The 1,001,433-nt window shown below is 38.0% G+C and overlaps 6 protein-coding genes and 3 pseudogenes across 14 annotated transcripts; 4 read left to right on the forward strand and 5 right to left on the reverse strand.

Moving 5' to 3' along the window:
• Positions 1–115,979: 115,979 nt before the first annotated feature.
• Positions 115,980–704,953, reverse strand: BABAM2 (BRISC and BRCA1 A complex member 2). Its single transcript, XM_020983778.2, has 12 exons — positions 704,863–704,953; positions 699,252–699,403; positions 640,647–640,723; positions 601,315–601,409; positions 533,784–533,978; positions 513,734–513,808; positions 389,417–389,526; positions 254,673–254,772; positions 252,440–252,510; positions 251,408–251,490; positions 187,818–187,971; positions 115,980–116,410 (listed from the first exon to the last, which is right to left on the reverse strand). Exons 2-12 carry the CDS (start codon positions 699,377–699,379, stop codon positions 116,347–116,349), a joined length of 1,152 nt encoding a protein of 383 aa, XP_020839437.1. The 5' UTR covers positions 699,380–699,403; positions 704,863–704,953; the 3' UTR covers positions 115,980–116,346.
• LOC144455856 (histone H3-like) lies at positions 141,284–144,422 on the reverse strand. The gene is given in 2 exon segments (XM_078149786.1): positions 141,284–141,846; positions 141,849–144,422. Coding segments are annotated over 2 exon segments (474 nt in total). The 5' UTR covers positions 142,006–144,422; the 3' UTR covers positions 141,284–141,529.
• Positions 317,442–341,307, reverse strand: LOC144455431 (large ribosomal subunit protein uL6 pseudogene; annotated as a pseudogene).
• On the forward strand, positions 545,266–546,142 carry LOC110206451 (protein boule-like pseudogene; annotated as a pseudogene).
• Positions 704,954–705,291: 338 nt separating the features above from the next.
• Positions 705,292–827,559, forward strand: RBKS (ribokinase). Of its 5 annotated transcripts, none has more exons than XM_078149785.1 (9): positions 705,292–705,469; positions 750,151–750,283; positions 768,343–768,406; positions 771,075–771,137; positions 775,992–776,156; positions 778,539–778,630; positions 783,067–783,258; positions 790,127–790,217; positions 825,540–825,628. In XM_078149785.1, exons 1-8 carry the CDS (start codon positions 705,393–705,395, stop codon positions 790,184–790,186), a joined length of 846 nt encoding a protein of 281 aa, XP_078005911.1. In that variant the 5' UTR covers positions 705,292–705,392; the 3' UTR covers positions 790,187–790,217; positions 825,540–825,628. The 5 variants fall into 5 exon arrangements, with proteins under 5 accessions (XP_078005911.1, XP_078005910.1, XP_020839438.1 ...); XM_078149784.1 differs by lacking the exon at positions 790,127–790,217 and adding an exon at positions 810,709–810,845 and having other exon boundaries at positions 825,540–825,618; XM_020983779.2 differs by lacking the exon at positions 790,127–790,217 and having other exon boundaries at positions 825,540–827,559.
• On the forward strand, positions 714,306–722,083 carry LOC144455855 (nuclear receptor-binding factor 2 pseudogene; annotated as a pseudogene).
• MRPL33 (mitochondrial ribosomal protein L33) lies at positions 827,487–832,400 on the reverse strand. Of its 2 annotated transcripts, XR_013484662.1 has the most exons (5): positions 831,795–831,931; positions 831,465–831,483; positions 828,677–828,783; positions 827,911–828,140; positions 827,487–827,799 (listed from the first exon to the last, which is right to left on the reverse strand). XR_013484662.1 is itself a non-coding variant. In XM_020983784.2 (4 exons), exons 1-4 carry the CDS (start codon positions 832,298–832,300, stop codon positions 827,750–827,752), a joined length of 198 nt encoding a protein of 65 aa, XP_020839443.1. In that variant the 5' UTR covers positions 832,301–832,400; the 3' UTR covers positions 827,487–827,749. The 2 variants fall into 2 exon arrangements, 1 of the variants encoding a protein (XP_020839443.1); XM_020983784.2 differs by lacking the exons at positions 827,911–828,140; positions 831,795–831,931 and adding an exon at positions 832,279–832,400.
• Positions 832,401–943,963: 111,563 nt separating this feature from the next.
• On the reverse strand, positions 943,964–989,116 carry SLC4A1AP (solute carrier family 4 member 1 adaptor protein). Of its 2 annotated transcripts, none has more exons than XM_020983786.2 (14): positions 988,290–989,116; positions 987,913–988,108; positions 986,037–986,159; positions 985,043–985,103; positions 982,099–982,238; positions 981,349–981,509; positions 978,904–978,973; positions 974,622–974,808; positions 971,694–971,805; positions 969,852–970,074; positions 964,803–964,898; positions 963,827–963,888; positions 960,385–960,454; positions 943,964–946,180 (listed from the first exon to the last, which is right to left on the reverse strand). In XM_020983786.2, exons 1-14 carry the CDS (start codon positions 988,959–988,961, stop codon positions 946,167–946,169), a joined length of 2,187 nt encoding a protein of 728 aa, XP_020839445.1. In that variant the 5' UTR covers positions 988,962–989,116; the 3' UTR covers positions 943,964–946,166. The 2 variants fall into 2 exon arrangements, with proteins under 2 accessions (XP_020839445.1, XP_020839444.1); XM_020983785.2 differs by lacking the exon at positions 943,964–946,180 and adding an exon at positions 959,859–960,257.
• A 120-nt stretch (positions 989,117–989,236) lies between these two features.
• On the forward strand, positions 989,237–999,063 carry SUPT7L (SPT7 like, STAGA complex subunit gamma). Of its 3 annotated transcripts, none has more exons than XM_020983791.2 (6): positions 989,237–989,387; positions 990,175–990,248; positions 991,850–992,481; positions 993,808–994,132; positions 994,884–995,121; positions 998,786–999,063. In XM_020983791.2, exons 3-6 carry the CDS (start codon positions 992,069–992,071, stop codon positions 998,848–998,850), a joined length of 1,041 nt encoding a protein of 346 aa, XP_020839450.1. In that variant the 5' UTR covers positions 989,237–989,387; positions 990,175–990,248; positions 991,850–992,068; the 3' UTR covers positions 998,851–999,063. The 3 variants fall into 3 exon arrangements, with proteins under 3 accessions (XP_020839450.1, XP_020839446.1, XP_020839447.1); XM_020983787.2 differs by lacking the exon at positions 998,786–999,063 and adding an exon at positions 996,719–997,539; XM_020983788.2 differs by lacking the exons at positions 990,175–990,248; positions 998,786–999,063 and adding an exon at positions 996,719–997,539.
• The last annotated feature ends 2,370 nt before the right edge of the window (positions 999,064–1,001,433 follow it).

Consider the following 1,001,433-nt stretch of genomic DNA (forward strand, 5'->3'; position numbering starts at 1 on the left):
TGCCCCTATTTCTGTTTTTTGGAATGGCCAATAATACAGCAGCATGCCTGTCTTTCCCAGTGACAACCTCTCCAACATTGATTCTTCCTTTGTTTAAGAAAATCTTTGCCTATTTTCTGGGTATGAGGTGAAACCTCAGGGGTTTGTTATTTTTGTTTTTATTATTATATCTTATTATTTATGATTTGAAGCATTCTATGATAAGGTTGTTAAAATTTACAATTCTTCTTTTGAGAACTGTTCCTATGGAGAAGCAGAGTGGGAAGATGCTACATTTGGAGTCAAGGAACCCTGGGTTCAAGTCTTCCTTTTTACTACCTGTGCAATCACTGAAATTCAACGAGCCTCTGTTTCCTTGTTTGTATATGAAGGAGTGGGACTACGTAGTCCCTTCCAATCCTAGGTTTACCAATTTCAGATCCTATATCCTTTGACCATCCTTTGGGGAATGACTCTTGGTCCTATCTTTGTATTTTATATATTTTAGATATTCTAGGCCTAGGAGCATGAAGAAGCCCAAGGATGCTATGCCTTAGAATTAGGAAAAGGAGAAGAAATGACTTCTTAAGCAGTAAGGACCCTGTGTCAGGGCCAAATAAGAGTCATAGCTCATGTTGGTTTTTAAATTTTTTTTGTATTTTTCGTTCCAAATTCCCTCCCTCCCTCAGACCCCTCCCCCACCTTGAGATGGCAAGCAATATGATACCCATTATACTTGTGAAGTCATGCAAAACGTATTTCCATATTAGCTATATTACCAAAAAAAAAAACCCAAGACAAAGTGAAAAAATATGTTCTGAGTGCAGATTGAAGCATATTTTTTTCACTCTTTCCATTTTTCTTGCTTTTTTCATAGCTCATGTTTACACCCAATAAAATATAAGCTCCTTGATGGCAGGAAATGGATTTTATTATTGTATTCCCAGGGTAAGTATAGTATCTTGCACATGGTAGGCACTTAATATATGTTTGTTGGATTGGATTGGATTGGATTGAATTGGAATTGAATTTTAAAAACAGATCTTCCTCTCCAAGCTGCTGATTAGATTTTAAGCCAGAGCAGAAGTGAGACATTACCCTGGGCTCCTAACCATGCCCTGGTGCCTAGAGGTGTGCTCCTAAGTAGGGACTGGAGCCAATAACTACTGGGCACAAGTATGGGCGAATACAAGGTCTTATTGTTAGGGACACTGATTACTGCCTGAACTGCTGGACTGGGCTGGGCATTCCGGTAGTATCTCCTTCACTTATTTTCATTAGCAAAAGGCAAACATTCCCACCCCAGCAATTAGGAGTCCACTCCCTCACTGTGGTGTAGCTTATCACTGGGAAAGGCTGAGGCTGGGGTGGAGTGATTCTGCCCCAGGAGCCAGCTAGCCTAGAATGTTTTTAGCCTGCGACAGGAGGAGCCTCAGGTTAGACACATGGGAAAAACTTCCTGAACAGAAAGAATTTACAGGCATTGCCACTGAGTAGTAGAATGTAAGCTTCTTGAGGGCAGGGATTATTTCATTTTTATCTTTGTATCTCCAGGCACCTATCACAGTTCTGGGCACAAAGGAGGCATTAGATAAATGCTTGTTGTTTGATTGATTGAATGGCTGAGAAAGACTTCATTGTTGTTGTTTAGTTGTGTCTAACTCTTCATGATCTCATCTCTGTCCATAGGGTTTTCTTGGCAAGGATACTGGAGTGATTTGCCATTTCCTTTTCCAATGGATTAAGGCAAACAATAGTTGAGTGACTTGCCCCAGGGTCACTCACCTAGTAGGTGTCTGAGACAGATTTGAACTCGGATCTTCCTGGTTCTAGGCCACAGAGCCATCTGGCTGCACCAAAATAATTCTCTGTCCCTCGGAAGTTCAGTCCTGCCTTAAGGCAAAGGGATGGACATGGTGGTTAGGTTAGGTCCCTCCCATCTTCAAGATGCAAATTACATTCCACATCCAAATATCCCTTTCCCTCTCTTCACACCCAGAGTTGAATCCAGCCTCACTTTCCTTTCCTATTCGTCAATGTGCTTCCTATCCCATCCCTACTCCCAGCAGCTCAGGTGCACTCCCAGAGTGGCCCAGGGGAATCAGACCTGAGTTCTGCTTTGCCACTTTTTCAGATGAAGGTGTCTAAATCCCAAGGGTCTGAGCTCTTGCCATGCCATGAGCCACCCAGCGGAAACTCTACCTTCCTTTTCTCCCTTCCTCCTACAGTCCCTGTGGGCCCCAGGCACATCGGCTGACCTAATCCCTATGCCCCTGTCCCTGCCTCCAGGAAGAGAACAGGCCTTCCTTGGAGGTAACTAAGCCAGTCAACTACCTGCAGATATGGCTGTCAGTTTGGGGCTGTTTCATTTGCCAAGACAATAGAAACACCTGCCTGTCTTTTTCCCCATAGTAAATAACTTAGGGATGGGGCTGAAAATGGGATCCTCCTTCCCCTACAAAAAAGAACAAAGCTGGTTCACTTCAATTCTACTTCAGAAGGATTTATGAAGTTCCTACTGTGTGCACCCAACCGAGAGCTGGATATGGCCTCAGAGGCCAAATTCTCCAACCTCTTCATTTTACAGATGAGGAAAGTGAGACTCAGAGAAATAAAATGACTTGACCAAAGTACACAGGTAGTAAATGTCAGAGGCAGGGATTGAACCCAGCTTTTCTGATTCTGGAGCAAGGGCTCTTTCTACTCTACCCTGCTGAATTCCGATAAGGAAAGTTCTACCACACCGAATTTGACCCAGAGGTCAAAAGGACCTTGAGATCACTTACTCCAACCCCTTTGTTTTATAAGTAAGGAAATTAAGCCCAGAGAAGAGGAAAGAGTCAGAACCCCTGGGATTTGCTATGACCTATTTGACTTTGGGCAAACCATCTCACCTCTCTGGGTCTCAGTTTCCCCATCTGTAAAAGAAGAGCTTGGGCTAGATGATCTCAGAGGTTCCTTCCAGCTTGGATCTACATTCCTATGCTTTGCCCAAGGCCACACAAAGCTGGCAGAAATTCTCTTAGGGAGATCAGCTGTATATATAGGACCTATATATACAAAAATATTTTTAGCAACTTCGTTTGCAGTGGCAAAGAACTGGAGACTAAGAGAGGCATACATCTATTGGGGAATGGCTGAACAAGTTAGAGTATCTGAATGTGATGGAATACTGTTGTGATCTAAGAAAGGAGGAGGATGGTTTCAAAGCTCAGAAGTTGTATGAAAGGATGCTGAGGGAAATGAGCAGAACCAAGAGTGTAATTTGTACAGTAACAGTTTGGTGATTGTTGTTCAGTCACGTCCGATTCTTCATGGCCCCGTTTTCTTGGCAAAGATACTGAGGCAAACAGAGTGAAGTGACTTGCCCAGGGTCACACAGCTAGTAAGTGTTTGAGGTCAGATTTGAGCTCAGGAAGATGAGTCTTCCTGACTCCAGGGCTGGCCTCTATCTATTTAGACACCTAGCTGGCCCCAACAACATGGTAAAGACAATCAATCTGAAAGTCTTAGGAACTCTGATCAACACAGTGACCAGCCAGAGGACTCATGATGAAACAGGCTACCCTGCCTCTGAGTAGAGAGGGATTGGACTCAGAGTGCAGACTGAGACATTTTGGGGGGGACATTGCTAATGCTGGGATCAGTTTTGTTTGACTATACATGTTTGTAACAAGGGATTTCACTTTTCTTGCTTTCTTTATGGGGATGGGGGAGGTGGGAATGAGAGAAGACAGATCTTTGGAAAAAATTAATAAAAAAAAAAAAGAAATTCACTCAGGCTTTCTGCCTTTGATCAATTTTTTTTTTGGGGGGGAGGTTGGGTTTGTATTTCTTTTTTTTGTATTTACTAGGAAGGGAACAAGAAAAGGTTATTTAAATCATCCCTCTGAAGTGGCACATCATTTTACCTTTTGACTCGATATCAGGTAACCCATGTAGGTCTCTCCTACTGGTTGGAAAGAATATTACTCAGTATGCAGAAAGGTCAAAGCAGTATTTAATTAGAAAGCCAAGTGGAAGTAGCTCAACTGGGGGAAAAAAATCATCTCTCAGAATCCTGCTAGAACCATTGTCTCTTGAAACCTGGGGGCACCTCCTTTTCATGCTCTGTCCTGGACACTTGCAACTGGGCTCCAGGCTGGTGCAGCCCAGGTTTCTTGTCAGCTGAAGATCCCCATCATCTACTATAGGCTACTGGGGTGGTCAAAACCCTACCTGACAACCGGATTAGAGACTTAGGGCTAGAAGAGACCTTAAAAGTTTTGGAAGTCTAACTCTCTCTTCTTAAGAGACTAGGAACCTGGGGCCCAGAGAAGGGGTTGGTTGGTGACTTGCCCAGGGTCACACAGAGAATGACAGATTTGAAACCAGTTTCTCTGGCTTTCAAGTCCAGGCTTTGCTCTCCACCAGATGGCTGATTAGAAAAGGGGTCAGGTCTGTCCTTGACAGCAGCCACCAAAGGGTCAGTTCACATTTTGATTCATCTCACTAGCGTATTGACCGTTTTGCTCAGTTCAGTTATCTGTCTTTTGGGTTTTCTCTGAGGGGTTCAGAGATTAGTCCTGAGCCAGTTTCTCTCTCTCTCTCTCTCTCTCTCTCTCTCTCTCTCTCTCTCTCTCTCTCTCTCTCTCTCTCTCACACATACACACATACACACACACATTTCCCCTTAAGCACATAAGCATATCCAACCAAAACACACGCACATATGTTGTTCTCTCTCTAACGTTCATGCGTGCACTTCTACACGAACTCCCTCTTTTGTAACCTAGAAGCTGTTGAAAGACAAGAGATAACATGCCTGCCTGTCTCGTCTACTCTTGCCTTCAGTCTCAGGCAAATTAGGACCAGCCCAAGTTGCAGGGCAAAAGAACATCAATTACCAAAAGAGAGAGAGAGAGAGAGAGAGAGAGAGAGAGAGAGAGAGAGAGAGAGAGAGAGAGAGAGAGAGAGAGAGTATACCTTTTAGAGGCCTTTCTTTTTTTTTGGAGGGGGGCTTTGAAACGAGGTTCCCTTCCTCCTTCATGAGACTTCCCAAATTCTGACCCATTCTACCCCTGTAGCCTGAATTTTAAAAAGTCTATTCACCATTCTCCCAGACCAGGACCTCCATCTTTCATGAAGAATGTGTGCCTGTAGTTGGACAAACCAGTACTCTGGCCATCTCTTGCATTTGTTAAAAAATAAAGAGATAAATAAATACATCAGATTGTCAGGGAAGCTGAAACCCAGCAGCAGATAGCAGCAGCAAGCCAACTTCTGTAATCATCTGGCTTGGGGAGATTGGCTGCCGTGACTGGCTTCAGCTGCCCAGGGACAGAAACGCCCCTTATCTTGTAGCATCCGTGAGAATTGACAGACCAGTCAGAGCTTCAGCTGCCAGAATCCTGAGGCTTCGCACCCCCTCTCAGGCCTTGATGCCTCCGCTGGGCCGTGGTGCTGTGGGCCCACCTGCTTGCCTCTGAAGGCAGTGATCACTTATGCAAGAGCCCATCAGAGACAGGAACGCAGCCAGAGCCTGAACTATTTATTGCCTCCCCACCCCCCAACTCTTGAGAAACCAAAAAGCAAAAAAAAAAAAAATTTAGGCAAGGGGAAAAAATGGCATTTCCTTGTCCAAGAGTCAGAAAATACCTTTGTGAATGAACATTTGGTGTTTTGTAAATACTTTGGTTTGAAGTCTTGTTTTTCCTAAGTCTGGTGAGGAAAACCTCCTCCCTATGATCTGGACCGTATTCTCAAGAACCTAGTGCTTGAGGGGACCTCACAGGCTATAGCCTAACCACCACACCCATCTCATTTTTTCAGCTGAGGAAAACGTGGCCAAAGAGTTAAGTGACTTGTCTAAGGTCATGTAGGTAGTAAGAAACAAAGACAGGATTTGAACCCAGGTCCCCAGTCAGAGTTCTTTCCTGCTGTACCAGGAACCTCTAAGGGAGCTTAAGGGTGAAGTCCTTTTTACTGTCAACCACTTTCAGTTCCTTCCCTCCCCTCCCCTCACTGCCTTAATTTCAGGCTCAACTGTGTGCGTTTAGGGCTTAATTAAACTCTTGTCTGGCTTCAAGAAGAGACATTTTTTGCCCGAGGGAGTTCCCTGCTATACATCGTGGGGGTGGGCAGGCCTGAGCAGGCACTCAGGTGACTGAACACCTGATGGGAGGAAAAAAAAAATTTCAGATGCCTCCTGGACACAAGGAAAACTTTCTAGAGAAGAAAAAGAAAAGGGGGGAAAGGCCCTCCAAAAGGCTTCTGGATGTGGCAAACACAAATGATGGAGAACGTCCAGCAACTCCTGTTGCTGATGAGACTGCTGAAAGATGTCCCAACAGGCCCCATCGAAGACACACACACACACACACACACACACACACGCACACACACACACACACACACACACACACACACACGCACAAGAGGTTGGTGTCTCATTTAATTATCTCCTGGGTCACCCTGTCCAGGTCACCTTGTTCTCTGAGCCTCACCCAGCCCTTATGAACTGTAGCCTAGGGCATCCCCACCCCAGGGTCTCGGGCACAGCTTCTTTGCAATCTTGGCTAACTCCATCTAAAGGGTGTACTTTGTCTAATTAGCAAGGTTAGATTTGTCCTTTGACTGCTGGGACCAAGTCCTTCCCAGAACCTCCCAGAATACTTCTCTCTCATGGAAAAGGAAAGAGGGCCAGAGGCAGTGGTTCCATTGAATCAGGGCACTGCTGAGGTTGGGGCTCAGATTTGTCTCCCCTTCCCTTTTCCCTTCTCTGATCTCACTTTTAAAGGAGCATTTATTAAGCTCCTACTGTGTTCCAGGCACTGTGCTTAGGGCTGAGGACACACAAATGAAAATAAAAACATGCCTGTTTTCAAGGAGCTTACTATATTCTACTGAAGGAAGCACCATGTTCATAGATAAGTAGATAGATACAAGATGATCTGAGGAAGGAGGGAACGTTTTATCAACTAGGGGAATCAGGAAAGGTTCTCCATGGGAGGCAGCTCCTGAACTAAGCCGTGAAGGAAGGCAGGGAGTTGAAGAGAGGGAAATGGACTGTGTTCTGTGCATAGAGGGGAGGATTTACCTGTGCAGACAAAAACACTGAGGTGGACGATGGGATCTTGAATTGGGGGAAACGAGGAGATTAGTTTGGCTAGAAAATGGAGTGATATGAAATATCTGTAAAGGCAGGCTTGAGCTAGACTGTGGAGGGTTTAAATGCCAGGCTAAGAAGTTGCTATTTTATCCTAGAGGCGTTGGGGTGGTGTCTCTTCTGGCACAGTGAAGTAGAAACTTGCTTCATCTCTGGAGGGCAGGGACCTTTCTCCACAAGCAGGGCAGGCTCTTGGCAAAAGTGCTGGCAAAGCTCTAAATGTTTTCCCCAATTTCCCTCCCTCCCACCTCAGCCTTCTGCCATGTAGGCAGCAGCAAATTCTCTGGGGCTTAGGTGAGCTAGCACCTTCCCCTGGCCTGGGCAGAAACAGGGCCTTTCTGCTGTGCCAAGCCACCTGCCTGACCTTGTTTAATAGGCTCACAGATTCAAAGCTGGAAGGAGCCTATGGGGCTATCTTGTCTACTCCCATCCCCCATTGTGCAGATGAGGAAACTGAGGCCAAGAGAAGGTAAATGACTTGTCCAGGGTCACACAGGTATTGTGGCAGAGTCAGGATTTGAGCCTGGGTCCTTCGATTTTAAATTTCAGCACACATTAATAGCTGAGTGCCATGGCCTTGTAAGGCAATCCTTTCAACAATTAATCAGCAAACATTTATCTAACCCTCCGTTACTTGCTATGCACCATGCTAGACATTGGGGAATACAAAGCTAAAAGCAAAACAGCCCTGCCCTCAGGAATCTTACTTTTTTTTGTTGTTCTTGTTTTAGGCAGTTGGGGTTAAGTGACTTGCCCAGGGTTACACAGCTGGTAAGTGTCAAGTGTTTGGTCTGAGGTCAAATTTGAACTCAGGTCCTCCTGACTTCAGGGCCAGTACTCTAACCACTGTGCCACCTAGTTGCCCAAGAAATCTTACGTTCTAACAGGAAAGAAAACGTGCTCATATACAGATACATACAAAACCAATACAAGGTAGTTTTAGGGAGAGGGGGTGTGGAGAAGAGGACCAGGAAAGGCCTCAGGCAGAATGTGGTATTCTCACTCAGGTAGTCTCACTTTGTCCACTGTAGTGGCAACTGAATTTCTGTTCCTCGAGTCTCTCTTCTCTCTAATCCAACCTTCTCTGTCTACCCACATGATCTTCCTGAAGCAGATGTCTGATCATGTCAATCCTATAAAATTCAGTGACTCATTATTATCCTTAAGACCAAATACAGGCTCCTCTGTTTGGCACTGAAGGCCCTTCACAACTTGGCTCCAGCCTGACTTTCTAGCTGTATTATACAATGTCCCCCTTCACATGACCTATGGTCCAGCCACATTGGACTTCTGTTGTTTCTCACACACAATATTTTTAGTAGTATTTTATTGGTTTTTTCCAATTACATGTAAAGGCAATTTTTAACATTTGTTTTTTAAAAATTTTGTGTTCCAATTTTTCTCCCTCCATCCCCCATCCCTGAGACAGTAAGCAATTTAATAAAGATTATATATGTACAATAATATAAAACATATTTCCATATTAGTCATGTTGTGAAAGAAGAAACAGATCAAAAGAAAAAAACATGAAAAAAGAAAAGAAGTGAAAATAGTAGGCTTCGATTGGCATTCAGACTCCATCAGTTCTTTCTGTGGAGGTGGATAATGTTTTTGGAATTGTCTTGGATCATTGTATTACTGACAAGAGCTAAGTCGCTCATAGTTGATCATTGCACAATGTTACTGCTTCACATACATTCCATATCCTGCCCCCACACCTTTCCCCGGGCTACTCCCCCATGTTTGAGACACCCTCCTTCCTCTCTCCCCCTCTCAGAATGCTCCCTTTCCTCAAGGGCCACCTTCTCCATGAGGCCTTTCCTGATACCTACCTGCCTATTTGAGTTTCCCTCACTCCCAAATCACCTGATTTTACTTTGTGTACATTACAAATATGTCCTTCCTTCTCAGAGAGGACCAAAATGACATCACCATGTTGGAGACAAGGTACAGTGTGTCCTGTCCGACTGTGGCTGATCAGAACAATACGAGCTTGGAAGGCTTTACCACAGGTCAGGCACAAATAGTCTGTGCATTTATACTTATATATAATAATGATATATATACTTTTACATATATAATAATTATACATTATATATACCTATATATGTCCACATTGTCTCCCCTATAGAATATAAGCTCTTTGAGGCCAGGAGTTGGTTCTTTTTTGTCTTTGTATACCCAGAGCTTAGTACAATGTCTTACAGAGAGCAGTTTTTTGTTGCTGGCTTGCCTGACCTGCCTTTTGGACATAGACTGGACCTCTCCTGTGCATCTTAAGCTCAACTTGTCCATAAAGGGACTCCTTATCTTTTTTCCCCAAACCCAGCCCCTTTCCAGACTTTCCTCTTTCTGTTGAGGGTGCCCTTGTCCTTCCAGTCACCCAAATTTGAAACCTGAGTGTTCTGCAAGACTGTTCCCTCTCACTCAGCTCACACGGCCCAGTAGGTGCCAGATCTTGCTGTTTCTATCTCCACACTGTCTTTCCCCTCTCAGGACTGGGCATTCATCACTTCTCAGTACAACTATCACAAAAGTCTCCTAATCACTCTCCCCTACTTTCCTCTCCCCACTACAATCTGTCCTTCACACAGCTGTCAATGAAATTTTTCCTGAAGCACAGATCTGACTGTGTTATTCCCTCTAAGGCCACCCTCTTATCCTGAAGGATCAAATATATAACCTCCTCAGTTTGGCATTTAAAACCCTTCAAACCTGGCCCTGCCCTACCTATAAGTCCTTATTATACATGACTCTTCTTCCAGGCAACCTAAATTTCCAGCTGTATTTCTCATGCTAGCCTCCATTTCTTGTCTCCAAGTCTTTGCCCTGGCTGTCCCCCACGCCTGGAACACACTCTCTCTTTACCTTTCTTCCTTAGAATCCTCAGCTTCCTTCAGGTTGCAGGGTTCAGCTAAAGTACCATCTTCTCTGACAAGTTTTCTTGGCTCTTCCCTACAAGCCCCTCCTCCCTCAATCGGCTAATGCCTTCCTCCAAATATTTTGTATGTACCTATTAATAGATGTTCATTTTATCTGCCCTTGATAAATTGTAAGCTCCTTGAAAACAGACTAACTGTTACATTTATGTCTGGCTCCTAGCCCAGTGTCTAGTATATAGTAGGCACATAATAAATGCTTGTTGATTGAAGAATCCTTGACAATCATATAGTCCAATCCTCCCACTCACTCCCCTTTATTTCATACATAAATAAATTGAGTCTCAGGAAAGGACAGTGACTTGTCCAAGTTCAAACAGGTGTCAGAGCTAGGCTTCAAACTCAGCTTTCTAACTCCAGATCTAATGCTTTGTTTCACTATACTACCCCATGATAGGGAAACTGAGTTAAGGAGAATGAAAAGTATTTGTCTAAAGTTCACCAAGTAAGCGAATGAATGAACCCCACTCAGCATCTGGGTCTCTTGATGGTCAGTCTTTGATTGTTTGCTTTAATAATATTGTATTTTCCCCCAATTACATGTAAAGACAATTTTTAGTATTTTTTTAAAAAATTTTGAGTTCTGAATTTTCTTCCTCCTTCCCTCACGTCCCCCTTCCCTAAGATGATAAGCAATTTGATATAGGTTATATATGTGCAATCATGTAAAACCTATTTCCATAGTAGTCACATTGTGAAAAAGAAAAACAGACCAAAAGTAAAAAATACACAAAAAAAGAAATATAGTGAAAAATGGCATGTTTCTATCTGCATTCAGACTCCACCAGTTCTTTCTCTGAAGGTAGATAGTGTTTTTCCTCAGGAGTCCTTTGGAATTGTTTTGGATCATTGTATTGCTAAGAATAGGAAGGTGGTTCACAGTTGATCATCATATAGTATTGCTGTTACTATGTACAATGTTCTCCTGGTTCTACTCACTCCATTTTGCATCAGTTCTTGTAACTCTTTCCATTCCCTTTTCTAGAATCAGCCTGCCCATCCTTTTCTATAGCACAATAGCATTGCACTATGTACAACTTGTTCAGCCATTTCTCAATTGGTGGGCATCCCCTCAATTTCCAAATCTTTGTCAGATGATCAGTCCTTGCCTTCATTCCCAGGGCACTCCAGAATGACTCTTCTGGTGGATGAGTACTTTCCATTCACAGGGTTGTTCATGAATTACTACCATTCAGTGAAGAATTGTCTTAAGATCATAAAGACTCGTATAGACTTTGCAAGTCAGCAGGGACCATATAATCCATCCTCTTCATTTTACAAGTAGGGAAACTGAGGTCCATCATGTGAAAGACTCTAAGTTACACATTTCATTAGTGGCAAAATAAGGACTTGAACCTATAGGTCCAAATCTCTAGTTTGGTACTCTTCACCGTACTAGCTTCTCTTTATGTGATTATTTTTCTTTTCAATTAATAGATTTTTTAATTAAAATTTTCTGTTCATATATCATCTAGATTTTCCCCTGTATCCTTGCCCAGCCCCCTCCTAGAAAGCCAATGAGTGAGGCCCAAAAAATTTTTTTTTTTTAATTCAGGAAGGAAATGAGAAAGGAAACAAGCATCATTAAGTGCCTACTATGTGCCAGGCCCTGTGCTAAATACTTTACAAATATTAGTTCATTTGATCTTGACTACAATACTGAGAGGTCAGTGCTATTGTGATCCCCATTTTATGGTTGAAGAAACTGAAGAAGACGGGTTAATTGACTTGCCCAAGGTCACACAGCTAGGAAGTGTCTGAGGTTGGATTTAAATTCAGATCTTCCTGATTCCAGGTCCAGTGCTCCATCTGTCTAGCTGCCTCTGAGCAAAATCCAATGAACACAGGGGAAGGCAGGGGAAGGCTGGGGAAGGCTAGGGAAGGCAGGGAAAGGTATCTTCTCATTTTTCATCTTTGGGACTCAGTTTTGTTTTCCCTTTTTTTCTTTTCTTTTTTTTGGCTAGGCAATGAGGTTAAGTGATTTGCCCAGGGTCACACAGCTAGTAAGTGTTATGTGTCTGAGGACAGATTTGAACTCAGGTCCTCCTGAATCCAGGGCCAGTGCTCTATCCATTGTGCCACCTAGCTGCCCCTGGGGCTCAGTTTTGAAACATGCAATTGGTATTGTTTCATGGTGGTTGTTTTTTCCATTTATGTTGTTGGAATCTTGGTATAGATTTGTTTTCTGGGCTTTGCTTGCTTCAGTTTGCATTAGTTCATGTAGATCTTTCCATGTGTCTTTGTATTCATCATGGTCATCAAGTTTGTTTAGCCATTCCCCCTGTAATGGATATCCACTATGTTCCCAGTTCTTTACTACCATGAAAAGTGTTGCTATAATATGTAATATAGTAGTGCTTTTCTTTTTTGTCAGTGATGTCCTTGGGGTGCATGGCAGGGTCACTTTTAAAAATAACTTTTAATTGATATCTTTTTATATCACCTAAATTTCCTCCTGTAGCCTTTCCCCTTCCCACTCCCACAGAATTATCCTATATAATAAAGAATTCTCTTAAAAGAAAAAGAGGGACATAAATCAGCAAAGCTGATCAATATACAGAAAAAAATCTGAAAATATATACAATGTTCTATACCTGTGAACCTCCTACCTCTGCAAGGATTGGGAAGAGGCCTCCTCTTCTTTACAGACAAGCTTTTTTTTTTTTGTAATTTTGTAACAGCGTCAGGGCAGCTAGGTGATGCAGTGGGTAGGTCACTGGGCCTGGAATTAGGAAGATCTGAGTTCAAATTTGTCCTCAGACACTTACTAGCTGTGTGACCCTGGGCATTTCACTTGTTTGCCTCAGCTGTAAAACGGGAATATACTGGAGAAGGAAATGGCAAACCACTCCAGTATCTTTGCCAAGAAAACCCCAAATGGGGTCACATAGAGTCAGACATGACTGAACAACAAAAAAAGAAACATAGGGTAACTTTTCAATGAATTAAAAATGCTTTTGTAGAACTTTTGCCCAGTTGGACTGAATTCAGTTTAACCAACATGTATTAAGTGCCATTCACTGTGGAGGCTTAGAAAAATAAAGACAAAAATATCCTAACTTTGAGGAGCTTAAATTCTTTAGGAATGAAGGAGACAACATGTACTCAAGTAAATAAATATGAACCATATACAAAATATTTCAAGTTTATTTGAAGAGGGAGAAAGTGTTCATGATTGGGAGAATCAAGACAGGGCCAGTGAGTGTAGGAGATCACAATACCCCCAGCTCAGCTTCTAAAGAAGGCAGAGGCAAGGAGAGAGTGCATTCCAGACGTGGACAACCAGTTTTGAAAAAGCCTAGAGACAGGAGAGGGAAGGTCATTCATGGGAAACAGCAGCAGGACAGTCTGACTGGAATGGCTCTACTCACCCTCTGCAGTTTTCAATTTCATCACAGACCTTTGGAGGTCAATACTGTTCCTGGGAGGGTCAAGTTGCAACCTGGAGTGGGTAAGGTATACCAAAGGCCATCCATAATGAGGTCATAATCCTGCTATATCTGTTCTTGGTCTGACCACATTTGGAGGATTTTGCTAGGTGCTAGGAACCCCAGTTTATGAAGGAAGAGAAAAAGAAAGAAGACAAGTATCTTTAAAGCACCTACTATGCATGAGACAGGCAGCTAGGTTGTACAGTGGATAGAGCACTGGGCTTGGAGGGAAGGAGATTCTTCTTCCCTAGTTCAAATCTGGCCTCAAACACTTGCTAGTTGTGTGACCCTGGGCAAGTCACTTAACCCTGTTTGCCTCAGTTTCCTCATCTGCAAAATGAACTGATAAGGAAATGACAAACTGCTCCAGTGTCTTTGCCAAGAAAACCCCAAATGGGGATACAAAGAGTTGGACATGACTGAACAGTGACATGCACCAGACTCTGTGTAGAGAGCTTTACAAACAGTATCTCTTCTGATAGGATATTATCTCATTTGAAGTACATTGATGATAGGCTGGAGATTCTAGAGGAGGCCAGCCACATGCCATGTAAGAGATGGCTGAAGGAATGGCACTGTTTAGCTCAGAGAAGACAAACCTAGGAGCAAAGGTAGAAGTTGCAAAGGGGAAAATTTAGGTTTGATATGAGTAAACCAATTAGTCAATAAGCATTTATTAAGCACCTTCTATATGTCAGGGGCTGGGGAAACAAAGGCAAAAAATGAAAGAATTCCTTCTTTCAAGGAGTTTACATTTTGTCAAAAGAGATAATATATGTTAGTACATACCAAGTAAATATGTATAGAGCAAATTCAAAAAATATATAAAGTTGTTGACTATGAAGCAGTTAGGAGCGCTTGGAAGCAAACAAGAAAGGTTTCACTGAGAAGGCAGTGCTTGTGCTGCCTCTTCAAGGAAGTGAAGGATTCTGGGGGAAATTTCCAAACAATTAGAACCGGCCCTTAGTGGAACAGGCAGCAGCCTCAGAAGGTGGTGGATTCTCTCCTCACTGTAGATCTGCAGCAAAGACTGGATGTCGGCTTAGCAAGTGTATTGGCTGTTGTTCAGCTATGGGTTAGACTAGATGGCCGCTAAATTTCCATCCAACTCCGAGATTTTGTGATTCAGGAACACGTGCCAGACCATGGTGGGGAAAGGAAAGTTGTCAGATGGGGGATAGATGGGAATGTAGAATTTTCCTCTGGAATCATCCTTAGTGCCCTGAACTTACACACCCTCCTCCAGAAAGGCTAGGGAGATGATAGTACTACTGTACTATTCCTTGGTCTGAAGCTTGGGCAAAGGGTGATCCTCCTCTGTTACCAGTCTCCATGCAAAAAGGGCCCCTGGAAAAGCAGAAGAGACCAGGGAATCTTCTAAATAGGTCTTGGAGAATTCCCAGAGGGAAGGGATCTAGGGCTGACTCCCGGCCAGTTTGGCGAATGGTCTTTGTTTGGGCTCACCTTGTTAATTTCCTGATGGGATGACACTTCAGGAGAGGGTGGGAGGACTTGGGACTACCCTTCTCCCAGGACCTCAAAGCTCTTTTAAAAAAATTAATATTTTATTTTCTCCCCCAATTATATGTAAAAACAATTTTTAACATTTGGTTTTTTTAATTTTGAGTTTCAAATTCTCACCTTCTCTCCTTCCCTTCCCCCCCCACCCCAGTTGAGAAGGCAAGCAATCTAATATAGCAGACTTCAAAGCTCTTGCAGACGGAATTTCACCCATCTCCACTGGGCCCCGTCTGATGTCCAGGGAGTCTGGATGACCATAAGAAAAGCTGTTGATCAGCTACCTGCCTAGGGGTACAGAATGTGAGTGGCAAGAACGCCAGTACTCCTAAACCTCAGGCCACTGCGCTACCCATTCACCTCAAGGAACTTGCCAGTGGCTCAAGGAAGACTGGAACTCAGAGCCCCTCCACTTTCTTTTGCCAAGGATTCAGCAGCACTAGACACTGAGCAATAAGTGAAGGCGCTCCACCAACAGGCTCCTTGCCTAGGTCCCTGATGACATTGCTGCTTGGACTTTAGGAGCCTGAAATATCTGACCATCTCTCCAGGGGCCCTGAGTCTAGTACATGCTATGCCCGTTGACTTGCTGTGTGGCCTCGAGCCAGTCTCCTAGTTTCTCCATGTCTCATTTTCCCCACCAGTAAAATGAGACTAATCATCCTCAGCCTCCTGCACTGGGGTGTTGTGAGAATTAATTAAGGTTTATAAAATGCTTTGAGATCTGTGGATGAAAGGCCCTGGAGAAGAGCAGAGTATTATTATCCGTTATTATTATTGTTATTATTCCATCCAAGGATCTCAAAGCCCCTTATAGACACTAATTAGTACCTTGCAGGGGTGTTTTGAGGATGATTAGACCCATTTCACATATGGGAAAACCTAAGCCGAGGGAGAAGCCAAGTCAGACCAGGTCATGAGTTAAGAATAGCAAAGGCAGGAACCAAATCAGGAGTCTTCACTCTCAGGACTTCTCCCTCTCTGCTAGGTCCAGACCCTGCTCCTCTCTTGGCACAAAAGGTGTTAGTAAAGGGGCCAGAGGCTTAGAGACCCGGACTGCCCTGATCCTACCATTCCATAAAGTATTCCCCCAACCCCTACCTGGCTGATGGTAATTGACTTTTTGTCTTCTAGCCTTGCTTCTTGATGTGTTGACCCTCAGTCAAAGGGTCCGAGATGGGAGGAATTATTTTCCAGGAGGATCTTAAGATTTCAAGGTTAAGGAATTCCTCTGCAGAGACCATTCTTTTTCAGAAGGCACTTTGGATTCCCTCTTCCATCCCCACCTCTATCCTTTCCCCCTTCTCCTGTTCAGATTCCTCTCCTGTGTTGTATTGAGCACTGGGCCTGGAGTCAGTCAAATCCAGCCCCACTTATTAGCTGTGTGACCTGCCTCAGTTTGCTCATCTGTAAAATGAGCTGGAGAAGGAAATGGCAAACTACTCTAATACCTTCGCCAAGAAAATCACGTGGACCATATTGGCATGCTATAGTCCACGGGGTCACCAAGAGTTGGACAAGACTGAACCACTGAACAGCACATGATAGCTGATCTTTCAAAACACACAATGTTTGCTCAGCCAAGTGATTAGAGTCCAGTGACTGGAATCAGGCCTGTGGTAGGGGAGGCCACCAAGACCAGAAGCTAGACTAGGTTGCCCATGGAGAATTCCAGAATGTGAGAGCCCTCATCTAGAACAATGCATATAGATGAGAGGGTGATATGATGTAGTAGAGAGGGTGTTGGAACTGGGTCCAGGGGACCTGGGTTCAACTTCTTCCTCAGATGCTCCTACCTAGCTATACAGTAGTTAAGTAGGCAAGTGGCTAGAGCCGTGTACCTAGAGTCAGGAAGACCCGAGTTCAAATCCAGCCTCAAGACATTTCCTGGCTGTGTGACCTGGACAAGTGACTTAACCCCTGTCAGCCTCAGTTTCCTCAACTACAAAATGGGGATAATAATAGTACTTACCTCCCAGGACTGTTTTGAGGATTAAATAAGATAATATTTATAAATTACTTAGTATAGTGCCTGGCACTTAATAAATGCTTATTCCCTTCCTTCCTGTGAGATCATGAACACATCACTTACTTTCTTAGAAACTTAGTTTCCTCATCTCTAAAATGGGAAATATTGTTAAATTTTTAAATTGTTAAAATGTACATATTGTTAATACTTACAAGGCCATTGTGAGGAAACAGTCTTACAAACCTTAAGCCAATACAGAAATATGAGTTGCTATTATCAGTGCAGAAAGGATCCTTATTGATCATCTTCTTTCCCCAGCCCCCTACCCAAGTCATTTTATAGATGAAGCAGTGAAAAGAAAACTGGATTTGGAGTTAGAGGACCTGGGTTCAAATCCTGCCTCTGATGCTTACTGTCAATGTGATCTTGGCCAAGTCACTTCTCTATGGTCCTCAGTTTTCTCATCTGTAAAATTAGGGGCTTGGACTCAATGGCTTCTGAGGTCCTTTCCAGTTCTGGAATTAATGTCCTACAAGAACTCAAACACAAATTAGACTCTCTTATAAGCAGCTCATTTTCTTCCTGGAGATAATTGGGAGACCCTTTCTTCTCTGTGAAGCTAACTCATACAAACTGTGTCATGTAGGCAAGCCTGCTACAAAAAGAAAGCGAAGGGCCCGGAAGTAATAATTTAAAGCTAGATTGCACACTTTTGCATACTGAAGACAAGAAGTCTGGATTCCAGGGGCATAACGTAAAATCAATGAATTAATTGATTCAACCAACTATGGAGTTTTATTCACAGCCAATAATCAATGCAGGAGAAGTAATATGACTTGTCCAAGATCACCTGGCTAGTGGGTAGCAGAGCTGGTCTGATTCTTAGCCCAGTACTCCTCCCAGGGTACCATGCTGTCTGCCTTTCTTCCATACACAGATTTGCAGAAGTTTGGTCATAATAGATTAGCTAATTGTTCATTGGGAAAACAGCATAGCTGGGAGAGAATAAGTCACGCAAGTCTGGATGGAGATAAGGGTAAAGAACAGAATGTAGAGCCCTGCCTAGGATAGGGAGCAGTTAAGTATGACAGAGGGCAACTAGAAGGCTCAGTGGATAGGGTGCTGGGCCTGGAATTAGGAAAACCTGAGTTCAACTTTGGCCTCAGACACTTTCTAGCTGTGTGACCCTGGGCAAGTCACTTAACCTTGTTTTTTCAGTTTCCTTGTCTGTAAAGGGAACTGGAGAAGGAAATGGCAAACTACTTCAGTATCTTTGCTGAGAAAACTCCAAAAAAGGGTTCACAAAGAATCAGACATGACTGAAAATGGCTGAACAACTAAGTATAGCATAAAGAGCCCTGAATTTGAATCCAGCAATCCTAGTTACAATCTCATCTCTTCCCCTAATTAGCAGAAATATAATTATAAGGAAAAAGCAAGCATTCTGGACATTGGGCAAATCACTGCACTAATCTGGGCCTCAGTCTCCCCTCCTGTAAAATTAGTCAATTAGTCAACAGCAGAGGATCTGTGTGTGTGTGTGTGTGTGTGTGTGTGTGTGTGTGTGTGTGTGTGAGAGAGAGAGAGAGAGAGAGACAGAGACAGAGAGAGAAAGAGAGAGATGGACCCCTTTGATAGTGTGTTGAAACCTATGGACACTTCTCAGAGTAACATTTTGGTACCTGCATTTGTAATTGCAGGAAATGCTAAATTCAGTTAGAGTCTTATGAAAAAAAAGATGTAATTTTTTCCCTTCCAAGTTTACAGACAGCTTTGAAATATATGTACAGACCCCTTGAGAGTCTACAGACTAAAAATTTGGGGCCTAGATTAGTGTATTAAACTCAAATAGAACTGGGGTCACTGGATTATACATAAGAATGCCTGTGGCTATATATCGACTTAGAAAATCACGTAGGAATATTATCTATGTTCTATTGTATTGTTTTTTATTCTGCTCAATATTTCTCAATTACATTTTCATCTGATTTGGCAGCACTCCTGAGCTGCCTACAATGGAATGTTTGACATCTGTGGTCTACATGGTCTCTAGGACTCCTAACTCTATAATGCTGCTCCTATGAAGGTAGGGAAGGGCACAAGGGTGTGTTGGGTTCCCCTGGGCAACTGAAGGGATCAGGGTAGGGCTGCTTAAATGGATAGGGACAGAGTTAAAAGAAAACTGTCCATCTCACAATTTGACTGAAGGCTGCCCCATAGCCATGGGGAACAGAAAGCACTACCTAGTTACTTCTTGGTAACACTACATGGACTTTTCCCTCCCTTCCATGAAGTAGCTCTCCCAAGTAGACCAGTAAATGACCACTGGCAATTTCTTGAAAGCCCATGAGCACAGGCTCTTCCATTTGGAAGAAAATGACCAGGTAACTCATTTCATGGCTTGAGCTGTACACCTGGTGAACTCTATCCTGAGTACCAAGGCAAGGTACAGAAGAAAGAAAAGGGTCAGTCACTCTTCTTGAAAAACTTACAATAGGACAGGGTGACCTGAGCAGACCAGAACTGGGAAATGATGGAGGAAATGAGTCAGAGATGAAATCACCAAAGGGTTTCTGGAAGCCCATGTATGAGAGCTCCAAATTTAAATCTTACCTAGATTATCCCTTGGGTTTCCCTAGGAAACTTGACTAGCTCTAGCTTCTCAGCAAGGACCTCCAAGCCTATCTCCAAAGTGATTTGATTCAATCAAGCCTATATGCTGGCTCTTTGAGCCTAGTCTTGGGAAGCAAGAAAGGAGCACTGAGTATTTCGAATCCCATTAAATGTGTTGCAAAGCTATGGTACCAGAAGGAGGAAAGGCCTTGCTCAAAGTCTGAAAGGAGAAGAAACAAGAGTCTCAAGGAGAGAGAAGGGAAGATGTTGGGAGACTACCAGATAGTCTAGAACAGTTACGAACAAGGCAAAGAAGAGAAATAGTAGGTTACTTTGCTTGACCGATAGGTATCAGACTACTTTCTGCTTTCCTCTCCCCATCCCAACTCTCCACTATGTCTTTCTACATGAAGTAGAGAAAGCATTGGATTTGGAATCAGAAGATTCTAGATCTGAATATAGGCTAATTACTTGCTACCTGTGTGACCTTGAACAAATTACTTTACGTCTCCATGCCTCAGTTTCTTTATCTGTAAATTGATGCAGTTGGGCTAATTGAATTCAAAGGTCCCTCCTAACTCTATCTAAATCCAAGTCTTAAATATGAGGGTCTTTGATGGAAAGCTCTTTCACCGGGAGAAAAGGTTGAAAGGATGAGAATCAGAATTCATAAGATCATAGGATCATAGATCAGAGTTGGAAAAGTCCCAAATGAGTCACTTAGTCCAACCTTTCCATTGCTTTACAGATGAAGAAACCAAAGCTCAGAGGCATTAAGTGACTTGCCCATGATCATACATGTAGCAGTAGAAATGAGATTCAAACCCAGATCTTCCCACTTCAGTGTGGCTACATAAACCACTAGGGTAGAACTGCATTTGCAATCAAGACCCCAACATCATTCTGAGAATTTAAAAGGACTTCTAAGAGACACATTCAGACATCATTTGAAAACATAATTGAGCAAGTCCTGGCACTAGGCTAGGTATTTTCCTCCTTTCTCTTCTCTATGTGCATGTAATAGAAAGAATGGAGCCCTCTATTCTGATTATTCAGATTCATTCTCTCTTCATTTTTCAGCTAGGCAACACATTATAGATCTTTGGGTCTGGAGACCTAAGTTCAAATTTGACTTTAGTCACTTCCTAGCTGTGTGACCCTGGGCAAATCAATTAACCTTAGTCTGTCTCAGGTTCCTCAACTGTAAAATGAGGGTAATGACAACACCTCTTGCCCAGGGTTATTTTGAGGATCAAATGAGATATTTGTAAATCACTTAGCATGGCATATAGTGGGCACTTCATAATACTTGTTTCCTTTCCCTTCCCTTCCCTTCCCTTCCCTTCCCTTCCTTCCCTTCCCTTCCCTTCCCTTCCCTTCCCTTCCCTTCCCTTTCTCTTTGTCTCCTTTCCCTTACTTATCACTCTCCTATTCCTCTTTCTAGGAAGCTAGGTTGAAGCTAGGAGCTAGGATAGAGCTCCAGGCCTGGAATCAAGAAGACTTGAGTTCAAATCTGGCCTCAGATACTTACTAGCTGTGTAACCCTGGGGAAGTTCCTTAACTTGTCTGAACCTCTTTCTATTCTCTCATTTGTAAAACAAGAGACTAAAGGGACTAGATGACCCTTGAGGTCCCTTCCAGCTCTAAATGCACAATCTAATCCAACCCTTTCATTCTACAGATGAGGTCAATGAGGCCCATAGTGGTGAAGTCAATGATCCAGGGTCATACAGGTAGGAAGGGGTAGAACTGAGATAATAACCCAAATCTTCTGACTCAAAGGGGGCATTTTTTCATCTTCACCATGATGATGTGAGAAAGTCATTTGTAAATCTTAAATCTTTCTAGAAACATGAATTATCATTATTTTCTTTACCTTCTCCCTAACAGGCCTGCATTCCAAGGCTGTTAGGATGAGGCCCCTCTCTACCTCTGCCCCCTTGGACTCTGGAAGATTCAGATTTCCCAGCTCTCCCCTCCTAGCTATATAAATAAGTCTGTGCCTCAGGTGAACTGAAGGAAAGAAGGTGTTTATCCAGGGCTAGACCAGGAGAACTGGGGAGATCTTTTAGAGATTGTAAGCTCCTTGAGGTCAGGGACTGTTTCACTTCTGTCTTTGCCTCACTTCTGTCTTGTGCCTAGCACAATTCTTGGCACACAGTAGGTCCTTAGGAAATGCTTGTTGATTGGACTATAATCAATTAGCCATTGCTGCTGCTGTATGTCCTTCAAAATTAGCCATTAGGATCTTCCAAAGATACCAGGATCCAACCTCAAGCCCAACCACAGACCAGCCTGGGAATTGAGAGTACATTAGCTCCTTTCATTACACTCTTCGTTAGCATCACTTGGAAAAGGAAAGACACCTTCACAAGTCTAATGTGGAGTAGGTAGTGCAAGTATCATTATACCTGTTTTTCAGATGAGGAAATTAAATCAAAGGAATCCCAAAGGGCTGGGCCCAAAGAGGGAGAGGGCTAGAGAATCCTAGTTTCCATTCTCACTGCTGGGTAAGAAGGCTACCTAGACAACAATTGCCCAAAGGAATAATCCTAGACAAAGAAGGAAGTTAAAAGACATTGAGGCTGGTTTCTCAGACCTTACTAAAGAGTACAATTAGCCTGGGCATCACCAGGGGGGAAATTTGGCCTCAGGCTTTTAAAAACAGAAAAACAATATTATCATCCTGGCACAGGGAAATTCAGACAGGGAAGAACTCAGAGACAGGGCAGACACTTCCTTCTTGGAGGGTTCATTCTCATGTGGCTTGGCACTGTCATATCTTCCTTTAATGATGGAAATATAGACTTGTCTTCTATTCATTTAAAGATGGAAATATAGATTTGGCTTCTTCCAACTTCTCCTCCTCTGCCTGAGCCCTGGCCTTCTGCCCTGCCCCTTCTCCCAAACCATTTCCTGTGATCAGTCTGGATCTCCAGTTCTTTCTCGGTGGACCTACACAAGCATTTGCTGGCTCTTTAAGGTCCATGTCCAGCAGCTCTAGCTTGGAGTGGTGAGCAGGGGAGGTGGGGAGGTGGAGCATCTCTTCCTGTGGATGGGAAACCCTGTTCACAGAGGGAAGTAACTTACTCAAGGTTATTCTGTCAATTATTGACAAAGCTAGGACTAGAACCCATATCTCTTGACTACCAACCCTGGCTTCAACAATTAACTAGCTGGATGTGTGACTTTATCTAGCTTGGCCTCAGCTTCCTCATTTTCAAAATGAGAATAATATTTATGCTACCTTCTTCACCATTTTGTTGTGAGGAAAATATATAAACTTTAAAGTCATATAAAATATGAGTTATTACTATCGTTGTTATTATTATTATTTCCACTTTCCACAATGCCTCAGCTTCCTCAGCTTGGAGTGCCATAAGCAGTGGCTCCCAGTTGCCTTTGACCTCAACCCTACCTAGAGTCCTACCTGGAGCTAACCTCCTTCTCCAGTCTTTTTTTCCATTACTTCCCCTTTATGAAGTCAATGAACTCTAACCAAACCAAATTGCCAGCTACCACCCAGTTTCATAATGCCATCTCTTGCCCTGTGCATCAGTACAGGTGGCCCCCATAACTAAAATGCCTTCCCTCTAGCTGTTTAAATATTTCTCTTTCTTCAAGGTCCATCTCGGGTGCCAGCTGGGCCACAAAGCCCTACCTTGTTGTTCCCCCACACACAAACCTGAAAGTGGAAGTCACATTGGCTCTAAATCAGATGACCTTAGTTCAAATCTAGCCTCTGCTGTGTGACCTGGGACAGGTCACTTAACTTCTCTGGGCCTCAGTCTTCTCATATGTAAATTGAAGGGGTTGAACAAGATAGCCTATGTGGCCTCTTCCAGCTACAGAGCTATGATCCCCTGCTCTTCCCTATACTTCTTGTATAATTTGTCTGAAGGTAATTTACAGTTTGTGTACTTGCCTAATTTGTCCTACTAGATTGTAAACTCCTTGAAGGCAGGGTTTGTTTTCTCTAATTTAATTTGCCTTACATCCAATTGGCATTTAATGAATATTTGTTGAATTGAATTGAATGAGGCAAGTGTTTATCTTCCCTGAGGAAGAGAAAGGAGGCTGATTAAAATATCACCACAGTCTGGACCACTAACTCCTTTCAGACTGAAGTGGAGATGAGCCCAGAATTTGAGAGGTAGAGGTGAGGAGGGAGAGCATTCCAGCCTGGATAACTTGAAAGGAAGGCAAATTACTTCCCCTCTCCATCTTAGTTTCCTCTAAGTACATTACCTTGTTGTTGTTTGAGAATGCTTTTTAAATAGTAAAATACAATCTAAATGCATCACTGCTACTACTACTACTACTACTACTACTACTACTACTACTACTACTACTACTTCTACTATTCCTGCTGCTGCTGCTACTACTACCACTACTACTACCACCGTTACTACTGCTACTGTTGCTACTACAACTGCTACTGTTGCTGCTGCTGCTGCTGCTGCTACTACTACTGCTACTGCTAATGTTGCTGCTGCTACTGCTACTATTACCATTACTAGCTGGCTAGCTAGCACTTTAAAAGGCTTAAGGTTTGTAAAATGCTTTACAAATACTCTCATTTTATTCTCATAACAACCCTAGGAAGCAGTTGCTATTGTTATCCCCATTTTACAGATGAGGAGACTGAGGCAAACAGAGTTTAAATGACTTGCCCTAGGGCCACACAGCCTCATTTTAATTCATGTTTTTCTCACTGCAGGTCTGGCATTTTATCCACTGTTCCATCAAACTGCTGTTCTTAGTGTGATAATAGTATTAGTGATTCTATTATTATTGCTACCACCATTGAAACGACTGGCTTCCTTCGGTTGGTTGTGTGGTAGCTATGCTAGGCCCTGTATGAAATGACTTAGGGTCCTTCCTTGTCCTCTAGGAGTTTACTTTCTCCCTGAGTTAGGAAGTAAACTGAGCTATTCAAGCCACAAATTATACAAATGCATTGGTGATAGGGGGGCAGCTAGGAAACATGGTGGATAGAGTACCAGGCCTGGAGTTAAGAAGAATCTTCTTCCTGACTTCAAATTTGACTTACTAGCTGTGTGACTCTGGGCAAATTACTTAATCCCGTTTGCCTCAGTTTCCTCATCTGTAAAAATGAGCTGGAGAAGGAATGGGCAAACCACTCCAGTGTTTCTGCCATGAAAACTCCAAATGGGGTCACAGAGAGTTGAACAGGACTGAAAAATGACTTAACTACAAAGATTGGTGATATGAAGTGAATGCTGACATCACCCACAAAGAAAGGCGTGAGGGCATTTGCTGGTGGTGGGGAGAAGCAGTCCATTTCCTGGCTCAACCACGTCTCTGTGACTGTGAACTGGTGGCTTCCTCCCTCTCAGTCTTGCTTTTTTCACCCTATAAACTTGGGTATCCAGCATCACAGAGTAGGCTGAGTCCGGAGCCTCAGGAGGGAAGAGGTCTGAGGTGCCCCTACCCCCAACACACACAGTCTTTCCCTTCATCTACTAAGCACGTAGGGAGAGATTCTGGCAGAAGCCATAGCACCTCGCATTGGGGGGGCAAGGCTGCTGGACCCTGTGGCAGCTCCCCTACAAGGAGGCTAAAACTGCTGGTGGGGTGGTGGAGAGTGGTCTGTGCAACCAAAGGTGGTGTCAGGCAGTCAGGCAGAATTTCCCAATGGCTTCTAAGTCCCCTTCCAGCTTCATAGCTCAGGTCCTGGGGAACAGGTGAAGAGGGGGTTGGGGTTAAAGCAGCGCTCTCCTTTTTCCTTCCCTTCCCCCCTTCCACTTCCCTTAGCTCCTGCCCGAACATGAGGCAGATTAGCTTCCCCAGGGTTAGAATATTCACACAAAGGAGGAAGATCAAGTACACCCCAGAGGCAGTGGTGGAGAATAGAGGAACCACTGGGCTTGAAGTGGAGAAAAAACGGAACTGGAATGATTTTCCACTGACCCATGATCATCACCACCTGACCCCTCCCTGCTGCTCCCTTCCCCCAGTGAAGCTTGACTATCCTACCTCTCATGACTCCAGTCATGTGACACCTCCCCTCCCTCCAGAATTCTAATCTCACTCCCAGCCAACCTTGACCATTCCCCCTCCCCAACTCTGATCTCACTCCTAGCCAACCCTGACTATCTCTCTTCATAACTCCAGTTTATAATCTCATTCCCCAACCTCTTCTGATCATATTTCTAGTCAACCTTAACCATCTCTCCTCATGACTCCGACCTGGAACGCATTCTGGTCCTCACCAACCCCACACTGATCACAACCTCAGTCTACCTTAAACATCTCCTCCCCACCATGGTCACAAACTGAAGTATCCTCTCACACCAATTCCAATCACGCTCTAGGTCAACCCTACCTATCCCTTCCACGATTCCAACTTATATTGTGGTTACCACCCCCCAACTAACTTTAAGTATACTCCAGCCAACATTGACCATTTCCCAACCCACCTCCCACCGTGGTGCCTATCTGTACATTTCCTATCCCTTGTATCCATGCCTGCAACACTAACTGATTTTAGCTATGAACAAAGACAATGTGATATAGTGGAAAGCGCAGAGGGTTTGGATTCAGAGGACCTAGGTCTAAATCCTGACTCTGTTACTTACTCCCTGTATCTTTGGGCAATTCACTTATACTCTTTGAGCTTCAGTTTCCTTTTCTGTAAAATGAGGGGTTCAAGGTCAATAATCTCTGACGTCCCTTCCAGCTCTAAATCTATGGACCTCTGAACCTCACGGTTACCATTATAATTATCATTATTGATATTCAATACAGTAAAGGCTCATTAAACACCTCCTGTGTACATAGCACTGTTCTGGAGTCTGGAGAAGACGCTACATTTTAGTAAGACAAGTTCTAACCCTCAAGGAGATATAGCCCAGGAGCGGATGTGGCCCCTGCACAAACAACTCTTTAGAATGAGTGGGAAGAACAGAACAGACAAATAATTTATCTTTGTGTTCTCTCTCTCTCTCTCTCTCTCTCTCTCTCTCTCTCTCTCTCTCTCTCTCTCTCTCTGTGTCTCTCTCTCCCCCCATACACACACACACACACACACACACACACACACACACACCCCTACTACATCGAAGTTGTTTGGTTTTTTTTTTTAAAGAATGCTGGACTGAGAAATTATGAAGAAATTCGAGGAGAAACTACATTAAATTCCTTATTAGTTCATATCCCTACAAAGTGCCTGTGGTCATCGGGGAAGGTCCATGTAGTAAAAGCTAGACCAGGAGCACAGCACAAGGAAGCCTTCCAGTGCAGGAACCCAGGATGAGCCAAAGAAGCCTGGGGTCTGATGGTGTGTGGGTGTAGGGAGATGGGAACCAAAACAGTTTATAGTCTAGGATACCTGAGGCAAGGCTCAGAGACCTGCAGAGCCTGGACAAGTAGGACAAGGATCAGGGTGTATTCTGGTTCACACTGCCCCTCAGATGTTGCCTCCAGTGCAATCAATGGGCTGGCCAGTTCCTCCTGAGGAGAGGAGAGGAACAGCCCAACAGACAGACAGAGACAGAGACAAAGAGAAGGATAAAGAGGCAGTAACATAGAGACAGACACAAAACTGCCAAGATATCTACAGCAAATCATTTTCTCCATCAATGACAGTGGAAACCACCTATTTGGTATCTATTATCACAGTTCTTGGTATACTAATTGAGGAAGTTGAGATGGAACTAAAAAAATTTTTTAGATGGGAAAAGCAGCTAAGACTAAGTATTTCTGAGGGCAACGAAGGATTGAATCCCAAGATATTTGTAAGAGGGAAAGATACCAAACAATTAGGGAAAAATAATAGTTATTACTATTTTAAAAAGTAATTAAGAGAATACCTATATGGAGTGACACATATGTCTACTTTTCCATTTCTATACTGTTTTCATGAGAATAATTTACATATGTATTAAAGATATCTTTGACTTTAATAATATGCAAAGAGAATAAGCAGATATTGGCAACAAATATTCTATAGCAGATCATATCCTTACAATTGTATATTTGATTAAAAAATGAAAAGAATACAAGATGCAACTCTGCTTGTTTTTGTTCTTTATTAAAAAAATTTACTTGGAAGAATAAAATGCTGCTTTGGAGGCTGTTTTCCACTGTGTCACCCATGCCCATGTAAAGAGAACAGAAAACTCCTTGAGAGATGTAATAATAAAAATACTTTGTTCAGGATAAAGAGCAGGGGGAGACAAAATGAAAATGTTAAGAATCCACCAATCACCTTCTGAAAGAAATTCTAAAATGAAAATTCTCAAGTATTATATAGCTAAAATCCAGAGCTTCCAGGTCAAAGAAAAATATTGCAAATATCCATAGAGAAAGCCTTCAAGCACCAAGGGCTAGAGCTAGGGCAAAATTTATTATGCTCCAGATGAACTAAAAAATGCAGGGTTAGCAATCAAAATTTCAGAGAAGGTAACAATAAAAATAGATTTGTTCTAAAGTGACAAACAGAAACTACATTACATTTAAATGTGTAATAGACAATAAATTAATATCAATACTCAACATATAAGAACCAAATGTTATAGAATCTAAATATGTAAGATAAAAGTTAATTAGTTTATAGGAAGAAATGTACATAAAACTATACCTCAGTGTATCCCCTCCTAGACTTAGAAAAATTTAACTGAAAGATAAACAAGAAAGAAATTAAAGACCTGAATAGAATTTAGAAAAGTTTGATAATGACAATTATTGGTAATTACTGAATACAAATAGAAAGGAGCACACATATTTCGCAGTTTGGCACAGCATATTTACAAAAATTGACCATGTATTAGGCATAAATACCTCACAAACAAAGAAAGAAAAGCAAGAATATTAAACATCTCCTTTATTAACCACAATGGAATAAAATTATATTAATACTTTCATAGATGTAGAGACCATTGAGTTCAATCCCCCTGGGATAAGTGGTAAGTGATAAGACAAGTGATAAGACTGAGGTACATAAAAACTAAGGGACTTGCCCAGCTAGTAAATGTCTAAGGCAGGTTTTGGACCCCAGTCTTCCTGACACCAAATTCAATGTCCTATCCACTATTCATAGTAATCAAATATTAAAAATTAATTGGAGACTAAGTAACTTAGTGCTAAAGATTCATGGGTCAAAGAACAAATCATAGAAACATTAGAAAATACTGTCAAAGAATGGCAACAATGAAATTACCTCCCAACAACTTTTGAGATGCAATCAAAGCAGTCACAAGGGGAACATTTTATATCTCTACACACGTTCATGAACAAAATAAGAAGGAACAGATCCACAGATTAGGCATGAAACTAAAAGAAGAAAAAGAAAACCTAGAAAAATGGCAAATTTTAAAATTCCGGCTAAACAGAAAAGTAGAAATTCTAAAAAAAAATCGAAGAAAAAATTAGCAAAGCCAAAAGCAAATAAAGCCCAAACCATTGAATTGATAAATAAAACTAGGGCTGGGTTTTTTTTTTGGGGGGGGGATGAGGAGGCAAAATGAAATTAATTAATCACTAGATATTCCCATCAAAGCTTTAAAAATGAAAAACTAAATTGACAGCATCAAAAATTAAAAAGGGGAGACAACAAATGAAGCAGAAATAAAATATTAGAAATTATTTTACCCAATGCTTTGCCAATATGATTGACAAATTAAATGAAATGGATCAATATTTATATAATACACAGAATAAGAGTAACAAATAGAGAATGTATACAACCCAATCTTAGAAAAAGAAATTGAAGAAGCTATAAATGAATTCCAAAAGAAAAAAAAAGCAAGCTCAAATGGATTTACAAGTGAATTCTATCAAATACTCAAGAAATAATTAATTCTAATATTACACAAACTATTTACCAAAATAAAAAAAACCCTACCAAATCTTTTCTATAATACAAATATGGTGTTGGTACTGAAATCAGGCAGAGGTAAAATAGAGAAAGAAAACTGCAAACCAATATCCCTAATGAGTGTTGATGCAAAAATTAAAAATAAAATGTTAGCAAAAAATCTATACCAACACATAAAAAGATTATACATTATAACCAAGTAGTATTTTTTTTTTACCAGAAACACAAAGTTGGTTCAATATTAGGAAACTGATAAATATAATAGACCTTATTAATAATCAAAATTACATGATTATATTGATAGATGCATAAAATGCTTTTGACAAAATATAATGCCTATTTCTGTTTAAAAAAAACCTACTAAAATAAGAAGAGATAGAGATTTGTTTAAATGATAAATAGAATCTTTCTAAAACCAAGAGCCAAGATTGTATATAATAGAGATAAACCTGAGACTTTTCCAATAGGGCAAAGTAAGAATGTCCATTATCACCACTATTACTTAACAATGTTAAGAATGCTGGCTGTAGTAACAAGACAAGAAAAAGAAATTAAGGAGTAACAACAACAACAACAAAATTAAACAGCACTTTAAGGTTCACAAAGCACCTTACAAATATTTCATTTTATCCTTATAGCAGCAATAAAAAGTAGGTGCTATTATTATCCCTTCAGAAAGATGAAGAAACAGACTGATAGGGGTTTAGTGACTTGCCCAGTCACACAACTAGTAAATGTCTGAGGTTGAATTTGAACTCAGATCTTCCTCACTCCAGGTTCAGCACTCTATCCACTATACCAGCTAACTGCAAAGAAGAAACAAAATTATCTCTTTTTTTGTAGATGATATGGTCTCCACAGAGAACCTGAGAGAGTCAACTAAAAATTTAGCTAAAGCAGTAACATAAGTAAAGTTGCAAGATATAAAACATGCCCACAAAATTTGTCAGCTTTTCTGTATATTACCAGCAAAACTCAGCAGGAATAAATAGAAAAAGAAATGCCATCAAAATAATTACAGAATATGTAAAATATTTAAGACACATGCAAGAATTGTGCTAATACAACCACAGAACACTTTTTACAGATATAAAGACAGACCTTAATAAGTGTTGCTCATTATTGGGTCATGCAAATGCAAAAAATTATAATATCAGCTAAATTATTTGTCCAGTGCCACATCAACCAAACTGCTTAAGGATTGCTTTAGATAAATAGAAAAAATAATAACAAAATTCATCTGAAGACAAAAGATCAAGAATATCAAGGGAAATAATGAAAAAAAGTAGAAAGGAAAGGGGGGAAGTAGCTGCATTTCAAACCATTACTGCAAAGCAGTAATTATCAAAACTATGTGGTTCTGGCTAAAAATACAGAAAAGTGTATCAGCAGAACAGATTAGATACACAACATGCAGAAACCAATGAATAATTTCTAATAGAAATAATTCATAATAAATGGATTACAAAGCTCCATGCAAATGTAGCAGCCCCTCTGGGATACCTCCTTAACTTAGCACTCACAGAGTTGGTTCCTAGGGAAGGGAAAGTGACTATTACCAAATAAAAAGTTACTCTGTAGATCCATAATTGCAAAATTATATTTCACATCTTTCCATGGGTGAATTTACCTTTAATAACCAATCAGTTGACACAATTAGCTTAAAACAAAGGTACTTATTAAGAAGAGAAGGTATAGAATATCTCCCCACTCCCCATAAACCTGGAGCTCACTGTCCCACAAACACAGGGTCAGTAGGAAGAAGGGGCCCAGACTTAGAGGACACTAGTGAGGCATACCCATAAGCAGCTCATATCTCTAGAACCACAGGGATGAATGCCCTATCTTTTCTCATGGTTCTCTCAGGCTGCTCCCCACAGGGTACAGTGTCCCTGATGAACTGGTCACTCATCTGTGTTTCTAGGGTCTGCTCTTCTCCAAAGCTGTATTCATTGTTTCTTGCTAGAGTTTTTGTTGTTTAGTCATTTCAGCCATGTCTGATTCTTCATGACCTAATTTGGGGTTTTCTTGGCAGAGGTACTAGAGTGGTTTGCCATTTTCTTCTCCAGCTCATTTTACAGATGAGGAAACCGAGGCAAACAGGGTTAAGTGACTTGCCCAGGGTCACACAGCTAGTCGGTGTCTGAGGTTGGATTTGAACTCAGGTCTTCCTGACTCTAGGCCCAGGCACTGCACCACCAACCCACCCCAAAATGGGAAGACAGCCCTTCAAGTTTCTATTCTTGGCCATAATGAAAAGAACTGCCAACATATTTTTGTGCATATAGATTTCTCTTTCTTTGATTTCTTTGGGATATAATAAGCCTAGTAGTGGTATAGCTGGGTCGAAGGGTATGCATGGTTTATAACAGCTAGCATTTATATAGCCCTTTAAGGTTTTCAAGGCTCTTTATAGTCTCATTTTATCTTCACAACAACCTTGAGAGGTGCTATTATTAGCCTCTTTTTCAGAAAAGGTAGCTGAGGCTGAGACAGGTTAAATGACTTGACCAGGGTCACACAACTAGTAGGTATATGAGACCGGATTGGAACTTGGTTCTTCTTGACTGTGAGTCCAATACTCTAGCTACTTCATCACTAGACTGCCAGCAGAAATGGGGGAGAGGACACTGTCCTCAGAGGCTATCTAAATCTGGTTCAACCCTTATCTGACCAAACCGCTTTACAGCATCATGAACAAATCTCTGCTTAAAGACCTCCAGTCAGGGGCAGCCCACCCCCTCCCAAGGTTGTCTATTCCATTCGGGGTTAGGAAGTTTTTCTGACATCAAGTCTAAATCTGCCTTTTGGAACTCCAACCCATTACTACTAGTTCTCTGCGAAGAACAGAAGGACTTCTCCTTTCAAATACTTCAATTCCATAAGCTTTATTAAGCTACCTACTATGTGCCAGGCAGTGTTCTTGGTGTTGGTGATACAAAGACAAAAACAGCACTGGCCCTTCCCCCAAGGGACTTCCATTCCATCAGGGGAAAGCAACACACATACAGATAAGTAAATAACAAAATACATATATGAAGTAAATAAAAATTAATTTTCGTAAGAGAGATAGGGAGAGCACTAGCCCCTGAGGGAATCAGGAGAGGCCTTGCATAGGACATGCCACTCATGCTGTCTTTTTTTTTTTTCAGTATCATATTTTTCCCCAGTTACATGTAAAAATAATTTTTAACACTCATTTTTAAAACTTTGAGTTCCAAATTCTCTCCCTTCCTCCCTCCCACCTTTTCCCCCATGAAGAAGGCAAGCAATTTGATACAGGTTATACATGTGTAGTCACTCAAAACATTTCCATAATAGTTATGTTGTGAAAGAAAACATAGACAAAAAAAACCCTCAAGAAAAATAAAGTAAAAAAAGTATGCCCTCAGTCTGTACTCAGACACCATCAGCTCTTTCTCTGGGAATTAATAGCATTTTTCATCATAAGTCTTCAGAGTTGTCTTGGATCATTGTATTGCTGAGGATAGCTAAGTCATTTACAGCTGATCATCCCACAATGTTGCTGTTACAGAGTACAGTGTTCTTGTGGTTCTGCTCATTTCACTTTACATCAGCTCATGTAAGTCTTTCCATGTTTTCTGAGAGCATCCTGCTCAACATTTCTTTTTTTTTAAATTAATCAATTTATTTTTAGTTTTCAACATTCACTTCCATAAGCTTTTGAATTTTAGATTTTCTCCCCTGCTCTCCCCAAGATGGCATACAATCTGATAGAGGCTCTACATATACAATCCTATTAAATATATTTTCACATTAGTCATGTTATAAAGAAGACTTAGAACCAATAGGAGGAACCACAAGAAAGAAGAAACAAAACAAAACAGAAGAAGAAAAAAAGAGTGTGCTTCGATCTGCATTCAAACTCCATAGTTCTTTCTCTGGATGTGGATAGCATTTTTCATCTTATTTCTTACAGCATAATAGTATACCACATTTCTTCAACCATTTCCCAATTAAAGGACATCCCCTCAATTTCTAATTCATTGACCCCAGAAAAGGGCTGCTGTAAATTTTTTGTACATATAGTTCCTTTTCCTGTTTTTTATTTCTTCTGGGATACAGACCTAGTAGTGATATTGCTAGGTCAAAAGGGATGCATGGTTTTATAGCCCTTTGGGCACAGTTTCAAATTGCACTAAAGAATGGTAGAATCAGTTCACAACTCCACCAACAATCCACTGATGTATCCTTTTTTCTCCATTCCCTCCACTATTTGTCATTTTCTTTTTCTGTCCTATTAGCCAGTCTAATAGGTATGAGGTAGTACCTCAGAATTGTTTTAATTTGCATTTCTCCAATCAATAGTGATTTAGAGCATTTTTTTAAAAAATATGGCTATAGGTAGCTTTGATTATTTCATCTGAAAACTGTTCATATTTTTTGATCATTTATCAATTGGTGAATGGCTATTATTTTTATAAATTTGACTCCATTCTCTACATGTTTGAGAAATGAGGCCTTTATCAAAGAAACTTGCTTCAAGCATTTTTTTTCATAGTTACCATTACTAACTGTATTTCCCTTCATCCTATTCCATCTGCCATTTATTCTATTTTCTCTCTCTTTTTACCCTGTTCCTCCCCAAAAGTGTTTTGCTTCTGAGTATCTCCTGCCCCAATCTATCACTTCTATCACTTCCTCCCTTCTATCACTTCCTCCTTTTCTTTTCCCCTTCTCCTTCTTTCTTTCCTGTAGGGTAAGATAGGTGTCTACATCTAATTAAGTGTGTATGTTATTATTTCTTTGAGCCAATTCTTTTTTCTTTTTTAATTTTAATTTTATTTTGTTTTTGTTTTTATTTTTAAAATTTTTTTGAGCCAATTCTGATGAGATTTAAGGTTCATCCACTTCCCTTCACCTCCCCCCTTTTCCCCTCCACTGTAAAAGCTTTTTCTTGCCTTTTTTATGTGAGATAATTTACCCCATTCTACCTCTCCATTTCCTTTTCTCCCAGTATATTCCTCTCTCATCCTTTATTTTATTTCTTTAGATATCATCCCTTCATATTCGACTCACACCTGTGCCTTCTGTCTATATATACTCCTGTCTGCCCTAATAATGAGAAAGTTCTTATGAATTACATGTCATCATCCCATATAGGAATGTAAATAGTTTAACCTTACTAAGTCTCTTATGATTTCCCTTTCCTGTTTACATTTTTATGCTTTTCTTGAGTCTTGTATTTGAAAGTCAGATTTTCCATTCAGCTCTGGTCTTTTCATCAGGAATGCTTGAAAGTCCTCTATTTCATTGAATATCCATTTTTTTCTCCTGAAGGATTATAGTCAATTTTGCTGAGTAGGTGATTCTTAGTTACTCCTTTGCCTTGTGGAATATCATATTTTAAGCCCTCCAATCCTTTAATATAGAAGCTGCTAAGTCGTGTGTTTTCTTGACTGTGGCTCCACATTACTTGAATTGTTTCTTTCTGGCTGCCTGCAATATTTTCTCCTTGATCTAGGATCCCTGGAATTTAGCTATAATATTTCTGGGAGTTTTCATTTTGGGATCTCTTTCAGGAGGTGATTAGTAGATTCTTTCAATTTCTATTTTACCCTCTGGTTCTAGAATATCACAGCAGTTTTCCTTGATAATTTCTTGAAAGATGATGTCTAGGCTCTTTTTTTTTTTTTTGGTCATGGCTTTCAGGTAGTCCAATAATTTTTAAATTATCTCTCCTGGATCCATCTTCCAGGTCAGTTGTTTTTTCAATGAGATATTTTACATTTTCTTCTATTTTTTCATTCTTTTGGTTTTGTTTTATTGTTTCTTGATTTTTCATAAAGGCATTAGCTTCCATTTACTCAATTTTAATTTTTAAGGAATTATTTTCTTCAGTGAGCTTTGTGCCTCCTTTTCCATTTGGCTAATTCTACTTTCAAAGAAACATTTTCTCTTCAGTGAATTTTTGTACCTCTTTTTCCATTTGACCAGTTCTGCTTTTTAAGGCATTCTTTTCCTCATTGGTTTTTTCTACCTCTTTTACCATTTGGTCTAGTCTGTTTTTTAAGGCGTTATTTTCTTCAGTATTTTTTTTGTCTCCTTTCCCAAACTGTTGACTCATTTTTCATGATTTTCTTGCATCTCTCTCATTTCTCTTCCCAATTTTTTCTCTACCCCTCTTACTTGATTTTTAAAATCCTTTTTGAGCTCTTCTGGGCCTGAGATCAATTCATATTTTTCTTGGAGGCTTGACATATAGGAACTTTGACTTTGTTATCTTCTTCTGAGGGTGTGCTTTGATGCTCCTTGCCAAGAGAGTAACTTTCTATGGTCAGAATATTTTCTGTTGTTTGCTCGTTTTCCCAGCCTATTACTTGACTTTTGACTCTTTGTTAAAGAAGGGCTCTGCTTCCAGGTGGAGGGCACACTGTCTCAAACTTCAGGGTTTTTGTGCAGCTGTTTCCAGAGCTAGTTCTGGAGGTGTGTCAGTTTTCAGTTCTTCCCAGGCGGCGTGATCTAAGGAGAGGCATTTACCCCTCTCCTGGCCTGTGCTCTGGCCTGTGAGTGACCTGGACCTGTGAGGAGGGTCCCCGCTCTACTGTGGCAGTAAACTCTGACGTGCTAGTGTTCCTCCTGGCCCTGAGACTGCTATCCAGGACTGTGACCTGGGTCCAAGCATGGGCAAAGCAACAGAGTCCTGCCTCAGGGCTAGCAAAGAGACCCTTGTAATCTCCTTCTGACCACTTGTTTGACCCCCTTGCCATCTATGGGCTGAGGGTTCCGGAAGGAGCCACTGCCTTTACTGATTCAGTGGCTCTCCAGGAGTGCTCCTGGTTTGCTTGGGCCAGGGTTGTGCTGGTGCAGCCTGTACTGGACTGTACTCCTCTATCACCTTGGTGCAACAAACCTTTCTTGCTGACCTTCCAAGTAGTCTTGGACAGGAAACTTGTTTCACTCCATCTTTTTGTGGGTTCTGCCACTCTAGAATTTGTTTAGAGTCATTATTTAAAGGTATTTGGAGGGGTTTGGTGGAGAGCTCAGGCAAGACCCTGCCTTTACTCCACCATCTTGGCTCCACCCACTTGTGCTAAGTCTTTAAGGGAGTAGGGATTCTAGGAAGTGAAGTTAAGATGGGAGCACATTCTCCAAGCATGGCAGACGGTCTATGCCAAGTCATGAAGGTGAATGAAATATCATCCCCACCAAGTATTCTCTTTTCAAGGTTCAACATCACCTGTTCCCCAGGCAATCCTGAGATAGCACATTCTCAAGGTTTTTCACCAGGTTGCCCACCGTTTTCTGGCTATGTTCCTGTTTATAAATGTCTCCTACAATATGGTTCTCAGAAATGACCACATTACCAAGGCACGGTCTGACTAGGACCAAGACTATTAAGATAATCACCTACTTTGTTCTGGACACTGAGCCTTTTATAATGAAGCTTAGGTTAGGATGTGAGGGTTTGGGGTCAAAATGTCACTCTAAGATACCCAGACCTTTCTCATACAAGCTATTGCCCATCCTTGTGTTCTCATTCTATATATATATGAACTCAAATTGACGTTTTACCTTCTTAGATTCTATCCACTGTTCCATCCTGTTAAGGCCTTTTGGGATCTTGACTCCAGTATCCTGTCCTTGGCCTTCTTCTCCCTCTGTATTGTCTCATTTAATGATCTCATCAGCTCCTCTGAGTTGAATAATCATCTCTTTGAAGCTGATTCTCAGATCTATTTATTCAGCCCTAACCTCACTCCTGACCATCCCACATCACCAACTGTGTATTGTCCCATAGGCATCTCAGACTCAAGATGACCCAAACAAAACTCAATATCATCTCCCCCAAATATTCTCCTCTTCCAAACTTCCTATTATTGTCAAAAACACCACAATCTTCCCAGTTATGCAATCTCCCAACCTCAGTGTCTTCCTCAACTCCTCACTCACATTCACCCCATATATCCAGTCTATTGCCAACATCTCTCCTATATGTCCCCTTCTCTCCTCTGACACTAGCACCATCCTGGTATAGGGATTCATCATCTCAATAGCTTTCTGGTTGGTGGTCTCTTTGCCTCAAGTCTTTGCCTTGGCATGGTGGTCATTTCTGAGCACCATATTGTAGGAGACATTGCTGCGTGGGAACACAGCCTGAAGAAGGTGGCTAAGCTGATGCAAAAGCCTTGAGAACATTCCATTCCAGTGGACGACTGCCAAAGGGATTCTCTTAAAGGGCAGTCCTGACTATTTCACCCTCTCCCCTGCTCAGTGTTAACTTGTAGGGCTCCCTACTGCCTTCAGGACAAAATATAAAATCCTTTGCTTTGCCTTCCCCTTCCTACTTTCCAGTCTTCTTGGTCCCCTCCTGTACTCTATGATCCAACAATACCAGCTTTCTTGCTGTTCCTTACACACAACACTCCATCTACCAACTCCATGCCTATTCACAATGCTCTCTCTTCCTCACTCCTGCCTCTTGGCTTCCCTGCCTTCCTTCAAGACTCAAATCCCACTTTCTGTAAGAGGACGTACATGGACCCAATTCCTTCCCCCAAACTATTCTCCTCTCTGAGGGTGCCTTCCCAATTATTCCTTTCCCATTTAGCTTACATATCTTGTGTGCACATAGTTGTTTGCATATTGTCTACCCCCATTAGAATTTAAGCTTCTTAAGGACAAGGATCATGTTTTTTCTTCCCTTTCTTTGTATCTCTCAGAGTAGTGTTTGGCACCTAGTAAGTTCCCATTGACTGACTAATCAATTACTTATCACTCCTAGCTTCTTGTCATCTGCAAATTCAAAAAGTATTCCTCCATTCGAGTCTCTGGAAAAAATGTTGAACAACAAGACAGATCCCTGAGGCTTTCCCTAATGAGACCTCTCTCCAAGATGACATTGAGTAATGACTACTCTTTGAGTTTGGTCATTCAACCAGTTTCACCTAACCATACTATTTTCTAGCCCACATCTTTCTATCTTGTCTGCCAAGATGGAATGAGAGACTATATCAAATGCTTTGCCACATTAGCCAGAGGACCTATCTCCTACCCACCCTTCATCTCAGTGGCTCTCAGGTCCAAGCTTTGATGGTTCTGCCTATGAGGTAGCTTTTCTGGTTACCCATTATCCATGAAGGATCTAGGTTCCTAGTGGCTATTCTCTCTGTACTCTTCTTCCCCTACCTAGCTCTGAGCCAATACTCTTTGTCTTGTAGGAGTAGTGAGTAATCACCCCTCCTTGCTTTCATCATGGTTAAGAGGGGGCAGTGGAGTCTTTTTTTAAGAGTTCACCCACTCAAGCCACAAAGACTGCTATGAAGAAACTTTTAAATGGGCTGCCCTGTGTTTAGAGTATAAGGATGCTGTCCTCCCCCAGCCTGGTTCTGGCAACTGAGCAGACAGAGGGGATTAACTAATTTATAAGCTATGGTCTGGAAAAGGTGTTCTCTAGGCTCTTGATGGAAATCCTTTTAGTCATGGAAGGAGAAATATCAGGAGTATGATGACTTACCTAAAACTGATGCCACGGAGCATGGGAATGTTAGTAGGGTAGCTTTGGCCAGAGAAGGAGTGGGGTGGGGTGGGGGAAGAGCTGAGAATGAGTAAGGGGGAAGTCCAGGTCTTTCTTTTTAGGCCACTCTGAACAATCCTATGAAGTCAAGCTTCCACTCAATGTTCTTGGGATTGAATTTTCCATCCAGTTCTTGAAGAGGATGTTCCAGAGCCTGGGGATTCTCAATGATTTTAAGAAGGTTTCCATGAAGATTCATTGTCTATTTTCCTTCCCTTGTCATTTGACTTTGGAGAGAAAAAGCAGGGTAAAGAGGGTGTGCAGGCTATGAAAAAAAGTGTCATTTCCCTCAGAGGCTGTCCTATAGAAGCCCAGAGCTGAAAGCCACCAGGATGTGTGGTGGGTCGGAGGCAGGAAGTAAGTAGCCTTGCATAGCCCTGGGAGAGTTGAGCAGAATAACCCAGATAGTCTCTCCTGGGCTCTTTGCTAATTCAGTTATGATCTTGCTAGACGCACATATTGGGGGTTGGACTAACTAGCTCACAAAGGCTGCATTTCCCCTGGAGATGCTTATATCTGGGGCAATTGCTCCATGCCCTACCTAGAACCAGGGGGAAATATATTGAAGGATCCAACTCAACATATCTATGATTCAAGGGTGAGAAAAGGAAGAGGAGAATGATATTCATGAGAAGGGGAGAATGGGGAATCTGCAGTATCAAGTGATATAATATTTGTAAAGTGCTTATGACAGTGCCTGACACATATTTATATAGTAGGCACTATATAAATTCTAGTTATGGAGGCAGCAGGTGGCAAAGTGGTTAGAGCACTGATCTTGGAGTTAGGAAAATCTGAGTTCAAATTTGGTCTCAGACACTTACTTGATGTTTGACCCTGGGCAAGTCATTTAACTTCTGTTGGCCTCAGCATCCTCAACTATAAAATGGAGGTAATCTCTTGTAGAGATATCAATATTATTGATTTGTGAGAATTTCTTTTTAAAAAGAAATTTAGTATCATATTTAGCATATAGTAGGTGCTACATAAAAATGCTTCTCCCCAGTTTAATGTGGAGCTGGCTAGACAACACATCCTAGTATAGGAAAGCAGCTATACCTTTGTGATAAAAACTGATCAATACATTCCATGACTCCCTCCAAAGAAATCCTTCCTTTAGCCATTTTCCAGAAGTCCCTAAGGTCTTCCTGTGTTGGGAAGAAGAGGATTCAAAAGGGGTTGACCCTTCTCTCTATTTATATTGCCAACACCTTCATTCTGGCCCTCATCCCTTTTGCCTGGATTTTTACAGTAGCATCCTAATCATTCTCCTTGCCTCAAGCCTCTCCTCCACTCCAATCCAGATTCCATATAATGGAGGATATGGTTTTCTTTAAGCATCTATCTCACCATGTCACTCTCTTATTCAAAAAACTCCCATGGCTCCCTGTTGCCTCTAAGGTAAAATATAAATGAAACAGTTTTTTAAAGCCCTTTTTAATCTGACCCAAGCTTATCTTTTAAATCTCCCTGTATATTACTTCTCATCCTACACTCTTTAATCTAGGTCATGGGTTCTTAATGTAGGATCTGTGAACTTTAGAAAAAAAATTTATAACTATATTTCAATAAAATTGTTTTCCTTAGTGATTGTATGTATTTGATTTTATGCATTTAAAAACATTCTGAGAAGGGGTCCACAGGTTTTCCCTAGGCTGCTGCCTCTGATCTAGACAAATTGGCCTTCTCTCTGTCTCTCACACAGGATGCTTTTATCTCCCACTCTGTGTTTTTACCCTGGCTGTCCCTCAGGACTGGAATATACTCACTCCTTCCTTCCCTTCACTTCATAGAATCCCTCTCTTCCTTCACAATGCAGCTCAAGCATCATCTTCTGCATGAAGCCTTTTCTAATCCCCCAGTTGCTCATACCTCCTTCCTTAAAAATCTTATATTTAACTTGGACTTAAGTAGATTTATTCTCTTTATTCTATATGTGGAGATACATACGTATATATATAAATATATATGTGTGTGTGTGTGTATGTGTATATATATGTATATATATACATATTTATGTATATACATATATACATATATATATACACATATATATATATGTATATATCCTCTGTTAGAATATAAGTTCTTTGAGAGTAGAGATTGCTCTATTCTTTATATTTGGATTCCCTGTGCTTAGCACCTAGCAGGTACTTAATAAATGCTTATTGATTGAATTCAATTCAATAGCATTTATTAAGTACCTACTAGGTACTGGCCATTATACTACATGCTAAGGACAAACAAAAAAGTGAAAATATTCTCTGTCCTCAAAGAGCTTACATTCTACTGGGAATAAACAATATGTACACAGTATAAGGAAACAAACAGAAAGTATACAAAGTAATCCAATAATATTTAAGAGGGAGAGAGTGCTAATAACTGGTGGGGGCAGGAGAGGTGTGGGGATGGTGCAGACCAGAAAAGGTATCATGTCAGAAGTGGCACTGGAGCTAAGCCTTGGAAGAGCAAGGGACTCTGAGAGGTGGACAGAAAGAATGGGAGAGGGGAAGAGGGTATGGGGGAGAGTAATTACAGGCATGGAGGTGAGGGATGGAATGTTCTGCAAAAGGAACAGCAAGGAGGCTTGTTTGGCTGGAAGAAGAGAGTGTGTAATGCTCAGTTTGGAAAGTTGGGTCAGAGGCAGATTGTTCCTAAGTCCTACGTATGGGCAAGCTGGGTCCTGGTACATAGGGAGATGAAAGACCAAAGGGACTGCCCTCCCTGCACCTCAAGTTGTTTTGCAGTGGCTTAAGGCCAAGGACATAGACCCACACACTCTCTCACAAAGCCCTTCTGACTCTGGGTGCTGGAGGCAACGGCATGACCTGGGTGGTGCCCTTGTCCTGTTCCTCTTCCTTCAATATCCTCCTCTGCATTTAGGGGTGAGGACAGGAGGAATCAATGAGGGAATGTGTAGATTCATAGATTGTTAGATCTGGAAGGACCCTGAAAACTCATGTAGTTCAATCCTTTCCTTTTATAGAAGAGGATTATGAGACTCATAGAAATGAAATGACAGGCCCAAGGTTGGGACCAGCTGGTTGGTGCCAGAGCCAGGACTCAAAAAACCCAGGTTTCCTGACACCAGTATCAATAGGCATCTCTGGGATTACTCAACTATCTTATCTTGTTCTCACCTCACAACCTCCTTTCCACTTTTTTTTTTCTTCTTTGTGAGTCAATCAGGGTTAAGTGACTTGCCCAGGGTCATACTAGTAAGTGTCAAGTATCTGAGGCCAAATTTGAACTCAGGTCCTTCTGACTCCAAGGCTGGAGCTCTATCTATTGCATCACCTAACAGTCCTCTTCCCACATTCTTTAGCCCATCCTTCAGGTGCTTAACATCTTAAAGATAATAATGACAGCCAACATCTATATAGCATCTTAAGATCTGAAAAGGGCTTTTATTCATTCATTCATTTATTTTCCATTTATTTTATTTATTTTTCATTTTCTTATGTGAACCTCACAATATTCCTACAGGAGAGGAACTCTTATTACCCCCATTTTACAGGTGAGAAAACAGACGTTTCACAAGGTTATGTGATTTTCCCAGTGTCAGAGCTAGTAAGTATCTAATTCAAAGCCAGGTCTTTCTCACTCCAAGTCAATCACTCCAACTACTGTGCTGTGCTCGCTCCTGGTTGGCCATCCTAGGTCCTGGCTGGCTCTCTCCCTCTGGGACTGTGCATCAAAGCTTTGTCTGCTTGTACTCCATGACCCTTCTGGATAATTTGACTTTTTGTTCTCAGCCTCCTGTAATGCTAGGAAGTTCTTACCAGTTCTAAGGCACACTGGACATCCTTTATCCCCTCCTGTGGGGATGCCTTTCTTTTTTGGAGCTCTGAAGTTTTCTATTTAGGGGTGGCAGCTTTGTTGTTGGGAAAGAATGAGTTTAGGTTTCCATTGCCCCGTTTCTGGTTCAAGAGAGAGACAGACACAGAGAGACTGAGGCAGAATGTATTGTGGCAAGGCTGGCAGGTGGTAGAAGAGGACAGGTTGAGGAAGTGGTTCCTGCCCCCCTCCCGGACCCTCAGGCCTAACTAATCTGGCCATGCAATGATTTTGGCTTTGAAATATGTTGACGGAATCCATAAATGCTGGGCCTGGGAGTCTGAGGCTGGAATACCTGTACCTACCCTTAGAATAAGGCATGTCTGTGATAGTCAGGCTGGGCAGGGGGAGGGGAGATTCTGGGAAATTTTGGAACAAATTAAGGGAGATTATATAAGCTTGTTTTTCCAGAGAAATAATGAAGATTTTTGTGACATTGTTCCACTATTCTCATCCTGAGCACAGTTTGGGAAACACTTTCCTAGGGTTTTCTTCAGCCAGAGGTTGCCTCAAAATGGTGGCAGGGGCCATGTTGATAAGTATGATGGAGAAAATGATTGAATTGGTGGTGACAGTAGTAGTGATGGTGATGAGAAGGCCTTCATTGACTCATTATTTCTCCAGGGTTCTTTCCTAGACTCTCTGTGAATTCTCTTGCCAAAGGATTCTAAAAGATGAATGACAATGCAGCGTAATGGTAAGAAGAGCCATCACTAGCAATTTGATACCTGAGGCAAGTGGTTGGAGCTAGGAACAGAAAGAAGTGAAGGGAATTCCAGGGCTAAGGATGAGGCTAGGGTAGGGAGGAAGCTTGCTTTAGAATGGTACTTTCAGCACCCTCTAAATTTCTTAACCAAGTCCTACCATCTCCACCGCAGTTATATGTTCAGTTCCAGAGCTTAGGTAGAAAAAGTCCAAGAATGCCCTAGGAAGGACAGAGTAGCCTGTCATTTTGCAGATAAAGAAACTGAAGCCAAAATGCCACATACAGACTCAAGGTAGGATCAGAAGGTTAGGGAGTAGACATTTCTTCAACTCAGATATACCATTAAGGGCTAAACATTGGACTGTGAAGGCAGAATTATGTCTACCAGAAACTGGGCATCTATGCAGGATACCCTCATGCCTGAAATGTGCTCCTTTCACAGCATAGTACAGTGCAAAATTCTTCTGAATTTTGGAATCAGAGGATCTGGGTTCAAATCCTGACTCTGAAGAAAATTGTGTTGGGAGGGGAAACAATTGTCATTTAATCTTTCTGGTCACCAATTCCTCATCTACAAAATGGGGTGAGGGATGTGGACTCATTGACCTCTGACAGCCTTTCCAGCTTTAGTTCTATTATCCAATTCCCCCTGCTTGGTTCAAATCATTCTATCCCTTCTGGGTGACCCATTCTAGGGTCACTTCCTAGAATTCTCAAAGTCCTCCAAGATGTTCTTCCCAAAGCATATTTCTGAGAATCAGCTAAGAGACAGTTTCCAAAGTGGTTTTGAGCTGCACTGAGGTAAATATTTCTTTCATTTTGCTTTGTTGTTGCTTGTCCTTCATTTCCAAAGAGAACCAATGACATCACAGGCTGGATTGGATTTAAGTGAGGCAGAGCTGCAGAAAGCGTCAGCCTCACTCTCTCCTCCGGAGTCATTGAAGTCCAGTGACAGGACAGAAGTCCAGATAACTGACAATGCAGTAGATGAAGTTGGCAATGATTTATCCCTTGATATATTTCTGTTTGTTCCTTGACGTATTTCTGTCATTGGTTCATAAGTTAGAAAATCATCACTGAAGGACCCGGTCAATAAACTTGGCCTTTCAGGGGTAAGCAACGGATTAATGCAGGGTGGGGAACCTGCTATGCTGAGTCTGCATGTGGCCCTTTAGGCAAAGTTTGGATTCAGTCAAAGGGCCGAACTTAAGGACCTAGCTTCCCCAGCCACACTCCCCGGATTAGTGGAAGGCCTACAGAGTAAGATGCAGGCCTGCCTCTAGGAAAACTGGTAAGCAGGTGAAATTTGTTTTTCATGTTTTCCTGTTGTGTCCTCTTTCCTCCTTTTATACAGTTCATTCACCCTCCAAGACTGGAAACCCAAAGCACTCCCTCTTGTGGCGTCCCACCCCCCTCAGCTGGCTAACCCCTGGAAGGATCTGATTAACTTGTTCACTTAAATGTAGGTGAGACTATGTGGTATAGAGAGAGGAAAGGTTCTGGGCTTGAAGCTCACTAGCTGTGTGTCCCTGGACAAGTCACTAAACCTCTCTAAGTCTCTGTTTCTTGATCTGCAAAATGGGGATTATAGTACGTACCTCAGAAGGTTGTTATGAGGATCAAATAAGTTTACATGTATAAGGGCCTTTGCAAACTTTAAAATCTGTATAAATGTCCGCTGTTATATTAAGGTGCTTGGTGTAGGGGTGTCTGGATTGATGATTTCATTAGCATAGGGAATTTCCATTGTGGAAACAACAAATACTAATGCAGGTAGTAATAATAACAGCTGACATTTATATCAGGCAGCTAGGTGGTGTGGTGGATAGAGCATTAGGCCTAGAGTCAGAAAGACCTGAGGTCGCACACTAGCTGTATGACCCTGGGCAAGTCACTTACCCCTGCTTGTCTGTTTCCTCATCTACAAAGTGAGCTGGAAAAGGAAAGATCAAACCCCTCCAGTGTCTTTTTACCAAGAAAACCTCAAATGAAGCCATAAAGAGTTAGACACACCTGAACAAGAATAATAACAGCAAAAATATTTATGTAGCACTTGCTGTGTGCCAGGCACTGTGCTAAGTGCTTTACAATTATTATCTCGTTTGATCCTCACAATAATGCTGGGAGGTAGAGCTATTATTATCTCTATTTCACATATAAGGAAACTGAGGCAAACAGAGGTTAAGTGACTTGCCCAGGGTCACGGAGATAGTAAATGTCTGAGGCTGAATTTGAACTTAGATCTTCCTGACTCCAGGCCCAGCTCTATCAACTGTGACACCTAGTTATCCCCAAGGCAACTCATTTGTAAGGTACAGCTTTAAAGAGTTGTGTGGGGGCAGCTTGCAGGTGTCACAGGTTGCTTTTCCTGGGTGGTCTGTGCCTAAGCATTAAGCTCTAGGTACTCTCCAGATGTCTATACCTCCATATTGTTGTCCTGTCCCTACAATATGGAGTTTAGGGGACAGAGAACTACCCTGGAAGCCTTGAATTTGTGGCATCCCATCTCTGAAACCTATTGAACATTATCGTTTAAACCCTCAGGGCTCTCTGAGACTCTCTGAGACTAGGGGTAGCAGACAAGATTCTGATCTGCATTGATAAGAGGAATTTCCTTCCTCAGGAGTTCCCTAGACCAAGGAAATTCCATCCCCATTAAATCCATTTTGCTATTAAAAACTTAACCCTGAATATCAATACAAACAATTAGGATTGCTCAGGGACTATAGTTAAATGAATTTGTTTCAGTGCATAAAATGTCACTGGGATATTTTGGCACCTCCCTCTAAGGGACCATCCGGATCTTTTGTCTATATGGTCACCTACTTTTCCTCATCTGGTGGGAGTTACTGGAAGGAGGTACTGCCTTCTTCTAAGTCTCCTCTCACTTTGCATCATTTCGTCATCTCTCCAGGTGATTTTATATTCCTTACACTCGCTGTTCTTAATTGCATTCTGGCATCTCTTACATCAATGGACCACAATTTATTTAACCATTCCCTCATTGTTCCAGTTTTTTTGCAATTATGTATACCAATTCCAAGAAAGTCTCTAAAGAGTCACCACCGTCAGAAAGAGCGCTGGCTTTGGAATCCAAAGACCCGGTTTTAAATCCTGCTTCTGTCATTTTCCAGCTGTGGGGCTTTAGACAAGGGTGTGTTTCCTCACCTCCGGAATGAGAGGTTTGAACTAAGTAGCCTCTAAGTTTCTTTCCAGCTCCAAATCAATGATCTAAAACCAGCTTCCTCAGATGGGCAGACATGAGAAAGGTAAAGGTCACCTTTGCTGTCAGTTGACCCAAAAAGTCCTAGATTAAAGGAAAGTAATTTCCAGTCTGACCTCTGCTGTCTTTACTCTGGGTTCTGGCTTTTTAGCAAAGGTCACCAATGAGTAAGGACCCTAAGCCATCACTGTCTCATTCCTTCACCCCTATGGCGGCCAGTTACCAGTGGAATAGAGTTTCCCAGACGTTCTGCCCCATGTCTCTGTACCATTAGATTGATTCCAGTAGATTGGGAGCTCCTTGAGGCCAGGGACTGCTTTTACCTCATTTTGTATCCCTGGCATTTAGCACACAGCGCCTGGCACATAGTAGGGGCTTAATAAAAGTTTATTGACTGACCACTAGGAACATGGTGAAGCAGACTGATTTCTGTCTTGGTATCTTCAGCATCTGGGGCAGCTAGGTGGTACAGTGGACAGAGCTCTGGGCCCGGAGTCAGGAAGGCTCATCTTCCTGAGTTCAAATTCAGCCACAGACACTATATGACCCTGAACAAGTCACTTTTCTCTGTTTGCCTCAGTTTCCTCATCTATAAAATGATCTGGAGAAGGAAATGGCAAACCACTCCAGTATCTTTGCCAAGAAAACCCCAAATGGGGTTATAAAGAACCAGACTAAACAACAACAAAACCTCAGTATCTAGCAATGTTGAACACATAGTAGGCACTTAAAAATTGCTTGCCGGTTTCTTGCTTAGAGTCACAACTCAACTAGCTATGTGACTTTGGGCTAGTCACTTAACTTCTCTGAGACTCAGTTTGCTGATCTAGAACACGAGGATAACATTCCCTGCCCAACTACATAGTTTCAGAGTTGTTGTGAGGTCCCAATCATTTTTCTGTCTCTCTGTCTGTCTGTTTGTTTTTTTAAGCACTAGGCACAGGGAAGGTATTTTTCCTACATTTGTACAATATTTCATGCTTTCTGAAAGGTTAATGCCCCCACCTGTCTCCTTGTGGTAAAAGGGATAAATGAACTTTTTTTTTTTATTAAGGCAAAGTTTACACAAGCAGGATGACCCACTTAAATCATTCCCCAGTAGAAAGCAGACTATTTAGCAAGGGAACAATTTCTATAATAATCTTTCCGGTTTTCTGGTTCCACTCAGCTCCCAGGTGCTCTTTCATTGGGCAGACAAGTTTATTTTCTGAAAGGGCCTATTCTAGACTCAGCCTCACTCCTCAATTTACAGATAAGAAAAATGAAGCTCCACAAGGTGACTCTGCTGGTCAAAGTGTAGGTCCCTTTGCTCCTAGCCCAGGACATTTTCCACTCTGTGATAAGGGGTGGAGAGTCAAACCAGCACCCAGAGAACCCCCCTGTGGGTGACCTTCTATGGAATTGCTGAACCAGAGATCCCTGGAAGGAGAGAGCCCCAACTCCAGCGTGCTGACGTCCATTCCTCTCTCTCAGAGGCACTCTCTTCTCTTGTGGTTTTATTTTATTTCTTCCCCCTTTCTTCCCATCCACCCTTTGACCGGAATGGCCCAGGCTCCTCCCCCTCTTCCCTCCTTACACATCAATGACTTTTGCTGAAAAGCAAACACCAACAGCCTGGCGGTTTCTGGGTGTGTGGTTTACCTCAAGACGTCATTTTCCTCCCGCCAGATAAATCAGAAGTTATTTCTGCTTACATCTAGTTTCAGTTGTAATGGGGTCTGGCACTCACGACTTCTATTTTGTGTTCGGAAAGGTATAGTTCAAAGAAGAGGTCTGAGTGAGGAGTTAGAGGACCTGGGTTCAAATCCTACCTCTGACATTTATTACCTCTGTGATCTCAGGCACGTCACTGAATTTTTACTTATGTCTCACTGTTCTCATCTATAAAGTGAAGAGCTTGTGTTAGCCAGTCTCTAAGGCCTTCTCTGGCTCTAAATCCATAGATGATCTTATGTTCCTTCCAATTTGACATCTAATGATCCTATGACCCAGTTACTGCCCCCCCCTCCACTATTCCAAAATAGGCTAGTCTACTTAGCCCAGACTCCAAGTCAATTTCCAAATCCCTTTGCCTCTCTCTGTTTCAGTCTTATTAGCTGTAAAAAGAGGGAGCTGGATTAAATGAGCCCTGAGGTCCAGTTCAGCTCTAGGATTACAGAACATTGGACTTAGAACAGGCCTGCACAAGCCTGCCAAAGGATTTCAGGCCTCTACATTTTTCCACAGGCCGGGGAGGAAATCCTTTGGCATGCTGCAAGCTGTAAGCAACCTCCAGGCCTGGCCGCAGGTTGTACAGGCCTGAGCTAGAAGCTCCAATCTTAGATTCTTAGATGTCGTTCTAATCCAGTTGTGGTGACTGAAGTGGCCAGGGGTCACACTGTAAATTTGTAATCATGCCACCATTTTGGGGTTTTCCTGGCAAAGATACTGGAGTGGTTTGCCTTTTCCTTCTCCAGCCTATTTTACAGATAAGGAACTGAGGCAAACTCAGCAATGCCTTGCCCAAGGTCACATAACCAGTAAATGTCTGACACTGGATTTGAACTTGTGAAGAGGAGTCTTCCTGATTCCAGGCCCGATGCTCTATCCACTGTGCCACCTAGCTGCTAGAATTTACAGAAGATCTGGAACCAAAATACAGGGTTCCATCCACTGAGTAAATCTAAAAAGCTTGGGTTCTTTAAAATGGGACAAGGATTTTCTAGATTTGAATAAACCAGAGATGTTTGAGAGAAACTAATTTTTACAATTTGGCCACAATTTTTGCTTTTGGGTATCAAATGTTGTAAGGAATAGGACTGGTCAGAGGAGAACTACCCCAGCAGGCAATTGAGCAATTACTCCATGGTCTCTGCTCTGGGCACTTTCCCTGAATTGAGCAAGGGGTCAGATAGAGAAGGGAAAGCTCCAGTGTCCAAGGACCAGTCATGCTAAGGCTCATCTATAAGTTGGTTAGATCAGTCCTCGGACAGTAGATAAATACTCTGCTACTATACTCAGACATGAAGCCTTTTTTTTTTTTGGCGAGGCAATTCAGGTTAAGTGACTTGCCCAGAATCACACAGCTAGTAAGTGTTAAGTGCCTGAGGTCAGATTTGAACTCAGTTCCTCCTGATTTCAGGGCCAATACTCCATCCACTGCGTCACCTAGCTGACCCCTTGAAGCCTTTTCATAATGGTTCAGTTAATCACTTAATTAACAAGCATTTATTTATGAAGCTCCTATTGAGTAACAGGCACTGGGCTAAGTGCTAGGGATACAAAGGCAAAAATGAAATATCCCTTTCTTTCAAGGAGCTTATCTTCTAATGGGAGAACATGGCATGATATGACAGATATATGTGTGCTGAATATATATCAAATGAGCACGAAACAATTTTTGGAAGGAGATAAATTAATGGAATCTGGAAAGGCCTCACCTAGAAGGTGGAACTTGAGCTAAATTTTAAGGAAACCATGGGAACAGAGGCTGAGGAAAGAAGGGAAAACCTATCCAATACGAGAGACAGCCAGGACAAAGGCACAAGGATGGGAGAAGTGGTGTGGTGTGTGAGGAGCAGCACAAAGGCAAATATGGCTGGGGTAGCATAATATGGAAAAAGACGCCGGGTGGTGTAGAGTTTTTAAGGTTACACGGAAGCTTGGCATTGACTGGGGCGGGGATGTGGATAGGGAGCCCACGGAGTTAGTAAGTATGGGAGAGCCAAAATCACAAGTGGCCATGAGGATAATGGAATGGGGAGAATCTTGATGTGGGGAGTCTCACTGGAGTTTGCTTTCCACCTGTATACCCTTTGAAGAGCCCAAAGTCACCCCCACACTACATTGCAGCATTCTTAGAGATTAGTAGGATGTACACGGAAATTTCAATATTAAGCAAAAGTACAGTTTCTCAGCTCTTTCTGCCAAGTAGGGTTTTGGGTCCTCCTGCTTTTGGATGATGAATTATCCAGCCATATTAACCTTCAAAGACCATCACTAAGTTGTTGAGGGACTGTAACCTGTATTACTAATATGCCCACACTAAGGAAATGACAGATTATTGAAGTAAATAGATTGAAAATGCCTTTACAGCTATGGGCTATTTATGGCATTAAATACAGCACTTGGTGGAAGAAGCTACCCCTATCTCAGACCAGCAGACTGAGGCCTGGGGAGGAAAGGGCACATCCTCAGTGTCTTTGGTGTTGATAAGGGAATCCTCAGTCCATTGACACCATCGAGTACAATTTGCTAGATGAGTAACTTTGAACAAGTCAATTCACTTCCCTGAGCTTCAGTTTCCTCATTTGTAAAGTGGGAAAAATAATATTTTCACCTCACAGGGTGGCCTGAGGATCAAATGAGATAATATTACAATGAAAAGTGTGCTGGAATGAGAGTCAGAAGACCTGGATTCTAGTCCTAACTCATCCACATATATGACATCACTTCCTTCTCTGGGCCTCGGTCTCCTCATCTCTAAGTTGAGGGCAATGGACTGAGTGATCTCTAAGGTCACTTCCAGCTCCACCATCCTGAGATAACTCATATATGTAAATAACCTTGTAGCCACAAAACCTATCAAATTTGCATCCACCACCCCCTCCATGACCACCATCATTCTTGCTATTTTTTCCTCATTTTTAAATTAATTTATTTTTGGTTTTCAACAATCACTTCCACAAGCTTTTGAGTTATAAATTTTTCTCCCCCTCCCTCCCCCCCTCCCTCCCAAGACGGCATGCAATCTGATATAGGCTCTACATATACATTCCTATTTAACATATTTTCACATTGGTCATGTTGTAAAGAAGAATTAGAATCAATAGGAAGAACCTCAAGAAAGAAGAAACAAAACAAAACAGAAGAAAAAAGAGAGCAAATAGTGTGCTTCAATCTGCATTCAAACTCCATAGTTCTATCTCTGGATGTGGAGAGCATTTTCCATCATGAGACTTTTGGAGATCCTTGCATTGCTAAGAAGGGATCCTTGCTATTTTTCACACGTGCTAAATCTGTCTGCTCTGGGAGCATCTAAACTCACTTCGAATGGGTCTATCAGATTGAGGCTATAGCATGAAAGAGCATGGACTCTCTAGTCACTTCCTACCTGGCTATATGCCTCTGGATTTTGTGGACCTCATGCCCCATGGAGTCTCATCATCCCGTAAGAGCCCTTCATCCCTGACACTGATACCTCATCAGCGCCCCCTTCTGCTGGAGCCCTTCTTTCTGATTGGAGAGGGTGGAGATGAAGAGCTCCTCCCAGAATCTCTTTTGAAGGAGGGTGCCCAGGCCACCATGTATTCATTTCCTATGAATTGTACTCCTTTGGACCCCTCAACCCACCATGCCAGGTACCTTCCTCCCTCCCACTTCTCAGTTTCTTTTGGCATGTTGTCTTCCCCATTAGATCGTAAGCTTGTTGAGGGCAGAGACTATCTTTCTTTTTTCTTTCTTTTTTTTTTAAATTCCCAGTGCTTAGCACTTTGCCTGCCACATAGCTGTTACTTAGTAAATGTTTATTGATTGACTGACAGAGGATCTAGGTTCAAATCCTGCTAATGTTTACTACCTGTGTGACTTTGGGGAAGTCACCAACCTCTCTAGGTCTCAATTCATTCATCTCTAAAAATTAAGGGGGTTCAACTAGATGGTCTCTGCAGTACTTTCCCGTGTCTTCCCAGATTTGTATCCTGGGTGTCAGAATGACAATCTTGGGCAAAGTTGTATTTAGGGAAGAGTAACTGGGACTGTTCAAGATGCTAGAATTTAGAGGGTGCCGACATCACTTGCAGTTCCTTAGTATTGTTGAAACAATTGAGTTTAGCCCCAGTTATAAAAAATAACTAGTTAAAATACGACTAATAAATTAGGAGGTTACCAGATGACTTGAACCCTTTCCCTTATAGACACACCCCAGTGAACTTCGCCTTGGCATAGGCCCAGGCCCACCTCCAACATGGGTGGGTCGCTGGCCTAAAGTGTCCCTTTCAGGCAAACTGAATTTACTTTAATAAGGTGAGTGCATCAACTATTTCCATATCATGCATACATTGCTTGCTTATGATTCTGGTCATGGACTACATCAGCTTGCCAATCTGACCTTGACAACCATTCCGTGGCCAAATCTGATTCCGTGATTCCATGGCTTTTATCTGGTCCAGAGCCAACCTTCAACTCCCTCATTTTCTGGGCACGTTGTCTCCTGGTGGAAAATTCAGTGATTCTCGGTCAGCAGCTGATCCTTTGTGGAAGGAGCCGGGTTATCCCAAGGCAGATTGGCTCCTTTCAGCTATGTTTGTTGGCTAGGCTAAAGGAGTCAGAGCTGAACAAAAGCTGATAGAGGCCACATGGGTGGTCTCTGGGATGAGGTCTTGGAAGCCAAGGTCTGACCTGCTCCCCCAGGCCCCTCTGCTGATTATGTCTTTGGCCTTCAATGCTAGAACTTGGCTGGAAAAAATCTTGAGAAAACAGAGGCTTATCCCTACAGGGACTGAATGACTAGATCAGCTATCTGGACCCCACTACATGTCATGAGAAAACTCCCCACATTGTTCCCAACCATATGCATCCCAATAATCACCAGCTTCTAGCCCTGGCCAAGGATCTCTAGAATCCTAAGCATGTTTGGCTTCAGGATCTGGACTACAATGGTGTTTCATGTCTACTAGGGTAATGGGGGGGGGTGGGCAGGGAACCCAATGTCCACACCATTGTGTTTCCTGGCTCCAAGAACTTTCCTGAATTGGGAACTAACTCTGCTCTCCTGCTAGTCTTCATTCCCTCGATATGAAAACTTGAAAAAGGATCTGACCTTCAGTGAGTCTGTTGTCTGGTGAGGCAGCTGAGTTCCTCTGTAACCTTCCTCCTTTCTAGACTCTCGATTTGACCCTGTTGGGTGCCTCACCCCATCTCAGCCTCCCTTTCCTCTCCCCTCTGGCATTTCCTCTGTTTTTCCTCCATCTGTCTCACAGCACAAAGCCTGGAACTCCCCCAGCCCTTTAACTGGGCCTCAGCTGAGCAGTGGCAAGGTTCCGTGTGTGCACACAGGACGAAAAGGCCCAGGCAGGAATGCAGCCCGGATGCCAATGGCCAGGGTTTAAGGAATGACAGAGGGGAAGGAGGGGGAGGAGTTGGAGAAGGAGGAAGATGTTGCCTAAGCTAAGACATGGAGAGAGGTTGTCTAACAAGCTTAGGTTCTACTGCTCTTCCTCATTGGTTTGTGAACTTAGGCTCCAATCAGAAATATTGGCTGGGAGCTAGGTTATCACAGGCAAGCTCCTTTATTCATAACTGATGTCCCTCTGGACTTGGGGAGCTTGACAAGAGGGGCTCTCCAAAGATTAATGCCTTTAGGCATTAATGAAAAATACCAGGCAGAAAATGTGATATGTGATCTTGAGCAAGGTCATGTCTACTTTTTAGGCCCCAGTTTCGTCATCTGCAAAATGAGGGGGTTGTATTAATGCATTTGAGAGCTGTGATTTATCACAAAATAAAATGCTGCATGCTATGAAAACCATAATTTTTTTTTATATAAAATGTGCACTTATTAAAAGTATTAAAACATAGCTTGCTTTTCATATCTCTGTGTGTTGTGTCCAATACCTCTTGTCCTAGCTATATCTCTTACCAACTGTGGTCAAGCCACTTCCCCTTTCTAGGGCTCAGTTTCCCCAGCTAATAAATGGAAGGGAAGTATCAGACTAGGCCATCTTCAAGATTTCTTTCTCCTGAGCTAACATTCTGGGTCTGTGGGTGGCAATAATGGGAATAGGGGTTAGGGATGGGGGAGGAGGGAGAAGGGGAAGGGAAGAAGAGCACTTTTAATAAGCACTCAAAAGATGTTTTCTTAATTAAGCATTAAGATTGAGATTGAATGACCTAGTACAAATGCCTTTTCAATTAACAAAATTTGAGGCACTGATCCAGTGGGAGCAGGTTTTCCTCAGCTCCCTGGCCTGCAATGCTAATGATTCAAGGCTGTGTTGGAGAATGAGACTGACATCATTGCAGCCAGCTTGGCCATCCAGCTCATCAGCTCTGCCATGCCTGCTCAGGGAGATACTTAGAGCCAAACACCCAGGGTAGATTTCCCTCTTAGGACTGTCATCAGGAAAGTAGTTGGTCAAGGTTAAGGAGACCTTAGAGCTTGTGGAAACCGGCCCCAATGTTGTTATTAGTGTTATTATCTTAGTAGGAGGTTTGAAGACAGGAGACCGAGCTCTGAAACTCAGCTCTGCCACATATTGGCTATGTGACATCATGGGTAAGTCATCTCATCTCCAAAGAAGGAAGCTGGACTACGTGATCCCATCCAGAACCAATATCCTTCATCAGTCAACATGCATTAAGAACCTATTAGACGCTGCTGTTAGCACAGCACAAAAGCAAGACCGTCCCTACCTTTTAGGAGCTACCATTCTACTGAAGGGTACAACGTGTTTACAAGAAAATAGAAAGATTTATGGAAAATAAGTACAAAGTGATTTAAGAGATGGAGGCACTAAGACCTGGGGGAAATCAGGAAAGGCTTTATGGGATATCGTAGGGCTAGGGGAACAGTGAGTAAGAATTAAGAGCTGGGTATGGAGAAACAGATGGTAAAAGAGCAGGAAGAAGTACAGAGAGTTCTCCTTCCCCATCCCCCACTACCCCAAAACCCAGCTCCTCAAACAAACCTAAAAAATGCACCAGACTAAAATCCTGATTGGGAAATCCAAGAAAAAAAATCACAGTGAGTTGTTTTTCCAGCCGAGATCAGCACAGAGTCTTGTCTGGAGTATATCACATAGGGCATTCTAGCACAGAGAAAGGCAAGAAGGGGTCCCAGATCCAGCAGAAAGGGGCCTAAATTTGTGTAGGGCATAGGAAGAGGTGCCAATTAGCAGATTGTCACTTATTACCCAGGTCTGGGTCCGAAATCCAGGACAGACTGAGCCTGGGGTGGGCTGTGGCGGGGACATTACAGGGAAAAAAGATATAAGCCCTAAGCTACACACCCTAGGCTATGTTCCAAACAAGAACAAATCCAGAAGTAAGCAATGGCTGGGTTGTTCTGACCCCAGAAATGAAATAGGGTCTCAATTCCAACTTCTGCCCCAGTCTGAAGCCTGCAGAGAAATAAGCAGGGTAGGAATCTCAGACCCAGGGGAAACTTTACCTCTCACTTTGGAGGTGGGTAGTAAATTTCATCACTAGTCCCCTAAAATTATGGTTGGTCATTGTGATGATCAAGTTCCTAAGTCTCTCAAAATCGCTTGTCTTTACAATATTATAGTCACTGTAGAAATTGTCCTCCCAGTTCTACTCACTTCACTCATACAAATCTTTGTAGGTTTCTCTGAAACCATCACCTTCATGGTTTCTTCTGGTACAATCATATTGTGTCACATTCTTATACCATAACTTGCTCAGCCATTGCCCAACTGATGGATACTCCCTTGGGAATAATAGATAGAGCTGGAGTTAGGAACCTGGAGCAAGGAAGATGTTCCAGGCTAGGTCAGGCCAACACAGTGCCTGGCCCAGAGTGAAAACTTAATGAATATTTGCTGATTGATTGTGAATAATATTAATAATAATAATTTTAAATGGCTAGTCTCCTGGTAGTTTATGTTCAATATTGCAATAAAACCAAGAGTTAACAAAAAAGACATTTACTTAGCCACAGCAGGAGAAGGATATTCAGCAAGGCTAGGCTTTGAGGACACCTTGAGTTGACTCAGCTAATTGCCTCAGTTCCCCATTGGTGACTTTACCAGTCAAGTCTCAGAGAACCCTTCAAGCTCCTTGTGGCTGCCTTGTGCTCAGGTGATAAAGAAGGGACCTCAGCAGTCTGAGCCTTTAGTCCTCTGAGCCAATCAAGTCTCCAGGAAGTTATCAATTACCTCTGAAGGGGAAACTAGCCCAATATACATGGGAGAGGGATTAGGATATTGGTCTTATCACAGAAGGTCTGGGTTTGAATCCTATCTCAGTCATTTCCTACCTAGCTGTGCAAATGTAGGCAAGTCACTTCACTGGACCTCAGTTTGTTTATGCGTAAAATTGAGATGATAGTGGCACCCAATTTATAGCATTATTTAAAAGCTGGACTGAGGCTATATGGAAAGTGCTTTGCAAAGCTTAAAGCACTATACAAATATCATTTAAAATTATTATTAATATTATTCTCAATCAACGAACAAATATTTATTGAGTGTTCACTATATGCCAGGCATTGCACAGGAGGTACTGGGGATACAAAGATAAAAATGGAGTAATCCCTACCCCCAAGGAGCTTCCATTCTGTCACAGGAAACAATATGTACATGTGTAAGGGTATGAAGACTATAAACAAAGTACCTTTGGGATGGGGAAAGGCCTTGGGCAGGAGTCTGAGCTGAGCTTTGAAGGCAACTAGGGATTCTAAGAAGTAGAAATAAGGCCTCTTCTGAGTCTCAGTTTCCTCATCTGTAAAATAAAGGATTTGGACTCATCCAAGGTCACATAAGCAGTAAAGGAAGAGCGAGGATTTTAACAGGGAATCCTCTCTTCAAACCCGATGCCTTTTCCACTGTACCTATTACTATTAAGTACCAACTCTGTATGAGGCACTAAGGTCTCAATGAGAAGATAGGAGGTATTCAACTTCTCTTTCTCTTCCTTCTCTTAGCTTTCTCTCTTATATCAGCTTCTCTTTCTCTGATCTTATCAGCTGCAGTGAGTTCAACTATGGGACACTCTCTCTATATGCAGTCCTAGTATTTTTCCTCAGCTCCAGTCCCACATCTAGCACCCAAGGGACATCTCTGATTAGATGTCCTATCAGCATCTCTAATTTAACGCATCCAAAATGAAATTCATTACCTAAACCCTTCCTTCTTACAAATTTCACTCTTACTGTTCACAACATCTCCATTTTTCCAGTAACTCAAGTTCAAAACCTTTGAAACATCCTCCACTCTTCCTTTCCTTTCATCCACTCAGAGCCAATCAGTCAATAAGTCTTGTTAATTCTCCCTCCATGATATCTCTCACATCTCTCACATATCTCTCTCTCTCTCTTCTTTTTCTACAAGGTCACCACTTTGGTTCAGGCTCTCAGTACCTCTTTCCTGGACTATCAAAATAGCCTCCTAATTAGACTCCCATCTTCTAGTCTTTCTCCTCTCCAATCAATCCTCCACAAAGCTGTCAAAATATTCTTTTTTTTCTTTTTAATTTATTTATTTTTAGTTTTCAATATTCACTTCCTCAAGATTTTGAGTTCTAAATTTTCTCCCCATCTCATCCTTCTCCCCACCCCAAGATGGCATGTATTATGTATACCCCTTCCTCTAATCTGCCTTCCCTTCTATCTCTCCCCATCTTCTCTTATCCCCTACCCTTTCTATTTCCCTGTAGGGCAGGATATGTCAATACCTCATTTCTTGTATTTCTTATTTTCCAGTTGCATGTGAAAACAATTTTTTTTAACATGTATTTTTAAAACTTTGGGTTCCAAATTTTCTCCCTTCCTCCTTCCTCACCCACCCTCATTGAAAAGGCAAGCAACTCGATACAGGTTATAGATGTGTAGTAATGCAAAACATTTCCGTAGTAATTATGTTGTGAAAAACTAATTTTTTTCCCTTCATCCCCTCCCCCAATCTTCCCTCCCCTCTATCATCCCCCTGCTCTCTTGTCCCCTTTCCCCCTTATTTTCTTGTAGAGTAAGATAGATTTCCATACCCAATTGTGTATGTTATTCCCTCCTTAAGCCAAATCCTATGAGAATAAGATTCACTCATTCTCTCTCACCTTCCCCCATTTCCCCTCCACTGTAAAAGCCTTTTCTTGTCTGTTTCATGTGAGATAATTTACCCCATTCTACCTCTCCCTTTCTCCTTCTCCCAGTATAATCCTCTCTCACCCCTTAATTTTATTCTGTAGATATCACCCCTTCATCTTCAACTCACCCTGTGCCTTCTATCTATCTATCTATCTATCTATCTATCTATCTATCTATCTATCTATCTATCTACATACATATAATTTTTTCCCTCCAACTACCCTAATACTAACAAAGGACTCATGAGTTACAAATATTATCTTTCCATGCAGGATTGTAAACAGTTCAACCTTAATAAGTCTCTTGTGATTTTTATTTCCTGTTTACCTCTTCATGTTCCACTTGAGTCTCATGTTTGAAAGTCAAATTTTCTATTCAGCTCTGGTCTTTTCAGCAAGAATGCTTGAAAGTCCTCTATTTCACTGAATGACCTGAAGGATTATACTCAGTTTTGCTGGGTAGGTGATTCTTGGTTGTAATCCTATCTCCTTTGCCCTCCTGAATATTATATTCCATGCCCTGCGGTCCTTTAGTGTAGAAGCCGCTAAATCTTGTGTTATCCTGATTGTGTTTCCACAATACTTGAATTGTTTCTTCCTGGCTGCTTACAATATTTTCTCCTTGACCTGGGAACTCTGGAATTTGGCTACAATATTCCTAGGAGTTTTCCTTTGGGGATCTCTTTCAGGAGGAGATCTGTGGATTCTTTCAATTTCTATTTTGCCCTCTGGTTCTAAAATATCAGGGCAGTTTTCCTTGATAATTTCTTGAAAGATGATGTCTAGGCTCTTTTTTTGATCATGGCTTTCAGATAGTCCAATAATTTTTAAATTCTCTCTTCTGGATCTATTTTCCAGATCAGTTGTTTTCCCAATGAAATATTTCACATTGTTTTCTATTTTTCATTCTTTTAGATTTGTTTTACAGTGTCTTGATTTCTCATAAAGTCACTAGCTTCCAATTGCTCCATTCTAATTTTTAAGGAAGTATTTTCTTCAGTAATCTTTTGGACTTCCTTTTCCATTTGGCCAATTTTTCTTTTTAGGGCATTCTTCTCCTCATTGGCTTTTTGGACCTCTTTTGCCATTTGGGTTAGGCTATTTTTTAAGGTGTTATTTTCTTCAGTATTTTTTTGGGTCTCCTTTAGCAAGCTGTTGACTTGTTTTTCATGATTTTCTTGCATCACTCTCATTTCTCTTCCCAGTTTTTCCTCTACTTCTCTTACTTGCTTCTCATGAGCTCTTCCATGGCCTGGGACCAATTCATATTTTTCTTGGAGGCTTTGGATGTAGGAGCTTTGGCTTTGTTGTCTTCTTCTGGTTGTATGTTTTGATCTTCTTTGTCACCAAAGCTAGATAATATAGTCTGACTCTTTCTGTGCTGCTTGCTCATGATCCCAGCCAATTACTTGAGTTTTAAACTCTTTGTTAAGGTAGGGGTCTGCTTCCAGAGTGGAGAATGTACTGTCCCAAGCTTTGGGGGTTTTGTGCATCTGTTTGCAGAGATACTTCTAGGGACCTGTAAATGTTCAGTTCTTCCAAGGTGCTATGATCAAGTGCGAGGTGTTTACTCCTTTCCTGGCCTGTCCTCTGGTCTATGAGTGACCACAAGCACTCTTTTCTGTCTTGGAACTGTGAGAAGGATTTTCTCTTCAACACCACTACAAGCTCCACCACCCAGCACTCCTCCTTGCCCCAGGACCGCCACCCAGAACTGTGACCCAGATCCAAGTATGGGCAAAGCAAGAGAATCCTGCACCAGCAGAGAGATCTCTGCAATCCCTCTCTGATCAGCCACTGGATTCCCCCTCAGTCTGTGGGCCAGAAGCTCAGGAGGCAGCCTTGGGGCCAAGCGTGGGGACTACAACTGAGACCACCATACTTTTCTCTCACCACAGACACAGACTTTTCCCACTGACCTTCTAAGTTGTCTTTGGCGTTCGTGTGTTGAGAAGTTTGGAAACTGCCACAGCTGCCCACGATTCAGTCCTCTGAGGCCTGCTCCAGGTTTATTGAGACCTGTGTGCCCATGCTGAACTGTGCTCTTCTACCATTCTGGCGTGATGTACCTTTCTGGTCAACTATTCAGGTTGTCTTGGGCTGGAAATTTGTTTCACTCTGTCTTTTTGTGGGTGCTGCTGCTTTAGAATTTGTTTAAAGACATTTCTTATAGGTATTTGGAGGGGTTAGGGGGAGAGCTCAAGCAAGTCACTGCTTTTATTCTCCCATCTTGGCTCTGCCCCCTTCAAAAATATTCTTCCAAAAGCAGAGGCCTAACTATGTCCCATGCTCAAGAGCCTTCTATTTTTTGCATCCTCTCTTCCCATTCCCATCTAGAATGCAAACAGCTTGAGGGTAAGGACAGTTTTTTGTTTTGTCTTTGTCTCCTTAGCACCTAGCAAAAAGCCTTGAATGTGTTGTTTTTTGGTCGTGTCCAGCTCTTCATGATCCGGTGGACCATAGCAAACCAGTCCCTTCTATCCTTCACTGTCTCCCAAAGTCTGTCTAAGTTCATATTTGTGGCTTCCATGACACTATCTATACAACTCATCCTCTGCTGTCCCCTTTTTCTTTTGACTTCAATCTCTCCCAATATCAGGGTCTTTTCCAATGAGTCCCATCTTCTCATTATGTGGCCAAAGTTTTTAAGCTTCAGTTTCTGTATTTGGCCTCAAATACAGCAGGGGTTAATAAATGCTTGTTGAATTCAGTTGGACTGGATTGAAATAAAACAGGATGTCAACCATCAAGAAGCTGAAAATATATTTGAGCCCTGATTATCTCCTGCCTAGACTACAGTAATAGCTTCCCAACTGGTCTCCCTGCCCTCCAGTTTCTTCCTTCTCTAATCTGTTCTTCCACACAGCTGCCAAAATAAATTTCCTAATTCCCAAGTGTAATCAGGTTGCTTCTCTGCACAACAGCACCTACCCCCAAAACCCACCAATTTCATTGGCTCTCTATAGTCTATTGAACAAAATACAAACTTCTCAGCTTGGCCTTCAAAGCACTCCACTATTTGGCTTCAACACACATTCTCTTCTTCCGCTAGGCCCCTCTGGACTAATTCCATTCCTCAATTTCATCCTATCATTTTTTGCCTCAATATCTTTGTATCCATACACTGGTCTCCCCCCACCCCACGCTTAGAAGAATCCCCTCTCATATTTCTGTCTCCTGAAATCCTTCCACTCCTTCAAGGCCCAGTTCAGGTCCAATCTTCTCTAAGAAGCTTCCCCTGACTGTCTCAGATACAAGAAATCAATCAACATTTTTTATAAGTCCTGCACTTATAATATGACATGTAATATAATCCCCTAGGTGCTAAGGCTACAGATACAAAATGAAATTGCCCCTATCTCTAGGAATTTACATTCTACTGGCGGGGGGGAGCCAACATGTACACAGACAAGTAAATAAAAATAAAATATATACAGAATCAATACAAGGCCATTTCTAGGAGTGTTGGGCATTGCGGATGGGAGAGGGACATTCACAACTACAGGGATCACTTGAAGCCTCATGTCAAAGGTGGCATCCAAGCTCAGCCTGGAAGGGCTCCAGGAATTGCAAGAGATGAAAGTGAGGATGGAGACCTTCTTAGGTGTGAGAATAGCCCATGCAAAGGTGTAGTGGATGCAGGAGATAGCATTTGTATAGGGAAACTAGCAAGTAAACTAGTTGACTAGAAAGTAATGTTTGAGAGTGAAGTGAAATCAATCTAGAAAGATTGACTAAGCTTGACAGAGCCAAGGCCACTTTCATGGCCTTAGTGTAGGGCCTTGTCCATGCAACATGCTCAATCAATTTTTGTTGACATGGATACACCCAGTTAACTATCTCTATCTGGAGGCAGAGTGTAATAAGGGCCATAAGATTTGTTTGTTTGTTTGTTCATTCATACAAAGTGCTAAGACAAAGCTGAGGAAAGAGAGAACAGTTGTGTCCTAGTGGAATGAATGCTGATTTGAGGTCCAAGGACCTGGGTTTGAATCCTGCTTCTGCCACTTACTACCTGTGTGACCTCAGGTAAGTCACTTAACCTCTTGGGACCTCAATTTCTTCATCTATAAAATGAGGGGGTTGGCCCAGAAGGCCTCATTCTAATTCCATCTTAGTGGGGATCAGTGGAAGCTTTGTGGAGGAAGACTGGACTTTGAATGATGAGAGAGACATCAGCAGGCAGAGACAGGGAAGGGCGGGAAAAGGAATCCCCGGCATAGAGGACATTGTGGACAAAGGCATGGAAGTAGGGGAATAGTAAGAACAAATTTAGGGAATGATAGAGAGTCCTATTTGACTGCAGCGATACTAAGCCTCCCACATCAAATCAGTTCTAGGAGTTCTGGATGAATCTCTTGTCTTTCTCTTAGAGGCTAATAATGAGGTTGCTGAGGGGTCTGCCTACCCCCAGGTTAGTAGACATTAGCCAAATATTGGGTGTGCTTTTTTTTTTTGTAGGAGACAGGGAGCAGCTTTGATCTAATATCACAGTGATGGCCTCCTGTTGGAATGTCATACAGGGGATTTGTGCTTTGGGTAGGAACTGCCCAGCCCCCTGCGCAGCCCCCCATCCCAGGCAATGTCTATTCCAACTATAAGACTATGATTCTGTGGATGTTTTCCTACCCTGAGTGGCCGTGAATGACAATCCCAATGTATCTGGGGAGACAGAGTGTTTTAGAAGAACTACATCTGAAGTCAGAAGACCTGGGTTCAAATCCTGGCCCTGTTACTTTAACAACTCTGAACCTCAGTTTCCTCACTGTAAAATGAGAATTAAAAAACGACACACACAAACTACTTACCTCAAAGGTTGGTTTAGGGAAAATGCTTTGTGAACCTTATAGAGATGTGAGCTATGATTATCCTTTCCCTGGTCCCAGGAGCAAGAGGGGAGGAAAAGAGAGATGGTCCATCTGCTGAGGCTGCCCAATCAGATACTTGCAGCCAGGGGTCCCTGTTCAAATGGTTGCAATCACCAGACCACGACCTCCAGCACATCTCCACCAGACTGGCTGGTCCAGGCCACAGGAGTCAAGCCTTCTGGGCTCCATCCTTACTTCTACTGATTGCCTCTGTCATCTTGGGGAAGTATTTTTGCCTCCGGGGACCTGTTCCTTCAACTCCAAAACTGAGACAATCTCTGCTTCTGTCTGCTCCTGAGCATGGAAATAAGTGAGATAATGTCTGGAAAGTGCTTAGAGTTCCCAGGAGGGCCGTGCTCTAGAAATTCATAAGACCCATATAAACAATAACAGTGAAGTGATTTCAACGTCATAGGAGGACCTCAGACACTCTGGCAGATTTCTTCAGAGTTGAGAAAACATCTCCAGCGGGAGCAAGGAACAAGCCTCATGGAGCCCTGCCCTCCAAATGGAAAGAAACATAGGAGCGTAGAATATCAGATCTGGAAGGGACCTCAGAGGTCATATATCGCATTTCACCCCTTCATGCACCCTCCATTTCAGTCAGACTGGCCTGTGAGCTCTTACCTTGAACACAACATTACATTTCCTACCTCTGAGCATTTGCCCAGGTACAGCCCCCCTGCCTAGAATGCAATCACTCCTCACCTCTGTAACCTTATAGAGATGTGAGCTGTGATTATATAAATTATTTATAATTTATTAAGTTCCTTAGCTTCCTCCAACTGCACAGCTTGGCCCTGATTTCTACTCAAGGGGTTAACAGTCTCTTTCTTTTAAATTTATTTTATATGACTTCAAACAGACTTTGTATTTACTTCTTGTGTACAGGTGGTGTTCCTCTCTTCTTCACCTTCTCCCTTCTGCACCCCAGGAGAATGTAAACAATTCCTTCAGGGCAGGGACAATTTTGATTTTTTTCTTGTGTATTCTCAGAGCTTGGCCCAGTGCCTGGCATATAGTGGGTGCTTAATAGATGTTTATTTAGTTGGCCAGAACTGAATTGGATTAATCCTAGTCTAACTTCTTCTGCCTGAGAAGGAACTCTCTCTAAAACAGTGAGACACCCCCTCCCCCCCTCCCCCCCTGCCCTCGAGATTCAGTCCCTCGCCCTCCCAGTAAATCCCAGGCCTGTGTGGTATGTTCTAGGATCATGCCTCTGTCCAGTCAGCTCTTGGAGCAGTTATCTCTGACCCTCTCAAAGGGCTGTTGTCATCCCCAGGCTCCCTTCAAACATTCTGGGAAGAGGCGTGGACGGGGAGGATTACAACGAAAGGGCCCCAAACCCTGGGTGACACGTTTGATTTTTTTGTTTGTTTGTTTTTGGAGAGGGCTCATCTGGTTTTAATCCTGTGAAATTTAAAAAATGTCCCTGGGAAGGAACATCTTCTATTTTTAAGCTCCTCCCAGATGGGTTGGGTAAGATGAGCTCTGACTGCCTCTATGTTCTTTGGGGACCCAAGCTGTGGGAAGCTCTATCTCCAGAGCTTTCTCCCTGAGACCAGGCATCACAGGCCCCGAGGAAAGCCCAGTGAAGAAAGTCTTTTCGCATCCCTGGAACCAGGAGCCTTCCTGCATGAAGAGAGACAATCTAAATTCTTGTCCTGGCTTGGTTACTAGTTCTTGGGCAAATCAGATTACCTCCCTGGGCCTCAGTTTTCTTATCAATAAAATGGGGTTCAGATGATCTTTAAGGTCCCCCTGACCAGGTCTAACATTCTGGGTATTTGATTATGACTCACCAGCATCCTTCCCCCAGCTTGTTAATGACTGTGATCCATTTTATTTCATGAGACCCTGATGCAGGCTGTGGGGCAGGTGCAGAAAAGACAGGCGCAGACAGCGTTCATTCCCAAATTCTCACACCTCAGTCTAAATTGTCCCCAGGGCCAGGTAGCCACAAATTATTAGCCTACCTATTACTGGGCCATCTGGATTTTCCATCTTTCAAGAAGCAAGATCAGTTTTCGTTGGCCCCTCCACTGCCAGAGCCAGAGTGAGCATGGAACAAAAGAGGCTTTCGTCCATTACACCAACATCCAAGAGGACTTCCTCTGTGGATGGGCGTATTTCTCAGCTATGACTACTGGCCTATACCTGGCCTTCCCATCTTCAGGCCTGTGCATCCACAGCACAACTGCCCCATGCTCCCAACCTAAGACTTTCATTGTCCTAACACTCTGTCCAGCCCACTTCCTCTCTTCAGTCCTGGGGCAGTAAGGAGGCAGGGCTGGACTCCCTTCTCCTGGCAGGACTGTACCCACAGAAAAATTACGTACATGTACATAGATAGATGTGGATAGATAGATAGACAGATAGATAGATAGATAGATAGATAGATAGATAGATAGATTAGATAGATAGATAGATAGATTAGATAGATAGATAGATTAGATAGATAGATAGATAGAGGGCACAGGGTCAGTTGAAGATGAAGGGGTGATATCTGGAGAATAAAATTAAAGGGTGAAAGAGGATTACACTGGGAGAAGGAGAAAGGGAGAGGTAGAAAAGAAAAGACTCTTACAGTGGAGGGGAAACGGGAAGGCGAGAGGGAGTGAGTGAATCTTATTTCTTATAAGATTTGGCTTAAGGAGGGAATAATATACACACTCAATTGGGAATGGAAATATGTCTTATACTACTGGAAAATATGGGGAGAAGGGGACAAGAGAGCAGGGGGGTGATAGAGAGGAGGGCAGATTGGGAAAGGGGGTAAATCAGAAGCAAACACTTCTGAGGAAGGACAGGGTCAAAAGAAAGAATAGAATAAATGGCGGGGCAGGATAGGATTAAGGGAAATAGAGTTAGTTTTTCACAACATGATTACTATGGAAGTGTTTTGCATAACTGCACACGTATAACCTATATTGAGTTGCTTGCCTTTTCAATGAGGGTGGGTGGGGAGAGAGGAAGGGAGAAAATTTGGAATCCAAAGTTTTAAAAACACATTTAAAAAAAATGTTTCCACATGCAACTGGGAAATAAGAAATACAGGAAATGGGGTACAGAAATCTATCCTGCCCTACAGGAAAATAGAAGGAGAAGGGGATAAGAGAACAGGGGGAGAGATAGAAGGGAGGGCAGACTAGGGGAAGAGATATTCAGAATGCATGCCATCTTGGGGTGGGGGAGGGGTGAGATGGGGTGAAAATTTGGCACTCAAAATCTGGTGGAAGTAAACGTTGAAAGCTAAAAATAAATAAATTTTAAATTTAAAAAAAAAGACTGCACCCACAGTCAGACTCTCTTTTGTTTGTCCCCCTCCAGTATCCTTTGCCCTTCTGTGGCCCAGTTGTTTTTGCTCCAGGTCAAAGAATTCCTAGTTATGGCTCTGGGTTACTAGGCTTACAGAGGGAATCTTCTCTTCTTTAACTTATCTGGTATTTGGGATTAATTGTGCCTGAGAACAGCGGACTTTGCGTGACAGACAGGGAAGGTGTACATAGAAGAATAAGGAGGAGAAGCAAAAATCAAGGCCATGGCATGGAGGAGAAGGAAGTTTCATCCCCAGCCAGCCAGAGACAACACCTTCATCATTATCAATCGGCAACGACATGAAGGAGACCTGGTTTGCTCAGAACAGGCCTAGTTGTCAATCATCACTTCGGTCTAGTTGACAGAGAAGCAGTGAAGGAGAATATATCAGCAAGGCCCAACTGGATGAGACGGGAAAATTATCCAGATTGGAGCTGAGAAGGCCCGGTGCCTGCTGTATACAAACTGTGAAGTGCCTTTTGTGTCTTTATGAATTGCCGTAGCTGAGTTTGAGACAGAGAATATGGTAGTTCACAAAAGCTAGTGCTCTTTCCAGATTACTCTGCTGCCTCCCAGATGTACCAGATACAATCTCTCCTTGCTTGCTTCCCTTCCTCCCTTCCCCTCTTTTTTCTTACCTCCTTCTTGTGAGTGCCATGTTATGAGAGTTACAAGTGGATCCTGGGGAGAAGCCATCTAGGAACGAAGCAGGTTCCAGACTGAGATGTAGGAGGTCTGGGAAATGTGGCTGTTTATAAGACCTCCCAAATAGTTTGCACAGCTAGTAAGTGGAAAGTTGAGATGGAAATATAGATCTCCTTTCCTCCAGAATATTCTGCTCATCATGAGGCTTAGAGTAGGCCAACCCTGCAACATCCTGCTGAGGGGGACAATCCTCCTGATCTTGCCCTGGTGTTCAGCCAGGGGACTGGGAAAAAAGGAGAATCACTAGCTGCTTTCTTAAGTTTCCAGGTCAGAAATGTGATCACTTTAAGCAGAACAACAGCAGGAGACCCCTAGGGCTGTGGCTGCTGATAGGTCCTCTCCAGACCCTCACTCACTTGGCTCCAAAACAGCCCCTTGCATTGGGCCCCAATAAAAGTGAGGATGAGTTAGAAAGTTAGAGTCAGATAACCGGGAGCCAAATCCCACCACTGCCACTAGGGTCATAGCATCAAGGATTTAAAGCTGGAAGACACCTCAGAGACCATTCTATCAATGAGTTGTAAGTATTTATTAAGCACCTACTACTATGTGCCAGGCACTGTGCTAAGTGCTGGAGATACAAAAAGAGGCAAAGACAGTCCCTGCCCCCATGGAGCATACAGCATAATGGGGGGAGATACCATATGAACAACTGTGTACAAACGAGCTGTATAGAGGAGAAAGAGGAAGTGATCAACGGAAGGGAAGGCGTGACAATTAAGAATGATTGGGAAAGCCTTCCTGTGGAAGGTGAGCGTTTAGTTTAGATTTGAAGGAAGCCAGGGAAGCCAGTAAGTGAAGAGAGAGAATTCTAGGAGGGGAAGAAAACCAGGGGAAAATGCCGGCAGTCTGGAGAGGGAGTGTCTTGTTCAAGGAACAGCTGAAGCCAATGTCGATGGATTGAAGATGACATGACAGGGAGTAAGGTGCAAGAAGATTGGAAGGGTGTGTGTGTGTGTGTGTGTGTGTGTGTGTAGGGGGGTAGGTTAAAAATTTATACTTCATCCTGGAGGCAATGAGGAGCCACTGGAGTTTATTGAGTAGGGGGTGATGTGGTCAGACTTGTGCTTTAGGAAAATCATGTTAGTGGCTGGATGGAGGATGGACTGGAGTGGGGAGAGACTTGAGGCAGGCAGACCCACCAGAGGCTACTGCAATAATCCATAGCCATATCAGATGAGAGAAGGGGAAGTATTGGAGAAACATTGCAAAGATGAAAATCGACAGGCCTTGGTAACTCATTGGCTATGGGGGATGAGAAATAGTGAGGAATCCAGAATGACCTCCTAGCCTGAGGGCCTGGGAGGATGGTGTTGCCCTCTACAGTAACAGGGAAGTTTGGAAGGGGTAGTATCGGGGGTGGGGAACCTGTAGCCCGGAGGCCACATGTGGCCCTCTAGGTCCTCAAGTGTGGCCCTTTGACCAAATCCAAACTTCACTGTGAAGGGTCTGAGGTTCCCCACCCCTGGTGTAGATTTTAGAGGGAAAGACAATGAGTTCCATTTTAGACATGTTGAGTTTAAGATGGTCTCTGAACAACCCCATCATTTCACATTTGAGGAAACTGAAAGCCAGTGAGGTTGAGTTGCCCAGGAACATGTAGGTAATAAATAGCAGAGCCGACTGAAATCTTCTAACTCCAAACCTAGTGTACTTGCCACTGATCTACGCTTCTTCATAATTCTACTAACTCAAAGTGGGACTTTGAATAAACCAGCTCCCCTCTTGGGGCCTCAATTTCCTTCCCAGAAAAGGGAAGGGAATAAGCATTTACATAGTGCCTACTATGTGCCAGGCACACTACTAAGTACTAAATAGTATCTCATTTGGAAAATGAGTGGGCTGGATTTCTAATGCCTTTTAACTCAAAATCCTTCAATCCTACAGTTCACAGAGCTCTCCCACCAGACTTGGAGATTTTCTGGCTCAAAGAGGGGATGGGAAAGGAGAGAGTGGGTTGGCACCCAGTGCCTGGGACACTTGGGACCTCTCCCTTGGTTTGCTAGTTGACCATCTCTTCTTCCTTCACCTTGCAAAGAGTGGAAATTCCCCAGCCCTATCCTTTCCTCCCTTCCTCCCTCCCTGGCATGCCTGGAGGCTTAAGTGCAACTCACCAGTCCATAATAAAATTTAAAACAAGACAGCAATCCTGGGAGGATGAATGAAATTAATGCTAATAAAAGTGCTTTGAGCTCCGTGGAAGAGAGTTGCCTTCCAAGCACCAGGTATCATTATTGGGGAGGACAGAGACAGCTCTTTTTTTTTTTTTCAAACTGTGTTCCCCCATTATTAGCTCATTTCTCAGGCTGGTGGGTTGGGAGAAGAAAGATTGGGTCCTTAAGGGAGAAAGCCAAGACCCAGGAGGAGGAGAAATTCTAACCAATCACTAGCACCAGACTACTGTTTCCAGAATTCCACTGTTCTCCAAGATTTCACAAAGAATGCAAGAGGGAAGCCCCAGAACCCTCCTTGTCCTCCATTCTTGGGTTCCCCACTCTTCTTTTTCCTTCAGTTGGGAAGGTACTGAATTAACAATACTGTTGTCTCTTAATGTGGGAGAGATATGGTTCTGAGCCTACAGGCTGGCCTGGAAGAAGGCACTTTTATTAGTAGTTTGAAAACCCTGGCCTCTGAAAGTTCAATGTGGAACCTACTCAGCTCCTGAATGGCTTCTCACTGGTCCCTTTGTGAAACTGGTAACTCTTGGCCCCTGGCACTCATAACAGAAGAAAGAGAGGAAGTGAGGGAGAGAGGGGATGTGCCTGGAGTGGCTGGGAGATGGTAGGGTAGGGTGGAGAAGAATATTAGACTAAAAGGCAGGAGACAGGGTCTACTCTCCTCTCTGCCTCTCATTCTGTGTGACCTGAGGCAAAACCCTTCCCTTCTCTGATCCTCAGTTCCTCAGCTATAAAATGGGGTGGGGCATGATGGAAGAAGGTTCTATTAGGTGATTTCCAAGGTCTTTTAAGGCTTTAACAATGGAGGATTCTGGGAAGTCTTGAAGTCCATCTCAAGGTCGAAGAGGATTTTCTTCATTGACTGCCAACCCAAACACACCTTCAATTCAACAAGCATTTATTACCTACTATTTGCTAGAAACTGCTGTGCTTGGAGTTTACTAGTCATTGCCCTCAAAATGCTTATATTCTTCTGAGGGTAAACACTGAGTACACCAATAAGAAAATGTAAAATAGAAACATCTGAAATAGAAAGCAAGTGGGTGGGTAGGTACTAACAACTGGGAGGGGATCGGAAAGACTTCAAGTAGGAGGTGGCATATGAGCTGTGCTTTGGAAGAGAGCTAAGGATTCTACCACTCACATGTGAAGAGGGAACCAATCTTGGACCTGGAGGAATCCCAGGCAAGCCTCCTTAATCAGGGACCTACAGCAATCTGTCACTGTCAAGGTCACTGGCATGTGTGTAACTCATTCTCTGTGACACAGTTTATACAAATCCTTTGCAAAGTGCCAGTTGTAACAAGCAGCTCTCCAGGGCCTGGGCAGCTGCCAAGAGGACCCTGGGTAGTCAACCAGGGACCTATCCTTGTCCATCCTTGTCTGGTCCTTCAGGCAGCTTGGGGGGTGGGGCGGGGAGGGGAGGAGACCACTGCTGCCTGCATGCTGTGCTGTCCTGGTAAGGCTCAGTATAGTGTGTCTCCTCTGATCTCTGAAGCCTGGGATAGAAGGGAAAGGAAGCACTTTCCCCAGGGTCTCCTTTCTCCCTGGTGAGGAACTCTGCACTGGAGGTCTATAGTCCAACACATTAGCTAGCTTTGTGTAAATGGCAGATTTTATAAGCATGCCATCTCCACCTCTATCCAAGTCACTGATAAAAGTTGAAATGGCCCAAGGCCAGCCACAGATCCCTGGAGGACTCCTCCAGACATATCTTTTCTAGTTGGCATTGAACCATCCATGATTATTCTTTGGATCTGGCCAGCTGTTCCCCAACCATGTAACTGATGTTCTCTAGCCCACATTTCTCCATCTCATTTACAAATATACATCAGCTACTTTATAAAATATTTTGCTAAAATATAGGTTAAATGGTATCTACACCATTTCCCTGATCAGCCTTATAAAGTTGATAGAAAAGAAAAAGAGGTGACTGGCATGGCCGGTCCTTGCTTCCTTTTTGAGATATTTACAAACCATCCCTTTAATAACACATTCTAGAATTTTGCCCAAGTACACTGGCCTGTATTTTTTTAGGCTATATTCTCTTCCTTTTTTGGAAAACTAGGACGTTGAGTCTTCCTTGGTCCTGTGGTAATTTTCCCATTCTCCATTCTGTCAAGAAAAACTTCCTAAAAATGAGAGCTATCCAAATGTAGAATAAGTGCCTCAGGAAGTGAGCTCTCTTGTTTAAAGTCATCCCGCAAAGGCTGGATGGCCCTTTGTTGAGTGTGTGACAGTGAGGATTCCTTTTGGGGATGGGTACATTAGCTAACAACCGAGGTGTCTTCTGAATCTCAAATTCTATGATTCTGGGGTAGGAGGGTAAAGGGGGTGGGCACTTCAGTCTGGCTTTATGTTTGCCAAAAAGCTAAGGGAAGAAGCTGGAGCCAAGTTCAGGTGCAGGCAGCTGGATACAGGAATCAGCACAATGTAAGGAAATGAGCTGAAAGGGCCAGACACAGCCTTTGGGAAATAAAAACAGAACAACAGCAGAAGAAAAAAAAATAACCTCAGCCTGAGAAAATTGGGGAAACAGTAAAGGGGATGTGCCAGTGGGGCCAATGAGGGGGGGGAGAGGGGGAAGTGGGGGAGACGAGGCAGAGTGCAGGAAGTACAGGCTAAGGGGACAGGCTCCTTAAATAGAATGTTTAGATGGATTGGTGATGTCCCTGAAGTGGGCACTACCCTGCACCAAGGTACAGATTGCAACCCATCCATGCTTTTCCGTCTTGTGTAAGTCTTGTCCTCATCTTTTCTTAAATCCTCCCATGGGCCCAGCCCTCTCACCTCTTCCCCACCCCCACTGAAATCCCCATTTGTATTCTTTTAGGATTTTATGATGGATACCACAGCAACGATGGATCATCTCTCCATTTCCACATGTGACCAGTCCATCACATTTTCCAATCATACACGTTCCAGCCAATGTCTTTTACACCATCTCTCAGTCACAAGACCTCCCTGTCTACATGCCACAGCCTGTTTACACCCACTATTGCCCTTTGGGTCACCAGCAATTTTGATTCTTCTGAGGTCGTGGTATCCCATGATTCATGCCTGTAAAGCATCACAGGTAGTATTCAGACACTAATTCTCTATTCTTCATTACAAGGCAGAACTAGGTACAATGCATGGAAAATACAGGGAGATAGACATTGGCTTGGCATAAGCCAGAACTTTCTGTTTTTAATTTTTTTATTAATTTATTTGGCTTTATCAACAATCACTTCCATATGCTTTTGAGTTTAAAATTTTCTCCCCCTTCCTCCTCCCTACCCTCCCCAAGACAGCGCACAATGTGATATAGGCTATACATTTACATTCCTATTAAACACATTATCACGTTAGTGATGTTGTAAGTAAACATTAGAACCAATAGGAGGAACCAGCAGAAAGAGGAAACGAAACTCAACAGAAGAGAAAAAAATAGCAATTCAACTTCCATAGTTCTTTCTTTGGATGTGGAGAGCATTTTCCATCACAAAAGCCAGAACTTTCTAACAGTTCAAGGTGTCCAGTGGAAGCCCAGGGCTACCTGTTCCTGAATGTGTTGAAGCAGAGGATGGAGCACCTCTTCAGGGTGCTGCCTGCAGGGAAGGGGAAGGCTGAACTGGATTCCCTCTGAAGTCCCTCCTAGCATGAGGATTCTTTGATGCTTCCTGAGCCCAGACAGTTTCCTTACACAGTGTCTCCAGGATCACAATCTATTTACAGCCCTTCACACCCTAGGCCCTTCCTTTACACCTTCCCATCTTCTTACACTTTACTCCCCTTCATATACTCCACAGTCCATCTGCACTGATCTCCTCACTGTTCCTCCCACATAACATACCATCCCCTGCCTCCGTGCAGTTGCACTGGCTGTCCCTCATACCTGGAATGCTCTCTCTCCTCACCTTGAACTCCTGGCTTCCTTCAAGACTCATATTAAAACCAACCTCCTGCCAGAGGTTTTTCTAGGTCCTTGTTCCCCAACCTTGCAGTTCCTTCCCTCTGAGATTAACTGCCATTGACAACGGCATGTATCTTGTTTGTCCATAGCTATTTGTGTATGTTGTCTCTCCCATAAGAATGGGAGCTCCTTGAGGTCAGGGATAAGCTTTTGCCTTTCTTGGTATCCCCAGTGCTTCCCTTGGGGTCTGGAACATAGTAAGCATTTACCGAATGCTTTAGACTGACTCACCTGTGCCTAATGCTGATAATATTCATAATAAAGTACTTTAAAGTTAACAAAGCACTTTACAGACAAGCTCTCTCTTAAGCCTCCCAACAGCTCTGGGAGGTGGCTACTACAGGTATAATTATACCCACTTTGCCTGTGAGGAAACTGAGACTTAGAGAGGTTAAATAATTTGCCTATGGCCATGTAGCTATTTTAATAACTATTTGAGATAGATCAATCCATCAAATAGCATATAGTAAGCACCCATTATGTACCCCAACTGTGTGAGGCACTCAGGTTACAAAGACAGAAAAGTAACAGTTATTGTCCTCAAGGAACTTACATTCTATTGGGATTTGAACTTGCATCATCCTGAACTCTTCCTGAGTTCAAATCTGGCCTCAGATACTAACTGTGTGACCCTGGGCAAGTCACTTAACCTTGTTTGCCTCAGTTTCCTCATCTACAAAATGAACTGGAGGAGGAAATTGTAAACCACTCCAATATCTTTGCCAAGAAAATCCCAAAACAAAGAGTTGGATAGGACTGAAAATGACTGAACAACAACATCCCGAATGTATGTTAGCACTCTACCCAGTATGGGACACTGCCCTGACAACCCTGAATAATGGGGAGATGGAGCCCTGGGCTGAAGAGCCAGGAGACAAAAGGTGGGGTTCTAGTCTAGCTCAACTAACTGTGTAACCTTGAAGAAGTCACTCATCTTTCTAGGCTTCAGTTTCCTTATCTGTCAAATGAAGGTGTTCGATGTTATAACGCCCCTCTCACAGACAACCAACTAGAACTTTCTGTGTCCTTTCCACAAGGACACAGCACACACTGAGAGTGGATGTAGTGGGAGACATCGGGTGGGCTGATGGACCAGGCACCAGCACCACGAAGGAGATAAAGAGTCCTAGGACACTGACTTGGTGGGAAATCCCCTGTCCTTGGTGCTGCCTAGTCTCGTCGTTTCTCAGGCCACAGATCTCTTTGGGAGACAAAACACCCGCTCACCATAGGCCACAGCATTTCCGACCCCATCCCTAATCAGGACATAGCTTAATGAGAGCATCTGTTAAGCCTTTTGTGCCAGGCACTGTGCTAAGTGCTGGATATACAAAAGCAAGTAAGTCAGATAGTCCCTGCCTTCAAAGAGCTTACAATCTAAGAAAAGAAGGCAATACAAAGGACAGCTACAATTGGAAGTGGAGTGAATCCTGGTTCAGACCAGTGTGGTTCTAGGAAATGGTGTGGGGCCTGACTGGGAGCAAGACTTTGTTGTTGGTGGTGCGTATTTGCCATTTGCCATTAACTCACCCCCAAAGAAACCCCTTCTTGAAATAAACAAATAAGCATAGTCAAAGCAAAACAAAGTAACAAACTGGCTATGTCTCAGAAGGTATATACTAAATATGTAAGTCTAGCCTGTCCTCAGCATGCTTTTTCATCAGTCTTCTGAAATCATGACTGGTCATGGCATTGATCAGCATTCTAAAGTCTCCCAAACTTCAGCACTTTCTAAAACCTTTTTCATTCATTTGTCAACAAAACATTTTTTTAAAAAAAAATCTACCAAAGGAAAGTGCAAGATATTCAAGAGAATTCAAAAACAAGCAATTTTGTTACTGCCTTAAATATACACTTCTTAAAAAAGGTAAACCATATAACAATTAGTCAGCCATACACACAAACTACTTAGCTCACAGGTTGGTTTGAGGAAAATGCTTTGTAAACCTTATAGAGATTTGTCATTAAAATACTTCCTATGTGCTGGGGTGTATGGGATGCGCAGAGAGAACCAGCACCTCTGGTGTGAGGACTTGCCGAGCCCTTTTCAGGGCTGCTCATCCACCCTTGGTGTCTACCTGGCACTCAACTCTCACCTGTGCCTCCAAGAAACTGTAGCATGCACAGCAGCCACACCCCAGTAAAACCATCTTGGCAGATGGACTAAACCAGGTTAAAGGTAACTGAAATGCCTCAAACCCATTGGTGAGTTAGAGGGATGTCCATCCCAAGCGTGTGAAGACTTCCCAGGAAGGATAATGCAGGTTTCAGGCCTGGGTGCCTATGAGATAATGGTACCCTTGATGGTGATTGGAAAGTTAAGAAAAGAGAAATGCAGTGGGGGAAATAGAACTACTTTTCTTTTGGATATCTTGAATTTGAGATGCCAACAGGTTATCCAGTTTGGTATGTCCAAGAGGCAGTTGGTGATGCTGGTGACTGTAGCTCAGCAGATGGACTAGGGCTGGATAGATAGAGTCACAGCCTCATATACAATCCTCTTTTTTTTTTTGTTCTTCTTTGTATATTACTAAGTTTTGTGTGTATGTGTGTGTATTTCAAGTGCTCCTACCACAGAGAATTCTTCCCATATTTATAATGGAAACTATCCTAAGTATTGAGGTAATATTAATACAAATATTACGGCAGCCTGAGTGGGGCAGGAGTGAGGAGAACACTTACAGAACTCCTTTCTATAGGGAAAAGCTACACACAATATTTACTCGCATGGCCCTGGGCAAGCTGGGCTTTGCTGTTCACGTTCCACTTTGGTCTTCCTGAGCCTGTCCTCCTGCTGTGGAGAGTTTTGTCAGGTTTTTTTCAGTGGCAGGAGAAGTAATTAAAGCCCCATGGTTCCCTTCCAACCAGCAGTGGGTTGGATGGGAGGACCTGGCACCTAAAACCTGGCAACTGACTCCTTCTGCCCTTCTTCAGGTGGGTCAGTAATCCACAAGGTAGACCAAACAATCCCCATGAGTCCAGGGTTCTAGGACCACAAGGCCTTTGCTTTTTTCTCCTTGGGTTGGAAGCATATGAAAAGGATAACTTATTCAGAAGCCATTGGGAAAATGCCCAATGGCCTCTGGGGTAAGACAGCCCTGGTCCTTTTCCCACAATGAATCACTCCATGAAGCATTTCAGGAGAGTCACATGAGAAGCTAAAGAGTCAGGGGAGAACGTGGGGAGGGCATGGGAGGTGCCAAGGGAGTGGAGGGTATCAAGGGTTCTCTGCCCAGCTCCCACCTAGCTTGCAAGACAATGAAGGGCAGGATTTACCAAGCCCTTCCCCATGCCCTGAGCCAACCTGGGCCATGTTCCATGGGATGAAACAAGGCCAAGGGAAAATCCCAAGCTCAGAAGGGAGTTTGAACTATGAAGGTCAGCATGGGTGGAGAAACCCTTGTAACCTTTCCAGGGTTACATTTAGAACTTAGAGGGGTCTTTGCAAAGGGGAAGGATAATGGGTGGAACATTGCACATATGAGGCAGCTTGGTGGTACCATGGAATAAATGTTAGCCCTGGAATCTGGAAGACCAAAGTTCAAATCTGGCCTCAGATACTTCCTAGCTGTGTGACCTTGGGCAAGTCACTTAACCTCTGTTTGCCTGAGTTTCCTCAGCTATAAAAATGGGGATAATAATAATACCTACCTTCCAGGGTTGTTGTGAGGTTCAAATAAGATGGTATAAAGTATATAATATTATATAGGTAGATAGATAGATAGATAGATAGATAGATATCCTGGAACATTTGTTGTTCAATCTTGTCTGACTTTCTTCCATGGGGTTTTCTTGGCAAAGACACTGCAGTAGTTTGCCACTTCCTTCTTCAGTGTGTCCTCATTTTTACAGATGAGGAACTGAGGCAAATAAGGATTAAGTGACTTACCCAGGGTCTCACAGATAGTAAGTGTCTGAGGCAGGAATTGAATTCAGATCTTCCTGACTCCAGGCCTGTTGCTCTATCCGCTGTACCACCTAGCTGCCTTGTGCTTAGCATATGGTAAGTACAATATAAATGTTTGTTGTAACAATAGTTACTATTACTCAGTTTATGTGTTACTTAGTTAACTGCTTTTCCCCCTTTTCTTTGGAAAACTTTGTTACAAAGGATGGTCCAATGGGTAGGAGAAGGAGGAAAGTTATATTTGGAAATGATAAGGTAAAAACAAAATATATGAATAAAAAAGTGTTGGGGTTTGTTTTGTTTTTTTTTAATCTAGAGCTGGAGTTTGGATAAGTTAGGGTAGTGGTCCCTTGCCTCACAGGGGGTCCCCTAACCTAGGCAACACCAGGACAAGCACCAAAGCTTTTCTAAGTTTTTGACCTCTGATGTCCATGGACTCTCACCAGGCTTCTCATGCTCATCTAGGGCCTTGGATTCATTGCAAGGGCATCAGCATGATACAGTCAGTCAGTTACCAAGCATTTATCAAGTGCTTACTATGTGTCAGGGACTGTGCTAAGAGCTAGAAATAGAAAGAAAGGCAAAAAAGACGCTCTTTGCCCTCAGAGGGCTTACATTCTAATGGAGGCACATGCAAACAGCTATGTACATGTAAGATACAGGCAGAGTGCTGTTTATCTGGCAGCTTGCCATAAGCACAGACCTGACCAAAGGCAAAAAAGGACATTGGACATAGAGAGTGGAGTGGAGCGAGTTCTGGGAGTGGGAGCACGGTCTGGGGCTGATACTAACTGGCTGTGACACCTTGGGTGAGTGACTTCACCTTTCTGGGTCTGAGCCTCCTGGAAGTAGCATTATTTCTCTGCCGCTCTTCACAGTATTGTGAGCAAGCCTAACTTTAAAATAATGTAGAAATGTGAGCTATTATGCATATGAGACAATTGTGAGGTCCATTCCACCCCCCTGAAGTCTCTCTGAGTCCAGACTAGGGGTGTTTTGGGGGTCAGGAAGGAATCCCTCTGATTCTCTCTGAGTCATCCCTCCTTTGCCTTGGGCAGAATGTGGGCTGGAAAAAGGTGTCAGTCGCATTCCTCTTAAAGCCCATGTCTTAGGCCTTAACAAAGGGAGGAAGGATCAGGGCTGCCCACAGCATAATGGTGAAGACTGAAAGGTTTGTTTTTGGTGTGTCAACCCCTGCCTCATCACACACATCCACCCCACCCCTCAGCTCAGCCTGACACTCCCTGCTTGGCAGACACTTACTCTGGGGGCTTCATTGTCTGGGGTCTCTGTCCTCTCCGCCTGGCACCTCCACACTGGTCCTCCTGACCCTTGGGTAATTGGGTGTGCCCTCCACAGTCAGGGCTTGTAACCAGGGATGTGTTGGCAAACGCTTAATGACCAGCTGCACAAAACACTTTTAAATTTAATCTGCATTAACATTTTCTTTACCAATTTCTGAAGTCTCTAGGCAGTTAACAAACCAATAAATCAAGTCAAAAGTAACATTTGTCAGTTTCCAAGGTGTATAAATGCGCCTTCTGAATTTAACAATCTCTATCCACAGCAGGCTAGAGCCATTTCCAGCAAAGCCCTGCTTGTGACTCTCCTCTCCCTATCCTGCTGAAAACGCCTGGCCTTTTCTGCTCTCTAAGCTTTCTAAGGTGACAGTTGACTAATTAGACACCAAATCTACTGGAATGTGCTAATGGAAAAGAACTTGAAAGTACCTCTCCATCCCCAACACCCTCCCTCCTTCCTCTTTGAAGATCAGATTTATATGGGAAGGGACCTAGGAGATTATGTGGCTCAGATGGGGATCGTTGTATCACCAAGGTGAAAACTGAAGCCCAGTTAGGTTAAAGGACTTAGGAGTAGAGTAGCAGAATTTGAACCTAAAACCTCTGACTCCAAAATTTTTTTTTCTATTGTCCTTTGCTGTAAAACAGGTTCGTGTAAACATGAGTTATTTATTGTTGTTATTGTTTTCATAGTGGTTTTCTGGAGGCAGAAAACCACGGTTAACCTAGAGAAATGACTAATGTGTCCGAAAACCTGGGTCCTTGTGGTGCTGTGCATCTTGAGTAGACAGCCCTGAGCCTTGGGTGCAACTGCAGCAGGAGCAGAATCCTGGGTCACCACCCAAGGCTGATGGGTTCACTAACAGGTGCTGTCTCTGCTCTGGCTTGGAGAGCACACTACGGGTGCCTTGTGCTCACTGGATGTGCCAGTGAGGTGGGAGAGGTAACCACAGCAAGAATGACAAAACTACCTTCCTTCCAGACAAGACTTTGCTTTTTCTCTACTGTCTGTGTGATCCTCATTCACAATGGCTGGCAGTGAGGTGGAAGTTGTCATCCTTTTGTTGTAAATGAAGAAGTTGACTTTTAAATGTGGTTAGGCAGAACCAGAGCCAGAGCCCAAAGAATCAGAAGTCTGTGGTCTTGTCCTTAAAGAACTTATGGCCTAGTTGGTGAGAAGAAGAAGACAGGCAAGAAATAGAGGACAAACTCACAGGAGAGGCGAGTGTGGTAAGTGCAGAGGTAGTGCTCCATCAAAAGAGACACCTGGAATGACCTGGGCTTAAGAGCTGGTATGAACCCTAGGCATTATTGAGTCCAACCCCCTTGCTCTAGAGATAAAGAAGCTGATGCCCAGGGAAATGAAATAACTTGTCTAAAGTCATACAGTGGGGCAGTTAGACGTTGAAGTGGATAGAGTGATGGGCTGGAGTCAGGAAGACATCTTCATGAGTACAAATCTGACCTCAGACACTTAATAGCTGTGTGACCCTGGGCAAGTCACTTAGCCCTGTTTGCTTCAGTGTCCTTATCTGTAAAATGACCTAGAGAAGGAAATGGCAAACCATTCCTACATCATTGCCAAGAAAACCCCAAATGGTCATGAAGAGTCAGACACAACTGAACAACAAAAATAACAATAGTCATCCATTGGCAGAATCACACAAAATACCAGAACATGACAGTTGGAAGGGAGCTCACACTGGCCCCTAGATTCAAAAGCCAGATCCTCTGGACTCTGAACCCTGTTAGTTTTCCAGAGCACCCCTGAGGATCCAGGGAGGCTTTATAATGCTTGGGGGCTCCAGGGTCTTTTTGTTCTACCTACTGGAGCTACCAGGTCCCTGGCCTTTCTAAGCTGTCAGTGCCTCAGTGGGAGGGAGATGGGGTGGAGTGGTCAGTCAATCAAGCTGCTGGGCTGTTCAGTGTGACTCACCCATCCCTGGCCTGGTGCCAGGGTGAGTCATCCACAAAAAGAGTCCGAAGTGCCATTAGATTCAGACACGCCACTGCCCACTGTATAATTACAGAGTCCCCTCCTGGGTGGAAAGATCCTTGTGCAGCCCAGATGACTCCATTAGCATGAAACTGTCCTTTCAAAACTGCATGGAGCCCCACCTGTCCAGGTGAGCCTGGGCTAGCATAGTAGAACCATAGACATCATGTTGTCTCTGGACAGATGACCTGGGCTCAAATTCAGCTTCTGCTACTTCCAACCTAGAGACCAGTCATTTTGCCACCTCAGTTTCCTCATTTGTAAAAAAAAGGAGGGAGTAGGAGGACTTGATGGGTTCTAAGGTCCCTTGTGGCTCTACCTCTAAGGATCCACAATCCTCTCTGCCCTCTCTGTCTTGCTTTCCCTCCCCTCCAACCAGTATTGACAGTCTGTCTCAGAAGGATGCCTCCAGTTTGGATTTAACCCTTTCAAACTAAGAGCTGAGGGCCCCGGGTTCAAGCAAGCTCTATGTATTCATTCAGGCTTAGCTGCTGATTTTCTAAGGAGGGATAAGGGGGAGAAATTCTTGGCAAGTTGCCCTGAGCCTTTCTCTGGTTCCCTTAGATGGAAGAAAATTCCCCTTTGTCACTGAGCTAGGGGTGGGGGAAGGTGTAGAATTAATAAGGGAGACCATCATCTTAGGCTCTGGAAATTTCAATTTAAAAGGATCTAAAAAGCCCTCGGGTGGGGAAGTCTCCTACACTATCACAATCACATCTGCTCCCTTATTATATCTATATTCAAATCAGAAGACTTTGAATATGCAGTGATCACCAGGTGCCTACAAGTGGGAGGCTGGAGGCATAGAGAAGTGAGGCCACTCACCCTGGGAGTGAAGAGTCCTCTAGTCTCATGTATTTGTACTCCCAGAGATGAGAGGAAGTGTCAATAATTCCAAAACCCCACCACTCCATGATCCAGCCAGACTAGACTATTCAGTTCCCTAGACACACCCCATGCCTTCCTGACTCCAGCCACAAGAGATAAGTATGCTAGGAATGTCCTCCCTGCTTGTTGAATTCCTATCTCCCGTTAAGGCCCAACTCAGAGGCCATCTTTTTCCCAAAATCTTTCCTGATACCCCCGTTATTAATGACCCTCCTCATAGACCCCTCATATTTCTTCTTCTCAGATGCACCCGAAATCTGTCTTTGTGGAGAGAGAGAGACAGACAGACAGACACAGACAGAGGGAGAGAGACAGGCAGAGACAGGAGAGAGAGAGAGAGAGAGAGAGAGAGAGAGAGAGAGAGAGAGAGAGAGAGAGAGAGAGCGCGCTCTTCAATATAGACTTACAGTTAGATCTAAGGTCAAGGGGTTTCCTTTTGTACTTCCCTGTGGTGTGATCCATTTATTTATATGCAAAAGTGTACAGAACGCAATAAAAATCAGCTTATCTTTATCTGTAGACTAAATCTATTATGAAAGTACAGACAGGGAAAAAGCAAGATTTGAAGAGTAGGAAACTCCTGTTGCTAGTTGCTAGCCATTTGTGAGGTAGAAAAGGAAGAAGTAGAGAACGGAAAAAATTATTAGATCTCAATGTGGCAACAAAGTCTGTTGGAGTAGATCACTCCTTAAGTGGATCAGTGAGCAACTATTCACTACTATATCAGGTTTGAAATAACAGGATCCTTTCTTTACAATTGCTATCCCCTGGCCTGGCACTTTTCCCCATCCCAAAGTTCCTAGGCTTCAACCTCCCATGATCTATCAATACTTCATTCCATGTGGAAAAAAAAAACACAAAAAACTACAGTTCTCATTAGCTCCCTTGATTGTAAGGGGCTACATTTTTATCATGTAATACTGTACTTTTCCAGCTACCTTTGTGTCTAATCTCCCTAAAGAGTTTAAACACATCTTTTAAAAAATATTTATTTATTTTTGTTTTTTATTTCTTTTTTATTTTATTAATTTATTTTGATTTATCAATAATCTCTTCCATATGCTTTTGAGTTTAAAATTTTTCTCCCCCTTCCCCCCCGCTACCCTCCCCAAGACGGCACACAATCTGATATAGACTATACATTTACATTCCTATTAAACATATTTTCACATTAGTAGTGTTGTAAGTAAAAATTAAAACCAATAGGAGGAACCATCAGAAAGAGGAAACAAAACTCAACAGAAGAGAAAAAAAATAGCAATTCAACTTTCATAGTTCTTTCTTTGGATGTGGATAGCATTTTCCATCACGAGGCCTCTGGAGATGTCTTAGATCCTTGTATTTCTGGGAAGGGTTAAGTTTATCAGTATTAGTCGTAGTTTGAACACAGCTTGAGGAGCCCTTTTCCCTTCTTTCTTTTTCATCAGCCACACAAACCCAATCTGGGCACTAAGTGGGAGAAGCCACTAGTGGGAGACTTTCTCTTCCCACCCTTTTTGCCAATCCCTCTTCCTCTGTTCTGGCTGGACACAGACTCCGCTATTCCCATCCTTGTGAGGGGGATCCTAGGACCCCCTCCATTCAGGCACTCAGGCCCTCTCCCTACTTCCCAATGGTGGTAGACTGGCTCTTGAGTGTGCCATCCCCAGCACCAATGTCCTGCAGAATCTACGTGGTTGCTCACACACTTTGGATAAGCTGAGATTCCTAACTATAATCCTTCCAGTAAGATGTAGAGCCGGGGGCAGTTAGGTGGCACTGTGGATAGAGCACTGGCGCTGAAGTCAGGAGGACCTGAGTTCAAATCCGGCCTCAGACCAAATGCTTGACACTTACTAGCTGTGTGGCCCTGGGCAAGTCACTTAACCCAAACTGCCTCACAAAAAAAGAACATAGGGCAAATATTACAATGCTATTTTAAAAAAGATGAATATGAGGAACAAGTGAGAAGATAAATGAACAGATGCAAAATGAGATAAATTGAACCAGGAAGAATGTGTACATTGACTAGAACAGTGTTAATGGAACAAACAAGATTATAACAATAAAACAGTAGACATTAAATGCTGTGAAACTATAATAAGTAAGATTGGTTTCAAAGAAAAGCTCTGAAAGGGCACTGCCCTCTCTTCTTTTCAAAGGTAGGGGACTATGGGTTGGGAACATTGCACATGATGTCAGATTTTTTTTTTATATGTTGGTTAGTTTTGCTGAACTCCCCCTCCCCTTTTTTCATTCTTTGCTAAAGGGCTCTCTGGAGGAGGAAGAAACACATTGGGAAATGTAAGCAACATTAAAAAAAAGATACTAATAAAAAAAATCAGGGCAGCTAGATAGTGTAGTGGATAGAGCATTGGGGCTTGGAATCAGGAAGATCCATCTTCATGAGTTCAAATCCAGTCTCAGACACTTACTAGCTGGCTGACCCTGGGCAATTCACTTAACCCTGTTTGCCTCAGTTTCCTCATCTGTAAAATGGGCTGGAGAAGGAAATGGCAAGCCACTCCAGTTTCTTTGCCAAGAAAACCCCAAGTGGGTTTTGTGACTCACTAGGAGTCAGACATCACTCAAATAACTGAACAACAAGCCCATTGAAAGTAGGGATTATTTCATTCTTTACATTTGTACCAAGTGCCTAGCAGTTAATAAATGCTTGTTGATGGACTGATTAAACACAAGGAGAATTTGGTTGCATTTTGGAGCTTAGCAGCTTGGTTCTCCCCTTGGGAATAGTGGGGTGCAGGTCAGCTTCATGAAGTCAGGGACCAGATCTTATTGAAGTATCTTCACCAGTTGCTGTCACAGAAGTTTCTGTATACAGTAGGAACTTAATTAATGTTGGTTGAATTGAATGTAATTCCCAACAATTTAGACTCTGCCTCTGGCTCATACCCTGATAGGGAATCATGTTTTCTTCTACTTCTTTTCAGGAACCTTTTTTCTGTTGTCTTCATCAGAAAGTAAATTCCTTAATGGGTGGGATTGCCTCATGCGCTTCCATTTGCATTTCCAGAGTTTAGCATAGTACCTGGCACCTAGTAAACACTTAATAAATGCTCTGTCTCTCTACTTCCTACTGTTCCCTGTGACCTCTACTTCCAGTAAGTAACCCAGTGGCCATCTCTGCTAACTTCATTAGCTTAAATTCTCCATTTAATCCCAAGAGCTAAGGAAGTGGTTATCATTCTGAGGGATTGCAGGATCTCACATTTATGATCCATGGACAGGACTTCCAAAGTCATACAGTCTAATCTCTTCATTTTGAAGTTGAGGAAACTGAGACCCAGAAAGGTTAAAGGACTTGCTTGCCCCCAGGCACAAAGGTAGCTGGTGGCAGGTCCAGGATTTGAACACGGACAGATTTTACTTCAAATCCGAGGCCATTTCTACTACATCATCCTTTTCCCTCAGGCTCAGTTACCACCAGGGATCAATATGAGCTTCTGGATAAGGTTAGTAACCGAGTTTCCCTGGTCTTCAAACATACATCTCCCAGGAGGCACATCAATACCACCTCTTGACTGATTTCTGGGTGGGGTGGGAAAAGGTTGGGGGAGCAGGCGTCTCTGTCAACCAGAGGAGAGAGGAGCAGTGATTTCAAATTCTTTTTTCCCCTTAAGATCCAATATTCTTGGTGAGTGTGGAATCCAGCATGTTCACATGACTTTTGAAGGCCCAGATTTAACTCTGAAAAAGCAAGGCTTGCCACTATACCCCCTGGAAAAATTCTGGGACTAGAGGAAAAGAAGCAAACTCATCATCTTCCCACCCCCACCCTCACTTCCCAAACCAGCTTCCCACCCCCAACTTCCCTGACCTTGTCAATGGATGGCGTCACCATTCTCCCAGTCGTGAAGGACTGGTCTTTGATTCATCCCTGACTCACTCCCTCTATCATCTTTCCCTCTTCTAGAAGTTTAGCACTTCATCCCACACATCCAATCAGTTGCTAAATCCTTGGGCTTCTATGCCTGCGATATCTCTCCCCTCCACCCCCTCCTTTCCACCTTTCTATTCCCCCTGCAGGCAGCCTAGTTCAGGCCTGAGCCTCCTAACTCATCATAGAATCATAGATTTAGAGCTGAAAGGGATCTTAGAAATCATAAAGTCCAACATTTTACAGTTGAGGAAACTATTGCCCAGAAAGAGGAGGTCATTTGCCTAAAATCACATAGGTAGTAAATAGCAGAGTTGAGATTTGAACCCACAACTTCTGACTTCCAATCCAATGCTCTTTCCTTTCCTATGATCCCTTCCCGAATCTCAGCCTTCTCCAGTTGATCCTTCAGGAAGTCATCAAAATAATTTTTTTTTTTAATGCTCCTCTCTGATCAGGTCACTGCTTTGCTCAAAAGCGAAGAGCTTCCGGTAGACCTTCCACGGTTTAGCTCAAGAAGTCATCCTAGCCTTATCTCATGCCACACCCTATGTTCCAGCCAAACTGACTACTTATTGTTCTCTGATCTTAGCCTGCCTTCTCCTTGCTGTTCAGTCATGTCCAACTCTTGATGATCCCATTAGAGGTTTTCTTGGCCAAGATACTGGAGTGGTTTGCCATTTCTTCTCTGGCTCACTTTACAAATGAAGAAACTGAGGCTGTTGGGTTAAGTGATTTGTCCAGGGTCCTACAGCTAGTAAGTGTCTGAGGCTGGATTTGAACTCAGGAAGATGTCTCCCTGACTTCAGACCCAAGGCTCTATCCACTTCCCCACCTCGTTGTCCATCTTTCTCCTTCCCTCTGTGCCTTCTGCCTTTGCGCATCTTGTCTTTCATTACTGCTGTGTTCTCCCCTCATCATCTCCTTCTGATGGCCTTCTGCCATTTTAAGGCGTGACCTAGTGGCCACCTCTTTTGTAAGGTCTTCCCTAACTTTCCTAGCTAGACCACTCTAACCAAGCTCTCCTGTGCACTAAATCATTTTCTAACATACCTATTTGAGTATTTGCCTTGAAGGAGATAATATATGTAGAGTGCTTTGCAAACTTTGAAAGTCTTAAATAAATGTGGACTATTATTATTATCATCCCTCTGTTCAATCACAAGATTCCTTGAGAGCTTAGCTTGTGTTCTTAGTCTTTGTCTTCTCTGGAACCCCTTAGGGCGTAGAGTAATACCTAATACATAACAGGAGCTTAATAAATGTTTGCTGATTTGAATTGAATTATTTCCAACCCATTCCTAGATTCTGCTGATCCTCCACTGGGACTCTTCCAACCCTTCTGCTCCATTCTCAGAGACACCACTCTGGTCTGGGGCCTCGCCACTTCCTTCTCTCACCACTGGCAAGGCCTGTCTTTTTTCTTTCTAATAGGATTTTATTGGTATCTTCCTTTTGTACATTGTCTAGATTTCCTCATTCCCCTTCCCAGAGAGATATCTTCTATGACAAAGAATTTTAAGAGGAAGAAATTTAAGAGAAAATTCAATAAAACTGATCATGTCCAAAAAAAATTGAGTGTTATGTGGTGCTATATTCACACCCCTGATTGACTCCTCACCTCATACCCCACAAAGGAATGAGGGAAAGTATATTCCCATCTTTTCTTTGGGACTATGCTGATTCCTTATAATTTTGCAACTTTCATTTTCAATTGTTCTGTGTTTGTGATTATTTTTTCATTTACATTGTTGTAGTCATTGTCTAAATTGTTTTCCTGACTCTGATTACTTTGTCTTCTTTTCATTGAATTCTTCTATCATTCTCCTCCTCAAAAAACTTCAGAGGCTCCATGTTGGCTACAAAATAAAATCCAGAAGTTTTAGCCTGCTTCATAAGATCTGATGATGAGGGGCCTCACAGATCTAGTCCAACCCTGTCATTTTACAGATAAAGAAACTGGGGCCTGGGGTGGCCCTGTGACTCGCCTAAGGTCACACAAGCAGTTCATGGCAAAGGTAGGATTTTAATTTTTAATTAAATTTTATTTTATTTTCAGATCTGAGTTCTCTCCCTCTCTCAAAGCCCAATATAAAAAACAAGAAAAACAAATCTCTTTTACAAACATGTATAATCAAGCAAACAAATTCCTGCATTGGCCATATACAAAAAAAAAGTTTCGACATGTACTCTTTTTTTCTTTTTTGCTTTTGATGAGGCAATCAGGGTTAAATGACTTGCCCAGGGTTATACAGCTAGTAAGTGTCAAGTGTCTGAGACTGGATTTGAATTCAAGTCCTCCTGACTCCAAGGCCAGAACACTATCTACTGAGCCACCTCATTGCCCGCCCCTTCAGTATATATTCTTAATCCAAGTCCTGACTCCAGAGTTAACTATTCTTGTCACACAGATTTTGTATTAATCAATCAATAAACATTAATTAGGTGCCTATTATGTGCCAGGCACTCTGCTAAGCAATAATGATACAAAAAAGAGGCAAAAGACTGTCACTGCCCTCAAGGAATTTACAATCTCAAAATGGGGGAAACAACTTGCAGATATATAAAAAGTAAGTTTTATATATATATATATATATATATATATATATGTATATATATATATATACATATATATATATATGTGATAAATAGGAATAATTAAAAGAGGGAAGGTACTAGAATTAAGAAAGGTTAGGGAAGGCATCCTATAGAAAGTGGGATTTTAGTTGAGACATAAAGGTAAGAGTGGATTGTAAATTCTTTGTGGGCTAGGACCTTCCCACACAGTGCCTAGAGTAATGCTCAATAAACACCTGATTGACTGAAAAGAAGAGGACACATTTAATTGGTCAGCTGAGATGTTCACTGAGGACTCTGCTAGACCTATGGCTCTGTTGTATTGCTTGCCTTCTTCATCAACAGTTTGAGAGCAGGTCCCTTGTCCTTTAGATCTTCCGGACAGTGTCTAGAACACTGCAGGCACATAATGAATGAATGTGTGCAAAGCTGGCCTAAGTGACTTGTATTTTAACCTTGCTTGACCTTTGAGTATATGTGCCACCATCACAGAATGGCAGTCTAGAGATATCCTTCTGTATGCGTACTTAGTCATGGGAGAAAACTAAGGTAGTATAAACACCTATCTCCTTGTCATCCATGGGTAATCAGCATTTCCTTACCTTTATATGGAAATTGTTTATTCCTGTCTATAAAAGCTGTGTGTGGTTTGAAACTGGCACCAGTCATACTTCAACTGCTTTCTGCCTTGGTGTGCTAATAAAACACTTCTGCCTTTTTCCTGAGTTTGCCTTATTGACCAGGGCAGGGCCTACACCAAGATTTCCTTCTAACTATGTTTGGAGACCACAAAGTGACCTTTCACTCACATGACTGTTGCTAGGTGAGCCTACAGTCTGATTCTGCAGCCAGCACTCAGACCTTTATCTGATCATGGTTCAGGAATAGCCTTTCCCAGTGATCAATCAGCTGTAAGAGGGTCAGAAAATTAAATTCTCCAAACTTCAGAAGTATAAGGAGAAACTGGTTCTAAATCCAAAATTTTATTCTCTCATTGTGTTCAAAGATACAGGAGTAGCACCATGAGAAGGAAAAGGCACTGGTGAGTAACTTTTATTGACCCAATGTTAGGTCACCAAGGGACAGAACTATCAAGAGATACTGGTATCATTGTGGGATGGAGACAGAGTAAACCTCCTACCAATTTCCCATTGGGCAAGTCGTTAAAAGCTTGAGACAAGGATAAACTGCCAGTTCAACAGGAAATGCCCAAGACTCAAGTGGTAAAGCTCAGTTAGGACTGGACTCAGTATTTAGAGAATTGCGGGAAACAAATTTGGCCAGCCAAATGCAGGACCTTTGATTATGGTCAGCTGTGCATGCTAAAAATCAGACTTGAAGATCTATCTAGAGACTCAGCAATGGATTATTGGTGCTGTTGGGAAGAACTTTCAAACCAAGACTGCCCCATCATTACCATGTCCATTAGAGGCACTCGTCTAAACCATTGGACTACCACCATGCAATCTGAATTTCTCAGAATCAAAGACCATGACACCCTTAAGAACCACTTTTGTAAGGAATGATCAGAGGAGAGTACATGTCTCCTTTCCATCAGGAGATATTGTACTATGGTAGCAATCCACTCCACCCTTTTAGACACACCCAGTCATCATCATTAAGAAAATTAAGACCATAATAGGGAGCCATAGCCCCACGTGGGAGAATATTGAGGAATTATTAGATGCCCTTCTCACAAAGGATGAGAAAGCAAAGGTCCTGTCCTGTGTTGTACCACATGGCCCCAAATGGCTCCTGATTGGAATTATAATAATGATGGGGAGCGGGGAATGTTCAATGATACAAAAACGACCCTCTATGATGCTCTAGAGCAGACAGCACAAGTGATAAATTGGGAAATATTCCATGCCACTATTCAAAATTTAGATGAACATCCTGATACTTTCTGTATTTGTTTGTGTACAGCTGCCTAGAAATTTGCTCAGTTGGAACCAGAAAATTAGCATGATCTAAAAGCAATTGCTTCAGCTTATGTTAATCAATCAGCAGCAGACATCCACAATTGCTTGTATAAATTCTACACTGGCTAGTGGGAAAACTATTAGTGAACTCAGGGGAATTGCAATGAACTTGTTTGAAGGATGGAAGGAGAAGGAACCTGAGAGAGAAGGAAGACGAGGTTAAGGAAGTGAAGAATTTGGTGGCTGTCATGAAGGGGATGACACAGGAAGTTAGAGTAGAAGGGACTAAGGACCAGAAAGGGAGATTTAGAAGGCAAGGGGAAGGGTCACTATGTTTTTATGATAAAAGAGTTTTTAATGTAAAAATCCCTTTAAGAGGAAATGTAGGAAACACAAGGCATCTGACAGAGGGCAGCATCCTCCAGGGTATCCAAAGGGGGTTCCCCAAGAAGAATTGGCTGCCACGTGGATTGTAACTCTTACCATCACCTTGATGCCCACAACTGCCATGGATGCCAAACAGTCTGGACCATGCTTTGGATACTGGGGACGAATATTGAATGATGGAGAAGGGAGGTGGATGAAAACTTGGGGTGTTTCTTGGGAATATGCAAGCACCCTTGCAGCCACTACTGCCTTGAGGGGCTACTTAGAGACCACAGTCTGACCTCACTGATGTCCCCTTGGAAGACCCCGATCTCACATTGTTCGCAGATGGCTTCTCCTTTTATGAGAATGGGGTGCATGTGACTGGGGGAATGGTTGTGTCCCTTGCAGGTGTGGAATGGGCAACTGCCTGTTGGGGTCCTTGAGAGCCACCAAACACACTGCTTATGCTGTTTGCTAGCCTACCTACTGACTATTCTTCTTTAGTCACAGGTACCTAATTTGATGTCCAGATGACCAGACATGAAACCATTCTTTGGGACGGTTCATGGGCTATGCCAGATGGCCATCCCATTGTGCCCAGATGATTAGTTTGTCTCCTATGCCAGCAACTCCATGCTCAGGGACAAATAGGACCTGAGGCCTTTGTACAAATTCACCAGTTATGGTTTACCCCTAGTGTTTATGCAGAGGCCCATCTTATGGGTCATTAGCTGACTTTCTTGACGACGATTTAATTCCTCATGGAAGAAAACTGACAAAAGTGGGGAGAAAGTGGGCAGTGCTACCATTTGAATACCTGCAGATTGACTTTATTCAATTGCCAAAGTCTGTGGGCTACAGATATGTTTTGGTACATCGAGACCAACTGAGCTATTGGGTATAGATTTTCCCGGTAACACACCACAGCAAACATAGTAGCAAGGTGTCTGATCAAGGACATAATACCAAGATTTGGCCTTCCATATACGATTGACTGTAACCAAGGCCCATATTTTACTGCAGAAATTACCAAGCAGCTCTCCAAGTGTTTTGGGGATAACCCTGGACCTGTACACCCCTTATCACTCACGATTGGTAGGGAGAGTTGAATGGCTAAATAAGGAGATTAAGACTCTTTCGGGAAAACTATGCCAGGACACAGTTAAAATGGCCGTAGGCTGTTCTTGTTTGGTTCCAGCTTAGAAATGGTATGTGATCTCTTTCTCTAGTTCTCTTTCACAGGTCTAGAAGAAGGCAGCATTGACCCACACTCTGCATTGGAAAGAGTTGGTGCATGCATTTGAGCCAGGTGACTAATATGTGGATCTGCAAATTCAAGAAGAGATCTAATCTCCAGCTCTCCTGGAGTGGACCTTTCCAGATGCTGCTGACCAGTCATCCTGCCATCAAGGTTGCTGAAGTATGAGCTGGCTGTATCACTGCCCTGTGAAGCCTGCAGCAATTGATCTCAGCCCAACCAAGGAAGAAGACTCCCGGGGCTTCCAGTAGACCCAGTTAAGCTGAAAAGAGACCCTGACACCAACCAGTGGTTCTTGGCCAGCTGTTTGTTTGATTCTGATAACTAAAACCTTATAACATCACCTGTAACCTATTATACATTTGTCCTCTACCCTCAACTGAATCATCTTAATATTGGCTGCTTGTAATTTTGTTTTTGTTTTTTTGGTAAGGCAATCAGGATTAAGTGACTTGCCCAGGGTCACACAGCTAGTAAGTGTCAAGTGTCTGGTCTGAGGCTGGATTTGAACTCAGGTCCTCCTAACTCCAAGGCCAGAGCTCTATCCACTGTGCCACCTGTTTGCTCCCATTTTGTTTTTGTTTTTTGGCTGCTTGTAATTTTGGGGTAGGCCTTGAGAGTGGTTCCTTACACCAGGGGAGATAGTGTAAATACACAGCAAACGATTCCTATAAGGAAGACTCCCAGAAAATCTACAAATACTCCAGCCATGAAAAATTGGGTAGCCGTGATGTTAATCACTCCCATGGAGACTAAGGCTCCTTCCTATCTGCCTGGAGCCGTGAGTATGTCTATAAAAGGGTGATTATTATTAACTTTGCTTGACCTTGGGGTCCATGTGCAACCATCCTGTGGAGACTGGAGATCTGGAGGGACCCATTCACATGCATACTTAGACAGGGGGAAAAGTTGAGGTGGCATAAAAACCTATGGCTTCATCACACACGGACCCAGCAGCATTGCCTTGCTGGAAGTTATTTCCTCCTGTCTATAAAGGCTATGTCTGGTTTGGAATTGCCCAACTACACTCCTACTGCTTTCTGCCTTGGTGTGCTAGTAAAATTCTTTTGGCTTTATTCTGAGTTTGCCTCGTTGACCAGGGTGAGTCCTGAACCAAAATTTCTTTTTAATACGTGCCTTTGGAAAAGAAAAATTAGACAGTAGTTACTGACTCCTAGGGGCTGGTGTAAGGGTGTGGAAAGCTAAGAACAAAAATACATTGTCTGCAGGGCAGGGAGATGGAGAGAGGTCCCAGTTAATTACTTGTTTAATGTCTTGTATTCAGTATTGCCTTAATTCTTTTTAAAATTCAATTTTATTTTATTTTCAGTTCCAAACTCTCTTCCCTCTTCCTTTCACATGGAGAAGGCAGGAAAAATAGAACCCGTTACAAAATATATACAGTTATCCCTTTCACATTGCAACGTTTCCCTGTCCCAGTTTTGATATATCGCAGGGTGGCATAAGAAATTACATGGGAATTTTCTGGGGAGTTTTGTGGAAGCTGCAGATGACACATGAAAGCCAGCAGATAATGCAGAAAAAGATTAGAAACTCAGAAATGCATAAAATATACGTATAGTATTATATAATATCAACCCAAATTTTACGATAAGGTACTGTGAACACCCCATAAAAGAAAAAGAAAAAATTCAGGCTTCTTCTCCCATATGAAGGGAGGGTCAAACATTTTACACAGATCTTTCAGATGGCAGGAGCTCTGCTCCCCTAACCCTGGAGATGTGGAAGGGATAGCTGTTTAGCTGTGCAAACAAATTTCTGCATTAGCCAGGTTTCCCAAGCACCCCGTAGAAAAAGCAAGAAAAAGAAATAGGTGAAAATACACTTCCATCTACACTCTGAGGCCATCAGTTCTCTCTCTGGAGATGGACTGTATATTTTTCATTGTGAGTCCTTGGAACTGTGGCTGAAAATTGCTGCTGGTCAGAGTTACTAACTCTTTAAAGTTGCTTATCTTTACAATATGGCTGTTACGTGCAAATTATTCTCCTGGTTCTTGTCTTAATTCTTTACCTCAGAGATAAAAGCCTTCATGCTTGTTTACCCCAGGGTTGTGGCACTGGGGCTATCTTGTGGTCTCTTGAGGTGACAGGATCGACTTCAGATCTGATTTCCTTTGTACTTCTTGGTATTTTCACAGCCACTTGCAGGGTCCCATCTCTCTTTGCTAGTTGGCCAGGCAGACTCTTTCACCTTTCGAGGAAAGGGCCTAATGTGCACTCTCTACATCAGGCCAGATTCCAGCCAGTGAGCACAATTCCCAGCAAGAGTCAGTGTACATATATACAATCACGGGAGATCTCAGAATTCTTCTTTGTCTCTATTGGGGAAGGCAAGGCAAGGCAACAAACATTTATTAGGGACACATGCTTTTATTATTTATTATTTGCCAAGCACTGTGCTAATTACTGGGGCTACAGACACAAGTTGAAAGGAGGACAGTCCTGCCTTCAAGAAACTTACATTCTAATGGGGAAAAAGGCACACAAAAAGCAGCTGAAAGGGGAATGAGGTCGAAGTGGGGGAGGAAGGAAGAGAGAACAGCTTCCTGCCCCGTCCTGGGGGGCAGGAGGTGGGGAGTGACAAAGCAGACACTTTCCTCTCCTGGGCTGTAGGCATCCCTGTCCTTTGGCCTAAATGACCTTTAACTTTCCTTCCAGTTCCAAGAATGCCAGTCTCAGTTCAGCCGTTTGTGGATCCGTAGGGCCAGGAAGCCTCATTTTCGCATTTTCTCAGAAAATCTCATTTTCTCAAAGAAGTCTTCCTAGATCAACCCGAGCCCTTCCCCCTGCTATATGCCCCAGGCATGGGGATGGGGGGAAGATTACTGCCTTCTCCCCTCCTGCGTCCATGGAGAAGAAATGCACCCTGTGTGTTCAGGCAGTGACAAAGAAGGAAAGATGCCCCCTCCCCTTCACTGCTAAGCTTCCCTAGCATCTGATCCTTCCATGGCTATTCAGCCCCACCCATTATGCATTTGACCTCGTCCTCTGTCCTCGAAATGTAAGGAGCCCTGGAAGGGAGATAACTGTTTCACCTTTGACTCAAGATTTATTGTTTACTAGATGTTCTTTACCCACTTGTTTTCATTTGCAGTGTAGTAGAAAGAGCATGGAGTCTAGAATCAGAAGTTCTGGATTCAAGTGCCACCTCTACCACTTGCTAATAATGTGACCTTGGGCGGTTCACTTTTCCTATCTATAAAATGGGGATAATAAAATTTATAGCTCCAAACTCACCAGAGATATGAAGGCCAAGTGAGATCAATGGTTGCAAAATCATTTTGTATGTAAAACATCATATAAATGTTATCTATTACTGTTGTTAGACACCAGGGGTCACATGTGTCCCTATGCCATTTTCACACCTGGATTCCCTTGGTACCATTATAAATCTAGCTCAATTTGCTAGGGGGTTTGGAGGGAAGGGTTTAATTTAAGAACCCTAGAATTTGTGTTTTATTAGTATAGCCACTAAAAAAATAAAATAAAACATAATATAAAAATATATAATATATTTGTATATATAAAATATAAAAAGAGAAAAAGACTCTCAGTTCCTATGTAAACACTCAAGCTAACAAAATAATGAATATAGAATAGGTTTTATTTCACTCAACACAAAAATCAGGCAAAGATTTGTACCCAAGTCCACAGTGAGTCAAATCAACTCCCCTACTTCTGGTAGGTCTCTGTATAACTCAGTAACTTATATGGTCCTCCCAACTTCTAGTACTACCCTAGTTAGGTGCCCCAAAAGAGGAAAGCATTTATAAATTGTTGAATAGCCAAGAGATCCTCTCCTTGGGCGAACTCTACCATTCCCAGGTACCTATACAATCCTAAAGGCTTATGATATTACCCTTGATGTCCCTTCCCTCCCACCCCAGGGGAAAGAACTTAGGGTTGCCAGGGAATTAAACAACTCTACCATCTACTCACTATACTCATTGTATCAACAAAGGAATAAATCCATGCTGTTCTTCCATGTCCTTATTCCTTTCTCTGATGAGACTTCTTTCTCTTCTTGTCTCCATCCAGAGATGGCTTCCTCTTTTCTACCGTTCCTTACACCCTGTCAATTCCCCATATGGTGCCAGTTCCTCAGCACACATCTTTCTCTGGAGGAGAGGCATGGACATGCAGGCTTCTCTCCAGGGAACTCATCTGAATCTGTGTGTAGAGCTTCTCCTCTTGTTTTTTTTTTTTGCTTTAGCTCTTTTTGAGTGTATATATAGTTCTCTTTGAGAGGCTAAACTGAAGAGAAGCTTGGGAGAGCTCACTAGCCATGAAGTAGTTAATACTTAAAAAAAAAAAGACTATCAGTCAGATGATGAGAACTCAGGGCAAGAAGAATTCATACTTTTTATGAAGGAAAGAAAAATCAATCTGCAAGCATTTTAAAAGCACCTATTATATGCCAGGCACTGTTCACGAGGCAGGGGAGGCTCTTCTTAGGATGCTCCTGGGCACACTTACTATATAACTGCTCCAGATTACCATAGAAATACATACGCAGTTGCTTCTTGCTTGGAAATAGCATCTCCTTGCCTTGAAAATGCCTAGCAGTGACAAGATCTCGCTCCTAGAGTACCCAGCTGGCTTGTTGAGAGTACAGGAGGGATCTCACACATGAGTGTGAGCATTGTGTGCCATACAGACTGCTTGCTTTTCTCTCTAGAAGACAAAAAGGGATGCCTGTAGAGTTAAACTAAAGTGTAACTGTAAGAGAAACAATACATACATATCTAAGTAAATACAGCCATAAGGGCGACCAGTCAATGAGGCCGGTCCTAACAAGCATGTACGGAATGCCTCTATGTAATCCACACGTGGACTTAGGAGCAGGCACAGAAATTTTGTAATTTTAAGTGGTTCAACATGATACAGAGAAGTCTGTTTGAGTGGCTGTGGCTGAGTAGTTGGAACTGGGGTGTATTCAAAAGGCACTAGTCAAAAACAACTTGGTCTTTCTTTTCAATTCTGTTGTCTGACTGCTTTCTGTCAGGCAGAGTTCCAATGAGAAAAAAGTCAATGATATTAAGGGGGGATACCTTGGATTCTTCCCATCAAAGATTGATACATGGCCTGGGAATATGGACCTCAGCTCTTTCTCGGTGTTTATTCTTTCATATTAGGTGAAGGAGGTTGGTGGCTTACAACCTTTTGAGTTTCAAAAGGTAGGAGAGGGGCAGCTAGGTGGCACAGTGGATAGAGCTTGGAGTCAGGAGGACCTGAGTTCAAATCCGGCCTCAGCTACTTGACACTTACTAGCTGTGTGAGCCTGGGCAAGTCATTTAACCCCGATTGCCTCACTGAAAAGCAAAAAAAAAAAGTTAGGAGAGTGAGCCATCAAGATGTCTGGAAGTGGTTTGTGTGCTGGGGTTTGCAGCCAGTTGGTTCAGCAACCTTTGGGATTCAGCCCAGCAACCCCTGAGATAAGGGTTCATCTAGCAGCAATGATGCATTTAGACGTGGGCCTGGAGACAATTAATACTATGTAGAAATTTTATTATGTTGGAACCTGTTCTAGCCAGAGACTGAGGTGGTATAAGGGAAGAGTGTGTTCCAGAGATGTTGGGGTGAAATGTTTGTATAGTCAGTTCTGCTATTATACTTTTTTGAAAATTTGTTCCAATTCAACTGATACGTTAGAGAGTGATTTGAGCAAAAGTGGAATTTTTTGTTTGCTTAACGTGATTTGTCAGTAGGAAACATGAGGAGAACACAAGAAAACTGCACCACTTTACAATAATTCACAAGTTACAACTGTTCCCATGACCAAGTCCACAAGTAAACTTCAGGTTTTTCTGAAGATTAAGTGCCTTATTTATCATGTATCTTCTGGTACAGTTGGAGCCATGGGCTGAAGAGGGCTGGTCTGCTCCTACCCCCTCTCTCACTTTCCACCGCGGAAGAGGTGCTCTGAGCCTGGAGTCTGGACTCACCAAGTCTGCCCTTTCCCCTGCAGTAACTGAACTTCGCCAGCTCCAGTCCTGTGGGAACCACGGGGAAGCCTGAGGCTGCAGACACCACCACCATTTATGATAGCGTATTGCATTTTTTAACTGTTTAATAAGGATAAAACTGTGCTGCCATTTAAATAGGTTCCTATCTTTATTTTATTTTTCACAGATAAAATTTTTGAGTATTTCACCCTTAACCTCGTTTTCCTCATAAACCCTGTGGTTTTCATTGTATGATTTTGCATAGCTCAATGATTTTTAGAGATGCATATTTTGTTACAGCAAAACTGCCTGTACTTCTGTTCTTGTTCTATCTTTGAAGTAAATAAGTCTTTGGAAAAATGCATTGGTATTAGTTGGTTAAATGGAAGTGGGACCCTATTCACTCATTGCTAACAGGGGAGAGAATTTGCACGAGAATGGGAGTTTGAGCAGATGCTACTAGAGAAAGACAGCCCTAATATGAAAGGGATAGCCCTAGAACCTTGAGGGAGAGATATAACCTGCCTTGCTCTGGGAGAATGAGGCCAGAGTACTTGCCATACAACATGTATACAAAACAAATAACAAGGTAATTTTAAGGTGGAGGAGACGCTAACAGTTGGGAGGATCAGGAAAAGTGTTGGAGGTAGCACTTAAGCTGAGCTTTGAAGAAATCTAGGGATTCTCAGATCCAGAGACGAGGAAGGAGTCCACACCAAGCATGGGGCAAAAGATGGCATGTTGTATGAGAACAAAAGAACAGGCCAAGTTGGTCTCTATTCATTCAGATCTATTGCCATTCCTTTACACGATGAGAGTCTAGATTTATCCATTAAGATTCAATTTAGAACTCTCCATTTCAGTTTGTCTGCCTCAGGCCACTTAATTCTCAGCTTCTAGGCCTCACGGGATCCGGGCTCTAAGTGGGATGGTCCATCCAGTTTCCTTTTTTTTTTTTAATCTGTTAAGACATGGATAGCATGCGTATCACTCCATCAGTAAGCATTTATTAAGGGCCTGTTATGTGCCAGACACCATGCTAAGTTCTAGGGATACAAAGAAGGGGCAAAAATCGAAACCCAACCCAGGCACCGCTCTCAAGGAGTTCATGGTCTAAATGGGGAGATGACATGCAAACAGCTGTACACAAATAAGATATGTATGTATGTATGTATATGTACATGCATACATACATGTATCTATACACACATATCAATGAATAGATATGTATTTGTGTATAATTTGTATGTATGTATGCATGCATATGTATATATTTATATATATATCCACATATTTGTATAGGTATGTATCTATGAATAGATATATACATATATTATATAATGGGCATGTATACATATATGTGTGTGTATATAGATAGATACATATGTGTGTGTATTTAGTGTGTAGGAGACAGCCTCAGAAGGAAGGCACTAAGATTACGGAAGACCAAGAGGCTTTTTAAAGAAGGTGGGACTTCCGTGAGGAGGTGGAGACAAGGAAGGGTAGAGTTCCAGATATGGGGGACAGCCTGAAAAAATGCCTCGAGTCAGAGATGTATTGTTGTTTGAGAGAAACAGCAAGGAGTCCTGTGCCACTGGATTCCAGACTATGTGGTAGTTAGGGGTGAGGGATGGAAAGTAGAGAGGGATCAGGTGATAGGGGATTTTAAAATCCAAACAGGATTTTATGTTTGATCCTGGAATATACAGATAACAAAAGATCATTTGGCTGCTGAAGACCCTTCCAACTCTGATGTCCTTTGATTTTTGTCTTATTGTTATTTAACATCTTAAAGTAATTAATTCAGTTAATTCAACAGACACATCGAATATTCATTATGTCTTTGGCCCTTTGCTAGGTGTTCCTAGGGGATACAGATGAATGAGATACAGTCCTTGTCCTTGCAATGGAATTAGATTGGAAATGGTATTGAACTTGAAGTCAAAAGACCTAGCTCCTGGGCACAGTGGAGGTGGCAGGCTATTAACAGGCATCTTTCATGTAAAAGCAATCAAATGAACAAAGATTGAAAAGAACACTGGCTTAGGGGCCAATTTATCTGGGTTCTAGTCCTGGCTCTGACACTCATTCCTAGCAGAATAATCTCTGGGGTCCTCATTTGTTAAATTAGGGGCTTTAGACCAGCTAAGGTCTAAAGTTCCTTGTGACTCTGATGAGACAGCATAGTATATTAGAAATAGTTCAGAAGGCCTGGGGTTCCAATTCTAGCTCTGACACTTAACTAGCCATATGATCTGGGTCAGTCAGTCAATCTGCCAGTCAACATACCTACTATGTGCCCAGTTAAATACCTCCTATGTGCCAAGCATTGAGGATGCAAAGAAAGACAAAAAACAGTTGCTGCTTTCAAGGAGCTCATAATCTAATTGTAGGGACAATAAACAATCAGGTGGAAACAGTATATATAATATGTATGTAGACATACACACCTACACATAGGTATATATGTATAAAATACATAAACATACACACACGTATGCATATGTATACATGTGTGTGTATAAACATACATATATGTATATATATATATGTATATGGAGGGAGAGAGAGAGACAAATGGAGATAATCTCTGAGGGAAGACACTATAATTAAGGAGGACTGGAAAAAGCTTTTTGCAGAAGGTGGGATTTTAGCTGAGACTTGAGGGAAATAAAGGAAGCCAGGAGGCATAGATGGAGAAGGAGAGAGTTCCAGGCTTGGGAGACAACCAGTAAAAATTTCTGGAGTCAGGAGATAAAAGTGTCATGGGGGAGGGACAGCAAGGAAGCCAGTGCTACTGGATCAGAGAGTAAATAGAGGAGAGTAAGGCATAAGAAGATAGAAAGGTAAGAAGTGGTTAGATTACAAAGGGCTTTCAAAGCCAAACAGAGGTTTTTATATTTGATACTGGAGGCAATGGAACCACTGGTTTTTACTGAATGGGAGAGAGGGGCGGTGGTGGTGGTGGTGATATGGTCATAGCTGTGCTTTAAGAACATCAGCTTGACAGCTGAGTGAAAGATGGATTAGAGTGGGGAGAGATCTGAAGTAGGGAGACAAACCAGCAGACTATTAAAATAGCCCAGGTGTGAGGTATGAGGATGTGAACCAGGTGGGTTGCAGTGTTGGGAATGGGAGGTGGGGAACGGTTGTAGAGGTTGGTATAGGAGAAATGTTACTAAGGTAGAAATGAAAGGACTTGGCAATAATTGGATATGGGGGCTGACTGGGAGGATGGTAGCAACCTGGGTAGTAATAAGAAAGTTAGGAAGAGAGGAGGGTTAGGGAGAATAGGAGAGAGGTGGAAGGAGGTAACAAGCTCATTTTGGGAGGTGTTGAGTTTAAGATGTCTATGGGACATCCGTGTTTTGATATCTAAGAGGTAACTGGAGACATGAGATTGAAGGTCATGGGTCTGAACCTGAGTTTCTTCCTCTGCAAAATGAGGATAATGATACTCAATGTATTTCTCTCACAGAGTCATGAGGAAAGTCCTAAAAATGTATTAAATTGATTTTTTTAATATCACGGTTATAAGGGGATTATAGTCTCTGTGAAGATCAAAATAGATCATATACATTAAGTCCAATTAACATCCCATCTTTTACGGGAAACCTTTCCCAATCCCTCTTAACTCAAGTGCCTTCCCTCAATTAATTATTCCCCTATTTATCCTGTATATAGCTTGCTTTGTATATATTTGTTTGCATGTTGTCTCTTCATTAGATTATAAGCTCCTTGAGGGAAGGTACTGTCTTTTGGCTCTTTTTGTGTCCTTAGAACTTAGCACAATACCTGGAACATAGTGGTGCTTAATAAATGCTTGTTGATTGATTGATTTCTCTGTAAATTTCAGCTATTATTATGAAAAGGGATAAATAAATGTCATGTATCATATTATTGTTATTACTATCATTATTATGTCTTTAGTTAATCAATCTGTTAATAATATTTATTGAATCTACTATGTGCCAGGCAAGCCCTGTGCTAGGTGCTGGGGGTACGACGAATGAAATGATCCTTCCTCACAAGGAACTTACATTCTAATGATGGAGACAAGAAGTACATATATCAATGTTTACAGCATAAATATAAAGTGAATAAATACTACACGCAAAATATGTTCAATACAAGGTGATTTGGGAGAGAGGACAACAGTGTTTGGGGAGCTCAGGAAAGGCTTCATGCTAAGGATGGTGCTGAAGCTGTGTCTTGAAGGAAGAGATTATTTTTAACGGTTATCTTGAATTTCTTCAAGCAGATTGTTACCCCTTGAGCATGGGTTTGACTTCTGGAAAGGGAAAACACTTGAGAGTGACCCCTGAGGAATAAGGTGAGTGATCAAGTTAAGGGATCTGCTTCTGGTTTGATTCTGAAGTGAGGGGAGTGGTTAGCTTGTGTCATTTAGAAATGGCCTCTGAAGGCATCTTCCAAAGAACAGTTTCAAACCAGTTCTAAACCACGGCAGAATTAGTAGAATAAATTGATGGCTTGCACAGGTGATTATTTTGAAGATGCATGAGCCCCGGTGTGTTTTGTTCAAAATATTTATCATTATTTTGTAGTCTAAGTATAAACTATTTGTTTCATCCAAGATATTTCCAAGGCTACCAATCAGTTTCATTCATTCCCCATTTGTGTTGGGGAAGCCACCATCTCTCCAGTCAGTCACCCAAGTCTGTCACCTTGGAGTCATCCTTGAGTCTTCCCTTACCAGTTGCCAAGTTTTGCCTATTCAACCTTCACGAGGCATCTCTTACCTCCATCCCCTTCCCTCCAGTCACTTGGGCACCACCCTAGCTGAGGCCCCCATCATTCCTCATCTTACTTGTTACAATTACTTCCTGTTTGGTCTCCCTGCCTCAAGTTTCTCCCCTTGCCAATCTGTCCTCTGCACAGCTGCTAAACTGCTCTTCCTAAAGCACATGATCATGTAGTCTCAGCGACTTCTTATTGCTCTTAGGATCACATATAAACTCATTTGTTTGCCATTTAAAGGTTCCGACCTATCTTTCTAGATGTAGTACACATCTTTCAGAAACTTTAACCATTCTTAATCCTTCATGCACTCTATGTTCAGGTCACACCAACTGTTCTGTTGCTCCCCACACATAACATTCCATCTCCCATCTTTAAACCTTTGCACAGGCTATCTCCCCTCCCTCACCCCACCCCATGCCTGGAATATACTCTCTCCTACCCTCTGCCTCTTAGATGCCTTCAAGGTTCTTCTCAAGCCCAAGTCCTATAGGTGGTCTTTTCTGATCCTTCCAGCTATTAATGTCCTGTAGCATATTACTTTGCATGTATTTTATGTATATTTACTTATATGAGTCCTTGTTTCCCCTGAGAGAATTCTTTTTAATAGGATTTTATTTTTCCAGTTACATGTTAAGACAATTTGTAACATTCATTTTTAAAAAGATTTTGAGTTCCAAATTTTTTCCCTCCCTCTTTCCCCTCCCTCCTCCCTAAGATGGTAAGCATTTTGATATAGGTTATGTGGGTGCGATCATGTAAAACATATTTCCATATTAGTCATGTTTTGAAAGAAGAAACAGGACAAAAGGAAAAAATTTGAAAGAATACAGAAAGTGAAAGTATGCTTCAATCTGTATTTGGACTTCATAAATTCTTTCTCTGGAGGTAGGTAGCATTTTTCACCATGAGTTCTTTGGATCTGTCTTGTATCATTGCATTGCTGAGAAGAGCTAAGTCAATCACAGTTGATCAGCCCCGGGTAGAATTCTTGTTCGTTGGGGCTCTTTCTATTTTGGTCTTTGTATTCCCAATACCTAGTACAATGCTTGGCCCATAGTGGATACTTGCTGAACACTTATCTATTAAATATTGCTCATTCCAGCAGCAAATATATTAAAATTGATTAAATCCATACCTCTTGACCAAGAGATTCCCCTGCTAGGCATATACTCCCAAGGATATCATTGATAAAAAGAAAGGCTCAATATCCAATACGGTATTTGTAGCATCACTTTTTGTAGTAGCAAAGACTTAGTAACAAAGTAGATGCTTATCAGCTGGGGGAGTATCTAAATAAGCAATGACATATGAATGTAATGGAATGTTATTGGACTTGATGAAATGATGAATATAGAGAACCATGAAAAGACCTACATGAACTGATGCTGAGGGAAGTAAGCAGAACTAACAAAATAATATATTTATACAATAACAGCAACAATTCAAATGGAAAGAAGGATCACTACAAAACAACTGAAAGTGAATATCATAAAATTACAAAGAATAAATTTGTCCCAAAAGAATAGATATGAGATGTTTCCCTTGACTTCTTTGCAGAGGTCAAGGTCCGTGGATATGGAACACTAAACATATTGTCAGATTTGAGGGGGGTGGATTGATCAGTTTTGCTGATTTTCCTCTTCTTCTTCATTGTTTTTTTCTTTTTTAAAAAAATCTTGTGTTATATGGAATGACTCTTTAGATGAGTGAGGGGTAGTGATATGAAATTTAGGCTATATGAAAACAAAATATATCAATAAAATTAATTTTAAGAAACTGAACAAACGAATGTGAAATGCCTAGACATTGATTGTTCTGCTTACTGGTGTTCTTTTTACTGCCATCATTCCTAAGGACCTCATCCTTGCCCCCGCTGCTGTCTCTCAGAACTGCCAAGTGCCTTTTCCCAGAGAGACCAAGAAATGGAAAGGAGCCAGTCAAGAGACCAGTGAAAAGAAAACATTTCCTTGGGCCTTTGGGACCATTCTACTATATTTAAAAGTTAATGGGTCTCAGATGCAAAACACATGGAATTTTTTTTTTCCCTTGCAAGGCTGTGGAGCTCAAAGCAAGGGTTTGTAGCTATCAGGAACTGAGAGGGAGTTGAGGCAAAATCACACCCACCCCATCCTATCTCCCCATCCTGGTGAAAAAAATGACAGAGTAAGCAAAGAGACCAGGAGGCTTGATTTTTTTTTTTGTGGTTCTGGTCAGTGTCCCAGGATGAATTCAAGAGTAAGAAATGGGTTTTTTTTTTGGGGGGGGAACCCCAAGTGTGTGTGCTCTTTTTTCTCCAAAAGTTCAGAAGTTTTTCTCCAAAAGGTGAATGGTGGTATGTATTCCTGTCTTTTTCAGTGGGATATTTCACAGAAGAAGACTGAACTTTTGGATGAGAACCCAACTAAAATCCATATCAGAAAATTGGCTTCTGTATCCACTGTTTACCTTCCTCTCTACTCCTCTTGCCTGTTCTGCAGTAAGTGGCAGAACCTTGGTGTTCAGCAGTGGTGTGCTTCATTCACCCTCCAACAAGAGGCTGGACCTTGTAACTAATTCCCCAGCATTTCAGATGTGTTCCTCAGGTCTCTGGGATATCCTTCCAGTTCTTACAGATACAATGCAGATGAAAATGCGAAGGTTTGGCTATGTCTTACCACACTATACAAAGAGGTATATGTCTATGTTCCTAGAAGCACCTGTTTTCTGGGGAGTTACAGTGTTCTGATCTCATCAATGTAGTATGAGTAACTACATCTGAACCTTTTTGGCCTGTTTATGCTGCACTTAAGATATAGTTTAAATTATGAGAGGTGGGGGGCCGGAACCAGGATTTACAAGGTTATAATAATGTGTCTTTATATCCTGAACCTTTCATCTTTGAAACTTTTTATAAACATTAACTAATTGGTCCTCGATGTAATCCACATGTGGGTACAAAGATACAGGACAGAAATACACAGGAGACCTTTGTCCGTCTGGCACCCAGAGACAATTGCATCTCAAGGCGTCTTTCTGCTCAGATATGCAGATAAGCCCCATGAACCACCCAGTATTTGAACCGCTGGCTTTTCTAAAGTGAGATTGCTGATTATTCCCAACCCTGTATTGGTTTGATTCCTATCAAGAAAACCATCTATCACTTCAGTAGTGCAACCATCCATGATTCCATCTGTATGGATGGTCCCCGTGCTGAGGTAGGTCACAACCTGTCTAAGGTTTAATCACTGATCTTTCAGAGTAGCTGTGGTGGAAGTATCTATCACTTGAAAGTGTATCAGGAGATGAACCTGCCTAAACTTAGCTCAGCTAGACAGCAGATGTGTATTTCACTACAGGCCCACAGCCAGAGGCCTATCCAGAGTTGTGGAGCTTGTACCCTGCTAATACAGCCTACAAGAATCCAGGGTCATCTCCACATCAAGATGAGACCTTGGCATAGGATGCCAGCACCCAGTCCTACTCTGTCATCATACATAGCATTATTTTTTAAAACTTAAAAATATTTTTATTGATACTTCTGTTTTTATGTCACCTTCATTTCCAAATGTATGCTCCCCTCTTTCTCTCCCAAACCACTCCTTACAGCAAAGAATAGAAAAGAGCAGGGGACAAAACCAGTCCAGCAAAATTAGCCAACATATCGTGGCTGACAATGCGTGTAATGTTCCACCTCTGCAAGGATGAGAGGAGGAGGTATACTTTCTACTTTTAAGAAGGATAATTATTATATTTACACAATCATACATATCGTCCAAAGGAATGACTGTGATGTGGGGACCTCAAGCTTTTTCTCATTCTGTAGCCAGCTGATGTGAACACCAGAGAGTGAGGAGAGAGTCAGGGAGACCTGAATGTACTCCTCACACATACTAGCTGTGTGACTACATTCGAGGCGCTTCAGCTCTCAGTACCCCAAACAACTCTCTTAGCAGCCAAAGAGTTGCCAGTCTGAATCAATGGAGGAGGGGGAGAGGATGGAAGGTCTTCCCTGGGAGTTTTCTCTTTTGATGAAATCACAGATCTCAACCAAAAACCCCAACAAACCTCAATTTGTCTAAGATACAATCTATCCTCTCCCACCCACTCCTCCTTGGTGACTAGTGGAGTCATAGATACTAACAAGGATGTGTCTGATTGGAAAAGGAGGTGGGCTGATCATTTAAGGAGGATGAAAGATGCCACACGCATGGACAGCCCAGGGGTTGTATTCCTACCCATAGAATGTTAGAAGACCAAATAGCAATCTCCAAAGTAGGGGCTATCTACTTTGTGGGGTAAAGATGATCAGTGGGGTAAGGGGAGAGAAGGCAGTTAGGTGGATGCAGTGGACAGAATGCTGGGCTTACAGTCAGGAACAATCAAGTTCAAATCCTTCTTCAGACCCTTATCAGCAATGTTATCCTACGTTACACACAGCTTCTCTTGCCTCATTTTTCCTCATCTATAAAAGGAAAGGGTTGAACTTGGCGGCCTCTAAAGTGCTTTCCAATTCTCAATCTATGATTCCAAAAGAGCAAAACCTCTGAAAAAGATTTGTGATCCAAATGTGTAACACAGTTGCTTAGCTGTGGATATAATGAAGAATGTAAGGGTATTTAAAGGCTAGTGGGTGTGTATGTATACACACACAGATACACACATATATACATATATATCTAATTGAATTATTCCATTCAACTTATAGATGCACTTCCATTTATTTCTTTTTGGTAAAACGTTCCTAGTGTAAGATAAAGTATTTTAAATTGTGAAGTTTTATTTCTCATTTAAGAAATTAAAAGTATCATCATTATTCTCTTGGTGTTTACCTTATTTCTCTACAAGCTTTAAAATTCTTTGAGGGAAAGGACTGAATCTAATCCAATTATGGATGTCATATTGACTAGTGTGGTGCTGTGTACTCTATTCAGATTCAACAAACATTTGGCAATATTAATAGAGATTGTGTAATGATGGTGACAGCAGTGGTTACAGTGGTGATAGTAATATTGACAATGATTTCTAGCAGTGATAGTAATGATGCCTTCGGTGAGGATGGAAATGATGGGAACAATAATAGTGATAGTGATAATGGGTGATGGTGGCAGTGGACGGCAATGGTAATGGTGGTTATGATCACAGCATTTTATCTTATTTAGAATATAAGGTGAGGGAGGCAATATAGCATAGTGGATCAGTAGATCTGGATTCTCATTCAGGCTTTTCCACTAATTACATTTGTTACTTGGGAAAGTCACTCTACTTCTCTGTTCCTGAGTTCCTTTATTTGTAAAATGAGAAGGTTAGATGAGAATATCTCTAAAGTCACTGCCAGCTCTGAGATTTTAACTCCAAGTCTTCTGTACTGGACCAAGGTCTTGTCCTGGTCCCAGTAGTATTCATTATATTGTTAGTACTTAGTAAAGCCAAAGACCATATTTTCAACTGAACATCTTTACCTCAAAGGTCTAACGCCCCTGCTCTGATTTATGAGGTTTTATCTGAAAGGACATCAGTAACTACTGTCTTGTATCCCTACTTTTTCATCTCTATAAAAACATTTAAAATTTTTTTTTTCATATCCACCTTCTTTCCCTCCTTACCCCAACTGAGAACAAAATAAACTCACTGTTACAGACATGTGTAGTTAGCAAAACAAATTTCTGTGTTGGTCATGTTGTGTATGTGTGTATACATACATACATACATAGATATGCATGCACACCATATATGTGTGCGTATACATACACATACACAAACTCACAAACATACACACATATACACATGTTCTATTTTGCACTTTCTCTGTCAGGAGGTGGGTAGTATGTTTCATCATGAATTCTCTGGAATAGTGGTTGATGACTATAGTGATGAGAGTTCTTAAGTCTTTCAAAGTTGTTTGTCTTTAGTATATTGTCCTTGTATAAACTGTCTCCTGGTTCTGCTCACTTCACTTTCCACTAGTTCATACAAGTTTTTGCAGGTTTCTCTGAAACCATATACTTCATCGTTTCTCTCTTTCTTTTTTTCTTTTTTCTTTTTCTTTTGTTTTTTTTTTTGTTTGGTGAGGCAATTGGAGTTAAGTGACTTGACCAGAGTCACACAAGCTAGTAAGTGTCAAGTGTCTGAGGACAGATTTGAACTCAGGTCCTCCTGATTCCAGGGCCAGTGCTCTTGCTCTATCCACTAGGCCACCTAGCTGCCCTCACTTCATCATTTCTTACAGGACAATAGTATTCTATTACATTTATATACCATAACTTGTTCAGCCATTTCCCAATTGAAGGCTACCCAACTCAGATTCCCCCATTCTTTGCCACCTCAAAAAGAACTATAAATATATATATTTTTAACAGTACATCCTAAGAGTTTATCTTTCTAAGGATGAATCCCTCCCTTAGTTTATCCTCCCTCTAATTTCCGCCTCCCCCTTTTTCTCTTTCCCTCCTATTTCTCTGATGAGTGAAATGTATTTCTGTACCCAGCTCCATGTGTATATACTCCTTCCTCCTTTGATCAGTTCATGACAGTGAGGTTGAAATGTCGGCTGCTCCCTCCATTCTCTCCTCTTTGTATACATGTCTACTTGTGTACCTCAATTATATAATCTTCTTTTCCCTTCCTTCCCTGCTAGTGTATTCTTCTTCCTTTCTTTTAAGATTATCAAGACATAACAGAACTACTTTTAGGTCTTGTCTAATTAGACTCTATGACCTATGATGATGATAGAGTTCAGAAGGGACATATGCATCAACTTCCCATATTAGAACATTAGTATTTTGTTTTTGTTTAGACCCTTTTGATTGCTTACTCTTGTTTACCTTTGCATGTTTTTTGTTAACTCCTATGTTTGAACTCCAAAGTTCGGACATGGTTCTGGTCTTTTCATCAGAAATGCGTGGAATATTTCATTAAAGATCCATTTTTTTCTCTTATAGAACTATACTAAGTTTTGCTGGGTAAGTTATGCTTGACTGTAAACCTATATCTTTTTCATTCTGGAATACAATTTTTCGGGCTCTCTACTTCTTTGTAGTGGTAGCTGCTAAATCTTGTGTGATCTTCTTAGTACTTGAATTCTTTCTTTCTGGCTGCTTGTAGTATTTTTACTTTGATCTAGAAGCTCTGGATTTTGGCTGTCATATTACTAGGAGTTTTCACTTTGAGGTTTGTTTCAGGAGGTGGCTAAAGGATTCTATCAATTTCTACTTTGGTCTCTGGTTCTAAGAGATCTGAGCAGAGAGATCTTTTGTTATTTCTTGAAATAATGATGTTTAGTTCTCTCTCTTCCCTCCCCTCCCCCATGGTTTCCAGTAGTCCAGTGATTCTTAAATGATCTCTCTTTGACCTGTTTTCTAGGTTAGTTGTTTTGCTGTGAGATAGCTTATATTTTCTTCTATTTTTTCAGTCTTTTGACTTTTTAAACATTTATTGTTATCTCATGGTGTCATTAACTTCTATCTAGTTCATTCTAATTTTCAGGGAGTTATTTGGGAAAGGTTTTGTACTTTTTGTGCCAATCTACAAATTTACTTTCTTTTCTTTTCTTTTCTTTTCTTTTCTTTTCTTTTCTTTTCTTTTCTTTTCTTTTCTTTTCTTTTCTTTTCTTTTCTTTCTTCCTTCCTTCCTTCCTTCCTTTCTTTCTTTTTCTTTTTTTCTTTCTTTCTTTCTTTCTTTCTTTCTTTCTTTCTTTCTTTCTTTCTTTCTTTCTTTCTTTCTTTCTTCTCACTTTTTCCCTCAAGTATTCTCATTTAATTTATAAAATATTTTTTTTAACTCTTAAAAAAATCAACAACACTTGTTTCATCTCTTCCAGGAATTCTAGTTGAATTTGTGCCCACACTGTGTTTTTCGTTGAGACTCTGCTTGTAGATGCTTTGGAATCATTGTCTTCTGGGTTTGGGTCTTGAGTTTCCCTGTCATTACTATAGCTATTTATGGCAGGATTCTTTTCTTTGCTCATTCTCCCAGCCTACTTTCTGCCTTCAGATTTTCTGTTACAGCCATGCTCTTTCCACTTCTGGAGGGAAAGTTTAGTTTGGTCCTGCTGTTGCTTTCTTGGGGATATTGAGTTTGGTGTTATTTCTGTATTTCAGGAAAGTTCAGGTTGGGTACCCATAAGCTTTCAGTACTCTCAAAGTATTCTGATCCAAGGCTTAGACTGATTAACAACCACCATCACCCACTACCACCCCTGGCCTTTAAGGCCTGCAAGTTACTGACTCAAGTTTGGGCCCAAGCAAAAGCAGATTATTATTGGACTCAGCCACTATCAACTCTGCTGATTCATAGAGGCTGAACTTTGGGCTTGGGATTCCCACCTTACATATTCCTCTGCAGACTTAAGACTGCACTGGAAGCTGTATCTGGAATGCTGTACCACTCCTGAGGTCTAAACCACCCTGTTGCTGTTTGCTTCTGAACTCGTTACTCTTGATAGGTACAGAGTCCAGGGCCTACAAATGCTCCTTACCTAGGAATACCACCCATGAGCACAGGTCCCCTTCTCAATCCACTTTAGATGTGTGATCCAGAACTAGGTAGTGGGAACTCAGGGGTGGAACCAAGATGGTAGAGTGAAGTGAGCATTTGTGCTAACTCTACCAACATATCCCTCTAAACAACTTTAAAGGGCATCAAAAATTAATTCTGAGCGGAAAAAAACCCCCCAAAAGTCTGAATGAGCCATTTTTCCCCATCCCAGGTCAGCTTTGGAGGACAGAAAACTGGGGTAGGGGCTGGGCAGTGTGGCAGAAGTGGTGCTGGTTGTGGGTGGCAAGGGTGGCAACAGTGGCAGGGGTGATAGAAGCATCCCGAATGCAGTAAGGGGCTGAATACCTGGTCAGAAAGAAATTCCAAAGGACCCTACATTAGCATTGGGTGCCAAATCAGGCATCATTTGGCAACTCCATCACCCATCACCGAGTTCCAGGTAACAGTTCCAGGATGGGGAGGAGTGTTCGTATGGCTGTGAGGGAGCATGGGCCCCTACCTAGTTAAGGAGCAGAGTGAAGACCAGGAGGGTGGTGACCAGAACTCTCCCTAGATCATCTTGGATGTATTGAAAACTTACTGGATCCCAGACCCACGTGTAAAAGAAGCAGGACACAAAAACCAGGGCCAAACATTCCCCACCCCCCATTAGCATTTGGTCTGGTCCACGTTCTAGATGTTTAGAGGTTTTTTGTTTTGTTTTGTTTTTTGGTGCGGTGAGGCTGCTATTCATTTTCCTGCTGCTCCACCATCTTGGCTTCACCCTTGTATAAAATCTTTATGAAAATGAGCTGCAGATTTTATTAAAGGTATCCTTAATAGAAGTATGACAAAGGAACAGGTAGGCTTTCAGAGATGATTTTCTATAGCCTGTATATTCAGTCACACAAATGATGAACATAACAGCCTATTAGTCTTGTGTTTACTGCATGTTAACTTTTAAAAAAGGATTTGTTATGGTGCTTTAACAGTCCTCTTCCAACTAAGAATCCCTTGAATGCTAAAATCACAAAAGATTCTTTGATAGATGCAACAGAGATGACTTTGTTCAATGGTCCTGATTTTTAATATCAATTGAGGCATAAAACAGGTATTTATGGAGAATATCTAATGCAGAGTCCAAGTCAAACAGGGATTTCTAATAGTGAAGTCCTTTAGGCATTCCTGTTTGCATATGACAAACTGATTATATCAATGATTACATCTTGATTTATATCCAGAACTGGAAAACGATGCAGCTTCCTTAATTTGATGCACAACTACTTAAAAGAGTTTGGTCTAACAATCCACACAAGAAAAATCAAATCGATGAAGAGAGCTCATTGTTTAGACCACGATACACAGTTGGATGGACATCCTATTGATTTGGTCCATCAGTTCCTTGGACAGACAATACAGATGGATAATAAGCTGGGCCCAGAATTGAAGAGGAGAGAGAGGTCTGGATAGTGTTGGGGGAACTATAAAGTGCTTTGAGTGATCCCAAGCCCTCTGCTCAAAAGCTCATTATTAATACTATGTACCTTTCACTTCTGGAGCACTGAAATCTTCAATGAATCAAAATTGTGAGTAACCCAAATGTATGTTAGCTAGGAGATTTAATGGGTAGGATGCAGAATGCTTGACTTGGAGTCAGAAGTGTAAGTCCTGCTTGAGATCCTTACTAGCCATGTCATCTTAGTTAATGCAAGTTAAGTGACTTATCCCTTCACCTCTCTGGGTTTGGGTTTTGTCATCTGTAAAATGAGGGCATTAGACTCAATAATGTTTAAGGTCTGTTCCAGCTCTAAATCTATGATCCTGTGTGGTGGGCTATATGTTGTTGATTAGTCATTTTAGTTGTGTCTAACTCTTCATGACCCCATTTAGGGAAAGAAGTAGTTTGCCATTTCCTTCTTCAGCTGAGCTCACAGATGAGGAAACTGAGGCAAACAGGGTTAAGTGACTTGTCCAGGGTCACACAGCTAGTGTCTGAGGCTGGATTTGAGCTCAGGTCTTCCTCACTCCAGGCCCAGTGCTCTATCCACTGAGCCTTCTAGGCTATATGTAGCATACTATTAAAGCTAAATTGCATGCCAGAAGATGCGTCAAAGATGTAATCTAGTAGGAATATGGCTGGAATAAGTCATGTAGCAAGATGGTCATTGCTGCAGTTAGTGTGAAACACATTCTGTGTGTCCTTTCATGCTGCCCTCCTTCACACATCTATGTTCTAGCCAAACTGATCTTGTTATTCCCTGAATTGGGCATTCCATCTCGTGCCTCCTGCCTGGACTTGGAGTCAGGAGAATTTGGGTTGTACAGGCTCTTCTCCATGCCTGGAATGCAACCCCTCCTCTTAGAATCCTTTGCTTCCTTCAAGGATTGGCTTAGGTTCCACTTTCTGATTCCCTCATTTGACAGCACTCTCTCCCTCTTCAAATCATTTTGTATTTGCTTACTCATCTGTTTACATGTTGTATCTTCCAGTCAAATGCAAGGTCCGCGAGGGCAGAGACCTTTCATTTTTGTCCTCAATGCCATGGGCATAATGTGATTTAGGAGTTAGGGAGCTGGATTCAGAGTCAAGGCCCTGGATTCAAGTCCTGCCTTTGACAGGCTCTGTGCCTCTGGACAAGTCATTTACCCTCTCAATTATCCAGATAGAGTCTAACTTGCACAACAGTTGTTGATCTAGATTAGTAGAGGGGTTGATTGCCTCACTGTTAGCTCTATATACCAATGAAATCACAAATCCAGATTAAAAACCTCCCAACAATAATCTCTAGAACCTACCACACAATAAGAACTTATTAAATATTGGTTGGATTGAATTGCACTTGTGCTCACATAATAACAAAAGACCCAGAATAACTTCATGTCAGATCAATTATCAAGGAATATTTTTGGGGAGACATGGATAAGAATAATCCAGAAGGAGATGGCTTGCTATTTGCTGTGGTCCTCATGGTATGATCATTCTCTCCTTTGTCCCTGAAGAAGCAGTGACATATGAAGAGTTGCAATGGTATATTGGGACTTAAATGTATGGCCATCCTTAACAGAATACAACCAGCATTCAAAGAATGGCGTGATGAATCTAATCACTTCAAATCTCTGAGGACAGGAAATGCCAGGCTGTTGGTATAGCATGATCTGAGGGTTGTGGGTTTATGCTCCACGGTGGGGACTGTTATTGTCTTTCGTTTTTGTTTGTTTGTGTTTTTTGGCTAGGCAATGGGGTTAAATGACTTGCCCAGGGTCACACAGCTAATGACTATCATGTGCCTGAGGCCGGATTTGAACTCAGGTCCTCTGGACTCCAGGGCTGGTGCTCTATCCACTGCGCCACCTAACTGCCCCTTGTCCTTCGTTTTTGAAGAGCACCAGTGACATCACCCCGTGATGTTCTGACTCATGTGCGCATTGGATTTAAGTGAAGCAGAGTTGCACAGTCATCATCTTTACTCTCTCTTCCACAGTCATTGGAGTCCAGAGGCAAGACAAAAGTCAAGACAACTGGCGATGACCTGGGATGCAGTGGGTAACTTTGGCATCTCCAATGTCTGACCAAGCTTAAGCACTCCATGGCACCTGCTTTAGCTGCCTTCATGGCTGTTGGAACAAATTGTTCTCATCTGCCCATTCCACTGGGGAAAGTCTTCACATGCTTGGGGGTGGACACCCCTCTAACTCACTGAAGGGTTTGAGGCTCATCAGTCACCCTCAACCTGGTTTAGCCCATCTACTGAGATGGTTTTACCAGGGCGTGGCCGCTGCGTATGCTATATTGGAGCCACAGGTGAGAGGTGCCAGGTGGGCATCAAAGGTGGATGAGCAGCCCTGAGAAGGGCTCAGCAAGCCCTCACACCAGAGGCGTCACTCTTCCTTGAACATTCCATACCCATTATGGTGATGGCTACTGCCCTTAGGAAGGCAGTGTAGTATGGTGGTTAGGGCGTTGGACTTGGAGTCAGGAAGACTTGGGTTAGAATCCCATTTTGGACCCTTACTAGCTGTGTGATCATGGGCCAGTCACGTTTAACTTCTCTCTTCCTATTTTCCTCATCTGTAAAATGAGGGGGTGGACTTGCTTCTAAGTTTCTCTCGAGCTCTAAATCTGTGGCCCTATAAATAACTTAGATAAAGTTGGATCTCTACAATGGAAGAAAAGAAACACCACGGTGAGGAGTCAGGAGATCTGGGTTTTAGCTCTTCTCTGTCACCTTGGCCAAGGAGAAGAGAATGAGCCTTTATGAAACATCTACTTTGTGCCAGGCACCACACTGTAAGTGCCTGAGGCTCAGTTTTCCCGTTTGTAAAATGAAGGGGTTGGACTAGATTATCAATCAACCAATAAGCACTCGTTGGTCACCTGGTATGTGGCAAGCACTGTGCTCAGTGCTCGTTCTAGGGTCTCAATCAGCCTATGGCTCTAGGAAAAATGGATCTTGCTTGAAGTCTCCCTGTCTACCATTATTAGACAAAAAACCATAAAGCCACCTGGCCTGAGCCCGGAGCCTAAAGTAATCTTAATAAGATACGTCATCTGACCTTTAACTTGTACCCACAGGTCTCTAGGCACTTTACAAACATTGCTTAATTCTCTTAATAGCCCAAAGAGGGAGGGATTGTAATTATAACTCAAGATCTCCAGCTTTATTCATGCTTGACAAGATACATTTTTTGGTTTCCTCAGTTGTCCCCCAGGTAGTCAGTTTAGGACAAGTAGCTTATTTTCCTTTTTCTCCTCTACTTTCCCTTTCCCTTCTTTTTCTTTTCCTTTCTTCTCTCTTACTTAGGCTAGGAGGGCAGTGGCCACCCATAGACCAATCTCACTGCTGATGGGCACAGGAACTTTGACCTGCTGTGTTTCTCACCTGGGCAGGTTTGCCCCTCCTCAGGCAGCCTGATGCTGCCATCCCCCTGCCACAGGCTCACCTCATTGGTGCCAGACTTAGCCCTACTGGAGCTCAGAACTCCTAAGCTCAAGTGATTGACCAGACTCAATCTCCCCCTATAATAGCAGGGATGACAGGTGTGTGCCACCACGCCCATCCCGTTTCTAATACAAATTTAACTCTAGACTAGCAAGGTTTTTTTTTTGCTTGACTTTAAAAGAAATACATTCAAAACATTGGTATGAGAGAAAATTCTTAATTTTATTGAGATCTCAGGGACGAAGGATACGGAAGAATAATATTTGAACTTGTGACACATTACCTGCCCTGGAAAAAGACTGCATTTTAATATTGTGGTTTAACTTGTTATGATTGACAAAAAATATAGAGAAAGAAACTGGGCGCCAACAAAGGAGCTGAAACATTCAGGTTAGAACTCAGTCTTGATTCTTCCACAGAGTCATTGTTGTCTGTGGTGATCTGAGCTGCTGACAAAGCAAAATGCTCCCATGAAGATGTTCCAAGTGGCTTCCAGGAAGCTGTCTTATGTGCTGACATGCATGTGGACAGAGAAGTCTGGCTGGCGTCCTCTTAAGGCTGGTGTTTCCTAGAGCTTCCCATTGGCAAAGGCAGCCTCCTGGAACTGAGGGACAAAAGTTTTGAAATAAGCCCTGGTGGGAAAAGAGACAAAGAAAAGAAATCGTGGTTAGCACAAACCAGCATGAAGACCCAGCAATTCTGAGCTTTCAGACCTAACTCAGAACAGTTGCTATTCGTCAAGTGTGCATTTAAAAATTGTTTTCTTTCTTTGTTGGCATAAATTTCTCTTTATTTGTTCAACTGAGGCATAATTAAATATTCTCTGGGCCACTTAGAGGAATCATGCATATCCACAGCCCCCTCTTAGGATGTCTTGGCTGCAGTCTGTACATTCTATATTCAGCAGGGCTTTTGCAGGGTGTCTCTGAGCCAGAGGAAACCCAAAGGGGTTTCTTTGAGTAGAAGGCTGCAGTCTGCCTTCTGCGGTTTGCCAGACAGCCAAGCACATAGGTAAAATGTGAAGAATTCAGGCAATCATACAGATGTTTTATTTACATGAAACATCTAAATAAAGGAATTTTTCATTTTCCAATTGGGTGTTTCACTTTAAAGAGAACAAAGGGCTGAAAATGATTTATGAATGGCTTAACATCTCAAATTGTTATCTGAATACATAAGCAGTCTAATTTACTGGAAAGAAAATGGGCTGGGCATACAAACTTTTCTAGTCAAAGACTAGTGGCAAGATTTGGACAGGTCATATTTTCTCTACAGTTTCCTAAACTTAAGAATAGGATAATAATATAATAAAATCTCACTTATCTAGATATCACTTATCAAGGGAGTACAGTAGAAAGAACATTAGATTTAAAATCAAAAGACCCAGGCTCAAATCTCAGCCTGGCTGATTATTGTGGGAGCTTACACAAACGACTTAATTTCTCTGAGTCTCAATTTCCCACTGTAAAATGAGGGTGTTGGAGATGTTCCCTAACATCCTTTCCAGTCATATCCTATGATTTGATGAACTTCACCTATAGGAAACACAACTGAGAAATAGGAAATGAGAAAAAAGTCCAAACATGTCCCCAGATCTGTACATTCAAGTATATGAACTTTTTAGAGTAGATTCCTACAGATCTTCACTCAGGGCTTCTTTAATCTTAATTTAGACATCACTGGAACAAATGTGGTAATATAATTTATGAGCCCACAGAAGATTAGAAGTAGCAAATCATATGAAATATATGTATCAAAACCCCTCTAAGACAAGGCTAAATTAAAACATGGTATATCCATTGAGGCAACCTGGCTTTCCGCTCCATCCAGGGTCAACAATGAACTCTGAAACTGAAATCAAATGGCCTTTTCTCAGTCTTCTTTGATACTGTTGGACAATTTTTCTTCTTGAAACTCACTCCTGCCTTGGCTTCCTGTTTAACATTGAAGTGTCCTCTTTTCCCTGAGATTCTGATTGCTCTTCTGTTACACTTCCTAAATGTGAGTGCTCTCATGGTTATGCCTTTAGGCATAGGAGAGAAAGGGGCCGCAGTCCTGGACCAAGAGTTAGGAGAATGAGGTTCTAGGTCTAGCTTCACAGTTCATTGTTCACATAATCCTGGACAGACAAGTCACAACTTCTTTTTTGCCCTGAATCTACACTTTCTCTCTTGGTGGTTACACCTGCTTCTAGAGCTTCATTTCTTACCTCTATGCAGATGATGCCCAATCTGGATATCTCCCCTGAGCACCAGGCTCATCTTTTCAACTGCCTTGTGGACATATCAAGGTGACCTCAGCAACTACATGTCAATGAGGGGCCTAGCTTCCTTCCCTGCAGCCTTTCAAGCTCCACACCTGGACCACTCATACTTCCTCTGCAGGCTTAGCCCATCCTGGGCTTTAGGATGTATACAGTCTTTGGGCAGGGGAAACATAAGGACTTCTAAATCCATAGTTTAGAGGCTCAGCATCAAGACAATTTTCTTGCTGGGTTCACACTTTGTACCTCATTTCTAGTAAGTGGGATTTGCTTTGCTACTTGTGGTTAAGTCTCTACCTCATATATTCCAGTTCCATTAAAAAGGTTTCTGCCTTCTGAATCTGCACCTCCCTCTCTGTCTTTAGTTTCCTGTCCAGAGTCTTTGTTTCTATGAAACTTAGATCCTTTGCCTTGCTCCTTTCTTCCCTACTCTGTCCTCTTGGGATGTAGAGTTCTGTTCTTTAGTTTATATTTATTTAATAAAGGTCTTTGTAGGATGAACTCTGACAAAAACTAGGTCACCTAGAGGACTAGGTTTTATGAGACAGCGATGGCTGGGCAAGAAAAGAATGAAAGGCTAAGGAATACATAGTCCCAAGAAGCATGCTGATGTTAAGTGACTTGGCCAGGGTTACACAGCTGGTAAGTGTTTGACTCTAGGCCTGGTGCTCCAACCTCTGTGTCATATGACTAAGCACATGGAGGTAGAATTCGACACTGGGTCCCCAGACTTCATACTGTACCACACCCCTGTGTAGAAAGGCAGTGGCATGGCAGGCATGGCATAATGGAAAGAGAGCTAGAATTGGGGTCAGATTATGTAGAGTCTGGTAAGCCCCAGATGACCCCTAAGACTTCTACCAGCACTGAGTCTCTGACTTCATCACCCTCTTATTCTAAGCCCAGCCTTTCATCCACGAGGCCTCTTCATGGAACGGATGTAGGAGGGAAAAGGGGTATGGGTCCTGGACTGAGAGTTAGGAGAATGAGGTTCCAGGTGTAGTTTCACAGCTAATCATTCACATGATGCTGGACAAACAAGGTGCAACTTCTTCCACTGTCAACATTCTCATCTGGAAAAGGGGAATAACAATGAGATCTGCCTGTATGGATCACACAGAATGATACAGTAAAGTGCTTTGGTAATTGATTAAGTACTATATAAAGAAATGTAAGGGATGGTGATGTCTTCATATGCTGAAATCATCAGCTTGTATTTGCACAGTGATATGTTTTGTTGGGGGTCACTCTTAATATCACAGGAGCATGAGACTTTAGAAATGGAAGGGACTTTTGAGGTCATTCTAATTTAAACCTTCTAATTTATAGGATAGATAGATGATTTATTAATCACTTTGCTAAGTGGTTGGGGATATAAACACAAACCAGTCAGATGCTCCTTGACATTAAGAAGTTTATATATTAATGAAGGATGGTAACATATCAAGAGGTGCTAGAGGGGGGAGAAAGGGGAGGAGAGGTATATATGGCAGCATGGTGGCTGGTCACATGCATAGGCCTAGGGAAAAGGGTCTGGCTGATGGCTCTTTAGAGAGGTCATGAAGGAAAGTCAAATGAGAAGACTGGTCTTAGCCGAGGTGCCATTGAGCGAGGACACTGCTAAGCCACGCTACCTGCAGATGGAGGTCATTGTGCAAATGTAGCGATGTTTCAAAACATCTGGGTCTCAATTTTTTTGGTTTTGTTTTCTTCAGTTTCTGGCACATGTTTTTAATCAGCCATCTGAAAACCGACTGTGGTTTGAAAATCAAAGCAGTTTTGTAAACAGTGCAAGAGGAACCTGGCTAATCACTTCTCGTGGTCAGCTCTTCTCCTCATTGTCCTGTAGCTCCAGTATAAACACTGAATTATCCTGGATTACTCTCTTATTTTTTTTATTTTTTAAGGCAATTGGGGTTAAGTGACTTGCCCAGGGTCACACAGCTAGTAAGTGTCAAATGTTTGGTCTGAGGTGGGATTTGAACTCAGGTCCTCCTGGCTTCAGGGCCAATGCTCTATCCATTGCACCACCTAGCTGTCCCATGAATTAGTCTCCTTATGGCCCAGAGATCATCCTTTCAATAAAGGTAAACATGACAATGAAACTGGTTAGCTAGTGTGATGTAGTGGAAAAAGTACTGAACACATAATGAAGAGACCTGGGTTTGAGTTCTGAGGTATATACAAATCATTTAACCTCTTTGGGTTTTAGTTTCTCCATCTGTAAAATGGGATAATAATGTGTACATAGAGTTGCTATGAATATCAAATGAAATTGTGAGTGTTGGCAGTGTTTTATGACCATAAAAGTTGCTATTACTGCTTCTAAACTGATCTTTTTCTCAAGTTTTCACAGGGCTTCTGTGAATTTTACTACCTGAGGCTGAAGTGCCTAGGAAAGCAAAAAATCTGGCACTGTCATTAGAAAGTAACCATATTTGGTAGGTACAGTAATGCCTCTGCCAGAATCATGCTATCTCTAGACACTGGTAAGGTCTTGGGGCAAATGAGTTCGTGTGTTGGTCTGGGTGCAGTAGATAGAGTGCTAGGCCTGGAGTCAGGAAGGCTCATCTTTGTGAGTTCAAATCTGGCCTCAGACACTTACTAGCTATGTGACCCTGGGCAAGTCACTTAACCCTGTTTGCCTCAGTTTCTTCATCTGTAAAATAAGCTGGAGAAGGAAATGGCAAACCACTCCAGCACCTTTGCCAAGAAAACCCCAAAAGGGGGTCACAAAGAGTTGGATACAACTAAAAAAACCCCCGACTGAACAACAATAATATTTGCCATTCCATTAAATGCCTTAAGCCCAATTTCACTTTTTAAAGATTCTGGGGATCAAAGAATGTATAAGCAAACAAAAGTAACACATTTGAAGTGCCAGTGATTATTAATATTAAATAATTTCTGAATGTTTTATTTTGAAGCTTCTCTGTCATGTGGAGGTGATTGGGGGCTCTCAGAAGTAATGCTTACAGGTAGCTTTTGCCATTGGGACATATCAAGGTCACCTCAGCAACTACATGTCAATGAGGGGCCTAGCTTCCTTCCCTGCAGCCTTTCACATTCCATACCTGGACCCATCATACTTCCTCTGAAGACTTAGCCCATCCTAGGCTTTAGGAATCATATGGTCTTCAGGCAGGGGAAACATAAGGACTCCTAGACCTAGTTTAGAGGCTCAGCACCCAGATAATTTTCTTGCTGGGTTCACTCTTTGTACCTCATTTCTAGTAAATGCGATTTGCCTTGCTACTTGTGGTTAAGCCCCTACCTCATATATTCCAGTTCCATTAAAAAGGTTCCTTCTGCCTTCTGACTGCACCTCACTCTCTGTCTTTAATTTCCTGTCTAGAGTCCTTATTTTTGTGAAACTTAGATCCTCTGCCTTGCTCCTTTCTTCCCTACTCTGTCCTCTTGGGATGTGGAGTTCTGTTCCTTAGTATACATTTATTTAATATAGTTTTTTGTAGGATGTAAGAAGTGTGAACTCTGACAAAAACTAGGTCACCTACAAGACTAGGTTTTAAGTGACAGCCAGGGCTGGGCAAGAAAAGAATGAAATGCTAAAGAATACATAGTCTCAAGAATAAATAGTAAGGACCCTGGTTTAGTGTCAACTTGAAAATCTCTCTTGATAATATTAGTGTCTCTGTTACATTGTAAATTCTTATTCCCCCCCTTTCCAGGCCTTCATTCCTATAACTCCACTTCCTTTGGAGATAACTTTGTATGTATATAGTTGCTTGCATGTTATCTCCTCCACCGGCATGTGAGTGCCTGGAGGGTAGGGACCTTGTTTTTGCCTCTACCTTTTTTTGTGTGCCAGCATTTAGCTCAGTGCCAGACATATAGTAAGCAATAATAAATGCCTGTTGAGTGGTTGGGCAGGGAATTTTTTTTTTTTTTGTTTAATTTGCTTTGTACAACACCGCAAAGTCTGGTACTTTGCGAATAGGGTCAAGGTAATGCAGCTGTGAGTCTGAAGTCATTGTGGACTCCGCACCCATCACTGAGTAAAGGCAAGTTAAAAAACAAAAATAAAACAAAACAAAAAATCAAACCAAAAACCAAAACTCAGCTGTTGAGGCTGGGCAAAGTTATAGAGACCTTTCTGTGAACAGACTGCTGATTTACTCACTGATACCACAGATTACCTACCACTTTTTATATTATTAGGAGGGGAAAACCTGAAACTACATTTTTCAAAGAGGAAGTGCTTACAGTCTCAGCCCAAATCTGACTTCACCAACACCAAGAGTGTTAGAGGTTCTGCTGGGTATCGGAACAATTGTCCCTTATATGTGTTAACACGGATCACAAGCACACTGAATGCTTCTGTTGTTTAGAATGGCTTTAGATTGTCTGGAGACATCTCAAAATTTCAGTTCACTAGCGGCAGAAAGCAAAGCTGTCACAGTTGAAATAGACACACAAAGGGCTGGAGTGAAAAAATATAAGGTAGCCCAATCTGGTTGTAATTCTCCAAGGGATGTCTGTTATTCATTGTTGTTGTGGAGTCCCTTATTCCTCCTTGGGTATATATTTGGTCTCTTCAACTACGTAGTGCGCTCTCCAAAGGCAGGGTGCTCCCCATCTGGTGCACCTGCTCTTGGCAGTCTTTTAAACAATCAAGCCTTGCTCTATGGTCTGTGTCTTCAGCTCTCCAACTGGAAGTACTGATGAGGGAACCAATCCCTGCCTTCCAACACCAATGACAAACCCCAATCAGGAATGATCTCTCCTTCCTTAAACCGATCACATCTTCTGCTGCCCATTGCATTTGCATACTCTCATTGCAGGCACTATCTTTTTCTCTTCCTTGGATCTCTCGTGAACTGCTGTGCTTTATGCATGCTGTCTGGCACATGGTGAACAAATATTTGAATAGATGCTGCCTTTTGATTTCTGTCTCATTCTCCTTTCTCCATTCTTCCACTGCTCTCTTTTATCTCTCTCCCTCAACTGAAACTTATTATTCTTTAGAGACAGGTTCTCCATGTCCTAAAAGATAACAATTACGTTTCATCATTTTAACAGATAGCAGATCGTATATTTATGTAGTGTTGGATCTGTCCTGTTATCCTCCTTTGTCCCTCCTCCAATGCCTAGGACAGTGCTTTATACAAGCTAAGTACCTAATAAATGGCTCTTCACTGAATGGATAAGAGGGAATGATCTTCACTGGGGCTTCCTGCTAATGAATAGTAAAACAGACATAGTTCTTACTTGAGGAACCTCAGGAGTACAGGTTCAGACTTGGATGGACCTTAGAAATCATCTGGTCCAATTCCCTCATTGTACACATGAACAAACCAAGACCCAGAGAAAGGAACCTGTTTGCCCAATGTTATCTAGGATGGTAACGAGTATGAGAACCTGGATTGAGCTGAGGTCCCTTCTCTCCACATCCAGAGTCAAAGGCTCAGTGGCTTCTTAGCTAGATAAGTCAAGAGAGCTAGCTAGCATCTACAGAGAACTTTAAAGTCTGTAAATGTTTTTCATGCTACCTCATTTGAAATGTTTATGATCCACAGGATAAAATATGTTCACATTGAAAACTCCTTGTCACGTGAGCATAGGATCTGCGAATTAGTTGGGAAACTTAGGTTCTAGTACTGGGTTGGCTGTCTCAATGAAGAAGCTGAACTAGGTCTTTTAAGACCCTTCTAGCTCTTATGTTCCACATCTCTATGTATATGGGGAATAGAAAACAGGTTTCTGGCTTTTCCCTCCTACCAATCTGCTGCCTTTTACCAGACTTAGAATTTGTTTCTCAGTAGACACAGTGATACAAGAAATAAGACTGGGGATACTAGACTTTTAAGAACTCAGCTCTCTTCTGTGTTCCCAAACTCCTCTTAGCAATTGTATACTCTAGGAACAATGGTTGAGATGGTCATGAAATAAGTTGTTAAGGTTCCCATAGTTTACAGGGCCTCTCTCCACTCTCAAGCAATTTAGGTCCCATTCTGGCTGTGCCCCCACAGTTTTCTGCTCAGGGATTACAACATGTGTCTGAAGTTGGCACTTATTTCTACTCAGGGCATAACCTAAGGCATTACTGCATGGGCAGACACCTCATTCTTTTAATAAAAAATAACAATAATAAGAATAATAATCTGCCTTTATGGCTGGCCTTTCATCCATGGATCTCAAAATGCTTCACAAATAGTAATTAGTTCTTCTTTGCAGCACTGTGAGGCAGGTAGGTGTTAACATCTATACTTAACAGGTAAATCAGCTAGCCTCAGGCCATGCATGCAACAGCAGCCTCTGAAATAGAACTCTTATCTACCCTTCAAAGCCTGTGGGCACTCAAGTCTCACCTCCTCTGGGAAATCTTCCTTACTATACCAGACCAAAGTGATTTATTGCTTCAACTGAACTATCATAAGATCACAGAATCCAGGAGTTAGGAAGGACTTCTGAAATATTTATTTTAGAGACATGAATCTTCTCTACAACATCTCCAGCATTAGGAGGAAACCATTAGTTTTTAAGAAAGTCCATTCCACTTTTGGACAACTACTGATTAGGAAGTATATTCCTTACTTTGAGCTGTGTTCTAGGGTCAAGCAGAACAAGTCTATTTTCTTGTTTACATGACGGTCCTTCAAATGCCCAAATCACTCAAATCCCTAAATCACAGGTAATTAGGTGGTGTGGTGGATAGAATGCCAGCTCTGGAGTTAGGAAGTCCTGAGTTCAAATACAGCCTTCCTTAATCTAGCGAGCTATTAACCTCTTTTTGCCACATTTTCTTCCTCTATAACATGAGGATAATGATAGTATTGACTTCTCGGCGTTGTTGTGAGGATCAAATGAGACATTTGTAAGATGCTTAGTACAGTGCTTGGCACATGGCTGGTGCTACATCAATATTAGCTGAAATCATCATCATCATCATCATCATCATCATCATCATCATCATCATCTCATGTCCTCCCCACACCAGAAGTCATCTCTTAGCTAAAAATATCTAGCTCTTTCAACATATCCTTTTATGCACATATATGGTGTTCTCACTATCCAGGTTACCCTGATCTGTATATGTACCAATTTGTCTACAACCATCCAAAAATGTGGAACTGGGCCACTATATCCCAGATGTGTTCTGACCAGGGCAGAGGATTATAGTCCAATTACTTCCCTTTTCCTGAACACTATGCCTTTTAGTGTACCCTAGGACAGTATTATCTTTTCTGGTTGTCATATAATACTGTTGGTTTCTTTCTGGCTTGCAGCCCACCAAAACCTCCAAGTCTTTTCCAAAGGAAAATAATCTATCCCATTTTTCACTTTATATTTGTGAAGTAGACTTTTAAAAATCTAAGTATAAAGCTTTATAGTTTTCCCTATTAAATTTCATCTTATTAGATTTAGCTCATTAGTCTACTCCAGAGGTTTAAAGAAAGCTTTATTTGTTTAAAAACATAAAATTATTCTTAGTTTACAGGTAAAACAAAAAACGGGGAAAGGCTGGATTTAGCCCACTAGCTGTAGTTTTGCCAACCCCTATTCTAGCCTATCAAGATAATTTTGGATCTTGATTCTTGTTCAACATGCTAGCTATCCTTACCACTTTTGCATAATTGGCTAATATGAAATGTGCCTCTTGTGCCTCTATCCAAGACACTGATAAAAAAAACAAGTTGAATAGGACAGGGTCAAGTTAGATTACATGACCGATAACCTCCCTCCAAGTTAACACTGAACTATTAAGGATTATCTTTTGGGTCTGGTCATTCAAATAGTCCTGATACCTGATTACATACAGTCTTCTATCCCATATCTCTCTATCTTGTCCACAGAGATTTTGTTAAATGCTTTACTGAAAACTAATATTCACAGCTTCCCCTATTCTACCGGTCTATTTATTCTGTCAAAATAGGAAATGAGATTAGTCAGTTGTGTCTTGTTCTCAACAAAGCCATGATGGTTTTTAAAGATTACTCCTTTTCTTTCTAATATCCAAACTATCCCTTAAATAGTAATGGGTTCTAGAATTATTTTAGGAACCAAACTCAAGCTCATTAGTTTACAGTTTGTAGATTCTACTTTTTTTTTTTAAAGAAAACCAGGACATTTATTCCTCTCTGGTCTTAGAATTCCTCTCCCCTTCTCCAAGATCTTTCAAAGGTCATCAACAGAGGGAATTGTGAGAAGATGGACAAATAAGGCAGGAAATTACCTGGCTCTCTCAAATTCTCCCCCAAATAACTTAAAATAATGCCTCAAAGTAAATTTTAGAGTAGTAGAAATAATTAAAAATTGGGGTAAAGTTGTCATCCAGTCTAAGACAACTTGGAAGGATGCTAGGAAAAGATCTGACCTTTCAAGGCAGTGGCCTGGCCAGACTGAAGTACAGATATTACTGGGCAGTATGTCCTGATTCAACAAACAGCAAGCCCTGGGGACAGCTGTATGCAGCTAGTAGCATCAAGGGGTGGAGGGTAGGTTGTGTGGGAACTTTATTCTCATCAGAACCAGATTGAAGATATACATCTACTAGGGTATAAAATTCTTCCTAACCCACAGAGAAATAAGAGGGCAAAGGAATAGGATAAGGGAGGGACTCATAGAAGGGTGTGCAGATTCAGAAAGAGGAGGACAAAGTGATAGGATAAGGTAAAGGCTCTTAGAAGAGTGTGCACTAGGGAAACAGTAGTCAGAAGTAAATCAGACTTGTGAGGAACAGAAAGAAGGATAAACAGTGAGGAAAAATACAATGGGGGAAATACACAACTAGTAATTATAACTGTGAATGGGATGAACTCACCCATAAAATAGAAATGATAACAGAATGAATTAAAAAAAAAAAGAACCTGACAATATGTTGTTTACAAGAAACACATTTAAAAATGAGAGACACACATAGAGTAAAAATAAAGGGTTGGAGTAGAATTTATTATGCTTCAGCTGATGTAAAAAAAGCTGGGGAAGGAATCATGATCTCAAACAAAGTTAAAGCTAAAATAGATCTAATTGAAAGAGATAAGCAATGAAACGACATTATGTTAAAAGGCAACAAAGATAATAAAGTAATATCAATACTAAACATCTGCATCAAATGCTATAGCATTCACATTTTTAAAGGAAAAGGCAAACAAATTAAGATGAAAATAGACAGCAAAACTAGAGTACTGGAGGATTTCAACCTTTCCCTCTCAGAACAAGATAAATCTCACCAAAAAAAAAAAAGAATCAAAGAAGTGAATAGAATCTTAGATAAGCTAGATATGATAGATATCTGGAGGGAATAGAATGGGAATATAAAGTAAAATATCTTTTTCTCAGTGGTATGCAGCATCTTTACAAAAACTGACCATATAGTAGGCCATAAAAACTTTATAGTTAAATGTGGAAAAGCAAAAATATTAAATGTATCCCTTTCAGATCATAATGCAATAAAATTACATTTAATAAAGGACTATAGAAACAAAGATAAAAAATTAATTGGCGAGTAAACAACCTAATCTTAAAGAATGAGTGGTTTAAAGAGAAAGTCATAGAAATAATAATTTTATTAAAGAGAATGATAATAATGAGACAACATATCAAAACTTGTAAGATGCAGCAAAATCTGTAATCAGAGGAAAATTTACATCTCTAAATGCTTACATCAATAAAATAGAGAAAGAACAGATCAATGAATTGGGCATGCAACTTAAAAAGCTAGAAAAAGAACAAATTAAAAATTCCCAATTAAACACCAAATTGGAAATCTTGAAAATTAACAGTGAGATGAATAAAACTGAATGTAAGAAAAACATCGAATTAATAAATAAAATGAGGTGTAAGTTTTATGAAAAAAAACTAAGATAAACCATTGATTAATATGATTTTTAAAAAAAGAGAGAAGAAAACCAAATCACCCATATCAAAAATGAAAAGGGTGAATATACCACTAATGAAGATGAAATTTTAGGAGTTATTTTGTCCAATTATGTCCCAATAAATTTAACAATTTAAGTGAAATAAAAGAATATTTAGAAAAAATATAAACTGCCCAGATTAACAGAGGATAAAATAGAATATTTAAATAAACCTATTTTAGAAAAAGAAGTTGAACAGGCCAAAACTGAATTTCCTAAGGAAAAAAACCCATCAAGACCAGATGGCTTTACAAGTGAATTCTATCAAACATTTAAAGACCAACTAATACCAATATTAAATAAATTATTCTGAATAATAGGCAAAGAAAGAATCCTACCACACTGATACCAAACCAGAAAGGGCAAAAATTGAGAAAGAAAATTACAGACCAATTTCCCTAATGAATATTGATGCAAAAACACTAAGTAAAATACTAGCTAGGAGACTACAACAATATCTCACAAAGATTATTCATGGTAACCAAATGGGATTTATACCAGGAATATAGGACTGGTTCAACTAATAACATGATTGATTATATCAATAACAAAAATTATAAAAATCATATGATTATATCAATAGATGCAGAAAAAGCTTTTGACAAGACACAGCATTCATTCCTATTAAAAACACATGAAAGTATAAGTATAAATGGACTTTTCCTTAAAAAGCTTCTACCTAAAACCATCAGCAAGCATTATTTGTAATGGGGTTTAAATTAGAAGTCTTTCCAATAGAATCAGGAATGAAACAGGGATGCTCATTATCACCAATACTATTCAATATTGTAGTAGAAATGCTAGCAATGGCAATAAGAGAAGAAAAAGAAATTGAAGGAATCAGAATGAGCAATGAGGTAATAAAACTATCTCTTTTTGCAGACTATATGATGGTATACTTGAAAAAGCCTGGAGATTCAACTAAAAAGCTAGTTGAAATAATAATTTTAGCAAAGTAGCAGGATATAAAATAAACCTACATAAATTATCAGAATTTCTGTATATCATCAACAAAGCCCTGCAAGAAGAGATAGTAAGAGATATTTCAATTAAAATAGCTACAGACAATATAAAATACCTGGGAGTAAGCCTTCCAAGACAAACCCAAGAACCATATGAACATATTTATAAAGCACTTTCTATACAAATAAAGTCAGATTTAACTAAAAAAGAAATATTAACTGTTCATGGGTCAGCTAAATAAATATGATAAAAATGATAATTAATTTACTAAATCAATCTACTTATTCAATGCCATCTCAATTAAATTACCAAAAATTGTTTTATTTGAGCTAGAAAAAAATAATAACAAGATTCATTTGGAAGAATGAAAGCTCAAGAACATCAAAGGAATGAATGCGAAAAATATATAAGGAATTCTAGCAGTGACAAATCTTAAACTGTATTATAAAGTGGTAATTATCAAAACTATCTGGTACTGGCTTAAGAAATAGAATGGTGAATGAGTAGACTTTAGTAGATATACATTACACAGTAATAAATGATTTATAGCAACTTTGTGCTTGATAAATGTAAAGATTTAAGCTTTTGGGATAAGAATTAACTATTTGGTAAAAATTGCTCAAAAAATGGGAAAACAGGCAGAAAATAAGTTTAGACCAATATCTTACACCATTTACAAGATAAGGTCAAAATGGATATATGACCTAGACATAAAAAGAGATACAAGTAAATTAGAAGAACACAGAACATATTACTTATCAGATTTATGGATAGAAGAATTTATGAATATACAAGAGGCAGAGAACATTGTGAGATGTAAAATGGATAATTTTGATTATGTTAAATTAAAAAGTTTTTGTACAAATAAAATCAATGTAGCCAAGATTCAAAAGAAAGCAGAAAATTGGGGAAAATATTTTATAAACATTTTTTCAGATAAAGGCTTCATAGCTGAAATATATAGAAAACTTTGCCAAATTTCTTTCTTTCTTTCTTTCTTTCTTTCTTTCTTTCTTTCTTTCTTTCTCTTTTTCAGTGAGGCAACTGGGGTTAAGTGACTTGCCTAGGGTCACACAGCTAGTAAGTGTCAAAGTGTCTGAGGCCAGATTTGAACTCAGGTCATCCTGACTCCAATGTCGGAGCTGTATCCACTGCGTCACCTAGCTGCCCCAACTTTGTCAAATTTATAAGAATATGAGTCATTCCCCAACTGATGAATAGTCAAAATGATATAAACAGGCAGTTTTTGGAAGAATAAATGTTATATATAATCCTATGAATCAAAGTTACATATAGCCACATGAAAAAATTATCCAAATAATTAGGGAAATGCAAATTAAAACAACCCTGAGATACCATTTCATGCCTATAAGATTGGTTAAGGTGATAAAAGGAGAAAATTATGAATGTTGGAGGGGGTATAAAAAAATTGGGACAGTAACACATTGTTGATGGAACTGTGAACTGATTTAACCATTTTGTAAAGTAATCTGGAATTATGCCCAAAGAGTTATAAAATTTGTGTATACCCTTTGACCTAGCAATACCACTACTAGATCTGTTTCCTAAAGTGATCAGAGAAAAAGGGGAAAGAATCTATATGTTCTAAAATATTTATAGCAGCACTTCTTGTGGTAGCAGAGAACTGGAAATTGAGGGGATGCCCATCAACTGGGGAATGGCTGAATAAGTTGTGATGTATGATAGTGATGGAATACTACTGTGCTATAAGAAATTACGAGCAGGTTGATGTTAGAAAAACATAGAAAGACTTAACATGAAATAATGGAGAGTGAAAATGAGCAAGACCAAGAGAATGTTGTATACAATAACAGCAATACTGTTTGAAGAATAACTGTGAATGACTAAGCTATCCTGAGTATTATAAATATTCAAATCAACTACAAAGGACCTATGAAGGAAGGTGCTATCCATCCCCAAAGAAAGAACTGATGCATAGAACTATGTATTGCATGGTTTCACATGCACATTTGTGTGAAATGTTGGCCTTCACTAGTGTAGAGTTGGGAAAGAAACAGCTTAGAACTCAAAATGTAACAAAAATACACATACATTTTTAAAACGGTCATCAACAACATTTCAGTAATTATATCTTCCAGTTTTTCAGTTAGTTTATTCAGACCCTGTGATTTGAACTCATTAAGAACTACTAGGTGCTATCTTACCATCTCATCACTTAACTTGGGTTTCTACTCTAATAATTTTTGTTTAATTCGTCCCATTCCAAGGATTATTCTCCTTTGAAAATAACACAGAAGAGAAATAGAAGTTGAGTAGTTCAGCCTTGTCACTGGCATTCATTATTATCCCATTCAAACAGCATTGATATCTCTACCACTCATTTACCAATCATATCATAGAATTCTGGAATCTTCAATCTTTAGGGGCAGTGAGGTGGCACAGTAGAATGGGGTCCTAGAATCAGGAACATATGAGTTCAAATCTGACCTCAGTTACTTCCTCCCTACGTGACCCTGGGCAACTCACTTAACCTCTCTTTGTCTCAGTTTCCTGAGATTTGTAAAATAAGAATAATAACAGGACCTTCCTTGTGGGATTGTTGTCAGGATCAAATGAGGCAAGTATTTGCAAAATGCTAAGCACAGTGCTTAGACCATAGCAGGTGCTATATAAATGCCTTTTCCCCCAAAGCATTAGGAGGACTTTAGAGATCATCTAGTTTGACCTCCCACACTTTTCTTAAAATCATCCTTGACAAGGTGGTCAAATAGTCTCTTCAAAATACTCCTAACAGGGAACTCACTACTTAGCATCACATTTCATTCTATTTTTAAAGAGCTCTGATTGTTAGCAAGTTTGTCCATATTTTCTATATTTAACTAAAATCTACCTCCCTATAATTTCCAACCCTTTGTTTTAGTTTTGTTCAGTGAAACAAGAGAGTGAGTCTAAATACATTGCTTGGTATTGTTAATGTTCCATGTGTGTATATATATGTCTCATCTCCCCTTATAAAATTCTGATGCTTTTGCCTAATTTCCTCTCACAAAACTGTAAGTTCTTTGAGACGTGGTAATATAGTCTGTCCTTATCTCTGAATCCCTGGCAGTACCTACCATAGGCCTTTCCCACAGTAGGTATTCATTTGTTGGTTGTTTGCCTAGAAGCTAGAATTCCAAGGTCTCTCGGTTTTCCAAAGTGCAAGGCCAGGCTGACTCTCTGATGTCACTATTCAGGTATTCTTTGATCGTGGTTTTTATTTCCTTCTCAATCCTGGCCCTCCCATCCCTACCTGAAGTTGTTTAAATTTAATTTCTCCAGGTAACTTACCATCCTAAAGAAGCAAATCCCTAGGTTACTATGGTAATATTTTGGACTGCATCTCAGAGGAGCAAACATAGCCTCCCTTCCCATACTTCTTTCACACAACTGCAAAAGCTTATGGGATTACCCAGAGCTCCTGCCAGATGCAAGAATGTATTTCCATTGGTTTTTACTGATAAGAGTTTCTTGGTGTTTAACTTGAAAAGAAGAATTATCAGCCCTAAAGGTCTGTTTTTTTCCCCTCATTTTTTTTTAAAGGCATTTGGGGTTAAGTCACAGCTAGTAAGTCAAGACCCACAGCCAGGGTCACATAGCTAGTAAGTGTCAAGTGTTTGGTCTGAGGCTGGATTTGAATTTAGATCCTCCCGACTTCAGGGCTGGTGCTCTATCCACGGCGCCACCTAGCTGCCCCAAGGTCTGTTGTTTTGCTGTGGTAGTAGCAACACCAATCAAATGAAAGGAGTGAGACTAGATGACAATTCTCATCTGAAGAGTTTGGGTGAGATTAGTACCCTCAACTGGCAGAGTTTAAATGAGAGAATTTGTTATGTTTATTTACTTTTAAGATCTGAATTCTCTGGTGAAGTAAAATGCTTCTTGGAGTAAACAATTTATTTAAGAAATCTTTTGGGGCTCTCAGGGTACAAAATAATGCCAGAAATAACTTCTGAGTGAGTGGTTGATTTCCAGGAAGAATTTTTCTTTCTGGGACTCAATGAAAGAAGACTCCATTCATGTTTATTAAAATCTGCTTTTCTTGGGGGGGGGACGGTGTAAAAGACCAATGGTTTTTATGACTGTGGGCTGATGGGCATTGGTCATTTTATGCTGGTTTCACAAAGTGGCTCCCAGTATTTGGCCTATAGTCATTGATGCAATGTTGAATTTTGGCTTGGGTCATCCCTAGAAATTCAGGAGAACCTTGAGGGAGGAAGGGTAGTTCTAGTGAAGGTTCAAAGGTTCAGAAATGAACTAGATATTCCAATGAATTGCAGAACCTCAAAGCTGGAAGGAACCCCAAGCTCCTATTTGAAGAAGAATCACTTCTACAACATCTTTGAAGAGTGGTCACCCCATCTCTGTCTCAAGACCTTCAGTGAGAGGAAACTCACTATTTTCTAGCTCTTGGCCAGAATGGAATCCTTTGTAGAGACCACAGGGTCCACCTCAGAACTGCACACCTTCCCTCTTTCCCCAAATATAGCAAAGGTCTTTTGGCCCAGATTTATGGTTTGGAAGCTTTCGAGGGCCACTGAGGAGTGTAGGCTCAAGGCAGAATAGTATTATTGCACGATATTGCTCCTGGTATCTGTGCTTCACCACAGAGGAAGCTGACAAGCTGAAAATCCTGTGAGATGCCTAGTGATAGGAATAATAAAGCTGATGGCAGGAGATGATAGTGGCTGAAAGTACAATCCTAATGGTGTATGACAGATTTTTTAATTAAAAAAAAATTTTTTTTAGGCAGTTGGGGTTAAGTGACTTGCCCAGGGTCACACAGCTGGTAAGTGTCAAGTGTTTGGTCTGAGGTTGAATTTGAACTCAGGCCCTCCTGACTTCAGGGTCAGTCCTCTATCCACTGTGCCACCTAGCTACCCCTTAAATTTAAAAATTATCACTCATGGATGAATGAATTTCTTTTAGGCCCAGACTAATCTTTTTCAGGTACTTGGCCCATAGTTCCAAGTTAATTTGCAATGCTATTATCCCAATGCCATTTAGGTAACCAAACAAAATTTAAGGAGTTGTCAGGCTACTATACTTTCAAAGAGAAGCATAGAAAGTTAGGTCAGGAAAAGAACTTATGAGATCATACCATTCAACTCTTTCATATTACTGATAAGGAAACAAGGACCTTTAGTATCATTTAGTTTCTTTCCAGCAGCCTTTGTGACTCAGTTCAGCGTTCTTTCAACTAAACCATGTTGTCTTTCTCTATACCATAACAGCACAGTAGTATCCAAAGAACAGTATTATCATTTTTGTTCATCTGCTATTACCTTGCCTCCACCAAAACTCTATCTCCTCTAATGCTATATCCTGAGTCCCTGAAGACTATGCTGGCAGACAGTAAGCTATTGCAAGGTCTTACCAATCAAAAAGGCTTTAAAGTTGGGTGCGTCAAAGGATTTTGTATCTATTATGTGAGAATAAGCGAAGTTCAGGGAGGACTGTTGTTAGAAGGCTGGTCATCAGGTAATGCACTTTTTCTACTAGAATAATTCATGAAGACTTTCTATTTACTTAGTATTCACTAAGCTGCAGACAGGCTGTGATCTATGAATGGATAGTGATCAAATTCATGGTCTCCTGACATAAACCTCTTCATTGTATAAAAGTCTGTGGTAACACAGACGGTTTTGCCTTATACTCAAAAGGGTTAAAAGAACCAAATTACCAGTAGCAAAAATGAAAAGGGTGAATTCACCACCAATGAAGATGAAATTAAAACAATTATTAAGAACTATTTTGCCCAATTATATGCCAACAAATATGACAAACTAAGTGAAATGGAAGACTATTTACAAAAATTAAGAGAAGAGAAAATAGAATACTTAAATAACCCTCTTTTAGAAAAAGAAATTGAACAAGCTATCAATGATCTTCCTAAGAAAAAATCCCCAGGACCAAGTAGATTCACAAATGAATTCTAACAAGCATTTAAAAGAACAATTAATTCCACCACTATGTACACTACATAAACTACAGACTATTTGGGAAAATAGGCAAAGGAGTCCTATCAAATTCCTTTTACAACACAAATATGGTGCTGATATCTAAAGCAGGAAGAGCAAAGACAGAGAAAGAAAACTACAGACCAATTTCCCTAAAGAATATTGATGCAAAAATTTTAAATAAAATTTTAGTAGGGAGATTACAGCAATAATATCACAAAGATCATACAATATGACCAGGTGGGATTTATACCAAGAATGCAGGGATGGTTCAATATTAGGAAAACTATAGCCATAACTGGCCATATCAATAACAAAAATTACCAAAAAATCATACGATTATCTCAATAGATACAGAAAAAGCTTTTCAAAATACCACAAAATTCCTATTAAATTCCTATTAAAAACACTAGAATGCACAAGAATAAATGGAGCTTTGTTAAAATAGTAAGTAGTATTTATATAAAACTATCAGCAAGCATTATCTGTCATGGGGATAAGTTACAAGCCCTACCAATAAGATCAGGGGTAAATTAAGGATGCCCATTATCACCACTATCATTCGATATTGTACTAGAAATGCTAGCTATAGCAATAAGAGAAGAAAAAGAAATCGAAGGAATTAGAACAGGCAACGAGAAAACAAGATTATCACTCTTTGCATATATTATGATGGTATACTTACAGAATCCTAGAAAATCAACTAAAAAACTACTTGAAATAATTAACAATTTCAGGAAAGTTGTAGGATATAAAATAAACTTGCATAAATCATTAGCATTTCTACATATTACCAATAAAACCCAGCAGCAAGAGATAGAAAGAGAACTTCCATTTAAAACAACTGCAGACAATATAAAGTGCTACTACCTATCAAGACAAACCTAGAAACTATATGCACACAATTACAAAACACTTCTCACACAAATAAAGCCAGATTTAAACAATGGAAAAATATTAATTGTTCATGGGAATGCTGAGCCAGTATAATAAAAAGGACAATTCGACCTAAATTAATTTATTTATGCCATGCCAGTCAAACTACCAAAACTTTATTTTACAAATCTAGAAAAACCCCCCACCAACTTATCTGGAAGAACAAAAGGTCAAGAATATCAAGGGAATACATGAAAAAATGTGAAGGAAGGTGGCCTAGCAGTGACAGATCTCAAACTGTACTACTAAGTGGTAATCATTAAAACAATCTGATACTGGCTAAGAAATACAGTGGTGGATCAGCAGAATAGATAATATATTGTAGTACATGTGCATAGTAATCTAATAGTTGATGAACCCAAAGATCCAAGCTTTTGGGATAAGAACTCAATACTGACAAAAATTGCTAGGGAAATTGGAAAGCACTTTGGCAGAAACTAGGTATAGATCAACATCTCTCACCTTATACTAAGATAAGGCAAAAATGGGTACATGGTTTAGACATAAAGGGTGATAACATAAGGAAATCAGGGAAGCATGGAAAATTTTACCTGTCAGACTTATGGAGAAGATAAGAATCTGTGACCAAACAAGAGATAGAGAGTATTACAGGATGTAAAATGGATAATTTTGCTTACGTTAAATTTAAAAGGTTTTGCAGAAACAAAACCAATGCAGCCAAAATTAGAAGGAAAGCAAAAAACTGGGGGAAAATTTTACAAAAGTTTCTCTGATAAAAATCTCATTTCTCAAATATAAAGAGAATGAAGGCATATTTATAAAAACACAAATTATTCCCCAATAGACATAATAAGTAAGTAAAGGGCATTCAGTGTGTTCCTTTTAACTCTCTGTGATGTCCCCTGTATAGATATGGTCATATATGATCAACGGAGTACTGAGGAGTAGACTATATAAGTGACAACCACATTCAGAAGAACAAGATATGTCTTATGAGACTGAGGGGTCATTAATAAAACAAAGTTCATGGCTCTTTTCTTCAGATATCCTTTCTACTTTCTTTTCTAACCTGGGTGTCCGAATTCCCTGTTTATGCTTTATTTAATTCCTCCCCCTTTTCTGCACCTATGGCAGCTAATTATTTCCTATCTCTAATCATTTCATTAAGGTTCTTCTTAGATTCAGAAGTCTACACAGATACACAGACATGGTGCTCCACCTGCACCCTTTGCTCCCTTCCTTCCTATATGCTTCACCCTGGCAAGTTGCTGTTAATATGCCAACAGGTGACCTGTCTTTCTTTGAGACTGATCTCTCCGAGGCCATTTCTACATGGGGAGGGGGGGAAAGCTGTTATGTTATAGCAGAAAATGTCACTGAATATTTGTAGGATTTTGGAGTTGGAAGGTACTATGTATATTACCTGTCTTGATCAATTCTGTTTCACTGTGGTAGTTTTTCAAAAGTGATAACAACAGGGACTGGATAGGAAGCAAATGTTTTCTTTTGATTTCAATTGTTTGGAATATGTCATCATCACATTTTCTGTTGTTAATTATGGCACCAATAAAAGAGTCAGAGTGAATCATTAGCTATTTAAGTAGTTCTTTATGTTCAGGGGATGAACATAACAAAGTAGTCTGGCAAACCCAATATGGTGATGATGACAACAAAAACATAAACCCTTGTATAGTACTCTGCAGTTTACATTTTCATATCCATTATCTCACTTGAGTCTTAGGATAACCCTTGGACAAGGGAGGGGAGATTTTTTCCAATTTTCAAACATTCTTATTTAAAATTTTGAGTTCCAAATTCTCTCTCTCCTTCCTTCCCTCCTTTTCCCCTTCCCTGAGACAGTAAGCAGTCAGATATAGGTTATACATTTGCAATTATATAAAACATTTTCATATTAGTCATTTTGTGCAAGAAGATTCAAATAATAGAAAAAAAATGAAAGAAAGTGAAAAATAGCATGCTTCACTCTGTATTCAATTAATATCAGTTCTTTCTCTGGAGGTAGATAGTATGCTTCATCATGAGACCTTTTGAATTGTCTTGGATCATTGTATTGCTGAGAATAGCTAAGTCATTCACAATTCTTCACCAAACAATATTTCTGTTACTGTGTACAATATTCTTCTTCTTCTGTTCACTTCACTATGCATCAGTTCATGTAAGTGTTTCCAGGTTTTTCTGAAATCATTCTGCTTGGAGGGCGGAGCCAAGATGGCAGAGAGAAAGCAGTGACTTGCTTGAGCTCTCCCCCAAACCCCTCCAAATACCTATAAAAAATGGCTCTAAACAAACTCTAAAGCAGCAGAACCTACAAAAAGACAAAGTGAACCAAATTTCCAGCCCAAGACAATTTGGATGATTGATCGGAAAGGTATATCGCGCAGGGCTGGTAGAGGAGCGCAGTGTGGTGTGGGTATGCAGGCCACAGTGAACCTGGAGCAGGCCTCAGAGGACTGAATCTTGGGCAGCTGTGGAGGCTTCCAGACCTCTCAACCCACAAACACCAAAGACAACTTAGATCAGTGGGAAAAGTCTGTTTCTGCGGTGAGAGAGGAGCTAGGTCAGAACCAGCTCCAGAGCGCAGAGTGCAGAGCATGGGGGTCGGAGAGGTGGCTGCATCCTGAGCTTCCGGCCCAGAGACTGAGGGGAATCGAGTGGCTGATCAGAGGGGGATTGCAGGGATCTCTTTGCCAGTGCTGAGGCAGGAATCTCTTGCTTTGTCCGTGCTTGGATCTGGGTCACAGTTCTGGGGGGTGGTCCTGGGGCTAGGAGGAGTGCTAGCATGGTGGAGCTTGTAGTGGCTTTGAAGAAGAAACCTTCCTCACAGTTCCAGGACAGAAAGCAGTGCTTGTGGTCACTAAGAGACCAGAGTACAGGCCAGGAAAGGAGTAAACACCTCACCTCTTATCATACCACCTTGGAAGAACTGAAAATTTACAGGTCCCTAGAAGTATCTCTGAAAACAGCTGTATAAACCCCCAAAGCTTGGGACAGTACATTCTCCACATTGGAAGCAGACTCTTACCTTAACAAAGAGTTTAAAACTCAAGTAATTGGCCGGGATCATAAGCAAGCAGTGCAAAAAGAGTCAGACTATATTATCTTACTTTGGTGACAAAGAAGATCAAAACACACAAACAGAAGACAACACAGTCAAAGCTCCTACATCCAAAGCCTCTAAGAAAAATATGAATCAGTCCCAGGCCTTGGAAGAGCTCAAAAGGGATTCTGAGAAGCAAGTAAGAGAAGTAGAGGAAAAACTGGGAAGAGAAATGAGAGTGATGCAAGAAAATCATGAAAAACAAGTCAACAGCTTGCTAAAGGAGACCCAAAAAAATACTGAAGAAAATAACACCTTAAAAAATAGCCTAACCCAAATGGCAAAAGAGGTCCAAAAACCCAAATAGGAGAAGAATGACCTAAAAAGAAAAATTGGCCAAATGGAAAAGGAAGTCTAAAAGCTTACTGAAGAAAATACTTCCTTAAAAATTAGAATAGAGCAATTGGAAGCTAGTGACTTTATGAGAAATCAAGACACTGTAAAACAAATCCAAAAGAATGAAAAAATAGAAAACAATGTGAAATATCTCATTGGAAAAACAACTGACCTGGAAAATAGATCCAGGAGACAGAATTTAAAAATTATTGGACTATCTGAAAGCCATGATCAAAAAAAGAGCCTAGATCATCTTTCAAGAAATTATCAAGGAAAACTGCCCTATTTTAGAACCAGAGGGCAAAATAGAAATTGAAAGAATCCACAGATCTCCTCCTGAAAGAGATCCCCAAAGGAAAACTCCTAGGAATATTGTAGCCAAATTCCAGAGTTCCCAGGTCAAGGAGAAAATATTGTAAGCAGCCAGGAAGAAACAATTCAAGTATTGTGGAAACACAATCAGGATAACACAAGATTTAGCAGCTTCTACATTAAAGGACCGCAGGGCATGGAATATAATATTCTGGAGGGCAAAGGAGATAGGATTACAACCAAGAATCACCTACCCAGCAAAACTGAGTATAATCCTTCAGGGGAAAAATGGTCATTCAGTGAAATAGAGGACTTTCAAGCATTCCTGATGAAAAGACCAGAGCTGAACAGAAAATGTGGCTTTCAAACACAAGACTGAAGTGGAACATGAAGAGGTAAACAGGAAAGAGAAATCATAAGAGACTTATTAACGCTGAACTGTTTACATTCTTCTATGGAAAGATGATATTTATAACTCATGAGACCTTTGTCAGTATTCTGGTAGTTGGAGGGGGGGAAATTAAATCTATGTAGATAAATAGATAGATAGATAGATAGATAGATAGATAGATAGATAGACAGATAGATAGATAGATAGGTAGAGGGCACAGGGTGAGTTGAAGATTAAGGGGTCATAATTGGAGAATAAAATTAAGGGATGAGAGAGGATTATACTAGGAGAAGAAGAAAGGGAGAGGTAGAACAGGGTAAATTATCTCACAAAAAAACAGAAAAGAAAAGGCTCTTACAGTGGAGGGGAAATGGGGGAAGGTGAGAGGGAATGAGTGAATGTTATTCTCATAGGATTCAGCTTAAGGAGGGAATAATACTCTACAGGAAAATAAGAGGGGAATGGGACAAGAGAGCAGGGGGATGATAGAGGGGAGGGCAGATTTGGGGAGGGGATAATCAGAAGCAAACACTTCTGAGGAGGGACGGGGTCAAAAGGGAGAATAGAATAAATGGGGGGGTAGGATAGGATGAAGGGAAATATACTTAGTTTTTCACAACATAACTACTATGGAAGAGTTTTGCATGACTACACATCTATGACCTGTATCGAGTTGCTTGCCTTTTCAATGAGGGTGGGTGGGGAGGGAGGAAGGGAGAAAATTTGGAACCCAAAATTTTAAAACCACATGTTTAAAAAAATGTTTTCACATGCAACTGGGAAATAAGAAATACAGGAAATGGGGTACAGAAGTCTATCCTGCCCTACAGGAAAATAGAAGGGGAAAGGGATAAGAGAAGGTGGTGGGGGAGAGACAGAAGAGAGGGCAGCTGGGGTGAAAATTTGGAACTCAAAATCTTGTGGAAGTAAATGTTGAAAACTAAAAATAAATAAATTTGTATCAAAAAAAAGAACTAAAAAAAATCATTCTGCTTGTCATTTCTTACAGCACAATAATATTCCATTACAATCATATGCCACAGCTTGTTTAGTCTTTCCCCAATTGATGGACAACCCTTTGATTTTCAATTTTTAGCCACCATAAAAAGAGCTGCTATAAATATTTTTGCACGAAAAGGTCCTTCCCTTCACACTCCTTTTTTGTAGTTTAATGTATTTTAATAGCAAACTTATAGGAACAGCACAGAAGACAGATAACATTAAAAACATGTACTTACATGTAGGACGACTCAGTTAGAAAAGTACAGGGAATAGATGGAATCTACCATATGATAAAAATGCTACAAACACCATTTGGTTGTTGTCAATAAGAAATTTACTTTTTAAAAAAATCCAAATGCTGGCATTGTCCAGAAAAATTTAACAGGTTTATTTATAATTGTTATAAAGTTGAATCACTGAAATTTATTCACATAAACATTTTTTGGCTGCATTAATGCTTTATTGTCCTCACATTTATATTCAAAATTGATACACAAATGAAAATGGAAAAAACTTGCCAATACCTGATTCTGTCCCCTGTTTTTCCATTTATAATCATATACTTAGGTACCTTTTGACCCCATAGGAAAAAAATATCAAATGTTCAGAACTACCAATAACAGGAAGAAGAGATTTTTTTTTTCTGTTTTGAGAATGAAGAATGTTTCCCATCATGAGAAGCACATTCTCCATACATGTGGCATGCTAGCTGGATATCTTTTGGCATGACTGTGACGCGTTTGGCATGGATGGCACATAGGTTGCTGTCCTCAAACAGGCCAACCTGGTAGGCTTCACTTGCCTCCTGCAAAACAATCAATTCTGTACTCTGGAAGCACAGATCTGTTTTGAAGTCCTGAGCAATTTCACTGACCAGATGCTGGAGGGGAAATTTATGAATCAGAAGTTCAATGGACTTCTGATAAGTCTGATTTCATGGAGAGCCACAATACCCGGCCTGTAGCAGTGAGGTTTCTTGACCCTTCCAGTGGACAGTGTATGTTTATGAGTGGCTTTTGTAGTGAGCTGCTTCCTGGGGGCTTTACCACCAGTGGATTTATGGGTGGTTTGCTTGATATGAGCCATGTTCCTGAAGACTTCTCCTTATATACCCCCCTTCTGTTTTGGCGCGGGCTGGGACAGCAAGAGGTAGCCCTCGTGCTGGAGAGTCATGGCAGTGGTGGTAGCTGTTGTGAAACTCCCTCCCCCCACTTTTTTATGTCTTTGGGATATAGACCTAGAGAGGTATTGCTGGATCAAAGCCCTTTAGGCATAGTTCCAAATTGTTCTCCAGAATGGCTGGATCAGTTTACAACTCCACCAACAGTGTATTAGTGTCCTAGTTTTCCCACATCCTCTCCAACATCCAATATTTTCCTTTTTTTTTTGTCATATTAGCCACTCTGATAGATGTGAAGTGACAACTCAGAGCTGTTTTAATTTGTACTTCTCTGATTAACAGTTATTTAGAGCATTTTTTCATACAACTATAGATAGCTTTGATTTCTTTGTCTGAAAACTGTCTGTTCATAACCTTTGACTATTTATCAATTGGGGAATGATTTGTATTTTTATAAATTTGACTCAGTTCTCTCTATATTTGAGAAATGAGGCCTTTATCAGAGATTCTTGTTGCAAAAATTTCCCCCTCGTTTGCTGCTTTCCTTGTAACTTTGTTTGCATTGGTTTTGTTTGTGCAAAACCTTTTAAATTTCATGTAATCAAAATTATCTATTTTACATTTTGTAATGCTCTCTATATCTTCTTTGGTCCTAAATTCTTCCCTTATCCATAAATCTTACAGATAAACTATTCCATGCTCTCTTAATTTGCTTATGGTATCACCCTTTATGTGTAAATCATGTACCCATTTTGACCTTGTCTTGGTATACCATGTGAGATAGTGGTCTAACCTAGTTTCTGCCATACTTTTTTCCAGTTTTCCCAGCTGTTTTTGTCAAATAATGAGTTTTTGTTTCAAAAGCTTGGATCTTTGGATTTATCACATACCAGATTACTTTGGTCATTTACTATAATGTAAATTGTACCTAATCTATTCCACTAATTCACCACTCTATTTCTTAGCCAATACCAGATTGTTTTGATAATTACTGCTTGATGATACAGTTCGAGAACTGGTAGGGCTAGACCACCTTATTTCCCATTTTTTTTTATTGATTCCCTTGATATCCTTAAGCTTTTGTTGTTCCAGATGGATTTTAATTTTTTTAGCTCTATAAAATAATTTTTTGATAGTTTGATTGGTACAGCACTGAATAAATAAATTAATTTAGGGAGAATTGTCATTTTCATCATATTGGCTTGGCCTACCCATGAGCAATTAATATTTTTTCTAATTGTTTAGATCTGACTGTATTTGTGGAAAAGTGTTTTTATAGTTGTGTTCATATAGTTCCTGGGTTTGTCTTGGCAGGTAGACTCTCAAGTATTGTATTTTGTCTACAGTTTAAATGGATTTTCTCTTTCTATCTCTTGCTGCTGGGCTTTGTTGGTAACATATAGAAATGCTGATGATTTATGTGGGTTTATTTTGTCTTGTAACTTTGCTAAAGTTGTTAATTATTTCAAGTACTTTTTTAGTTGATTTTCTAGGATTCTCTAAGTATACAACATATCATCTGCAAAGAATGCTAAGCTTTGTTTCTTCTTTGCCTATTCTAATTCCTTCAATTTCTTTTTCTTCTCTTATTGCTAAAGCCAACATTTCTAGAACAATATTGAATACTAGAGGTGATAATGGACATTCTTGCTTTATCCTTAATCTTACTGTGATAGCTTCTAGCTTATCCCTATTATAGATAATGCTTGCTGATGGTTTTAGATAGATACTACTTATCATTTTAAGGAAAGCTCCATTTATTCCTATACTCAGTGTTTTCAATAGGAATAGGTGCTTTATTTTGTCAAAAGCTTTTTCTGCATCTATTGAGATAATCATATGATTTTTGTTGCTTTTTTATTATTGATATGGTCAATTAAGTTGATAGTTTTCCTAATACTGAACCAGTCCTGCATTCCTGGTATAAATGTCACTGGTCATAGTGTATGATCCTTGTGATATACAGCTATAATCTCTTTACTAATATTTTATTTAAAAATTTTTGCATCAATATTCATTAGGGAAATTGGTCTATAATTTTCTTCGTTTTGGCTCTTCATGGTTTAGGTATCAGCACCATATTTGTGTCATAAAAGGAATTTGGTAGGACTCCTTTGCCTATTTTCCCAAATAGTCTGTGATTTATGTAGTTTAAATAGTAGTGGAATTAATTGTTCTTTTAAATGTTTGGTAGAATTCACTTATACATCCATCTGGCCCTGAAGATTCTTTTCTTAGGGAGCTCATTGATGTCTTGTTCAATTTCTTTTTCTAAAATTGTGTTATTTAAGCATTTTATTTCCTCTTCTGTTAATCTGGGCAATTTCTATTTTTGAAAATATTTATCCATTTCACTTAGATTGTTAGATTTATTGGTATATGATTTGTTCTTTGACCTATTTGTTTTTTAAGATTAGATTATTTAATTTCAAATTAATTTTTAATTTCTCTTTCCATCATCCATTATTGAATGTAATTTTTATCACATTATGATCTGAATAGATGCATTAACTATTTCTCCTTTTCTATTTGGTTGTGAGGTTTTTATGTCTTAATACATGGCCAATTTTTGTATTGCTGCCATGTACTACTGAGAAAAAGGTGTATTCCTTTCTATTCCCATTCAGCTTTCTCCAAAGATCTATCATATCTAACTTTTACAGAATTTTATTCACCTCCTTAATTTCTTTCTTGTTTATTTTTTGGTTTGATTTATCTAGGTCTCAGAAGGGGAAAAGTTGAGGTCCCCCAATAGTATAATTTTATTATCTATTTCTTCCTGTAACTCATTCAACTTCTTAAAAAATTTGTATGCTATACCATTTGGTGCATATATGTTTAGTATTGATATGACTTCATTGTCTATGGTATCTTTCAGCAAGATATAGTTTCCTTCTTTATCTCTTTTAATTAGATCTATTTTTGCTTTTGCTTTGTCTGAGATCCTGATTGCTACCCCTGCTTTCTTTGCTTCAGCTGAAGCATAATGGATTTTGCTCCAGACCTTTACCTGTGTGTTTCTCTCTGCTTCAAATGTGTTTCTTATAAACAACATATTGTAGGATCCTGTTTTCTAATCCCTTCTACTAACCACTTTGGTTTTATGGGTGAGTTCATTCCGTTCACATTTATATCTATGATAACTTAACTGTGTATTTCCCTCCATGCTATTTTTCGCTTGGTTATTCCCCTTCCCCCTCACCTGCACCCTTTCCCTCCTCACAAGTGTTTTACTTCTGATTACTGCCTTCCCAATATACCCTCCCTTGTATTAGTTCCCTCTCCCCCTTCTATTACTCCCATCCCTTTTCACTTCCTTATAGGGTAAGACAGATTTTTATATCTAACTGAATGCAAATGTTATTCCTTCTTGAACCAATTTTGATGAGAGTAAGGTTTAAGCTTTTCCTGCCACCACCCCACCTATCTTCCCCTCTATTATAATAGCTCTTTTATGCAGGATAATTTGCCCCATTCAATCTCCCTCCTCCTCCTTCTTCCAGTGCAATATTCCTTCTCATTCTTTTATTTATTTTGGGGGGGGTATCATCCCATCAAAGTCACCTTATATACATGCCCTCTGTCTACATATATCCCTTCTAATTGCTCTTATAGTAATAAAGTTGTTAAGAGTTACAAGTATTATCTTGCCATATAGAAATATAAACAGTTTAACCTTATTGAATTTCTTATGTTTTCTCTTTCTTGTTTCTTTTTTACTTTTTTATGTTTCCCTTGAGTCTTGTACTGAATTTTTTAATTTTTTAATTAGGATCTTTTAATTAGAAATGCTTGAAATTCCTCTATTTCATTAAATATCCATTTTTTCCCCCTGAAAGATTACATTCAGTTTTCCTGGGTAGGTGATTCTTGATTGTAATCCTAACTCCTCTGCCTTCCAATTGATCATATTCCAAGCCCTCTGGTGGGAAGATATTACTGATATCTCTAATTCTTACTGATCATCATTTATAGATTAGGAAATTGAGGCACAGAGAGTTTAAGTGACTTGCTCAAGATCATACAGATAAGATCATGGGATAGAGGATTTAGAGCCAAAAGGGGCTTTAGAAGACATATTGTCTAATCTTATATTTTACAGATGAAGAATTTAAGGTTCAGAGAGGCCTTTGAACCTTGCCCAAAGTCACAGAGGTAGCAGGAAGCACAGTCAAAATTAGAATCCAGTCCTTTTGCTCTTTCCAGGTGGAGCTGGGGTTTAAACTCAGGAATTCAGTTTCCTAGTTCCATGTTATTTTCTGTAATTATTTGCTGCTTTAACCATTTGGGCTGTTGGTAATTTTGAATTTATTACATGTGAAGGGAACAAATGCTCCACTTCACTCATGCTGATGTACTGTTGGAGTAGCAAGAAAAGCAGGCAGAAAATCACAGGTTACAAATCTCTCAAATGGGATTAGGAAACATGACCTAAATATAAAGCTGGGCTTGCAGAAATGTAATTATTAACTGTATGTTAAGTACATGTTACCAGTCCCTGATCACGTAGTGCTGTAAGGGAGAGAAATGAGGAATAGGAAAATCATTGACACTTGCTCTGAATTATATAATAGCAACTCCCTTCATTTCTATGGTGATATACGGTTTATAAAGCACTTTCCTCACAACAATCATGAAGGTTGTGCAATTATTATCATTCCCATTTTATACTGGAGGAAATTAATACTCAGAGAGGGTGAAATGACTTAGCAGGGTCACATAGCTAATAAATATGTAGAGTAAGATACAAACCCAGGTTTTTTGTGACACTAAGTTCAATTGTCTCTATACTACCTGACTTCTTCAGGGCATAGGAAGAAAATTGTTCTCTTCCAGTCAAACCCATATGTCTAACATTACATAAATAGCTGTGGAAGACAAACCCATTCACTAAGGGTTCAAGAACAGGTTGTTTGGGCTGTCAAGCATTTTCAAAACAAGTTTGCATGGTTTCATGACAAGTTGTGGCAAGAACAAGAAATGAGAGAGGCAGGAAGATCCCATGACCTCCGCTCCCCTTTCAAACGGGCAAATCTGTCTGTACAGTCAGGCTGTCTTTCAGAGAGTTCAGATAAAGCTAGTCTTAGGGCTAATACCAGCTAGCTATTGACATCATTTAAATAAAATTATTCCACTAAGAACTGTTTGACAGCAGGACAATGATTCCAGTCTAGGAGGAATAGGTCAAAGTCACTCTTAAGCCTAAGGGTGCTGTTCTGTTCAGACCCACACCCTGCTTAGTTTTCATTTTTACCTCATGTTATGTGGACAAAGGTAAAAGCCATTACTTTAAGGTGGTTTCTTCATGTCAGTTATAGAATGCTTTGTGAGGGAGGGGCAGAAGATCAGGAAGCTCATATTAATAGGGAGAAGGAACACATGACTCCAAGAGAAGGTCATTAACTCGTTTCATAGATCACAGAATGGTTGAAGAGACAGATAAAAGGACATTGAAAAAGGGTCTACGAATACACAGTCAAGGGGCATTTCAATAATTAACAAGTGGTTTAGCACTGGGCACATTTGTTTCAGAAAATGTAGGAAAAATGATTAGGAATTATCTAAGTAGGATAGCTGGAAACATCTAAATTTCTTAGATAACTGCTCAAGAGCACACAGAATCATAAGGCTTGAGTTCTGGTGCCAGTTCTGCTCTTAATTCACTTTCTATGTGATCTTGGGTGAGTGACATCTTTTCTGGGCCTCATTTTCCCCATCAATAAAATGATGATATTGGTCTAGATCAAGAGTTCTTAATTTGGGACTCCCAAGGGACCTGTGGATAGAATTCAGAGAGGTTTGTAAATTTAGATGGGGAAAAAATTTGCATCTTTATTTAAACTAATCTCTAAAGTTTAGCATTTCCCTTTAATTATGAATGTAGGCAACAAATATTATTCTGGGGAGTCTGCAGGCTTTACCATCAAGTCCATGTCATAAAAAAAGTTTAAGAACCTCAGGTCTACAAGACTGCTATGCTCCCTTTGGAGGTAGCATATGGAGCTAGAGGAATTATATGAGGCTTGTCTATGGGCATATGGGTACATGTGGGCATGCTTGCCTTCCACTAAGCCAGCCTGTTTTGTTCTTGGGAGCAAATAAACAAAACACTGAAATGCATAAAATACTTATTTTATCCTTCTCAAAAATAGAAAGTTCTTGAGAGGCCAAGGGCCCTGGGTTCCAGTGCTGAACTTGCTGGGCAACCTTAGGCATGTTGCCTCACCTCCCCAGGCTTAAGTGGTCCTTTTTAGACCTCGAATTCTAAGTTCTAAGACTGGCCTTCATTACACCCCTTATGCTTCTGGAATGCACACTATACCTTGGCTACCGGACTTGAGTAGGTATAAAGGATCATAATTATTAATTTCATTATAGAGTATACTCTAACTCTATTTGCTTTTTCAGGCCACCTCGGAAGTCAGAAGGGCCTTATTTGGTTTGTCTTCCTGTAGCCCAGACTAGTGTCATTAAGACATATCCAGTATCTCTTTATCCAGACTTTCACTATGCTACTCTTATCTTTCTCTCTCTTGCCAACAGGTACTGCAGCTTGGCCCCATCATGTTCACTGCTGCTGGCTAGAGCACCTAAAAGGATGGGACAGAGAAGTATTTTGGCTGAGTGGTTAGGGAGGGGACATGAATGATCTACAGACAGAGCAAATCAGTAACACTGCTAAATCTGGGTCTTCTTTGTCAGAAGTTTAGTTCATTCAGCATGGAGGTAGGAAATATAGCTTCAGTGTGTCGAGAAAGGATCTCGAGTTTTAAGGTTTAGACCCAGAAAGGACCTTAGAGCTCAGCTAGCTCAACCCCACTATCTTACAGTTGTGGAAACTAGGACTCAGAGAGGTGAAACACTGTACTCAAATAGCACATTTGTTGTTCAGTCATTTCAGCTGTGTCCAACTCTTCACAACCTCATTTGGGGTTTTCTTAGCAAAGATACTAGAATAGTTTCCCATTTCTTTATCTAGCTCATTTTACAGATGAGGAAACTAAGGCAAACAGGGTTAAGTGACTTGCCTAGGGTCACCCAGCTGATAAATGTCTGAGACAGATTTAAAGGCACTAAGATTAGTCTTCATGACTCTCGCAGCCAGCATTCTATCTACTGCACCATCTAGCTGCCTCCAAGATCACACAGCAGGTAGCAAAGCCACAATTTAACCTAAGTTCTTTGACCCTAAATCTAGGGCTCTTTCCATTCACTGCAACTGATAGTGAGTACACCAGGGCTGTTTGATACATTGGATCACATGTATAGTTGGACTAGACCTTTGTAGAGTGGCTAATCCCTCCAGTGATGCTGACTGTCACCAATTCACATGTTCTCATGTAGGGATCTTGTTCATAATACTCCACAGAATTAGCTCCTAATATGCTGGAGGTCTTCCTCTGGATGAGGACTAGTGTAGCATATGAATAGTTCATCTGTCATCCCCTCCTCTTGCTTCATGACTGGGCACCTCTGTTTCCAGTCATGTATTTGTTTGATTCTGTCTTTTATGCTGACTTGAGTACAATTCATTATATGTAATAATGCCTCAGCCTTTTTACACCCACCATAAGTCTCTCTGTTGTCCATTGGGTACCATGCAATTTTAATATATTGGAGATGTGGCATTCTACAATTTAAGGCCATAAAACACTGTGGGAAGAATATTGATGTTAAAATTTTTTTATGTTATTTCAGAGAGAAGCTTGAGGTCATTAAAAGCATTGTGCAGTTTCCTAAAAGAAATCTAGCCCACTCTTATCCTCCTATTTAATTATAGGCCCAGTTCACTATTTCTCTGAAAAGTTTAAAGACACATGTAGTGACAGAGAAATTTACTGGAATATCCATAATAGCATATAAAGTCTAGGAAATAAGTCATCCAGAGAGGATTCTGGGAAGATGGCAGAATAGATTAGAAAACTTTTGGCTCTTCAAATTTCCTCCACAGAAAAAGACAGAATATTGTCTCAGAGGGAATGTAGAGCAGCGGAAATAAACAAAAGTCAGAGTGAAGCAGCTGTCCATCTAAGACAACCTAAGAAGGCCCCAGGAAATATCTGACTTCCAGGGGCAGAGGGTCACCTGAGTGAAGTACAAACACCTCTAGGCTAACTCTGCGGAATCAATAAACAACAAGCCCTGGGGTGAGAGGCAGCCTCACCCTTAGAAACTTTCATCTCACAGACAGTGTGGGGATCTGATGGCTGAATAGGAGAAGACTGAAGGACCTTCCAGTGAGGAGGGATGCTAAGCACAGCTGTGCTGATCAGACATGTCATGGGCTGTGGCTGCAGGGAGAAGGAGCTGGCACGCAACTGGTGAGTGCAGTAGTAGAGGAGCAGGGACCCTGCTGGCTGTGGGCACTTGTGAGAGCAGAGTCCCTGGTTTCAGTTTCAGGGAAGAGAGAATAGCTGTGGACCAGAAGGACCACAGGTAGTAAGATGATTTGCAGGACAGGAATGGGGTGGGGGGAGGGACCTGGCAGTGCTTGGCTTTAGCCATGGCTTAGGAGTGGAGGGGAGACCCCAAGGTTGAGCCCTGGGGTAGACCTCAGAAAATAACAGTAAGAAGGACCTGAGGCTTGGGGCATCATTCCCCCTACCTCAGGACTAGAACTTCATTACACTAACAGCTGCTAAAAACAAACAAAAATAAATAAAAATGAGCAATCAAAGGAAAAAGAAGCCAACCACCGATAACCACTATGGGGGTAGAGAAGATCTGGGTTCATATTCCAAGGAAGATAATGGAGCTAAAAAAGACACTTCTTTTTCAACAAGAAATGTCAAATGATACCAAGCACAAAAAGATTTCTTAGAAGGACTTTAAAAATTAAATAAGAGAGGTTGAGGAAAAATTAGAAAAAAACAATAAGGGCAATCCAAGAAAATCAAGAAAATTATGAAAAGAAAGTCAACCAATCTGAAACAGAGAATCAAAAACTCTAGGAAGAAAATAATTCCTTGAAAACTAGAATTGGGCAAAGGGAAGCTAATGATATTTTAAGTCACAAAGAAATAATAAACCAAAATCAAAACAGTGAAAAAATAGAAGAAAATGGGAAACATCTCATGAGAAAAACAACTCATCTGGAGAACAAATCAAGGAGAAATAGCATAAGAATAGTTAGACTGCCTGAAAATTATGATAAAAAAATCTTGATACAATATTACAAGGAACTATCAAGGAAAACTGTCCTGACATTCGAGAACAAGAAGGCAAAGCAAAAATAGAAAAAATCCACTGATCACTACCTGAAAGAGGTCTCAGGAAGAAAAGTTACAGGAATATCTCAGCTAAGTTTCATAGCTCCCAGGTTAAGGAGAAAATATTGGAAGCAATAAGAAAAAAACAATTTATCATGGAGCTACAATAAGGATTACACAAGACCTAGCAGCTACTAAGTTGAAGGACTATAGGTCTTGGAATACTATATTTTGCAGAGCAGAAGAGCTGGGGCTATGGCCCACCTTAACCTTACCCTGAAAAGGTAAGTGTAATCCTGAATGGGGGGAAAAAAGGGCATTTAATGAACTGAAAGACTTTCAGGTATTTGTGACAAAAACAGCAGAATTCAGGGGGGAAATGGACATATAACATCTATGAGAAATATAAAGTAAACATTAAGGACCAATTACAAGTGACTCAATAAGGTCAAATTATATACTTCTTATATATGAAAATATCAGTTCTTTTATTACTGTCACTTTTATTTGGGTAGTTTGAAAGACAAGATTGGGCTGGGCTAAGTATGATGGGCTGATTCTAAAAAAAAACTGTAGGGAGAGATAAAAAGGAGCAATTATCTCATACAAACGAGGCAAAAAAGGAAAAAGTTGATACAGAAGAAGCTAATAGGGAACAGGGCAGGTAGTGCTGAAACCTTACTCTCATTGGGAATGGGTTAAAGAGGGAACAATAAATACATCTAGTCATCTAAATTTAGAAAGAAATAAGAGGGCAAGTAGATAGGGTGGGGGAAGATGATAAGGGAGGGACTCTTAGAGGGATGGGCAGGTTAAGGAATAAATCACATATATATTTGGAAGGCTATAAAAGTCTTCTGAATTCAGATAGAAACAAGGGGAAAGGGTGAAGGGTGGGGGAGAGAGGGATAAGGGAGGGATCTTTGGTGGGGGGGTTGGTTAAGTAATAGGAGGGCAAGGTAGCAGGTAGAAGTAAAGTAGAGGAGTCAGGAGGGATAGGAAATGAGAAACACACAAACATAAAACAAAGATCAGGAGTAATTTATTAGGAAAAAAAGGAGAGGTAGCATTCATGATCTCAAGGCTAAAGTAAAATAGATTTACTCAAAAAAGAACAATAAGGAAACTACACTATATGTCAACCAATATTGTTTTAGACTATTTAAAATAACTAGACAGTATAAGTTGGATAATTGCTGTGATATGGAAAATGATGAATTGGTGGACTTAGAAAAATATGGAAAGATTTGGACTTATGAAGAAAGAAGTTATCTACCTTCAGAAAAACAGAGGACAAACAAGTATAGTATGGTCTTACACAGATACATACGAATGTATATGTCTATATATGAATATGATCATAGATATCTAAATATACACATGTGTATGTAAGTGTATGCATGTATATATGTATACATATACACACACATAAATATACATACATACATACATACATATATACATATATTCACTCTTAATCGTAGCCTTCTGGGGGGAGGTGGGGAAGAAGAAAGAAAAAAGAACAAAGTAAGAAGTGCATAGCAGAGAACAAAAGAAAACTTACAAGGAAGCAAAGAAAAGATGGACAGCTCTGAATGCAATGTGTAGTATTTATTATATAGGCTTTCTTGAAATGTAAATTTATTGCTGTATATTTTGAATCCTCTCTTACATTCTGCTGTGCACATGGCAATGCTTTTTTTTTTCTTATTCTGTATTTCAGTTTTAGTATTTAAGTTCATATGTTTCTTTTTCTTTTCTTATTGTACATTTAAGTTTTAGTATTTAAACTTAAAATAAATCAATACAAATTTTTTAAAAAGAAAATAAGTCATTCTGCTTTTTCACGTGTGAATTGTTAGGCTAGACCAGGGCTGGGAACTTGCGGCCTCAGGGCCACAGGTTCCCCACCCCTGGGCTAAACATTTTAAATTGGTTATGACTCTCACTGAGGAAGTCCTACAGTGTTCTAGGATTTGATGCTATCGACACAATGTCATCTGTAAAAAGGGAGCACTTTGAAGATGTTAAGATCTATTTAAAAAATCCTTCTATTTGGATTCTGTATTGAACTCTTCTTCGACAATGAAAAAATTAATTTTGGGGAACATTACCTTGTTTTATGCTTTGCTTGTTGTTAATGATCAGAGAACTGAACACAGTTTTCCCATGGTTATATCTACTTAAGGAATTATATATGATCATAACATATGTATGGGAGGCACTTTCTTGGAAGAAAGCCTTTAAGGCAGTGGTCTGCCATACCAAATCAAATATTTTATAGTCAAAATACAATAAACAGTGAGAGATCTTATTCTCTATACCTCTTAGTAAACTGCATGACTATAAAGACATATACTTCATTATATTATTTGGTAAAAAACTACTTATTCCCTTATATTTTCATCAAGAATGCCAAGGATATATATATGTAACCATTCTCAAAAGCATATTGTGGAGTTTAAGAAAGTAGGCACTTAGGTTGATAGTTACTGACTTCTTGACTGAGTTTTCCTTTCTAAATAGCAATACTTTTTCACGATTATTTCCAGTTATTTGATATCTTCTCCGATTTCAGATATCTCAAAAATCACTTTCTCATTGCCTTTGAAATCACATTATCCCTACCAGAGACCTCTTCCATTTATATGTACTTGGCCTTGCTTAGCTGTTATTTGCATCTTTTTTTAAAAGTGCTTTTTCCATCTTCTCATGCAGCATATTGGGAACTATACAATGTAGAGTCCAAATGGAGTGATTCACTGTCATGGATGAAGAAAAAAGTATGTTATAGAAATATGTGTAGATCTTTTCCATTTTTTTGGTTTAGGTCTATTTGATATCGTCCTTCCAGTTTCATTTTTAATTACTCAGCATAATTGGGTTTAACTTAATCTTGTGTCAAACTTTCTTCAAACTAGTTTTTCCCTCTACTGCTTCTCCATGTTTAACGAACTGTTTCTTTTTCAATCTTTCCCCATCCCCTACTGTAAGTTTTTGTAAATATGTTTGTATTCTACACCAATGTCACTTTTAGATGCCATCTCTTTCCACTTGGCAAGAAGATCAAATATTTTCTGGCTGAAGATGTTTTTTAGGCCCTTTTTACTTCTTTGTTGGGGGTGATGCTATATACTAGCTATACTTACACAGGAAATGGTGATAATTCCAACCTGACCTATTTATACAAGTTATCTATGCCAAAAGTGAAAAATGGATGTAGGAACAGACATTTATACATGTTGTTTTAATTGTGTAGGGTAGCTTCTTTTCAACTTTATCCTGTCTTCTAATTTAATGTTGATTTTTATCTTTGTTCTAACAAGCCAATGGTCTGACTATACACAGATAGAAATGATTGATTCAGAAATGACTCTCACATTTGTAACCTAAAATCTGTAGAATTTTACTTCCTCTGCCTCTGCAACAGATTCTGACATACAAGCCACAATCTTCTTCATGGTTTGTTTGTTTTTTTTTTTTGGCTTAAGATTATCATGAATATTGCAAGAATAACCACATCATATTCCACGAGATGTTTTCAATGCCTTTGTATTTATAATCAAACTGACTCCACTAATTTCTTTATTTGCTTTTCTAAGGACAAGCTATAAGCTTCTATTAAATTTCAACTTCCTTATATTTTCTGATTTCATTCATAATGTCTCAAGATTGAATAGGATTCAGTTCCTCAGCAGTATGGTAAATCATCATACAAAAGTTTCCTATTTGGAGAAATAATGGGTAAAGTAATATTTATAGATGTTCTGAATTGGATCTGATATGGATGACTCTGAGCACATCTGCCCCCTTTCTGCCAATGTCATTGCAGAAGCTGAAGAAGATCACAGAGGACTGGCAGCCATCTTGTATTTTTGTTTGTTTGATACCAGGCCAAAGAATTCACCACCCAGTGGCCAACCAGGTGAAGACCCTCCCCTATACTTAAGATGCCCCATTCTTGAAAAACAAAGGTAGACAGAGTTCATTGCTGGGACCTTACTCAAAGTCTTTCCAGAATAATAGAAGCTAGTTACTCCATGCTTCCTCAGAGGTCTCTGTATGGGTCCCAAATATAAATTTGTAAAATAAAACTGGTATGTCTAAAGTCCTCTCAGGGGGCAGCTAAGTGGCACAGTGGATAGAGCACTGGCCCTGGAGTCAGGAGGACCTGAGTTCAAATCTGGCCTCAGACTCATGATACTCACTGGCTGTGTGACCCTGGGCAAGTCACTTCATCCCACTGCCTCAAAAAAAACAGTCCTCTCACGGTTTTAGCCAAGGACACTTCTCTCATCTAATTTTATTCTTCCACATACATGCTCTAAAAAGCTCAAAGTGATATGGTCCATAAACTTTGTGATCTGATACTTGATGGTGCAGATGCTATTTTCTGCAAATCTTTTCTTCAGAATTAATTATTTGCACACTACGGACTGTCTGTATCTTTATTAGTTGCTTCTTTTAAGTTTCCATGCCCTAATGACAGATGACTAGAAACCAGGAAGTCAGTCTTTCCTAACTTGGTTGAAATCGACATTACACATGGTGGCAGTTTAAGCCACTGACATGGGTCCGTCAGAAACAAACATCACAGATGAGAGTAACAGCTGGCATTTATAGAATGCTTTGAATTTTACAAAGAACTTTATATATGTTATCTCGGTTAATCCTCACAACAACAACTTTGCTATTATTGTCCTCAATTTATAAATGAAGAAACTGAGGGTGGGAGAGGTTAAACGACTAGACTAAGGTCACACAGCTATGGAGGATCTGAGAGGAAGGATTCGAATTCAGCTCTTTCTGACTCCAAGCCTGGCACTCTATCCACTGCGCAGTCTACCTGAACAAATATCACTACACTGGAAGATACTGTGTATGTGTGTGTATACACACACACAGACACACAGACATATATACACAATTTGTGTGTATACGTATATACGTGTATATATAATGTATTATCTCTAAAATGATTTTATTAACAAGAGTGAGTACATATGAATTAAAGAGGCAGTCCAGATATTAGAAAAACCACTGGAATTGTAGTTAGAAGATCTGTGTTTAAGTACTGGCTTCCTACATTTACTAATGTAATGAAAATTAGTTTTTCAGCATGTAGAATAAATGAATATAAAATAAGAAGAAATATAAAGTGGAAAAGTGGAAAGAATATTGAATAGGAAACCCAGTCTTGGCTCTGCCACTAGATAGCTGCATGGCTTAGAAAAGTCACTTGACCCAAGTTTAATTTTCCTCGCATGTAAAAGGGGAATACCTGTACTGCCTAGCTCATAGTGTTGTTGTAAAGGAAATATTTGGTAAACTGTAAAGCAATGCATAAATGTAAGTGATGATCATGACTACAACTCAGTGAATATATGAATACTGCTTGCATAGATGCATTAAATGGCACTAATAATAATTTCCTTAATTATATTTAGTTGTTTTCAATATTAATGTTTGCGTTAACCTCTGGCAACAATTCTCTTAAGCATGAAAAAAATAAGAATATGCAACAGTATTTTAAGCAAAATCTTCATTTAGAATCAGAGAATTTTTGGAACTGGAAGGGCCCTTAGTCTAGCTTGCCTAGTTTTTTAGAAAGAAAGGTCCAGAGAAGTTCATAGGATTATAGATCTAGAAAAGGTACATCTCCTCTATTTTGCAGATGAGGAAACTGAGGTCCAGTGAGGTTAAAACTGTTTAAATTCACACAGGAAACTGGCAGCAGAATCAAGATTAGGTCTCCTGACTACTAGTCTACTGTTCTTTCCCTTTATTCCACTTATTATCTACTTCTGCTAACAATTCATAGCTGATGCTGAAGAACTAATATTGATCCAATTAGTAAAAGCACATTTCTTCTTTGGTATACTATAAACTCCACAGCTTCTTTACAAGATATCTGCATATCTTTTTCAATGTGTGTGTGTATGTGTGTGTGTGTGTGTGTGTGTGTGAGAGAGAGAGAGAGAGAGAGAGAGAGAGAGAGAGAGAGAGAGAGAGAATAAAGTATGACAACTTAACAAATTAAGAAATGGCATTTTTTGATTATCATTCATATTTTCCTAATGACTAGAAGAGTGCTCATTAGACCCATGATGAGTCCTCTCTGGAATATTTCAGTCACGTTGATTATAGGAACAAACAAATGAATGAATCCCTCTCCTCCTCCCAACAAAAACATGTAGAATCACCCTTTCTGTACATCTTTTTTTTTGGACAGGCCGTGAGTCAAGGCCATATCTGTCTCAGGCACTTTGGATGTGAAGAACAAATGCCAAATCAATTTGCCACAGAGAAACTAGAAGTGCTGGGAATTCACTACTTCAAATATTCTTTGAAGGGGAGAGGGAATAGAAGCAAATGCAGTAGGTGGAAGAGAGAGCCACAGCACTTTGGCAAGAGAACAGCAGCCCAGAATGGTAGAGGGGATGCTGGGGAAGGCGATACACCTACACTGGTACATTTTTCCTCAGGGAAGGGAAAGGGCTGAGCTGTAAATACTTTCTGTGCTTGGTACAGCATGGACTGTGAAGGCAGAGAGGGTTATAATCAGTGCATTGGTAGATTGGTGGGGGGGGGGAGAGGAAGCACAGGCATAGTAATGATAATTAATGGCCAGCTTTAGAAATGGATCTTATCATTTCACAGTAACAGATGTCAAGTTCTAATAAATAAAATGTTCTCTCTGACCTACGCATTTTGGAGAGGATGCCTGTATGTCAGACAGATTTGGATTCATCTCAATTGTTGTTGCACTTCTCCACTAAAAAAGAAAAAAACCCCTTTAAGATGCTTTTTCAAAATGTCTCTCTTCTGAAGCCCAAGGATATAATTACTCCCGATATTCAGGGTTTTTTTTCCTATTTGGAATTTTCATTTTCCTAAACCTCAAAATAGCTTGTGATGGAAAAACTAGGTGAGAAAATATTACCAATCTCAGTGGTTCCTAAATGTGTACCTCCTGGTCAAAATGAATTATTATTAACATTTGAATTATAATATCATGATTGCAATTATTGATAATTACAACTCACATTTTTTTTAAAGTGACTTGCCTGAGGTCACATACTAATAAGCGTCTGAATCTGGATTTGAACTCAGGTCCTCCTGACTCCAGGGTCAGTGCTCTCTATTTTCTGTGCTAACTAGCTGCCTCCACAACTCACATTTTTATAATACTTTGAAGTTTTTGAGCTTTCCTCGCAACAACTTTGTGAGGTAGATAGTACTAATTTTAGAGCTCCTTCACCCCCATCTTATAGGTGTGGAAAATGGGGCTCAGAGAAGTTTAAGTGATTTAGAGAAAACTATTTCTAGTTCTTCCCCAGAGTCTATGCTGGGACAGCCTCTGCTACCACAACTTCTGGTGTCTTGGGGGTACTCTGTGCCTCTGGGCTTTTCAGCTAAACTAGGCTCAGTATCAAAAATCTCTTTTTTGCTTAGTTGAGATAAAGCCATTTTTTTTTCCAGAAAGGCTTTTTCACTAGGAAACGTAAGGAATTAAAAAAAGAAAAGAATATTGGCATGCAGATTGATTAATCTAGTCACAGGTTGGTTTGTTTGCTTAATCAAATCCCCATTTGTATGCCTTGCCTCAATTCTACCTACTTTGAGATCTCTGGTAAAAGGTTAGAAGTCAGTCTGGCATATAGCCTGGCGCTGGTTACCAGTCAGGCTGGCAAAGCCCAGAGCAAAAGGAATCAGAAAGCAAGGCTGTCTCTTTTATTCTTTTTGTTCCTCCCATACCCCACTCCTTTTAACCTGCTTCAGGTCAAAATATCGTGAAGATCCAGTAGAGCTAGGGCCTAGACAGGTTAGCGGGTAGGAATGGGTGGAGGGAAAAGATGAAGACAGAGAGGGGTCAGGTACAGCTGTGCCTGCTGAATCCCTCCCGTTAAAGGTTTTCATTGGCATGGATTTTTCTGGCTCTACTGGAAGAACTGCAGCACCTCAGAATGACAGAACCTCCAGGTGAGATTCCCAACAAGTGGTCATCTAGTCTTTGCTTGAAGCAGCCCTAGATACTGTGAAACAGAAGCAGCACATTTCAGTTTGAAATAGGTCTGTTACTGGGTTGTTTTCTTACACTGATTATAAATCTGCATTCCTACAAACACCATTCTTTGTTCCTAGCTCTGCCTTCTGGGCCAAAACAAGTCCAATCTCTCTTACATGTGACAGCCCTTCAAACAACCCCCAACTTCCCTTGGCTACACATCTACTCTTCTTCAGGCTAAACATGCTTGGTTCCATCAACACATTCTCCTATGGAATGGTCTCCAGTCCCTCACCATCCTGATTGTCTTCTTCTGTGCCGCTTATTAAAGTGGCTCCTAAAATGTGCATTAGAACTGAATACAAGACTCCAGATGTGGTTTGACCACGGCTGAAAAAAGAAGGACGATCACCTCTTTATTCTGGAAATTATTATGTTCCTCTTAATGCAGCCCAAGATCACATCAGTTTTTTTTTAGTCATATTGCACTGATGACTCATATTGAACTTGCAGTCCATCTAGACCTCCAGATGTTTTTCCGACCTGTTGCTGCTAACCATACCTCCCTCATCTTGTACTTCTAAATTCTTTAACCTTATTACAAGATTTTACATATACGACTATCACATTTCATCTCACCAGATGCAGCCCATAGCTCTAGCTTGTCAAGATCTTTTTGGATCCTGACTCACTCATCCAACATGTCAGCAATCTTCCCTAGCTTTGTGTCACGTGCAGATTTGATAAGGATGCCTGCTTGCTTTTATTCAAGATGCTAATAAAAATACTAAACACTATAGGGTCAACCACAGATCCCTGGAGCACTCCGCTGGAAATCTGCTGCCAAGGCAACATTAATCAACTTTCTGAAGTCTGGGCATTCAACCAGTTCTAAATACCCCCACCTGTACTGTTTTCTAGGCCACTCTTCTCCATCATCCTATTAAAACCCCTAGATAATTTTCACATGCCTTTCATGCAACTAATTTAAATATACAAAAAATTAATAAAATCTTATATAAAACAATTTACATTTAATAAAGTTGAACTAAATTAAAAAAGCAACAAAAAATTGTACTTTCTTTTTTCATTTGCTAAGTTTACCTGGAACTTGGTTTTATTTTCTTTCTTTTAAAAAAATACCATTTCTTTAAAAAACCCACCATTTTGGTCAATACTATGTTTGAGTTAATAATCTCAAATGTATAACTGATTTTTAAAACCCATTTATCTCCACTAAATTTCATCTAGTTAAATTTGGCTCATTGTTTTTGCCTGTTGAAATCCTTTTGGATCCTGATTCAGTTTTCTAATGTGTTGGTCATCCCTCTCAGCTTTCTGTTCTCTGAAAATTTGATTAGCATATTGTCTACACCTTCACCTAAAGTCACATATAAAAATTTTTGAACAGCCTGGGGCCAAGGATAGATTTCTAGGGTAATGTACTGGGGACCACACTTAAAACTGGCATCAACATAATAAGGGTACATGGGGTTTGGTCATAGGTTCTAAATTCATCTAACGGGAGTACTGTTTTTCTCACATCTATCCTCCATCTTGTACAGGAAGGTAGCACTAGAAACTCCATTAAATCCTCAGGGGAAATCTAGGTAAATCATGACTATGTCATTCCCTTGAACTACAAGGGTCATAAAAAGGAAATTAGATTAGATAGGCATGACCTGTCCTTGATGAAGTGATGCTGGCTCTTAGTGATTATTGCTTCCCTTTCTAAATGATAACAAAACATCATTTTAGTAATACTCTGTAGAAATTGGGAAGAAGTAAAAGACACCATCCTCTTTCCTTTTTCAAGCAAAATGGCCCAAATAATTTCTGATGTATAGGAGGAAACAATAACTATAAGGGAGTGGTAGCCAAGAAAGAGTGTTTTTGGTTTAGAAAATTAAAGGGGTAGTGAGTGGGGCAATAGGTGAATACAATGACAAATCTATTCCAGAAGCAATGGAGTAGAGGTCAAATGAGATGTGTGTGGACCCTTACAAGAGTTTTACTGGAAAAAACAAACAAACAAACAAAAACAAAAAAAAGGGGGGTACAGCTAGGTGGCTAGAGCTTTGGCCTTGGATTCAGGAGGACCTGAGTTCAAATTCGGCCTCAGACAACACTCAGTAGCTGTGTGACCCTGGGCAAGTCACTTAACCCCACTGCCTAACCAAAAAACCAAACCAAAACAAAACAAAACAAAGAGTTTTACTGGTGCCTTTTGTCTTTATATTGCAGTTATTTTTGGATATGTTTCCTGTCTTCCTACTCTGACCCAGAAAGCACTGTACAAATAAAAACAGTTAACCAAAACAAATTAACATAGCAACTACGTCTGACAGGGTATGTAATATTCTATAGTCACGGTCTCCTATTTCTGCCCTGAAAAGAGGGAGGTACATTTCTTCACCTCTTCTCTGGGGGCCCAGATTAATCATTAAAATTACAATGTCCAACTTCTTTTGAGTATTCTTTTTATTAAAATAGTTTCATACAACTTCTTGGTTCTTACTTTAATTTGCATCAGCATATAGAATACCTTCATATTTCTCCAAATGTTTCTTATTTATCATTTCTTACAGCACAATGATATTCCATTACATTCATATTTCACATTTTGTTCAGCTTTTTCCCAACTGACTTGCACCCATTTTATTAATAGTTTTTTGCTATTAGAGAGTTCCTATCAACATTTTGGGGAGTGTGTTTGTGTGTGTGTGTAAAACCTTTCTTTCTTTTTCTCTTTGACCTTTTTAGGGAATATAATCAGCAGACGAATTTCTAGGTCAGAGTATGAACAGTTTAATGATTCCCCTCATGTACATATAACTCCAAAACCTTTTCCAGAATGATTAGACCAGTTAATAGCTACACCAACAGAGTATTAGCCTGTCTTTCTATAGCCCTTCTGATAGTAGTGAGTCCTTTCTTTTATCATCTTTCTCAATTTTCTGGATGTGAGGCAAATCTCAAAGCTGTTTTAAGTTGTATTTCTCTTGTTAAAAGTGATTTGAAGCAATCTTTTTTATGACTGTTGATAATTTGCAGTTCTTCCTTTGAAAACTGTTTGGATCTTTTGATTAGAGTATAGACATACTCTTTTTCTTGTGGGAGGAATAATAAATAATGAATTGCCTAGCATTTTTGCCACTACCAAATAGCTCTCCAGAATTAAGGAAAGAATGGAGATGTTTTAATAAGACACTAATAAAGTTGTCATTCCTTTGGATGCTGTTTTTGGCTATCTTTCTCTTTCTACATTTATTTCCTTGTAAATCTTATACACATCCATGGCTTCAACCAGCCTCCTTAGCAAATGCCTCCCATATCTCCATCTCTACTTCCAATTTCTCTCTTAAGCTTCAGTCTCACATTTCCAACTCTGTACTCAACATGTCTATCTGGTTGCCCCCAACACTTAAAAACCAACATATACAATATTGAACTCATCATCGAGAATTAGAAATATGCACATGAATTGTCTTAGCTGGGCAGTGCAATGGATAGAGTGCTAGGCTTGGAGTCAGGAAAACCCAAGTTCAAATCAGGCCTCACATACTTATTAGATCTGTGACCCTGGGCAAGTCACTTAATCTCCCTGTCTCAATTTCCTCAACCATAAATGGGGTTTAATAACAGCACATACCTCGTAAGGGTTGTTGTAAGGATCAAAAAGGGATAATATTTGTAGAGTGCTAGTACTGTGCCTGACACACAGCAACTCCTATATAAATGCTTATTACCTTGCCTTCTCTCTCTTTCCCCACAACATCTGCTCTTATTCTTGACTTTTTTTCCCAAAGCTAAAAACTTCAGTCATCTTTAATTCCTCCCTCTTATTTACCTCCAACATCCAATCAATAGTCAAGTTCTACTGATCCAAGTTCTGCATTTTGTCTTATTTGTCCTTTTCCAATCTCACTGCCATCACCCTATTTTAGGCCCTCATTGTGTCTCACCTGGAATGTCACAACGGACTTGTAACTAGTTAACTGTCTCCACAAATTGATACCAAGTACCTACCATGAGCAAAGCATGTACCTTTAGAAAATCCCACTTCCAATCCATTTAACTTAGGTAAAAAAATCTTTTATGGTTTCCTATAGTATATTGAGTAAAGTTCATATTTCTCAGTCTGAAATTATAAGCTTTCCATAATTTAGCTCTAACTTCCATTTCCAGTATATCTCACACTATTCTCCTTCATTCTCTTGCTCATTATACTGCGATGAAGAAAAAAAATACTTTGTAAGCTATAAGGTGACAAATAAATGTGAGTTGTTTTGATGATAATGGTATACCTTACGATCTAGCCAAGCCGAACTATTCTTTGTTACCTACACATATGTCTTGTTCCTCACCTCTGTTCCTACGTCTGGAATGACTTTTCTTTCTTGATACCTCTGCCTTTTGAAAGTCTACTCATTTTTCAAGAGCCACCTCAAATACTAACTCCTCCATGATGTCTCCTTTACTCCTGCCTTCAAACTCTACTACCAACACAATGCAAACCAGAAGCAGTTTCTTCCTTCTCTGAGCTCAAAACAGTTTGTTTCTACCTCTTTAATATACTTATTGTATTCTTCTTTATATTATATTAATTTCTATTCATGTCTCATCTCCCCTACTTGATTTTTGTTTTGAATGAACAAATGGATAAATAAATGAAAATTCTTGTCAAAACACCAAAAAAAGGGCTAGATGATTAAGATGACAATAATAGTATGAAATATTTGTTTATAGCCCTTTAAAAAGTGTTTTTTAGCCACACTGTCTCATTAGTGTCCCAGTTTTCCGACACCTTTCCAACATTTATCATTTTCCTTTTCTATCATATTAGCAAATATGATAGGTGTGATGTGGTATCTCAGAGTTGTTTTGATTTGCATTTCTCTAATCAATAGTAACTTAGAGCATTTTTTTTCATATGACTATAGATAGCTTTAACTTCTTCATCTGAAAACTGCCTATTCATATCTTTGACCATTTATCAACTGGGGAATGACCATATTCTGACAAATTTGACTCAGTTCTCTATATATTTGAGAAATGAGACCTTTCTCAGAAAAACTGGCTGCAAAAATTGTTTCCCAGCTTTCTGCTTTCCTTCTAATCTTGCTTCCATTGGTTTTGTTCATGAAAAAACTTTTTAATTTAATGTAATCAAAATTATCCCTTTTGCATTTCATAATGTTTTCTACCTCTTGTTTAGTCATAAATTCTTCCCTTCTCCATAGATCTGATAGGTAAACATTTTCTTGCTCTCCTAATTTCCTTATGGTATCACCCTTTAAATCTAAATCATGTACCATTTTGACCTTTTGTTGGTATATGGTGTGAGATGCTGGTCTCTGCCTAGTTTCTGCCATACAATTTTCTAGCTTTCCCAGCAGTTTTTGTCAAACAGTGAGTTCTTATTGCAGAAGCTGGCATTTTTGGGTTCATCTAACAGTAAATTACTGTAGTTATTTACTACTGTCTCACTTACTTGTGTACTTAATCTCTTCCACTGATTTACCACTCTATTTCTTAGCCAGTACCAAACTGTTTTGATGACTGCAGCTTTATGTGTAGTTTTAGATCTGGTACAGCTAGGCCATCTTCCTTTGCATTTTTTTTTCATTAATTCCCTTGATATTCTTGACCTTTTGTTCTTTCAGATAAATTTCATTATTATTTTTTCTAGCTCTATAAAATAATTTTTTGGTAGTTTGATTTGTATGGCACTGAATAAGTAAATTAACCTAGGTAGAAATGTCATTTTTATTATATTAACTCAGACTATCCATAAGCAATTGACATTTTTCCAGTTGTTTAGATATGATTTTATTTGTGTGAAAAGTGTTTTGTAATTGTGTTCATATAGTTCCTAAGTTTGTCTTGGCAGGTAGACTCCCAGGTATTTTATTTTATCTACAGTTATTTTAAATGAATTTTCTCTTTCTGTCTCTCTCTGCTGGACTTTTTTGGTAATATACAGAAATTATTTCAAGTAGTTTTTTAGTTGATTCTCTAGGATACTCTAAGTATATCATCATATCATCTTCAAAGAGTGATAGTTTTGTTTCCTCAATGTATATTCTAATTCCTTCAATTTCTTCTTCTTCTCTTATTGCTAAAGCTCACATTTCTAGTACAATACTGAATAACAGAAATGATAATGGGCATCCTTGCTTTACCTCTGATCTTACTGGGAAAGCTTCTAGCTTATCCCTATTACAGATAATGCTTGCTGATGGCTTTAGATAATATTACTTATCATTTTAAGGAAAACCCCATATATTCCCATGTTCTGTAGTGTTTTTAATAGGAATGGATGCTGCATTTTGTCAAAAGCTTTTTCTGCATCTGTTGATATAATTATATGATTTGTTGGTTTTGTTATTGATATGGTCAGTTATGCTGATAGTTTTCCTAATATTGAACCAGCCCTGCATTTTTGGTATAAATTGCATCTGGTCATAGTGTATGATCCTTGAGATATACGGCTATAATCTCTTAGTTAATATTTTATTTAAAATTTTTGCAAGAATATTCATTGGGGAAATTGGTCTATAATTTTCATTCTCTGTTTTGACTCTTCATGGTTTAGGTATCAGCATCACATTTGTGTCATAAAAGGAATTTTGTAGGACTTCTTCTTCATCTGTTTTTCCAAATAGTTTATATGGTATTAGAATTAAATGTTCTTTAAATATTTGGTAGGATTCACTTCTAAATCCATTTGGACCTGAAGATTCTTTTCTTAGGGAGTTCATTGATGGCTTATTCAACTTCTTTTTCTAAAATGGTGTTAAGCATTTTATTTTGTCTGCTAATCTGGACAATTCATATTTTTGTAAAAATTCATCCATCTCACTTAGATTGTTAGAGTTACTGGCATACAGTTGGGCAAAATAGGTCCTAATTATTACTTTAATTTCCTCTTCATTGGTGGTGAATACACCCTTTTCATTTTTGATGCTAGTATTCGTTTTTTTCTTCTTTTTTTAATCAAATTAACCAAAGGTTTATCTATTTTATCATTTTTGTCATAAAACCAGATTAGTTTTATTTATTAGTTCAATAATTTTCTTACTTTCAATTTTATGAATCTCTCCCATGATTTTCAGAATTTCTAATTTGGTATTTAATTGGGGATTTTTAATTTGTTCTTTTTCTAGGTTTTTTAGTTACATGCCCAATTCATGAATGTGCTCTTTCTAAATTTCCTTTATATATGGCTTTGGTTGTATCCATAAATTTTGGTATGTTGTCTCATTATTGTCATTCTCTTTGATGAAATTAGTGATTGTTTCAATGATTTGTTTTTTGATCCACTCATTCTTTAGGATTAGATTACTTAGTTTCTAATGAATTTTTAACCTATCTTCCCATAGCTCTTTATTACATGTAATTTTTATTGCATCATGATCTGAAAAGGATGCATTTAATATTCTTCCTTTTTGCATTTGATAGTGAAGTTTTTAATGTCCTAATACATGGTCAATTTTTGTGTAGGTATCATGTATCACTGAGAGAAGGTATATTCCTTTCTATCTCCATTCAATTTTCTCCAGAGGTCTATCATATCTCTATTCACCTCCTCTACGTCTTTCTGTTTATTTTGTGGTTAGATTTATCTAGTTTTGACAGGGGGAGATTGAGGTCCCCCCACTAGTATAGTTTTCCTGTCTATTTCTTCCTATAATTCACTTAACTTCTCCTCTAAGAATTTGGATGCTATACCACTTGGTGCATATATGTTTAGTATTGATGTTACTTCATTGCCTATGTTACCTTTTAGCAAGATGTAGTTTCCTTCCTTATCTCTTTCAATTAAATCTATTTTTGCTTTTGCTTTGTCTGAGATCAGGATTCCTACCCCTGCCTTTTCTTTTTTTACTTCAGCATACTATATTTTGCTCCAGCCTTTTACTTTTACTCTGTGTGTCTCTTTGCTTCAAATGTTTCTTTTTTTAATTGTTGTTATTACTCTCTCTCTCTCTCTCTCTCTCTCTCTCTCTCTCTCTCTCTCTCTCTCGCTGAGGCAGTCAGGGTTAAGTGACTTGTCCAAGGTCACATAGCTAGTAAGTGTTGTGTCAAGTGTCTGAGGCTGGATTTGAACTTTACTCTGCTATCCATTTCTGTTTTATGGGAGAGTTCATCTCATTCACATTTACAGTTATGATTACGATGTATTCCCCTCCTGTTTATGCTTTTCTCTCTCTCTCTCTCTCTCTCCTTTTACCCTACTCCTTCTCACCAGCAATTTGCTTCTGACTACTGCCTCTCTCTATCAGCCCTCCCTTCTATTAGCACCCCCTCCTTTTCTTTTCCCTTTCCCCTTCTACTTCCCTATAGGATAAGATAAATTTCTATACCCAACTGAGTATGTACACTTTTTGAGCAAAATCCAATGAGATTAAGGTTCAAACAATGCTCATTCCCTCCATTTTTTCCCTCTACTCTAATAGGTCTTTTGTGCCTCTTCATGTGATGTAATTTATCCCATTCTGCCTTCCCCTTTCCTCTTCTCCCAGTATAATTCTTTTTTTCACCCCCTATTTTTTTATATCATCACATCCAAGTCAACTTATACCCACACATCCTTTTTCTATGTACACTCCTTCTAAGTGTTCTATTAGAGACACACTTCTCAAGAGTTACAAGTATTATCTTCCTGTGTGGGGATGTAAACAGTTTAATTTTATTGAATGAGGTGGTGTTTTTTTTTTCTTTCCTGTTTACTTATGCTTCTCTTGAGTCTTATATTTGAAGATCAAATTTTCTTTCAGCTATGGTCTTTTTCTCAGGAAAGTTTGAAAGTCTCCTATTTCATTGAATGTCTATCTTTCCCCCTGAAAGACTATGCTCAATTTTGCTAGGTAGTTGATTCTTGCTTGTAATCCAAGCTTCTTTGCCTTCCAGAATATCATATTCCAAGCCCTTCAATCCTTTATGTAGAAGCTGCTAAGTCCTGTGTAATACTGACTATGGCTCCTTGATATTTTAATAGTTTCTTTCTTGCTGCTTGAGCTGACATTTCTGGAATTTGGCTACAATATTCCTGGGAGTTTTCATTTTGGGATCTCTTTCAGGAGGTGATTAGTGGATTCTTTCAATTACTATTTTACCTTCTGGTTCTAGGATATCAGGGTAATTTTCCTTGATAATTTCTTGAAAGACATTGTCCAGGCTCCTTTTTTGATCATGACTTTCAGGTAGTCTAATAATTCTTAAATTACCTCTCTTGGATCTAATTTCCAGGTCATTTGTTTTTCCAATGAGGCATTTTACATTTTCTTTTATTTTTTCATACTTTTGATTTTGTTTGACTGATTCTTGATGTCTTATAGAGTCATTAGCTTCCATGTGTTCAATTCTATTTTTTTTCTTTTTTTGGCTAGGCAATGGGGTTAAGTGACTTGCCCACTGTCACACAGCTAGTAAGTGTTATGTGTCTGAGTCCAGATTTGAACTCAGGTCCTCCTTAATCCAGGGCCAGTGCTCTATCCACTTCAATTCTAATTTTTAAGGAATTATTTTCTTCAGTTAACTTTTCTACCACCTTTTCCATTTGGCCACTTCTACTTTTTAAGGAGTTGGCTTTTTTCAATGGATCCTCCCTCCCCCCAATTTGGCCAATTTTATTTTTTAAGGAATCGTTTTCTTCAGTCAATTTTTGTTTTCTCTTTTCCAGGCTGTTGACTCTCTCTTGCATAACTCTTATTTCTACCTCTCTTATTTGATTTGTCAAAAAATCCTTTTTGAGCTCTTCCAAGAGGGCTTTTTTCACTTGATACTAATTCATATTCCCCTTTGAGGCTCCTCATGTAGATATTTTGACATTGTTGTCCTCTTCTGAGTTTGTGTTTTGATCTTCCCTGTCACCATAGTAACCTTCTATGGTCAAGACTCTTTTCTGTTTTTTGCTCATTTCTAGTCTATTTTGGGACTTTTAAAGTTGAGCTCTGCTCCTGGGGCACTGGAGGCAGAGTTCCAAGCTTCTTGTGCTGGAGGCTAAGGGCCTGGTCATTGAGTTTCTGCACCAGAGTCTCAGGTGCTGGCATCTTGCCCACTGTGCTGGAGTGGCCTGGCCTAGTCATGTCTGTTTACTCTGGGTTCCAGGGCTAGCAGTTTGCCTTCTGCTCTGGGGCTTGCCTTCTGCACTGGGGCTGGAGGCCTCACAGCTGGCCTGCTGAACCAGGACTATGGAGCCTTGGATGCTGACCTGTGCTGTGGCTAAGGGACTCCTGCTGGCTTCCCTGGACGCCACCTGCATTGGGTGCAATGTGCTCCCCTTTATCCAAGTGAAACAGACTTTGTAAGTTATCATAAGCTGGAAAATTGTTTTCACTCCATCTTTTTGTGGGTTCTGTTCCTCCAAAATCCTTTTAGAGGCTGATTTAACATTGTTTTCAAGGAAAGCTGGGAAGAACTCAGGCAACTTTCTGGCTTTTTACTTATACTTCTTACCTCACAGGGTTATTATGAAGGAGTGTTCTGTAAAACTTAAAGCACTATAGAAACATGAATTATTTCTACTCTTCCACATTTCCTATTTGAAAGTACTAATAGTAGCCTCTTAGTGTATAGAAAAATGTTAAGAAAAAATTCCTTTTAGGAAAACGAACTATGTAAGGATAGCTGAGTGGAAGTTAATATAAAAATATTATTAATGAAGCTTAACTGGGAAAAGAAAGAGGAATTATGGATTGCTTTGAAAGAACATTATATGTAGATATTTGGACAGACTTCTACATTCATATGTGTCTCTCTGTGTGTGTATGTGGACAGCCAGTAATTTTATTTTACTCAATTTTCTTTAGGTGTGATAGGCCATTAGAGCTGGTGACATTGTGGGCTAAATTTTATTTCAAGAACCCACTAATAACTCTAGGATCATCTGAAGGCTTAACAATTAGCTCCTATGAAATTGACTGCTTATTCACAGAAATATTAGAGCAGAAAAGCTCTTCCATTCCTCCTCTTCTCCCCCAACACTTATTTGCCTTGATTTCTGATTTCTCTTTCAAGGCTACTAACCATAGTAATCTTTAATTCCTTTTTCTTCCTTGTTCCCAATATCCAAACAATAGTCAAGTCTTGTTGATTCTACTTTTGCACTCTCTCTCCTATTTGTCCTTTCTTTTCCTATTTTACTGCCAGTTATGTAGTCTAATCTTTTAAGCAAAACTAAAGATATATGAAAGATAAGAAAGCATCTAGTCAATTCACTGAAAGGGGGGACAGTTCTGCAAGGGGGGAAATTTGTCAAATTGTTGTTTGACTTTGAATACAGCAAATAACCAAGTGATTGGACACTTTACTTTTTAACTGTTTACTTTGGGACTGTGAGGAAAAAGTCACATAATGTGGCTGTTTAAGGTTAAGGGTAGTGTCTGGTCATTGAACAGATAGCTGTCCATCTTAATTCCACAGCAAACTCCATAATTACTTTTGTAACCTGGCTGTAGAGTCTCACAATTTTTACTATCTCACAACTTTTCCTACTGTTTAACCAGAATTTCTCCCCCTTTATTTAAGCTAATTTCCTCTTCTTCCTTCATGAGCACAGTGAATTATAAAAACTTCTTTGAGCGGAAACAGCTTGTTGCTAACTTAGAGGGAAAACTAATCCAACACATGGTTGGTGACAATGAAGCAGAAAAGGAATGGTAACTTTTAGAGATGAGGCATACAATACTGCATTTACTCATCTGGACCAGAACACTCACAAACATCAGAGTGGTTTGACAAAAATGATGAGGAGATTCAGAAGCTGACTAAATGAAAAATGAGAATTCCACAGGGTTTGCCGGGAAGATAGTTTAACTCCATCAAAAGTGAAGTACAAGCAAAGCTTAGTGAGATGCAGGATTCTGAGGCAGGTAAAATTCAGTTTTATGTTGACAATAACAATCCAAAGTGCTTTTTTGATACTCGAAGGCTATTTATGGACCAGAGACTGATGGTACATCTGAATTACTCAGTGTTGATGGAGTCACGTTGATTAGTGATAAGGACAAGATCTTGGAGAGATGGGCTGAACACTTCCATGATGTTCTCAACAGATGGTCATCAGTCAATGCTAAAGCCACTGACCATATATCTCAGGTTGAAGTCAAACTTTCTCTAGCCAAACTTCCAATGGAAGAAGAGGTTTTGAATGCCATTAGGTTCCTCTTGTGTGACAAAGTGCCTAGTGCTGATTCTATTTCAGCTAAGATGCACAAGGCAAGGGGTTCAGCGCTCATACAAAAGCTGACTGAAATCTTCCTGCTTATATGGCAAAAGGGCTTTATCCCCTAGGAATTCAAGGATACTTCCATTGTCTATTTCTAAAAAGGTAAAGGAAATAGGTTGTCCTGTGACAATCACAATAGGGTCTTTCTCCTAGTCGTTGCTAGCAAGATTCTTGCCAGAGTTCTCTTTAAGAGGCTGATCTTTCAACTGGAAGATGGTCATCTACTTGAGAGTCAGTGTGGCTTCAGAAAGGGATAAAGAATGGTTGATATGGTGTTTGCTGCCAGACAACTCCAGGAGAAATGCCAGGAGCAGAACAGAGGTCTGTATATAATGTTTGTTGATATGACCAAGGCCTTTGATACTGTCAGTTGTGAGGGCTTGTGGAAAATTAAGGCAAAATTTGGTTGCCCAGAGTTCCTCAGTACTGTATGTCAGTTTCATGACAGCATGCTTGTACGGTTTCTGGATAATGGAAGATACTCTTTTGCTTCCCAATGGAGTGAAGCAGAGCTGTGTGCTTGCTCCCATGGTTTTCAGCATGATGTTTTCAGTGATGTTGTCATGTCTTCAATGAGGACTAAAATGGCATCAAGGTCAGCTACCATACTGACAGTAAATTCTTTAATTTGAAAAGGCTACAAGACAAGACTAAAGTGGAGGAAGAGTTGGTATGTGATCTTTTTTTTCATTCACAGATGACTGTGCAGTCAATGCAGACTCTGAGGGTGAGATGCAACAAAGTATGCACAGATTCTCTGCCACTTATGTTTATTTTGGTCTGACAATTAACACCAATAAAACAGAGTTTCTCCATTAGCCAGCACCACACCATCCATACATGGAACCATTGGTTACAGCAAATGGAGATATTTTGTATGCTGTAGATGAGTCCACCCATCTCGGTAGTATACTCTCCAGGTATATACACACTGATAATGATGTCAACACATGCATTATCAGAGCTAGCTCAGCATTTCGGAGGTTCTGAAGGAAAGTGTGGGAGACAAGAGGTACTGCGTACCAAACAAGGTCTACAGAGCCTGTGCTGACCTCGTGGTTGTATGCCTATGAAACCTGGACAGTATACTAGTAGCATATAAGGAAACTGAATTGCTTCCATCTGAATTATCTTAGAAGATTCTGAAGATCACCTGACAGAATAAGGTACTGAACACTGAGGGCTTCTCTTGAGCTAAACTGTCAAGCAGTCAAACTCTACTGCAAAGAGCACAACTCTGATGGGCTGGCCGTGTTGTTTCAATGAGAAATGTATGTCTGCCTAAAAGACTATTTTACAGAGAGCTCACATAAAGCAAGGCTGTCTGAAGAACTCTGGAATTGATTGTGTGACTTGGGAGACACTAGCAAAGGACTGCCCAGCATGATGTGCCTGCATCAAAGAAGGTGCTGCGCTTTATGAGTGAAGCAGAATTGTACTAGTTCAAAAGAAGTATGAGATGTACAAATTTAGAAACATCTCCACTCCAAATGTGCATGTGGACTATTTGTGCTTGACCTATGGTAGAGTACTCAGAGCTCATATTGGTCTGATCAACCACAGTTGGTCACTCTGTACCTTAACTCCAACACAGAGATGCCATTTTGGTCCTCCTAGACAAGAAGGATGACAACCAACAAAGAAATTATAAAAGTTAATTGTATTCTGCTTGTAAGATGGGATATGTTCTTTTTGAAAGCTTATTTTAAGGAACACAGAAAGGGAACAGCTATTATCTTTTTTAATAAATTGTGGAAAAAGACAATCTATAGAGGTTGATAATGTCAGAGTATGAAAATCATGTTGACTTACATGTTAGGAAGGACCTCAGAAGTCACCTAAGTCAAGCCTTAAATCCCCTCTGTAGCATTTCTTACAGTCATTCAGCCTTTCCTTAAATACTACCTATGACTAGGAATCCCCTAATTTTTGAGGCAGTTCTTTCAGCTTCTGAACAGCTCTATTTGTCAGAACTGCTCAGATCTGTCAGTATCATGTCCTTCCATGATGCTAAGATCTGCTTTCCTGTAACTGCTACCAGTTGGTTCTAATTTGGCCTTCTGGGGCAAAGCACAACAAATCTAACTCTTTTCCTATGTGATAGTTTTTTAAATGTTTGAAGATGACAATCACATCCTCCTAAATTTTCTCCTGGACAGGATAAAGGTCTCCAAATCTGTCTGCTAATTGTTATATCAAATCATTTGAGGTCTCATCATTTTTGTTGCCTTCTTCTGAATGTTTGTCAATGTCTCTCCTAAGCAGAACACAATATTCCAGATGTGGTTTGTCTTGGGCTAAGTAGCAGCAAGTAAGATAACTAACAACTACACAGTGTTTTAAGGTTTACAAAGGACTTTCCTTCAATGATCCTGTGAAACAGCCACTGCAAGTATTATCCCTGCATTAAAGATAAGGAAACTGAGAGTTCAGAGAGACTTGCCCACAGTCATATAGCTAGTGACTAAATGGGATTATCACTTCCCCTGACTTGGAAAACATGTAGCACATTAGAGAATGTGAATGGCTTGGTATGCCATCATGTCAACACCATTAGATAACTAACTGAGGGTCAGTTGGCACATTTTGCAGGGTTTTTCACTGATTTACATACAGCTTTAAACCGTTTAGTAGGGCATATATCCATCCCTAGATTCAATTTTCAATTATGTTTTTGTGAGGAAACATGGGCAAAGAGTAAAATAAAACAACCTCCAACCACATATCCTATAAATTTGATGAAGGAAAAATTTCACATGAGATTGATGTTTAGATTTATCCAGGCAGTCTCACATTTAGGGGTTAATCTTTGAAATTCAAAGGAAAATTCTGGATAAACCTCCCTTTTGCCCATAGTAAACACTGGAATAAAGTTCTTGTTGCCTTGTCCAGCCAGTCAATCAGTCAGTATATGAACAAGCATTTATTATGTGTCAGGGACAACTCTAAGTTAACTTGGGGAAATCAAGAAAGAGAAAACAAATAAGCAAACAAAAAAAACCAGTCTCTGCCCTCAACAAATCTACATTCTAATGGGGAAACAATATGTAAAATATTAGGTACATATAAGATACATACAGGTTAGAAGAAGGTAATCTGAAAGGAGAAGGCATTAGTACTTGGGAGGACCAGGAAAGGCTTCCTATAGAAGATGGAAAGGAAGCCAGGGAAACCCAGAGGTGAAGATGAAGGTGCAGAGCATTCCAGGCATAGGGGACAATCATTGTAAGGTCATGGATGTGGGAAATAAAGTGCTATATACTCCACAAGAATATACTTTTCAACTATGGAAGAGATATATTTTAAATTCATTTGAAGTTAATGACAGAAAAATATTAGAAAAAAATAATTTCAATCAGAATACCAGCTTTAATAGTAGAAAGCCTGATCAAAACAGGTAGGCAGATGTAGTGAATATTAAAAAAAAAGACTGAGTTATCCACATTTCTGTGGCTTATAAAATTCTACGCATCATTAAAAAGCAGTTCTAGGTAGCACAGGAAAAAGCAAGAACCCAGAATGAGGAGATCTGAGTTTTGATCTTGGTTTAGACAATACCCACGTGATGGGCAATTTGCAGCTTTAAATGAAGATGATAATACTGGTATTACCTACCACCAATTGATATAGTGAGGTTAGCCTCTGAAATCTAACTTACATGTTGCTGATGATGAGGCTTCATTAACGTAAATACTTTCTTTTCCCTCTAAATGTCACCTCACTTGCACTGCTCATATTCTTCTTAGCTCCCCACCCAACCCTTCTTCCCCTTATCAAAAACTGCTTAATAGGAAAACAGCTGATAAACTCACTCACACTAAGGAATGAATGTATAACAAGATTTAAAGATTATCCCTTAAAGAATATCCATTCTGGCACTATCTGACAAAACCTTAAGGCAAAGGAGCATCCATATTTATCAGCTATTCACGGAACCTTTACAAAAACTGACTGTGTTAGAGCATAAATACCTCACAGACAAATGCAGAAAAATACTTAATGTTGAATACATCCTTTACTGACCATGATGAATTGAAAATAATATTCCATAAATGGCCAATGAAGAAAGGATTAAAAATGATTAGAGAATAAGTAACTTAACTCTAAGGAATTGGTAGGTTAAGGAACAAATTACAGAATATATCATTGCATCAAAGAAAATGGCAACCACGAGCAAACATAGCAACATGAGCAACCTTAGGCAGCCAAAGTAATCCACAGTAGAACATTTATAGCTCTAAACAATTTCACGAACAAAAGAAAGCACAGATCAGTAAATTGGGTATATGACTAAAAAAGCCTAGAAAATCAACAAGTCAAAACCCTCCAACTGAACACCAAAATAGAAATAACAAAACTGAAAAATTAATAATTTTTAAAAAGAAGTAATAAAACAAGCCATTAGCTAATTAGATTAAAAAGAGGAAAAGCAATAGATCAGTACCAAAACATAAAAAAAGGAAAATTCACAATAAAAGAAAAATAATGGAAATCATTAGAAATTATTACAATACACAAATATAACTGAGAAATTAAATGAAATATATGAATATTTACAAAAGAATTAAAATAGATTAATCTCAGAAAAATAAATTTAAAAGCCATAATTGACCTTCCAGAGAAAAACTCCAAGACCAGATGGATTTAAAAGAGCAGTGTATCAAATATTCAAAAAACAATTCCTAATATTCTATAACCTGGAATAATCAAAAAAGAAGGGATTCTATTAAATTCCTTCTATGATAAAAAAAGTCTTAAATCAAGACTTAAGTCTTGATACTTAAGTCAAGAAGAGCCAAAACAGAGTAAAAAAAAAGACCCCTGGAGTCTTTTCTAGCTCTAGTTATAAGATCCTATATTGGACAAATATAGACAAATAGAGATCATACTTCAGTTTTATATAAATCATACTGGGGAGAAGAGCACAGGATATGTTCAAACTGATATGGTACTTTTCTCCAGGTGCTAAGATTCCTTTACTTTAAGTCTAAAATATGAATGATTGAGGGGAGTTATATTCAGAGATTGTTAATGAAAACTGTAAGGGAAGACAGAGTGATACAGTGGAGTGATCACTGGACTTAGAGATCACAGAATATAAAGACTTGGAAGGGACAACTGAGGGAAAGAGAGCATTTAGTCCATTCCATAGCCAATCAAGGATTCCATCAGCTACATCTCCAGTAAGTAGACATTCAGCCATTGCTTGAAGACCTACAGAGATGGAGAGGCCCCTCCCTCCCAACAGAGCTTGATCTATTTTTGTATAGCTCTTATTATTTAGAACATTTGACTTCTATCCAGCCAAAGTAGTCTAGTTGTTGCTCTTACTTCTGAAGCCTTTTGGGGCCAAATAAAACAAAGCAACTTCCTCCTCTGTACGCTAGATCTTTGAAAGCTTGCAGATGGTGATGGTGTCTCCTGCAAAGTCTTTTGGAGGCTAAACATCTTCAATTACTTCAGTGTAGCCTCCTTTGGCATACTTTTAAAAAAATGTCAATGAACAAAAATTTATTTTCTCTTCCACCCCTCTTCCTTACTTAGGGAAAAAAAGAAAAAACCCTTGTAACAGATGCATGGTCAGGCAAGATAAATTCCTACATTAGTCATGTCCAAAAAAGTCTTTCTCATTCTACATCCTAAATCCATCACTTTTCTGTTTGGAGGTAGGTGGCATGCTTCATCATTATTCAATAGGGAATTGTGATTGGTTTTTGCATTGATGGGTTAAATCTTTCAAAGTTGTTTGACTATACAATGTTGTTGTATAAACTGTTATCAGTTCATACAAGGCTTCCTAGGTTTTTCTGAAACTGTGTCTTTCATAATTTCTTTATTCATTTTCATTTCCATAATCATCTAATTACTAATTTGATAAAGACCCTAGGAAAGTGAACCAAAAAATTAATTGAAACAATAACTTTAATAAAATTTCAGATCATAAGATAAATCCACATAAATCATCAGCATTTATATATATCATCAATAAAACTGAGCAGGAAATGATAAGATAAATTCCCCCCAAATAACTGCAGAATGTAAAAAATATTTAGGAGTCTGCCTATCATACAGAAACTATATGAATTTAACTACAAAAGATTTACATAAAGACAGACCTAAATATTAATTGTTCAAAGGTAGACTGAACTAATAAAAATGATAATGCCTAAATTTATTTACTAAGTGCTATACTCATCAAACTACTATGGAGCTAAAAAAATTTAAATTCATTTGGAAGAACAAAAGGTCAAGAATAAAAAGAAAAATAATGAAAAAAGGTGGGAAAGAAGGGGGCCTAGCAATAACAGATCTCAAACTGGACTACAAAGCAGTAATCATAAAAATGACTTGGTACTGGTTAATAATAAATCAATTTATAGAATAATTAGGTACATAACATAAATGAAGCAAATGAAAATTAGTAGCTTTGCATTTGATAAATTCTAAGACCTTAGCTGTGATTCAACAAAAACTGTGAGGAAAACTGGAAAGCAATCTGGCTAAAATTAGGCTTAGATCAACACCTTCCAAACAGATACATGATTTAGATATACAAGGTCATTTTTTTGTTGTTCAGTTATTTCAGTCATGTCCAAAAAGGAAGAAATTCCCTTTTGGATCGATGGATAAGGTAAGAGCTCATAAACAAAGGATAGAGAAGATCACAGAAGATAAATGGCTAATTTCAATTACATAAAACTGAAAATTTTTTGCACAAAGAAAACCTACTATTAGAAGAAAAACAGGTCAAGCCAAGTCAATAAACTTTATTAAGAACTTACTGGGTGTTAGGCACTATACCAAGTAGCTAGGCAGCAAAGTGCATCGAGCACTTGGCCTTAGTCAGGAAGACTTGAATTCAAATCTGCCTGAGACATTTAGTAGTTGTGTGACTCTAGGCAAGTGACTTAACCTTTCTATGCCTCAGTTTCCTCAAACATAACAGTACCTACCTCTAATGGGTTGTTATAAGGATCAAATGAGATAATATATATGTAAAGTGATAGAGATAGCGCCTGGCACATAATAAGCTTTATATAAATATACAAATATTCATTTTCTCCTCACTCTCACAAACATATAGAATAAAAAAAAAAGGCAAAAAGAAAGGCAGTTCCTGCTCTCAAGGAGTTTCTAATTGGGTAAGACAACACATAAAAAGAAGGGAAAAGGGTGGGGAAGGAAGGTACTTGCATGGGTGATGGGAGCATGGTGGGGAAAGACATCAGGAGCAGATGAAACCCAGAGAAAAACGAAGGCATGAACATGACTGGCTGTAGCACTATTCTAAAAATGTAGTTTCCAGAGGGAACTGACCAATTAGAAGAAAGGAACACCTGGGATGAGTAATCTTCCAGGGTAAGAAGGCTGCCCAGACATGTTGGAGAAAGAAAGAAAGAAGTCCAGAGAATCAGGACAAAAGTCTAGAAAGGAATGAAGGAGAGAAGAAATAACTAGGAAAAAACCACCTTTGTAGCAAGTTTCTCTGATAAAGATCTCATTTCACAGATATATAATGAATTGATTCAAATTTGTTAAAGTAATAGCCATTCCTCAATTGATAAATGGCCCAAACAGGCAATTTTCAAAGGAAGAAATCCAAGCTATCAAAAATCATATGAAAAAATACCCTAAATCATTAATAATTAGAAAGGTTGATCAATAGAACAGATTAGGTACACAGACTACAGAAAAAATAAAAACAAACATAACAGTCTAATATTTATTAAGTGCTATACTTAATAAAGACCCCAGCTACTGTGGTAATAACTCATTAAACTGCCTAAAATTGCTGGGAAAACTGGAAAGCAATCTGGCAAAAACTAAGTATAGATCAACATCTCATGCCATATACCTAGGAAAGTGCCAAATGGACACATGACTTAGATATAAATGTTGACATAATAAATAAACTGGAGGACCAAGGATGAAATTATCTTTTAGTTGTATGGCTAGTGGAAAATTTCATGACCAAGCAAGGGATAGAACAGATCACAGAAGATAAAATGACTAATTTTTACTACATAAAGTTTAAAAGGATTTCCCACCACAAAAAAAGACATACATAAAAATGTTTGTACATATAGGACCTTTTCTTCTGTCTTTAATCTCTCTAGGTTATAGGATTCATAATAGAATCAATGTAGCTGAAATTACAAGGGAAACAAATAACTAGGTAAAAATGTTTGCAGCAAGTTTATCTGATAAAGGTGTGCGTTGTGTGTGTGTGTGTGTGTGTGTATTTAAATTTATAAGAATAAGAGTCATTTTTCCAAATCACAAAAGGTCAAAGGATATGAACAGATAGTTTTCAAAGAAATCCAAGCCAACAAGAGCCACGTGAAAAAAATTCTCCAAATCACTAATGATTAGAGAAATGAAAAGTGAAGCAACTTTGAGATTTCACCTCAGGCTTGCAAAATGGACAAAAAAGAAAAATGATAATTGTTGGAGGGGCATTAGGAAAACAGGCATGTTAATGCCCTGTTGCTGGGGGATATGAATTGGTATAATCATTCTGGAAAACAATTTGGAACAATGTTCCAAAATGTTAGTAAATTGTGCATACCAGCAATTCTATTATGAATCCTATAACCTAGAAAGATTAAAAACAGAAGAAAAGGTCCTATATGTACAAACATTTTTATGTATGTCTTTTTTTGTGGTGGCAAAGAACCTGATAAAACTAAGGGGGTGTCTGATAATTGGGGGATATTATATGTATATGTAATAGTATAGAATGTACTAGAATATTACCATCCTACAATAAATGATTAATATAGTTTTAGAGAAACCTGGGAGAACCTGCATGAACTAATAAGAATTAATTGAGCAGAACAAGGAGAAATATTTATCTACAACGATATCGTAAAAATGAACAATTTTAAAAATCTGGGGAATTCTTATCAATACAGTGATCAACCACGACTCCAGAGGACTGGTGATGAATGCTACCTGTCCTCTGACAGTGAGGTGATAGATTCAGATATAAAGTGAGACACATTTTCTGACATAGCCAATAAAGGAATTTGTTTTGCTTAACTATGCATATTTGTTACAGGAGCTTTTATTTTTTGTTTCTTTCTTTTGTTTTGTTTACCAAGCCAGGAATCGGGAAGGAGGAAAGAAGGAAGAGGGAGAAAAAATAAATGCTTGTTTAAAAAATTAATTTAAAAAAAACAAACAGGCACATTAATTTATTGTTGGTGGAATTATAAATTGGTCTGGCCATTCTAGAAAGCAATTTGGAACTATGACTCAAACTTCACTAAAATGAATGTGAATATTATGAAGGGGTATATTTCTTATCATGGCTTGGTAGTGTATTTTACTTTAAGAGACAGGGTTTCCTTGATTGCCACAAGAGAATTTTATTCAAATTCAATGAACATAGGAACATGTTTGGTCAGTGACAGGCAATAAGAGTCATGGGCAGTGCAGGGTTGTGTCCCTTTCTAAGTTTCTATGCTTATAATTTTGTTCCAAAAAGAGAATAAACAGCTGACTCTACTCAGGGAGCTTTACTGCTCTACAAAAACCGTGAGAGTGTTTATATCCTCTACAGAGTTCCCTGGATGAATTACAGTCTTTTACCCACTCTTGACATACAAATATTTTCATAAGACAAACAAGACAATTTAGCAATGTTGCATTTGACCTTTTCAACCTTCCTCACTAACTGTAAGTATCTCTATGGAGGTGATTTTCCTAGTTAATTATGTCAGTTGTAGCCTTCAGGTAGAAGAAAAGTACAATTCCAGTTGCCAAATGCTTCAAGTTTCAAGCCTGCCTTTTTATTATTTCTTCTTGCCAGTATGTGATATCGTCTTTGTCTTTCTCTTATTGCATTTAAATAGATTCCTCTCCACTGCAGGAGAAAAGCTGCTACCTTTTTAAGGTCACTTCAGATGTTTCCTTTAAAGTGGCGTTAACATAAAGCAAATGTCTTTGGACACTCCGAGTTAATCTGTTAAGATAAACAAGCTTCGCTTATGATATTCTTATTCTGAAATCATAGCTTATGTCCTACAGCTTCTTAAACGCTCAATTCATGCATGCCTAACTGTCTGCTTAAGAAAAAACAAGATTCCTTTGCCATGGAAACTCCACAGAAATGTCTGGCTCAGTCTACATAACACACACCACAAATAAAATGCCTATCTACTCAAAATGTATTGTGTATATACACAGAAAAAACCCAGAAAATTATCAGACTATTATAATGTGCTGAACATTACAAATATTGAACTCACTGTACAATTCCTTCTCTTGGGCACACTTCAACCTACACAAGTCACTGCCATTTCAAAAACGAAAACACCAGACTTGGGCATTACAGAGGCAGTTTCCTTATTTATAAAATGGGGGAAATAATAATTGTGTGACCTATCACACAAGGTTGTTGTGAGCTAAGTACTTGGGAAATTATATAGCCTCTCTAGCTTTCTCCTCATCAGCTGCCTTCCTGACCTATAGTTTTCTCTCACGACAGTGAAGTGACTGCCTCTCTCAATCATCATTCCAGGAAAAGCCCTAGCCATGATTTACTATACTCCAGACTCAAATCAACTCTGCCCCTGTTCCTGGATGGGGTGTGTCAGTATACTCTCCAACTGTCCACTCACCATTCTTGTAACTTTAGGAATCAAAGTGCCCCTCCCTGGTCACCATCCCCTTTTGTGTGTTATCTCTTCCATTAATACTCAAACTTTTTGAGGGACCATGCTTTTTTTAATTTATATCTCCAGCATTTAGCAAACTGATCAACACATGCATGGTAAGCATTTAATAAACATTTTTTATTTATTCCACCAAGTATGAATTTAAATTAATTTTATCAAGTTTATCATTTCCATATCTACCTGGTTATTAAGATATTCTTGCTTGCAAATGATCCTGCAAACCCCCAGAAGACTTCCTCAAGAGAAGGCCTTTATGGTCACTTAAAAGGGATAGACCTTGAAATCTAAAATCTAAAATGGATTGTAATCTAATCTGGGAGAGGGAGTTTATATATTGATGAGATAATGGCTCCATTGAAGCACTGATGTACCTTTATGGAACGTAACCCACTTCATTCATTGTTGATCATAAGCCTGCCAGACTGGCAAAGACAGGTGCACAGGTTCATGGGCACCATTGGCATATACATCTGAACTCTCATTCACAAGGGTAGGCATCTATCCCTGCCAAACTGTAACTCACCTGCCAAGACAACTTTGAAGATCCTAAATTAGGCAGCAAATTAATAAATTTTCTGACAGTTTTGGGACCTCTGAATTTTTATGCATAAGCATAAAAATGGATAAAACACTGTACTTGAAATCAGGACTACTAGGGTTAAAATCTAACCTCACACACATCTTAGCCATGTAACTTAGACAAGTCACTTAACGCTTTTGAGCTTCATTTCCTCCTCCATAAAATGAAGAGGCTGGACTAGATGACCTTTTCATTCTTCCTCAAACTTCCTACAACTCTCCCTCCCTTAACCGTCTCAGATGAGAACTGTATCCTACTGAAAAAACAAACAAACAAACAAACAACTTTGCCTATGGAAAAAAAAAGGCCATTCATCAAGATCTCTCCCTTCTATTCTCTTCTTCATCTCATACACCATCAAGATGCTTTTTGATACTGTGGCTTCCTTCATCCCAGTCTCACAAAATGAGGTGACCCTTCTTAATAGGGCAATTCTCTCTACTTGCACAAGGGATCCTGTGACATGCTGTCTTCTCTAGCAGGTTACTGCTTCTTGTCATCCTCACTCTTATCCTTAACCTCTCCCTGTCAACTGGCTGTTCCCCTACTGCCTACAAACAGTAGATTCCTCCACTGCCTTTCTTCTCACTCTTTTAATTGTCCACAATCCGACTTCCAACCTCATTGTTCAACTGAAATGGCTTTCCCCAAAGTTATTAATGATCTCTTAATTGCCAGATTTGATGTCCTTTTCTCAGTCAACATCCTTCTTGATCTCTCTGCAGCTTTTGACAACTGCTGACCATCCTCTTCAACTTGATTCTCTCTTCTCTCTAGGTTTTGACTCTACTTTCTCCTTCTCTACTCCTACCTTTCTGACTGCTTCTTCTCAGTATTCTTGACTGATTCTCCATCCTACTTTCATGCCTTTCCACAGAGCTCTCTCATGGGCTGTCTTCTCTTCTCCCTCCATGCTAGATGTGCCAAATACACAGGCCCTTAATGTCCTTAAACCAGAATAAAGTCTAATTGGAAAGATTTAACAAAATAAATAAAAATACAATAACACATAGATAACATTACATTTTAAAACTAAGTCCATAAGTGGCTTGTAGGAATCCTTATGTATAGATTAGTGGTCCCCATTTCCATTCCAGTTTGACATCACTACCCTCTGTTATTTGTTTCTGCAAAAACTTTTCAACTTTATATAATCAAAATTATCCATTTTATATTTTGTAATGCTCTCTATATCTTGTTTGGTCATAAATTCATCCCTTATCTGTAGATTTGACAGGTAAACTATTCCATGCTCTCCTAATTTTCTTATGGTATCACTTTTCATATCTAAATCATGTACCCATTTTGACTTTATCTTGGTATATGGTGTGAGATGTTGGTCTATACCTAGTTTCTGCCATACTGTTTTCTAGTGTTCCCAGCAGTTTTTGTCCCTAAGGTTTAGATCTTTGGTTTTATCAAACACTAAATTATTATGGTCATTTACTATGATGTACTGTGTACCTAACCTATTCCACTGATCCACCACTCTATTTCTTAGGCAGTACCACATTTGTTTTGATGATTATTGCTTTTTAATAAAGTCTGAGATCTGGTATGGGGAGGTCACCTTCCTTCACATTTTTTTTCATTGATTCCCTTGATATTCTTAACTTTTTGTTCTTCCAGATGAGTTTTGTTATAATTTTTTCGAGCTCTACAAAATATTTTTTGGTAGTTTGATTGGTATGGCACTGAATAAGTAGATTAATTTAGGTAGAACTGTCATTTTTATTATATCAGCTCAGCCTACACATGAGCAATTAATATTTTTCCAATTGTTTAGATCTGACTTTATTTGTCTGAGAAGTGTTTTGTAATTGTATTCATATACGTCCCAGGTTTATATTGGCAAGTAGACTCCCAAGTATTTTATACAGTCTACAGTTGTTTTAAATGGAATTTTTCTTTCTATCTCTTCTTGTTGGACTTTGTTGGTAATGTATAGACTGCTGATGATTTATGTGTATTTATTTTATAGCCTGTAACTTTGACAGTTGTTAATTATTTCAATTAGTTTTTTAGTTTATTCTCTAGGATTTTCTAAGTATACCATAACATCTGCAAAGAGTGATACTTTTATTTTCTCATTGCCTACTCTAATTTCTTTTCTTCTCTTATTGCTATAGCTAGCATTTTAAATACAATATTGAATAACAGAGGTGATAATGGACATTCTTGCTTCACTCCTGATCTTACTGGGAAGGCTTCTAGCTTATTCCCATTATAGACAATTGTTGATGGTTTTAGATAGGTATTACTTATTTTAAGGAAAGCTCCATTTATTCCTATGTTCTCTAGTATTCTTAATAGGAATGGGTATTGCATTTTGTCAAATTTTTTCTCCTTTCTTAAAATTTTCCCTATCTACTGGATTTTTCTCTTCTGTCTGCAAACTCCTGTCTCTCCCTCATTTTTAAAAAATTTTCACTTCACCTATTCATCCCTGTTAGCTACCATTCTATATTTCTCTTCTCCTTTGTGGCTAAACTAGAAAAAGTTGCTTACAACTGGAGCCTCAATTTCCTCTCCTCTTCCTCTCTTCTAAATCCTCAGCAAACTGGTTTCCAACCTGAGTGTTCAACTGAAACTACTCTCTCCAAAGTTTCCACTGATCTTTTAATTGGCAAATCTGATGGCCAATTTTTCTCAATCTTGATTCTCCTTAACCTTTCTGAAACATTTGATACTGAGGTTTCATTTTACAACTGATCATCTTCTCCTGGATATTCTCTCCTCTCTAGGTTTTTGTGATATTAATCTTTACTGGTTCTTTTATCTGTCTGACCATTCCTTTTCAGTTGCCTTTGCTGTCATAACCACCTTCTTTGGTATCCACTACTTTTTTTCCCCTCTATCTCTTTTTGCTCTATTTTGCTTGATTGGTGATCTCAATGGCTTCCATGGGTTCAATTATCACCTTTATACAGATGATTTTCACCTCTAAATAACCAGCCCTAGTCTCTCTCCTGAGGTATACTTACACATCTCCAGCTGCCTCTTGGACACACATCTCAAATTCAACATGTATGAAACAGAATTCATTATTTTTCTCCCTAACCAATTCCTACTTCTGAATTTGCCTGTCACTCTCGAGGGTACCACAATCCTCCTATTCACTCAAGACCATAACCACAGTGTCATAAATTCCTCACTCTTACTCATACCACATATCCATTCCACTGTCAAATCTAGCTGTTTCTCCCTTTATAACATCTCTTCTACACATCCCTTCTCTACACTTATATAGCTACTCCTACAGGCTCTCATTATTTTTTTGCCTCAACTAGCACAAGGGCCTTCTAATTGCTCTCCTTACTTCATGCGTCTCCCTTCTTCAACCCATCCTCCACTCAACTGCCAAAATGATTTTTCTTAAGCATGCTTTGTTATGTTATATTAAGTAGTTTCTCAGTCATGTCTGACTCTCTATGACCTAATTTTCTTGGCAAAGATACTGAAGTGGTTTGCCATTTCCTTCTCCGGTTCATTTTTACAAATAAGGAACTGAGGCAAACAGTTTAAGTGACTTGCCCAACCAGTAAATGTCTGAGGACAGATTTAAACTCAGGAAGATGAGTCTTCCTGACGCTAGGCCTACCATTCTATTCACCTCCCCACCTAGCTGCTCCTTTCCAAAGCACAGATCTAATGATATCACTCCTGGGGGTTGGAGTACCACCTCCAACCTCAACAAGGCCCAGTGGTTCTCTGTTACCTCCAGGATCAATATAAAGTCCTGTGTTTGTTTGTTTGTTTTTTTTAATTAGGCAATGGGATTAAGTGACTTGCCCAGGGTCACACAGCTAGTAAGTGTTATGTGTCTGAGGCTGTATTTGAACTCAGGTCCTCCTGAATCCAGGGCTGGTGCTCTATCCACTGTGCCACCTAGCTGCCCCTTATAAAGCCCTCTGTTTGGTGTTTAAAACCTTCTACAACCTGGCCTCTTCCTACCTTTACAATCTTTTTATATCATTCTCCCTTCCATATGCTCTCCACAATATAGCTAAATGCAACTATGATGTGTTCCTTGTACACGACATTCCATTTCCTCTCTGTGCCTTTGTACAAACTGTCCCCCAGACCTAATTCCTTATCCCCACCTCTTACTTTCCCTGACTTCCTTCAAGACCCAACTTAGAATCTACCTTCTACAGGAGGCCTTTCTGATTTTCCCTAGTTGCAAATCCCTGCTCCTTTCGGAGTACATAGAAAATATTCTGTATGGATAGAGCACTGAGCCTGGAGGCAGGAAGATCTGAGTTCAAATTTGGCCTTGGAAACTTTGTAGCAGTGTGATCCCGGGCAATTCACTTAACCTCTGTTTGCCTCACTTTCCTCATCTGTAAAATGGGGATAATAATAACACCCACTTCTTAGAGTTCTTGTAAGGATCAAATGAGATAATAATTGTAAAGCACCTAGCACAGTGCCTGGCACAGAGTAAGCAGTATAGAAATATTAGCTATTATTATTTTTATTAAATGAGATAAAAGTTATAAAGCATTTAGCATATAATAAGTACTATAGAAATGTTAGCTATTATGTACTTAGAAATTTACATGTTGTTCACCCCATCTGTCCCTGCCAATTGAAATACAGACTCCATTAAGGCAGGCACGATTTTTTGCCTTTTTTTGTATTCCCAGAGTTTAGCTCAGTGCCTGGCACAAAGCAAGAGCTTAATAAATGCCTGATGACTGACTGACTGATTAGTATAGCACATCTCTGGCAGGTCCCTTGAAGAGGATCAATCACAGCGTTATCCATTGCTTAAGGACCAGCCATCATAAGCTGGGAGTTGCTTGGTACCACCTTAGTCACTAAGAGACGACATTTTTAGCCACAGGGATTCATGAAAACTCTGCTCAATGACAGCTGGGTTGTGATCTTTATCAGTGGAGGGAGCAACCACAGTAAATTATAGCTTCTCCGAATTTTGAATATATATAAACATATTTATATATAAATACTTATGTGTGTATGTTCATGTTCCAGATCCTTCAGGATGTGGATAGATAAGATAAAAAGCTACACTCAAGTGCAACAGGAAATTTTACTTACTTTGCTCTCTTGGCCATCTCATTGCCATCCCATCGTGGGCTGTATGGGTAATTTTTCTGGGCCTGAGAGTACAACTGTCCACTATTGGTAAAGTGGTAGACTGATTGGAAGGTGAGAGTAGGCTGGTCTCGAGGAAAATACAGGGGAAGGTCAACTGCAAAGACAAAAGAAAAAAAGAAAAAGAAAAACAGTAAATGCATTGATGGAAGTGAAGACATTTTCTCAGCTTCATTTGACTTCAGGCTACAGCCATAATTAATTACCAGACCTGAACTGAGTTAACATTATATGGCTAGGATGGGATTCTAGTTCCAGATCTACTAGTGATTAGTCGTATGGCTTAGGGCAAGCCTCTTTATTGCCCTGGTTGTCATTTCTTCATCCTGGCACCTATGCTTGATTCTGGGCTATAGACAGAGACATCTGAGACATAGTTAAAGGTCTTAAGGCATTTATAATCTAGTGAAATGAAGTGAGATCTACATGAAAAGTTTACTAACAGTATAAGGTACCTTGAGTACATGTTATGTGATTAATGACTAATAAGTACTACAGAAACTCAGAGAAAGGAGAGAGTGCTCAGAGAAGATAAGACTTGAGCTGTGTCTTAAAGGATGGTTTAGATAGGTAGAAGGGTAGTGTTGGGTTAAGTTTAAAAAAATTCATTTATTCAACAAATACTTCTTGAGCATCCACGATGTAGAATCTCTCCTCCTTCTTCTTCCTCTTACTCCTCCTCTTCTTTTTTGGTAACCTTATCAACTCGCATGGGTATAAGTACATCTTGATGATGCTCAGATCTATACATCCAGCCTAGTCTCTCCCTGAGCTTCAGTCCCACATCAACAATTGCCTATTGAATAATTAAAAGTGGATATCCCAGAGATACCTTAAATTCAACATGTCCAAAACTGAAATCATCTTTCCTCTCGAGCTCTTCCCTCTTCCAAACCTCCTTATTTTTATTAAAGGCTCAAGGTCAAAGCCTAGGTATCATCCTGGACTTATCACTGTCCCTCACCTTACAAATCCAAATAGTTGCCAAATCTTGTCATTTCTTCTACACCTGTAACATCTTTGTATCTAATGCCTTCTTTCCACTTTCTTGTTCTAGCTCTCACTGCCTCTCTCTCTAGATTACTGCAGCAGTCTTATATTTGGTCCTCCTGCTTCAAGTCTCTCCCAACTCCAAGTCAACGTACACACTTTTGCCAAAGTGATTTTCCTTAGAACAGATTTGCCCATCTGGCTCCCCTACTTAGTCAACAATACAGGCTTCCTATCACCTCTAGGATAAAATATAAGCTCCTTTGTTTAGCTTTTATAGTCTTAAATACCCTGGCTCCAACCTATCTTTTGAGCCTCACTGGCTATTACTCTCCCTCCTGCTCTCTGTGTTCATCAAACTGGACTTTATTCTCTTCTGTATACACAATATTCCATCTCTTGTCTGTGCTTTTAAACTGCCTCATTGCCACAGTAAGAATGCATAGCATACTTCTGCCTAATGGATTCTCTCTCTATCTTCCTTTAAGAAGCAGCTCAGGTACTATTTTCTACAGGAAGCTTCTCCTGATCTGCTCAACTGCTAAAGCCCTCTCCTCCCAAAATACCTTATAAACTATATTGTATATATTTGTATTTATTGCCTTACAGTTATGCTATACATATTTACATATGTACATGCCTACCTTATATTCCATAAGCTCTTTCTGTTTGGAGATTATTTCATTTTTTGTACTCATATCCCTAGTGCATAGCATTGTGCCAGGGACATCGTAGGTTCTTAATATATACTTGTTGATTCACTGATGCTCCAGAGCGACAGTGAGTAGACTACCATGGTCAGAACAGAGGGTTCATATTGGGGAGTAATAAAATATAAGGCTGGAGAAGTAGGTTGCTGTCAGATTGGGGATGATGCCTGAATGTCAATTCCACAAAGATGTGTCTACTATAGAAAACCACCTATTACAAGTGGTTGTTCTGTCCCCATGTTTTCATCCAAGGGAACTTCAATATAGGGACAGCTAAGTGGTGCAGTGGATAAAGTGCCAAGACTGGAGTAAAGAAGACTCATCTTTGTGAGTTCAAATCTGGCCTCAGACAATTAACTGGCTCTGTGACCCTGAATAAATCCCTTAAACTGTTTGGCTCAGTTCCTCATCTGTAAAACTGAACTGAAGAAGGAAATGGCAAACCACTTCAGAATCTTTGCTAAGAAGAACCCAAATAGGGTCACAAAGAGTTGGACACAGGGCAGCTAGGTGGCACAGTGGATACAGCACTGGCCCTGGAGTCAGGAGAAACTGAGTTCAAATCCAGCCTCAGACACATAATATTCACTAGCTGTGTGACTATGGGCAACTCACTTAACCCCAATTGCCTCACAAAAAAAACAAAAACAAAAACAAAGAGTTGGACACAATTGAAAAACAACAAAGGGAGCTTATATGTTCAGACCATGACCATAAAGATTTAATTAAAATAGGCATATATATTGATAGCTACAGATATTTTCCTGGTTGCCTTTTTTTTGTGTGTGTTTTTGATTTTTTTTCCATTCTTAAGAGGATTTGTCTTATATTCTGGAAATCCACCTCTAAATGACTTTAAAATTATGTAATTTTTAAATAGCCAATCAGCATGGCTTTTTAGACTCATGTACATTGAATTCAATGTCAATGGGGATTTCTTTAACAGTTCTATTGGTGAATTTCAACTGATTTCAATTAAAGAGTTTTTAGGATTTTTAATGTCCACCTTTTAGCCTCATTTTCTCAAAGTTCAACAAAGTCATTTCAGTTCTTAGTAACTTACATCAAAACAAATTTATCTAAGAAAATATTAAGGAAACATTGTCATCATTGTTCCTGGTTCAGGGGTTGGCTCTTCAGTTTAACTTAGCTATGGTATAGTCCTAGGAAGCTGAAATTAACAAAAGACTAACTTTAGAATAAATGACTTATTGCCACTATTTACTTTAAAAACACTTTACAAAGTTAACTCATCATCACAGCACCCTGTGATCCTTCCTATGAAGGAGATTAGGGAGAGAAAGAGTCTCAGGGGAAGGTTACTTAAGGAACAAAGGTAATTAAGTGAGCTGGATTCGAGGAATCACTCCAGATTAATGAAAACAATAGCAAGGTTATGGAGAAATGGAGAACAAACTGCTGAACGGTAATCAGTAAAAATAGCATAAAGGATAGAAACTAGGCCAGAATCGTAAGGAAGGGCACAAAGAAAGAACTATCTTATGGGAAAACAATCAGGCTGTGTTTGCACAATGCAAAAACAACTGGTCAGTTGAGTTCATTCAATGAAAAAAAATTATTCAAACCATTTGTTTCTTATTGTTTTGGAAAAAACATTGCTTGGTTCAAGTTTTTCCACTTTTCAATGGGCTCTTTTGGTATCATATTCAATGTGGCTGTAGTAAACAGAATGTTGGACTTTAAGTCTGGAAGACCAACACTATTAGCTGTGTGACCATGAACAAGTCATTTAACCTGCATAAATCTCTGATTCCTCTTTTGCAAAAATAGGATAATCTCTGTAGTACTTACCTCACAGGGTTGTTTGAAGCTCCTATCAGTTGTTATCATCATAGAGATCTCATGATAGTTGACACTTACATAGAGCTTTGGCACAACCTATGTGGTAGGTACAAGCCCATCTTACAGATGAGGAAGCAGGTTCAGAGAGGTTAAATGTTGCACAAACACAGTTAGTAAATGCAACAGGAATTTCAAATCAAGTCTCTCCTGACTCGACATACAGCATTCTTTCCACTACCCACATCGCTTACTTATCCCAAACTCAAGAAAATTATGATGTGGTCCCTGCTTAGCTACACAATCCTATTTGTCATTTTTTCCTAACATGTAACTTCAGCTCAAGGAGTAAAGCAGGTCTGTTTACTATCTCCCATGTTCATGTCTATCTCCTTGCCTTTGCATATTCTGTTTCTCCTGCCTAGAGTGTGCTTTTTCTTTCTATTCATTTAAGGCTTAGTTTGTCAAGCCGTTGCACTTTCCATGTACCCGTTCCTATTCTTGCACTTCCTTGCCAGCTGGTTTTGCATCACCTCACTGCAGACCTTTAGGCCAGGTTCTCTTGCCCAGAAGTGGCTCTACCTGGGGGAAGAGTAAAATAACTATACTTGAGGTCTGCATAGTAGCTGCCTCAGGATAATTTCCTTGATGCTAGCACTAACTATCCAATCCCCCACTTTTTTAGTTGTCAGGAACTCCATACTGCTGATGACTGTCTAACCACCCACTTCATGCTGCACCTTCAGTTCCTGTAGATTTGGCAATCACTAACTGGCTTCCTGGCTCACTAGGTCCTCTAGTATCTGTGCTCTCTTGTTTTATTTGCTAACCTGGTTTTTGATCTCCTTGATTTGGAGATTTATATATTTTGTGAGCACTCAGTGTCCCAGCTACCCATTCATTCCCTTATGCCTGAGGCAATACTTGAAACAATCAACTCAAGTTCCATTCTTCCATGAAGCCTTGTCTGACGCTCCAAACCACATGATTTCTACTATATTTGTATTCAGTACCACATAGTTAGGTTAGTACTTAGGTTAAACAATTAGAAAATAATGATGTGAATTTTCTCTAGGGGTTAAACTGCTAGCTCCTTGAAGTAAGATTTTAAACTTGTGTTTCTCAGGTAGAACATACAGTTTACACAGATTCTCAATACACACCTGCTGATTGACTGAAAAAGATGGATCACATAAGGGTCATTCAGTTCATTTTTGTTTTCCTTATTTTTTAAGGTATGTGAAAGTATTTTATATTTCTGTCTCTTAAAATTAAGTTGCTTTTTTATTTATTTTTGTTCTTTGATTTTGTTCCCTACTATTAGTGTCCTTTGATAGGAAAAAATGAGGTCTGGTCTATGAAGACAGGCAAAAAGAATTAAGATTATGTAGCCTATAGAAGAGAAGGCTGACAGATTAAAGAACTTTCTGTGAAAAAGGCACAGTGAGGATCTGTTTCCATGTTCAAAAGGAAAATTTCTATGTTCTATCTTGCACATGCAACATTACATTGGATGATGAGGGATATAATTTAGAGAAAAATAGTTCTGATTATGAGGCTGTAAAACCGTTACAGGAAAAATCTTCTTGGAAATCTTTGAGAAGAAGATATCTAATTCTCTGCTTGGGATGATTTAAACTACAATCCTGCCTGGAGGCAGGAACATAGATTAGTTTATCTCTGGAGACTAAGCCAACTTTTTCTCAGGGAAGCAAGTTTTTTGGTAAATTTGAGTATACTATCATCACTCATCCTGCCTGACTACCAGAGGAGAAAAAGATTATTCTGGAGATCAAAGGTAGCCACACATTCAATTAAATTACGAACTCACTTTTGCCAACTTTTTTTGGGGGGGTAGGTGGGGGGGAGGCAAGACAATCAGGGTTAAGTGACTTGCCCAGTGTCACATAGCCAGTAAATGTCAAGTGTCTGAGTCTGGATTTGAACTCAGTCCTCCTGACTCCAGGGCCGGTGCTCTATCCAATGTGCCACTAACTATCCCACTTTTGCCAAATTTTAAACTGATGTGTAAGTTCATGATCTCAAAAAAAAGTCTTATCTATAAATATACAATTCTCCTTCCCTCATATAAGAAGCTATATATTTGAAGACCAAGAAGTTAGAGTAGTCCTAAGGTAACAGCTGACCAGAGACCAGGAAAAAAAAAAAGCTTCAATGGAAACCTGACTATATGAGGAATGGAGTGGGGTCAACTAGTGCTGTCTTTTGTGCTTTCAGTAATACAATATTCTGAGATTTCCTCTTTGCACTCATTGAAGCTGGCTTGCCATTGGTTGTATTCAAAGAGGCAACTAACCAACAACAGAGTTGGTTAAAGGCAGCTTAGTTTAGTAGAAAGAGCCCTGGAGTTGGAGTAGGGAAGCTCTGTGTGAGCAGAGGTAAGTCATTTAAGTTCTTGGAGCCTCAGTTTCTTTAAATTTATGTAAAACGGTGGAAATAATACTTGTGTTACCTAACTCATGGAATGACTGCGGTGGAAAAAAAAAGACTTTGAAAAACCTTAAAGTTGTTACTGCTACCAGAATTAAAGCTTCATAAGGCAACTAGGTGATGTGGTGAGTAGAGCTGGACCTGGAGTCAAGAAGATTTGAGTTCAAGTCCTGCCTCAGACACCAGCTGTGTGACCTTAGGAAAGTCATTTAATATGTCTGCCTTAGATTTCTCATCTTTAAATAGGGATAATAACAACACCCACATGCCAGGGTTGTTGTGAGGGCAAAATGATTTAATATTTGTAAAATGCTTTGTAAACCTTAATCACATTTATAGCTCTATAAATGTTAACCATTAGTATTATTACGATGATGACAGAAACAATGTTTTATATAAACTTTGTATCTCTTCCAAACTCTGGTGTGATGCTTTGTATATAGTAGGCACTCAATAAATGTTTGATGGATGAAAAAGGTAAGGAGAAAGCAACTTCTGCTAAAAAAAATATGAAGATGCTACTCTGAAAAAATAAATACTGCCATCTGAGGCTACTTTATAGAACTGTTAAGGCCACTGCAAAGGACTGGATTATTTCAGATTATAGGTCCAGAGATATGGAAGGGAACTTGCAGTCATCTAAACTTACCTGCTCAATTCAAAAGATGAGGAATCTGTGGTGCAGATAAGTGAAGTATCTTGCCCAGAGTTACACAAAATGTAATAGAACCAAGATTTGAACCCAGATTATCTTATTCCAAAATCTTGCTCTCTTTCTACTTTGGTGAGTACTTCATTTCAGAGTAGGTATATCCTTCAACCAGGGCACTAAGGGCTCTCTGACTGAGAAAGTATAAAAATACTAGAAATGACAATCAGAATATGTAAGTTTTAGTCCCTGGTCCACTATGTTGGGTCACAGGATTTTGGTCTAGAAAGGATATAGTCCAACTCCCTCATTTTAAATTTGAGAAAGCTCAGACCGAGAGAGGTAGAATGACCTGTTAAGCCTTCTTCAAATCACATTCCTACTTTTAATCTGTTTCTTCACGTGTAAAATGAAGACAATGAGGCATACATGGTCTACCTTATAGTGTAATTATGAAGACTACATGTGGTGATGCAGTGTGGTAAAGCACAGCATAAAAATAAGTGATAAAGGAAAAGCAACTCAGATAAGGACACTTTCAGGGCTCATAATCTAGGTTTTGGATTACATTATTCCCATCTTTCTGCCATGTCATTAATCAAAATTCTCTACATAAGAGGTATCAAACTTGTCAGACTAATATTTAATTAGGAAATGTCTAACAAAATAAATAAAAATACAATACAACCCAGATGATGTCAATTTGTGGTTTTCTAAGTCAGTATGTGGTCCACAGGGATCTATTTGAGTTTGACATCACTGCTCTACATAATTAGGCAGGGGAACCAAAAGGAAGTCTAAGAAAACGAGAAAGTGAGAAGTCATGAAGGAGCTCAGTACCACAACCCCCTTAAATAGACAAAAAAATCCCCCTCCCAAATAAAATAAATAAAACATGTAAGGAGAAAAAAATAAGGAGAGCAACCAAAGAGTCTTAAAAGAAGATTTCTGATGAAGGTAAGGACAAACAAATGAGCAAATGAACAAGGGGCAGAAAAAAAATCCAACGTTATAAACAATATCATAGATACAAAAATTCAGAAGAGAAGTCATCAGAAAAAATAACAAAACAACTTTAACAGTGGACTAATAAGTGAAGCCAGATTTATCATAAGTTATATCAAACTGACACTATAAGCAAAGGAAATTTAAAGGATCTGGTATTAATGAAGATAACATTTGTGAAGCTTTTTGCAAACCTTAAAGCTCTAAATGAATGTTAGCTATTATCGTTATTAGGGCAGCTAAGTAGCACAGTAGATAGGGTCCCAGGACTACAGTCAGGAAGACCTGAGTTTAAATCAGAAGATTTTATCTATGATCCTGGGAGCAAAAGGAAGTCACTGGAGTTTACTAAATATGTGTGTGTGTGTGTGTGTGTGTGTGTGTGTGTGTGTGTGTGTGTATGTATGTATGTATGTATGTGTGTGTTGGGAGTATAGGGGAAGTAGGGTGACATGATTAGATCTGCATTTTAGGAAAATCACTTTGGTGGCTGAATGGAGAATGGCCTTGAGGGGGGGGAAAGATTCGAGCAGGGAGACCCATCAGCATGCTATTGCAATAATTAAGGCATGAGGTGATGAGGGCCTCAACCAGACTGGTAGCAGTGTCAGAAGAGAGAAGGGGCTGTATTCAAGAGATATTTCAAAGGTGAAACTGACAGGTCTTGGCAACAGCTTGGAAATGAGAAAGGAGAGATGGTGAGGAATCCAGGATGACTCCTAGACTGTAAGCCTGAGAGACTGGTGTTACTCTCTAAAAGAACAGGAAAGGAAGGAGGTAGGAGGGTTTTAAGGGAAAGATAACGAGTTCTGTTTCAGACATACTGAGTTTGAGATGTCTGTAGGACCTCCAGTTTGAGATGGCCCACAGGCAGAATTCAAAGACAAATGAAGCAACCCCTTATTTCAAGGGGCTTATTGTTCTTCTGGGGAGAGAAATGACAAGTATGCAGATAGGTAATATAAGATAATGGGGAGATGGAAAGAGAATTAATCATCAATTGGGAGACTGAGGGAAGATTTCTAGGTGAGGGGATATACCTAAGCTGAACCTGAAAGAAGATAATAGCCAACATCTGTGTAGCACTTTAAGATGTGCCAAGTGTAGGCAGTTAGGTGGCACAGGGGATAGAGCACTGGACTTGGAATCAGGAAGACTCATCTTTGTGAGTTCAAATCTGGCCTCGGACACTTAGTATTTGTGTGACCCTAGGCAAATCACTAAACTCTGTTTGTCTTAGTTTCCTCATCTGCAAAATGAGCTAGAGAAGGAAATGCCAAATCACTCCAGTATCTTTGCCAAGAAAACTCCAAGTGGGGTCATGAAGAGTTGAACACAACTGAAAATGACTAAATGACAACAAAAAGTGTCCTACATGAATGCATACATCATCTGACCCGTACAACCCTCTAGTAAGGCAGACACTATTATTATCCTCATGTTACCGATGAAGAAGTTGAAACAGAAAGAGGTTAAATTACTTAATTGCCCAGGGTCATACAACTAGTAAAAGTGCCCTCATTTAGAGCCCAGAAAGTTGTCTAGCCTGCTATCTCAATAAAGTGAGATTTCTTTCTTCTTCCAAATGAACTTCATTATTTTTTCTAACTCAGTAAGATAAATTTTTTTTTTACTATTTTAATTGGGATGGCATTAAATAGATTATTTAGGTAAAACTGTCATTTTTTATATTGACTTTTCCTATCCATGAACAATAAATATTATTTCAATTATTTGGATCTGACTTTAATAACTTGTGTATTTTCCTCCTTCCTATTTTTCCTCACTATCCTTCTCTCCCTCTCACTGCTCTGCATTACTTCTACCTGCTACCTTGCCTTCCCACCTCTTAACCTACCCACCCCTCCACGAGTCCCTCCTTTATCCTCTCTCTCACTGTCCTATCCTTATGCCCTCTTTTTAGAAGACTTTTATAACTTTCTAGATGTATATGTTTGTTCCCCTTTCAACCCATTCCCAATGCAAGTACGGTTCCAGCATTACCTGTTGTCCCCCCTACTTGCTTCTTCTGTAAAAATTTTTTCCTTTTATGCCTCATTTGTATGAGATAATTACTCCTTTTTTATCCCTCCCTACAGTTTTTTTTAAAAGAATCACCTCAGCTCAGACCAAACTTTTTTTCAAACTACCCAAATAATGATGACAGTAATAAAAGTATTGATAATACTTTCACATATAAGTAAAGAATTTGACCTTATTGAGCCCCTTATAATTGATCTTTAATGTTTACCTTATATTTTTCCTGGATGTTACATGTCAAATTTTCCCTTAAGTTTACAAATACCTGAAATTCTTTCAATTTGTTAAATGTTTAATTTTTTTTCCCCCCCATTCAGGTTATACTTAACTTTGCTGGGAAAGTTACCCTTGGTTGTAGCACCAGCTTTTTTGCTCTACAAAATATATAGTATTCCAAGACCTATAGTCCTTCAATGTAGTAGCTGCTAGGGTCTTGTGTAATCCTTATTATAGCTCCATAATATTTAAAGTATTCTTTTCTTATTGCTTCCAATAGTTTCTCTTTAACCTGAGAGCTTTGCAACTTGGCTATGATATGCCTATAAGTTTTCCTCCTGGGAATTCTTTCAAGTGGTGATCAGTGGATTTTTTCTATTTCTGCTTTGCCTTCTTGTTCTAGAACTTCATGGCAATTTTCTTTGATGATTTCTTGTACTATTGCATCAAGATTTTTTTTTAAATCATAATTTTCATGTAGTCCAACTATTCTTATATTATTTCTCCTTGATCTGTTCTCCAGATCAGTTGTTTTTCTGATGAGATGTTTCACATTCTCTTCTATTTTTCATTCTTTTGATTTTGTTTTATTATTTTCTGATGTCTTAGAATGTCATTAGCTTCCCTTCGTCCAATTCTAATTTTCAAGGAATTATTTTCTTCCTTGAGTTTTTGATTTTCTATTTCAAACTGGCTGACTTTCTTTTCACAATTTTCTTGGATTGCTTTTATTTTTTTTTCTCTAATTTTCCCTTGGTCTTTCTTATTTGATTTTTAAAGTCTTTTTTTTAAAGCTCTTTCAAGAACACTTTTTGTGCTGGGGACCATTTGATGTTTCTCATTGAAAAATAAGTGGCTTTTTTAGCTCCATTATCTTCCTCTGAATATGAATCCAGATCTTCTCTATCCCATAGTAGCTATCCATGGTTGGGTTCTGTCTCCTTTGCTTACTCATTATATTTTTTGTTTTATTTTATTTTTAGCAGCTATTAGTGTAATCAAGTTCTAGTTCTGAAGTAGGGGGAATGTTATCCCAAGCCTCAGGTCCTTCTCGTTGTTATTTTCTGAGGTCTGTCCTGGGGCTCAACCTTGGGCTCTCCCCTCCACTAAGCCATGGCTAGAGCCTCCAGCCAAGCTGCCCTACAAATGCTCTTGCTCCCTGGTTGCTCCTGTGGCTGAAAACTACAGCTGTTCTGAAACAGAGACTCTGCTCTTCTGCAAGTGGCCATAGCCAGCAGGGTCCCCACCCCACTGTTACTGCACTCATCAGATGTGTGCTAGCTCCCTCCCTCTCCCTCCCACCCCCTGCAGCAGCCCAGCCCAGGATGAGTCTGATCAGCACAGCTGTGCTTGGCTTCCCTTGACACTGGAAGGTCCTTCAGTCTTCTACTCAGCCATCAGATCCCCACGATGTCTGTGAGATGGAAGTTTCTAAGGGTGAAGCTGCCTCCCAACCCGAGCTGTCCCCAGGGCTTGTTGTTTGTTGATTCCACAGAGTTGGCTTGGAGGTGTTTTCACTTCACTCACTCCCCTACCCCAGGAGGCTGAGTCTTTCCTGGGGGCTTCCCACGCAGTCTTGGGAGAACAACTGCTTTACTCAGACTTTTGTTTAGTCACTGTTCACATTTCCTCTAAGGTGATGTTTCGTCCTTTTTTGTGGAGGAAATTTGGAGAGCCAAAAGTTTTCCAAACTGCTCTGCCATCTTCCCAGAATCCTCTCCCAAATGGGGAATTACTAAGCAAATTATGGCATACAGATGTACTAAAATATTACCGTACCATAAGATGAATATGAAGGATGTAAGGAAGGTAGGGAAGGAAGGAAGGTATGGGACTGTATGTACTGACGCAGAATGAAGTAAGCAGAACCAAGAAAACAATGGGCTTGAACATGTTGTACCTCTCCCTCCCTATCAAGTCCAGTACCTCCATATTGCCTTTAGGATCAAATACAAAATCTTGTTTGGCTTTTAAAGCCTTCAATAACCGGGTCCCTTCCTACCTTTCCAGTCTTCTTATTCCTTATGTGTCATCTCCACTCCTAATACTCTGCAATCTAGTGACACTGGCCTCTTTGCTGGTCTTTGCATGAGGCATTCTATCTCTTGATCGAAAACAGCCATCTTTGATGGCTATTCTTCATGCCTGGAAAGCTCCATTATCTCCACTTCCTAACTTCCCTGGCTTCATTCAAGTCTTAGTTAAAATCCTAACTTCTAAAGAAGTCTTTTCTGACTCTTCTTAATACTAGTGCCTTTGCTCTGTTGGATTAGCTCCAATTTATCATATTCATATATATATATATATATATATGTATATATATATATATATATATATATGTGTATATATACACACACAGTGTTTGCATTTCGTTGTTTGCATATGTCTCTCTCATTTGACTGAGAACTCCTTGAGGGCAGAAACTGCCTTTTACTTCTTTTTTGTATCCTTAGCACTCAGTACCTTCTAGCACATAGTAAGTACTTAATAAATGCTTGTTAACTTGAGTGAGTGACTGACACAACAATGTAAATGGAAAGAACATAAAAAACTGAAACTGAATTCTATGTAACTATAATGATCAAGGTTGTTCTTTAAAAAAAAATATGTGAGAATATGCTTCTTCTCATTCTTTCCAGGGGATGTTTGCAGAGGAGGGAACAATGAATGTATAATACTGCACAAGATGTAGGACCCACTTGATGAATCTTTAGTTTTAATAAACTGCTTTTTTTTTTTCCTTCTCTGTTATAAAGGATGGCTCTTGGAAGGGGAGCTGTTATTGGGAAATGAAGGTGATGTGGAAATTTGTTGGAAAATATGGCTTCAGATCAAGAAATGAATTAGTCCAAAGGCACTTACTTTAAGAAGGGAATTGGAAGGGACTAGATATGGTAAGCACATCCAACAACATCAAGAAACTGTCTATATTTTAGCTGATAAGAAAAAAGAAGTTACAGTTGTGGAGGTCACTCCACAATCAGGTGTCTATTTGCAGTCAAATCATTGACTAATTAGAGTAAAGAGGAAAGTGAATATAAGATTAAAAGAAAAGATGAAGATTAAAAAAACACTGTGATAACAGACACTGGCTCTACTTACTTAAATAAGCTATTACATCTCCCAAAATTGGAAAAAGAATTAAGAGACTGACTTTGACCTCTACATCTTTAGAGACGTTTAAATGATATAAAAGTAACACCAAAACATAGACAAAGGAGTCCATAAACTTTCTCCATCAAAAAAAAAAAATCTTGCCAAGCATATAACCATAATAGCCAAAGGCAATACCAATACACAATACAAGCTTTCCATTTGTAAAGCATTATTAAGCAGAGTGACAGAAAACTACAGTTTCATCTAACAAAGCAATTGAGGAGAAAACAATATAGGAGAGAGCTTAGTGTGAGATCCAATTAAACCAGATCCTCTGAGAACATTTGTAAGTGAAAGCACAAGGAGGAGAACAAACAGACGCAAAATCAGTCAGAGATTTTATTTTGATCTAGTTTCATTAGCAAGGATGGTGAAATCTTCATTTTTGGACTCACTTTAGTGGAAGGCTTGTGTGAGGAAGTGATAACCAAATGTCACAGAATCATAGACTATGAGAGCTGGAAGGGATCTCAATGACCTCATATTCCAATCCATACGAGAAAGGATTTTCTACAAGAACATACCTGACAACTAATGATCTGACCTCTTCCTGAAGACCTCCAAGGAGAAGGAATGCACCGCTTCTTGAAGCAGGCCATTCTACTTTTAGACAGCTCTAATTGTCACAAAGTTTTTTTTGACATTAAGTCTAATTGTGCTTTTTGCACTTTTCACCTATTGTTGCTCCTGGTTCTGTCTTGTGAGGCCAAATAGAAAAAGGCAAATCCCTCCTCCACTGGACAGTCCTTCAAATACCTGAAGATGGATATGAGTCTTCTTTAAACTAAACATACCAAGTTTCTTTAAGTAATACATACATTTAAGAAGAGGAAATTTAAAAAGAACAAACGGCTTGACTTGACCAAAAACACAGAGAAAATCTATGCAATATTTTGAAGCAGTCAGGTATTTTTTTTTTTGTAATCAGGTATTTTAAACTTCTATATTCCTAAAAAGAATAGAAAATATCATAGAGAGTACTTCTTAATTTATAGTATAAGGAACTCTCAGTGAGGAAAGTCCTTCTATCAGTGTAGACCGGCATCTGTTCTGCAACATGGAGTCTTAGAAAATCACTAGGGAGCATGGAGAAGTTAATTGCTTAGCCCAGAGCCATAAATTCACTAGGTGTCAGAGGTGGGTCTCGAACCTGCGTCTTTATCATTCCAAGGCCAGCTTTCTATACCCTATGTCAAGAATTGGCAAACTATGGCCAATTATTCGTTTGGCATTTGTTATGGTGCTGTGATATTCCAACGCATCCATATGCAAAATTTATTCAGTCATTTTCCAAATAATGGTCATTTACTTTGATTCTATTTTTTTTTTTTTTGCTACCACAAAAAGTGCTGCCAACATACTTTGGTGTTTATGGGACTTTTATTTCTGTCTTTGGCTTCCTTGGGGTAGGTATACGATTAGTAATGGGATTTCTGGGTCAAAGAGTATGGATATTTGAGTCATTTTAAAGTATAATTACAAATTGTTTTCCAGAATGGCTAGATCAACTCACAGTTCCACCAACAATGTATTAGTATGCCTGTCATTCCACAGCCCTTTCAAAGGTCAATGTTGATTGACCGTTTATATCTTTTTTCATCTCTGCCAATTTGCTGTATGATGCAGAGAAATCCTATAGATGTTTTGATTTGCATTTCTATTAGTGAGGGTAATTTGATATGATTAAAAGCTTGCAATTCTTTTAAGACCTGTTGGTCCATAAGGTAAGTAGGCTTTTGCAGACAATTTTCTATAGCAGATCATCTCTTTATAATCACAGAACTGAAAGAAACAGAGAAGATGATGCCTAATTATATCTATTGTTTGATTTTCAAAAAGCATTTGATTTAGAATACAGCTCTGAAATCTAAAAAAAACCTATGCAAGGGAAAACAATGAATGCTAAATTAATTTTTCTTCTTGGTAGCAACTCTGATAAAAATGATTTTGATTGGGGATAAAGTTAAGACTTTGCTAAATTGTGGTTTTTGATTTAGCACGTTCTTGTCACTAACTGCCAGGGATAAGTAAACGCTAGCTGTACAAATTCATGGAGCAAGTACTTACTTTTGGCATTGGGCTTATTAACTTGTTCTTCTAAAGCCTCAGTTATTCAGAACTCTTGAAGAACAAGTTATTCTAGGCAGCCCAACTTTCCAGACAGTTGAAGGTTGCCTCCTTTTAGCACCTCAATTTAAAAAAAATGTTTTTGAGAGAAATGTAACATGGATAATGACATATTTCTCCACATAATAGAGAATGGTGAACACTCTGGGAATCCAACCATGGCTTATGATGTCGGGCAGGGACCCAAAACTTTTAGAAGAAAAAAAAATGAACCACATATAAAACTGATAGCCAACAAGGTCAATCTAGAATTTTTGGCTATGTGGATGAAACTGAAGCAGTAAGTGATTGAGGGTACAATGTCTCACATAAAATTGCTGAAATCAAAGCAGAAAACTACCATCAATGATAGAAACCTTAAATCAGATTACAAATTGCCTGACAGCGAATACAGCTCATAGTTCTTAAGAATAGCTTTTCTCAGCAGTCTGGCAGAAACTAGGTATAGGCGAACATCTCACACCGAATACAAAGATAAGGTCAAAGATAAGGTAAAAAAAAATAAAGTACATGATTTAGACATAAAGGGTGACATCATAAGTAAATTAGGGGAGCATGGAATATTTTACCTGTCAGATCTATGGATAAGGGAAGAATTTATGACCAGACAAGAGATACAGAGCAGGATACAGAATGGATTACTTTGCTTACATTAAATTAAAAAGTTTTGGCACAAATAAAACCAATGCAACTAAGATTAGAAAGAAAGCAGGAAATTTGGGGGGGGGGAATTTTTTTTACAGCAAGATTCTCTGATAAAGGCCTTACTTCTAAAATATATAGAAAACTGAGTCAAATTTATAAGAATACAAGTCATCCCCCAACTGATAATGGTCAAAGGATATGAACAGGCAGTTTTCAGAAGAAGAAATCAAAGCTATCTGTAGTCATATGAAAAATGCTCTAAATCACTACTGATTAGAGAAATGCAAATTAAAACAACTCTGAGGTATCACTGCACACCTATCAGATTGGCTAATACAACAGAAAGGAAAAATACTTTACTTTTCTTGGGTTTTTTTGTTTGCTTTTGCAACATGACTAAAATGGAAATATGTTTTGAATGACTCCATATGTATAATCCATGGCAAATTGCTTGCCTTCTCAAGAAGGGGGAGGGGTAGGAGAGAGGAAGAGAATTTGGAACTCAAAAAAAAAATTTTTTTTTAGTTGGGTAGGCAATGGAGTTAACTCCATTGACTTGTGACATTGACTGTGTGACTTGCCCAGGATCACACAGCTAGTAAGTGTCAAGTGTCCGAGGCCGGATTTGAACTCAGTTCCTCTTGACTCTAGGGCCAGTGTTCTATACGCTGCACCACCTAGCTGCCCCTCAAAAAATTTTTAAATGGATATTTTTACATATAATTGAAGAAAAAAGAAAATATTTATCTTAAATACTAGTACTCTCACTTTATCAAAATTGATCTATGAGTATCACTAGTTCTATTAACTGTATTTTTGTAATAATAATGTTATATTAACTGTTTTTGGACTGCTTTTGAATTTTTGCTAAAAATATATGCTTTTTTTTTTTGGTTTTTGGTGAGACAATCAGGGTTGAGTGACTTGCCCAGGGTCACACACCTAGTAAGTGTCAAGTATATGAGGCCACATTTCAACTCAGGTCTTCCTGACTCCAGGGCCAGTGCTCTATCCACTGTGCCACCGAGGTGCCCCTAAAAATATATGCTTGTAAAGAACTATGATGTTTCCCACTTGTTAAGAATTTTAAAAATCAGGCACCTACACTTATGGACTTCTCATAATGCCCGTTACTGAAAATGGTGGTCCCTACTCAATATAATATTTTTTTGATGACTTGGTGTCATTCACTATATTCATCAATTATTCTCTTTGGCTTTTAATATAATGATGCCTTTAGGAATCAGTGTGGCATACATGTCTACTTGTCCCTACATTGAAGAGTTCCCAGTTGCTATACTTGATGAGTTCCTGTGTCAGCTTTTTAAGGAGCTTCCTGACCTCATTCTCAATTGTCAGCAAGGCTGACTTCAGTAGATCCATGAACCTCTTCATTTGCTACTTCTTATCTGCAGTGGTAGTTTAGAGTTTAGAGCATGCTTATTAGAATTATGTATACAATAAAAAGAGTAGGGAAATATTCCATACTCTCAAACACTTCAAGTAGCTATCATGTCCTACCTCCCTAGTGTGTCAGTCTTCCTTTCTCCAGGTCCCTGAACTAATTCTCAGATGACATAATCTTGAAGCCATTTCCCATATGGTTACCCTTTTCTGGATGTTCTACAGTTTATCAATGTTCTTCATCGAATATGGTAAGCACAACTTCACCCAGTATTCCAGATGTGGTTTGACAAGGAAGAGCAGAGTAGGATTATTAATCACCTCCTTATTCCTGGAAGTCATCTTTCTCTTAATGCAGTAGTCTCTTTTAAGAGTATTAATTCTTCAATTTGGAACTATGCCCAACGGGCTGTAAAACTGTATATACCCTTTGATGTAGCAATATCACTGCTAGTTCTATATCCCAAAGACATCCAAAAAAAAGGGGGGGGGGAAGGAGCTATTTGTACAAAAATATTTACAGCAGCTCTTTTTTGTAGTGGCTAAGAATTGGAAATCAAAGGGATGCCCATCAATTGGGGAATGGCTAAACAAGCTGTGGTATATGATTGTAATGGAATATTATTGTGCTATAAGAAATGACAAGCAGGATGATTTCAGGAAAAACCTGGAAGCACTTACCTGAACTGATGCATGAACCAGGAGAATATTATACATAGTAACAACAATTTTGTTTGATATAAGAACTATGAATGACTTAACTATTCTTAGCAATACAATGATCCAAGACAATCCTAAAGGATTAACGATGAAACATATTATCTGCTTTCAGAGAAAGACATATGAACACAGACTAAAGCATGTTATTTTTCACATTCTTTCATTTTTGCTTTTGAGTCTTTTTGAACAAAATTACTAATATGGAAATGTTTTACATGGTTGCACATGTATAACCTATATCTGATTGCTTACTGTCTCAGGGAGGGGCAGAATTTAGAACTCAAAATTTTAAATAAAAATGTTAAAACAATTGAGGAAAAAAGAATATTAGCTCTTTTTGTCCTGCTATATCACACTGTTGACTCTTACTGAGCTTACTATCAACTAAAACCTCCATATATTTTTTCACACAAATGGCTAGCTAATCACTCCTTCCCTATCTTGTGCTTGGAAAGTTGATCATCTCTAAGCTGATAATTCTTAAATTTACATTTTTAGCACTTACCTCTCATCCACGCATCTCTCTGGTATACTTCTAACTACCTATAGGCCATCATACATTTAGAGCTGGGAACAAGTTTAAAATACATCTAGTCTTACCCTCTTGTTTTATAAATAAGGAAATTGAGGCTCTAGAGAAGTTAGTTAAGTGAAGCTGAATTTTAACCCAGGTCTTCTTACTATAGATACAGTCCTCTTTCCACTACACCTTACTATTTGCATCATCATTAGGATATCATGCTATCAATGAAACTCAATATGTCAGTAATTGACATCATTTCTTGCTTCCTGAAATTTCCAAACAAGCTCTCCCTCACTTTCCCATTTCTGTTAATGGCAGTATCATTTCTTGTGCCTACCTCTGGAAATGTCACTATCCTGAACTACATGTGATTTTTTCCTTCATGAAGTTTCTATCAATAAAAAGGTTTCGGGATTTCAGGGCAAGCCCCAAAGTTCAGATTCACAAGCTTTGCCTCAAGTAGCTGTTACCAGATGATTGGTAGTTCAATATTAAGGGAATGTAGTTATAACAATTAGACTTCTATTAGGTGTGGCTGAGAGAAGCAGGGACATATCACTCTGTCTACCTGAAGGGAATCTGAATATCTAGACCTCCTCCTCGAATTACTACTCTTGCCCTCTGAGGTCAAGCTGCTGGAAGCTTTGGCTTCTGGAAATGAAGGCTGGTGAACCAGATGATTAGCACGAATACTGGGAGAGGCCTGCTGAACTATGGATTACTGAATTCTGCAGATGACTGGGGGAAAAGAACCAGGCAGCAGAGCATAACTCAATTGGGCACTCTGATTGATTTACTTTTGAGACTTCTTTGTGACTCAGCCACATGCTGAGATTTATCTGATAGAAAAATTAAGCCCGGGTGCTGGAGACCTCATGGCTGTAATCACCCAATCTGAGATCCAGAGGGACAAGGACAAGCTTTCTGCTAGGGGTAACCATGCTTGTGGGTCAGTGAGCCAGAAATGAGGTAGGTGTCACTGGAACGGCAATAAGTAAGAGAGTGGCTTTCCTAGTACCAATCACAAAGAGGTCCTCTAAAAGAGCACAGATGAGAAATCATTGCATTAAAAGCATCCCATTGGTGAACATTACAAAGGCCTATTTAGCTTTGGTATGTAATTTCCTTGCTACTTAAGGAAAAGAGCGTATCTAAATTGAATACTAGTGCTATTTTCAAACAGGAGCTGAGTCACAGGTACCTCAGTGCTGTGTCTGCAGACAAAAGTAGATGATTCATGTCTGTAAAATTCTGAGAGAAAGTACCAACCGACCCCATGCTTAGTCATCTTTTACATGGATGCTGGGTTCATGAGCTCTGTAAACTATAATAAGGGATCTAGCCTTTTACCATCTCTTTATTCCTTTTTAAACACTACAAATTACATCTCTAAAAATAACTTCATCTACGTAAGTGAGTCACTTCATCTAACAAGCTTCCACAAGTTATCTGGTTAAATTGTAATATTTACTTGTGAAGGTACAAATCTTGCTGTCATATTAGCCTTGGTTTTTTTAACCAACATGTACAAAAGGTGGGGGAGGGAAGAGTATTCTTTAAGGTATTTGGGGGGAAAATGTGGCTTTACTCCATATTCTCCCTAAAGGAAAATAATTCCTTTGAAAGCTTTCCATTGGCTCAGAAAAAACCAGATCTCTAAAAGATTAGTCAACCATTCTGCATTTTTCTTCCTGGGGTGTGGTGGGGTGCTTGTTTGGTGTTGCAAGAAATGTCAGCAATTTAATGTAGTGAGGGCCCAGTCTTTGAATCTGACATGTTTTTGATAAAGGAAGACTAAAAAATCAGTCACATACAAATGCATATGCATTTAGTATAACTACATATCACTACTGCCATTTTCATATCTGGTAATACTTTGTGAATTGAGGCAGAACAGGTTGTGGCCTCATAGACCAAACACCTTCAGAGGTTACGCAATATTGTTTAAACATCAAAAGTATTATAGTAGCATTAATGAAGTAAAATATTATAAGAGGAAGTTTCAAAATAGATGTCTATACTTAGGCATCTGCCTGAAAGTACTGGAAGGATTTCTCGCCTATTTGGTCAGGAATGGAAGTACTGACACATCTTATGTCTAAAAATAATTTTTCCACAACTGTTTTTTTTCCTTTCTTTAGCAGATCATACTGCTGAGTCTCATTAGAATAATTATCTGAACAATATTTCTCAGTGCACAGTGGTGTTTTAGAATGAAATGATACCAATTGCTCATTCCAAGCCCAAAAATTTGTTAAAAACACCACCTTAGCTACCAGAGGTTGAGGCAGCTTCAACTACTAAAATATTATGCACAATTGGATCAATTATCTTATCAATTGATGTGTTCCCTCCAAAGATGAAGATCAAACTCATCTATGCTTACCCATCTTATAGGAGGCTTTTCCACATTTCCTCAACAGTTTGCTGCAGTGGGTCCACCCAACAAGTTGAAGATTTTCCCCATTTTGTGATGACATTACTCAGGTATCAGTGGAAAGTCATGGCTAGCTATCTGTCCTTCCTCTCTTTTGCCATTGGATCAGCCCATTTTCTCTTTCTGACATACAATTCCTTAACAATGTTCTTTACCCTTATTCTTCTTAAGAGTTCCTTGTTTATTTTATGTTCTTGTCTGCTCACACTATCATGTGCCTTCTCATTGCCCTTTGTGTGATACTCATTCAATGGAGATAATGGCATTCTGGAAGCCATACAGCAGCCATATCTTGCAGTCACATAGTAATACCAATAAAATGCTAGTGCTGAAAAGATGGACTTTTGCTTCTTTGGTAAGTGTGAGGGTCAGTAAAAGTGTTTTGCAGCTTCCCAAAAGCAATTCAATCATTCTCCTCCTCCTTTTAAACTCTGGGTCCAGCTCATTATGTAAAGTCTACAGACTATGTGTGTGTATTCTCTCTCTCTCTCTCTCTCTCTCTCTCTCTCTCTCTCTCTCTTCTCTCTCTCTCTCTCTCTCTCTCTCTCTGACAAGCTCTAGAAGGGTTTTATCCAAATATATGTTGAAATACGAGCAAAAGACACTTTTTTCACTTGGTCTTTCCTGTGTGAATGGATAGGCCAAACTCCTCTGAGTATTATAGAACTATGTGCAGATTTTCCAAGATCCATATCTTGAGTTATGATTTTTTATCTGACCTCTAGACCTGCATCTCCAGCTGCTTTCAAAGAGATCCCTGCCTGTATATTTCACCAGCAATGAACATGTAACATATCCAAAAACTGTGTTTATTACTTAAACCCTCTAAACCTATATCTCATCTTGATTTCACTATTTCTCTCTCACCAATATTCAACCAATTTTCCAATGTGGAACCTTGGGGTTTTCACTCAGAATCACAGCTTTTTCAGATTTGGAAGAGACCTCACGGCCAGCTAGTCCAACCCAGAAGTTGAAAAGAATCAATATTACAACATATCCAACAATGGGACATTCAGTTTCTTGCTGACAACTGCTGATGAAGATAAACCCACTACCTCCTGAAATAGCTCATTCCATTTAAGGACAAACTCTGTCAGGAAGTTTTCCTTGACATCAAAACTAAATTTGCTTCTTTGCAATTTATCCACTGTTCCAGGGGGACCAAGAATTACAAATCTAATGCCTCTAGATTTGGTAGTCTTTTGAATAACTGAAGATAGCTATTATGTCTCCCAGAGTCTTCTCTTTTTCAGGCTAAACATCCCCTAATTTTCATAAGGCTTGAACTCAAAGTTGCTCACCATTCTAGCTGCCCTCTACTGGACAATTTCCCTTGTATTGGCATTTTTCCTAAACTGTGGTATCCGGATTGAAAACAATACTCCAGTTATGGTTTAACAAAGGCAGTGTTGACAAGGACTATTACCTCTTTATTCTTGGAAGCCATGTCCTGCTTAATGCAGCTGAAGAGTGTATTAGCTTTTTTTTTTTTTTGGAGGGGGAAGGGGGAACTACCATAGAGCCCACAGTCCATTAAAACCCCAAGATCTTTCTCTTTCAGACAAACTGTTAACTAGCCATGGCTCCCTAACTTTGTACTTAGGACACTAATTTTTGTCCCCAAGTTTTAGATGTTATATTTACCTATCTTAATTTTCATGGTATTATATTCAATCTAATTTTCTAGCCACTAAGAAACTTTTTGGTTGAGAAACTTGATTATCAGTCCAAATCTACAAATTTGCCTGCTGCCTATGCTTATATTCTTCACCTTCTCCTTCTAGATATTCTATTCACCTCTCTCAAAGTTTTCAGGACACTACTTTCTTCTCCTGGTTTTCCTCCAAACTATCTGACCGCTCTTTCTTTAGTGTCCTTTGCTGGCTCCTCACCCAAATCACCTTCTCTACCTGGAGTTGTCCCACAGGGTTCTGTCCCAGGCCCTCTTCTGTTCTCATTCTATACTATCTCACTTGGTGATCTCACTAACTCTCACAGATTTGATTTCTATCTCTTTGCTGATGATTCTCAAATCTACCCTTTCTGCCCCAATTTCTCTGCTTATATCCAGTCTTGCATCTCTAATTGCCCTTAGGATATTTCAAACTGGATGACCAGTAGACATCTTGAACTAAACATGTCCAAAACTAAATTCAATATCTTTCCCTCTATAATACTCTCCTGCCACACTTCCCCACTGCTGTCAAGGGAATCACCATACTGCTAGTCCCCCAGGCTTACAACTGAACTTTCACCTCTCATGTGCCAAAGCCTGTTGTTTCACTTTTAAAACATCTTTCTGCTACATCCTCTTCTCTCCTCTGGTACTACCACCACTCTAGGGTAGGTCCTCATCACCTCACACCTGGATTACTGCAAGAGCTTACTGGTGGGTCTGCCTGCTTCAAATCTCTCCCCACTTCAATCCATCCTCCATCTAGCTACCAAAGTGGTTTTCCTAAAGCACAGGTCTGGCCATGTCACTCCCCAACTCAACAAACTATAGTGACACCCTAACTGTCTCTAGGATCTGATTAAAAAAAAACCCTCTGTTCAGCATTCAAAGCCTTCATTACCTAGCCCCTTCCAACCTTTCCAGTCTTTTTACATCTTACTCTTGCTATATACTCTTAGATCCAGTATCATTAGCCATTTTGCTATCCCATAGACAAAATACTCCATTTCTTGGTTCCAGGCATTTTCTCTGGCTGTCCAGCATGATTGGAACACTCTTTTCATCTCTGCTTACTGACTTCCCCGGTTCCCTTTAGGTCATAACTAAAATCTCACCTTCTACAGGAAGCCTTTCCCAACCCCTCTTAATTTTAGTGCCTTCCCTTTCTCATTTACTTCTGATTTATCCTGTATATAGCTTATTTATTTGTTTGTTGTCTCCCCCACCAGAGGGTAAGCTTCTTGAGGGCAAGGACTGTGTATCTTTTCCTCTCTTTGTATCCTGAGTTCTCAGCACAATGCCTTAATAGGCACTTAATAAATGTTTGTCTATTAACTGACTAAGCACTTTTAAAATATTATCTTATTTGGTCCTCTCAAGAACTCTGAGAGAGGTAGGTGCTATTATTATCCTCATTTTACAGATGAGGAAACAGAGGCTTGGAGAGGTTAAGTGTCACATAGCAAGTAAGTGTCTAAGGCTAGATTTTAACTCAGGACTTCCTGACTGTGGCCCCAGCTTACTATTCACTGTATTGCTTTTCTGTATAGTAGCTTAGCTTTTTTTTTTTTAATATACACAAAGATCTCAGCTTCTGGGGCAAAAACTCACTTTTCAACAAAAAGTCTTTGGAAAAGTGGAAAACAGCTGGCAGAAACTAGGTATAGCTTAACATCTCACACTATATATCACGATAAGCTCCAAATGAGCACATGATTTAGACATAAAGAGGCGCATCATAAACAAATTAGAAAAGCATGGAAGACATTACCTTTCAGATCTGTGGATAGAGGAAAAGTTCATGACCAAATATGAGATAGGTTCACGAGAAGTAAAATGGACAATTTTGATTGCATAAATTAATGCAGCTAAAATTGGAAGAGAGGAAAAACCCTATGCAGCAAGTTTCTCTGATAAAGGTTTCATTTCAATCAATCAGTCAATAAACATTTATTAAGTGCCTACCATGTGCTAGACACTGTGCTAAGCACTGGGGATACAAAAATCTAATCACAATCTAATGGGGAGACCATATGCAAACATATATATATATATTATATATATATATATATATATATATGTATGTATGTATGTATGTATAGCAAGCTATGTTCAGGATAAATAGGAAATAACTAACAGAGGGAAGTTACTAGAATTAAGAGGGACTAGGAAAGGCTTTTAGTAAAAGATGAGATTTTAGTTGGGCCTTAAAAAAGCCAGGGAGCTCAACAATCAGAGCATAAGAGGGAGAGCATTTTAGGCATGGGAGATAACCTGAGAAAATGTCTAGTGCCTAGAGATGGAGTTTCTTGTTCATGGAACAACCAGGAGTAAAGTGTAAGAAGACTGGAAAGGTAGGAGGGGGCTAGGTTATGAAGGGCTTTGAATGTCAAAGCATTTCATTTCTAAGATATATAGGAATTGGTTTAATTGATAAAAATAAGAGCCATTCTAAAGTTGATAAAAGTCAAAGGCAGTTTTCAGAAGAAATCAAAGCTATCAAAAGTCATATAAAAAGACTCTAAATTATTTAATAATTAGACAAATGCAAATTAAAACAACCCTCACTTATTACCTCATACCCATCAGGTTGGGAAACTTGACAAAAAAAAAAAAAGAAAATGACAAATGCTGGAGGGGCTGTGGGAAAATAAGCATATTAATTCAATGTTGAAAGAACTGGTTCAGCCATTCTGGAAAGCAATTTGGAACTATGCCCAAAAAGCTATTAAACTCTGAATATTCTTTGATGTAAAATAATGCTAGTAGGTCTATATCCCAAAGAGATAAAAGAAAGAAGAAAAGTACTCATATTGTCAAAAATATTTATAGCAGCTCTTCTTATTGTTACAACTAGAAATTGAGGGGATGCCCATCAATTGGGGAATGGTTTAACAAGTTATAGTATATGAATGTAATGGAATACTATTGAGCTATAAGAAATGATGGAAGGGTTAGTTTCAGAGAATCCTGGGAAGATTGGTATGTACTGATGCAAAGTGAAGTGAGAAGAAAGAATAATTTGTATAATAGCAATGCTGTAAAGACAAACAACTTTGAAAAACTTAGGTTGTATGATCAACAAAATGACCAATAACAATTTCAGAAGACTTATAATGAAAACATGCTACTCACCTCCAGATTAGAGAGATAACGGACTCAGAGTGAAGACTGAGACACACACACACACAGAAACATGTGAGAACACACACACTCATATTTTGGACAAGCTCAATGCAAGAATTTGTTTTGCTTGATTATACATGTTTGTAAAAGGTTTTCTTTTTCATGCTTCACTGGGGGGTGGGGGGTAGAGATGCATGAGATGGAGTTGAAAAGGAAAGTATACAGACCTCAAAATAAAATGGAATTTTTTTTTTATAAAAGAAGCATTTGTTAAATAGCCTAAAACTATATGTCAAGTACTATACCAGGTACTGGGGATAGAAAAAAAGAAACAATTCCCCCTTGTAGGGAGCTTACATTTTAATGGCGAGACAACAAATACATACATAATTGTATGGCATAAATATGAAAGAGAGACACTCTATGAGGCAGAAGTAAAGAGGGAGAATATGCTAGTCATATGGAAGAGACAAAACAAGGCAAGGAGATGTGAGATGTTGTGTCATATGTGAGGAAGAGAGAAGACGAGCTGGGTAGATCACAAGAGTATAGAAGGAAGTATGTCTAGTAAGTCTGGAAAGAAAGGTCAGAGGGAACGGCTGGAAGGTAAAAGGCAGACATGCTGTATCTCAAAAAGATAAAAAAAGGAAAAGGATCTATACGTACAAAAAAATTTGTAGCAGCTCTTATAATGCTGGCAAAGAACTGTAAATTAGGGGAATGTCCATCACCTGAAGAATAGCTAAATAAAGTATATATGTTTGTAATGGAATATTATTCTGCTTTAAGAAATGATAAGCTTGATGCTTGCAGAAAAATCTGGAAAGATTTACATGAACTGATGCAAAGTGAAATGTGTAGTACCCAAACACTGTACATAATAAGAAGCAATCAATAATAAACTGTGAATGACTTAGCCATTCTCAGCAATACAGTGATCCAAGAGAATTCTGACTTATGATGAAAGATGCTGTACATATCCAGAGAACAAACTGGTGAAGTCTGAATGCAGCATACTTTCTTCTTTAGTGTCTTTATTTTTCTTTTTTTGTCTACGTTTTCTTTCACAACATAACCTACGTGGAAATGTGTTTTGCATGACTACACATGTATAACCTATGTCAAATTCCTTTCCATCTCTATAAGCAGGAAGGGATGGAGGGAGGGAGAGAATTTGGAATTCAAAATATGAAGAAAAAGAATATTAAAATTGGAATTTGGAAAAAAATTAAAATATCAAATTAAAACTAGAGAACTGCAAAGCTCAAAAAAAAAAAGAGGCAGACATGATACATGTGGCAGCAGAGCATTACGATGACTAGGAAGTGGCAAGGTAGGGTTGAAACTGGGCAGGATAAAAGTGGGTGATAACGAATCAGAGTCTAAGGTCACAAGGATGGGAACCTGAGTTTCAGTAGGAGGTGAAGGCTAGACCTACATATGGAGATGGCTGGGAAAGTGACAGAAGACATCAACAATCCACATCAATAATATAATCAACTAAACCATGCGCTTCATTTCTTATCCATGTATCTTTCTGTGTATTATCTACAGAGGTATATGACAGGCATGATTTCACAAACTGTATTCCAGAGCAATCCACATTTTATAGTTATACCGTGAGAGAGTAGCTAACACAACATCTTTAGAGTCTAAGTGATTTATCTGGGATAACAAAAGCTACTCAGTGGCCAAGTGGGGTCAGAATTGGTTCCAGTCTAGTGCTCTTTACACTATACCATGATGTTAAATACTATTGATTAATCTTAAATATTCTCTTTCTTTTTAAAAAGAGTTCCAGAGAGGATTTGGGAAGATGGCAGAGTAGGTCAGAAAATTTCCAGCTCTTGAGATTTCCCCCACAAGCAAGCAAAATAGTGTCTTAGGGCAAATGTAGAGTGGTAAAAATAAACAAGAGTTGGGGCAGAACAGCGGTCCACCCAGGACAACTGGAGGAGAATGAAGGAAAATCCCAGGACTGAGATTTGGTGACAGTGAAGTATAAACACCTCCAGGCTAGTTCCTCTGAAACAGCAAGCAACTGAGCCCCGGGGGCTAGCTGAGTTCTCAGGTAGCCTCAACCCCAGCCACAGGAATTTTTCACCTCCTGGACAGTGTGGGGAGTCAGGTGTTTGAGCAAGGGAAGACCGAGGGAACCTCTGCTGAGAAGGGACATAAGGCCCAGTGTGCTGTCAAGATGTGGTCCTGGGCAAGAAGGAACCCACTGGCTGTGGGCACTTATAGGAAGGTAGAGTTCTTGGTTTTAGTTCCAGGCCAAAGGGGAGAACTGAAGGAAGATCTGAGGCCAGAAGCACCACCCCCATACCCCAGGCCTAGGGGTGATTACAACAAATTGTTATAAATGTTTTTTAAAAATGAGCAGGCAAAGGAGAAAGAACTCAACCACAGAGAGTTACTAAGGGAATAGAGAAGACTGGGATTCATCTTCAGATGAGGATGCTGAAACAAAAAAAAAAAGCCTCTCCCACCCCAAAGAGTAAGGCCAAAAGGTCACCTGCCCAAAAAGAAATACTTTAAAAAGACTTTAAAAATCAAATGACAGAGATTGAGGAAAAACTAAAAAAAAAAAAGAACAATCCAAGAAAAACATGAAGATTATATGAAAAGAAAGTTAATCAACTAGAAAAGGAGATCCAGCATTTTAAGGAAGAAAATTCCTTGAAAATTAGAATTGGGCAAGGGGAAGTCAGCAAAGTTATGAGACCAAGAAATAACAAAACAAAATATAAAGAATGAAAAAATATAAGAGAATGTGAAACATCTCATAAGAAAAACAACTGATCTGGAGAACAGATCAAGAAGAGAAAATGTAAGAATAATCAGACTACCTGAAAGCTATGATTAAAAAAAGAATCTTGATACAATAATACAAGAAATAATTAAAGAAAATTGTCCTGAAGTATTAGAACAAGAGGGGAAAGTAGAAATAGAAAAAAATCCACTGATCACCACCTGAAAGAGATCCTACGAGGAAAACTAACAGGAATATCCTAGCTAAATACTGAACCTTCCAGCTCAAGGATAAAATATTATGAGAAACAAGAAAAAAACAATTCAAACACAGTGGATCGACATGTAAAATCACACAAGACCTAGCAGTGGCCACACCAAAAGACCACAGGTCTTGGAACACTATATATTGAAGAGCAAAAACACTTTATCATACCCAGCAAAGTTAAGCATAATCCTGAACGAGAAAAAATGGACATACAATGAATTGTCAGACTTTCAGGATTTTATTGTAAAAAGACTTGAACTTAACAGAAAATTTGACATATTAGATCCAAGAGAAATAAAAGGTAAACATCAAAGACTAATTATAAGGGACTCAATAAGAACAGACTGTTTACTTTTTATATGAGGAAATGTCAACCGTATCTCTAAAGACTGTAATTAGTAATCGTGTAGTTCGAAAGAAAGATTGAGATAGATCTAAATATATGATATGATTCTAAAAAGTGATATTATCTAGGAAAAGGTAAAAAGAGTAATTATCTTATACAAATGAGGTGGGAGAGGAAGAACTGACCCAGAGGAATTAGAAAGGGGAGGAAGGCTGGTAGTTCTGAAACCCTACTCTCATTGGGAATGGGTTAAAGAAGGAATAATACATATATATCTAGAAGGGTATAAAAGTCTTCTAAACTAAAAGAAATAAATGGCTAAGGGGATAGGGAGGGATTTTTAGAGGGAACTCTACTCACATCAGATCTGGGTTAAGGAGATAACAATATATACATTAGAAGAGAATAAAAAGTCTTCTGAATTTATAAAGAAATAAGAGGGTAAGGGAATAGGATAAGGGGGGTATTGAAGGGTATCTATATTAATGGGAATGAGATAAAGAAAGAACAACATATATATCTGGAAGGCTATAAAAGTCTTCTAAATTCAGATAGAAACAAGAAGGCAAGGGGAAAGGTTTGGGGGGAGAGGACAAGGGACAGATCCTGGGGGAGGGGCAGGTTAAGTAATAGGAGGGCAAGGTAGCAGGTAGAAATAAAGTAGAGGAGTCAGGAGGGATAGGAAATAAGATACACATAAAACAAAGATCAGTAGTAGAATTTATTAGGGAAAAAAAGTAGGAGTAGTAATCATGATCTCAAACAGAGTATTTAAAATAACTAGACAGTATAAGGTTGGAAAATTGCTGTGGTATAGGAAATGATGAGTTGGCAGATTTAGAAAAATATGGAAAGACTTGGACTTACAAAGGAAGATGTTATCTACCTTCACAGAAATAGGGCACAAACAGGTGTAAGTATAGCATGGTCTTGCATAGATGCATATGAATGTATATGTGTATGTATGTATACCTGTTTGTGTGTGTGTGTATATATGTGAATGTGTATATATATGTACTGTGTATAAGTGTATATACATACATATATATGTACATATATGTATGTACACTTAATTGTAGTCTTCTGGGGGTGGGGAAGGAGGAAAAAAAGAACAAAGTAAAAAGTATACAGCAGAGAACAAAATAAAACCTACAAGGGAGTAAAGATGGACAGCTCTGGGCACAATGTATAGTATTTATTATATAGGCTTTCTTGACATAGAAATTTATTGCTTTATATTTTTAATTCTCTTTTATGTTCTGCTGTGCACATGGCAGTGTTTAAAAAAAAAAGAGTTTCTTACAACACTAAAAGATAATAGGACGCAGATAAAGGACAATGCAATACTGGTTCCAGATGACTGATATTGGCACATACTCCTTAAAAAGATGTAGCTGTCTATGGGTGTGTAATCTGAGATGCAACAAAGTATGGACTGATTCTCTGCTGCTTGTGCTAATTTTGGCCTAACAATTAACACCAAGAAAACAAAGGTGCTCCATAGGCCATCACCACACCATCCATGCATGGAACCATCGGTTATAGCAAATGGAGAAGTTTTGAATGCTGTGGATAAGTTCATTTACCTAGTGTACTTTCTAGGGATATAAACATTGATAATGAGGTTGACAAACACATTGCCAGAGCTAGTTCAGTGTTTGGTAGGCTCCGAAGGAAAGTATGGGAGAGAAGAGGTATTAGACTGACTACCAAACTGAAGGTCTACAGAGCTGTTGTGCTGACCTCATTGTTGTATACCTGTGAAATCTGGACAGTATACCAGCACTATGCCAGGAAACTGAATCGCTTCCATTCAAATTGTCTTAGGAAGATCACCTGACAGGATAAGATACCAGACACTGAGGTCCTTTCTCGAACTACACTGCCAAGCATTCAAACTCTGCTTCAGAATGTGCAACTCTGAGGGGCTGGCCACGTTGTTCAAATGCAAAATGTACCCTTGCCAAAAATACTATTTTATGGAGAGTTCACACAGGGCAAGCGTTCACATGGTGGTCAGAAGAGGCAATACAAGGGCACTCTCAAGATCTCCCCTGAGAACTTTGGAATTGGTTGTGTGACATGGGAGACATTGGCATGGGACCTCTCAGCATGACATGCCCACATCGGAAAAGGTGCTGTGCTCTATGAACAAAGCAAAATTGAAATAGCTTATGAGAAATGCAAGATACACAAACTTGGAGAATCTACCCCAAAGGTTCACAGGGACTATTTGTGCCTGACCGGTGGTAGAACGTTCCAAGCTCATATTGGTCTGATCAGGCACAGTCAGGCATACTAAAACTTGACTCTAGCATAGTGATGTCATTTTGGTCGTCTTCAAAAACAAAGGACAACAACAAATAATAAAGACATCACAGCTGATGCATTAGATGGTTTTGCATAATAGATGTTTTGTTATATGAATGGGTATTACTGGTGGTATAGGTAGGAGAAGAGGATTACTGGAAAATGAAACATTAAAAAAGGGAAAAAAAACATATCCTGGACTACTTAAATGGACCCAAGTTTGTTTTTAATTGTTCCTAAGCTCCTGTTGATATCTATAGCCTATCTTTTATGGTCTTTGGTGCCAATAAATCTAAAAGAGGGAAGATAAGGTAAGGACCTTGTTAAATAAAATCCCCACCAGGAAGATAAACACTTAAATGGGAGTAGCCACATTTTATCTCCTGCTGCCACCCAAGTTTTGATAGAAGTTTAATAGTCAATTTACAAAGGTTTCAATATCTGAAGTGAGCTCAGCAGAGTACAAATCACTCCTCAGTCATTTATTTCCCAAATAAATTGTATGGTGGGTTACAGACTAGGCTTCTGGGATAAGCCTTTTATATAGCTATAATGCATCTAGATTGTCATCTCTGGACAGAGGATTGCATTCTGATAGGTCAGCCCATTTCCTAAGAAGGTGGTGCACGTCTCTACATCATGACTCACCAGGTAGGCACAAAGCACACAATTGCCACTGGAGGGTGGGGCTTCAAAAGGCAGCACGTTTTTATGTCAAGAAAGAAAGAACAGCAGAACAGGGGTATATTTCTAGATTGATTAGTTACAGCTAGGAGATAAGGGATAGACCAGACATCCCAACAGCTTAGACTGACTCCTATCTGAGGCAAAATGGACTTGAAATGTTTAATAGGAAATGAAGCTGCTTTGGATCCTGGGCATATACCTATGGTGTTATTGCACTGCAATTACTCCATCTTTTTTATAAGCCTAGGCTTTTGTTCAGTAAGACACTACATTTGGTCCCATTTTTCTACAGATGAGTTACTTAAAAGGGCAGTAATTAATAATTTATTAACAGAATCTGAGTGGCAGAATAAAGAGAGCAATGGACTTCTGGCTCCGCCACCAGCTATATAACCAGGGACATCATTAAACCTTTCTGAGAATTAGTTACCTTAGTTACAGCATGCTTTAGAAATTGCTGTTGGTATCAAATAAAATCATGTGCATGAAAGCACCTTGAAACCTATAGAGCAGAGGTTCTTAATCCTCTTTTGTATCATGGACCCCTTTTGACAGATTGGTAAGGCTGATGGTCTCCTAAGAATGATGTGTGTGTTGTTAAAAAAATTTTTTTTAAGTATAGGAAATACTAAATTTCAGTTAGAGATCAGTGAAAATGTAAATATTTTCATATCCAAGTTTAGAAACTCTTTCAAATTTATATATGGATTCCTGTGGGCTCTATGGACCTAAGGTTAACAATACCTGCTATAAAGGGTTATGTGCAGATGTGCGCTTTCTAATATTTGCTGGCTGACTGATTTTGTATTTACTTACATGCATGCTGCATCCCTCAGAAGAATGTCAGCTCTTTGAGGGTAGGGAATGTTTCATTTTCTTCACATCACTAATAACTGGCAAAGTACTTTGCACACAGTAGGTATGTAATAGGTATTTGTTGAATTGGATAATCATTGTGAAATTAGGCATATATTTTTGTTATTGTTCAGTTATTCAGTTGTGTCTGAATCTTTGTGATCCCATGGACTATAACAAGCCACCTCTTCTCTCTTCTACTATCTTTCAAGGTCTGTCCAAGCTCATGCTCGTAGCTTCCATGACATTGTCTATCTATCTCATCCTCTACCATCCCCTTTTCCTTTAGCCTACAATCTTTCCCAACATCAGGGTCTTTTCCAATGAGTCTTATTTTCTATTTATTTAGCCAAAATATTAAGCTTCAGCTTCAGTATTTGTTGTGAGGTTGTTTTTGCTTTCTTTTAAAAAAATTAGCATTTTATTTTTTCCAATTACATGCAAAGCAATTTTTAGCATTCATTTTTTAAAACATTTGGGTCCCAAATTTTCTCCCTCCCTCTCCTCTCCTTCACTAAAAATGTAAGAATTTTAAATAGGTTTTATATTTATATGTATACACACACACACACACACACACACACACACACACACACACATATATATACACACACATACATGTGTATATACACAATCATGTAAAACATATTTTCATATCAGTCATGTTGTGAAAGCAGAAAAAGACCAAAAGGAAAAAAAAACACAAAAATGATAAAGTGAAAATAGTAAGCTTCAATCTGCATTCAGACTCCATCAGTTCTTTCTCTGGATATGGATAGCATTTTCTATCATGAATCCTTTGGAATTGTCTTGGATCATTGTGTTGCTGAGAAGAGGTTAAGTTATTCATAGTTGATCACTGCACAATGTTGTTGTTACTGTGCATACTCCTGGTTCTGCTCATTACACTTTGGATCAGTTCATGCCAGTCTTTCCAGGTTTTTCTGAAATCCACTTGCTTATCATTTTAAATAGCACAATAGTATTCCATTACAATCATATACCACAACTTATTCAGCCATTCCCCAATTGATGGGTATTTCCTCCATTTCCAATTCTTTGCCACCACAAAAGTGACTACTATAAATATTTTTGAACATGTAGGTCCTTTTCCCTTTTTAATGATCTTTTTGGGATACAGACCTAGTAGTGGTATTGCTGGATCAAAGGGTATGCACAGTTTTATAGTCCTTTGGGCAGAGTTCCAAATTGCTCTCCGGAATGCCTGGATCAGTTCACAACTCCACCAACAATGCATTAGTGTCCCAATTTTCTCATATCCTCTCCAATACTTATTATTTTCCTTTTCTGTTATATTAGCCAATCTGATAGGTGTGAGGTGGCACCTTAGATTTGTTTTAATTTGTATTTCTCTAATCAATAGTGATTTAAAGCATTTTTTTTCACATGACTATAGATATCAGCTTCAGTATTGGTCCTTTCAGTGAATAGTCTGAATTAATTTCTTTAAGTACTGATTGATTTGATCTCCTTCCTGTCCAAAGGTCTCTCAAAAGTCTTTCAGCATCACAATTCAAAAATGCTGATTCTGCAGTGTTCAGATTTCATTATAGTTCAATTCTCACAGCCATACATTAGTACTGAAAAAAACATAGCTTTGACTATATGAACCTTTGTTGGACGTTTAGTATGATGTCCAGATTTGCCACAGTTTTCCTTCCAAGGAGCAACTGTCTTTTAATTTCATGGCTGCAGAGGCCACCTACAGTGATCTTTGAGCCCAAGAGTATAAAATCTGACACTGCTTCCATTTCTTCTCCTTCTATTTGCCAGGAAGTGAAGGGACCAGCTGCCAAGATCTTAATTTTTTTTTAAATGTTCAGCACCACGCCAGCTTTCACACTCTCCTCTTTCACCCTCATTGAGAAACTTCTTAATTCTTCAATTTCTTCCATCAGAGTGATACCATCTGCATACCTGAAATTATTGATATTTCTCCCAGCAATCTTAATTCTAGCTTTTGATTCATCTAGCCTGGCATTTCACATGATTTCACAATCTGCTTATAAGTTAAATAAATAAGGTGATAATATACAGCCTTACTATGCTCTACTTCTGGTCTTAAACCAATCAGTTGTTCCATGTTCAATTTACTACCTGCATACTACCTGCAATTTGCCACCAAAGAATTCTGGCCATACCACTGTGGCTAAAAAGTTTGCAAAATGCAGGCATAGGTGGTCATATTTTGACCAATACTAAAGAGTACACTTTTTCCTCAGGCTACTTTTAACAATACCAGGTGGGAAAACTGAATTAATCTTGACATTGAAGGAGAAAATGGAAACAGCTGAGTCATCTGCCCAACTATTACTCTTTGTTGACTTCTTAGAAATAATAAGGATTTACTTCTTAACTGTACCAAACACAGAGTTTGAATTTTTTTCATCTTAATCCTTCCTCTAAATGGCCACTTTATTTATAAAAGGAAAAACAAGATCTAGCCAAGGATCCAGATAAGATGGTTGAATAATGGAAAGAGAATTGCTGATGGAATTGATGGACTTTAGTAAACCACAAGAGATACATAATAAAAGATGAACCACCATTACTAGAAAGGAGAGTATAACAATGAGTTTAATGGCCAGGAATGAAGAGAAACCACAGGGCAATCTTTTTTATGATACACACAGCATTGAGCTTATAGGCAATCTGTGGTGACCAGGATGAACTTAGACAGGAGAGAGTTGGAACACAGGCAAAGTAACAGAGGAAAAAGAAGGAAGGAGACCAGGCAAGCAATGCTGCTGTAAGGAGTTGGGCAGAAAGAATATGTTGGCTTTTCTTTTCTTGCCTATTTGTAATCTCTTTCCTACCTCTCATGTTCATGATCTTTCTCCTCCTAGCTAGTCAAAATATTAAATGAAAGTATATTTTATTTGTATTTATTAAATACAGTTTTATATTCCCATGTCATTCAAATAGCAGGTGAGTTTAAGGTTTTATATTAAGAGGCTGTGTGTGGGGCAGCTAGGTGGTGCAGTGGATAGAGTACCAGCCCTGGATTCAGGAGGACCTGAGTTCAAATCCGGCCTCAGACACATAACACTTACTAGCTGTGCGACCCTGGGCAAGTCACTTGACCCCATTTCCTAGCAAAAAAAAAAAAAAAAGAGGTTGTGTGGCATTGGTATCTCTAGAGTATGGACCTGGAGTCAGGAGACTCTGACACTAGTTTTGTGATAATGGGCAAGTTACATAACTTCTCAGCCTCAGTTTCCCCCTTGGTAAAAATAAGGATAATAAAATTGTATTACCTACCTCATAGGGTTGTTGTGGGAATCAAATGATAAAACATATGTAAGACATTTTCTAACTTTACAAAGTCCCATATAAATGAGAGTTATTGTTCTCTCTAAAGTTAAGAGCAAGTTGTGTTTTGCCTGTATGTTACCCTGCTGGTCAATGCCCCTTGATTGCAAGGTGTGGAGAAGGGGATAAGGAAGGGTCTCCTATTTTGGGTTAGCTGACCCTTGCTTGGAGACATCTGGAAAAGAGGGGTTGTAATACATGAACTCTATGGTCTTTTCTAGCTCTACAAGGGATGAGTATGAGTAAGATGAAATAGAACTAGGATTTCACAATTTTAAAAAAATCTTGCATTACAGAAACTATATAATAAAGGATTAGAGTAGTGAGGTTAAGGACGGAAGTCACAATAAATGTTTCTATTTTTAAAGTTCCTTATCAGGGTCAAAGGAAAACAAAAAATAAGTTTTCAATATAAAAACGACAAAAGTGGAACCACTCATTTTTTGGCCCAGTCTGTAATGAAAACAATCACAACAATAATTTAGATATGCAAAGTGCTTTATGGTTAACATAGCCTTTTCTTCATAATCATCATGTAATGGGTTGGGTGGCAATATCCCCATTTGAAAAACTGAAGTGTACAGATACTAATGCCTTGTATGGTCATGGAAGCTAGCACACAGCAGAACTAAAACTCTAACCCTGGTCCCATCTCCAGGTCTCGTGCTCTTCCCACCTTGCTATGCTGCCCTTCAAAACAGATGCTATAGGGAGATGGATAAAAGAAAAAGGGATCTGGTTTAGGAATAAATCTTTACAAAGACTTAAAATAGGAAATTAGTAACTTGTTTACACACACCTAAAAGCTTAACTTCATTTACAAAATTGAGCAAGAAACATTGGCAAGGCTCCATGAAACTTGAGAGTTCTGCAGAACAGCTGGAAGGCCCTAGACTGGAGGTCTCACAGTTCCTTGCAGCACCTGGGTGCCAAGATGCTTCAGTGCACAGAGTGCTGGGCCTGGACAGCTACTCACTGGCTGTGTGTTGGTGGTGGGCAAGTCACTTAACCATTGTCTGTTTCAGCATCCTCATCTGCAAAATGGGGATATTAATAGTACCTACCTCCCTGGGGTTGTGAGAATAAAATGAGAAAATATTTTTAAAGTGCTTTGCAAACCTTAAAGCACATATAAACGATAGATAAAATTATTACAGTAATGTGATTTTAAATCCTTACATCCCTAAACCAAAACATAATAGCTATTTGTTATTTAAAATATTCACCTTGATTATCTCCTCCATGGGACAGAACAAGGATCCTATACTTAGTATCCACATGTGCAAATCTAGCTAGATGGTCATGCTTCCCTCAGCTTATAGCAGTCCACCTGCCCTGACTCCATTGATTTCTTGTACAACTCTACAAGAAAGAACAGGAAATAAAATAGTTGGAAAACGCAGAAGATGAAAATTTTAGGCATACAAATTTTGGCTCCAACTAAAAATAAGGCCCAAGTTTGAGTGAGTTTGTAGGAGATGAAAAGTGAGTTTTCTCCTTTCTGGGGCTTTAAAGGGAATGCTACTGCATATACAGGGCAAAAAGGAAAGCATCGTGTAGGTAGTATCTTTCAAACCATGAATTTGACAGTTCTGTCACTGATCTGTCCGTAAATTTGGAGACTAAATTTTGGAAGGAGCAAAAAACCCCAATCAACCAAACAAACAAAAAACCAAAAACAAACCGAAGGAATTACAACACAGAGAATGTAGAGATGCATTAACAAGTTAAATATTTTTCTAAAAAATTCTTTTCTGATGTGCAGTTGGAATGGGCCTTTCTAATTATAATTGGGATTGGCAGAAATGAAAACAAAGCTCCACAATCTGAATTACTTAGCCAAGAAGAACTACCAAGTTTCAAGACGAGATTCTTTTGTTGTATCCCAACCAACTCTCCAAAGCCTAACATCTGATCTTTTGAGGAGAGGCAATGAATTGTATTCCCAAACCAACCTTTTTTTTAAACTGTCCTTAAGCAGGGATCCCCAGTCTTTTCTAGGCGAGAGTTGTTATTTTCCCCAAAGTCCTGAGATTACAAAGGGAAAAAGATCTAGAATACTGAATGGTAGTGGTGGTAAGAGGTGTTTGTTAAAGGTAAAGTCCCTGAATTCAGTGCTAATAACAAAGTCTCAGTATAAGTTGAGGTGAAGAGGAGGTTGCTATTCTCTAGTTACAAGAAGGAAGGTGTGCTATTGAACTTAGTTATTCCTTCTCTCCCTACCCCCTCAATTAAAACTCACTGGCAATACCCATGGGTGGGTGTTAGGTTCAAGACTCTGACCAAAGTAGACTTCATAACCACATTCTCTGGTTAGAGCCTTTTGCAAAAAGTTCTCATCACTGAAAGATTCTAATATTCTTAAGTATATTATTACCCTTTCATATAATTGAAATTATTTAATCATTGGTTTGCCTCCAGCCCTCTTTGGTTAAGAATTCTCCCTGTGGCATAACTGAAAAAGGTATGTGATTTAGTTTAGTTTAGTTTTTTTAGGGTGTGATCTTTCAGATTCAGTTTGTGTGGTCATTTTGAGTTTATCACGGGATATACTGTAAGATTTTGATCTAAAGCTGGTTTCTGGAGAACTACTTTCCAGTTTTCTCAGTAGTTCATGACAAATAGGGAAACCTCCAGAAGTAATTTTAAGTTTTCAGGTTAATCAAACACTGACTTGCTGAGTTCAATTGTTTCTGATTAATTCTTGTTTAGTTCTAGTCAACTCCTTTTTTTTTAAACCAAAACTAAACAGTTTTCATGATTACTCCTTCATTTCTTATTAAAAAAAAAAAGATTTCCCTTGAGATTTTAGGCTGTTTGTTCCCCCTACTAGATTCTGCAATTATTTTGTCTTCCTTTATGGAGTACCATCCTGTTAGTAGTTTGACTGGCATAGAACTAAATCTTTAAATTACTTCATGAGTATTGAGATCAATGCAAGAAAGTAAGAAGGAAAGTGGTCAATTAGGGGGAAAAAAATCTTCATATCTGATATGGGTTTGATAACCAGGATGTGTATGGAACTAACACTAAAAGCCATACAACCACTCTACAAATGGTCCAAAAGCTATGAACAAATGTTCTCAAAAGAAGGACCAACCATAAATAACCAAATTAAAGATTGCTCCAAATCACTGATAACAAGAGCTTTGAGGTTTCACCTTATATCCAGCAAACTGGCAAAGATGACAAAAAGATAGGAATAGTCCAACAATTTGGAAGTATGCTAAGAAAGTAAGTAAAATGTCCATATGTTTTCACCAGATTCCTCTGCTACACATATGACCTCTGGGGCAGCGAGGTGGCACAGTGCATAGAGCTCCAGCCTTGGAGTCAGGAGGACCTGAGTTCAAATCTGACACTTAACTAGCTGTGTGACCCTGGGCAAGTCACTTAACCCTGACTGCCTCACCAAAAAGCAAAAATAAAATAAAACAAACATATGACTTCCAAGAAGGTCAAAGACAAAAATCAAAAGAGTTCAATATACACCAAAATACTGTTGTCAATATTTCAGAATGTAAAAACTTGGAAACAAAGTACCCATCTACGGAGAATGGGTAAACAAAATAGAAGCTAGTACTACTCTTACTACTCTTAGCTTATAGATAGTGCTACATTTGGTCATATGAAATGCCTCAGAAAACTAAGACTATTCCTTTCAATGCTCTGATGTTAATCTGGCCTGGTTCAAAGGAGTTAACTGTTGTTTAGAAGAAACAAACTTGAAAAGCTGAAAATGAGAAGCAATTCCTTTTGATTGTGGTGGTTTTCTGTAGTCCCCATGATCTCTGGAATAATGGAAACAATGAGTGATGATGGAATAAACTGCCTTTGAACATTACAGAGGGCATAGACTCAAGTTGTTTACTTTGTGTGGAATCCACTGAGCCTGCAATCTTGGGCTATTCACCTCCCAACAGAACTGGCCTTTTGAAGTTTTCCATCCTCTCTGGTTAGAAACAAACTGAACATTATTTCATCTTCTGGTAAATATGGAGCTCGAGTACCTCCTTGTTGACTGTGTTTCACCTTCTCATTCACGGGTTGTAGGAGAACAGCTTGAACTGAGAGCTGCTGCCAACTCCATGCTTCCAACATAAAACAACTGCAAAGCCATTTGGGGACACTTTAGTGAGACCACATTTCATTTCTGAGGTCTAAATCAAAAAACAGGATTTTAGGAATAAACTCTGAAAATTCTTTTAATTTGTCTAGCAAAGGATACAGTTCACAATACATATGAGGTTTCCAATAGTCTAGCCAAGTGAAAAACGGGAAATTTCAACTGAAGCCAAAGAAATTTTTTAAAAACGTATTTAATTTTTGTTTGGAAGCATTTCAGGGAGCCTCCAGCTCTTCAGCAAGCATCTCAGAATAAAACAAAGGCACAGTTCGCTTTTTAAAAAGACTTTCAAGATTCTTAAATCTCAGCAATTTATATTGTTTGTCATATGGAAAATAAACACAAATAGGCAGCGTGGAAAGATCATTGGTCTTGGAATCTAGAGACTTGAATTCCAAGCCAAAGTCTGTCACTTACTAGTTGTATGACCTTGAAAAAAATCAAATAATAATAATAAACGCATACACATGGTACTTTAAGGTCTACAAAGGTGCTGTTGCACTTGATCCTCACAAGAGCTCTAGGAGGTAGGTACTATTGTTATCCATATTTTACAGATGAGAAGACTAAGGCATAGAGAGGTCAAGTGATTTTGCTACTTTTCTCAGTCTCAGTTTTCTCATTTGCAAAACTGCAGGTTGGACTAGATGATTAAATCTTGTGGTTTAATTCAATTCAGCAAACATGTAGTAAGCACCTACATTGTACAGAGGACTGTGGTAAGTTCTGGGGCATATGCCTTTTCCTTGCTGTCCAAAAATAGGAGAATGATTGATTAAACTTTGGTTATGTTAATGCAGAAGAATACTATTATGTCATTAGGAATACAAGGAATGCTGATGGGGCTGCAGGGAAATATTATAGTGCTACTAGAATAAAGAAATTTTTTTGGAATGAAATATGGAAATAAGTAATAAGAGTCACAAAAGTGATTATAAGATTTTAACACTGTGATTCCACTTTTTGGTCATTTTTCTGAAAAAGTAACAGATAATGTATCTGAACGCAAATTTTACAGCTATTATATTTATAGTATCAAAAAAAACCCCCTGCAAAACACCTGGACATGCTTAGTTTTAAGTGGCTAGGTTAAGAACTTTAAATCCATGCCTGGTAGCTCTGCTCTATTCCCCAGCAAGAGACAATCAGTCAACCAATCAACAAGTATTTATTGAGCACCTAGTACATGCCAGGAACTGTGACAGACACTGAGGATACAAACACAATGAATAAAATAATCCACTTAACAGGGACCTTACATTGTATTTGGTGAGACAAGAAGTATATTTTTAAAAAACATATTTGTGTATACACATATACAGCAAAATATAAAGTAAATTAATACATACACAAATTAAATAAAAGATAGTTTGGAAAAGAGAATACTAGGAGTTGGGTGGGAGGAGGTCAAAGGAGAAGATGATGACTGAGTTGCATTCTGAATGACAAGAAGAACTCTGAGATAGAGGGAAGGAAGGAATGCATTTCTGGCATGGATGGATGGCTAGTACAAAGGCTTGGAAACTGGAGGTGGATTGTCATGAGTGAGAAACACAGTAAAGACCAGTTTGTTTGTATCTCAGTATGTGGGAGGGGAATGAGGCTGGAAGGGTAGGTTAGGGTTAGGTCGTATATGGCCTTAAAAGCCATACAAGGGAGTTTATATTTTATCCTAGAGATAATAGGAAGCCACTAGAGTTAACTAAGTAGGGTAGTCACATGGTCAGATCTGTGCTTAAGGAAAATTACTTTGGTAGGCCACTGTAGGGCAGCCTGGAATGGGAGAAACTCACTTCAGGCCAGAAGATTGCTGGAATAATCTGGGTGAGAGGCAGTAAAGGGCCTGAACTAAGACAGTAGCTGTGAATAGAAAGATAGGGTCAAACGAGAGAGATAATATGAAAGTAGAAACATCAAGATTTTCTAACTGACTGAGGGTGAGGGAGAGGAGTCCACAAAATTCGAGGATTCTGAAGGATGGAGGTGTCTTCAAGAGAAATAGGGAAAAATGGAAGAGGGATGTGTTTAGAAGGGAAAGGTGGGTTAAGCTATAGTTGCACTGAATTTAAGATGTCTCTGAGATATCCTTTGAAATGTCCAAGAGACAATTGGTCATCTAGGATTGAAACTCAGGGGAGAGGTTGTGTCTGACATATACAAAGATTGATAAGATTGATAAGACAGATCGATAGATAGACAGATCTGAGAGCCCTCTGCATTGAGATAATGCTTAAAACTCATAGACGCTGAGGGGGTTACTGAGAGAGACCATAAAGAGAATAAGGAGAGCACTTTGAGGACAGAACCTTGGGAAACACTCTGAAAATTGTGTCTCCTGGTGCTGGAAAAGTGCGTGCCTGATTTATTACTAGCTATAGAAAGCCATTTGTTTTCACAGTAACACACGTAAGTTGACTTCTCTCAAAATAAATACAGTAATGCAGGACAGACTTTTTGGGCAATAATGACTCACATTTATAATAAGACAGTACAGTCTTGGGGAAAAAGTACTGGATTTAGGCAGAGGGCCTGGTTAAGAATCATGGCTGCTAATTATTATCTACATGACTATGGGCAACTCACTTCACTGTATGAACTTCAGTTTCCTCATTTGTAAAATGAGGGCAGTGGATTAGAATTACCTTGCAGTTCTCAATTTTGTTCAAATTATCATACACCCCTGCACAGTGAAGCTGAGGCATCTGTCTAACTTGTCTGTATCTAGATCCAATCTTGGAATCAGAACCCAAACTCAGGTTTTCTGACTTTCAGCCCAATGTATTTATTTATTTATTTATTATTCATTCATTCATTCATTCATTCATTCATTCATTTATTTATATAGTTAAAGGCAATTGGGATGAAGTGACTTGTCTAGGGTCACACAGCTAATAAGTGTCTAAGGCTGGATTTAAACTCAGGTCCTCCCGATTCTAGAGCCAGCACTCTATCTATCGTGTTATCTAGCTACCCCTCGAATGCTTTTTCAGCATCAGTCTATCTCTACAATACAACAGCCACAGAACATCTATACCAAGAATCCATTAGCAGCAAAACCAAGGCAAAGTTACTCATAAATGATACACTAATACTACCAATGCCCATTGAGGTGAATGATTTCGTATTATGGAAAGTACATGATCTTCCTGAGGTGTACATTTCTTCTGCTGTAAGTTCTGCACATGAAAGTGCCTGATTAAGTTTTGGAACTGAAAACCACTAAATTAGTCACAGTGGCCTTTCTCTGATCTTACATAATTACTTTAATTCAAAAATTCTATCTGGAGAAAAAAAACCAAACAATGCATGCATTCATTCATTCATTCCTCCACTATCTGCAACCTGGCTCTTGGATTCGTTTTTTTTTAAATTTAGATTGTTCTCTCACAGGTTACCTCTTGATTTCTAAATTATTTTGCTTTGTCTAAGTTCTTATTCTCCTTGACCTTTCTCCTATTTTTAATACTGCTGATTTCCATTGGCTATCATTTTTTTTTTTTATGACATGATTTCTGGCCTCTTTCTATTTTCTGGCCTTCTATCTTTCTGGCCTCTCTTCAGTCTTCTTTGTTGGACCACTGTCTTCCTCCTAATTGGTGTTCACATCTCTCCCCCTTTCAATTAATTCACTACACAGATAGCAAACAAGTTTCCTAATTCACAGATTGGACCTTATCACTCTGCAAGGTTCTGTCCTTAGGCCTCCTCTTTTCTCTCTCTCTTTATCTTTTCCTAGCTGTTACCATGGGTTTGATCAAAACTTCTATGCACATGATTCCCAAATCTGTCTGTGTTTGTCTATCTGCATGCCTGTATTGCATGTATATATCCTCAATCTCTTCCTATATCACTAATATATAGGTGAAATAACTCCTCCCAACTATTCCTATTTCTGTACCACTTGTTCCTATAGCATAAATTTATCAGATTTATCTTTTACTCTTCTTTCTCCCTTATTCCTTATATTTACCAAATCTCCCAAAGGTTTTGCTTCCACATTTACATATATCTCCACTCAACCCTGCCACCACTCTAATTCAGGCCTTCACCACTACCTTTTGCCTGGACTACTGTAGACTCCTAATTGGTGTTCACATCTCTCCCCCTTCCAATTAATTCACTACACAGATGGCAAATAAGTTTCTAATTCACAGATTGGACCTTGCCACTCCACCCTTCATAACTCATCAGTGATTTCCTATTGCCTATAGGAAAAACTATGCACTTATTTTTCTAGCAATTAAAGTTTCCACATCAGGCTCCAATTTACCTTGCCAGTCTTATTTCACACTACTTGCAATTTATGTACTCCACATACCAGCCAAATTAGACTTAAGCTGTTCCCTAATCTCATCCTGCACTGTCCTATACATTCAGTAGGCCATTCTCCATGCCTGATTTGACAACATCCCTCCTCATGTCAGCTGAAACCTTTTACTTCCTTAAAGCCATGAGTGTCACTTCTTTCCTGATCCCCAAAGCTAAAAGTGATCTCTCCTACCTCAACAATTCCTAGAACATGTGGTCTAGAAATTTCACCGTTCTCTGTTAAATATAAATGTAATATTTATTTGTGTACCTGTTCTATACTCTCCTAGACAGCATACTCCCTGCTTCTTGTAGGCTGGGAATCTGTAATTTTTATCTTTTGTATCCCTAATACCTACCACAATTTCTGGCTATTGAAATGAATATACATTTTAAAAGCACTATATCTGGTACATAATAAACACTTGCATCAGACTTGGAGTCAGTTAGACCTGAGTTCAAATCCCATCTTGAAGCTAATTAGCTCTATGGCCCTGTGCAAGTCACTTAATTTCTCTGGAAATAGTTTCCTCATCTATAAGATAAGGAGATTTGTCTTGATGATCTCTAAGATCTCTTTCAACTCTAAATCTCTATTTCTACATGCACAGAACTGAAAGAGACCTAAAGTGTAGGTTAAAAAAAAAGTCCTTCTCCCTCATAAATTAAGTCAGGACATCTTCTAACGTGATATCTGTTCATTTAACATATAACTTGTTTGCAAGTATCCTTTAAACTTAAAATTAAGTGATGTAAATCCAAAGTGTTATAAAGAGGATATTTGCAATATTCAGAAAACAATGTTGTATTCATATTCTTAATCACATTTAAGAATGAACGAACATCTGTCTTGAGATGTCAAGTTAAAAAGGTTTTGTGAAAGACAGATGGAAAAGGAAGAAAATGATTCCTTACTGGAGAGTAAGTAAATGTATTACAGTGCCATGTCACAGAGTTATAGATGCTTGAAATGAGAAGGGTAGGAAGAACATCAAAGTAAGAAAAAGAAGCTAAGTTTACTATAAATTTTCTTTTTTTGCTCTTTGTATAACAAAACATGCATGTTTGTTTATGTTTAAATTCATGTTCAAAAAAAAAAAACTTGAAGCAACATTATTGGCCCGGACCTAACTCTATTTAGGGCTGTGAAAACCTAGGCTTGACCACTGTCTCCGTAAGAGCCAAGTGTGGTAAAATGACAAATATTCAAAACAGTTCTCTTGTCTAGCCCCTCTGCTTATTTTTTTTAAATGAAGTGAATTTTCCCAAGCCTTGTTTTCTTTCTGTACTTTTATTACTTCAAATAATAAAGAGGGCTTGCTGGTTTCATTTTTTCGTCATAATTAATTTAACTTCTGTTGTTATCATCACTATTGGAGACAATAAAGTTCAACATTAATCTTCATTTACAAATTAAAACCTAAATATGGCTCCTAATTGAGGGTAACACATGCTAATTCTTTAACAGCATCATCATTTCCATTTGTTAACTTGGCATAAGTTCCTTTGCATCCGATCATGTTTCCTAATTTTAATCACCTTAAGATTTTGATTTATTTTATACACACACACACACACACACACACACACACACACACACACACACATATATCTTATACATAAGTATAGATAAAGATCTTAGCTTTGGTTTTACTGAATTATCTGTTAACCATTACATTTGCAGAGTGCTAAAAATTCTACCATAAAATACACATGTTTTTTCTGTGGCTCATGGATGAAAGTCTGTTTAGCTTTAAACTCAGGAAATGAATAGTTAGTTGTTCCTATAACATCATTTTCTAAATTAGTTTACGCTTATCCTATGTTGGACACTACAGCTTTGGGGGACTACTGACTACTGATTACTTGCTGACTTCCCTGGCTTTCTTTAAGTTCCAATTAAAATCCCATCTTCCATAGGAAGGCTTTCCCTACTCCTCTTAATTCTAGTGTGTTTCTTCTGTGAATTATTTCCTATTTATCCTGTATATAGCTTGCTTTGCATGTATTTGTTTACATGTTTTATCCCCCATTAGACTGTATGCTCCTTAAGGATAGGAACTGTCTTTTGACTCTTTTTGTGTCCCCAGGTGGATAGTAGCCTGTTAATAAATAGTGATAGAAGTAATTTCTTAGTAAACTGTGAACAAGGCCTTTAAGTGAATACACAACAATGCCACCTGTCTAGATAAGTAGCCATTTAAAGTATCTTTTGTTCACTAGACTGAAACTGAGTGTGAGTTAAATTTTTTAAGACTTTTACTCTTTGACTTATGGATATTAAGTTATTCATTGAACCATGCAGTCATCATTAAAATGAGTATCAGATTTAAGATAGTGATATCATTTCCCTTTCATCTCTAAGCAAAATCAATTCAATAAGGAAATTATTCATTTAGTTTGAAGTACAATTACAACAAAATAAATAAAAATAGGGACAGAAAAGTAAAATGTCCACTGCTTATTCTTGTGAGATTCCAAATTAATCCCTGAATGACTGCAGTTACAAAATTTTGGAAAGGACCTCAGTGATCTAGTCATATTTTTAAAGGAATCACCACTACATCATACCTGACAAGTGGCATCTAGCCTCTGCTTGAACCTACTAGTTCCCAAGGCAGCCCACTCCATTTTGAGATTGCTCCCATGGTTAGCAAATTTTCCTTGTATCAAGTCAAAATTTCCTTCTTTGCCATTTCCACCCATTGCTCATGGTTAAGTAGAACATGCTTCATTTCTTGTCCACATGGCACACCTTTAGATGCAGCACTTAAACACAACTAACATGTCTCACTAGAGTCTTCTCTTCTCCAGGCTAAATATGTACAGTTTCTTTGACTGATCCTCATATGTCATGGACTCAAGGCCTTTTACCTTTTCTGGTGGCCCTCTTAATACTCCATTTCTCTTCTCAATGCTTTTCCTCAACTGTGGTGGCCAGAACTGAACACAGTACTCCTGAGGTCGTCTGACCAAGGTAGAATACAAAACAGCTATTCATTCCTAGTTCCTGGACGCTATGTTAGAGAAGCAATGGAAAGAGGGAATGGGAGATATGGACATCCAAAAGAAAGTTGTTAAGTAAAAGACAGACAAGATTAGGCAGATACCATACTTACAGAATTGCAGAGGAAATGGGCAGAATTGATAGGACAAAGAACAGTAGATAAAGATCATTATGAAACAAGGAAGGCCAAACTGGGAGGTATGGAAAACAAACAAACAAACACAACCATTATTCCCATTTGTCCCTATCCAGATCCTCCTTATCATCTCTAGACTACTGTTGTAGCCTAACAACTAGTGTATCTGATTTTGATCTCTCTCACCCATTCTTTCTACAGACTGCAACAGAATAACAATAATAGAATTATATATTATAAAGCACTTCATAATTCATAACTAACTTTTATTATCTTAAAAACATTTAAAAATTTTTTATTATCTTAACTGATCATCACACCAACCTTGTGAATTAGTTAGGGGGTACATTATTGCTACCATTTTAGAGATAAGAAAATTGAGTATCAGAGAAGTAAGTTGCTAAAGCTAATATGGTTAGTCAGTGTCAGAACCAGTACTGCCCAAATTCACATGATTAGTAAGTAGTAGAGGCCAGGAAGAGAAATTAAGTCTTTTTACCCACTTTAGTGGGTAGAAAAAGGGGCATGTGAACTTAGTACCCTGATAGCAAGAATAATTAGCTAAAATAGGAAAACAGAAAACAACACTTCCATCACCCCCGATCTCCCATTGGCCCCAACCCAATTCAGTTGAAGTCCTCCTTAACTTTGTCCCATCTCACTCCTCCCATTCATTAGGCCCTATTATCTATGGCTTCCTTCCCCAATGTCTACCACCGTCCTTCACTCAAATAAATTTGTTTTTAAAAGTTTATTTGAGCATACCTCACTTTTTGTTTGCTTAAGATGTGGTGTTTGCTCGAGTGCCAGAACTGATAGCTATGGCTCTGCTACAGGCACCAAGATTTTGGGGATTTTCTCTCATGTGTAATGTTTTGTAGTAAGTCATCATGGTATTTTGGTTTGAAACTAAAAAGTTAAAAAAACCCACCTAGCACTTAAAATGGGAAACAAGCTTATTCTATTATTCTATTCAGGTCATTAAAATTTTAATTTATATTTTAAGAACAAAATATGCCAAAAGTGCTTCTCTTGTTTTCTTTTTGGAATGAAGAATTTTAAAATTATAAAAGGAAAAGTGGATTCAAATAACACAAAATATATGTTAACTATAAACTGAATGAAATTATAATTATATAAATCATAGAAAAGTAATTTAAGAAATCCCAAAATGAAATAAAAGAATGTTGACACAAAAATCATGTTTGTTTCTCAAATAGCATACATAATAAGTCTCACCTATAACTATTAAATTGGTTGCTCTATGGGAGAGTACAGTTTTTAGAAGGGGACAGATGGGAATAGATAGAATCATACAGCAGATGGTGATAGCCTTGGCCTGGGGCTCATCAAAGAAATGTTGAGTGCCAGCTTGACAATAGCTGGGGAGACCAAAGTTTTGACTATGCAGGACACTTAATAAATGGAATATACAACATTAGGTGCTACGCTAGGTCAAGACCCAGAGGCCAAGGCTACAAAGCTTCAACAGGAGGGTAGTGAGTAAAAAGGACAGGGAGCATACTTGGCATGTGAACAGTCTGAAATCTATAAAGTACAAATTAGATACTGCCAACCTGGAAGGCCCATGTTAGGCAATAAGGCCCACTATACTTCAAATGTACCTGTGGTATAGTCTAGCCTTGACTTACCTCTCATGCTGTTCAGGGTAAACTTCAGGCAGGCTGACCTACTTAGTGGTCCTCAAAATAGCCATGCTTGTACTTATTTCTATGTCTTTGTTCATGCTCTTTCTCATGGCCATCCTTTCTCTCTTCACTTCCTCCTTTTAATCCTGCATTATCTGAATCCTACTTGTCCTTCAGGTCCCAACCGAAGTCCTATCTCTTCTATGATCCCTTCTGACAATTCCATCTTACATGGATCTGGTCTTTAATGTAATGTATGGTTACCAAAATGTTTTAACAACTTTTTTTTCACAAACTAGATAGGAATTTCTCTGAGGTTAAAGTGTGGGTCATATATTTGACATTCTCTACAGCATCTAAGTATTATGCTGAACACACATCAGATGGTCAACACATATTTGCAAAACAGAACTTGGAGATAAAAGAAATTTCATAGAGAAATGAAAGGATAAAATAGGAGCAGTAATAAAAGTAAATTATTTGCTCATGGTCACAACCTAATATATGTCAGAGGCAGGCCTTGGATCCAATTCCTTAGGACTCTCAGATAAGCCCTTTATACATTAAGCAACAATGTCTTCTCATAATATAATTAAGATCAACAAATATGAGGAATGTACAAAAGTCCGTAAAGAGCTGGTAAAAACATGTTAAGTGAAGAAAGCAAAACTTGAAGGACAAAATATACAGCACATATAAGTCATAGCAATGTACAGCCCCTGTAAAAAAGGTAATTATGGACATTGTTTGTTGAAATTAATTTATTCAAATGTAAATTGGTATAAAGTTAATTTAATTGGTTTTGTTGATGTCTAAAGTTGTTCAAAACAAACAATATACAACCATAGAAACATATCTCATACATCTGCTCCCATCATTTGTACCCCTCTCATTTTCTCAAACATGTTGATGTGCACAATGTTTTTGTCCTTTTGTTTGCACTTCTGGTACCCCATTCCAATCACAGATTCTTAGAGCACAGGAATACATTGAGAAGCTGATGAACAATCCCTACTTCCAAAGAGATCAAAACAATCAAATGAATACTTATTTATCTACACACCTACTGTGTATGAGTCCTCATTGTAAGTAAGTTTTTCTAAGGAAATACTATACAAAATGACACTATATTCTGTTCATGCTTAGATTTCTGGGGCAGCCTGGATGCTCCTCATGATCTGATAGCAAGTATATCTAGGTTTTATTTTTAACATTTGCTTTTAAAACTTTGGGTTCCAAATTTTCTCCCTTCTTCCCTCCCCACCCACCCTCACTGAGAAGGCAAGCAACTCGATACAGGTTATACATGTGTAGTCATGCAAAACACTTCCATAGTAGTCATGTTGTGAAAAACTAGGTATATTTCCCTTAATCCTATTCCACACCCCATTTATTCTATTTTTCTTTTGACCCTGTCCCTCCTTATAAGTTTTTGCTTCTGATTACCCCCTACAGCTAGATTTTAAGCCATGACCATGGTCCATCATTCATCATACCTGTTGCCCCAAAAGGCAGTCAGCCGGGATGTTCCAGAACTTCCTGAGACACCTTCAAATGTGATAACAACCCCCCCCACCCCAGTTTCCATAGTCCTTTGGAAGTGTAAAGTTGTACATATTTGCCTCAAAGAAACAATGGCACCTTCCTTCTACCAGCATCATGATTGCCCATCTCAACCAGCTCCTAAGACATCCATCTGCAATCTTTTCCTAACCCTTAGGTTTTCAGTGAAAGAAGGGAGACAGAAAGGTTGCCTAGGTTCTCTGACTAGGCCGAAGTTCTTTATCAAGGGAAGTGTTCAAATGAAGGTTGAATTAACATTTGTTAGCAGAGTTAGTCAGGTATGATTTGAACCATCTTGTCCCTAAGGTTCATTTCAACTGTGAGCTTCTGTGAAGTAGGGGAGATGTAGGAACATGGTCCCAATCCTAGAATACATCCTTTTCCCCTTCTCATATAATTGGGATTTTTGTGGGGGGGGGGGAGAGGGGAAATGACTATAATATTGTGTGATGCCTCTGCTACTCCACTTCTCCTTTCACTTTCAGATAGGGGAGGAATGAAGCAGATACTCCTACAGGTGCTTTAGGCTTGCACAGTGACAATCCTGAGGGAGACAAAGTGACAGGCTTTTAAGTAAGTGAATATGGACAATGCATTATTTAATGGTTTTAACTCGACTTTGAAGGATGTGGGAGACAGATATTCCTTCTTTTCAGATAATAAAACAGAAACAATTTAGGGAAAACAATTCACCCACAATCAAGAGATGTTTGATGATGAAGTCCCTTGATTTTTAGTCTAGCGCCCCATCCACCAGAAAAATCAACACAATGCAGGCAGTGATGCTAAGAGATGAAGAGCAAACAGACTGGGGAAGAGGAAAGCTGTGACACACTATGGAAACACTTTTGATAAAAAGAAAAATTAAGCTATTCCCAGGGTCTCTGGCAGCTGTTCTAATGATCACCTGGGGGTCTTATTGCTTCTGAACAAGATAATTCAAAGCCAAGTGAAAATATGACATTATGTTTCAGTTCTGTATGTCATACTTGGAAAAGCTAACAAAGAAAGCAGGGAAAAGAGCTGTCAGAAATACAGGACACATGGCACCAGGCAGAAAGTATTATGTGTGGAATAGGCTTTCAAAAGGAACAAGAATAGCTATAACGCTGAATACATTTAAAAGGGAGTTGGCAGGAGCTATCTAATGGGTGGATGCACCCCATGGTGTTCTTCTTTCCCTGAACATCCATCCCTGTGAATGACAATTTCCTCCTGCCAACCACCACCAGAAAACTCACCCTTGAATTCCATGTGGAACGCCCCGCTGTTAATGGGTCAGCCTTCCATGGTGCTTATAACCACAATGTTTTGAAATTTGATATGGGTTTACATAAAGTGAATGTACAATGATCCAAGACTGAGACCAAAAGTAACCTTGGATGAAAAGAGATCAGATTCCTGAACAGTTGGAGAGGAAGTAGCTAGTTGAAAACATCCAACTAAGCTAGTTATTTTGCAAAACTGCTAATAATCCTTTTTTTTTATGATATTCTTTATAGCTACAGTGTAAGGCAGGGGGCCATTACTATTGTCACCATCAAGTGAAGAGCACAGGCCTTGCCTACTGAGCTTCTGTGGCTGGGTTAATGACAAGTCTTTGGTCAAGAACACAAAAAACACGCCATGAAGGGAGGGCACACTCAAGAGTCAAGGTCAGTAACATGGAACATAAGGTCTGGCATAAATCTGATGTGGCAAAAAGGAAATGAGATCACAAAAAGAAAAGGCCAGATGGGTGAAGGGAAACACCATAGTTCAAGCTCAAATGCCCTTTTCTGTCTTGGCATCTTTGATCATACTGTCCTCTAGTGCATGGCATGTAGTCTTCCTATGTTTCAACCTGCTAAAATTCCATTCTTTCAAGGCCCAGATTAAATGTCACTTCTACCATAAGGTTTTCCCTGTTCTTCTCAGCCAGAAGTAGTCTTTCCCTCACATCTCTTTTTCCACATTCTTTGTATTCTTCTCCTACATACTTATACAATATACATATTTAATATGTATACTGTATTATAGTTATTTGTTTTTGTGTCTTATCTTTCCTATATAATTAACACCTAGAAATGATGGATAACAATAATAGCTATCATTTATATATCATTTTTTTTCATTTGCTTCTTACAATAACCCTGTTAGGTAGGTGCTACTGTCATCCCCATTTTACAGATGAATAAACAGGAGCTGAGAGAGATTAAGTCACTTGCTCAGGTCACACAATTAAGAATCAGAGGCCAGATTTGAACTCGGGTCTTTCTTACTGATTCTGAGTCCAGCATTCTATACTACCTTGCTGCCTCAGTACAAAGTAGATATATAATAAATGTTGACTTGAATTATTTGAAATAAAGTAAGGCCTAAAAACATTGTCATCAGAGAGATTTACGGAGTGCTTAAATTTCTAGATATGTTTAATGACGTCTCCTTCTTATACTGTGACTTGATTCTAGCTAGCAATCTAACCTCAATTGGTTCTGCCCACATATTTTCCCCCGTAATCCTGACAAAGCCTCTACATAGTAGATATTCAATAAGTATTATCAGTTCAATTGAACTGAATTAATATCCTTACTTTTCATATGAGGACATTAAATAAGATAAGTAGCAAACATTAAAGTCCAACAATTAGTCAGGTACTCTTGGGATTAAATCTCTGGATGGGGAGGATGGCAGAGCCAAGATGGCAGAATAAAATAGGAACTCACCTGAACTCTCCCAAATTCACCTCCAAACAACTATAAAATAATAAATGAATTTTGGAGTGGCAGAACCAACAAAAGGATGGGGTAAAATAATTTTCTAGCCCAAGACAACTTAAAAGGTCTGAAGAAAAGTTCTGTCTCACTCATGTAAAATGGGAGTGCAGTCAAGCACAGGTGGCATCTGGGCAAGCCAGCAACAGGTTGCATCCCAACAAACCAGCAGCAAGGCCCTGACTCTCAGGACTGGCCAGCAGTGAGGCCCCACAAATCTGGAGCAGGACATCAGTGAGGCCCAATGCCTCTGGCACAAGACGCTTGGGACAGTGCTCCCTCCACCCCAAGAGCAGAGCCCAAATTTAACATACAGTTAAGTCATGAAATTTATAAAAATGAGCAAAAAAAGACATGGAAGATCAAAACACAAAGTCAGAAGAGGACAGCAATTTCAAAACACTTAGACGCAAAGTCTCAAACAAAAATGTAAATTGGTCTGAAGCCCAAAAGAACTCTAAGAAGAGGTCAAAAAGGATTTTTAAAAAATCAAGAGATGTAGAAGAAATATTGGAAAAAGAAATGAGAATGATGTACGAGAATCATGAAAAAAGTCAATAACTTATTAAACGAAGCATTAAAACATTGGAAAAAGATGTACAAAAATTCACTGAAGAAAACAAGTTTGTAAAAAGTAGAATTGGCTGAATGAAAAAGGAGATATAAAAACTCACTGAAGAAAAATAATTCCTTAAAAATTAGAATCAGACAATGGAATCCATTGACTCCACAAGACATCAAGAAATTATAAAACACAGTCAAAAGGATGAAAATATAGAAGAGAATGTGTAATATTTCATTTAAAAAACAACTGACTTGGAAAATGGATTTAGGAGAGAGGTAATTTGAAAATTATTGGGCTACCTGAAAGCCATAATCAAAGAGAAGTCTGGACATCATACTTCAAGAAATTACCAAGGAAAACTGCCCTGGTATCCAAGAACCAGAGGGTAAAATAGAAATTAAAAGAATCCAACAATCATTTCCTGAAAGAAAGTCCAAAAGGAAAACTCCCAGGAATATTATAGCCAAATTCCAGAGCTCCCAGGTCAAAGAGAAAATATTGCAAGCAGCCAGAAAGAAACAATTCCAATATCATGGAGCCACAGTTAGAATTACACAGGAGTTAGCAACTTCTACATTACAGGATCAGAGGGCTTGGAATATGACAATTCAGAAGGCAAAGGATCCAGGATTATAACCAAGAATCACCTACCCAATGAAACTGAGCATAATTCTTCAGGGGGAAAAATGGGTTTTCAATGAAATAGAGGACTTTCAAGAATTCCTGATGAAGAGATCAGAGTTGATGAATCTTCAAATACATGATTAAAGGTAAATAGGAAAGAGAAAACATAAGGGATTCAATAAGGTTAAACTGTTTACATTCCTACATGGGAAGATAATACCTATAACTCTAAAGAACTTTATCACTATTAGTGCAGTTAGAAGGAGTATACATAGACTGAGGGTGTGGGTGTACGTTGAATTTGATGAGATGATATCCAAAAAACAAAATTAAGGAGTGAGAAAGAGATAGAATGGGGAAAATTATCTCACATGTAGAGGAGGAAAAGTGGAGGCAGTGCTTGAATCTTACCCTCATCGGAATTGGCTCAAAGAGGGAAAAACATCCACACTCAGTTGGGTATGGAACTCTATCTTGCCCTATAAGGAAGCAGGAGAGAGGTAGAATAAGGGAAGTGGGGGGAACTCATAGAAGGGAGGCAGACTGAAGAAGGTGGTGGTCAGAAGCAAAACACTTCTAAGGAGGGACAGGGTGAAAGGAGAGAGAGAGAAATATAAACAAGGTAAAATAGGATGCAGGAAAACACAGTAATCATAATTCTGAATGTGAATGGGATGAACTCACCCACAAAACAGAAGAGTTGAATAGCAAAGTAGATTAAAAACCAGAATCTTACAATATGTTGTTTACAAGAGACATGTCAGAAGCAGAGAGGTACAGCAAGCAAAGATAAAAAGCTTGAGCAGATCTATTATGCTTCAGTTGAAGTTAAAAATTTACACACCAAAGGTAGCAATCATGATGCTCAGATAAAGTAAAAGCAAAAATACATCTAATTTGAAAAGATAAGGAAGGAAATTACATCTTGCTAAAAAGTACCACAGACAATGAAGTAATATTAATACTAAATATATATGCACCAAATGGTATAGTATCCAAATTTTTAAAGAAGTGAAATGATTTACAGGAGGAAATAGACAGTGAAACTATATTAGTGGAGACTTCAGCTTTCCCCTCTCAGAACTAGATAAATTTAATCAAAAAATAAGAAAGAAGTTAAGGAGGTAAATAGAATTTTGAAAAAATTAGACATGATAGACCTCTGGAGAAAACTGAATGGGAATAGAAAGAAATATATCTTTTTCTCAGTGGTACATGGCACCTACACAAAAACTGGCTATGTATTAGGGCATAAAAATCTTATAACCAAATGCAAAAAAGCAGAAATATTAAATACATCCTTTTCAGATCATAATGGAATAAAAATTACAATCAATAAAGGGCTATGGAAACGTAGAATAAAAGTTAATTGGAAACTAAATAATCCAATCCTGAAGATTTAGAGGGTCAAAGAACAGATCATAGAAACAATCAATAATTTCACTAAAGAGAATGAGAACAATGATACAACATATCAAAATTGACGGGATGCAGCCAAAGCAATACTTAGGAAAGCATTATATCTCTAAATGCTTACATTAATAAAATAAAGAATACATCAAAGAATTGGGCATGCAACTAAAATAAGCAGAAAAAGAAGAAATTAAAAATTTCCAATTAAACACCAAATTGAAAATCCTGAAAAACAAAGGAGAGATCAATAAAATCAAAAGAAAGTCACTGAATTAATAAATGAAATGAATTGGCTGATTTGCATTTTTTAAAAAAAGAAAGAAGAAAACCAAATTACCAGCATCAAAAATGAAAAGAATGAATTCACCACCAATAAAGAGGAAATTAAAGCAATTTTCAGGAGCTATTTTGTCCAATTATATGTCAATAAATCTGACAATCTAGGAGAAATGGATGAATATTCACAAAAATATGAACTGCCCAAATAAACAAAAGAAGAAATAGAAAACTTAAAATAACCCAATTTTAGAAAAAGAAATTGAACAAGCCATAAACAAACTGTAAGAAAAAATCTCCAGGGCCAGATGGATTCACAAGTGAATTCTACCAAACATTTAAAAGACAATTAACTCCAATACTATATAAACTTTTGGAAAAATAGGCAAAGAAGTTCTACCAAATTTCTTTTATGACACAAATATGGTGCTGAAGCCTAAACCACGAAGAGCCAAAACAGAGAAAGAAAACTATGGACCAATTCTTTTTAATGAATATCAATACAAAAAAAATTTAAATAAAATACTACCAAGGAGAGTATAGCAATATATCACAAGGATCATGCACTATGACCAAGTGGGATCTATAGCAGGAATGCAGGGCTGGTTCAATATTAGGAAAATGATCAGCACAATTCACCTTATCAATAACAAAACCAACAGAAATCATATGATTATCTCAATAGATGCAGAAAAGGCTTTGACAAAATACAATACCCATTCCTATTAAAAACACTAGAGAGCATAGGAATAAAGGGAGCCTTCCTTAAAATGATAAGTAATATCTATCTAAAACCATCAGTAAGCACTATCTGTAATGGGGATAAGCTAGAAGCTTCCTGATAAGACCAGGGGTAAAATAAGGATGTCCACTATCACCACTATTATTCAATATCATACTAAAAATACTAGTTATAGGAATAAGAGGGAAAAAAGAAATGGAAGGAATTAGAATACACAATGAGGAAACAAAACTAGCACTCTTTGCAGATGACATGACGGTACACTTACAGAATCCTAGAGAATCAACTAAAAAACTACTTGAAATAATTAACAACTTTAGCAAAGTTGCAGGATAGAAAATAAATCCATATAAACGCATCATCATTTATATAAATCACCAACAAAGTCCAGGAGGAAGAAACAGAAAGAGAAATTCCATTTAAAATGACTGTGGACAATACAAAACACTAGGGATATAAATATAAAACTACATGCCAAGACAATTATACAAACACAATTACAAAACACTTCTCACACAAATAAAATCAAATCTAAACAAGTGGAAAAATATCACTGGTAGGCCAATCCAATATAATGAAAAATGACAATTCTACCTAAATTAAACTACTTACTTAGTGCCATACCAAACTACCAAAAATTATTTTATATTGCTAGAAAAAATAATAAAATTCATCTGGAAGAACCAAAACTCATTAAGAATATCAAGAGAATCAATGAAAAAAAGGTGCAAGTAGGTGTCCTAGCCATACCAGATCTCAAGCTATATTATCAAGTGGTAATCATCAAAATAATCTGGTACTAGCTAAGAAATAGAGTGCAATAGATTAGGTACACAATGCACAGTGGTAATTGACCATGGTAGTCTAGTGTTTGATAAACCCAAAGACCTAGGCTTTTGGGACAAGAACTCACTATTTTACAAAAAACCATTGCAAAAATTGGAAAACATTATGGCAGAAACTAGGTATAGCCTAGCATCTTACACTTATACGAAGATAAAGTCATAATGGGAACATGATTTAACATAAGGGGTGTTAGTATAAGCAAATTAGGGGAGCATGGAAAATTTTACCTGTCAGATTTATGGATAAGGGAAGAATTTATGACCAAACAAGAGGCAGAGAGCATTATGGGATACAAAATGGATAATTTTGATTATATTAAATTAAAAAGATTTTGTACAAAGAAAACCAATGTAACCAAGATTAGAAGGAAAGCAGAAAAGTGGGAAATAATCTTTACAGCATCTCTCACAAATGCTTCATTTCTCAAGAATATGGAGAATAAAGTCAAATTTATAAGAATATAAGTGATTCCCCAATTGATAATTGGTCAAAGGATATGAATGGGTAGTTTTCAGATGAAGAAATCAAAGCTATCTATAGAGTTATGAAAACAATGTTCTAAATTACTATTGATTAGAGAAATGCAAATTAAAAAAAACTCTGAGGTACTACCTTAGGTCACTTAATATGACAGAGAAGGAAAATGCTAAATGTGGAGAGGATGTGGGAAAATTGGGACACTAATGCACTGCTGGTGGAATTGCGAACTGATCCAACCATTCTGGAGAGCAATTTGGAACTATGCCCAAAGGACTTATAAAAACTGTGCATACCTTTTGATGCAGCAATATCACTACTAGGTCTGTATCCCAAAGAGATTAAAAAAGAGAGAGAGAGAAGGACAGAGAAAAAAGAGCCTATTTCTATAAATATATTCATAACCAGCTCTTTTTGTTGTGGCAAAAAATTAATTGAGGGGATGGCCACTAATTAGGGAATGGCTGAATAAGTTGTGGTATATGATTGTGATGAAATACTATTGTACTATATGAAATGATGAGCAGGATGATTTCAGAAAAACCTGGAAAGAATTATATGAACTGATGTAAAGTGAAGTGAGAAGAACCAGGAGAATATTGTACACAATAACAGAATAACAGTAATATTTTACAATGATCAACCATGAATGACTTAGCTATTCTCAGCAATACAATGATCCAAGACAGTTCCAAAAGACTCATGATGAAAAATGTTATCCACCTCCAGAGAAAGAACTGGTGAAGTCTGGATGCAGATCCAAGCATACCATTTTTCACCTTTTTTTTTTTTGCAGCTTCTTTTTTTGGGGGAGGGGGGGCTTGTGCTTTCTCTCACAACACAACTAATATGGAAATATTTTTTCATGATTACACATGTATAGCCTATATCAAATTGCTTACTGTCTCAGAGAGACAGGAGGCTAGGGAGGGATGGAGAGAATTGGGAACTCAAAACAAAATTTTGTTTACTAATTTATTTTGAATTGTCAACAATCACTTCCATAAGTTTTTGAGTTTTAAATTTTTCTCCCCCTCCCTCCACACCTTCCTCCTCAAGACAGCACACAATCTGATATAGGGTATACATGTACATTCCTATTAAACATATTTTCACATTAATGATGTTGTAAGTAAGAATAGGAGGAACCACCAGAAAGAGGAAACAAAATACAACAGAAGATAAAAAACAGCAAACAGTATGCTTCCATCTGCATTCAAACTCCATAGTTCTTTCTTCTGTGTGGACAGCATTTTCCATCATGAGGCCTTTGGAGATGTCTTAGATTCTTGTATTGCTGAGAAGGGTTAAGTTTCTCAATATTAGTCATCACACAATGTGGCTGTTATTGTGTACAATGTTCTCCTGGTTCTGCTCACTTCACTCAGCATCAGACCATACAAGTCTTTCCAGGTTTTTTTGAAGTCAGCCTGTTCATCATTTCCTATAGCTCAATAGTATTCCATTACATTCATATACCACAACTTGTTCAGCCATTCCCCAACTGATGAGCATCCTCTCAATTTCCAATTCTTTGCCACCAAAAAGCTGCTATAAATATTTTTTGTACATGTGAGTCCTTTTCCCATTTGTATGATCTCTCTGGGATATAGCCCTAGAAGTGCTATTGCTGGGTCAAAGGGTATGCACATTTTTATAGCCCTTTGGGCGCAGTTCCAAATTACTCTCTAAAATGTTTGGATCATTTCACAACTTCACCAACAATGCATTAGTGTTCCAATTTTCCCACATCTTCTACAACATTTATCATTTTCCTGTTTTGTCATCTTGGCCAATCTGATAGGTGTGATGTGGTATCTCAGAGTTGTTTTGATTTGCATTTCTCTAATTAATAGTGATTTAGAGCATTTTTTCATATGACTATAGATAGCTTTAATTTCTTCATCTGAGAACTGCCTGTTCATATCCTTTGACCATTTATCAACTGGGGAATCAAAACTTTTAAAAAGAACATTAAAATGGTTTTTATATGTAATTAGGAAAAATAAAATATTAAATATATGTAAATATATTAAAATATAAAATATTAAAAAAAATCTCTGGGATTTTACTTTCTAGCCCATTGCTTATTATTCAATAAATTTCAAATTATCTATGTGCTCACTGATGTGGGTACTCTCTACAGTAACATGATCATAATTAATCCATTTTTGTCTATGCTACATGACGTACATCTATGTCCTCTCATAAATCCATCACAGGAGTCCACTCAACATTCTGAGAGCCTTCCTTGAATTCTCTTGACATTAAACAGAAACCAAAGGAGCATAAAGTCTGTTTAACAATTATTTTTCCCTATCACTATGTGATTGATCCATCTTTTTTCCTGGCCATCCGTTTCTCTGATGTCATCTTTTATGCTGCTCCTTCTAAGTAATTCCTCATTTGTATTGTGTTGTAGCCTATTCACACCTATTTCCTCCATTGCCCTCAGCTTCAGTTCTTTAGAGACTACTGACTTCATCACCCGCAACCAAACAACATAAAAGGAAGAACAATAAAAAAAAGCTAGATCTTTGCTTCTGAGTAAACTGTAGGGTAATAAAAAGAGCTATACAATTTTATTTTTTTTGGTAATCATCTTTTTTTGTTATACTATGTTAATGAAATGCTTGTTTTATTCCATAAATTAAAAATAAAGTAAATAAAACATTTTTTGAAAAAAAAAAAAAGACTTGGGAACTGTGTGATCAGTTCAATGACCAACCATGATTACAGAAGACTCATGATGAAACATATTACTCACTTTTATGACAAAGAAGTGACAGATACAGAGTGCTGATTGAAACAGATTTTTTTGGGGAGCCAGGCATGACTAATACTAGAATTTGTTTTGCTTGACTCTTCATGTTTCCAACAGAGGCTGTTTTTCCTTCTTTATTAATGAGGATGAAGAATTGGGGGAGGTAGGAAGGAAAAAATAATTTTCTAAAGGCAATCCAGTTCACTGCCCTCCTGCAAAAAGTCATCAGTTTACATAATGAGAATAAAATGTTATGTTTACTTTTTTTTAGATATAACTGAAAAGATAATTCTAATTCATGGAGTGTCTGCAAAGTATTTACTTATTAACAGAAGACTATTATAAAGCAGTTCAGTAATGATGTTTGAAATAACAATGGAAAGGAAAGGAGTTCTAATTTTTCAAAAGTAACACTGACTTTCAATTATCTTCATAAAGATTATTCTGGTGAAATTTAAAATTACAAGCTAGTTTCCTTTAGCTACCTAGCACACATCTGGGATTCCTTCCCTACTATCCACTTTGGGGAACAAATTAATTTCATAACTAATTCAGACTAAGCAAAATATAACTTAAGGTAGAAGGGGGAAATTGTAAAAATCATTTTCCAAAGCATATATATAGGATAAATGGTGTCTGTACTGCCTTCGGAAAAATGAATGTTAAAAATATCTCATTTATTTAACATTTTAGAGTTTATAAAGCACTTTCCTACAACTGTATGAATTTAGAATAAGAAGATTTAATTGCAGAAGGGACTTTCTAGAGATTATCTAGACTAAACCCTCTTGGTTTACAGATGAAGAGCTAATGCTGACAGAAGTTGATTTGCCCAAGATGACAGCGGCAGAGGCAGAATTTCAAACTAAGTTCAGATGCAGAAAGGTTAAGTCATACAGATACCTTAGGAGTCACAGCCAGGGAGATAGCATGGTCAAGTAGAAAGATCTAGTAGCAAAGGGATGAGTTTAAGCTCCAGCTTTCCCATCAAGAATTACAATGACTAATTGTGGGACGCAGGGAAGTTATTCAACCTTTCTGGGCCTTTATTTCTTTATCTGTGAAATGAAAGGGTTGGGCTAAAAGACTTCTAGGAGCTCGAAAAGTCTATGTTTCTTTGACTTACCTAATGTCATACAGCTAATCATGACATTTCTATAACTGTCGGGTCTGCAAAGAGCTTTATAGACATCATCTATCTCATAAGCCCTTGAGGAAGGATTCAAGATCTCATTTCTGGGCTTTAAAGTCCTGTGGCTCTTTTCACTGTTCTAGGCTGTCTAGTTCAAAGGTGTAAAATTCATCCCTTCCAGCCCTCACAGCCTTCATGGTCCTTAAATTCCCTAGTGCCAGCAAATCAGATTAAAATGTAATTGGGAAATGTTTAACAGAATACATGAAAATACAATACAACCTATAAGATGTTAATTTGTGGTTTTCTAAGTCAATAAGCAGCTTGCAGGGATCTGTTTCTATTTGAATTTGATACCATTGGTCTAGCTCAGTATCACAATTTCACAGCTTACCCTAAAAAATACAACAAGCTCCCTTTGCCTATGATTGGGAGAGACAGAGCACGTATTTGGCCTGAAGAATGGCCCAACTCTAGTGTATAACTTCAAAATAAAAACTTTAGTTACTTTTCCTTTCTCTTATAGATCTAGACAAGAAGGATCAACCTGATTATTTACCATTTCTTATACCCTAAGGAATTACATAAAGAGGGAATAACTCATCTAAGGAAAAAAATCTGGATCAGCATATATGATAAGGACAAAGACAAATATATCTGATCACAACACACACACACACATACCATCTGATCCCCAAACTGTGAATCACAGAAGTAGCACTTAAGCTATACAGCCTGACAATGGAAGGTTAACAGTCTAACCTTGAGACAGCAATCTGTCTGTAAGTGTATTTGTCTTTTGCGGGGTACCATCAAAAATTCATAGCCACTAGAATGAACAGAAACAGCTAAGTATTTTCAAACCTGTTAGTATACATGCTATTAGTCCTTTTTTTTTTTTTGCTAGTGGCAAAATGATACTTACTGTGTACAAGGAAACAAAAATCTTTCCACATCAGCAGCAAGGTGAGCTTTGTAAAGCCTTCGGCATCATACTCCACCACTCCTCTAAGAAATGAAAATATATATAACAATCAGAACAAAGTGTAAAGGACTTGGGACCACATGAAAGATTAAATTAATGCTTTTAAATTATTAAACCAACTATACTCTTACTTTTCCAAAATTCACTTTAATATACTAAATTTCACACTGATACTTTCATTACAAAGGGAGTTCCTGAACTTGTGTTCTAGTAAGCGACTGGATAATAGCAAATTAAACACATCATACTAAATGCTAGTACATTTGTACAGAAACAATTAAATTTAGCTTATTTAGTCAAGGTGGTGAGTACATATATTTGTACATCTTTTCTTTTATGGAGGAGCCAGCCAGGACTATCGAAGTCTCTATTATAATGACTTTCCTTGAGATCTATGCAGCCACCTGACACTGTGGCCTACACACCTGCACGCACATACTCAAGCACATACACAAATAATTAAAAAGTTATTTTTACAAAAGAATACATGATAAATTTGCATAAGTAGTTTTGCTTAAAAAGAGATTAAAAGCAGGCCACATATCCTCTAAAGTCTACTTAAAATTTCACTACTGGCATGAAGGTTTTCCTAGCACTTGTAGCATGAAATGACTACTCCCTCCTTTGGACTTCTCTTAACAATCTTCTATTAAGCACTTATGTGCTAGGCATTATGCTAAGCACTGAGGATATAATAACAAAAATGAAAGGAGTGCACTTTCTATCATACTTCATTTTAAGTTGTTCATTCGCAGATGTATATACATATATATATATATATATATTATATATAATATATATATATATTTTTTTGACAGCAGGAATCATGTCTTGTTCTTCTTGGTATCTTATCCTTCTTCAGTGTCTAGGAAAGTATCTTGTACACAGCAGGTGCTCAGCAAATGCTAGCTGAATGAATGAATGAATGGATAAATGAAAGGAAAGCAAAATTTTAAGTAAAGGAAAACTTACGTTCCAAAGTGACTCAAGAAAGCTGCAATGTATTCTCTTCTTTTATGATATCCCTGAATGACGTACTGTACCTGAAAAAGAAAAAAGAAGCAAAAGTGAAATAAAATAAGTAACACTTTCCCATTATAAGTCTCCCTGCTATCAGTGAACAACAGTCCACTGAAAAAAATACTTAGTTCTGAACTTTTCCTGCTGTGCAGTCAAAGATGATCTCTAATTACCCTTTCCAGCTCTAAATTTCTCTAATTCTGGGGTCAGTTATTAGTAGACATTGCTTTTTAAGAATGAAACACATTCTTTATCGTGCCTTTACTGTGGAGGCAACAGAGAGATAAAGAGCAAAAAATTTTTCTTCTATTGGCCAATATATAAGATTTCCATGGCTAAAGCTTATGCTAAATTATTTGAAGTAACATTGATAAAATCAGAACTGATAGTTATGTTGTACCCTCAAAAAGTAAAACAATTCTATTTATAAAATAGGGTTTGTGGCAATTTATAAAAAACACTGCTTACTTTGCAGGCTTAATGTAGGATCAAAAATGTTATTTTGGGAAAAGAAAACAGATGATAAGTTTGCTTAAGTGGTTTTGTTTAAAAAAGGGAAGAAAACAGCTCTGTGTACTTGATTTTAAAAACAGAAAATCATTTTAATAGAAACCCACAACAAAACTGGCTATAAAGAGATTCCAGTATAATTATGGAAATTCATTTGAAGACATTGTTTCTAAAAGCTGCCATGTACTGTCCTCGTTTGTGAAAAGCTAAGGAAAAATAATTTAAAAAGACAAGTAAAATTAATGAAATGGAACCAGATAAGAAAAACTGACTGATTCTTGTGTTTCTGGGAAAATAGTCTTATAATTTTTTGAGTAAAAAGTGTGACTAGAAATTAATCTTAATTGGAAAGCTTTAAAAAGGCCTTTATTCTCAGTTCTTGGAGGCCAAATCTGCATTTTTCTATATAACACAGTGACACAAATTTGAGGCAAGGCATCTGAGTGCAAATTTGAATTTTGTCCCCACATCAATTTTCTAGTAGGAATGAAGGCAATGGGTACTGGGCTTAATTAGAACTAATCATGCCATGAGAATTAAACCCCAAGAGTAGATGCCAGTCCCACAGATGCCAAATCTGAGTTATGCTGACATTCAAAAAAAACCACTCAAATCTTTGAGATATTATTGTCCTTAAGAAGTGTTTTCTATTTAGAGATGGTCTATCTTTTGAATGACAAAAGAAATCCAAAGGTCTACTTTCAAAGCCAATGAGAAAAATTCATCAACAGCAATTCAATAAGAGCAAAGAAGAAATTAACACTTTGGACAATCTGATAAATTGAATCACAATTAATGTAGAATAAAAAGTGAATCTGACATTTGTATGCAGATTAATTATTCTGATCTTACAGAAAAATGTAATGAAGAGACATTAATATTTATGTTCTTAAAATGATAGTACACAGTTAGATACCATGTTTAATCATTACAACAAAGTATTGATTATCTGCCTACGTAATAAAGGCCTACTGATGTAGATAGAGAGAATGAGTTAAGCTCTTTGGGGAACACTATTGCCCCTACCCCTGGATAGAAAAGAACTGCTTTCAGACTTCTTGTAGATAATTGGATAAAAACAGTGGATTTTTATTGGAAAAAAATGGATACATGTAAAACATGAGGACAAAACAGTAAAAATTCAGGTAGATATATTTGGGAATCAAAGAGCAGACATTAGAGAAGTAAAAGAAAAGCATAAAGAAGAGGTTTTGTGCAAAAAATGTCAGTTGGAAATTAGCAGTGAACATTGGATAGTGGTGAAAAGCCCCAAAAATGAAGACCTAGGGATATAAATAACCCTGATGAAATGAGGAAGATCTCTGAATTATGAAATTTAAAAAAGGTCAAGATCTGGTGAGAATTACACAATGTGGTCATGATTTGCAGCTCAGTGGTAAATGAAAACAGGAGATGGCAACAACAAAATGAAAGAGAACTGGATAACCAAGTCTGCAGAGGAGAAGAAAGTAGTATCAAAGGGTAAATGCCTGCTCACGAGAAGAGGATAGATGCTCATGAAGTATAGTTACAATTAACAAAAGACAGTGAAGAAAAACCTGAACTGGAAAGATGGGAGAAGGCTGAGGCGTCTTGAGGGCTAGCAAGGTGGGGGAGAAACAGAGTCCCCTAGAGAGTAGTTCACAAGACAGAAGAGGAAGTGGTATTCACTTACCTTGTTGGTTAGTAGCTGGCATACTTGGGGAACATAATCAATTAGACATCCTCCTCCTGGAAAAGCTGGGATGTGAAGAGCTGAGGAACCTCCAAGAGCACTGAAAAGATAAGTACATCAGATACTTCATTTGTCTTGGAACTCAAGCTATTTTAAAAATGATATCCTAAAGACGACTCCTTTGATTATCCCTCAAAGCACCAACTGCTTCAAGATATGAGTCCCACTGTACTGTGGAATTTCTCATCTCTCTTTTTTTTTTTACCCAAATAGGAATTACAGCAATATTTGTAAATCATAACTATGAACTTGTCTTTGTCACACAATAATACAAAGTTTCAATTTTAAAGGGCATTAATAAATATCTTAACAATATTTAAACTGTACGTTTTATTGAAACATTCTGCTTTTCTTTAGAAGGGCCTGACAGCAATGAGTTCACAGAAGGCATTCAAAGAACACTTGTTACATTGAATTGAGTTGAACTGAGACAATGTAGCATCATGGAGCAATGGACTAAGAACTAGAAGACTGTTTATCACTTAATAACCCTATGACTTTGGACAAATTACTAAATTTCCTGTCATTAGTTTACTCATATAAATATAAGCAACTGAAAAAATCAGCATTTTCCAAACTAACCTGGGCACAGAACACTAAGGGGTTTAAACTCATTTGGACACAGAACAGTAAGGGGTTTGAAGTACATTGGTCTAATTCATAAATATCAGCCTACGGTCCTGAGCATGTGGAATACCTTCTGAGATAAAGGGAACCTGGAGAAACTTTGGGGCAAAATAGAAAAAGTTCAGTCTATTTTATTTTCATACATAAACTGAATGTGTAATATGCCTTTTTAGAAACAATTGCTTTGTTTAGTAGTTAGAGCTGAGTTCTTAACCTAAGGTTTGTGAATGTTTTTAAAGTGTTTTGATAACTGTTACTTCAATATAAATGATTCCTTGGTAATTCTATATATTTTATTTTATGCATTATTTTTTTTTCCTGAAAATGAGTCCATATGCATTACCAAACTGCCAAAGGGGTCCATAACACAAAAGGCTAAGAACTCCTTATTTGGAGAGTGAAACATCACCAACATTGACATTTCACAAAAGACCACTATTTAAAGTGAATACAATACATTTGATGGAAGTCTGGGGCAGTGGACTAGATGATATATAAGATTCTCATTCTATATGCTTAGGATTCATAAAGTTAGGTGGCCAGAACATTTATATATAAAATAATTACAGAAATATTTATTTAGAACAGTGAATAATTCATTTATGCTATATTTCACTACCCTTTAACCACTACATGGTTTTTAATTCAATTAAATTCAATAATTTATATTTTTATAATTTATAATTTATATATTTATATCAAGTGTCTATCTACTATGTTCTAGGCTGCACTATGCTAGGGGATATGAATATAAAGACATGAAGTCCTTGACCTCAAGGAGCTTCTATTTTATTGGAAATGAGATAATTGTATTTACACACCTAACTGGAAGAAATGACAAAACGACTAATGCAGAATTATACCAGCAATGAAATTAACAGAAACATTTGCCGCTGAAAACTTTCTTTGAGAGAAAAAGAAATTCAGAATTTCTTCTAATAGGAGAATTTCAATATGTCATTCACGAACATGAGCTTTAAACATTTTTGAATGGTTTTTGACTCTCAAACCAGGTTTCATGATTGGGAGTTAATACAATGTGCTACTAAAATAATGATAGTCTTATCACATTCCTCAACACATTTCTGACTTTTAAAAATGAATCTTCACATTTTAGCTAATAATGACTTGTTCATAGTACATAGAAGAGGTTTAGGAGAGGATGACGAATTGAACAAGGAAACATTTTTTAATAACTTATTCTTGTGACAAGCTCTTTTATAACAAGGTGTCTCCCATTCATACATCAAGATAACTTAGGATTCTTTGGAAGATGTAGCAGCAAAACTAATCTTTTTTGTCTCCCTCTGACAATAAGTATCACTAAGAGGCATAAAACATCTCTGTGCATGGTGAGGTCCTCCAGAAGGTCTTATTTGCAGATGGCATTGTGCTAATTGCATTAAGCCCCAAGATGCTGCAGAGATCTGCTGAAAGAGATCTTTAATAACTTGAAAGAATATGGCTTGTTCATACACACAGGAAAGACCAAATAGATGAAGATTTCAATATGCATAGTTGGGATAGTGAATACAGTTGGACAAGAGTTGGGCACAATTGAAAAGGTGAAAGATAACAGGCTGGCTTGCTTTTGGGAAACTGAAAAATTCTTTTACTGAATTCAAGTTATCCATGAAAGCAAAGGCCCATCTTTTCAATTAAACATTTTATTAGTCTTGCTATATATATGTGACACCTGAAATACTACTGTCTCCAATGAACTAAAGATGAGCATCATATAGAGGATGACGCAGAGGTATATGGTAGGTGTGAGCAAGCTACAATATATTATAAATAAAGAACTCTGAAGGAGTAAAAGGCAGTATCACGAATTGCATGACAGAAAGAGAAAGTGAGCTGGTCTCCTGACAAGAGGGAAGAATGATAGAGGAATAACCAGAGTGCTCCAATGATACCCTGGTGATGTTAGGAGAAAGAATGGAGAACCTCCAGTATTTTAGGTGGGCTACCTATGGTGAATTTTTGGGAGAATGTGGACAATAATTGCACAAGGAAAAGCAGGCATGAATGGATTACCATCTACGTTGTTGGAGGGAACTCCTGAATTTGTGAGATCACAGATTCATTTGAATATTTGAGTATTTTTTGTTCACATATCAGAAAACATACCATTTTGTTATATGTGATAATTATAAGACAGTTTTTGAATCGTTCCAAATTCATGAATCATTAAGCTTCATATAGAAGCATAAATGTCAATACTTTAAAGATCTGCAACTGTTTTGGATGGGTAATTCTTCCACTGATGCATATCAAGACCCTTTGGGGACTTAATGGATATGGCCTCTGTGAGCTGCTGTAGCCAAATAAATTCATGACCCTGAAGCTAATCTGTTGATTAAGTCTCTCCAAATTTAGGAAGGATGATCTTCTGAAGATACACATAAATGGCTATTTCTAGGCTCATACTCAAAGCTTTTCCATCTTGGTAAGAACTGTCAATATTTGCACTCGATTGGCATAGCCTTTGGGAACCCAGGAACATCTACATACTACCATGGAGCATTGCAATAGGCTTTGGCATAGGATATTACATAGAGCTATGAATAAATTATTTTGAAAAGTACAGCTACTACTCAAAACTTGAACACTAAATACTTGAACATAATGAATACTAGTATACTCTAGTCTCTATATGACTAAAATAATGTCAGGACGCAGGTAAGGCCAACTTAACAGAGCAACATTTGTTATAACAAAATTCTAGTACAATAAAATAATTTGGATATCTCCTTGGAATTATCTGTAATGGGATATGAACTATTTTGAATATTTTGGGTTGTCTATAATCACTGGGTGAACTACATATAAACCACTAAAATATCTTCTGATCTTAAGTAATTCTCTAAATCTAAGAATCTTTGCCATTGCTTAGATGATATTATATTACTCTGAAATAATAAGCCTTCTCTCATCAGTACCAATGGAAAGAAGCAATGATACAGAAAAGACAAAAGAACTGATGTTAGACATTGTGGGGTATTTGAAAGAGCCATGAATTTGAAATCCAAGGACTTGTGTTTGAATCCTATTTCTAATACTTACAACTGCATAAACCAATGCAAGTTACTTTACCTCCTCGGGTCTCATCTGTAAAATAATCTTTCCAGTTCCTTTCAGCTCTAAAACATATAATAACAGCTACCTTTCACAGTCAGGAGAGAACAAACAAGGGATAGAATAGACCACAAATGATAAAATATACAACTGCAATTATATAAAATTAATAGCTTCTGCATGAAGAAATCAATATAGCTAGGAAAAGAAGCGAAACTCAGTTGGGGGAAAAACCACTCTGCATCAAATATCTTTGATAAAGTTCTGATAACTAAGACACATAGATATTAACAAGAGTCCTTCCCCAAATAGATAAGAACTTGATCAAATAATATGAACAAAGTTTTCAAAAGAATTATAAATTATTAATATCCTTATAAAAGATTGCTCCAAATCACTAATAAGAGAAATGAAAATTAAAAGAATTCTGAAGCTTCATCTCACATTCAGAAATTGGCAAAGATGACAAACCATGGAAATCGTCAATGTTGGAGGAGTTATGGGAAGAAAGGCACACTAATATGCTAGTGGCAGAGCTGTGAAATGGCCCAAACATTCTGGAAAATCATTTACAATTATGTAAAAAAGAGTTAATGATTATTCCTGGCCTTTGAATCAGACATCTCTCACTCTTAGGCAAATATCCCAAGGAGGGAGGAGAAGAAAGAGGGGAAAAAGAGATAGAGAGGGAGAGAGAGATAGCATGCCATATATTCCAGCAGAAATTTTTGACATAGCAAAAAACTTGAAACAAAGCAAATGTCCATAGACTACAAAATGACTAAATAAAATTTGGCATGTGAATATAATAGAATATTTTGTGCCATAAGTAATGATAAATATGAAGAATTCGGAGAAATGTGGAAATCCATATGAAATGATACAGAAAGGACAGCCAAGAAAATATAAACAATGATTCTAACAATGTAAATTAAAAGAACCAGATATAATTTAACTCTACATCCTTACAGTGACCAATCTTGGCCCCAGAAAAGAAATGAAGATATATACCACCCTTCTGTTGTTGAGGGAAGGGAACTGAGTGTGGAATGTCACATATTTTGTCAAATGTGACAAAAGTATCAGTTTTCCTTTATTAAAAGAGAAAACTTAGTGAGTGAGAAGGGGGAGAAGATACATCTAAAAATGATTGTGATATAAAAATAAAAGGTATCAATAAAACTTTGATTTAAAAAATTCTATGTTCACCAGACCCCTCCATTTATTTGCACTGTAGTGCAGAAAGGATGTTTCCAGATGTCCTAAGACAGAAGGGGGCCATGGTCAATATCCAACTGGATGGTTGCTGGCATTCTCACTGCTGGACTTGACAGACCATCCAACAAAGAATCCAGGGCCTAGCTAGGACTGCTTTGTGGCACAGCATTCCACAAGATGAACCAAAAAAGCCAGCTTGTAGGCTCTTTGGATGGTCAAGAAATTTCACTAGTATACTAAGCTTCTGTGCTGATGAGGAACAGCAAGGTGGGAGGAGACATGGGATTGATTACACAACTGGTCCAAAACCAAGATGGGATTAGGTATACAGCAGAAGGAAGCAACAGTGATATTCTCTGTCACTTAGCTTTCTCAGGTTCTAAGCATTGCCAAAGTGTTCCCCCCTTTCCAGTTGTAGTGTAGTATAGATAATCCAATATATACTTTCTTTTTCTGATACTCAGTCCCAACAACAGATCAAGAATTCTCAAGTGACTTACTCTTGTTCATACTTTTCATTATCATCTTCTCCACAAAGATGTACACTCAAATTTGCCAGACCATGGACTATGGTAAGTCAATGAGTTTTCTATCATGTCTAATTATGAATGATTTAGACCATTTGTTTAAAGGATCTTAATGTGTAAGGCATTTCAGTTACTATGAAGAACTGTTTAACTGAGTGTTTATTTTTGAAAGGCTCTTACTTCATTCATTATTTAATTCAATAGTTTCCTAGCCTGTCAGCCTACTGAACCTAATATCCAGACCATCACACACTGATAAGTGCTGCTGACTCATATAAATATCTGCCTCACTAGTACATATTTAACACACTTACTATAGTTTGAATGTGGCTCTGATCTTTCTGAATAAACCAAGTAAAGCAGTATGAAACAAAATCACTAATGTGAGAGGTTTCAAAGGCTATGACATAAAAAAAGAGAGACTGTGACTTTAGATGCTTAATATTAATGAATTGAAAAAAACATAACAGAACAAAAAGGCACACACATGGAGATTCCATGACCAGCTAAGTATTTGGCTCTGCTCTCAGACACAGAATTAAGTGGGACAAAGGTAGAGACCGGAATACCACTTATGCTACAAGTGGTGAGCTTGAGATGAAAGAAATAACTTGATTCTTCTGATCTTCAGAGCAGTCAGGGGAAAAATGAGGAAGCTTCATGGGTGAAAAGGTGGGGGGAAGTCTCAGAAATGGAAAGGATGTATTCTACTTTGTCTGATGATGGAAAGTGCTTCATGTTATTCAGAGGGTATAAGTGATTTTATGAAACATGACAATGATTCTTAAAGTAATCATTTGATGTGTAGAAGAGAATATAAAGATTTGAGTTATTGGGAGAGGTCTCAGAGAAACTTCCCCGAAGGTGTATGAGAATTCCTGATGCTGTAAAACAAAACAAAACACCGCGGACAAATACCCCCAAAATGGTCATTATAGCTCAAATAGTGAGCAGAGTACAATCCTATAAAATGATGATGATTTACTATAAAATGCACTGATCTCATTAAGACAGATCTTCTGCAATGTCTCTTCTGGAGTATACAGTGTTCCAAGTGTCTCCATCCAACACTGTCAAGGAGACCCCAGGGAATACTTTATGCTTTAGTCATGCCCTCGCATTAGAATTCTGGAAGTAGAAGGGATAATATGGCTGCTATCTCCAGCAGAAAGGAAATGACAGAAAACTACTCAAAGTGACAAACCAATAAAACATGGAGCTGTGCAAGCATCAGGCTTCACCTACATACAAGCCGTTAATACCTTCCCTGACCTCTAGGCTAAGAGAAGCATCAGGTAAGGGCGCAAATAAATTCCCTGTTCTGAATACGTACTTAGCAAACTAACTATCATTGGTTATATAGAATGTATACTTTTATAAATGGCAATATTATTTGAAACTTCAAATATGTGGTGTATTTTATATGATTTGAGACATCTGTATACTACCAAAGTAGATTTACCCACTCCAAAAGGTATAGAAACCCTACAATGGCAACTAATTAGCTATGGAAATGGAAGAGAAAGGAATTTTCAGATTTTCTGTTTGAGTGACTGGGAGTGGGTTGGTGGGACAGGAAGATATAGCTGCTACTGTAATTCCCTGAATGGACATTGGGGAATAATAAAACATTACATGACTGTTTCATCTCATTAACTGAGATAAACAATTGGGTTATGCGTATGTGGGTGGGTGTGGTTATTTTCTTTTGTGGGAGTTTGGGAAGGAAATACAAATTTGGTTTTTAAAGATAATAACAAATCATTTAACTCAGAGCATTTTTTCAGTCTTTGAAGCCATACTTAATTTTATAATTCAACTTTTCAAGAAAATTCATTCCTTTGTTCATTCAACAGCCATTTATCCAGCCTTATACACTAAGCACTATAGGTAAAGCATTCATCAGTGGATCAAGAAGATCCAATGATAATATGCAGCCCATCTCTTCACTGAGTTTACAATTTAGCTAAGATACGATCCATATACAAAATATGCAATAACTATACAATAATATAATGCTGACTAAAATGTAAAAATTGATAAGAGGCAAAACAATTCTATGCAAGATGAAGAAAAGATCATTTCATATAGGGAAGAAAAGGTGGAATAGGGAAAACTTCATAGAAGCTGTAGTGTTTGAGGCTGACCTAGGATGCACAGCCTTTCAATAAGTGGATATGGGAAGAATAAGTCTGATATATTTATTTACCTTCAAGAAGCTACTTGAATAAGTATATAAGTAGTTCTCTCATGCAATTAAATAAAACCAGGATGCAATTCAATATGAAAAAGTATTCAGAAGAGTACAACTTCTTTAATTTCAATCTTAGTCAACTATCACTTATTAAATCCTTACTATTTGCTACACATTGTGCTAAACACAGGGGATACAGAGAAAGGCAAAAATATTCGCTATCATCAGGGAAGATACTAATGGAGGAGATGATACGTAAATAACTACTTATCCCTAAGTTATATACAGAGTATGTAAAAAGTAATCGATCTTAGAAGAAAAGTTCTGGTAGGAGTGGGGAGTAGAAAAGGGAAGGAAGTGAAAAGGAGAGAATGACCCAGAAGGGCTTCAGGCAGAAGATGGGATTTGAGCTGAGGCACGAACTTTAAAAACGAGGAAGCATTTTTAGCTTTAAAGGATCTGTGACTCTCTGTGGTATAGTTACTCCTTCCAGCAGTATAAACAGCAACCCCTCCACGCCTCACATAGCAGATGGTCTTATAAATTGTTGGGACCAAAAATTTTTATCACCTGGTAACCAACCTTCTGGGGATGGCAGCCGGGCTGGTCCTGGATGATAGTCATTCTGCAGGCCCAAGTGTAAAACTTTCACAGTTTTGCAGGAGCTACCAGAGCTTCTGGGAGACCATGTGAGAACCCAGGATCCCTTTCATGCCGTGACAGGTCATAAGAGAGGGACTTTGGTGAAGGGTTATTAGAAGTAAAAGAAATGATACCAGATGAAGACTGACTAGATGAGCACAGATATGATATAGTGCATCCCTTGCATGGTTCTGACAGTCTCATGAGACAGAAATAATCTCCCAACCACAGGTCAGGTCTTTATTATTCAGGTTCATGTTTTATACTTTTAGAGGCATATGTAAAAACTGAAGGGTTCTGAGAACACAGCAAATGTGACTGAAAATGAGCTCTTGCAGGAAAACTTACCCTGTCCCTTCACCCACAACCATTTCTAGATTCCTATCAATGATATCAACATTCTATGAGTAGTCTAAACTCAAGGACTAGGAGGTATTTTCAACTTTTCTCTTTTCATCTCTTATATCTCTGTCTCCCAGTCCTCATTTTTCTTAGATTTAAACTTTTTTCTCTATTACCACTGCCACCATTTCCTGCTTATTTTATTGTAATGGCTTTTTTTGCCTCAAGTTTCTTACTTACTTTCTTACTTCTTACATATTGCTGCCCAATTAATCATTTTGCTCATTCTTTCATTACCATCTCTCTGTTGAAGAGTCTACTGGCTCCCACTGACCACATGATCAACTCTAAATTCCACGTCCTGGAATTCAAGGCCTCTCTCTCCTTCTGGCCTTCATATAATCTAATATGTTTCACTCTAGTCAAGCTGATCTTGCTTTCTCTAATGTAATTCTTACTCTTGGCCACGTTTATTATATGCCTGTGTTCAACTTGTTTCCTTACTTAGAAGTCTATGCTCCTTCCTTGTCATCTATTCAAAGTGTACCAAATTCAGAGTTCAGTTTAGATTCCGTTCTCCTCTTCCTGACCACTTACTGTATACTGCATGGAACATAGCACTTTCCATCATAACATTATTACACGTTTGTGGGCATGGCTGTGAATGTGTTCTTTTCAATAAGGCTTTATCGATCAGTCATGTACTACTACCTCAAGTAGCCATCGTAGTACAAAGTACAGAGCTAGGCACATAGTTAAGACTGAACAGGTAACTCTTGAACTTAATTGAATTTTTCACCAGAGAAAGAACAGACAACCATCTGGCTCAGATGTTTCAATCATGACCTTACTCAAAAGCAGGAGTCTGTGCTAGATGACCTTTGAGGTTCCTTCCAATGCCTATTCATTTTAATATACAATTGTTAAAATTGTTCATTAAGTTCTGATAAAGGATTAGTGGCCTTTTCATTTTGGACAAATAAAATTAACACTTGTAAGCCTGGCCAAAGTTTGAGGTGCAAATGATTTGCTTCATTGAACCCCAAGAGAACTTTCCCAGACAAGGGTGGAATGTGAATTGGCATGATTTAAGTTTAAACACATTATAAAAAAAAAAGATTGGGGTATAGTAATTGCAAACAGAATATGCCTAATTACATTAAAACTAACCAAGTTTTTGTTCAGAATTATTTTTTCTAAAAGGAATTTGCTAACATCGCAAAGAGGTCTTTAAAAGGCAGTAATCTTAACAGATGTCCCACCATCAGGATTTCGTTAGTATGTGGAAAAGCATTAAAAAATTTTTTTAAAAGGTCTTTGCAGATGTTGCAACATTACAATTTGGTATGAACAACCCTATATGTTATGCCCAGTCACCCATGGCACGATCATGCTGAAACAAACAAAAAAAATCTTTCTTTCACAGCAAATGGGTAATTGGATGGCTAGCTGAAATAGTGCCACAGGGACAGTCAACTGTCACTAGTCAAGGCAAATTACATTTATTGAGAGTTAGTATCATTTTACAATTGAATGATTTAGTGCTCACCTGTCAATAAACCATAAAAGCCCATCTCTTTACTTAATTGCTTACTGGTTGCTTGGCCTTCCTCTCTCAAGTTTCTCTGTTCTCCAGTATATCATCTACTCATCTGTCAAAATGATCTCCCTAAAGTGCAGGTCTGATCATATTACTCCTTGCCTGCCCTCAATAAACTACAGTGGCTCCCTATCAGCTCCAAGCCTTTTATAATCTGCTGTCTCCTGCCACCACCCCTTTCCAGCCTTCTTACATGTTACTCTTTTTCATGTACTCTGTGATCTAGTGATACTGGCCTTTGCTCACACAAGACAGTCCATCTCCTGAACCCAGTTTTTTTCACTGACTATCCCCATATCTGGGATATTCTCCTTATTTTCGCTTCCTGGCTTCCTTCAAGTCCCAGCTAAAATCCTACCTTCTACATAAAGCTTTTTTTGATTCCCCCATAATTCTAGTGCCTTCCCTCTGTTAATTATCCCTAATTTTTTCTGTATATACCTTGTTTGTACATAGTTGTTAACATACTGTTTCCTCCATTAGACTGTGAGCTCCTTGAGAGCAAGGACTGTTTTTTGCTTTTCTTTGTAACCTCAGTGCTTAACATAGTGTCTGTTACATACTTGGTGCTTTAATAGATGCTTGTTGACTTATTTACTTTTTTCTACCTTCCTTCCTTTCTTCCTTCCTTCCTTCGTCCCTTTTTTTCCTTATCTCATCTAGGTTGAAAGTGCAGTTGTCACTCATGGTCCTGATCCTACTACTGATGGGTACAGTACCACTGACTTGTTTGTTTCTAAGTAGGCCAGGTTTGTCCCTCCTTAGGCTACCTGGTAGTCTCTTACTCCTGTGAGCTCACCATACTGATGCTGGATTTGCAGCAGCCACCTGATTAGTTTAGCTCACTTGTACCTTAGAATGTCTGAGCTCAGGTAATCTACCAGCCTCAGCCTATCTGGCAACAGGTATTACAGGTATGTACCATAATACACAGCTCTTTACTTGACCTTTTCTCATGAAACAACTTAATATTTTTTTTACTGAGGATATTTTATTGCACAGAAAATCCATCTTATATTTGCAAAGGCTTTAAAAGAAAACTTTTCAGAAAAAACCTCCACAAAGCTTATCCTCAGTGAGACATACTTTGTGCCTGTGCTTAAAGGCAATTATCGATTATAATGACTCTATCACTAGTAAGGAGGAGGGTAATATCTGTTCCTTACTTAGTCAGTCAGCAAATACTCAACAAGAGCCCTGGTGAGTAATGATGTACCAGACACCTAAAGTACATACTACTAGGCTTTGTGTGTTAGGGAGAGATGGGGCTCAGAAGCAGTGAAGGGAATGAGAAAAATTTACAATCACCAAAATTACATATTGTTAATATGAAGAGAGAATAACAGTGGAATATTTTTATAGATTTATTTTCCAAGGCAGCACTCATTTTTATCTGCCATCATTATTACATATAGAATATGTAGTCTTCCTAAGTTTTAGCAATTTGAAATTAGCACCATTTTTTGTCCATGTTGCTAAAATAAAGCATTTTTATAATATGCTTAAATTTACTTCAGTTACTAAAATACACATATCTCCCGCAAAGTTGGGAGGAACAATTAAGGGCTAGGTAACCAAGTACACTGGCAAATATAACCTATTGGGGGAACTGCAAACTGGCTTAATTAAGATGAAATGATGCCTTACTAATCTATTAGAGTACAATGAGTGACAAACAAGGAAATAGTAGATAAATTTTTCAATGCATTGATTGTGTTGATTTTTTTTCTCTCTTTTTATTTTATCTTTAAAAATATTGTTTGTTATATGGGGTGGCTCTCTGGAAAGAGGAGAGATACCAGCAAAAACTACCATAATGTAAAAAAGAAGACACCAATAAAAACTTATTTTAAAATATAATATAATCAGAGTTAAGGGCTTTTGATATGATTTCACAAAAAATTCTGTTAAAATTAGTTATTTGACTGGGTGTTTGAGATGGAAGCTCTGTTCTAGATAGGTACTTCAGACATGATAAACAAAGTACTTTTCTAACTAAAAAATATAAATAATAATGTTCTCCTAGGGAATCAGTGCTGGAGACAGTCTTATTTAATAATTATATAAACTAGCTGAAACATGAATTGAGCAGTGAAATCTACAACTTTACAAAGATGCTGGGTTTCTCTGGGCATGGAAATGTCAATCTGCTGGAAAAAAAAGACTGCAGAAATATCTTTTGAGCATGTATGAATAAATAATAAGGTGGCAGATGAATCTTTATGATAAACAAATATAATACAACACATTTGGAGGAAGACAACTGTACTGACAAGTTAACAGGATTGAGCAATCAGTTAACGAGAGGATAAGGATGTTAGCAGCACTGTAAACTACTTCTTGAACACATTATAACAATGCTTTAAAAAAAAAGGCCAACAAAAATATCGGTCATTATTCTGTTCTTATTTAGAACCACTGTGTCCCTACACATGAAATATAACGTAGAATAAGTTCTGGTCACTATATCTCAAGAAAAACACAATAGAGATGCAAAAGATCCATAGAAGGGAAATTATAAAATGATTAGGGAAATGGATGATGTATGATGAAAAGACCAAAGAAATTACAACTTTTTAACTTGGAAAGACTAAAAGGGATATTTTTTAGCCTGCTGAAAAATCAGGGAGCATACTGATATTAATATCAGGGACTTGTTCAGCATATTCTGAATACTGGAACTAAGGCAGGATCCTCCCAAATTCAATACAACAAGCTTTTACTCAACACTTTCTATGTGGAAGGTACTGTGTTAGGCACTGGGGATATAGAACTAGAAACAAAATAGACCCTACCTTACAGAAGTTTATATCCTACTGGGGGATACAGCATCACTACAGAGTATATACAAAGCAATAAAAATAATTTCAAGAGAGTGCTAGTAACTGAGAATATCAGCAAAGACTGAATGAGATAGCACCTGAGTTGTACTTTGAAGGAAGTCATGGATTTTATGGGGCAAAGGTGAGGAGTGTATTTCAGGGGTGGAGTGGGGAGTGAATTCTTGTCCAAAGGTACGGAGACAGGAGATGGTATGTCATGTATAAGAAACAAGGAACAGGTCAGTGTGGCTTGATCAGAGAGCATGTGGTGGGCTGTAACGTATAATAAAACTGGAGGGGTAAATGGGAATCAGCTTGTGAAGGACTTTAAACGACAGAGGATTTTGTATTTTAATCTAGAAGTTTAAAAAAGCCATTGAAAAGACCTGATTAGGAGGGTGGATTGGTTAGATATGTGTTTTAGGAATATCAATTTAACAGAACATGGGGACAGACTGGAGAGGGAAGAGTTGGAGGCAGGGAGAATTATAAGGAGGCCAGTATAACAGCCCAGGGTAGAAGTGTTGAGGGCTTAAATTAGTATAAAGGTTGTGTGACTGGAGAGAAGGAAACAGATACAAGAAATGGTATTATCACTGAGGTAGAGGTAATATCACTGAGATCTAGCAACTCATTAGAAATAGAGGCAAGAGGCAGATAGGCGGCACAGTGGTTAGAGCTCTGGCCTTGGCATCAGGAAGACCTGAATTCAAATCCTGCCTCAGACACTTGACACTTACTAGCTGTGTGACCCTGGGCAAGTCATTTAACCCTGACTGCCTCACCAAAAAGCAAAAAAACAAAGAAACAAACAAATAAACAAAAAAAAAGAAATAGAGGCAAAGGCAGGGGAGGAATTAGATGTGAACTTGGGTCCTGAGTGATTATAAAATGGTGAACTGGAGTGGTGATAAGTCTTGAAAGAGATAGATTGAGGGAAAAAGAAAAGGAAATATTACTTTATGTAACTAAGTATCCCTTAAAGGTAGTATAGCCCAAAAATATAACTTTGGGAAAACCTTAGGTAAATTCACAGAAGATTAATCAACAAGTATAATATTTATTGAATACTTGCTAATGTGTCTATTGTGCTAAGTACTACAGGATGTAAAAGCAATAGTGGAGGTGGAGGGGGAAGGAACAACCTGACAGAAGATATAAGTGGGAATGAAATGGGTGTTAGAGTCGGAGAGGAGGAATATACAGAGATCAGTCGAAATGAAACAGAGGATTTCTGTTGGGAAATAGTGAAAGAAGAGTAACATCAAAAATGTGCAAAACTATAATATTAAAATACAGTAAGAGGAGCTCTGCATGCTACATTGGGAAATTTAGACTTAATCTGAAATGGAAACTACAGATTTATGAGGGAGGCAGATTATGAAAGCAGTATTTGAGAAGTAAAACAGGATAGATTGTAGTGGTCAGGAAGAGAAGAAGGAACATCATTTAAGGGGCAACTGCAACAGTATATGCCTTAGAACAATATAAAGAACCACAAAATAATCAAAAGTAAATTCTGCAAAATTACAAAGAAAAAGCATGTCCCTTCATGAGAAGACACCCCCTACTACTTTGCAGAAGTGGGAGGTCCATGAGTATGGGACATATAATATATTTTTAGGCTTTCTTAATGTATATTTTGATTTTGTTGATTTTTTCCTCTTTCTCTTTTCTTTTTTTTCTTTTTTTGGTTAGGCAATGGGGTTAAGTGACTTGCCCAGGGTCACACAGCTAGTAAGTGTTATGTGTCTGAGGCCGGATTTGAACTCAGGTCCTCCTGAATCCTGGGCTGGTGCTTTATCCACTGCGCCACCTAGCTGCCCCAACTCCTTCTCTTTTTCTTCTTAGTTTTAAAAAATATCATTCATTATATGGCATGGCTGTCTGGGAGAAGGTGTGGAAAGAATAATGGGAGAGATTCTGGTGATATAAAAAACAAACAAAAAAAATTAAAACTTTCTTTTTTTGAAAGAGGCAATTGTAGCAATCCAGGTTGAGGTAATGAGGGGATGGATAAATTAAGAGTAGTGGGGTTGAAGAAGGGGGAAGCACTCCAAAAGACATTTCTAAGGAAATTTCAACAGCACTTGGTAAATGATTTCATGTGATGAAGGAGAGGGAACAGAAATTTACTGAGAAATTTTGAGCCTGAGATTTTAGAGAGATGCTGATGCCATTAACTAAAAGAAAAGTTGGAAAAAGACCTTGCTTGAGAGGTAAGGAGGATTCAGGCTTTCCATATATTAAATTTGAGTTGAAGGTGGGACACCTAGTTGAAATTCTATACATTGCAGGTGATATTTGACAAACAGAAAAATGTGAAATAATTAGAAGTCTAAATAATTGAGATTTGAGGGCATGAAAGTTATATTTAAAAATAAAAACTGTACTGAATTAAAATAAAAATAAATTCTATTGATAACTGGCAAAAATGACCTTGGAGTTCAGTTGAGATGTTAAGAATAGAGAAATGGGAGTCACAAGCAAAGAAGTGACAACTGAAGCCAAGAGACAATGATACTGCTAAGAGAATTCATAGTTCCTTTAATTATCTCTACTCCTTCAATCTACTCACAGTTATTACCTTAGTTCAGGCCTATCCACATCACATCTCCTCCAAAGTTCTGTCTTAGGCCCTCTTGTCTCTTCTATATTTTCTCTCAGCGATCTCTCAACAGCTTGCATGCGTTTAATTATTACAATATAAATGACTCAGATCTATATAAGTAGCCCCAATCTTTCACCAATAGATTAGATATTTCAAAATGAATATCTTTGAGATATTTTAAACTCAACAAGTTCAAAATGGAGCTCATTTTCTTCCCCCAAACTGATCCCTCTGCCAAACATATCTATTTCTGTTAAAGGCATTGCCATTCATTCAGTCTCCCAAGCAAGGAGAAAGGAGGTGGTATATACCATGTGTAAGTAACAGGGAGTAGGCTAATTTGACTGAACTGTTGAGAGTAGGAAGGAGAGTAATGTTTATAAGGCTGGTAACATAGTTGGGGGCCACCTGTGATAGGCTTTAAAAGCTAAAGAGAAGAATTTATACTTTATCCTAAAGGCAGTAAGTATGTAGTCACTGAAATTTATTGAGAAGGGGAGTGAATGATATGGTCACACCTGCAATTTAGGAAGATCACTTTGGCAGCTGAATAGAAGACATATTGGAGTAGAGAAAGCCTCAAGGCAGAGAGACCAATCAGAAGGTTATTAAAGTACTACAGACATGAGGTGATGAGAACCTGTCCCAGGGTAGTAGCTGTATGAGTAAAGAGAAGGGGACACATAAGAGAGATGTGGTGAAGGTAGAAATGACAAGATTTAGAAATAGATTGTATCTGTGGTGTGAATGGGAATGAGGAGTCAAGGATGACACTGAGGTTATGAGCCTGGATAACTGGGAGAATGATGGTTAAGGGACAAGTAAAAGGAAAGCTGGGAAGAGGGAAGGATTTGGAGAGAAAAATAATGAGTTCTGTTTTGCACATATGGAGTTTGAGATGCTTATAGAACATCCAGTTTGAGATGTACAAATGGGAGTTGGTGATGTGAAAGCCTGGAGAAAGGAAAGAGATTAGGTTTGGATATAAAGATCTGGGAATCACCTGGACAGAAGCACTAATTAAACCCCTGAGAGCTGGTGAGATCATTAATTGAGATAGTATAGAGGGAAAATGGAAAATGGCATAGGACAGACTCTTGAAGGGCATCCACAATTAGTGCTTATTGAAGGGTCTGTCTTGTTGCTTGAAACAGCCTTCCCCAAACCAAGGCAATTGAAAGAAAAAGAAAGATAGAAAAAGAAAGAAAGGAAGGAAAGAAGAAAAGAACAAAGAAAGGAAGGAAAAGAAAGACAGACAGACAGATAGATAGATAGATAGATAGATAGATAGATAGATAGATAGATAGATAGATAGATGGATAGATGCAAAGAAAGTTAAACTTTTTCTCTCAGAAGGAAATCTGGGCTCTACAGAACTTCTTAGACTTTGTGAAGGTTTCTCCAAAGGGATTTAGGACCTAGAGCTGACTGCAAAATTCCCTCACCATTAGTTGAAAAACCAAACTGATTTGATTTAGTGCACATGTAGTACTTAGCAACCAAGGGCTACAGCCTTACTGGCACTGGCTCCAAGAGGGACAGGGCACTATCCTTCCCTCCTTTCTCTCTCTCTCTCTCTCTCTCTCTCTCTCTCTCTCTCTCTCTCTCTCTCTCTCTCTCTCTCTCTCTCTCTCTCTCTCTCTCTCTTTCTGTCAAAGACAAGGTTTATTAAAACACTGATAGGGGGTGAGTGTGATTCTAACAATCCACCATATTGGCCAGACTCTTAAGGAATCTGAGCCCCCTTTCTCTTTTTTCTAACCCCACTCTTACTCTCTGCTTTGGACCTACATTCAAAGTACAAGTTTAATGTTATGAAACTGGTTCCCTGAAACACCACAGAACATACTTTCTCCAAGGATCCTTGATAAACACTGGGATACACTTGAAACTCAACATGTCCAAAATAGAACCCAACATTTTCCCCTCCAAATCTACTCCTTTTCTGAACTTTCCTATTTCTGTTAAGGGTATTATTATCCTTCTAGTTTTCTGGGTTCACAACCTTGAGGTTATCCTTGACTCTTCAATCTTTTTTGCTCCACACCTTCCCTCTCCCTCCCTTCTTTCTTTCATTTCTTCCCTCCTCTCTTAAAAGTAGGGAGTGTTTCATTTTTGTCTTTCTATCCTCAGCACCTGGCACATCGTAAGCATCTAACAAATGACTGACTGAAATATTTCCATAAACAATACTGTAAAGATAAAAAAAATTTTTTGAGAGACTTAAGAACTCTTATCAAGAAAATGATCAACCACAATTCCAGAGCACAGTACCCACCTCCTGACAGAGGGTGATAGACTCAGGTGAGATATATGTATATTTTTTTGGAAAAGGCTATTGTAGTAATTTTTCTTTTTTTCTTTTCACTTAATAGTATTTTTTATTTTCCAATTACAGGTAAAGATAGTTTTCAACATTCATTTTTGTAAAATTTTGAGTTCCAAATTCTTCCCTCCCTGAAACAGCAAGCAATCTGATATAGGCTATACATGTACAATCATGTAAAACATATTTTCACATTAGTCACACTGTGAAAGAAGAATCAGAACAAAAGGGAAAAACCACAAGAAAGAAGAAAACAAAAACAAAAAGTGAAAATAGTATGCTTCGATCTGCATTTAGACTCCATAGTTCTTTCTCTGGATGTGAATAGCAATTTCCATGTCAAGTCTTTTGGAATAGTCCTGAATCACTGTGCTGCTGAGAACAGTCCATCATAGCTGATCATTGTACAGTGTTGCTGAAATATTGTATACAATGTTTTCCTGGTTCTGCTCACTTCATTCAGCATCAGTTCATGTAAGTCTTTCCAGGTTTTTCTGAAATCTGCCTGCTCACCATTTCTTATAGCACAATAGTATTCCATTACATTCATATACTACAACTTGTTCAGCCATTCCCAATTAATGGGCATCCCCACAATTTCCAATTCTTTGCCCCCACAAAAAGAGCTGCTACAAATATTTTTGTACATGTGGGTCCTTTTCCTTTTTTTATGATATCTTTGGAATATAGACCTAGTAGTGGTATTGCTGGATCAAAGGTTATGCACAGTTTTATACACCTTTGGACATGTTTACAAATTGCTCTCCAGAATGGTTGGGTAAGTTCAGAACTCCACCAACAATGCACTAGTATTCCAATTTTCCCACATCTTCTCCAACATTTATCATTTTCCTTTTCTACTATATTAGCCAATCTGATAGGTGTGAAGTGGTACCTCAGAGTTATTTTGATTTACATTTCTCTGATCAGTAGTGATTTTAGAGTACTTTTTAATATGATTATAGAAAGTCTAATTTCATCTGAAATCTGCCTGTTCATATCCTTTGACCATTTATCAATTGGGGAGAAGAGAAATAGGAAGGAGAAAAAACAGAATTCTGTTCATTGAAAAAATTAAATTTAATAATAAAAAATAAAAAATACCTATCAGTTAATTGGTTTTCTAAAGTTAGCTGCATTGGTTCTTGGACAAACAGTATATACGGTGAGTCCATCATCAGCTCTATATTTCCAGTTTGGTAGGAAGATTCACCAGAGACTATGCTCTCTGGAAGAGTCTTTGAAGAATCTAAAGTCTACCCCAAACCACGATAAGGCATCAAAGCAGAGCTTTAGTGGAACTGCAGCAATGCAAGGATTATTGTGAGGAAAGTGCTTTATAAACCTAAAAGTACTATGTAAAATAACTTGGTACATGTTAAGGGCTTAATAAATGTTTTTCATTAGCTCATTATGATTAATATACCACCAAAGATGGGGAAACTGATACTTAGGTTAAGTGATTTACTCATATAACTAGAAAATGTCAAAACTGGGATCTAAATTTAGGTCTTCTGAATTCAGACTGTTTCCTAGCTCTTCCTCCTACAAAACAACCAGTCACTTTTCAATTTATTTCTTTTGCAAGAAAAAAGTGACTGGATATGGGAAATGATTATATGGAAGAAGACAAAGAGGCACTGAAGATTATGATTCGGGTTGTCAGTTCCTGGAATATATGTTGCTACAGATTATAAAGACTGGGTAAGGAACTGGGATTGTGAGAGCTAATGTTAGGATTAAACAATAGTGGGCAAGCTAGAGTGAGAGAAGTGCCAGGTAATGGATGGATAAGGGAAAATCAGGGTTAAGAATCCAGTTGAAAAATTCAGAACACACAGACCCCAAGGATTAAAGCTAGTGTAAACAGGGAGGCAGTCAGGGCCCCTAGAATATGAGTTTAGGATGAGATAACATTCACCAATTTCTATCTACTATGTGCAATCATTGTGCTGAATCAGATAGATATATACCCAGACCAGTAACAAAATTCTTGCCTTCAGGAGCTCATGATATTGTTGTTTGTCCTTTGTTTTTGGGGAGGACCAATGGCATTATGGGTGGTGTCTTGACTTACATGTAAATTGGATTTAAGTAAAGCAGAGTTGCACAAAATCCTCAGCCTCACTCTTCCAGAATCATTGTAGTCCAGTGGCAGTACAAAAGTCAAGATGACTAACAATGGCCCAGAAAGCAATCCTGCTTCAGCTGCTTTCATGATCACTGGAACATATTAGTCTTATCCACTCCTTCTGCCAGGAGAAGTCTTCATATGCTTGGGGTAGACATCCCCTAACTTAGCAACGAATCTGGGTCCTGTTGGTTACTCTCAATCTGTGTGCCAAGATGGTTTTACTAGGGTGGGGCTGCTATGCACGTTTTGGCTTCTTGGAGCCACAAATGAGAGCTGGGTGACAGGTGGACACCAAAGGTGGGTGAACAGCCCTGAAAAGGGCTCAGCAAGACCTCACATCAGAAGGGCTAGTTCTCCCTGAATACCTCATACACCTCAGCTCATGAAATATTTGATCAGGTAAAGAATACATAATTATCATAAAAGGCAATAAATAGTAAATATAAGCATTTATGTCCAACAGGTCTGGGACAGTGGATGAGGGCAGAAGGATAAATTAGCAAAGATGCCACTGAACTACCAAGAGTTGACAGTACTACAAAACCCCAAAGTATGAAGGGTATCCAGAAGAAGACAGTAGACAGAATGCTAAATGAGAAAAAATAACCAGCTAATCAAATGACCAATTCTACCTCAAGAAATGTTATCATCAGCAGGGAAAACATAGCTATCAGCCACGTTCAGCAAAGCATGACATGAAGATGAGGTGCTTTGTAGGACATAGAAGATCTCTATATAGTAGTACTGTATTATAACTCTAACATGAGTCTCTAATAACTCTAGTGATATGACTCTGAATGAGGTTGGGACAAAACCTGTTGCTTTTTACTTATATACTAAGTGAAAAACTATCTACAAAATCCTTCTTCCTACCTCAGTTACCGGCTTTGAGACAGTGATTGATACTTAGAAATATTAAGATCAATCACAAAAGCTCTTTTCATACCATAAAAACAAAACAAGATAATTTTAAATATAAGAAAATGCCATTTGGGTACATAAACCACACAGCAGAAAATCTGTCCAGCCTTGAAAATGTAAATAAAAACCTACAGTTGCATGGATTTTTTTTTCTCTTCTAGATTTCAGTTCTCCAGCCTTGACCAATATTAAAACGTATTTAGTCCTATTATTTGATGATGGAAGGTATACTCTGCTTTGCTGGTGCTCTTACTTGGCGTGCTGAAGGGGTACTCTGCCTTGTGTCTTTCTACCTACAGGCTAGTACTGGATTCCATGTTACTATTTCCTCTGGCTTCAGTTATATGAGAGGCAACTGTCAAGTTCTTGGCCAAGCCTGGGAAAAGAAAGTCTTTTTTTCTCCCAACTGGAAAGATAGGTATTTTTGCCTTTGATCTCCAACTCTTTCATTTTTCTCTTATAACTAAACAGTCTACTTTTCTCTTTCTTCTTTTCTCTGCAGCTTCATCACTTTTCCACATTATACTGTTTGGCACAGGAGAAAGAAGGAACCACATCAAATAAAAGAATTCAACCACAAAAGCCATCTTGAGAACCAAGATCCCAGATTTTTTTTTTGGTTAATTTCCCGTTTTTGGACTTGTTCTCCCATAATCAAATCTTCCCTATCGTGTTAACAATGTGGTGGTGTGTCAAAACATCGGAATTCTGCCTCAATCAGCAATCCAGAGCTGAACAGTAAAACAGAACAACAAAGAAACCCCGGTTTCTCTTACTTTTAAATTCAGGCTAGTTCTGGGCTTAGAATTAGGCTTTCTCTTGTTTCGTGCAACCAAAAACCTGTAGGAATCTGATTAGCACCTAGGGATTTCTAACACTGAACTGAATCTTCTCTAATTATATTTGTTCAATTCAAAGAGATGACAATCACCCCAGTTAGAACCCACTAGATAAAGTTTCACAAGGTTTTAAGGGGCCAGGGACTAATTAGATCTAAATTCTTTTCTAAAAATTTGGAAGACTTCTCTCCCTATAATCATGCTTCCCAGACCTACATCTATGGTAACTCTGGGGTATCTTTTCAGCATGAAATATTGACAACAAATAATTCTAATTTAATTTAATTATATATAAAACAAATTAATTCCAATATAAAATCTTTAGGACTTATGCGGCAGAGAGACCACATTAAAACGTCACAACTCCCAAAATATTTAAAAATTATTTCTACAGGTTTCAGTTATATATATGTTACAGCTAATTTTTAACAAAGCAGAGTAATGTACAGTGTAAACTAGAACACCAGAAAATACCCAATGGTATAAATATATCTTTAATTAAATGACTTCATTTTTTGTGAATGACTTGACAAATTAAACTTTTCATACCTAAAGGACTGAAGATTATTTACTTTATAATCAACATTTGTCAATCCCTTGGGTAATTTAGACATTTATCCTGAAGTCCGACATGATCTATAATGTGTATGAAAAAGGACTTGCCCTCACAGTTGTAAAGGGTAAAAGATTAGTACAAGCTAAAGGTTCAGTCTGCAAGCCTATATGGATAATCTTTCCATTCTGACATTTTCCCAATCTCACTTTGTCTACCAAAGCCCCAATGCCCACTTCTCTGTCAACTGCTCCACCACAGGCTGGTCAAAGTAGTTCTGTGACATCCTGAGAAGGATCCAAATAGAAAAAACAAGACCACAGGTATTGTAAGAGCTAAGGATGTGAAAAAAGAATGTAGCCATATTTGAATAGTCACAGAGAGACTGACCAGGTCTTGATTAAAAGAATCCAATAGAGCACAAGTGGCAGAAAGCATTGAAGTCCAAAAACGCCACTCTGATAATACCTGTGTGACCTTGGGGAAGTCATTTAAAACCCCTGTTTAAGTAGATGAACAGTTATAAAAATCAGTATCTTTATTTGTAAAATGAAGGGTCCCTTCCAGCTGTAGATCTATGATTTTATGTTTGACAGCTACTAAGAGCCCAAATTGCAACCATCTGGATCCTAGTATCTATTACTGCTCTAGTAAAAGTGTTGAGCTTGTTATTATTGCAGGCTCTGTCCCCAACACCACCAAGACACTCTACCATGTCAGATCTCTTGCCTGGTCTCCAGCCTTCCAGGGGAAGAGGAGTAACATCATTTTATCAATTACCAGTCTCCTATTGTTATTTCCTCAAGCCAGGTCTCCTGTGTCCTAGGAGAGAGGAGAAACACCTTTCCATCATCTTCCCTACCACAGAGAGGAGAAAGGCCATTCCATCAAGTTTCCAGTCTGGTCTACTGCCTTGGGAGAAGGGGACTAACACCATTCCTTTAACCCCAAGCACCTGTCCTTTTCCTTGAATTACTTAAGGTCCTGAGAGTATTCTACCCTGAGGGCAAACCTTTACCTAAACTCATTCCTCAAAGATTAACAAACTCTCCTCTGGTTATCCATACCCTCTCTATCTCAGTTATCATGATGACACCTAGTGAATTTAGGGTTAGGTTTGATTATAATTCAAACTCTATTCCCCATTCTCTACTGCTCTAACACTTATCCCATTCTCCTCAAACCAACTCTCTTCCCTTATTTCCCTCTCTATAGCTACCCACCCCTTTCACTGTGGTCTCTGGAATGACTACGCCAAAGGCAACAAACATTTTTCCATCGTAAATCTTTACCTTTCCCACTCTTTCAATTTCAGGTTGTCATTGAGACCTAGCTTCTTCCTGATGTTACAACATCCCTGGCCTCTTTTTCTAACACTGGCTGCACTTTTACCCATTCCTCCCAGCTCCCTAGGTCAAGACGGGGAAATGGAATACTCTGTGCTCCCCCATATCACTGCCAGATTTTCCCTCTACCACTATCTCTTAGTAAGTACCCTTTCCTTTTTTTTTTTTGAGATTCATTCAATCAATATATACCACCCAATCAAAATTCTAGTGGTTGTCGTCTGCTGAACACCAGGACACCCCTTTTTTCCTCAATGAGTTCAAGTGCCTGGCTGATAGTCTCTCTTCTCTTCCACTTCTGTCTATACATTAGGGAACTTTCAACATACATAATGATATTTCCTCAAGTACTCTAATCTCGCAGTTACTCAGCTTACTCATTTCACGTGACCTACTCCTTTATTCCACCTCAGGCACACACAAAGATGTCATATACTTGACTTTCCCATCACTCACAAATGTCCCACTTCCATGTTCATGAATTCTGCAATTCTGATCACAATTTATTGCTATTCTACTTCTTGCTCTACCTTGTAACCTCAATTTCTGTTTTCCATTGATACTGTGACCTCTAATTCCTTGACTCCTAAGTTCTTTCCCAGGCTATCACCCCTGCACTGGCTGCACTCTCCTTTCTCCATCTTGACTCTGCTAGTGAACCAGTTCAATTCTTTATTGTCCTCCTCTCATGACCCTTTGTCCCCTTTTTCTATAACTGATCTATCCCTTCCATGATTCAGTCTTAGATCATTCTCACTGGGAAAAGAAAGTCTTTTTTCTCCCAACTGGAGAGATAGGTATTTTTGCCTTTGATCTCCAACTCTTTCATTTTTCTCTTGTAACTAAACTTCATATGTACTGCTGAATGAAGCTGCAAAAAAAAAAAAGGAAAAAAAAAAGAAACACAAAAACCATGCTGATTGGGTCCACTCCAAATTTATATTACATAACTTAAAGTGGGCCATTACTGCTGCAAAACAATTATTTCATAAGTTACTAATTAACTCACTATCTCACTTACCATAGCTCTTCCAAACCTTCTCATCCTCCACAATGTGCCCCCTCCCCCCATGGCTCTACCTCTCCCATTTTCTCAGCTAAAAACTTTGCCTCAAATTTTAGTGTAAAATTGCTGAATTCCCTCTTCTCACCTCCTCAACTCACATCACCCAGATGCCCCTACCTCTACCGCCTGCCTTATTTGTGTCACATGATGAGGCAGCACTTCTTGCCAAGGTTAATCCCCAAGACATACAAGTGATTCCATTTCATTCTGTCTTTGCAGAGCTTCTTAAACTTTTCCCACTCAAGGTCCCTTTCACATTTCCGCAGCATTCCTTAGTGTTGCGTGGCCTAAGGGTATGCATAGTGCAAAGCTTTGAGTTCAGAAGCAGGACTTCAGCGAACTTGCAAAGCAGCAAAGGCAAGCCTGCCAGAAACACCTCGGATTCATTATGCATTTGATTTTTAATTAATTTTTGGTCGTTGAGCTTTCAGAAACCTTTTACTGTTGTTGTGACCCACAGTTTAAGAAGTGCTGTGGTTATATTCAATTTCTCTTTGTCTCCTGCCTGCTTCCTTATTGCCTAGAAACATGACCATTATTTCCCCATCCTCAAAAATTCCCTACTTCATCCATCCATCCCTGATAGCTATCATCTCATAACTTTCTTTTGTGACTAAATTCCTTGAGAAGGCCCTCTACAATTCCTTTCCCTTAACAATCTTTTCAACTCTCTACATTCTGGCTTCCAACTTAATCATTCAAGAAAAACTCCTCTCTCCAAAGTTATTCATGATTTCTTAATTGCCAAATCTAATACTCTTTTTTCTAGTTCTCATTCTTCTTGACCTCTCTACAGCCTTTGACTATCAATCAACCTTTTTCTTCTCCCTGATATTGTCTTCTCTCTAGGTTTTCATGACAGTATTCTCTTCTACTTCTCCTACTTGTCTGATTCCTCATTAGTCTCCTCTCTTGAACCTTCAACTAAGTTACACCCACTAACTGTGGGTATCCCACAGGACTCTTACGGGACCTCTTCTCTTCTCCCTCTTACTACTTCACTTTGTGATTTCATCAGCTTCCATGGATTCAATCATTATTTCTATGTTGATTATTCTCAGATCAACTTAATCTTTCTGCTGACCACTAGTCTTGTATCTCCAATGGCCTTTTAAATATCTTGAATTGGAAGTCGAGTAGACATCTTAAATTCATGTCCAAAACTGAACTTGTTATCTTCCCCTTCCCCCCAAACCTTCCCCTCTTCCTAACTTCTCTATTACTGCTGAGGGTACCACCATCATCTCAGTCACCTAGGGCTTACTATCTAGGTGTCATTCCCAACCTCTCACTCTCTTACTCTCCATATCCAATCTGTTGCCAAGGTCTGTCAATTTTACCTTTCTAACATATCTCAAATATGCCTTTCTTTTATTTCTCTCACTACCACCACTGTGGTTCAGGCCCTTGTTACTTCATGCATAGACTACTGCAACAGCTTGCTGTTTGGTCTGCTGACCTCAAGTCTCTGCTCACTCCAATCTATTATTCACTCAGCTGTCAAATTGATCTTCCTAAAGTGAAGGACTGTTCATGTCACCTCCCTATTCAATAAACTTTAGTTGCTCCCAAACACCTCCAAGATCAAATACAAAATCCTCCGTTTGGTATTAAAAGGCTAAAGCCTGTCAACCCAACCTCCATCTTTCCAGTCTTCTTACACCTTAATCCACCCTCCCCTCCCTCACACTTGTGATCCAGTGATACTGACCATGTTTTTGTTCCTTGCATGACAGCCAATTGCTTGACTCCGGGCATTTTCACTGACTCTTTCTCATGCCTGTAATGTTTTCTCTTCTCATCTCTGCCTCGGGTTTCCTTGGCTTCCTTCCAAATCAGCTAAAATCCCACCTTCTACAGGAAGCCTTTTCTGATCTATCTTAATTCTAGTGCCCTCTGTCTGTTAATCACTTTCAATTTATCTCTTATATAGATTGTTTATATCTAGTTGTTTGCATACTGTCTCCCCCATTAGACTGTGACTTACTTTTTTTGGGGGGGGTTAAGTGACTTGCCCAGGGTCATACAGCTAGTAAGTGTCAAGTGTTTGGTCTGAGGCCAGATTTGAACTCAGGTCCTCCTGACTTCAGGGCCAGTGCTCTATCCACTGTGCCACCCAGCTGCCCCTACTTACTTTCTTTGTATGCCCAGCACTTAGTACTATATCTGACACATAGTAGGTGCTTAGTGGATGTTTACTAATTAATTAGCCAATCAGCCATAAAGGCAAGCATAGAATACTCATTATACATAAGGCAAGACCCAACAGCTTGAAAACGACATAGAGGCTTTTTACTTTTACAGTCTACTCTAAAATGTGCTTATGAAACATGAGGATTAATTTTCTACTACAGTCTAGAAACAAAAGAAAATGTATAGTGTACAGTGCACATATACAGTATTAAGAGCACTGCTTTAGATTGAAAAGACTTGAGTTCAAGTTAGTTTGCTCTACTATCTACTGGCGAATCCTTGGGAAAGGTTTTTACCTCTTTCCTCCTCAGTTTCCTGACCTGTGAAATAAAGAGGTTGGACTAGATGAATCTGAAAGTTTATTCTAGCTTTAATGTTCCTGAGTTAATAAAATGACAAAATAATGAAGAAAGTCAATGTAGAGAGATAATGATTAAAGTAGCTACAAAAGTTGCCACCATTTTAATAGAAATAACATTTTCAATGGTACCTTATCATTTAAAAAACAAAACGAAACCCAGATTATAGTATTTATTTTCCATTACAGAAAGTGGGACTTGAGTTCTGCTAACATCCATCTGTGTAAAGACAGGATCCTGTTTCTGGGCGTCATAGTTTAATTACCTATATTTTTTACAATTAAAAAATGTTATTTTTACTACAAAAATAAACACTGGCTCACATGCTAGATCTGTCAAGGAAAGCAAGGCAGTTTTAATGAATGTCAGCAGAAGGCCTTTAGGAAATTTCATATACTGTTGCTTTAGTCGATTTAGTTTGTTTAGCTCTCAAGGGAATCTTCAGTCTACTGCAGCGGAAAAAGACCAGGGTTCAAATCCAGATTCTGCTACTTATCTGTTGTATGACCTTGGGCAAATGACTTTATCCCTAGGGTTCTTAAAATTCCCCATTAGAAAAATGACAATGTTGCATTAGGTATTTAAGATCCCTTCCAGCTTTAATAGTCAGTAAATCTGTGTCACTGGAGTAACATGTATGATTCTAGAGCCTTACAGGAGCATAGTAAAGTATGAATGGACACTATCCATGCCCACTCCTATATTTTGGTTCTCATGGTGATGGGGGAGGGGTGAGAATTACTTGAAGTAAGAAGTTGTGGGCACCTCAGGATCAAAATTAATTCCTGTGATTTGACTTGGTTTACATCATCATGTACTAAAAGGAACTCTGTGTGTGTGTGTGTGTGTGTGTGTGTGTGTGTGTATGACAGTTAAATCACAAATACATACACACTCATATGCATATATCTATATATGCATATACATTTTAATTATAAATTAACACTCAATAAAAATAAATCTCTCAATGTCCAAGGAAGAACCAACAGGAGTATAGTATATAATAAACCTGTGAATTTTAATTACTTAATTTTTTTTAAAAAAGCATCTATTAAATTTAACAAAGCAGTAACAAAAATGCTGCTTGTGTCCCATTTTGAATGTCTTTGTTTTTTTTCCTATGTATTTTTAAATGTTTTATTGATGCTTTCTTTTTAAAATCATTATCACCAACTACTTACTCATCCTCCATTTGAAAATTTCCTAAGTCAAGCAAAAACAATCAACACATGCTAATATTTGAAATATTGGCGAAAACAGGAAAGATAATGCAGGAGGGCAAAAGTGTGTCTGTTTTCAAAGAAGAAAGGAAGGGAAGCTATATACTATAGGCCAGAGATTCTGACTTTAGTATCTGGCAAATTTTTAGGACACATTTATTTTTTTAATACTAATTATTTATTGTTGGTTTTCACTTCCATATGATTTTGAGTTCTAAATTTTCCCCCTCTCACCTTCCCCCCACTCCAAGGTGGCATGCAATCTGGTATAGGCTCTGCATATGCATTCATAATAGACATATTTTCACCTTAGTCATGTTGTAAAGAAGAATTAGAACCAATGGGAGGAACCACAAGAAAGAAGAAACAAACAAAAAAAAAGAGAGAGAGAGAAAGAGCAAATAGTATGCTTTGATCTGCATTCAGACTCCATAGTTCTTTCTCTGGATGTGGATAGCATTTTCCATCTTGAGTCTTTTGGAGTTGTCTTAGATCCTTGCATTGTTGAGAAAAGCTAAGTCTACCAAAGTAAGTCATCGAACAATGCTGCTGTTACTGTATACAATGTTCTTCTGGTTCTGCTCATTTCACTCAGCATTGGTTCATATAAGTCTTTCCAGGTTTTTCTGAAGTCTGCCTGCTCATCATTTCTTACAAAACAATAGTATTCTATTACATTCATATACCACAACTTGTTCAGCCATTTCCCAAATGATGGGCATCCCCTGGATTTCCAATTCTTGGCCACCACAAAAAGAGCTGCTACAAATGTTTTTGTACTTGTGGGTCCTTTTCCCATTTTTATGATCTCTTTGGGCTACAGCCCTAGAAGTGCTATTGCTGGGTCAAAGGGCATGCACATTTTTATAGCCCTTTGGGCACAGTTCCAAATTGCTCTCCAGAATGGCTGGATTAGTTCACAACTCCACCAACAATGCAGTGTTGGATTTATTCTTTAAAGATAGCTACTGAACATCTCAGAAAAAAGTGATTATAATGAACAATTATAGATTCATTAAGAACAGGTCATATCAAACTAATCTGATTTCCTTTTCTGACAGGGTTATTAACCTGGCAGATTAAGGAAAAGCTAACAAGTTTGCCTAGATTTTAACAGAGTTTGATAAACAATGTCATGCTATTTTCAGTCAAGAAAAGTAGACACATAAGGGATAGATGATAGTGCAACTAGATGGATTTGGATCTGATTGTATGACCAGAATGAAAGAGCAGTCATTTAGAGTTCAATATCAACCTGGAAGATCTCCACTAGAGTGTTTTCTGGATCTGTACTTGATCCTATGTTGTTTAATATAAGATCACAGATTTAGAACTGTGAAGGAACCTGAAAGGACATTTAGCCCAATTACCTCATGTGATGAAGAAAGTTGGGTTTGATAAAGAAAAGAGAGGTTAAGTAACTTGACAAAGATCATGTAGGTAGAAAGCAGAAGATTTTGGATTTAAACTCAAGTTTTTAAAGGGAGTTGAACTTGATGATCTCTCTGCTCCCTTCCAACTTTAATTCTATGAACCTATGACTATAACTTTCTCAAGTCTTTTCATTGTACCACATTGCGTTCCATTTTTATCAATGACTTGAATAAAGACATGTGACATTCTGGTCAAATTTAAAGATAATCTAAATAATGGTAGGAGGGCAAGATAATACATTGGAAAATAGAATTAAGATTACCAAAGATCTTAACAGGCTAGAAAATTGGGCAGGATCTAATAAATTGAAACATATAGATACAAATGTAAAATCTCATGCTTGGGTTCAAGTACAGCTTCATAAGTACAATTAGAAGTAGACAAGTTAAGCTAGCCATTTGTCTGAAAAAAAGATCAAGAGGTTTTATAGTTGAAAAGCTCAATATGAGTCAGAAGTGCAATACAGCAGCCAACAAAGCTAATTTGATCTCTGGCTACAGTAAGAGTGGTCTAGCTTTTAGGAATATGGAATTGTTCATTGTTCTGTGCCTTGTTAAGGCCATGCCTGGGGTACAGCTCTGGGCACCACATTTTAGAAAGGACATTGGTAAGTTAGAGAAAGTTTAGAAGAGGTTAATTAGAAGAACAAAGGGCCTTTAGTCCACACCACATGATTGGAGTAAGGATTCACTATTCAGCAAAAACTGCTGGGAAAATTAGAAAGAAGTCTGGAAGAAATTAAGCTTAGAACAACATCTCACACCACATATTCAAAAATGCTCCAAATCAATACATGTCATATATATAAAAGATCATATCATAAAACAATTAGAGGATACACACACATTTGGGTTTTTTCAAAATTCACTTTTACACAACATTGAGTTCCAAATTTTTTTCTTCCTCCCTCCCTCTCCTCCACCCTCCCCTAGATGGCAAGCAATCTGACATAGGCTATACATGGATAATCACATTAAACATAAATAAAACAATTAGAAAAAGGAATGAAATACCTGTAGCAACTTTGGACAAAAGAAAATGGCATGTCAAAGAAGAGGTAGAGTGAACCACAAAAAATGGACAAGTTTGAACACATAAAATTAAAATGCTATTAAGAACCATATTTTCTAAAATGCCCCAAATCACTAATAATGAGAAATTCAAATAAAAACAAGGGCAAATAAGTGACACAGTGGATAGAGTGCTATGTCTGGGGTCAGGAAGACTCATCTTTTAAAGTTCAAATTTGGCCTCAGACACTTACTAGTCTTGTGACCCTGGCCAAGATACTTAAGCCTGTCCGCCTCAGTAAAGGCATCTGTAAAATGAGCTGGAGAAGGAAATGGCAAACCACTCCAGTATCTTTGCCAAGAAAACCCCAAAAGGGATCATGAAGAGAGCATGACTGAAACATGACCGAAAACAACTGAATGACAACAATAACAATAACTTAGAAGGGTGGATCCAAGATGGTGAAATAGCAGAAAGAATAGAGAATTTCATCTATCTCCTACACACACACACACACACACACACACACACACACACACACACACACACACACACTCTCTCTCTCTCTCTCTCTCTCTCTCTCTCTCTCTCTCTCTCTCTCTCAAGAAAATGTCCTAGACTAAATCCTCTTACGGGAAATCCAAAACAAGTTACAAGGAGTCACTTTTCTAGCCCCATTCAACATAGGGAGACAGAGGTCTGTGTACACCAAGGCTAGGGAATGACCAGAAGTGTGCAGTATACAGCACTCCATGCAAGGAAAGGCTTTGTACCAGGGCAAGAGGAGGCTCTAGAACCATACTGGGGCATTATGTAAAGAGTGCAGAAGTAGGTGCCAGCTGGAAGATATATTGTCCAGTACCCAGAGACAGGTGGTTCATAACGGAATGAGGAAGAGACTTGCATCCAGGTATGGCCTTCCAGGGTAAAAAGCAGTTGTGGGTCCTGGGCTGTACACCAAATAACAAGGAACTTCAGAAAGGAAGCAGCATCTATGTGGCTTAGATCCTAAGTGTAGAATGAAGTCTCCATTTCAGCTTCTAGCCTAGTTTGAAGCCTGCAAGCCAGGCCAGGAACCTCAGACCAAAAGAAAGCTTGTAGTTCAGTTACACTGAAATAGCAGAAATTTTCAGCTGGCTGACTGTGGCTAAGCCCAGCAGCAGTTACTCTTGCTCAGAACTAAACCTAGACCAGGAACTTGTGGAACTCAGACCATAGAGACAGAAATTAGACTTTGCCCTAGATCAGACCAAAAAAAGAATCCCACCATAAAAAGCTATGATGGTGACAGGGGCACCCAAGACCCAAAAGAAGAAAATTATTCCAAAACATCTACAAGCAAAGTTTCAAAGAAAAACACAGCATGAGTATAAATTCAACTAGAATTGCTGGAAGAGAAGAAGTAAGAGTTTAAAAATAAGTTCTTATAAATCAAATGATAGTTTTTGAGGGAAAAAAAAGAAAAAGAAATGAGAACTATGGAAGAAAGAATTGGAAAGGAATTGGCAGCAGAGGTGCAAAACCTTGCCCAAGCAACTAGCTTCCTTAAAATGAGAAAATACCATATAGAAACCAAAGATTCCATGAGACAGTATGAAATATTAAAACAAAGTCAAAAGATCAAAAAAAGTTGAAGAAAATGTAATGATACTTATAGCAAAAACATCTGACCTAGAAAACAGACCAAGGAGAAGAAAACTAAGGTCAGATTAACTGAAAGCCATAATCTGAAAGAGGGAAAGAAAAAAAAAAGGAGGGAAAGAAGGGAAAGAAAGAAAGAAAGAAAGAAAGAAAGAAAGAAAGAAAGAAAGAAAGAAAGAAAGAAAGAAAGAAAGAAAGAAAGAAAGAAAGAAAGAAAGAAAGAAAGAGAAAAGAGAGAGAGAGGGAGGGAGGGAGGGAGGAAGGAAGGGAGGGAGGGAGGAAGGAGGAGGAGGAAGGAAGGAAGGAAGGAAGGAAGGAAGGAAGGAAGGAAGGAAGGAAGGAAGGAAGGAAGGAAGGAAGAAACAATGAAAGAAAACCTGGCTATCATTTCAAGAAATCTTAAAAGAAAGTTGCCCAGACTTATTAGAATCAGAGTGCAAGGTGAAAATAGAAAGAATCCACTGACTATCTTTGAAACCAGCCTCAAAATAAAATCTCCCAGGAACATTTTAGACAAAATCCAGAGTTTACCAGACCAAAGAAAAAATAATGCAAGCAGTCAGAAAAAAAAAAATTCAAGTACTGAGGAATCCAAGACAGGATCACCTATGATTTAGCAAACACCACCAAGAGCAGAGAGCTTGGAAGACGATATTTTCGAAGGCAAAAGATATCATTTATAGCCAAAGAATAATTTTCCGAGCAAAGCTGAGTATAATCCTAGAGAGGAAAAATGGATTTTTAATGAAATAGAGGACTTTCAAACAATCCTGATGAAAAGACCAAAGCTGCACAGAAACTTTGAAGTTGATATGTGGAAGTTAAGAGAAACATAAAAGGTAAGCACTAAAGTGCTTACGTTAAAAAATATGAGGATATTTAGAGGGAATACATATATCTCTTCTGAGCCATATGATGGCCTTCCCTCTTCTCACATCCCACATTAGAGGTCAATCATAAAGGCAGTCAAATCAGACAGACCTGGGAGGGTTTTCTGCAAGGTAATGATGATCTTAAAAGAAAAACAGAAAAGGAGCAAAAGAAAAAAATATACTGCAGTGTAAAGAGGAAGGAAGGGTAGGGAAAATTATCTCACATAACCAGTGTACACAAATAGATGTCTATATGAAAAAGGGGAACCAGTTAACATCTGAATCTTACTTTCATTTGAACTAGTCAAAGGAGGGAAGAGTATATACATACAGAGTTGGGTACAGAAACTCTTCATTCAACATTGAAAATAGGAATTAAAGAGGAGGAAAGAGTAGTGGGACTTAGAGGGAGGATAGATTAAGGGAGAGATTAGTCATAAGCAAAACAAACTAAGGATATAAAAAAATATTTACAGCTTTTTTTTTAGGTCGCAAAGAATGGAAAACTGAGGGGGTGCCCATCAGCTACAGAATGGTTGAATGAGTTATTGTATATGAATGTAATGTAGTGTTGTGCTGCATAAAATGACAAAAGGAATGGTTTTGGAGAAACCTGCAAAGACTTGTATGAATTGTTTATTGCAGATTACAATGAATAGAGACAGAAGAATAATTTGTACAGTGACAACAATATTAGGGGCAAAAAGCTTTGAAAACTTAGGAGCTCTGATCAGCAAAATTACTAATTATGATTTCAGAAGACTGATGATGAAACACGCTATCCACCTCCCCATAGAGAGGTGGGACATGGAATGCAAAATGAGATACACACATATATACACACTGATACAAATGTTAAAAAAATCTTCAAAATAGCTATCTGCCACCCTCAAAAATGCATATCTCTAAGTACATTTCCACTACACAAAAGGGAGTGTTTAAAAATCAAGCTAGGGGACTTGGCTCTTTGGTACTTTTTCTGAAAAGAAAAAAATGGGTTAAAACTCTTAGAATCATACAGAAGCCATAAGGTGAAGACTGACGTGTGTAATTTTTTTCTGCTGTATATACATACATATGGATATATATTCATTTATATATTTTTTCTTTTAGACATGGTCAACAAGGCAATTTGTTTTCCTTAATTCTACATGTTTGTTAACATGGGTTTTGTTTTTCTTTCATTCTTAATTGGGGATGGGAATGGATGGGAAGGAGAAGAATCATCTTTTTTGCTGACTGAAAAAATAAAATGTAATTTAAAAAAGAAAACAACTTTGAAGTTCCACCTCATATCTATTAGATTGGCAAAGTTGACAAACGACAACTGTTGGAAAATCTGTGGGAAAGCAGGCACACTAAAGCACTGCTGGTTGAACTGTGGTCTGGCCATTCTGGAAAGCCAATTGGAAATATACTATATTCTTGATAATGCTATGATGTCTCTTAATAATTACCACTTCCCTTTTCTAGATTTTTGTCAACTATCTCTTTAATGATCTTTCCCCCAATTTTTTTCAGGAATTGAAGTCAAGGTCACTGGTCTACAGTTTGCAGACTACTCAATTCCCTTTTATTGAAACTAGGGAAAATAACTGCCCCTCTCCAATTTTGTGGTACTGCTCCTATTTTCCACGATTTTTCAAATATCACTGATAAGAGTTCAAAAATCATATTGGCCAATTCCCTCAGGATCTGTATATGTAGCTTATCTGGGCCAGGTTACTTAAATTTATCCAGGGCAGCTCGGTAGTCTTTTACTATGTCTGCACTTGAGCATGAACTCCCTGTTATTAATTTTTGTTCTGTCATTTCTATGTAAAGGCCATTTTCCTTTGCAGATAAAATACACAAAATTAGATCTCAGCATCTCTGCCTTCTCTTTGTTGTCAGTTATCATCCTATCCACCCTAGGCACAGGTCTTATCCCATCTTTGATCCTCCTTTGATTAGATTTGTAAGATACATGGCAACTGTATTCTTATTAACCTTTGTTAGTTGTATTCTGTCTCTAGTCAGGATTCTAAAATCTATATCATAAGCCAACATCCAAAACCTATTCTCAGACATCACCTATCGTAACATATTGTTCACATATTAAGTTAATTTTTCTCTTCTGCATCCCTTGCCTTCAAAGGGCAACAGTGAGAAAAACAAAACCTGTAGCCCTAAGGTCTTCAGTTTCTTGTCCAAGATGTCATAATCAGTTTAGATTCCTTCTAGTGGTGTCATTTTTGCTCCGCTGAATCACCAAAGGTGGGTACTTGTCATCAAGTTTGATAAGTCTTGAGAAGTTTTCTATTATATTTTGAATACATGCCTTAGGAAGAAAATCTGCTCCTCTAATGTTGTTATCAGCTGTCAAACAGCTGTTTCCATGATCAGAGAATCACCACTACTACTATTCTTCCTTTGTCCCTTACTGGATACTCTCTCCTCTAATAGCTTCTATGGCATTAATGTATCATTCTATGAGTTCTACCAGGAGCTTCCTTGTAGCAAGGAAAGAGGCTACCAGAGTATCACAGGGCCAGGTTCTCTAACTTGTCTCCTAGGCATTCCTTTCTGTGTAAATGTGAATGTCTTCATGAATAAATAGGAAAATAGTAGACAGACATTTTGAAGACTTCCTACATTTGTATTAGCAAACTTTAAATGTTCCCTCCTTCCCTCCAAACCAACCAAAATATAATGGTTTTGTACAATCTTTAAAATTTTCCTGGCATACACAAAAATTAATTATCAAGCATTTATTTTTTTCATTCTTCCAACACTCATCCCATTGTGGGGAGGGGAGGGGGAAACAAACAACCCCTATAACAAATAAGCATGGTCAGGCAAAGTATTCTCATATCGGTCTTGTTCAATAAATGCATGTCTCATTCTATTTATTAGTCTGTTACCTTTCTGTCATGAGGTTAATAGCATTCTTCATTACTGGTTTTATGGAATCATGGTTGATCATTGCATTTAACAGAGCTCTTAAGTTTTTCAGAATTATTTGTTTTTACAATATTGATGCTATAGGATAAATTGTTCTTCTGGTCCTGCTCACTTAACTCTATATCAGTTCATACAAATCTTCCAAGGAATCTCTGAAACTATCTCTTCCTTAATTTCTTAAGCACAATAGTATTCCATTATATTCATACACTACATTTTATTAAGCCATTCTCCAACTAATGGATTCCCTGTTAGTGTCCAATTCTTTTCACCATAAAAAAAGGCTTTTATATTTTTGTATACATAGGACCTTTTAATCTTTTTTTTTAACCTCTATGGGTTTTAGACCTACTAACAGTAAGAGTAGCTTAGAGGGTATGCACAATTTAATAACTTTTGGGATATAGTTCTAGATTGTTTTCCTGAGTGGTTGTGCCAATTCACAGCTTCACCAACACTGCATCAATTGCCTGTTCTTATACAGTTTTCTCCACCATTTGTCATTTTTCCTTTTTTTTTTTGTCAACTGTGCTATCACAGAGGTATGAGATGAAATTGCAGAGCTGATTTAATTTGAACTCCTCTAAGTATGAGAGATTTGGAATATTTTTCTTCATATGGCTATAGATAGCTTGGATTTCTTCCCCTGGGAACTGTTCCTGGCACAAAACTGAAGAACAGTGATTACCACAGGCATATAACTAAAAGAACATCTAAGAATCATGATTTAGGTAGGGAGGTTTTATTCAGCCAACACAGAAAATTAGCCACAACTATTTTTAATATGGTAATCTTATTTGTTCTACCAGACTAGAAGTACTAAAATTTATGTAGCCATGTTCCATTCTCCAAAAATACCAGTAACATATTAAGTCCTGCTGGGCCCAACATGTTTCCTCGATCTTCTACTGTATTCTAAAAGCCTGCTCCAGCCATCACAAAATTATGTGTGAGGTTTATCAATTCTCCATATTCTTCTCAACCTACACCCCTAACACTACAAGCCTATCCCTGTCACCTACATATGAAACAACTTCCCACGAAGTAGTTTCTATGTGATTTCCTTCACTTGTAGTCCTCTGAGATTGTTATTTCTAATTAAACAAAAATGAGATGCGGCTACCTTCCTTAAACTAACAGAATCAGTGAAACATTCTCCTACACTATAAAAGAAAAAAAAACCTGTAAAAGCCACAAAAAGATATTAGTGTTCATTAGTGTATCCAAGAGATACAACCAAGTACTTTTTGAAGCTAGGGGAGCAGCACGGTATGGTGAAAAGAAAAACGAATTTAGAAGGAAAGGGTCCATGTCCAAATTCCAGCTTTGTCACTCATTACCTAGGTAACTCCCTGGGCCTCAGTTTCCTCTTCATAAAATACGGGGGTTTGGGCTAGATGACTGCTAAAATCTCTTCTAGCTTTAAATCTATAATCTTATGAACTGCCTTTTTCTATGCTCTATAAAATGCCTGACATGACAAGAACAAGGGAACATTAATATTAATAATAATAACCGTACATCAAGTCTTTGATAAAATCATGGGTTCTGGGGTAAATTTTGAATACGAATGACAGATAAACTTACAATTCTCCACTGACATGAAAAGAGGCTTTTAAGGAAGGTAAAGCCTAAGTTTTACTAGTTTAATTTTTTTCTTTAAGAAATGTAATGTGAATAATGAAATCAGTTACTGGCTACCTAATCTTGTAATTACTGTTGATTGTATATTTCAATGCTTTTCATATAGCAGGCACTCAATAAATATTTCCTGATTGATTTTTGATAGATTTAATTTCTTTACTTTGTTATGGCAGGGAAACAAAAGCCAAATAAATAAGTTTGCAAAATGTGAACTTGTGCGAGACCAATGGAAAGCCTGAACTGGTTGGCAGGCCTCTAATAATTCTGTATTGTTTCATTTTCTTCAAATTTATAATTCAACTGGAGAGCTAACTTTAAACAAAAGAAAACAAGAATTGTCTGCGTGGCTATAATCATGTTTGTGTTTTTTATCTTGCAAGAAGGATGAAAGAAAGGGAATGGACTAAAGGTACAAAAGAAGCCTTAACAGAACAAGGCTTAAATGGATTTCTGTTTCATATCAGAAGCTGTCAGTCTGTCTTGTTCAAATGAGGAATTGTTGCACTAAATCAGACAATGCATGAACTGATTCATTCACTTCAATCTGCAATGTCTCAATACTGCCCATCATATCAGTCAATTTTCTTTTTTAAACAGAGGAAGAAACTAAGACCCAGGGAAGTGAGGTGATTTGCTTAAAGTCTCACAGGTAATTAGTAGCACAGAAAGGATTTGAACCCAGGTCTCAACTCCAAATCCAATGACCTATCTACTATTTCAAGTTGTTGCCTATACACAAGCATACTGTGCACAAAGTAGCTGCTAAACAAATGTTTGCTGAATAAATCAGAAAATACTCCAGGATGAAATTTGGACAAATGTCTCTAATAACCAGAGTAAGGATTTTTGTAACAAATATGTGTTTATGTTCAAATAACTTTCATTTCCTCTGAATAGAATTGCTGGAGTTGCATGAAAATACAGTGCTAGTTAAGTTACACTTAAATATTTATAACTATTAAAATCCTAGCAATTATTACTACTTGTAGTTATTAAAATCAAATATTAAAATACTAGGCAAAATTTAGTATAAGATGTCAGGACAAAGAAAACTTAGTTTAATTATTTTCTGATCAACATAACCAAGAAAGGCATAAAGGGAGTCCAGTGCAGAGTCCAAATGGAAGAGGAATTTCCTATAAATGACGAGGCCCCTTACATTGTGCTAACTGCATCAAGCAGTAGAACACAGGATTTCTTTTTTTAAAAAATTAATTTATTTTTAGTTTTAAACATTCATTTCCACAAGATTCTGAGTTCCAAATTTTCTCCCCATCTCTCTTCTACCTCCACCCAAGACAGCGTGCATTCTGAATACCCCTTCCTCCAATCTGCCCTCCTTTCTATTATAGCTGCCCTCCTCTTATCCCCTTCCAGTTCTATTTTCCTGTAGGGCAGGACAGATTTCTATACCCCACTGCCTGTATATCTTATTTCCCAGTTGTATGTAAAACAATTTTTAATATTTGTTTTTAAAACTTTGAGTTCCAAAAATTCTCTCCCTTCCTCCCTCACCACCCACCCTCATTGACAGGGCAAGCAACTTGATGATACAGGTTATGCATGTGTAGTCATGTAAAACATTTCTACAGCAGTCATTTTATAAAAGATTAACTACATTTTCCTTCATCCTATCCCATCCCCCATTTATTCTATACTCTCCTTTGACCCTGTCCCTCCTCAAAAGTGTTTGCTTCTGATTACCCCTTCCCTCAATCTGCCCTCCCTTCTATTATATCCCTCTACTCCTTATCCCTTTGCCCCCCTATTTTCCTGTAGGGTAAGATAGATTTCCACACCCAACTGAGTGTGTTCCCTCCTTAAGCCAAATCTGATGACAGTAAGATTCACTCATTCCCTCTCATTTTTCCCCTCTTCCCCTGCACTGTAGAAGCTTTTTCTTGCTTCTTTTATGTGAGATAATTTACCCCATTTTACCTCTCCCATTCTCCTTTCAGTACAATCCTCTCTCCTTAATTTTATTTTTTAGATATCACTTCATATTCAACTCACTCTGTGCCCCCCTCCATACACACACACACACACACACACACACACACACAGAGTGAGTGCGTGTGTGTGTGTATTTATATTCCCTCCAACTACCCTAATACCGAGAAAGGTCTCATGAGTTACAAATATCATCTTTCCATGTAGGAATGTAAACAGTTCAACTTTACTAAGTCCCTTATGATTTCTCTTTCCTGTTCACCTTTTCATGCTTCTCTTGAATCTTGTATTTGAAAGTTAAATTTTTTTATTCAGCTCTGGTCTTTTCATCAAGAACGCTTTAAAATCCTCTATTTTACTGAATATCCATTTTTTCCCCTGAAGGATTATACTCAGTTTTGCTGGGTAGGTGATTCTTGGTTTTAATCCTAGCTCATTTGACCTCCAGAATATCATATTCCAAGGCCTCTGATCCATTAATGTAGAAGCTGCTAAAACTTGTGTTAGCTTCTGTTTCCACAATACTTGAATTGTTTCTTTCTAGCTGCTTGCAATGTTTTCTTTTTGACCTGGAAACTCTGGAATTTGGTTATAATATTCCTAGGAGTTTTCCTTTGGGATCTGTTTCAAAAGGTGATCAGTGGATTCTTTCCATTTTACTCTCTGATTCTAGAATATCAGGGCAGTTTTCCTTGATAATTTCATGAAAGAAGGTGTAAAGGCTCTTTTTTTGATCATGGCTATCACGTAGTTCAATAATTTTTAAATTCTCTCTCCTGGATCTATTTTCCAGGTCAGTTGTTTTTCCAATGAGATATTTCACACTGTATTCTATTTTTTATTCTTTTGGTTTTGTTTTGTAATTTCTTCCATTTGTCCCATTCTAATTTTTAAGGAATTATTTTCTTCAGTGAGATTTTGGACCTCCTTTTCCATTTGGCCAATTCTGCTTTTTAAGGTGTTCTTCTCCTCATTGGGTTTTTGGACCTCTTTTGGCATCTGGGTTAGTCCAATTTTTAAGGTATTATTTTCTTCCATATTTTTTGGGTCTCCTTTAGCAAGCTGTTGACTCGCTTTTCATGATTTTCTTGGATCACTCTCATTTCTCTTTCCAGTTTTTTCTCTACTTCTCTTACTTCCTTCTCAAAACCCTTTGTGAGCTCTTCTATGGCCTGCAACCAATTCATATTTTTCTTGCAGACTTTGGATGTAGGAGCTTTGACTTTGTTGTTTTCTTTTGGATGCATGTTTTGATCTTCTTTGTCACGAAAATAAGATTCTATAGTCTGAGTTTTTCCACTGTTTGCTCATGTTCCCAGACAATTATTTAACTTTTTAACTCTTTGTTAAGGTAAGGTTCTGTTTCCAGTGTGGAGGGTGTACTATCTCAAGCTTCAGAAGTTTTGTGCAGCTGTTTTCAGAGATACTTCTAGGGACCTGTAAATTTTCAGTTCTTCCAAGGTGGTATGATCAAAGGTGAAGTGTTTACTCCTTCCTGGCCTGGGCTTTGGTCTATGAGTGACCATGAGCACTCTTTTCTGCCTTGGAAGATTCCCTCTCAACTGCCACCAAAAGCTCCACCATGCTAGCACACCACCTTGCCCTAGGATTGCCACCCAGGACAGTGACCCAGATCCAGGTATGGGCAAAGCAAGAGAATCCTGCAGTCTCCCTCTGATAAGCCACTTGATTCCCCACCCCCACCCCCCATCTGTGGGCTGAGAACTCCTGAAGCAGCCACCAGCCTGGGGCTGTGCCAGGGTTGGGACCAGAACACACTCTTCTCTCAAGTCTGACAGACTTTCCCACTGACCTTCTGAGTTGTCTTTGACATTTGCAGATTGAGAAGTCTGGAAACTGCCACAGCTGCTAGTGATTCAGTCCCCTGAGGCCTGCTCCAGGTTTGCTGGGACCCTGTCTTTGCCTGAGTGGCCCACACTGAATTGTGCTCCTCTCTCAGTCTGGCGCAACAGACCTTTCTCATTAACCATCCATGTTACCTTGGGTTGGAAATTTGTTTCACTCAGTCTTTTTGTGGGTTCTGCTGCTCTATAATTTGTTTAGAGTCTTTTTTTTTTCAGGTATTTGGAGGGATGATGGGGAGAGTTTAAGCAAGTTACTACTTTTATTCCACCATCTTGGCTCTACCCCTAATGTAGGATTTCTTAAACTAGACACGAAATCATTAAAAAGGGATTTGGACTAACTGCCCACACTGGAAAAATCTAATGGATAAAAAACATCTATAGTATAGATTATGATATGGAACCGGATGGACAACTCATAGAATTGTTCCATCAATACTCATTTGCTGGGAAGACTGCAAAAGGACAATGATCTGGGCCCAGATTTGAATAGAAGTTTACAAGGTTAGAGGTGCTTTTGGAAAATTACACAGCAGTTTTAATGATCCAAAGCTTTCTGTCTTTAAAGAAAAAAAAAGAGCTATCCTTTAAACACCAATATTCTTGTGGTAATGCTATACTACTGTAAATTATGGAATACCAAAGTCTCTGAAGAAGAACAGTTAAGGGTAACCTGAAATGCAATAATCAGGTACATGACAGGCATGAGCAGGCCACAATACAGTACTAGCCAAGAACTGTCAAAGAAGGTCATCATAAACATATATGAATATAAAAGAAAATGAGCTGTCATATGGTAAACGCAAGGAAAAACTGGCAAAAGCTTGCTTTCTCCACTGGTATCCATAACATGTCAAAAAAAAAAAACTCTAAAGGAAGTTGTTCTGCATGTTGGGTTGGCCAAGAATTGCCAAAGGATGTCATCATAAAAATAGATGAATGTGAAAGAAAATGGGCTTATCATATGGTAAAAGCAAGGAAAAACTGGTAAGCAGTTTAGTTTCTCCATTAGCATCTATACAAAGTAAAATTAATCCAAAGGAAGATGCTCTCTTTGTTGCGTTGACCCCTTCTGGAGGATTTATGGGAGGACAAGGACAAGAACTGCATAAAAAGGAGAGGAGGATGTGTTGTGATCTGTATTACTAGAATAACCACATTAATTAGATCACAGATCTCCTTAAGTGTAGAAATACTGTACTTATATATTGAAGAATAGGTACTGGCTTTCCCCAATTTCCAAATGAATTGTGTTGCAAAGGCTAATTCCAAGAATCAGATAATCTCAGGGCTGAACAAAAAGTCAGTCTGTACAATTTGTACTTGAACAGGAATGTCCTTAACATTCCTGATAAGTATTTTTTCTAGCCTACTGAAGACTTCCAGTGATTATGAATTCACTACACTTTGAGGCAGTCCATTCTACTCTAGGATAACTCTAACTACTGGGAGGTTTTTTTAATATTAAGCTCAAATATGCCTCTCAGTAGTTTATACCCACTGCTCCTAGTTCTACTCTCTGGGACCAAGCAGAACTAGTTTATTCCTTCTTCCACATGACATCCTTCAAATGCTTTAAGACTTCTCTCATATGTCCATTTAACTTTTCTGTCAAAGATAAATATCTCCAGTTCCTTTAATTTTTTACGGCAAGGTTTTAAGTACCTTCACTATCTTGGTCACTCTCACCATCTGTACTGCAGTTTGTCAATGTCCTTCATATTAAGAGGTACCCTAAGCTGAAAACACTAGATATTCTCTAAACAAGAAAGAATACAAAAGGACAATTACCTTCCTCATTTCTTGATCCTGCCTTTCAATCTAATCTAAGAACACATGACCTTTTTTGGCTTCCATGCCATATTTGTACATTAGTTATTTTGAGCTCAGAACACTTTCCCCCACAGAAACAACATTATAAATGATAGGTTCCAAAAGCTAGCAAAAATAAAGACTTTTAAAAGTATTTGATATAGCAAATATTAATAAAGGAAAAGCTCAAGAAAAAAACCTTGGACATTATAAGTAAGACAAATTATTAAAAGTTTCTAAGATGTAGTTGGAAAATGAAGAAGAAATAGATGGATACTTCTGTAGACAATCTAATGGGAACTTAGGCATTTTAAAGAGCCTTAGGGACTGATGGCATTGGGTCTTTACTATATCTATTTTCGTTAACTTTTTTTTTATACCAGTGCATCATTAATATGAATTAATAGTTTCTCAGCCTTATTTGAGGTTGTTTTTGGCTCATAGGCAGGAAAAAGAGAAGAAAGAAGGGAGAAAAGCTTCTTTGTCACGAAAATAAGATTCTTTTTATATAATAGAGCTGGGTACGAGTTGAAAGAGGAAAAGCTTTTGAAAGAAGATATTATGAATATGATAGATTGAGGAAGAATTAACTGACCTGTAAGAGAAGATAAGTGAAGTGATACACCAAAAGAAGAAAGAAAATAGCAGATAAGACATATTTGATCAGGAAGCAGTGTAGAATACATAAAAAAATTATTTTTCTTCCTATACCATTCATCAATTAGTGATAGTAGGTCAGTATATATTCCACCAACCATTTATAAGTGAAGGATGTTTACAAACCAGGCGACCTATAGTACTTTTTTTGTACCACTGATATGACACAGTGTATTGTCTTACACTGTAGTTATGTGTATACCTATATAACTCCTTGTGTAATGGAAATATTTCTTATACATATTTGTATCCTTCAAAGTGCTAAGCACAATGTTTTATATACACACACACACGCACACACACACACATATATATGTATGTGTGTGTATATATATATATATGTATGTATATATATATATAATATATATATATATATATATATATATATATATATATAAATAAGAGGTTAGATTCCTGGCAAAATTTTGGAACATATTTTTAAATGAATGTTAGCATTTAGAAAGAGAGCCAGAACTGACTTCCTTAAGAACAGGTCATATCAGACCATGTTTGCTTTTTTGACAAGGCTATTAAATCAAGAAAATGCCAAGATTTCAGGAAACATTTGACAAGGTTTCTTATTTTATACTCATGGAAAAAATACAGAAATATAAGATAAGTGATAATGTAGTAAGACCTGGAAAAGTAATTATATCCAAAGAATTATCACTAATGGATTGATATCAACTTGAAATTATCTAGTAGAGTGCCCTTTTCATGGGTCCTGTTTCTGAATATTTAGTCGAAGACTTGGATGACAACACAGATGTCATATTTATCATATCTGAATGACATTAAGCTATGAGTTAGCCGATTTATGTGACAGAGTCTGAATCTAAAAAGATCTCAGTAGGTTTGAATTATTGGTCAAATCTAATAAGAGGAAATTTAATATGGGTAAATGTAAAACCCTTCATTTAACTACAAAAATCGAATTCTCAAGTTTCAAAATATGTGAGGGAGGGTAAGAAATTGCTCAATATAAAGAAATTAAGTATGATAAGGTAGTCAAAAAGCTAACGCATTCTTAGGCAAAATTAAGTGAGACAATATGGAGAGGAAGGTAATTGCCCTACTGTACTGACCCTTGTTCGGTTATGGAGTTGTTGTTCAGCTTTTCAACTGCATCAGACTCTACATGACTTTCGTCCATGGGATTTTCTTGGCAAAGGTACTGGAGTAGTTTGCCATTTCCTTGTCCAGTATGTCCAAACCCAGGGCTCTAATCACTGCACTACCTAGCTGCCTGGTGGTTATGTTCAATTATGGTCATATCATTTTAGAAATGATAACTCTGGAATCAAATTGTGATCTAGGCCCAATAATACTATATGAAGTTATTTTTTAAAATTTCCAGACTAGAATCCAGCAGAACACAGTCCAAACAGTGTCCCCACAAAGTATCTTTCTTTCTATTCCACAGCTAAACTCTTCTGTTCTGTTTAATGATTATTTTGTAAAGTTAGCTAACTTCCTTATGTAGAAATGAAAGACATATTTGCAAGGCCAAGTTGGGACAAAAAGAGATCCACTATAACAAAGAATACCTCTAATATAATTCTACCACAGGAAAGTAAGTGTATCAATTAAATCCATATACTTTGCCCCTCTGAGGATGATTCCAGCCTAAAAGCCCACTCTATGATTGGTGAGTCTTTGCCTGTAGTGTTTCCAAAACTCCCAACAGATATTAATCTTTGGGATTAAGAAATAAGAAATCAGAATTTCTAGAAATTCTAGGGAATTTCAGAAATCATGAGTTATTCTTTATTTTTCAAAACATTTTATTTATATGTTTTTAAATAATGAGTGGTCATAAAAATAAACACAATCTTTTTTTTCTTTAGCGGGGTTATACTAAAAGTTTCAGTTTTTTGGTAAATAAAAAGATATAACAATAAATGCACAGTTTATTATTATGGATATTGAAACAATAGCTTATTTATTTCCTTTATCTTTCTTAAAATATATTTAATATTTTCCTACTTTTCATTATGCTTTAAAATTATTTATTAAATAAGAAATATTATATTTAGTAGCATTTACTAAGAACTGTAGCCTATAGCAAATATTCAAACACTAGAAACACCAGAGAATATCACTGGGTTTAGACTATTTATATCTCCAGCCCTTGGAATAGTGCTTTGTACCTTAACAAATGCTCCATTTATTCATTCATCCACTCATTCATTCATTCACTCACTCACTCATTCATTATCTGAATAATGTAATATTCAGATATCTCAGCAAGGTTAACAGCACTGCATGGAATCACGTGCTAAAACTGCCAACTTAAAAACTTATTTTGCTTTAAAAACTTGTTATAGAATTTGCATAAAATATTAAACCTATAAACCTATTAATTTATTTTATTTACAAGAAGGATTCAGTCAGTGACAGGGCAATGAACACATACTTATAGCATGGTAAATTACAAGCAAGACTGACTGATTAAATAGCGACCACCTCTCTTCTAGGTGCTCCTGGCCTCATTCTGGTGGATCTTAACCTTTGACTTTCTGCTCTTATTTTCACTTGGATGTCAGTGTATTCCTTCGAATCTCTATGATGATTGTTAATTTTTATTTCTTCCAGGAAATCATCATATGTCTTTCTTATTTCTCTACTGTTTTCCTTAGGATTCTGGTGGGGAAAAAAGCATACTTTTCCTGAGAAATGTTGGAAATGAATTTCAATATGGAAACACTAATGACCTGGAATCTTCGTATCATTATAAGTCCCAGCAATGATGCTGTCTTCCCTCCTGGCTCACTCTGTATATCACTTGAAGTTAAGTCCAATGATTGGTGAGCCTTCACCAGCAGCCAGATTATCACAAGTCCCAGTCACACTCTATTTACTTCTATAAAGGCTCAGTCTCCTCACTAGCTGCTTCCCCTCCTTCCCAGAACCACCTCCCACCTTTAACTTTCTATCTTCCATTCATGAGCTGTTTTCTACCATTTGAATGTAAGCTCCTTGAATGTGAAACCTTTCCTTTTGTATCCTTGGCACAAGTTTTTAAAGAATGATATATCTCTCTGTCCATTTCTTTTTGCAGATTGGGAAAAATTGAAAAATATAGCACAGGCAGTTTTGTTTTTTGGTTTGAAGTGGACCTCCCTCTCTCTCCCTGGTGACACTCCAAGAACTTGTTATTACTAACTCTGAAGAGGGTAGATTAGCTTGGATGGGTGGAAATTCTCAGAGTTTGTAATAGAGGACACGGTTTCTGTTTTTCTTTTTCTCTTGCTCATTTCTGAGGGCTGAAAGAGTAACAGAATGCTATGTCCAAATTTGATTTTTAAAAGCTGCCTCTGTGGTTCTGGGGCTGCATTTCGGATGTTTGTCAGTTGAGGATTTTTATTCTTCTTGTGACAAATGGCTCCTTAGGCATAAAGTAAGAGAACTCATGGTTCAAACCTGGGGTAGCTAGGTGGTGCAGTGGATAGAGTGCCAGGCTTGGAATCAGGAAGACCTGAGTTTCATGAGTTCAAATCTGGCCTCAGAACTAGCTGTGTGACCCTGGGCAAGTCACTTAACCCTGTTTGCCTCAGTTTCCTCATCTGTAAAATAGGCTGGAGAAGGAAATGGCAAACTACTGCAATATCTTTGCCAAGAAAACCCCAGATGGGGTCAAGAAGAGTCAGACACAACTGAAACAACTGAACAGCAACAAAGAGAACTCAACAAGAATGCAGGCAAAAAAGCAGAATGGTTTATTATTTTTACATTTGGGCCCCTTATTTGTTACGAACAAGTTCCATAGTGCCATTGTCCACTATCTTCAACCTAAATGTGTCAGATGATGCATGATTAAACTAATTTCCCATCACCAATGTTAACAAGGAATATCATCACATTAGTTGACATGGTCACATCTGGCAAACTTCAAGGTAGTATTATGGTGTATTTCATGTCCTTTGGGGAATTTTTTCAAATTAACAGGACATAAACATTACCAAAAATCCTTTAAAAAGTCCTTTGGATAAGGTATATGTTACTGAATTTGTAACCTTTCTATTTTAAAAGTACAGTCAAGAAGACATGCCACATGCTGAAATGTAGTGGAATACTGCAGTATTAGAAATAACAAATATGAAGAATTCAATGGGATGTGGCAGGCTTACATAAATTGATGCAGATTTAAGTTATTAGCAGGACAAGCAAAAAATATACACAATGACCACAATAATGCAAACAGAAAGAATAGAACAAAACTGAACACTGTGTAATTATACTGACTGAGGGAAGACACACACACACACACACATCTACATGTACACATACATGCATACATACATATAGCTATATGCATATACACATACATATATAGTTATACTGGCCCTCCCTAGAGAAGAATTAAGAAAATGAACCTTCTTCCCTTGGTGTGAAATACAATATATATGTTCAGTCATGGTCAATATATTGTTTGGTGTTACAGAACTGTTTTTTTTTCCCCTTTCCTAAGGCTCACTGGGTAGGGTTGAGAGAAAGAACACACACACACACACACAAATGTATGTGTGTATACATCTATATAAATGTGATATAAAAACAAAAGGCACACAAAAATATTAAAAAAAATTTTTAAAAGGCATAAATAACTTTTTGAAAAGAAAATAAAACAATAAAAAGACACCCCAATGATTATGGATAAGGTATAGTTGTATACCAACTAATAAGCAAATCTGGCAATGTACCACCAGACATTAACCAATTTTTTAAAAAATGAAAGGTACTATAAATAGCATTCATTTCAGAGATACAGCTACAGCTAATTTTGTAAATAACTGAGAGGTTTGCAGGTGTAGGACATACCCTACAGAAGTTTCTCCTGAGCATTATGACTATATGTTAGGTATTTATCTGCCTTCAGGTTCATGAGTGTGTAGATACACCAATTAGGTTTTCCTAAAGTGTAGATGACTAAGTTAAAAAAAAAAGGTATATAGCTCAAGATCTATTAAAATAATTTCTTTTTTTTAAAAACCATCTTTATTAACATAATTTATTTTGGTTAGTCCTTAATTTAAAATGCTTCACAAAGTATATCAAGGTTCAAAATAATATGACACTTAGATACCAGTAACAATACTATTATGAATTTGTGCTTCTCTAAACCTCTTTCACCTACAGAGTTTCCCCACAATTTATTCTTAGCCTCTGGTTTCTATCTTCCTTCACCTATTCCAGGACACTTTTTAACGTATAAGTACGAATTGTTTTCTTACTTCCATTCTCCAAACTATGCATTATTCCTGATCTAACTGCTTTTGATTTCTTCCAGATAAGAATTACCTGGTCTATAGTTTTAAGATCTTTGTGACTGCTCTACTTGCACTATAACTAACTCAAAGACATTCCCCATGGGGAAGGGCATCACTTATTTGCTTCTATAATGTGACTTCTCCACAGCCTTTCGCCAGCAGAGGTTATATTGATACTTTGCAAGTTGGTCCTTGACAATTCTCTGAACCTGCTTGCCAGATTTATGACTCTTTAAAATTTAAAGTAAGCAGAACATTTTTAAAGCAACATTTATATTGTATTTGATGGTTACAAAATGCTTTCCTTATATAATTTCACTTGATTCTCACAACAATCTTGTGAGAGAGGTACAGTAGGCAATATTTTTATGTTACAAAAAAGGAAACTGAGACACAGAGAAGTTAAGTGACTCAAGGTCAAACAAATGATGGAACTGGGGCTTGATCTCATCCACAGCTGGTGCTCTTTTTATTATATTATGCTGTTTTTAAATTAACTAAAAATTATTTCTTCTAAGCAAGTAAAATCACAAACCCAAGACCAGTCTTAATATGTATAATTTTGGACCAGGCTAAATGCTTAACTCTCTTAGATCTGGCTCTTTCTAAAACATCTCTATTGGGTCATCTCCATGCCATGATAAGGCACTGGAAGATGAGACTGTTTAAAACTATTTTTTACCATTTACAAAATATCATAGCCAATATTTATATAGATCTTGGAATGACTATTATATTCTTTACTGAAGGGCCCATGTGATGTAAATCCCTTTTTTAAGCTTAGTTTTTCCCCAAGGAATATGGAATTCCCTTATTTTTGATGAATTTGTAATTAGTATGTAGATTTATATAATAAGAGATAAATAACTTTAGTTTACATCTATTTTTAGAAAGGTTAATGATACTATTCTGTATTTGACTGGCTTTTTGAGGCAAGCAAGCAATAAGAGGAAGTTATTTAAGCCATTATTTATAGATGAATAGCTAAAGCAACTGCTTTAGCAAATTCACATACTTGCAACAGTGTGTCCTTTAACCCTCTGGCAAAGTGTGAGGAAAATGGGAAGTATTTTTGTGTCATGGCTTTACAAAGGTAGTGTTTTATGATCTCTTCTCCCTCCTAAAATTATACACATTTAAAATAACTTATAAATGAAGGACAGAATTAATACTTATATTTAATGTACATTTTTATCAATCTCTTAACAAGTTATCCTCTCCATTTTCCATGAGAAGTCAAGAAGTATAAATGCATACATGTGTGTATATATGTACATATATACAAAACATATACATATCGATATCTCAATGGAAAGAACCTGACCAAATTTAATGATAATCCATAAAATGAATTTTGAATAATATACAATAAATTACTAAAAATGGAAATTCTTATATTTCTCACATCTACTCACTCACCATAGTCACCATGCCACTCCAGGTGGCAGACTTCTAATCAATTTCCTCACCTTCATTCTTTTCCCAATTCATCCTACATGCCAGCATGAGATTCATTTTAATACACAGCTTTGATATCAACTCCCATTCTTCCCCTCTACCACCAAAAAACAAGAACAAACTTTCAATGACTCCATCATGCCTACCAAGAAGCTTTAACTCCTTAATCTTGCATTCAAGGACCTTCACAATTAGGTTCCTACTACTGTCTAGTTTTATTTCACACTATTCCTTCCAATATACTCCATACAATACTCTAATTATACTCACTGTCCCCCAAACATATTTCATGCTTTACTGCCTCACCTTTGCTAATACTGTCCTCTATAATTGGGATGCCTTCTCATATTACATTTCACCAGTGGTTTCCAATCTGTGGACCAGATGTGGTGGTATCTGTACAACTACAAATAAAACAAATCTAACTTTGGTAGATGAATAATATATGTTATAATTTTTTCAAGTATGTAAAACCTAGTATGAACAATAAGTTACAGATTCATTTAAAAGTATTACTGAATTCATAGTTGCTTTATGTCATTATTTTCTCGATCTAAACATTCTAATACTATAAATGGCTAGATATTATTATATAACATGCCATTCTCCACATCTCAACTTTTTGAGGCTCGGCTCAAATGTTCTATGAAGCTTTCTTTGATCTCCAATCTCAAATGATCTCTCTCTCTTTTTTGTATTTTCAGATTTGTACTTTCATTAGCTAACAGCTGCTCTGCTTGGTTTCAAATCCATCATCATCTTCATCATGCCCCACCCAGGATAAGCTCATCACTAGGAAACTCAACATCACAGACACTGCTTCAGCTTTGTTACTGACACTTCACCAGTACCCTCAACAGCCTCTATCTCTTTGGTGGGGGCTGCAAGGTGGAGCAAAAAATTCTTCCCATAGTCCCCTTTAAAAAAGCTCAAAATGCCAGCTATATACTTTATTTGCCATCAGGTGCTCTGCTTGGTTGCCACTCCACCATCATCTTCATCATGCTCCAGACCCTTTGGTATTCTATATGTCTCAATGCTTTTCAGCTTCCATTTGTATACTGTTTTCCCTCATTAGATTATATAAGCTTTATGAGGGCAGGGGCCATCTTTTTCTCATGTGTACCTCTAGCACTTAGCACAGTGCCTGGCACATAGCAGACAGTTAATAAGCATGTATCTTATTATATTTATGCATATGTTACATTCTATTTTGTAATATAGTTTTTTTGTGCAATTCTATTATGATCTTATTTTCTTTACTCGGCAGTAAAACCTATAAAGACAGAGACAGTGTCTTATCTAAGCTCTGTATCTTCTGTATGGCTTACAAAAAAATGCTCTCTACACACAGTAGGCAATGAATAAATTTATCTGTTGAATAAATCTGTGTGCCATGCTTTTCTATCGCTTTCTTTTAGAGTTTCTTCTTGGGCATATACATAAGACTGGCAAAATTAAGAAAAAAGGAAAATGACAATTATTGTATGTTCTGGGGAGTCTTTGGAGAAAAAAAGTACATTAATACACACTGAATGAAACTATGGAATTGGTTCAGCCATTCGGGAAAGAAATTCAGAACTATGCCTCCAAAGTGACTAAACTGAGCATACCTTTAACCACATGATACTGTAATTAGGTCTATACTACAAAGGGATAAAAAAAGAAGAAAAGAACTCATATGATCAAAAATATTTATAGCAGCTCTTTTTATTACATCAAAGAATTAAAAACTAAGGGAAGTCTTGGTCATCAATTAGGGAAAGCCTGAACAAATTATAGTATATTAGTGTAATGGAATATAACCATGCCATTAAAATGATGAAAGGGATAGTTTTAGACAAACCTGGGAAGAATTTTATGAACTGATATAGAATGAAATGATCAGGCTAGGAAAACAATTTACACAATAAAAGTAATAAAACAACTTTGAAGAATTATTATCTCTGACCACCCATGACTCCACAGGACTAGTGAACAAGCATGCTACCCATACCCTGACAGAAAGATAATGAACACAGGTACAGGATAAGATTTATATTTTTGTACCTAGATAATGTAGGGACTTATTTTGTGCCCTTATGTATATGTTGTAAGTGTTCTCCCCCCCCCTTTTTTTGTCTCTTTTGGAGGGGAGAATTAGGAGAAGGAGACTAAGTGACAAGGTTGCCAGAAGGGGAAAAAAAAGAAGAAAAAAAGAAATGACAATCACTGAAGCATTTTTAAAGAATGCATAGGAAAGAATGGAAGGAAGGCCAGGAAGAGACAAAGACAAGCACAGTTGCTTGGAAAGCTTTATGCCCAATTTATGATATACTTTAAGAAGGTCTATTTGACAGTTGAGGGCAAGATGGAATGGAGATGAGAAAAACCTGAGGCAGGGAGAACAACCAATAAGGCTATTGCAATTGTTCAGGAGTGAGGCAATGATGCCTTATATCTGAGTATTGGCAATGTCAGAGGAGACAAGTGGGGTACCTGAGAGGTGTTACGAAGGTAGAATTGACAGGACTTAGAAAAGGATAACTTAAAAGCATATGGCATGGGGCAGCTAGGTAGTACAGTGGATAGAGCACAGGCCCTGAAGTCAGGAGGACCTGAGTTCAAATTCGGACTCAGACCAAACACTTGATACTTACTAGCTGTGTGACCTTGGGCAAGTCACTTAAGCCCAACTGCCTAAAAAAAAAAGCATATGGCAAAGAGAAAAGATATCAATCCACCACTCACCTCTTGAAAGAAACCACAATATGAGAACTTTCTGTAACATCACATATAAGATAACAGAGGATTAAAGGAAAACAATTAAATTTAAATACAATAACCAAAATACATTTTTTAAAAAGTTAACAGACACCAAGTTAAGAACTTTTGGCACAGTATAAATCCTTATGCAACTGATATGCTCCTAGAAAATCAGAATGGACCAGGGAAGTGAATGATTTCATATGACTACAAGAAATATTAAAACAAAGAAAAAAAGTATTTCATATCACAAGCAATTGATATGGAAAACAGTTAAAGGGAGATAATTCAAAGGCACTGTATTGTCTGAAAGCCGTGACCATAAAAAGAACTTAGATATCGTTTTTCCAGAAATCATGAAAGAAATTTGCCCAGATGTCTTAGAACCAGACAGCAAAGTGAATTAGAAAGAATACAACAATCATCTTCTAGGAAAAAGAAAAGAAAAAAACAAACATAAGCAAACAAACAAAAAAACCTCCCAGGATTATAACAGCCATGATCCAAAGTTTCCAAACTAAAATAAAATACTGAAAGCAGTCAGGAATAAAGAATTCAAGTATAGAAGTGCCACAGTTTGGATCATAGAAGACTTAGAGGCTATGACTACTAAGAAGCAGAAACTTGGAATATGATATTCTAGAAGGCAAAAGATAATTAGCTGACAACCAAGAATAAACTGCCCAGCAAAACTGAGGGAAAAAATTGGCTTTTTTTCTCAAATAAAACACTTTTAAACATTCCTGATGAACAGACCAAAGGAGCAGAAATTTTGAAACAGAAATACAGGACTCTAAAGAAATATGAAAAGGCAAATAAGAGTGAGCAATCAGAAGGAACTATAGAAAAATAAAGTGTTTATATTCTAATAGAGGAGACGATATAATTTTCCCATCAGAATCTTGATGTTATCAGGGATCACAGAATAACTTAAATATGAGGGCCAAGGAGTGGTTTTGTTACACTTGGATGATCTTAAAAGAAAAAAAGAAAAGGAAGGAAAAAAAGAACTTATTAGGAAAGAAGGAGTTGGTTGAAGGAACTTGCTACCTCAGATAATCAGGATGCATAAGTAGAAGACTGTACAAATAAGAAGGAAAGGGTTGAGAGAGCAGGCAACACTTGAACATCACTTTGATCTTTACTAGTCAAAGAAAGGTAAAACGGATATATACACATACACGAACATATATTTGTTTGTGTACAATATACATCCACATACATCCACAAATATACATTAATAAAATTTGATGGAGAAATATGTTGACTCAAGAGAAATGAGAGCTTTAGAGGAAAGACTTAAAAGTAGAATTAATATCTTAAAACAAGAGACATAAAGCCCTATCCAAGTGACAAACTACTTGAAAACTCAAATGGACCAAATGGAAATCAATGAGTCAATGAGGCAACAAGAAATAGTAAAACAAAGTCAAAATACTGAAGAAGAAAAAAAAAAGAAAAAAATAAGAGAAAGGAGAGAAAGGAATAAGAAGAAAGGGAGATTCAAGGAGGGATTACTCATAAGCAAAGTAAACTCTAACTCCAAGAATGGAATGTAAAGTGGACTGTTAGTAAAATTAAAAAGGAAAGAAAGAGTAAAAATCTATAATTCAGCCTGTGCAAGGGGAAGAGAAGAAAGGCAGGGAGACAGAAGTAGACTGCAAATCTAGAGTGTTGGTGCTCAGTGCATGACTTCCTCCTCGCCATCCTTTTCTTTTTATATCAGGGGTGGGGAGTAAAGAGAAGAAAAATTATATGAAAATATAATGGTTGCTGTTGTTCAGTTGTGACTGTCTCTTCATGACCCTATTTGGGGTTTTCGTGGCAAAGACACTAGAATGGTTTTTCTACTTCCTTCTCCAGCTCATTTTGCAGATGAGGAACTGAGGCAAATAGGGTTAAGTGATTTGCCCAGAGTCACAAACAGCTAGTAAGTGTCTAAGGCAGGGAAGTTGAATCCTCCTGACCCTAGACCACCTAGCCACCCTTAAACAGGACAGAGAGAAACACAATCAACCAACCTAACCATGAGGGTGAATGGGATGAACTAATCCATAAAATGGAAGAGGATAACAGAATTAATTAAAAGCAGATTATAACATTATGGTGCTTAGAACAAACACATGTGAAATATAAAGATTCACAGAGGATTAAAATAAGGGGCTGGAAGTAAAATCTATTCTGATCAGCTGAACTCAAAAAAGCAGGAGTAGTAATCATGATACACATGGCAACAGCAAAAATTGAATTGATTAAAGGAGTTAAACATGGAAACTACCCTATTTTTGAAAGGTACCACAGATCAGGAATTAATACTTAACATGTATGTACTGAATGGCATAATACCTAAATATTTAAAGGAAAATCTAAATTAGTAACAAGGAGAAATAGATAGAAAAACTGTGTTAGTGAGGGACTTTAATACACTGTTTTTTGACCTATAGCAAACTACTAAAACAAATAAACAAGAAAGAAACTAAGGATCTAAGTAGAATTTTACAATAGTAATATATGATAGTTCTCAGATCATCATGAATTGGGAATAGAAAGGAGTTATTAATAAATTTCAGCTGTGAATTGCTGAACCTTTACAAAAAAATGACCATGTGTTTTAGGGCATAAAAAACTCACAAAAATGGAGAAAATCAGAAATAGTAAACATCTGTTACTGATTACAATGCAATAGAAATTATATTCAATACAGGGCTGTTGAAGATAAGATTAAAAATTAATTGAAGGGAGACAGAGTCAAGATGGCAGAATAAAAGTAGTAACTTGCTTGAACTCTCCCCAGACCCTTCCAAATACCTGTAAAAATGACTCTAAACAAATTATAGAGCCAGAACTGACAAAAAGACAGAGTAAAACAAATTTCCAGCCCAAGACAGCATGGATGGTTGATGAGAAAAGTCTATTGCACCAGGGTGGGAGAGGAGCACAGTTCAGTGCGGGCCAGTCAGGCAAAGACAGGGCCCCAGTGAACCTGGAGCAGGCCTCAGGGGACTGAATCACTAGCATGAAAAATTGAACCACAAGTACCAAAAATTAAAAAAAAAACCAAGAATGTACAAGTGAAGAATGATAAAAAAAAAATTATTAGTAACTCTTTTGTCCCACAATACCAATAAAACTTATAATTTGAATGAAATGAATGAATATTTATAAAAAGTATAAAACACCCAATTAACTGAAAAATAAATGGAGAATTTAAATAATTCAATCTCAGAAAAAGAAATTGAAAAAGCCATAATGAATTCCCCTCCCCACAATGTGACCAGATGGCTTTACAAATTCTACCAAACATTTAAAGCACACCTAATTAAAATATTATATAAACATAGGAAAAGAAGTGATCCTACCAAATTCTGTCTTTGATACAAATGTGGTTTTGATATATCCAAACCAGGGAGAGTGAAAACAGAGAAACAAAAATAACAGACCAATAACCCTAATGAACAGACATAAAATTTTCAACTAAAATATTAGCAGAGAGGCTAAAGCAAAATACAAAAAAGATTATGAATGAAAAATAAAGCATTTAAAAGTGCTTATTATGTGCAAAGCACTGAGGATAAAAACAGAAAAATAAGACAGCCTTTGCTGTGCAGGGTACAGCAACAAAGCAGATGTTAATATCTCTTCTTTAATGTCATTTCCATTGATAAAATGATATCAGTTTCTGATGTCAGATTATTTGACAATGCCCAGGATTTTAGTGGCAAGAATTTTTCTTTTGGGTTCATAGTAGCTGGGGCTACAGCAATTGTGGGAGCAATTGCCAGACTGAATCTCCACAGGAGTTATCTCCCAGGATAATGGGTGAGGCTAGGCTGAAAGCATCATTACTCCCAAAGTTCTGGGGTCTTAGGTTGTTTTCAACCTAACTTTTTTTATGTTAGTTGGTCAAGATATTGGTCATGGTTTGAATTGACTGGCACATACAGTGTCCTATCTCTCCCTCCAGGGTGCCTTGCAGCTTGATAGTAAGGATGGCTTGCTCCTTCCCTGTAGAAATTGCTCTAGAGGGTTGGGCTAGAATCAGAAATGGTGGTGTAGGGAGCACTGCCTCTCCCAGTGCTCCTATACCTATCTGCCTACTGGATTATATACTTTAATTAGACTGGATTTACAACAAGAACACACAATTGGTTCAAAAGTAGGAAAAATATAAACACAATAAATAATAAGAATATTGTAATTATATCAATAAATGTAAAATTTTTTGACAACATATAATACAGGAATAAATGGAACTTTCCTTAATGTGGCAAGTAGTATCTATTTAAAACTAAAAGCCAGCATTATATTTAATGGGGATAAATGAAAGGCCTTTCCAAGAAGATGCAAAGCAAAGATGTCCATGATCACTACTTGTTGATACAATGCTAGAAATCTATCTATAGCAGTAAGACAACTAAAAGAAATTGAAGGAATTAGTACCACAAAAAGAAAAAAATCAAGATTTTTTTTTCTAGATGACATAATGGTTTACTTAAAGAATCCAGAGAACTGACTACAAATTAATCAAAATAATTAATAACTTCAGCTAACTGTTAGGCTCAAAAATAAATCTACAAAGATCATCCATATTTTTGTATAATACCAACAAAATCCAACATGAAGTGATAGAAAAAGAAATTCCTTTTAAAATAATTATAATGTGTGTAAAATTGTTTTGGAGTTTACCTACCAAGACATATATAGGAATTATATGAATTCAAGTACGAAACAATGTTTACAGAAATGAAGACAGAAATAACTGGGGAAATATGAGTTGCTCTTGGTTAGGCTGAGTCAACATAGTAAAAAGGACAATACTACCTAAATTAAATTACTCAGTGGAATAACAATTAAACTACTAAAGTAAAAACTGTTAGGAAAATTAGAAAGAAGTATAGCAGAAATTTGGTTTAGATGAATACCTCACAATGTATACCAAGATAAACTCCAAATGGATATATGACTTAGATATCACAAAATACATTACCTTTTGGATCTATGTATAGGGGGAAAAGTTCATGACTAAAAAAGGGTTAGCAATGATAACAGAAGATAAAATTGACAGCTGACTACATAAAATTAAAAAGATTTTATACAAATAAATCCAATGAAGATAAAATTAGAAAGGAAAAAATTAACGAGAAAAAAATTTGCAGCAATTTTCTCTCATAATAAAAGTGTTATTTCCAAGATATAAAGGAACTGATTCAAATTTATAAGAATAAAAGCCATTCCCAATTTGATAAAGTGGTCAAAGGATAAGAACAAGTAGTTTCCAAAGACGAAATCAAGTTATTAATACTCATATGATAAAATGCTCCATGTCATTAAATTATTAGAGAAATGGAAAGCAGGAGAGCTCTGAGACTCTACCTAGCACCCATTATACTGTCAAAATTGACAAAAAGCAAAAAATTATCAAAAGGGCTATGGAAAAACAGGCAAAGCTCCATGGCTTGTGGAGCTATGAATTGGTCCAACCATTCTGGAAAGCAGTTTGGAACTATGCCCCTCAAATTATTAAATTATGATCTTCTGACCAACCATACAACTACTAGGCCTATACTACAAAAAGATTTTTAAAAGAAAAAGTCCTATATATACAGAAATATTTCTAGTCTTTTTTTTTTGTAGGAGAAAAGAACTAGAAACTAAAGGGGTGCCCATAAACTACTTGAACAAATTATGGTATATGTTCAGGAGGGGATACCAAAAGAAATGATGAAAAGGATAATTCCAGAGAAATCCATATAAACTTGCAAAAACTGAAGCAGAAGGAAGTGAGTAGAATCAAAACAATTTATACAATAACATTATGCAGGGGGGAAAAAAAAACTTTCAAAGACTTAAGAACTCTAAAAAATGCAATGACCAACTATGATTCTAGAGAATCAGATATAAAGTATAATACCTACAAATAGAGAGAGATGATACATTCAAGATTAATGAGACATAAATTTTCAGATATGGCCAATCTATTTTGCTTGAGTATGCATATTTGCTAGAAGTGTTTTATTTTTCTTTTTTCCTTTTTTTCCAGTTTAGGGGAAGAGGGAAGGTAGAATGCAGTGAAAATAAATGCTTGCTAATTGAAAAAATTAGAAAAACATAAGCTGTGTGTGGATAGGGTGGATAGGGCAAAAGTTAAAACCAATACCAAATTGGCTATGATCTTTGAAAAATGGGAAATGTACAAAAGAAAAGACATTGATTTTAACTATAATCATTTCCTAAATGTTTAACCACATGTAAAAGTTACCATAACATAAAGTCATTAAGAGCCCAGAAATCCCTTCAATCAGCAAACTTGATCATGTTGTCAAAAGAAGAAATATGATGGTCAAGGGCAATACCAATTTAGAGTATAAGCTCAACTAGACAAACAATGTTTGGCTGGTGAAGCAGAGAATTACTAGGGACTTACCCATAAAACAGTCACAAACTCCAAAGATAGTCAGAGACCAAGGGGCTGTGAGAGGAGTTTTTGAACCAGGCAGGAAGCAAGGATAGAAAAACCAGGAAGAACTAGGAAGGTAGGAATGAGTCAGGCAGAAGGCTTAGGGACTGGAAATAAAGATAGCTAAGAGGTAATCTGAATAGTTCAATAATGGTAGCATGTCTCTTAAGGAAATGAGAAGCTGGTTATGCCTCTTCATTCCATCTAAAGTAGCTGTGGCTGGACTTATATTTATGAGACAAAGAAAAGGTTTAGGGGGCACATAATAGTTATTATCAAATATCTAAAGGTTTATTTTGCAGGAAAGTGATTAGATGGAAGTAAGATAATGAACAAAAGTAACAGGGAGGCTATTTTGGGCTCAACATAAAGACTAATTTTGTAACAATCAATGCAAAGTAGAAATATAATGGGATACCTTATGATGTAGTGAGTTCCCTATCATTATTCACAGGGTAACTGGATAACCATATGCTGGTAATGCCAGAAAAGTGGGAAATATATAAAGTGGGAGACTGGCATAGATAGCCTTTGGAGTTTCTTTAAGTCAATGCTATGATTTTATCATATTAAAAAATTGTATTTGAAAATACACAAAACATTAAAGTATCAGCTACTTGTTATATATGTACATTTGAAGTGGTGTGCCAACTCTAAAAAGACAGTGAAATTTTCAGACATACAAATGAAATCTGGGATGGATGAACTGAAAGCTAGCAAAATTAGTGAGTAAGTGATAGAAGGGTTCTCTGTTAGTAAGGATGCAACTACGGAAATTTTAATTCAAATGGAAACCTATAAATATGTGGGCCTCTTGTAGTTGGCAGGAATTAATGACATCGTAATCAGAGAAAAACTGATGAGAATATTTAGTTCATATGTAGGGGAAAATGTATCATAACAAGATTAAGGCTATAAATGACTTTGTAGTTCTAGTTCTAACATATCCATTTAAAGCTATAAAATTGTTCAGTAGGAACCTACAGAATGTTAATGACCAAAAATTATGTACATCACCCAAAGGCTACAATTCAGAGGATCATCCTGCCACATGAAGAAGGTAAAAGAGGTGTAATTAACATCAGTAGCCTGTATTGTTCTAGGATAGTAAAACTGAGGGAATGCTTTTACAGCAAGTCAGACTGTAGTCCAAGTAAATTGGTCAGTAACACTAATGAGGGCTTAACAGTTTTTAAATGTAAGGGTATAAAACATTATCTACCAGAAAATCTTAAGATGACTGACTACCAAATATAGACTTTGAAAAAAGAGAAGATGAATGGTACTTATCTAAGACAGTTCACCTAAGGGCACACAACACAGCAGCACAGTGTGGTAGAAATGACATTGGATTTAGAACATGATGCACACTTATTACAAATCTGCGACTCAGTTGACTCACTTGTAAAGCGAAGTGTCTAGACTGGATAATATCTAAAGTATTTTCTAATTCTGACATCCTATAATTTCTAGGCAGACAAAGCAGTAATAAAGTTATTAACAGTAAATAATAAAGGTGCAAATGATAATTTGGTCAAATGAACATAGCATGTAATTTGAAACAGTGTTTCAGCAGGCATGGATTAAAGCAAATGACACAAAAGATAACTTATTTATGACCTAGTATGTAGAAAAACATCACATAATAAGGACCAATAAAAGATTCATCACAAAATAACCATAATAAGCAGTGGTATACTGGCAAAATGTACATACAAACCTTTTGAGTTTAATATACATTACTGATATTTTCTCCATCACTTTCTTAAGCCTAGACAATCAATAATAAATCAAGCCTTGATTTGTAGCATTTGCCAAATTCCAAGGTGTAAATGCTCGTACTCAAATTTTAATAACTGGCTTTATTGAGCCAGTATAAGCTAGCTCCAGAGTATCCTTGAGGTACATTGGTAAAAAGCCATAGCTGTCAAATCAATAAGTGCTGACAAATAAAGCAGATATTCTGCCACCTGAGAAACTCATAAAAATGGCAGGAGTTTGGATTTTGTCACTGCATTAAATGGAAGAATTCATATGATACCCACAACAAATGAAATAAAATAAAAACTAACAAATATTTCCTTAGGCCTTTACTATCTCTAAAACAGAAAAGCTACATCATTATGAGAGTCTAGGAGAAGTCTGGTAATAGTGATTAGAAAACAAATGCTTCTGGACTTCACCCTATATCAGAGATATGTTCCTGAAAAGTATGCAAACTTAATTTTTATAAACCAAATCTCATTTTTTTTAAATGACAAAAACTATTTTTATTTTGACATCTGAATAAGTGTTGACTCCTCAGGACACAGCCTTTGGCATCTTTTCCAACTTATTCATTAGCTTGTTGCATTGTGCCTCTCTCAGAAACATAGAAGCCATCCAAAAATTTTCTGATATCCTTGTTTTTTACTGCGGTGACCTGTTGAATCACAGCAGCTGAGTTTGATACAAGTTCAATATCATTTCTTTCAAGAATTAACTCATCTTTTTGGGCTTGAGAAACAGCACAAGCAACACTTGGTCTCATATGCACTCTATGGATATATTTTCCACCCCAAAAATTTCTGATTTCGACAAGTGAGCCATTCTCTTGAATAACAACATTGATGGGGAAGTGAGCATACACAGACCTCATTTTATAAAGAAAACGCCTTTGATCATGTTTTCTACATGACTACAGATGGTACATATGGTTGCAAGTTCTTTTCGATTTCCTCACTGCTTGTCTACCCGGAGCCTTTTTTTTTTTTCCAAGAAGGCTGAACTCAACATTGTTACGGTTGAAATCCCTATGGAGGATTCTTCTAGGCCCTTTCACAATAACTGTCCAACCGTTAAGAGAGATGTCAACATTTTCTGGGATGTCGATGGTCTGGTTGATTAGAATGGTCTTGATTCTGGTAGTGAATGGGCCAAAAAGCGAAATTTCATTTTAAAAGTACTAGTAGAGCTGGCTATTTAAGAATTCTTTTCTATAAAGAATCCCTCTGTAATACAAATCATTAATCATAAATTTCTGAATTATAAAGTAAGACTTCTAAAAAATGGGACATATTTATATAAAGAGTGAGGTGTAATGAAATTAAACATAAGTAAAATGTTGACACTTTGGTGCCAACACTTGGTTCGTACATAGATGAAATAAGTCTCTTAAGGGACCAGCAATTTACTGTTTAGTGGTACTAATTCTACATGACTGTTATATAAATCCAAATCCTAAAAATTAAAATTTGGTCAATGTCTATATTTATATAATGTGCTAATACCAGAGTCAGAAATTAAATACAGTACTACCTTAAGTCTAAATATCATACTTATTCATATATTTTCCACTTTCATTCATTTCTCCCTCCCCCTTGTTAGTAGCAAAAGGAGCTGTTCTAGAGGCGTGGTAAAATAGGCAAATCAATATAATAGTCAAAACATTAAAATAAAGAAGGTAAAAGTCTTAACAATTTTAAGAATTATGTTCTACAAGCTGCAGTGGTCCTAAAATTCTCTTGGTTGACAATAATATTAGCAATAACAGGAGTACCTTATTAACCATTTCTGCTCAATATACATAGTGTAGAAAGTAAAAAAGAATAAAATATATCTCTTCCCCTTAAGAAACTTATCCTATCATTTGGGAAAATACAAGATGATTAACTTCTAGTCAAGAAGGCTGCCTAAAGAAGGGTCAGGCTGCCCAGCTCTCAAATATCTTCTCAAGCAAAATTCTGAAGTTTGCTTGAGACTAAATAATGATCAAGAAATCCAATGAGAAACTATTATAAGTAACATGAACATCTTCCACCCCAAAACTGTATAAAAAGGATGTCAGTAACCTATGGATCAAATAAAAGGGACTCCTTCTTGTGCTAGTGATACCAGAGATAGGGCATTTGTAACTTTCAAAGCTCTGTGTCCTGAGGCAGCAAAAGGAGAGTGCTCCCTGAAGAAGCCCCCTGGTGTCATAAAAATCCCAGAGCAAACTGTTGGAGACTCTGGGGGGCAAAGAAAAGCAAACCTCTGACCAGGACAGTCCAGGCCCAGGGGCTCTGAGGACCTTGAGGACACTTTCCTGAGGTAGCAGATAGGGAACCTGAATATTCAGAATTCAGAACCTCAAAGGTCCTAGGGTGGGGATGGGGGGGGCCTAACTCTGAGAAGTCAGCCCAAGAACCTAGGGGCCCTAGCATGAGACTAAGTAAAGTCAACCTCCAACTCAAATATGGAAGCCTAGCCCCACTTTAGGAATTAAAGCTCAAAAGATGAGTAAGTCAAAGACAACACCAACCAGCATAAAAGTTCAAAACTGCAAGCAGAGACTAAAAGGAAAAAATAGATTTTCCAGCTCTCTACAAGAAATGAAGAAAGAGATAAATGAAATAAAAACTCTTGAGGAAAGAATTGGAAAGAAACTAATTAACTTCGAAGATAAATCTTACCCAAGAAAAGGAAACCCAGAAAAAACTAGAATGGAACAAACAGAAATAAATTATTCCATGTGACAGCAAAAATTATGAAACAAAAACAAAAGAATAAAAAAAGAAGAAAATTTAAAATATTTGATATAAAAAAACCACAACTATCCTGGAAAAGAGGCTGACAGATAATTTAAGAATCTCTGGACTCTCTAAAAACCATGATTTAAAAAAAAAAACCTTGTGCTATTATATTTCAAGAAACCAAAAATGAAAACTGCCCATATCTGGTAGAATCAAAAGAAAAAATGAAGATAGAAAACATACACCAATTGCTTTATGAAAGGAACCCCAAAAGGAAAAGTCCCAAGAAGCTCACAATCATAATCTGGGGACCCCTTATCAAAGAAAAAACATTGAAAAAACACTGAAAAGAGTTCAAGTATGAAAAAACCATAGTCGGGATCACATAAGACCTTTTAGCTTTTTCTAAAAACAAAAAGAAATATTAGAATATGATATTCCAAAGAATAAAAGACATGGACTTAGAATGAAGACAATTTACCTTGAAAATCTGAGTATAATCTTATCAGGAAAAAAATTGGTCTTCAATGAAATACAGGACTGAAAATCAAGTATTTCAGGGGGTGGGGCTGGGGCTGGGGCCTAGACAATGGGGTTAAATGACTGAGGTACTCCCAACTCCAGGGCCAGTGCTCTATCCACTGCACCACCCAGCTGCCCCCTCAAGAATTTTTTTTAAATTTTATAAATTTATTTTGATTTATCAACAAGCACTTCCACATGCTTTCGAGTTTAAAATTTTTCTTCCCCTTCCTAAGATGGCGCACAATCTCATATAGGCTATACATTTACATTCCTATTAAACATATTTTCACATTAGTGAAGTTGTAAGTAAAAATTAAAACCAATAGGAGGAACCATTAGAAAGAGGAACCAAAACTCAACAGAAGAGAAAAAAAATGATAGCAATTCAACTTCCATAGTTCTTTCTTTGGATGTGAATAGCATTTTCCATCACGAGGCCTCTGGAGATGTCTTAGATCCTTGTATTGCTGAGAAGGGTTAAGTTTATCAATATTAGTCATCGTACAACGTGGCTGTTATTGTGTACAAAGTTCTCTTGGTTCTTCTCATTTCACTCAGAATTTGGTAAGCTTCCTTCTTCATCTATTTTCTAATAGTCTATATAGTATTGGTATTAATTGTTCTTTAAATGTTGGATAGAATTTGCATGTAAATCCATCTGGCCCTGGAGATTTTTTCCTAGGGAGTTCATCAATGGCTTGTTCAATTTATTTTTCTGAGATGGGGTTATTTAAGTATTTTACTTCCTCTTCTGTTAATCTGGGCAATTTATATTTTTGTAAATATATATCCATTTCACTAAGATTTTCAAATTTGTTGGCATATAGTTGGGCAAAATAATTCCTAATTATTGTTTTAATTTCCTCTTCCTTGGTGGTAGCTTCACCCTTTTCATTCTTGATACTAGTAATTTGGTTTTCTTCTTTCTTTTTTTTTAATTAAATTAACCAAAGGTTTATCTATTTTATTGGTTTTTTCATAAAACCAGCTCTTAGTTTTATTTATTAGTTCAATAGTTTTCTTAATTTCAATTTTATTAATTTTTCCTTTGGTTTTCAATATTTCTAATTTGGTGTTTAATTGAGGATTTTTAATTTGTTCTTTTTCTAGTTTTTTTAGTTGTATGCCCAATTCATTAATCTCCTCTTTTTCTATTTTATTTATGTAAGCATTTAGAGATATAAAACTTCCCCTAAGAACTGCTTTTGCTGCATCCCATAAGTTTTGGTATGTTGTCTCATTATTGTCATTCTCTTGAATGAAATTGATTGTTTCTATGATTTGTTGTTTGACCCAATCATTTTTTAGGATTAGATTATTTAGTTTCCAATTATTTTTAGTCTATCTTTCCATGGCCCTTTATTACATATAATTTTTATTGCATCATGATCTGAAAAGGATGCATTTAATATTTCTGCCTTTCTGCATTGGATTGTGAGGTTTTTATGCCCTAGTACATGGTCAATTTTTGTGTATGTGCCATGTACTGCCGAGAAAAAAGTATATTCCTTTCTATCCCCATTCAGTTTTCTCCAGAGGTCTATCATACCTAACTTTTCTAATGTTCTATTCACCTCCTTAACTTCTTTCTTGTTTATTTTGTGGTTAGATTTATCTAGTACAGAGAGAGGGAGGTTGAGGTCCCCCACTAGTATAGTTTTGCTGTCTATTTCTTCCTGTAACTCCCTGAACTTCTCCTCTAAGAATTGGATGCTATACCATTTGGTGCATATATGTTTAGTAATGATATTACTTCATTGTCTATGGTGCCTTTTAGCAGGATGTAGTTTCCTTCCTTATCTCTTTTGATTAGATCTATTTTTGCTCTTGCTTTGTCTGAGATCAGGATTGCTACCCCTGCTTTTTTTACTTCAGCTGAACATAATATATTCTGCTCCAGCCTTTTACCTTTACCCTGTATGTGTCACTCTTTTTCAAATGTGTTTCCTGTAAACAACATATTGTAGGATTATGGTTTTTAATCCATTCTGCTATCTGCTTCTGTTTTAGGAGAGTTCATCCCATTCACATTCACAGTTATGATTACTATCTGTGTCTTTTTCTCCATCCTTTCCCCCCATTTATGCTTTTCTTTTCTTTCTCCTTTCCCCCTCACTAGTGTTTTGCTTTTGACCACCACCTCCTTCAGTCCCTCCTCCCTTCTATTATCCCTTTCCCTTTTCTTCCCCTTTATCCTTACTGCTTGTTCCCTCCCTTCCATCCCCTCCCTTTTCTTTCCCCTTTAGATTTCTATACCTAACTGATTATGTTATGCCCTTCTTGAGCCAAATCTGATGAGAGTAAGGTTCAAACAATGCTCACCCCCCTCCCTTCTTTCCCTCTGCTGTAATAGGATTTTGTGTCTTTTCCTGTAATGTAATTTACCCTTGTCTGCCTCCTCCTTTCTCAGTACATTTTCTAAGATCAGATTAATCCACTTATTTGGATCCATTTAACCCACTTGATTAGATTTTTTTTTATCATTACATCAAAGTCAACTAATACCAACCTTTATGTATACTCCTTTAACATGTGTAATAACAATACAGTTCTCAAGAGTTGCAAGTGTCATATTCCCTTGTAGGGATGTAAACAGCCCACCCTTATTAACAACATATTGTATCTTTCTGTCCCATTTACCTTTTTATGTCTTTCTTGAGTCTTGTACTTGAAGATCAAATTTTTTGTTGAGCTCTGGTCTTTTTATCAGGAAGGTTTGGAAGTCCCCTATTTCGTTGAATATCCATCTCCTCCTTGAAAAATGATGCTCATTTTTGCTGGGTAGTTGATCCTTGGCTGCAATCCAAGGTCCTTTGCCTTATGGAATATCATGTTCCATGCCCTGCGGTCTTTTAATGTAGAAGCTGCAAGGTCCTGTGTAATCCTTATTGTGGTTCCATGATATTTAAATTGTTTCTTTCTGGCTGCTTCCAGCACCTTCTCTTTCATCTGGTAATTTTGGAAATTTGCTATTATATTCTTTGGCGTTGTCAATTTGGGATCTCTTTCAGGTGGTGACCAGTGTATTCTTTCTATGGTTATTTTACCTTCTGGTTCTAGGACTTCCAGGCAGTTTTCCTTTATGATTTCTTGAAAGATACTGTCCAGGCTCTTTTTCTCATCATGATTTTCAGGTAGTCCAATAATTTTTAAATTGTCTCTCCTGAATCGATTTTCCAGGTCGGTTGTTTTACCAATGAAGTATTTTATGTTTTCATCGATTTTTTCATTTTTTTGCTTCTGTTTGACTGATTCTTGCTCTCTCATAGAGACATTAGTTTCCATTTGTCCAATTCTAATTTTTAACAGATTGTTTTCTTCTGTTAGTTTTTGTTGACAATGTTGTCCTCTTCAGAATTTCTGTCTTGATCTTCACTCTTCTCATAGATGTTTCTTTTTACTCATAGTGTTTCTTTATTCCCTGGCCTTTAAAGAGATTGAGTTCTCCTGCTGGGGAACAGAGGGCATTGATCCAAGCTTCTTGTGTTGAGAGCCTAGGTCTTGGTCACTGGCTTTGTGTGCTGGGGCCTCTTACGTTGGCAATTGGAGGCTGTAGGGTTTGGGCAGCTTACCTCGTGTTGGGCTGGAATCAGCAACACTGGAACTTTCAGGCAATTCTAGGTTGCCTGTTTTTCCTTTCCTTTAGCTTTCTTCAGCACCGTTTAGATAGGTGCTGCAGGGTGTTTATCTGCCTGGGGCCCCCTGCAGTGCTGCCTCTCCCATTTCTGCTAATGCACTGGGTGATTCTTTTGTGGTAGAGTGCTGAGGCAGCTGGTGGTTTTCTGAGCTGGTTTCCACCTGTTCTTCCACCCTCACTGAGGCACTCGGAGGTCCAGGTGTTGGTGTTTGCCTGCTCTACCACCTGGGCTTCATGATTTCTTTCTGGTTAACAGCTAGAGACTGCAGGGCTATGACAGCTCACCTGGTGTTGGGCTGGAACCAGCAAGGCCAGGGCTTTAGGAAGCCTTTAGGTTGCTTTCTTCAGCTCCTCTGAGATGAATGCCACAGGGTACTTATCTGCCTGGGGCCCCTTGTAGTTCTGCCTCCCTTATTTTTGCTGAGGCACTGGGAGACCCATTTGCTGGGCTGCCGCACTGCTGCTCACTGTCTTTCTTCTAGTTCAGCTGTTCCAGGGTTTCTTTCTGTGGTGATATTTTCTGGGTTTTCAGAGGTTGATATGGGAGAGTGAGAGCGACTAGCTTTTCACTCCGCCATGTTGGCTCCCAGAAGCGGAACCCCCTCAAGTATTTCTGAAGAAAAGACCAGAACCTAATAGGAACTATAAAATACAAACAGAAGTCAAGAGAAATCAAGAAAGACTGGGGGGGGGGCAACTGAAAGGCGCTATATGATGATGTAGTGTTAACGTTCTATTGGAGGCTAAGGGAGAAACAAGTGTCCTTCTAAAAGCCTACCACCCCCTTTAAAAAAAATTACTCAGTGTCCCCTGGAATCTACTTTCTTTAACCTTTTAACTTTTGTTGTTGTTGTTGTTGAAATTTACATCATTTTAAAAAATATAAAATACAGATTTTTTTAAATGACGCATCTTAAATTCAATAATTTATTATAAATTTATGGTTTTTTTCCTGCCCTGAAATTTTGATGATGCAATATTGTGCCATAGAACCATGTAGTTATTATACTGTAAACAAGTCATTACATGTACATATTCCTGTCGATGCATGCTGGACTTCCCGACAATGTGTGACATGCTCACCTGCCAACATTTACTTACTAAGATCTGTTGGAGGACTTGACCACTGATTGGTTATAATTTGTATTTTGTATGTTTATTTGGAAATTAATGAGATCACTACAACTTTAACTCTGTTACACAACAGATGAAATATGTACAAATGGTTTTTCAAAATTTTTTTCTCTTCTTTCCTCATGCTTCCACTCCCCCCTTATTTTCATTCAATGCTCCCCAATTGTACCTGAGGCTACTACCCCTTCCCCCTGATCGGTCCAGTGCCCCCCAAGGGGCAATATCACTCACTTTGGCAATCTCTGAACCTCAATGTCTTCGAAAGGTATTGAAAAAGTTAAAAAAGAGGTCTTGTGAGATGGAGGTGGACTGGTTCTGTTCTGAGAGTTTTAAGAGAGAAAAAAGGAAAGGTAAAAAAGAGGAATACAGTAAGAGAAAGGAGGAAGAAGGAAGTTGATTTTCTTTTTCTCATAATTAGATGCATGAGATTATACAAACATGAAGGGTTGTACTTGAGGACCTAGAGGGCCACATGTGACTTTGAGGCTGCAGGTTCTCCACCCTGGTTAAATCATTAAGATGTTAGAGAAGATGTGGGAAAATTGGAACACAAATGCACTGTTGGTGGAGTTGTGAACTGATCTAACCATCCTGGAGAGCAATTTGGAACTATGCCCAAAAGGCTATAAAACTTTGCTTACGCTTTGACCGAGCAATAACACTTCCAGGTATCCCAAAGAGATCATAAAAAAGGGAAAAGGACCCACATGTACAAAAATACTTACAGCAGCTCTCTTTGTGGTGGCCAAGAATTGGAAATTTAGGGGATGCCCATCAACTGGGGAATGGCTGAAAAAGTTGTGGTATATGAATGTAATGGAATACTATCATTCCATGAGAAATGATGAGCAGGCAGACTTCAGAAAAACCTGGAAAGACTTATATGAACTGATGCTGAATGAAGTGAGCAGAACCAGGAGAACATTGTACATAGTACCAACAACTTTGTGCAATGGCCAACTTTGATAGACTTGATTCTTTTCAGCAATACAAGAATCTAAAACAATTCCAAAAGACTCATGCTGGAAAATGTTAACCACATGCAGAGAAAGAACTATGGAGTCAGACTGCAGATCAAAGCATACTATTTGCTCTTTTTCTCTCTTTTTTCTTTTTCTTTCTTCTTTCTCGTGGTTCCTCCCATTGGCTCTAATTCTTCTTTACAACATGACTAATGTGGAAATATGTTTAATATGATTGTACATGCATAGCCAATATCAGATTGCATGCCCTCTTGGAGAGGGGGGAGGGGAAGAAAATTTAGACCTCAAAATCTTATAGAAGTAAATGTTAGAAACTAAAAACAAATAAATTTTTTTAAATAAAAAAAAAAGATCACTAAGAACATTTCAAAAATTTCCAAATACGATCTAACTATCCCATTGGGTCCATCCCATTGTCCATTTTTAGTGCTTGGTCAAGATGGCTTAAGTCGACAGGCTTATTATCCAATTTCACATATAATTAGAGTAATGTGCAATCTTTATAATTTTTTTTTTAATGTGGATAGTTAGGTTGATCTTCTTGATTTTCTACCAGGCTATATTCCTTGGGACTTCATCATGACCCTAGAAACCTTACTGTCCTGTGAGAACAATTTGGTATTTATACCTCATCAGTATCCTCTTCTTCTTGGATAACTCTAAACGGAGAGTGGAGAGGAAAGTTATTCTCCAAAACCTCCATTTAAGGAGGGTGTCAGGGCCAGTCATCACTTGGTTTCCTCCCCAGCTGCACTCTTTTGGATTTCTTCATCATGCCCTTGTGCTGGGTATCTTCCCTTTATTCTTTCCCTCTCCCCCTCTTTTGTGTGTGTTGTCTCCTCCTCTTAGATTATAAGCTCCTTGAAGGCAAAGACTATCTTTCTTTTTAGTATTTGTACTTTCAGAATTTAGCACCATACCTAGCACACTGTATATGTTTAACAAATGTTTACTGACTGACTGGACAGGTCAATAAGCATTTATTGTTTACTATGTGCTAGACATTATGCTATGCACCAGGGATATAAGGACAAAGTATAGTCCCTGTTTTCAAGGAAATCATAGTCTAATGGAGGAGATGGAATGCAAACAACTATGTACAAACAAGATATAGAAAAAATAAATTGGAGATAATCAACAGAGGGAGGACACTAGCATTAAATACCAGGACACTGCAGGATCCATGAAACAACTAAGTAGCCACAGCTATTGTCACTAAATGAATTGAGTGGTATACCTCATTCACCTAAAGACAGATGCTAAAAAAACCAGCAGGTGGAGCTTATGTTAGCAAATACACTACCAGTAGGTTGCTAAGCTATACTGATGAATTTTGGCTTATTCATTCTTGTTTGACAAAGAACAATCTGAGATATCCTAATCCTACCCCCCAAAATACCTTTACCTAAGAATCAGTAGAAGTTCAATGAAGGAACCATCTAATAGTGACAGATTTGTCTGCCCAGGGTAAAGCCTGGGATAGGTAGCAGAATAACGCATTCTAGGTCAATGAGTATTAAGTCATTAAGTATAGCTAGGGGAGAACTATTAGCAACTTAGGCATATTATAGATGTCAGCAGACAGAAAAAGAAAAATGGTCATTTGTTCCTTTGTTCAAAAATTAATACCTGTTGCAATTCTTTTTACTTTAAAAGCAATTTGATCTTAAACAATAAACAGTGAAAAACATCAAGGAAGTCAATTAACAAGCATTTATTAAGCACCTATTTGTGCAATACACTGTGTTGGAGCTAACGATCTGACAAAAGATCAAGTTCCTTACAATTTGACACTTTTAAAACTTTTTTAAAAATTTGTGATAATGTACATGAGACCAACTTTATCAGCAGTTATCACAATTCAATTACTAATGATAATTAAGACCCTTTAAAGAGTCTTCTTGTCTAAAAATGTTAAATCATAAGATAGGAAACATAAAAGTTAGTAATAATACGCTAAATATTTGTTTAATGAACAAACACATGGAGAGTACAATTTATTCCACTCTTCTTTATATAAACCTGGTCCCATCATTGGAAATAGCCTAGGCGGGCAGCTAGGTGTCACAGTAGATAGAATACCCGCCCGAGAGTCAGGAGGACTTGAGTTCAAATCCAGCCTTAGGCACATAATACTTAGTAGCTGTGTTTGCATGGGCAAGTCACTTAACCCAATTGCCTAGCCAAAAAAAAAAAAAAGAAAAGAAAAGAAATCATGACACACAGAAGGCAGCCAAAGAGATATAAGGAAAAAAGGGCAAAACCAAAGAAATCTGCTTTTATACAATAGGAATTTAATGGAATGGAGATCTAATTTGGCTGCCAAACTATATTACAATGGCATTCTGATGGAACCAGACAATGTGCATTTTAGATCACCCATGAATCTGTCTAAATTTGGCTGATATATACCTACAACAGGCAGATTTTAAAGATCAAAACACAGGTGTGTATCAGTATTGTGCAATTCTGTGGTAAAGGCAGAACATGAGATAATTCCACCTAGAAACAAACCCAAATACAAACATCCACTTGGAGTTCAGGTACAAGACAAGGCAAATTAGATGAATTTATCTCTGGAGTTTTTCCTAATTTAAAACTGAACTGATAAGGAATGTGTTTTTAATGCATTAATGTAACTTTAGCCTGGGTAGAATCTTTTTTAGATTATACAGCCTTGTTCATGTTCCTTGCATTCATTTAAAAACATTTTCCCAACAAAAAGATCTGTGCTATCCTCAACTTAAGTGCCCAACTTCACTAATCCATTTCATCACAGGACACTTTATTCCCTTACATATTTTTTTAGTGGATTTCTAAGAATCCAAGTGTCTTATTAAAACCATTGTTCTATGAAGAATTTTGTATTATTTCTTCACTCAATAAGCAATAAATACCATGCTAAGTATCAAAGGAAATTTAAGCAGTTATAAGATATAGCCCCTGTCCTTAAGATGCATACACTCTCACTGGGAAGATAAAAATCTACTGACAAGAAAGGTTATTTTTTTTTAAGAAAGGTTATTATTCAAGGCAGTAGGGGAAATCCTCCCTAGTCATGAGTCTGAGATACCACCAAAAACCAAGATGCTTTTTAAATAGAGCTTTACAGTAAGTTTGAGATTTCTTTCATTTGCAAAAAGGGGGTAGCGATAGTCAGGGATTTATTGATCCAACTAAACAAGTGGAAGCTGATCAATTCTACCCAAATCCAAACTCTGGTTACCCAACAAAACAGAAATTACGGGGAAAATTTTTGAAGGGAATAATCATTACACTGGGTGACTATGTAGGTAAACAATGATTCTTTGACATAAGATCTTCCCATGAGAAATTTAGTCTATTATCTGTTATTGTTATTTTTTGTTACCTATGAAGCGAAGTGAAACACAAATATCAACAGATGAACTCAGGATAATACTACCATTTGCTTAATAGATGTCAGTGTCTGTTTTCAAGTCTTGCAAACAAGACAACGTACTTAATTTCTGTAAAATGTCTTTCATCCAAGAAAAATCCTAAGACATTGTGCAGCAGTTTGGATGGCATATATGCAAACTCTAACTTATATAAAGAGAGTAAGTGAATCATCTGTCAAAACCATCTAGAGTTGGTCTGAGCTAGTGAATAGATCCAGTCCAGAATAAATATGCTCAGAAGAATGGAAAAATCTTCAGCCTTTAAGTGAAACTGGATTCTATCATTAATCAGTAACTTCCATGGATTCAATCATTATTTCAGTGATTTCTGGCCATTTCCAGATGATGAAACCTCCACTTCAGCCATCCTCCTCAACCATCTCCCATTGGAATCACCTGGTCTCTGACCATAAGTCCCTAGGCTCTGATAGTTGAGTATTTATCTTTATTCATCCAGACCTTTAAGTAATTTCTCAGCCATTTCCAAATCATTTGCCCTGTATCCCTTGTAGTCCCCCTTTATTTGTTGTTTTTCCTCATTAGACTCTAAGCTTCTTGAAGGAAGGGATTGTTTTGCTTGCTTATATGTGTATTCTCAGCACATAGCATAGTGTTTGGAATACAGTAAGAACTTAATAAGTGCTCTGTAATAAGTTACCATCATTAATTCTATGTAAATTACTCATAGACCTATAGGTACATCTCTAGCCCTAGTTCCAATCCATAATCACCACCTGCTTATAGGACATCTCCAATAAGATGTCCCATATGTATCTCTCAACATGTCCAAACCACAACTATCTTTTCCTTAAAATCCTAATTTCTCTAATTCTTTTAAGGATACCACCATCCTTCTGGACACCTAGGTTCACAACCTTAGTTCTTGACTTTTGAGTCTCCTTCAATTCCCATCATCCAAACAGGTGCTACATATTGTCAATTCTAACTTCAAAACACTTCTCAAAATTCATTCACTTCTTTTTACCAGGAGCCACTACACTAGTTCAGAACTTTCATTACTTTTCACTGTTACTATTGGAATAGTCTCCTAATTTGTCAGAATTCCCTGCCTTAATTCTCTTTCTTTTCCAATCCATCCTATACACAACTGGCAAATTGATATTTCAAAAGCACATGCATAAACATGTCAACTCTCCTGCTCAAAAAGTTCCAGTGGCTTTCTATTCTCCCTAGAATAAAGCACAAACATCTCTGTTTGACATTTAAAGCCATTCCCAATCTTAATAAGACTATCTTTCCAGGTTAACTGCAAATTACTGCCTTCCAACCCCACTTAATGCTTCCTCCAGGACAGTAAAAGTGTCCCAACCTGCTGTTCTTCACACACAAGATTTCAGGACCCATCTTTATCCCTTGGCATAGGCTATCTCCTCAAACAGTCTGCAATGCACTACTTCTTCATATCTGCCTTTTAGAATCCCTGGTTTCCTTCAAAGATCACCTTAAGTGCTGCTACTTACTTTCCTGATCTCCCCAGAAGCTACTGCCAAAAAAGTTCTATATATACTTTGTAATTTATTTATACATATATGTGTCAGGCAGGCAGGCAGTCAATAACAGTCCCTGACCTCAAGGAGATCACAATCAAATGGTGAAAGAGAACAAGCAAACAAATATGTACAAACAAGCTTTATACAGGATAAATAGGAAATAATTAACAGAGAGAAGGCACTAGAATTAAGATGGATTAGGAAAGGGTTCCCATAGAAGGTGGGATTTTGAAGATATGGAGTTGAAGGAAGCCAAGGAAACCAGGAGGTGGAGATGAGGGGGAGGAGCTTTTCAGCCATGAGGGACAGTCAGAGGAAATGTCTGGAGAGATAGAGTGTCACTGTTTGTGGAACAGCATCTTCTTCATCTTGCCTGATGTTAGGCTCATCACGCTCTGCCCTCTCTACTGCCACACACTCTCCAATTCTGGCATTAAAAATAGTAATCAAGTCAATATTACCATTCCTGGAAAGGACATAACAATTGTTTGCCCTATAACTCCAATTACTATTCCCATTCCTTATCCCAGAATTGAGGAAGGAGGGCATTTCAGGCATGGGGGTCAGCCAAAGGAAAAACTCACTTGAGAGATGGAGTGTCTTGCTTGTCTTACGTTCCTTGACAGAATGTAAGCTCTTTGAGATTAAGGACTTCCATTTTTGTCTTTGTATCCCTAATGACTAATAGTGTTTGGCACATAGTAGGCACTTAATAAATTCTTGTTGATGGATATATTTCATCAATAAATGTAGCACTTCTTTATGGAATGCCCCCTTGCTTCTATTCTCACTGCCAATAGAGTAAAGGTATATTTTATGTTTTCCCAACTTATCAATCTGGTAAGAATTAATGGGAAGCAAAATGGTTGAGTGGACAGTATGAACCACTAGAGTGACCTGGGGCCCAACATGTTATTGTTCTGGACCTTAAATGTCCTCACCTGTAGAAGAGTAAGGCTTGATACAATAATGTCCAAAGTCCTTTCCAGCTCTAATATTCTATGCCTCTGATTTGATATGTGACATATGTTGTAAAAGGCACCCTAAGTTTCTCATTAGAAAGGAATGCTAAACAATCAGGAGAATTCTCTTTTGTGTGGTGCAGAATTTATGTTTCCCAAGTGCTGAGGGAAAAAAGCTCTTTTGTGATCACTCTGATATGCTTTCCTTGGACGAACCATATGCCGAGTTTCTTGAGAAAAGGCATTGTGCTTTCCTTGAGCCAGCATGAATATTTCTGAGAAGCATTCACAGAGATGATACCAAATTTCTTCAGAGATGCACTTTGTTCTTGGAAAAGTACCTGAAAACACACACATGGCATTTTACGTAGATTTTCTGTACCCACTAGCATGGAGGAAGTCTCATCTCCCCCTCAGAATGTAAATTCTTCAAGACTTGTCTTACAATTAAAGAAATTGATAATAGACTCCTTTATAACATAATAAAGTGTTATAGTATGGTACTATCAGACACTAAATAAATAGATAAATGGAGACAATACACACACACACACACACACACACACACACACACGCATCTTGTTTGTAAATAGTTGTTTGAATGTTGGCTCCACATAAGACCGTGAGCTTCTTAAGGACAGGAACTGTTTTCCATTTTTCTTTGTATCCCCATTGCCTAGGCCAGTGCCTGATGCACAGAAGGTGCTTAATAAATGATTGTTAATGTGACAATATGAGAGAAATAATTTTACCTTTCTTGTCATGGACTTAAAGAATATTAATAATCCATTAAAGAATATAATACTATCAGAAGATTCAGATACATACTGTCAATATATCTGGCTGCCCCCTGCCCATCCCTCTCCAAAAAAAAGCTATGACAGGGATAAAGCTAGCTATATTAGAACCACTCAGTCATCACAAGTGGAGCAAAAGCAAGGTAGAATAACTTCAGTATGCTCATGTTTAAGGACACAATAGCAAAAGCTGATTTCTTGCCTTCTAGCAAACTTTTACCAGTTAAGCACATTAGTGAGTATTGTTGAAAGCTCTAACACAGTCATTTGAGATATGCTAAAACATAACAAAATGAAACAATATGACAAGTCCAAAATTTTTTAAAACTACTAGGCAAAAAGAGCCCAAATAAAGTTATTTGGCCTATTCCTTGCCCCTAAACAGAGATGACTATAAACCAGCTTAAATAGTTTATCTGACCTCCTTTTAAAAAATCCTCCAGGGTAGTGATTCAATAAATTTTATTGAGAAATTAACAATATTCCTAGGAAGTTGTTCCTTAGATATGACTTAAATTACTCATCCTATAAATGTTTGCCCCTTTTGTTTTGTTCTGTTCTCAGTAATCAGCTAGTCAAGTCCACATATTGTAGCATGTGGTACATACTTCTCATAAAATATGACAGGTAAATTTATTTTAAAAAATCTTCAAAGTTTGATAAGGCGGGAATGTAAATTCTTCAAGACGTCTTACAATTAAAGAAATTGATAGTAGACTCCTTTATAACATAATAAAGTGTTATAGTATGGTACTATCAGACACTAAATAAATAGATAAATGGAGACAATACACACACACACACACACACACACACACACGCACGCACGCATCTTGTTTGTAAATAGTTGTTTGAATGTTGGCTCCGCATGAGACAGTGAGCTTCTTAAGGACAGGAATTGTTTTCCCTTTTTCTTTGTATCCCCATTGCTTAGACCAGTGCCTGATACACAGAAGGTGCTTAATAAACGACTGTTGACTTGAGAGGATCTAAGTTCCAAGATCTGTGAATATGGAATCAAGCAGTCTCCAAACACAGGATAAAATTCAACTGTCTGAGAAAGAAAATGAAGTGAGTTATGATGGAAGAACCATCCTAGAGTCAGAAAACAGCTTTTTAAAAAATCCCACTGTGCCGCAAAATATTTAGGATTTACAATATCCATTTTGCAAAGCTGAACACTATTTAACACTTCCCTTGTTAAAATTCTAACTCCTAATTCCTAACCATATATCTGATTTTATTATGGAATTCAATGGGAAAAAAAAACCCCAGAATTTGCTCACAGAAATATCGGCTGGAAAGTATCTATCCTGAAAAGTGAAGGACACCACTATGATTAGAGAGAATTTAAGATTACTCTTTAACCTTTTCTTCTTAGGACAAAAAGCCCTAATTCCTCTTAGCCTTTCTTCATAAATTCTATTTCTCAACTGTCCTTTAATTTTTTGTTTGTTTGTTTGTTTTTGTTCTTCTCTGGCACTTGCCAGGGTTTCCAAATCCAAATCCTGGGACCTCATGTACTAACTTGAACCAGAGAAATGCCATCTGAGGTCAGAAAAATTCATCGGCAATACAATTGTCACTAAAATTTTGGCAATACATTTTAAAATGGTGAACTGATAAATAAAACAGAAAGTATTTAACATTTCAATCTAATATCCATTCTAAAAGTCTCAAAATGGCAATAAGAGACCATACTGTACTCCCATTACGCTGTCATGTAACTTGCTGAAAACTGTTCTGTACTGAACAAGTTGGTTCAATGGCAGTGACCTGGGGCGCAGTTCTTGTTAAGGAAAAAAAACCCGTAAGTTACTTGGAGGTAGATCTTGCTTTTGTATCTTTAAAATATACCATGATGACTTGACACATAGTAGGCATTTAAAATCTTGCTGAATGAAATCACTGAATATACTCATCTATATCTTTAGCAGTCCCAAAGATAATCATCATTTTCCTAAGTTCTTTTTAGACTTTGGGGAATTGTTTCTGCACTTTCTGGGATAGTTTCCCAAGTTCCTGACTTGCCCTTCTGGGAGATGCTAGGAGCTGGGGGGAAACAAAATAAAACAAACTGGACCCATGTAGAAAATAAGTGACAGCAAGATAGCTTGCCCAAAAGTGACTATCTAGTTAACACAGTAGGACTATGTATCATAAAACTTTGCTTTTAATTTTGAAGACTAAGAAAGCAAGGCAATATTATTGACATGTTCTATTTAAGGTAGTTGGTCAACTTAACTAACTTTGAATCAAGAAGACATAACAATTTCTTTCTGCCTCTGTTCTTTTCTTTCTTTCTTTCTTTTTTTTAAATAAAACTCAGAGTAAGAGGACATAGTACATACCTCTCACACTTACGGAGCACCGAATTGGTCTACAGATTTTGACCCCTGAAGAACTCCTCAGTCACAAGTATAGCCATATTCTTGCCCAAGAAAAATTTTGGTTTTTAGTATTGAACTAGAGACATATATAAGGGTTGGTTTCAGGGTATCAAGGTGATTCAGGGAGTCTTAGTGCCAATTACTTTTAGGTAACCTGGGACCTCAGGCCCCATCCTCCATTCCTAGGGCACTGCCCTTACAAATGGAAAGGTAGCTGAGCTTCAGGGTCCATGAAACAGAAAGGCAAAAAGATGGGACCCAAGATGACCAGGCAAGCACATGTTCTCATTCCCATTTTTGTAGCTGCCCACTGCTTAGAATGTTCTCCCTCTTCAACTCTGTCTGATTTCCCTGGCTTCTTTTAAGTCCCAACTAAAATCCCATCTTTCACAGGAAGCCTTAACCAACCCTTCATGATCCTAGTACCTTCTCTCTGTTAATTGTTTTCTATTTATCCTATACAGAATTTTGTATATCTTTGTTTGCATATTCTTTCCCTAATTAGACTGTGAGCTTCTCAAGGGTAGGGACTGTCTTTTACCTCTTTTTGTATCCCTAGAGCTTAGCAGAGTGCCTGGCACATAGGAGGCACGTAATGAATGTTTAGTGATTGATAAATAAGAAGCCTTGTCCAATCATCCTTAGATATTAGTACCATCCTTCTATTGATTGTCTCCAATTTAATCTGTATTTATGGTATATATACATAGTTTGCATGTTGTTTTCCCCATTAGATTGTAAGCTTCTTGAGAGAATATATTATTTTTTGTCTTTCTTTTCATCCCTAGCACTTAACATATTGCCTAGAAACATAGTAGACACTTAATAAATGTTTGTCATTTGACAGTAAACTGAAATTTTTTTCTTTCTGCTTCTAGCTGAGAATTGTAAACAAATATTTAATTATCTAAGTACAAGTACAAATACCTAGCATCCAGTGATATTATAATATTCTGTTGTTAAGATATAGATCTACTTGAAAGGGCGTTTACTCTTAAGAAAAAGTTAATAACTTCATCAGTTTTCCCAACTATAAAATAAGAATAAAGATATTTCTTTTTCTCTACTACATACCAGAGATAATGGGAAGTGATTACAAAGTGTTATGTTTAAAATATTCTTAATTTTTATGATAAAGGAAAGATATAAATTGATAGTACTTCCATAGGTAATTATTATTAAATTAATCTTTTCTGGACATGTGAGAAATCATACTATATTTTATCTAAAATTTTTGTCTTTGGACACACACAAAAAAGGAGCCATTCAACTTTAAGTATAATAAATTATCCATCAATAACATTCTCAATATAATGTGTGGTATAGCAGAAAGAATACTAGCTCTGGAGTCAGGGTCTGGGTTGAAATCCTGCCTGATACTTTCTATTTGTAACCTAGAGCTTGAAAGGATCTTAGCATTCATCTAATCATGAAGAAACTGAGGCACAGAGTGGCTAAGTGATTTATCAAAAGCAGGCAGCAGAAAAAAGTAGGGAACTTGGAGTCAGAAAGACCTGGGTTCAAATCTTGCCTAGGAGATTTACTGGCTATGTGACCCTGGGCAAGTCACTTAACCTTTCTGGGTCTCATTTTCTTCATTTTTAAAATGAGGGAAGTTGGACCTGATAACCTCTAAGGGGCCTCCTAGCTTTAATCTATAAACCAACCTATCATATGAGAAAGTAAGTGATAGTCTCTTTTGACTATTTTAGAAGAAGTAATACTAAAAGCATGTTGTGGTATGACTATGTTTGAACTCAGAAAATTATAATTAAAATTCTAGCATACTCCTTATCTGTGTAAAGGTGGATCATTCACTTGACCTCTCTAGGTCTTGATTTGCTCATCTGTAAATTGAGGGAAGCAAACTAGTTGACCCTCCAAGTTCCCTTCTGGCTGTAAATCTGTGATTCTGTGACCAAATGTATTTTTCTGAATATTTACCACAGAATCACAGATTTAGAGATTATCAGTAATAGAAATGTTCATTCAATCAATCTGAAAGTATTTGCTAAGTGCTTACTATGTAAATTGTGCCAAGTCCTGGAAATAGAAAAAGGCAAAAATATAGATTCTGCCCTCAAGAAGTTCACATTCTTATAGGAGGGGAAAAGATCTAAATAACTAGGTACATATAAGATACAGACAGAGTAGATGGAAGGTTTGGTCAAAGAGGAAGCCACTGGAGACTGGGGGGACTTGGAGAGGCCTCCTATAGAATATGGGACTTTGGCTGAGAGGTCTTCTCATCCACCCTATGTCTGAACAGTAAATTCCTCTATAACATCCTCGACAAGGGTTATCTAACCACTGCTTGAAGACCTCCAATGAAGGTGAAACATCTCCTAAAAGCACTCCAATATGGGAGAGATCTAATTGTTAGGAAGCTTTCCCCCCTTATAATAGGCTAATTTTGGCTTTTTTGCAATTTCTCCATATTGTTTCTATTTTGTTTTCCAGCACTACAAAGAATAAATCTTATGTCTTTCATAGGACAGCCTTTCAAATACTTGACTTGAAAACATTTTTCATCTCACCCTCAATGTCTTCTCTTCTCCAGGCTAGACATACCCAATTCTTTTGACAGAGCTGTCAATCTCTACAAGAATCTTAGAGATCATCTAGAGCCAGAGGGGTTAAACTCACTGTCATTGCTGCTGGGGTTGAGCTGGGGGCAAGCTGTGGGGCCAGGACCAGGTCAAAATATAACTGGGAAATGTTTAACAAAATATTAATAATATAATATAATATAATATAATATAATATAATATAATATAATATAATGTAATGTAATGTAATGTAATGTAATGTAATGTAATGTAATGTAATGTAATATAATATAATATAATATAATATAATATATATAATATAATATAATATAATATAATATATATAATATAGTATAATATAATATAATATAATATAATATAATATATATAGTATAGTATAGTATAGTATAGTATATAAAATGTAACAAAACATAGATTATATTCATTTGTGGTTTTCTATGTCAATATGTTGGCGGGGATCCTTTTCTATGAGGTTGCCACTGGTGACTTAGACCACTTCCCATTTTAAAGATAAGAAAACCAAGATCCAACAAATGAAATGACTTGCCCAAGATTACATAGTGAGCTAGTGGCAAAATTAGAAACATCTCTTCTGAAGTTTGAATTAAAAGCTATACATCAATATAGACAGAATTATCTATAAGGCAATGTCTTCTTCATCTTTTTGTAACACTGCATACTGAACCAGATATCTTTAGGTGTTTGTGTAAGATGGCAGCCAATATATACTTGCTTAAAGAAACATTTTTAAAAGCCAAATCACAGTTGAAGTACTGTCATACTTTTTATAATTAAAGTCATTCACTATGGTTTTATTTCCTCATTAACAGCTGATCAATTTTTTTTTAGTAATGACAATTATAAAAGAAAAAGTAAAATTCAAGATTTTTTCCACTTATACACTAGAATTAATCGGTGTTTGGTGTTGCAAGGTATGAGTCAAATTAATGGCAGTATGTTTAAGGAAAAATTGCATTAAAAGTATTTTTATAACATGCCTAAGTATTTTCTCCCTAAATATAGATCCTTATCATGAAAGTTAAAATAAATGATTTCAAGTTTACTCAGGATCACCATTTGAAATAAAACCTGAATTTATAGTTCAGGATGGCTTATTTAAACTAACACACATAAATGTGGGAAGTTGTTTTGTTGATTATGTACATTTATTACAAGGTTCTTGTTGTTTTGTTTTTCTTTTAAATTGAGAGGATGGATGGGAGAGAGAGAAAATAAATGCTTATTAATTGAAAATGAAACTTTTTTTAAATGACCCATACTACTTTGGGTATTTTAAAGGAGACAACTTTTTAAAACTGAGATTCTACCAAAAATAGCCACCAAATCTTTACTAGGATTAGCAAGAAAATGACAAAGCCACAAGAAGACACCATTAACATGAAGAAACGTCTTACATCACAGAGAACAGTCTTACAAGTTGTTCTAAATCACAATCAATAAAGAAAGAGGCTAATTCTTTAGCCAAATCACTGAATAAAGTACCATATGACTCACTCTGGCCATGAATTCTTCTGAACCCTCACTGTTATATGTCATAGCCTTATTGACATTTGATTGGATTCATTTTTGGAGTGGAAAAAAACCTAGCTATTCTTGAGCTTGGGTCAAGTTACAAGAATTGTGTCCCTATTGGATACAATATTGGAAGTAGCCATCAGGGAGAGAAACAGAGTTGTTTACTAAGTGTGAGAACATGAATAGGCTTCTGTGGATGTAGTCTAGGGGTAACTGGTTGGGAATCAAGGACCTAGACAAAGCAAATCTTACAATCAATAAAGATTTCTCACTGACCCAGCCAAGCTGATCAAATACTTATATGTGGAGCCTAGGGAACCAAAGGTACACAGGGAGTGACAATGTAGGGCTCACAGAACCAAGCATGGGTATGGTATCTCCATGACCCCTACTTCTCACTCACACTAACACTAATCCAGAAGTCTAATCTGTACCTCTACATACATATACATACATACCTCTGACCTATAATTTCAATTGGAGACCGACACTTTTGGGTTGGAAGCACTCTCATTTCATTTCATTTCAGCATTTCTAACACATAATTCCTCAACATCTAATCCCTTCTATGTTATCATTTTACTTGCTTACGCTATTTCTTTCTTTTCTTTTTCAAGTCAATAACAACCATTTATTATGTATTTATTTCTTGTCAGACACTGGAGATACAACACAAAAGTAAATCTTACACTATTTCTGAGGGCCTCACTTTTTTTTTGCATATTGATAAAGGAATTTTTCTCCTCCAGTGGATATTAAGTTTCCCTCTATGTGTGTGTGTGTGTGTGTGTGTGTCTGTCTGTCTGTCTGTCTGTCTGTCCGTCTTGGAAGTGTTACAATAACTTCCTCCAGACCTTAGTCACAAATTGGAAGCCCAGACTATAACAATCCATCATGAAACTAAGAAATCACATGCTATGAAGAACTAATTAAAATAATAATTCAAATAGAATATGTTTTGATCTAACAAGTCACTGGGGTCAATATACAAACAAAACCAAACATTTTCCCCTAAAAGTTAAGATGCAAAAGTGTAAATACCTAATCCCTTCCTCCACATACCTAACTAGTCAAGTCTTGTCCATCTCTGCAACTTTTCTGGCAGCCTTCTCTTTTTCTCTATTTAGTCCCAAACCACCCTAGTTCAGATCCTTATTCTTGCTTGGATTACTCCAAATCTCCTAATTGGTCTTCCTGCCACAAGTTTCTCCCCTTTTCAAACCACCCTCCACATAGCTGCCAAAGTGATAAGTCGTAAAGCATGAGTCTGATCATACTATCCCTCTGCTGAAAAAGCTCCAGTGGCTCCTTAATGCCAGTAGGATAAAATACAAACTCTTCCGTTGGGTATTTAATGCCACTGTAATCTGGCTCCAGCCTGTCCTTCCAGGTTCATTACACTTCAATTTCTCTTACATACCCCACACTTAACCAAATTGTTCTCCTTACTGTTTCTAACATATGACACTCCATCTTCATCCTGACTTTTGTCATGCCACAGAACTTCAATGACTCCAAAGAAGACAGTGAGGCTCACTTACATCCAATTAATGTACAAGTCAAGACATCACTCCAGAACGTGATTGGTCCTCCTGGAGAATGAAGGATCAACACCACCACCATCACTCCATCTTCTATTTGCATAGCTTTAGCATAAGCTTCTCTCAACTTTCCATACCTGGAATATGCTCCCTCTTCATCCGCATTTCTTAGAAGCCCAAGATTCTTTCAAAGTTTACCTCAAAGTGCTACCTCTTACACCAAACACAGCCAATTCTACCAGCTGCCAGTGCCCCAACTCATCAGCATTACTTTGTATTTCTTTTGTATGTACTTACATATGTATATGTTGTTTTCCCTGATTTAATATAAGCTCTTTGAGGTCATGAATTTCATTTGTTCCATTTGTCTTCATATCCATATTGCCTAGCACACAGTATATATTTAATGTCTATTAGTAGGCACTTAATAAAAGATCGGATCATGTCACTGTTCTTTTCAATCAATTCCACTGACTCCTTATTACCTCAAGGATCAAATATAAAACCTTCTGTTTAGCATTTAAAGTCCTTCACAATTTGCCTCAAAAAATCCTCACTTGATCTTTAGATTCTAGCTATCATTTTACCTCTTCTGCCCCTTGTGGCCAAACTCTTTGGAAAGTTCATGTACAATAAGTGCCTCCACTTTCTCTCCTCTCATTCTCTTCTTAAATGGTTGGAATTCAGTTTCTAACCTCATGATTCCACCAAAACCTCTCTCTCAAAAATTACTAAGACCTCTTAAATTGCCAATTCCAATGGCCTTTTCTCAATTCTCATTCTCCTCAATCTCTTAGACACTAGTTGATCATCCTTTTCTCCCTGACTCTCTTCTCTCTAGGTTTTTAGGAACATCTGCTTTTCTTCCTACCTATCAAACTGCTCCTTCTCAGTGTACTTTGTTGGATCCTTATCCAGGTCATACCCTTTAACCTTGGGTGCCCTACAGGGGCCTGTCCTGGGCCCTCTTCTCTTCTCCCCCTATACTACTTCATTTGGCAATCTTGTAAGCTCCCATGGATTTGCCATCTCTATACTGATGGTTCTCAAATCTGCCTTTCCTACCTCTGTGCTGACCTCCAATCTTGTATCTCCAATTGCCTTTCAGACATCTTTCTGGATATCCAGTAGACACCTTAAATTCAGCATATCCAAAATAGAACTCATTATGTTTCCCCCTAAGTCCTCCTCCAACTTCTCTATTTCTGTCAACAACACCACTATCCTCCCAGTCCTCTAGGCTTGCAATTTAGGTGCCATGCTTGACTTTTCACTCCCTCACCACCCATACCCAATCTGTGGCCAAAGCCCATCAATTTCACCTTTGCAACATCTCCCTTTTTGCAACATTTCCTTTTCACTAGCTGTTCCTCAGGCCTGGACTGCTTCCCTGCCCCTCCCATCTCATCTTCCTGGCTTCCTTCTAGGCTCAGCTAAAATCCTACCTTCTCTAAAAGTCCCTTCCTGGTCACCCTCAATGTTAGTGCCTTCCCTCTGAGATTATGTACAATTATCTCTATATATCTTGTATTTGTGTATATATATAAATATATATACATATATATATATATATATATATATATATATATATATATATGTATATAGTTGTTTGCATGTTATAAACTTCATTAGACTGTGAGTTCCTGGAGGGCAAGGGCTATTTTTGCCTTTCTTTGTATCCCAAGGACTTAGCACAGTGCCTGTCACTATAGTAAGTACATAATAAATTCCTGTTGACTTGACTTGCTTGTTGATCGACTAGGTAAATATCTAATTATAAAATGTATTGCTCCGAATTTCAACAATAATAGAAATAGCTGACATACTGATTTATAATCATATACTGATATAGAATTAACAATAATTTAAATATATTATTTTGTTTGAGTCTCAAAATAATCCTGGAAGGGAAGCAGAATAAGTATTAATAATCCTATTGAACGAGGAAGAGGTTGCCCACTGTCATATAGCTAGTAAATAGCAGAGCTGAGACTAGAAACAGACTATCTGACTCTAGGTAATGATACTAGGACTTATACAGGTAGGTTGAAACAAGTTTAGAAAGGTAATAACAACATTACCAAAAAATATGTCTCAAACCATCTTCTGGAAGCACAATTTTAGAATATTCTTCTTGGCCAGCAAGTCAGGATATATGAAGAGCAGGTATGAGCATCTCAATGCTATTGCTAACTCTCTGATAAGAGCTAATACGGCCCCCTAAACAGAAGTCAAGGTAGGGGAATGGAGAGATCATGCTAGGGAACCGCTCAGATCCCAGAGGAGTGAACCCCTGCCAGATTACTTTGTGACAAGTGAAACAGAAGGCAAATAACTCTTCCCTTGGCATGTACCAAGCTTTAGTTTATGATGAATACTGGAATGAGCATTAAAAACAGCCCATATTTACCATGCAAAACATGTGTTAAAGAATAATATATTCATCTTTATATAATGAAAGACACTGACCAGGAGAAAAATGTGATGAGAAGTAAGAGACTTAAAATTTAATGTCTTGGATGGGATGAAAGTTGCCCTACCTATATGAGATGAGCCTGGTAAGTTCTCATGATTCCAAGACACTAGATAGTTTCTAGAAATGGAAGACCAAGCTATTATCTCTCCCTACTTAGAAAAATATCAAATATGTAACTTACTGTCCACCAGTCCCTGTGCAAACTGGACCTTGCAAAGAATTGTTAATATATGCTGAATTAAATATATATTATATATACAATATTATATAATCATATATTATTACATATAACATATTATAAATATATAATATATTGAATTAAATCGATTGTGGGGAGAGTTTTTAATTTGAAATAAAAAAGCTATATGTTAAAAAAAGAATGAATATGTTTTATCTAAAGAGTATACTACTGGGGGCAGCTAGATGGCACAGTGGATAGAGCACTGGCCCTGGATTCAGGAAGACCTGAGTTCAAATCTGGCCTCAGACATTTGGCATTTACTAGCTGTGTGACCCTGAGCAAGTTCCTTCACCCCACTGGCTCGCCAAAAAAAAAAAAAAAGAAGAACCATTGTACCTTTGGGGGCAGCTCGGTGGTGCAGTGGATAGAGAACTTGGCCCTAGTCAGGAGGACCTAAGTTCAATTCTGGCCTCAGACACATAACACTTACTAGCTGTGTGACTTTAGGCAAGTCACTTAACCTCAATGCTTAGTCCCCCCCCCCCAAAAAAAAGAGTATACTATTAATTCTAGCTCTTTCTGATAAAATAAATAACAGCACTATAATTCAGTCTTTAGAGTCTTTTGGTGTAGGAATACCTTGAAAATTCATTTGATATATAATTTTAGTTCATTTAATCCACATTTATGGCTAAGCTGAGGGGAGATACAAAAAAAATAAATAAGACCGGTTTCACCATCATGTAGCTGATGAATTATAAGAGGGTGGGGTGGGGGAGAGGTGCAAATGTTATATTGCACTCCTAGATATAACAAATTGGAATACAATAATTGCATAAAGTAAAAAGTGCTGAGATCAAATGGCACAAATTACTTTTGACTCAGGGGGATCAGGGAAGGCTTATTATACTGGGCTCTGACTGGGTAGGTGGTGATGGTGATGGTGATGATGATGATGATGGTGATGATGATGATGATGATGATGATGATGATAGCATTTATACAGCACTTCAATTTCATCTGATTCTCACAACAACCCTGAGATAGGTGCTATTATTATTCCCATTTTACAGATCAGGAAACTGAGACAGACAGATTAAGCGACTTGCACAGGATAACACAGTAAACATCAGAGGCCACATTTGAACTCAGGTCTTCCTGAAACCAGATTTAGTCCTCTATCTACTACGCCACCTAAAAAGGCAGAGATGGGAGGCAGAAAACATTCTAGTTACAGAATCTCTAGTTACAGGGATAAACAACTATACAGAAGTGGGAAAATAAAAAGCATATTTAGAGCAGTTAACTTTCACTGAAGCATAGAGCTGTAGGCTAGCAAAGTATTGTGTATTACCTATTATCATGGGAATGTAGATGATTCAACTGAAACATACAGGTAGAGGAAAGCACTTAGGGACATTGTATGGTCATAATGTTCTGTTAATATATTTAAGAAGGGAAAGCATGCCTCCATTTATGGGTATATTTTGTGATTTGTCACAAGACTCTTTTATTCTTAACCCTTTCCATCTTAGGAGCAAAAGAGAATAAACTCCATCAAAGAATAAAAAAAGCAAGGCCGAAGTAGCCTTTGTGACTAGGATATCCCCCATCCTCCCTCCCCCCACAAGTGTCTTACGTGTATTATGCCTGTGTCCTGATTCTCTGGGAAAGCAGCCAAAGATGTGTTTGTTCTCTGTTTTCTAGTCCCTTTGGTATTTCATGCATTGTAGCTGTGCTTGGAGTAGTATATTCAGTCAGCCACACTTTAGAAGTAAACTTGTGATGAATCTATAATTTAGATTCAGTGACCAGTAATGCTACCAAAAGGCATGGCAGCTGAACTGGGAGAGCAGGAAGGCAGCTGCTCCTGTCAAAAGCCCTAGTGAGAGTGTCAACATCTCTTCCATTTTCAGGATGTCTATAGATAGCATTTTTTTTTAACATAGAGCCCAGAGATCTTAGCTGGTATTTCTTAAAATGGCTATTAAATACTGGTTGTAGTGCCGAGTTTCTTGACAGTGAGGAAAGCATGAGAACGTGGTAAAATCTATATAGCTTTGGGAAGTCTGGGTAGCTGGGTGGCTTTCTGTGTGAGTGAGCGCACGTGTGTGTGTATGTGTGTGTGTGGGAGGGGGCTGTATTTGTGTTTCCTCTGTACTGTCAGCGTCTTTGGAAAGAAAAGTTTAATGGGCTATGTAGAAAAGGGTTGAGATCTTAAGTGAAGAGTTATACCAATGTTTCAGTGTTGATGACAACTCTGTGTCACAGGGTCAGTGACGGCTATATCCCTAACATACAGTAGTTGGTGGACCCTGACAAGTTGCAGTAAGTATTTTGAGACCCTTCCATTTTCTAAAGGGAGTGTCTGAGAGGGATTCATAAAGTTATATAAAAAAGGGTTTAGAGAAATTGCTTTAACAAGTTACAAATGATTTGTAATCAGTACATCAATTATTTGCAATTAAACATGTTTTGAATTGCTTGAGGTGGTTTAAAATCATTGTTTCTTAAGGAGCTTAAACATTCTACTTAAAATTTTATCTTTTTACATATTTACCTTCAAAAACTTTTTTTCATATATGGTGGAAAGAAAAATATCAGCCTCTTCATTAATAGACCAAAGATAAAATTCAATGTGAACGATCATAAATTGATTTAATAGAGACTAAAATTCATGAAATTTATTATGCTAAATCTTGAAAATTACTGAACTGAACCTAGACAAACAAGGGGATGCAACATTATTTCTTTTACTTAAAGTTAGAGTCATCAATTATTTTGGGGGGGAAATGTAAAAAAGATTTAAAAATGTATTGCTTTTACATTTCACAGCTTGGATAAATGAAATAAAGCAATCTGTACTTTCCTCAAATACAAGAACAAAGGGACCCTAGTTAGAGCTATGGAAAGGCCTATTCCAGAAAGCAGCTGGGCAGAATTTCTTTGCAGGAATAGCTCTTAATGTATGGGGGAGGGCAGTAGTGTGAGATTTAAATAAAAACAGAAAAATGGAATAATTAGAATAAATGATTTTAAAATGTATTGGAGAACCACCAAGAAAAAAATATTGTAGGATAAATATCTGTTAGTGCTGAACATGACAGGGACCTTGATGGGCTTTGTGGCCTTATGTCCTTAGACGCCCTGGATTTCTATCTTCACTTCTATTACTTAGACTATCCAGAAAGTGGCCTATTTAAGGCTAGGAAAAACTCCAGTAGCAGGGTTACCTCTAGCTAAATAATGTTTGACAGTACTAAACCAAATAGAGGGGAATACCAAATACTGAATCTACGTGCAGAATTGCCTTGCTCTATTTGTACAGATTTTTCCACAACACTGGATATTCATGACTTGATTATCAAATGACCAGATGTCACCCTTGAGAGGATGACTCTTCATCTCTATGTTCCTTGGTCTCTAGGAGTAAAGTACAGAAAGCTAAAACATTCCATTTTCTTATGATCAGGAATAGAAATAGAAAAAGTTTCCCACTCAGTGACTGTTCCCTAAGAGTTTACACACTAGTGGGGGAAATAAGATACATAAATAACTACAATACAATAGATCTTTTGAAACTGAAATTAGTATACTCCAATAAACCGAGAAGAAGACTAAGACATAGGAATGCCAAAGTTTTAAAACCTAGGTCTGATAATAGTTACTCAGTACCTTTAAATCAAATTACTTAAGAAAAAAAAATTAGGAGAGGGAGAAGGGCAAAGTTCACAGGCATCAGTTTCCTCAACTGAATAATGAGAATAAAACAAGGTCACAATGGCATACTTGTAGCCCTTGACCCCACCCAGCTTGATGTTCTGATTTTTTCACCATTCTCCATAGCTCTTTCTAGGTCTGCCTTACTACAAATTTTCTGCTTAACACCTACTTCACAGGACAGACAGAAAGAGTATTTGCTATGACATCAGTGTGTTATAAAGTAACTGCTTTGTCACTACAGAAAAAGTCCCCATGAGAAGTACGGAGTACCACCAGAATCCAAAGGAGTGGTTATGTATGTCTGCCTCACAGTTCTTTTGTGTCCTTTCATCTTTCGGTATAGTACTTTGCATATTATAGATACTCAGTAAATCTTTGCTAAATTGAACAGAAAATCAGGATACCTTTCCTTTTCCCTCTATAATTACTAGACAAATTATGTATAAATATATATACTTCTTCAAAGAGACACAAATTAGATCTATATTTGAAGACAAAACTGACAAATGTAGAAGTGATGTTTGTACTTCAACTTCCTAATTGTGTCAAGTCATGAAATTTTTCAAAACTATGCATTTTTGTGTGGAGCTGTCTCTACAGAATACATGCCTTTGTCTCTACCACTGGCCCATAGATGTGTGCATGATATTTTGATTCCCTCAATTCTCCCAGTAAAGTCAATTGATGACTTAACAGATCATACAGAGTAAGTGGCCATTTGGGAAATGCTCTTTTGAAAGCAGCTTACTAAGGATGAAGATAAGAGTAAACATGACCAAAATGACCAAACCCATTCTAGCCTACTTAGCTAATGAGTAAGCCTAGACAGATAGACTGATGACTATGCTTCTTTGGGCTATAACTGCACATACAGGGATGTGACCCTCAATGCAATTATCATAAGAAATGACAAAGTCATGGGTTGACCTGGAGAAGAGCATTATGTTCTCTTTTCATATACTGAATATCTGGTTGTTCTATAATCTGTGCACTGAAACAAAATGAGGTCTTACATAAAGAATTTGGGACAAGTTTTTATTTTCTCCAACATTACGGTTAAAAAAGAAATTTTATAATGTGTTTGGGTTTGTAGGCCATGGTTACGCTTTCCCCAATTCAATTTTATCTGAAAAAATAAATAAAAGCAAAATCTCCCTGACATCTTAACAGTTAAATACACAATTGTCGTAAAAGGCTTCTGACATTAGTCTTGAAGTTAGATAATGTTTCCATGAGTAGCATTTCTTCATTCTATGGGTATAGTTGTTGTTGGAGGAGCCCCAACATATAAAGGTTGAAGCTTGTGAATGTGTTGAAAAATGCTGGAACTATACCATGCAGTGACAGCTATCAAAATGTCAGCACGTCAGTGTCATATTCAGTCAAGATGCTTTAAAATGCAAATGTTTAAATAAGGACTATGTTAAAAAGAGAACCGTGAGACTTCATTTACCTTTGTATAAAATGGAGCACTTTTCCTTTAACCATACCCTTTCTGCAGAGGCAAGAATTAGAAAACAAAGCCCAGAAGATAATGCTACATTTTAATACAAAACATATATACATATATATATATATATATATATATATGTATATATATATATATATATATGTATATATATATATATATGAAGAACTATTATGCAAGTCAGAACACTTGGTTGTGAGTTCCACTTCAATATTTTAACCTTACTTTCTATATAATTATATTTGTATATCATTTAGAAGGTTACAAAGAACTTTCCCTGAATAAGCATGTAAAAGTGGTAATAAAGATAGTATTATTCCTATTTTAGTGAATTTGAAAGTCAGAGGGACCTGATCTGATGATTCCAGAGACTTTTTCAAGAGTACAAAAATATTAAGTATCAGAATTAGAATATGAACAATCCAGGACTTTTGACTACAAACCCAGTTTTTCTTCTACCATGCCATGCTACATCCCCCATCTGACCCTGGGGTAAGTCATTTAACCTTTCTGCAATTAACTTTTTTCCAACTCCTTATTCATAAAATGGAGGTGATTAACATTTGTACCATCTACCTCATAGTGTTGTAAGGAAATCTCAAAGCTAAAGTAATATGACTTGTAATTGTTGCTATTGCCATATACTAACATTCAGCCTTCAGATAAATTTAAATTCTTTTGTAATTATTGTTACTATTTTAACACTCATAGTTGGTCTTGAAGAAACATTTTCTGGGTTTAGAGGACTCCCAAAGAAGGTCAGCCCATAGGCTTTAGCAGGCTTTAAGCCACTTACTGTGAGTGTGGGGATTTTATTTTGGTATGCATGCAATTTTCCAAAATAACTAAGAATCCTACAGATCTCTGAAAGTGACCTATTCAACAGGATGGAATAATAATCCAAATCTAACAAGCTAAAACTTAGTGGACAGTTAAATGTAAAGGCCCATATTACAGTCCAAAAAATCTATTTCCAAAGTACAAGATGCAAGAAGTATGGCTAGATAATATCTTGTGTGAAAAAAATTTGGTTTTTGTTTTGGGAATTTTCTTTTTGAACTGCAAGCTCATTAAAGCTGCATTAACACATACATAGTATACAGAACAGGGAAGTGATAATCTTATTGTATGTACTCTATCCTGGTCAGAGCATCTCTGGAGCAACATGTTTTTCTGGACAATACTTTTTAAGGATGGCACTGACAAGTTAGAGAATATACAGAGAAGGCCAATCAAGTTGGTGAGGAGCCTTCAGACAATGACATGTAAAGGTTCATTGAAAGAACTAGGGATTTTTAACCCGGAAAAGAGATTTGTGGTATGATAGTAATCTTCAAGTATTTGCAATCTAAGTGTCAGGCTCTAGCCCAGAGGTTCCCAAACTTATTTGGTCTACCACCCACTTTTCAAAAAAAAAAATTACTCAGCACCCACCTGGAAATGCACTTTCTTTTCCTTTCCTTTCCTTTTCTTTTTTTGAAGACTCAGCATTTTTTTAAAAAAAAATTATTAAAACTTTAATACATAATAAAAGAAACATTATTAATTTATATATTAAAACTTAGATATAAAACAAGAAAAGAAACAAATGTCATGCGCTCAGCAGAACGTAAGAGAGGATTCAAAATATATTGAAACAAATTTCCATTAAAATAAAGCCCATATATTAAATACTACATGCTGTGTTGAGAGCGGCCCAACTTTTTTTTTTTTGCTTTCTTTAGGTTTTTTTTTTGTTATCTGCTGTACACTTTTTACTTTGTTCTTTTTTCTCCCTTCCTCTCACACCCCACCAGGGTACAATCAAGCATGATTATAATTATATAGATATCGATATATACATACAGGTATACATATATGCACATATGTATACATAAATATATGCTTTCCCTAACAGATTCTACTCCTAATCTTTATTTTTATGTTTGTGCATATCTCTTATTTCCTATGCTTCCTGACTCCTCTACTTTATTTCTACTCACTACCTTGCCCTCTTATTACTTAACCTACTCCCCCTCCATGGATCCCTCTCACCTTATCCTCCCATTCCCATTAATCTAAACACTTTTCCATATCCCCCCTTTAACCTATTCCCTCATTCTCTCCTCTAAAGATCTCTCCCTTATCCTCTCCCTCCTCCCTATCCCTTTAATATTTTATTTCTTTCTAAATTTAGAAGACTTTTATACTCTTCTAGATGTATATGTATTGTTCCCCTCTTATACTCATTTCCGATGAAAGTAGGTTTCCAGAACTAATAGCCCTCCTTTCCCATCTAATTCCTCTGTATCAGTCCTTCCTCTTGCACCTCATTTGTATAAGATATTTACTCTTTTTAGCTGTTCCTGAATGGTTTTACTTTTTGAAGTCCTATCATGTTCAGGTCTACCCCACTCTTTCTTATGAACTACCCATTACTAATAACAATCTTATATATACATTTTACATTTTTCATAGACAAAAGCTAAGGCATCTGCCCTTATTGAGTCCCTTGTAATTGGTCTTTGGTATGTACCTTATGTTTCTCTTGGCTCTTGTATCTCTAATCTTCTATTAAGTTCAGGTCCTTTGTTGTTTTTTTTAAACAAAGTCCTTAAAGGCTGACAATTCATTAAATGTCCTTTTTAAAAAAATATTTTTTTAATTCAGAATTATGCTTAGCTTTGCTGGGTATGATATTTTCAACTGGAAGCCCAGTTCTTTTGCTCTTTGATATATAGTGTTTCAAGACCTGCAGTCTTTTGGTGTTGCCACTGCTAGGTCTTGTGTGATTCTAATTGTGGCACCACCATACGCAAATTGTTTTTTTTCTTGTTGCTTGTAATATTTTATCTTTGAGCTGGGGGTTTCAGAATTCGACTATAATATTCCCATGGGTTTTCCTTGTAGGATCTCTTTCAGGCGGTGATTGGTGGATTTTTTCTATTTCTACTTTACTCTCTTGTTCTAATGCTTCAGGACAATTTTCTTTAATTATTTCTTGCATTATTGTATCAAGATTTTTTTTTGATCATAGCTTTCAAGTAGTCCAATTATTCTTATGTTTTCTCTTCTTGATCTGTTCTCCAGATCAGTCATTTTCTTATGAGGTGTTTCACATTCTCTTCTATTTTTTCATTCTTTATATTTTAATTATTTATTGATCTCCTATACTTTCACTGGCTTCCCCTTGCCCAATTCTGATTTTCAAGGAGTCATTTTCTTCCTTAGGATCCCTTTTCTGCCCTTTCTCTTATTGATTTTTACTATTCTATGTTTGCCTTGAGGCACTGTTTTATCTTTTTTTGTGGAGAAAAATCTTGAGAGCTTGGAATTTTTTGACCTCCTTCGCCATCTTCCCAGAATCCTCTCCTCAAAAATCTACTTTTTTTTAAACCTTTTAATGTTTTTTAAAAAATTTGTGTCATTTGAAAACATACATATATGTATATGTCCACACACACATATATATCTCAAAATGATACATCTTAAATTTAATAATTTATTGTATATTTGTAGGTTTTTTCCTGCATTGAAATTTTGATGACACAATATTGCATTGCGTAACCATATAGTATAATATTGTAAACAAGTCATTACACCCACACATTCCTGCCGATGCATGCTGGACTTCCCAACAATGCATGACACACTGATCTGCCAACATTTGCTTGTTAAGACCTGTTGGTGGACTTGACCAGTGATCAGTTGTAACTTGCATTTTGTGTGTTTATTTGGAAAATAAGGTAATCACTACAACTTTAACTCTGTTACATAACAGATGAAATATGTACAAATGCTTTTTCAAAATTTTCTTTTTCTCTTTTTTCCTTATGCTTCCACTGCCCCCTTATTTTTATTCAATGCCCCCTAATTACACCTAAGGCTTTTACCCCTTCCCCCTCCATTGGTCTAGTGCCCCAAAGGAGTGGTATCACCCACTTTGGGAGCCTCTGTTAGCCTCTGACTCAATTCCTGTCACTGAAGTTTTCAACAATTACCCTTCCTCTTACAAGAAAAAAAAATTGATATCTTTTGTTTTTATATAACTTTAAATACCTAATAAATGCCTTTACCTGCCACCTACCCAAGAGCAATCTGCTTATAACATAGAATAAAAAAGAGGAAAATAAATTTCTGCCTGCCCACAATGTCCCCTCTATCCCTCTACCTCCACATACACACAAAGAAGGGAGGGTGATATAATTTTATATCTCTTCTTTAGGGCCATCCTTGGCCATTATAATTTCAGTGAATTGAGTTTTGATTTTTTTTGATGTTACCTTTTCTACTTACATTATTGTAAGCATTGTACATATGGGGCAGCTAGGTGGGCAGTGGACAGAGTGCTAGGACTGGAGTCAGGAAGTTACTGTTGTTGTTTAACTGCTTTTGAGTTGTGTCCAATTCTTCATGACCCCTTTCGGGTCTTTTTTTTTGTTTGTTAAAAATACTGGAGTGGCTTGCCATTTCCTTTTCCAGCTCATCTGACAGATGAGGAAAGTGAGACAAACAGGGTTAAGTGACTTCCTCAAGGTCACATAGCCAGCAAGTGTCTGACACTGGATTTGAACTCAGATCTTCCTGACTCTAGGCAGCTAGGTGGCCCAATGGATATTGTTCTGTGCCTGCAGTCAGGAAGATCTGAGTTCAAATCCTGCCTCAGACATTTACTGACTGTGTGACTCTAAGCAAGTCACTTAACTCTGTTTGCCTCACTTTCCTCATCTGTCAGATGATCTGGAGAAGGAAATGGCAAACCACTTCAGTATCTTTTCCAAGAAAACTCCAAAAGGAGTCATGAAGAGTGGGACAAAACTGAAATGACTGAACAATAACAAAGTCATTGTATATTTTCCCAGTTCTGCTTACTTTACTTGGCACATATGTGTGTGCATATGTCTTCCCCTACTTCTCTGTATTCATCATCATATTCACATTTTCTTACAAAACGGTAATATTCCATTTCATTTATGTACCACAATAACCTATAGCTGGTGATCAGGACAGGTATATAATTTGTTTCACACTTTTTGCTACTACAAAAAGTACTGCTATCAATATTTTGACATATATGAGGTCTTTTTTAAAAAAAATTACTGACCTATTTGAAGGCAGGAAAAGTCTTATTTGCTTGTATTTGTGGTTCTAGTATTTAGTGTAGTGGGCATTTAATAAATGCTGTATTCACCCATTGATTTAGCTCCTTCTCCCTTTCTCTTTCCCTCCCTCCCCCATCCTCAGAGCTTAAAATATGTTCTAGTACATACTGTTCAATAAATTGCTCTATTTCTTTCTGTCTGTCTGTCTCTCTCTCTCTCCCCCCAGAGGTTAGAATTGTGTCTGACACATAGTAAATGTTTAATAAATGCTTTTTCTATCTATCCATCTCCAGAGTTTAATACAAGGGCTGTCATACAATATATGCTTAATAAGATATTTCTTGATTGACTTCCTCAGGGTAAGCACAATGACCTCCCAAAAAGAAATCAATAAACAAATGTTTCCTTTGAAACTTCTGAACATCTAGTCAGCCAACACAAAAACCAGAGTATTAATACAAGATGAATGGTCAAGATACTGTAATCACAGCAAAATTGGTCTTAGGAATCCTTAAATTTTGCATGCTTTAGTTTTTCAATCATTAAAATAGGAAATTTAACATTGACCTCTTTTGCAAGGGTAGTGAGTATTTAATATGTCCCTTTAGGGCTTTCAGTTGAAAGACACTACAAGTAAAAAGTATCATTATGTTAATTACTATTATTATAAAATCCCCAGCCTAGACTAGCTATATTCCAAATTCTAATGTACAGTGATTCATGATTTAGGAAGATGCTTTCTAATTATTACGTGTAGAATTATTACCCTTGGAAAGGTGGACAACTCTTATGGGATGACTATTCCCCCAAAGAACAACCAATAATAAAATTTTTAAAAGGTAACAATGATTTAGGTTCCAACAATTATTTAGGCATTCTGAAGGAGCTAATTTCCTCAGCAATGAAAATGGATTATCAGCGAAAGGTATTAGTCTAACTCTAACATCTAACAGACAGAGATACTGAAAAATCACCTCAGAGATACAAAATTAGATAGAGGGAGTATGAACATGAATGACCAGATGTGTTTTCCAAAAACTCAATTCTCCAAGAATGTAAATGTACTGAGTAACTATAGCAGGACTAAAGACTCATCATTGTGGTCAAGAGGGTTATAACAGATGTATAAGTAATTGTTTCAGATCTTAGAAGATCTTTTTTCTTTTTTAATAGGTTCAGAGAACAGGAGCTGGAAGGGACCCAGGGGCTATCTAATCCAATCCCATCATTTTACAGGTGAGAAAACTGAGGCCCAGAGAAATTGAGGGCTTATCCAAGGTCAAACAGGTTATTAAGCATCAAAAGAGGTATTTGAACTCAGGTCCTCTGACTCTAGGGCCAGGGTCTTCCCACAGCCCGGGCATTCAAGTATTTGACTTTGGAGTCATGGCTAGTCAGGCTAGAATCTTATTGCTATTAGGACATAGCTTGATTCAGTGAACTAAAATATATATACAATGTGTGTGTGTATATATATGTATATATATATGTATATATATATATATACATATGTGTGTGTGTATATATACACACACACACACATATACATATATACCTACAAATACATACATACACACACACACACACATGAATTTGTTTGCTGCTTATTTTATAAAAATACCTAGGCACCCCAAAAAGGATCTGTACATTTCCTATTTGGTGAATGTTCCCAAAAGAACCCCAGAATGTGGGAATTCTGAGACTGTGTACATGATGGTCCTGTAAGTATCCTTCACTAAATGAATGGTTTAACGTGATATGGTAGTATTCAAGGTAATGTTCTCTTTCTTGGCTCATCTCTAATCCCTCAGATATTTATTAGTCCAAATGATACACTAGCTCCAACATATGAAATTACTGGGTCATTGCTTCTGAGTAGTAGAAGCCAGACAACCCCACTGCACTATCAACACACTGCTATAGAAGAAACTAAAGACTTGTCCCCAAAGAAAGCAAATGTCATAGAGAACTTACCAAGGAAAGTTTCTATTCTAGTGGCACTGAGTCACTGAATCAAATGTGCATGTTTACAATGACTATTTCCAAAACACTGGTTGACTTAGAGGTACATGTAATGTAATGGTAAAAGCAATGTCCCATGCTTATTATAACAAATTACCTATATGCACGTGAATGGCATGAGGGAGAAGAGAAAATTTTTGGATTGGAGTAAAAGCTTCTTTATAAGGCACAGTAGAATGATCAATGGCTGTAGGAGTCAGAGGTCCTGGGTTCAAATCTCAACTCTGCCATTTACTATTTATGTGCCCTTGGTAAGTCACTTAACCTCTTTGAGCCTCAGTTTCCTCATCTATAAAATCAGGGGCTTGGACCAGATGACCTTTAAGGACCCTTAAGGTTCTGTAGCTACGATCCTATAAATAGTCATAAAAACAGTATATTATTTAGCCACTAATTCACTAAGAAGGAGAGGGGGGATTTCTTATCAAGTCCCCTTGAGCTTCTGCCTCTTTGGAATGGAACGGTATTTACTCATGTCATTAACAAGTTGAAGAGAGGAGAATAAAGTGACTGTTAATGGAAACATAGAGAAGTGAGGCTATTCCTCCTGGGAATGAGGAATATTGTGTATTTGTACTTTAGAAAGAGGAGAGGAGGTATAAATGATTCCAAAACCCCAACATTCTGATCCAGTCAAACTAGATTACTTTGTTCCCCTAGATTACACACTATACGCCTTCTTTCCTTCAAGGCATAAAAAACAGCTATGCCAGAAATGTCTTTTCTGATTATTGAACATCAACTTCCCCTTTAAAATCCAGCTCTGATGCTACTTTCTTTCCAAAGCCTTTCCTAACACCCCTGTATTACTAATGATATCTTCCTTGAACTCCTCATAGCACTTGGCTTGATCCTCTCAGATACACTTATTATGTAATGCTGCACACTACAGCTGTGTTTGTCTTATCACTCTAGCAGACTATAAGCTCTTTAAGAATATCTTAACCCTTCCTACCTATACAAGACCCCACACAGGGAACTAGTGAGAATACTCACCAGTGAGGACCATTCTCTCTCAATCTTACTTCCACAATCCCCATCTCCTGGATGGACACTGACTCCACCATTCCCATCTCTGTGAGAGGGAACCCAAAACCCTTGTTCCACTGTGAGCCTCAGGACATTCCTCACTTCCCAATGATGGTGGACTGGGGCCCCATGCCAAACAGGGGACATAACAGCTCACACACTTTGATGAGCAGAGAATCACCAACTACAATTTTTCAGTTAATAAGAAAAACCATTAGCTCCACCAGTGTGCCCTAAGGTCCTCATGGCCTTCCCATTTACTTCACGTTTCCCAGTAATTGCCATCTGATCTTTCAATGCACCTTAAGGTCCACAGGGCTTTTCCATCTGCTGTGCAGCTAAATTCACCTTTATGTATTATCTCCCCCAATTAGAATGTGAGCTCCTGGAAAGCAGGGGTTTCACTTTTCTATCTATATTCCCAATGCTTACACAAAGTAAGCACTTAACAAATGTTTTTAATCCACTCATTCATACTCTCCTTCTATAAACTAGCATGAGAAAGAATTTCCATTGGGAAGACAATATAGTCTCCACATCTGCCTTCTCTCTAACTTTTTATTTTTCTTCTTTTCCTCAAGGGAGCACATATAAATACTTCTGTATTTGAGAAGTTGAAAACAATTTTCTCTCTTTAATCTCTAAATGTATGTATGTTAGACTACTAACTAGACTACTAACCCTTAAGGAAATCTGTAGTTGAAAACGACTACTGAGTCCAGCCAACTCATTTTACAGATGAAGAAACTGAGACCCAGAGAGTGACGTGATTTTCCCAAAATCATACAGTTATTTAGAGACAGAGCCAGGATTAGGACCCAGGTCTCTTGATACCTAATCCTGAGCTAGTCTACCTTGATAAGAGAAACATTTCTTTTTCCAAGCAGTATTCCAGATATTAGCTAAATGATACAAAGCTTACTTAAAATGGTTCTTTTAATAATTACCATAGCTCCTTAAGCAACTTATAGATTATCTTCTAATAAAGAGTCCTTTCCTGTCTAAAGACTGCAGTTTTAAATATATACTCATACCAGAACATTAAGAAAATATTTTTAAACAGACAACTTATTGAATTTTTAAACAAGAATTTAATCACACATACTAATGCTTGGGCTTCAGAAATCAGGAGAATATGATGTAAGCTACTGCCATGAAAGGTTAGTAGTTAGATAACTGAGGCTTCTTCATACAATATATGTTGTGTGTTTCATGCTGTCTGTCTCTTCTTCATTGTTCTAGGCCCTGAGGCTGGCCCCATCTTGTTAATGATTTGCTATTGTGACCCTAGACAAAGTGATTTAACCCCTTTACCCAAGAAGTCTTCTCCATAAAATGTGGTAATAACCTAGGTCTTTGATGAAAGACACTATATAAAACCTAGTAAGATCATTAATCATTAAGATGTGTAACCTAAGGCATTAATGTACTTTGTAAAACATGCAAAGGTGCCAATAATTCTCTAATAAATATGCCATGGCAAGAGCTGGTCCAAAGGTGCCAATTTACTGAGGTAAGAGGTCGACAAAGGCCAAATTTCTAAGAGAATTTCAGTAAGGCAGACAGGGAGGGAATGTCAATTCTCTATTCTGTTAAGCTAAGTCAAAGAGGAACTAAGACATATTGTGGCACACAAAGAGCTCCAAAAAGAAGCACTGTGATGTAGCAGAAAGAACAAACAGACTAAAAATTACAAGTAATGAGTAGAGGTTGTAAAAACACAAATATAGACTTGATGGAAAGAAAAAATTAAAACTATCCAAATATAGAATAGATTACTTTGGGAAATGGTGCTTTCTTGCTTAGCAGGGAGAGCTCTTTGAACATAGCCCAGATTGTCATATATGCCATCATGGAGATTCTCTTTTTTTTTGGTATGTGTGGGCCACTGAGGTCCTTTCAAACTCAGAAATTCTCTAGTCTTGGATGAGCTGTGTTACTTAGTTGTTTGACCATAGGTAAAATGGAGGCATTAGTCCTACTTATTTTACAGGATTGTTGTGAGATGCCAGTGAGATAATGGATGTGCATACACATTGAAAATCTTAAAGGGCTATACAAATGTAAATTATATAATAGTAATAATAATAATAATGATCATAGAAAATCAATATAAGTAAGAAAGCACCAGGAGATGACTAAATGGGAGTGACTGAAACCAGCATATCTGAAGATTAGAAGAAAAGATTGTATTCAGCACTACCTAACATAACCCAATTTATAAATGTTTCCCTGCCCTAGTGGCTAGAACCTTCCCTGAGGAGTGGCTATAGTCCCTCCTGTAATCCTAGCCCACTATCCTGTGGAACTACTTTTTTCCACTGATACAGATCTTAATGCTGCTAACTAGGGAAACGGTACTGCTTAGGAGAGGGCCTTAACCAACCTTGCATCTTAAACCTGTCCTGTATAATTTCCCTCTAGTCATTCTTCTATCAGTAATATCTGTAGAGGTTTCTACCTCCACCGATGCTAAATCCCTTCCCCTGTAGCCATATAAGCATACCACTCTCCCTTCTCCTGCCTTTATACTGGCAAGATATGTGTATTAGACATGTGCTCACAGAACAGCAAACACATACTCTTAGTATTAAAGAGCTTTAATCATGGGTTAGGTAAGCTTTACAACCCAACCACCATTTATACCATTGTTCCTATAAGAAGACAGGTTTTAAATTACAAAAAAAGGACATAGAAGCACATAGTAGAATCCAACTTTTTCAAAAGATGGGGAGCTACTTAGGTATATGCTAAAAGTGAGCCTTAAAAATGGATGAGTTACTTTCGGCATGGTATTAAAGCAGATGCTTCTGAAGTGTATCAGAAATTTGAAGGATCAAAGGAATAGAAATTTTGCAGAGGAGTAAACTAATGCCCAAAAAGGTTAAATGAACTGCCCAATATCACACAGCTTATAAGTAGAAGAGACAAGATTTTAATCTTGTCAAGTGGCAGACCAGGGATGTAACCCCAAATTATCTGACTTCAAGGCCAGATCCAAATTTCTTTTCATTGCACTATAGCACTTCTCAATTATTGGCAGCTACAAAATCCAACATATCAGAAGTGGTACTGAATTACCAAGACACCAGAGCCATTGTTACCTACAAACCTAAAGGACTTTAGAATGACAAATACAAAATCAGTCTCTTGTTACATATCATATTCTTAAATATGAAATAACCAGTATCTTAAATGCTTGAGATATATGAATATAGAAATCAAATATTCCTATTATTTCTGGAACTCTCTTCCTAGCATGAAGTTGAGAATCTGAAACCCTTACACCTGAGATGACCAAAGTCAAAAGTTGGGTCTTAGAGGAAGAGTGGCTAGTGCAAACTAAAGAAAGGCCTAATGTTTGATCAGGTGAGAACGGTGGCTTGGAAGCTTGCTAAATGAATCCCCTATGAGGATATTACAAAAATAATAATAACAGGGAGACCAACCAAGATAGTGAAGTACAAAGAAGTAGTATAGCCAAGCTCTCCTCACAACTATTCCACAAAGATTCAGAAAACATACCAGAGCAGGTACTGATTGGGAAATCTAAGAAAAAATATTATAGTGACTCATTTTTCCAGACAAGGTTGATATCATAAGATGGAAAAAGAAGTCTGTGGACCTGGGGAGAGGATCTAGCTAGGAATGCAGCACTCACAGCTTTTAAGCACTGGGGATTGAATGAGGGCCTGCTGGCTGCTGTTCAATCAGGACAATAAATGGTCCCAGATCCAACACAGAAGTCTCAGAGTTTATGCAGGGAACAGGAACAGGCGTCACCTGGTGTCACTTGTCTATAGCTTAGTCACAGGTACAGTGGACAGTGAGAAGGGGCCTTCTACCTAGAGCTGATTCCAGGACAAGGAGCTGTAACAGCTGTGTACTGAGGTAGAAGTAGGTACAAAAGTATACAGCAGCTGTGTGGCTCTGATCTTAAGAGTAAGACAGAAGGTCAGATTTAGTCCTTAGCCCAATCTGAAACCTGCAAGAGAATAACTAGTACAAGGAGCCCTGTACAAAGGATCACTATAGTCCTGTTACTCTGAACTTGGAGAGCCTTCAGCTGGCTAACAGTGGTAAAGTCTAGTAGCATTTCACTAGAGTTTCAAGCAGGAGCAACCCACAGTTATATTGCTCAAACCCAGGTCAGGAACTCAAAGAGTTCAGATCAGGAGGCAGATTCCCAGACTTTGCTTTGGATCAAACTGCTTTGTGCACAATGAAAGCTAGCAGTTCTGCATCTGGAACTGTTGATGAAATCCTCAAATAACACAATTCTCAAGAACTCAAGAAAGCAGCAGCAGGAATAAAAAGGATCATCATCATCTATATGGCACTTTAACGTTTGCAAAACCAATAACAATAATCATATGATCATATCAATAGATGTGGAAAAGCTATGACAAGGTACAATACCCATTCCTAATAAAACACTAGAAATGAAAGGAATAAACAGATCTTTCCTTAATAAAACCAAGAACCAGCATCATCTGTAACAGGGATAAACTAAATGCCTTTCCAACAAGATTAGGGGTAAAGCAAGGGTGTACATTATCACTAGTTACAACATGAGATAAGAAAAAGAAATTGAGGTAATAAGTACAGGTAAAGAGGAAACAAAAATACATCTTTTCGGGGGGGGGCGGTGAGGCAATTGGGGTTAACTGACTAGACCAGGGTCACACAGCTAGTAAGTGTCAACTGTCTGGTCTGAGACTAGATTTGAACTCAGGTCCTGAGCTGGTGAACTCCAGGGCCAGTGTTCTATCTACTGCACCCACCTGGCTGCTCCCACAAGTATAACTTTTGAAGACGATAATTTACTTAGAGACCCCTAAAGAGCCAACAAAATTAACTGTCACAATTAACAACATTAGTAAAACTACAGAATATAAAACAAATATACACAAATTGTCAGTAATTATGTATATTACCAACAAAACACAGCATAAAGGGATGGAGAAATTCCATTTAAAGTAACTACAGAAAGTAAAAAAGACACAGGAAATTAGCTGCTAAGACACACACAGGAATTGTATGAACACAACTACAAAATGCTCTTAACACAAAGACAGAGTTAAATACCTTGGAGAAATATTAATTGCTATGGGGAGGCCAAGTTAATAAAAAAAAAATGAAAATACTGCCTAAATTAATTTACTTATTCAGTGTCATACCAATCAAATGCACATATTCATCAGTGTCAAACCAATTAAATTGACAAAGGGTTACTTTTTAAGAGCTAGGAAAAAAAATGATTAAATTGATCTGGAGGAATAAAAGGTCAAATATACGAAGGGAATTAAAAAAAAAAAGTGAGTACATTTAGTATTTGGTAACTAAGAAAACTCTCCCTATTTCATAAAAACTCTTAGGAAAATGGAAAAGTAGTCCAGAAATTAGGCTTAGACTATCTCATATCACATTATACAATACAATATAAATAAATATATGACCTTAATATTAAAAATCAAGTAGAAGAGAAACACAGAGCATACACTTCTCACAGGTATGGATAGGACATGCATTCTTAACCAAACAAGAGACAGAAGCAATTTTAAAAGAGAAAACAGATAAGTTTGATTATTGAAACTGAAAGCTTCTCTACAAACAACATTAATAGTCTAAGATAAGAAGGGAAGTGATTAAATGGGGGGAAATCTTTGTTTCAAATCTTTCTAGTATGAGTTTAGTATCCAAGTTATATAAACAATTAATAAATATATGTAAGCCAGTTTCTAGTACATAAAGGTCAAAGAATACAAACAAATAGTTCTCAAACAGACAACTGCAAAGTATTTAAAACTACATGAAAAAATGCTCAATCACTCATAATGAGAGAAATGAAAATCAAAACAATTCCATGGTTATACCCTACACCTAGCAAATTGGCAAAAATGACAAAAAATGGCAATTAGTCAATTTTGGGGTGATTACAGAAAGACAGATACACTAATACATTGTTGGAGGAGCTGTGAAATGATGCAACCATTTTGGAAAGCAATTGGAATTATGCAAAAAAAATATGACTAAACTATCTACGCCCTTTGAGCCATAGACTATACTACTGGGCTTATAAACCAATGAAGTGACTAATAAGAAAAAAGTTCCCATATGATACAAAATATTTACAGCAGCACTTTTTGTGATAGCTCACAATTAGAAACAAAGTACATACCCATCAACTGGGGAATGACTAAACAAATTTGTGGCATGAAACATGGAACAGAATATTAGTACCCTATAAGATGTGTATGATAACTGTAAGAAACACAGGAAGATCTATATGAACTGATGTAGAGTGAAGCTGAGTCAAGAAAACATCATAGATAGTTACTTAAAACAATACAAGTGGACAAAAAGCAACCACACATAAATCAAAAGTAAATTTAAAAAAATATAAAGATCAAGCTGGATTTGAATGAAGAAATATGAGAGAAAATCCCAACCTACCCAGCCATGTAGGTGAAAGGTGCACAAGTGTTGATCATTCTATATGTTTTCAGCCTTTTTCAATGAATTGATCAGTTTTGCTTGACTTTTTTCCCCTCTCTAAAAAAGTAGTTATTTGCTGTATGGGATGGTTCTCTGGGAAAGAGATGGGGAGAAATACTTGGGATAACTATGGTGATTTAAGAAACAGAAAATATCAATAAAAACTTACTTAAGAAAGAAAAAAGCTAAAAAAAAAGTGAGAAGGAAGGGGGCCTACTAGTACCCAACATTACCTCAAACTCTACTACACAAGTAAAAGAAGAAAAGAAAAATTTACTAAAAGACTAGGTGTGTAGGATGAGCTAAAGATTTCTCCAAGGTTTCTATGATTTTAGAGAAATAGTTCCATTGTCATTATAATGTAGAAAATCATAAATGAGGGTCATGGAGGGAAGATGAATGAACAGCATCATCTTTACTGCTTTCCTTGAGGTAACAGTATTCAGGATGACTCATCTTTAGGACAGTGCAATATAACTGACCTGAAGGATAAGGGGCCTAAAGAACATGCTTTGATGTGAATCTTTCACAACAGTGGTCTATGAGGAAAAAGCACTAATACAAACTTCACTCTCCTTACTAGAAATCTGTACAAGTTTTGAAATGAGAAGTATGACCACCACACCTGGCAGTAAAATGTACAAGATCCTCAAGATTTTCTGATTCACTATAATCAATTGTTATGGAGACTGTTCCAAGGGCACTGGGAGAAAAAATGAAAAAAGAAGAACCATGCAAAGAATGTTTTATATACCATAGCTAAAAAAGGAAATGAGAAGTGAATATTTATCTATGGTAAAAATGTCAAGAGTTCAAGGACAAGAGGAGAGAAATTATATTTGTCATCATGTGATCAATGACCTTAATAAACTTGACAGGGTTCAAGAGACAAAAACCTAATTGGAGAGAATCCAAGAAATGGCTGTCAGAAATTCATTCAACATTTGTAAATACTGCATCCAAGGAACTTAAAGGTAAAGAAGAAAAGATGGAACAATCATTAGATAATATTGAAAGGTTCAGGATTATTTTTTTTAAAAATTTGTGTGAATGGCATGTTACTTTTACTTAAACTAGTCAAGTTTTCCCTTATAAAATTTTTTCAATGCTTGTATATAATTATCTATATAAAGTGTAGATAGATTTTTGAATGTAGTTTGTACTTTTCCTTACACAAGTGTCAACATTAGCGTTGTCTTCTAAGTTTCTCAAAAGCAAAGACCATTTCTAATTTGCTTCATATAATATCTAGCATGCTGTCATATGCAATTAAGCACTTAATAAATGTTCCTTGAGGATGAATTTGGAATGTGAGGATTAGTGACACTACAGTGTAGATAATTATACAATTTCTAGTATTATCAAAAAGTACATTCTTCTTAGCTGCAGCACAGTTCTCAGGAAAATGCTTAATTTATTTGCATGTTGTAAATATCCCATGAACTCCTAATTTAATACCTATTACCAAATTCCCCATTTGCCAGGGTAAGGCAACATGGTACAATGGAAAAAATACAAACCGAGGAGTAAAGAGGCCTGGGTATAAGTTCTATTAACTAGTTTATGTACTGTTTAGCAAGGTCACTTGGCCTCTTTAGGCTTTAATGTCATCTATAAAATGAGGGGGTACTAGATGACTTCTAAAATCTCTTCCAATTCTAACAATCCATAAATTTATAGAATCTATTTATTTATTTGGCTAGGCAATGGGGTTAAGTGACTTGCCCAGGGTCACAGATCTAGTAAGTGTTATGTGCCTGAGGCCAGATTTGAACTCAGGTCCTCCTGAATCCAGGGCTGGTGCTCTATCCACTGCGCCACCTAGCTGCCCCTATAGAATCTATTTAGAAAAAAGTTCATGAAGCTACAATGTGAGTTCTTGGCTAAATGTTGCCAAGAAGCCCAAAATAATAAAGACTGAAGGTTTTTCACTTCAATTTTTCTCTAATAATTTCATGAATATTTTATGTCAATATAGAGATCAACTAATGATTTGCTTTGTTTCCTTCAATAAAGCATTTGACATGTAAAATCATAGATGCTTAACACTTCAAACTCAAGAGGAACATTATAAGACACTTATATTTAGCAGATCCTTATGATTTTATGATTTTTTTTCTTTAAACATTCAAATATATTAAATGGCTCAATTTTAATTTAGATGAAGTTAAGGGAAAGGAAATGTATTATGTCAGAGGAAAACATTAAAACATAAGTTCTGTCATCCTTTGGTCATTAAACTCCTTTTCTCAGAAACACATGGCTGTAAAATTCTGTTCTACGATGAAAACCTGGCACAAGAGAGTTTTGCATTGCATCAATAGTCTTCTAAGGAGAAAAAAAAGGATGGGGCATAAGGGAGTTATTTGTTAATCAGTGAAAAGAAACTCGTTAGAGTTCTACAGATACTTTATTTTTCCCAGATGAAACTTGGCAGGAGTCTCTTGGTTATTGAAACTATTCACTGAGGACAATGTCCATAGAATGGAAGAGCATTCATTAATAAGTTCTCATTGATACTTCCACTGTCAACCCTAATCACTTGTGGGCTTTAGTTGAACTCATTTATACTTCTATGGGCAGTGCTAATAATTCGTTGGTTTGAATTAAAGTCTTTTGCCTCCATTAGTATCTGTCAATGAATTATGAAGTGTTTGAATTTTAATAAGCTCAGAATAATTCTTCACAGGATCATTACTAAAGGATTCTGATTCAAAATACTATGTTCAAATCATAACCTTCCAAGCATAATTTTATAAATAAGACACAGAGAAATGAAGTAAAAAAAATCCTTTTTCCATTAGCCCCAACCATGAGATTTTCCAAGGAAATAAAACAATATGTCATTTTGTTATCACACTAAGCAACGACTTCAATGATTCCACAAATAAAAGGAGTAATTTACATTCTAAAATGGTATTTTGGTATGTTGGGAGGCAGGTTAGAGCAGTGATGAGCTAGGACTCTTAGAGACACAGGACATTAAAAAATGGAAATATTATGACCTGTGAGTAAAACGTCAATTAAAATCAATGACACTAGAAGTGAGTTCCAAAGTGCTTCTCATTTTCATTACCAAGACCCCTATTCCTATTGATATTCCCCTGCTTCCCACCCTGAGGCAAATTTAAAAATTGTGGAATCAATGTGAGGAATCAATGGTTGGTTGGTAATAGGAAACAGTATCATTATCAAACATAAATATAATGGATTCTTTTGAGAATGAGTGACAAATTAAAAGATATTCTAAGTCATAAACAAGGTCATATATATTTGTATATATGTAAAAACAGAGAATTTCTTGTGCAGTCATTCTCTTGACAATTTCTGGAATTTGGTAAATATTTACTGGTAGATTCATGATTTCATGAACTTAATTTTGGCTACCTTTTCTTTTCTTATCTTTGTATTAGTTTCTTCAGTGATAAGGAAGATCAAGTGGCAAGTAAAGCAAAATAACCAAATGGTAAGAGGTGCTAGAATTTAGTGATACACTAGACAAAGAAAATGAAGAAGAGATAAAGCTAACAATAAGCTTGGCCAACCAAGGAGGTATGATCATGTCAGTGGCCTTATGGGCCAAGCTGGAAAGAGATGCCTATTTGGGACAATAAAAACTCTAGAACTGGAAAACACTTTAAAAGTTATCTACCTAAATCTCTCATTTTACAGAAAAGGAAACTAAGACTCAGAGAGGTTAAGTGATTTGTCCAAGGCCACATATGTAGTGGCAGAACTAAGGTCCTCTGACTCTACTATTCTTTCCATTGCACAACAGTATTTCCTATAATAAACTTGGGTTTTAATATGTTAAGTTTCAGGTCACAGTCTCAGAATCATAAATTTGGAGCTGAAAGGATTCAGAGGACCATAGATTTAGGGTTGGAAATGGCCTGAGAAACTGTCTTGTTCAAACTCCTCATTTTACAGGTGAGCAAAGTGAGGCTCAGAGATCTTAAATAGCAGAGCTAGGATTAAATCAAGTCTTGTTACTTCAGATCCAGGGGTCTTTTCATTACACAATGCTGCCTCTTTGTGTTGGCTGGCACAAAAACACAGAAGAAAGAGAAGACTGAATGTGGAATTCAGGGCTAGCGGGAATAAGTCATTTAAAAGTCGAAAAAAACTCTTAAACGGTATGATTACCCATTATGAACTCGCACTTCAAGTCTTAGGAGCAGCTCAGTGCTAGTGTTGCCTACCATACATCTTGTGGTACAATGTAAAGAGCCCTAAATGTGAGTAGTGGTAGACCTGAATCCACAGAAGCAGAAAGCTAAGTAACCTTACAGGCTATTCAGTTCAACAGATAAGTAACTTTGGCTCAAAGAGGGGAATCAGTTTGTCAAAGGTGGCATCATTAAAACAAGTCAGAGCCAAGATTTGGACCTAGGCCTTTTGATTCTAAATTTAGTGATCTTTCTATACCATGAACAAACCTAGCTTTACTACTCACTAGTGATGTGACACTAAATAAGTCACTTAAGCTCTCCATAAAATATGATCCTCTGCTTGGCTAGGTTCAACTGTTGTAGTGGCTAAGGCCAAGTATAGTGCAGTGATAGAATATCAGTTATACCCAGAGTAAGAAAAGAAAATATTATCCCAGGACCCACAGCCCAAGTGTCTCCTAAACTACAAGATTTGCTTCCGGCCTAGACTCTACACCCATCGTTGAGGGGAGAAATCATTGTGGAGAAGGGCTCCACTTTCCTCATCAGAACCAGCAACAAGGGCTATAAAAATGTGCATACCCTTTGATCCAGCAACACCACTTCTAGGGCTATATCCCAAAGAGATCATACAAATGAGAAAAGGACTCACATGTACAAAAATATTCATAGCAGCTCGTTTTGTGGTGGCAAAGAATTGGAAATCGAAAGGATAACCATCAATTGTGGAATGGCTGAACAAGTTGTGGTATATGAATGTAATGGAACACTATTGTGCTATAAGAAATGATGAACAGGCTAACTTCAGAAACACCTGGAAAGACTTGTGTGGTCTGCTGCTGAGTGAAGTGAGCAGAACCAGGAGAACGTTGTACACAATAACAGCCACATTATGTGATGACTAATATTGATGGACTTAACCCTTCCCAGCAATACAAAGATCTAAGACATCTCCAAAGGCCTCATGATGGAAAATGCTATCCACATCCAAAGAAAGAACTATGGAATCTGAATTGCTATTTTTTTTTCTCTTCTGTTGAGTTTTGTTTCCTCTTTCTAGTAGTTCCTCCTATTGGTTCTAATTTTTACTTACAACATCACTAATGTGAAAATATCTTTAATAGGAATGTATATGTATAGCTTATATCAGATTGTGCGCCATCTTGGGGAGGGTGGTAGGGAGGAAGGGGGAGAAAAATTTTAAACTCAAAAACATATGAAAGTGATTGTTGATAAATCAAAATAAATTAATAAAAATTTTTAAAAAAGAAAAAGGTCAACACTAAAAAATACTGAACAAAATAACACCTTAAAAAAACAGAATAGGTTAAATGGTAAAAAGAAACACAAAAATCCACTGAAGAGAAGAACTACCAAAAAAACCCAAAATTGGCCAAATGGAAAAAGAATTCAAAAAAATTCATTGAAGAAAAGAACTTTAAAAGTAAAACTGGCCAAATAGAAAAGGAAGTACAAAAACTCACTGAGGAAAATATTTCCTTAAAAATTAGAACCGGATAAATGGATGCAAATGACTCCATGAGACATCAAGAAACAATAAAAATCAAAAGAATGAAAAAATAGAAGACAATGTGAAATATCTCACTGGAAAAACAACTAATTGGAAAATAGATCAAGGAGAGATAATTTAAGAATTACTGTACTATCTGAAAGCCATAATTTTTAAAAATGCCTAAAAATCATCTTTCAAAAAATTATAAAGGAAAAGTCCCTGATATTCTAGAGCCAGAAGATAAAACAGAAATAGAAAGAATCCACCAAGCACCTCCTAAAAGAGATCCCAAAAAGAAAACTCCCCGGTCAAGGAGAAAATATTTCAAACACCCAAAAAGAAACAATTCAAGTATTGTGGAACCACAGTCAGGATAATACAAGATTTAGGAGCTTCTATATTAAAGGATCAGAGGACTTGAAATATTCTGGAGGGCAAAGGAGCTAGGATTACAACCAAGAATCACCTACCCATCAAAACTGAGTATAATCCTTCAGAGAGAAAAATGTAGAGAACTTTCAAGCATTCCTGATGAAAAGATCAGAGTTGAACAGAAAATTCTATTTTCAAATACAAGACTCAAGAGAAACCTAAAAAGGTAAATAGGAAAGAGAAATTATAAGAGTTATGGCAATAAAGTTAAACTGTTTATATTCCTAGATGGGAAGAAGATACTTATAACTCCTAAGAACTTTCTCATTATTAGGGCAGTTAGAAGGAGTATACATAGAGAACACAAGTGTGAGTTGAATATGATGGGATGATATCTAAAAAAATAACATTAAGGGTGAAAAGGAGAAATACACTTGGAGAAGGGGAAAAGGACATGACAGAGTCAAAAAGAGCTTTTACAGTAGAGGGGAAGATGGAAGACTGGGTGGGGGGAGGCTTGAATGTTACTCTCATATGAATTGGCACAAAGAGGGAATAACATACACACTCAGCTGGAGATAAAAATCTATTTTACTCTACAGGAAAGTAGGAGGGGAAGAGCATAAGAGAAAGGGGTGGTGCTGATATAAGGGAGGGAGGATTGGGGGAGATGGTAGTCAGAAGCAAAGTACTTTTGAGGATGGAGAGGGTGAAAGGAGAGAGATTAGGAAAAGTAGGGGGAAATAGGATGGAGGGAAATATACAGCTAATAATCATGACTGTGAAAAAATTCACAGCAATTTCTCTGATAAAGGTCTCATTACTCAAGCATACAGAGAAAAGAGTCAAATTTATAAAAATTAAAGCCATTCCCTAACTGATAAATGGTCAAGGGATACGAACAGGGGCAGTTTTCAGGCAAAGTAATCAATGCTACCTATGGTCATAGGCAAAAATGCTCTAAATAACTATTGACAGAGAAATGCCAATTAAAACAACTCTGAGGTACCACTTCGTTCCTCTTGGCTAATATGGCAGAAAAGAAAAATGACAAATGTTAGAGGGGGTGTGGGAAAATTAAGACACTAAAGCATTGTTGGTGGAGTTGTGAAATGATCCAATAGTTCTGGAGAAGAATGAGGAACTATGCCCAACGGACTATAAGACCATGCGTACCTTTTGACTCAGCAATACCACTACTAGATCTGTATCCCAAAGAAATAAAAAACAAAAAGGAAAAAGACCTATATGTACAAAAATGTTATAGCAGCTCTTTTAGTGGTGGCAAATAATTGGAAATCGAGAGAATGCCCATCAGTTGAGGAATGGCTGAACGAGTTGTGATGTATGATTGTAATGGAATACTACTATACTATAAGAAATGATGAGCAAGATGCTCTCAGAAAAACCTGGAAATACTTATAGGAACGGCAAAGTGAGATGAGCACAACTAGAAGAACATTGTACACAGTTAACAACAATATCTTATGAAGATCAACTATGAATGACTTAGGTATTCTCAGCAATACAATGATCCAAGACAATTCCAAAGGACTAGTGATGAAAAATATTATCTACCTCCAGAGAAAGAGCTGATGGAGTCTGAATGCAGACTGAAGTCTACTTTTTTTAACTTTATTTTTCTTTGTGTTTTTTTTTGTTCGTGTTTTCTTTCACAAAATGACTAATATAGAAATATGATTTGCATGACTGCACATGCATAACCTATATCAAACTGCTTGTCTTCTCAATGAGGGGGGAGAAGGAAGGAGGGAAAATTTTTGAAATTCAAAACTTCAAAAAATAAATGTTTAAAAATTGTTTTTCATTTGTAATTGGGGGGAAATAAAATATTAAATAATTTTTTTTTAAATCCATGCCTCCTAATGGGCAAAGGAGCTCACATCTGGATTTACTCAACTACAGAACTATATTCTCTATAGGTCCCAGTGACAAGGATTCCTGTGTTCTACATATTGTGAACTGAACTATTTCTTCCGAGGCCAGCATCCCAGGCACTAGTCCAGGGGAAACAGGTCTTATCTTCAATGTTTTCAGCAGAAGACAAAGTGTCTTAGCATGTCTCTATGTATCTTTGTGGGTGGCTGGAGACAGGCTCTGAGTTGGTTCAAGGAAATAGTGACCACTGATTTCAAGCTATTTATAGAAACAAATTTAAGAGAATATCAAGAATGTAAAAAAAAAATACATGATTACAGATAAGGTTTTTAAAAACTAAATGCTGATTTTGCTATCTCTCAAAAATATATTATTTTGAAAATTATTGATTTTTAGTATAGTTTGAGATCTGTTACTGATAGGGTCCCTTCCCACTTTTTTCTTCCATTTTTTCCCTCAAAAGTCTTGGGTTTTTTTGTCTCTATATGAATTTCATTATTTTTTCCCTAGTTTTATATAGTAATCTTTTGGTAGTTTCAGTTGTATGACACTGACCAAATAATTTATGTAGTGCAGTAATTTTTATTATATTGGTTCCTCTTAGCCATGAGCAATTAATATTTTTCTTACTAGTTATGCCCGTATTTCTATAAACAGTGGTATAGAGTTGTATTTATATATTTATATAGTTGTATCTTTGTGTGTTATCTTGATAGATAGACTCACAAGTATTTAATACATCCTTTAGTTATTTTAAATGGAATCTATCTCATCTTGTCAGGTATTATTGATATTACAAAGAAATACTTAAGAGTTTTTGTGGATTTATTACACATACTTTCCAAGTATACTAAATTTATTATTTTAATTAAAATAAATACACCTTTATATCACTGACAATAATTGTAATTGTTTTATTTCTTCACCTATGCTTATTCCTTCAATTTCTTTTTTTCTCACTGCCAATATTTCTAATACCATGTCAAATAAAAGTGTTTATAAGGATATCCTTGTTTCAACCCTGATTTTGTTGGAAAGGATTTTAGTTTATCCCCATTATACAAATTAGTTCTTGATTTAAGATATATACTACATATTATATTAAGTAAAGGTATACTAATTCCCATGTTTTCTAGTATTTTGCCAAAATATTTTTCTGTATATACTGATATAATCTTTTAAAAAAATTTTTTGTTAAAAATTTTGTTAAATATATAGTTTTCCTATTATTAGACCAAACACTGTGTTCCTAGTATAAATCCAACCTGGTCATAGTATATAATTTTGGGGATTAGCCAATTTGCTAATATTTTATTTGTATTTTTTGCAAAAAAAATGTTTGTTAAGGATATTGTTCTATAGTTTTCTGTTTAATTCCTTGGTTAAGGTATCAAAGTTAGATTTCTATCAAAGAAGGAATTTGGTAATTTTTTTCTTTTACTATTTTGCAAACAGTATGTGATATTGGAATTGTTCTTTAAATGTTCGTAAGAATTCACTTGGGAATCCATTTGGTCTTAGGATTTTTCCTACAGAAGTTCATGTAGAGCTTGTTCAATTTCTCCTTCTGAAATCAAGTTGTTTAGATTCTCTATTTCTTATTTTGTTAATGGGGATATTTTATACTGTAAATATTCATTGATTTCTTTTAAGCTTTTGGTTTTATTGGCATATAACTGGGCAAAACAGTTTCTAATAATATTTTTCATGCCTTCTTCATTTGTTATAAATTCTCCTTTTTCATTTTTGATACTGGTCATTTGATTTTTCTCTTTCTTTTTAAACAAATTGGCTAATGGTTTATCTATTTTATTGTTTGATTTAGTAAAAAAAAAAATAGCTCCATGTCTTGTTTATTAATTCAATAGAGTTTTGTTTGTTTGTTTTGAAGTTTGTTAATCCCTTCCATGCTTTTCAGGATTTTTATTTTAGTGTTTAATAAGGATCTTTTTAAAAATTTGTTGGTTTTGTAGAGATTTTTTGTTCTTGTTGTTGCAGTCTCAATTTGTTGACTATTCTTTCTTTTTTTTTTCATTAATGAAAGTGTTTAGAGATATAAACTTTCCCCTGAGAACTGCTTTGACTGAAAGTTTTGATGTGTAGTCTCATTGTTTTCATTATTTTTCATATAATTATTTAATTAAATTAACTAAAACAATTTGGTACTGGTTAAAAATAGATCAATCAGGAGAACAAATTAGGTACACAAATAGAAGCAATACTCTAGTATTCAATAAACACTGGGTTCTTTACCCTAGATACTTGAATAAGTATTCATTATTTGGCAAATGCTGCTGGGAAAATTGGACACTGGTATCAAGGAAATTAGATTTAGGCCAACAGTTCACACCTTATAAAAAGATAAGCTGCAAATGGTTATGTGACCTAGATATATTAGAGAAACATGGAAATACCCATCAGACCTTTAGATAGAAAAAAAAGTTCATGATCAAACAAGGAATAGAGAAGATCACAGAAGGCAAAATGGATAATTTTAATCATGCACAATTAGAAAGTTTTTGCAAAACAAACCTAACAAACAAACCTAAGCTAAGGTTAAAAAGTACTCTCTACCCAATATTTGCAGCAAATTTCTCTGACAAATATCTAATTTCCAAGATAGAAAAATAACTCATTCGAATTTATAAGAAAAGGAAACATTCTCTCAACTGATAAAGAGCCTAAGGGATATAAACAGCAAGTTCTAAAGAGAAGAAATTCAGGACATCCAAAGCCATGTGAAAATACTCCAAATTACTACTAATTTGAGAAATGCAAATTAAAACAATTATGAGGTTTTATTTCACAATCATCAGATTGGCAAAAATAACAAAAAGGAAAATGATAAACGTTGCAGAAAACAGGCATACTGATGTACTACTTGTAGACCTGTGAATTAGTATAACTATTCAGAAAAGTAATTTGGAATTATACACAAAATGTTACTGAATAGAATGTGCCCTTTGATTCAGGTATACCACTACTATACCTATAATCAAAAGAGATCAAAGAAAGAGGAAGACATCTTTCATGTACAAAAATATCTATAGTAACTCTACTTTGGAGGTTTGATTGGCACGGCATTGAATAAATAAATTAATTTGGGTATTTGTCATTTTTATTCTATTGGCTCATCTAACACATAAGCAACAATTAATATTTTTCCATGATATCAGAAGAAAGGAAATGGAAGGGGTGGGGGGGGGAGGTGGACACACGAAGGGAAAATGGGAGAAAACAGGAGAATTTGTAAAGACATATAATTGGGTTGTATAAGTAGAGTGACTTGCAAACATGGATGGAGTATGGGGCAAGCATGCAGGGGAATAAGGCACCCTAACACATTACAAAGTTTTGTTGAAAAGGGTAGTAATCAATGGATAGATATTGTGTGTTATCACTGATACTGTTTTGCTATTTATTTTTTTAAATATATTTTTATTTATTTAATTAAATAATTCCCAATTACATGTAAAATTTTTTTAAATCATTTTTAAAAATTTTAAGTTCCAAATTCTCTCTTTTCCCACCTTTCCCCTACCCTACCCCCTGAGAAGGGAAGCAATTTGATTCTGATTATACATGTTAGGTTATGCAAAACATATTTCCATATTAATCATGTTGCAAAAGAAAACAGACCAAAAAAAAAAACCAAGAAAAATTAAAAAGGTTTAAAAAAATTCAGAGTTCATCAGTTTTATCTTCTAAAGTAGTAGCAATTTCTAACATGCGTCCTTTGTATTTCTCTTGGATAACTGTCTCGGTCAGAGTACCTAACTCTTTCACAGTTGATCTCCCCATTACAGTATTGCTGTTTCTGTGTAAAATGTTCTCCTGGTTCTGTTCATTTCACTTTGCATGTGTTCAAATAAGACTACTTTTTTTTTCTGAATTTATCCTGTTCCTCATTTCTTATAGCACAATAGTATTCCATCATAATTATAAACGACAACTTGTTCAGTCATTCCCTAACTGATGGGCATCCCCTGAAATTCTAATTCTTAGCCATCACAAAAAGAGCTGCTACAAATATTTTTGTACAAATAGGTCTTTTCCCCTTTTATCTCTTTGGGATACAGACCTAATAGTGGTACTGCTGGGTCAAAGGGTATGTACGGTTTTCTAGCTCTGAGCATAGCTCAAAATTGCTCTCCAGAATGATTTGAACAGTTTACAACTCTATCAACAATGCATTAGTGTCCCAATTTTTCCACAACCCCTCCAGCATTTATCATTTCCCTATTCTGTCATGTTAGCCAATCTGATCAGTGTGAGGTGGTATCTCAGGGTTGTTTTAATTTTCATTTCTCTCACCAGTAGTGGTTTAGAGCATTTTTCTCATGTGACTAGTGATAGCTTTGATATTTTTCTTCTAAAAACTGCTTGTTCATGTCTTTTGACCATTCCCAACTGGGTAATGGCTCTTATGTTTTCATAAATTTGGCTTTGTTCTCTATATATTTCAAAAATGAAGACTTCTTCAGAGAAACTTGTAAGAAAAAAAAAACTCCATCCAGTTTCCTGCTTTCCTTTTAATCTTGCCTACATTGGTTTTTTTCTGTAAAATATTTTAAATTTAACATGCTCAAAATTATCCATTTTACTTCCCATGATCGTCTCAATCTCTTGTTTGGCCCTATAATTCTTCCCTTCTCCACAGAACTGACAGGTAAAATTTTCTATTCTCTACTAATTTGCTTATTTTTTTGAATAATATTATATGTTCCCCAATTACATGAAAAAACATTTTTAATATTTTTTTTAAGATTCTGAGTTCCAAATTCTGTCCTTCCATCCCTCCCTTCCTATATCCCTGAGACAATAAGCAATTTGATATAGGTTATACACGTGCAATCATGCAAAACACAGTTCCACATTAGCCATGTTGTAAAAGAAAACACAAAACAAACACATACACAAATAAAGTAAAAAATCAATATGTTTTGTTTTATATTCAGGCTCTATTAGTTCTTGCTCTGGAAGTAGATAACATTTTTCACCATGAGACCTTGGGAACTGTCATGGAGCATTGTATTGCTGAGAATAGCTAAATCATTCACAATTGATCATCATACAATATTGCTGTTACTATGTACAATCTTCTCCTGGTTCTGTTCATCTCAATTTGTATCAGTCCATGTAAGTCTTTCCAGGATTTTCTGAAACCAGCCTGCTCTTCATTTCTTATAGCACAATACTATTCCATTACACTCATACACTACAACTTGTTCAGCCATTCCCCAATTGATGGACATCCCCTCAATTTTCAATTCTTAGCCACCACAAAAAGAGCTGCTACAAATATTTTTGTACAAGTAGTTCTTTCTCCCCACTTTTTTCAAAATGTCATCTCTTTGGGATACAGACATAGTAGTGGTATTGCTGGATCAAAGAATATGTATGGTTTTTATAAACTTTTGGGCATAGTTTCAAACTGTTCTTCAGAATGGTTAGATCAGTTCACAACCAACAGTGCATTAATGTCCCAGTTCTCACACATCTCCTCTAACAATTACCATTTATCCTTTTCCTTTTAGCCGATCTGATAACTGTGAGGTGGTACCTTAAAGTTGTTTTAATTTGCATTTCTCTAATCAATAGTGATTTGAGCATTTTTTCATACGTTTATAGACAGTTCTGATTTCTTTGTCTGAAAACTGCCTATTCACATCCTTTGACCATTTATCAACTGGGGAATGAATTGTATTCTTATATATTTGACTCAGCTCTCTATATATTTAAAAAAGGAGGCCTTTATCAGAGACACTTGCTGTAAATTTTTTTTCTGCCTTTTTTCCTTCTAATCTTAGTTGCATTGGTTTTGTTTGTGCAGAAACTTTTTAATTCAATGTAATCAAAATCATCCATTTTACATCTTGTAATGCTGTCTGTCTCTTAATTTGGTCCTAAATTCTTCCCTTATTCATAGATCTGGCAGGTAAACTATTCCACGCCACCCTAAGTTGTTTATTGTTTCACTCTTTACGTCTAAAGCATGAACCCACCATTTTAATCTTATCTTGATCTATGGTATGAGATGTTGGTCTATACATAGTTTCTACTAAACTGCTCTCCATTATTCCCAGAAATTTTTGTCAAATAGTGAATTCTTGTCTTAAAATCTTGGATCTTAAGGTTTATCAAATACTAGATTACTATGGTTACTAATTCCTATTGTGTATTGTGTACCTAATCTATTCCAATGAACCACAGATTGTATATCTGACATTGAAGGTCCTTACTAAAAGGTTGCACATTCAGTAATGATTTTGGTAAGGGAGACTACATCTCAAGAATATCATCTGTCAATGGAATAAGAACCTAAACAAATTAAATCAGTCTACTAGGTAGACATAGTTTCTTGTAGTCAAAGAAACATTACTAAGAGGGGAAAGCAATGGATTTGAATAAAAGAATTTAGGTTCAAATCCTAGATTTTTATATTTACTAGTTGTGTGATTTAGGTCTCAGTTTCCTCTTCTATAAAAGGAGAATATTATAGTAGATAGAGAGATACAATAAGCAACTTGCTATAAGGAAGCAGAAAAGATTAGTGGAAGAGATGAAGGGTCTGAGAGCTTTCAAGTTTTTACTTATACTTGCATGCACACACCTTCTAGTGGAGAATTCTCTTCTAAAAGGATGGTTGGATAAAAACACTGAGATATCTCCCATTTGGTGGGCGGGGGAGGTAGGAGTTACATATCAGAATGTTTCCATAAATATTTTATTTTAGGTTTGACTGGTTTCTTTCTCCAAATAAATTACTTTCTTTCTTTCTTTCTTTTTTTTTTTAAATACGCTTTCTAAGTTTCAAAAATGAGGCTGAGCTCTTGATCTTTTGTGAGGAATAGACAAGACAAAAGGCCAAACTTACTAATGAAAACTTGCTGAACTTACTTTTCAGAATTCCTTTCTAAGTCACGAAGAGCCCCTTTGGCCCTGCTCCCAGACTTGTCAAATGAACAGCATAGTCCCCAAAGGTAACACACAGTGCCTTCTCCACTGAAGCCAAACACACATCTTCTCCTGACAGCTGGTTGTCTTAGCGTACTCAAGACTGTATATTTATCATAAAAGAAAACCCTCCAGGAGAACAATATTTATTATAAGATTATCTCAGTGACTCAATAAGCCCAAGGAAAGCTAAATTAAACCATGTTTACTATGATGTTCTATTACTGAAATCCTGACACAAAATAGCCCCAATAGATCCTGGCTACCTTTTTTCTGGGACAATTCACTAATGGAATAAAATAGCCTGAGGCTGCTTTGTTGTTTGTTTGGTTTTTTTTAATATATATTTCTGGATTTTGGCCACTACAATCTTTTGAGAACCTGTGCCATTGATTTTACTGTGACTTTCCTGATTTTAATATCATCAAGCATTGGCAATAATCCTAAAGGGAAGATGTTTTTTACTTAGGGATCTTTGCCTCACTGGATTTTTATATGTGTTACCTTTTTAATTATCTTTAAGGTTACAGGTCATATTGGAAGTGGTCAACAGTCATTCTCAGCATAATGACACTGAGATAAAAGTAGTAAAAAGGCTCTAGGGTAGGCACAATATGAATAAAGGCAAGGTGTGGGAGTAAATACTTATGCACCATGTCCAGGATTTGGCTGATAAACCATTCTAAAGATATATAGTTCCATTACTAACACACTTTGCAAGATGTGGCAAAGGAAACAAGTTGACACTTAGTCCCTTATTTTAAAAGAAAAAAAAAGAAAAAGATATTTTGGGTGCCAGCATGGTGCAGTAGAAGGGCTGTTGAAGTTGAAGGACATAGTTCTTACTCCCAGTTCTGGTATTTACTACATTTATGAGCTTGAATATAACTTACTTAACTTCTCCGAGCCTTGGTTTCCCCATCTGTAAGACAAGGGGTTGGGACAAGATGATCTCTAAGTTCTCATTCCAACTCTAAATTCTATGAGTCAACGATATTTTCATTCAGCTCTAATTGGGCAATGAGATCATAGAAACAAAGATCCAGAGCAGCAAGGGACCTCAGAAGCTCTCTAGTCCAGAGGTGGGGAACCTGTGGTCTCGAGGTCATATGTGATCCTGTAGGTCCTCAAGTGTGTGACCCTTTGACTGAATCCAAACTTCACAGAACAAATCCCTTAATAAAAGGATTTGTTCTGTAAAGTTGGATTCAGTCAAAAGGCCTCATACGAGGATCTTGAGGCCACAGGTTCTCTACCCATAATTCCAGTCCAATCCTTTCATCTTACAGATATATGAATAAATTGATGCTGACTTGCCTAATATATAAGCATCACAATCAAGATGAAACTCTAGAATTAAATGTTAGAATTTCAAGGAACCTTAAAAACATCTAGTCCATCCTCCTTGTCTTACATCTGTAAGCAGATGTAAGCAAGCAGAAATTGAGAGAAATTCAGTGGTTTGACCAAGGGCATATGTGAATTAGTATAGCACCAGTACTCAAAGCCAGGTCTTTTGACTCCCAAAATAATGCTCTTTTCATTATACAATACTGACAACTTTTTGGGCAATGACAGGGTAAGCAGATCCAGATGCTTTAAACATTTTAAGTTTGACAATTCAAAACTAGTTCTTCTCTACTAGGGATACAGGACTTTGAATGAAAGGAAACCTTTGATCCGCAAGCTCCACAGATAAGCTTCCAAAGAGGACATATCTCAGAAATTTATGTATCCTCTGGTTTCATCCCTTTTTCATAAAATTTTTGCTTAAAAATTAGCTTAACCCAAAGGAAAAAGCCTACCTTGTGGCTAAAGAGTAAACTTAGAATATGGCCAGTAATTGCAAAAATGCGAGCAGTTGGGATCTGGAGAAAAGTGTATATGGCTCATGTAAACCCATTTTTACTGGTTGAGAAGTAATTTAAAACACAGTGAGTCATAGTACCATCATCTTTTAATGTATGGAGTAGACCACTATTTACTAAGAGAGTAAAATGGTTTTCCATAAAGTTTTCATGTTTCTACTGCTGCAGAAGTAAGTATAGAACTGGCATCTAGATATTCTACTGTTTCTTCTATCATTATAACCTTTTTTTCTCTATCATTTGTTATTTCCTTGGATCCTTGCCTTTTCTCTTGTTTCTTTCCAATAGGTTTCATAAATCAGCAAAATATAAAACAAATTTCTTCTGAATCTCAGCTGATTTCCAATCTCCATTTTTTTCTTTTCTTCTTATTTTATCTCCTTTACAACTAGCCTTTTGTTTTTGTTTTTTTGTCGGGCAATCGGTGTTAAGTGACTTGCCCAGGGTCACACAGCTAGTAAGTGTCAAGTGTTTGTTCTGAGGCTGGATTTGAAGTCAGGTCCTCCTGAATCCAGGGCTGGTGCTCTATCCACTGCACCACCTACCTGCCCCTTACAACTAGCCTTTTAAATTATGTGGGAAAATACATCTTTTTAACCTTAACTGGCTATCATACTGGTTACTTTCCATGGTTAAAATCATCTGTATGTATATGGGGGCACACAAGATATTAAGGAAGACAGGCAAAAGCAAATAGGATTAATAGGCTGGCTATATCAGAAATGTGTATTACTGGCATAAACAGTGCTGGTTAATGATCACTTTCATGGGCTGGTAAATATTTAATACTTATTTCCAAAGCTGGTTTTATAACTTAACAACAAAAAAGTTCTAAAAACAAATACTGGCCTGGTGAAAGATGCCACCTGGACTGCCTCAGGGCTGAAGTCTTTTTATCCCTGGGATGAGAACAGTATAGGATGGAATCACAGAGCTGGTTTTCTTCAGGCCACTCCCTGTCAAGGCAGCTCAATCAAGAACTGGAAGCCTACACTTCTGTAGGGAGAGGTCTGGATAGTCTCTGGTGCCCATTTAACCTTTGGATTCACTGTTGGAATTGCCCACAGTCTGAGAAGAAGGGAAGGGCAGAGAATGCTTAGTGCCAGTTCCAGTGATGTAACTATAATTTAAAGCTTTTCTGCCAAGTGGAAAATTCAACTAGGGTAGAATCAAATTGCTTTCCTCCCTCCCAATATTCAAGCTAAGTCTCTAAAGAAAAAAAAAAGTTCTGTTTTGCAGAACTCACCAATGATAATATTTTTCTTTTAAAATCAAATAATTCCCTCATTCTTTAATAGAACTAATTGATTTTGGTTCTTGGGGAAACATATATAATGCCTGAAATATGCATTTCATAAATGTTTCTTGTGCATTTAGAACATGAGATCCTTCTTAAATAGGGCTTTCTTTGTTAAACTATAAACCCTCATTTGCATCTAAAACATGTAATGGGCTGTAGTCATGTGTTAGCTGCCACAGACACAGAAAGAACCATTCCACTGTCCTGGGCAAAAAGAGTAGGCCTCAGAAATGTGATCATATTTCAAAGTCTCATAGAATCACAATACACATGAGAGCTTCCTGCCCACATTTTTTACCAGATGTTCCATTTAAAGGGATTGACCCTTTTGAGGGGAATTTAGTCTCCATGTCAGTAGAAATCTTTTAGGGACAGTAGATTTTTCTCCTTTTATATATGGGAAAGCAGGGAACTAGAAGGACTTTCTCTCCCCTTCCGGGCTGGCATACATGATATCGATATGAGACTACTGAAGTGGAGAAGTAAGATTAAGGCAGAGAGGTAAAGACATCAGAAGTGGAATTAGTCTCAAAGAAGAGAGTATAAGGTTATGGAGGATGGCAGGTGAGGGGCAGGGACATTTAAAGGGTATAAAAGCTTTCATTATAACTGGTGTTTTGTTTTGTTTTTTCAAAGATCCACAAAGACAACCTTATCTGATCATCATGGGTATGACTGCTTAGATAGAGACAACAATTTAAGTTTAAAAAAAAAAGTCTAGATGGAATAAAATTACCATGAGGAGGAGGAATAGTAGTAGTAGTAGTAGTAATAGTTGTGGTAGTGGTGGTGGTGGTGGTAGTAGTAGTAGTAGTAGTAGTAGTAGTAGTAGTAGTAGTAGTAAGTAGTAGTAGTAGTAGCAGCAGCAGTAGCAGTAGTAGCAGTAGTAACATGGAAATAGAACAGGTTCCATAGTGCTTGAATGCTTACAAAGCATTTTAATCACAACCACCAAATGACACAAGTCAGACAAGTACTAATTCCATCTAGGGCAATTTAAAACTGCTACTTTCAATTGGAAGGACTGTATTCTGTTTTGCTGAGAAAAAAAAATTCTTATTAAAGGCCTTGTACTTAATTTAAACTAAGCCAATTCTCAATGCTCTCTTGTCTATAAAGCCATGAAAAACCTGTGGGATTTAAATATTTAAATTTTAAATATTTTCTTTAAATAAGATTTTAAATATTAAATATTTCAAAAAATAAGGAAGGTGATAGTTCTGCTATGTTTTATGTCCAATTTTTATTTTATGGTCTGATTATATCTGGATAATATGTTAGGTTTGGAGTATAACATTTCAACAAGACAGAGTTTGTCCAAAGGAGCACAACCAGAATAATGAAGAGGCTCAAAACTCTAACATACCAAGACTGTTTGAAAAAAATAAGACTATATGAAGCAACAAGGTGTAAGGAGAAAAGGACCTGGAGTCTGAATATCTGGGTTCAAATCCTGACTCTGCCGCTATCTCTGTGACCATGGGCAAGCCACTTCATTTCTCTACACCTCAGTGTTTATCTATATAGCAAAAATAATTATATAAACAGTGGGATGATGGTAAATGCTTAAAAACCAACTTCACTTTAAATTTAATCAGCATTATTAACTGCATTATTAACATTTCCACTATCACTGTCTTAAATCTAGACAATCAACAAAACAATGAATCAAGTCTTGATTTCAGTATCTGCCAATTTCCAAGGTTTAAATGCTCACACTGGAAATTTAACAAGCTGGCCCAATCTAGTTCTAACACACCCCTGAATACCTACCACATATTGCTACTGTAAAGCACAGTGGCTGGCATATAGCAGGCTCTTTGTAAATGTCTGTTGACTTGACTCTAACAAAATCAGACAGAATTTAAGAGCTGGAAGAGACCTCAGTGACCATCTATATCAGTGGTATTAAATTCAAACAGAAACAGATGCCTGTGGGCCATATATTGACTTGAAAAACACAAATTAACATTCTCTATGTTGTATTGTATTTTTATTTATTTTGTTAAACATTTCCCAATTACATTTTAATCTGGTTCCCCATACTTAGCCAGCAACTGGGAATTTGACACCTCTGATCTAGGCCAATTCCTACTGAAGAAATAACCTCTTTCTATAACATGAAGTGTTCACAAAGTCTTGACCAACTGCCACAGGTGGGCAGCTATGTGGAAGAACTCCAGAAATTGCAGAGCCCCACAGAAACTGGTCTTAGTTTTAGCACAGCCCCTGAAATCATCATCCAGGTGAGTGACCCTTATAAAGAGGGGACCCACTAACCATTCCTACTGCCAAACACTAAGTGCCAATGAATTTCTACCAACTGAACAGGCACTCTGGCCTAGCTGAAGCAGCAAGGTTTCCTGAAGGACAGACACGAGGAAGTATGCTCTAGATTTAAACAATCACTACCTTAACCCTACCCTATCACTCCCACCCCTCACCACTTTCAAATGGTGATAGAGGCAAATAAGAACTCTGAACCCAAAAGGCCCAGAAATATCAAATAGGCCACTAACCTTCAAGCCCAATCCTCTAGCCATGGGCTAGGGAGCAACTCTTGCATAGATGCCAGCGAGCAATTGCCTCCGCAGGTGCTACAGCCCCTAACTCCTCAGCAGCCATAGCTTTGACCACTCAGCAAATAAAGTCCTCACACTGTCAAATGATCCAACACAAGAAAATCATTAGTTTTAATCAATGGAAATGACAAAAAAGAAGATGCCAATGCTTGTCGCTCTATCCAACAGATAAGTCTTTCCATTTCAATTGCAACTAAAATCTCCCATATAAGTTGTCTCCACAAATTAGAATATAACTTTCTTGAGAATAAATACTATCTTGATTTTCTATTTGGATCCCCAAAACTTGTAAAAGTGCTTTGTACCTAGTAGGCCCTTTTCATATAGTTATTCATTCATTCAGCCTTTATTTAAAGATTTCTAGTGAGAGTTAATCAAGTGCCTACTGGGCAGCTGCTTCTATTTTCTGATAAGTCTAATTACTAGGAAAATTTCCTTACTTAAGTTTAAACTCTTATCATTGCAACTTTGAACCGTGGCTATTAGTTCTACTCTCTGAAGCTAAGCAGGACAATTGTCATCTCTCTTTCTCCATGTGGCAATCCTTCAAATACTTAAAGAAAGCCATCAAGCCACCATACAAGGTGATCTTAACCTGGGTTACGAAAGACATGTACAATCTATGGATAGATTTTGTGAGGGTCTATGAACTTGGAAAGGAAAAATTACATCTTTATTTTCATTAACATTTACTGAAAATTAGAATCTTCTTCAATTATTTAAGATAATTATCGTGAGATGTAAATAAGCTTCACCAGACTGTTAAATAAAAGTTAAGAACATTTGCTCTAGTAAATCTTCTCTTTTTCAGGCTAAATATCCGCAGTCTCATGGATGGATTTTTATACAAAATGAACTCTGGCCTTCAACAATTTGGTTGTCCTTCTATGGATGTTCTAAAGCTAACTACTGGAAGCATGGCTACACTAGTAGACCCAAGAACTCAACACAGACTGATATCAAAACCCACCTTGATATTCCAGTTACCCCTCCATCTTTCCAGAAAGATAACCAAAAGGTAAAATATGTAACTGGGCAAATTTCTGAAGAAAATGAAGTTAAAAAACTCATGGCATTTTCTAAATGGGACAGCAAAAGAACGTGTGTGTACGTGTGTGTGTGTGTGTGTGTGTGTGTGTGTGTGTGTGTGTGCACGCGCACCTCTTTGCAACATATGGAACTTTTACAAAAATTGACCATATACTAAGGTATAGACATATTACATACAAATGTAAGAGGGACACATAATCAATATATTCTTTACAGACCACAATGCAATAAAGAGAAATTGGTTCAGAGACCACAAACAAAAAATACAGACCCAAATGAAGACTTAACAATGAAATCCTAAATAATGAGTGGATCAAAGAACATCATAGAAACAATGAAAACTACGTAAAATAAAATGAGGAAAGAACATACCAAATTTCTAATATGCAGCTAAAGCAGTTCTCAAGTGTAAAATCATAGCCTTATTTTAAAAATCATATTATATAATTACACAATTACATAAAAAACTGAAAAATAGATTAATGAATTGAATATACATTTTAAAAAATTAGAAAATCAACAAATAAATCTAAAATTAGCACAAAAGAGGAAATATTAAAAATCAGAGGAGAAATAGATCAATTGGAAATGAAAAAGCCATAAGAATGATCAAAAAAGTTATAATCTGGGGCAGCTAGGTGGCACAGTGTATAGAGCTCTGGCCCTGGAGTCAGGAGGACCTGAGTTCAAATCTGGCCTCAGACACTTGACACTTACTAGTGGGGTGACCCTGGGCAAGTCACTTAACCCCAATTGCCTCACCAAAAATCAAATCAATTAATTAATTAAAATCTAAGTTTTTGAAAAGACCAATTAACAAATCATTAGCTATTCTGACTAAAAAAGAGCAGAAAAATTAATGAAAAAGCAAATAAGCAAGGCGAAATCACAGCAAAAGCAGAATAAAAATAACCAGGCCATATTACATACAGTTATATGTGAACAAAACTGCAAACACAAAACAGAGGAATTTATACAAATATAAATATCTTAGATATCAAACTCTTACCAGAGAAATTTGATACAAAGATCTTTTCCCATTTGACCACTTCTATTTTTATCCTAGATGCATCAATGTTGTCTGTACAATTTTTCAGTTTCAAATAATTAATCTGTTTTCTCTTTTATAATTACCTCTACATCTTGTTTAAGAATTATCTCTTACCCATAGCTGTGAGAACTATATGATGTTTCTAATTTTCTTAAAGTGTGATTTTTAATATTAAAGTTATACATCTATTTAGAATATATTGTGGAATGTGGCTTAAGATGATCTAATCCTAATTTGATCTAAGTCTAATTTCTCTGTCAGATGGCTTTCCAATTTTCCCAGCAGTTCTCCACCCCCCCCCCCAATTTGAGAGTTTTCCTCTGGGTAACTTATGTTTTTCCATTTTATCAAATGTTGGTTTTTTGAGTCTAGATTTCTGAATCTGCCTTTTCTAGTTAGTTTAATTGATCTATCTCTCTATTCTTTAACCCAAAATAGATAGTTTAGATGACTGCTGCTGAGGCTGACAAGCAATGAAAAGAATTATAAATAAAAGATTTCTCCAGCTGTGCTAGGGAAAAGAAAAGGATCAGGTATGGAATCGTATCAGGGTAGATATGACGACAGAGAGCTGGTAGAACTACTAAATTCTGTTCCTACTTCTTTCTCCTGTTAAGGTGAACAATCTTTTGAAAACAATCAATAAACAAACATTTACTAAGGATCTATTATGTATCACGCATTATGCCAAGCAGTATTGATACAAATATAATAAATGACATAATTCCTACTTGCAAGTAGCTTACATTTGAAAAGAGGAAGAGAACAAAGTTCAAATTGCCAGACCTAGAAGAGTGACATGCTGAAGTCAAAAATTACTGCTAAATGTGATTATCTGCAATATAAAACACCAATGAAGGATTACAAAAAAATGGGAGAGGAGACATTGTGCTCAAAAGTATGTTAATGTCCAATTTCCAAAAAAAGGGAATACTCAATCTGTAAACTACAGGTTAGGCAGCTTGACTTCAATTCCAGGTAAGATTCAAGAAAGTATTATTAAAGGGTTACCTTATGAAAGTTAAAAAAGGGAAGCAGTGATAACCAAAACTGATCATAGCTTCATCAAAAACAAGCCATTCCAGACAAATCTCATTTCTTTTTTGAACAGTGTTAATAACCTGATAGAACAATGAAATATGGTAGCACTTGTTTGTCTAGATTTCAGCAAAATATCTGATAAAGTTTCTCATGTTATTCTTATGATTAAGATGCTGAGACACAGGTAAGGCAGTAGTATATTTAGGTATATCTATAAATTTTTGAATTGCTAAACCAAAGAATAACCATTAATGTGTGAAAGTAAAAGAAAGTATCAAGTGGAATGTTTCAAGAATCTGTCCTTGGTCTTGTACTATTAACATTTTTATCAATGACTTAAAGGCACAGATAGTTATCAAATATGCAGATGGCATAAGGAAGGGGAAAAAGACTGTGTTGGATGATGTAATCATGGTCCAAAAAGATCTTGAAATGCTAGAACACTGAGTTTAATCTAATAAGATGAAATTAAACAAAGATAAATATAAAATCTCACAACGGGCTTCAAAAAATTTACTTCACAAATACAAGCTGGAGGAAGCATTGTGAGATTATAGTTTGGCTGAAAAGATCAGGGCATTTTTGTGAACTATAATCTCAACATGAATTAACAGAGGAATACAGAAACAAAAACACTTATGCAATCTTAGGCTGCATTACCCCTAGTCATAGTTTTGCTGTATTTACTCTGCTCTCATCAGAAAAAAAATGGAGAGAATTGCAAATTAAAATAACTCTGAGGTACCACCTCATTCCTACCAGACTGGCTAATATGACAAAAGAAGAAAATTATAAATATTAGAGGGGATATGGGAAAACTGGGACACTAATACACTGTTGTTGGAGTTGTGAAGAGATCGAACCATTCCAGAGAGGAATTTGGAACTATGCCCAAAGGGCTAGAATACCCACTGATCCAGCAATACCACTGCTAGGTCTATATCCCAAAGAGATAAAAAAAAGGGGGGGACCTATTAGTACAAAAATATTTAGAGCAGCTCTTTTTGTGGTGGCTAAGAATTGGAAATTGAGGGGATACACATCAACTAAGAAATGGCTGAATAAACTGTGGTATATGATTGTGATGGAATATATAAGCTATAGGAAGTGGCAAGCAGGAAAGACTTACATGAACTGATTCAAAATGAAGTAAGCAGAACCAGAAGAATGTTGTACCTAGTAACAGCAATACTGCACAACGAAGAATGGTGAATGACTTAGCGATTCTCAGCAATACTATGATCCAAGATAATCCTAAACGATTCATCATGAAGCACGTCATCCATCTTCAGAGAAAGAATTGATATTGTCTGAATATAAACTGAAATATGCTATTTTTCACTTTCTTTCATTTTTTTTTGTCTTCTTGGACAAAATGAGTAATATGGAAATGTTTTACATAATTGCACATGTATAACCTATATCTGACTGCTTACTGTATCAGGGAGGCAAGAAAAGGTGGTAGGAAGAGAGGGACAGAATCTGGAAATCAAAACTCAAAAAAAAAGTTAAAAAAGTGTTTTTACATGTAATAAAATACATTAAAAAAAAGAACAAAGTTGCCTTATACAAAAGAAAGGAAAAGAAAAGAAAAGAAAAGAAAAGAAAAGAAAAGAAAAGAAAAGAAAAGAAAAGAAAAGAAAAATAGAAAAGAAATGGAGTACTGTGTTTAATTCTGAGTGCTATATATATTGGGAAAATCACTGATAAGAAGGAGAGTATCAAGCAACCAAATCATAAGGAGTATGAGGGCAAGTAAAGGGCAGCTAGGTGGTGCAATGGATAGAGTGTCAGGTGTGGAGTCAGGAAGACTCATCTTCCTGAGTTCAAATCTGACCTCAGACACTTACTGGCTATGTGACCCTGGGCAAGTCACTTAACCCTGTTTGCCTCAGTTTCCTCATCTGGAAAATGAACTCAAGGAAGAAATGGCAAACCACTCTAGTATCTTTGCCAAGAAAATCCCAAATGGAGTGACAAAGAGTCAAATATGACTGAAGAATGATTGGAACAACACCACCACACAAGTCATGGATGCTATTGGGAAAAAAGAGGGCCTACAGTGGAGGCAAATGGTTATAGAGGCAAACAGGGTTAAGTGACCTGCCCAGGGTCCAGAGCTACTGTTGGATGCCGGATTTGAACTCAGGAAGAAGAATCTTCTTGACTCCACGCCCAGTACTCAATCCACTGTGCCACCGAGCTGCCCAGCATAATGTTGAGACTATTATAATTTTTGCATTCTACCAATCCTTTTCCATAAAGGCACTATGCCTGTCTCCAATTATTCAACTAAAGGCACTAATCTTGATCTACAAAATTTACCAAACTATCACTGCAACTTTGAACTTGATTTCTCTCTACTCCAAACTCCCAACACACTTCCTTTTCAAGCAAAAACACATCAATTATAGAGAAAGCATAATTTAATGGTTCATTTAAAGCAATACAAGTAAGAAATACTTCAATAATGCTATCTTCAGAATAACAATAAGAAGGCATTAAGTCAAATGCACTGGTACTTACTGTTCGATGCGTGGTGACAGGTATAATTTTGGAAACACTTGAGTAGCTTCTGTGTCCTCAAAACTGACCGAAAGGAGAGCCACATCTTCTCCAGGATCTTCATTTGCATCCTTAAATAAATAGAAATGGGGTAGCCTTTGGTAGTTGCTCCTATAAAATTCAACTACTGATACTTTACTCCATCATACTTTCTGAAATAAGGCCACTTGATATGATCATCTTCCTTTCCATCTTCTAAATAATGCAACTATCCTTTCATCCTTCTCCACAGTGACACAGGAGATGCCTCCTTCCTTTTCTAAAATTAAACCTTTCATCATCAATTCAATAAGCATTTATTCATGCTCTATATCCTTCCCTTTCCTGTATCACGAGAAACTTTGGGTTTGCATACTCAATTCTTTCCTTTCTAACATATTTTATGCAACAAACATTTATGAAGCTGCTACTCTGTGCCACACACTGGAGATACAAACATGAAAAATGAGGCAATCCCTGCTTGTGCTCAAAGATATTTGGATCTACTGGAGAGAACAAGTTAAGAGTTAAGCAGAATTCCAGGCATTTTCACTAGCTGTTCTTCATGCCTGAAATACTCTCAGTCCTTATCTCTGCCTCCTGGCTTCCCTGACTTCCTTCAAATCCCTGCTAAAATTCTATCATTTATAGGAAGCTGTGCCTGACCATCTTAATTCTATGGTCTTCCCTCTGTTGGTTATTTCCAATTTATCAGGGACTTAACTTGTTTTTACAAAGTTGTTTGCTTGTTGCTTCCTCCATTAGACAGGGAGCTCCTTGCAGGTAGAGATTGCTTTTTGCCTTTCTTGGTATCCCCAAGAGCTTAGCACAATGCCTGGCACAGAACAGGTACTAAATAAATATTTACTGACTAACTACAATACAAAGTAGCTTTGGACTGGAATGTAAAGGATATTACGGAGAATAATGTGAATGAAGGCAGTAAAAAAAACTAAGGTTGTGAAATGAACCTTGATTATAGAAATCCTCAAGGGGCAGGTTAAGGAGTGTGTATTTTATTCTACAAGAAATAGGGGATTCTCCCCCTCCCCTGCTTTGGCTTCTCTACTGTCTCCTTTGCCTCTCCAACAATTTCTGCATTTAAAAAAATCTACTTTAACACTTTGCTACTTCTAACAAAATTAAATTTCTCAAGTAAGTGGTCACTGGTAACCAATTCTAATCGCTCATCACCAATTTCTCCGATAACCTTGTAATCTTAGCTTTTCTCCCTGTCCAGTATTCAAAGTAGTCCTTCTAAGGTCTCCAAAGGTAGTGGCCAAATCCAGTGATTTTTATCAGCATTTAACTGTGTTGCATTTAACTCTACAGTGGCTACAGAATGATTTGGTGGGTCAGGAGTCAAGTGATTGTGTTCAAGTGCTTGCTCCGCTACTTATTTGTTGTTTAACTGTGGAGAAGTCAATTAACTTTCATGGACCTCAGTTTCCTCACCTATTAAATTGGGAAGGAGGTAGAAGATTGACTAGATTATCTCTAAAATTCTTTTTAATTAAAACCGCCCTCTCCTTTCTAAAACTCAACTTTACTGAGTTCTATGATACTATATTTTCTTAAATTTACCTTGTTTTTCCTTTTACTAACTTATCCATTAATTTGTCAATATGCATTTCTTTTATCTTTGATTGACAGTGACATTCCTTCACAATACTTCTCAGATTGAATCTTTCCTCTTAATCTACATGGATACAAATGTTCTTTTCAATATTTTAAATTATCTAAATAATTGGAAAAACATCAGTTGCTCATGGGTAGGCCAAGATAATATAATAAAAATGACAACTCTACCTAAGCTAATTTACTTACTCGGTGCCATACCAATCAAACTGCCAAAAACTGATTTTATAGAGCTAGAAAAAATAATAACAAGATTCATTTGGAATAACAAAAGGTCCAGAATATCAAGAGAACTAATGAAAAGAAATGCAGGGGAAGGTTCCAGTGTTCCAGCTCTTAAGTTGCATTATAAAGCAGCAATCATCAAAACTACTTGGTACTGGCTAAGACATAGAGTGGTGGATCAGTGAAATAGGTTAGGTATGGAAGACACAATAGTCAATGACTATAGTAACCTACTATTTGATAAGCCCAAAGACCTCAGCTTCTTGGGTAAGAACTCACTATTTGACAAAAACTGCTGGGAAAACTGGAAAAGAATATGCCAGAAACAAGGCAGAGACCAAAATCTCACACCATATAACAAAATAAAGTCAAAATCGGTTCATGACTTATATATAAAGGCTGATACTATAACCAAACTGGAAGAGCAAGGAATAGTTTACCTATCAGATTTATAAAGAACAGAAGAATTCATGACCAAACAGGAGATAGAGAATATTATGAAATGGATAATTTTGATTACATTAAATTGAAAAGTTTTTGCACAAAGCCAATGAAACTAAGATTAGAAGGAAAGTAGAAAATTGGGAAAGAATTTTTAAACCAGTGTCTCTGATAAGGGCCTCATTTCTAAAATATATAGAGAATTAAGTCAAGTTTATAAGAATACAAGTCATTCCCCAATTAATATATGGTCAAAGGACATGAACAGGCAGTTCTCAGATGAAGAAATTAAAACCATCTACAGTCATATGGAAAAATGCTCTAAATCACTATTGATTAGAGAAATGCAAATCAAAACAATTCTGAGGTACCACATCACACCTATCAGATTGGCCAACATGACAAAACAGGAAAATGATAAATGTTGGAAAAGATGTGGGAAAATTGGAACACTAATGCACTGTTGGTAGAGTTATGAAATGATCCAACCATTTTGGAGAACAATTTGGAACTATGTCCAAAGGGTTACAAAAATGTGCATACCCTTTGACCCAGCAATAGCACTTCCAGGGCTGTATCCCACAGAGATCATACAAGTGGGAAAAGGCCCCACATGTACAAAACTATTTATAGCAGCTCTTTTTGTGGTAGCCAAGAATTAGAAATTGAGGGAATGCCCATCAATCTCCAAAAATTGGGGAATGGCTGAACAAGTTGTGGTATATGAATGTAATGAAATACTATTGTTTCATGAGAAATGATGAGCAGGCAGACTTAAGAAAAACCTGGAAACACTTGTATGGACTGATGCTGAGTAAAGTGAGCAGAACCAGGAGAAAGTTATACATAGCAACAGCCATGATGTGCAGTGACTAACATTGATAGACTTAGCCCTTCCCAGCAATGCAAGGATCTAAGACATCTCCAAAGGGCTCGTGATGGAAAATGCCATCCACATCCAAAGAAAGAACTATGGAGTTTGAATGCAGATCGAAGCATGCTATTTGCTCTTTTTTTCTTCTGTTTTGTTTTGTTTCCTCTTTCTGATGATTCCTCCTATTGGTTCTAATTCTTCCTTAAAACATCACTAATGTGAAATTATGTTTAATAGGAATATATATGTATAGCCTATATCAGATTGTGAGTTGTTATGGGGAGGGAGGGAGAAAGGGGGAAAAAAATTTAAAACTCGAAAGCTTATGTGATTGTTGATAAATCAAAATAAATTAATAAAAATATGTTTTTAATTTATAAGCAGAAAACCACACAAAACGAGACTGAGTATAGAGACTTTTCTGTTGTAATTAAATAAAATAAACCTACCACTATGATATTGCTAAAATAAAGGACTGATAAAATTCCGTCTCAAGAACCATCGGGGCTCCCTACTGTCTATAGAATAAAATACAAACTCCTCAGTTTGGTATTTAAAGTCCTTTTCCTTTTCTGACATGTATACTACTATGGAAGGAAAGGGAAGAGAATAAACATTTATATAGGGCCACCACGTGCCAGTCATTGTGCTGTCTTTCTTTTTTTTCTAACCAAATATTCTTTCATTTGATCCTTACATTTTGCAGTGTTAGCCTAATAGCCACCTACAGTGATAGCATAATAACTAGCAGATGAAGGAAGTGGAATGGGCATAATTTACCTAGACTTTAGCAAAGCTTTTAAAGAAGTACCCCATACTAATTTTTGGAGAAGATAGCAATATGTGAACTATAGAATTGTCTGATTATATGGATTCAGAACCAGCTGAATAGATACACTCAACAAGCAGTTATTAACAGCTCAATGTTATACTGGAAGGAGGTCTCTGGTGGAATATCAAAGAAACCTGTTTGGTTATCTCCTGTTAAACTTTTTTTTTCCCAAACGACTGAGATAAAGGTCTAGATATTATGCTCATCAGATTGGCAGATGACACAAACCTGTGAGGGATAACTAACACACTAAATGATAGAAAGAAAAAAAGATCTTGACAGGCTATAGCACTGGGCTGAATTTAACAGGATTAAATTCAACAGAGATAAATGTAAAGTCTTTCATTTGGATACAAAAAGTAAAATTTATCAGTACAAGACTGGGGGAACAGTTGAGACAGTAGATGCTTTGAAAGAGATTTAAGTGTATTAGTGACCCATAAATTCAATATTGGTCGGAAGTGTGATTTGGTAGCCAAAAAATATCTAACATGATTTTAGGTTGCATTAAGGGGCACAGCTTCCAAGAACAGAGACATGATGGTCTCCTTTACTCTTCCCTGGTCAGACTTAAACAGGAGGACTTCTTTTCATTACAATTTAAAAGGAACACTGATAAGGATGAAGTATATGCACACGAAGATAGGATGAAGGGTCTTGAATCCATATCATATAAGGATCAGTTGATAAAACTGGGAATATTTATTTGGCCTGGAGAAGAAAATACTCAAAGAAGATATAATAACTGTGTTTAAGTATTTAAAGTTAAGTCATATTAAGGAGAGGTTAAAATTCTTCTATTTGGCTCCAGAGGCCAAACCAGGAGTAATGATCAAAACTGAAAGAGGTCAATTTAAACTAGATATGAGAAAAAACTTCCTAACATATCATCTAAAAGTAGAATGGATGATCTTGAGAGGTTCCTTCTCATTAGAGGTCTTTAAGCAGTTGCTAGATAATTTCTCATTAATTATGTTATAGTAGTATTCTTTCCATATATGGACTGGATTAGATGGCTACTTTGGTCATTTTCAACAATGTAATTCTATGGTCCAGCCATACCGCCCATCTTGATGTTTCTGACATATGATACATTCTATCTCCCACCTCCATGTCTTTTCATTGGCTACTCCCCCATCATTGCAATGCACTCATTTCTCACCTTTACCACTTAGAATGACTACTCAAAGTCCTTCAAAGCTCAACTCAAGGGCCATCTACTATATGAGACTGTTCTTATTTCAATACCACCACCACCACCAATTACATGATGTCGTCCCCCATACAATGTTAAGTTCCTTGAGGTCACAGATGTTTTCTTTTTTGTCTTTGTATCCTTAATGCCTAGCACATTGCCTGGCACATAAAAGGGCTTAATAAATATCTTTCTTTTAGTTACTCCTCATTCAAGCTAAACTGGACTGCTTGCTCTTTTTCTTTCAGAACATTCAATCACCTGACTGTGCCCTTGAACAGGCTTGTCTCCCATGACTGGAATATTTTCCCTCACCTCCAGCTCACAGAACACCTAGTTTCCTTTAGGATACTAGACACTCCACACCAAACCCCTCAATGGCAAAAGTCCTAAAGTTATTCTAGAGTTACGATCTATATCTCTCCAATAGGTCCAAGGAAAGATTTTTTTTGGGGGGGAAGGGGGAGGCTATGAATTTGGATGGGGAAGAAAACATAGTTATATTTTCACTTAAAGTTCAGCTGAAATTTGGCATTTTCTTCTACTATTTAAAAGCATTACTCTGAGATGGAATCCATAGGCTTTACTAAACTGCCAAAGGGGTCAACGATACAGAAAAGGTCATCTTCTACTTTAAGGCTTCCAATGTTCATATGCTACATTATATTACATTAAGCTTCCCTAATCCCTCCCATTGTTAGTGTTCTCTTTCCTAATGCCAAGATACTTTGTATTTTATATATATTTTTGTGGGTGTGTGTGTGTGTGTGTGTGTGTGTGTATTTGTATTTACTTATTAGTATACATGTTCTCTCCCTACACCCCTAACCCTCTTGAGGGCAAAGACTATTTTAGTTTTGTTTTATTATTTCCAGCATTTGGCACAATGGCTAGCCTAAAGGAGGCATTTAACAAATACATTTTGTTGAATATATCTGACAGCTCTTTTACACATAGTAATTAGTCCAAATAGTAAGCAATTCGCATAAATGACTGCAATGTGTTACTTTTCCATGGCTATACCAAGTTTGTACTGTTTTTTTCCCCTTTAGTTACCATTCCTGTACCTAAAACACCATCAGTAGCGAAAGTTTTCACCAGAGTATTTACAACGTTTTATCCTTCCATATCCCAACCTTCCCTTTCTATCACTTTAAAAGAAAAAGTCTTAGATCTGGCTCTCCATCTAAGTGTACTTCTTGTGCCTCTGAGGAGTTAAGATTCTCTGTGTTCTTTCTTTCTCATGGCCCATTCTCACCTGAAATTTCATTAAGCATCACATTTAGCTAATCACTGGAAACCAAACCTGGAAAAGGAAAGGATTCTTTTCAGAATATTAAAAGCCTCTAGGCAGTAAAAATGATGGGTATAAGGCTGTTGATAAACAAGCCAGTAATATATATATATATATTTTTAAAAAGATGTGGTAGGGCGGAGCCAAGATGGCAGAGTGAAAGCAGTGACTTGCTTGAGCTCTCCTCCAAACCCCTGCAAATACTCATTAAAAATGGCTCTAAACAAATTCTGAAGCAGAAGAACCCACAAAAAGACAGAGTGAAACAAATTTCCAGCCCAAGACAACCTGGATGATTGATCAGAAAGGTGTATCACACCAGGCTGGGAGTGCAGCACAGAGCAGCATAGGCACGCAAGCCGCCGCAAACCTGCAGCAGGCCTCAGAGGACTGAATCTCAGGCAGCTGTGGAGATTTCCAGACTCCTCGATCCACCAATGCCAAAGACAACTTAGAAGGTCAATGGGTGCTAAGAAAGGAAGGCGGGGTTTTCATCTCCATTCCCCAAGAGCGTGGTGCTGGGTGGGGCAGCTGCTTCCTGAGCTTCCAGCCCACAGACTGAGGGGGAATCCAGTGGCTGATGAGAGAGGGATTGCAGAGATCTCTTTGCCAGTGCTGAGGCGGTAATCTCTCGCTTTGTCCGTGTTTGGATCTGGGCCACAGTTCTGGGCGGAGGTGCTGGTGTGAGGAGGAGCACTGGCATGGAGGAGCTTGTAGTGATTGTGGAGAGCAGCCCCTCCTCACAGTTACAGGACAGAAAGGAGTACTTGTACACTCGCAGGCCAGGAAAGGAGTAAACACCTCGCCCCTTATCTTACCACCTTGGAAGAACTGAAAATTTACAGGGCCCTACAAGTATCTCTGAAAACAGCTATACAAACCCCTGAAGCTTGGGACAGTACATTCTCCACATTGGAAGCAGACTCTTACCTTAACAAAGAGTTTAAAACTCAAGTAATTGGCTGGGATCATGAGCAAGCAGCGCAAAAAGAGTCAGACTATATTATCTTACTTTGGTGAAAAAGAAGATCAAAATATACAACCAGAAGAAGACAACACAGTCAAAGCTCCTACATCCAAAGCCTCCAAGAAAAATATGAATCAGTCTCAGGCCTTGGAAGAGCTCAAAAGGGATTTTGAGAAGCAAGTAAGGGAAGTAGAGGAAAAACTGGGAAGAGAAATGAGAGTGATGCAAGAAAATCATGAAAAACAAGTCAACAGCTTGCTAAATAAAGGAGACCCAAAAAAATACTGAAGAAAATAACACCTTAAAAATAGCCTAACCCAAATGGCAAAAGAGGTCCAAAAAGCCAATGAGGAGAAAAATGCCCTAAAAAGAACAATTGGCCAAATGGAAAAGGAAGTCCAAAAGATTAATGAAGAAAATACTTCCTTAAAAATTAGAATAGAGCAATTGGAAGTAGTGACTTTATGAGAAATCAAGACACAAAAACAAATCCAAAAGAATGAAAAATTAGAAAACAATGTGAAATATCTCATTGGAAAAACAACTGACCTGGAAAATAGATCCAGGAGAGAGAATTTAAAAATTATTGGACTATCTGAAAGCCATGATCAAAAAAGAGCCTAGACATCATCTTTCAAGAAATTATCAAGGAAAACTGCCCTGATATATAGAACCAGAGGGCAAAATAGAAATTGAAAGAATCCACAGATCTCCTCCTGAAAGAGATCCCCAAAGGAAAACTCCTAGGATATTATAGCCAAATTCCAGAGTTCCCAGGTCAAGGAGAAAATATTACAAGCTGCCAGAAGGAAACAGTTCAAGTACTGTGGGAACACAATCAGGATAACACAAGATTTAGCAGCTTCTACATTAAAGGACCACAGGGCATGGAATACAATATTCTGGAGGGCAAAGGACAGAGAGAAGGGCAGATTGGGAAAGGGGGTAATCAGAAGGAAATACTTCTGAGGAGGGACAGGGTCAAAAGAAAGAATAGAATAAATGGGAGGGCAAGATAGGATTAAGGGAAATAAGAGTTAGTTTTTCACAACATGTCTACTATGGACGTGTTTTGCATAACTGCACATGTACAACCTATATTGAGTTGCTTGCCTTTTCAATGAGGGTGGGTAGGGAGGGAGGAAGACAGAAAATTTGAAACCTAAAGTTTTAAAAACATATGTTTTTAAAAAAAAGTTTTCACATGCTACTGGGAAATAAGAAATATAGGAAATGGGGTACAGAAGTCTGTCCTGCCCTACAGGAAAATAGAATGGGAAGGGGATAACAGAAGGGGAGAGAGATAGAAGAGAGGACAGGCTAGGGGAAGGGATATTCAGAATTCATGACATCTTGGGGTGGGGGGAGGGGGCAGATGGGGCGAAAATTTGGAACTCAAAACTTGTGGAAGTGAATGTTGAAAACTAAAAATAAATAAATTTATATTAAAAAAAATTAAAAATAAAAAAGATATGGCGTCCTCTGACAGAAAGGCCATTGGATTTGGTGTCAAGATACCTAGGTTTAAATCCTGATTCTGACATTTACTGGAACATCTAGACGGGTGAATAACAAGGGCAGTGTCTGTAGATCAAAGATTAAGTTGGGAGGGTCACAGGGCAGAGGGAGTATAGGGAGGAAGAGTGGTAAGATGTAAGAAGATTGGAGCAGTAGGAAGGGGCCAAGTTATGGAGGGATTTAAAAGCCAGACAGAGGATTTTATATTTGATCCTGGAGGTGATAAAGAGCCACTGGAATTTACTGAGTGGGAGAGGGGGAAAGATGACAAGGTCAGAATTTTACTTTAGGAAGATCACTTTGACAGCAAAGTGGAAGTGGGAAAGAGTGGGGAGAGGCTTGAGGCGGGAGACTAACTAGAAGGCTACTGCAATAGTGCAGGCCTGAGATAATAAGGGCCTACACCAGAGTAGTAATAGTGTCAGAGGTAAGAAGGAGGAGCATGGGACAGATGTTACAAAGGTAGAATCAAGAGAATTTAACAACTGATTGGATATAGGCAGCAGAGAGGAGTCAATGTTAACAACTGTAAGGCTGGGTGACTGGGATGATGGTGGTACCCTTAACAAAATTAAGGAAGTTAGGAAGACACCAGGGTTTAAGCAGAAAGATAAGAAATTCAGTATTAGACATAATAAGTTTAAATGTCTTGAGACATCCAGTTTGAAATGTCGAAGAGGCAGTTGGAGATAGGAGACTGGAGGTCAGGAGAGATTATTAGGGACGGATAAGTAGATCTGACAATCATTAGCACAGAGATGGATGATAGTTGCATCAATGGGAGCCAATGAGATCACCAAGGGAAACAGAATAGAGGAAGAAGAAAAGAGGGCCCAGGAGAGAGCCTTGGAGGATACCCATGGTTAGCAGATGTGACTTAAATGAAAATTCAGAAAAGGAGACTGAGAGGGAGTGGTAAGATAGGTAGGAAGAGAGCCAGGAGAGAGCAATGTCATGAAAACCTAAAGAGAAGAACATCAAGGAAAAGAGGGTGATCAACAATGTCAAAGGCTACAGAGAAGTCAAAAAGGATGAGAATTGAGAAAAGACCACTAGATTTGATGATTAAAAGATCATTGGTAACTTTAGAGAAAGGAGTTATTCAAAAGCATTATTTCTGAATTTATAAAGTAATTTAAAACTAAAGTACAAGTTTAACTTGGAAAATATTCACTTAAACTTATAAATCAATGGAACTTGAGTTTCAAAACCAAGTTAGGCAAAAATAACCTTATTTACATTTGGACTAGACAGTTTTGTCCACATTGTCATTCACCCACCTGATGAGCAAAGAGTCATTAATTAACAATCTTTGTGGTAAAATGGAGAGCCACTGGGCTTACTATCTGCCACTGTGACCTCAGACCCCCAGCCACTGCTTTAGACCTGCCAAAGTACCCTAAAGAATATGAGTTCCTGCCATCCAATCTGTGGCAGAAACCCTCTTATATGTAGTTATCTCACACAATTATAAAGTAAGCTACTTTAGAGGAGGAACTCTTTTGATTTCTATTTATATTCCGGGATAAAACAGTATTTGACACACAGTAAGCACTTAACATTTTATCATTCATTTGTTTATAATTGGCTGACAGTGATTTTCATACATTTTTTCATGAAGACTGCATTATTAGCTAACAGTTAAGGTTGTAGGCCATGAATGTAATTCAGAAAACTTGCAAATGTTCATTGCACTTTTACAGAATGAAAAATACATTTAATTTAAAACATTCTAACAAGATCTGAAGACAGTCTATATTTACTATAATATTACCACAATATACTTGTTGTTATCATATTTACTTTTTTCCCATTTATAACAAATCCTGTCTTCTCAAAATAAAGAATAGAAAAGGCATTACACAGCATTCCTAAGCAACTTAAATGACCCCAGGTTCCATATTAAGTACTCTTCATCCCAAATTCTGAAAAGAATAAACATTATTAATTCAAATGTGAAAACAGTGATTTCCAGGATATTGCTAGCTACTTTAATATGTTTTATTCTGCTTGGTTTGGTAGATAAGTTCTCATTGAGTTGGTATTGATTCTTAATGGAAGCATGAGTTTGACTTTAGTACTTTTAAATGAGTTAAGAGAACTGCAAAAAGATACATCTATAAAATATTATTTTCCAGTTTCTGGGATTCTAACTGTATGCACATTTTCTTCTTCCCATGAGGAAAATGATAAAACCTCTCGTACCATAGTTCTTAGAAGCTAACATTACATGTGATTATTGTAACCACTAACAGTAGAATTTGAGGAAGAAAAGAGGACTTTAAAAAATGTACAAGCCTGGATTTACAGAGCTATACAATCTAAATCATTTAAAATGGCAACGATAAAATTGGGCCAAAGTGAAGAAATCTGTGGAGCTGGATTTTAAAGGATTTTTTTCTTTTTGCAAAATAGTGCTAAGCAGGAACACATTTGCAGTGTTATTTATGATGAACCAATGATTAATCATCCTAATGCTTTGCTCTAACTCCAGAAAAGAGAAGTGTATATAAAACTGCCAATTTTTGTTACATACAGCCTTTTAAAATGCATATTAAATTTAACAATAATAACAAAACTGCCTAGCTTTTCTGTGTCCCTTTCTGAACTTCTTTGTATTTTCTTTCATGTATTTTAAAAATGTTTCATTGATGCGCTTTTCTTTTTGTACATCACTATAATTATCCACCAATGCCCTATGAATCCCCCATAGAAGCTTTCCTTTGTAATGTCTAGTTAAGCAAAACAAATCATCGTACCGGCTATATCTGAAATATCAAGTCTCACTCTGAGCATCGATTCAATCACATTTCTGCCAAACTGATCAGTATGTAGATCAGAGATCTAAGGTATTTTGGAGTTGTTCCTTTCTATTATTGTCATCATCCAGAACTGAACTGATAAGCCTCTCTGACTTGGCTTGGCTGGTCTTCAGCAGATCCAAAGACAAGACTTTAACCAGGTTTAAAACCCAATACCTCTACAACTTGGTAGTACCCAATTGACCTTTTGTTCTACTGTCATAGCTTTCAAAATCCCAAGTTCAAATATCAGAGTAGGAACTGATTGGAGATTCTGACCTAATGTTTTGTTTACCCAACTAGGTAAAACTTTCACCACTTCAAATGAGAAGTTGAAAAACTAACCTTAATCTTAGGAACCTGATGACCAATAAAAGCATAATTTATTACTACTCTCATAGTTAAAAAAAAAATTCCATGTGACATGCTATGTAAGCATGTAAGGAGATAGCAGATATTAGCAAAAGAGATCATTAGACTAAGAAAACAAATGTACATATAGGTATAATTTACTAGTTGTCAGAAAGCCTAGAACACTGTAAAGAATCTAGATCTAGCTTCAAATCCTGGTTCTTTTACTTACCACCTATGTGATCCTGAACAAATGATTTAAAACATATGCACCTCAGATTCCTCTTTGACACTTCTATCATATGGTTTTCCCACACTGGCCAGCTACCAAAAGTATTCTAGGTCTCTAGGGCAGTTATGTTTCTCAATGTAAACTAGCCCACTGATTGGAATTTCGGTTTATAAATAAGTCTCACAAGTTTGGTTAGCATAAATAAAGTCTACCAAGGGCCTGATAACCTCTGAGTCCAATTGCTCCTGAGTGAACTTATTAGTTAATGATTTTCTAAATTGAGTGATTGAAACTACAAAGTAAAAAACTAAGTTATTAGCAACTAAATGGTACAGTAGACAGAGCACTGGGCTTGGAATCAGGAAAACTCATCTTTATAAGTTCAAATCAGGCCTTAGACACTTACTAGTTAGCCAAGTCACTTAACCCTGTTTGACTCAGTTCCTCATCTGTAAAATGAGCTGGAGAAGGAAACGGCAAACCACTCTTTTTCTTTGCCAAGAAAACCCCAAATGGGGTCATGAAGAGTGGGACACAATTGAAATGACTTAACAACTTTCTGAAGTGCTCATTGGTCATATTCAAAAACAATAATATCCCCTGAGGAGAATGTGGACATCTAGTAATGATGGGAACACTGGAGACTCAGACTGATGTGATGACTTTTCTAAGTACTAGAGTTTTCTTCTTGGAAAGCAGCAACCATTATGTAGCTGACTGACTATTCTTAGTAATTTGGCAAGTGATTAAATCCTCAGGTGAATAGCTAAGAATACAAAGTCCTAGAGAACATTTAAGTATTTTTGTACAAACATTTTGGAAAGCTATTAGAAAATATGTAAATAAAACGCCCTTTGAACCTGAGACTTCATTAATGGGCTCATACCCCAAGGAAGTTACTGATAAAAAGAAAGTCTCCATATACATCAAAATATTTCTAGCAGAACTTTTTGTGATAGCTAAGAACTGGAAACAAAGTAAATAAATGTTCACCAACTGAGGAACAGCTAAATAAATTGTGGTATATGAATATAATGTGCTATAAGAAATATCTATGATAAATATAGAGAAACATGGAAAAATCTATGTGAACCAATGCAGAGTGAAGTTAGTAGAGCCAAGAAAATATCCGTAATGATTTACAACAATATAAATATAAAGAACCACACATAAAAACAATTAAAAATGAATGTTGCAAAATCATAAAGATCAAGCATGATACTATTGAAGAAATGTGAGAGGATGCCCCTAACCCAACCCTTTGTGGAGGTAGGAGATACACAGGTGTTACATACTGCAAATGTTTTCAGATTTTTTCAATGCATTGATCAGTTGTGCTAACTTTTTCCTCTTCATTTCTTTCCTTTCTTTAAAAAATAAAATTTGTTATATGTGATGGCTCCCTAGGAGGGGGAAGGAAGTTGGGGAAAACTATGATGGAGTAGGGAAGAAAACAAGATCAGACCTTTACTTTAAGAAGATCAGTTTGGCAGCTAAGTGGAAAGTGGACATGAGGCAGAGAAATCAATCAGAAAGACTATTGCAAAGGTATAGTTGTGAGGTGATAAGGGTCTGTACCACAGTACTTGAGACATGAGTGGAAATAAGGGATCAATACAAGAATAAACACAATCTGGCAACAAACTGAGTGTATGAGGTGAGAGTGAATGAAGATACTAGTGCTCACCACGGTTATGCGCTTGGGCAACTGGAGGAACACAGAAGCTGAGAAAAAGGGAAAGCTTGGGAGGAAAGAACATAAGTTCATTTTTGGACATGCTGGATTTGAAATATTGATTAAACATCCAATTTGAGATGTCTAATAGACAGCTGAAAATGTGAAATCAGAGGTCAGGAAGAACAGACCCTAGAAAATGCATTTGGATTGATTTGTCCTATATTCTCAGAAGTATTTTTCTAAAATTTGCAGATTCCACTTCCTTCATGTATACCTTCTCCTTTTTAGAACCTCAATCATCCCCATCATAATCATCACTAATCACAGAACTTCTACAGTCTGTGTTTCTTCTCTGCTTGATGAAGTCATCTTTCCTACTTTTTGACAGAGATAACAGACTCAAGATGCAGAAAAAGACATACATTTTCAGACTTGGCCAATGTGAGAATTTGTTCTGAGTGTGCATATTTGTTACAAGACTTTTTATATTCTTCAAATTTCATTAGGGGGAGTATGAAAGGGAAAGGAAAAGTAGGAGAGTAAAGAAAGGGAAAATTTTAAACTAAAAGAAAGCTTTATGTTTTCATGAGCAGTAATCATTTGATTGAGCTAACAGTATTTGTGGATGAATAATGATTTGCATATTGTTTTTGTGTGAAAATTCCTACAATATATTTCATGTATATTCTGCACATTTAATAAATTTACATTCCTTCTTTTCAAAGGACATATGAAATATGCCTTTTTAGGTATAACCTGCCAAGATGTATTATTGTCAAAGTTAAAAACTCAAACTCAAATGACTCTAAGGTTTATAAAGTTTATATCCCTTGTGCCTTTGCATAGGCTGTCTCCATGTCTCTTCTTCATATCTTAGAATCCTAGATTTCCTTCAAAACTCTACTCAAGGGTCACCTCTTACATTAGTTATGTTTTGACCACTCCTATCTCCAATCACTGTCTTTGTATATATTATGTATGCACTTTATATAATAAGTTCCTGGAAGACAAGGACTGTTCCTTTTTTGTCTTTTTATCTCCAGCTTCATGACTGACTGATCAGAAGAAGGCTCAGGAAAACACCCTAGGAGGGCCACTCCACCAAGGATAAGTCATTACCTAAAAATGCATAACCAGGTCTAAAACAGCTTTGGAGCTCTACCTCATATATTATTACAATAGAGTGAGTCTTTTAAGATGTGAAAAACTGTATTAAACCAGTCTGGATTAGAGGATTACAAAATCACAGATCTACAGTTGACAGGAACCTGAGAAGCCACCTAGTCCAACTGCCAGCTGTATAGGTGAGGAAAAAGAAGGCTAGAGAGGCTAAATGACTTGCTCAAGGTCATGGCAAGGTGACCTGGGGTGGTTCCATTGCTTGCCAACAAAAGCTAATGCTTCTCAGCCTCCTACCTGACTCAGGATAATCCCAAAGCACAATTACAATGTAGCAGAGGGAAGAGGACATCTTTTCAATCCCTTCTCTTTCATCCTCACACCCCCAAAAGCCAAGGAGTGATCAGACCATTTGGCTAATGAGAAAGCAGACCAAGTAAATCACAGTTAACTTTAAATTACACTAACATGTGTACCTCTGCTAATGGATTAAAAGAACCAATAAACTATGGGAAAAAATTCTGGCCCTTCTAGATAAATCATGCTACCATGATGTTTTAATCAAATGTTATCTCTTGAGCTCTCCCCAAAAGCTATACTTTAAGAAAAAAGCCAAAGTTTTGTTGATAGGATATAGCACTGTTTCAAAAAGGAAAAAGTGGAGTGGTTAACTAAGATAACTAAAACATTTCAGGGGAGGTGGGCTAGGAATGGAAAGAAATACTGATGAAGATGTCAAAGAAGGCAGTTGAGAGATAACTTCTTTCAAGATAAAATTTTCAAGGCTTCCTAAGCTTTTTTTTTAATGGCCACTATTATAGCACTAAAACTACAGTGTCTTCTATATTCTCATCAAAACCAGGAAAGGAAAAAAGACATGTAGGTGAGAACTATATGTTCTTTCTTTCATACGTTCTTTCTCCCCCCTTCCACTCCCTATGTCAGAGTAAACATTAACACTTACAAAAGAGGAGAAAAATGGGGGAAAAAGTCATTATATTAAAAAGCCCAAAACTGAATATTAATAATCCCCTTTGTGAATTTCATGTCTGGAACTGAGCTGGCAGAAAACACAGGATGGTCAGCACCAGAAAGCCAACCAAGTGGTCACGTGGAAAGCCAATGTATCCCACCAAGCTGCTAGAGGGGTCTTTGTCTTTTGCCCAGGCCTCTCACCAGACTCTCCTTGGACTCTATTTTTAAAATTGGAACTATGGACTCCATCCATTTGCACTGTTCAAACGTATACATGTATGTATGTATGTAAAAAAAATTATACATACATACACAAATTAGCTGCACGTATACACATATACGTTTCTTTTTAAATTTCATATTGACGGCAGTACCTTTTTTACCTTGCATTTTTACACCCCTTTCACCAAGTTTCATTACTCTTATCTCTCTCTCTTTTTCTTTTTTTTTCCTTTGAAACAAACTTTTAAAAAAAATATTCTGAAAAACTAAAATAATATACATCACTGAGCTTTGTTGACAAAAATGTCTTTTGGGGCTTTTCTTAAGGTGGTAGAATTATAAAGTACCGTTGTTGTGTTTTTTTTTTTTAATGTTCCACATTAGGCTGTTTGAGCCCTAGTTTTCTGTATGTACACTGACAGGAAGTCTCTCTCTCTCTCTCTCTCTCTCTCTCTCTCTCTCTCTCTCTCTCTCATTCTCAAACACAACACACACACACACACACAATAATATATATACACATGCATAAATACATACATATATACACATATATATTTATATAAACACACATAAAGTGACTATTTATAGCATCACTTTTTGCGATAGCAAAGAACTAGAAGCAAAGTCGATTTCTATAAACTGGGGAGTGGCTAAAAACATTGAAAATTGTGGTCCACAAATATAATAGAGTATTACTATGCTGTAATAAAAAATGAATATGATGACTACAGAGAAGTATGGAAAGACTTGGATGAACTGATGCAAAGTGAAGTAAACATCCAGGAAAACAACATACACAATGACTTTAACAATGAAAGAACAAAAAGAACTAAGAAAGAACAAAAGCATCAAAACAATAAAAAAATGAATACCGCCAAATAAGCTCATTCTCAAAGAAGCAATATGAGAGAGCACCCCTTCACACTTAAGTGAACAGGTACAGAGATGGAGGGAGGAGGCATGGCATGCTATGGGTGTGGAACTCTACATATAAAGACCTTTTCCAATATGTTTGTTCAGTCTTGCTGACCTGTTTTCCCCTATTTTTTATGCTTCATTATGCTCATTATATATTTTACGCTTCATTGCTCTCTAATAGGGAAAGGGATAGATATATTGTGAAATGTAGATGTAACAAAAATGGAAGTTATCAATAAAATTTTATTTTATTTTATTTTTTTGGAGGGGGGGTGAGGCAATGACTTGCCCAGGGTCACACAGCTAGTAAGTGTCAAGTGTCTGGTCTGAGGTTGGATTTGAACTCAGGTCCTCCTGACTCCAGGCAAGGTGCTCTATCTACTGCACCAGCTAGCTGCCCCTAAAATTGTCCTGGAAAAAGCAATAAGAGAAGTCAGCTGGTTTGTGTTCTCATAGTCTGAGCAGCATGCAGGTGCATCAAACACAATGCAAATACAGCACACAGAGAATGAGCTCTCTTTTCTTTTACAGCAAGTTTTGGTTTGTTTGTTTGTTTGTTTGTTTTTAAAGAATTTTTGGGGGCAGCTAGGTAGCTCAGTGGATAGAGCACCAGCCCTGAAGTCAGGAGGACCTGAGTTCAAATCTGGCCTCAGACCAAACACTTGACACTTATTAGTTGTGTGACTCTGGACAAATCACTTAACCCCAAATGCCTAAAAATAAAAATAAAAAAAAGATTTTCTCCTAGCTTTTATCTTTCTGTTTTTGTTCTTTTTTTTTTTTTAACAGAATCTGCCCATTATAAGGGAAGAAAAATTTTAAATCAATGGGAAAATGATCCCAATCTACTTAACCTCGGCATATAGTCAATACTTAATTGTTGCTGTTCAGTCATGTCCAAGTTTTCATGACTCCATGGACCATAGCACACCAGGCTCTTCTATCCACCACTATCTCTTGAAGTCTATCCAAGTTTATGTTTGTTGTTTCCATTACACTATCTATCCATCTCATCCTCTGCAATTCCCTTCTCTTTTTGCCTTCAATCTCTCCCAACATCAAGGTCTTTTCCAATGAGTTCCATCTTCTCATGCAACCAAAATATTTAAGCTTTAGCTTCAGTATTTGACCTTCCAGTGAATAACCTGAATTAATTTATTTAAATATTGACTAATTTGACCTCCTTGCTGTCCAAGGGACTCTAAAAGTCTTCTCCAGAACCTCAATTATTATTTTTAAAAATTATTTATTTATTTTTAGTTTTCAACATTTACTGCCATAAACTTTTGAGTTTTCAAGGTTTTCCCCCTCTTCAAGATGGCATGCAATCTGGTATACATTTTACATATACATTCATATTAAACATATTGTCACATTAGTAATGTTGTAAAGAAGTATTAGAACCAATGAGAGGAACCACGAGAAAGAAGAAACAAAAACAACCACAAAAGAAAAAAAGAGATCAAATAGTATGCTTCTATCTGCATTCAGACTCCACAGTTCTTTCTCAGGATGTGGATAGCATTTTCCATCATGAGTCTTTCAGAGTTGTCTTAGATGCTTGCATTACTGAGAAGAAACAAGTCTAGGAAAGTTAGTCATCACACAATGATGCTTGTTACTATATATAGTGTTCTGATTCTGCTCACTTCATTCAATATCAGTTCATATAAGTCTTTCCAGGTTTTTCTGAAGACTGCCTGCTCATCATTTCTTATAGCACAATAGTATCCCATTACATTCATATACCACAACTTGTTTAGCCATTCCCCAATTGACAGGCATCCTCTCAATTTCCAATTCTTGGCCACCACAAAGACAGCTGCTATAAATATTTTTGTACACGTGGGTCCTTTTCCCATTTTTATGATTTCTTTGGTATACACACACAGACTGGTATTGCTGGACCTTTGGGCATAGCAGAATCACAATTCTTAAACATCGCTCTGTGGCACTTAGCTTTCCTTATAATCCAACTCTCACAGCCCTACAATGCTACTGGAAAAACCATAGCTTTGACTCTACAGACTTTTGTTGGCAAGGTGGTGTTTCTGCTTTTTAGTAAACCATCCAGATTTTCCTTAGCTTTCTTCTGAAGGAGCAAGAATCTTTTAATTTCATGGCTGCAGTCACCATCTGCAGTGATCTTTGAGCCCAGGAATATAAAATCAGATACTGCTTCCATTTCTTCTTCTTCTATTTGCCAGGAAGAGAGGGGATCTGTTGCCAAGATCTTAGTTGTTTTTTTTTTCATGTTAAGCTTCAAGCCAGCTTTTTTTTTTACACTCTCCTCTTTCACTCTCATCAAGAGGCTTCTTAATTTCTCTTTGCTTTCTGCCCTCAGAGTGGCATCATCTACTTATCTGAAATTGTTGACATTTCTCCCAGCAACCTTAATTCCAGGTTTTGATTCATGTTAGATGAGTCTAAAACAAGTACAAGCATATATCTTGGTGGGCAAAATGTTAGTACTTTAATCATATGACATTTAATCTTGTGACATTTTTTCTACTACATGAATGAATTATTTTTAGTTACATTTTTGTTGCATCTTGATATATTTCCTCATTTGTAAGGACAGTGATACAAAAATATGAAGTGTTGATTTGTTTTAATTTCTACAAATGAAATCAGAAGCTCCTTGGAAGGATAGAGGTTATATCTTTATCTTCTCTGTAGCCCTTTATCTTAGTCTGTCATCTATCATATTAGTTATCCCTCCCAGATCAACAGATTTGATAAGCAGACCACTTATGACTTCATCCAAGTCATTCATTAAAAAAAATTTAAACAGAGCATAGTTGCATTAATGTGGTTCTGGATATTGTGTAATAGAAATACAGACATATCCACATCTCATCTAAGGACAAGGACTGTTAATAATGTAAAACCATCAATGGAATATTCACACACAAAAATTAGGAGACATATGCTACTATCCATTGCCACTCAGATTAGTCTTGTTCTAATTCTGGGAAATGAAACCACATACATAGAAAACTGATTTGGAGCCTCCCAAATGTTTCAGGTCCATGCTGTTGACAAAGAAATAGACAAAGGGAATTGGGAGTCTTTTACAAAGACAGTTATCTAAAAAAGGTATAACCTAGGCACTTCTAAATACACCAATCATGAAAAGTTAAGTAAGGATGAACATAGGGGCTGTACTTGTGGTATTAGACACATGAGCCATTCCAACTATTTCTATAACAACTGTAATAATAATGACAGCTAATATTTATATAACACTTTAAAGTTTGCAAAATGCTTTACATATATTATCTCATTTGATTCTCCTAACAACTGTATAAAGCAGATGTTATTATTACCTTCATTTTAGTAATGAGGAAATTGAGGCTGATTAAAGTGACTCGCTCAGGATCACAAAACTACTAAGTATCCGAAGAAAGGTTTGGATGCTGGCCTTCCTAACTTCCCAAATCCTCTGCTCTATGTACTGTGGCATGAAGATGCCTTAAATCTACCTTCCCATCCCCACCTCCTGAAGGAATAAGGCCAATCCAACCAGACTACATCAAGAGCCAAGAAAAAATTGCCTGAAGCATTTCAAGCTATATAGTGCAGTGAAAAGAACACAAGCTCTGGAACTGGAGGATATGGGAGTGAATTCTGCTTCTAATAGATACCTATATCACCTCGGACAAGTATTTCACCTCTAGGGGCCTCTAAAGTCCCTTTCAGTTCTACATCACTGATAAATGGACCTATCAGAAATCTTCCTCCAAGTTGACATGGATCCATTGAAAAATTCTTTTGTGAATGACTGCGTCCAGTCATTCAAGCAAATCTAAACAGAACTATAGAATAACTGGTTTGTATTTCTGCATCTCCATCTTATCCACAGGGATACTATAAAAGACTTGTCAAATGTCATGTTAAAATCCAAACAGTAGGGCATATCTATGGGATTCCTCTCATCCACTTATCTCTAAGCCCTGTGAAAAAAAGGGAATGACACTGAGTCTGAAATTACCTATCTGGCTCTTACAGAGCCTGTTTCCCTACTTCTAAATAATTACACATAACTCTTTTATTAATACATTCTAGGATTTTGCCAGGAATCCCAAACAAATTCTTTGGTTATAGTTTAAAGAATCTACCATCTCCTTTTTATGAAAATTTTAGGAGATTTGCCTGCCTCCCTATTTCACCATGATTTTTTCAAAGATCACCAAAAGGAGCTCAGAAATTATATTGGTCAATGCACTCAGTATGCTGAAATATCACCTGTCTTACCCTAGTGACTAACTCATTTAGAAAAGCTAGGTACTCTCAGTAAAGTGGAACTAAAAAGACTTAAGATTTTTAACATAAAATCGTAGAAATGTAAAAAATAAAATTATAGGAAGGTATCTTGAGAGTTTGGTTCTATTTCAGGATAGGATAGCCATGTATTTTATGATCTCCCCCATTCTTAAACATTCCAGAAAGCATGGATGGACACAGAGACTTTCCTCAAAACCAGTTTAGTGATAATGAAAAATATTCCCAGCAATTTCCTTCTATCACTCACTCCCCCTGACAACTCCTACCTCCACACATAATACAGAAAGAAAAAGAGAGAGAGAAAACAGAAATCAAAAAGAAAATCATCATGTTTTATGCTCACTAGAGGAGAAAGGTTGTTTCAGAAACTTAAAGTTGCTTAGAAACTCTACCTCAGCTTGTACAAACTGATGCAAAGTGAAATAGGAAAAGTGAACCAGGAAAACATTGTACACAGTATCAGCAATATTGTTTGATGATCAACTATGAAGGACTCAGCTCTTCTCAGCAATACAGTGATATAAGACAAGTACAAAGGACTCACAAAGGAAAATGCTATCCACACCCAGATAAAGAACTGATGGACTCTGAATGCATATCAAAGTATATTTTTTTCACTTAGTTTATTCTTCTTCATGTCTTTTTTTCTTTTGATCTGCTTCTTTAACAACTGTATCTACTATGGAAATATATTTTATGTGATAGCACATATATAACCTGTATCAAATTGCCCACTGTTTTTGGAAGGGGGAGGGAGAAAAATTTGGAATTCAAAATCTTATAAAAATGAATGCAAAAAATTGTCATGACATGTAATTGGGGGAAAAAAATAAAATACTATTTTAAAAAAATGCTCGGGGAAAAAAAAAAGCACCTCTACCTTAGTTACCTAATTAGTAAAAGATTCTTCAATCCCAAAAAAAAGACCTAAAGGAAAGTCTGCATGTGGTATAGTATATAGAGCGATGGACTTGGAGTTAAAGACACCGGGGTCTAAATTCTTCCTCAGATACTTACTAGCTAGCTAAATAACTTTCGGCAAGTCACTTAAAACCATTCTTTGCTTCAGTTATCTTATTTGGAAAATAGGGATAACAACACTAGTACATGCCTTGTAATACTGATGTGAGGTTCAATCAATCAACCAACAAGGGTTTGTGAAGGGCTTATTATGTTTCAGGCACTATGATAAAGACTGAAAAACAAAGGAAAGGGGAAATGGTCTTTACGGAGCTGGCCCCCATCTTCTCTGAAAAGGGATCAGAGCAGGAAGAAAGGTGGATGAGGTGGAGGTCTGTAGGGTGAGGGCAGGGGAAGAAGGTGGAGACAGCAGAAACAAAAGGAAACTACCAAATCACAAGCCCGGGGATGCACTGTACTTTTCTACCAAAGCATGGAGGCTGGTGGGGTGGCTCAGAGTAGGCCTGTTAAAGAGATTAGGGATTAGTCTTCTCTACTGCTAATTCATCAGGCTGTTCCCTTAGATTTCTTAATGTCTTCTCTTGAAGAGACAGCTGCAGTTATTTTATATCTTGTGCATAATTTCTAGATTGAAGAGTTTTGAGAGTTCATGAGGAATAGAGAAAGTGTATATATATAGTCTTCTATCTAACAGAATAATATAAAATCAATCAAGAAGTATTTATTATGTGATTACTAAATGTCAAGCAGATACTGGATTCAGACTTATGTTCTTTAAATCTAGGTCCAATGTTCTTTATGACACGTACTATACTCACACGACTCTGTGAATAGTGCTTAGGACAGTGCCTGACATATAGTAGGAGGTCAAGAGATGCTTATTCCCTTCCCTTAAAATTAGATAAAAGGACATTGACAAGCTGAAGAATGTCCAGAGAAAGAGAGCCAGGGTGAAAGGACTGGAATTTGTGCCACGTGATAGCTAACATCTATACTGTACTTTAAGGTTTGCAAAGTTCTTTACAAATATTATCTCATTTGATCCTCACAACAATCATAGGCGGTAGGTACAATTATTTTCCCCATTTTACAGATAAGAAAACAGAGACAAACCAAGGTTAGGTGAGTTGCCCAGGGTCAGACAACTAGCAAGTGTCTGAGGTCAGTTTTGAACTCAGATCTTCCTGATTTCAGGTCCAGCACTCTATTTACTGGGTCACCTAGCTGTATCTCTGAAGATTTGTTGAAGGATGTTTGGCTTGAAGAGGAAAGTCTGGGGGAGGGGAGGTAGGCAGGGAAATACAAGAGTTATCTTCAAGTACCTGAAAAGATGTGATATAGAAAAGGAAGGGAACAGACTTGGGGTTTTTTTGTTGTTTTGTTTTGTTTTGGACCTTGAGGAAAGAAGCAGGAACAATAAGTAGAATGTGACAAGGAAGGCAAATTATAGTTTGATAAACTAACGTGAGCGCACACGTGCATACACACACACACACACAGAAAAACAATGAGAAGGGGCTTTCTTGGGACGTGAGGGGCTCCCTCTCCTTGAAGATCTTCATGTTGTGGCTGTACTACTGCTAATCTCATACATTACAGTGAATATTCTTTTTCAGGTAGGGGTTGAAATAGATAATCATTGAGGTTCTTTCCAACTCTCAAAATCTGTGATAACCTTATAGTGGCAAGACCAACAGAGGTTCAACCAATTAATTCTTCTAACTACATAATAGCTGAATCATCTATAGGACTAACATTAAAAACATTTTAAATCACTGACATTCTGTGGTAAGAAGTAAGGATTATATTTTCTCCAGCTCAAATTATTATATCAAGTAGGTGACCACTTAGTTTTAAGAATTATTCTAGTCTAGATACTGTACTTTCGGAGTCTGAGAGATGAAGGCTATTCTACTCTGATCCGAAGCTGGGAAAGTTCTGAAACGTCTTAGATGATTACATATAATCACTTTGGAGGTGGTTCAGAGTGAGAGGAGAAAGGACTATAGAAACCAAAAAGAGCACCCTTGTACCCACCCACCCAGTAGGTCACCTGGCACCTACTCTTTGGTACCCATGGCAACAGGACAAACCTGTTATTTAAATGCCTGAGTCCCTATAAAAAAATAGAGTCCCACTGTCCTTCACTGGATACAATCAGAAACTACAAGGTGTTGAAAGAGAGATAGTGCCTGTGAGAGGCACTCTCCAGGAAGCAACCTTGGACCTTTCCCAGTAACTTTGGATGCTGCTGGAGAGATAATAATAGCTGACATGCATATAGGCTTTTCAGTTTGCATATACCATCTTATTTGATCCTTTCAACAACCCTATAACCCAGGGACTACAGGAAACATTTCTCTATTTTACAATGAGTACAATGAATTTCAGAGAGGATAAGTGACAGAAATAAGTTTTTAAAATGTCATTAGAGAAACTTAGGGCAAGTGTCTCAAGCACTGGGTACATCAAAACTTACTGCCATAGATAAGTTTGCCAGACAACCTTCTTATGAAAACCTTATTTCAAAAAAAGTCTTCCTTACCAAGAAGGGTTGGTTAGATCAGCTTTCTTGTACAAATCAATCCTACATGAATTTGGATGAAGTATACTAGCTTCTTTTTGCCTAGAGACTGATTACTCATGAATGAGCTAAAACTTGAGTTTACACATCCCCAGAGCTGAGATCAAATATTTAAATGTTAGAGCAATTAAAACTGTCCTAACGACCAACTTAACTCTAAGACTATAAATGCTAAAGAGTTACCACAGGGTGTATGTGAGGTCTCTTAATCGACAAATATTTACTGAATGACTTCTATGCACAATGCCTTATCTCCCAGAGAGGACACAAGGTATAAGAGGCTCTATGCTCAATAAAGGAGATACAAGCATGAAAATTTATATAATACAAAACAATGGCTCAAGACAATAATGAATCCACACAGTGCAACGTAAATTCCCAAATAAATGGTACACATCAGGGAAAACAAACCCATGGTTTTGCACAGGTCAGCCTATTCCCCCCTCCTTCCCCCTCCCCTTATTAAGTGACTCTGGCTCTTCAGATTAATACGTAATTTGATTACATATGCAGCTAGGTGGCATATTGCATAGGGTGGCAAGAATGGTCTCAGGAAGACCTGAGTTTAATTTAGTCTCAAATTCATATTTGCTGGGTTACTCTAGGCAAGTCATTTAACATCTGTTTGCCTTAGGTTCCTCATCTGTAAAATGGGGATAATAATAGCATTGATCTTATATATTATACCATCTTTCTTTTTTTTTACTTTCCATTATATACTTTAACTTCCAAATCCCTGAAACTTGTCACATTCTGCTTAATTGTAACTATTAAATCTTCTACAGGCCTGCTTATCCCTCTTTGGTTGCTATGAAGATCAAAGGAGATAACTGTAAATTGCTTAGTATTGGCCCTGGCACAAATTAAGTGCTACATAAATGCTAGCTATCATCGTTGTTGTTTTTCTTGTTATTGTTATTATTTGTTGTGAAAAGAAATAGATTTAGATAGCAATAATGAAAACTGAGCAGTACTACAAAGTTGAAACAAACCTGAGATTTGAGTTTGAAACCACTGGTATAGACAGTAAGTACTAACGGATTTTAAAGGAGTTATACTCTTATGAGCTATTTACACTATAGTTGAAATGGATAAATCAGATAATTTCCAGAGAAAAGATCTGAATAGGAGACTAAGTGGAGAGTACATCAAAGTACAGAGTGCCAGGTGGATAAAAAAAAAAATCAAAGGGAACACCACAGAGATAGTAAAAGGGGAGACTGGCATTACTAAAAATGGTTGGCTTCATAATTTTCCCTAAGACAGGTACAGATATTAAGTGACCCTAAGCTATCTATCTTCATCCTTAATGAGGATTATGGAGATGATCAAACTTATAATTTCATAGTTTGAGAGCTGAAAAGGATATTAGTGAGTATCTAGTTCAATCTCATCATTCTTACAGGTGAAAAAATTGAAACCTAGAAAGGTTAAGTAACATTCCCAAGGTCAAACAGATAGGAGAGAGAAAAGAGGAATTTAAAGAGAGTTGGTTAAAAACAAAAACAAAAAACAAAAACAAAGGAGAGTTGGTGATAGGATGCTTAATTCAAGAAGTAGGAAAAGGACTAAGGACTAAAGTACAAGGACAGACAAGAAGATAAGCTTCCCCTCTATGTGGTTGAGCTATATAAAGAACAGATGACCTAATAGAGTGTGGGCACCTAGGGAAAATAGAAGAGGACTGGAGAGAGACTGTGAAAAACCAGAAAGACTCTTCTGGTAATGTGACAACGGTCACTGATGTCTTACGTAGTTTCATTTGACACCAAAGAGGGATAAGCAGGCCTATAGAAGGTTTAACAGTTACAATTAAGCAGAATGTGACAGGTTTCAGGGATCTGGAAGTTAAAGAAATATATAATGGAAAGTCAAAAAAAGAAAGATGGTATAATATATAAGATCAATGAGATATTCAAACATCAAAAATTCTAACTACATAACTATGCTTTTTGTAACTGCTGGGTAGGATCCTTCTGCATTAAAACATTACTAAATATAAAGTATCAAACATATACAGGGCTTATATTTAGATTTTAATGCTATCCTATACAATTTTCCCAGGGTCAGACAGCTAGTGTGTGAGAGAAGCAGTATTTGAGATCAGGTGGTTGAGTCACTTTCTACACTATGCAGTGCTACCTTTCTAAAAACAACAGCTGAATAAATGAATGAATGCATGTAAGGCACCATAGAAACATTGCTTTAAGATTCTGTGGTAACAGAAAGGGGTAAAAATCATAAAGCTTGTTAGATTATACAGGTGCAACTTTAGAATATATTTTAGTGAAGGAAATGAAAAAAAACAATGTATTTATATTCTTTGTCATCAGTGCTATTTAAGTGAGTGCAGCGGCTTTGGTTCACCTTTAATGGTCCTTCTAAAAAACACCACCTGCCTGCATATTTTACTGGAAAAACTGTCTGCTTCCTCCCCCAGAATTCTGTCTTCTCTCAAATTGCAATGCACAGTGAACAATGATAACATGTGGGATAAATTCAAAGAACCCAAAGTTGAAGACAATGTTTTTCCTGCATTCTACCTACAGTAACTGAAAACTGGGAATTTACTGGAACTGAGGATTTATTATGAGTCAGATGGTTGATAGCCCTTCCAACCAAAACATCTGTTCTACACAGTTGCAACTGCTACAATCCATTTCCTTTTAAATCTGGAGAATGACCAAGTGGTAGATTAGGGTTGTTTATCTTAAAGATACAGAGGATAAAAATAAGACCATGAACAAAAAAAGGCAAATCATGTCCACTTCCATGTCCATTTCTTTCCTTGACAGTGTGTAGAAAAGCAAAATGAGGAATGCAATTCAATTTAACAAGTATTTGTGTTATTACTATGTGCCAGACACTGCATTATGAACTGGGAATACAAAGACACAAGTGAAACAGTCTTTGCTCTCAAGTAGTTTACATTCTACTTAGGGGAAACAATGCATTTACGCGTGTGCGGGCATACACACACATGCACATAAATACAATGGAATGAGAGGAATAAGAGAGGGGTGGAAAGAGAGCACTAAAAACTGAGAAGGTCAGGAAATGTCTTGTATAGGACATGGTATGTGAGCAGAGTCTTAAAGAAAGGCAGAGCCTTCAAGACGTAGAAGTGAAGTAGAGCATGCCAGAAGGAGAGCATACCTGTGCAAAGGCATGGAGGTAGAAGATGAGTTTGGCAGAAATATAAAGAAGATGAGGGGGAACAGCATGTGAAACCAATCTGGAAAAAGGTTATAGCCAGATTATAAAAGCCTTAAATGACAAACAGAGATGTCTGTATTTTATCCTAGAGGCAAGAGGATACTTATGAAGCTTCTCACACAGGGAGTGACAAGGTCAAACCTATGAGAAAGGCAATGAATCTAATTTTTGCATATTTTTTTAAAAAACTGTGTAGAGTTAGCTGTTCCAGATAATTAAGAATTTTTAACAGATCATATAAAGCAACTTCAGTAGTTTTTAATCCTACTCTATACACTTTCAGGTACAAGTAAATTTAATTTTCTTTTCCCTTAAAAACATCTTGTCCAACTACAAATGGTGTTAGAGATACCTGTTTCCCAAGCAGGGAGGAGAGTGGATTATATTAAGTCACAAGAATCACTATCCTGTAGCCAATAGCCCAATTGTAAGTACTAGCTTAAACTTTTTTTGTCTCTCTGTAAGACAGGTTTGGAAAGTCATATGGCAGATCCTTAAGAATACCTGAAAGGGATAATTACAATTATAGTCAATGCTGACTTTTTGCAAGGGTAAGATTCCTAGAAAATAGCACCAAAGTCAAAACTGAATGTTGATACACCAAACTCATAGGAAATAGGGCATTAGGTTCCTGCAAACACCAAAAACTGTAACCTTTTGCTAGAGATTGCTAAAAATACACTTTTCTGCATATAATTCTTTATAAAAAACATTAATTCGGATAATATCCATTTTCCTAACCCAGTACCCATGAAACAATCCATAAAATACAGTACACAAAATAAAACTGGTAATATACAAAACATTTTTCTCACTAGCAATTTCCTAGAATTCTGTTACCTTTTGTCCTAACATCTCAATAAGAAAAACAAAAAAAACACTGATTTCAGACAGTATTCACTTTCCTTAACATGTGAAATTTACAGTACCATAAATATTGTATGGCAAATAAAGTTCTTAAAACTAAAACATTGTTTAACCCAAATCTTAGCTTCCACTGTGTCAGACAGCAATGTGAGGGCATTGTATTGTAAACTATAGTGCTATAAACCTCTCTATCTTGGCAGCCTTCTGAAAACCAAGGGAGAGGTTGTTAGAACTTTAGTTGCTGCTATTAGAAAATGCCAAGACTGGTGAGGTTTTGACATAACCTTAGAGCCCAAAGACTTGCACTATATTTTGGGGACTAACTGCAACCAAAAAACAAGACAAACAAAAACAAAACTTGAGTTTTAAAGGCAAACAATGAAAATATGCAACGGATGCACATGGAGCTCTTTACAATGGTAGGACGAACTAAGACCAAACTAAATGCCTAGTAGGATACCAGCCACTCCACAAATCTGTGCACATTGTGCCTCATTTTTTCTCTATTATGCACAGTCGCAAAAGAAAGTGAAAGTTTTGCCAATGTGAAAGTGAAAATGAGGTTACTAATAAAATCACATGAATGTTTGAAGTCATGAAAGTTAAACATGCAAATGTTGAGGATTGACTGTATATGACTCACAGTTAAGGAATACCTATACAAATAAACATCCTAATCTCACACAGGGAAAATGATGCTCTCTCCATAGTTCAGCCCTCACCACATAAATGTACAAAGAGCTTCCCAAAGAGCTAATAAAACCCACAAAGAATGTGTCAGGATCATATTAGAAACACTTTAAGGACTCAAATCTCTAATTGCACTACAAGCCATCTATGATAATAATTCACGTCTATATGGTGCTTTAAGATTTGCAAAGTACTTTCTTCACAACCTCATGACCAAGCTAGGTACAAGTATTATTATCCTAATGTTATAGATAAAGAAAATAAAGCTCTGAGAAGTTATAACTTGCTTATGGAGAGAATCTGAACTATTCAATTCCAGGTCTACCACTGTATCTACTATGAGGGTGAGGCCACATGTGACCCTCTAGGTCCTCAAGTGCATCCCTCTGACTGAATCCAAACTTCACAGAACAAATTCTCTTAATAAAAGGATTTATTCTGTAAAACTTGGGACTCAATCAAAAGGCCGCACCCAAGTACCTAGAAGGCCACAGGTTCCCCATCCCTACATACCATGCTGTCTCTACAGGAATCCATGGAGCCCTGCCTCACATTAGATATGAGTTCATAATCAGCAACATTCCTATGATCACATTAGAGAGAATATATAAAGGCAAGGGGGTGAGCAGATCATCACCTTTGTTCGAGATTCAGTGACCACACCCCTTTCTTCCACCTGTGTGTTTCCAATTCATTTGTTTTGGATTTCTGGATACCATTTGCAGACTGATTACCTTGACATCCAAGATGCATTTATATCCTAACAGATGCTTAAGTCCTGGAGTCTGAAACCTAGTCTATTTTCTTAGAATTTACTATTTCCCTGTCTGTCTGTACTGAACTCCTAGATGTTGAACTTAACTTGACTCTTTTAGAACCACTCCCTTACTGTCCTCTTCTAGGTATATAGATTCCCTAGCTGCAGGAAAATGCCCTGCCCTTTAGACTCCTGATATTCATAACCCTTAAACTATTAATTACCTCTTGCCCATATAAGTCTCAATATCTGAGTTACTCCTAATTTGCTGGACTTCCAGTCCTTGAAAGTCTTGTTCTGCTGTGGATCAAGAATTAAAATGACTCAAAATGTTTTTTTCAAAGTAGTCTCATAAAATGAAATAGTCCATTCAGCTAATAAGTAGAAGTCAATACTCTCACAATCTATTCTCAATTGTACCCATGAAGATTCACACACATAGAGTAAAGAGGCTAAATGAAATTGGGCAATCAGTTTAACAAAAATAAAACTTAGATTGAACATATTATATTGGTTTCAATTTCTACTTTGTAGCTTTAACAGGAAACTGAATATTTTGGGGATTGCGGTTGGCATTAAGCCTTTTTTCTGTACTTTGAAATACCATTTTCAAATATGGCTGAAACAAAAACATATACCCTATGAAAAAACAACCATAAGAATGTGAACCAGGTAACACAAAAAGGGAAATTTTAAATCAGTTCATTTTTGAACATGTATTTAATTACAATCAAATCAACTTAAATGTGAAGATTCTGTGCAAGCTTTTCCCTCAGTACTGTACAATTATCATTTGATACGATTTTGAGAAAACTAAGGTTCAGATTAAATAAGCATTCAGTTTTGTTTTCTCTTTTATAATGGTTTAGTCATGATATGTATTGTTTTCTTCCAAAAGGGAGAGAAAAATGGATTTTCCTTTATTAATAAACATTAAAAAAGAAAACAACTAAACTGGAAAGTTGAATGATTTATTATTAAACAAAGTTAATTGAAAAAGTTATTTGTGAGATCCTTTCGGCGATAGAAACAAAAAAGCCTACAGAGTACCTACTTTCAAAGGAACTGACATTCTAATGGGGAGAGAGAACCTATAGAAGAGGTTTTAGGGGTAAGTCAGATAGAAAAGCCCAGTAGTCCTTAGGCTGCAATGGCAAACCAGACATAACTTCTTTAATATAATTTCCATTATTTAATATAATCTCCATTAATAAAATCATGTATCTATTTATTCCACAACAAGTATACTTAGCATACCAATTTTTCAGTCCCCAAAATAGGTAGGGTGGAAGGGCAGGAGGGAGAGATTTATTAAGAGCCTCATAAGTGCCAGACACTATTCTAAGTGCTTTTTACAAATATTATCTCATTTGATCCTCACAACAACCCTACAAGGTTTGTGCTATTATGGTCCTGATTTTACATTTCAGGAAATGGAGGGAGACAGAAGTTAAGTGATTTGCCCAGGATCACACACCTAGTAAGCGTCTGAGGCTGGATTTAAACTAGAGTCTTCTAGACCCAGTACTCTATGTACTCCATCACCTAGTGTGCCTAGTGTCACACAACTTTTAATATATTTCTCAACTAGGATTCAAATCTGGATCTACTAACACAAAAGCCAACGATTTTACCTTGTATTACAGTTAAGTGTTTGGGGCTTTAATAGCAAAGTTTTTCATAATCAGTTACAAGTTTAGTCCCAAACATTTCACAAGCTTGTCACTAATATGTATGAAATGGAACTAAGTACTGGAGTAAAAAATACTCCTCTATTATATTTTAAAATGTTGGAAGCATGGGGAAATGTTGTATAAAACTGCATACTACCTTACAGCATTGGATAAAGCCCCAAGACCCTAAGGTTTGTTAACTGACATGACTGGAAGAGTCCTTTAAGAGTCTTAGCTACAAAGATGAATTAACTGGCTATCTCATTAGTTTAACTAGAGTCTAATGTCTGGCTTTACAATCTGATAAAAGTTTAAAGAGAAATGAAAATGGCCTCCTTTTCTTTTTATTTTTAACTTTGCTACAAAGTATGGCTTGTTAGGTAGGGAAGAGGAGAAGGATATAGTTTGAAATAAATGTGATATAAAAACAAGAGTTAACAATAAAAATTAAATGCAATTTTTAAAGTGATGGTTGCTATGTTTTCTAATAATTAAAAAAATTCACCAGATGCTCTAATCTCTAAATTCAAATGCACCTGTGCTCAGAAGATAGATACATTTTAGGGATGGAGATACAGATTTTATGTAGAGAATTTTCAGGTGTGGAAACTCCCTTTACTAATACAGGTCACAACCTTCCCTATAACACAATACTACAGAGCTAAGTGTGCACTGAGGCAGGCACTGAAGCTGGATCTTCCTGGCTTCAAAGCCTGCTCACTCTCTAATATATCACATTGCCTCTTTATGTATGCATTCATTATGTGTACATAATACATATATTATATAATACATATGTATACATAATACATATACATGAATTTTAAAAACTTAATTACACAATACATATACATTTACGTATACACCTATGTGTATTTCATATCACAATGTATTTTTAAAACATTGATAGGAATAGATTCAAGAATTTAATTAGACAGTTATCAGAGGGCAAACATGAAAGTAAATATACCCTATTTAACAGAGAAAATTTGAATATTTAAGTCTCTTAGTGTTAAGAGAAAGCTAGGTGGTTCAGCTTATAGAGTGCTGGGCCTGGAGTCAGAAAGCTCTGAGTTAAAATCCAACTAGCTGTATGATCCGGGGCAAGTCACTTAACTTCTCTATGCCTTAATCCAGGGGAGTAGGAAATGGCAAACCATTCCAATATCTTTGTCAAGAAAACTCTACAGATCATAGGGTCACAAAGAATCAGACATGACGGAACAACTGAACCACGATCTATCGTTACTAAAACTAACAGCATCATATCAGTCCTGTTCTCTCATTTAGGTCCACATAGAACACTCTATGAAACCACAACTGGAAGAAAATACTCCAAAGGGTGCTTCTACCAAATTCACTTTACTTCTACATAGTTCTGCAAAGGATTTCTTTCCCTCCTAAGTTTTACAGAAGCACAGAATCTGGGAGGTTATCTAATCCACATTAAGTATTAAATGTATAAAGATCCTAAATATAAAAGGGCATAGAATTAAGAGACAAAATGGAAAGCATTATCTTTCACAATTATGGCTGAGGGGGGAATTCTTAGAGCAAGTCCAAAGAAGTGATAAAGATTACAAAAGATAAAGACAATTGACTACATAAAATTAAGTTTTTGCATGAACAGAATACAGCCACAATAACAGGAACTGTAGAGTAAGGAGAATATTTGCATTAAATATCTCTGATAGAAGACTGATATCAAAGACAGATAGACAGATAGATATGGAAATAATACAAATGAAACAAAGACTATTCCCTTATGGATAAATGGTCCAAGAATATGAATACTTTTCAACATAAGAACGCAAACTCAAAAACCATATGAAAAAGTTCTAAATTAGTAATAAAGAGAAATGTAAATCAAAACAATTCTCACATGCATCAAATTAGAATTATGAAAGAAAAATAATTAAATTGCTCACACCAAAAGATCTAGGGATCCAAAAGAAGTTAAAAGACAGAAAGAAAATAATGATATATGCAAAAATATTCATGGCAGCAGTTTTTGGTGGAAGAAAAAAGAGAAAATCAATGTTGGTACAATCAATTCTCAACTTTTATGGGAGTAATGTTCCTGGAAGATGGTGCAAAAGTCAAAAAATGTGAATACTGCAACACTGAACCCATGGGAAATAAGGGTTTGGGTTCCCCCAACCAACACAAACTGTAATTTTTCGCTAGAGATTTCTGAAAATACACTTTTCTGCATAGAATTCTTTATGACAACATTAATTCTGATAACATGCACTTTTCCTAACATAAGAACCATGATATAACCCATAAAATGCAGGGGAGAGAAGAGGCAACATAATATAGGATGGGGAGGGCCAGGGGTGACGATGTCAGTGGAACCCCAAGTTAAAAGAAGGAAGAAGGCAACCAGCAATCTGTAATATCCCTTTTGGCTCTGTGGTTGAACTGTTCTCAGATGAAAAGCACATACCTCAAGGTGAGTCCCTGGCACTGGTCTGAGCTCAGAACTCCCACCAGGGGCCAACTGGGCTGGGGCAGGCCCTGTCCAGCATAGCTTTTTGTAGGTCTGACATGTCAGACTGGCCTGCACTGTTAGCTGCTATGGTGGCCAGTATGCTTGGGAGCCTGGCAAAACTGGCAGTGTGGGAAGCAGGATGCCCAGAAAGCACTGGCAAGAGAGCAGGGGTGACCACCATCCCATCTACCCACCAACTTTCTTTCAATTCCTTCATTGCACACTTGAGAGTTTACTTTAGTACTTTCTGGAACAGACTCATAAACACTTTCATGAATACTTTCCTCTTTTTTTTGCAGATATAAACTATTCATATTGCAACTCTCATTTTTTTTTCTCTATGCACTGCCACAAATATACATAGTGGCCAACATGAGAGTGAAAATGAGATTACTGATAAAATTGCAAGAAGCCTGAAGTTTCAAAAGTTAAACATGTAAATGTTTGCCTATATATGAATATAATATTATAGCACTGTTACCAGCACCAAATCCTCTTCTAAATTCCAACATTCCTCTAAAAGAAATCTATGACCTGAATAATTATAACAGCTGACATTTTGTATATTACTTAAGGCTTGCATAGCACTTTTTCATATAGGATCTCATTTGATCCTTCACAATAACTATTGTTATTCCTATTCTACATGGGAAGAAACCAAGGCCAAGAAAGGTTAAGTGATTTGCCTAGGATAAGTTGGCTAGTTAAGTGTCTGGAGTTGGAACATGAACTGTGATTTGCTTGAATCCAAATTCGACAGTCTATTCATGTCACCATGCTACCTTATAAAACAGAAATCCAATCTCAGAGTTTGGTTCTACTGTTTGCTCTTAGTATATTAAGAGATAACGATATACTCCAGGGGTAAGAAGTGGAAGTTAGCACAGGGGCCCTGTAGCATTTAATGCTACAACAATTTTTGTGATTGGAAACTGTTGGTCCAAAATAACCTGACCAATTTAGGAATGCCAGAGAATAGGAAAGGAGTGTGGCACATAAGCATTTTGCTCCATGCAAAACACAGCCATTACCTGGTTGTTAGACCATGTCACCCACATATTCAATCAAATCCATGGTCTCCCTGTTTCTAAGATAAAATATGAATGCCTGGAAAAACAGCTCTAAACTACTTTTCCAGCATTACTATATATTACTTGTTTTGACAAATTCTATGGTTCGACCAAACTAGTGGGTTTTTTTTTACAAACCACATGAAAGTCAATCTTCCATCTTGCATCATCATGCCTTCAAAGGCTGTCCTGAATACCCAGAGCACAATGATTCATCACCTCTACCTCTAAGAATCCCTGGTTTCTTTCAAAGTTCAGTCCAAGTGCAATCTTTCATGTGAAATCTTTCCAGATCACCCAGATGCCAGGGCCTCTCTTGCCAAATTACTTTGTATTTATCTTGCATACATTCATACATGTATATGTTGGCCTCATCTATTTGCATAAAATGTGTGCTTCCTGAGGGGATGAACTCTTTCAATTTTGTCTTCACATTACTAGTGCCTACCACAGAGGCTGGCACATAATAATTAATTAATACATGCTTGTTGATTGATGCTTTGGTTGGTGGTATAGAGTGATCAAGCAGAGAATTCATTATTTGTTGTGGAGAGAATATAGGAGTCCCAACTGGAGAGACAATGGTGGAAAGGCTAGGAAACATGAGGCCTAACACTTGCTGCTTTGTCCTTGGGTGTCTTTCCTTTGTGTCATCAGTGTGGTGTCTGTTTATTCATGTCTATGATATCAGTTTAGAAAAAACAAGTGATGGGGGGGCGGAGCCAAGATGGCAGAGTGAAAGCAGTGACTTGCTTGAGCTCTCCCCCAAACCCCTCCAAATACTCATTAAAAATGGCTTTAGGCTCTAAACAAATTCTGAAGCAGCAGAACCCACAAAAAGACAGAGTGAAACAAATTTCCAGCCCAAGACAACCTGGATGATTGATCAGAAAGGTGTAGCACACCAGGCTGGGAGCGCAGCGCAGCAGCATGGGCGCGCAGGCCGCAGCAAACCTGGAGCAGGCCTCAGAGGACTGAAATCACGGGCAGCTGTGGCGGTTTCCAGACTCCTCAATCCAAGAATGCCAAAGACAACTTAGAAGGTCAGTGGGAGAAGTCTGTTTCTGTCGGTGCTGAGAAAGGAAGGCGGGGTTTCAGTTTCATTCCCCAAGAGTGTGGCCCGGGGGGGGGGGGGGGAGCAGCTTCCCGAGCTTCCAGCCCACAGACTGAGGGGGAATCCAGTGGCTGATCAGAGCTGGATTGCAGGGATCTCTTTGCCAGTACTGAGGGAGGAATCTCTTGCTTTGACCGTGTTTGGATCTCGGCCACAGTTCTGGGCGGCAGTGCTGGGGTGAGGAGGAGCGCTGGCATGAGGAAGAGCGCTGGCATGGAGGAGCTCGTAGTGGCTGTGGAGAGCAGCCCCTCCTCACAGCTATAGGACAGAAAGGAGTACTTGTACTCGCAGGCCAGGAAAGGAGTAAACACCTCGCCCCTTATCTTACCACCTTGGAAGAACTGAAAATTTACAAGGCCCTACAAGTATCTCTGAAAAGAGCTCACAAACCCCTGAAGCTTGGGACAGTACATTCTCCACATTGGAAGCAGACTCTTACCTTAACAAAGAGTTTAAAACTCAAGTAATTGGCTGGGATCATGAGCAAGCAGCGCAAAAAGAGTCAGACTATATTATCTTACTTTGGTGAAAAAGAAGATCAAAATATACAACCAGAAGAAGACAACACAGTCAAAGCTCCTACATCCAAAGCCTCCAAGAAAAATATGAATCAGTCTCAGGCCTTGGAAGAGCTCAAAAGGGATTTTGAGAAGCAAGTAAGGGAAGTAGAGGAAAAACTGGGAAGAGAAATGAGAGTGATGCAAGAAAATCATGAAAAACAAGTCAACAGCTTGCTAAATAAAGGAGACCCAAAAAAATACTGAAGAAAATAACACCTTAAAAATTGGCCTAACCCAAATGGCAAAAGAGGTCCAAAAAGCCAATGAGGAGAAAAATGCCCTAGAAAGAAAAACTGGCCAAATGGAAAAGGAAGTCCAAAAGATTACTGAAGAAAATACTTCCTTAAAAATTAGAATAGAGCAACTGGAAGATAGTGACTTTATGAGAAATCAAGACACAGCAGAACAAATCCAAAAGAATGAAAAATTAGAAAACAATGTGAAATATCTCATTGGAAAAACAACTGACCTGGAAAACAGATCCAGGAGACAGAATTTAAAAATTATTGGACTATCTGAAAGCCATGATTAACAAAAGAGCCTAGACATCATCTCTCTCAAGAAATTATCAAGGAAAACTGCCCCGATATAGTAGAACCAGAGGGCAAAATAGAAATTGAAAGAATCCACAGATCTCCTCCTGAAAGAGATCCCCAAAGGAAAACTCCTAGGAATATTATAGCCAAATTCCAGAGTTCCCACGTCAAGGAGAAAATATTACAAGCTGCCAGAAGGAAACAGTTCAAGTACTGTGGGAACACAATCAGGATAACACAAGATTTAGCAGCTTCTACATTAAAGGACCACAGGGCATGGAATACAATATTCTGGAGGGCAAAGGACAGAGAGAAGGGCAGATTGGGAAAGGGGGTAATCAGAAGGAAATACTTCTGAGGAGGGACAGGGTCAAAAGAAAGAACAGAATAAATGGGAGGGCAAGATAGGATTAAGGGAAATAAGAGTTAGTTTTTCACAACATGTCTACTATGGACGTGTTTTGCATAACTGCACATGTACAACCTATATTGAGTTGCTTGCCTTTTCAATGAGGGTGGGTAGGGAGGAAGGAAGACAGAAAATTTGAAACCTAAAGTTTTAAAAACATATGTTTTTAAAAAAAAGTTTTCACATGCTACTGGGAAATAAGAAATATAGGAAATGGGGTACAGAAGTCTGTCCTGCCCTACAGGAAAATAGAATGGGAAGGGGATAACAGAAGGGGAGAGAGATAGAAGAGAGGACAGGCTAGGGGAAGGGATATTCAGAATTCATGACATCTTGGGGTGGGGGGAGGGGGCAGATGGGGCGAAAATTTGGAACTCAAAACTTGTGGAAGTGAATGTTGAAAACTAAAAATAAATGAATTTATATTTAAAAAAAAACAAGTGATGATGAAGTGATGAAGTCATACTCAGCTTAGCATTGCCTCTCTGAAGTGTATTAGCTGAATTTGGTTCCAGTTTCCTTCTCAAATGAAGAGTACAGGTGGCATTAGGTTTATACAACAGATTGCACTGTTGGACTTCATTAACAAGCAGAAACGCATAAAAAAACAGAACCAACTTGTAGAATTTAAATTTCAAGCTTTAACAAAGTCCAAAGTGCTTAAAAGATGCTAAATACGGTTTGTGGGAAAAATTGAGAAACAATAACACTGATAACATGTAACATGATTTTTCGTGCAAAATACCTAATAAGTCTTATTAGCTCAGATTTGCAAAAAGGAAAAACTAACATACTTAACATTCAAGATTTTTAAATTCAGCCTTACATGTCCTTTTAGAATAGCTTTTTTTCAGAGAATATAAAGCAATTATAAAAAAAAAAAGTACTGAGTTATAAAGGTTTTGTGTCCGCTTACCCAGAATTATCATAAGATCTTGGAGACGGAATAGGTTTTTCAAATCCAAGTCCTTACCTCATGCATCTGTACATAATCATCTATACAACAATCCTAAGTTATAGGTATCTATCTCTTTGAATAAATACTTCCAATCACAGAAAAATATAATGCCTCAAGAGGCAAATAAATTGATTTAATAGCTTTGCTAACAAGTTCTTCCTGATATTAAGAGAAAATAGAGCCACTTATAAATTGTAGTTTCACTGCTGAAGGTCACAGAGAAAAAGGCAAATCCCTTCCCTAATTCTTTTCTTTTTCACACTAAACATTATCACTTCCTTCAACGATTCCTCCTATGTCATGACTTCAAGGTTTTTCACCATCGTGTTGCCTTCCTCTAGATTTGGTGTAGTTTGCCAACGTCCCTCTAAAAGTGTGGTAGCTAACACTAAACACAATACTCCAGATGTGATACGATCAGTATTTTTTAAAATGTGGTCTAATAACACTTCAGCTTGGGGGGCAAGCTTAATCCCACTTCTGACTCATATTAAGACTGCAGCCAACTGAAACTACTAAACTTTTCTACACAAACGGCTGTTAAGCCAAGTCTTCCACACTGTGTAGGTATTTTATGAATCTAAGTATAATTTATCATTACTGCAGTCAGTTGAGATGTAGTTTTGTAATAAAACATATGATATATCCCTCTTAGTTTTGTGTTATACACACATTTTATAAGCATAGGAGCTACGTCTTCACCTAACAAAAACACTCTTATGCCTCTACAATTCCTTATCTCCTAAAAATAATTTACCACAAGTATGAAAGCCATTCACATTTATTTAACTCAGCATGTTTTTTTCACAATAATCTCTCTGCCTACCCTAAATGTCAGGAGATAGCAGAGGGGTGCCTTCTCCTGGCTCCTTAGATTTCTTAGTCTCCTCTTACCTACTGTTATCTCCAAAGCAGTTCCAGAGATTCTAAGTGTGGCCAAAGCGAAAACGTATCTTTAAATATGGTTTAGGAAAAAGACAAGTACTGTTCATAGGAAACTGAACTGTTATTCTCTTATAGTTATCTGTTTGTGTTACTTGTACTGGAGTAAACACACACCTTGCAGAATGTGAAATCTCTTTATGGAAACAGAAGTGAACTATCATCTAGTCCTTTCTTGGTTAGCACTTTCCCTTCCTTATGATCACTGACTGGGGGTTTATAAATTATAAATGAAATTCCTAGCAATAAAGACAGGTCCAAAATCCATGAACATAACCAAAATTAGAGATAAAATTGCTTCTCCTATGGCATCATATCAATGACTGTGCCAGCTTATCCAGGGGCATAAACAAACCATCAGTAGTGTGCCACTTCAGAACAAAAATGAGCTCTGTAACGTACTGCTAACTTGTTAAAATGGTAAAGCACAATGTATGAGCAAGAACTCTTGCAAAATCTGGCAAAATATTATAATTATAAATATTATAATTGCAACAAAACCAATTAGTTGTGCCCTAGTGTTTTTAAAATGTATCCAAATTTACTGCTATATATGAAAAACCCCCTTCACATCACACAATAAGCACATAAGCACAAAACTTCCTTAAGTATTTCAATATATCTATTAGTATGCTCTGAAAAGTTCAGTGTATTCTTCACTTTTTATCCCTTCATGTCCAGTAATAATGCATATATGTACATATATACACATATGCACACATATACATATACACATATATATGTACACACATGCAATTTTACATAATACACAGAAGACAGGGTCCTAAAATCAGTTTCAAAATTTTACTTCAAATGATACTTGTTGAAAAGTAAACAAAAAATTCCCATTGTGTTACTTTGGTTCAATTCTTACACACAGTTCTATTTAACTACTAAAAAAGAATTGAACCAATAAAATGATATGCTGAAATTCTAATAAACATGAAAATAAACTTATATTACTACTTCCATAAGAAACTAAAAATAGGGCAGACCTAAAAATAATGGGATCTCTTATTTCAATTGTGATTCAATACAAAGCAAAGAAAAATAAATTCTAAATCTGAACTCTAGGAAACTGACCTCAAGTTAAATCATATCAACAAGCAGTTTATAAAGTCCCTACCATATGCTAAGCAGTATGAATAAGGTCTGAGTATACAAAGAAAAAAATTTTTTAAATGGTCCTTTTTTTTTTTTTTTTGGTAATAGTCCTTTTTCTGCAGGAGCTAACAGTCTACTGGGGGAGACAACATGCAAAAAACTATGTATAAACAAGCTATATACAGGATAAATTGGAGATGATGAACATAGAGAGGAACTACCATAAAAGGGGTTCAGGAAAGGCTTTCTGTAGAAAGTGGCATTTTAGCTGAGACTTAAAGGAAGCCAGGGAGTCTAGGACGTGTAGATGAAGTGGGAGGATATTCCAGGCATATGGGATAGCCAGGCCTGGAGTCAGGAGATGTAAGGTTTTATGCAAAGAAAAAAAGGTCAATGTCACTGGATAGCAGAGTACATAGACAGGTGTGAGGTAAAAAGGGGTAAGGTTATAAAGAGCTTTAGAATTCAAACAGGGCAGAAAGAAGTATAGCATTCTACTACCTCATAACTCCTCTACATAGATGTAGAAAATGAAACAGACTGAGTCCTGATTAGGAAATCCATGAAAAAAAAAATTACAGTGAATCATTTTTCAAGCCCAGGTCAGCAAAGAAAGACAGAGAGAGAAGTCTGAAGACAATGAGGACAGGGTCTAGCTGGAAAAGCCATGGGGCATTCTGGGAAAGAGAAAAATCATGAAACAAAGCAAAGAAGAGGTCCCAGAGGAGGCACAAAGGACCCTGGCTTTGTGCAGGATCTAATAAGTCCCACATGGCAACTTTGTCATTCACCACCCAGCTCTGGATCACAGATCCAGGTGGAAGGGATCTAAGTCTAGGGATAAGAAAAAGTGATCACATGCCAAAGGCTGTGTACCGAAAAAGGATTAAGTTCAGAAGCAAGCGGTACCTATGTGGCTCAGACCTAAGGAGTAGAGTGGGGTCTCAGTCTTAGCCTCCAGCTGAATCTAAAGCCTACAGAAGAATAAACAGGGCAGGAATACCAGATCAAAGGGGAAATAGCAGTTCTGTCACTAAACCAGGAAAGCTTTCCAGCTGGCCAACAGTGACTGGAACTCCAAGGAGAATTAAGTCCACAGGTTTATTGCTCAAACCTAAGACAAGAACTTGTAAAACTCAGATCAGGAGGGCAGTCATCAGACTTTGCCATGGATTGAAACATTTCTAGAGTACTAAAAGATTGCAAATTCCTAGTCTGTGCTCTCCCTGAGGTCCTAGAATAAGACAAAATTCAATATACCACGAAAGCAGCAGTACAACCTAAAAGGATGCAAGCCCAGCTAAAACAGTTCCTCTAGAAATGTACAGAGTCAAGTCCTAATATAAAATCCAAAGTATAGACACAGGCTGGAAGAATGAGCAAATAAAAAAAAAAAAGAATCTCACAATAAAAGGCAATAGTGATGCTTAAGACATAAACCCAGAAAAGAAGAATAATTATAAAATATCTATAAGTAAAGCTTCGGAGAAAAAACACAGCTTAGGAATAAGTTTGTTTAGAATTCCTGAAAGTGATGAAGCAAGAATTTAAAAATGTCTTTTATAAATTAAATGAATGTACCAGAGGAAAAAAATTAGAAAAGAAATGAGAGATCAGAAAGAAAAAATTGGAAAGGAGATTAGCAGCTGGCACGAGAGGTTTAAAACCTTACCCAAACTACAAACACCCTAAAAAGTAGAATGGACCAAATAAGACAATGACACCACAAGAAAAAAAGTATTAGTCAAAGGACTAAAAAAAGATTAGAAAACTGAAGGTATCTCTCAGCAAAAATAAGTAACATGGAAAATATATCAAGGAGAAATAATTTAATAATCACTTAACTACCTAAAAACTATTCAATAAAAAGGCCTGGGCAAAATTTAAAAAAAAAAACAAAACCAATCATAAAAAAACTGCCCAGATCTCTTAGAATTCAACAGTAAAGTAGAAACAGAAAGAACCTACCAGTTAACCTACTAAAATGAACCCACAAATAAAAGCTCCCAGGAACATTATAAACAAAATCCTGAGTTTTTAGGTCAAAGAAAAAGTACTGCTACAATCCAGAAAGAAAGAATTTCAAGTCCCAAGGAGCCAGAGTCATGATCCCGCAAGGTTTAGGAGCCACCACTATAAAGGAGTAGAGAGCTTAAAATGTGATATTCCAGAAAACAAAAGATGCAGGAATAAAATCATGGAAGACTTATTCAATAAAAACCAATAGAGTGCTAAGGGATTGGAGGAGGTAGGTAAAGGGGAAAATACCTTTAATGAAATAAAGAACTTGCAAGCATTCCTGATTTAAAACAACAACAACAAATCAGAGATGGATAAAAACTCTAAAGAGCAAATACAGCAGTAAAGAGAAGGATAACAAGATAAACATGAAGGCATAAGGAACTAAACAAGGATAAACTGTTTATGTTTTAATATGTGGAGCTGATACACGTGGTCCCCTCAGAATCCTATCATTATCAGGGGTGATAGAGGGAGTCTAATTATTTAGAAGGTCTGTCAGTTAGGCAACTGGCAATTGTTAAGCATTATTTGTGTGCCAGGTGCCGTGCTAAGCACTAGAGTTACAAAGAAATCCAAAAAAACAATCCTTGCTCTCAAAAAGTCCACCGTCTGATGGGAGAGACAACATGCAAACAACTATGTAAAAAGAAGATATATACAGGAAATATAGGGTATAGTCTCAGAAGGTAAGCACTAAGAATAATGGAGGTCTAGGAAAACCTTGAAGAAAGTAGCATTTTAGCTGAAACTTGAAGGAAGTCAGGAAATCTGAAAGGCAGAAATGAGGAAGGAGAGTTCCAAACACGGAGGACAGCAAATGAAAATACTACAGTAAGGAAGGGATTGTTCTGTGTGAGGAATAAGGAATGGTGCAGTAGGAGTGAGAAGAATGAAAGGGTTGGTTGGTTTTTTTTTAAGGCCATGTTAGAAAGGGCTATGAAATAATTTGATTCAGGCTTATCAAATCCTGGGCTGACCCACTGGCAAAATTGATAATTCATATATTCTTCAACATCAATGTATGTGGAGAAGGCAAGACTTACTGAGCAGAATTTCCACAGAGTATAACCTTAAACTTGAGTGGGTATGAGATACATTTCCTTATACCATGAGGAAGAGCAGAGGAGTATGGAGACAGTTCAATACCTATTCAATGAACCAATGGGACCAAGAAAATGTAAACTGATTGAAAATAATATAGGGGTTGAACATTAATTTACAGTAATACCCTAGAATAAAGGTGTGTTCTGGCCTGGAAATGAAACCCTGCAGTAATTGTATGTGGTCCTGGGCTCTCTTGATGAATACATGACACCTTAGGGGACTTCAATCTTGAAGTTTGGGAAATTCATTCATTTGAGAAGCAGCAGCTTGGTGGCACAGTGGAAAGAGGGCTGGATCTGAAATCAGGAAGACCTGATTTCAGATCCAGCCTCAGACTTACTAGCTGTATGACCCTGGGAAAGTCACTTAACCCTGTTTGCCTCAGTTTCCTCATCTGCAAAATGAGCTAGAGAAGAAAATGGCAAACCATTCCAGTATCTTTGCCAAGAAAAACCACAAAGAGTTGACTGAAAGGACTGAACAATAAAAATCTCTCAAGGTTGTTGTGAGGATAAAATGATATATATTTATCAAGAACTTTTCAAACCATGAAGTACCATATAAATGCTAGATATTACTATTATTAACTAAGTGTCTTCTATGTGCCAGGGTCTGGGGATACAAAAAAAAAAAACTCAGGTAAAGATGATCTTGCAGTGTATAATAATACCAAAAGCATTGGTATCTCACTACAGGGATCAGTTGCTACTTCAAATTAAAATGCTGTGAGAAAATGTTACAATTAGCCAAAAGACATTTAATTGTCAGTATGGTGCTTGTGAGCAATCAACTGAAAGAAACTAAAACGTATTAAAGGATAGTAACAGGAAGATTTTTCCAAGAATTCTCTTGACCATTTTTATCAACAATTAAACAATAATGAGTTCAATTATCTCCTAAACAGAATATTTTTTTTGCCTTTATTTTTCTTTGATCCCTAGAGAAAAAGTAGGTCATACATGACCACCTACATAAGCCTGAGAACAAACAATCGATGCATGTGAACAGTTCTACTTTAGTCTTACGCAGAAAGATATGTATTATTTCCAGCACATAAGTTGTGAGAGCTTCCCACTTCAGATTTAAGTCAGTGCTGTGTCTCCCATCCAAGGGCTGGAGATATAGGCAAGTCCATTTTATTTAAATATTTATCAAGGGTCTGCTTTTCTCTCTAGGAATACCTTTGATCTTGAAATAGACATTCCTTGCTAGAATATATTCAGTCAACTCCTGTGCTTCTACCTATAGCTTTTGGAATAATATTTAATGAAATAACACAAATTATTCTGACTGCTTAGCATTTATTTTTTGCAGTGGACCAGTGTCCCACATACTCTAATTACATTTAGAAGTACAACATTCATTATAATAACAGGGTTTCATTCTTTGTGTTAATATTTTCATGTTAAATTATTGCTTTTAATTATTCCTTTTCACTAGCTTACTGATATCCTTTCTGTGACTCTTACCCATTTACTATGGAGTTTAGGGTGGGATGGGGAAGGGAGTCTGCACCTGTTATTTAATCAGTACAAGGAACTCCCTCTACTTAGCATTGAAAATTCTTTGTAAGTTGTAATCTTTGAAAATTACTTTGGGCATTGAAAAGTGAAGTCAGTTAACAAAAATTTATTAAGCATTTACTATGTTGCAGACACCACAATAATCACTGTGGATATGGAAAAAAGGGCACATACAAGACATACACAGAGTAGATAGATCATCTTAGAGGTAAAGAACTAGCAGCAAGGGGGAGTGGAAAACCCTGTTATAGAAAACGGGATTTGAGATGAGTCCTGAAGGAAGCCAGGGAAGCTAAAAGGCAGAGACAGGTGAAAAGGGAGAGTATTCTGATAGCTGGTGAAATGGGTGGTTATATGTGAGGAAAAGTAAAAGTAGGCCAGTGAAGCTGAATCATAGAGTATAAGAATAAAGCAAGGCACCAGAAGACTAGAATGGTAGGAATGGAGGAGATTGAAAAGGGTTTTAAATACTAAATGGAAAGCTTTCTATTTGATCGTGGGGGTATAACAGGGATAACCTGGCATTTAATCAGTAACAGCAGCAGACCTGAGCTTTAGGAAAATCATTTTGACAGCTGAGCAGAGAACCAGTACATGTCAGAGGCAAGACTCGATCCCAAATCTTTCGGTATCCTAGGCTGGCCGAAATCTTCTAAACCAACCCACCTATCTTCTAAACCAATTTTCTAAGTCAAACTGAAGTTTCTTGCAGAAAGAGAGTTTAAATGAAGTGCAGCATAGGCAGTACATAGCAGATTCCTCATACTTGAAACTCAGCTACCCTCACCCATGTTATTTTGTAGCAACATATTGTTGATGCATTATGGCCAAACTCTATTATAATGTTGTTGTAAAGTTGTTTAGCCAATTCTCCATTTAGTGCATTGTTCTCATGCCTGTCCCATATAACATCATTTCCCCTAATAATGTGCTTTTTCTGAACCAATTAAGAGCTAGACGGAATATACCTATAAATTGGTCACTATTCTCAAACTTGCCAATTCCTCCTTTATTTTCAACCAATTTATCATTATTCAATTTCTTGTTGTGAGGAACACTAGACAAGGAGTCAAGAGACCCAAATTCAAATTCAAATTCTGGAACTAACTAGATATATGACCATGGACAAGTTACTTCCTCTCTCTAGACTTCAGTTTCATCATCTATCAATTGAGAGGGTTGGAATGGAGAATTTCAAAGGTCCATTTCTCTGTTAAAAACGTATAAATCCATTACAATACATATTTATACATTATGTACAGATACAAAAGAGAAGGATAATTCTATAATCCATATATTTCTAAAGTAGTATCATAGACTGAATGCACCTGCTATAGGAAGCCTTCCCTCGGTTAATGATTTCCTATTTTATCCTGCATATAGCTTGCTTTTGTATATATTTATTTGAATGTTGTTTGCCTCATTGGACTATATGTTCATTGAGGGCAGGGACAGTCTTTTGCCTCTTTTTATATCCCCATCCCTTAGCCCTGGGCCTGGCACATAGTAGGTGCTTAATAAATGTTTAATGAGTTGATCTGAACCATTCATTCATTCACTAATTCATTCATTCATTCATTCATATGCCAATTCATTTAGTAAACAACTCCTATGAGCAAAATACTTTGCTGGGCAGCAAAGGACAATGTAAAGAGAAATAAGGTATGGCCTTTGCCCTCAGGGAACATAAAATTTAGAAAGGAAGCAATGAGATAAGACATACAGAGATACAATAGTAATAGAATATGACAGATAGATAGATAGATAGATGGATGGATGAGTAAATAAATAAAACATTGATTAAGAGTTTCCTAAGTGACAGACCCCATTTTGAAGAAGTTTATACTCTAATGGGAAAAGACAAAACAAAAAACGGAGCTACAAAGCTGAAAAGTGAGAAAAGAGAAAGGATACTTGAGAGGAATGGAACCAGGAGTAAGGTAAGCACTGTCTGGATATTCCATGAGACAATATTCTAGGCCAGGAACTCACCAATCAAAAAGAGTGCCATAAAAAGGACACATCTCCAAGTTGATGCTGGAGGTGCTGGAGAGGACATGGAAAAGTCTGGAAAGTGAGGAACAGAGCTGAGAGTAAAGTAAACATGGCCTGAGCACCTCATGAAATAATGGTCTGGGATGGGAATAGGTGCAGAATGAGGCTGTAAAGTGTTATAAAATTAATTTTAGCATTTTCATTTAGACTGCCTCTACAAAACATCACAACTGGCTAAAAAGTTAAAAAATCCAAATTAATTAATTGATTTTTATCTCTAAATAGTGGAAAATAAACATTGCTTTGACCGATTTTTCCATGAGTTAAGTAATTTTGTTGTTGTCATGTAACAAACAAAATGAGAAGCAGCATGATGTGGAAAGAGTACAAGGTTTGGAGTCAGAAGACCTGTGTTCAGATCCAATATCTAATACTGTTTGTGTGACAATGGGTAAGACACTTCTTTAGGTCTATTTCCTTTTATGTAAAATATGGGAGTTGGACTAGATAATCTCTAGGGTCCCTTGCAAATCTAGATCTCTGATCCTAATGTTATGGTTTTGTTCTACAACATGATCAAAAATAGGAGGCAGCATGGTACACAGAAAAGAAAACAGACTAGAAGTTAGTAGTCTTGACTTCTAATCTTGGCTCAACCAACAATTAGTAATATGACCTTAGACATGTCACTTAAAACCTCTGGAACTAAAATACAGTGGTTTGATTAGAGCATCTCTCTGATTCTTTCTAAACTTAACAGTCTTTGCCTTAAAAATGACCTGATGCTACGTCAGACAAGTGTAAAGAGTGACACTTAAAGCCTTCTATTTCAGTTCTCCTTTAGCATTCATGAGGAATCATTTTTCTATTACTTCAAATCCCTTTATTTTGCTGGTAAACTTTAAAATGTTATATGAAAGTGAGTTTTTATAACTTAGAATTTCTTCATTTAGAAAAGTCAACACAAGTACTTTTATTTTATTTCTGGTAGCCCCTTTTTGAAAGATGTCACTATTGTCAATCCTCCATAAACATCCAATTCTGATGTTTCATGGAGTGGAAGTGACTCTGGATTCTAAAAAGGCAAGGTTGGTTTGAGTATAAGGACTAATGGTTTAAGGAAAACAGCATGGTATAACAGAAAGAGTAATGGAGTTGAAGTTGGAAGAAACATGAATTCAAAGCCTGCTTTTGATGCTTATCATTTGTATGAACTTTCACAATTCACTGACCTCTCATACTCAGTTTCTTCACTGTAAAATGAAAACAATAAAACCTATAGTATTTAGTTCATGAAGTTGTTGTGAGAATCAAATGAGATGAGACACATAAATGGCTTTGTAAACCATTAAGTGCTATATCTAAATGACAACTATGATTACTACTGTTGCTGATATTATTATTTTATGTTAGAAAGGCTCTGGCTATGGTCCTGGCAACAGACTGTGTATGTATTTAGTCTAGTTAATGTATGGAGCAGCTCCACCACCAATAAGCAGTCAGGGAAGCAGTACCCTTCTACTGCTACTGTAAAAATGAGTATTAAGAATCATAATTTTAGATAAACTATAAATATTAACTAAGTGCTCAGTAATCTAAATATGAGATCCTTGTCCAATGACTAAGTGGTTATATTTTTAGAGGAACTGAACAATATCAATAGCGATAGGCACACTGAAAGTTAAACTAGAATATAAAAAAAAAAGTCACAGATGAATAGAGAGGCAAATAAAGGAGTTGGTAGAATTGGTTTTTATTGTATAGCAAAGGTAATAACAAACTTCATAATATGGGACAAAGTCATTTATAATGCAATGTTTAGGATATGCAAAACTACCACCATGAAAGTAAATAAGCAAAAGTCGGTTGCAGAGAATGAGCTCTATGAAAAACTTTGAAATTAAATTACCATGTACTCTGATACTTGCTGACTTCAAAGCAAAGCTGGCATCCCAGTCCACTGTAGCTGCTTAAGCACTTAGAATATTTTCCCAAAAGAAGTAGAATAACTAGTAATGCTAAAAAGCAATAGTCTTTTATCAAAGGCTTGTTTAAATTCACACAAGGGAAATCATAAGGCCTATAAAGAGCAATAGCAAATGAAAACGGGTTCATGTATTAGGTTTCAGTCATCAGAAAGGAGAAATTGATGGGCCTTGAATATAATAATCTTCAGGCTACAGGAAAAGAAGAAAAGTGATGATCACATAAGAGAATGACTTTTAGAATAGGCATGCCCAGATTCTACTACATTCTAATTCCTCCTCTTAGTTCAATATGGGGCTATCTAGGTTCTATCTTTCATATATCAGGGCAACTCAATGATACAGTAAGAACCATAGGATTTAAAGTAAGAGGGAAGGGGTCTCTGGCAGCCATGTGTTGCTGATTTTCTATTATACACACACACACACACACACACACACACACACACACACACACACACACACACACTCTCTCTCTCTCTCTCTCTCTCTCTCTCTCTCTCTCTCTCTCTCTCTCTCTCTCTCTCTCTCTGGTAGAGACATTTGGCTAGCAATATCTGGTCAAGAAGTTTTCAGCATGAAAGATTCTAGCACACAAAATTCAAGATATGGAGGATTCTAGGAAAAGGGATAAGTGGGAAAGCAAGACAAGGAAAGGGGTTATATCTAAAGCAGAAAAAACTGGCTCACATAAGACTTATGAATCTCAAAGAGTCTCCCCTCCCCCAAAAAAAGTATTTTTTTTCCTTTTTTGAACGAGAGGTAAACAATGGAGAGAATGAAAAAAAATAAGTTGAAAAATATTGTTCAGAAGTATAGTTAAGTCAACTAGTATTTATTACGCACCTACTATGTACCAGGCACTGTGCCAAGCACTAAGGATACAAAAAAAAAAGGCATAAATGAATGAAGAAAAAAAAACAAACAAAAAAGTCCCTGCTCTCAAGGAGCTAAAATTCTAATGAGGGAGAAAACATGCAAAACAACTATATACAAACAAGATATGCATAGAATAAATAAAGGGAAGTCACAGAAGGAAAGCTCTAGTATTAAGGAGGATTGGGGAAGACTTCTTGGAGAAGGGAGTACTTTAGGTAAGTCTTGAAGGAAGCCAGGGAAACCAGAGGAGGAGATTAAGGAGCCAGAGCCCTCCAGGCACATGGGAGCCAGGGATAATGCTCAGTCAGGATGGAGTAAAAAAGCCCAATGGAATAAACACCACACCAAATCCTCAGGACTACATACCACAAATACTTTCTTCAAGAAGAGAATTAGAAGACAAGGTGCATAGTAAGCATTTCAATAAAATCATAAAAAGTGAACCTGATAACAGAGGGAATAGTCATTTTAAAATCAGCACTCTAGTTATGTGTTAGAGCAAAGATAAATTCATTTAAAATAGCTTCAATTGGGCAAAGCAGCTATTGTTTCCAAAAATGAGAAATTCATGAAAGAGCATACATAGACTTAAATTTTTTAAGAACAAGGATAGGAGACTGGTCCTGTGATTTCATTAACATAGGGAACTCACAGGTAAGGCAGCTTCCTCTACTACTGCAGGTTGGAACTTTCTCTGCAACTTATAGTCTTTTTTTTTTTGGTGGGGGGGCAGTGGCTAGGCTATGGGGTTAAGTGACTTGTCCAGGGTCACACAGTAAGTTTCAAGTGTCTGGTCTGAGACCAGATTTGAACCAACTTACAGTCTTTAGAAAGTGTCTACAGCACTGAAGTGGTTAAGGGTTAACCAAAGTAGAACAGTTAGCAGTTTGTGTCAATGGCAAGACTTTAATTCTGGTCTTCCTGACTCTAAGGACAGCTCTTTAATCCACTTAAGCTAAACTGCTATAGAAAACAAAATCCACTGTGAACTAACTAATTAACTAACTAACTAACTAAATAAATAAATAAATAAATGAATAGCACAACAGCAACAGTTACCAGATCATATGCCTAATTTTCCCCCTCTATAAAATCTTTATGAAAGTAATCTGAATTTGTACCAAGTATATCCTTAATGAATATATGAAAAAGGAACAGGCAGACTTTCATAAATAATATTCTACAGCAGACCATATTTTCACACATAATTGACTAAAATGTACAGAGAATATTCACTGTGCTTATTGTTTTAAATACAAAAAGTAGTTAATTTGGTAGAGCAAAGTGGTACTTTTAGAGCTCTCTTCCAGTAAGATGGCTCCTATGAATGTCAAATTTCTTGAAAGGAGTAAAAACATATGTAATTATATCTGGAAAATACTGAAGAAAAAAAGTAAAGTACCATATGTTCAAAAATATTTATAGCAGCACTTTTTGTAGTAGAGAAGAACTGGACAGTAAGGGGGTGCCCATCCGTTGGTGAACCGACAAACAAATCATGCTATATAAATGTAATGGAATACTATTTTGTTGTAAGAAATAATGAAAGGACAGTTTCAAAGAAACCTGGAAAGACTTGGATGAACTGCTGTAGAGTGAAGTAAATAGAAGCAGGACAACAATTTATATAATAACAAAAACAGTGCAGAGACAAATAACTTTGAATGAAATGAGAACTTTGGTCCACACAATGACCAGATGAAAGTCCAGAGGACCAATGATGAGGCTGTTTTCCCACTCCTTCCCCACAGTGAGGTAATGAACTAAGGGTGAAGAATGAGACATTTTCTAGACATGGCCAATACAGGAATTTGTTTTGCTTTACTATGCATGTTTGTTACAAGGCCATTTTTACACCAAAGAAGAAAATAGATTTTGTTTCATTAAAATAATTTAAATTTTAAAGTGAAAACATTAGTGATTGTGATTAGTTACTCTCTCATTATAAATACTGGTGAAGGCAAATGTCAAAGGAAGTGTCCAAATGAACAAGGAATTCCCAACTGATGAACTGCTTCAGGTTATCTTATTAGAGGACTACATTGTACTATACATCCAGACTGGAAACATTCAGTCAGGCAGTCAACAAGCATTTATTAAGCAATTATGATGTGCCAGGAACAGTACAAAGCCTCAGTCCAGGAAAAAAACAAGTGAATGAGAATAGCTACTATCCAAACTATGATGTACAGCTGAAAAACCAATGCATATAAACTGGTCACTAAGAGTATGTGTATGTACATACATACATACAAATGTATATATGTATTATATTTTGCATAGATTCTATAAATGGGTAATAAAGTAGGTCCAAAGCAGAATAATGAAATACCATGGTCTTAGAAGAATTAAAATCTCTCATTACCCAAAAACCAGTGATAAATCCCATGATACAAAACAGTATATTACCAATTTAAAATTATTGTAAGACTAAAGAAGTGAGGAGGTCATCTATCAAGAGTGAGATAACAGACAGACAGCTATTGTCCTCATTAATTCCTGTGTAATAGCATGTGATCTATAGAAAGGCCTGCAGCACAGATAATGGACCTACTACGGAAAAGCGGTAGAAAAACAAGAATCAGTCAAGGATAGGTTGCCAGGCTCACAAATGGAGGTAATAACCACACCACTGACATTATAGGGCCATTCAAATATCCACTGTCAAAGTTCTTTCTCTGATCACCTAAATATCAATGTACATCAAATTTCAGGCTAGTTGGAAGAAACTCATTTCAGAATTAGAAAAAAATCATGAATTAAATTTGAAGATGTTGCCTAGAGTTAAAGATGGATATATTTTAATAAGTTGTGGAGCTTCAATTTGATCATTAAATCAGTAAGCATTTATTAAGTGCACTAGGTCTGGGGAAAGAAATATAACAAGTGAAACAAGTCCAACTTACAAGGAGCATTCATTTTAATAAGAAGACTGCAAGGATTCACATAAATATATACAGAACAAATATAAAATAGTTAAATACAAGATAATTTGAGAGGGAAAACACTAACAGTTGAGGAAATTGAGAAAGTCTTTACATAGAAGGTGTTGCTTGAGTTATATTTTGAAGGAAGAGAGGAATTCTGTAAAGCAGATGTCAAGAGGAAGTACATTCCAGGCATGGAGGACAGCCAGTGCAAAGAGACAGAAGATGGAGTTTCATTTGTGAGGAACAGGAAGACAGTGTGGCTAAATCAAAACATATGGTAGTGGAAAAAATCTGCAATGAGAGGGGAAAGATAGGTTGGAGCAAAGTTTTAAGGAGTTTAAAAGTGAAACAAAGGAATACACACACACACACATATATTTATTTATTTATTTTTATTTTCCCCCCTAGAGGCAATAGGGAACCACTGAAGTTGATTGAGCAGGGCAGTGATATAGTCAGGGATAAGCATAAGGGAAATCATGCTGGTTACATGTGTAAGACAAACTAAGAGATAACTAATGGAGAGACAAATTAGAAGGCTATTGCAATAATCTAGGCAAAAAGTGATGAAGGCCTGAATGAAGAAGTACCTCTGTGAATAGAGGAGTCAGATATAAGAAATATTATGGGAGCTGTCGTTCAGTTGTTTCAATTGTGTCTAACTCTTCATGACCTCATTTGGAGTTTTCTTGGCAAAGATGGGGTGGTTTGGCACTGCCTTCTCCAGCTCACTTTACAGATGAGGAAACCTAGGCAAACAAGGTTAAATGACTTGCCCAGGGTCACACAGCTAGAAAGTATGGCCAGACATGAACTCAGAAGATGAGTCTTCCTGGCTCCAAGTGCCGCACTCTGTCAACTGAGCCATCTAGCTGCCCTATTGTAGCAGCAGAAAATACATAATTTTGCAACTGACTGGATATGTGAAAGAAATGAAGATAAAGCCAATGCTATTCATATGAAAAATTAGAAGAATTGTGGTGCTTTTGAAAGAAATAGGGAAGTTTGGAGAGAGGTGGGTAATAAGGGTGGGGGAAGGATAATGAATACTGTTTGGGATGTAATGAATTTGAGATTTTTCCAAGACCTCCAATTTAAACTGTTGCAATAAGCAACTGTTGATATAGGACTGAAGCTCAGAGGAGAGATTAAGGATAGGAACAGAGATCTGGGATTTAGCACAGAGATGATAATTAAAGCCACAGGAACTGATGAAGTCACCAAGAGAAAGTGTAAAGAGAAAAAAAGTAGGGAGCCGCGGACAGAGCCTGTGGGGAACATCCAGTTAAGGACTATGATCTGAATGATGAACTAGCAAGGGAGACTGAACAGGACTGATTAGATAGGTAGGAGGAATCAGGAGATAATAGTGTGAAAATTCATAGGAGAGAATATCCAGGAAAATGGGGTGGTCAACAGAGTCAAGTACAACAGAGAGGTTGAAAAATATAATGATTATAAAAAGACTATCCCATTTGGTAAGTAAGTGATCTCTGGTGCCTGAAAAAGAGCAGTTTTCATCAAGTAATGATGTCCAAAGTCAGACTGCAAAGGATTGAAGAGTATGTAAAAGGAAAGGAACCGTTGGCAGTGAGTACAGACAGCTTCTTTTTTTTTTTTTAAAGGAGTCTGGCTGAGAAAGGGATATGGAAGATGAGGAGATAGTAGATTCTAGTTAGTCTTCTAAGAATTGGGAATACTTGGGCATATTTAAAGACCTTAGGGAAAGAATGAATGGTGAGGATGGGGGACATGAATGGGGTTTAAGTCTGGTAGAAAAGACTGCAGAACACAGGACATAGAAGACATATAGAGGGTTTGCCTTGGCAAGAAGAGCCATTTCATTGTTCAAGACTGGGTGAAAGGAAGAGAAAGTGGGGCATAATGTTAAGATGTTTTGAGATAAAGGGAGGAAAAGGGACTTCACAGAGAATTACTTCAATTTTCTTAGTAACGTAGAGGGTAAGGTCCTCAGCTGAAACAGGGAGAAGATAGAGGCAAAAGGGGCAAGAGATTCAAAAGTAGAGGACTATGTAGAGCTGAATTGATTAACTATTGGTTAATATTAGAGAAGGAAGAAAATGAGATGACAGCACAGTTAGTGGTGAAAAATATTGAAGAATGGAAGGACTGAAAGACCCAGTGAGGGAAGTTGATGTATTTAGGAGGGATCAGGCATAGGGAGAGATAGAATAAGAGATTATGGTCAGACAGAATTTCAGAGTTTTTAACTAAGAATATTTCTGGATAATTGTGAGTTATTATGTGAATATCTTAATGTGATTGATATGCAGTAAAGGAGTAGGTTCTGACATTCAAAGAGACTGAGAAATTGTAAAGCTAAGGAGACTGAAGGTACATCAGCATGGATTTTCTAGTTTGGGGGTAAGAGTTAGGGAAGAAAGGAAGTCACTGAGCTAGATGCAGAATTCCTTTAGAAAAGAAAGAAATTGATCTGGAGTCCAATGTAAAACAACCAACATAATCTGGATTGAGTGGAAAATTTTGAAACTATGAACATCAGACATGAAGAGATCGCCAACTAATGGTACTAAAGGGAGAATCTGGAAGTGGTGATGAGGAGCAAGTAGTATTGCGAGCCCCCATCCTAGACATGTGTGTCAAAGAGTGTGACTAAGGTATAGCTGGTAGTGGAGAAGAGAATCAGGGATAAAGTGTCACAGTGGATCTCAGTCCCAATTAAGTCTACTAAATAAAAGGAGTGTGAGAGAAAGAGATGATGGGATTCTCATCATGATTTCCCAGGATGATGGGAAATTTGTTCATTATGGAATGTGAATCCAGAGGGCATAGTGGAGGCAGTAAACAAGGCTGGATTGGGATATAGGTGACATAGGGTTAAGGAAAATAGGGATGGATAAGAGAACAGGAATTGGGGATTAGGGAGAGTTTTCCCTTATGGGGCCTGTGATTTATTAATATGGATAGGAAAAAAAATAGGTAATAGGAAATTGTTAACATATCAGGTATTAGTTGAACTAGAGGAGGGATACTTAATCTTTTTTTGTTGATGGACCTTTTTGGCAGTCTAGTGAAACTTATGGATACATTCTCAGGATAATGTTTTTAAATACATAAAATAAAATACATAGGATTACAAAGGAAATCAATTATAATGAAATATGGTTATAAAAATATTTTAAAATATATTCACAGGCCCCAGGTCAAGAATCTCCTATTAGGCTATAAGTTCCTTGGATCAGGGACTGTCTTTTACCTATTTTTGTATTCCTAGCACTTAGTAAAGTGCCTGATACCTAGTAGCTTAATACATGCTTCTTGACTGAGTGACTGAATCACTGGACTAGATGGTCTCTGTGGACACCTATAAATGAAATTTTGGAGCTTTAGTCTGTATTTTCATGCATTCAAGGTATATACATACATAGATATGTATGCTTCTCTATATGTATCTTACATATTTGCTTTTTTTTCTGTATAGATGATATTAAGTTGGGAGGTATCACTAACGTTAGATAACAGTAGCATTTCCCAAGTGACTTTAATGGATCAGAACTCAATAGACAAATCTAAAAACGTGGAACTTTAAAGGACAAATGTAAAGTCTTGAGCCCTTGAGTTTCACAAAAGCAATCATTTATGTACAGGATGGGGAAATCATGGCTGGAAAGGAGTTTAGTGAAACAAACAATCCTGGAAATTTTGGCACATTGCAACCTCAAAGTAAGCATAATCAAACAGTATAATGTAGCAGCTAAAATGACTAATGGGATTTAGGTAGTATAAATCCAAATCCACATTAAAAGATAATTTCAATGTAATCTGGCCTTATTAGATGACATCTAGAGTACTGTGTTCAATTCTGGGTGTCAGAATTAAGAACCAATCTAGAAGGAGATAGAGGCAACATGAGGGTCATAAAAATCATGGCTTAGGAGGAAAGGAACTTCAAATATCTAAAGAAAGCAAGCAAGTATTTTGAATCTTTTGAAAAGGAATTAGATTTACTCTATTTGGCCTTGGAAGCCAAAACTAAGATCAATTGATGGAAGTTTGAAAGAGGAAGATTTCTACTCAAAATAAAGACTCTCCTAAAAATTGGAAATAACTGTCCTAGAAAGTAATGAATTTTCCAACATGGTAGATATTCAAATAGAACCTCCTCCATAGGAGGGATTTATTCTGTATAGTTGTATTCTAGGCCCTACGTATATTTCCTGATGCACAGTGGATGCTTAATTAATATTTGATGATTGACTGTTGATTGATTCATGCTTCAGGTAGAGAGTCAGACCAGAAGGAACGAGTGATCCTTTCCAACACGAGGAGTCTATGATTCTATTTTTCTATTTGGCACAAGTTTCAGTCACATGTCAGGAGATGATCAGAAGAGACAGGTTAGAAAATAGGTTCTGCATAAAAAGTAGATGTTCACTCATTCCACTTGTAGATAACCATCAGTAAGCCCTTTACTAAACTATACTCTTGGCTACACTAACAAAAGGGAAAAGCAGTATAGATAATCTTCAAGTAATTTCATTTGAGGGTAGTATTTGACATTTAATTACTGAAATTATACAGCACAAACACACATTATCAGAGCGGTAATATGAAGTCTGCAATATGACAGCAGCTAGGTGGTGCAGTGGATAGAGTGCTGAGCATGGTGAGGAAGACTCATCTTCCTGAGTTCAAATGCAGCCTAAGACCCTTACTAGCTGTGCGACCCTGGGCAAGTCACTTAACCCTGTTTGCCTCAGGTTACTCATCTGTAAAATGAGTCAGAGAAGGAAATGCAAAACACACCAGCATCTTTGCCAAGAAAATCCCAAATGGCCTCATGAAGAGCCAGACACGACTGAAAAACAATTAACTGACCACAACATGAAAGTCACTCTGAAGCATGCATAACAGAGCATCAAGAGGAAAACTTACTTTAGAGGAAACATTCTCATGAACAATGTATAATATAGGAAATTGAGAAATAAGTTTAAATGAGATTTAGAAATAATATTATGGAACTATTAAATCTCAGCACAAGTCACAGAGAAGCCTCACTTTCCCCACCTTTGTGGGGACAACAAGGCTGTAATAGAGACAGAGGTGATAAACTCAGAAGGAGAAAGAGAGAGCACAATCCAAGACACATCAATGCTCCAAAAAGTAGGAGGGCCATAGCAAGCACTAAAGTCAGAACAATACAATAACAAAGCAAGACTCTCTCTCCACAGTGATTGGCACTGCAGTTATACTTTCAAGATGGAAAAGTACTTAGAACAAAGGTTCTCAACTATTTTGTGTGTCATGGACTCCTTTGGCAATTTGGTGAAACCTATGAACCCCTTCTCAAAAAACTGTTTTTCAATAACAGAAGGAAATGCTAAATTTCAGTTAGAGGTTGGTGAAAACAAACATTTTTCCCCCATCCAAGTTTACAGACTCCCTGGAATCTATCCTTAGACCCCATGGAGGGAAGCCTATGGAAATCAGGTCACAATGGGATCCACACTCTGCAGAATTCTACTTTATAGCACTTGGGCATAGTACATAAGTATGACAGATTTGAAGTAAAGAAAATGAAGTTTAAATCCCACCTTTCATACTTACTAGCTATTTGCCCATGAGCAAATCATTTAACCTCTCAGAGACTAACTTGATTCTTCCACAAAAAAAGAGTTTTATGTCCTGTTTGGCTCACAATACCTGTAGAACCTTCCTCAGAGGGTTGCTGTGAGGCTAAAATGAGATAATGTGTATAAATTACTTTGAAAATTCTAAAAATAAAAATATAAATGTCATATAATAATGATTACACAGATTAATATACAAATAAAATGTGTTGATACAGATAAAAAGCTTTTTGTTTATTCATGCCTCAGCATCTTGAGCTCTGGTCCTTCGGAAGTGATGTTGGGTCTCCAAGGAGAAAAAGGCTATTTTACATGTATCTGCTTTTCTGAATACCTTTGACAGACCTAGATGTGGGTCAACAGCTGGTGAATTAACCAAGGCTAGTGTTCCCTGGTGATTGTTTGACCTCATGTGACCCTAAAGACTCATGTCGAAAGTCTAAAAGTTATTTTCTAAAGGCCCATGAAAAGCAATAGGAGTAACTGGGGAAAATATGGTTCTTTCACATCATTAACCATATTTTTTCAAGAATGAATTTTTAGGGGCAGCTAGGTGGCGCAGTGGATAGAGCACCAGCCCTGGATTCAGGAGGACCTGAGTTCAAAGCTGGCCTCAGACACGTAACACGAGCTATGTGACCCTGGGCAAGTCACTTAACCTCATTGACTAGCCAAAAAAAGGGAATAAATTTTTACAGAAACCAAATTACAAAATTATAAAATCAAAAGAAAAGGGGGTAAAGGACCTTTAAAGGAAATTACTAAATTCCTTGGCCTTCAAAAACACCTACAGTATTCCAAAAAATTATACTTTTAAATAACAAAAAGCCTTAGAAAATATATTAATTTGATGAAAATATTTTAAACAGTTATACATATATAAAGCTCCAAAATGGCTTGCTAATCTGTAAATTAAAGACAGAGAGTATTTAAATATATGTAGGACCTTAATATACCACTATAATAAAGAAATTAAATTATTTTTAAAAACATTTATGAGGTAAAAGAAAAGTGAGACTGCTTTGTAAACTCAAAAGACTGGTAGTATTGCTTTCATGTTTTCTTGTTTAAAAAGCCTGACAAGCTTTCAGTTACACTCAGGCAGAATTCAGGTATTAATCTGCAGATGAAGTAGGCCATGTACAAATGCTAGCTCATATATATATATGGAAAGATGTGCTCTGAACCCTTACTTCTATTAAGTTTGCTTCCCTAAACATTAGAGTTAAAAATTTGTGCATATATGCCTATATATATTCCTACATAACATAAGTATATAATTGAATGAAACCTTTATAAATGTCAGATTAATTACATTTTGAAGTGCAGATGGGTTTAAGGAAACTACACAGCTGAAAATAGTTTGTTATTTGCAATACTATAAGAGCATAATAATCTTCTAGGATAAGTCAATTTACAGTTTATGCCAAAATATTAAACTGCTACATAACAAAGACATTTGGCATACAATTTTACAAGGTAAAAAGAAGTAATTTATGCTACAAAAAAGCCTATAGCATTGTTACAGGAACACCAAGTTTTTTTCCCCTGATTTTCATATGCCACCACAAAATTACTGATATATGCAAGTAGAATATTTTGTGTTACGAGTGACTGAAAATAGTTTTTTTGACACATCCAATAATTATAATCTTTTTCTTCACTGAGACAATTAATACTGAAGAAAAGTAAAATATTAGGCAGCTAGGTAGCACAGTGGATAGAGTGCCAGGCCTAGAGTTAGAAAGATTCATCTTCATGAGTTCAAATCTGGCCTCAGATACTTACTAGCTGTGTGACCATGGGCAAGTCACTTAACCCTGCTTAGCTCAGTTATCCTCATCTGTAAAATGATCTGGAGAAGGAAATGGCAAATCACCGTCTTTGCCAAGAAAACTCCAAATGGGGTCACAAAGAATCAGACAAAACTGAAAAACAACTGAAGAATGACAAAGTAAAATATTAAATAAACATTGGCATATAAATCTTTCATGCCAAAAGTCAACTAACATTTTCCCCAAAATTTATATTAGCTTCAATACAATCACAAATGCACATTTTCGCTTCCTTGAAAGCAAGTCAACATCACTTTTCCCAAAAATTCTTTCTGATGAGATTATGAAGTTCACTACCAATATGATAGTGAAAATAACTTAAATCATTACTCTGTATATTATTTTTTCCATTATTTCTGTGATATAAATAGTATATTTTAAATGAAAAAAGAAACCAACTTACTCTAAAATTCTTTACCTTCTCTCCAGTAGCCTTACCACCCAGGAAGTATTCCCCCAGAGGCTTCCTCTCTGGATCACTTGAGTCTCTAATCTTGACAACCACTTCATGAGAGACCCTAGCTCAATTCACTCTTTGGATCTTCCTACATTCTCATAAGCATTTCTCCCTTTCTTTCATCTATTTCCCCTTCCAGTTCTTCTTTATGTGTTGTCTTCCCTCATTAGAACATAATTAGAACACCCTGAGGTAGGGACACCTACATCAAGGTATTTGTTTGTACTTGTAGCCCCACAGTGGCTTACCACAGTGGCTAGCACAAATATGTGCTTAATAAATGCTCTATGTATTTATCACAAATTCCAGAAAATTTGCATTTCTTTATATTGCATTCAGAAGTAACTGGAGTACTCTGTCTAGTGTCACCACAATAATCAATCAATAAATCGCAAAACATTCCCTAAGCAATTATGTACCAGGCACTCTGCTAAGCAATGGGAAATTTTTTCAGAAAAAGGAAAAAATAGTCTTTGCTCTGAAAGAACTTATTTTCTAACAGGTAAGACAGCATGTATATAAATATGCACATAAAAGCTACATATTGAGGAGATACAAGGTAACATTGGACGGAAAGGCACTAGTAGCTGTGGGTAACTGGCTTGTGCAGAATATGGTGCTTCAACTAAGCCTTGAAGGAACCTGGGGATTGTAAGAAGCCAAACAGGAGTAAAGTGAATATTCCAGGCATGAGGGACATGTCTCTAGTACAAAGCTACTAATTCAGGGTTGGAATGTCAAATGTCAAGTGTGAGAACAAGAGGCTGCAGGCAGGGAAGAAATTGTGAAGAACTTGAAATGCCTCAAAGAGGAGTGTGTATCTGATCCAAGAGGCAGCCCCTGAATTTACTCTATGTGTGATCTGACTTGCACTTTAGGGAAATAATTTTGGCAGTGGTGAAGAGGGTAGATTGGAGTAGGAATAGACTTTAGGGAGGAAGGCTAATTAGGAGGTTATTTCAAACAACCAGGCAACAGGTGATTCGGGCCTGAGCCAGGGTGGAGGTTGTAGGAAAAGGCAAGATCTGGCCACTGCCTGGATATGTGGGTAGAGAGAGTGAGAAGTCAAGAATAAGGAGGTTACAAACATGCCTAGTTAGACATCAGAAAAGTATATTCAACAATCTGGAAGAGAAAACTTTGGTGTATTATTTGGTGAATGCTCTCTTCCCTTCTATGTTACTGAGACCAGTGAAGTGCACAATTCCTCTTTCTCTGGCACGTGTGCCACAATCTAGTCACATGGTTTCAGACTTCCATCATGACTTAAAGCCTTTATAGACACTTCCTCACTTCCACTGGAAAAAAATGTCATTATGTCACCTCCGCACAGATTAACTTTTATTCTAATCACTGCTAAAAGGAACAAAAAATATTGTTCACTTCTCTGAACATCTTGCTACTCAATAAGCACCTTAGGTGACAAACATTTCTGAAATGACATTTTTGATGAAATACATCCTATGTCTTTCAAACAGCAAAACCAATTAGCTTATGCCATATGCAGAAACAAATTAGGTTTGATTTATTAAAAGTTAATGAGCCAAAAATAAATTGGATAAACTATAGGACTCCTTTCTTGTTTGGTCTGGCAAGGTCCTTGTGGCCATTTGTGTTTGTGAGGGAAGTGGAATTTGTTTTGAGCAGGTTTGCATACTTCAGACTAGTTCTCAGGGTAACAATTGTAAGGAAATGAGAGTAGCACTAATAAATTTGAGCATAACAAGAACTGCATAAAGTGGTGTACATTTAAGTCCTCTGAGACTTTGCTAATTATAGGCTTTTCTCATTTGGAAGTATTTAATATGGACACATCCACCTTTGTGCCTGTGGGCTATAAGCAGAAATAGAAGAACCCCAGGCTGTTATCTCCTCACCTCCAACATACACTAAAAGCATAACTGTTTATAATGGGTAATTTTCCAACAAAGATTAAGTGTTTCCACATGTTGTCACAAAGATCACTCACTTTATGCACATGTTGTTAAAAGAAAACAAAACACAGGATGCTCATGAATCAGGATGCTTGAAGAACCTTGGGTGTGTCTTACCATATAGCTCCATTTCTCTTTTCTTCTATCCCTATACCTCCACCCCCACTTAGATGAAGGTTGTTTTTTAAGGGACATTATTGCTTCACAAACTGCTAGGAAGGAAATATTTCTATGCAATAAAAATTCTTTTGGTATTTTTTACTCCCCTCTAGTTCATGCAAAACAGGAAAGCATGATACATTGCCTTTTATGGTTACAAAAGATCCAGACTGAGGTTCTTAATGTTCTTAGACAATTGAGCAACATTATTACCACAATACTGTTTTGATTTAATGTAGTTTTAATAGGAAAATAAGCCTAAAATCATCTAAACTTAATATATCTCCAGGGATGATATATTTTAATGGAAATGTTTACTAGAATAAATGTAACAAGGTATTCAATGATAAAAACTCAGTTATTTAAAATTATATTAGCAAGGTATGTTATGTTCTTTTCCAGTCTTCTAAAGATTGATAGCTCATGGTAATCCCATCTTATCAAACCTTACAATGTAAAAACATCCATATTTTTGTTTTTGCATGACTTAATGATTCAACAAATTCAACCAAAAATCATCACTGGATTCTCATGACCAAATCTTGTGACCAAACTTTGGACCTGTATTCACTTCTATAAACTCCTACTATGTTCAAGGTATACAAGTTAATAATTAACACGTTGTTGTTGTTGTTGTTCATCTTTCATTCCTTAACAAAGAACAATTATTACTTTATTAGTTATAAAAAACAGCACTATTTTCCCCATTATTTCTGATTTTTTTTTTTTAGAATGAACAGTGAAAGTAGATGTAGTTAATGATCTATGGAACACTATTCTTCCCATTTCATTAATGAAGACAATCAGACTTAAAAAGAAAAACTGGAACCATTTGGCATAAAAGTTGATAACATGAATAGAGAACCCTTTCCTCCTGTTTAATAATTTAATTACATAAGTGATTACTTTATACAACCTCCAGGAATTTCCACTTATGGGGTATTTTGCCTCATTCAACTGGATAAAAAAAATTTTCATTTCATTTTGGGACATTCTACACTCTACCAATTTCCTAACAGTACTTTATAATATATGTAGTATTTATTTTTTTAATTAGAATAATAAAATAGACATGCTAGAGCTAAATAAGACATTAGAAATAGCTTTTATTTTATTTTTACAGATAAGAGAATTGAGGTACAAAGAGGAGAAATTAGCAAGATCACTTAGCTAGTTTGTGACAATGGAACTGGAATGTTGGCTTCCTGACTCCAAATCTAATGCTCTGTATACCACTACCATACCATACTACTTACCATACTGCCTAAATCAACTAAAATGAATAAGTAAAAATACCTGGGAGTATCATAACAGTATAGTTGGGTATCACTTATGCAGAGGTAACTGTTATTAAGCTTATACATATTCATGTTAACCTGCACTGGCCAGTTTTTTTCCCCCCTCAATCCTCAATTTCTTAATAAAATAATAAAACAGCACATATCCCTGATACAGGGTTGAATCTGTAAGACAAAGCCACTAACCACTGGTTATTTCTTCTTATGTAACAGGCTTCGGTCTGACTACCATGAGGCAAGAGAATGCTGTTGTTCAAGGCAACACCAGCCTCCGTAATTTTGCTACCCTTAATGACCATGATTAAGAAAAGACAAAAAGTATAATCTACAGCTTGATTTCATTTCTTTAAAAGACTCATCTCTATATTTTAAAGACTGTAAATTAGTTAATGATTTTTCTAAGTAATTAACAAACAATTCTTTGATTCAAAGTTCAAGTGACAGAAACACAATAAATACAAGTTAAGGAAACATGGATGGACAGGCAAAGGGTTTTGTTGCTGTTGTTGTTCTTATCAGCTCTGACCTAACAGTTCACTTCAATCTACGTATGTGTTCTGCCTTCTCCATGTGTGGTACACTGGGCCCATTCTTGATTTTGATCTTCATTTTTAATATTATTCTAGCATTTAATTCCTGTATCTACTACTATTATCTTACTCCAGTGATTCCACTATCTTCATCTGTCAGTTTATCTTACCAAAGAGATAATTCCTTTCCTATTACATGTTGTGTAAAGTACATCCAGACACAATCTACTAACACTACCCCCTCCACACTGGAAGCAGAGCCCTACCTTAACAAAGAGTTTAAAAATCAAATAATTGGCTAAGAACATAAGCAAACAGCAGAAAGAAGAAAAAAAACTCAGACTATAGAATCTTTCTTTGATAACAAAGAAGATCAAAACATACAATAACAAAGTCAAACCTCCTACATCCAAAGCCTCCAAGAAAAATATGTACCAGTCCCAGGCCATGGAAGAGCTCAAAAAGGAGTCTGAGAAACAAGAGGAGTAGAGGAAAAACTGGGAAGAGAAATGAGAGTCATGAAAGAAAATCATGAAAAACAAGTCAACAGCTTGCTAAAGGAGACCCCAAAAAATACTGAAGAAAATAGCACCTTAAAAAAATAGACTAACCCAAATAGCAAAAGAGGTCCAAAAAGCTAATAAGGAGAGGAATGCCTTAAAATGCAGAATTGGACAAATGGAAAAGGAAGTCAAAAAGCTCACTGAAAAAAAGAATTCCTTAAAAATTAGAATGGAGCAAATGGAAGCTAATGACTATAAAAAATAAAGAAATTATAAAATAAAACCAAAAGAATGAAAAAATAGAAAACAATGTGAAAATCTCATTGGAAAAAAAATTGACTTGGAAAACAGATCCAGGAGGGATCACTTTAAAAACTATTGGACTATCTGAAAGCCATGATCAAAAGAAAAGACCCCAGACATCATCTTTCATGAAATTATCAACAAAGACTGTCCTGACATTCTAGAACCAGAGGGTAAAATAGAAATGGAAAGAATCCACTGATTACCTCCTGAAAGAGATCCCCAAAGGAAAACTCCTAGGAATATTATAGCAAAATTCCAGAGTTCCTAGGTCAAGGAGAAAATATTGCAAGCAGCCAGAAAGAAACAACTCAAGCATTGTGGAAACACAAGATTTAGCAACTTCTACATTAAGGGACTGGAGTACTTAGAACATAATATTCTGGAGGTTAAAGGAGACAGGATTACAACCAAGAATCACCTACCCAGCAAAACCGAGTATAATCCTTCAGGGGAAAAAATGGGCATTCACTGAAATAGAGGACTTTCAAGCATTCTTGATGAAAAGCCCAGAGCTGAATAGAAAATGTGACTTTCAAATACAAGACTCAAGTGAAACATGAAGAGGTAAACAGGAAAGAGAAATCATAAGAGACTTATTAAAGTTGAACTGTTTATATTACTACATGGAAAGATGATATTTGTAACTCATGAGACCTTTCTCAGTATTAGGGTAGTTGGAGAGAATAGATAGATAGATAGATAGATAGATAGATAGATAGATAGATAGATAGATAGACAGATAGATAGATAGACAGACAGACAGATAGAGACAGATAAATAGATATAGATAGATTTTGTATATATATATATATATATAAATACAGAGAGAGACAGACAGACAGACAGACAGACACAGTGGGCAATGGGTGAGTTGAAGATGAAGGGGTGATAGCTGGAGAATAAAATTAAGGGATGAGAGAGGATTACATTGGGAGAAGGAGAATGGGAGAGGTAGAATGGGGTAAATTATCTCACATAAAACAGACATGGAAAGGTTTTACAGTAGAGAAGGAAGAGGGGGGAGGAGAGAGGGAATAAGTGAATATTACTCTCACTGGATTTGGCTTATGAGGGAATAACATACACACTCAATTGGGTATGGAAATCTATCTTACTCTTCAGGAAAATAGGGGAGAAGGGGATAAGAGAGGCAGGGAGATGATAGAAGAGAAGGAAGATTTGGGGATAGATAGAAAAATGTATAAGGTGATACATGTGAATTATATGCTCATCCATGTGAGGCAGGATTAAATATTCTTTTAAAAAAATTGCAGGAATTATGAATGACAGTACACTGAATACACTCCTTTGTCGCTAGTTATCCCATACACTTACCAGGTTCTTCCATGCATTCAATGGTTAATAGAAAATTAACCTATGATCAATCAACAAGCATTTATTAAGCACCTACTATGTGTCAAGCATCAGAAAAAATCAATCAGCTAAAAAGGTTTTTTTATCTCCAACACTTCACAAGAAACAAAAGCATCTCACAATACACACACACACACACACACACACACACACACATACCCCACACACACCCCATGCAGGGGCTCCAAAGGTCTTGGTGCAAAACCCACACTAAGAGTTTTGGAACATTCTGTATATAAATCTCCAAAGATACACCTAGTCTAGAATGCTATAAATAGTTTCATGCGTAGTATTTATAATAGCTAAGACTAGAAATGACTTTCAACGCTGACTTCCCTTTCAGCTTTGTGAAGGACTGAACCTCTATTTACTATCAGGGCAGGGTAGCAGCTGTGTGAGGCCACTTTCCTAACTTGTTAGCAGCTACTTAATTTGTATTTTTAAAAAGCCAACTCTACCCCTCTTACCTTTTAAACAGAGATGTGGCATGCCTCCCAAAATTCAATGCTTCTTCTTGATCCAATTAGCTTCCATTGTGATTAAAGAAAAGGCTTGCTTGTTAGAACCTGAATAAGCTACAAAGGAGTCATTGCACACTCACTACTAAAAATGGGAGTAGGCACAAGCCCCAAGTGGCTTCCCATTAATTTCAAGTACAGTAGATCCTCAATTAACATTCACTGTAGGTCAAGTTTGAATGATATTTGATATAAATTATCTATGTGTATACACACACACACACACACACACAATACATGCACATTTATATATCCTGCTTGAAATGTTTATTAGCTGTATGAGCCTAGGCAAGTCATTTCAATCTCTCCTGCTTCAGCTTCAACACCTGTAAAATGAGGATAATAGCACCTGCCTTATAATGTTGAAGATCAAATGAAATAACATATTGTACTTTGCAAACTTTACAATCCAATATAAATATTAGCTAGTATTCTATCCATCTACACACACACACACACACACACACACACACACACACACACACGTCTATCAAAAAGGAAAATGCCAGAATATATTTTACTAGGCCCTATTAATAAATAAGGCTTTGTCCTGGATGGTCTCTTCTTTTTTACTTTCTGGCCTTTTCCAAACTATGCTGCTATCTTCCTCACCCCTCTCAATCAATCAACAAGCATTTATCAAGTTCTTGCTATGAGGGAGCACTATGCTAAATGCAAGGGATACAAAGAAAGTCTAAATACAGTCCTTGCTCTCAAGGAGCTCACTGTCCAGTGAGGAAGATAATATACAAACTACTATGTACAATCAAGCTACATACAGGATAAATCAACAGATGGGGCAGCTAGGTGGCACAGTGGATAGAGCACTGGCCTGGGAGTCAGGAGGACCTGAGTTCAAATTTGGCCTCAGAGAGGCAACACTTACTAGCTGTGTGACCCTCGGCAAGTCACTTAATCCCACTGCCTAGCCAAAAAAGAAAAAAAGAAAAGGAAAAGAAAGAATCAACAGAGGATGGAGAAAGGTTTCCTGTATTTAGATGGGACCAGAGTAGGGTAGACTAGGAGAGGCTGTATCATTGTAGCTCTCCAGAATACAGACCCAGAGTTCGCAATTCTATATTTCCCTTTTTCCTTTGGAGTTCTTCATAGAAGCCTGGAGCCTTTTACTGCTGGCCAGGATAAAATATATTTAATCACTTTTTAAAATTTACTTTCTCTTCATAAACAATTTTACACATACGCATTTACTAGTCGAGAAGGAAATGGCAAACCACTCCAATATCTTTGACAAGAAAACCCATGGACAGTACTGCTGTGCTATGGTCCACGGGGTAATGAAGAGCTGGACACAACACAATGTCTGAACAACAACAACAACAACATGTGCCAGGGACTGTGCTAAGCACTGAAGATGCAAAGAATGGCAAAAGACAGTCCCTGCACTCAAGGAGCACCATTAACCCTGAGTATTTCAGATGGAAATGATATAAATATTCTCACTCTGAAATCACATAACACTTTACACATTAATGGCAATTATAATTTGTTACACTGACTTATAAGCATGTTCATCTAATCCAAAAATATGCACTGAAAAAATAAGGCAGCAGGTGATAACAGCTAGGTGGCTCAGTAGACACTAGCTGTGTGACCCTGGGCAAGTCACTTAACCCCAATGCCTAAAAAGAAAAAAAAAAGTGATATGTTTAAATGGTCCTCAACTACAAATGAAGGAACAATTAGTTGCAGATTAGTGGTGGATGGGAAGATGATCATGTAACAATTCGTGGAGAAGGCATCATATAAATTGGGTTTTGAATGTTGGTAAGTCTTCTGATAGGCAAAGATGGGGCCATTTCAAGTAGAGTGAACAACATGAGTAATGATACACAATCAAAAAGGTATGATCTACGTTCAGGGAAAAATAGTGTATATTGGATGGAAGATAATTCTTTTGAGAGAGTAGGTGAAAGAAACAATGATGAAAAGTCAGTCATCCAATTAGCATTTAAGAGCCTGCTGTGTTCCAGGGCCTGTGCTAAGCATCTGGGATACAAAGAAAAGCAAAAGACAGTACCTGCTCTCAAGGAGCTCACAACCTAACAGAGGTGACAATAAGCAAACAAATATGTACAAACCATATTCAGGATAAACTGAAAATAATTAATACAGAGATAGCACTAGAATTAAGAGAGATTGGGAAAGGCTTCCTGTGGAAGATGGGATTTTAGAAGGAACTTCAAGGAAGCCAAGGAAGCCAGGAGGTAGAGACTATGAGAGAAGAATATTCCAGGCATAAGGAATTTCTCTAGCCAGAGAAAACATTCTAAACCCAGAAGGTGGATTAGAATACAAAATCTAATAATAAAAAGGCTATCTTATCTCATCTTATTGAATGGAAACAAGGGTAGATTAGATTCAGATACTGGAGAACCCTTAATGCCAAGCTAAATAGACTGATCTTTACTCAGAAGACAATAACAATAGATTTAGGTAGAAGATTTTTAGATAAAAAATTATGAGCAGGGAAGTAACATGATCAAATTGGTTCTTTAAAAAACTTTCTGGCCAAAGAATGTAGAACTAATTGTAAGACACTGGAATCTGGAAGAGAGGATACAAGTTGGAATGCATAAGGTGAAGAGAAAGACCATGTTTAAGTCATCTTTGCATTCATTCATTCAATGACCACTTAAAAAGCAACTTCTTTCTCTCTCTTTATACATATATACATACCTATATACCTACACATACACACATCCACATATTTGTAAGGCAATGTACACCTAGTACTAAGAACTAGGTGAGATCCAATTTAACAAATATTTATTTATAAGCAATTAGATATATGAATATATGATTTAATATATAAATATATAATATATAATAATTTACACATAACTATTTAAAAAGCATTTGTTGTATGCAGAGTATATCCAAAGGGAGTTACAAATTTATATTAAATTTACTTCCTGCCAGCCATGAAGCAGATACAGAAATATTAAGATAAAGAAGTCAAGGTCTCTTATCTGAGGGGACTCTAAATAGTTATTGTAAAAACAAATCAATAAATCTCTAGAAGATTAAAATATTTTCTGATTTAGTGATAGGTCTTATACTACATATATGATGGAGTAATATAATTCATAAATGAGCTCTACATTCCTGATGGTGATTTAAAGAGCCACTATTAGTTACAAAGGAATTAGAAATTGTCTCTTCATCCCACCTTTTTATCCTTATTAGAATCTTAAAGAAAACATAAAAGACAAAAGTGTTTCCTGAACTCATTCTATTTTTAGGTCTGTATATATCTTATTTCTTGTCATAAAAATGGACTAATAAGCAACAGACATGATTATGTAATAACCTGCAATTATTTTTATTGCAATTGCATGCCAATCTTCTTATGAAATATTTACCGTGTACATACATAGCAATAGCACAAATTACAGGTCCTAACAGTTTTAAGAAAAAACCTGAATCAAGTCACGCAATGCAAAATACTTGTGAACTTTCAGCTGATTCATAAAAACTCCCTTTAAAATATGTGTGTGTGTATATGTATAAGTATGTATATTAAGTTCTAGAATATTAGACTTTTAAACAAATTCATATTAAAAAAAATTCTACCAAGCCAAAAAGATTTTGTTTTAATTTTAAAGATGGTAGGGAAGAATCTTTAATGTTTTTGTTTTTTTAAAAATGTTTTAAATATTATATGAATCGATGAAGTTTTAAGCAGAATATAACTACAAAAGATTATGATTCAGACAGAAAACATAACCTACAGAAATCATGAACTGTGCAAAATGAGCTCTTCCAGATGACAGATCTCACCAAGAAAAGCTGCCAATAAAATGTAAGCAACTCTAATAGAAAAAGAATTCTTTTGACTTTCAACATATGGTTCTGACACTGGCATATCTATATGTTGTTAGTTACTAGCAACCAAATTTAAATGAGTTGATAAAAAGCTGAAATTAATATGAGTTGTCAAGATCAAATATAAACTTTAACATTTTTATTAAGATGAAAGTTCTACATATAAATTAAGTTACTCTCTATCTTGATCATAGTTCTTTCTTTCCCCTGGTAAAGTCTAACTCTAATGCTATTTATTCTAACAGTGAGTTAACCCTATGTTCTTAAAAGACTATGCCAATAAAGCAAAGCCTGTGGAACAGCAAGTTAGAACAGTTTTGGCTAATTAATGGCTTTTCACTGTGTTTCTTATCTCAGGACCAGGGTGTAAGATGATAGAATAAGTTTGTTTTTAGAATCATTCTCTAGCTCCACCAACTTGATTAACAAGTAATATGTCAGAGATACCATACTTAAAACTGCAGTAGAGAAGATGGGAAACCCCTCTAAACAATGAGAAACCTTAGGGAAACAATTAACAAAAATTCATTAAACACCTACTATGTACTAGGCACTACACTAGAAAGTGAAGAAAAAAAGACAAAAGTAAAACAGTATCTGTTCTGAAGATACACATTCCAGCAGAAATGATAAATGAAAAAATATCTGTTGGGCATTTACTATGTGCCAAGCACTGTATTAAGTTCTAAATATACAAACTAAAGTAAACACAGTCCCTAACCACAAGAAGCATACATTCAAGAAGGAGAGATAATGCTTACTTTCAAGAACTTACATGGAAGAAGGGAGAGTAGTGGTCAAGTAGTAGCCAAGTCATGTTTTGGCTTGGAAAGATACAAGGATACAGAGTAAAGCCATGGGTGAATAACAATGGCAGCACTGATCTGGTAACTATTCCAGAGATGGAGAAATGAAAGAAAGGTTGAGTTCAGGGATGCATGGGAGAGGACCTCGTCAAAAGAAAATAGATGTAATGGACCATGTGTGCACTCATCAATCAGGAAAAGCAGGGCCCAAGATGAAGAGTTCTGGAGCAGAAAGTTAATTCTTCCAGAATAGAATAAAATGTAAATATTAGCAAAGGACCGCATAAAGAAACCACTCTCTCTCCAGATGGCTCTACATCTGTTCTGCTGACCCCAAAAACTTTCTTCCATTTCTGAGTCTGCATGTGTTGGCTTTTATCATTCTTTCCTCAAAGCAAGGCAATTTGGCCTTTCTTAACATATAGCACCTAAGGGATGGGAGAGAGCTTTGCATTTACTCTCTGAGTTCCAGGGCCAAAGAGGGTAAACTCTATAAGGGGAGGAGACCAAGAACTATAGAACTAATGTCTGATATGCATGCTAAGGGAAGAGAATAATAGAAATCCATTTATACTTGTTCCTACTAGGAAAGTTGGATTCTGAGAACCAGATAGACACACCAACCCCTCAAGTTAACAATGGCTTGAAATCATCCACCATTGTTGGTACAAACTAGATAAATTCCCACAGAAATGGAAGAGTGGCTTGATGCAACAAAAAGTGATCATAAGGAAAGAAGTATGTGGTAAGAAGGTCAACAGAGGAAAGAATGGGAATAAAGCCAGGTGCCAAGTGGAAAAACGAGCAGACATCAAAAAGGAAGAAAATTAATTAGGAAACTAGAGATAAAACAATGAAGAAATACATTGTGATAAAAATTAACATAAAAGACCCAAATAAGCAAAACAGCCAGATAAATTCTATGAAAATCCAAAATGACAAAAAAGAAATTAGAAGAATTGATAACACAATTGTAATAAAAGTCAAAACACCTAAAGAAATCAATAAGACAAATGCAAGGCAATTTAGAAAACATGGCAGGAAATCCATCCAAGGTAGTAGAGGTTCTAAAAAAGGAATGGTAGAATTTGAACTAAAAAATACAGATGTTGGAGGAAATTTTCACCAAAAAAAAAAAAGAATAAAAGCAAAATATAGCAGAAAGGAAGAACACTCCAGTTTTCTAACAACTCCAGCAAGGATAAAAAAGGAGTACCAGAGATAAGAAATGATCAAGAAATCCTAAAAGAAGCTACTGTAGATTCATTATACCATCTCTGCTACACACAAAGAGAAAGTCAGAAGCCTTTGAGCTCTAGGGAAAGGAATCTATACAAAGATATATTTAAGAAAATTTTAGAACCTGACTAGAATTTCAGAAAAGTAAAATAAGACAGATCTTTGACAATTACTGAATGGAACAGAAAGGAGAATACATATTTCTTAACTGATTATGGCATCTTTTACAAAAACTGAACATGTACTGGGGGGGAAGTCCTCACAAATGGAGAAAAGCAGAAATATCCATTTACTTAGTAAATTATCCATTACTTAGTAAATATTATTTACTAAGCAATAAGAATTATACTGAATAAAAAGCTTTTAAAGAAGGGTTAAAATTGTAACCTAAATAACTTAATTCTAAGGACTTGGTAAATAAAAGAAGCAGCATAGAAACAATAGAGAATTTCATCAAAAAAAATGACAACAATGAGACCATACATCAAAGCTTTTGAGATGCAGTCAAGACAGTCAGAAGGGGAAATATTATATCTCTAAACACTTTCATAATGAAAAAAAGGAAAGGGGAGGAAAGAGAAAACAGAAAATGAAATGGGCATAGAAATTGTGAAAATTTAAAAACTAAAACTTAAAAATACAAACCAAAAAATCAAAGAATAAGCTAATACTAATAATATCTAGCAATCACTCAGCCCTTTAAGGTCTGCAAAACACTACAAATATTACTTCATTTGATCCTCACAACAACTCTGGGAGAAAAACGTTATTATTATCCCCATTGTACAGTTAGGAAATTGAGGAAGACAGAGGTTAAGTGACTTGCACAGTGTCAGATATCTAAAAAGCATCTAAGATTAGATATGAGGTCTTCTTGATGCTAGGAACATTCTTATCTTTCCCAATAAAATTAAAAATACGGGGCAGCTAGGTGGCACAGTGGATAGTGCACCGGCCCTGAAGTCAGGAGGACCTGAGTTCAAATTCAGCCTCAGACCAAACACTTGACACTTACTAGCTGTGTGACCTTGGGCAAGTCAGTTAAACCCAACTGTCTTAAACATATATATAGATATATAGATATATAACTAAAAAATAAAGCAACAATGCCCATTATCACCACTACTATTTTATAAAGTGCTAGAAAGGTTAGCTACAGTAATAAAGAAATAAAAAGAAGTTGAGGGAATAAGCAGAGGCAAAGAAGAAATAACATTATTATTTTTTCAGATGATATGATGGTTTACTTAGAAAACCATAGAAAAACAATTGAAAATTAACTGAAACAACTGTAACTTCAGCAAAGTTGCAAAATAAATCTACACAAGCCATCAACCTTTCTATACATTATCAACAAAAGTCAGCAGGAAGAAGTAAATACAGAAATTTAACTCAAAGTATCAACAGACTTTATTAAATAATCAAGAAACCAACTAGAAGATATAAACTAGAATTAAAGGAATATAAATACAAAATATTTTTACAGAAATAAAATACATAAAATAAAAAGAAATAATAAATATAAATAAACATAATCATAAATATAATATATAATAAAAATAAAATATAGAAATAAAAATATAAATACATAGAAGCATATTAATTGCACATGGCTAGAAGAAGCCAATGTAACAAAAATGACAATACTATTGAAATTCATTTGCTTATTTTATACTATACGTATCAAACTATCTCAAAAGATAACTTTAAAGAGCCAAAACATTAATAATAAACCTCATCTGGAGAAAAAAAGGTAAAGAACTTCAAAAGTAATAAGGGAAAAAATAGCAGAAAGGAAGAATGACTTGAAAGACTAGATTTCAAGCTATACTATGAAGCAAAAACTATTTGCTACTAGTTGAAATTTAGAAAAGTAGATCAGTGGAGTGAATTAGCTATACAACATACAGAAGCAAGAAAATATGGTAGACTAGCATTCAATAAACCAAAATATGTCAACTAGTAAGAAATCACTATTGAGCAATAACTATAGGCAGGCAGTCACCAAGCATTTATTAAGCACAAAGCCAGGTACTGTATAAAGTGCTAGGGATATAAATACAAGCAAAAAGAGAGTCTCTCCTCAATAGTAGGTATGGGATGGTCTCCTCATATTTCTTCTTTCAAGGAATGCTGGTTCTTAAAAATTTTGCAATATTCACTTTTTCGTGCTTGTTCTTTTTATTTACCTTGTTGCTGTCTTTGTTTACTTTTTCCTTGGCTCTACTTACTTCTCTCTACCTCACTTCATATAGATCTTTCCATGCTACTGTTCTCCATCACAATCATCATTTCTTATAGCACAATAATATTCCACTGCATTCCTGGACCACAGTTTGTTTAGTCATTCTCTAATCAACAGGCACTTACTTTGTTTCTAATATTTTGCCATCACAAAAATACTGCTATAAATGTTGGGTGTCCCAAAAATTTTAGTGCAGTTTTAAGCTTTAATAACCATATTTTGATGAATATGGGGAATTTCTTCTTAGCAATGTTTTCCTTCGGTAAAGTCAAGTAACAGAATCTCAAGGTCAAATGAAAAGGACATTTTATTCACTTTATTTGCATATTCCACATTGTTTTTCAAAACAGTTGTACTGATTGATTTATGGTTCTACCAACAATGCATTAAAAAACCTATCTTCCCACAACCCTTCCAACACCGATGATTCCACTCTTTTGTTATCTTTCCAGTATGAAGGGTGTAAAGTGAAACCTCAAGATTGTTTTGATTTGAATGTTCCTTATTATTAGTTATTTGGAGTATTCTTTCATATAGTTGTTAGTAGTTTACAATTGTTCTGTTGAGAACATTTTATTAATAGTCTCTGACTACTCATCTACTGGGGAATGGCTTTTGTTGTATACATGCGTGTGTGTGTGTGTGTGTGTGTGTGTGTGTGTGTGTGTGTACATACATACATTTGTACTACTGTATTTGCTTAGCTGTCACAGTGAAAGATCCTTATTATACATAATACATCCATACTATAAAACATATGTTGATATAATACATATAATATTACATATATGTTGTTAATGAATCTTGGATACCATAGATCAGAAAAATCCAACAGAAAGATTTTTCCCCCCATTCAACAATTCCTGTTCTTATCCTTAGTGAATTAACTTTTGTTTGTACAGAAGTTCTTCATTTTCATGTATTCAAAGTTATCTATTTTATCTTTTGTAACTGCTTCTTTCAATTGTTTAGTTAAAAATATATCTCTTACTCCTCCAAGAGATATATGATCAGTTGTAATGTTTTTTTAATATAATCTTTAATATTAAGGCCATGTATTGATTTAGAATGCATTGTAGAATATGGTATAAGATATTGACCTAACTTTAACTTCCATCAGATTGCTTTTCAGTTTCCCCAGAAGCTTTTTTATCACTTATGAGGGAATGTGAACTTTAATCCTCAGAATGTTAATTCCATTGCTTCTCTCTACCTTCTCCTAATTCTTTTAATATACTTAAATCGTTAGGTCCATCTGCCTATATTCTCTCTTTGTTCTATCTCTGAATCTCACTGAACATAATAACTCTTAACAAACCAAAATCTCTTATTACCTTACAGGCCTAAGAGAGTTGATTTTATTGTTTAGTCTTTTCTTGTTCATGATACTTTTTTTTTTTGGTGTTTTTGTCTTACTTAAATGCCTGTATATTGAATACCATGCATACTTCAGATTTCTTGTGTGAAGGAATGACTCAAATGTCTCCCATTTGTTTAAGCATATTTTTTATCTTTTGAAAGACAGAAAAGAAGAAATCCAAGTTGCCAATAGCCACATAAAAATGCTCTAAATCACTAATAATTAGAAAAGTTCTAATTAAAACAACTCGTGTCCCACCACACACCCCTCAAATTGGCTAAATTAACAAAAAAGGAAAATGACAAATGCAAAGGAGTTGACAGAAACAAGTTGGTAGAGCTCTGAACTGGTCAACTATTCTGGAAAGCATTTTAGAACTATGTCCCCAAAGGTATTAAATCACGCATTCCTATTAACGCAGTAATACTGCTACTAAGTCTATACCAGATCTCTCACTTATTCCCAGGACTGTCTTGAGGATCAAATGAGATAATTTTAAAGCATTTAGTACAGTGTCTGGTACATAGTTAAGTGCTATATAAATTTTTGCTAGCATCATCATTATCATTATCATTATTATTATTATGATATTATTCCCCAGAAAAATCAAAGAAAGAGCTCTTTTTGCAATGGTAAAGAATTGAAAACTGAGGAGATACCCATAAATTGGGAAGTGGCATAAAAGTTATGGTATATGAATGTTATAGAATGCTATTGTGCTCTAAGAAATGATGAAGGGGATGGTCTTAGAAAAACCTGAGAAGACGTGTATGACCTGATACACTATAAAATGAGCAGAACTTGAACAATTTATACAATAACAACAATATTGCAAATATATTCAACTAAGAAACAGTAACTCTGATCAAATCAATGACCAATGATAATGTTAAAGGAACCATGCTGAAACAGGCTATCCACTTACAGATGGCTGTTGTTCTTTGCTCTCAAAGAGAACCAGAATGAAATCACTCTGTTAGAGTCAAGTTACAATGTGTTTGATCTGACCAATATAAGCTTACAATGGTCTACCACAGGTTGGGGCACAAATAGTACGTGTGAACATTTGGGGTGGATTCTCTAAATTTCAGCATCTTACATTTCTTTGGAGCTACTGCAATTCTGCTTTGCTCATTGAGCACAGCACCTTCTCTGATGAGGGCATGCCATGCTGGGTGACAGTCCTGTGCTGGTATCTCCCATATCACACAATTAATTTCAAAGTTCTTAAGAGAGACCTTGAGAGTGTCCTCCTATCACTTCTGACCACCATGTGAGCACTTGTCCTCTGCGAATTCCCCATAAAATAGTCTTTTAAGCAAGCAAAAGTTTGACATTCAAACAATATGGCCAGCTCATTGGAGTTGCGCTCTCTGCAGTAGAGTTTGAACGCTTGGCAGTTTAGTTTGAGAAAGGACTCCTGCCAGGTGTTCTTCAGAATCTTCCTAAGACAATTCAAATGGAAGCGATTCAATTTCCTGGCATGGCGCTGGTATACTATCCAGGTTCCACAGGCATACAACAATGAGGTCAAAACAATGGCTCTGTAGACCTTCAGTTTGGTAGTCAGTCTAATACCTCTTCTCTCCCACACCTTCCTTCAGAGTCTCCCAAACACTGAACTAGCTCTGGCAATGCTTGCATCTACCTCACTTACAGATAAAAAGCTGATGGATTCAAAGTGCAAACTGAAATGTATTTTATTTTTCTTCTTTTTGAGGGGGTGGGGGAGTTATTGCTAATTTGAGAATTTATTTTGCATGATTATAAATATTTGTAAGGTAATTTGTTTTTCTTGCCTTCTAATTGGTTGGAGGTGAGAAGAAAGGGAGAGAATTTGGAACTGAAAATAAAGTAAAACTGAATTTGAAAAGAAAAAAATAGGCTCATTTTTGCAAAATAAATTAACTTCTGATACAATCCAATTACTTTTGCTTTTAGATACTATTACTCTATCTCCTCTGTGATTTCTCATAGACAAGAGTAATCCCAGGTGGGTGAGATAACATGTTTCTCTGTATGGTCCTTCGAGATTTATTACATTGAGAGACTTTCTGATGTTTCCTAAAATTTATCTCACTATTTGGGGTGTACCGTGTGTTCAGGGAAGACTAGTAGCTCTGGTGTGAGGGCTGCTGTGTTTTTTTCAGGACAGTTTTCCACCTCTGGTGTCCATCTGATTCACCCAACTCTAACCTGTGGCTCAAAGAAGCTATAGCATGCACAGTAGCCACACCCCAGTAAACCATTTCAGTAGACAGGCTAAACCAGGTTAAGGGTAACCAAGTTGGAGAGTGTCTACCCCAAGCATGTGAAGACTTCTTTCAGCAGACTGGGCAGATAAGAACAACTTGTTTCAACAGCCACAAAGTCATGTCAAATAATTCAGTGCTGATAGAGCCAAAATGATTAGTAATAAGGACACAATCCTGGAGAGATGGGCTGAACACTTCCATAGTGCTCTCAACAGACCATCATCAATCAATGCTGAAGCCATGGACCTCAGGGGGGTAGAATCAATCCCTCTCTAGCTGAATTTCCAACTGAAGAACAAGTACTATTATATGCCATTAGGCTCCTCTTGTGTAGTAAAGCACTTGAGGTTCATTCCATTGCAGCTAAGATTTACAAGGCAGGGGATCCAATGCTCATACAAAAGCTGACTAAAATTTTCCAGGTGTATAGCAAGAGGTTATCCCCCAGGAGTTCAAGGATGCTTCCATTGTCCATCTCTATAAAAGTAAAGGAAATAGATTGTCCTGTGACAATCACAGAGGAATCTTTCTCTTAGTCACTGCTGGCAAGATTCTTGCTAGAGTCCTCCTCAATAATAACCCTCCTTCATCTGGAAGATGGTCATCGAATTGAGAGCCAACGTAGTTTCAGAAAGAGCTAAGGAATGATTGATATGGGGTTTGCTGCCCAACAACTCCAGGAAAAAATGCCAGGAGCAGAACAGAACAGAGATTTGTACACAACATTTGTTGATCTGACCAAGGCCTTTGATACTGTCAGTTGTGAGAGCTTGTGGAAAATTATGTCAAAATTTAGTTGCCCAGAGAAGTTTATCAGTATTGTACATCAAAGTCGTAATGGCATGCTTCCATGGATTCTGGATACTGGATGATGCACTTGCACTTTCCCAGTCACCAATGGAGTGAAGCAAGGCTGTGAGTTTGCTCCCATGCTTTTTAGCATGGTATTTTCAGTAATGTTGTCAGACACCTTCAATGAGAACAAAAACAGCATCAAGGTCAGCTACCACACTGTTAACCTCTGACTTAGTTAGGGCATACTACAAATTATTCACTATCTTCTTCCTCTCCTCTCTTCTTTTACATGCCCTCCTATTCTGCAATTTAGTTTTATAAAAAGCATTTGCTTCACCCATATTCAAATGAGATAATATTTGTAATTAGCACAGTGGCTGGCACATAGTAGGTGCTTAAAAAATATTTATTCCCCCTTTCCTTGTAGATGGAGTATTGTAAGGTTTAGTCCATGATATTTCAGGCTTGATTCTAATCCATCTTCTCTTCTGTTTGATTTCTGTTTTCTCTTTCTCCTTCTGTGCTTTTAGAAAGAAGTCTCTTAATTTCTGGTGTTTTTTGTTATTCAAGATTGCATTATTTGTTTACCTTTCTTGTATTTCTGTTGTTTGAGAGGTATCTAAAAAGTAAAGAGTTTTTCAGGCCTACTTTTCACTGTGTAAATGCTTCAAACACATCTTCCTTATTATTAAATAGCCATCTTTCTTCATTAATAATTACACTGAGATTTGCAGGGTATGACTGGGTTGCATTTTGAGTTCCTTTGTTCTTCAACACATATTGTTCCATTTCTTTCCAGGTTTGTAGTGGGTACAGAGAAGGTCTTCTTTATGGTAAGTTGAAGAATTTTTTGCTTTTCATTGGAGTTCAATTTAACCATTATGTTTCTTGGAATTTGCAACAGGTTTCTTCTTCCCTCTCTCCCCCAGGAGGTAATCTGTGGAATATTTCAGTTAGAATATCATTTCTGAGTTCAGAAGATCTGGGCAGTTTTCTTATATGATTGCTTCTATTAGGGTGTTCAGATTTTTTTATCTGTCTTTTTCTTCTAGGAGACCTATAATTCTTAAGATATCTCTATGTATCCTGTCTTTGAGATCAATATATTTTGCCTATATGTATAGTATGTTTTCTTTTTAATAATATTACCTTTTTGCTTCTCTTCTTACAGACTGTCCCTCACTTCCATGTATTTGCAGCCCCAATAAATTATTCCCTATTTTGTTTCTTTAGTGAATTTTTGCCACTGTGGATTTAAATTTTTCCATTCTGTCAATAATTTCTGCTTATCAGGCCATCAATTATGCTTCCACAATTCTCATTTCTCTTTTAAACTATTCAGGAACATCCTACTATGTGATTCCAGGCTGTCTTGGAAATCCACAGAGTCCTCTGCCTCATCATGTGTTGATTCATTTTGGTTTGTCTTGTAATATTTATTCATAAATGCCTGAATTCTCTTAGCTGATCTAAAGAGTGATATTCCCTTTTGTTCTTAATATCTACCCTGTTTATCTGCTTATGCTAAAGGTCATTAACTGAGTTTTCTTCTACCTAAAGTCATTGTATCTTTCAGTCTTTTTTCCCCCTTATATTTCCTTACTACTTACTTTTTGGTTCTTTCCCCTTCAACTGTGGTTTCATTTGGGGCTGTACCTCAAAGCCATCTAAACCTCCTCCCTCTTTCAGTGCTGCTCCAAGTAACTTCTGGGAAGACAGAACTGGCTCCAGCTGGATGCCAATTTACTTTTCCTCAGGTTTAGCGGAATATCAGATATGTCTCATATACTGCCATCCCATCCCAGTTCCCCCTATTCCTCACTTCCCTAGTAAGTGCTGCTATCATGCAGAATTCTACCACAATGCAGTCCTGGCCAGAAAGTTTTCTAGGGGCAAAGGTGAGTTCTATTGCAAGCCCATTCACTGGCTTGTGCAACCTTACCAGAGTATGGTGGCCAGTGGGACAGGGGGGCTAAATGAGCCCTTTTGGATTAGAGACTAACTTTCTCTGCTTCTAATTCTTTAGGTTTTTTATTTCATTAGGTTCTTGGTGTCTTAGAACATGAAGATAGCTAAAATTGCTTTTTCTTGGATATCCTATTCTGGCTTAAGAGGAGAGAAATGGTAAAAGTATCTAGTCTTTCATGGTTTTGGTCATATGGCCCAGAATTCTAGAATACCTTATTGAATTTTATTAACAAGATGTTATGAAATGAATTTTATTTCCTTTTTTTGACACAGTTACTAAACTGGTAAGATATCAGTAATTAATCTATCAATCAACAAACATTTCTTAATCAAACAAAAATTTCTTAATTTATTCTGTAACCAGTGGGTACACTAGGCATTGCACTAGGCACTCAGGACACAAAGACAAAAATCAAACAGTTCCAGCCTCAAGGAGCTTACATTTTAACAGAGGAGACAGTGTGTCTTTGGTATCTGAGAAAAAAACAGTTTCACATGTACAAGACAGGAAGGCATGGCTAGACAACAGTTGTTTTGATGTGGCTGCCAAAATAGCTAATATAATCTTAGGCCATATTAAGAGGGGCATAGCTTCCAGGAATAGGAAGCTGATAGTCTCGCTTACTCTGTGCTAATTATATCTCATTTGTTAAGTCTTGAGAGTCAGAGTTCAAGGACAGGGGATGCTAAAGAGTCTTGAGTGCATGTCATGTGAGAATCAACTGAAGGTTAGCTACTCTGGAAAAGAGAAAATTCATGGAGAACGTGGCAGCTGTCTTCAAATATCTTAACAGCTATCATGTGGAAGAGGGGTTGATTGTATTTGTTCTGTTTGGTCCCAGACAGCAGAACCACGTGAAATGGGTGGGAATTACAAAAAGGTAAATTTAGGTATGATGTCAGTAAACACTTCCGTAAAATGAAAGCTGTTCTGGTGAGGTGAGCCCTCTTTAGACGGCTTCATGCAGACAGATTGGATAACCATTTTGGGGTTTGTTATACCAGGTATTCATTCTTGTATGCGTTGGACTAAATTGTCACATATTCTTTGAATCTGTGCCCTCTGTACATATGTAATTTATGCAAAATATAAACAAAAACAAGGTAATTTGTGGGGAAGTGTACTTGCTTCACGTAGAAGATGGCAACGGACCTTGAATACTAAAATAAATACTGAATTCTAAGTGGAAATGAAAGAGAAGTACATTCTAGGTATGGAAGAATATGTATATAAGACATATGATGAATGATATTTTTGAGGGAAACATCGAAAATATGATGATAAGACTAGATGTAGTTGCAAAAGGTTGAATGCCTGAATTCAAAAAGTAGTCTTCAACAGACTAAAGGCAAAATGGCGGGAGGTCTCTAGTGCAGTGACCAGAGATTTATGCTCGGCCTTGAACTTTTAAATATTTTTATCAATAATGTGAATAAAGGCATGTAATATATACTTATCAAATCTGAAGATGACAAAAAGTTGAGAGAGATCTCTAACTCACTGGATGACAGTAAGAACTCAAAGAGAACCTGAAAAATATAGCTAGGCTAAATTAATGAGATGACATCTAATAAAAGTAAAATTAAATCCACAGATATAGGTTTTGAGTGGCATGGTAAAAGCAATTTCTCTTGAAAAAAAAAGATTCAGAGGTTTCAGTGGACAGAAGGTTCAATATGAGTTCAGCAGTATGTTGTGCCAGTCAAAAGTACTAATGTCAGCTAGGTCTACATTAAGAGAGGCAAAGCTTCTAGGTATAAGGATGTGATTGTGGCTTCTTTATTCTGCCCAACTTACACTACATCTGGAATATTGTGCTTGACTGAAGTCGAAAGGGAAAAATCATGAGCAACAGCTGTGGCAAATGCAAAGAGGTAAAATTAAACTTGAACTAGGGAAAACAGTTCCAAGTGGAATTGGGAAGTAATTGGTTCCCTTTCACTCAAAGCCTTCAATCAGAGGCTAAATGATCGCTTTTCTGGTACATTATACTGAGAATTCATTTCGGACATAGTTTGACAAAGATAGTGGCTGAGGTTCCCTCCAAATCAGAAATTCTATGAAAATTCTATGAAATATTTATAACTTATATATTCCAGGATAATCTATTACTCTTATGAAAAAAGTCCTAAGTTACCATTTGAGTCATAATCACCACTTAACAGTTTAGGAATCCGAAGCCAATATCTCTAAGGTTGGTATACAAGACATATAGACAACTAGCAAAAATATGTAATACCAAAAGCCATTCCTCAATAGACAAGTGGTGAAAGGATATAAAAAAACAATTTTCAAATGAGGAATTACAAACTATTAAGAAAACATAAGAAACAATACAGCAAATCACTAATATAATAATGGTCAATAAATATTATTAAATGTCTACTATGCGCCACGTACTGTGCTAAACACTGGGGATACAATACCAAGAAAAAAAAAAGAGTCCCTGCCCTGAAGGAGCTTACAAGTGTAATAATAGTTTAAAAAGAAAAGGAAAAAAAAAAGAAATACTCATTTCCTAGAAGAAGAAAAAAATTACAGGAAAGACAATCCTTAACAATGAAAGGCAAGTAAAAAGAAGCTATTATCTTATACTCCACTCTCGGAGGAACCTCTTGGAGGAACCTTTGATTCCTGTGTTGATGAAAAGTATTTCACATGTAAAGGAACAAGAAGCAATGATGAACACGTATCATATGTAAAGAAGTAAGATGCTATGATAAATGACAGTTATCCTCTCCTATTTCAATTGATGAAAGGTTAACCCTACTATGCTGGACACAGAGCTAATTGGGCAGGTCAGTATTTGGAGTTAGACCATTATGATCACCTTCTACTAGACTGCCTCAAATTAAGATTCAGGCTCTATATTATCAACAATAAATCACATGTATCCACCCTGATGCATATGACATTTTACTTTTATGATTCATGGAGCATACGTTCTGACATTTATAAAAGCAAGCCTACATCTATTTGATCAGGCAGAAATTCTTTCCTTTAAGATAAGATGAGAACAGGAGGACTCTCATGAATTGTTCAGGGTCTTTCATTTAAGTGCCAGATAACTGTGCTTTGCTGTAAAGCCAGATTCACAAGGGTTTGTAAAAGCTGCCTTTTAAGGATGTCATTTTTATCCAAGAGAAAAAAGTTAGCTAAATGAGTAAGATATATTCTAAAGCATTATTCCATCTGAGGTTTAGGGAGAATTCTTTTTGGGGTCAACTTTTGAATACATATTCATTTATCAAAAATGTAGGCATGCTAATAATACCTATCTTAAACTTGCTGAGAAACAACTATAATCAATCCATATCAGCTTAACTAGCTTGCCATATAACACAGCAGGCCTGGAATTTAAATGAAAAGTAAATGTGGAAAAATTGCCAGTTTTCATTCCAGAAAATGTGTAAAAAAAAATTGACTCTCAGATTCCAATTCACAACACATAGTTCACATTCCTAAAAACTTAAATAAAACCAAGAAAATTTCAAGCACATTTAATCAATTCAATTGTTTTCTTCTGGTTCAATAACAGCTCTCAAGAGGAGATATGAAGAACTTAAAAATACTAAAGATTTACAATATCTGAACGTGTAAAGGAGTAACTAATCAGAAAGATGAGACAACATCCCAAATTCTCCATAAAGCTGTTTCAAAATCATGCTACTTGAACATGCATAGTTTAAAACAATAATATGCATATTTTTATGCTTATGTTTTCTAAATGATGGAAAACAATTACTATGCCATTTAAATGTGGTTTCTTTAGATATCCTAAAAGGAATTAAAAGAGCTAATATAAACTATAAAAATACTTAAAACCATAAAGAAAAATAAAATCATTCTTCCACATACTTCTTTATAACTTTGCTTCCATAGCACTGATTCAAATCTTTTTTAAAAATCTTCACTTAATCTTGCCACAACTTTGAGTTGAGATTCCATTCATTTCTAAAACTGAGTTCTTCAAACTCCCATTGACTAAATTTTCTCCCCATCTACCTACTCCATCACACCTTATAATTTGATATCTATCCTTAGCACTTCACTGAAATTGCTCTCTAGTTTCATGAACACTCTGCTCCTGGTCAAATCAAATGACTCTTTCTTGGTTTTATTCCATTCTAGCAACATCATTGGACATTACTGAACAACATATTTTCCTTTTAGAATCATTTTTCATCCTTGGCATATGTGACATCTTTCCTAGTCTCCTACAAGGATAGCTAATCTCTCATCTTCACTGGCTCCTCTTCTTCCCCTGGCCTTTTACCTATACTGATCCCACAAGCGGGGTCCTAGAAAAATTTGCCTTTTGCTCTTTTTAAATTTAAGGCTTTCAAAAATCTCATCCATTTTCATGATATGAAATGTCACGTATAGGCAGATGTTTGATATATTTTCACCTCCAACCCCCCCCCTTTACCTTCTCTCCAATTTTGGATGTCCTTACACTTATGAAACATATCATCCTAGAAGCCCTTGCACAACCTGAAACTTAACCTGTGAATGTTGAACAAACCACTTAGCTCCTCTGAGCCTTACTAAGGAGGAAAACAAGGAACAGGAACCTCCTTGGGAGAAAAAATATCATAAGTAAAGGAAGAGGGTCAGGAATTTGTGGATTATGTGCAGAAAAATGTGGAGCTTCTCTTGACTAAAGGGAGACCGTATATTCGGAAGCAAGGCTGGATAGTTAAAGTAGGCAGAAGAAACTGGATTTCATTATATACATAATTAAGCCACTGAAGATTCTTGAGCAGAGAAAAAACCTGAATAAAATGGGATTTACTTTTTTTTAAATTTCATTAATTTATTTTGATTTATCAACAATCACTTCCATATGCTTTTGAGTTTAAAATTTTTCTCCCTCTTCCTCCCCACCAACCTCCCCAAGACAGTGCACAATCTGATATATGCTATACATTTACATTCCTGTTAAACATATTTTCACATTAGTGAAATTGTAAGTAAAAATTAAAACCAATACGAGGAACCATCAGAAAGAGGAAACAAAACTCAACAGAAAAGAAAAAAATGACAGCAATTCAACTTCCATAGTTCTTTCTTTGGATGTGGATAGCATTTTCCATCACGAGGCCTCTGGAGAACTCTTAGATCCTTGAATTGCAGAGAAGGGGTAAGTTTATCAATATTAGTCATGGTACAACGTGGCTGTTAATTTGTACAAAGTTCGCTTCGTTCTGCTCACTTCACTCAGCATCAGACCATACAAATCTTTCCAGGTTTTTCTGAAGTCAACCTGTTCATCATTTCTTATAGAGCAATAGTATTCCATTGCATTCATATACCACAACTTGTTCAGCCATTCCCCACTTGATGGGCGTCCCCTCAATTTCCAATTCTTTGCCACCACAAAAAGAGCTGCCATAAATAGTTTTGTACATGTGGGTCCTTTTCCCATCTGTATGATCTCTTTCGGATATAGCCCTAAAAGAGCTATTGCTGGATCAAAGGGTATGCACATTTTTATAGCCCTTTGGGCATAGTTCCAAATTGTTCTCCAAAATGGTTGGATTATTTCACAACTCCACCAACAATGCATTAGTGTTCCAATTTTCCCACATCTTCTCCAACATTTATCATTTTCCTGTTTTGTCATGTTGGCCAATCTGATAGGTGTGATGTGGTACCTCAGAGTTGTTTTGATTTGCATTTCTCTAATCAATAATGATTTAGAGCATTTTTTCATATGACTATAGATGGCTTTAATTTCTTCATCTGAGAACTGTCTGTTCATATCCTTTGATCATTCATCAATTGGGGAATGGCTTGTATTCTTATAAATTTGTCTTAATTCTCTATATATTTTAGAAATGAGGCCTTTATCAGAGAGACTGGTTGTAAAAATTCTTTCCCAATTTTCTACCTTCCTTCTAATCTTAGTTGCATTGGCTTTGTTTGTGCAAAAACTTTTCAATTTAATGTAATCAAAATTATCTATTTTGCTTTTCATAATGTTCTCTATCTCCTGTTTGGTCATGAATTCTTCTGTTCCCCAGAAATCTGATAGGTAAACTATTCCTTGTTCTCCCAGTTTGCTTATAGTATCAGCCTTTATATATAAGTCATGAACCCATTTTGACTTTATTTTGGTATATGGTGTGAGATTTGGGTCTATGCCTAGTTTCTGCCATACTCTTTTCCAGTTTTCCCAGCAGTTTTTTTCAAAGAGTGGGTTCTTATCCCAGAAGCTGGGGTCCTTGAGTTTATCAAATAATAAATTACTATAGTCATTGACTACTGTGTCTTGCATATTTAACCTATTCCATTTATCCATCACTCTATTTTTCATCCAGGACCAAGCAGTTTTGATGATTTCTGCTTTATAATACAATTCAAGATCTGAAATTGCTAGGCCACCTTCCCCTGCATTTCTTTTCATCAGTTCCTTTGATATTCTGGACTTTTGTTCTTCCAAATGGATCTTGTTATTAATTTTTCTAACTCTATAAAAATTTTTTTTGGTAGTTTGATTGCTATGGCACTGAAAAAGTAAATTAGCTTACGTAGGATTGTCACTTTTATTATATTAACTCGGCCTACCCTTGAGCAACTGATGTATTTCCAATTATTTAGATCTGATTTTATTTGTGTGAAAAGTGTTTTGTACTTATGTTCACAGAATTCCTGGGTTTGTTTCGGTAGGTACATTCCTAAATATTTTATAAAATCTACAATAAGTTTAAATGGAATTTCTCTTTCTGTCTCTTGCTGTTGGGCTTTGATGGTAATATATAGAAATGCTGATGATTTATATGGGTTTATTTTATAGCCTGGAACTTTGCTAAAGTTGTTTATCATTTCAAGTAGCTTTTTACTTGATTCTCTAGGATTCTCTAAGTATATCATCATGTCATCTGCAAAGAGTGATAGCTTTGTTTCTTCTTTGCCTATTCTAATACCTTCAATTTTTTTTCTTCTCTTATTGCTAAAGCTAACGTTTCCAGTACAATATTAAATAACAGTGGTGATAATGGACATCCTTGTTTCACCCCTGATCTTACTGGAAATGCTTCTAGGCTGTCCCCATTACATAAAATGCTTGCTGAAGGATTTACTTAGATGCTTTTTATTATTTTAAGGAAGACTCCATTTATACCCATGCTTCCTAGTGTTTTTAATAGGAATGGGTTTTATATTTTTTCAAAAGCTTTTTCTGGATCTATTGAGATGATCATGTGGTTTCTGTTGGTTTTGGTTTTGATATGCTCAATTATGCTGAAAGTTTTCCTTAATATTGAACCAACCTGCATTACTGGTATAAATCCTACCTGGTCACAGTGTATTATTCTTGTGATAAGTTGCTGTAATCTATTTGCTAGTATTTTGTTTAAAATTTTTGCATCTATATTCATTAGAGAAATTGGTCTATAATTTTCTTTCTCTGTTTTGACTCTTCCTGGTTTAGGTATCAGCACCATATTTGTATCATAAAAAGAATTTGGTAAGCATCCTTCTTTACCTATTTTCCCAAATAGTCTATATAGTATTGGAATTAATTGTTCTTTAAATGTTTGACAGAATTCACATGTAAATCCATCTGGCCCTGGAGATTTTTTCCTAGGGAGTTCATCAATGGCTTGTTCAATTTTTTCTGAGATGGGGTTATTTAAGTATTTTATTCCTTCTGTTAATCTGGGCAATTTATATTTTTGTAAATATGTATCCATTTCACCAAGATTTTCAAATTTGTTGGCATAATTTGGGCAAAATAATTCCTAGTTATTGTTTTAATTTCCTCTTCCTTGGTGGTAGGTTCACCCTTTTCATTCTTGATACTAGTAATTTGGTTTTCTTCTTTCATTTTTTAAAATTAACTAAAGGTTTATCTATTTTATTGCTTTTTTCATAAAACCAGCTCTTAGTCTTACTTATTAGTTCAATAGTTTTCTTAATTTCAATTTTATTAATTTTTCCTTTGGTTTTCAATATTTCTAATTTAGTGTTTAGTTGAGGATTTTTAATTTGTTCTTTTTCTAGTTTTTTTAGTTGTATGCCCAATTCATTGATCTCCTCTTTTTCTATTTTATTTATGTAAGCATTTAGAGATATAAAACTTCCCCTAAGAATTGCTTTCGCTGCATCCCCTAAGTTTTGGTATGTTGTCTCATTATTGTCACTCTCTTGAATGAAATCATTGGTTGTTTCTATGATTTGTTGTTTGACCCAATCATTTTTTAGGATTAGATTATTTAGTTTCCAATTATTTCTTAGTCTATCTTTCCATGGCCCCTTATTACATATAATTTTTATTGCATCATGATCTGAAAGGGATGCATTTAATGTTTCTGCCTTTCTGCACTGGATTATGAGGTTTTTATGCCCTAGTACACGGTCAATTTTTGTGTATCTTGCATGTACTGCTGAGAAAAAAGTATATTCCTTTTTATCCCCATTCAGTTTTCTCCAGAGGTCTATTTTTCTCCAACCTTTTCCCCCCTATTTATGCTTTCCTTTCTCTTTCTCCTTTCTCCACCCCTCACTAGAGTTTTGCTTTTGACCACTGCCTCCAATCCCTCCTCCCTTCTATTATCCCTTTCCCTTTTCTTCCCCTTTACCTTTACTGCTTCTTCCCTCCCTTCTATCCCCACTCCCTTTTATTTCCCCTTTTCCCTTCTACTGCCCATAGGACAAGTTAGATTTGTATACCTAACTGATTATGTTATTCCCTTCTTGAACCAAATCTGATGAGAGTAAGGTTCAAACAATGCTCACCTCTCTCTCTTCTTTCTCTCTGCTGTAATAGGATTTTGTTTCTTTTCCTGTAATGTAATTTACCCTTGTCTGCCTCCTCCTTTCTCAGTACATTTTCTACGATCAGATTAATCCACTTATTTGGATCCATTTAACCCACTTGATTAGATTTTTTTTTATCATTACATCAAAGTCAACTAATACCAACCTTTTTATGTATACTCCTTTAACATGGTGTAATAACAATATAGGTCTCAAGAGTTGCAAGTGTCATCTTCCCTTGTAGGGATGTAAACAGCCCGCCCTAATTAACAACATATTGTATCTTTCTGTCCCATTTACCTTTTTATGTCTTTCTTGAATCTTGTACTTGAAGATCAGATTTTTCGCTGAGCTCTGGTCTTTATATCAGGAAGGTTTTGAAGTCCCCTATTTTGTTGAATATCCATCTCCTCCCTTGAAAAATCATGCTCTTTTTTGCAGGGTAGTTGATCCTTGGCTGCAATCCAAGGTCCTTTGCCTTATGGAATATCATGTTCCACGCCCTGCGGTCTTTTAAAGCAGAAGCTTCAAGGTCCTCTGTAATCCTTACTGTGGGGTTCCATGGTATTTAAATTTGTTACTTTCTGGCTGCTTCCAGCTTCTCTTTCATCTGGTAATTTTGGAATTTTGCTATTATATTCCTTGGCATTTTCAATTTGCGATCTCTTTCAGGTGGTGACCAGTGTATTCTTTCTATGGTTATTTCACCTTCTGGTTTTAGGACTTCAGGGCAGTTTTCCTTTATGATTTCTTGAAAGATACTATCCAGGCTCTTTTTCTCATCATGATTTTCAGGTAGTCCAATAATTTTTAAATCATATCTCCTGAATCGATTTTCCAGGTCGGTTGTTTTACCAATGAGGTATTTTACGTTTTCATCGATTTTTTCATTTTTTTGTTTCTGTTTGACTGATTCTTGCTCTCTCATAGAGACATTAGTTTCCATTTGTCCAATTCTAATTTTTAACAGATTGTTTTCTTCTGTTAGTTTTTGTACTTCCTTCTTCAATTGGCCAATTGTGTTTTTTAGGGACTTGTTTTCTTCAGTATATTTTTTTTTCCAATTGTATTTTTGAAGGACTCTTCTACCTCTCTCATTTGACTTTTTAAATCCTTCTTGAGGTCTTCTAAGAAGGCTTCTTGGGCTTCAGACCAGTTCATATTCCCTTTTGATGTTGCAGATGTGGGTTTGTTGACAATGTTGTCCTCTTCAGAATTTCTGTCTTGATCTTCACTCTTCTCATAATATGAATCTATGGTATGTTTCTTTTTACTCATGGTGTTTCTTTATTCCCTGGCCTTTAAAGAGATTGAGCTCTCCTGCTGGGGAACAGAGGGCACTGACCCAAGCTTCCTGTGTTGGGAGCCTAGGTCTTGGTTACTGGCTTTGTGTGCTGGGGCCTCTTACGTTGGCAATTGGAGGCTGTAGGGTTTGGGCAGCTTACCTCGTGTTGGGCTGGAATCAGCAAGGCTGGAACTTTCAGGCAATTCTAGGTTGCCTGCTTTTCCTTTCCTTTAGCTTTCTTCAGCTCCTTTTAGATGGGTGCTGCAGGGTGTTTATCTGCCTGGGGCCCCTTGCAGTGCTGCCTCCCTCATTTCTGCTAATGCACTGGGAGATTCCTTTGCAGTAGAGTGCTGAGGCAGCTGGTGGTTTTCTGAGCTGGTTTCCACCGATTCCTGCCCTTACGGAGGCACTTGGAGGTCCAGGTGTTGGTGTTTGCCTGCTCTACCACCTGGGCTTTAGGATCTCTTCTTGATTGACAGTTGGAGGCTGTAGGGTTCTGACAGCTTACCTTGTGTTGGGTTGGAATCAGCAAGGCTGGGACTTTAGGAAGACTCTAGGTTGCTTTCTTCAGCTCCTTTCAGATGAATGCAACAGGGTGCTTATCTGCCTGGGGTCCTTTGTAGTCGTGCTTCCCTCATTTTTGCTGAGGCACTGGGGAGACCCATTTGCTGGGCTGCTGCACTGCTGCTCCCCATCTTTCTTCTAGTTCAGTTGTTCCAGGGTTTTTTCCTGTGGTGATATTTTCTGGGTTTAAGAGGTTGATAGGTGAGAGTTAGAGTGACTACCTTTTTACTCTGCCATCTTGGCTACTGGAAGTGGAAGTCCTCCAAAATGGGATTTTAGAAAGATCAGTCTGATAGAATCATACTCGATAGATTAGAAGTAGAAAAGTCTGGAGGCAGGGAGACCAAATGAGATCTGGTTGAAGTAACTGGTATGTGAATTGATTAAATCTTCCCATGAATTAATGGATAAAGTCCAATTTTTCTAGACTTCTAGCCTCTTTGGGTGAAAATCTTTCACACTCACCCATGATAATTTTCCACTTTGGCCATACCTCTACTTTCAGTCTCTAAAATATAGCCTGTATCTCCTCACATTTGCTATACTCACCAGGACTGTAATATCCTGGGGCCCAAGGGATCCTTCATTAAAAAGTTCACTATAGAGAACTCTGATTTTCTCTTTATTGATATGAAGAAACCATTCCACTGGGCCCAGTCTTGGGGCAGCTAGGTGGTTGGTTCAGTGGATAGAGCACTGGCCCTGGAGTCAGGAGACACTCAGTCCGAGTCCAGCCTCAGACACATAAAACTTATTGGCTGTGTGACCCTGGGCAAGTCACTTAACCCCACTGCCTAACCCAAAAAAATAACCAAAAACAAAGCACAGCCCAGTCTTCTACTCCTATCTGTGTCTTCTGTAGTGTGATCAGTATTTTCCACCTTGGCTACAATAGTTCATCTCACACAGACAGTTTTGATGTAGAACAAACTTGATTCAGGTCAAAGGGGATAATTTCAATGTATATACTTTATGAGGTAGAACAATATCATCAGTTAACATAACTAAATGGTTTGAGTCATCTCAACTCAGATTCCCTTAAGGTTCCACCATCATCCTAGAGACCCTTTCCAGCCTATTACAGACTATCCTCAACATCAGCACACGATTCCCAGGAAATAGGAGCACTCATCATCCTGAAGACTGCATCAGTTTTGGTATTCACACTTCATCACTATTGTCAGTTACCATAAGTATATTATCAGTATCAGGTACCATCTTATTGGAGGGCTGGAGGGTGAAACAAAAAATTCCTCCCAAACCAACATTTAAAGAAAGCTCAGAAGGCAGGCCAACTTTTCATTTCCCACCAGCTGTATTACTTGGATTCAACTCCACCATCAACATGCCCCTGAGCTAGATACCTTCTGTTTCTCCCTGCCCTCCTCCACTTTGCTGTTTCCTTTCAAATGATGTCTTACCCCATTAGAAATTGTAAGTTCCCTGAGGCAGAGACTTTCCTTTTCTTATTTGTATCCCCAGGATTTAGCAATTTTGCCTGGCATGTGGTAGGTACTTAAAAATGTTTACTGCATTATATTGTGTTGTAAATGGATCTTCTAACCTCTATCCTCTCCTACCAGTGATTTGGTTCTGCATTTTGTTCATGAAATACAATTCAATTCAACAAGAATTTATTAAGTGCCTATGTGCCAAGGCTAATACTAGGTGATGGAGTTTCAAAGACAAAAATGAAATAGTACCTGTCCTCAAGTTTCTTACTTTCTTTCTGGGGGAATGATTTGAAGTAAGACCTACAGGAAGACAGAGAAGCTAAGAAGCAGAGGTGAAGAAGGAGAGCATTCTAGACACGGAGGACAGATAGTGCAAAGGTACAGATCTGGGAGACAGGAGATCACATGTGACAAATAGCAAAAGTAGGTTAATACACAGATCGTACAGGATGGAGAGGAAAGTATACATAGTATGTGGAAGGCAAGTCTAGGTGAGGGAAAAGGAGAGAGGAGGTGACCAAGATAGGAAAGCCCTCTTGCAGGAGGTGGGATATAAACTGAAACTTCAAGGAGGCCAAGGAAGCCAAAAGCAAGAGGTAAGGAAGGAGGGCATTAAAGACATGGGGAATAGCAATTCCAGGCAAGGGAAACAGGAAAGCAAGCTGAAGCTTCAATATTGATTTTGTCTTGCCTTGTGATATTCAACAATACTAATAAAACTGGTATAAAAAGTAGAAATTATGTCTGTGGCCAGTGTGAATGCTTCAATCATAATAAAAGGGGCCCTTATCCACTACCTCTATAGTGGTCAGAGGATTGGTACTACATAGTTCTTGTTGTTGTTCATATTCAATTGTTTTCAGTAATGTCCAATTCTTCATTACCCCATCTGGGGTTTTGTAGGCAAAGACACTGGAGTAGTTGGCCATTTCCTTCTCCAGCTCATTTTTACAGAGGAAGGTCCCACAGCTAGTAAGTGGTGGAGGCCAGATTTGAACTCAGAAAAATGAGTCTTCCTGACTGCAGGCAGAAGCTCAACAGGCCAACCCTGAATGAATTAATAAATAAGCACCTGGCTGCTTATTATGTGACAGACACTGTGCATTGAGGATATCCCCCTCTCCCCCCCCAAAAAAAACCCAGAGACAATCACTGCTTTTAAGGAACTGGCACCTTAATAGAGAAGACAATAAGGATAGGGGAGTTGTGGCCAGTGTGATGTGGAAGTAAATGGTATGGTAATTGGAATCATAGGTCAACTGACTGATACATTCCTTCCAGGAATACAGGTATTAATTACTACTGTTCAAGCATAAATATGAAATAGGAAAAATATTAGCAAGAGGTAGAGGGTTTGCATGTAAGGATGTTTTATGAAAATGGAGAGTATCATAATATGTATGGGGACATCTAAATATGAAATCTCAGTCATCTGAAGCAGAGAGCCCTAGGCTAAAACTAGAATATTGGGTGGAGGCCAAAGATGGTGAGAGGGGATGGTGTGCAGTGGCATAACATGAAGATGGTTAGGGTGCACTGTGCTAGTTTTTGGAACACCGGGATAGAGTAAGCTCAGATCAGTCCAGATGACATGGTACCATAAAAACTATCCTCTAAACAACTGCTGAGAATGGGGCAATCATATCTATATCTATATACACACATATACAAATAAGCATATTTTGTTCTTATTTTTCAATCATGTCTTTATTATTTATTTTTAGTTTTCAACATTCACTTTCACAGGATTCTGATTTCCGAATTTTCTCCCCATCTTGTCCCTCCCTCTACCCTAAGACAGTGTGCATTCTGAATACACTTTCCACTGATCTGCCCTCCCTTCTGCCTATATATTTTATTTCCCAGTTGCATGTGAAAACAATTTTTAGCGTTTGTTTTTAAAACTTTGGTTTCCAAATTTTCTGTTTTCCTCCCTCCCCACCCACCCTCACTGAGACGGCAAGCAACTCAATACAGGTTATACATGTGTAGTCATGCAGAACACTTCCATAGTAGTCATGTTCTAAAAAAAAAAAAATCGCTATATTTTCCTTCATCCTATCCTGCCCCCATTTATTCTATTCTCTCTTTTGACCCTGTCCCTCCTCAGAAGTGTTTGCTTCTGATTACCCCATCCCCCAATCTGCCATCCCTTCTATCATCACCCTGCTCTCTTATCACTTTCCCCCCTATTTTCCTGTAGGGTAAGATAGATTTCCATATCCAAATGAGTATATACATTAATCCCTCCTTAAGCCAAATCCAATGAGAATAAGATTCACTCATTCCTTCTCAACTTCACCTACTTTCCCTACACAGTAAAAGCCTTTTCTTATCTGTGAGACAATTTACCCCATTCTACCTCTCCCTTTCTCCTTCTCCCAGTATAATCCTCTCTCACCCCTTCATTTTATTCTCCAGCTATCACCCCTTCATCTTCAACTCACCCTGTGACATCTATCTATCTATCTATCTATCTATCTATCTATCTATCTATCTATCTAATTTTTCCCAACTACCCTAATACTGACAAAGTTCTCATGAGTTACAAATATCATCTTTCCATGCAGTAATGTAAACAGTTCAACCTTAATAAGTCCCTTACGATTTCTCTTTCCTGTTTACCTCTTCATGCTTCTCTTGAGTCTTGTATTTGAAAATCAGATTTTCTATTCAGCTCTGGTCTTTTCATCAAGAATGCTTGAAAATGCTCTATTTCACTGAATGTCTATTTTTTTCCCCTGAAGGATTACACTCCATTTTGCTGAGTAGGTGATTCTTGGCTGTAATCTTGTCTCCTTTGACCTACAGAATATTATATTCCAAGCGCTCCAATCCTTTAATGTAGAAGCTGGTAAATCTTGTGTTATCCTGATTGTGTTTCCACAATACTTGAATTGTTTTCCTTCTGGCTGCTTGCAATATTTTCTCCTTGACCTCCTTGAAACTTTCACATTTTTCTTTTTTTTCTTTTTTTCTTTTTTTTGGCTAGGAAATGTGATTAAGTAACTTGCCCAGAGTCACACAAATAGTAAGGGATAGGTGTCTGATGCCAGATTTGAGCTAAGGTCCTCCTGACACCAGGGCTGGTACTCTATCCACTGTGCTACCGAGCTGCCACAATAATTTCTTGAAAGATAATGTCTAGGCTCTTTTTTTTGATCATGGCTTTCAGACAGTCCAATAATTTTAAAATTCTCTCTCCAGGATCTATTTTCCAGGTCAGCTGTATTTCCAATGTTATATTTCACATTGTTTTATATATTTTCATTCTTTTAGTTTTGTTTTAGAATTTCTTGATTTCTCACGAAGTCATTCACTTCCATTTGCTCCAATCTCATTTTTAAGGAATTATTTTCTTCAGTGAGCTTTTGGACTTCCTTTTCCATTTGGTCAATTCTGCTTTTTAAGGGATTCTTCTCCTCATTGGCTTTTTGGACCTCTTTTGCCATTTGGGTTAGGCTATTTTTTAAAGTGTTATTTTCTTCACTATTATGGGGGTCTCCTTTAGCAAGCTGTTGACTTGTTTTTTATGATTTTCTTGCATCATTCTCATTTGTCTTCTTAGTTTTTCCTCTACTTCTCTTACTTGCTTCTCAAAATCCTTTCTGAGCTCTTCCATGGTCTGGGACTGATTCATATTTTTCTTGGAGGTTTTGGATGTAGGAGCTCTGACTTTGTTGTCTTCTTCTGGTTGTATGTTTTGATCTTCTTTGTCACCAAAGAAAGATTCTATTGTCTTTTTTGTGAAGTTTGCTTATTTTCCCAGCCAATTACTTGACTTTTAAACTCTTTGTTAAGGTAGGGGTCTGCTTCCAGTGCAGAAAATGTACTGTCCCAAGCTTCAGGGGTTTTGCACAGCTGTTTTCAGAGATACTTCTAGGGACCTGTAAATTTTCAGTTCTTCCAAGGTGCCATGATCAAGCGCAAGGTGTTTACTCCTTTCCTGGCCTGTGCTCTGGTCTATGAGTGTCCACAAGCACTCTTTTCTGTCTTGGAACTGTGAGGAGGATTCTCTCTGCACTGCCACCACAACCTCCATCATGCCAGGGCTCCTCCTGGCCCCAGGACCACCACCCAGAACTGTGATCCAAATCCAAGCATGGGCAAAGCAAGAGAATCCTCAGCATCAGCTAAGAGAGCCCTGTAATGCCTCTCTGATCAGTAGATTGATTCCCCCCACCATCTGTGCACTGAAAGCTTGGGAAGCAGCCACTGCCACTGTGGCTGCCTCCCCAGGTTAGCACTAGGGCTGAACTGCGCTCCTCTCTCACCTAGGTCTGATAGACCTTTCCCACTAACCTCCTAAGCTGTGTTTCGCATTTTAGATTGAGATGTCTGGAACTGCCACAGCTATCTGTGATTCAGTCCCCTGAGGCCTGCTTCAGTTTCACAGAAGCCCTATCTTTGCTGGTGTGGCCCATGCTGAACTGCACTCCTCTCCCAGCCCAGTGTAATAGCCCTTTCCAATCAACCATTCAGGTTGTCTTGGGCTGGAAATGTGTTCCCCTCTGTCCTTTTGGGGGTTCTGCTGCTCTAGAATTTGTTTAGAGCCATTTTTACAGGTATTTGGAGGGGCTTGGGAAAGAGCTCAAGCAAGTCACTGCTTTTACTTGGCAGTAACATGACACATACACAAAAATTGATTGTATAAAAGAGCATAAAAACCTCACAATCCAATGCAGAAAGGCAGAAATATTAAATGCATCTTTTTCAGATCATGATGCAATAAAAATTATATGTAATAAAGGGCCCTGGAAAGACAGACTAAAAAATAATTGGAAACTAAAACTAAGTAATCAAATCCTAAAAAATTAATGGGTCAAACAACAAATCATAGAAACAATAACTTCATTCAAGAGAATAACAATAATGAGACAACAAACCAAAACTTAGGGGATGCAGCGAAAGCAGTTCTTAGGGGAAGTTTTATATCTCTAAATGCTTACATGAATAAAACAGAGAAAGAGGAGATCAATGAATTGGGCATACATCTAAAAAAACTAGAAAAAGAACAAATTAAAAATCCTCAATTAAACAACAAATTAGAAATACTGAAAACCAAAGGAGAAATTAATAAAATTGAAATTAAGAAAACTATTGAACTAATAAATAAACCTAAGAACTGGTTTTATGAAAAAAAAATCAATAAAATAGATAAACCTTTGGTTAATTTAGTTTTTAAAAAAAGAAGAAAACTAAATTACCAGTGTCAAAAAATGAAAAGAGTGAATCCATCACCAAGGAAGAGGAAATTAAAACAATAATTAGGAACTATTTTTGCAACTGTATGCCAATAAATTGGACAATGTTAGTAAAATGGATGAATATTTATAAAAAATATAAATTGCCCAGATTAACAGAAGAGGAAGTAAAATACTTAAACAATCCCATCTCAGAAAAAGAAACTGAATGAGCCATTGATGAACTCCCTAGGAAAAAATCTCCAGGGCCAGATGGATTTACAACAGAATTCTATCAAACATTTAAAGAACAATTAATTTCAATACTATATAGACTATCTGGGAAAATAGCCTAAGGAGGAGTCGTACCAAATTCTTTTTGTGATACAAATATGATGTTGATACCTAAACTGGGAAGAGTCAAAACAGAGAAAGAATATTGTAAGCCAATTTCCCTAATGAATTTAGATACAAAAATTTTAAATAAAATATTAACAAATAGATTAAGCAAATATCACAAGAATAATACACTATGACCAGGTAGGATTTATACCAGGAATGCAGGGCTGGTTCAACGTTAGAAAAACTATCAGCATAATTGATCATATCAACAATAAAACTAACAGAAACCACATGGTCATCTCAATAGATTCAGAAAAAGCTTCTGATAAAATATAACATCCACCACTCCTATTAAAAACACTACAGAGCATAGGAATAAATGGAATCTTCCTTAATAAAATAAGTAGCATATATCTAAAACTGTCAGCAAGCATCATATGTAATGGAGACAAGCTAAGCATTTCCAATAAGATTGATGGTAAAACAAGGATGTCCATTATTCACCACTGTTATTTAATATTGTACTGGAAACGTTAGCTTCAGCAATAAGAGAAGAAAAAGAAATTGAAGGTATTAGAATAGGCAAAGAAGAAACAAGGCTATCACTCCTTGCAGATGATATACTTAGAGAATCCTAGAGAATCAAGTAAAAAGCTACTTGAAATAATAAACAACTTTAGCAAAGTTGCAGGCTACAAAATAAATGCACATAAATCATCAGCATTTCTATATATTACCAACAAAGCCCAACAGTAAGAGATAGAAAGAGAAATTCCATTTAAACTTTTTGCACACTTTATAAAATATTTAGAAGTGTACCTACCAAAACAAACCCAGGAACTCTATGAACACAATTATAAAACACTTTTCACACAAATAAAGTCATATCTAAATAACTGGAAAAGCATCAGTTGCTCATGGGTAGGCCAAGCTAATATAATCAAAATAATAATTCTACCTAAACTAATTTACTTATTCAGTGTCATACCAATCAAACTAACAAAAAATATTTTTTATTAATTTATTAATAAAAATTAATTACTATTTTATTAAGAGAAAAAATAATAACAAGATTCTTTTGGAATAACAAAAGGTCCAGAATATCAAGGGAACTAATGAAAAGAAACGCAAGGAAGATGACCTAGCTGTTCCAGATCTTAATTTGTATTATAAAGCAGCAATCATCAAAACTACTTGGTACTGGCTAAGACATAGAGTGGTAGATCAGTGGAATAAGTTAAATATGCAAGACACAGTAGTCAATGACTATAGCAATCTATGATTTGATAAACCCAAAGACCCCAGCTTCTGGGATAAGAACCCACTCTTTGAAAAAAAACTGCTGGGAAAACTGGAAAAAAGTATGGCAGAAACTAGGCACAGACCCAAATCTCACACCATATACCAAAATAGTATCAATTATCAAAATGGCTTGATGATTTAGACATAAAACTGATACTATAAGCAAACTGGGAGAACAAGGAATACTTTACCTACCAGATTTCTGGGGAACAGTAGAATTCATGACCAAACAGGAGATAGAGAGCGTTACAAAAGGTAAAATGGATAATTTTGACTTCATTAAACTGAAAAGTTTTTGCACAAACAAAGCCAATGCAACTAAGATTAGAAGGAAGGTAGAAAATTGGGAAAGAATTTTTGAGGCCCTTAAGTCAAATTTATAAGAACGTCATTCCCCAATTGATAAATGGTCAAAGGATATGAACAAGCAGTTCTCAGATAAAGAAATTAAAGCCATCTATAGTTATATGAAAAAATGCTCTAAATCACTATTGATTAGCGAAATGCACATCAAAACAATTCTGAGGTACCACATCACACCTATCATATTGGCCAACATGACAAAACAGGAAAATGATAAATGTTGGAGAAGATATGGGAAAATTAGAACACTAATGTATTGTTGGTAGAGCTGTGAAATGATCAACGATTTTGGAGAGCAATTTGGAACTATGCCCAAAGGGCTATAAAAATGTGCATCCCCTTTGACTCAGCAATAGCACTTCTAGGACTGTATCCCAAACAGATTATACAAATGGGAAAAGGATCCACATGTACAAAAATATTTATAGCAGCTCTTTTTGTGGTTGCAAAGACTTGGAAATTGAGAGGATGCCCATCAGTTGGGGAATGACTGAACAAGTTGTGGTATACGAATGTAATGTAATTACTACTGTGCTGTAAGAAAGGATGAGCAGGCAGGCTTCAGAAAAACCTGGAAAGACTTGTACGGACTGATGCTGAGTGAAGTGAGCAGAACCAGGGGAACGTTGTACCCAGTAACAGCCACACTGTGTGATCACTAACTTTGATAGACTTAGCCCTTCTCAGTAATGCAAGGATCTAAGCTATCTCTAAAAGGCTCATGATGGAAAATATTATCCACATCCAGAGAAAGAACTGTGGAGTTTGTATGCTATTTGCTATTTTTTTCTTCTGTTTTGTTTTGTTTATTTTTTCTTGTGGTTTCTCCTATTGGTTCTAATTCTTCCGTATAACATGACTAATGTGAAAATATGTTTAATAGGAATGTATATGTATAGCCTATATCAGATTGCATACTGTCTTAGGGAGGCATGTGGGGGAGAAAAATTTAAAACTCAAAAGCTTATTTATGGAAGTGATTGTTGATAAGTTAAAATAAATTAATAAACAAAAAGAATATCAAGTAGGGAGAACCAACTATAGTCATGACAATTTGAAGGTAGAGGTACTAGAGGTAACAGAATTTGGTAACTGACTGCATATGTTAGGTGTGAGACAAAGAAGAGCTGAGGATGGTTCTGAGGTTGTGAATCCAGGTGAGAAGAAGTACTCTATTTGACAAGAAATAGAGAAGTTAGGAAAAAGAGTGGGTTTAAGAGGAAAAATAATGACATCCATTTTGAACATGCTGAGTTTGCGGTATCTATGAGTAGGTTATGTCCTGCAGACAGTAGGATATATATGACATGAGATTATGGAAAAGTTAAGGGCTTTACTTGGGAAGCATATGCATAGAAACAACTGCTGTATCCCTGGAACCTAATGAGTGCACCAAGGGAAAGAAAAGAAAGAGAAAATAGAAGAGAGGCCTAGATGGAGCCCTGGGTATAGCCAGGAAAACAGGTCAGGTCAGAGGTAAGGATAAATTATGAGTCAATGAGGAGTGCTCATATGCATGAGAACCAAGAAGGAGCAATGTAACAAAAACCAAAGAAAAGATAATGTTCTATCCAGAAGAAGGGAGAAGTCCAAAGTGTCAAAGGGGTATAGAAATAGAAAAAAGGCTATGAGATTTGCCAGTATCACTAAAAAGACTGAATAATTGAATGCTAATTATGACTTTAAAAGGACCATCTTAATATAATAATAACATAATTTTTATAGTTAGTTTTTGAGTTTAGCACAATTCCATACCATTATTCATAAAAATGTTCCATTATATATTTATGTGTACGTATATGTGAACAAGGAGATCTGTGTGTGTGTGTGTGTGTGTGTGTATATACACACACACACACATACATATACACACACATGTATATGTACATACATATATATACACCCACACACATACACACACACACACACACACATATAATGTATGTACCTATGCGTAGAAATCACTTGGGGTAACAAAATATTATGGAAGTTGCCATCTTTACATTATTTTATAGATATTGATTGATCTGATACATGTATACAAAATATGCATATATACATATTCAAAAAATAAGTAAAAGGGTGTAAAAGGTTACAGGTTTAAAGAAATGTACTATAAGTCAGGGGCATAAAATAATTAATAATTATCTATTTAATACAAAATGAAAGGTAGCCAAAGCATGGCACTAGAACACTTAGAAAGGATCTTGCCAAACCACTTTATTTTATTGTTTCAGTTTGATTCAGTGAAAATTAATTAAGTAGATATTGAGTATTAAGTTAAAAAGCAGTTCTACCTATGGGAAACCTTCTTCAGAGAAAACAAAAAAAGAAGGCCCAAAGTTCCTGAGTTGTTGGTTTAATAATGAAAAGAACAGTTTCTCAAAATTCAGTACATCAAGAAACAATGATGACTTTTGGACTGTTGGAAAATGATAAACCTTTACTAAGCACCTACTATGTGCTAGGCTCTTTGCTAAATGCTAGAAATGTAAAGAAAGGCAAAAAACATATTCTCTGCTCTCAAGGAGCTCACAGTCTAATCAGCAGGGTGGGGGAGGACAATAAGCTAACAAATATGTATAAACAAACTATAATCAGGATAAATAGAAAATAATTAAGAGAGGGAAGGTGCTAGAATTAAGAAGGATTGAGAAAGGTTTCGTGTAAGAAAGGTTTTAGTTAGGACCTGAAGAAAGCCAGGGAAGCCAAGAGGCAGAAATTAAGATGGAAAAACATTTCAGGCATGGGAAATGGTCATAAAAAATATCAAACCTTGAAGGTGGAGAATCTTGTTTGTGCAAAAGCAAAGAGGCCAGTGTCACTAGACCAAAGAGTATATGAGAGAATAAAAAGTGTAAGAAGACTGGAAATGAGGGAGGGGAAGTACGTGCCAAGTTATAAAGGCCTTTGAAAGTCAAACAGAGGATTGTATCTGATCCTGCAGGTAACAGGGTGCCAATGGAGTTTACTAAGTATAGGGATTGATATGATTGTATCTGCAACCCAAAGAGGGACAATATTTATTTTGTACTTCTCAGCATGAGTGAAAAAAAACTGCTAAATTGTATACAAAATTTGAAAACATAAATTATTTTTATACTGCTTTTATGCAGATATTTTATTTTTAAGACTGAAATCTTCCATCTTAGAGCAAAACATTAGCGTGGAACACACACCATCTTTCTGTTTCACTACCTTGACTTTCTCAAAACTAGCATTCCTAATGTTAACACAAAGAAAAATAAAATTTTCCAATGGGAATTAGGATAGTCGAGGGTATATTATATTTCAAAATGATTTGTTTTTCCTTGACCTTAAAGAATATGAAAAGAAGAAAGACCTGTTTTAGAAAGAAAAGACCCAAATACATATAAGTAAATATAAAATACTCCCTGGCTGATGCACACAAACTTATCAGACTTAAACAGCTATGTTATTTATAAATAAAAACAAACAAATCATCATGGCAATTCCTGGATTATAGTGATTATATAAATAAAGTGCTTTTGAATATTACTGAATTTGTCTTTGAGTAAGCCTAAACAGAGACTTAACTGAGGCATATGGATGATGTCAGTAAATCTGTGTCAAAAGGGTTGCCACGGTAACTACTTACTATCCTAACAGAGCAAAGTAATTACTGAAACCAAATTAATTATGCTTAATAATCACAGACCTAATATGTATATTTTCCACAACAGAGGAGGTAGAGAAATTGATAGAAATTGCTGAGCTCCACCCTCTTTTGGATTTTATAACCCATGGGTGCAAATTGGAGAATTAGTCAAATGGAAATTGAAAATGAAGGCTTAATGAGGCAGGAAACCAGTATTTCACTTAGGAATCTTTTTTAAAGTCTGTTCTTTTCCTTTGAGTTAGCTGCTGAAAAAATTCCACTAATTTGGAAAACATTTACAATCCTACATGGTTATATATTCAATTATCATCATTAACAATTATTTTTATTTGTTCAAAACCATATATGATTTTGTTCTGCCTCTAGGCAATCACAGAGGCCATCAAGTTCTTCAAAAGCCTCCTAGTGAAGAACATATATACTTATCTTATACCAAAATGTAATGGGCTCAGAATTAAGTAGAAATCCTTTAAAAGCAAAAATATATGCCTAGGAAAAAAAGGAAACCAGGAAAAAAATAAGGTCACTACTCCTACATTCAAGACTAAAATGACAAAGAAATGATCCTACAAAAAGCCATTAAAGAAGGTCAGAAGATCATAGAACAGTGGATAGAACTGCCAGATTTTAGAGGTCACTGAGATGTCCCCCCACCCCATATAGATAAGAAAAGCGAAGCTCAGGGCAGTGAGGTGACTCACCCAGAGTCCCTGTCCAGGCAACTAAAGATCTAAACTCCCCACCTGTGGCCTCTGGTTCTAAATCTTATACTCTTTTCCCCTTCACATGCTGCTACTTCCTGTCCGCAAGAACTCTCCAAGACATGGGTTCACATAAACCTTGTTTTAAATCTCAGGAATGACTAGAGTCACTGTCTGTCTGGCTCATAACTCCCAAAGTTGTATAGAAGCCAGAGACTCCAAACATAAGTTATGTTTGACTCACGTTTAGATTCTCCCACAGGAAGGGAAAGGGTATAAGCTAAAATACAAGCACTCAAGGCATGCATAGGAAAGATTTATTTCACAGAAAATACAGAAGACACTAAGAGTTCATTTGGAGCCCATCAACAGATACTAAGGTCATGAAATACCACACTAGCTTTCTTCAGAAAGGAACTGAATTCTGAGTTGACAGCTTTGCAGTAGGATCTAACACTATTACTCTCAAGTTTGTAGTCACTCTGTAGTTTGAATTTCCCCAAAAGATGAATATAGCTTGGGCAGCTAAAACAATCTCTTTCCAGCCAGAAATAGACATCTAAAGAAGAACACTATCCTTTTGTTCTTCAAATAGCACAGTGGCTAAGAAACTATAGGGTCAATCTTCACATTTGCGCAAGAAGCATACTGCATCTGGAAATCTCTCAAAGCTCTGATTCTGAGACTATCTAACTTGTTTTTTTGGGTTTTTTTTGTTTGTTTGTTTGTTTTGGGTTTAGGCAATGGGGTAAAGTGACTTGCCCAGGGTCACACAGCTAGTGTTATGTGTCTGAGGCCAAATTTGAACTCAGGTCCTCCTGAATCCAGGGCCAGTGCTCTCTCCACTGTGCCACCTAGCTGCCCCGAGACTATCTGACTTGGAATAATTTCCAGGGTAAACTGTAAGGCTGGTGATATCCAGAGAATCTTTCTTCTATGGCTAGAATGCTAGATTCCAGGACGACACTGCGTAGGGAAATCAAAATCACACTTCCTCCATGGAATGCATGAATAACCCTCTCACTCCAAGTAGGCAAGCACATGTATGCCTCAGCCATGTGCTTCTAAAGGAAATATATCCGTGCAACAGTCACTACTATATCTCAGGCTAGGAAAGTTCATTCTTTGTTTCATACAAAAGAATACCAATTAAAATTTCAGAGGATTTTTTAATTTAAAAATATATTTTAAAAATAGAAGCTAGAATATAAGGGTAAACAAGTGACAAGATAAGGAGTAGTGGTGTTTGATTCCCTACTGAGATGGATTTTTGAAAAGTACAGAGATAGCAATCTATTTAATAACAGAAATAAAGAGGATCTTTTGTCTTCCTGAGGCACATATTAAAGGCATGAGAATGAACATCCTAAGACTTATCAAACCAGATAACTAAAACCTACTTGGACACAAAATGACACCAAACCTTGCAAGTAGCTGAAATGTATAAACAACTGACCCAGAGATCACCCATGTATCCCAAGGATGTCAACAAGAAAAAGAAAAGCCCCTTATACACCAAAATATTTATAGCAGCGTTGTTTACAACAGCAATGCACTGGACATAAAGTTTATGTCCATTGGGGAGCATCTAAATAAGCTGTCATATATGACTGGAATAGAAATAATGAATATTGTGAAAACAGAAAAGCACAAAAAAATGTATAACAACTGATACAAAATAAAGTAAGCAAAAATAGCAAAACAATATTTACAATGTCTACAACAATTTAAATGGAAAGAAAAAACAAAAACAAAACAAAATGAAATGTGGTAAAATTATAATCTATAAACTTGGCCGCAAAGAAGAGATGAAAAGATACCTAATCCTTCCTTTGATGGGGTGAGGGGACTAAGTGTGGAAAACTGCAAAAAATGCCAGACTTTTTCAATATGTTGGTTAAGGCAGCTAAACAGTTTCTCCCATTCTTTCTTATTTTAAGAGATGATCTCTAGGAACGGAACAGAGTGGAATACATTGAGAAATTAAAGTGATGCAAAATAAATAAATGAAAATATGTTTTGTAAAAACTGTGGAGGCAGGACATCTAGGGACAAAGCCAAGATGGCAAAGTAGAGGTAACATTCAGCCAAGCACTCCCAACATTGCCCTCTAAACAATTTTAAAATAATGACTCAAATAAAATTCTGGACTGGAAGCACAAACAAAAGGTCAGGGTAAGACTTTATTCAAGCTTAATGTAACCTAGGAGGTCAGAAGGAAAGATCTGTGATATGAGAGTAGAGGCTGTCCCAGAGACCATGTAGATGAAATAACCAGTGGTAGGATGAGGTAGTGGGGACAGAAGCAGCTCTCAAGCCAGAACAGGTAAGGTGAACTGGCAATTGGTCAGAAAGAAACTACAGAAGATCTCTGTGCTAGCACTAAACACTGTACTAGACACTGTTTGGCAACTTCATTAGCTATACCCACTTCTGGGTCACAGTTCAAGGACAGAGAGGAATGCTTATGATCAAAAGGGAACACTAACACTTTCAGTACTATGGGAGCTGGGATCCTGAGAGGCAATACTGTTTCCAGTCCCAAGGAAGCTGGGGCACTGAGGACCAATATCACTTTCAGTCCCAAGAAAGGAGGAACCCTAAGAAGCAGTAATGATTGCAATCCCAAGGGATCAGGGGCCCTTGCTAGGTAAAGACCAAATTGCATAACAGGAGAGCAGTGAGCACCCATTTCCCCAGATGACATCACTTTGGAAGCACCAAAAATGTTGGAACCTCCAGAATTATCTCTGAAAACAGAAGTCCAAAAAAAGTCTAAAGCTTGAAACACTGTCCCTCCCCCCACACACACACAAGGAACAGAGTCCAATTTAATGTTAAAGTTCAAAATCAAGAAATAGAGTAGAAAAATTAGGAAACAAAAAATGAACCTGACCATAAAAAGTTACTTTGGTTACAGGGAAGATCAAGATACAAACTCAGGAGAAGGTAATGAAGTCAAAACAGCTACCAAAAAAATGTGAATTGGAAACAAGTCCAACAATAATTATGGGAAGAGCAAAAAATTGATTTTCAAAATCAAGTAATGGTAGAGAAAAAAATTAAATTAAAAAAATGTGAACAAAGGAAGCTGGGAAAGGTCATTTAACAACTTTATAAGAGAAACAAAAAAAATACTAAAGAAATTAAAACCTAAAAAAAATGGTCAAATGAGAAAAGAGAGAAAATTTCACCAAAAAAAAAAACTACTTAAGAAGCAGAATTGTTACTTTTGTTCTGTCATTCAGTCCTGTCCAACTCTTCATGACCCCATGAACCATAGCAAACCAGGCCATTCTATCTCCTGAAGTCTATTCAAGTTCATGTTCATTGTTTCCATGATAGTATCTATTCATGTCATCCTCTGCTTTCCCCTTTTCCTTTTGCAATCAATCTTTCCCAACATCAGGGTCTTTTCCAATAAGTCCCATCTTCTCATCATGTAACCAAAGTATTTAAGCTTCAGCTTCAGTATTTGACCTTCCAGTGAACAGCCTGAATTAATTACTTTAAACACTGACTGATTTGAGCTCCTTGCTGTCCGCAGGACTCTTAAAAATCTTCTCCAACATGACAATTTGGAAGCATTGAATCTACAGCACTCAGTTTTCCTTATAAAGTACAACTCTTATAGCAATACATTGCTAGTACAAAAACCATAGCTTTCACTATACAGACCTTTGTCAGCAAAATAACACCTCTGCTTTTTAGTATTCTGTCCAGATTTGCCATAGCTTTTCTTCCAAGGAGCAAGTATCTTTTAATTTCATGACAGCAGTTGCTATTTGTAGTGATCTTTGAGCCCAAAAATATAAAATATATAAAATCTTCTCACACTAATTGCCAGGAAGTGATGGGACCAGTTGCCAAGATGTTAGGGTTTTTTTTTTTTGATGTTAGGCTTTGAGACAGCTTTTATACTCTCCTCTTTCATCCTCATCAAGAGAATTCTTAATTCTTCATTTTCTGCCATCAGAGTGCCACTGTCTGCATAACTGAGCAACCTTAATTACACCTTTTGATTCATCCAGCCTGGCATTTCACATGACATACTACGCATATAAGTTAAATAAATAAGGTGACAACATAAAGCCTTGTCATATTCCTTTCCAATCTTAAACCAATCAATTGTTCCATACTGTGTTCTAACTGTTGCATCTCAGCCCACATACAGGTTCCTCAGGAGATAAGTAAGATAATCTAGTATCCCATTTCTTTGCCACATGTTCTTGTGATGCACACAGTAAAAGGTTTTAGTGAAATCAATATAGCAGAAGTAAATATTTTTCTAGAACTCCCTTGTTTTCTCCATTATCCAATGAATGTTGGCAATTTGGTCTCTAGTTTCTCTGCCTCTTCAAAAACCAGTCTGCTCTTCTGGTAATTCTCAATTCACACATTACTAAAACCTCCTTTGCAGCATTTTAAGTATAACCTTTCTGGCGTATGAAATTACCAATTGTTTGGTAATTTGAACATTCCTTTGCATTGCCCTTCCTTAGGACTGGGACATGAATTGATCTTTTCCAATCCACTGACCACTATTGTATTTTCCAAATTTGTTGGCATATTAATTGCCTCGCTTTAACAGCATCATCTTTTAAGATTTTAAATAGCTTGGCTGGAATTCTATCACCATCACTAGCCTTATTGTTAATGATGCTTTCTAAGGCCCACTTGATTTCATTTTCCAGGATGTCTGGCTGTAGATTAGTAACCACACCATTGTGGTTATTGGCAACACTAAGGTAGGTAGAAGGAATCTACATAGACAAAGGGTGTGGGAGAGACTTGGATTATGTTGGGATTTTTTTTTTTAAATGGATGTCAATAAAGGAGATGCCCTGGGAGAAGGGGGAAGAAAGAGGAAGAATGGGGGAAACTATGTAACAAAAAAGAGTTGTGCAAGGATAAGCATTTACAGTAGTGGGGGAAATGGTGGGGGAAAGGAGGTAGGCCTTGAAACACACTCTCATCTACATTGATTCAAAGAATGAGGGAGGGGGGGTTACAGATATCTATCTTACCCAATCTAGGAGTAGTAGAAGTAAAAGTAGTAAGTAGCAAGGAAAGGAGATAAGAAGAAGGGGTGGGGATAAGGTGATAAAAGAGAAAGCAGATTAAGGAAGTTTCTGGTCAGAAGCCAAACAGACTTCAGAGTAGGGACAGGATAAAAAGAAAGACAAAAAAAATAAACAAAATAAAACTGGAGGGAAATGTATAGTTAGTAATCATAACTGTCAGTCTGAATAGGATGAATTCACCTATAAAACAGAAGTGAATATAGCAGAATGGATTAGAAATCAGAATCCAAACTTTTGTTGTTTACTAGAAACACATGTGAAACAAAGAAACATACAGAGACAAAATAAATGGCTGCAGCAAAATCTATTATGCTTTAGATAAGGCAAAAAGAAAGTAGGGATTGCAATCATGATCTCAGACAAAGCAAAGGCAAAAATAGATGTGATTAAAAGATACAGGAAGGGAAACTACATCTTGCCAAAAAGCACTAAAAAAATAAAGTAACAGTAATACTAAACATATATGCATATATAGCATCCAAATTTTTAAAGGAAAAGTTACATGAATTACAAGAGGAAATTGCAAAACTATACTAGTAGCATATCTCAACTTTCCATATATACTAGTAGTAATCTCAACTTTCCTCTCTCAGAGCTAGATAAATTTAACTATAAAAGAAATATGAAAAAAGTTAAAGAAATTAATAGAATCTTAGAAAAGTTAGGTATGAGATACCTCTGGAGAAAACTGAATGGGAACAGAAATAAGTATATATTTTTCTAAGATGCATATGGCAACTTCATAAAAACTGACCATGTACTGGAGCATAAAAAGTTCACAATCAAATGCTGAAAAGCAGAAATTTTAAACGCAACATTTTCAGTTTTAAATGCAACAAAAATTACATACAATAAAGGGCCATGGAAGCATAGACTTAATTGGACATTAAATAACCTAATCCTAAACAACTAGTGGGTCAAAGAACAAATCACAGAAATGATAAATAATTTATTTAAAGAGAATGACAAAAATAAGAAAAGATACCAAAATTTGTAGGATGCAGTCAAAACTGTTCTTAGGGGGAAATTCATAATTCTAAATGCATTTATAAATAAAAGAGAGAAAGAACAAATCATGAATTGTGCATGCAACTAAAAAAAGCTAAAAAAAAGAACAAATTAAAAGTCCCCAACTAAATATCAAAATGGAAATCCTGAAAATCAAAGGAGATATTAATAAAACTGAAAGCAAAAGACATATTGAACTAATAAATAAAATAAGGAGCTGGGTTTTTTTTATATATATAAACCATTGGTTAACTTGATTTTTTAAAAAAGAAGAAAATCAAATTACCAGTACCAAAAATGAAAAGGGTGAATACAGCACCAGCAGAAAGAAAATTAAAGCAATTCTTAAGAATTATTTTGCCCAACTGCATGTCAGTAAAACTAACAATCTAAGTGAAATGTATGAATATTTACAAAAATACAAACTGCCCAGATTAACAGAAGAAATAGAATACTTAATAAACCTATCTTAGAAAAAAAGAAATTGAACAAGCTGTCAATGAACTCTCTAAGAAAAAATCTCTAGGACCAGATGGCTTGATAAGTAAATTCTTCCAAACATTTAAAGAACAATTAATCCCAATGCTATATAAACTATTTGATAAAACAGGTAAAGTAGGAGTCCTACCAAATTCCTCTTATGACACAAATATGGTTTTGATACCTAAACCAAGGAGCACAAAAAGAAAGAAAATTATAGGAAAATTTCTCATTAAACATCAATGCAAAAATTTTAAATAAAAATAGGGAGATAACAGCAATATATCACAAAGGTCACACACCATGACCAGGAGAAATTTATACAAGGAAGCAGGGATGGTTTAATACTGGGGAAAAATACAAGCAAAATTGACCATAACAATAAGAAAAACAACAAAAATCATGTGATTATATCAATAGACACAGAAATAGCTTTTGACAAAATGCAACACTAGCTTTTCACAAAATGCGACACTCATTTCCATTAAAAACACTAGAAAGTAAAGGAATAAATGAAGTCGTTCCTAAAATAAGTAACAGGGATAAACTTAAAACATTTCCAATAAGATTACAGGTAAAGCAAGGGTGTTTATCATCACCACTTTTATTCAATATCATACTAGAAATGCTAACTATAGCAATAAGGCAATAAAGAAAAATTGAAGGCATAAAAATAGGCAATGAGGAAGCAAAGTTATCATTCTTTACAGATGATATGATGGTATACTTGGGGAACCCTAGAGAATCAATCAAAAAATAAATGAAACAATTAAAAACTTTGTCAAAACTGCAAAATATAAAATAAATACAGATAGGTCATCAGCATATCTATATACTACTAACAAAACCCAGCAGCAAGACATAGAAAGAAAAATTCTATTTAAAATAACTACAGAAAACATAAATACTTTTGAGACTACCTACCAAGACAAACCCAGGGACTATATGAATATAATTACAAAATACTTTTCACACAAAGACATATCTAAACAATTAGAGAAATATCAATTGATCATGGGTAGGGTGAGCCAATATAACAAAAACAGCAATTCTAAGTTAATTTACTTATTCAATGCCATACCAATCAAACTTTCAAAGAATTACTTTATAGAGCCAGAAAAAATAACTAAAAATTCATCTGGAAGAACAAAAGGTCTAGAATATTAAGGGAATCAGTGAAAAAAAAATGTGAAGGAAGGTGGCCTACCCATACCAGATTTCAAACTCTATTACAAAGCAGTAATCATGAAAATAATCTCTTACTGGCTAAAAGACAGAGATAAAGTGTTGGATTACTGAAATAGATTAAGTACATAATGCAAGTAGTAAATGACTATAATAATTTAGTGTTTAATAAACCCAAAGATGCAACCCTTTGGGGTAAAAACTCATCATTTGACAAAAATCACTGGGAAAACTAGAAAACAGTTTGGAAAAAACTAAGAATAGAGCAACATCTCACACTATTAACAAAGATTAAAATGGATAAGTGATTTAGACATAAAGAGTGATATAAGTAAATTAGAAGAGCGTGGAAAATTTTACCCATCATATCTATGTATAAAGGAAGAATTTATGACCAAACAAGAGATAGAGAGGATCATGAGAAGTAAAAAGGATAATTTTGATTACATGAAATTAATAAGATTTTGTACAAACAAAACGAACCCAGCCAAAATTAGAAGGAAAGCCGGAAACTTGAAAAAAAAATTTACAGCAAATTTCTCTGATAAAGGCTTTATTTCTGAAACATCTAGGGAACTGAGCCAAATTTATAAAAATAAGAACCGTGCTCAGGGGATAAACAAGTAAAGGATATGTACAGGTAATTTTCAGAAGAAGAAATCAAAGCTATCAATAGTCACCTGAACAAAATGCTCTAAATCAGTACTGATTAGAGAAATGCACATGAAAACAACTCTGAGGGGTATACCACCTTATACCTATTACACTGGCTAACAAAACAGAAAAGGAAAAATGACAAATGTTAAAGAGGATGTGGAAAAATTGAGACACCAACACACTGTTGGTGGAATTGTGAACTAGTTCAACTCTTCTGGACAACAATTTGGGACAATGCCCAAAACTGTACATACCCTTTGACCCAGCAATACCACTACTAGGTCTGTAACCCAAAGAGCTCAAGGAAAAGGAAAAAGATCTGTTTGTACAGAAATATTTATAGCAGATCTTTTTGTAGTGGCAAAAAATTAAAAATTGAGGGGATGCCCATCACTTGGGAAATGGCTTAACACAGGTGGTGTATGATTGTGATAGAATATTATTATGCTGTAAAAAATGATGAGCAGAATGCCCTCAGAAAATCCTAGAAAGACTTAACACTAACTGATGCAAAGTGAAATGAGCAGAACTAAGAGAATACTGTACACAATAATACCAATATTATAAGGGCAATCAACTGTGAAAGACTTAGCTACTCTGATTAAGACAATTCCAAAGGACTCATGATATAAAATGCTGAGCACAGATTGGTTTTGTGTCTTTTTTTTTTTTTGCAACATAGCTAATATGGAAATAAGTTTCACATGACTTCACATATATAACTGATATATTGCTTCCCTTCTCAAGGCATGAGGGAAGGGCAGTATGAGAGAGAATTTGTAACTTAAAATTTTTAAAAATTAATGTTAAAAAATGTTACATGCAATTGAGAAATATTTAATGAAATAAAAAATATTTTTTAAAAATGTGGTGGCTACTATGGCTAGTGAGTCAAACAAATCTTGGAACAAACTGTAGTTTGAAACCACTAGTCTCCAATCCACCCTTCTTCAGCCACCAAAGTAACTGGTGCTAAAGGTCAGGTCTGATCTTATCCCATATAATACCTTCCCTTTCTTAATTATTTCCTATTTATCCTATATACAGCTTGTTCGTACATACTTGCTTTCTCCCCCGTTAGACTGTAAGATCCTTGAGGGTACAGTTTTGTCTTTTTCCTCTTTTTGTATCCTGAGGACTTACTACAGTATCCGGCACATAGTAGATGCTTAATAAATGTTTACTGATTGATTGGCCAATCTTACCAGAGTACATCACAGTCAAAAAATACCATCCTTCTAAGCCCCATTACTCTACACATTCTAAAATGGAAGCATCAGACTCAGTGCAGCTAAATAAAATTAAAATGTAATTGGGAAATGATTAACAAAATAAAAATACAACATAGATAATATTAATTTGTGATTTTCTAAGTCATTATGTGAGCCACAGAGATCCATTTCTATTTGAATTTGATAACACTGGTGTAGGAGATAAAGCATAAACATGGGGTCTTTAGAAAAAGAATTACAGGAAACAACACGAAAATTCTCTACTATAATGAAAATTTGAAACAAAGTCAAAAGACAGAAAAATTAGAAGCACATGTACTATATTTACTATCAAAAATAATTTGGAAAACATAGCATAGAGGGATAACACAAGAATGTATTATGTCTCAGCCAAAGCTAACATAATAGGTGTTATAATATTAAACAAAGCAACAGTTTAAAAAAAAACAGAATACAGAAGTAAGGAAAACTATATTATATATAAAGGCATATGAATAACAATTTATTTTTAGATGAGACCAATAATTTTATTCTTACAGGAACTCTCCATGGGGAAAGTCCTTGCACCAATGCAAATTAGCACCTTCACTGAGAGATTAAATGATGTGACCAGGATCACACAGCTAATGTGTATAAAGAGGAAAGACTTGAACACTGATGTCATAGTAGTGATATCTGCTACAGTCATAGCCACAGCTCCTGGGTTACCATTTTCTATTAATTTATTTTTAGTTTTCAACATTCACTTAAATAAGCTTTTGAGTTTTAAATTTTTGTCCCCTTTCCTCCCCCTCTCCCTCCCCAAAATGGCATGCAATCTGATATAGGCTCTACATATACATTCCTATTAAACATATTTTCACATTAGTCATGTGGTAAAGAAGAATTAGAGCCAATAGGAGGAATCCCAATAAAGAAGAAACAAAACAAAACAGAAAAGAAAAAAAAAGAACAAATAGTATGCTCCGATCTACATACAAACTCCAAAATTCTTTCACTGGATGTGGATATTTTCCATTATGAGAGTTTTAGAAATGTGTTAGATCCTTGCATTGCTGAGAAGAACTAAGTATCAAAGTTAGTCATCACACAGTGTGGCTGTTACTGTGTACAACGTTCTCCTGGTTCTGCTCACTTCACCCAGCATCAGTCCATACAAGTCTTTCCAGGTTTTTCTTAAGTCTGCTTGCTCATCATTTCTTACAGCACAACAGTATTTATTCCATTACATTCATATACCACAACTTGTTCAGCCATTCCCCAATTGATGGGCATCCCCTCAGTTTCCAATTCTTTGCCACCACATATAGAGCTGTTATAAATATTTCTGTACATGTGGGTCCTTTTCCCATCTTCATGATCTCTTTGGGATACAGCCCTGGAAGTGCTGTTGCTGTGGGAAAGGGTATGCACATTCTAATATGAGCTAGCATTTTCTAAGGCCCTACTCTGAGCAGGGTAGTGTAGTTTTTACTTAAAAAAAAAAAGTACTGAAATCACGATAGTCTTAAATGGCCTAAGGGATGACGAAGTCTCAAACTTCTGATTGTTTAAATACAAATGCTAGTGCACAAGAAGTCAGGCAGAGGTAAGGAAACTTGGCCTGCTGCACAGCACTCAATAATCTGTGATTAATAATAAAAAGTGAAGGGCAGCTAGGTGGTGCAGTGGATAGAACAATGACCCTGGAGTTAAGAAGACCCCTGTTCAAATCTGGCCTCCGACACTTGACACTCACTAACTATGTGAATCTGGGCAACTCACTTAACCTCAACTGCCTCATCAATCAATCAATCAATCAATAAAAAGTACCTGATACATAGTGATTAATAATCTCTCTCTCCTCCCCAAACCTACCCTCATCCCCATCCTACCTCCAGTACTCTCTCAATCGCTCAATTCCTTCCTCATTGTTAAATACCTTTTCCATTCTGTGGGTGAGTAAATTTTTAAAAAATATTAGATGGTCTAAGAACATCTTTTTTCATTCTAATACCAATCCTAAACCACCAAACTAGCCTGAGTCACACCTGGTCTTCCTGAATCAGTCAGGAAGTGACCCACTGTATATCTAGTATAACAGGGCTGCCTCTCAATGACATGATACAATATTCATATTAAATACATTTTCATTGACTAGCACAGAAGCTATATAAGTTAAAGGATAAGCTAATTAAGTCAAAGAAAGACAAACAGTAAATCAATAATGGTTGGGCATCTATGCCTCATTAAGATACAGAAAAGTCTAAAAATGATAAACAAGAAAAATGTCAAGGATTTGAATACAGTATTAGAAAAATAGGTACTAACCATCTCTGGCAATTACGGAACAGAAATTATTAGTGGTATAATTCATTACTGTTCCCCAAAACCCTCTCTTCTCCCAAACTTCCCTATTTCTATCCAAGGTTCCACCATCCTTCCAGTATTTCAAATTCACAATCCCAGCATTATCCTGAATTTCCTTACTCTCTCTTTCACCCTACATAACCAATAAATGTACAAATCTTGACAGTTCTACATCTCTCCCATCTGACCCCCTTGCTCCACACACATAGCTATGACCTTCCTTAAGGCCCTCATCATCTCTTCTCTAGACTGTTTCTACAGCTTCCTAATTGGTCTTTCTGCCTCAAGGCTATCATTACACAGGTTCAACTTACATTCTGCCCAAGTATTTTTCTGTAGACATCTTACGATGTGACTCCACTACTCAACCAACTCCACTGACTTCCTATTATTTCCGATCAGATATAAACACCTCTGCTTAGCTTTTAAAGCCCTACAGAACCTAGCCCCAACCTACCTTTTCAGGTTCGTTAAATATTATCCTCTCGCTCAGTTCCTGGGCACTCTGCAATCTAGCCAAACTGGCCTTTCCTTTATTCTTCACACATAGCACTCTATTTCCTATGCATTTATTTACACTGGCTGTTCCTCATGTCAGGAATGCACTTCATTTCCTTTGAGATGCAGCTTATGTGCCATCTTCTGCATGAAGAACTTCCTGATCTTGTCAACTACAAGTGCACCAAATCTCATTTATTTTGTATTTAACTACTTACATGTATTTGTATTTACTAATTTTGTGCTTATACTGTATGCACACACACATATGTACTTATCTTCAACATTAGAATATAAGCTCATTGCAAGCAAAGACTGTTTTGTTCTTTATTTTTGTATCCCTAGTGCCTAGAACATGGGTGGGGAACCTGTGGCCTTGGGGCCACATGTGGCCTTCTAGGTCCTTGGGTACAGCCTTTTGACTGAGTCCAAGTTTTACAGAACAAATCCTTTTATTAAGGGGATTTGTTCTGTGAAGTTTGGAGTCGGTCAAAGGACTGAACTCAAGGACTTAGACTTGGCCAAGAACATTGCCTGGCACGTTAAGCAGGTGCTTAATAGTAGTTACTGAATGAGCGATAACATGCTTTATTATAATTCTTAATAGTTTCATATTAGCGGTTTTTATAGCCTGTTTTAGATACCTGTGCTTCTCTATAATCATGAGTGATCATTCATTTTTAAAGCTCTAAAAACTGTTTTAATCACAGGACATTTCCTTAACATGAAGAACTAGCATTACATGTACATGTAACAGATAAATAGATTCAATCCTACTAAAAATAGAATTATTATTTGGCATTATTTTTAAAATGTCAGCTATAGCAATAAGACAAGAAAAAGCAGTTTAAAAAAATAAATAATGGCAAAGAAAAGAAGAAAAATATCTACACTCTTGGATGGTACAATGGTATATTTAGAAAATTCAAGAGCTTCAACTAAAAACAATTAATCAGTCTAATAAATAGCTTTACTAAGATATATCACACCAAGAAAAAAATCTAAAATGAACAAAATGCATGTAATTAAGACAAGGCAATATAGTAAAAATGGTAATATTACCCAAATTAATTTGTAGATTTGGTGCAATATCAAACAAAATGCCAAGGGCCTGCTACAACAAATTATACTGATAATAAAAATTACATTGAAGAACAAGTAGACAAGAAAATCAAAGGGAATAATTAAAGCAAAAAGTGAAGGAGGCATATGGTACTAGAAAACACATTATATTATAAAGGAGTAATTATCAAAACCACCTGAAAGCAGAAAAATATGAAAAAGAACAATGGATTAGAACAGATAATATAGCATTAAAAACAAAGACATATAATACAACAAAGTCTGATGGGAAGGGGAATCATTATTTCATAAAAATAGCTGGGAAATAAAAAATGAGATAATCAAAACTTAAGATATCATGCCATATGGAGCAGCTAGGTGGTTGAGTGGATAAAGCACCAGCCCTGGAGTCAAGAGGACCTGAGTTCAAATCTAGTCTCAGACACTTGACACTTACTAGCTGTGTGACTCAGGGCAAGTCACATAACCTCACTGCCTAGCCAAAAAAAAAAAAAAAGATATCATGCCATACTATAAAAATTTCAAATGCTCAATTATGTCAGTATTTTAAAATTAAAAAATCTAGAAAATGTAATGAAATCTATCACAATGGTCAAGAAGAAAATGCTTACCTATTTTTTAAAAATGGAATTATTGAAGAAAAACAAATGTATTTTATTACATGAAAATAATTTTGTGGCAACAACAACAGCTAGAACTTACATAGGGCTTTAAGGTTTATAATATACTTTATAAGTACATTCTTTTCTCACAACATTCTAGGAAATTGGTGCTATTAATGGGGAAGGGAACAAGCATTTTAAAAGTATCTACAATATGTGAGGGACTATGGTAAGCACTTTACGAATATCATCTCCTAACATCCTCATAACAACTCAAGGGCTAGGAAGGTGCTTGTGTTTAGTCATTTCCAGTCATGTCCAACTCTTCATGACCCCTTTTAGGGTTTTCTTGGCAAAGATACTAAAGTGCTTTGCCATTTCCTTCTCCAGCTCATTTTACAGATGAGGAACTGAGGCAAATAGGGTTAACTGACTTGTCTTGGGTCACACAGCTAGTAAGTGTCTGAGGCTGAATTTGAACTCAGGTCTTCCTATCCACTGAGTCACCTACCTGCCTCACTGAACAATATTAAAAAATAATTTCTTTCACTACAATTCAATAAACATTTATTAATCTTCTGTTATAACACTGGGCATTGTACAAGGCAATGGTGCTGACAAAACAAAGAAAAAAACCAAACAGGCCCTGGTTTTGTTGCCCAATTTACTGAGGAAATAAATATGATTTACACAAACAGAAATGATGATGACATCATATAATAGTAATAACTTATAAAACTATACCAATAAAAATATTGAATACAAATTTGTAAAAGAAAAATGAATTCAATCTACAAATTGTAAAATAATATAAAATAGGTAGTTCTCAAAAGACATGATAAACATCTAAAAACTATCCAAATTTTACAAAAAACAGAAAAATTAAACTTCAAACACTATTGAGAAATTATTATTACTTGTTAAATTGGCAAAAATATTTTAAAAGAATACAAGATACCAGAAGTAACAGGTAGGATCCTCTAGCACTAAGTCCATTGCCATTTTCAAAATCATTTGCTCAGGAAGGATAGAAGAGCAAAAACAACATTTTTTTTATTACTCTGTTAAAATTAGAAGATTTTTTTAAAAAATAAATTATAAAGAATTTAGAATTTGCTCAACCAAATGAGTGTGGTTCTAGATCCTTCTTATTTTCTCCTGATCTCCCTCTTTCTTTGAGTAATCAACATGTACGCCACCCAATTCCAAGAAATAATACTTTTGTTCTTCCCTCACTTCTTTCCCTCCATTCTTTAAACTACTTTTGTTTGACTCCTTTTTATGGGATTCACTCATACACATTTTTTTGTTCTTTATATGTTGCTGAGGCATCAGTACATTAAGAATCCAAAATAATCACAAAAGAAGATATTTTGAAAAAGAAAAGAGAAATAAATTGAAAACAAAGAGATGATTTTCTGAAAATAAAAACAAAAGAAACACCTAACAAAATTAGTAAGCTATTAATTTTATTCAAAAATAGAGGTGAGAAAGCAAACTGCCAAAATGCAAAATGAATGGGCTAAATTTATGACAATTAGAAATGAATCAGAGAATATTACCAGAAATTACCATACAGTTATATGCCAGCAAAGTTGAGAATTAAAAGAAAACAGATGAATATTTATAAAAATATAAAATACACAAGTTGTAAAAATCAATACCAAAAGACCCTAAAAACCCAACCTAAGAAACAGAAATTCAGCTAGCCAAAACACATAAAAGAACATTTTTTAATAGAAAAAGTAGTATAGCATAAGTTTTAATTGTTCTTTAAAGGTTTGATAGAATAATATTCAATCTATCAGGACAGCACCAAATAGTTTTGATGATTATTGTTTTGTCGTATACTTTGAGAGGTACTAGGTGGCTCATTTTTCTTCATTATTTCTTATAAGATTCTTGATTTTTGTTCTTCCAGATGAATTTTGCTACTGTTATTTTCCAGCTCTATAAATTAATCCTTTGGCAGTTTAGCTTTATACAGCACTAAATAACTAAATTAATTTGGCAATACTGACATATTTTCATACTGACATGATGTAAACATCACCAATTACTATTTCTCTATTTAGGTCTGTATTTCTAGGCCAGATAGATTTTAATTAATATTTAAGGAACAATTATATATTGTTACATAAATTGTTTTTATATCTTGAGAAAGAAGTACTCTACCAATATCCTCTGATACAACCATGGTATCGTTGCCCGCCGCTTGTCAAAGCTTAAAGCTTCTGCAGATTCTGACAGTATTTTGGTGCGGTCCTCAATAAGACAGAGGTGTTTGTAGGTACTCTGATTTTCATTATCATTGTTCTTTTTAATGCGATTTTAGGGTTTTATTAGATGCTCTGTGTGGGGATATTTGGAAATTCTTGGCTCCTAACATCTTCCCATAAACCTCCAGCTGCTTTTTTTTTTTTTGGAACGGGGAAATAACATACTGAGAGAGGAGAAGAAAAGGAATTTCTTATCTAGAAGTGATTGTTACATCAAAACAAAACAAAGTTCCACCTGAAAAGGAACCCAGAGTGCTCTCCAACACTAGGATGGGGCAACAGAGCAAGATTTTAGTGAAATCAGAGACTGGGGAGAGAGTTATTAAAGTTTTGTTTTTTGTTTTTTTTATTAACAGAGAAGACTTCTTTGCAAAAGTGAAGAGCAATGGGGGTAGAATATTGTACTTATAGTCAGAAATAAAGGATGTGCTTCTTTTATTTTTTTGGCCAAATTGTGCACTCTTTCCATTTCTTTTAGAATTTCTTTAACAAGAGTTTTATGAAGAAGTTAATAGGTAGAGATATTTAGTAGCGAAGGTAATGTAAGGTAATAGGCAATAAAGGTAATAAGAAGAAATAAAATAAGATTTTTAAAAAAAGGAAAGAAAAATGAGGAGAAAATTTTAGGTACTCCTAGTGGCTCAGTATTCGTGTACCTATGCTTGTATCAAATGAATTCTAGGTCACGATTCATGCTTGAATCTTATCTCTTAGACCAACCATCCCACTGGGACAACCTTAATTCCTATTTCCAGTCCCTTGCAACTTATCTCAATACATAATCTCTCAAAACTAAGAACTAATGAAAATAAAGTAAGAATTTATTAGCTTATATTATTTTGTATGAAGTTCTACTTGGAGTAATAGAACCCTTTCAAGACTCCACAAATAAGAATTTCAAATGATTTAATTTATTTCTAAGCTTAATTTTCCTATGTTAAATTTTTTTAAAAAATTAATTTCTAAGTAACTTGAAGTAATCATAATCTTTAAATTATAAAGAAATGACATAAACAACAGACACTGTTCATCATCCTGAGAAATTACTGCCTAATGAATATTTCTGGCTAACCAATGACACTTCATTTATTTTTTGGTTTTGGTTTTGTTTTGTTTTTTGGGTAGGCAATGGGGTTAAGTGACTTGCCCAGGGTCACACAGCTAGTAAGTGTTATGTGTCTGAGGCCGGATTTGAATTCAGGTACTCCTGAATTCAGGGCCAGTGCTCTATCCACTGCGCCACCTAGATGCCCCCGACACTTCATTTATAATATAAACATGGATGAAGTCTTTTTTTTTTTTACCTTGAGAAGGTATGTGGGAATGTTGCTGAAATCCACTGGTAACTTCAAAAGGAAACGAGCTGAGAACTCCCCAGTCTGCAGAAAGAGAACCATAACAGTGAGAACAAAAGATTCCCAAAAGGGTGAAAGAACTGTTATTATAACACATATCTTTAAGGCTTAAAGTTTATCAGTTAACATTGAAAAAGGAATTCTAACATATAGGGAGGAATGATAAGAGTAATAATTAAGAAGATTAAATTGTATATTAATAAAAAGTACAAAATACATTGTAATCATCATGCTATAGCAGTATCCTATTTGGTGAATTTCTAATGAAACACTCAAACCATTGGTCTTAATATTTATAGTACACTTGCTTGATGCCACATACTACTGTCATTAAAATATAAAAAACTGTATGTCTCGGAAACATCAAGTGTATTCTACATAAAACAATAAATTAAGAAGTACTTGGAGTACCTGATAATTACTTAACCATAATTACCAATTTAGTGAAATATACACTGATGAGACAGTTTAAGAAAGAGCACAATTAGGGTTAGGGTTAGGACTGTGGTTACTGGGAGAAACTGCTGACCATCAATTTATTGATTTGCCAGCTAGCCTAATTAATACATTGATTATTTATTACACTTAAGAAAAAAAAAAGAAGTAACAGTTTCTTCAATATAAGGCATCTTATTAGCACTGAAGAACTTCTAAGACAAAAGTGATTGAGAGATGGGGGTGGGGGAGGAAGAACCAGATAGGTGAAAACTCCACTAGTGGCGTTGTGAACTAATCCAACCATTCTGAAGAGCAATTTCAAATTATGCCCAAAAGGCTATAAAACTGTGTATACCCTTTGATATAGCAATACCACTACTACGTCTCTATCCCAAAGAGATCAAAGAGATCCTTTTTACGGTGAAGAATTAAAATTTGAGGAGATGCTCATTAATTAGGGAATGGCTGAACAAGCTGTGCTATATGGTTGTGTTGGAATACTATTGTGCTATAAGAAATGACAAGCAGGATGGTTTCAGAAAAACCTTAGAAACTTATATGAACTCATGCAAAGTTAAGTGAACAGAAACAGGAGGACACTGTAACAGTAAAAACAATACTGTATGATGATCAATTGTGAATGACTTATCTATTCTGAAAACACAATAATCGAAGACAATTCCAAAGGATTTATGAAAATGCTATCCACCTCCAGAAAAAGAAGTGATGGAGTCTGAATGCAAATTGAAGCATACTTTTTTTTTTTACTTTCTTAGGGTTGTTTCCTTGTTTTGTTTTTTGGTCTCTGTTTTGTTTTGCAGCATGGGTAATATATATGGGAAAATGTTTTATATGATTTTAGATGTATGTTGTTATTTGGTTGGTTTTCATCGTGTCTGATTCTTCATGATCCAATTTAGGGTCTTCTTGGCAAAGACACTGGAGTAGTTTGCCGTTTCCTTCTCCAGTAAGGAAATTGAGACAAACAGGGTTAAGTGGCTTGCTCAGGGTCATATAGCTAGTAAGTGTTTGAGGCCACATTTGAACTCAGATCCTCCTGAATCCAGGCTCAGCACTTTATCCACTGTGCCACAGTATAATCTCTATCATGCTTGCCTTCTCAAGGCAGTGTAGGGGAGGAAGTGAGGGAGAGAATTTGTAACTCAACTAAAAAAACGAATGTTAAATGTTTTACATGTAATTGAGAAAAATATTTTTTTAAAAAAAATATGTAATTATAATGAGCAAACTTGGCCCTGGAGGAGAAAAGTGGAAAGGAATTCCCTCCCTTTCCTTGCAGAGATAACAGGTTATAGTTGTGGCATGTTATCAAACAAGAGAATTTCAAGAGAATACTCTCCAGTAGGAAGGAGCTTATGCTGAAATAACTATGATGTAAAAATATCAATGAAATGTTTTTAAAAGAAGATAAAGTAAATGATATTTGTTGAAGTGACTGGCCAGCCTGGACTGTTACGTCTACCTTCAGAGAAACACATTATGCATTTTTCTTTTTTTTTCTTTTTTTTTTTTCCACATTATGCATTTTTCAAGTAAGGTTCGAAGAACTACACAGTTACATGCTACTTCAGTAACTGGTAAAAAAAAAATGTGAGAAGTAACCACACGGCAACAAATATTAACGTTATGATCTTTTTTATATCTTTATTTTACACAAGCAATTAACTCTTACCAGCTACTTACTACCTACCAGCTACCTACTATTCTTAAAGGTGAATCCACTAGTTAAAATTAACTTTTTAAGCCTTTAGTTTCCTTGAACAAAGTGGTTCTTCTTCAAAGTTCTAAGGAACAAAAGGAGGAAAATGTGGAATTTCAAAGCGAAACAACTGTTGTAACGTAATAAGGTAAAAAAAAACTAATTATATTTTCATCCCACAGACTTACACGAATTGTCAGTTATTCTAGTCCACAACCAACTGTATTTTGGTTCATAGTTTAGTTTACATAGTACATTTTGATTCTACTATCAATTCTGAACCAAAAATTTTTTTAGCCATCTAGAGTTTATGTATTCCCCAAAACTTTAGTTTTTAAACTAAATAGATGCTTTTAACTTATTTGCAACGAGATGATGTGTAAAATTCAAGTCATGATGAAAAAAATGTAAGGTCACGAAAGGAAATAAAGTTTAATAGAAACTATGAAAAATGATCCATGATACTGTGCTAAAATAGTCTTTGTATTTCTTCCCTTGCAACTACAAAGACAAGGAAAACAGGTAATGACAATAAAGCCAAAACTTTTCAGCTCTATTTCTTGTTTCTTTTATGATCTTTGATCTTTCGCTCCCTCTATAAAATTAAGTGGTCATTATAAACACATCTTACAAAGATACCTTGAGGAATAACTACAAGGTGAAAACAACATGCAAAAAGAAAAACACAACTCAAAAATACCACCAGAATTTTAAATTACAAGACTTTCTTCTTGCTTTTATATTGGACATTCCAAGTCACATCAAGTCAAATCAACAAGGATTTATTAACTGCCTCTTATGTTTCTGACACTTCACTAATCACTAGGGATAAAAAAAAAAGGTTTAAAAAAACAGCCTTTGCTCTCAAAAGATGTCACAGTCTAATGGGACAGACAAATTGAAAACAGCTATTTACAAATAAGATACAGACAGGATAAATGGGAGATAATCTCAAACAAAAGGCACTGACATGAAAGGGAATCAGGAAAAGTTTCTTTCAGAGGTTGGTATTGTAGCTGAGCCTTGAAGGAATCTAGAAGATGAAGCTGAGGAGGGAGAGCCAATAAAACTGCCTTGAGTTGATAAGTCGTACCATGTTCAAGGAATAGCAGAGAGGTCAATGTCACTGTATTGCTGAGATTGTGAAGAGAAGTAAGGTATAAGAAGACTGGGAAAGGAGGAGGAGGATAATATATGAAGAACTTTGAATACCAAACAGAGAAATTTATATTTGATCCTGGAGGTATTAATAGCCACAGGAGTTTATGAGAAAGGTGACATGGTCAGACCTGGTAGGTAGGAAAATCACTCTAAGGGCTGAATAGAAGATGAACTGGAATCAGGAAAGACTTTAGGCAGGGAGACCAGTCAAAAGGCTATTGCAATACTCCACATATAAAGTGATACGGGCCTGTACCAGGGTGATTGCAATGTTAGAGGAAAGATAAGGATATATACAAGAGAGAATACAAAGGTAGAATTGACAGGACTTGACAATTGATTGGACAGTGTTAGGAGAGAATTGATTAGTAAAGGAAGACACCTAAGCAGTGAGTCTTGGTGTTCTGGAAAAGAACAAAGAAGTTAAGAAGAGATAAGGTCTTGAAGGAAAGATAACGAGTTCAATTTTGGACAAACACTAGAGCCAAGTTATAAAATCATTTAAAACCTAGGCAGTTTTTATTTGCTCCTAGAGACAACTAGGAACTACAGGAGTTTCTTAAGTGGAGTAGTGACATGGCCATATTGGTGCTTAAGAAAAATAATTTTGGTAGACAGAGGATAGGTTAGGGCAATGAGAAAGAGCATGGAGAGAGGTGGAGCCAAGATGGGAGAATAAAGGCAGGGACTCACCTGAGCTCTCCCCCAAATCCCTCCAAATACCTTTAAATAGTGACTCTACACAAATTCTGGAGTGGCAGAACCCACAAAAAGATGGAGCCCAAGACAACTTAGAAGGTCAGGAGGAAAGGTCTGCTGCACTAGGGTGAAAGAAGAGCATAGTCCAGCACAGGCTGCAGATCTGGCCCCAGCAAACCAGAAGCAGACTTCAGGGAGACTGAATCAGTGGCAGCAGTGGCAGTTTCCAGATCTCTCAGCCCACAAGACAGTCAGGGGATCATACAACAGGTCTGAATGAGATTTACAGGGGTCCCTCTCCTGGCACCAGGGGCAGGATTCTGTTGCATTGACTATACTTGGATCTGGGTCAAGTACTGGGTCTTAATCCCAGTGCAAGGAAGATTACTAGCACAGCAGAACTTGCAGCCACAGGGGAGCAAGGAATCTGGTCACAGTTCTGGGACTGAAAAGAGTGGTTGTGGTCACTCACAAACCAATGCTCAGGACAAGAGAGAAGAAAATACATCTTTCCCTATATCATAACACCTGGGAAAAGCCAAAACCTTACAGGCTCCCAGAATTACCTCTGAAAATAGTTGCACAAAAAACATGAAGCTTGAACCATGTCCCCTGACATAGGAAGCAGAACCCCATTTTAGCACAGAGTTGAAAGTGAAGAAATAGGTTGGAAAATGAGCAAACAACAGAAAAAAAAATCCTGACCATAGAAAGTTACTACAGTGACAAGGAAGATCAGCACAGACCCAGCCCTAGCAAACCAAGAGCATGCCTTGGGAGTCAATGAATCAGCAGCAGCAGTAGTTCCTTCTGGAGCTCTCAGCCCACAAGTGGTAAGGGAGTAAAACAACTGGTCAGAAGGAGATTACAGGGATCTTTCCTAGTACGGAGGGAGGATTCTGGTGCTTTGCCCATACTCAGGTCCCAGTGGCAGACCCAGGGCAAAGAGAAGCAGTAGCACACCAGAGCTTGAGATCACAGTAGAGCAGGGGCCCTCATTATAAGTTCAGGGCAGAAAAGACTGCTTGTCAATAGGAGGGAAGGTAAAGAGTAGAAGTAAAGTAGAGGAGTTAGGAGAGAGAGAAAAAAAAGGCATGCACAAACATAAAAACAAAGATTAGGAGTAGAATCTCTTAGGAAAAGTATATGTTCATACATAAATACATAGATATAGATATACACACACATATATATGTATACGTGTATATTTATCAGTATCTATATATAAATATATCCATGCTTAATAGCAGCCTGGGAAGGGAGAGGAAGAGGGAAGAATGGAGGGGGGGGAAGAACATAGTAAAAAACGTATAGCACAGAAAAAAAGAAAACCCACAAGGAAGAAAAGATGAACAGCTTTCAACATAATGCACAGCATTTAATATATAGGTTTTCTTGAAATGGAAAGTTATTACTATATATTCTGAATCCTCTCCAATGTTCTGCTGTGCACATGATATTTTTTTCTTTTCTTATTTTACATTTAAGTTTAAAATGTTTCTTTTACTTTTCTTATTATGTATAAGTTTTAGTATTTGTCTAAAATAATAAAAAACATTAAATCACTAAAAAAAAAAAAGAAAAGACAGAAAAGACTGTTTGTGCTTGCTCACAGGCCAGAGCATAGGCCAGAAGAGTGGTAAACACACTTCTCCTTAGATCATACCACCTTGGAAGAACTGAAAACATACAGGTCCCTAGAAGTATCTCTGAAAACAGCTGCAAAAAGCCCCTGAAGCTTGGGATGGTGCGCCCTCCACACTGGAAGCAGAGCCCTACTTTAACAAACAGTTAAAAGTCAAGCAATAAACAGGAAAAATGAGCAAACAGCAAAAAAATTCTGATCATAGGAAGTTACTATGGTGACAAGGAAAATCAAAACGCACACTCAGAAGAAGATAACAAAGTCAAAGCTCCTACATCCAAAGCCCCCCAAAAATATGAATTGGTCTCAGGCCACGGAAGAGCTCAAAAAGGATTTTGAAAAGCAAGTAAGAGAAGTAGAGGAAAAACTGAGAAGAAAAATGAGAGTTATCATGGAAAATTATCAATAGCTTGGTAAAGTAGGCACAACACCACCACCTTAAAAAACAGAATAGGCCACATGGCAAAAGAGGCACAAAAATCCAAGGAAGAACAGAATGCCTTGAAAAGCACAACTGGCCAAATGGAAAAATATATACAAAAATTCACTGAAAAGAACTCCTTAAAAAACGGAATTGGCCAAATGGAAAAGGAGATACAAGAGCTCACTGAAGAAAATTCCTTAAAAGTTAGAATTGGGCAAGTGGAAACTAATGACTTCATGAGACATCAAGAAGCAATCAAACAAAATCAAAAGAAGGAAAATACAGAAAAAAATATATGAAATATCTCAGTGGAAAAACAGATTACCTGAAAGATAGATCCAGGAGATAATTTAAGAATTACTGGACTACCTGAAAGTCATGATCAAAAAAAAGAGGCTAGATATCATCTTTCAAGAAATTATTAAGGAAAACTGCCCTGATATTCTAGAACCAGAGGGTAAAATAGAAATTGAAAGAATCCACTGATCACCTCCTAAAAAGGATCCCAAAATGAAAACTCCCAGGACTACTACAGCCAAATTCCAGACCTCCCAGACCAAGGAGAAAATACTGCAAGGAGCCAGAAAGAAACAATTCAAATATCATGGTGCCACAGTCAGGATACCACAAGATTTAGCAGCCTCTACATTATAAGATCGGAGGACTTCAAATAGGATATTCCAGACAGCAAAAGAGCTTTACAGCCAAGAATCACCTACTCAGCAAAACTGAGTATGATCTATTGGAGGGAAAAATGGTCATTCAATGAAATAGGGAACTTTCAAGCATCCCTGATGAAAAGACCAGAGGTGACTAGAAAATTTGATTTTCAAATACTGCAAAAGCAGCATAAAAAGGTAAACAGGAAAGAGAAATCATAAGGGATTCAATAAGGTTAACTTTTTCATAGTTATACATGGGAAAATGATATTTATAACTTCTAAAAACTTTATCATTATTAGGGCAGTTAGAAGGAGTATACATAGACAGAAAGCAGAGGTGTAAGTTGAATGATGGCAAAGTTGTCCAAAAAAAAATTAAAGGATGAGAAAGAAGAAGAACACATTGGGAGAAGGGGAAAGGGAGAGGTAGAATGCGATAAATAGTCTGACATAAAAGAGGCCTGAAAGAGATTTTACAGTGGAAGGGAAAATAGGGGAAGCAGGGAAGGGAGCAGTTGCACCTATTCTCATTGGAATTGACTCAAAGAGGGAATAATATACATGCTCAGTTGTAGAAATCTGTCTTACCATACAAGAAAGTAGGAAGGGAAGGAGACAAGAAGGTGGAGGCAAAGGGGAGGGCAATCTGGAGGAGGTAAAAAGTAGGAAGCAAAATACTTTTAAGAATGTACAAGGTAAAAGGAGAGTGAGAGAGTAAGATAAACAGGAAAAACAGGATGAAGGGAAATACATAGTTGACAATCATTACTGTGAAAAAAAATTTTGAGTGAGTTTCTCTGATGAAGACTTCATTTCTCAAACATACAGAAAACTGAATTGAATTTATAGAAATAAGAGCCATTCCTAAATTGATAAATGGTCAAAGGATGTAAACAAGCAGTTTGCAGACAAAGTAATCAAAGCTTTATCAAATCAACAGTCATGAAAAAAATACACTAAATCACTAATGATGAGAGAAATGCAAATTAAAACAACTCTAAGCTACTACCTCAAATCTCTCCAATTGACTAATATGACAGAAAAGGAAAATGACAAATGTTGGAGGGGAGGTGGGAAAATTAAAACACTAATGTACCATTGGCAAAATTGTATACTGATTCAACAATTCTGGAGAGCAATTTGGATCTATACCCAAAGGGCGATAAAACCATGCATACCTTTTGACCAAGAAAATACCAATACTAGGTCTATATCTCAAACAGATAAAAAACAAAAAGGAAAAGGACCTATCTATTCAAAAATATTTATAGTAGCTCTTGCAGTAATGGCAAACAACTGGAAATTGAGGGGATGTCCATCAATTGGGGAATGGCTGAACAAGTCGTGTTATGTAATTGTGATGGAATACTATTGTGCTATGGTAAACGATGAGCAGGATGGTCTCAGAAAAACATGTAAAGATTCACATAAGCTGATGTAAAGTGAAATGAGCAGAATAAGAACATTGTACACAGTAACAGCAATACTGTAAGATGATCTACCATGAATAACTTAGCTATTCTCAACAATACAATGATCCAAGATAATTCTGTAGGACTTATTATGAAAGGTGCTATCCATCTGCAAAGAAAGAACTGGTAGAACCTGAACATAGATCAAAGATACTTTTTCTTTATTTTTCTTGGGTTTTTTTTCAGTCTGTGTTTTCTTTCACAGAATGACTTACATGGAAATGTGTTATGCATGACCACATATGTATAACCTATATCAAACTGCTTGCCTTCTCAATGAGGGAGGGAAGAGAGGGAGAGAATTTGAAATTCGAAGTTTTTTTTTTAAAGAATGTTAAAATTGTTTTTACACGTAATTGGGAAAAAATAAAATATTAAATGAGAAAAAAAACATTAGGGCAATGAGGTATCATAGTGGATACAGTGACAGATTTGAAATAAAGAAAAACTAAATTCAAATTGGCCTAAGGTACTTACTAGCTTTAGTTGTGTGACACTGAGAAAGTCACATTCTGGGATAATTTTTTCATCTGTAGAGTGGGATTAGTAGTAATATCTTTCCCCACAGAGGTGTTGTGAGGATCATATGAGATAATATATGTAAATCACTTTGACATTCTTAGAGTTCTACATAATTGTTAGCTGGTATCATCATCATCTCATCATTATTACTAGAGTGGAGACATATTTGAGTCAGGAGACTATTAGGAAGTCATTGTAATTGTTTGGGCAAGATGAGAGAAATGAGGAACTGAACTAAGGTAATAATTGTGTGAGTAAAGAAAAATGAGTTGGGATTTAAGAAGCAGAAATGGAAAGATACGGCAACTGTAGGGTAAAGGAGAATGAAGAACTGAGGCTTATGCTAAGTTTACAAACCTGGGGAGACTTGAAGAATGTCAATGTCCATAAAAGAAATAGGAGAGTTTATTAGAAAAGAGGATTTGGAGCACAAGGTAACGGGTTATATTTGGACACATTCCACTGGAGATGCTTCTGGGACATCCAGTTCTAAACGTCCAACAGTGAGATGGTGATGCAAGACTGGAGCTCAGGAGAGATTAGAGTGACAGATAAAGATGTAAGAGTCATCCGCACAGAGATAACAATGTAAATCAGAAGAGATGATTAGGTTGTCCAGAAAAAAAATGTAGAGAAGAGAAGAAATTCCAAGATAGTGACTAGGGGTGCACCCACAGTTAGATGTATGATACAGATGATGATGTAGCATAAGAGATGAGAATTTGTCAGATAGGAGAAGCAAGAGAGAGTAGTGTCAGGAACCCAGAGAGCAAAACATAGTAGGAGAGGATGGTAAACAGAATCAAAGACAGAGGAGAATTCAAGAAAGATGGAGGATGAGAAAAGACTATTAGATTTGGCAATTAAGAAATTCATCATAATCATGGAGAGGAGTTTCAATTGAGTGATAAGGTAGGAAGCTAGACTGCAAAAGGCTGTGGGTTGAGAAAAATAAAGTGGACACTGCTTTTTTGAAGAGTTTGGTAGAAAAAAAGGAGATAAAGGATCATAGCTTCAAGAATAGTAAAGACTAACCAAAAATTGTTAAGGACTGAAGAGATTTGAGCATGTTTGACAGTAGTAAAATAAGCAATAGAAAGGGAGAGACTGATGATTAAGCAGAGAAAAGTGAATGATTAAATGGGCAGTTTTAATGCTTTTTTCCTCTGATCTTTAACGCCAAGTAAAATGGGCATTTCAACATACAAAATAGATCAAAAAGGATTATACATGAAACTAGAGATACCTACTATGTACAGCTTGCTTTTCTTTTAAGTATAAAGTAAATTCAACCTATAATTTTCTCATACTTCTCTGCGCTTCTTTCTGGTTTTCTTTTGGTTCTCCTCTGCAGTTAAAAAAAAATATGTTGATGAGGCAATCTGCTGGAGAAGATGGAAAGGAAAGGAAACAAGGACATATAAATGGTTTGCTGTTGGAAAAAAGAAAAGCAACTTTATTATCAGAAACTGAAGAAAAGGAGTAGGAGGTGATAAGAGATTCTGAGATGAAGAAAAAGGCAGAAGTAGAAGTATATGATGAATGGCCTCAATTTTCTCAATAAAAGAAGAGGTAAGATCCTTGTCTTGAAGGGGTGTTGTAGAGGAAGAAATGGGAAGCTTGAGAAGAGAAGGTTTAGAACAGTTTCTGTGGGGAATAAGACAGGGAACCAAATAGAGGACAGTAAAAGGATTCAATAAATGCTTCTTAAATTGAAGTAGACTGAATTAAACTGAAATGAAATTGAATTATGGATGGAATAAGACAGCTTTCAGCATTAGATGTGATAGCATTTTCGCTATGTAATCGCAGTTGAATATCCTTTCACCTAATAGTGATATAATGTAAGCATCAGGAAAACACTTATTTTTCAGATCAAATACTGTTGACCTGATCATCTAATATCTTGCTTTAATGCAATGAAGGTTTTGAGGTCATGTTCTACAGAAGCTTTGGATGTCTATGAATCTCCTTTATTCCTTCATTTCTGTTCTTCATTCATTAACTTTGAGAACAGTTCATCCTGCAAGTCTGCAGCTCCAAAGTTTTCTTTATTTATATGTCTGAAATTGGTCCTAAAGACCTTCCAGATCTCTCTCATACAAAACAATGTCACTCTTTTCCAAAGCTCTAGCACCAACTCCAACCCTCATGCATATATACAGTTTACAGTATTCTCTCTACCACTTCAGAGTCTCCCTTCAGCATATGCAGTGGCATGCAAAATGCATCAAGTTTGGAAGCCAGGTTACACAGAAATTCGCAGATTCTTGTACAATCCTTTCTTTTTGTCCTACCACAGATAAAGAAATGCTTGTTTTATTTAGTATTTGTTACATTTAAATTTAAATTTTTAAAAATGAAATAAAAAGATAATAAATACCTAGGCTTTTCAGCTTAAGATTCTGAAAGCTAGGCTTCAGCAACATGTGAACCAAGAATTACCAAAGTGCTGCTGGTTTCTGAAGAAGCAGAGGAACTAGGGACCATCAATTGCCAACATTCACTGGACTATGGAGAAAGCAAGGGAGTTCCAGAAAAACATTTACTTCTGCTTCACTGACTCCACTAAAGCCTTTGTGTGGATCACAACAAAATATGGCAAGCTCTCAAAGAGATGGAAGTACCAGATTATCTTACTTGTTCCTGAGCATCCTGTATGCAGGCCAAGAAGCAACAGTTAGAACTGAACATGGAACAATTGACTGGTTTACAATTAGAAAAGGAATACGACAAGGCTATATATCGTCATTTTATTTATTTAACTTATGCACAAAGCACATCATGTAAAATGCCAGGCTGAATGAATCAAAAGCTAGAATTAAGGTTGCTGGGAGAAATACCAACAATTTCAGATATGCAGACAATACTCTGATGGCAGAAAGTGAAGAGGAATTAAGAACCTTCTTGATGAGGGTAAAAGAGGAGAGTGTAAAAGCTGGCTTGAAGCTTAACATAAAAAAACTGGGAACTGGTCGCATCAATTGCTGGCAACTAGAGGGAGAAGAAACAGAAGCAGTGTCAGATTTTACATTCTTGGGCTCAAAGATCACTAAAGATGGCAACTGTAGCCATGAAATTAAGATGCTTGCTCTTTGGAAGAAAAGCTATGGCAAATCTGGACAGAATACTGAAAGGCAGAGACATCACTTTGCTGACAAAGGTCAGCATTGTCAAAGTCATGGTTTTTCTACTAGCAATGTGTGGCTGTAAGACTGGACTATATGAGGAAAACTGAGTGCCGCAGAATCAATGCTTTCAAACTGTCATGCTGGAGAAGACTTTTGAGAGTCTTTAGGATAGCAAGGAGATGAAAATCAGTCAATACTTAAGGAAAATAATTCAGGCTATTCACTGGAAGGTCAAATATTGAAGCTCAAGCTTTCATACTTTGGTGACATACTGAGAAGATGGGACTCACTGAAAAAGATCCTGATGTTGGCAAAGATTGATGGCAAAAGGAAAGGGAGATGGCAGAAGATGAGATGGATAGAGTGTCATGGAAACAATGAACACGAACTTGGACAGACTTCAAGAGATAGCAGAGGACAGAAGGGCCTGGTGTGCCATGGTCTATCAGGTCACAAAGAGCTGGACACAACTGAACAACAACAAAAATCACTAACTCCCTGGCATGAAATCTGAGGAGAAGAATGGAACCTGAGACCTCATTTCTCATTTCAAAGGATATTCCCTCTTACTAAGCTCCCTATTTCTATCAAGGGTTCCACTATCCCTCTAGTCACCCAAGTTGAAAGCACCAAAGTCATATTTGGCTTCTTCCCTTGCCCTCACTCTTATTCAAATCAGTGGCCAAGGCTCGTCATTTTTACCTCTATAGTATCTCTCAAACCCAGCTCCTCTCCATTTATACTTACAACCCTAGTTTACGTATATCTCCTCTTGCTTGGACTACTATATAATAACTTCCTACTTGGTCTCCCTGACTCATCTCTCCCCATTCTAATCTATCTTTCACATAGTTTTCAAGGTGATATTACTAACATACAGGTCTGACTATGCCACTCCTCCACTTGAGAATCTCTAGCAGCTCCCTACTGCCTCTAGGATAAAAGATAAGTTCTGTTTCATATTTAAAACTCCTTCTAATCTAGTCCACCTTACCAGGCATATTACATATCACTCCCCTTCACACACTCTACAGTCACAAATTGACCCACTTGCTGTTCTTCACAACTGACATTCCACTTCCCATCTCCATATCTATGCACATGTTTATCCCTTGCCTGGAATAGATGCACTCCCTCTTCATTTCCACCTTGCTTCCTTAAAAGCACAACTCCTGTCCTCCTACACTTTCCCTATCACAGCTGACATGCTCTGTGTGTGTGTGTGTGTATGTGCATATATATAGATATAGATATAGATATAGATATAGATATAGATATAGATATGGATATATAGATATAGATATAGATAATATAGATATAGATATGGATATGGATATGGATATAGATATAGATATAGATATAGATATAGATATAGATATAGATATAGATATAGATATAGATATAGATATAGATATAGATATAGATATAGATATAGATATAGATATAGATATAGGTATAGATATAGATATAGATATATAGTTTCTCAACAAAAGAATATGAACTCCTTGAGAACAAGTAATATCTACAGTACAGTGCCTGGCACATAGTGGGAGCACTTATAATTGTTGATTGAAACAAAAATATTGTACCTACTCTCTGACAGATGAGAATTCATTTGTCAAATAGTGGGAATAAACAATTCAAACCATGGGGGGAATGGTGCTTAGATCCAAGAGAGAAGTAAGCATCTTACTTTAGGGGACCTCCCAAGTTTAGCCTTGGCCGACCCTAAGCATTATTCCTTGAATGCAGGGAAATTCCACTCCCAGTCCCCAATACATGGCAGGATGAAAAATTTCTAATTGTTTATGATCTGAGGAATTCTGAAAATATCTTTTATTTAACTGAATATCACAATGCCTTCCACAAACACATCTCAGAAATCATATTAGTAAAAAAAAGGGATTTACTTTATGAACACAGATTTCAAATTAAAAACATTAAAGTCCTTGCCCTCAAGGAATTTGTATTCTACTGAATAAAAACAATGCATACCTATATACATATACATACACACATGCACAATGCATATACAAGGTATATACAAAATAATTTGTGGGGAGGAGTAGGACTACTATTAAAGAGATCAAGAGAAGTCTCATGTAGCAGACAATGCTTAAACTGAGTTTTGAAAGGAACTAGAGATTCTAAGAAGAAGGATCATAAAACCAAAGAATTTAGAGTTACAAAAGGGACAATTTCACATGATGTCCCTTCCAATACTCTGAGACAGCTATCATGTCAACCCGGGTATTCCATTACTGTAGGGGAACTATCTCCAGTTCCTTCAAATGATCCCCACATTTCATGGACTCAAGGCCCTTTACCATCCTGATTGCCTTTCCCTAACCATAAGCTGTGGCACTCAGAAATGAACACAGTATTGGGTATAGGATACTTGTCACAGAAATTGTTGAGAAAATGAAGATCCTACCCCTGGGGCTGCTGGTAGAATGTCTTAGAGTAGCTACTTTCTTCTAGTGTCCTTGGTGAAATCTGCCAGAAAAAATCGAGCATATAATATGGATGCTGCTATAATAATAAGGGGTAAACTCCATCCTTTCCCTAGGGGCATTTGGGAGTAGGATAAGTGTGCTAGAGACTAAAGGAAGAACAAAGGAGAATATCCATCCTTAAGACTGAAAAAAGGCAAGAAAAGGATTTTTGTCCTATGTTTGTAATTGCTAATCAGGTAGGGGGTCCTTGGGTTTACTGTAACTGGGAAAACATGAGAGGATCTAATTTTTTCTAGGGTCTATGATGATAAATTTTCTGTTCTTTTTAAGTAGAGTTTAATATTATTTCCTAATTGAAGAAGAAGAGAAGAATGAAAAAGAAAGATGAGTTGAAGAAAATAAGCAGGTTTGTTACTATCATCTGCTAATAAATGAAGATTTTCCAAAATATTAAGCTAAATAAAGCTGGGTAGATGGGGTTACAGAGTGAGTGGGCTAAAAGACAATATAGTTACATAGATTAAGAACTTGTTGAATGTAAAGAAGTCTATGGCTTTGGAGATTTTCTTCTTTAACCTTGATAAAGAAATAACTAGCATTCTTTTGCATGTAACAAACTTACTAGTGACAAATAAAAATGGATGACAGTCAATACTTGACTAATCTTGACAGGCTAGAACACTGGGTCAAATCTAAAATGATGAAATTTACTGAGGTTAATGTAAAGTCTTATAATTGAGTTCAAAAAATCAACTTCACATATATAAGACAAAGGAGGCATGTTTAGACAGAAGCCTGTTAGGAAAAACATTGCAGTGTTTTAGTGAATCATGAGGCAGAGTTTTGAGAAAAAACAAGATAAGAACTACACTGTACTCTACCCTAAGCATATCGCTACTACAGTAATGCATTAAATTCTGGGTGACACAATTTAGGAAAGACATTAAAAAGTTGGAGGGCAGGCAGAGGTAAATAATCAAAATAGTGAAGGGCCTCAAATTAATACTACAGAAAGGAAATAGAGATTTTAGCCTGGAAAAAAGACTCAGAGAGGCTATGATAGATTTCTTCAAGTATTCGAAGGACTCTCATATGCAAGAGAGATTAGACTTTTTCTCTTTGGTTTCAGAGAGAACAACCAGGAACAACTGACACAGGCAGAGGCAGAAGGAATAATTTTCAAAGCGGCTAATTTAGACTCAATGTAAAAAAACCCAACAACTATTTCCTAACAATTAGAGCTACTCAAAACTAGAACTGATTGCCTTATGAGGCACGGGGTTTCTCTCTTTTGGAGGTCTTCAAAGATAGGCGAGATCACAAATCACCAGGTATACTGTTTTTCCAGTATGAGTTGGATTAGATGGCCCCTGAAAAGGAATGTGAGTGATCTAGGGCAGCAGCTAAAAGATCTTTCAGATCTAAATGTCAGAAGCAACTTGGGGCAGCAGAAAGAGCTCTTCATTTAGAATCAAAAGGACTGGATTCAAAACTGAGCTCTCTTATTTAATATTTATATAGCACTGGATATGTTCAGAAGCGCTAGTTTAAATCTTAGCCCTGCTGTTCACCAAATATGAAAACTTGGTAAAATTATTTAACTTCTATAAGCTTCATGTTTCTCATCTACAAAATTAGACTAATACATCTTACCTCCCTCCCTCCCTCCCTCATAAACTTATTGTATGGGTCAATGAGATGAAGTATTATTATTTTAACCTGACGTTCACAAAACCTAGCATAGGAGGTAGGCACTTAAGGCACTCTATTAAATGCTTGCTGAATATAAACATAAATTTATCTCCAACTTGACCAGGACATTTCATGGCATTTTGTTTTATTCAAAAGTAATTTCAGGGGCAGCTAGATGGCGCAGTGGATAGAGCACTAGCCTTGAGTCAGGAGGACCTGAGTTCAAATCTGGCCTCAGACACTTAACACTCACTAGCTGTGTGACCCTGGGCAAGTCACTTAACCCCAAATGCCTGTAAAAAAGAAAAAAGTCATTTCAAGGAAATTACACAGTAAGTCAGTTGGCAAATGGCCTTATGTTAAATACCTACTGTGTTCATAGTGCTCCACATTAAAGAAGGTAGAAAATAAGCATATATTTCATTTGCATAGTGCTTTTCCTCTGTCTTGTTTCATATTATTTGATCTTCATAAAATTAAGGCAGACAAATTATTATAATTCTCTTTTCATAGATAAGAAACTGATTACAGCATTTGCCTAAGTGACTTGCCTCCAATACAGTAAGAATATGATCTCAGGTCTCCAGATTTCTAGCTCATGTTCTTTTGATTACTGGCCCCACTACCTAAGGAGTTGAAAATCTAGTCAATTTTTCCTTAAAAAAAAAACAACTTTCCAGTCAGAAAGGCCCCAGATTATGCTTATCTAGGTAACTCCTGGTAATAAGTACTATCTGTGGAACGCATCTAGAATAAATAGAAGTCTAGACTACAGAGAATATTAGGGGCAGCTAGGTGGCACAGTGGATAGAGCTCCATCCAGCCTTGGAGTCAGGAGGACCTAAGTTCAAATCTGGCCTCAGACACTTGTCACTTACTAGCTGCGTGACCCTGGGCAAGTCACTTAACCCTGACTGCCTCACCAAAAAAAAAAAAAAGAAAAAAGCATGTTAACTGATCAAATGAGATCAAGTACGAAAAATGCCTTTTAAATTTTAAGGCATTACTTAAATGTTCGCACTACTATTATTATGTTTTAGGTTACAAAGTGCTTTATCTCATTTATTCCCATTTCATTTGAAAAGAAGATTTAAGAAATTTGCCCTAAGTCATTAACACAGGAACTAACCAAAGGAGAAAATGTAGTAAAGCACTTATTAAAATCTAAATCCTAAATTTTGTCATTTGACATTTGTCAAGCAGTGACAATGGCAGCGGCAGAAGTATTAGTAGTAATTTGCAGGGACAAAACTAAAACCCATTATTTTCTAACAAAAATTTGGCATTGTACTGTACCACATTTTTATATGGTCAGTTCTTGCTATGAAAAGAAATTAGTTTTAAATTTTTTACTGTATTTTGTGGCTAAATGAATTCGAAAGTAAAGAGAAAAAAAGGAGGGGTCTTCACATAACAGAACTCCTCAGGTGAACTTTTGGAAGGACATAGACAAGAGTTTCATAGGACAGGCAGGTATAAATGGACCGTGATTTGCATTGTTGGAGAGAGCTCTTAAATTAATGAGATTACAAATCCACTTGAATATTTAAGAACTGAATAGTTGAAGCAGAATAATAAATTCTGCCATCATTTCCCCCTAAAACACTTTCACAGGCTCCCCAATATTTACTGAATATAATTCAAATTCCTAATTATGGTATTCAACACTCAGTCAATAAACATTTATTAAGCTCTTGTGTGTGAGGTACTATGCTAAACACTGGGTACACAAAGGAAAACCAAATATAGTTCCTGTCCTCAAGAAACTCAAAATCTAATGAGGGAGAACAACATAAAAAAAGCTGAAAATGAAGGGGGAGGCAGAAGGGAAGGGAAGGAAGGATACTGACACAGCAGTATGATGAAATCATACAGCTAAGGGGGAATAATGTTTTCTTTACCTTGAGCACCTTCCCTTACAAAGAGGATCTGGGAGGAGCTCTCAATGTCTACCCACAACTCACTACAGTTAGGGGGAGAGAGAAGTGCAAGGAGGTGGGGAGTGGTACAAAAGAAACATTGAGTTTCAGAGTTAATTTGATCTTGCAGGAAGCTGAATTTCTGGAGACAATGTTCTCTCATCTTTTCAGTTTTATCTCTCACTAGTCCCCTTCACAATTCTTTATTCCAATAAAACTGAACTACTTTCTGTTTACCAAATAAATTCTGTCCTTTCCCATTTCAATACTTTTGGTTATTCCATCCCTTATACCTGGAGCCCACCCTACTCCTAGCTAATTGTTTCTAACTCCATGCCTATTAAAATCCATCTGTCAACGAACAGCTCAAGAATAGCTTTCTCAATTTAGTCTTCCTTTATTCACCTCATTATAAGTAATTTCTCCTCCCCAAAGTGTTACTGAATGATCTTACATATTTAACAGATTCTAATATTTACTATAAGGACCAGTGTCCTTCTATTACCTTTTCTAAAACATTAACTTCTCAGAACAGGCAGGTAGGTGGCAAAGTGGATAAAGCACAGGGCTTGGAGTCAGAAAGACCTGAATTCAAATTTAGCCTCACTTACTAGCTGTGTGACTCTGAGAAAGTCACTCAACTTCTGTTTGACTCCTTTCCTCAACTGTAAAATAAGGAAATAACAGTACATACCTCACAGGGCAGAGTATCAAAGCAGAAAATATTTATAAAGTGCTTAGCATAGTACCTGGCACACAGCAGGTACTATATAAATGCTCATTCCTCTGCAAGGCAGGGACTTCTTAGTCATTTTTGTATCATGTTTGCCATGAGATCCTCAACCCCAGAATAATGAATTAAACAACATAGATGAATAAATAACTGTCAAACTGAAGCAAATATAATTAGCTTTTGACCTTTTATTGCACAACTATTGATCTATATGTCACTATTAGGCTAATGTGCATAGCAAAGAAAAATTATCAGTCATTAATTATATTGTTTATATTTCAAACAAATGTGTTTACCTAACACATCAATTATAATAATTTAATGCCCTCTAATAAATGACGTGATTTTGCTTTTCAAATATGTTTAGTTTTCCTAAGTCTTATATTTAACTGGAATGAATCAAAACACAAAGCATGACAAACCAACACTGAGGTTTCAGAACAATAAAAACAATAATTTCTATATTTGCACACAGTTTTCTAAGCCAGAAAGTGTTATTTCTTAAAGACTCAGTAACTACAGAGTACAAGTCTTTTAGGTTTTGCTCCTGTTTCTGCACACAACCTATAATGGCATGTATGAGTTCACTATTTGTGTGCAAAGGACTCTTTAATCCTGGTAGTGTTATCATCAGGAATATAAGGATGTTAAAAATCGCTCTTATACACGCAGTCATTTAATAAATTTAAATGATCTTGAACAAACATGTCATATAAACTTGCAGCGCTTTCAATGACACCAAGATATCTGCTAGTACAACACGCCTTCTAAATAGAAATAATCTCGTCACTGATTTTGTACTATTATGGATCTTGAAACATCAGCCTCTTTAAAACACGGCTTCTGGATCTTGATGGGTATGTGTGTGTCAGGAACCATTCTTGTAATCTGGTGAAACCTATGGACCCCTTCTCAGAATAATGTGCTTAAAATGAATAAAATAAAATAAAGAACATTACAAAGCAAAACAATTTTTTAACTACTTCTAAAAAAAAGTTCACAGAACCCAAGTTAAGAACCTCCCCACTCTAAAGAAACATAGTTGTAAATACATGTTATCTCATTTGACTCTCACACCATCCCTGAGAAATAAATGCTATTATTTTCCCCTTTTTACAGATGAGGAAAATGAAGCTAGGAAATGTTAACTTACTTGCCCAGGGTCACATGGTTATTAAGTGTCTTGAGGCTGAATTTGAACTCAAGTCTTTCTGATACCACGTCCAGTACTATATCCAATATGATAACTAATATTTACTAAGAAAGGATTTCTGAAAATACTTTTTTAAGTTTTTGCTAACAGTATATTTCTCCTGAAGACTCACCCAGTTATTTTTTTTTCCAGCATAAATTTCCATGTGTTCTCCATATTGTGGTTCTTCAAGTAATGTCTGGTACTCAAACATGAGACGAGAACTCTCACGGAGGCGGCTACACTGAAACTGGTGATACTGCTGCACAAGCTCCTTTACCACAAGCAGAAAGCAGTCAGGATTAGAGGGATCCCAGGATGCAAGGTTCTGCAGATGACATGAACAAAGAACCAGATCAAAAAAGTGCTTACATAAATTCACTATCATAGTCTTTCTTAAATACAGAGCCTAAACTGCTTCAGAAAGTCCCAGAGGTTACTGGAGCTATTAATAAGCCATAAGCACACAACTAAAGTTAAAAGCTGCTTTTGACTTCTGCTCTCTCTGTTCTATACCTTTTCCCATTTTAATGAAAATTTTGTTGGATAGTAGATAAGATTGCTGGACTTACAGTTGAGAACAGCTGGGTTCAAATACAATTTCTGAGACTTACTAGCTGTATAATCTTGAGTAAGTCATTTAACTTCTTAAGCAACTAAGATTATTGTTAACCAATAAGTCACAGTTTGCAATCTGTGTTGGTAAAGGCAATTCCATACTTTCCAGAGAATACTTCTGTGCTGACAAAACTACAGATCTTTTGTATTTTCATGTATCCCTGACAAAGAAAAAATGTCATTATTAAGAAGATGTTAAGAGCTGAGCAGCAGAACAGAGGGTGAGCTATGGGAAAATATGGAATAACAGGTTTTTGGGAGACCTTAAGTGCAGCTCTATATGAATGTTTTTCTTTATCACAATACAGCTTGAAAATTTCCTAGCTATATTTAAATTTTATGTACTTATTGAGGTCAGAACAGCAATTACCTCAGACCTATAGCCTATTTATCACAAGTAGCACTAGGTTGACAGCAATGGAGACAGAACATCAGCCTCACCACAATAAGCTAGGGCTGAGCTTGGCAGGGATAATAATAGGGAAGAAACAATAATATCAAAGAGTACTAAAGTGAGAATTCAGGAAAAGTATGAGAAGATTCCTTTGAAATCTTATGAAATTGAGAAGAAAATCAATACAATCCATATCTCTGTCAACTGCTTTTCAATCTCAAGGAAATTATGATTTAAACAAATTCTAAGATACACTTTACATTCATATATTAAACCAAATTTGTTATCAAATCTAACTGCCCTACTTGATCAAATAAATGCAACATGTAACTGAGCTCTTTCTTTAAAATTTGAGCCTCAGATAACATTTCCAGAAAACTTAACACAATCTATTAGAATGTAATAGTCACAGGCATAAGAATCTTTTACAAATCTCTCCACCAAACTCTAATGAGTTTACAGTGCCTGAAAATGAAGTCTTAGGAAATAATCAATGGCATTTTATATCCTTAACCTAATTGTAGATGGAGAGGAATGAAATTTTTAAAAAGTCACCTCATTCGGAGAACACAAAAGATAACAAAAGGAAAAACGTGGCCTGTACTTTATGAAACTATTTTAAGACCACTGTGTGTCAACAATGACTGTCTACAAACAGTAGGTTTTCATCATTTCCCCTGACATTATCATCACTCAACTGAAATATCATTTTTGTTTAAAAATTCTTGTTGTTGTTTACTTTGTGTAAAACTGTAACATTTTCACTTTTTATTAAGTAATATCACAAATACTGAGGAGGGAGACGAAATGACTTCATTTAAAGCAACATCTTACTAACCAGACATCCATTTGTAAAGAGATTTCTAAATGTGATTGAACTAAGCTATCATGTCCTGTAGATTCTATACCTATAATATCTCTCTCCAGAATTCCTTCTCTCCGTTCACAACATAACCATCCTAGTTCAGGCCCTTATTACTTATTGCATAGATTAGTACAAGATCCTTCTAATTGTTTCCAGGAATCCAGCCTCTTTCTTATCTAATCCATTTTCCATACACAAACCAAATTGCCATTCCTAAAGTAAAAGTGTGACCATGTCACTCTTAGTGGATCCCTATTGTCTCTATGAAAATATAAAGTCCTCTGTTTCAGATTTTAAACTCTTTGCACTCAGACTCTAATTCCTCCACACACACCCCCACCCTTTCTCTCCAGGCTGATTCCACAATACTCTCCATCATGCATTCTTTATGCCAGTCAAAGCAGCTCATGCACTGTGCTACATAATTGATATTCTATACCTGCCTTTCTGCATTTGCATGAGCCATCTCCCCCATTCAGAGAATACTCTCATTTCTCACTTTCAAGACTTCTGGAGCTCCCACTCTGCCCACATTTTATGGTTCTGTTCAACTGCCCCCTGTAAAAAGGGCCTTTACTGATTCCCTCGGTTGTCAGTCTCTGCTACACTTCCAAATTACTTTGTATTTGTGTAAGTGTATATATATGTACATATCTACATGTATATACATATCTACACACACACACACAGAGTATAATAGATAGACTTGGCCTCAATCAGGCCAAACATGGGTTCAAATCATGCCTCTGACACATAACAGCCACAAATAATCCTGGATAAGTCACTTGCTCTTTTATTACCCCTGTCAAGTCTCTTAAGTGGCTAAGCTGCAGAGCTGAGGCTGATTTTGTATCATCAGAAAGAGTTTCCATCATGAGTTCTTTAAACTAATGAAATCACAGGTCTAGTCTAGAGTCAGAGAGAGAGAGAGAGAGAGAGAGAGATAGAGAGAGAAGAAAATCTTGTATTTACTTCATGTTATGTCCCTCCAGTAAAATGTAAACTTCTTGAGGGCATGGACTACATCATTTTTGTCTTTTTATTCCTAGCACATTGCCTAACTTACAACATGACAATAGATATTGGAGTTGAGTCAGAAATCTGGGTTTGAATTCTGGCTATGATACTTAATATCAGAGCAAGGAGGTAAAGTAATAAAACAAATGTATACAACAGGAAACCAAATGCTGGAAATCTATCAGTCAATAAATATTTAGTAAGTACCTACTATGTGCCAGGCACTGTGCTAAATGATGGAGAAACAAAGAAACTCAAAAGACTATCCTAGCTCTCAAGGAGCTGACCATTTAATGAGAGAAACAACAAGCAAACAAATATTTACAAACAAGCTACATCCAAGGTACGCTGGAGATAATCAACAGAGCAAAGGCACTAGAATTAAGGGAAATCGGGCAAGGCTTGCTGTAAAAGGTGGGATTTTAGCTAAGACTTGAAGGAAGCCAGGGAAGCCAGGACACAGAGATGAGGAGGAAGAGATTTCCATACACAGGGAAGAGTGAGTGAAAATGTCCAGAGCTGGGAGACAGAATGTCTTATACAAGGAATAACAAGAAGGCCAGTGTTCCTGCATCACAAAGTTTATAGGGGATTATGGTAGGGGTCAAGAAAAGGTATAACATGTAAGCAGACTGTAAAGATGGGGTGGAGAGGGTGGCAGGTTACATATGAATGGCTTTGAATATCAAACAGAGGATTTTATATATGATCCTAGAGGTGTTAGGGAACCACTCAAACTCAATGAGTAGGGAAGTAGCATGGTTAGATCTGTGCTTTTAGGAAGATCACTTTGACAGCAGAGTGAAGAATGGACTAGATGGGAGGGGTTGAGGCATGGTGTGGGACAGGGACTCGTTGCAGCCTTTTGCAACAGTCCAGCCCTGAGGTGATGAGGACCTGTGCCAGGGTAGTGGCAGTGTCAGAGAAGAGAAGGGTGCACATATGAGAGATATTACAAAAATCAATAAGATATGGTAACAGAAAAAAAAAAAGATATTAAAAAAAAGACTGAATATAAAGGGGGAGGGAGGAGAAATGGAGAGAATGAGGAGTCAAGGATGATGTCTAGGCTGCAAGTCTGAGTGACTGAGAGGATGGCCATATGCTCAATAACAATAGGGAAGCTGGAAAGAGGACAGAGTTTTGAGGGAAAGACAAGAAATTCATATTTTATGTGTCGAATTTAAGATGCCTACAGAACAAGCAATTCAAGATGTCCAACAGTTGGAGATGAGACTAGAGATCAGCAGAAAAATTAGCATTGGTTTGCATCAAGAGGATAATTGAATCCAAAGGAACTGATAAGATTACCAAATGTAATAGTACAAAGGTGAGAAAATTGTTATTTTCTTATTATGTTAATAACCAATTTTATATACAGAACCCAAAGATCCTCTTTTTGATTACTAATAATCAATTATTAGTAGGTCAGTTATTAGTAGTCTTTTTACTTCCTTGTGAAAAACAGGGCTGAAAATGAAACCTTCTCCTCAATCTGGGCTAGACCCCACCTAACTGCAAGAACTTATTTCTGATTAAAGGGTAAAGAGAATCTAATGTAGGGGAATTTCAGCCCATTCTTCTACTCAAGTAAGACTAAGTGGAGATGGCTCCCTAGTCTAGATTGCCTGAGGCTGGAGTGGTCTGGTTTGACATGAGTCTCTTAGTACAAGAATGATGACATGATCAGTCACATTCCCCAGCACCTCATTAGAATAAGCCCGCCTCTCATTATAATATTCATTCCCTCATTAATTGTTAACCAATCAGCATTGATTTCTACCCTCAGGTGGAATCTATTACAAAGATATGTAAACACTCAAGTGAACTCCATGTGGGGTCTTTGGTTTCTAAGCAAACTACTAACCTCAATTTATTATTTGCTAAACTAGTTATTAACTACCCAGAAACTATGTCTCTTGGACTTTTCATTCATCTCAAAGGGAAGTGAAGAGGGACCAGAAGAGAGCCCTGAGGGATGTCCGGATTCAAAAACCTTTGGGAGAGAAATACTAACAACGTTTTACACACATAACATGGTCAGAACAAGGTCAGAAGACTGAAGAGTATTACAAGGAGGCAAGAAAGGTCATTCTGACACCATTATCCTAGTCACTCACACTTAAATGCTTATGTGGTCTTTGATTCAGCCCTTTCATACCCAATATCTAAATTACCATATCCTGTTGATTTTGAGTAGAAATTTCTCTTGAAATCTGTCCCTTCTTCCTAATTTCCTCCAGCACACTTTCCTAGGCCGCCTCATCACTAGAGAGCTATATTACTATGACAACTCCTCTGGTGACCTCCTGAACTCCAAACTCTGTACCCATTACCCTAATATATCATGAACAAGAAAAATGTGTAGTTGATCAAAACAAATTTCCTTATTGGCCATGCACAAAATAATTTGTCTTGAATTCTAAGACTTTCATCTCTCTATCAGAAGTGGGTAACACATTTCATCATTAGTCCTCCTGAATCATGGTTGGTCATTATACTGAAAAGAATTCCTAATTCTCTCGAAGTTTTCTGCCTTACTATTTTGTTGTCATTGTAGAAATTATTTTCTTGGTTCTGTTCATTTCACTATGCATCAGTTCATACAAGTCTTTCCAGGTTTTTCTGCAACCCTCTTCATCATCATTTTTTACAGCACAATAGTATTCAATCACATTTGTATATCATAACTTGTTCATCCATTCTCCAATTTATGAACACATCCTCAGATTCCCATTCTTTTCAACCTCAAAAAGAACTACAAATATTTTTGTACATCTTTAGGCATTTGTTTTGCAAAAGACTAATCTCTCTCTTAATTTATCATCCTTCTAATTCCCTATTTCCCTATTGAATTAAATGTACTTCTGAACCCAACTCTGTGTGGGTGTGTTCTCCTTCCTTTAACAATTCAGAGGAGAGTCAGTTGGTCCCCCCATTCCTCCTTCATGTTCATATATATGTTTACTTGTGTGTTCTAATTATGTGAAATGATTTTACCTAATCTAGGTCAACGATAAAAGCTGGAAAAGCAAACTCCTCAACATGAAAGGAGATTGAGGCAGCTTTAGAATCTGGCTCTGAGGTATACTCACTAAAGAGGGGGAGAAGTCAGAAAGGAAAGGGCAATGGAATTTATTTTCAAAAGGTTAACCCAAAAGAATTCAAGAGGAAGAAAATGCTATTAAAAACCTGGAGGATAAGTGAATAAATCAATGGAACAATTAAAATTAGAAGGCTAAATATGAAAACAACAAAAAGATTACAAACTTTTATAAATAAATATTGCAAGACAAAGGAAATCAAAGCAACGCCTGATGAAACGCAGAACCTGTGGAAGCATAAGAGGACACAGAAGAATGACAACATGTTATAGAATAATTCAAAAGAGAAATTATAAACATAAGAGGACAAATGTCAAAACTTTTGGTCATATAGCAGATATAATTAAGAGAGTATAAAAACTGAAATCCACTCTGGTTAGTCTTTCCAAAGAAGCAAAAGACAGAACAACATATTTGGAATATAAATATACAGAAATGCAGGTTAATTTTGGAGACGAAGAGCAATGACCCTAAAAGAACATGATTGCTGAACACACAAAAGCCATTTACCTGAAATACAGAATACCCAGAGACAATTTAAAAATTATAAATGTCTCAGAAAAATATGACAAATTGAAAAACCTGAACACTATAATAGAAGAAATAATACAAGATATCTGCCAACAACTTCTGAACACATAAAACACAGTACTAATGGAAAGGATTCACAGATAACATCAGGAGTGGGAAGGGAGGTGAGGGAAGAACTAACCCTTCCAAGTCCTTCTGGTTAAATTTAACTATCCCAACAATAAGCAACAAACAACCAGAAGAATGACCTGTAAATATAAATGAAAATTCAGTTAACATGAGACTATTCAGCACCTACTGGAAACTGTAGGAAGGAATGTAATACTATAATCTGAAAAGTAAAAGAGTTCAAGCTGCAAATCAAAATGACATATTCTGGTATTTTTTTGTTTTTTGCTTTTTGTTTTGGCTAGGCAATGGGGTTAAGTGACTTGCCCAGGGTCACACAGCTACTAAATGTTATGTGTCTGAGGCTGGATTTGAACTCAGGTCCTCCTGAATCCAGGGACAGTGCTCTATCCACTGCGCCACCTACCTGCCCCAAAATTACACATTCTGTAAATCAAAGTTTAATTATCCATGAAAAAAGATGAACATTTAGTAAAGAAAGGCCTTTGAAGTGTTCCTAGAAAAAAAATTCAATCTGTAATTAAATTATTTGATGTGCAAGCACCTTAACGATAGAAATAAACAAGGTAAATAAATGTACCTATTAATAAAAAAGTAATGAAATAAATCTCCAGAGGTTTGGTTTTTTAAAGAAACAGAAAGAAGTAGTAGATATTGGGGGGAAGGGGGTTAAATGACAGAAGGAACATTAAGAGATTTTTTTTAAGTATGCAGAGAAATGAAAATAAAAGCACAACTTAAAGAAACAGAAGTGATGGTGAAAAATAAGACCCAAAACACCATAAACTAGACCCCACAAGAACTAGACTTCTACAGGTAAATCAATGTAGTCTTTAGAATGGGAACATGTACAGATGGAAAGAAGGAAGGTGGAGGACAGTAGGAAATTCATGATACATTCGAAATCCATAGATGAACAATGAAGGGCAGATAACTCTGGCAGTCTTTCAGCAAGTTGAGAGGCTACAGGGAAATGGGAGAGATGGGGGGGGTGGAGTGAAGATGAAAGAGTAAAAGCAGTAACTTGCTTGAGTTCTCCCTCAAACCTCTCCAAATACCCATAAAAAATGGCTCTAAACAAATTCTAGAGCAGCAGAAACCACAAAAAGACAGAGTGAAACAAATTTTCAGCGAAAGACAACCTGGATGATTGATTGGAAAGGTCCATTTTGCCAGGCTGGGAGAGTAATGCAGTTCAGCATAGGCCACGTAGGCAAAGACCAGGCCTCAGTGAACCTGGAGTAGTTCTTAGGGGATTAAATCAAGGGGAGCCATGGTGGTTTCCAGACTTCTCAACCCACAAACACCAAAGATAATGCAGAAGTTCAGTTAGAAAGATCTGTCAGGCCTCAGTGAGAGGGGAGTTCAGTTCGGTGGCCCCAGTCCCGATACAGTCCCGGGGCAGTGGCTGCTTCTGGAGCTTTCAACCCATAGACTGAGGGGTAATCCAGGGGCTGAACAGAGGTGGATTGCAGGGATCTCTTTGCTGGTGCTGAGGCAGGATTCTCTTGCTTTGCCCATGCCTGCATCTGGGTCACAGTTCTAGGGGCAGTCCTGAGGTGAGGAGGAGTGCTGGCAAGATGAAGCTTGTAGTTGCAGTAGAGAGAAAATCCTCCTCACAGTTCCAAGGCAGAAAAGAGTGCTTGTGGTCACTCACAGACAAGAGCCCAAGCCAGGAAAGGAGTAAACATCCCCCTTCCCCTGCTCCGGATCATGTGTATCTCTGAAAATAGCTACACAAAACCTCCGAAGTTTGGGACAGCACATTCTCCATGCTGGAAGTAAACCCCTGCCTTAACAAAGAGTTTAAAAGTCAAGTAATTGGCTGGGAAAATGAGCAAACAGCACAAAAAAACTCAGACTATAGAATCTTTCTTTGGTGACAAAGAAGATCAAAACATACAATCAGAAGAAGACAAAGTCAAACCTCCTATATCCAAACCCTTAGAAAACTATGAATCAGTCTCAGGCCAAGGAAGAGCTCAAAAAGGATTTTGAGAAGCAAGTAAGAGAAGCAGAGGAAAAACTAAGAAGATAAATGAGAATGATGCAAGAAAAACAAGTCAACAGCTTGCTAAAGGAGACCCCCAAAATAATGAAGAAAATAACATCTTAAAAAATAGCCTAACCTAAATGGCAAAAGAGGTCCAAAAAGCCAATGAGGAGAAGAATGCCTTAAAAAGCAGAATTGGCCAAATAGAAAAGGAAGTCCAAAAGCTCACTGAAGAAAATAATTCCTTAAAAATTAGACTGGAACAAATGGAAGTGAATGACTTCATGAGAAATCAAGAAATTCTAAAACAAAACTAAAAGAATGAAAATATAGAAAACAATGTGAAATATCCAGGAGAGAGAATTTAAAAATTATTGGACTATCTGAAAGCCATGATCAAAAAAAAGAGCCTAGATATCATCTTTCAAGAAATTATCAAGGAAAACTGCCCTGATATTTTAGAACCAGAGGGAAAAAAAGAAAAGGAAAGAATCCACCAATCACCTCCTGAAAGAGATCCCCAAAGGAAAACTCCTAGGAATATTGTAGCCAAATTACAGAATTCCCAGGTCAAGGAGAAAATATTGCAAGGAGCCAAAAAGAAACAATTCAAGTATTGTGGAGACACAATCAGGATAACACAAAATTTAGCAGCTTCTACACTAAGGGACCAGAGGGCATGGAATATAATATTCTGGAGGGCAAAGGAGATAAGATTACAACCAAGAATCACCTACCCAGCAATCATTCAGAGGAAAAAAATGGTCATTCAGTGAAATAGGAGATTTTCAAGCATTCTTGATGAAAAGATCAGAGCTGAATAGAAAATTTCACTTTCAAATACAAGACTCAAGTGAAACACGAAGAGGTAAACAGGAAAAAGAAATCATAAGAGACTTATTAAGGTTGAACTGTTTACATTTCTGCATGAAAAGATGATATTTATAACTCATGAGACCTTAGTCAGTACTAGGGTAGTTGGAGGGAAAAAATTATATGTATGTATATAGATAGCTGGATAGAGGGCACAGGGTGAGTTGAAGATGAAGGGGTGATAGCTGGAGAATAAAATTACAGGGTGAGAGAGAATTATACTGGGAGAAGGAGAAAGGGAGAGGTAGAATGGGGTAAATTATCTCACATAAAAACAGACAAGAAAAAGCTTTTACAGTGGAGGGGAAGTGGGGGAAGGGGAGAGGGAATGAGTGAATCTTATTCTCACCGTATTTAGCTTAGGGAGGGAGTAACATACATGCTTAATTTGGTATGGAAATCTGTCTTACCCTACAAGAAAATAGGGGGGAAGGGTATAAGAGAGTGGGGTGATGATAGAAGGGATGGCAGATTGGGGGAGGGGGTAATCAGAAGCAAACACTTCTGAAGAGGGACAGGGTCAAAAGAGAAAATAGAATAAATGGGGGGTGGGATAGGATTAAGGGAAATATAGTTAGTTTTTCACAACATGACTACTATGGAAGTGTTCTGCATGACTACACATGTCTAACCTGTATCGAATTGCTTGCCTTCTCAATGAGGGTGTGTGGGGAGGGAGGAAGGGAGAGAATTTGGAACTCAAAATTTTTAAAACAAATGTTGAAAATTGTTTTCACATGCAACTGGGAAATAAGCTATACAGGCAATGGGGTATAGAAATTTATCCTGTCTCAGGAAAATAGAAGGGGAAAGGGATAAGAGAAGGGGGGGAAGTGATAGAAAGGATGGCAGATTACAGGAAAAGAATTCACATTGTCTTGGGGTCGGGGAGAGAGAGAAAATTTGGAACCCAAAATCTTGTGGAAATGAATGTTGAACACTAAAAATAAATTAATAAAAGATGGTCTCAAAAACAAAAAGGGAGAGATGTAAAACTGAGAGAAGGAAAAGGGGGCACCTCAACCCACTTGTAGGAGAGAGTCACAAAAAAAGAATATTTCCATGGGAAAATAAGATTCCATCTGTAATGGAAGACGGGGATCTTAAAATAGGTCTAATCTTGAGGGGAGCTGGTATACAAGAAACCATTTTCTCTGAAAAGGCTGTATATTCATAAACAACACTATTCCTCAGGAGAAGGGAAACTGGAGCTCATAGGGGTTATTGGAAGGAACATCAACATATATAATGAAGTCCCCCAGGGTAAAGATTGAGTTGATAAAAAATTCTGAGCAGGTACCAAACTCCTTAAGGGAGAAAAGTGACCTGAGGCTGGTTGATCACACTGATGAAAATTTTGACAGCACCAGAAGATACAGACTAAAAAACTCAACTTCCATGGATGAGAAGTTGCTAAATGGCAGAGAACAAGGAGAATTATCAACTCCTTCTGGATGGCTCACTGGTATTAGGGAATATGAGAGAAGGCATATTCAGCACTAACAGCTGAGTAGAGTTTTTGAAAAGAGTAATGGAAAGGGTTGAAAAGGAAAGAAGTCATGAATTTGTTGGCCAAAGGACTAAGGTTTGTGTTGGTTAGAAAGAACTGAATTGGATAGGGATAAGAATACAGGAAAAGGTAATGAAAAGGGCACTAGCAATTCTGAATCACTGGGGTTAGGAGAATATTAAGTGCAAATTTGGTAGCCACAGGTCTAAAATGTTTAAAACTTCTAAGTTCTAGGGTCCTGTGCCAATGGAAGATAGCACAATGGAAGAATGAAACCTGTACTAATTCTTTTATAGACCTATAGTGGATAAATTACTTTTAAACCTTGAACTGCTATGAAAATTGTGCTGTTACTAGATTTCCTTCTGATAGGACCCAGCATGTCTATGCCTAACAGTATCTATCCCAACTCCCTCTTTTTCATTGTTATTTTGTTTTTAGCTCCAAATTTGCTTTCTGTTTCTATTCACCTCAGCTTATAGCTTCTTAGCTGAGCTGAGTTGAAAGTGAAAAGGTATTTTTTAGTTGTTTTGTTTTTACACTTTAAAACATTTTTCCTCCCCGAAAGGAGCCCAGGGAAGATGGAGACAGATTCAGGAGTGCAAACCACAAATCAGAGGTAAACAGATTCTTTATCTCCATCCCTTAATCCTGTGTCACCTGTGCCTCTGAATAACCCAACAAGTGCCCCAAGATTTAGAACAGTGATTCCTAATCTTATCTTCATGGGAGGAATAGACTTTAAGACTAATGAAAATAACTTAAGGAAATTTTTTGCCAAGTATGGGTCTGTGAAAGAAATGAAGATTGTAAATTACAGAACTAGAGTGTCAAAGGGATATGGTTTCATCATTTTTGAAACACAAGAAGATGTGCAAAAAATTTTGCAAGAGGCAGAGACACTTAATTATAAGGATAAGAAACTGAATATCGGTCCAGCAATAAGAAAACAACAAGTATGGATCCCTTGTTTCAGCATAATGCCAGCAGCTGGAACAATGCGTCTGACTACTTCAACTGGCTATCCTTACACCTACCATAACGGTGTTGCATATTTCCATACTCCTGAGGCAGCTGCTCTCCCACCACCTTGGCCTTCACATTCTATATGTAGTTCCCCTGTGATGGTAGCTAAACCTGTTTATCAGCAACCTGCATATATTATCAGGCACTTGCCCAGTGTCTTCCAGGACAATGGCAGTGGGGTGTCCTCCAGTCTCCAGCTTCTTCAACCCCATTCTTATACCTACAGCCATCTGAGGTTATTTATCAACCAGTAGAAATTGCACAAGATGCTGGGTGTGTTCCTCTCTCTCTCTAATGGAAGTTTCAGTTCCAGAGCCTTATTCTGACCATGGAGTTCAAACAACATATTATCGGGTTTATGCACAAAGTACAATTACCATGCCTGCACCAGTAATGCAGCCTGAACCAATTAAAGTAAACTGTTTATTTTAGATTATTTTTCTCCTCATATCAGACATTAAATCTTTCAGTATTTTATTCTGAAAATAAAGATCTCCAGGTTAAAAAAAAAGGGGGAAAGTTAAAGGTGTTCATCAATAGATAACTTTCCCATGACCGAGATGCTTGTATCCATACATTGAACAGATCTAGTAGAATCGAAAGTTACTAGAAACCCCACAAAGTAGATACTATAGGTATTATTATATTCATTTTTATAGATGAGGAAAACAGCCTCTGAGAAATTAAGTAACTTGCTTATCCATTCAGACATCAATCAATAAATATTTATTAAGTACCTAGACACTAGAGATACAAATACAATCATACACATAGTCACAGAGATATTAAGTATCAAAGGTAACATTCAACTCTAGGTTTTACCAGGCTTTAACTACACATAATGCCTAGGGACTAATACACCCAGCAATCTTAGAATATGGCCCAGAACAAATAACACAGTAATTTCAGTTAGTTTGAGTCTGGAGGTTAGCTGTTAGTATTTAGCCCCTTTCCTTCCTAGGACCCTTTTCTTTTCAGCTCTTGGCTTGGCTTCTCTTAGACCTCAGCTCCATGGACTGTCAGCTTCTTCAGATCTTAACTCTCTGATTCAACCTTATTTTGCCCAAATTCTGATCTTCTGATTGATTTGCTAGTTCTAAAGAAGTAATCTAGACTCTAATCATAATCGCTTCCAATTCTCTCTCTACTGGTCAACCAAATAGAACCTGTATAGGACCTGGGAAAGGTACCAAAATTAATTTCTGTGATTACTTCGTGTCTCTAAACAGTTCAAAATGTTAATAAATTTCTCATACACCAATCAGTATTCTTCATGAAACTTCCCCCATTTCCAGCACTGGGTTCTAAGACTTACCATTAGCACAATCCCAGCATTGCTAGTATTTACCAACACACCCATGCCCACCCCCCCAACTTCTCCAACTTTTTACCTGAATTCACATCAAGGAAAAACTTCATTAGTCCCCTTTATACAATTTCAACTGTGAACTTCTTACTACACTCACTCATTGGTTAAAACAAGCTCTGACTTGGTCCAGAGAGGCACTCCTTCTATTCCTTCTATTCATTCAAAATGAATTTGAAGCCCCACTTCTTCAGTACGGCTTCCCTTAATTATTAAGAAAAAGTGAAAAGTAGATTTTACCCTAAATATATTCCATGTCCTCAAAATGGACAAAAGACAGAATCAAAGAACAAACAGTTCTCCAAAGAAAATAAAATTATTCTGTCTGGTAAAATTTAAAAGATAAATACTTAGAAAGTAGTAGCAGTGTCTTCTTTATAGGCTATTAAAAAAAGTACCAAATCTATAAACCACAGAATTATTGAAAACTAAAAAAGTTAGTTTATTCTTCAAGAGTAACGGATTGTCTGCTTCCTGTGGCCACTGCAGCACTTTGTTAAAGCTGCTTTGTTTTAAATGCAGAATTATCCTTTTGTACAGTACATATGAAACCATTCCCAACCAAAACCCATTTAACTAACAAAATGTTAAAGAACCACACAGAGATTGCCTTTCACAAAGGTTTGTCTATATAATCTTATATTCCTTTAGCTGTTCTTGTTGTTACAAATTCCAGAATAGACTGCAGAGAACATAGTTTAATCACCCCTCATACAGGTATATTTGGTCTTTGCTTTAGGAATCAGTATTGACATCTCTCAGTTTGAGTCACTGGTTCCACTCAGAATCTCCAACATTGCCATATAGTCCTAGAGAGTAAAAGGTAAGTACAAAAATGAAAAGAAAATTAGCAAATGTGAGTTCTAACTGAATCCAAACTGTTTTGTTTTTTTTTTCCTGGAGATATATTTAAATTTTCCAGGTTGCTAGAATATCACCCAGGGATATGATTTTTTTAAAAGACAGCTTGTTACTGTTTTTCCTGGCTGTACTACAAGAAACAACAGTATGATCATATTTTAAGTTGCTTCTGTGTTTCTTTACAAGAAATTAACTGCAATCATTTAGTTACAGCAAACACTTTATAGGCTTCCATTTTTCATTAGAAAATGTCAGTCATCTCTAGGATTGTCTTAAACACCAAAATTTTACAATCCTACATTTCTACCCAACTGCATTTCAAATTATGAGCAAATGTTACAAATTACATATACAGATCACATAGCCAAATAAAGTACGGCTACCAAAGTTTTCTCATAATACAAAACTCACAAAAATTATAGAAAAGGAGCTTGCAATAAAATCTATTCTCTTGCATCAAAGTAGCGATTTATTTAAACTATACTGAAGGCCTACTCAAATCATAAAGATGTATAAGAAAGCCTATTTTACAATCATCCTCAATAAGAAGCAATGCTAAAATGCTATGTGTTTCAACCAGGGGCAGAAATAATCTGTATACATGATTTTCTTTTGGCAATGATAAAATTCCTCCAATATTAAAATGCATCTGTAATCTAAGCTCTTTAGATTTTCCCATTAAAGATGAAGATAACCCATCTATGCTTCTCCATCTTATGTGACTCTTAACCATGTTCTCCTATAAGTACATCACAGGAGGTCCATCCACTAAATATAATGAACAGTTTTTCTTTTATTTCCCTTCACATAAAGAAAATACCAAGAGAACATTCAGGCTATTCCCTGTATTATCCCTCACATGACCAACTCATTTTTTTTCTCCCTATATTTCCCTTTTATTCCTGTCCTTTCAAATTCCTCATTGTAGCTAGTGCTACAACTTGCTCACAACCACAATGCCCCCATATACTGCCCTCTGTGTGATAGTCATTTTCAATTCTTCAGTCTTTTGTGACCATGTCTCAGAGTCATACAAAAGTGTCAGAATGCTGGCAATAAAAGACAATCCTTTGTTTCTGAGAGAAGTTTGGGATCATTAAAGAAGCTTTGTAATTTTCTGAAGGCAATACAGTAAATCCCTTTTCAGCTTAAGTCTGGGCCTAACTCATTGTCCATGTGTATCTTGGATAATAAAGGTATTCAGAAGTTCTTTATATTATGCAGTCAACTGTATGTCATAACATGGGTAACAGACAATCTTCATCCACTTGGTCTTTCCTACGAGGCTTGTTGGACCAACTTAGAGGTAAGGGGGTGAGGAAGAATAAGAAACAGATAGCAACTGGACGTGGGATTTCACTGATATAGAGAATTCTTGAGTGAGGATATTCCCTTTACCAATGCAGTCTGGCACCTTCTCAGCAAATTAAGGTCTTGGAGAATTGCAAGCATAGATCTTATTGACAGTCAAACAATCCATACATGTCAGCAGTAGGACATGAACCTAGGTTTTCCTGATTTCAAAACCTTCTTTCTACAGACTATGCCATACTGCTTCTTGGGCCAAATTCAACTGATAAAAATTCAATTAAATTCTCCAAATACTTATTAAGTAATAATGTGTACAAAACACTATGCTACATACGAATTTAGCCTAGATAAGACACTGAGCTCAGGGAGCTTATACCTAAAGAAATGCACAGCTCACACAAATAATTTTTTTATTTTTAATAAGTATAAGATAATAAGGAGTAACTTTAGAAATAATAATTAATTAAGTTTTGATGTGATATGTTAACTATGAGATACTTGTGAAATATATGTTATGTCTGCAAAAATATAGATCTGAAGCTCAAACCAAAGGTCAAGGCTACAGATAGAGATTTAGAGATCCTCTGCTTAAGGGTATAGTTAAAACTATGACTAATATTGCCAAATTAGAGACTAAAAATATAAAGGCCCATGCTTAAATATTTATACAAATGTAATTTAGGAAACACTTTTGTGAAGTTCACATAAAACAAACAAACAAAAAAGAGGCTTTAGTTAACTATAAAAGCTCACATTTGTATAACTCTTATAAACAGTTCCAAAGCACCTTACACATAGATCTTCACGATAATTCTATCAGTAGACAATGTATTATTATCAATACCTTTAAGATAATAAGAAAAATGAGACTCAGAGAGGTTTATTTGAGATGTCAACCCAGATCTTCTGAAAACAGAAACTTTTTCCGGTAAATTATCTTAATGTGTTAATAGTATGGCTACTGAAAAAAAAAATCTGAAAGCAATCCTAACAAATGTAATGTGAAAAACAAGGAAGGTCCCCCTGCACCCTACACTAATCAAATTACTTGTGGAATACGGACACATTTTATATAACTTTAGCCCAACCAATTTACTTTCAAATTAACATTATTGGTAGTACAAAGGGTTACCAAAATGAACGTCATATCACATCTAACTAATCAGGAAAATAGATCTCATTCATAGCACTGTTCCCATGGATTTAATTGTCCAATGTAACTTTGTTTTTTCTCATGTTATATCTTGATGGAAACAGTTAAAAATAATAGAAAATAAGTATGCTCAATTCAATTGATCAATGAACAAGAATTTATTAAGCACTTAAAATGATTCCAAGTCAGAGGCAGGAAAATATAACTCTAGATGCCTGGGGTAAAAGTAAGGGTGGTATAAAGACCAACCAACAAGTTAAGCACTAGAGGAAGAGAAGAGAAAGCTGCAGCAATAAATCCTACTGATAAGTAGCAGGTTAAACATTAATTTCATCTGAACTTTTTTCTTTAGCCTCAGGATTTATAAGTCTTAATTTTAAAACCAGCTCTAAATGAAAAAAAACATTACCAATACTCTTAAGATTACAATGTACTAAATTAAGGGCATAGAGAATAAGGCAAAGGATTTGGAACCAGGAAGACCTGGAATCAAATCCCTCCTCAGATACATGTAAGCCATAAGGATTCTACCCCTAGGCCAAATCCCTATGGTAATGAAAAGAGAAAAAATCTATCAATTAAAACAATGAAAAAATCTATCTAAATTCTTTCCTTAACAACTCTCCCCATCTCAGTTATTCTGAACCCCACAGGTAATCATTCCCCATTCTCTATCCCCCCAATTGACCCATCACTATGGCTGCCAACCCCCCACCCTCTACCCAAAAGACCCACTTAAAAGGTACCCACCCCCTTCCACTGTGTTTCATGGAACGCCTACTCGATAGGCAACAAACTTGCTTTCCTCATGACATAGTCTCCCTGGCCATCCTTTCCAGCACTGACTGCACTTTTATTCATACCTCAGACTCAGTGATCAGGGTGGGAGAGTTGGAATATTCCTTGCTACCCACTGTCATGTCTAGGTTCTTCCTCTAACACTCAACTAAGTAAACTCTCTAATCTTGAGGTTCATTCAAATCTATATATACCATCCAGTCAAAATTATGTTGCTGACCTCCACAACACTCCACTTCTTTTAGCAATGAGTTCAGTGACTGGCACACATTCTTTAGATCTTCCCTAACCCTTGCCCTCATTCTAGGGGACTTCAATATGCATATTCTTATCTTATCAAATATTCTAACCTCACTATTTTTCTCAACACGTTCCTTTCACAAGAACTACTTCTCCACTCCACTTCAGTCACCCACAAAGAAAATCATACCTTTGATCTTGCCATCACCCACAGATGCTCTACTTCCATGTTGATGAACTCTGAAATTCCCACCACAATGTACTGTCATTCTATTTCTTTCTCTGTCTTAAAACCCCAAATCAGGTTCTTTCTCCACACTGTAAACTCAAAGCTCTCAGGTTCTTCACAGGGCCATCAAGCCTACACTAGCTACACTCTCCTTTCCCCATCTTGACCCCTTAGTGAACAAAAATTAACTCAACAGACCTTTTCTCTTGAGTCCCTTGACCCCTTATAGTATTATTGGCTTTTCTGTGCAAAGTCTCAACCTAGAATCACTCTCACTATGTGCTGCTTTCATATGTAAAACTAAATGAAGTTGGAAAAAATCATGATACTGTGAGAAATGAGCCCACTTTAAATTTGTGACATATTCTCTCCAATTAACTTACTAGCTTGCTCACCACAAAAGTTCTACCAAAACTTTCATCCATCCTCAAACCTCCCATGGCTCCCCCTCTTCTACAATCTCAGCCAATACTCTTGCCTCATATTTTTCTGAAAAAATGAAGCCATTCAAAGGGAGCTCCCTCTTCTCCCTTCCTCCTCATCTCACATCACCCAGATATTTTCTGCCACTCTTTTTCCTTCTTTATCCCTGATTCACATAATGAAATGGCCCTTCTGCTTGCCAAGAATAACTTCTACATTCACAAATCATTTTACTCTGTCCCATTCTCTCCAGCAAACTGCCCACCTCTCATCCCCACTCTCTCACTTATCTTCAATCTTCCTGTCAACTGTCTATTTCATTATTGCCTACAAACATGCTCATGTTTCCCTTATGCTCAAAAAACCCTCACCTTAGCCATCACAACTAGCTCTCATCCCATATCTCTCATCCTTTTTGGGCTAAACTAATTGAGAAGGACATTTATATTAAGTGCCTTCATTAGCATTCATCTTCTTAACTCTCTAAAAAACTGGCTTCTGACATCATTCAACTGAAACTACTCTCTCCAAAATTACTATCCATCCCATAATTTCCAGATCAAATGACCTTTTCTCAACCCCCTTCACTCCTGACCTCTCTACAGCCTTTCACGCCATCAATTACCCCCTTCTTGATATTCTCTCTTTTTTTGTTTTTAGGATATCACTCTCCCCTAGTTCTGCCTACCTAACTGCACATCTTCTGTCTCCACTGCAGATCTTTATCAACATCATGCCTGCTATTTCACTTGGTGACCTCATCACCTTCCATAAATTTAATTAACACCTCTAAGCTGATAATTCTTAAATCTACTTATCCAGTCCTAGCCTTTCTCCTGACTCTCCAATTTTTCATCTCCAACTGCCTATTGGACATCTTGAACTAGATAACTCAGAGACATCTTAAACTCCACCTGTTCAAAACTGAATGCCTTATTTTCCCCCAAACCTTCTCCCTCTTCCTAACTTCTCTATTACTATTGAAGGGACCACCATCCTTTTAGGCACTTAGGCTTGCAACCTCAGTATCATCCTTGACTCCTCATCCCTCACCGCCCCCCATAAAATCATTTATAAAGTTCTGTCATTTCTACCCTCATAACATCTCTAATCTAAGACCCCTTTCTCACCTCTGACTCTATCATTACCCTGGCTCAGGCCCTCACTACCTCAGGCCTGGACTACTGCAATAACCTGCTACAACAGCCTAACTACTACAAGTTTCTCACCACTCCAGTCTATTCTCCATTCAGCTATCAAAGTAATCTTCCTAAAGCATAGGTCCAACCATGCTAAATAAATAAACTTACTCAGTAAACTCCTATGGTTCCCTATTACCTTCAGTAACAAAAACATAAAACCCTCTATTTGGTTTTCAAAGTCCTGTATAACCTGCCCCACCCCTGCAAACCTTTCTAGTCTTATACCATATTTTCCCCTTCCTTCCCTGCCCCCACATACCATAAGATTCAATACTATTGGCGTCCTTGTTGTTCCTTGCACAAGATACTATTTTTCACTCTCTAGGGATTTTTCAATGATTGTACTCCATACCTGGAATGTTATCTATTCTCATCTCTGACTCCTGGCTTCAAGTTCCAGCTAAAATCTCACAATTTACTAGTCTTTCCCGAACCTCCTCAATGATACTGCCATCCCTGCTAATTATTTCCAATTTATGCTGTATATAGCTTGATTGTCCATAGTTGTTTATATTAGACTATGAACTCCTACATAAGATGGAATGTCTTTAATGATTTTTGTATCCCTGCTACTTAGCATAGTGCATAATACATAATAAGTGCATAATACATGTTTAATGACTGACCCCAAGCAAGTTATTTAAGTCACCAGTGGCCTAATCTCCTAATCTGCAAAACTGGGGAAACAGACATTATGAACTCTAAGGTTCCTTCCAAATTTAAATCTATAATCCTTTGAGTGAAAAAAACAATGCCCAAGTCCTCTATGGTAACAACTTTTGAAATTACTAAAAAAATGGACAGCAAAACAATTTCTGAGGGAGAGATATAGATCTCACTGATATCCAAAAGAAAACTGTGATGAAATTTTCCATTTAAAATGAGAGTTAAAACACTCAGAATATAACACTAGATAAGATAATAGAAATTACATCTGGAATGGTACATTAGAAAGAGAGCTGAATTTGGAATAAGAGGACCTAGGACTAAATAATGGGTTCATTAATTAGTACTACATGATTCTTGTAGATTAAGCTTTCTCATTTGGAAAACACAGAATTTTATTACATGAGTCCTATAATATGAAAAGGCTGAAATATAATAAAGTGATGTCAAGTCAAGAAGCATTTAATAAACACCTGCTATGTGCCAGGAAGTGTGCTAAGTACTGAGAATACAAAGAATGCTCCCCTCAAAAAAGGTCTCTATTGTCAAGTAGTTCACAGTCTTAAAGAGAAGACGACATGCAAAAACAAGAAACAGACAGGATAATCTGGAGATAAACTTAATGGGGAGGGACTAGCAATGAAGGGGCCTGGGAAAGACTTCTTGTAGAAGGTGAGATTTCAACTGGGACTTGAAAAAAGTCAGAAAAGGTAAGAGAGATGAGGCATGACAGTCATCCAAACAACTTCCATATCCCATGACTGACATAATGGTAGAAGAGACATTTTCTCTGATTTTCATGACCTCTCAATCCTTTTTAAAGTAGGAATTATGCATAAGAGATAAAATAATTTCAGCTATCTCTACTGCCTATGTCAACAAGAATCTAAATGGTGGGGTGGAGCCAAGATGGCAGAGTGAAAGTAGTGACTTGCTTGAGCTCTCCCCCAAATTCCTCCAAATACCTATTAAAAATGGCTCTAAACAAATTCTAAAGCAGCAGAATCCACAAAAATACAGAGTGAAACAAATTTCCAGCCCAAGACAACCTGCATGGTTGATCAGAAAGGTATATTGCACTGGGCTGGGAGAGGGGTGCAGTTTGGCAGGGGCATGAAGGCCACAGTGAAGCTGGAACAGGCCTCAGAGGACTGAATCACAGGCAGCTGTGGTGGTTTCCAGACTTCTCAACCCATGAATGCCAAAGACAACTTAGAAGGTCAGTGGGAAAAGTCTGTTTCTGCAGTGAGAGAAAAGCTAGGTCTCAGCCCCAGTTCCCAAGCATGGCTCTGGGGCAGAGGCTGTCTCCTGAGCTTCCGGCCCACAGAATGAGGGGGAATCATGTGGCTGATCAGAGAGGGATTGTAGGGATCTCTTTGCCAGTGCTGAGGCAGGAATCTCTTGCTTTGCCAGTGCCTGGATCTGGGTCACAGTTCTGAGGAGCTGTAACTGTACAAATTCCCGAAGCTTGGGACAGTACATTCTCCACATTGGAAGTAGACTTCTACCTTAATAAAGAGTTTATAACTCAGGTAATTGGCTGGGATCATGAGCAAACCTCTCAAGAAGTGTCAGACCATAGAATGTCTTTTTGGTATCAAAGAAGATCAAAACACACAACCAGAAGAAGACAACAAAGTCAAAACTCCTACATCCAAAGCCTCCAAGAAAAATATGAATCAGTCTCAGGCCTTAGAAGAGCTCAAAAAGGATTTTGAGAAGCAAGTAAGAGAAGCAGAGGAAAAACTGGGAAGAGAAATGAGAGTGATGAACGACAATCATGAAAAACAAGCCAACAGCTTGTTAAAGCAGACCCAAAAAAATACTGAAAAAAATAGCACCTTAAAAAATAGCCTAACCCAAATGGCAAAAGAGGTCCAAAAAGCCAATGAGGAGAAGAATGCCCTAAAAAAGCAAAACTGGACAATGGAAAAGGAAGTCCAAAAGCTTACTGAAGAAAAAACTTCCTTAAAAATTAGAATAGAGCAATTGGAAGCTAGCAACTTTATGAGACATCAAGACACTGTAGAACAAATCCAAAAGAATGAAAAGATAGAAAACAATGTAAAATATCTCACTGGAAAAACAACTGACCTGGAAAACAGAACCAGGAGAAGGAATTTTAAAATTATCGGACTATCTGAAAGCCATGATCAAAAAAAGAGCCTAAACATCATCTTTCAAGGAATTATCAAGGAAAACTGCCCTGATATAGTAGAACCAGACGGCAAAATAGAAATTGAAAGAATCTACCGATCTCCTCCTGAAAGAGATACCCAAAGGAAAATGCCTAGGAATATTGTAGCCAAATTCCAGAGTTCCCAGGTCAAGGAGAAAATACTGTAAGCAGCCAGGAAGAAACAATTCAAGTATTGTGGAAACACAATCAGGATAACACAAGATTTAGCGGCTTCTACATTAAAGGACCGCAGGGCATGGAATACAATATTCTGGAGGGCAAAGGATATAGGACTACAACCAAGAATCACCTACCCAGCAAAACTGAGTATAATTCTTAAGGGGAAAAAATGGTCATTGAGTGAAATAGAGGACTTTCAAGCATTCCTGCTGAAAAGACCAGAGCTGAACAGAAAATTTGGCTTTCAAACACAAGACTCAAGTGGAAAATGAAGAGGTAAACAGGAAAGAGAAATCATAAGAGACTTATTAAGGTTGAACTGTTTACATTCCTGCATGGAAAGATGATATTTATAACTCATGAGACCTTTGTCAGTATTACGGTAGTTGGAAGAAAAAATTATATGTATGTATAGATATAGATATAGATACAGATATAAATACAGATACAGATACAGATATAGACAGACAGAGAGATAGAATGACAGATAGATAGATAGATAGATAGATAGATAGATAGATAGATAGATAGATAGATGGCACACGGTGAGTTGAAGATGAAGGGGTCATATCTGGAGAATAAAATTAAGGGGTGAGAGAGGATTACACTGGGAGAAGGAGAAAGGGAGAGGTCGAATGCGGTAAATTATCTCACAAAAAAACAGAAAAGAAAAGGCTCTTACAGTGGAGGGGAAACGGGGGAAGGTGAGAGGGAATGAGTGAATCTTATTCTCATAGGATTTGGCTTAAGGAGGGAATAACATACACACTCAATTGGGTATGGAAATCTGTCTTACCCTGCAGGAAAACAGGGGGAGAAGAGAACAAGAGGACAGAGAGGAGGGCAGATTGGGAAAGGGGGTAATCAGAAGCAAATACTTCTGAGGAGGGACAGGGTCAAAAGAAAGAATAGAATAAATGGGGGTGGAGCAGGATAGGATTAAGGGAAATAGAGCATGTTTTTTACAACATGACTACTAAGGAAGTGCTTTGCCTAACTGCACAGGTATAACCTATATTTAGTTGCTTTCCTTTTCAATGAGGGTGAGTGGGGAGGGAGGAAGGGAGAAAATTTGGAACAAAAAGTTTTAAAAACACGTTTTAAAAAAAATGTTTTCACATACAACTGGGAAATAAGAAATACAGGAAATGGCGTACAGAAATCTATCCTGCCCTTCAGGAAAGTAGAAGGGGAAGGAGATAAGAGAAGGGCGGGGAGAGACAGAGGGGAGTGCAGACTAGGGGAAGAGATATTCAGAAAGCATTCCATCTTGGGTGTGGTGGGAGGGGCGAGATAGGAAAATATGAAACTCAAAATCTTGTGGAAGTAAATGTTGAAAACTAAAAATAAATAAAATTTTTAAAAAAGAGAAAAAAAAGAATCTAAATGAGGTAAAAATGACAGTAAAAAGAATTAACAATAAGAAGGCTAATAATCCCTAATTTCTAACACATTCACTCAAGACCCTATCCTTCACTATCCACTTCTCCAATAGTAGACTTGCATAAGTCTCCTCATAAGCATGCAAGAGAACTCAACTCTACACCACCCCCACTCTTCCCAGGGCCTGAAAAATACAAAAGGCAACAGTATGAAAGCACTCAGTGGCCCAACAGAGCTCAGCCAGAAAACAAAGAAACAGAAGAACTGAGGCAGGGCACATGTGCCATGCTTGCGGCACTCTACTAAGCCTAAATGAAACAGCCCAGCATCCATCTGGGGCCTGTTCTGATCTCCCAGACTTCGCATGGGGCAGAAATTCAGAATGGTGAATCATCCAGCATAGATAGAAATTAGACTATTTAGAGACCCAGAGCTCAGTGAAATCATTTCAAATTAAAGGAGGATACAAAAGATGAGCAATAAAGGAATATATGACTATATATCTCATGAGCAAGAAAATGCCTAAGACTTCAAAGCATAAGTAGATGAACCAAATGAAAAAAAAATATTAATAACAGAATAGAATATGACCTCCAGATAAGCTAAGAGTCTAGAAATCTATGAATAAATATTATGACAGGAAATTGTTCAACATCTGATGAAGCAGAAGAACCTGTGGATTTCAGAGAGACTGTAACCACAGCAGAATGTTCCTGAATGGTTTAAAAGGGAAATAAGAATTGTGAAAGAATCTTTGGCCTGCACAGGAGAAATAACTGGCAGAAGAGAAAAACTAGAATCTGCAGTGGCAACTCTCACCAAAGAAACTAAAGAGAATATTTGATTAAGAACACAAATACATGAAAGTTAAAGGACAAGAAGAGAAGAAAAAAAGAAATATCATTAAAAGAAAATATGATCTCCAAACAAGCAAAACATATTGTTCTTGAAGACAGGTCACATGGAGCCAAGTTAACAATTGTAAATATTCCAGAAGAACACAAGACAGCATTCCAAACTTGGAGGACATTCAGGGAAAATTCATAGAGACACAAGATGTAGGGCAGCGTGTAGGAACAAATAGCAAGGAGGCCAGTGTCAATGGATATCAGAGCACATGAAAACGAAAAAACGTGTTAGAAGACCAGGAAGGTTAAGATAGTACCAGATTAAGAATGGATGTGAAAACCAAACAGAGGAGTTTATATTTAAACCTGGAGAAAATGAGGGGTCAATGGAGTTTACCATGCAGAGTTGTACAAAACCAGGAATACTGCCACAAAGTTAACCTGCCATTTTATTTAATACTTTTGTTTTCGCAAATATTCACTGGAATAGAGTTAAATGAGAAAGTTACTCTATTTGTTCTAACAGACAGGAAAATAATCATGACTGAGTAATTTGAGTCTAAGAAGTACATAAAATCAAATTTAAATGCACTCACAGTTCAAGGGATCTGCAAAAGATCTTCCTGGTTTTTTTTTTCCCAACAAACTTTGTGAATGTGCTTCCAGAAAACTAGCAAGCTGTTGCTGTAAGCCAGCTATTTCTTATAATCTTGGAATTCTCACAAGGAAACAGATAGTATAATGTGCCAGTATCACTACAGTCTGAGGCCAAAATCACTTTGCTTTGTAGCCAATTTCCTCTCAATACATTTTAGTCAAATTTCTTCAAATCATGCTTGTACCATATTGGTTTTTATGGCAAAATTAAACTAGATTAAAGTTGGATATGGAATACACACACACACACACACACACACACACAGAGATATATATGTATGTGTGTGACTATATATACACACAAATATCTATGTGTGTGTATATATATGGAGAGAGAGAAATATAGACATAATTGTTAATGAATATTAATAAGCACTGAACTACATATCTATATAAAGGGGTTGGATAAAAAAGTTCCCATAAAATGATGTATAAAGATTTCACCAAATTTAGGAGGAAGATGTGTGTGTGTGTGTGTGTGTGTGTATGCTGTATGTATTTACACACATATGTATATATACATATATGCATAAATAGAAAAAAGGTTTTTTTCCTAGAATATTGATAATCATATGTCTTTAATATACAGTTTGTGATTTCTTGTTCTTCAGCATATAGCATTGTGCAAGAAATCTATTCACCATAATTTCTGTATATTTATAATACAATGAAAATAGATTCAATTCCATCCCAATCAACATTTATTTAGCACCCAATGAGCCCTAGGCTACGCATCGTCCTAGAATGCATCCAAATTGCAAAGCAGGATTCCATTATGCCTGTGTCGGTGTTTGTATATGAGTGTATGGGTAATCAAAAACAATATTTAATCAAATTATAATGCTTTTGTCAAAACATGCAATTTCTATGTATCTATAAAATAATATTAAAACTGACATTTATAAAGAGCTTTTAAGCTATATATGTCAGGATGTTATGAATGAACGAATAAGCATTAAGTATTCACTATGTGCAAAGCACTGCACTAAGCATTAATGATACAAATAGAAAAACAGGTGAGAATTAGCTCTCAAGCAGCTAATATTCTAACTATCAGGGGAAGGCAAAACATGTAGGAAGGAAGTGAAATCAGATGGTAAAACCCCATAGTCCTCAGGTACAAGAGCAGAACAAATTACATCTTCTTTAACATTATTTCCATTAATAAAATAGCATCCATTGAATTATTTGAAGGTGCCAAGGACTCTGGTGGTGAAAACTCTATTATTTATTCATGAATTTTTCAGAGAAGCTGAGGAGGCCAGTGGTGGCTGAAGCACCCGAGGCTGCTGATCAGTCATATCTCCTCAAGTGTTACTCCCTTAGAAGGTGAATGAGCTGGCTATATGGCCTGAGGTCTATACGGTGCTATTGTTCCTAGGGTTCTTGGGCTCACATATTTGGTAACTGGCCTGCAGCTAGTGCTAGTGGTACCTCGGCTGGCAGGCCCTGCTTCAAAAAGGCATTAATTTACGGCATGATAGCTGCAAGGGTTAGAATGGAAGGAGGGCAGGAAAAGAGAAGGTACCGCTTCAGCTAGTTAGTTCACCTGCCACATTAGTGGCAGTTAGTCAGAAGTTACTGAAGATGATAGAAAATGTTTGTGGGGGCAGGCTGTAAGCACAGCTGGGTGGTCTGAGGACACTGGTGTTCCCAGGGTTCTTGGGTCCACTCGCCCATAGGTGGCAGTTGATCTGCAGCTGGTGTTGGTGGTAGCTAGGATAACTGGCCCTTTCTCTACAAAGGTTGTGACATCATCTTCTTTATCTCTGACTCATACAATAAAAGGCCGAAGAACTTAAGTGAACAAGTCAACAAGCAATTAATAAGGGTTTACTATATGCCATGCACTGTACTAGGGAAGACAGTACATAAAAATGAGTTAAAAAGCAAGGGGGAAGCAAGAGAAGGTGCCCATGTGGAGGCATGAAGGAGAGCAAAGAATTAGGAATTGCTCCAGAAAAGGAGTAAAAGAATGAACACGAGTCTAGCATGAGCACAAAATGGAGGTTCCAACTAATCACAGGATGAGGTAAAAGAGGTGAAGAGATCTTTCAAGGTGAGGAGTCCACAAAGTAGAAGGCAACTTCCAAGGTGAGAAGGCTTCTGGAGTATGGAGAAGTCCAAAAGGGGGGAGAGGAAGAAGACGTAGAGAAAGAGGAAGGGGTGGAAAAGAAGAAGCAGAAAGAGGGGAAGGAAGGGAAATGAAGATCTTAAGTAATGTTTCCATGACTACTGACCATCAAGGCAATGGGATTCAAAAGATAAAGAGATATTTGGGAAGTGAACAGTTAAAAAGATAGTAAGCAACCTAAATATCAAAGTTTACATCATAAAAAATCAGAGAAGTATGGAGAGAAGAACTTTATAACAAGTACTAGAAGGAAAATTCTTAACCAAGGGATGTAGATTATAATAAGCAATTTTGACAACATAAATTATAAAGTTCTTACAGGAATAAAATCAATACATCTAGGGTAAAAAGGAAAACTGTGGAACAAATCTTTGCATGAAACATCTGATAAAATTCTGACATCCTAGATACACATGAAACACAAACATTTAAGATAAAGAGGAATTCTACCAAGAAGTATTTTGTCAATTTTCAAAAGAACTGTAAATTCAAATTAGGGGTGTTGGACTAGACTGGATGAACTGTTAAATGTGGTCCATTCTAGCACTAAATCTATTATCCTATGAATAACGGTAACAAAGACCGAACCAAAATACTAATAAAAAAGAAACTCAAGAGAGATGTTGAGAGAAATTCTGTTGGTTAAAATAAAAGAATATGAATAAAAATCTATTTTAAAAAAACAAAGTGTTTTGTAAACCTTAGGTTTCCATATAAATACTAGACATTAATCAACAGTCTATTTCAAACTATTTCTATGAATTGATTAAAATAGGTGCCCTAAAGGATCTAAATGAAGACACAAGATTAGTAATTTTTATTATATAATTTGCAATAACTGGACCACTGTAGAGAGGATTCCTGCTTAGTATTAGGTAACGGACCTCTGAAGCCCAATCAAATGCCAAGAGTACATGACTTCTATATTTCCTACTTTTTTACTTTTTAAGACTGGCGTTGCCCTCAACTGGTACAATTAAGGGAAATTAGGGTGGGTTTTTTTTTTCTTTTTAACTTGGATGCCTACACGTTTGCTACACATAGAATAACACAAACATATAATGGAAAAACAACATTGAGGTCACCTAGTACAAATTTCTACTATCTTTTAAGGAATGTTTCCTACAATTACCCATAAAAGTAGCCATCTGGCATATGCATGTATTGTTCATGGAGAAAACTCATTCATAGGATGACAGGTCACAGATTTAGAATGTTAACGGATAATGAAAGGTCATCTAGTCTAAGCACTTCATTTTATAGATGAAGAAACTGAGGCTTAGAAAGGTAAGTGACTTTCCCATGGTCATAGAACTATAAAGAGGTGGGCTTTGAACCCAGTCCTTCATAACTCTATGAATAGCACTCTAACTACTACAATGTTGCCTCTTAATGCTTTCTCATTTAGGAAACAGTTTTAAATTTCTGAAAGAAGTTTAATGTTTTGCATAGGTGTAATTTCATCTATTTCACCATCTTAACAACCTAAATCTATTTTGTAAGAGAAAGAGATGTTTGATTTTGGAAAGTAATGTCTACCTAAGTCAGAATCAATTCAAGACTGCAACTATGAATTACAAAGGATTTCATTGGATGTTCTTAAAGTTGAACTGGCAATTTCCTCATAGGCTTATTTGTAGGTTTAAAAATCTTGGCTCTTCAAGGCTTCTGTGGGGGCTGTAGTTGGCATGCAATAGCAGCCGGATGCAGAGAATTTCACTGAAACTGTTTTTTAAGAGCTAAGGTTTTTCTGCTTTTCAAAATGTTGGAAAAAACATACATCGGAATTGGGTTCAAAATTTGTAATAGTATTTTGCTTTTTAATGCTCAAACGTGTAGGCATCCAAGTTCTATAACAAAATAAGTTGAAAGATTAAAAAAAAAACCTTCAACCAGTAATATAACATCACTACATAAGCCTAAACAAAATCCTAACAATCAACACAAACCTTTTAAACTAAAAAAGGAAGTCAAAGGACTTCAGTAGAAAAACAATGAAAAGACAGGCTGTTTACTAATCTTGCTTAAGGTGTGTTATCCCTGTACAATTCATTCCAGAAAGGTCAATGCAAGAATAGAATTTATAGTAGTTGCTACCTGGATATATCTTTTCCTTTAGCTGCTTTCCCCAATAGCTCTCAGAATCATGACCTAGCTACCATCATCAACCAAAAGGTGACCAAGACTAGAATGGAAGGATATAGGCAAGGAAAATATCCCTAGATAGGTGAAAGCAGGAACCGTCCACCCTAATGATGTTCAGATGTTTTCTTAATTTCAATTTTATTAATCTCTCCTTAGGTTTTCAGCATTTCTAATTTGGTGTTTAATTGAGGATTTTTAATTTGTTCCTCTAGTTTTTTTAGTTGTATGACCAATTCATTGATCTCCTCTTTCTCTATTTTATTCATGTAAGATTTAGAGATATAAAACTTCCCCTAAGAACTGCCTTCACCGCATCTCACAAGTTTTGGTATGTTGTCTCATTATTGTCATTCTCTTGAATGATGTTATTGATTGTTTTTATGATTTGTTGTTTGATCCATTCATTTTATAGGATTAGATTATTTAGTTTCCAATTATTCTTTAGTCTCTATCCCTGGCCCTTTATTACATATAATTTTTATTGCATCATGATCTGAAAGGGATGCATTTAATATTTCTGCCTTTCTGCACTGGATTGTGAGGTTTTTATGTCCTAGTATAAGGTCAATTTTTGTGTATGTGCCATATACCACCAAGAAAAAAGTACATTCCTTTCTATCCTCATTCAATTTTCTCCAGACATCTACCATATCTAAATTTTCTAATATTTTATTCACCTTCTTAACTTCTTTCCTGTTTATTCTGTGGTTAGATTTATCTAGTTCAGAGAGAGGGAGGTTGAGGTCCCCCACTAGTATAGTTCTGCTCTCTATTTCTTCCCGTAACTCCCTGAACTTCTCCTCTAAGAATCTAAATGCTATACCACTTAATGCATATATGTTTAGTAATATTACTTCATTGTCTATGGTGCCTTTTAACAGGATGCAGTTTCCTTCCTTATCTCTTTTGATAAGATCTATTTTTACTTTTCTTTGTCTCAGATCAGGATTGCTACCCCTGCTTTTCTTTTTTTTTATTGCAGTTGAAGTATAATATATTCTACTCCAGCCTTTTACCTTTACCCTGTGTGTGTCCCTCTGTTTCAAATGTGTTTCCTGTAAACAACATATTGTAGGCTTATGGTTTTTAATCCATTCTGCTATCACTTCCATTTTATGGGAAAGTTCATCCCATTCACATTCACAGTTATGATTACTATCTGTGTCTTCCTCTCCATCCTATTTCCCCCATTTATGTTTTTCTTTCTCATTTCTCCCTTTCCCTCCTCTCTAATGTTTTGCTTTTGACCACCACCTCCCCTAGTCCCGCCTCTCTTTTATTAGCCCCCTCCCTTTTCTTTCTCCTTTTCCCTCCTACTGCCTATATGCAAGTTACATTTCTATACCTAACTGATTATGTTATTCCCTCCTTGAGCCAAATTTGATGAGAGTAAGGTTCAAATAATGCTCATCTTCCACCCTTCTTTCCCTCTACTGTAATAGGTTTTTGTGCCTTTTCCTGTAACATGATTTATCCCTGTCTGCCTCCTCCTTTCCTTTTCCCTTAGTTAGATCACATTAATTCAGTTACTTAGATCCATTTAACCCATTTAATTAGATTTTTTTTATCATTATACCAAAATCAACTTATACCCATTCCCTCTATGTATACCCCTTTAAAATGGCGTAATAACAATACAGTTCTCAAAAATTACAAATGTCATCTTCCCTTGCAGGGATGTAAACAGTTTGCCCTTATTAATAACATAGGGGTTTTTTTGACCCATTTGCCTTTTTATGTCTCTCTTGGTCTTGTATTTGAAGATCAAATTTTATGTTGAGCTCTGGTCTTTTTATCAGGAAGATTAGGAAGTCCCCTATTTGGTTGAATGTCCATCTCCACCCCTGAAAGATTATGCTCATTTTCCCCAGGTAGTTGATCCTTGGTTGTAATCCAAGCTCCCCTGCCTTATGGAATATCGTATTCCACGCCCTACAATCTTTCAATGTAGAAGCTGCAAGGTCCTGCATAATCTTGACTGTGGTTCCATGATATTTAAATTGTTTCTTTCTGGCTGCTTGCAGTATTTTCTCTTTGACCTGTAATTTTGGAATTTGGCTACTATATTCTTGGCATTTTCAATTTGGGATCTCTTTCAGGAGGTGATCGGTGAATTCTTTCCATGGCTATTTTACCCTCTGGTTCTAGGACCTCAGGGCAGTTTTCCTTGATGATTTCCTGAAAGATGCTGCCCAGATTCTTTTTTCCATTGTGATTTTCAGGTAGACCAATAATTTTTAAATTGTCTCTCCTAGATCTATTTTCTAGGTAAGCTGTTTTACCAATGAGGTACTTTAAGTTTTCATCTATTTTTTCATTCTTTTCTTTTTTGTTTGACTGATTCTCACTCTCTCATAGAGTCATTAGCTTCCATTTGCCCAATTCTAATTTTTAACAAATTGTTTTCTTCTATTAGAATTTGTACCTTCTTTTCCATTTGGCCGATTTTATTTTTTAAGGAATTCTCCTCAGTAAGTTTTTGTGTCTCTTTTTCTGTTTGGCCAATTCTGCTTTTTAAGGAGTTGTGTTCTTCAGTTAATTTTTATCCTTCCTTTTCCAAGCTATTGACTCTCTCTTGCATACCTCTCGTTTCTTTTCCCAATTTTTCTTCTACGTATCTTATTTGACTTTTAAAATCCTTCTTGAGCTCCTCCAAGAAGGCTTTTTGGGCTTCAGACCAGTTCATATTCCCTTTTGAGGTTCCAGATGTGGGTTGGTTGACAATGTTGTCCTCTTCAGAATTTCTGCCTTGATCTTCACTGTTCTCGTAATAAGAATGTATGGTATGTTTCTTTTCGTTCATGGTATTCGCTTATTTTCTGGCCTTTAAAAAGATTGAGCTCTCCTGTTGGGGAGCAGGGGGCACTGACCTAAACTTCTTCTGCTGGGAGCCCAGGGCCTGGTCACTGGCTTTGTATGCTGGGGCCTCCAATCCCGGCAACTGAAGGTTGTAGGGTTCTGGCAGCTTACCTGGTCTTGGGCTGGAATCAGCAACACTAGAACTCTAGAGGTAGGATTGGGTAGTCTGGCCCAGTCTTCTTCAAAGACAAGTGAATAGCTAGGTGACACAATAGATAGAGCACTGGGCTTGGAATCAAGAAGACTCATTTTCATGAGTTCAAATGCAGCCTAGGACATTTACTAGCTCTGTGACCCTGGACAAGACACTCACCCTTGCTTGCCTCATTTCCTCATCTGTAAAATAAGCTGGAGAAGGAAATGGAAAACTACTCCAATATCTTTGACAAGAAAACCTCAACTGGGGCTACAAAAAGTCAGTTATAACTGAAATGACTAAACAACAACAACAGCAGCCCCATGAGATGTCAGGACTATCATATTCATCGACAATCCATTGAATCCATATGTTGCTGACCTCTGAACAAACCCATAACCTGTAAAAAGTACCTGCAGGATAAGAACTCACTATCTGACAAAAACTACTGGGAAAACTGGAAAGGAATATGGCAGAAACTAGGCATAGACCACCATCTCATAACATATACCAAAGTAAGGTCAAAATGAGTTCCTGATTTAGAAATAAGGGCTGGTACTATAAGCAAACTGGGAGAGCAAGGAATAGTTTACCTATCAGATTTGTGGAAAACAGAGGAATTCATGACCAAACAGGAGATAACGAACATTACAAAATGCAAAATGGATAACTTTGATTACATTAAATTGAAAAGATATTGCACAGGCAAAATCAATGCAACCAAGATTAGAAAGCAAGTAGAAAACTGGGAAAGAATTTTTACAATCAGTGTCTTTCATAAGGGCCTAATTTCTAAAATATATAGAGAATTAAGTCAAATCTATAGGAATACAAGTCATTTCCCAATTGATGAATGGTCAAACAATATGAACAGGCAGTTCTCAGATGAAGAAATTAAAGCCACCTAGAGTCATGTGAAAAAATGCTCTGAATCACTATTGATTGGAGAAATGCAAATCAGAGCAACTCTGAGGTACCACATCACACCTATCAGATTGGCCAACATAACAAAACAGGAAGGTGATAAATGTTGGAGAAGATGTGGGAAGGTTGGAACACTAATGCATTGTTGGTGGAGTTGCGAAATCATCTAACCATTTCAAAGAGCGATTTGGAACTATGCCCAAGGGACTGTAAAGATGTGCATACCCTTTGACCCAGCAATAGCACCTCTAGAGCTGTATCCCAAGGAGATCATACAAATGCGAAAGAGACTCACATGCACAAAAATATTTATAGTAGCTCTTTTTGTGGTGGCAAAGAATCGGAAACTGAGAGGATGCACATCAATTGGGGAATGGCTGAACAAGTTGTGGTATATTCATGTAATGGAATACTATTGTTCTATAAGAAATGATGAGCAGAAAGACTTCCGAAAAATCCGAAAAGACTTGTATGGTCTGATGCTGAGTGAAGTGAGCAAAAACAGGAGAATGTGGTACACAGTAACAGTCATGTTGTGTGATGACTAATATTGATAGACTTAACTCTTCTCAGCAATGTAAGGATCTAAGACATCTCCAAAGATGTCATGATGGAAAATGCTATCCATATCTAAAAGAAAGAACTATGGAGTTTCAATGCAGATCGAAGCATACTATTTGCTATTTTTTTCTTCTGTTGTATTTTGTTTCCTCTTTCTGGTGGTTCCTCCTATTGGTTCTAATTCTTACAACATCACTAATGTGAAAATGTTTAATAGGAATGTATATGTATAGCTTATATCAGATTGTGCACCATCTTGGGGAGGGACAGGGAGAAAAATTTAAAATTCAAAAGCTTACGGAAGTGATTGTTAACAAATCAAAATAAACTAATAAAGTTTTAAAAAAAAAAGTGCCTGGGGACAGCTAGGTGGCAAAGTGGATAGAGCACTGGCCCTGAAGTCAGGAGGACCTTAGTTCAAATCCAGCCTCAGACCAAACACTTGACACTTACTAGCTGTGTGACCTTGGGCAAGTAACTTAACCCCAATTGCCTAAAAAAAAAAAAAAAGTACCTGCAGGAAACCTATATGAAGCAGATGACTAGCAAAGATCCTGGATCTTGGCTGCCCAGCTTCTTTCCCTCAAAAGCATCTACCATCATCCCTATCTACCTCTTAAATAACCACCCAAGTTCTTTTGAGGCGTGTGTGTGTGTGTATCTTCTCCCCTCTTATGACTTGTCTTTTCCCTCTTCTTTACAAGACTCTATATACATTGATTTCTTTTTCTTTTTTTTTAATGAAGTCCCTTTTCCAGCTTTCATCACAAATGTATAAATAAATTATTTTGGCTTTTTAAGAAGAATAGAATTTAAAGAAAAGACAAGTGGGGATTCTTGTGCTCTATGTCTCTCCTTCACAAAATCCTACAAGCCAAGAGTACACAGAGGGAAAGATTTATCATGTATAAACGTGTTTCTTCGATGGCCTGGGTTCTTCCAGTCCCCTCCAGCTGGAGGGTATTCACACTACTCTGCTGAGCTGGGAATTCCCAATTCATTTATCTGGCAAAATTGAGAACCACTGAGCCTTATTATCTACCCTGCCACTGTGCCTTTCAGTCCTTACCATCTGCTTATCACTCCTCCCTGAAGACCTCTGGTCACTGCAATCTCTCCTGTCAATGCATCCTCAGGATATCTACCCTTCCCGTCCACCCTATACCTTCACCACAGACTTTTCCACCCAACCTAGAATTGAACATTCCTTCCAAATTAGAATGTGAGCGCCGTGAGAGGAGAGACTGTCTAGTTTTTCTATTTTTATTACCAGTGTATTAGCAAAGTGTACAGGATAAAGTAAGCACTTAATTTTTTTCATTCATTCACTCACTCATTCATTCATACATGAAACAAAGGACTTCTGAGAAGATTCATTCAGTCATCTGCTCTTAGGCCATAACACAAAGTACTGGGACATGTAATACATATGATACAAGTTATATTTCTCTTATATCTTTCTGCACACACCTAGCTCAACACTATTTCCACAAGTGACCTTGAAAAAGGGAAGCTATAAAAGGCATATATAAACATTTATTGAATCCTCAACATCCCAAAAGGAAACTTTTTTTCTTCAGATAACTAACATAATAAAAAGTTTCAATTCCTTAATAATACATGAGAGAAGGTAATAAAGTAATATATGGAGAGAAATGTATATCAACTTTAAAAATCACTGGAATGAGTAAATGTTAGCTGAGACTCCATAGCCAGGCATTCCACAGACTTCACAATCTACTTCTCAAATGATCATAAAAGTTCACAGGTGGGAAGACTTAAAAGTTAGTTCCAATCTCTCATCTGCTTAAAGTAATTCAAATAGAGCTTTTAATGACTTACCTAAAGGCAAAAACTTTTCCCCTCAAATTCTATGTTTCATGAACATGTGTTCCTATCTATTGCTATCATTCTAGAGGAAACAGGAGTGAGTGGATGTTATCAAGATGGGGGTGGAGGAGGTGGGGGAAGAGAGATATGTCGAAGCAGTGAGAGTATGGAATGGAGGATGATACTGCAATCGCAAAATTGAATTACTGGGAGGATGGTAGTACCCTTAACATCGATAGGAAAATTGGGTCAAGGTGAGTGTTTAGGGGATAAAGAAGGGAAAAGGGGATGAATTCTTATTTAGATAAGCTGTATGTGAGATTCCTATAAGACATCTAGTTGAAAATGTCAAAAGGGCAGTTGGTAGAAAGTCAGGAAAGATAAATTGAACCCATGGAAGCTGATGAGACTACCAAGAGAAGGAAAAAAGTGCCCAGGAACAGCCCTGGAAGATACTACAGTTAGTAAGGCATAAATTATAAACTAGCAAAGCAAAGTGAGAAGAAATGGGTGAACACACAGGAGGAGAACCAGGAAAGAGTCATATTTTGGAAATCTAACAGAAAGTATACAGGAAGAGAAAGTTATCAACAGCGTCAAATGCTGCAGAGAAGTCAAGGAGGATCAAGACTGGGGAAAGGCCTTTTGATTTAACATTTACAAGATTACTGGTACGTTAGAGAGGGCAATTTCAACTGAATGCTCAGGTTGGGAAGTCAGATTACAAAGAGTTTAGAAAGGCAAAAGCAGAAGTACCAGTTGTTAGACTGTGAGCTCCTAGAGGGCAGTGATTTTTTTTTACCTTTCTTTGTATCTCTATCACTTAGCACAGTACATGACACATAGGAGGCACTTAATAAATGCATATTGACTGACCAAATGCAGACAAATTTCTTAAGGATTCAGGCACAAAACAGAAGATGGAGATATAAATATGTACATATGTCCATATCTATAAAATATATATCTATAGAGAGATGGATACAGAGAAATGGATATATGTATATATACACACAAATAGATACACACATTTCTATTTCCATCCTCCCTTTTATAGCGAAACCCCTTAAGAAAGATGTCTCTCATGTGTGTTTACACATAAATGTGTATATGCATATAATATATGCATACACACATGCAATATGCATTTTCATATACTGTTTCCGTGTATATGTATATGTATATGTATATGTATATGTATATGTATATGTATATGTATATGTATATGTATATGTATATGTATATGTATATGTATATGTGTGTATACATATACGTATCTATAGTTCCACCCTCACTTTTATGGCTAAATTCCTTTAAAAAGCATAAGCGATGTGTATGTATGTGTACACAACACACACACACACACACACACACACACACACACACACACTCTCTCTCTCTCTCTCTCTCTCTCTCTCTCTCTCTCTCTCTCTCTCTCTTAAGAAAGAAGATACAGACAGACCTCAGAGATATTGAAGGTTTGGTTCCAGACCACTGCAAGAAAGAGAATATAGCAATAAAGCAAGTCACACGATTTTTTTGTTTTCCCAGTGCATATAAAAGTTATGTTGACACTACATTATGGTCTATTAAGTGTGCAATAGTATTATGTCTAAAAAAATTCACATACATTAATTAAAAAATATTTTATTGCTAAAACTGCTAACCATCATCTGAGCTTTCAGTGAGTTGTAATCCTTTTACTATTGGAGGGTCTTCACTTGAGGTTGATGGCTTCCGACTACTCAGGGTGGTGACTGCTTAAGGTTGGGGTTGCTGTGGCAATTTCTTAAAATAAGACAACAATGACAACAAAATAAGACAACAATGATTTTACATTGATTGACTCTTCCTTTCACATAAGATTTCTCTATAGCATGTGATGCTGTTTGATAGCATTTTACCCACAGTAGAACTTTCAAAATTGGAGTCAATCCTCTCAAACCCTGCCACTGCTTTATCAACTATGTTTATGTAATATTCTTCAATATTATCATGTCTCAGGGAACAGGGAGGTCTAAGGAGAGGGAGGGAGACAGGAGAATGGCTAGTCAGTGAAACGGAACACACGCAACATTTATTGATTAAATTCACCTTCTTTCTACATAGGTATGGTTCATAGCACCCAAAAAAAATTACAATAGTAACATGAAAGATCACTGATCAAAAACCATCATAACATATAATAATGAAAAAGTTTGAAAAATTGTGAGAATTAGCAAAAAGACACAACGTGACCATGTGTTGTTGGAAAAATGGCACCGATAAGACTTGTTCGACACAGAGTTGCCAGAAACCTTCCTTTTGTTGCAAAATAAATAAACAAACAAACAAACAAACAAACAAATAAGTAGATAAATAAATAGATAGATAGATGGGTAGATGAATGAATAAATAAATAAATAAATAAGCAAGCAAGCAAATAAGCTCTGTAAAGCACAAAAAAGCAAGGTGCAATAAAACAAGGTATGCTTGTACATTATATGTGTATAGATTTTGTGTATACACATATGTATTATAATATAATATAATAATATACATAAAATATACATATATTTTGTATACACATATATGTATGTGTGTATATGTATATCTCCTCCTTTTGTGGCTATACTCCTTAAGAAAGTTATATAGGGTACTTTTAATGACTTACCAAAGAGCAAAAACTTTCTCTCCAGCTTCTTTGTTTCATGAATCTTGACTCCTTTCTATCACTGTCCAATCAGGAGGCAGCAAATATACATCTGCATATATGTATGTATGTCCTGTATCTTTCTGCATATCTCTCTCTCTGAGTATACACATACACACACACACACACATATATATATATACAACACATGTGTGTATGTATTTATTACACACAAATATGTGTGTACACGTGTGTATTTGTACATATAAATATATATACACATACACATGCGCACACATATATACACGCACGCGCACACACACACACACACACACACACACACACACACAATATGATGCCCAGCTCCTGAGGATTTAAGATCAAGTGAAGGGGTTTTTTAAACTATGGAAAAGACATGGGTATGTTTAGAGGCTGCAAAGAAGTCAGTAGATAGGGAAAGACTGAAAATTATAGAGAAAGAATGAGCATGATAGTGGGGGCATTCTATTAGAAAAGACAAAAGGGGGAGTGCTCGAGGAAATAAAGAGATAGTGGGGATATCAGTGATGCGACAAAAGAAGTTATCAATAAATGGCCTTAATTTGGGAGGTGAGATATGAGATGAGATTCTCCTCTGAGACTTTGGAGAACTATAATGGGAGATTTGAGGAGGGATGAGAAGGCTTAGAAAGCTGCTATGGTGAATGAAAAACTAATTATGGAGGAAGAAGGAAGGATTACCTTGATTGATAAGGACTTAGTTGAAATATAATATGAATTTGTAGCAGATTCAATCAGTATAGTTTTGTGACTTCTAGTTTTCTTCAACAGAAAATGAATAGAAGAAAAGGACACTAATGGTTTGAGTAATCTAGAGTTGGAGTTTGGCAAGGTATAACTGGCAATAGAACAAGGAGGAAGGGATCCGAGTAAAAAGGAAAATGCAGAATTAAATAGATTCTCCTTGAGACTGGAAAAGGAGGATGTTATATCTTGTATGATGTCAGAAAGTACTGAGGGATAAAGGGATTAAATGTTACATTGTGGACAGAACAGGAATAGGAAGTATAGAATGGCTTATGGTTATGATTTGATAAAAGAATTTAAAAGTTCATGGACATGGAAGTGGAACATTTATAGAGATGGCTACATCAGAGGTATGACTATCTCTAAATAGCAAAGGTGGAGTACAAAACGTGATAGGAATTCAAATGAATAAGTAACTTCTCTGCTTTTTGCAATGAATTCCCTCCTCAGCTCTACTTCAGAGAATTCCCAAGTTTACTTCAAAGCACAGCTCGGAAGCATCCTCTTACCAGGTCTTTCCCAGTCCTGGGCTCCTGTCCCCAATTGTTAAATTAGCATTCTCGCCCTCTTAAAATTATTTTGTGTTACTTTTTACATACTTTGTATTTACTGATCTCTGTACACATATTTCCACAGGAGAACACAGATTCCTTGAGGAAAGTGACTTTTTGAATTTTGTGACTGTATTCACATTTCTTAGTGTAGAGCTTCTTACAAGTAAACACTTAATGAATGTTTGTTGAACTGAACTGAGCTATACAAGTTGGGTCGATTTGGAATTGGTTGAATAGCCAGACTCAAAGAATAGCTATAAATGGTGGAAGGAATTATCCACAAGAGTGCCCCAGGTATTTGAGCTGGGTCTTTTGTTATTAAACATTTTTTAAAATAATAGACACAGATGGCATACTTGCCAATTTGTAAATAACTTAAAGGTGGGAAAAATAGCTGAACAATGGATGATAGAATCTAAAAAGATCTTCACAGTATAACTAGGTGGAATACTACTATACTCAGTTCAAATCCCACCTCACACACTTTCTAACTATGTGATCCTGGGTAAGTCACTTCACCTCTCTGCATCTCTCTCATTTACCTCATCTACTAAATCAGAATGGGATAATAGCACCATAGTTGTTATAAGCCTTAAATGAAATAACATGTAAATTTTTTTGCAAACCTAAAAGTAAACACTAACAACACAAATGCTAGCTGGAACATTAAATTGGATCTAATAAGATTAAATACAATATGGATAAAAGTAAAATCTTGAAAGAAAAGAAAGAAAGAAAGAAAGAAAGAAAGAAAGAAAGAAAGAAAGAAAGAAAAGAAAAGAGAAAAGATTCTAGTACCTTACCAAAAAAATCATCCCTACAGCAACTCCTAAACAGGACACTAAGACCAGTAGATCCTAATTTCTTTTGAGCTACAACACTATATTACTGCTTGGTTTTTATCATGAAAATCATGAAAAATAAGTCAACAGCTTGGTAAAGGAGAAACAAAAAAATACTGAAGAAAATAACACCTTAAAAAAAAAAACAGACTAGGCCAAATGGTAAACGAGGTACAAAAAGCCAAAGAGGAGAAGAATGCCTTGAAAAGCAAAACTGGCCAAATGGAAAAAGAGGCACAAAAATTCACTGAAGAAAATAACTCCCTAAAAATTAGAATGGAATAAATGGAAGTTAATGACTTTATGAGAAATCAAGAAGCAATAAAACAAAACCAAAAGAAGAAAAAATAGAAAACAATGTGAAATATCTCATTGGGAAAAAAACAACTAACCTGGAAAAGAGAGTCAGGAGAGAACATTTTAAAATTATTAGACTACCTGAAAACCACGATCAAAAAAATAACCTAGACATCATCTTTCAAAAAATCATCAAGAAAAACTGTCCTAATAATCTAGAACCAAAGGGTAAAATAAAAATTAAAAGAATCCACCAATCACCTCTGGAAAGAGATCCCAAAAGGAAAACTGTCAGGAATATTATAGCCAAATTTCAGAGCTCCCAGGTCAAGGAGAAAATATTGCAAGCAGCCAGAAAGAAACAACTCAAGTATCATGGACTACCAGTCAAGATAATACAATATTTAGCAGCTTCTACATTAAAGGATTGGGGGGCTTGAAATATAATATTCCAGAGGGCAAAGGAGCTAGGATTAAAACTAAGAATCACTATCTTTTTTTTTCTCTTCTGTTGAGTTTTGTTTCCTCTTTCTGATGGTTCCTCCTACTGGTTTTAATTTTTACTTACAACTTCACTAATGTGAAAATATGTTTAATAGGAATGTAAATGTATAGCCTATATCAGATTGTGCACCATCTTAGGGAGGGTGGTAGGGAGGAAGGAGGAGAAAAATTTTAAACTCAAAAACATATGGAAGTGCTTGTTGATAAATCAAAATAGATTAATAAAATTTAAAAAAAAAAAAGAAGTCTATCTTATACCCTACAGGAAAGTCGGAGGGGAAGGGGATGGGGAGGATGGGGGACACAGGGATATAAGGGAGGGCAGATTAGATAAGAGGGTAGTCAGAAGGCAAAACACATCTGAGGAGGGACAGGGTGAAAGGAGAGAGGGAACAGAATAAATGGAGGGTGGGGAATAGGATTGTGTGAAACACAGTTATCAATAGTAACTGCGAAAAAATTTTTGAAGCAAGTTTCTCTGATAAAGGCCTCATTTCTTAAACATATAGAGAGTGGAGTAAAATTTATAAAAATAAGAGCCATTCCCCAACTGATAAATGATCAAAAGATATGAACAGTTTTCAGATGAAGTGATCAAAGCTATCTATAGCCGTATGAAAAAATTCTCTAAATCACTATTCATGAGAAAAATGCAAATTAAAACAATTCTGAGATACTACCTCATTCATACCTATTAGATTGGCTAATAAGAAAGAAAAGGTAAATGACAAATGGCAGAGGGGATATGGGAAAAATGAGAGCCTAATGCACCATTGGTAGAGTTGTGAAGTGATTCAATCATTCTGGAAAGCAATTTCAAACTATGACCAAAGTACTATAAAACCATACATAGCCTTTGATCTACTTGGACTGTATCCCAAAAGAGAATTAAAAAACAAAAAGGAAAAAGACCTATATGTACAAAAATATTTGGTGGCAAAGAATTAGAAATTGAGGGGATGCCCATAAATTGGGTAACGGCTGAACAAACTGCGCTATGTGATTATGATGGAATATTAGAAGCTCTCCAAAAAACCTGGACAGACTTACATGAGCTGATGCAAAGCAAAATGTACTGTGTACAAAGTAACAGCTTTATTGTAAGATCATTATCTGCAAATGACTTAGCTATTCTCAGCAATACAATGATAGAAGACAACTCTGAAGGACTTACAATGAAAAATGCTATCCATCCCCAGACAAAGAACTGATGGTATCTGAATACAGATTAAAGCACACTTCTACTTTATTTTCTTGAGGGTTTTTTTTCTTTTTGGTCTATGTTTTCTTCAACAACATAACTAATATGGAAATGTTTTGCATGACTAAACATGTATAACCTATATCAAATTGCTTACCTTTTCAATGGGGTAGGGGGTTGTGAAGGAGGAAGGAAGATAATTTGGAACTCAGTTTTAAAAACAAATGTTAAAACTTGTTTATAAATGTAATGGGGGGAAAAATAAAATACTAAATAATTAATTAAAGAATTCCAGCTTCCATTAATCAACAAGAGCAAAAAAACAAAGTCAAAGCAGCACACACACACACACACACACACACACACACACACCCCAAAACAAAATAAAAAATCCAATCTGAGTTCAAAACGTCACTACAGAAGATTAAGAAGTAAAGAAACCAGGGGCAAGACAGAAGCATAGAGAAGGAGGATGTGGAAAATTTTTTGATCATCCACAATGGTGTGCACATTAACTGGGAACAAGTAAAACATGTTTTGACTTATACAACATGCCATAATATTTCTTGCATCTTAAAAAAAAAACTTTTCATTTGCAATATGAACTCATTTCATTATAATAATTTATTTTCCATGATTTGGCACTGAGTATACAAGATTTTGACACATTTTAAAATTTTCACTGTGAAACCACACTTATTACATTGGCTACGGAGCATATATACCTTTAATTAATAGCACATTTTTACAAGTACAGCCTTAATTATAGTTCATAGGTTTTCGATGAGGTTTCTAAATCAGTTAAGTTTCCAAGGACACTTGAGTATATTTGTCTCCATCCTTTGATAAATTTCTTAACCATTCATTACATATGACATAGTACAAGACTGTGTTGCAATAGTCTACCCTCATTTTGGAATTACTGCCAATTCCAGATCAATTCTGTTTCTGTTTGACAATATGTTTGTCAGAGAAGTCATCATTCTCTTAATGAGCACATAACTTCTAAGCTCACTGGAAGTAAATTACACAGAGGCAGCTGCAGTTGGGTGGTGCAGTAGATAAGAGTGCTGGGCCTGGAAGCAAGAATACCTAAGTTCAAATCCAACCTCAGATACTTACTAGCTATGGGACCCTGAGCAAGTCATTTAATCTCTTTGCCTCAGTTTCCTCAATTGTAAAATTAAGATAATAACAGCACCTATATCACAGGGCTGTTATCAGGTGAAATAATATTTGTAAAGCACTCAGCACAGTACCTGGCATGTAGCAGGTACTATGTAAATGCTTCTACCTTTCTCCCTTCTCCCATCCTTAAAAGATTTTTTGAAGGTGGATGTTTTACAATCTAATGAAGACATGTAGAAGTTACATGCTCAACTTGGTTTTTTTTCTATATGCCATTTTACTATAACCTTCAATAAAAAAGTGACTGTTATTAATAAAATTTATCTTTTTTCCAATTTCAGTACTCCAATTTTTTTATATTGCCTCACCCATAACAAGTGTTTTGTCTTCACATCAATGGTAAATAGTTATCTGCTTAATGTTCTTTTCATTATCCTTTCAACTTCAGGAATCCTGCGTTACATAAAAAAGCATTCGCTAACAACCCCTCCAGCTGCCAAATACCTATCAAGATATTTGCCTGATTTCTAACGATTAATAAGGCTGCTTCTAAGCAACTGTTTGTTGGTTCTTAGCATTCTGTTCTGTTTTTAACATATTTTCTTTTGTACTTTGATGAAATTGTTTCACTATTGTTTCACTATCGATTTTAATGATACTGAAACACTTGATAGTTCAAACCAAAATCACTTCAATCTCTCTTAGAGTCATCAAATTGGGCTCTTTAGGAGCTACAAATTTGTGCATTTCCTTGGAATAATATACACTTCTTAAAACTACAAAATTAAAAATAAAATAAAATAGTACAAAAAAGTTTGTATGGCCCAAAATTCCATTCTCAATGGACAGAAAACTAACTAGAGATGAACCAGCTCAATCTAGTTTCATCTGCTCAAGTTCACATATTCTGAATCAACTTAATGTCAAAAGAAACACACATGAAACCATATAGAAGTATAATTTGTCTGAGGAAATTCATATACCACCCTGTAAGGTCATGGAAAGTAGAACGCAACAAAAACACACACCGGATCAAGCAAGAAACAGAAAGCTTGTTTACCCTTAATATAAGGAAAAACAGAATAATTACATCAAGGGAGGTGATGAAAACTAATCTCTCTGCAAAACTGGAAATTAATGGTTCAAATGCTTCAAAGTGAGTGATTTATAAGTTTGACACAAAGCATTTTATCTACTTCCTTTAAGGTATAAGCATGAAATCACCTTTCTTAACAAAAGGCATCACACATCTATTAACAAAGAATGAGGATCCTAATCATTTCTTCAATTATAAGCCAATTACATGTTTATATACTTTTCACAAAAAATTCACAATTTCTGTCTCTCTCTCTCTCTCTCTCTCTCTCTCTCTCTCTCACACACACACACACACACACACACACACACACACACACACACACAAATACAAGGAAATATATTTGCTATACAGCAAGGAGTTTAAGGAGCACATTATGTTCAATCTGATGATTACTGAAAAAACTACCCAAAGCACTGTAACACATATACTTAGTTTGTTGATTACTATAAAGTCTTAAACACAGTTCCAAATCTATGGCTTATTCATATACTACAAATACATTTAAAAAAAAACCCAAAGCTACCCCAGAATAAACTCTTGACCACATAAACTCATGACCAGGAAACTCAACATCATGGAGATTGCTTGAGCTGTGCTATTCATATCTCATTAGCATTGTAAGTTGTTTCTTTCTGCCTTTCAAATTGGAGGGCTAGAGAACAGAAAAACTAAACAACATCTCTTGTTATCCTCCCTGTGTAGAGGGTTCAAAATACAGTCATTTCCTCATTTACCACCAGTTGCTCTACTTAATTTCAGCTCCACCAATTCAATTCTATAAACATTTATTAAGCACCTACTATGTGCCAGGCACTATGCTAAGTGCTGGGGATATAAATAAGAAAAAGAAAGATAGTCCTTGCCCTCAAGAAGCTTACAATCTAATGGGGGAAGATGACACACAAAAGGAAGCTAAAAAGGAGAGAGGAAACCACCAGACAGTACCCCATGAAAGGGCATGATGTTCTATGTAGTTCAAACCAAGCAGAGCAGCTGATGGAAAATGGAAAGATATCTGGAAAGTTCTGAGCTCTCTATAAATGAAAGCTTTGGAAGGAGTATATTGCTCTGCAGATCTTTCTTGCTGGGTTCTTTTGTGTATTCTTGCCACTTCTTCTTAATCTCTTATAACTGTTAAATCCCTACCATTTTTGTCTTTTGTCATGCTCATTTTTGTATGAAATATTCCTTTGATATCTCTAATTTTCTTGAAGATTTCTTGCTTTTTCCCTTTTATTCTTTCTTTCTTTTTTTTTTTTTGCATTGCTCATTTAAGAAAACCTTGTCTTTCCTTGCTATTCTCTGGAATCCTACATTCAGTTGGGTATATCTTTCCCTTTCTCCTTTCCTTTTCTTTTTCCTTCTTTCCTCAGCTATTTGTAACCTCATCAGACAGTCATTTTGCCTTCTTGATCTTCTTTTTCTTTGGAATGTTTTTTCTTGCTGGTTTTTATATAACATTGTGATCTGCCGTCCATAGTTCTTCAGGCACTTTATCTACTAGATCTAACCCTTTAAATCTATTCATCACTTCTATTTCATGTTCATAAAGAGATATCAGAGAGGTCATACCTACACAGTCTAATGGTTTTCCCTATTCTCTCCTATTTAAGTTTGAATTTTGCAATGAGAAGCTTATGATCTGAGCCACAGTCAGGTCCAGGTCTTGTTTTAAATGACTATATAGAACTTCTCCACTTTTGGCTGTGAAGTATATAATCAATCTGATTTCAATACTGAACATCTGATGATGTACATGATTAGTCACCTTTTGTATTGTTGAAAAAGAGTGTTTGTTATGACCAGCAAGTTATCTTAACAAAACTCTATTAGTCTCTGCCCTGCTTTATTCTGTACTCCAAGGCCAAACTTGGCTGTTATTCCAATTATCTTTTGACTTTCTACTTCAACATTCCAATCCCCCGGTGGGGTCCTGATTGGGGAAAAGCCATAAATACAGTAGTAAGTGAAAAGCCATTAAAAACTTAAAACTCTGTGAAGGGTGGAAGTCTGGACATGGTGACCTTTTAGAAATCATAACTTAGATACTGAATATAATTTAGACACTGAATCATAACTTAAGATACTATGACTTCTAAAAGCCATAACAAGAATTTCATGACCCATATGTGACCAGACCATGATCAATGCACAACCTTATGTTTAGGCATAACATTGACTTAATACCCAAGCTCATTACTAAGCAGAAAACCAACAATATCCACCAATCAGAAGTGACGCACTCTCTAGCACCTCCTCCCTTTGTCTGTTTTCTATAATTACCACAGGGATTTGGGGGATTCTTCGGTGGGGATCCACTGAACTGTCTGGCTGCCACTCCAGATGAAGATTGCCCCTGTTTTCTAAGTATTCATAATGATTGATTAAACTACTACCTATAATCAATCTGGAGATACCTGGCCTCTTCCTTTAGTATCAAAGAATACCCCATAGTTATAGGGGAGGTACAGGGTTCCCCAGCCATGGGAATTCTGGACCTTACACCCCTATAATGAATGTGACAAATTAAGTCCTGTAATAGTACTGTGAGCCCTTGGTAGCAGAAGGCTACTAGGCTGCCTAAAAGAGGTATGAACAAGTTCAGTTGCAGGAGGGGAGAGGAAAGAAACCAAGCAAGTAAAAACTTCCATGTTAACTGGCACTGGGATCAGCCCATGAAGGACCACTGAACTTCTAGCTTAGTTGAGACAGAGAAACCCATTCTCAAGAACAAAAACAAAAAAGTCACCCACTGAGTATAAATTAATTATAGCAGGATAGCAGTTTATTTCTGGACAATTTCTTTTACCTGAACCCCCACCAAAAACAATTAAAAAAATAACGACAAACATTTGTTGATTATTGGTTCAAAAAAGGGATACTGCTTAGTAGACTGTCCACTATTTCTAGAGTCAAAAGAATAAAATCAATTTATAAATTAAAAAGTTCAGTACTGTTAAATGGCATGTAATCTGGCTTCTCTTTGACTTCAAGACTCAGTTCAAAAATCTCCTTGTGCATGAGGCCTTTCTTGATCTACACAGCTGCTCATGACCTTCCCTCTAAGTTTACCTTATACTACTTTACATATGTTTTGTGTATATATAATTTTTTTTTGTTTTGCATATGTCTATATATGTATCTGGAGCAGCTAGTGGTACAGTGGATAGAGCACTGGGCTTGGAGTCACAAAGATCTAAGTTCAAATCTGGCCTCAGAAACTTACCAGCTGTACGATCCCGAGCAAGTCATTTAACCCCTATTTGCCTCAGTAACAAATGGCAAACCACTCCAGTATCTTTGCCAAGAAAACTCCATGAACAAAAGTCCATGTAGAGTCAGATACAACTGAACAATTAATCGAGAACAACATGTATGTATATACAGTCTCCCCTGTTAGAACATAAGCTCCTTGTGGCCAGGGATCATTTTCCTTTTGTCTTTATATACCAAACACCATGTACAGGCAGCATAGTAGAGTAAAACAGTTCTCAAAGATCGATCTGTTAGGATAAGGAGGAGGGAGGAGGAGGAGAAAAGAGAGGAGGAAGAAAAAGAGGAGAAGACAACATCATTTGTATTTTCCACTCTCATTCGTTCATGAGTGCGTGGTGATATTTTCCAGAGGTGCCATAACCTGTGAATTGAAGAGTTAGCTACAAATATGAAGACTGGGTTACTACATTATCTACAGAATTGTATTTTTGCCTTACAAAAGGATGAATTTCTGTTTTTCTTGTATTTATCTGATATCAGCACCAAATAATCATCAAAGAAGATAAGATCTTTTATGTTAATGCTTGACAAGAAAAACAAGTAGAGCTGACAGATTCAAAGTGTTGAATAACTTTCTTAACCTCATAGTTTTATCTTGAAATGACTGTGTTGACATTTGTACTAATGGTACAAAAGCAGTGGTGGGTAAAACTGCTGGTAACTTAGCCCAAATCAATGCAGTGGAACCAAACTTTACTAGTTATCATTATATTCTTAGGATCACCCACTCACACTTAAATAAAGACATTTCATTTAAGAATGTCTTTAAGGGGGCACCTAGGGGCGCAGTGGATAGAGCTCTGGCCTTGGAGTCAGGAGGACGTGAATTCAAATCCAGTCTCAGACACATGACACTTACTAGCTGTGTGACCCTGGGCAAAGTCACTTCACCACAACTGCCTCAAAAAAAAAAGAAAAAAAAAGAATGTCTTTAATGAATCAATAAAAGCATCTCAACCTTTGAATATATGTATCTTTTTAATAATCTGTGATGAAATGGGAAGCATACATGAAGCACTTCTGATGCATGCCAAAGTATGATGACTGTCTCCAGGACAACCACTTGTGCAATTATTTGAGTTGTTAAATGAATGAGCCACTTTTTTTCCACAGAACATCATTTTTACTGGATAGAACAACTGAGAGGCAAACTGGATATTCAGACTTGAGTAACTAGCAGACATTTTCTCAAAAATTAAACAAGTGAGCCTATCACTTCAAGGGAAACAACTGACAGCATTTATTGTCAGTGATAAAATTTGAGCTTTCAAGTAAAAATTAGAATTTTGGAAAACTTGCTTATACCATCATGAGCTTGACAGCTTCCCAATACTTAACTTTTCTTATGAAAGAACTCATAACATTAATGAATGTTATTTTTGGATATTGTATACAATGAAATGTGTCAACATTTGAAAAGATCTGCAACTGAGTAAAACAATATTTTCCAAATGACCAATATATGATATTACAAAATCATACATAGGTAAAAGATTCATTCAAAGTGCAAGATAGACCAATGAATTTTAATGTTAATAGAACATGAAAAATTCACTGACATGGTTTTAAATCCCATATTGCAACTAACACAATTATCTGAAAAAGCTATTAAAATATTCTTTCCTCCCTTTTCCAACTACATATCTGTTCACAGCTGTATTTTCTTTATACATACATAACAGCATATCAACCATAACAGCACATCACAACAGAATGAATACAAAAACATTAGAATCCAGTTGTCTCTCTTCTATTAAGCCAGACATTAAAGAGATTTGTAAAATGTACAACAAGGCAATTCTTGTCACTCATTTTCATTTGTTTTAGAAAATACTGTTATTCTATGAATATATATAATTTAAATTAACTTGTAATGGGTCTATTATTATTTTTTTAATTAATGTACATTTTTAATTATCAGTTTAAATTTCTAACATAGCAAGTGTCAATAGATATTTGATATCTGGTGTCCCTCTTTCATTTTTAAGAGTATGAAAACATGGTTTAGACCAAAAAAATTTGAGAAACGCTGTTAAAGGAGATAGGGAGCACAGGACCTCTTAAGTCAGAAAGGTACAAATTCAAGTTCCACCTGTGATACACACTGGCTATGTGGCCCACAGCAAGTCAGTTAAACTCTCACTGTCCTGGAAAACTCTCTAAAAGACTGTTTTAGAAACTGTAAGAATCTGCAAGAGTTGAGGGAATTTCCTTACCCAGGAAATCACTGATATGTCAATGAAATCACAAGTCCTATCCCATCCCCTATCCCGAACACCTAGCACTATGCCTGATACATAGTAGGCACTTATTAAATGATTGCTTGGCTGAGTTTTATGGTTGAAATTTCTATTTCAGCTTATTTAATGGTCTATAAATAAGATCTACCAGGAATTAGAAACAAAAATTATATTGTTCAAGCTAGTATCAGGAGAACAATATCAAAATATGGCTCATCTGTGCACGAGAATCAGTAAGGTAAATTCAGACACATTGAATCTTTATAATAACAGAATAAAACACAGATGCTGGGTTTGTTTACATTTTTAATAAGTGATATCCAAAATGCATCGATGCTGGAGAGGGAGACAATAATCTTTTCACATAACTAAGAATTAATCTATTTTTTCTACCCTACACACAAATACAATGTTTATACCTAGAGTTTTTAAGCAAACAGTTTTTAGAAATGGAAATAAAAATGCTTAATTATTTCTATATTAAAATAAAGCTTATAACAGCCCTTCGAATACTGAAGACAGCTACCATGTCACTGCTGAGCGTTCCCTTCTCCAGAGAAAAAACGCCTAATTCCTTCAGCCAATCCTCAGATAGTACTGACTCAAGGCCTTTTTACCATCTTGGTTGTGCCCTCTGGGCATTTTCTGGCTAATTAATGTACTTCTTCAACTGTCGTGCCTAGAAGTGAACACAATATTTCAGATAAGGTCTGACAAGAGCAGAGTACACTATCCTTGGAAGCTACGTTCTTCTTAATGTAGCCCAAGAATGCATTAGCTTTTCTGTCAACCATATCACAATGTTGATTCACTGAACTCATAATCAACTAAAACCCCCAGATCTTTTTCATAAAAATGGTTCTCTAACCAGGGCTCCACGATCTTGTACTTGTGAAGCTGCAAAGCTTTACACTTTACTCCTACTGAATTTCACCTTAACAGATTCAGACCAATGCTTTACAGCCTAGCAGCATTCTTTTGCAATCTGACTCTAACATGCACTGTGTTAGATACCTCTTCTTGGTTTATGTCATCATCTGCAAATCTGATAAATATGTCATCACTGACATTATCTAAGTCATCCATAAAAATGTTAAAGCATACAGAGCCAAGTACAAATCACTGCAGTACTCCACCAGAGATGTGACAAGGCGACATTAAACTGTTAACAACTACTCTTTGAGCCTGGTCATCCAAGCAGTTCTAAATTGATCTGATTTTATTATTATCTAAACCTATATCTCTCTATCTTTTCCATAAAAACAGTATGAGGTATTTATCAAACCTAGCTAAGTTATATGTCCACAAGATAATATACTAGGTTAGTAAGCCTGTCAAAAAAAGGAAATTAGTTTACTCTGGCATGACCTGACCTTGATGAAGCCACGCTGGCTTTGTAATCACCATTTCCCCATCTAGATGCTTCTTCAAAGAAGCAAAAATCAGTATTCCCAGAGGACAGTGAAGAGGTACACTGCAGGTATAAGTTTTCTACAACATTGCAAATATTGAATTATTTAAAAAATTGAAACAAAAGATGTCATCAAAGAACTGTATGAGTGAGAATATACAGGCCTGTCAGGTTGGCAAAAGCAATGGATAACTACTGAATAGCCCATGTGATCTACTGACATCCCTCTTAATATTAAGAAAAGGTGAGGAAGAACACCAATCATGCTACATGACCCTCCTGTGGAGAACTTGCAGGAGGTCATGCATAAGATTTATACAGGAGGGGAAAATATGGATTAATTGTGATCTGCATCATTGGAAGGAATGCCCATACAGATCAGAACACAGATGTATTTGAGTATGAGTATTCATTAATGCAAAAATGTACTGTAGATCTGTTAGTGTACGTTCTCTTTCTACTGGCACAGGTCACAACTCTTCTAAACTTGGTCTTTCGAGCATTTCCATGGCCAAAATATAAATCACCTTACAGCCAATCTACTGATAAGCTCTAGCAAATTAAAGTAGGACTATATGTAAGCCATCCAATCTTTGATTATATAGGTTAATGATAAGGAACTGATTTCCTGAAAGGGGACCCCATTCCATTGTACAAAGAATTTTACTTCGGGGGCAGCTAGATGGTGAAGTGGATAAAGTTCTGGCCTTAAAGTCAGGAGGACCTGAGTTCAAATCCAGCCTCAGACACGTGACACTTACTAGCTATGTGACCCTAGGCAAGTAACAACCTCAATTGCTTCACCAAAAACAAAAAAACAACAACAAAAAAAGAGATTGAACTTTTGGAGCAGCTAGGTGGTACAGTGGTTAGAGCACTGGCCCTGAAATCAGGAGGACCTGAGTTCAACTTTGGCCTCAGACCAAACACTTGGCACTTTGCCTAAAAATTAAAAAATAAAAAATAAAAAAAGAGAATTCTACTTCAAAGAAAAGTTTTTGCATAATAAATAAAAATGCATGTCCACCCATTAGTCCTGATTCTGTCTTCTGAAACAATGAATGCAGAATAAATCTACTCCTTCCCTCTCTAATAGTTTTATAAATATTTCAGGGTAGCTGTCACCTTCCCTATAAGATTTATCTGTATTACACATTCATCTCAATAAGAATTTATTAAACATCTACCACATGCAAGGGACCAGAACACAAAGACAAAATGAAACAGTTTCTGACTTTAAGGAGTTTATTTTTTTGTTTATTTGTTTTCTGTTTTGTTTTGGTTTTTGAGCTAGGTAATGGGGGTTAAGTGACTTGCCCGGGGCCACACTGCTAGTAACTGTTATGTGCCTGAGACCAAATTTGAACTCAGGTCCTCCTGACTTCAGGGCAGGTGCTCTATCTGCTACACCACCTAGCTGCCCCCTTTAAGGAGTTTATAAGGAGCAACATACCACAAAATATGTACACAGATAAGTACAGTGTCCCGAAAGCCCTATTGCGGTTTTAAGCTTTAATAGCTTAATAGTTTAAGCTTTAACAACTAGCTCAAAACCTAAAACACTAAAACTTTAGGGACATCCTGCAAATACAAGATGATCAAAGGAAGGAAAGCATACTTTGACCAAACAAAACAAAACAACCCCCCCCCAAAAAAAAAAAAAACTCTTCCCCAAGCTTAGAAGGAAGCTTAAAGATTTAATAAGTGGAGATGAAGATGCAGGATACTCCAAGGATGGCAGCAGCCTACCCAAAGGCACAGAAGCAGGACAATGCAATGTTGAATTGAGGAGCAACCACATATTCACAATTCTTTCAAACATTGTTGAAAGTGAATTGCTTAACAATATTGATGGTCATCTATTTCTTTTCTTCCTTAAAAAGCCACACTTCAGAGTACACACAAGAAATGAACTGAATCCCCCTTGGGATTTTTTGTAGGTTTTTCCTGAATAAACAGGTTGACAATACCAGGAATGCAGGGCTGGTTCAATATTAGGAAAACTCTCAGCAAAACTGACCATATCATTACATGTAATGAGAACAAGCTAGAAGTACTTCCAATAAGATCACCGGGTGGGTAGGCTGAGCTAATAAAATAAAAATGACAATTCTACTAAAATTAATTTACTATTCAGTGCCAATCAAACTACCAAAAAATATTTTATAGAGTTAGAAAAAATAATAACAAAATTCATCTGGAAGAAACAAAGGTCCTGGATATCAAGGGAATTAATGAAAAGAAATACAAGGGAAGGTGGCCTAGCCAAATCAGATCTTAAATTGTATCATAAAGCAGCAATCATCAAAACTGCTTGGTACTGGCTGAGAAATAGAGTGATGGATCAATGGAATAGGTTAGGTACATGATTATAGTTATCTACCATTTGATAAATCCAAAGACTCCAGCTTCTAGATATACAGCAAACTGAGAGAGCAAGGAATAGTTTACCTGTCAGATTTATGGAGAACAGAAGAATTTATGACTAAACAAGAGATAGAGAATATTATGAAATGCAAAATGGATAATTTTGATTACATTAAGTTGAAAAGTTTTTGCACAAACAAAGCCAATGCAACCAAGATTAAGAAGGGAAGCAGAAAGCTGGGAAAGAACTTTTACAACCAGTGTCTCTGAAAAAGGTCTCATTTCTGAAATAGACAATTGAGTCAAATTTATAAGAATACAAGTCATTCCCCAACTGATAAATAGTCAAAGGATATGAACAGGCAGTTTTCAGAGGAAGAAATTAAAGCTCTATACTCATATGAAAAAATGCTCTAAATCATGATTGATTAGAGAAATGCAAATCAAAACAACTCTGAGGTACCACATCATACCTATCAGATTGGCCAACATGACAAAACAGGAAAATGATATATGCTAGAGAAGATGTGGGAAAATTGGAACACTAATGTATTGTTGGTGGAGTTATAAATTGATCCAATCATTCTGGACAGCAATTTGGAACTATGCCCAAAGGGCTATAAAAATGTGCATACCCTTTGACCCAGCAATAGCACTTCTAGAGTTGTATGCCAAAGAGATCATACAAATGGGAAAAGAACCCACGTGTATAAAAATATTTATAGCAGCTCTTTTTGTGGTGGCAAAGAATTGAAAATTGAGGGGATGTCCATCAGTTGGGAAACGGCTGAACAAGTTGTGGCATATGAATGTAATGGAATACTATTGTGCTATAAGAAATGATAAGCAGGAAGACTTCCAAAAAATCCGGAAAGATGCTGAGTGAAGTGAGCAGAACCAGAAGAATGTTGTACACAGTAACAGTCATGTTGTGTGATGACTAATATTGATAGACTTAACTCTTCTCAGCAATGCAAAGATCTAAGACAACTCCAAAAGATGCATGATGAAAACTGATATCTACATCCAGAAAAAGAACTATGGAATTTGAATGCAGATCGAAGCATATTACTTGCTCCCTCTTTTTTTTTGTTTGTTTATTTCTTCTTTCTCATGGTTCTTCCCATTGGTTCAACTTCTTCTTTACAACATGAATGTGAAAATAGGTTTAATATGAATGTATATGTAGAGCCTATATAAAATTTCATGCTGTCTTGGGGTGGGGAAAAAATTAGGAACTTAAAATCTTATAGAAGTAAATGTCAAAAATGAAAATTAAATAAATAAATTTTTAAAAAATAAACAGATTGACAAAATGTTTAGAACCCACCACTGAATGTCCCCTAGTACAGAAAATGTTGTTCTTAAAATGTGGCTCCTAAAATTGAGCCCTGTATTCCAGATGCCATTTGCCAGATGTCAACAACAGAGTGCAAGGATGCTCCCGGGACTGGGCTCTTCACAGCCTTTGTGTATGCTACATTCTTTTTTGAAAGAGTCACAACATACTTGTGTATCTAAGCAGGATCCATGTAATTAAATGCATCAGGTCTATAGAACACGAACTCTTTCATAGGTTCCACCTACCCTGACCAAGGGCAATTTTTTTCTTACTATAACTACAGGATTTTATACTTGTGTCTAGTAAATGTCTAACTTATTGGCTGTAGCCCCATGTTTATTCTAGCCTTTCAAGGTCCTCTTAAATTCTGATTCTTTCATAAATAATTTTAACTATGCCTCTTAGCTTTGTGTCATTTCAATATTAAATATGCAATATAAATATTTAATATTTTAAATTTAATATTAATATTTGTGTCAGTCTAATATTAACCACACTTTCTGTCTTCATTTGAGTTATTAATAAATCTGCTGAAAAGAAGAAAGCCTCTTTTCAGTTTGATGCTGTTATTAAACAAATATTCATTGGATAAGAGTGTTCAACTGCTAGTAATCAACTATATAAAAATTACAAGCATATGCCTTTCAGCTTTTCCATTCCACACTGTGATATTTCTACCACTGTTTCAAGGTCAACTAAGGCAGTTCGTGTAAGGAGCTTGATAATTCTTTGATTAGTTCATTCTCATAACTTTTGCTACCAACTAAACTAGCACTGCTTTAGAGCAGGACAGAGAGCTCCAAGGTTTAGGCTTTGGCCTTGGGATTGAGCATCCAAAACTCCCCCAGGAAATACCACACAAATGTTAATGATACACTTCACTTCAAGAAGCCAATATTTAATCAATGTGGAGACTCCCTTCTCTAATGGTTTTTACTCTAAGACATCTTAGTAGATATTCTTAGCAATATGATATGACTAAAAAATTCACGACTCACTGAGTCAGTCAATTAGCATTTATTAAATGACTACTATGTGCCAGATACTGTGATAAATGCTAGTGATACAAAGAAAGGCAAAAAAAAAAATTCTTACTTTCAAGGAGCTCACATGAATGAGACAACATTCAAATAACTACATGTAAACAAGACACACACACAGGATAAATTGGAGATACTCAAAAATGGGAAAGCACTAAGATTAACAATGGCCTGGAAAAGCTTCTTGCAGAAAGCGAAACTTTGCTGGGACTTGGCAAAAAGCCAGGGAAGCAAAGAAGCAGAGATAAAGAGAGTGTTACTAACATGGGGAACAGTCACTGAAAGTAGAATGCAGTGCCATGCATGAGCAACATCAAGGAGGCCAACGAAACTGGATAACAGAGTTTGTGGAAAGGAATAAGGTAGAGAATACTGGAAAGGTAGGAAGGGGCCAGATTGTAAAGGATTTAAAAGCCAAACAGAGCACTGCATTTTATATTTGATCCTGGAGGAGACAGAAGCCAATGAAGTTCATTGAATAGGGGGTGACATAGCCACACCTACACTGTAGGAATACCAATTCGACATCTGAATGGAAGATGGAATGGAGTGGGGAGAGACTTGAGGCAAAGAGACTACCCAGCAGACTACTGCAATAATCCAGAAACAAGGTGATGAAGGCCTTCACCAGGATGATGTCAGTGTCAAAGGAGAGAGGGGGTGTATAAGACAGATGTGAAGGTGAAGGCATAAATGAAAATATGTAACAACTGACTGTTGGGGGGGGTGGACTGAGAATGAGTGAGAAGCTGAGGAAGGAATCTAGGTTAAGTGTCTCAATGACTAGGAGAATAGTGGTTACCCTTGACAATAGTTTTGAAGTAATCACTTCATTACCAAAAGGTGATATATATAAACATATTTTGGGATTTTTTAAAAGTATTTATATTTACCAAACAATAAAAGTAGTTAATTTAACTACTTGAAGGAAAAAACATTTTCTTATCATGTTCAGTGCTTGATGCAGTAATTTGCACACATTAATAAATGCATACAACAAAGAATCAACAACATCAAAATATAGAAAAAGAAAATTAAAACAAAGTGGGGACAGAAAGATAGAGAAAGAGAGAGAGGAAGGAAGAGGAGGAGGAAAACAAAGCGGAAATGAAAAGTATACTGCCTTTTCTTATTTGGCTTCCAGCAAGATGTGGTAGAAAAAAAAAAAACACTGGATTTGGATTGAGGAGACCTAGGCTTTAGTCCTAGCTTTGCAACTGATAAGCCTTCTGGCCCTCAGAAAGTCACCTTTCCTCTGGGGCCTTAGTTTTTTCATTTCATTTGTTAAATGACAATTTTAGCTTTATACCCTGGCAAAAGAAGAAATAAGGTTAATGCAGAATAAGCTGTTCTTGATAAAGCCATGTTGGCTCTCTGTGAGATCATAACTTCTTTTTCTTACTATTCACTAACCATCTCCTTAATAATACATTCTAGAACTCTGCCAGGAATAACAACCAATATCACTGGCCTATACTCTATAGACCATTCTCTTTCCTCTTTTGAAAATTGAGACATTTGCCCTTTTATGATACTTTATTCCATGATCTCTCAGAGATCACTGGCAGTAGGTAAGGAATAATATTTGCCATTTCTTTATGTATACTAAGATGTAGCTCATCTAAGGACATCTAAGAACTCATCAAAGGTGGATAGGAGATCACTTACTATATCCTGGCTTATCTTGGAGATCCAGATCCCACTTGTCTTTTTGTTAGTTTTTTCCAGTCTAAAGGGTTTCCCTGGTAGGGAAAATAGAAGGAAGATAAGGATTTAGCAGCTCAGGAGGCAGCCCCATGGAACAAAGGACAGAGGATTATATGTGGAGTAAGAGAGACAAGCTCCAGTTGCGCTTCAGCTAATTATTAATTATGTGATACTAGACAAAGCAGTGAACTATCATCAGTCTCCATTTCCTTATCTGTTAAACAAGGATAATAAAAGCACCTCCCTCACAAGTTTGTTTAGTCAAGTGAGATGACAGATAGAAAGGATGGAAGGAAGGACAGAATGACGGAAGGAAGGAGGGAGGACAGGAAAGGAAAGGAAAGGAAAGGAAAGGAAAGGAAAGGAAAGGAAAGGAAAGGAAAGGAAAGGAAAGGAAAGGAAAGGAAAGGAAAGGAAAGGAAAGGAAAGGAAAGGAAAGGAAAGGAAAGGAAAGGAAAGGAAAGGAAAGGATAGTGCTTTGCAAACCTCAAAGCACTATACAAATATAAGTTGTTATTATTAGCTATCATTCTACATCTTCATATATCATCATCCCATCTCCCTTAGGCATTATTCCTATTCCAGACAACACTGAGTTATTCCTCATAATATCTCAGAAAAGTTAAGTTATCATTTTCCTCAGTTAAAAATGGTCTTGACTCATAGAGAAGCTCTAAAGAACATCATAGGGAATTTCATATATTCTTTGAGTAACATAAATTATTATAACTCTTTGAAATTACAAAAAAAAATTGCAAAAAAGGTATTGCTTATTTTTTAAGATGCATGCTACGTATTTATTATTAGTCAGCTGCAAATGGTCTCTTTATTCAGCAATACATACGTGGTATTTCAGTAATTAAAATTTTACTCCTGGAAAAGACAAGTTTTAGTCATGGAATACATAGCTAAAATCTGCCTCTCCTCATTCACATGATTCTTATGATGATACAAGGAGATGACATATGACAAAGCACTTTTTAAACTGGAAAGAGCTAAATCAACATAAGGGCATAGTCAATTCTGAACTATTTAAAATTCGAGGTTCCATTGAAAAATTTAAGGGGCAGCTAGGTAGCACAGTGGATAGAGCACCAGCCCTGAAGTCAGGATGACCTGAGGTCAAAAATGACCTCAGACCAAACACTTGACACTTACTAGCTAAGTGACCCTGGGCAAGTCACTTAACCCCAATTGCCTTAAAAAAAGAAATCCTCACCACTGAAAAAATTTATGTTACTACAGCTTTATTACCCATTTCTCCGCAAAAAAAAAAAGGCACAAGTCTATAAAAACTTTCTAAGGAATAAATAAAACCCTCTCCATTAGGCACACAGATATGTGTTCATAGTTCACACATAGTTCACAGGTATGTGAACTATATAGACACATAGTTCAAATGACACTAACAACCTGGCAGAGCTATTCCGAGCAAACAAAGATAAAACAACGCTTTTTATGTAAGAGGCAGAAATATTAAATCAAGAAGTCACATCTTCTCTACAGTAGCCATGCAAAATACATCCTGTCCAAGTAAAATCAGATTTTAATTCCAGTATCTTCTCGTTCCAACTAATAAATTGTTTATGGCAGCATAACCTACCACCCACAGGGCATAGTCTTCATTCCTCAGACAATGCTGAAATCCAGTCCAATTTTACCACTTACTCTACCACACAAAAAGACTACTGGAACAATAAAGAAAAATATTCTGCTGACTAAAACATTAATTCACAGTGTGCAGCAGAAAACTATTGTAAACACTAAGTATTATGCTCAAACAAACTAAATGTTTCAGATGTGGCTCATTAAACTGACATGCAGAATACTTTAGCCAGTATCCTATAGTATTGTGTTGATTAAATTTTTTAAATTTTTTTTTATTCTAAACTTGATCACTGAAAAGAACATTTCCATACACATAGCAGAACACAAAAATGGGATTCTACATGAAACCATGAATTTGTACTTCATAGCACCTGCTTTTTAAAAACCATATAATAAATTCTACATGTTACTTTCAAAATAGTCATCTTTGTTTACGCTTCCTTCGGAACTTCCTTCTGTTCTTTACTATTTTTTTAAATGTTTCTTCTTCTTTTTAATCACTATTGCTAATCTAATTTACACTCCCTCTGTAGAGGTGTAGGGTATGTTCAGGGAAGACTGGTGTGTGAAAGCTGCCAAACATTTTTTAGGGCTTCTTTCCACCTTTGGTGTCCACCTGTTCCACCTAACTCTCATCTGTGGCTCCAAGAAGCTGTAGCATGCACAGTGGCCACACCTCAGTAAACCATTTCAACAGACAGGCTAAACCAGGTTGAGGGTGACCAAGGGGTCTCAAACATATTGATGAGTTAGGGGAGTATCTACCCCAAGCATAAGAAGACGTCCCCTGGTGGAATGGGCAGAAGAGAACAATTTGTTCTAATGGCAATGAAGACAGCCGAAGCAGGTGCTGTGGATCGCTTAGAGCTTGGTTAGATATCAAAGACACCAAGGTTATCCACTGCATCTTGAGCCATCACCAGTCATCTTCATTCTGTCTTGCCATTGACTGCAATGACGCTGGAGGAGAGAATGAGGCTGATGACTTAGTGCAACTCTGCCTCACTTAAGTCCAATTTATACATGAATCAAAGGACATCACCCATACCATTTTACCTATCTCAAAATCCTGTGGTGACAAGCAAGTGATGAAGCAGCAGCTGAAGATACACTGGGAGCTGTAGTCATAATCTTGCACACAGGGTCATTTCTTATTGGAAACAGCGGTGGGATTTGGCAGCCCTTTGGGTGTGTGAGCAGCCTTTTAAGGATCTCACTGCTCACCCCCCTGGTGCGCAGAAGAGGCTAGAAAAGGTGCCCTGAAAATTGCCTGCTTACCCAACCCTGGCCTCATTACCGCAGCAAGTGGGAAATCCCACGAAAAAATGTACAAAAATGTCTGCAAAGACGATTCCAATCACCACTGGAACATGAAATGTGTGCACACTTCTAGACATCACAAAATCCAGTAGGCTTGAAAGACAAACTGCTCTTGTCACAAGAGAACTCTGAAGGTATCACATCCAAATAGCAGCCCTGAGTGAAACAAGGCTGGCAAATGAAGGCGAGCTTACTGAAGTTGGAGCTGGATACACATTTTTCTGAAGTGGCCACAGTGAAGAGGAGCACCGTAAAGCTGGTGTAGGTTTTGCAATCAAAACTAATCTAGTAAACAAGCTTGTATGCCTACCAAAAGGAATGAACGACAGGCTCATGATAATGCTATTATTGCCACTTGCAGGAAAACGTCACACCACCATCCCCAGCGTCTATGCTCCCACCATGACGAACTCTGATAAGGTTAAAGAAAAATTTTATAAAGACCTGGAGACCCTTACCATCAATGTGCCAAAAGAGGAGAAGCTTATAATTCTGGGTGACTTTAATGCTAGAGAAGGCTCAGGCTACCACTTGGCAGGAAGTTCTAGGTAGGAATGGAGCTGGAAACAGCAACAGTAATGATCACTTACTACTGAAGACTTGTGCATCTCATTACCTCATTACCAATTACTGTCATTACCGCATTACTGTCTTCCATTTACCTAAATGCAATAAAACTTCATGGATGCACCCCACAGTAAACATCGGCATTTAACAGACTATATGATTGTAAGGAGAAGGACGGACAGGATGTGAAAGTGACAAAGGCAACGTGTGGCACATAGTGCTGGACTGATCACAGACTTATCCTTTAAGTTAAATATTTGCATTCAACAAAAGCTGTGTCCCCAAGGCAAAATAACGATCAGAAGAATTAATGTACAAATTAGAACTTTTCTCTGAGCAGAAACAGTTTGCTGCTAACTTGGAAGGAAAGTTGAGCCAACACACAGTTGGCAACAGTGGAGCAGAAAAGAAGTGGGTGGCTTTCAGAGATTTGATGTATAGCACTGCATCTGCTTATCTGGGCCAGAACACTTGAAAACATCAAGACTGGTTTGATGAAAATGATGGGGAAATTCAGAAGCTGATAAATGAAAAACAAGAACTCCACAGGGTTTACCAGCAGAATAGTTCATCCATCTCTAAGAAGGCAGCATTTAATTCCATGAAAAATAAAGTACAATTAAAGCTCAGAGAGATGCAGGATTCTTGGCTCAGTAAGAAGGCAGATGAAATTCAGTTTTATGCTGATAGTAACAATTCAAAGCACTTTTATGATGTCATGAAGTCTATTTATAGGCCAAAGACCTATGGTGCATCACAACTATTCAGTGCAGATAGAGCCACACTGATTAGTGATAAGGACATGATCCTAGAGAGATGGACTGAACAATTCCACAATGTTCTTAACAGACATCATCAATCAATGCTGAAGCCATTGACTGTTTACCTCGAGTTGAAGTCAATCCCTCCCTAGCTGAAGTTCCAACTGAAGAAGGGGTTTTGAATGCCATTAGGCTCCTTTCATGTGGCAAAGCACCTGGTGCTGATTCTACTCCAGCTGAGAATCACAAGGTAGTGGGTCCATTGCTCATACAAAAGCTGACTGAAATTTTCCAGGTTATATGGCATTATCCCCAAGAAGTTCAAGGATGCCTCCACTGTCCATCTCTATAAAGTTAAATGAAATAGATTGTCCTGTGACAATCACAAGGGATTCTCTCTCTTAGTCATTACTGGCAGGATTCTTACCAGGGTCCTACTTAATAGGCTGATCCTTCACCTGGAAGATTATCATCTACCTGAGAGCCAGTGTGGCTTCAGAAAGGGCCAAAGAATAGTTGATATGGTGTTTGCTGCCCAACAACTCCAGGAGAAATGCCAGGAGCAGAACAGAGGTCTGTATACAATGTTTGTAGATTTGACCAAGGTCTTTGATACTGTCAGTTATTATGTCAAAATCTGGCTGCCTGGAAAAGTTCATCAGCATTGTACATCAATTTCATGATGGCATGCTTGCCTGGGTTTTGGATAATGGACAACACTCTCGTGCTTTCCCAGTCAACAATGGAATGAAACAAGGCTGTGTGCTTGCTCTCATACTTTTTATCATGATGTTTTTAGCTATGTTGTCAAATGCTTTCAATGAGGATGAACATTGCATCAAGGTCAGATAGCACACTGATGGTAAATTCTTCAACTTCAAAAGACTACAAGCCAAAGTGGAAGTAGTATTGGGGCATAATTTTCTGTTTGCAGATGATTGCGCACTCAATTCAGCCTCTGAAGCTGAGATGCAACAAAGTATGGATCGATTCTCTGCTGCTTCTGCTAATTTTGGTGTAACAATTAACACCAAGAAAATCAGATGCTCCATCAGCCACCACTACACCATCCACACATGGAACCACTGGTTACAGCAAATGAAGAAGTTCTGAATGTTGTGGAAAAGTTCACTACCTTGGTAGTATACTTTCCAGGGATGTACACATTAATAATGAGGTTGACGCATGCATTGCCAGAACTAGTTCAGTGTTTGGGAGGCTCCAAAGAAAAGTATGGAGACTTATGACTGACTACCAAACTGAAGGTCTACAGAGCCGTAGTGCTGACCTCATTGTTTTATCCCTGTGAAACCTGGACCATGTATACCAAAGCCATGCCAGGAAACTGAATCTCTTCCATTTGAATTGTCTTAGGAAGATTCTGAAGAGCACCTGACAGGATAATATACCAGATACTGAGATCCTTTCTTGAACTAAACTGCCAAGCAATCAAACTCTGCTTCAGAGAGCACAACTCAGATGGGCTAACTACACTGTTTGAATATAAAACGTACACTTGCCAAAAAAACTATTATATGAAGAATTCACATAGGGCAAGCATTGACATGGTGGTCATAAGAAGCAACAAGAGGGCACTCTCAAGGTCTCTCTTAAGAATTCTGGAATTGGGGGCAGCTAGGTGGTGCAGTGGATAGAGCACCGGCCCTGAAGTCAGGAGGACCTGAGTTCAAATCGGGCCTCAGACCAAAGACTTGACACTTACTAGCTGTGTGATCCTGGGCAAGTCACTTAACCCCAACTGCCTAACCAAAAAAAAAAAAACAATTTTGGAATTGATTGTGTGACATGGCAGACACTGGCACAGGACTGCTCAGCATGGTGTACCCACATCAGAAGAGGTGCTACACTCTAGGAGCAAAGCAGAATTGAAATAGCTCAAGAGAAACACAAGATACACAAACTTAGAGAATCTACTCCAAAGGTTCACATGGACTATTTGTGCCCAATCTGTGGTAGAATACTTCGAGCTCATATTGGTCTGATCAGCCACAGTCAGATACACTAATATTGGACTCTAGCATAGAGATATCATTTTGGTCCTCTTCGAAAATGAAGGACAACAACAACAACAACACTCCCTCTGATACTACCTCAAAATAGAGGTAAAGAAGGAAGGGGAGGGAACCTCATAACAAGCAAACATAATCAAACAAATTCAAATTGTTGCTGTATACAAAAATGTATGTCTCTGTGCCTTATATCCAGCACCTGTCTGTCAAGAGGTGGGTTTCATCAGAGGTCCTCTGAAGACACAGTCATTGCACTGGTCAGACTTAAGTCTTTCAAAGTTATTTTCCTTAAAATGTTGTTGAACTTTGTGCATAAATTATTCTCCTGGATCTGACCACTTCATTTTACATTCATAGTACCCAAGATTTTCTGAAGTCATCTTTTTTGTCTTTGTTTCATATGGCACAACGATATTCTACCACATTTACACAGCACAATTTGTTCAGCCATTCCCCAATTATCTAAAAAGGAATCTAAAGTACTCCCTTTATAATCTAGTTCTTATATTGTCTTTCCTCTTGCCTTTTAATTCCCTCATAAAGATTAGAAAATTTGACTTACTTGTGATAACTATTCTTCTCCCGGTATTTTCCTCCCTCTTAACAATCCTACACCAAACCTCAATGTTTCTCAGTTGAGTTTAATGTACTTCCATACCAAACTCTGTGTATATGTGTGTGTATATGTGTCTATGTGTTCAAACTTTGGTTTGTCCATTTCAAATAGAAGTTAGGTTCGTCTGATGCCCACTTCATCCATATTTGCATATTTTCACATACAACAATTATGAGAAGTATCAAATTCCACCACCTTCCCCCTCCTTTCCCCAATAATATATTCCTCATTTTATCCTCCCTTCTCTTTCCTCTCCTAAAACCTTCAAAAAAAAAAAGCAACACAATTTACCCCCAAAACATCTATTTTTCCTGTCTTATTCCCTCAATATCTTTTGAGGGTATTAATTTTCTGAAGGGATGCTTATTTCTTTGCACCTTTTAGAATGTTAGCACTCTATCATCACACAGCCTCTTCCAAATTCTTAAATACATTTACTTTTCTAAGTTCTCTTGACTCTGTGATTATATTTCATAATTCCTACTGGAACATCAATCTTTTCATCAGAAATGCTGGAAAGTCCTCTATTCTATTAAAGATACATTTTTCCCCTGTGAAATTATGCTCAACTTTGTAGGTAAGGTTATTAAGTTATTCTTGGTTGTAAGACTATATATTTTGCTTTCTGGAATCTTGAAAATCAAGAACTCTTCTCAGTTTGGGCTAAAGCTGTCAGGCCTTCTGTGATCCTGACTGTAGTTCCTTGATACCTGAATTGTTTCTTTTTAGATTCTTGAAGTATTTTTTTTTCTTTGATGCAGAAATTCTGGATTTTGGATATAATGCTCCTGGGACTTTTCTTTTTGAGGTTCTTTTTAGAAGATCGATGGGTTCTTTCTAACTTAACTTTGTCCTTTATATAATAGATCTGGGGAGTTTTCCATTTATGACTGCTTGGAATATAATATCCAAGCTCTTTTTTTTTTAATCATGGTTTTCAGGAAGTCCAATGGTTCTCAAATTTATCTCTATGAACTATTTTCTAGGTTAGTTGTTTCTTACATCAAAAATTTTATGTTTTCTTCTACTATTTCAATCTTTTGATTTTCTAACATTTCTTACACTCTCACGGCATCAAATGATTTCCTTCGGTCTTCTGTAGTTTCAAGGATGCCATATCTTGTTTAAGGTTTAGCACCTTCTCTTCTAAGCTTCTTAAGATTTTTTTTCCAGAAAAGCTTTTATTGGTGTCTTTAAAATTTACTTCCTTTGTTTTTTCCTAGTATTTATATAGTCCTACAAAATCAACTTTTTTCCTTTAAGTCTCTACTTGCAATTGTTATGAAGACAGTTTTTCAAAACAAATTTTATACTAGTTGATATTTTCTTTGATTTATTCATCTCTCTAATATGCATTCCTGAAGTGGGGCTTGATGTCAGGCCAGACTCTACTTCCTGCTTCACTTTTAAGTGGGGTGGTTGGCTCTGCTTGTTTTCAACCTGAATCTCTGAGGTTCTCACCTCCTGGGACTAGATCCTCCTAGATCTTTGAAATTAAAAGCATTAGGTATTCAGAGTACTCTCTGATATTTCAGGACATTGTCAGGCATTTCAAATCTGCTGGGCCTGGACTCTCCAAGAATGAGCACTAAGGTACCACACTAGTCACAAGGGCTCCTCTGGGTTCCCAGATCCCCACCCTGGAGTGAGGAAGGAGGAAAAGGGGGAGAAGACTCTGTTCTTGCTACCTTTGGTATAGGCTTGCAGGCTACATATGTTCTGTCTCTGATTAAGCTAGCCCTCCTTCTACTTCAGGAGTTTGCTTTCTGCTACCTGTAGTCCTCTGGAGGACATTTTCTAGGATGAAAGAGGTCACTTAGTACAGCTTCACGTGGAATTTCTTGATTATTACTTGGTGATGTATGAACTTCACCATTTTTGTGCAATAGGTATAGGGGAACAAGAAAGACCCCTCTTTCAGACAGCCATCTTCTCTGAAATTGATTTAAAACATTCTGAAAATAAAACTATACTATATGATCTAATTATTAACATTATAGCAGCAAAAGGTTATGTTTATTCACATGTCACAGAAAAAAATGGATGTGGGTATGGATAGCAAAGGGTATGGTGGATAGCAAATTGCATAACAAGCAAATTTCTCTATTTAAAGCCAATTCTTTTTCTCAACATCAAATAATCATTATATAAGTATGCCAAAGATACTCACATGCAGAGCAGAGGGATCTGGCAAAAACTCAGCATCTTCTCCAAAGATAAAATCAGGAGGCAATTCTGGGTAGTGAGCATTGAAAATAATATCCCCTAAGATAGAAGAAAATTAAATGCATTTATAATTCTATGTTAAAATCAAAATATCCATAGTGCTATACAAAAAACAATATTTTTTTTTTGGTTTCAATGCAATTCAAGGGAAAACAACTGAAGTAATAATTATTAATTCTTTTCCTAAAAGGACCATGTAATTCATTATGTAGGCATCCTAAAATATGTGAACACTAAAAACTATACGTAAACAAAAGGTTTTACTAATATGTAAAAAAATTATAAATTGATTTATAATGTAATACATTGTAAACAGAAATATCATGGCATACTGGATAGAGAGTCAGCCTAGAATTTGGAAGACCTAACCTCTGCCTTGCCTCTGATACATGCTGGCTATGCAACTCTGAGCAAGTCACTTCTCAGTATTCTTTCTAAAACTCTAAACTTCAGGCAAGTTAAAATGTGAATGGTAAAGGGAGTTTCTTCACTGAGAGCTCCCTTGGTCAATGAAATCACAAATCCAGTCCAAAACAAAACATTATGAGTACAATCAAATGTAGGTATATACATGCAATCACACTGGAGTATTTGCTGATTATTCTACATAGAAGAGCCTCCTGTGCAATTATGGTTAACAACTACATGACCAAAAATTTTAAGTTCTTAGTATGTCAAAGACAGAAAATGATAACACAAATTTAAGACCAGAACATGTTCCTTGCTTTTGGATAACATGTAATCTGATGGGAGAAATGTACAAAAAAAACTAATATGCAAGATTAAATTTAAGCACAACAAAAAATGATAGAGTTTGGCAGGTCCTGGGAAATCAAACCATCTCTTGGGACCACAGAGGCCCCAAGTTTTCCCATAAAAGAAACTCAATCAGAAGGCAACGAAAGTGAGTATACTGTGAATGTGCATTCAAAAGACATGAAGTTATCTGAGAAGAAATGGAAGATGGCAAGATTTTCTTGTGAGGGCATGCAGCCCAGCCTTTCCCCATGGTTTTTATCTTCTTAATAGGCTTCCTGCAAATATTTGACACTGGAAATGGAAAGAAAGGGTGCCAGCTACAAGGGCATTTTTGGCTTTCAGACTGAAAATCTCTGGGTATCAGAGCTAACTTATTTTTGGGGGGTAAGACTGTGAGGACAGGAGACTAATGAACCTCCTAGCATTTTCTTGACTTTATCCACTGTTCCAGTCTAAGAATCAGAACTGGGTCCTGAACACAAGGACATTGATCCCTTTACATCTATAGTTCCGAAATTGTACCCTATTGTGCCCACAGACACTATATAAAACCCATGGCGGCACACTAGAATATTTTGAATTTTTAACCTAACTACTTAATAAATAGAACTGTTAAATATTTCTTTTGGTATAGAGATGCCATGAAAAATTTACTAAGACACAAAAGGCTGACCAATAACCAAGAAAATTTGGAACTTCTCCTTTAGTTCCTTTCCAACACCTATGATAGCAAGAAGAAGCATTGGGATATAGCTGAGCAACACTGCATGCGCACATAAAAGCATTAACACCATTTCCTATACTCCCTCTCTTCCACAATCCCACCCACAAGAGTAGTCCTGCTTTGAGCCCAAGCCTCACAGTAATCATCGGGGCAAGCAGCTCCTATGGAGAAGGGGCCAATCATCCCATGAATCTGTAACACAAAGGGCAGACAAGGTTGCCTAGCCAAAAAGTCATGGACCCTGAGGGAGAAACAGGAGGCAGTATATGGGCAAGTCAAACCCCCACCCTGACCACTGTCTCCCCTTAGATCTTGATGGAGACAGCACAGGACCCTAACCCTAAAAGCACTGGAATAGCAATGCTTCCCACCCAGTGCCCTCAAGCATCATCTCAGAAAGCAATCCATAGACAGGGGATTCTGGGAAGATGACAGGGTAGGTCACAAAATTTCAAGCTCTCCAGATTTCCCCCATAAATGAGATAAAATAGTGCTTCACGGCAAACATACAGCTGGTAAAAATAAATAAGAGTAGGGGCAGAACAGTGATCCTGTTGGGACAATCAGAGAAGATCTGAAGAAAAATCCCTGGGGGGCAGAGCCAAGATGGCAGAGTAAAAGCAGTGACTTGCTGAGCTCTCCCCTAGACCTCACCAAATACCTGTAAAAAATGGCTCTAAACAAATTCTAGAGCAGCTGAACCCACAAAAAGACAGACTGAAACAAATTTCCAACAAAGACAACCTAGAAGGTTGATGGGAAAGGTCTGCTGAACAGGGTTGAGAGAGGAGCACAGTTCAGTGACCAGCACAGGCAAACACTGGGCCTTAGCAAACCTTGAGGCCAGCCTTAGGGGGCTGAACCACTAGCAGCTGTAGCGGTTTCCGGACTTCTGAACCCACAACGCCAAAGACAACTTAGAAAATCAGTAGGAAAAGTTTGTCAGACCTCAGTGAGAGAGGAGCTCTGTTTGGCCCCAGTCCTTGCACAGCCCTGGGGCAGCGGCTGCTTCCAGAGCTCTCGGCCCACAAATGGTGAGGGGATCGAGCCTCTGATAAGATGGGAATTGTAAGGCTCTCTTTGCTGGTGCTGAGGCAGGATTCTCTTGCTTTGCCCATGCTTGGATCTGTGTCGCAGTTCTGGGTACTGGTCCTGAGGCTAGGAGGAGCACTGGCTTTATGGAGCTTGTGGCAGAAGTGGAGAGAGAGAATCCTCCTCACAGTTACAAGGCAGAAAAGAGTGCTTGTGGTCACTCATAGACCACAGCACAGACCAGGAAAAGAGTAAACACCTCACCTTCGATCATACCACCTTAGAAGAACTGAAAATTTACAGGTCCCTAGAAAACAGCTACACAAAATCCCCAAAGCTTGGAACAGGACATCCTCCACACTGGAAGCAGAACCCTACCTTAACAAAGAGTTTAAAAGTCAAGTAATTGGCTGGGAAAATAAACAACCAGCAGAAAAAAACGCAGACCACAGAATATTTCTTTAGTGACAAAGAAGATCAAAACACACAACCAGAAGAAGACAACAAAGACAAAGCTCCTACATCCAAAGCCTCTAAGAAAAATATGAATTGGTCCCAGGCCATGGAAAAGCTCAAAAAGGATTTTGAGAAGCAAGTAAGAGAAGTAGAGGAAAAACTGGGACGAGAAATGAGAACAATCATGAAAAATGAGTCAACAGCTTACAAAAAGAGACCCCCCAAAAAAATACTGAAGAAAATAACATCTTAAAAAATAGCATAACCCAAATGGCAAAAGAGTTCCAAAAAGCCAATGAAAAGAAGAATGCCTTAAAATGCTGAATTGGCCAAATGGAAAAGAAGTCCAAAAGCTCACTGAAGAAAATAATTCCTTAAAAATCAGAATGGAGCAAATGGAAGGTAATGATTGTATAAGAAATCAAGAAATTATAAAACAAAACTAAAAGAGTGAAAAAATAGAAAACAATGTGAAATATCTCACCGGAAAAACAACAGACCTGGAAAACAGATCCAGGAGAGAGAATTTTAAAATTATTGGACTACCTGAAAGCCATGATCAAAAAAAAAGAGCCTAGACATCATCTTTCAAGAAATTATCAAGGAAAACTGCCCTGATATTCTAAAACCAGAGGGTAAAATAGAAATGGAAAGAATCCACCAATCACCTCCTGAAAGAGATCCCCAAAGGAAAACTCATAGGAATATTAAAACCAAATTCCAGAATTCCCAGGTCAAGGAGAAAATATTAAAAGCAGGCAGAAAGAAACAATTCAATATTGTGGAAATGCAATCAGAATAACACAAGATTTAGCAGCTTCTACACTGAGGAACAGGAGGGCTTGGAATATAATATTCCAGAGGGCAAAGGAGATAGGATTACAACCAAGAATCACCTACCCAGCAAAACTGTGTATAATCCTTCAAGGGGAAAAATGGTCACTCAGTGAAATAGAGGACTTTTGAGCATCCTTGATGAAAAGACCAGAGCTGAATAGAAAATCTGACTTTCAAATACAAGACTCAAGCAAAGCATAAAAAGGTAAACAGGAAAGAGAACTAAATCATAAGGAACTTATTAAACTGAACTGTTTATATTCCTACATGGAAAGATGATATTTGTAAACTCATGAGACCTTTCTTAGTATTAGGGTAATTGCAGGGGCGTGTGTGTGTGTGTGTGTGTGTGTGTGTGTGTGTGTGTGTGTAAATGTGTGTATGAATATATATATATGTGTGTATGTGTATGAATAAATATACATATATACATATAGAGAGAGGGCACAGGGTGAGTTGAAGATGAAGGGAAAATATCTTAAAAAATTAAATTAAGGGGTGAGAGAGGATTATACTGGGAGAAGGACAAAGGGAAAGGTAGAATGGGGTAAATTATCTCAAATAAAACAGACAAGAAAAAACTTTTACAGTTGTAGGTAAAGTGGGGGAGGGTGAGAGGGAATAAGTAAATCTTACTCCCATTGGATTTGGCTTAAAGAATAACATACACACTCATTTGGGTATGGAAATAAATCTTACCCTTCAGGAAAAAAGTGAGGGAAAGGGATAAGAGACAGTGGATGATAGAAGGGAGAGCAGAGATTGGGGGAGGGGGTAATCAGAAGCAAGCACTTCTGACTAGGAAAAGGGTCAAAAGAGAAAACAGAATAAACAGTGGGTGGAATAGGATGAACGGAAATATATAGTTAGTTTTTCACAACATGACTATAATGGAAGTGTTTTTATATGACTACACATGTCTAACCTGTATAGAGTTGCTTGCCTTCTCAATGAGGGTGGGTGGGGAGAGAGGAAGGAAGAGAATTTGGAACCCAAAGTTTAAAAAGAAATGTTAAAAATTGTTTTTACATGCAACTGGGAAAAAAGCTATACAGGCAATGGAGTATAGAAATCTATCCTGCCCTATAGGAAAACAGAAGGGAAAGTGGATAGGAGAAGGGGAGGAGGCTGATACAAGGAAGGGCAGATTGGGGGAAGGAGTATTCAGAATAAACGTCATCTTGGGGCAGAGGGAGGGGAGAGATGGGGAGAAAATCTGGAACTCAAAATCTTGTGGGAGTGAATGTTGAAAACTAAAAATAAATAAATTAATAAAAAAAATAAAATCACAAAAAGAAAAAAGGAAACAAACATAAAAAAAATCCCTGGTGGAAGCTTGGTCCCTGTAAAAAGTAAACACCTCCAAACTAAGTCTGCTTAAACAATAATCAGCAAGCCCTGGGATTAGCTGGGTTGGGAGACTGTCTTGGCCCCAACCATAGGAATTTTTACCCCTGGAGTTGGGCCTCTCAGCCAAGGAAAACCAAGGGAACCTCTGCTGAAAACGAACACCAGACCCAGCTGTGCTACAGAGACATGACCAGGGGTTAGAAGGAACCAACATATGCCAGGTGAGTGAAGAAACAGTAGGGCAGGGACACTGCTGGCTGTGGGCACTTAAAGGAGGCTGAAAATCTTGGTTTCAGTTCTAGGCCAGCTGGGAGAACTAAAGAAGGATCTGAGGTCAGAGGTACCATCCCCCACACTTCAGGACTAGAGGTGATTGCAAAACCTAAGCTGCTACCAAATAAAATATACACACAGACAAAAAAAAAACAGGTCCCCAATTGATTAAAAGAACAAAGGATATGAACAAGCAGTTTTCAGAGGAAGAAATTAAAGCTATCTATAGTCATATTAAAAAACTGCTCTAAATCACTGTTCATTAAAGAAATGCAAATCAAAACAACTCTGAGGTATCACATCACACCTATCAGATTCACTAACATGACAAAACAGGACAATGATGAATGTTGGAGATGTGGGAAAACTGGAACACTAAGGCATTGTCGGTGGAGTTGCGATTTGATCCAACCATTCTGGAGAGCAATTTGGAACTATACCCAAAGGGTTATAAAATTGTGCATACCCTTTGACCCAGCAATTCTACTTCTAGGTCTGTATACCAAAGAGATCACAAAAACGGGAAATGGACTAACACGTACAAAAATATTTATAGCAGCTCTTATTATGGTGACAAAGGATTGGAAATAGAGGGGATGCCCATCAATTGCAAATGGCTGAACAAGTTGTGGTATATGAACGTAATGGAATATTATGGCTCTGTAAGAAATGATAAGTAGGTGGACTTCAGAAAAACCTGGAAAAACGTGTATGGACTGATGCTGAATGAAATGAGCAGAACCAGGAGAACACTGTACATAATAATAGCCATATTGTGCAATGACTGTCTTTGATAGACTTGGCTCTGCTCAGCAATGCAGTGATCTAAGACAACTCCAAAAGACTCATGATGGAAAATGTTATCCACATGCAGAGAGAGAACTATGGAATCTGAATGCAGATGGAAGCACACTATTTGTTCTCCTTTTCCTTTGTTATTTTGTTTTATTGCTTCATTCTCATGGTCCCCCCCACTAGTTCTAATTGTTCTTTAAAGCATAACTAATGGGAAAATATGCTTAACATGAATGTATAAGTAGAGCCTATATCAGATTGCATGCTGTCTTGGGCAGAGGGAGAAAAATTAAAACTCAAAATCTTATGGAAGTGAATGTTGAAATGGAAATTAAATAAATTAATTATTTTTTTAAAAAAAGAACAAGCAAAGAGGAAAAGAATCCAATCATAGAGAGTTACTATGGGAATAGAGAAGATTGAGGTTCATCTTCACAGTAGGATACTGAAGCAAAGAAACCCTCTTCTACCCCAAAAAGTAACATCAAATGGTCACTTGCCAAAAAAGAATTCATGGAAGAACTTAAAAAAGACTTTAAAAATCAAATGAGATTGAGGAAAAACTAAAAAACCAAAAAAAAAGAACAATCCAAGAAAAACAAGATTATGAAAAGAAAGTCAACCAATTAGAAAAGAAGATCCATAATCTTAAGGAAGAAAACAACTCCTTCAAAATCAGAACTAGGCAAGGGGAAGCCAGGGAAGTTACAAGAGATCAAAAAATTAACAAAACAAAATATAAAGAATGAAAAAAATAGAAGAGAATGTGAAACATCTCATAACAAATACTGATCTGGAGAACAGATCAAGAAGAGAAAATGTAAGAATAATAGGACTACCTGAAACCTATGAACAACAAAAAAAAGAATCTTGATACAATAATACAAGAAATAATTAAAGAAACTGTCCTGAAGCATTAGAACAAGAACAGAAAGTAGAAATAGAAAAAATCCACCAATTGCCAGCTGAAAGAGATGCTACAAGGGAAACCCACAGGAATATCATAGTCAAATTCCAAAACCCCAAGATCAAGGATAAAATATTACGAGCAACAAGAAAAAAAAATTTAAACATGGCAGTGCCACAATTAGAATCACACAAGACATAGCAGTGGCAATACTAAAAGACCACAGGTCTTGGAAAACTATATCTTAAAGAGCAAAAGAACTGAGGTTCCAGCCAAAAATAGCATACCCAGCAAAGCTAAGCATAATCCTGAATGGAAAAAAAAAATTGACATTTAATGAACTGTCAGCCTTTCAGGATTTTGTTTAAAAAAAAAAAGCTGAACTTAATAGAAGATTTGACATATAACAGCAAAGAGAAATATAAGGGACATACCAAAGACTAATTACAAGGGACTAACAGCAGACTATTTACCTTTTATCTACATAAAATATGAAATGTATGTTTAAGATTGTTATTAGTAATTGGGTAGTTCGTAAGAAAGACTGTGGTAGATCTGAATATGATATGATTTTAAAAATCAAAACCATTTAGGAACAAACAGCGAAAAAGAGTAATTATTTTATACTAATGAGGTGTAAGAAGAACTAAAATAGAGGAATTAGATGGAGGAGGAAGGCTGGTAGTTCTGGAAACTCATTTTCATTGGAATGGGTTCAAGAGTGAACAATACATATATATCTAGATGAGTATAAGTCTTCCAAATTCAGAAAGAAATAAAACCCTAAGGGGAGAGGGAAGAGAGAGAGGATAAGGGAGAGATTAATAGAGTCAGTACTCACTGACTTAAAAAATTTACCTTTTATGGTTCTCACCATTTTGCCTCCAATCTCCAGTGCCTAATACAGTACCATGCACAAAATCGGTGTTCAACAAATGTTCACTGCATAAATTTCTAAAATTTCTTGCCTTGACACTTCTAAATTCATGCCTTAAATAAAATTTGGCACTATTTTTATGCCAAAAAGAAAAGTGAAGAAGTAAAATATTTATTGGAAAGAACTTGCACAAAACACTGTACTAATTCTTAAATAAGAAATAATATCATTATTTTGATAATTATTATAAAAGAATATAAGCATAGAATAGAAAGAATATAAAAGTTAGTTAAAATCATTGTTGCAGGGGTTGTAGAAAGACATGCATACTAATATACTACTGATGAATCTGTGAATTAGTGAATTGGTCCAACCATTCTGAAAAGCAGTTTGGAAGTATGCTTAGGAAGTGATCTCAAGTTAGTCAATGATAAAAAGAAAAATCCCAAGAATATTTAAATGAACACTTTTTGTAATACCAAAAAACTGAAAATAAAGTAGATGTTTATCAACTGGGAAATAGCTAAGAAAAAAAAATACATGTGAACAGAATATTATTGTGCTCAAGAAATAATGAATAAATGATGATTCAGCTTGGCCATAAAGAAGAAAGAGGAGAATGCACCTCCCTCCCTTCTTTTCAGAGGTTGTGTGGAAGTGGAGAGCAAACAGTCAATGGATATAGAATAGCGAACATACTTTTGGACTTGGTCAACATATTGGTTACTTTTGCTGAACTTTAAAGAAGTTATTCATTATAAAGGATGGTTCTCTGAGAGCAGGATATTGAGGGGAAGTAAAGGCGACAGAGAAACAAAAGAAATTAACTTTCTCTAAATGAACAGAAAATAAAGTAGAAAAACTGAGGGGTGGGAAGAAGAGGAGGTACAAGTGAAGATGTAGTATAAATCAAACAAAGGCAATAACATATTTTCTTGTTTTCACCTGGAGAAGATAATATGGAATATAGGTTTTCTGCTCTCCAGATGTTATTCTAATATTTTATCAAAAGAAAGGGTAGACAACAAAACAGAGAAAAAGGAATGGCACCATTGATAACACAAATAAAGAAAAAAAGAACTAGTTAGTGTACAGTGTTGTTGGGACCACAGCTATCTTTACTACCTCTACTATGAAAATGTGCCTGAAAAAGCTTCATATGTAGTATCACAAAAAAAAAATCACAGAATTACAGAATTACAGAATATTATAACTACAGGAGAGGCAGCAAGGTGGCTCAGTAGATAGGAGTGGCAGACCTAGAGTAGGAAGACTTGTCTTCTTGAGTTCAAATCTAGCTTCAGACACTTACTGTCTGTGGGACCCTGGGCAATTCACTTCACCTTGTTTGCCTCAGTTTCCTCACCTGTAAAACGAGCTAGAGTACCTTTGCCAAGAAAACCTCAAATGGGGTAATAAAGAATCAGACATAACTGAAAAAAAAAACTGATCACTAAGAGCTAGAAGAGTCAATAAAGATCATCTAGTGCAACACGTAATCTTCAGACGAAGCAATTGAGACCCAGAGAGGTTTTTAGTAGCTTTTCCACAGTCATAGTTAGTTCCTGGTAAAGCAAATGAAGAACCCAGGTCTCTTCTGATCAAATGAGATATCTGTTAAACAGTAATAATAATAATACTTAATTCAGTGCGTGGCATATAGTTAATGGTACAAAAATGGTTATTTTCTTCCTGTTTATACTTCCCCTCTAATGACTCCCCACATAGTATCTTTTCTACTACATCATGACAAATCAATCAGCTGATCAGTCAATCAGCAGTTAGTAAATACCTAGTATGTGCCAGGAACCACTATTTTCTATGGATCCTTACAGAGTACAAAGCTTTCTATTTAGGGACAAATCATCATTCTATACACTAAGAAGAAAACTTTTTTTGAGAAATCTAGACTCTTAAAAGTTATGAGTATCTTAGAGGTCATTTAGTCAGGATTTTAATCTTTTCTGCATCATGGTTCCCTCTGGCAGTTCAGTGAAATCAACAGACCTCTTCTCAGAATAATGTTTTTAAAATATAAAAGAAAATATATATGATTACAAAGGAAACTAATTATACTGGAATACAATTATTAAAAAAAATGTTTTTTAGGCTCATGGAGTCCAGGTTAAGATCCCTTCTCTAGTCCAACTCCCCTAACACTAATGTATCAAAGAACACAGTCAGTATTTTCTACTGAATGTCTTCAGTGACTGGGAACTCACCATCTCATAAGGTCCATCCCACTGTTGGGTTGCTCTAGTTGTCAGAAAATTATTTCTTTCTGCCTCCCTATAATTTCTACCCATTTGCCCACATTCTTTCCTCTGAAGCAACAAAGACCTCACAGCTCTTTAAATATATGAAGACACTGATCACATCTCCTCTTAAGTCTTTTCTTCTCTGGCTTAACCATCTTCATTTGCTTCAACCACTCAACATAAAATATAATTTCCAGAATACTGAGCCACATGATTCTTATTTACAAATATCAAGGGAACCAATTATATTGCTAAAATTTAATATGTTGTGCTCTGATTAATTAAGGAGTGGTGTATAATGAATCTTCAAATACTATAACAGATTTAAACTAAACCTTTAACCTGGTATTTTCTATGTATTGCTTTGAGTACTTAAATTGAGCACATTTTAAAGTTAAGTACTGAATTAGCATCATTTTATTGATCAATAAATATTCTCAAGCAGAAATTTCCTATCTTGATAATTTTCACAGGCATATGCACAAACTGTTTCATTAGTTCAATTTATTAAAATTCATTTTTAATGACTACAATGTATCTGACACCACAAAAAGTGACTGAACTTTTCCAACCTTTTCATGTTTTTGCTTGTGGTTCTTAGAAGCAGATATGAAATTAGTATAATTTTGACAAGGAATTTTACAGCATAATATTGAAAAAATTGAAGAAAATTCTGTAGAAGCCTAGAAACAATGGTTACATTTCTATAGCATATTATGATCATCAAGTACTTTACTACATTATCTCATTTGACCCTTGTAATAGATCTTTAAGGCAGAAACTTCAATACTCTAACAGATCTATTATCTCACAGATGTGGGTACACTCTCTGATAGTATAGATTACAACCTAGCCTTGTTTTCTCATCCTGTGCTCCTATAAATCCTCCACAATGGTCCCCCTAATATGATAGCAGACTTCTGCTAGGTTACTTAACATTTGAAGGATACCAATGCATGATGCATCCCTCTCTATTATCTCTCAAATAAGCTACACAATGAACCCACTTTCTTTACCAGACACACATATCCTGGATGATGTCTTCTTTTTTTAATACAAATTATGGTGGCTATATGCTACTGACTATGTATATGTACCATCTGTCTATCTCTCCATTGCCTTCTGGAAGACCCAGAGTCTTGACTCCTCAAAGAATTCCATGATTTGGAGCCCTATACCATCACTCAAAAAATGGAGATGTTACAAAAAGTTATTTCAATTTAAATAAGAGCTCGAGGTACTTAAAAGCACTGCATAATATTCCAAATGTAACTCAGGCCACTACTGTATCTATTCAATTATATACTCAGTTAACTGTCCATTTTCAGCGTCTTCTAAGATATGTACTAATGAATGATTTCTACGAGCTCCCAATTCACCTGCACATCCTAGTCTAGACTAGTTGTTCTTCATGTGGCAGAGAGTTAAGCCTAACTCTTCTGAAAGAAGTCTTCATTTAAGAGGTTCTAGAATATTCTAGGGCTTGATGAAACTAGTACAATATTTATGAAAAACAAAGCATCTGGAGCACCTCACTATACAGAATACATCTATAAAGAATACCCTTTTATCCATTTGGCCTGTGGTTTTGACATACTCCATGATACTAGCAAGCACCTTTGGCATGTACTTGACTCCTTTTTAATGCTTCACTCAACACTAAAAATCAGTTCAAACAGAATTATTTACATCTAATATGGTGGGGAAAACACCGCAAGTATCCTACAAATGAACAAACTGAGTTTTATTTCTTTTATAGTTTGAAATTTGAGAGTCCAACTACAATTTTGCCAGATGATCCATGTTACGATTCATTGGTGCAAGCCATTGGGGGAGGCACCTGAAATGACAATGCTAAATCTCCCTAGAAACTCAGAGACATTTCTAGAATTAGGTATATAGACAAATGCACCAAATGCACTTAGTGTAATTAGCTGAGAAAAAGCCAGGATGCTGCTATCAATTTAAAAAGTTTCCTCTCTCACCTCCAAACTGTGAACTGTAAACTGTACTATTCTAACTCTAAACCTTCTTCCAATAAAAGTCCCCTGACAAGCACAGAACTTGGGTTCCAGTAAAATGGTTCTACAACCCCAGTGAAAATGGCTACGATGTGGAAAATAGAGCCTAGAAGAGTCTCTGGCCTTGCTGCCTTTTGTGTTGCTCTGTCTTTGCCCCCAGCATATCAGGCAGAATCCCAGCAGCAGCAATGCAAACCCAACACAGTGAGCAAGTCAAGGCCCACTAGGGCCAACAACATTGTCCCAGGACAAACCTACTGGAAGCAAGGTGCCCTGCCCTGGCTCCAGGGGTACCTGTTGACTCTGGCAGCACAGAGGTAGGGGACAGACCCCAGTGGCACTGAATGGAGGCATTATATGGGACAGACCTTGTCCCTGGTACAATGCCTTAGTTCAGGAACTAAAGCTAGAAATATGAATAAATCAAAGAAGAAACTGAAAACTATAAAAAATTTACTGTAGTTCTAGTGATGCCCAAAGTTTGACCTAAAATAGACATGTTATAAATACTTTCTGAATACTTAGAAGAAATGAAGCAAGAAATGAATGAATAAAGGCTCTGGAGGAAATAACTGAAAGGGAAAGAAATAGCTTAGAACTAGTAAATCTTATTTTACTAATAAAACTAGAATAGAACAAACAAAAAGCAATGACTCCATAAGATAGAAAAAATATTAGAACACAACCAAAGGTTTGAAAAAAATAGAAGGAAATTTAAGATATATGACATCAAAAATGACTCATCTGGAAAAAAGGTGAAGGAGAAATAATTTTAAAACAATTAGACTTCCTGAAGACCATGATTTTTAAAAACCTGTAAACATTACACATAAAGTTTATAGACAGTATACTTCAAAGATTCAAATGAAAACTCACCAGATGTACTAAAACTAGAGGGTAAAGTAAAGAGAGAAAAAGATCCACCCATCACGTTCTTTAAAAAATTCCCAAAAGGAAAAGTCCTAGGAATGTCATAGCCAAAATCCAGAGCTTAGACATAAAAGAGAAAAATACTACAAGCAGAGATAGAAATTCAAGTACCAAGGAGGCACAGTCATGATCACATAAAACCTAGCAGTTTCTTGTCAAAATGAGAAGAGATCTTGGAATACAATATTCTAAAGGGCTATAAAAGTATACAACTAAAAATTACATATTCTGAAAAGCTGAGTATAATCTTATGAGGGAAAAATGGAACTTTATTAGAAAAAAGGCCTTTCAAATATTTCTGATAAAAAAGAAAAGACCTAAACTAAACAGGAACTCAAAAATATAAACACAAGGGGTCCAGAGAAACCTAGAAAGGTAAATTGATTTGACAAATGGAAGGGCTACATGATGGTGTACTACAACATTCTAATAGAGGGAAGAGAAACAAGTACTCCTTTCAGAATCCTAATGTTCAAAGGGTTTTGAGGGCATTAAATAACAAAAAAGGACCTAGGGTGCACTGGATGTAGAGGATACAAACTTAGATGAAGGACTGACAGAGAGTGAATTTGATTAACTTCACTCTTGAGAAAACGCACAAAGAAGGGTTCAACACACATACACACACACACACACACACACACACACACACACACACACTCTGCTGTAAATCTGTACATCAAACTCAACAGGAAAATGAATGGGAACAGGGGCAGCAGAGAAGAGGTGGGAGGGAGGTTGTTGGTAGTTGAGGAGAGACTACTGAGAAGTAAAGCAAACTCCCTGATCCTAAAAGAGAGAATTGAAAGAGGAGAGAAGAAGGTGAATCTAAGGAAAGTGCTCATCAATTGAGAACAGCTGAACAAAACTTATGGTACAGGAATGTAATGGAATACCACTGCACCACAAGAAATGGCAAAAGGAACTATTCTAGAGAATGTTAAGTGGTATGAACTGATTTAAAGTAAACAGAATCAGAACACTGTAAAGAAAGCAACTTTGAAAGACTTACAACCACTGATTAATGCAGTAACCAACCATGTCTCCAAAGGATCTACTATGCAACATATTAACCATTTCCTGACAGAAAGGTAATAGACTCAAGGTGCAGAAAGAGACATAAATACATTTTCAGATAAGGCTATTGTGTAGATTAACTTTTACTTGACTACTTGTGACACAGTAGACAGAACAGTAGGTATGGAATTAGGACAACCTGAGTCCAAATCTGAACTCAGACATTGTGTGACCCTGGGTGAGTCACTTAACCTCAGTCTGCTTCAATTTCTTCAACTATAAATGGGGATCATAATGGCACCTATTTAACTAGGTTGTCATGAGGATAAAATGAGATGAAATTTGTAAAGTGTTTAGCACAGTTCCTGGCACATAGATACTTAATAAATCTTTTGTCTCTATCCTCCCATGTCTTCCTTACAAGGGTTTATTTGTTATTGATTTTAACTGTGAAAAGGGGGATTACTAACTGTAATGAGAGAGAGAGAGAGAGAGAGAGAGAGAGAGAGAGAGAGAGAGAGTCAGAGATAGAAAGGGAGGAAGGAAGAGAGAACGAAGGAGAGAACAGCTAGTAAAACATTTTAAGGGGGCAACTAGGTGGCACAGTGGATAGAGCACCTGCCCTGGAGTAAGGAGGACCTGAGTTCAAATCCAGCCTCAGACATTTGACAATTGCTAGCTGTGTGACCCTGGGCAAGTCACTTCATCCCATTGCCTAGACAAAAAAAAAAAACATTTTAAGAAGGAAGCTCAGAAAGAAACATAAACAAAGGGTACAGAAGTGAAAACAGCATGTGAAATTTATTATATATATATGTATTTTTTAATGAAAGAGTATGAAATAGAGAGCTATGATTTTTATATGGTTTTCATATAAGGTTTCATAATTTTTTGTGTTAAGTTGTATATTATATAAATGCTTATTTTGGGAGACTCATTAAGTTCAGAATAAAAAAAACAATTTTTAAAAAGCTGAGGTAGTGAGCATTAATTCGAACAAGGCAAGAGTAAAACACACATGGTTAAAAGACAAAAGAAGAGAAACTATATCATGCTTAAATGTACCGTAGAGAATGAAAAATATCAGTACTAAATATATATGCACTGAACAATATGGCATCTATGAACTTAAAGGAAAGCTACTCAAACTACAAGGGAAAAGATATAGTAAAACAACAACTGCAAAGGATTTCAATATGACCATTTCAAATCTAGAAAAAATACAAAAGAAAGTTAAACAAGAAAGAATTTAAGAACCTAACAGAATTTTTTTTAAAAAATAGATACAATAGATCTCTGGCAATTGGTGAATGGGAACTCTAAAGACATACTTTTTTTTAGATTTGTATAAAACCCATTAAAAAACGAAATGTTGGGTGGAGCCAAGATGGTGGAATAAAAGCAGTGACTTGCTTGAGCTCTCCCCCAAACCCCTCCAAATACCTGTAAAAAATGGCTCTAAACAAAATCTAAGGCAGCAGAACCCACAAAATGACAGATTAAAACAAATTTATAGCCCAAGACAACCTGGATAATTGATTAGAAAGGTATATTACTCCAGGTGGGTAGAAGAGCACAGTACGACATGGGCGCGCAGGCAGAACAGGCCTCAGCGAACCTGAAGCAGGCCTCAGAGGACTGAATTGCAGGCAGCTGTGTCAGTCTCCGGATTTCTCAACCCACAAACACCAAAGACAACTTAGAAGGTCAGTGGGAAAAGTCTGTGACTGTAATGAGAGGAAAGCTCAGTCCCAGACCCAGTTGCTGAGCCCGGTCCCAAAGCAGCGACTACCTCCAGAGCTTCCAGCCCACAGACTAAGGGAGAATCGTGCAGCTGATCAGAGTGGGACTGCAGGGATCTCTCCAATTCTCTTGCTTTGCCCATGCCTGGATCTGAGTCAGTTCTGGATGGCAGTTTTAGGGAGAGGAGTGCTGGCATGGTGGTGGGAAGAAAATACTCCTCACAGTTCCAAGGCAGAAAAGAGTGTTTGCAGTCACTCATAGACCAGAGCACAAGCCAGGAAAGGAGTAAACACTTTGCCCCTTATCATACCACCTTAGAAGAACTGAAAATCTACAAGTCCCTAGAAGTATCTCTGAAAACAGCTGCACAAAACCCCTGAAGCTTGGAACAGTACATTCTCCACACTGGAAGCAGACCCTTACCTTAACAAAAAAAGTAAAGTAAAGTCAGACTATATAATCTTTCTTTGGTAACAAAGAAGAGCAAAACATACAACAACAAAGTCAAACCTCCTACATCCAAAGCCTCCAAGAAAAATATGTATAAGTCCCAGGCCATGGAAGAGCTCAAAAAAATCCACTGATCACCTCCTGAAAGAAATCCCCAAAGGAAAACTCCTGGGAATATTATAACCAAATTCCAAATTCCCAGGTCAAGGAGAAAATATTGCAAGCAGCCAGAAAGAACCAATTCAAGTATGGTGGAAACACAATCAGAATAACACAAGATTTAGCAGCTCTTACATTAAAGGACCGCAGGGCATAGAATATAATATTCTGGAGGCAAAGTAAATAGGATTACAACCAAGAATCACCTACCTAGCAAAACTGAGTATAATCCTTCAGGAGAAAAAAAATGGTCATTCAGTGAAATAGAGGACTTTCAAGCATTCTTGATGAAAAGACCAGAGCTGAACAGAAATTATCACTTTCAAATAAAAGACTCAAGTGAAACATGAAGAGATAAACAGGAAAGAGAAATCATAAGAGACTTATTCCTGTACCATAAGAGAACTGTTCACATTCCTGCATGGAAAGATATTTGTAATTCATGAAACCTTTGTCAATACTAAGGTAATTGGAAGGAAAAAATTATATGCATGTATGTATGTAGATAGATAGATAGATAGATAGATAGATAGACAGACAGACAGACAGACAGACAGATAAGAGAGATAGATAGAGGGCACAGGGTGAGTTGAAAATGAAGGGGTGATATCTGGAGAATAAAATTAAGGTGTGAGAGAGGATTATACTGGGAGAAGGAGAAAGAGAAAGGTAGAATGGGGTAAATTATCTTACATAAAACAGACAAGGAAAGGTTTTACAGTGGAGCGGAAGTGGGGGAAGGTGAGAGGGAATGAATGAATCTTATTCTCTTAAGATTTGGCTTAAGGAGGGAATAACATACACACTCAATTGGGTATGGAAATCTATCTTACCCTACAGGAGAATGGGGGGTAAGGGGACAAGAGAGCAGGGAGATGATATAGGGGAGGGCAGGTTGGGGGAGGGGGTAATCAGAAACAAACACTTCTGAGAAGGGACAGGGTCAAAAGAGAGAAAACAATAAATGGGGGGATGGGAGAGGATGAAGGGAAATATAGTTAGTTTTCTCCAACATGCCTACTATACATGTGTTTTGCATGACTACACATGTATAACCTGTATTGAATTGCTTGCCTTCTCAATGAGAGTTGTGGAGAGAGAGGAAGGGAGAAAATTTGGAACCCAAAGTTTTAAAAACACATGCTAAAAAAAAATCGCTCTCACATGCCACTGGGAAATAAGAAATACAGGAAATGGGGTATAGAAATCTATTCTGTTCTACAGGAAAATGGAAGAGGAAGTGGATAAGAGAAGGGGAAGGAGATAGAAGGGAGGACAGATTAGGGGAAAGGGTATTCAGAATGCACACTGTCTTGAGGTTGGGGGAGGGATGAGATGGGGAGAAAATCTGGAACTCAAAATCTTGTGGAAGTGAATGTTGAAAACTAAAAATAAATAATTTTTTTAAGTTTTTAAAAGGGGAAAAAATATAATTGGCAAAATGGGAAAAATAAAAGTACACTGAAGTAAACAAGTCCCTAAAAAAATACAATTGGTCAAATATTGGGGAAAAAAGTACACTGAAGAAATCAATTCCTTAAAAAGTCAAATTGGCCAAATGGAAATGAGGCACAAAAACTTACAGAAGAGAACTCCTTAAAAGGAAAATGGGCCCAAAAAAAGACGAAGTACAAAATCTAATAGAAGAAAACATCATGACTAATGTGAAAATATACTTAATATGAATGTATAAGTACAGCCTATATCAGACTGCACACTGTCTTGGGGAGGGGGGAGGAAAAAGAGGGGAAGAAAATTTAAAACTCAAAATTTTATGGAAGTGAATGGTGAAAATTAAAAATAAATAATTATTTTAGAAAAAAAGAAATGTTTTATTATAAGCCATAAAAGCCTCAAAAACAAATGCAAAATAACAAAAATATTAAATATAATACAATAAAAATTATCTTCAATGAGGGGAATCTAAAGAAAATATTTAAACTCAAATGAAGATGGTAAGTCAACAAGTATTTATGAAGAGCCCTATGTCCCAGGGCCTATACTAAGCACTGGGAATATAAAGGCAGCAAAAAAGTTTCACAGTCCCTCCTCTCAAGAAGTGTACATTCTAATGGGGGAGACAACAGGTAAATATCTATATATAAGATATATAAAAAGGTAATCTGAAAGTGGAAGGTATCAGTAATTGGGAAGACCAGGAATGGCCTACTGCAGAAGGCAGGATTTGAGCTGAGTTTTAAACAAAAACTAAGAGACAGAATTAAGGGTGCAGAACATCCCAGGCACAATGGACAGTCAGTGCACAGAGACAGGAAGTAAAGAGTTCATGTGTGTTGTTGTTCAGTCATTTTCTGTCATACCCAATTCTTCGTGACCACATTTGGGGTTTTCTTGGCAGAGCTACTGAAGTGGTTTGCATTTTCTTCTCCAACTCATTTTACAGAAGAAGAAATTGAGGCAAACAGGGTTAAGTGACTTGCCCAAAGTCATACCGCTAGTAAGTATCTGAGGCCAAATCTGAATTCTGGAAGATGAGTCTTCCTGACTCTAGGCCCAGCACTCTGCCCACTGTGACACTAGCTCCCTGATGCATGTGTAGCTGCATCTTAAGAGTATATAAAGAAAGGGTGAAACTATAAGCAAATTAGGAGAGCAAGGAATAGTTCAACTATTCAGATCTATGGAGAAGAGAAGAATTTATGACCAAACAAGAGATAGAGAACATTATGAAATGTAAAATGGATAATTTTGATTACACTAAGTTAAAAAGGTTTTGTACAAATAAAGCCAATGCAACCAAGATTGGAAGGGAAGCAAAAAGCTGGGAAACAATTTTCATAGCCAGCATCTCTGAAAAAGGCCTCATTTCTAAAATAGAGAGAACTAAGTCAAATCTATAAGAATACAAGTCATCCCCCATTTGATAAATGGTCAAAGGATATGAATAGGCAGTTTTCAGATGAAGAAATTAAAGCTATCTATAGTTATATTAAAAATGTTTTAAATCACTACTGATTAGAGAAATGCAATTTAAAACAACTCTGAGGTACCACATCATACCTCTCAGGTTGACTAATATGATACAACAGGAAGATGATAAATGTTGGAGAAGATATGGGAAAATTGGAACACTAATGCATTGTTGATGAAGTAGTGAACTGATCCAAACATTCTACAGAACAATTTGGAACTATGCCCAAAGTATAGAAAACTGTGCATACCCTTTGATACAGCAATACCACTATTAGGTCTAGATCCCAAAGTGATCATTAAAAAAGGGGAAAGGGCCCACAAGCACAAAAATATTTATAACAGCTCTTTTTCTGGTGGCAAAGAATTGGAAATTGAAGGTATGCCCATCAATTGGAGAATGGCTAAACAAGTTTTGGTATATGAATGTAATGAGATACTATTATTCCATAAGAAATGGTAAGCAGGCAGACTTCAGAAAAATCTGGAAAGACTTGCATGAACTGATGCTGAGTGAAGTCAGCAGAACCAGGAGAGCATTGTACACAGTAACAGCAACATTATATGATGACTGACTTTGTTAGACTGAGCTCTTTTGAGCAATGCAATGATCTAAGACAATTCCAAAAGACTCATAATGAAAAATGTTATCCACATCCAGAAAAAGAACTATAGAGTCTGAATGCAGATCAAGGCATATATTTTATCTTTTTTGTTGCTTTTTATTTTTTCTTTCTCATGTTTTTTTTCTTCTGTTCTGATTCTTCTTTCACAACATGACTAATGTGGAAATTAACATGATCATACGTGTATAGCCTATATCAGACTGCTCTTGGGGAAAGGGGAGTGGAGGGAGGGGGAAAAAGTTTAGGACTCAAAATCTTATAAAAGCTAATGTTGAAAATTAAAAATAAACAAATAATTTTTTATTTTTTTGGAAGAGTATATAAAGGGTAGTAAGGTCTAAGAAAGTTCAAAAGGTAGGAAGCAGCCAAGAGATTAAAGAATATAACCTTAAGGAATTAGTGGGTCAAAACAACAATAAAGAAGTCAAGTCAACAGGCATTTGTTAAGCCCTTACTATTTGTCAGGCACTAAGCTAACTTCTAAGGATACAAAACCAGTTATCCCTTCCACATCAACCAGTTTAGGAGTGAGACACCCCCATGATCTGGAAAATCCAAGTAAAATTTTTTGGCCCTCCCTTCATACTAGAGAAGACATCTGAATTTTTTTCTTTTTCTTTTATGGAGTGTTTATAATACTTTGTTGTAAAATTTGGGTTGATATCATACAATATGATACATATATTTTATGCATTTCTGCATTCCTAAACTTTTTCTGTATCATCTGCTGGCCTTTGGATGTCATCTGCAGCTTCAGCAAAACTCTCTAAAAATTCACATTTAATTTTTTATGCCAATCCAAGACATATCGAACCATGATGGGGAAAGTGGTGGTGTGGCAGGGATAAATTGTACAAGCAAAAAGAAAGAAAGTCCCTAACCGCAAAGAGCTTACATTCTGAAAGAAAAAGACAGTACACACACAAAAGGGACTGAAAAGAGACTGGAAAGCCTGGAGAAGAGGGAGAAGGCAATAGCACCCACTAAGGGTCAGAGTGGCAAAGTCCAAAATATGAAAGGGGCTAGTCTGGGTCCTTCTTCAAAATAAAAAGTTCCAAGAAGAAATTAACAATGAAAGAAGGAAACAGTAGGGAAGCAGGGAGAAAGCAACTGAAGAATGATGACAAAGTCTGGAAAATGAATTCTTAATTCGTTAATCCATAAATAATTTCATTAAAAAAATTTTAACAATGGAGTAACACAACAAAATAATGAAGACAAAAGAGTCCTGAGGGAAAATTTTATATCTCTAAATATGATCATTAACAAAAGAGGGGAAGAAAAATGAATGAATTAAGAATACAACTTCTAAAAAAAACTTGGAAAAGCAACCCATTTTTAAAAAATCAAACAAAAACAGAAATTTGGACTATCATAAATGAAATAAAATTGAAAAGGAAGAATGAAGAGAAATTAAGTACTCCTACTGAGAGAGAAAGAGAGCACCCTCTCTGATCTTCAGTTTTTCCACTTTAAAATGAGAGGGTTGTATTATTGTGCTATAAGAAGTGATGAGCAGGTAGACTTCAGAAAAACCTGGGAAGACATATAAACTGATGCTGAGTGAAATGAGCAGAACCAGGAGAACATTGTACACAGTAACAGCCATACTGTGCAATGACTGACTTTGATACACTTGGCTCTTCTCAGCAATGCAAGGATCTAAGACAACTCCAAAAGACTCATGATTGAAAATGCTATCCACATCCAGAGAAGGAACTATGGAGTCTGAATGCAGATTGAAGCATACTATTTACTCTCCTTTTCCTTTGTTGTTTTGTTTTATTGCTTCATTCTCATGGTTTCTCCCATTAGTTCTAATTGTTCTTTACATCATGACCAATGGGAAAATATGCTTAACATGAATGTATAAGTAGAGCCTATATCAGACTGCACACCGTCTTGGGGTGGAAATGGAGGAGGAGAAATTTTAAAACTCAAAATCTTATAGAAGTGAATGTTGAAAACTTAAATTAATTAATTACTAAAAAAATTAAAATGAGACGGTTGGACCAGATGATATTCCTAAGGTTTAATATTTATGATTCTCAAAAGAGTTGAAAGTGTTAGTCTCTTTAATTGGAAACAACATTCACTGAAAACTCAAGAAGTACAAAATAGAAACAGACCAAGAAGCCACAAAAAATAACAGTAACATCAGAGCAGCAATAAACTATTTGCTTACTTAAATTTCAGCTGACAAAAGCCAAAGGCAAACAAAAAGACATCACCATCTGGAAAACTACACTCAAAAGAAGAGAAACAATTCAAGCATGATCTCTGTAAGAGCAAAGTATTCACTCATACCAAAGTCTTCATGAACTTTAAGAAAGCATTCAAAAGTATAGGGGTCAGTAAGAACAGCAGAATAAAATGAAATAAACATTTGGGGGAAGTGGTGGGGGGGAATCAGGTACTACATATAACAAAACTGGGTATATTTGAATCTCATTATGACACAATTCATTTCTGTACAATTTTAGGTGTACCACAAGTCAAATGTATACCCTGAAACAAAACAACTACATAAAGTAAAAGATTATAATAAATATGGTTAATCTGTATCAGAAGTTTTTCCTTCTCTCTACCACAAGAGTATTTTTAGACGGTTTCTATTGTACACAAAAAATTAAAAGTGTCCATAAAACATTAAACAAAATGGTTTTTTTTAAACAACAAAGGAGCTACCTTTAAAACAAGAATGATTCACAGACATTAAAGACTACACTTAGACAAGGAATTCTTAATCCCTCCCTCTGAGAGACAGTAAACTGACTTGCGTGTGGCTGGGAGCCAGACTGCTGGATGCAACAGAAACAAATGTGATATTTATAGAATGAACTGTCATTCAGTCAACAACACTTAACTGAATTCTCACTGTGAGCAAAAACACTTTAGAGAGTGCAAAACTGAAATACTGCTACATTGTCCCACCACTCAACAAACTGGGAGCCAAATCTACTCAAGTGTACCTGATATCTTTAATCACTACCAGAAACAACTTTCTGATGATTTAAAATCCTGAAGAAAAATCTCTGCTTTGCGTGTTCACTGCAATCCAGTAACACGGGCCTCTGTGCTGCTCTCAAACAACATATTCCATCACTCCAGGCATTTTTTACGGGCTATCCCTCAGGCATAGAATGCTCTCCCTCCTCCACTCCACCGCCAGACTTCCTTAAAGTCCCAGCTAAAATCCTATCTCCTAGAAAGCCTTTCCCAATCCCTTTTAATTCTAATGACTTCCCTCAGTTATTTCCTATTGATCCTGCATATAGTTTGTTTGTATGTATTTGTATACTTATACAGTCTCCCCAATTAAATTGTAAGGAATTGGAGTACAAGTTCTATTTTTTGCCTTTCTTTGTAGCCCCAGCACTTAGAACAGTGCCTGGTACTTAATAAGCACTTAATAGATGTTTATTAACTGATTGACACCTGGAAAATCCTTATTCAGAAAGCTACAAAGGACTTGGCATGCTTCCTGTAGGTGGAAATCGTTTCATTATTATTTCTTTACAAGTATGTATATAACATCCTTCCTTTAAGGAGCTTAAGGAACTTTCTAAGCAAAGACAATCCAATAATGTAATGATAAAATAACTAGTTCCTTCCTCCTTTGGCTCACAAAAGAATTAGCACTTTTTTTTGGGTAAGGAGCCAGAACTCAGAAACTAATGCTGTAATCAAGATGAGCATTGGTTTTCTACACTGGCAACCTCTGGGGAGAAACTGATAGTGTATGTGTATTTGATTGTACATATGCACTTGCTTGGTAAAAGGGAAAATCCAACAGATATAAAAAGCAGAATCAAAAGCAAACACTCAGACACTCATTGAATATTAATTAGTTACATGCAGGGTCCTATTCTGAGGATCTAGAAAGGCATAAGGACAGATTATCTGACCTTCACAGACTCATAATTTAATTGGGGAAACAGAAAATGAATATAAAATGATAAATAAAATTAGCATATTATCCTAAGAGACAAAGGAGCTCCATAACTAATTAGTGCTGCAAATTGGAGGAGGAAAAGATCAGGACAGTAAAGAAAGTCTCCACGGAAGTGGTGAGACTTAACTTGGACTCTGAAGAAAAGAAAAGGCTTAAACAAGCAAAAAAGAGGGAAGAAGATACTTCAAACAGAGGAAACTGCTAAACAAATGCAAGGTATTGGAATGTATGCCACATCTGAGGAACAATGAATAAGTAGAGCAATTTGGCTATAACATAACAACAATGATGATGACAAATAACAACTGACATTTATGCACACTTTGCAAAATGCTTTCTCATTTGAGTCTCACAAAAACATGATAAAATTAAGTACAATAGATATTACTATGCCCATTTTATAGATGAGGAAAATGAGCCTCAGAGAAGACAGGCGACTCTCCCACAGTAAACCAGGTAATCAGGGAAAGGATTTGAACCCAGCTCTTCTTAAATCCAAGACTAGCATTCTATCCATTACGCCACACTACCTCTCTAAATATTATAGCAAGAAAGCTGCTGGAAATAAAATGGGACAAACAAGGGCAGAAAAAAGAAAGGACACAAGCTTCTGATCAGTTTAAAAGGAGAAAAAGGAAAATGTTGGATTTCTTCAGAAGATGTACTTCCAGAAGACATATGAGCAGAGCCACTATTTGTATTAAGGTGTTCAGATAAAAGGACCTAGACAGTGCTAGATGAGGCAGAAAAACTGAGGTTGGCCTGGATGAATTCTAGGGTCTCTTCTAAATCTCCATCTATAACCTGGGATCCCAAAATATAGGTGGTCTCCATATTGAAGGAGAAAATGTAAGGCATGGTACCTCTACATTCCAGGCTAATCAGGGAGAAAGAAGTTGCACAATCTCTGAGGAAAGAAGAGACTTCATAGGCTGCCTAATCAAACCCAAACATGAAAAAGAAAATCTTCTCTTCAACAGCCAGACAAGTGGTCATCTAAACTCTGCCTAATGACCTCTAAAGAAAGGAAATCCACCTCCTAAGGCAACCAATCCACTTTTGAATAGCTCTTGATTACAGGGATTTTTTTCCTAATACTGCCTTTCTGAAACTTTCACCTAATTGTCATGAGTTCTGACCTCCAAGGCCAAGCAGAATAAATTCTAATCCCTCTTCCATATAACATCCCCATATTTATCCTAAAATGTGGTACCCAGAAGGACAACAATTCTCTAGTCCAACCAAAACAAACTACAATGGAATTATCACTTCCTAGCCCTGGACACTACACTTCTCTTAATACAATCTAAATTGTATTAGTGTTCTCAGTTGTCAGATCACTAAAACCTCCACAATTTTTTCCAACAATCTTATGAGAAAATCCAAAATATCTGTCTTGATTTTGGGACTTAAACCTCTCCTATGGTTGGCTACCTCAGCTTTAGCCACGCTCTTTACTTAATTTTTCTGGGAAGGTATATAAGTCTCCATGCCTCATGCCAGTACAATCATCTCTCTGCCAATCAATACCTGGTCTCTCTGTATGTGTCTCATTAGCAAAGGAAAACCAAACATCCCTGGGTAAGAACCTATGCTCTCTCTATAAAAGCTATGGCCTCACGTCATTGCATCATGGCAGAGATGGACCCCAGGTATTTCCTACATTAACTAGAAAGGGTGGAGAGCTGGTAAAACAAGGTATGACAAGTCAGAAAGGCTGCTTCTCCACTTGACCATCACTACCATCTTCCTTATGATTTATGCATGAAGACCATTACATGAAAGGTCCAGTAATATATATGGTCATATTCTTCCCTCATTGGCATTGCTCCCATGCTTCTACCACCAAGTGTCTCATTATCAGCTTTGGATCTTCCTTTACATAAGGCACAATGTGCCAAAATAAAGGCCTAATGCTCTACACATTTTTGTTAAATCTATTCTATGTTGCAAAATTGCTGCAATAAACTATAACAGCAGTCTGCGGGGAAGATGCTCTCCAAGGTTACTACATTCCCACTTTAACAGCTAGGTTTTCCTCCCTGGGAAGAATCATATCTAGACTAGAGTAACATCAGAGACGTGAGGATCTAGAGATGGAAGTGGCCTTTATTTAATCCAGTCACCTCATTTTACATATTAGGAAATTAAAGTCCAGATGGGTTCAGTGACAAGCTCACAAAAGTTAAGTGGCAGATCCCTGATTCAAATCTACATCCTCTGTGTTCAAATCTGGCATATTTTTCCACAAAGTAGATGCTCACTATTTAAAAGAAAGCAAGGTGGCACACTGGAAATTAAAGCACTATATAAGTAATAGCTATTATTATTGTCACCATACCAGTTCTCTCCATTACTTCCTCCACTTTTTGAAGGATGAAGCTACCATTAAAGCAAAACAAAAAAATGAATTGGTTACTCTGCTTTTGAGAAAGAAAGCTTCAGGAAATATCCAAATAATTGAAGTCCTCATTATTACTGTTTCATGTCCCTATGCCCAATTTGTAATCTCTTTTTTGCGCTCTTCATCATCTCTTCTGACAATATTCCTTCTGACTATTTCTTATCCCACATCATCTCTACAATGCTTCCTTGCTCTGATCCTTGGATTTCTTAATTTGAACTGAACTTCTTAATGTATGTACATATGTGTGTGTATCTCTGTGTGTTAACATAGGTGTGTAGTGTGTGAGTTTATATATGTATGTACACACATAAAAGCATGTAGTAAATACATAAAAATAGGTATGTGTGTGAGATAAACATATACATATATGTGTATACGGTGTGTGAGACTAATACAATATGATAACAATGACTACAAACTGTTGTCTACCTCCTCCGGCATTACCTAAAAAGTAGTGTTTGTGTTTTCTTACCTACAACTGCACAGGGGTTGGTGGTAGGTTCTTTTGGACCTGACCTGAAGTCATTGGTACAAGAAGCTCCAGGTGAAGAAACTTCCTCAACTAGTACAAATCAGAACCTCCACTGAAAATATTTAGTCTTAGAGTTATATGAGGACACTGAGAGGTTAACTGACTGTTTAATTAATGAATGGCCAGAAAAATCTTTCATGAGGCTCTTGGTCCTGCTACATACTTAATAACAGTCCTCAGCTGGTGCCAGTGGGACTATCCAGTGACTGATTGTCCAAGACTTGGACTCCAAGTGAAGAAGCTGTAAAATACTATATAATTCCAAAATTATCTTACTGGCACAAGACTTCATTCTCTTAGCCATGATCCTACTGAATGTCACAAATGATTCATAGGCATTCTGAACTTATGGTGAGGAGAAAGATTAATATTTGACTTCACCAGATAATGAATCATACTCCTAGAAGAAAAAAAATCCCTAATTGGCAGCCCTTATGGCATGAAATCGGCATTAACAGTAAAAAACAATTTTAACACCATAAAAGTTGGCAAAAAGAAAATGAATGAGTAACATGCGATTTTTATTTCTTTATGTCTGATAAAGACCAGTACATACTCTAAAAAGAATAAGAGCATTTGTCACCTATCCCTGGGCTTACCTTACCTATTCATTGGTACTATTTCAAATAATCTGTCCTCCCACACAATCTTTTTCATACTGATTTTTCCACTTTGCAGTTGGAGGTAAGTTTTACACATCTGAATGGAAGAATGGATCCCTGTTATACTTCACTTCCATATAATGGGTTTGTTTGAAAACAGGGTTTTTTATATGTTATATCAAGGAGCTGTTATGTCCCCCAAGAGCCAACAAAAACACTGTCGATGCTTTTCAGTGCTGGTGTACTCCTACGATGCAATCTGGCAATGGCCAGAGACCAAATCTTTAAAGCTGTCTTATGGTATTTAACATATGGTCACAAATTGCTCAGTATTCCAAAGAGGGTTAAATTCACCACTCATATTGATGAAGAATGTTCTTATTTATTTAAATTAATTGGCAAACTGGCCTTTTTTGCAATAGAGAGTTTTACATACAAGTATAAAGTATGACCTTCTAGTAGTAAAAAGTTTAACTTTGACATATATTAACTAACCTTATTGTCTTGGGCTCCAATTATCATCAATAAATATGCCACATGTATGCCTACATAGGGTAGACACAAATTATTTACCCCCAATTTTTAAAGAACCCTCCAAAAAAAGTGAGAGAAAGAGAACATTTTCCAAAAAAATTCAAATATAAAAATCCATCCCTTTTCCTTTTTCCAGTCATACTCGTTACTCTTCTCAAAAAAACCAGGTGTGCTAAGTTAAAAAATTCTGTATCCTAGAAGGAGGGCTGCAACATGGATTTCAGATCTAGTTCTACAACTAATGAGCCCCATAAACCTCAGCAAGTCACTGCCTCTTTGTGGAACTCAGTTTCCTCATCTATAAAACAAGGCAACTGGACTACATCACAAGATCAGAGAATTGTGGGCTTTAGAACAGCGAAGGAGGTTAAAACCAGGTGGTCTTTTAACATTTAGCTCTGCAGCAAGGGTTTGTGGTCAATAGCTATTAGCAGGAAGGGAGGAATTAGTGCTGTTTTGTTCTTGTGGATTTTTTAAAAAGTAAATAGCAAGGGAGAGTGATGTGAAAGACAAAGCCCCCTGCTTGTGGTAGGCTGTTTCTTTCATGTTTACATGAATTCTTCCTCAATGATGTCTCAAAGAATCCTTCTCTTCTTTTAAGATGAATCCAAAGCACCACCTTTCCCTCCCTGATTCTGCTCCTGAATATACATCACGCATCAGCTGCAACCTCATCCTAGCACTCCCAGCAGCATTTTGGGCCTCTTGATCCTGGAACATCCATCCTCCTTAGAGGTTCCCTTAATCCTTCCAGTCTGTTTCTTCCATTGTTGAGTTACCTCCTCTCTCTGCACCCTCTCTGGGGCCTCCATATTGGGGAGGAGCCCAGATCAGCCAAGTTTCATTTCCCTACAGGCTCTGCTTATGACTTTCCAGACTTTGAAACCATATCCTCCCTCTCCCCATCCTTTTCAGCTCCCTTTTGCATAATGTCTTCTCCCACTAAAATGTAAGCTCCTTGAGGGCAGGAATTGTTTTGCTTTATGCCAGTATTTGTATTAACAACACTTAGACTAGTGTCCATCTCCTAGGAAAGGCCTAATTAATGCTTCCTGTCTTACCTTCTACATTAAGCCTTTCCTGTTGTTACCAAGTGTTAGTACCCTCTTTGTCAAACTACCTAGCATTTAACTACTTATATGTATTAATTTCCCAGACACTTATTTATTTCCTTGTTGCTTTCCCCATTAGTAAATAAATTCCTTATGAGTAGGTATTATTTCATTCATCGTATTTCTGTCACAGCACCTCGCACAATTCTTGGAACACAGGCACTTAATAAATACTCACTGATTAACTGATTTCTGTTTTCAGTTTAATTAAACTTTCCATTTTGAAAGAAATATTGTACTTCTTCCAACCATAAGAATAACCAGAAATTTTTTTTATCCTCCTTCAGGAATGTTTGATCTCTTATAATATGTTGGCCAAATCAAGTCTCCATAACTCAGTTTTTAGTTGACACTTAATTGCTAATTTTTTAACTATCTGGATGCCCTGTATTGTGTTAACCTTTTAGCTTTCACATTCAATTGCTGATTAAGGGTATCCATAATTTTTTATCAATTTTTGTTTTCTGGATTTCATTTCACATGTTTCTTTCTCATTGCCATTAACTGAGGAACATGATGTTCAAGTTTGTTACTGTGCATACCAACTAGATACTGCCAGAATCTTCCAGTGGCTTTCTGAAGGTCTTTAATAGCATTCCCAAGCCACTCTGTCATGGTGGCTTATATAGCTGCAGCACAGACTATTGTGTTCAGGTTCTTTAGACTGTATTAAGGATTGTGGTCAGATGTATTCATTAATGATGGTTATAGCAGATACCAGCTTTTAAAATATCTCTATTTTGCTATATTTGGTCTATTAGTTGGATTCCTGCCATAAAACTCAAAAAAGATTTTTTAAAATTTCATTCTAAGTATGTCCATTTCCTATTTAAAATCATTCAAGACAGACTATATTTTTGCTATCCATTTTTTTTAAATTATGTAGCCCATCTAGAAGTTGTTAGGCACAGACTTGCAACTACCTCAGATTCTTCAGCTTTTCCTTGACCCAAAAAGTTTCTATTCACTTCATTTGTTCTAATGATAAGACTAAAGTTGTTTCTTATAATTTCTTTGCACTCATCTCTAATACTTTATTACTTAAGCTGAGGATATCAACAACAAAAAAGAAGTTTATGGTATATAGTATGTACTTAATTAACACCTATTGATTGATTTCAAATAGAAGCAAAAACAAGAGATGGAGTAGGAAAAGGAGACGTGCTCCACTGGACTGCCAGGAGATTTTCTAAAGGAAGGTTACCAGCATACTGAGTGAACTCTCAGTGGAAGCTTTATAAGAGAATCAATAGGTTGTGATCTGCATTGTTGGAAGGAGTACTCAAGTCAATGAAATCATAGATTCATCAAAGTATTAAGGGATCAGCTGTACCAATATCTCAGGCATAGAAACACCCTGAAAAACAAAAGCACTGCTAGTACAGTAAGGTTTAAAATTATAGGCAGTTCTGAACTGACAAAAAGTATATGAAGGCTGTGATACCAAGGTAGTTACTGCCTATTTCTACATGAAATAATCCACAGGACCTACTGTAACTAGAGAATTTTAATACATTTATTTGGAAAAGCATTGTGGCACAGTGTATAGAAAAGTATCTATGTGCCACAGTTCAATACTCAATGTAACTGAATTTGAGTATTCTCTCCAGTGGCAGAAGTCATAACCCATTCAGGACTTTTTGCCTTGAACTCTTGTCAGTGTCCTGTTATAAATTCTCTACTAAGAGAAGCTTAATACACTGGGAGCCTTCCCGTATCCTTGCAATCAGGAGAGTACCAGTGCCATATATGGGCTGTCCCTCTGTTGCATCTTGCTCTTGACCTATCCCCTTCTCATTTCCGACCAATGTTCTTTTCCATCTGTACTTCTCTTTGATGACTGTATTTATACCCCTTTGCACACACCCTTCTGGGACAGGCAGTTCAATTAGAAGACTGTTGTAATAGTCCAAGAAACAAACGATGAAGGCCTAAACTAAAGTGGTGGCCATGTGAGTGGAAAGAAGGGGAAAGATACTAGAGCTATTGTATAGAAAGAAATTATAACTTAGCAATTAATTGGCATATAAGATGAATGAGAAGTCAAGGTGACACTGAGGTTTCAGATCTGGGTAAATGGACACATTGGTGATACCCTCAACAGTAATGGGGAAGTTAGGAAGACAGGAAGATTTGGAGGGTAAAGACAATAAGTCAGTTTGGGATATATTGAGTTTAAGATGATTACAGAACATCCAATTTGAAATATCCAAAAGGTAGTTGGTGTGATGCATGGCTGGAGATCAGAAGAGAAACTAGGATTGTAATTATATTTATGTGAATCATTTGTAGAGTGACTATGATTTAACCCATGAGAGCTGTTGAAATTACAGAATGATAGACTACAGAAAGAAACAAGACAAAGACTAAAGACAGAGTCTTGTGAAATACCCACAGTTAGTGGGTAGGACATGGATGAAGATCTAGCAAAAAAAGCTTAGAAGGAGCAGGAAAACAGAGAGGAGGAGATCAAATAGAGAAAAGACTATCAAAAACCCAAAAAAGAGAGAGTATCTAGGAGGCAACATGGTCAATCAATAATTTCAAATGCTGCAAAGAGGTCAAGTAGGATAAGGACTGAGAAAAGATAATTAGGTTTAGCAATTTAAGACATTATTGGTAACTGTGGAGAAATCTATTTCAGTTACATGATGAGAATGGAAGTCAAAATTGCAAGTTTAAAAGAAAGCGAAAAGAGAGGAAGTAGAGGCACCTAATATAGAAAGCTTGTTGAAGGAGTACAGCTAAAATGAAAAATATAGTAAGATATTTGGTGGGTTTGTTTTTTTAAGTATGTAAGAACCATAGACAAAGTTGTATGCAATAGTGAAGGAATCAATAGATAAAGATTAAAGACACAGTGCAAATGATAGCGGAGACAATCTTCTAGAAAAGTCAGAGAAGGATGGGGTCAAGGGTTCATGTATAGCAATTGGCCTTGGTAAATAGTAGTGCCATCACATCATAATAGCCTGACCTGAAGATGTTATCAAGAAACTGTGAAATCAGCAAGACAGGTAAATTGCCCAAAAAAGTCCAATAAAGAAAGAAACATGTGATGTACATAGAGGTCCCAGTGAATATGAAGAATAGATTTAGGAGTAGTAAAGCATATGGACAGATGAAAAAATACATTATGATCTGATGAAGCATACTTGAAGTTCTTGAACATGGACATTTAACACTTAGTAAGAGATAGCAAGATCAAGCATATGAACATCCCAATGTGTAACTAAGGTGAAGTGAAGGAGTAAGTCTATAGATGCTAAAGTTGAAAAACTAGAAAGTTATGGACTCTGAGGAAAGATAAATATCTATGTTGAAGTCCTCTAGAATTAAAGCAGGAGTTGAGGTAGAGAGTTGAAATCACAGAGAATGGAGGGAATTCCTAGGGATAAGTAGATAACAACTGCCAGAACTTGGATTGGGCGAAAAACTTTGATTGACTGAACCTCAAAAGAGGATAGTGATTCCAAATAATGGTTGCAAAAAGTTTTAAAACAGTCATCCGGAATAAGGAATATTTTGACACTCTCACCATAACCAGTGAGTCAAATGATATGAAAAAAAGTACATCCAGTACTGGAAAGCATACACAAAAATGAAATGTTATCTAGAAGAAATCAGGTCTTAGTGAGTACCAGAAGGTGGAAGAAAGTAGCAAAAGAGGAAGTATTGTGAGGTTAGAAGGAAGTTTGTTACTTGTGGAGCATGAATTCCAGAGGGCACAGTAGAAAAGGTGGGCAGATCTGGAATGGGACATGGTGAGGGTTGAGACAGGGTAGGGGGAGAGGTGGGATTTTCATAGTGGGTAGAAATGAGGTGTGGATGAGAATAAGGGAGTAGAAAGCTAAAAGGGTCAAAGCTAACCTGATAGATTTCAGGACCACGCTCATCTATCCTACCTGCAATGTTGCTTTCCCCTAGGAGGCATCCTGAAGCCTACCCTTCCATGAGGCAAAAGCAGAAGGTAATGTGTTGTTCCCACGAGACTCAAGGCATGACCGGCAATACTGTGGCCCTAGAGGTATTTGGAAGCCTAGGAAGGCAGCAGGACATGGTGTTTCACTGTACTTTTCTATAGTTCAAATCATTCTTGGATTGTCTGAAAAAGTTTGTCTTTGAGGTTAGTTGCTTTGGTCTATATAGACCTAAGTGATCTTCCAATTTTGCTGTCTTAATGTGGTTTTGATATTGTTCTTCCGTCCTTAAATTTTTGTCTTCTATTTCTTCCATTCACTTTTTCACAGCATTCACATAATTTATTAATATTTTCCACTCTGTTCTAAGCTGCTAATTCTTTTTAATTAATGTTACTTAATGTTAATAATGTTATTTAATGTTACTTAAAGCCTACCAATACAAGATCTCCAACATTACTAATTTTCTAAAATTATAAGTCATGAAGTTCTTGAGCCTTTTACACTAATTTTTTTTATTATTTTGTCTACTACTATAAAGTATCTCCTCTTTCTCTTTCCCTCCCCTAGTAACTAGACAGAGAATAAAATCAATGTATTAATTTGAGTAGCTTCTTTATATTTTATTATGTTTGCAAAGTCTATTTAAATACAATGAATATGACCCCAATTATTTGTTTTCCTATACTTTCGTAAAGAGAATTTTTAGTTATATTTATAGAAAGCTTATTGGTGAATTGAGAGTATAACTTCTAGCTATTTTATGTATAACAGAGTGATCTGATGTGGAATTTCTCCTTCTATTGCTTCCTCCAGGATTCGCTACTACTATACAGAAATCCCAATGATATTTGTAGATTTGGCTTGTAACCTGCTATTTAAGTGAATAACCATCTGGATGACTTTCTTGACTGATTTTCTGAGATTGTCTAAGTAAAGCTCCAATCCATAAATGAGGATAATGTTTCCTTGTCTTTGCTGACATGTACTTTCTTTTGTTTTACTGTTAGAGATAATATTTCTATTATTATGCCAAATACATGGGGAAAGAAATCATTCTTACTTTACTACCGAACTTACTGGGAAAGATTCTACTATAATACTTTTTTGTAAACAAAATTAGCTCTTAGTATTAGATAAATACTTCTGACCTTTCCATGACTGTGCTTTTTAGGGTTTTTTAACAATATAAATATATAACATATTTTCTTAAACACCTTTTCTGCTCTTATTAACATAATAGTTTAGTTTATGTTGTTTAATTGTTGAAAACAACTAATTGTTTTCCTAATTTTGACTAATGACTACAATTAATTTAACTTGTTCTTAATTAATTTTTGGATATACCATGTTACTACAGTTTGCCAAAATTTTAATTAAAATATTTTCATTTATAATCAATGTTCACATTATTGTAAACTTATCTTTCTCAGCTTTATCCCCTTGTATGGGCATCACAATAATATTTTATTCATAAAAGGAATCTAGTTAATGTTCTTTATTATTGGGATTAATTTTTGTAGCACATATATCAAATCTTTCTTTAAACATCTGATGAAAAAACTTATAAAAAAAAATTTAGACCAAGAGATTTTTCTTCCTTAGCAATGCATTTATGATTTACTCAATTTCTAATACCAGATTCTTGAGCAGAAAATCAAGTGGATGCTGTCCCTTTTTGCATCATATTTGATAAGAATCATTTCATAAAGCATATTATTGTTTATGAGTTTAATATTTTTTCCTTTTACCTGTTTCTTCTCTAATTTTAAAAGATATATCTTTTGGCTTTCTTTAGGCTTTTTAATGTGCTGGTTTTGTAGGGGGTTTTTTTCCACAATGAATTCTCAAAATCGCTAATTTTCCTTTTATATTTTTTCAATAATATATTTTCTTTCAAGGAATTTTTCTTTCAAGGAATTTTTCTTTTAAAGACTTCTTGGAAGATTCTGATAAAAATTGCTACACTGTCACATTAAAACTCTTGAAAATAATTGCTAACTGCTTCTATGATTTTTCCTTTAGCCAACTCATTGTAAGGATACTCTTACCTCCAATTAGACTCATATCCTTTCATTCATGTTTCCATTACTGTCTACTATTTTTGTTGAATTACTTTTCATAAAGGATATGCTTATTATTTCTGCAACTTTTATGTTTATTTCTATTACATCTTTATTCCATAAAATGTGATAAATTATTTTTACAAGTGCCAAATAATGAAGTAAAATATGTATATTCATTAATGTTCTGAATGATAAAAAACCATAAGTCTTTCAAAATCAATGTAAATAGCATTCAGTTTGCTATTCTTTTAAGAACCTATACACCAAGAGAGACAAAAATGGTAGAGTAGGAGGAAAGCAGTTCCAAGATCTCTCCCACAAGTACTCCCCAAAAAATGAGACAAAATAATGATCAGGGAATCTAAAAAGAAGTAATAATAGGTCATAGTTCCAGCTAAAAGATCAGGAATTCAGTCCATAGGGAAGTGGATGCTCTCATGCTTGGCTGATATGTCATGACAAAGTAACTGGCAAGGAAGCTTCACTCAGCTAATTTAAATCAAAGGGTCCTCAATGATGATCCTTATCGACTATCTATAACTATCCTGCTATAGGTGAGATCAATCTCTTTTTGATAAATATTGAATAAACTATGAATGTCTCATTTTGTTCACATATCAAACCTAACTTATTAGAGAACTAGCTTGAGTCAAGCCCAGACCAGAACAATTGCAGCGGTCTCCCAGGATTGGAACAGAATGAATTCAACTGAAATGGGGGCCAGAAGTACAAAAGAAGATGAGCCTAGATTGGTTTTCATGCTTCTGATTTGTGCTTTTGGTGATTCCTCTATAGATGGAAGTAGCTTCCTGAGAGGCATCCTCCACTTACAGTAGATTAGACAGTAAACTGTGACCTGTGGCTATTCAGCAAGGAGAGACATTATTCTCTGCATCCTTAATGACTATAACTTCAAGACAACTGCAATAAACTGGATGCATGAAATATTCGTTGCTTGAGAATGAAATTATGAGTTTGACTGTGACATTTCTTGCTGAAGTAAATTTGAGGATTCTATTTGAATAGCGTTCTATAGATTCTATTAATCGCTACTTTGCCTTTTTTTCCCTAACTCTTATGCATAATTTTCTGGAACAATAATGTTTTTAAATAGCATTTAAAAATCTTTAAAGCACTTTATATAACAATAACTCTTTGAGGTTGGTTGGTTGTTGTCCTTCATGCTCAAAGAGTACCAAAATGACATCACCATGCTGAAGTCAAGGTACAATGTGTCCAACTGTACCTGATCAGTCCAGTAAGAACTCAGAAGGCTCTACCACAAGTCAGACACAAATAGTCTTTATGAACATTTGGAGTACAGATGTCTGTCAATTTGCACATCTCCCATTTCTTCTGAGCTACTGCAATTCTGCTTTGCTCATTGATGTGGGCACAGTACGCTAGGCAGTCCTCTGCCAGCATCTCCCATGTCTCACAATCAACTCCAAAGTTCTTCAAAGAGACCTTGAAAGTGGTCTTATATCACTTCTTCTGACCTTCATCTGAGCACCTGCCTTGTGTGAGTTATCTGTAAAAATAGTCTTTTAGGTAAATGTACATTTGGCATTCAAACAATGTGGCCAACCTATCAGAGTAGCACTCTCTGCAGTAGAGTTTAAATGCTTGAAAATTCAGCTTGAGAAAGGACCTCAGTGTCTGGTACCTTATCTTGCCAGTTAATCTTCAGAATCTACCTAACACAATTCATTTGGAAGCAATTCAGTTTCTTGGCACAGTGCTGGGATACTGTCCAGGTTTCACAGGCATAAAACAATGATGTCACCACAACAGCTCTGTAGACCTTCAGTTTAGTAGAACTAGCTCTAGCAATGTGTACATAACCTCATCATCTACATAGACATCCCTGGAAAGTTTACTGAATTTATATATTGGAATTTAATAGACTATGTCATTGTAAGGAGAAGAGACAGACAGGATGTGAGCGTGATGAAGGTGACGTGTGGCATAGAGTACTGGACTGGTCACAGACTTATCCTCTCCAAGCTAAATATTTGCATTCAACAAAAGTACTGGCCCCAGGGCAAGACTACAAGTCAACAGATTAGAGCACTTCTTGTGTGAAGAGTTTTTTGCTAACTTGGAGGGAAAGCTGAGCCAATACACAATTGGCAACAGTGGAATTCTATGAGGTAGGTACTACCTTCAAGGTACTACTGTTGGTAGTTAGGTTTACCTTAAAATTAACTTCACCATGGTCACAAGGCTAATAAGTATGGTAAATAGAGTTTAAATATAGATTTTGCTCACTAAAACTAGAATTCTATCCCATATGCTATACTTCCTCTGGGTTATATGAAGACCTTTAATTCTTAGCTTACCTCTTTTCATCTTATGTTCAAGGTCAATTTCCTCATTCAAAAAAGGAATGAGTTGGACTAAGTGACTTCTAAAAAATCTTTTACATTAGCTCTGATATCCTATGATGCCTCATCAGAGGGTAAAAAGAGGTTTAAACCCAAATAAAAAAAATTCCTGGTAAAATATATTACAACGACAAGAAATGGATTATATTTTATGTTACTATTTCCAACAAAAATTATGATTTTCTTAAGAAAGGTTTGTTGCTAGTTACAAAATAATATATCTGATGCATTACAGATTCTAAGAAACTATTATAGTATCTCAAAATGCCAATACAAAGAAATCCTCAAAAATTACTTCATGCCAAAAAGCATAAAAACTGGCATTACCACTAAAAGGAAGAGAATGTCTAATGTACAACAAAAAAAAAATCTTGCTAATTTCCTTTCAAAAAGCCTTTTTTTAGAACACCTGCTAAATCTGAGGTGACCTACCTCTCTAATTAGATGCTAAAAATACCACGTACGCTCAAGAATAATAATCTTCAAGTAAGTGTATCTTATAAAAATATAGAAAGTAAAATGGATGACAACCAAGACAAATCAAGATGCTGACTAACATAATGCCTAGGAGCACAGTAGAAATATTAAACTTCTAAGATAGCACCTAACTTCTTACTGTACTTAATTCCTTATAACATTCATTCAAAAGCATTTAAGTGTCCACTATGTGCAATATACTATGCTAAGAACTGGTGATAAGACAATGTTTAGACAATAAGTGTTTAAGACTAAGAGGGCCTTAAGGCTAAGTGAGAGACGACTTCTGAATGAGTGGTCTAAGAAAGCTTTCAAGGAATAGGCAAATCTTGCTTTGTAGTTTATTAATATTATTTTATTAATAAAAATAATTAACACTGATAATAGTGTTTTAAGGTTTATAAAGCACTTAACAAATATTATCTCATTTGAGTCTCAAATAACTTTGTATGATGTTATTATTACCATTTTACAGAGGCTGAAGAGTTAATTGACTTGCCTAGATTCACAGTTAGTAAGCATCTGTTGGAGGATTCAAATTCAGGTCTTTCTGATCCCAAGTTGAGAATTAATGAATGTTACTTTACTATCAATATTTATACTAACCTCATGCAGATAATTTTATGTGGAATATGTTTATAATTATGCTTTAGAATCACACCATTCAGATCATTATTTTATGGGGAAACAATGCCAAGAACACCTATCCGCTCATGATAATCCCAAAGGTGAGAACGTCCCTAGGCTCCTCTCCAAGAAATGGTCTTAAGTAGTCATTCCTAAGTAGGTGACTGCCTGCATTTTGATGTCTCTCTTAAATTGGCAGTATATGAATGAAAGTAACAGTTTCCTGTTGCTATGGAGACAAAAAAAATTTACATTCCTACTTTTTTAATTGCACTTTACTACCTGTCAGTTCTCTTACTGTGTGTAAAACCAGACATGGCAGAGAGATGAGATGTTTTAATCAAGCCATGACCTTAAATAATAGAAGCATAATTCCTAGGAATCATGGAAAGCATGTCACAGAGATATAAATGCAGAGCAGTAGCACATCTTAATGTACAAGGAAATATCATTTGAGATAAAGAAAGTATAGTAACTGATGTTTCTCTGAAAAATAAGCAGAATTTACTTACACTTTAATGTTTCTCCAGCATATGGGATATGCAATTTAAATCGATCACAACTAGGTCCAGGAGTCAAGGAAGTACAGCTTGAAAAAGAAAAAAAATTAGAAAACAATTAACCAAAATATATTTTATATACAGATGAAAGGGTTATAGAAATAGTTATTCCATTTTCCTCCTTCCAGAGAGATGACTACTGAGAATGAAAGAGAGAGACAGAGAGACAGAGACAGAGAGAGAAAGAGAAAGAGAGAAGAGAGAGAGAGAGAGAGAGACATGGGGGAAGAGAGGAATACATATTCTCGTGGGAATTTGTCTTGCTGGAATATATATAAACACACACACATATAGTTATGATGAGGGTTTTCTTTTCCTTTTTTTTAACAAAAGGAAATGTGGCTGTGGGAGGCAGAGATTATAAATGCACGTAAATATAAATATTTTTAAAGGCATGTTAACAAGAGAGACAGAGAGTATCTTGAAGAAAAAACCTTAATGGCCCTGAAACAGAAAGGTTTACTACTATAGCAAAATAACCAAAAATTTTCCAACTAGTAATATCAAAAGCCAAATCTCAACTTTCAGAACTAAGCTTATAATTCAAAACAATTTCCATCCTTTCAGATCCAAAAATATACCACAAAAATAAAAGAGCGCATTTAAGGATATATGTGTATACAGTCTCTTTACAGTCAGTCATTAAGTACAAAATGAGCTAATTTTGGACTGTTCTATCATACAGCTTCCTTTCTTCTAATGTAAATGCAAAACCTCTCGAATTGGCATATCATAATTTAAACTTGAAAAGGACAATAAACTAAGCTTCATTTAGTATAAAATGAAAATATCTAATCTAGTATCTTAATCATCCAGGACTCAATTAGGAGGTTTTTGAACTCAATTACCTTACAAAAAGATAACCACAAGTATAGATGTGTTACTGAAAAGAACCATCTTTGACGATCATAAGTCATGACTGTCAACAGGCTAACAACATAACAAATAAAAATGTCACTATAAAGTGAATCGGGGAAGCTGTATATTTTGGTTTATTGGGAAAATAGCATTTTTAATTTTTACTAAATAATTGTTATAGTATCTATCACAAACACATAATGGAACTGAAATAGGAGAAGGTAACTTAATAGGGGGCAGAGGTGGAAAAGAATTACAAAGTTAGACTAGAGAATGGGAGTTACCAGGAAATAAAGGAGAGAAGAGGTACTCTCTAAGGCAGTAGAAAGAAGGGAAAAGGGTCACAGAGAAAAAACAAAGCATCTAGAGATTCATCTAGGAAACAGTTTCTTATTGCTGTGAAGAATACATCCACATACAGGACAATACTCTTTTGTAATGTTTTATATCTTGCTGAAAAAAAGCCATTTTAGTACCCTGCCACCTTGGTCTGTCCCCTTCCTCCTTTAGCTATCTGCTCCAGCAACTTCCAGGTGTCTAAAATCTCTCATAGGTAGGCTTTCTTCTTGCTGATATTTTTAACAGAGGGTTGGATGGATGTCACCTTTGGCTCCTGATGAGTATCCCCCTGTCAGCTACCTTGCATCACAGGTAACTATATAGCAGCACAGTCTAGTTCAAAAACATGAGATAGAATATGTTCAACTCTTCAGAACTCAAAAAGCTCCTGTCACTCACCTTTGAAGCTCCTAAGAAAGTTATTTTCTATAATGTGATCTATTTAAAAGGCTAGAGACTCTGAGTTTCCTCTAAGATTTTATTAAAAGATTTTCCCCTTCTCCTTCAGAATTTTTGGTTATTGGTATGGTATAGACAAATCAAGAAGGATTTATTAAGCACCTACTCTGTCAAGTACTCGGTTAAACACTGAGGGTACAAAGGCTAAAAATCAGTCCCTGCTCTCAAGGAACTCACAATCTACTTGAGGAGACACCATGCAAGCAACCTTGTACAAACAGACAGGATAACTAGGAGATAATCAACAAAGGGAAGGTGCAAGTATTAAGGAGGATCAGGAAAGACCTCCTTAAAGGATAGTAGTTTAGCTTGGACTTAAAAGAAGAGAGGGAATAGGGGTGGGGTGGAAGAAAAGACAGACAGGGAGAGAAGAGATGAGAAAGAAGAACATTCCAGGCATGAGAGACAGCCATGGAGATGTCCAAAGTAAGTGGATGGAGTAGCTTCTGTGAGGAACAGTAAGAAGGCTAGTGACATTGAACTGCAGAGTATGTGGGCAGGAGTAAGGTACGATAAAATAGAAAAGGTAGAAAGGGGCCAGGTTATGAAAAACTTTGAATGTCAAATAATATTTTATATTTAATTCTGGAGGTGACAAAGAGTCTCCGGAGTTTATTGAATAGGAAGATGACCTGATAAGAATTGTGCTTTAGGAAAATAAATATGACAGTTGAGTGGAGACAAGTCTGGACTGGGTAGAGACTTGAGACAAGGATATCAACCAGAAGGCTAAAGGATATCAACCACTGTCCTGTTCTGTCACGTTGGCCAATCTCATAGGTATCATGTAGTACCTCAGCATTGTTTTGATTTGCATTTTGCTAATCAATAGTGATTCAGAGCATTTTTTCATATGACTATAGATGGCTTTAATTTCTTCATCTGAAAACTGCCTGTTCATACCCTTTGACCATTTATCAATTGGGGAATGACTTGTATTCTTATAAATTTGACTTAATTCTCTACATATTTTAGAAATGAGGCCCTTATCAGTGAGACTGGTTGTAAAAATTCTTTCCCAGTTTTCTATTTCCCTCCAAATCTTGGTTGCATTGGCTTTGTTTGTACAAAAACTCTTCAATTCAATGTAATCAAAATTATCCATTTTGCATTTCATAATGTTCTCTATCTCCTGTTTGGTCATGAATTCTTCTGTTCTCCATAAATCGGACGAATAAACTATTCCTCGCTCTCCCAGTTTGCTTATAGTATCAGCCTTTATATCTAAAGCATGAACCCATTTTGACTTTATTTTGGCATATGGTGTGAGATTCTGGTCTATGCCTAGTTTCTGCCATACTCTTTTCCAGTTTTCCCAGCAGTTTTTGTCAAACAGTGAGTTCTCAGAAGCTGGGGTCTTTACGTTTATCAAATAATAGATTACTACAGTCATTGACTACTGTGTCTTGCATACCTAACCTATTCCACTGATCCACCACTCTATTTCTTAGCTAGTACCAAGTAGCTGATGATTGCTGATTCATAATACAATTTAAGATCTGGTATGGCTAGGCCACCTTTCCCTGCACTTCTTTTCATTAGTTCCCTTGATATTCTGGACCCTTTGTTATTCCAAATGAATCTTGCTATTTTTTCTAGCTCTATAAACTTGACAAATCAGGATGATGATAAATGTTGAAGAAGATGTGGGAAAATTGGAACACTAATGCATTGTTGGTGGAGTTGTAAAATGATTCAACCACTATGGAGAACAATTTGGAACTACGCCCAAAGGGCTATAAAAATGTGCATGCCCTTTGCCATAGCAACAGCAACATCAGGATATCAATGAAGAGCACACTCTATCAAGGGGTTAGATATCCCTCATTCTTACCACATAATTAGCTCATCTATATTTAAATAATTATATATTTCTCTGATATCCTTTACTTTGGTTCTTCAAAGTTTCTGGTTTGTTATGTGTTGCATCCTGTTCACATCCACTATGCACTATCTGCCTTGCCCTTTATGTGATATTCATTTTTAGTTCTTCAGAGATGGCAGTGGTCCATGAATTATAAACACGCACTACCACCAGAATAATACTGGCATTAAAAAGACAGGCCTTTGTTTTTGAGAGTTAGTAGGGAACAGACAGGCTTTTGTAAGCAATATTCAACAGCAAACCAGATCTTTACCATGAGGCAACTGACTGAGAGATGAAGACTACAATACAAGATTTCACTATGCTGACTGCTGACTAAAAAAAACTTGAATACTGAAGTATAGCAAAATGCCACTTATAAATGCTCTAAGATGTCTTCCATCCATATAGCAAATTTAAGATTCCTTGGAAGAATTAAAAACAGACATAACTCTGTTCAACAACACTTTTATAGTAGAAGATATCTTCCCCTGTTCCCCTAGTCGTGATGTGGGGTCAACTAACTCTTTTCCTAAAAGGTACTGAAATTATCAGAAGTGTTGTAGAAAAGGCCTAACACAGACCAGTTCTCTGGTAGTTTAGGGTCAAGAATGGAACAAGAGTTGGGCTATTGATATGGCTTTCTAGTTACCTAATCTCTAACTTGGCCCAGAGGCTTGGGATGGCAGACACAGCAAAACTGACACTAGACTCAATCCATACAGTGTCTTGGCTGAATGGTCCTTTCTGAATATCCTTCTCCTGCCATGGCAAAGTAAATCTCCTTATCTTAACTGCTAAATGTTCCACAAGTATCATTTTGTTCCACTCTTGAGCCTAAACTGCCAGAGAATTGGTCTAAGTCAGGCCTTTCCTACAACAATGCTGATCATAAATATCAATGAAAGTCACAGAGAGGGAAGTTTATGTTTACCAGGGGCCAGTGACACTAATCAAATAAGATACTCCATCTCTCAGCTCTAGGCATTTTCACTGGCTGTCCCCATACCTGGAATACTCTCCCTCCTCATCTCTCCCTCCTCATTGTTCTTCTTCCAAGTCTCAGATAAAATTTCACATTCTACAGGAAGCCTTTCCTAATTCCCCTTGGTTCTGGTGCCTTCCTTTTGTTGATTATTTCCTATTTATCATATATATATGTGTGTATCTTATATATTACATATTACATATGTAGGTATGTATGTGTATGTGTGTGTGTGTGTATACATATATATATATTTATATATATATATATATATATATGTATACACACACACATACACATATACACATATATATCTTCTTTGCATATTGTACATAGTTGTTTACATGTTGTCTCCACCATTAGATTATGAGCTCCTCAAGGGCAATTCCTGTTCCTTGCCTTTCTTTGTATTCCCAATGCTTAGTACAATCCTTGGCAGTTAGTAGGCACTTAATAAATTTCTACCAACTGATTGACAGGTATTTACCATTGATATGGAGCAGGTGTAGTGCAAGCTCCCAAGATGGATTGTCTATAGGGGGTAAGGTTCTTTATATGCCACTATGCTAGTTGCACTGAGTAGAGTCAGTTCTGCTAGATTAGAACTTGTTTCAAAACAACTGTTTCAAACAACACATATTTGTTCTAACATCACTAATGTATTAGGGAACATTCTGAGCATAATTCATTTTGAATTTGCTTCTGCTCAATTTCTTCCTCAAGAAATGTTATGAATGCAGAAAATTGCACCACTTCACAATAACTCACAAGCTGTAACCCTTCTGGTGTCCACTTCTAAACTTCTGTCCTCTGTCAAGATAAGGTGTCATATATATTGTATATGTTCTTGTGCAGTAGGAAATGCAGGCAGAGCAGGACTGGTCTGCTCCACCGCCACCACCACCACCACCATCCCTCTTCCACCATGGCTCAGTTTTGGTCTGCCCAACTTGCTTCACACTTTAGAAGGATACAGGAAGGGGGATGTCGGAGGGAATCACTGAGTAGCAACCCAAAGCTACAGATGCTGCCACTATTTACTATAGTATACACGCATATCTCATATATAAAACTATACTACCATTTTTATTAGATTCCTATCTTTTTTTTTTAACGAGTCACAGATGAAGTTTTTAAGTATTGTGCCCTAAGCCTGTTTTCCCCATAATCCCTGTGGTTTTTATTGCTCAATTTTGTATAGGATGTTGCTTTTTTGGGAACAAATGTCAAGTTATAGCAGCACTGACTATATTAGAACACTACAGAACCTCCTGGAAAAGATCTATTATCACTCAACTGAGTTCATCATCATCATCCACATGGGAAAACAAAGGAGATGAAGAATGTCTATTGTCCAGATTATGACATGTAGAAGTATGAACAATACATAATGCTGACCCATCTGTGTATATATAAATATCCTGGACAGACAATACAAATAGACAAACAATTGGGTCCAGAATTAGACAGGAAGAAAAAAGTGGTGTGGATTGCCTTTGGGAAATTACAAATCTTCTTTAATGATTGTACTTTTTTATATTTAATGCTTCCCTTTAAAAAAGATATTAGTAAATTTGCTAGGGACTCTCTAGTATCCAGCAGGGACATGATCAATGAAACATAAAAGTATTTTTTTTTACTATATATGTTTTTGTTGATCTTCACTAACATACTCACACACACACTCTCCTATAGATAGATATATATCTTAGTATTTTCCAAGCTGCTTCTTTATATACTGTATCTGGTATAGGGGGATTTAATTTTTTTAAATTCCTCAATTAGTTTTCCAATGATTCAACAAACATTTATATTCTTAATGTTACTGAGGTAATTATTCCATATACTATTCAGCAGAGAAGAGAGTTAGAGCAGTAAACAGGGTAAGCACACTAAAGAAAAAGGGAATTAGGAATGGGTTTATTTGGCAGGATAGGCTTCCTTAGTGGGACAAAGTATATATTTTCATCTCTATTTCTCACTTCCATTTCTTGGAACATATCTCTCCAAATACCTTTAGTAAAAGGATCTTACAGTAAAGTAAACCTAAGACTATACTGTTTCTGGTGCTGCAGCATATGGATAAAAGTCCAGCTCCCCAAAATCACTGGGAACAGGCAGAAATGTCTAGGAATAGGGACTGAGCTTCCTCTTTAAAAGTTTGGAGAGAAATTATAGAGAGATCTAGCTAGTGACTACCAAAGGACTCTCTACCAACCACAATCCCTTAACCTGACCCTTTCCTACTATGACACCATTCCCAAATACATATACTCCCTACTCACCTCCAGGTACTCACTTCCATCCATTCTTCAGCCACATTCCTCCAACCTCATCCTTAACGTGGTCTCAAAATGCTGACTCAGCACAATCTAGCCATTTGCTGCTGCAGCTGCTACATTTCATCTATATAGTGCTTTATTTAAGTCAGGGATTCTTAAACTTTTTCCACTCTGACCCCTTCAGCGCTTCTTTAAGGGATGAAAGTGCTTTACATATATTACCTCATTAGACCCTTACAATAACTCTGAAATAGGTACTATTAGAGTCCCTATTTTTGAGATGAGAAAAGTGAAGTTGAGAGAGCCTAAGTGATGTGCCCAAAATCACAAAGGTAGTGTCTGGGGCAGGATTTGAATTCAAGTATTCCTGGCTCCAAGTTATGCCTCCTATCTCCCTCTCTCATTTGGGAGGAAGTGGGAAGGAATTAAAAAGTATATGTAAGGTATTATTTAGAGAAAGGAATGAGCAAAAGCAGGGAGAAATAATCAATATTTTTTTAAAATGTATTGATGCAATTTGTCTTTTAATCACAGTCATTTCTGAAAGGCCTCCTTTCTGACTACCTACAAAAATGAACTCTCTGTCATGAGGCTTCTACAAAGACAGAAAATTAAGCAAAAACCTCCAACACTATAATTACAGATGATAACGTAACAATTCTCTACCGGGAGTCCCCCATCTCTGCTATGAGGAGGGGAGTATGTTTCATCATCTGTTCTTCAAGGTCTCCATTTCTTTTTTCCATTACTGACAGTTCAACTTCCTATTAACTGATCTTTTCATTTATGTTATTGTAGCCACTGTGTATATTTTGTCTCTTGGTTCTCCACTTTGCTGAAGTATTTCTCCCTCCTTTATGCTATATTAGATTGTGACAATCAAAAAAGAGGAGACTCAGAATTCTATTTCATGTTAATTATCCAAGGACAAGAGATAAGAAAAAACAATCTGGTGCCTCCTACTCTGGATGACCCTAGTATACAATACACTCTTGGCATTATGCCAGCACTGATTACAACACTACAGAAAGAACACTTCACAGAATGAATTGCAAGCTACATATTCCAGTAAGCATAGAGAGATTGTTTATGGTACTGATCTCCACTTCTGGTAGTAGAAAGCATTAGATGTTTTTCTAACACTCCCATAAAAGCTAACAAAGATGATCATATGCATGGGATTATGAAGACTCAGGCTAATTAACACTGAAGAAAGAAACATGATTTCCTTAAAATTGCATTTCATAATAAAACTAATTCATATTCCCAAAGGCTATCTTTACAAATCCTTACACCAAAAATTTAGAAAACCAACATCCCAACTAAAATTTTGTTGATAAGTAAAACAACATTTCTTATTTATACATATCACAGTTTCCTGATCATTTAGTCAAAGAAAAAAAGGATTTTTTAATTATAATTAATACTACAGTACCTCAAAAGTAATTTATATTCTGAACAAACCACAGACTATAAAATTTAAAGTTACTACTTACATATTGTTCTACCAAGACAAGAAATCTTCATACATCATGAAACTGTAATCTACCTACCATCTCTGCTTTACTACATTTTTATGGTAATATAGAGTAGAACTGAATTAAATGGCAAAGCTCTCAAAGGTTTTCTTGAGAAATATTATTTACATTAACAAAAACCATTTTTTATCATATTAATCACTGAATTAAAATATTTTTTTAAAAACTGAAAAGTCTGTCAGTAAATTAACATTTATTAATGTCCTACTAAATGCCAGGCACTGTGTAAAACAATGAAGATACAAAGAAAGGGGGAAAAAAAACCCAGTCCCTGTTCTCAAGGAGCTCACAGAACGATGGAGGGGTGAGAAAGGGGGAGCCTTGTGGGGGCAAGAAAACATGTAAATAACTATGCGCAAACTATATACATATATACACACACACACATATATATATATATATGTTATATTTATATATGTGTGTATATATGTCTACACACACAAAGAATAAATTGGGGGTGATCTCAGAGGTAAAGAAAATTAAAGAGGGCGGGAAAAGGCTTGTTGCAGAAGGTAGGACTTTAGCTGAAGTCAGAGAAGTTAAGAGGCAGAGATGAGGAGGAAGACTACTCCAAGCATAGGGAACCACCACTGAAAATGTTCAGTAGGGAGATGGAGTGTCAGGTACAAGGAACAAGTCCAAAGCCACAGTCAGTGTCAGAGTACACAATGTAGAATGTCAGAGGAGAGAAAGAGGCTTAAATGAGAGCTGTTACAAAGGTAGAAATGACAGTACTGTTGGAATTGGCAGGGAGAGGGGAAAAAGATTAAAGAGAACATGGTTGGACTGTGAGCCTGAGTGACTAAGAGGATGATAGTATGATGACACCCCTGAAAGTAATAGAGAAACTAAGAAAAGGGAGAGAGGAACAAAAAACAGTTTTAAAAAGAAAATTTGCAAGCTATAAATGACCACATGAAAACATACTTCAAATCAATAATAGTAAGGAAAATGCAATAAAATATCACTCTATGCAAATAACTGTCAAAGATGACAAAATTGGCAACAATCAACCTTTGAAGGGTTGTAGGAAGATAGCCATATGGATGCACTTCTTGTGAAACCAGAAAGTGGTCCAACTGTTCTGGATTTAAATTTGAAAATTTGCAAGTGACTCAAGCGCCCTACCTTTGACTCATCAAACAAAAGTAATGATACTGGGCATATGCCCCAAGGAAATCAAAGACAAAAACAAAGATGTAACATATACCAAAATATTAATAGTAATATTTTTGGTGGTACCAAAGAACTAAACCAAAGTGGGTGCTCAACTGAAGGATGGTGGGATTATGGTATGTGAATATAATAGGATAATACTATGAAGTAAGAAATGAATAAACTTGCAAGAATTCAGAAAAATGTGAATTTGGATCAACTGTTGCAGAATGAAATAAGCATAATCAAGAAAACAATATGATACAATGACTACAGCAATGTAAATGAAAAGACTGCCAAAAGAAAGTCTTTAACTCAGTACTAGTAAAACCAATTAAGCACTTGGGGAAAGAAATAATAAAAATGCCTCATGCAAGAGAGGTAGGAAATTACTAGGACAGAAGAGGATAAATATTCTCAGATGTTTCTTATAGGGTATTTTTACTTATGGCTTGGGCACTAGTGGGAAACAACTTTGACATAAAAACAAAAGTTATCAATAAAATTTATTTTTTAAAGCAAAAGGTTTTGGGGTTGTCTCTAACTATAATGCTTTTCTTTCTTTTATACTTCACTACTATTACTTATTTCAACAAAGGCATAACCGTTAAACAAGAGAACATCCTACCCAATGTTCACTCAGAATGAGTTTTCACAGCAATGAAAACTGACAAATTCCATTGAGAGCAATCTGTCTATTTCAAGTCCAAGGTCAAAGAAGATTTAATTCATCCTCAATGACAGAAGTTTGTCAGTGACAACAGTTTATGAGTTTCAAGGCCCTGTCACTAACACAGAACAAGTTTCGTCATTATTAGGGGCTTACCTGTATCAAGACAACAATCCAGAAAAGCAAAAGAGTGTTTCTTGGGCAATTTCTTCTTTCATCGCAGATACTGACATTGATTATTATTTTTTTTTAGGCAGTTAGGGTTAAGTGACTTGCCCAGGGTCACACAGCTAGTAAGTGTCAAAGTGTTTGGTCTGAGGCCGAATTTGAACTCAGGTCCTCCTGACTTCAGGGCTGGTGCTCTATCCACTGCACCACCTAGCTGCCCCTCTGACATTGATTATTAACATACATGGTAGTTTTTCACTTGTTGATGACACAAAAAATTCCAGGAAGGAAGAGATTTCTGGAGTAAAATAATGACAAAGGATATGCAATTTTCTGACTAAAGCAGATTTCCTGTAATAAAACTACAAAATTAATAGAAGCATGGAATGTTAGATGGAAAATCCATAGAGTTTATCTAATCATGGAGTTCTTAACCTGGGGTCTGACAATTTTCTTTTAGAATATTTTGATAATTTTATTTGACATATTTTCCTTTGTAATTCTATATTTTCCCTTATTGTGTTCATTTGAAGACATTATTCTGAGAAAGGATTCACACTAACAAAAGGATCCACTGCATAAAAAAAGATTAATTAATTACCCCTGATCTAGTCCAACATTCAAATTTTATAAATAAGGAAACTGATGCCTAGAGAGGGCAAAGTAAATTGTTGAACTTCAAAGAGCAAGTTAACAGGCAAAACCATAAAAGAACTCATGTCTCCAGCTTCCTCATTCAGTGCCCTTTGCACCATGCTAGAGCCCCAGGCCTGTAGTCCAGAAGACCTGAGTTCCAATATGACCTCAAACACTCACTAGCTGTGTGGCCCTGGCCAAGTCACTTAAGCCTGCTTGCCTCAGTTTCCTCTTCTGTAAAGTGAGCTAGAAAAGGACATGACAAACCACTGTAGTATTTCTGCCCAGAAAATCCCAAACAGGGTCATGAGAAGTCAGACACAACTGAAAAAAGACTCAACAACAACAACAAATCTGTTTCACAAACAGGGATGAGTTGGCCAGATGAAGGCAAAACGGGAGAGGAGAAAGGCACAAGGACGTACAAAAGGAGAACTGACGAAGTGGTGAAACTAAGGTAATGTATAAATAAAAATTATCAACAAAAAGTTAGATTATACTTTTATATTTTTTATTATACTCTTTCATATTTTTCATATTTTATACTTTTATATTTTTTATTATATTCTGTTTTCCAAGAATATCCATTGTAAGAGGAAAACTATTGCCATTACCAATATGTGTCACTTTTTTTCAAAAGTCTGAGAATCTCTAAACCACTTTCATTATAAAAATGTAACAATTTTTTGTTTAATACAATAGTCATGACTAAGTCCCTGGGTTCAACAGAATGTCTCTTTTAATACAAAATAGAAGTACATGCGCAATGACCTAGCTCACTGTTAAAAGGAAGCTATACGACTACAAGATTCTCATCATGGAGAAAAGATATCATTTTTGTGATAATCACCTGAATTTCAAGCAGTTTAGACCAGGAGTTCTCAATCTTTTTTGGTGCCTATACAATCTGGCTTTCAGTATATTTCTGTAAGCTTTATTCAATATGAAAGAAAATAAATCCTAGAGTTCACCATGCATATGCACATAAAAATAAAATAGATTAATTTTTCATAATGAAAAATTTATTTAGTACATAACATTTTTAACTTCATAAAGTTGTTATATGTTTATTAAAACACAGTCAAATATATTAGCGAAACTCTTGATTCTATTTCTTATCAATGAACAGTTTTAATCTAGATATGCTGTTTGAAAGAGACACCTACACATCATATAAAGCTTCCAATTTCTTTCTTCCTTTAGATATAACTGAGAACAGGAAAGAAAATCTTAATTCACAGAGATAAGTTGCATTAATAGAAATGAAGTCTTATGAGCATATTTAATAAAAATGAGACAGGTTTCTCCAAGGATAAACCAAAAATTCTGTAACTTCATTAATTAGAAATCAGTCTTAAGTTCCTAGTTATCACAGAGACAAATTAGTTTGTCTTTCATTGTCACTAATTTTTTCTAGCTCACCATTAAAAGGTTTTCATATCCAAGTCTCCTTCATCTGATTTTGGTCAATAGGAATCATTCCTCCAAGTGTCTCTTTCAAATTTTCCACATGCACCATAACATTATGCTTCCTCCCTTTCTCACTATACCCCCACCTCTTCACTGTTCTCTCTCTATTCCACAAATTTTTCAATAACATTTGTACTTTTGCGAATATTTTATCTGTTAATTATTTGTTTATTATAATATAATTAGAATAATTTAGTTATTAGGAAAGGATAATGTAGTGATTCAGCAAATATTGCCCATGTCCCCTTGACAAGTTTCACATACCCAAGGATGAGAATCTTTGATCCTACTGTAAACTAATTTCTTCTCTACCAGCTTCCATGAGGCATCTATTCAGAGGTGTCACACTGTATTAGGTAGGGCATTATAGACTTGGGGGTTGATATAACCTAGGTTCAAATCCTGCCTCAGACACTTACTAGATATGTGACCTTCAGCAAATCACTTAACCTCTTTGCAGCTCAGTTTGTTCATCCATAAAACAAGGGGGTTAGATTTGAAGATGCCCAAAAGCCCATTCCAGCTCCAAATATATGATGCCACGATACTATGATCTTCCTCACTTCCCACCCCATTGGGATTCTGATCACCCTGAAGCAAGGGAAGTTGGTCTTTAACTCCTATATGATCCTGGGCAAATCACTTAACTACTGTCTGCCTCAGTTTCCTCAACTGTAAAATGAGAGTGACAATAGCACTTACCACACAGGGTCATTGTAAGGATCAAAAGAAATATCTGTAAAGCACTTAGCCTTGTGCCTGGCACATAGTAAGTGCTTAATAAATACTTGTTCCCTTCTCCCTCCCCCACACCCTTTCTTTAAGAAGGGCAATAAAACTTGAAACTTCACCAGTCAAACTTAGCTCCATGTGGTCTCCTCAACCAACTTCCACTCTGACACTGTGGTTCTCTGTCACATGACACATCTTCATGTGTGGCTTCAAGTGCCAATAAAACAGCTTTAATCCATGCCATTTTCAGTAGGTTCTTGAGAAAATGCTATCAATGTGTTGAAGGCAAGCAACATTAACCTAGAAAAAGTTTCTACTTCTCATTCCCCAATGGCTGAAAACGAAACCAGACAGATGAAAAACAGCAACTATATCTGTATTTTTGTTATAATATTACAAAATAAGATCAAAATATATAAATTCTAAATTTTTGCACATAAAAATGATCAAAGTCCTATGAAATCTTAAAGCAACAGAACAGATAATCTACATGACTATTAACTTATTCATTTAAAAAGAAAAGGGCCTTGGATTGAATCAGAAGAGAAAAATAACAGAAACAATTCAAGTAGTTTCTTTACATGGAGGAAGATTGAAATTAAACACCAAGGACAGTGAAAAAAATAGTACAAGAGTGTTGAAGAGAGATAATACATTTAGTGTATTCCTTTTCTACATAATAAATGATGGACAGATGGTAAGGAAGGGAGGGGAAAAGATAGATTCCCTAAATAATTCTGAAAGTTTGGAAATGAGATATGTATAGGTTATCATTCTAGAGACTAATGAAGATAGCTCTTGGTACACTGAGCCATGAAAACTCAACCACTGGTCCTAAGAGGACCAAATTAAAGTGCACAAAAGTCCTAGCCCCTCAATGGTTTTGTTCCATCTAGTTCAACCTCCTCATTTTGCAGGTGAGAATGTAATAGGTCTAAAAATGTTAGCTAAACTGCTCAAGATCAATCAACAGTGAGTGGCAGAGTTAGAATTTTCTTTTTTAAAAAAACAAAATTTTATTGATATGTTTTACTTTTATGTCACCTCAATGTCCCCCTCCATGCATTTGTTTACACTCTCCCATAAAGCCATCTCTTAGAGAATATTTTTAAAAGAAAAAGAAGATGGCAAATTAGAAGCAATCCAGTTGAACTCTCATAACATTTCCCTCCAAACAACTTTAAAATAATGCCTCAAATCAAACTTTGCAGCAGCAGAGCCAACAAAAAGTCAAGATGAGACATTTTTCCAGCCCAAGAAAATTTAAGTAGTCAGAAGGCAGACCCTGGAGGGGAGGCCTGTCCTAAGCCCACACATATGGCAGCTGCAACAGCAGCCACAGCTATAAGAGCTTTGGGAGCTCTCAGCCCAGACACGGTAAGGGTCAGACAATTAGTCAGAAAGAGATTATAGGAGGATCCTCTATGGGTACTGCTGGCACTGATTGTCAACTCTATTGCTTATATGCAGTTCTGGGTCCCAGTTCCAGGGTGGAGAAGAGCACTAGGGGTCAGTCACAAGGGAGCAAGGGCTCTGGTCACAGGTCCAAGGCAAAGAGGAACACTAGCTCTTGTGGCTACAAGGAACCAGGGACCCTTGCCTGGGTAAAGACCAGAGTGCAGATAAGGAGAGCAGTGACCACACCTCTCTCCAAATCACACCACCTTGGAAGCACCAAAAACCTGCAGACCTCCAACTAGCTCCAGAAAAGTGACACAAAAAAGCCTGAAGCTTGAGATAATGCCTTAACATAAAGTTCAAAGTCAGGAAATAGGCTGGGAAAATGAGTAAACAACAAAAGATGAATTTGACCATAAAAGGCTACTACAGTGGTAGGGAAGACCAAGACATAAAACTCAGAAGAAGATAACAATGTGAAAACAGCTACAAACAAAGCCTCAAAGAAAAAAATGCTAATTGGACCCACAAGCCCATCAAGAATTCCTTGAAGAGCTAAAGAAATAAGAGTGGCAGAGGGAAAAAAAATGGGAAAAGAAATGAGAGTGATATAAGAACATTATGAAAAGAGAATTAACAGCTTGGTAAAAGCACCAATAAAAGTAGTAAAGAAAATAACACCTTAAAAAACTGAATTGGCCTATCAGATTGGCCAACATGACAAAACAGGAAAATGATAAATGTTGGAGAAGATGTGGGAAAATTGGAACACTAATGCATTGTTGGTGGAGTTGTGAAATGATCCAACGATTTTGGAGAACAATTTGGAACTATGCCCAAAGGGCTATAAAAATGTGCATACCCTTTGACCCAGCAACAGCACTTCTAGGGCTGTATCCCAAAGAGATCATACAAATGGGAAAAGGACTCACATGTACAAAAATATTCATAGCAGCTCTTTTTGTGGGTGGCAAAGAACTGGAAATTGAGAGGATGCCCATCAATTGGGGAATAGCTGAGCAGGTTGTGGTATATGAAATGATGAACAGGCAGACTTCAGAAAAACCTGGAAAGACTTGTATGGTCTGATGCTGAGTGAAGTGAGCAGAACCAAGAGAACATTGTACACAATAACAGCCACGTTGTGCAGTGACTAACACTGACAGACTTAACCCTTCTCAGCAATACAAGGATCTAAGACATCTCGAGAGGCCTCATGATGGAAAATGCTATCCACATCCAAAGAAAGAACTATGGAAGTTGAATTGCTATCATTTTTTTTCTCTTCTGTTGAGTTTTGTTTCCTCTTTCTGAGGTTCCTCTTATTGGTTTTAATTTTTACTTACAACTTCACTAATGTGAAAATATGTTTAATAGGAATGTAAATGTATAGCCTATATCAGATTGTATGCCGTCTTGGAGAGGATGGTGGGGAGGAAGGGGGAGAAAAATTTTAAACTCAAAAGAATATGGAAGTGATTGCTGATAAATCAAAATAAATTAATAAAATTTTTTAAAAACCCACAGAATTGGCCTAATAGAAAAAAGAGGTACAAAAGCTCACACTGAAGAAAATAATTCCTTAAAAATTAAAATTGGGCAACTGGAAGCTAATGACTCTGTGAGACATCAAGAAAATATGAAACATCTCATTTAAAAAACTAACCTGGAAAACAGATCAAAGAGAAATAATTTAAGAATTACTGGACTACCTGAAAGTCATGATCAAAAAAAGAGCCTAGACATTATATTTCAAAAAATTATCAAGGAAAACTATCCCAATATCTTAGATCCAGAGGATGAATAGAAATTGAAAGAATCTACCCATCACCAAAGAAAAAGATCCCAAAATAAAAGCTCCCAGGTATGTCAAGCAACTAGAAAAAAAAAAATTCAAATACTGTGGAGCCACTGGTATAGATTGTGACTATGGTCAGGATCACAAAAGATTTAGCAGCATCCAAGTTAAAGGAGCAGAGAGCTTAAATTATGATATTCTGAAAGACAAAGGAGATAGGATTACAGCCAAGAATCACCTACCCAGCAAAACTGAGTATAATCCTTCAGGGGGGAAAATGGACATTCAGTGAAATAAAAGACTTTCAAGCATTCTTGATGAAAAGACTAGAGTTGAATAGAAAATATGACTTTCACATACAAGGCTCAAGAGAAGCATGAAAAGGTAAACAGGAAAGAGAAATCATAAGAGATTTATTAAAGTTGAACTGTTTACATTCCACATATGAGAAGATAATACACATAACTCCTAAGAACTTTATCATTATTAGGGCAGCTAAAAGGAGTTTACATAGACAGAGGACAGGGCACCACTGTGAATCGAATGTCTTGGAATGATCTCCAAAAAAAATGAAGGGGTGAGAAAGAGGGATACACTTGGAGAAGGGAGAGGCCAGAGGTAAATGGGGAAATTTTTCTCATATAAAAGAGGCACACATAATTTTTAAAAAAAAAAAAAGAGGCACACAAAGAAGAACTTTTACAGTGGAGAGGGAAATTGGGGTGGGGATAGGGGTGGTGGGCAATGCCTGAACCTCATTCTCATCAGAACTGATACAAAGAGGGGAAAATAAACTAACACATACACACTCATACTCACACACACACACACACACACACACACACACACACACACACTCAGTTATGTATAGGAATGTAACATACCCAATAGGGTAACAGGAAGGGAAGAGGATTGGTGGGGAGGGAGAGATGATAAAAAGGAGGACAGATTAAGGGAGACAGTGGTTAAAAACAAAACAGACTTTTGAGGAGGGACAGGATAAAGAGAAGGAAAGAAGAAAATAGGATAGAGGGAAAAACACAACTAGTAGTAATAATTGCAAATGTGAATGGGATGAACTTACCCACAAAACAGAAATAAATAGCAAAATGGAATAGAAACCAGAATCCAAAAATATGTTGCTTATAATAGACAGACTTGAAATAGAAAGACACACATAGAGTTAAAATAAAAGACTGGAGCAGAATCTAAAATGCTTAGGCTATACTAAAAAGACAGGGGTAGCAATCATGATCTCAGACAAAACAAAAACAAAAATAGACCTAATTTAAAGGGATAATCAGGGAAAGTACATTTTGCTAAAAGGTACCACAGACAATTAAGTAAGATTAAAAAATTTTACAGCAAGTTTCTCTGATAAAAGCCTCATTTCTTAAATATATACTGAGTATAGAACTAAGTCAAATTTATAAAACTAAGAGTCATACCCCAAAGGATGGGTCAAAGGATATAAACAGCTAATTTTTAGAAGAAGAAATCAAAGTTACCTATAGTGATATGAAACAATTTTGTAAATCACTAGTGATTAGAGAAAGGTAAATTAAAACAGCTCTGAGGTACCACCTCACAACTATAAAAACGACAAATTCTGGAGGGTATGAGGAAAAATAGAACACTAATGACGTGTTGGTGGTATAGTAATGATCCAACCATTCTGGAGAAAAATTTGGAACTATATCCAAAGGGCTAAAAAACGGTGCATACTCTTTGACCCAGCAGTATTATTACTAATTCTATATCACAAAGAGATCAAAGAAAAAGGAAAAGGACTTACATGTACAAAAATGTTTTTAGCAGTTCTTTTTGTGGTGTCAAAGAATTGAAAATTGAGGGAATGCTCTTCAATTGGGGAGTGGCTGAACAAGTCGTGGCATATCATTATGATGAAATACTACTGTGCTATGGAAAATGACAGGTTAAGGTGTTCAGGAAAACATGGCAAGATCTATATGAACTGATGAAAGTGCAGTGAGATGAACCAGGAGACTACAGTTCCCAGTAACAGCAATGTTGTAACGATCAACTGTAAAAGACTAGGCTACTTTGATCAATACAATGATTGAAGACAATTCCAAAGAACTCATAAGGAAAAAATGCTATCCACCTTCAGAGAGAAAACTAATGACCTCTGAGTACAAATCGAAGTATAATTTTCTCACCTTATTTTTCTTGCTTTTTGAAATATGGGAATATGAAAATGTGTTTTGCATCATATTGCTTGGCTTCTCAGTGCATGGGGGAGGGCATGAGAGGGAGAGAATTTAGAACTCAAAATTTACAAAGAAAAATAAATAATAAATTTGAAAATGCAAAAAAAAAGATGAGAAATAAATTAACAAAACCAAACAACATATTTTTTTAAATCTGACATTTTATGCAAATTTAAATACCTGATCCCTACCTGTGCTTAAGAAAAGATTGTAGAATGGTGGTATCTTCTCATATGACTTCTAAGCTTGTTCTTTAAAATTTTACAACATTCAATTTTGATTATTTTGTGGCTATTCTTTCCAATTATATTGTTGCAATCATTATGTATACTGTTTTCAGAGCCAGAATTTTCAAATCCAGGTCTTTTGATTCCTGAGTCAGAAAGTCTCTAGCTATCTAAAATGAAATTTTTATCTTCCTTCTTTTCTGGGTAAAACATACAATATAAATTCCCTTTGCAGTAAACAAACCATTAAATACCAAGTATTAACTGAGATTTCAGTTGTCTTTTTACCTTTATACAGGGGATGCTGTCTTTTTCTTGCAATCATACAATCTTTTCCTCTAAAAATAGCTTCCCTTATAACAGAATGTTTGATACCTATCTGAATCCATCCTCAATTATTAATAAAACTCCTATCCCCTCACTCTCTCCCCATCCCAGTGATTCTAAAGTCCTGGCTGTCATTCAAAGCCCATACTCCATTCCCTATGGTCCCCTACCTCATTCCCATGGTCCTCAACCAAACTTCCTAAATGTGCCACCCTAGAGATATTTACCCATTCCACTGTGCTCTCTGGAATGCCTGCTCCACAGCTAACAAATCAGCTTTCATTTTAAACCTTTTCCTTTCTCACTGCTTCATTTTTTTTTCACTCACTTAGCAACCCTTTCCAGCACTAGGTGGGTACACTTTCAATCATTACTCCTCTATTCCATCAGTGCTCAACATAGGAGAGCTAGAACACTGCTTGCTCCCCTCCTTTCCCTCTACCTCAATCACTCAGTAACCTCTCCTCCTTTGAGGTTCATTGAATCCATACATATCACCCAATAAGATTCTGGTAGTTTTTCTCTACTGACCTCCAAGACACACCCCTTCTTACCTCAAGGAGTTCAATGGTTGGCTCAAAGTTTTTCTCTCCTCCTCAACTCCAAAACTCATATTAGGAGACTTCAAGATACACACTGATACTAGTTCAAACATCCTAATATCCCAGTTCCCCAACTTACTCACTTACCATGACTTACTCCTCTACCTCACCTCAGCTACACAAAGATAAAATCATAAGTTTGAAACTGTTATCATTCCTAAAATGTTCCACCTCCAGGATCAACAGCTCAGAAATCCCCTTATCTGATCATAATCCATTGTCTTTCCACTTCTCTTTCTGCCTTGAAACTCCTAACTTCATTTTTCATCATCCAATTCCACTACTCCTCAAGCCTTTCCCAGGACATCACCCCCTGCACTGTCTATACTCTCCTCCCTTTTCCATCTTGACTCATTGGTAAACCAGTTCAACTCAAAAATATCCTCTTCCCTTGAGTACATTACCCCCTTATCCTATCATTGATCTTGCCTGCTAAGCCTCAGCTTCCAATTGCTCCCATCATCTACTGCCTTTGATCCTGCCTACATGATGTTGAAAGAAACTGGAGAAAAGTATGAAATGATGCAGACTGGGCTCACTACAAATTTATGTCATGTAACCTCAAATGGACATTGAGTCTTTGCTATTCCACTCACCACAGTGGCTTTTCCAAACCTTTTTATCTCTCCTCAAAAGTCCTATAGCTCCTTCTTCCCCCACCTTCTCAGCTGAAAACTTTGCCCTATATTTCACTGAAAAAACTGAGGCCCTTCACTTGAAAGCACCTTCTAATGCCTCATCATACACAGCTCAGATGCCTTCTACCACTACCTCCTCTTTCAACCCTGTCTCATAGTAAGGGGTAGTCATTCTCATTGCCAAAGGAAGCCCCTACATAGACAAGTGATCCCATTTCATCCTTTCTTCTCCAACAGACTGCCCCCTCTATCATTCCTACTTTTTCACTAATCTTCAATCTCAGTTGCTTACTCAAAAAATTTTCACATAATCCATCCATCTCCATTCTCTATTGTCCTATATCTCTCCTCTCTTTCTGGCTACACATCTTGAGAAGAAAACTAACTACAACTGGTATATTCACTTCCTGTCCTTTCACTCTCTTAACTCTCTACAATCCAAACTCTGACCTCATCATTCAAATAAAACCCCTCTCTCCAAGGCTACCAAAGATCTCTTAATTGCCAAATCCAATTGCCTTTGCTCAATCATTTCTCTTGACCTCTCTAGAACTACCCTCTTGTGTCAATCACCCTTTTGATACTCTCTTCTCTCTATGTTGTTATTAAATTGCTCTGTCCTGGCTCTCCTACCTGTCTGACCTCTGCTATTTCTCCTTTGTTGGAAGTACATCTACGTTATGCTGACTAACCAGTGGTATCCCCTAAGGCTCTGTCCTGGGCCCACCACTTCTCTCTATATGTACTCTTTCACTTAGTCACCTTCTCAGCTCTCATGGATTCAATGATAATCTCTATGCTGATGATTCTCAGATCTATTTACTCAACCCTAACATCTCTCTTGCAACGTAGCCTGTGCCTATTGAACATCTCAAACTGGATGTCTCATCAACATCTTAAACTCAACATGTCCAAAACTGAACTCATTCTCTTCCCCATAAAAAACCAATCTTTCCCATTCCAAATTGTCCTATTATTTCTGAGGGCTCCACCATGCTCCCAGTCACCAAGGATCACAACCTAGGTATCATTTTCAATTTCTCACTATTTCTCACCTCCCATATCAACTCAACTGTCAAGCATTGTCTTTTCTCCCTCATAAGATCTCTCAAATATGTCTCCTTTTCTCCTCTAACACTGCCACCTCCCTAGTGCAGGCCCTCATCAACTCATGCCTAGATCATGCCAACAGCCTTCTGGCTAGTCTACTTGCCTCTCTAGTCTATCCTCCACTCAAGTATGAAATTGATCCTCCTAAAGCACAGGTCTGATCCTATCACCCTCCTATTCAACAAACTCCAGTAGCTCCCTATCATCTCCCTAATAAAATATAAAATCAACTGTTTAGAATCCAAAGGCTTTATAACTTGACCATTTCATGCCTTACCTGTCATTATTATTGCTTAATCCTCTCCCCATGCTCTGCAATACAGTGAAACTAGTCATCTTGCTATTCCTCACACAAATAGATCCCATCTCCTGACTCTAGGCATTTTCACTGGCAGCACCTCATGCCTGAAATTCTCTCCCTCTTTACCTCCAGCTCCTGGTTTCCCTGGTATTCTTCAAGTCCTAAATAAAATCCTGTCTTCTCTTTAAAATGTTTCTGATCCTCCTCTCTACTGACTAGCTCCAATTTATCCTATATACAGCTTGCTTACACATAACTGTTTGCATGTTGTCTCTCCTTTTTGACTATGCTCCTAGACAGCAGGGACTCTCTTTTGCCTCTTTGTAACCCTAGTGCTCAGCACAGTGCCTAGAATACAACAGCTGCTGAAAAGTATCTACTGACCATCTTAATGATACAAGTATTTCTTCAGAATCCTAAGGGAGTCAAATAAGACAGTTGTCCTTGGAGTGGTTTCAAGTTTTGCTGATTCTAAATGACTAGGAAAGGAGATGAGGGGACGTAATGGGGGTGGGGGGAGAAGGAAAGATTGGGTGGAGAAACATCTCACATAGTAAGACCATAAAACTTTTGACATACAGTCAAAGTACTCCACAGGGAAACTTTCTCTCTCCAAACATTTACATCAACAAAAGAGAAAAAGAATGGATCAATGAACTGGGCTTGCAACTAAAAACACAAAAACTAAAATAATGCAATTAAATAACAAAACAATAATTCTGAAAATCAAAATAAAGAAATTAACCAAATGAAAACCCTCAAAAAGTCACTGAATTAATAAATAAAACTAGGAACTGGTTTAAAAACAATAATATAAACCATTACCTAGTTTGATTTTTAAAAGAAAAGCAAATTACCAGTCTCAATAATGAAAGAGTTCACAACAAATGAAAAAATAAGAGTTATTATTAGAATGCATTTTGCCAAACTATATGCCAAAAAACTGACAACTTAAATGAAATCAATTAATATTTACCAAAAAAAACCCCACCAAATACATAAATTAACAAAATAAAAAATAGATAATTATGAAATTGAAGAATCCATAAATGAACTCCTCAAGGAAAAACTTCAGGGCCAGATGAATTTAAAAGCAAAGCCTATCAAACATCCAAAGAATAATTAATTCCAATATCATACAAACTGAGAAGGTAAGCAAAGAACAAATCTTTATTCCTTTTGGTACAAATCCTTTTTTGATCCAATCCTTTTGATACAAATACAGTTTTGATAACCGGGGAGAACAAAATAGGGAAAGCAAACTATAGACCTAATTACTCCTAATGAGCAGGTATTGATAAAGTGATGCCAAAAAAAATGGAAGGAAAGAGAAAAAAAGAAAAAAAAAGAGCTTCAATAAAACATCTCAAAATATACAGAAGAGAAGAAATTTCAGTACAGGACACAGAGAAGTAGGCCACTTCTCTTACAGTTCTATACACAAGCCTCTTTTCTGTTTTTATTTGTAGACTGAAGTATTCCTGTTGTTGATGATTGTTAAGTTCATACTTAAAAAAGAAAAAAAAGATCTGAAATGTTTTAGTGGGCTTCAAGCTCCATAACAGTCAACAATGTAAGTACTCTAGCTGCCAAAAAGCTAATATAACTTTAGACGACATTAAGCATAGCTTCCAGGTATAAGGAGGTGATAGCTCAGCTCTACTCTGCTCTAGGAAGACATCTTATGTAGGTGTGCCAAATTTTAGGAAAAACACTGAATAGCTAGAAATACTCAGAAAAGAACCACCAGGATGGTGAAGGGCCTTGAATATATCATACTCAAGAGATCAGATGAAACAACTAGTGACATTTGGCCTACAGAACAGAAGATTTAAGGGGCACATGTTAGGTATCTTCAGGTATGTGAATGAAAATGTCACTTGGAAGGATCAGACTTACTCTGTTTACCTTCAAAGAGTGGAACTCAGATAAGGGTACCTATAGCCAAGCCTATACATATTACAAGGGAGGAAGCAATGTCTAGGAGAAGATAGGATTTCAAGAGAAGTCCCTAGCCTAGACAGTAGATCAGATAGGATTACAAACCACCGTAAATTAAGTGATGCTGATGGACAGTTGCTTACAGCAAAAAGTGACCTAAAATATAAAAGTTTCTTTGTTTCACATATGGCTGAAAGCATCACACTGTTGATGTGGTATCTGGCAGCCCCATAGTCATAAAAAATACACAGTACCAGGAATATGGGAAGGAGCCTCCTCAGACTTGGCAGTTTTCCCAAACTACACAAGCTTTTAGCAGCCACCACTGTAAGTGGTATCTCCCTGAGAGAAAAGGAGACATAGAGAGGTCCACAAGAACCAGAACTAGAATCAGAACCAAAACTTTCAACATGTATCATTGTTCTGCTCAATTACTGTATCCTGTTAAAATAAACCTACTCTTTTATATCCTTTGGTTCAATCATTTATGTCTGGGTTTAGGCTTCCTGAGCTTCCCGGCATATCAGAACAACAAGCAGAATATGCAAAGAGAGAAATTTAGACATAACAGGGGGTGGGGAGGAGGGACTATCTACACTCATAATGGGCTAGCTTTAAAGGTCGTGGATTCCCCTACATTGTAGGTCTTCAAGCAAAAACTGGATGATTACTTGTGGACATTACGGGAAGAATTCTTTTTCAAGTATGGCTGGAATGAATGACTGCTGCTGAGGCCCATCTAATTCTAAGGTTCTATGACTGAGATTCTCTTCTTCCAGGAATGTTATAGCTAAAAATCATAGAATACCATAATTATCTTAAAGCAAAAGTTCTTAATCTGGGGTATGTAAAATAGGAGGAGGGGTGTTCTGGGGAAATTTTCTGGATAACTATTTCTTTTCCTTCTGATCCTATGTATTTTATTTTACACATTTTAAAGCATTCTAGGATAGTGTCCATGGCACACATACACACACCAAAAAAACAAGGTTTAGAACTTCTGACTTACATTAATATGCCTGGAAAAGGGAAGACTTAGGTGGACATGACAGCTATCTTCAAGAGTTATCATGTGGAAGAGGGATTCAATCTGTTCTGTTTGGCCTCAGAAGACAGAACCAAGATCCACAGTAGAAGTTTCAAAGAAATAAATTTAGGCTTGTAGCAAGTACAAACTTCCTAACTATTATAGCTTTCCCAAAGTAGAATAGAGTGTCTCAAGAGATGGCAAGTTTTCCCCATCACTGCCAGTCTCCATTCAGAGGTTGGATGACCACTTGGTAGATAAGCTATAGTGGGGCTTAGGTTTTAGGCATGGTTTGGTCTATGAGGCCACTGAGTTCCCATATAACTCTAAAATTCTGTGATTCTGTAAATCAAGATTGTGGATCACCAAAAAAGCAATGCAACCTTAAAGAGGACATAAATAAACAATACCATATTTCCCAAAATTACTTATAATCAAAAAACAACATAAAAAATATCTTCAAAGAGATGGACAACCACACAGAAAGATAGGTCAATCATGTATCAAGAGCAAAGAATTACAGACGGAGAGCTAGTGTGCCATATTGGTATCCACATAATCTAAAGACCCCTAGAGGAGAGTGCCCTCATTTTGATCATCCCCATTATGAGAAAAGGATGATATGAAAGAAAATGTGGATAACAGCTAAACAGAATGAAAAAGGCAATGCATGTGGTATAACTTGTATTCTTCTAGGGAATACTCACACCCATCAGAATGCAGATTCATTAAAACAGAGGGAGGAATCCCTGTTGCAATCTAGTAAAGCCTATGGACCCTTTCCCAGAATGTTTTTTAAAGATATAAAATGAGGGGCAGCTAGGTGGCGCGGAGGACAGAGCACCAGCCCTGAAGTCAGGAGGACCTGAGTTCAAATCCGGCCTCAGACCAAACACTTGACACTTACTAGCTGTGTGACCCTGGGCAAGTCACTTAACCCCAATTGCCTTAAAAAAACAAAAGATATAAAATGAGATACACAGAATTACAAAGGTAATCAATTATATGGAAATATAGTTGTCAATATGTGTTTTTTAAAACAAGTTCAATGACCTCAGGTTAAAGCACGTTCTTTTTAATTTCACATCTACTATGTTTCTCATTTGGAACTGGTGCTTCCCGTACACTATCTTTTATTAAATTTACATTCTATCACTTTCAACTGCTAGACTGTAGTTTCCTATCCCCTAAAAATAGTGAGCTATAGTAAACCTCATCCATTCTTGTATCCCCCACAGCATTCAATAAACATATTAATTTTATTTCCTTTTGCTGCTCCACTTGTCCAAAAGCTTCAGCAAATCCCCATCTCACTGTTAACCCCACACCTAGGTTACCAAACTCAATTCTCAGAGGAAAAATAGCTCTGTTCTCTCAAAAAACTAAAAGTAAGCAAAATAGAAAGTTAGAAGTAATATAATGGCATGAAGGAAAAATAAGAAATAATCAAAATTCAGATAACTAAACATTACAGTGCTTGAGAATTTTTAATTTGTACTCTAATAGCAAGCACACTTAACATGTGTGACTTCTCCATTTGTATTAAAACTCCTACTGAGCAGACTGAATTAAGAGCATATGGCACTTTTATAAGACTTCTAGATTTGACATCAGTTCATTACTAAAGTTTTCAAAATGCCTACGAACCACAACAGAGACCAAACTTGAAAAGGCAAATGGTAAATATTTCTTTTAAAAAAAAAAATTCTAACATGACTTGACTTAATCTGACTAGCAAACTTTAAAAATGTTCATCAGTTAAAATTTGAAAGAAAATTTGAAATACCACCCAAGTCACTGACATACTGCTAAAATGCTCATCAACTTGGAAGATATAAATCCATATATAGCTTTGACAAATGCAAAGTAGGAAACTGTGATTTTTAAACGTGAAGAAAAAAGGAGATAATATTTACAAATTATATAAATATTCCCAACTTTCCAATTTTTAAGTGTTGTTCTTTACTAAACATGAAAAGGTAAAGAAAGTAATTATCCAATTGGACTTTTTATTCTACTTTTTAACCTCTATTCTCCAGAAAATACCTGTAATTTTGAAAATGATGATTCACTAAAATGATATTTTCCCTCAGATTATTCTCTTTTTAACTTACATTATTACTATATTATTATATAATTATGTATTTATATAATTACTACAGAAGGTATTAACATTTATGTAAGAATTATCAATCAGTAATATACTATTATAAGTGTTACGTAAAGTATTGGGAAGTACCATATTCTGATGTGATTTCAGAATACAGAAACTCTACAGGTGTTAGGAGATTATTATCATTATTATTATTATTATTATATAATCCTTGGACATGCTGAAGGACCAATAAAAAGATAATTATATTTACTCTGATGTTCATCAGTCTCTATATTTCTGATAATTCCCCTTCCACAACAACTTAGAACACTAATTCATTTTTACATATGTTCTCAGAATATTTATACTTACTTGAATGGCAATATCAATAAGAATAAGGATTTTTATTATGTTTATCAAATAGCAGACACTTGTTCTATTGCTCAGAAGATGTTCTCTCATACCATCATCTCAGTGTATCTATCTAAAGAATTTCCAAAGCCTTCTTAGGTTCAATTTTGTAACGTTAACCAATTTAGCAGTTCATTTTGGGTACACACATTTTACAATATGGATTTAAGCCTATTAGTATAAACTAAAGCAAAAAAAGATATGATCCAATTATCTGAGTCACCAAAAGTTCATTATGTGAACCAATCATGATGAGTTCTAGTCAGAGAGGACACTGGCACAGCAGCAAGTATGCATCAAATCAACAGGTTAGGAGAACTAAGAAAATCACACTAAAGTGGACCATCGGGTTCACTATTTAGTCAGCAGTGAAATGGCAGCCAAAGAAAACAAATGCATTCTTCAACTGCCTTTGTTTTGTGGTTGTTGTTTTTGTATTTTGTTTTGGGTTTTTTTAGGCAATTGGGGTTAAGTGACTTGCCCAGGGTCACACAGCTAGTAAGCGTCAAGCGCTTGGTTGGAGGCCGGATTTGAACTCAGGTCTTCCTGACTTCAGGGCCAGTGCTCTATCCACTGCACCATCTAGCTGCCCCTTCAATTGCCTTTGGATAGGCTTCAGAATGAATAGGGGATTGTTCCTCTCTACTCTGCCCTCATCAGACTTTATCTAGAGTACTCTTTTAAGTGCCACATTTTAAGGAGGACATTGATATGGCAATCAAATTACCAAAGAGATACTTTACAGAACTTGATAAAATAACAGCAAAATTCATTTGGAAAAACAAAAAAGCTAGGATATCAAGGAAAATGATGAAAAGTAGAGACAAAGAAGGAATAGCACTTCCAGACCTCAAATTGTATTATGAAACAGTAGTAGTTATCAAAACCATCAGGTATTAAAGAGTAGAGAGATAGATCAACAGAGCACACTATATAAGAGAGATTCAGAAACAATAGAACTCAATAATTCAATGTTAGATAAAATAGAAAATATAAATTATCTAAGGAAAAGCTCCTATCTGATTAAAAAACTGCTAGGAAAACTGGAAGGCAGTTTGGCAGAAATTAGGCTTAGACCTCACACCACACTCTACAACACATTCTAAATGGACATACAAGCTTAATATTAAAGATCATACTATAGAAAAATTAGAAGAAAAACAGCTTGTATAGCTCTCACAGCTACGAGTAGGAGAAATATTCTTTTTTTTTTTTTTGGTGAGGCAATGGGGTTAAGTGACTTGCCTAAGGTCACACAGCTAGTAAGTGTCAAGTGTATGAGGTTGGATTTGAACTCACGTCCTCCTGACTCCAGGGCCGGTGCTCTATCCATTGAGCCACGTTGCTGCCCCTGGGAGAAATATTCTTAACCAAACAAGAGACAGAAACAATTGCAAAACAGAAAATAAATAACTTTGATTACCTGAAATTGAAAAGCATCTGCACAGATAACATTAACACATCTAGGATAGGAAGGGAAGTGGTCAAATGGGGAGGGGGGAAACTTTCTATCAAATATCTCTGATAAGGGTTTGGTATGCAAAATATATAAACAATTAATAAACATACATGGTCAAGGAATATGAACAAAGAAATTCTGAAAAGAACAAAAAAGTATTCCTAGTCACATGAAAGAATGCTCCAAATCAATAATAATAAAGAGAAAAGCAAATGAAAAGAATCCTGAGATTTCCCCTCACATACTGCAAGTTGGCAAAAATGATAAAAAATTACAACAGTGAATGTTCAAGGGATTATAGGAAGATAGGCACACCATTTTGGGAAGCAATTTGGAATTATGCAAATAAAGTGACTAAAATGTCATATCCTTTGAATCTGAGACTCTGGGCTAATACCCTAAGGAAGCTGTGGAGAAAAAAATGTTATTTAGTACTTATTAATATTGTTTGAGCCTAGCATTATATGACTAGAAAATTGTCTAACTCAAAGTTTAAGGTAGAGGTAAGGCTGATTTCAAAGATGTTCTGTGGAAACTGGATAGCTGAAGGGAATCCTCAGATTCTACCCAGGTCTTATTTTGGGTCTACCCAAAGTTTGTGTTTTCGGTTCCCCAAATCTGAATGTTTACACTTACCTACTGATAGGCATCTCAAACTGCCCTACAAATATCCTTACTCCCTTATTTGCACTCTATGTAATGTGACCTTAAAAAAAAAATACTGGAGGGAGAGCCATACCTTCTTGTACCCTACTCTCTCCTTTGCCAAATGACCAAATAAAATTCTTTCTAGAGCTATTTCAGGTTTTAGGGCTTGTTTTTGACTAACAAAGCCATCAACAAGAAAAAAGTCCCAATATACTCCAAAAAATTTACAGCAGCACTTTTTATGATAACTCAGAGTTAGAAACAAAGTGGATATCTATCATCTGAGGAACGGCTAAACAAATTGTGGTACATGAATGTAATAGAAATAGTGCTATAAGAAATGATGCAATGATTATAGAGAAGCATGGAAAGATCTATATGAATTGATGCAGAGTGAAGTAAGCAAGACCAAGAAAACATATAGATATATAGATTTTTTTTTTGCAATTTTATTGATATCACATATATTGGCGGGAGGGATACAAAGACAGCAATTCAAACTCTTAGCCTTGGGATCCAACCAAACCTGAATTCAAATTCTTCTCAGCCCCTTTCCTGTAGGCCCTTACCATCTTGGGCAGCATGCTCCAAATCCTTATTAGTACCTCCCTGCTCTTTTGATTCTAATCTCAATCTCCCTCTGAAAGCCTAAGGATAGGAGCTCTTTCCCATATTAGAAATTACTTTAAAATTACTTAAAAATTTTTCTGGCAGACATCAAACATTTACATATAGACAGACAGACAATATGAGCACGATTCTAGTTCTAATCTTGACTGCTCAAAAAAAACTCATTTGGTCCCAGGATCCCCTTTTTGGTCCCAAGGTTCTTCCTTAGCCTGAGTAGACTAATTTAACATCCTCCCCACTGGATTGTTTTGGGAAATCTCTGGGGGAGATCTTTTGCCTCCCTTAGGCACCTTCATCCTAGAGCCCTTTCTCCCAATCTTAGGACTTCTACTGCAACAGTCCTTTGGACTGGCCTCACCTAAGATCTAGGACTTATACTCCGACAGTCCTTTTGGACTGGTCTCGCCTAGAACCCCTGAAACCTCACTCCAAGAACCCAAACTAGGATTGGCCTGGTTAGAGGGGTGGGTTACCTGGACTAACAAGGGCAGGCAGTCTTTCACCCACTCCTTCCCAATTGGAGGCTCCGGAGTCCTTGGTCAATCTGGACAGAGGCTCAGAGGGAAGACAGAGACTGCTCAAATGGAATGGGAGAGCTCTCCTCTGGGTTCCTTCTTTTCCTGGTCCAGTATTGTCATGGATTCCTGGCCCATGCACCAAACTGTTAGAAAAATCTGAAACAAAAATCTACTATAGAAGTGAGTGAAGGAAAGCCTTTACTATGCTTCTCGCGAGAGAAGCGGGCACAATGAGCTTTAGTAGCACATGGGCACTGTTTCAGTGGTACAATCAACCTTTAAGCAGTTAGTAAAATCCATACTCCACCCATCAGGGCTACAGTTGTTCTAGTTCATCTCATGTTCGTACATGTTCTTCCTTGTGGCGTTAGGGCATGCATCCCATGATCAAAAATGGCAGCTATCTCTGCCCTCGGGGTGTGTCAGTTAATATTCAATAAGCTTCTTAAGCAAGGACAGTGGAGAAAAGCCTTTGCCCTGTCAAGGCCCCATGCTTGACCCAACGGGTTGCAACTGGTTTAGCCTCCAGGGCTTTTTCTTAAGGAACTAGTCACTTACTGAATGTTTGGTACACTTTCTGATTGGTTGAGGGACTATTCACAAGATCTTGGAAGTCCTCAGAATCTCCTTGTTCTGTTGTGGAAGCCTAACTTCTAATCCTTTCTTACACAGGTCTCATGCACTATTCAGAGTCTTCACAGAGCTCAGTGTAGCTACAACAACTGCTTACAGAGTTCCTTCTACAAAAAGCACAAAAAGCAAGCATCAATGCTGGAGAATATCATTTGATTGAGTTTGGATGGTAGAGAGGTAAAGAGGAGGAGTTCCCAAAGAGTGTGCAAAGCCCTTAGCTCTTTAGCTCACTGAAATTTTTAAAAAATTAACTGTTAATAACAAATTTATGTTTGTATTCTTATGGTAGTAAATGATATAAGAGATTAATATACAGTATTTATGCATTTACTACTTACTAAATTGTTTTTGTTTTCTTTACACACCCACGTGGTCTGCAACTTTCCACAGTACACCGCAAATCTCCAAAAATTCCCATTTAATTATCAATGGCCAATCCACAAATAATCAAAACCACAAATGTGAAACCCACAAATGTCAAAGGGTGACTGTAGTTGGATGCTAATGTGGATTTCTATTTGAGTACTACATACATACAACTTCAAAATCCACTGGAACTTTGTACTTCATATCCTAAATCATGTAAGATCAGAACTGGAATGTACCTGGGGGTCACCTCTTCCAGCTAGTCTCTTTATTTTACAGATGAAGAAATTGAGGAAAAAAAAGTTAAGTGAATCACTCAAGGTCATACAACTAATAAGTAACAGAACTGAGATTGAAATCTCACTTTCCTGAGTCTTTCCACACCAAATCTACTGCATTTTCACATCACACTGTCTTCCAAGAATGTGCTAATTACAGGATCAAAGCAAGTGAGCAGCTGTCATAAGATACAGTAGAAATTTTATTATACATAAAAAAACATTACTCTCAAAAATCTCCAACAACCAAGTCCCCACTTCACCAACAGACAGAATGGAACATCAATTTGATGAGGGTGGGATCTAGACCCCAAAAAGGAAAAGCCCTGGACTTTCCCACAGGGCCAAATCAACTGGCCTTTTGTTACTGCCATGTAGGGAATCTCCCAATTCTCTGTTTCCCTTAACCTAGCCTAGCCCTCCATTGTCTTACCTCCCTATGGCCCCAGGCCACTTCCCACCCTTAATCCTAGCTAGGCTCCATTCTCCCTTGGCCACCTTGGCCACTCCTAGATCCTTCCCATAGTCTTTCAGTATATAAGGCTCATCTTGTCTCCATTAAGATGCTCAGATTCTTAAAATCTAGCCACTGGTCAGATTTTTACAATCTAGCCCATACCTCACAGGTGCTCAGAAGATTCCTTAAGAGTCTGGCCAATATGGCAGACCTTTAATAAACTTTGTCTTTGTCTGAAAGAAGGCTTGGGTCGAATTCTTTCGGGCAGGATGTGCCATGATCTTGGGGTCCCATCACCCCTAAACCTCTAGATGTCATCAAGTTCACCAAGAGTTATATATAAGAACTACAAATAAGGAAAACAAGAGAATAAGGAAGCTTTCTAGCACCTAAAAAAAATAAAAGAGAATGCAGAAGTAGGCCACATTAAGTGTGCTTTGTTTCTGCCACAGCCAAGCCACAACTATGTATATATAAATTACAGGTTGGGACCAATACTAGAAAAAGGAAAAGGGCTGAAGGAAAATATCTCCATTTTGATCAGGGAAAATGAATTGTCCCTTGAAAGAAGTTAAGGAATGCTTCAAAGAAAAAATAAAAAGGAATAAAATTGTAAGAGACAGAGAAGCCTGACAGACCAAAAACAAAAAAAGAATGACAGAAAAACAAGTTATACAATATAAATGAAGCGACTCCAAAAGATGAAATTTTCCAAATAGTATTTATTTCTTTAAATTATTTTAAGTAACTTATCAACAGAAACCTTTCTAAAAGATTTCAGTGATCCTTGCAAAAAAGTATTTAGTGAATTGTGCATAAAGAATAAATTTTAAACTTTTCTTTATGACTCAGGGTCAACATGGACATTGGTTATTTCACTGTGATATAGTTACAGCTCCAGATGTAGACAATATGGAATGTACTACAAAATGATGTTGACTCCAGGATTTTCCTAGAAACTCGCTTCTTTAGAAGGTCTCTGATGTTAAGAGTGCTTTGGGACTCTCTCTCATAAAGGTAGGCTGAGGGATATGTAACTGCATAACCTCACAGACACTCTAAAATAACTACCTTTCTACAAAACAAAATAGCTAAAACAACCTGTGGTCATCCTGCCCTCCAGAGTATTTTTTAAACCTTTAACTATTATTTGAATTTTTGGTATCACTGCTTTTTTAAAAAATTCAACAAAAATTTATTAAGCACCTACAATGTACAAGGTACTATATGAGCTATTGAGGTGATAAAGATAAAAAATGATATTGCCTTCAGGTTTTCAACAAAAGGGGGACATGACATATATACAAGCATGTATAATACAAGGCAGAATACGAAGGTGTCAAAAAAGAGACTAAGAAAAAGGACACTCCCAAGGAAAGTTTACCTAGATTTATGCCCCCTTTCCATAAGAGGGTTCACCTTACTTACAAGCCTTGCTCATTGCCCCTCTGATCAATGACACTGGTCCAACTGACCAATCTTTTACCTAACTGCACTGAATTTGTTGATAATATCAACATCACCAATATCAATAAACATTTATTAAGGGCCTACTAAGTGCCGGACACTGTGTAGAGTTTTAGAGGATAGGAATGTGAAAAACATAGTTCCTGCTCTAAAAGAATTTTACAGTTGAACGGGGGAAGACAAGGCACAAAAAGAGGCTGAAGAGGGTGGGGAAGAGGAGGCGGGAGGGACAAGAAAAGGTACCTGTTTGGAGGGTGTGGTGAAGTCAGAGAATTGGCAAGGTGGTATAGCCAAGTGAGAAATTTTGAAAGAATTTATGCGAAGAGGTCTTTCTCTCAAACTTACAGTTTCTTCATCATTATCAAATATCAAATGAGAAAATATTTGTATAAGCACTTAGCACAACACCTGGCACATATTAGGCCCTATGTAAATGCTTTTCCCCTTCCCTTCCTCTTTTTCCAAACATGAAACCTAGACATAATCTTCTTAAAACATTCTCAATGTTCAATTTTTAATATAATCTCAGGCAAAAGCAACACTAAACATTGCCTCCTTTTTAAATAGTTTTGTTGTTCTTTTAATTTGAAATGCTATGGTCACTGCATTTGTCTATTGTTTGCCTAGTACTGCTTATTCACTTTGCATGAGTTCATGCTTTCCTCTATTCATCATGTTCATTGTTGCTTACAGCATAGTGATATTCTATTATATTCACATATCACAACTTATTTTGGTCATTCCCCAGTTGATAGAAATCAACTTTGACAAACAATGAAAATGGAAATAACAACTTTGCTGTTATCACTGAAACTAAATAATGTGGAATTAGAATGGCCATGTTTGGCCCCAAAGGAGACATGTAAGAAGATACTTTCAACACACACACTCCTTTGGAAAGGAGAAGGTCTGCAGGCATAAAACAGACTTTTTTGATATATCAGTTGGCTTTGCTGAATTTTTTCTCATTTCTTCTGCTTTTTAAAAAGTCTTTGTTATAAAGCTTTCTGGGAAGAAAGGAGAGGGGTGATGGAAACAAGTAATATAAAACCAAAAGATAGTGGGTATTTTTCCAGGTATCGATTATTAAACCTTTGAAATGCCATGTCCACTGGTGATATGTCCTAATCCCTCCCTCTTCTGATTATGTATAACATATAGCAGCATTCCTTACTATCTAATTAATTTAATACTACTGCATCCTGGGCCATCACCAGTTGTCCTGATCTATATCTGGCCACTGGACTCAGATGGCTCTGGAGGAGATAGCCCTGCCTCACTTAAATCCAACTGACTTGCAAGTCATGGCATCATCTTCCTGATGTCATGGTTCTCTTTGAAAATAAAGGACAAACCACACACACATTTCCAACCTAGAGGGACTAGGCTCCCATCTTGCTGAAACTCTCCATGTCTACGTTCCTAATACGTCCTAAGGACCTTCCCTAATACCAACTCACCTCCCTATTTGAACCTCTACAGTGTACTTAACTCAATAGGGACTTTGCCATATGACTGCCAACATGAAATTTCACTCTCTTTAACCATTTAAAAGTATTATATGATTTTATAATGTTGAATCTTACTTGGTTTATGATGTTTGATATAGTTTATGTAAAATGAATAGTTTTCCAAATTACATATTATAATTTCAGTGTTATGTTACCATGACAAAAATTTGACCACAAAAGACAAAATAACAATACAGAAACACAACTTTTAAAACTCATATATTTAACAGAAAAGGTACCAATTTTCAAAAATTAAAAACTAAATAGGCCATATAATATACTAAAAATGCAGTTCTGCAATCCTAAAAACAAGTCAGGGCCAATAAGATGTGGGAACGGAGAGTTTCTGATATCACTGAAGGCAAGCTGTACTAATGCCCATAATCTTTTTTCCCCTTATTCTCCCTCACCACCAGACAACAAATGAAGCCCAAAAAACTATTCAAAGTTAGCTATTAAGTAGTCTCTTTTCCTTGTATCTTTGGATCTCTTTATGATATGGGATGCAAGTAAAGTGGAAATTTAACTTTATGCCTGTACAATTGAGAATAAGGGTGAGCTGCCTCCTTCAAAAGTGTAACAAGGAACTTTTGTTCCTTCTACAATCAAGGGTCTCTCCTTACCCTCACTCACTTGTTCCTGCTATCATTGTAGGGCATACTCCAGTTTGAAAAGAAGTTTCATGGTGCAAGAGTTTGTTTGTTTTACTTCAGTGCACTAAATTTTTGTTTATTCTCTAAATCATCTGTTCCCAAAGTGGGTGATACCACCCCCTTGGGGGGGCACTGGAACAATCCAGGGGGGCTCAGGTACAAGTGGGGGGGATGTTTATTAAAAATAATGAGGCAGTGGAAGCCTAAGGAAAGAAGAGAAGAAATTTTGAAAAATCATTCATACGTGTTTCATTTGTTGTATAACAGAGTTAAAGTTGTAGTGATTATATCATTTTCCAAATAAACACACAAAATTCAAGTTATAACCCATCAGTGGTCAAGTCCTCCAACAGGTCTTAACAAGCAAACGTTGGCAAACCAATGTGTAGCGCATAGTCGGGAAGTTCAGCATGCATTGGCAGGAATATGTGCTTGTAACGATTTATTTACAATATGATACTATTTGGTTACATGATGCAATATTGCATCATCAAAATTTCAATGCAGGAAAAAAACCCATAAATTTATAATAAATTATTAAATTTAAGATATCTTTTCTTTTAATCCCATAGTTTTTTTAAATGATGCAAATTTCAAAAAAAAAAGTTAAAGTGTTAAAAAAAATAGATTTCCAGGGGGATGCTGAGTAATGTTTTTTTAAGGGAGTGGTAGGTCAAATAAGTTTGGGAACCTCTGCTGTAAACCAAAGCCTAGAAAGAAAATGTAAAGATAAAACCAGAACATGCTATACTACTCTGCTTAACCCCAAATCATATCTGGATACTAATATTTTACTGAAACACAAAGTTCAAACGCACAAGCCTTAATGAGCTTGTTTGAACTAAAACCAATATATCCCTGAATGTATCATATGAGAACAAAAATTAAAAAATTCTCAAAAATAACATTCCACTTATTACCAGTCCCTGTTCTAAATAGGACAGATGCAAGAAGATAAAAATCACTGTTTCCCAAAAAATTAAATATTTTTAAAAATCAAGTAAGATCATAGGATCATGGGTCTGCGAGAAATAATTCATATGGACCCCTACTCTATTCCAATCAGTACTAATCAGTTTGATATTGTACTTAAATCACATAGAGATAGATAGGTTCTTGTAGTGGGTCGCAAGCTTAAATGTAATGTTCACTACTTGTTTACCAAGTTATGAGGCTCACTTGTGCAACCACAAGAATGTTGACAAAGATATCTCCATCCTATTTTGCTCAAATTCCACATCCAAACCCAGTATGAGTGGGATGCCTTGATGCTTTGCAAAGTTCCCCCACTTATTTTTGTACCTCTGGACCATTCTCTCTTATCCAACATGAGCAGGTGATCATCTTATAACCACTTAGCCAGTGAAGATGCCCCATGCTTCACCCAATCTGGGACACTCCCCCCCACTAATATGTCATTTTTGGCCCTCAAGAGCAAGGTCTATCAACCAATGAAATTCTATATTTTACCATGCCTCTTTTGCATATCTGGGTATCAAACCCTATAAAAACAAGGTTCCGGAAGAAGGGGGCATCTCAGATCATGAGGAAGACCTAAAGTTCCCTTCATTAAAGGGAACCATGGACCCTTTAATAAAGTACCATTGGCTCGGAGTTATGCCTCAGCCTCTTTTATTGTAGGTTGGACAATTTTAATCCCCACAGATCTAGAGTTGGAAGGGACCGAAGAGCCTATCTATATAAATTCCCTCATTTTACAGATGAGGAAACCAAGTCCCAAGATCAAACAGGTAGTGCTAGAGCAATGACTGGATTCAGTTTCTTTTGACTCCAGAGCCAATGCTCGGGGGTAGCGAGATGGCGCAGTGCATAGAGCACCAGCCCTGGAGTCAGGACGACCTGAGTTCAAATGTGGCCTCAGACACATGATACTCACTAGCTGTGTGACCCTGGGCAAGTTACTTAACCCCAACTGCCTCGCCCAAAAAAAAAAAAAAGGAATACAGAGCCAATGCTCTTTCCACTGTAATATATTGCAAAAAAAATTTCAGAAAGTCATATCAAAAGGGTCCTTGAAAAAAATTTGCTTTAATATGCCAAAAGGAAGAAATATTCTGAATTGCTCAAGCAAAGTGACCATAAAAAAGAGGATTACTGAACTACACAAGCAACAGAGAGTATAGTATAGTAAGACTATCCAAGCAAAATGGGAGATGTTAAGGTAATACATTACTGAGTCATCTAATGTATAAGTTAAGTCACAAATGTAATTTTAAGTGCTAATATAAATTTATGAATATTAATGTGTTAAATGAAGTTCTCCTAACTTTATTATGTGGACTTAACAACTCTGTATACATAAAAACCCAATGAGAAGGGGCACCTAGGTGGCGCAGTGGATAGAGAACCGGCCCTGGAGTCAGGAGAACCTGAGTTCAAATTCGGCCTCTGACATATAACTCTCACTCACTATGTGACCGTGGGCAAGTCACTTAACCCCACTGCCTAGTCAAAAATAAATCCCAATAAGACAGGTAGGATGACAGGAAATAGTATCTTAATTTTATAAGATGGGTATAGCTGGAAAAGGAATTTTCCCAGAGTCACAAAGTCAGGAAGAGAATAAATATGTCCACTGACAAATTTCCTTCATTTATCCATTAGACTAAGATACAGTACTCCAAATATCTATTAAAGGTTAGGAACAAAAAGCCTCTATAAATGGCACACCTCTCACCAGATAAGAAGCTGACTTATTCTAGAAAGTACTAACGCTAATAATAGTTAAGGTGTTTATAGTGGTCCCAAGTAAAACTGGTCCCATTCTAATGAGGCCAGAAAAGCGACCTCTGTTTTTCTCCTCCCAAATTCTAAAACCAGGGCAGTAAGCACATCCTAGACACTTAGGTACAAGCCCATTTTCACAGTTCACTAAACCAAGGTGGGGTGTACACAAATATAACAGAACGTACTAAGCGCTGCAGAGATAATATTGCTGATAAGGCTGCTGGGCCAACCCAAAAAGCCCAAAGATCACCACCACCTGCCTATAAAGCCCAGCAAATGCATTTCCTTCCATTCCAACAGTTTCAGACACCCTCCACATACTAAAGTTCTTCACAGTACTATGACTCTCAGCTATGGGAAAAAGAGTGGGCTTGGCATGACCCATTAACAAGAAGTATTATGTAGGAACATATTCTCCTTTTTGGCTTAACTAGATATATTAGAAAATAAACATGTTCTCCCATCTAAAATCTTTTCCAGATTTTTTCCCTTATGGAAGGTGTCAGGAAAGTAAAGAACAAAGACTAAAGGATCAAGGGCAGGGATGGAGAACCTGCAGCCTCTAGGCCACATGTGGCCCTCTAGGTCCTTCAGTGCTGCCCTTTGACTGAATCCAAACTTCACAAAACAAATCCCCTTGATAAAAGGATTTGTTCTGTAAAACAAATCTTCTGGGTCCCTGGGTGTGGCCTTTTGATTGAGTCTAAGCTTTACAGAACAAATCCTTTTATCAAGGGGATTTGTTTTGTGAAGTTTGGATTCAGTCAAAGGGTAGCACACAAGGACCTAGAGGTCCACATGTGGCCTAAAGTTTGCAGGTTCTCCACCTCTGATCTAGGGTAATAAGCAAATTTATCTATACAAATGTTTAAACCTATGCCTTTCTTTATCTTCCCCAGTAGTGTGGCCATGGACAAGTATCAGTTTCCTCATCTATAAATGCGGATAATAATAAGAATAGCACCTATCTCACAAGGTTGTTCTGAGGGTTAAATGAGTTAATATATGTAAAGCCCTTGGCAAACTTTTAAAGTGCTATGTAAATGCCATTATCATCATCATTATAATCATTGTTTTTTCAATCCTTGGGGGGAGGGTGATTAAGGAATTGATTGGTGATTATTTTTTGGAATGTTAAACCAAAACTATATTTTAAACATATTATAACATTTTCTTAGTTCCAGAGTCCTATAAATGCTATCTCAAATTCTTTTGGGGTAGAAAAAAAATGTCCTAGGATACGGGTGGACTATGTCAGTTTGGACATTTCTTAGGGTAAAAATGCCTGGATATTAGATTAATGTTAAATTAAGAAAAAAAATTCTAGCAGACTTTTCCCCAAAAATGCAGAATATAGTGCTTTATAAATGGTAGTTATTTTATAGTGTTTTAAAGTTTATAATGAGCATTACATATGTTAACTCATTTGATCCTCACAACAATCCTGGGAGATAGGTGGTATTTCCCACCTTACAGAGGAGGAAACTGAGACACAGAGAGGTTAAGTAGCTTGCCCAGAATCACACAACTAGCAAGTTACTAAGACAGCATATGAACTCAGGTCTTCCTGACTCCAAGTCCCAAGCTCCATCCATTGGACCACCTAACTATCTCTGAATCTGTTGTCTACAACCTCAGCCATTAAATACCAAAACTTCATGTAATCCATCTGCCCACTTAGCATATCAACTTCTTAAGAGACTGATGTTACATCATTTTTCACAACCAATAAACATTGGGAGAGCTATGCTCACGTAAGAGGTTTTAAATCTTTGAGAAATGCCGAAAACTGTCAATGGCTGCCCATCAGACACCTACATATTCTTCCCTTCAGCCAAGCACTGCCAATTATTCTGTTACCAGAAAGGCCCAAGATAGCCATTCTGGACTCATTCTTGACTATACATAAACTTTATAAAAACTCTATATAGGCCTGAGGCAGAAAACTGCCTCAGAAGTAAAATCTTTCCTAGTTATTAATGCCTGACAACTGTTCACACACTGGCTTTGCCCTGTTTATTCATTTCCTGAAGATCTATTAGCAATGAGCTGCTCAGACTTTGGATTTCCTTTCTCAATGTCCTAAGAATATTCTTAATCTTTTCCAAAATTTTTATCTTTTCCAAAATTTTTAGTTTGCTCTGTCACCTTGTTTTTTGTGTGACTAGCTGATTTCCGGGTTGCTGCTTGTCCTGACATTCACTTCTCATGGATACCTTTAAACGCAGAGTACCAATCAGGTTCTATTTCATATCCCAGTTCTGACCCTGAGTTCCTCTACAGGGCTCCTTATGCCAAAGTTGTTTGGCTGGTTCCTGAACCCTGAACTGAGTCTAGCCTATTTCTAAGTCTGCCCCCTGTCCTGCACCTCCAAACTTGCCTCAAAGTTCCTGGTCTGGATGCCTAGAACTTCACTTTAAAGGAAAATGTCTACTCTAATAATGTCTTCCTTTCTCTTTGGATTCTACTCTACAGACTTTCTCTACCATGTCCCCAAGTGTGCATCTTTATCCCCACTGCCCCTTCTGGCTTCCTTCCCCTTAAAATGTAAGTTCTTTGAGGGCAAGGAACTGTCTTGTTTGCCTGTTACATTCCCAGCACTTAGCAGAGTGCCTAGCACACAGTATGCATTCAACAAATGCTTAATGACCTTCACTTGACTTATCTTATCTCCCAGCTCCTTAACAGTGCTGGGACAGATGGCTTTAAAGCCCTAGATTCTACTCCAGTCTCCAATTTCTATATCACGATTAAGTTTACTTATAATTTTACACCGAAGATATTCAAATTAAGTAAGATGTATGTACTTTTGCAGAACAATGAATAACCTTAAAAATAATTATAAACATTTGTTTTGGGGGAGGGGTTTTGGCTGAGGTTCTGGTTTCCATTATTTCAAATACCATTGTATTTGAAAACCACTACTAGAATGCAAAGATTCACACAAACCATCCAAAGTAGGTACTACCAATTAAGAACAGATCACAGACTTAGAACAGGAAAGGGCATCAGAGGCCATCTAGTCCAAACCTCTTACTTCAAAGATAAGGAAGGTAAGGCCCAGAGAGTTTATGCGATTTGCCCAAAGTCACAAGTAGCAAGTGGCAGAGCCAGGATTCCAACTCAGTGTCTGACTCCAAATTCAGCACTCTTTGAACTGTACCATACTGCCTCTTCATATCATTTCTTATTATCACCATCCATACCATTACAATTTCTTATTTTTATTTTTTCTCATTTTATTTTTCTATTAATTTATTTTTAGTTTTCAACAATCACTTCCATAAGCTTTCGAGTTTTACATTTTTCTCTCTGTCCTTTCCCACCCCCTTCCCCAAGATGGCGCACAATCTGATATAGGCTATACATATACATTCCTATTAAACATTTTCACATTAGTCATGTTGTAAGGAAGAATTAGAACCAAGAAGGAACCACAAGAAAGAGGAAACAAAACAGAAGAAAAAAAAGAACAAATAGTATGCTTGGATCTGCATTCAAATTCCATAGTTCTTTTTTTGGATGTGGATAGCATTTTCCATCTTGAGATTTTTGGAGATGTCTTAGATCCTTGCACTGCTGAGATGAGCTAAGTCTGTCAAAGTTAGTCATCATACAATGTTGCTGTTACTGTGTACAATGTTCTGGTTCTGTTCACTTCATTCAGTATCAGTCCATACAAGTCTTTCCAGGTTTTTCTGAAGTCTGCTTGCTCATCACTTCTTACAGCACAATAATATTCCATTATATTCATATACTGCAACTTGTTCAGCCATTCCCCAGTTGATGGGCATCCCCTCAATTTCCAATTCTTTGCCACCACAGAAAGAACTGCTATAAATATTTTTGTACATGTGGGTCCTTTTCCCATTTTCATGATTTCTTTAGGATACAGCCCTAGATGTGCTAATGCTGGGTCTACATTTTTATAGCCCTTTAGGCATAGCTCCAAATTGCTCTCCAAAATGATTAGATCATTTCACACCTTCACCAACAATGCATTAGTGTTCCAATTTTCCCACACCTTCTCCAACATTTATCTTTTCCTGTTCTGTCAATTTAGCCAATTGGATAGGTGTCATATGATACCTCAGCATTGTTTTGATTTGCATTTCTCTAATTAATAGTGATTTACCGTATTTTTTCACATGACTATAGATGGCTTTAATTTCTTCATCTGAAAACTACCTGTTCATATCCTTTGACCATTTATCAATTGGGGAATGACTTGTATTCTTATAAATTTGACTTAATTCTCTACATATTTTAGAAATGAGGCCCTTATCAGTGAGACTGGTTGTAAAAATTCTTTCCCAGTTTTCTACTTCCCTTCTAATCTTGGTTGCATTGGCTTTGTTTGTACAAAAACTTTTCAATTTAACGTAATCAAAATTATCCATTTTGCATTTCATAATGTTCTCTATCTCCTGTTTGGTCATGAATTCTTCTGTTCTCCATAAATCGGACGAATAAACTATTCCTCGCTCTCCCAGTTTGCTTATAGTATCAGCCTTTATATCTAAAGCATGAACCCATTTTGACTTTATTTTGGCATATGGTGTGAGATTCTGGTCTATGCCTAGTTTCTGCCATACTCTTTTCCAGTTTTCCCAGCAGTTTTTGTCAAACAGTGAGTTCTCAGAAGCTGGGGTCTTTATGTTTAACAAATAGTAGATTACTACTGTGTCTTGCATACCTAACCTATTCCACTGATCCACCACTCTATTTCTTAGCCAGTACCAAGTAGTTTTGATGATTGCTGATCCATAATACAATTTAAGATCTGGTATGGCTAGGCCACCTTCCCCTGCATTTCTTTTCATTAGTTCCCTTGATATTCTGGACCTTTTGTTCTTCCAAATGAATCCTGTTATTATTTTTTCTAGCTCTATAAAATAATTTTTTGGTAGTTTGATTGGTATACCATCACAATTTCATTCACTCATTTATTCAACAAATTCAATTCAACAAGCATTAATTAAATTCCTATTGTGTTCAAGGCACTATGCTAGGCTGCAGGGATACAAACTTTTTAAAATGTCATAGTCTGTCCTCTCAAAAAGTTTATACTCCAATAGGAGGCCAAGACATTTATACAAATAAATATGAAACGGTAAAATGTGGCAAAGAAGCAATCAAGAAAAAAGTGCTTCAGCAAAATATGAAAAAGGAGACGCAATTTTCAGCTGGGTGAATGATGAAAGACTTCATGGAAAAGATTTTATATGAGTTGGTCCCTGAAGTAATAAGAGAAAAATAGAGGCTTTAAGAAATCTGGCTCTACACTTACTAGCTGTGTGACCCTGGGCAAGTCACTTAACCTCAACTGCCTAAAAAAAAAAATCTGGCTGTGAAAGAAGGGAGAGATGGAGTACTTACAAGGGACAGTCAGGCCAAATCACTATTTCTTCAAGTAAGTGAAATTTATACATTTGAAGGCAGAGAAAGAATCAGGAAGCAGGGAATAATTTAAAATATAATGGGCAACATGGAAAAGAACTATGAAAATAAATGACCATTAGACTTAGAACTAGGAAAGACCTAGATCCAAATATGACAATAACTAGCTGTATGAATATGGACTAATCACATAAATCTTCCAATGTATGTAGTACTTTTCTCAGAGAATTAGGATCAAATGAGATATGGTACACACTGCTATACTTTGCAAACCTTAAGTGTTTTATATATGTCAGCTATTATCATTAACATATTGCATAAGTGAATGACTTTTATTTTTATTACCACTTTTGATGGAAGTACAAATAAGCAGTAAAATTATTATGCTATAAGAAATGATGAAGGAGACAGTTTAAAAAAAGTCTGTGAAGACTTATAGGAACTGATGTTAAATGACATAAACAGAACCAAGAGCACAACAGGAGTAGACAGTAACAGCAATATTGTAAAGATAATCAATTGTAAAATATTTAGCTACTCTAATCAATACAATAATCCATCACAATTCCAAAAGACTCATGATGAAAAATCCTATTCACTTCCAGCTAGAGAACTGATGGACTCAGACTGCAGACTGAAGCATGTTTTTTCCCTTTACTTTTCTTGCTTTTTTCCCTCACAACATGACTAGTGCAGAAATACATTTGCATGACTTCCTATGCATAACGGGTATCATATACCTTGCCTTCTTAATGAGTGAGGGAAGGAGTGAAGGGAAGGAAAAAATTTGAAACTGAAAATGAAATTAATTTTTTTAAAAAGCTGAAAAAAATAAGCAGTAAAATTTTAAAACCCTAAATCCTTAAGAGTTGCCTTCAATCTATAAAGTAACCTGCTACCTCTCCCCTCATAACATGAGATGGAAAAAATTGAGCCTGCCAGTTAAACGCAACTGTTTGTCCAAAATGATATTAGCCACAAAAGCCTTCAAGACTCTCTGTATATTCATGTTTTTAAGTGGCTATATCTAACCAGCAATCAATAGGAACAATGGAACAAAGTATCTGAATTAAGAATCTATTTTTAACTCAGTAATGAAATGCAGAACATGAGTAGAAAATTCAACAGGTAGGTGTGGGCGGGTGAGATGCCACAACAGATGCCCTAGACAGAGAAGTCTGCCATTTGCCAGTAGGGCTGAGTCACCAGGACATGTTAAAAAGAGCTTATTAAGGTTTAGATACAACAGGTTGCAGAGAGACCTCTGCTCTTCTCCCACTATTAAAAAGTTATATATTTCCAGGCATAATTCCAAAATGCTGAAGAGACATTTTAGACATCTTCCAGATTATAAGTATCACTTATAATGGCAAAGTACAGCATCTTGCAGATGGCACTATACTTGTAATCAGAATAACCCAGAGCAAAGATGTTACTACACATTCTGTAGGCTCTTGGCACAGCTCCCTGAAATGCAGAAATTATCACTATTAAATCCCAGCACACACTCCACCTAGAAGCGTAAACCAAGTAAATTTGTCATGACTGAACTGCCAAAATTATAACACATTGTGAAACCAAGTGAAATCCAATACAGTGAACTTAAGAGGGTACTTCTTTAACTCACTGTGATGAAATTTCACAGGTGCTATATTACATCAAAAAACTTTGTGAGGGCTATAAAAATGTGCATACTCTTTGACCCAGCAATAGCACTTCCAGGGATGTATCCCAAAAAGATCATAAAAATGGCAAAAGGACCCACATGTACAAAAATATTTATAGCAGCTCTTTTTGTGATGGCAAAGAACTGGAAATTGAGGGGACGCCCATCAAGTGGGGAATGGCTGAACAAGTTGTGGTAAATGAATGTAATGGAATACTATTGTGCTATAAGAAAAGATGAGCAGGTAGACTTCAGAAAAACCTGGAAAGACTTGCATGGATTGATGCTGAGTGAAGTAAGCAGAACCAAGAGAACATTGTACACAGTAACAGCAACGTTGTGTGATGACTAACTTTGATAGACTTAGCCCTTCTCAGCAATGCAAGAATCTAAGACAGCTCCAAAAGTCTCGAGATGGAAAATGCCATCCACATCCAAAGAAAGAACTATGGAGTTTGAATGCAGATCGAAGCATATTATTTGTTCTTTTTTTTCTTCTGTTTTGTTTTGTTTCCTCTTTCTTATGGTTCCTTCTATTGGTTCTAATTCTTCCTTACAACATGACTAATGTGCAAATATGTTTAATAAGACTGTATATGTATAGCCTGTATCAGATTGTGTGCCATCTTGGGGAGGGTGGTGGGGAGGAAGGGGGAGAAAAATTTTAAACTCAAAAGCATATGGAAGTGATTGTTGATAAATCAAAATAAATTAATTTTTTTTAAAAAAAGAATGTATATGCATTAAGGTGCTCAGATTCTTAAAATCTAGACAATAGCTCACTAAGAGTCTGGCCAATATGACAGACAGATATTCTAATAAACCTTGTCTTTGGCTGAAAAAAAAAAAGAATGTATACGTATAGCCTGTATAAGATTGGGTGCCGTCTTTGGGGAGTAGGTGGGAAAGGAGATGGAGAAAAATTTAAAACTCAAAAGCTTATGGAAGTGATTGCTGATAAATCAAAATAAATTAATAAAAAAAGAAAAAACAATTAAAAATTATTAAAAAAAAACTTTGTGAAAGTAGATTTATGTAAAGTTGAATTTAAGTATATTAACACTATCTTAAGCAAAAATAACCCCAGCCAAAAGTCGAAATTATGCAGAATCTAAAACCAAGAAAGCACCCTTCACATAAGCTTCCAATTTTTGACCTCATATCATGAGAAGAAAGACATATGAATGGACCTCATGTCTATTTCTATTTGATATGAATAAAGAGCAGAGATATTCAGACCTTGACTAACTCTTGACTAGCATGTGGCTCTTTTATCTGAGGTTCTTCAAAACCTTTAATTTCTGTACTAAAATATATTACAAAGTGTGACTACAGTGTCATAATATATGATTAATTTAGCAGGACCAATTGCCGATTAGACATTTTAAACTGGATGTCCTAGAGGCATCTCAAATTTAACAGGTCCAAAATAGAACTCATTATCTTTCTCTGCAAATCCACCCCTCTTCCAAACATCTATAATTCTATTGAAGACACCATCCTTTCAGTCTCCCAGATTTGTAACCAAGGCATTTTCCTCAACTCCTCACTCTACCTCACCCAACGTATCCAATCAGTCACTAAATCTTGCTTGAAACTTGCACTAAACCTTCACAACATCTCTTCCGTTTGATCCCTTCTCTCTTCTCCTACAGCAAGTACCTTAGTTCAGATCCCCATCACCTCCAACCTAGATTATTGTAACAGCCTTATAATTAGTCTCCTCATCTCCAGTTTCTCTCTGCTTCCAGTTTCTCTCTGCTTCGGTCCATTCTCCTTACAGCTACCAAATTGACTTCCCTAAAGCATATATCTGACCATGTCACTCCTCTATTCAATTAACTCCAGCATTATCTTATTGCTTCTAGAATCAAATAGAAATTCCTGTTTAGTTTTTAAAACCCTTTCTTCACAACCTTTCTCCAATATCTTTTTACCATCATTGTACGTTATTCTTCCTCTCACATTCTGGTCCTGCCAAAGTGGCCTGTTCTTGGTTCCTCACACGTGACACTCCACATTCCATCTCCTGCCTTTGTAACAGCTATAACCCTCCACCACCACCACCACGCCCAGAACACACCCTTCATTCTCATCGATTTACAGAATCCCTTTCTTCAAGAAACTGCTCAAATACCTCCTGCAAGAAGACTTTCCTGATGCCCTCAACTGCTGATGCCCTCTCTCTCAAATCAGCTGGTATTTAACTACTTTGTGTTTATTTGTACTTATTCTCTGTATTAATACTGCACACATACACACACACACACACACTCTTGCTGTCTCCTCCATTAGAACTCAAGCTCCTTATGAGAGGAATTATTTCATTCACTGTATTTGTATAACAAATGCCTAAAACAGTGATGCATAGTAGGTATTTAATAATCAGTCAATAAAATTTATTAAGTACCTGCTGTGTGCCAGGCACTGTATTAAGCATTAACTAAGGGACACTAAGATACTAAGGATACAGGGGTACTAAGAAAGTCAAAAGACAGTCCCTATCCTCAAGGAACTCACAATCTAATAGGAAAGACAGCATGAAAACTAGGTACAAATAAGTGATATACAGGATAAACAGGAAATAATCAACAAAGGAAAGCATTAAAATTTGGGGAAAGGCTTCTTGTAGAAAATTTAATTTAAGGTAGGACTTAAAGAAAGCCAGGGAAACTAGTAGACAGAGATGAGAAGAGAGAGAATTCTAAGAGTGAGGTGCACCGAGTGAAAATTCCTGGAGGTAGGAGATGGAGTACCTCCTTCAAGGAACAGCAAGGAAGCCAGTATCACTGGACAGAAGAGTATGTGGGGGAAAGAGGGTAAGGTGTAAGGAGCCTAAAAAGACTGGGTGGTGAAGCTAGGTTATAAAGGGATTTGAACAGAGGATTTTATATTTGATCCTGGAAGTGACAATGAGACACAGGCATTTACTCAGCACAGGGGTAACAGGGTCAAACCTGAACTTTAGGAAAATCATTTCGATGGCTTAGAGAAGGATGAGCTAGAGAAACCTGTGATAGGCAGTCTAATCAGCAGGCTATTGAAATAGTTAAGGAGTAAATAGAAGAGGGTCCACACTGGTGTGGTAACAATATCAACAGAGAAGGAGGCATATTCAAGATAAAAGTAAAATCAACAGGCTTTGGCAACAAATTGGATAAAATAGGTGAGAGGGAAAGAGTGAGGCATGAAGGATGGCACCTAAGTTTCAACACTGAGGGACTGACTGAAAGATGGCCGTGATCTTTACAGAAATAAGGAAGTTTAGAAGAGGGGAGAATTTAGGGGTAAAGATAAGGAGACATTGTGAGTTTAAGATGTCTATTGGACATCCAGTTCTAGATGTCTAAAAGGTAGTTGGAGATGCAAGACTGGAGGTTGGTAAAGAAATTGGGAGGAGTAAGGTGGAGCCAATATGGCAGAGTAAAGGCAGGGACTTGCCTAAGCTTTCCCTAAACCCTTCCAAATACCTTTAAAATGTGACCCTAAAGAAATTTGAGAGGAACAGAATCCATAAAATTCTAGAGGAGCAGAATCCATTAAAAAAAAAAAGACAGAGTGAAACAAATTTCCAGCCCAAGACAACTTGGAAGGTTGGCAGGAGATGTTGCGGCAAGATAAGCAGATTTGAGAATCATCAGCATAGAGATGATAGTTGAATCCATGGAAATTGATGAGATGATAAAGTGAAATATATAGTATAAATAACTGTTTAATGATTGACGTGTGTCTAAGAAATAAATTTTACTATTTTACAGTCACAAATTATATAGTAGATTCAGCAGGACATATAACATTATGAATAATGATTTTAAATATTAGCACTGAAAGAAAGAGAAATGTTCAAAAGGAGAACTGAGCATTAATCAGACAGTCTGAGTTCTATTCCTAACTCTGGCAATGGTCCACTGGGGAAATTTGAGCAATTTAAACCATAGTTACTGAGAAGTCAAAATGAATTATTTCTAAAAGAATTTTAATGAATTTTTCTAAAAAACAGTACACAGCAGCTAGATGGCGCAGTGAATAGAGCTCTGGCCTTGGAGTCAGGAGGACCTGAGTTCAAATTCAGACACTTAACACTTACTAGCTGTGTAACTCTGGGCAAGTCACTTAACCCCAATCGCCTCACCAAAAACAAAAAAACAGTATACAGAAACAAATATGATATCTAGGATTATCCTAGTAGAAGTTATTTCTATTTCCATTTTAGAGATGAAAAAACTAAGGCAAATATTAAATGACTGACACAAAAATATTGTAGTTAAATAGCAGCAAGACAGAAACTAATGGTTCTCTGTTCTTATTTACCACTAAAACTTCTTATTTACATCTTGATCCAAATCTGGAAATTCTCTCAGTTCAGGTAATAATAACAACAACAATTAACAACAACTTGTTTCTCTGATAGAGGCCTCATTTCTCAGACACATAGAGAATGAAGTTAAATTTATAAAAATAAGAGTTATTCCCCAGTTGATAAATGATCAAAAGATATGAACAGTTTTCAGAAGAAATAATCAGTTATCTATAGTCATATAAAAAAATGCTGTAAACCACTATTGATTGGAGAAATGCAAATTAGTATGATTCTGAGGTACTATTTCACATCTATTAGACTAGCTAATAAGACAGAAAAGGAAATGACCAGTGTTGGAGGGGATGTGGGGAAAATGAGACATTAATACACTGTAGGTGGAGTTGTGAACTGATTCAACCATTCTGAAGAGCAATTTGGAACTATACCCAAAGGGCTATAAAACCATGCATACCCTCTGAAGTAGCAATACTACTACTAGGTCTGCATCACAAAAAATAAAAAACAAAAAGGAAAAGGGCGTATATGTACAAAAATGTTTACAGCAGCTCTTTTCTGGTGGCAAAGAAACGAAAACTGAGGGGATGCCCATCACCTGGGGAATGACTGAACAAATTGTGATATGTGATTATGATGAAATACTATTGTGCTATAAGAAATGATGAGCAGGATACCCTCAGAAAAACTTGGAAAAACTTACATGAGCTGATGCAAAGTGAAATGTACTATGTACAAAATAACAGCAATATTGTGTGATGACCAGCTATGAATGACTTAGCTATTCTCAGCAATACAATGATCCAAGGCAACTCTGAAGGACTTATGACGAAAAATGCAATCCATCCCCAGATAAAGAACTGATGGTGTCTGAATACAGACTGAAACATACTTTTCTTTCGGTCTATGTTTTCTTTCACAACATGACTACTATGGAAATGTTTTGCATGAGTACACATGTATAACCTATATCAAATTACTGGCCTTCTGAATGGGGGGAAGGGAGTATGGAGAGAGGAAGGAAGAGAATTTAGAACTCCAGGTTTTAAAAATGAATATTTAAAATTCTTTTTTACATGTAACTGGGGGAAAATACTAAATAAAAAAAGACTAGAACAATAACTTGCATTAAGATTTGCCAAGTACTTTACAAGTATTATTTCATTTGATTCTAATAATAACCTTCAGAGGTAGATGCTATTATTATCCCCATCTTACAGATGAGGAAACTAAAGCAAAAAAAATGGCTGATTGGCCCAGAGTCACACAGCTAGTAAATTCATGAGGCAGGACTGGAACTCAGGTCTTTCTAACTCTAAGTTCAGTACTTTATCTACTGAGCCACCAACTGCCCAAAAGCACTCTTCAGGAAAGAAGCTACACTACTTGGTTATACCACTGAACCCAAGTCTTCTGATTTCAATGCTCTATCCTTAAATTACTTTACCCTCACTTCCATTCAAAATTGAGTACACAGGAAGTCTATGTCCTTCAATGGCTAACCAAAAGTGAGAACAAAGTTCTAAGTTCATAATAAGCAAATCTACAGCAGTTTAACACCTGCAAAATAAGCTGTAACCCTCAAACATATTTGGATAGTAAATTAGAAACAAAGGCACAACTTCTAGGCCCTATTCCTACTTAATATTGATTCTTATTTCAAAGAACAGAGGGGTATACAAAGAAAAGTCATAATAGGTATTACTTTGGTGAAGCAAGTACATTGAATAATGAGTATAACATTACATAAAACCTTAATACACACTCAGAAGAAAATACTACAAGAGAAATAGAAGTGGTAATAAGGAAAGGCATAAAGACAAGCAGGAAGATAAAAAACACAAAATAAAGCCACAAGTGAAGGAATCACATAGATAACGCCTATGGACTACTTATAATACTCTCTATTCTTTGAACTTACAAAAAAAAAAGGCAATTATAATACAGATCCCTGAATGACAAAAATCAAAACTGAAACACTACACTAAGAAGACACACTTGTGATAAGCATATCACTATATCACATCTATTCACAAGAATTGCTAGCAAGAATAACTGCAAAATACCCTTTCTGCATAAGTTCCTGATGACAACTACAGAACAAGTATGACAAAGGTAAAGTATTTGGGTGCTTTCCAAAGTCACATAGTAAGGGAAGATGAAAACCCCAAACTCAAGCATCCTAGGCTCTTCCTATTATACAACCAACTGCCTACAGCAACTGCTGTGAGTATGTTTTTATATCTGTGAAACTAATGAATAAAAGAACTCTCTTACAATTGGGAAACTGGCAACATTGGCTTTAAAGCTTCTTTCCTATCACCTCTACTAATGGTCTTTTTTTTCCCCTTGTTATCAAAAGCAGGTGCTTCTAGATCTTCAGCAATTATCTTATTCTACTACTATGTCCAAATGACTTAATAGTTAATATGGCTTAGTACCAAAGAAATACTATACCCAAGTGTTCAGCTGATTCAGGGAACTGGGAAGCATATTGGACAGAGTACAGGAAATGGAGTCAGAAAGGCCTGATTTGGAATGAGATACCCTACCTCATAAAATCAGTTTTCTTGAGTATAAAATAGGGATAACAATAGCATCTACTTCATAGGGTTGTTGTGACAATAAATTGAGATAATATATGTAAAGCATTTTGCAAACCATAAAATAGCAGGCAAATGTTAACTACTATTATTAAAACAGAGAATATACGTAAGAGAAGAAGAGGAAGTCAGTATGGCAAGAGTACAGAGAAGAGAAAAAAAAAGGATACACCTCTATTATCTAAACCCCATTCCCCTCCAATCGTTTCCTCATTTCCATTTCCCTCAACCCTCCACCTCAAAGTCCCAACCAAATGCTATCCAACCCACCAATGTGCCCTCTAAAATGCCTGCTCCATAGGTAACAAACTTACCTTCATCTTAAACTTTTAACTCTCCCACTCCTTTTATCTTCTTGCAATCACTAAGACCTGGCTCCCCTTTGATGACACAACTTCTCTAGCCACTCCTTCCAGTACAGGCCACGGTGTTAGGGGCAAGTATGCCCTTTTAATATAATCTGGATGACTAAATATCTCACATCAGGACTAATCACCAAAATAAGGCACTACAAGCCTAAAAATTCAACAGCTATAGTGCGTCTACTTGACTGAACCAGAATGAAGAGGAGGCAACATGTCTAATGCAGAGGGCAGCAAACTTTTTTTGTGAGGAGCCAGACAGTAAATACTTTATGCTTTGCATGCTAAGAGGCAAAATCAGGGATATTATGTAGGTACTTATAAAATAAGAGAGAAAGCAAATTTCCACAAATCTTTTATTGATGAAATTCAAAATGCAATAATAATATAACTGAGTACATTTTTTTTTGTAATACAGGTCTACTAAACTGAAAAAAATTCTTTTTTGGGAGGATAACATTTTACTTAGTTGAAGTGCAAAGTTAGTGCTCTCTTATCAAAATTGATTGCAAATGTTCATCTCTTAATGCTGATCTATAATAAGATTTTATGTATTTCAGTTCTGAAAATATCTTTTCAAACAGTGAGGCATATTGGTAAATATTGATATCAACCTACAAGCACATGATTTTAATTGAGAATATTCATTGTTTAGAATACTTTTGATGAGCATAAGTAAAGCCAGAAGTGAAGGAGTCACATAGATAGAAGACATTTGTAGAATTCTATTATATTCTTCTCTTGATATTTCCCTTTTAGCATGCCATAACACTGAAAGTAATGATTTCCGATTGAGATTAGGTCAAAGTTCCTCAAATGCATAATTAAACGAATTTTGAATTCTGGAAATTTCTTTTGCACTTGCATCAAGATCCAAAAAACACTGGTGAAACTATAGCTGGAGCTCAGAAAATATATCTTCTATAACTTGTGTGGCAATGGAGGTCTCACTTCTTTTTTAAACTTCTGACAGCACAGGAAGTTTATAAAGCATCATGACATTACTGGTGATTCAAATAATGTTAGTGGTCCTGGAATCGACTTTGCCACAGTACAAATTTCACATAAAAGTGCAGTTGTGCCTTGTAATTTAAGGTTGAAATAATTAAGAAACATTATAAAGTCTGAAGCAAAAGCTAATTCTCACAGCCATTCAGTGTTCAAAATGCTGCCAAGTTATAAAAAAGACAATCTGCACCAACCCCACTTCACCTCCCTGGATATGACTTCACTTCCTGCTGGGTCTCCTTCATCTCCACCTTCCAGACAAAGAAGAGAGGGGAAGTAAGACATGACCTTTCATCTAACTTCACACCTTCCTTCTTCTGAGTTGAAGAAGAGGTAAGGCAGTCCAGGTCTGGGCAAGACTTCCATCTGCACCAGTAAGACTTCCATCTCCCACCCTTGCTCCATGTGACTTCAACCTCCTGCTTCCTCATTTTTCCACCCAATATCAGTGATTTTCCATCTGACTGAACAAGGGGGAGCAAGATTTCCACCTCCTGCTACATAGGTTCAAATTCCATCTCATGCTGTGGGTGTCTCCTGCCTGATCAAGTTCCTCTGGGAAAAGGAGAGGTGCTTTCCCCTTAATGATTAACATACTCATACTTGTTTATACTCTACACATTCCATTGATTCTGAACCCCTACAGATCATTATCTAAACTCCATTCCCCTCCAATCAATTCCTTATTCCCATTCCCCTCAACCCTCCACCTCAAAGTCCCAACCAAATGCTATCCAGCACCAACGTGCCCTCTAAAATACCTGCTCTATAGGTAATAAACCTACCTTCATCTTAACCTTTTAACTCTCCCACTCCTTTTATCTTCTTGCAATCAGTAAGACCTGGCTCCCCTCTCATGACACAATCTCCCTAGCCACTCCTTCCAGTACTGGCTGAATTTCCACTCATTCCCCTAGGTCACTGGTCAAGGGTAGAGCACTGAAATACCAGGTTCTTCCCCTAGCTCTATTCCATCACTCAGTAACCTGTCCTCCTTTGAGTCCCATAAAATCCACGTCTTCCAGTCAATCAAAATCCTGGCAGATGTTGTGTAAAGACTTAAAAGACATTCCCCTTCCTTCCTCAACAAATTCAGTACCTGGCTCACAATCTTTCTCTCCTCCCCAACTCCTGTCCTCACACTAGGAGACTTCAATACACATATCAACACTTGAGTTACTGAGTTCCTCAATCTACTTAACTTCCCAAGAAACATTTCTCCACATTACCCCAGCCACACACAAAGATGTCATAATGGTCATACCCTTGTTCTTGCCATAATCCACAAATATACCACCTCCAAGTTCAAGAAGTCTGAAATCCCCTTACCTGACCATAATCTATCAGTTTTCTCCTTCTTTTTCTATTACCTCCCTCTTTTTATAGTGATCTTCCTTTTCCCATCTTGATGTCCCGGTAAACCAATTCAACTCTTCTTGAGTCCCTGGACCCTTTATCCTATAGCAAATTGTGCCCTGCCAAACTCAGCCTTGATCATTCCTACCATCCACTGCCTTCTCTCCCACACACACAGTACCAAACAAAATCAGAGAAAAATCACACAACCATTCTGACGGGACCACTACAAATTTATTTTACACAACCTCAACTAGGCCTCACTGCTGCCAGGCAATCCTACTATACCTCCCTTATTACTCACTATTGCACTCTCCACAGCAAGTTTTCCAAACTTTTTCAGTCCTCCTCAAGCCTCCCAAGGCTCTATTTCCTATTCTCTCAGCTGAGAAATTTATATTTAACAGAAAAAAAAAACCTGAAGCCATTTGCCATGGTCATTCTCCCTATTTTTCCTATCTTTTTCTTCTCGTTTCAGTCATATGCTTTCTGCCACTATCTCCTTCTTCACCTCTGTCTTACAAGAGGTTGACTTACTCCTTGCTAAGAAAAACTCTTCCACCTAGACAAGCAATCCCATTCCATCTCATTTCCTACAAGAGAATGCCTGCTCTGTTATCCCCATTCTCTCAATTAGCTACAATCTCTCCCTGTCTACTGGCTCCTTCCCTGCTTCCTATAAACACGCCCACATTTCCCCTGTCTTCAAAAAACCCTCACTATATTTCTTCTGCCCTTTGTGGCTAAACTCTTGAGAAAGCCATCTACAATAGGTGCCACCACTTTTTCTCCTCTCACTCTCTTCTTAACCCCCTACAATCTAGCTTCTGATCTCATCATTCCAACAAAACCATCCTCTCCAAAGTTATCCATGTTCCTAATTTCCAAATCCAGTGGCCTCTTCTCAATACCCATTCTTTTTAACCTCTATGCAGCCTCTGACACTATCGATCACTCTCTTCTCCTTAATACTGTCCTCTCACTAGGTTTTCAAGACATCTCTCTCCTCATTCTCTTTCTACCTATCAGACCACTCTTTCTCAGTCTCCTCTGCAGCATCTTCATCCAGGTCATGCCCGCTAATCTGGGTGTCCCAGAGGGCTCCAACTTGGGCCCTCTTCTCTTTTCTCTCTATATTACTTTGCTTGATGATGCTGTCAGCTCCCATGGATTCAACTGTCATCTCTATGCTGATGATTTTCAAATCTACTTATGCAGCTCCAACCTTTCCGCTGACCTCCAGTTTTATATCTCCAACTGCATTTGAGGTATCTCAAATAGGATGTCCATTAAACACCTTAAGCTCAACATGTCCAAAACTAAGCTTATTGTCTTCTCCCCTAAACTATTCCCCCTTCCAAACTTCCCTATTACTATCAAGGCCACCACTATCTTTGTAGTTTTTTAAAACTGAAACTTCAATATCATCCCTTAATAAAAACAATAATAATATCTAACATTTCTATAGTGCTTACTATGTGCCAGTCACTATGCTAAATGCTTTACAATTATTACCTCATTTGATCCTCATTTGACTCCCACTAACCCTGGAAAGTAGGTGCTGTTATTATCCTCATTTTACAGATGAGGAAACTGAGGCTAAAAAATTAAGTAACTTGACCAGAGTAATACAGCCAGTAAGTGTCGGAGGTCAGATTTGAACAAAGGTCTTCTCGACTCCAGGCCAGGGGCTATATCCACTGCTCCACCTAGATGCTCTACAGCCAATCTGTTGCCAAGGCTGTCAATTTCCCCTTTGTAACATCTCTCAAATATACCCCCTTCTCTCCTTTTGACACTGCCACCACCCAGTTATAGATCCTCATTTCCTCATGCCTGGATCTTTGCAATAGCCTGCTGATTGATCTGCTTGCCATAATCCCCACCCTTTATTCCAAACCACGCTCTATTCTGCTGCCAAAGTAATTTCCTAAAGCATAGGTCCAACCATGTTACTCCCTACTCAAAAACTCCAGTGGGTCTCTATCACCTCCAGGATCAGATATAAAATCCTTTATTTGGCATTCAAAGTCCTTCATAAGTTACCCCATACAAACCAATTCTGGTCTTTTTATACCTTATACCACCCCATGACACCCCCACCCTATCCCACATATTCTGTGATCCAATGACACTGGCCTCCTGGCTGTTCTTTGAACAAGCCACTCCATCTTTCTGCTCTGGGCATTTTCTCTGGATGTCCCCCATGCCTGAAATGCTCTCCCTGCTCATCTCCACTTCCTAGCTTTATTGTTTTCCTTCAAGACCCAACTGAAATCCTACTTACTATAGGAAGCTTGTCCCAACCCCTCTTAATTATTTCCTATTTATCCTGAATATAGCTTGTCTGCATATGTTTATTTGCTTATTATCTCCCACATTAGAGTATGACCTCCTTGAAGGCAAGGTCTGTTTTTGCCTCTCTTTGTATTCCCAGCATTCCCAGTACCTGGCACATAACAGGCAAATAATAAATGCTTGATAACTGAGTGAACTGTGTCACTGATATTTGTAGTACTCAAAGCAACAGTACAAAGTGGTGACAATGTCACATGTAATCTATGTTACAATTATTCAACTCTGCCTTTGCAGCATGTAAGCACAGGCAATACGTAAACAAACAAACATGCCTGTGTGCTGATAAAACTTTATTTGACAATGTAAAAATCACTCTTAGTTCGTGGGCCATACAAAAACAAGCAGCAAGATATAGGTCACAGGTCACAGTTTGCAAACTTCTGGCCTAGGGGAAAGTGCATCAGATTTAACATCAGGAGCCTCTAGGTTCAAATTCCTGCTCTCTACTTACTTAACCTAAGTGACCTTCCCTGAAATCATTCAAGTAGTAAGCTCTTAACCTCTTTAAGTCAGTTTCCTCTTCTATAGGTAAAACCAGATGACTTCCATCTGGGCTCTCTTTCATCACTAAATCTATGACCTGAGGAGAAAATCCACACGTTAATGAAAGCCATGCTTAATAATCTCCCACCCTATTGCATATGATACAAAAATAAGCAAAATAAATTAAAATCTGACAACACTGTGGTCTAAAACACAAATGGAAGAATCTCAAAAATCAAATATCAAAAACTGAATCAAAGCTAAGTGCATCAATAAATGTTTATAATAGAATGACTTTCTGCCACACATATGTATCCTTCAGAAAAGTTATGAGAGGGGCTTCTTGATCCTAGGTTTAACTATTTCTGATACATACCCAGACTTCAGGTCAGTTATCCTCAAACAGTTTGTAGCATCCAGTCCTACTTTTCCATTTCTGACCACACTGGATATAAATGGAGAAAGCAAAGGAGAAATTCTGTTCAAGGCTACTTCAGGGGACATTTTAGCTTAACCTGCAACACCACTCTGCAAGGAAAAGTAAAGAAATTTTTGTCAAGCACAGCAAAACCTCACATTCTATACAGTTTTTGAGATCCTTGCAAAATACATTCAGTACATTTTCTGATGTTTAAATATCATCTCACACAAAAAAGATAATTTCAACGTATTTGTTCATTGCCCATTTTTCTACTACCATGGAAAATTTTACATACAAGAGTATGTAATTAATAATTCTTTTGTAAGATAAATAAGTATAGTAAGTGTAATTGCCACTTTACTGAAAAAGAAAACCAGGTTCAAAGAGATTAAAGGATTTGTACAACATTACACAGCTAGTGAGTAACAAGACTGTTACCTAAACCTAGGTCTTCTGACCCTAGGCATCATGCTCCTGCTATGCCATAGGGCCCCCTAATCAGCCTGTATATCAATGTGAAGATGGCCCACAGTTTTTATTTCACTAGCTACCAATTTTAGATCTTTTTGGCTATGAAATAGTTTCTTTTATTAATGAGTAAACACTTCATAGCTCTACTATATGAAAATATCAATTAGCTCCATCCACTAAAGGCACTAGAAACAAGGCATTGTGCTAGCAGTTTGCATTCCAGTGAAGGGAATAAGTCACATGAAAGCGGAGTGCAAAAGGACAAGGAAATAACAGTCAAGTATTGCTTTCTACATGAAACTTTTCCTAATGTCCCCCAGCCTCAAATAGTCTCCCTCCCAAACTTACATATACATCATACACACACGCACACACACATACATATACACACATGTATACATATATATACACTACATATACTTATTTATGTGAATGTTGTTTCCCTTGAACAGAATCTAAGACTCTTGAGGGTGGAAACTATCTCACTGTTGTCTTTGTAGCACAGTTCCTGGTGTTAAAAAATGTTTACTGATTGAAAAATTACCTAATATACATGAAAACACCAGAGTCCAATAAATGCTTACTCCCTTACCCTTACCTATGAAAAGTCCAGAAAACAAGAATCTACTCAGTGTTTCTAAGCTCATAGTACTTTTTGCCTTCCTAGTCTCTCACAAGAACCTTCCAAAAGAAAAAAACACTCCATTGGCTGCTCAGAACAGATACTCCACTGCTTCCCAAAGACAAGAAGGAATGACAGAAATACAATTCTACTCTTCTTCTACTTAACAACTGGCTTTTACTTACTACTTACTTGCTACTTACGATTTACTACTAAAAGATGTTCTACTTTACCTACCAACTTGTAAGCAGAGTTAAAGCTAAATGAGTTGTCAAAATTCAACCAGATTTTTTTTTAAAGTAGAAGTGCAAAAGCATCCGTTTCATAAATCCAGCAGAGATCATTTCATGGAATAGATTATGAATGCCTTTTAACAGGTTCCTACACGGACAACCATATTTTGTAAACAAAGAACATTTAAAATGAACATATTTTTCTTAATACTTCAAATTAAGTAACTGCCCTAAGTTACAATCCAATCATTTCTAGTAAGGTACAAGATAGAAAGAATGAGTCAAGCAATGTTTCATTCTAACTTTTTATATTGGGCTTCAATTTAATCTGTGAAATGAGGAATGAGACTAAGTAATCCTAAAATCCTTTCCAACTTTAAATCCTAAAACCTAGACAAAGAGAGAATTCATTGAGGAAGTTTCATGGGCATTTCCCATGGTAACGCTTATATAGCAGTACTGTGCCTTCATCTACCACAACAATCATAGTATTCAGAGGAGATGCTAAAGTGAATTTTCCAAAAGAGAGGTGATCATGGCACTTGTAACAGAAAGTTACTCAATAAATTTATTATGCAATTAAGTGCCAGGCACTACACTAGGCGCTATCAGAGATACCAAGAAAGGCTATGATACAGTCCATGTCCTCAAGGAAGACGAGTCAGAAGAGCTGGGTTTGAGAAGCTACAGCCCTCCCACTTATTAGTTAAGTAACCTTAGGTAAGATCCTTAACCTCACTGAGCCTTGGTTTCTTCATTTGCAAAACTGAGCCAATAATGCTTGTACTTCTTATGTCACAGAGTTATTGGGAGAATCAAATGTGATAACATAGGATGTGTAAAGGACTTTTTAACATGTTAAATAATTGTAAGCTAGGTGGTACAGTGGACAGAATCAGGAGGACCCTGAGTTCAAATCCTGCCTCAGACACGTGACACTTACTAGCTGGGTGACCCTGGGCAACTCACTTAACCCTGATTGCCTCACCAAAAAAGGCAAAAAATACAATAAAATAAATGTAAGCTACATTAAGTATTACTATTACTGAAGGCATCTGCTTATCCAACAGCCTACCTTGTCCCTTATTCTACAGATGCTATTCATTACCACTACATAAATGAAAAACAGGGGGACTCGTTTAATTCCACCCAGACAACTAGATGTTGTTTCCCACCAACATATTAGATAAGCTCCCCCTTTTTAAGTAAGTAGACCAGACACGTTTTTGAAAGATTTATTTGTAAGAATGTAACTTGGGAAACTGCTTCTCTTTCAATGCTGTTGAATGAAACTAAGCAGTACAATTTCCCTAGCCAAACTATAAACATGTAAAGAGTATCAATAACAAGAAGTAGTGAAACATGTATTAGAAACAAAAAAGGTAATAAACTTCACTATGCAAGGCAGATAAACATTTCACAAGTACTTTGTTACCTGGTTTCCTTTCAATATTCTAAACATTCCTACTACTCCATAAAGAATGTAAAGTAAAATTAGCATAAGAAGATCTTAGACAATGAACAAGATACTGAAATATAATAACAAACAAATGCAAAGGACTTTCCCAATTTGTTCAACTATCCTATGTTTATAACAAACACCTACACTTACACATTTCTAACTAAGCAACTGTTTTCACTCCAAATTCTTAACAAAGGTCAAGTAGTCAATTTAGATTTTACCAAATAAAAAAGATCTTAAAATTAATAATGTTTCTTGGTTTATTTTAAGGAGTAAACATAGTTGATTTTCTTTATTTAAACAGCCATGGCCTGTGAAGTTGATTTTTCAGCACCCAACTGCAAGACTTTACATCTATTTCTACTAGATTCTATCTTATGAGATTCCAATCCAATACTCTGGCCTGTCAAGATCCTTTTGGATTTTATTACTGCCATTCAATGTGACAGCTATCCCTACTAGCTTAGCGTCATCTGCAAATCTGATGAGAATACCAACTATACCTTAATTCAAGTCATTGGTGAAAATAAGAAACAGCACAGGGCCAAGCACAGATCCCTGGAATAGTCCACTGAAAATCTCCTTTCAGGCACTGAACCATCAACAATTACTCCTTTCAGTCAAGAGATCCAACAAATTCTGAATCCATCTGATCGTGTAATCCAATCCATATGATACCTTTCCTTTCTCCACAAGAATAGTATGATACTGTACCAAAAACTTTAGATGAAATCTAGGTAAACTATACCCACAGAATTCTAATCTACTAGATTAGTTAATTGAGTCAAAATGGGAAATTAGTTTAGTCTTCCACATCTTATTCTTGATGAAGCCATGATGGCTCTTTGTAATCACTAATTGGTTCCCTTTCTAGATATTTACCAACTAATTTCTTTAATGATGTATTCTAAAATCTTCACAAGAATTGAAGTCAAGTTTATTGGCCTATAGTTTGCAAACTCCTTTATAGTAAAATATTCATTTATGCAATACACTCCAGTTAAACTTGCACAGAGCTAGAGCACAGAGATGAAGGCAAAAAGAAGTTACACAGACAGTTCTCACTTCAGGTAAATTTGACTTTGTAAAGAATTCTGAAGAAGTCCACATTCCAAAAAAAAACCCTATGTTAACTTTACTCTACATGACTACACTCCCTGCCCTTTCACTTAGTACTCTGTAGCCTCCAATGCCCACCACCAAAAAAAACCACCTTCCAAGTGAAAGAAGGAGAGACCCCACTGCCCTGTCAATTAGTGGACTGGCTTGAGACCTGTGTTAGTACACCCCATATTGTATCCCTGAGTGCCCGTCTTCCATCCTTCCTTGTGTGTTGGACCCTGCCCTGTGCTATCTCCCATCTTCTCTTGTCTGTGTTCATGTCACCACTCAGCTGATCCACGAATTCTTCCTCCTCCTCTCAACTTCTCTGTTACTAGCCTCAAGGCCCAAGTGGCCCCCAAGTGCCTCCCTCCCCTCCCCAATGAGGTAGCAAAACCACATTAGGTAAAAATTGCTTTATGTAAAGGTCTGTGGAAAGGTCCACTTAAGTAAAGCATGAACTGTCTACACTATTTCCATGGTCAAAGGTCATTTCAGGGCTAACTATAAAGCTGATGTGGACCTTGCAAATGAAAAGGGAAGGGAGTACTAACTACTGCTCATAGAAATCAGACAAAAGCTACCCAGTGGAAAAACCAAATCATCATAAGCTGTTCCAAACTGATTGAATCATGAAGCCCATGTTGGCCACAAAAGTAAGCCCACTTACACTATGCCACATGAAGGCCATGAAAAGTAGAAGGATGAGGGGAAAGAAATACATGTGCTGAATCACTGAAACATGATGCAGAGCCCAGGAGAGTGTACTTATGTCACAACCCAGCAAAGGGCATGGAAGGAAATCCTCTAAAAAGAGGAAAAGAATAACTAGTTCCTCTCCAGGGTACCACAAAGGTGTCTTTGAAATGAAAATTTCATTCAGCTCAACCAATAATAATAATAATTAACAACTGGTGTTTATATAGCACTTTAAGGTTTCCAAAGTGCTTTAGAATCCTAGGATCACAGGTTTAAAACTAGAAGGGATCTAAAAGGTCTAGTCCAACCCTATTCTTTAACAGATGGACAAACTGAAATTATAGACTTGTCTAAAGTCACAAGGTGGTAAAAGTACAGGATTACACTATCTCATTAGAGCTTCACAACAACCCCGGAGACTGTTCGAAAAACACAGACCCTTGGCCTCGCTCAGCCTAATTTCTACATCCATAAAATGGGAATAACAGCTTCCATTTGTTGAGCACTTTAAGATTTGTAACTCGTTTTACATCTAATTTCTCATTTGCTTCTCACAAGAACCCTGTGATGGATGTGATAGTATTATTATATGTATTTTATATACGTATATACACATATATATGTATATGTAGTATTATTGCCTGGGGTAAACCCAGCTAGTAAGTGTCAGAGGCGGGATTCGAACCCTGACTCCAGGTCCAGCGTTCAATGCCCTCTGAGCCACGCTCCTTCCCCATACAGGTTTCCCCAGTCACACCTAGTGAGGGCCCGAGACTGGACAGGCCTAAAAGGAAGGAAGACGAGGCATGGGCCTGGTGGGTTCAGTCTGAAGGGAAATAACGCGCAGGGGTGGGGAGGGGGGAAAGGAGGCGTCTGGGCGGGCTGGGAGCTCTCTCAGGAGAAGAGGCGGCGCCCTCCGGCCACCTTCCTGCAATCACCTGGTCCCCACCTCCCGCAACCAACTCCCACACCGAGTACCTGCGACTACAGCCCGACACACGCAGACACCGGCTACAACGCGCGCGCAGAGCACACTCCCTGAGCGCGCCCCCGCCCTCAACGCGCAGCACCGTCCGCTGACGTGCGCGCTCCCGCGACACCCCGCCCTCCAGCCTGGCGACGTGCGCGCTCCCGAATAGCGAAAACTCATGGAGGTCAGGGGGTGGGTCGTCAAGTGGTCGCCTGAAAGTTCCCCTCCCCCACCCCAGTTTCTACCCTCTGATAACCAAATAACCAGATAAGTTCGAACAGGGCCCGAAATGTGAGGAAGGAACGGACTTAGGGGAGGAAACCCTCACGGAAGAGAAATGGAACAGCTGGAGGACTAATTTACATCAGGCACTTGGAAAGATGCCCGCCAGTGGCTGGGGGCTGGAGGGCGGGGGGAGGAGAAGAGAAAGGCCCTCGTCTCGTCGAACGGGAAGGGAGGGACGCGGTGTACCTAACACCGAGGTGGAGGGCAAAGGGCAAAGTTCAGGGCGAATCCGCAGGTCTGACTTGTGCTCACTATGGCGGCCTGCGCGACGGGGCTACAACCAGACTCGGCGGTGGTGGTGGTGGGCTCCTGCATGACCGACTTGGTCAGGTTAGTGCCGGGGATTCCACTGAAAGGGAGCCGAGTCCGCTGGCGGCCCGGGGCGGGCAGGTTGTCCTTGGCTCCCGAGCGTGGAGCTGGGAGACAAGCTAGGGAGGGAGGGCCGAGAGGAATCTAAAATGAAGCACGGTGACCAGCTCCAGTTGTCCGGATCTGTATCTTGCCACTGAACCCTGATGGCTCCGGAGGAGAGAGTGAGGCTGGTGACTTTGCACAGCCCTCCCTCACTTAAATGCAGTTCACTTGCAAATCACGACATCACCTTCTGGATGTCGAGGTCCTCTTCGAGAAGGAAGGACAAACAATAACAAAATGAGGCCCAGAGAGGTGAAGTGACCCACCTAGAGTCCTACATCGAGTTAGGGGCAGAGTCAAGATTGGAAACCGAACCCAGGCCCTCGGACTCCCAATCCAGCACTCTTTCCCTTGCAGCACCCTGCCTTCAATGGGCACATAATAGGCCCTTAATAAATTGTTGATTGATTAATTCTTCCATGAAGATGAAGAAATGCAAAGATGCTTTTACACCATTAATACAAATAACAACTGCCAGCATTTCTGGAGCTGTGGCTTCAGCTAACTATGGTGGGGGCCCTCTGTGATTTCTTGTATGCAAACCTTTATCTTGTGCTAACTCTTCAGGAAAATGGAAATACCAAAAGAAAAATAGGCTTTGCCTTTCAGGAGCTGACATTCTAGGAGGGAAAGGTGGACAGGATAAGGAGAGAGAAAACATGTACATAGCATCATAGACCTAGAGCTGGAAGGGGCCTTCAAAGGCCTCTGTTATCTCCTTATCAGGATAAGCCTCCTTATCCTGATGAGGAAATGGAAGCCCAGAGAGGTTAATTGTCCCAAAGTCACACATGTAATTAATACCTGAAAGTGCCTAGATCCTTTGACTATGTGCCCCACTGCCTCTCAAGAGAAAATAACCTAAAAATGAGTGTGATGGGGGAAGGGAGTTTAATGTCTTTGGAGCATACATTTAGAACTGGAAAAGAGGCTTTTGAGATCATCCAGTCCAGTCCACATAAAGAAGCTTCTTATCTCCACAAGAAACTTCTTTAACTGCTTGGATTGGATGATTTTTAAGGTCCTAAGAGCTTAGCTGGAAAATATTTTTACTGGTAAACACTAAGGTGGTCATTGGAGAAGCTGGAAACGTGAACAAGTCTTTGCCAGAACTTCAGCTTAATTTAATACAATTCAACAAACGTTTCTTAATGCATGGCCTTATACTAGAATTTGGAAGTACAACGAAAAAAAACTAGCCTCAAAGAGCTTACAGTCTACTAAATGTATATGGGATATGTACAGAGATTTCAACCTAGAAAATGCATTACCAATTTAGGCTTAAGTTTTCTTTTTCTTTTCTTTTTTTTTTTAGGCTTAAATTTTCTTATCTGTAAAATAAGGAGGTTAAACTATATGACCCATAATGTTCCTTCTAACGATAAATCTATATTCTCAGTTTAGTGCAAAGTAATGAGTGATTAAGGCAAAGGGGTGATTTGGGTGAAGTACTCTGGGAAAACTTGGAGAGAGAAAAACCACTTTCATTTGGGGGGATGAAGGTACCCTTCACAAGAGTTGTGACAGCTGGCTGATCCTTGAAGGAATAAGTTTCAGTTCCAGATATGAGGAAGTAGAATACTGGCGTGAACACCCTGGATGGAAACACTGTGTGAGGAGATAGCTAATAGCTCAGTTTAGCTAGAACTTAAAAATGTGAAAGAAAAAAGGCTGGAAAGAGAAGTTGAAGCCTTGGAGGGATCCGTAGTAAGTTCTTCCTTTATAGTTTGTGAATTAAAAATGAGAGAGGCCCAAGCAAAGATTCATGGGATCCTTGAATTGGAAGAAACCAGAACCTCAGAGTTAAAGGGACCTCAAAATATAATTCAGACTCTACCCAAATCATGAATCCCATCTATTGAATCTTCCAGCCACTGTTTAAATACAAGTGATGATGAGTTCATTCCTCCACTTAATGGTTAGAAGATTTTTAATTATATCCATAAGAGTTGCTCTTAGAATTGGCAGTCTTTCAAATGTATAAAGACTTTTCATATCTCACCTTGCCCCCTTCACCCCAAGACTTCTCCAGGATAAACATCACTAGTTCCTTCCAACAGCATGGTTTCAAAATCTCCTTCACTATCCTTCTGTCTCTCTGTTTTGTCAGTATCATCATATTACTTTTAGGTCATATGGATTCTGTAGCATTTTGTATTTGCAGTGAATATTTCAGTCTTGTTAGTGCAGTAACTATGGAAATTACAGCTAAGACCTCACCTATCAGTTCCACTGACTTGAAATATCTATCTGGAATACAGCAGAGAACTTGAACTAAGATTGCTTGGAAGCCCAATGATTCTTAAATGATCTCTATTTGACCTATCATCCAAGTCAGTTGTTTCTGGTACCAGATGGCTTATGTTGTTCTTTTTTAAAAATCTTTTGATTTTATTCTATTAGAATAAATGCCATTTCATGAAATTATTGATTTCTCTTTCATATCTTCTAATTTTCTAATTTTACTTGGATGAGGTGAACCACTTTATTTTCCAAACCATTTATTCTCTTTCCAATTCTTTCCTCAAGAATTTCAATTTCTTATCTGTGACTGCAGTGGTTACAGAATTACTTGTTCCTAGAGCTGCACTGGTTCTTTATACCAGTCACTGTCTTCTTTGATTTACTCATCTCTCTAGCTTTAATTCCTGAAATGGGTAAGGCCAAGCTCCTCCTTCTGCTATGATTTCGAGTGGGGTTGTGGCTCCTGTTTGGTCTTACCCTGAGTCACCTATATTCTTGCAGTTATCTTTACCTGTTGGCCCTAAATCTTTGAGGTTCAAAGTGATGGGACTGAGGAACCTTTATGGCAACTCAGTACAGAGTACTATGGACCTTGGAGCCCCTATACTTGAGCACTTTTGTACCATAATGCTCTTTGGAGCTCTTCAGGGTCCTGGAGTTTTCTGACCACCCTGTAGATTTCTAGTTTCCCTGGTGCTTTCTGAAGAAAGCCTTCTACTGCTCCCTCATGACACAGAACCTTGTAGGTTACCAGATTTTCAAGCCCATCATAGGCTCACTGACAGCCTACAGGCTTATTTGCCTGTACTGGCATTTTTTTGTCGATGGGCATCTAGCTGATTGGGAGAGGAAGGGGAGGAGGAGTGAAATTCTGGATGGAAGTCACTCACTGTAATTTCTTATTGACTTTCTTAATCATTTTTTAATCTAGTGCAAAGTTGAAGTCTTTGCTGGAGTAGCTATGCTAGAACTGGGCTAAATGCCTCCTGTTGAAGCACCTATGTTGGCTGAAGTTTCCTAACTTTACAATTTAAAAGGAAAGAAACTTACTCAAAAATCAAGTACAGAAAAAAAAATATAAATCAGATAATATGCAACAGTATACTTTATTAACACTTCCACTGAGGTTATAAAATATGTGAGATTACAGCATTTCAGATTTTTCCTTTGTCATCATAGTTGTATCATTCTTATTTGTGTATGGGTCTTATGAGGCAGCAAGGTGACCCAGAGGATAGAGTGCCAGACCTGGAGTCAGGAAGACTCATCTTCCTGAGTTCAAATCCTGCATCAGACCCTTACTAGCTGTGTAACCTTGGGCAAGTCACTTAATCCTGTTTGCCTCAGTTCGTCATCTGTAAAATGAGCCGGAGAAGAAAATGGTGAACCACTCCAGTATCTTTGCTAAGAATACCCCAAATGGGGTCACAAAGAGTCAGACTGAACTGAAAAATGACTGAACAACAGTTGTCTTATTCCCATTTTAAACTGTAAATTCCGTGAAGAGAGTGGCTAAATTTTTGCTTCCATTCCCAGAAATTTAAACATGGTAAATACTTAGTGAATGTTTGTCAAATAAATAGAAGGTTAACTCTCTATTTGATAGGGTGGATGGTGCAGTGGATAGAGCTTTGGGTCTGGAGTCGGAAAGACCTGAGTTCAAATCCTCAGACACTAGCTGTTTGACCCTGGGCCAGTCATTTAACCTCTGTCCACCTCATTTTCCCCAAATGTAAAAAATGGGGATAATAATACTAGCTCTGTAGTGTATCTGATAACTAAGTAAGTCTAAGGTAGGGCTCAGGTAATTATTATGGGAAATTTGGCCTTAGGTACAGCGTTCCCATTACTGTTCTCTTTATTATACCTCATGCTACTTATTTTGCCACTGTTTTCAAAGACTGTGCCCACTCTTTGGAGTTTCTTTATGTGTAAAACCTTACATGTAGAACCCCCAGGACAGGCTACTTTAAGTACTTCAATAACAAAACCACTTTGACTAGAGTTCAAGATCAATTCTACTTTGAATGGAATTTTAATAATTGAATTGATGATTGATGTTCCTTTATAGAATGTGTACTCAGTGTTCCACATCTCCTTTTTCATTTCTAATTAATGTGGCCAATAAGTAGTAGTCCCAGTGGCAGTCTTGCAGATTCTAGCATAGTAGTCATGGTCATTTGTGGTACTGACTATGCCTCACCTTTGCAGATAGTTTTCAAAAATCATGAGACCTGTTAACATTATAGTCTTCATTGATCCTGCCAATTTTTGCCAGTGTCAGCCTCCTCACATCTCCTAAATTCCACTCCCCAGGGTTATGCTTGCATGCATACATACCTACATGACATACATACACACACAAGCATGTATGTGTATTTAACCCTGGTCTCACTCCTGTACTTCAGTCTAGCATTATCAACTATCTTTTGCACATCTCCAGCTGTATTTCATATAGGTGTGTCAAACTCAACATGTCTAAAATGAAGTTTTACACCAAAAATCACTCCTTTTCATGATTGACCTATTCCTTTTGAGAGCACTTTGATCTTTCCCAGCATTGGCTTAAAAATCACAGAATCATCCTTGACTATATACATTTTCCTTCACTTCCCATATTCCAGTTGGTTACCAAATCTGGATAATTCTACTTCCACAACATTTCTTATATATGAACACTTCTTTCCAGTCATACCACAAGCACCCTAGTTCTGACCCTCATAATCTTCCACCTGGACAATTGCAGTAGTCTGTTAATTTATCTCCCCGTTTTCAAAACCCTCCCCCTCCATTCTATCCTCCACATGGCTGGCAAATTGGTATCAATAATGGTCAGGTCTGAGCATGTTGCTGTCCTGCTCAAAAAATTTCAATGGCTCCTTCTAGAATAACATATGAATTCTTTTTTAGCATTTAAAGCACTTCACAACCTGACTCCAATCTATCTTTCCAGACTGGTTTTATGCATCCATCTTGCACTCAACATTCCAGTCAAATTGAACTGCTCGCTTTTCCATGTCTTTCCATAAGCTACCCACATACACACACCTGGAGTGCCTTTTTTCTTCACTCTGGTCTCTTAGAATCTTAACCTTCCTTCAAGGTTCATCTCAGGTACCAACTCCTACAGAAGGCTTTTTCTGATTCCCCTAGTTTTTAGTGGCCTCTCTTCCTCCTCCAAATTACCTTTGCGTATATTTTTCCTTATCTGTGCATGGTAAATACTCTGGCCTCACTGTCCCACCCTAAAGCTACATTGTCCCTCAGGATTTTAGAGTTAACTCTTTCTATAATGCTATTGGTTCAAGCCCCCATTCCTATATTTTCACTCACACAAATTCTTACTGGCCAATGATTAACACATTAATTTCATTTAACCAATTAATATCTATTCACTTTTATAGTGAGATATTTACTTCTGAAATATAGTAAGAGCAGAAGTACTAGTGTTTCCCCTTCCTCCCAGTACCAGCCAGATATACTCTCTCATCTGCTACCTCAAGCAAGGGAGAATGGGCTCAGACTTAACCCAATTTCTACTTAGAATTGATCCCATCAAGTTCAGGCCCCAAATAGAGCCTCACTGCTGAATGAGTCGCTGTCTCAGCTACCCACAGACTGGGTGCTGAAAGTCATTCTTCACCTGTTGGGGTATTCATGCTTAACTGTCTACAAAACCCAGACTGGGCTTCAATGCTTAACCTCCGTCTCCATCCCTCATACCTAAGATAAAAGATCAGCTGCCAAGGCAGAGGACTGTTCTCTTGGTTCTGCTGGTTTCATTTTGTTGCAGCATACTTCTTTGATTCTTCATGTTATTTCCTACTGTACTATCCTGTTATATTCACATATCAAACGTTTTCAGCCATTCTTAAATCAGTGGATACCCAACTTTGCTTCTAATTCTTTGCAATCACAAAGCACTGCTACAGATATTTTGGAAATTGGTTGGACTTTTGTCTCTGTCTTTGACTTCCTCAGGTTATAGTATTTGCACAGTACTAGCATATAGACAGTGTAGTCACTTTTTGTACATAATTGGTTGGACCATTTCACAGCATTGCCCACAGTGTATTTGTCCTTCCAAAGCCTCTTCTATGTAGACTGTTGCCATTTTTTCATCTCTGCCAGTTTGCATAGTTTCAGATTAAAACTCAGCAATTTTAATTTGTATCTTATTAGTGATTTGGAGCATGTTTTCACCTGGTTATTTGTGGTTTGCAGTTCTTTTGAAAACTGTAAATCCTTTGGCCCCATATTTAATTAGGAAATGGCTTCTAGTATGATATGTTTGTTTCAATTCCCTGTATGTTTTGGATATCACAGCTTTATTGGTGATATATTTAGTGAATATTTCCCACTCTTCCATTTTTTTTTCTGATTTTATTTTATTCATGTAAAGGCTTTTTAATTTTATAGTAAAAATATACTGTTTCATCTTTTGTGATTCCCTCTATCCTGTATTTAGTTCAGAAAAGTACCTGAACTTGTTATCTTCTCAATTTGTTATAGTGTGGCATTTTATACTCAGGCTGCACATCTATTTTGAGCTTATGTGGCATGTGATATAAGGTCCATGCTTATTTACAGAGTTAATATAAGATATGTCACCTTTAATTGATTATTTTATTTCTTATGAAATGAGTCACACATTCTTTTACATAAGAGTTCATATCCTGCTTCAATACTCCTAAGGTTGCTCTATAGGGATCTCGCTGCAAACCTATGCTTATGACACTACAGTCATTTCCATGGCAATAAGCTGTGATATCAGAAAGAAAATTGTTATCCTTTTGCACATCGGTAATTTAAAATGACAGCTTGTGAAAAACTCATGTTAACCCATGCTTTTAAATTTAATCCATATAGAGTCAGGAAATGATTGCCTAATTCTCAGGTGATTTTAGTTGGACAATAGAATAAATTAATTAATTAAGAAGACTTTAAATTCAAAGCGGGTGATAAGTTGCCCATAGTTGTTTTATTTTGCTTTCTTTTCCCTTTTAAATCAACTATAATTTTGTTGTCTGCTTGGAAACTGCTGACATTTTAACATAGTGCAATACCAAAAACCACTTCCATCGTGCTTTAGCCTAATATCACCCTTCTTTCCAGTCATATTTCCAGCAGATCCAAAGCCAAATTAAATTCAGTCATTAAAAAAATCAAGTTTTTCCTATATGTAAAACTAAATCACATTTAATCCACATTTACACATTTAATCCACATTTAATTAATCTCAAAAGTTAATTACTAGTAAGTTTTTTTTAATATTCTAACAAGACTTTTTCTGTTAGTTGTACAATTTAGTATCAAAAGAATTAGTTCATTGAAAATCAGCTAAATTTAACCCTATTGATAAATTGTATTAATAAAGCAAATTTCACAATTAAGGACAGACACATGTGGTCCTGAGACTATTTAGTTTCCTGAAGGAACCTCAAATGTCTAGAAAGACCCTGATATGGACCCCAAGAAGAGAAAATTTAAGGGGGAATATTTAGAAAATGGGTTTCAGTGGAATTAATAAAATTCAAGGCCGGATTTTAGTTTTTGGTAGAAAGCAAGATATAGGTGTAAAGTAAAAAAGACAGTGGTAAGCCTATCATATATAAAGGTCAGCAATTGAAACAAACAGCAGTTGTGAATAGAGGCCAAATAATCATGGTGTATTGGGTATCAGTAAAACAATCCAGGGATAAACTAATCCACTTCCATCGAGGGCTGTAAGTAAGCTGGATCTGTTGTGCTGATTGAATCTTCGCCGATTTGGGTATGGGTATAGAGGTGCAGCTAAAAAATTCCTGCATAGGGGTCATAGTCATGAGATGAACAAGCCAAGCTCTAGATTTGGATATAGAAGTCAGAGCTGAAAGGGTTAAAGGGAGAGGCAATGCCTGAAGTGGAAATTGCATCAAAACCAGGAATTGAGTCAAGGTCAGAGAAGATAGCTATAAAAGGTAAAGTCCAGGGTTCAAGTTATAATAGTTCAATCCTTGAAAAATAACTAAGTGCCCGCAGATTTCACAGGTTAATCGAAATGCTGTCTTTCTTTGCAGGTTTGTTGGTCTGTGAGTGTATGTGTGTATGTGCATGTGCGTACCCTTGCCCCTAAGAATACTTTCATGCATTGTGGTGGACATAATCCAAAAAGGCAGAATGGCTGCAAAAGAGCTGTCCTAGGGTTGTGGCAGTGGAAACAGAGAAAAGAAGTTGAATGCAAAGGTGGAATTAAAAAGATTGGATAACATTGCTATGAGAAGTGAGGGAGATGGAAGAGTGAATGTTAACCCCAACATTGCTTCCTTAAGAGATGAGCAAATCAGGGGCAGCTAGGTGGTGCAGTGGATAGAGCACCAGCCCCAGATTCAGGAGGACCTGAGTTGAAATCCAGCCTCACACACATAACACTTACTAGCTGTGTGGCCCTAGGCAAGTCACTTAACCCCATTGCCTAGCGGGGGGGGGGGGGGGGGCGGAGATGAGCAAATGACACTATAGTCAGAAATAGTGAAATTAGGAGGAGAAGGTTTAGGGGAAATAAGATTAGTTTGGGCTCACTGATCTTAAAGTCCTATTAAGACATGAATCTAAGTAACTGAAGATGCAGGCCTAGAACTGAAAGGTTAGGTGGACATGTAGATTTAGAAGTAATCTGCACTGAGTAATTGGGTATAAATAAGCTTGACAAGAAAGAAAATGTAGAGATAAGAGGGCCAAGGCCTGACAGTTGGAGAACTCTCACAATAAGAGTTGGGAAAGAAGCAGAATGTGTGTTTTAGAAGGGTAAGATTGTCCGAACCTTAGAAGTTGTTTGTGTAACTAGAGGAGGAGAGAGTAACTAGTATGAAGAAATAGCAGATCAAGCAAGATCAACAAGAGAGATCAAGAAGGATGTGGGCAAGTGAACCTGGGAAATGTTTTCTTACATGATCAGTATGTCTGGCAGTGCCACACAGGTACATCCATAATAAGTGCAGGAATTCACCTTGGACAGCTCCAGAATGCCTCTTAGAGTAAAAGTAAATGAAGAGTCACTGCAGCCAGAGTAGCATCAATAATACGTTACTGTTTGTCCCGCGAATTTTGTCTTTGTTTCAAAGGAGGCAGTCAAGGCAGGCCTTGATGTCTTTTGATAACTAATTTTTGGACCTGAAATAAATTGGTAAGCAGTGATAAACCTAACAAGCTTTGTTAGCGACTTTCCTCCACCTTATAAGCATCCTCAGCGGTAATGATAATAATCACATTATTTAGCACTTTAAACTCTACAAAATGCTTTCTGCACAACAACTTTGTGAGGTACGAAGTACACCTATAACTCTCTTCACTATACCAAAACCCTCTTAGTAATTTACAGCAGTAGTGTCGAATTGAAATAAAAATGAGGGTACCAAAGCAAACGTAAGGATCTCTGTGAGCTACATAGTGACTAAGAAAACCACATAGTAACATCTATTTTCTCTTGTATTTTTACTTACTTTGTTAAATATTTCCCAATTATATTTTCATCTGGTTCACGCTGCACTCAGGAATGTTGCAGGCCACATACAGGCCATGTGTTTGACACTTTTGGTCTACGCTAGACCTGCACGACTTGGTAGTAGGTAGGAGCCAAAATTAAAATATGCTAAACTTCTTCAGGCCACAGATAGGTTTTTAGTGGCTCACTTTCCAAGTAAAGGTATAATTAGTGATTAAACTGTTTTGCAAATAAACCATATTTTAAAAAGGGAAATTTCAATATCAATTACACTTATTACTTAAAATGTTTGTTAGGATATCACATTTAATGTTAAAAAAAATTACTTTGCTAAGCAGTACAAGTTTTAATACAATTTTCGGGTTTGCTTTCTGTTTACATTTAGTAGCATCCAAAAACAGCAAAAAGATATGACTCTCGCTCCTCTCAGGCTAGAGACAGACTGACAATGGTTGGTTGCAGGTCCTGTGACAAACAGGAGAGCAAGCACAGGAGCAACCCACTCTCCAAGTTACATGACAGGCACAGTAGTGACTAGTGAAAGGTGGGTTAAGTGGGGCATGAACAAAGCAGTCATCCTTACTTTCTTTGATACCCTCTGCATTTTTTGTGGGCTGCCCAAAATCCTTTGGCAGGCTGAAAGCGGCCCTCAGACCATGTATTGTGCAGCCTGGTCTATACTAGTCTTCTACCCTTATGTTTGAGGTTGTGACAACTTGGTTAAAAGTTCTCTTTTATTTGCCTATGCTGAACCAAAGTAAATAAAAATTTATTGTTAAAAAGAAGACCATGTAATCAATCAAGTATTTATTAATCACTAATTATGTGCCAGGTACTGTGCTAGGGCTTAGGGATATAAATACAAAGAATAAGCACTCCCTGCTAGTGAGGAGTTTACATTCTAATAGGAGAGACAACAAATACCAAAAAAAAATGTGTATAGCATAAATGTTAAAATGAATTTATATAAATATACAAAGAGTTAAATGCAAGGTAGTTTGAAAGAAGAGGCATCAGCAATTAGGAAGACCAGGAAAGATTTCATGTAGAAGATGGTGCTTGAACTGCTTTTTAAAGGAAGAGAAGAATTCAGGGAGTTGGAGGTAACAGGCATGGGAGATGACCAATGCAAAGGTATGAACATGGCACATGGAGTGTGAAGAATAGAGAGAAAACTGGTTTGGCTGAATTGCAGAATGCAAAGTAGTGATGATAATCCTAACAACAATAACAGAAATAGCTCTGGTTCCAGCAGTGGCTGAAATGGGGAAGGAGGAAGCAACAGGCCCTCTAGAGCACTGCCTTCCTCCAGCATCCATAGAATTAATGGACAGGCTCCTCAGCCTGGCCCATCAGCAGAACAGTAAAGCAGATTGGTCATTAGCAGCAGGGAAATACAAAGAGGCCATTTCGTATCAGCTGCATGTCTTTCTGAAGCCATGAAGCTGACGCAGTTTGAGCAGGCTCGATTATCACTAGAATTAAAAAGGGATAGCTACATGAAACAACTCCTATTTATTCAGGAAAGGTGGAAAGCCCAGCAGATGTCTGATGGAACCCCTCATCTTCTGACGTTGTACAAGCCATCTGCCAAGCATGGGTCTGAGAGCCAAAGTGTACCTAGGTCTCAGCAGTTTAGTCCTGCCCCTGAGAAGCCCTTGCCAGCAGTATCAGGGGTCTTCAGCAGGAACCCAGACACCACTTTTTCTCCTTAAAAGGGGAAAAAACCAACAAACGATGTACAGGCAGCAAAGCCCCAAAAGATGATAAAAGAACAATAGAAGAGGAGTCAATGAAGACTGCTGATCTGAAGTGACACATAGAGTTTCTTGTGACTGACACTTGAAAGGTTGAGAAGAGAAAACAAGCAGCTCTGAGTTAGAAAGGCCAGACTCCAAAACGCATCACTTGAAAAGGAATTGGATATAGATACTGACTGTAGAAAAATATGAATTATGGAGCCACAATTTAGAGAATGGTCACTGTGAAACATCCAGCACAGCCAAGTAATTGACCAGGGCTGAGGACTCTATAGGTGGCAAGTGCTAACCTCGAGGGTCTGTTTTCTCCTGATTTAAACCAAATGGTGACCCAGAATAACATTTGAAGCAGCATTTATTTTCCTTCTCAATTTCAGGGTTATGTTATATATAATAATTAATCTATGGTGCCATAAAAGATAATGTAAAATTGAATTAATACAGAAACCTCAGGGTAGCCTTGAATTGGAAAGATGCTTTCTATCATGCATTGAGTACATGCATTTTTATGCACAATTTATTAATTCTAATAAGACATGTCAGTTACGTGTCTTCCTAAATGATCCTACATGTACCACACCTTGCACTTCTAACATAATGATAACCTCAAGACTAACAGGAGAAATGTTCAGATTTCCACTTTATGAAGAAAGGAACCAAGTTATTAGTTCTGTGTTTTTTTTATTATCAGTTTATATAATCAGTGTGTATCATAAGAATTAACTTTCTGTTTGCTGTATAAAAATGTCATGCATCATTTTAAAAATACCTGAAGAATTTTCCCTTTGTTTTGAATGGTGCATAAATGGAAGTAATGCTAATTGGCAGTATTTAGTTGCAAGAAATTAATTTTAAAATTGCGTTTTGTTTTAAAAAACCCATATCCAAAAATGATAATAGGTAGCATTTATATAGATTTTTAAAGCATTTTACAAATATCTCATGTTATCTTCCCAACAACCTTGGGAGGCGAGTGTTGTTATCCCTACTTTTCAGATTAGGAAACTGAGGCAGATAGAGTTTAAGTGACTTGCCCAGAGTCACACCTCTTTTTCACTCCTTACTTTCTCCTAAATATATCCCTGACTATCCTTACTAAGCCAACAGTCCCTTCCTATTCTATGAATTCATCACCCTGCTCTGACCTCACCTTCCTAATATCTGAAGATAAATTGATTTGAACTAGTGTCTACCTGACTGCAGGTTCAGCACTGCCTCTGAGCCACCTATCAGGGCAGTGATTTTGTCTAGTCAAGAGTTCTTTGTTCATAGTTTATAATACTAATCCTATTATACCGTTTATAGATAATTCCTCACTCTTCTCTATTCCTCCCCCAATAAAATGGAAGGTCTTTGAAGAGAAGGAATATGTTATTTTTTAATCTTTGTGTTCTTAGCACCTAGCATGGTGTTTTATAAGCATTAAATGTTATCTTAGTGTTCTCCTAATAGCAGGGTATTGAGAGTATTACTTTTGGAGGCTTACAGATAAATCTTAAGCACTAAGGAAAAGGCTCTAGCACAGTGTACTTGGTGACATAATTAAGCATGTAGTTCAAGAGTTCCACAAGAGGCTTCTTATCAGTAGCATTTGTAAATGCATAGCTATAGAAGTGGTTCAACCTTGTTACTCCTTCAGTAGTAATGAGAGCTATCTGAGAAATTTTTTAAATTGAACCTGAGTGGTATTTTGTGTGACAACATATAGCTATCACACTATGCAGTAAAATGATACAGTGAAATGTCCATGGCAAGAAATAGTCATTTATGTTCATTGTAGTATGCTAATTTTCATGCTAGTTGTTATTCAGGCACTTGCAGTCACTTCCAACTCTTTGTGACCTCATTTGGGGTTTTCTTGGCAAAGATATTAGTGATTTGCCATTTCCTTCTTCAGCTTATTTTACAGATGAGGAAACTGAGGCAAACAGGGTTAAATGACTTGCCCAGGGTCACACAGCTAGTAAGTGTCTGAGGCTGAATTTGAACTCAGAAGGATGTTGGGCACTCTATCCACTGCACCATGTACCTGTCCCCAATGCTACAGGTTACTAGAAAAAAAAACAAGAAGCAATTGAGTAGTCCCCAGGAAGGCTTAAAGCTCTAGTTCTTGCTCTTGGTTTTTTAGAGTAAGTGTGTCATGGATTGTACCTTTCTTATCTTAGGGTTAGGTGAATACCAAACAATACTGATATAGTAACACTGAAAATTTTATATTTCTCCTTTTTTATTCAGCCATCTTACATACCAAAATTATGGGGGCAGCTAGGTGGTGCAGTGGCTAGAGCACCGGCCCTGAAGTCAGGAGTACCTGAGTTCAAATCTGGCCTCAGACCAAAACACTTGACACTTACTAGCTGTGTGACCCTAGGCAAGTCACTTAACCCCAATTACCTAGAAAAAAAAATTATGTAGGATATTCAAAAATATTTCTACAGTTTATCTTTTGTTATTTTGATGATTAGGGCATCACTGAGTTATGATAAGTTTATAATCCTAGAAAGTAGAGATTCTGTGAAAGGAGAAAATGATTAAGGAAATACTAAATTAAAAGGAGTTAACACAGAATGCCCCTCAATAAGTGATCATTGTAGTATCAACAATCAACTAGTACAAGGTTGCAAATTGTCTGCAGTCTCTGGATGTTTGCTTTCTGTCTGTGTGTGCTGTGTTGAACATCTGAATTTTGGGGAAGGGAGAGTGAAACTATGTTCCTCCGAGGGTCTTATGTGTCGGATGCCATACAATGAGACCAAGACTTGACCAACTCTCATTCTGTTTCAAATATGGGGAAACTAAAAACTTAAAACTAACTTTCATTGTTCCAGTATTTGCCATATAACTAGTTTGCTTTATTCTATAATTTTATATCTTTTTAAAATTTGATATAGCCTTCAATTGATTTATGATTCCATCACTTTGGATACTCTATCCATTTGGTTTTTCTTGTGTCAGTAGTAAGGCCAAATTCTTTTGAGTGATTGATTATAAATCTCATTCTGGAGGTTCAGCAATATTACAGTATTTGATTCAATGACCATGATGTCATCCAAAAAACAAAACATCTAGAGAACTTTATCATCTGTCAGAAATTGCTCTTCAATTCAAATACTGAATTGGATTTCCAGTGTATTTATAGTGAATTCCTTTGGCAAGCATACATCTTGTTTCATTTGCTGTTAATGATCAGAAAGTTATCAAAACAAGATTATCTCAATTGTTTTAGCTTTCCAAAAATCTTGACTAATGTTGCTATATACTTGGAAGACACTTTGTTATAAAAGGGTCACGTTTTACTCTACCAAATCAAATGCTTTTTTAAAAAATAGTCAACAAACAATAAGAACAGTGTGATAGTGTATTCTGCCTGTAAACGCTTATCTGTTTCCTACAAGTATCCTTATGAAGGACAGCTTTGGAGTGTGTAAATTCTCATAATAATGAGGAACTAGGTATATAGATTGATAGTTGTCAGTATTCCCTCAGTGGTCTTTTCCCAGAGTTTAAAGAAGGTCCATAATTTTTTTTCCACATCATTGGTATCATCCTCTCCATTGTATACCTTCTTAATCAGTTCTTCAGTACTCTCACAATTGCATCCCCTCCATCTTTCATCTCTTCCATGTATACTTACTATAATTCAGCTGCCTTTCCCTTCTTTGCTCAGTGTGTTTTCTTTAAACACATATTATGATGCTAGAGTCCAAGTTTGGTGGCTCTGTTGTCCTTGGTTCTGAAAAGAAAAGTTTATTATAAGGATCACTGGATGTCTCTTCCATTTTTCTCATGCTTGTTGTCTTCGTTTCAATTTCAGTCTTATATGCTGTTGTAATGATTTTGATTAGGCTGCTTTCCAAACTCTCTTAAAAATAATTTTACCCTCTCCTGCTAATCTCAGTTTTATAAAGTAATGTTATACATAATCTATCATTCTTCTCTGTAAGATTTTACGAATGAGTTTACATTCTAAACTGGTATTATTCTTGACTGCTACCTCTCTCCACTTCGCAAGTAAGTCAAGTATCAGCTGACTAAGGCACTTGTTAGACACTTTTGGCCTCCATGTTATGGAAACTGACTTATACCAGTTACAATTTTAGATAACATTAATGTAATCTAGGCCTATGTTCTTTTTTATTTCCATTTCACATTTTTCATCATGAATAATGCATTTATGTAGGTCAGGATGGAACTATTTTCATTGCATGCTATACTTTTTCTCATTTTTATTCTACTTTTGATATTTTAATTTTGATTTTTATTCTTACAGATCATTGATCTGACTGTACACAGACCATTGATACAGGAATGATTTTCACATTAGTAATAAGTCTACTTATGCATTCTTCAACTAATATTACAAAGTTCTTAAAAATGAACAAATGAATGAAAAAACTTATTAAGTTAATTAACATATACAAAGCACTGTGCTAAGCATTGGTGATACAAACAGAAAAGCAGGATAATTTCTGCTCACAAGGAGCACACATCCTGCTAATTCTAATAATCTTCCTCAGGATAGGTTGTGCAAAGTAACTTGTAATGGATTTCAGGCCTCACAGGCACTCTTAATTTAACCCTTATACAGAAAAATATGAGTGCTCAAGTCTGTGGAAGCCCAGTTAAATGTAGCTAAACTTGAGTAGCCAGTCTACATAAATGAATTTCATTTCATTTTTATATCAACAGCATAACATTTCTTGCACATTTATTATGTCAAATCGGGATATGACTCAGTGGGTAAAATTTTAAATTATTTTTAACAATATATCATGTGGTAATATTAGTGGTTAAATCTTAGGTTTCATGATCATCAAAAGCAAGCTTTATTTAGAATATGTAGTGCTCTATCTCCTATATGTGGCAACATCATTGGAATCCATTTTTTGTAATTTTAAAAATCTCCATGGATATTCCAAAGTGATTTTAAATTAGCCATTTGACTTGGAGCATTTCTTCTGTGTGTACTAAAGAACACTATAAATTATTTTTGTTGTTTATGTGATTGATTTGTTTTCTAAATAAAACTATTTTTCTCTTGAATCTCAAATATATAACATTCATATTGGCTATTTTTCTGGTCAAAAATAATTCCAACTGCCATTTCTTCCACAATATTACAGAAGTATCACATGCTTCTTTTTTAAATGTCACTTACAAATAGAAATTCACACCTTTATTTTAAAACCTTGTGCAATTCCCAGACTGTGATGTTAATAAAGTTGAATTCTTCTGAATTTTAAGTCTTATCAGTAGAGAATGGGAGATACAAATGCAGGCCTTAAATTAGCAAAACTCATTACATGATATTCTACCAAAAGTCTTTTTAAAAATCCAGTGAAAAAACACCTTCATATTTTCTGTGGTCTGAGAAATAATCAGTAATAGTCTCATAGAGTTCAACCCTGCAGAGACAGTAATGATTGGTCAGCTGTTTACATCTGTTAGAGCAATAGATATGAAGCATGCTAGAACTTGATAGGACTCCATAAAAAATCCAGAGACAGTGTGGTCCAGGCAAAATGAAGGGACATTGATGACTGTCTTGCAGCCAGAGGGATCAGAGAAGACTTCTCCAGAGAATTAGCATCTGAGCAGGGGTCTAAAAGAACCAGAGGAGAGCAGTAGGGGAAGGTGAGAAAGACCTACCTTACCGAATGACAGCCTGCATGAATACCCAGATGCTGGAGAGTACAGGATAAGACCAATGAATGTATAGGCAGCCAGTTTGACAAGAAAGCAGAAAATATGTTGGGAATTGGTGTGAACACTACCTCTCTTTTGGAAGTCCTATCAAATCCTACCTTATATCAATTTGTTTATGTGTCATATCCCTGCAATCAAGACTACATTCCTTGAGATCAAGGACTGGATCATTTTTTTTTCATCTTTATTTTCCCAATACTAAGCACTGTACCTTGTCCATAGCAAATGCTGAACAAGTTTCTTAACAGTGAAGAGGTAGATTAGACCTAGATTGTGGTGGGCTTTTAATGCTAAGATAAGGAGTTTATATTTACAAGCAGTAAGAAACCACTGAAAACTTTTGAACAGAGGAATGACAGAGTAGAAACTTTGTAATTGGGGAGCAATGTAAAGGATAGATTGGAGAAAAGAAGCTATTAGGAAGCTATTATAATAGTTCAGATATGGTTGATGGTGGTAGTGTGTGAGGTGATGAATACAACAGAAATAAATGTGATGCAATGCGTACAAATGAACACAACAGACATGGAAATAGAATCAGTAGGACCTGGCAACCGATTATCCTGCATAATATGACTAGAACCCTAATTCATTAGCTACTTTTCTAGCCTATTTAGGTCATTCGTGGAAAAGTAGCTTATATACAGAACAAAAGCTTTTAAAATACACATTTAGTAATGAGAAATGTGAGCCTATTGAACAGCAGCTGCAGTTTGGTATCTAGACCAATGATATCTGTATATTGTCATATGTCCTTATACAATGGCAGCTTCTTGAGGGCAGGAACTGTTGCATTGTCTTTGTTTCCCAGTGCCTAGGACTAGGTACATAGCAGGTACTTAAATACTTTTTGAAATCCAACTTACCTCATCAACAGGTATCAAAACTTTACTTTCTTAGCTAAATTTATTTTGTGTGATTGATTCTTCGGACAAGTTTTGCCTCATGATAGTCCCAAAGATTAGTTATTAATAAATGAAAAGTTGAACAATAGCATATTGCCCCATCAGTGTGTGTATAATCTATTCCCAGATTTAAGTGTTAAGAAGAATTCATTATTGGTGGGCTACTCACAGTCGCAGAATTTTATAGTTGGGAATGACCTTAGCAGCCATCTAATTGATCAGCTGAATTTGCAAACAGTTATTATAGTGTGATCTTTTTTTTTTTCCTGCAGGATTGCCTGTAATGTATCCTTAAGCAAAACAAACTTAAGATGCAAATTGTTTGCACTATTAACGTGGGTATATGTACATATACCTATATATCTCCATACATGCTTGTAAATATCTAACAAATTTCTACATATCAGAAATTTTAATACTGAGTCAATTTCTAGGAAGAAAAAGGCATAGTACCCAGTACTCAGAAGAATTATTACTGATAGTACCTTAGCTCTCTCCATGATCAAGGGTGAATAATACCAAGGTCAAGTGTTTACTCCAGGCCGTATAAATCCGTCGTCTCTGAGCATCATTTTCTTCATCAGAAAAATAAGGATAATACTACCTGCTTTAACTACTTCACAAGAGTCTTGGTGAGAATGAAATGAGAGCATACATAAGAGTGCTTTGAGAAATCATAAATGCCTATACAAATGTAAGATACTGCTATCAGGGAGTAGAGTAGATAGCATTCCAGACTTGGAGTCAGGAAAACCTGAATTTGAATCCTTCCTTAGACACTTACTAACTACGTGACGCTGGACAAGTCACTTTACTCTGCCTCAGTTTCCTCAACTCTAAAATGAGGAAAGTAGCACCTACTTCACAGGCTTATTATGTTAAATGAAATAACACCTGTAAAGCACTTTGCAAACCTTAAAGCACTACATAAATGTGAACTGTTATTTTGATTTAAAAGACTAAAACGTTCTGTATTTCTACATGAAATATGTAGATCCTAGTTTATCAGTTGCAGCCAACACCATTATCATCTTATCCATGGAAACAAAATCATAAGTCGCTATATCTCATTAATAGAGGGTGTCAGAATCCTGAAAAGACTCCCAGGTTTGGAATGTTTTCATGTTGAAAGAAGTAGAGCCAGCCATAGGAAAATTCGTGAAGTAAAAAATTTTCTTTCATCTTAGGATTGTAGACCTGGCAGGAGAACATTGGCAATCACCAATTCAACCTCTCTCATTTTTCAGATAAAGAAAATACTACCCAAAGAAATTTAGTAACTTGTTCAAGGTCACACAGGCACTAAATAGAAGAGCAAGGACCTGAACTCAACTTGCCTGACAACAGTTTTTCTTTTCTCTCTCTACAATATACAGCCTTTATTCCCATGAGAAAGATCTATTTATGATCCTCTGCTGAGGCTGACCTCATCTCCTCCTCTGGGCCTAAATCTATATGATCCTAGGAATAACTTGGTATTTGTCCCATAAAACAGATTGAATTAAACCAAAGACTGGAGCTTCCCTAACCCTATTATTAGTGTTCTCTTTGTATTACTAAAATCTAAGATTAATTTGTTAGTGATTGAGGTGTGAAAAACCCAAAACCTATGAATAAGCCCTTAAACTATCCACACCTGTATTGATCAGTGATTCTAAAATGGGGTGTTACATTACTCTTGGGCTGCTGCCTCCAGAATTCTCTTTGTTTTCAGTCCTGGTAGGTTTTCCCTTCTGAAATACAAAGTTCTTCTACCTCCTTTTCTCCTGCACCTCTAGACTTTTATGCCCTACTGCACTGATAAGGCAAGCATTACTTTTGCCTTCACCTTGGCCCTTTTAGGTCCAGGAAAGAGATTTTACTGTGGGCCTTCAAAGAGAGGATGTCTATAAGCAGGTGCTGAATGACAGCAGCAACACTATTCCAGATATCACACCTGGTTTGCCCTGGCCATGTCTTTTCAGTTCAGTGAAACCAAGCCTATTTATTTTGCAGGAGGCAAGGTGCCAAGAAAGAAACATTAAGTAAGAGAGTTTCAGTACACAATGTTTAGAACCACAGCTCCAGATTTTTACTATTTTGTAAAATACTTAAAATGTGTTTTATTTCTAACATATTACTCAGGATTTCCTGGTCTGCTCTTTGGCCCAAATATTATACATTATGAGGCTATAGACAAAAATGTGTAATAGACAGCCAGTGTTAAGTGTTCAGGGCAAATAAGAGTAAGAATGATCTCTCCTCTTTTCTTTGCACTTGTATTAGCAGTCCAGTACCACCTTGAGAAGCATCATTCAAACTTCTCAACTCCCTGAGTACTCAACACTTAGCCATTGAAAATGCCTGATTTTTGTAGTATTTTAAGGTTTGCAAAGCATTCCCCTCACAGCAGTTCTGTGAAGTCAGCATTACAAATATCATTGTCATTTTGCGAATGAGTAAGTGGAGGCCCTGAGATGGAACAGATTGGCCTGTGGTGCTCCAGCTCCAACATATTTGAGTCAGGGGGCAAGCCCAGGTCTTCTGGTTCCAAGTCTAGCACTTTTCCCACTATACCACACTGCTTTTCATATGTCTACTTTATGGTATAAATAATATCTTGTATCTGTATAGTATTTTGATACTTTAAAGGATCTGAGGTTTATCATTGTGGCTAGTCATATCACTAATATAGATCACAACCCCAAAGAGTCAGTGTAGCTAAAAAAAATTCATGACCTCATTGCCAGTTTTCTGGTGATGAGCCTTTCAGTGAATCTTTCTTACCATTCTTAGCCAAACTCATTGGGAAAGCAGTCCGCATTAGGTGGACTCTTCCAGTCATCTCACTCTTCTTAACCCTATGTAGTCTGGCTTCCAACCTTATTATTCAAATGAACTGTCTTCTCAAACATTACCAGTTATGTATTTATCCATCTTGACCTCTCTGCAGCATTTAATACCATTGATTACCTTCCGGGTACTCTCTGTTTTCTAAGTCTTAGTGACACTGTAATCTCCTTGGTTCTCCTACTGTCTATCTGACCACTCCTCAGTGTCCTTTCCTATATCTTCATCCATGTTATACCAGCTGACCATTGGTAACCCTGAAGGTTCTAGGGTCTCTTCTCTTTTTTCTCTGTCCTGTCTCACTTATTTATTATTATTATTATTATTATTATTACATCAGTTCCCATAGGTTCAATTATCACCTCTAGCAGGTGATTCCCATAAATTTTTTCCTAGTTCCAGTCTCCTAAGCTCTATTTCCACATTACAGCTGCCTTTTGGACATCTGAAACTGGATGCACCTGAGGCATCTCCAACTCTTCTTTCTTACTAACTTATTCTCTTTCCTTCAAAACCCTCCCCCTCTTCCCAGTAGCCTTAAAACTGTTGAGGGAGCCATCATCCTTTATATTATATTATCCTCAACTCCTCACTTTCAGTCCATATATCTAATCTGTCACCAAGTCTTGTCATTTCTATCTTCACAAATTTTATATTTCCTCTTCACTGTACTCACACAGCAACACCCTAGTACATGCCCTCAACACCATTCACCTGGACTATTGCAATAGCCTTCTAACTCATCTTCCTGCCTCAAGTCTCTCCCCCTCTAATCCATCTTTCATTCAGTTGCTTGAGTGATTTTCCTAAAGCATAGGTATGACCATGTCACTCACACACACACACACACACACACACACACACACACACACACACAGTAAAGTATAGTGGCTCCCTGTTACATCCAGGATCAAACATAAAGGCCTGTGTTTGGCATTTAAAGCTATTCTCAACGTAGTCCCTTTCTACTTGTCCATTTTTCTTACACTTTACTGTCTTCCACATACCCTGTGATCTAGCTACATGAGTCTACATGTGTTACTCCAGCATGACCCTCCATCTCCCATCTCTCTATGCCTCTGCACTGGGTGTCCCCCCCATGTCGGAAATGCTCTTCCCTACTCATTTCTATTTAGTTTCCCTGGCTTCCTTCAAGACTCAAGTCAAGTCCTACCTTCTGCGTAAGTTCTTTTCCTAGTCCCCTCAGTTGCTAAAGTTAACTTCCTTCTGACATTGCTTTCTGTTTACCCTGTATATATCTTGTATATACCTAGTTATTTTCTTGCTTGTCTTTCCCATTAAAATATGAGTTCTTGAAGACAGAGATTGTTTTTGGCCTTACTTTGTATCCACAGTGCTTATCACAATACCAGCATCACATAGGTGCCTCCTGATTGGCCAGCTGGCCAAGTAGGTGGGTCCTTGGATGACAGGCACAGTCTACTACTGGGCTGGGCTCCAAACTTCTCAGCTTGAGGAAGGCTTACACAGGAAAGCCCTTTGAGAATGGAGGATCACCTTCATGCCATGGTGGTACAATTTTAACAGAGAAGAATAAAGAATGTAGCTCTTCTGTGTTCCAAATATTTTACATCCACATCCTCTCATTTCATCTTCATGAGATGTCTGTGGATTAGGTATAAGAAAATTGGAGCAACAAAGAGATTAAATGACTTGGTCGATATCACACAACCCAATGGCAGAAGAACCAGGACTATAATCCAGGTCTCCTGACTCCTAAATCTTTCTGGTCTGCTACTACTGGCTTCACATTTATAGTTGTCCATAACACATATCAATGTACTAGCACCAAGAGTCCAAAAAAAGATTTCTTAACTCTCAGTATTTGATATGGGAAAACATTTCTTTTTTGTAGATTTACCTTCCTGTTTTCCCTTTTTAAGATAAGTGGGACCTATGATTTCATCCATTGATATTTAGCAATGGCTTATTTAACTTAGAGGATTCCCCTAGAGCCCTGAAAGTTGGATAGGACTTAAACCCAGATAGGACTTAAACCGGGTCTTCCTGACTCCAAAACTACTCTTACCAACAGGTCATACTACCTCTCATTTTTTTTCCCCTTAGACTAAATTTGAAGTCACTTTGCATTTCCTGAGTGCACGCCAGCAAAATGGAAGGAAGAGTTAGCTTAGAAATAGGTAGAGTAATAACTGGAAAGCACTTTGGAGTTAAAATTTTGTTTCAAACAATCAACAATGTAAATAATAGGAATTGATTACATTTTTAATTGTTTTCGTATCCATGTCCTTTCAACAAATATTAATTAAACTACTGCTCTGTGCATGGCACTGTACTAAACATTTGTATTACCATATATCAATCAATGAACAAGCATTTATTAAGCTCCTGCTATGTGCCAGGTACTATGCTAGGCACTAGAGATAAAAACACAAAAATGAAACAGCCCCTGACCGTAAGGGACTTACATTATGTCATGAGATATGTCCATGTCCTTTATTCTTTGAATATATTTAGGCATAGAGATTATGTCTTTTTCTTCTATTGTATCTACTTCAGGTATAATACTTTGCATGTAGTGGAACTTCCATTCGGTTTAGGAAGGACGTTGACAATCTGGAATGTGTCCAAATAGCCAGTAAATGTTCTAGACTGGTTTCCCACCAGTTAAAACACCCACAACTAAACCAATAGGTTCACTCCTGTAATCTTGTTTCATCTTGTTCCATCATTGAAATTCATGGGTAGAGTTTCTGGCCATGCATAGGATTACTATACATAGTGACATAACCTAGGCAGTGACATATGTCATCTTTGCTATGGAAGAAGGTTTTTTAAAATATAATGTTCACTTTATATTTACCTAAGGATCTTATCCTTCCCCTATGAGTCTCAAGGCATTCTGTAAAGTGTCATTCTTGGTATAAAGGAAGTAAAAGTAGGAGTTAAATACTAGACTAGGAAAAAAAGAAAATTCCAATGCAGTGCCCTCAAGTGGACAAAATTTGGCCATTTTTCTGTTCTGCAACACTCATCTACAAGAGGGCATTTTAGTCAATGTTCCATCTTATTTGAAATAGCCTCTTAGGAGCCTCTGTCTTCTCTGATTCTTTCAGAGTATACTGAATGCATTATTATTTGCCAGCCGTGTTCCAAAATAGATCTAGGAGTGTGGGTATAAAATGTTAAGTTCCACTTTAACCCAGGAAGCTGGGCCGTTTCAGGGTCCTCCCAGGGAATTGGCTTCTTTGTGGGCCATTTCAGATCCACTCTAGTGGAAGTTCAGTCTACAAATCTACGTAGACATGAATTTGTACCCCAGTAGACTCAAAACTGAACTGGCCACTAGGGCTAAAAGAAGGAGAACTTTTAGCTTCATGTTTACCAAGTATCCAAGCCTAAAGCCTCATTGAAACAGCTGAGTAAAGAAGGAGATGCAGTGTCCCTGACCAGTAACTACAACACACTAGAGCAAAGTAAGAAGAAAGTTTACAGCTCTTCCAAAGAAAGTCAGTTGAGGAGTCAATATTCATAATAATAATAAGTTAGTAATTCATACTGCTGAGATTATGGCATACAACTAGGTGAATAACCCACTGAGGACATATATCTTGGATAGGCACAGCAGAGTCTCATAATGAATTGAGTCCAAAATTGAAAGGCAGAAGTGATTGGGTTGGATCCCAAATTGTGTGCTGCTACAAAACCTGTTTTCTTAGCATGAGTGTTCTTCTAGTAATGTTATTACTAGAATACTCAATACTAGAGGGCAGCCAGGTGGCATAGTGGATAGAGTGCTGGGCGTGGAGTCAGGACAACTCTTCTTCAGAAGAGTTCAGATCTGACTTACTAGCTGTGTAATGCTGGGCAAGTTACTTAATCTTGTTCACCTTAGTTCCTCATTTGTCAAATGAGCTGGAGAAGGAAATGGCAAACCACTCTAATATCTTGGCCAAGAAAACCCCAAGTGGAGTCACAAAGAGTTAGACACAACTGAAATGACTGAACAACAACAGAATACTAGAAATTACTATTATAAGAAGAGGCAGCATAGTGTTTCAGATAGAGCCTGACCTTGGAATAAAGAATACCTGCGTTCATGTCCAAAATCGGACACATACACTCTGCAAATGATTTAACCTCTCAGTGCCACAGGCAACTCCCTAAGACTATACATTTCAGAACAAGTAATGATTAGCATTGATGAAAGAGTGTCCGATTCAGAACTTCCCTATAACAATGAAATCACAGATACAAAAAAAAAAAAAGTTATGACTGTATCACAAGGTAGGTAAAAGTTGCCGGTAGTACATAATCAGCAATGATTTGTATATAAAAAGTGACATAAAAGACTTTAATAAGGGCATGTCTGACCCTAACAGGAGGTAGGCCAGGCATGTACAAATATCCACTAAACATGAAAAGAACTTGGAAGAGGGCCTTCAGCTTGTTATGTGAATCCTCTATAGATGATTTACTGAAAAACTTAAAACAAGATTCTCTCAGGTTAAGAGGGTGGGGGTAATTTGAGATGTGCACCAGTAGAAAGAGGACACTGACCAAGGGATTCATTGAATTATTGAAGAATAAGTATAGGAGATATTTTGGAGCAAAGGTGCCCTCCTTGGGCCCTTGCCCTACCTCCTCAGGCCCTTCACACATACAAAAGGATAGGATTCCTGAGCTTCATTCCTCTTCTGAAAGGGGGCATACACTGAATTCAGCTTAGTCTCATCACTAGAAGCAACTGCCTCCTCCTGGTTCTGCAGTAATGTGTAAAAACAACAGCAATAATAATGACTCACATTTGTATAGCACTTTAAAGTAAACCAAGTAGTTTTCTCATGATGCAATTATGATCCCCATCTTATAGATGAGGAAGCTAAGCTTTGAGAGATTAAGTGACTTGCTTGTGACCAAAGCTAGTAAATATCTGAGGTGAAATTTAAACCAAGTCTCTTCACTGAGATCCATGTCAGAGCCCAGCTAGAGATTGTTTTTCAGAAATGGGTATTACATTGTAAGAAGGATATTGACAGGCTAATGTGTGTCCAAAGAAAGTGATCATGATGGTGAGAGGACTGGAAACTGTATGAGGAATTCTTGAAGGACCTATGGTGTTTAAAGTTAAGAAGGGAAAAAAAGGACATGTTAGTTGTGTAGCTGACAGTTATCAAGTGGAAAAGGAACCAGGCCATCTTTGGCATTAGGGGCCACAAACAGAAACTGCAGAACTGTATTTCACCTCCATCTTAGGAAAAACTCCCTAATACTTGTAACTGTCCAAAGGTGGAACAAGCATCCTTAGAAGGCACTGTGTTCCCTCTCACTGGCTCCTTGTTAGATGTGTTGTAGAAGGGATTGTTGTTGGTCACAATCTAACATTGTGCTTGATAACTTCTAAGGTCCCTTCTAGCCCTAAATTTCTATTCTAGGACTTCAGGTCTAGGACTCTTTCGTTATACAATACTAGCTAAGAAGAACTTGCTAACCCTGAATAATTGTCTTTTAGTAAAGGAAGTCATGTTTCCTCTGTATTCAAATTATTGTGAAGGTCTAAAGCAATGATTTCTAGTTAGCTTACTACCTTCTAATATTCTAGGTATAAAATTATCCTTATTTTTGTTTTGAGAATGACTGTTATTCATGTGAATGTGTCTGGGACACAGATAATGAGAAGCATCAGAGATGCTGGTCAAATAAAGAAATGTTTCCAAGGATATCAAAGACATTTAGCTTTTTAATAATAGCATTAATTGTAAAATCAGACATCACACTACACATGCTAGTAGTGAATTGTTAGCTTAATGAATTTTCATTAGGTAGCAATTATTAATAGAGTACATATACATAGAATCTTGTAATGAGCAAGAAACCTAGAGCCAAAGAGAGCAGGAAAATGTTTTCATTAAAAAAGCTTTCCTGCCTTTTGGCAGCATAATCAAAGAATTTTAGATAGAACTTGGTATCCAAGATGTATTAGCCCTTTGTGTTAGCACATGACTCTTTAGGTTAGAGATTTCTCATTTGCATCTCACAGTTCATTCCTCTGCCATAAGTAACATTTATATGGCACTACCAACCACAATGTTATTCAAAAGTTAGATAACCCTCTTTCAGTGGAGTAATTCCAAGTATGATACCTGGAAACTTAAGGGATTGACAAGTGTTATTAATCTGTTTTGCAAAGGAAAAGACTGGTTAAAAGAGGGACAATTTTACAGAGATAATTCAGCAAATCAGTAGCTCAGGTCTCTTGACTCTTATATCAGTGCTCCAAGCCACATGACATAACACATGATATAACACAGAATCATAGATCTAGAACTGGAAGGAGCCTCAGATCATGTAGACCAACCCCTTATTTATAGAAAGGGTCACTGAAGGCCAGAACTTGAAATCTGCCCAACAGTTAGAACTGGGCAGAGCAAATGTTAGATGTTTTACTAAAATTTGTAAATGCTTCACTCTTTCCAGATTAACATTTTTAAAGTTGTGAATTCATTTTAGATTTAACTGAATAATCTTTCTGTCTCTTTCTCTTAGTTCTCCACCCTTTTGAGCTGCATCTTTTGAGATTCTGTCTCCTCTGGAGACATGATTGGTCATTACTTTGATCAGAGTTCTTAAGTCTTTCAGAAATTTTTTTCTTTCCAGTATTATTGTCCTTATATAAATTATTCATCTTAATTAAAAATTAATTAATCTACTTAATTCTTCATCAGTTTATATTCCCCAGTATTTTCAGAAATTATCTCTCTCATCATTCTCCAGGTATCTAAGAGGCAATTTGTGGTACCCCGTTAGATTCTAATTCTTTGCTTTTCTTCTTCCCCCCCACCTTTTTAATTCCCTTCTGGACAAGGAAGTTTATTTTGTTTGTGAATATTCCCTCCCCGCAAATCCCTGCTTATTTTCCTATTACATTTCGATGTATTTATTTACTCAACTGTGTGTGTGTGTGTGTGTGTGTGTGTGTGTGTGTGTGTTCAACCTCCTTTGTCCATTTCAGATAAGTTCATCTGATCCTTACCCCTTCCACAACATCCTCCATGTTTATATATTCTTCTCATACACCCCAGTTAGAAGTAATAGTAAGTTCTACCCCCTTATTCTTGTTTTGTTTTGGTTTTGGTTTTTTTTAGGCAATTGGGCTAAGTGACTTGCCCAGGGTCACACAGCTAGTAAGTTTCAAGTGTTGGTCTGAGGCCGGATTTGAACTCAGGTCCTCCTGACTTCAGAGCCGGTGCTCTATCCACTGTGCCACCTAGCTGCCCCTCCACCCCCTTATTCTTCCTTGTACTCTCCCTTCTCTCCCCTCTTAAAACACTCAGAACAGAATCCATCCCAAGTCCTCTTTATTGCTTATTTTATTCCCTCAATTATCTTTGAAAATAAGAAGGTTTTTAAAAGGATATTTGTTTCTTCGCCTCTGCTAGAATGTTAGCATCCCATCTTGAGTTCATGAATTGGGGCTTTATTCCAGGACCGGGTCTCACCTCCTGCTTCAGTTTTGGGTGACTTGGTTAGCCTTGGGTCCCCTAAGTTCTTGTAGTGACCTCTCTGCCTTCTGGGATTCAACCACTCTGGATCTTTGAGGTTCAGATCACTGGATCTTTAGGGCCCTTTCTAGCATCTCAGGAAAGGTTGTAAGGACATCCCCTGGACCTGGGGTAACCTGATCTGAGTGTAGCAGTAATGAGGTGCTCAATGCCATCTCATAGTCCTTGCTGCTCCCAGTGCCTCCAGTAGGATATTCTAGACACCCTGCGGCTTTCTCAATCCAAACATAAAGCCTTGAAGGCTAGATATGTCCCATCTCTAGTGATGTTATCATTTGCCTCTCTAAAAGAGTCTCCTTTCCTGTTAGCTTTGGACTTCTGGAGTGGAAAATGTCAGTTACAATAGCTTCTCACTGGATTTCTGTTCATTGTTCATTCTGGTTAAAATTTAGGGTTTTGCTGGGGAAGGAGTAGAGAAGTAGCTGACCTGTCACCAATTTAGCCTGCTGTCTTATTGGAAGCCCCAAATCTTGCCTCTAAACAACCATGTCAGACCAGTGAATATAGGGACCTAGAAATATGTTTGGATTGAGATACAGTTGAAAATTTATCTATAAAGTAGTATCAGTTGTCTATAAGACACATGATAGTTTGTTAAGTTGTTTTGCATACTTTTAGCCGCACCAGATATATTACCATTTTTATGTTGTCATGATTGTTAATAATAGGAGCTAAATGGTGCAGTGGAGATAGTGCCAGGCCTGGAGTCAGGAAGACTCATTTTCCTGAGTTCAAATCTGACCTCAGACACTTACTAGCTGTATGACCCTGGGCAAGTCACTTCACCCTGTTTGCCTCAGTTTCCTCATCTGTAAAATTAGCTGGAGAAAGAAATGGCAAACCACTCTAGTATCTTTGCCAAGAAAATCCCAAATGGGGTCATAAAGAGTCAGACACAACTAAAGGGAATGAATAACAATGAATGAATGTTAATAATGCTGTCAATAATTTATGTTTAAAAAAGGCTCCTTGTAGGCACCTGTGAACAGTTAGGACTGTATACCACGCTGCTTACCACTTAACAGAGGTTCCTGATGTGGGTGGTACCACCCTCTGGGGGGCACTAGAAAGATCCAGGGAGTGGTAGTAGCCTCAGGTGCAGTTGGGGGGCATTGAATAAAAATAAGGGAGTGGTGGAAGTATAAGGAAAGAAGAGAAGAAAATTTTGAAAAACCGTTTGTACATATTTCATCTGTTGTGTAACAGAGTTAAAGTTGTAATGATTACATCATTTTCCAAATAAACATACAAAATGCAAGTTTTAACAAATCAGTGGTCAAGTCTGCCAACAGGTCTTAACAAGCAAGTGTTAGCAGGCAAGCCTGTTGTGCATTGTCTGGAAGTCTAGCATGCATTGGCAGTAATATGTGCTTGTAATGACTTGTTTACAATACTATATACTGTACAATTACACGATGCAATATTGCATCATCAAAACTTCAGTGCAGGAAAAAAGCCACAAATTTACAACAAATTATAAAATTTAATATGCATCATTTTTTTTAAATTTCATATTTGTTTAAATGATGCAAATTTTTAAAAACATTAAAAGGTTAAAGAAAGTAGGTTGCAGGGGAGGGAATAGGAGGTGATGCTGGGTAGTTTTTTTTTAAAGGGGGTGGTAGGCCAAAGAAGTTTGGGAGCCTCTGACTTAGGGTAACCAAAGTTGCAGCTTAGGTTGGCTCTATCAACAAGTAAAAAGTCTTCCTAGATACTGGTTATATGACATAATAATCAGCCTCCCAGCTTGTTATTCAGGAAATGGGGCCACTTTCTCGAGTACTGTATGTAATACTTTATGCTTTAGCAATAGCATACAGCAGCTGAATGCCTAGCCCCTCTTCCTACTTTATGAGTCTCTACACTGCTGGTAACTACCATCAGACAGAATTGTGTCTTAGTTGTTCCCTGGGGAGTAGGGAGGTCTCCTGCCCTCTGAGAGACTCATATGTCTAAATTGAGAGAATAGGTGACTCAGTCTTTTGTGAGAAATTGTGAGGAATAGTACCATGTGAGGCTGAAACTGTAGGAAGGTGCCAAGGATGGCATCTTCTGATTGGCCACCCAGTTCCTGGAATTGAGCCTAAGGAACAGGTTCCATTAACACCTTAATACTCCCAGTAACAAGCCAAGAATTTTTCTGTTTTTTCAATCTCATAGATTACTCATCATTGCCATTTCATAACAGAATGTTCTGTTATGTTACAAGGATTTCTGATGCAAATCAAAGTCTCATAATCACTTGTCATTGCTAAATTAAATAACTGGATAATAACATTACATTAAAAATAGTTTTTCCCTTGAGTACCAGTTTTAGAAGAAGTGAACCTTCCAGATATGTGTCTATATATGTGTTTGTGTATGTACTACTAACATATATATGTACATGTGTATGCATCAATACTAAAAATGTGTTTAGAATCCAAGGTAAAATTAGAATTGGAAAGGGCAAGAAGTAGAATGTTTCAAAATTATTGGTAAGCCTTCTTTGAATCTAAAATAGCAATATTTAACAGTTCATTGCCTCAAAAAAGGATAGTGTGGCCTAATTTATCAATATTTTCAGCATGATTTAAATGCAGTTCAGATCAGAGGCTGAATTTGACCTTTATTCATATTATTCATTTATTATTTTAATAAAGAAGTGTCATCTCAGTACGAACAAAGTATTTATGCCCCACAGATATTTTCATTGTCATGTTATACGAAAACAAATTATTAATACCTAATATCTCATTTAGCATGGAAAGTTAATTTATCATGGTGTCAATTTACTTTACAAGCCACTGAATTCAAGTCCTCATCATTGCCCTTTCTCCTTTCTAAAGCTATCTTTTCATCTGGTCTAATTATCCTCTCTAAGCTCTCCCTGTTCTTTACCTGCTCCCTCAACTCTATTCTGGTAGTACTCTTAACCCATGGTGCCAATTATTTTTTCTGATTTATAAGTCTCAGACACTCATCCCTGTACCAAGGATATTGTCAAATCAAACCCGTCAAGTCACCAGTCATCTCCATTTTATTCTCATAACAACCCTGGGAGACAGGTCCTATTAATTATCCCCATTTCACAGATGAGGAAACTGAAGCTGAGAGTGGTTAAATAACTTGCCCAGGATCAAACAGCTAAAAAGTGTCTGAGAAAAGATTCGTACTTGGGCTTCCTGGCCTTAAGTCCTGTGTTCTATCCTCTGAGCGACCTCACTGCCTTTGTAAAATGAAGGGGTTGTGATTGACTTCTAAGGTCCCTTCCAGCTCTAAATCTATAATCTTAATATCCTGTCATCATTGCATGAGATAATTGTCATGGTTATCTTATTTTACAAGGCTGTTCAGAAACCTCACACCTTTGTGTTCTCAGTACCTTCATCAAGAAAAGAGGATGTTTTGGAGGTGGCAAGCACTAAACCTCACAAAGCATGAAATTGACTCTATTTTAACAAACAAATGCTCTATTGATATGGGAGAAATTGTTACAGTTAAATTATAAAACCAAATATGATCCAGACAAGCAGTTTATTTAGCAGTGCATGTAGTTGCAAAACAAAATGGGTTCAGGGCCTTTGGTTTTTACTCAATTAATATATAATTTGGAGGGAATGAAAAACAGGATGAAAGGGTTAAAACACCTGGTTTCTTATTGGAGTAGCAGATCTAGAGACAAGTCAGGGTGAGGGTTGACTGGTGGGGATTGGGAGACAATAAAGAGACACTGAGAAGAGATGGAATAGAGGTGGTTTTGTGACCTTTAATTGGGATGATTCAGGGTGGGGTGGGAGGGTGGGAGAGTAATCTTGTGACTTCTCCAAATTAGGTGATTCTGAGACTTAACTTCATATGATGGTGGATTAAAAACAAAATGGAACCACTAATGCTATTTCAGTGTTACATTCCCCTCTTAATCATGGGGTTCTCAACCCACAGGATCACTTATTTAAATGCTTTATCTACTAGGGATTATTGGACAGAATGGTAGACTACTTTAAGGGACATCATAGGATTAGAGTAAGAAGAGCATCTGGTCACTAGGGATATGCAGAAAGTTATACATATGTGAAGAATCACAAAGATTGTAAGCAGAAAGAGTAGAAATCATAAAATGTTTTGCCCAAAACCTCATAGCTGTAACCAAGATAGCCAGAAAGTGGGATCCCACCATGAGGAACCTTGGGAATTAACATGGGATTCCTCAGTTACTGCATGTGTGTAGGCAGTTTGTATGGCCCCAGATCTGTTGATACATGAGCAACAAGACTAATTTATCATTTCACAGGCTTCTCCCTTGGAGGCTGTGATAGGGTCTAGTACTATATGGTTTTGCATAGAAAGACGGGGAGATGCCTAAATTTTTATATATTTGGGAGGGGATCTGTTTAGTGAAATGTGAACCCCTGTCAGAGTCTATGTGAGCAGGAGGGCTATGGCAAGGAATCACCTAGTGTAAAAGAGCTTTCTTAAGTACTAAGGCAGTTTTCTTAGCCGAGGGGAATGCCTCCACCTGATCAACAGTAAGAAGGCAATAGCAAGGGGGCCCAAAAGGCCAGAGCAGGACTGCATAACATCTATCTGAAGGGATTTGAAAGGTGTGTAAGCAAGTGGCAATCTGGCAAAAGCTAACTGCCTCAAGGCCTTTTGATTGAATACCTGACAAGTAGAGTGCAGGGATGTGATCTAAAGAACTACTCAGTGCCCTCTGATAGCACCCCCTAAGTTCCATAATGAATCTAGGATGTACTAAAAGGCAAAACTGGCTGTAAAAACTCTGAGGTAGGAGTGACTTACTTTCTGGTGAGAGCCAGACTTCTACATGTTTAGCCCCATACTTAAGTTCCTTGCACTTGCTCTCATTTTCGTCGAACTGAAGCATTGCAGGGTCCTGATGCGAAAGCTCCTATGAGGGAACTAGAGAGGTGAGGAAGGATCTGGGGCTTCTGGCAGCTTCCCAAGCCCCAGAAGCCTACTTTAAGTCAATATAGATATTGACAGATTTCCCTTCTGCAAGCTTGCAGCCTTTGCTAAAGCCATAAGTTCAGCCACCTGAGTGCTGAAGGAAATGTCAAGTGGTATAGGCCAGATGGTCTCTTTTTCAGAGACAGCCACAGCTCTGGTGTGGGACTGCCTGATCTCCACAGAAGAGGAGGCATCATTGTAAAATGTCAGGTCAGTGGGGTATCCTTGAAATCACTGCAAGGACACTCGGTCAAATCTACTACACCATTTTAGTCATAAGGGGGCAACTTGGCTGCATCCCCCACAGGCAGATCGGGAAGAAGGGACACTGGGTTCAGGAGGTGGAATCTTTTTAAAGACACATTGTCAGTTTGGATCTGGTGCTACAGGACTAAGGCTGCAACCTTAGTTGCATGGAGTCAGTAAACAGTGAAAGGGTTGTAAGGACTAGATCACAGATCTTGTCCACCAAGGTGACTATAGCTGCCATATCCCAGAGGCAAGACAGAGCCCCTCTAACCACTGGGTCCTTTAAGATGGAAAAGTACCTAGTGGGCCCATAGTTAGGGCCAAGGGTCTGAGTGATGACCCTAGAGGCCACCCTACCCTGCTTTGTTCCTGTACAAACAGGGAGAATGACTTCTCATAGTCAGGGATGCCAAGCAGAAGAGCATGGAAAAGAGCTGCCTTCAAAGTAGCCAGCATATCCTTATGCTCATTGGTGAGGATCAAGAGTTCAGAAATATCCTTCCTTGTCAGCTCAGCCACGGGTTTAGTGATCTCGCTATAAGAGGGCACCCACTATGCAATAGCCAGAATGGCATGCAGTTGGTGTTTGGTTGCTGGAGGGCTGAGATCATTTTTAGAGAGATCCACAGAGAGTTGTGACTTAATAGAAAGTCTATGTACTCAACCTTGTGCTTGCACCATTGTGGTTTGTCTTTAGAGATTTTATGGCTTGGTTTCCAAGTGTCTGGGAATATCAGGGGCCACTACAGTGGGGTTTGATTCATTAGATTTCCCTGGCCTTCATAAACATAGGTGGCAGTTCCGTGCAATTCACAGATACCCTTTCCATGCCACCCAGGGCTTTGCTTTAAGAAGTAGCCCCTAATGTCTAGGAAAGACCAGTTTACAAAGGCATTATGGATTATGCAAGCATCTCTCAAATTTAAATCATCTAGCATTCTCACATAGCCTTTCAAAAAACTGATTTGGAGATTCATCCTTATTTTGAGTGGTGTCTTGGAACTTATTCCAGTTTTCAGGCCTTTTATCATACTCTTTCATTCCCTTAATTAAGTATTCCCTAGCCTGCTTCAACCTAGTGTGGTCAGCAGGGTCATTTGGGTTCCATTGAGGATCCTAGGGGGACCTGTTTGGTTGGTTGCCTTATTGTTTACCTCCAGGAAGAGGTAAATATCAGCCTCAATGAGAGCTTTTATTTCCCCTGAGGAAAAGAATATGTCCAATAAGTCAGTCCTGTCCCCCCAAGTGGGATTATGACCTTCTATTGTTGCCTGAAACTGCCTAATAATTGTCCCTGTATCCTCATTGAACCATTATCTTAACTTGCCAGATGGCTAGGTCAAAGGGCCTGAAGGGCTGGTGGATTCTGAATCAGACATTCCCATTCCCTGAGGGTTTGGAATAATTTGTTCTTGCAGGAAAATAAGGCACAGGAATAAAGTCAGGATCAGGAGGTGTGTTAATAATAGGTAGGGTGTAAGTGGAAGGAATTGTACAGGATGGAGAGAGAGGATAGGTACCAGAATAGAGGCTTCAGGCAAGAGAGAATCGAGGAGACAGAGCATGTCAGAAGGAGAATGCCCAATAATTTAATCGCCTACGTTCTTAGATCTCAAGAAGTTTTAATTCATTTAATTAACAATGATCAAAGTTTCCTTCTTTGGACCAAATCACAGACCACAGATATGAATTTTTTATATTTTAGACCAATCTTCACATAATTTTAGAGTTCTATTTTTAGTCATCCCCTTGTGAATGGGAAGTTTTCCCTCTTCTTAGGCTAATAAGAGCTCCTTCAAGGGGGTATCCATCAGCTTATTAGAGGTGGCCTCCATGGTACCTTCGTCAGGGTCTACTCCCCTTGTCTGAGTGTAGTTTGGAGAGTGTAGAAGTCTGAAGTGGAAAACATTCCAGTAGAGAATAACCTCAGGTTTGGTTTTGTTTTTTGTGACCCTGAAAGACTAGCAAATTGATTTTTTAAAAATTGAACATATTTGTTAGCATTTCTGTAGTGATCTATTCTCTTCAGTGGTGATAGTAGAACCACTACATTTTGACTCTCACCACCTCATTCCTTAAATGAGGACTTGGTAATGGTGCTTAAAAATGTGAAATCAGGAAAAATGTCTGGACTTAACACAATATATACAGAAGAAATTTCTGCTGGTAGTGACACCACTTTGAAAACACGAGAATCAGTATTTCAGGATATCTCAAGGAGTGGAAAAGATGATGGGCACAGGTACTCCATCCACCAAAAGGAGTTGCTTGAGGCATATATGTGTTAAGGAACTCGTGCAGGATCCAGCTACCACTATGTCAGTAGTGGGACTCAGCTTTAAGCCCAGCACCTTATACACCATGCTATGTTGCATTATCTCAGATGATAATTTTTACCAAATACAGGCGACTAAGACATAAGCAAGTATCAGCTTGCATGTCTGCTTTCTCATCTATATGAAACTTTAATGAGAATAGTTTGTGAACTCATTAATGATAGATATCCTTGATGAAAACAGAAGGGAATAGGCCAACTTTTGCACATAGTGTTCTATAGGTGTTATATATTCATTTGCCTGGGAATTATAGAAAATATCGTGTTTATTGTTTACTGACTACAGAAAAGTATTTGACTCATTAGATCAAAATTCAGGTTTAAGCCCTCAAATAAGGTGTCTCCCATTTATATGTTATGATCATACAAGATTCCATTATATATATGAGAATCTTAAGAAAATAACTTCGTTCAGTGAACTGAGAAGTATCAGCATGAAGCAAGGCATAAGATTTATATTCCCAACAATGGAGAATGTTTGATGCAGAGTCCAAATAAAGCAAGGATTCTCTGTTAATTAAGAAGCTCTGCAGATGCTTATAATTACAGATAACATTGTGCTTATTGCATCAAAGCCTATAACTTTCCAGGCCTTCTAAAAGAGATTAACGCATACTCAAAAGAAGTTGACCTAGCTGTCCAGACAGGAGAAGCAGAATGAGTAGAAAACTAATAAATGCCCAGATTTAGACATGCATTTAGATGAGCAACTCACTGAGGTAGTCCATCAGTACATACAATTTGGAAAAACACTTCAAATGGACAGTGAACTGGGCCCAGAATTTATTGGGAGGAGGGGACTGGTTTCAATTGAATTCAGAAATTAGTGCAGTGCTTTATGAATCTAAGTTGTTTGCTGCTGCAAAAGCCCATCTTCCTAACACCAGTATTCTCCCAGTAATATATGGCTACAAATCATATGATGCAACAGTCTCAGAAAAGACCAATTGTATGTGACGCAAATGGTAATGAAAAGACACGTGGAAGGTTTAAATAGTCTGCAGAATAGACATCAAGCATTTGTATCAACAGGAAAGGAAATGGGCCTAGCATGTATTGAAAGTGAGAGATAACAAAAGGACATCTCAGGTGCTTTACTGGTATGCATGAAATGTTCAGAGAACCAGGCAAAGTCTTCTATCATGCTGAGTCAGTCTTCCATGGAGGATTTATGAAAAAATATGGACAAAAATCACACAACATGAAATGGCATAGATTATTTGCAATGTGAAGGGAGTACCTACCCCAATGAGGTAATGAATCTGTTGAAATAAAGAAATAATTTTATTTGTCAAGATTTTAGAAGGGCATTTGACAAATGGCTTGGGCAGCCCAAATCTCTTTATAAAGGATATGAGTAATCAGTTTTCATTTAAAATGCAAATTATTAACAAATATAAACAAAAACATTTTATTTTACATCATACATATTAAGTGGGTGAAAGACATGAAAATGAAAGCAGTCAGTGTCAGAAGGGGCTACAGGAAGGAAGCACACTAAGAAACTATTGGTAGAGCTATAAATTGTTCCAACCATTCTGAAAAATAATTTGGAATTATTGATAAAAGTCACTAGACAATTCATATCATGTGACCCAGCAATTAAACTACTATATGAAATCCCAAGCTCAGTGAAAGAAAGAAAAGTCCCCCCCAAAAAAAAGAAAGAAAAGTCCCACTTACAACAAAATATTCACAGTAGCATTGTTTAATAACCACCCAAAAAAAGGCCAGAGGAAAAAAAGGAGTGCTTATTAATTGAGGAATGACTGAATAAATTGTGGTAAGTGAATATGATGGAAAATTATTGTGCATAACAAACAATGAATGTAAGAAATTAAGTGAAACATTAGAAGATGGATACGTGCTGAGGCCAAGCAATCAATAAAGTTATTTATACAGTACAGTGACTATAGTTATAAAAATGAAAATAGCACAGAGGCAAATGAACTTGAATTAATTGCAATTGAACAGTCTTAGTTTTGGAGAACAGAAGATGAAACACACCCCCCATCTTTCAGGAGAGAGGTACAAATGCACAATCATATTAATAGCTAGTATTTTTTGTATTTTAAGGTTAACAGTGCACAGTATGTGTTTTTTATTTAATCCTCATAATAACCTAGGTGCTATTTTATCCCTTTTTACAATTGAGAAAACTGAGGCAGAGAGAAGTTAAGTAATTTGCTCAGGGTCACACAGCTAACAAGTTTCTAAGGTTTGAACTCATCTTCCCAACTTCAAATCTGACACTATTAACTGTGCCACTTAGTGTCCCACACAAAGCTTGGAATGCTACCTAATCTGCTAGAGTCAGTATCTAAAAACAAATTTGAATTATTGGCCGTGGGAAGATAAAAATTAACATTACTTTTGATTCCTACTATACTGATTCTACAATGTAATTGATTTTTATAATTGTTAGCATCTGCCTGAACTCTGTAGTTTACTTCAGCAAACATCACCTACTATAAGTAAGGCACCATGCTAGGGACTGGGGATACAAAAACAAAATCTTCCCTACTCTCAAAGATGTTACATTTTACTGGGGGGATTCTACATGCACACAGATAAACACAATCCAAGGTAGGGAGTGATTAGGGTCAAGAAGAGGTCAAGATAAAGCACCCAAAGGATATGTTGGAAGAGAGAGAGAACACTAACATCCAGCGGAAATCCAGAAAGGCTACACTAAAGAAGTGGCATCTGGACCCAGCCCTGAAGGAAAAAGAAAGGATTTTGAAAGGGAGAAATTGTTTAGGTAGATATGCCAGGCATGGGAGCCATGTCTCTCTGCAGACATAGAAGGCAACGTGGCAAGCTTGGCAGAAATGTAGAATACATGAATGAAATAGGGTATTTAGGAGCTAGATTGTAGAAGGCTTTCAGCATCAAACTAGGGAATTTATATTTTATTCTAAGTACAATAGAGAGCCATTGAAGGTTTCTTTTTAAGTTTTTTATTTTTTTAAAAAGACAATTTGTCATTTCCCAATGATTCAGCACCGCCACCAATGAAACCCTCCCTTGTAACGCAGAAGTATAGTAAAAAAAAAAATGGCATGTGTAGACTTTACCTGTTTTTGAAAATGTCTGCATGTATTCACCACCTCTCTGCTGAGATGATATACTTGCCCAAGAGGTGGAAGTCATGCTTCACCATTAGTCCTATTGAGTCCCAATTGGTGACTACATTGATCCAAATTCTAAAGTCTTTAATTGTTGTTTCCCTTTATATTTATTGTGGTCATCATGAAAACTGTACTCTGCATCAGTTACACAAGTCTTCCTGAGCTTCCCTAAATTCTTTATAGGCATCTTTTCTTTTTTTTTTTAATAATTTATTTATTTTTAGTTTTCAACATTCACTTCCACAAGATTTTGAGTCCCAAATTTTCTCCCCATCTTGCCCCCTCCCCCACCACAAGATGACATGTATTCTGAATACCTCTTTTCCCTAATCTGCCCTCCCTTCTATCTCCCTCCCCTTCTCTTGTCCCCTTCCCCTTCTGTTTTCCTGTAGGGAAAGATAAATTTCTATACCCCATTGTCTGTATATCTTATTTCCCAGTTGCATATGAAAAAAATTTTTAACATTTGTTTTTAAAACTTTAGGTTCCAAATTTTCTCCCTCCCTCCCCACCCACCCTCATTGAGAAGGCAGACAACTTGATACAGGTTATACATGTGTAGTCATGCAAAACACATCTATAGTAGTCAGTTTGGGGAAAACTAACTATATTTCCCTTCATCCTATCCTGCCCCCCATTTATTCCATTCTCTTTTTTGACCCTGTCCCTCCTCAGAAGTGTTTGCTTCTGATTACTTCCTATTCCAGTCTACCCTCCCCTTTATCATCCTCCCCTTATACCCTTCCGCCCTATTTTCCTGTAGGGTAAGATAGATTTCCATACCCGATTGAGTGTATGTGGTATTCCCTCCTTAAGCCAAATCCGATGAGAATAAGATTCCATAGTCATCATTTCTTATGGCACAATAATATTCCATTATGTTCATGCAATCATACACCACAATTTGTTCAGTCATTCCCCAATCAAAGGAAAGTCCACTTTCCTCCTAGGTCTCTGACACTACAAAAAGTACAAAAATGGAAATAATAACAGTATCTACCTCCCAGGGTTGTGAGGATCAAAGGAGATAATATTTATAAAGCATTTAGCCCAGTAACTGGAATATAATAGGCACTCAGTCAGTGCTAGTTTAGAGCTACCCCATGTGGGGTAATGTGCTTGTCTTTCCCCAGCTCTTCAAACAATTATCCTCTTTATCTTTTATCTTTGTCAATTTGATGGGTATGAGATAAAACTTCGTTTGCTTTAATTTGCATTTCTCTTTTAATTAGTGATTTAGAGCATTCTTCATATGGTTGTTGATAGCTTGCATTTCTTCTTTCAAAGCATATTCTGTCTATTTACCATTTAGCTTTTGGGAAAACACTGATGGTTTATGATCAAAGAAGTGACCCACTCAGATTTATGCCTTACTAATATTATCTTGTCAGCTCTGTGAAAGATGAATAGGAAATGGGACTAAAAGTGGGAAGATTAGGAGACTACTGTAGTAGTTCAGCTAAGAAGTTCAGATTAAGATCTGAACTAAGGTAGTGGCAAAATGAATAAAGTGGAGACTTATATGGGAGGTATGGTGGTATTAGAATCAATAAAACTTGACAGCTGATTAAAGGTTATACCTAAAGAAGCAAGAATCAAAGAACCTGGATAACTAGTAGGACAGTAGCACCATCAAAAGACATTGGGAAGTTTGGTGGGAGAGAGAATGATTTATGGAAGATAAGAAGTTCTGATTTGTAAATGCCGAATTTGAGCTGCTGGTAGAACTTCCAGATAAGGATGTGGGATCAAGAAATTGATTGGTACTCTAAAGTATAGATAGAAACCTGTTTTTAGGGAGTGAGAGACTGATGCTGAACTAGCAGCAGAGACTAAGGTTAGTCAGGTATGAGGAGAATCAGAAGAAAGCAGTGTCGCAGAAGCAAAGAGAGGAGGGATTATCCTGCAGGGTGGATCCTCCACAGTTTCAAAAACCACTAAGATTTCAAGGATGAAGACTCTGTGTATGTGTGTGTCTGTACATGCATGCATGCATATATACATATATACACAGAGAGAATTTATTAAACACTCATTATATCCTAGGTACTGTGATAAGCACTGGTGATAAAATTATAGGCAAGCAAGACAATCTTTACCCTCAAGGAGCTTACTTTCTGATGGGGAAGGACAACACATAAAGGGGAGTTGGAGGGAAAAGGTGAGGAAGAGAGTGGGGACAAGGCAGCTGTGAAGTGGTAGAGATGTCTGTAGAGCAAGTCCAACCAGGAGTAAAATGAGCATATCTAGAGCCCCTTCTAAAGTGGTAGTACAAGTCAAGGAGTCATCAGTGAGGGAAAAAAGCAGGGCCTCAGGGTGAAATTTCTCAGTGAAGAGGTAGAAATGAAGTATAGTGAATGAATAGAGTCAGGATATGTTTAGAAATTAAGACATTGCTAGTAGATCCGACCACTAGGCACATATCTCAAGGAAGTAGAAAGAACATCCCATACACACCAGAATATTTGTAGAGCACTTTTTGTAGTAACAGAAAATTGTAAGCAAAATAGATGCCCATCAATTGGAAAATAACTAAAGAAATTGTGGTATATGAATGGAATGAAAGTTATTTTGCTGCAAGAAATAATGAATATGGAGGATCCACAGGAAGACTTCTCTGAACTGAAGTCAGGAGTACCAGGAAAACAATATGCACAATACTATAACAGTATAAATGGAAAGAACAAAAAAAAATTCAAAACTGAACTCTATGACCAAGCGTGGCTTCAGTGAAGTGATATGAGAATGCACCTCCCTCCATTCTTCACAAAGATGGGAGGCTGTGAGTATGGAAAATTGCATATACCATTGGACTAGGGTGATTTTTTGGTTTTGCTGAATTGCTTTTCTTCCTTTTTTATTCTTTGATGTAAGAAAATTATTCTGTTGATGGGAGAAGGGATATATTGGAAAGCGAAGGTGATGCAGCAACCAAAGATAGTAATAACAATTTTTAAAAGACATTGGTGGTAACCTGTGAAAGGGCAGTTTTAACAGAGTGCAAGAATCAGAAACCTTAATAAAAGGGATACATCTGAGGTGAAAAATGAGGAAACTGAGGCAGAGATTATAAAGTGTTCTTTCTTCCTAAGAAGTAATCCCAAAGCGATGAAATGGAGACATTATGTAGAATGATAGTTTGAGACAATGGCAAGCTCAAGAGAAAGGGGTATGGGTGTGGGTATGCACACGCTTTAAGAGTGAGGAGTCCTGTGCAAATATTTAGGCCACTAGAAGAATCTAAAAGATAGGAAAAGATTGACAATAAGCCAAAGAATGATCAAGAGGGCACACTGCCAAATGTGATGGAAAGGAATAGAATTAAGGGTACAAATAGAACTATTAGCTTGAGAAAAGGGAGATTAATTTAATAGGGATAAATATAAAGTTACAAGGCTTGGGTTTAATCAAATTAATTGCACAAGTACAGAAAGCAGAAGGCTTGGCTAGACAACAGCTCACACGAAAGAGATACAGGATTTTTATAAATTGCAAGTTCAATTAGTCAACAATATGACATGACAAAGAAAGATGCTAACATGATCTTGGGCTGAATTAATGGAATACTGTCCAGAATGAGGAAAGTCATTAAATCAAAGATTTGCAGTTGGAAGGAGCCTTAGAGATCATCTGGTCCAGGGGGTCTTACCTCTTTTGTATCATGGAGCCTTTTGGCATTCTGGTAAAACCTATGAACCCCTCCTCTGAAGAATGTTTTTAAATACATAGGATTACAAAGGAAACTAATTATACTGAAATATATTTATTGAAATATTAGAAAACAGAAAACAAATTCATGGACCCCATGTTAAAAACTCCTGCTAGTCCAGCTCCCTTATTTTGAAAGACTGAGACCCTCCCCCACAGAAATGAAATGATTTGTCCAAGGTTACACAGGTACTTGATTACTGACCCAAGATTTGAACTCACACCCCTCAACTCAAAATCTAATATTGTGTCCACTGTACCATGGTGATATATAGGTGATATTCCTACTGGACCCTGCTTTGAACATATTATATGACCTGGAGTACTATATTCACTTCTTGACACTGTCTTTTAGGAGGGACAATGGCAACCTGGAGACCATGTTATATGATTATCTCTTGCAGGAGCTAGAGGTGTATATAGTCAAGAGAAGAAGGGACTTAGGAGAACATGAGAGCCACTATCAAGCATTTGACTTTTTTTGGTGGGTAGATACTGCAGAAAGACAGGTAGAATTAGAGCTATTTAAACATTTGACAGCTACTTAGTTTGCCCTGTCATTTGAGATCATCAAGAGGGGACTAGGTAACCACTTTTCATTGATGTTGTAAGGAAGAGTCCCTCTCCAAGTGCAGCTTGAACTAGATGATCAGTGTATGGTGCCCTTTGGATTCTGTTGTTGGGTAGTCTCTTTTAGATTCATTATTTATTACCCTAGAAAGCACCGAGGCCTGAGGAAATTAGATGAAAAGAGGATGATTTTGGTGAAACAGCAGAACATGGTGAAAGCCCTGGATTGGCAGGAAAGAGAACAATATGTTTGCCTACTAGTGAGAGCAGACTTGGGTAAGGCAGCATAAAGGGAGGCCAGTCTTTCCAACAAATATTTATAAAGTGTTCACTGTCCATTGAGCATTGTCCTAGTCTTTGGGGTTTTCCCAAAGCAGCTGAAGATGTTCAACAACGATACATTTATTGAGTACTCTCTGCCTTCAAAGAGTATAATATCCTATTTGAGGGATAAAAGAAATGCAGTTATAGAATGTATACAGTAGTATATGATTAAATACAAAAGCATTTTTGAAAAAAAAAAAAGACCCTGCCTGAGACAAAAATTAAAATATAGATGATTTTTGAGCTTCTTTTCCCTGTCTTCCAGGATACTTGGTATCCTTTTGCTGTTCTCTACTAGCTAAAAATCTCTACTCTCACCCTTGTTCTTATTCCCTTCCCTCATCCCTCCCTGCTCCAGATTCTCCCATGCTTCAAAATTAGTTATCTTTCCTGCTCCTAACACTACTTCCAGTTTCTTGTAATTGTGTCTAATGTGAACCAGGAGGAAATCATATTGTCCTAATTCACACTGAAGAATGAATGAGGAGAGCCCCTTAATTCTCCAAAGAGTATCATTATGATTAATAACTTGAGAAAATCTCTGATAAGTAGAGTTTCTTACAGTAAAGGAAAATGAAGGATTGAAGGCAAGCTTGGGGTTGGAGGTAGAGATTTGAGAGCCCATGTAGCACGTCACATAGATCTGATGGGTATAAATGCTGTTTAAAGTTCATAGAAAAAACAAACAAACCACTGATCTGGGTTAGTCTGAAAAGGCTTAATAAAGAATAGTAATAGCTGAATATAGCACTTTAAGGTTTGTTTTTCTCTTCTGAACAACTTAATTGCTGTTTCTGTTACCCATGTCAAATCTGTTGGGGTTTGGGGGGGTTTTTTTCCCCTTTCTTGATTATAATAGCCTTACATCACATCTGCCCAGAATTGGAGAAACCGTCCATGGACATAAGTTTTTTATTGGCTTTGGAGGAAAAGGTGCTAACCAGTGTGTGCAAGCAGCCCGGCTTGGAGCCAAGACTTCCATAGTATGCAAGGTAAGTATAAGAGAGAATAGAGCGATTTATATGGGCCAAGCATTCTGGTTCTCTTAACAGTCAACAACTTGCTAAAAATTCAGATAGGAGAAATAATTATCCTTCAGAGTCCTTAGTTGGTTTTATCATCATTGTTTCTATGGCAAATTATACAAGATATACTGCCTTACTAATTTCAGGACCAGGATTTCAAGTAAGTATGAGAAACGTTGATAGAGTTCCTGTGGATTTCCAATCCAGCCTCTAAATCACAATCAATCAGCAATTATTTATTAAGCACCTAGGATCACAGATTTAGAGCCAGAAGGCACCTGATAGTTATCTAATCCTTCACCTTCCCTTCATCTTAAGAATGAGGAAAATGAGCCTTAGAGAAATGAAGTGACTTACCTAATGTCACAGAGGTAGTAAGGGAGAGAAGGATGCCTGGTACCATCTAACACCCAATCCAGCTTTTTTTCCACTGTTCCACATGATTTCCTGATGTATGATAATCACTGTGTTAGGTGCTAAGACACCAAGATGAAAATCAAATAGTCCCTGCCCTTCAGAAGCTTGTGTGTTATGGGAGAAATAACATCTCCCTATATAAGTAGATAGAACATAGATACAAAGCAAATATTTGGTAATTATTTTTGGAGAGGAAGCACTAGAAACTTGGGGTATTTAAAAAGGCCTCTTGTAAGAAGGAGTCATTCCAGGCATGGGGGAAAGCCTGGGCAAGAGCATGGGACACAGGTAATATGTAATAAATCTGGAAAGGTAGGTTGGAGCTAGATTGTGATGAGCTTTTAAATGCCAAATAGAGGAGTTTCAGTTTGATCCAAGAGAGATTAGGTTGCCACTGGAGCCTCCTGAGCAGGGGAACGATATTGTCAGACCCAGAATATCCCTTCAGTAGCAGTATGAAGTATGGATTGGGGAAGAAAGAAATTGGCAAGAGAGGAACAACTTGGGAGGCTGTTATGTAGTCCACGTTGGAAGTGATGAGGTTCTGAAGTGGAATGGTGACCCTATGAATAAAGAGAAAAGGACGTATTCAAAAGTTATTGTGGAGGTATAATAATGATAATAGCCCTCATTTATATAGCACCTACAATGTGAGAGTTACTGTGCTAAACACTTTACAGATATCTCATTTGATCCTCACAACACCCCTGGGAGGCAGGTACTATTATTATCCCCACTTTACTGTGGAGGAAACTAAGGTAAACAGAGCTTAAGTAACTTGCCAAAGGTCACACAGCTAGTAAGTGTCTGAGACTGAATTTGAACTCATGTCTTCCAAACTCAAAGCCCAGCATTCTATCCACTGGGCCACCTAGCTTCCAGTAAACATGGCTATTGTTAAATTCCACCTTCTGTAGAAAGCCTTTCCCAATCTCTATTAATTCTGGTGCCCTCCCTCTGTGGATTATTTCCTATTTATCTTGTATGTATCTTTTTTGTATATAATTGTTGGTATATTGTCTCTCTTCATTAAATTGTGAACTTCTCAAGGGCAGAGATTATCTCTCTTTGTATTTCAAGTGTTTAGCAAAGTGCCTAGCACATAGTAAATAATAAATGTTCATTGACTGACTACTGCTCAGACTTGGGAGAGAATGAGGGAGAACAAAGAGTTAAGGATGATTGATATTGGGTTACAAGAAGACTGATATTGGGTCACAAGAAGACTGATCACGTCTTGCCAACTTCCAAACCTGGATCACTCCCACCATTCCTCTTTGTCACTCTTCTTCACATTCTACTTAATTGAAGTGAAGGAAGTCACAAAACCTTGCTGATTGAGTCCACTACAAATTTATGTTATTTGATTTTAACTAGGCCTTCAGGGAGCAAAGCAATCCTTCAACAACCTAATCAGTTCTCAGTCTCAATCTCCATCACAGCTGTCCAAACCTTCTCTGTTCTCAAGACTCATACAGTACCTGCCCTCTACATCCTGTAAACAGAAGACCTCACCTTCACACTTTACTGAAAAAAATTGAAACTGTTTGCCAAGAATTCCCTCTTCTCTACTCTCTTCATCTCACATTATTCTGAAAATATTCCCCACTATCTCCTTCTGCATTTTTGTGTGTGATGAAGAGGTGACCCTTCTCCTTGCCAAGTTCTTTGATTCCTTGATTCCCCCACCTCTTATCTTCTTTGGCAGATTGCCATCCTGTCATCCCCCCTCTCTTTAATCTTCAGTCTCTCTCTCTACTTGCTCCTTCCCCAGCAGCCTACAAATACACCCATGTCTTACCCATCCTTAAAAAACAATCACTTAATCCTTTTATCCCTGCTAAGTATTATGCTATATCTATTACTCCCCTTCTTAGCTAAACTCCTTATTGTTAAGTCCTTTCTCCCTTGTTCCTGACTCTTCATGACTGCGTTTGGGGTTTTCTTGGCAAAGATACTAGAATGATTTGCCACTTCCTTCTTCAGCTCATTTTACAGATGAGGAGACTGAGGCAAACAGGGTTAAGTGATTTGTCCAGGGTGACATACCTAGTAAGTGTCTGAGGCCAGACTTGAACTCATGATGATCTTCCTAACTTCAGGTTGGGCACTCTATGCACTGCACCACCTACCTGCCCTCTTATGAAAACCATCTAAAGTAGGTGTCTTTGCTTTCTCTCCTCTCCTAACTTTCTGTTCTGATCTCATCATCCACATGAAATTGCCCTGTTCAAAATTACCAGTGATTTCATAATTGCCAAATCTAATGGCCTTTTCTCAGTCTTTATTCTTCTGACCTTGCTCTATTGCATTTAACACTTCACTACCTTCTTTTCCTGTATTCTCTCTCCTTTCTAGGTTTTTGTGACACTGTTCTTTCTTGGTTCTCTGCCTATTTATCTGTTTGACTGTTCCTTAGTCTCCTTTGCTGGATTTTCATCCATGTCACACCCACTAACTCTAGATTCCTCAAGGTATGTTCTGGACCCTCTTCCATTTCTTTTCTCCGCTATATCACTTCATAGTTTCAACAGCTCTCATTGATTCAATTATGATCTATATGTGGATGACTCTCAGGTCTATATATCTAGTTCTACTCTTTCTTCTGAGTTATAGTTCCATATCAGGGGGTGATCGCCAGTCATCCTGATTTATATCTTACTGCTGGACCCAGATGGCTCCGGAGAGGAAAGTGAGGCTGGTAACTTTACACAGTCCTCTCTCACTTAAATCCAATTCACTTGCAAGTCATGGCATCACCTTCCTGATGCCATGTTCTTCTTCCAGAAGGAAGGACAAACAACAAGGACCACACCTTAAACCCTATTCACTCTGGCTGTCGTTGATTGGCCAACAATAGGTCCCAGCCCAAGCCCCACTTAGTGGTCATTGGTTGGGCCCTGATGGCTCAGAGTGAATGTAAATAGCAATTGTTTCTGTTTTGCCTAGAAACCCTGAGGGTCTTCCACTCTCAGACTGATTTCTTTTTTTTGGACTAGGTAAAGAGGCCATTCTTTGTCTCATTTCTTACCTAGCCTTAATTACTCACTGGGGTTGCCTTAGTCAAACTGAGACCTGGGAAAGACCTTACCTCAAAAAGGTCAAGGGCTCCCACTGCATCCAGGGCTGTCATCCTGATTTACATCTTGCCACTGAACCCAGATGGCCCGAGAGGAGAAAGTGAGGCTGGTGATTTTTGCATAGCTCTCCCCCACTTAAATCCAGTTTACTTGCGAGTCATGGCATCGCCTTCCAGATGTCACGGCCCTCTTCAAGAATGAAGGGCAAACAGCAACAGTTCTATGTCACCAGTTGCCTATTGGACATTTCATCATTATCTCAAACTCACTATGTCCAAGTCCGAACTCATTATATTTTCCCCACAAACCTTCTCTTCTTCCAGACTTCTCTATTTCTGTCAAGAACATCACCATCCATCCAATCACCTGAGGCTGCAATCTCAGTGTTACCCTTAACTTCTCACTTTCACACATCTCCCATATCCAGCTAATTGCCAAATCCTGTTCCACCTTCACAGTACCTCTGCTATATGTCCTCTTCTCTCCCCTCATGTTACTCTCTACTCTACCACCCTGGCTCAGGCCCAAGAGCTTTCTAATTGGTCTCCCTGCCCCAGATCTCTCCCTACTCCAATCCATCCTCCACTAAGTTGACAGAATGACTTTCAGTGGTTCTTTATTACTTCCAAGATCAAATTTAAAGTGCTTTGTTCAGCATTTAAAGCTCTTCATAACTTGGCCCCTTCTGGCATTTCACTCTTTCATACATTCTACAATCCAGCCATACTTAGACTAATGTCCAACCAACTTAATGGTCTTCATGCACAACACTCCATTTCTTGTCACTATGCTTCTCTACTGGTCTTTCCCTGTGCTAGCAGTACGCTACCCCTCAACTCTGCCTCTGAGTACACCCGCTTCTTCAAGGCTTGGTTCAAGTATCGCCTTCTACAAATGGCCTTTCCTGATCTCAGCTTCTAGAACTTTCTCCTGTACTGTTATCTTCTGTCTGCTCTGTATGCATATTGAATATGTTTGTATCCATGTAAGCTCCTTAGAGAAGAGAGACTATTTATGCTTTTCTTTGTATCTTCTGTGCTTAGCATAATGCCTAGCACAAGTTTAATCAATACATGTTCACTGATTCATTTGATTGGTATCTTATATAGACAAAGGGAAATTCCCAATCTTTTAGGGAAAAGATAATGAATTTTGGACATGTTGGGCTTAAGATGTCTGGAGTATCCAGTTAGAATTGTCAACAGTTACTTGATAGAAGAGTGGGGTTCAGTCAGGAGAGAGATTAAGGCTAGATATATAGATCTGGCATTCATCTTCATAGAGATAATAATTGAACAAAATGAATTGATTGTATTTGGATAAATTTAACTTGAGCGACAGAGCGTTCAGATATTTAGCCAAATAGCTGGTGTTTCACTCATCTTTAAATTATTTCCATCTGGTGTGATGAGTGGCAAACCTTTTTTTTTTTTTGCTGTGATAAACATTTTTTTACTATCCTGCAAACAAAAGATACACAGAAGTTTTTACTTACATTTCTCTCCATTTTTCTGAAATGATTTGAAAATGAACCATAAGAACTTATGTTCTTTTTTTATAAGCTTTATTAACTAGTAAAACTTAAATATACAATAAGAAAAGAAAAGAAACACATTACAAACATAAATATTGAAGCTTGAATACAAAATAAGAAAAGAAGAAAAAAAGCATTGCCCTGTGTACAGCAGAATGTAAGAGAGGATTCAAAATATGCTGTAATAAATTTCCCTTTCAAGAAAGCCTATTATAAATACTGCACATTGTACTGAGAGCCATCAATCTTTTCTTTGCTTCTTTATAAGTTTTTTTTTTGTTCTCTGCTATGCACGTTTTACTTTGTTCTTTTTTGCCCTTTCCTCTCCCCCTACCCAGGCTACAACTAAGCATGCATGTGTGTGTGTGTGTGTGTCTCTTTATACATACACACATACATATAAACATGCATACATAATACATATATACACATACATAAACATATACAAACAAATATATGTGTGTGTTTACATACACATACCCATACATATATACATATACATATACTTAAGTATCTATAATCATACTTCACATATAGACAGATACATTCATATGCATCTATGTAAGACCGTATAATACTTATTTGTCCTCTGTTTCTCTGAGAGTGGCTAACCTCTTCCTTCATAACTCCCAGTCTTTCCATATTTTTCCAAGTCCACCAACTTATTTCCTTCACCACAGCCATATTCTAACCTTATACTGTCTAGCTATTTTAAATAGTCCAAAAAAACATTAATGAATATGGCTGACACAGTGTAGTTTTTTTCCTCTTTTGATTAAATCTATTTTAGCCTTCACTTTGTCCAAGCTCATGATTACCACCCTTCCTTCTTTTTCCCTGACAAATTCTATTCCTGGTCTTTATTTTATATTTGTGTATATCTCTTATTTCCTATCCCTCTTGAGTCCTCTACTTTACTTCTACCCATTACCTTGCCCTCCTGGTACTTAACCTACCCCTGCTCCAAGTATCCCTTCCTTATTCTCCCATTCCCTTTAATCAAAACACTCTTCTATACCCCCCTTTTTCCTTTCTCCTCACCTTCCCTTCTAAAGATCCCTCTGTATCCCCTTAGTGTTTTGTTTCTTTCTGAATTTAGAAGACGTTTATATCCTTCTAGATATATCTGTATTGTTCCCTCTTGAACCCATTCCCAATGAAAGTAGGTTTCCAGAACTACCAGTCGTCCTCCCCCATCTAATTCCCTCTGTAGATTCTTCCTCTCACACCTCATTTGTATAAGATAATTACTCTTTTTGGCTGTGCCTAAATGGTTTTACTTTTTAAAATCGTATACTCAAATCTACCCCAATCTTTCTTATGAACTACCTAGTTACTAATAACAATCTTTATATCTAAGATTTACCATTTCCTCATGTAAAAGGTAAACACTCTGTCCTTATTGAGTCCCTTATAATTAGTCTTTGATATGTACTTGTATTTCTCTTGGATCTCAGATGTCAAATCTTATGTTGAGTTCAGGGCTGTTTGGTTGTTTTGGTTTTTTTTAACAAAATCCTGAAAGTCTGACAATTCATTAAATATCTTTTTTTTTCATTCAAGATTATGCTTAGCTTTGCCGAGTAAGATATTTTCAGCAAGAACCTACATTCTTGCCAAAGGTGAAAAGGTTGTTGCCTTCAACTTTTGCATTTAGTGAAATTTGAAGGTTCATTTATACCTTGGGATATTTTTTAAAAGGGATTTATTCCCTTTTAAAAAAGGGATTTATTTCCTAATGGAAATAAGGCTTGGTTGATTTTTTTTTTCTTAGGGAAAAGATGGAAAGAACAAGTTCAGTACATTGCAGATTTTACTGAAACATCTCTGAACTGTCAGCCTTCGATTCCCTATTGTACATAGCCCTTTTCTCTCCACAGGATTCCTTCAATGATTTACAGGCTATGCAATTATCATTTTACCTATTACTGAAGTACAGCTTTATTAATCTGTGATTAAGATAATAGAATTCACCTCTCCCTTCTTGATCAAACACATGTAATATGAAGAATTCAAATGAAGAAAACCTCATTTTACAAGAATGTCTTAGGATATATTCTTAAGCTGAATTGTTCATCATCAAATCAATCAACAAATGTTTGTTGGCCAGGATATAGACAGTAACATGTTAGGAATTATGAGATATGGTCTGCCTTCAGGGAGTTTACAGCCTGGCTAAGGAGATAACACTGACAATACAAATTTGTGTATGATGCGTCAATAAGTGGTGTAAGAGGAGGAAGAGATGAATGGGGGCTAGAATGATCTGAGAAAGCTCCAGATTAAAGGTGAGGCTTAAGATGGGCATTTAAGCCCTAACAGTGTTTGGATAGGACTGAAGGAAAAAAGGGAATGTCATGAGAAAATGCAAGAATTTTAAACGTGTTTTCAGGAGATAAAGGAAAGCCAGCATGTCTAGATTGGAAAGAGGCAAGGTTTAAAGGTAATTTGGGGCGGGACTGGGGAGTATTTTAAATGCCAAATTAAGATATGTTCACTCTAGGCCATAAGAAAACCACTGGAGATTTTTGAGATTTCAAAGGAACTGAACAGTCACTAAATCCAATAGCTTATTTTTATTAACCATCTACAATGGAGCAAATACTATGTTAGCACTTTCCCTGCAGAAAGCCAAGTACTATACTAGATATCAATAATAGCCAATAGTCAATATTTATATACTGCCTGATTTTATCTCATTTGATCCTCACAACAACCCTGAAAGGTAGGTACTAGTTTTATCCCCATTTTACAGATAACGAAACTAAAGCAAATATAAGTTAAGTGACTAGCCCAGGGTCACACATCTGGTGAGTGTCTAAGGCTGGATTTGAACTCAAGTCTCCCTGACTCCAGGCCCAGGGCTCTATCTATTGTACTACCTAGCTGCCTGAAGATCTAGAGGATACCAGTACAAAAAGCAAAATAACATTTCAGCTCACATTTATTAAGTGCCCATTATGTTCCAGGCAATATTCTAGGCATTGGGGATACAAGTATGAAGAAAGATAAAATTCCTAACCTCAAGAAACTTACTGTATGCAGAACATATAGCATATACACAAACACATATAATACAAAGTGGGGAGTTATTAGGGAAAAGAGGAAAACTGACCAACTACTCTAGAAATATTTAAGGAGGGAGAAAGCACTAACATCCGGGCAGATCAGGGAAGACTTCACTGATCACGGGCAAGTACTGAGTCTTATTTATCTTTGTTACTTTCTGACCACCTAGCAAAGTATATTATTAGCAATTAATAGGTTTTTGTTGATGAATGCATGAATGTCATGGCTATTGAGTAAAGATTAAAGTTTATATTTATAGACTACAGCCATGGAACTTATAAAATCACATCCCCTGCTCTTTTTTTGGTTTATGCATCTATTCTATGCCCTTGTAATAGAACTCAAGCACTGCTGATCACAATGAAGGATAAGATGATATAGTTTCTCCTAAAACTAGACAGGTTGGCCTGGACTTGATAACCTAGATCACTGATTTATTTAATCACAATAATATAGCAAAATGTTAAGGTTTCTCAAAAGGACAAAATAAAATATATTTCTTTATAGGCTTGGAAAGTAGCCTTCATAGTCTTTCAGCATTTTCTTACCCACATTGATTTGTTGCTGTTGTTCAGTTATTTCAAGTCTTGTCTGATTCTTCATGACTCCATTTGGGGTTTTCTCAGCAAAGAAATGGCAGTTTGCCATTTCCTTCTCCAATTTATTTTACAGATGAGGAAACTAAGGCAAACAGGGTTAAGTGGCAAGTCACTTAAGAAACTGAACAAATCCAATACAGCTAGTAAGTGTCTGAGGCCAGATTTGAACTCACAAAGATAAGTCTTCCTGACTTCAGACCCAGCATCCTATCTACAGTGTCACCTAGCTTCTCCACTAATGTTGATGCAGGCTATTATTGTTACATGAAACAACAATATTTTCTCTAGTGTGAAAGCCACTTATTTTTTTCCCCAGTTTCTTAACATTTTTATTTAAAGTTTTGAGTTTCAAGTTCTATCCCTCCCTCTCTTCCTTCCCCCCTCCCTGAGATGGTAAGCAGTAAGATATAGATTATACATGTGCAATTATATAAAACATTTCCATATTAGTCATTTTGTACAAGATGACTCAAATAAAAGGGGGAAAAAAGTGAAAAATAGCATGCTTCAGTCTGTATTCAGTCAATATCAGTTCTTTCTCTGGAGGAGGAGAACGTGCTTCATCATTAGTTCTTTGGGATTGTCTTGGGTCGTTGTACTACTGAGAATAGCTAAGTCATTCACGGTTCTTCACTGAACAATGTTGCTGTTACTGTATCCAGTGTTCTCCTGGTTCTGTTCACTTCACTATGCATCAGTTCGGATAAATCTTTCCAGGTTTTTCTGAAATCGTCCTGTTTGTCATTTCTTAGAGCACAATAATATTCCATTACAATCATATACCATAGCTTGTTCAGCCATTCCCCAATTGATGGGCATCCCTTTAACTTCCAGTTCTTAGCTACTGCAGAAAGAGCTGCTATAAATATTTTTATACAGATAGGTCCTTTTCCCTTTTTTTGGATGTCTTTGGGATATAGACTTAGCAGTGGTAAAAGCCACATATTTTTAATAACCAAAATGGTTAAACTTACTTTACAGCAGCATAAAAAATTTCCAAAGGAAAGAAGAAATCATAGAATTATCATTATAGAAATGAACAGATGGGGTACAAGATAAACTGATATGAAATTTCTCTTTCCTTGGCACCATTAATTTATTTCTATAAACCACACTCCCCTTTAGTAAGCCAGAATTCCAGCTGTGATGATGTAAGTCCATTTGGTGGCACATGGAAAAACCACTGAAGTTGAGCTAAGGGAAAATATATGTTAAGAAATTGTGAATGAGAATAAAAAGCATGAATTACATCAATATTTTTATAATGACGCATCCACTAGAGAGACATATAATGAAATACTTGTAGGAGTTTGGTCCTTTATAGTCCACATATAACAAAGTCATGGGTCAGGGTGGTCCAGTGATAGTTGCTGATGATATTTTAAGATGAAAATCTCTACAGATGTTAAGAAAAATGAAATGAATATCCCCAGGATGAAGAGATTACACAGGCATCCTGCACAAGACCTAACCAGATTTGTTTGAGCACTCCCCTCCTCCTCATATGTTCCTTGGCCATAAATCAAATTAGCACTGCTAACATGGAAGCAGAAAGAGGAAATCATTTCAAAACATACTGAAGTATATTCCAATATCTAACATGTCTCCATTTGCCAAAAAATTCTTTGACAATTGGTAATTCTTATTTGTTATTTCCCAGGATCTTGGATTTAGAACTGAAAGGGATCTTAGAGGCCATTAAGTCAAACCCCCTCATTTTACAGATAAGGAAACTGACATAGTTTGTGGTTTTGAGTTTGTGACTTGCCTAGAATCACACACCTACTAAGTGTCTAAGGGAGGATTTGAATCTCAGTCTTCTAGGAAACAGCACACACAGGAGGCAGCTAAGCTCTCCAAAACAGAGAGGTTGCCCTCTGTACCAGCTTGGTAAAGTAGAACATAGAAGTCGATCTGGTGTCAGAGGGCCTGGATTCAAATCCCAGCTCTGCTATTGTGTGACCTTGGGGAAGTCACTTAAATTTCTCTGGGCCTTAGTTTCCTCATCTATAAAATGAAAGGATATGACTTCTAAGGGCCCTTTTTTCATATATTTTCTTTTTTGTTTTCAATTTCAATTTATTTTTTTCTACTTATCAAAAAAACTTTTCATTCTCTCCTACCTCTCCCAAAGGCAGAGACTGGGGGGAAAGAATCTTGTAACAGATATGCTTAGGAACAGAGCAAATACCCACACTGGCCATGTCCAAAAAATATCTGCCCCCCCCCGAATCCATCATCTCTCTGTCAGGAGGTGGGTAACATGTTTCATCATCAATTCTCTAGAATTGTGGCTAGTTATTGCATTGAGTCTTTCAGTTTTGTCTTTCAAAGTTGTCTTTACAATGATGATATTACTGTAAGAATTGTTCTCCTGGTTCTGATCACTTCACTCTGTATCAGTTCATACAGTCTTCTCAAGTTTCTCTGAAACTATCTCTTTCACTATTAGTTTCAAGTTATTTGACTCCATAAAAAAGAACTACTACAAATAATTTTGTACATATGAGTCCCTGAAGGACAGGAGGCAGCATGCACCAGGCAATTCAGACCACTACCACTACCTTAACCAACATGTGCCCTTAGACCTTGATGGAGACAACCCAGGACTCTGAGTCCAAGAACCTTGGGAATAGCAGTTATCTCCTAAACCACCAACCTAATTCCAACCTATAACCTTCAGCGTCTTTGAAGGGAGTAATGATTGTTAAAAAGGGGCCCAACTGTTCCATCAACACCAGCAGTAATTGCTAACCAGCTGCCACCAATAGGTAGATAGAGCTTTTGAATGGGAATATACCTCCTCCTCCACCAGACCACTAGTTCTGCTTCCAGCCCCAGCCTCATAGCCCTCATCTGGGGAAACAGCTATCCCAGTCGATTGCCACAGGGCAGGCAAACCAACCTAGCTGATGCAGCAAGATACCTTTGGAGGAGAGACAGGAGGCAGCATGTACCGGGCAGGGCACCACCATCTCCCCTCAGACCTGGTTGGAGACAACCAAGGATGCTGAGCCCAAAACATTGGGAATGGCAATGCCTCCAACATAGCATCCATAGCCATCATCCTGGGAAGCAACCTGGGTTGAGATGGAACCTGGCGATGACTACAGCCACATCTACTGAAGAAAACACAGTTCTTGTCACCCAAGTCCTTAGCGATGTCAGTGGTTTGGCCTCAGAAACTGATATTTTATCAGTAGTAATAAGAAGAGGCATTACCATCTGCCCTTATTGCTTTATCCTAAGCACCATGAGAACCTTCTATCTGACTTTTAGCTGAAATGTTCCTTGTGTGTTGGTTGTCTCCCCCATTCGTATGAGAGCCCCTTGAGAGCAAGGACTGTCTTTTGTTTGATGCTTAGAACAGTGCTTTGCATAGAATAAGTGTTTTCTGAATACTTCATTTATTCATTAAGAGGTTTTCCCTTCACTCAGTTATCTCTTTAACCTAAACCCAAAAATTATAATGTGTATTGGAGAGAGTTATGATTGGAAAGACATGAAGAAAAATACAAAATTTTAATTTAGTATTTATAGCACTTAAATTCTCTCTGAAAAAGGAGACATATTCAATCAGGACCCACACTGTAGTTGATTCAGACCTGCTCTCTGAAAGGAGATGATTTGATCCCAGAGAAAAGGATATCAGATGGCAAGCCTGCTACTGCTACTACCAGTGAAATACTAAAAGAACTAGAGAAGGTCCTTAAGCACATGGGGTAAATTCTTTATATACAATTTATAGGAAGAAAAAGACAAGAATCACGAAGTAGAAGAGGGCATATATGGGTTCAGTTCATTCAATAATAATAACTGACTGAACTACAGTTATGTTTAACATTTAAAATACAGTTTCCCTCAGCATGCATATCTCTACTGCCCCCTTGTAACTATGAGATTATGTGTTTCTTGAGGACATGACCCATATGTTAGTAATCTTTGTATTCTCCATAACACTTAGCACAAGTATTTGAACACAGTAGTTACTCAGTAATTATTTGAATGGCTTAATGACCTTCAGGCCATTTTTTGCCCTTTTGGAATACCTCCCTGTAAGACCTACCACCAACTACCATTACTAATTTTTCCATTTTAGATTTAGATTTACCTTTGATCTTCATTTCAATCATATTTCATCAATATCAAAATATTAGATATAGGAAAGAGAGCCTTACCATGTGACTTTAACTTGGGCTCTACACACCTATTTAGAAATAAACAACATTATTCTAGTTATTTATAATATCCTATGCTGGGACTCACCCAACTGTGCGACACCTGATTTTTCCCAGAGGAAAGACTTAGAAAGGAATTTAAAAGAAAGAAGACTTTTTTTGGTATGACTCACAGAAGCAAGAAATAGGATAATTCAGTGCTTACCTGGCATTGGAGTTGGGCCAATTTGCTACAGATAACTCCTACTATATGAGGTATTCCTACTATATGAGAATTTCCCTGCAGCAAAAACTCTTTGCATTAAGCTTTCAATATTATAGGGCTTGGGAGGCAGTAGGGCATAGTGGATAGAATGCTGAACTAAGAGCCAGAAAGACTTAGCTTTAGATCCTGCCTGACTTATACTTATTAGTTGTATGATCCTGGGCAAGTCACTTAGCTTCTCAAAGCCTCAGTTTCTTCATCTGTAAAATGAAGATAATAGCACCTATTTTGCAAGTTTGTTGTATCAAATGAAATGCAGTATCTAAAGTGCTTTGCAAATCTTGAAGCACTAGTGAGTGTTAGCTGTTATTATTGGGGTCAGTTATTATTATTGGGATCTTGACAATATGAAATGAATGGAATTAAGAATCTTTGAAATTCCTATGAGGGCAGAGAAGGGATGCAGGATTATGTTCTCTGAAGAAGCAGATATCAAAGGAGACTTCCAGAACATCCAAAAGCCCATTGGACCATTGATCTCTGGCATCACTTTTGCCATAACCAATGGAGGATTTTGGCTTTTTCCTATCTTTCCATCTTTATTTCACATTACTCTCCTTTACCCAGGCTACATACCCGCCATACCAGACTACTTAGCTATTCCCCTAACTGGATATACTGTCTACTGCGCCATGCATTTGGATTTTTGTTTGTAAAAATAAGTTTTATTTATGCCTTTCATTTTTACATCAAATTGCACTTTCTGCAGAGGGCATTTTCCGAGCCCACACCCCCCCCACCCCAGATGCTACTAAGATTTCCCTCTGAGATTACCTTCCATGTATTCTGTATATATGCCTATTTATTTATGTTTGCATTTATATGTTTGTTATTTACATGTGCATGTATCTCTCCTCTATTAGAATGTAATGTCCTTGAGGGCAAGGAATGTTTTTTTCCCTTTTTTGTCTCTCCAGCACTTAGCAGAAAGAAGGAAGGATGGATGGATTTGTTAAGCATTAACTATGTACTGGAGATACAAATACAAGATCAATGTGGGCATGATTTTGAAGTCTATATTGGTCTGAGCCCCTCCACAAAATAGGGGCTCCAAGAGGAAATCACCTGTAGTAGTTAGGGGGGATGGGGTATAGGTCTTGCAGAGAGAAATTACAGGGTGAACAGACTGCAGGGATAATAAGATATTCCAGGACCAGAAGGCTCCAGGTGTAGAGGAAGTTCCAGGAGTGCTTGGCACATAATAAGGGCTTATTAAATGCATGTTGACTGACTTACTGACATCACACTTATTTCCAGATGTGCCACTCCTCACCCCCTCCCCCAGTTAATAAATGGAATGTATGAATGAAGCCTGTCTTTTAGAAACATGTTCTAATCTCTAGCTAAAGGACGTATTCAGCCAGACTCTCAGCAGCACACACCCCTTCCCCTATCCCCATGAGGACCAAAGGACTAACAAGGAGCCTCTAGTGATTCATGCCCCTTAGCAACAGGCCAGAGTATGTGTCCATTCCCATCTAACTGAAGTTAATCAAAACCAACTGACTTGCTTCTGACAGTATATGCTACAATCCACACCCACAATCCCAAACTTCTCTATCAAGAACCTCTATGCATTTGTGCAGGTTTTTTCCCATTTCTGAAGTTCACTTAACCACTAATATTCTCACTGGTCAGCATACTCCTGTTCCCTTAAACTTAGCCTATTCCAGTGACTTTGAACCCCCTGCTGCCAGTGTACAAATCCTATTCCCCATTCCTTAACTCCCTCACTCCTACCCCTGTTCACCCTATCCCCTCAGTGTGCTACATCAGATCCCCCTGCCCCTTCTACTGTGCCCTCTGTGGTGCCTACTCTATAATTAACAAATTTCTTTCATCTTAAACTTTTTTTCTTACATCTTCTGGCCCTCTCTGAGACATGGCTTTCTCTCAGTAACACACTTCTCTCACTACCCTTTATAGTACTGGCTACATTTTCTCTTGTAACCTCTACTCACTGGTTATGATGAGGAAGCTGGAATATACACTGCTTCCATTGACAATAATAAGCTTTCCTTCAATCACCTTTTTTAAGCAACCTCTCTTTCTTTGATGTTCCCTCTCCAATCATCCAATCTAAGTCTTAGCAGCTAATATCTATACATCACCAGGACATTCTCCTTTCCTCAATGAGTTCAATGCCTGGCTCACAGTCTTTCTCTCCTTCCCCTCTCTTGCTCTCATACTATGAGACTTCAGCATACATACTCATACCCTCTCAAATACCCTAACATTCTAGTTCCTCAATCTGTTCAATTCCCATGGGCTACTCCTCCATTCTACCTCACCTACATAGAGAGCTGGCAACACACCCTGACATCACCCACAAGTCTTCTACTTCCATATTTATGAATTTGAAATTCATTCCTCTGATCATAATCTTCTAGCACTCCATCTTTCCATATGCCTTATGACCTCTAACACAGTTCTTCATCCAAAACATGATCTCTATTCCCTCCACCCCTCATTTTTTTCCCCAGCCATTATCCCTGCACTGGTTACATTATCTTCTCTTCCCTATCTCAACTCTGGTGAATCAGATCATCTCTATACTATCCTACACCCTATATTTCCTTTCCCCTTCATCCTACTGCCAGCCATATCTTGCCAAACCTCAACCCTGAACTACAACCACTATTCACTTCCTTTTCTTTTATTCACACGTAGCTGAACAGAGCCAAAGGAAATTACAAAGCTGTGCTAACTGGGCCCACCACAGATTTATGTGATCTGATCTCTACTGGGTACTAACCTGCAACAAGGCAAACATTCACTTACTCCCCAACTTATTTTTTATCCCTCTCTCCATAGTGTCTATTCCAGCCTTTCTCTCTGAACCTCCAAGTCTCCTTTCGCTTCTTGGCTCGTGGAGCCTCTCTCCATAGTTGTTTATTCCAGACTTTTTCTGTTTGAGCACTCCCTCTACTCCTCTCAGCCTCACATTTCACTGAAAAAAACCAGGCCATTTGGCAAGACCTCTCTTTTCTTCTCTTGTCCTCATTTCACATCCCTGAGACAATCTCCCTCTACTGTCTCTTCCTTCACTTTGATCTCTGATGAAGAAGTAATCCTTCTCACATCATAAACAAATTAGAGAAACAGAAGAAATTTCCTTTCAGAACTATGGTTAGAGAAAGAATTGATGACCAAACCCTTGTTTGAAAGGGTCACAGAACAATTTATATCTCAGTCTACTTCACTGGTTCTTCATCCATGTTATGCCTACTAATCTTGGGTATCCCTTTAGGTTTTGTCCTGGGGTCCTCTTTTCTTTTTTTCTCCATACTATCTTACTTGATGATCTTATCACCTTCTATGGGTTCAATTTTCATCTCTTTTCAAATGATTTTGAGATCTGTATATCCATGCCCTAGTCCCTCTGCTGACCTATAGTCACACATCTCCAGCTGCCTTTTTTTCATCCAAAACTGAGTGTCCTATAGATAACCCAAACTCAGTATTTCCAAAAGAGAATAATATTTCCCCCAAAATTCTTCCCAGTTTCCCTATTACTGGTGAGAATGCCACCATCTCTCCAATCACTCAAGCTTGCATCCTTGGTGTCTTCTTAGATTCCTCTCTGTTGCTCATCTCATATATCCAATCCATTGCCAAGGCTTACCAGTTTGGCACCTTCACGGCATCTTCATATGCATCGCCTTCTCTACTTATACATTCACAGCCCTAGTTCATTACCTCTCCCCTGGACTCTTTCAGTAGCCTTCTAACCACTCTTCCTGTCCTAAGTTTCTCCCCACTCTGTCATTCGCTCATTTGCCAAGGTGATTTTTCTAAAGCATAATTCTAATCATATCACCTCGCCTGCTCCATGAGCACCAGTGAGTCATTGTTACCTCCAGAATCAAATATAATGGTGTCTGGCATTCAAAAAGCTCTCCATAAGCTAGCCCCTTCCTGCCTTTCTAGCTTTCTTACTCCGTTTTCTTCCCCATGTACCCTGCAATCCAGCTGCACCTGCCTATTTGCAGGTCCTCAAAAAAGGATGCCATCTTTGTGTGTTTGCTGTATCACACACCTAGAATGCTCTACCCCCTTTGCCTTTTAGTTTCCCTGCCTTCCTCAAATCCTATTTTGTATAGGAGGCCTTTCCTGATTCCTCCAGATGCTAAATTCTTTCCCCTTTCAAATTACCATCATGTATTCTGTATACATCTTATAAATACTTCATTATTTACCTCTTGTCTCCCCCATTCAGATGTATGTTTTCTAAGGACAGACTATTTTTTTCCTTTCTTTTTATCCCCAGGGTTCAGGGATGCCTAACAAATAGTAAGCATTTAATAGATGCTTATTGATTGACTGAATCCTCTCTTCCCCTGTATCTCCTTGTTTCAAAGTCATTCTCTTCTTTCAGAGGCTTTAGCTCAGGTGTCCAGTCCTTCAAGGACTTTCATTTAGTCAGTCATCTTCACAATATTCTGGGTAAGGGATCCATTGTGCCTCTTAGCACCATGGATACTAAAAAGTAACGAAGCTTACTACAACCTTTTCCATTACTGGACGATTCTTATTGGAAGTTTTCCATTATGTTAGACCAAAATTTGCTTCCCTGTAACTTCCATCCAGCTTTATCCTTTTGGACCAAGCTGATTAAGTCTAATCCATCTTTCACGTGTCAGCATTTCAAATAGTCATGAAGTGTTTTTCATTTTAGATAGGAAGTAACTAGAGCATTAATTCATAGTGTAATTCTCTGGGCTAAAATATCAAGTCTAACATCTTACATTAAGAGGATTAATTAGTTCATGTTTATAAAGTATAGTGCAGATATGCCCTTTTTAAATGTTAATTTTCTAAAAACTACATCATAGCATTTTGCTAAATGTAAAAGCTCTAATATTCATCATTTCTTTGATACAGGTTGGCAAAGATTCTTTTGGCAGTGATTATATAGAAAACTTAAAACAGAATGATATTTCTACAGGTAAAATTTCATCTTTTAAAGTTTAAAAAAGCTTTTTCTTTGTTCTTGTTATGGGAGGAAAAAAAAGTTGGCTATAAAAAGATTTATTATTGTATTATCCTCTATTGGCTAAAGATTTTTTTTTCTCTCTAAGTATTTTGTCTAGCCTAGTTTGTGTAATTTAATTCTTTAATTATCGTTTTTTTTCAGCAGAGGTAAAGCGAAAGCAAGTTATTACCATTTATCAGGTAGCCTGGCTTCAAACTGAGGTGGCAGAGAAAACAGGACTGTGCAGACCTAAAAAGCATTTAGGATATAAGTGGAAAATTTAGAAAAGGTAGAACTGAAAAAGTCCTTAGTGCAGAGAAGTTCCATTCAATAAACATTTATCAGGTGCCTGCTCTGTATTCATTAAGAGACAAGATCAAAAATCACCCTGGGAATCTGGGAAGTCCTGGGTTTAAGCCCAACCTCTGACACATACTTCAGCCCTTGGCAAATTAACTTCTTAAGGCTGCAGGCATCTCTCTAAGAGTATAAATTGCAGGACAATTTTCTAAAAAATTGTATACTCCTAGTTTGATGCCTACCTATATTGTTGGTGTCAGTTTCCTCATTCAGAGTTCTCTGGACCAAAGAACACACAGGCCTAGACAGAAAACATGTTGTATACATACACACACACACACACACACACACACATATGTATATACAAGTATGTACACACTCGTGTGTGTATATATTATACAAGACACATCTAGTACATTTCCCTCATTTTACGGAAAAGAAAACAGGCATATAGAGGTGGGGCAACTCATCCAAAGTCATACATTTGGTTAGTAGTAGGACTGTTCTTACTGTGACGTTATGCTGCCACTCATGCTTCACCTTATCACAGCTTTACATACCACGATTTTTTGTGGAAGGCCTATAAAAATGGAAACAAGTGTGCTTTTTGGTTTGGATATCTTACCTGTCTCTTATTTCAAGTCTTTTCAGTAAATGGAAGAAAAAAAATAGAAGTGATTTAGAAGAGAAAAGCTAGTGGGCGTGGGGGAGTGTCTGATGTGCCCAGATTTTAATATATATTACAAAGCAAGTATCCTCAAAACAAAGAAAATTAGTATTAGTTTACAAATTAGTGTGCAAAAAATTAGTACCTGACAATTTTTTTCAAACAAGAATTCATTTTTTAATAAATTCATTTGAGAAAATTGGCTGTCAATATAGTGGAAAAGTATTTAGACTCAGATCTTTTTTCATATATTCCATTAAATTCTAAAGGGATAAGAAATTTAAACATAAAAAAATGAAAGAAAATTGAATAAACTATCTGAATTGTGATGATTAATTTTTAAAAATTCAACAGATGGAAAGAATTATTGAGGATAGATAAATGTGCTTTAATGCATTAAAATTAAAATTTTTCTGTGCCACAGAAGGGAATATAATTAACTAGAAAGAACTAAAAGGAATATAAGAAACATGAAGATTGGGGAATTTTTATAGAAAATATGACTTTGAAAATAACATCTGAAACATATGAGGGACTGTTAATTCAGTCACAATGGTAACTCCCAGACCATATCAGATAAATGGCCAAAATATATAAACTTGGAATTTTCAAAAGAAAAAACACAAATTACTAATAATTGCTTGAAAAAATGCTTAATTTCACTAGTAACAAATGAGGTACAAATTAAAACAACTTTAAGATACCAACTCACATCCATCAAATTGGCAAAAATAATAAAAAGTAACAAAATTTGGAGCTGGCATTGCTGTGGGAAAAAAATTCATTCGTTGCTGGTAGAATTGCAAACTTGTAGAATCTCTTTAAAGAGTAATGTGGAAGTTAAATAAAATCTGCAAAAAAAAAATCATAACCTTTAACCTAATAATATAGTTTTGGAGAATAAACCCTGAAAGTGCTATAAAAGACAAAAAGCTGTTTGTGCAAAGATTTCCATAGCAGCATAATTCATACACAGTTACAAAAAAAGTTGGAAACAAATGACCAACAATAGGACAATGGTTAAATAAATTATGGTATTTTAATGTAATACAAAGAATACAATGAATGCAAAGAAATCTAGAAAAACCTGTATGAAATAATTCAAATCAAAAAAAGCAGAACTGAAAGAAAGGAGTATATCTGTAGACTTATTAACTACAATCATATGAATACAAAAAAATGAGAATGAATAGACAAAGATTTTTGAAAAGGACTCAAAGGAAATGTCTTATGATATTTTATTCATTGAAATTAATTTAGATGTAAATTGTCACCATGTACATATATTTGTTTGTATTGATTTGCCATGTTTAATTTTTAAACAAACTTTTTTGAAAAGGAAAATGCCATTGTATTATCTATAAAGGCTATGGAATTTGTGGCCACTGCTATGAAAGAATTCATCAAAATGTAGACTCCTTTGCTTCGTCTTTTATACTTTGTAGGTACAAATTAGTACTTTTCAATTGAATGTAAACTCCTTGAGGAAGGAACTGTTTTGGTTTTGTATTTATAGCCCAAGTACCTAGCACAATCATTACCTGATACAGAATAGGTAATTAATAAATGTTTGTTGAATTGAATTATTTGTTCATTTCTTTGTAGTTACTTTGTCAAAGTATATTGTGCATTTTGTGTTCTATCTACTATTTTCTAATATTTCTTCTCTTTCAGAATTTATGTATCAGACCAAAGATGCTTCTACAGGAGCTGCTTCAATAATTGTCAATAATGAAGGTAGTTATTTCTTGTGTTAAAGCACCATTTTATAAAAGAATATTTTACTTTCAAAACTATAAAAGAAGGCATCACCTTTGCCCTAACCTGCTGTATATTCTCATCCTGCCGCTGATATTCTTTGAAAAGTCCAAAAATACAATTTTATCCACTGATTGTCTTCTAAGTTATTCATTCAGGTATAATGGCTGTCACTATTTACAGAGTTTTGGAATTATCATTTTGTTATTGTTCAGTCATTTCAGTCACTCTTTGTGACCCTATTTGTGGTCTTGACAAAGATACTGGAGTGATTTGCCGTTTCCTTCTCCAGCTCATTTTACAAATAAGGAAACTGAGGCAAACTGGGTTAAGTGACTTGCCCAAGGTAAACACAGCTAGTAAGTGTCTGAGGCTGGATTTGAATTCAAGTCTTCCTGGCTCCAGGCCCAGCACTATATCCACCACACTACCTAACTGCACTTAGTCATCATAGATCAACTCTTTATTCTTTAGTATCTAGTTGTACTTTTCATATAAGCCTGGATTCATATTTATCTATAAAAGCAATTAAGTGTTAGCTATTTTATTGAATGTGATGAATAATAGTACATGCAAGGAAAACAATTTGACACATAATAGTTTTTGAACATCCCCTGGGTGCCAAGCAGGAACTATTTGCTTTTAACTTCCCTTTTTTGTTCATTTGGGTCTTATGTTTGAATAGTGACCAAATTATAAATTTCTCCGTTTACATCTATAAAAAATTATTGTGAAAAATTAAGCTCATCATATTTCCTTCAATTGAATTCTTGCTTCTGATTTCAGTTTTTACTTGAATTTGATAAGCCAAGAATTACAGTTCTCCATATTGTGACAGTAGGCAGAGTGGTTTCCATTATATTCAGACATTTAAAAGTCTGAATATATCATTATGCACCTTAAACTTCATTGTGTTTTGGGGGGTTTTTTTGGTTTTTGTTTTTTGATAGGCAGTGGGGTTAAGGGGCACACAGCTAGTAAGTGTCAAGTGTCTGAGGCCGGATTTGAACTCAGGTCCTGATTCCAGAGCCAGTGCTCTATCCATTGTGCCACCTAGCTGCCCCTTAAACTTCATTTTGAATAATTGTGGTTACCAATTACAGCTAATTCTTTGTCTAACAGCTCTTCTTGTATGTTAGTGATAGCTTCAAATTCAGAGAACCATAGATTTAAAGAACTAGGGACCTTTAGAAGAATCTGGTCCAACCCTCTTATATTACATATTAAATTTTACAGAAGAAACTGAAGCCCAAAGAGATTAAGTGATCTGCCCAAGGTAACAAATAACAGAGCTAGAATTTGAACCTTTGTCTTCTGAGTCTAGATGTGGTATTCTCATATGTATACATAAGAACTATGTATATGTATGCATACATACACATATCTACATACATACATACATATATACATACATACACATATCTACATACACACATACATATATATATATGTATATATATATAAATATGTAAAAGAAATAAGGAAGATGTATGTGTGCACAGGGTATTCCAAAAGTTTTAGTGCTGTGTGTATGTGTTTGTGTATGTACTTTCTTTATTTTTCTTCCTAGAGTCATAGAATGGGAAAAGTAGAAGGGACCTCAGAGATTATCCTTACTCTAAGATAATAATGCTGTCTTTTGCATTTGAAGGTGATGCCATGGCCCCAGAGGACATATACTTTGAGTTATTTTTCTGATAGCAAGAAAGGATTTATGCTGATCCATCCTTCATCCTCTTTTCCAACAAGCATCATGCCTTTGTCAGGTGACTGGTTAGAATTTGTTCAAAGTTATTTTTAGGCCACATCTTTTATAGACAAATCAGCCTGCCATAAGAACAGCCTCTATGATTTACTGCATTTATCTCTACAGAAAAGCCCCAGGGCCAGGCACCAGGAACATCTCTGCTACAGACTCTTGTGTCATGGGACAGTGGGTCCAAGCTTGCTAAATGGACCAGGTATCAATGTCCCATTTCTCCCTTCTCTAAGATGATATAGACAGGGATAATTCTGAGGTTGTAATATTATTAAGTATTATCATTGGCACTGGATTCTTTCAGTATCAGATGCAGCTTAACATTTGTTAAATATTTTTAAACATATTTCAAATTATAGACTTTTTGTAATACAAAACTCTGCACAATTGATGCCTAATTTGTTTGTATACACAGACTGACTGCACATAGGTCATTGATGATGTGTATCATGCAAATTTGCTCCTATTTTTACCAACAAAAATGAAGTCTGTGTTTGGGTTTCCAAGGCTGTTACCACAAATTCCACCTCTTTCCCCCCGATCATCACTCCCTTTGCCTCCCCAACAAAAAAAAAAAAAGAAAGAAAGAAAAAAGTATTTTATATATCATTTCAAAACGACATTTCCCATGGGCATACTTACTTTCAGCTTCTCTCCCCTACTTACTGAATTAAGAATAATCCCCACCACAATTAGACTGTAACCTACTTTTCTAGTGTTATCTCGTACCTTCCTCCTTCCTAATAGGCCATTCACTATGCCCTGTGCTTGTTCTCCCCTCTCTCCTTAGTGCTTTTGCTTACCCTGTCCCACATTTTCCCATCCCCACCTCTGCTTGTTGAAACGCCTCCATTTTTTGAAGGCCAGACTCAGGTATCATCTCTTGCATCTTCCCTGATCGCCCCAGCTAGTAATAAATTCCCTTCTCGGGATTTTTTATGGCCCTTTGTTTAGACTTTTTCTTTATACTTCTTATCTTTTGTCTTGTGTTACGGTTATTGATGTAGATGCCATATTCCTCTTGTTAAATTACAAGTTCCTTAAAGGTAGGAATTGTGTCATTTTTCATTATTATATTCTTACCACTTGGCATGGAGACTTGCACAGTGCACAAAATAGACAAAGTTCTCCATAACATACATACTTCAAGCATTGTTGTTTCCATTTTATAGATGAGGAAACTGAGGCCCAGACAGGTTGTCCATGGTCACACAGCTAGCAAGTGTCAAAGTTCTAACTGAGCCCAGGTCACTTGACTCCAGACTCAGTTTTTCAACGAAATCACATTGCTTCTCAGTTATCTCATGTGTAAAAGGGGGCTAACACCACTTGCCTTGCTTGTCTCACAACGTTGTTCTGAAGCTTGGGTATTATTTCAGTACGTCATTGATGTGGGTCCTCCTACCATTTCAGATTGAAATCTGTCCATCCCTTCTTATCCATCCTGTGTAATTCTTGTTCATGTCCTTCCATAAATCCTCTACAATTTGCTGAATAATGATATAGTGCTATGTGAATGTAAGTTATTATTTTAATTATTCTGTAATTTCAATATAAGTAGTGGATAGAGTGCTATACTTAACAAGTCAGAAAGACCTGGGTTCAAATCCTGCCTCTGACACTCAACAAATTCTGTGACCGTGGGCAAGTCACTTAATCTCTCTAAGCCTTAGGCATCCCTCTAAGATTTATCTGCTAACTTATATTCAGATTCTGATCTACTCTGGCGGATAGAGTTCTCATAACAACAAAATCATAGTGCATTCATTGACATATGGACCTAATGTTATTGAGTATTGCTAAATAACATTGATAAGTAGCTTACTATTTTATCAAGATTGAAAGAGATCAAAATGTGATATGCAAATAGAAAAAAAACTTTCGTTACCAAAGTTACCCTTCATGGAAAAAGAAGTGATAAATTGAATAGGATCATAGATTTAGAGCTGAAAAGAACCAGAGAGCTTATTTAATTGAACTGCTTCACTTTCTACATCATTTAGCATCCAAAAATTATTTGCTCACAGGTGTTATAGGATTACAAGATAAGGTCACTTAGAAGGTGGAGTCTTATAGAGTGTTCTAGTGATCTATGCTTAGTCCTGTGCTAGATATTTTTTTATCAGTGACCTTTCAAATATGTGAATAACAACAAGCTCAAAGGGATAGCTAACACCAGAAGATAGTCAAGATTCAAAAAAACAAACAAACAAACAAACAATTATAACAGGCTAAAACATTGGGCAAAATCTAAAAAGTCCTGATTCTATAAAGATAAAATTTAATAGAGCTAAATGTAAAGTCTTACACTTAAGAAAAAACAACTTTACAAATCTAAGATGAGGAAGTCTGACTAGATTGTAGTTCATCTGGAAAAGGTCTAGGGGCTTTAGTAGGTTTAACTTAAGGCCGCAATGAGAGCTGGCATCCAAGAAAAATAATGCAGTTTTAGGCTACATTAAGAAAGGCAGAGGTTCCAGAAATATGGAGGTAGTAGTCCCACTAACCTCTGCCGTGGTCAGACCACAAGTGAAGTAATGGTAACACATTTGAAAAACAACATTAATAAGCTAGAATGTGTCCAGAGGAGGACAGACAAGATCATGACAGGCCTTAAGTTCATGTCAAACACAGCTTGGTGGAAAGAACAGAGTATGTTTAGCCTAGAAAAGAGAAGACTTAAGGGGGACATAACAAATGACCTCACATATTCAGAGGACTGCCTGCCATGTGAGAGGCAGATTAGATTTGTTCTGGTTGGTCTTGATTGGCCTGCTTGGCAGTCAGAATTAGGATCAATGGGTAGAAGTTGGGAAAAAATCAAATTTAGGTTCAATATGAAGAAAACCTGCACAATCATTGGAGCTATCCGAAAGTGGAATGGACTGCCTTAGGAAGTGGTATGTTTTCCTCCCATTTAGAGGTCTTGAAACAAAAACTTGTCAGTGCACTGTAGAATGGATTCTTATTCAGGGATAGATTATACTAGATGTCCTCTGAAGTCCCTTCCAACTTCAAGATTCTCTGATGCTTGTTTTTGTAACTTAAATAAGTACCCAGAAATATCTTTCTAGGACAGAATATTATCGTCATCGTGGCCGGAGCAAACTTGCTGTTGAATTCTGATGACCTGAGGAAGGCAGCTGATATCATTAGCAGAGCCAAAGTAATTATCTGCCAGCTAGAAATATCTCCAGCTACTTCTCTGGAAGCCCTGACAATGGCCCGCAAGAGCGGAGGTAATTTTACGCATTTGTCATTCTTCCTATGAAAACATCTCTTTCTCTCTCTCATGCTAGCTCAAAATTAGCTTTTTTAAGAGGCAACTTTATTTTGATTTTGATCTCTTTAACAATTTTTCACAGCAAACTACTGTGCCTTCTTATATCCACTTGGCTTTACATTTGTCTTTTAGTTTTAGCAAATGTTAGGGAACTTTACAAATATGGTGAAAACCAAGCCATCTGGCTCAGTACCAGTAACAGAGCTTTAAAAACTAGCATGTCAGATGTCCCCCAATACAAACCCTCAACCCAGTTCCCAGGCCTAATGCCAGGACTGACTTGAATCACCACTGAAGCAGCCCAACATAAACAGTTTCTGGTGATGTTATTTTAGCTTAGAGAATCTGGAAGTGAATCTTGTCACATAAACGTGTATGGTAACGGCACAGTCACCATTTGATAAACACCTTCAGAAGCTAGAGCATCGTTCTCATTCGGCTCTGTAAAAGTTCCAAACCATTTTTGCAACAGAAGGTTTATTTTCAAAATTTTAGAATTTTTTTGAAATAGTTTTTATTTTTCATGCAGTTTATCTTCATGTATTTGAGAATATTTTTAGGTTTGGGAACTTCACGTAGGGCATTTTTGTTTCCTCAAGTGGGCTCTTGATTAGCAATTTACCTCTTCTCCTTCAGCTTCAATAGATAGATATCATTGAGTGCTTCCTTTGTGCCAGATCTAGTGCTAAGTGCTGAGAATATAAATATAAACACGCAAGACAGTCCCTGCCCTCAAGAAGCTTTCATTCTAAAGAGGGAAGACAGCACATAAAAGGGAATTAATACCTTTCTCATTCTGGATGTTATGCCTCTTTTGATACAGTCTAAGATCATATTAACATTTTTTGGCTGCTACATCACAGTCAGTTTATCAAGTTGGCAATTGGTTCAGACCCCCAGATCTTTTCCAGATGAACTGGTGTCTACAAACATTTCCTCCATCTTGTATTTGTGAAGTTGACATTTTGAACGTAAGTTTAGAACCATATATTTATCACATTTTATTTGATTTGACCCACCATTCCAGTCTATTGAGATTTATTTTGGATTCTGATTCTGCCACTCATTGTGTTAGCTAGTTCTCTTAGCTTTGTTTTACCACCAAGTTAATAAGCATCTCGTCTATGCCTTCATCTAAGTCATTGGAAAAAAAAAAGGTTAAAAAGCACAAGGCCTTAGAGCACTGGCCCTGGAGGCAGGAGGACCTGAGTTCAAATCCAGCTTCAGACACTTGACATTTACTAGCTGTGTGACCCTGGGCAAGTCACTTAACCCCCAATTGCCTCACCAAAAAGAAAAAAAAAAGCACAAGGCCATGGAGAGTTCAATCCCAGGAGCACTCTACAAGAGACGTCCATCCAGACTGACACCAAGCAACTGTTCTTTGAACACACTCATTCAGCCAGTTCTAAGGCCACCTAATAGATCATCATCCTCCATAGCCAGCTTCATCCAACCTTATTTCACATTACTTTCCTTCACATACTTTGTTTTCACCAGACTAGATTATGAGCTGGCCAGTAAGCTTTCTACCCAGTCTTCCACTTTCTTAGATGTACATAAGCCATTCTCCAGGCCTGGATTGCACTCCCTCCTGTCATGTTCCTTAGCTGTACTCAAGGATCAGTTTAGGTGATATCTCTTCCATGAAACTTTCTTTTGCTTTCCTCCTCACCTTGCCTTAGATTATATTTTTTTTGGAACATGTTGTGTCCCCTCATTTAGAATGCCTTCCTGTCAGCTCCTAGAGGCCTGGAAATGTTTTATTTTAGGCTTTGTATCCCCAGAACCTAGCACAGTGTCTAGTACCTCAAAGAAGTTTAATGAATATTGGTTGAATTGAATTTCCAAATACTTTGCTGCAAGTTAGGTAAGCTATGAGTCTAAGGGTTGATCACCTTTACATATTTCTACAGTATCTCCCTATTCTCACCAGTCTAGTAACCCTGTTTGAAAAAGGAAATGAGGTGAGTCTGGCATAACCAAGTCTTTTTTTTTTTTTGTGAGGCAACTGGGGTAAAGTGACTTGCCCAGAGTCACATAGCCAGTAAGTGTTATGTGTCTGAGGCCAGATTTGAGCTCAGGTCCTCCTGACTCTAGGGCCAGTGCTCTATCCACTATGCCACCTAGCTGCGCCTGGCATGACCAATTCTTGATGAAACCATGCTGACTCTCTCTGCTCACTGCTTGCTTCTCCAGGTGTTGCCTGACGTTTCTTAAATGGTGAAAAAATTAAAAAGATCAAAAAGATGCCATTTCAAGGTCTTCCCTGATGCATGTTTACAAATGCATAGTATCCAAATGCCAGCCACTACACAACCTTTTTATTCTGTTGCAGTGAAGACTCTGTTTAATCCTGCTCCTGCCACAGCTGACCTTGACGCACAGTTCTATACCGTCTCTGATATATTTTGCTGCAATGAAAGTGAGGTAATATAGTAAAAGAGCCTAATCACTCTTTAACAAGCAGAAAAACTATTTTCTTCAGTGATGAAGTACAGGGATAGAGCTAAGTCATGTGGTCACTCAGTCATTTAATCGCTTTGTTCATTTCTGGGGCAAAGTGGAAAGTGAATGTCTTAGCGTAAATGGGGATGAGAATAACACCTACCTCCCAGAGTTGTTGTGAGGATTTAATGAGATAAGAGTAGACACTGTATCAATCCTTATTCAAAATAGCCAGAAATCTATTTAGATCTGCCACTTACTGGGAATTTTAAAAACAAAACCTAAATTCTGCTACCTTTCAAACAAAGTTTGAACTCTATCATACTGTCCAGATCCTAGTAGCTGTTCTTCACTGGCCCCCCAGGTTATTCTCCCTCCTTTCCTCAAGGAGTTTAGTACTGGAATCACAGCCTTCCTGTGTGCACTCTAACCTGTTTTAGAGGCACATTCTCTTTTCCTCAATTCTATACCTCAGCATCATCCCCCATTCTCTTCTCTTTAGCTCCAGCTTTGAAGGAGAACATACTCCTTCTCTTTGCCAATGCCAATCCCTCTCTTGTTCCTTTGATCCTATCTCCTCCCTTACTCTCTAGGATATTGCTCCTCTGATCACCCCACCCCTCTCCCTAATTTTTGATCTTTCCTTATCCAATGACTCCTCCCTTAACGTTTAAAAACAGACCTAGATCACAATCATTCTATCTCTCTGCTCCTTTCACAACCAAACTCCTAGAAAAAGCTGCCTATACTCACTGCCAACCATTTCAACACCTCCCTCACTTCCCAACCCCCATACAGCCCGTCTTCCTACCAATGATTTATTCATTGGTAAATCCAATGACCATTTGGTCACCAGTCATTAACCATTTCTCAGTCTTCATCCTACTTAACCTCTCTGCAGTACTTTACGCTTTTGACTTTCACTTCCTCTTACACCCTCCCCTCTCCAGACTTTCATGACATCCACATCCCACCCCTATCTGTATAGGTGTATGCCAGGGCTACATCCTAGAAACTCTTCTCTCTTTATGCTTTTTCCCAGTGATCTCATTAACTCCCATGAATTTAACCATTATCTCTATTAATAATTCTTAGATCTGCCCTCTTTCCTGGACCCAGTCCTTCACCAGCTACTTATTTGAGTATTTTCAGCTGGATGGTCCCCTAGACATCTCAAACTTAACATGTCCACAACAGAACTTGCTGTCTTCCTAACTTCCCTGTTTCTTTGAAGTACAGTGCTGTCATTTGTGTCACTTTAATTACAACCCCAGAGTTATCCTTGACTCTTCTCTCTACCTTACCCTTTATATCCAGTCACTAGACCCTGTCAATTCTACTTTCAAAAAATTCCTTAAATCCATTTACTTCTCCCCCTAACCCATATCACAGCCAACCTTGTCCCCCATCATCTGTTGTCTGAACTATTCCATTCCCTCATCGTTGGTCTTTGCCTGCAGTGTATCTCGTCTCTAATCCATGCTCTACACATCTGCCAAACTGACATTTCTAAAGCACAAACTCTGCCTTGTGTTACTTCCTTGCTCGAAAGGTTCCATTGGCTTCCTTTTGCCTCTAGAATAGACTGAAAACTCCTGTGTTTGCATTTTAAAGCCCTTCACTGTCTGGCTCCTGGCTGCTTCCCTTTCTAGGCTCATGGCACATCACATTCCTTCACGCCTGCTTTCTCTCAGCCAGCCTAGTGTACTTGATGCTTGCCATACGTAACATTCTATCTGCTATCTTCATGACTTTGCCTAGGTCTACAAAGCACTCTCTTCTCTCATCTGCCAAAGCTCATCTGCTCAGATGTCAGCTCTAGGAGGCCTGTCATGTTCTCCCCAGAAGCTAGTTCCCTACCTCCAGAATTCCTTTGTAGCTGTCTTGCATTTATTTATTATGTTGTAGTTACTTTTCTCTTCTCATGTTTGTCTCCCAACAGGATGTCAGACCCTTGAGCAGGGAATACTTCACTTTTATCTTCGTAGCCACAGTGCCTGCTCGTTGAGCTTAGTGGTGATGTTATTAAGCTTTTGCTTATGTCTTTGTATCCCCAGCACCTAGAAGAGAAACTTGTACAGGTTTAATAAATACTTAATATGCTTGAGGTGCTTAATAAGTACTTGTTGATTTATAATTCTTTACTTCCCTTATTTACAATTTCATCTCCCAGGAAACAGAGGAGTCAAAGAAGTATATAGGAATGGGCTTCATTCTGAGCAACAAGAACTGCTTAGTGATGTGGAAGTGATAAGAACTTTGTAAGGAAACAGCCAAATCATTTTGTACCTAATTCAGTGTCTCTTTGAACTTGCTTGAAGCAGATTTACTAGCTCTACGATACAGCCAGTTCTACCCACAGAGAAGATAATTTTCTTTTTGGGGGAGGGGAGAGGGGGGCTAGGCAATGGGGTTAAGTGACTTGCCCAGGGTCACACATCTAGTAAGTGTCAAGTGTCTTCAGGCTGGATTTGAACTTAGGTCTTCCTGGCTTCAGGGTCGGTACTCTACCCACTGCGCCATCTAGCTGCCCCAAAGATCATTTTCTTCATCCATGATTCTAAGTTGGGACCAGTCTTACTAGTGGCTATGAGCCTCAGTGATAGATACTTCATTCCCTAGACCCGCTCAGAATCACATGTCTTTCTACTTATCAGAAGCAGATTCCTCATCTCTGCTTGGTTTGATGCTTTTACCACTTTGTCCTGCTCCCTCTCCATCCTCTCCCAGCAGCACCAACCTTCCTGCTTTTGCTTTTTGGATCCTGCATTCCATCTAGACATTTATAGTTCATATGACACATCATACCTTTGAGGTCCAAGTTGCTCCTCAACATAGGTGAAATTCCCTGACACGCCAATTCATCTAAGCCAACCCCTTTCTAGGCCACATTAGAACTGAGTATCTTCATCTTCTTTTCTGCCTACCAAAATCCCTTTCCTCTTTGTCTTGTTGAAGTTCCATCTTTTCATCTGTCATCAGCCTCTAGGTGCATATGTTTCACTGTAAAGATTTCATATATATTCAGGTTTCTCTCCAGGTCTACCTATACCTTGTGTCTGTGCCTATCTCTGAGTCTTCACATGTACTTGTTGGCCATAGATGGGCCTCTCATCTGTGTCTGCTTCTTGATATGTCCCTATTGGTTTTAAAAGCCAAATGCAAGGGCCAGCCTGAGTGTATGAATTCACATTATTGTAATATGAACTCAGCGACTGCTGCTGTTGCTGCCTTAGCAAAGACCACACCAGTGAGTGATAAGGTAGTTTCACACCTTGATCTGGAGATAAGAGAAAGGGATAAACCTGATGCCTCTAGATGTAGGCCATGGTAGGTGTTTAATAAATACTTGTTGATTGATTAGTTGGTTGATTTTAAAGGAAATATCACAGGAGGGTCCTTTACCTTCTATGCTATTATAGCTTTATAAATAGTTAAATAGCATTTTTTCCCAAGTCATTAGGTACCCAGCCAATACCAGGACACTGTATCCCTGAGTCCTCCTGGTACCTAACTTGGGATTGAGTTTCTTTCCTGTTTGCTGGGAATATTTTAAAGCCTTAATTCAACAGTTGTAGGCTTAGAACAAATGTTTGATGGCATACCCAAGCCTATGTGAGACTGTATGCTATACCTATAGCATAGCCCTGACCTAATATAGAACCAAGAAGCCATGTGGCTTCTTCATACTTGTAAATGGGAATTTCTTCCCTCTCGTCCTCAGTTCTCTTCTCATAGTTTTCCATAAGAACTGAAAATATCTTAAAGAAATCTCCCCATCCCAATTAGTATGATTACTGAAATCTGAATAAATTCATTTGGTTAACTACGGGCATCTAGTTCTCATGGAATCTTGTGATTTTAGAGTTAGAAAGTACTAGAAATCATCTAGTACCAAATTCCCACTCCATGTAAGGAATCCCCCATATAACTACAGGAATATCTGGGTACACATTCTATCTGACACTTACTGGCTATGTGACCTGGGGCAGATCACTTAACTACTGATACCTATAGTATCTCCTAACATCACAGAGTTGTGAGATTCAAATAAGAGAATATAAAGGGTATCCCTTAAGCTATTAAAACTTAAAACTGCACTAAGATTTTTGGGATACCCTATATATTTGTATATGTATGCTTTAAAAACTTTAAAGTGCTACATAATCATTAGTTACTACTATTATGATTATGCATATAAAGTATTTTGCAAAACTTTTAAAGCACTCTATAAATGTCATTTGTTCTCACCTATAATCTATGAGGTAATCCAACCTCAGTGGCATCACCACTTCACTTTTGTCAGGAGTCTCAAAACCAAATCAATTAAAAGAAATAGAAACAGCTTTCTAATAAAACAACTTCAGATAAATTGGCACAAATTACTTATTAACGACTTTACTTTCTTTGATTTCTAGGCTGAGATTTTAACTGGGCTTACAATTAGTAGCCCTGCAGCAGCTGGAAAAGCTGGATTGGTGCTGACAGAAAGGGGTTGCAAGATGGTAATCATTACCTTAGGTGCTGAAGGATGTGTGTTTGTATCAGCCAAAGAACCTGGCCCAAAGCATGTTCCCACACAGAAGGTCATCAAACCTGTGGATACTACGGTATGTTTTGAGATTCGAGAAAACTTTTTTTTCAAGCACTTTGGGAAAAAAATAATTTAGTAACTAACTAGTACATTTTAATCTGAGAGTGAGGATATGAAGGCACAGGGAGCCAGTGGGTTAGAATGACAGGATTACTGAACAAATTAGAAGACTTGGATACCAATCCAGTGATCTAACCAAATCCTCCCTCACAATTCTCTGAACCTCTTGTTTTCTAATAATTGGTAAATCTGTAAGAAAAAAAATCTTTAAAATGCCTTTTTTAAGGTATCTCACAGAGTTCTTGCAGGGAAAAAAAGATTGCTTGGTCACCAGAAATAATGGGAATGAAAGGGCTTGGAAACTTTGATTATAAGGACTGAGGGTTATTTTGTATTTTTCTTTGTTTCATGTGTTGCCTTGGCCAAACCTTTAGCCAACTAGTAGATACTCTAAAAATGATAAGCTACATCAGGCCTCAGGCAACAGAGTATCAGTCACTAGTTCTGTGCTGAAAACCTGCCCTAACTCACACCCCCTTAGGATAGCCTTCCGGCTACTTCCAGAACACAAATGAGGCATTTGATTACTTTCATTGCTCAGATGTCTGCTTCTGGTTGTAGGAATATAAAACAGTGCATCTTCTTCAGCCTGTAATAGAAGAGGAAAGTGTTCAGGGGAGTTCCCCCTATGACAAAGTCTATAAAATCCCATTTCCTCAGCTGAGGAATAATGGTGGCTTAGAAAAAGCCAGCAGTTTAAGGGAATCCCTCTAGGAAACGTCATGGTTTTTGTATAAAGTTACTTCAGTGAGTATTCATCAAGTTTTTTCCTCCTGTAATCTTTTTATTCTTAATGGAGATTCCCTCTGTAACTTACCTATGATTCACCGCCTTCAAAAATGCCTTCCATTCCCTCTATGGCAAAAGAAGCCATGTTCCTTCCCTCTGACTTAGGGTCTTGTAAGCAGCAAGTGTGATTGTTTTATCATCAACTGGCCCCGAGTGATGGGAAGTCAGAGAACGCTTAGGGTGCCAGCCTGCCTTTGGAGCCTGGCCTGGACAGCTGCATGAGCTTCTCCTTCCTTACCTCGACTGGTGTTTCAGCAAGCACTTGTTATGCCTATAGTGTAACACCAGATCACAGCTTGTCCACTGCAGTAATGGTTCTAGCTTGTGTAAAATGGTTCGAGAACTCAAAGATGAATACTAAACTGTAATAGCTCTGCTCAAAAGTTATTCTCTGTCCTTCCCATTCTTTTTCTCTTCTTCATTTATTTTCAAACAAGACCCCATCTCCTGACTCTTTGTCCCTTTTAAATGCATGTCCCTTCACTGGTGCCCTCCATCCTCACCTCCACCTCCAAGCTTCCTTAAAGATGCATCTCAGACCGCACCTCCTTCAAGAAGTCTTTCCCAGCCTCTGCTTTGACCTCATCCAGCTAGAGCCTCCCAACAGAAATCATCTCCCACTTACACCTGTGTTTATCTTGCATGTAAACAATTGTGTGTGTGTTTTCTCTCCCATTAAAATGTGAGCTCTTTGAGGGCAGGGACTATGTTTTCTTCTTTCTTCCTATTCTCAGCATTTAGCAGTAGTGTCTAATACATAGTAAATGTTTGCTAACTGATTAAAGATATAGACACTACCGGTATGGGTTGTCTGTGCTTAGTACAAACAGTTGGCAGTCTTCCTTCCTCTCCTTCCCAATTTTACCATGTGCTTTATGGTCATGGTCAATAAATATGATTATTTATAATATGTAGAGGGCATTTTTTTGTTGTTGTTGTTTTGTTTGTTTTTGCTAGGCAGTGGGGTTAAGTGACTTGCCCAGGGTCACACAGCTAGTAAATGTCAAGTGTCTGAGGCCAGATTTGAACTCAGGTCCTCCTGACTCCAGGGCTGGTGTTCTATGCACTGCACACCTAGCTGCCCCGGAATTTTTCTTTGTAGAATCTTAGTATTAGATTATCCAGTCCAACCACTGCCTGAAGTATAAATGTTCCCTACCATGTCCCCAACAAGCCATCATCCAGTACCCTGTGAATGAAGCCTTTGCCACGTCCTTGGCAATGTATCTACCACCCAGTTCAGTGGCTATTTTTTGAGTGCCCACTATTTTCAAGGTACAGTCCCTTTTAATCGACTGCCTGAAAGAATTCTAGTCATTGGACAAATAGATGTTCTCTTGATCAGGAGAAGGAATTCTTTGCCAAGGTTATTCCTCTTCCTATTCTGGGGGAAACCCCTGCAAGTGTCCCTGAGTTCTGTGCAATGGCTGTGATCTTTGTAGAGTCCTCTCCTCATCAGTAAGATCTTCAGATGGGTCCTTTCTGCCATAGGAGCGATATGGCTGATGTGGAAGGAGGTATGCATTCAACCATGTAACTTTGTCCCCTAGTTACTATAGATCTCTATAGGACCTCAGCAGCCAGGATGATAACAAGAACATGGTCAGTTATTATACTCTCACATCCTGATCTGGGTGAGAGAAATACCAAACACCGTAAGAAGGGATCTCAGCTACCCTGGAGCTTAGAAGAACACAGTAAGCTCTCTTGGCCCTTACAACCCCCAGATGCTTTGGAGAACTCCAGTTTTAATCCTTTAGCATGTAGTTCTATATGGCTTCTCTTAGAGCCAGGAGATGTAAAGGCTTTCAAAGTTCCCAGGACAGGGCTAGAGTGGTTGCTCACAGCATACGTATAATCAAGTCTGCTACCAAATAACTGCTTAAGAAATTCCCATTTCACTGAAACCAGACTCCTGAGAGTCATTAAAGAGAGGCTAGCCTTCCCCTCAAGTCACTGAATTAGTTAAGGAGCATCACTTTAAGACTTGTGCTAAGGAATTAGTCTTCCTACCTCTAATCATTTCCCTTTTCCAGTTCATTCTGTGTACTGCAGCCAGATTAATCTTCCGAAAACACTGCTGTAGCCAAGTCACTCTTCAATTCAAAAACAGTAACATCTCACATTTATATAAGTTCTTATTTATTTATAAATTTCTATGTATGTTTCTATGTTTTATTTGTTTATAAGTTTTATAAAACACATCTTTGTTCATGTATTCTTTTCTGCCTAGAATTGTGTTCTCCCCATCTTTATCTTTTGAAATCCTACCCGTCTCTCAAGGGCTGGTCAAATGCCACTTTTATCAGCCAGAACTACTCTCTCCCTCTTCTCAATTGCTACAGCAATTATTATTTGCACCAATCATGCCACACTAATTATAGAATGTAGTGTATTATAGTTATCTGTGTCATCTCTGCTATTAGAATATAAACTCCTAGAGGGCAGCAACTATTTCTGACACATCATAGCACCCCACCCCCAAAAAATAGCCAAAAAATATTTATTAAATTAATAAATGAACTATTAATCTGTATGGAATTAACACATAAACCCTTTCCTTGTCCTGTGCCCAACCTCATCCAATTAGTTTTCACACCAGATGCCAAGTGAAGTTATGCACTATCACACTATTTATGTTAAATTATTATTCTTAAGATACAACACCAGCAATAATATTTTCAAATAAGAACCTAATGTATCACCATTTTCAAGTTGTGATTTCTCCAGAAGTCATTTCAGTACTGCTAATGCTTAAGCTAGGACAGTCTAGCAAATATTTTATTTGACAGATATTGTTATAACAAATCATCTGCATAACTGAATGAATTCTCAGCTTGGGCATAGGGGTGCAGCAGAGTATGTGTGGAGTAGAGGGGACACTGACAGAAAACAAAGTTGATTTCTTGGCTTGAAATCTCATGCTTTTCTTTACTGCCAGCATTATGATTTATTCACTGCTCACATTAGTCACTGTCATTGTTAAAATTCTTGCCTATTCTATACTTAACCAGTCTTTTGTGTTGTTCAGTCATTTTTCAATTGTGTCTGACTCTGTTACCCCATTTGAGGTTTTCTTGGCAGAGATACTGGAGTACTTTGCTATTTCCTTCTCCAGCTCATTTTATAGATGAGGAAACTGAGGCAAACAGTATTAAGTGACTCACGTAGGGTCACACAGCTAGTTAAGTGTCTGAGGCCAGATCTTCCTGACTCCAGTCCTGACTGTATTCCACTGTGCCACCTAGCTGGCTCCATTCAATCAGTTTACTTTTTTATAAGTATCAGTTTACCTCTTTATAAGTCTAATGTAAGTATAATATACCTCTATGTAAGTCTAATATTTATAAGTCTATAAATAGACTTTATAAGTCTAATTTAAGTGAGAAATTCCAGTGAAGGCATCTTTTATCTCTCTGCCAGGACTATAGTTGGTCTCAATTGGTTTTTTTAGTCATCTATCTTATATATGCTTTCTGCTTTCCTAATGAAAGAATTATTGATGATCTGGATGATGGAAACATCTTTAGTTAGCTGGCACAATGTCCATTTGAGATATCTGCCCTATGAAAACCATTTCCTCTTCTACGTCAGTAATTTTGCAGGTTGCTGTATTTAATTTTGCCTCAAATGCTAATAGTTGAGTGTACCATTTCTATTTTTGCATCCTTTTTTTTCTTCCAAGTTGTGCTAGAAGGAAATGGTGGCAGTAACTACAGATGTCCCCAGCTCAGTTTGGAAGACTTGACAGATGTGTCTGTTTTCTAATTCTTTTCTACGTTCTCTGATGCTTAACCTCATTGTGACAGGGATTTCATGTCCTCATTCTGTCCCTTCACAAATCTGCAGCGTGAGAACTTTGTCCTCTCTGTGTGTTTTAGACGTCACTGAAGAAGCAGCCAGTTTTCATTAATAGTCCATACACATGTGAATAGTATTATGTTAAAATGTTTTTGTGCTAGTACAATGTCATTATGAATATGTGACTGTGTTAATTAACACTGCTCTGGGAGCCCTGTAAAAATTCCTGAGCAGTAAATTAATTTACCCTTTAATAATAATAGCTAGCATTCTCAGCAATACAATGATCCAAGACAATTCTAAAGGGCTTATGATGAAAAATGCTATCCATCCCCAGAGACAGAACTGATGGAGTCTGAATACAGACTGAAGCATACTTTTTTTACCTTGCTTATTTTTCTTGGGTTTTCATTTTAATCTGTGTTTTATTTTACAACATAACTACTATGGAAATGTGTTTTGTATGACTATACATTTATAACCTGTATCAAATTTCTTGCCTTCTCAATGGGGGGGTGTGGGAAGGGGAGAATTTGGAACTCAGTTTTTTAAAAAAGAATGTTGAAAATTATTTTTATAGGTAATTAGGGGAAAATAAAATACTAAAAAAATTAATAATAATAGCTAGCATTTACATAGTGCCTTAAGGTTTGTTATCACATTAGATCCTCACAACAACCCTGTTAGGTAGATGTTACTATTATCCCTATTTTAGAGATTAAAAAACTGAAGCAGAGAGAGGTTAAGTGACTTGCCCAGGGTGACACAGCTAGTCAGTGTCAGGTAGGATTTGAACCCAAGTCTTTTTGACTCCAGGTCGAGCCTACTATCTACCATGCCACCTAGCTACCCCTGTACCTCTTCATACAAAAGGACCACTGATAAAATATGCAATAATTACCGCTATCATAAAAATTTAGTCCACAATGTAAGTCCGCATCTGAAGAATCATCTGCATTATAATAAATAATCATAATTTATAAGCAATTTATCAGTGAACAAAAGCCAGGAGCTTTGGGGAAGAGGAAAAAAGCTTTTTCCTCATGCCTACATAGTTCTTGTCATGTTACTTTTTAGGTCATGTTACATCTATTTCAGTGACTAGAGAGGTGGCCAACTTGGCATGGCACAGAGCAGCTGCCACCCAGGCAGCTGGTAGCACTGATGCTCCTAATGCTGGCTCAGTAGCTGACCTCAGGGCTCCCAAAACAGAGGGAGCATAACTTACAACTACAGGTTGTTAATGAAGAATCACAAGGGCAAAGAGTCATTGGATCACAGTTGAATGAGTGTTTAGTGGTCACTGTGGGAAGATGCAGCTCATTCCACCCTTGCTCAGAAAAGTGTAGGATCTCTATGAGGAGTGTCTTCAGAATATGGAAGTTGAAGGACCACAAAGGAATGGAACCCACGTATGTATCCAGGTGATGCAATAGATCATAAGTCCTTTGACAGCAGAAACTGTCTCACCTTCATATATGTATACCCCACTGCTAGCATAGTGTCTAGTATATAGCAGGTGCTTTATAAATGCTTCTTGCCTAATTTATGTCAGTATCAACAAGTGATTACTTTTCTAGCCACGATAACACTACTTCCAGCATCTATAGAAAAATGTTACATGGGAGAAGGAATAGAAGGAAGAGACAGTATAGAATTGTGAAGATGATCATATTTGGGGAGGAAGAATTGAAGAGAGATTGAAGAAGGAGAAGAGAAGGACTCAGGCTGAAGAAAGAAAAAGGCTGGAACTGAAGGAAGAAGATTCAAGGAAAGACCTGAGAATAAGGAGAAAGATGCCTGGGGAGAGAAGTGAAGGAGAAGAAAAGGGCTCTAAGAAGCTATGGACAAGAAGGTAGTTTATAAGACAAAAGCGTAGGACAAAAATGGGAAGGGAAATTAAAGGTAACTGGGCAGGGAGGGGCTAAAGAAACACTCACAAGGTAGATGACCGGGACAGGGGGGATGTTTCCACAATTGAACACCCTCCCCACACACAGAAGCAATTCATCACAGTAGTTCTGCAAAGGACTTACTAGCAAGAATAACAGACTAGGGCTCTCATTTCCAGCAAGTGAGGAGAGCAATGCAAATTTTGCACTGACCTGAATAAGAGTTTTTTTAATAAGTTTTATTGATTTCTGTTTCTTATATCTTCATAGTTATCCCAAGAATCCCTCCTCCTCCCCCTCCCAGAGTCATCCCATATGACAAATAGTATATTTTTTTTTCAGAAAGGAGAAAAATTCAGCACAACCAATCAATACATTGAAAAAGTCCAAAAACATGTGTAGCTCCTGAGGGACCTCCCACCTCCATGAAGGGGTAGGTTGAGGGTGTCTTGTACTCTCTTGATTTCAGTACTGCTTGATCTTTATAATTTTGTTACTTTCACTTTTAATTTTTTAGTGTGTTGTTGTTCTTTCCATTTACGTTGTTGTAGTTATTGTGTATATTGTTTTCTTGGCTCTATTTACTTCACTCTGCATCTGTTCATATAGATTTTTCTATGTTTCTCTGTGTTCATCACGTATATCATTTCTTACAGCACAGCAGTACTCTATTACATTCATGCACCACAATTTGTTTAGCCATTCCTCAGTTAATGGTTATCTACTTTCTTTCTAATTCTTAACTATCACAAAAAGTGCTGCTATAAATATTTTGGTATATCTGCGGACTTTCTTCTTATGGATGGCTTTCCTGGAGATAAGCCCAGTAATAGAGTCTGTGGTTCAAAGAGTATATATTTTAGTCATTTCATTTGCAGAATTCCAAAGGCTTTCCAAAGTGGTTGCACCATTTCACAGCTATACCGATGATGTATTAGTGTGCCTATCACTCCACAGTCCCTCTAACATTGATTGTTGCCATTTTTTGTCATTTTTGCTCATTTACACAGCTTAAGGGGAAACTGCAGGGTACTCTCCTATCTTGTAATATAGTCCCACAGAAGAAGTATTGATTCGCCTGGAGGAAAGGTGTCAGCAGGTTCTGTCTGTAATTTCTTCTGTCTATCTTTTCACTGTTACCTCTACCAGATAGATTTCTGTAATCATCCCTGTCTCCTTTTGTACATTTAGAGAAAAGTTTCTTACTGGTCTTTCCATTGTCAATCTGTTGCTATTGCTGTCCTCACATGTTGCATTTTTTCACTGTTCATTCCTGTTGTTTGGAGTGTTTGAGAACCAAATAATCTCTTCAATTCTTGTTTTCTTTCAAAAAATGTTTCAAATTCTTCTTTATTATTGAACATCCATCTTTTGTCCTGTATGGTTAACTTAGATTTGTAGGATATGTCACCCTGGGCTGCATCCTGAGGTCTTTAGAACACATTATTACATTCCCTCCTCCTTTTTCTAGTGAGTACAGAATAATCTTGCATTATTCTATTGTATTTGAAGGTCTTTCTCCTGATGACTTGCAGAACTTGTTTCTGAATTGAATTGTTAAATTTAACTACTATGTGTCTTAAGAGTTTGCAGCCTTTGTTGTTGTTTTTTTTTCCTGGAGGCCATCTGTGAATTCTTTCCATTGAAATTTCATTTTCTGTGTTCAGAAGTTCTGGACAGTTCTCTTCTACTATTTCCTTCATTGTGATGTTAAGGATTTTTGTCCTGTCATGTTCTTCCAGGAAACCAATAATCCTTAGGTTGTTCCTATGTATCCTATCTCCAAGATCAGTATGTTTTGGTTGCATAGTGAACATATTTTCTTTTGATATTATTGGTTTTTTGTTTCTTTTCTTCTAGGGTATTCTTCCCTTTTGTGTATTTGCATCGCCAATTTATTGTTCTTTCTTTTGTTTCTTTGGTGAGCCTTGCCATTGCAGGTTCAAGTTTTCCTGTTCTGTTCGTTATTTTTGCTGGACAGGACATAAATTCAGCTCTCATGATTCTCATTTCTCTTTTAAACCGCTCAGGAACAGCAGGTTGTAGTTCCATGTTCTCTTCAACTTGCACAGGGTCCTCTGTCTCATCAAGTATTGGATCATTTTAATTTATTCTGCAGTGTTTATTCATAGATGCCGGGGTTCATTTAGCTCTAGAGGACATATTTCTTTCTGTTGTTACTGTTTTTCCTGTTGATTTATGTTCAAGGACTTTGAGTTTTCTTCTTCCTGAAATCTTTAGTACTTCCAGTCTTTTTTTCTCCCTTATTCTGCTCATACTTGCTTCCTAACTTCCTCCCCCCTGTGGTTTCATTGCAGGCTAGATCTCAAACATTTCAGCCTTCTCCAACACTGGGCAATTCACAGCTCACCAGCCTAGGTCTCTACTACAACTTTTGGGTGGTCAAAAATGGCCACAGCTGGGTGGTGTGCTCTTTTCCTGAAGCTTGGTAGAATGCTGTATAGCCTCCCACATCCCTGGTGTCCTGTCCTGGTGACCTCTCCCACTCGCTCTGTTCTTCAGTTCTCTGACTTTGCACTAGCCATTCAGAGCCTGTTCTCAGAGCTTTGTAGCACTGGTGCTTCCAGGTTGCAGACCCAGCAGGTTTTTGCTTCTGAAGGGCTATGGCCAAGCTGGCTTCTGAGGCCTGAATAACTGCCATTGCCTGGAGCCAGGGTCTCCCTAGTACTGAAAAGAGGGAGGTCGGACTAGGGTATAGGGTCATGTCCTTGGGTCTGCTAGTGCAGCCTTGCTTCCATTAGAATGAAAGATGGAAGAAAGGTACTAAGTGAGCTCAGAGTCAGTAAGCATCAGTTCTTGGGTTTGGGGTTTGGGGAAGGGGTTGTTGTTTTTTTGTTTTGTTTTACTTTTTTGTTTAGTTTTGGTTTTGGTTTTGGTTTTTACCTTCTTTTGGATATTGATTGTCCTAGAGCACCGAGAGAGCTGAAGTTACTGTATCTTTGGCACAGTCTCTATTTTGGACAGGTTTGAAAGGTCATGGGGATCAGAGAAAATGTCTAGTCTATCATCTTGTTGCTCATGTGAGAGTGTAATGGTTTTTTTTAATAATTATTTATTTTTAATTTTCAACATTCACTTACATAAAATTTTGAGTTTTAAATTTCCCCCCTCTTTCTTCTCCCCCTTCCCCAAGATGGCATGTAATATGATATAGCCTCTATTTATACATTCATATTAAGCATATTTTCACATTAGTCATGATGTATAGAAGAATTAGAGCTAATGTAAGGAACCACGAGAAAGAAGAAATAAAACAAAACAACAAAAGAAAAGGAGAGCAAATAGTATACTTCCATATTCATTCAGACTTCATGGTTCTTTTTCTGGATGTGGATGACATTTTCCATCAAGTCTTTTAAAGTTGTCTTAGATCCTTGCATTGTTGAGAAGAGCTAAGTCTATCAAAGTCAGTCATCACACAATGTGGCTGTTATTGTGTACAACGTTCTCCTGGCTCTGCTCACTTCACTCAGCATCAGTCCATACAAGTCTTTCCAGGTTTTTCTGAAGTCTGCTTGCTCATCATTTCTTATAGCACAATAGTATTCCATTACATTAATATACCACAACTTGTTCAGCCATTCCCCAATTGATGGGCGTCCCCTCAATTTCCAATTCTTTGCCACCACAAAAAGAGCTGCTATAAATATTTTTGTACATGTGGGTCCTTTTCCTGTTTTTATGATCTCTTTGGGATACAGACCTAGAAGTGGTATTGCTGGGTCAAAGGATATGCACAATTTTATAGCCCTTTGGGCATAGTTCCAAATTGCTGTCCAGAATGGCTGGATCAGTTCACAACTCCATCAACAACGCTTTAGTGTTCCAATTTTCCCATATCTTCTCCAAAATTTATCATTTTCCTGTTTTGTCATGTTAGCCAATCTGATAGATGTGATATGGTACCTCAGAGTCTTTTTGAGTTGCATTTCTCTAATCATTAGTGATTTAGAGCATTTTTTCATATGACTTTAGATAGCAGAGTGTAGTGTTTTTATTGAGTCATCAAGAATATTAAGCCTATGATCTACAAAAACCCTCAAATATTGTTCAGATGAACTGCTGTATAGCCTTACCTACCCCACCTTTTACCTGTGAAGTTGTCTCAACCCTGGGAGGTAGGGGCAATTATTATCTCCTTTTTATAGATAAGGAAACTGAGACAAATAGGTTAAGTGACTTTTAACGTTTACACAGCTAGTAAGTGTTAGAGGCTAGATTTGCTGTTAGCTCTTCCTGACTCCAAGTACAGCACTTTACTCACTGTACCACCCAGCTGCCACATGTATATGTGATAGGGCTGGGAACCTCCCAAGGTTTGTCAATGCAGATGACTACCACTCACTTCTGGTGATTCATGTGGGCACATAAGATGCTGTCAGAAGAAACCTAGAAGGCACTGCAAAAAATTACAAAGGTTTGACCAAGAAACTGAAGACCTGGGGCAGAGGTGGTCTTTTCCTCACCAATGTTCATCACAGACAAGGGCTTCAAAAGAGAAAAGCAGATTTGGGGAATAAACAGCTAGTTAAGTAGATGTGTCCGAGAAAGTGAATTTACAAATTAAAATATTTATTGGGATGACACACTCCTAGCCAGAATGGGGTATACCTTTGCAGAGACTGGTAAAAATGTCTTACTAAGCAAAAGCCCTTTAAATGGAAAAGACAGGGAAGGGAGAAAACTGCCCATGTGTATCCGCCAAACAAAATACTAGAGATCATGGAAGAAAACTGTTCAAACAAAATTTATACAAGCATTTCTGCCTTGAGATGAGTTCACACTAGGCGAGTTTATGCTGCTAATCATAATGCTTTCTGACCCAAGCAATTTCCAGTCTCACTTTATAGTAATTGTGAAACAAACAACAAAATTTCACAGCTAAGTAAAATAAAGATATGTAGTTTAAGTTTGGGATTTTGTGTTTATTACCCAGAATACAAGTAATGCTTCCTCTTGAAGAAAACCTCTTTCTGATGCCCATTACTCGCTCTGTAGCTACTTTTTCTAAAAAAGAGGTTCTTAACCTTTTTTGTGTCACGTACCCTTTGGGCACATTCTGGAGGAGCCTGTGGACTCCTCTCAGAAGAATTTTTTTTAAATAATTGAAAGAAATTCTAAATGTCAGTTAGAGGTTAGTGAAATAAAGATGTAGTTTTTTTCCCATCCAGGTTCACAGACCAATCCCCTGAAATCTATCCATAGATCTCATGGTTAAGAAAGCCTGCTCTAAAGATTCCTCTTTCAACCTGATCAAAGATGAACAAAGAGATACCTTCCTTAATTGGATTAAGTAAAAAAGATATTCATACTCTTTTTTGTTCACAAACTATCAATAATATGTTTCTGAGAATTAAGCTTCTTCCCTGATAGAGTGATTAGGTCTTTTCTTCAAGAAAGATTGATTGAGTCTTTGATTTAAATGAGACTTAGGACTCCAGCTTACTATGCTAATTATTTCTTAATATTTTAGAGCACAGCTGAAACCTTAGTTCTTTATGCTAATATAAGTTTAACTACAACCTGTGACATAGGCAGCAAGATGATGCAGTGAATAGAGCCCAGAACTTAAATTCATGAAGCCCTGAATTCAAATCCAGCCTCAGACACTTAATGGGTGGTGCTCGATAAGTCACTTAACTTCCATTTGCTTCAGTTTCCATAACTATAAAATGGTGAGAATAAAAGCAATTACCTTCTAGAGTTGTTGTGAGGATTGAGACAAATGAAAAACCATTTTCTGGGTAATTAATAATCAGTTGGTTAATTAGGCTAGCATATAATCAATAAATTGAGGTCATTAGTCTAAATATCCTGGAGAGGCTGGGCTTTGAATGAGTAAGAGAAAAAGAGAGGCTCTTTGGGTCCCATATATAAAATTCGTCATTAATATAATAAGAAAATAATCGTTTTTCTCAGAATCAAATGAGACAATATTTGTAAAGTGCCTAGCATACAGTAGACACATGTAGTAGGTGTTGTATAATACTTATTCACTCACTAATAGGAGTAGAGAATACCCAAAAGTTCACCAGAGAAAAAGTTCATGAAAAGAGCCAATAAAACCCATGACCCTCAGATGCCTCTGCACAAATGCACAAAATAGGGATACCCAGCAAGATGTACTAGAGGTCCCAATACAGAGAGGCAAATTGAACTTCATAGGTATCACTGAGATCTGGGAGAATGAGACCTGTAATTGAAATATGCTTCTGGAGGGATCTAATAGTTAAGAAGAAAAAGGGCATAAAAAGGGAGGGGCTGACAGAGTAGGATTGTGTATTAATAAGATTTACTTATGTAAGCAAGTCTAGAATTGGAGGAGAGAAGCTTGGTAGAGAGGATTTTGGCAAAGATCAATGGAGATATCAGTTGTCATTGAAGATTACCTAGGCAAAGGAAGAAAAGAAGCTCAGGAAATAGGTTCCAAGCCTGGCAGAATCATCACACAGAAGTAATGAAGACCTCCCATTATCAGCATAGTTGATAGAGCTCTCTCTGTATCAAAAGCAGAGTAGATAATAATCTCCTGACTTGCCTCAATGATAATTTCATTTTTCAAAAGGTAAAGGAATCAACAAGGGGCAAGATCTGCACTGATATGATTCTTACCAAGGAAAGGAACTGGTTGCTAGGGTAAAAATGATGAAAACCTAGTGGGAAGTGATCATTCCATCTTAAGAGAGTTTGTAATTGAGAAAGAAAACAAAAGCTAGGCATAGTCTGACTTGCATCCTAAATTTTTGGAGAGCAACTTTAAAGTGTTTCAGGAGAAGATAAGGCAGATTCTATAGCTTAAAGTTCTCAATTGTGACCGTCAGCCTAGGAGGGATAGGAAGGGATCAAGAATGAAAACATGAAGACAGGGGCAGCTAGGTGGTACAGTGGATAGAGCACTGGCCTTGGAGTCAGGAGGACCTGAGTTCAAATCTGGCCTCAGACACATTACACTCAGTAGCTGTGTGACCTTGGGCATGTCACTTAACCATGATTGCCTCACCAAAAAAACCCAAGAAATTAAAAAAAAAAAAAAGAAAGAAAAGAAAATATGAAGACAAAGAGAAACAATTCCACCCATGAGTAAAAATGGGAGTTATCTGAAGTAAAAATGACATTATGTCTAATCAGCACAATTAGATTGTAAAAGACATTTTCAGAAGTGAGGTGTCAGAAGATGAATATAAAAGCATGGCACTGGTCTTCTAAGAATAACTGTCAAGAATGCTAGAACTCAGGGGCAGCTAGGTGGCGCAGTGGATAGAGCACGGCCCTGGAGTCAGGAAGACCTGAGTTCAAATGCGGCCTCAGACACATAACACTTACTAGTTGTGTGACCCTGGGCAAGTCACTTAACCCTATTACCTAGCAAACAAACAAACAAATAAAAGAATGCTAGAACTCCAAATGAACTAGGGCTGGCAAGGAAAGCCAAGGTCAACCAGGACAGGTCTTATGGCTGTTGTCAATTGAGATCTCTTGTGAAAAAGAGGAAGAGCAAAGAAAGCAAAGGCTCTCTGCACACATGGTGATGGGCCAAGGGTATCTGAGAGTGGAGGAGAGAAGACACATCTACCCCACTCTTAAATTTTGCATCTGTTTTCTCTGATGAGAACAATCTTTGGACTGGAAAGAAATGGTTAGTGAAAAAGAAGTGATGATAACAACAACAACAAAAAGAGTGAAAAGTTGAGAAAAGCAAGAGTTACCAGCCTGTGTGACTAGAAGATGGTAGCAGCCTCAGTAGTGATAGAGAAGTTGGGAAGGGGGGAAAATTTTGGGAGAAGATAATGAGTTCTGTTTTAGACATGTTGAATTTGAGATGTCTAAAGGATTTCCAGCTCAAGATGTCCAAAAGACAAGTGGTGATTCATGACTAGGTCAGGAGAGAGACTAGCACTGGATATTTATGCCTAGGAATCATAATAATTAAACCAATTGGAGTTATTGAGATCACTGAGTGAGACAATAGAAGGAAAAGAGAAGAGGGTCCACAATAGGTCACTGGGTAACACCACTAGACTTGACATGGTTAAGGAACCTGTGGAGAATGAGAAAGAGCAGCCATATAGGTAGGAAGAAAACCAGGAGACAGCAGTGTCACAAAAACCTAGAAAGGAGAGGCTCTCCAGGAGGAGTGAATGAGCAACAGAACAAATGCTGCAGAGAGGTCAAGAAGGATGAAGAATGAGAAGAGGCTGCTAGATCATTGGTAAGTTTGGAGAAAGCAGTTTCAATTGAATGATGAAATCTGAATCCAGCTCACAAAGAGTTCAGAAGAGAGTGAGAGCAAAAGAAGTGGAGGCATTTAGTGTAGACCAGTTTCTCAAGGAAGTTAGCTAAGAAGCAATGGGGGAAGGGGGAATAAACACTTATCTGGTACCTACTATGTGCCAGGCCCTGTGCTAAGCACTTTTTAAAAATATTTTCTCGTTTAATCCTCACAACAACTGTGCAAGGTAGGTGATATTATCCCCATTTTACTGTTGAGAAAACCGAGCCAAACAGAGGTGAAGTGACTTGCCCAGGGTCACACTGCTACTGAGTGTCTGAGGCTGGATATCACAGGAAAGACAGGGAATAATTGCTAGCAGGGAGGGTGGGTAGGACGGCATGGGTGTGTTCATAGGCAGCATGACTAGAGCCAGAAGATAGGGAGAAACAAGGTAAAAGGTAGAGTGGGGGTGAGATCAAGGGTACGGATAGAAGGCCTTGCCTTTCCAGTGAGAAGGGCCGCCTCTACATCGGCTTGGGAGTAAATGAGGAAACAGTGAAGCAGACCATGTGAGTGATAGGAGATGTTAAGGAGAGAAAGGAAGCTTTTGGCAAATGGTTTTAGTTACTCCTGTGAAATATGAGGTTCTCAGAAGACAGCATGTGGATAGGGGCTGCCATGATATGCTTTAAGAAGAAACAAGAAGGCCTGGAACAGCCACTGTGGAGAATAAAGTAGTCAATCATTTGGGAAAGTAGAATGGTGACCTTGCTGCACAAAGAGCCCAGTTGAATTTGTACATGGTCTTGCTGTGTGAGGACCTGTTGAATAAGCTCGGCACAGAGAAAAGAAGTCATAAGAGGAACAAAAAACTAACATGGAAGGAAGACACAACTTGTACCACTTCACCCAGAACGCAGAACTATCACAGCTGCAAAAAGCTAAATTTGGGCTTGTTTGGAGGGGGAAAGTCCTCACAATTAATTAGAGCTATCCTAAAGTGGAATGGGACCCCTCAGGAGGCACTGGGTCTTACCCCAGCCATTTCCACTGGAGATCCCCAAACAAAGGCTGCATAACCATTTTTCAGTGATGATATAGAGCAGGGGTCCTTAACCCTTTTGGTGTGTCTTGGATCTCTTCGTCAGTTTGATGAAGCCAAGAGACCCCTTCTGGTAATAATGTTTTTACATGTATAAAATACATAAAATTACCAAGAAAATTACTTATAGTAAAATATACTTACCTACGTATTAAAACACACAGACACAGACACACAACACACACACACACACACACACACACATGTTCATAGCCATCAGATTAAGAACCCTTGATTATAGAGGGAATTGTAGTTAAGGTATGAATTAGACTAAATAGTCTCAAAATATACTTACCTACATATTAAAACACACATACACACGCACACAAGTTCATAGCCATCAGATTAAGAACCCCTGATTATAGAGGGAATTCTAGTTAAGGTATGAATTAGATAGTCCCTAAGCACTTTTACAGTACTTCTGATTCTATGAATCCTTGGAAGTCAACTAGCATTAGGATTAAGATAAGAATCAATGTATTAACTGACTAAGGAGAATGCAAAGACATATAAGATACAGTCCCTGCCTTTAAGAATTTTACAATTTGATTGGAGAAATAAGCATTTTAAAAAGTATGCTCTATAGCTTAAGAGAGGTAATAACAATGTCATGGTGTCCATATCAGGGGGCTTCACAGTGTGCTATATGAGCCCATTAAGCAAGTCACTTTACTTTTCTCTGTAAGTATAAAATGAGAGTATTGTTGACAGAGTTGATATGAGAAAACTGCAAAACTTAAATGTACATAGGTAGAAGATGTTATATATGCTGTCAAATGTCACTGTTTTTCATTTTTCAAAGGAGCATTCTATGACAACACATATATTTTGAAATGATGAATATAAAAAGCAGAGGGCATCCATAAAAACTCATGTGTAAAGTATCTTCAGTTTGTATTATTATCATTGTTATTATTATATTAATAGAGGAGTGAAAGATCAGAACTGGTTATGGGGGTCTGGAAAGGTCTCATGGAGGAGGCGGCATTTGAGCTAGGACTTAAAAGAAGATTAGGATTTCAACAGGTGATGGAGGTGGTCGTGTTTTCCACTTTTAAAGAATGGTGTGAACAGAGGCATAGAGACGCAGAAAGGAAGGATGAATTTGGAAAACTGTGTATCGGCCAGTTTGGCCACAGCACAGAGCACATAACAGGAGTAGTATGCTTGAAAAGTAAGGGGAGATAAAGGTTTGAGCTGAGGAGTCCTGAGCTGTAGTATAACTAACACCAGTCAGGTGTTCACACTAAGTCCAGCACCAATATGATGAGCCCCTTGGAGTCAGAGCCCACCAGGCTACCTGAGGAAGAGAGAACCAGCCCAGATTGGAAAAGGAGCAGGTCAAAGCTTCTGTGCTGACTGCTATACTTCCAGCTTGAGTGAGATAGGAAAACCGAATCCTCCCACCCCCAGAAAAAAGGAAAAAAAGAAAAGCACTTGGAGTTATATATCAAACTTGTGTATGTCTGTATTAACCCAGTTCAGATTAAAGCAGATGTGTAAGGAGCAACATAGCATAATGTATGTAGTGCCAGACTTGGATCAGAAGAATCTTGCCTCAGACATTTGTTAGGTGTGCACTCAAGGGCAAGTCACCTAATCACTCAGAACCTCAGTTTCCCTTATTTCTAAAACCTACCTCACTGGGGTGTTTTGAGGAAAGCACTTTGCAAGCCTTAGAGTACAATGTAAATGTGAATTATTATGAAAAGAATCAAAAGGATACATAGAATATAAAAATTCAAAGGGACCTTAAAGAATATACAACTTATTTTCATATCAAGCAGTTTATAATGATGATGTCTGCTCTGGTAACCTTACAGGATGGTGAAAATAGCATCACAAAATCAGTTTTAGAGCTGAAAGGAGGCTTAGAAATTATCTTGTAGGGGGCAGCTAGGTGGTGCAGTGGATAGAGCACCGGCCCTGAAGTCAGGAGGACCTGAGTTCAAATCTGACCTCAGACCAAACGCTTGACACTTACTAGCTGTGTGACCCTGGGCAAGTCGCTTAACCCCAATTGCCTAAAAACCAAAACAAAACAGAAATTATCTTGTTCATGCTGCTAATTTAACACGTGAAAATTGAGGCCCAGAGAAGTGAAATGATTTGTCCAAGACCATGTGACTAGTTAAGAGAAGGACCAGAATAAAACTCAGATCTCCCAACTCCTGGGACAGTGTCTTTTCTGCTACACAAAACTGTCTCCCTTGCTTGCTAACATTCCTGAACTAGCCTTCTGGGCCTGTAGTATGCTGAGGATATACACAGGAAAAGAACAACTGTCAGATTGTTCACATTTTCTTTTTCTAAGATTTGAGAATACAAAGCTGACCTAGTTTTCTATTTTAAAGATTTCAGTATTCTTAAATTTTCCTTATTTCACAAGGATGTATTTATTTTAACTATAAGTAGAATCAGGTAAAGAACCCAAGTTAAAAATAAGGGATGACAGAGTTCTGGTTAATAATAGCATTGTGAAAAGGCACAGAGGAACCTAGCTCTCCCACATTTACTCCAGCAATCAAGGAGCTCAAGGCAATAAGCAGTTATTAAGCACTCGTATGCCAAGCACTGTGCTAAGTACTAGGAATACTAATACTAGCCAAAAGAAAAACAGGCCATGCCCTCAAGGAACTTACATTCTAGTAGGTGAAGACAGCACATAAAGGGAGCTAGAAGAGACTAGGTAGGAGGGGAGGTTAGAAAGAAAGGTACCTACCCATGCAGTGAGGAGATGGTGTCAAAGTCTAGAAAGTTAGAAGCAGAGCCAAGAAGGGATTGAAGTTTGGCTAGCCTGGGCCTGGCCCCAAAGTGGAGGCCCTGAAAGGAACTCACCATTAGGAGAAATGGGCCAGCAAGGCAGACAGTTGTTCCAGAGTAAGGAAGCACTAAGTGCTAAGGAAAGTTGCAGGAAGAGGTGGCAACTGAGGCAGTGTGGCAGAGTACAGAAAGTCATAAGCAGAGGCAGGAGGAGAATGAAAATTGTCCGAAGTGTCACATCAAAAAATCTTCAACAATTTTGAGATAACAAGAAACATTAGAACAAAATCGAGATTGAAAAGTAGAAACAATATAAAATATCTATAACCAAAACTAATCCACCTAGGAAACTTATTGTTCAATCATTTAAGTAGTGTCCAACTCTTCAGCACCTCATTTGGGGTTTTCTTGGCCAGGGTACTGGAGTGGTTTGCCATTTCTTTCTCCAGCTCATTTTACAGATGAAGAAACGAAGGCAAGCTGGGTTAAGTGACTTGCCCAGGGTCACACAACTAACATGTATCTGAGGCCAAATTTGAAGTCAGGAAAATGAGTCTTCCTGACTCCAGGCCCAGCACTCTATCCGTTGTACCACCTAGCTACCCTTATCTAAGAAATAGGTAAGAGAATTTAAGAATCATTGGAATCCCTAAAAATCATAACCAAGAATAACGTTTGGGTAGCACAGCACATTTGAAAAAATCATGAATAAAAACTGCCCAGACTTAGCAGAACCAGAGGGCAAAGTAAAAATAGGAAAACACTACCAGTCACCTGAAAGAAACCCCAAAATCCAGAGCTTCTAGGTCAAATGGGAAAATGCTTCAAGCAGCTAGGAAGAAACCATACTCAGGATCACACAAGATTTGGCAGTAATATAAGGAGAGAAAATCTTAGAATAAAATATTCCAAAGGGCAAAAGATAAAGACTTATTACCAAGAATAACTTAGCCTGCAAAACTGAGTATAATCCTCCAGCAGGGTTGAGAGGAAATAAAATTTCCTTTAATAGAGTAGAAAACTTTCAAGTACTCCTAGTGAAAGGACTGAGCTAAGAGAAACTTTGAAATGCAAACATAGGAGTCAAGAGAAACCTAATAAAGAAGAATACAGTTGAGCATTTGGAAGGGGCTAAAAAATCATAAAGTACTTGCATTCTAATGCAAGAGAAGATAAAAGGGACTCTTCAGAATGCTAATGATTTCAAGGTTCCCTGGGAGAATTAAATAGGACAAACAAAAGACAGAAATTAAATACTGTCCTGTGTTGATGGTCTTAAGAGAAGAAAGAAAAGAGAGAAAAAAAGTAGTACACACTAAGGAAGAAATGAAGGAGAAGGGGATGGAGGATAGATCATAAACAGAGAATAAAAGGAAAAGGGAAAAGAAAATAAAATGGGTAAGAACCAGTGATCAAGATCATTGTGAAAGAAATAGAGGAGGGATAGTCTAGTAGAAGAAGATTACTTCATTTACAGATAATTAGTATTAATCACATCCCTTCTATTTCACCAGTTCCTTCCATGTAAAGAACAGGGCAGAAGAGCAAAGAGAGACTATAAAATGTATATGCATTTATGTAGAAATATTATATACATTTATAATTATGTATTACAGACATATACATATATGTGTGACGTATATCATGAGTGTATATAAAATACACAATTATCATTACTGTGAATATGAATATGATAATCCTACATATAAAACAGAAAAGAATAGCAGAATGGATTAAAAAGCAAGATATAGAAATATGTTGTTTACTAGAAACCAATTCACACAGTTAAAATGAGGAGCTGGAGCAAATTATGTTTTAAATAAACTCAAAAAAGCAGGGGTAACAATCATGACCCCAGATAAAACAATAGTAAAAAATAAGCATGATTGAAAGAGATAAACAGGGAAATTACATTATGCTTAAAGGCATCATAGGCAATGAAGTATTATCAGTTCTTTTAAAATATTCACCAAATGGCATAGCATCTATATACATAAAGTAAAAGTTAATTGATATAGGGAGAAATCGATGGCAAAATTATAGTAGTTGGTGGCCTCAATATACCCCTCTCAGACCTAGACAAATCTAACAAAAAGACAAACAAGTTAAAGACCTGGATACAAATTTGTAAAAGTTAGATATGATAGTTCTGTGTAATTGCTGAAGGAAAACAGAAAGAACTATACATGTTCTCAGCTGGACATGGCACCTTTACAAAAATTGGCCATGTCCTAGAACCTGAAGCATAAAAACCTCAAAAACAAATGGAGAAAAGCAGAAATACTATCAAATGTATCATTTACTGACCACAATACTATATAAAAATTATAATCAATAAGAACCTTGAAAGAAATAATTCAAATTTAGGCAGCTAGGTGGCACAGTGGATAGGGCACTAGACCCGGAGTCAGGAGAACCTGAGTTCCAATCCAGCCTCAGACACTTGATACTTAGAAGGTGTGTGACCCTGGGCAAGTCACTTAACCTCAATTGCCTCACCAAAAAGCGAAAGAAAGAAAGAAAGCAAGAAAGGAAGGAAGGAAGGAAGGAAGGAAGAAAGAAAGAAAGAAAGAAAGAAAGAAAGAAAGAAAGAAAGAAAGAAAGAAAGAAAGAAAGAAAGAAAGAAAGAAAGAAATTATCAAATTTAAATAAACTAATTTAATCTTGATTGGTGGACCAAAGACCAAATCATAGAAACAATAGATCATTTTATCAAAGAAAATAACAAAATAATACAGCATACCAAAATTTTGCAATGCAGCCAAATCAAAGGAGGAAAATTTGTCTCATTTAGTACTTTCATCAATAAAAGGGAGAAAGAATAGATCAGTGAATTAAGCATGCAATTTTTAAAAAACTGAAAAACAGCAATTGAGAAAACTCCAGTTAAGCACAAAAATAGAAACTCTGAAAATCAAAGAAGAGTTTAACCAAATTTAAAATGAAAAACACTGAATTCATAGATTAAACTAGAAAGTTGGGGGTTTTTTTAACTATTAAGATAGAAAAAGTATTAGCTAATCTGAATTTTTTTAAAAAGGAAAACCAAAGTGCCAATATCAGAAATAAGAAAGGAGAATTCACAAGTAAAGAAAAAATTATTGAAAACTGTTTTACTGGATTATATGCCAAAGTACTGAAATGGATTAATGTTTACAAAAAATAAAATACCTAGATTAATAGAGTAAAAAATACATAATTTAAATGGCCCATTCTCAGAAAAGGAAAGTGAATAAGCCATAAAAAATTTTAAGAAGAAAAACCTCTGGAGCAGATGGATTTAAAAGTAAATTCTAGGAAATACTCAAAGAACAATTAATTTCAGTATTATGTAAACTGTTTTCAAAAATAGACAAAAAAGGAATCCTACCAGTTTTCTTCTAGGACACAAATATGGTCTTGATACCTAAACCAGGGTGAGACAAAATAGAAAAAGAAAATTGTAGACTAAACAATAGAAAACAAAAGATCAAATATCTAATGAATATTGAATAATATATTAACAAAGAGGTTACAGACATATATTAAAAAGATGATCTGATTGTTTGATTTATATCAAGAATGCAGAGTTGTTTCAGTACTTAAACATTTAAATACTTAAACATTTAAACTTGTTTCAGTACTTAAACATTTAAACATACTTAAACATTTAAATGCATCTGTGATCTCATCAATCTGGGAACTCCCTCCGGTGATACAGATCACCACTCACCCATGCCTCCCCATCCTGTTTTCTCATCCATGTTCTCACAAAAGTTTGCCATAGGGCATCCACTTAATGTACTAGAGACCTAACTCAGCTTCTTTACATATCACAAGGTAACAGTAGAGTGCTCTAGCTGTCTACCTATCATCCCTCATTCTTGTACATTCTCTCTCTCTCTTCCTGTTACACAATTTTTTGATGACGTCTTTCATACCTGCTCCTCTTCTCCATTACCTATTGAATATATGTTGTGCTTTTTCACTACCCATTGTGTGATAATCATCTTTAGTTCTTCAGAGGCTGTAATTTTCCAAGTCTCAATAACATATAGTTAACACTGGTAAAAATGTTATTATTAAACAAGTGGGCCTTTGCTTTCATAGGAATCTTGGGATTAGTAAAAGCATTTTACAATTTCCCAAAAGTAATCTAGTGTGATCTTCTCTTCCTTACTAACTCTGGGGCCACATCATTGTCTCTCTGAACTATCTGATCCAGATAGATATATATTGTTGGGCGAGCTCTATAAGGTTTCCACTGAAATGAATGTTGAACTCTAGACAAGAGATATTCTTCATCCACTCAGTCTTTCCAATGTAAATGGACAGACTATACTCTTAGTGATTACAGATCTCTTCCAGGAGTCTCTGCGGTGTCTTCCTCTTCTATTACACTAGCAAACACCTTTGACAAGTGTGTGTGTTTGTGTATGTGTGTGTGTGTATGCGTGTGTGTATTCTGTGTTTTGCTTGACATTTATTATAAAAAGGTTATTGAACAGAGTTTTTTCTGTTTTAATTTCCAAGGAATCTTTTCTTTTGATAAACAAACTTATAAAGTCATATTTTGTTCTATTCAGTCAAATGTCCTTTTTTATAATCAGTAAACAGTATGCCCAATGAGATCTGACATTCTCTATATCATTCATCTCAGGTAATTGTGAGATGATAAAGATGTGGTCCATTGTTGAATATCCTTTGGAAAAGCCTGCTTGCTCCCTATTAATATCCTCATTGAAAATTACTAAATCTGGCCTCACACACATGATACTAGCTGTGTCACTCAGGACAAGTCACTTAACCCTGATTGCCTCACAAAAAAAAAAATTTCAGGGGCAGCTAGGTGGCGCAGTGGATAGAGCACTGACCCTGGAGTCAGGAGTACCTGAGTTCAAATCCAGCCTCAGACACTTGACACTTCCTAGCTGTGTAACCCTGGGCATGTCACTTAACCCAGATTGCCTCACCCAAAAAAAGAAAAGAAAAGAAAATTACTTCAATTCATGGGTAGATGATCCTCATCATAAAAATGATGGGAATTTGATATTTGATCCTGGAGGCAATAGGAAGCCACTGGAGTTTATTGAGTGAGGATGACTTGGTAAGACCTGCACTTTAGAAAAATCACATCATTGGCTGAATGGAGAATGGATTGGAATGGGGAGAGACTCAAGGCAGGCAGGCACATCAGCAGGCTATTGCAATAATCCAGGCATGAGGTGATAAAGGCCTGTACCAGTGGTGTCAGTGTCAGAGGAGAGAAAAGGGTATATTCAAGAGATGTTGCAAAGGCAAAATTGGCAGGCCTTGGCAACAGATTGGATATGGGGGGAGGGGGGCAGTGTTGAGAGATAGTGACGATGGTAGAGATGACTCTAGGTTGTCTGAGGGGCTGGGAAGATGATATTGCCCTCTACAATAACAGGGAAAGTATCAGCATAGAGATGGTGATTAAATCTATATGAGCTAATGAGATCACCAAGTGAAATAGTATAGATGAAGAAGAGAAGAGAGGGCCCAGGACAGAATCTTGCAAGATACCTACCATTAGAGGGTGTGTTCTGGACAACAGTCATCAGGATGAAAGGATCAAGGGAGAGTTTTCTCAGGATAGGGGAGACAAGGGCATCTTTGTAGATGATAGGGAATGGGCCAGGAGACAGGGAGAGATTAAAAATAGGCGATAGAATAGAGATTACACAGGAGTCAATTTGTTGAAAGACAGGATGAAATGGGATCACTTGCATATGTAGAGGGGTTAGTCCTGGCAAAGAGTAAAGCAACCTCATCATGTGGGAGAGGAGTGAAAGAAGACCATTCCAAGAGCTCTGTCCTCTCCTCTCCTCATCATACCACAACACTTAGATATCTGCTGCCACTGTCTCCTCTACAGACTCTGTCTCACATGCCCTTCTCTTTGCCAAGGCAAACTCTTCTATGTGCATAAATGGTCCCATCTCCAGCAAATTGACCCCTCTATCATCCCCACTCACTTATTAAGTCCTTCCTTATCAGATGCTTCCCTACTGCCTACAAACATCCCTATCCTTAAAAAATTGTCACTTAATTCATTAATCCCTGCTGGCTATTGTCCCCATCTTCTCTTACTTTTGTGGCAAATTCCTTGAGAAGTCTGACAACAGTAACTTCCTCTGCTTTAAACTCTCTGCAGTCTGACTTCTAACCTTATCATTCAACTGAAACTGCTTTCTCCAGAGTTACCAATGATGATCTTCATTGCCAAATTGAATGGCCATCTCCCAATCCTCATCCTTCTTGACCTTGTCATTTAGCCTCTTCTCCTTGATGTTCTCTTCTCTTCATGACACTTACTCTCTCCAGGCTTTCCACCTATCTATCGACTACTCCTGAGTATCACTTCATGAATCCTGTTGATTATCTCCACTTTATCTTGTACATAGGTCTTTATGTGTTGTCTCCTCCATTATACCGTGAGCTGCTTGGGAGTAGGGACTGTCTTTTGCTTTTCTTTGTATCTCCAGAGCTTAGCACAGTTCCTGGTACAATAGCAGATACACAGTAAATACTTGTTGACTCACTGACTGGCTAATGTACTGAATTTAGTAAATACCTTTTAAAATGGTGAAACCCCCCAAAAAATATGATATATATAATAAGATTTGGAGTTCTTTGTATACAGAAGTGTTTGGTTTTGTCGGTCTTTGTCAGATTCATAATAACAAAAATAATATTTAATAAGGAAAAACATGTCTGATTTTAGAGAATTAATAGAAGATTACTGTTGTTCACACATCCCCACGCATAATTATTTTTTTCATTTTCCCCTTTTCTACTTAAAAATTAACACTGGCTTGCACACAGTAGGAACTTAAGCTATGTTGAAGGGAACTGAATTTACTGAATCATCTATGAAAATTCTCCTTTACAATACTGTCCAGGGAAAGCTGTAAAGAAGACAAAAAAATTGTTAGGTGAATGCAAAGAAAGGACATTTCATAAGTTAATTGTCTTTTGAAAAAACTGACAGGCATAATACCTGTCATCCACAGGGTACAGTTTTAGCATTATTATATTACTTTCACCTCAGCAAATTACCTCCTGCATTAGCTAATCAGGCAGAATTAAACATTTTAAATTATCTATCTTCATTCTGTGTGATCAGCTGTAAAACTCAGGACTCTAAAAAATCTCATCCTTGCTGTTTATCAGAAATTTCATCATCACAGAGGAGGGGGGCTCAATGCTTTTTTTCTAACTGATGTCCTTTGTTGTTTTTAAACATCAGAGTATTTCTCAATGTATTTCCCCACCCTGCTCCTACCACTGAACTTTCCATATATGAAAAAAAAGAGAGAAAAACAGTTAAGCAAGAACAAAGAACAAAGCATCTACATCTAATAGTTTCTGCAATTTCTGTATCCATAGTTCCCTACCTCTCTACCAAGAGGAGGGATGTATTCTTCATGTTCTGTTTTCTAGAACCATGATTTTTCACAGCAGTTAGTTTCCTTTAGAGTTGTTTTTATTTAAATTATTGAAGCCATTATGTATCTTGTACTCTTGTTTCTGCTTTCTTCATACTGCATCAGGTCATAAAAGTCTTCTTATACTTCTCTGAATTCTCTATATTAATTGTTTCTTATTTTAATTTTATTTCATCAAAGTGTAACCATTGTTTGTTCAGCCTTTCCCCAATTAATTAGAACATTTTCCCCAAATTTTAGACAATGTAAAGAGCATGCTATAAATATTTTGTTGTATATAGAACCTTTCTTTATGTCATTGACCTCTTTGGGATTTATTCCCAGCAGTGGGATTCCTGGGTCAAGGGGTGTCAACAGTTTAGTGACTTTTCTCACATAATTCAAAACTATTTTCCAAAACAGTTGAACTGTTTCACAGCTCTACTGAAAAAGTTGTGCCTGACTTCCTGCATCCCTTCCAATCTTAACTGTCTCCAACTCTGAGATTTCATTTCATATGTTCTCAGATTTATCACATAATGAGTTATCACACTTAATTGTGCTGATTCTTCTCTGTCTTGTCCCACTGATTCAGTTTTCTTTTTTTAACCAGCACCAAATAGTTTTGATATTTGCTGCTTTATAATATAATTTGAGGTCTGGAAGTATTATTTACACTCCATTCCTCTTTTTCCTTTCTTTTCCTTAAGAAAATTGGAAAGCAGTTTGGCAGGAATTCGGTTTAGATTGCAACGTGTACCATAATAAGCTCCAGACTGATACCTGATTATTCATGGTCACACTATAAAATAATTACAAGAGCAAAAGCATGAGCGCTGAATATCATTCCAATTATTTTTATTTCCTCCGAATCCACAACTTTTTCCACCACACCACACAACCCCTTGGCATTATCCCATGGTCAAACCTAAGCTCTCCCAATCATGTGCCCAGTCTTAAGCTTCATAGATATACCACAAGAGACCAAAGACTAAAGTAACAGAAGGGAGTATTAGGAGGGGAGTGAAAGGGGGAGGATTAAAACTAGGGTAGAGAGAGGAAACACAATTGCCAGTGCCAAACTCATATGGTCCTAGGGAGTAATATTGCACTTAACTTATAGCCTTGGTAAAAGTCATTTAACAAACAATTATTAAGCATCCACCATAAGTATGGTACTGTATTTGATGCCATGTGGGAGTCAAAGGAAGAAATAAAAATAGAAATAATCCTATTTGTTCCTAAAATCTAATAGTTTGACCAAATAAGTCCTGGAGCAGAGAGGCAGCTAGGTGGTGTGCTAAGCTTAGAGCCAGAAGATCTGAGTTCAAGTCTGGATGCAGTACTTGCTACCTGTGTGTTCCTGGGCCAATCACTTAACCTCTCTTTGCCTCAGTTCCTCATCTGCAAAATGGGAACACACTGGAGAAGGAAATGGCCAACCAGTCCAATATCTTTGCCAAGAAAACCTCATGGACAAAAGCGCACGGGATCATGTAGAGTTGGATGTGACTGAATCACTGAACAACAAAAGTCGGTATATGGAATCCAAATTATTGTAGTTTCTCTACCTGAGTCCCTTTAACTTTTGATTGAAATGACCAGAAATAACCACCCTGTCTAAATAGTCCCCCTAGGAGCCTATAATATAGAGCAGGGCTTCTTAAACGTTTTCCCCTGGCAACCCCTTAAGCACTTCTTAAACTGTGGGTTGTAACCCCATGTGGGGATGACAGCCATAGTGAGAATTCATGTAACAATTCCTTTACAGATCCAGGTTTATGAGGTAAGACTAGAACCACCCCTCTCAACCTCCGACACCCCAGTACTCCCTTGCTGGTAGGTCTCAGAGGGTGAGTCTGATCACTTAGTTATCAATGATTCTGTGTTATCTTCTCCTTTCTCATTTCTGTTCAAGAGTCTGAACTTTACTTGATGAGCAGTAGGCAGATCCTAAGATTACGAGCACAAGAATGACATTTCTTAGAGAACATTAGGATAAAGTATTACCCAGACCTCTTCAAAGAGACTAAATACATTCCATCTAAATATTGAGTCACTGAGCTGGATGGAAGCTCTAAGGGAAGGGGAAGGGGAATGAACATTTACATAGCACCTATTATGTACTGGGCACTATGCAAAACACTTTTGTAAATATTATTTCCCATTTGACCCTCATACAACCCTATGAAGTAGGTGCTATTATTATCCTTGTTTTACAGTTAAGGAACCTGATGCAAACAGAGGTTGATTGATTTGCCCAGGATCACACAGCTAGTGAGTGTCTGAGGCTGGATTTGAACTGAGATATTCCTGACTCCAGGCCCAGCACTCTGTCCACTGTACTCTCTGCTCTATCCATAGCTGCCTCAGGTCTAGGACTCATTTAGCCAAATTACTAGATTTTATGAAGGAATACGGATTGTTTCTGTCTTTATTTCTTCTTTCCATTCCCCCATAGCATCAAACACAGTCCCCTACTTATAATGGATGCTCAGTAATTGTTTGTTCAATGAATGTGTAGATTAACTTAATTTACCCAAGCCTTCTTTCATTTTTTCATGAATAGCCATTCTTGGGTTGGTTTTTTTTTTTTATTGTTCATTTGTTTTAGTTGTGTCCAACTCTTTCTGACCCCTTTTGGGGTTTTCTTGGCAAAGAGACTAGAGTGGTTTGCCATTTCCTTCTACAGCTCATTTGACGAATGAAAAATACTGAGGCACACAGGATCAAGTAACTTGCCTGGGATCAGACATCTAGGAAGTGTTTGAGGCACTCCACTGGTAGTGTCCACTGCACCACCTAGACATTCTTAGTGATCTGCTAAACAGGTAATATTTGTGCTTAAGGGAGTTTTATAGATAGATTCTGGAAGCATAGTTCTTTGGCCGTGGAGATCATAGAGCAGAGCAGGATGGCAATTTTGACATCATATAGCCTGGCCCCCTTATTTACAAATGAAGAACTGAAGTTCATTGAGATAAACTGATGTGCCCAGGATCATATGCACAGTAAATAGGATTCTAACTCATCTTCTAATTCCAAGCCCACTGCTGTTTCCATTATATCAACCTGAGATCTGTGGAGTAGATTCCTTAGGCAAATACTCCACATTTTTCATACTCCCAAATCCATATTTTGCAAGGAATTATCTACCCTAGCCATTAATACAGCCTAAATTCACTGCATAATTGCTCAACTCTCCACTTTATTTTCATAGTTTAGACCTGGACTAAGAACGAAGCAGCAACTGTACTGAAGCTAAAACATTATAAATAACCCAGAGAGTCCTTTTATAATAGCAACTGCCTGCTGATTTTGTGGCCTAACGGCTCTGGCAGAAAGGATATAAATACAATATTGCACAATGACTAATTACTCAGAATTTTGTGCATCAGCAGAAGTGGAACCTGTGGTTGCTGCTAATATTATCAGATGCCTTTGCTATTTAATAATCTGGTAACTGTACATTATTTAGCATGCAGTTTTCACAAAGAACAATGATTTTATTTCAAGTACCTCTCACTGAAATAAAAAAGCAGCTGTTAAAAGATGAACATTTGGCAGAAATATTTCAGCAGATTCTTTTGAAAATTGCTGGATTTTATTGGATTAACTGTTTTCTAACCAGAATTGTGGAATCCCATAGAAAAAAAATTACCAGTCTAGAGAGTAAGACCATTTTTTTAAAAGAGGGTATCTCTATCTCACTGACATCTTGGTTTTAAGTCATTTACTCACCAGTATTTGGGTTATTTACATACAAAGTTTCCATTAATAATGATGGAAGAATGGACTTTTTGTGTTCCATTTTTAGTCCACACAGCTACAATCCACACTTCTCTTTCATGAAATAGAATTCCTTGAATTTTAGAATAAATTAGTTCACCACAAATATTTTGGCTAAAGCAGGGGTTAACAAGACTTAAGTGACAGAGAGCCAGTCTCTTCTTTGGATTCACAAGTAAACTAAGAGCTGGGCATACACTGGCTCAGAGATTGTTCCAACTAAGTAAGAGTCATCTGTTGACCCTGGTTCAGGGCTCAGCTAGCTCCATAGCCCTTCTCCAAACTACTTGAAAAGATTAATAATGGGACAGTTGATTCAGTGCAAAGACACAGCCCTTTTTGCTTCTCTGTTACTGAGATACTCATTCCCAGATTGAAGCTGACCTATGTTCTGGCACATACTTCCCTGTAGTCACCAGATAGCCTCACAATTAAGTTTCTGGTTAAACTGGTGCATTCTGACATAGCTAAACCCACATACCAGCCGAGAATACAATCCTGATCCAGCCTTCAAGCCAAAAGCTCAGGAGCATAGGCAGAAACATCAAGACAGGCCCCAAGATAGAGCCCATCAAATTGGACTATGGCCTGAAACCTACCACAAGCTATTTGGTACTATTAAATGGCCCATAGATTGCTGACTTCTTGAATTTTGAATTTAATGAATTCAGCCTGCTCCAGATATATGGTAGATCTGAATATGTTTGTGAAACTTTGTGCAGTGGGAACTTTTCACCATAAAATATAACTTTATCTTGCCTTGGATTTAGTTTGAAGGCAAAGCAGTATCAAATTGCAATTTCTATCATAGATGCAATCATTATGATATCTTCTAAACTCTAATCACTGAACTTAATATGTGTGCCTGGGATGAAGGCCAGTGGTTTTACCCCTAATAACTCGAGTTTAATTAATGTACAAAAAATGAAATAGCTATCATTACTTAAGAGCATATGTAACCTTATTTGGCAGTGAAATGACACTGTACACAGACCACCGAGACCTTATTCTTTATCAACTATCTATTGATCTAGTACTCCATTTGCCTCTTGTCTTACTGAAAGAAGCCTGTAGCCATATACAGTCTCAATCTAAGTGGAAATGCATAATTCAAGAAAAATACAAGTGTCCAAAAAAAAAAAAAGATAGCACAGCATTTGCCACAAGTTAAACAGAAGAAAAATATTAGCATAATGGAGGGTAAAAAAAAAACCAAAACAATTTTTAGCCATGCTTCTCCTTTTCTTTCCTTGTGTAACACTGTCTCCTCCGTGGCTTAAGGAAGAATATCTGGTTTTTTTTCTAGGCCTTTTCTACGTGGAATGTTGCATATTTTTCTTATGTATCTGAGCCTGGGTTCCATTTATTCCTGGTCTTTCCTACCTTTATATGACTTATCCTAGTAGAAAGGTCCAGACTACAAAGAGTCAGAGCTTTCCCATAATATTTCACATTGCTAATTCTTACTTCCACCATCCCTGCTGCTGCTGCTGCTGCTGCTGCTACTGCTACTTTGAGGGACCCTGAATTCTATAGGGATACTGGTGTCAGCTCCACCACTTGTGGGTTTTAATCTAAAGCTAGAAAATTAAGATGTCCATGATGAAGGCATTGGGCAATGTGGTATAGAAAGAAGATTGGACTAGAAGTTAGGAAATGTGGGTGTTGGTCCTGGCCTAGCATTGCTTCCAGCTAGCTGTAGGGACTTGGACAAGAGACTCCATCTCTTTGGGCTTCACCAATCTTTATCATACAACAAGGGAATTGGACTATATAGCTTTTAAAGTCCTTTCTATTTCTAAGTTTCTATGATTATTATTTCTGTGATGTTATAACAGGCATGACTATAAAATACTGGTTATTTTTTAAAAGTATAACATAGCTTACATATCCAAATGAGTATCCTGTTTATTCCATTGATACTTCCCAGACTGATCCCCATCCATCTGGTTTGACTAAGAGTCTTCTGTTTGCAGGTTGAGATTCCTGTTAGATAGAGTAGTACCAGGTGGGGTGGAAAGGTCTGTGCTAATACAGTACTGAGGCAGAGAACAGAACATAATAGTGAAGGAAACCAAATATCCGATGAAAGATGAATCCTGGGACTAGGGCCAGAGGCAGGAAGTATATCCACAAACTAGGTGAGTGTGGTCACTACTTAGGATCAGCAGGATGCAAGGAACCAGGCAGTATCAAGAGTCTGAGACCAAAGTGAGGGTCAACAAAACAGGTACGAGAAAGGTTAGAGGAAGAGGGTGCAAGCTGGAGCAAAGAATGTGTATGATTTATCACACCCATTGAAATAATTTAAATTAATTAAATTAATTAAAATTTAATTAAAAAGTTAATTTAATTTTAAACTAAGGACTTATCCCACTCATTTCTTCCAAATGAGCCACAGTGGAAGACTTGCATTGTTCAAAACGTTTTTGGGACTTAGTTTTCTCAAAAAACTATTAGCTTTTGAGCTGCAGAATTGAGTCTTTTAGCATACCCTTTTTATACATTTTTTTTCATGTCAAGTCTTAAGGCTATCAGGATCTCTGAATGTATTCTCCACTCTGGTGGGTACAAGACAGGATTGATTTATAAGTGATACCCAAGTATTGCAAGCCCAAAAAAAAAAAAAACCCTAGCCTCCTGTCAGTCAGAAGGCGGTATACACAGCAATAACCAGATTTAAATGAATAGTGCAGAACTCAGAATCCAGAATCCAAGCCTAGATCAAAAATCAAAGCTCAGGACAGTCATAGAGAGCATAGCTAGTATTAAACCCACTCTATAGGTTCTCATGCTCTCAGCCTCTGAAAGAGGACAGGGCTACCTGAGTTCAAATCCTGCCTCAAACACTTGATACTTATTAGCTGTTTGACCCTGAGCAAGTCATTTAACCCCAATTGCCTCATCAAAAAACAACAACAAAAAAAAAAAGGAGGACAGGACTGATAACCCTTCACAAGAGTGAACCAAGCAAAGACCTATGCCCATTAAGAGCACAGAGTTAGGAAATAAAGGCAAAGAACAAAGTCAGAGGGTCAGTGTGCTCCTTCCAAAGTACCATACTTGCTCAGTAGGCCAAACAGATCTGACCTTGAACATGCCTTCCCATAATTTTCTGTTTAGGGGATTTGTGATATTATACAAATTTGTTTCTCCTTTTTCAAATGGCCTATTTTGTATGTTTGTGGTAAACACCTAAAACACCAGATACAGCGATACGTAGCTTTTTTCCCTCACATTAGAGTCAACCTGGACAAGACACGGAAATTATAGCATAGGGAGTTGAATAGAACTTCAGCACACCATATATCCAAGATGACCCAGTTTCAATTCTGGCAGAGATATAATAACCTAGAGGTCAGTTGCTATTGGGTACAGCCACAGGGGATACTGAACCAATCTCAGATTATTCCTCTGCCTCCAAACCAACAGGATGTTGTCTTAGTTCTAACTTATCCCCAGAGGAGTCAGATTGAACCAAACCAGAGAGTAATTTCAGTTCCCTGAGGGATTGAGAACTGACTCGTTCCAGTTCTTCTCCCTGGTGCAGATATGCCTAAATCTTCCTAAATATATCTGCACGATTTGCTAGCTTTCTTGATATCTTTCAAAGACTTGTCTTGTAGAGGATCAATCTTTGGCCACTTAGCTTCTTTCAACATCTCTTTGGATGGTTTGCAGGGGAAGGGAGGAAAATGTATATTAAATTTTGGTTCTGTCATGATCTAACTTATCTTCCTTTTCCCTGCCTCCCACAACACCACTATAAGTCAGCTAAGTTGCCCAAGGAATTTAGGTCCATATTGTAGGCTTTGACAGCCTGAAGTGATAAATGGCTTGGTGTAGGAAGAGGTTTTGAGGAGAAAGACAAATTGACTGTACATGTTAGATGGAATTTGTTGAGACATCTTCTAGGAATGCAAAAGCTTTAACCATTAAGCCAGTTGGCAGTTTGGTTAATGAATCATCCAGTGTCAGAAAGTGGGTACAAATTCCTGATGTGTGAAGTACTGGATGATCCCATTGTTTTTGGCATGATTATGGAAATATCATCACTATCTTATAAATGAAAAGCTACCTTTGGGATTAGCATCATCCTTTTTAAATTTTTCTCTTAACCACATCAGATACCCATGATTCCTTCTGATTTATCCAGTTTTCTGTAAACTAGAACTATCTTACTAGTTGACTTTACTGACCACGTGAAACACTCTACTCTTTTTTTTTTAGTTATTTATTTTTCTCCCAATTTTAGTTATTCTCTCAGTTCAACCCAGCACGTATTTATTGTGTGCCTGTTTTGTTCAAAGTCCTGTGCTAGGTGCTGACGATACAACCCCTGCCCTTCCTCTCCCCCACTACCCCCCATCCCCCAAAAAATCAGTCCTATCTTCACAGAGCTTACATTCTATTCAAGGATTCACATAATCCCAAAGGTAGCTTTTCCCTTATAAAATAAGAAACTGTTAGATAATCCAAGTAGGAAAAAGAGTATAACAACCAGGAGGTATCAAGAATTGAGTCTTGAAGGAAGGTAAGGATTCCATATGGGGAAAGTGAGGAGGAAGTACATTCTAGGTAGAAAGAAATGTGGAATAAATCTAGAACCTTCTATCTACATGTTATTTTGAATCTAACAGAAAGGCATATTCCACATAAGGTTGCCCCAATTAATGTAGTTTCACAATAATATTACTAAAATGTTCTAACCAAACTTTACAGGTAAAGTTGCAAAACCCCACTGTAACATAGTTTAGTTTACCACCATACTTAACATTTGTAGTATTTATAACTGCCCCCTGTAGTATCATTCTGTCTAACATCCTGTTTTTGAGGTACCAGTTCACAGTGGTAGATTGTACCTGTTCTTCGTAACTAATCATCGTATTTTCTCATCTTCCTAATAACATAGAATTCTCTTTGAAATGGGTAGGTAATGGGATCATGAGAGTGAATCCTTTCTTTTCTCAATCAGTGTTTCTCTTCTCCAGTAGTGCACAAGGAAGGTGAACACTGGAACATAGAATCCTTCAAATGGGGCCTAGAAAATGTCCCCATTAAAAAAGCCTTAAACTTAAAAGATCGTGTAGCATGTATCTGCCAAGGATGATGATTTTGAATTTAGCTAAGGAAGAAGATTAATTGCACAGAAACCTCCCTGTAATCCCCAATGTCTGAGCTCCCAGAAGTATGTATTCCTAAACATGGTGCACTTGGGGTGAGGGCCACACAAGGGTGGAGTGAACACATAACTGTCTATGCTATGTGATGTGATGAGTGGCTAAAAATGATCATCTGCCCCAAAATACTTCCCTCCTGACCCAGCCAGAGTGTCTAAAATCCCACATTTACTCAACAAGTTAAGGCATTAAAGGCCTATTGAAAGGTAAATAGTACCTGAAGAGAAGACACACACAAATCTATTTTTATTCATTAACAATTTAGCTTGAGTTGTTTCATCAAACTAACTCTGCCACCTAGCAGACAGAAAAGTAAAATGGAAAGGCCTAGGTTGGGGGCACAGGAACCTAGGGCAGTACCTGGGTAGCCAAAGGCAACATGAGGACAAAGGGAGATAAAAATGGAGGAGAGGCAGAAGAAGAGAGAGTGTGTTGATGGTAGGAGTGCCAAAAGAAACAGAAAAGTGCCCAAAACACACAATTTAAGTCATAGTATTTGCCCAAGATTCTACAAAATACCCAAACCTCACTGCTCTTTTGATACTAACACCCCTCTCCAAGATACTCTGCCATCCCTTGGCTTCATGGCTGAGGCTCGTCTTTCCTGGCCTCCTCTTTGTCTAGCCATGCTAGACAGTCTCCTTTGATGAATCACCATCCATCTCCGTACTGGGACCATGGAGGTTTCCCAAGGCTCTGTGCCGTCTCCCCTTTATATCTCTTCTTTGATGATTCCTCCATAAGGTGAAATATTTTCTTGATGCAGATGATTCCCAAATCTGTCTGCAGCTTTAATCTTATTCCCTCATTTTAGAACCACAACTCTAACTCCAGTTTTGCTGAACATCTGTACTTGGATGCTGGCATCTCAACCTCAGTATGTCCCAAATAGAACTGATTGTCTTTCCACATGAATCTCCCTGCCTCCAAGTCTCCCATTTTTTGTTGAGGGCACCCGTATCCTCTTATCACTGAGGCTCATAATTCTGGAGTCCTTCTTACCTCTTCTCTCTCCCTCACCCTCTGTATCAAACCATTGCCCACGTCTCATCAGCTACCTAACATCTATCAGCTGGACTACTATAGTAGCTTCCCAGATTAGGTCTCCCTGTTTGCATTCTATCCCCTCTCCAGTCCTGTCATTGAGTTGCCTTCTAGAGCCTGGATCTGACCATGGGCTTAAGAGAAGCTTTTTGTTGGTCGGTTGGTTTGTTTGAGTTTTCCCTACTCAAAAACATTTGGTGGCACCTCAGTTTCTCCAGGATAAAAGACTTCACTCTGGCATTCAATGTCATACATGTTCTGGGTCCAAACTGCCACTTCAGCCTTATTTCACACCACCCCCTTTCGTTCTTTATTCCAACCAAACTGAATGACAGAACTTGGCATTCTGTCTCCTGCCTCCAAACGTTCTATAAGCTATTCCCCTTGCCTGGACTCCACTATGTCCTCATATTCACCTGTCCTCATCTCCTTTATGTTAAAATACTCCTTCCTTCTTGTAGCCTGCCCTGATATATCCAGCTGCTCTTTTCCTCCTCAAAATGCCTTATATTATACCTTGTCATAATCCCTCCCTCTCTCCCCAGTGTCATGAAAATTCTTTAAAGGCAGGAACAGTTTCATTTTTAATTTTATGGCCCTAGTACCTGGGATATTGCCTTATTGCACTTAATAAATGGGTAAAATTAGGGATTTGAGCTAGTTTCCATATCTTAGTAAAATGAGGAGGCTGGGCTCAATCATGCATAAGATCCCTTGGCTCTAAATCTGTGATACTATGATATTGAATGCCCCGTTCATATCCAAAGTTCTTGGCTTCTAAAATGCTGCAGTGTCACCTCAGGGAGTTCCCGCATTGGCTCCAGTGGACTCTCTATAAGCAGGAAATCCATCTGCATGGAGCATTGTCACTTTGTGTGCCATTAGCTTTCTCCTCCCCCAAACTAGTGAGGACTCCCATAAGTGACATCAAAAGTTTTTCACATAGTTCTTCTTTCATAGTCTCTCATTCCCTTACACGGTAATCTTCTGCGTATTTCTTTCTTTTAGTGAATCATAGAGTCTTGAAACTAGAGGAGTCCTAGTCTAACAGATCAGAACACCACCAACACTACATAGTGCTAGTGTCATCAAGTGGGCCCTTGTATTAGCACTTGGAAGTCCATCAGTGGTTTCAGTCAGCCTCATGTGGGCCTTTCACCCTGTAACAGTGGCTCCTCCTTAAGGAAAATGACAGTAAGTGAGAAAGAAGCCATCCAATTATTTTTACTTATGGAAAATTATTCATATGATCACCCTTTTGACACAAAAATTATTTTTAGTAAAAGGTTAAAAATTATTGTATTGTATCTATGAAAGCTTTTCTATTATTCTGAGTGTAGTTGATTAGAAAGCATGTATTTACAGGAAAATCAGAGTGACCCAGTAGTTTCCACTTAAAAAACACTTTCCATAAGAAACATCTTACTACTATATAAAAATAGTTATACTGGAGATGTGAATCAACAACCAAGTAATCTGTTGGCACTTAAAAACCATTAGGTATAAATAGAAATAACAGGTTATTTTTTTCCAGAGTCTGAATATTTAATTTCAGTCCATAGCAACCAAACCCACACTTTCACTGACCTAAAAAAAAATAACACTTAGTCCACCAAGGAGCATCAGTTTACCATAGAAGAGATTACAGAAACAGGAAAGCATAGAGAACTGAAAACCAGCACAATATAAAACTACTGACCTATATCAGTAAGTCAGCAAATGTAAAGCACCCACAAGGTTTTATATGCTCTATAAATTTACAAAGAAAGCTTCCTGCCTTCCAGTGGGGCCACAACAACCAACAGGGGAAAGGGAGGCAAAACCAAAGGGGCTCAAAAAATATTCACGTTCCAAGGGGCAGCTAGGTGGCCCAGTGGATAGAGCACTGGCCCTGGATTCAGGAGGACCTGAGTTCAAATGGGGCCTCAGACACATAACACTTACTAGCTGTGTGACCCTAGGCAAGTCACTTAACCCCAATTGCCTAACCAAAAAAAAAAAAAACTTGGGTGGAACAAAACTCATCATCATCTTTTCCTGTAATGCCAACCTCACTCCTGTTTCCTACACTCTACAGTTACCCCATTTCTGTCAGGTTTCCCAGGCTTAACACCTCATTTGTCTTGGGCAACAGGGAGAGATAGGAGATAAGGGTTCTGTACCTGGAGGCAGTTTCAACACTGCCTGAGACACTAGCTGCGTGACCCTGTGCAATTCACCTACCTTCTCTTTTTAAACTTTTGTTTAATAGGGACGATAATAGCACCTACTTCACAGGGTTGTTGTGAGGGTCAAAGGAGATAATATATGCAAAGTGCTTTGCAAACCTTAAAGTTCTAGATAAATGTTAGCTATTATTATGATTATCTTCATTTTCTCCTTCTGACTTTATGTCCTTTACCTAATATGTCATCAAGTATTGTTTCTTCTTTGAAGTGTCTGTCACTTACTCCTTCCTTTCTACCTCCATTAATGACATCCTGACCTAGGCCTTTATCATTTCATCTATCTGGGATGATTAACTAGCTTCCTAACTGGTGCCCTTAAATAATCAGATGGACCTGTGGTCTAACTGAAGTGATATAAAATGGGGTATAAGGTACTGAAAAAAAAATACTGAGTTCTAAAGCCATCTACAAATATTATTTTAACTGTTAGCATTCACCGTCCAATTTTTGTCCTGTGACCAACAAATTGATACAGTAATGGATGAACCAGACAGCATCCAATTGATGTTCATAATCCCCTCACCAGTACAGATCACAACCCCTCCACAACTTATCAGCCCATATGATTTTGGTTCATGGCTTTCCATAAATCACTCCAGTGTACTGTAAACCCTCCTCCTGATTCTTTTGCTATCTTGAGTACCATTGTAAAATTTGGAATATCTATCTGTTGTCTCACATCCTCAATAATTACTTACTTATCTTCTTTTCCAGTGTACATATTTTAATGATTTTTAGAACTACTTGTACATAAGTCACCATTGATAATATAGTATAGATATCCTTTCACTTATCTGCAACAGCATTGTGTCATTTGGTTTCATTTATGGTAGAAATGTCAATGTAGATACTATTCACCTCCTTCAATAATATGTTGATTTGTTAGTCAGTGGACAAAAAATACATGTTGAGCTGTTCAGTCGTTTTCAGTTGTGTCCAACTCTTCATGACCCCATTTGGGGTTTTCTTAGCAAAGACACTGGATTAGTTTGATGTTTCCTTCTCCAACTCATTTTACAGATAAGGAGACTGAGGCAAACAGGGTTAAGTGACTTGCTTAGGGTCACACAGTTAGTAAGTATCTGAGGCCAGATTTTAACTCAGGAAGATGAATCCCCCTGACTTTAGACCTGGCACTCTATCCACTGCACCATCTAGCTGCCTACACATTGAGTAACCAACAGCAAATTAATATTTATTAGCAGCCTAAGAACTTTGTGTTTCTGGTAACCTTTTGCCCCATTTTCAATCATCCCACCACCATCAATGCATAAGTTAAAGGGATTATATAAGCCTGGGACCTGTTTTGTATTTGGTATCCTTATTACTATTGAAGGCACCACCATCCTTCTAGTCACTCAGGTTCACAATTTTGTTGTCCTCACATATCCAGTCAGATGCCCAATTGTGTCATTTCTGTCTCCACAATATCTCTCACATATGTCCCATTATCTCTGCTTACCAAGCCACCACCCTAGTTTAGGCCTTCATCATCTCACCTGAACTATTATAGTAACCTTCTCTTTGGTCTCCCTACCTCAGGCTGCTGCCTACTCCAATTCATCCTCCACACAGTTGCCAAGGTGATTTTCCTGAAACACAAATCTGAATACATCACCATCTTCTCTTCTTCCCTGCCCCCGTAAGTTCCAATAGCTCTCTATTACCACTAGGTTCACACATAAACTTCTCTGTTTGGCTTTAAATCTCTTCATAATCTGACTCCTTCCTTCCTTTCCAGTCTTCTTACATGTGATTCCCCTCCCTTCACACTGCAATCCATTCATACTGGCATCCTTGCCCTTTTGCACACATGCTGCTTCATCTCCCATCTCCATGTCTTTGCCCTGGTTGGTACCCCAGATTCGAATTCACTCCATTCTCACTGTACTTCTCAGAATCTCTGCTTTCCTTCAAGATGCAGCTCCAGTGCCACCTTCTGCATGAAGCCTTTCCTGATCCAACCAGCTGTTAGGTATGTCCCACGTCACCTCCCAAAAAAGCCACCTTGTATTCATTTTGTATATATTATTTATATGCTTAAAACTGTGTATCTCCTCCATTAGAATATAAACTCCTTGAGGACAGGAACTGTTTTACTTCTGTCTTTTTGTATCCCCGGCCCTTAGCACAGTTCCTGACACAGTTCCTGGGCTTAATGAACACTTGATTGATTGATTTTGATCCTTTTTGAGGATCTTATGAAGATGAGGTCTCTTGAAATTTGAGCCTGCAGCCAGTAGTCAGAATCTATCATGGGCCTCATATTAGAAGCCTTCCAAGCTTTGTGGAATTGTGTTGTTCTCCACCCCAGGGCACCTCCATGTCACACTGAGGCCCCAGAATGGGACTTTTGTAGAAGCTACCTTGCACTTGATGACTAAATTCATCTTCCTTAAATATTGTTTCCTTCCCCTAGTTTCCCCCCAGATGCCTTTTTGTGGTAGGCAAATGACCTGTTTTAATGCTTCTAATACTTTGTAATCCTTCAAAGCTGGAATGGCTTCAAGGATAGGCCTGGTGACAGACTCAACATCTGCCATCTGAAGAACCTGAAAGGCCTATTGCCAGATTATTGGCCACCAGTTGATGAATAGTTTTGACCACAGAACCAATACAGTTTATGAACATTCATCTACTAAGGTTTGGAAGGGGTTGTTGTGTGCATCTGTGGAGATAGCATGCACTCCAGTGAAGTATTCAAGTAAAATGCTGCTTTCATGTAGGCAATCGCTGAAAAATTTTAAATGATTTCTTATTGTTACATTAAGTCCAGACTCCTCTGCTTGGCTTTCAGTATTCTCCACTATGATTCCAGCTTAATTTTTCAGTTTTATTTTCCTGTACTTTGAAACATGAACCCTACATCCTAACCAGACCAGTCTTATTAGGATTAGTCCTGCCTCATGCTTTTTCATGAAAGAACCACCCTTTTCTTTGGAATCTGTTTTTCTCTACTTATCCAGGTCTTACTCATCCATCATGGCCAAGCTCAAGTCCAGCCTTCCTCTCACTTTTCAGAACTCCTATAGCTCTAGAGTCTGCACTGTGCAGCCGAGCATGACAGTACCATTTGATATTTAATTACACATCATCTTTTATTGTTCTTTTATTATTTCATGTGCTGCCCAGTTAGGCTATAACCTTTATAAGGACAGTGCTATAGAAGTACTGCATTTTAGTGGCTTTCTAATCCAAATAGCTCATTAAATTACTCAAGTCCCATCCCCATAAGATCTTCACCAACCCAATCTTTAGTGCTACACAGAAAAGGAATAGAAACTTAATCCTTAATACTTTTTTAAAAAGTATTCTGAATTTAAACAGTAAAAAAAAGAGCATTTCGATATGCATAGCAGAACACATTATATGAAACCATGTCTTTATTTCATACCGTTTCCTTCTTTAAAAAATATGTAATAAATTCTACTCGTTACTTTCAGAACTACCCTGCTTACCCATTTTGCTTACCCATTCTTTCTTCTGAACTTCCATTTCTTCTCATCTGTACGTTTTAAAAGTGTTTCAGTAACCTGCACCCTTTTTTTATCATTAGTATTGCTAATCTCCCTGTCCTCCTGAACATAAATTTAAGAGGGAAAAAAGCCTTTTAACAAATACGCATAGTCAAGCAAAACAAAGCTACATGGAAGCCCTTCTGAAAAATGTTCCTTTCTTTCAGCATTTCCAGAGTTTGCCCCTCTGTCAGGACGTGCGTAACCCTCATTATCAGAGGTCCTCTAGAGACATGGTTGGTCATTGCCTGACCAGAGTTTTTAAGTTTTTTCTTTTCTGTTATGTTGTATAAATTGTTCTCCTTGTTCTACTTACTTGCATCAATTCATATTTTTCAGGATTCTCTGAAATCATCTCCATTATTTATAGAAGCATTTTTAAACAAAAACAGTGAGCATGTATCTTCTAAGTTTCCTTGGAAATATCTTGGGCTATGTGCTAGTTCACACAAATATGCTTTTCCTTTTCAGGGGGCTGGAGATAGTTTTGTGGGAGCACTGGCCTTCTACCTGGCTTATTATCCTAACCTGCCTATGGAAGAAATGATCAAGAGAGCCAGCTTCATTGCATCAGTCAGCGTCCAATCCTCAGGAACCCAGATGTCTTTCCCTTACAGAAAGGACCTGCCACTTCATCTGTTTTGATTAAGCTTCCAAGGCTCATGTGATTGCAATTAGTGTGTACAAGGCAGAGAATTCAACTACTTTGTACACTATAACAACATGCTGTCCTTTACATACAAAGGATGTTCACCCACCATCCACAGGGCACCTGCTTTCTGTTGTTTATACAGTAATGATAACTGACTCCTCTTATACACATTTGCAAAGCAGCTGGCCAGGATTAGGGGTGCACCCTAAGGCTAGGCTGTGATTTTGCAGGGATCTGCAATTTCATCACTATTTGAAAAACAATTCAAAGACACATCCTAATGATAGTGGGTCAGTAGCATCAAACAAATCCTATACTGCCTTGCACATAGCCAGCACTCAGTAAATGTTCAGTGAATGAATGGAATGAATGAACAAATAAGTGAACAATTGTGTGAGTTTCCTAAGTCTAAAAACAGTGGGTCCCCATGCATATACATTCCATAGTGGCTTAGCAGGAGACAGTGAATGAACAAGCTATTTGTTTGGCCCACAGCTTACCTTGAAATAGCCACCTCCTCTTCCGAAGCTTCAGCACTATTTGAACCAGTGGGGGAGATAAGAATCTAGGATGGGACTCCAGGAAATGACCACTCCACAGGAAATGACTCTATTCTGAAGCTGAAGTGCAGATTTTAATTATCCCACAGACTAGCCTGTAGCCATGGAAGGACTAGTATTTCTGTAACGGCATTAACCTCCTAGGGGTTTACAACCACGGTGTCATTTCTTCTCTCACCATTACTAGTAGTGAGATTCTGAGTCTGAGTTGGAAATCAAAATAGTTCTGAGAGAGGGAGCTGTTCCCTTTTGGTTCCCCACTGGAGATTTCCTTATAGCCAGCCATTCAGGAAAAGTGAAATTTGTAAGAAATGAGTGGGAGAATGGCAGGTGCTTCTTTGAAAAGGGCAGGATTCCTCAACCAGGAGATAAGAAGCTACAGATAGATAGGACCCCAAGCCTCATCTGACACATACTCAACAGGAAACAGGGTTCCAGAGTATTAAGAGTTGACTTACTAATTTGGTGATTTACTAATCTGCTTCATTTTACATAGGCAAAGAGAATTGTCCAGAGTCACAGAGACGTAGGTGACAGTCAATCTTGAAGCCACAGCTTCTGTCTTTTAAGCCCAGTGCTTTCATTATACTGTGATGGCATCTAGTTCTAGTGCCGCCAGCTATCCAGCTGTGTGACCACAGGCAACTTTCCTATTGTCTTCATCTAGATGAAGAATTTGGACTAAATATGCAAGGTTTCTTTCAGTTGTAAAATTCTACAATGCTAAGTTACTTGCTGCAACCATGTGAAGACTTCCTCCTCCGACGATGTAATTACAAAGCTTCTGCAAAATAAAAAATAGCTCTTCCTTACAAGGTTGAGATTCTCGAAGGTACAAGTATGAGTAACGCTACCTATCTACACTAAAAAATAATAGACTTTAGGTGATCTGGGCTTAAGAAGATGGACTATGCAATTTTTTTCTAATTGCATAAGCACAAAGTAGGTTCTGTGAGGTTTCTTGATATTCTAAATTCTCCATGTAGGGGTTCCCTCCTTTGCCTTTCCATTTCTGCCTCTACCTAGGCACTTGTTGCATGATCTTTCTGGAAGGTTTATTCTTGCTTTTGTCTGGGGTAAGAAGGAGGGCTAGAAACCCTTGCACCAGAAGTTCTGAGGAAAATTTTCATTTCTTGTTATTATATGAAACAATGGTCATTTTAAAAAAACCAACCATACTATTAAAAAAAATCACTGAGACAATAGTACTAGCTATTTTAATTTTTTTATTGAAGGCTGTAAAAATAACCAGAAAGATAAATAAATGTTGATGCAATGATCTATGTCCTAAAGCAAAGAATTTTCTTTCGATGCATTGTTTTCCTTCACAATGGCATTCAAATCACAGGAGGTGGTGATTCCAAGCCATTTCCTTTTCTTTGGGTGCACACTGCAGGATTTCTGAATCAGTGTTTCCCCCCCCAAGAGTCTTCCTCATTTATAAATCAAATTCATTTTCAATCCATTGTTTAAATGGAGCGCACTTTTTTCTTCTCCACAAAAAGGACCCGTTTGTTCACTGCAAAGAAGCAGATTTTAATGGAAAACTTAAAATCTGAAGAACTTACAGATTTGATTACACTTGTCATCCAAAAACACTTATTTGAAATGAGCTTTCTCCATGTTCTACCTTTATTCTCCAATATATTCTTTCTCTTCTTACTTTTTTAGAAAGATCCTTTTTTTAGAAAGATGCTTTTTACTTTTTTAGAAAGATCCATTCAACATTAACATGCAGTTTAGTTAGTTGAGCTGGCAGCCAATGAAAGGTCAAGGAACACTGGCCAAAAGACCAGAGGGCAAATTCACAGCCACCAGCTGATCACTGAAGTCCTGGAGAGCTGGCCAGCATGAGCCACCCTGGTGCACCAAATGAAAGAAAATTAGAGAGAAAACTGAAAATAAGCCTTAGGTTTTGGCTAATCACTGAATCACTCTTATGGGAGGTGAGCAAGGTTGGGCCTACTTAGGAGTTAGTGTGTGATGGTTCACCAGAAAAGACACCTGGAGCCATCAGCAGACAAGACAAACACAAGCCTCCTTGAGGAAAAGGGTTTTTGTTTTCCTCTAGGCATTCTTATGAGCATATGACTTAAAGTAACACTGGACTAAATGACATTTAAATGAATGACAGGCATGAAAAGTTTGATTTCCTACATCTCATACCAAAATTAAATCACCACCTCCATCCCCTCAAATCTTCACCCCTACTCCCTTATCAGAATCTTCTACATTCAGAAAAGCAGACAGGCAGAAGGGCATGGGTATGAAAGGATTTAGATGACCAATCTATACCCTACAGACAAACTTCAAAGATGTTTTGTGTACTTCCAGAAATTATAATAAGTCCTGGAAAAGCCTACACCTTCCATGAAGCAACTTCTCTCCATTTTTACCAATTGGGTCGTAATGCAGAAGGACCAGTTTCTCTCGTAACCGGTTTCTCTTGGTGTTGAAGGTGTAACCTGTCCCTGCTTGGCTCACCATTTTCACAAGGAGGGTCCTAAAATTACAGAGAAATTTATCATCAAATGAGGAAAAGAACTACAAAGTCATCTGAGCAATGGCATATATTGACAGCAAACAGTACAATATTAAAGGAATTGGACTATTAGGCATTATTTTATTTGTACCCTTTAGGTGGAAGGTTTTTAGTTCTAAGAAGTCCTGCATTTCAGGAGATGTACAGGGGAGCCAAGTTTCTTATTTCCTGAGCTCTATAATATGTATGATAATATGTATGGTAACCTAATAATTCCATCTCGGGGATTAACAAAGTAATCTCAGCAGAACCTGTAAGCTAATTCAGGAAACTATAAGGGTATCAGTCTTAAGAAAAGATATCCTTGCCACCACTTAAGGCCAGGCTAGATATCAGGATACAAAGGCTATGAAATAGGAATTCCTCAAAATAATTTGGTCTTAACCTTTGAATCACTACAGTCAATGGCCAACACATAAGCCGTAGTTAGTTATGAACCATTACAAGTACATGCACCCATCTGCTCTTTGGTGTTTACGTCAGGCAAGATTTTAATAGCTACTTCATATTTGCTCTAAGGTGTGTTTATATAATCCTTAACAAAAGACTGCCAAGATTTGTGAAGTATACCACTAATTTGGCCCTTAACTGGTCATATTGTTATTTTTTCACATGTGACTTGACCCCTGGATTTTATGACTCTCAAAGGCAAGGACTCTTATGTAACTTTGTATTCCTAACAGTACCTTGAGAGTAATGGTTTGAAAAACAAGTGGCTGAAGTATGCAATAATAACTAACTTTTTTTTGCCTTTCTTTGTATCCCCAGTGCTAACATAGTAGGTGCTTAATAAATCCTTGTTGACCTGGCCATCAATTATTATCACATCATGCTAGGTGGATACATATTTATATAAGTCATGGCCCCTCAAAAAGCTTATGACAGAGGCAATGACAAATATCCCACTAACTAATACAAAATAAAACTGATCAATTCCATTAAGAGAGACAATAGATGAGATCAGCAGTACCCAGAAAAGCATAGAGGACGCCATTCTGCTGTAAAATCACAAAAAAAAACCCACTAAATTCTTAAATTTGAAATTTTATATAAGCAAATAGCTTATTTCCATAATACCTCTTTTTTTCCACTTTTATAGATCACCCTGTATCATAGCTTGTTGTCTTCTTTCCTCTATCAAACTCAGCTGTGAGGTGAGGGGATGTCTTCTTTGTTAATTGTCCCCACAGCACATATACTAAAGTGTTACAAAATAGCAAAACTTATTCATTTACTTTGACAAAGGAAACCTAGTTTTTACTTGTTTTACTTTTTTAACAAACTACAAGCAAATGTCCTTCTAAAGGTCAGACTTTTTTCAATAGAGGAGACCTTAACTCTAGTCATCTGCTATGAGGCCTTTTTTGAAATGATGTAACAGCCCAATAGTGGGCTAATATTATTTGCAATTTACAAACTACAATTTGCAGACTTTGATATTTTTGAAATGATAATCCAGTCCAGAAAATGAAACTGATATGACTTGAAACAGGCCCTGTGGCCTCATCAGTGTTTTATCTGTAACCACTAGCATCCCTGAACAAACCTCAGCATACCCCCTATTTTGAGGAATGACGGTAGGGCCCTTAATGTGAGGCAAAAGGAGAAAAAAGGTAATGATTTAAGGTAGAAGATGTTGAGTTCAAGTTAGGTAGAACACACACACACACACACACTCTCCCATCCCCTCCATGAGATGTCCACTGAAGAACTGGACAGACAGGACAAGGGTTTGGTTTGTTTTTTTAAATTATCAAATCTCTAACACAAGAAAAAGTTTTAATTAATAGATGGATTTACAATGGCTCACCTACTTATTCTAAACTACGTAGGAAGCTAATAAACTTTAAAAGAAGGGAAAGCTAATACTCTTAGGCATCTACCTCAAGGTGGTAAGAAAAAGGGAAAGGTCCCATATACAAGAAAATATCCATATCCACACTTTCTATGGTAGCAAAGAAATGGAAACACACTAGATGCTTATCAATTAAGGAATGACTAAACAAATTGTGGTATATAAATATAATGAAATATTGGATTTGGAATCTGAAAAACCTGACAAATTCTACCTCAGATACTTGCTAGCTGTGTGACCCCAGAGCAAGTGACTTTGCCTCTCTTTGCCTCAGTATCCTCATCTGTTAAATAAGGTTTCTGAACCCAATGATTTCTAATGCCCTTTGCAGTTCTTGATCTATGCTCCCATAAAAACTACATGAAGAATTCAGAGAAGCGTGTAAAAACATAAACTGATGCAGAGTGAATGAAGTAAGAAAATCCAGGAAAACAGTTTACATAATGGCTATAACAATGTAAATAGAAAGAACCAAAAAAAAAAGAAACAATACTATGTAATTATTATAATGACCAAATTAGGCCCCAAAGAGTTATGAAAATGCACCTTCCCTCCCTGTTTGCAAAGGTGGGGGGCCATGGGTATAGAAATATTACTTATAATGTCAGACAAAATTAATGTATATTTTTCTCAAAACTTTTTTTACCTCTTTTTTTAATCTTGTTACTAAGTTTGACTTACTGGATACCAGAAGGGAAAGAGACATATTGGGAAATGAAGATGATACAAAATGATCAATAAAATAAGGTTTCTTTAACATTATAAAACAAAGGAAACTTTTACTTACTTTGACTTGCTCTTGGCAACTTTTGGTAGCAAAGCAAGGGTGGAAAGAAGAGGAAAAAAAACACTAATTACCTTTGTTGTTAAGCCAATTACCCACAACTTTCCATTACAATTTTACAAGACCCAACTACTATTACCCACGAAATTAACACATACGGGAAGTAAGCCGTTATCAATATTTATCTTGTTATCAGGGAAAACAGTGAAGACACCAAGTTCCCCTCAATACAGTTAAGACTTTTGTAGAAGGACTGCAAATTTCAAATCCATTAATAATAATTAACAGCCCATCCAGGCAAGACACGAAACTTGGGTTTGGAATGTTTCCTACGATTTTGTTTTCGTCGATCCGTCCGGCCTTTCAAAACTGAAAAGACTTTGGACTTGATTTTCTCCAACAGTGACTACCGCGTTCACTCCAAGACCAGGTGATACGCCAGGTCCAGGCCACATCCCTAAGCTCAGACCACTTACATACATTATCAAGTTTTACAAATTTGTCTTGACTTTTCCCATTTTGGGGTGGGAGGGGATAATTAACAACTTCGACCCCCCGAAGCACCAAAGTTGAAAACTTCTACACTTTAAAGGACAATCACAGTAGTTTAGGGGAGAACCCTGGGTAGATGGGTAGAGAGCGCAGACGTGCCGCGCGGAGCCTCCTGGGCATTGTAGTGCCGAGAGCTTGCTAATCAAAGGCCTGCCGAGCGACCACTAGTTCCGGCATTCCGCCAAACTGCTGCCATCCCTGCGCTATCACTAGTGGCCAGCCGCTCCCTCAGCAGTCGCAGCCGCTGCCCTTCGGCCCCACTTACGGCAAACAGCGGAGAGTAGCATGGCGACAGAGACTAGTGCAGCCTCCGCAACCCGCTAAAAGGCGAGCCGCACGGAACCCTTCCGGCCACCTTGCAACCAACAGCTTCCGGGGCACTGCTCTGCTACCGCAAACCACTTCCGGGGCGCTGCTGGAGCCACGCCCCCTCCTGGTTTATTTCCATTGCAGGTCACTTTCTAACCCCTCTGCCTGAAAGGTTGTCTAACATTCTTGACCTGTGGTCTTGCCATTCCCCACTGAGCATAATTTCCCATCCAGACTGAGTGATGTACTTCAACTTTTTGGAAAGTTTTATAGACATTTTTCTATGTATAGAGTTTCCAGTGAACAGGGCAAACTTTGGCAGAATTGACAGGCCCCATCAATTCAACCCAACTACATTTTATTGAGCCTTTGCTATGTGCAAGACAGTGTCTTTTATCTGAGACCAAGTTTTTTTTAATTCCCTAATGGCTGTTTTGTTCATTTAGATTTTTTTTACAAATAGTCATTACATTTAAGTTCATTCAGTTTTGTTGGCATGTAATTACTTATCATAAATAACAGTTCTGACAATGTCCTTTAATCCTAATAGTCATTTTTAATTTTCCCTTCTCATTTGTGATTTTGATAATTTGTGCACTGTTCCTGTCTCTGTCTCTCTCTCCCTCTCTCCTTTTCCCTCCCCTCCACCCCTCAATTATCAATTTTATTGACCTTTGCCTGAAACCTGATCTTGGTTTATGATCTTGTGTTTATCTCTAATTTGATTTTCAGAATGCCTGCTTTTGTACTTCACTTGAGTATTATTAATTTGTCCCTTTTCCAGGTTGTTAAAATTGCATGCTCAAGTGATTAGGCTTCCCTTTCTTTGTTAATATAAGTGATTAAAGATAAATTTTCCTCTAAGGATTGATTTAGCTGCCTGCCATGAAATTCAATTATGTTGCCTCATTGTTATTTTCTTGAATGTAATGACTTATTGTTTCTATGACCCACTCATTATTTAGTCTCAATTTAAGGCTATCTTTTGTTCATTCTTCCCTCCGTGATCACAGTTTTTATGAAGTTGTGGTCAATAAAGGTTATGTTCAATGTTTCTGCCTTTCTGCATTGATTTGCACTCTTTATGTCCTAATGTGATCAGTTTTTGCAGAGGTTTCATGCAATGCTGAAAAACTTTACATTCATCCACATTAAATTTCAGTTTCTTAGCTCTGGTCCCATGTTCTAGCCCACTGATACCTTTCTGAATCCTGACTGTCCTACAACATTTTAGCTATCCTTCTTACCTTGATATCATCTGCAAATTTGACAAGAATGCCACCGATGACTTTATTCATGCCATGAAAAAATGTTCAACAGCACAAGGCCAGAGATAACTGGAGTACTCCATGAAAGACCTTCCAATTTAATGTCTAAGCATTTTTGGGCCCAACCATTAGCCATTTCTGAATCAATCTGATGGGGTGCTTGGGTGCTTGTGTTTGGGTGCTTATGCTTGGACCCCAACTTCTTCCTAGCCTCAGAAACACTATCCCTGACAGTTTCTCCCCAGCCCACGGACACTGTGCCTAGCAATTACTCACGAGTGGGCCCCAGCAAGACCCTTATCTGTCTCCCTGCTGCAGTTACAAACAGCACCTGAAGGAATTATTAGCTTGAACTGGCTTTGCACTGGGTCATAAAGACATTCTTACCCATTGGACTATCTATACTACTGCCCTACCTCATTATCTACATCCTGGGCTCCTCATTAACTGTATTCTAGACTTAAGACATATGTATATTCCCTACATCTATCTTGTCAAACAAGACATTGATTGGTGGCAGACTGGACAACTCTCAGGTGTCCCTGACCACTAGTTAATTTAGTGACGCAGCGGGCCTAAAACCACACCTCCATGTGGCCCCCCTTGTGGGCTTTTCCCAGTGAACTCTGGATAAAATGCCTGCACAGTAGGTACAAGAAGAGCATGTTCTTCTAACAACTGACCACACTCCTTAACCATTCCTTAATCCCACCCTGAATCACCTTGTTAGCATATTTGGCACATGTTTTATTGTATTTTATCCTACATAAACTTTAACTGTACCATTCTAAGATTGTAGGATCCTTAAGAATCCTTGCCTGCTGAAAAGCGTAACAATAAACTTTTTGCTACCTTGACTTAAAGAGTGCTTGAGTCTGTGAATTCATTCCAGACATCCCCATCATGTACTTCAGTCTTTGAGGGGTCACAACCTCTCAACCTCTCATACCGCAACAAATCCATCCATCTACTGTGGTCAAGTTCACATCACTCTATCTTGTATATAAAAATAGCATGATGGAATTTGTCAGCTGCTTTGCTAAACTATAGGCACACTATTTCTACCACATTTGTCTGATCTATCAGTATAATAAGCCTGTCAGAAAAGGAAATATCTGGCATGACCCTGCTAGATCTTTCCGATCACCACTTCCTTCTCTATTTTTTCCTTTTGCATATGTATATTTAACACTACTTATATCTATTGTAAATAGATTTTTTAAAAAATTTAACATGATTAAATATACCTGTCTTTGCCCACTTGCAAACTTTGTTCTGCTCTCTTCTGTGTATTTTAAGTGTTTCAGTAATGCTTTCTTTTCTTCCTTTGGTATCGTGATCCTTCCTTTAACTCTTTACACACATACACACACCCCAAAACAAATAAAAGCCCTCCCTTGTAATAAACAACTATAGTGAACCAAATCAAATCCACACATTGACCATGTCTGAAAATGCATGTCTTTCTGCTCCTCTCATCCATCAACTCTCTACCAAAGGATGAGAAGCATAATTCTTTCGCAGTCATGATTGGTCAGTGGATTAATCAGAGTTTTTAGGTCTTTCACAGTTGTTTTCCTTTACAATGTCATAGTCATTATATAAATTCTTTTCCTGGTTGTGCTCACTTCACCCAATATTAGTTCACACAAGTCTTTGCTGATTTCTCCAAATCCACGCCCTTTGTCATACAGCACTGTAATATCCATTATATTTGTAGAGCATAATTTGTTTGATTTCCCGATTGATAGATACTTACCACTGCTTCCTTTTCTAAATATTCACTAACAATACATTTAATAATACACATTCTAGAATTTGGCGGGGAATTGAAGTCAAGGCCAATGACCTACAATTTGCAAACTTTCTTTCCTTCATGAAAACTGGGACATTTGCTCTTCTTCAGTCTTGCAGGACCTCTCCTACCCTCCACTACCTTTCAAAACTCATTAAGGTTAGGTCAGTAGTCATATATTCTGATTCAATAATACTTGGATTGATTCCACAGTTTTGTTGTAAGGAAAGCACTTTGTATAGCACTGTAGAAATGAGAATTATTATTGACCATTCCTCAGTTCTCTGGCCAAGGTCATCAGGAAACCTTCATTTTTCCTTAATTGAAACAATGCAGGGTTGGAGTAAAAAAGATTTACTAAGGAATTGAGGAAATGAGTAACATAAAACAAAGTAGCCATGATGAATAATAAATATGAAAGATGCTAAGAAATCCAGGAAGAAAAAGTGATAATGATGGAAAAAAAGCACTCAAAAGAACAAAAGAATGTAAGTTCCTTGACATCAGGGACATTTTCTTTTTTTTTTTTACTACCTAACCCAGTTCCTTGCACTTAATACGTGATAAGTGATTGAATGAGTAAAAACATGGTTACAACTACATGAAGGAAGATAACATAGAACAGCCCCCAAACTAATAGTAAATACAATGGACAACATTGGTACTAACTTTTTAAAAATAGATTTTATTGATATATTTGTTTTTATAGTAACTACATTTCCCCCAACCAAGAGAGCCATTCTTTCCAACAAAGATTTTAAAAGAGGAAGAGGAAAAGAATCAGTACAACCAATCAACACAACAAAAACATCTGATATTATATGCAATGTTCCATGCTCTTGAGCATCCCCCTCTGCAAAGCAGGATAAGAAATATCTTTTCTTGTCTCTTTTCTCTGGGGCCAACCTTGGCCACTATAATTTTGCTACATTCAATTTTTTTGTTTTGTTATTGTTCTTTCTCATTTATGTTGTGTGTGTGTGTGTGTGTGTGTGTATTTATTTCCCCTGACTTTGCTAACTTTACTTGGTATCAATTCATATAAGTTTTACTATGGTTCTCTAAATTTATCATGTTCATCTTTCTTACAATATAGTAATGTTCTATTACATTCACATACCACAATTTCTTTAGACATTCCTCAATCAATAAGTAGTGTTACCTTCTTAAAGTTAATTGGAATGGTCTTTGATTCTTTTAACCACAGGGTAGGGGTATATACAATCATTTAAAACCATTCTTTATGTTGTGCTTTGCTGAAGTGTTTTCCAGATTTGAGGTTTCTGAGGTTTGTGATTGGTTTAATTTAGGAAAAATAAATATATTTTTCAAATAAACCAAAATAACATATAAAGGGTTAAAATAAAAGTAAGAGAAACTGTCCTTGTCATAACCATATCAAACCTTGTCTTTGAGTCTTACTCTTACCCCTGATCCACCACTATGTCAAGGCCATAGCCTTGCTCCATAGGTATCAATAAGGCTGGATATGGATAGTTTTCTAGTTTGGGGTAAAGTTAATTCCTTTTACCTCCAGCTAGTTTGTCAGACTAGCCTTAATAATTTAAAGCCCTACTACCATGCCTTAACATAGTTTCCTTGTCAGCACATAGAACAAGTTGCATCTGACATCATTACTGGTGCCTTCTGTGTCCAGTAAATTCCAGAGGCGAGGACCTTCCTTTGATCCCATTTCAAGTCCAGGTAAGATTCACCAATCACCCAGATTGAATTAAGATGTCATGTTGGTTCAGGTCCAGATTCAGCTATTGGCTCCACCTTTTCACTGGGCTCATAATGCTGAATCATTTCCAGGTTTGTTCCCACCCTTCCCCGCTGGGGAGTGGCTCCTTCCTGGAATCCCATGATAAGAGTTTTACACAGTTCAACATTTTACATCTACTGGGATAGCATAGACAATCCCCATCCACAACAAGAAAAAGTGATTTTTCTCCATAGACCACCCTCATAGACTACAAAGTTAGTGATAGACATTCCCAGAGTTCAGATTGCTAGTAAGTAGCTCTAGGAGAGAATTTCCACACACAGACATGAAAGGACACATACACTCAAACCTGCCACAATCAATCAATCAGTAAACATTTACTAAGTTACTAACATGGTGCTATGCACTGTACTATGTTCTGGATTGCAAGTTAAAAAAAAAACAAACCACAAACCTAAAATGAAAAAAAATATTTTTTTCCTTCTGCCTTTCACACCTATATCCCATAATGTTCTCCCCTCACCTTTTAGTAAATTAATATGAATCAGTCAACAAGCATTACGTGCCTAAAGGCAAAGATTTTACTACTAATAGCAATAACACAGTTCTTTAAAGTTTTCACAACTCTTTCTTCACAGCCTCCCTATAAACAGGTAGTGTAAACATTCTTATCCCCATTTCACAGGTGAAGAAGCTAAGCCTCATGGGGGTTAACAGCTTGCTGGAGAGTATGGTAATCCCTGGCACATTCAGTGTTCCCTCACCCTGACCTTTGTGACCTTTCACAATCTCCACGTGCTCTATACATCCATCCCTATCTCCTGTAATTTCTTAACATGAGCCTTCTGCCCGACAGGCTTTCTCTCTGTCTCTTCATTGAGTGTAGTGTAGTAGAAGGAAAACTGAATTTGGGTTTGAAGACCAGGGTGCAAATCTTGACACTGATTCTTAATCCCTCAAAAGCCTTATGTAAATCGCTTGACCATTTTGAGCCTCATTTTCCTCATCTGTAAAATGACTCCTTAGGTTCCTCTCAGTTCTGAAATTCCTATGAACCCCCCCCCACACACACACACCTGCAACACACACATCTCCCAAATTTAACAACATTCATTCATCAAGTAGTAATTGGATACCTACTATGAGCTAGCCATATACCCCATGCCTTTGACTGGGCTATTCTCCTTATCTAAAATACTTAATGAGTTGAGTTGAATTCAATTGTATTTTTTTAGTCCCAACTATCCTCTCAGGTCCATGTACCTTTCCTCCATGAAGCTTTCCCCAACTGCTGAAGTAGCTTCAGGGCTAAATCTTCGTTACCCTGACCTTGGACCTCCTAAAACAACTGTCAGTTATTCGTAATCTTTTTATACTGCTATTGAACTCATTCTTATATGGATGTTCTGCCTCCTAACTACATTATCAGTTCTTGAGGGGAAGGTCCAGAGCCTATTTAGGACAAGCCCACATACAAACAAAAATCCTCTCTACATCATACCCAGCAAGAAAGAGGTCATACAACCTTTCCCTGAAAACATCTAGTAAGGAGGAGCCTGCTGCTTCCCATTCCATGTTGGGACAGTTCTAGTGGAAAGGGAGCTTTTCCCTAACATCAAGTCTCAATTTTCCTCATTAAAACTTCCATATAATTATACTCTATATACCACTATTCCTAGTTCTGTGCCCTCTATGGTCAAGCAGAGTAAGTCAATCCCTCTTCAATGCGTAATGAGGAAGGATGGGGGCTGGGGCGGGGTTGGGGGTGTGTGTGTGTGAAGGGGGTTAAAGAAGGAATAGATCAGTCATTTTGATGAGAATTCAGTGCTGGCTCAGTACCTTCTGAGCCACTCATTCCTCTAGCTCCCTAGTCAACCAGAAGGCTCCTAATCACCACACTAATCACTCATGGCCTCTGAATGCGGACAGACTGAAAGCAGGCCAGGAAACATACACTCTCTGTATAACCCAACAGGAAAGACACCACTAAGCACACTCTAAGGACTGGGCCCTCATTGGCCAGTCCCCGCATCATACAAGCATCAGCCCTTCAAGTGCTTGCAGACAGCTATCATACCCCCCTAAAGATTCTCCTAAAGATAAACATCTCCTTTTCCTTCAACCCATCCTCCTGTGGCACCATTTTTGTTATCTTCCCTGGTCACTCTTTACCTTTTCAGTCCTTCCTAAAATGTGTTACCCTGACCTGAACACAACACCTACTCTAGATGTGGTCTGAAGACAGAATGTGCTAATAGTCCTAGGCACTGTGCGTCCCTCTGTAGCCAAACAGTAGTTTTGGGGGCTCCCATATCATAGCTGATGCAATTCTATGCAAGAAGAAAAAAAAGACTCCTAAAGATGTCAGAGTTAGAAAGGACCTTAGAGATCATCTAATCCAACATCTAATCCTTTTTTCAGATGGAAAACTTGGGCCCAGAAAAGGGAAGTCATCTGGGTCCCCTAGGTGTTTCAGGCAACTCTGGCACAAGGATCACACATATATTGTGCTTCAGTGCAGCTCAATCAATTCAACAAAATGTTGAATTGTCATTGTCATTCGATAATCCTATACTTTAGGATATAGAGAATTTTTCCTTTATCGAACTTCAATCATTTTCTACACCTGGAGCCAGCTTCTCATCTGTTCGTCCAAAAGCTCTCCTGAAATAGTTTCTGCCAAATCACACCCTATATCTGGAACATATTTCTCTTCCGAACATTCCTGTCGTTGAGCACTGTCTGAAATCTCAATTCTTTCACAAAACTTTCTCTCATTAATCAGAAAAGACTTGGTAAACTTTCCTGGTTCCATCCTGTCTAAACATGCATCCTGTGGGGCAGGGTCTGACTGTGTAGTGCCCAGCATGACCTCCCTAACTGTCTGGGAAGGAGGGTGGGGAAAGCAAAATGGAAGAACGAAAATGTCTTGAGGCATTGTGAAAAAGCAGAAGCATCATAGTCCATCTAGGTCTTAGAAGGCTGTACAATTCCCAGAGGGCAAAATAAAGTAGCAAGGATTTATTTAAAATACTTCTTAATAAAAACATAAGGAAAATAAGAGGTTAAATATTCTTCCTGAAGGATTATGAGAAGTTCAGCGATAACACCCTTCCCACCCACATACTTCACTTACCCTGAGAGCTGTAAAATTGAAAAGATGACAGAAACAACTGGATGGGAAAAATCCAACCAATTAAATATGTGTGGTTTGGCTGAGAGATTACTTGGGTTGAGGAGTGGAAGGTGATCTACAGAAACTAAAGAAAGAGATTGAAAAAGGGTGGAGATATCTGGGAAGAAACAGGAGATTGGAATAGGAGATTTGGACCATTGTCAGGGAAAGAGATTGATTGCTGATTGGGTGGGAGATTAGATTGTATGACCTCAAAGTTCTCTTCTAACTCTTTGATTAATGAAAGTTTCCTCCCCAAAAGCAATTTCCAGATGAGGAACCTGATTTTCTTCTCCTAGTAACAAAAATGACAAAAGACCCTTGCTAGAGACACTAGGACAAGGCAAAATTCCCAAGAGTAGCTGACAATCACTCCACCTCACAAATCAAAATCTGTAAGAGGAAACATAAATTGCCTGACCAAATCCTCATGTTAAGGCTTTAATACATGGGTTCTATGAATTGCAGTTAGGTTTAATTAATGCAAGTGTAGTAGAAGAGAAATTAATCGATGGAAATGAGGGGGGGAAGATATTTATAAGTATAGCTAAGTAAATTACGGAGAATAGGACCATTCTGAGAGTGTGGAGACAAAGGTGGTCACAGCAAGCAGAGTCAGAATGCACAATCTGATGGATTCCTATTCCACCCCCACCTCTGTGAGATGTCACCTTTTACCTCATTCTCACCCTTCCATCCACAACCACTGTCTCTAGGCTGTGGCCACAGATTCTTTTGCTGGCCAGTTTCATGAAGAGGGCCCAATAAGCACCTAAAAAATAAATAAATAAATTTCACACACACACACACACACACACACACACACACACACACACACACACACATATATATATATATATATATATATATATATATCTCAACTGGTGGTGGGGCAGGGAAACATATCAGGAAAGGCCTCATGGAAAAAAAATTGTACTTGAGTTGAGCTTTGAAGGAAACTAGGGCTTTTAAGAGGGAGAGGTGAGGAAGGAGTACATTCCAGACACAGAGGACGGCCTTGGCAAAGGAATGGAGGTGGAGAATGGAATACCTTATGTGAGGAACATTAAGTACGCTGGTTCAATTGTACTCCAGAGTTCATGAAAGGATGTAGTAGATAATAAGGCTATTGGCAAATCACTCAACATCTCCAGGCCTCAGTTTCTTTATTTACAAAGTGAAAGTATTGGACTAGATGTCTTCGGAGGACTCTTCCAACAATAAATCTTTGATCGTATGGACTCAGAAACCAGATAGACCCACAAGGGCAAGGCAAGCAATCAAGAAAGGTCTGAGCAAAAAAAAAAATAAAGGAAATTCAAGCAGACTGAAGGTCAACAATAAAGAGATTTAGCAATAGTTATAGATGGAGGCCCTGAAAGATGGTCAGTGCACAGTATGAGGATGATTAGACATTAGGGGTTGGGCAGAAGTCCAAGAATGCACTAAGTTGGCACCTGAAAAAGGAATAATCCAGCCATAAACGCTAGAATTCAGAGACAGGATTGCAGTCACTAGAAGGGCAGAAGGTGTCAAAGCAGGACTTGGGTCTTGGAAGAACTGAACTCTAGGCAGAGAAACCAAATAGGGACCCAGTTACTGGACTGGGATATAAGGTCACGTTGTTGTTGTTCCGTTATTTCAGTCATGTCCAATATTTCATGACCCTATTTAGGATTTTCTTGGCAAAGATATTGAAGCGGTTTGCTGTTTCCTTCTCCAGATCATTTTACAGATGAGGACAGGGTTAAACTTATGAAGATGAGTCTTCCTGACTCCAAGTCCAGTGCTCTATCCACTGTGTTACCTAGCTGCACCATTTAAGATCCCATACTTAGGATCCTAAAATCATAGATTTAGAGGCAAGGGGATATTATTGCACTGTAAGAGAAACTTGGTAAGACTTGTATGAACTGATGCAGAATAAAGTGAGCAAAACAGAACAATTTATACAACGGCTACAACATTGTCAGGAAAAACATCTTAGAAACACTTGCTGAGCAATACAATAACCAGCTACAATTCTAGAGGACCAATAATGAAACAAATTACAGGCCTCCTGATAGAAGTGATGGATTCAAAGTGCGAAATGAGACATGCATTTTCAGACGCAGTCAATAATGAGGGAATTTGTTTTTCTTAACAATGCATTCTTGTTGCAAGAGTTTTGCTTTCCTTTTTTCTTTAATGGGGTTGGGGGTTAGGGAAGAAAAGTTAGTAATAATTACAAAAAAAAAAAGGAAACAAAAAAGGGTAGTTGAAGCGTTTTTTAAATGTGCAAAAAAGAACAAAAAAGTTAGGGGGGAATACAGACAAGCAGAACAGCCTTGAAAGTTACATGTTGAATTTTTTGTATGCATGAAAAACAAGCCCTCTATAATATGGATTCATGACTTCATGTATGATCCTTTTTTTTTCCTGACTACTACGCATATGGAAATACTGGATTTATTTGTTGTTTGTTAAGTTCAGAATTTTTTAAAATAACATTAACCAATTCTATCTGGCTAATGCTGACATTATACATGCATACATACATGCATACATATATATATGTATATATATTAACTCTTAACACATTCACTGCCATGTCACACTATCCACACGTTCTGCTAAAGATGCCTAGCAATGTCTTAAGGGTCTTTTTTCCCCTAATAAATAGTTTAAGCACAATTCAGTATAACAAAACTAAGCAATGTTTTCCTCAAAAGGTATTCTTGAATTGCTTGAATGGCGACATCAAATTGAATAAACAATGGGTGAAACTCATATAACAGTTTGGTTAGTAGTTACTGAAGTCATTATTGAGGTGAAATAAAATGGTTATACTTCCTAGCAAAGCAGATACGGTCATTTTGTCCCCTACAAAAAAATTTCCAAAAAGCAAAAGCACTTTTTTTAACTATGTCTGGACTGGCTATTTATTTAGACTAAAGTTTTTAGGCTTTAAACTTAAATAAAAAATATGTACCCAATCAATACAACATAATATTAGAGAGGGAAGGGCACGAATAACTGGAAAAGTCTAGAAAGTCTTTCTGTCAAAAAAGTAGCTTGAGCTTAGGCTTGAAAGAAGCCGAGGGTTCCAAGAGGTGGAGGCTATGGAGACCATTCCAGGCATGGGAGGAAGCCAGGGCAAAAAGTGTAAAAGAGGGAGAGAGAATCCTGTGCACTGGGAATTGCAGATTCCAGTTCATCTGGAAAGGAGAATAAGGGAAGGGGAGCAACATACAAAAGCTGGAAAAGTCAGGCTGGAGACAGATCGTAATGGTAATGGTAATGGTTATTGTCCTTCCTTCTCCAAGAGAACCAGAATGACACAACTATGGTGGAGTCAATGTACAATGTGTCTAACTGTGGCTGATCAGACCAATATGAGGTTGGAATGCTCCACCACAGGTAGGCTGAGTGGCATAGTGGTTACAGAGCCAGGCCTGGAGTCAGAAAGACTTTTCCTGAGTTCAAATCCAGCCTCAGACACTTACTAGCTATGTGACCTTAGGCAAATCGCTTAACTCTGCCTCAGTTTTCTTAATCTATAAAATGAGCTGGAGAAGGAAATGGTAAACCACTTCAGTATCTTTTATTTTTTCTTTTTGTGAGGCAATTGGGATTAAGTGACTTGCCCAGAGTCAGACAGCTAGGAAGTGTTATATGTCTGAGGCCACATTTGAACTCAGGTCCTCCGGACTCCAGGGCCGGTGCTCTATCCACTGCACCATCTAGCTGCCCTGCCACTCCAGTTTCTTTGCCAAGAAAACCCCAAAATGGGGTCATAGTCAGACGTGACTGAAAAATGACTCAACAGCCAGATTGTGAAGGGTATCAGATGCGGAAAGGAAAGGAATTTGTACTTAATCTAGCAGCAATGGGGAGCCGCAAAAGCTTCTAGCCTCAGTGGTCTGCCCAGATGGGTCTGTGTTTCTGTGTTTCTTTTTGCTAAGTTGTCATGTTGACAAGGATGACCTCATATAAGCTCTGAGGTTTGGGCCTATTTTCCATCCTGGGCTGGAGTCTGGGGGCCAGCAGCCAAGAGATTGTGGTTAATTTCCTGGCTGCCAGTGAGAGGTGGAGACGCACCTGCACAGCTGGGAAGAATCCTCTTCTTCAAGGGGCTAGGAGAGCTGAGCATGAGTCACTCATACAGGAGACATGTCAGGAGGCATTGGAGCTTCAGCTTAACACCTTAAAAAGCATTTTAAAAATTCTTGAGAATGCTAACTTATACTTTTTAAATACTTCAAGGGAGCGTGAGTGCATCAGTGTGGGGAATCTCTTCACTGACTCAGATCACGACTTCAGGAGGCAGTTTCAAGAGTTGTTGTAGATGAAAAGCCATCATGCAGCAGCCTGACCTGGAGATGAGCCTTCCGGAGCTTATGGAGACTGGCTAGACATACAGTCTGTTGCCCAGCCCATACTCAAAGCCTTGTCAGCTGGATAAGAGCTGCCAAAGCTTTTACTCCCTTGGCATAGCCTGTAGGATAAAGCACGGCCATTTCCATGCCTTGATGTAGCATCAGAGGAGAGCTCTCATAGAGGGTTATGATCATTAAAGGTAAATTAAAATTCTAAACTAAACAGGTCAAGGAAATTGAAGTTGAAAGTCCCTATCCTTCTGCCCCCAAAAAATCAATAGCTGTGCTTCTCCTACACACACACACACACACACACACACACACACACACACACACACACACACACAGCAGCTAAGGAGAAACACAGATGCATCAGGTGGCTGGCCACACCTGATGTGGGGTATCACCCTTCCTGTTCTGTATGTTTCAACCAGAATGTTGTTCTGAGGCCAGTGAAAACATATCCCTCAGTAACTTATTATGTCCAAACCACTTTCCCACCATGGGAAATGATCACACAAATCCATGGGAACCCATAACACAGAAGTGAGAAGGGGAAATCAATCAATCAGCAGTCCTCTATTAAGCACCTACTATGTGTCAGGCACTGTGCTAGGCACTAGGGATACTGAGGTAAAAAACAAAACAAGAATTACATTCTATTGGAGAAGAGAAGATGAACACATATAAGCATATGCTATGTATAGTTTATGTATAAACATATAAAGCATATACTTGTATATAACTATATGTGTATATATAAATAATGTATACATAAATATATGTGTGTATATAATTTTTTGGAATGGATCTTTCATTAGTGTAGGGTACTTTTGATGAGGAAACTCAGTCTACCATTACACATCAGCACCTTTTAAGCAATTTATGGTCTTGGAGAGTTGGCTGGGGCCCTGAGAGGTTAAATATCTTACTGGACAAGCCAGTATATATCAGAAGCCGGACTAAAAACCAAGTCTTGCTGACTTGGCAGCCAGGTGGCACAGTGGATAGGGTGGTGGGCCTGTAATCAAGAAGACTCATCTTCCAGACTTCAAATCCAACCTCAGACACTTACTAGCTGTGTGACCCTCAGCAAGTCACTTAACTCTGTTTGCCTCAGTTTCCTCATCTGTAAAGTGATCTGGAGAAGGAAATGGCAAACCACTTTGGTATCTTTCTGAGATGAAAAACAACTGAACAACAAAATTTCCTGATTACTCGGCCAGGTCTCTATCCACTGTGCCACGATGTCTTTCATCCAAAACATAGAGAAATAAATAATTTCAACTTCGATTTCCTTGACCTGTTTAATTTAAAATTTTAATTTACCTTTAATGATCATAACCCTCTAAGAGAGCTCTCCTCTGATGCCACATCAAGGCATGGAAATGGCCGTGCTTTATCCTACAGGCTATGCAAGGGAGTAAAAGCTTTGGCAGCTCTTATCCAGCCGACAAGGCTTTGAGTATGGGCTGGGCAACAGACTGCATGTCTAGCCAGTCTCCATAAGCTCCGGAAGGCTCACCTCCAGGTCAGGCATAGATAGAGCACTTTAAGGTTTGCAAAGTATTTTACATATATTATCTTAGTTGATGTTCACAATAGCCCTCTAAGATGTGCGTTATTATTATTCGCCTTTTAGAAATGAAGAAAGTTAGTCTGAGAGAAGTTAAGTGACACGTATGGGGTGACAGAGACAGTGTCTGAAGAGGCAGGATTCAAATTCAACACTTGCTGAGTCCCAAGTCCAGTATACTCACTACTCCACCCTTGTGCAGTAGTGCAATCAAGCTAAGTTTTTTAGGAAAGGCACTAGTAGGGGTAGCTAGGTGGCACAGTAGATAGAACACTGGCCTGGAGTCAGGAGGACCCAAGTTCAAATCCGGCCTCAGACACTTGACACTCACTAGCTATGTGATGTTGGTCAAGTCACTTAACCCCAACTGCCTCAAAAGAAACGCACTAATAATTGGGAAAGAGACAAAACAGGATGTTAATGCATTGGAAATGTTGAAAGAAAAGCCTAACTTGTCTTCAGCTGGCAAGTTCCAGCATGCCAATGGGAATGTCTGCCATGATCACATGGCTGCCCATAAATATCAGGCAATTCAACAATCATTTTTCTTTTTTCAATTTGATTTCATTTTTTTAAAATTGTCAAGCATTTATTTTTTTCTTCCCTCCCATGTCCCTCCCACCCCAAATTTAAAAAACAAAACAAACCCCTTCAACAAGTACTTCTTAAACTCTAAATTGCAAACACTGTGCTCAGCACTGGAAATCCAAAAGACAAAAACAAAACAATCCCAGCCCTTGATGAGCTCACAATCTAACGGAGGGGGAGAGGAACAATGCACCAACACTGTGAGCAAACCAGATTTATGCTGGATAAATCAGGAGTGATCACAGAAAGAAGTCGTTAGTATTGACGAGGACCAGGAAAGGGTCCTTGTGGAAGGTGAGATTTTAGCTGACACTTGCAGGAAGCTGGGAAAACAGGAGGCAGAGGAGGGCAGGGAGAGAATTCCAGGCATTGAGGACAGCCAATGAGAAGACAGAGTAGGGTGACAGAGTGATTGTACAAAGAACAGCAAGGAGGTAAGTGTTGCTAGAACACAGAAGGGAGTAAAGTATCAGACGATCAGAAAAGTAGGAGGAGGCTAGGTTATGATTCACTTTAAAAGCTAAACAAAGGATTTTATATTTGATCCTAGAGGTAATAGGGAGCCACTGGAATTTATTGAGCAGGGAAATGACATGATCAGACCTGAACTTTAGGGAAGATCAATTTTATCCTAAATGGAAGTTGGAATGGAGTTGGGGGTAGGGTGGGTGGTGTTGTTGGTAGAGACTAACAAGAAGCTATAGCCATAATCCAGGGGTGAGGGGATGAGGATCTGCACCAGGGCAGCAGCTGTGTCAGAGGAGAGAAAGAATTGTATTCAAGAAATGTTGCAAAGATAGAATTTGACAGAACTAGGCAATAAATTGGATGGGGGTGGGGATGAGGAGAGAAGGAGATGTCAAAGATGACTCCTAGGTCATGAGCTGGGGTGACTGGGAAGATGGGGGTACACCAAACAGAAACATGAAAGTTCAGAAGAGGGGAGGGCTTTGGGAGAAACATAACGAGTCTGGTTTTGGATTTGTTGAGTATGAGGTATCTATAGAACATCTAGTTTGAGATATCCAAGAGGCAAGTGGAGATATAAGATTGGAGGCCAGGAGAGAGGTTAGGGCTGGATAAATACATCTGAGAGTCACGTGCATAAAGATGCTAATTGAATCCATGGGAGATGATGAGCTCACCAAGAGAAATGATATAAAGGGAGAAGAGAAGAAGTCCTAAGACAAAGCCTTGGGAAGGTCACCTCTGCTTAGTGGAAGCCACCTGAGTGAAGAGACAATAAAACAGACTGAGAAGAACTAGTCAGGCCATTAGGAGAATGTCTAGGATAAACAGCATCGAAAAACCGAAGGAGAAGAGTGTCAAGAAAAGGAGTGCTGTCAGCATCAAGAGCTGCAGAAAAGTCAAGAAGAAAGAAAATCGAGAAAAGGCCATTAGATTGGATAAATAAGGGATCATTGGTAACTTTGAAAAGAACAGTTTTGGGTGAATGATAAGGTCAGAAGCTAAACTACAGAGTTAAGAAGAAAGTAAGAGGAAAGGAAAGGAAGAGGCATCAATTTTAGATACTTTTCTCAGAGTTCATGAGACACAGTAGCTGCCCTCAAAGTCATAGTAGATACTATTACAAGTGATACAAATTTTGATATTTCAAAGTTCCAGATTGTCATTGATGTGGCTCTTCCTTCCATTGATGAAGACAAGACTGCAGTGTCTCTAAGTTTCATTAACTGCCATAAAAAAAAAAGTCACTACCAAGGGCTAATACTCTGATGATAAGATAGCCTAGTTCTTGGAAAACAGACTTAAGTACTTCCCTGCAACCATGCTTTTCAACTTGGTAGGATGTGCCAAAGCTTGTGCCCTTTTGAGACAATCACCCCTCACCCTCACCAATGTGGGCATCACTGTAAAGAACTAGAAAACTTAGCCAGAAGCATTAAGTGCCACAGGACAGGTGCAAACAAAGTGTCCATTTGCCCATCTGCTCTATCACAGCTTTTCAAAGGTGTTGACTGGTACAGTAGTATACTACCAGAGAATAACTAGGCACACCTACAGATGGATTCTACACAAAAGGGCAGCCAATACACATTTTCCAACTTGATTTGTGTAAGTTTAGCTTTCATAAAAATTTTGTGTAAAGTGAAGTATCCCAGCACAGTTTAGAGGAAACAGGTAGGAGTTCCACATAGGCCTCTGCTCTTGCAAGGACAGTCATTTCTATACCTTTGACCAAATTCCGTTCACCAATAAGCCTATGAAGATGTTAATGATTAAGCGAGGATAGACCAGTGCTCTTATTGAAACTGACTAAACTGAATGAGGAGAGCAGGGCAGGATAGTTTGTAAATCTGAGCAAATTATCCACAGTCCTTTCCAGTGAATGGCCTGGGAAAGCAAAATTGTTATAGGTCAAATTGGGTTCCTGGGGCTCTCTTCTTGCCCCATTTGTTATCTTATACCTAGTTAATTATTCCATGAATTGTAGACCTCACTTCACAACCTCTACCTACATATGAAATACCATTCAAATCCATTCCAAAAATATTATCAATCTAATTATTACTAATTGTCTCTATAAATAGGTGTTGTATATTTATATTATATATTGCATGGCATAATGTTATTTTAATTAATTTAATCAATTAATGATATAATTATATAATTTTCTCTATAATATCCCATAATATATTAATTATATATAATTTGTTATTACTAAATTATATAACTTTGACAATTTTCTGGGACTCATCTTTAAAATAAAGAGATTGGACTAAATGATCCTTCCAGCTCTGGCAGTCTACGTTTTGTGGTGTAACTATAGATCAGTCCCCTAAAAGAAAAGTTCTGTGAAAGCAAAAAAACAAACAAACAAACAAACACATAGGTCATTTTTTAAAAAAGTGATTATAGGCTGCACTAAAGTTTAATATAAGCCAGAATTGGGGAAAAACATACAGCCTGTATTTGGGCCAATACATTTAATAGGAGGCACCCGTAGTCAATCCTTTTAAATGAATAGAATCCCTCCCCACTACCTGCCAATATGTTTATCTATTCAGATTTTCATAGATTGGATTTTCTTAAAGTGGGGCCCACTTGTATTTAGCATTTTTATCTCCCTAAGTCTACCAAAAAATTATGTTGTGTTATGGTTTGTCCTTCATTCTCAGAAAGGACCATGACATCAGGAAGATGATGCCATGATTTGCAAGTCAATTGGATTTAAGTGAGGGAGAGCTATGCAGTCACCAGCCTTACTTTCTCCTCCAGGGCCATGTGGGTCCACTGGTCAGATATAGATCAGGACAAGGGAAGATGGCCCAGGATGCAGTGGGACACCTTGGCCTTTTTAAGCTAAGGCCTTTCAGAGTTCTCGTTTTGACTGAGGCAATACCCATTCAATGATTAAGGCTGTTTAAGAAGGGAGACAAGGGATGGCCCCTTTAATCCAAAACAAAAAAAAATACTTACCAGGGAATTGTTGAAACCAAATACTTTTCCCCCAAAGAAAGCCACAGGGCCCTGAAGAGTCCAATTATTCATTACAGAGGAAGCTGCAGACAAAACATAGTACTTTGCAATTTTCTTTCCTCCAATTACTTTATACACATTCCTCCCTTCACATTTAATTTTCACTGAAGCCCAGCTTTCTTGTGTTCTCTCTCCCCACCAATCTGTGAAGTAGGAAAGGAGGCAGCATTCTCACCCTTATTCTACTAGAGCAGAGAAAAGGCTGTTCTCAGGTCACACAAAGAGTCTGTGGTGTTGTTGACAAGAGATTCCCAATCATGAGATAATAGAGCTGGATGGGACTTTAAACGTCATCTCATCCAATACTCTCTTTTTACAGATTAGGAAACCGAGGCCCTGATTTGCCCATGCCTTCAATGCTCTCTCTTCCCACTTCTGCCTCACGGATTCCCTGTTTTCCTTTAAGGCTCACTTCAGGTTCCACCCAGCAGCATCAGGATTTGAACCCACATTCTCTAGCTCCAAATCCAGATACTCCGACTCTCGCTGCTCATCATAAAGGCTTACCACCCCCTTCCCCAAAGCATACTTTGAATGGGAACTTATTCTCTGAAGGAGTCATCTTCTGGCTGATTGAAGATTTCTCAGTTTCTTCTATTCTTTAGACTATGATTATTGCATTATAACTTGGTTTGTTAACTCCTTGAGGCCAGAAGTCATATATTCAGGTTACAGGTTAAGGAGACTAAAGTGTTAATCATTATTGATTGTGAAAGTCTGAAAAGTCACCCCACAGCAGAGAGAAAGAGGAAGAGGGAAGAGGAAGAGGAAACCAAGGAACCTAAAGGAATGGTGCTTTGCAATCCTAGATTGCAATCCTAGATTGGCCTGGCCCAGTCTGACCTTCCCCTGGCCTCTGATGAGCAAGGACTTTCATCTCTCTGTTGCATCAGACATCTGTCCTTCCATTATACCCCCTGGAAAGTGGTAAGTCAAGTTAAGTAATAGCCTACGAGGCAACTACCCAGGAACACAGAGGCTGAGCTTAACCCCCTCAGTGACCCAATGGCTCTCCTCCCGAGGCAACCCTTGAACCCCAAAGAGCAGCAATCAGACTGTGCCCCACAGTCCTCCACGCAGCAAGTGTACCAGAAGTCCATCCATTATTCCCTCTCGCCTCTATCTGGATTGGGAAGGGCATGCTTTGAGTTTTTTTGGTTACCTCACGCCAGGTGGATGGCAGAATCACAGAATGTTAGACATTGGAAGGGACTTTGACATCATTGACCCCTTTTCTTTTATTGATGAGGGCACCAGGGCTTAGAGAGGTTGTCAATCTGTCAGTGAGCATTTATTAAGTACCTACTATATGCCAAGCACTGTGCCAAGCTCTGAGAATGCAAAGAGAGCCAAAAGATAGTCCCTCACCCTCAACGAGTCCATGACATAATGGAGGAAACAATAGGCAAACACATATGTACAAATGAGCTCTATACAGGATAAATAGGAAATAATCGACAGAGGGAAAGTATTAAAAGTAAGAGGAATTGGGAAAGGCTTCCTGTAGAAGGCGGGATTTTAGCTGGGACTAGAAGGAAGCCAGGGAAGCCTGGAGGTGGAGATGAATAGGGAGAGTATTTCAGGGATGGGGGACAGCCAGAGGAAATGCCAGGAGCCAAGAGATGGAATGTCTTAAGTCACACACAGCTAGCTAGTAGCAGAGCAGGAACAGGGTGGAGATTACCTGACATCCAGTCACTGCTCTCTCCTCCAACTGCATTTGTAAGAGCTGAAAGGACTAAGTGCCAGACTTAGCTGGTCCATGGATAGGAGGCTCCAGTAGGAAGTTAGACCAACGAGTGTTCTTTCCTTCTGAATTACTGGAAGATGAACTGGATGACTGTGTGGGCTCAAGCAACTTTGCAATGTTTTGGTGTCAAATTGGTGGTGAATTCAAAAACCTTTATAGATTGGCTATTTGTCAAAGGCTTCGACAAATAATGGGTATAGATTGACAGAAGCAATCAGTCCCAAAGAAATTCATTAGGCTCCCACAGGGCAGGTTGGTGGGGAGGTAAAATCCATTTTGATTTTTTTTTTTGAGACCAGGTCCCCTTTTTCACCCAGACTAGAAGAACAGCAGCCCCTCACAGGCCCAATTCTACTCTTGGTTGACTCTGAGGCTGACTGTTTCCAACCTGAGCCAGTTCACTCTCACTTGGGCAGCTTGATTGTCCCCTCTTTCCCATTCCCCGGTATGCACCATGTTGGCATCAGATTTAGTGTGGATACTTGGTAGGCTCAGCTCACTGCAGCTCAGATCTCCAGAGCAGAAGGGATCCGCCAGGCTCAGCATCCCCTACAGCAGAGATTACAGGTATTTGCTACCATCCCCTGCAATGAAATCAATTCTGGAAGAGCTTCAGAAAACCTGAACTAAATCTGGACTACTTAGCCTCCTCATTAGTGCAAGATAAGATACAAAATACTAAATTGTCTACTTTGCAGGAGACCCAAAGTTCTGTAGTGGTTGGGAAACCTCTGAGCCAAGCAAAATAGCCCGAGTCTGCCCCCAATAAGAATGGATCCCACAGGTTTTACAGGTCCCACAGGGTTTAATAGGAACAGGGCTGGCCTGTCTAGCAAGGTGCAGGAAGTTATTCTTCCTGCCATTCAGCTCACAGGGCAGTGGTGTGCTGCAGAAGGAGCCCTAGATATAAAAATAGGACCTGGGTTCAAATATCGGCTCTGGCATTCACTTCTTGTGTGACTTGGGGACAGTTATTTCACCTCTCTGGGCCTCAGTTTCCTCATTTGTAAAATTAGAGGATTGAACAAGGTGATCTTGAAGGCCCTTCTAGCTCTAAATCTATGGTCCTAGGACTCATGAACTTTACACTGTCAGGTGAACACCACCCATCTGACCCCATCAAGGTCTCCTGGCCCTGTTTCTAAGTACTCATTTGTGGTAGTTCAATTCTTTCCAGGTGCCTGAGATAAGGTTGTTCAGTTTTTTCAATTGTGTTCATCACTTTGTGGCCCCATTTGAAGTTTTCTCAGCAAAGATACTGGAGTGGTTTGCCATTTCCTTCTCCAGCTCATTTTACAGATGAAGAAACTGAGGCAAAGAGGATTAAGTGATTTGCCAAGGGTCAGTAAGTGTCTGAAGCCAGATTTGAACTCAGGAAGAAGAGTCTTCCTGACTCCAGGCCCGACAATCTATCCACTGTGCCACCTAGCTGCCTAGATAAATCAAGTCTCAATGTAACACAATTGGACCCTTCTACTGGGTTCATGAACCCCTTGGGCTTCAATCTGGGTATAGTGATACCTCAGTTAGTGACCTGGACTTGAGTTGGTGAACTCCATAGAGAAGGAGCTAATGTAAGATGCATGAGAGGAAGGATCTGGAAAGCAACAGTAGCAGAAGAAGTTATAATGAGGCAGGAAAGAAGGAACTCCAGAAAAAGGTTGGTGTGGGAGGATCATAAAGAATCAATGCTGGTGTGTATCAAGTTGAGAATGCACAATTTTAAAAAAAGAATCAATCAATAAGTATTAGATGATAAGCTCCTTGAGGGCAGGGATTGTCTTTTGTCTCTTTTTGTATCCCTAGAGTTCAGCACTGTATCTGGCACACAGTAGGAGCTTAATAAATGTTTATCAAATTGAACTGAATATTAAGTACCTAAAAAAGAAAGCAAATTCACCCCTGCCCTTTAGGAGCTTACATTCTATTGGGAGTAGGGTAGAAACCACATGTACGTAAATAGACATATACAAGATATATAAGGAGTAGAAGAAAAGTAACCCTAGACAAGAAGGCACCAACAGCTGAAAAGACAAGAAAAGGCCTCCTGCAGAAAGTGGCATTGAAGCTGAGTCATAAAGGAAACCAGGGATTCTCAGAGGTAGAGGTTCACTCTAGGCTCAGGGCTGGCTTCGTTTTGTATATATAGTGGGGAGGAAGTAGAGTCATTAGGAAGAAAAAATCATATTCTATATACATTTATAATACTATACAATAAAACATTATATATTAAAATACACATGTATGTTTTATATGTAGTTTATATATATTTTAAATATATCATATATTACTTACAATACATAGTTGGCTTTTGTTTTGTTTTGTTTTGTTTTTTTGGCTAGGCAATGGGGTTAAGTGACTTGCCCAGGGTCACACAGCTAGTAAGTGTTATGTGTCTGAGGCCGGATTTGAACTTGGGTCTTCCTGAATCCAGGGCCAGTGCTCTGTCCATTACACCACCTAGCTGCCCCCACATACTAAATAAATATATGTTATATATTTATTATGTATTTCAATATATTATGTTTTATTATAATATTGTATATGTAAACAGTATATAACTTTCTCTTCCCAATAACTCTACCTCTTCTCCAATACAACCCCTGTAACCAAGAGAAACAGACACATTAACCTTGCCTACCAACACACAAAGCATTCCACATCCAAAGTTCACCACATCTCTATCAATAATAGGAAAATATAAGCCATCACTTGTCTGGATGGGTCACTAGTTTAATCTGAATTTTGCTACCTCTTAGTATCTTTTTCTTTTATGTTATTATGATTATTGTGCAGGTTATTCTCCTTATACTATCATTTTAGCATTCGAATCACAGAATCTTGGAGTCGGAAGGTACCTAGAGAATTATGTAATCCAGCCCCTAAGCCTCTCATTTAATTGACAGAAATGAGGCCCCAAGAGTGACTTGCCTAAAGTCATGTAACAGGAGAGCAGAAGCTAGGACCCAGATTTCCTGACTCTTAGTCCAAAGTTCTCTCCACATTTTGGGGGGGGGGAAGAAAAAGTGGGGCAGAGAGTATATAACTCTGATTTCCTGTGTAGTTCCACATGACTACAGAACAGTAGAGGGTGCACTAATGTAAGTGGTGAGCCTCATGCCACAGAAACAAGGGGAGAGTTCAGCTGAAAGGATATGGGACATCATCAGGTGTGGTTAAGGTTTTTTCTTGTTTGACAAAATTCCAAGAGTTTAACTCATGCTTGCTCTGACCTCTCCTATTCACAGGATGAGAACAAGGGCGATGGTGTAGGTGGAATGTCCACCAAACGTTGCAGAGTCCAGGTGCAAACCTGGCTTCATTCTAGTGGATACTTCCACCCTGGCACAGCAATACTGATCTTGTCAAAGACCCTTGGGCAATTTGGGAGTAGCCATGAGACTAGTATCTACCTTCTGCCCTTAGCAGTCATGTATGATGGTAGTACTGTCATAGCCCAGAGGACACGGATTTGAATCTCCCTTCTGACACTTACCTGTGTGACCTTCGGCAAGTGGCAACCCTTTCAGCCTCAGTTGCCTCATCTGTAAAATGAGGGGATTGGATTGTTGGCCTATCCCCTCACTTGGTAGGAGCAATGGGTAAAAGCTACAAAGAGAATTTAGGCTTAGTGTCAACAGACATTTCCTAACAATTTGAGCTGTCCCAAGGTAGAATGAGTTCCATCTCCTTGAAGAGCTTCAAGCAGAGACTGAACAGCCACTTTCTGGGTATGTTATGCTTGGGATTTCTGTTGGATGGCAGCTGAGGTCCCTTCTAGCTCTCAGATTCTGTGAATCTGTGAGAAGGGGGCCTCTAATGTCCCTCTAGGACCCTCTGTTAGTAACCTAGGCTCTAAGCCAAGCTCTACTATCTATCACGTATTGGCTTTGTAACAGGCAAATCATAGAACTCCTCAGAACCTCACTGTCCTCATCTATAAAATGGAGATAACAATCCTTACCTCCCAGGTTAACTCCCAGGGTTGTTGATGAAGGTGCTTCCATTATTTTTATTAAAAATCATACAAATCCATATTGAATGCAATTGTGCAAATATTTGTTAAGCACTTAATATTTCTAGGCACATGCAAGGTGCTGGGGATACAAAGACCAAAACAAAAACAAAAACTGGTCCTGCCTTCAAGGAGATTACATTCTATTATGGGGACATAGCAGATGAAATGACATTGCTTCTTGAGATTTCTGGGGAGGGAACTTTACAGAGTCCACATTATAATCAAGCAATCATTAAACATTTGGCTTGGCTACATAGTATAGGATAGGGAACTAATTTCAGACCTAGGTTCAAATCCTGCCTCTGACACATGCTTGCTGTGGGACCCGAACCAAGCCTCTTAACTTCACAATGCACACTCTAAGGCACTATGATGCAAAGAAGGTTCATAGGTGGAAGGAGTTTCTTCATCAAGAGCTAAACCAAAGAAATCCCTGGTCCTGGACAGAAAGAAAAGAAGTGTCTGGCATTGTGCTAGGAACCATGTGAGACTGTCCCTGCCCTCAAGAAACTTATATTCTACCAGGAAGATACAGCACGTTGACAAACTGGTACCTATGGGATGAGATACACAACATAAATACACAGTGATGAGGGGAGGGGTGCAGAGCATTAACCACTGGGGGACTCAGGAAAGGCCTCTGGTAGGAGGGGACACTTGAGGGGATTTAGGGGTTTCAGGCAGAGGGGCAGCTTTGTGCAAAGGCACCAAGGCTGAAGATGTCTTTATTTACAGTCAGGTCCACAGACAACTAGGGGCCATAGACAAGTATCTATTGCGAACATCCTCTCCCTGCTTAGATTTCTAGTAGTTTCACATGCTAGAGCTCCTGGGGGCCTGGAAGCCTTGTGACTGGACTTAGGGAAGGCAGTAACATTGCAGCATTCCTTGAGGGCAGAGAGACTGAGGGCAAGGAAGCTCAGGCTTCAGCCAGAGACACTTACCTTTTCCCTTCATCAGATACCAACCTCACTTTCCCAATGAGTTTCCTCATTCTCTCCTCCCCAGGGTGTGTAAGGGTCAAAGAGTACAAGAACAAAGAGATTATTTCCTGGATTAATAAATTATTAGGGGAAAGGAGTACAGGTGTGGGTGGCCCAGTGGAGCCTTTTCAGTTGTTGATGCCTATCTAGGAAGAGATAGGATGAAGTTTTAAGTAGGGAGAGAAGATCTTCCTCACTGACAAAATACTTTGGGGAAGAGATGAAATGGCTTCCCTAAAGCTGATTCCATAACATAAAATGCCAGCCTTGGGGAAAGTAGTATGAGAATTCAATCCAACAAGCATTTATTAAATGCTGATGGTCTGCCAGGCATTGCTCTAGGATCTGGGATACAAAGATAGAGATGAAATCATCCCTGCTCTCAAGCAGCTTACCTTCTACCACAGGGAACCCAATATGCCCACAGAGAAGTAAGTATGTACAAAGCAATTTCAAATGTACTGGGAAGACCAGGGAAGGCCTCATATAAGAGGAGGTGCCTGAGCCATTCTTTGAAGGATGTTAGGGATTCTTTTGAAGCCAAGAGGAACATCACAGGACCACAGATTTAGAGCCAGAAAGGACCTTACAGATCCTCTGGTCCAACCTCCACAGATGAGGGAGTTGATGGCTGGAAAGATGAAGTGATTTGCCCAAAATCACACTCTCCATTGCAAGGTGCTTCTTGCAAAAGGTGCCCACACACACATCAATATAACCCCTAACTCACTCTCAAGCTCAGGTGACTGTTTCCAAATAGTTGATTATGGAACATGAAGTGCCCCCAAGACACTGTCAAGCAAGTATGACCATGGCAACAACCCCATAGCCTCTATTTTCCATGATGGTCTAAATTTCAAGAAAATAAAGTATGATCCTATTGAAGCTCTGCAAAAGGAATATATTTTGAAAGACTATGTGTCATGATTTAGTGCCTAGCACAGTGCTTGATATGTAGTAGGTGCTTAATAAATAATTATCAACTTGAATTGAACTTGGGGTTCACAGAATATGATTACCACAGACAGAAAACCAATTTAGATGAAAGAATCAGAAGTGGCCAAGAACCCACTGTAAATCTCCAGAGAGATTCTATAAATTCAGGTTAAACAAATAATAGCCATACCTTGGTTTTCAACATGTATTCAGAGGCAATTGATGGCATGCCAGGTCTGGGAAGATCTCCTTGAGGACAAGGGTCATGTTTACCTGCTGGTGCTCAGATCACTGAGAGGATAAATAGGCATGTGGAAAAGACTATGATTTATTTAAACTTACAAAAAAAATTATGGCAATGTTCCTAGGGTTTTTTCATTTTTTTAAAGGAAAAGAATGGCTTTTTGTGGAATTAAACTTTCATCACTGAGCACAGTGCCTGATACATAGTAAGTACTTAATAAATATTTATTGACAGACTAACCCATTACTCCAGAGAAAGAAGGTTCTTGCTTTCAGTTTCCAGGTTAAAACTATTGTGCTAAACAAATAATAGATTTAGCCAGGAAACCCAAAGCATGAAAAAATGGGTACTTTCCTATGTACACAAGAACCTTCCATCCCTGGAATCAAGGAGGTCAGGCACTGGGCTTAGTGGCAGGGATACAAAAAGAAGCAAAAGACTTCAAGGAGCTCACAACCTAATCGGGGAAGACGTCAAGTTAAATACAGGATCAATGGGAAATAATATGCAGAAGGAAGGCATTAGAAGTGAGAGGAGTTGGGGAAGGCTTTCTGTAGAAGATGGGATTTTAATTGGGACTCAATGCCAGAGATGAATAAAGAGAGCATTTCAGACCTTGGAGGATAGCCAGAGAAAATTCCCAGAGCTGAGAGATGGAGTGTTTTGCTAATGTCTCTATATTGAAGAGTACATAGTGGAGGCAGCTAGGTAGTGCAGTGGATGGAGTACCAGCCCTGGAGTCAAGTAAACCTGAGTTCAGATCTAGCCTCAGACACGTACTGGATGTGTGACCCTGGGCAGCTCACTTAACCTTGATTACCTAAAAAAAAAAATACATAGCAGAGAGTAAGTTATAAGAAGACTGGAAAGGTAGGAAGAGGCAAGGTTATGAAGAGCTTTGAATGCTAAACAAGGGATTTTGTATTTGATCCTGGTTGCCATCAGAGTTTATTGAGTAGGGGTGCGGTGACATGCTCAGACCTGAACTTTAGGAAACTCACCTCAGTGGCTGAATAGAGGATGGATTAGAGTGGGGAGGAGCTTGAGGCAGGCAGACACAAGGACAAGTCTGAGTTACAACTTTTTATAAATGATCTGAAAGAAGGAATACATAACTTCTATATATGGACACAAATATCTTGTAGATAGTAACACACCAAGCCTTTGAGGATAAACTTGAGAAGTGTAGTACTCCCTCTGGGGCTAATTCTCCAACTCTCATTGTGGGGTTCAGACACAGTAGCTATGTGACCCTGGGCAAATAATCTTTGTCTACCTCAGTTTCCTTAATTGTAAAGTGGGGATAATAATAGCACCTCCTACAGAGAGTTGTTGTGAGGATTAAATGACATAATATTTGTAAAGCATTTAGCATAGTCCCTGGCACATAGTAGACACTTAATAAATGCTTGTTTCCTTCTCTCCTCCCTCCCTCCCTTCCTTCTTCCCTTCCTTCTTTCCTTCCTTCCTTCATTCTCAGAGGGCAGTTAGTTATTACAATGCAACCCTTAGGGGCTGGGTTTTTCTAGTAATGTGACTAACAAGGACCACAAAGATTATGGGCATGATTTAATTAGTTTTTAGAAAAGGTGTTTACTACATCAGGTATATCAAAAAAGTTACTGAAAAACAATCCCCCACCACGGTAGGGGCACTCTCTCCTTGCATGCACAAGGTCCATGGGGAGAATGAGTTCAACCTTAAAGTGCAAAAGTATTGGAGACACTTATAGAGAACACACAGTGACGAATGGATAAATCACAGCTCCAGGTTACTGGGAATCCTTTTCTTCCTTCACTGAGTTTTCATTAAGTTCCCCTTAAGTGAAGCTCTTTGTTGGACTCCAGGGGTCATTGCCTTTGGCCCATAGCCAGCATTCTTCTACACTGGTTGGGTTATGATCTCTAAAGCACTTGGGGTTGATTATTCAGGGTTCCTAGGCTAGCAAGCAAATCTTATTCTATAGACACAGGGTCAACAGCCTGCCCCTGCTATAAACTTGCAATCCATAAAGATTTAGACAAGCTGCCTAGACTGACGTTGCAATAAAGCAAACAGTCTAGATCTACTTAAAAAAGAAAAAAGTGAATATTTCTGAGCTCCCATAGTGTGCTTTGGGTGAACTTCTAGGTACCAGTATTTTAGGGCTGCAAAATCCATATTGCTCACAGCTTCCACACTCATAATTATTATCACTTAAATATTCAAACAAGCAATGGGTATTTCAAAGGAACTGACATAATTTGTAAAGAAAACACACTGGAAAGCACTATTCAGTTACAATTTAAAACAAAAGAGAAATGTTAATTTTTCTCTAGAGCACCCCTCAAGGCAAAACTAGACCATGCAAGAACAAGAGTCCCAGATGGAGAATCTCTCCAGTGGGTCCTTGCAAAGGGAAGGGTCCAAATTGTCCCATAGTTATAGTACTACCATGTGCTACTATTCCAAATGGCAGTTTGCAGCCCCAGAAGTCAGCTTCTAACCTACTATTTCTAGGGGTTCTAAGCAGTAATACTGAGAGGGCCTGTGTGCTTCCCCTTATCAATCAACCAGCTGACCTCCATTAGCTTTGTCAAAAGAGTATTTGCTAGAAAGCATAGCAAGAACATTTGGTATAAAACATCCTCCCCCCAAAACTGGAGGCACACATAAGGTGGTTCAAAAGTGAGTCTGATACTTCCAGCCAATCATAAGATATTTCCTGTGTGATGGTTGTTCTTCTTTATCCAATGATCAAAACTATTTTTCTTAAGTTGTTTTAACACCTCTGCACCTATGCACCCTGCACTTTTGATTGATTGATTTACTCAAGCTGTCTAGGCTTCCTGTGATTAATTGGGGTGGGAATAGAACCACACCCTTATCAGAATGTCATCAGATTGTAGAGGAATAAAATGGCCATCCTGGTACAAGGTAGTGAATGCATTGTCCGCTTCTGTTGAGAAGATTAGGGGGACATCTACTGGGATATGGCCATTAATATTTCATCAGGAAAAGAGATCTCCTTAAATCTCATGATTGGGGATGAACTGATTGGCTCCAGCTGGTGGCTGAAGTAGATAGAGGGCTGAACCTGGAGTCAGAAACACTCATCTTCCTGAGTTCAAATACAGCCTTAGACATTTACTAGGTGAGTGACCCTGGGCAAGTCACTTAACTCTGTTTGCCTCAGTTTCCTCATCTGTAAAATGAGCTGGAGAAGGAAAGGGCAAATTACTCTATTACCCTTGCTAAGAAAACCCCAAATGAGGTCATGAAGAGTCAGACACAACTGAAATGACTGAATAACAATAACAATGATCTGCTTCAGATGAGAGCCATCCATTTGCAATATCTAAGAGCAATTCTTAGAAATACACCTGCCTATTAGCATGACTCCCCAGGTGCTCATCCTCTTCCTCAACCCCAGAAATGGCATCTTCTTTTCCTAAGAGATTCAATAGAATGTAACCTCCTGAAAGACAGAGACTGTTTTGATTTTATCTTTGTGTTTATTCTTGCCTGGTTTTAGGTGAAAGAGTATCCTGAAATGGAAGGAACCAGGTGACCTTGTGAGTTTCAGAAGGTCTGAAGGCCTGTGGTTCTGGTAGTGGCATCATCCACTGGCATGACATTGTCAGCAGCATACCTAATTAGTGTCTTCTCAAACTTTTACGTACTGATGAGGCTCAACTACCAACCTCCCAGCAGATTGTAATAGCAACTGTAAATTGTTAATAAATTCTGTTTGAGGTTTAGCATTTCTCCCTGTGTCAGAATAAACTACTTGTCCCATATAGGATTTGTCTGTACAGTGAGTATCTTTTACTTCACCACCTGTGGGGAACCCCTTAGACTTTTAAATCATTACTATTAGTATAATTAGCAACTTTCTCCATGATGCTAGAGTGAGGCATTTGTTAGGGGGTCAGTGAGTATAAGAATACTATAAGAATATAAGGTGCAAAGCATAATGTCTGGGTCCACAACATCCATTGGTGTAGGTTACCATCCACTGATTCCCAGCTAAGCACTGTCTCTATGTTAGACCCACATATAAAATCAGGGTCTATCCCAACCTGAAGTAAAAGCTCTCCCCAAAATACAAACATGTCATGTTCCCACCCCACTGCTTCCTGCCAGACAAAATGCTGAATTTCCCGGTGCCAGTCTCCCTGCCTCCTCAGGAATAAGAAGGGAGAGGAAGATGGCACACAAGAGCCGGGGCAAAACAGTTCAGGCTAAATTAATTTTGGAAGCCATTAAATCTTTGAAAAGAGACCATGTTCTGAACAGGGACGGTGAATCATGGTGATTTGCAGAAAGCAATTAGCCATCTGGCAGCTACAAGGCTTCCAGCTACCCAGCGGAAACTATAGGCAAGCAAAAGAGTGGCCCAATCACAGGCTTCAGGCTCCATCCACCACAGAACACCCACTACTACCATTCTTTATTCTTCCTATGGGCCTCATTAGCAATATTAGGACTCACCACAGCTGAGAGGAAAGCTGTTTATTATATCTCATTTTATCTTCATAGCAACCATGGGAAGAGATGCTATTATTACCCCTACTTTACAGATGAGGAAACTAAGGCAGACAGTGGTTAAGTGACTTGTCTGGGCAGCTAATATGTCCAAGACATGACATGGTGTGCCATTGTGTGACATGCCATGACTTTGCTCTCCATTTTGCTGATTAAGTATGTGCAAAGGCCAGTTACACTAGTTCAAGGCACCTTCTGTGAAGCTGGCACATGTTCTGCCCCCTTTCTATAGGACATGTGTGCTAGTCCCTGGCTGGAGGAAATGAATCGTAACATGGCATTGTATGCCACATATGTGAAAAGCTATAACATGGCATGATGTAAGTGTGGCATGGCATGGCACATCTGTGACGTGGTATGGTATATGTAATCATGTTGAGTAATGTTATGTTATGCATGAAAATATCAACATGACAATTTACTAACTTACAACACAGGGAATTGAAGTCTCTTCCCTCTGTGGGGCTTGAACCCAAGGTGAAGAAAGAAATAAATGGACTCCAATCTAAAGAAGTTAAATGACAGTGGAGTCAATGCCAATTTTAAAGAAACTCTTAACTTTAACTTTCATAAATACAATGGTAAATATAAAAATTTTTTAACTAGAAGAGCTCATTATACAAGTCAGTTCTTCACAGATTCTTTTAGATTCTCCCTTTAGCCTGTTGTTGGCAGTGTCTATCAGGGGTGGGGAACCTGCCATAAGTGGCCTTCTAGGTCCTTGGGTGTGGCCTTTTGATTAAGTCCAAGTTTTACAGAACAAATCCTTTTATTAAGGGGATTTGTTCTGTGAAGTTTGGTTTCAGTTAAAGGGCCACACTTGAAGACCTAGAGGGCCACACGTGGCCTTGAGGCCACAGGTTCCCCACCCCTGGAATCAAATACCTGCTTTAGATGAAGATATATATAAGCAGCAAAGAGTATGGAAAAAAAAAAAGAAAGAAAAGTCTCTGGTCCAAAAGTTCCTAATCTGATGTTCTTAGGCCATCAGGTTTGAACTAGTTTTTACCACATGACCTCATTATTGGCAAAGCAAAATTAAAATGACTGTAGTAAATAGTATTGAGATTCATTTTGCAGAACTTAACAGGGGCAACTAGGTGGCACAGTGAACAGAGCTCTGGTCTTGGAGTCAGAAGGACCTGAATTCAAATCCTCAGACACTTAACACTTACTAGCTGTGTAATCCTGGGCAAATCATTTAACTCCAATCGCCTCACCAAAATAAAAAAAAATTAACACAAACATCCCAGGATCTCTACAAGTGACCTGAACTGGAGAAGCAGATCTGCTAAAAGAAGTTGCTCTGACAACAAGCCCATTCCAGAATAAGTAAGAGGAGAGATTTCCAGAAGACTAGACAACTGCATTAGGAGTTATTCTGAGAAACCAGACAGCTGCATGAGATGAGAGGAGTCCTAAGATATGATGAATTGATTAAATAGACAGATGGGTTACTGAGAAAGACACTGAATGTTTACATTTCCCTCTCACTCTTTTCTCATGTGGCTTACCAAAAGAGACTGCCCCCAATGGTTCCTGTCAATGCATCAGTCAATCGCTCTCCCTCTCCCCCTCACACTATTTCTATCAGCTTAAAACATTTTAGCCTCATCGTTAAAAATCCTTGATGACATTTCTAGTACCTTCAGGCCTTTTCGTATTTTGGTGAGTCAATCCTGAAATGTGTAATTCTCATATCAGTTAGTGATTCAGTGGGGAGACTGTGTCTCTCAGAATCATAGGGGGAAATGGAGAAAATTAATATTGAATTGTCTTATTTAATAGCCAATAGTTTTATGTGATTCAACCTTTTCCTCATTTTAACAGACCTATATCTGAAGGACAGGCAGTTTCTGAAGAGAGTGATTAAGGTAATTACTCCCGGACTCCAAGGTATCTGCTTACTAGCCTGGATGGGGAACCTTGCTTCTGTTTATCCTGTAAACAGAAGCCAGTTTGAGCTAAGGCCACACTACCCAGCGGATGATTCTTGTGACCTTGCTTTCTAATCAAGATTTGGGGCAACTTGGGTTCCAATAGGGAAGTCAAAACCAGGGGGGAACCCAATTGAGCCAAGATTGCTGGAGGCAGCTGGAATTCCTTGGGAGTCAGAGAGGGGCATAATCAGACACATCTGAAGGCCAAACCATCTACCAATTAGGGTTGCCTTACATTTGCCAGAAGAGGTTCCAATGATGTACTGTCAAGTCAATCAGAAGGAAGACACAATTGGATTTAAAGACCCTGTGATCCTCAGATGGGGTCTTTGGTAACCAAGAAAGACAAATGATCTCAATTTATTGGTTATTGCTAGCCTAACTAAAAAATCAATTAAATCATACTTGGAAATTTCTCTCTCGAAATTTCAATCAGTATACAATGCAGTATCTTGTACTTACTTTTATAACATCCGCTCTGGATTCACTCCCCCAACTTGTACTAGCATTGACACAGAGGTACACAGATACTACGACTTTCAGGGTTATAAGTAATTCTGTGGGTGGCTATCTTCCAATACTGGTTCATGAGTACCCACCAGTGTGCTTGTCTTTAACAATCAGATAGTAGATGACTTAGTTCTTTAGCAAAAGTCATTTACTCAAATGGCACAGTAGGAAGGAATTACAAAGCATTTCCCCCCAAACCAGAGGTAGACTCTCCCACAAATACACACAGCATCTATGGGGAGAAGAGTAGGCACAAACTTAAAGTTCAATGGCACACACATAGGGAATACACAAGACAAAGCAACTCACAACTCTGGGACTATCCTTCTCCAGAGAGTCCTCAAAAGTTCTTTATGGAGTGTGGATTTAGAAATGGATGAGTTGCTCCATTGCTAGGTTTGTCTGGCTTCTTGTAGAGTACAAAGTCTCTGTTAACTGGATTGATCCACTGCTGGGCTTGGTCACGGAGGTGACTTGGCTGCTGCCAGCCTGGATCAGGCAGATTACTAAGCTGCTAAGTAGCTGCTGCCATACTGGCCTGGACACGCCATCAGCTGCTGGGCTCTTCTCAGGGTTTAGCATCTCTGAGACTACACCTGGTTTGCTAGATGTGGGTGGATATGCTAGACTTCCAGAGTTACTCTTTGATGGTCAGCTTAAGTTTTTTACCATCTTCAACAAATGGCTTAGCTGAGTGATGCTGTGCTTTTGTCAGCTGGTATGTTACAGCTCTCTTTTCAGGTAGAGTGGTATTGTGCTCATTCATCCTAGGGCAAAGGCTCCTTGCCTAGGATTGGCAGAGGCCTCTCTTTTTTTAATCCCTCCTACCCTTTGCTTTGAGGTTTGTTACCTCCAGGCAGGCAGTAAGTAAAGTTTAGTTTTCTATTTAACAATCCTTCCTTTTCAGTGACAATTCCCCCCAATAAGGCCTTCTGCTTTACCTTATGGTGATCTGTCTCAGCAGAGTCAGGCATACTTCCCAGACTCTTTTGGAGGTCTTTGTGGTTGAGTGGCTTGGGACAAGGTAGGATTACAACCTGTGCCCTAGAGGCAAGTTCATTGTCTTTGAAGCCTTCTTACTAAAGCAACTGAGCTATCCAAACCTCTGATCTTTCCCAGGGTGTGGAATGTTTATTTTCTCTCTGAAGGCCTTTCCCTTTATAGTTTCAATGTCTTTCTCTTTACCCTTTGTCACCTTCTGGCACTGTGCTAAGCACTTGACAAATATTATCTCATTTGAGGGGCAGCTAGGTAGGGCGGTCCTGGAGTCAGGAAATTCAGTTGTTCTTCTGTCATTTCTTTCAGTCTTGTCAGACTCTATGACCCCATTTGGGGTTTTCTTGGCAAAGATACTAGAGTAGTTTGCCCTTTCCTTCTCTAGCTCATTTTTTACAGATGAAGAAACTGAGGCAAACAGGATTAAAGGACTTGCCCAAGGTCTTATAGCTAGTAATAGTCTTGGGCCAGATTTGAATTCAGGAAGATGAGTCTTCCTGACTGACTACAGTCCCAGAGATCTATCCACTGCACCACCTAGATGCCACAACAACAACACAACCCTGGGAGGTAGATGTTGTTACCACACCTATTTTATAGCCAAAGAAACTGAGGCAAACAGAGGTCAAGTGACTTGCCCAGGTATACATAGCAAGTAGTTTTTGTTTGAAGTAGGATCTAAACTCAGGTCTTCCTGATACCTGGCCCAATGCTTTAACCATTGTACTGAAGAGGTCTAGAGATTTGGGGGTGCTGGAACCTCAAGATCACGATGCAGGCCCTGTCTCAATGAATTCAACCCAAATCTTCTTCCCGCCAGAGAAAAGGTTTATTACACATAAATCATATAGACCAGGTTTGAATGGGATGTCCCAGTGAAGACTTCTCAGTGTAATTAAGGTAATGAGTTCAGAAGGTAGTGTGAGAAATGAACTCCCAGAAGTGAAATCTCCTCAAAGGGTCAAATAATTCTTGATTACGACTTTCAAAATCCTCCCCCACTCAGACCCTGTTTTTAAGCACTTAACAGAAAGAATAAGCCCTGCCTCACCCCCAACCTGAGCCATTTGCCCTAGGCCTCCGGCCTCTTTCCTTGTCTTTGAATTTCTAGCCTAGAATGTAAGCCCCACCTCCCAGTTAGAATGTAAGCCTACCCCCAGTTAAGGGGGTAAAGGAGTGGAGACTTTGTGTGGTGGGCAGAGAATTGCTTTTATAAGGCAGCCCCTGTTACGTGGGTCTCTCTCTCTCTCTCCACGTGTATTGGAGGAGCAGACAGCCATCTCCCAAGATTGTAATAAAGGTAACCTATGCTTTCCACCTTGGGAAGTCTCTGAGTTTAATTTGGGTTGGGGTCGCTGTCCCACACAGGTTGAAGAGGTCTAGAGGTCTGGGGTGCTGGAATCCCAAGATCGCGATGCCGACCCTGCCTGAATGAATTCAACTCAAATTTTCCAGCCAGAGAAAAAATTTATTAGAAATAAATCTTATAGGCCAGGTGACACCAGTAAGGATGAGCACGCATGAGAAAAGCTCAGCCTTTTGGGCATGAGAGATTCTCAGCATTTGAATGGGGGCCAGGGTAGATCTTATATACACTAAAGTAACTTTGGGTGGCCAGACGAGGGGGCTGGGAAAAGGGTGTAGGTAAGAATTTCAATTGATAGTTCTGAGAGATTGAATAGACAATGGGAAGAGATAATGAAGGGAGATAAGGGGAGTTGATAAGGAACCCTTTGAGACCAGAGTAAGGGCTTTCTGGGGCCCATAGACAAAAGGAAGCCAGATTCTTTTTAGGGCAAGGGGCGAAGGCTCATCAGAATAAGATCAAAAGGTAGGGCTAGGGCTTTCAAAGAGATATGAGGAGCTGGGGCCATACAGCCAGACTCCCTTTGGGGCAAGGGAGGGAGATCTCAGCTTGGGCCCATACCCCATCAGTACTATTAGGATACTTATCATACTTTTTATTGTCGACAATACCTAAGCTGAGTGTCAGGCACATGGTAGATACAGAACCAGCATTTATCAGCTGACCACTTCACAAGACAAGATAGCCATGGAAGACAGTTGGAAAGCAGTGTTGACTTGGAAGTTGTGTTCTACCTCTGCTCCACTAGCAACCCAGAGTCCTGGGAATGTGGGCCCTGACAGAAGTAGTGCCCCCCCCAGGGTGGGGGAGGGGTGGAAAGCATGAGTCCAATGAAGAGAAGAATGCTATGCAATGTGGACTCTGACCATATTTCTATGGTTTCAAGAGTTGTACTGGTGGAGGTATTGGGGCAGCCTAGAAAGTAAGTAAACTTATAAAAGCTAGCATTCACCTAACTCTTTGTGGTTGTAGAGTACCCTATATACATCATCTTATTTTATCCTCACAACAAACTTGTGAAAAGTATTATGTAAATATTATGGTTGCTACCATTTTACTAATGACGAAACAAAGATTCAAAAAGGTTCAGAAAAAAAAAACCCTATTCCATAATAACATGGCCAGTAAGAGGCAGAAACCCAATCCTTCTGATGCTAAATCCAGGGCTCATTCAATTGCACCACACTGTCTAATAATTGTAATAGTTGTTATCATTATCATCATCATTATTTTTATTATGATATTCATGTAATTATATATATACATACACATGTATATATATAGAATTTCATTTGATCCTCTATTATTATCTCTATTTACAAACTGAGGCTCAGGGACATCATATTACTTGCTCGGGGTCACTCAACTAGTCTGAGACAGGATTCAAGCCCAGGTTTGAAAGACTTCAAATACAGCACTAGATACAGCATTCAAATTCTGCCTCTCAAAAAAAAAGAAAAAAGAAAAAGTGATAGATGACATTTACATAGCGCTTTAAAGTTTGCAAATCACTTGACAATACATGATCTCATTTTTTAGCTTAGCAACAACACTGTGAGGTAGCTATGTTCCTGTCTGCTTCCCTCCTAGGAGGAAGACTAGACAAGTAACAACAAGAATGCTGGCTAAACAGTGGATTCCACCAAACAATGGAACCTAGAAAGGGTGTGGGCAGATGCAGGCCCTGGGAAAATCACCACCCATGCTGCTGGGGCTTCCATTCTGCCCATTTATGGGCCCCTGCTTCCTCCTGATGGGGGGCCACTAAAATTGTCTAAAACATGACTTGGCATGTTGGTTCAACTTTCAGGCTTCCATTTCTGTGGAACCTTTGCACCTGATTTCTACAGAATAACAACAGCATGCATATTACAAGTGTCAGACTGTCCCCTCTTTGGTTTTAAAAGCAGTCGATAATTCTGGTGTAAAGAGATTTCATTATGGTCATATAGAGAATAGTCGAAGATGTTGAGCCAGTACGAGGAGACTCATTGAATTAACTTATGCTTTAGTGTTTGAAAAGTAACCACAATAAACTTTTCAGCAATTAATAACAACAACAAAAACAAAACCAGTCCTATAGGACTGCTCAGTGCATGGAGCAAAAGTACTTCACTCTATAAAAGAAAACTACATAAGCAAACATGGGGTCATCACACTTGGCTGCCTAGCTTATTTCCTGAGAACCTTGCATGAGGGCACAGTAGAAAGAGCATTAGATTTGGACTCAGAAGACCTGGGTTTGAATCTCATCTCTGTGTGGCTTTATGTAAATTATTTCACCTCTCTAGTTGTTCTCCTAAACTCCAATCCCTCATCACTAACTAACTGGCTGCAGGATTTTTCCAACTAGAAGTCCCATAAGTAGCACAAACTTGGCATGTCCAAAACAAAATCCCTGATCTCTCTCCCCAGCCTCAACTCTCTTCTGAACTTTCCCATTTCACAATCCTTCCAGCCACCCAGGCTCATAATCTTGGAGCCATCTTTGTCTTTTCATCTTCCCCCATCCCCCATGTCCAATGAGTTGCCATGTGTTGTCAATTGTACCTCACAACATTTTCACATCCTTCACTTTCCCTTTATTCACATAGGCATTCCCCAAAGTTCAGTCCTTCATCACCTCTTGCCTAAGCTTTTATAGCCTCCCAATTGGACTCCTTGCCTCTAGCCTCTCCATCCTTAAATCTACAATTCTATAGGATGGAATCTATTCTCTACAACAGAGCTTCTTAAACTGTGGGTCATGACCCCAGGTCACAAAAAATCTGGCAACAATAAAAAGTTTCTGAATGCTCAACGACCAAAAATTAATTAAAAATCAAATGCATAATGAATCTGAGGCATTTCTGGCAGCACTTGCCTGTGTTACACCGAGCAGCTTCACTATGGCCTTGGTTCTGAACACAAAGCATGCGCACTTTGCACTGCACGTGTGTTTAGGCCATGCAATGCCAACAAACACTGCCCAAACATGAAAAGGGGTCAGGAGTGGAAGAAGTTTAAGAAGCTCTGCTCTACAAGATGGTCAAATTGGTGTGCTAGGAATGCTTTCCCTCTTTGCTTCCACTTCTTAGAATACCTAGCTTCCTTTGAGGCTCAGCTCAGGAAGCACCTTCTATAGGAGGCCTTTCCTGCTTTTACCAATTGCCTTCGCCCTCTTGAAATTACTGTGTATTTATTTGGTATACATATTTGCATTTACTTATATGTATACATGTTGTTTCCCCTTCCCACCACCCAAACCCACATTAAAATGTAAGCTTCACACTTTTTGCAGTAACAAAGAATTGGAAACAAAGTAGATGCCCATCAATTGAGGGAGTATCTAAACAACTAGTAATACATGAGTCTAATAGAATTTTACCATCCTGTAAGAAACAGTAGAGGAATAGGGATGCAGAGAAGCTTGGATTTACAAGAAGTGTTGTCAAATGAGTAAACAAAGCCAAGACAACAATACACAATTGTATGAAATTGTATACACAACCATTGCAACATAAATGGAAGGAACAAAAACCACTAAACCATCAAAAGTGAATGTTGCAAAATTACAAAGAACAAGCATGGCCACAGGGAAGAGATATAAGAAGATATTCTTGGCCCCAAGTCCTTTGCAGATGTTCAAGGTACACGGGTCTGGAATAGAACACACATTTTTAGACTTTTTAAATGTATTAATTGAGTTTGCTGACTTTTCTTTTAAAAATATTATTTGTTATGCTATGCATGATTGCACATGCATAACCTATATTAAGTTGCTTACCTTGTCAGAGAAGGGGAGCCAAGGAAGGGATGGAAAAAATTTGGAACTCAAATTTAAAAAAAAAACAAATGTTAGGGGCAGGTAGGTGGCACAGTGGATAGAGCACCAGCCCTGAAGTCAGAAGGACCTGAATTCAAATCTGAGCTCAGACCAAAACTGGACACTTACTAGCTGTGTGACCTTGGGTAAGTCACTTAACCCCAATTGCCTAAAAAAACAAACAAAAAAAGAATGTTAAAAATTATCTTTACACCTAATTGGAGGGGAAATAAAATATTATCTTAAAATTTAAAAAATATTTGTTACATGGGAGGTTCTTTGGAAGGAGGGAAGATATTGAGAAAAATGTTGGTAATATAAAAACAAAAGATATCAATAAAAAAAATTTTTTTAAAGAATGTAAGCTATTTGGGTGCAAAGGCTGTCTTTATAACCCCAGTGCTTAGTGTAATGTCTGGCCCATTGTAGGTGCTTAATCAATGGTTATTGAGGAGGAAATTGAAACGATCTCTGAGGTGTCTTCTAACTTTAAATCACTAGAACCTGGATTTGATATTCAAAGGCTGTCAGCTCTTTCCTTATTGTGGGATCCCCTCAGATTCATTAGCCTTGGATTCTTGGTTCTCTGAATGACTTCCCACAATGCTGGCCAGAGGTCTTCCAGTTCACCCTCCCACTCTGACTAGGGAATATATGAAAAAAAATGGTTAGTTAGATGCACATTTCTTTCTGAAATGTCAAATATGAAATTATATCTCAAAATGACTTTTTGTATGCAGCCATTTTCAGTGTGGAAAATAGGCTTAAGATTCTGTTTTGCTCCAAAATTTCGCCTAGATCTTAAAGTCAGAAGATCTAGCTTTAGACTCCATCCTTGAGTTACCAGTTAGGGTAGCAGATCCCACCTTAAATGTGTGACCTCACAGAATCACTTTCCCTCTCTGATCTTCAGTTTCCTCATTTGCAGAAAAAGGAGATTGGACTAGATCATTTCTGAGGTTCCTTCCTATTCTCAAATTCTGTTCTTCTAAATCATGGTGCACTGGAAGGGACATCATAGGAGCCTATGTAATGATCTGCAGGGTATAAACCAATGGTGAGCCTGAACCCATAGTCCCAAAGATCAGGGGGCTCATCTATTTGCCCCCATTACAATAGGATACTAGATTTAGTGTTAGAAAAGCCCTCAGATCCAACCCCCTCATTTTACACATGAAGAAAAAACACAGAAAGGTTAAATGACTTTGCCTAGTTATTATTTATTAAGGTATTTGAACCAGGTCTGATGTCAGGTCCAGATCATTCTCCACTACACTATGCTGATCTGAGGTCAGAAGACTGACTTCAACTCTTCCCTCTCCCTCTTAATGACCTTTGACTAGTCACTTCTATCTGAGCCTGTTTCTTTATCTATAAAATGAGCATATTGGATAAGATGTTAAAGGTCCCTTCCAAGTCCAGGTGTATGATCCTAGGATCCTTGTGACAGCTAGATGGGAGGAGAGGGTCTGAGTCCTATTTCTAGTTCTTTTCTTGGGACACCTTTTCTGTCATTTCCCAATGTCCTGTGACACAGTAGCCCTGAGAAGGAAGGTTAGCCTGTGTCACAGGAGCAGCAGCAAGCACCCCTCCTGGCTTTAAGCCACAGGCTTAGGGCCAAGTGATGCAAGCCTTCTTCCTGCTCCTCGTGGGCCCTTCTGATTACCACCAGGCAGGCCGGCACCTTCCTCCCACCCCCAACCCCCACCCCCTTCTAGTGAATCTTTCCAGAGCCTAGATAGAAGGTAGGTAGGGGGCTGGGCTGGTGAGTCACTGCCCTTTCCCAGAAGGGGGCTGCCCATTTCCCAGCATTCTCCCTGCCAGGTCCCCCCTCCCTCCACCCAGTCCCCAGCTACCCCCCACCCTCCTCTTTCCCGGATATCCTGGTGTCTCTTACAGCAACTTTGTCGCTGGCTGAGCACCCAGGGAGTGGGAGAATGCCTGACGCCAACGGGCTTATGTGATACATGTGATGGTGGAGCCCCTGGGAATCGGCAGCTAAAGAGACAGGAAATCATCAGTCTTGTCTGTCCCGGTCTCCCAGAAGTGATCGGGGCTCTGATACTCCCTGGCCCTGCACCATCTCCCTCCCTCTGCGCAATCCCCAACCATGGGCAAGTGACTAAAAAATGCCACCACACCTCCTGATCTTGTCACTTCTCAGTAAAGCCCCCCCCTCCCCAAAGCAGCTGGCCACCTTCCCAGGCTGCAGGTCCTGGCTCCCCCAACCTCCTAGGCACTCCTGGCTGGGTGGGGACTGGAGTCAAGGGGTCAGATTTCTGCTTTGTGGTGACTCATCACCAGGGAAGCTAGACGTCAGAAAATTCCCCTCCCTCCTTATAAGACTGGAGTGAGAACAGAGAGGTTAATGCCCTGGGCCTGAGGCATCTCTCCCCTGTTCAGTCCAATCCAAGCCAATCAGCATTTATTAAGCATCTATTATATGTCAGCCACAGTGCTAGGTGTTATAAAAGTGAGGCAATCCCTGTCCACAGAGAGAGAATTATGTAATAAGCACTTCTAGGTATGCAAAGCACCATTTGATCCTTACCATACCCTTAGAGGTAGGTAGTAACCATTATGCTCATTTTACGGGTGAGCAGAGGTTAAGTGATTTGCCCAAGATCACATTACTAGTAAATGTCTGATGCAAGGCCTGAGTCCAGGTCCAATGCTGCATCTACTGTACCACCTAGCTTCCTCCAGGCTGCATACAAAGACAAAAACTAAATAGTTCCTGACCTCAAAGAATTGAGGATAAAATTCTCAGCCTGGGTTTTAAAGCCCTCCACAATCTGGCTCCTGCATACCTTTCCAGTCATATTTCATATGACTTATCTAGACATGTTCTTTGTTCAGTCAAACTGGCCTGCTAGCTATTCTGTTATACGACATCCCATCTCCCATCTCCATGACACAAGTGCCTGGGGGACACTTCTTTCTCTCCTCCACCACTTAGAACATTGAGCCTCCTTCAGGCACAGCTCAGGGACCACTCACTTCCTACACAGCCCTTTCCTGGTCCCCTGAGAGCACACAGCTCTTTCCCTCTAGAAATGCCTGTTTCTTATGACTTGATGTTTCCCTGTCTTATTACTTGCTCTATTTCCCAGAAGAATGTAACGTCTTTGAAGCCTGTTTGGATTTTGTTTTTTTGTTTTTTGTTTTTGTTTGTTTTTTTGCTTTACCCTCAGAACAGCACCTACAATACAGTACATACTTAACAATAAATGTTAATGCAATTATATCATCTTTGAGGCTTGGCCTCACCTCCAACAAATGGCACTGCAAACTGAAGACGTGTCTGGCCCTCTAGCATCATCTAGTCATTCCAAGGACTGGCAGCCCCAAGAAGGGGATGAGACCCTGGATCTGCAGTCAGATTGCCTGGGTTTGAATCTCTATGGCCTGGGGCAAGCCACTTGGCCCCTCTAAACCTCAGTTTCCTTATCTGTGAAAAGAGGGGATTTATGAACCCTCCCCAAATGGATGTCATTCTCCACAGGTTACTTCCAAGAAAATACAATAAAGACCTAGGGGTGTAAAGCGGAGATTATGTCAAGGATCACAGGAAATTGGTGAAAAGGAGCTGCTTATTTGATAGACTGGAAGCCTCTAAGTCTCTTCCAGACAAGTGTTGTAGGTGAGCAAAAAGGGATAAAGCATAAAAACCTACCTACTGAGCCCCCTTCAGGCCCCACTGCATCCAGCCTTTATGAAAACAGATTTCTCTGTAACAAAATTATATCCCCTGGAATTTCTGTTCTGCCCAAAGGCTTCCTCCCTAAAAAAGAAATCTGGGACGTCATTAGTCTCCTCCAGGGAGGAAACCTGGTAGGGGAAAGGCAGTCCAGTGTCCCCACCAGTATGCAAATGACATTGTTATACAAATGAGTTTGCTGGAAAACATGTAATTTCCCTCCATCGAATTTCCCTTGACATCTCTAAAGTGGTGATTTGTGGGAAATTACATGTACAGTGTTGGGTGGAGTGAGGCGGGGGTAGTCCCAGCCAGTGCAACTGCTCAGCAGCCAGAGGTTTATAGGGCCGAAAGGAATTCAATTCATGTATTTATGAAACAAGATGTCATAGGCTTTATAATCCTGGTCCCTAACCCAAGGGCTGGAACATAACAGGCACTGAAAAAAATGTTTGTGGAATTGAGTTTATATGGTACAGTTAAAAACAAAACAAAACACTGGGTTTAGAGTCAGAGGACCTGGGTTCAAATCTCCCTCCCAGGGGTAGGAGAGCACCTTTGCTGCTTATTATAACTATGACATTGGGCATTATTTAGTAACTATTATGTACCAGGCACTGTGCTGAGTGGTTTACAAATATCTGATTTGATCCTCACAACAACCCTGGTGCTATTATTATGCCTATTTTACAGCTGAGGAAACTGAAACAAACAGAGGTTAAATGACTTGCCCAGGGTCACACAGCCAGTAAGAGGCCAGATTTTAATTTGGGTCTTCCTGATGCCAGGCTGAGTGTTCTACCTACTGTGCCACCTAGTCCCTTCTAGCTCAAAGTCTATGAAGCTTCATTCAATCTACCAGACTTTACTAAATACCTACTACGTGTCAGAGACTGTCCCAATGAAGCAAGTCTCTACCCTCGAGCTTATATTTTGTCACCTATGAACCTTCAATATATACCTTTAAGAAGACACAAAGTAATACAGGGTTCACCAGAGGGGGAAATCAGCCTGGCAGCATAGAAAGAGCGACAGCTTTGTAGACAGAGGCTCAAATCTTATTCTGCCTCTGTCTACCTGTATGACCTGGCTCTTTAATCTTCAGTTTATTTACTTATAAAATGAATGAGTGGGACCAGATGACCTCTGAGGTCTTTTGTAGGCTCTGTAGCTAAGATCCTTTGATCGATTGCACGTCATTGTAAATGCCATGGTAAGGTCTCAGAGAGAAGGCAGCACCAAAGCCAGCTGTTGAAAGATAGGCAGGACTTAAATGAGTAGATATGGAGTGATGACAGCATGGGAGATTGTTTAGAAGAGACATTTGGGCATTGTACATCCTAGTTGCAACACACTAATCCTTTCCCAACATTAACTGTAATTGTTGGATGCTTCCTAGATGTGTCACCCTGGACAAGTCACTTAACCCCTGCTCATCTCAGGTTCTTTATCTATAAAATGGGGATAAGAACAGCACCTACCTCTGTGTTGTTGTGAGGATCATATGAAACAATAATTGTAAAGCACTAGGTCAGTGCCTGGCACATGGTTAAGTGCTATTATTAATATTATTTTTATTACAAGGATCAAATGAGATCATTGTAAAGCACTTACCACAGTGCCTGGCACATAGTAGGTGCTATATAAATGCTGATTCCTTTCCTTGGTCTCAAGTTAGGTCCCAGTTCTGATCAGATTGTCACTGCCAGGAGGCAAAAGGAAAGAAGGAGACATGGGGTGGGGATGGCCTAGGACTCCGAGCACGCAATCAAGGAACCCTAACTGAGGGCAGTGGCAGGGGAGTTGGGCAGGTATCAGTGTAAGATCCCAGGTGTGCCAAGGCGATTGCCTGGGGCTGCAAACATCCTTGAACCTGCCATGCACAGGGAAGGGCTCTTGGATTCTCATTTCCATTTCAGACACCTGCAGCTAAAACATGGGCTCTTCCTGGCATAGCAGTCTCAGCCAAGCCAAGACAAGCCCCATAAGCCTAAGTCAGCTCAGTGCCAGTGGATGACATCATTAAGCAAGATCACCAAGGCAATTCCCTGACTGTTGGTGCCCACATTGTGGAACTAGTATGAGAGTTAGAGAAGAAACCAAAAGGGATTGTCCCTCTTTTCTCGGGTTACCCATACTGCTGCCTGAGTTCTCTGGCTCCTGAATGGAAAACTAACCTCATCACCTGTGCTTTCCATTCCAATCCTTTCTAGATCCAGAGAGATAGTGACCCCACACTTTCCCTCTTTCTCTCAGCCATCTTCTGTCCACTATATCATACACTAGCTCCAGCCTATCTTTCCAGGATGATTACACATTACCTTTCACACCTTACATTATAGCCAAACCTTCCTACCAAGTCCAGCTGACTTTTCCTTCACACTGTGTTTGCCATTAACCTCTTCAATTTGAGAAACATTTGTTAAATGTCTACTGTATGTGAGGCACTGTTTCAGGCAGTCATAAGCATTTATTAAATGCCTACTATGTGTCAGGCACCGTACTCTGCACTGGTGATACAAAGAAAGGCAAAACCCAAACAGTCCCTTCCCTCACAAAGCTCACCATCTAATGGGACTGGGGATACAATGACAAGGACAAAACAGGCCCTGGCCTTAAAGAGGTTACAGGTTATTGGGAGGTTATAGCATGTACCCATAGAAGTAAATAGGGCTAGGAGAAGATATTAACCATTCAGGAAATTAGGAAGGCCCTTGGTTGGCAGGTGGCATTTGACCTGAGCTTCCCTGTATCTCTTCACTGCCATCACCTTAATCTAGGCCCCCATCACCTTATGCTGGTGTCATTGCAAATGGCACCTGCAGGTTTTTTCTACCTTTAGTCTTTCTACAGGCTATTTACGAGGCCTCATCTGAGTTAAAAATTGGGCCCTTTGGTTCGTGGAGACCCACTAGAGAGATTTATAGAGAGGAGATTATAGAAAGGACACCCTAATCCTGGGGTTCCTCTAGAGTATAATTGGCAACTTTCTTCCTCTGTGTTGTTTTTGGCTATAATTGTGTAGTCATTTTTTCATTTGCTTCCTTTACAAGTCAGACCACCACCTTTGGAGATAACTTTTGCATAGTTTAAAAGTTTAAGCACTCATACCTGCTGGATTGCTGAATCCTTTACAAGTATTAATATAGAGGCTAATATAAGAAGTATGAAGTTTGCATACCTAAGATGCTGATGTGCCTAGCTGTTAAAAGTTTATATTCTTCTTCTGATTTTAATTTGTTATTGAGTCATTTCAGTCACGTCTGACTCTTTGGGACCCCATATGGGGTTTTCTTGGCAAAGATACTGGAGTGGTTTGCCATTTCTTTCTCCAGGTCACTTTACAGATGAGGACACTGAGGCAAACAGGGTTAAGTGACTTGTCCAGGGTCACACACTAGTAAGTGTCTGAGGCCAGATTTGAACTCAGGAAGAAGGGTCTTCCTGACTTCGGGTCTGGCACGGTACCTACTGCATCACCTAACTGCCTCTGCTTTTACACACATCTATAATAATGGCTAGTACCTTAAGTCTTATGAATCACTTTACATGTGTTATCTCTTTTAAACATCACAAAAATCCTGTGAGGTAGATGCTATTTTCCTCCCATTTTGCTGGTGAGGAAACTGAGGCTGAGGTTAAGTTACATGGCCAGAGCCAGGCAGCTAGTAAGTATCTGAGGAAGGATTTGAACTCAGGTCATCCTGACTCTAAGTCCAGCTCTCTCTCCACCCAGATGCTTGCTTTACTGTGAGATCCTTCTGTACAGCTGGTCATTAGGATAAGCTTTGTCCCAAGTAATCCCAAGTAATCATCACCAACTGTTTGATCCCTTTTTTTGGGACCCTCATATTTGCTTGGGGCTTTGCCCAAAATAAAACGTAAAAACATATGAGTGTTACAAAGTACAGGGAGAGATCAAGGGAAGGGAAATCAGAGAAGCTTTCATGAAGGAGATGGCCTTAGACCTCAGCTTTGGAGAAAAGCTGGATTTGAGTTAGAGGAAGTATAAGGGGAGGGAGTTCTAGGTATAGAGAATGGCACGAACGAAGGCGCCTGAGCAATAAAGCCCAGTATGGCAATGCCTACGTATTTTACAGTTTTCAAAGGGCTCAAATGTGCATCACTTTAACTGATTGTCACAATAGCTCCTCCTAGTAGGTAAAGCAGGTGTTCTTGCTTCCACTTTACAAGTGAAGTAGATACACTAGCTATCACCTGTTGTCCTGGTACCCATGAAATATTAGAAGACCTGGAAAAAGTTTTCATGCTGTCTCCCTCATTAGACTGTGAGCTCCTTGAGAGCAGGGACTGTCTTTCGCCTTTGTTTTGCCAGCCCTTGACACAATGCCTGGCACATAGTAGGTGCTTAATAAATGTTTATCGACTGACAGACCAACACTTTATAGGAGAACCCAAACAAGAGTGGCACAAGACTAGATCCTATGCCATGCAAGATGGGTAGGAATGCCCACACTGATAAGATAACAGATACAAGGCAGTGGTATTAAAGTCTGAATGTAACTGCTCAAGGAGTGTGAACTAAAACATGAACCTTACCCATTCCCTAAAGCCCATTTTTAGTCTCATCTACCTTATGTAATTGGTTCCTAATAATTCCAGTCCACAGGCTTCATCTCTCTCCCTGCCCCTTCTCTCCACCCCTTCCTCCCTCCCTCTCTCTCTCTCTCTCTCTCTCTCTCTCTCTCTCAATCGGAGTTAAATTACTTGCCCAGGATCACACAGCTAATGAATGTGTGAGGTCAGTTTTGAACTCAGGTCCTCCTGACTCCAGGGCTAATGCTCTATTCACTATGCCACCTAGCTGCCCCGGGTTCATTTTTCTCTCAAATTCCTTTTGTATTTCCTGTCTCTACTAAATTATTGACATTTTATGTTCTATTCTTTCTTACTCTCTGATTTTAGAATGTGTTTCTGTGTATTAATTGTTTCCTTTGTGTAGCTTATCCAATCAGACCATGAACTAGGAGGCAGCATTACACAGTGGAAAGAATGCTAGACTTGGAACTCAGAAGACCTGAGTTCTAATTTTTTTTTTGGATATTTACTATATGGTGGCAAGTCACTTAACCCCCTCCAAACCTCAGTTTCTTCATCTGTAAAACGAAGGGGTTGAACCAGACAACCTTTCAGTTCTAAATCTATGATCCTTGTTAGTAAGGGCTATGTCATTTATCTATTAGATTCAACCAATCAACAAGCATTTATTAAGCACCTACTACTTAGTATGTGCAAAGTATATTGCTAGTATCCTCAGCAATACAATGATCCAAGACAGGAAGGACTTATGATGAAAAATGTTATCCACCCCCAGAGAAAGAACTGATGATATCTGCTTTTTTTTTTTTTTTGGTGAGTGATATCTGAATACAGATTGAAGCAGACTTTTTTTTTTACTTTCTTTTTCTTGAGTTGGTTTTTATTTTTTGTCTATATTTTCTTTCACAACATGACTATTATGGATATGTGTTGCATGACTACACATGTATAACCTATATGAAACTGCTTGCCTTCTCAATGGCAGTGAGGTGAGGAGGGAGGAAGGGAGAGAATTTGGAACTCAAAGTTTCAAAAATGAATGTTTCTACATTGTTTTTACAAGTAACTGGGAAAATTTTTTTAAATAAATAATTTTTTTTTTAAAAAGTATATTGCTAGGCAATGGTGAATACAAGGCAAAAATGGAATGTCCCTGCTCACAAGGAGCTTACATTCTATAGAGGAGATGATATGTACCCAGACATAAGTGAATGTAAAACTTTTTGGATAAATAATCATAGGATCATAAATCTAGAGCTGGAAAAGACCTTAGAAGCCATCTTGTTCAATTGCCTAATTTTACAGAGAAGATAATAAAGGCCAAGGGAAGTTAAGTGACTTCCCTAAGGTCATATAAGAAAGAAGTATCAGAAAGAGGACTTGAACCTTCTGCCACCAGAACAAATGCTCTTTTCACTGTACTACATACTCTCTGTAACTAACCAACAAGCATTTATTAATTGTCTATTCGGTGTCAGGCACTGCGCTACATGCTGGTAATTCAAAAACCAAAAGGAAACAGTTCTTGCCTCCAAGGGACTACATTCTATTGATAGAGATGTACATATACAAGTAGATATAAAATAAAGACAAAATCCAACACAATTTGGTAGGGCATTAGTTGCTGGGGAATAAGACCAAAAGTTAGTGGGGCAGGGCTGGTAAAGGAATAGGTTTTTGTTGTGAATTTCAGAGTAACTGTTGCCTGCTACGGGCTACAGCATGCTTGGTCTGACGCTTCTGTAATGGCTCTCTAGTGGGAGAGGTACACCAAGATCACCATGAATACATCAATGAGTCAGAGCAGGGTCAAGTTAGGGGGTCTTCCCATCCAGGAGCCAGTTGTTAAGCATGACCCTGACAGTGACCTAGGTCAGGCGAACTGGAGGGTAGGTTCTTTGCTGAGCACTGTGAGAGGAAAAGGAAGTCTAGTGGAAGACTTGTAGGGAATAGGTCACATAGTGTGGCTGTACCCACACCACCATCTAGATGGCTTTCCAACTTATGGTGTACAGTTCCTGAGTCCGAGAGGGGTTCCACCAGATATTAGCTTAGATGAGGAAGTTTAGCGTGACCCAGAAATGTGTCACTGGAAAATGGTACTGATCAGTTGAACATTATGATAACTTAATACCTTTTTGGTATGTGTTTGTAGATGCAAATACATTCTATTCCTTGCCAACAAATAAGCCAGACAACTCCCTCTCTTGCATCATAGGATTGATTTCCAATCCTGAGAGATCTTAAAGGTCTTTTAGCTGAATGCAATCATTTTACATGCAACAAAAGTCTCTTCTCCAGAGAGGTTGTGACTTGCCTAAGATCACACAGGTAGTATGAGGCAGAGCTAGCAATCAAACCCAGGCTCTCTGTCTCCAAACCCAGCCACCCTTTCTATTGCGTCATGCTTTCTGTCCTGATTGGCTTGAAACTGCAGGAGAGCAGAGGGGCAAACTCAGAATTTGGAACGTTCTGATCATAGTGACAGTTTGGGGTACAGAGAGAAATAAAGGTAGTAATTGGCTAATGTAGTTGTCCTTTTCTTAACTAAAATGGTTAGCCATTCCAATAATTACAGTGTAAGAGTTTGGGGAGGGAGGAACAGGGAGGGGAATGACACAATCTCCAACATGGAAGTATGGATAGCCTGCTTCCAGAAAGGCATAATGATGTATAATTGGAGTGCCTTGGTCCCTGATGTGGAGCATGGGCAGACATTCTGTAACTGGTTTCTGTCTGCTACCTATGTAAGGAAGAGACAATTGATTGGCACATAGCCAGAACTGATGTATGTTCAAAAGGCAGGGCCAGTCCTTTGGTCAGACTCCTTCCCTGGCTACATTCCAGTGAAAGGATAGAGACTATGGTGTAGGAGGAGAGGCCACAGGTCTTCCCTATCTGAGGCCAATATGTGGTCCACAGAGATAGTCCTCAGTTCTTTGCCTCTACATGTGTTCTTTCCTACTTTAGGTGGAGGACATGAGATAGCTATAACCTTGAGAGCTTGGAAAGGTTAGGAGAGCAAGCCACCAGAAGATCTGGGAATTGAGTCCATGCTAAGTTTAGTGGTCAGCTAGTCCAGCATCAAGGCCTCTAGGAATGATCTTCAGGACACAGCCCAGTGTTAGCTGAGTTTATCTAGCAGCCCTGCCATATTTGGAAGTAAATTTGGTAGCACAAATGCCATGTAGAAATTGAGTTAAGTCAGTCCATTTCCCAGGGATTAAAAAAGTGGTATAGAGGAGAGTATACTAATGAAGTGCTGGGGTGGGGGGAGATGTTTGTACTTCTGTTTTTGCTATATCTTTGGAGTAAATACCCCTTTACAAAAAGCTGATTGATGCTAATTGGTTAAATGAGACTAAGGAATAAATCATTGGCAATTAAGAGTTGGGGGAGGGGCAGCTAGGTGGTGCAGTGGATAGAGCTCTGGCCTTGGAGTCAGGAGTACATGAGTTCAAATCCAGTCTCAGACACATGTCACTTACTAGCTGTGTGACCCTGGGCAAGTCACTTAACCCAGATTGCCTCACCGAAAAAAAAAAGCAAAAAAGCAAGAGTTGGGGGAACACACCAGAATGGGGGCTCAGGCTCATGGCATTAGAGAAAGCCACCCCATTGCCCTTCACAGGAATATCTCCAAAACCCAGAGAGAGAGAGAAATTTAGCTTTCTTCATTCTGGAAAAGAGAGATTAGAATCATTGCTACAAACAGCATTCGGGGAGAGGTTCTTTGAGCCAAAATAGATCTGAGGACAAAGGACCCCAGGAAAGCTTTTTACAGAAGGTCAGAAGTAGATTACAGGGGTCTTTTTGCTAGCATTGAGGCAGGACTCTGTTGCTTTGACCATACCTGGATCTGGGTCACAGTCCTGGGTGGCAGTCCTGGGAGGAAGAAGAACACTAGCATAGCAGAGCTTGCAGCCACAGTGGAAGAGGGACCCTCCTCACAGTTCCAGGGCAGAAAAGAGTGCTTGTGATTGCTCACAGGCCAGAGCACAGGCCAGGAAAGGAGTAAACACCTCTCCTTAGATCATAACACCTTGGAAGAATTGAAAACTTACAGGTCCCTAGAAGTATCTCTGAAAACAGTTGCACAAAACCCCTGAAGCTTGGAACTATGTGCCCTCCACCCTGGAAGCAGAGCCCTACTTTAACAAACAGTTATAAGTCAAGTAATAGGCTGGGAAAATGAGCAAACAATGGAAAAAACTCTGACTACAGACAGTTACTATAGTGACAAGGCAGATCAAAGCACACACTCAGAAGAAGACAACAAAATCAAAGCTTCTATAGCCAAAGCCTTCAAGAAAAATGTAAATTGGTCTCAGGCCATGGAAGAGCTCAAAAAGAAATTTGAAAATCAAGTAAGAGATGTAGAGGAAAAATAGGAACAGATATGATAGTTAGGCAAGAAAATCATGAAAAAGACAAGTCAACAGTTTGGTAAAAGAGACAAAAAAAATATTGAAGAAAACACTTTAAAAAACAGACTAGGCCAAGTGGTAAAAGAGGTCCAAAAAGCCAATGAGTAGAAAAATGCCTTAAAAAGAAGAACTGACCAAATGGAAAAGGAAGTCCAAATGCTCACTGAAGAAAATAATTCCCTAAAAATTAGAATGGAACAAGTGGAAGCTAATGACTTTATGAGAAAACAAGAAACAATAAACTAAAACCAAAAGAATGAAAAAATGGAAGACAATGTGAAATATCTCATTGGAAAAACAATTGAGCTGGAAAATAGATCCAGGAGAGATAATTTAAAAGTTATTAGACTACCTGAAAGCCATGATCAAAAAAAGAGCCTAGGGGCAACTAGATGGCACAGTGGATAGAGCACCAGCCCTGAAGTCAGGAGGACCAGAGTTCAAATTCAGACTCAGACCAAACACTTAACACTTACTAGCTATGTGACCCTGGGCAAGTCACTTTGCTCCAATTGCCTTTAAAAAAAAAAAGAGCCTAGACATCATCTTTCAAGAAATTATTAAGGAAAACTGCCCTGATATTCTAGAACCAGAAGGTAAAATAGAAAGTGAAAGAATCCACTGATCACCTCCTGAAAGAGATCCCCAAAGGAAAACTCCTAGGAATATTATAGCCAAATTCCAGAGCTCCCAAGTCAAGGAGAAAATACTGCAAGCAGCCAGAAAGAAACAATTCAAGTATGGCAGAGCCATAATCAGGATAACACAAGATTTAGCAGCTTTTAAATTAAAGGATTGGAGGGCTTGGAATATGATATTTCAAAGGGCAAAGGAGCTAGGACTACAACCAAGAATCACCTACTCAGCAAAACTGAATATAATCATTCATGGGAAAAAATGGACATTCAGTGAGACAGGGGATTTTCAAGCATTCTTGATGAAAAGACTAGAGCTGAATAGAAAATTTGACTTTCAAATACAAAACTCAAGAGAAGCATAAAAAGGTAAACAGGAAATCATAAGGGACTTAATAAGGTTAAACTGTTTACATTCCTGCATGAGAAGATGATATTTGTAACTCATAAGACCTTTCTCATCATTAGGGTAGTTAGAAGGAATATATAAAGACAGAGGATATAGGTGTGAGTTGAATATGAAGGGGTGAAATCTAAAAAAATAAAATTAAGGGGTGAGAGAGGACTATACTGGGAGAAATAGAAAGGGAGAGGTAGAATAGGGTAAATTATCTTACATAAAAGAGGCAAGAAAAAACTTTTACAGTGGAGGGGAAGAGGGGGGAGGTGAGGGGGGAATGAGTGAACCTTATTCTCAAAGAGGAAATAACATACACACTCTATTGAGTGTAGAAATCTATCTTACCCTACAAGAAAGTAGAAGGGGAAGGGATAAGAGAAGGATGGGTGGTTGTGATAGAAGGGAGAGCAGATTGGGAGGGAGTAGTCAGAAGCAAAACACTTTTCAGGAGGGGGGAATAGGATGGAGGGAAATACAGTTAGCAATAGTAACTGTGAAAAAAGATTTTGAAACAAGTTTCTCTGATAAAGACCTCATTTCTCAAACATACAGAGAACTGAGTCAAATTTATAAAAATAATAGCCATTCTACAACTAATAAATGATCAAAAGATATAATCAGTTTTCAGGTAAGTAATCAAAGCTATCTATAGCCATATGAAAAAATACTCTAACTCACTATTGATTGGAGAAACGCAAATTAAAACAATTCTGAGGTACTACTTCATACCTATTAGATTGGCTAATAGTTCAGAAAAGGTAAATGACAAATGTTGGAGGGGATGCGGAAAAAAATGAGAGATTAATGCACTGTTGGGGGAATTGTGAACTGATTCAACCATTCTATAAAGCAATTTGGAACTATGCTCAAAGGGCTATAAAACTGTGCATACCCTCTGACTTAGCAATACCACTACTGGATCTGTATCCCCAAAGAGATTTTTTAAAAAAGGAAAAGGACGTATATATATGTATATATATATTTATAGCAGCTCATTTTGGGGGGCAAAGAATTACAATTTGAGGGGATGCCATCAATTCAGAAATGGCTGAACAAGTTATGGTATATGATTATGGCTGAATACAATTGTACTATAAGAAATGATGAACAGGATGCTCTCAAAAAAACCTGGAAAGACTTGCATGAGCTGACACAAAGTGAAATGTACTGTGTACAACGTAATAGCAACATTATAAGATGATCAGCTGTGAATGACTTAGCTATTCTCAGCAATACAACAATCCAAGACATCTCTGAAAGACTTATGAAAAATGCTATCCATCCCCAGAGAAAGAATTGATGGTATCTGAATACAGACTGAAGCATATTTTTTTTTACTTTATTTTTCTTGAGGTTTTTTTTTGTCTATGTTTTCTTTCACACCATGACTATCTTGGATATGTTTTGCATTACTACACATGTATAACCTATATCAAATTGCATGCCTTCTCAATGGAGGGCAGGGAGGAAGGGTGAGAATTTGGAACTCAAAGTTTTAAAAATGAATGTTAAAAATTGTTTTTACATTTACTGGGGGAATTTTTTTTTAAATAAATAAATGTGTTTTTTTTTAAACTTAGTCACTGATTACATATGGGGTATATGAGAGAATGAATAGCATTGGGTTATTGACTTCATTGAATGACTAGGAGGATAGTGGTACCCTCAATAGAAATAAGAAAGTTCTGTGTGACCCTGGGCAAGTCACTTAACCTCAATTGGCTAAAAAAAAAAATTTTTTTTAAAGAAATAAGAAAGGAGAAGAAAAGATAATGAATTCTATTTTAGACACGTTAAATTTGTGATACCTATGGTACAACCACTTTCAGATATCCAGCAGGAAGTTGGTATAGTAAAGGAATGGCTAAGGAGATGAGGACTGCCTTCAGGAGTATGCTGGTAAATGTTTAATAACCATCTCTTAAAAAAAAGTATACATATGACACTTTTAAATGTAATATGCTTTATTAACATTTTCATCCTCACTTTTTTTTTTAGACAATTGGGGTTAAGTGACTTGTCCAGGGTCACACAGCTAGTAAGTGTCAAGTGTTTGGTCTGAGACCAGATTTGAACTCAGGTCCTCCTGACTTCAGGGCTGGTGCTCTATCCACTGTGCCACCTAGCTGCCCCCTCATCCTCACTTTCTTAAGTCTAGACAGTCAACAAAACAAGTCAAGCCCTGATATATAGTGCTGGCTGATTTCTGAGGTGTAAATGGTCACACTGAAAATTTAACAACCAGCTCCTAAGCTAGTAGGAACAGCTCTGGCACACCCTCGGATACCTGACACATAATAGATGCTTAATAACTGTTTGTTGAATTGAATTGAGTTGCAAAAACAGATCTTGGAGTCATCCTCATGGAGATGATGATTGAACCCATGGAAGCTGATGAAAACACCAAGAGAGAAACTTGGAGAAGCTATTTTCTCATACTACTCTGATGAGAATCAGGCATGAGATCAAACTATTCAGAAATGAGCGCTGAGATATTTTTCCTATTATTTTGAAATTCAGTCTCAATTAAATATTTTACTTACTGTTTCCTTAATGGTGTAATGGACAGGGTGCTAGGCTTGAAATCAAGAAGAAAGAGGGTCATATCCCACTTCTCTTCACTATATGGTTATATGTAAATATAGCCAACTAGGTGGCACAGTGGATAGAATGCCAGGCCTGGAGTCAGGAAGATTCTTCTTACTAAGTTGAAATCTGGCCTCAGACATTTACTAGCTGTGAGACACTGGGCAAGTCACTTAACCCTGTTTGCCTCAGTTTCCTCATGTAAAATGAGCTGGATAAGGAAATGGCAAACCACTCCAGTATCTTTGCCAAGAAAACTCCAAATGGGATTACAAAGAGTTGGACATGATTGAAAATAGCTTAAGGACAACAAAAATCACTTAACCAGTATGGACCTCAGACAGAAACACCCTAAGGCTTATCTAATAAATGGGTTGCAATTTGCTTTGGTGGACAAAGTTCCAAGCTCTAGGATTTCCCCTACTCTGATGAAATCACAGAACTTTTGCGTATTTGTGTACTTTTTCAATCAGTGGTTTCTGCTTAGTCTGTTATTAAGATGCAAGATGAATTTTGATGACATTTAGAAGTTCCCAAGAAACTATTTGAGGACTTAATGCAGATAAAGTCAATTATAATCACCCAAAAGACCCCTATATTAAACCCCAGTCTTTGGGATATGTACCACGGAAGACTCATTCAATGGGCGGCAGCCCATTTATTAAGCAGCCAATCCAATTGAAAATCCTAGCCTGGATAATAAAGTAGAGTTGAATTGTATGTGCATTGAGCTTATGAGAATTCGATAATGTGCTGGGAAAACAACAAAAAGGGCCAGCTAGGTGTTGCAGTGGATAGAGTACTGGCACTGGAATCAGGAGGACCTGAGTTCAAATCCAGCCTCAGACACATAACACTCACTAGCTGTGTGACTCCGGGCAAGTCACTTAACCCTAATTGCCTCACTAAAAAAAAAACCCCAAAACAAAAAAAAAACCCTAAGAGATAAACAATTTAAATTCAAACTCATTAAGCAGAGCTGGGGAATTACTCTGCTATAGGCTATATGTCCTACCTATGCCTCATCACAGGCCCTTCTGGTGTCCAGAGTTGCTTTCCCTATCAACACTGTTGTTCCTGCTATTGTTTAGTTGTTTTCAGTCATTTCCAACTCTTCATGACCCCTTTTGGGGTTCTCTTGGCAAAGATACTGCAGTGGTTTGCCATTTCCTTCTTTAGCTTATTTCACAGATGAAGAAACTGAGACAAAAAGGTTAAAAGGACTTGCCCAGGGTCACACAGCTAGTAAGTGTCTTGAGGCCAGATTTGACTCCAGGCCAACACTCTATCCAAAGCACCACCTACCTACCCATAGCAACTTGGTGTCTCCCCTAAAAAAAAAAAATGAAGGATCCTATGTATCATGTCTCTACCTCCTATACCACCCCAGCTTTTCCACAGCAGATCTTCAAGGTGAACAGCCTTTGACATGTTGAAATAATGTAGGGAAGGAAAATTGTCTCATAGAGTTTATAGGTTTAGAGTTAGAAAGAATCAATAAACATTTATTTTTTAGTAGTATTGTATTTTTTTCCAATTACCTGTAAAGACCGATAAACATTTTTTTTTGGGCTAGGCAATGGGGTTAAGTGACTTGCCCAGGGTCACACAGCTAGTGAGTGTTATGTGTCTGAGGCCGGATTTGAACTCAGGTCCTCCTGAATCCAAGGCCAATGCTCTATCCATTGTGCCACCTAGCTGCCCCCAATAAACATTTATTAAGCACCTACTATGTGCTAGTCACTGTGCTGAGCACTCAGGACACAAAAAGAGGCAAAAGACAGTCTCTGCCCTCAAGGAGCTTACAACCTAATGGGAGAGACAACATGCAAACAAATATAGACATTCAAGATATATAGGAAATTAACAGAAGGAAGGTACTGGAATTAAGAGTGATGGGGGCCAGCTAGATGGTGCAGTGGATAGAGCACCAGCCCTAGATTCAGGAAGACCTGAGTTCAAATCTGGCCTCAGACACTTGACACTTACTAGCTGCATAGCCCTGGGCAAGTCACTTCACCCCACTGCCTAGCAAAAAACACACAAAAAAATTTTTTTTAAAGTGATTGAGAAGACTTCCTGTAGATATGAGATTTTAGCTGGAGCTTAAAGAAAACAAGGGAGGCCAATAGTTGGAGCAGAGGAAAGAGGATGTTCCAGGCATGGAGGACAGCCAGAGAAAGTTCCCAGAGCCAAGACATGGAGTGTCTTGTTTGTGGAATAACCAGGAGGCTTGTGTCACTGGACCAAAGAGCATGTGTTGGGCAGTAAGGTAGAAGAAGACTGGAAAGGTGGGAGGGGGACAGATTAGGAAAGGCTGCTTTGAAGGAATATTAAAGGTCATCAGATCCAACCCCTCATTTTACACACAAGGAATCTGAGGCCTAGAGAGTCTAAGTAATTTACCCAAAGTCACATAGCAAGTGTCTGAGTCAGGATTCAAATCCAGTTCTTCCAGATTCCAAGTTTAATACTCTATGCACTAAGGCAGCTAGGTGGTTCACTGGGTATAGCACTGGGCCTGGAATTAGGAAGATTTATATCTCTGAGTTCAAATCCAGTCTAAGACACTTACTAGCTGTGTGACCTGAGAGAAGTTCCTTTGCTATTATATTAATAAGCAATTATTAATTTGGGTCCAGGCTTTTCTCCTTTATTTCTCATTTAAGATCCAGCCCCTGTAAAAAGTCTGTCTCTGGAGGACATGACTGATTGATGAGATTGACCTAGTCCTCAAGGAACAGGCTCTTCAATCTTGGGCGGGATACCATTCAACTAGGAGACCTTACTTCTGTTTAGAGAGTCAACAGAATCCAGTCTGGATTAGTTCTTCTGAACTAGGAGAAGAACCCCTGTCCTTGTACCCTTCCGTTAAAGTTCAGCTTATGAAGGAGAAAACCAACTGGAGTGCTTTGGATGGAGATGGATTCCAGTACAGATTGCTAGAGGTGACTGAGTCTCATAATCAAGCCTGTTCTCTGCAGGAGGAGTCTGCTAGGCTACCTCTTCATTAAATGTCCACCAATCAGGGTTGATTTTCAGTTGTTAAGAGTATTCTCTTTCAAGGGTTATTTAAAGCTTTCATGTTCCCCATTTCTTTTGTCTTTGGTTACCAAGAGAAACCACTGACCATCAATTTATTATTAGCTAGCTTAATTAATAAATGATTATTAATTACTCAGAAACTTTGTCTCTTGGGTTTTTCATTCATCACAGACCCTGGGCAAATCACTTAATCCTGTTTTCCTCAGTTTCCTTATCTGTAAAATAAGCTGGAAGAAATGACAAACCATTCCCGTATCTTTACCAAGAAAAGCCCAAATAGCATCACAAAGAACCAGACACAACTGAAAATGACTGAAAAGCTCTATCCACTAACTTCAGGATAAGTATTACCTCTTAGGGCTGAGGCAGACTGGTGCACACAAAAAACAGGGCTAGGCCAAAGCAACAGCTGGAGAAGGATCTCTAATTCCCCACAGCCAGGTGCCCTATGACTACTCCCTTCCCCTCCTCTACTCCCCATCATCTCTCCCACAAAGTAGGGAAGAACTGGACAAAGTGATGGGGTCTGCAATTGTCACAGCTAGGGGCCTGCGGTATTATGCTAATATACTGAACCTTATAGGGAATTTTAAGGGGTTTGAAAGAGAGGATAGCTTTGACTTGAACAAGTGACTTTATATCTTTGGGCTCAGTACCCACATCTATGAAGTGGGGGAGTTGGACTAAAAGATGCTTAAAATTCCCTCTAATTCTAAGTCTATGATTATAGCATCATACAAATTATATGCCATTTTCATCTAACATGCTGATTCTAGAACCTAGCCCCCAAATAAGATGGGGCTCCACTGTATGCATTTTTTAATTTATTTGGCTTTCCCTTTGCAGATTGGCAGCTTGTCATCCTTCAAGATGCCATGGGTCATTCGAGGCAATCGACACGATGTCACCCCCAAATAGGTGTCTCACCATTTCAGAGGCAGTGCAGTGTGGTAGACAGCATGATGGAATTGGAGTTAGGAAGACCTGGGTTCAATCTTTGCCCCTGACACTCACTGGCTGTGAGACTATGGGCAGTTAGTCCCATAGACTATGGAACTTATCCTCTCTGAGTCTCAAGTTATGGAGTCAATAAAACCTATAGTACATTCCTCATGGGTAGGGCAGCTAGGTGGCACAGCGAATAGAGTGTGGGCCTGGAGTCAGGAATTCATTTTACTGAGTTCAAATCTGGCCTCAGACACTTACTAGCTGTGTAACTCTGGGCAAGTGACTTAGCCCTGTTGGCCTCAGTTTCCTCATCTGTAAAATTAACTAGAGAAAGAAATGGCAAACCACTCCAGTATCTTTTGCCAAGAAAATCCCAAACAGGGTCACAGAGAGTTGGACACAATTGAACAACAACAACACCTTCCTCATAGGGTTGTGGTGGTGCTGAATGGAGATAATGGTGCAATGTACTTTGCAAATTTTAAAGTGCCACACGAATATTAATTATTAGAATCTATGAGAAATCTCTCTTTCATTTGGACTTTACTCAAGACATCCTGCATGGCAATGTAAAACACCTAAGCATACATTTACCTGTTTTATAATTCACTTGGTATTGCAAATCAGAGGACTGTTAAACAAACCTCTATCTATGGTTATATCTTATATGATCTTAATACATGCATAAGACACACACCTTGTGGGAGTCTTTGAGACTGTATTTTGCTCTCCCAAGTCAAATGCATACTTGGCTTAGAATCAACAAACAATGAACCCAACAGGCACTCATATTCTATACACTTCTGAGTCAACCACAGGACTGTGCAGATGTGGCCTGGGATCGAAAATGGTCTATGAATGTAAATAAAGACTCCATTGAGAAACAAACAAAACCAGTCAAATACAAAGGTCAGTGTGAGTACTATGCCAAATTTAAAGGACATATTCTTTCTTCTGTTAACAATCAATCAACAAACTTTTTTGAGGATTGTCATTTGCAATGGGATTTCTTAAACAAAACACTCCTCTCCGCTTTCTCTGCTCTGCCCACAGTCTTATTTGGCTTCCTTTAAGTTCCAACTGAAATTCCATCTTTTACTGGAATCCTTCCCCACCTCTTCTGAATTCCGGTGCCTTCCTGTTGATTATTTCCTACCTATCCTGTTTATAGCTTGTTTTGTATATGTTTGTTTGCATGTTGTCTTCAACTAGATTGTAAACTCCTTGATGTCAAGGACTGTCTTAAGTTTCCCCCACTATTAGGTGCCAGATACTAGCCCCCTAGTTCCATTTAACCAATTAACATCAATTAGATTTTACAAAGGCATAATTACTCCAAAGATATAACAATAATAAAAGTACTAGACAAACATTGCCCCCTAATATTTTAGGGACTCGGTCTCTCCTATTCCATCTTGGTCTCTGGGGAGAAAGAGTTCAGACTTAGCACAGTTTCTATATAGAACTGGTCCTACAAGTTCATGTCCAAATGTGGAATCTCTGCTAGATTGAGTCCTCACCTCAGCTACCATTGGACTGAATTCTAAAGGCTTCTCACTACATGGTCCTTAGGACATCGATGATAGATTGGCTACAAAACCCACCATCAATTCTATTCTTGGATTCCTTGGATTCCCTAACCCCCCGAGGCTTACTATCCTGACTTTTCATGACTCGCTAGATTGGAACCTCCAGATTACTCCTCTTCACGAAGGAATTGGGGGGGGGGTGTTGGGGGGCAGAGCCAAGATGGCAGAGTAAAAGCAGTGACTTACTTGAGCTCTTCCCCAAACCCCTCCAAATACTGGTGAAAAGAGCTATAAACAAATTTTAGAGCAGCAGAACCCACAAAAGACAGAGTAAAATGAATTTCCAGTCCACAACAACCTGGATGGTTGATGAGAAAGGTCTATTGAGCCAGGCTGGGAGAGGAGCTCAGTTCAATGTGGGCCACACAGGCAAAGACTGGGCCTCAGCAAACCTGGAGCAGATGTCAGGGGACTGAATCACGGGCAGATGTTGTAGTTTCCAGACTTCTTAACCCACAAATGCTAAAGACAACTTAGAAGGTCAGTAGGAAAGGTCTGTTGGACTTCAGTGAGAGAAGAGTTCAGTCTGGCCCCAGTCTCATCACAGCCCTGGGGCAGCGGCTGCTTCTGGAGCTCTCAGCCCACAGACTGAGGGGGGATCAAGCAGCTGATCAGAGGAGGATTGCAGGGATCTCTTTGCTGGTGCTGAGGCAGGATTCTCTTGCTTTGCCTGTGCTTGGATCTGGGTCATAGTCCTGGGTGGCAGTCTTGGGGCAAGGAGGAGCGCTGGTGTGGTGCAGAGAAAATCCTCCTCACGGTTGCAAGATAGAAAAGAGTGCTTATGATCACTCATAGACTAGAGCAGAGGCCAGGAAAGGAGTAAACACCTCGCCCCTTATCATACCACCTTGGAAGAATTGAAAATTTATAGTTCCCTAGAAGTATCTCTAAAAACAGCTACACAAAACTCCTGAAGCTTGGGACAGTACATTCTCCACACTGGAAGCAGAGCCCTACCTTAACAAAGAGTTTAAAAGTCAAATAATTGGCTGGGAACATGAGCAAACAGCGCAAAAAAAAAGTCAGACCATAGAATCTTACTTTGGTGACAAAGATCAAAACATACATAGAAGACAACAAAGTCAAAGCTCCCACATCCAATGCCTCCAAGAAAAATATGAATTGGTCCCAGGCCATGGAAGAGCTCAAAAAGGATTTTTGAGAAGCAAGTAACAAAAGTAGAGGAAAAACTGGGAAGAGAAATGAGAGTGATGCAAGAAAATCACGCAAAACAAGTCAAGAGCTAACCAAAGGAGACCCAAAAAAATACTGAAGAAAATAACACCTTAAAAAATAGCCTAATCCAAATGGCAAAAGAGGTCCAAGATGCCAGTGAGGAGAAGAATGTCTTAAATAGCAGAATTTGGCAGAATGAAAAAGGAGGTCCAGAAGAAAATACTTCTTTAAAAATTAGAATGGAGCACATGGAAGCTAATGACTTTATGACAAATCAAGAAATTATCAAAGAAATCCAAAAGAATGAAAAAATAGAAGACAATGTGAAACATCTCATTGGAAAATAGATTCAGAAGAGATAATTTAAAAATTATTGGACTACCTGAAAGCCATGATCAAAAAAAAGAGCCTAGACATCATCTTTTAAGAAATTATCAAGGAAAACTGCTCTGGTATTCTAGAACCAGAAGGTAAAATAGAAATTGAAAGAATCCACTGATCACCTCCTGAAAGAGATCCCCAAAGGAAAACTCCTAGGAATATTATAGCCAAATTCAAGAGTTCCCAGGTCAAGGAGAAAATATTGCAAGCAGCCAGAAAGAAACAATTCAAGTATTGTGAGAACACAATCAGGCTAACACAAGATTTAGCAACTTCTACATTAAGGTATCAGAGGGGCTTGGAATATGAGATTCCAGAGGTCAAAGGAGCTAGGATTACCCAGCAAAACTGAGTATAATCCTTCAGGAGGAAAAATGGGCATTCAGTGAAATAAAAGACTTTCAAGCATTTTGATGAAAAGACTAGAGTTGAATAGAAAATCTGACTTTCAAATACAAGGCTCAAGAGAAGCAAAGGCTCACGTAGACTATCCTGTTTATATGATTATCCCTTCCACATGTGAGGTTTAGGGGTATTGGCAACCTCGTAATCTGGAAAATCCACATAAAAATTTTGGCCCTCCCTTCATACCAGAGAAGAAGTCTGAATTATTATGGCATTAAAAGATAAAATATTTTGATATTAGACAATACTATACATATATTTTATGCATTTCTGAGTTTCCAAACTTTTTCTATGTCATCTGTTTGCCTTTGCATGTAGCTTCTGCAAAGCTTCCAAAAAATTCCCATTTAATTTCTTATGCCAACCATTGAGATAACTGTACTCTAAACAGTAATTAGATCTTCCAGTTGGGTGGTGTCCTGCCCACCTAATTAATGAACACGTGCCTTGGAGAGGAGGAACAAACCTCATCATTTGGCCATGCCCTTCAGAGATTGACTGACCTTTTCAGGAGTCGGTTTTTAATAAAAACAAAAGGAAAAGACTAAATCACAAATTAATAATTAGTTATTAATATAATAGTATAATATTAATTTCTCTTATTAGGGATTATTTCATTCATCAGCATGGCTGTACCTTAACAAATGCTTATGGAATTGAACTGAATTATTCTTGTCCAAAGATAAGCACTGATTCTCCAGTTCTCTCTCACTGTCTTTTTTAGACTCACACTTCTCTTTATATGTACTAAGGAGGGTCAGAGTAGCCTGCAGATAGTCTGAACTTTCCTTCCTTTAAAAAAAAAATGCACATGACTCACGTGAAAATATGTTTAATAGTAATGTATATCTAGAGCCTATATCAGATTGCATGCCATCTTGGGGAGGGAGGTGGGGAAGGAGAGGGAAAAAATTTGAAGCTCATAAGCTCATGGAAGCAAATGTTGAAAACTAAAAATAAATTAATAAAAAAATGTATTTGTAGTAGCTGGCAACAAAAAAGAGCATTGACATACACAAGAATGGGGGTCAGGGGAAGCAATTGAATATGAAAATGTAAACTAGTTGCCTGAATCACCTACTTATCACTAGAGGACAAAGAAACAGCAGTGGCTCACTCTAAGAGGCAAGAGTGACCCAGCCAATCCCAGTGATCTTCCCTGCCCTTTGACTCAGAATGAATAAACTCATTTTTAGACGAGACGTTTTTGGACATGGCCAATGTGTGTGGGGTGGTGTTTTGCTTGACTATCTTTATTTGTTACAAGGGATTTGTTTTTCTTTTTTTTTTCCAATGGAGGAGAAAAGGAGGGGTCCATCAGTACTGTTGCCAAAAAAAGAGGGGCACTGGAACATTTAAAAGAAAATGTACAAAAGGGAACAGAAGGAAAATTCAGAAGGAGGCAGTGACAAGCAGGAGAACTTTGAAAATGGCATACTGAAATTTTTAATTAAAAAGCAAATGATACATAGTAGAGAGCCATAGTTTCATAGGCAGTCATCTTTTTTTAATTTTATTTTGTATGTGGAAATGCTCATGGTTTTTTAAACTTAAGTACAAACATTTTAAAATATTCCCTTTCAAAGCAAGCTATCTCTACCCTGACTTGTGTTGAGACCTCACAGAAACTATTGGCCTTCTACAGAAGAAGGAATGAAAAATTTTCCTTACCTCTCCTCTGAGAATTAATTGTACTTTTTTTTTTAAAGTGCATTAGCAATTGCAGCTTCTCTGAGATAGACACAACATAAACAAACACAGGCTGTCAGCATTCTTTCGATGGGAGTTTGTGCTGGTTATCGCATTATTATATTAACGAAAGAGTGAGAACAAGTTTCTAAATTAGAATTAATTCAACATTTTAGGAGAAAGGGGGGAGGGGTAGAACAGATCCATTGTTGGCTCTGTAACATTCTGTGATCCCAAACTTTCTCTTTAAGCCTCCCTCTCCACCCCCTAAAATACACAGGCAGGGTGTGGCCTTGGTTAATATAGTAATAAAAAGAACAATATTAATAGTATAAAAAATTCATGCCAGAGAACTTTGAGTACTTTGTAAATATGAGCTCATTCCTCCCCAGAATATTTGTGTAAAGTAATAACAAAGTAGAGGGAGAGGCAGGGAAGGACAGAGAGTCAGGAAGACCTAGGTTCCAATCTAGCCTCTTACATATGTGGGTTATAAGACCCTGGGAAAGTTACTAAACCTCTCAGTGCCCTAGGCATCTCTCAAAGACTTTAAATTATAAAGGAATTGCAAAGCTTCATGGGGAAAGGGGGGAATTTCCACATTGGAAGTTTCCTTCAAGGATAAAAACACGCATCTGGGCTTCCCACAATTCATTCTTCCCCCCAAAAAACTGCACCCCAACCAGAATAAGGAAATCAGTAAAGCCACAGAAACCTCCCATCCCATCCTGCCTCCTTTTTATTGCACTTCCCTGGAAAGCAAGTGATACATAGTAGAAATTCTTGTTTTCACAGGCAATTGTCTTTTTTCGGTTCAGTTTTGTACATGGAAATGCTAACGGTTTTTGGAACATGTTAAGTGCAAAAAAATTTAAATATTCACTTTTAAAGCTCTAAATCTAGAAACGGATACTCCTAGCAAATGTTTGTATCATTTCTTTCTTATACAGAAGCCACACCTTCAATAGGCTTCAATGAAGATTAATTTTTGATTCGAGTAGGGGCTGGACTGACTTCTAAGGTCTTTTCCACCTCTACGATTCTAGGATTCCATATATTTATCAAATATATAATATGTATCTATGAAGTTTGATTGTATGAGGAAAACACTTTGAGTATAGGCCTAAAATTTTGGGAGGAAACAAGCTGCTGAGGGTTTACAAATCCAATTTATTTCAAGGCATAGACTCATTATCATATTGATAGGGATGAGATCTGGACCCCAAAAAGGAAAAGCCCTGGATTTTCCCACTGGTCAAATCTCCGGTGTTTGCCTGAGGCTATAATCCACTCAACTGGCCTTTCATTGTGGCTACATCCAATCCCCCAGTTCTGTTCTGTTACATCCCCATTTTGCCCCTGGTCACTTCCCACCCTTAATCCCATCTAGATTCCATTCTCCCTTGGCTACTGAGTCCAGGTCCCTGGCTTTCTGTTTCCTCACAGTCACCCCGGTTTATTGGCCACTCCCATCGATATCCTCCTTAGACCCCTCCTCCAGTCACCCCAGACTACTTGGCCACTCCTAGATCCCTCCCACAGTCTTTCTGTATATAAGGTCCATCTGGTCTCCATTAAGGGGCTAAGATTCTTAAGATCTGGCCTGCTTGCATTTATGACACAAATGCTTAGATTTGTTAAGAGTCTGGCCAATATGGTGGATTCTTTAAATCTCACCCACCCCTGATCAATGTTCTAATAAACTCTGCCTTTGGCTGAAAGAAGGCTTGGGTCTAATTCCTTCAGGCAGGATGTTGATTTTGAGGTCCCAGCACCCCTAAACCTCTAAATCTCAACAATGTTACTACTAGAAGGCACCTTAGTCTATCCAGTCTAAGGGACTCAGACTCAAATTTTGTGCTTGTTTTAAGTTTATAGTAATCAACTCTTTGAACGACTTCTGCCTAAATATCTGTTTTTCTTCAGAAAGACTCATTAGTCCAACTATATATTCATTTCGACAGATAGACCAAGGAGCTCTGTAATATGGTGGTGGTGGTGGGGGTGCAGCTGCAAATAGCCCAAGGACTCTGGATGTAGTCCAACCCCATTATTTTATAAACGAGAAAATTAAGACACAGAGATAAAAATGACTTGTCCAAGGCCACATGTGTCAGAGCCAAAATTGGTATCCAAATCCCCAGACTCTGTCCAGTGCTCTTTCCCCAGCACCTTGTTTCCTCTCCAGAGAATGTTCCAGTCTGTTTATTTCCTCCTAAAAATAATTCTTAAAATTGGGTAGCTGCCACCAGATAGACAGCGGTGCCTGGCCTATCATGAGCCAATCGGCTAGCCTTCCCATTCCTGTAAAGAATTGAATCAAAGAGTATTTAGCACATAATCAAGTCAACTAAGTTTTTCAATATATAAAAATACCTTTATCAAAATAAGTCATAATAATTAGTGAACCTAACCATTAACATTTACATTACATGTACATGTAGATTGAAAGTATGATATAATTCAAGCAAGATAAAGATAAATACATAGGCATGATTTCCTCACTAGATTTCAACTATGAACAGACCCTGCTTGATCTAAACCCTGATTTGAATTATTCTGATACATGTTTCACTATTCTTTTCATTGAAAGAGCTCTGAATGTAGAGTAAGAAAATCTGGATTCAATATCCAAGTATGATATCACTAGCACTTTGTACTGTCTTCCCAGATGTCTGAAGATAGAAGCTTGCAGTTTTGTTCTGCTAACAACTCTTGCCCTACTAAGATACATAACCTTTAATTTTCCTGTTTCTACATCCTTTCCTTTTCACAATCAGTACAGAAAGAAAAATGATTGTTACATATGTATTGCGTTTCCCCATGGCTGGTTTTTTCCCTTCCAATCATACAGGATTAATTTTCCTCAACTTGTCTCCTTCCCTGACTAAATTTCTTGCTTTAAAGCCTTATGATGTATAAAAGCTAACGTGCATCAAACGGTAAGCTTGAAGGACAGTGTGATTTGGCTGCTGAGGGGAAGGACAAAGACCTACTTTGATCTTTGGCCTCCTTTCATTCTTCCCACAAAAGAATTGATTTATATGAACCACTATAAGTATTATGGCAGTAGAAAGGAGATTAAAGGAATTTCTTCACTGTCAGCTAAGAGTTTAGTTTATTTGCAAGCAGTAGGAAGAGAAAAGCAGTTCAAAAGATAACCCTAAGGATTTTTCTAGCTGGCTTACTGAGTCATGTTGACTGGGGTCTCCATCACAAAAGAGGCTATAAGCTAAAGAGTTCTTCCTTCCTTGGAAAGAAGAAGCCACATCAGAACTGAAGACCAGGAGAAGGCAACAGAGATGCCAGATGCAGCAGAGAGCAATGTTATGCCACAGGTATTCCCTCTATGTGTGCCCTTTCATACGTGTTTTTTGGTTACTTGTGTTACTGGTGTGTACCCTTTCCTCCAATGATGGTGTGATAATCTTTGGGAGAATATACTTCTGTGTGTATGTGAGGGAGCTTTCTTATCACTTATTATGCTTTATTTTTAGGTTAAATACTTTCTTTCTTTCTTTCTTTTTGATGAGGCAATTGGGGTTAAGCCCAGGGTCACACAGCTAGTGTCAAGTGTCTGGTCTGAGACTGTATTTGAACTCAGGTCCTCCTGACTCCAGGGCTGGTGCTTTATCCACTGCACCACCTAGCTACCCCCAGTTAAATACCTTCTGCTTTAAACTAATGGGTCCACTTGTTTGCCTAGTAAAATCAAACACACTGGTAGGGCTTCATAAATTATGGTTTTGAGTGTATGCTGTCCCAAAAAGTACATGAAACCAGGGGAAATGTCCTCATGTTTTCGGGGGACCTTGGGTGTTACTTGAATACTCCAAGTTCATTTTGAAGCCCATGTCTTTGTTTCAGAATTAACATTTCAAAGTACATATGAAATGTGAAGTGTAGTGGTTTCTCATAGTTACTGCCACTAACATCTCTATGCTTTGTCCTTTTTCTTCCAAACATGGATCACAATTCACCTCCTCCAGGTTTCTCCCACGTAATTGCTCACTTTTCCACTCAGTGCTGCCAGAGCAGCTAAGTACTTCTCTACCCATTTTGATTTGCATAGGTGACAGTCTACAATATTATTTATTCAGGTGTTTCAAGTACAGAAATGTCCTGCTTCCCCAAGTAGATTGTGAAGTCCTTCTTCTTGGGGTGTCCTCTACATGAATGGTTTAGGTCCACTTTGTGGGATTTCTTACTTCTTTGTTTTGTACCCTACACTCAGAAGAAAATCTAGGGAAATCATTACCTGACATAATTTCTCCTCAAAAACATGCAGTTCATAAAATCAAAGTCTTATTTAAAGATCAAAGAAAAAAATAGAACCCAAGATAGAACCCAGAGAAAATATACTCTCCAATGAGCAATCCTCTTCCTGAGATCTGTATAGATTCTCAGACCAAATAGAGAGATTTTTCTCCTTGCTGTTTTGAGCACAAGATTTCACAATGGAAGGGATGTTAGAGGTCATTCAGTTCAAGTCCCTCATTTTACAGAGGGAGAAACTAATGCCCATAGAGGATAAATGATATAGGCAGGTCACACAGCTACTAAGTGACAAAGGCAGGATTCAAATCCAAGGCCTCTGACTCCAAATCCAGTTTTCTCTCCAGTCTCCATCTTGCCCGTTATAGTCCCTCCTATAGTCCGGTCTGGTAGCCAGTGTGTGGCACCAGGCAATGATCTCAGTCATAGTCAAAATCCTCTACTGAGTCAACTCTTTCTCTGTCATTTGAAAATAGTCTTGGCCAACACAGAAGGTAAAGCTCTCATCGTTGTCCCTGTCTGTCAGGAAACACAGGCTTCCTATATTACAACTGCACTGATGCAGCCCCAGGCTAGCGTCTCTCCCTGAAGCTATGACCCTTTGCAGCCACCATTGCCAGCCTCTAACTTCGGCAGAGCTTGCTCAACAAGCAAGACATGGTTACCTTTCACAGCTTAAGGAAAATCCCTGTCACCAACTCCAGGTTCAGATATGGTGACAAGAAATCTTGTGGTCCTTTTTCTCTTTGGAGATGGACGTTCTCCAAGCAAAGGAATGTACCCCACCTTCAGATGCCAGTAAAGAAACCCAATTCCTCCCTAATTCTTTCTCTGCTTAAGAATCTCTTTTAGGCAAGTGGGTGGGATTATTCAATACCCATCTACTAGGAGGTGGGTAGGCCAACCTGTGCGTTTCTCATATGCTTCAACATGGCTTTCCTAATCTAAGACAACATCATTCATTTTGAGAGAAAGGAAAAAAAGTGTTAGCACAAGGTAAATAGCGATAAACGCATTAGAGAGATACAAAATAAAGCAATGCCGTATTCTTTCTGCCTGATCCCTCATTCCCAGCCTCACCTCAGTCAAGGACCTCTGGCTGCAAGAGACCAGCTCTTGGTCATGGGAGGAATAGATAGATGGTGGGTACATCTGGGGCCATAAAGATTAGTCATATGTGTTTTGTCTTCCAGCCACTAGATACAATAAAGGAGCCCTTAAATGGACAGTCCTTTTTTCATTTTTGTATTTTTGTGTGTAACATCTATGGCACCTCCTCATGTGGGTCCATCAGAAAAACTACCCCAGGTTAGATGGGGTCATCACCTTAGAGTTCCTTGCATATGCAGCAGCGTATGATTAAAACACTCAGACTGTGGTTCTTCCTATCAGAGCCAGCACCTCCTTTAGTAGTTTGCTCTCAGAGTATCTACCTTTTGTAGATAAGGGAACCAGTTCATAGGACCATAGGTTTTAGAACTGGAAGAGATCTTAGAGACCATTGAGTACAACATTTTACAGATGAAGAAACTGAGGCACAAAGTAGTTAAGCAATTTGCCTAGGGTCACAAACTTAGTAAGTGTCTCAGGTGGGATTCTGAACCCTTTTTGTTTGTTTGTTTGTTTAGTGAGGCAATTGGGGTTAAGTGACTTGCCCAGAGTCACACAGCTAGTGAGTGTTATGTGTCTGAGGTCATGTTTGAACTCAGGTCCTCCTGACTCCAGAACCGGTGTTCTATCCACTGTGCCACATAGCAGCCCCAGAAACTTTGTTTCTTACTACATCAAATATCCTTTCTTGTCCCCAGTATCCAAAGTCATCAAATAGTACTTTTATGAAAATAAATTAAAATACTATATCTGTTTCCTAGTACTACTGAAGGATCAGAACAATGATACATTAAAGAGTTCCAATTTCTGCCATTCTCTAGACAGCAGGTTGTCTCCAATCTGATAGGTGTGAAGGGGTACCTCAGAGTTGTTTTAATTTGCATTTCTCTAATCAATAGTGATTTAGAGCATTTTTTTCATATGACTATAGATAGCTTTGATTTCTTTGTCTGAAAACTGCCTGTTCATATGCTTTGACCATTTATCAATTGGGGAATGATTTGTATTTTTTATAAATTTGACTCAGCTCTTGTTTGAGAAAGGAAGCCTTTATCGGAGATACTTGTTGCAAATTTTTCCTTAGCTTTCTGCTTCCCTTATAATTGTGTTAACATTGGTTTTGTTTGTGCAAAAACTTTTCAATTTTATATAATCAAAATTATCTGCTTTACATTTTGTAATGCTCTCTATATCTTCTTTGGCCCTGAATTCTCCTCTTATCCATAAATCTGACAGATAAATCATTCCATACTCTCTTAATTTGCTTATGGTGTCACCCTTTGCGTGTAAATCATGTACCCATTTTGACCTTATCTTGGTATATGGCGTGAGATGTTAAGAGGCTTATTCTGATGCCCCAAGTTGCTGGTTCTCCACTCTGGAAATTACTTTTTATTAACTTTGAATATATTTTACATTTACCCATCTGCGTACATGTTGTCCCTAATCTCCCAATAAAATGGAAGCTCCTTGAAGACAGAATCTGTTTCATTCTTTGTCTTTGTATCACCATGGTATGGTGCCTTGGCCCACAGCAGAACTTGAGAAATAGTGCTTGTTGAATGAATGAACGAACGAACAAATGAATGAATGCAATTGCTGACGACTGCAGCAAGGACAGCTGAGGCAAGGAGAATTGGTTGTGTACAACAAAGCTCACACCCCCTGGTAAAACACTGCAGTCTTAGTCCAGAACTATTGGCTGCCATCTTGGAGGATTATAGCTCTAGGGCTAGAAGGGATCTCAGAAGTCCCTTCCTCTCATTTTGCAGTTTAGACAAATGAGGCCCAGAGAGGTTAAGGGACTTCTCTGATAGCACAAAGGTAGCAAGGAGACAGAGTCAGGATTTGAATCCAGGTCTTCTGACTTCAAATCCAGCATTCCTTCTATTGCTCCAGCCTGTGAGGTTTGTTTCCTTGTGTGTCACAGAAACCTTCCACCCTTTCTGTCTCACTACAACTCTGGACTCATGTGATCCTGGCTCCTCTAGTCTCTCAGACTGGAGGCCTGAGTGCACAGATAATTAAGGCAATGGTGGCTTCATGATATTTCCTGATTTCAGTCCATTTCTAATTTTTCCACTGGATCCTACAAAACAGTTAATGTCACCTGGAATCTACCTCTCCTTATCAGCTTCTGATGAAAGGAAGGAAGGAAGGAAAGAAAGAGGGAAGGAAGAAAAGAGAGAGGGAAGAAAGGGAGGGAGGAAGGAAGGGAAGAAGAAAAGAGAGAGGAAGGAAGGAAGAAATAAAGAAAGAAAAACAAAGGAAGATTGGAAGGAAGACAGAAAAAAAGAGAGAGAAGGAAGGAAGAAAGAAAGAGAGAGAAAAGGAAGGAAGGAAGGAAGGAAAGAAACTACTTGGTGTTAGTATATGATGGAGAGAACCTGGACCAGACGCCCAAAGACCTAGGTTTTCATCTAGGCTCTGCTACTTGTGTGACCTTGAGCAAGTCACTTCCTTTCTGAGTATCAGTTTACATCTGCAAAATAAGGGATTGGAAGATGACCACCAAGATCCCTTCTTTCCAGGTATAAGATTCTTTGGCTTTTGGGTTAACCCCAAATTCCAGGATTTTCTTCCCATGGGGCATAGGGTGCTTTTCCTGCCCCTATGTGTATGTTGTCCTCCCCTACAGACTTGAAAGTTCTTTAGGGCAGAGCCAACATCCAGGCAGCTAGGTGGATAAAGCCCCTGGGCCTGGAGTCAGGAAGATCTAAGTTCAAGTATGATCTGACACTTACTAGCTGTGTGACCCTGGGCAAGTCACTTAACTCTGTTTGCCTCAGTTCCTCATCTGTTAAATGAACTAGAAAAGGAAATAGCAAATCACTCCAGTACCTCTGCCAAGAAAACTCTAAATGGGGTCACGAAGAGTTGGACACAACTGAACAACCACCTCAGGTTTCATTCAGGTTGCCTAACACCTGGGCCTCAATAAATGTTGTTGAGTTAATTGTAAGTGACTTTTCCTTCAGTCCATCTCAACAGGGCATGGGACTAAGGATATGGACCATCCCTCTAGAGTTTCCCTATCAGAGTTTCCTGCTGGGAATCTGAGCTGAGGCTTCCTGGATATGTCAGGCACATTGTTCCTTGACGAGAGTTTCTGGGCAGAGGAGGTGGCTTGAAACCCCAGCATTCAGTTGGCAGGAGAGACACACACACACACACACACACACACACACACACACACTCCCTCCCTGGGCAAGCCAGGCAGGATGGAGGTTGGGGAATGCTTGTCTTTCAGTGATCAAAAACAGGGAAGCCCACAGCCAGAGCAAAGTTCCCAGGGCCATGGCATGTCCTAGACACGAGGCTCCACCCTTTCTACTCCCAAGGGCCCAGTCCCTCCTCCAACATCCTTCCCAGTTCCCCTCAAAGGGTTAAGATGCCTTCTTCCCAAGGGCATGCCCACCCCCTCTCTCCTTGCCTGAGGGAACTGTTCCCTTTGAGCTCATTTCCTGGCTAACAGGTTATGCCAGGCACTGAACACTTCTGGCTGGGCCTGGCCCATGTAGCTGTCTGTCTGTTGTGTGGTGACCTCTGTGGCCCAGATATTCCTGGCCAGCCATCAAGGAACAATGGGACCAGATAGGTGAAATTCTGACTTCTGGGATGTAGAGGGCGAGGATACCTTGAGTTCCCAAGTATCTCATCTGTAAAATGAAGGGCTCAGACTAGGGGATTGGGCAGGCAGTGGGCTGGATGTGGAATCAAAGAAGCAGAGTTCCTCTCTGGCTCTCTGTGTGGCCTTGTGCCAGTTGCTTACTTTCTCTGGTCTTCAGTTTACTCGTGTATAAAATGAGGGGGCTAGACTAAATGATTTGGGAAACAGCACAGAAAAGGGAAAAGTTTATTAGATTTGGAATTTGAGAACCTGGGCTCAAATTTTGGCTTAGGCATTTTCTACCAAGAGACTTTCAGCAGGTTTCCTAGACCTTCCTTTCTTCATCTATAAGATGAAGGGGTTGGACTAGATGATCTCTAGGTCCCTCCCAGCTGTAAATCAATGATCTTATGATCTCTAAAGTCCCTCCTAGCACTAACATAGAGGTCCATAATCTCACAAACCTTCTTGTCAGTCAGCCTGCATTTGCTGCTCTCTAGTGAAAACCAGGAAATTCTCATTCCTAACACCTGTATGCCAATCCAGAGCCAAATTGCTGTTCTTGTAGGGAGGAGATGAGGATCAGCAAAGCAAGTTTGGGAAGGCACTTAGGACATCATAGGCCATCTAGCCCAACCCCCTCATTTTACAGATGAGGAAACTGAGGTTCAGGGGAGTCACAAAGGGAATGAACATCGGAGGCAGAATGTGTTCTCAGGATCTTTGGCTCCAGAGCCAGCCCTCTGCATTGTGTCACAATGGGCCCCCCACTTATAGATTCTGAGAATTTTATTTCTGAAAGCACAGCAGCTCCTTCAACCCCCTCATTTGACAAAAGAGGAAATGGGTTCCCCAACAGGTGCCTAGACTTGTTCAAGGTCACCCAGAGAAGGGCAGAGCTTCCTGTGCTCATAGGTTTCCTTCCCCACTAAGGTCAACGAAGAGCAGCAGAGTCCTTGCCTCCCACTCAGGCTGATGACTCACCTATGGGTTGCAGAGCTAGGGATCCCCCCTCCCCCACCTGAGACTGCAGAGGCCTCTGGATCTGCTATTACAGAGGATGTGCTGTAGAGAAAGCAGAGCCTAGAGAGACAGTACATGAGTCACAGGAATGAGTCAGAGCCCCAGTTCAGCTGACTTTCAAGGGTTCTGAGAGTTGTCTGTGTGATAAGAAGTAACTACGGCCCTCCTCCAGCTGGATAGCCTTGTATCATGTCTCTCCACGTGACCCAAACTGGTTTGTTCCACAACTTCTAAGGTTGGTTGTTTGTTTTTTTCCTTTAAGGGGTAAAGCTTCATGTCTGAGAACAAATTCATTCATTCATTCATTCACTCATTTGTTCATTCATTCATTCATAGAATTATAGGATCATAGCTCTAGAACTAACCAGAGCCATAGAGGCCATTCATCCAGTCTCTCTCTTTACAAATGAGAAAACCGAGGAGCAGAGAGAGAGGTTAATTGATTTGTCCATATACTAATAATGCCATAACCATATACTGATTAGCAGGGCTAGGATTTGAATTGAGGTCTTCTGACTCCAAATTCAGCAAGCCATGGTGCCACTTCACCATTTTCCCTCATTCATTCATTCAACAAGTACTACTATGTACTGTAATTAACAGTGGTAGATGTCAAGTGAGATAGGCGATACCAAAATAAATAAGCTTGGCCCCTGTCCTGCGAGATGAAATAAGGAAGGTAAGACATAGACAAACACAATTGTACTATAAACTATAATAGAGCATGTATTATAATAAGGATCATCATTTATCCCCCTGAAATGGCTTAGGAAGGCTGGCTGTGTCCACTTTGGAGGAGAGAAAGGGGAGACTGGCTAAAGTCACACAATCCACTAAAGGCAAACATAGACATGGAAGGCAAAATTCTGAGTTTTCTGGCCTTAGGAACTCACTCTTCTTTACTTACTTACTAGCATCCATCACATCACCCAACTGTTCTTTTATGGGTCAGGTCGGTGGATTAAGCCTTAACTTATTACATTGTTGATGGGGCTATAGATGGGGTGTAAACTTTTTTGGAGAGCTGCCTGGCAAATATAGTAAAGCTTATGAAAATGATCATACCCTTTGACCTGGTAACCATACTATCTCTTATTATATCCTGAGGAAGTTATTAAAAAAGAAGTACCTTTACAGTACAAAAATATTCATAGCTATTTTGTTCATAATACTGAAAAGTTGAAAATGACCCACATGTCTGGCATCTGGGGAACAAATGACTAAACTCAAAATATCCCAAAGAAATGGAATACTATTGAGCTTCCAAAATAAAAAAGGCAAATATGAATGTTGTGTGAGAGCCTCTCCCATGACATAATAGGCCTAGGCATACTTTGAGGAATTTCTCACTTCTCTGGCTCATTGCCCAACCAGAAAATCTGGGAACTTCATTGCATGATAACACCAAGTGTATTGTCACTGGCTCCTCTTGCAAGCACACAATTCACAAAGCTCAAAGAAGAAAGAGATTACATACAGGTATAACAGTGGCAGCCATCCCATGGCACGTGCAAAGGGATAAGCCTGGGCCTTGACCACTTCTAGTGACACATGTTATGACTGGAGCACTTCCCATGGAATGTTGAATATACACTCTGGTCTCTTCCAGGGACACATTTGCTCAGTGCTGAAATATGTGGCACCATGGGGATAATGTACCAAGTCTATCCTACTCATGTTCTATGGAATGGCGTTAACACAGATCAAAGGAAATAATTCTCTCTTGTTTGAAAAAGCATAAACTTAAAAGCAGGAAGCAAAATTGTACCCCAAACCCTTAACCTTTAGTAAAACAGAACCAAATGAATTGGCAAATAATAAATAAGCAGAGGATGGAAAAAATCATTTATTAAGTGTCTACTATGTGCCAGGCTCTGTAATAACCATTTTAAAACTATCTCATTTGATCATCACAAAAACCCTGGGAGACAGGTGCTATTACCATCCCAGTGTTCTTATAGTTGAGGAAACTGAGGCAGACAGAGATTAAGTGACTTGCCCAAGGTCAGACTGCTAGGAAGTGTCTTGGGACAGATTTGAACTCAGATCTTCCCGACTATATGCGTGGTGCCACTTAACTGCCAAAGAAAATACTCTCTATGGGGCTGCCTAAATTTATGCTACTTTTGGCCCTGTTTTACTTCTTTCTATTCTTTCTTCCCTACTATTTTAAAAAATATGCTTGCATTTTGCCTGTAGACAGTTAGATTTTTATTGATTTTACTCTGCATCACCTCCCAGAGATCCTTCCCTATTTCCTTATGTGCTTCATAGTAATTGTTTTTTTAGAGCACCATAATATTCCATTACATTATTATTTGGGGTGGGGTCTGGACCTATGATTTTATTGGTAGAAAGAACTCCCAACAGGAAAACTCTTTTCTACTAATGCAGATCAAACTCAGCTGTGCAACTTTGAGAGTTGCCTAGGGGCACTGAGAGGTAAGTGACATGTAAGGTCACACAGCCAGAAGGTATCAGAGGCAGGAGTCTTAAAGCAGGGTCTTCCTACCACCAAGGCTGGATCTCTATCCACACTACTGTCAACATGGTGCCTTAATGTACCATTATTTATTCAGTTCTTCTCATATATGTATGTTGGACATACATATTGCTTTTTGTTTGCTTGAGACTGGCTCTCTCTTACTTGACTAGGTTAGAAGTGCAGCAGCTTCTCATGGGCTGATCATACAATTTGTTTTTACAAATGGGGCTAGTTCTCCCCTCCTTAGACAACCTGGTGGTAAGTGTTGAGTATACAAATACAAACAAAAAGGATAGACCCTGTCCTCAAGGAGCTTACATTCTAACGGGAGAAGACAACACATAAAAGAGAATGGGGAGAAAGGTTCCCATGTGGGAACATGGTGGCAAAGTTTGGAAAGTCAGAAGCATAGCCAGGAGGGAAAGAGATCTTGGAGACAGTGAACATATATTTGAATCTCCACTCTGCTACTCTGTCACCTGCGTGACACTGAGCAAGTCACTGGACCTCTCTGGGTTTCTTCATCTGAAAAATGAGGAGGGTTGGATTAGATTACCTCCAAGATCTCTTATAGTTCCAAATCTATAATCTGTGATTCTTCAATCTCAACTACTGACAGCAATTCTATTTTTGGCTCTAATTTAAAGGTTCTTGCCAATAAGCTGGTGATTGGTTGGGGTGAGGGCGGGGGGGGAGGGGAGAGGAGAAAACACGAGCCAGTTATGGAACAGGTAGTTTCATTCCCACACAGAAAAGGGAACGATAAAGCAACAAAAATCATAGAATGATTAGAAGAGAATCAAGTAACTTATCACTACTACTACAATCAATTGAGAAGCTAATATTCAAGACTTGTTGGGGACATTTGCAAAGACTTTCTTTCCAGGGGATGCTACTTAGCCATTTTATATTTCACCTTCACTGAAAGCAGTCTAGTTAATCTCAAGTGGGTTCTTTCTTGCCACTGGTCTCTCATTTACATAGGCAACTCTTTCCCCTTTGGCCTGCCTGCTTCTACTGCTGTTACCACAACTGTTCCAATAGCTGCTATCCTTCTATTCAGGCGTCCAGGTAGGGGAAGATGCCAGTTGCCTTTCAAGATCTCTCGCAAGACCATGTATTAAAAGAAATGGCACAAATAGAAGGTGGCTCCATTTCAGACACAGACTTGCCTAGGAGGCCATGTTGTTCAGTTGTGTCCAATTCTTCCCAACCCTATTTGGGATTTTCTTGGCAAAGACACTGGAGTAGTTTGCCATAACTGTACCCAGTTCATTTTACATATGAGGAAACTGAAGCAAATAGGGTTAAGTGATTTGCCTAGGGTCACACAGCTAGGCGAGATTTGAACTCACGAAGATAAGTCTGCCTGATTCCAGGCCCATCACTTTCTCCACTTCACCACTTAGCTGTCCCAGGAAGCCATGAGCTCATGCTTATGGTTCAGTGGGGACAAAGTGGTTTTCCCACACGACCCACTGGACATCTCAGGGATTTGTCCTTGAGCTTCAAAGCCAAAAGGAATAGTAGCCTGTGGAGTGTGGATTATCCCCTAATATATCCATAAAGTTCTGGTTTAGCAGACAATTAAAAGACTTTTCCAGCACCTTAGAAATGGCTGTAGATTTGATCTTGCCATAACTTATAAGTGTTCCCCCTCCATTTTGCTGAATTGTGAAATTCCTTTATCTGATCACGTACTTTTATCTTTCCAGCTTAATCTTTGCCTTACCTGTTCTTCATCCTCACTGTGACCTCTTCCACTCCTTAGTTTTGACCAAGTCATTACTACTTCACTGGCTGCCATCTCCTTCCTTCCTCTACCCCTTGGGGACTGAGTTCAAGTTGATACTAACCTCCACATTCAACTCCCTTGCCCCTTTATCCTATGGCCAATCATGTCTTACCAAACCCCAGCCTTGGAGTACACTCACCATTCACCATCTGCTCACGTGCTGTTGAATGGAGCAATAAAAAATCACGAGACCATGTTGACAGGATCCACACTAAATTTGTTACATAATCTGAACTGGGTCCTCTCTGTAGTAAGGCAATCTATTGACAATTCCTTAATTGATTCACTATCCTACTTACCACAACAGCTATTCCAAACCTTTTCATCCCTCCCCAATCCTTCCATGGCAATCCCATCTTCACCCACTCCCTCAGCTGAGGACTTTACTTCAAACCTCACTGAAAAAAAACTTGAGGCCATTTGCTAAGAGTATTCTTTTCTCCCTCCTCTTCATCTCACATCAATCAAATGTCTTTCCCCACTGTCTCCTTTCAAGAGGTGGCCCTTTTCCTTGACCAGGCAAACTCTTCATAAGCCTTTGAATCCATTCTCTGTTTCAGCAGATTGCCCCCTCTATTATATTACCCTCTTATTAATCTTAAATCTCTCCCTGTCTACTGGCTGCTTCCCTGATGTCTATAAATATAGCTATGTCCTCAAAAAACTCATACTGGATTTGACCATCCCTGGGAGCTATCAACCTATATTTCTCCTTCCTTTTGTGACTAAACTCCTTGAGAAGGCTGCCTAAAATAAGAGTCTCCACTTCCTTTCCCCACACTTTCTTCTAAACCCTCTGCAGTCTGGCTTCTGATGGCATCATTCAACTGAAACTGCTCTTTCCAAAGTTACCCATGATCTCTTAGTTGCCAATTTAATGATCTTTTATTAATCCTCATTCCTTTTGACCTCTCTCCAGCCTTTGACACAGTCAATGACCCTCTTCTCCTTGATACTCTCTGATGTCTAGGTTTTCATGATACTGTTCTGTCTTGATTCTCCTTCTCCCTGCCCAACTCCTCCTCAGTCTCCTTTGCATCTTCTTTCAGGTCACTCCCACTAACCATAGATATCCCCCCCCAAGGGTCTGTCCTTGGCCCTCTCCTCTTTTCCCTCTGTACTATTTTGCACTATTTTGTACTACAGGTGTTCAGGGAGGATTAGAGCCTTTGGACTTGCTGAGCCCTTTTCAGGGCTTTTCATCCACCTTTGGTGTCCACATTTTACCCAACTCTCACCTGTGACTCCAAAAAGCTGTAGCATACACAGCAGCCACACCCTGGTAAATCCATCTCAGTAGACAGGCTAAACCAGGGTTGAGGATAACTGACAGGCCTAAAACCCTTCACTGAGTTAGGGGGATATCTATTCCAAGCATGTGAAGACTTCCCCTGATAGAATGGGTGGATGAGAACAATTTGCTCCAAAGACAGCTGAAGCAGGTGCTGTGGAGCCCTTAGAGTTTGGTCAGACATGGAAGACACCAAGGTCATCCACTGCATCTGAGGCCATGGCCAGTCATCCTGCCTTTGTCTTGCCACTGGACTTCAATGACTGTGGAAGAGAGAGTGAGGCTGATGACTTTGAGCAACTCTGCTTACTTAAATCCAATTCACCTATGAGTCAAGACATTACCTGTGATGCCATTGGTACTCTTCAAAAACAAAGGATGAACAACAATTTTGTATGATGATTTCATCAGCTCCTGTAGATTTGATTATTATCTCTATGCTTATGATTTTCAAATCTACTTATCCAGCCCTAAACTCTGCTGACCTCCAGTCTTACATCTCCAACACCTTATTGGACTTCTCAAACTGGATGTCTTATAGAAACCTCGAACTCAATATGTCCAAAAAAGAACTCTTTAACACCAAATTCTTCCTCTTCCAGACCTTCTCTGTTATTGTAGAGGACAACACCATCCTCCCCCAGTCATCCTCGACTCCTCATTTGTACTCACCTCACATATCCAATCTGTTACCAAATCTTGTTTCTATCTTCACAACCTCTATAATACACATCTCTTTCTCTCTACATATATTGACACCTAGTGCAAGATCTTATCAACTCCCACCTAGACTATTGCAATAGCCTCCTAATTGATCTCCCTGCCTCCCACATCTCCCTGCTCTAATCCATCTTCTCCTCAGCTGTCAAAGTGCAGGGTTGTTCATGTAACCCTCGACTACTCAATAAACTCCAGTGGCTCCCTATTACCTTCAAGATCAAATATAAAATCCTCTGATTAGCTTTTGAAGTCCTTCACAGCCTGGCCCATTCCTGCCTTTCTTGTCTTCTTATACTTTACTCCCTTTCACATATTCTACAATTCTAATAGCACCGGTCTTTTTGCTGTTCTTCACATATAACACCCCATCTCCCAACACTATGTCTTTTTACTGGCGCTCCCCCAACTTGACTTGCAAGTGAGTTGGATTTAAATGAGGCAGAGCAGGGCAAAGTCATCAGCCTCACTCTCTCCTCTACAGTCATTGGGGTCCAATGGCAAGACAAAAGTCAAGACCACTGGCTATGGTCCAGGATATCGTGGGTGACTTTGGCCTTTTTTAGACTAAGGTCTTCTCCAGGTCTCAGTTTGTCTAAGGCAACACCTATTCAGTGATTAAGGGCTAGGTAAGAATTGAGACAAAAGATGGCCTAATTTGTCATCACTAATTTGAATCAATTTGGGAGGGGAAGACCTTCTGAGTTTCTGGCCAGAACAGAAAACATTTGCTGTTTACACTCACTCAGAGCCATCAAAACTCAATGAGCAAGAGAGGCTTGGGCTGGGACCCCCATACCAAGAATAGTCTCCCTCCTCATCTCTGCCTTCTGGCTTCCCTAAACTATAGTAGGTGGGGTAGGTTTTATCCTTAATGGAAGGAAGAAAGGAAATATGCATTTATTATTAAGCTCCTATTTTGTGCCAGGTACTCTACTAAGTGCTTTGCAGATATATATCTCCTTTGATCCTCACAACAACCCTGTGAAGTAGCTCCTATTATTTTCATTCTTATTTTGCAGTTGAAGAAACAGAGGCAGACTTTCCCAGAGTTACATAGCTAGCTAGTAAATGTTTGAGGTAAAATTTGAACTCAGGTCTTCCTGATTTCCTGACAGGCTCAGCATTCTATCTATTGGGCCACTAGCTGTATAGAGAAAGGGGAAATTTGAGGCTCAGGCAGAATGAATGACTTGCCCAATTTTTGTGTGGATGGAAACACCAGGATTTGGGCACAAGGCCAGTATTTCTTCCACACTGATTCATGTAAAGTGATACGTTATTTATAACTTTGCACTAATATTACATTTTGGAAAGCAACATTTATAAAATTATAGAAATCATTTCTATATATAGGTATAGGCTAAAATATTTAGAGACCAGCTAGATTTTTCACTAATAGAAATGCTGAACAAAACCTAGTGATTTTATTGCTGACAGATGTGAATAATAAACCCAGAATTTGGAACAAAAGATGTAAGCCAAAAATTGATAGCTTTAACTATTCCTTTTGTTCGTTGCTCCACATTAATTTGCATGTATTACAGGTACTTAAAGGGAGTCTCAAGGCTCTAACCTCACAGACCTATCTTGCAGTATTGTTGGAAGGGGTCCCCAGTATTTCCTGAGGGGACATGGCCTGACAATCAGGAATTTTATATGAGTTCAAAGGAATTTTATGACTTCAGGTCACATATTTGGTGGGGATCTGGGACTGTGAATGAGAACAGATTTAACTTAACTCTCCATTGAAAAAGAGGGACTTATCTGCAGCTAGACTCTAGCAAATGGTAACAAAGAGCAACAGATAGCCCAAAGAGACTGCATAGCCAAAGACTGGCCGAGAGCAATAGAAAGCAGCTCAGGGAACAAGACAGTCAGAGACCAGTGGAAATTCCCAGCAGGGAATAGAAACACAATGCTCAGTAGAGGAGCAGCATCAGTGGCATGATGATATTAAAGGAGGACAGCACTGGCGGGGTCATTTGCCCTAGATATACATATGCCCTGACAATACTTATTCCTACATATGCACTTTCCATTTATGTGCCCAGATCACACATTTCCTTTATGTAAGCAGCTTCTTTTGCCATGTGTCGTCTTTGCACTTGTGGGCTTCCCTATTGGTGGTGTAGTAATGTGGGACAGTATTCCACTATGGGTATCGAGGAATCTTTTCATGTCATTTTCTTTGCTATGATGTTTGATTACATGCCCTTTGCTCTGAACTGATTCTGGTTGTCTCAGTAAAAGTAAATATATGGAGAGAGGATGCTGACCCTCATCTATAATATGTCTCAAATTTAGTAATGCCCGGCTTTTTCTCAAGCTGTGATATCGATGCCACTGGTTTTCTTCCCAAAATAAGGTTTTCTTCCGCAGAAAGCCACTGTTGCCGAGCAACTCTGCTGTCTACTGCAAAGACATTATCCCTCACGTGAAAGCTGCCAACATGAGGACATTTTCGAGAATGTCAAGCAGTCATTGACTCCTGCATCTGTGCTAGAAAGTAAGCCACTGTTTCTTAGCAGTGACACTTATGGTGTTGCAGTTGTGCTTAGCGACAAAATGTCAGATGGAGCTGATGTGTCAGCTATTCAAGAACAATGTGATCTGTGGAGCAGAGCTGCACACCAACTGATAAACTGACAAAGAAAACACGGCTGAGAGTGTAGGAGCAGAGAAATTTCATGGCTATCTTTATGACTGCACCTTTAAATCTGTACTAGTCACAAGTCTTTAAGTGGCTCTTTTTTAAAGGATAAGAATGTACCCATAATGATTACCATTTATGGTGTGTTGGGGTCTTTCATTCAATAGTCTGAAAGACATATTTGAAATAGCGACATAAAATGTTGGCTTGTTGCCACCTGCCAAGATAGATTCCAAATTATGTTGCATCATGTCCACTGGAAGTTTTTATGTTAGAAGACCTCACCGATCCACGCCTTCCTAAATAAATTCTATTATTAATTGTGCAACATAGAGTACCAGGTCTGGAGCCAGACTCTTCCTGAGTTCAAATCCAGCCTCAGTCACTACTAGCTGTGTGAACCTGGGCAAGTCACTTCACCCTGTTTGCTTCAGTTTTCTTATCTGTAAAATGAGCTGAAGGAAATGGCAAACCATTCCAGTATCTTTGCCAGGAAAACACCAAATGGGGTCACAAAGAATCAGACATGACTGAAAAAAAAACGAGTAAAAAAAGACGGGGGGGGGGAGCCAGCAGAGAAATTGCCTGAGAAAATAAAACCATTCATTAATTGTCCACGTTAGTTATCTGCTGGTAAATGTATGGGGAAATCACATTGTTATTCCAGAAGAAACAATACAGGCAGCACATCCGGGAATTCTTTTCATAGAGACATTGGTTAGAAGCTACATCTAGTAGTCTGAAGTGGATTCTGCTTTTAAGAGTCTAAGGGAGTACTAGATGGTTTATTCAGCACAACCTGCCAAAGGCATATAGTTTTCTGTGACCTTTTTAGTCATGGATAGGTATCAATTTTGCAACACTGTCCCAAAGAAAGAATCTCTTGATTAGGGTAATCTCCTCCTTAAAAAGAACCAAAGCGTTTCTCATTCCATGTCAAACCCCTGTGGCTTAGTTATCTGCAGTACGTGGATTTCTGGACAATGTAATTTATGATAAAAGGTCTGTATTTGTATCAGTTAAGTTTAAGGAGTTCGTGGAAAAGAATATTTTGACTAGTTGCTGTTGTGCCTTATCTCAAACAAATGGCCAGAGTGGGTTGAAAAAAATGGTACAGATTACTTTTTCTTAAATTTAATTTTTTTTACAAGTATCTGTCATCTCTCCCTTCCGTTCCCCCATCACCATTGAACAATTTAAAGAGAAAAAGATAAACCATGTAGAAAATTTGCAAGGTCCAGCAAAAAAAATTCCCACATTGGCCACATCCAAAAATGTCTCATTCTGCATTTTAAGTCCATCATGTCTCTGGCAAGAGATGGGTAGCATTGTTCACCTTTTATCTTCTAGGGTAAAAATATATCATTGCATTGATCATTGTTCTAAAGTCTTTCAGAGTTGTTTTTCTTTATATTATTGACATTCTATAAATTGTTCTCCTAGTTCCAATCACTTCACTATGCATCAGTTCATTGAAATCTTACCAGTTTCCTCTGAAATTGTCCATTTCATCATTTCTTTTCCTTTTTTTTTTTTTGGTTAGGCAATGGGGTTAAGTGACTTGTCCAAGGTCACACAGCTAGTATTATGTGTCTGAGACTGGATTTGAACTCAGGTCCTCCTGAACCTAGGGCCGGTGCTCTATCCACTGTGCCACCTAGCTGCCCCCATTTCATCATTTCTTATGGCACAATACTATTCCATTACACTCATATGCCATAATTTGTTCATCCATTCCCAGTTGCTCAGAAATTTCTTAGTTTTCAGGTTTTTTCTACTCCGAAAAGAGCTGCTATAAATATTTTTCTACATATATGTCCTTTTTCTCTTTCTTTAATCTCTTTGGGGTATAGGCCTAGTAGTGTACTGCTGGGTCAAAGAATATGGACAGTTTGATGACTTTGGGGGCAGAATGGCTGAAACAATTCACAGTTCTATCAGTAATGCATTAGCATTTAGCCCCTCTGATATTCCTCATTTTCCTCTTCTGTCAATTGTCTTTGATGGGTGTACAGAGGAGCCTCAGAGTTGTTTTAATTTTAATTTCTCTAGTTATTAGTGATTTGAAGCATTTTTTTTCATATGTCGTTCACAGCATGAGTTTCTTAATGTACAGACTTGCTAAAAATGCCCTGAAGTGAACTGTTGAAGATTGGCCAGGACTTGCCACCATTCAGCACGTTAGCTGGTGTTCAACAACAGAAGCCAGTCTTCCTGAATTATCAATGGGGTGACATGCCGAGGCTTGCTTTGGCCGTCTCTCCTCGACTTAAGGGAACACTTAGAGAACTAATGAGAAGACATTCTGGACACTCCTCTCTTTGTATCTACTGTTCACTCATTTTTAGCATGTCAGTCTTGGTTGGGAATTTTAGATCTTAACTAAGTTAGGTTTCTACCATGATAAATGAGATCATAGATGCCTTTGCCTTAGAAATTCTAGAGTGCAGATAGGCCCATGTGGAATTGTTAGTTAATTGTAAAAATATTGCATTCCTCTAGGTGACTTGTGTGGAATCAGGATGCTAGGCCTATCTTATTCTATTATATTTCTACAGAATATAGGCAAAGGCCTATAGGCAGACTAAACATTGCTACTATGAAAGACAAGAGAAAATTTCTTTTCTATGGCAAAGTTTCTAGGCAGAACATTGGAAAGAATCTGCTGAACTTTCAGTTCTCAAACTATTCAAACCACAAGTTGATCATTTTGTGCCTTGCTCTTTCAAAATTGTACTATCTCCCCTTGGTCTTTAATTCTATACCACCCTCTGTTTTTCCTTTGTCTTCTTAATTCTGCTGTAAGACTGTAAGTTGGTTGACTATACTTTGCTTGGATAAAGAACATGGATATGACACCTCCTTGCATGTCCACAGTTCTTACCTTGTGGCCACAAATAATAACAAATGGCCTTAGCTAAGCCAGGAGAAAAAAAAAGGACAATACTGAGTCAGTCCTTCAACACTTGGCAACAATGGGACCTTTAGAGAGCATGCTCTTCTCAAGCTATTCATAGGTGATTTTTTTGTTATGCCTCCTATTTCTCAGCAGATCATAAAGAGAAAAAAGCAATAATTCTGTGGTCACTGCAGATCTTAAAGTGAAAGAAACTGGAAGTTCTAGCCCTTCTAGTATACCATAGAGAAGGCTTCCAAAACAGGATACACATTCACTGATTAAAAGGAAGGCCTTAGGTGGACTTTATAGATTTATGGAGAGACATGAAGTTCCACAAAATAGGCAAGCATGAATGGGCTGTAACCATGTTGTTAGAGGAAATACCCACCACAATAAGAACACATATCCACTGCGGCATTTCAATAAGGAGGGCTGCAATGCGGGTGAAGGGATACGAATGCAAGGAAAAGGTAGCCAGCTCTACCCTATGGCTTGAGTGTTGCTAGCTGTCAAGGAAAGAAAGAAAGAAAGAGAGAGAGAGAGAGAGAGAGAGAGAGAGAGAGAGAGAGAGAGAGAGAGAGAGAGAGAGAGAGAAGGAAGGAAGGAAAAGAAAGAGGGGGGAGGGAGGAAGGAAGGAAGGAAATCTAAAAGAACCCTAGCTTGGGCAACCCCTAAAAAAAAAAAGAACACTTCCTTTGAAGGAAAAGAAGCTCCCCAGCAGATGGCAATAGCAGCTCAATGGAAAAGCAGCCCAGCAGCTGACTCTGCAGGGGAACCAAGAAATGGCAGCTTCAGAGGTATAGTGAAATTGAAGCAAGGCTAATGTCCTGGCCCATGGTGTCTCTTTGAGGAAAGCTTGGGCTGCCTGCTTCCAGCAGAATCCTGATGATGTGGAAGGGGAAGTACCTTGGAGAGACTGCGGAGCACATGTAGACATTCTATATCATGTTCCATTCGGCTTGAGCATAGATGCTGAGTTGGCTTGGGAAACCCAGTCATTATCCTGATTCTGAGATTCCTATGGTTTACACTCCCGAGGTGGCCATAGTCTCACACCAGATGCCAGTGAGCTAAGGAATCCCCAAATGAAGCCAAAAATCAATAAGACAAAAGACGAAGCAGCTGAAACTGATAAGCCTTTTGGAATGCCTCCACAGAGAACCAAGAAGCCTCCCCTTCAACCCATGGTTAGCTGGCCTGAGCCAGTTACAGAATGTCTATGCATACTGTGATGTCTCTTCTAGACACCTCCCTTCCCCATCAACACAAGGCTTCCTGAAGCAGGCTTCCCAGGTTCTCCATATGGCACTTTCTCTGCCCATGGGCCAGACCCCCTTTATGTAGGAAATTAAACCTGAGAGCTATGAGAGGTGTTGCCCTTGGGATGCTATTCTAGTAGCATGACTTTTCCAAGGAGTGTCCCTACTCCAATTGGCAGTGTAGGAATCTGTGGGAGATTATGCCCCATTTTGCCTCTGGGGAATTTTTCCTTCTAATTTACCTTACTATTATTTGTAATTAAATATATTTTGCTTTGAATTTATGTGTCATCTCACTTTGTCTGGTGAGATCCAATGGAGATAAGGGGCTTTGAATAAATAATGGGCTCTCAGTCATTAACCTGGGAGTAGCTTTCAGGGGTCCACAGAAAAGGCAAGCATGAATGGGTTGTAATCAGACCATTAGAGGGAATACCCATAACAATGAGAATACATATCCACTGGAGGGCAGCAACATGAGTGAAGGGGCAGGGTAGTTGGGCTATAGTTAACTAAATAGGGAGGAGAGTTCTATGTGTGCAGAGGAGTCACCGTATTATAATTTTGCTTTTTAATTTACTGTGAGTTTCTGTTAGCATGTTGGTCTCTTTAAGTCTCCATAGTTAGCCATACTGGTCTCTAGGAATTGACTTTGATCTGGGTGCTTTTGTGATAATAAAAGGATTGTGTCAGGTGAAGAATTTCTTCTAGCTTGCTTGCTAACATCTGACGTAACATACCTCTAGGTCCAAACACCACTTAGGCCCACTTATGCCATTAACCCTCCACTAAGCTCCCCCTCCAATGTGTTTTTTGTGGCATGGAAGTGCCCCTGGACTTTCAAAAAGGCTATAGGAGCAGAATGCAGCTAGAAACTAAAGAACTGATGATGTGTGTCTGTTAGCCAAGAACTGCTCTAAGTTTGGAGAAGCTCCTCAACAGTAGATAATTAATTGGGGGGGGGGGCGTGGAAGGGGCATAGCACTTCATGAAGAGATAGATTACACTGCAGGGATTCTTAACTTCTTCCATTCCAGCATTCATTGGCCTTGCATGACCTGAGAGCATGAGCAGTACAAAGCGTGCATGCTTTGTGTTCAGAACCACAGCTGCAGTGGAGCTGCGAGAGGCAACGTGGGCAAGCACTTCTAAAAACATCTTGGATTCATTACACATTTGATTTTTAATTAATTTTTGGTCATCGCGCATTCAGAAACCTTTTACTGTTGCCAAATTTTTTGTGACCCAAAGTTTAAGAAGTGCTGGAAAGAATACTCTGTTACAAGGAAGCCTTCCATAAATGTGAGTTCTTATGAAGACTGTATTAAGATCTAAAAGGATTGGAATCTGCATTGGTGAAGGGAGTATCCACAGCCACTAAAATCGAAATGAGTCAATCTGTCAGTCACATAAGGTTTATTAAGTAGCTATGTGCCAGACATTAGGCTAGGCCTTGGAAAAACGAAGGATGGCAAGAAATAGTCCCTGATCTCAACGAGCAAGCTCACAGTCAAATTGGAGAGGTGGGGGCACTGCAAACAACTACTTACAAACAGGATACATACAGGGTAAACGGCTGAGCCTCAGGTGGAAGGCACTAAGATTAAGGAGGACTGGGAAACACTTCTTGCAGAAGGTGGGAATTTAGCTCAAACTTGAAGGGGGCCAGGAAAGCCAGGGGGTGAAGAAGAGGGAGCAGAGCATTCCAGGCATGGGGAGCAGTGAGTGAAAATGCTTGGAGTCAGGCGACGGAAGGGGGAGAGGAACAAGCATTTATTAAGCGCCTCTTATGTGCTAGGCACTGTAATGAGTGCTTTACAAACATCTCATTTCATCCTCACAACAATGGAGTGCCCTGTATGAGGAGCAGCAAGGAGGGCAGTGTCACTGGATCACAGAGCGTGTGAAGGTGTCAGGCGTAAGGATCCAGCTTATGAAGGGCTCTGATCTCAGACCAAACGCTTGACACTTACTAGCTGTGTGACCTGGGCAAGTCACTTAACCCCAACTGCAAGGAAAGAAAGAAAGAAGGAAGGAAGGAAGGAAGGAAGGAAGGAAGGAAGGAAGGAAGGAAGGAAGGAAGGAAGGAAGGAAGGAAGGAAGGAAGGAAGGAAGGAAGGAAGGGAAGGAAGAAGGAAGGAAGGAAGAAGAAGAAAGAAAGAAAGAAAGAAAGAAAGAAAGAAAGAAAGAAAGAAAGAAAGAAAGAAAGAAAGAAAGAAAGAAAGAAAGAAAGAAAGAAAAAGAAAGAAAGAAAAGAAAGGAAAGAAAGAAAGGAAAGAAAGGCTTTGAAATCCAAATAGGGTTTTATGTTTGATCCTAAAGGTAATATGGAGCCACTAGGGTGTATTGGATTGGGATTTGTGGGAGCAGCATGTGACATGGTAAGGCCTGTGCTGTAGGAAGATCCTTAGACAACTGAGTGGCAGATGGATTGGAGAAGAGAGACTTGAGGCAGAGACAGGCCAGCAGGCTCCTGCAATAGTGAAGCGAAGCGATAACAGCTGACACCAGGGTGTTAGCAGTGTCGGAGAAGAGAAAAGCTCCTATTTGAAAGGTGCTGCAAAAGTAGAATTGACAGGACTTTGCAACTAATTGGATATGGGGGGGGAGAGAAAGTGAGAAGTTGAGAATTACACCTACATCCTTGATCTGTATTGAATACTACATTGAACAGTAATATACTAGTAACACTCAGCTTCCCTGGGACTAGATCTCTGCAAAGTCTGTACTTGTCATACCTTTTGCCCAATCTGGATTGAAAAACCGGGAACTTGAAGCTCTCTTTTTTTTTCTTAATTGCTGTCACTTCCTAAAGACATTCTTCATTTCCTCTCCAATAGAATCTTGCCTCATAACAAAGAAATAGAATAAATCAGTACATTCAGTCATGTCTGAAAACGTATGCCTCATTCCATTCTTATTATCCACCACCTCTCTAACAAGAGATAGGCAGGACACATCATTGTCAACATGCTTCCAAAGTCATGATTGGGCATTGCATCAAGTTCTGAAATCATCCAGTATTTTACTTTATGTTATTGTGATCATCATGTAAATGTTATCTTGGATTTGCTTATTTACTCTGCCTCATTTTATACATGTCTTTGAATTCTTTATATTCGCCATTCCTTATGTTGCAATAATATTCTATTGCATCCATATACTGCAATTTGTTCCATGGCCTCGAGGCCACAGGTTCCAGGCCTTTGACATTCCCAAATCAATGGGCAGCCTCAGATCACATAGCTAGTGAATATCTGAGGCTGGGCTGAACTCGGGTCTTTTTGACTCCAGAGCCAGCACTCTATCCACTGCGACATATATGTATGTATGCATGCATGCATGCACACATGTATGTGTATGTATACACATGCATGTCTGTGTCTATGTCTGTATGTATGTGTGTATGTATATGATGTATGTGTGCATCTCTGTGTATCTGTGTGTGCGCGTGTGTGACAAGCACTTAAAATGGAAAATGAGTTCTCATCTGATGTAAGAAGGGATGCAGGCTGGAACACCTTTAGTAAATAAAAAGTTCTTTTAATAATCCAAAGCTTCTCTCTGAAACAAAGATCCATATTTTGCAATACCAATATCCTTGCAGTGTTATTATATGGTTGAGAATCATGGAATCCTATAATCTATAGAGAATTAAATGAAACCCTGAAAAATGTCCCACCGAAAATAAAATTATATCAGTGACTAAGCACAAAGATATGAAATAAAATTACTGACTGAGGCATAAAAAAACCCCACAACTTCTGGACAGTATCAACAGAAATCTGCTCCAGGGAACAGCTCAAAGGCAACCATCATTAAAAATCCCAAGCATAATACAAATTAAAATGACCTTCAAAAAATACCTTCAGTTCCAAAAGTAGGAGAGAGCTTCAAGAGAAAAAAAAACATAAAATGTAATTGTCAAGGACAGAGCCTCCACTTGTAAGGGACTAAGGGAAACAGATGCTCTGGTACGTGAGGGAATAAATAAGAGGAGGACTGAGGGAGGCTCTACACATGAATTTCATTTCATTGAATCAACTTCCTTGCTTCAATTATCTGTGGATGACTAGCAAAGAGGGCAGATGGATGATGAAGGACTAAGAGAGGGGATAAAAGTAGAAAAGCAAGGAAGTGATGCTGAAGGACTCAAGTTCCAATTGCCAGAAGGCATCTTACTTCTGGGAAAATATCAGAAGTTGGAACTATGCAATGGAGTGCTATATTGGACTATGACTGATCCCACACATAGAACCAGGAAGCAGTTGTTGCTACCCAGAGCATATCACCCTATGGCCACAAAAGCCCTACATGATGACTTTGTCCATATGGGTTGAGTGGACCCTGAAGCTAGTAGGAAACAGATTTTACTGACCAGAGATGATGGCAGATGTCACTAAGAAGTGTGAAACTTGTGCCCACTGTGCCAACTCATGCTGAATATTTGGAGAATGTAAGTGCCAACAAATCTTTGGGACTTGTATGCATTGAGTTTTTCTCTCTACAAGGAATACTTAAGATATAAGTAACATCCTAATGGTGACTGACTGATCATTTCACTAGTTATGCATAAGCATATCCAATGAGAAACTAGGAAACTTCCACAGCTGCTAAAGTGTTAAAAGGGGAAGTATTTCTTAGTGTACAGATTCCCTGCCTATATCTACTCTAATCAAGACAAATTCTAAGAACAAGCTGCTTGAGAAGATATTGGTATTGGAAGGTCTCAAATAGCCTAGACCTATATCTTACAATCTCTCTGTAAGACCCACACCCTGACCACTTTAACTATATCCCATTGAACACATTAGAGACTGAGACAAAGTGCCCCATCAGGAAAGTACAGGCCCTAGGGAAAAAGTTGCAGAGCTGAGATGGTTGAGTTTCAGAGGCATAGCCTCTGGTTTGGAGGACAAAGTGATGAATTCATGGATCCATTCAGTACTTGTCCACCCACAATGACAAGGGGTTCATAGATTTAGAAGTAGAAGGAACTTAAGAAATCATCTAGTATAATGCCCTCAACTTACAGCTGAGAAAACTGAGATCCAGGGAGAATAAACAGTTTGTCCAAGGTTACGCAGATGAGGATTTGGATCCACACCCTCTGACTCCAAATGCAGTGTTCTTTCTACTCTGCTTCACTGTCTCTCCACGCTGTTAGGATGAAGGGTGAGGGAAGGATTACAGTAGCTAGGCTGGGATACAACTGTGGTTTGGTGGCTACTACTCCAAAAGTGTATTGGGGTTGGTCTGAAAAAGAATAACTGATAGTCTTTCGTCCATAGGTGTTACACATTGCACATGTTTCCAGACTTTCTCAATGTATCAGTCAGTTGTGCTGATTTTTTTTTCTTCTCTAAAAATAATACTATTCGTCATATGGGATGGCTCTTGGGAAGGCAGAGGGGGAGGGATACATGGGATACCATGATGATATAAGAAGCAGAAAACATCAATAAAAAGTAAAATAAATAACCGTTAGTCTTTTTATGATGGCAAAAAATGTGGAAACAGTTGGATACTTGTCAGTAAGGGAATGGCTGAACAAATTGTGGTGTATGAATGAGATGGAATATTACTGCACGATAAGCATGATGAATGATGATGATGAATATGAGGAATTCAGACAAACAGGGAATACTTGTATGAGATGATACAAAATGAAGTAAGCAGAATTAGGAGAATAATTTACACCATGACTCAAATAATGTGAATGAAAACAACAATAAAAAGCTGTTTAACTCTGCTTCATTATAATAACTAAACTCAGTCCCAGGGAACTGATGACGAAACACTCCTTCCTCCTCTCAAAAGAGAGTCTCTGACTAAGAAAGTGGCCTTCTCTTTGTCAAGGCCAACACTTGTACATGTGTGCTGGATCTCATCTTCTCCAGCAGACTGCATTTTCCATCCTCTCTTTCTATTCTTCGTCTTCTCCCTATCTACCAGTTCCTTCCCTGTTACCTTCAAACCTGCTCACATCCTTAAAAAAAATTTTACTCACTGCTACCATCCTCTCAAGCTATGATCCTATCTTTTTCCTCCTTTTCTCAGACAAACTCCTTGAAAAAGCTGTCCTTACTTGCTGCCTCCATTTCCTTTCCTCACATTCATTCCTCTACCCTTTGCAATCTGATTTCTGACCTCAACACTCAACTGAAAACTGTTTTCTTCAAGCTTATGTCTGGAAACATCCCAAGTATCCCTCTTCCCACTACATCTATAGTTCTTTCCACCTTCCACCTCCAAAGCTCTTCATTTTTAGAAAATTGCAAACTTCCACCTCCAGCTGGAAGGGAACTTAAAGATCATTTGATCCCCCATATCTTCATAAGGAAAATAAGGCTCAGAGAAATGAAGTCCATGAAGCTCATTAATCACTATAATTATCATCATCATAGATCTGGAGCTAGCTGGAAAGACAGGTCACTTTGAACAACACCCTAATTTTCAGATGTGAAAACTGGGGCCTGTAGAGGTTAAGTGATTTGCCCAAGGTCATACAGGTCTTGACTCCAAATCCAGCAATCTTTCTATAGCACTAGTGGTAGAGCAAGGATGAGAACACAGATTTCCTGACTCTCTCCCTAGTGCTCTTTCCACTATACTAAACTGCTTCTCCTTTGCTATACTTATCAACCAATCAGTTGGCAAGCATTTTATATGTCAGGGACTGTGCTAATGTAAGGGGCCCTTTCCCACCCCCAACACATGCAGCCCCATTTTTAGTCAACTAGGAGAGAACTGTAGGGGTCAGCTTCTGGTCATGTATGACTCATCCACTGACAGTCCCCCTATTCATTACTGAGCCTAAAGACCTCCATGGGCAGGGAAGAACCCCATTCTACTAGGCACTGGGGCTATAAAAACAAAATCAAAGCAGTCCTTGCTTTCAAGAACCTTATGTTCTATCTGGGGAAACCGGACTTGATAAGAAGTGCCAATAGCTATATTCTGGGGGTCTCAGTCACATAATCCTTTCTTTCACTGTCTTCAGATCTTGCATAATTGAGTTCCTCCAGTCCTTCAAATAGGGGTGGCTGGGAAGTTCTGGGAAGAGGGGTAAGATATATCTCTGCTTATCAGCCTCCAGATTCTCTAGACAGTCCTTGCCTTCTCCATTCACATTGAACACTCAGTAAGTATTGTTGTCTGACTGACCTACAGACCACATTCAAAGGAGGCAAGCACAGTCGACCAGTAAGCTCCCTGATTCTGAAGATTGAGCAACATTCCTACCAAGGTAATAAGGAACAGCAACTAACTATATATACATATACATATACATACATATATATATATATATATACATATATATATATATACACATATATATATTTTTTATTTTATTTTAATTATTTTTTTTTGCTCTATGCTGGGACCTGGACACCCACTTCTGTCTCTTTTCTGGCATGAAAGGTATATGTAAGAAGCCTTCCAACATGGCAGAGAAGGCCTCTGTTTCAGGAGGAAATTAGATTATTGAACAACCTAACCATGTTACCTCTCCATCTCTTTACTCTGGGTTGAAATGTGACTATTTCATGGCATCCTCATACCAGGAGTTCTCCTGCCTCTTGTTTTTCCTGGCTTCCTTCCAATTCAGTTCAAGTCTTACTTTCTAAAGGATGTCTTTCCTAGTTCCTTTATCTTGATAATACCTTCCCGTCTCAGATTAACTTCATCTACTCTATTTATTTTATATGCATCCCCCATTACAATCTAAGCTCCCTAAGGACAGGAATTATTGTTTACCTTGTTTTTCACCTCCAAGGCTTAGCACAGTGCCCAAATCATCGTAAATACTTAATAAATGATTGCTGATTGATTGACACTAAGACCCCAAGATCTTTTTCAGAATCCTGCTCTCTAACCATGCCTCCCTATCTTGTACTTGTAAAGTTGATTTTTTTGTACCCAAGTGCAAGGCTTTCCATCTACCCCTACTAAATTTCATTTCATCAGATTCAGCCCAATGCTGTAGCCTGTCAAGATCCTTTCGGATCCTAACTCTGTCATTCATGATATTAGCTATCCTCTTAACTTTGCATCATCTGCAAATATGATGAGCATACCGTCTATGCCTTTATTGAAGTCATTGATAAAAAGATTAAACATCACAGGGCCAAAGATAGATCCCTGGGGCACTCCACTGGAGACTTCCTGGAAGGTTGACATTGTAGCTCACATAGGAATATCTGCTACATAGAATAAAGAGATAGCGACAAAGGTGAGGTATGACAAACTTGACAAGAACATCTACTTTGACAGGGATGGGAAAGACAAAGATAAAAAATATGCTGGAAAATATTGTTCAGGTTTAAGAAACGAAAGAGGCCAGAGGTCTGTAGACTCGTCAGAAGTATCATGCCTTGGTATCATGATACTTTCCATAAGAAGAGAGTTAGAAGGCACTGGATGACTTCACTGAATTTGGCAGTCACTGAATAATAACAGGGGGGGTAATGAAATTGACTACATCTTAACAGATGGAAAATGATTAGTTACTGAAGTAGGAGTCATATCAGAATTAAATGCCTGTGTGCAATCAGATCATCTACTCATTAGAGCAATGGTCAATATCACATCAAATTAGAAGTATGGTTTTTAAAAAGTGCATACAATTGGAGCAATTTCAACTTGACCTCTTCAAATAAGTTGTTGACAGTCAAATGAGAAGTGGAAAAAGGCAAAGATACTGAACTTGGTTATCATTACTTCCTGAAAAAGTTTAACCAATATAAAACAGTTGCCACAAAGAAGAGGCTTAAAGAATCCAGAAACTGCCTTAGTCAGCAAAAACTCTTGGTCTCCTTGTAAAGCAGAGGGAGACAGCAACTAAGGGCAGAAAAGATTTAGAACACAAACACACTTGTTTATAATATAAATAGACTCTAAAGATTATAAGTAGTTTTGCTAATAAAACGACAAAAAGCAGTGGAGATGAAAACAAGTTTGTGGGAAGCTTGGCATGATACCCAACTAGGCAACATTATTACAAGCAAAAAATAGAAAATAGAGCAGGGTGGTAATCATTTCTATACTCTTCTATTTAAAATGGCAGTAGAATCACTGCATTTAGACTATAACATCCCCATTCCAGATATGTATATAAGGAAGTAGGCATGGCACCTTTTAAGAAGAGAAAGTCAGGAAAAGTATCTGGACCAGGCCAAATATACACCAAGGAAATTTCTGCTTAAGTGAAACAATCTGGAAGGCACTGAGGGATCATTTTGTAAGTCATCTCAGGGAGAAAGTATTAAAAGAATGGGGAAAAAATCACAGATACTGTAAATATTCTTAAAAAAGCAATTGATAGGACATCAGTAATTATTGATCCTTGTGCCTACTGTCTCATCATTATAAAATCTTTATGAGAATGACCTCTACCTACATTTAGTGTATCCTTGATGAAAGCCGGAGAAGACAGTAGGCAGGTTTTCATAAAAATTTCTACCACAGACTCCACCTTTGCTTTTGTCACACAATTTACTGAAATAGTTAGCATTTATATGGTGCTTTAAGGTTTGCAAATCTCCCATTTAGTCCAACCGCCTCATTCTAAAGATGGGAAAACAGAAGCCTAGAGAGAGGACGTTCCCTGTCCAAGGTTACGTGGATATAATGATAATTTTTTAAAAATCACAAGTCTATACATTTTACTGTTTACAAAGCATTTTTCTCACAACAAGCCTGTGAGGTAGAAAATACAAATATTATCATTCCCATTTTATATATATCCCCTACTCCTCCCTTACACCTTAGTTGCTCTCAGGTTCAACTTGGCTGTTGTGGGGGAGGGGGAAATAATAAATATTTAGCTCATGGCTAAATCCCACATCCAAGATGTAACTGTATTTCTAAATCATATCAGAGATTCATTAATAATATCATTTGATTAAGATATGAAACAATGAAAATTAAGTAGTAAAACACTCCTTGTACCCATATACAAAGGGGAACAATCTCCGAGTTCCAGGAGAGTTACCATCTAATTCTCCTTCAATGTCTGTTATATTCCAGCATGTCAGGAAGGCACAGTCACTTCAGTCAGGTAGGCAGGCAATAAGCATTTATTATGTGCCAGGCACTCGACTAAGACCGGGATACAAAGAGAGACTAAAGACAGTCCCTGCCCTCAAGGAGCTCACAGTCTAATTGGGAAGACAATAAGCACACAATTATGTACAAACAAGCTATATTCTGGACAAACAGGATTTAGAATTAAGAGGGATTGGGGAAGGTGGGATTTTAGTTGGGACTTGAAGGATACCAAGGACGCTGGAGGCAGAGGTGAGGAGGAAGAGCATTCCATGCATGAGAGACAGCCAGAGAAAATGTTCAGAATTGGAAGATGGAGTCTTATTTGAGGAACAGTAAGGTGTCCGGTGTCACTGAATCACAGAGCATCTGATGAGATGGAAGGTAAGGGGCAGAGTGGAGCCAGATTATGAAGGGCTTTGAATGATCCTGCAGGTGGTAGGGAATCACTGGAGTTTATTCAGTAGAGCGATGAGATGGTCAGACCTGTACTTTAGGAAGATCACTTTGACAGCTGAATAAAGGATAGACTGGAGTGTGGAGAGAGTTCAGGCAAGGAGACCAACCCGAAGGGTGTTGCAATAGTCCAGGCACGAAATGATGAGGGCTACACCAGGTCAGAGGAGAAAAATGGATGTATTCAAGGGATGAATGCAGAGTGCCACGGGTGGATGCGTAAGGGGTGTGGTGCCATTTTTCTCTTTGAGTATCATTCCTAGGACTCCTTGGGGAGCAGGTTGGAGGATAGCTAAAAGCTATCACCTCAGCTTTGGGGTCACCATTGTCCACATACTATACTGGGGATCCAGAGACACATAGTACTCCCAAATGGCCTCTTTTGCCACCCTGAACTCTACATCTTGCCCCCTTGGTCCATGCTGCGGACTTTTCGCTTCTATCCCCTGCTCCCAAGATGCCAGCATCTGGCTTTCCAAATTTGTATTCCCTACCGGTTAGAACCCTTATTTAGTGACATACCACGCTGTGGGCTCACATGCAACTTACACCTTATGGGAGATGTATCCCAGATGAAATATGCCAATGAGCCCCAAGCTTTATGTGAAACAAAGCCCTTACATACAAAGGAAACTGAAGGTCAGAGAAATTAAATGGCTTGCCTCTGGTCAAACAATTAAAGAGTCAGGATTCATTACTGTCTCCTAAGTCCAAAACTCTACCACACAGTGCTTCCTCTGCATTTTGTCCAAGGTTTTCTATATCATGGACTTCAGATGAGTAAAACCTGTTCAATGCCCCAGCCCTTCAAATCTCTGTTCAGGTCCTTCTGTGGACAATCCTTGTTTCAGTGACTGAGACCTCCTCCCCCTTTCAACCCTCATATATTTCCTGAGAGGCAGTACTGCATAGTGGGTGGCCCATTGGACTTGAAGTCAGGAAGGCCTGAGTTCAAATTATGACTCCTACAATTACTATATGTGTGACCTTGAGCAAATCATTTATTCCTGGGAATAATAAAAATACCTACCTCACAGCATTGTTGTGAATTTCAAATGAGATAATGTGTATAACGCATTTTGGAAAACTTTAACTGTTACATGACTATGAGGTGTTATTATATCTCTCTCTTGGGCAAGAGACAAAAGTCCCCCTCACTCCCATCCTAATATCTTTAGAATTCACTCCTTGTCTTCTGTTCAAACTTCAGGCTTCTATCTAATTTGAAAGTTGAGACTATAAGGTTTTTTTTCTCTCTTAGTCATCATATTGTCCCTATTTGATAGTCAACCCCTCATGGACAAATCCAGCAGCCAATCAACAAGCATTTCAATGCTTGCTATGAGCTAGGGATGTGTTAAATTCTGTGGATACAAAGAAAAGCAAAAACTCTTACTATTTTCAAGGAGTTTATATTCTAATCCTAGACAGCAAGGTGGCACAGTGGATAGAGCACAGGCCCTGGAGTCAGAAGGACCTGAGTTCAAATGTGACCTCAGACACTTACCAGCTATGTGACCCTGGGCAAGTCACTTAATCCCGACTGCCTCCAAAAAAATACATGAATACAAAATGTGTATAAAGTACATGCACACACAAGACACATACAACACAAATCAGCATGGATGGAAAGTAGTTTTAGAGGAAAAGGCACTAGCAGCTGGGGGTAAAGGGTAGGGTTGAGGACTGAGAAAGGCACCAGGGGCAAAGCTAGGCATGATGTTAAGACCTCCTGGCCTCCTAATCAAATGTATCAGGAGTAGTAAGTGCCAAGACTCTGAGAGAGAAGGTCCTGGGCTTAAGAACTGAAGTTAAGACCTTGCGGCAAGGAGAATGCCATGGCTGTGTTCAAAGACCCATCAGTCCAGATGGCCAGCTAAAGGGGAAGGAAAGGGGGAGAGAAGCAGGGAGGAGGAGGACCCAGGATGGGAAAAGACAACTCTTCCTTCCCATCTCAGCCAGAAAATGTCAAGAGGCTAACAGTTCCCCCCTCCCTCCCACCCATGGCCACCCCAAGTGGTAGCAACAACGCTATCTCGGTCCTTCCTGCTCTTTGTTACATAAATACAGTGGCTCCCAGCCACTCATCAAGCTGCTGCTGGGGAGGAATGAGGCAGCAACCTCCTCCATCCCTACTCCAGGCCTCGCTCCCATGTGATGCTGCTATTTTAGGTAACACATTATTTCCTGCTGTGATTTTTTTTCTGGCTTCTAATTCAGGCTCTGAGGTAAGCTGTGACATCCGCTCTCTCCCTCGCTCACTCCTTGCTCCCTCACGCTCTCTCCCCTCCCCTCGCCTGTTCTTCCACACCCACCTGCCTTTCTTCTCTCTCTCTCTCTCCCTCTCTCTCTCTCTCTCTCTCTCTCTCTCTCTCTCTCTCTCTCTCTCTCTCTCTCTCTCTCTCTCTCTCTCTCTCTCAGAAGCCCTCCTAAGGGGTGAAGGGGGGGGAGGGTAGAAAGAGGAGGACTGATTCTTGTCCTTTTCTCTTCCTTCAAGAAGAAAGCAAATAAGAGAAGAAGCTTCCAGGTTGACAAAGTGCCTTCCTCCCGATTCCCTGAAGCTGTGCCCCCCTACACACACACACACACACACACACACACACACACACACACACACAGCCCTCCGACCCCATGAAAGGAAGAGTGGGCCTGTTTTGCAGATGACAGAACTGAGACTCTGAGGAATTAAGGGATTTGACCAAGATTGTCCTCCTGATGGAGCCAGGACTCAAACCCAGATCAAAGGATTTAGAATTGAGAGGGGAGGTCCTTAGAGGTCATCGGGTCAAACCCCATCATATTATGGGATCACACTCAAATAGAAACAGATCCCTGCTGGCCACATGTTGACTTAGAAAACTACAAATTAACATTATCTATGCTGTATCTTATTTTTATTATTTTTGTTAAACATTTTCCAATTACATTTTCATCTAGTTTGGGCTGCATTGGGGAGTTTGGGGTTGCACATGGCCCCTGCACTATGAGTTTGACAGCTCTTTGAAGTGGAGAGAGAGTTGGACTTGAACCTGGGTTCAAATCCTGCTTCACTGCATTTACTAGCTGGGCAAGTCATTTAATTTCTCTGAGCCTCAGTTTCCTGATCTGTGAAATGAGGGGGTTGGGCTTAATGACTTTAAAAGTCTCTTTCTGACTCTAGCCATATAATCCTATTAAAGGCCCAAAGAAATAAAATTACATAGCTGGGGAGGGGCAGCTAGGTGGCATGTTGTATAGAGCATTGGCCCTGGAGTCAGAAAGGACCTGAGTTCAAATCTGGCCTCAGATACTTACTAGCTAGGTGTGAACCTGAGCAAGTCTCATGGCCTCAAAAAAAAAAAAAAGAGAGAAAATTATTTGCCCAAGGCCACAGAGCCAGAAAGCAGCAGAGATTTTGAACCCAGGTTTTCTGATTCCAGACCCAGAGTGCTTTGCCATACTGCTTTGACACAATGTAGTTCAATTTTTAAAAAATCCATTAAGCAGCCGCTGTTTAGCAAGGGAGACTGCATGGCCCAGGGGAGAAAGAGAACTGGCCCGGAAGTCAGGGAGACTTGGAATGCCAAGTCCCTGTCAACGTGCCTTTGACACCTCCTGGCAGCGTGACCATGGGCAGGTCACTGAATGCCTCAGTACTCTCAGGGAGCTCTTTAATATAAAAAGGTGAAGGATAGTCAGTGACCTGCATTGGTTAAGGGGGTTTTCTCACTGGAAGTTCTCTATGCAAATGAAGTCACAGGACTAGACCTAAATGGGAGAGAGGGGAGGAAAGGTCAGGCAAGAGCTAAGTGAGAAAGAATAAGAGATAGAGAAAAGAATAAGGAGAGAAAAGGACAGAGAGACAGAGAGACAGAGGGGGAGAGAGAGAGAGAGAGAGAGAGAGAGAGAGAGAGAGAGAGAGAGAGAGAGAGAGAGACAGAGAGAGAGGGGAAAAGAGAGGGAAAGGGAGAGAGACAGAGAGAGATCTTGTCTTCTTGGAGCTTAAATTCTACCGGAAATGTAACTCTACTATCTGATACTAAGTCCCTCAGACTGAACTCAAGAAGAATTGTTCTGACATTTAAGGGTGAAAAGGTCAGGGTCGGGCTCATTCTGAGGATCCTGGGAGAATAAAAGGACTTGGGTATAAGCTTCCGTGCCCACGTACTGCCAAGGGAGAACGTGGGCACTGTTTCACAGCACCCCAGTTAGGCATGTACAGAGATAGGCGCCGATCTATAAAGATGTACATGTACATCTGTGACTTGTGATTTGTAACTCGTAGGCAGCAGCATGGAAAACCAAGTCCCCTTGTTTTAAAGGAATGCTTCTCTGGCAACTCTGCCCTGCTTGTGGTATATGGGAAGAGCATTAGACTTAAAGTTGAAAAAGCCAGGGTCTAGTTACAAGCAGACCTAGTACCCTTGTGGCCTTTGGCTGAAGCACATGACTCTGGTACTCCAGGATGACAAGGGACCTGTGATGCCCATTGGTGTGGCCATTTTCTGGAATAATGATCATAGTCCATCTATGCCTGCCCATGCAGAAGTCTATCCAATGTGTGGGAAGGCGTTCCTCACTTCTCCTGACTTCACAAAGATACTAATAGAGTACTCTGGCTGTCTGCCTGTCACGTGACCAGCCCATCTTTTCTTTCCCAGTGATATCTCTTACTCCTGTTCTTTAGAGTTCTCATTGATTACACATGGAAGCCTGTGGCCACCTATTTACTGCCTTTCTGTTGCCCTCTGTGTGATACTCATTTTTAATTCTTTGGAGACTGTGTTCCATGACTCGCAGGCATATGACACTCCAATACAGGTATTATATAAATACACATGTATCTGAATTCACACTATTTGAAATTACAATTATGTGAAATACGTTTAATGGTTCTATCCAATTGGAAATAAGCAGTGTGGATCCAAATAATGCTACTGTCTAAGGAGATTCTTGATTTGTACTAGCTCTCTGCATTAGAACAACATATTATGAATGAGGAATTATTAAAGAAAAGCTCCATAAAGTAGAGATGTCGAATTTGCCCACAACACTCTTTGAACCAAATTAAAATGTAAGTGGGAAATATTTAACAAAATACATTAAAAAATACAATAGAACATAGATAATGTTAATATATGGGTTTTTTTAAAAGTCAATGTGTAGGCAGCAGGAATCCTTATGAATGGTTTTGTGTCCCCTCCCTTTCTCTTTGAGTTTAACACCACTAATACAAATTATGTGATTAAAGAATTGTATGATTGAAAGGGTCCTCAGGAATATGGGATACACAAGTTTAATAAGGTGTGCAGTGTAATGAAAAAGAATGCTTGGTTGAGACAGACGTTAAAATTCTAACTCTGACTCTTAATATGCGTGTGACCTTGGGCAAGTCATTTAACCTCCAGAGGCCTCAGTTTTCCCATATGTAAAATGAAGGGATTAGACTAGATGGTCCTAAGGTCCCTTCTGACTCTATAGCTATGATCCTATAAAAAAGAAGATGGACTGGTCACATGGTGAAAACATTCCTAAGCTTCTCCTGGTACTCTCCAAATGTCAAAAGACTTTGAGGAAGGTCACCATCAGGTTGGATGGACTTTGTGGTGAATTTATGGGAAGATCATATGGACAAACCAAACAGATTGACATGGATGGGATGTGATTGCCATCATGGGAACAAATCTAGGGTGTAGCTCTAGTAAGCTTGCTTATAATAGGCACTTACTAAATGATGTGGACTCACATTGATGAGCTTGAGAACCACTGGATTTCTGAATAATAAGAATAATTCACGGTGATACAATGTGTTAAATTTTGCAAAACATTTTATATACATTATCTCATTTGACCTTCATAAACAACCTTGTGAAGCAGGTAGTGTTATTATTTTTTTCTAATTTGTGATTTTATTAGTATAGGGAGGAACTTATTCTATTGCTGTAAATCACCAACCACTCTGCAATTTATCTATAGTCTTAGAAAGTTGCTTGGGACATTAAGAGGTTAAGTGACTTGTTTAGGAGCATACAGAGAATATGTATCAGAAATAGGATTCAGACTAAGGTCTTTCTGGCTCCTAGACCATTATGCCACACACACACATGCGAACACACACCTCATTAAACTAGTGTATCCTGCTGCTCAGGGGGCCCCAACAAGGGGCTCTGGGTTCACACAGACCTGGTTCAGTTCAGGGGGTTGTCTAGTTCCAGAGAGATTAAGTTTCTCTCTCTGCCTCTGCCCCTACCCTAGAGTAACTCCAGGAAAATCTTGAAAACAAAAGATTATGTTTAGCTCACCTCTAGGATCTTCCCAAAATATGAATAACAATGTCCCTTCTAGAAATGGAAAAGGGATATCAATTATGACTATTTTCTCCATCACAAAACCTGCATAAGATACAAAAGACTCACAAATATACAAGTATAAATTATTTCAAATAGTCCATCATTTATACTCAGCTCCCACTCTACAAGGTAAAAGGCCTTTTGTAGAAATGTTGAACAGGTATTTCTAACTCACCCAGTACCTCTACCATCTGAGCAACTTTCAGGGTCTAGGTCTCCTGGTCAACTAGCCCTTGTCCACCTCCCTGGGAATTGCCCTAGCCCAGCAAAATGAGGCCTCCCCTGACCAGCAGAGCTGCAGGAATTTCCTGTGATTTTAAGTGTTATGGATTAGTCCCCAACAGTGAACTGATAAAATAGATCTGCAAATCTGAGGACCAGGACTTGAACCCAGGCATAGTGCCTGGCACATGAGAAGAACTTAGTAAGTGTTCAATCTATCTACTGAGGTAACGAGGTGCCATGCTGAGAGGCAGACTGCTACTATGGAAAGAAGTCTGGATTTGATGTGGGACACCTGGCTTTCAATCCTAGCTGAAGTACTTAACTTGCCACAGGAACCTGGGCAGGTTCTATCACCTACGTGAGCCTGTTTCCTCATCTAGAAATAGAACCCCAGAGTCATGGTGATGAAGTACTTTGTAAAGTGCTACACAAATGTGAGTTAACAGTAATAATAATTATAATAATAATAATAATAATAATAATAATAATAATAATGTTTCTTGACTTATAAGGAAACAAATTTCTTAGTCCAGGAATATGAGCAAAAGATGTGTTTCCTGCAAGGAAGTACATTGGGGTGATTAGAGACATTTCCACGTTGCTGTATTTTTTCCTGACTTTGCCTGCCCCAGAGGAGGACCCCGGAATTCTATCCTGTCAGACTTAGGGCTGTACAGAGGAAATCCCCATCCACACACAAAACTGCTGACTTGGGCCAGTGAGTCAACAACTCCTCTCCTTTTTTTCGGGGGGGGGAAGGGCAAGGGGGGAGAGTAGAGGAGAGGATTGTGAGACAGAAGGAAAGGACAGAGACACAAAGACTGGAGATTCTGAGCGCCCCTCCCAAAGTGTCTCTGTTCCTTTCCCTTGCTCTGGGCTCTAGACTACTCATTCACACAACCTCTCTCTCCTGGTATCTCTGGGCAGGCAGGTGCCTCCATCCTTAACCCAATGAGTGGTATTCCTCATGGCCTTTCATTTTTCAGTTCTTCTTTTTTCCCTAACAAGAGGCTGCCTTCATCAAGAAGCTTTCCTATTTATTAGTCATTCTCCATGTTGTGTTTTATGTTAGATAGGCAAAAGGGTCAGAGCACCTGGGTCTTCATCGTAGCTCTATCACTTACCAGCTGTGGGATCTTGAGTCACATGCACCCCTTTTCTGGGCTTCCCAAGGGCATACAAGTGGTAAGAGTCAGGTCGAAGATTCTTCAAGCCTGACTCCTCTGACACTAAGTCTACCATCTTTCCACTGGACCACAATGCCTCCAATCCAGTCCAGTCTCCTCCTAATCAAATCAATACTGCCTGTGCTACTGAACAGGGTGGCTCAATCTATTCCCCTAAGGTTCCATTCGACATCCCAGTAATTTTTCCAAACCAAAGTGCCTCTCCCCAGCCTCCACTCCCCTATTGTAGGTTGTCTCTTCCGATCAGAATGAAAGTTCCCTGAGGACAGGCACTGTCTTCATTTTTTTTTTTAATTTACAGCCCTTGGCACCTATTAAGTGCCTTGTAAACACTTTTTCATTCAGAGGCAAACCAATCTTTCTGATACTTGAACCTAAGTCTTCTGGAATCTGAGACCACTGACTCTTCAGATCATGTAATTAAAATTAGTCATAACAGCAGGCAATGGCATCTTGCTTTCCACATACAATTCCACTACCTGCTAGCAGAGGAGAGATTCCAGATGGACAGACAAGGTCAGGAGCTTTAGCTGCCTCTCATCTAGCTACTTTTTTAAAAACCAATTTTGCCTTGAGGTTTTTTTTTTTCTCCTATCCTGCAGTCTCTCCATCTCCCTATCCCTGTCCTCATTCCTACATTCCCTCCAGGGAAGGGAAGACCTCCATCTAGTGAGAGAACAGTAAAATTCAAAGTCAAACATCTGACCACCTGCCCCTGTGCCTCCTCCCCCATGCCCCTGCCCTCACTTCCCTTTGGACTGAAGTGTCTCTTCTCGTTAATCTGACTTACCATTCTAGGTCCTCATTTGCCTCTGACAGTGAGAAGGGACAAGGACAGACTCTTTGGGATCTGGCAATTCAGGAATTGCCATAGACTTTTCTTCTTTAAACACAAAAACACATTTCAGCCTATGTATAAGTTATTAGCTGTGTGACCCTGGGAAATTCACTTAATTCTATTTGCTTCAGTTTCCCCATCTGTAAAATGAACTGGAGAAGGAAATGGCAAATCACTTCATTATCTTCACCAAGAAAACCCCAAATGGGGTCATGAAGACTCAGACATGATTGAAACAACTGAACAACAACAAAAATAAGTTATTAGAATCATGTAGCGTAAAGCGTGAAGGGACCTTAAAGACAATCCAGTCTGACACGTTTTACTCATGAGGAAACTGAGGCCTAGAGAATGAGTGAATTTTAGAACTGGAAGGGCCTTCCAGATTATCTAGCACAGAGATTCTTAACTTGGGGCCTGTGAATTTGTTGGGGTTTTTTAAAATTTTTTTTTAATATTTTGATAACTATTTCAGTCTAATTGTTCTCCTTTGTAATACTATATGTTTTATTTTATGAATTTAAAAGCATGATTCTGAGAAGGGCCACATAGACTTCACCAGACTGCCAGAGGGGTCCATGACAGAAATAAAAAGGTTAAGAACCCCTGCTCTGGTCCAACCACTGCATTTCATAGAAACAGAAAGTGAAACCTGGAGTAGAGAAGAGATTTGCCCAAGGTCACAGAGCAAGCTAGTGAGGGGGGAGAGGTGAGCCTAGAACCCTCATCTCTGGACTCCTAAACCCTTAGTGCCTTGCCCAAAGCGAGGTGGATGCCCATATCCCTTCCCTTCTTACCTCCTCCCAACATGTATTTACTCTAGCCTCTGGGCCCACTGGCTTCTTCCGGAGAGCCCTCTTTTCTTGTGGGGAGTGGAGTGTGGGGGCTCATAACTTTTCTGAGGTTTCATCATCACAGTACCCAAAATGATCTTGATCCACAGAGATCAGCACTAGGACCAGAGGCCTAAAATCTTTCTGGCCAGCTCTAAAAGGCAAGGGTTATTTAACATTAACCTGGTCCCCACCATACCCAAAGTAGAATTTGTTTCTGGGGACCCACGCTCCAAACTCCAACATAGAATTGGTTCCCAGAGCCTGTGCTGGGATGAAGGCTCTTCATTCCCTATACTTATTGAGGCAGCTATGTGGCATAGTGGAATAGAGCTGCGGACTAGGATTCAGGAAGACCTGAGTTCAAATATTCCCTCAGAATAGTTACTTGCTGTGTCTACCTCAGTATCTTCAATTGTAAAATAGGAATGATGATAATAATAGCACCTACCTCATAAAATCTAGAGTAGGAGGGGATCTCAGAGGCCATTTAGTCCTACCCTCTCATTTTAGATAAGGAAAACAAGGACCAAAGAGATTGGAGGACTTGCCCAAATTCACACAAAGAGTAAGACTCAGAGGTGGGATTTGAACCCAAGACCTCTTACTCCAGATGCATGACTCTCGCCTCGAAGACCACACACTCCAGAACTGCACCTTGCCCCATCACAAACACACTGGGCTAAAGTGGGGCTCCATCTTAGCACCATCACAACCAGCTGATCACCAACCTCACAAGAAAACATCCTGAAGTTTTCCTATGTTGTGGGGGGAGGGGCAGCCTGGATGCATTAATTAACAATCGCAAGCAGCTGTGCAAATGTCACTTCCCCATGCAGCTGTCTTCCCCCTAGAATCTCAACATTGAGACACGACCACATATGGTTAGTGGCAGAGCCAAATATAGAACCCAGGCCTCCTGACTTCCAGCCCAGAGTCAGTTGGAGCCTGGCCTTGAATTCCTCCCCTCCCCCTTACCTTATGCCCCGTCCCACCACACTAGATTCTCCCCTTGCCCCTAACTTTCCACCTGTGGCATCTGCAGACCTCTGTTGATACCATTCCCTACACCTGGAATGCCCTTCTCTCCATCTCAGCCTCCTGAAACCCTACCTGTCCTTCAAAACCCTCTCCAGGGCCCCCTCCTCCAGATGCTCCGTTTTGCACTACAGGATTTGTGTACATGAGAGGGTCTTGACCATTTTTGTGCATGGACCCCTTTGTCAATCTAGTGGAGCCTGTGGACCTCTTCTCAGAACTGTGTTTTTAGACGCATAAAATTTTAAAATATGCTGGATTACAAAGGAAGCCAATTATATTGAAATAGGGGTTATAAATACTGAAAAATCAAGTTTGTGGATCTTAGACTAAGAAACCCAGGAATAGTCTTCCATGAGGGCAGGATTTACCTTTTGTACCTTTCCCACTGCCTATCACCGTTCTTCATGTGCACACAGTAAGTGCTTAATAAATGTTTAGGGAATTCAGTTTGGTCTTGAGTTTCCAACATGCCACCTTAGTTTCTCTTGTTTATTGGTTTCTGAAGATTTGCTGCCAGCTGGGTGGGGACAGCCTGTTCCCAACCCTGGAAATTTTATGATGAGCACATCTGAAAATTATAGCAAGTAAGGAGTGAGATGGCTCTGGGAGCTGGGAAGAAGGAGCAAGAAGAGGATGATTGGGGCAGAGGCCAGGGGTGGAATTGGGGTTCATGCTTCAATGCCCTCTGGCCCAGACATGCCCTTGGGAAACTGATTGATGGGAAGTCAAGGTGACGCCTCACTGCCCTCACTCCTTATCCCCCTTCCTCAAAACTCTCCCAGGGAAATTCAGATTGGGAAATTCAGCTTTAAAAATTCCCTGTTCTCCATCTCCATTCTCCTTAGCTCCCCCTAAATGTCCAGGTTTCTGTCTAGTTCCCCAAGTAAGTGAGTTGGCCTGCACATCCTCACCATGCTGGTGGTAGTTGGGGGCTGGGGAAGGTAGTGGTGGGCCATGGAAGCACTGATGGAAAAACAGAAGGAAGACAATTCTTGCAAGAAGCAAGGTAATTCAGGAACTCCAGGCCCAACTCACTGACTCTTATGGTGACCTAAGATAGCAACATGGTAGAGGGGAAACAGCATGGGACTGTTAAAATTCTGCCTGTTTCTAACTCACCATGTGACCTTGGGCAAATCACTTTATTTTCCTGTGTTTCTATTTTATGTGATCAGAGATCTATAATTTGAAAGGCCATGTAGTCCCACCCCCACCCTCACACCCTATTGGACAACCGAAGCAACCGAGTCCTTGCCATGGTAAGTGACTTATTTGCTCAACTGTCAGGCAGGCATTAATCACCAAAGGTGGGATTTTAACCCAGGTTTATTTACTTATCTGTAAAATTAGCATAGTTGGATTAGATGAGAGTTAGGGTCCACTTCTGTGTCTGTGATTCTACAGTTCCAAATTGCTTCTTGACCTCTCTGTAGCATTTGACACTGATGGTCACTTTCTCCTAACTAGATTATCTTTCCACTCTGGGTTTTTGCTCTACAGCTTTCCCCTGGTTCTCCTCTTTCTCAGTCTTCTTTACTGGATCTTTATCCTTGACATCTCCCTGAACTGTAAGTGACCCCTAAGGCTTTGTCATGGGCCCTGTTCTCTTTTCTTTCCGCACTATCTCACTTGGTGATCACAGTCATTTCCATGGGTTCAATTACCATCTCTATGTAGATGATTTCCAGATCTCTACATCCAGCCCTAGTGTCTTGTCTGAGCTCCAATCCTGAATCTCCAATTGCTTGGGCGACATTTTGAACTGGATATTCTGTAGGTATCTCAAACTCAGCACTAAAAACTCCAAAATAGAACTCATTATCTTTCCCCTTAACATACCCCTCCTCTGAACTTCCCTATTACTACTGAGAAAGCCACCATCCTCCTAGTCTCCCAGATTTGCAACTTCATTGTCCTTGACTCCCCAGCTCAAATACTTCCTTTTGAAGGAGGCTTTCTTCATCCCATAGCCCAGGTTAGCTTCCTTCTACTCTATATGTACCTTGCATGTGCCTATTTATTTATGTTGTCTTTCCCCCTAAAATAAAGTATTAATTAAGATAAGGTCACTGAGGGCAGAGAATATTTCTTTGGTTTTGCCTTTCTTTATATCCCCAGTGCTTAGCACAGTGTCTGGCATATAGAAAACAATAAACATTTGTTGAGTGTATGATTTTCTCACTTGGACTCCTCCAGGTGCCATAGATTGATAGGATCATAGATCACAGAGCTGGAAGAGAACCTAGAGACCATCTAGTCCAACTCCATTTTACAGATGAGGAAACTGAGGCCCAGAGGATTGATTGAGCCAAGCAAGGTCATATAGGTAGGAACAAGAGCAGGATCTGAACCTGAGACCTCTGACTCTAGAGCCAGTGCTTTATCCACTGTGCTGCCTCATATCTCCAAAATCATATTACAGAATGTTTAGTAAACATATATTGTCAACAGCATTTATGATAATGATACCAAAAGCATCCTAGGATCATTCATGACTGTAAATGGATGTCACATAGGACAAGGCTGAATACTAATCCCTCTCCAAACCAAATCTCTCTTCTATTTTATTGGCGGATATTCCCCAGGACCAGCCCCAATCCTGGGGATGTTTGGGACCTAGGGAGGAGAGATCAAAAACCCTCTTCCCTACAGAGTAAGGCGTCACTTTCTCCATTCCTAAGATGAGCTCAGCCTTTGAAAAACTCAGCCCAGTGTTTGCTTCTCATATGCCAAGGAAAATAGACAATGTCAGAAACCTCCTTGGGTATCTGGAGGGAGACAGCCTGCCTGTTCTCTCCCACCCAAATATGAAGTCATCTGGCCATAATGACACACTAAACAATGCCTTGGTATGGGCGCTGGCTCTGGGCTGATGTCAGAGTGTTTCCCTCCTCCTCCCCTCCTCCCCACCCCCATTCTCACCACCCACCATGGTTTTACTCTGAGATTTAATTCAATTCAATCTAATTCGATAAATGTTTATTAAGTACTTACTAATATTAGGCACTCTGTGAGTTCCTTGACAGCAGAGATTGGGTGGTTTGTTTGGGTTTTTTTTTGGGGGGGGGTGTTTTTCTTGCCTTTTTGTGTATCTCCGATAGAGAGTAAGCATGGTGCTTGACATACCATAGGCACTTAAGAAATGCTTCTTGACTTGAACAAAGTCAAAACCAAAACAGGCCTTGGCCTCAGGGAACTTAACTTGCTACTGGTGAGAACTAATGTGTACACAGATAAGTAAATGCTAAATACATAAAAAATAAACGTAAAGTAATTTCAGGGAGGGAGATAGCATTAAGAAATCAGGAAATCAAGAGAAGATCTCTTGTAGGAAGTGGCGTTGGAGCTGAACCTTGAGGAGAGCTGATGCTTCCAAGAGGCAGCGGCAAGGAGGGAGAACATTCCAGTCACAAGGGAAACAGCCAGTGTGAAGGCATGTAGACGTGAGAAGGGACTGGACAAACTACCAACTTAAGTCTCTTTGGAAAGGTGTAAACAAAGATCTCAAGCCTCTAGCACAAGCAAGACTTGTCTGGATTCCATTTAGGGATGTGCTGGTAAATGTTTTACAACCAGCTCTCTGAAAAGAGGCAGGAGATGGAATGATATGAATGGAGAAAAACAAGTAGGATGGTTCAGCCGGCCTGCAGATTATATGGAGGGGAATAATGGGTAATTAGCCTGGAAATGTAGCCTTTAAATGCCAAAAAGAGGAATCTAGATTTTTGTCCTGGAAGCAATGGGGAACCACTGAAGCTTTTTGAGAAGGGCAGTGCCATGGTCAGACTGGATATTTAGGAATATCTACTTGGCAGCTGTTTACAGAATAGCCTGGAGATGGGAGAAGTTGCATGAAGATAAAACAATTAAGAGACTTTTACAATAAACTAGGCAAGAAGCGACAAACACCTGAACTAGGATATTGCTTTTATAGTTGGGGAGAAGAAGACAAATGAAAGAGATGTTGTAAAAATATAGCCTCTGGGAGCAGTGTCCTAAGTATGCAACGTTCTTGGGAGATGGAGGAACTTTCTGTCTGGAGCTTTACAAAGAGATGGAGCTGGCATGGAGGAAGCTAAGGAGCCTGCTGATCTCTGTTCCCATCTGGGAGTGGGGGCGGGGGGGGGGCTGGAGGGCAAATGGAGCTGTGCAGACAACTACAGGGGCTAGTCGCAATCACACTAAATGAGCTGATGTGTTATCACAGAGTAATTCAGGGCTATTACTGGTCCTATTACAGCCAAGCTTTTAAGTCACAGGATATTGAAACTAGAAGAGACCTTGGAAATTATCTAGTCCATCCATCTGATGTCTCCTTGAGTTTATGACAAGGATGGTAAGAAACAGCCTAGACAGTACTAGATAGCAGAAAGAAGCCAGACTAGTATTTCAAAAATTGCCATGAATAATCCCTGCACATCGGTAAATTCAGATTTTTATGACATGATTATTTTAAGGTTTTAGGCCTGGAGAAGGGAAATGACTTGCCCAAGATCACATAGATATTAAGTGGCAGAGTCAACATCTGAACCACGTTTTCTCACTTCACATTTGGAGTTCTTGGCTCACTGTACCACGCTACCTCTAGCCCTAGCCCAAGTCCACCCCCTGCCTCCTGCTGCTTCTGACATTTTGTAGAGACTAAGGCATACATTTAGAAGCTTTAACGAGCTCTGGAAATGTGTGTATAGGGTATGTGTTAGGTTTTTCCTTTCCCCAACAGCACCTGTTCCACATTGAAACTAGACACAGAAAGCCAGGCAGGCTAAGGGGCGCATGGATCCTAGTCCCTCCAGTGGCCCCGCAGGTTCTCAACTGCCAACTTAAGTCCCTTTGGAGAGCCTGGATCCCATACATGGGCATGACTCGCCTGGGCCCTATTCAGGGGTGTGATGGTTTTACAACCAGCTCTCTGAAGAGAAATGTAAATTGGACACACTTTTAAGTTTAAACTGCATCATGAAAATTTTCTGCATAGCTTTTTGAAGTCCACACAATCGACAAAACAATACACCCAGCCCTGAGGTGTACTTTGCTGATTTTCTGAAGTATGAACGCTCTTACTGAAAATGAACAGTCAGTTGAGTTTGAGCTGGCTCCATATCACCTCTGGCTCCATGACTCTTCTCATTCCTTCTAGTGTCTTAGAAAGACCAGGTTCACTTTCATCTTGTATAGCCTAGGGGATAAAATATGTTCCAACAATTTATAATTTATCAGAATTGCTCATGCCCTCATTCCCTTCAAAATTCTAATCTCCTTCCCAATTTTGAACACCCAAAAGGACTGAACACTCATAATATAAAACAGTCAGCAAGCATTTATTAAGTGCCAGGCTCTGTCCTAGGTTCTAGGGATGCAAAAATAAAAGCAAAACAGTCCCAACTCTCAAGGAGTTTGTATTCCAATAGGAGAAACCACATGTACATATGTAGATACATAGTGGATACAAGATTTACAGATACAAGGTATCCTTGGTAGGGAAGACAATAGCCCCTGAGGGGGTTAAAAAGGTCTCATGCAGAAGGTGGCATTTGGGTTGTCTGGAAGGAAAGCAAGGATTTCGGAATGTAGTAGTGAGAAAAGACTGCATTCCAGGCACGGGGGACTTGCCAGTGCAAAGGCATGGAGACTGGAGAGTGAGTGTCATATGTGAGGAACAGTAAGAAAGTCAATTTGGCTGGACTGTGGATCGTGTGGCAGGAAAAATGGATTACAGGTTGTAAAGAGCTTTAAATACAAGAGAATTTGTACTTGATCCTAGAGATAATAGGGAGCCAGTAGAATTTATTGAAGAAGGGATGACATGGTCAGAATTGTACTTTAGAAAGGTCATTTTGGCAGCAGTCTGAAGGACGGACCAGAGTGCAGAAAGACTTGAGGCAGGGAGACCAATTAGGAGGCTATTGCAATAGTCCAGACTGAATGAGCCTGGGAGGCTAAGTCAGCCACTCCTATGATGACCGGAAATTCCAACATCCCCCCTCCCAGTCATAAGCAGGGTATTATCCAGACACTTCAAAACCATATTGGCACAGCCAGAGAAATAACTATGGAGTCTGGATGCAGATAGAAACATACCTTTTTTTTTTTGTTTTTTATTTCTCGTGTTTTTTCCCTTTTGCTGTGATTCTTCTTTCACAACACGAGTAATGTAGAAATATGTTTAATAAGATTGTACATATGTAGCCTATATCAGATTTCATGCCATCTTAGGGAGTGGGGAGGAGAGGGAAGGGGGGAAATTTTTAGGACTCAAAATCTTATTAAAGTGAATGTTGAAAAACTAAAAACAAATTAATTAATTAAAAACCATAGTGGAAGATCGCCCCTCAAGCACTCAAAGGCCAAAAGGGAGGGGGCAACCCTCAGCTCACCACAATCCTAGTCACTTCTGCCTCCTATATGGCAGGTAATGATCATCCACCCTGACTCCTGTAGGGATGGCATTTGCTTCCTGGATTATCTCCAAGCATGGGGACCCGTGGAGGACACCAATCTTGGGGTCCAGTGAATCAACCGTCAAATCACTGGAGGTTCCAAGGTCAGTGGTAGCCTTCCAGAGGCCACTGAGTGCCCCTTGCCTTTACATTACAAATTCATTGTTCACTCTACTTTTCAATCAGTTCTGATGTTATTTTGCTGAAGAAACCTACAACTCTTCTTGTTTCTCTAAGTGGGCTTCTAACAAAGCCTGGGGCATCTTTCATACTGCTGTGATTGCAGACAGAGATGTGACTTCTAAGTGGTAGATCAGCAGATCTATATAAGGGGTGTGTGACGCTAGGGTTTTTTGGGGAGAGGGACACTTGTGATGTGAGATGCTCTTTGGGAGAGCCACCTGAAAAGACTTTAGAAGCTTCAGAGATGCAGGGGAAACTGGCCATTCAACATGTCCCAACTTCTAGCTTGCCTTGCTAAACTTCAGAAAGATAATTTCCTTGCCTTCTCAATAGGTGGAAGGCAAGAGAGAATTCAGAATTGAAAATGAAACAAAATCGAATAATAATAATAATAATAGGTCAATGAGATTAGGTCTTCTCTCTAGATTTGAGCTGAGATTTCATTTTGCTCCCTTCTAAATAGTTCACTCATGTATTTTCTGGCATAGTCTAATCTGTATAACTTCTCCAATGTCTACCTGCTGTTTCCTTGGATAAAAATGGGTTTACTTGCTATTTGCTATTCTGTCGGCCTTTTGGTTTAGCGCACACATAATAAGTGCTTGACATACATACTAAATAATAACTGTTTTTCCTTCCCCCCACCCTACTCCTATTCATCTGGGAGCAGTTGCATGGTTGGCAGACTTGGGCTGTGGCTAGAGGCAGCAGCATGGTGGCTTGATACAGCAGCAAGAATACTGGATTTAGAGGAAAAGGACCTAAGTGCAAACCTGAACTCTCCAACTTATTGTCTGTGTGATCCCAGGCTTTCTAGTTCTTTTCATTTTTATGGCTGCCATGTAGCATGTGGGCTGCCCATCTGTGGTCTCTCACTCTTGTTACATGCCCTGCTCTCTTCCTTTTTCAGTCAAACTGTACATGTTTTTCACTGGGTCTTTAATGCAGCTTCTTTAAGAGATGAAGTAGAAAAAAGTACTAGGCTGGGAGTCAAGACACCTAAATTCTAGTCCCTGGACTGACGCTAATTTATAGTGAGCCATTGGCAACTTGACTTGTCAGCCTCAGTTTCTCATCTTTAAAATGAGGAAGTTGGATTATCTTGATCTCTAAGGTCCCTTCTGCTTCCAAATCCTATGATCCCAAATTATTGCTAAGTGTCCTAATTCGTATATGTCTCATCTTTAGCATCTTCTGTATTTTTCCCATCCAAACAAAAGTGTCAAAGGGACTAGAAGTATGTATAGGAGGATTCATATAAATGGAGCTACCTAGGACCAACAGAGACAAATGTCAAAAAATATTGAAAGGTGCACATTTGTTCACAAAAAAAGAAAGTTAAAAACAATAATAAAAACACAACAATAAATATCACAGAGCCAATCGACTGTTTGATGGCAATATTACCAGTTAATGAAAAGGGGCATACCATAGAAGTGTGGACAGTGAGCTTGCTGCATGGTGCAGCATGGGGGTCACTTGGCCTGTTAATTAGGGGATCTACACACACACACACACACACACACACACACACACACACACACACACACACACACACACACATAACCTATGAGCCAATGCTGGCTGCTTTCAAACAGCCTGGGAGACTGAGGCTGATCAAACAGCAAGTATACCAGGGCAGGCCCAAGTGAGGACCCACAGGGAGCCATCTTGAGATGCAACATGGGCAGAAAGATTACTTATCAAGTTTGACAGGACTCTGGGATCCCAGAGGCAGCTTGTGATGATATTAGAGACATCAGAGAGACCCCTCAGTGGAATATTGGGAACAGAGGGGATTAACCTGAAAATCAGCTATGAAGTGTCTTCTTTTTTCACATTCACCAAGTCAATCAGCATTTATTACTGGGTACTGTGCTAAGTGCAAGAAATTCAGAGACGCCAAAAAGCAGATTCTGCTATCAATATTCTAATGAGGAAGACAGCTCACAAATAATTACATACATAGGAGATATATACATTATAGGTGGAAGGGACTAGCATGGGGAAAGGTACTAGCAGGAGGAAAGACCTCTTACAGAAAGTAGAATTTGAGCTGAGCCTTGAAGGAAGCCAGGGAAGCCAAGAGGTACAGATGAGAACAAAGAATTCTAGGCTTTGGGAGCGAAATGATGCGAAGGCTTGGAGTTGGAAGATGGAATGTCTTGTGGGAGGAATAGGCCAGTGTAGCTGGATCATAGAATACATGGAGGGGAGGAAAAGGTAAGAGTCAGGGGTCAGGAGTCAGAGTGGTGTTGCTACTCATTAGGGGGTAAAGCTATCCCATATCCTAATTTATGACTATAATATTGGGATGATACTTAATAGGCCTACACTACAAATGACCTCTGGGTATAACTGTTCCCTTGGTAAAAATGAATCTGAGAGGTCATGGAAAGATAAGTACTTTAATGCACTGTTGGTGGGAACTATGAATTGCTTCAAAAATTCTGGGAAGCAATTTGGAATTAAGCTAAGATAATGATCAAAAGGTCTAAAACTTTTGACCCAAAGATCTGACTGTTCAGCCATATATCCCAAAGAGGCCAGTGATAGGAAGGAAGGTTCCACGTACATAAAAATATTCGTGTAACAGCACATTTTGTAGTAATAAAGAATTAGAAACAAACTAGATGTCCAATGATTAGGGAATGGCTAAATAAATTTTGGTACAGGAATGCAATGGAATATTATAGCACGGAAAAAATTATAAATATGTAGAATTCAGAGAAGAATGGAAAGAGTTATGTGGTCTGATGCAGAATGAAATAGGCAGAACCATGAAAACAACACATATAAGGACAACAGCAATATAAATGGAAAGTACACCACCAAAAAAAACCCCTTAAAATAAACACCTAATTTTAATGACCAAACTTAGCCTCAAAAAAGGGATGAAAAAACATACTTTTCTTTGCAAAGGTGGTGAATTGTGAGTGTGTAATATTGTCAGTCAGTTGATAAGCTGGTTAGTTTTGCTGAACTACTTTGCTGAACTCCTCCTTCTAAATTCATTGTTGCAAGTTGTTCGTGAACTTGTTACAAGAAACAGTTTGCTAGATAGGGCAAGAGGAAGAATCCATTCAGTAATGAAGGTGATATAAAAACAAAAGTTATCAATTAGTTATTAACTTCTAACAAAAGTTTAAAAACTTTTTTAAAGCTTTAAAAAACAAAAGTGAAGCTGAGATTTTAGAACTTTAAACCACAACAATGCAGTCATCTGGGAATTTAAATGTATCTTTTAAAAGTTTCATTTTAGTCAGAAATAATAGTATTTATATAGTGCCTACTAGATACCAGGCACTGTACTAAGCGCCTTACAAATATTATGTAATTTGATCAGTCAGTAAATGTGATCTAATCTGTAATGTGAGTGGTAATTCCCTGGGGTCACATGAAGTTGAGATTAAAATCTTAACAGGAATGGGGGTACATGACAATTTTGATAAACTTATGAATTATTACACAATAATGATCTCTCCATCTTAAACCCAGATTAAACAAGACAGAATCCAGGCTGGGAAGCTGGGAACACTTTCAGTGTTTCAGTTCCAGGCAGGCCTTACATGTCTGCCTATGCCATAAGAGGTAGAGGCAAATGGACATAGTTTCCCTACCCTCTTTTCTTAACATCTTTAGCAAAAGTATATTCCAATGAGAGTAGGAGTATTTATAAAGAGAAAAACAATTCCCCTAGGTCTCCCTGGCATCGGTAACATGATGCAGCTGACTTATAGCAACTATAAGTCTTTCCATTGTGTTTTGAATCACCTGAAATTTAATCACCTTAAATTCGTTAGAGATGCTTCATGGTTTGTAGCCATCTAGCACCACCAGGGATAGAGATAAGACCTGTATCGACATTGGTATGGGGCAGGAGTGGGGAACCTTCAGCCTCAAGGTCACATGTAGCCCTCTAGGTCCTCAAGTGCGGCCCTTTGACTGAATCCAAACTTCACAGAACAAATCCCCTTAATAAAAGGATTTGTTCTGTAAAACATGGACTCAGTCAAATGGCCGCACCCAAGAACCTAAAAGGCCACATGTGGCCTTGAGGCCGCAGGTTCCCCACCCCTGGTAGGGGATGTCACGATTTCTGCAACCTAAAGTCTTAGAGAGCTGTCCAGGGCACTGAGAGGTTAAGTTATCACACTGACCATAGGTGTCCGAGGCAGGACTTCGAACTCAAGTCTTTCTGACTTCAAGGCCAACTTTCTATTCATTATGTCATGCTATATATAGAAAGACAGGTTTTAGCAGTAGGGGGTGACTCTGGTCCATTTAAAAGCATCATGCAATTTGCTACATGTAATCCAACACATAAATAAAAATATTCATTTTATTGTGAGACCAGAGCTATTATTTTATCAGTATGGCTGACTCCCTGTGTGGAAACTCCCTCCACTGATGCAGACAGCAATTTGTCTGCAACTTATAATCTTAGAGTTGCAGGGGGAGGGGGGGGAAGCATTAAAAAATTAAATGACTCACCCAGAGTTGCACAGCCAGTATGTATCTGGGACAGGTCTCCCTCACTTCCAAGTCAGCCTTCTGTTTACTATGCCATGCCTATATCTATTCAAACAGGGGTTTTTAAATAAAAAAAGATGCAAAGTGATATGTAGAGACATTCCAATAGGCCATACATGTCCAGGCAGGATTTTGCATGTGGGGAAACAGAGGCACAAGGATGAAAGCGGTTACTGTATAGTTAGGGACATAATCAAGAAGGAAATTCAAGTGTCCTGAACAATAGTATTCATGTCTTCTCTCTTTCCTAAATGAATAATCCTCCCTAGGAAAAATTATGAATTTGCCTTTGAATTTTCAGTCACTCTCCTCCCCACCCCCACCTACCCTTGGCTGATACTTGATGGCTAATAATAACTTCTTATTTTTTTTGACAAAGTCCCGACTCAAATTAATTTCTAATGGTGACATATAAGTAGATAGGGAGGGGGAATATCTTGAAGGAGAGCAGGCTTCTTTCTTATTCCATTGTCTCCACTTGCCAGCGTTGCCTAAGACTAGCTACGCATCTCCACAACTTGTGACCCCATTTGCTGCCTTTAACAAACCTAAGATTCTGGTTGTCTTAAGCTTATTTTTTCCCCTCCTCTCTCAGGAAGGATGCTTTTATTCCCAACTTCCACACCAAATGTGGGGCACTAGTGGGGACTTTACTGCCACCTAGTGGTCCCTGGCATGGAGACTTCATATTTGGCCCACCAGTAGTGATAACTCCAACTTATTAAGATGAGTTTTACAAAGCACTTTTTGTCCGTAAAGTAGGAAGTGTAGTTGGGCCATCACCAGGCATCTTGACTTAACGTCTTGCCATTGGACTCCGGAGACTCTGGAGGAGAGAGTAAGGCTGAAGACATTGCACCATGAAAGGCCGGAGACTCACTTAAAACCAATTCACTTGCAAGTCACAGCACTGTCCATGCCATCATTGGACCTCTTCGGGAACGAAGGATGAACAACAGGGGGTGCAAGTTTATCCTAATTTTTCGGTTGAGCATAAATGGAAACCGAGAGGTTTAGCAATTTGTCCAAGGTCACACAGGTAGGAGACACCAGTGCTCCAAATCCAACATTCTTCCCTCCTACACCGTGATGCTGCCTCTCAACCTTCTCCATTAGCAAAGGATAGGAGAATGAAGGCAAGCATAGACCTGAGGCTCCACCTCCAGGCTTCTTTCTCCCAGGCCTCTGGTCTGCAAAGGCTGATTCTTCTCACACATCTTGATCCTACTCTCACAACTACGTGTCTATTCACTCCTCTTCATGTTGTACTCTTAACACTCTGGATTTTCTCCACCTCTTTACTTAGGAATTCACTTCACCCTTGGGCTTCTCACACTGAAAGCATTCGCTTCCCCTACAGTTTATTCCTCTGATTGGCTGGATTCTCTCAGATTTTCCATTTGAAGGAGGGCCACCACGTCAGCCATATCTTCATTCTTCTCTAGACTTTCTCTGCCATGTGCTTATTCAGGTACGCCCTCCCCTCTTCTTGTCCACCCATCCTTTTTCGGCTTCGACTTATGTACAGTCTTCTCTCATTAGAATGTAAGCAGGAACTTTCTCTTTATTATTTATATTCCCAGCTAAGCACAGTGCCTGGCACACGGTAAATATGATAAAACATGATAAATGCCTGTTGACTTGACTTTATATATCAGGATTCTTAACCTTTATTATTATTATTATCATCATCATTATTATTATTTTTGGTTATAGACTCCCCACTGTGGTAGTCTGGTGTAGCCTATGGACCTCTTCTCAGAATAATGTTTTTAAATGCATGAAATACCTAGGATTACAAAGGAAATTACACTGAAACACAGCTATAAAAATATTTTAAAAGCCAAATTCACAGCTCCCTGAAATATATTCACTGACCCCTTTGAGGTCTATGGATCTCAAGTTAAAAATTCCCGGTAGTACCATCTCCAGTAGGATATGAAAATCTCTAAATAAGTCTAAGCCCTCATTTGCATGTTGCCTCCTTTCATCTTTTATTTTCTTAATCAGAGCCACTAAAAAAGAAGTAAAATGGTTGGAGTTTCCCCTCTTCTCCCTGCACTCCCTCACTCTGTGGGGGAGACCTATGGCAGCTTAAGTAAGAAGACCTGCACTGAAGTGGCTACCAAAAACACTCAGTTTATGAATTAGTGAAGGAGAAAGCCCAGGGGCTAAGGCCAGAATCCCTAGAAGCAGCCAAGACAGGAAGCACATGTGTGATTTAGCAGTCTACTGACCAGGGCGGATCCTTTACAAGTCACTGAGCCTGTCGCACCCCTGGTGGCGGGGACTGGGTCCAGGGCTTTGCTGGAAAGTTCTGGATCTATTCAAAGGCAGTATTGGGGAGTTATTCTGGATGTGTTCTTATCTGAGTGGAACCTCTTGAACCCTTAGAAAAGATAAAAATTGATTCTTATCTTCTAGACCAGTGGTTTCCAAAGTAGTGACCCATACTCACCCATGTCAGAGGTATGATTCCCATGGATTGATTAGCTAATTAATTAGAAGGCAGGAACATGAGCCACATCCCATCCTGGGGTTGTATCCAACACAACCAAACCCTCCCCCTCTGTACCCCAAATCTTCCAATATTCCACCTTCTCCATCTCATCCTTCAGCTGTGCAAACTCCTAACTTTTCTGCACTGGATGTTGGCCCCTCTGGGAAGGTACAAGTGCTACACAGGTGTTGAAAATTCTCCACTCCCACCTCACTCAAGCCCTGCCTCCAGATTATCTTGTGGCTGTGATAGGCAGACCCAACACTGGTTCTGCACTCCAAGGCAGTAGCTAGTAAAAGCCTCGTTCTTGTTTTCATTTTCAATGGGACAGAGTAACGCAGGATGAATGGCATGGATAGGTTCAGAACTGTATCACGAATCTACATTACAGATCTCATGACATTACCTTTTTATTTTTCTGTTTGGTGAGGTAATTGGGGTGAACAAGTTCACACAGCAAGTTCAGGATCACACAGCTAGTACTGTCAAGTGGCTGAGGACAGATTGAACTCCTCCTGACTCCAAGGACGGACAGAATTCTATCCACTGTGCCACCTAGCTGCCCCTCATGACATTATCTCTTCCTCAAAACTCGCCTCTGTTCTTTTTACAATTAAAGGCACCGCACCAACCATCCTTCCTCTCACTCACTCCACGTATGCAGTTTCCAATTCTTGTCATCTCTACCTCCATGCTATGTCTCCTACGTCTCCACTCCCACAGCCACCATCCTAGCTCAGGTTCTCACCATCTCTCCCATGAACTATGGCTTCCACTTCCTTTCAACTCTCAGTAGTCTGGCTTCCAATTTCATCATTCAATCTAAACTGCCTTCCCTAAAGTTACCAGTGATCTCATAATTACCAAATCTAATGGCCTTTCCTCAGTGCTCAATCTTCTTGACTTCTCTACAGCCTCTGACACTGGTGATCACCCTCTTTTTCTTGATATTTTCTTCTCTCTAGGTCTTCATAACACAGCTCTCTTCTGATTCTTTTTCTACCTGTCTGGCCACTCCTCAGTCTCATTTGCCGGATCTTTATCCAAGTCATTCCCATTAACCGTAAATGTCTCCCAAGGATGTGTCCTGGGCCCTCTATACTATTTCACTTGATCTCATGAGCTCCCATGTATTCAATGATCATCTCTCTGCAGACAATTCCCAGATCTATTTCTCCAGTCTTAACCTCTCTCCTGACCTCCAGGCTTGCATCTCCAATCACCTATAGATATCTTGAGCTAGATGACCCATGGATATCTCAAACTCAACATGTCCAAAGTTGAACTAATTATCTTTTCCCCCAAGTCCTGCCTTATTCCTAACTTCTGTATTATTGAGGGCACCACAATCTATCTAGTCACCCAGGTTCTCAACCTAGGTGTCAGCCTCAACCCCTCCCTTACACCCCATATATCCAATCAGTTGCCAAGTCCTGTCAATTCTACCTTCATGGCATCTTTCATACATGCCACTTTTCTCCTCTGACACTACCACCACCCTAATGCAGGACTTCATTTCTCCCCTGGAGTTATTAAAACAGCATTCTGATTGGATTCTTGACCTCAAATCTCTCCCCACTCCAATCCATCCTCCAATCAGCTGTTAAATCAATCCTTCTAAATTATAGGTCTGACCATATCATCCCTCTATGGCTCTCTATTACCTCTGGGATCAAATATAAAATCCTGTGTGGTTTTTAAAGCCCCTTCCTACCTTCCTCTTACACAGCACTTCATCTCCTAACTCTGCATTTTTATTGGCTGTCCCTCATACTTGGAATTCTCTCCCTCTTCAGCTTTGCTTCCTGGTTTCCTTCAAGCCTCAGAAATCCCAACTTCTGCAAGAAGCTTTTTTCCAGCCCCCCCCACCCCTGCCAATGCTAGTTCCTTTCCTCTGAGACTAAGCATATACAACTATATCTCCAATTTATCTTGTATCTATTCTGTTTATACATACTCATTTGTAAGACTATGAGCTCTTTGAGAACAGGGGCTATTTTCCCCTTTCTTTGTATACCGAGGGCATAGTATACTGCCTAGATAGAATGTGGTTGTTGTACAGTCACGTCTGTTTATTTGTGACCATGCGGATCTTACTGTCCATAAGAGTTTTCTCGGCAAAAATACTGGAGTGGTTTGCTATTTTCTTCTCCAATGGGTTAAGGCAAACAGAAGTTAAGTGACTTGCCTAAGGTCACACAGCTATTAAGGGTCTGAGGCCGAAGTTGAAGTCAGGTCTTCCTGACTCGAGGCCTAGCGCTCTATCCACTGAGCCATCTAGCTATTCCAACCATCTAGCCCAGAATATAGTAGGCAATTAATAAATGTTTCTTGACTTGAAAATTGGGCATGAGGTAGTGAGACCAAGGACTAATGCAGTACCAATGGGAATAAAAGAGGAACAACTGGAAACAACACACAGAAAGAACTGATGGGACATGCTGACTGCTTGACTTTGGGGAAATAAAGGAGAGCAAAGGAGTCCAAGATACCTCCAAAACAGAGCTGTACCTAGGTTAAGCTAGTTCCTCATGCTAACAGGTTTTTACAATCAAAATGGCCCCTTCTGTGCCAGGTCTTCTTTGGGGGAAGGAGATTTCTAGGTTTTCATTATACAGACAGCTCGGTGCCCATCTTAGACTATGTTTATGTCAGACACTCAACTACAGATGGGCTAGATCTGCTCAGAAAATGAACGAAAACATTTTTAAACATCCTGAACAGAGAATCTGGTAAGCAATAAATCTTATTATTTAGGAGTGGCAACATCATAATCAAGAAGCTTCCAGGTCCTGGAGAGGTCATTATTTGATATTATGTTATCCATAGAGGTTTTATGTAATTTCCCCAGCAGTCAGAGTAGGTAGCTGGGCCAAATGTCAAATATGTTCCTTTGCATGTTTGGGTTCCAGCCTTTAACTGCAATGGATCTGGCAGAAGGGCTCACAGATTTGGCCATGGTAGTTTACCAGTTATTACATCCTATCCCAGAGATAGCATCTTTTCATGTTGTAGGGATGGTCTTGCTCTGCTATTACAGGAAAGACCACAAGGGAGCAGCAAAGGGTCATCACTGCAATGTCTAGCTGTTTGGAAGCCATGGAAAAAAGAGAAATTTCTCCCTCCAAAAAGGGGAAATAGAAGAGAAGCAGATTCCCAAGTGGGTTCAAGGCAGCAAGCTGGCTCTCTTCACACTTAACAGGAGAAAGAGATGGCTCACTTTAATCAGCTAGCTCCTCCAGTACCCAATACCTTTCCTCCATCTCTGCTCCTAGATTTGTTAGAAATGGCAAAGGTGGGTTAAGGTGTCAGAATCTTTTACCCTGTTGTGTGGGTTCTCTACAGTTCTATAGGACTATGACTGGGCAGAAGACTGGACAAGGCAGAAATAGGTTCACTTCATCTCAAGATGTTAAGTCCCATTATGGCCAATGAGGGAAGCAAACTACCAATAATGTTCCACGGCTGTGTTGAGAGGGTTTGGATTTACTGGGAGGGATAACTGCTGGACCATTCCTCTCAGGATAGTAGTAACAACAACCTTAGAGAGAAATATGAATTCATTCCTCTCCTCCCCACTGGCCATCTGGACCCAGACCAAACTCTTATGTGCCCAACGAAACAAATGGTAACGGCCCATATTTACTAGCACTTTAGGATCCTTCAAAGTACTTTCCTCACACCAACCTTGTAAACTAGGTAGTGCAAATATCTCCATTTTATAGATGAGGAAACAGAGGTGGATAGATGATGTACCATGGCCAAGGTCACAAAATAATGACATTTATACAGAACTTGAAAGTTTGCAAAGTGTTTTGCATAATTCTCATTTAAGCCTCACAACAAGTCAAAGGAAAAAAAGTATTATCCTCATCTTACAGAGAAGGAAACTAAGGTTTAGAGTCACAGACAGAATATCAGGATTTAAAGATAAGTCTTTGGACCTAGTACAAGGGGAAATTTTTTTTAACAAAATAGGGAAATTAAGCCTCTTTCCATACTGAAAATTACCACAGACATATGTTCTTACACATAATTTCATATTTAATATGAAATTTGAAAGGAAATATCTCTAATACTGCCATTTTTCATGGACTCCCTAGTCACACTGTATGGGACACACTTGGGTTTCCAGATACAGTTCGGAAAACATTGCTTTTTAGCAATGTCTTCCAAACAGCCCACTAAAATGGCACAAATACAATCATATACAAGGAAAACATTTTGTCTCTGGATAAAATGGGGCACTTAGTCCAAAATCTAGGTGCAGCTGCCCTTAGCAATACCAATGGCTCCTTTCACTTCTTTCTGTTGCTATCAGGCACCAAGAAAACCAGACATCTCTTCTCCTTAGGGACAATTAATAGGCAGCCTACAGAGGAGGTAACACTGGTCCAACATCTAGAGAATGTTGGGAAGAAACCCTAGGAACATGGCAGCTGCCAGCCAAAGACTCCCTGAAGTAATGAAAAAGGTAGGGAGAGAACAAACAAGATAGAAGCACAAAGTTGGTTAGTTCCATTATTATGTACCCTGAAGTGAGACTTCTGACAACCTTAATAATTCTCAGGAACTTGGTTCCTAACTCCTAAATAGAAATTAAAAAAGGAAAGGCTTGAAACACTGGTCACAAAGCGCCTATGCTCAAGTTGGGCACTTCATTCCTGTCTTGTTTCAGCTTGGTTGATTCTTGTTTGCACTTTTACTTCAATGGATCTATGACCTTGATGACGGGAACACTATGCAATGATGAGGGTCACAACCCATCCAATCTTCATCCTATGTTATCCATCCTTGTCCATGTTCTCTCATAAATCCTACAGAGAGGATGACCTCTCCCTTATGTGCCAGAGATCTTCCAGCCAAAGCAGCACTGAAGGCAATACATCCCTCAATCTCCCCCTGTGACTTAAGCCCTAAAAATGAAACTACCTTCTGACTAAGGGAAATTCTCAAACACGACAACAGTGAAAACTGAATTCATGTAGAGCTTCAAAATATGTAAAGCCTTTTAACAAACAGTATCTCATTCATTCTTCATAACAACCCTGTGAGGTAGGTATTGTTATCTTCACTTTATAGAGGTGGGAACAAAGGTTCAGAGCTCTTAAATGACCTGCCCTTGATCATATACCTATTAAGTGTCAAAAAGTGGCCCTGACTTCAAGTCCAGAAATCTAACTACACAGTAACCAGAGAAATATTTTTTATCTCGTTTTTAATGAAAACATATTTTTTCCTGTTTTACTTGGCCTGGAAATATACAGTTCTTATCTTACATAGGTACACAAACTTCCACTTTGATGCATGAATACCAAGCACATAAATCATTTCCAAAAGGAGACAAAGATCAAAGGCCATCAGTCCAAAAAGTCAAGAATCTGGGTGAAGAGATCAAGCCATCCAATTTTTTACAAAAGGTCAACCAAATGCCTCATTCTTAGCCATTCAACTTGAAATGATGACAAGCTGCACTGGGTAATGCACGTGCCACAATGTCCCCTCTTGGGTAGTAACAAATAAGAGGAAGGATTTGGGAGCTTGAAGAAATCAATAGCCATATTTTTCATTAAGATGGGTCCTGCCATCACCGCTCTGGCCTGTTTCAAAACAAAGAAAACATTTACTTTCCAAAGTCAGAAAGCAAGAGAAAGTGTTCAGCAGTCTGCCAAAAAAGGAGAAGACAGTGGAAAGAGAGTAAAGATAGGAAAGGAAACTGGTACCCACCTTCAGGTGGTACCCATACACAGTAGTCTGGATCATCTTCTGGATACTTTGAGGAAAGCATTTGTGGTATCTGCAAGAAAAAAATGGGCTAATCAATCCCAGACTCAGAGTGCTTGATAACACTGACAAAGATAAAGAACCTCTAGGGGCTATATCTTTGCTTGTTCTTTTATGTCCCATAAATTGAGTCACTGATTTTTAGTAATTTAGAAAAAATAGTGATTCAAGATAGATCCCTTGCTGTCAGTAAAAGGGGGATTGACTGTCCCTACTCTCCCCACCTCAAGTGAGTGACTATCCTATTCTGATTATCATACAGATCACCGGCTTCTCAAACTGAAAATATAATTAGGAATAAGTTAGGTAGTTAATACCTTAATTTACTATGATTGTGAAGAGCACATTTATGACTTCATTGGTACAGGAAATTCCTAGTGAAGAAACTCCCTCTGCCAACACGGAGATAAGTGCTTCGCAACTTACAATCTCAGATAACTGTCTGAAAAAGGACTCACAATCTCAGATACATAAGAAACTAACTGAAACTTACAAGACTAAGAGCCAGAAACATAAAAGTCCCAAGAGCTAAATGGTCAAAAGACATGAACAAGTAATTTTCAAAGGAAAAAAAAACCCAAGTTACTAAGGGCCATATGAAAAAATTCTCTACATTATTAATGACAGGATAAATGCAAATCAAAGCAACTTTGAGATTCTATCTCACATTCATCAGACTTGCAAAGGTGGCAAAACAGAAAAATAACAAATGTTGCGTAACTATAGGAAAACAAATACTTGGAGGAGGAGCTGTGAGTTGGTCCAGACATTCTGGAAAGAAATTTGAAATTGCCCAATAAGTTACCAAATTGTGTATGCCCTTTGCCCCAGCTATACCACTACTAGGCCTATGCTCCAAAGAACTGAAAGAAAGAGAAAAAGAACATATACATGCAAACATATTCATGACAGTTTTTTTTCGTGGTAGCCAAAAATTAGAAACTTAAGAGAGTGTCTTCCTATTGAGGAATGTCTAAACAAATTGTGGCATATGAACATAATGGAATATTAAATGTTATAAGAAATGAGAGAGATGGACAGTTTAAATGGATACTAGGAAGAGCTCTCATGATTTGAGGCAAACTGCAGTGATCAGAACTAGGAGAACAATCCATAAAATGATAATAACATTGTAGAGAAAAACAACTTTGAAAAACTTAAAACTCTGATCAATGGAATGATAAACCAAAAGAGTAAAGAGTCCAAAAGAATGAAGATAACTTCCTGTAAGAGAAGAGAACTTAAAATGAAGAAAGAGAGATACATTTCTGGACATGCCCAAGGTAGAAATTTGTTTTGCCAAACTAAGCATATAGGTATTGAGGAATTTATTTTTTCCTTAAAAAAAAAAATTGTTCAGGGGGAGGTAGTGAGAGTGGCAGAATTAAAGGGGAAAAAAAAGATTAGTTGAAAAAGAATTATAAATAGCAATGTCAAAGACACCATGCTTTGAGAAACTAGACCAAAAAATAAGCCCACCTGACACATTAATATTTATTTACAGTGATTATTTATTTTACTTTCATATTAAAATTATCATATCAATTATATTGTTTTATCATAATTCAGTATAATGTTGATATTGATATTACGATTATTTATGTCATAAATACCTAAGTATGTTAAATTATTTTATGTTTAATATTGGTTTGTACGTTAATAAAATTGAAACAATTGTTTTTTTAAAGAGAGAGAAAGTTGCCTGGGGCACTGAAAGGTTAAATTATTTGTCCAAGGTCACAAAGCCAGTCACAAGCCAGATCTGAACCTAGGTCTTCTTGATTTCAAGGTTTAGCTTTCTATCCATTAAGCCACATAGTTACCATACAACCGTTTATACTACTAATAATAATGGCAGTATCAAGAATTTTTAAAAGTAATTTTACTTTTTTTTAACATTCAGTTTTTAAAACTTTGAGTTCAAAATCTTCTCCCTCCAGCCCTTTCCCCAGCTTTTGAGAAGGCAGAGGCAATATGACATCAATTATACATGTAAAGTCATGCAAAACATATTTTCATATTAGCTATGCCCCACAAATTAAATAAATAAAGAAAGTGAAAAAATTTTGCTTTAACCTTCATTCAGAGTTCATCAGTTTACTTTCTGGACATGGACAGCATTTTTCATTATGACTCCTTCAGAACTGTCATGGACCATTGTATTGATCAGAGTAACTAAGTCTTTCACAGTTGATCATTATAACATTGCTGTTACTATGTACAATGTTTTCCTGGTTCTGTTTAGTTCACTCTGCATCAGTTCATAAAAGTCTTTACAGATTTTTCTGACATCATCCCCCCATATCATTTCTTCTAGCATAATAGTATCCCATCACAATCATATACCACAACTTGTTTAGCCATTCCTCAATTAAAAGGCACTCCTCAATTTCCAATTCTTTGCCACCACAAAAAGTGCTGCTACAAATTTTTGTACATACAGGTCCTTTTCCTTTTTCTTTTATTTCTTTGGATACAAAGTAGTGGTACTGCTGGGTCAACAGCACCAAGAATTTAGAAATGCTTGATCCTCATAATAACCTTTTGAAGCAGGAATAGCAATTATATATTTCTTTCCTCATTTTACAAAGGAGAAAACAGCCTTAAGGAGGCTGACTGATTTCCTTAACGTAACAGAGTTGATGGAGGTAAGAACCAGACCTAGGTTTTCTGACTCCTAAGTTCACTTCTTTACACATTAAATCATTAACAGTGACAATAACAAGGTGCATAGCATTTTCAAAAACACCAATTAAATGCCTTCAATATGTACAGCAGGGGAGACACAAGTGCAAAAAAGACATGTATATGAATTCCAAAAATACAAAACAGAATATACAAACACAGTGATGAAAGTTTCTGGGAGGGAGGGATATTTGAACTGGACTTGAAGAACAGGTAGGTTTCAGTAGCCAGAGAGAGGAGGGGAGGCATTCCAGATATGGTGTAGACAAAAGCATGGAAAGAGAAAAATGTGGCATGGATTTTCAGTAGTTCGTAGTCTAGTTTGTTGGAAAGAGAGAGAGAGTAGTGAGAGAGATGACTGAAAAGGTAGTTTGGAGCAAGTCTGTGGTGTTTCAGGCTAAGGAGTACAGACTTGGGCCTTTAGGGAATGGGAAGCCACTGAAAGATGTGAAAGCATTCAGTGACATAATCAGAACTGTATATGGATGATTCTAGTAGTTGTGTGATGAACAGCTTGGAAAGGGGAGAGGGAGAACAGAAGTATGGGACACACAGTCACTGTAATAGATGGCTACTACTGGTGCCTCAATAAAAGATGAGGATGAGAGCTGAAGGGGGCAGCAGCCACAGCTGCAGGAATGGAAAGCAGCCCAGACAAAGTGCCAACACCCAACCAGCAAAGACGACATAAAGGACTTACTCTGCTTGGACCAGAAGATTTCTTCAGTGCTTCCTTGCTCTGCTTGCAGCTATTCTTTGACTCTGGTGAAAAAACAAAGCTCCATCACTCCAATGAGCCAGAATTAAACACACTAATTTTTGCTCCACCAAAGTCATAATCTGCTTTAAAACAATATACCTTCAAAACCCTGCAGTTAGAATCAGTAACGCAGGAGGGAAGTAAAAATCCTGAGTTGAGTGAAATGTAACAACTTATCTAGGGAAGGCTCTTGGTACTATTTTTACAAGTTAATTCCAATTCAGTAAAAATAAAATATGGAAGAGAATTTCTCCTTTCAAAAAACTCATATATTTCTAATCCATAGATATTTCATGATCATGTAAAATAGTTAAGTATAATTCATACCACTGGGATAGTAATATGCAAAACTAGTCATAATAGAATCCTAGAGTATGGATTTGCCATTCCATAATTTAACACTTAAGAGGTAAAATTAGTTCACTACTATTAATCTTTTTTTGTTTCATCATAAGAAATTACACTACTATAACACCTTGAGGTTTACAAAGTACTTTCCTCCCCCACAATGTAGGTAAAGGATTATTATGCCTTTCTTTACAGTGATGAGAAACTCAGGGTCAAAGTAGTAAAATTAGAGCTGGAGACAGGCAGAGCCAGAAACTTACACCTGGTCTCCTGACTCAATTCTGGTGGCTCATCCTTCTAGCCAGACTTTCTTGTGAGTTCTAAAATCTCCCCTGGGACAAGACTTATCCTAGGACTTGTAACTTGTGTGACTCTGGTTAGTATGAAGGTACTAGGCATTTCAAGAGGAAGACAGAAGGGCAGGCAAGGGGGATGACCAAAATCCTTCAGCGGCATCTTTACAAGTAAGTCCTAGGTCCTGGCAGATGCCACTGCCACCACCCTGTCATCTCGTCTGCTGTCTTGTGGTCAATGCTCAGTGTCAAGGTTGAGGCTATCAGTTGCTCACCTGAGGACTCCCCTTGTATCAGGGCCACTCCCTCGTCCTCTGGGCATCCTTTATTCAGTCTTTCCTGGCTGGGCTGAGTCAAAGACGACCCTGTTTCTGCAAAAAGCAACACCAACGCACATAGTCAGGCAGTACACTGGAGGATGGGGAGATGCTCCAGGATGAGAACAATTCCAGCATCTAACACCATCTTTAGTGCCAGCAGCTTCAACCACTGACATTTGGATTTTGCTTAATGCAGAACTATCACCTTTCAATTTTAAATAATAGATCAAACTTCATCCAAGAGAATGACAATAATGAGACAACATACCAAAACTTAGGGGATGCAGTGAAAGTAGTCCTTATGGGAAGTTTTGTTTAGAACCATTTTTTACAGATATTTGGAGGGGTTTGGGGGAGAACTCAAGAAAGTCAATGCTTGGGGGGCAGCTAGGTGGCGCAGTGGATAGAGCACTGGCCCTGAAGTCAGGAGGACCCGAGTTCAAATCCAGCCTCAGACCAAACACTTAACATTTACTAGCTGTGTGACCCTGGGCAAGTCACTTAACCCCAATTGCCTAAAAATAAAAAATTTAAAAATTTAAAAATTAAAAAAAAAAAGTCACTGCTTTTTCCTTAGGTGAAGTTTTATATCTCTAAATGCTTACGTGAATAAAACAGAGAAAGGAGAGGTCAATGAATTGGGCATTCAACTAAAAAGGCTAGGAAAAGAACAGACTGAAAATCCCCAATTAAATACCAAATCAGAAATTCTAAAAACCAAAGGAGAGAATAAAATTGAAATTAAGAAAACTATTGAACTAATAAATAAAACTAAGAGCTGGTTTTATGAAAAAAAATCAATAAAATAGATAAACAGTTACTTTGATCAAAAAAAAAGAAGAAAACCAAATTATATCAGCATCAAAAATCAGACCTCAGAGGCCACCGAGTCCAACCCATATCCGAACAATCTCCTCAACAACACACTCAACAAGAAGGCGGTCAGCCAGCCTTTGCTTGAAGACTTCCAGAATAAAAGGAAAGCCACCGCCTCGTGAGACAACCCATTCCGCTTCTGGAAGTTCTGCTGACATCAAGCCTAAATTTGTTTTTCTGCAACTTCTATCCACTGTTCTTAGTCCTGACCTCTGGAGCAAGGAGGAAAACGAATCTAATCTCTCTTCCACCTAAAAGCCTCTAAACAGCTGAGAACAGTCATATCAACCCTAAATCTGATCTCTTAAGAATGAGACTTGTGTTCAAATCCGGCCTCAGACCAAACACTTGATACTTACTAGCTGCATGACCCTGGGCAATTCACTTAACCCCAATTGCCTAAAAATAAAAAAATTAAAAATTAAAATTAAAAAAAAAAAGAATGAGATTTGTGTCCATAACTGGGAAAAAGAGAGAAATAATTACCAGAGACAAGACTATAAATTATCAAAAGGTTGGGCATTCTGTGGCCTGGAGGGAAATGCTTCTCTCTCAGTGGGCAGATTCTCCTGAATTGCCCCTAGAAAAGAAATAACTGCTAGCACCCAGGCTACACCTTAACAAAGAACTCTTCCTGTTCACTGGCCCTACAGAAACCAAGCAGCAGGAACAGGATGACTACAGGGCTACAACTTCTGGTACTGCACACCTCATTCCTGGAGTTCCTGTCTCCTCTCATCTGTGCCTGGTCAGTGGGCCACAGTTTTGCACACACAAGTTTAGAGAGGCAAGGCAGTAGAGTATTCCTCTTGCTATTGAGCTAGATCAGTGCCCTTTCCAGCCCAACTGAAACAAACAAACAAAAACAGGCCCCCCAGCCCCTAAGTGCTCACGAGTACACATGACACTAGAAGAAGCTGAAAGGTCCACCCCAAGTTCACGCTGAGGCTGAATTGTAAACAGAATTAAAAGAAAGTACCATGGTAGAGGAACTACTTTCCTAACTAGAGCATTAGCCCAGGTTCTCAAAGTGTGATCCAGGGATCCCCAAGGATATGAGGCCAAAACTCTTTCTCATAATACTAAGACATTTAAATTTCTAATATGTTATTTTTTTAAAAAAAATTTTAATTTTATATATTTTATTAATTTATTTTGATTTATAACAATCATTTCCATATGCTTTTGAGTTTAAAATTTTTCTCCCTCCTCATCCCCACCACCCTCCCCAAGACGGTGCACAATGTGATATAGGCTATACATTTATATTCCTATTAAACATATTTTCACATTAGTGAAGTTGTAATTAAAAATTAAAACCAACAGGAGGAACCATCAGAAAGAGGAAACAAAACTCAACAGAAGAGAAAAAAAAAGATAGTGATTCAACTTTCACAGTTATGATTACTGTGTCTTTTTCTCCATCCTTTTTTCCCCCGTTTATGCTTTTCTTTCTCCTCTCTTCCTTACCCCCCTCACCAGTACTTTGCTTTTGACCACCACCTCCTTCAGTCTCTCCTCCCTTCTATTATCCCCCTCCTCCCTCTTCCCCTTTGCCCCCACAGCTTCTTCCCTCCCTTCCATCCCCACCTCCCTTTTCTTTCCCCTTTTCCCCCCTACTGCCCATAGTGCAAGTTAGATTTCTATACCTAAGTGATTATTATTATTATTATTCCCTTCTAGAGCCAAATCTGATGAGAGCAAGGTTCAAACAATGCTCACCCCCCTCCCTTCTTTCCCTCTGCTGTAATACGATTTTCTGTCTTTTCCTGTAATGCAATTTACCCTTGTCTGCCTCCTCCTTTCTCAGTACATTTTCTAAGATCAGACTAATCCACTTACTTGGACCCATTTAACCCACTTGATTAGATTTTTTTTTTATCATTACTTCAAAGTCAACTAATATCCACCCCCTTTATGAATACTCCTTTAACATGGTGTAATAACAACACAGTTCTCAAGAGTTGCAAGTGTCATCTTCCCTTGTAGGGATGTAAACAGTCTGCCCTTATTAACAACATTTTGTATCTTTCTGTCCCATTTATCTTTTTACATCTTTCTTGAATCTTGTACTTGAAGATCAAATTTTTTGTTGAGCTCTGGTCTTTTTATTGAGGAAGTTTTGGAAGTCTCCTATTTCGTTGAATATCCATCTCCTCCCTTGAAGAATCATGCTCATTTTTGCAGGGTAGTTGATCCTTGGCTGCAATCCAAGCTCCTTTGCCTTACAGAATATCATGTTCCACACCCTGCGTTCTTTTAATGTAGAAGCTGCAAGGTCCTGTGTAATCCTGACTGTGGTTCCATGATATTTAAATTGTTTCTTTCTGGCTGCTTGCAGCACCTTCTCTTTCATCCGGTAATTTTGGAATTTTGCTATTATATTCCTTGGTGTTGTCAATTTGGGATCTCTTTCAGGTGGTAAGCAGTGTATTCTTTCTCTGGTTATTTTACCTTCTGGTTCTAGGACTTCAGGGCAGTTTTCCTTTAGCATTTCCTCAAAGATACTGTCCAGGCTCTTCTTTTCATCATGATCTTCAGGTAGTCCAATGATTTTTAAACTGTCTTTCCTGGACTGATTTTCCAGGTCAGTTGTTTTACTGATGAGGTATTTTAAGTTTTCATCCACTTTTTCATTTTTTCTGTTTGACCGATTCTTGCTCTCTCATAGAGTCATTAGTTTCCATTTGTCCAATTCTAGTTTTTAACAGATTGTTTTCTTCTTTCTGTTTTAGTTTTTCTTCTGTTAGTTTCTGTACTTCCTTCTTCAATTGGCCAATTGTATTTTTAAGGGATTTGTTTTCTTCAGTGTACTTTTTTTCCAGTCTGCCAATTGTGTTTTTTAGGGACTTGTTTTCTTCAGTGTATTTTTTTTTTCAATTGGCCAATTGTATAGTTTAAGGATTCTTCTACCTCTGTCATTAGACTTTTAAAATCCTTGAGCTCTTCTAAGAAGGCTTTTTGGGCTTCAGACCAGTTCATATTCCCTTCTGATGTTGCAGATGTGGGTTTGTTGACAATGTTGTCCTCTTCAGAATTTCTGTCTTGATCTTCACCCTTTCATAATATGAATTTATGGTACGTTGCTTTTTACTCATGGTGTTTCTTTATTCCTGGCCTTTAAAGAGACTGAGCTCTCCTGCTGCGGAACAGAGGGCACTGACCCAAGCTTCCTGTGTTGGGAGCCTAGGTCTTGGTCACTGGCTTTGCGTGCTGGGACCTCTTATGTTGGCAATTGGAGGCTGTAGAGTTCTGGCAGCTTACCTCGTGTTGGGCTGGAATCAGCAAGGCTGGAACTTTCAGGAAATTCTAGGTTGCCTGCTTTTCCTTTCTTTTAGCTTTCTTCAGCTCCTTTTAGATGTATGCTGCAGGGTGTTTATCTGCCTGGGGCCCCTTGCAGTGCTCTCTCCCTTGTTTCTGCTAATGCACTGGGTGATTCTTTTGTGGTAGAGTGCTGAGGCACCTGGTGGTTTTCTGAGCTGGTTTCCACCTGTTCTTCTACCCTCACTGAGGCACTCGGAGGTCCAGGTGTTGGTGTTGCCTGCTCTACCACCTGGGCTTCAGGATCTGACAGCTTACCTGGTGTTGGGCTGGAATCAGCAAGGCTTGGACTTTAGGTAGCTAATAGGTTAAATATTGAGCAGCTCAGTGGTGCAGTAGATAGACTGCTGGGCCTGGAGTCAGGAAGGCTCATCTACCTGAGTTCAAATATGGCTGCAGACACCTACTAGCTGTGTAACCCTGAACAAGTCATTTAACCCTGTTTGCCTCAGTCTCCTCATCTGTAAAATGAGCTAGAGAAGGAAATGGCAAACTACTCCAGTATCTCTGTCAAGAAAACCCTAAATGGGGTCACAAAAGTCGGACATGACTGAAAAATGACTGAACAACAAATATTAAATATTGGTAGCTATAACCTACATAAATAAAAACTCTTTGGGAGGGAGTCCTTGATAATTTTTAAGCATATAAAAGGATCCTGAAACCCAAAAGTTTGAGAACCATTGCTCTAGCACACGCACAAAAAGCCAACACAGAATTAAGAATCAGATTTCTTTTTGTAAATCCATGAGCCTGTAACATTAGGAAAAATTCTTTCATGAGAACAGAAGAAATGAAAAAAGTTACCAAGTCTGGTGTCCATCAGCTTGTTCTGATTTGAAAGATCTGGAATTGGAGAACTTTCTTGCACTGCTTCTTCTGACTGCATTTCCATTTTAAGAGGCCCATGATCCATGGATCCTATTTCCTCTTTTTGTTCTTCTTCTTCTTCCTCCTCTTCCTCTTCTTCAGGCTCATCCTTCATTCTTATTAAACTTGGAGGGAGTGCTGGACGCTTAGGGGGCAACTTCTAGGATGGAGGAAAAAGAATAAATAGGTAAACTTACATAACTAAAAGAAAAACCAAATTTCTCTAAAAGGGTTGGCTAAAGAAGAGGGACAGGAAATCACATTACAAAGCTGATAATCTCTAAAGAAGTCTGTTGGAAGGATGGTTTCCATGTGAAACTTCAACCTTTCATGACTTTAGTGAGTCTAGAATTAATATCTGAGGGCAAAAGAATATTAATGATAAAATGCTCAGAGCAGCCTATAAGAATAGGGAAACTGGTTCCAGGAGATTAGCTAAAAGAACTCTGTGCTATTAAAAAAAACAAGAACAAGCAAAAGAGAGCCAATTAATCAGAGATTAAATGAGAAGAAAAATGATATATGAAGAAAACTACTTGCAAGGTCTTGTGATACTAAGTTGGCCTAGGACACTGGAGCCTCAGAGAAGGTATCCCCTCTGAAGCTATACATGAACTCTACAGAAGGACTTTTAACTCAAGAAGACAAGATACATAAGTTATAGAGAATCATTCAATCTGAGGTCTCTGAGTAACACTGAGAATCTGAATAACAGGTCCAGCTGAGCATAAGTGACAAAGGAAACAAGATTTGCACCTTAAGTTTTTGTTTTCTTTAAAAATCTTCTTTGAAAGAAAGCAACACATTTTAAATTACAGCATTCAATGCGGCCACATTTCAGGATGTGCTGAATGAGGAGGGCAAGATCATGTGCTTCATCATTAGTCAGGTACTGAGCCTCACCTTAGCTCTACCCCAACAGTTGGCTCTGGGGAAGAGGGCCAGTGCATTTCCCCATCTACATAAAACGTACAAGTTGGGCTAAAAAATTTGTAAATTCCCTTTAAGCTCTAAAATGCTATGACTAACTTCAGCTCTTTAAATAAATAACTACTCTTTTTTGCCAAAAAAGAAAAAGCTCTTTCCCCCCTCCACCTCAAGTAAATCACCCTATGTCATATGCTGTTCAGTCTACATGGCCACGAACCTGGCATCATTGCTACTTGGCGACAGTCTAACCTAAATAGAGGTTTGTTTCTGCTGTACTTGCCAAAGAAAATTTATAAAGTGGTAACAAACATCCATTTATCGATCAATTGTGTTACTCATCATTTGGTTTTGTACCTACCAGGAAGGAAATACCCACTGCATACAATCTCTCCTCATTCAGAGGATAAAGTATATCTCCCATCACAAATTAGCAAACTGCCATCTACTTACTTGTCAATCTGGTTAGCATCAATCAATTCACCAAGGCCTGATCTCCCCAGGACGAGCTAATAAAGAGGAGTCTCTGGCTGGCTTAAATGAGAATCAGGTGGACAGGCAGCACAGTGCAATGGGAATCCCAGAGTACAGGGTTCAAATACTAGCTCTATAGTGACTGTGTGGGCAAGTCTCTGGATCTTGGTTTTTTCATTTGAAAAATGAAGGGGTTGGACTGAAGGATTCTCTTTCAGTGCCAAATCCTATAACAGAGGTAACTTCACCAAAGGCACTGCAGCTCCATAAACAATCACTCTTAACATTATGAAAGGATTTATCTATCAACACGGTGAATGGAAAGCAGCACAGGAATGATTCGAGGACCAAAAGTTTACATTTTCTTCCATAACTTACCCCTACTGTTCCAGTTTTTAATTTAAATTTGCTTCCTCCTTTCATGGCACCAAAAAGAGGCAATGTTAGCTTTTTAGGCTTGTTTTCCAAATTTTCAGCCTGGTTTTCAGTCCTATTAAGAAAGAAACATTACTGATTGTAACCACTGCAACAAATGCCTATGTACTGCTATGACATATAACTCGAAAACCTTTATAATGCAAAAAGTGGCACTACTGGAGATTTGATTACATAGCAATAAAAATGTATTCCACTTGAAAGAATTACAATTAACATCACTCTACATCACTGGTTTTCACAGAAGCAGTCAAAGTAATTAAGAGCAGGAAGACACCTATCCTCTGGCCTGGAGATTCCTAAGAGAGGAGCAGCAATTATAATATCCCCACCCCTACTCCCAGTAGCAATTACTAATACTTTAAGGTTTGAAAAATTTCTCCTCACAATGATCCTGTGAGGTGGGTAGCATAAGCATTATTAGTGGTTTTTTTAAAGATTAAAAAATGCAGGCTCTGCAAGAGAAGTCACACAGCTGGGAAGAGTCAGAACCAGGTCCAGTCCTCTTTCCACAACACTTTTTAGCCTTTCTCTCAACCTTGCTTTCACCAAACTATGACCCTATGACATAAGTCGGACAAGTAAGAGGGGGAAATATGCAGGAATTACCCATGCAGAGGCAGGAGCTGTAACCTTATGCTAACAATCCTTTTATTCCCATTGACTTCTGAAGGGATCAAAGTGATGGCAATGATCTGAGCAACACTCCTTATTCTACATAAACTACAGTCCCATTCACCCTGAAGCCAACTAGACTCAGCTGCCTCAAACAGAATCATGATTGGGGAGAATGGGAGAGAGACCTAAGTAGGAAGCAAGAACAGAATCAGATCCAAACTCCAAGACTATACTAAACAGGACCAGAAATCTGCTAATCAGGAGGAAAGGAACATTTACCTTGGCTAGCAAAACCTAAACCCTGGAAGGAAAAGGAGAAAGATACACACAACAGAAAAATAAGGTAAATATAAGAAGAGACAGGAAAGAAAAAGGAGAGAAAACAAGAGGTAAGGAGAAACAAAGAGCAAAAGCAGCCAGCAGAGCAACACAGGCCCTGAGCACATCACAGGCTCACAGACACAGGTCTGGAAGTGATCTTAGCAGCCATTACGACCGACTCCCCCCCACCTTTTACAGGTGAGGAAAATGAGGCCTGAAGCTATCCTGAAGTTGTTATCTGTAGCAGCTGAGAAGACAGCTATCCCAGAGACAGAAAACTGTAACAGCTCTACAGTGTAAGGGAAAATGAAAGTAATCCAAGAGTAACAAAAAGCTAACAACTTACATTAATATGGCACTTTAAGAGCTTTCCTCATGAGAGCCCAGTAAAGAGTGTTGTACAAGTAGAATACCTGTCTGAGTGGTTTTGTATTTGGCAGCAAAGGACAACCCCACACGGCAGTGATTACTCAAAAAATCCTGTCTAAGGATATTACTAAGAAACCAATTTTTAACTGCCAATGTGAAGAAATGTGCTATTACTTTGTTGTAAATCTGAAATTCCCTTCTAAAACATAAACGTAATGCCATGGTTTAATAGCCCTGACATGTCAAAAGCTCAGCACTGAGGAGAGGAATGGAAACACACTCAGCTCCCCCTGCTATTGATAGGCTGAATTAGTAAAAAAAAAAAAAAAGAATTTAGCTCTTACTAATTGCTGCTTTCCAGCTTGTCATAACAATGTCTGGAAGACCCTTCAGAGATCCTAGACCGAGACATAACTACCTATCATTGTTTTCAACTTGAGATTATGTGACTTCCTCTTCCAGTCTACTCTAGCTACCTCACTCTCATCTACCCCACAGATCCAATGAGGTGCCAAATTGACTCAGCCACCACCCTACTTCAGGCACCTCAACCTGGTCTGGCCGGCCCTGCTGCCCAGGCGTCTTCGCTGGTCTCTCTTCCTTGCCTCAAGTCTTCCCATTCCAATTCATCTTTCACATAGTCACCTAAGTGCTTTTCCTAAGGTACAAATCTGACCATGTCACTCCCTGATTCAAACTCAAACAGTTGATCCCTGTTACTGCTCGAATCAAATATAAACTTCTCCGTTTGGAATTTAAAGGTCTTGATAATCATGGCCCCAGCCCACCTTCCTAGACTGATAACATTACTCCCCTCCATGGATTCTAGCCCAGCTAACTGGGCTTCTTGCTTTTCTTCAAATTCCCCCTCCCATATCCATGCTTTTGCACTGGTTCACTCTGAGCCCAGAATCCATTCCCTTCCCCTCTATCTCTTTAAAAAAATCTCTTGCCTTCCAGCAAAACTTAACTCGAGTGCTAGCTTCTGCGTGAGGTCTTTCCTGGCCCCACTAGCTGCAAGCAATTTCCTTTCACCCCCTAGTTATCTTCTCTGTGTTTGTACACACTTAGATAAGTACATGCAGCCTCCTTCACTAGAAGGCAATCTCCTCAAGGGCAGGGACTGTTTGGATTTTATCTTTGTATCCCAGTCTCTAACACACTGCCTGGCACACAGTAGATGCTTAAGGATTAGTAATTCACATTTAAATAGTACTTTAAAGTTTATGAAGTGCAGAGAAGAAAAAGATGGATTTTTGTTGATTAAAAAATAAAATCTCATTTTAAGATAGATAAAAGATTTACAAAGTGCTTTCTCTATAATAATCCTGTGCCATTTTACAGATGAGAAGGGAAATACCTTGCCATGTTCACAAAGCTAAAACATGTCAGAGATAACATTTGAAGTAATTCTCCAGAACACAAATCTCACACTCTTTCCACTATATCATATATAGCCTCTAATCTCAGAATAGAAATAGTTCAGTTCCAAATGTATCACATATCAACTTTTGCCTATTTCAAATTCTATTTCAAGCTCTGAACACTATTACTAACACTCACTTTTTAAGCTCTGGCATCTCTGTTGGTTTCACGAGTTTGATCAGCCCTTTAAGTCTCTGCTGTTCTTTCCTCAGCTCAAAGGTTCTTAAATGAAGCTTTTTTCGGGATACGCCATCTAATGTGCTGCCTGATTTGATTTCTGTCATGAATGCATCCAAAGAATCCTGAGGTGTAGACTCTGACAGGGCTGGCAAAAAAAGAGATAATATTTTAGAAAATATGTACCCAAAAGTAGTGACACAGGTCTTAATAGTAAGATATTAAGGTCATAATAGTAATATAATAAGATACTAAGGTCACAGAGCTGGATCTCAAGCAATCATTATGGCCATAACTAATGTAAATTCTACTATGACTGGCACCAAGGTGCAGCACTGCCAAATACCAATGCAATGTACTTAATAAAGAAGTTTTGGAAGATAACAATGAGAATAAGGAAAGCCAGGCTAGCCAGGCTCCTAACACTCCCCTCAAAAAATGATAAAAGATACATTAGAGAAGAAAAATGGTCAAAAATCCAAAGTATAATTTAAATGTAGTTTCCAAATAAACAAAGGAAGAAGAACGCAGATATAATTTTTAAAATATTGTTTCAAAGTGACTAAAACACTTAATGAAACAGAAGTAATGAAGATGGGAAAAGAAACAACAGAGTTATTGGAATTATACAGGCCAACATCATTAATCTGGTTTCAGTGATCTGTCCTGGTCAGGATATATATATAAGGGATGGGCTTGAACCTAGGTCTTTCTAACTCTGGGGCTAGCCCTCTACCCACTACACCATATTGCCTCTTACATTTGATGTACATTGAAACAACAACAAAAATAAATAAAATAATGGGAAGTAGAACATAACAGGACAAAGAGGATTCATTTATGTTAAAAACACTGAAAAATTGAGGATCATAGATCTAAAGCTGGAAGGGACCTCAGTCCAATCCCCTCATTTCACAGAGGAAGAAATTGAAACAGAAAGATCTTTCCTAAATATGATGAAAAAATACTGAAATCACCAACTGATATCTAGAAAAAAATGAAATGAGGTATTCCCACTAAAAATAAATGGAAAGCAGGACTGTCCCCTGTCATAAAATCCTGTGACAGTCTTAGACATGGTGGCTTAGCAATAAAGGCTGAAAAGGGGGAAGGAAGAGAATAAGCATTATTAAGTACCTATTATGTGCCAGGCATCTGCTTAGCACTTTACAATTATTATCTTACCTGATCTTCACAAGCCTGCAAAGTAGGTGCTATTATTACCCCCATTATAGAGTTGAGAAAACAGAGGTTAAGTGACTTGCCCAGAGTCACACATAAGTATCTGAGGCTGGATATAAACTGAGGTCTTCCTGACTCCATGCCCATCACTAAAAAGCATTGTCAATGGAGAAATTAAAATATCTATTTATAGATGACATGACTATCTAGAAAATGCAAGAAACTAAATGAAAATCTTGAGGTAATAAATGGCAATAGCAAAAGAAATCAGGTATGAAATAACTCCATGAAGCATAACTGCATTTCTCTATACTACCAACAAAAAAATTAATGTGAAAAAAATACCTTTTATAGCAACAAAATGTGCAAAATATTTTGGGATTAACATACCAAGAAATATAAGAGAATTATATAAAAGTAACTTAAAAATTATTTGGACAGGAATTCAAGAATTGACTAAATTGGAAGGATATATTTCCTGCTCATGGATAGACAGAAGAAATATATTAAGAATGTAAATATTTCTGAAATTAATTTATAGATTTAATGTAACATGAAAAGGACAATTCTTAAATTAGGTAAGACCATTAAAAAAATACATCCAAAACAGAGATAGGCAAAAATATCAAGAGAAATTATGAACATTAGAAATGGAACAGGACCTTACCAGATTTCAGTGTATTAAAAACTTCCTAGTAATAATGGAATAAAAAAAGGTAGAGAAACAGATCACTAGAACTACCCAAAAATTAAATCTTATAAACATAAGAAACCAGTATTAAATAAAAACTCATGATTTAAAAACACAAGGAAATGGAATCATTATTCAATTAAAACTCAGGAAAATTGGACAGCTATATAGCAAAGATAAATTAAGATCCATGACTCACTAAATAATGATATATTCTTAACTAGATAAATGATAGAAGTATTCAAATTTTTTATTTTAATAATTTTATATAACCAAAACTGGAAGAAAAAGTAATGATATATTTAATTCAATTTTCAAGAGTAAAAAATGTTTATTTAGCAATCCAATAAAATGAGAACCAAATGGTGAAAACCAGCTTCTGAGTCAGAAAGCCTGGGGGTCCAATCCTGCCTCTGACATGTCCAGGCTGTGTGATCCTGAGCATGACACTTAAACTCTGAGGGTTCCAGGCAATTCTCAAAGAATGTAAGGTGCAGAGCAGGTGTTGACCCGTATTGGTAGAAGTTTCCTCATGGGAAAATTACAGGTCCAGTCCAAAACAAAATTATTAGAGATAAAATTCAGGAGATTGATTAAACAAAGATAAAAACAAGACAAAAAGCAAGATCTCTAGAATAAAAAGAACAGACTGGGAAAAACAGTTGCAGCAAATATATCAGATATAGTATGACACCCAGAACTGATAGGGAACTAAGACAGCCCAGTACAGCAGAAAGAACAAAGAATCTTTAGAGAACCCTGGTTTGATTCTCATTCTGTCACTTTTGTCTGCGCTGTGTGACCTTGAGCTAATCATACAGTTTCTTCATCCATAAAGTGAGGAGTATGGACTAGGACAGGAGATCACTAAGGTACTTTCCATCCTAATTCAATAATTCTATGATATACCTCTAGCCCAATGATTATGCACTCCAGTGGAGAAGTGGTCAAAAGACTTGAACCCAACTTTTAAAGGAAGAAATGTGAACTTACACAGTAAATAACCACATGAAAAGCTACTCAAATTCTCAAAAAGTACAAATCAAGGCAATGCTTATATCATTTATCTAGTTAAGAGTATATCATACAACATAGTACAAGTTATAGATCTTAATTTATTTCTGCCATATAAGCTGTCCAATTTTTCCAAGAGTTTTAACTGAATAAATGACTCCATTTCCTTGTTTTTTAATTATGAGTTTATTAAATACTAGTTTCTTATGTGCATCAGGTTTAATTTTTTGATAGTTGTATTGATATGTTTCTCTGCCTTTTTTATTTCATTATTACTAGAAAATTTTTATAACTGCTTTATAATATATTTTGAAATGTTATTGAGCACCTTGACATACCACCTGCCTATTAAATTGGCAAAAATTTCCCCTTCATCATTCCCTGTTCCCCTTCCTCCACAAGCCCATGACTTTAAGCCCCCAAAAAAATAAGAAGGTTCAATGTTAGAGCTACAGAGAAACAGACAATCTATTACATTGTTGGTAGGAACACAGACTGGTACAAACGTTCAAGAGCAACATAGTCAAATGCAATAAAAATTATAAAATTGATCATACCATTTCACCTGGCAGTCTCACAGATAAAAATATATTTTAAAGATATTGTTAAAAGGGGTAAAGAATCTAGCTATACAAAAATATTCATAGATATTTTATTTGCATTAACAAATGGAAATGACCTGTGAGTTTTTTGGGTAATGGATACATTATGATACATAATGATACCACTAAAATCCATCTAATACGATTAATACAAGAAATTATGAAAAGATCTAGAAGACGTGATACAAAGTGAGCTCCACAAAATACTTACTATGCAAAAATTTTATGGAGGAGGAAACTAAGAAGGTGATTTTCCCAAGGTCACACAAGTGGTTTTTTTAACTGAAACTGAAATCCAAGTCATTTGACTCCAGATACAGCATGCTCTTTCTATTATACCATACTGTCTGCTGCTCAAGAGTACAGATACTCCTTTCAGTTTATAAAAACACACAATAGGCACTCAATAAATGCTTGCTGAATGACCACATAAATGAGTCAGATTCATTGATTTCTGTGTCTGTATCTATGCTTCCACATTAACCTAGCAAGAAGAAAACCTTTGAAAAAATCAGTGTTCTACTGTCACTTCACTAGAAGAAAGATAAAGCAGTCCTATTTCTGGTTTGCTCCCAAAGTTTCATAAACAACTACTATATATCTGTCATTGAAAGGCCAACCTGCCTAAGTTTTGAGAATCACCAGAAAGTTGACCACCGCATTTGAAGAATGCCTATTAAGTTGTGCCAGAGAGTGGAGGAAGTATGCAGATTAACAAGCTTACAGGTCACTAGAAATAATGAATGAGTCTTACCTTTGCCTGAGACTTTCAACTTCTCTGAAATCTCAGCAAGTTCTTTCTCTGCATTATTTAGCTTCCCAATCTAAAAAAGTAAAATGAAATAAAAGTTTAGCAAACCAATAACCAATCAACAATTGTGCATACCCTTTGATCCAGCTATACTACTGCTAGGTCTATACCCCTAAAGAGATCAAAGACTGGGGGAAAGGACCTGGCTGTACAAAAATAGTTATACCAGCTCTTCTGATGATGGCAACGAACTGGAAACTAAGGAAGTCCCCATCAACTGGGAAATGGCTGAACAAGTTATGTTATGTGAATGTAATGGAACAAAAAATGAAAAAAAGGATAGTTTCAGAGCAAACTAGAAGGACTTCTACGAACTCACGCAGAGTGAAGTGAGGAGGAGGACTGGGAGAACAATTTATACAATGACATTTTAAAGAAAAACAACTCTGAAAGACTTGAAAGGGGCAGCTAGGTGGGGCAGTGGATAGAGCACCGGCCCTGAAGTCAGGAGGACCTGAGTTCAAATCCGGCCTCAAACCAAACACTTGACACTTACTAGCTGTGTGACCCTGGGCACTTAATCCCAACTGCCTAAAAAAAAGAAAAAGCAAGGGAGGGACTCTTGAGGCAGAGGTAAAGAGGGAGTGCATTCCTGCAAAGGCACAGAAAGCACAAGATTAAGTGTCATGAGTGAAGAAAAGAGAAAAGGCCAAATTGGCTAGATCTCAGAGAACAGGAGAGGGAGTAATACCCAACAAGGCTAGAAAGGTAGGTTGGGGCCAGGCTTATATAGCTTTAAAAGCTAAATAAGAATTTTTATTTTATTCTAGAGATAATAGGAAGCCACTGGAGTTGGGTAAGTAAGGAAGTAGCACAGATCTTCACTTAAAGAAAATTACATTGGCAGCAATGCATGGCATGGCTGGAGTGGGTAAGAGACTTGAGTCAGAGAGGTCAATTATTAGGCTGCTAAAATAATTTAGTGACAGATGATGAGAGCCTGAAAAAAGGTGGCAGCTGTGTGAGTAGAGAGAAAGGGTTAGATGCAAGTGAAGATTTGGCAACTGGTTAGTTATATGGGGTGAGACAGAGTGAAGAAAAGGCTAAGATTATGTACCTGAGATACCAGAAGGATGGTGTTTTAGACAGAAATAGGTAATTTGGGAAGAGGACTGGATTTAAGGGGAAAAGATAATGAGTTCAGGTTTAGGCATATTGAGTTTTAAGATGTCTCTGGAACATCCAGTCTGAAATATCCAATAGGCATTTGGTGATTCAGAATTGAAGTGGAGGGGGAGGGGGAATATATGTAGATCTGAAAGTCATCTTCATCTAGTTAAAACTCAAGGAAACTGATAAGGATACCAAGACAGAAAGATAAAGGGAAAAGAAAAGAGTGTCCAGGAGAGAACTGTGGAAACACTCATAGTTAGGGGAAGTGATCAGCAAAGACTGAAGAGGTCAGACAGACAGCAGGCAAACCAGTAGAGAGTAGTGTCACAAAAACCCAGAGAGAAGAATATCTACTAAACAGTCACCAACAGTGTCAAATCCAACAGTTAGATCAAGAAGCATTACATCTGAAAAAAGATCAGATTTGGAAACCAAGAGATCATTGGTACCTTTGAAGAGAAATGTTTCAGTTGAGGTGAAAAGCCCAATGGCAAAGAGTTAAGGAGTGAGTTAGTTCCTCTAATATGCAAAGGCATGAAGTTTACACAACTTTTAAAAAATTTCAAGGAATTTGGCTGAGAAAGGCAGGAAAGATATAGGACAAAAATGTAAGGCAATAATAGTAGGGCTCAATAAAAGTTTTTTTCCTTTTTGGTTTTGGTTTTTAAGGCTAGAAAATATGTTTGAAGAGAGTAGGGAGATAATCAGTTAACAGGGAGAAGCTGAAGATTCCAAAGACAGCGAGGATGCTTGAGGATTAAATTTACTGGAAAAGACCAAAGGGGATGGAATCAAGTGCTTATACCATCGGTACAGAGAAGGGTTAGCCCTCTGTTAGAGACTGAAAGAAAGGAAAAGAGAGTGGGAGATGCTGAAGATGTCAGAATTGAGTAGAATTGAAAGCACAAGGCAGATTTCAAATTTTATTTCACTTGGTCCAAAAGCATTGGTTAGTGGCATTTTTTTTTCACTGTAGGTCAATGAACAGAAATTAGATATTGTCTAAATTCTGCATACTGCCTGAGAGACTGCTGGCTATCAACATATGTAGCATAACACTACACAAGCAAAAAAAATGGTATGTTTTGGAACCTAATGCTAATACACCCTCAAAATGCCTTTCATTTTCCTTTGTTAGCACATGCTAAGGGCTATTTTATTTTCTCTTAATCCTTTGAAAATTAAAGCTCTACTTACTTTTCTATTTCAAAGCATTAAAGTGTTATAATAAATTTAAATAAAATAATGCTGTAATATAGATGTTTCCACATTTACCAGTGAATCATAGGTCTCTGGTTTATCATCAATCTTTCCAGCTTTTTTCATCCTGTTAAGTCGCTTCTTCTCAACCAAGCCAGTTCGATCAAGGAATGTATCATCATCACTGTCATAATAATCTTCTTCCTCCCAGTTCTTAGCTTTCCTTTTTCGAGATACTAAAGTATGCATAATGGATAAAGAGTAAAAAGTTAGAAAATTTTTTTTAAAAAAGGTTTGTTTTCTTTACTGTCTTTTCTTTCAGTATCAGTTATTTCTGAAAACACTCTCCTTCCTCACTAGATTAAACTTTCCCCCATAACAATGAAAATAGCTGAATAAAAATACATCAGACAATGTCAGTACCATTCTGCCCTATTAGCTCTTCTCTTCTCTGCTGAGAAGAGAGATATTTCATTATCTATTCTTCAGGATCATCACTGATTTTATTACTCATACTACAGCTTTCTTTAGTGATATTTTTATCTGAATTGTTGTAGTCATTGTGTATATTGTTCTTTGGGTTCTGTTTAATTCACTCTGTGTCAATTCATAGGATTCTTCCCATGTTCCCATTAATTCTTCATGCTTTTTTCTTCTTGCATCATAATATTCCATTATATGCATACACTGCAGCTTTTTCAGAAGGAAGGAGGAAGTTAAGGGGAAGCTAACTGGGATAATAAAGATTAGTATATATTCATCCTTCACTGTTCTCATAAGAAAGAGGCTCTAGGAGGTTGCCAGTTGCCTTGTCTAGCTACTAACCTGCCTCCTGACGCAGCAAACCCAAAGCATCAAGCATCCGACAAGCTTCCAGGGAGCACTGCATCATTGCTTCCTTTTTCTTCCCTGAGTGAAGGGCCTCAGCCACCAGTTGTTTTCCTGATGAATCATCCACAGGCAACCTGCATTAGTTGAAAATATCAATGAGGAAAAGGAGCTAATATGTGATAGCATTTGCCACACATATCTGAAAGGCTTGATTCAATTCAACACATTTATTAAATGCCTATTATGTACCATGCACTGTGCTACGAAGACAAAAATCGGGGAAGCTAGGTGGTGTGGTGGATAGAACATCAGCTCTGGATTCAGGAAGACCTGAGTTCACATCCAGCCTCAGACACTTGACACTTACTAGCTCTGTGACCCTAGGGAAGTCACTTAAACCCCACTGCCTAACGGGGGAAAAAAAAGGGGTGGAAGACAAAATAAAATAGCTCCTGTTCTCAAGCAACTACCATTCATTAGCTCCTTAAGGGCAGGGACTTACTTTTGCCACTTTTTCTCAGGACAGTGCCTGGCATATAGTTGGCACTTAATAAATGTCTATTGATTGATTGATTCTAGGAAGGGGATAGATACAACATGTACACAAATAAGTAAAGACAAAAAATAGAATACTGGGAAGATGGAAGAATGAAAGGTGTCCTAGATTACAGCTCTTTCCCCCACTACCAAAAAAAGGCAGAGCCAATAATGCAGCAAAACTAGCAATGAGAGGAAGAGGAAAAGAGGAAAGACCCTGGAAAAAGTTAATTTTTATGGAAAAAATAACTTAAGACTAACTCACCAGCCACTCTATCTCACCCACTTTTCCCCTGTGCTAGCCTGGGGCCCATGTCCTGTATCACTGCAATTTCAGGCACTATCTTCTGGAGTTAACTCCTTGTTAGTGGTCCAGAAAGAAGTTGATCCCAGAGTGGGCTGAAGCTCATGAATCAGACCACTCCCAAGAACTTCAAAGAAGATGGACAAAATATAGAGGGAAGGACCCAGAGATATAGCACCTGTTACAACCATTTAGTACAGTCCAGGAGAAAAAAGGTACCCAACAGAGAGATCTAGAGAAGAGAATGAGGGCCACAGACTGCTTTGGACCATGATGCCCTGAGAAAAAAAGATCAAGGACTGGGGGAAAGGAACAAAAGAATAAAGAACACCTTTACTACAAAGTTACCACTTAAGAAAACCAGCAGTGGTTGATAAAAACAGATTAAAAAGCTTACCAATGATAAGAAATAAACAAATATTCAGAGAATCATCCAACCAATAAGCATTTATTAAGCATCTGCATCTGCTAGGGATGCAAAAAAAGAAGTGAAAAACAACCCAGATCCTGCCCTCCAGGAGCTCACAATGTAATGAAGGAGACAAACATATATACACACACACACACACACACACACACACACACACACACACACACACACACACACACGATAAATAGGAAATAATTAAGAGGGAAGGCAGTAGAATTAGGAGAGATTGCGGAAGGCTTCCAGTAAAAGATGGGATTTTAGTTGGGACTTAAAGGAAGCCAAGGAGTTCAGTAGGCAGAATGGAGGAAGAATATCATTCCAGGTATATGGGACAGCCAAAGAAAATGCCCAGAGCTAAGACTTGGCATTTCTTGTGAATGGCCAAGAAGCTACTGTTACTGAAACAAAGAATATAGATCTGGGAATAAGGTGTAAGAAGACTGGAAAGGTAGGAGTGGGCTAGTTTATGAAAAGAGCATTTTGTACAAAAAAGTCATTTCCATAAATGAGTACTTTACAACAAAGCAAAGATCATACAAATAATTCCGTAAGGCCCTCTAAAACAACAATAAAGCAACTCTAAGAACCTTTAGACTGGTTTAAAAGAGCAATCAACGAATTAAGTGAAAATATAAAAGAAATAATGACAGAAATTAGAATTCATAATGAAGAAATCAGCAAGTCCAAAGAGAGACTAGCAGATTTAAGAGAATTAGGAATGATGTAGTCAGACACTCTATAAAATACGATCCCTGTAAAAGAGAACAACAGAATTGTAGAGGCAAAAGAAAAGTTAACTGAACAAAATCAAAATATGTACAAAAATTGTAAAAAAGGATTTCAAGAAGCAAAACATGCTAACAAGGGGAAGATCATGAAAGGATCCCTATATCAAGTAGCTGCTGAGTTCTTCAAACAAAGTTAGGAATTTGATGAATGGGAGATGAGGTGAGCAGAGAACACAGTCCAAACACAGGGACCATCAGTGTAACAGCACAGAAGTGAGAGCAAAGGTCAAATAAGGGAAACAGCTAGCCTAACAGTTTGATAGGAAAGGAGAATTTGTAAAGGGAAATAGTATAAAGAAAAGATAAAAAGGTAAGTAGGAAACAGGTTGATAACTTTGAATTTTATCCTAGAGGTAACAGGAAGTCACTAAAGATATTTGAGTAGGGGAGTTACACGGTCAGATCTATAGTTTAAGAACATCAATTTAGGGGCAGCTGGGTGGCACAGTGGATAGAGCACCGGCCCTGAAGTCAGGAGGACCTGAGCTCAAATCCGGCCTCAGACCAAACACTTGACACTTACTAGCTGTGTGACCCTGGGCAAGTCACTTAACCCCAACTGCCTAAAAATAAATAAAATAAGTTAACCTACAAAAAAAAAAAAAGAACATTAATTTGGTGGCTATGTGGAAGATCAATCAAAAAAGGGGGCAACTAGTTCTTAAACTGCTTTGTCCTACTCTCTACTATGCTTCAAATTCTCAAAAAAGAAAAGTAACACCATTTCCCCACATACACAGAGGTAAAAACAATAAAGACCAAAACCCAAACTCAAAACTAACTTCTTTTATAAATCTAGTAATCTTAACTCTTATTTAGAACTATAAATGAAGCTTAAAATTAATTAATCTGTAAAGGGAGAATGGGAAAAACACATACCTAACTCTGCAAAGCCAAGTGCTGTGTCCCTGTTCATCATATTCATATTCTAATTCTTCCCCTATAGAGGTAAAAAAGAGATTTGTAATAACAATTGAAAGTAACTTCCTAAATTAAATTCAGTTATTAGCTGAACTTGATATACCAGGGAAAGAAAATCAGAGTTAAACAATCCTAAGTAAAATATATTTTTTTAACCATATGAAATTACCATGTATGATAGGAATTACAGAATACTATGACTTAGGAACAGAAAAGTTATAAGAACTTGATTCAATTTTCCCAACACCAAAGTTTTCTGCTAAGGATCTGAGCTAAGTCAAGTGAAATATGTCCTTTGTTTCAGGTCAAGAAGAATGTCAAGGCTCTTACTCCTCCACTAAATTCTTACTGTTTTGCCTCATAATGTTGTGGAGCAGACTGAGTTTTCAAAAGCTATGACAAAGGAATGGGAGTTCCAGCAGGTGGTTTAGAGCATAGGCTTGGAAACAGCTACATGGCTATCATCCAATAACGAGGTTAGCTAAGCTCTGAAAAGTCTCATGCTAGCAGCACCACAAAATGAAACTGGTTTTGGCCATAGCAATTAGTGAAGATGGTCTACTAAGGCATGAGAAGTTGAATGGACGGGCCATTGATGTAAATCTTTTGGAATAGTCAAAAATGTATTCACCATACCATCCTTTTTGACTACAAGACTTTTGAGGGCAGGGTTCTCATCTTATCTAAACTTTGTACTTCCCAGTACTTAGCAAAATGCTAGGCAAACAGTAGGTACTTAAATTTAGTTTGCTGAAATTAATTATTGGCAAACCCAGAAGGAGCATACTTTAATTGAAGAAACAGGTAAAGGCTGAACTATCAAGCAGAATCTGAGCAGTTACACAGCATACACAGGCAAAGTAGATTTAATGGCATTTTAAAGTATGGCATTAAACTGGAATTTATGGTATAGGACACATATAACTTCCATCATCAAAGGCTAATCACAGACCTTCTCTTTCAAAAAACCCCTGCAGGGCCTTTTTGGGATCCTTTATATAAAATGCCTCACGTTCCTGCTGAAACTCTATGACAATAGGGTTCTCTTCAACTTCATCTTCAATGGCATCTTCTCCTGCAGGAAGGGGGTTGGGGTAGAGGAAATCAAAGAGAACATCACACATATTATTTAAGCAGGAAGGAAAAAAAAGGAAAATCTCACCAAAATAGTATTATTCACTACCTTATTTCAATAAAGAAGAGTCAGGCTATACAAAACTGAGATAATACATGATACTTCTCACCTCAAATCCCAAATGTGTTCTATTTATCAGTATCTTAACAAAACCAGGAAGAAAATGGGACAAGGGATAGGCCAGAGAAGTGTAGTCTTAGGTACAGTAGCTAAATGCTGTGAAGAAGCTCACACTCATGCGAAAAACAAAAAAAATTTAAAAACTACCCACTCACCAATTTGCTTTCAGGAAAAAGTCTAAATTCTTTAATTTAGCAATCTCAAGCCTATCTCTACAACTTCCCTAAAAGATGAGTTTACTGGAGTAGACTCCAGAACAAACTATCAAAGCTCCCCTGCTTGGAATGCCCTCACATTCTCTCGTTTTAAGTTCTACTTTGACTTTCAAGCCCAGCTCCTTTGGCACATTCCCCAAATGTTCAAGCCCTCAAGTCCTGCAGCACATTGTCTATATTATTAATTTGGCATTTATAGGACAGTTTATATTGCTATTTATCATTTCATGCATATACATACTTTATATCCCTAGTGCCTAGCAAAGTGTCATGACACAGTAGGTTTTGGGTAGTTCCTTGTTGATGCTATACAGAGATGAAGAAGATTAAACAACTTCTCTAGGCCTCAGGTTCCTCATCTGTAAGATGAGGGGTTTGGCCTAAATGATCTTCAAGGTCTCTTCCAGCTCTAGGATTCCTTGAGATATGCTGTCTTCCTCTCCAAAATCTGAATGTACACACCTCTATATAAACATGCAAATGCAAAGGAAAATTTTAGTATTTTAATTGGGTCCCTTTATGCACCTATTCAATCATGACAAGCAGAAAAAAAAAATTTGGTAGAGGATCCCTAAAGTCATAGAATCTAAGCTGAAAGAGAGCCCTCTCACACTGCAGAGGAGGATACTGAGGATCAGAGAAGTGGCAAAGCCAAGCTTTGAACCCAAGTCTTCTAACTTCCAACTTTAGTGCTCTTTCCACTACAACATAATGCTTCTCTATGTCCTTAAATTGACAAGGACTAGGACCAAGGTGGAGAACACATTGGACTTTTTACATAATGTACTATTTACTTCATAGTCATAAAATCTTTCATTGCACAATTTCCCCACACTTTACTGAATCACAAATAAGGGCATTCTCCTAAGAAAAGAAGGTGATCATTTGGACCAGAATTAAATAACTGCATTAAATGCCTTGCCTATATACTAGGGAAGAGTTTTTAAGATAACTTAGTCCAATCCTCTCATTTTACAAATGAGGAAACTGAGGCCCAGAGAGATTAAGTGACTTGCTAGGGGAATGGGTTCAATCAGTAATATCCTGTTGGCACTAATGATAGTAAGTGAATTCTCAAGAAAAGTTTTATTCATACCAGGGTTATAACCGAGTCAAAACTCTTACAGTCCTGGAACTGTTGACAGCTCTGTGACCTCAGGCAAATAATTTCAACCCTGGAGCTCAGTTTTCTTGTTTTAAAAGTGGGAGTAACAATAGCCACTCCTCTATACTTCACAGAGCTATTATGAGGACCAAATGGATATTATGTCCCTTTCAAACACAAGATTAGTATAAGATACAATTAATAATGCTAAAAAAAATTCTGCCTTCCTTTCTTAGTAGCTTTCAGTTCTTACCCATTCCCCAAGTACACCCCATCTCAACATCCTGACTACTAGTATTTCTCTTCTCTTCTGCGGCATCTGTCTCCTCTTCCTCATCCGAGTCTTCACCCAACATCTTCTTCTCTAATTTCACCTGCTGCTGCTTTCGCAAAGCCTTCAACTGAGTTACCGTTAGTTCGGATTCTGCCTCCTTATCATCTTCTGGTCCCTGTTGAGTCAAGTAAAACAATCCCTTTAGGAGGTGGGAGCAGAAGCCATAAGGAAGTCTATCAAGGAGTCAGAAGGCATAACCCTCAACTGTGGGAAAGGCTGACAAACATAAACTAATCACAACTCTGGGAGCCAGGGGCGGGGCTTCGGGGGACTTCCATTCCTTGGGGCTTCTTTACCTGCAGGATAAAGAGCCGGGTGCTGGCTCCGAAGCGAAGGACGTGGCCCACGTGGACGCGGCAGTAGGTGCGGGGCGGGACGCGCGTTTTGTTCAGGAAGGTGCCGTGGGTGCTGCCCAGGTCGTACAGGTAGAAGCCGGGTCCGCGGGGGTCTTCGTCCCCCACGGGACCCCGCGCCCGGTGCTGCAGCACGGCGTGGAAGCGGGACACCGAGGGGTGCTCCAGCACCACGTCGCAGCCGGGCAGGCGCCCGAACACGCAGTGGCTCCGGCCCTCCAGGCTGCGGCTGCCCAGGATGGTGCCGCCCTTCAGCGTCTCCAGGCTGTAGGGAGCGTCGGGGGGCCCCCCCCACGGTGGCTCCTGGTACGGAGGAGCCGGAACCGAGCTCCCAGCTGGAGGGGCGCCCGCCGCTGCTCTAGACGGCCGCGGCTTCTCCTCGGTGGGTGGCACGGGGCCGGGCTCCTCCCGGACTCCCTGCTCGCCAGGACCGCCGGCCAGCGGCGGCTCCTTCTCCTTCTCCACCCGCTCCTCCCGCTCCTCCCGCTCCCGGGGAGCGGGGCCCTGCGTATGCTCCCGCGGCACCGAGGGCAATGGCAGGACCGGTTTTTTGAAGCCGCTGTCTGGCGGGTCGGAGCTGGACTCCAGCTCTGCCTCTGAGAAGAGCTCCGCCATCTTCGAAGAGTCCGATGTCTAAAAGCGTCCGCCGGAAACCGGACTCGGAGAGCTCCAAGTTCCCCCCTGCAGCTTCCAGCCCTCCCTGGGGAGGGGAGGCGCCGGAGCTTGCCGACCTCAGTATTCTCCCCCGACCCCTGCAGTCCGATACTGGACCGAATTAAAACTCTAACACTATCAAATAAAGGAGGCGTCTTGGAAAGGGAGGACGTCTTTACAGGAGCACTGCTTAGTGACGACTTCCGGGGGCCGTCTCCGACCCGAAGAGAGCAACTTCCGTCTCCTTCCAAGTTCGGTGGGCTTTGCTGTCTCGAGGCTTCCACGCGCCGCTCGCCGTCCGCGCTTCGCCCCCGCAGGCGTCTCCAGGGGCTTCAGGGCCCTGCTGAGGACGGGCTCAGACGTCGCCCCCTCCCAGCCATCCCTCCGGTAAATACCCCTCCCACACCGCTCACCCAGCCCCTTCAGCCCAGAGGCGGGTCTTTTAGCGCCTAAGATCTTTAGACCTTTGATTTTAGAGCTTGGAGGGATCTCCGAGGGCATCTCAGGTCAACCTCTGGTTTTGCAAAGGAGGAAACTGAGGCCCAGAGAGGTTAAGGGGTCATAAGAAGTGAGTGACAGTCAGGTTTTAAACCTAGGATCTCCGACTCCAGCACCCTTTCCGCCGAATTGCGCTGTCTCACATTAATCCAGCCTCCTGAGTTTTACGGATGAGGAGACTGCGGCCTGGGAAGGCAAGTGACTTGCTTAGGATCACATAGATAATAACGCCCCAGCTGGTAGTGAACCCTGGTTTTTGTCTTCAGCTTTCTAATGTCCAGTTGTTTTTACCGCACCATGCTTTGTCCCTGCTGCCTTTGGCCAAGGACCCTTCAAGCTGATTCCTAAGCCAGGGTGCGCCTTCCCCTCACAAAGGCACAGAGTTGTAAGGGACCTCAGAGGCCATCCGGTTCAACCTCTACATGAACAGGAATTCCCTCAACTGCATTCCTTACAAATCATTATCTGGTCTTTACTCAAAGATCCCCTGAAGGGGAGCCCAAAGCTTCCTAAGGAGAAGGTCCATTCAGCTTTGGGATACCTCTAGTTACTAAGAAGCTTTTCTTTATTTTAAGACGAAATTTTCCTCTTTGGAAAAGAAAAAGACAAATGCTCTTCTGCGTGATAGCACTTCAAAGACAGCAGTCAAGTCCCTCTTCGGTTTTTCTTTTTCCAGGTTAAATATGCCCAGTTCTTTCAGTAATTCCTCATATAATAGAAGCTGTAGTAGAGCACTTACAACATGATATGGTAAGTAAGAGTTATGGACCTGGAGTTAGAAAAACTTGGACTCAAATCCCACCACTGATTATCAGTAACTTTGTGAGCATGGACAACTCCCTTAAGCTCTCTGGGTGTCAGTTATTTTACCTGTAGTATGTAGATAGTAATAACTTTAGTATCCATCTCACAGGATTTCTTTGAGATATTAATGAGATAACATCGGTAAAGTATTTTGCAAACTTTAAAATTGTTAAATAAATGTCAGTTCTTTTATTTCCTGGTTTGCCATGGCCAAGGCATGTCATCAGGGAAATGTATAATCAAGAAAGAAGATGAGCTGGTCATGTGGCAAGAGCATGAGATAACCAATGGAAGACCCATTTGCTCTGCTGGCATTCTTTCAAAAGATGCCCAAGAAATAAGGGAAGGCACCCAACATATTAAATGAAAACCCTGTTGCAAACTTATGGAAAGATGAGCGAAAGAGTCTGATAGAATGGGCAAGCATAGATGGTTTGCAATCTGTATCCATAGCAATATGTATCCAGGACTGGATATAATACTTTACTTGTTCTCTGACTAGGCCTGAGTATAGCCAGACTATTACCTCTCTACTCAGGGAAACTATACCTCTCTTAATTCAGCCTAGGATCCCATTCATTTTATTAGATGCCATATCACACTGTTGACTCTTGTAGAACTTGCAGTCCATTAAATCTCCCAAATCTCTTTTAGATGAACTCCTTTCTCCTCATTCTTGTTCAAACAGAGCTACAGGTAGAAAGTGGATTGAGCTGACAAGTCCAGGTTCTACCCCTATAAAGGAAAGCTTTGGGTGGAGTTTAGGGCTCCACCTTCCAGCCCTCTAGTAAAGGGGAGAAGAGACTGAGGGAGGTAGGGAGGTGTTAAGTATCCAAGACCCGAGTTAAACAACGTGCCTGAGGAGATTTCTGGTGATCTGCTTGCGGGAGGGGAGTAGGAAGGCATTCATTACCTTTCTGAAGCATCCCATTCCATTTTAGGATAACTTATTTTTAAGGAAGTCTTTCCTTACATGAAGCCTACATCTGCCTCTTAGCAGCATCTACCCATTGTTCTTAGTTTTGCCTCTCCTTGCTTAAGGATACTATGTGTTTCATCATAGCATTGTCATCATAACTGACTGCTTTAAAGTTTTCAAAGATGGTTACATAGAGAATCTCATTTGAGTCTCACAACAAACTCTATTAGTTAGGTACTACAGGGACAGTTATTATACCCATGTCACAGAAGAGGAAACAGACTCGGAGGGAAAGCAGTTTATCCTTGCCCAGAGACAGGTATCAGAGACAGGATGTGAACCCAGGTTTTCTTGACTTGTTTTGTTTTGTTTGTAGGCAGTTGGGGTTAAATGACTTGCCCAGGGTCACACAGCTAGTAAGTGTCAAGTGTCCGGTCTAAGACCAGATTTGAACTCAGGTCCTCCTGACTTCAGGGCCAGTGCTCTATCCACTTCGCCACCTAGCTGCCCCTCAGGTTTTCTTGACTTCTTAATGAAGGCTAAAGTTAAATTAGCATTGATGACTGCCATATAGAAGTTATCAGTTTCCTTGATTGTGATGATAAACATCCGATTTTTTTATTTTCAGATCAGAAATCGTATGTTTCTTCAATGAGAGCTGTGCAGATCCTTCTGCAGTACTTCTGGTGCAAACATTTTTCTAGGTAGTCTTGGATGGCCTGACTTTGCTTACTCAGACAAGGATGGTATAAGGAGGTGATTTGACCAATCTGCTTTCTATTTTGGAAGCCTATCTTGTGAATTAAGAAATATTGTTTTTGTCAGACTTAACAACTCGTTCTCAAAAATGCTAAGATACTGGGGAGAAATCCCAATATCATCCAGCCAAGCTAACAGAAGCTCCTTTGATTTGCTCCCACGGGAGTTTCGTCTGGTGGAAGTCCAAGATCCACTCTTGCACCAACCCTCTGCCAATAAGCCACGGCCAACCACCATGCTGGACATCCCATCTGAGCCTTGTAGCCTCACCACCCACACAATCCAACTTATCCAGCACAACCGGCGCCTACGAAGCCTCATTGCTACAGCCCAGGCTCAAATGCAGCAGCAGGCAGAGGGCATCAAAACTGAAGAGAGTGAACCACTTCCATCCCGTCCAGCTTCACCTCCCCTCCCTGATGACCTGCTTTCTTTGGATAACAAGACTGGCAAAATGCCATTCCAGATCAGGCATAGTGACCCAGAGAGTGACTTTTACCGGTAAGGCAGGGATCTAACATGGAATATCTGAGAACATGCAAAATGAGGTGATCCAATCTATTTTAAGTACTTTAGTGGCTCTTAGCTATGTGAAATGCCATCATTGCCTGAGAACAGGCAAGCTGTTACTTTGCTAGTCTGAATATTGAGTGACTTATATCAGCTGAGTAGTAGAGAGAACATATTATTGTACTCCCTGTCTATATTCCATAAGGAGAGAGGAGTGGTAAATTTAATATGTAAGTTAACAAGTCTTTTATAAAAATTAGGTTTAGAAGTTCAAATATTTCTGTCTAGAGGAACTCTTTAACAATACAGCCTTACCCCACAAGCATGAAGATGTCATACATGAGATTAGAAAAGCAGGATTTTTGTCATAGCTTTCAGGTTTGGGTTTTTTGGTTTTTTTTTAAAGATACTTTCTTTAATTCTTCATTATGAAGCCATACATCATATTGGATGTTAAGCATATCTTTGATAAATAATCGATTTTTCCAATATATCCAAAGGTTTTTTCTTTTTAAAAAAATTTTTTTAATTAACAAAAATCTATTTTTTCTTTCTCTCTTTTCTCCACCCCATTGGCAAGAGCTTCATAATGGGGGGGGGGCATACAACACTTTTAACAAATATGCATAGTCAAAACATTGTTTTTATTTGCTTTTCTTTACTTTTTAGTGATTTGGAACATTATTTCATGTGGCTGTTGATAGATGACATTTCTTCCTTTCAGAACTGCCAGTTTATATCTTTTGACTATTTGTCTATTAGGGAATTTGCTATATCTGTGTTAACCTTAGTACTTTGCTGGTGGACCAACCTGACTATTTCAGAGAAGCACATGGTAAAGTAGAGAATATTTCCCCATTTGAGAATATTCATCCACATATGACTGTTTTGTACTAATCACTTTATATGGAGCTGCTCCATATAAAGTTATTGTTGTTTATAGTTACTGTGTAAGCTGTTTGCAGTACTAGGTGGAATTATGCTGTTATTGTATTCAAAGTGCACAAGAGGTAACTGAATATATATTAGGTAGTAATATCTGAAGATGATTACTGAATCCATAGACTAGTGCATTGAAATATGGGGACTGAAGTTGACTAAAAGAGAACTAAAGTTGGAGAGTTCCAAGTTGTGATCATGGAGTGCCTGGGATATGCTCAGGCAGTATGAGAAAGAAACCAGGAGAGCTAACCTGACCCAGATTTCCCTACAACAGTGGAAATTGGTTTTCTTGAAATTGGAAAACTCCTAGGAAGGCAGGGATAGGTTTCTTCCACAGTATAAGTCCTCATAATATTGCTCTGTCTATACTTTCAGAGGAAAGGGGGAACCTGTGACTGAACTGAGTTGGAACTCCTGTCGTCAGCTGCTTTACCAGTCAGTAGCCACAATCCTGGCTCATGCAGGCTTTGAATGTGCTAATGAAAGTGTCCTGGAGACTCTCACAGATGTGGCCCATGAGTATTGCCTTAAATTTACCAAGCTGCTGCGCTTTGCTGTGGACCGGGAGGCCCAGTTGGGGCAGACTCCATTTCCTGATGTTATGGAGCAGGTGTTCCATGAAGTAGGCATTGGTAGCGTGCTTTCCCTGCAGAAGTTCTGGCAGCACCGCATCAAGGACTATCACAGTTATATGTTACAGGTGAGGGCACCATGTGACTAAGTAAACAATTAAAGGGGACTGAATTAGGGGTTCTCAGGTTCCCTCAGCCCTCCAACTGGAGTGGAGAGTGAAAACTGTAGAAGGGAAGAATCTTTATCTTTGGTAATCTTGTCTTTTATTTTCCTAAGCCACTATGTTGCCCAAACCTCATTTCTTGTTTTGAGTAGGGGCTAATCAGTAATATTCCCTGTAGGTTGAAACCAGATGACAAGAACTTAACATGTGCTAGAAAGAGGTAAGGACAGAGAGATGGTAAATATATTCAGAACATTGAACTCTAGATCAGAAATTCCTGTTTAATCTAATCTTCTCTTGTGGCCATATGAAAACCTCTTGACCATTTCTTCAGTTTCCTCAAGGCTAAATGGGATAAAGTATTTCTAACACATAAGAAGAAAGGCTTCCTTAATTAGCCTAGGTCTGCACACCATGTACAATTATACCTAAAAATAGAAGCTTTTTTACTGTCCCTCCTATTTTCCATCAGTATCTTTCTTCACATTTTCTCATATACACATAGCCTATCTGTATCATAAACAAGCCTTTTTTACATCTGTCATGCCTTCATCTCATTCATTTGCTAAACAAAACTTATTTTAAACTTCTCTGTCATTCATACTCTTCCCTCTCCAACACCTTTACTTCCTTTTTTTTTCCCAGGGGAAGAAAGATGAAGATCAGCTTGCCTTCACCGTTCTCTTGGAAAACTTTGTCTCTTGCCTGCTAACAGGTTAGCAAGCAGCTCTCTGAGGAGTATGAGAAGATTGTAAATCCTGAGAAAGCTACAGAAGATACCAAACCTGTGAAAATCAAAGAGGAGCTTGTCAGTGATATCACCTTCCCTGTCAGTGAGGAGTTGGAAGGAGACCTGGCATCTGGTGACCAGTCTTTACCTGTAGGAGTGCTTGGAGCTCAGAATGAACGGTTCTCATCCAACCTAGAGGTTGAAGCTTCCCCACAGGCTTCAGGTAGGAAAAATGCTCTTACTCTGTGACACTGACCCATTCATCCAGCTTCCCTTACTGCTTTTGCTTTTTCCTTCCATATGAAATCAAACTCTTGAGGAAATGTTAGATGAGCTGGAGGTAAAAGAATGAAAAAGAAGAAGGGGAAAGGAAAGTAAGAATGAAAAGCCCAGAATTTTAAAATGCCAGGTCACAAGACATCTCAGTTGGATGCTTGGATTCTGAAGTTACCTTCTCTCTCCTTTTCCTGTCCTTATTAGAAAAATAGATTAGGCTAGAGCAGGGGTGGGAATTTGTTAAGGGGATTTGTTCTGTGAAGTTTGAATTCAGTCAAAGGGCCACACTTGAGGGCCTAGAGGTCCACATATGGCCTTGAGGCTGTAGGTTCCCCACCCCTGGGCTAGAGGAAGAATTCTCCAAAGTAGCTTTCAGTTATGGCATGATTACAAGAAAACTGCTGAGTGAGTCAAATTAACTTCTCTTCTCAAAGATTGGGAAGCGTACAAATGCACATTCCAGTTCAGCCACATAAATTAATTTTGCAAATATTAAATGCTACTTAGATCTTCATCATTTTCTTTAGCCCAGCTAAGCAAATTAACCAATACTAGGACCTTCTCCCTCTGAAGTCTTATTCTGATCTCTTATTGAAGGTGATGCCAGCCTCTTCATGGCTATGCCAGTAGGACATAAATTTGGCAGATCCTCCCAATCTGGAAAGGTTTCGAGTACAGATCCATCCAGTATTGGACTTTATATTGTTATATAGGGACCAGCCTAGCTAGGTTCAAAGAGCATCATCACTGGAGGGCTGCATGGTGTTGAAATTTTTGGCTGTACCAACTTTCAAAGATGGTCTACTGAATTATAACTGGATCGGAGGCAGCATTTGCAGAAATAGTCCTCATATCGATGACATTATAGATCCTTCGGGTTTTGGTGGTAGTAGTGGTGAACCTGGGAGAAGTCAGAAATGACTTTAAAAAAATGTTTTTAAAATATCAGGCAAAGAACCTAACAAATAGGAAAAATAATTGGAGATCATGACTAAATAGAGAAGAGAGTCTGAGAGGAATTACTGAAGACACACAGAGCAGTCTGCCATTCATAGACATAAGACTCCCCTCCCTGGGTCAGGCCTGGCCAAATGAGGAGAGAGATAATCTTGACTTCTTTCTACCTGGAACAGTGTCAGGAAGCCCGAATGAAAGGCTAGAAGACAGGTGCCTTGTAAAGGAGGACACCAGAGGAAGTATCTCCATGAGCCCCTGAACTGGGCAGGGACACTCCCATCCTTTTTATCTCCCCTTAAAGAGTTAAGGGAAAGTGGGGATATGCTCAGGGTTCATCTACCTTTGGAAGTGACAAAATGGAGGGCAGCTACCATGATTTTTCCTAGAGATAGCTTCCTTATCATAGACAGCACTAGGCTGCATGGACCATTTGTCTGACTTAATTTTGTATTTATTAATCTCTTTTATAAAAAGTTTTCATTTATGTCAGCTCTCAGATTCCTTCTCAGTCCACGATCTTCACTAACTTGTGTGCATTTGGTTTTTTGTTGGTGTTTGACTGCTGGGCTGTTGGAATCTGTTTCCAGGTGCTGAGGTAAATGCTTCTCCTCTTTGGAATTTGGCCCCAGTAAAAATAGAGTCACAGGAAAGTGAAGAAGGCACTGTCTCTGGGCATGGTGTGCTGGGCAGTGACGTCTTTGAAGAGCCCATGTCAGGCATCAGTGAGGCTGGGATACCCCAGAGTCCCAATGGCTCAGAGAGCAGCTATGGATCCCACTCCCCTGACAGCCTCATGGGATCATCCCCTGTCTTTAACCAGCGTTGCAAGAAGAGGATGAGGAAAATATAAGATGAAAAGGAAGAGCTTTTTCTTCCAAACCAATAAGGTGGTAACTATAGAAGAACTCTTTCCCACGAACAGTGAATTGATGTGGAGGGGTCCAGAGGCTCTTCCTAGGATCTCCAACAATGGGTTTGGCCAACAGTGGGCTTTTCTGCCCCATGGAGACTGTCAGCACAGTTTTGCATGAACAAAAACTAAAACAGAAACCAAGGTGGTGATCATGAGACCAGAGTTCTGTTTTGGTGTTAATACTGAGTTTTGCAATAGGATCAAGTTACTTCACCGATAAATCTGGTTCCTCTTTTCTACCATGAAATACACATACATGCTACAACTATCTCACCGAGAGCAAGCTATGGAGATTAATTATGGTGATTTATCAGATTTGTTAAAGCTATTACTTCATAGCTATGCTTAGATTTAGGCCCTATATGTATTGAGGAATTTTGTATATATGTATTTTGTTTAGCTTTCTTCATTAACAGATGGAAGTCACTGTAAATCAGATATTGGTGCCTAAAAACAAATGGTCAACACCAATAAATGGCTTCTTCCACCAACTAACATCAGCAGTCCTGCTCATGAAATTTTTTTACAGCTAGCCCCCTGTGGTGACACATGTTGCACCAACCCCTCCCAATCCCCTCCTTTCTCTTCATTGTTTAGCTTTTCTTCTTCCTATCTTCCCTACTACATTTTTTGCAATGTATGTTACCTTGTTTTATCCTCTCTTTTCTTTCATACATATATATGTGTGAATGTATTTGAGGCAGAGTGTGGTTAGGTTAATTAAGTCAAATTGAGAAAAACAAAGGGAAGTTTTCAGGGCTGAGGAATGGCCAGCAGATTAGTGTTCTCCTTAAGGTCTATACGGGATGAAGTTGTACTATTTCTGCTGCTCCCATATCACTTTACTAAGTACCTATTATGTGTAGGGCATTGGAAACACAAAGGCAAAACAAAACTCACCCTGCTCAAGGAGCTTACATTGTAGTGGGGAATTATATAACACGCACAGTTGATATACAGAGTAAGAGCCTGAACTAATGTGGACTGGCTCTGATCCTGGACTACTGAGCAGAATGCACTGACAGTCATATTTACTCTTTAGCTTATTATCCCTACTTAGGGTTACTTCAGGAAAATCCTCTGACATACTCATGGTAAAAGTCATGTCTAGGTGTCCCTAGCTTGCATGGCACGTGAATAAATAAAGTGCTGAGCCTATAATCAGAAAGACCCTAGTTCAAATCCAGCCTCAGATGCTTACTAGCTCTGTGACCCTGGGCAAGTCATTTAACTGCTGTTTGCCTCAGTTTCCTCAGCTGTAAAATGGAGATAATAGCACCTACCTTGTATGGTTGTGAAGATGAAATAAGATATTTGTAAAGTGATTGGTGCAATGCCAGGCACATAGTAGGTAGCTGATAAAAATGCTTATTCTCTCTATGCAACATAGGTACTAGATATGGGACAGCTTGTATTTCCCACACAGAAAATGCATGAGACACAAAGGACTTGAGGAGCCCATAAAGAAATATAGAAAACATAAAGCATGCAATCCATTAGCTTTCTCCATGATCCCCAGATTTAGGGAATCAAGCTTGGAGTTGTTATTAGAGCAACATCCTGATATTCTAGGGAAATCTTTCCCACGGTCATGTTGTCCCCACTGATGCTCCATCACATGTCACTCTAGTTTAGATTCTCCTCAGAAGTAACATACTTCAGGGGTTGATGAACAAGTAATTCACTTCCCATCAGACCTTCATTGTGGGTCCACAATTCACTGGCTTTGTTCTCCATATAGGGTACTACACAGGGAGTGTGCGGATAATCTTTCTCCAAGAAACACTGGACTGCTGTTGGCCATGATCTGCTACCTGGGTACTAACTACATGGTTGTGGTTTCTAATGAGGGATGGGTGGCTTTCACAACACTAATATATGCTATGTTTTATAACATATCTATGACAACTTTACTGACCTTATATACCTTTTATCCATGAGTATAAAATTAGAGTCATGCTTTATATTAGCATGTGAAAATTAAAGTATCTCCCTGGAATAAAATTCATGAAAGTCAAACATCTTTTATCACTGGTCTTACATCAGGGTACAACTTGTTAGCTAAACAACTGATTTTTTTATTTAGTTTAAATAATTTATGAAAAATTGGCCAGACACCCAGTATGAAGTCTTTAGACCACATAGCTAGTCTAAATTTTTCCTACTCAACAATGGAGAAGGTAACCAATAAAATTGGTAGGAAAATTGAATAACAGGATGAAGAAAAAGGAACTTAGACTCATATTTTGTATCATCTAAAATAAATTCCAAATCAGTGATCTAAATTTAAAAACATATACATCATAGAAAAGTTGGAAGAAAATGAAATTATAGATATCACAATTGTGAAAAAGAAGAAAATTGTTAAAATGGAAAAAAATTATAGACAAAAGCAGATCGGTTTGATCACAGAAAACAGATCTTGTACAAAAAATCATCCACAATAAAAACCAGTGGAAAAAATGTGTTGCAAATGTTTTTTGATAAAAATGAGACATACAAAATCTATGAAGAATTAATGCAAATTTGTAAGAGTAAATCCCTAAATGGTCAAGGGGTGTATGGATGGGAAGTTCTTATAAGGAATCTAAATTATTAACCACCACCAGAAAAATTCTTAAAACTCACTAGTAGAGAAATATACATTAACATTTTTTTGTACCAGACTTGTAATTTAATTGGTATAGGAAATTCCCCATAAGGAAACTCCACACCAATGCAGGTCAGCACCTTCTTTGCAACTAACAGTTTTCAAGAGTTGTCTAGGCTACTGAGAGGTCAAGTCACCGCCTAGGGTCACATGACAGTATGTGCCAGAGGCAGGCCTTGAACAAAGGTCTTCCTGACTTGAAGGCCAACTCTCTATCCATTATGCCATGCTGCCTCTGCTGCACAATCTTATTAAATTGGCAAAAATAGTTATAAAATTCAGCGATGGTAGGGGCAATGGAGAAAGCCTGGGGGAAGCTGTGAATTGGTGTAAACTTGTATATGGCGATATGTGAACATCAAAACTTCACAAAATCTGAGTTGGAAGGGACCTCAGAGGCCTTTTACTGCAGTCCATATTTGAAATTCCATCTATAACATGCCAGTTGAATGTAAGCTTCTTACAGGCAAGAGCTGGGTCTTTTTTGTCTTTGTATCCCCAGTGCCTTGCATGTAGTAGATACTTAATGTTTGTCTTCCTTCAGAGGATTTGAGGTTAATTTGGATATTTATAATAGTCAGAATGGTTTGACTGCTCGAAGTTGTTCTTAAAACAATACTGCTGTTACTATATATGTCCTCTTGGTTCTGATAATTTCACTCTTTATTATTTCATGGAAGTCTCTCCGGGCTCTTCTAAACTCATTGAGCACTACTCCAGATCACTATTGATTAGAGAAATGCAAATCAAAACAACTCTGAGGTACTGCATCATAATTATCAGATTGGCTAACATGACAAAATAGGAAAATGATAAATGTTGGAGATGTGGGAAAATTGGGACACTAATGCATTGTTGGTGGAATTGTGAATTGATCCAACCATTATGGAAAGCAATTTGGAACTATGCCCAAAGGGCCATAAAACTATACATGCCCTTTGACCCAGCAATACCATTTCTAGGTCTGTATCCCAAAGAAATCATAAAAATGGAACAAGGACCCACATGTACAAAAAATATTTATAGTATTGTGGTGGCCAAGAATTGGAAATTGAGGGGATGTCCATCAACTGAAGAATGGCTGAACAAATTATGGTATATTAATATAATGGAATATTATTGTGCTCTAAGAAATGACGAGCAGGAGGACTTCAGAAAAACCTGGGAAGACTTATATGAACTGATGCTGAGTGAAGTGAGCAGAACCAGGAGAATATTGTACACAGTAACAGCAACACTGTTCGATGATTTTGATAGACTTAGCTCTTAGCAATGCAAGGATCTAAGACAACTCCAAAAGACTCATGATGCAAAATGCTATCCACATCCAGAAAAAGAACCATGGAGTCTGAATGCAGATTGAAGAATACCATTTGCTCTTTTATTTTTGTTTCTTCTTTCTCAGGGTTCCTCCCATTGGTTCTAATTCTTCTTTACAACATGACTAATGTGAAATTTATATGAATTTATATCATATTATATCAGACTGCCTGCTGTCTTGGGGTGGGGGGAGAGGAGGGAGGGGGAAAAAATTTGGAACTCGAGATTTTATGAAAGTAAATGTTGAAAACTAAAAATAAATTAATTGAAAAAATAAAATAAAATCATTGAGCTCATCATTTCTTATACTGGAATAATATTCCATCATAAACATATACCACAATTTGTTTAGCCATTCCCCAACTGACAGGCATCCCCACAGTTTCCAGTTCTTTGCCACCACAAAGAGAGCTGCTATA

Source organism: Phascolarctos cinereus, unplaced genomic scaffold (genome assembly GCF_003287225.1).
Source record: "Phascolarctos cinereus isolate Bilbo 61053 unplaced genomic scaffold, phaCin_HiC Scaffold_2;HRSCAF=192, whole genome shotgun sequence".
NCBI classification, from domain to species: domain Eukaryota; kingdom Metazoa; phylum Chordata; class Mammalia; order Diprotodontia; family Phascolarctidae; genus Phascolarctos; species Phascolarctos cinereus.

Excerpts from the sequence above, each read along its gene's own strand:
- RBKS (XM_020983779.2), top strand. The coding sequence starts at position 705,393 with ATGGCGGCCTGCGCGACGGGGCTACAACCAGACTCGGCGGTGGTGGTG. Across the intron at positions 750,284-768,342 it reads AGACTTCCATAGTATGCAAG|GTTGGCAAAGATTCTTTTGG; the intron begins GTAAGTATAAGA and ends TCTTTGATACAG. Across the intron at positions 783,259-825,539 it reads TCAAACCTGTGGATACTACG|GGGGCTGGAGATAGTTTTGT; the intron begins GTATGTTTTGAG and ends TTTCCTTTTCAG.
- MRPL33 (XM_020983784.2), bottom strand. The coding sequence starts at position 832,300 with ATGCTACTCTCCGCTGTTTGCC. Across the intron at positions 827,800-828,676 it reads TCTGCATTACGACCCAATTG|TGAACAAACGGGTCCTTTTT; the intron begins GTAAAAATGGAG and ends GCTTCTTTGCAG.
- SUPT7L (XM_020983787.2), top strand. The coding sequence starts at position 992,069 with ATGCTAAGATACTGGGGAGAAATCCCAATATCATCCAGCCAAGCTAAC. Across the intron at positions 992,482-993,807 it reads CCAGAGAGTGACTTTTACCG|AGGAAAGGGGGAACCTGTGA; the intron begins GTAAGGCAGGGA and ends CTATACTTTCAG. Across the intron at positions 994,133-994,883 it reads ATCACAGTTATATGTTACAG|GTTAGCAAGCAGCTCTCTGA; the intron begins GTGAGGGCACCA and ends GCCTGCTAACAG.
- SLC4A1AP (XM_020983785.2), bottom strand. The coding sequence starts at position 988,961 with ATGGCGGAGCTCTTCTCAGAGGCAGAGCTGGAGTCCAGCTCCGACCCG. Across the intron at positions 988,109-988,289 it reads CCCGGCTCTTTATCCTGCAG|GGACCAGAAGATGATAAGGA; the intron begins GTAAAGAAGCCC and ends TTGACTCAACAG. Across the intron at positions 974,809-978,903 it reads GTTGAAAGTCTCAGGCAAAG|CCCTGTCAGAGTCTACACCT; the intron begins GTAAGACTCATT and ends TTTTTTTGCCAG.
- BABAM2 (XM_020983778.2), bottom strand. The coding sequence starts at position 699,379 with ATGTCCCCTGAAGTAGCCTTGAACAGAATTTCTCCTTTGCTTTCTCCA. Across the intron at positions 513,809-533,783 it reads CTGGAAAAAAAAATAACTGG|ACTGGGGAGTTCTCAGCTCG; the intron begins GTGAGTCTTCAG and ends CTCTTTCTGCAG. Across the intron at positions 116,411-187,817 it reads GAGATGGCCAAGAGAGCAAA|GGCTTATTTCAAAACTTTTG; the intron begins GTAAGTAAAATT and ends TTTTCCCACCAG.